The 926,713-nt window shown below is 41.7% G+C and overlaps 50 protein-coding genes, 1 long non-coding RNA gene and 1 pseudogene across 147 annotated transcripts; 22 read left to right on the top strand and 30 right to left on the bottom strand.

The window, feature by feature from the left end:
• The first annotated feature begins 32,932 nt into the window (after positions 1–32,932).
• On the top strand, positions 32,933–78,214 carry LOC132910751 (homeobox protein MSX-2-like). Of its 3 annotated transcripts, XM_060966713.1 has the most exons (3): positions 32,933–34,599; positions 68,538–68,766; positions 77,054–78,214. In XM_060966713.1, the coding sequence occupies exons 1-3, from the start codon at positions 33,861–33,863 to the stop codon at positions 77,289–77,291; spliced, it is 1,206 nt and encodes a 401-aa protein (XP_060822696.1). In that variant the 5' UTR covers positions 32,933–33,860; the 3' UTR covers positions 77,292–78,214. The 3 variants fall into 3 exon arrangements, 1 of the variants encoding a protein (XP_060822696.1); XR_009658842.1 differs by lacking the exons at positions 32,933–34,599; positions 77,054–78,214 and adding an exon at positions 67,274–67,639 and having other exon boundaries at positions 68,538–68,639; XR_009658843.1 differs by lacking the exons at positions 32,933–34,599; positions 68,538–68,766 and adding an exon at positions 75,443–75,747 and having other exon boundaries at positions 77,054–77,165.
• A 12,295-nt stretch (positions 78,215–90,509) lies between these two features.
• Positions 90,510–94,936, bottom strand: LOC132910980 (pro-corazonin-like). The gene is made up of 3 exons (XM_060967213.1): positions 94,819–94,936; positions 90,865–91,098; positions 90,510–90,706 (listed from the first exon to the last, which is right to left on the bottom strand). Exons 1-3 carry the CDS (start codon positions 94,909–94,911, stop codon positions 90,596–90,598), a joined length of 438 nt encoding a protein of 145 aa, XP_060823196.1. The 5' UTR covers positions 94,912–94,936; the 3' UTR covers positions 90,510–90,595.
• Positions 94,937–96,731: 1,795 nt separating this feature from the next.
• LOC132910760 (mitochondrial fission regulator 2-like) lies at positions 96,732–100,043 on the bottom strand. 3 transcript variants are annotated; one of them, XM_060966734.1, is made up of 5 exons: positions 99,890–100,043; positions 99,350–99,537; positions 99,139–99,275; positions 98,831–99,065; positions 96,732–98,732 (listed from the first exon to the last, which is right to left on the bottom strand). In XM_060966734.1, the coding sequence occupies exons 1-5, from the start codon at positions 99,890–99,892 to the stop codon at positions 98,573–98,575; spliced, it is 723 nt and encodes a 240-aa protein (XP_060822717.1). In that variant the 5' UTR covers positions 99,893–100,043; the 3' UTR covers positions 96,732–98,572. The 3 variants fall into 3 exon arrangements, with proteins under 3 accessions (XP_060822717.1, XP_060822718.1, XP_060822716.1); XM_060966735.1 differs by having other exon boundaries at positions 99,139–99,260; positions 99,752–100,027; XM_060966733.1 differs by having other exon boundaries at positions 99,752–100,020.
• A 345-nt stretch (positions 100,044–100,388) lies between these two features.
• LOC132910733 (ER degradation-enhancing alpha-mannosidase-like protein 3) lies at positions 100,389–108,660 on the bottom strand. Its single transcript, XM_060966673.1, has 17 exons — positions 108,297–108,660; positions 108,184–108,229; positions 107,799–107,899; positions 107,555–107,594; positions 107,349–107,461; positions 107,105–107,258; positions 106,897–107,025; positions 106,652–106,823; positions 106,411–106,568; positions 106,225–106,329; positions 105,795–106,139; positions 105,531–105,695; positions 105,365–105,463; positions 104,957–105,274; positions 104,670–104,883; positions 104,474–104,586; positions 100,389–103,840 (listed from the first exon to the last, which is right to left on the bottom strand). Exons 1-17 carry the CDS (start codon positions 108,428–108,430, stop codon positions 102,116–102,118), a joined length of 4,131 nt encoding a protein of 1,376 aa, XP_060822656.1. The 5' UTR covers positions 108,431–108,660; the 3' UTR covers positions 100,389–102,115.
• A 242-nt stretch (positions 108,661–108,902) lies between these two features.
• On the top strand, positions 108,903–110,602 carry LOC132910763 (multifunctional methyltransferase subunit TRM112-like protein). Its single transcript, XM_060966738.1, has 4 exons — positions 108,903–109,018; positions 109,342–109,631; positions 109,745–109,846; positions 110,180–110,602. The coding sequence occupies exons 2-4, from the start codon at positions 109,554–109,556 to the stop codon at positions 110,372–110,374; spliced, it is 375 nt and encodes a 124-aa protein (XP_060822721.1). The 5' UTR covers positions 108,903–109,018; positions 109,342–109,553; the 3' UTR covers positions 110,375–110,602.
• A 193-nt stretch (positions 110,603–110,795) lies between these two features.
• Positions 110,796–118,613, bottom strand: LOC132910739 (uncharacterized). Of its 3 annotated transcripts, XM_060966686.1 has the most exons (11): positions 118,461–118,611; positions 117,997–118,141; positions 117,477–117,599; positions 116,994–117,193; positions 116,512–116,721; positions 115,047–115,212; positions 114,905–114,971; positions 114,674–114,833; positions 114,359–114,496; positions 114,151–114,264; positions 110,796–114,048 (listed from the first exon to the last, which is right to left on the bottom strand). In XM_060966686.1, exons 1-11 carry the CDS (start codon positions 118,532–118,534, stop codon positions 113,826–113,828), a joined length of 1,620 nt encoding a protein of 539 aa, XP_060822669.1. In that variant the 5' UTR covers positions 118,535–118,611; the 3' UTR covers positions 110,796–113,825. The 3 variants fall into 3 exon arrangements, with proteins under 3 accessions (XP_060822669.1, XP_060822671.1, XP_060822670.1); XM_060966688.1 differs by lacking the exon at positions 116,512–116,721 and having other exon boundaries at positions 118,461–118,613; XM_060966687.1 differs by lacking the exon at positions 117,477–117,599 and having other exon boundaries at positions 118,461–118,610.
• Positions 118,614–119,028: 415 nt separating this feature from the next.
• Positions 119,029–121,423, bottom strand: LOC132910765 (HIG1 domain family member 1B). Its single transcript, XM_060966739.1, has 3 exons — positions 121,137–121,423; positions 119,775–119,917; positions 119,029–119,576 (listed from the first exon to the last, which is right to left on the bottom strand). The coding sequence occupies exons 2-3, from the start codon at positions 119,908–119,910 to the stop codon at positions 119,392–119,394; spliced, it is 321 nt and encodes a 106-aa protein (XP_060822722.1). The 5' UTR covers positions 119,911–119,917; positions 121,137–121,423; the 3' UTR covers positions 119,029–119,391.
• Positions 121,424–121,722: 299 nt separating this feature from the next.
• Positions 121,723–122,392, top strand: LOC132910724 (uncharacterized). The gene is made up of 2 exons (XR_009658839.1): positions 121,723–122,010; positions 122,227–122,392. It is a non-coding gene; the product is annotated as an uncharacterized LOC132910724 (long non-coding RNA).
• LOC132910715 (uncharacterized) lies at positions 122,390–128,398 on the bottom strand. 2 transcript variants are annotated; one of them, XM_060966615.1, is made up of 12 exons: positions 128,261–128,398; positions 126,752–128,179; positions 126,314–126,672; positions 125,832–126,185; positions 125,478–125,748; positions 124,988–125,403; positions 124,669–124,893; positions 124,114–124,589; positions 123,928–124,039; positions 122,900–123,587; positions 122,636–122,748; positions 122,390–122,563 (listed from the first exon to the last, which is right to left on the bottom strand). In XM_060966615.1, exons 1-10 carry the CDS (start codon positions 128,274–128,276, stop codon positions 123,432–123,434), a joined length of 3,813 nt encoding a protein of 1,270 aa, XP_060822598.1. In that variant the 5' UTR covers positions 128,277–128,398; the 3' UTR covers positions 122,390–122,563; positions 122,636–122,748; positions 122,900–123,431. The 2 variants fall into 2 exon arrangements, with proteins under 2 accessions (XP_060822598.1, XP_060822597.1); XM_060966614.1 differs by having other exon boundaries at positions 122,636–122,731.
• Positions 128,039–131,796, bottom strand: LOC132910718 (major facilitator superfamily domain-containing protein 12-like). Its single transcript, XM_060966618.1, has 9 exons — positions 131,358–131,796; positions 130,764–131,090; positions 130,485–130,692; positions 130,197–130,408; positions 129,756–130,115; positions 129,524–129,674; positions 129,298–129,416; positions 128,860–128,985; positions 128,039–128,768 (listed from the first exon to the last, which is right to left on the bottom strand). The coding sequence occupies exons 2-8, from the start codon at positions 131,065–131,067 to the stop codon at positions 128,873–128,875; spliced, it is 1,467 nt and encodes a 488-aa protein (XP_060822601.1). The 5' UTR covers positions 131,068–131,090; positions 131,358–131,796; the 3' UTR covers positions 128,039–128,768; positions 128,860–128,872.
• Positions 131,797–131,861: 65 nt separating this feature from the next.
• Positions 131,862–132,893, bottom strand: LOC132910723 (ribonuclease kappa). The gene is made up of 2 exons (XM_060966626.1): positions 132,699–132,893; positions 131,862–132,364 (listed from the first exon to the last, which is right to left on the bottom strand). The coding sequence occupies exons 1-2, from the start codon at positions 132,765–132,767 to the stop codon at positions 132,140–132,142; spliced, it is 294 nt and encodes a 97-aa protein (XP_060822609.1). The 5' UTR covers positions 132,768–132,893; the 3' UTR covers positions 131,862–132,139.
• Positions 132,894–133,231: 338 nt separating this feature from the next.
• Positions 133,232–135,880, top strand: LOC132910719 (pleckstrin homology domain-containing family F member 2). The gene is made up of 8 exons (XM_060966619.1): positions 133,232–133,298; positions 133,640–133,704; positions 133,857–133,994; positions 134,119–134,182; positions 134,461–134,586; positions 134,658–134,764; positions 134,848–135,108; positions 135,190–135,880. Exons 1-8 carry the CDS (start codon positions 133,235–133,237, stop codon positions 135,217–135,219), a joined length of 855 nt encoding a protein of 284 aa, XP_060822602.1. The 5' UTR covers positions 133,232–133,234; the 3' UTR covers positions 135,220–135,880.
• Positions 135,881–136,303: 423 nt separating this feature from the next.
• On the top strand, positions 136,304–138,074 carry LOC132910720 (exosome complex component RRP43-like). The gene is made up of 7 exons (XM_060966621.1): positions 136,304–136,395; positions 136,716–136,752; positions 136,832–136,969; positions 137,165–137,459; positions 137,540–137,660; positions 137,738–137,841; positions 137,934–138,074. The coding sequence occupies exons 1-7, from the start codon at positions 136,379–136,381 to the stop codon at positions 138,056–138,058; spliced, it is 837 nt and encodes a 278-aa protein (XP_060822604.1). The 5' UTR covers positions 136,304–136,378; the 3' UTR covers positions 138,059–138,074.
• LOC132910722 (uncharacterized) lies at positions 137,908–139,148 on the bottom strand. Its single transcript, XM_060966625.1, has 2 exons — positions 138,940–139,148; positions 137,908–138,859 (listed from the first exon to the last, which is right to left on the bottom strand). The coding sequence occupies exons 1-2, from the start codon at positions 138,940–138,942 to the stop codon at positions 138,350–138,352; spliced, it is 513 nt and encodes a 170-aa protein (XP_060822608.1). The 5' UTR covers positions 138,943–139,148; the 3' UTR covers positions 137,908–138,349.
• Positions 139,142–145,863, top strand: LOC132910714 (reticulocyte-binding protein homolog 1-like). Of its 7 annotated transcripts, none has more exons than XM_060966609.1 (12): positions 139,142–139,216; positions 139,463–139,619; positions 139,891–140,143; positions 140,466–141,037; positions 141,144–141,357; positions 141,432–141,628; positions 141,711–141,809; positions 141,906–144,303; positions 144,375–144,628; positions 144,704–144,939; positions 145,028–145,277; positions 145,351–145,490. In XM_060966609.1, the coding sequence occupies exons 4-12, from the start codon at positions 140,516–140,518 to the stop codon at positions 145,381–145,383; spliced, it is 4,203 nt and encodes a 1,400-aa protein (XP_060822592.1). In that variant the 5' UTR covers positions 139,142–139,216; positions 139,463–139,619; positions 139,891–140,143; positions 140,466–140,515; the 3' UTR covers positions 145,384–145,490. The 7 variants fall into 7 exon arrangements, with proteins under 7 accessions (XP_060822592.1, XP_060822590.1, XP_060822593.1 ...); XM_060966607.1 differs by having other exon boundaries at positions 139,142–139,220; XM_060966613.1 differs by lacking the exon at positions 139,142–139,216 and adding an exon at positions 139,315–139,334.
• Positions 145,864–145,872: 9 nt separating this feature from the next.
• LOC132910717 (phosphopentomutase) lies at positions 145,873–148,562 on the bottom strand. Its single transcript, XM_060966617.1, has 9 exons — positions 148,406–148,562; positions 148,064–148,320; positions 147,471–147,933; positions 147,182–147,369; positions 146,928–147,105; positions 146,631–146,854; positions 146,419–146,524; positions 146,122–146,348; positions 145,873–146,043 (listed from the first exon to the last, which is right to left on the bottom strand). Exons 1-9 carry the CDS (start codon positions 148,481–148,483, stop codon positions 145,941–145,943), a joined length of 1,824 nt encoding a protein of 607 aa, XP_060822600.1. The 5' UTR covers positions 148,484–148,562; the 3' UTR covers positions 145,873–145,940.
• Positions 148,563–149,732: 1,170 nt separating this feature from the next.
• LOC132910721 (START domain-containing protein 10-like) lies at positions 149,733–153,591 on the top strand. Of its 4 annotated transcripts, XR_009658838.1 has the most exons (7): positions 149,733–149,969; positions 150,061–150,208; positions 150,359–150,511; positions 150,589–150,713; positions 150,788–150,910; positions 152,640–152,706; positions 152,810–153,591. XR_009658838.1 is itself a non-coding variant. In XM_060966623.1 (6 exons), exons 1-6 carry the CDS (start codon positions 149,814–149,816, stop codon positions 152,646–152,648), a joined length of 714 nt encoding a protein of 237 aa, XP_060822606.1. In that variant the 5' UTR covers positions 149,733–149,813; the 3' UTR covers positions 152,649–153,591. The 4 variants fall into 4 exon arrangements, 3 of the variants coding, with proteins under 3 accessions (XP_060822606.1, XP_060822605.1, XP_060822607.1); XM_060966623.1 differs by having other exon boundaries at positions 152,640–153,591; XM_060966622.1 differs by lacking the exons at positions 152,640–152,706; positions 152,810–153,591 and adding an exon at positions 151,025–151,790.
• A 108-nt stretch (positions 153,592–153,699) lies between these two features.
• Positions 153,700–158,174, bottom strand: LOC132910716 (protein HIRA homolog). The gene is made up of 12 exons (XM_060966616.1): positions 157,874–158,174; positions 157,731–157,793; positions 157,473–157,583; positions 156,774–157,372; positions 156,406–156,681; positions 156,075–156,340; positions 155,457–156,000; positions 155,183–155,372; positions 154,822–155,106; positions 154,578–154,672; positions 154,327–154,470; positions 153,700–154,167 (listed from the first exon to the last, which is right to left on the bottom strand). Exons 1-11 carry the CDS (start codon positions 157,908–157,910, stop codon positions 154,348–154,350), a joined length of 2,589 nt encoding a protein of 862 aa, XP_060822599.1. The 5' UTR covers positions 157,911–158,174; the 3' UTR covers positions 153,700–154,167; positions 154,327–154,347.
• Positions 158,175–158,742: 568 nt separating this feature from the next.
• On the bottom strand, positions 158,743–161,548 carry LOC132910897 (uncharacterized). Of its 2 annotated transcripts, none has more exons than XM_060967040.1 (8): positions 161,245–161,548; positions 160,838–161,135; positions 160,580–160,733; positions 160,360–160,502; positions 160,077–160,273; positions 159,612–159,999; positions 159,301–159,549; positions 158,743–159,242 (listed from the first exon to the last, which is right to left on the bottom strand). In XM_060967040.1, the coding sequence occupies exons 1-8, from the start codon at positions 161,332–161,334 to the stop codon at positions 158,818–158,820; spliced, it is 1,944 nt and encodes a 647-aa protein (XP_060823023.1). In that variant the 5' UTR covers positions 161,335–161,548; the 3' UTR covers positions 158,743–158,817. The 2 variants fall into 2 exon arrangements, with proteins under 2 accessions (XP_060823023.1, XP_060823024.1); XM_060967041.1 differs by lacking the exon at positions 161,245–161,548 and having other exon boundaries at positions 160,838–160,909; positions 160,980–161,116.
• A 13,918-nt stretch (positions 161,549–175,466) lies between these two features.
• On the top strand, positions 175,467–215,290 carry LOC132910609 (thrombospondin type-1 domain-containing protein 4-like). The gene is made up of 19 exons (XM_060966403.1): positions 175,467–175,933; positions 177,010–177,153; positions 203,315–203,390; positions 205,724–205,875; positions 206,885–206,987; positions 208,524–208,626; positions 209,027–209,199; positions 209,592–209,796; positions 209,899–210,065; positions 210,247–210,340; positions 210,445–210,517; positions 210,633–210,841; positions 211,599–211,731; positions 211,825–212,074; positions 212,260–212,436; positions 212,500–212,664; positions 212,796–212,972; positions 213,094–213,259; positions 213,342–215,290. Exons 2-19 carry the CDS (start codon positions 177,038–177,040, stop codon positions 213,458–213,460), a joined length of 2,658 nt encoding a protein of 885 aa, XP_060822386.1. The 5' UTR covers positions 175,467–175,933; positions 177,010–177,037; the 3' UTR covers positions 213,461–215,290.
• A 2,065-nt stretch (positions 215,291–217,355) lies between these two features.
• On the bottom strand, positions 217,356–219,647 carry LOC132910610 (armadillo repeat-containing protein 6 homolog). The gene is made up of 5 exons (XM_060966404.1): positions 219,380–219,647; positions 218,587–218,918; positions 218,215–218,510; positions 217,870–218,135; positions 217,356–217,776 (listed from the first exon to the last, which is right to left on the bottom strand). Exons 1-5 carry the CDS (start codon positions 219,494–219,496, stop codon positions 217,411–217,413), a joined length of 1,377 nt encoding a protein of 458 aa, XP_060822387.1. The 5' UTR covers positions 219,497–219,647; the 3' UTR covers positions 217,356–217,410.
• A 1,793-nt stretch (positions 219,648–221,440) lies between these two features.
• On the top strand, positions 221,441–257,144 carry LOC132910786 (phosphatidylinositol 3-kinase regulatory subunit gamma). Of its 6 annotated transcripts, XM_060966789.1 has the most exons (17): positions 221,441–221,982; positions 222,060–222,173; positions 222,250–222,339; positions 222,412–222,459; positions 236,812–236,921; positions 239,632–239,766; positions 242,428–242,716; positions 243,008–243,106; positions 246,262–246,447; positions 246,558–246,686; positions 246,781–246,988; positions 247,070–247,303; positions 247,389–247,713; positions 247,794–248,041; positions 248,115–248,291; positions 248,369–248,623; positions 248,716–257,144. In XM_060966789.1, the coding sequence occupies exons 2-17, from the start codon at positions 222,089–222,091 to the stop codon at positions 249,011–249,013; spliced, it is 2,916 nt and encodes a 971-aa protein (XP_060822772.1). In that variant the 5' UTR covers positions 221,441–221,982; positions 222,060–222,088; the 3' UTR covers positions 249,014–257,144. The 6 variants fall into 6 exon arrangements, 5 of the variants coding, with proteins under 5 accessions (XP_060822772.1, XP_060822771.1, XP_060822770.1 ...); XR_009658855.1 differs by lacking the exons at positions 221,441–221,982; positions 222,060–222,173; positions 222,250–222,339; positions 222,412–222,459 and having other exon boundaries at positions 232,111–236,921; positions 248,716–249,179; positions 249,240–257,144; XM_060966787.1 differs by lacking the exons at positions 221,441–221,982; positions 222,060–222,173; positions 222,250–222,339; positions 222,412–222,459 and adding an exon at positions 232,111–233,389 and having other exon boundaries at positions 233,587–236,921.
• A 4,350-nt stretch (positions 257,145–261,494) lies between these two features.
• Positions 261,495–483,814, top strand: LOC132910788 (uncharacterized). Of its 2 annotated transcripts, XM_060966791.1 has the most exons (18): positions 261,495–261,979; positions 262,054–262,697; positions 349,813–349,935; positions 364,379–364,549; positions 368,577–368,721; positions 433,259–433,386; positions 437,603–438,571; positions 439,426–439,602; positions 448,808–448,913; positions 449,164–449,316; positions 451,317–451,451; positions 452,888–453,093; positions 454,536–454,796; positions 455,336–455,400; positions 456,518–456,722; positions 456,977–457,122; positions 457,487–457,615; positions 476,345–483,814. In XM_060966791.1, exons 2-18 carry the CDS (start codon positions 262,352–262,354, stop codon positions 476,573–476,575), a joined length of 3,696 nt encoding a protein of 1,231 aa, XP_060822774.1. In that variant the 5' UTR covers positions 261,495–261,979; positions 262,054–262,351; the 3' UTR covers positions 476,576–483,814. The 2 variants fall into 2 exon arrangements, with proteins under 2 accessions (XP_060822774.1, XP_060822776.1); XM_060966793.1 differs by having other exon boundaries at positions 261,501–262,697; positions 437,603–437,710.
• A 2,684-nt stretch (positions 483,815–486,498) lies between these two features.
• Positions 486,499–603,285, bottom strand: LOC132910798 (potassium voltage-gated channel protein Shal). Of its 8 annotated transcripts, none has more exons than XM_060966813.1 (7): positions 598,935–603,285; positions 563,716–563,878; positions 546,787–546,975; positions 536,127–536,279; positions 519,582–519,665; positions 513,410–513,704; positions 502,967–509,300 (listed from the first exon to the last, which is right to left on the bottom strand). In XM_060966813.1, the coding sequence occupies exons 1-6, from the start codon at positions 600,047–600,049 to the stop codon at positions 513,561–513,563; spliced, it is 1,848 nt and encodes a 615-aa protein (XP_060822796.1). In that variant the 5' UTR covers positions 600,050–603,285; the 3' UTR covers positions 502,967–509,300; positions 513,410–513,560. The 8 variants fall into 8 exon arrangements, with proteins under 8 accessions (XP_060822804.1, XP_060822796.1, XP_060822797.1 ...); XM_060966814.1 differs by lacking the exon at positions 519,582–519,665 and adding an exon at positions 524,900–524,950 and having other exon boundaries at positions 598,935–603,284; XM_060966816.1 differs by lacking the exon at positions 519,582–519,665 and having other exon boundaries at positions 598,935–603,284.
• LOC132910808 (glycine receptor subunit alpha-2) lies at positions 488,103–499,490 on the top strand. Of its 2 annotated transcripts, XM_060966840.1 has the most exons (9): positions 488,103–488,386; positions 489,092–489,167; positions 489,661–489,792; positions 492,203–492,380; positions 492,881–493,107; positions 493,175–493,257; positions 493,733–494,044; positions 494,766–494,971; positions 497,978–499,490. In XM_060966840.1, the coding sequence occupies exons 2-9, from the start codon at positions 489,094–489,096 to the stop codon at positions 498,152–498,154; spliced, it is 1,389 nt and encodes a 462-aa protein (XP_060822823.1). In that variant the 5' UTR covers positions 488,103–488,386; positions 489,092–489,093; the 3' UTR covers positions 498,155–499,490. The 2 variants fall into 2 exon arrangements, with proteins under 2 accessions (XP_060822823.1, XP_060822824.1); XM_060966841.1 differs by lacking the exon at positions 489,661–489,792 and having other exon boundaries at positions 488,104–488,386.
• Positions 603,286–609,892: 6,607 nt separating the features above from the next.
• LOC132910783 (rho GTPase-activating protein 190) lies at positions 609,893–621,553 on the bottom strand. Of its 5 annotated transcripts, none has more exons than XM_060966753.1 (25): positions 621,268–621,552; positions 620,270–620,391; positions 619,689–620,035; positions 618,697–619,607; positions 618,410–618,619; positions 618,174–618,185; positions 617,785–617,971; positions 617,581–617,696; positions 617,356–617,508; positions 617,041–617,279; positions 616,748–616,949; positions 616,507–616,677; positions 616,181–616,432; positions 615,936–616,114; positions 615,632–615,815; positions 615,329–615,537; positions 614,820–615,233; positions 614,502–614,741; positions 614,232–614,423; positions 613,769–613,821; positions 613,329–613,686; positions 613,109–613,240; positions 612,988–613,038; positions 612,808–612,904; positions 609,893–612,732 (listed from the first exon to the last, which is right to left on the bottom strand). In XM_060966753.1, exons 3-25 carry the CDS (start codon positions 619,857–619,859, stop codon positions 612,534–612,536), a joined length of 4,932 nt encoding a protein of 1,643 aa, XP_060822736.1. In that variant the 5' UTR covers positions 619,860–620,035; positions 620,270–620,391; positions 621,268–621,552; the 3' UTR covers positions 609,893–612,533. The 5 variants fall into 5 exon arrangements, with proteins under 5 accessions (XP_060822736.1, XP_060822738.1, XP_060822740.1 ...); XM_060966755.1 differs by having other exon boundaries at positions 620,311–620,391; XM_060966757.1 differs by having other exon boundaries at positions 615,329–615,519; positions 619,689–620,391; positions 621,268–621,553.
• Positions 621,554–622,012: 459 nt separating this feature from the next.
• On the top strand, positions 622,013–627,141 carry LOC132910804 (adenosylhomocysteinase-like 1). Of its 4 annotated transcripts, none has more exons than XM_060966831.1 (11): positions 622,013–622,155; positions 623,684–623,731; positions 624,134–624,218; positions 624,310–624,491; positions 624,565–624,889; positions 624,945–625,095; positions 625,174–625,326; positions 625,403–625,568; positions 625,739–625,985; positions 626,061–626,181; positions 626,259–627,141. In XM_060966831.1, exons 1-11 carry the CDS (start codon positions 622,054–622,056, stop codon positions 626,263–626,265), a joined length of 1,587 nt encoding a protein of 528 aa, XP_060822814.1. In that variant the 5' UTR covers positions 622,013–622,053; the 3' UTR covers positions 626,266–627,141. The 4 variants fall into 4 exon arrangements, with proteins under 4 accessions (XP_060822814.1, XP_060822813.1, XP_060822816.1 ...); XM_060966830.1 differs by having other exon boundaries at positions 622,014–622,155; positions 624,298–624,491; XM_060966833.1 differs by lacking the exon at positions 623,684–623,731 and having other exon boundaries at positions 622,016–622,155.
• Positions 627,142–627,527: 386 nt separating this feature from the next.
• Positions 627,528–640,263, bottom strand: LOC132910784 (cytokine receptor). 5 transcript variants are annotated; one of them, XM_060966761.1, is made up of 14 exons: positions 639,902–640,263; positions 639,541–639,766; positions 637,610–638,201; positions 636,989–637,288; positions 636,250–636,582; positions 636,011–636,168; positions 635,760–635,931; positions 635,366–635,674; positions 635,130–635,278; positions 634,167–635,058; positions 633,945–634,091; positions 633,683–633,773; positions 633,520–633,595; positions 627,528–633,444 (listed from the first exon to the last, which is right to left on the bottom strand). In XM_060966761.1, exons 3-14 carry the CDS (start codon positions 638,184–638,186, stop codon positions 632,056–632,058), a joined length of 4,593 nt encoding a protein of 1,530 aa, XP_060822744.1. In that variant the 5' UTR covers positions 638,187–638,201; positions 639,541–639,766; positions 639,902–640,263; the 3' UTR covers positions 627,528–632,055. The 5 variants fall into 5 exon arrangements, with proteins under 5 accessions (XP_060822744.1, XP_060822743.1, XP_060822746.1 ...); XM_060966760.1 differs by having other exon boundaries at positions 639,583–639,766; XM_060966763.1 differs by lacking the exon at positions 639,541–639,766 and having other exon boundaries at positions 627,528–631,739; positions 632,159–633,444.
• Positions 640,264–641,109: 846 nt separating this feature from the next.
• LOC132910789 (membrane-associated guanylate kinase, WW and PDZ domain-containing protein 1-like) lies at positions 641,110–648,377 on the bottom strand. Of its 7 annotated transcripts, XR_009658857.1 has the most exons (12): positions 648,183–648,377; positions 647,214–647,293; positions 646,910–647,135; positions 646,416–646,819; positions 646,148–646,336; positions 644,947–646,087; positions 644,738–644,873; positions 644,128–644,670; positions 643,875–644,045; positions 643,630–643,764; positions 643,241–643,370; positions 641,110–642,936 (listed from the first exon to the last, which is right to left on the bottom strand). XR_009658857.1 is itself a non-coding variant. In XM_060966798.1 (11 exons), exons 2-11 carry the CDS (start codon positions 647,260–647,262, stop codon positions 643,368–643,370), a joined length of 2,997 nt encoding a protein of 998 aa, XP_060822781.1. In that variant the 5' UTR covers positions 647,263–647,293; positions 648,183–648,377; the 3' UTR covers positions 641,110–643,367. The 7 variants fall into 7 exon arrangements, 5 of the variants coding, with proteins under 5 accessions (XP_060822781.1, XP_060822777.1, XP_060822778.1 ...); XR_009658856.1 differs by having other exon boundaries at positions 643,241–643,764; XM_060966798.1 differs by having other exon boundaries at positions 641,110–643,370.
• Positions 648,378–648,637: 260 nt separating this feature from the next.
• Positions 648,638–651,416, bottom strand: LOC132910810 (senecionine N-oxygenase-like). 3 transcript variants are annotated; one of them, XM_060966843.1, is made up of 8 exons: positions 650,926–651,416; positions 650,267–650,700; positions 650,033–650,171; positions 649,697–649,958; positions 649,518–649,621; positions 649,365–649,452; positions 649,142–649,305; positions 648,638–649,056 (listed from the first exon to the last, which is right to left on the bottom strand). In XM_060966843.1, exons 2-8 carry the CDS (start codon positions 650,458–650,460, stop codon positions 648,748–648,750), a joined length of 1,260 nt encoding a protein of 419 aa, XP_060822826.1. In that variant the 5' UTR covers positions 650,461–650,700; positions 650,926–651,416; the 3' UTR covers positions 648,638–648,747. The 3 variants fall into 3 exon arrangements, with proteins under 3 accessions (XP_060822826.1, XP_060822827.1, XP_060822828.1); XM_060966844.1 differs by having other exon boundaries at positions 650,267–650,483; XM_060966845.1 differs by having other exon boundaries at positions 650,267–650,464.
• Positions 651,417–652,822: 1,406 nt separating this feature from the next.
• On the bottom strand, positions 652,823–655,279 carry LOC132910816 (RNA exonuclease 4). 4 transcript variants are annotated; one of them, XM_060966867.1, is made up of 2 exons: positions 655,109–655,279; positions 652,823–654,211 (listed from the first exon to the last, which is right to left on the bottom strand). In XM_060966867.1, exon 2 carries the CDS (start codon positions 654,145–654,147, stop codon positions 653,377–653,379), a length of 771 nt encoding a protein of 256 aa, XP_060822850.1. In that variant the 5' UTR covers positions 654,148–654,211; positions 655,109–655,279; the 3' UTR covers positions 652,823–653,376. The 4 variants fall into 4 exon arrangements, with proteins under 4 accessions (XP_060822850.1, XP_060822847.1, XP_060822849.1 ...); XM_060966864.1 differs by lacking the exon at positions 655,109–655,279 and adding an exon at positions 654,759–654,877; XM_060966866.1 differs by lacking the exon at positions 655,109–655,279 and adding an exon at positions 654,298–654,494.
• Positions 654,890–657,599, top strand: LOC132910805 (neuroepithelial cell-transforming gene 1 protein-like). Its single transcript, XM_060966834.1, has 5 exons — positions 654,890–655,057; positions 655,301–655,545; positions 655,619–655,982; positions 656,064–656,492; positions 656,584–657,599. Exons 1-5 carry the CDS (start codon positions 654,992–654,994, stop codon positions 656,995–656,997), a joined length of 1,518 nt encoding a protein of 505 aa, XP_060822817.1. The 5' UTR covers positions 654,890–654,991; the 3' UTR covers positions 656,998–657,599.
• Positions 656,984–659,899, bottom strand: LOC132910802 (N6-adenosine-methyltransferase catalytic subunit). 2 transcript variants are annotated; one of them, XM_060966825.1, is made up of 6 exons: positions 659,744–659,899; positions 659,498–659,659; positions 659,150–659,352; positions 658,578–659,104; positions 657,689–658,489; positions 656,984–657,181 (listed from the first exon to the last, which is right to left on the bottom strand). In XM_060966825.1, the coding sequence occupies exons 2-6, from the start codon at positions 659,655–659,657 to the stop codon at positions 657,157–657,159; spliced, it is 1,716 nt and encodes a 571-aa protein (XP_060822808.1). In that variant the 5' UTR covers positions 659,658–659,659; positions 659,744–659,899; the 3' UTR covers positions 656,984–657,156. The 2 variants fall into 2 exon arrangements, with proteins under 2 accessions (XP_060822808.1, XP_060822809.1); XM_060966826.1 differs by having other exon boundaries at positions 658,578–659,084; positions 659,154–659,352.
• A 34-nt stretch (positions 659,900–659,933) lies between these two features.
• On the top strand, positions 659,934–660,971 carry LOC132910817 (uncharacterized). Its single transcript, XM_060966868.1, has 3 exons — positions 659,934–660,097; positions 660,202–660,283; positions 660,364–660,971. Exons 1-3 carry the CDS (start codon positions 660,029–660,031, stop codon positions 660,690–660,692), a joined length of 480 nt encoding a protein of 159 aa, XP_060822851.1. The 5' UTR covers positions 659,934–660,028; the 3' UTR covers positions 660,693–660,971.
• Positions 660,699–665,979, bottom strand: LOC132910792 (patched domain-containing protein 3-like). 2 transcript variants are annotated; one of them, XM_060966801.1, is made up of 12 exons: positions 665,720–665,979; positions 664,099–664,345; positions 663,855–663,925; positions 663,556–663,771; positions 662,910–663,487; positions 662,196–662,819; positions 662,004–662,131; positions 661,765–661,926; positions 661,431–661,701; positions 661,233–661,354; positions 660,992–661,157; positions 660,699–660,906 (listed from the first exon to the last, which is right to left on the bottom strand). In XM_060966801.1, the coding sequence occupies exons 1-12, from the start codon at positions 665,902–665,904 to the stop codon at positions 660,881–660,883; spliced, it is 2,796 nt and encodes a 931-aa protein (XP_060822784.1). In that variant the 5' UTR covers positions 665,905–665,979; the 3' UTR covers positions 660,699–660,880. The 2 variants fall into 2 exon arrangements, with proteins under 2 accessions (XP_060822784.1, XP_060822785.1); XM_060966802.1 differs by lacking the exon at positions 665,720–665,979 and having other exon boundaries at positions 664,060–664,235.
• A 352-nt stretch (positions 665,980–666,331) lies between these two features.
• LOC132910807 (uncharacterized) lies at positions 666,332–672,240 on the top strand. Of its 3 annotated transcripts, XM_060966836.1 has the most exons (4): positions 666,332–666,485; positions 667,890–668,158; positions 669,961–670,835; positions 671,205–672,240. In XM_060966836.1, exons 3-4 carry the CDS (start codon positions 669,965–669,967, stop codon positions 671,747–671,749), a joined length of 1,416 nt encoding a protein of 471 aa, XP_060822819.1. In that variant the 5' UTR covers positions 666,332–666,485; positions 667,890–668,158; positions 669,961–669,964; the 3' UTR covers positions 671,750–672,240. The 3 variants fall into 3 exon arrangements, with proteins under 3 accessions (XP_060822819.1, XP_060822820.1, XP_060822822.1); XM_060966837.1 differs by lacking the exon at positions 667,890–668,158; XM_060966839.1 differs by lacking the exons at positions 666,332–666,485; positions 667,890–668,158 and adding an exon at positions 669,192–669,767.
• A 2,283-nt stretch (positions 672,241–674,523) lies between these two features.
• Positions 674,524–678,322, bottom strand: LOC132910812 (haloacid dehalogenase-like hydrolase domain-containing 5). Its single transcript, XM_060966850.1, has 3 exons — positions 677,939–678,322; positions 676,397–677,214; positions 674,524–676,311 (listed from the first exon to the last, which is right to left on the bottom strand). The coding sequence occupies exons 1-3, from the start codon at positions 677,993–677,995 to the stop codon at positions 675,999–676,001; spliced, it is 1,188 nt and encodes a 395-aa protein (XP_060822833.1). The 5' UTR covers positions 677,996–678,322; the 3' UTR covers positions 674,524–675,998.
• Positions 678,323–678,679: 357 nt separating this feature from the next.
• LOC132910800 (eukaryotic translation initiation factor 2D) lies at positions 678,680–681,968 on the top strand. Its single transcript, XM_060966824.1, has 8 exons — positions 678,680–679,178; positions 679,268–679,655; positions 679,730–680,356; positions 680,429–680,574; positions 680,743–680,823; positions 680,895–681,099; positions 681,179–681,347; positions 681,421–681,968. Exons 1-8 carry the CDS (start codon positions 679,123–679,125, stop codon positions 681,495–681,497), a joined length of 1,749 nt encoding a protein of 582 aa, XP_060822807.1. The 5' UTR covers positions 678,680–679,122; the 3' UTR covers positions 681,498–681,968.
• A 14,953-nt stretch (positions 681,969–696,921) lies between these two features.
• LOC132910813 (ELAV-like protein 2) lies at positions 696,922–737,961 on the bottom strand. Of its 11 annotated transcripts, XM_060966854.1 has the most exons (9): positions 724,277–725,812; positions 723,251–723,572; positions 713,568–713,803; positions 712,361–712,464; positions 711,556–711,709; positions 709,812–709,850; positions 708,270–708,525; positions 705,903–705,944; positions 696,922–702,790 (listed from the first exon to the last, which is right to left on the bottom strand). In XM_060966854.1, exons 3-9 carry the CDS (start codon positions 713,761–713,763, stop codon positions 702,466–702,468), a joined length of 1,116 nt encoding a protein of 371 aa, XP_060822837.1. In that variant the 5' UTR covers positions 713,764–713,803; positions 723,251–723,572; positions 724,277–725,812; the 3' UTR covers positions 696,922–702,465. The 11 variants fall into 11 exon arrangements, with proteins under 11 accessions (XP_060822837.1, XP_060822836.1, XP_060822835.1 ...); XM_060966853.1 differs by lacking the exons at positions 723,251–723,572; positions 724,277–725,812 and adding an exon at positions 737,274–737,961; XM_060966852.1 differs by lacking the exon at positions 723,251–723,572 and having other exon boundaries at positions 724,277–725,811.
• Positions 729,712–737,261, top strand: LOC132910799 (cytosolic carboxypeptidase 6). 2 transcript variants are annotated; one of them, XM_060966823.1, is made up of 7 exons: positions 729,712–730,894; positions 733,543–733,907; positions 733,975–734,411; positions 734,475–734,678; positions 734,799–735,022; positions 735,529–735,724; positions 735,962–737,261. In XM_060966823.1, the coding sequence occupies exons 1-7, from the start codon at positions 730,873–730,875 to the stop codon at positions 736,263–736,265; spliced, it is 1,752 nt and encodes a 583-aa protein (XP_060822806.1). In that variant the 5' UTR covers positions 729,712–730,872; the 3' UTR covers positions 736,266–737,261. The 2 variants fall into 2 exon arrangements, with proteins under 2 accessions (XP_060822806.1, XP_060822805.1); XM_060966822.1 differs by having other exon boundaries at positions 729,712–733,404.
• Positions 737,962–741,094: 3,133 nt separating the features above from the next.
• On the top strand, positions 741,095–748,367 carry LOC132910793 (RNA-binding protein 5-like). Its single transcript, XM_060966803.1, has 8 exons — positions 741,095–741,221; positions 741,963–742,562; positions 742,660–742,729; positions 743,969–744,042; positions 744,912–745,025; positions 745,100–745,847; positions 745,930–746,093; positions 746,168–748,367. Exons 2-8 carry the CDS (start codon positions 741,978–741,980, stop codon positions 747,185–747,187), a joined length of 2,775 nt encoding a protein of 924 aa, XP_060822786.1. The 5' UTR covers positions 741,095–741,221; positions 741,963–741,977; the 3' UTR covers positions 747,188–748,367.
• A 54-nt stretch (positions 748,368–748,421) lies between these two features.
• Positions 748,422–750,709, bottom strand: LOC132910815 (beta-1,4-N-acetylgalactosaminyltransferase bre-4-like). Its single transcript, XM_060966863.1, has 2 exons — positions 749,710–750,709; positions 748,422–749,615 (listed from the first exon to the last, which is right to left on the bottom strand). The coding sequence occupies exons 1-2, from the start codon at positions 750,538–750,540 to the stop codon at positions 749,421–749,423; spliced, it is 1,026 nt and encodes a 341-aa protein (XP_060822846.1). The 5' UTR covers positions 750,541–750,709; the 3' UTR covers positions 748,422–749,420.
• LOC132910794 (IWS1-like protein) lies at positions 749,806–754,718 on the bottom strand. Of its 2 annotated transcripts, XM_060966804.1 has the most exons (9): positions 754,449–754,718; positions 754,133–754,244; positions 752,391–754,055; positions 752,292–752,306; positions 751,806–752,166; positions 751,409–751,698; positions 751,223–751,334; positions 750,726–751,148; positions 749,806–749,990 (listed from the first exon to the last, which is right to left on the bottom strand). In XM_060966804.1, the coding sequence occupies exons 1-8, from the start codon at positions 754,459–754,461 to the stop codon at positions 751,026–751,028; spliced, it is 2,691 nt and encodes an 896-aa protein (XP_060822787.1). In that variant the 5' UTR covers positions 754,462–754,718; the 3' UTR covers positions 749,806–749,990; positions 750,726–751,025. The 2 variants fall into 2 exon arrangements, with proteins under 2 accessions (XP_060822787.1, XP_060822790.1); XM_060966807.1 differs by lacking the exon at positions 752,292–752,306.
• Positions 754,719–755,035: 317 nt separating this feature from the next.
• Positions 755,036–769,263, top strand: LOC132910806 (mothers against decapentaplegic homolog 3). Its single transcript, XM_060966835.1, has 6 exons — positions 755,036–755,461; positions 763,185–763,393; positions 763,569–763,792; positions 763,882–764,105; positions 764,250–764,563; positions 764,680–769,263. The coding sequence occupies exons 1-6, from the start codon at positions 755,262–755,264 to the stop codon at positions 764,946–764,948; spliced, it is 1,440 nt and encodes a 479-aa protein (XP_060822818.1). The 5' UTR covers positions 755,036–755,261; the 3' UTR covers positions 764,949–769,263.
• Positions 769,264–772,447: 3,184 nt separating this feature from the next.
• LOC132910797 (integrin beta-PS-like) lies at positions 772,448–777,772 on the top strand. Of its 2 annotated transcripts, XM_060966811.1 has the most exons (14): positions 772,448–772,959; positions 773,031–773,555; positions 773,628–773,727; positions 773,816–773,986; positions 774,061–774,159; positions 774,240–774,404; positions 774,477–774,635; positions 774,733–774,864; positions 774,933–775,232; positions 775,782–776,003; positions 776,089–776,205; positions 776,291–776,483; positions 776,557–776,696; positions 776,772–777,772. In XM_060966811.1, exons 2-14 carry the CDS (start codon positions 773,395–773,397, stop codon positions 776,844–776,846), a joined length of 2,034 nt encoding a protein of 677 aa, XP_060822794.1. In that variant the 5' UTR covers positions 772,448–772,959; positions 773,031–773,394; the 3' UTR covers positions 776,847–777,772. The 2 variants fall into 2 exon arrangements, with proteins under 2 accessions (XP_060822794.1, XP_060822795.1); XM_060966812.1 differs by lacking the exon at positions 772,448–772,959 and having other exon boundaries at positions 773,445–773,539.
• Positions 777,773–792,855: 15,083 nt separating this feature from the next.
• LOC132910811 (homeobox protein aristaless-like) lies at positions 792,856–855,497 on the bottom strand. 3 transcript variants are annotated; one of them, XM_060966849.1, is made up of 5 exons: positions 853,976–855,497; positions 806,168–806,286; positions 805,878–806,083; positions 798,990–799,035; positions 792,856–795,501 (listed from the first exon to the last, which is right to left on the bottom strand). In XM_060966849.1, the coding sequence occupies exons 1-5, from the start codon at positions 854,118–854,120 to the stop codon at positions 794,911–794,913; spliced, it is 1,107 nt and encodes a 368-aa protein (XP_060822832.1). In that variant the 5' UTR covers positions 854,121–855,497; the 3' UTR covers positions 792,856–794,910. The 3 variants fall into 3 exon arrangements, with proteins under 3 accessions (XP_060822832.1, XP_060822829.1, XP_060822831.1); XM_060966846.1 differs by having other exon boundaries at positions 805,878–806,286; positions 853,976–855,496; XM_060966848.1 differs by lacking the exon at positions 853,976–855,497 and adding an exon at positions 811,495–811,962 and having other exon boundaries at positions 792,902–795,501; positions 805,878–806,286.
• Positions 855,498–855,891: 394 nt separating this feature from the next.
• On the bottom strand, positions 855,892–881,249 carry LOC132910795 (leucine-rich repeat and calponin homology domain-containing protein). Of its 2 annotated transcripts, none has more exons than XM_060966809.1 (13): positions 880,810–881,248; positions 867,899–868,043; positions 867,581–867,813; positions 867,243–867,379; positions 866,936–867,151; positions 866,487–866,648; positions 865,991–866,112; positions 865,719–865,868; positions 865,245–865,645; positions 865,001–865,152; positions 864,780–864,917; positions 864,622–864,699; positions 855,892–858,752 (listed from the first exon to the last, which is right to left on the bottom strand). In XM_060966809.1, exons 1-13 carry the CDS (start codon positions 880,994–880,996, stop codon positions 858,600–858,602), a joined length of 2,274 nt encoding a protein of 757 aa, XP_060822792.1. In that variant the 5' UTR covers positions 880,997–881,248; the 3' UTR covers positions 855,892–858,599. The 2 variants fall into 2 exon arrangements, with proteins under 2 accessions (XP_060822792.1, XP_060822791.1); XM_060966808.1 differs by lacking the exon at positions 855,892–858,752 and adding an exon at positions 858,874–863,573 and having other exon boundaries at positions 880,810–881,249.
• Positions 881,250–881,465: 216 nt separating this feature from the next.
• On the bottom strand, positions 881,466–884,697 carry LOC132910796 (elongation factor G, mitochondrial). Its single transcript, XM_060966810.1, has 9 exons — positions 884,511–884,697; positions 884,265–884,423; positions 883,701–884,199; positions 883,337–883,595; positions 883,087–883,258; positions 882,726–883,016; positions 882,426–882,629; positions 882,050–882,361; positions 881,466–881,978 (listed from the first exon to the last, which is right to left on the bottom strand). Exons 1-9 carry the CDS (start codon positions 884,580–884,582, stop codon positions 881,709–881,711), a joined length of 2,238 nt encoding a protein of 745 aa, XP_060822793.1. The 5' UTR covers positions 884,583–884,697; the 3' UTR covers positions 881,466–881,708.
• Positions 884,698–884,915: 218 nt separating this feature from the next.
• Positions 884,916–890,226, bottom strand: LOC132910790 (bone morphogenetic protein receptor type-2). 2 transcript variants are annotated; one of them, XM_060966799.1, is made up of 11 exons: positions 890,042–890,226; positions 889,211–889,504; positions 889,018–889,120; positions 888,734–888,931; positions 888,424–888,657; positions 888,193–888,348; positions 887,927–888,109; positions 887,686–887,855; positions 887,211–887,607; positions 886,908–887,129; positions 884,916–886,825 (listed from the first exon to the last, which is right to left on the bottom strand). In XM_060966799.1, the coding sequence occupies exons 2-11, from the start codon at positions 889,388–889,390 to the stop codon at positions 885,798–885,800; spliced, it is 2,871 nt and encodes a 956-aa protein (XP_060822782.1). In that variant the 5' UTR covers positions 889,391–889,504; positions 890,042–890,226; the 3' UTR covers positions 884,916–885,797. The 2 variants fall into 2 exon arrangements, with proteins under 2 accessions (XP_060822782.1, XP_060822783.1); XM_060966800.1 differs by having other exon boundaries at positions 886,908–887,075.
• A 427-nt stretch (positions 890,227–890,653) lies between these two features.
• On the top strand, positions 890,654–895,632 carry LOC132910803 (PC4 and SFRS1-interacting protein). Of its 2 annotated transcripts, none has more exons than XM_060966828.1 (12): positions 890,654–890,936; positions 891,244–891,314; positions 891,524–891,681; positions 891,751–891,896; positions 892,166–892,370; positions 892,445–892,537; positions 892,627–892,960; positions 893,025–893,199; positions 893,275–893,328; positions 893,422–893,487; positions 893,658–893,790; positions 893,997–895,632. In XM_060966828.1, exons 1-12 carry the CDS (start codon positions 890,856–890,858, stop codon positions 894,125–894,127), a joined length of 1,647 nt encoding a protein of 548 aa, XP_060822811.1. In that variant the 5' UTR covers positions 890,654–890,855; the 3' UTR covers positions 894,128–895,632. The 2 variants fall into 2 exon arrangements, with proteins under 2 accessions (XP_060822811.1, XP_060822810.1); XM_060966827.1 differs by having other exon boundaries at positions 892,612–892,960.
• LOC132910554 (uncharacterized) lies at positions 895,386–897,738 on the top strand (annotated as a pseudogene).
• LOC132910785 (electroneutral sodium bicarbonate exchanger 1) lies at positions 897,464–924,671 on the bottom strand. 22 transcript variants are annotated; one of them, XM_060966770.1, is made up of 24 exons: positions 924,398–924,671; positions 923,423–923,640; positions 916,968–917,098; positions 916,206–916,346; positions 914,481–914,546; positions 912,966–913,104; positions 912,648–912,867; positions 912,423–912,546; positions 911,876–912,052; positions 910,548–910,652; positions 909,725–909,828; positions 909,463–909,648; positions 905,814–906,020; positions 905,322–905,734; positions 905,090–905,255; positions 904,545–904,703; positions 904,269–904,418; positions 903,896–904,171; positions 903,427–903,816; positions 903,235–903,342; positions 903,031–903,165; positions 901,043–901,221; positions 900,855–900,969; positions 897,723–900,140 (listed from the first exon to the last, which is right to left on the bottom strand). In XM_060966770.1, exons 3-24 carry the CDS (start codon positions 917,089–917,091, stop codon positions 900,063–900,065), a joined length of 3,762 nt encoding a protein of 1,253 aa, XP_060822753.1. In that variant the 5' UTR covers positions 917,092–917,098; positions 923,423–923,640; positions 924,398–924,671; the 3' UTR covers positions 897,723–900,062. The 22 variants fall into 22 exon arrangements, 20 of the variants coding, with proteins under 20 accessions (XP_060822750.1, XP_060822753.1, XP_060822755.1 ...); XM_060966772.1 differs by having other exon boundaries at positions 924,403–924,671; XM_060966785.1 differs by lacking the exons at positions 923,423–923,640; positions 924,398–924,671 and adding exons at positions 911,482–911,544; positions 917,709–917,761.
• Positions 924,672–926,713: the final 2,042 nt, after the last annotated feature.

The raw sequence follows: 926,713 nt of genomic DNA, 5'->3' as shown, positions 1-926,713 counted from the left end.
CAAGATATATCTATCGAAAATAAAGGCCAAAGTTAAAAGTTAGGAAAATCTCGCATACTTTCATCACTCCTCACCTATACGTCTTTCATCAACGTTAAATCTTTTTTCTAACCACTTTCTTCAGATCTATAGGCTTAATTCCATAAAATTTTGCCCCAATTCTTCGTGCTTCCTATAACTCTACGTTACTCTATACTCTTCCCATTACGAGTCTGTCTACCGCAATAAGATAATAAATACATACAATAAAAGCATTTGTAATTTATGAAACAACGATAAATATTTCCACATGACTTCACCGATAGTTTCACAATAAATTTCTCGATATCTTCTTTGTTATATAAGAAGTGTAATAAAAGTCTAGGAAAATTTTCCACGTTTCCACGTACTCGTTACATTGCTTTTTTTCCTCGTATTAAATTCTTCTCTGGCCGAGTCCTCTCCCGCCTCATCTCGCATTCATTATTTCCGTTCTAGTTCGTAGGGCAAGAACATTGGTTCGCGTTTCGAAAAATCCTATTTTTCTCGAACGATGGATTTCCCCGAATGGTCAGAGGACGTGGGGCACCTTTTCGAGCGTATCCTTACCTGGTGGTTCGGTGTCTACGCTGGACTTTGCTTTATGCGGACACTTTATGCCCCCGATTGCGAACGACACCGGAACGCTCTCAAGTCCTCGGCACCGATCGGGGATCCTTTTCCGATCGCAAAACAACGAGAGCGGTTTTAATTTAAGGTTCCGAGAAGGCCGGGAACTGCGTTTCCTTTATTGGGCTCTACGAGCTGGCGGCACGTTTTAATAATCGTGTTCTAGACGACGAGCATTCTCGTAAACCAGATCCGTTTTTATGCATGAATCTTATCGGCTCCTCGGGCCAGTTGACTCACGGTGGACTCGTCTTCTGCACGTGGAATGTTCATCGGCTGATTGAAAATTTAAATCGAACACCGGACAGATATCGACCGTTCATCCTACGAAAATCTAAACGAATAAACGTACCACCGTTCTTCGAGGAATCTCGGCTGTGGATGCTTCAGTGCTGGCTCTGGGGCTTTGCAAGATCGAGCATGAAATTTAATTGATCATTTTTTAATGTGGGAATTTAGATAATTCAGCGGGAGTTTGTAAAAGGCTTAGTTTCGAGGAGTTTCTTTTCTTCTTCAAGGCAATGCTATTTAGGGGAATTTTGAAAGAGATGAAATCGTTTTTAAAAATGTCTCCCACTTAATTCGCTTAATTTATTCTTATGCAGCGAATGATTCTATGAAAATTATGGAGATAGGTAATTATCGTGATATCACAAATTTATAGACAGCCGAGGAGATACGTAAATAAGATTGCGATTCGCTTGTTACGAATGAAAACAATTGTGACAAATTGTTTTAGCGAGTCGACGTTATTAAATCTTATTTTACGAGGATTCTCAAATAACAGAGAGATACGGTAGTTTTTATGACGACGGAAGAACTGATTATTCTTATCAGAAATTAAAATGTTCACTTCCAGCGAAATTGTTTAGAGGAATGACGTAAAATTCACAGATTATAATGACACATAACGTACAACAAAACGCATTGCGCATATAACAGATAACTTGAGAAATAAATGACCAGTCTTCTCTTGCACAATTATTTATTCATAACATTAACGTTGCACGTTGTAGATTACAAACTTTCGTTTTTCATAATTTCATAATTTTGGGGACCAGACGACTTGTAATTAACAGTTAATTTAATCGTTTCTGCTTTCGAAAATTACAAGCTACGTCGGCACTCTATTTGTAAAATATGTAATATAAAATTCATAAGCTACAACTTGCAATTTGTAATATTATTACATGGTTGGTTAATTATCGTGCAACGATATTTTCCATATTCCGTGTTCTGATATTCATCTTTACGTTTATTATTTATATTACGTGTATTAAGGGTTTTTATCATCTATTTTTGAACATGTGATGACACATAGATAATGAATTTCTTAAGGAGATAAAATCTGACAATATTTACTCAAGGATTGTCAAAGATTGTTAGCGTTTGGAATTTTTGCATTAGTTACACAAGGAACGATTAAGTGATATTTCGTATTTTTGTGATACACAAGATTTACGATCGTATCGTATAAAAAGATAATTATAAACGCTTCACAAGGTGATAACGATCTGTTTAATATTTAGTAGATACTGTATCACTTTTTTATTTCAAAAAGTACTATAAAGTACTATACAGTAGTGTTTAAATTGCTACTATGATAATAATAATCGCGAAAATAATACAAAGCTAGCTGCATACGTGCAACTACGCGAAATATGAATTTTATTCGTTTATATTTAAGATTCTATCATTTAACGAAGAATTTTTCTATCCACATATACAGGCTGTCCGAAGAGATCGGAAGGGAACTTATTAACGAGGTCAAGTAGATAAAAACATGTTCATCTAATCTTATATCCAAATTGTTTTGTGTACTTTACTTTATCATTTTCTGACAATTTCTAAGTTTTTAATAACAACACCTTTTTTCAACAACGAATTGTAAATTTTTTATCGAGTAAAAACGTAATTCTTTCTCGTTTTGTTTTACCTTTTTTTCGTTAAATTTATGATAGGAGCATATTTACACCATGGTCGACGTGCATACTCGTCGTTGCTGAAAGGTACCCTGTAAGGTATCTTCGAAACAAACTCCTCAGTTAACAGGATAGCAGTAAATACACCTGTGTCTGTCTGCTGCGATTCTGCGTAAGAGCGAGTCGTAAGGACAACTTTCCCGCAAATCTTTGAACGCTTATAACCCTTTCATTAAGCATTTTCGGACACGAGCTTCTATCAACTTCTTATTTCCCTTTACTCGACCCTAACGATACGCAGCGTATGCTTTGTCCGGACGTCTTCGGACACCCTGTATAATACGTCCGCACGCTTTGAGCGTTTCATCTTTCATAAAAATTGATCGTTAAATCGTTGATTTCTCTACCGAATCCGATGAAACGACCTGTACTCGCTTTTGGCGGACACGTTTGGTTAAAACGTACATGTGCGCTACGTAGCTCTGTTGTATGTGTGTGTGGTCAGGGGTCAGAAGTCAAGACACGAAGCGAGATGGAGGTCGAAAACAATTTAATGACTGGAAATGGCGGTCTCGGGAAGATTAGCACTGCAAACGTGGATGGTGAAACGACGAAAGTAGAGACAAATACAATGCCGAGAAATATCGGCAATCGGTGCGGTCTCATTTGGTCTTTAAACGTTCCGTAAAAAGAGCTGGACACGATTTACGTTTGATTATAGCCTTGACTCGGGTCAAAAGTCGGTACGAAATGACTATCGATACGAGATGGGAGCGACCAACTCTGGAGATTATAGGTAATGACTAATAATATACTTCCAATTTACGATGGAATCGTCTGTTCTTCTTGCAAAGGGCGTTGAAACGCACGATAACGCTCCCTTCTGACCGACATATAAGATTCAACAGTTAATAATTCACGGCTGATAAGCCGTGTTCACCTGTGATTGATACTCGAGGCTGGTTCTTGCGTAATTTTATCTTTACAAGAAGTGGCTTAAAAGTTCAATGCACGATCAATTGAAATTGGTCGCACTCCGTGTGTCGTAATTAAATAATTTCTGGTTGTATCTGTTCTGTGTCACTTTGATATTATATTCACTACGTATCTAATTAGAGACCTATCTATCTATCGGTCGTATATTTATTTAGATAGTAATTTAAATCGTTAATAAATTAAATTGTTTACAAATTAAATAGAAAATCCAAGCTTATCGCTAATTCTGTAAATCTTTATGTTATACATTATTTTCATACATAATTTATTTTATGAATTTTCCGTGTACATTAAAATGGAATATTTATGCGATGCAATGACTTTTTGTATCGCAACGCGAACCATGTACTGTTGTACGGGTACAAACCTTTTCTCGAACCAATGGAATTCGAAAGCGGGACGAAGACAGGATATACATTTTGCTAATTCAATCGTTGCTCGTGTATTTCCATTGATATCGATGTCACGCGGTTTTGCATAAAATATCGATTTATATTCAATTCGTTACTCGCTAGTCGAACCGAGTCGATTGGGCCAAAGTAATTGATGCCTGCCATTTTCATTATTTCTTTTTCATTTTCTCTGCTTGCAGCTAGTGTAAATACGTGCGTGGATATATGCGTGTCCGAAGTTTCTGTTGAACATCGTGCGTATAACTTTAACGAGAAAGACGAACATCCTAACGCGATGTCGAGTGAAAATATGATTTTACGAATTTCAATCTCTCTCTCTCTCTCGTTTGTTCATTATTATTTTGTTAGAAAAAAAAAAGAAAAACAGCGAAAGGTTATATCTTATCTTAGTTAAATCCATCTACATACTCGTGCAAAGGTTTTTACACCTCACTTTGCTTAAGAGTTAAAAATGATATTAATCATGTTGCTTTTCGATTTTCATATCATTCATTTGCAACTATCTCGATACTTACGAATCAAGCTGTACGTGCCACTATCAAGACAGGGGGAGCTGACATTCGGATAAATGAATTCAATTAGCAAAAGTTCATTTAATCGAGCGTTAAAACCAAAGCTTCGTACAAATGAATACATCGACCATTGTTCGACCGGATCGACTGTATAAACTGCATGTCCCCGGATAAGTCGCGACACGCAGCCAAATGGAGTTCTCAATGTGACAAAACACTCGAAATAGAACGTCTCTTTCGTTCGTGATTAATTCGATATAAAAATGTGTCTTATCCTTTACGCGAGGACAATGCGAAACTTGGTAGGCGACTTTGACTGAGTCGGTCACTCGTACCGTTTCTGGTCGTACGGCCGATCGATTCGCATCGATCGGATTGATTCATCGTCCGGTCCGGAACGGGACAGGGACGGCGCGAAATCGTCGTTGCCGCCGTCCCCGTCCTCCTTCTTGATCCTATATTCCAAGATGGCCGCCAGTTTGTGCGCGCGAGCGAGCGGAGGCTGCGGTGCAAAAAAGGACGAGCGTAATAACGTAGTATCGTTAATGGCTGGGCAATTTCAACGTGTACGAGTGGCCCCTCTTCCTCTCTCGTTCTTTCCTCGCCGACGCGGCGTATCGTTCTTTCCGACTCGATCTTTTTTCTTTTCGTCGTTCTTGCCGCTCTCCGAAGGCGCGGCAACCACCTCCACGCGCTCCCCTTGGCACCCCTTCTTTTGTGCCACGGCATCGTTCGCCGTGGAAGTACACGACGGACCGGTCGCCGAAAACTGATCCGCACTGACCGAACCGATTCCAAGCGTTTAACTGGTTAGCTGCTTTTGACGAGTGTACTCGTCATGAAGAAACGGCGATATTTTGCGTTACGACGAGTATACTCGTCATGCATAAGGAAGGAAAAAATAAAACAGTCGTTTCGTTGCAATGTAATTCTGTGTTATGACAGCCACGCACACTCCGTGTTCGACGAGTATACTCGTCATGAAGAAACGGCGATATTTTGTATTACGACGAGTATATTCGTCATGCGTAAGGAAGGAAAAAATAAAACAGTCGTTTCGTTGTAATTTAATTCTGTGTTATGACAGCCACGCACACTCCGTCTTCGACGAGTATACTCGTCATGAAGAAACGGTGATATTTTGTATTACGACGAGTATACTCGTCATGCGTAAGGAAGGAAAAAATAAAACGGTCGTTTCGTTGCAATTTAATTCTGTGTTATGACAGCCACGCACACTCCGTGTTCGACGAGTATACTCGTCATCGCGTACCTTTCGTGACGCACTTTAGGTACACGCTTTTCGAACAGGTCACAACAGTCGACTGGTTAATGGCACGAGTCACCCATTTTACCCGCAACCGTTTCGTCACTGGTTTGTCTCCTTTTGCCTTTTCGTTGAGCCTCTCCTTGCGCCAAACCATTGGCATTTCCTCTCTTCGATTCTCCTTATGTACTCGTCGATTTTTGGCAACGAGACTCGCGTATTTCGTTGGCCGCAAACGCTTGTTAGGACACGTATACTTTTCTTGCAAGATTTTAACAAAGTTTGCTTTATTCAGCGTACTTTATTTCTACATACTTTTGTATACTTCGTTGTAAGGCTCGTGCGATTCGAACGACATAACGAGGAATTGTTATAAACTGATTGTAACATGAACGTCGAGAGAAGCATGAAATTTATGTTACATAGTTACTTTCAAGAGTATTTGGAGAGTAAGAAAATGTGGCTAGAGCTTAACTTTGAGCTTCTTTTAAAAGGTTGTCTGTAAGCTTCATTTTAAAATCAGATCAATCGTTATAAAAGGGTGGGAATTACTTGCCCTTCTCATGGAACGTTAGTTATTGTACTTTAAGATTACGCGCGTATCGTTCATTTCATACATTTTTATATATAACACTGATAAATACAAGTTGATCGAAATCATGTTCAGTTGGGTATTTTGCAAGGTAAAAGTTACGGATGATCATCAGAAATTGATATTCTTTCCTGATATCGAATTATCAATTTGCTTTTTAATCGTAAAAAATATTTTATCGACGATTGCTCCGACAATTAATCGTTAGAATAATTACCACCAACGTTATTATTATAATTCCACGATGTATGATTCATTTGGTACGAAGGTCGTTTAAGCAATACCACCTATTCTCGTAATTGTAATAGAATGAGATTCTGGTGATTGTTTTTTCTTTTATCCTTCTCTTGGCATTGACGCTTATGCAGAGATATGCAGGACTGCTACTATCAAGGAATATTTCAATTTCTCAACCATTTACCAAGAAATAACGGCGAGTACCAACACAGAAGCGTACACACATAAGCACATTTAATGAAATTGTTGCTTGTTTTGGCATTTGGTAAATAACATTTTTAACATTTTTTAAAAGACAGTGTTGCAGGCACAAAGTGTTTTTTAAATTCCTATATTATTTGTTTAGAATTTAATTACAAAGTTAAAATCAGTATAAAAATAGAGAAATAAAATATCTCGTTTATTTCCTATTTATCTTCCATTCATATTTAACATTTATTATCTCAATTCTTATTTGTTTACTAATCTCTAGTCCTTATTGTTAATAGAGAAGACTGTGCAAATAAATGTGTATTTAATTGAAAATATATTTAAAATACATTTAATTGACTAAGTATCGTATTAAGCTATCAACATCGATCATTCGAAAGATTAGTTCAAACAGGATTTAATTTTTTATCGATTCTTCTTCTTAAAAAGGATCCGATGTTCGATGCACGAATGTTATCCGTTTTTTTTCAAAATTTAAAACCATTGATCGTCGTTAATTACTCAGGCGATCCATTCAGTATTGGCAGACCAGTGAGTAATGGTCGAATTTTTCTCCTTGTCAGTTCGTTTGTTTCACTTGGCGACTTTCGAAAAACGAGGACTGGCATACTCGAATTGTACGAGACAGACGTATCTACGTGTTCGGCCTGACGAATATTTTACGCGCGAAAGCTTTAAATACAATTAGCGTCTCGTTTTTCAGGAGAAACGTTTCAGCTGTTTTTTTTTTTTTTTTATTTTTCCTAGCGAGGATATGTTTTCGGATTTTTGTTTCGCTCCGCTTCCGACAGCGTTATAGGTAACGCGAACTATAAACAACACGAGTGAAGGCAGTTTACGTGAAAACAACCGTGTTTTATCATTGCTTACTTTAATTCTTAAAATTTCATAATATCGTTGTGGATAAATTTCTTCGATGCGTTTCCTGTCTTGTAAATATAGATATTGAAAAGAAATTGATATCAACGATAAGTATCGAAATCGAACGATACGAAAAATAAATGCACGTAAATCGCGTCTTTCTAGTTGCTTGAATAATCGCTAAAATTTCATTATCAGTTCATTTGAAAAAATATCGCATCGTTGGAATTACCTATCGTTCACGCATTACGTTGATATCTGAAATATCGTTTCCATGATAATTACGATGTGTTCCATTTTGTTGTTTAAAAATTCTTACCTATACTTATATATGCATGTATACGTATGTGTAATAACAGGAAAGAATATGGCGAAATTTACTCGAACCTTGCAATTAGTCAATATCGATTAGGCACCTAATGCTACGAGTTCTCAGGAACTTTTGAGAATTTCCATGACTAATTTGATCCCAGCGCAAAGTTATTCCCTTTATTACCAGGTTATTACACAGCGAAGAAACATGAAAGTCGCCTGGAACAATAAAAAAACTTGAAAAAAAAGGCCAATTTCTTTTATGCTTTACGATGGAATATTTAAGTGCGTTATTAACTACCGCTTAAACGTCGTGCAAGTTTTTTCTCGCGGAAGTCAAACGCCTCCCGAAAACTTTTATAGGGTGCTTTATCCTTGTACGAATGGGATAAGTTATGGAAATTTTAGGAAACTTCCTTGTCATTCGCTATCTTTCATAAGGAGGTGCAAGTTCGTATTACGTTTGATCCAAGTTTGAATCGATAGTTTCATTAATTACCTCGGCCGTGTTCAGCAAATTGCTGTAATTCTTAATTATTTAATTCAGCTTCTTTCTAATTCTCCAACTTTCTAACAACGATGATGATGAGCGTACTTTTCGTTTGCATATTTTTCGTGCCGGTGCGATTCGGTTTTTATCGTGAAAACACGCTACGAGATGATTCGAGATTATGACTTGGAGACTGCGATATCGATAGAACGATACAATAAAGCCGCAACAGGTCATTAGGTTCGATCGACGTGTAATGCGTTGTGCAGAATAGGTTGCGAGAACCCTCCGAAATTGTACGGTGTTGGAGGGTCTTTGCAGGCGCGCAGGGAACTAATCGAAAACATATTTACCGATTAAGCCGCCAGTACTCGCAGCCTTTTCATGATCAGATTGAATCGTCAGAAATATACGATTATTTGGTCCGTAATGATGGCCTGCGCTTATTACGAACGACGTGGAAAACAATTCACATTTTCTATCCCTTTCGTAATTCGATCGAACGAATTTCATGAAACGCGAGAGCGAGTATCTAAATGTTACGGGGCACGAGAAACATAAATTCTCCGATTAGATACTCGAATTACATTAGGTTATATACTTTTGTGATCTTAAAAACCTATTACGATGGAAAAACGCTAGAGCAAAGAAATACGATTAAGAAACGTGCAGCTAATGATAAAATTATCAACGACAGATTTAATTTAACGTTCTATTCGTACTACGATGCAACGTTCGGAAAGTATTACCGTATTCTTTCGTCTAATTCTGTACGTGGCTACTACGAAATTGCTATCTATTAAGTAAAACAGCATTTTTACAATTACGCGTTCGTGGATCATGCGAACTTTTTATTCCTTATGAAAGTTGCCCTGGTTTTATGAAAGACACTTCGTCCGAAGGTTCTTCCAGCACCTTTATTTACTACCACTTCATTGCCAACAAACGTACTCGTCATTCCTCTTTTACTCTCATTGCGTACGCGTCTAGTCGCGGTAAAAATGTCTTCTTTTTCTTTTTCTTATTCGTCGAACCCCCAAAACACCTTCGTAAAAAAGGGTTACGCGGAGCTTCACGTGGCAAGCTTTCTAGGTCGTAAATTTCCAATTTCTCGAGATACGCCGATCGCAAATTTAAATCGAACGTCTAAATTAGAATCTCTCGAGAATAACATCGATCGTACTCCACTGCAGTTAACACTGCAAAATAAAAATCTGGCTTTTGGTTACGCGTTCACGCAGTTCGCGACAGCGAGACCTCGTAAGGGTCGGTCGAACGGGACCAAAAACCAAGAGCTTGAGAGCCGTGAACGATCCGAGCGATTCGGAAGGGTGTCTGTGACTCGGCTCGTTCGTAAATGAGCTTTGTGCCCTTTCGAACCTCGTGTACCTACACACATATGTACGACCTGTGAGCCGTAATAACACATGCAGCTGTTAGACCATGGCAATAGGACTACTTGGACTATACACGGGTATACTTGGACGCGATGCTGAGATTAACCGTGCAGGCGCGATTACGATGTGCCAGTATCCGATTGGTCGGTGGTTCGTCGAACAGCATGGGCGGAGCAACTGTAATGAGTTTCTAGCTTAGTACTCTCCTGCTTCGTTCCTCTTGTTTCCTCTCTCTTTTTATGTCTCTCTCTATCTCTGTCTCTCTGTGTCTCTCTGTCTCTGTTGCTCTTCGCCGTCGACCCTTTCTCTGTCTCTCTTCGTTCACCCACCGTTTGCCACCTGTGTCTCGCTCGTACTTGCAACGCGTCATCTTTATGCACGCACGAATGAATACACGTGTATACCGGCCATTTCGACACGTGAACGCACGCGATTACGCGCCTTGTGTTTCTTGGTTTGCGCCGTCTCTCCCCTTTGTCTCCGCCCTGAAGTTGTTCCGCGCCTCGTTTGTCCTGGCTCAGTTCACCGAGCCCTCTCTCTATGCATTCTTCGTCGAATAATTTTCGAATTACGGCCAGAGAGCATTCGACGTTTCACGGGCTGGTGTTCCGATCGTGAGATCGTGAAAACGGCGTTCATTAGCGACTGGGATACTTGGGAAGATAAATTCGCTTCGTTATATAGAAGAGGCTGGCTCTCGATGATCGTCGGTCGGCATCGTGGTTGCTCTCTCTCTCTTGCTCTTTCTCTCTGATCGTTGTGAATTTTTTACGTCTCGGTGGAAATCCGCGTTTCGTAGAAGCGTCCGCGGATATATTCCTGCGCGTGTTCTTTCCTTGCCAGATAGCCGTGGCTTTTTGTATTTTAATCATCGTGTTAACCAGCGGTCGTAATACGGATAATTGTAGGTAGTTAAGTATCTTCTAATATGGTTCTAACGTATTTCAACAGAATTTAGTTATTATCAAGAACGTTTATTCGATGTATCAGGTTGCTCCGATGGTTTCCTTCCTTTCGTAAGGGAATAACAGACGCACAAGGTTTTTCTCTTGTATTATTTTATCGAATTACGTGTGACCGATTCCATAGTAACAGGACAATCTATTCAAGCTAACCGTAATAAAATAATGTAAAACAAAACATTTTGTGTATCTGTTATTTCCTCGTAAAACGAAAGGAACCTTCAGGACGACCTAACGTATCGTCAGTGGGAGATTTGAATCGGCACAGTCTCATATTATTGTGCCTTGGAATACCAACGTTGTTTTGGTTTGTTAGGTTCAATGGTAAACGAACTGCGGACAAAATATTGCCGTTATTTGTAACCGTCAATCGGGGTTACATTTAAACTTTTTATAATAACAACTGTAGTTATAAATAGACGAACGTGCTCTCTAGGACAGTCGAATAATAATAGTAGAATAATTAGCGAGTAGAGGATCAATTGCATTGTTTCGAGCGAGCGACGATTACGACCAGTGTACGCTACTTTTGTACATGTACTTACAGTGATTTTAATATAATCGACCATTACAATTGTATGACTCGTCTCTTTATTAAACGAATCGACACGTTTAATATCCATCTCATTAATATATATACGAACTTATCTAAGGTTAGACGTTTTGAATTATGATTTCTGTTGGAATACAACACCCACACAAATACACAGACACCCACACAGGCATTTGAACAGGACACTTACACAGGTCATACCATTACTGTATAGAGAGTGGAGTTCAAAATATTTAAGGGATCATGGGTCACCATCTAAGTCTAGTCTGAGAGTAACTGGCCAACAATCAACAATTCCTGCATACGTTGTTAATTATATCACTCGCTTATATACATTTCACTGAATATTATTTTAACGTAAACATCGTGTCTTCCACAGATTATTAATCTTAACTTTAAGGTTAAATTCTAAGAATTTCGAAACGACTGAAATAGAAATTCCAATTTATTGGAATTAATAATAATTAAATATTAAGGCAAAATTAAATATTATTACGCAGAGTAAAGCGTGGGAAGGTAACGTGGAAAATATCATAGTTATTCTCGTTGAGATATGTGTGTCAAGTATCTTATGGTAGCGAATTGTAAATGTATTGGTAAAGCTGCGGTAATCTGAGAAATATTTTTATGGCATATTCAGTGCCATTGCGGCGATTACTTTCCGTAATGACGCATCATTCCACCCCCTACGTGCTCAACTCCGTAATAGACTTAGCTTGGTTGGTTATTCTTAAAGAAGAGAACAGCGATTTTTAAATATTACGGTAACCATATCTTCGGCTTCAGGAGAATTACACGAACCGATTTACATTTTTCTTTTACCATTTCTACTGATTTTTATTTAACACTTAACATTTAATTTAACGAGAGGAATATATATGGAAACTCATTTTCTTTAAAGCGTCCTAGTTTTGAAGTTTTCTGTGCCTATTTCTGCGGATACTGTCGATTTGACGCAATCGAAATGCCCGTAAACCTAGCGTTAAAAAGTAACGTAAAACTCGTAAGTATGCGTGTACGTAATATCAAGAAACAGAAGTATCTAGATGCTAATAAATTCTCATGCATAAAAGAGACAAACTTCCCTACCGATAAGACAAATACAATTTTACAGATTAATTTTTCAAATTCAGCCGATCCAATGAAATTGGAAATACGGTCGTTTGCTCAACAGAATCCTATGTCTGCCGAAGCCGAAATTTGTCACTCGTTAAACCGCGTAATCGATAGACCACAACGTGAAAAGACCCAGGCGTTAGCTATTTAATCGATAAAAAAGATCTCGTAGTATGAAACGCGATAACGTTTTATTTTGCCGATCGCTCGCGCCTCCGCCTCGTCCCGAATATAACATATAGGTACTATCGTTGATTTAAAATCGATGCTGAATAATGGATCGCAGGCAAAAACGAGCGAAAAGCAATCCGCCCGGGGCAATCGGTTTTTCGGTTAAATTTCATTTCGCTGGAACTTTATGTCAGCGCCGCTTATTGCAACCGTTGAATATTTAAACGTACCCTCGACCGCGATCACCGTATCTCATCGCTTTTGTACGGTTCTTCGGTCCTGGCGAATATAATTCGCCGGTAACGCGAGGTTAATTATTCCAACTTATGATCAGACGAAATCGCTTGGTTCCGCGACCACGCGGATTTCAGTTTCGGATTGAAAGTAGGGGGTTGCGTCCGTTCACGGGTAATTTCGTGAGTCGACGCAAACGTTTTAGGTACCCGCTTCTACCCGGTATTAAAGTTGCTTGATACGTAGCCGGGCGAATAATCGGGCACAACTTTAGTCGTCCTTCGCTATTAAACCCGTCTGCGTTTCGTTGCTTTTTCATTCCGGCCTGCTATTTCACCTTCTCTCTGAGAGATAGTGGAGTCGAGGTACAAGGGAGGCGGTGCCTGCATCAAAATGGCAACAGGGAGGAAATTGAACGAAGGATGAAGAAAAGGAAGAGAAAAAGAGAAAGACAAGGAGGAAGGAAGGAAGGAAGATAGGAAGGAAGGAAAAGAGATTCTAGAGATTGTTCAAGTCGGGATTTTCGTTGAAACGCGGATTAACATGTTCTATCCTTTGTTGATACGGTTGCACGCGCCTCTATCCGCTTCCTTCTTTCTTAATTTCCGTCCCGGCTCTTTTACACGCGTTCTCGCGTTTCATGCTCGTTGCTCTCTTTTACGACTTCTGAAAATCGATGTCGACACGAGGAATTTGTGAATTATTTAAGAGTGCTCGTTGCCGCGCGGCCCCGTTGTTGGCCTAATACGAATGAGCCGCTATCCTTGTCGACTCTGCATTCTTCATGAGAATCGCATTGTGCGCTCCGCCTAAAACGGACGTGAGAAACGCTCGACGTTTTCCCTTTCTTCTTCTTCTTCGTCTTCATCTTCTTTCTACTTCCGTGTTTCTTTAACTTCTTCTTTCTCTTCTTCTTCTTCTTCCTCTTCGTTCTCCTCTTCATCCCTCACCGACCTCTCGCGATAGTCATGGCGTGGCTTTTGTAGTCGAGTAAACGAGACGAACGTTTGTCGTTCTTTCTTGCGGCTAGACTTCACGCTAATGGAAAAATGATATCGTTGTTTGCCTGGAAATCGCTTAAGACGTGGCTAGGTTTTTCAGACAAGAATTTATCTTTATGATAGGAATGATTTGAGACCACCAAATAGAAGTTACGTATGTTTCTTTCGATGGAAATTATTTCATACCGATACACGCGCGATTCGATGTACAGCGAACCGACGATGTTTAATCCGAGCTTCCTATCCGTTTGCTTCTCTTATTCTTACGAAGCAGCAACAAGGTTTTATGATACGAGATATTCGTTAAATCGGTAGCCACGGAGATATCCTTTCATCGATGAGAAATTACTTTTCGAGAATTTATCACGTTCGTTTATGTTACTTACTAATTCTTCAGAGCTTTTCTATCCGCTATATTAGATTTACATTCAGCCACGTAATGCATTTTACAAAGATAATCTACGAGAAAGCGTTCGTATATTTTTCTAAAGCCTCCAAATTACGAACAGCTGCCTACGTATTGTCAATACGTAAACTCCAATTTTAACTGGATCGTCGTTAACGCTAGTCTTACCAGACTCGATCTCTTGTTATTTCTTCTTATTATTTCTTGTCATTTCTTGTTGTTGTCTTCTTTCGTTCGTCCGACTTATATTACCCGATTGATCAATTTCTCAATTTTTTGTTAATATAAGAATTTACGTAAAGTTAGACGAAAGAATAACAAGGAACGTAGAATTGTAAGTTAAATTTTGGAATCGGGAAGATTAACGTTAAGTCTTACTTTATTCGATGAAATCACGAGGAAACGCGTGTCTCGACGGTGATTTCCTCGGTCGCGGAACCTTCCGCAAACTCCTTCATCCCCGATGGTATCGTATCCAAGCTTGGAGGAGCGTAAGCATCGTAAGCTCGCTGCTCAGAAAAAGAAAGGCCACGGGCCTAATCGCGTTAGATGCTCGGTTTCGCCATCTTGCTTTCTGGTCACGTATCACCGTAAAACAAAGGAACATTGAGCGTGCGCGCGGCCAGAATACGCGCCTTAATATTTAATCCCTCATTATCGGGACTGGGTCCGAGCTTTTGAGACAATTGGCAGTTTTACTGTCCAATAAGAATCCTCGGACGTATATTGGTCGAGGTGTTACGATCATGCGTGCCGATGTTTCATTGCACCGTCAGAGAAGATTCATGGCGGCTGTTTTAGAACCGGCGAACGCGATGCCGTACTTCGATTAGACGACGGCGAATGTCGGTGGAATTAACGGCCGTTAGTTACGAAATTGTTATTTAATCGCTGGAAGAACGAAATCCATCGAAATCTTTTTACTCTAAAGCAATGATTCTTTTTCTTTTTATTATTATTAAACGAAGGAAACAGATAACAGGGTAAAACGACGAAGAAAAGAGTGTTTGATCGAGCGGAGAAATATCTCGCGGATTGGAGTTTGTAAAACAGAGTGAAGAAGAGAGACGACATGGAAATCGAGTAAGAAATTCCAATATCTCTGGAAGCAATTGACAGTTACAGTGTTCGATAAAGTTGCCTGATGGCGATGGTGGAACTGGTACGAACACGCGCGTTAGTCACACAGATATATCAGATCAACTATAGCGAAGATCGATCCACGTATTTCAATATCATTGCCAGTTTCTTCCTCTCCGTTTTCTTTTTATACGTGATATTTAAATCCAAATTTCCAGCCTTTTTTCTTTTGTTTTAAAGTAATCGATTATTATCGTATTATCTAAAAAAATTCCTCTACAACACGATTTTCTATAACGCGAATTCATATTGTACAGCGCGTAACGTATTAACCGCGTTATACGCCAGTCTGATACTGTACATTATCCAATAGCTTGGTCCTTAACGAGTTAATAATAGAAATTAACGATAATATTCTGTCCTCGCGATATAACGATAATATTCTACTATTGGTAAGGTTCGTTCAAACGCAAGATCTTGCGATTACTTTAAACGTTACGACGATTAGACGGATGAAAAGTCATGATGTAGGATGACGGAAAGCGAGCGTTGTCGTTGTTATTGCGTTTGTAGACCCATAATGCTTACGGTACTGTCCCTGACCCGAGAGACCCGCAATAATGAAATTAGAGTTGTTGCTGACTGGGGCGAGGTTGAACGTGGAACGCATACCCGTTGAAATATCACTGCTTTTGCAAAAGGTGGAACAACTAGTCGGATGGCCAGGGAAAGGAGGGGAACGAAACGAATAGAGAGAGAAACGGAAAGGCAGTGTGATCGAGTACCGGACATTGTGCGGTATAATGAAAACATGGCCGCCACCTGGAAATCCCCGATGGCACTGCTTTGAAGAGAGGTCGAGCGAAACACTCGTAAAATACTCTTCGAAAGGAAAACAAGTTGCGATTGGTCAAACTTGAAACGACGTTGTTAAATGTACATAACTGATTTTTTACTTCATCTACAAAGAGAGAGAATTTATTTTCTATCGTACGTTGAATATTTTTCTTAGAACGTTCAGAAACATTTATTCGAGCGAGCTTTTGAAAATATCCAGCATTTTAATCATTTTTAATTATATTTTCATTTCTTGAACGTATTTGTCATTGATAGATATACAGCGATTAAAAGAATGTTTCATTTGCGCTTAACGAAGAGGAAATATTTTTGAAAATCTATGTTAGCTGCCTAAAGTTATGTAAAAGATATGTTGGAATACAACGATATTTCACAGACATCCACACAGGCATCTGAACAGGACACTTACACAGGTCATACCCGTTACTGTATAAAGAATGGGGTTCAAAAGTATTTAAGGGATCATGGGTCACTACCTAAGTCTAGTCTGAGAGTAATTGGCCAACAATTAACAATTCTTGTATACGTTGTTAATTATATCACAATAATTATATACATTTGGTTCTGTAGTTCTGTGTAATAAACATCACTGAATATTATTTCAACATAAACATTGTGTCTTCCACAGATTATCAATCTTAACTTTAAGATTAAATTCTAACAAGATAGGATATAGAAAACACTGTATACGCATATGTATAGTGTAGCATTAAATATACACTGTTTCCATCTGCGACAATAAAGGGGTCGATTTTTTAAAGACGAAATCACATCCCCACATTTTCTTCATCGATTATTTAATCGGCCGTAGCCATTTTTACGTCCACTAAAAAGCGCTCGTCCCTTCTGCAGTCGTGAGTCCCTGGACGATCGCTGCCCCACTAGTGTGGATCGAAATAAGAAGGCAATAATTTTATTTTTCAATCTGTGCGGTAGAGAAACGAAAAGAAATGGCTTTGATAAAAATACCTATTTCCCAAGGAAATTCACGATCTTCTAAAAGGTTGCCGCAAATCATTCGTGTCATTAATAGCCGCAAGTATTCTCGAAGAAATCGTAAATAAACCCAAGTATTTAATAAAAATTGTACCGTAGGTATTCCTATTAGAAATAGATATACAAACATGTACCTAGATCGAAGAATATCTGAAAAATTTGGAATTGTTTGAAATATTTTTGAATCGGTAAATATATCTATCCGCAGGATTATTATTTAAAAGATTAGAATTTAACCTTCTATACGTTGTGCAATAACTTCATTTCTAATATATACAGCAATTTCGTCGTTTCTTTGTTCATTTAATTCTGATAATAATCCCAATTTATTTTTCTTAATCTGTACATTGACGCTTTCTTCTTCTTATCGTTAATGCACGAAAGAAGAATTTACTATAGAAATTATATTGATAGCTAATATGGTTTACCGAGACGATTGAAATTATTCAAAGTACTTGAGTTACGTGTGTGAGGAATGGACAATCTGTAAGTGAAGCGACGTGACAATAGTGCTACAAGATATACCTGCCTAATAGTAATTTTCGTGGACTACCGTCGTTAATCCGATTTCCTATAAAAGAGAAGTACGCTGGCACGTCCTCGAGTGAATTTCATGGAGCTCGAAATTAAATAGAATTTAATCTCGGGACATGGCTGTATCCTAGTCTCGGCAGAAGTCTGGTTTACGTCACCCGTAACCACTTAGCGTATTGGAGTTTGATTTATTTTCCGAGGCAAACTGCCGCCTAGGGAGGGTAGCCACCCTCTGGATAGGCTCTATTGTATTTCTATTAAGTCTTGGGCTCGTTCTTTCGCCCCGCACGTTTGTTCGCTATCGCCATCATATTTTCTGTTATGCCATTCTCAGCCGCGGCTATTGCCGATTGCTCCCGCGCCAAATATTAATTCTCAAACATCGTTGCCCGATAATTTCTTTCTTCGACCGTTTCGTACGTTTTCATCGCGTTTTTCGAACGTTTCGAGAAATTAGCGACCGAAACCGAGTCCAGAACCAAGTACACCGACGAATATAGAAAATAAGAAATATTTGTCAAAATTTTCTTTTCCAACATTAACAGCGAATTTAACGTAAAACAGTAACGTACAAATATTTTTGAAAATTGCGTCACAAGGAGACACAGCGCGCAACTAGTAACAACTCGGCGGAACAAGATATAAAACGTGCGATAATTATGACACGTGAGAAATTTGTTTCTGAAATTTACTTGCCAATTTCTATATTTCCAAAAGCTTTCTTTTTCTAATATTTTTCGTAGCTTCTTAAAACGCGCTCTCTTATTTGCGGAATTACACCATCGAGTTAAGACTTTAATTAATTACGATACGATTTGATGAACAGCCAACCGAATAAGACTTTTTGTGGGTGATTTAGGAGAACGAAGCATGTACTCCGTAGAAAGGGGTGCCGCGTTATAAATCCACCATAACAGATTAATTCCATCGTATCTCGAGAACGCCAACGTATTTATACCCACGTTACTTATACGCGCTACGTCGCGGGTTAAGTTATCCGAAACATTTATTCGCTTGTTAATATAAGATTGCAGTGGAACGTTGCGTTTCTCTAAAAGTATCGATATTCATATATTATACGGTATAAATACATACGTGTTTCCTATAGAAAATATATTCAGCTGTATACGATTGATAATTCGAATATTCGGAAATAATCTTTATAACGATACAAACAAAAAAGAAGAAATACAGCATTTCTCGTTAAATAGAAATTTTAATTAAAAATGGTGGATAAGAAAATTAAATTCGATCAGAAGTAATGCAATTACCTCGCTTGGATAAACGGCTATGGTATAATGATTAAGAAGGAGGGGAATAAGTCGTTTCTACACGGACAGCTTGCCGGCGGGAATTAAGCATTCTTTTATCTTCTTACAGCGTCTTTTACGCGTCTCAGCTTGAACTTGCTCTTAATCAATCAAAAAATCATGAGCGTATAAATCACAAAGCGACGGTGTGATACAAATTATAAATATTCTACTTCTTTTTTTTTTTGTTTCTCCGTCGATCTCTATTCGTAGGATATCGTGTAATCAGCCAGAAATTTTTAATCCGATTTTGTAAATGAAAACGAAACTTTTCAATGTACGTAGAATTTTGTAAACGACTTTTTTCTTGTCAGTGTCTTCTATTTTAAATATCCTTTTAAATATCAATGTAGGTAAATTTATGCGCATTTACGGCAGATGGGAAAGATAACAGCTTGTTCGTGCTATTCTTTATTCACGTAGCTACGTTCTTATCCGCGTTCGTATCAAAATTATGAATACAATAGGAAATCTAGGCAAGGTATGAGAAGAACAAAGTCATTCTCACTTTGTTCACTCACACTCCGTGACGAACGACTGGGATATTTTTTTCATTTAATTATCTTGCCGCTAATTACCGTAAATTACACATATGGTAGCGTGTACAACTGGAAGTCGTTAATGCGATAATCATTACATCGCGCTGCTAGTATAATTTCATACTGACATCCTGATAGCTGATTAGGATTTTTTTACCTCGGTAATTTAGCGTAAGAATGTTTGATTTCTGATAAATCTGTTGATGCTTTTCCAACGATACCTACGATCCTTTCGTCGCCAATTCTTTTGTATTCCTTTGTGATAACAAATCTTCGTCTTTATCTATTCGTTACGAAACGACAATTGGTAGCTTGCTATCGCGAGAAATTGACAATTTGAATATTTACAAAGCGAGACTTTGATCATCCTTCGATTTTCATTCAGAGCGTAACAGATTCTAGTTACGTTGCTACAGCGATATTACCGAAATAAAGTTTCCACGAGTTTAATTCCTGAAAACGAATAATACGCTTTACCATATACACACGTAGCTATCGGAATACCTTTTCTAATTACCTATTTATCAATTTTAACGTCTCATCGATTACCAGAAACTTCCTACAAATTCCCCTCCCCCTGTTGTCTTCGTTTAATTACATGTTGGCCGTAACAATTTTTGGAAGTTTCATTTTCACAACGAGATGTCCTTATTGGTCGAATTGAGCCTGCTAGCTAAAGACCATTAAAGGCTGGTCACTGAACGAGAGCGGTGGTCCGTGGATAAATCGCGAAAAGAAATCGACGCGGAGCATGCGAGCTGCTCGAACGTCCCGGTATCGCGAACGATAACAACGGCCGTTTGGGGGCGGAAGGGAATGCGGTCGGTGATAAACTCCTCGGTAGACAGAATACAGATCGAAAGTCTACCGGCTAACCAAGTTATCCAGGCCCCCACTGTGTTCTTGCTGCCACTTTCCCTCCATTTGGAAAATCCCTTGGCACTAAATAAATGTTTCACCCTGGTCGGCCTGGCCTCGGTATATTTGTATGCGGTGTTGCGCCACCGATACTGCACCCTGTCTATACATAGACCTTCCGCGGCAGGTTCCCGTACAATCTCACCGGTTTCATACGGTTGCGGAAACAATGCCAGAACACAGAGGTGTTCGTAAGAAGTACGAGCTTATCGTTTCTTGCCTGAGAAAGAGTTCACCGGGAAAGATTAATTCGTTAGCCGAGTTCGTTCTTCCAGCATCTCTTTGGGATTGGATATCTTCGATCGACGTTTGCTTTAGTTTTTATTAATTTCTTTTACTTTTCATAGTTCTTCTCTTCTTGTCTGCTTTTTCAAACACCAAGTTTGACGTCTCTCGTAGTCAATATTTTAGTGTTAATTCATTAGACAAGTCGTTAATTCGCTCATATTTTTACTCGTTTACGTTTCTATAGTGATTTTCAACGTTCTGATAGCTTCCGTCACGCACGTGTAGCGGCGACACTTCACTTTTCTAGCCTCGTCCACTCGGTTTCATCCCCAAGTTTGAGCTGGTCCCGAGTACCATCGGTGATCGTCAACGTTGATGCGAATCGAGTAAACGATAAATTTTCTCGCTGCAGTGTGAATTTAAACGCAGAGACAGGACGCGTAATTTTCGTTCTGTGTCTGTCTATCCTTCCTTTCCAATTCTCGAACATTCTTCAAGAATTTCATACGATTCTTTATATAACATTTTTTCTTTGCTGGACTTGAGACACTTGAATCCGAGAGATCTATCGAACTTCGTTTAATTCCTTTCTAGAATTTCGTAAATGTTCGAATCACTTCGTAGTATATCTGCTCGTAGACTCGACAAATTCCTCGATTTTCGCTACAAACTCCGTACCAGACAGCTTTTCTTTTTTAATTTCCATCGGCGTGAAAATTTATCCGCGCTTCTCTGTGGATCGCAAAGAAAGGTGGATAACAGCATCGCGGTTGATTCGATCAACCGGTAACCTCAAACGCGATATCTCTTCCTGTATATGAGACCTATCTCCTCCCGTCTTCTTGGCATAAAACTTTTTCTTTGAATGTTTTACGAACATATTCGCCGACCGTCACAAACTCGTAGGATCTTATAGGAGCCCCTTCAGGGCGATCCTCGGCTCGCCGAGGAACTTTAAAGTTCCGCATCCGATCTGGAAATCTGGATCGGAAATCCGCGGGGAGAAGGAAAACTTCCTTCCATTTGTCGTATAGTCTGCGCAGGATAATTCAGAGATACGTCGATTTTCCATTCCTCCGCGGTGTACCTGGCCCTGTTACGGTTGAATCTTTTAGGGGATATAAAACCGTGCCAAAAGAGCTTTCCTATCGCGCGCTATAGTCCATCAACGTTCTTCGGAACAGTAAAATTAACTTTCTCTATTTTAGGCTCGTCGAGCGACTGAATTCAACTTACGTTAATTGATTCGTCGCCGATTAATGGACGAGGGTGAAGCGTTAAAGAGCTTTGAAAATTTAAAGTACAATTTTGATTTAATCGCCATTTAGAAGCACGAATCTCTCGTATCGGCTTGCAAACATTTGGTGGTGAGTTTGTCCACTTTTAGATTTTGAGAAATATCGTAAGAACGTTAGTTACGGGGGAGATCGAAGGGGGTGCGATATACTTTGAAGAAGAAAGATCGTGTGAAAGAGGGTAAATAATATTCTAACGATACCCTTGTACGTTTACATTCGACACTATAGCGTTAAACAAAGAGAAAGTTGGATCTCTTCAACTTTAAAAGGATGTTGTTTTATGAGACACGTGGCTAAAGTGTCCGGAATCTTCCCATCTGTGGAAAGATTAATACACGCCGTCGATTTTATATTTTCTAGCTGTTGTTCCTATTTTTCCTTGGCTATACATTTAAACGGCGCCTGCTACGTTATACAAATTTTCGTCGTAATGTGTTTGTCATAGGATGTCCATTACAGGTTAAAAATAATTTTGTCGCCATTTCTATCGTACGGTATCGAATTTGAAGCAAGATTTTTCGATGACGAATCACACGATACTGTAAACTCAAAATTCTATGAAAATTCGTATTATTACGAAGCCGACCGGAATCCGTGTGCTTGATATTATTTACCCGGGAGAAATCAAAATTTCTTTTCCTCGACTGTAGCGCTTGTTTCAAAGCGTTCTGTGCATGACTCAGAAACACGTGACGTTTAAACGCTGTAGAATTTCACATAATGGTAATACGATGCTGCAAAGCATTTCGGATTCGCGCGTTCTTTTCGTTCGCCAGCTTTCCACAAAGCGTGCTAGATTCCAACATTAAAAGATCGTGGATTGCGAAAATTGTCCGAACCGAATTACTTCGTACTTTGCTAAATTGCTTATTGCCTAAGAGAACGATTTCTTGAAGGGTTTCTATTGCGATTATAGCCAGGAGTTATTGCAGGCCGACAGAGAACTCGTAAAGCCTGTTGCGAAAAATAATCACCCGTAAATCAAAAGCGCCTGTTAAGACTGAAAATTCCAGATCGCGAACCGCCTGTAATTGTATAAACAGTTTTCTTTTAAACAGTAGCATGAAAAACATAATTTATACAGTTTGTGGCCAATTGGTCGGCCAGTGAAAGTAGAATATCGCGATAAAATGGTAGCGATAAATAAGAGGATATCGTAATAGCGCAATTTATTTTTATTAATCTCGTTCATTCTGTCGATGTTGCTTGCAACGCAACAATTCATTTGCCATTTTTTTCTCCATTCTGTAACATTACAGTTACGAAAAGGAAGCTCACAGCTGAATTAACATCTTCGAGTGAACGTATTTTTACTGTTTCTTCTTCCGCTAAATTTTATAATTTCTCGAGGATGGAAGAAACTGAAGTATTGGATTGTCTCAAAAGTATCTTTCTTTTACGAACACGCCTTTTACAACAATGTACTTTTATACAAACATAAAACCTAATCCGTCAAACGTTGTGGTCTTTATCCTAATGGAACAAAACGGATGGTACATAATTTAATAAAATAATACAAAACGAAAAACATCGCGTAACTAGTATTTCCTTATGAAAGGAAAGAAACTTTTGGCACAACCCAATATTTCTAGTAGCTACTGTGAGTGTTTCAATTTCTCACGTTCTTACAGCGAACTTCGATTTATTAAAGCTAACAGATTTTTTGTACGTTGACAAAACGATAAGCAAATTTACGTCTTTCGATAATGTTACGTTCGCGCAATTCCCGCAAATTATTCCGCTGCTTGGTTCTCAATGGATTCATATCCGTAACAAGCACTTGTTCAGAGTTATTCTTTCGCCTTCTTACATGCAGTCCATTGTCATCCTCTGGTACATCATTTTTACATCCTTCTAGCATTCTTTCTTCGCATCACCATACAATCGCGATATCCTGTTCGACACGTACAAGCGCAAGAACTCTATCCGATCCGCGCACAATGAAAATCCCTCGAATCGCTCGGTTCACGCGCCGTTCATTGTCACGTGTTTCACATCGTCCAACATGGCAAATTCGCGCGGTGCAACATCCTTTCATCCCTTCTACGTCAAATTAATCATCCGCTGCTCGACCTTCTCATGGCGGAGTTCTCGTCGCGACAGTTGCACCGACGCGATAATTCCCTTTTTTCCTGTGCCCGTCTTTTCGTCCCTGCAACCTGTAACCGAGACCCGTGGCAACCGGATTTACACGAAGAGCGTGCCGGTAACGAGCTTGTAACACTTGCGCTACCATAGACAGATCCATCGTGGCCCCTCGCCGATATACAATTTCACAACAAGCCAATCGTTCGAGTCGACCACACGCCGCTCGTCAAGTGGTTGTTCGCTCCATGAACCTTGCGAGAGCGACAAAGCGTCTGCTCTCCCTTTTGCTGCGACCATCGGCAACCCTCTCAACTCCCCGGGGACCGACGACCGAGAATCATAACATTTTCGCGTAGGACGTAGGTGTCGTGCAGTCACCAGTTCTCACATGGGCGCGCTGTAACGAAATTGATGTCTCTGTTTCGTATCACGTTTCGAGTGTGACCGCCCCCTCCCAGGAAAGGGGGCTGCGAACCTACGTTCCTTGATTATGCCCTTGATGCTGGGGGCTGGTCGAGTTTATCGAGAGAGAGAGAGAGGACTCGAGCGGCTTTTGATTAACATCGACGTGCGTTGGATGTTGCTCGCGAACGTCGTCTTTGTTCAACGTGTAAAAGAATCGGTGGATCTTTGTTCTTCTTCCCGTGGAGGCGAACAACTGATAAGTCTGTAAACTAATTTTTTGTCGAGCGACGTGTTACGTTAAGTGGTAGAATGGAGATGTAAGATACCGCCTTGGAACCTCGGTTACTCGAATTAATTGGGAGAAACAGGAACGTTCGGACGAGGAAATTTTCGGATAATAGAACGGCGAAGATACTTTTCTCGTGTGTATCTTCGAGTATGTGTGTTAAAGAAAAACGCGAATATCGATACGAATGATCAGATTAAATACGATTCGATCGAAGATTTATGCATGGGAAAAGAGTAAAAAATGTTCGTTCGGACGTATACCCTATTCGATCTTGTTTTCGAGTTATAGCGACTTTCTTCTTAAACAAACTGTATCTGCATATCCTTGCAAGGAGGTCATTTTGAATGTCCATTTATTTCTCTAGTTGTTGCTTGCACATCGTGACTTATGTGAAATTAGCTCAATTACTTGCATCTTTCGATAGAATGATTCCAATGTAGAGCTCTATAACTCGCAAACAAGGTCGAATAGAGCGTACGTTTAGACAAACTCTTTCTATTATTTTCATATGCAGAATCCAATATTGAAGCTATTCCTCGATACTACGGGACATCCCAGTAGATATTTTTCTTCTCGATATCGGCGAATATTTATGAAAATATGCAGGGCCGCAAAGTAGGTTCAGCGCGTTCGCCGGAACCCGACCCCGCGGTCTACGAAAATTATCTGCCATCATCGATAAGCCAAGAGAGATTTTCATCTCTGGCTATTCTGTCAATAGAAAGTGAAGTAGCAAATTCAATCGATTTTGATGATGTTATCAAAGATTTGGCGTCGGAAAAAGCGAGAAATATTATTTAATATTATTATTGGATTGTATTATTCGGTATAATTATTTATTCATCTTATAAAAAATATATAATACGTAACAGCATTTGTAAATAAATAATTCCTCATTGTAAAATTTAAGTGTAGGATTTGAGTGTGACTCGGTCCCGCAAAAGGTCACGCCGACCCTGAAAATACGTATGTACGTACGTAGCTTCTCCAGTGTTCGACAAATACAAAATGTTGTATTTTGGCTAAAGATCAGGTAGAATTGAGTGGAATGGATATCGTGCCGGTCGCGATACGACCAAAGTGGATTTATATTTTTCTCTCAAAATTCAAGTCTCGTCGAAACGATCTCATCGAAACAACGTGTCAGGGTCATCGATATAAAGCACCTATCTATCAGTTTCTCATTGATGCACCAGTCGTCGGTGGTTTTCCCTTCTGTCGTTGTACAGTTTCCCATTGATGCAGCGGGTACGTACGCCGGCGTGCACCCTCTTTCGATCTAATCAATTATTTACTATTGCCAGTGTTCCGCTGCGAGATAAATATTCTCTCTACGTAATGCGAACTTGAATCAAAGGACAACGGGGAGAAGTGTACGTGTATGCAAGCGCAGCAGACGATTACAAAAACGTGTAACGAGCGTCTCGGGGCCACGAGGGACCAATACGTACCAATAGGGAGAGTTTGAAAGATTTTCCTGCAATTAACTTTTTTTTCCGAGCAGCGATGGATTTACAAGATGAAATCACTGTAGGTGAATTCTAGAGTTAACAAACAAACGGATCGTTTTTTCGTTACGCGTTACGAACGGTGTAGAGTTTTATCGAAAAATTAATACGAACAAGTACACGCGTATATTTATTTCACGTCTTTCTCTTCGATATTTTTTCTTTTCTTTCAGACACAACGATACTCGCGTCAATGTTCTTTGAAAAATCTTACATCTTCGTAAATAGTAAGCGTCCATAATTTTCACGGAGGTTTAAAAAGATTATACCGCTTTAGGTTTAATTCAACGTTGATTTTATTTTAATAAAGCTCGTTCCTGCTAGAGTTAAACGTAACGTTTCGAACTCTGTAGGTTTATACAAGTTTTCAACGTATCCTCCAGACTTCTTCGTTCATATAAGAGACAGGAGAACGAAGATGCGTTTAGAACAAAAGTACTGACAAATCTGCCTTCCAACGCTTATCGATTCTACCCTATCTTCGGATTCTCGTATTATATTCACCCATCAATTATACAGATATATATGTAATATCTAGGATATCGAACTCGTTCGCAAAACTGTGCCGCGCAACGTTCCTTCTGTCCGCAACTCGTGCAAAATTCTTTCATCGCATACCGCGTCCCATGGCACGGGGAAAACACAGCGATTATTGCGCGAATCACTCCCACGTTTCCGGGCTTAAAACTCCGGGTGTTGTGAATAAAAAATAACCCTTTTCGAGAGGGCACGCATACAGCTGGTTTTCCACGTCGTCGCGTCTTTCATCCAGCAACAGGACAGCCTCGGTCAAACCCCTTGATTTCCCTCTTTCTCCCTCTGTGTTTGCCCCGCTATCTAACCTTTTCGTCGCACTCTGTTGCTGCCTCTGTCGCGACGCTATCGCAGGATTTGTAAGCGTTTCCAAAAGGGTGGGATAAATTATTCGGGCGTCGGTGAAAACGCCTAAGTGACACGCGGACGTCTGACATCCAAATTGATCCTCTCGATCGGAACGGATCGAGTTGGGAGGAGGACGGGCCTCGCTTTGCCCTCCAGAGGGAACAAACGTTGGGCTTTACAGAGGAGAGGTCGGCGCGAGTAAGCCGGCTTCCTTGCATAATTCGCAACCGCCCACGGAACCCCATTAATCTCTGAACGCACGAATCAATGTAAATCGAACTGCTTGTTTGTCTATAATTTTCCATCCTCTCTGTCCCTTCCCTCCCTTACTTTCGCGATCGTCGTTCATGCCAATAAAACATTCTACGAAGTTGAATTAGCGACGCTCGCCAGTTTTAGCTGCATTCGTACCAGGCCTCTACCTTTCGCACAGCTTTCTGCTCGCCGGGTAGGAAGATCGGCGTTTCGTTAAGTGGTCATTATTTTTGCCGGTTTTGATAGGCGCTGTGTGATCAGTCGTTGATTCGTTAGATAAATTACGTTAAGATAAACGCACAGGTAGATGGTACATCGAGAATTCTTCTAGAGATCGCCGAGTGCAAGAGCCGAATACGAACGTCGAACGTCGAGTATGAAACGATTGTTCTGTGTTTGTGTTCGGTGAATACAAAAGGAATAGTTTTTGTGGAAAATCTTTTTATCGATTTTAAATAGTTTGTTTTTATTTTATTTTATTTTAGGCGAACTTTATAAACTCGTCGTGTATATTAGACAAATTAAATTGCTTCATTGGCGATGATAAATCGATCGCGGTACATATATACTCCGTCCCCCGTCTCTGTTTTCTTCTCTTTCTTTTTCCCCCTTTTTTTTTTCTTTACGACGGTGTTACTTTGAAACGTTTACGTTGCGGTTGAATTGCCACTTCTGCACATTTTTAATGCTCACCGCGCGGGTGACAGTATCCATTTCCCGAAGGGTAAAGTAGCTCGTCGATTCTTAGTATCGTTGTTGAAACGTGTTTACACCTTCCGTCCCCGCTGTTCGCGTTCGCTTTTCATTGCACGGAACAGTATTGCAAAGTGTCATTTCGAATAAACAACCAACGATGCTTTATCGAAATAGAATGTTATTACTTGAAAGCGATTCCTGAATAATCGATCGAGTCGTTCATTTGAATACCGTTTCGTAAAATCAAATTGAACGATAATTAGATCGACTGCGGAAAATGTTATGCAATTTATAATATATCGTACAACTGATCTACAATATTTTATCATCGATTTTGTTATTTTTACAAATGCAAGTAAAACGTTCGCTCTGCCAGGAGAAACATCCAAAGAACTGCCAATGCTGAAAAAAATTGTTCCAATCGATCGTTCTTCCTATTTCGTAAATAATCGACTATTTACGATGGCGCGACGATACAACGTGCAATCATATAATCACGCGCGAATTAACTGAAAATTTTAGAATGTAAGTAGTTACAAGTTGTAAATTACATGGCGTTACCTCGTACGATATCAAAGTTTCTTCGACCGATGTAAGAAAGCGAATACGAAAAATATTCAACTATAATATTCAAGTTAGTTTTAAACTTTACGTTTCTAATCCCAGTTTCCAATCCAATTTCCCTAGGTAGATACTTCCTAGTTTTACAAATCTATATAGAATTAACGTACAATTTAGAAAATAATTGATAATCGACAGCAGATCGTTATCTTACACGATCGATTGATGTTTTATCGTATTTCATAGAATGTTCGACGATGCTGTAAATAACGCGAAATACGTAGGTAGAAACCTCTTTGAATGGTATATACGCGTTGAAACTGCGTAATAATGTGCGGCCTCGGCCATTAGAAAAGAAACGGCAATGCAAAAGGCGAGAAGGTAAGACTTAAGTCGTCGTTTCGTCACTATGTGTGCGGCAAATTATTTCGTTGCCATTACCGGCAGTACCGCAATGTTTATTGCGCAACGGCACACTGTTCGTGGATTACCCCTCAAATGAATTGCCAATCGAAATTACTATTTCTACGAAACGAAGCGCATTCGCCTGATGCGTTTTGCTCGTTCGACTATCGACGCGATACGAAACCGTGTCAACTGTTTGATTTATTAAACGGATAGGTAGTTCGCTTAGTATGGACTTGCTTTGGAAATTACAAATTAATACGAGATACGAAAACAAAAAGAAAATGAATTTTCCTGCTTCGTGTTCGTAAGTTATATCTATCGAATTTCTTCCTTTCCGTTTCAATCTTATTTTTTAGTATTAGGTCGTCTGATAAATTTCTTTCGTTTTATAAGGAAATAATGGATACACGACATTTTCCGTTTTATATTATTTTATTAAATTACGTATGATCCATTTTGTTTTATCAAGATAAAAATCACAACGTTTGATAGATCAAGTTTCATGTTTGCGTAAAGGTGCGTCGTTTTAAAAGACATGTCTGTAAAAGAAAGACACTTTTCGGACAATCTAATAATATGGGATAAGTATCGTACCTGTTTCGTCAGTTGTGACTATAAAAATATGAGTCTGCATAAACATTCGCAGCTGTTCATCGGTGTAAAAGAATTTTTATTTTCAAAACAGAGATCTTTCTTCTCGAAGCAATTTTCAAACAAAGTAATTCTCGGTGCAATCTTCTCATAAAAATAGCTCTTTCATTGGTTCTCCTACTATTTCGATATTCCCTTAGAAATAGATAATAGTTAGAATTTCTTAATAGTTAGAATTTCAATGACGAGATGGTACGCTTAAACGTAAAAAGAAACAAAAAGAATCCTCGTGATTTAATTTATTAAGACATTTGTATATCGTGATAAGAAACATTCGCTGCTGTTCATCAGTGTAAAAGAATTTTTATTTTCAAAACAGAGATCTTTCTTCTCGAAGCAATTTTCACACAAAGTAATTCTCGGTGCAATCTTCGAACGATGAAATGCACATTTCAATATTCCCTTAGAAATAGATAATATTAATAGCTAGAATTTCTTAATAGTTGGAATTTCAATGACGAGATGGTACGCTTAAAAGTAAAAAAAAAAAAAAACAAAAAGAATCCTCGTGATTTAATTTATTAAGACATTTGTATATCGTAATAAGAAACATTCGCAGCTGTTCATCAGTGTAAAAGAATTTTTATTTTCAAAACAGAGATCTTTCTTCTCGAAGCAATTTTCAAACAAAGTAATTCTCGGTGCAATCTTCGAACGATGAAATGCACGTTTAAATAACATTTCGAGTTCTCATAAAAATAACTGTTTCACTGGTTCTCCTACTATTTCGATATTCCCTTAGAAATAGATAATAGTTAGAATTTCTTAATAGTTGGAATTTCAATGACGAGATGGTACGCCTAAACGAAAAAAGAAAAGGAGTCCTCGTGATTTTATTTGATATTATATGATAAAAAACATTCGCGTTCTGATTCTTCTGTCTCTTGCGGATCGAGATTAGACAGGAATATATAGGTACGCGAATGAAGAGTTACGTTACGATAATAAATTCTACCGTTTAACGTAGCTATCCATACGATTATTCGTACGCAAATTATTGTTTTCATAGATTCGGTGAAATTTGTCCAATTATCTATCGATTTTGTACGTAGCCGGGACGCGTAGTTTCCTGTTAGTTTTAATTTTGCCCGAGTTTAGCGAAGATCCAATCAAAGTACACGGTTTAATAAGCCACGCTTCGGCTTGCGAAGTGATAAAGTCGCTCGATAAGACAAGGAAAATGGCGGGGCGAGTTTGTAGACGGTCACCATTTTAAATTGGCTCGTATATAAGGAGGTGGCTGCGCGTCGTGCGACTACAGGAGACACCAATACTTTCGTCAGGTTGTAGAAACTATCGATCAATAACGAACAAACTTCTTTTTTACTCGTAACGTCGACCGGTTCTCTGAAAAATAACGTTTCAAGAGTTACGTAGAAATTGAAATAAAATTCGATTAGCCGATCACTTAAGTATACTCTTATGCTATTTCAATCCATAGAAAAAGAATACTCTGGAAAAAATCCTATTTATTTCTATTATTGTCATACAATGGCAGCAAGTTTTTACTTCTCGTTCCTCTTCGCATTTCCATTATTTTAAGTCGTCTCTCCAGTGCCGCACGAGTCATCGACGATGCAAGTAGGTTGGTAGATACAAAATTATTATCAAACGAGTAACAAAGATCCTTCGCTATACGTACTAATTCAGCAAGATAGGTGAAAAGCGTGAGGAATTTTGTAAAAGCGCTATTTTCTCGTTCAACTATGTAAAACGCGCCGATGATATCTAACGCGATGTTTCCCTCGATAGGTACAATTCCAGTAAAACCGTGGAAAAAGAATACTTTGCAAATACCTTTTAGTCTTTTTCCAGCTACGTCCATATAATTGATCAAAGCCTAAGTCAAACCCAAGTACAAGCGAAAATAAGAACCATCCGCGATTACGTACGAAACGAATGAAACACGCGATAGCCGCGAATTATCTTCGTTCAACTTGAGTTTTACGACCTTCCTCCTACGCTTTTTAAGAAAATTCCTGCAGTAACGTTTCTCACGCACCTTCTGAAAATTACCTAACGATCATCCGTCTTCGTCTCTCTGCTCCCTAAATGCCAGCTCGACTCTCTTCGAAACTTTCCTTCGTCCACCTGCTCGTGCTACCAAACATGCGGCGATCAGGTCCGCGGAACGTGGCAACGCGTAAATACGCGTGGAGCGGTAGACTCGACTGTTTAATTGGAAATCTGCGACGCCATCGTGTTTCATCGAACGGATCATCGGATAAATCGAAGAGCGTGCGAAAGAGCCGGGGCCTGTTGGCTCAACTTTCTGGTTGGAGAAGAAGACACGAATGCGAAGGTAGAGTTGGCCTCGAGCCTCGAGCATCGGGTTGTTCGGTGTTCCGTGCCGGAAGGCCGAGGGGGGAATTGGCGTGGCTGGCTGGCTGGCCTTTTGCTCGATGCTTTAGGCTGCATTCTGCGAGCTGCGCATACCTAGCTGCACAACACGGGGCGAACTCCATCGCAACAGCGCGATAAAAGCGTCGTGGCCGCGAGCAGAAGAAGGCGGTGGAGGAAAACTGCGAGAGAGCGCGAGCAGCGAAGGACGAGAAGGGATCGTTGGGAAGAACGGCGAGGAGAACGCGGCAGGAGAAAAGGTGGAACGAAGAGAAAAAAAGGGAAGAATGGGTGGAAGAGGCGTCGAGGGGAAGGCGTGGAGGGGACGAAAAGGATATTCGTCGTAATTAAGTCCCTCCGCTTCTTGAACGCTGCGCGGCACGTTTCTGCAGCGAGACGAGGGAACACGGGCGGTGGAGGTGCACGTTGGAAGAAAAGGCGCGGAGGCCGAGGAAGGGGCGGCAAGAAGGACGAAGGAGAGAAGGAACGCGCAACGGAGGTGCCCTGTACCGCGGTGGGACGAAGAAACGACGAGGAATCGGGAGTAGGAGAGAAAAAAGGAGGCACGACGATCGGGCAATAAATAATATAGGAGAAAAAGGCGATCGCCTGCAACATTCTGCTCAAATGTTAAATAGGTATCAATTTAACGTTGCCCAATCGGCGAACAGGTAGGCGGAACCTGCTGGAACACGATTGGACCACGGCGTCGTGGTAGGCGATACCACGCGTCGGGACGCGGGGTCGTGGCTCGAGTCGTCGCAGGACCGTGGTAGGGATGAATCATTTGGTTTCTCTGGTTCCCTCACAACGTCCCGTCTCTCTCGTCGCGACCGACCTGGATTCACGTCCCAACTCACCACGGACCGAGTTCCGTGTACGGAAAACACAGCCCTTTCGAGCACCACGTGAGCTACTCTCTGCTCGTCTTTCTGCCTCCGTTCCACCCAACCTTCGTCTTCTTCGCTGTCTTTTCTTTTCTTTCTTTCCCTCTTAGATCTCACGATCGATCCGTCTTTTCTCTCCCCCGTGATTCGTCGACCGCGTGATTTCCGATGGACCGAGGGTACCGAGCAGATCGAAGGTCCAGGCAGTCGCGGCAACGTTCGTCTCAGCGGGACCGCGCTCTGTGATTTTCCGTTTATTCCCACGTTCCACGAACAGCTGACTCTGCACGTTAGAACGAAGAGGGTTTTTTTAGCGTCAAAGTGTGTAAGACAGCGAGGCGAACGGTAGCGGGACTAAAAGTGTCGCGGACTGACCATCGATGTGATCTGGTGCCCAGTTGACTGTAACGTGGATGAAAACGGCCGAGCGTCGACGGTGTTCTGCGAGTGAAGTTTATCCGTGTCGTAAGTTTTGACATTGGCGAGTACTCGGAGCCCGCGTACAGGGACAACATGGCCGTCAGGCGAATCGGAGTACGCGATAGCCCGAACGTCGGATGAAAGTGCATCGATCCGTCGATTTCAACCGTACGAGTGAAAACTTTGTAACGCGTAGCTATTCGACAATTCGAGTGCTACTGCACGACGGATATCGAGTTTCGTATCGCGGAAGCTTCGCGTCCAAAACGACAGTTCGATACGCCGAGAACGGATAACTGACGGAGAGGCGCAGGATGAGTATTCGAAGCAGCTTCCGGTGAGCTATAAGTTTCCCAAACTTCCGAACCATCTACCCAGCAGGATCATCGTCGATACGGCCGAGAGGATCATGTCGGTTCACGGCGACAGCGACGTGGACGCGACGGAGGAGATCAACGTGGATGACTCCGACTCCGGAAGTTGCAGTCCGCGTAATTACGCCACCGACAATCGTCGGCTGGAGCACTCGGAATACTCGAATTCCCCGCCCCCGAGTCAAACCAGTTCGAGAACGTTGCAAAACGAGTCACCCAGGAGTCACCCGTTCAGTATAAGCCGTCTGCTAGGTGAAAATCGACCGCAGAATCCTAAGAGCCCTTCGTCGGAAGATCTGGACAGCGATAAGGAGAGGAAATGGTCTTGGGAGGAGGGCAACAATAACGGAGGCTCGTCGATGACCTTGGACGATGGCAGAAGATCCTGGGGTCACGAGATGGAAGAAAAATTGTCGGAGAAGGACGACGACGACACCGGAAGTACACCGGAGACGCAGATAAATTCAACGTCGTCGGTTCATTGCACGAGCGCGGCGGATCTACTGGCGCCGTTCAGACTTTTCCCGACCGGATCCGGTCTCATATACACCGGCGGAGGCGTAATAAGGGTTCCTGCTCATCGACCACCCGGTGCTAATGGGACGGCAACGGGTGCACTGCCGGCACAGGCGTTGATACCACCTTGGAGTTTACAAGCTCTTCAGCATAGTCAACAACAAGCGGCGGCGGCCGGTCTTCACAGGGCAAGCTTGTTGGCAAACCTGGCCGCACATCCGCTTCAGGGACACCCACACCTCAAGGATAGGCTCGCAGGTAAGGGGACTGTGGAGTCGTCTGACACGCTCGACGTCGGAAATTTACGGTTCCCAATGGAATTCCGAGGATTAGTCGACGTATCGTGTTAAATCATCCGATTGGCAAACAGCGGCAACGGCACGATATTTTCTAGAATTTTGATTTTACTCGTTCGAGAAGTTTGCTTTTCGATCGAAATTCGCTTCTTTCGAAGATTGATCATCGATCGTTGTTAGGAGGCGCGTAACGCGTCGAAGCGACGTAGACGATTGTCGTTCAGTGTCTTCAGAATCGTAGAATTCCTTTATCACGGATTAGTTTCAAACGTTCTTTTCCTTCCAGATGGACGGTATCCGTCTTTGTAAAAGTTCGTGGAATGTTAATACGTTATATTTAACAGTGATATTAGTAACGCGTGGGTATTCACATTGCCAACAGTCGCTCTTTAAATCGAAAGTGGCGACTGTATACCTTTCTGATCTTATCTTTTGAACTTTGTAAAAGCTGTATTTTAATGTCGAAACTTTTTAATTTTCAATCAACTCTGATCTTTATATCGATTCGGTTCCTAACGATCGTCGCTATTCCGAGTTCTATTTACCTTCCCTTTTAGCGGGATGCTATTAGCATATCGAAAAATGCTTGCGCGTAAAGGGAGTAATCAAACGTTCCCTCAAAGAAGAAATAATATTATCTACTATTTAACAACCGTGTTTGTTCTTAATCGACGCGTAAACGTCTTTCGGACGAATTAGTTTCATTTTCTGTCACTCGGGATAATAGTGGTGTATCTTCGATCTTGTTACAAGCAAACTTATACCACATACGTGTTCAAGACAATTTTAACGTATCGGTGTAACGATAAAGTATCTTCATACGTACGTACCTATTTTTAAAGTATTAAAAGGGACACGATACACCCACTTTTACACCGAGTATTCGCCAATATCGAATATTTCTGAGCAGCTTGATTTTCTCGAGAAATCGATAACGAGAGTTACACCGCTATTATGCTGAAGCACTCGTGTCACGAGTATTATCAGTTCACGTCATTTAATCTGGGCTTTAAACAACGGAAATAAGCTGGACGTTTTTATCAGGCTGAAAACAAACATGAAAGGCGATAATAGCGCATAAAACGACGTAATTAAAATTATAGGTGTTCCAATTAAATTCTATATCTAAATATTATGTCCTCAACCCCCTGTTAACTTCTATTAACGTCTAAATACGTACTTCTGTCGTTTAAATCTTTCAATCGGAACGTGTTCTCATTTATCTTACATAATGTACTTATATATACCTTTTGTATCAGTGAATATTTCGTATCTACAAAACGAGAATTAATTTCCACTAAAATAAGCTAAATGTAGAAATATGTCACGGATGAAATTGAATTTCGTTCCATTTTATAAACGTCACCGAATCTATGCTACGTTTCTCTCTAAAACGACACTCGTTTAATTACCAATTCGAAATATATTTTTGTATCGTTATTGCCTGCTTCTCGTTTTTCCGTATAATTTGCCACAGACGAGTAAATTTCCTATTGCCGAAACGTCGTTATTAATTACTTTGACTTTACGATAGATACAAAATCGTAGGCAAGGAATCTGGTAAACGACGATGAATGCCACTCTCGGCACGGCGAACCGCGAATTCCTTTGCCTTTGCTGCCACGGACCTTGATTTTTCTTCATCAACCGCATTTTCTGATTGTAACGATAGCATTATTACTCTCTAGTTACGCGATTTTACCACTCTGTGTACCTTGATGCAAACGAGAAATAGCTTCGTTCGTAGCGAACTGCGGTTTCTCCGCGGTGCTCGGCGATCGTGGACGCAAGATAGCGGAGATGTCAATGCGTGCAATGACGATTCCCACGTCATCGCGGATAATGCAGGCACGTACGGTTGGTTTTAACGTTAATTTAGTGAATCGCTCTTTAAGCATTCCACGAAACGTCGCTTGAATTTCACGCGACTTTCGTTTGTTGGATCCTTTGCTTAACGTATCTGACGTATTTAAAGATGCAAATATTTATATACTGGATGGTTGTAATTAGCTGAAGAGTAATCTGAGAAGAAACTTAAATAACTTGTTATTATTATAAATTATTATTGTAGGAAACATGCAAAAATGTACAATGTACTTATAGTAACGGAAGAAATGTGTAAAATATTCAGAATAAATACCGTAGTATAGAGAAATGAAGAAAATATTATATTAAGTCGTCGGAAAAGTTTCTTTCCTTTTATAAGGAAATAATGATGCACATTTTCCGTCTCATATTATTTTATCGAATTATGTACGATCCATTCTGTTCTATCAAAATAAAGATTACAACGTTCGACAGATTAGGTTTCATGTTTGTGTAAAGATGCGTCGTTGTAAAAAAGAAAGACACTTTTCGGACAACCTAATAATATGGGATAAGTATCGTATCTGTTTCGTCAGTTGTGATTATAAAAATATGAGTCTGCATAAACATTCGCAGCTGTTCTGGATAATAGTTAGAATTTCTTAATAGTTGGAATTGGACGAGATGGTACGCTTAAACGTAAAAAAAAAACAAAAAGAATCCTCGTGATTTAATTTATTAAGACATTTGTATATCGTGATAAAAAACATTTGCTGCTGTTCATCAGTGTAAAAGAATTTTTATTTTCAAAGCAGGGATCTTTGTTCTCGAAGCAATTTTCAAACAAAGTAATTCTCGGTGCAATCTTCTCATAAAAATAGCTCTTTCATTGGTTCTCCTACTATTTCAATATTCCCTTAGAAATGGATAATAGTTAGAATTTCTTAATAGTTGGAATTTCAATGACGAGATGGTACGCTTAAACGTAAAAAAAAACAAAAAGAATCCTCATGATTTAATTTATTAAGACATTTGTATATCGTGATAAAAAACATTTGCTGCTGTTCATCAGTGTAAAAGAATTTTTATTTTCAAAACAGAGATCTTTGTTCTCGAAGCAATTTTCACACAAAGTAATTCTCGGTGCAATCTTCGAACGATGAAATGCACGTTTAAATAACATTTCGAGTTCTCATAAAAATAGCTGTTTCACTGGTTCTCCTACCATTTCGATATTCCCTTAGAAATAGAAAGGAACATTCTTCCGTATATAATTCGATACGTCTGTTTCTAATTTTACATTTCACTGAAGAATGATCTTTCCGTTCGGACGGAAATCCAATTGTGAACCTGGAGTTTCTCTAGAACCTCGGCAAGTTTACTTCCGAACGTCCAAATCGCGAGCGACGTAAAAATGCAATACGCAAAAATAAAATTCGCTAATGACCTATCTATGCCAATTAGTTAAAAACGACTGATACAGCAGCTGCTTATTACCCGCGTTATCTCGTCGCTACTTTCGTTTCCAGTCTCTTCGCGTAAAACCAACTACTCGCGCGAATTACGCGCTTCGTCGATTGCCGATCGCCGAGACAAGAACCGCGAAAGGTATTTCACGTCGCGTATAAGAAAGGTATTTCGGTGTATAGGAAAAATTCGGAAACTTCTGCGACTTATCGAACTCTCGCAAGATTCATATAATTTCGTATCATAGAAAAGGCTCGCTAAGATATTAAAGCGCAACAATTCGAGGACCATAGAAAAGACAGAGACGAAACGAACGTACGAGTTTGCCGAATAATTCATCGATCTCGTTCTTTGATCCTTTTTCTCAGTCATAAGGTTCATTCGCGTTCGAATTCCGATAGAAGACGACTGGATTTCTACCAGAAGAGACTTTTCGATATATACTTGCAATTATGCCACGTACTAAAATATGTAGCGGTTGATCATAGAAAATGCAAGAAACTTTCTGCTCTGGGCAGATGCAATTCTCTCCAGCTCGTACATTGCATCCAGATACGTGATCAATAAACAAGCGCGATATCCGTACGATTCATACACTTAGGAAAATCCTGGCTTATTATTAATTCCGATCCCCGTGGATTCGAGGAAAGCAGCGAACGGAGTGTCGAAATGTAGCCGAATATAGGAGACGCGATGCTGGTATATGTAGATCGTAGGAATCGGCGTCTCCGCTCGGGATATGAGTTTCTCTAATTGGGCTCGTTTATCTTGAGACCACCAGGCGGTCGAACGTGTAGGTGGCTGAACATCGTTAGGATGATGGCTAATCCTCGTGTAGTCGATATCAATTATGAATCTTACCGCGGGAATTATTCAATCGACCTCGTCGTTACGATTAGCCGTATCCGAATCGTCCAATATGTGTATACATACGTACATATACACACGTAGAGAATATACGCTTATATACTCAAGCAGCGTATAGAAGTATCACGTGTATGCGCGGTCGTCGCTATGACATTTTAATGGCGTGCAGACAAGTTGAAGTCTTCGCGTTACTTCGAACCCGCTCGATAAACCCTCGCGATTCCTTTTTTCTCGCTTTCTCGCGCGGACCACCGTCTCCGTGACTTCGCTGAAAGGTAACGCGCCACGGGAACCAGTCGCCGAGCAACGAACCGTTGCCTTTTATCTAACGACCGTTTCCGCTAACGAGACGCGTTAGTTAATTCGAACGCCCGGTTCGGACGATAACGAGAAATCGAGTTCGATGGATGCCTTTGGTGGAATGCCCGACCGTTGTTCCTTTTGCTGACATTTCGATATCGCTGAAATGAAATGGACGAGCAAGATGTTAGGTTTGGATGCTTGGATTATTAACCGTTTGTAACGTCGTGTGCTTTCCAAGTTACCTGTACGTATGTATTTATTTATTTCAGCCTTGATGGCCTAGAAATTGGACATGTATGAAATATAAAACCAGGCTAACACTAGACGCAGTTGTACGTCCAGTTTATCTACAACGCGAACAAAAGAAAGTTTCGACGGAATTAACGCTAACCTTACCAGGCTCGGTCGAACGACCGGTTTCAAATTTTAATTAAAAATTCCGCGTTCCTTGTTATTTCTTTCGTTCGTCCAACTTTACGTAAATTCTTATATTAACAAACATCGAGAAATTGATTAATCGAACGATATAAGGATTTACATAAAGTTGCACGGACGAAAGAAATAACAAGGAACGCGCAATTTTTAATTAAATTTTGTAACCGGTTGTTGGACTGCGCCTGCTAAGGTCGGCGTTAAAAATGAATTTACGAGACAAGGCATTTGACACGAGCGACGAACAGATAGATACAATTAGATAATAAGCCGAGTGGGTATTTATACAAGTTCGTCTTCTTATTACAACAGAGCTAAAGAAACTTGAATATAGCGAATAAATGTTCCAACCACTATCCTATTTCGCTACTTTCTACATTTTTGCACGTTCTACGTTCTTCCGCATCTTAGTTCCCTGTAAATTCTTATTGTACAGTTTACATATAATACAAATGGACCAAGATAGACGACTATTACCAACACACTATAAGAAGAAACGTAGCAGATATGAAAAATATTAATATCTAACGAGACGAATACCATTTTTAAAAACCTCTCAATTTTAGATATGCGATATTATTGCGAATGGCTGGAGGATAAGCGAGTCAAATGTTTAACGACGATCCGTTTCTCCGGCATTTTACCTCTCTCAATAAAATGCCTCTCTTCAACTTTACGGTATCTAAGATAAGATTAGCTGAATCAGTTGTTTCGTTAATATCGTTTGTTTTTGCATAATTAGGCAATTCTTGCCAATAAGGAAAATTCTTCGCACTGCAGCTAAATAATTCTACCTCGTCGTACGTTGCTTCATTGAGTCGATCCATTTCGCTTGGACGTGTGCCTTAAACTACAGCGAACGGGACAATTGAATGTTGGCGATCGTGGGTATCGAACGGTGTCGATCGACGATTTTTCCATTGAAACGTGGGAAAGAAATTATTCCCTTGGTCCGCTTGACATTGCGAGAGCTATCGTCGCGGCGTCAAAATCTAACGGTATCCACGTAATTCTACGGTTTAATAGCGCAACTATAGGAAAAGAGGGAGAATTTATTAGGCTCGTCTAAATTATCGCGATCATTATCAATAACCGATTCACATGACTTTTCGAGTATTCCTATCGCGCGTCGTTACTAATTCTCGTAGAATATATCGGACATAAAGAAGAACTCGGTGCTTTTGCGAGTAAAACGATCCATTTTCGAAATCATTGACGTATCAAACGTTTCTACGTATGTCAAACCGTACGATGGCCTAACAAAATTACGTCGTTGTCTTTCAAATTTGTATGGAAACTGAGACGAAATTAAAATAGCATTAATAATAAAAATAAAATTCATTTGGGAAATTTCGTTTCATTTAGTTGTGAGTCAAGGGGTTACTAAGATACTTTAATATTCAACTAGCAGAAATGGTACTTTTCATATTCGTTTCGCTTGTGAACGTCGACGTTGCGTTAATACGTTTAGTTTAAACATTTTTATAATACTATTTTTTTCTCTTTTTTTCTTTTAGTATTACAATCACGAGAAAGAATCTCAAAGATTCGCTTAATATTTTTGCCGTTACTATTTTTTTTATCGTAGTGGGCGTCGGTAAAATATTTATTATTTCAAGGGATTTTTTTCCATTTGGACGAAACAATATCGTAAGCCACCTTGCTCGTACCTTTTTCGATACGCGTCGTTTCGTTGCTCGATTTTAAACGCACCGATCGTCTCTCTCACGAAGCCGGTACAAAGCACCTTGAAAATGTGTGTGAAAAATGTAGCGGCTCGCCTTCTTCTAGTTCTTGACATTTCAGCCCTTAATTCTACATCAGGTTCACGGTTACGGAAAATTTCAGGCGTTCAAAACGTTTTCGGAGCAATTATCGTAAAAGTTGTTCTATAAAATTTTGTCGGGATTATACGGAGCCGAGCGAACAGTTCGGTGGTTAGCGGCCGCACAAGGCAATTTACGTTCAGAGAAACAATCTTGCCGATTTGACAGGATGGTTTCTCTAATTGTAAGTCAAAACTCTTCGACCCTGCGGGCAACGGGAGTGTAAAACTGAACGCTCTGGGGCGCCAGTGTGTAGAAACAGGATCGTATAAATGCAACTTGTGTATCGAGGTGAAATTTCACTTTATCTCGTTCATCGTTCCCTGTCCTTCGGCTCTTTTTTACTTGGAATTTTGTTACCTTTCATCGGCCGGCTCTTACGGAAATTTCATGGTTCCAACTGGTATATACACGCTGCTCGCAGCAGTTCCAGCATCGCGTATAATATTCGACGTTTTCAAGGAGTAAACCGAGGAGATAATCGCTGGCTCAAGACAAATTTGTTGAATTAGACAAACAACGAATGAATAGAAATCGAACTGTTTGAGTTTCAAATGATATTGAGACGCGTAAGTGACTTTTCATCGAAATGACAAATGTAAGTGTCGATTCTGACGTTACGATAATTCATTAAATTTCCTCGCTTTGGGATATCAAGGTGCAGTCGACATGTATAGAATTATCCGTTTCGGTATTATAAACAAAACTACGAATTTCATTAGCTTTCAAGTAAACGCGATTACCTCTATAGTATTTTCTGTAAATTTTAATTTCCATCGGTAATGCACCTTCGTTCCACGAACGTTCCAAGCATTTTTGAGAGATTCTTTTTCGAATCAAATAAAAATTACATCGTCGTAGAATTTCCGATTGCGGTTGATTAAACGAGTAACACCGGATAAAAGGAATTATTTCGGCGATGAAAATGTGAATAAATTTAGAAGAAACTAGAAGCTCGAAATAGTAAATTTAAACGGAAAATTATCTTTCTTTAATAAAGTATCAACGTAACATAAGAAGCATCTATTCTTGACACTGCTAGGACCTTCGGGTTCATTATACATTTAAGAAATTCCCAACGTGAGTATACACGAATTCCATTTTCGGATTAATTTATAATACACGAGCATAAATGAAGCAATAGCGAAGTTGTATAATCTATTTTGAAAAGAAACATCAAATATTAACCAGCTTAATATCGAAGAGGTTTGTAATTTTTTGAGAAATAACAATTGCAGTTATTAAGAAGCGCAAGGGAAGGATAAGAAAGGATACTAAAACGTTTCAAGAAAAGAATTCAGAGAGAAGAAGACGTTTAGAGGAAAAATACATGGTAATACGTACCTCGATTTAATCCTATCAATATCAAAGTATTACAGTGTGAAATTATTCAGTAAGAAAAAGATATTCCGGTAGAAAATAAAAAATAAATCCCGCTTTAATTTAATTCGTTCGAATTTAAAACATTTTGTACAGACATGAAATATTCCAATATTTATCGTATAAAACCTAGATTTTGTCCAATTTTGAACTTTTTTTCCAACCAAAGGAAAGAGGATAAAGTGCCAAGTGCTTTTGATCCGATTGTACCCACAACGAAGATCGTCGTTTAACGTCTGTACAATCAAATAGCTCGCAACATATACAAACGTATAGTTGCGCGTACGTCACTGGGATACGCGGAATAAGATAAATCGCATGTTATTCGTGAATCTCCAAAGTAGATGTTTCGAGCCACGTTAGGTGTGAGTGCATCTTCGGTGCTGGCCGACTCGTAGCCATAAAAGGTGCAACAATTTGCTTCTCCCAGGCAAAAAGCTGAATCGAGTTTGAGCCACAGTAGGATGAAAACGTTGCCACCTGCGTGGACTCAAATATCGTCTCCAACATATTCATTAGTTTTTTGATTTTTTCATAATCGAGCGCTTTCCAATCTTCGAGAAACGACGAGTTCGGTTATAGTTATTATAGCGATAAAATGGTTTCAAAGCTCGTAGCGATTTGACTTTAGAGACACGCTATAGTGCGAAAGGAATTGTTTCTCTGTTTGTCACCTGGAAAATACGCACGTTATTTTCTTCGAATATTAACGTATCGCGTTTCGAAGAGCTGATACCGACGTTGAAAGTTTTGCGTCTATATGGAAGGAAGAATTTTATTTAAAAGGAATTTTTAAGTTGAAATCGTCGATGCTGAAGTTCTTACGTCTCGGATTAAAAGAATACGAGGATGGCGATGGTTTGGCAAAGTCGCGTCGAATTTTTCTTATACAGATAACAGTTCGTAAAATCATGGGAAATTCGATATTAGCGTGAGTCACTGAATTTGATAAAGAACTGGTCCAAAACAGCCTAACTATATGTAAATTTGAATACACGTTTACAAATGTTGCACAACCAGTTTCTGCTGCGTGATTTCTTAGACCTGCTGCTGCATTCGGTGTATCATCGTGTTATTGCATGTACGAACATCGTGTGTTTCAGTTTCCTTTTGTAACACGCAACCGTCATTTTAGATCATTGTTTATAACTTTCCGATAACATTACTATCGTACGTGTTTCCTTATCTATACATAAATAACGGTAAGATAATAAATTTGTTTAATTCAGAGACAGAGTAAGCGGATTTAAAAAAAAAGAGAAGACTCGTAATTGTCACTGTGTTTCGGTCGTGACAATACGACCGCTAAGCTATGCCATAATTTTCTTGTTTCTTGTATTCTTCGTGGAATCGGCGACAGAATCAACAATTACCATTAGAGACCCCTAGCTTTCCATCCGGACGGCAGCTCGGTGTAGATTTCTCCGTTCTCGGAATCGATTAACAGCGATTGAACGTAAAACACGCGGTAACTTGGATAATTTATTAAAACGATATATTCCCGAACAGGTTAGGTGTTCGTTTTATCTGGTCCGAAAGAATGCGTGGCTGTCGAAAGCGTTTGCTGACAGCATGGTTAATGCGTTATTTAACCTGTTAACTGAGTCATTTTTCAAACGGAGATTCCTTTTGGATAGGGAACGAAAAATTGTAACACAGGCAAGATGACGTTCTACGTAATTACGCCACGTGAAACTTAGAAATTATGCGTGTAACCGCGTCTACCTGTAACGCATACAATTTATTTATTTATCAACGTGCGTGCGTAAATATCGGCACATTCGCTGATTTCGTACCGAACGCGATAATTGACTGCGATTATCAGAGAGACGATTAATCGGTCAACGTTTCGCCAAATAACGCAACTGAATCGTGTACTCGTAAAAACTTGATTAAACTTCCATCTTGACCAGTTAATCGCCTTTGACGAGTATACTCGTCGTCGCTTGTATTCGTTTACGCACTCCACGACCTAATCCCACGAGACATCTGTGAAACTAAATTAAGGAACTGGTTAAACCTTTCTTAATCGATTTACGTAATTTTCCAGCTGAATAGCTACTTCGCAAGAAAAAGAAAGGAAAAGAAAGATATCCTCTGTCCCAAAAACTCGTAGAAAAATACACCGAAAAATGACATTTAAGGTAGCAATTTCTTGCAAGTTCGAAGAAACGACAACATCCCCGGGGATTTATCATCCCTCGTAATGATCAACCAGTATCATTTCCATCAACGAGCGATCCAACACCGACAGAAACAAAATAAACGAAAAAAGAAGAAAGGTCAAAGAAAATAGTGGAGCCTTGGAGATCTCGCTGCTCTGTTCCCTCGGTCCTTGCTGTGGGAGTTCCAATTCGGTAGCCGAATGTCCGTGCGGCTACCGATAGAGTTTGGTCGAAAATTAAAAACGACACACCACATTCACGACATGTATACACGCACGCGATAGAATTCGTACACATTCGTGGCTGGACTTCGATTTCATCGAAGAAGTATGGGGGCCGAGGCGTTCGTGGCGGCTGTAACGGCAGCGGGATTCTGGTTTTCAGGTTTCGGTCACGCGATGTCTTTTTTCTCTGTTCCCGGTACCCGGTTATCTTCTGCCCCAGGCGATCCTCAGGACGTCCATTTTACTCTCTTTTAGCTCGGTGTCCCTTCTACGCGGCCTTCTACTTACTACCGATGGTCCCGGGCGTTTTCACCGCTTTCGATCCATCGCGCAACGTGCTCCCCTCGGTTCTCCAGCTTGTCGCCAGCAAATCGTTCGACACGTCCATCGACACGGTAATCGTCGACAGGCCGCGGATTTTCACGCATTTAACAGGAAACTCGAAGCTCGAAAGTGCGAAATCGCACGGGATGCGCGTAACGTGAAACAATGCGTGACGTATTCAAAGTACACGGTGCCTGCTTTCTATTACATTCGCTGGGTAAAACCATCTTACACCGTGGTCCTACTTTCTCAGTCGCGTTCTCGGAAGTACGAATTTGCATAAAGATCCGCGGTCTGCTCATCAGAGAGCCACGGATTTGCTGTACCGTTTAGAATGACGAAGACGAGGTAAGTTCGATGGGCTGACAGATTCCCGGCGAATCATTTGGTCCAACGCCGTTGGGAAATGTGCAAAAGCACGGTATATTTTTCAAAGAGAAATGTGTGTTGTTTAATGTATCGTGATTTCCAGGGCAACGTGTAAATTGTAATAAATATAAATAAAATTGACGTAAAATTGATGTTATTGATTCTTTAAAGAGAGAAGATCAAAAAAATTGAATAGGGACAAGTGAAGTGGAAATGGCGAAAAAGACGAGAGAGCCGGGACGTAAGCTACCGTTCGCATTGTACGAGATTTGCTTAACCGCTATGAAAATGATCGTATTTCGAATGTTTTCAATTTAGACAAATTACTGTGGAAAAGTACCTACTCACCGGAAACGACATTGATCGTTGATATTTTGCCGTTAAACGCTGAACGATGACAATTACCACGCTAGTTATCTGGTAAGAGCATAGAGATAAACAGGCGTATCTAATTTTACGTGATCTACGTGATTACGTGATAACCCGGACAAACGTACATCGATATTTTCGCACGACTGGAACGAAATATGTTAAAACGTACCGTTAAGATAGAAAGGATTTCAATGTAACAAGAAAAATTTCCATTGTGTCGTTGCAAAAGAATGAGCTACAAGACGGAAATAACGCAGTAGTACACAGAAGTCGTGTTTTTCTTTGACAAGATGAGGTACGGTAGTCGCGGATTTGAAGTTTCTTGCGTCGGTACGGCTGTAGATTTCTTCGCAACATTGGCCATGGGCCGGAAAAATGTTTCCCAGTATTCGCGTAATTTCTACTTGAGCAACTTGCTTGCTTTGGTGTTATTAGACAACCATTTCATTTCTTGAGTCTCGTTTAACACGAAAAACTACTGACCTGTACGATACTTTGATCTAGAACAGATAAAGTCCATTTTATGTTATTTTATTTTTACACGATTCACAATAGCATAACAAATGTACTAGAAGCTTTTACAGTGATAAAGATGTATTAAATATCAGAGAGAAAAATAAATAAAGTGAATCTACGTCATCGTTGATGCAGCGCAATCGATATTTGGTTTTTAAGTAAAATTTTTCTTCGCTAAAACGTTTTCTGTTTTAAATGTCACTTTGTTAAAATATTAATATCGAAGCTTTAAAGAGACTAAAATACCAACGCTAAGAGTTTACTTCGTCGAACTGCGTTACCATAACATTAACTTTTCTTTAGAAGAAAAATTTCACTACGTGATATTTGATATATTTTTTTCTCTTTTTTTACAAATATGCGAACGATGCCAATTTTCTAGAAAATCAGCTTTGTAACGAATAATCGATACACTTTGAAGGAATAAATTTTCCCTTCGTCGTTCATCACGCGAAGCAAATGAGACTTAATCAGCCGGATTTTCTTTTTTTCCAATGTAATTCGCTCGAGTTCTGGTAACTCATTACACACTTGTAAGGGTGTAAACATGCCAGACTTTCACGTGCTTTACTCACTTCAATGCGAGAACGAATACCGTAATTACAGGTGGAATTCGCTTCCGCTGCGTCGCCTACACGAATCATTTACCGAAATCCGACTGCTTCTCTCTCGATACTCACCTGTTCTCTGTTAAATGTCAGTACTTTAATATTGCTCAATTATATTTCTCTCGTGCAAGAAACAAATTTCGAAATAAATTGCAGCCACTCGATATTTTCACGATATTCACTTACAATTTTGTATACCTTTGTATATCTATATACCTCTACAATAACGTGATAAATTTTCTAGACAATTTTGCTGATTCAACTTCTACAAGCTTTATTTATTTATTTATGTATCTATTATTTATTTTCACATCTTCTGATAAGATATCAGCGACTACGATTACACGTATTCTCTAAACACAGTTAGTCCAATTACTGTTGTTAGTAAGTGAACAATTAATTAGCAAATTAGTTCACTTTCGTATACCTTTATAGACGATGAAAAAGATGCATTTCCTTTAGGAAACTTGGACTTTTTCTTCGTTGTGTTTTATCAATTAAAAACGAATGCGTATTATGGTGTACTATAGATTCTACTATCGTGATAGTTATCACATACAAAAATACTTTGATTTATATAAAATTAGAATTCCATACAGTGCTTCGCGTTAGATGGCATTATCGCGATCAGCAGCCCTTTATGCGACAATCAGACGTTGCACGAATCGCTTCGAACAAACAGAATCACAAGTGTGACATCTAATCGTAGCGAAAGTTCGGGATCCAAGAATCTCTGAAAATATTCGATCGTCAACCTTCCGTGTTAACGATTGCACAATGCCGCAGGTACGTTAACCACTTCGCATCAAGCAGGCTGAAACGAAGCTAATTTTTCCAAGCAGCTAATAAGATTCCTCTTGATTCGCCAACGAAACACGAGAAACAATCCGGATCCGTGAAACCGCTAAAGCGGCAATAGAGTAAGGACGTCAGGTGCGCCCATAGAGAGCCAGGTCTGAGTTGCCCTAGAAACGATAATTATTCAAACCGGTATTACGTAGTAATTAATCTGGAGGCAGATTAGTGCCGGGCAACGCCACGGTGGGCGTTGACTGATCGAGTTAGCGTTGAGTTAGGGATTTCGCTGCTCGAGCTTGGCAGCCCCCGGAAAGTCGGCTATGCTCGTCCATCATCACCCTGTTTCCACCAGAACGAGCCGTACGTAGCCGGGCTCGGAGACCGGGGCGTTACATAATTAACGTGACTTCAGTTTAATTTTGCTGCAGACAATTAGCGCGACGAGCCATTCACCTTGGCTAAAGTCTCACGATGATTCCGCTTGCAGCAGAACGTTTAGACGCTCTCTCGCCTCCTCCGTCGGTGACATTCGCTCGAGCCTCTTCGCATCGCGCCAATATTTATCGCGTCTGTTTTCCGCGTTCATTTACAGAAATCTTACGCGACACGCTGTGCGTTCGAGAAAGTACATTCGTTTCGGTTTTGGAATCTTTGGCTGGCTAAGAGCTAAGCTTCTTCGTGCTTGGACGATGATAAATAATTTCGCGATTTGGTTTTGTACGATACTTGAGCGATGCTTTGTTACAGTCAGCATACTTTGCTGTAGATAGCATAGTCGATGTTATATTCGGTTTACATTCGTTCGATTATACCTTGGAACGAAGATGTTCGTCGCTTTTCTACGCTACTAGAAAATGCTTCCCACTTTGCTGGATGAGATTCAGTATATATTTAAAATTGCGTCGTCTCAGAAATATCCTTACGTTCTTTCGTGCGAAGGAGTTGGGAAGTTCATACCGCCTGGCAATGCTACAAAGTTTCTTTATTTATTCCTAAACGATGATTGGAAATTGTTTTATAATGTCGTAGTTACTCTTGACGGATAGGAACTGCAAAATTTTTTTCAATACATTAGGTATAGAGTATTATCGATTACTATGGCATGTAGGTGTAATGTTATCAAATGTGAATATAATTATGACGATAAACATATCTAAAAGCATCATCTTCCATAACTGTGTCAAATACGTACAACCATTGCCACTCGCCTTCAATTCTACGCACACAAAATGTATTCGAAACGTATGCCGTCAAGATATTCTTCGCTGTAATAAATTAAGAATCGATCGATGGTCACTTGGGAGCGCAAAACGAAGGGAGAATCTCGTTCTTCGACGAGAAAAAAAATCGGGAAGTTAAAAGTCCGAAAGCTTGAAATTAACAATTTTCCATTCGAGCTACTCGTAAAAGAAATCCTTCACGGATGTCAAAAGATAATTGAAGAGTGACCGTAGAAAACGCTATAAGCGGAAAAATTGGAACACCTTGACTTTTTCTAGAGAAATATTCTACGTACTGATGAGAATATTATAGCACTGAATTCAAGTGCAATTTCCCTTCGCAAATATTTATCGATAACGTTAGAAGATGGTGTTACGACACCGCCTCTACAGAGGAAGATATTAGAAAGCGCCAACAAAATTTAGTTCGTCTCTTTCGCTTTTGTCCATGCAAGGACTTTCCATTACGTCGAAGCACGAGCTTACTTTTTTTCTTCTGAGAAACTTGCTCCTCGGTGCTTACGGCCTTTCCTACGAGCGCTCTTCGATTATCAACGAATTATCTCAAATTAAATTCAATTTTTCCCTCGAACTCGACGTCAAAAATTATTTCCAATCGTAAAGAAAAAGGGGGAAAAAACAAAGCAGAGCAGAGCGAAGTAGAACAAAAAAAATGCATCGTCGCGTATCTTTCGATCACGATGACCATCGAGATTCGTTGAAAAAACGGCACTGCGAACACCGCGTGCCGGTTCACCCAGGCATCGGCAACGCGTGCTTTTTGCCATATCATTCGCGATTTTTCGGCGTCCCTGGAGAAATCGTGGGATTTGCCGGCAGGTCTTCGCCAACGTCAGAGTAAATTTCGCTAGACCCCGATCCGTGCCACCCTGCAACCCATCATAACAGTATAGATTATTCGTGCACAGGCCAGATCGATCAATGATGTACGCAGATCCGATTCGCCTTTCCTTCTCGCGCCCTTAACAATCCCCGCAGGAGCGGTTCATCGTTTTCACTTCCACTTCTTTCCCGATATTATATATGGATAGTGGCGTACGTCGGAACAAATTCTGACTGAAATTCGCGGCACAAATCGCAACAGGGCGATGGGAATTATTCGATGGTCTCGCGCGATTCAGGTTCGGATGCTGGCAAGTTTCCGGATTTCCAGCTATATGGACGTTAACGTTTACAAGTCCGTGTTTGTGGAAAACCGCTGCCTTCTATAAGGAAGTGTATGTAATGACTTGAGAGGATCGAAGTAGAGCATTTGGATTTAATGATTTCGTCCCGCCTTCTTCTCTTTGCTATTTTCGCGTTGTATCGTAACAGTTATGGAATTATGAAATTCCGAGACGATTGCGAGTTACTATTAGCTCTTGCATGGGAATGCGTTTTAATTTATATATACAGGGTGTAACAGAATACGTGCGACCCACTTCGAAAGCTGATCGCACGCCTAATAAACAATGAAAAAGTTCGCGTAAGCGTATGTCGTATCTGCGTTTGCGAGATGTAACGAATTTCCTGTTTCGATTTTCTGTTATCTAATTAGATTACAGAAGATGCTCAAAACGACCACTTCGCGTTTCAAGGCAAGCCTGTAGACGTCCCATCGTCGATCCGGTTATGCTCTGAATGATTCCTGGTGTTTCTCGAATTTGTCCTCTCCGAACATTCGCATTCCGACATTTTCAACAGTCTACAAACGGTTTGCAAAGTTCGTTTTTAGTACTGTACAATTTACACACTTTACACAGTTTGCAGTTTATACAATTTAATCTACACACATAGCGTAGTTTATAACTTTAATCTTCAATTTCTAGAATATGCTGTTTTCTATACGTATGTAACGTAGAGAACATTTTCACAAATATTAGGAGAAATAACCATCTCCTGGATAGTTGATAGAAAAAATAAGGAAACGTATTTGTTTCTTCGTTCAAACACGTTTCATACATATTATTGTAAAATTATTATTCTATAAAATACGATGTAAGCAGAAAATGATGCTCAAGCGAAGGACAGAGATTGTTCTAATAATAAAATAAAAGAAATATTATTCTATAAACTGAAATCGGATAGCGACCACGAAGAGAATATAAATTTATACGTTCGGAACAGTCGACCAACGTTCAATGTGAAAATACTGGAAAAACTCGTTCTCGCGTATAGATAAACACGAGGTAACATACAAGCGGTACGGTTACGATACGTTTAGGATATGTACGACGAAGCAGCATCTTGGGGGGTAACTTTGAATAATACAACAGTTTCGCTCATATTTAAGGTGAATAAAGTGAAATGAGCACGAGAGAAGCACGAACGCTAAAAGCCACTCCAATGAAATTCGGTTTACTTAAATACGGAATTGTCTCCGTGTAAAACTGTGTTCGTTAAAAATGATGCAAAAGTCGTCAAGATATTCCGACGCTCGATATTTGATCGTTTTAATAATTTTCGTTGCGAGATGAAGCAAATTTTAAATAATCGGTAAATCGATCGCTACGATAATATTTTTCATCTATGGATACTCGATTTTTTAGCAGCAATTTTTTATATTAAATTCGTCTTAATTCTCTGCTCGTTCGCGTATCTAAAATCACCGTGTGTAGTCAAAATCCAATAACAAACCTCGTCAATTGGAAATTTGTACAGTATATAGGATACATATAGTTAAATAATTATTTATTAATTAGTTACTTTGCAACTCGCCATGCTTTTATAAACACACCACGTTGCATTTTACAAGTCAAACTTTAAAGGGATCACGTAGCCCAATCTTTTTTTCGGTAGGGACACCATTGTCGGTCTTTTCTGTATCTATAACAGATGATATTACGCTTCCTAGGTATCTTTTTCCTTTCTTTGTCCCTCTATGTCCTCGCATCAGAAAACCGCTTTTCTCTTTCAATCTCGAAATATACAACAAATGTAATAAAGAAGCTTCGACGCAAAATATATATAGGGTGCGGCCGATAACACGTACAAGCGGCCACGAGGTGATTCCTCGTGAAAAAATACGAACAAAGTATGGAAATAAATTCTTCCATTTAAGGTTCAGTTTCCGAAAAAATCGAGTTTGAAGATTTATCAAGTATACATTAACGTGGCTAATAATTAAAACATATAGAAAAGAATAACACCTTTTTATACGCATAAAATTATTTTGTCCAATTTTATGTGACATTTATTAAGATTATTATCATATTGGTAAATTATTATAACGTATACATACTATATATGTACTATAATAGTATCATAATGTATGCACAGTAGTTTCTCGTCTGATGTATCGTACACAGTTCGGTAGCCAACGGAAGACGAGAGGCACTTGCGGATTAAAAGGTTGTTCAATCGATGAAAATTGCCACGAGGGCCATCGTAACGCGGAAACTCGTAGGCTAAAGGCAGTGAGTTTTATCGCGAGCACGTGGGGGCTTGCTTAATTTTATGCGATTTTTTATCGACGCCTCGTAATATCGATAATGCAAGGCACTCCTGCTTCATCTCTCTCTCTCTCCCTCCACCCTCCACCCCCTAAGCGGTTCGTACGTAGGTCGAAGGGTGGTTTATATCAAGTTATAGGAGTTTGAGAAATGATCGCCGCATCGGAGTCTACTATCCTTTCTTTCATCCTCCGATCGAACCAAACCAACAGAAGAGCGCATTCGAAAGTTCTTAACTTCGCCCCCTGTTAATCTTTCATTTCCTTCAGGTACGAGCGAGAAACCCATTTGAATTTGGAGTTTATCTTTTGGTAATTTTTAAACATTTTTCATGATTGATGATAAGCGGCGATTTTGTCAACGATGCAGCGCTACTGTAGACAGCTATTCGATATAAAAGAAATCGATGGAAACGCTACATTATTTAAAATTCTCTAGACTATGAATTATACGGTAGTTTCAACTTTTCATTCGTCGTCGTTCTGACAAAGTCTGTTATTCGGTTGGAACAACGTACAGGAACATTCTGCAGCCTCGTACGCACTGGAAATCAACGAAGAGTCTTCGAGGACAGACCTGATTACCAGGAACCTCGATCGTCGACGGGAAGTTGCATTAAACAGACCTCTACAATCGGTCACGTCCTTTAAATCGCCCTAAATACAAATCTACTCTCGCAACAAGTAACCGCGTCGAAGAGACTTTAGGCAAAAATATCTGCGACGATGATCGAGTCTCAAGTGTTTTCTCCTTCCTGAAGGACGCATCGCTGGTCGCGTTGTTGTCGCTGATAAGCACAAAGATGCAATGTGGGAAACCCGTATAGAAAAAAAGGAAGAAAAGAAGAGACGAGTGGTCCTTTGGTTTCGTCCACGCGAACGCATAGAGGACAAAACATACGACAGCGATATTACTCGTATCCTTGTTCTTGAAACATCGATCAAGTTGCGTTTCTCTCATATTTATCCTGCCATCTGGATTATCGAAACGCGAAAATCTCGACTTTTGCGTAAAACGAATCTCGAAGGTTGCGGAAAAGTTCTTGTCTTGTAGAGAGTTCTCCCCTTTTTTGCGCGACACGACGAGACACAACGCGAGAAGCTCGATCTAGAAGAAGCAGAACTTTCCTACGGATACTTTGTTTCTACTGCAAAACGCGTTCTCTTTTTTTTTTTTTTCTTTTTTTAACATTCCTCGAAGTGTGGAAATAAATTCTAAAGACCGCTAAACACTCTCGCTATTACAGCCGCCCTTAAGCAATTTTCTCGATTGGAACTACATCGGCTTTTACATTCCTGGAAACGTTTACTTTTCATTTGCCTGGTTAAGTATATACTAACAAAGCACCGCCACTGCCATTACTGTAACAGCGGCGCGGTTATCCCTGCGCTTCGCAGCCTCGCTATCAGCGACGCACGCCTTCCACGTTCAACCGCGATTCCTTGAAAAGCTTTAATCAACCATCCAATACTGCCTACGTTGGAGAATATGGAATACGCTATGAGAATGAATAAAAGTACCGTTAAACGCTTGAAAAACGCAACTCGTAGTAACGTAACGACCAACCCCGATTAAGTAGAATTAGCCATCGAACGTAATCCGAATCTTTGTAATCCGTCGAATAATCGCCGCTACTCTCTGCCATAGCGTTCAAAGTGTTGAACGAACGTTCTACTTCGAGTGAAAATAAACAACGCCTACGTCGATGACGTTACGTTCATTGCTAACTCGGATCATCGGATAAAAATTACTCGAAACTCTTCGGGGCATCAAAGACTCTTTGAAAACGGGAATAACCAGGTGAAAATGTCGTACGGTATTTTTCCTGCTTCGCAGATGTTTGTAGGTGTATGGGAAATACGCGAGTACGCAAAAATATACAGAATACGCAAGGTAACGTGGTGTTTCTGCTGTACGGCGAGGATGAACAAAGTCTTCGTTTAGGCTGGATTTTTTAGTTGTGCTCGTAAATATCTGTATGAATGTACGTGAACGTTTACGATTCCGTTAATAACTAAATGGAAGAAGCATGTGTATTACAAGTAGGAAAACGAGTATCTTCACAACACGGTGAAAGGAATGGAAAAATTGAGGAACGGAAGGAACTGATTAAGACTCCTTCGATGAAAACTGGAAAATTTAAGCGCACGAAGAACGGAAGATCGCGCGTGTAAAAACACGAGTTACGTGGCGTGCAACGTAAAACAAGAAGAGGGAAGATACACATATGGAGAAGCAAAGAGCGAGAGAAAGAAGAAACGAGCTTGCGAGAAGATGGATAGGAGAACAAGAAGAAAGAGAGGAACGAAGAGAGGGAAAAGCATAGTATACCAAACATAGACGTTGCGTACGAGAAGCGAGGGGTGGCTAAAGGATAATTTTATAGGGCGGATATATGTCTTCCAGGAATCCGTTTAAAGCCGTTTAGCCGTCTGTTATGTTGGTTCAATTACGCTGCTCGTAGGTACTACGTTGTATCGGAACACAGCGTTTTCTAAATACATACGTGGCTACCGTGACTGAAGCGAGCCGAGAATACGATAACCTTTCATAATGTACGCTGCTTCGTAAAGGTTCATACGGCGGATAGTATTGCGCCTGAAATTGCACGTCCAAAATGGATTGCCAAGGTAGCGCGTGGATGTACGTGGATGTTGCACAAGCCGTTGTTCCAGCAGGATTCTCGCGTATTTTTGTCCCGGCAACTGATGCGAATCGAATTCGACGGATTCGTTTCAATTTTCTTCGCTGTCAGCTCCTGAAGAGCTGCTTGGAATTCGATGCAACGAGAGATATCAGGTTGGCGCACCAGATGGTAAAACTGATTGTATTCTTCCTTTACGAAAGCATTTTGATCTAATCGACGTCGTTGATGAGTTTCCCTTTTCTTTTCTTCCTTTTCTTCTTTTTTAATTTGATACGATGATGGCACGTTGTAATAACAGCGATAATAATAATAGCGTAAGAAACGCAATGATACTTTGTAGAAATAGCACGTGTGGAAATGGTAAATATGGTAAAATCGAAAGTAGACATCTTTGACGCGAATAATTAATGTAAGAGACGAGGAGGTAGTTCGCGGAGACGGAAAGTGAATGTTAAAAGTTCCACAGTCTCGTGTTTAAACAGGACTTTGTGAAATAAACGAGGTTCTCATCGATAAAAGTTCATAAATTGATGTAATTAAAAAGAAAAAAGAAAGAAAATGATACTTTAAAGAAATCGTACTCGAATTCGATGTTCAAACTATTTTGGCTTCTCTCGCAGCGACGGCAGTGACCACTGTCACTGCGAGGAATCCGTGGTGCGCAGAAAACAATTTACTTTGAAGGCCGCAAACTCTATTACCGAGCAAAACGTGCTCGGTAAAATAATGACTTTCTCTAGCCCGGTGTCACAGCTCGCCGTTGCATCATCAAATGGCTTTAACTTGACTCATTCCTGGTCGCCGGTGCATGGGCAAAGGTTGTGCCTCAAGCTCAGTAGGTCATCGAGGATGAAACCGAGATCTGGTTAAGCTTCTTTCACGTCTATCGTTCGTCGAACACGCGCAAAATCTCCTTTCACCTCGCCTTATCAGAGGTATCGTACTTGCGAAATGGAATTAACTTAAGTGGTATCGTTCTTTTAGAATCGCGATCTTTCGTCACGATCGAAACAAGTAGTTAACCGTCAACGATCGGAATTTTCCTCGCCTCCTATAGCGGGAAACGGTTGTCATCTCGTAACAAGAAAGATCGTAATCGAAGACCACGGTTGTACGATGCGATAAATTCATCTTTGCGACTTTCTTGTCATTCGATGACAGAAAAAAAAACGCCGTAATTTCTTACTTCCGTTCTACCTTGGAGTCGGTATGTGTGTGTTACAAAAATACGCGGCAATTCAAATTTCAAACGTATGCGAACAAAGTTCGCAATTAAATTATTATAATATATTATAGCAAATATTTTTCTCGGAATAGAATCGAATAAATAAAATAGAAATAAAAATAGAATAGAATAGAATATAAAATCAAACAAGAGTCATCGTCGCTTCCAATTTCACTTGTTTATCGTTGATAGCGCTTATCGCTTAGTAAGAAAGTGGAGCGGACAATATTCGAATCGCGAACGTTTCAACCAGCGATACGTCGAAAGAACGAATAGAACGATTGTTGGGAACAGGGTAAAAGTTAAGTACCTTTGTTGCGCGAACAAAACTTCACCGTTGGTACGAAGGCGTACACCGTTTCTCCGAGAGCATCGCGCGCGCGCGCGCGCTCCTTGCCTCTTTTTATTTATGCCGGCCATTTTGCGACACGACGAGACGCCATCTTGTTTTTATGGCCACCCCTCGGGCAACGTCGTCCAACCCTCGTTCTATCCGCATGCAGATACGAAACCCCCGGCATTTTATCTTCGAAACTCGTTTCAGCCTTTGTCGTTGTTCATCGGACCAGCCGGAAAGACCTGCGAATTCGACTTCACCTTCCCGTCTTCCATTACAAGTTCCAGGAAGAATCCTCGGCAAAGATGGAACAGGATGAAAACGAGCGCTCTCCTTTGTTTTATTCACCGTTGATCCGTCGATCTGTCCTGATTACATTTTTAAAGACATTCTTGCTTCCCTGCGAGTCACTTACTCTTAAGGTCGGAGCCCACCCTCTGTTGCTCCTCCACCTCGCCGACTACGGTTTCCCGTATTTCCAGGACTTCTATAAACGTATAGCTTTTAAGAGCAGACACTGTTTCAGGAGATGAGTTTCGACAGCGTGATTTTTAACATTGCGGTTACGAAAGTAACGGTGTTCCAAGGACTCGCTCGATATCTTTCTTTGTCGCTGATCCTACCTCGCTTATTGGTATACGATCAGGTAAAATTGAATACGATCGCGCTACGACGAGCTTCCTTCCTTCTTCGAGCACGAAGATCTGTCTGCGTGTTTCGCCCGCACGGTAATTTGCAACGACGGTAACTTTGACGGAGGTAGCTGGTAAAAGGAATTGTTTAGAAAAGCGCTTATTAATAGGGAGTCGTTTCACTCGTGTTTTACGTTTCAGGAGAATTCGTGGCGTTCTATTTCTGTACGCTTCAGAAGTACACGTTTCGCCGTTGAATTCAGACGATAACCCTTGAAATTGAAATTTTTATCAAGTACCATTTACGACTGTTATAAATGCTGCGAGCGACGCGCGTGAACGAACGCGTCGCGTGTGCAATAAGAATTACGGCGTTTTATATTCATGTAGCTATTAAACTTTGAAATTCAGATGTTATCGTACGCTATGCTCGTTATTAAGTATGATCTAAATACGTGTAAGCTAGGAACATGCTACATGTTCTAATTAACAACGTCTGTCAGAGTATGTAGGTTTCATAGAATACAGAACATTGTATTTCCATTAAATAGAACATCGATGTACGTTGATACAATCGGTACTCGTTTACACGATTACTCGTGTCTTCCAGTGCAATTACATAACGCAACACCCTTGCGTCGATGCTCGCCTTAGCTACGCGTATTAAATTTTATTTTATAACCACGTATAGCTACGCTTCGAAGAAAGAAAGATGAAAACGATAACTGGAAATTATTATCCGATATTTACCGACTTTCAATTTACTAGAACCCAAAGCGTCAAATATATTATTTCGTTCCCGTGAAACAATTGAGCTAATTGATAGAAGGAAAAGCGCCAGTGCCAATTGCTAATTACGGAAGAACAACGTTTCAAGAACACGAGGTAACTTAAGGCTCTTTAAACGTCTGAGAGAAACGTGGTTTCCGAGGTTTTTGCGAGTAACGAGTAACTTAGCTACGCGCAATACCGAGTTACATAACACCTATATATGTAAATATGCGATTTAATTTTCAGTCTCGTTTATGAAATATTTATACGAGTATCACACTCTTTTACGTTTACAAGATTTATTACATTCGCTTTTACCATCGTAAAATGACGCTAACGTGTAACGCAGAAGCGCGTTTCACGAACTCGTCGCTCGTCGATTTCACAGATTTCGATTACCACTTTGAAACCTGTCCGCGCCTCAGTCCGTTTTAAAGAAATCGAAGGCTCGCTAACGCCAACCGCAAAGTGTAAAGAATTCAGCCAGGACCAAGAATCAACTCTAATTTACCCTGTCTCGGAGGCCGTCTTTTACGAACATTTTACGCATGTCCATAAACCGTCAACTTTACGATTAAACTTACGGTCAACCCCCTGCAACCCTAGTTTCCCTCGGTTCGCGTGCTTCTTGCCATATTTTTATTCGAACGTACGCGAATTTTCCTTTTCCTTTCTCCTTTCTTTTTTCATCTCCCTCGCTCTCGCTCTCTTTTTCCCTTTCTCGCTCGTTCTTCGTACTATTCCTGGTAATGGGTTCTCGTCGTCGCTTAAAACCATTGCTTTCTAGAGGCGTTCGAACGTTACCACGTTACGACTTAACGCTGTCGTAAGGTTACATCGTCAGGGTAAATACTTCGACCGCAAAGACTCGTCGTCGTGGTATTTTAACCAAAATTGCGCGGTAACAGGCCTGCCAAGGCGAAGTCAGCTACAACTATCGGACAAGTTTTAGCAGCCAGACTGTCGTTAGACACGCTAACGACGAGACTCGCTACGTGATATTCCGGCCAAGCCACGAAAAACAACAGCGGACGTATTATTGTTGGTACGCACGAACAAACGTATTCGCTTCTTCTTCCGTCGTTCTCCCTTTCCCTCAGTTTCTTCGTCATTTTCTTCGCTTTTGCATCTTTCGAACAGACGCGCGATTCTGCGTTCGATTCCTAGCAGCAGAATCTCGATCGCCTTCGTACAGTTGCTTCCTACGATAGTTTTCGACGTCGCTCGATCGTAAGGTCTCATCGAGGTCCATTCGTATCTTTATCCGTACGACGTATCGTTTCTGTTGTTCGAAACGCTCGAATCTTTCGTCGTTTAATATAATTGTTCGGAACTGGAGGAACGCACAGGCTCGATCGATGCCTCGATATCGTCCGATACGCGACATACAGCCTCAGTGCGAAAAGTTCTTTGTAACGTCGAAAAGTCTTCGTTCTTTTCTCTTTTGCCTTTGCCTCTTATCGACTTTCCGAGTTACGAATTAAGAAATTTCTACGTCTTAATAAAAACGAGAAGGAGATTGGGGCATAAACGGTGTGGTGGATCGTGGCGGGCTTAAACGACGATAAAATGTTGAGCAGTGAGATACAAGTGAAGAAAACAACTGTCTTTTAGGACACGGAGCATCGGCAACACCTGCGTCAAGAGGTGGACAAGACGAGGGACACACGAAACGAGCGAACAAGTCGTTTCTCACCGAAAAACCACTCGGGCCCCGTTTTTATTAATCGAGCAACAAAAATCCTTCCCTCGACCCCGATAATTTCCAGCGTCTCATTAGGCCTCCGGATTTATCGTAACAAGTCGTCCCGGCTCGATCTGGCTTTCCAATTCGTAAATTCGAAGTTCCCTATCGTGGTAGGAGCAACGATCGTCGGTAGCGTGCGTGCGTCCGGCTATTCTACGAAAGTAATTACGAATGAATTACAAGAGAGATGGCAAACCGTGTGCCAGTACACAGCATGATAATGTAACGGAGAGTATAATGACCGGTACGCGATTATCGTCCTAATAAGCCAGAGTGACGCAAGAAAGTCTCCTTCTGTCTGTCTCTGTCTATCTGTTTGTCTGTCTGTCTCTTTCTCTCTCTCTCTCTATCTTACTATGTTTCGCTGGTTGAACAAGAACGTGAGAGGCCAATGAGCGGTTACAGAAGTCAGATGGTTGAGCAAAGTCCTTTGAAAAAGGAGACGAGACGCTGGATAAGGCGCGAAGAATGATCTTGTCCTTCTACCATCGGCCAAAGTTCCCCACGGTTTCCCATAGATGCTCGAAATTAGGTTTCCTGAAATGAACTTGAGAAGTTTATTATTATCCCTCGTCTATTATGCTTAATGCCGAGTTCTACGTTCTCCATCCATAGCAGCTCGATTAGCAGCTCGGACTTTGTCTTTGGTTGATCGCTTTCCAGCGACTGTACTTACTTTGTCCCTTTGCCTGCTTGTCTTCCTTCCTCTTTTGTTTTTTTTTCTCTTTTCTTTGCGTGTGAATCTTGTGTAATTTAACCGGTACCCATGGACTGTATCTATGGAAAGTAATTCGTGAAATGATCATAAAACCGAGCGAGTCGAGTAGCAACTGCACGTTTGAAACGAAGAAAGTTTCGTTGCCTCGTCCTCTTCCTCGAGACACATTAAGCACACGTATAAAAGTAACACCGTGTACTTTTGTAATACCGTCGAAAGAGAAATATTGTTGGAATTCGACCGGATCGATTTTCATATTACCGTAATAAAAAATGAAATTGTCCTGGAGGAGACGTAAAAATTATTGCCAGTATATTTAACACACTTTCGTTCGGAAATACTCGACGCTTAGAAAATTTCAGGAATAAACTTACGTTATGTTTGGATACGAGAGAATATTTATAGGAGAGATATTCCGCCACAACGCGCGATCTTCGAACCATTTTTTGGGACTTTTTTACGGAAAAATTGTCGTAAGAGGAAAAGTGTTTTCCCAGAGTTACTACAATCCTTGTCGTTCTATTTAAAAAAGCCAAGCTAGAAGAAACGAAAAAGGTATTTTTAACTAGGATGAAGTTTATCGTGAAAACCAAAAAGATAGTTCACAACCAAAAAAAAAAAATAGCGTCTAATGCTCTAGAAATAAAATAAAAAGGTATCCTCCAAGTACGTAGGGAAAAATCGCATTAACAAAATAAGATTATTCAGGGTTCGGATTCTCAAGATTATTTAATTACAATAATTACTCTAACGATTATTAGAAACACACGCGTGCTTCTCATAAAATTGATGTCGACTCTGACTGAGATAAGCCCTGATATAATCATCATAATCATAAACGATTCTAACTTAAAAGACACAAAGAAATTGCAATGTTTAAAAAACAGATACACGATAAAAACAAACGATTATAATACAATCTAGATTAGAAATTTCCAAAAGGTTGAAAATATAATAGTAATAATTAGATTCATATTGCTAATTTCTTACACTAATTATCCCTTTTAGTTACATACCACTCTCAGTTACCACGTTATAGTACTATTTTATCGCGTTATATTATATCGTATTTTATATTATTATATTTTATCGTATTATACATTACTTAACAATTTCTTAACAATTAATACCTATCTGTCTTAGTGTGTACGTTAGAACTTGATAATTCTAGCGTTCAAATTTCAGCATTTGCGAAATATTCGAACAACTGAATACTTTCATGACAATTCTCTGATTAAATTCCAATAATTCCTACGAACGCCTGATATTTCATGTTACTATTATACAAAAGGAACATCGGTGATCGAATTCTGCTTTAAATAACTGCGATAAATTCCGCCCCTATGGAAATCAGTTTATCGTGTCTGTCGAGACGCGCATCGGGGCAATCCGTGTCTCAATTAGCACACTCTGCTGTGTATATTTATATTCTAATTGAGCAGGCATTATCGACGAGATTATTTCGTGTCTCGTTCGGAAGTTGCGCGTAGCGGATCGTATTTTTGGACGGGGGTGAAGCGTCGGTAAAAGGACAGCGTTCTAGGTGACGGAGAAGAAGGGATGGATAATGGAATAATATCCACCTGATGGCCGTTTACCCTTTAACGATGATTCCTCGGGTTTCGAGCAAACTGCGAGAGAGCAGTTACGTGTCAAATTGAATTTCACGGGAAATTTTCCGCGTCCCGCCATTTTCTGCCTCTCCACCGTAGGAACACCGCTGGGATCATTATCGTACTAATCATTAATTTCAAAGCCGAGCTTCCTACGTTGATGTTCAATGGCCGCTGCGATCTACCATCGCGCCGGTGTTACCATGGAAATTGCTAAATTTCCGAATTTCGATCCCGTTGCTGGCAATTTTTACAACCGTCTCGATCTAGTTAGTTTTTCGCCACTTCTTTTCTTTTTTTTTTTTTTTGAGCAAAGTAGAAACTTTTAGCGAGAAGCGATCGATATCTAGTTTGCATTAACTGGAAACGTTCATAAACCTCCTACGAACTCGTTATAACTTGAAGATTGCGTATCTTTTTTACGTTTTTGGCTGGATGATGTTACTAATAATTTTCTCTTTTTACAGAGTCGTAATTTTTGCTCTGTCATCTCGAGCGCCAAAATACCAACAAGAGAGAAATTATATTTTCACTTTTCATGAAATTTTATTTCGCCTTTGATATATCCGTGTTTATATCGAGGTTTATTTATCGTGATAACGAAACGTTAGTCGCTATAAAAATAAACGTTTTAAATTATAGAAAATTCTTTCACCGTACTCGTTTTCAATTACTTTATTTACACGCTCCTCGAATTATCTTATTTATTCGGCTACATTTTACGTCCGTTCATCCATAAAAAAGAAACAAATTTATTTAAAGAATAAATTTCGTCGAAAGAGCAGACCACATTTTACCACTTTCGATTATTAATTCTCTTTTATTACTTCGGAGTGTAACGATTTAATCGAGGATATCGGTGCTTTAATCGGCCGCTATCTTTATTACGTATCTGTGACAGGGACTCGTTGTCAAGAGTGGCTTTCGCGGTATTCCGTAAAAATGCGCAATCTTTTCCATATTTTAGCAACATCTGGGCCACGCTGCGACGTTCTCCCTCTGCGACGCTATACAAGGTGTTTCCGAATTACACGTCAATCAAGCAAACAGTGGCAGAGTATTCTATAAAAAAATAACGCAATAACCACGACACATGTATAAAACGAGAGAGCCGGTACGTTTAATCTTCAATTACATCATATTTATTCCAATATGCATATATACATATTTAACAGTTTGAACGATAGTAAGCTGGATCGAGTTAATCAATTTGAACGTGTCAACCTTACTTCGTACACCGCGGATGTTTATGCAAATTCGTATTTTCATAAGCTACGACTAAAGAAACGAAAGAAAGCAAAACGTGGAACGCGTACGTTTATCAGACAACGAATAAGTTGCTCGGATTATTTTCTACCGCTGTACCTTTCGCTACCACCTTTCAATCACCCTATATACAAGCTATTCCGAGCGATTTTACGGAAAGCTTACGCGTCCCTATCTCTTCTGTATCTGCGAGTTTATCGGCTCTTTTAATAATTGCCCGTATACGGTATTTCGTGTGACACCTTTTACGACGAACGCAATTGCAGAGATCGTTTGGAACGTCGTATTAAAACGCGACGATTCCGCGCAGATAAACGTTGTTTAGATGCACGCGATCCTTTCATCGAACCGATGAAATTGCTCGTTTTAATCACACCGCGAATATACCGGGCCAGCCTTCTCTCCCTCACGAATGCTCGATGAAAGTGAGAGATTTGACGCGATTTTGTCGTGTGATTTTCACTACACGGCCGCTGCAATTACGGGAACAGTGATTATGCGGGATAATTGGAAATCATTTTTGCTTACTTTGCATAGGAGAATGAAGATTGGCATGAAAAATGATTGGCGCGGTGAACGCTATAATTTGATTTATTGCGAGCCGTAGGGCGATTCCAGAGGTCAGATCTGCAGTTCCACGGAACCGACGTTTTATTATGTTTCAGCGTGATTTCATTTTCCGATGAATAAAAAATAGTTCGGCGAAACATCGACGATCGAATGGACAAACACAAGAAAGACACCGGGCATCTCTGTTTTGACGAAAGATCGTATTTTATAAATACGACGCTGATCTATTCGCATAAGGAGCTCGAATTTCCTAATCAAGTATTTCATCTTCGACTGCTATGATTAAGTAGAGACAGGTGTATTTAACAATAATCAGAATCGAATTACTTAATAATTATTAGTTTCGTACATAGTGTTTATACAAATTCATACTTTCATAAACGCGTCTAGAGGAATGGAAATTAAATGGAAATTCACCTCACCTTTTGAATATTATAGCACTTTACTTTGGATATTTTATATGTCTTTGTACATTCGTACGCGTATCGTAAACCAAATTAAACTTGCGGATACTTCCATGGGAAGAGCTTGGAAAATCAATTTTACAAAGTTTTAACCCTCTACCTTTATCATTACGATAGTCGTTGATCTAAACGCCTACCTTACATCTACCTTATACAAAATTATGAAAAAACCCAAAATACCACAACCATAAGAATTACATACCTGGGAATTCTTTTCATTCTCAATTTTCAGAAAAAAAGACTTTCTCGGTCGAAAAATCCGAAGAATCTGCCTGCTATGTAACACTATGATCGCAGCATCTCAGATTTTTTTTATAATCCTTTGTAGAGCAGAACGAAAGAAATGAAGTGTAAACTGTAAACCATGTTCAGGTGGATAACTACCCTAACAACAGGGGTAGAGAGGTAAGGCTTTGTCGAAATGGTTTTCCCAGAAAGCTCTTTCGATAAACGTGTCACAAGTCTAATTCGGTTTAGTGGCACTTTTATCGTGCTTGTTCGGCTCTTTCCCTCTGGTATCCGCGGTTTATTTCGTTCGATATCCCATATCTTGCACGCTAGTCTACAAACCATGAACATTACAAGAAAATCTTCAGCATCTTCTCCTCGTTATCACATCTAACGCGTACGAATCGATCGATAAATTATATCTCGTCACATCCTTCGCTCGCTTGACACGTGATAAGAACCGAACGGCGTTTTCAATCTATAAATTGCCATGCTCGTAGGATAAAGAGAAAGAGATAATTGCGAGCGACGCGCAAAGAAAAGTATCTCTAATTTATAACTGAGAAAAATATCGGAAGAAAACGACTAGCGACTTTTCCACTTGGAATCTTGTAATGTATTTATCACATTCTTCATTCTCGTTACTATGTACATACCGCGTATCATGTTTCGATGTATTAAATCTACGGGTATGCATATCGCATTAAATACGCTCTCTGTTATTCATGCGCTATTACTACGATAGATAAATGCTTAATGATGTCGATAGTCACGCTTCAAAGCGAACCAAGTACGGCAAACGATACAATGTTCCAGTGCGTGTATTCGAATTTCGCTAATGAAGCTAAATTGCCCGAATAATAAAAATAAGACGAAAAAAAAAGAAGGAAAGAAAAGAAGAGAAATGAAGAAAAAAGCACACGTAAAAGTGACGTATTAAGTGTACACGTAGGACGTAAATCTAACTCGATCTTGATATATTCGAATTTCGCTTCATAGTTATTTTCGCTTCGTGTTTTTATCCAATTATTGTTACTTACTTGTCATTTATTTATCACGCTATTACCGTTCGTAGTAATCTCTGCTTTCGAGCATATCTGTTGCCTTATATATATATATTACGTTAATAAAACAGGATATTTCTTTGTGTAACGATAGTTTACGAAACCATTTTACACATAGCGGATTATTAATGTCGTAGATTGTCAATATGGAAATCAATCGTCCGAAAGACATTAAGTACTAAAACGTATGAAAGCGTCTTTGCCACGTTCGAGTGATTCAGCTGCGCGGCAAACCGAGTCAACATTCACTCCACGTGAATTATTATTCGATTCAACTCAATCGAGCTAGTTTGTATCTGACAAGCCGATGAACGATGATAATTTGATTAATTTCGTATACGTGCATACACGATTTATCGACTTGTCTCCGATCTCGGTCTCTTCCTCCGTCAAGTTTTATTTCTGCACTATCGTGGATTATTAAAAGATTCGTTAATGTTTCTCCTTCGCTTTCTAATCGTCTTTCGAATATGTTATTTTTGAGACTTACTCGTAACTCGACTTACAGGTACAAATTATCCGCATATTTAGTTATATATTATTTTATATTTTATTTTATTCTTTACTTTGCCTACTGTACTTTGCTTCTGTTTAATCTACCGACACATTCTCAACTCCTATAGCTATTGTACGAAGTTTCTACCAAAGTGCATGATAATTTATTGAAAAAAGTCGATGCTATTGACAGCGAAGGTGAAAAACCGACAGAACCTGTGCATCCGCTTAATATGCACACCCGATCGATCGAAAGGAACGATCGTTGTACATTGCAATAGAATTTCTTAAAAATATACCAAGACCTTATAATCAGCGTGTACTTGTGCAAGAAAGCGATATTTCTACAAGTTGCTTCCGATCCAACCGACGCGTACAATAATTAACCAGGATGAACGGCGTTTCGATAAGCGGGAATCTCGTGTGCGAGTTTCAGCGGCGATTTACGCGGCTAGTTTCGCATAAGTGGACGATAAAGCTTCATTTTGATTTCACCTTCGTGCGCTCGACGGTATGTTTGCGCGGGTCCAGTAATGGAAGTGGCGCGATGCTATCGGTCTAACGGTAATTTTATTAATACCCTTCCACTGAATTGCAATGCACCTGCTGCCACGGCCGACTACAAAGATCGCGTTACAATTTGCACCGGCCGGCAAATCGTTCCGTGTAACTCGTAAGCCTCGCTTTTTACGATTTTATAATCGTTACCCAAAGCGAGCCAGCCATTGCTTTTGCGCCCGGCGTTCACGCGCGCGCGCTATCGTAAGTAATTCGCGCGGAGCCACGTAACTCGACGTCGCCACTTTATCCTGGAATTTCAACGCTTGTTTTGCTTGGTCGGAACGATCCCTGGACCATACGCTTTCAAGCCGTTTACACCGTGCAATTGCGTTGGCGTTTAACATTTTTCGAGATCGACGCTTTTCGCGAATCGTGCGTTCGTCCGGAGGCTTACTCCTCGGTGAGAAAACGTCGTGCCACGGATAAAAGGTCTCGGTATAATTTATTACGAAGTGAAATCTTGTCGAATAATGTAGAAACCATCTTAACCGATACGCAATAAATTATTGCAAATTGCCATAGAAATTTGTTAACCGTACGTTGTTTATTTCATTGACAGTTTAGATAGGTTTATGCAGATATATCGTTACAAAGTAATCGGAGTATCGTGTTTTTGCATTTGGCGCTTCAAACAAAGTACGATGAAACGTTGTCGCTTTCGGACGATCGTTGAACTACGAAAGACCAACGGAGACAACGTTCGCAAACTTTTGTTAATGTTTTATAAATGTAAAATGACTAAGACTGGAGTTAAAAGAAAGACATCTTGATGTCAATTTTTCAACCTATTTACGTTTGTATCTTACTTAGAAATTATGATTTTAAAAATACATCTATAGGGAAAAAATATCGTTTTAACAAAATTGCCAAACCGATAAGAGCTATACTCGTGTAATAAACTAAAGCTCTCGGAACAAAGAACATTCGTTGAACGATAGCGTGATTTGAAATTGAGCGAAACTATAACTATATTGCGATATAAAGAATTGATTAGCTTTACGAAACTATTTTGCGACGTTTTTCATCTTATTCCCTATATTTGCATAAAGTGATCGATCATAATTCGTTCTATTTTTGAAATGTCCCTGGTCTATGATACGAAATCGCATTGCAGTAGATTTATTAACGCTTTACGATAACATTTTGCCCTCTTGCTTGATTATAATTATGTCGTTATAAATTAACATTTCTTTTCTACTCTACTAATGTCAGTGGTTCGTAATTGAAACAAAATTATACAGCAATTATTAGCTAAACGTTGCGAGTAATTTCTAAAGTGTCACACCGTCAGCTAAAATACAAAATTATGTTAAGCATCGAATCTCGAGGAAACGTCAATTATTCGAATATCGATTATCCAGACGCTAATTATGCGGAAATCTGATTACCTATCGGTGGTTTTCATTTCTCCTTCTTATTTTTGTTTTCCACAGTAGCTGGAGCGTTCCCAAGGAGGATCGGCCATCCTTACCAAAACAGGACGCCACCGAAGAGAAAGAAGCCGAGGACAAGCTTCACCAGGTTGCAGATCGCCGAACTGGAGAAACGTTTTCACAAACAGAAGTATCTGGCGTCGGCCGAACGGGCAGCCTTGGCTAAAACTTTGAAAATGACGGATGCGCAAGTGAAAACCTGGTTTCAGAACAGGCGGACAAAGTGGAGGTGAGTTCTCGACGTTCGTAACGCAGGTACTTGTACCTCTGGCGTACTCAACCGAATACCAAACGAACTTCAAAACATCGCCCGAAACGAAAGAGCCAGATCAATGGCAAATTCGAGATGCAAGCTATTAAAGACAGAAAAAAAAGGAAAAGCTGGAATTAGCTATCGTATCCAGACTGCTAAACGTTTCTTCTTTTTTCCTTTCTTTTCGGCGATATTTTGTGAGGACGAAAATCAGATCCATTTTTCATGGAATTCTGAAAATTCCCCTTTCGAACGTTCGGCAGACAATCTCGCCGCTTGTCAGAGACTTCCATCTTCTTAGGAAGATAGAAAATAACGCGAACCTAATCCATTGCTCGCGATACAGATGCACAGAAAGTAATCGACACGGTAACTCAAGAGCGTCGAGAAAATTGTAAGAAAGATATCGCCAAGATCGATGAGTACGTCGCGCGTCAACAGGTCGATCGAAAACTGTTACGCCTTAGAAAAATTGTTCCTCGTTCTGGGTCCTTGGACGACCTGAATCCTCCTTCCCCCCTCGAAAGAAAAAGAAGTCCGAATATTTTGCAGTCTACCGTAGCGGTTCCAAAAACTGTCCCGACAAACATCCCGCTATAAATAGCAGGATACCGATGAAACTACCTGACTTCCGGTTTCTAACACGTCGAATAGGCAAAGCCGAATGTTGGTGTCGCGATTTATCAAATCTCGGCGTTCGAGACGAACCGAAAGTGAAAACGCGAGGTGGAAACCTCGGAATGTTAATAGCGGGTTAGCAGCGTTCTGCGGCCGCGTATCGGCGAGGACGCATCGAAAGTCGAGTGTATTGGAGTCTCTTCAAGATAACGGAGGACGAAAACACGTCATTTAGATAAAACGAGGCCCGTTCGTGGCGCGGGTCGCCCGATATCAGGGGCGTCTACGCGGCGAGACGAACCCAGAGGCATTTCTCCGGGGGTGCGACTCCTTCTCCTCTTCTTCCTTCCTTAATAGTCGCTTCTCTTCGAGTAGGATTTCTAAAAGCATCCCGCTGCCGTGTCCTTGGCTCGTTCCGGGAAGTATTAGGATAGAAAGATGACTATACTTTGAGAGTAGTTTAGAGGGTTTAGACGAACAACGGTGTCTCTGTCTGCGCAGGTTTTGAAGGAACCAGCAAGGATCGAGGATCGGTGCCTTTTAGTTCTACTCGATGTGTCATCGAACGAGGCTGCTGATAAAGGAGGGCACTTATTCCAAGGTGTGCACTAGGTCGTTTAAAGTTTCTAGTTAGCTCGGACATTGTCCATTCTTAAAATGGGACATTCTTAAAATGGGACATTTTTTAAATGGGACATTCTTAAAATGGCTTTTTCTAACGTTTTTATTGTATTTGGGTATGGTTTCGTATACGCGCAGTGAGCTTCGGTATTTCGCGCATTTATTTACGATCGCCGGTGTCATATAGTCGAATCGGTAATTTTTCAATCCGATGACGATTGTTCTATATGCGATAGATGGAACGGCCAGTTTCTGACGCCAGATCTATCGAGGCTCGTTTCACGAGGAAAGGGATAAGAAATTATCGCGTATACCTTGGTTATAGGTCAGACATTAAATAGACGTAAAATACAGTATATTATTAGATTTATATATATATTCATGGATACATTTATAGAATAATCCATAGAAGGAACGCGTACTAACGATATTTACACCCGCGAATAATTTATTAAACCGCGAACTTCAAGACCCCCGGTACCATCGTCCCACTTACTTTCATCAAGCTCGATAAAATTCTTTATCTTTAAAAATATCGAGTGTAACAACCGAATGATCTAAATTTCCTACGAGAGTTTTATTCGCCGTTTTACGGCCAACAATCGACGGAGTTTTGTGTGCCGTTACCTCTCGCATTGTTCCAGGAGCCATAGAGCAATAAAGGGGCAAATAGGTAAAAACGAGGAATGTAAAACGCGGTCGATAAAAAGCGGAAGAGAACGCCTTCGGAAGGTTCATAACGATCTAATAAGAGATCGATAACAGGACTCGCTGCAAAAACGGTTCGATGCCGTTGTGCATCGGGATCTCAGTTTCTTGTCCTTACCAGCGATATTGCATTTGTCGTAAAGTGCGCAGAAATGAAAATTACGCTTCTTACTTGGAAACCAGGCGATGGTAATTTTCTTTCTCGCTAGAACGCGAGTATCGTCGATCGCGAAACGGTGAATTGTAACGTGTCTTCCTATTTCTATTCTACGACAAGAAGGACAGAGAACGGGAGAAATAGGAAAAACGAAAAATTCGAAACAAATATCGCAATCGATAGACGAATTTGAATTCAGGGGATTCGTAGTCATTTTTCTCTCGACCAAAGACGATTCGATAAAATTCAAATCGAATTCAACGAAACTGGAAATTCAATATCTTACAGGGTGTTGATAAAAAATAAAAAAAGAATGTAAGATTTGATTGCTCGTTTTTTGAGAAAAATCCGCGAAAAAAAGTAATTTAAAAGAAGAAGTGTATTTTTATACGATTATTATTTCATTTCCTATCCTTTACGTTCCATCCTGTAACTGGTGCTTGCCAATCTATTAGTTAAGTCTTTTACGTTTATTAAACATTTCTTATCCTCCTCATGAAACACGTTTTCCGACCGTAGAAATGAAATTTAATGAATTTGTTTCTTTTTCCTTGCGAATACGATAGGCTTCTCTTAATAATTTCTTCCGTTTCGTCGTGCGATCTCCATCCTGGTTCAACGATTCGTTCAACAAGTTGCGTTAAAAGGTACGAGTTGAAATTTTACAAGTCTTTTTATTACGTAGTCGACGTGGTCGTTCGAGGAACGAGCATGAAATTCAATTTATACGGCGACGATGTATGTTATCTGTCTCAATGTGTTCAGAAATGGTAACGCAGTGACAGATACATTCGTCTAGATGTCTCGCCAAATTAAATTTACATCTGAACGACAAGTGAATCATAATTAATCTTGAACATGGAATTATATGGCGGAACAGCCGTTGAATAAATTGGGACATCTCGAGCAGCGACGTGGTTCGGATGTCCGTCTGAATAAAAACTATAGCAAACGTCGTTCGACATTCAGGTTTGTTCCTAAGTTTAATTAATATCGATAAATAAATAACAAAGATAATTTAATTAATTAGCAAGATATACGTGTTGTGCCTCCAACAGAGAATTAACGATATTGCAGTGAAATTTCGTATCGAATAAAGAAACGCCATTAACACCGATTCTATTAATGCTCTTCGTTATAAGGAATCGTTGTAGTATCTTGAAACTGCACAATTCCTCGGACTAAACTACTTTTAACTCGACCGTCCGCAGACTATTCGCGATCGACAATTCTTGTACGTGACCGATTTTTCAATCGAATTTACGAGTCTGAGAGATAGGTAGCCTTTAAGCGAGCAAACTTACTAATGCACACAGAAAATAGCAACGACTCGAGTTGGACGTTTCTGCGGATGGATTTGGTCCACGCAAACTCTCTTTTCCTTGAGAGGATACTTTGCGAAGTTTGCTAACATTCGACCTGCGCCTGTCCTTTGATTTAAAAAACAACTTGTATCTGTAACACTCGATTCAACGGTCCCCGTGTCTAAAGAGGCGAAAATATGTTTAATTGCACGATGTTCCAATTACGAAACGACGTAGCGAAAAAAAGAAAGAACAGAAAAAAGGAGACATAAAAGAGAAAAAATTCACGTTCCTTCCTCCACCCTTGGATCAGCACATCCGCGACGTGGTCCAGCGAGCAGCTGCGTTTAAAGTAACGAGATGACTGTAGGCAGAGATGAGATAACTTCGTCTCAATAATTCAGATACCTAACAGCTTAGCCCTGTCCCGTACATAATGCAGTCTATCCTCCCCATCGTGCTGCCTCGTCCGCCCCTGCTTTGACTGCCAACTCTCTTCCCCACCTCCTGGTGGATCGCACCCCCTCGTCGTCTCACATTGAACCAGTCCGGTCGCAGACTCTTCCTCGGGCTTCTTGCAACGGCTTTTAAAGTGTCAAACCCTCGAATCCGCGATTTGAATCGTTTCGATCCGCCGCACTCGACCCCACCGCGATTCACCTTGTTAAACATTCATCGTTCCCTGTGTTGGATCACGCCTGTAACCGGTCGAACACGAACACGAACACCGGCGCCATTGCGAAAACGACTCGTTTCCTTTTCCGGATGGAAATCCTCGCGGAACGAAAGAACACCCGTGTTGCTATTCTGCTCTCTTCCATGAATCGTTTTTCGTCGATTCGATCGAGAACACCTCTGTCGCGAGAACTGTCTTTAATCAGTTAGCTGTTTTCGACGAGTATACTCGTGGTGGAGAAACGACGATATTTTGCGTCACGACGAGCCCTGTCGGTAGTAAAATTAAAAATAAAACAGTCGTTTCGTTACGACTTAATTTTGTATCATAATAGCCACGCGTAGTCTGTGTTCGACGAGTATACTCGTCATCGCTTGCTTTTTGCGACGCGTTTTACGTACACGCCTTTCAAAGTTCTCAAACGAGTCGTAGCAGCCAACTGGTTAATATCGCCTCGAGTCTTTCGATTTCTCCCATGTATATAAAATTATTTCCACGGTTTCTATGGTGTAGGACGTCGTAAAAGTGACTGAGACAGAGTGGCGAAGTTTAACGATGAACACGGAATTATTTACGACCGTGTCAGAAAGCAACGACAAAGTTCGTTCAAAAATCAACGTTCTTAAAAACCGTTTAAGAGAAACAACGCACTACGGAATTGATATATTTGCAATTCGTAACGCGTTTCTAAGTACGTACGTCTTTACTCGATATCGAAGGGAACGTGAAAAACATTTCAAATTGTTTAAACCAAAGATGTTACGTTAAATGGGATGCTATTTGCATTTGTACAATTTCATACGAAATAATTGAATAACGAACGCTACAGGATTTCCTGTGGCAACTGACGATACAATCAGCAACAGACGATGTTATACAAAAAAATAAAGCAGAGAATTTACATTGAGACTCGTTACATCGAGACATGGATAAATTATCCATGTGGATCTGTGTATTTATGCTCCATCCACTGCATACACGGATGTTCCAAATTTATTCCTCCTCCGATTCGGTGTTCAACGTGTGATTCTGTACAGAAAGCTTGTTCTTCCAAGAGTCACACGTCGGGGAAATTGATCACACGATTGGCAATTGCTCGTTCCCGATGAAACTGAAAAGGGAAAAGACACATACGGATAAAGTTAATCGTATCGCGGTATATTCGCGACGAACGATAAAATCAAGTTTAGAATACTTGTTCGCCAAGCGTTGGCCAAAAGTTATACTTGACGATAGGGGGATAACGATAAGAGTAATGTGTCCCAGGTTGCGAGAGAATACAGTTATGCCGGCCGCAGTGAATGGGGCGAGGCTGCGTCGGGGCTGCAAAATGTAATCGGCACGGCACCCTCAATTATTAATTGCTAACCGCGTTAATTACTTGCACGGGTGTAGGCGCTGCTGTCACTGGAACAACGGCGTAGCCACGGATAGATTTTCCAATGGGAATAAGCCAAACGTAATCGAATTCGTCGACCGTTAACTGAAATTCGTTGGTCGAAATTTTGCCTTAATCCTAAGACAAAAAAGGATAATCGATAAAACGGGAAACGACGATTTTCTGAAAAATCGTTCGCTTTAGTTGCAATGTTTTTCAAGCTCAAATTGAATGAGTTCGTGACGACAAATTTGTATTACATACAATTCGACGTCTTCTCTTGATTTTCGTATCTCGTGAATTTCCACGAAACCAGCGTATGGAGAAAATTGATATAAAGGAGAAATTGATATGTGATAAAAGAAAATTACTGGAAATGCAAGTGGACTTGAGCCATTCCGGGAATGAAAGCAAAAAGATCAAACTTAACGAGATACTTTTCGATCTTTGATAGATCGAATCGATATAATTAACGAGAAGACTCGTTAGTTAACTGCCACTGGTCTTTAGAAGTGTGCACGGATTACGCAAAGAAACTAGTTTTGAGAAATTACAACTACCGTACAAAGTATCGCGATCGTCTCGCGAACATTATATATCTATTCTTTCGTAATTAATTACTGAATTAACATCCAGAAGGATAATAGACTACGTCCGATGGTAAAATTTGTTTTTTACAATATTCGATCGAACGAGAAAATGATCGTTTAACGATTTCGTTAAATTCTCCAGCACGTGTTACGCAACATTTAGCAGAAATTTTCCTAAAAATTTATACGTTTGCTCGCTCAAGATCATAATTACACCAGACTTCGTTTCCAACATTTGACAACCACATCTTTATATTATCTTTTAACGTTCGTACTCTGACAAACTTTAAAAAAAATTCAACGTACCCGGTTCCATTCTTAACGGTATCGGTAACGACTTTAAAACGTATCTCTGACGTTCAATAGCGAAATAATATTTCAACGACTTCATACTTAAGCCCCCCGATAAATACCACGGAATGAGGCCGTCTAAAACGTAACTACGAGATTTACTTTCTCCCCACTCGGGTCAAAACTGTACCGAGTCTTGTCCCGCTGCTCCTGTTTCCTTCGTTTTCCACGATATCGTATCTGACGCATTTAATAACTTTCAGAAGAGTGAAATTGCAAATCGTTTGGAAAGCTGGCAGAACGCAGAAAGATAACGCGAGTGCAAGACTTTCCTACAATTATCGAGCTGGTATTAACGAGACGAAAATAAACGAACTCGATCGGATGTTGATTGCGGCTGAGAAGTGCTGTTATCTGGAATCTCTGCTCGACATCGTCGGCTGTGCTAGTCGTTAATCGTGCAACAACCGATCGAGTTGTGTCCCGATTCAACCGACTCGTTCCGTGATACACGGGCTACCGAGGAGTTCTATACGCCCTCCGTTCTCTATCCACGGAAAGATGAACGAGGAAAGAGAAGAAGCTGAGATCGTTCCACGCTGAGATAAACAAAGGTACAACGAAACCGTTTAATTACCGACGACCGGAGATTAACTCTAATGGAACGACGGTGTTTCGTGGCTCGTATGGAAGCGGCATCGCGGCACTCTGATTGGCCGCGTTATCCAGTCTGGCGCCTTTCAGACTCAGGGACATTCTCGGTCAGATCTCGTTGCCGAACCAAGATCTTTCAACTTTTAGTCTCTTTAACGCTAGGAGAATTTATCGCCCATAGGCTGCTTAAATTCGTAAAAGGTATACTTCGGACTTGGAGAACCGACGATGAGTAAATGGCCGATTATGGCAATTCGATCGCGATTCTTCTGATCCTCGTTGTTTGTTAAACGAGTCTGTTACGCGGTAAGGTTTGAGCAAAGTTTGGTCGATAATTACGCAAGAATTTTCCAAAGAAGAAAATAAAAGATTTCCATAAAAGCTTCCACCTAAGTGACGTTGCCAACAAGTCGACCATTTTCTGCTACCCTAATAGACTTAGTGCTAGAAAACAGACACTCACGAACCACCCCTGAGCGCTGCACCACCGACGAATCGAATTAACTTTATTACGTTTGTCTTCTGTTTTCCGCTCCAACGACCGCCTGTCTCTTTCCACTGTCCCGGCTACCCTCGCAGACGTTTCTCGTTTCGTGTTTTCTACAACACTCCAGCAACCCCCGCCACCCTATCGTTTAACTGGCTGGATCTCGCAAGCATAATTCCGTACCTATGTAACGACAGTAACTTTGATTTTAAAGCTTTGCCTAATCTTCCGTTTTTCAAAGATCGCGACATTGACGGTCTTTTCAAACTTTTCAAACCGTGGAGCTTCGGAATTTCGAAATTCGAGAACTCGAGAGCTCGCAGATTTAATATTCGAAAATTTAGCAGTTGGAAAATGTTTACCTATACGATACCACCGCAATCTTCGCAACTTGGAAGTTTAAGAAGTTGCAAGTTAAAAGCTTCGACAAAATTCGACGATTACTGCATACTAATTCTATCGTTAATTCCATAATTTGTTTAATACATGTTTTAGCAACATCTCGTCTAGAAATACCGCGTTGTACTGAAAAATAATTTATACCGGAATTGCAAGCACACAATAAAATACTTCCAGCAGTAGGAATAACGTGAAACAAGCGAAAATCGTAGCAGCCCTCGATATCCGTCAGTTCGTATCAAATATCCGAGGATATCCCATACTAAACCGCTACCTAAGAACCGAGTGCAATACTTGTACGAACTTTACAAACGTTCACAATTTTCTTCCGTTCTCCACGAGGGACGCTCGATCATTTTCAATCTTTCCATCTGTTTTAGGAGGCAAACGGCGGAAGAAAGAGAGGCCGAGAGGCAGGCGGCGAATCGGTTGATGCTGTCCCTTCAAGCCGAGGCGCTTGGAAAAGTGGCTTATCCCGCAACAGTGCCGAACCATCCAGCGGGAACCACCGTTCCCAGTTTAGACAGACAACAAGCACCCACTGCTCTGACCCATCCTGTGGGTCAGTGGGCCTCGCCGTACGGTCCACCACAACCTCTAGCCGAACCGATTTGTTGAACCAGGATAATCGACGCGCATTCAAAGACTCTTGTCGAGTGAAACTTGTTACGTATCAGTCGTGTCACATTTCTACGATAGAATAGTTGTACGTTTTCTAGGACCGGTGCGACTCTTGTCGTTGCAGTCTCGTTGCCGTGGTGCAGTGCTTCGAACGAAGTAGATTCAAACAACGTGCTTCCCCGCGTTATTTCCTCGATATTTCCAAAGAACAACCACTGACCATGGCTGGATACGCAAAGCGAAACTCGTTCTTGTAAAGGGCGAATCGGACGCTGTTGGGATATCAGGAGACGTTACGCGGTGAATTATCGGTCTTCGAAACAGGAGACGATTTTCCAAAAAGACAACGCTGAAGCACGGGAAAGCGGTTTCAAGATTTCGGAATGGAATCGAATTACCATGGCCAGCATTGGCGATCGGAATCCGATCGAAAACCTGTGGGGAGTTCCAGGAAGAAAATTTCACGATCTACAGGAGTCAGCGAACATGGAAAGAGGAATAAAATCAGCGCAGGCGAATACTCGAGACGAAACTTTCGATAAATTAGCGGATGGTGTACCTAGAGGATTAATTAGTAGCAATCAAAAGTAAAGAAAAATCCATTGAATGGAAACGTAAAGAAATTAGCATTGAGTTTATATTTTTTCACGGGCGAAAACACAATCTTTGTATATTCAGTTTCGCTTTACATCGTAACATGTAAACTATGTCAACGATTTCCTTCCAATACGATGAAACATCTAAAAATAGGCTCGAGTTTATAATTATTCACGGCACCGTGTGTCTCTCTTCGTTTCCTCCGTTTCCCCCCATACGAAGACGGAGTACGCGAGTCATGCGTTAATCGTGCAAGCGAATACGATGTGAGAATAGAAAGAGAACGCTACGTACAGACCTTTTCTGTTCTTGTCTAATCAGACATGCATAGTACGTACACGATTAGCTAAACATCGACGCCGCTCGTTGATCGGTGTTACGCTTACATATTTACTGTACGAATGTGCATGCTTTATTAGTCATTAGACAAGGAACGAGCAGCCTCTATGCAGCGTTCACGCACCTTATCTTCGCATCTCTGTTATGTTTTGCCAATTATGTTTGACGATATACAAGGAGCAACAGAATAACAAGACAGACATCGCAGCGAGATGGCAACGACAAAAGTCGCGCATCTGCAACCGGGCCTTACTGCGAAAATAGCAGTCGTTCATACTTGAAAACGTTGACAGAAAGAGGTCTGGAATAGCTTACTCAATTCGTATTTTTATCTTCGTCTCCTCCCAGTTTTCTTTAGACGTGTTTGAAACTTGTAGTGAGATTTGCTGTTAAATATGATTTAGCGCGTTTTCGATGGAAATGATCGAGCGAGTAGCTTTTACTTAATTTCGAAAGAAGATTTGTTGTTAAATGATAGTATTTGATGTGAGGGAAAGATGGAAACTTGAAATGTAATTATAGTTGATAACGTGGAAATATATATCGCGAATGTTGTTGGATATTACTTGCCCTTTTTCGTTCGATCTCTGCATCCGCAAGTTCAAATGCTCTTTTATACACGACGTTTCTTCAGTCGGCGGATTATGAAAACCAGACTGAGATTACTAGAGTCCTCTGAAACTTCGTAGTAGATAGTTCGACGAATAACGATATATTTTTCATTTATATTCATATCAAAACGTACGATATTTTGTGAAATGTCACAGTGACGTTCAACATGCTCCAATTTGAGAATGTATAGAAAGAATCGACAAACGCAACGAGCAATTTCAAATCGGATCTCTGAAATCTCAGGAATATGTCCCACTTTATTTATATCGACCTGTATCAAATATGAACGATAAAATGGCAAGGCGAATCGTCACTGTAATTCCATCAATCTCGAGTTTAACACGCGATAATCTCTTCTCTATTACGAATCTATTAGTCGTATAAATACACGCGCACTCACACGTGTAACGGGAATTTAAAAAATTTTCCAAAACGACAACTAATCGCGGCGCGCTAATTTGACGTGGCATTATTGACAGAGAAAAGAAGTCACAGAGATCGAACGAAAAAGAGCATCAGAGGCCAGCAGTCGTCTTAATTGCGCTATTTCTAGGTAGTATCAACGTCTTACCGTCACGACGGCCAATTTTATCGACGTACTTAATTAACGAACCGAGGGGACTGATAGGGAGCTAAAAAAGAAACTTAAATAATTACGGATTGCTCTCGTTTTTTCGCCATCGCCACCCCTGTGAGCTCGCTCCGCAGAAATTTACCCTCGTCAAACAGACACGATACGCAGGGACACCGAAAGAAAGTAGAAACATAGAAAGGAAAAGAGGAAAGGCGAACAGTGAGATCCGGACAGCTTCCGAAGTTTGCGAAATTCTTCGATAGGCGATGGAATTAACCCTTTCGACGACGGCTGATGGCGATCTTCCGGAGCACGTCAACTCTTTTTAATCCTTTTTAGGACCAGATTTTTTATCTTGTTTTTATCTTTTGTAACATAAAAACGGTATAGTCATCGGATATCAACAATTAAATCATCGTCATCTGCTAACCATCGATTCCAATTTTGCGCTGTGCGTACGCGTTTTTAAAAATTTCAAAATTCGGAAATTGCAACTATCATAGAAGGAGGCCGTTTAACGAATATCAGCTTAGTCTTTTACCTTCGTTTAACATTTTTTCGTAGAGTATACATCTCGTCCGCGTCGTTCCGCTTGCGAAGAGATTTCGTACACCGTACGATGTCCTGTTTCTCAATGTTAAACAACTTTTGTAACAGCGTTCGATTAAAATTAAAGGCAAAAAAGAAATTGAAAGGTAGGATATTAAAGAAAGAACAAAAAGATCTCGTCATTAAAAGAGTTAAAACTATATTATCCAAGAATTTCCTCTTACCGATACTTTAACGCAGCAATAATTGAAGGCGTCGCAAAACACGATTTATGTATACAATGCATTATCATTGACCGGAAGCCTCCTCCTCGGTGCATCTTTCGAATGACGCAGCTTAATTGAAAGATTCGCACGACATATCTGTGTATATATTAGCGCGATAGTTTGTAATTAAAAACATTACGATGTATGTACGATATTAATCCGTTTCTGCGATCGACTTGGCGACAGCGTTTTGTTTCGAACATTAGACGTGCACACATGTACTTACACATCATACAAATACAGAAAGAAGATATTAGATATTAGATGTACGAGAGAATTTTATGCTTTTACAAAGAGAACGTTCCTTTTGATTTTTCGTTGACGACGATCTTAATATCGTTCTTTGCGCGTTTCGATCCAATGAATTTTTTTATTTCTGTATCACAAACTTTGCTCGGCCTTTGTTTTGACAAATTTTCGTTATTTCTTGTACCCTTCTCGTTAAGTACGAAAGAAATTAGTTCAGTGGCTTCAATAGCGTTTATGTCGAACAAAAAGAGAATATATTATCGAACGTACGATTTATTTCATATAAATAAGGGAAAAGGGAGAAATAGCAACCGTGGAAAGAACTTTATTAAGAAAATCAATTTTTAATACTTTAATTCGGCAGTAAGGGGACAAAGCTGAATGAGTTTAAGCGTATCGTTTATAACATTGAGTTTAGAATTTATACTCCGATTAAGTGTTAGGAAAATGAGCTACGCGCTATAGATACGAACGTCCCTCGCATTTTTATTCCTCCTTATCTTTCAACCGAAGTCACATCCTCGGCCTTGCTTCCATCCCGAGCCACACGGAAAATTGTGAACGAGATTGGAATTACCGAGGAACGGGTCGTACTGTCTCGAGCCGAGACAATCCTACAAATTATAAAAATAGAAGAGCGAAAAAATTCTTTCTTACATCTAATGCACAAATTACCATGTACGTGTATGTAAAGATCACATGGGAAAACTATAGGTCACATTTTCTATTTTTTTATAGAGAACGATATCGAGAAGTTCTAAAAATATTTATTTCCATAACACAGCCACGTTGTTGATTTTTTACCTTTCATAAATCCTATTTTCCACCTATTTCTACCTATTTCTGGAAGATACGTATCCTTCAAACTAGTTGATCATCGTCTTCTTCAATCGCGTCGTGTTCAAATTCTCTCCTCTTAGTCATCAAACAGCATAAACGTGAAAAAAAATCAACAAACAATGGACTTATCACATTTTTCTCGTGTGACCGCTATATCCTACAACTGTGCAACTATACAAACACATACACCTTGTACAATATTATTTTCTTAGGAATACAAAAAATCATAAAGAGTAATTAAGAATGTACTATCGCGAAAAGATATTGTAAGTTATAAATAAATATATATATAGTGTATAATATATATGTATATATGATATATATATATCATATATATTATATATATGTATATATATATCGCTACCACTAAGGTTCGTCGTCGAAATAGAGCGTGTAAGCCGTCTAATTAGGTACGTAATATTTATGTTAAGAGCAACCGTAGAATTATCGATCGTAGAGAACGATGTGATGTTATATAAGTACGTGTAACGTTGTATATAATTGACAAATAGAAGTAATGCATATACATATACATATACATATACATATATATATATTATACATAAAATGATTCAACTGGTACGCGTATACGTTGATTGTACGAAACTTCACGAAATCATAATAAGCGAACACATGATAGAATATTACAAAATCCTTGGCTTAGTAATTTATTTGTTAAACAACCGACTCTTAACATACGATTGTTGATGATATTATCGTCTAATTTTTCGTTCTCCGTTAAATCGTTCAACGCCGATACCGATTACGTACGTTTCATTTTCGTAGGTAAACACCATGTTAATGTAAGATAAGAGAAATAATCAGCGAAACAACCACGAATGATCCGAATAAATCGTTCTTTTTCGCAAAAAGATGATCGTTTCTGTCCATTTGGCACTTGGATTTCTTCAGATTTCTCCGCTTGAACGCATCTCGTCCGGCCCGCGACACACGACTCATGATTTCTTCAACTCCTGGATACATTTTATAAGGTAGACTGTATATATTTTTTCAATTGTATCGCACAGAATAAATTTATATGACCCAACGTGAACGAGCGAATAGTTTTCTGCTACGACGAATCATTTGTATGTATGGAACCCGTTTCGTGAGAGAGAGAAGGTCTTGCACGATCGCGATCTTTGTTTCTCGTGATCGAGGAGCCCTAGGATCGACGTTACGAAAGAACCGGAAGTTTCGCGTGTTACCAGGCGTCACGGATTGCTCTCACATTGTAACATCTCTTACCCCTTTGGACGGTAAAACGGTGCAATTTCGTTGTAAATCGACCATGAGAGGGAAAAAGAGAGTGGCCACTAAATGACAGAGTAGCAAACGCTCGTTGAAAGTCCGTTGGAAAACGATTCCCTGAAATTCATTTTCTGCAGAATTCGAACTGTCACTTACACGTGAATCGCAGTTGTGTATTTCTCAGATCGATTCGATGGATCAACGTTGGCTCTATTTTTGTTCGGTTATAAAACATATACGATCTCCGTGTTTTTCTATTTTTCTGTTTTACCGTTCCATTTCAAATTACAGGTGCAGTTTGTCCGCTTCGTGTCCTGTCAATGTTTGCCTAAATTCGTCGAAGAAAATAGTTACGTTTCGTTGTTACCTTTCACGGACGATGGTGTTTTCCATCTATCGTTTTCGATATATACCGGAGAAGAATTGCATAAAGCTGAGTGAGTTCTATTGATCATGGAAAACTTAATTACGATCGAGCGTCAGTGAAATATAAATCGAATCAGGAATCACGCTCGACAACAAAAATATTTCAGCTTTAATCTGCGATCGTTAATGGAATTATATATCGCCCGAAGCTGTTGCATAATGCTCATCCATTGCAAATGAGTCGTGATAAAGCTCATTCGACAACGTTAAATAAATTTTCATCCTCCTTATATTAAACATCCCCGAAATTCGACATCATTAACTTTTCTCTTATTTCTTCTCCATTTTCATTTTATCGTTTCTTAACTATATCCAACAAAGACGTACACAGTTGCTTCTTTCTCTCTCCCTCTCTATCTCTATCTATCTATCTCTCTATCTCTCTTTCTGTTTCTCGTCCTCTCTGATCGCCCTAATCGTTGTCTTTCCGCAGCGAATTATCCCACTTCAGCTAGGAGAGCTCCTAGTGCCGGATGTGGCCACGTTTACTGCCTATAATTGCAGAGAAGACGCGGCGCGCCGTTCCGCCCAATTATTTGGGGACAAATGCCCGCCAAAAAAGAAGCCTTCGACTCGTCCGCCGGGCTAAGGACGTCTCTCGGTGGATCGTCAGAAAATTATTTATGACGGAAAAATAATTACCGGTACGTTTTACTTTCCGCCCCCTATTTCTTATTTTCTTTTAATCCGTTCCACACATATACACGACAGATGCAACTATTTTAACTCGCATCGATATACCTAGAGAATACTTGTGGGAATACTGGTCTCCTTGAGGAACATGATGAAATAAAGAATGTCCGATAAATGAGAAACGTCTGTAGTGGTTTTTAACGATAAACTGTTGCGTATTGTTGTACGCATGATCTTAATAGACAGTCTTCTGCAGATAGATAAAACTGCTCGAGATATTGAGATTAATAAACGAAACAAAAAGTAGCTAGGAAATAATGACTTTCCTTGGGTACCATCGAACCAACGATAAATTACTAGTAAAATTTATTTCGATATAAAATAATACGAGACAAGTGGAATTGTAAATTTAATAGAGATATTAATATGTGTATATCGGAAAGTAAAAATACGTTTTAAACGATGCTGGAACGTGTAGCGACTGCCTTCGTCTTGACAGAGGAAATTGAAAGTGAATCGTTTCCGGTCGGTCATCGTTGACTCTGTCTTCCGAAACTCTCATGATTGTGCGTCAAGCGCCCTGTAATCTTGTCCACGAAGATATTCCTGTGGTTTTTCTAGTTTTTAACGTAGTCGGCGGTATCCAATTACGCGGTTCCACAAAGTCTCTTTTAAAGACCAAAAGCTCCGATAGGTATTAGAGTTACACGAGAACTAAATTGACATTAATCTAAAAAAACATCAGAAAATTTCGTTACCAGTTACAGCGAAATTGTATCCAACTAAACTTTATACAAGGATATTCTCAATTCTATTCATACATACATATATATACATATAAATCTTATTAACATGTATATCATGCATAAACTCCCTTGCAAGGCAAAATAATTCCGCGGTAAGGAATAAAATACAGCTTTTATAATTCATTTTATTTACTTTCAAACGAATTTTATTTACTTTTCTCTTTCAAACGAAACCCTGTAGCTGTAACTACGATGATCGATGTACAGCGGTGCGCGAAACTTTCAAAATCCAAATGGATCTTTCACCTTTTATTTCAAAAACGATATTCAAAATTATTTTAACCGATAATCGTATATAAAATTAATTCCAAAACTCGATCGCATCGAAACAACCCGTGCAATCTGAAAGAGAAGAATTTATTTGAAAGATAAAACGAAAGAGGTTCGATTCTGCTTTTTCCGAACGAAATTACAAATTTTTAACGGAATTAGAAATATAGAATAGCAACGTACCGACGTGTATACGCATATACAATCGTACGCGTGCGTTATTTCGTGTGTATTTTACAGACGAAATTGGAGGGGCGGCTCGAATTAAAAACTAATCCAATATTAGCTTCGGCCTGGCGAGGCGATACGATGCTCAACAATTATTTCCTCCCCTGTGTTTCCACGCACGCTGGAAAACCATCCCCTCAGCTCCGCCTATATGTATCGTTGGCCGCAAAGAAGGGAGCAGTTGCGAGAATTATTCATCTGTAAAATGCGATCGGTGGTATTTACGACAAACGATTTATAGTAACGCCTTTACATCTTTAGAATCTTCTATTTATACATACGTATATTTATTGGAAAGAAGAATAGCAAGAGCAATGAATTCTGGATGAACGGTAAAGCATTCTTTAATATCGGCGTTCAAGTTAGTTAATTCTTTTCTGATCGACAATTGTGTAACTGTGTGGAATACCGTAACTGATACCGACTAGATACTTGCAGTATCGAAAAGGAAAGTTGGAAATAAAATATAAATTTAATCGGAAACCTGAAAGCCTCGTTGAAGCTGAATTTGCAAACGAATACCAGTTAGACCTTAAAAACTCGTACATTCAACGGATGATACTACGATATAACGTAACGCGCGTAGGATATGATTCAAAACTGTACATGATAAATAAACTGAAATGTAAATGAAGTTCTAAGCAAGATGAATCATGCAAACGTTAATCTTTGTTATTAATACAGAGGACAGTCGGCAGCTCTGAATCATCCAAAGATATTAATTACTTCGTCGCCGTCAAGAGTGTCCAGATAAACATAATTCTGATATTCTCTGTTCGAGCACATGGATAACGTTTAAATAGATCGCTCGCAAAATTGCCTCCAGTTTACATTTAATCTATCAACGTTTTTCGTCAATTTTATTTCATACGCGATATTCATAAAAGATATAACTTAGAAAACACGAAATTGGCACCTCGCTGGGGGTAGCCACCCACATGCTATATTTATTTTTATTTTATCTTTTTATTACCAATGAGATATAACACTTTACCAAATGTCCTTCAGCACAAATTGTAAAAACCAAAATATACTATAAAAAAAAATACGCGATATATAATACACGGGACAAACATTTTATTCGATAAACATAAAAATATATAGAAATTGATAACGAGAGATACGAATTACAAATTTGGATATCGCAAACACAAGAATCAAATATACGGAAGACTTTAAGTTTAACGAAGAAAAAGAAAAAGCCGATACGGGTCACGGTAATTAAATACTATATGTGTACAGAATCCAGCGATCAAGGATAAAAATTGCAAATCTTCAGTTTTTAATGCTCAATAAATGCTGGATAAAAGCATTAATCCCGATATAGGCACGAGAGATTAACCTGCCAGAAGACTGTCGCGCATATTGGAACGGCTGGAAATTCTCTAGTGAGGTTGAAATTTTTATCACTCATCATGGAACCTCATCTTTTTTTACTCTTTCTCTCTCTCTTTCTCTTTCCTTTTTTCGGGTAGACACTGTGCATAGATCATAACGGGCACGCACATATACGCGAGACCCGGGTGAAACGCGTTTATAAAATCATGAGGAGTACGCTGCACGGGATATTTACGCAACCGGCGTAAATTTATTGCGATTGCGCTTCAGCGGAGTCGCGGAAACCGAGTTGGAGAACGCTTTTTTTTCGGTCGTCCAGGGAGACGCCTGATCCCGGATGAAAACGATCAGACGAGCTTCGTGGAAATTGATCACTTTTATGAAAAATGAATCGAAATCGATTCGACAATTTTACAACACACCGAAAACGTCGTTTTGCCCCTAACGATGTACTTCCGGTACATTTTCATCGCCAGAAGCGTATTAACGAAGATATCCTGACTTGTCCACAAGAAGATCCTATTATCACTTCGTTCGCAAATCTGTCGTTTAATTGGCGAGAACGTTGAAGATTAATAACGTAGGTATAGCATGCTTATTTTCATCCTTTGGTGAAGGATATTAACTTGTCCATTTTTTTATCAACCTGTTCGCGTAGGTACGTAACGTTTAGCATAGACGAGAGAGACAGGATCGTCTCTTCCCACTACAAAAACGATTAACCAGCTTCGACGCCAGATCCGATCGATTTTCGTGGTCATTAGCTATTGCACGCATTTTCTAAAACACTGTGCCTAAACGGTGTTCGTTTCCTGCCCATAAAAAGTGGCCAACTTTCGTCGCTGTCTTTATTTCCGATCGTTTGCGGTCGACATCGTAGGCCGAGCGAATACAGACGGTGTGTTAAAAAATCGAGAACGCTCGTATTCCTTTTTTCTTCCCCTCGCCCCACAAACAATAGCTGCGATTAAATTTTATCGTAAGAATCGAAAAATCAACCACTCCGAACATCTTATCCTTCGACCGTCTCAAACGTAAACCGTTAACACGACCTCTGAAGGATCGAGAAAAACTGTCCATCCAACGTGAAAATAATAAAGGCAACGAGCGAGTACGACGTCAGGATGGAATTTGGCTCGTCAAACGGTTTTTTCCCCCGCGTGGTTTCGCGCTTTTTCGTGTTCGGTACCACGAAGGCTCCCTTGTCGGGCGACAAACGACAGCCGACAGACGACAGCACGAAAAAGACGACCTACCACGCGCTAGAAGGCGCTCCCATTTAGGATGATTGCCCCGATTTTATGTATTTATACGCGTACTGTTACAACAGCACGCCGCTTTCTATAGCTGATATTCGTTTCCGTGGCGCGGGTCAAGCACGAGTTTAAAATTCCTAACGCGACGCGATAGCCCGCTGAAATATCATGCCGGATTTCCATGCGCTGCCATCCGATGGCAAGTCGATGTGAAATATGCACGAGACGCGGAACAAAAATCTGAACGCAAGTGTTATCACAGGACTCTTTCACGTTCGTACAGCGACTCGGTGATTTTCAACGGTTGACTGTTTTCGACGAATATACTCGTCATGAAGAAATGGCAATGTTTCGTGTCACGATGAGCCCTGTCGGTAAGAAAATTAAAAAATAAAACAGTCGATTCGTTACGACTCAACTCTGTATTACAACGATCGCGCGTACTCTGCGTTCGACGAGTATACTCGTCACGTTTTAGCTACACGCTTTTCAAAGAGGTGGCAACAGCTAAGCGGTTAATCGGTCTCCTCACCCTTTGAAATCACGAGATGGATTTAGAACCGCTGTTTGTAGCAGATTCGTCGTGTTTACCGATCCTTTCTTTCTTTCTTTCTTTCTTTTTGATCTTACGCACAAACCACATAGCGTACCTTTATACGTTTTATCGTAGAAATGCCAGCAATTGAAGCTTTCCGTGTCAAAAAAATTTTCTTTTCCTGAAATAGACGTTCGCTCGTTAAATGAATTTAATTGCGAATAAATTTCAAGAAAAGTGAAAATTAGAGAAATGATACACGGTAAGACAGAAAGTAGGAAGGAATCGTACTTATATACGCACACGCGTCCGTATAAAGGAGCATTATCAGGAAATACAGTGGCCGTGCATGCGTATTGCAAGCACGCCAGGCACCACCCTATAAAGGACATTGGCGTAGGGTTCTTCGGTTATTCCCAGAGGTATTAAGAGAGAAAAGCGTTTCGCATGGGCACGTGGCGGTGTGTGGTTGCTCCATGACTGGTTGGAGGAAGAGGGTCACCTATGGTTGCTGGTACACCCAGTCCCATGGCACGGTGACGACGCTTTAATATTTAATGCGATTAAACTCATTTCGACCCGCCTCCCGTAATTGGTTTCTGATTAACAGCCAAGTTTTAAGTGCATTGCCCGTGCATGATAGTTATACGCGTCCTGACGCTATCAACTAATAACCGTGAGTGCTCTCCTGTCTGTAATGTGAACGCTCGCACGTGAACCGCCATTATTCTTGCATTTATAATTAGCCTTGCATTTTATTAATTGCACCGCTGGCTCGTGTTCGCCCATGAAAATTAGCGGGGAAATTTTCGATTAACGCCAATCGGCCAAACAATTGACGCAGAGCCATCGATTATTTCTTTCTTTCGTCGGCTGGTCAGCTTCGAAAAACAACCATACGCTCATAATCAATTTCGCGACAAAAGACACACAGAAATTAACGCGATTGCGCAATTTTCCATAGAAATATCGATTTTGATTTTCAGATTCGGAAAAGACAAGAACAAAAAATCTTCGATTTGAAATTTTCAGCCTAACTAAATTTAGACTAAACTAAATAAAGACGTAGAGATTTATTTGAAAAATTCTCTACATAGACACGACCTTGTGTGTATGTTTCTCGTTTTTCGAGAAAAAGAAGAAATCTTATTATCTGTTGTATCAAATAAATATTCAGCCTTAATTGCTAAACGAAAATTCAAGATCCCCTGTTTCGTCGAACTCGTCAGTCGTAACGTCGAAACCAGTAATTCCCCTCGTTCCTGGCGACGATGTTTGGTATCTTGTATTCGGTGTATAGCGAAAATAGAAAGTCTCCAAATTCAGGCGGTGAATTGCAGTTGGAGATAAGTTGTCCATAGGGATAATCCATGGACTCAGCAGGTGTCTCTATTCGCCAGGGTTTCACTCCATCTTCCGTTGACAGACAAAATCCCCTACGGCGTGCAGTACCAGGCCACCGCGATCTATCCTATTGACCGTCTGTCCAATTAGGACAGCGAAAACTTAATTAACCGATCGGATGGGCCCGATGAAAACTGGATGCGCCGCGGATGCCCGCGAGGAGAACTCGATAATTAATACAAATCCAGATATGCTGGCGGTCCAATAAAAACAATTTGCCCGTTAACCATGATTGATGAACGATTACGCTTTAAATCGAGCCGTATATCAACGCGGAGGCGAACTATACACAGGATTGAATAATTGATGCAGATCGACGATAGGAACCGGCTGTAATCGAACCAGCGGAAATAGATACGAATGAAAATCGTTGGAAGACAAGTTGTACCAAAGCAATAACACGGATGAGGCAAAAAAAAAAGCGCGTTACGCAAAGTTCAGCGACACTCGATTCTACAAGCATCGTCGTCGTTCTTTTCGCACTTTGAAACGGGTCTAAATCAAATTTAGTATTCAGCAAGGCAAAACAGGACGAAAGTAAGACGTTTTAGAAGCGCATCGTGCAAAGGAACAAGGTAGCGGTTGGTTTCCATTTCGGGTTCTTGATCGTGTTCGTCACCTTGCTTAACGAGTGAAAAATAAATATGTCCTTTAAATATAAATAATAAAATAATATTAAAAATAAATAATCCTTTGCGACTTGACGTTTGTTCCATTTATTATCGCGTATTCAGACAAAACACGATTTTGTTCCATTTCCAGAAATACAGCACACTCTTGATGTTAATTACAGCAGGCCAAATTACAAGCATGTTAAAATGATAGACTATTACTTAATCTTCTTTACTTTCTTTATTTTCATTTTTCTTCATTTCTATTTACGATCTATCCGAGTACAATTCAGAGCAAACGAATTATTTGCAATTACTTTGCTCCTCGCCTTCAAAGATCGTAAGTCGCGCGTGAATCGCGCGTTTACGTTTCTCGAAAGGAGGAAAATTAAAGAATTAGGATAGAGGTAATTAAAGAAGTGATCGCAAGGTCTCGGTTAAAGTCGCTCTTTATTCGATAATACGTGTAATCCGGAATTAATTAAAGCTCTTACGACGACGAGAGTAACATCGATAATTAGTAATTGTTATTAACTGGAATAGGCTGTCGATAGAAATGATCGATGATCGTATTTTCAGAGGAGCCCTTTTTTCCAGAAGTAAGCAGATCACAAGGTACCTGAAACAGCTGCAAGGAATTCAAATTTTCGTTAATGATACAAAGTAGTTGCAATTCATTTACAAAAATTTTATCCAAATACAAGAATATATCACGGTTTTAATATTTCACGAGTAATTTCGTTGCCAAACAATGCTCGCTTCTTCTTCGTTTCCGATTTCGCTTACTTGGTTGTTAGTATTTCCTTGAAGCAGCAATCTCAGCTTCTGTAGCTCGCAATTAACAAGCACATTATCCAATTGGTCTGCGTTCTTGTTGGCAAAATCTACTGTTTCCTCCAGTATGGACGTGGATCTTTTCCCACCCTTCCAATCAGGAAGAGTGTAGTGGAACGACTGACACGTAACCGTCATTACGGTCAGCGACAAGATAAACAGAATTAAAACATGAGCGTTATCCATCTGTAAAAATTACAAAAGTACGTTCGTCAAACTATAGAAAGAAATATTTCAAAGCTAATTGCTTTTATTTTCGCCACACTTTCCCCTCTTATTTTCGAAAGAACCTTGCGAATATGAGTTTTAAAACATACGACGAACGTGATAAAAGTTTGACATCGTTACTGATTTAATCGAAGCCACGGAAGTTGCTGTATCGCGTAAACCAAACACCGTTATACCGTTTCGTAAATCGAAACGAAAGCGTACTACTATAGACTATAAATTGCTATCGGGCTTATTTCTTGGCGGCAGGTTCGAATTAGTTGCTTTTTCTACGATCGAACCAATGGAAAAGGCAGCTTTATCCGCCGATGTGCAGCGAGCGCGAACGTAAAACAATGGACACAGTCCAAGCGTCACGGATGACTTGTTGGATCAACGATCCGTTCCACGTCCGACAATTTAAAGTCCCATAGGCCAGACTGTTCGATGGTCGCGATCACCTGTTTTACTTTTACGTAATTTACTTTGATAACGCAACGAATGCGACGTAGCTGGTTACACGAGCGAAAAGAAAATTAGTTTTCAATTGAAATTCTCGTTCCATCCTTTCTCTTTCTTTTTTTTTTTTGAAATGTTAAAAATTAATCGAAAGAAACGAAACGGCACAACTTTGTAAAATACTTTTTGACGAATGCACGAATTAGCGTACGCGATCGCTATCAACGAAATAAATATAGTTGCGTCGAAAGATTTCATTTCACGAATCGATATTGGCTGTCTATTAGCGAAACGACGCAACGTTCTTCCGTAACTTTCTATCTTTCTCTCAGAAAATTGCCGTCAGGCTGTAAACCGCGCTTTACGACATTTTGCACACGTTTTTACGCTATCGACGAAATACAAAAGGAAAATGCCGGGTTCTTAAGCAACGATTTACAATCGAACATGGTATTGCACGTGATGCAACGAGGAATTAAACGAAACAATTGGCCATTGTGAAACTCGTCGGCACAATTTTCGCCTCGTGCAAACGAAATCGCCGATGGAACGTCGCGAAGTATAATGGACGTGGTCGTGTGCACGGGACAACTTGAATACGATGGAAATTTAATTACGAAGCGCGCAGATTTAATTGCAATATCTTCGCTTAAATCTTTTGCTATCGACATCCTAATTTGTTCGTTTAGCGACCACTCTGCAACATTTATTTCCAGGTACCACGCTATCGGAAGATTTTTATTCTATCGCCATACGCATAATACTATGCCATTACTATGATTTATTGGAACGGTAGGAAAATAATGTAGCGTTTTAATCGTAGGACAAACGATTGGCTCGTCGCTTCTCGCGTTGAGAAGTGATGTAAAGTGATCGACCGAATAATAGAAAATATTCGACCGGTATATACTTTATCTCCTTATACCAAAATCATGGTTATTCGATCAATGAAAAATATTCGCGCGACGTATGATTTGTTTTTCAGAACTTTAAAATTTTCCTCGACTTTCTGTTTCATTAATCGATACACCGGATATTCGCGATATCTTTCCGAATCCTGATCGTCGTGTCGCGATTCCATTCAACTTACTGACCGACGTTCGGCTACTTCGTTGCTTAATTTCATTCGAGATTTGTCATCGTACACGCGGTTTTGGAAACATACGAGGAAATTTCCATATGGGAAAGCGAACTTTGAAAATATTCGACGAGTACGCGCACGACGAACTCGTTCCATTCGTCGTTTTCCAAATTAACTGACCGACTGCTACTCGATCGGCCAGTTAATCTCGCGAAATGATAACGCGAGAGGAGAAAGACGGCTGTCGAATGTTACGGTGCATTTACTTAATATTCACGCGTCTCAATCGAAACTGCTTTAATGGCTACTCGTCTGGAAGTCGATTCCTCTTGCAAACGCTTCGGAAGGCCCGATGAAGAAAGAGAACGAAGAAAAACCAGTCGTTTATCTGGCCGTTCGTCGACATCTACGTACACGCGGCGTCACGTGAGGTTTTTTCGAAAAATTTTAGAGTACCCTCGTACATTTCCACGTGCTAATTTTAAAGGAACCATTAACGCTACCCGCGTCCCCGGTCATTAAGATAAGAGTAAGTGCTACTAAGTGTCCCGTGGATAAGAGACGTGACCAGCATCTCTGTCGCATAGAGACGAGCCATTTTCGAGCGTGTCATCAAAACGACGCGAAACAGGTCCCCGTGTTTCGCATTGTTCGATCTTGCACGATGACGGCAAGTATAAGATGGAACGTTTATTCCACCGAAGGACTTGGTCAGTGGCCGATTAGGCTCCTCCGAATATGAATTCATTTAAACGAGAAATCCTAAGCAGAGCAGAGAATCGATGAACTCACGTTGTACCTATAGACCGCAAATTACAGTATGTGGTTACCAGTAAACCAGGTGCTTACGTATTTCTTATCCGACGCATTCGGATAAAGGGAATATCGGAGTATCTATGATTCTCCTATGAGAATTCAATTGCTACGAGTCATTTGCGAGTGATTATTTCATTGATTATGAAATTCAAAAATTTGGAGGAATCAGGTTGATTTTTCATTTATTTATGGGGGATCCTTTGTCGCAGAGTCAAGTATATCGTAATTCGAATGAAATTGATCACAAACGTTAGATATTTACGATAGATATCTTAAGAGATAAATAAAATTTCTATTTTTCTTCGTTCTCTTCCTTTTACAAAAATGTTTCTACCCTCCTAGTTACTTCGACAATCTCGACAATTCTCGTTACATCTGTCTGGCTCGATCGAAAATTATTCCTTGCTACAATCGCGTGCAATTTATTGTTTCGACGATCGTTAGCCTCGCTCATCTTGCTTCAATAAAAGTACATTTATTACGTATTATTTTGCATCCTCACGTCTCCATTATCCGCACGCGGTTCCTTAAATTTGCTTCACGAGAAACGTAGTCTAATTTGCTTAATTGTATTCCCTCTTGTTTTTTCTTACCTCACTGTATCTGGCCAAAAAACTGTTTTGAAATAACGTTTCTATCCTACCTTATATAATTTTACATAATTTATTAATTATGTAAAGATCAAGTAACTTTGTGTTCATTCGAGATTCATTTTTACCGCAAAGTTAAACTTGGAAGATCGAGATTATTATTCGACGATGCTTGATTTCAAAAAATTCTTATTAACGAGTAACGATAACGATAAATGAAACGCATTTCGATTATATTTCATCAAAATTTTCCACAAATATCTGCAGTCCCTGACTTTTATTACAAACACTTAATCGATATAAGCGAATGAATTAAAATAACTCGGTGTAACTCGGGCGTCTTTGCCATTGCTGGGAATTAGGAGATCTCGTATAATTGTTCCACGCGATAACTGAGTTATCGATGCGGTCGAAATAACGATAATACACAATAGATATACTACATAAACGTCGCGAAAATGTGGCCGTATTCTTATTATGCAATGTGCATAGAGCATAGACCAAACAGATAACTAAGTCCCAGATTATTTCATTCGCGATAGAAATACCATGTAGACGTTCCATATAATTGTAATTTAGATTTTGTTTGCTTTACATTATGAGTAAGGTAGATGTTACGTTTACGAATTATTTAAAGTGCGAGATATTCGTGCAAAGAAAATTGTAATATTTAAATACCACGTTCTCACGAAACAAATATTTTTAAATTGAACAAATATAAATGGAAAATATATTCGCGATAGTTAACGTTACCTTAAAAGCTCTGATACAATGTCCCAACGTCTGGCAAATACCGGAAGCTCCTCGAAGAGCACAATATTGCAAATTCAAGATACTGCGAACCATGATCCTTGCAGGCAGCTTTATATAAGGAAATTCTCTCATACCCTTCGTTCGTAAAACTCATTAAAAGACCCCTTCTCTTAGTCGTTTACAGTGTTATACGATATTATTAAAAGTTTGGAATATCTATAGTTCCTATCAATAAGTGATAACGAAAGCAACAAAGTCGCTAATTATCGTTAGGTAACATCATAGTGAACTCAGCAAGCTGTAGGAAATTTTATAATAAATCCTCATTGAGAAGCAAGAAGTTTCTAAGGGGTCGTTAAAACCTTAAAATAATCATCTCGCTGATAATTGCTGAAAGAACAAACGATACATATGGAAAATTTGATTTTAAGACAATGGAATGAATACTCCTGCGAAAATGTGATTTTCTCGATTCTTTGCAACTGTCAGAAATCTTTTCTATCTTCTGTATTCTTTAATCAAATGCGATAACTGACTGATAGGTTTGACAAACGTTATATTCGTGGGCATTAAATAATATATCTGATCAAATAGAGACTACAAAGTGGAAGATAATATATATAAAAGTAAAGATATAAAATAAATGAAAAAATTTAGAAAATGATGCCTGGCTACAGATTTCTATTTAAAAATCTATTAAAGGAGAGAAAACGATCGTCTTAATCAGGTATCATTGGGTAATTGAACGTAATATAATAATATACAGGGAAAATCGAATTACGAAGAATGAAAGCTGGCGGGTTCTTTGCATTAATCTTGCGATGTATCTTCCATTCGGCCAACGCATCCTCTGTTCTCTTGGATGAATTTTTTTGATGAAGAAATTTCAAATAAAGACAAGGGAGACGATTGTCTGATGATTACGAGACAAAGTGCGAAGAAATATTTTACTCAAATCATAGATCCAAAATTTATCTAATCAAATAGAAAATAGAAAGTAGTAGAATAGTCTTCGAAAGTGTTAAAATTCTGAAAATTTTCCAACGAAACTAATATAGGCTTAACAGATTTTTATTTTCAGCGATATGAGTTCAACGATTGAGCAATACCTCATTATATGATTTCCGCGTATACTCAACATACACAAATTTGGCTGTATATTATTATTATGTCATCCGACAATATATAATGCATTAAACCACATTGAACGATAAGATTCCCAATAAAAAAATTGATCGCCAAATATATTCCAAATATCAGTTTTCTAACTAGTCTGGAAGTGGATGAAATTTCTCTTAATTTTATCAATCAATTTAAAAATCATTTCACAGAAAAATGTATATAATATCATAGGTATTAATATTAAATAATCTTATAGGTATTAAAGATGTTAATAAGTATATTCCTTTTAAGAACAAAATCAAAATGTTGATGTTATATGTACTTAAAATTTATTGTTAGGATCATTTCATTATTTCAATGGATGGAAGCCTAGTGCGATGAATAAATACATATATATAAATACATACATACAATATCATTTTATTATTTCAAATTAATTAAACTTGTTAACATGATCTTCTTATCTAACTAAGATATTACATTTAAATAAATTATTGTTCTTTTACATATAGAATTAATTTAAACAATAAATTATATATCTAAATAACTTATCATATCAGGACTGTCATTAATAGCCATTAGTTTTTCTGGTAGTATATATATCTACATATATATATGTGCTATTACTTTCCATATAAATAAATAAATTAAAAGGATGTAATAACATTGTCAATGAATGTAATCAAATGTTCGTTAAACTAAATTCAATCTAGACAAATTGAAATATTAAATATAGAAAATTTAATGAATTGTACTCTTATGTAAAAAATAGATATAGGAAAAATACTCTGTTTATTATTTAACAATAACATTTATTTTTTAATTATTGATAAAAGCTTCATGTATAAAACAGATCTTCCATACGATCGTAATATCTTTAAAGTACACTCAGTCTCCAAAGTCTACTATCATGTTCTTTCCAACTGAGAGTTACATTTCTTATACACATTCGTGTTAGAAAATAGTCAAAAACATGAACTTTATGTCACTTTTATAAAGAATATCAAGAATTTAAAAATATTTCAAACTTGAATCAATTAAAAATCACGCTATAATCCTGGTACAATGAAGCAGTTCTTAAATTCTTTAGCTACTACTGCTGTTAAGTTGAATAAACTTAAACTTTATCAAACAGTGATATTTTAAAAACATGATATCAAAAGACAAAATTCGTGATCTCCGTTATGCGTTCTTATTATGCGTGCACATACTACTGAGTATTCATTCATTTACAATTATGAAAACATGTTTCATAAAAGGAATTACATTATTAATTGTCCTATCCATTGTGTTAACAAGCATGTGCTAATGTTTTCATCTATTAAGAATATTCGTACAGCTTTCTATGGCACAATCTAAAATATAAAGTCAATGGATGATTTTAATATCACAATAATCTCATCTAGAAAACTAAATAAATAATTTTGAATAAATTTACAATCATATAATATGGCGCTGCATTGTGCCTAAGCAACTGCGTCTTAAATTAAAGTTATAATCTATCTTTTTCTTTCTACTAAAGAGGAGCTTAAACATGGTCTTCTTTTAAAAAAAGATTAAATCTAAATATATATATATATATATATATATATATATATATATATATATATATATATATAATATTGAGTTGCAAACTGTACCTGCATTTCTAATTGAAAATTCTATAATTTATGCATTTTTTACAAATTTCATATCAAAAACAAAATTATTATTATATATATTTGCACGACCTATATTTGGAATAAATCTATAATTAATAAATAGTTTAAAAATTGCAGTTTCTAAAAAATTTTTGAACTTACGCAACGTATATTAAACAATTCTTCTTTACCAAATAATTTTGTAAATTAAGATTATAATTACTTATGCAGTAATTATTTCAGTTTACTATACAAAGTATTATAAAAACAAATTAAATAAATTCTTCTTTGTACTTCTATATTCTATACCTTATAAAATAAAGAAACTCTAAAATAAATCATTCATAGTTATATAAACGTAAAAGCATAAAAATAGAATGGTGAACAGTTGCCCACAACTTCTTAAAAATAGATTCAACTCTAAGTTCAAGCCTAGTTTACTTATTTACGTTTGCTTTTACTATATACCTATCTAAATTAATAAAAAAATATAAATTTTACGTATATAAAATGTGATATATACGTTCCAATAATTTGTCTTTTATAACTTTAATGAAATACTACATATTCTGTATTTACATTAAAAGTATAGTTAGATCATCGCTTCATGAAAATTTTAATATTATCTTATCTACCATTTTTTATCAGTTTACAACCCAATATTTTTATCAGTGCCGGTATATAGAATACTATCTTTGGTTAGCTCATCTATATATGTTTTAATTGTAATAATGCTCTTTAAAAAAGATAGTATTACTTTCTAAAAATTAATTTGTAACACGAAACTAATATTTTTGTAAGTTTAAAAATGTTTGATACGTTCGTTTTGTTGCTTACATAATCCTGTAACGACAAATTGAAAATATTGCAGTATTTTGATGGTGTAAACAAGCTGATTAATCAAACATATTATCTTGTCATTAATATCATCCAAAATGTTACACGACACCTTCATTGTACACAGTGCACATTGAAAAATATTCAATCTACTTTCACACATCACTTGAGAAAGAGTCATTCATTGTCAAGTTAGCTGAAGAATTTCTACTATCAGCTGAATTCATTGCAATATAACGTCTTCTGAGTATTTCTTGTAAATCATTGCATGGACTGTTGTCACGTTTTATACGAAGTGGTCGTCCTCCAGGTGATCTAAGAAAATATACATAATAATATACACCATTCATATATAAACCAATACAATATATAATTGTATTAACAAATAATTATAAATGTAAAAAATAATTTACCTAGAAATTGGCTTTAATTTAACGCTGTCAATGTCCTTCAATACATCTGTCATAGATGTTTGAGAAGCAAATGGGCCTCTTTTGCGATCTTCAACTTTATGATCTTGTAAACTTGCTCTTCTTGCAATATGAGGAGTTGGTGGTGGTAGTGGTGGTGGTGGAGGAGGGGGTGGTTGATGTGACTCTATTATATTTTCACTATCCATTCCATTTGTTAAAGAACCAGTAGATGTATCTGAACAAAACTTTAGTTAAAATAGGTTTGAAACATAAATAATGAAAATGATATTATATATATATATACATACGCCTAGATTGTTTATTACTTTTAACTATTGCTGAAACTTGTTCCCTAAGTTCCTGAAGCTCCTGTTCCAGAGCAAGTAATCGAACTTCAGATCCAAAACTAATAGGCTCCAATAAATCTGGCCTAACATTAGACATTCTAATATTGAAACGTTATCAAATTAATCTGTTGAATTAATGGAAAAAAGAAATTCAATAAATGTATATAGAAACCTTGCAGGACCATATCCATTTGTATCTGCGTAATTATTACTAGTTTCTTCGTTAATCATAGAACTTGTCATTGAATGCAAAGGTGTAACACTGACATATATTTTTGGTGGGGGTTTCAAAGGTAACATTGAACCAATTCTACGAATAATGCTCCTTCTTTTTCCATAATATTTTGGTGGTTCATTTATCTAAAACAAATATTAAAATTTTATTTATTTAGAAATAGATAAAATTGTTAATGAATGAAAAAGTATAATTGAATTTCTTTTAAATATCAATTTAAAATAAAAATGCATTTCATATAAATTTGTTAAATATTACCAGTTAATGAATTGCATGGTTAGTAACACATGGTAATCATATACATACTTGCTTTCTATACAACAAAAAATAATTTCTTACCTTCGACATTATTTTTCGTTTTTCTACAAATTTTTTATTTTGTTATCCAACTATTGAAATGAAATACTAATGTATACCGTACATTTAATAGAGTACATCAGGCCCATCCAAAATTCGAAATTAAAATAGCTTTCTTACCATTGACGCAAGGCCAACATCTGACGACAGGTTGTCGTAACTCGAAAGCGCAAACTCCAATGAAAAACAGCTTTAAGTAAAACAATTGCAGTGCAATTACGGTTTTTATAGCAAAATTCATTACAATCTTTGTTTATACTTCTTTGTATCTGTAATTACAATCATATTACTGTCCATATTGTGTTTCATTTATTTTTATTATTTTCCAAAATCATAATATTTATTCGTAATAATAATTATAGATAAAAGAATGAAAAAATCCTTATACAATTTATAGTAAATAATTATTATTTATAATACTAATTAAATAAAATAATTTGTAAAATATCGATAGTAATAACCAGGAATTTTTAATATCAACGGTTAAAGTTATGATACTGTTACTGTTACAATAAATAATTATTTTCAAATAAATTAAATACTTTACAAAAATCTTCATGTTTATCTATTTCTAATATCCTATTCATGGAAAAATTTAAAAATTTCATGGATTAAAATATTGAATGAATGAAATTAATTTAAGAAATATTTACATGAAAAATATGTACTTCCAGTATCCAATCATTTAAGGAAAGTTCTTTGTAACAGTAATTTTATTTGCATTTTTTAATATCACGTTCTATTTCTGTACCAAAAACTTTTAACACATTTGTATCATATACATATGTTTGCTCCTCTTTTTTCATATGATAAACAACAAACAAATCATGTATATGTGTATATAATTATAAATATATATATATACATACATCAGTTTGTATATAAATACACATACATAAGTTTATATATATATATATACATATATATATACACACACATACATATACACAATCGATCTATGCAAAATAGTAACTAGTTTAATATACAATAAACTTTGTAATGTCCATTTTGGCATTCATCATACAAACTTTATATGGTAATTGCAGAACACAGATACTTATTATATACTTATTTATATAATATTTACATTTACAATCGAAGTCACATTCTATAGAATTGACCCAATATAATTTAAGATATATGTGTATATCCCAAATTGATTTGATTTAAAACATATGTATTTCTTGTGCATTTTATATGGCACATAATAAATCCAAATTTTTACATTATAGCTTTAAAATTATTTTACAGAATATGCAATATAATTTGTAAACATGTTACAAATAGGAAACAGAGTATACATACATATATAGTTTTAAGGAAATTAAGATGCTACAAATTTCTAAACACTATTTGATCTATTACCACTTCCATTGTTATTAACTTTGCTATATGACATGTATATACATTGTTATTTATACAATTTTATGTACATATAAGGCATAGATTAATAAATAAATTTAAATGAACAAAAATTTTTGTATTGCAATTGTTTCAATAGTATTGTTATGGAAAAAAATAGATAGTTTCAAAGAACAATATCAGTAAGTTTTACATTTACCAACGTCTTTCCTTAACAAAATATAGCATGTACGTACTTTAAGAAAGTCAATGTAGAACTATTGTATTTAAGAAAAAGATTCACTTTTATAATTGTAATTAGAAATTATTTGTTAACCATTATTTCTTATATTCTTATTTAGAATACGAGTTAAAATTACACTGTAAACAAGTAGTGTAATATATATTATTTGTCAAAATATTCATTTACGTTGTTACTCATGGCACATATTTTAAGTACGAAAACATGAGAAAACAAACCTGCAATTACAATAATGAAAATTATAATCCTTTACCTAAGGAAAAAACAATATATCATCATTGTACTGTCGTAGTGCACAAGAAATATGCTATGTTTAAATGGTATATATAAAATTTACATTCATTAGAACCTTAACAGAATATTCTGTCACAACCTCACTAGGATAAATGGTTTGTGCAGACTGTTTATCTGTATCATACAGTTTTTCTTTTTCTCATAATTTCACTAATTTATTTCAAATAAAAAATGAAATGAAATCAAATTTTTTCATAAGCACCAGTTTAACAGACTTTAAGTATTGTTCTGATATAATCTGGTCATCATATCACTTTTTCATTAGATAACTAATTCTTTCCTAAAATGGATTTCATATAAAAACATTAAAGCTCACTGCATACATGTTCAAATTTTGTGCAAAAATATCAAATGTAGTATGAATGGGATTGCCAGGCTTGTTGGACTGAGAAATTTGTTCACATTGTCTTTTAATATATATATTCGATCTTGAAACCTAAAAGTTTTCATTATAATTCATCGTCGATATGTTTACTTTTGTGTTTTTGTACATCGACTTTCTTACTTTTAACTTCGTTTGTATATTTCTGACTATGTTGCAATTTATTTTCATCTACAGAATTATAATTTGAATTGGAAGTTTCTAATTCTTTTTGAATATCAATGGACCTTGTATTCCCTTCTTCTTTGCATATTTGATTTTTACATTCTTTAGGCAGTTTAGAAGGTATACTTTTATAATTATTTAAATGTGGAACAACCACTTCTTTTTCAATCTTTTGTAATACTTCACTATTATCTTTTCCTATTGTTTTAATATTCTGAGAACTTGTTTGTGCATCTGTTACTTGGAAATCATTGTCAGTAAGTAAAGATTCTTTGTGTGCTTGTTTGTCAGCACTATTATTATTAGTAACTGTTTCTTTAAAGTCAATATTATTTGATTGTACATTTTCTAAAGAATTTGTAATTTTAATAAAATCTACCAAAGAATCTATATTTTTTGTAAAGTCTTCAATTTTATTTTTTATAAATTCAATTTGATATTTTATTCTATTTTTTAATGTATCGGCTTTACTTTGATTTTGAGAAGAAACATTCAAAACTACTTTATTTGAATTAACCGCTTCTTTACTTGTATTATCTGCTATGTCTCTTGAAACATCAATATGTTCTTGTAATTTTCGAATACTATCTTGTTCTGAATTTTTCACAGCTTTTTCTATTTCTGTTAATATAAAATGTTCAAAGTCTTCAAATTTTCCTAGTTTGACATCTTCATTTCTTTTAGATATTTTAGAAATATCATTAGATTTCATTTCTGACTTACTACTTTCATTGTTATCCATCATAAATTCTGTGATCACAGAATCTTGCTCCTTAGGTTTTTTTAATACATCCAATTTTTCAAAATTTTTCAGATCTTTCTGCCAATTATCAATTATCGTATCATAATAAGAATTTTTATCTATCATCGACTTTTCTAAACTTTCTTGCGCTCCATCAGCTAATATTTCACGATACTTTTTATGCACGGCTTTATTAACATGATCTAACAAGGCAAGATGCTCTCTAATAATTTCATCTTCCATGTCAAAAATACCTGGTAACAACTGTCTCAGAAACTTAAAAATACCAGCTTGCGCGATATTAAGTTCGAAAATCTTGAACAATTGTTCAGTATTTGGACTCCCAGATCGCACTGTCTGCAATATTGTTGTAACCTTTTTCATATTTAAAACCATAATATCCATTTTTGTTAACAAATATTGTTTCAACAATTTTTGTTTGATAAAATCCATTAATTGGTCCATTTTCATAATGGACGGATTTGGTACAACTACAGCTAATTCTTCTAAGAACCACGCAACTTTATCTCGCAAAGATACTTTTAATATAGTACCATCCCCACTTCGTGACTTTACTATCCAATTGTAATAACTTTCTAATATAAAACTTCTGATTTGTAAGCCTGCCTTCTGTTTTACATCCAAATATATATGATTAACAAAAACTTCTTTCAATTGTCGCCATTGTTTCTCTATTAACGTATTATCCTCCGATTCTTTCTTAAGTGGAACAGATATGTACGACGAACTGATTCTTACTTCTCCGCCAAGCGAATCTTTGATTATTTCAGCACGTAGATCGTAAAAAAAGATTATGTCCTTTTCTTCTCCTTCGTGTTTAAGCTCAGGAACCAGATCCAAATTTGTCCCACTGCTTGGAGATGTCTGTTATAAAAAAATATCTCTCGAAGTTTAGTTTCATTTTACAATTGCATAGAACAAATGAAAAATATGATTTTAGAAAATTATATATATAACGACTAATGATCCGAAATACAATTGCTACGAGTGTACTCCTAAATTATTGCATAATAAAATAAAAAAGGAAATAAGAACATAAGAAAAATATAATATATATAGTAAATATAGAAATCAAACAATTTAATATCTTAAAAAGTATAAAAACTCAAATAACAATTTTCATTACATAATGTTAAGCGTAAGTAAAAAATATCTGTATATCAATATAAATATCGCAAACAATAAGATAATTAAATATGGGTTTTTATGACTAATTTGAGAATAATGAATATTTTCATCTTATATATAGATATTATATATATATTACATTATATTATATTATACATATATATATATAATATTATATATATTATATATATATATATAAAAACACACACATAATATAACATATTCGTAATACGAATGGGAGACCCTCTCTGCAGTAAAATAATCATGAAAGTATATATAACCAATAACTTAATACCGCTTCATGTGAATAAAAATCCAAAGGAGAACATACTCAATGATAATAACTGCAAAACACCAAGAAATACAGACCTGTGGTGTCATTTGTCGTGTAAGAAAAGATTTTAACGATCCCTTTAATCGTTCGAACATTGATAAATCGGTGGGTGCTTTCAGTTGTGCATCTTCTTTTGAAAAGAAATTGCCTAGCAGAAACAAAACAAATCAAATATTTGAAACAATAACAGCAAGAAGCATATAATAGGACAAAAGAGATAAAATATCTTACCAAGAGTAACTGTAAGATCACCGTTTGCCACGGCAATTGCTTTTAATAGCTCAGAAGCCTCCATGCTAAACAAAAATACAACAGGAATAATTACGTCGTCCACTTCTTTTCCATCTCCTGACATTGCAAATATAGGCGAAGTTGCAGCACTAGAACCATCTACATTATCCAACACTATTCCAGCAACAGCACCTGCTTGTTGAATTCGTCTTGCCTGCAATAATATTTAAATAATTAAATAAAAATTGTATCAAAATATATTTACAATATGGATGGAATTTGTTTACCTTTTCTATAAACATACAGTTGCCCCGACCCATTATTGCTATCTTGCCTGCAAGTTTATCTGCATTATGAAGATCGGTGCATGCAGCAGATGGAAATGTAAAAACAACTTTCTCGGTTACTTTATTTAAACCTTGTAATTTTAATCCAAATTGCGCTGGTCCAGCTAACAGAGTAATTATTTGAGGTGGATTCGTATTTGGTTTTACAAACGTGACAGCTTGTGGTTTAGCTTCAGTTTGTTGGGATTGCATTTTACTTATTTCAACCATTTCTTGCATAAATAATAAACCTTCTTCAGAATCCTGTGGTGTTTTTGCCTATAAAATAAATATAAATACTTTTACTTTATAAATTAATTTTATAAAATGTTTAAGTATATTAATAAATACAAAGAAACTTTGCTTTACATTAGAAAATGTATGCAACAGTTGAACACGTCCATCTGCCAAAGTTAAAGCCGTTATTCCCATATCACTCAACAACCTTAAATGTTCCCAATTATTTGCCTACAATAGAAAATAATAAGTTTTAATGAGTATTTAATACTTCTGTTTAATACAACTGTACCTTTACCTGAAATTGTGCAGCGCTTAATCTTCTTTTTAATGCATGCCTTGGATACACGTCTTCAACCATGTTTCTCAAAGGTTGTCTTACTGATGCAGGAAATAGGTGCAGACTATTAGGGCAAGTACGGTCCATTTCATCCACATGTACGATATCTCGCTCAAAATCTTGCTTCATTTTATAAATTACAGACATTAGTTATACTTTAACCTTATATTTTCATGTTATTACATAATTTTTATTTTTTGCAGTTTAACCATTTATACTTACCAAAGAAATATTAGTTCTTATAGAAGCAAGTGTTAATGGCAATAGATGTCCCTCGGTTGTAAAAATAAATTCATCCAAATCTAAAAGTAGTTCGCCTGGCTCCGCGAATAACAGAAATAAGTATTTAAAAGTTTCTGATAATACAAAGCTATCCATTGTATCATCATGCTTATTAGTTCTAACATCTGATACAGCTGCATAACCACATGGTACTCTGGCATAAGTTTGCAGACTTTTGAGTACCTTACGGCCAACTCCTAAATAATAATGATCGCCAGTAGCACGATACAGGAAGTACGTTGATTCTAAAAATTCTGGCCTTAACGGATGATGCCCCCAGTGTACCTAATTATGAATTAAGAAACATATGTATCAATATTAAATTACAGTTTATTTATTCACACAAAAAGATAATAGATGTATTAATAACCTGAAAGTCAGTAGTAAATGCTTCTGGTATAAAATTATGTCTCTGCATAACTTGATATAACATTTCATGCGTTTCTACAGCTGGCTTGATATCACCTTTTAGCACCTAAAACAGTAAAATAAAAACGGTAAAAATAGTAAAAGTCAAACATATATAGACATAAAAATCAAAAAGATAGAAGGTTACCTGCAAACCAGGCCAAAAGGCCAATAAAGCATCCATAAAATTTTTCGAGTTCGTATTTGGCCTGTGCATATGTACATCCAATAACATTGGCCCTTGGCTTACATACTTCATTATTGCTTGATAATGTTTATTGAACCGTCCAAGATATTTTTCATCGCCTATATTATGACCAAAAATTTAATTATATTACAATATATTTCATAGTAAGTTATAAAACTACAAATAATGTAACAATAATTACCCAATAAAATGTATGCTTTAAGACAATACTCATAGTAGGAATCTATACCTGCTCCTACACCAGAATCTTTTCTTACCCAATCACCGGAGTGTACATTTAACACAGACCCCATTAAATCAGTACCACGATGACGCATTCTCCATAAAATATCCATTGCTTTTTGTGCTTTTTCCTATTACATGTAATATTACTATTATAGATAAAATTTTCTAACCAATCTTATAAAATATTGCAAAACATCATACTTCAAAAATTGGTTCTCCTGTTAACCTTGACAATGCTGCCATTTCCAAAATCATACTACCTGCACAGGCAGTACATGTTTCTCGTGATACTTCCAAAGGTACACCTTTCATACCATACTTTAAATTTATCTAAAAAAGATTGTATTAATAAGTATTTTTTGAAGAATACCCTTTTATATATAATTACAATTAATTAAAGTGTTATTACTCTGCCATATGGTATCCCTGTAGATGTATTAAATGCAGGTAAAAATCTATATCCTAAATCTTTAGCCAAATTTAGAAGTTCACCTCTATACCATGGCATTATATCAGCTCTTTGTTGTAAATATTCTGCTAGTATGTGACCACTTAGAAGACCACTGTTAAATAAATTATTTTAGAAAGTATTAATTATTGAACAAATAAATATCTATATAAACTGTGGCAATATAAACAGCTGTTAAGCATACCCCAGCATTCTAATATTAGTTTCAAATAGAGAAACAATAACATCAGTGTCAAAGCTAACATCTCTGACAACAAGTTTAACTGCATGTTCAAATTCCTCTAAATCTCCTAATACCTAATACATATTAAATAGACAAAAATTAATTTAATACACATTTTGTTAAATATATCATTTTAATATAAGAAATATATGTAAATATTTTCTTACCACCAAAGTATCTAAGGTATCAACCAATGTAAGCGAAAAACTGAAAATAGTATGTAAAAACGGATATATAGACTTTTAATAAATATTTTGATAATAAATATTTTAGTTAATACTAAAATACTAATACTACTTGTTGATATTAAAATATAATAAATCGCCTTTATTTAAAATATAATTTATAAAAACAAGTTATTTTCAAAATTTTTATTTTGCTCTAATATAAGAAATAAATTTTTGTTCTTACTTTCCCAATGTAGAATCTATATCACCTCTATTTGGTTCTGATCCTCTGTATCTTCCTTTACAACTTAATGGCATTAATTCATCAGCAGGATATGCATTATCCTTAAACACATATTTATAAATAAATAAATTACAAACTAAATATATAAATTACAAAACACTAACTTTACCTGTTTTAATAATTTCTTAAAATATAACTTATACATCTAATTTACAAACATTAAACAATTATATATATACAAAGTCTCACAATGCATTTTACATTTACTATTTTACCAACTTTATATTTTATACATTTTATTAAAGTTTTGAGATATTCATTTTATTTATTTTTTACTAAGAATTTATAAAACTATGTAAAACAAACTTTTTTGTATAAACTTTACCATATAAGCATTATATGCATGACAAAACATATCTCTTGCTTCTTCCCTATAAGTAAATATAAAAAGTTATTATTTTTTTACGGATGTTATTACTTTTATATGTTCATACAAACTTTAATGCTTCCCGTTCTTCTTTACTCATATATTCCAATGGGTCATCTTCAGATGCAACTAACAATGCTTGTATGCTGCATCCAAACATTAGTAATCCCCAAATAAGTAAATCACAAGCCATTTTCCTTTGCATTAGAAAATATATTCCTTTTGATGTCAAGATTTTGTATTTGTAATAGCACACATTGTTTTTTATTATATTTTGTAGTTTGTTTTGTCAGAGTATCATTATTGCATGATAACAAAATAATGTGCTCTAGTGCAAATTGTATATGCACCAACCTAACACGTTTGTTACTGATAACTTTATCTTCCTGTCTTCTGTAGCATTTTTTGTTAATTATCATACAAGCACCATAAATTTAATAAAAATACATATTATCACCGATAAAAAAGAAATTTACGCTATTTAATTATTGGCATTTACTAAACGTAGTTTTAAATATATGTAGAAGAATTAGCAATTAAACGGTTAAAATAAATATATATTACTACTTGTTTTAGGTTATACAAGTTCTTGATTATTTTTGAAGTAGGTTGGTGATGTGTCAAAATATGACTGGCAAATAGTAGCAGAAATATGTAGGTTTAAATACGATACAAAAAGAGATAAATGGGCAAGAATAACAGCTGATTGCGTATTTTCATCAAGGCCAGGTGATGTGGCTACTGTCAGTTTGATGTTCAAACGATTTTCCACCTTGGACTATGATATATACGTGTAGGTTACACACCATATGTTTCGTAATTTATCGTACGAATTGTGTCGAATAAAATTTTTCTAGAATTAATTTGATATAATTATTCTATAAGCTATGTTTTGAAAGATCTCAACAGAATGTGGTAGATTATTCATAAACAAGATAATAGCATTTTTTCTGAAAAGCTAACCTCCTAAAGTAAAGTGCAATTGAATAGGAGAAATCACGTGACTGTCACTCAATTTATCATAATAAATCTTAAATTTAAATTCTTATAATCTATTTTTACAGCGTGGAAAATTAATCCAATAATTTTCATTTTACCCATATTTTCTTGCTTTAGATATCATAACAAAAATAATTATAAAATTATTATTTTCGTAATAGAATATAGTCGTATTGAACTGCGTCTTGAGATTGGAGTATGCATAAGTCGGTAAAAGTCGGCATCAAGAGTAACGTGCAAGGAACTTCTAACACAAAACCTTGACAACAAAATCATAATTTTTTCAAATTATTTCAATTAATAAAACGATCGAATAATATTATTAAAAAATGAAACTTTTAACACATAATATGTTAACTTCAAAATGCTTGAAAGGTGTAACTGTTGGATATCCCCTCGGGATTGTTGTAAGTTTTACATCTATATACAATTTTAAGGTTAATTTAAATAAACCAATTAAAACATTTTATAATAACATAATTTGCATTAGTAAGGAAGGATTTTTTACATAAACTTACAGGCAAAAGGTATTAAAGTGTCAGAAGTAGATTTCAATCCAGAATTTATTGCAAGAATAATTCCAAAACTTGATTGGGCTACATTTTGGGAAGCTGCAGAAAGTGTAAGTTATTACTCTTTTAAATAAAGCTGCTAAAAATCTTTAATATATAAAATAGTATTAGTGCTTATGTCTATATTTCTTATTATATTGAATATCACATCAAACATATAGAAGCTTGTGCTATATACTTTGCTTTTAATAGATAGTATAATTTTAAAAATGAAGTTTTTAATATACCAAAAAAATTGTTGGTTTACTCACTAAAAATTTAAAACGGGAACTTATAATCTTTTAGTAAAATATTTTTATTATTTGTTTTATTTACAAATAATAAAGATACAAATATGATAGCATATATATGTAAATAATAATATACTCTAATTATTAATGCAGATAGGTCACGTTGGAGAATTACCACAGACTTTGATTCAAGATTTTGAAACAAACGAGGAATTTTTAAAAATGGTTCATCATATATTATTGGAAGTTGAAGTCATTAATGGAGATCTACTATGTCCAGAATCTGGCAGAAAATTCCCTATTAACGATGGTATACCAAATATGCTCTTAAATGAAGATGAAGTTTAATGAATGATATTGCAGTAATCAAATTAGATGCCATCTGTATCTTTTCTTTTTACAAATACTAGACATTTATATGTTGTACATAAAATGTTTTATTCTTTTTTATAACATATATAATTTGACTTGATATCTTTGTTATTACAATTAATATAAAATGATGTAATATAAAATCACTAATTTAAAAATAACTATGTAAAAGTTATAGTAAATTAAATAAATATGTAAAATTAATCCTATTACTCTTTTTTAACGTCTTGTTTAATAATTTCATGTTATATGTCAATATCTAATAGTTTATACAATAAGATATATATATATGTTATCTATATATATATATCATTATCATATGGATATAAAGAATGAAATATTATAAACTGATAAAATATCTCCCTCCCTTTATTAAATAAATTATTACATAAGAAGGCTGATTATGAATATCTTTATTGTACAGATATGTGTAAATACAATGAAATACAACTTTGCATTATTGCAATATTCAGTATACATCTGTATATAATATGATGTTTATATTGCTAGTTATGGGTTGTTTTTTAATTCTGTTTCAAGTGTATTAATCATTTAGTTTAAAGTACTTAGGACAAAATCCTTAAAGCTAAATATGATTTTTGACATTATTATAGTGACTATATTAAACACAAAATAATTCTGAAAATACCTAGATATATAGCTTTTTTATGTATTCACATTGCATAAAATCTGTTAAAAATAGTTTTGTTTCTGCAAATAAAATAACATGTATATGAGAAAAATCGCGTGGAACTTGAAATCTTAATCGTGAAATAGGGCAACTCCATTAATACATACATATAACATTATTGTTGGCATACAATGAATATTTTATGTTGGTGAATATTTTATGTTATTAATATAACAAAAACTCATACCAGATTAACAAATCTCATATGATAAAATACATTTATTATTTTAATGCTAGTATAACTTTGCTAATCTATTGCACACAACCCTCTATAACATCTAATTCATGAAAATGAATGAAAAATTATTTATTTTATGTTAGTTCATAAGGAAATATCTTGCAAAACGAATCTTTTAGATGGAAGAGTTGATAGAAACAAATTTGGCATTTTACATTATTAACTAATAGTTACTCCATAGCAATACATCTCACACACAACTTCAAATTATTATGTATTTTACACAGAATACAATACCTAATTGCATTTGAGAGAATGAGTTTCATGTTGAAATTCTGAATTACAGTAATTAGCTAATCGAAGAATTTATTTATTCCAGTTAATGTTACTTTCTGCATATGTGGCAATACTCAAAATATAGTCAAAATAGATTATTTTATCCCTCCTAGTTTCTTCTCAAGTTAAAAAGCTATAAAAATAGCTCTCAACTAATGTTTCAGCCACAGCCCATCTGTTATTAATTTTTATTCACATATTAGATTTTCTCAAAGGCAGGATTATTTGAATTAAGCTATGAAAATACTTCTGTACATTCATTTAACTATAGCATATATAAAGCTTTTTTTCTTGTTTAGTTTATCATTAGAAACCCTTTTTTGGTTATAGCCTATATCATATTAATCATATGTAATAATGACCTTGAAATTTGCATCATGGATATGCAATTTGTATTTCACATCTATCGTATATAGTAATACGATTCAAAACATACACAGTATACAAAATTAATAATTTTACAAATATTTTTCATATAATTAATTTCTTTATATCTTACATTTACTCCAAATACTTTCTAATACTGAATATGTTGTAGATTTATGATTTTCATTATAAATTTTACAGTTACATTGAACAAAATCTAATTTAATTGTAAAAATTAATGATCTTAAGGATTTCAACATTGAAATTTAAATTATAAAGATTTTTGAATTATAGTTTACATTTGTCTGTTTAAAGAACTTTAATAGTTTCTTTTAATTTTTGTGTATAACTTTAATACGATGTGCATAACTTGCAAAACATGTCTATATTAAAAAATTAAGTAAGGACATTAAAGTTGTCCCTAAATACTTTAAAATATTTGTAAGCTAAATTATTGTAAAGAAAAACTACCAATATATAAACTATATTACAAAATATTGTTTAAATTTACATTTAATTTTTAGATATTTTAACATTCCATTTTTTTAAATTAAGACAATTGCTTACGTCAAATTTAGAAAACAAATGTACTATATCCTAATTGAAATAATATTATCATGGAATTAATCACTATTTCTATTACAAGTATTTATTTAGTATGTTGCATATAAGTTAATATTATTAAAAACCTTGTTTCTATTTGCAAAAAAATTGATTTCAATTACTTTGTGTTCAATACAATGTTCAAATAATTTAAAATATTCCAAATTTTGTAAATTATTTGCGAACATCTAGAGACTTGGTCATATTTATATATATATTAAAAATGACAAGATATGTCATAAATGGAAGCATTACGATTTTCCAAAATTGATAATGCATGCTAATGATGATGTATTTTTTAAATCACTTAAAATATGTATATCTAAGTAAATTTGAACACCCCTTTACATATACTTTCATGAATATGTACAATGAATTACAAAAGTCTACATACACCTATCGAATTATGACACTAAAACGCACTTTGTCACAAAATTATTTATACTTACATATCAATACAAAGATACCTTAAATAATATGTATTTCTAAAATAAATTAAAAACATTAAAACATTTAATTTACAAGAATTTTGAAATAGATTTACATCAGAGTTTACAAAACTTTTAATTTTATCAATGTCAAGCAGATAACAGATCATTATTGATGCTCACAGAGAGAAGGGGGGGCTATAAGATATGAATAATATATAATAACATACATATATATATATATCTTTTGTAACATTGAATTTTATATTTTTTTGCTTCTTTTTTCTTAATGCAAGTGAAGGTGAATAAATTATATTACATTGTAACAATATGTATCTTAATCTGTCAAAAGAACTCATAAAACTAATTATTTTTACTATAATATTTTATATTTATGGGATGTATGTAGACTTTTGTAATTGACTGTATCTCGTTTGCTATCTTATAGACAAACAATTAAAATTTATTTTTGATGTAAAATTAATATTCTATAGTGAACATATAAAATATTAACTTGTAATAAAGTAACCAAATATTTATATTAATATAACTTCAATACGAACATACAACAAGTGACTTTGAATTTAGCAATATAGAATTAACAATAATTGTTTATTTGAATTAATGGTACTAAAATTGGAAGCTTTTATTCAATATATAAGAAATTAAGAAATGGATATTTCAAATAATTAACGTTCAATTGATTTATAACTATAAATTTGTATAATTTATATGAAGATATTGAACAAAAAGCAGTTTGAATAAAACAGATATACTTTCAACTTAGCAAACATAAAAATTAACAAAGAGACAATTACACATATTTCATTTACCACGACTTTCTGTATTCGAAATATTTCTTTGAGAATATATAGAACCTTGAGTTAATTCTCTCAGTGCACCTTTTCTTAATTCTGAATTAGGTCCTTTGGCAACACACCGATTTCCGAAAAGCAAAGTAGTATCATGTCCATTAGCTATTGTTTTGTTATATAACTCTTTACTTAAGAAACTCGGATCTGGTCCTGACCATGGTGCATAATCAGGTCTAAAAAAATTGTAATAACAATAGTTCTATTTATTTTTTATTTCAATCATACATATGTATAGCAAAAATATTAATTTATCGAAATGAAAATATTTAACTTACAAAAGTAAGTCATTATTAGCTCCTTTTGGTAAATCAGGGTTTGGTCCAACTGGTTTTGTCAAATATGGAGATTTATATTCATTGTCCTCTGTGGTACTAGTTCCTCGAGAAACTCTAAAAATATTATTAGTTATTATATTTTTTATTTCTTTTTCTAAATACGAAAAATATTATGAACATGAAAAGATATAGTAAAATTTTTTTGTACTTTGGTATTTCTATTTTATTTTTTGAACGTTTAGATTTTTCCGAATTTGCATCCTTAACTATTTTCTTAATTGGAGAAGCAGTTAATTTTACAGCTTCAGTTACTGGTGGACTGTCTTTCCTTTCGTCACTTCTACTGCTAAAAATGTTACATATACTTAATGAGATGTTATATTTTCATAACATACAATAGATTTACATATAAAACAATTGGAATACTATATTTACTTATAAAAAGTTTCTTAAAGCTCTACTATACATGTAAGTAAAATATATAAATTTTTCAATTTACTACTATTTAGATATGTTGTGTTACCTTGGACTACTTGATGTACACAAAGGTCTTGTAGCTTCTTCTGTAACCATGATATCTAATATGTGTATTGCTCTCTCTTCATCATAATCAACACTATCCATAGCAAGCATTATTACTCTTTCTGGTACTGATTTATATTTCTCCATCAATCGCGTTTTCACTAATAAGTTATATTTCAAAAATTCAAATATTGCTATTAATATTTTAAGGAATAATGTTAAATATACCTACTTTTATTTTTCTCTTCTAAACTTTTCATACGCGGTGGCGGAGTAGGTACAGTTTGTTCATTGTTTATCTGCGAAGATAAAATATAAATTAGTTCCTGAAATGACAATGTCAACTAAACCTACAAATAAATGTAATATATTACTTGTTCCTCCTCTTTTCTTCTTAAAGATTTAGGAGCTGTAGGATTTCGTTTTTCATAGCCTAGATCAATTAATTTTTCAGAAGCTTTTTGAACATTGTTGTCACTTTGTTCCAAAATATCAAGCAACATGGTTTCTTCTACTTTTGGGAATACATTTTTCAGGTACCTGTACATATTGTATTTTAGTATATAACATTTACTGCAATTGTTTTACAATGTACAGAATATAAATATGGACAGTCTACAATACAGGACTGAATTGTGCAAATAATAATTGATTTATAAATCAGACAAATATATGATGCAAATAATCATTAAAACAAATTAGATATTAAAATAACATTATTTTTAATGATTAATAACTAAAATTTACATAAAACAGTAGTAACAATAATTATTTTGGTATGCACATGTGATTGATAATTTGACATTATACAATATACAATGTTATTACAAATTTATTAATATCAGTAAATTGATTTTAAAAATAGTAAAATGATATATTTTAAATAAGTATAGATATAAACAAATATAAATATTTAAAATGTACACATGCACATACTGTCATGCTTAAACCACATTTTTATTGAATAAATGAGTTTCTTATTGCATGCATAATATATTGGTATTCTCTTTGTCCGATTTTGTTGATAATACATAAGAATGATATTGTACATTCTTAGGAAACTCATTTACTACTATAAAGATTTGAATTACAACAGGCAAACAATATATGAAAGGAAAACAAATTTTATGATCGCTACTAAAATCTAAATAAAGAATACATTGATGATATAAAACTAAAACCAACCTATCTATGATTTGTGTAAAGTTTACACTATCCAACATGTGGTGTACTGTAAACCAGGAAGAAACTGAAATGAAAAATGAATTCCAAATGACAATACTACATATAAAAAAAAATCAAATACAAATTATAAAAATAAAAAATTAAACATAGAAAGGAAACGATTAAAAAATAAAAAAAAGGAATTACTGGTCTTTTGATATCATTCTTTGGAAACTACTTAATACAAATTTATCTACTACACAAGATGTAAATTCTTACAACATATTGCTATAATTCATAAAAAAATTTTGCATTCTCACATTGATTGATTGCTATATTATTGCTTATAAAATTATAACAAATTTTAACACATTGCAGATGAACAAATTTTTAATTTCTGATCATACAATGTATAAAATTAAATATATAGATTTACTTATAAATAAAAGATCTTTGAGAAACATTATATAAATAGTCTGCAATGTGTACTGACACATGCTATTACTACACAGCACTGTATGGTCATATACATAAAATATATCAGATATTCAAAATAAATCAATATTTATAGTGTTCTATCTTGTTATCTGATATATTTCTTTGCAACTATCACGAGATACAATATCAACATCTAGCATCCATATCTGGTGAAATTTATATAAGTATGGGAAAAACCTAAGTTTTATTTTGGGGGAGTTAGGGGCTGGCCGAGCCCCACGAGGTGGACTCAATGTTAGAGCTGCATGTATAGCATGTGGTGGTAATCTCCATCTTGGTATTGCATAGTTTGAATGCACTCCCACAGGTGTGCATGGTCCTGGCGCACAAAGAGGATTCTTTTCCACTTGTAAAGCGCTGACAACCAAAGCTGCTCTGTTATGGTATCTGAAAGATATCAGCTACCACCTTAGCACTATAATTAATACAGTGCTAACAAAACTCATTGAAAAGAAACTAATATGTAATTAGAAAAAATGTAACTAAATATGCATGAAAGCATAATTTTACGTGTGTATGTTAATATGGTTTGGGTTTAAAGACATAGAAATTTACATTAATATAAGTAAAAGATTAATGAAAATTTTTGTTAATAATAATATATGGTAACATGAATAAAGATCTAAATGTACATACGCATATTGAATTCTAAAACTTACTTTTTCAAAAGAAGTCGAATATGAGTATCAGAAACTGTGGGAAACATAGCATTGATTTTAGCAACTTGTAATTCAGAATCCGAGTTCTGTGTAAAGTATGTTTCCATATTCTTTACTGGAGTTGGAGACCCTAACGTCATATCACCAAGTCTGTTTGTCATTGCACTAACTGATTTCAGTGATAATGGAGTTTTCAGATCCTATATAAATTACTTTCCTTAGATATTGTTAGATGCATTAGTTTCATATTTAATATTAGAAAAATATGTTTAATAAACAGATACATAATAAAGTTATAAAATTACTTAATATAAAAATTTCATATATATATACATATAAAGTAATGTTGTTTACAATTTATCTATCCACATAATTATTTTTCTATGATAAAAACTTATTAATAAAAATTTAATTGTATCTTCAATTCAATATCAAAGTATCATTTACATACACAATGTACATGTACAATTATAAGTTACCTACCTGTAAACTAGGAGGTAAAAATGCAAGTTGTGGATTATGATAAGGAGACAGTGTTGGATAAATTTGCGGAGCTCTGTGAGCTCCAGCATAACCTAAATGTCCACCACCTCCATTTCCTCCAGTCTATTATTTTGTTGTACATGTTATATTTTATCCAAATGCAGCATGTGCATATGACAAAAACACATATATTGGAAGTGCAATTATGATCATTTTAATACATGCATAAGTGCAATTTTAAAACACCCAAGTATTTCTTCACATATAAGAATGGATATATTTATTGTGTGATAATTAGGCTGTAGTTTATGGAAAATTTAAAAGTATAAAAATGTACATAATACATATAATATGCAAAAATGTATTATAATAATAATTAATAAGTAAAATTAATCTCTACTTATTATTTATACATCATTAGCTATGTTCACAAAAATATGAATTTTCACACATATTTGTGGTCTACTGATGATCCAATAAATTTTACAGTTTTAACATACAGCAGAAATTATCTACTGACCTGCATAGGTATATCTTGGGAAGTAATAGTTGTAGCAGAACTCAGTGCCATTGAATTTTGTGATTGTATATACTGAGAATACTGCCAATATCTTACTCTTGGATCTTCCCATGTTGTTGTACGGTTAAAATGATTTATAAAATATCTGAAAAATGTTTTAAATTGATTTGTATAATAACTAATAAGTTATTTATTGCACATTTATCACGTAAGATTTGATTGTAACCATGTATAATATTTGATATATCGTATACTGCAAGTAAACGAAAAAGATCATTTAATAAAAATAATCGTGTTCATTAATATTTTCTTTACTAGTTTGTATACATTAAAAAATCGAATAATTAGTAAATCATGATTGCGTAATATTAGCTTTTTGCAACAAATAAATACTCCCACCCAGATTTATTTCTTCTAATATTAGATAACGAAACAATCGAACATTTTCTAAAAAATTTACATACGGACGACCACTTCGAATGTCATATCTGCATTCCCAACCGGGTGGCAATTGACTCCTGTCACTTTCTTCAGCCATCTTTGCGTATATTGATAACTCGAAGTAAGTTCTTCCGGAGCTAATGTTACGTACTCACTATTACGATTAATTAAATTTAGTTATATGAAAACACAATTCAATTGTAATTAATCTGATTTCAATTTAAATTTCTATATTTATTAATTCTTAAATGTAAAAATTTAAAGTATCATTAATTATTATTATGTTTATTGTATGTTAAAAAATTACTGAACATTCACCAATAACAAAAATCTATGTAATTTACATATGATATACAACACATAAAGGTAAAGTTACATATCGTTAATGATATATAACAATATGTAAATTTAATAAAAATTAAGTATTTGCAATGTAATTAAGTTTAAATATTTTTTCTTTTTCTGAAATTTGAAATTGTCTGACATTTATATAAAATAAATCATATATGTATATATTTTATTTTAAATATAATATACAAAATACTTATTTAAACAGATATACATATAGTAAGATATTTAATACAGAGAAAATTCTAATTTTTCACTTAAATATTTATTTTATTACATTTTATTGTTTAATTTGTACAGCTCTTTTTTCTTGAAATATTATTTATCTTATGAGACACTATATTTCAAGAACAATAATTTATGTAATAAATAGTATCTTTAAATATAGTATTTAAATAATACTAAACTATTATTTCATATAATTGCATATTCTCTATAGTATTCTTCTACAGAATTTGATAATCACATAAAGCATCTAAATTTAATAATCATAAATAGCTTTCAAGCTCCATTTTACTAAAAATAAACATATTTTATTTTACTCTTTGAATACGATTGAATGTTCAAATTGTCTCCTTATTTCTTTCTAACATTATATGATGAATGTTATTCTTTCTTCTTCTTCTTTATATAATCGTTATACATGCCATAAAACATTCCTAAGCTGATGATACCAAGTGCTGTAGCCTGAGCTGCAACTCTGAATTGTACAATATATATAGAAGGTTTTACTGTTCGTGTTCTCCACTTATATGCACCTATTCCACAAACAGTAGTTAAACCAACTATACCTATAAAGGAGACAATTGTATTTTCATAAAGTAATATTAAGATTATAAAGTAAACAATTATATTCCAGTATTGATTGTATCATAGTATTCAAAATTATAATGCAAAATAAGATAATTATTATAGAATATTCATTCCAATTTAAAATAATATGACATAATATATATTTAAATAAAACATTTTTGGTACTAAAAACATACCAGCTAAAAACAATGGTGATCGTTTTGCTAATAAATAAAATCTGTCTGATAATGACATTTCATTCTCTAATGCTATCTTAATAGCCTCTTCTGGAATCTCGACTGCTTCACCGATTTTCCAAGTATTCTCGCCCATTACTCACCTGTACATATTATTCATATATATACTTATTTAATTAAAAAAATAATTTTATCATAATACAATTATTGTATATTAGATATGTATATAGGTATAAGATACAGTACAAAAAATATTATATAATTATTAAAAACAATAATATTTTTAATAATTTTATGAAATACTTTATCAAATTTAAAATACTTTCTTTTAATTCGTACAATTATATATGTATATATAGTAATTTATCTAAAAAGGTAATAAGTTCAAATAATTATTATAAGTTATTTAGTGCATATTTATTAAAATGGCTTTGAAATTAAGAAGTGTTATATATTATATAATACAAGAATGTACATTGTTATATTGTAACTAATATATAATTTTTTCTATTAAAAAATTCAAAAATAATTTGACTTTAAAGAACATATTAGTAAAAATCATTTTTCAAATATATAAGCACAAAATTTCACGTAATATCTAATACATATTGTACTATATATATTTATATATGTTATTAATTAATACGAAGTAAAAGATTAAATTATTTATAAAGCAATAAATTTTATTTTATATATTTTTATAAATATGCACGCACGCGCACACGCAAAATAAAATTGAATACTTCATTTTAGGTTATTCTAATGTTAAGAATAAGAAACAAACATTAACAATGAGTATTTTTACAATGATAATAAATTTTACATGTATCTATTATATCATAAGCATTGCATTTGTACCGAGATATCGCACATTTTTATTATAGAATATTCTATCAGACTGTAATTATGTACTATATATGTGTATTCAGATTTTCATTTCTTATACATAACTTGTTTTGGTATAACATTGCCCTTTTCATTAATTTTCAATGTATCATTCACACATGTCGTTAAATATTACAATAGTAACATTTAAAATAATTCGAAATTAATAATAGCATTATATTAATAGTTCCTCTATAACAGTACAAAAATATATGTGTTTAAGAAATCTTACAAATTATTTATAATAATTACATATCTTTACTTAATTTTTCAAAAATGTAAAACATAATAGCTTTAATTTATAAAATTATTTTGGATATAGCATTATTCTTTATGTAACAATTATACTTGAACAATTATAATAACAGTTGAGATAAATTTAATATTTTATAATTTCTATACAAAATGTTCTGAAAACTCATAAATTATATTCCAATTTCGTAACACACCTATATACAAAATGAATAAACAATTTACCTTTATTCTTTGAACAACGTAAAAATTTTAAAACATTAAGCTTTTGTCCTTTCGTCCCTTTCGACCGATGTGCTTATGAGTAATTCTAAATCTTATGACTCGTATCGGTGACCTGTGACTGTGACCATGCTGTGACCAGCCTGTGTGCACGCTGGATGCCCCCACCACAAGAGTTGCCAGTATGCGAATACAACGACGGTACAAACATAATAAACCAACCTTAATACGAAATTGTTATGGACATAGGATATATATATGACATATTTCTATACCCAGGGTAATTACAATTATTAACATGTAATGTGTGATATGACCATGGCAGGGGTAAATCGATATCGCCAAGTAAATCGATATTGATACCTTTATTCATTGGTTATATCGAATGAAAGTATCGATACTTATTTGATATCAAAACAAAAGTATTTCACTAGTGAATAGCCAATAGTTACAGCTGCAGTAATCAAATTTTGTTTACGTTTATTACCTTGTCTCGTTGAGAATCATTGGACAGTCTATAGATTTTTACAATTATTCCAAATGTTACTCTTTTCATAAATTTTGAAAAAAATAATAATTTTTTAATAAAGAAGGTCAATAACAGAGGTTTATTTTATTTAATTGAGGTTGGTGTAACTGATATCAAAAAATAGTAATAATTTGAAAATCCCATCATAGTTGGCAATTACAGGCATAGGAATATTTCTATGTCCATGGTAGCAATAGAGCAAAGGCAATCCTTTATTAAGCTATTATATCGTACTTCAAATAATAGTTAGATCTATAAATCGCCTTAAAGTTTTATTACAGAACGTTTATTACAGAAGTGCCGAAGAATGCAAGTAGGAAAGAAACATTTTGAAATTGCTACGAAATGGTAAATGTTTAATTTATTCTTTAAATGATATATGAAACCATTCATTATTAAAACATGTAATAATATATATAGCTTCTTAAACTAAATATAATAATTAATGTTAAAATTATATAACACTTTCTAGAAAGTATCATATCAATCATATAATATAACGCTAAATTGACATTTTTATAAATTTGTACACCATGATATTTAATATAATTTTTTATGATTTAGGATCCCATCTGTATTAACTTATGGAGGAACAGCTGGTGTGGCACTGATTTATTTTACCGATTGGAAAGTAGTAGCTAGATACATACCATTTTATGGAAGCAAATTTGACAACTAAGTTGTAAAATATATTTATTGTAATATGTTAATAAATTATAGTACTATATAATTCAATGGATTATTTATTAAATATATGCGTTACATTCTGATGACAGTACAAACATTTTAGTTGATTTTGACCTTTGATAGATTTGATTCTATTTGCTTTTCATACAATATATTTATTTCTTTTTCCATTTCCTTCCTTTTACGTATCGAAGCATAATTCTCAAATCTAAATCTGTATATAAATATATATTAATTATATATCTTATTTCTCACTAGTTGACAATACAAATATAATTATACTTACCTGTAAAAACCAAAACATAATAGAGTAACAGATGCAACAAAAATTATCTTAGTTGGAAGGTTTATGCCGAATTTGCGTTTCGCCATGAGATGTTTGCTTTAAAATAGGAAGCACTTTTAAAAATTATGTTAATAATAAATTAGGCTTAGATTATCTTATTGAGACTAGGAATATGAACTAAATTTTTTTTTATGTATATTAAAAATGTCAATTATTTATTCTCAATATTATCGTATAAATCTTTTTGTAATGCAGGAAACCTACCTTATTTAAGTCTTTGTTAGTAAAATTTTTTTCAGCGTATTGTTTTAATGGTTCATTCCAAATATAATAACCACTCAAAACTCCTAATGCAGTGGCTACACAAACATTAACACGTGTTTGGGGAATGACCATTACTAATTACTGGCCTAAGAAATTTATAGTTACTATTACAATATTAAATATTTTCGTTAAAATTATAAAAAGCGGAAGATAACCTTTATTAAACGAAAAGGCATGTACGACCACAGGCGTCGAATGGGTGGTAGGTACTACTATACAATGTTACGTAATTTGAATTTTCTATATTTTTAATGCTGAAAATTTTTGAATTTTTATACAAATATATGAATATTAAAGAATATATATGATCTTAACAAATACTGTTGTCATTATGGATTTAGTTTAGTAATATTTAAAAGATTACTTTTCCAATAAACAAATTATTTAATAACTTTATTACAAATATCTTTTTAATCAATATTAAAATACACTATCATATACAAATTTGTGAATATTGTTTTATAATGATCATTCAGATTTTTCCAACAAATTTATAAAATTTATTATATGTATCTAACTGAGTTTTGAAAATTTCTTGCATTGAAACAGGTAGTGTTCGTGATAATAAAGCAAGTCCATGTTGATCACACATACTGATTAATTGATTTATACAATTTTGTATAGACATCTAAAATAAAAAGTTGAAGTATATTATATTAATTGTTAACAGGAAATATGGTAGTGCTTGCTTAAGAATCCGCTATTTTGAGACTATACCCGTACATTTATCTGAGCAAATAGAAATTTTTTAAATTGAACAAGAAATGATGTAGGAGAATGGGATACTGATATCAATATTTAACACATGTATACCAACTACATATCAATGACAGCTCAGCATTTCAATAGTATGAATACATAATTCATGGAGATTGTTATAGATAGCAAAATGATGTTCGGATGCTTATGCAGTGAGTACGTTATATAATGCTATATTGTTAACTAAAATATATCATAAAGAAACTTACCTTAATAAAGCTTGGTATTGAACTTTCTGACAATAATTTTAGTAAATCTGCTATTAAATAAGGACTTATTCGAATCATATCTTTCTTTAACTTTACTAAAGAATTAGTAAACCTGTATGCAAAATATAATAGTTTGAAGTACGTTTATGATTTTTTCTGTTAGGTAAATAAAAGATTTTTACTTACTTTTCAATATCTAATGCAAGACACTTAAATGTGTGTTCTTCAGACTTATTAATAATAGATTTGGATTTGTGTATAAAAATACTTAATATTTGTCTGTACAATATTAATAATAAAGGTATTTTATCGCTAATTAGATTTGTTCTCATTTTGAGCAGTACATTGCACAATGCTAATGAATCACTTAAAATTACTATTGTATTTGCTTGCAATAATTTTAAACTAACAATTATACTCATATCAATAATATAACCAGGAAGATACAAATGTTTAGCAGCAAGAATATTGTGTATTAGTTTCAACAAAGTTGGCCAAAATTTTTCTAGTATATTTACAGTTTGCATTGTTTGAATTAAGTTATTGATAGCTATTAAGCGTAGCTTACTGCGATCATTGGACATATCTGTTTTTAATATAGCATTCCATATAATACAAATATTTTCTAGATTATTTTCTTGTTTACCTAAAAGTGTTTTAACCTGTAACAAACTAAAGTAGTAAATATTTTGTTGATGACAAAATTATGCTATATAATATGTATAAAATTATTAAACATACCAACTGATTATGTAATTCTTCGGTAAATTCAGAAAGTTCATTCAGTTCACTTGATGCTAATAATGGTGAAAGTACATCTATACATGGATATTTAAATAATGCATACCAAATTGCTCTTATAGTTTGATTTGTAACATGAAATACTTTTTTATTATGTAAAATAACAACCATAAGTTGTAGACCATCTTGTAATAATTCATTTGTAATCTCATTATTTTTGTTGTTCTGTTAAGTAAATACTTTATTTTTATATGATGTAATTTTATTTTAAATTTATCACAAATATGTTTTGTTTATATTTATGTATATTTATATTTACCACAAATATGTCTTCAATTGTTGATTCTGTAACCTCCTTTAATTTTTCATCAATGTTTTGATCTTTAATACCAATTCTTAATAGCAGATTTAATATTTTCATGTCATATGAATTTTTCATTTCAAAGGATAGAGTCTCCATTACAATTCTGATTAATTTTTTTTCCGCCTTTCTAATTATTATTTTTTGGTCAACATTTAATTTTGATTTAACACGTTCCATAGATTCTAATAAGAGAAACATATTTTCCTTGGAATTAGTGGAACATTTTATAAATTTTTTTAAATTTTTATATGAACAATTCTTGAGAAACAGTTCCAATGATTTTTTGAATGTTTTGTTTTGTGGTAGAAATTGTAGCAACAAAAAAGGATCTATATATTGAAATATATCAATATTAGGCTTTTCCAAGAGATCTAAAAACAAAACAGATTTTCATACATTATTCATTTTTGATTAAATATCTTATCTGTATAATCATGAAACGTACCTGAAAATATTATATTGCATAAGAAGACTATTTCATTACTCTGATTACATTCCATTCTAACAGCAAATATGAACATAAATGTTATAACTTTTAAATTAGTATTCAAAAATATTAGTGGTAGATGAAGTAATATTTCTAAATATACTTTAATTTTATGTAAAAGTATATTTTGCATTTGTACCCATTTGTTTACTAGCAATTCTTCCTTTAAAGACATTAATACATCACCTATTTTTTCACATTCAACAATTTCAGCTTCAAGTAGCAATTCCTAAAAGGATACAAAATTTTTGTTCAATTATTTAATTAATTTTATATAATATATTTGAATATCGATAAAAAATGTATACTCACTGCATTAAGGTATTTACTAATAGATTTTGTTATACCTTCTGCTGCTAAATATCCAATTTGTGTAAAAACATCAGTTAATATGAATATCACTAATCTTTTATTTTCTTTTAAATCATTTTTATGTAATACTTTCACCCAGTCATTAAAATTATCTGCATTAGAAACCATATCTGCTAATAATAAATGTGTTAATTTTAATACTTGTTCATTACTTAAAGATGGTATTATTTCTGTATCAAATTTTAATATTAAGCCCCAACAACATTCTAAACCACCTATCAAGCTCTTGAGTATCACAGGAGATTCAGTTAATGTATTTTGAGACATCTTAACTTGTTGTAAAATAAGTTTGTTCTGAAATTTTATGTAAATATAATTTTTATATATTTCTAATGTACAATATGATGAAAAATAAACAAACAAATAAATATTAATTTGATAAAAGTAATAAAAGAAGTAATGATGAAATTTTGATAACATACCATATTATTCTTACAATCTTCATTGCCAAATTTTTTAATTTTTTTAATCAGTTGCTGCCACTGAGTCTCAGACATTGATAATATCAAATTTTCTGAAATAGTATTTGGCACATAGTATTTTAGAGCTCTTTGTGTTTCATTCCATGAGAATATTGCAGGTAATAATATTACAACTTCTTCATCCCGATTTAAACTCAATGTTTTAACCAGTAGAAGTGATAGAATATTTCTTACATCATCAAAAGTATTTACAAATTTTGTGTAGGAAGTAGATGTTCTACTATATTCAAAAATGCATATACCATCTAACAGTGTAATGAGCAATTCAACTATAGCACGTAACATTAAAATATTTTCACCTATAATAGAAAATATTTAAAATATCATATATAAGAAAATACTAAAATAGATAAAAATCAACGATGGTTCCATTCTTACTAATATTATTAGATTCCAACATTTGTAAGCAATCAGTCTTTAAATGGTATGTCAGTGTTCTTAACATAACTACACTTTGTGAATTTGTTACATTATTTACAGCTTTCATTAATTTCTCTTTGAATTCACTTGGGAAACACATATTACTTTCTGATGACATATGATATGATGCATGAGACAAACTATCTTTTAATGCTATTAATATTGCTGAAATTAATTTTTCCTCTTCCCTTAAGTGTATAAAAGCATCCAAAATAGAAATCATTAAATGTTTATATTCCAATACTGATTTTCCTATAAACACTTTTCTTAGTATATCTTTAACTTTTCTTTCAATTATGAAAGGATTAAAATAACAAAATTGTATTAAGAGATTATAATCTGCATTACTCATGCTTTTACTTATTAAAATATCATTAATTATATTTTGACAATAATCAAATAATGTGATTTCATTTACTTTATTATCAAAATTAAAAGTTATGTCATTTAAGCATTTTAAAAAAGTATTCAAAACTTCTATTTTATGTGTCCCAGAACATTCTACTAATTTTCTTAATATTATATCTAATGTAACAGTGTCCGATTTGAAAGTAATTACTGCGACACGGAAGAGAAAAGTAAATGTCATTAAATTACTTTGGAAATCTTTTGTCTTTGCATTTCCTGTTAAAATAGATAGTAAGTTTTTAAATTGTGTTATATCTTCATTTTTTAGAAATTCTCCATTTTGAGTATGTTTTCTACCAAATATTAATTGTTGAATACATTTATGTGTTATTGCACCTAATCTATTGGTATTATCAGTACAGTCATGGTCAATTATAACACACAAAGGATATAAGATATCATGTATAAACATGATTCTCAAACTATCTTTTGTAATAAAAGCAGATTTATAAATTTGTATTATATTTTCTACGACATTAATTACTGTATTATATGCTGTCAGTATCAATCCATTGCTTTTGTTAATTAATGAAATCTTTATTCCTTCTGCTGATTTTTCTCCAATGTTAAAGGTGTGTTTAAAAACACTATTTACACATTCTAATAAGGACTTTGTTAAAAGACCTAAATCTTTTGGATTATTAATAAAATATTGTGCAACCCTGTTATTAGAAGTTAATAATCTGCAGCATTCGAAAACATCCTCATGTATATGTTTTACATCTTTTTGAAATGTTTCAATGAATAATTTTATCAATAATTTTATTACGTCACTTTTAATATCTAAATATTCAGTTTTTAAACAATTTTTTAATGAATTCCAAGCTTCTTGGTCCATGGGACACATATTACAAAGCCATTGCAGAATAAGATCTTCTTTATGTATCATTGGTATATCAATGGCACAGAATGCATTTTCTGCTAATTTTAAACGTTTGGGTAAAAGTTCTTCGTCTGAATTAAGGCGTCTTAATAATTCTGTCAAATAAAAATATATATATGTAATTATGTCTTACCAAAATTTTCGAAGGTTAGAATTCTATTCACGTGGTAACTTACCTACTGATAAAGACATTTCAAATATATTTACGTACTATATTGATATATTCAATTTTTAACACATTTTTCAATATTCTTTTGTACAAACAGATTATTTTAATACATTATTTACACAATTAACATGTTACAATTTTCACTTGCGTTTTTTTTGTTGTAATATCTGCCAACTTTAAGATAATGGAAGTAACTGGCCATTTTACAGCGGCCGGAGTATGAAACAACCCAAATCTAATCCAATACTCACGATTCAAAATCCCGCCACAAAATGGTCGCCACCAACATGCATTGTATACAACCCGCGACTCACTGGACTAATCATCGATAGAAGTCAATATGGCGCCATTGTTACTTACCTGTCAAATATGCTAGAAATGCTTGTTTTTTACATACGCGTAACTTTTCAACCAGTAGATTCCTAGATCCATAACCTGCATATTTGGATTTTTCTCGTCGAATACTATCAGAATATATACGGAAGGGTCAATAATTTTTGAGCCTCTATAGAAAACTACAGCAAAATATTTAAATAAAGATTTGCACAAGAAATATATAAAGTATATATTTAGGATTTAACATCGAATGAACAAAATTTTAATTACTATCTTTTTTATACTATGTAACATTTTCTTGACTTATTGAATTGTCAGGTTCACTTTCTATTGTTTCTGTAGTAATAAATACATTATCATGTTCTATAGTTTGTTCACAGTGTAATGTATTATATACTGAAATAATTTATATTAATATTATATCATTACTATAATTAATTTAATAGATGATTTAAGATATTCTTCCAAATGACACAGGTGACCAAACAAGATGTAATTTAGTGAGTATCATGAGAAAAGATTATGCAGTATCTAATAATAACAAAAATTTATTATACATATAAATCTGTTTCTTCAGAAAGCATAATTTGTTAAAATTCTGATTTCATATTTTTCCATAACATTTCTCTATGATACCTATCAAATTTCATCTGAATTAACTGCCAGTGCCTTTCAGAAATACAGTTATGATTTATTATAAATGTATACCTGTACTGTGATGAAATGGTTTTATACATAATATCATTAATAAGCCAACCATTGCAGATGTAGCACAAACATAAACTAAAACACTTTTATAGTAATTTTTACAATCAATCCAAGAGCTTCTGAAAACATAAAAAAGAGAATTGCTTATTTTTGTTTACTTTTTAAAAATTTACTTGTATCATCATTTAAATAATTAATATTTTAAGAAGAGTTACTATATACTAACAAATATTGAATAAGCATAACTGCTAATCCATTGCAAAGTTTGTCTGTAAAACTCATAATTCCATATATAAATGCACCACTATTTACATTTTGTCCAATAAAATCTGCAGTAACACCAAGGCTAGTCACCAACATAATAGAGCCTGCAGATCCTATAATAAAACAAATTAGTATTTGGGTATATTTCATTTATATTTAATTTTAAGGACTTTAAAAAAATTATGTAATATTACCTAATATTAAGGAAACTGGATAGATTTGATATTTTGTGTATGTTAAGCCAGTACCTAATTGTATCCAAATACAAGCAAATACACCTAAGAAAACTCCAAAACAATATGAAACTTTCCGACCCAGTTTTGTATTCAATTTTTCTATAATTAAAGACATCACAAAACTACTCAAATACATTATTAAAGGAATTGTAGCCAAAGATGTAGCTGGCATATTTAATGATTTATGTAAATATAAAGGAATATAAATTTGTGATAAGTTTACAAACAAACGAGTAGGCATATATATACAAGCTACTTGATATAATTGAACATCTTTTAATAGTACTAATACTGTTCTTGAATTTCTATTCAATGAACCTAAAATAAATGTGATAAAACAGATTTTATAATAAATAAAATTTTTAATCACAGAGTAAGTAAATATAAAAATAATTTTACCATCAGAATTATTAACAAAGTTTTCTTTGACAAAGATATGAAATAAAATAGATGTTACAGCTCCTACTCCAATTCCAATAAATACAACTTCCTGGAATTTCTTTGCATCATTGGGCCCAATTTGGGCATTGGAAGCATTAGTATCTGTCACGTGTAATACTGCCCATGTAATACAGTAAACAAAAATATTTGAGAGAACAGTAAAACTGTATCTAAATAAAGTTGTAATAAATATTTAGGGTTATAATTCAACTTTAAATATCTCCCTTTCAATAATTAAAGACATACCTGATCGCTATGAGTTCTGTTCTTTCATGTTCAGAAGGTGTAAGTTCTGGAACTAGGGACAAGTGAGATATTTGTACTGCAGCCCACCCAAACTGAAAGATTATCACAAATGCTGCATAATAGATTAATTGAGCCCATTCATGAGAAGTTTCACAACCAATACAATGTGAAAATATAAAAGGAAATGCAAATAATATGCATAAGGTACCTAAAATAAATTGTTTCAAAAAATTATGTGATATAATAAATAACATATAAAGAAATAATATCAATATATACCTATTAAATGCCATGTTTTTCTCCTCCCATATTTACATAATCCAAGGTTATCATCCTTATCAGAATGAAAACCAACAAAAGGAGTAGCTAAAGCATCTGCTATTTGACCAATGAGTAAAATTATTCCAGCTGAGATTGAATTAAATCCCAATACCAAATGAAAAAAAACTAATAAATATGTAAACCACATAGAAGCACAAATATCATTCAAAACATGTCCTATTCCATATAAAAGTTTCCGAGAAAAAGGAAGACGTTGTATTATTTCACTATAGTCATCAGTTACAATGTGTTCATTTTCCATTGTATTTAATGCAGTGTAATACTCTACAATGGAATACAAACCAGTTTAATAATTTATATGATACATTTTAATATTTGATATATTAATAATGATACAAAGTAATTGAATTTTAGACTTTTAAGCAATTGAAATTTATTAAAACATTCTGGTACATAATGACAATCAAATGGAATGATTTTTTACGTTTAAAAACATTTTAGTTTTACTTTGCTTATTACTATTACTATATTACTTTGCTTATTGCTTATTATAATTAAAATGATTTAAATTTTACAGTTATTATACATAACCTATCACTTATTGTTGATAGTGTTGCAATTCTATATGCACAATTCATATAATTTTGACCTTCTTTCTAGATAACAATATAATAAATATTATAAAGCATGTTTTAAGATTTTACATGTTACAACAATTCAAAATTTGAAACCTCTCTCTTTATTTCGGTATATGACGTATATTACATTTGACCACAGTATAAACGTTACCGAAAATGACTCATTGTCGATAATGAATGTATTGTTTTTCATGAATATTATACATAGACAATTACATATTTACAAAATCTTTAAAATTAAAATAATGGTATCAAATTCAATCTTTTTTTAATATTAAAATCAAAATAAATTTATTAAAATTGTTGTGTTGCATAAACATGAAATTTTACTGTATCACTTGTAAATTGCTGTTGATTCCAGCGATTATGTTCATTAATTTAACGCAGTTAAAAATTTCTAATACTACTAATAAACAAGAGAAAAAGAGAAATACATATTTCAAATTATGATGAAAAATAAGTTCAACAATAATTTTTTGGTATATTTTCATATATACATATACATAATATGAAATAATCTATATTCTTCTATTTTACATATTTATATTGTAGTATAATTTATTATATATTCTTTAAATAAACACAAATTCTTAATATTAGAATGCAATCAAAAAATCTATTACTGAAATTTGTATTTAGCATATTCCTAAATTCCTGTTTTTATATTTATAATATATCACTATACTATATACTTATATGTACTTTTATTTATTGTATTCACATGCTAATAATATTTTAAACGCTTAAAGATGATCTAGAATTTATATAAAATTGGTGTCCAGAAAATAAGAATGTAAGAACATAGATACAAGCTGCAATCCAACAATTATATGCATTTTGTTTATAACCCCTCTCTGCTACAGCATAAAAATCTGTAGGTTTATTAAAAGTTTGTCCTTCCAATGGAAGGTCTTCTATTAAAGCTACACTGTTGTAGTAAAAGAATATACCCATCAGGAGCTGAAAAATAAATGAATTTTCTTTTAGATTACAATTTTTGAAAAATGCACAATATATTTGCTTTATATATATGAATAAATAACAGGAAATACAAGAATATATTGATTTATTCAATGAATCCTATAATTACTAAAAGACTGATTACGTATAAAAGGTAACTAATTTATTTTCCCCAAATAATAAAATTCAAATAAACAAGGAGAAACAAAATCTGAATATATAAAATATATAAAATGTATTTTTTTGAAATTTTTTATACACAATGCACAATTTTTAAATTGATTTTAAAATTTCTCAATACATTTAAAATTATTAGGTTAAAGAAATGACTTACTAATTGGAATATACCCCAAGTAGATAATATCAGGCCACATAGGGCATATTTAGGTCCACATATCTTCATCTTTTTTGTCAAAGTTATCTTCTATTACTTTTGTATAAAATAATCTAAATAGAAGTCTACCACTACTTGTAATTTGCTAGTTTGCTACACCCTTAATAATCATATGATTTTTATTGACCAGTAATATTAGATATCGATATCTCGAAAGGATGTATCCGGTATTTGAAAATCTGTGATACGTACATATTGGTTAGAACAATGTATATTGTTATTCCATTAACATTTGCTTATTAATTAAATAGAATTGGAAAATTTAAAGTGAAAATAAATGCAAAATTATATAATATATGTATCATGCGTATTTTATGATAGACAATATTTATTTAAAAATCATAAATCTTATATTATTTTAAATATTACATATTTAAACGACATAATAAAGATTTTCTTATATGATTCTTTAAATACATTAATTGTTTTATAATATTGCAAATATCATCCACTGTTAATACTGACAAATATTAAACATGTTCATGATTCATACTTCCTTGTTGTCAGCCCTGATTCATAGGACCATGGTTGACCGATTGGGTTAGTTTGTATTTCATTTATTATCAATTAATTAATGTTATATTCTTTATGCAAAGTTTAATTTATTTTTATTATATAACTTTAATATATAGAATATTTACTTCGATTATTAAATTAGAAAATTCATAATCTACTTATTCTATGATTTTTGAAATTTCTTCGGGTAACGGTGTAATTTAGTAGTTTGTGATTTTGACAGTTGAACACGTAATATATAAAGCGTATTACAGAAATGATTAATCTTTTAGTGAATTATATTTGTTGCCGCATATTATGGGTTTTACTAAAATCTTTACCTGAAAGTAACTAAAGGTTATTTATTTATATATGATTTATTACAGTAAATAGCGAGGCTAATGCCAGGCGTATTGCTATGGTCGAAAACTGCTTTGGCAGTTCTGGCCAGGTAAGATCGATGTTAAAAATCTTAATTTTTCTTATGTTATGCCTTATATTTTCGAAGAACACAACTATGCAATATAATTTGACATATGTGGCATCGTTCAAAGCACAAAGATGTTATCTATTAAGTTTACATTAATCTATTACATATTTCAGCCACTTGCAGTACCTGGAAGAGTTTTAGTTGGAGAAGGTGTATTAACCAAAATGTGTAGAAAAAAGCCTAAGCCTAGGCAATTCTTTTTATTTAATGATATATTGGTTTATGGAAACATCGTAATGAACAAGAAAAAGGTAAGCATGTATGAATATTAATAATTATACTAAATATAATTTTAACTTATTTATTAAAATATAATAGTTTAAAATAATATATTAATTTATTAGAGATATTAAGAAGATTTATATATGTTAACAGTACAACAAACAACATATTATACCACTTGAAGAAGTCAAACTTGAATCTTTAGCTGATGATGGACGTAAGTTATATTTTCCATCCATTTATTAAATTATGTTTTGTACTTTTGTACTTAAAATATCTTAAATATTCTAAATATGATTTATACTTACATATTTGTGAAATATTTTATTTAATTTCTACAAAAAGTTCTTTGTTTTCAGTTAGATTACCATTTATAATAATGTTAGGACTAATTTTTGGATTATTAATTTGTTGTATATTAAGTACAGACACCATTGAAAAAATATATATATATAGTTATATAAAAGTAATATATTAGTTTATTATTATTTATAGAATATCGCAATGGCTGGCTCATAAAGACAGTAACAAAGTCATTTGCTGTTTATGCTGCCACTCCAACAGAGAAACAAGAATGGATGGCTCATATTACAAAATGTATTGAAGACTTATTAAGAAAAAGTAAGTAATTATTATTATGATAATTTATTTATTTATGTAATATATAATATGTATCTGTATTCTTTTAATAGGTGGTAAGAAACCAGTTGAAGTTCATGCAGCTGTTTGGGTTCCAGATAACGAAGCTACAATTTGTATGCATTGTAATAAGACACAATTTACAGTTTTAAATAGACGGGTATTCATATGTTAATTGTGTTTCCAAACCATTAAATATATTATATTCTCTAAATATTTATATTGTTAATAAATCATTTTCAGCATCATTGTAGACAATGTGGAGCTGTTGTATGTGGGCCTTGCAGCAATAAGAAGTTATTATTGCCTGGACAAGGAAACGGAAAAGCAGTCAGAGTTTGTTTGCAATGTTATGATGCAGCTAGTAAAGTAAAAGCATCATCTCCTTCTGCTGTTGATAACCTAAATAACAAAGATCAACAACGTAATTCTGTAGATAGTTCAGGAGGTGATAGTTCTGGTGATGATGACGATGGAAATAAAGAAGAAAATCATGATCATGAGGTAAGTGACTTTAAAAGTACTGATAATGAATAAATTCAATAAATTTTTAATGATTTTATTATATATTTTATTTTCTTACAGCCTAAATTTTATTCTACACTTGCCCGATGAAGTTAACTGCATTACATTACAATGAACAGCAATACAAACAGGAACATTATTCAGAACTATATTTTTAAAAGTTAATAACATTAAATTGTCAATAATATTACAACTAATAGTAATTTAAAGTTTGTTGAAATTACTCTTAAATTATATTTATACAAAAAATATGTCTGTGTGTATAAAGAATTCAAATAATTTTATATTAAATTTAAAAAAATTTATATCTTTGATATATATATGTAATTTACGTGAATGACTTGGGAGGTATCTTCGACATTAAAAGTTATATAGTTACACAGGCATTTAAAGATAGAGAAGACTATTTTTTTAACTCTGTATTTTATAAAATTTTAACCATTTATACTTGTATTATCTTGTTATATCGTACTATTTTGCTATTTACTCTCAGTAGATTCTAATTTTCGTTAATATAATATTTTAAGAATATATGCCACATTGTGCCTTTCTAAATAGAACACTTGTCTTTTCTATTGTTTGTAAGCAATTGATACTAATCTAATGTTAATTTCAAAAAGAAAAAGTACATTATAATAAATTTTTAAATGTATAAAACTAAAACTATTCGGTTGTGTGTTTATATTATAAGATTAAATGGAATCTTTACGAAATATCATATATTTACAACAAATAAAATTTAATAACATAATTCAGATGAATTTCCTTAGTTAATCTTCTCTTTGAAATTTAAATTAATATAATAATATATTATAAGATTAAATGGAATCTTTACGAAATATCATATATTTACAACAAATAAAATTTAATAACATAATTCAGATGAATTTCCTTAGTTAATCTTCTCTTTGAAATTTAAATTAATATACAGTGCATCTGTCCATGCATTGTCAAATAAATAGAAAAAAATTAAGAATTCAGATACTTTCCGTTATAAAATTAAAATAAAGCTATAGCATATTTATTTTATCAGAATTTTAATTTTTAAGGAACAATGTCAATATAATTATTTATTATATATGACAAACTTGATAACTCCCTCTCTAAATGTTTACCGTTTTTTATTTTAGTTCCCACTTATATTTTGTAAAAAACCCATTTTATTTATATATTATATATTTTATATATGTATAACGTAACTGAGTTTTTAAATTAATACAAGAATAACTTAGTAGTTAAAATTGAAGTAATGGATTCACAATACAAGTTGGTATTTTCTATCAGTTACATTATATTACATGATTTTTTATTAATTTAATATGTATACCTAAAATAAATTTTCATATAACAGATGCATTATAAAATATAAAATTTTAAATTTGTATATATATAAGTAATTAGTCTTTTAAATACATTATTTAGTTTAACATAACCTTTTTACTTCCATTTCTAAATAATATCGCATTATATAGAGATAAGTTTATATCGTCCTAAGCCAATATAGCACAATATATTATTAACTATGTTTTAAACATACTTTTAACAATTTTTCTTTGCAATAAAATTTAATTAAATATAAATTACAGAATTATACATCCTGTGAAATATTTACAAGACCACTTGGTATGTATATAGTAATACATTAATTTTGTAAATTACACTTAAATTACTATTTTTATAAACAATAATTGAAAATTTGAAGGCACAAGATATTCGACCAGATGGTAGACAGTTTTTATCTTTTCGCCCAATAAGTGTAAATATATCATCAATTACTCATGCCGATAGCTCAGCTATATTCAAAATTGGTAACACAACAGTTGTGTGTGGTATTAAAGCAGTAAGTAAAATCCACTGGATATTTTTGTTTATATTCTATTTATTTGTACTTATAGAAATGAATATTAAGAATATAAAATCGAAAGGTAAAAAATAATATAAAAATCTTAATTTTTTATAGTAATAATTTACTATTTTTATATGTGAATATATAGATATGTATCATAATTCCTATTACAATAAAATACAATTATAGGAGTTAGCAGCACCTAAGGCAGAATCTCCGGAGTGTGGTTACATTGTGCCAAATATTGAACTTCCTCCATTATGTTCTCCCAAATTTCGGCCAGGCCCACCAAGTGACCAAGCACAAGTCATTACAAAATTAGTAGAAAATATTTTAAGAAATTCAGCAGCTATTGATTTAAAAGATCTTTGTGTCTATAAGGGTAAACTAGTATGGGTCTTATACTGTGACCTTGTATGTATTAACTATGATGGTTCAATAATTGATGCTTGTATTGGAGCATTGACTGCTACACTTAGTACTTGTAAGTTTTAAATAATTTAAAATAATATGGTTTGAATATACTTACACTACACACCTTCAATATATACATTTTTTTTATAGTAACCTTACCTGAAACACTTTATAATGTAGAAACTGGAAGAGTATCTGTAAATTCCACAAAAAAAATAAGGTTCCTGGTTAAAGCATTACCGGTTTCTATAACTTTTGCAATATTTAATGAGTAAGTTATATTTAATTTGAAATCCAACGTTAGAATAGTTAACAAATGAAATTATGAATTCATATTAATATTTTTAGTCAATTATTGGTTGCTGATCCTACTGATGATGAAGAAAGTTTATGTTTAGGAAGATTGACAATTGTAATGAATGAAGAAAAGATATGTTGCATACACAAACCTGGTATAAATTTATTTGCTATTTAAAGAAGTAAATTTAAGCATATTGTATTTATTATTGAAGCTAATATAATATACTATATATTCTTTATTTAGGTGGAATCCCAATTTCACAAGATTTATTTTCAAAAAGTTTAAGTAAATGTAAAAAAAGAGCAGAATTGATAAGGTCATTAATTGATGCTGCTATATCAACAATCAAACAAGACACTTTTAAATAAATGAAAAATTGTACAAAATTTTGAAGTATAATAATAAACCTTTTTATAATTATTTTGTAGTGTTTATGAACAAAATATTTAATATTTTCCCAATATCTCTAAGTTAATACCAGTGTATACTATTGTATACTATTAACTATTATTTATATTTAGTATTGTGTATCACTATATAAAATAAAGTTAGCTTATAAATCGAAATAATTGATAATAGTAATGTCTTACGCAAATCACACAAGCAACTTACAGAAAAGGTAATCTTTACAGAATAATTTAAAAATAAATAATGAAATGTTAATACAAACTAGTTTTCTTCATAATACGTAAAAACTCTTCTTGAGAAACTTCTCCGTCTCCATCTTTATCTGCCTCATCAATCATTTCTTGTAGCTCTTCATCTGTAAGATTTTCTCCTAATTCTCGAGCAACTCTTTTTAAATTTTTAAAAGTTATTTTTCCTGTATTGTCATCATCAAAAAGACGGAATGCTTTTAAAACTTCTTCTTTTGTATCCTTTTCTAACATTTTTGTAGACATTAAATTTAAAAATTCTTCAAATGATAATGTACCAAGACCATCTGGATCAACATCAGCTATAAGTTTTTTTATCTCTTCCTTTTTTGGTTCAAATCCAAGAGCTCTAATAGCCACTTTAAGTTCTTTGGTAGCTATTCTTCCAGTGCCATCTGGATCAAATAAGTCAAATGCTTCTTTTATATCATTTTTTTGTTCAGCAGTCAATTCCATTTTTGGTACACCTCTTTTTCTAGTTCCAATTGTAGTTTGTCTTCTAGAAGTAGAAGCCTAAAGTAAAATCAGAAACATATATAAAATTTTCAAGAACATAAAAGGTAATAAAATAAATGATAAAATGAGATACATACCATATTTAAAAAATTAATTGGAGAGTACAAAAATATAACTAATATTTTTATATTTCATAAAAATCAGTTACTTTTTACATAATCACCAATTAAATTTTAAATTCATTTTTGTAAATTTTGTTACATATTGAAAAACATTTTAGGAAAATTAAAATTTCTTAAAACTTATATTTACGATTTTTTATTTGTGTTGATTTAACAGGATTATTAAATCAAAAGGATCGAAGTTCAACCATTTAAAGGTTTATTTTATGGAATAAACAACAGAGAGCGTGACGTATGTATGTATATGTTTAAAATAAATGTACTTGAGTAATATATTATTTATTCTATATTTCTGGTTTATTTATATCAACAAAATATGTTATATATTTTAAAATTTAAAATATTTCAGTGTACGAACTGTTAGTAGAAATTAATTGCAATAAATACTCATTATTTTGTATTGTATATTAAAATACCCAACTTCAAATTTTGCTGTGGTAACACTGTATTATATAAGAACATTGTACATTCCATCTAGCAATTACAAAGGAATATTTTGTACATAAAATGTATGAACCAGTGGTTTTAAAAAAGAAACAACCACGAACTTTGAGTGGAACTCCGGCTGCTAAAACGTTTGTAATTGTAACTTTAATAAAAATTTTTATTCCTACTGCATTGTTCTATGTACTTAGGTGAATATTCCTTATAACTTTATAATAATTAACTATTATTTATGTATTATGTATTAAAATTCTTTTACAAGTTTGAAATATTGCATATAAAAATTATATATATTATATAAATAGTATATATATTATAAACATTTAATTTATGAAACAGACGATATATTTAACCTTATCATGCATTGTTGAAACAACTATGAAATCAACAAGTTTTGGTGAAATAGTGAATACTACAATTCTTAAATGTATAATATTTAATGTTTAACATATTATATTACAGTGAATTTAGAATAAATAACAAAAAACTTATTGCTGAACTTGAAGAAGGTTATCGTAATAGAAAAAAGACTTTCTATGAAGAATTTAAGGAAACACAGGAGTTCTGGAATGCACCAATATATCAGAATGTTGTTTCGCAAATACTTAATAAAGAATCACAAGGATTATTAAATACTGACAACTCTAATTCACCTTCAGAATAAGTTAAAGCCAATAATTAATTGGTTTGTACATCAAAACATTTTATTAAAAAAGTAAATCTATTTTAATGTAATAATAATTTGTGAACTTTATATTATGGAGATAGATAACATTTAAAAAGAAATAATATGAAAATACATCTCCTATGTATAGATATCAAATACTTTCATTTTATAGTATTTAAATAATGTAATATTCAGTAAAATAAATTGTTTAATCTATAAGATGTGTTGAAATATTATTTAGAAATTGTTATTTTTTTGTAATGTTTCTTAACTTTTAATATTTGATATAAAAAATATACTTATACATAAAATATTAATATAATATTAAATATAATACTATATTTATATTTACTATATATATTTATTACAGTATACCTAAGAAAATAGAATTTCTTATATATCATTTTTGAGAAACATAAAATGAATGGACAGCTTGAAAAAAATAAACTTTTATATAATATATCTGTTTTGAATGAAGATGACAGTATATTAGATTTTAAAAGCCCAGAACAATCTCCTAAAGCAAATCCAACTGAATTCAGTCATTGCGACTTACATAAAAAAAAAAAAGCAGCTGTAAAATTCAAGAATTCTGTTACAAATCACAAAGGAGAAAAGTATAGACAACAGCCTGAGAGAAAAAGAAGTTCACAACAGCCTTCGATAGAATCATCATTTTTTAAACCTAAAACTAATTGTGATGATTCCTCTACTGATGTAAAAGTAGCTCTTGTATGTCCTTTATGTTTTAAAACATTTAAAGATCTCAACTCTCGTTCATTACATATGAAGATTTGTGCATTCAAGAATAATATTACCACGAAAAAATTATTAGATGCCATTGAACTTCAAAAGCGACAAGAGAATGAAAGAAAATCATTAGGTTTGCTTGTTGCACCTGTAGTACAAGATAAAAAGAAACCAACTCCATCATGTAGAAAAGTATGTAATTTTTAATATTAATTATAATTATGAAAAGATTTCTTAAATACTTAAAATAATTTTCATCCATATTTTTCTTTTATGAAATATTTACAAATTTATATAGAATTTATGTGAAGAAACTGATCTTCAACTTGCATTAGCATTATCAAAATCTCTTCAGGAAGCAGAAGAATTAGATAAAATTAATGAAATTGAAAGTTTACCTAAAGTATTAAATCAATTTGTACCAGAAATAAATAAATCAGTTTACGAAGGCCAGTTGGAAAAATTTGGATTCGCAAACAGTAAACCCCCATCATTAATAAAAAATAGAAAGAGTACGTTAAATTAAAATGTATATTTTTCTCTTAAATAAAATTAAACTAATAGCTTTAATACTTTTTCCTAATAGAAAAGAATAATGAAAGAACTTTACTTCAAACACGTTCTCAAGAAGAGAGAAATCATATTTTAACTGAAAAAATTTCAGAAATTCTAATGGGAAATGAACCAGTTACTCAAAATGAAAATGAAGCAATTAAGTGTAATCGTATGATTGAAAAAAAAAATAATCTAAAAAGTCATTCTCTTCAGGAATTTTGTGATAAGGTATGAATACTGCTTGATTATATTTTTACAATTTATGCATTTACTTTTTATTATATTATATTTTCTTTCTATCGTTCAAAAGGATGAAAAATTATGGAATAAAGCTAAACTATCTTCAGATCAAAAATGTTTTTACATATCAAGTTTATCAAATTATATAACTCCAGGAAAAAAACAAGTAGTAAGTAAGATAAATAATAAATCTGTTAATATCATAAATTACATTTTTATAAATATTTTTACGATATTACAAACCATACTAATATTGTATTTATAGAAAGAAGAAACGATTTTAGATTTTGCAAATACATGCAACATCTATGATATAGAATCAAATCAATACCAAACAAAGCTTTGCAATCATAGTAAAAAAATACATGAAATATCGCATACAGAAGCATGTTTTGTAAATGAAAAATGCGAAAATTATCAAAATATACAGTTTACTGATACCATAATAACAAACTGGAGTAATACATTAAATGATAGTTCTGCAAGTGATATAATAATATTCGTTGACAACGATAAATATATTTGGGCACATAAATTAGTTCTCTATGTACAGTGTTCAAATATACTACTTGATGTAACACCTAATGATACTTTATTCTTCACTAAAATTAAGGAAAAAATTTCTTGGGGAAATATATCTTATAATATTGCTTTAGCATTTTTGGAATTTATTTATTGTGGAATTATAAAAAAATATTTAGATGTTTTGGATGATTTAGCAAGTTTTCCATTTTTAAGAAATCTAGCAAGGAAATATAAAGTAACAAAATTATTTGTTTTCCTAGAAAAGAAAGAAGTTGAAATTAAACAAATGAAAAGTCAAACGCATAGTAAACAGGACCAAGAACTAATTTCTAAGGAGAAAGATAACTTGGAATTAACCAATAATAATATACAAAATGTATTCTATGACATTAATAATTCCAAATTGGATGATGGTGAAAAATTAAATAAGTGTCACTTAGATAAGTACATAAATAAACCAGATTTTGTTGAAATAGAATTGAGAAAAGATACATGTACAGATAAATTATTGCAAGAAGAAATTAACTGTTTAAGTGATACAAATACTATTCGAAATACTAATACATCTCCTGATTTATTTGATGATATCAATAATATAACACAGAGTGAAGTAATAAAGAATAAAACAAAATATGTTAATGAAGTCACAAATAGTAAAAAAGCAAAAGATAATAAAAGTTCTAACTTAAGTGGCTCAGTTAATCAAGTAATGATTGATCCTGCTAACATTTCTACATCTGGAAATACAATATTTAAAAGTACTGAACAAGATATAAATTTATTTTCAGATACAACCTATTTTGCTACACCAAAAAAAGATCGTTCAAATATACTAGAGTTAAAAAGTAACCTTAGTATATTTATTGAACAAATTCAAAGAGAAAATGCAAGATCAGACTCTGATATAGAGTCTGATGTTTCGGTATTACCAACATGTTCTAAGTTATACAGAAATCCATTCAATATCGAACAAAATGATTCTCTCAAGGACACTATTATAAAAGAAACATTTAATGCAAAAAGCGATATTTTAAGTATATTTGATTGTAATACAATTCCTGAATCAGGTATCAAAATGTCATACGAAGAAAATAATTCAGATATATGTCGTAGTTTTGAGTCAATAGATAGTATAAGTCAATCATCTGGATCTAACATAGAAAAATGTAGAAAGAGGTGTAAGAATAGTTCAATAAACAAAAGTATGAATAATGCGCACAAGCATCTACAAGATGAAATAATACATTCTATATCTAAAGAAAATGAAAATGAAAATAATGTATTTTCAGATTCTAATACAGATTCTATTGCAGAAAATGAAATATCTATGTACTCAAGATACAAAAAAGAACATGAAAATGAAAATAATGTATTTTCAGATTCTAATACAGATTCTATTGCAGAAAATGAAATATCTATGTACTCAAGATACAAAAAAGAACATGAAAATAATAGTATAGTAAAATATCGAAATTTTATACAGAAACATATATCAAAAAATAACGTAAAAACTAATATAACATATGATGAATACCAAGAAAAGAACAATATAGGCAATGATATTTTACTATTAGATATAGACAGAGACTCAGAATTTCAAATAAATCAGATAAAAAAATGCGATGAGAATGAAGATGAAACTAAAAAAATAATTTCTGATTTTGAAGAGGATAAAAAAATGTCTCAGCAAAATCTGTGTAATTTTAACAACAAGTACGTTACATTTGATGAGAATAATTACTTCTGTACAAATACTGAATCTTTAAATACTCAAAAAGATGTTCTTAAAGACCGAAGACTGAATAATTCTGATAAATTAAGATACAGTAAATCAGAAAGTAATATAGATTTACAAGCAGTTAAAACAAATTCATTCACATCATTAGAATCAAGTACAAATAAGTATAATTCAGTAGAAACCTCAATATTGGTATGTTCCAGTCCTGAATTAGATTATAATGTCTTAGAGATGCATAAATGTGAAGAAAAAAAGAGAAATACAAGTGGTTCATATTGCAAAAGCTCTGAAGATAATAGTCATGTTTTTGAGAATGATACTTATTTAGCAAATGCTTACATTGATAATAGCGATGATAACATTAATACTCCATTGTTTACCAAAGAAGTAAATCAATTAGGTAAACAAATTGTATTCATTGTAATAATTAATAAAAATAATAAATTAACAATAATAATGATTCTTTTGCAGAAAAATTCAAGAGTAATGGAAGGTCATTAAGTACAAAAAAATATAGTAGAAAATTTCAAAGAAAATCACTATCAGAAACAAGTTTACATATTGATACAAGATATACTAAGAATGATATATCTGAATCTTATAATAATTCTCAATGTATATGTAATTATAAAGAAAAGTTGAAGGCAATTACGTCACCTGAAATTATTCGAGATAGCATCACTCCTCCTCCTAATTATAATGACATGAAAACATCTGAACTTCAGGTTAACGAATTATATTATTCTAATATATTAATATATACATTTATCATACATTTTAATATATTAATTTGATTTCAGATGGAATTAAATAAATATGGATTGAAGATACAGAAACGGAAAAGGGCAGTAAAATTATTAACGTACATTTATAACGAATTGCATCCTACAATTAATACTTCAAAGGATATAGAATCTGAATTGACAATAATAAGTAGTGAAGATGATGAACCACCACCAAAAAAAACAAATAAAAAAAAGGATGATGTTGATTGTATACATAATTATGAATCTCAATTAACATCCTCCTCCATAAAGTATATTGCATATACCTAATACTGATTTCATTATTTAAATCTTAAAATATTTTCATAAATTAATAGAAATTCCATAATTTTTGAACAGCGCAGATAAACAATTATCAATAAATACAATTGACGAAATAAATCAATTTGATGAACCTGAATTTACTCCAGTAATTGATAATGCATCAAATATTAAAGATATGTTTTTAAAATTTCTTACTACTAGAACTGAACTATATAATAAAATTTTGGCTTACGAACCAATATGCATTAATTCTTTGCATTCTATGTTAAAGACAGAAGGTTTCAAATGCAGAATGAGTACCCTTACGGATTTTTTAGATGAACAGGTATCTTTCTATTCTTTTTAAAGATGTGAAACATTGAATTACATTCAATGTAATAAAATTCTAATCTTTTCAGTGTATTACATTTTATGTTCAAGAAACAAAATAGAAAAAGGTAAACTGATTTTCAAGTAAAAAATATACGCGTTTACATATATTAAATGATTGAAATACGTGCATGTATATTAATTATAAATAAATTTATTAAAAATTAAATAGCGTTTTACTAAAAAATAACATTAATTATTAATATATTATTGAAAACAAATATCACTGTATATGTTTACACGTAATAATGCTTATTTCGATGTATAAATCGAATTTCATTTGCTTTTTTAATTTATTTAATATGTTGTCTTTTTGAAGAATTATGTAAAAATTTATAAAATTGTTAACAATATTTAACTTATTGTTCTACATTATCACATTTTGTACATGATATAATTAATTGTATTCTATTTAATAAAAAAAAGTTGATTACTGAGCTTTTTCAGTGGCTAATAGCATTATAAGATAAATACAATCTCTTCTGAACAACAAGCAATTACAAAAAGTAACCAATTAATTAAGTTGAATATAAATAATTAACACGAGAACATGTCATAAAAAAATATAATATAATTAATTTGTTGAATTAAATAATAATTTTTATGTTTATAATATTATTTAACTAATACGAGGTAGAAGACAATTTATTTCAGGTTGAAGAAACTCCATCACAACAGCTGATACCATCTCATCAAGAATGCCTTTCAAGGCTTCAATATCTCTGAAAATAGTTATACAAGGTTAATAAATTACCTTAAAATTATTTATACTATAACTATAAAAAATATAAACAACTTACTGTTCATCAGGAGAAGCACATAATTCACTGTAATATTTAATTTTGGGCTCAGTGCCGCTAGTTCTTAACGTTATAACCAAGCCATTTTTAAATGTAAATGTTATCATTTGACTAGATTTTGAAGTAGGTAGAACAGCAGTATTTTCTGGTTTTGTGTTATCATAGCCAGTTGTCAGATCACGCACACCTATTATAATATACTTCCCATTAAGAATATTTGTTGGATACTAAAAAAATGTTTAAAGTTAAAGTAATAGCATTGATATTCTATACATATACATATGTGTATTTCCTTACTGTATTTGGTTTGCCAGAGTATGTTCGTAATCTTTCAAATATTTTCTTGATTACACTTGGCTCATGACAAATCCAGTATGAATTTTTAGAAATATGGTATCCATATCTAAATCAAATACATTTTTTTAATAAACATATATGTAAAGTGTGAAATAATAAATAGAATACTCATTCAAATATATATTTCAAATGTAAAATGTGCGATAGCATACTGAGTATATATTTCGTTTAACAAGTCGTGAAGAGTGAGTCCCATAGTTTCAAGATAGGCTGATAATTCTGCTATGTGCATTCCAGCACTTATGCCATCTTTATCACGAACTTTTGAACCACACATAAACCCTATAGCCTCTTCATATGCAAACAAAACTACTTTACCCATTTTTTCTAATTCTACAGTTCTATTACCCATCCACTTAAAACCCGTTAAAGTTTCCTTTAGAAACAAAAAGGAACATATAAGAATAAAAATAACAAAAATACTTCAAATTTATTTTCATCATACTCACTTCAAAATTAAATCCTTCGTGTTTAGCCATTGATGCTAAAATTTTACTTGACACTGTTGATGCCAACATGTATACATTTGAGAAATCTGTATCAGGATGTTGTACTTGATACTTATGCATCATCCACCATCCCAAAAGTGCTCCCAATTCATTACCAGAGAAAATATACCATTCATCACTATTATAGAAATGCAAAAACTTATTAAATCGTAGATATGTATGTACATTGTTAAAAAAAGAAACAAATAACATACTTTTTCATTTTTGTAGCACAAGCTAGTCTATCTGCATCAGGATCATTGGCAAGAATAACAGAAGAAGAATTTTTATCTGCTACTTGTATGCTAAGATCTAAAGCACTTTTTCCTTCTTCTGGATTTGGAAATTTAACAGTTGGAAATTCTGGATCAGGTAACTTTTGTTCCTCAACTACTATAAATGGCTGTAATATATAAAATAAAACCTTAATGAATTAACTGACATAGAATACAAGTATACAATTTCTTTGATATATAATAAAAATTAAAACCATTATAACAATACCTTAAAATTTGCAGCATTAAAAGCTGCAGTCATATATTGATATCCTACACCATGCATAGGGGTGTAAGTAAATTTTAATATTGTATTTTTATTTACTTCTGGATATAAAACAGTTTCTTTGAGATCATTAAAATAAGATTGCATAACATCATCCCATGGATCTCGATATAAAGAACTGCGATGAACTTTTGTTACTTCCCATGAAGATTCCATTGGTTCAAGATTTTTAAGTATATATTTTTGGATTTCTTTATCGTGTGGTGATATTATTTGTGCACCATTTTCCCAATAAACTTTATATCCATTATCATTTTTAGGATTGTGAGATGCTGTAATCATTATTCCAGCTGCACACTTATATTTTAATACACCATAAGGTATAAAGGGAGTTGGTACAACTTTTGAAAACAGATATACTTTTATATTTCTTGCCACAAAAATTGCAGCAGTCAATTCTGCAAATCTAAAATAATATGTAAATCTTACATAACATTAATAACATTTCACAGACATAATCCATATTTATGTAATATATAATAAATCAAATAGATTCTATAATAACTAATAATTATAAATTGAATATCCTGATTAACCTTTTACTGCAATGACGTCCATCATATCCTATTATGACACCTTTTTCAGTTATATCAACAATGCTATCAAGCAAATACATTGATAATCCTTGGCCAGTTTGAACTATAACTAAATCATTCATTTGACTATATCCAGGACCCATGCAACCTCTTAAGCCAGCTGTACCAAATTCAAGCCTTTTTAAAAATAAATTAAACAAAACTTTATTATTATTGTTAAGGATTAGCTCTTGAATTTCATGTTCAGCAACTGCATCCTAAAACATATTTCATAAACAATACAAATATTTAAAGATTAACATAAAAAATACATTTTATATAAAATATCATTAAATTAGAAACCTTGTTCCATTTTAACCATTCATTAATTTTATTATCCAACTCAATATTTCCAGTATTAACAGAAATTTTTACAGCCATGTTAAAAATACATATATCCCAATATAGAATAACCTAAAACATAATTTATAATTATGCATAAAATATTTAATATATTATCCATATTAATTGTACTTAAAAATGTAAACAATAGGCGATGGAGAAGTAAATTTCTATGGTTTAAAAAATAATGTATTCTTGTATCATAATAGAGATATATACGGTAACTGAAATAACGATCGCAAACGGACATCAATGATCAGTAATAATTATTGTTCATAATCAGTAATTATCATTAACAAATATTGCATTGCTATTTTTATAATTGTAATTAACAAATTTAAGTAAAAATAGAAAAAGATAGATAGCTTGCAAACATATGTAGAAAGTCATATTAATATTGAAATATTATTAATATATATTTATGTACATGTATACATGGAGGGTAAAATAATTATAATACAGTAATAAATTCATTGGTATCTACTAAGAATTAAAATACCTACGAATGAAATAAAACGTACCTCAAATAAATAATAAAATGACAAATGTATAATGAAAAACTGGAACTCACGTAAAGATAATCTGAATAGTACGTTAGATATTGACTAACCTGTTATCAGTATATATCATAACCGTAACACAAATTAGTTGATTCTTTCAATGCGAATTTTTGTTAAATGTTAATTTTTCAAATATTTAATGGACAATTTATATTAATTTATAAGTTGAGTATACAAAATAAGTTGTTTCTAATTTGTAGAACATTTTTCGGCTGTAAGCGGTAGCCAGTTCAATATACATGAGGTATGTACATATACATGTAGAAAATTTATTCAGATTGTTTTTACTTTCAAGAGAATGTACGTAACAATGTTTGTGCGGGCTGTTTAAATTGTTGTATTTATTTATATTGTTATTACATAGTTGACTTAATAGATCGATCAGAGATGACGGAATTTACTAATATTAAAATGCTACTAGACAAGAGGTTACATTTCAACCTCTGATTTCAACCTACTATACTATCTTATCAATTATCATATTTTTATTTCCTTTTCAGTATGAATGAAATTCAAGAATAGTATATTTAATTTTTATCTTTGGAAAAGAAAACAATGATTAAGACTGACCAAAGACTTCTCTGGCATAAGTGTAAAGCTTATTACATACAAGAACTGAACATGCATAGGTTTTTTATTAAATTGCTAAGAACTCTATGAATAACAGGTATTTTTGTGTTTGCATTTTTATCAAGTTGTGTTAATAAATTATAAAATTAAAAAATTGTGTCATCGTATATTTTATTTTTAGAAATTGTGCATTTAAGTATTAGTTATGTTAATTGTGTCATAGACAATATTCTTATAAAATGGATATTGGAATAGTTAAAATTGCTGAAGATAAGGATTTTGAGAAGTTGAAACATTTATATGATGATAATAATGATTGGAGATTAGATTATAATAAACCTGATTTATCAGTTTGGACAAAATCTGTATCAGGAATTAGTTTTAGAATGGTAAAGGTATGTATTATTTCTATTATTTGCAATTGAGTTTTCTATTTCTTTTACATATTTATAGATATTTAATATTACTAATGGAAATATTTTTTAGATTAGAACACGTTTTGCCGATGTTCTACCAGAAACATTATATGATGTGTTACATGACCCTGAATATAGAAAGGTTTGGGACACCCATATGATTGAATCAAAAGACATAGGCTTTTTCAATCCAAATAACGATATTGGTTATTATTCAAGCAAGTATCTAATATTATTGACTAATTCTATTTGTACTTATATAGAAATTATAGTTGTTTGTATACAAATAATGTGTATATATATATATATATATATATATAATATGTATGTGTATATCTATGTATATATATATATATATAATCAATTAGTGGCCTGTCCATCCCCATTGAAAAACAGAGATTTTGTTCTACAAAGATCATGGCTTGATACTGGTATAGAGCAGTTAATTTTGAATCATTCTGTTTTTCATAAAGACTATCCACCAAAAAAGCAATTTGTACGAGCAACATCTTATCTTACAGGTATGACTTAAATATTGAAATAAAATTTATTATTTATCTCTGTGTATTTTATTACTTATTTATTTATCTTATTTAAGGATATATAGTAAGACCATCTCGAAATGGTGATGGCTCTGAATTAGGCTATGTCTCTCATACCGATCCGCATGGAAAATTACCAGTATGGTTGGTTAATAAAGTTACACAAATATTTGCTCCAAGAGTATGTAACTTTTGTGCTAATTACAATTGATACTTTTATTTATATTAAATTCTCAAATTAATTTCTTGTTTTAGATGGTTAAAAAATTACATAAAGCTTCTGTAGCTTACCCTAATTGGAAATTACTTAATAACCCAAATTATAAACCTTGGCATTTCCCTGAACAAATTGCATCACCACGTATAAGAATTGAGGATGTAAGTCTTTCTTCTGTAATTTCTAACATTGAGCATTATAGGCAAACTACATTTTATGATAAAATAGTAATTATGATTTTAGATACAATAAATTTATTTATAAATTGTTTGCAGTGTGTAAAGTCTGCAGAAGAAAAAAATTCAAAAAATTATTATGTTGATGAATCAGAATTAAAAGAGTCAGTTACAATGGACAGTGATTAGTTTTATTCATGAAGTAGATGTTTCCATTGTTAATATTAAGAAAATAATATAATAGTTGAAATTATAAAATGCGGTATTATAGAAGTTTGTAGTATCAACAGAGCTTGATGAAAGTTAATTTATTCGTGTAAATGTGTATATGTGTAACTATATATTATCTATATACACATCCACACATCTAACTGCAATTTATTAATTATATTGATAATAGTAGTATCATGAATAGTTATGTGGCCTATTGCAATGAATGACAGTATGATTAATAAGAATACATCATGGCCTGTCTTGTATTAAGTATTATATAGTTATAGTTCCTTATTGAATCGGTGATGTATGTGTTGTTGAAAGTATAATTTGTTACATGTGATTCAACATAACGCACAATATGCAGGTTGTAATTTTTAATTTATGTGTTTATTTATTTTTATTGTTTTATGTGAGTACTTAAGTATTACATATAATAATTTTTGTATATATGTATAAAAATTATCATTGAAGGTACAAAAGATTTACATATTGTCTACATTAAATACTTATTAAGATTAATGCATTATAGCTTGATACATAGATCATGATTCTAGCATCTTAATATTACAAGTGCGATTTTAGGAATATTAGAGAAATCTTAGTGTTTGGATACAGAAATAGTGATCACATAAAACAATATAATTATTAATCCTCTTAAAAATGATGCTGCATAATATTATTAGTTATACTTATCAGTTTTGTACTTTGTAATATACAATTATTGACTTATTTTGTTTTATTTATATTAAAATTTATATTACTTATCATATTTTTTATATTACATCTCTTGATTATTTTATATAAACAATAGGTAAATATATCCATTAAATTATATAAATTCTCTTGCTTTTACCATAGTGTAGTTCTTCTATTTAGAACCTTTTACACATTGTAAAAAGAATTAAGATTTTCTATATTTATTAAATATTCTGCTTCAATTAATGCAACTAACATATCCTATTTATACAATTATGAAATTTAACTCTTATAATAACACATACGTTTTGTGATTTTCTATATTTAATAGTAATAACTAGCTTTCTGAAGTATATGTACATGCATATTTATACTTACATAAATTATCAGAATATGCATTGATATTTAATATGTTATTTATGAATTTTTTCAATGTGATGAATATTTCAATTTTTTGGAGATGAACTATTTCTACATATTTAATTTTATATGTCATCTTTCGTGCATTTAATTATTTAAATGTTTCAAGTTTAATTGCACTTGCCTTAGAATGTAATGGCCTTGATAAATTTAAGATAAAATTTATTTGTGTATATTCAGTACATTCTAGTCATACTAAATATTTTTATTTCCTAAATTACAGCGTCAATTGAAAGACAAATAACTTGAAATTTCTGTATATACATATACTCATGTATTTATGTGATTAGAATTTTTACATTATACATACATATTTCTGTATGTACTTGCATAGCAAAAGATAGTTATTATACCAGAATAATATTTGTGATATTATTTTTAGGAATTTTGAAGATGGTTAATGAAGATTTAAAAAAGATGAGAATTGTATTACTTTTTAAATCTACCAAGTAATTATTATCTTTGTACAAAATGTATTGCAGCAGAACAGATAATATGTATTTTATTCAATTTAAAATAATCTATATTCTTATATTACGTCATTCATTGTAGTTTGGCTGATATCAATACCCTGGTGCAAGTTTATATATACAAAGGTGATATAAAAGTACATAAATCAATTGTGGTTTATTAATTGATTCTTATGTATTATTTTTTTACTTGTTTTAAATGGTCTCTATTTGTATACAATACAATTATATGTATGATTAGTGCAATTCATTATTGAAGTAATTGTTATTTTTATCTGTTATGTGGAAATAATAATGATATACTCTACATATTTTTATCCTAATATATTTAGCAAATTGTTAGAAACAAAATATCAAAATAATGATTGGATTCCATATAAGCATTACTCTTTAATGAAAGGGTTTGATTTGATGTATTTCATAAATTTGACGTAACATTTATTAAGTTTACGATGAGAAGAAAAATTTCTAGTATAGGTAATTATAAACTTATTTTGTACCAGGTAGTTACTGCAGAGCCGGAAGATAAACGGGAATAAAGAATATATATATAATTATAAATTTATTTCCATTATTACCAATTTTACAATTTTATTATTAAGAGGGTTAACAAATTTCATGTTTATCATATAACAAATTATATGAAATACATCAAATAATTTTGTATTGTATTGTATTTGTGAGTATATTATATTAGTGTAAGTATTTTTTATATTAACAAGTGCATATAATTACAATTTAAGTATGAAAAACTTTTATATTAATATTAAAGTTTAATGTAGTGCGTTATGCATTGCCTGGCACTTGATTTGTTTAAAATGTACTGTATGAAGATGATATAAAATTGTTAAAATTTCTAATTAATTAGTATGTTTTATTTTCCCTTTATTCTTCTGTATAATATTGCATAAAAACGTCAGGAAGTTTTTTAATAGAATGGATAAAATTGTTTAATAACAAATATTTATCAAATGTTAAAATAAAAAACATCATTTATTTAATATAAAATATTACTGTTATACAGATATTTTTATTATTATATCATGCATAACATAAAAAGACTGTACAATTTTCTTATCTCATAAAGATTTGTTTTTAAACATATACAAGAGATACAAAATAATTTTAAAAATGTGCTTAAAATCTTGTATCCGTTTTCTATAATTTAAAATAAATAATGAAGTTTCAATAATCACAAACTCATACATTCTTTGATTTGAAAACGTACTGCATAAAGTTGAAGTTCGCAGAATTTATTGAACCCAACAGGAATCGTATAGTTTTTGTAATTTTGCTATAAATTGAGGTCAAAGTTGAAAAATTGCGGTTTGTCGAAGAGTCTAATGTGCTCCACCGCCGTCCCATGAAACAAACAGTGAATTCGGGCACCGTCCCACGGAGAAAACCATGAATATCGGCGCCAGCATCAACGTGTTAAGACTGGAAGTTATTACAGAAATCAGAAGTTTATGAAATTATGTTCATTATTATATTTTTACTACAGATATGTTTAATAAAATAATTATGTTTTTCAAGTTTCTAAACACCACTTTAGAATGTATAATGATCACGATATAAATTCTATACGTTAATTTATACCTATACGTTGAAAAATTACTTCTAATTAGTTTGATTTTTCAGTGTTGTCAATTGTTCCATGTATTCAAGATATAATCTTTGCCAACGAAGATGTCCTCCAATAACAGATAATACATCTTCCAAAAGTTTATGTTTTTTAATCCCCTATATAAAATACAGAAATATGATACTATGCTTGCAACTAATAATAGCATATATAACACATAATGAAATAGAAACAAATAAATGAAGAATATGTACTGAGATAATACCAAAATTGAAGGATCCCATATGCTCTTAGAAGCTGTTGTGTGACTTGGACCCAAAAATTCATCTAAAATTAATCTTAGACGTTTTTCTAATCCGTCTGAAAAAATATTATTTTGTGAAATATAATAAATAATTAAAATATAAGAAAGGCTTATATATATATATATATATATATATATATATATATATATATATATTGTATATATGCTTTTTTATATTTTAATTTTTATAATTTAATATATATACCTTGAGTTAATAAAAATGACACTAAAGCCATGAGCCAGTGTATGTATTCTTGAGCACTTCCAAGAGCTTTGGAAGCAAGTAGCTGTTGTTCTAAATACGATACTACACTTGGAGCACTATGAGGTAACCTCGGATTGGGTAAAGTATTTCCTGCTGTTCTAAATAATCCTTCCTGCAAAGAAGATAATGGACCTCTAGGTGCTCTATTTCCAGATGCACTTGATGCATTAAATGAAGCCCAACGCCATATAGGATCTTGACTGTCACCAATGAGTAGCCATGTACCTAACAAGTTTTTTTTATAAATATATTGTATGTAATGTACAATAAATAACTTTATTAGTTAATATAATTTATATACCCATTTCTTTATGATATATATATGCTCTAGCGTTCGTGAAAGCTAAATGGGGCATTCCATTATATAAAGTGCAGGACAATAAAGAGGTACCAGGTACTGCTAAATGTGCAGCAGATGTAGAAACTATCATTCTACACGAGTATCCTATTTCCCATACACGTACAGCACCACAGCTTGAAATAACCATTACCTAAAAACATCTATGTGTATTAAACAATAATTATTCTTAAATTAAAAAAAAAAGTAAAAAGGAAATTAAAAAAAGAATTAATACTGCATTTCCAACTGCATGAACTTTTGCAAGTGGTGCAGGCGGTGCTAATGGAGGTGCTGGACGGCATCCCTTTGTAGGATGAAATGTATGGAGGCTACCATCTTCTAATCCAAGTGCTATAACTGCCGGTGATGCTGCAAGTGCTACAGCGCTATATCCCAGATACAAATCCCAAGTAGGTTCAGAATCTGTGCCTTTAAATACTTGTAAATGAGCTAAACCTTGGCTGTTAGTAACAGTTACTGCATAGTGACCAGCTTGTTGAGACAATGAACTGGACGGTTTTAATGGTGGAAGTATAACTTGATTTATATTTCTTTCAGATGCAATTTTTGGTTTCTTGTTAAATGGTGTATGATATGATTTTGGGGTCGACTGGTCGCGACGTTTTAAGGTAAGGGTAGAAGCTTGACTGTTTATATTTGTTGAATTTAAAGACGAAGTAACATTAGGCGTTACGACGTCGTTTCGTTTCTCAATAACAATGGAACTTTTTACTTGGCTTGTAAATGTTGGAGTTCCGAGTCTATTATTTGACGAATCCCTGAGTGAAAATTATTAATATAATCTAAAGAACATATAGAAATTATAATTTCGTAAAATTACAATCAAACTCACATTGTATCAGATGGTGGTGGTATAAACATTGGTGTTATTCGTCTTTTACCATCTGATGTCCTTGTTTCAATTTGCTTATTAATTGGACCTTTAGCAGGAGTAGTTGTAGTAGTAGTGGGTGGGTGTACTAAATTTATATTTGGAGGTGCTGAAGTTGGTTGTGTCAATGGTGTCGATGTTTTTAGATTAAGAAGCTCGGGTGCTTCCATTACAGTACAACCACCTTGAACTAATGGTTTACCATATAATCGTTCATGAAGACTACTCTGTAATGAAATAGAAATAACTATTTGTTTATTATAATTTTAAACAATTCATGTAGACTGCATACTTGTTCCGCAGGATCTAATGGTTGACCTAATTCCTGCTGTGTGAATTCAATAAGTACAACAGATCCATCCCAAGAACAAGCAGCTAATCGAAGACCACATGGTGACCAACTAGCATCTAAGACTGAATGTGTAAATAATTCATGTATTACTACTAAAGGTCTTTTTAAGGACGTCAACCAGACGGATAGAGAACGATCGCGTGATCCTATAGCAACACAGCAATACTGTTTAGAGGAACCTGGCTGCTTTTTTTGTAAAATATTACCATTAAATCTCTGCAACATGTGGAAAGTTAATAAATTAATTACTTAATAAGTAATTTGACATATGTAAATCATGAAATTTATATCTTGTATTTAATATATACCACACAAGTAACAGCTTTACGATGACCAACAAAGTCTTTATCTTGTGTCCATCCATCCCTTTCAATTATTTGAGCTGTGGGACCTCCACCATTCATTGCATGAGCTGATACTAAATATTGTCCATCTGGACTCCAAGAAAGTCTTAGAACATGTGTTGTTCCACCACATTCATCAAATGGTTCTGATATCAGTGCTGCTTCTGTCCAATCTGTCGTACGCCATACTCTTAACGTCTTATCATCAGATTGCGATGCTAAGTATTTTCCTACTGGATCCCATGTAATTCCTTTTACAAATCCTGTATGGCCCTTTAATACAGCTACAATAGCTGGAAATTTTGATGCATCCCACACAATTACGCTATTGTCTACTGATGCAGAAGCTAACCATGGACTATGTGGTGCCCATGCAAGATCAAGTACATCAGCTTCATGAGAACGTAATGTAGCTATGCAACGCCATGTTTCAATACTGGATTTTCCACCAAATATTGAACTTCCACCTGATCCACCTGACAATCTCCAAATCATGATCAGTTTATCTACACCACCTGATGCTAGCAAACCATTATTACTCCATCTTACACAATTGACACAAGCTATAAAAGTATTATATATATTTATTAATATCATATATACATTTATATACATGTAATAACATATGAAAAGGATAAATTAAGTTTTAACTTGTTTTCATACCAAGGTGATTATCTAATTGACACAACATTTTTGGTATATTTTCATCTAATTCAGCAATTTCACTAATTACAGGTTCCATATTCCATATAACAACCCTACCAGAATCTCCACCTATAATTAATTTTAAGAATAATATAACAAATATACCATAAAATTATAATTTAATTAAATATACTGTAAGTATAAAGGCAAAACTAACAAATTCAACTATTTCCACAAAACAATATTAGGGATAAATTGAAAATATTAATATTATACCTTGTCCACCAGTAGCAAGCCTTTTACCATCTGGGTGTATATCCACGGAAAAAATTGGATATCCTGAAAAATAAACATTTTATGTTACATTTCAATTGTAAACATTGCAGAAAATAAATCCAAGTAAAACATTTTGTACAAACCATCGTGTGTAACCCAGTTAGGTTTTACTAGTTTCATGTTGTTTTATCTATTAAAAATTCGTCGATTCAATGATTATTGTCCATAATTGACTTTAAGCACTATAACATTCAATTAAAATCTCCATTTTCTAAAATATAACTCTTTATTATGTAGTATAACCTTACATTATAATTCAAACACATTTTACTACCGGCAATACATTTTGGTGAATTTCTATGAAAACATGGAAGGTGTATTATCGCAATACATAGATATGTTGCGTTCTTTTTTATAAAAAACGATTTATACACATTGTTTACTTGTATGCAATATACTGTTACTTACAACGTAACAAAACTATCAACATAAGCATGGTGAATATTATAAAGATTACTCAAAAGATTGTATGCTATCTACAAAGAATATGTATTTTAAAATCAATTTTCCAAATATAAATCTCAGATGATATAAATCTCTTGAATTATTTTGTATACTTCTCGTAAAAATAAAACTAAGATGTGTTTACAATTGTGGGATATACTATTTACAATGTATACCACAATTTCATCAAAAATTTTTGCAAAACTGAATTTACTAGCAACACACCGAAATGAAGATATTTTTTTTTTTAGTTTATTTTGGTTTTTACAATTTGTCCTTAAGGACATTTGGTAAAGTATTATATCTTATTGGTAAAAGAAAATAAAAATAAAGTATAGCATGTGGGTGGCTACCCCCAGCGGGGTGCCATCTTCGTGTTTGCTAGGTTATATCGTTTATGAGAAATGAAGATATATATGTACTTTCAAAATTAATTTCTTAACGATAAACTAAATGCATCTTATTTTACGGAAATTCAATAAAAAGCCGAGAAAATGATAAAACTTCATTTAAAAAAAATATATAAAAATGTATTTCATTGCATACATGTTTGTAAATTCTTACAACTATTTATCATCGCATTTTATGTAACTAATTTTTGATTTGATGTCCGATTGCTTACTTCAAGTAACTTTTTATAACGTTCAACTAAATCACCGATTGAACGTCTGCGATGTTTACTTTGTTCGGTTTTACTGATAGCATCATCGTCATTATTTTTAATCGCTACTTCTAATGTGTCACATATATCAATCACATTAGCTTTATTTGGAAGATCATTTACTACATCTTCCATTTCCAACATGTTTTCAGATTTATCTTGTTCAGCGGCCAATTTTTTTGGTGTGGCAAATTCTACATTTATGTTACAAAGACTTTTTGTTGAAATGTTTAGACTAAGCTCTGATATATCATGCATTTCTTCAATTATGCAATTTGTAATCGCTGTAGAATTCGCATTTGAAGAACAAGGTATAGATATTATGCTTGAGTTTGCTGCTGCTGCTGCTGCACAAAAAAGAGAAGAATTTTTAACTTCTTAAAAGATTTAATGCTGGTTACGTACCTGTTATATTATTTCTTTTTATACGAGTTGAAAATAATCGTGAATATTTTTCTGCATGTTTGGAAGACAATAAATTTTTTTTAGATAAGACCATATGCGTATCTAAAGACGACTGTTCACTATTTACACTTGTAATTGTGTCCTTAAAATTAATTCGTGATACTAATAAATTTTCCCTTAATTTTGGTCCATGTGATGCATGATTTTGTTTTAGGCGTTCATACCTCGAAAATAGTGATTTATGTGGAGCTGAAAAGAATTTTCGCATAAATATATTATTTCAATAATTTTATAAATAGCTTTAGTCTTACCTTCTACTGGAGTTAATTGCAGTCGTTTCTGAAGATTACTTCCTTCATCACTATAATCAGTATCAATTTTAATGAGGGGTGATGACATGACTACATTCATCATAGGTAATATAACATCATCATCATGGATTTGTATTACATTTTTCTGACATAAAATGTCTTGTGTCTCAGATATTATTTTAGTAATATCTGTCAGATAAGTTTGAATTATATCGGGTGCTGCTTTTAGATCTGTGTAACTAGCTTCTATTTGTAATAAACATTCCGAAAAGTCCTCTAATATATTTAATTTTAATCGGTTTTGTAACTGAGTCAGGAGAAAATTAAATAACAGAATAAAATTATTTAGTATTAATTTATCATCCTTATATAATTGAAATAGATAACACTGAAATGTGAAATATGTTTAATATGTTACTTTTCAGTTTATTAATATTTATTAGTAAATGGTAAACAAGTACTTACTTGCATATCTGGAGAAAATAATTCTGAAATTTCCATATGATTTATTTTTTGTAATGGTTTTGCACTTAACATTTTAATATCACTACTATTATTTGTGATTATATTATTCACTTTATAAATGATCTGCTCTACATCTCTTAAAGCTTTATTTTGTATTTGTATTTTGTTTAAGCTTTTACTTATATTCATCTTCCATGCTAGAATTAATAAATAATTAATATTTTGAGAAAGCTAAAACATAAGTATATACATAAATTTAAAAACATGGATTAAATGTATCAACTTTTTATTATTTTATCATTATTTATGTCCCTTAAATATTTCTTAATTGAAACATGTACAGGTGCTGTTTCTGAGAGATTTGCAATTAATAGTTCTTTTTCAAAAATGTCTGCTATAATATTATCTAATGTTTCCTTCTCGTTCCTGAAAAATGAGATTTAAATTAAATAAAGAAAATTAGACAACAAATGTATCAATAAAAACAAAAGTAAAAATATTACTTTAAAACAGATTCAACTATATCTTTCATTCTGGATAAATTTTTATGCTGATTCAAAATATTGGAATCAATTCTTGCATTAATTTCTTGTAAAAATTGTTTTGTTAGATTTCCTTTACTTCCTATTTGTGGTGCAAATGCAACATCATAGATAGCTAAAAAAGTAAGAGCCAGTAATATAATGGAATTTCAATATATTTTACAATAACGAATGAAAAAGATGCGTTAAAAAATATTTTCTATAGAAAAAATATCTTACTTTCTCGCATAATATATCTTCTTACAACTACTTGGGATAATTTCCACATAATGATTGTAAATTTACTTCCACCTGCATGAATTAAGTGAGATATAAGTATACTTGGAAAACCAATGTCAGGATTTTCTGCAGATATAATTACTAAGTAGTCTTTGACACTGTTACGATACTTTGTTTCAGTCTTTTTGCAAATTACAGGCCATTCAATTAGCTTTTTAAAACGTTCTGAATCATATATTGTTAATAAGTAATATGAAATATGTAAGAAGCCTACTGTGTTGGGTTTGTCAAACATTCCCTATAAATTGAAACATTGTAATAAATTAAAATAACGGAAGTATAGAAAAAGATAATATATTAAAAAATATTTTCTAATAAATGTATTTATTTTTAAATAAAAAACATACCTCACGAAAATATTTCTTGAACTCATCACTAGGTTGAATTACTTGAGATAGTAAAAGTACATTTCGATGGAAAGATGCACTTACGGCCATTACATCGATATAAAATTGATAGCTTTGTACAGAATTAGGTAATTAGATAATGTCAATTATAATGACAGAATTATAAAGAACATAATTCAATCGGTAAATATTTAGATCACTTTATAACATAATACAAGATGAAGGAAAATCTTGTTATTAACGGCTGTGGTAGAGCATTTGAATTTTAAAACCACATACTTGCTCCATTACAGAAGCGAAACTGATGTAGTAAATAGATGACTGCTCTATACATATGTATGTCTATTTAATTTATGATCTTGGATTTTAATAAACGGATATTTGTAATTGTATGAAATTTGAAACTTGGAAAATTTCTTGTTTGTAGTAAATTTGTATATTTTATGTACAATGCAAGCTGTTCTGTAATTAAAGTCTCGAAAGTATTTTAAATAAATAAATTGGTATGTATCATCAGAAAGGAAATTTCCTCCCTAGTATTATTATTGTACATACAAAATAATATAATGTATGAACTTGTAATTTGTAATTAATAACATAAATGCTGTATCATGTAGATGTGATGTTTGATACACTTTTTTGTCTCATTATTGTAACCATAGACAAGATAAAAAGTAGATTTGTTATTTTATGAAATTAAATATTCTGAATTACCGATCATTACGATCGGTAAAAACGATCACAAATAAAAATACTGTTATGCCATCTACGATTTCGAACGATGAGGTAGGGAATTACATACATATAATCGCAATAAGTTATCAATTATAGGTAAAGTTTGCCTCAGTAACTATAAAATGTCGGAATCATAGACGTAATAGGTATAAAATAAACGTGTCTTCACAGATGAATATACATATCTTATTCATAGTCAATGATGACATGTAATATGCAATGTTTTCTCGCGTTCCACATTTTGGAGATCACTTGACCCTCTTACCATTTACCTGTCACGTGCGACGTTATCGATTCAGTATAGTTACTGGTTCAAATTAAAACTAAAGTCTTATATGAAATTATAAATAAAATGTAGAAATAAAATATCTTATAATTGCAACGAAGTATAGAATTTTGTACCTTTGCAATATTTCAGAAAGCATTACTATACACCTAATTTACTTAACTTACCATACAATAATAGTTAAATGATTCGTTTAATTAGTTTCAATAGGATTACGAAGAACATCAAATTACCTACTTGCTCAAGTACCGAAGTACCGAGTAAGTAGTAAGCAATGCTGCAAATCCTCGAATGGATCCCGTAAGCTTCGTGATGGCAATTCCTGCAACTTGACGTAATTAGCGAACGATCGTCGAGTAGTCACGAAGGCCATAGGTGTTTTTAGAGCAATTTACGAATATTATCTTACGAATATTATCAACTTACGATTATCGAGTGCATGTTGATCCGCGTGCATTCAGAAAACGCGCGAGCGAGTACATCACGCAATAGTTCGAAGGAACGGAGTGATCGCGATCTGATAATTCGCGAGAATAATTTGTTCTATGTGATAAGCGAGAGAGGAAAGAGAGAAGAGATTTTTATTTTTAGTTCCAAGTTAGATAAGCGCGCTATTGTATAGAATGAGCTCACAATGGGCTTAACATAGGTATCTATCTTATGATCAATTGTAACTAAAACTCACGATGTTCCTGCGATATCTCACGGTGTTCCACGTCACTCTTCTTAACTTAAATGTTATAAATTAATGGCCCAAATGTTATAGATTAATTGTAGATTTTTCGCAATTCTTTTACGAGAGTTCTAATTCTTTCTTCCCTAATATCCTCCTTTCCACTTTGATAATTTCGTTTAGACGTTTTACGCGATTCACGAGAGAGAAAATTCGGAAACTCATACTAAATAATTCTAGGACAGGTCAACTTAACAAATCGTGGCAAGCATTTTGCCTCATCCTTTCATTGATTGACAATGATTGTATCGTGGTCACGATACTGATCGAATGGGATTATCAGTGTGAAATGCCTGCGAACAAAATCTTTCTTAATAACGTATGATACGCCAAAGAATACCGTGGCTATTGAGGAACGATTCGTCTCAATCATGTCACAGGATCATCGTAGTTGATTTATGTTCTTAAGATCCAGCATACAGTTCAAAACCGTCCCTTCTTCCTTTCGTGTGTCACCCTCTCGTTTTAACCGAATGCACCCCATGGCGCTGACATATCTCGCGTATGGGTCAATATCCATAGTATTCGTAATCAAATAAACGAAATCTCGTCACGGTGTTGCATACGAGAAATCTATATGATAGATATCGCTGGATCGTAAATAAAACGTTAATGCAGGAGATATAGTCGAGAAAAACGGTCTGTGGATGAGACGTTAATAAGAAAGAATTCGTAGCTGTTTTTGAACGTTTACATCGAAGCTAGATTCGCTCTATGGGTAGATGGTTCTGTACTTTGTTTCTAATTGAGCCGATGATCTCGTTCTCACATCATGTGGAACGTGGATACGCAGCATCGAACGAACTGCTATCTCTAGATACGTTTCATGCGTATATGAACAAAGGACGAATAAAAACTCTGTCAAGATTCCGATGTTTACAAAGTATCGTTCTTAGTATAAAAATCTAACGAACTATGTAGATCATCGTCTGTGATCCGTGATGTTCTAATCAACCAGTAGGTCGTTAAAATACATCGCGCTCCTCGAGGCAGCCGTCTATGTCTGAAGATCTCGCAAGCGATCTCGTGATGGCCAAAAAATGCGTGGGTGCGGGTGATCGTCCTCGTGGTACATTGTCAACTGTTAGTTGACAGGGCACAGGATGCGCCTTTTCCGTTCGGAAAGAGTTTCGCTGGCCACTCCCATCCCATAGAATTACGTTCAATCGTCCATCGATCGAACGTGACCGTATCGTCAGCTATACTTATCGATTGACCCTCTCCGCGTATCTTTCCGCGTGACGTTTTGCTCGAAAAATGATAGAGGCGCCGGTTCCGTCTTCTCCCATCGATTTGCCCGTCAAATAATTCTTCTGGACGCTGCGGGCCTCGCGATTACGACTCTTTCGCCGTTCAGTTGGCGTCCGCTTCGCATCGATCGACGCAGCGTTACCAAAACGCGATTTACGACGAATCATTTCGAGTTGCACGTACGCATCGCTATCGACGACGATGATATCGGAATGATAGGAAATTGATAATATCGATATCAATCTGTGCGTTACGCTATGCGCATTCCGCACGATGGCATGTACGCAGTAAACGACTGAATCGGTGATGCAAACGAAAGATCGACTCACAATGCAATTTCTTTCTTTGTCCGTGGGACTACTTAATCGTTGCAATTATTCACAACGTCGCTTACATCTTTCTTTCACGTTAGGGGACGACTTACTTGGTCCATTTACGCGTCGAGATAGCGTGCGGATCCATCGAAGGAACGTAGCTTCGATTTCACCGGGAACGACGCGCCCAGCTCACAGAAAAAAAATTCCTAATGTCTCCATTTACGTGACGCAACATCCGGCCCGTTCGTGTTTCAGTCACATCGTGTATCGTCTTCATTGTAATCATCGTTGAGTCTATATACGATTTTTCTATACGAAAATTCCGCCCTTTGTGCAGTCTGGTGTATCGATTCTTTTTTCTCTTGTGCGAACGAAGAAAAAAGGAATGGCTCCTGCGTTGCGTTCAATACATCGTCGAGAGGGCGCAAATATTTTGTGAATTCCTGGTTCCCGGGTATACGTCGACGAGTGCCATTCAGCTGGATTCATCGACGATATTTGTAGCAAACTCCGAGTCGCAAAGCTTTTTAATACACGTGTTCGTTTTCACGCACTGTGCACCGTACTTCGATTGTAAGGGTGAGCCAGAGAGTTGCATTGTCAGCGGACTCGTCCTTTATGCCCATACACGTGCATCGACTCGTCGTGTTCCACCTCTTCGATTTCCTCGGATTTCTCTCGGTTACCTGCATCGTTGAAAGGTTTAAGGGACGTTTCCTCGGGTTCGTCCAACGAGCAGCCAACTACGCTTCGAAACGATTCTTTGTCACCAGCAGGGATTTATTGGTGCAGCTAAAAACCTAGGAACCGCGTGAGCAGGGATCGGGGGAGAGAAATCCGAGCCCCGTCTATAAAATCACGTTACGGAGAAATTGTCTCGGCGGGTGGACTGCGTTTTTGCGGTTGTCAGAATCCTCCCATGCCCGTGGTTTTTCTACGTTCGAAGGCTCGCTGTCGACTCATCGGCACCACTTTCACGGTTGGTTCCAGCCTCCTGGACTCACGAGGAACGAAAACAGGGCCGTGAATCTCGCCTTGTTCTCGTTGCTTCAGAGAGGTAACCGCGATAAAAGTCATCTTCACGATCGAAGGAATTGTGCCTCGTCGGCGAAGGAAGAAAATCCCGGATTCGCATTTAAGCGATCTAATTGATGCGAATAATTACGAAGCCCTCAAAAAGAGCATCCGCGATAGTACCCAGTTACCGCGTCTAATTATGTAAATCGCGATCGAGTCGTAAATTAATTAGCCTCGTTGACTAATTGAAGGCACCCGGACTGGCTTGATCGATCGCGAGTCAGCAACCTCGTCGGAGAATTGCATTCGCGTCGGGTCTCGACTCACGGAATTCTTCGTCGTCACGGATCGATCCATCTTATCAACTTGTTCGGGTGGATCGTAGCGTTTTTCACGGTTCGATCGTAACACGGAAACGTCTGTGTCGCGAGTCGAACATTGGAAAGAAAAATCATGCGAAGCATGATTCACGAAAGGAATGACGAAACAGAACGTTTCGTAATTGAATTCGAACGATAGTTGATTCGGTAGGAGGTTTCGAGAAGGTCAAAAACAAAACTTCCAAGATTTACCAACGATCTTATCGTTATCTAGCGAGATAATCGTTGATAAGACAATCGACTTAATTTGTCAAGCACTTCTTTCTAGAAGACTTTTGCTAACTATGGAATTCAGATTTTTTAGCTTGATAAGAGCATCGTTTTTCCGCTAAAAAAGAAAGATTCCAGCAACTTTTGCGCTAAGTTCTGTAACCTTAAACTCGTGTAAAAAGATTACACGATTATTCTGATCATTCGTGACAGTCAAGAACAACGAGTTTCCGATATTTTTATTACACGTTCTCTTAACATCGAATATACCTGATTTACAGCAAATTATTTCTTCCTTTGAGCGATCGAGTACCAATGGTAGGATTTGTAAGAGAAAATTTCAGTATAAATAATTAATCAATAACATTATTGATAATTAACGATTCTATTGAATTGATTAATTATCAAAATTACCATTATACACTTACATAGGCGCGAAATCAAATTCAATTTTCTGCTCAATTCTCGTATCCCGAACGGAGGAAGCATAGAAAACGACGAGGTAAGGAAATGTGGTGAAAGACAGAGGAAGAGAAGAATCAACGAGGAAGTGGCAATCCGAACAGTGTCTTTTAAGTTCTCGCTATTGGATCGTGGTAGGCGTCGCGAGTATATACCGCAGGCACCGTAATCACTGTTATTTCATCGTGAACGGTAATGCTCTGGCTTAAAGCCGCCCTACTTATACGCATTACCCGGGCAAAAGCAACGCGGACCGCGTCCCCGGGCAATCATCGTTCTCCAGCGTCATTACGAAATTGCTTCGGCAAATGAAATGCGCGGTTATGCGCGAGTACGAACGATCTTCTTAAATTGAGATTTATTGGAAAATCGAGCGTACCGATTTCCGGTGTGTCCATAAACAGGCCCAAGAGTGGACGAAGCCTTCTTTTGCATCGGGTTACGAAGTCGCGATTACGCGTCCGATGATTCCGACGATTTAAACGCGATCAGCAAGAAATCTCCATCGCGAAATTGCATCCATTTTTCCACGCTACCTCCTACTATTTGTCTTCCCGTAGTTACGATCTGGTGAGGCGATCGAACGCGTTTCGATCGTTGAAACAAGCGGTTGAAGCGACGGAAGACTTGGAAAGACGTCGAAAGAGGATTTCATTTGAAGAGGAACGAAAGAAGTTGTAACGACTTTCGAGAAACGTTTTTCTCGACGAATTTCATTAAACTCGGAGAAAAAACGACGAATGAAATGAAAGTTCTGTGGAGATCTGTGTGCGCTTGTACGCGTTCGGACAAACATTTGCCAGGTAAACCGATGAATTCCATTTTCACGAAATTTCGCTATTTTAGTTTCAAAATAGACGATTGGTACGTCATTTTTCAAGAACCGTCGATTAACTTCGACGGAACTCGTTAACTCAACTTCTGCGGTTCGATTCGAAGTTTTCCTACATCGTTCGAACAGTTGACGCGTATTATACGAGACGATTCGAAACTCGCTACGATGGCGTCGAATCGCGAGTACAACTCTGAAGCTTAGAAACGCGGAGTTAAGCTCGCGGGATCGTCGAAGAAGTTTCAGTTTCGTGCCTCTGTAAGCCTCTCGGTAATCCATACCGTTTTCTTGAATAAGTGTCTCTTTCGAAGGGCTCGTATCGACGATAACGTACTATTGCGGTTGCCCGGATGGTTTCGATATCTGGTTACGTAGCGGAATCTTGGTTGCATTCGCAGCGGATGCAGCCGGTAGCCAGCCGAGCAGGGTATATTGATTTGCCCGGATGCCGGGCCTGGCGCGACGTTCAACGCGCTTCGAGAGGATAATGGCGAGAAGCATTTGCCGAAGCGAACTTTTCCTAACGAGTACAACTTGCCACGATAAACGCGAGTCACGTGCGTAAACACCAGCCGTCTGTCGCTTTTTAACTCGACGATGGAAATCCTGGGTAACCGAAGAACCATTGGCAGCGATTGCTTTTCTTGCGATCGATCGGATCAATGGCTACCGACCATTACGCGCTACTTACGAGACTAATATCGCGATACTGTGCAATGAGAAATTTACCAGCGCGGAGTATGCTACGATACGAGGTTTCCAAGTAAAAAGAACAGAAGCATAAATTGCTGGTGAATTTTTGTGAAAGCCATCATCGATGGTCATATCGGTCATGGTTTTTGGGCAACGAAGATAACACAGTTGTAACAGCCGTACTATCTAAATAGCGTGCCCTGCTAATTCGTTAATGGGACATCCTGGCTGACACGCACTTTAATCAGTTTTCAGCACACCGATAACAGGCTATTATTAAGTGGCCTTCGGGAGAATGGTCACCGTGTGGTTCGTCGTACGAGTTTATCGCGGCGGATCGCGAAGGATCGCTTTACTACGCCATGTAAAAGAAAAATAAAAAAAAAGGAAAATTCTCTCGCAACTTAGAATCTTCGCTTCCAAAAAGCTAACAAGTAAAGACTGCTGAAAAAATTGAGGAAGGACGATTAAAAATAAAAAAGACGTTCGAGTATAGACCGTTTCGTCGAGATAGCTCGCAATTACGTACGCTAGTGCCGCTTATTATCGGCATGTAGCGAAATGGTCATCGGAAACTGATACATTAATTGTCGTTTTGGACGTAGTCACGAAACACAGTTGCAGTGGAAGGAGGTTGGCTTTCCGTAGCCGCAAATTAAGGCATAACGCGACGTAAGGGCGAGGGACTGGGCAAAGGCAAACGATGTTGCCGGTGTTCGTTCAACTTGGTCTGAAAATGAATTTACGAGGCCATAATCGCCAATTGAGATGAGTACTTGTTGCGTGCAATCGGCCCGGCTCAGACCTTGTGCCGAAGCGTTGCACTCTTCTCCTGTTAGGAACTGTGCTACCACGACTACGTACAGCTCGTCGCAAAATTACGCGAAAATTAACCGGGACTCGATCGATCGATTCCCATCGCGATATTCGAACCGATACGGTAAGCAATCGATCGACCTAACGATTTGTTTGCTCGCGTCTTTCAACGCGACGTCGTGCCGCGACAAGAAAGCAAACTTGTCGTCGTCGCCTCGACAAAAACCAATTCCAGCGAAACTGTGTGAAAGGAAGGCGACTCGGTGGATCGCGAACGTGGGAGGAGATCGAACGTATTTCGAACTTGCGACACGCTGTACCCGGGCGAATTCAGCGACGATGACGCAAAGACGATTATGCCGAGCGCAACGTCCAACGTCAAGATTAGCGAGCCGTAGTTCGAACCTTAAATGAGAAAGATTTTTCGACCGTGTCTGTTTTATGTAAACGACCGGTTCGATCGCGACTGGGATATTTTGTTCGTCTGCGGATTGTCAATTCGAGTATTCGCACGAACGCAGTTTCGTTTGTCCGACGTTTTTCGACGATACTTCAAATATCCTTCCGAGTTACTTTCTTTTACGATTCTTTAGAAGAGCGTCGTAACTTCTGAATTTCATCAACGTGTCGCGGTTTCTTTCTGTTTATCGTAAAGAAGCACGAATCTCGAACGAATATGTGGAGGAAAGGCACGTTAATAATGCAAGCGAGACTCGATGTTCTCGAGAGAATGCGAATATCGAATATCGCGTGTATCCGAGAAACAAATGTTCGGCTGTTTAAGTCGATGAAATATTGAGAAGCGAGAGAGCGTGATACATACTTTATTACGCTTGATATCGAAGGTTCGGTGTTTGTCGGAGAAACGTATTAAAAGACCGCCATTCGACGACTCCCTTCTATTTTTATATTGTTGCAGTTGGTTACAGTTCGATCGGTTGCGAATTTCTTGACCAAGAACTACTCGGATTTGCGAGTTCCTCTCTGGGAAAGGTACTTCGTTCGATCTTATCCGTAACAAAGAGACTAGCCGGGACAGACCTCACACGTCGATGCCAATGTTTCATCAAGCTTCCCTCTTTTCGACGTAATAGCACTTATCAAATTTATAGATACGGAAAATCGCGGAAGAACGTACGAACGAAAAAGGATGCATTCGTTTGAAACGCGCATCGAACGGACGCAATTAGCGTCCCTATTTGTCTCCGAATGGGAAGGTGTAACGTTATCCCTTTTATTGACGGCTATGCCTCCCAGAATGATCGTCGTGTACAAGAAAGCTCTCGAAGGGGCAGATTAAATTCGACAGGAGGTGTTCGACACGATATTTGAATAACAAAGTGTTTGCTCGTCGGCGTTACGTGAAATCATGGAAATTTTACACCGGGGAGAGGTCAACGGAGGGAAAGAAAATAAAAGTGACGGCAGTGGTAGACGGGGACGCGGACAGGGCAAAGGAGGGATGGGTGAAGGAAGAAAGTTGGTTCGGTGCATTATGACGCCCCGTAAGATCGTCGACTACACGCAGATCCGATCAGATCATACGTGTACCGTGTATTATAATCTCGTGGAAGGGCTGTTAGCCGATAAATTCTTCATCTAGGTGGAACCACTTACAAAAGGGAACACCTTTTCGTGATTGCATGCTTACGGCATGTGAAATAGTGTCCAAATTATAGGTCACGGCGTATAATTCGACGAAGCGTTGAGCAGGGTCGTGCTTCGCCAAAAAGGAAGAAGGACAAAAGGAGAAGAGAGGAGAAGAAAAATAACCGTGGAACATGGGACCCATTTCTTCTTCGTAGATACGTGAGACGCGCTTCCACCTCTTTTTTTCTCAGTTCGTCCGATCGTCAGTCCTTTCCTTTCTCTCTTTCTGTCGATGTCGCACGATTCTTCCGGACGTTTCGATGACAACCACGAGCGTAATTAACCGATGATTAAAATGGCTCTACGAAAATATCGTGCAATACCTGAATGAGTAATAGGTACGCGTTTGGCCGTTGATTAATTGTCCTTTCGTCGAGTATATCGATGTATCGACACGATGGACTGCGCGAGAACGCTTTTAGCGTAGTCAGTCACTGAAAATGATAATAACTAGCCGACTTCGCTAGTTGACGATCGTAAGTCTCTCTTAATGAGGTTAATGGGAGTCACAACCAGTCAGTTTTTCTTCGGGTTTCACTGGTTCGCTGGTGTAGCGATCGCCAGGCACGGTATAGAAATAGTTGGAACGAACGTTTTTCATGCGCGAGGAAAGAAAAGTAGAGTCAAGCTCTGTACTGTAACTACAAAATTTTTCAGATCTGTTCTTATTCCCGTACAACGCGTTAATTGTAACGTTAACGCGTTAATTCATAGATGTTCGCGTTATCCGGTGAATGACTCTTTTTTTTTTTTTCATTCATAAAGAGACGAAATCGTACGGAACCGCGTTGTTGGCTCCTATCCAGGGACTTCCTTTTGTTACGACGAATTATCGCACGGTGCCGTGACTTATCGTTTGAAACGCGCGCGCCCTGTGCATGTAAATGTTGACAGAGGCTGGAGCGGGAAGAGAAACAACCCGAAACGGTATGATATAACCAGTTAAGAGGCCATTGGGCCAACGTTCAGGCCGCAACTCCGACTCCACTGCACGAAGCAATAACTGCTCGTTGTACGCGCGTCTTGCATTCACTTTATCGCTTCGTTCACCCTTAACTAACTTTACCCTTCTTTTATTTTACGGTTGCACGAGTCGCCATCTGGCTCGTCCTGCGAAACGTTTCATTAGCTTCTTTGTAGAACTCGAACGATCGTTTAATTACTATTAATCATCGTCAATACCCGACATTCATTCGTTGGTGCACCGCAGTGCCAACGTTAAAAACAACCGGCGCTAAAAATAGAAAAGAAAAGTACCTATCGAGGTATATTTTAGCCGTTCTAAACTTTGCTGTCTGACTAATTTATTAATTATTCGTTTGAACACGCGTCGAAGGTCAGTGTGACGCTATCAATTGTCTCTCGGCCGAGTTATGTTATAAATAGTAACTTCAGTACTAAAAAAAAAAAAAAAAAAAAAAAGAAGAAGAAAAAGTAATACAGTGATACCGAAGGTTCCACAAACGTCGATACGATGAAATTCTAAGGATTTCTAATACGCTAGAAATCCGAGAATGAAGAGTTTTACGCGGTTAGTCGTCGATATGAAAACGTAATACGATATACGCGAATTATATACGACCGGTAGAGAGCGTTATATAGCCAATAAGAAACAGTACTGGGAACTCGCGGTAATACGTCTGAAAGCGAAGGGACGAGCCGATGGCGCGAAATTGCACGGCGCGAGTTCCATCGACGATGTCCAACGCGTATGTTATTCTCCGAATGAATCTCGGCGAGTAATAAAATGACTCGGGGCTAGCGGCGACCGAGCGAACGCGCTGATTACTTAGCGCGGACTGTTGTCCACGTTGACATCAGTAATCGGTTGGCTCACGCGGTGGTCGAAATAATAAACGGAAAAGCGTACACGAGCGATCCATTAGTCACGCTACTATTACAACGTTCGGTGGATTTCTCGTATGAACGACGCACGGTAGAAATATCGCGGTCACGATTCAACCTTCCTCGGTAATTCAAACCGCGATTTAGGCAATTAGATGTTGCGCGCGATTTTAATTGACCGACGATGAAACGAGAAACGATCGGCCTGACTCGGCGTCACGAGTTTAATTCCATTTAGACGCATCGCTCCGGTGAATCGTCGAAAATAGAACTGTTGTAATAAATTTCTCCAAGGTTTAGAACATTCCAACGTGAGGCAAGACCGCGAAACAACGCGTCGCATAAATTAATTAGACCCATTTTATTACGGTCGCGAGGTGACGCGATCGTAAACTCTGATACGCGTTATTGTGAACGAACGAACGAATAGAAACGCTTCGTTGGATTTTTATGCCCTTCTGCGATTCACTAAGAAACTAGACAAGACTTTGGACAACGCTTATTCAAACGTTTTTACGCGAATCACGCATATTTTAAACGACTGATCGTGGTATGATTCGTGCAGCCATGAGAATCTAACACCGTCGACGATCTTCATTTTTGTAATTGGCTCTTTCACCCTGGTTTCCGTCGAGCCGCCAGACGCACGCCAAGCTCGTTTACCTATCGTTGAATTTGGCCTAACCCTGAACGCAAGGATACCATATGTTTGTCTTTGTTGTTCTTAATAGGAAAACAAAGAAAGACATATGTTCGTAGGAAGATCGAGCGATAAACGTCGCTCGTGTGCGTTCGAGATAAAAGTGCAATTATATCGGTGTATGTATGCGGCATATTTAAATCGAGAAGCGATGAAAAAATAAATAACCGTGCCGAAAGCGTTCCTTGAATCGTCATTGAACGCGTATTTACTTTGAAACGTTGAGTTCGGGGGTAGGCTACATCGAACTTGCATCGTGTCGTACCGAAATTATTTAAAGCTGCCACTGCGAATATCAACCGGCACTGTTTGTCGAAATTAATGAATTATACGTGGGGTAGCAGTATATTTTAATAAATACATATTTAACGTAGGCAAACAGCGACCAGGATGATTGCTGGTCGAGCATATTCTGCCCGGATCTTCGTATTCGGTCGATCGAAAGTTAATTAATCCGCTATTTATTCGATTTACACGATACAACGCGGCCCGATACAGATTCCCGATATGGATGTAACAACGTAGAAAGATACGCTTTTCCTGGGCCGTGTAACGACGCATCGCCTCCGCGAACGATCCCACTGGCGCCAGACTAATATCCCATGCGCATCGCAAGAACGCGAGTTCGTCTTCGGCGGCGAACGGATGTGTCGAAAGTGTTCGAACAGAACGTTTACGCATATCTTAACGCTGAGATTTGCTAGCGTACAGTTGAAAAACGAAGCGCTCGGGTGGCTATTCTACGGTTTCATTTACCGGTTACGCAAGTTTGCTCGCGCGCTTTTATCGCGTGCCATAGTTATCGCGCGATGCAAGTACGTTTTGAACTAACGAAGGACTCGCAATGATCGCTGATTTCACTTCGAACAGGATTCTCTCGGAATCATTTTTTAACACTACGCAGGTACAGCAGCACTTCGATAATTGGTCACGATCGGTTGACGAAGTAAACTCGCTAAATTTCATTCACTAGTTGCGTCACTTTCTTTTTGCGAGTTGCAGCAGTGAATATCGTACCTGCGACTCTATCGTGGAGAAAAAGCTACTTAAGAAATGTGCAATTCAAAGAGAAAAAAGAAAAAATGTTAAGTGTCACAGATCCTTGTCACTTGACACGAAAAAACGGTAATGTAATATAAAAGCTTTTCCGAGAGGAGACGATCGAAGGCCTTGTTCGTTGATAGCACGATCGAAACACAGCTTTTTTTTCAGTCTCGACACCATTCCGGGACGTCGAGTCGATTCGTCGTGGTATTTAGTCGCGCGATTCGCTTGACCAGTGGGCGAAATGTCGTGATCGATTCGCGATGCGCGACGTATGGTATGCGACGAGCAAAAATGAAAAGCGGAAACGGGAAAAGGTAGAGTCGCGCGTGGCTTCGGGGCGTCACGCTGTCGACGATGCAATATTCGCGGCATCACGCCCGTAGCACCGTTACCCAGCTATCGATAACCGAAGAAAAACCGCTAGCGTAATCTCACCGGCTAAATTTTACGAGTATTTGTACCACGCTCGCGGTTCGTTGAACCAACTTACAGCCGTAGAAACTGTCAGAATCGTGTCAGTTATTTCGAGACGTTTATTTCACATGTACCTACTGTTTCTATTGTTGCTTCATCGAAGCGAATCCTTCATACGTACGAACGCTTATGCCACGCGAAAGCGAGAGAGTTCGTTTATCGTTGAATTGCGACTCATAAAAGGAAATGTTCTACCTCCATTTTCGCGTACGCGTAGTTTGTAAAGGGTCGTTTTGCACCTACGTGCGAACAAACAAGCCTAAGAGACAGGCGGTATCGAATAAAACTACAAGATTTGAGTGCTAAGAGCATCCCTGCTACTTTGAAATCTGCCATTATTAACGTTCAGCCTTCGATACCATTTACACGGCGTAATTTAAATGTCGCACGTACTCGCAAATGACGTGACAAATACACCGTGTTTCGATCAAGCTTGCGCGACGAAGTCGGTCGAGACAGGTAAAATATTTACTCTCGTGCATCGGAGATTGAAGAAAGGGAACGACAAAAATCGAGCGTGCGAGGTGTCCCGAAAAAGGAGGGCACTCGTGACCGTGGCCGATGGAACTCTTCCTTTTTCGATCCGTTTCTCGGGGATGCGTCCCCGTGCACCGGCTGGTGCATGTGCATCGTGACAGGCTGTGCGTAAACACGTGCGTGGCGGCGCGCGTGTGCGTGCACACAGGCGCCGAGGGATGCGTCGACGGACCTCCGCCTCCTTCCTCCTCGGATCCACCACCACCCTGCGGACCTATATATTTCCCGGAGGGTCTCCCACTTTCGCCACTATCATTCCTGTCGCGGCTGCGCCAGCCCGTGAGCGCGCAAACGTGAGTCCGTTCTCGGCTTTCCTCTTCGGAGTTTCCTCGCTGGATGATTACGCGCGAACACCTGCCTTGCCTCGCGTTTACACGTCGATTTTCCACCGGTGGAAACGCCATCGTTTGGTGCAATCGTGTCGCGACGAGTTATTCAGTGCGGTTTCGAAGGAATTCGTAGAAACTGTTCGTCGATGTTAATCGATCGATCGTGAACGGGAGAATTGATTTTCGATAACGTTCGATCTAGTTTTCCTGTTCTTGCTTTTTTCTTTTTTTGTCGAAGACAGAGAGTATCGACCTCGATCGGACGAGATTTTTCCCGCGGGGGCTCGTGTTTCTTGGGAAATGTGTGCCACGTGTAGTGAGCCCGCGAGTCCACCTGCTGCACCTACTGAATGGGATTAGATGAGGTGCACGACGGTACGTCAAAGTGTTTGCTAGATATTCTTTAACGTTTGTCGTTATTTATGAAAATTTTATCGTATACGAACTCGATGGCAGTTTATCGGGCAACGATACCATACGAAACTCTCTTGGTTATCGCCAACGAAGTTTGTCTTTACACCTTGAAGCCGTATTTGCCACGAAGTTCCAAAGTAGAAAAATATTTTCCTTTCCTGTCAGAGCAACGGTGAGAATAACCGATAGAAGTTTCGCTAAGAAGGCGTCGACAAGGCGAAAATGAATTTATCGAAACAAACTGTGAACGTCTGGGCCGAACCGCGAGAAATTTTCCTTGTGGTTTGTCGTAGAATCGCACGTTTAATACCGCGCGAGAATCGAATAAGCAGAGGCGCATTCTTCACAGCTGTTCATACAACAAAACGCGCGCGTTGTCGCGGAGCAAGAAATCGTGAATATAGATGCCTCTTTATACCAGCACTCGCCAAGTAGCGACTTAATATATCGCCTTGTAAATTACTTTCGTATGACTTTTATCGTCGCCTTCTCGTAACTCCGAATTTTTCCGGAATTTTCGAACCAGTCGAAACGATTCATCGATTGAAAGTTCCCCACGCAAACACGAATCGCTAGAGAATAAATCAACCTCGTTTCTTCCTAACTTTGCAACGCATTAGTCCATATACATAATTCATCGTTCATTTTATCAACGTTGCGACCGATTCGAAATAATATTTTTTCTTACAAAACCAGGAAACTCATCGACCATCCGGATGTCGTGTTTCCTCCGTGCAACGCGATTATTGGCTGCGTACTTTTTAGAGACAGAGAAAGCTAGGAAAGGTGGAGTTATTGAACACCTTTGCGATGAGCAGATGGCACGGCAAGGGTTTATTATACAATGAGAGAAGATAAAACTTGGACATCTAGAGCCTGAGTCTTAAGGCGATCAACCTTAACCGGTCTAGAGCCGTCTCTCGTGTTTCCGTGCGCGGTACGCAGTGATTTGTTGCGTCGCGTCCTTCTTACGCTCTATATCATTCAGCTGGTAATGAGCTTTGCCTTTAACGCATCGCGACGTTTCTCATGCGCAGGATGGCCTGAGCCTCGGAGCAAATCTTCATGGATCGTTCACGAAAATCGAAAAATGACCGGCCGCCGTGGAGTCCCGCGGAAGTGCCGCGGCGTCGACGATGCGCGCCGCGACGCACCAGTATGACCAAAATCAGGAATTTCGGGTAAGTGAGGACGTATTTTTATAGAAATATTCTTCTAAGAAATGTTAAACGTTTTTTTTATTAAAGTAAACACGAGACTAAATCCATGTAACGCGACACGTCTGCAACTCTATAAATATTAATGAAATGTTGGTTTCTATCGATAATTTTTACCATCGGGATGAAGTAACGAAACGTAGCGTATTGTACGTAGACTTTCTTGGATAGAAAGATTTGTAAAATTCAAGATAACAGAAAATACTCGATAGTTTGATATCCTCGACTCGTAGATATTCAATTATTCATATCCATCCGCCTCTACGATACAATTAATCAAGTTGAAAGGCTCGCGACTGTCCGAGCTGACCAGAGTTGACGTATAAAATTTTTGAAATATTAGCTTAGATTTCCTCGTTGATCGACGATCATCGATCGACACCTCGTGTAGCTCAAAAAATATGTCTGTTTAGAGAACGCTTCTGGCTCACGCGAATGTTATTTAACGGGCAGCTGCAAATGACGTTCGTTGAATGTGTAAACGCTCGGGGCTTGATCCAGACCTCCCGTTTTGTTTAAAAGTTTTACGCGATATCGTCTTGGAAACGTGAAACCGTAAAAACTATCGATCGAATGCTAACCTGATGTTTCGCTTACCAAGAGCCAAACACGAATCGAACGTTATTGTGTTACTTACGAGCCGATGAAATACGTAATCGAGGTGCTCGATGTCGCGATTAGAAGTGGATTGTTGCGACAGCTAAACGATTCCGGTTATCAGCTTTTCGTCGCGCTATATGTTTAAAAGCTATCGTCTCGATACCGGCTTTCTGCCCTATATCCAAGCTTAGTGCTTCCGTGTCGCAATCGATCTTGATTAACATTTATTTCTCAACCTGGTGTCTCCGCTAATCGGAAAGAAAAACTTTGAACAGTTCAGAATTGACGATATTAAAAAGGGGGCGGGGTAGGTGGGACACAAAAGCGTACAAAAGCGCCGGTGATCGCGTTGACGCAAGCTCTCGAGGGCTCAACGATCGGTTAAAGCGTTTAGCCCGGAACACGATACTCGAATGAGCGCACGCGAGCAAACAACACTATCGAGCGCGATGCGAAATTTGTACACGATTTGTATTGTCGATCTCGTAACCGCGAGCGTGCGGTTCGCCAGAGGAAAATGGAAAAAAAAGAGAAGAAAGGAAAAAGAGAAATGGAACCGAGAACAGCCGAAACACGATCGCCCCTCGATAACTCGTCATTTTAACGAGGATATCTCTCTCCCTTGTGCTGTACCGTGGCTATACTGGCAGTTTATTTTAATACAGACACCTCGTAATAATTCTCAATGTACATCGTACGGAATGAACGGACATCAATCCTTGCCCTCGTTACTTTCGATGCTCCAGGCAGAGGGTCCCTTGTTATCCGCGCAGTCTCCTTTGTACGGCGTGCATGCCAATGTCCGCGCATAATTACCGGTTTCGATTACAGATCGGCCATGGCAAGTGCGTCAGATTTTCCGCTCGTGCTGGGAAACGTTTTACCCTAACCGTCGTATCCTTCCTTTCTTTTATCCATCCGTCGATCTCTCGCGTGAGTTCCACGGGTTGGTCTCGTGCACCCTCGTCTCTGCTCCCTTTCATAATTGTCAATCGTGCTTTTTCTTTTCTACTTTTTCCTCTTTAATTATACCTTGTGCCTATATCCGTGATCGTCGATAATCCGTCCGGAAATCTCGGAATGAAAGCTTTCGTATCGCACGTTTTGGCGAATATATTAACATACCCTGGAGTAACGCGATTTCTCAGCGACCGTAACACGAGATTCCCAGGCGTAGTCTCAAAGCACCGACATGTCTGGCAGCGCACAGTTCCCACTGATAACCGTGAAAGTAACTCATGCATCACGCTCTGTGACACTAATCCCCTGAGTAGGGGGGTGGATAGGGCTCCGAAAGAGTCGACGAGGAACGTAAAAAAGGGGAGAAGGAAGCCATGCGAACAATAAGCAATCTGTAGCGAATATGTACGCTAATTATGTATGTTGAGTCTAGACGCACGCGTGCGATTATACGTACGTCTCTCCCGTGGTTCACATGCGGTATACATTACGTATGGTATGTGGTCGAGTTCTCCATGGCTCGCGTGTGTACGGGTCCCTTCCCGTCTGTGATAATACGCGGTGACGGAAAAATACGACCCGTCCGACTCGTCGGTCGAGAAAGTTTTTGCTCGCCTTGAAAACTTTTCGTCGCGACGTTCCGCTCGTCGATAATTATGCTCGTTTCATTTTTCCCCTCTCGAGTTCCGACTAGCTCTGTTCGTTTCGACCCTGACAATTTTCGCAGATGTCGAAACCGAAGACTCGTTTGCCGCGCGAGTACGTCGCTTAAGTTTTGCGATCCGTTCGCTTTCCCTTCGTACTACCGTTTCAGAATCGATAAACCGTTCCCTTCGAAACTATAATTCACGATGAAAACGATAGAAAACGTACACCGTTGATTTTCTCCTCCGGCTATGTACGAATACTGTTCGCTTCGGACCTAAGAGGATCTAACTTAACGATCACCCTTTGGGTTCACGTGTTGCATAATGCTCGCGTGTGCTCGCGAATGCGTGCCATTACACGGTCGGTATGGTCGCGTAAAACTTACGCCGCGAAGCTTTCTATCTGATGTATCAGGGCGGAGCGGAGCGATATCCCGAAGCGAACCGGAAAGACCATCGACGGCTCTCGGATCCCTGAGGTGCGAACCGCGAAGTCGACTCGAATATCGATTATTTACGAGACGTGTGCGGGAGGTAGGCACCGTAGTCGGAAGAACACGCGAGAAGAACACGCGAGAAGAAAAAGCACGGGGGTGGAAGGACAAACAAATAGTGGTGCATTAGCCGGCGACCGTGTCAGGAATGTGAAGAGCAGTTGGCACACGGCCTACCTCGCGATCTGCCTCCCACTTTGATCTTCGCCGCTGTATCGCGAAATACCACGACATAGGCTGTCGGGGCAAAATACATCTCTGTGCGTGTTGTTACGCCCTGCCCTCTTCCTTCCTGTGCCTTTCTCTTTGTCTCTTAACCCTGGAGCCACGTGTTCTCTTCGTCCCTTCCTCGACGCTGCTCGAGTGCGAGGTACTGTTAATCGGCGTCGAAAGACCGGGTCGTTCGTCCTCGATGACGTAGGACGATCGATCATGCGCCAGTCAATGCGTTTCCGTTCGAAATTTGTGGCGATACGCGCTACTGCCTGGCCGACGTATATTCCGAGGGTCCGTTATCGAATATGACTGCTGGACGAAAAAACCTAACGACTAAAGACTTCTCGAGGTATCGGTATATAACTGAATGAATCGACAACTACGCCGTCGTCGTTGCGCGTTAATTAACGTTAGCTACCGTTCGCTTTACCACTTTCATTTTGCATTCTAATAGATTGTGGAACGGTGTTGAAAGCGGGAAAAAAAAAGGAGTAGAACGTGGTTGCTCGAGTCGAAGGCGAAATAGGAACGCGTCGATCGGAATTCCGTTCGGTCATTCAGGGGCAATGAAACGCACCTTTGAGAGTGAGGAGTATCGTTTAATTACGGATCAGCTGTTTCAGTCGGAGCGTGACGGGTTCGCGCGTGTGTGCACACGTGTCCCGATCGATTTATTTCAAGTATGTATCGAGAGGCTCGCGGGCATCCGAGCGATCCCATCTCGGGATCGAAGACAGAATTGCCGTGGAAGGCAGCAATAAACGCGGTCCACTCACGTACAACGAGTACTATTCATAAGTCGGATTGAAGCTAAGGGCCGTAAGTCCGCTCTGAGAGTGGCGCCTTCGACCACCTCGTAATTCTCGTCCGGAGACTTTTCTTCTTCACGGAGGCTCACAATTAACTTCATTATGTACGCACATGTTCCCCACGTTTCCGTTGATTAGCGCGCGTCACGCGGCGCTCTCTATGCTACCGCCTCCGTTCAATGCATCTTCGATCTCATTCAACCGCTTTTTTATCCGAACAGATTGCTTTATGTTTTCTCGCAGGGACGGGAACACGGCAAGTGTTCCGCGTTGTTTTTTCCTCTCGTTTCTTTGCTTTAATTTCCTTTCATTCATTAACGCTGTACCGTGCTACCGACGCAGCAATTTCAACAAGCAACGAGACCATGAAGACTAATTGTCGCCGCGATACCTCTTACCAATTGGTTATCGAGTTTTCGTTAAGTCAATTTCCATGTCGTTATCCGGGCCTATTAAAAGGGTCACCGTACTCACTTTCGACCACGGCTATCAGCGGTGGTCTGGCATCGATCGACTTGTCGAAAGAGACGGACTAATTGGAGGGCCTACCTTAACTGTAACTTTTCGATAAGAGATCCCCTTCATTTTCGACGAAACGGTCTCCGATGGAAAGTTGTCTAGGCTAGGCGATAATTTTTATTATACCCGTATGAATGTTCGGTCGTTGAAAGAACGTCGAAAACACGGAGAGTGCGACAAGGAAGAACACCGTTATGGAACATGTGCGACCATAACGAATGTTTACGCGTAACTTCCGGAAACATTAAGAACAACGATTGCACTGGCGCATATGGTTCTCGCAATGACTGGTGACGCTCGTAAATGTTGATTAATTTCACCATGGAAAGGCACGACGAGGTCGTGTTTTAATTTCTTTCGTCGAATTCGTACGCGATTGAATTATGCTGCTTGCTGGTAATTTGCTTCTTTCCGAGTGGTCAAAGGTGATTGCACGAGACGAAAATTAAATCGAAGAACGAAGAGAACCAACGACGGCTATAAGCGAGCTTACGAGCCGTAAAACACCACGAAAGTCGTAAAATCGTCAAACAATAGATTACACGGTAGTTAAAGCATTGGCAAACAATCCTGGCTGTTGGTCATTTTCTTTGAAGGCTGGCGAAGAATCAAATCGCTATGCGGTTTCCCTGCTTATAACAATAGCGCAGCACTCGCTATTGTTCGAAGAAATGACTTTATAAAGACCCTGATTTCGTTTCCAAAAGCTCAACTCTTTGCTCTCTGCCTCCGCATGAATTTTATAGCTTCGAATTTTCCCAGGAATGGAAAGGCTACGCTGCAATTAATCTTAGAAATGCTCGTTGACGCACGCGAGCGGTTTTTACTTTCTGACGCTAACAACCGCATTACGCTTAACCACGGTGGTGGACCGTGCGCGAATAACCGCGAGTCATTGACTCCCATTTACATCGATTCTCTCCAACTACGGTATTTGCTTCTCTCGATTTGCGTACGCAACGCGGCGCAATGATCGAAGACCACACTCGCCGATTTAACTCGCTCGTCGATATCGACGCTTCGAGCATGAGCGAAAAATATTTTTAAATCCACGACGAAGCGACTGGACATTCTTTCGATTTTTCTCCGTCTTTGCTGCTTTTAGCCTCCATTGTGCGTATCTTCCGCAATTCTATTGTCAAACATCGCGAAACCATTCCTTAGAGGAGGGAGACCTATCGATTTATCGTACGCCGGTGAAAAGAAAATACGGAGACCGGGCATTTCGATCCCCGGCTCGCGTGCAATTGTCTGACATTCGAGAATCTTTCGGAGCGGAATATTTCGAGGAAAGTTTGCATCTCTCGACGAGGTTCGTCGGATTCTTTATTAGAATTTCTAGGGTCATCTCGAAATTCAGTGACCTGCATAGACCTGCATACGTGACCCTAGATTGACGGAATCCGATCCGTCCTTTTATAAAGATAGAAAATGAAGCGAATGATATAACAACGTTGACACGAGGATAATGACAGCAATATCGAGCTAATCGTAAACGTCTATTAAGAAACAGTGACCCGTGACGTTTGCAGAGGGTGGGGCGTCTAATGCTGCGTTACCTAAAATATCTCTGATGTCTGACGTCTGTTACAAACAACGTTGTGATTTACAGCGTTACAACCTTCGAAACAGCCTCGAGTGCACGCTATTTTCTCGTACTTACATACGGAGTTATCATTACATTCGACTGTTGGAAAGCAAGGCTTCCTTCGATAAAACCAAAAGGAACGTGCATCAGCGAGAGAGCGTAGGATGAAACAAGCACTTCCGTTAAAGACGCGGCGATTCCTTGGCACGATCGAACGTCGTCCGGAGAGTGGTCGATGCACGAGCGAGAAAAGGCTAAAAGAGATGCATTGGCAGGTATCGATAGGAAGGTGGTACGAAAGGGTGCTGAACGCGAAGGCGGGCGAGAATCGGTGACGTTGATTCGCATCGAGTCCCGCTGCGAAGACCTTGACAGTTTCTAGACGCGCTGACAGCCACGGACGCTTGGCACCGCATCGAGACGCAACCCCGTGTCTCAACGATGCGTATTCTATCAACGTCCGTAGAGCACGATAACCTCGGCAACTGCATGTTGAATGAGCCGTACGAGAAACGGCGGATCGTTGCGTCTCGTTTCGCGTTACCGTCCCTTTTCTGCAACAATGGCCTTTATGCGCGGGACGCTATTCTAACGCGGCACGGAACGAGAAAAGGGAGAGAACGACGACGACGACGGGCTGATCCACGTCGGCACGGACAAAGCTCTTCCTTTCGCCATATAGGAACCGAGTCGGACAGCCAAGATTTAAATTGATTTCGAGATAAGTGCGTGGAATTAAAGATGCATTCGGACGATCATCCGCGCTCGCTCAACCCTTCGTTCCATTCCCGATACTTGTCTTCCACTTTGCGTACGATACCACCGGCTCTAACAATCGCGCACTGTGTTCCTTTCGTTTCCTTTCCCTCTCTTTCTCCTCCTCTCTTCCTCTCTTCCCTTGTCTCGGGGGAATCCCCCGGTTACCGAGACCTCTCCAGGGTATATCTGTCGTTGTTGAAGAATTAAGAGGATAAACTCGTAGTTTCCTGGTTCGAAGGCAGAAACGAGTGATTAAGGGCTCGAGGAAGCTCGAGCACGAATCGCGTATAAATAACGAACGACGAAAAGGGTAATGGCGTACGGTCGTTCCCATCGACAACGGCTTGTTTGATGGAAGGCCTGTCGTCGCCGTACGCGATCGTTCCGATCCCGGGCAAGTCGAGCGCGTGTTCTACGTATGGACGCGTGCGCGACCGTTTCAGCCGGCTTGAAAGTGAAACGAAGTGGTTTCTCGGCTGCTCGTGATTCCACGCATAAGTAAAGCCGTTAACACCTACTCCGCGAGCACCGTTACGTTCACCAAGCGTGAACTAGTAAATCGATGCACTTGACCTTTTGGTAGCGTGTCCAGCTCTCTAAACTCTGTTTCACCGTTCCTTCGGTCGCTTAGGTATTCGTCCTTTGTTAGGGAAATTTACACCTTCGAGAAAGTGGTCACGAAAGTGGGAATGATTCCCTTTGATGAGAACTCGAGAATAATAAATTATTAATGACAAAATAGCATTAGCGTTAAGCAAGACAATTTGTTAATGTACGTTATACAAGATCGACGATAGCATATGCAAGTTACGCGTGACGCCAGCTAGAACAACGTTCTCTATTGTTTTGTATTTTAGACCGTCGCGAGAAGATAATCTCGGAAAAAATAGGCTACACGATCTTTTATCGGCGTTCCACGACGCCACGACGAATTCTCTCGACGGTGAAGTCAACGATAACGCGTTGCCACTGTGTGGGTGTGCGTCTAAGTAGGAGATGAGATACGACGCACTGTAATTGGTTATTATCCGTGATATGGTGGTGTACGACGTATCGTAGATTTGCGGTTTCATTGACGAAAGTTCAATAATGAAGACAGACTGAAAAACGACCATTATCGGTGCGCATTGTACTCGGAAGATGTATCGTTTCGTAATACATTGCTTACATCTTATCGGAACCTGTCCGTTATGGAATTTAGAATGAACGAGCGTACAGATATCGGGGTAATTATAGAGTGATACGAAACCAATGCCTATCTGTAACTTAAAATTAGTATACGATCATTTACGAGGGAATATTTACCATTGTATTCATTGCTGATTTCTAAAATAAGAATCAATTTGGCGGGGTGAAATTTCATTCTGGGATATAATTAACGCGATTTTCTTCGGCGATAGTGCGTCAGAGTTAAATTTTGGCCCATAAAGCATTACCATGGGCCAAGGAAACGATTTAAAACGAAGGATCATACTCGTAGATATAAATCCTTCGACCGAGACAATCAGTCGTGTTCCACATTAGGGTGAAAAAGTGTTGTAAATATGGCCGGCAGTCATCAGCCAGTTAGGTATTGTATGCCGTGCATGCACAGGATGCATACCGGATGCATCAGATAAGAGCGTTCGCGAGGTCTCGTAACTCCTTCGTCCGGGAAGGAGGAGTACGGCTCGAAAGCGGCATTAAACGGTGCCTTCTCGTTTATTTTTCAGTGAGCGCGAGATAGCGTGGTTTGACGTGAACCACCGCTACCGCCAGCGGTGCCATCTCATGTCTTACCCATTCGCGTACGCGAAACCTATAATTATTCTTTCGAACGAGATCGTGGGCGAGTCGAGCCAAGCACAGCCGCGTGCTCGCTCCCGACTGCAATTTCGATTTCGCCAGTTTCGACCTTTCCTTTTGCCTGCTTACCTTGCTTACCAGGCCCGGGCATTACGGTGACGATTTCATTTATGACACGAATCGCGTGTGGTCCGAACCGGATTATTATTTGAAAGTTCGAACATTGAAGAAATCAAATCAAGTTTTGATGTACGTTTCTCCTTGTTTCGTGGATACAAATCGATCTCGGATAATTTATCGCGATACAACGAGCAAACTAGATGCAAAAATCTATGTTGCGTGCTTTCTAATCTATTCCTATAGATAGCGATCTAAAACGATCAAAAAGAAAAGAAAAAGAAAGAGGAACGATACTCTAAATGAAGATGTTGCAGAATTCTTTATTCATTTATTCAAGGATAGACGAGTTAAATCCCCATTAATGTACAATGTTAGAATTAAAGAAGCTACATACAGTACACAGGAAGCGTACAGTTAGAACGGCCAATTATAAGGAATTGTTAGAGTATCAACGTCCGTAAAGTAACTAGATACTCTGCGAATGAATGCATGAGTGAAAAATCTTTCAGAAGAATCTCGTACATCCGTGACTCGGAAAACCAATATGCCTCTTAGTAGTCGCGTTAAACGCACGGAAGGTTCCCTTAATTGTTGCGCGAATGATCGATTCGGCACGAGCGATTTTCTCATATCACGGTGCGTTTGTCAGCTGCCGAATAAGCAAAACATTTTGGTCCGTGAGTTCTCTCGTTTCTACACGGTGGTATGCCGTACATGATATCGACAAGATATCAAAAGCCGTTTTCCCACGGGCTACGTCGCTCGGAGAGCGCCGGGGATTATCGAGCTGCGATGATTATACATCATGCGCAGCTCTGTTATTATACGGAACGTAGAAACAGAACTGTTAATTAGCTGTTGCACGCTCCGCTGACACGATCGACCGAGTCGTATTAATTGAAATCGACTCGAATTTGCTTGACTGGAACTTCAGGTGTTAAAATAATACGAGCAAACCTATCTGAACCGACGCGTTTCCATTTTAGATGGAAGAACCATTAATTAGCGATCGACATCGTTGATTTACCGCTGTACGCTCGAAATTTAAGCAGCTTACGCGTGTTTGCGCGGCTTGACGTGCCGTAAATTTACGTTGAATCGTAACAACGAAAGTGATAATAGAGACTCTCGAGGAATTCGCGAACGCAGGAATCAATTCTCTTCGATTGTTTATAAATCATGCTACCATTTTCAATTTCCACCCCATCTCAATCTCTCAGTTTATTAACCGTGCAAAATTGCGGATAAGAGATCTCTCATCAGAATCGCGTTTCGCAGCACGATCACCAGTAAACATCGTCACGGGAATGCCTCGTTAAAGCGTCCATCGATGTGCTGCTATTACGGTCGTCTCGAAATAGACGTTCGAATACAAGACATAGCCAGAAACAACTATTCACCAAGCCGCACAGCGCTGTCTCGTGGAATCATGCGTTGAGACGCGCCGTCTCTGTTGCTCTTGTCCTACTATTTTCTTCGTTTCCCGTGTTGGAAGTCTTTAGGCGCGAGTTTAATGGAAGTTCCGTCGCGTCTTAATCATCGGCTGCTGGCCCACGGGGTGAATCGTTACAGTTCCGAGGCTTAGAACGACTTTAAGCCAGCTTTCGTGGTCGATGTCGGCCAACTCGAAATAGAGAGTCGCGCAAATTTCACGCTTTACCAGTAACAACCGGAAACCGACGACGGCGGACAGGCAAGTTTTCGAGCTTTGAGGATTAACAAACAAACAACTGTTAATGCAACGCTTAGCTGCCCCCTGTTTATCCATAGCCCTGACTCTCGTTTTTTCCCGACATAGTTTTAACGCGATTACACTGCGCGGCCGTAAGCTCGTTCACAATTACGCGCGAGCGTACACACCCTGTGCACATATTTGCACGCGGATCTACGTGCAAATATACGGGCGCTCGTGCACGCGTACAATGGACGCCGGCGTTTCTGCGTGCTGCGACGCGCACGGATCTTCTTAGGCACGGGTAAACGTTTATCTTCGTGTCGGCGCATGTTAAAACTCGCGACTAATTTTTCTCGTGGAAATCCGCTTCGTGGGAACCACAAATTTTTTAAAGTTTCCTCCGTGTAGATTTTGCACGATGCGGAGCAACGTACGTTGGTGCGATGGTCTTTTTACGTTCGGCATCAGGAGGATGGACATTGAATAATTATCTGCCAGAAATATACCCTCTGATCTTGTATCTACCGTCTAGAGAAGCGGAAGGTAGTTTTACCGACGAACAAGGCCTAGACGAAACATTGCCTTTCATTTAATCACAGCGCTGGTGATTGTGGTGTCGATTTCGGTCCAGATGTACGAGACAGATCAAAGTATCGCGATTTCTACAGCCACTGTTTCATCCTATAATTAGTCGAAGCTTCCAAGCTGCAAGTTGCGTCTGAGGAAACGTTGTTCTCACGGTTCGCTGACATTATGGGCGTCTTCATCGGGATCCAAACCATGACATCAGTGACCAACAAACGAGCATTGAATCTTAATCCAACGTACTTATACTTGGATCGATAATGGATTGGAGACGATTTCCATTCGGGAGAGACTACCGTGCCACGACGTATCGAAAATCCTACGAGCTCATTGGGATCCATAGTTAGAATCATTGTCAGGGACAAGAGTGACAGTGCAGAAAGGCGGCATATTTATGACGGGCGTTCTTCCACGCACGCGAAGAACGCGAAAATCAAGAGAAGAGGAGGGCCTGAACGATTGCACACGTGCATCGCTTCTGTTTTGCATCGGATATACGGCTGACCGGTGAGCGTGTGTCCCATTAAGCTGTTCGTTTTACGAGACTTCCAAACGATATGATCAATAACGAGGCCATGGTCCGTGTCGTAAAGAACGCCAAGACCAACAAGCCCTTAACAGTTTGCAAACGTTTCCTCCGAGTAATTACGTCGTGTTGGAAACGAGACCGGGATTGGAATCCTAGAGCTGCTGACGCTGAACATTCTTCATCCTTCCCCTCTCGCTTCTTCTTTTCGTAAGATTTACGACGGTCACGGTCCGACCGCGAGTTTAATAAAGCCGTAGATGAGAATGGAATGCAGTGCGCGCGTGGAAAGAATTGGCCGGGTTCCTCCGCAAAATTTTCAGCGGTGAATTCATTTTAATTGCGAGGATGCCTCTTCTCGTTGCTCGCCTAGCGTCGAGGTTTATTTAACCCCGTTGAGCTTTTGCGTATTGCGCGAATGCTGGAATTTCAGCTATTCTGTACGAGCATGGATCATACAAAGAAGAGTTTGAAGCAACGGAGAATAGTCGAAACGCGCTTGTGCCAGGTCGAACAAAAGCTTCTCATAGAACACCATGGATAACGCGTACCCGGTAGATCGTAAGAAGATCATGGAACAAAAGCTACGACTTCTAATTTCGCGAGATCTCGAGGTCTCGAGTAAATTCCATCAAGAGATCTGCCATTTCTCACAAATATTATTTCTCACAAATTCGTTGGTGTCCCACGAGGTTGCCGCGACTTCTTCGCGCCCATGAAAACTCGCGACACGCTCGTAAACTAACAAGCAAAAAATCTGCGAAACTCAACGATTCTAGAGAACTTAACACTTCTGAGGACCATACATCGCGTTGATGTATGGAACCAAGAAAGATTCATCATCGGGAGTTCTCTATTCTGCACGTGCTGCCGCAATTGCAGAAACAAGCCGTAGATCGGAGTGTTTCTTATTCAGATGGTAGGAAAGGCTCAGAGTCGATCGATGGATATACCGAACACGCACACTTTTGCGTTCGTTACACGTATATCCCTTTTGTTTTCACACGGAACGTTTCTCTATCTTTCTGCAACCCTCGGGGGGATCCCTATAGGGCGCACAGCTTCCGCCATTCCATCGATGCTTATATCGACTATTTACGATCCGAACGCAGCCGGATATTTGATTCCGCGAAATAACGGTTCGAAATTGGCGAAGGCTTTTTTTTTTTGTTCGCTGAATGCGCACCGCGGATCGAAACTAACGATAGGAGAGTTTGGATCGCGGAACGTTAAAGCAGAAATATTCGCCCGCTTTTTGAAAAATAATTGGTTTCACGAAGCATCTCGATGCGTTTCGAGTATTCATGCTCACGTTGGCGGTGCACGAATCGCGGTGTGCGCGCACGGTTCGCGAGTATCGTTTTATTTCAAAGCTATGCAAACAAAGGCCAGCAAGGGATACGATCGATATACGATAAAAGCTTTGCGCAACCGTAATCGCATCTGTAATTCTATATCGCTCATATATACCTCATCTTACCGGTTACGTGTTGGTAGGCATTGTATTCGTAAGTCTCTTTTGTTTTCCGTAGATTTGTTCGTCCACGGACGAGACCGCACGCGGTTCCGATTCGGGATAGAAAACGCGAAAACGTTCGAGGGGAGCAGAGATCAAAATCGTGGAACGGCGAGATAGTGTGGTTTCCGCCGTTCCCGAGCCAGAAACAACAACGGTGGTATACGTGAACTTTCCGATATACGTGTTCGCTGTTCGTTAAATGAGCGAACCGCGCTTGTTCGACCAAAACAATGGTCTTGTACGTTGGCTACGTGTATTGTGTGCGAGCGCATCGAAAGGCTACGCAAGGCATAGCAAAAGGTTCGAACACCGGCGTAAAAGTCGATTGGAAGTCATACCGGTCTGTCCTCAGCGTCCACGCCACCGCCTACCAACGATCATATCCGGTCGTAGCTAATTATTTCCTGCTGTGGAAAAGCATTAAGCTTGCTCGACGCCATTTACCGCTGCGCTTCTGCGATCGTTGTTCCTTTCGTGCGACAGCCCGAACGATTTAATGAACGACCTCCGATTCGTCGATTTTCGACGCGTACCGAAAATCCTGGCGAGAATTTTAATGATTCTGGGGGAAGAGTTAGAAGACGACAAGTTGGAATGTAGAATTTGGAGAGGAAGTTCTCTTCTTTTTACGCCGACTATTTACGATACCGAGATACCACCTTACCTTTAGGGGCTCGTTCGAAGGAAAATCGAGGAAAAGGACGGTGACGTTTGCACAGGTGGATGCGGACACACGCGAGTGTTCCCTTTTTCTTTTAAGATACGGACCCTCTCTTCCGTAGCCGTGTTACTTCGTTTTCCCCCGAAAACCCTTCGTCTTATCGCGAGCAACAGGTTTAACAGATTCATGTTCGTATCGCAGATGGTGTGACATTAAAACGTTCACACTTCCACGTTTGGTTCTCGGCAGCAGCGGCGCATTCTGCACGGTTGCCCTTTCCGGCACATTATCTTGGATCGGCGCCTTTGTACGTGACATTCTCGACGCCTGTACCGGCAAGGAAGGGGAGATACCCGTCCACGGAGACGAAAGGTAGAAATTTACGGTCATTAAACGGCGTTCAAAGGCTCACGACTGGCTCGACACGGCCTCACGTTCGCCCCGCGTGTCCATCTTCCACGGATCAAATGCAAGTGTAATTGCTGTTAAAGCGTTCATTCGTATTACAGCTTCCATACGCTGCATCGCGAGATGCGATTATCGTCCGTTTCGAGGTCAAGACGAACTTCCCCGTTCCGACTTCTCTCTACTACGTGGGAATTAAATCTCTTTGAAAACGTTCCGTTGAACGTCTGACCGTAACTGCACGATTCTCCTTGCAAATTCTCATCCTTGCGGTATCAAAGGCTCGCGTTTACGCTCGGTTTCGATTCGCAAAGGAACGATAAGCCAGGGTACAGCAATCAGAAGCGATAAATCGGCTGTAAGGGCCGATTCGAGAGGGCACTCGTGCCAACCGATCTAGTTTGCCAAGGAAATTACAAACAGATCCATCTCATCGGGTCGGTCGCGGCGAATTTATGTCCTAGGTTGCACGTCCTCTGGACTAGATAACGGGCTCACCGAGGCGGCGACTTCCTTATCGTATTATTTACGACACTTTCAGCTGGTCGAGGAGAGAAAAAAAAGAGCATCTCGATGAGATCGCTACACGTTGTACACGCTGCATCGAACGATGCAAGACTCGAATCCGAAACCCTGGTGGCGCCTGCCCTGTTGCCCTCTTCCTTCGATTTAATCGATTTAATGGTCGATGGCAACGGCCGATGAAATTGGTCGGACGATGCTTTCGTGCAGCGTCAACGAGTAATTAGCTTAGCGGTTCGATAACGACAAAAGCAACCCGGTTCCCGGTAGTAGATAAAATTAGGGTTTGTGCTCCCGTTACCTTTGCGTCCCGAAAGAAAATACCGTTTCTATTTCTCGATTGCACGGGTATGCATCTGCCGTGAAAAAGTTGTTAATTATGTTATTCTAATACCGTTAGCAGCTGTTCAAGCTGTACGGTCCCGTAACGTTATTTTCCCTGAATTTTTCGTAAACAATTTTTCCGAAAAAATGTGTCCCCCGATATTCCGTGTATTTTCGTTCGTATATTCCTCGTTAACGCGCTCCAGAGAAGCTTCGCTTCTCAGAACAGAATTCCCGCTATTTTTTCCGGACTTCGTTTTCTATTCGTTTCCACGAATTCACCTCCGTGACGCTCGTTTACCTAGCGCCAACGAGACTCGACTGGGTTCGCCTTTTCGGTCTATCGTCGGTGGAAATATCAAGCTTAGTATTTTCCCTGGAAAATCTGTGCTAGTGCAGGTTCAAAAAGAGCCGCGTGCTTGAAAAGGGCACGATACCGGCCACAAAGCCGGCGCTTATGCCCGGCGTAAATAATAGCCGCGGTGGAAAAACCACGATTCCTCGAGCGTACGCTTTCGATTCTCGCAGCTAAATCGAAAGGTCGCGATTTCCAGGCAGTGCTTTGACCCGAGATAAGGGTGCGCGGGAGAACTTGGAACGCTGGGCGGAAAATCGGTTCGTTTTGCTGCCGATTGCGCGGCGTTCCAGCGTGCCGCTGGAAAAGGCAATCGGTAATCGTTTGGAGCGAATCGAAACGCGGAACATCGCCGGCGCATTTACCTGTCGGTTATTTTTACGCCAACTCGTGCGAATTGAAGAACGTTTCGCGTTTACGATACACACGTACACGCGCGAATCACAAATGGTACTTCCGAAGGGCCGGTAAAAATAGACTATGAACCAAGTGGAATTCGATGTCCGATCCTTTGCGAGAGGGAATGCACGACGAGGTGGTTAAACGCGACGGAATTTGCTTTTATCGCGAGTAGAAGTCTAGAGGCTAGTTAACGCCCCCTCGTCGATCGTGCGCTAGCAACGGAAATTAATTGATTTAAGTGGCTGTTCGCCAGCCCGTCGAACGTTCCAATACCCTCGAACCTGATACTTAACCCGGATTCCACGGACATCGACAGTATATCCATGTAAACGCGAAAGTAATTTCTTCATCTGCGTCGCACGCAACCGGTGTTCCCCCATCTACGGCACCGAACGGGCTACAGTTATCGTGAAATTGTTAATCCAAGCTGGATTAACCAACTAAAAAATCAAACCAGAGTTTCAGACCTGTTCGATTAGGCTGCAATTATCCCTGTAATTTTATGTTTTAATTTATTTGTATCTTTATATTAAGGATACCTTCGTTTTCCAGTATCACATCAGATTCTTTGTAATTATTTAATTCTACCGTACCGTTATTAACGCAGAATGAGCTGTGCGAGTTGATTACCGCTAATTTCCACGTAAACGATGAACAGGATAAATAAATAATGAGAATACAAGAAAGTTTAAGTTATTAACGTTGCATAAACATGCGTGTCTTTATGTCGTTTCTTTAATATCATCGCGTTCTACTTTATCGTCGCATTTTGAACTTTGTCGACGCTTAACATTTCGTCTAACGACCTTCTATCGACAGGGGTTCCGCTGCAGGCGGTTAACTTTTAAAGTGTTCCATAGGTCAGTGAAATGTCGCGGGCAGAGGCCCGACCCAAAAGTCGATCTCGCTAAATGGTCCCTCGGACGATCGAGCGCGATGAAACTGAAGAAATAAGAGTGGCGCGACCTTAACGGCGTTTCATGCGTAGTTTCGAAGGCAGCGGCCGCGTTTCACGGAGGCGAGGCTGGCTCGTAACTCGCACGCTCGTATATAATATAACCTGGCCGTAGAATGGAGGATCTCGAAGACTGCCGCGAGCTACGGACCGGTTCTTAATAATTAACATATGCAACGTTAATTTTACGGAATTATAATTTCACGTCACTCGGTGGCGGCAGGAGAGGCCGACGGGTGAAACGTACACATCGGCACGGCGTACGAAGCGCATAGCCCTATAGCCATAGGACGAGGAAGGAGAGAAGAAGGACGTCGCGTGCAATGGACGAAGGCGAGAGAAGGTCAGGACGCAGCGTGCAGGTCCTGTCTTTCAGCTACTGGCTTCTCTTCGAAGATCGGACGAAAGAGGAAAAGGGAAAAGAAGAAGAAAGGAGAGATGAAAGAGGAGTCTTTTTGCGTTTCGGGACGAGGTGAATTAAAGGAGCCGGTAGAGAGGCTCGTTATAATTTTTCCTAGTCAAGATTGAGATAATTTCCTGTCCCTGTCTTTATTACGATATACGAACGATTCTAATTGCCAGTCATTAACCATTTAATAACTATTGTACGCGCGCTACATATTAACGTTTCGACGTGTCTGGTGGTCTCTGTCACGACCTGATCGAACGTAATCGACGGCACGATTAAATCGTCTGTACTGAAACAAGAACGTACAACCCCGACAAACCCCGGCTTAATTTCGCGGAGATGTAATTTCTTCGCTGATAGAGGAAACGGACAAACGGCTAAAAGAACGAAGACGTTACCTAAGGCCATTCTTCCTCTTCTTCTTTCATATTTTTCTTCTTCGATTTTCTCTTTTTTACCCGATCTGCTGGTTTCGACGTTTTTCTGAACACGCTCCGAGCCGGAGGGCCAAAGAATGAGGTTTCAACGGCGAACGATGACAAGAAACGCACAAACGATATTTCATGGCGTCGCGTCGTGGCAAAGTGGATCGGGTCAGGAACGATGTCGGATAAAAAGCACCTTGTTGAAAGACAAGCAGTCGCCCAGCCAAAACGTCTTACGTCTAAAGCTATATACAGCGTGTATTCTAAAACTATCTACAGCGTGTCTTCTAAAGCCATTGACAAATGCGCTCGTTATCGAGCGTGTACGTTGTTCGTTTTCGTTTCCTCTGGGAAAATTCTTTTCACGACAACAAACCCAAGCAACCCAGAATTGTTCCGACCTATGCAAACATCACGAACCTCGTTGCTTGGAAATTTAAAAGGGATCGATCTCTTTACCGGATCTCATCAGACCGCAATTTCGCAGTCCATTACAACGTTCGCGATGCATCGAACTACCTGACTACGAATCGAGAAAAACAGGATGTTCGCGAGTGGCGGGCAAAAACAGGCGGAAAAGACAAGAAGGTGGAAGAGGGTATAAAGTTAGCGCAGACTGGCTGCGGGCGGTATTCACCTACGATGAAGATGGTTCATCTACGTTCAACGTGTCTTGTTAACTGCACGCACGACTGGGCATACGTGGCTCTCGCGTTCGCGTGAAACTTAATATATCGAAAACGAGTTGAACGGATGAACGAAGAAACGGGGATACAAAGGATCACAGGTGGAACCAGGATGGATAAAAGTTCCGAAAATGGAGAAAGGGTGCACCGAAAAGCTTCGAAATTGCGCGCTGTACACGCGACCACACGTGCTTTGGGTTAGGTCTGGGTACGCGCGAAAAATCTCGTCGTTCGTATCTTTGCTTCGAGATCACAGTGACCTATTTGCGCCTGAAATTTCTAGCTCGTGTTTATCTATCGCTTGAAACTCTACTTCGCTCGTCTTCGCTTTTAACGAATGTCGCGCGGCTTAATTCGAAGCACAGCTTTGAGCCTTACCAGGTTCTTGAAACACGATTGCGCAATACATTGGTATTCGTTCTGTAACACGCTCGAGGAATTGCACGAGGTACGTAGTTTCTGCCGTTAATTAATCGAAACGAAGGCTTCGATGTCGAATTCACGAGCCAAAGGAGCGGAATGTAGGTTAACGAAGCGGAGGACGTTTAAGATCGCGAAGCTGATAATTCGAGGTCGAGTGAGGCGCGATTACACCTGGTCCATAGGCGCACATTCTCAAGTGAGAAAGTTGATGTCGTGGCTTCGTTATTCGTCTCACGTACCACTCTCGCATCCTCCCACGCTTCTATTAATAACACCATCAAGAGGTGCGTATTTATAGGCATGTCACGATAGGCATTATCGCACCGGGCTGAAAAAGGCGCTATATCTAAATGAGTTTTAGAATTCTCTATCGAACTTAAGGGATGATTCGCGTTAGCGATCGCGGTACGGCCAAGTCGAAAGAAGATCTCTTGATGAGTGGCCTATCTTAACGCAACCTTCTATTTAGAACCTATTTTGATCGATCGATCAGGTCTGTTCCTTGATCCTCTCTCGAGAATTATTCTCCGTACTTTTGCTTCCTCAGTCTTCAAAAAATAAACTCATTAGAGAAGATTACAAGGTATTATATACTTACTCGCTATAACAGAGGATTGAATGAAACGGCTATGTCGATTCTGCGAGGACGATAACAAGACGCAACACTCGAGACGGATAACGGAGTTTCGTTAGTAGGAGAATTTATTGCACGGCATCGAAGCAGGAAAATTCGCGTTCTCTAAGACTGTTGAACGATCAGCTCCCGATAGGGATTTATTAATACTAAGAGCTATCGAATTAAGATTCCGCCGCGACGGGGGCAACCATGCATAGATCATCCGATTAGACTCGACAATGAGACGAGCATTATAAAGGGTCAATCGGGGTGCTCTTATATTTCATTCCTTCTCGACATTCAACTCGTGGCTGATTAGCGCTGTGCAAAAAGCTCGAATGAATCGATAACGATCGATGGAACGCAAAGTTCACGACTGGCCAACCACTGCATCCACTTACGTTTGTTAGTTCACGACTTTATGTACCGACGTCTTAGCAAAGAATTTCTTAGTGAATTCGTCGCGTTATAACGTTACAAAAACGATTTGTCGAGCTCTGCTTTTAAGGTCTACCGATCCTCTAAGGAAGATAAGTTTGCGAAGAAAATCAACCCCCCGGAGACTTTAACGAAGATGTGAAGAAATTAGTATCACTGACGTAACTAAATGGACAGGATAATTAAATATGTACTTTTCTTTTTACGTACTATTAAGTTGAACAATACGAGAAACGTGACACGAATCTTCGATGTTACATCTCCTCATTATGGAGCCCACGTTCGAACTGTCGTAAAAAGGAAACGGCATCGATCGGTAACCATCGTTGAAACGTGGGTTCCGCATCGGAGTCGAGAAATGCTTTCACTCTATATCCTTTTCATCCTGCCCTGTGCTACGAAACTAATAAACCAGCGGACATAGAAGAGAAAGTATTTGCATTTACACGCGACAGCGTGCTACAGAGGCGAATGGGCTGTGCTAATTCAATGAAATTTTTCGATACCGTGCGTTGAATTTAATTATTTTTATCGGAAAACGTGTTATCGTCAGGGATTCCGGGACAAAGGTGCTATGCCGATAACACGCGTATCGTCGCAATGAAAAATAAAAACGTTATATCCAACGAAATTCCAAACAGTCTGTCATTATATTCGCGAGTTTCAACGTTTTCGCGAAGACCACACGCGTCGTATAAATCGATTAGGAGAGTTTACTGCGAATGGCTGGCGTATTCGCCAAAGGAAGACGTCGTTGTTCACGCGATGTACATTGAGCTTTATTTCTCAGCTGGTCGTCGCCAAGGCGAGGATAATTAACCAGAGCAATTTTGGAACGTTGCCCTTTCGTTTAACCAGCAAGTCGATTTATGGAGACCGCCAGGGTCGTTATAGAGGACCTTGAAAGAGGAGCAACCAGCTTCCACGTACGCGTACGTTGCGATTCCCATCTGTTTAAATTTGCCTTGGCACGTACCGCTCTGGTATCATCGCGTAAATGTGACTGCTCCGTAAAAATGCGGACAGATCGTGGCTGTACGCCGATTACCTTCGTGTGTCGTCGCAGTCAAGGTGAGAGGGCCGAAACGTGTTTGGCGATACGGACGGTTTTTGTACTGACTATCAAAGACCTGATTCCACGCTTATTAATGCGTTAACTGTTACAAGGTAAGGTCCGTTCAACCAGAAGCATTGTCCCGCGTGCCATCTGCGCGTTTTCAGCTCGTTTCCTGTGAATAGCATCAGATATTCTTACATCAAACACCGACGACCTCCACCTATTTTTCGAGTTCTTTACAAATCGATTGTGTTCGATTTGTCCATAGAAAATCTAAATTGTAAGGAATTTCTAAAGAACCAGTTTTATCATTGGAGAAAATTACAATGACACGGTTCTCACCGATGTACACGGAGAAGCTGCAGTCGATTTTCTTCAATTACGAGTCGTTAGAAAATTTTTGCAACGAATTATCTCCGTAACTGCTACCTACCTGCAGTCGAAAGTACACGTCTGCCGCGACTCATTTGCCTTCTTTTCGAGCCGCCACCACGTTCACAGCAATCTTCCTCAAAATAGAGCTGGCGCTCGGAGGATTTTCCCAGCCACCCTTCTCGCGTGTATCAACACGCGGAAGGCGCCTGCGGTGCTGTTCCCGACTATGTAACGAGGCGAGAGGAAGACGAACGAGCCTACGAGGACGGAAGAGCCTTACATCGCGGAGGAACTCGCGAGAAAACATGGGGACAACGATGAATCAGGGGAACACGGGAAAAATGCGCGACAATACGGTAGACAACCAGAACGGAGAACGAAGTGTAGAAAGCTAGAAGCACGCCACGAGGGAGGGACCGAGAGAGAAACGCGCGAGAAGAAACGAGAGGAACGAGGTAGAATGTTTATGGCGACAACAACGGCAACTGCAGCGTGACAGCGGCTTGGTTATCGGAAACCGACGGTGACGGGGTTCTAGTGCAATAACAACGTCGCAAAACACCTCCCCGCTCTCGGTTGACACAGCAACGCGACAGTAACGACGATGTTTCGATCGCACCTATACCATTTTACATGCAACGAATTCCTCTGCTTCTAGCCAACATCGAAAATTCCCACAGTTCGTGACAAACCAATTATTCTCGTCGAGAACGAACACATTCCACGCGTCTTAGCCTCTCGAGTAATCGTAATACTTTATCAGGTGTAGATCTACCTTTCTTACAGCTACCTACCTAATCCTTCTCATTTCCTTTCTCTCGGTATTCTTCTATATTTCGATAAGACATGGCTTCAAGCTGTATAACATATGTCTACGTATTACTCCAACGATTTACCAGCGGTATAGCCAGCTTCGTTCGCATCGCAGGGACTCCATGATCCCTTGTTGAGCGAAATGAAACGTCGGAATAACATCCCATCAAAGACGCGGCCTATACCCGGAAGCTTCAACCGGTAACAACAAGAACACCGACTGTGTTGAAGATCTCCGGATACTCGCTTCTCTACCTGTCGTACTTTCCTTGGCAAATTCCCACATTTTCGTAATACCATTGTTTCGTTTTCAATAAAAACACGACGAACGGAAAGGAGAAAGCGAGGGAGAGAAAAAAGAAAGGGAGAAAAAGAAAGAAGTCGGAGCGTGCGCGGTAATGTACGCGTAAACTGGAACGTTCGCAGCTTTGCAGTAACGCTTGCATTTATACGCTGTTCGATCGAGGTGCTCCGGTATCATTAGAGGAGCCATTCGAGACTCACGCCCCCATTGTCCGAGGGCGACTTCTTGCTCCTTTCCCTCGGTTAACGCCGGAGATGCTCAACAGCCTACCGAGACAATGCTGTACGTGTATCGTGCATCATATTTCACGGTCATTCTTTTTTGTGTCCGGCGCGTACGTATCGTCTCTGGTCCCCCTGCTGGAGACGAAAATCCCTCGTCTCGGACCACCGTGGTTAAAATGATTTCGCCGGCCTCCCGCGACGCCAGGCCGGTCAGTTATTCTTATCCGTCTTTTGCCCACAGAAACGCCGCGATTTATCGAACGAATTCCACCGAGCATTGGAAAGTTGTACGTCGTCCTTGGAGAGAGCGCCGTTTCATTGTTATCGCGACTAATTGTTATTGCTCGAGATGCTTTTATTTGCTGTTCGATCATATCCTACGTTTCCTCGACGAGATTAATGAAGTTTCACTAAACGTTGACGATCGGTTTCTACAGACTTTCAGACGTTGAATCGTGCGATAACTTTTCTTAGATTACAGCCAAGAAACGAATCGTAGAAGAAAGCGTTTAAGACGAGAAGGTTTCACAGCCAAGTAGAAAATGATTACCCCATAACCAAGATAGCGCGACATATCAAACTACAAGTTATAATTGCAAAAACATTGGCGACTACTGGGAGCAGTTTTGTCAGATTATACCGGCCTCGAATATATTAAAAGACGTCGATAAAGTTCGTTGGCTATACTGGTCGATAAAATATCGAGCTCGTGTTATCGTTCGTCGTTGATTATACGTACTTGTCACGTTGAATCTGGTATTTGCAACCCTATCATCCCGCCCGTGTTCACTGACCCTAACTCGTTTCAATGAAATATCTCCGGGAGAAGCGAGTGCTAATCGGGCGCAATCGTTGTCTCGCGGGGATCATTATCGGATCATTGCACCAGCTAAAATTAATTTTGCTCGGCGAGCCGTGCGGATTCGTGAAATTCCGGGAAAATATCAGTATCGGATAAATTATCACGTTCCCGTGAGATCCTCGACAAAAGCGTCCGGCGAGATCTGGGAACGTAAATCAGACTGTGTGTTCGCAACGCATCCAGAGCTGTTTTCTTCATCTCCTACTTTCCTCTTTTTTTCTTCGAACGTATCGACCTTATAGCGAGAGATCTCACAGTCGAGGGTCGTATCTACGACCCGTTACGACTTGGCTATCGCTGTAGTCGGTGCGTTACATGCCGCGATAAACAATGTCTGTCTTGTTTTCAATGGCGTAGGAATGCTAAAAACCGATGAATAAAGAGTGCACGCGCGTTTCTTGATGCGCTAGTTACAAGCATAGAATCCTTGGCTCGAGGACAAGCGCGATAGGTGACAGCCCGTGGCAGACGTTGAGTCAAAGAATTTCAACGATTTCCACGAACAACGCCGGATATAGCCGAACCTTTTGTCATTCGAATAAAGCAAGATATTATTCTCCCTATTTATCTTGCGTCGAGGCGTCGCTACGACGATAATTAGTACGCGAAACACGAAAATGCAGATAAGTGCGATTTCGAGGGAAAAGTTCTACTTCTCTCGAATATCTTGGAAATATCTTGGAAGATATAAAACGAGGCGACGATCGGCGATTGTCTGGCTACGAAGTACACGCTGTAGCGATAATACCGAGAAGACAGCGATAATTCTTACCGGGTAGAAAAATTCGTTGTGTAAGCGAGAAAACGAGAAGCAAGAAGGGTAGCTTGAAACAGAGCGGTTCAACGATTTTACGGCGATCTTGCGATCTGTTTAGCGTTACAAAGAATGGCGAGGAACACGTGTTCGCCGTTGCGGCTGGACACGATTGCTCTCGAGCGGCTAGCCATAGCAGTTCCAGGCAAGTGCAATGCTTCATCGCGCCGCTTGCGTGCACCGTGAACGTCCCTTTCTTAGGCGCTATGCATACCGAGACACACAGTCTAGCTCTGTCGTCGTTTATTATTCAATAAACTACATCGCTGTAATTCGCAATAATCATACCTAATGGAGATAGGGAGCGCGATATATGTTTGTTTACGACGTAATTGATCGTCGTAATAGGGAGACAATAAAGCTGCGCCGTTGGTAATTGTAAATCTATACGATAACCTTTTCATTGTTGCAAATCACGTTCTTCGATTCTGCTCTCACGCTTCGCTTTGCCTTTTCCTCCTGTATACTTTTATGTCCTCCTGTTTTCTCACATTTCGTCACTTCTAACGTTCCTTATTTTTTTCTCATTTTACGATATAGAATACTTGTACGATCTGTTTGATTATTATTAAGACAGTATTTGGAACTTCGATGTAATTCGCTACGGTTAAAAGCACAAGGTTAAGGTAAACCAGGAGTATCCAAAACTGTTTTAACGTTGTCATGGACGGTGTCTGGACGAGAAAGAAATAATCTTGGAAGTTTTCATTCGAAACAGGACACTCTTCTTTATCTGGTACGGGACGAGAACGACGTTTAACGTTGATGATCAATGGAGCTGCTGTACACCTGTCGAGCCGACCACTTCTCGTTTCATGCTATATCTTTAAAATGGTACTTGTAGCAAACCGGCCCTCGTGCCAGAGTACTACTATTAATTTTATTCTACTTTACACGGGGCAGTATGTACGGAGCCTTACACGCGATCCGCAAGAACATTGCGTGGAAAGCCGCGGTGCGGCTTTTTCTGATTTCGTCGCAGTAATGTGCGTTTACACGTGTTTTCTGTGTGCGTTTCACGCACGCGAGTAGGCGACTACTTCAGTGGCTGCGGGCGGTCCGACTCTCCTGACCCTTCTTCTCTTGTACTCTCTCTTTCTCTCTCTTTAGTATCCTCCTCCGCCACACAGGGGCGTAATGATTAATTAAGCTTTCCAAGAAAACGCAACAAGTGAAACGTTATTAGTGCTTAGTGGCACAGTTTACTTGTTCCAGCGTCGCTGCTCCTCTCTTGCTCCCTTCCTCCATTCTTCTCCCTCTATCTCCCCCCTTTCTCCCTCCCTCTGTCTCACATTCATCCCCTCTTCTTCTTCAATTTCCTCGTCTATTTCTCCTACCCGATCGGTAGATGCATCCCCGGTGCAGTTTTAATAATTACCATGGCAAAACGAACTGGCGCCTGGCCGCTGCGGTACTATACACTTCGCATTCTAGATGCATGCACGCCATTTGTGCCGTGAAAATCGAGAACTTTTGAAATCTATGACGGCGATTATCCGCCGTAAGAACGAAGTGGATGATGGAGAACACATGCTTGGCTATTCGTTTCGCGTGAAATCGTTCTAAAAACGCCATAGCCCGAGAGAGGGGAGGATTCTCGTGGCGATTTTCATCGCTATTTAGAGCAGTTTAGTTCTGTTTGAACCTTAATATCGTAAAATTCCTGGTAATCGTGTACGATCCTTGATCGTGTTCCTAAATATGCGAGCGCAGCATCTGCGCGAAATTACTGGTCAGTCGTTATTAATCTGGAATCGCGATGGATAAATCAGCGGGGTACATTCGATTAATCGCGAGTTTCGATTCGGAAGCAAGACACGTTCGTTTGTTCGATATTCAATCTAAACACGATCTGTTCGTATCGATACCATTAATCCTTGTCGCGATCCTTTAGTTTCTGTTTTTTTTTTTTTTTTTGCGTTTTTCCTCGTTGGTAAATGATTTACAAGGGACGAATGCATTAACGAGTCCCGGCGATGTACAAGCAGAATTATCCTGTCCCTCAGACAGGCAGTGTTTTACATCGTCATACTATGCAACGTTACTCATCCGAGGAAGATTATCACATTCTTGAAATATCTAACCCGTTGAAGCCAGCTGAAAGATAGATATTTTGCGCGATAAGGGGATAATTGGCTCGGTTCAACAGTCGCCGACCGTTCGTGCAAACCGCTTCTAGATTGACAACGACGATAACAAATTGCATTCCATTACGTCGGATTAATTAAGGCATCTTTGCAATCTCTGTTTCAGATCGATTCTAGCTTTGACAATGCTGACTGCGGCCAGTGTCTCCTCTACTCACGTGCCCGACAAGTATCCCATCGAGGTAACTTTCCATTATGGTTGATTAAGATGTAGTATCGGTTACTCGATCCGTCGACTTTGGACCCTTGTAATTCGAAAAGGATGTAATTCTCGGAAGCTCCGATTACATCTGTTACGACTTACAAAAGATGTGGAAGGTATTTTAATTTTGACATGGATACGCGAAAGGTGATCTCCTTCGGAATATGTTCATTAAGTAAAGCAGCTCGTCCAAGTTGGATTTTGAGGATAATTTAATACATAACTTCTTGCCGTTTAACTTACTGCCATAATAACGTTATCGTAGCTATCTCGTTCATTAAGATATTTTATCTCGAACGTACGGTTCGTCGGTGAATATTAATTTAATCCACTTACCGGAATTAATAAGCAATTACGTAGACGTTATTCTGGGTGGCACGAAGAGGATAATTAATTGATACTGAAGGAACTTCCTAAATTACACTCGAGCTGGCTGCATCCTCAAGGCCGGGCAAACGATGAGCGTGAAACGTTAACACTCTGGTGTATACAGCTCTCGCAATGACATCGCGTTTCTTGTTACATCGACTTCTTCTGGTCGTTTAAATGGATCGTTTGTTTTGGAAAATATAGCAATATCGCTCTTGGCCTCGAGATCATCACGGTTGGTTGTGAAGATTACATTAAAAAAAGAAAAAAAAGAAAAACACTGGACGTTCTCAGTTAACGCTCTCGCGCAATCCGCCGTTTCTTTACGACGGTTCGCGATCGTTTTTAACGAGCAAGGCGATACACGATTGTACTCCGCGTTAGTTCTACACGCGCGGTATACGTTGTGAAGCACACACCTTTGTGTCTATCGAGCCTAATCTGTAAAATTTTCAATCGATCTAGTTAACCGGCATAGAATGCCGACAATTTGGTGGCAACCTGTTGAACCCGGAGCAACCGGGATAACGGCGCTTATCGTTGATTAAACTTACATACTTTGAACGATCGTTCCAGTTAATCGTAATGATTGGTCGACCGGCCAATTTCAATCGTTCTTCGCTAACAAGCGCGACCTTACAGCTTTCTATCGTATCAGAGGTACCTACCGGGAAGAGGAGGTATTCTCCTCACGCGAGTCTCTCTCTCTCTCTCTCTATCTCTCGATATTCGTTTCGCGAACCAAGTCGACTTTCTTCGGGATAGCAATCCGTTCCAAATAATTCTGAAAATTTCGGCGAATTTTTAAAGAGGCCATAGCCGTCTATCTATAATTCTGTTCTTATGAAACATTGCCGTAATACGAGCTTCTTATCCGTCGTAAAGACGTTCGTTACGGCCGTAAGGATCCCTTTGAAAGCTCCCGGGACAATGAGATTAAGATCGTTCATCGTGGAAAGACTCTTGAAACGCGGCTCCATTATTCAGGCCGTTGCGCGATGCCGACCGTTCCAGCTCTCCCCCCCGTTACCCCTTTGTCGAGTATTTTCGCGTTTCCTTCTCTCCATATATACGCATATTCCTGCGCATGTGTACGAAGCAAGTTCATGCGCGGCGCGATTAACGTGCCGGAGTTAATGTCGGTCATCAAGCAAGTATTACTTCGTTTTAACGGGTTAACGACTTTTTGAAAGCTGCTCGAATTTTGAATCGAGGCGGGGCTCGCGCTGAAACCAATCGCGGCTCGCCAACAATTCACAACGCGTTATTAGAGATGCCATTAAATTGGCATTCTTTAGCGCCAAATGGTGCGTCGTTAACCTTAGAAAGCTAATTTCGAAATTTCAACGCGATTAGAGGCCGAGACGTATCGACCGAAGAAACGTCCTAATTTTCCTTTAGTCCAATTTCCATAGCGGATCTTTTCCTCGATATTCCTCGATAGCTCGATTACGAGCACCAGCGGATTTTACATCTGCGTACCAATATTGACGGGCGCCACAGATCCGTCTTTCAATTAATTACGGCCTCGCGGCTGATCTCAATCGTGGAAGTACGGATATTAATTATTGAACAAACAGTTCGGAGACTCGTCGTTACTGCCTCTCCATCCTCCTTCCGCTCCGTTGTAATTAACGCGGCTGGATTACAACGCGAGGACCTGCCGTTTGATTATCAGGCAATTTTGTTCGCCACCCTTTGATCGATTAATCCGAAGGTGCTTCTAATAAAATTAATTATATCGCGGCCCGCGCGTGATTACATAACGTCTCAAATTCCTCGCACACGAGACGATGAATAATGACTGCGCTGCATAATGAGGGTCTGCGTCAAAGCTTTGACGAGTAATTCGATGCCAGCCGTGAATCGTCGCGATTGAAAATCGACGAGGCATCGACCAGTCGAGCGACACAACGGTGACAAACGCGTTGAAATCTTTTCCAGGTCTATCACATGCTACGGGAGAAGACTCAATTCAATCTTGGCCGAGATAATCGTATAAGAGGAACCTGGGGACCGTGGAGTGCTTGGAGCGAGTGTTCACGGACCTGTGGCACGGGTATTCAGTCGCAGTCTCGCGAATGCGTGCCATATCAGTAAGAAAAATATATTTTCTTAAGCGACATCGTGAGTTGCTGCGCTTTCCGTACGAATTACTCTCAAACAGAACGCAACGTATGGAACGTGGTTAAATAATCGATCGCAAAACAGGGAATCGTGCGCTTTAGTATCAGCTTCGACGATAATCACAGGTTTCGCGATACCGTTAACGTTTCGCGCGACTCAAGATCGTGAGCAGCAACTGTTCCATGACTTCGCGAAACGGTCCAAGAAACACCTAATCCTAGCCATACGAGAATCATAGACGTTGCCGTTTCCTACCGCGAGATCTCTCTGGCCCTGAATCGATCGGACTCTGTGAGCTCGATACTCCGAAGCTTGACACGTTCGTAGCACTTGGAGTATACGAGCGAGGAGTACCGAGTGTCGAGCAAATTGCAGATCGGTAGCAGAGGAAGATTACACGCTGGCATGCCGACGAGTCGCGCCAGCGGCCCCGAAACGTGTTATCGTCGCTGACATTTACACCTCTGTAACGCTACCTGCGCGGTTACGTGACTTTGCGCAGAATTTATCGGTGGACCCGTGAGTTTCTCGACCGGCGATAAAATAGTTTAAGACCTGTTGTACCGTTAAAACATTTTTCCCCGTCAGTCGACGGTAATAAACGGAAAATCTTTTTGACTCTCCCCTGTCGTACGTTTAAAGTCTGTGCATTTTATTCCCCTAGGAGTTCCGTAATCGCTTTTAGATAAGAAAAAAGAAAAAAAAAACACATTAATAAACGTCTTTCATCCGTTAAAGAAAAGAAAAATATACGCTACAAGTGGAATAAATTTTACGTGACGATAAAAAACGGGACTGAAATAGGCAACGTTAATGCGATGCACGTACGTGCACTGTTTGATGTATATACTCTTGCTGCCTTCAAAACCGAAAAGTACGTTGAACATGAAACGCGTTAAAGATCGCGAAAATGGTGTACGGAAAGCAAAGATAAATCGTTGGTCGATAGGTAGGAGTAATGCGACCGATTTGTTTCAGGCGACTGTTAAGGAAGCGGAGCATTATCTCGGAGAATGGCACGAGCAACTCGCGGCCCATTTGCATCGGTACATACAAGCGTTACCACACGTGCAACACGCAGGTAAATCAACGCGACACGTAATGTGAATCGATGTTTACGCCTTTGCGTCCTGTCTAGACGCGTGATAAATTAACGTTTGTATTTCAATGACTCCGTGCGTGGTGAACTTTTTCGGTTAACAGCAGGGTTATTAATAAGCAGAACTCGCAGTAAAATAACGAATAACCAGAAACGATCGTCGACTCGTGCTTTTTTTTATCTAATGATCGTAAAAAACGGCACATCTCCGTTGCCACTTGAATTTTGCGTGGAACGCGCACAACTCGTTAGAAGGATCGTTAGAAGGTTTCAACACAAGGAAGAGCTGCATTTACACAGCGAGCGCGAGTATGTAAGTGCATCTATCATGGGGTCGTAGGCAGGCATAGAGAACAGATGCATATCGAAGATCGCTGGAGGGTTTCTTTTCGACGGTACGTCACGAGTCGCGAACAAATCATCGCAGAGGCCAATTAAGGATACCCACGATGGCAATTTATATGGCTAGCTAAGCCAAGTACACCGGTGTTGTTTAAAATTCATAAGAATAATCACCACCTGCGGAGTTAAAGACTCGTTGGTAATGGACGACTTTGGCCTCTGTCCAGGTACTCGCCAGCGATAATTAGGCCTTCGTGGATATAAAGATACCTATGACTATTATATCTATGTATGTGTGTATAATAAAGACTCACGTTCGTGAAATCAATACTTCCGGTTTGATTTCAAAGCGTTTCGAATCGACGAATCGTTGGTCATTTCGAATATGCGATCGAATGGAATTCCTTTGAAATTGCTCGTGCACGTACGTTCGTGGAGTTCAAAGGGTCTCGAACGAAAATGAATTTAAATCAAAAATTGAAAATTCACCGTCGGAATCGATCACTCGTCGACTGATCTAGATACGATACTCGTAGTCGACAATGAATCCATCCTTGTGACGAGCGTAAATTTTAATTGCTTACTCCGAGAGATCTTGTTTCGAAACAGACAAATTTTTTTTACGACTTGTTCCCGACTGAACGCATGCTAGTTAATTTTCTGCGCGTAAACGCGGCATTGCAATTAAAAACTTTGCATGTTAACCACTTGTCTCTTTTTTCGCTACGGCGCCACGACTCGGCTAGATTTACCTCGGAAACGGTGGTTTACAAACATGCGAGACTATTCACGGTTTTACTGGCCGGTAATTAATCTTCCACCCGGAAATTACCAGGGTTACGCTTCTCCTCTACGTACGCGTCGGTATTCTCGTTTCAGTGTATTCGTTCCGAGTGCGCGGCTCCTTTTTGAAGCCACTGAAATCCATTATAAATGCATGGAATTCGGTGGAAATTTAAAGAAATTCGGACGGCTTCTGTTCTCGTGTTACGTTTCGTAGCGCAAAAAATTCCCCGATGTTTTCTCGTTGTCAAATCGTAAAATGCTTCTGGAAAAAATTCTCTCGTATTTCGATCGAGCCGGAGGTCGTCAAACGTCCGAAGTGTCAGCGTAACAACTTTCCCAACGATCGATCGTTAATTACCTGGAGTTTAATTAAGCCGTTGCATGCAACAGAAATGCCCGAACTTCCCGGAGGATTTGCGGGCAGAACAATGTGCCAAGTACAACGGAAGAAACTACAAGGGCGAGAGCTACGATTGGGTTCCATTCTTGGACGGTAAGCTAAAGTCGCTGCAAGCTTCGTCTTGGCATTTTGTCGACAATTTAGTGTTAAAGCACGACGTTGTATCGTACTTATCTTGGTACGCTTCGAACGCGTACCTGTTTCAAGTCAGCTTTGTACAGCGTTTGGCATTTCTTGTACGGGATGACCGAAATAAAATCATCGAGATAACTTACTTTAAATTCTTTTCGAATCTGCGGCAGAGTGTTTTAACAAGAAAATGATGACTAACGTAGAAATAACATTATAAAAATTGCTCCGTGTAATTTCAATTTTTTTCTTTAACTACTCATCCGTTATAAATTTTTCTCGCGTAATTGAACGTTTCACGAGTCGTTCCCTCAAAAGGATCCAGTGTCTCTTTCTTTTTTAAACTGTTATTACTGTTGACCAGTACCGAATTCTTGCGCGCTCAATTGCCGCGCCGTTGGCGAGCGTTTTTATGCAACGCTTGAACCGGCAGTAATGGACGGCGCACCCTGCGACGCTCCGAATCTTCGTGGACATAATGCCGGAATTTCTATGGAACGCACAGACCGATGGCTGTGTGTCGCCGGACAATGCAAGGTACGATGAGTCAAACCAAAGTATTCCTCCGCGTCACGACGGGAAATTAATCGTGGTTCCTCGTCGATGCGATCGGCCAAATCGACGCGCGACGTTTTTTTCTTTCCCTTTGCATTTTTTTAATTACACCCGATTTGATCGCGACGCGACTAGTTAACCGTGTCCCCTTTGTTCGTTCCGCTAGTTTTTTTCTCTCCCTATCTTCTGTTCGACGTTGTTTCGCGTTGTGTTGCTTCCCGTTGTTCGATGGTATATCGTTTCACGCTAATTTTCGAATTGTTTCAGCCCATTAATCCCTTCTGTTATCGTTGAAACGTCGTGTTACGCTCACGGTATAAAACACAAGTCCATTTTGAAGTGCTTGTATATTTTTACTCTTTTTTTTTTCACAGCCCGTGGGTTGCGACGGTGTGGTAGGTTCCGGCGTTACGATGGACGCTTGTGGTGTCTGCGGTGGTCAGGGTAAAGGTTGTAGACTGTACGAGGGTATTTTTATGGAACCAATCCTGCCGAGGGGTCATCAACCCGTAACCTCCATCCCGAAAGGCGCCATGTCTCTCAACATCTCCGAACTACGTTTCAGTAGTAACTTCTTAGGTATTTCATGAAAAAACACGCTCGAAACCGCGTTTATTTAGGGCTACGAAAGCAATGCCTGTTTCCTTCCATGCTTTGTTAACGAATAATCCGATGTGTTAGCGTTGAAAGACAGCAACGGTAGTTACATCCTGAACGGACCCTTGGCTTACAGTCCAAGCGGCACTTATAAAGCGGCTGGCACGACATTAACATACCAGAGGGGTGACAAAAACCGCATGGAGTGTATCTTGGCGACCGGGCCACTGAACGATTCTTTGCATTTAGAGGTACGCCCATAAAGAAGTCTCTGATATCTCACTCGTTCGAATTTATTGGATCGACCATCTATTTCTTTTTTTTCTTTTTTTTCTTTTCCATCGAGGATCGTTTCTCGACTTGATATTGTACTTTAACCGCGATGTCATACGTCGATGTCGCGAGTATTGTACTTTTAAATCGCTTCTCCAGATTCTGGCGCAGGAAATGAACCCTGGAGTGCTTTACAAATACATGATGCCGTTCAATGGAAAGCCAGTGATAGCACCGCCGTTCTTTCCGATAGGTAATTCATCGAGGAAGGTTTTCAGGACGATACCTTTATGTAACTGACTTTGGGCGAAACACAGAATGCTCTTTGAATGATTTGGTATCTTGCCCTTTTCGCAGGATCCGTCGATCGCGGCAACGAAATCCCCGATTCGGATGCTCGCATCCGGCCAACCTTTCCGGTCTCTAGAATGTAAATATTCGCAAATATTTACACCTGTTAAATTTGTTTTATCACGATCGATTATTCGATTTAGTTGAACGAAAGGATTCGTACGTCAAGGTAGACAGCACTTTCGCCTTTTCAGATCCAATCAAAAAGCAGATTTATCACCGACGAGTCATAATCAAGATCGAGCACGGGCTCGCGAGAAAGGACGGAAGGAAGAGATGAGGCATTCGCCTACCACGGTGATGGCCGGGGATCAGCCAAAATCGAAGAACAAAAAGAAGAAACGTCTGCGATTCTCTTGGAAGATGTTCGGAGTGACTCCTTGCTCCAAGGAATGCGGAGGAGGTATGAGATTTCTCAATTTCTTCGTCGTTTATTTCGTAAGACGAATAACGAAAGAAGATGTTGGACATAATCGAAGTTCCAACGCTTCCCACACGATTCTAATCTGTATCAATGTTTCAACTAATGATGGGGTCACGAGCTCGATTTTTCGGACACGGTAATTAAACGGGCAATTAGGAAAAAAAGCGCGTAGACAATTAAAACGAGCTTTAGGAACGAACAAGCAGCTCGACTAATCGAGACGCGCGTGGGAAGTCGGCCGAGACTCGTTCGTTTCGGTATTATCGCCGGAGTTCGGAGGGCCGTGAGATTACAACGCTCGATTCGCTCATCGCCATCGCGGAAGTGCCATCCAATTCATGAAATTTATTAGCAGGAAGCCCCACATCCGTGACCAACGTTCGCGTTATTATTTTCCAGCGGTCGGCTCTTCGTTCTCTCTCTCTTTGACGTCGGAACGTTTACACGCGACCGTGTCCGATGCCGCATCGCGAAGTCAGGACCACCGAGATTTTTTTCATTTAGACTGACGGCTCATACGGGCGAGTCCGAGATAACGTCGAGACAGCTGTCACGGACCCTTTCTTAATTTCCATTCTCGACAACGACGATAACTGGCCTCGAATACCGCGCGACCCTTCGATCCTTTCGAGCAAGTTGCGATCTCGGCGAAGATCACACGACCGGAAGAATTACGTTCGAAGGAAAATCGTAAAAAGAAACGAAGATAGCGTTAAATTGCCACTTCCGTTTCTAGGCGTTCAGACGGCGATCTTCAAGTGCTTCCGCGAGAACAAGCAGATGATCGTGAACGACAAGCGTTGTCGTAGCGTGGAAAAACCGCAACAACCGCCGCCGTTGCGTTGCAACGACAACCCCTGTCCGCCTAGGTAATTCGCTTTCTTATGGTAATTCGCCTTCAAAATTGGCTCGCAAAACGATCTCGCGCATTAAATTCGCAAACAAATTGTACGTGGTTGCAGGTGGAGGGCCGAGCCGTGGGGCGAATGCTCGGTCAGCTGCGGCATCGGGACAAGGAGTCGGAAATTGGAGTGCGTACAGGAACTAAATGCGAATTTGACGATGCGAGTGGCAGCCGGTGCGTGCGTACAACCGCCTGACCTTAGAAGCGTGGAAACCTGTACGAAACCGGCTTGCACGAACGGTCCGGAATTGAGGCACATGCACTCTCAGCACGACACACCCAGATGGGACGTCGGCGCCTGGGGCCCAGTATGTCGTTCCTTTTTTCTTGATTTTTTTCTCTTCGATACAGATAGAGCGCTCCTTGTAAAGTAGCTTTGCCGCTTCCTTTCGCTTAGAAAAGTGGTCCGAGGCCCGGCTAATGCAACGGTTAAGCGAAATGCATTTTGTACTCGAATGGCTGACACGGTTTCAGCGGGCTTTTACGATTTCAGTGCTCGACAACTTGTGGAACGGGAATTCGTAACAGAACGGTGACATGCATCACGTCGGGGGATGCCTGTTCCGCGTTCAACAAACCCGACTCTCAGAAAATCTGCGAATCCGCGCCTTGTATGCGCACCGGGATCGAGCACAGTGCTCCTTGGCTCTACTCGGAATGGTCGTCCAAGGTAAAATCAATAATCGAAAAGGAAGGATTGTTGACCGTACGCGTTTCTTTATCTTTGATTCAGTGCTCGGCGGAATGTGGTAGCGGAGTGGAAACGAGGCAAGTGGCCTGTGCCGATGGTAGCGAGCTGTTCTGCAATCCCAAAGAGAGGCCGGAAACGGAGAGACAATGTTTCGGAAGAGAATCGAACTGCGATAGCGCGAAATGGTTCACCGGTCCATGGTCATTGGTTAGTAACAGATAACCAAACACAGAGTAACTCTCGTGGCTCGTCGTCGGATCTTTGATGATGACAAAACGACGCCACCGTATCGGTTGCTATCGTCTCGATTGAACATGCATCGACAAATATGGTTTCAGTGTTCCGTGTCTTGCGGAGTGGGTGTCCAGTATCGAGAAGTCCTTTGCGTCGCAAGGACGAACAAAGAATTAGTCGTGTCGCCGGCGAGCAATTGCAACGGTTCGAGGCCAGCAAACGAGCAAGTATGCAGAGCGAGCGCGTGTACACCGACATGGTTCACCTCGAACTGGTCGAAGGTAAATCGCCAGAGTCGAGTCGAGCGCGTAGATTTACGATCGCTCGACCACCGTGACTTTTTGACTTTGCGATATAAATACCCATATAAATATGGATATAAATACCAACACGGTTTTTCAGTGCTCGGTGACATGCGGCACTGGAGTGCAAACCAGACTGGTTCGTTGTATTCTCGAGGGTGTCAGCAACTCGAATTGCGAGGATGTTGCGAAACCTAGCGGCCACCAGCAGTGCAGTTTGGATCCGTGTAAAAAGGATCCTCCGTCCTCGAGCAAAGCACCGAAAAGTAAGCTTTTTGGTCCTTCGTATTTCATTCGGTTCGTATTGCAACGTGTGTTAACGAGTCCATAAATTGTTGACAATTTCAGAAGCTTACGAGGCGTCGTCGGAGTGCGTCGACAAACATCCAAATTGCGCGTTGGTCATGAAGAACGGTCTGTGCCGCATCAAGTACTACAAGTATTTGTGCTGTCGGTGTCGTGAATAGTCGTTCGGCGGCGAGAACGAGCCACCGTTTCAGGCAGGTCCACTCCACCATGGTCGCGGCCGTTTTGTGTTCGATTAAACTCGTTGCTTTCCTCCCTTAGCTAAATGTAAACGGGGAAACTTGAACGGGGGATTTTAGCGACCAATAAGACTGTGACAAAGGAACGACCCTATAACATGTATAATTTTATTTAACGCGATAACAAGCTAACCCCGCGTAACTTTATTCCTATTGTTATCTTATTGCGACGCGGCACGTTGCGGAAAAACGATTATTTAATTGCCCGAAAAAATGCAGAAAATAGGTGAAAATTCGCTAGTACAGAAGAATCAACTAGTCGTTGAAGAATAAACGAGTGCCGAGGGCGTTTGTAAATGGAACGCCAGACAGCATGATGCGTCTGTGCGCCAGAAACACGTATCGTACGGCATGTATGCACGTGTGTTGCGTGTGTAGATATCTCTCAGTGTGACCGCGTGAACAGCCAGCTGCAGGGGCGTAATTTTGTCAATGCATCGATCTTGGCCCCGCACTCCAATTCCGCCGTGTTCGACCAAGACCGATGACACCGATAATTCGACTTTGAAATCTAGAGTCGTGCGTTTGGAACGAGAGCGAAGCAAACGTTTCTAAAGCAAAAGCATGTGAGTATCGATAAAGGCTACGGACGGGGGAAGTTGCTATCGAATTTTTCCGAAATCCTGCGATACCGTAGATTTAGTAGGGACCGATAAATACGCTCGATCGTCGGTAAGGAACGAGGGATTATCATTGTTACGCCCCTGGATGAGATGCGGTCCCATTTGCATGCGCGTTCGACGTGAAACCTGTACGCCCATGTATCCATTTAGGTAAACCTGCGAGCTTGTGCCTGGACAAGCGTGCGTGGACACGCGAAACGAAACGAGCTCCGAGCGAGTACACGAGCTGCCTGCGGTGTCTCCGCGAAAAGAAGAAGCAAAACGTGTCGATCGATACGACTGCATGTGCTCTCGATGTACTTCGATAGGTAGGCTGTATTAGTTGCAAAACTTTATTTATGTGCCCGTATAGACTATTCGTACCACGATGGATGCAGGCCGCGGGTAATTTCTGTTATCCGAGCATTTAATTAACATATCGAGTCGAATGAATCTGGCGATTTTGATTTACGAACCCGACTTATTAACAAATTCATCCGCGACAAGGACAGCACGACAACTCCGAACCGGAAGCACGTCGACATCCTTTCCCCTCGTTAACGTTCCTGCCTCGAGGAACGAGTTCGAGAAACGCGTTCGATCTCTAGGAAAATATTTCACCTCGGGCTAACCACGAAAAAGTATCAAGACGTTCGTGTATTCGTCGTTCTATGTGGTCGATGTCAACTGATTCGCCTGTTCTTAATATGCGAGCATAGTCGTAGGATATTAACTATAGCAATGGTATTGAATCAAATATACGCTTGTCTCTGTGTAGAAAGTATAAAGTCACTGGTATACTGTATACGTAGAATCGAATTTAATTTTCGTCGTCCCTGGTAGAAGTCGCGAGAGGTTTTCGACGTATTATTAATCGATGAATTAATCGCGCGTACAAACACCTTTATAAGATATATGGACGTTGAGTTAATTTTAAGTAGGTAACGTTTTCAAACGATTAACGGAAACCTCGTGAAAACTGCGTGGGCAATCAATTCTCAGTGTCAATTAAATCGCATTCCGGTTTGCCTTCTCAACATCAAGGAAACCTGCGAACACCGTACCATACTCCGAGCCCGCTTTGTGTCCCTCGAGAAGCTGTTCTAATTTCTGTTGCAATTCGTTTCAATAAACTTTCCGTTTTTCCTTGTATCGTTTCTTTACTTTACACCGACGCAGGCTGATTCACAGGTAAGTGTCGATTACCCGAATTATTTTAGACGAGGTAGAATTTTCTATTCTTCTCGTTCGTTCGGTTCTTTTCCATTTTACTTTCGATTTCCTTTTTTTTTCTTTTTCTTTTTGTTCATTTGCTAGTCTTCGTTTGTTATACGCACGTTGTAGCTACCGATCCGAAATACGTGTACTGCATGCGTGTACGAAACAGTTCCGCAAGTTCTAATTACAGACTTATTACCGATTCAACAAAACACATCTAATTACACGGTTGGTAATGACTTTCGTGTCAGATTGGAGAAAAGTTGCTCAACCGAACGTCAGCTCTTACAGTAGATCTGTATACCTATAACTGTACCGTATCCCGTTTACTATTTGAGTATTAATATTTATGGCTGTGACGCGCACCATGAATGGTAAATGTACGTGTCTCGGCGAAGGGCATCCCCCTACCTACGGTATGTTATTTAAATGGCCAGCAAGTGCTGACTTGTGTTGCAAGGATAGGAATAGAAAAGGAGTAGTCGAGCAACATTGAAAAAAAAAAAAAAGAAAAAAAGAAAAGGACTTTCAAGTACCTTACGATGTGGGCATGCGTTTCGTAGAGATACAAGCGGTGTATACATTTCACCATGTAACGTACTCACACGAGCATTACGTTTGTCTCTACACTTAGAAACGATCACTTGCACAAATCGAAACCGATTCTAGCTATCGAAGGATCGTTGGATTGATAGGATAGCAGCATAGTTAAAATTCATTTTCGAAAGGCTGTTTTTATATTTCCTTCTAGTAGATTTGTCAAATATATACATATATATATTTTCTTACGCGATTGCTTTAACCAAAAATACACTTGGATCTATGAAAGTAAACGTAGAAGTCTAAGCTGTGATTCATTTTCGATCTCACGATATTTTCCGTCTACTTTCGATCACCTTTTAGTAAATAAAGGTATGTTTATTGTATTATCACATTCGCTCGAGACGTATAGAGCTCGCCAGCAAATGTGACCTCGTCAAAGACTGTGATATAATCGTAGTCTCTTGCAGGAGTGAAGTACAACGAAGAATAATTAACAATGGTTTATCGATGTAAGGAATTGCCGCGGACCGAGCGCCAGTTCCTCATCGTAAATGTGTATTCTATGATATTCAAAGAACATTGTCTATAACATGAGAAGTTTTCATCAATTTTAACCCCCTAACTCTTAATGTTTTAAATCTTTACTAAAGCCCATTGAGAACAATATCTATTATGTCGAGTACATTTATCGCTATTGTTAAAACAGTCGGAGGGGTAATTTTATGGAAACTTCTTCCCGATGGTTTATCATTGTATCTGTTGTAGAGATGTGTAAAGAAAAAATGGAGAGTATAGACTGATCGGCAAAATTCAATGTTGTACAGTGTACATCATACATGGATGTTACGTGTTTTTAAACGTGGATGTAATTTCGGATATTATTCCCAATAATCGGATACATGTATATTATACACCTGACGTTGCTCAAAAGGACCTCGAAAATCCGAAATGACAAAATATTAAAATCGAGCTTACACTTTACGAAAGTATTGAATCAGATTGGTAACCGAATTGAAAAGTTTGTCTGAAATGTTTAGCAAATAAGATATATTCTTCGCGTAATTGTTATTAACCGAATCTCAATTTTTCGGAAATATATTATTCCTGTGTTGGCAAACAAGATTTGTGTTTGTTCAATAAAAAGAAAAAACAGATAAAACTATAAAAATCCGATTTTTTGAAACAATATCAGCAACCAAGCTGTCACGATAAGAATTATATCAGTGGTTTTCATGTGCAATTGTGAATCATCAATCGCATTGTTATCGTATTAAAGATAGAAGTTTATTATAAATTTATAATAATACACAACATATAAATATATCTAATATATAAAAAACAAGTTAAAAAAACAATATATATATATATATAATATATATATAAATACGAGTGCTATGAAAAATACTAATATCGGCTGTTAAGTTTTGATATATATTTGACATTTTTTCAAGCAAAATGTAAAAAATGTTTGAAACATTTTCAAGTCGCATATGGTCACAATGACAATGATTAATTGTTCATGGATACACCTTTACCGGTCCATCGTTCTTTCAATTCTACTTTCAGTCCCAGGTCCCTCAAAGCCGCCTTCACGTCACTTTCGATCTTAGAACCGTGTAGTTTAAGGGCACTTGTCAAGACGTCCTCTATACCATGAGTAATAAATTCTGAACACTCTGCCTTATTTCGTACAGACATATTGCGTATAGCCCAAGCAGCTTGTTTCAACAGAGTCACGCTTTTAGGATAAGCTTTCATCGCGTCTACGATTACAAGCGGCGCTCCACAATCGTAAAACACACCAGCGTTTGAGGGACACCTCAGTGTTAATGCGGAAATGCATGCAAGTCCTGCGGTCACTACACACTCAGATTCCTATGATGTGATCAACGTTTCAATACAAGAATCTAAACTAATTACTGGACAACGTGTTTGATTAAAAGCAACGTCAGAAAAAGGCAAACTTACTCTCATTCTACTTATGGCAGAGACAATCAAAGGGCCACAGCCTGATGTTATAATATGAGACTTTACATCGTCATTTCCAGCTAGAGCTTTCAACAATTTTAAGGCTTGCCAATTTAATTTCTCTGAATCTGGATGATCGATCATAACATCTATGACAAACTTTAGCCCTCCTGCATCTTCTACTTCCTGACAAAATTCGTTCCGCACGATTAGCGCCGCTAAAGTTATTATTAAGTCACCCACGACCCCTTTATCTTTCTTATATCCTATATACAATAAAATACAATGTTAAAACTTCATATACACAATTATTTCTAAACTCAGAAACGATTAAATGCTATTTACTTGGTAACAACCCAGTAAGGACATTGAGGGCTCCTTTTGCAATAACACTTGCGTGCTCATGAGCTTTTCCATATTCGTGTCTAATATCATCATCTAACACCAAGGCTCTAATTACAGCGCAAGCATCTCTTAACTCAGGTCCAGACGTATCATCACGAATCAATATTTTTTTAAGCTTGTTAAAGATATCCGCATTAAAAATACCTTGTCTATTAAGCTCATGTTTTATACAACATTCTCTTATCCACCGTAAAAGTAATTGTAATGTTGAAATATCTGGATATCTATCTAAAATCCTAACAAGTGGAACAATAGAATAATGTACAGATGAAGAACTATTGTATCTGATCATAACTAATAATAACTTCTTACTGTATTTGCAAGGCTATTCCCTCGTCATTCAACAAATCTGGATTACCATTCATTAATGAAGTAATAGCTTTCAATGCCGATTTTATGATAGTAGCGTTACTAAGACAGGCTTTCATTAATTTTATTAAAGTATTATATGCCCCCTTCTTACCAGCATATATTCTACGTGCAATGTCTTTGTCTAATTCATTTCTCAATTTGTCTAATGTATGATGAACATTTTCATAATTCTGATCCTCTATAGCATTATTAATTTGGTTTAAAGAAGACACGATTAATTCGCTATCATCATTGAGAATTAAGTCTTTAATGATGTTGCTCAAGTCTACACCCTATAAAAATAGAGGTGATAAAAACAACCACGTACTTATGTAACATGTGCTAGATTATTTGAATTCTAGTATTCTTGCACATCATACTCTGAAATGTACAATCAATTCAGTGTAATAAAAATTGACACTTATATGGTAGTTAGCTATTAGTATGAAAAGACATTAATTAATTCCAAACAATATAAAAATAATATAAGTTTGACCTTATTATCGTACAATCACTACCTATGAAACACAATTAACTCAATGGAAAATATGCCTCTAACATAATAGTATAGATGCACTATTTGTTTAAGCTTAAACTACAATTTCAAGAACTTCTATGTATTAAATAACATTAAAATTTTAATTATTCTTCTGAATGACACACCATACAATTTGCAGTAGACTTCATAACAAATGAACTAGCGCTTTTCACAAATCTCTAAGTTATAAAAACAGAAATAAACAAATCTGAATACCTGAGCTTCGAATTGTTTTACCGCGTCTTCTATAGCTTCTTTGGGAGTCATCGAAAATTGCTCCATATTTTCGTTAACAACTTCATCGTAAGTTTCCTGAGTAATTACGCGAACCATTGCTATACCTTTGTTCACCGTGTCCTGAATCTCTATATTAGGAAATGAATGCTGTCTTGCGAGAGTACGATATCTGTTATCCTTATCCACATGAGAGCAAAAAGACAAATGTCAATCTGATCGTGTTCTGTAATACATTATACTGAATAATACACCTATCACGATCGGATCGCAGAATAGTGGGGGTAAATCTAGGGACCCTAAGATATTACTTCTGCTTTATTAAAATAAACTAAAATATTTTAGCTTCGTTAAAATAGAGTAAACTATATTTATTCTATTTACATTATAAAACTGTGTGTTTTACAATAATCTGTTTCGATATTATCTTAATGAAAGAAACGTGAAAGTGGCTAACAATAATTTTATTCAATACTTCACATAAAATCTATATTAATTCATTTACTGTATCTTTGATTGCCATTAATTGAAGAAATGATTTTCGAATGTAAACGATAGATTTACCAACATACTAGACAACATAAAAAATATACATATATAAAAATGAGATCAAATAAAATGAGTGCGTATCTAGCTTAATACATCATAGATATGATTGTGCGTCAGTTTAATACTTTTGGCGAAAGCTTTCAATACTGTGAAATTATATATATGTATATGTATGTATATATTCATTTGCAACCTGCTCACTTTTAACAGAAATAACATTATTTCTGTTTGTTACTAAAACATATTTAAATGATCGACGTAACGGAGGTAAAGAGAATTGAAAATAAATTTCAACCAGTGGGTTTCTCATCCTGGTAAAACGTAAGCAATGATTGATTGCAGCGCCCTCAGCTGCTTAGCCTGGCCTAACCGTGTTCGTACGTGTTGCGATCGAGGGAAACAATTCTTTGTCACTTACTATTTGATCCTTCCAAGTTTTTTCGTCGATTTGTTGGCAGCCGGAATTGAAAACCTTAAGAATTTGATGTACCGAAGTGCGAAGGTAGTGTTTCTGACGTTTATCGGCTACACGATACCTATATTGTCAAGTCTCGTTCTCGCATCCCCACCGATAGCTCCGTTGAATTTCTTGCCCGTAAGAAGCCTAATCTTTTCCGAATCTTTTCGGGCGTTGTGTTTTTCATTGTGCTAGCAACGCGACGATTTTTACGTGCATCTGAAAAGTGAATGCTTTATGAGAGCTCAAGAAGCATTGCTCTTACTATTATTTACTTATCGCGCGTGTAAACTTCGCTATGCTCCATTCATCATCAGAGGCGTGCACTATACAATTTTGTACGTATAAAAGTCGCCATGTGATCAAAATGAATTGTGATATTTACAAATTAATTTTTTAGTGCAACGGAGCAACGAGTTTCATAAAATTATAATATTTCATTGATTATATCTTAGCCACTTTTAAACGCTACGTACTCCATTCACGTCATTCGTTGAATAGATATTAGGTTTTTTGTATTTTCCTATCGCACTTTCCATCACAAAAAGTTCATTTGTGTATTCTTTGTAAAGATTATCACTGTATTTTTGATTCAATATATATTTTAATATATATTATTTAATGTGATTTTAATGTTTTCACATATTAAAAGATTCATATGATTTATGAAGTGTAGCTGTGATATTTTATGAATTTATCTGGAGAGAATTGCGCAAAGAATCTCATAAATATTATTTCTGTTTCAGAAATAGCATTAGGCTTGAAGAGGTGATAGTGGATATGACACGGCATGAAATAAATGTTCATTCGAAAGAAGAGGTATATTTGAACTGTGGATCTCCACAAACGAAATACAAGAAAGAATGATAAAATCATGATACATCACATTGTCATGCATGACTAGTTATCATTGTGTTCATATCAAGTTACATTGATAAATTTTGTGTGTCTAGAGGAGCCTACACTCAAAGTATCATAGTTCATCATTTACATTGCTATACATATATATGTATATGTGTGTGTATATATATATATATATATTTATATATATATTATATATATTTATCAAACAAGATTTTTAAATATAATTCTATACATACACGTGAGTAGCCTTAAAAAAGAGTTACTGTAAGTTTTTAATAATTCGGGTGCTGTTTGACATATAATCAACAAAAAAATCAAATTTATAAAATGATAAAAATCACTTTTTAAATGATGCTCAAACTGCTACAAATACTTTTAACTAGTATACATCGATTATTGAATAAGAATCTGTTCTGACACAATTAATGGTATAAATAAAGTCAGATAAAAATGTATCAAGTTTAAGAAGAGGATGCACAACGGTCAGAAGAGATTATGTTCTGTGATTATAGTGTTGTGCAAAATTATTTGTGTTTACATACAATGTATGACTGACAAATAAGTTAATTCTAATATATTTTTCCATGGAGAAAATAATATGTTAATGTGATCGTTTCTTACTAAACTTCGGATAACGCTCCGTTTTCGAGGAAAAAGGAAACGGCGCCCGTATTCGTGCGAGCGACAGGAGACCTAAGAGCGAGACATTGTACCGGTATGGAAATTTTGCGGATTTTAAGATCTTAAATTTATAAATCCGACTGAATAAAAGAACGGCCATTCTATTTCCAGACGTTGGAGGTACAAGCGAGGAAGTCCTAATGCTGAAAGGAAACTTATCACCGTACTTAGACACTCATAATGAAGAAGAGTCGTCTTACGTAACCCTCAGCAATAGGCCATTCGGTATTTGATAATTTCTAATTGTGATAAGTACAAAGTATCTATTAAAATATGTACTAATTCGTGATTTTTGTTGCAGTATATGTAGCCGAGTCTTCTAATACAAAACTTAAGAGTAACCACGTCCTCATAGATATATATTTTTTAACCCCTATCCTTTGTAAGCATTGTAAGTATCACAATATTCTTTGAGCTACACCTTTTTTTACAATTATATTTATCTTTTTACTGATTATTATAGGTGACGATTATGTTTGGGGCACTGGAAGAGTGGGAGTTAAGTGTAAAGGTGAGTCCTTTTAATATTTTTAAATATTACCGCAATATTAATTCAAATTTAAAGGATTACCTTGCAATCCGTTCGTGTCATACGTAGATCCGAAAGAAATTTGTTTGCAATTTGATTCGATCGAACAAACACGTTTAAACCTGTAAAAAAACCGAAACATTTAGAACCGATGCGAACATTGAATTTGAACTAATGGCTTTCACGAGATTCGCAAGAAAAGCGATTATCGAGATATCGATAATTTTTTGAATGTTATTTGTTAATCATAATTGGTACCGACCGTGCAAAGAAATTCGTAACATGATCGTCCTCTTCAAAGACAAATCGCGTGCGCCGATAACGCAGTTCATCGTCGTTCCTTCGATCACCGTCGAGGGCGGCAGCGTAGCATAGTAACACATGCAGTCGCGGTGATTTCAAGTGGCGTACTATCGTGTCCCCCTTCACCTTACCTCGCTTCGTTTCCAGCTCAGCCGGCAGTTTCTTTTCTGAAACTCCACAACCCTCTCCTGTCCCTCTTGTTCCCCACCACTGACGTTTTACCATCGTACGACTCAGGAACGTATCTATTTTCTATCGAGCTTCGTCCCTATGCCGCTTAAGTATATAAAATTTCTGAAATATTCGTCAAACCATCGCCATTATACTCCTTTGCATTCGATCGATACTATTTAACGACTATTAATAATTCTACTAGCTTTGTCATTTAATATCTTGATTGCAAAGAAAGAAACTGATAGCCTACTATTATCCCCACCTCCTGCTCTTTGATTATACTCTCTTATTATAACGATTGCATTTTAAAATAACTTTTACTTCTATTTCGGTCCTTGACATCGGAGAATCTCCTGTTCCTGATACTCTTTCCGATACAGATGTGCATCGACTTCGATGAAAATGACATCGAATGAATTTCCGCGATGCGTCATGTCTCTCGCGATAAGTTGAGAATTATTTCATGATAATTCGGGCATCTTTGGCGGGCGTGTATGCCGAATATAGACGAGGCTCGCCACGAATACGTGGAAGATACAAAATTAGCGAGCAGAGAGATAGAAGAGCACAGAGGTTTTCTTCGGATCGTTCCTTGCGAGCGTATATTGGCGTATAGGCCAGCCAGCAGCAGATATCATAGGCTGGCAACTGTGCAAACGAAATTACTTACGTTTCATTGGATTTCACGCTCGGAAAAGGAAACTACCGTGCGGCGATCACGTAGCAGACAAGCGTGCGAGGCGAGTGCTTTTTCACTCAGTCGCATTAGCACGAAATCGTACGAAAGAAAGCAGAAATCCGAGATGTAGTTGATGTGATGCGCTCACGTGTAGAATGGTCGTTTTGCACGCTCCTAGGCGGCGTGTTGCTCCTTGTCGTAATCAGGCGAGTATCAACCAGGCCTCCCGTGGTTAATCATTGAAAATCTGTGCATTCGATTACCGGGGACACCTAACCGCGATGTTCAAGTACTCCTACGTGCTTCTCAGCGCGTTTGTTCCGCGTCCGATATCGACGCTTTTTCTTAGTGGAAACTAGAATAAGAAGAACAGAGAGAGAGAGAGAGAGAGGAAAGGAAAAGTCGTGTCACGATAAAACGGTTTTTTTTTCTTGTCCCTAAGACACGTTTCTGAACGTCTACACCCTTCCATGACCTACGTTCCGCTCGATACGTCCTTGCAACTCCGATTTAGCACGTTGGATTTCACGGACACCTGATGACTGTTCGCTTTTACGATTAGCTTTTTTTTTTCTTGGGAACGATTAACCCTGGAATACTATAGCGGGGTTCTGCATTCCTTACTCGTGTTGGATTTGGCTATTTTTAAAAGATAATAGTCCTTTATCGTTTATGTTTTTTAGTAATTTTGTTGTATTAGGATTTTTATCATGCGTCTGGAATTGTTCGAAGCGGTTGTCGTGGTGTTAAGAAAATGCTACTTTTATATATTTTCGCACATATACACATTGTTAGACTATATATAATTCGCTCGTATAGCGTTAATTGGATTGTGTATGGATGTAATATCGCAGGGTTAACATTGGTAGATTATATTCAATATAAAGTCGTACGCGATTCATAAGCAGACGCGCGTACCAGAGAAAGAGAGGAAAATAGAGCATTTCTAAATAACAGATGGAACGATCATCTCAAAGTATAATTTTTTTAATTCAATAGAGAAAAAGGAAACAGGAGTGAAAGTCCGTGCAATCGCATAGTTATGGTAGAAACTAAGCGCGGGAAAAAAGCGTAGACTGGAAAGAAGCGGGATGAAAGAGTCGCATCAAAGTATACTCTCGTATGGTCTGAAATAAGAGGACTGTGGACTGTAGATTATTCAGTTCGCAAATATACTTCCATTCTTTATATGAAATGATGACTTTTTCGTTTTGTCGTTGAAAAGAAACACGCGTTTGCTTCAGAGTCACCGAAGAAAAATTCAGAGAATCTGAGTAAAAAATTCCTTGAAATTCCTTTCTTTCTTCTACTCGAGAAGAAATTTTCGTTGACTTTGGTTGAAAGTTATGCGGGGAACCACCGATCGAGATTTGGCAGCGTTTTCGTGGCTCTCGTGACTTTTGCCTCTCGATTCATAAGAAACTCTGTCAGGAAAATCCACAAGTTCATTTTCACGAAAATAATTGGCGATCGCAATTAGAATTGTTCCGCGTACGCGATCTTTCGTGGTACAGTTCGTTTGGCAAATTGTTGATGCGCTTCTTAGAAAAACGGGAGCCAGATGTATTTTAATTAGAATATAGCGTAATGAGACAATATCGAAATTATTCTATTCATCGACGAGCGTTGTTCAGGTACGTGCCACTTAACGTCCATATCGTGGCTTTCTTTGCGCATCGATCTGCTCGTAAAATTAAACTCGTGCGTCATTCGTGATCGACGCTTTCGAAATTCATCGACGTTTAGGACCTGTCTTTTTTTGAGTGGCGCCAGCGGTTGAAATTTTGCGCGCGTAAAAAACGTTTGCCGTCTGATATTTTGGTCGGTGATACTCTTGGACTATGTGCGACGAGCTAGAATAGATTATAAAAATGGAGAATCATCGTCCGGCAGAGAGTAAAGTTTCATCGAAACAAAGATGGTACACGCGTTAAGGTTAAAGAGGAGTGATGCCTAAGTGCGATTCAACGATGCGTTTCACTTCTCTCGGTCGACAAAGCGGGAGAAAACGATGAGGCACCGAGTTGTTTCGAAGGACAATCGAACGGGGTCAAAAGTCCTTCTGTTGCTACGTGAAACGAACGAAGCCATGGAAACGAGCTCGTCGCGCAAGCGCTTCGCCCTTCCGCCGCTTTCCCCCCTTTTTTCCTCGATTTCCGGCTTCCCCGGTTCGTGTCTCCCTTCCCCTCTACCCGAGCAGATACACGAGTTTTTCCACTTTTTAACCATACCGAACGACGAATCGACGCGTATCGAAATTTTTCGTTCTCGGGAACGAACCGAGCGAAAAAGAATCTTTTCTTGTTGCTCGATGTTTCCGGCGATGCGACGAAAACCTCGCTCTCTCGTGGATTCGTGCTGTCGAACCTAGGCGCGTTCGAACGTTCGTGGCTCGTTACTCGTCCAGGTACTTACTTCGACATTCCCTCCTCTAATTTGTATTCGATTCATCTCTGGAGAACGCCCTGCACATTCTTATCGACGAGGGAACATTTAACTTCCGTATTTGTTGCTGGTAAGCCGCGATGCATCGTTTTGCTATGCGGCAAAGATACGAGAGCCTCTCGATAGCGGGGCTGGATCGTCGACGATCTTAATCGACCACGATCGTCAGACGCGTACGAAAGGGTCAGTGGAAAGTGTCTTTTCTACGTTCGTCGCTCGATGTCAGGCCCGATGATTGTTCCGTAGCCTGTGGCCTTAATTGAATGATTTCGATCCGAACGACCTCGAACCCTCCCTCGCCCGTTCCATTTACACGGCCGATCCGAATGCACTTTGACTGTGAAACGGAAGCCTCTCGCACCCGCTACAGTTATGCTACGAGTATCATCCGGTTAAGTTTAAACGGTCGAGTCTTACGCGTTTACATAGGGGATCGTCGAAGAGGTACACGCGTTCGTCTCGAGGTGTTTCCAGCGGTGCTCGTTAATCACCGAGTAAATAATTCGAATAAATAATTACTGATATCAAAGTAAACGGTTTACGTAGCACGCTATTTATCTGGAATAGCCGAATAGACGCGTGGAACCTCTGCATCGAGTCACGTAGAGATTCCTGTATCCTGAAGTTCGTGACGCGTTGTCCAAGAGTCGGGAAACTCGAAAGTGAATTCCATGGTGGGGAAAAGCAGCGGTTGTCGAAGTTACACGTAAGCCAGCGACGCATAACAAGTCCTTCCGTATGTATAGAAGGCGTGCTTTGACTCGGTCTCGAGTGCTCGGATACGTACTGCCTACTTACGTACGTGCACCGGCGCTCGTACACGAGCTTCTCGTATCAGGTCGGTCGATTAAACTAAAATTAACTCGTCCACCTCGAACAGGCGAGTTCCCTCTTTCGGAGCACCTTCGAGCACCATGCGGATCGTTCGCGTCTCGGCGCTTAGCCGCTCTCCGCTCTGTCCTCTTGCCTTTTTCTTTTTCTTCTTGCATTTTGAATTTCAGCCACGCATTTTCTCAATGCATCCATCTCTTTTAACGAACGGCGAAGCTCGTTCTCTCGACGGAATCACAGCGCAGTCCACCTAAATAATTCTTTGTGTTTTTCTACTCGACCAAGTTTTTCGATCGTGCAACGCGCAGTTACCGGCTTTTTTCTTTCTGCCTGTTGGCGTTGCGCGAGAGAAAGGAGCGGTCGTTGCACGAGCCGCAGTTCGGGCATTTTTGTAGGATTCCCTCGCTAGGAGTTTCTTCGTTCAGCTTTTACGGTTTCGCTGAGAAAACCTTTACTCGACTTCCAGCCGTTTACTCCTCTACCTACCTGGTTCGTCGCGTTCTTTATTTTCGTAGCTCGTCCATCTTTTCCCTCTACCGAACCTCGCACGTTCGAGATCGATTTCTCGCCAGATTCGCAACATCGTTCGCCGTTTTTTCTTTCGTTCACCCCGCGGTTAACTTCGAGTATCGGCGAGTATGCGACACCGGTCACGAACAACGTTATACTTTTCGCTATTCACGTTATGCGAACGGTGCGAGAAAGTCACGCGGTCGCGCGCCAATTGAAATTGATGGATGAAGGAAACGCGTTGACTCGCCGCTTCTAATAAACGTGGCCGTTGCAATAATTTTCGACCGTAATAAGTTTCGATAGCGCCAGATAGCTCGAGTACACGCCTATCGTTCTTCTTTCGCCGCGGTTCAACCCCCTTTTCGCCCTGCTGACACAATACGATTCATTCATCATTCTTTTGTTCCATTTTTTGATACGTTTCCAGCAGCGGTCTTGGCGCATAACCGATTTACAATATATACATATTTATGAGCGGAATATTTGTATAGCTGGAAAGAGTCGGCCAGAGTTATTCGAGCAATGTTCCAACTAGACTGGCGGAAGTCGTGGATAAAACTAGAACTCCCTATCTCGTCGTGTTCCTCGAGATTTTTTTCAACGCGATATCGAGATTCAACTGGAATCGTACGTGCGCGCGCGCGCGCACGGATACGCTTCCTCCCTCGCTCTTCGCTCTACGCTAAAATTAATGTATTCAAATTGACCACGGGAGAATAAATGGCTCGCTCGGCTTTATCCGATCTTAAAGGATAAACGGAACTGACGCTTCGTAAAATACAAGACGCGTTGTTACTTCGGAATCGCTAATGAATTGCATTGCGTTCGCTTTCGGTATAACGACGCGTGTTCCCGTTCCATACGGATCGACGTGTCTCTATTTTCTCGTGTAACATGTAAATTACGCGGTAGACGGACGCGCGAGACAGCGGAGAAGACGGAAAACAAGGCGATAGGAAACGATCACGCGTGCTTATTTTCTCCATAGTACCAATCGTTGCGTGACCATTGCGATTAGGCTACCGGCTGTATTTCGGCGACTGTATGTATATCTACATGTAGCCGTGTACACGTGCACACACACATGGGACCGGGATGCACGCAATGGAGCTGCATTGATTCGCAGATATAGAAGCCCCCAGGCTCAGGGCGGAGGTCATGGGTAATGGAGTGCACCGTCACGTTGCTATGGGAAATTCAGGATTACCGGGGTAAACGATAGAGCCGACACGAGGAGAATAGGGCATATTTCGCGAGTTTCCTAGTTTACGGGTGACATGGGTCACCGATGCTGTTCTCGTTGAATTAAAACGCCGGTATTTACGCGGACCAGACTCTGCCCCGTCAATTTCGTCTTGCGAGGCAATCTAGACGTTGCGACGATACATCTTCTTGCCCAATATGTTTCCAAGAGATCTTCGCTTGGAATTTCGAAGAAAATCCTCGTGAAAATAATTCCGTTTCGAAAATAGAATCGACGATTTATCTTTCGAGCTTCTCGCAAAGATACATACATATGTACATGCCGAGATGATTAAACCGAAGGACGAGTGCACGCGATTCGCGTTCGCGAATCGAGTACGTACGTTTCCTAGCGGTCACTTTCCGTTCGGTGATTACATTCGTTGTTAATTATTAACGTCCAAGCACCCGCAATTTTATGTCATTGTTCCCGATTCCTTGAATCGAAACTGAACAATTAAGGAGGGAAAAACCAAAGTTTCTCTCTCGCTCTCATTTTCTCGCTCTCTGTTCTCTCGCTGTGACTTCTACTTGAAGATATTTTCAACGTTATAGTGGAAACATCGGCGTATCCCGACCGAACGTAGAATGTGCGTATAAGAGGAAAAAATAAAAGAGAACAACACGACATCAAGCATGAATCCGTTTATACGAATCAATTTACATGGTTAAGTAATCGATGGAATCGACTTGCCATTGCTTTGATCGCTGCTTTTCCCCCAGTGTGCAGCTCTCTGTTGGAATTATTTTGCGCGTTAACTCTTTCGATATGCGCGCGTACGACGACGCGCGAGACGACGAAAGTATCAGCCAGTCAAAGAGCGGAATAAAAAACGAGTTACCGGCACTCTCGTATTATACGGGTGCAGCAGAGCGTGTCTTCGTCACGTTGCCGTATTTAAACATTGACGGAAGCAAAAGGGAGCACGCGTTGCATTATACGAATCGACGCGATCGACCGATTTTATAAGCATGCGAAACGGCTGTTTCCATCCCTAGCATCTGCCCATATTAAGCCGCTCTGTTTGTATATACGCGTATCGTCGGCCCATCATCTACTTACTTACGTTGCTGGGGAAAAGTTCGAGCGTTCGTCGTCGATGAGATTCGACATCGACGATTCTTCATTATTTATCTTTAATAAATATGCTCTTTATCGTATCGATAAATATTTCTCGAGCCGTCCCGAACAGTCGATAGTGCCCCCCCCCCCAGCGAGCCCCCCTGTGTCGGTTCAGTACAATGCCGCGTATTGTTATCGCGATGTCCATTCAAATACTTACAACGACTCGCGACTAATCGAACTAGAGCGTCGTGAAAAAAGTTCTTCATTTTGTTTATATCGCTCGATACCGCGACCATGCACGGTCGCCAAGATAAGATTTGTATGCAGAAAGTGACGACAAAGTTCTCTTTGTAATCGAGTATCGGCGTGTTCGTGTGCGTGTACACGTGCTAACGCGTGACGATCCATCGCGCGCAAGCCTACGATCCCTTCGACCATCGTTGTCTTCGAACCGATCGATGGATCGTTCGATCGATCTACCATCGGTACCTGCATTAAGGATGCCGCTTTTGTTCACGATCACGATCTGGGAGGTTGTTCGGGGCGTGTCGTTTAGGCGTTTAGACCACGCGTATAATTCTGTTCTCGGTGCGTTTCCTCCCATGTGGCTAAGCGAGTTTTTGTCGTAGCTTTTATTTCAGCAGCTACGAGACTCGAGCCGCGCATAGTTGAAAGTTATCAAGCAAGGTTCGCGCAATAGAGATATTTAATAACGTGCGTGGAGCGCGCGTGAAAAGCGCGCCGCGCCTCTTTCGACCTGATTTAAAACATACCACCGGCTCGCGCCAAAAGGAAACGCGATTCTTGCCGCAACATCGACAACGTCGGATATCTAAGGATTTCTTCGCTCTCACGATGCACACCTACCAACGTGAAATCGAGAATGCCTCTTAAAACGTTCTCTCGCCTCTCGGTCTAGTCCACGCTAGGAAAATCTACTGGAACGGAACGCCATATCGTTCATCGTTCTCCTGGATGCAACAGAAATACTTTTTCGTTTTTAGGATCCATTAACGTCGTTGCTTCGCAAATCGCGCGTCTATTCCGTTTGACGTATCCGTATCTAACGAACATACTAAATACAAGGAAAAGAAAAGAAAAAAAATTATGTTTCGTGTGTTTGCCGAAGAAAACGAAGACGTTGAAAATATCGGTAAACCAGAGAAACGATCATGGACCCGTCGATTGAAATTTAATTCCTCTCCCCCGTAGCTGTACGATGAGAAAGGGTCTGTCGTTTGGCTTTCCGATGGGGAATCGATCGGTCCTATTGTGCCTAAAATGCAGGGCGAAGGGTTGGTACGGCGTTGGTACTGTGACCTTGAACAGGATACCCGGAGCAGGGCGCCTGCGCGGCCGAATTCGATCATCCCACGTCCGGGGATCCTTGTATCGCACCACCTCTCCCCGCGTCACCCCTCTTTTACCATGGAAAGTCGCTTTTCACTTTCACGTCCCTTTCTTCCCTTTCAAGTACACGCGCGGCCCTTTCATGTGACTCGAGTAGCGGGAGGCCCTTGGTGCGCGCGAGAGCACGTGCGTACGCACTTGAGCGTATCGCATGCAGCGCTTTCACGATAAGAGCGAGAGTAAAGACTGATCGTAAAGAATGAAATCTTATTCTAGTATCGTCAGCATTGACATTTACGACGCGGGAAAAGGGGACGGGATTTTCGATTCGTCCTCCTCCTTCTCTCCGATTCTCGGTTATGGAAGAAAGAAGTTTACAGTCACGTCTCTCCATCCCTCTCTTTTCACCAAAGGATTTTCGCCCATTGAATTTCCGTGGAGGCGAGTAAGTTTATCCAGAGGCCCGATTCGTTTTATCACCGATTTATTTTTACGCGTTCGAGTCGATGGAATTTTTACCTATTCCGGATCTTTGAGTCATCAAACGGAGGATCTACGTCCGACGCGAACGATCGCCGGGAATTGAACGTTTTGCAAACAAGACACGTGGCTTTCAACGGTACACGACATCGGTCCAGCTCGATTTAGTCACGAACGACAGCGCGAATGGTGTCTCTACTTTTTTTTTTCAAGCGTGACTTTTATATCAGCTATTTAATCGGCATCTTTATTCGATCGTCTGCTTAGAAACTACAGATACGCTCGCTCCGAGACTTTATCGCAGCTGGTCCTAGATAAGAATAAGCCCGAGTTGACAGACCGATTGTAATTCGATGATAATTTTTAATTAATCGTTCGAACGTATTCCGAATGTATTTTGCGCTAAGTCGATGATTACTTTATACCGTAAAAGAGAAATAAAGACGAAAGGAGGAAACTAAACGAACGAAGATTAAATTTTGTGGACAATCGTGGTTTTACTTGATAAAAGTCATCGACCTTTGCCACCAATCGGACGACTGTAAAATTTCGATAATGCCGAGCCCACCCGTGTATTAACTTTAGTCGATAATCCAACGGAAAAATGGTGCGCTCGATGGAACGGAGGTCTGTTTCCACTCGAAGTGAAATAAGACGAGATGCCGCGAGCGTGAGAAGCGTGTAAGCCGAGAGCAGAGAATGGTCGAGGAATTTCCACGAAGCCTCTTCGATCGCTCGACAAGCCCGGGGTCCGGTAGTCGTTATGTACATTGGTGGCTCGCATAAAGGCCACGGAAAGAGCCGAAACGAGACGGAAGGGACCGAAGTGTAACGCCGACGGTCGAGCACGAGCAACCCTCGGCAGGCTGCGACTGCTATGGCTATTGACCGAACTTGGCGGACCGGCCGGTCAGCTGTGCGCCGAGCCGCCGGAGATATTTTCTCTGGCAGGAAATCGTCCGCGTAGATGTATGATTCGCGGCCGGTGGCAACGGCGAAGAAAAGCCTGCCGGAGAGAACGGATTCGTCGAGTGTGTCGGACGAGATCCGTGGAAAAGTTTGACGCTTCGGCAACGATCGGCGAATGTGGAAAGGCAGAAGAAACCCAGAGAGACGACGATATCGGACAGCTAGACAGAGAGTCCGTGCCAAGTATCGTAGTATGTGACCGGTGATTGGACAAGAAATTCGTGGTGCGACTTAACGCTGTGTATACTTTGGGAAATCATCGAAGAACACTGACTGATCTCTCGCGACTTTGACGACCGCGATCGAGTGAAAGCCGAAAACTTGGAAACGTTCTCCTTATGCTTGTGAATGATGGAATGAACTTGTACGGAGTAGGAGGACGTCGGTGTGTCACGAAAAAGAGCAGAAGAAATATAGAGGAGAAAAAGGGGGAAGAAGTTGAAGACTTGGCCCGCGGTTGGTAGTCGGCACGTAGACCGGCTGTACTCGGCCAGCAGACGAGCGTGAAACAGAGAAGTGGAAGAGAGCAAGGGAACGAAACGCGAGAGAAAGAAACAATAGTAGCGAGGGTAGAAAAAGAGAGGGCGACGAAAAGAGTGAAGGAACGAACGGTGGTCGGGAAAGAGAAAGAGTATATCGCTGAGGAAAAAGACAGACGTATAGATAGGTGTCGTGCACATACGTGCAGAAAGTGACGTGTGTACCGTCGTCGTGTGTGCAGGTGTGCGCGTGGTGCAGACTGCCGGTGCAAAAAGTGCAGTGCCCAGTGGACTTTTCCATCTCGTGCGTGCGCTGTTTCTGCGAGTAGGCACGTATATGCCGGTGTTCCGGTGTGGACTGATCGGAGAACGAATAGGACGGTAAGAGAGTTCGATACTATGGTTTTCTTATGCCAGAAGCTCGATTAATGAAAGAAAAGTCTCGTTCCAAGTGCATCGTAGCTTTTCGCAGTATCGTCGAAATTCGGCTGTGTCATTTTGTAGGAATTGGAAAATCGAGAAGCAAGAATATTTTAGTATCGATTTAAAAAGCCTACTTGAATCGTTTGTCTCGACAGAACGGTCTATCAAGGAGAAAAGGATATACGTGTGGCGAGAAAAGAAACGAGGTAATAAGATCGTCCGTGACGAACTGCTTTACCGACAGAACCCGTTGACTCACTGTTGGTAAGGTGGCTCCATAGTGATCTATCGACGAGGAAGAACGCCAGGCAGACCGAGGAGACGCAGCAGTCGCGGATTACTGGTGGTCGTGATAAGGGCAATCGCGGATGTGTTCCGTTTTGTAATCGACGATCTTTGAGCGGATCGTTTGAATCGACGTCTACTGTTTATTACACAAATAACGAAGATTATGGAAACGTTGTTAATTGGTTTTATCGTACGGTCGACGACCGACTGTGAGAATTAAAAAAGGAAGAGAAGTCGCCAGATTCTCGCGCAACGTTACGTGTGACTTGGTGAACTCATGAGATTAGCTGAGCACGTTTCTACCATGAACGACCGTTCCTCTGTTCGTCCCTCGCCGCAACTCGAGAACTACTTTGTAACTATATCTAACTCGTCTTGAATTAACGCACGCTATCAAGACGGCAGACAGAAGCCGGTTGTTTTACCGCAATTAACGACGACGATTGAAGGTTACGAAGATCCAGAGCACCAAGAACGTCCTTTCTTTCTCGCTCTCTATCTCTCCATCACGATCTTGAAAAGGCAGTGAACAATTTCCCACGGGAGACTAAGAGGTTAGAAGAAGTAACACGAAAGGAGCAACAAAGCAACGAATAAACGTTAACGGGCACGTTTGCTTCGGTAGGCAGAAATAATCGGAGATCGTGGCGCGCGCATGTTGTTCGATCCGCGACCGATTCGATCTGAAGCGTGCGCGAGCAGAAAATCTTGTTCGACCGCATTGGTAAAATAATTCGATCTAATTGACGAAGGGAACCGCTTTAAGGTCATCTGGACTTGCTCTCTCGAATAACCCACGAGGATCTCTCTTCTCTCGTCTATACAGGCTCGCGGGACTACGTTGAAAATCGTTCGGTGTCGTTGCTTGACGAAACCGGTTTCGTTCGGCTCGGCGAATCTCGGCGTTTATACAAAGGTCGTGTGTGCGCGCACGAGAGAGAGTGGTAGGAGTGAGATTTATGGAAAACGAATTTACACGAGGTCACACCCACGGGAGCGACTCTCTCTCTCTCTCTCTCTCTCTCTCTGTTTTTTTTTTTTATTTTCTCTTCTTTATCCGTGGTGTCCATCTATTTCCACTTGGAGAGTATATTAATAATAAAGGACGAAGTCGAGGAATGCAGCTCGATTCACGTCATTGGATCACGTCGTTGGATCACGTCGACCAAGAAGAGGTTACCCATTGGAAATTCGACGGACCTTCTCTCCCTCCTTTACGCTCTCTATCTCTTTTCATGCTAATAACGAGTGGAACCTTTCCTTCTCAAAGATATCGACGTGTTCGACGATAAGCTAACCATCGAATACGAAACGACACGTTTCTCCGCAGCTGATTGGCAATTAACATTGCGGCGATTGGACGGAGCCGGTTTCCAGCGACGACTAGAAGAAGCCCTTCGAATAGAACACGCAGAGAATCGAGGATCGCGCGTTGTCGTTTGGCCGCGAGAAAAAAGAAACAACATACCGGCGAATCGACGAATCACGACCTACTCTAATACTACGTCTGTCTCGGACGAATATCCGATCGCTGAATTACTCTGTGGCGCGTCTCTGAAAAAGAAAAGGAAAGAAAAGAAGAAAGTGTGCGGCTGCAAGCTCGATCGCGGGTGCGTTGGTGGCGGCGACATGCGAATGACCTTGAAACGCGACTCGACCCAAGCGATCAGGTTTTTAAGACGCGAGAATCTGACAACGACGACGAGAACGTACCGTCCCGGAGGACAGTGGAGACAGAAGGAGAGTAAGTAAAATAAGTAGTTTGTGTGTGCGTACCGTGAGACGGAGCCGAAAGGCGGAACCTCGAGAGGAAACCTCGCCAGAGGCAGACGAGGCGAACGCGAAGGCGACGATGACGGGCGACTCGCGTCGATCGAGGGAGGCTCAGGACTCGCCGGAAAGTAGCAACTCGAAATCGACAGCCTCAGTGGAAGCGTTTAATAAAACCTAGTCGTGGCTGGAGCTTTGATGATCGTGATCGGCCTCAGCGATGAAGCGGGCGTCGAGTGCATCCGCCGCAGCTGCTGCGACCGCTGCTGCCTCGCAGGTGCAGCCTGCGGTCAGCTTACACGGCAGGATACACGATCTCTTTAGCCCGATAACAACGGCGAGCTACGCGGACAAGGAGGAATACGAGAAGCTCGCCGAAACCAAGTTCAGAACAGACACGACCAAAGTATCGCCCAAGGGAAACCCGAACGATGACACTAAAGCTAAATCCACGGCCATGTCGCGGCTCTTAGCCGTCGATTCTGACAATTACATGCTTCGCAAAGGCGCCACCTCGGCGAACGCCGCCGTCGCCTCGACGTCCGCCGTCTCCGCGACGATCGTGCCGCCAACCTCGGTACCGAACGCCTCCGCCTCGATCGCCTCGAATCTGCAACTACATCCCAGACAGATACAACCGCCACGTAATTTTCACGCCAATCTTCTCGCCATTAACAGCAACGGAGCTTACGGTGATCTTCAAAGTACCATTACGATCAGCGCAGCGACGAGTCCCGCCAACTCCTCCAAATCTCTGCCCACCAACGAGCCATCGTCACCCCCAGAACCAGTCAGACCTAAAGGAAGTGCCGCGTTGTCCTTGCTCAAACGATACTCCGTTAACCAGCAACAAACCCACTCTGTCAATAATACCACTTCCTCCTCTTGTTCCGCAAATTTCACGAACGTTCCCGTAATCCGAAAACAACAAGTTTTGAAGTCATCGTTGACCGCCTTTGTGGACGAGTTTCGATCCGAGCCAACGTTGAAAAGCACGTCGAACGAATTGCTCGAAAGTTCAGAGGAATTCGCGCGTCTTTGGCCGAGTGGGCTGTTTCCTTGCGCGAGAACAACGTCGTTCCATCAATATCTGTGTTCGTGCGAGAATCTTCTGCGGCAACAAAACGGCGAAACGTCGATGAACGGTGTCGCGTACGATCTAGTGACAGAGAATGGCGTCTATTCGAATTCAATCGGTCACGAGGGCTTCGGTGGTGATAGCGGGCAGCGTGCCCTTGACAAGGGCATTGGAGCCGGCCGTGAGTTGCCGGCTGCTATGCGTAATCTATGCTGTTGCATGTGCGGTTCTCTATGTCCTCCAGAGTGCCATGCGTGCTTCCACGTGGTCTGCTCGGAGCACAGCGGGCAGCACCTCTGCCAATGGAGTAGCAAGGGTCACGCGCTACCGGGCCAGGTTCTCGACAAGGACAAGGTCAGTACGATCTTTTGTTTTCCCGCTTCAACTACATTTCTTTTTTATACTTTTTTTTTATCTCTTTTCTCTTTCTTTTCCTTTTGTCGCCAACACGCGACGAATGTCTCTGATAAATCACCGATCGGAGTAAAGTTGCTCTTATCCGTGAACAAACATCACGCTATACGTTCGATCATTGTTTTTCTTTTTTTTTTTTTTTTGCACGGGTGTCTATCGTTTGAAAGAGAAAGTTAAAAAGCAAAGGATGTCGTTCATTTTCGCGCTCAGAGATCGCCGACGTGATTTATTTGGAATTTGAAATTGTTTGGAAACGAATTTAATCGCTCGAAAGCTACACACGCTTTCGTTAAATGGCTTTTCGTCTTCTCGTCGGCGACCAATTCTGTTTACAGTCGAAGTTCGGGTAAACGATGGCGACGACGATTTTCTCTGGTTCTCGTCGCGAGCAAGGTCACGTTCATGATTTAATCGTTCTGTATTCTACTTAAAATAGTGTCGATTTGGTGTATTTAAGCGACGATGTGTTGTTTCGAGAGAACGGAGGAATGCTTTTGTTCGAGGCTCGCGGTACACGATAGCTGAAACGCGCTGGTTTACAAGGAAAATTGTTTATCGTGCTGCTGTTACTCGGAGGTGAACCAACTGGTTCCACGTTCGAATTTATCTCCGTAACTCTGTTTAATTTGCATAAATCGCAGACACATAATCGCCACCGTTTCCGAGCATTCGAGGTCTGCTTTGAACACGCGCTTTCCCCTTTACTCGTCTCCTGTCTGTTCAGAACATGACTTTGTACACAAACACTAGCCGGTTTTCGTTATCAGAGCGAAACCTTCTCGAGATTCGATGGCGTAACGACCTAAATCGTAACGCTGCTGCTGTCTCTGCATAAAATTTTGAAAAAAGAATCAGATCTCTCGGTGCTCCCGCGTGAGACCTCTTCATTTTTATTTATCGTTGATCTTCGCCGTCACTGAGTTTATCTATAACTTTCCACGTGCAGAGGTTCCAGACGACGCGACGGCGAGCGATTAGCCTAACGATCTAATCTATACCGTTAATTATAGAGTAATACACGCTTTCCGGCAATTTCTCTGTTTACGAATCCAGGTAAACACTCGAGTAACAACGCGTTCGAATCTACACGCACACCACCCGACAAGACGATATTTTGGCATGGTAATTTCCAACCTGGCGCCAAAGCCAAAGAAAAGACGCGTTCGTTCACTTAATCGTACACACGTAGCTCTTGTTTCGTCCAACACTCTGTCTATGTTCTTTTAACTACATTTTCGGATTTACGCAATTTCCCTCGAGCGATACGAAACGAGCTCCATTTACGGCGAGGTCTTTTTCACCGTTTATCGTTTACATTCGATTGTATCGCGCAGCTCTAAACAACGTAGTAATTTAAAGATGAAAATCGTTCGCGTAACGATCGAAGCGTATTCACCGCGTGAATATTCGCAGGAGATAAACGGGCTCGCGACTGTTCTTGAGTGGGTGATACGCTCTGTTATCTCGTTCGTGTCGTCACGACCGTAGACTTAAGGTTACGAGAGAAGGTTACGTTTTCTTTTCCCCTTAGTTTTTACGCTTTCGTTTTATCGGAGCATTCTCGATATTGGCGCTCGCGCTCGTCCCTCGTCCTCTTTCTGTTGCGCCAGTCCTATCTAATCTGAGTTTCTGGTCGCGTGGTAGACGCGCTCGCAGCCACGCTCGCCTCCGCCAGCAGCATCCTCACGATTGCGCTCACCGATCCCAGGGATAAACGATATATCTTCTGTAGTGTTTTTCGTTGAAATTGTAATTCGGCTTTTGTGCAAGTGGTATACTTACCTCGATGTTTGGTCGCAACTATAGAAAGGACGACGAAAAACGAGGAGCTGGGTAAGCGTCTTCTGTCGCCGTGTCTGATCATAGAGCGGACGAATCTACTTGCTCGCTTTCTCGGTGCTTCCTAGTACGGATAAACGGTATGAGGAATAAAAGAGTTCGTATTAACCCTTTATAACGCTATAGCTACGCCTTTTTTAAAATTTTAAATAGATCGATGCTGTTTTTCGACAATTTTTTAATTTTAGTATCCCAGTGTTTATGTAACTCTTTGGAAATCAAACAATCAACTCGATTTGCGTATCATTTTATTATTATACCATCGCATTGGCGCTAAATCATTCGTACGATAACTATTACTCCCGAAGAGAAGAATTGTAACGGATTGTAACTTCTTTCTCCAAATGAAAATCTACTTACCGAAACGGAACTCCGGTTATAGAGGGTTAACGTTTATTTTTGCCATGGACGAAAAGTAATTTCGCAACTTTTTCGAACATTTTTACGAACGATTTTTAATATCTATGACTAGTGGAATAATAATGATCGGAATTTTTCTGCAAGATATTATCTGTTCTATTTGCACAAGAATTCTTGACCGAGAAAATATTTTTAAATGGGAAAACGCGTCATCGAGATTTATCGGTGCGGAATTCGCGGTGAACGATTACCGGAACCTTACGTAATAATTCCATTCGTGAGAAAGATGATTAATTGTATCTGTGAATATTCGTCGTGGCCCATGCGCGTGAGAATTTTACTTGTGTAAGAGTTTTCCTCCTGAGTTTCGCACCTGAATTGGGCCTTCTCTCGAGTTCCTGCTACATATCTGGAAAGAACCGTTTGACCGGTATCACGCTTCTTTCAACAGCCCGTAAGCGAGTGGACGTCCCTAAACGTCGTCGAATGGATGGCTGCTCTAAATCTCTACCGCTATGCGGATGTTTTCAAGTCTAAGGACGTCAAGGGGAGCGATCTTCCTTTTCTGGACCGGGATAAGCTGATGGTAAGTGGATTTTTAAGCTTCATCCTTTTCACTCCTTTAAGATCTTTTTCTACGTTTACTCTTTTTCTTCCATTTAATCGTTTATTTTTCGAAACGGTCAAAACATTCGGTCGTTCGTCGTTGCTAGAGCTGGATCGGGAATATCTCAGATCGTTGAAAACCGATAAAGTTTCTCGTTGAGAAGCGAAGGTAAAGGGAGTTGTCGGCCGCGAATTTTTGCCTGGTTTTGCTTGTTTCAAGTCAGAGAACCGTGTCGGGAACGGAATCAACCACGGTGGGAGATCGAAAATTCTTTGGCTAGTACTCAAAGGCGATGACCTCGACTCAAGAGTATCTGGACGACGTTTTCCTTGGCCCGTTGACCCTGTAATTGCCCTGTAGCGTCTGCTCTACAGCACAGTCGACTCTTTATAGCGTCGTCCTCCCTTCCTCCAGTTTCTTTTTTCTTTTCCTATCTTTCTTTCTTTTCTTTTTTTTTTCTTCTTTTTTCATCGATTATCGAGAGTACTCGAATGCTTTCTCGTTATCTTCCAACGCATGACTTCGCGAAGCGTTACCTTTCTGCATTTCTACACGAAACAGAGTTCTTCGAGTTTCTCGACGAGTAAACAAATTAAACGATTGTCCTTTTTTATATTCAACCATAAAATGTCGCAACCTGTTCTACGCTCGTTCAAGAATCCTCTGAGAAGGAATCGGTCGGAGCCCTGGCAAGGATCTTTCGCAAATTTAGTCACGACGCGTCTCGATGGTCGTGTCCGGGCGAAAAGAATAAAAATACTCGTCTGGCCAAGGTTTCTCCGGGTGTAAATCGCATATTACCATGCTAATCGACTCGTAAATCGTCTGGAAGTGTCCTTTCGGCGCGAGAAATCGTCCGATTCCCATTCGCTTCGTCCTTCGCGTCGATATTCGAGCCTCGACCGAAGGAAAACGCATTTCGATGGCACCTCGGGTACCTTAGATCAATTTTAAATCGATTCGTTCGTCCGATACGTTGCATCCATGCTCTATCCTTTTCCTAATTGCTAAATTGATCCTTCCTCTTCGTCGAGAAAGTTTCGTATCGGTATCGTCGTCACCAATACACGGCTCGATATATTGAAAAATATATTAAGGTCGTACTATCTTGGTAGCAACGGCGACACCCGCATCTTCCTTTACCGACGATGGAGCGTAACGATTTAACGACCACCTCGTGTAATATGCCGTGTATCTTCCGGCGGCAGTGCTGAATAAATTCGGAGGATTGATGCGTCCCGTATAATTAACACTCGACGCCGGGTGTCAGCTTGATAAATTACGCGTTACTCTGTGCCCCTTATCTCGTTGACTGATTCAAGCAAAAATCCTACGCTCTCGATGCTCGTTTTTTGCCCCAGTCACGAGAGAGGCAAATTATTTTTCGTCTTCGTTCGTCGTCGGTTCTTTCTTCGTCTGTAGACTCGCAGAGATAATCTGGCACGCTGGCTGGACGCGAAACAATATAATTACGCGTCAGATTTGACGGTTGCACGAACTTGTGGACCTCGTAATCACGCGTTCCGTGTATAACACGCGTGCACATCGGTCGTTCTACGCTTCGGCTGCGCGTGCGGTGCTAAGAATAACGTTTGGCCCAGTACAACTTGTGGCGCCGGAGGAACACGTTCTCGCCGGCACATTTTAAAATAGCCCGCGCGAACGTGCCCCCGAATACCGTAATTTGGAAAAAATGTTTGCCAATCACCCGTTGCCGGAAATGGCGATCCGTGTCCTCCCTCACAGCGACAAGAATCGCGTCTTATAATTTTTACGATGCTTTTGCGACAACGTTTCCTTTCTAATGGCAATTACGTAACTTGCCTAATTCACACTAGAGCAACACGCCGTTATCGAACAAGGATATCTCTGTACGTTTGAATTTCCTCGCGCGTGAAAATATTGTGTTCGATTCGCCAGAGGGGCATGGCTAAGCGTAAAAATCGGCCAGGTGAAAGATCGCGTGCGATTATCCTATTCGCGAACTTTTATCCCCGCGGTGCATTGTACGTAGGATCGTGCACAGAGCCGTGTATCGCGAGGCACATGTGTACCTGACACCTGTTGGCTCAGGAAACAACTGCACCTGGAAAACGAGATGTCAGTCGCGAAAGACGTTACGACACGTATAAATTACGATCGCCTCGTCGTGTTCACCCTTTTACGAGGTCGTCCCCCGTAACGTTCCCTCTTGTTCGTTACGTCATCGAGACGCGCCCGTTCGATGGCGTTGCAAGGACCGTTTCCTTTATGCGTGAAAAATCGCAAATCGTTTCGGAGGTCACGTTCGTCGTTCTCGAAAACGGCTCGTTTTCTGGCTCGAAAAAGACGCGAGAAGAGAAGGTGCGACAGTGGGTAGTAAAAGATCCTTTGAATCTCAGTCCTCTCGCGCGGGAACTTTCGAGCACACTTTTATGCCAGCCATATTTCTGTTGCTACGAGCGCGTCACTTCGTAACTGTACTTCGCCGTGAGGAAATGCCTTTTTTGCGTGACAAACAGCCCCCTTAAAATCGAAGATATCGGTGGGTGATGCATTTACGAGACGAGACGTAACGCGAAAGTGAACGTCGTCCGTGATCCGGTAGTTTCAGTTAGCGTCGGACATCTCGTTACAATGCTCGGATGTTGTTGTTCGCAGAATATGGGCATCAAGGATGACTTCCACCAGAAGACCATTTTAGCCTGCATCGAGGAGCTCTGTCATGCTACGTCTGCAAGCGCCACGTTGTCAGAGGCAGCCGTCGCTGCTACGCCGAACTCGTCCTCCGGTACCGTGGTCAACGAGGCGATCACCAGTGGTAGCGGCTCCGTAGCCACCGGCAATTCGCCGCACACCCTCATGCCTCAGAGCTTTAGCGTATTGGAGAAGTGCGATAAGTGCCATAAATACCTGAGGGGCCTGCTGCACCAAGGCTTTCTCTGTCTGGGTACGTGTGAAGCATCGATACACATCGATGGCCTGATAATCTATATCGAGATAGCGTTTCTTAAACCTTTCCTTTTTTTTCCTCTTGCTTTTTTTATTTCACCGCGATTGCGCTTAGTTGGAGCTATCGCGGATCGTGGGATGGTCGGCGAATCAGTATCTATCGAGGTTTCGAGACATCGAGGCGCTGCGCTGACACAAAGATTTGTCCATTAAAGTTTTCGGATTTAATCGCGTTTTCCATCGACTGGCCTACTTATATCGTAATCGTGTTATTTTTCTTATGCGATAGATTGCGGTCTGGTAGCTCACAGGACTTGTACAGCAACGGGTTTACCCTCCAACTGCATACCAGTCGACTCGGAAAATCGTAGCCATAGATTTACTCCAGGTAAGTGGCGTGTACAGAGAGCGCGATCGCGCGTACGTTGTGTACAACGCACGCATACGCGTGTGCCAGCTTCCAGTTTCGTAATGTGACATTGGTACGGCTTGGTCGTAACACGCCCATTACTTCTTCGTTACGTTAATGGACGGAACACGGAAACAATTTAAAAATTCAGATGTCTTTTAGTTGACTATCCCGGATTGCATCAGAAACGTGTTCGCTGACGCTGGAACTGCTTTGCAATCGCGCGCCGGAGTCGATTATGAAGTTTGTAGCAAGGACATACGATGTGGCGCATTACTTGTCGTTCTAATATCTGAATAACTAAATATTCATGCGTCTTTCGATTGAAATCGCTAGTGACCAGGTTACGAGAGGGGAGAAAATGTTATTTCATCGGTCGCGCTCTTTCCTCTTTGCTCTTTTCTTTTCCTCGAATTTGACCGCGAGAAAGACAGAGAGAGAGAGAGAGAGAGAGAGAGAGAGAGAACATCATCGTCGCTTTCATACCGAGTTCGACGCCTACGGACGATGAAAGTTGACGGACACGTGGTTCGTCTACGCGCGTTTACGCATTCGCGAGAAGGTAGACGGTTTTCCGAGAAATTCCGTGGCTACTCTCGGAATCGTCATCGAGCACGAGCGGACGGCCACATGATAGATAAAACCGAGCGAGCGGCATGACTGGCTACGGGTACGTATCGGTATCGTCCTCCGAACTTCACGCGCTCTCTTGGGCTTGTAAATGCGTGTCGGTTGTCCGACCAAGAAGGAGTGGTAATGGTAGTTTCATTAAGTTGTCGGTCGCGTCGCGCGTTGTCCACGCGATGCGCAACTACTATATATGGAGAGTGGCAGGGAATCGCGAAAGGCGCCAATGGTCAGAGCCGCGGGACGAAGTCTCCGCGTGGTCGCATTATTTATGAAATTCACACGCGCAAAGCTCGATATATGAACGCAGTTGTTTCGTTAGAAACTGGTCATGCTTGCAAGAGTTCGAGCGCCTAGAGAAAGAGAGAGAGAGAGAGAGAAAAATAGAGAGAGAGAGAGAGAGAGGGAGAGAGAGAGGTTGCACGGCGTTTTACCGAAGGAGGAACGTGGAAGAATCGCGAGCGGCCGGGCCTGACAATAAAAGCATTTCCACGTACTGCTCGTAAAATTGGAACGTCCTCGTTTCGAATTCTATGGCGCCGGTCGCGCGTTCCCTGGTATGCTCGCTGATACGCTCGCCGTTCGCCGATATTGCAGCTTTCCTTCGGGGACCCCGTGACCAGTCAACCGATTGTCCAGGCCCGGTCGAACAACCGTGACGAATATCGAATTTCCGTATTGACCTCCATCCAACGACGCGCCACCTTCGATTCCTACCTTATATACAGCGAATATCGTCGCATGCCTTTTAATTCCAACTTTTCTCTGCCGTCTCTCTCGCCTCGAGCCTGCAGAGAGAAAGATAGGCTACTCGTGAAGAAACAAAATGTCGCTAACGCGGTCGTAAAAATAAATTTGTTTCTCCTTCCCCTCCTACCTCTCCTGCGTGAAATTCTCTCGGTCTTCTCCTCCTCCTCTGTCTCATCCTCCTTCACCTTCTTTTCTTCCCTCTCCCTCCTCCACTATCTCTCCCACTCCTCCCTCTCTCTCTCCCTCCCTACCGCCCCCTCTCCTCTCTGCCGTTTCGTCTCTCTCTATTTCTTGGTCTCCTTCTTATAATGCATGCGTACACGCCTTTGATTGTACAAGTGGTGTATGCGGTATCGACGATAAGTCGCTTCGAGTCGCGCGGCTCGTTCGAAAATACGATCGTGGCCGAGCTTTGAGTCGCATTCTCGCGCAGATAAGGAATCAGAATATAACCATCGAATAGAATAGAGATCTGGTCGATCGCGTATCGAGACTGGAAAGGCTAGGGCACACCGAAATGGTGATCGAAGGACGCGTAGAATCTGGTACCTGGCTATTAGCCTTTTCGACCACGCAGAAAATAGTTGGTGGAATGTTTCGGCGAAGCAACAATGAAGTTACGTAATTCCAGAAACGTACACGCATACGTTCCCCTTTGACCCGATTATTTTCATCCGATCGTACCGAATGGAAGAAAAAGCGAGAATCGGAGTCACCGCTTCCTTGAAACGCGCGTTCCCTCGCCATGAGCCCTCCCCGGCTTCTTTACGATTTTACGTGTCTCTCGTCTCTGGTCGTCTGGAATGCGTCTGTGAGATGTCAGGAATTTTTTCTTACCAGCATGTCCATAAAAACGGACGAATCTCTTGCAGATGTCGGCAAACTCGCGGCTCCCTCGCGAAGCAAACGCTCTTTCTCCTCCCTCGCCGGTATTTCCAACTTCGTTGCGAGCGTCCCCCGCCACGTATAATAATTTATACGACCAATTAATTTAGCTCCGCGATTATTTCCCCTGTCGTGGGTGGGTTAACGACTCGGACGGTGTACCTCTTCCACGTGCACCTGTTTCCACTTTTTTCTTTTCGTTCCTCTTCTCTTTGACACGCGCGTTACTCCGATTCGCATCGCTTTCGAGTCCCGCGAAATCCTTCCGGCATCGTTCTCATTCTCCTCCTCGTATTCGTCCATGTTCTCGTTCTCGTTGTCCGCATCATTGTCCACATCATTGTCCACATCATTGCCCACGTCGACGTCGTTCATTTCCAGAACTATCACCGGATAGAGACGATCGTGTGCGATACTCGTATTGTTTACAGTCAAGGAGGTCACGCGACCGTTTAGCTAACGCACAAACCAGAGATATCGCGTATGTATCGAACAAATGAAAGTTTTATTATCGGCCGCTGGTTGAAAAATTCTCACGCGCGCATACAGAGGCTCGCGCGGAGGAAGCGACCAAGTTTCTTAGACTTAGAGGCCGCGGTAATAAATAGAACAGTGAAAGGTAGAGCTTCGTGGTTCTTTTTTTTTTTTCCTCTTTCTCTTTTTTCCTTTTTCATTTGAACGTCGCCAGGGTACGATTTGATGCTGCTAGATCGTATGGGCGTACAATTTTTTAAATACCCTGTTGCTATGCCCGGCTGTTCGGTAAAGGACGAACTCGAGACGGTGAAAAGTAACCTTTTTTGTTCTCGTTACTCGAAACGGTATCGATTCTCGTTCAACACGGTCTGCAACTAGGAATTTATCGTTTACAGTATTCGGTCTTGGCCTGTGTTCGCAATTCGACATCTCCTCGCGCTCGGCACCGCTGTTGGTGGAACGATGCACTAGTGTCTTGGAGGAGAAGGCATTCGAGGACAGCACGCTGGATCTGTACAAAGTCTACCACAGTAGTCCTCCCAACGAGCAAACTTTGGAACTGCGGCAAAAATTAAACGAAGGTAAATTCTGTTTATTTCCAGCTCCCACTACGGGATTATGTTGATTCTGAGATGTTTGCGTGTCAACATCGTTGATGTTCGAATAGTCACGTTCGTCATTGACTTTTCAGATGTGTGTAACGCTGATCTAAGTTCGTATAGTGCTCAATGCGTAGCGAGCGTATTGAAAAAATTTCTACGAGAGTTGCCAGATCCTGTGATTCCTGTACAGTTTTACGACAGATTTATAGAAGCATCCAGTGAGTATCGTAAGCGGGCATCAAAGTAATAACGCTTTATTCAAATCATGGATCGTGCAGGTCACGTCTGTCTATTCCTTCTTTTACTATACAGATACGAAAAACGATGAGCAGTGTGCAGCACGTCTGGGACAGCTCGTTTCAGAACTTCCAGATCATCACCGTAGTACTTTGTTTCACTTGATGGCTCATTTCTGTCGTATCTGTCAATTACAACACGGAAGGGGTTACACGGAACCTCCCACAATCCTTATACAAGTGCTGTGTCATATTTTCGTTAGACCTCCTTGGGAACGGATCGTGTAAGCGCGCTTAAGATTTACGTAATCGCTTTGACATATCCTCTGGTCAAATTCATTAATAACCGTTCGTTCGTTTTGCAGACAAATAGTACATAATATCGAGGCGCATATACGAATAGTGGAGGTGTTGTTGTTGCATGGTGATTGGAACGAGAGATTGCCTCAATTTGCGAGCCCACCCCAGTTACCACCGCGAAAAGTTTCGAGGCCGCAGTTTCCAGTTTTAGATCCGTTCTCCGTTCTTGACGAGGATAATTCGATGGACCGAACGGTGTCAGTCTCGGAAAGCAAGGAGTCTCAGCAGCAACCCCACAGGTAAACGACCGTTTATTTTTACGCACCCTATACAATCGTTGTATTTCTGGTTACTATAGTTCGCTATATGTTTTGTTTCGAGAAGGCCACGCACGCTTCAGGAGGCTGAATGGTATTGGGGAGATATCACGAGGGACGAAGTGAACGAGAAGATGATTGATTCGCCGGACGGCACTTTCCTAGTACGCGATGCGTCTTCGAAGGGTGGGGAATACACATTGACGTTGCGTAAAGGTGGGACCAACAAGCTTATCAAGATTTGTCAACGGAACGGAAAATATGGCTTCTCGGAGCCGTATAACTTTCATTCGGTTATCGAGCTGGTGGATCATTACAGGAATTGTTCTCTGACGCAGTATAATTCCACGCTGGACATTAAACTGTTGTACCCTATATCCCGGTTTCAACAGGTAATTTTCGCAGAAATTTCACTGCGTTCGATAATGACAGTTTTAGTATACGAATTAAACGAGTCTTCCGTTTCGATTAGGACGATGAAATTGCAAGTACAACGGACATGGCGAACGTTGCGCAGAAATATGTCGAACTTGATAAAGAGATAACCGACTCGTTGAAAGAGTATAGGGAACTTTCGGAATTGTACAATAGGACGTCTTTCGAGGTCCAGTTGAAACGGCAAGCGTTAGAAGCTTTTTCGGAGGCTATCAAAATGTTCGAGGATCAAATGAAATTGCAAGAGAAATTTCAGAAAGAAGCTCAACCGCATGAAATATCAACGTGAGTTTTTGTTAATAGTTACGTTCCCATGCACTTCCGGTCGTGTATGCAAATTTGCCGACTATGTTTATAGATTAACTGATAATGCCGAGTTGTTAAAACGAAGACTGAAATCCTTAGAAGATAGCAGGGAGGAGGTGGATTGCAATTTGAAGGATCAGATCGCCTACAATAGAACTCTGGAAAGAGAAATGCACAAATTGAAACCTGAGCTATTGCAACTCGTACGTCAAAGGGATAAACATCTAATGTACGTATACTGATCTTTTGACTGTTACGCGTCCATTTAGAATTACGGTTTAATATTGTTTTATTATGGCGTTACAGATGGTTGAAAAAGAACGGTATGAAACAGAATAAAATAAGCCAACTCGTGCTAAATCATTCGTTGTCGAATCCTTTGTTGGGTGACTTGGCTTACGGAGATCTTCAAGAAGTGGATCTCGAAGTTCATTCCGACGAAACGACTTGGCTATATCTCGAATGTTCTCGATCCGACGCCGATCGGATACTCGCTGAGAGGCCGGATGGTACTTTCCTTATTCGAACATCAAGAACAGGACAATACGCACTTTCCATCATGTATGTATATTAATCATTTCTTTTTTTGAATTTCTTTTTTATCAACGTTGACGACATAGACAGATTGCTATCGAATTTTTTATTCGTTGCAGGTGTAACGGTACAGTGAATCATTGCATAATATATGGTACCGAACGTGGTTTTGGATTCGCTGAACCGTACAACATCCACAAGAGCTTGAAACATTTGGTGCTACATTACGCACAGAATTCCCTGGAGGAACACAACGAGAGTCTTAACACGACTCTGGCTTATCCAGCTTTTGCCTCGCCCGCTGCATTGTCGCAGTTGCAGGCTCAACAAATGCAGTTACAGATGAAAATGCACACGCAAAACCAATTACAGCTAACACGTCCCCTGGAAAATCAACATTACATGACGCACACGTAATGCTGGCGTGTCGATCAATAGAATTACAGAATTAATTAGGATGTACATGTGCATGAATGTTTCCGTGATTAGCTTTCGAGGTGTGATTTAGAAATTGGAAATTAACGAGGCGATGACAAATGGTTTTTCGAGGAGGGCCCTGTGAAATTTCTATTCGTTTTAATCGGTACGGTGGTATTATCTAGGGGAAAACAAGACGCGACAATTGATCGTTCCATTTTTATAGGTCGGAGGTAAACGCTTCCTTAAACAAAGAGTACAGTGGTATCGATAACGAAGGGAGAAACATTGGTAGCGGTAGCAACTGTCAGAAGCTATAGTTTATAACATAATTATATACGTATGTTACCGTGGCGCAGCAAATAATTGTTTCGGTCTACAGGACCACACTGCATAGATTTTACAATTTTCTCGGGGTCTACAGACCTTTTTGACAGATCTTATCGATGATCGACTGAAAAAATTTACTTGAGCGCGTTTGCGAGACCCTGAGTACGGAAATGATCTTTTGTTGTCAGTTTGTATCTTCGATATAGGGAGAATCGTTTGGGTGTTGGAACGTGATACGTTGCATTTTTCAAGATGCACTTATTCGATCGAATACGTCAGAGTAACAGAGGCATATATCTAGTCTTACAGGCAATTTGATGGAAGAAACAAATACGATTGAGCAGAACGAAACATAAGTCTGACCACGCTCAAACTACTCGCAGTTTCGATTGGTAATCAGGGTAGTTGCATTTCGTAAAAATTTGATACTAATCTAAGGTTGATGGACGCATCCGTTCTTCTCGGGGCTAACGGATAAACACAACACATTTCGTAGACCGCTGTACTTCTGACTTCTTCGATAACTTTTTGTGAATATTTCCCAGACCTCCGTTTGTGTAACGCGCGGTACGCGATACGCGCGGGCATCGTTTATCGTGAATATGATTCACGAAGTTTAAGATCTACAACAGTGATATTAGAATATATAATTAGAACGCGTCGCATAGAACATATAACTGAGCCTTTTGGATGCTTACGGAATGTTTTTGGTAGTGATATACTAAAGTAGCATCAATCACGGTTGAACAACTGGACGACGAGGCTGGTTTCGGATATTTCGATCCACGTTACTTCCGATCGATTTTCGATTTAAAACGTGCCCGCCCGCGTTGCTTACGAACTTCATTACAACGAAAAAGAAAAAAGAAAAAAAAAAAAACAAAAACAAAGTTTTTCACGGATGCGCGGGAACTTTTTTATATATATATATGTTAGATTTCAAGTGCTGTGCCAGATCTGTATAGGCTACTACGCGTGTCGAAACAAGTGTGTGTGCTAAGGGAGAGAGTGTGTGTGTGAGAGAGAGAGAGCGAGTGGGAAAGAGAGAAAGGGAAATCGTTTTTCGAAAAGTTAAACATATTGTCTGTGATTTCGGATTGCCGAGAAAAAAAATATATATATATGTATATATATATATATGTATATACATATATACATATATATTATATCGTGTCTATAATTTTCCAATTGATTTTTACAATTCGCTTTTCTTCTCTATCACTACTTGTTTTTTCCCTTTAAGGTTTACGAAGCGTGTGATCGTTGGTTTAATACGCGCGTCGATTTCGACGAATATAGGTAGAATTATATTGCGACGGAATGTGCAAAAGCTAATCGTGATTTTATTAATTGTAATTTTTTCTTACGTTCGGTACTTCTTTTCTGTGCGCCGTGTCGAGAGTCTTACGAGTCTCGTCGCGCTCTTTTCTCTATCCGACTCGATGTATTTCAGGCCCTGAAACGGCACGAGACGTCGTTTTCATTCGATTTTATCCGTATTCCCATTGCACCGAATACCGGTAAAATCTATGCACGCAGAACTCGACGTTCTCGTAAACGTGTGGAACAGGGTCGATCTGTTTCTCGCTTTAAATATCAAAGCTCATTGTACTCTTTGAATGATCTCAAAAGGTAACGGTAGTCTCGTTGGTTGGCACGGCAACGAGAAGAATCACAGTTGAACCGGTCGCGATTGAATCGATACTCGAGAAATTTTACGTATTACATTGCGGTCCGTAATCGTAAAAGTGTATCGAGGGCGAGCCACGCGAACAATGGTTTCACGACTTGTAGCGGTCACTTGAGTCGAAAACGACGATTCTTCCTGTTCTCGTTTCTTCCCGCGCGATTCTCGCTACCGCATAGTCAAAAGAAAACTGAACCGATATAACGTAATGGATCGATGGACGAGCGAGAAACGATCTCGAGTTTGAAAGAGTTGAAAGCAGCGACGAGCTTCAATTTTTTTTTTCTCTTTTCTTTTTTCTTTTCTTGGTCGTTCGTTTGTTCGGTATAGGATGATGAATTTCGAGGATAGGAAAGAAAGGTGGACAGAGACGCAAGCGACAGAAGGGGGGAAAACAGACTGTTAAAGAAGGGAAAGGCTCGTTGCTCATCCTAAAAGCTTCGAATTACGTAGATTTAGGTAGTTTAGGTTTTTTATACGAGAAAAACAAATTAAGTGCCCTGGCGCTGATAGGCTCATATATTGTAGATTCCGTGATCGTCCAATCGCGTACAGGTGCAGTATTCGATCGTTGTTCAATCGCATCGTCACCGGGTCGCCCGTTTCTTGAACGTTTCGATTATTCAAGTCGTTGAACGTTTTGCTTTCGGAAGTCGATAGTTCCCTTTGCATTTTAATCTGTTTATCGTTCGACGTGTTTCGTCGATTCTAACATAGGTCTTTATCTTTATCACGACTGTGAAAGATAGAAAGAGAACACAAAGAGAAGAAACTTCGAAGACAGCGTTTATACCGTCGATAGGAAGAAGGAAGAGTTACGATAGAATCGACAGCGGAATTAAACATGTAATTATAATTTCAAATGGCCGATTAGAATGGTAAAGAAAGCCACGACTTGCCGCGAATAATTAATGACAGTGAAGCAGACGGAAACGTGCAATCCGATGACGGGTAGCGTAGCTTTTACGTGGTATAACCAGCTGTAACGGCGACGAGTTCGAGATCCGCGTTGAACATTCACTGGAATATCGGATTCGTCGAATCCTCGTTGAATCTTCAAATAGAAATAAAAGATACGCGCGTAGAGAGAGATCTTCGAAACCCACGACCATTACCGCTCCTTTTGTAGTTGGTTCTCGAGTTTGGGAGACCACAAACTGGCTGCTTGTTCCAACGGGATCCATCGGGTTTCTCGCGACTCGCTCTCGTCGTCCTTTCTCAGGAGCAGGAGTAACGCAATCTACACGAGTTAAAAGTACACGACTACACACACACACGCGACCATCGTACATTATCAAATACATATAAACAAACACGTAAACAAAGTGCGCGCAGATGCATGCCCTTGTGCGCGAAATACAAACAGTGAGTTAGAAATAAAGAAGAAAAAAAAAAACATAAAAAAGAAAAAAAGATACGAGATACATTCGTTGGCGAAAGAGTATATGTCGTGGAAGTACGATGAAAAAGAGGAGAATGATTTGAGAAAAATGGAAAAAAATATATGAACATATATATATTATATATATTATATATCTATATATTTTTACTTACTTTGAAAACAAACCTTTAATTGATTATTTATAATATATTCGTGCGTATGTTGTATACATATGTGTATATACATATATTATATCGTAGCATCGTGGTGTACCATTCGAAGGTACGTAAACCTTGACGATCGCGTTTTCCACGAGAAACGACGCGTATCGTGGAACGCGAGATCCGCAAGGCTCGTGCGTTTTCGAATATCGTCGATGAAAGGCAACGTGCACGCGTGCACACGCACGTTCAATAATTTTTCCAGGGGAAGGCCAGGCATCTTTTCTTTAATAACGTCCGCGTTTGTCTGTGACAAGCGCCGACAATTAATAAGCGCGACCGAACACACAAGACGTTTCTATTTTTAAGGCCGAGCGAAATTCGCTTTGGCATCGCTCGATCGGAACGTGATCGCGAACGGCTGCGCAACATTGACTGGAATCGTTTCAATTTTCACGCGCTCATATTCGAAAAACGTTATTGGCTTGTCTTGACCGATTCTTTTTTTCTTTCATCGTGTGCACGCGTTTACGTCGATAGATTGGATCGCAGGCGGTTTATTTGGAGCATCGATGGAGGCGAATAAGATTAAGAAAGAACGCGAGATGCTCGCGCGCAACTGAAACCAAGGTCGGGGTAAATTAAGTGCAACAAATACTCTGTGTATAGAACGAACATGGAACGAACTGGGAATCGGAGAAAATTAAAATATTCAATGGTTATCGTAGTGGCGAGGGAATTTACCGTGGCAACGGAAGGAAATTATGTTTGCAACTGTGAACGAAACGGGACGAGACCGAATCATTCCAAGTATTTGTCGTTTGGACTTGATTTACCTCGATCGTATTTAATCCACTGTACGCAGTGGGCTATATCCGATCTGTCCGAGTCGATTTTTCACGTAGACTCGATGACGATCGACCGCGAGACGTTGATCTCTCGCGGTAACCTTTTGTATTTTTCGAAAAGGGGACGAGTCCTCGTTTGAGATTTTATGGCATAATAAAAAGAGAGAGTCAGGCAACGTCGATTGTCCGATACAAAACACGTGTCACATCACGATGTACATAGAGATATATCCGAGCTATGGTGGTGAGGCTCTTTTATATATATATATATATATATATATATCTATATATATATAAACAAACAAATACTAATAATAAAAGAAGAAAGGGAAGTGAAAAAGAAGGAGAAGAGAATGATTTGGAAATTAACGTGGACTTCTCGGCGGGACCGGTCCAACAGTTTCTTTCGCGAGCCGAAACTTTAGCGAACGCTCGACCATTTCCACGACGGTGTTACCTTCATAACACTTGTTCGGTCCGATGATCCTTGGAACGATCGATATCCTTTTTTTACATTTGTGCCAGCGTGCCGACCACCGTGCCTCGTCGAGTCGACGAGTCAATTTCGGGGAACCAAAAGAAATTCGAAGATACGAGGAGAACTACAGAGAAATCGGATCGACTGGACGAGGCACCGTGACTTTTGTCGGCGATTCAACGGGTGCTCGCTGGATCGAAACGAGATCGATGGTTGAAAAAGGGGATGAGAATCGTTGGATGGTTTAGCGATTGAAGAATCGAGGAAGGAGAGAATTTTATGGGGGCGAAAAAAGGTTAGGGAGAGAAGAGAAAAGAATGATACGCGATGAGAGAAGATAACGTGTAAAGTTGCCTTAGTTTTTCTACAAGTTGAACAGGTGCGATATGTGAGCGAGCGAGAGAGAGAGAGAGAGAGAGAGAGTGCGCATGCAAGAAAGAGAAAGTAGAAAGGTCGAGGAACAGAGAGGGACGAGATATTTCGTACGGTGCGAATCGTCGATCAACGAGCATATATTGTACGACGGCAAAAGAAAAGATAAAAGTGACAAGAGATGATCGATCTAGTGAGATATTCTGGTATGCTCGTCACGAAATGAAGAGCCTTGCAACATAAAGAAAGAAATTTTCTGCGAAACATTGATAATCAAATCGTATCGATAACACTTATCATAATCGAAACCCTAATTTCTAATACATAAATAGCGATTCCTGTAATAGTATGCGAGCGCCGATTTTTCCTGACATTTGGAAAACTTATATAGAGGATACGACGAACAGTTTCTCTGGACGTTCGTGGACACTCTTTTTCTAATATTTGCAGCAATATATATAAATAATATATTACTCTGGCGGTTTAGCTATGGGCAAAACTCTCAGGTTCCAGTTACTAACGAGATATTTAAACTACCTAACGAACTATTGTACACGGAGAAAACGAGTAATTTAAGCGTTACGATACGTCCTTTTATCGAGTAAACCGATGAAACATGGATTCGATTCCTCTCTTTTGTCAATGCTAACGATTTAAGTAGAAACAAACAGGCCAATAGGAAATAGAAACTAGTGGAAAGAACGAAGGATCGCCGTAGACCAATATATTGTTACCCTAGGCATAACGAATTAATTGTAAATTGTAAAATCGGAGTATCTCTCGACGCCTCTGCTCCAGAAATGGCTGAGATCGGGGGAAAAAAGACGATTCCAAGAGAAAGTGCGAGAGTCTGGCGAGAAAAGCGTGTGTATGCTTGAGAAGATGCGAGAAGTCAAAGAGCGAGAAGGTTAAAGATCACGCAAGAATGTCGTGTGTAACGATCTTCGCAATTTACCCAAGTCTGCGTCTAAATTACAGAAGAAAAGAGGTGGGAGGAGAATTCGTTGATCGTGTTACCTATCGAGGGCAACTATCTCCGTTTGATATGCTCGAAAAAATTCACAGAATTGGGCGTTATTTTCTAACGAATTTTTCATTTAAAGTTCAAACGAAACCGAAGACAACCGTGTGTATAAATCGAAGTTGATTCACCGGTAAGCGTGGCTGTTCACTTAGCAAAGTGTTGCGAATATGCGCGACGTAAAAACGTATTCTTGGCGCGTGATGGATCGTCGAGGAATTCGCGTACGCTCTCGAGGACAACGTTCGCCGAATAAAATATTGCCCAACTCTGATCTCTTGCCAGTTAAGTAAAAGCACGATACATCCCAATTGGGGGGATATCTCGACCGTCTATAATATACAATACGCGTTCGAACCGCGAGAACACGGTTTCAAGACGATTTCGCTCCTATCGATCGTCTGTGTTAAAATAAAGCGTGTGTGTGTGTGTGTTTGAGAGAGAGAGAGAGAGAGAGAGAGAGAGAGAGAGAGAGAGAGAGAGAGAGAGAGATCGGTCGCACGCGAAACCGTCTTAAAATCGTGTTCGACCGTCGACAGATTTCGTGTACGTCCATTTGGATCCTTGCCAGTCTTTTTCTTTCTTCGTTTTCCGTGGCCGGGTATCGTGTGAGACGCAAATGTGTCGGTGGACATCGGGGCGTCTGTATGCGAGTGAAAAAGCACGATCGTGTGGTGGTTGCGCTGCAAGGCGATAATCGCTGATCATTAAACGAATCGGTTCAGCGAATGGATTCTATTTCGCGGATATGCGAGAGAGAGAGAGAGAGAGAGAGTGGGTGGGGAGGGGAGGGAAGAGATTGGAGTGAGAAAAAATCGAGAGGGGTGGGTTTCGGATACCTGGGGCTTATGGGATGGGGATTACACGGGGGGGAGGGTGTTACAAAAGAAGGCAGAGAAGAAGTTATCGATATACAATTATTACGTTATTAACGAATGTATGCTGTCCCACTGTGATAAAACTTTTTGTTTTTGCATGTAAAATATACTATTATTGTCATAAGTATATGAGACGATGGAAAAGAACAAAAGGAAAAAAAAAGTGAAATATTATAAAAACGGTGCATGTATATAGATATATGCGCCGAGGCATGCGCGATCTTAGAACGATCTATGTATGTGTACTTATATATCTATATATGTGCAGGCACACAGACACGAAGACACTTACACAGACACATGTAACACAACACGAGCATCATACATATATTGTGATTGAGTGTGCACGCAGTAAAAGTGTATACTACTACAAAGAATACAAATTTTAATTACCGGACCGACCTGTCTTCATGCGCTTGCGATCGATGGTCGGAGCGAGGGTGGACGGGTGGCGGGATCGTTCGTCGTTCGACGATTTGGTGCAATCCGAGCGGGCACCAGCGCGTTTTACAAATTTGCAAAAATTTTCCAGTGATTCGAATGCTCTCGCGTTCCAAGGACCGAGATACGATTTGCATTCTTTTTCTTTTTTTTTCTATTCGAACTACGGATCGGGAGAACAGCTTGCGATGGTATTCTGTCGAAATTGCGATTGATATAAAGCGGCTTGATTATTTCGATGTCGTCTCCAGTTGGAGACTGATGGAGGAAACGAACGATTTAGATGGTCTACGAAATTCTCCGCGAATATATCTCGTCTGTTTTTCGAACAACAACGCGTTTAAATATATTCGGTTTTAATGGGGCACGTGGAATTTGACGGATTCTGTCGAAGTGCATGAAAACTGGTGGTACAATGAATGTTTACTCGCTTTTTCGCGCAACGGTCATCCTCATATTGTACCGTTTATTTGGTAGTTCTACCATGTAAAACCATTTATATTTGCATATGATTAATATGTTTTACTTATAACACTCTGTTGTTCCATGTTATTTCGCAATTCAACTCGTCATCAAATCTATTCCTTTCCACAGATCCGAGACATCCGACGAGTAACGATCCTCCCAGTAACAGTCCTTCGGAAATTGCCAGGCAACGAATCGCGAGGCTCGTAAAGTACAGAATGTCAAAATATCAATCTAGATACGAGGAAATTGTTGTCCGTCGCGTTGCATACCGATTCGATTCGACGTTGTTTCGGATACGAGCTAACGGGAGAAATTAACACGCGAGCAGAGTTGCAAGAAATTACGAAGTCGAATCCGAGTGGCAGAGTTATTAACGGCGGCGAGATTACGAATTCGAAAGAAATCGTGAGAATCGCGTGCCTTAGTTCGAAAGACGTACCTGCCTAACATCGTTGCGAGGATAGAGATCGGTGGTGGCGACGGCGGCGGTTGGCGATCGTACGATGATCGTGGCGATGGTGTAGGTGGCAGAGGCAATGGTAGTGGAGAATCTAGCTGCTCGTGTCGGTGTATCTAACGCGACGAAACAACGTTCCGATTGGCAGTGTGCATCGCGTAGCGAGCTTGCGCGCCGCATTGCACGGCTGCAGTCGAGTCATTATGCAGGTACTGGCTGTCACTTCTACTCACTGTAACCGCAGACCGACGTTGACTATCGTCGAGTTCTCTATGTATCCGACCCCTCGACGGTTTCGTCGCCCGATACAGCGGCACACCGCTGAATATATTACAGCTCGTTTAAACCTGATTTCTAATGCACCCTCCAAGTATCACTGCGTCGACACTGATTCACTGAATCCCGTTCCGTTCCTTCGTTACAGTCGTACGCGAGCGCCCGTTCGCTTTTGCCTTTCTTTTCGCTCTTTCTACAGAGTCGGCTCTACAGCACGAGTTTACATCGGGTATAGGACGCAAGAGTGCAGTTAGTATCTAGAAATACAAACCTTACGCTTCAGAGAGGGAGACATCGACCGTGATTAGAGGGTAAAATAAATGGCAGTTCGATCGCGAGCAGGGAATTACAGCACACTGCACCCTGTTCTTCGCGACTGGATCATTCCGATAGTTGGATCGCGATACCTTTGCGTGATACCGGTGCACGCGGGTCTCAGTGTTCGGTTGGCACGCGACTAACTTCGCGTTTTAATCAGAGGCGTCGCGTCGCTTTAGAACCGCGGTAATAATCGTCGGCATGCGGAAGAATAACGTAGAATCGAGCAGAATTCGAGCCTCGTTTCGAAAAATGGAGCGAAAGATTGCCGCACTTCCGTTCGCGACGTCCAATAAAATTTATCGCCGCGAAATTTACGATCGTTCCGATTGCATAATTTTCCGCTTTTAAGTCATTCGATCGATCGTTACGAGTCGCTACGAGTCGTCGTTTCCGCTCGTCTTTTCGGCCAGCGGAATAAGTCGTTGGAACGAAATCGATTCGTCGAGACATTTCCACGACTCGAAACTCAACCGCGCCACGCGTCACGACTATAAATCACGAACCTGGTGTTCGCGGATGCTTATATTAAATCACTGAATTCGGCGAACAGCTTCCTACGTCAGAATCGTACACGATCGTATCGCGTGACCGCGATCTATCGACCTTTCAGATTTCTTTTCAGGTCTGTCGGTTTACGATTGCGCGGGCGGTGTCCTCGAAACAAACGTCCGAAACGAACGGTCGTCTCGAAGGCGTCGGTTCACCGTTTTAAATGATCGAATTGCTAACAGCGATTCCCCAAGAACGAGCAACCCGCACGTTCCTGCAAGAAGCGTTCTGCCTCTTCTCCGGGCAATCTCAAGTTCCCCCTCGTCTTTCGCCTGGACTCGTTACCTTTTCTTCAAATTACACGGCAATTAACGCGGAATAAGGTTCTCTTTACGCGCACTTCTCCTCGACTCCGAGTGAGAGCAGCCTGGGTTGATTATTCGTATAAGTGCTGACTCGGACTTGCCTGCAACCAACGTGATCCGTCCGACCAGCCACCAACTTCTACCACTATCGAATGTACTACTCTCGCCTGACCAGTGGCGCGCTTATACCACTGGTTCCAGCCAGCGATTCAGCTTTGTCAGGAAAATCTTTTGAAATCTAGCAACATCCTGCGATTTATTGACGTACGAGAAGTTCGTTCGCCGTTCCTATCGGTTTTTACCGTTTGTCGTTTTTCCGCGGATAACGTACGAGATTTGCACGGAAGAAACAACGTCGATCGTGTTAAACGGTCGAGCGACGAGTCCGCATACAGGGCGTTCGCGCGAACAACGAAATAATTACACCGCGCGGGCATAAAACTCGATTAATATTACACGTCAATATTAGTTCGGTTCTATTTAACGCGACCAATCGAATCGCGATTATGCGGTGGTCCGGTGCGCAGTCAGTTGCGTTTTTCTGTTGGCGGACTCGAATATCGGATTTTCGGGACGTCGCGACGAGAATTAATAATACCGTGCGCCTCTGCATTATGCTGCGCATCTCGATCGTTCGTCGTCCGCGAATTTCAGCAATCACCCTTCCTAATTGATAATGTTTGATTCGCGGACGATGACACCGGTCATTCCGTTATCGAGACGAGCTTATGGTTTCTGTCACCGCGAACAACCCTCGCAACGTCTAGCTTCCTCCAACTTTATCAATTTGTTCGATATTCATATTCATGGGGTCCCTTAACCGATCACGATCCTTAACAACCTCCATCGCTTATTAAGATCGCGTAACCGAGAAGCTACGACGATGGACCGGTTAAAATTTCCAACCTGTCTCTGACCCGATTCGTTCCCGCAACCATGAAAATTTCACAACCTTTCGTAGATTGGTTCTTCATCTTCAGCTTCGTCGAATATAGAGAAACTTCGCGGCGAACAAGTGGCTGCTTGCAAACGAGAAATTCGGCCAACCTCTCGGTGAAACTGTCGAAGAAGTATTATCTGGCATCTTGTATCTCTTTCGCAGGCCGTTAGTAGCGGGATGAGAGTGCGATCGCGGACAACCCGGAACGACGTGACGATGGTTAAGGGTTAAGCCGGTTTTCAGGGGTGGACCGGTTCGACGGGGTTCGACGAGCATTTCCGCGTAACCGACCTCGACAAACCGAGCGAAACGAGGTCAGGAACGGCGCGTACGAGGAACGAGGGATGTCGGTGGGTCGGTGGCTGGTCGGCCGCCTGGCCACCCCCCGGCCAGGGGATGTTTCTCCGCTCGGAATCCCTCGGATCCGCTCGGACGTTGTCGTTTCTACGAACTCCCGTGGAATCGTGTTACATCGACACGTACGCCAGCAGCACAACGCGTACCGCCACATCGGCGAACATCCGAATGTACGTGCTCGATTCCGACACACCGACACGGTCGACACGATGTGCACGCCGGCCCAATAACTACGGACACCGATATCGGGCCGAGCCGAACTTACGAGGAAGAAACACGCAACGAGTACGAGCGCGCCTACGCGCTCCACCACGTGGCGGACGCGTATTCTTCATTTTTTATATCGTATGGACATCCGTTTGTAAGAGAAAGGGTATTCCACGAGAAAACATACATAGAATAGATAGGAAGCAGCATAGTTGGAAATTTTTAACGATCGCAGGTATCGTTGTGCTCCGTTTCGAATTGTTGGAAAAGTACCGCATTGTTCCTTACTCCCTTCTTGTCCACTTTGCGGAGAAACAACGTCCCTATTCTTTGAAACAGCGTAGCGTCGTTTCGCTTGCCATCCTTGAACTCTTTGCACGCTCGAAAGCTGGGCATCTATACAATCTCACGCGTACCGGACTACTACCACCTTCGACGATCCTTAAAAATGCATCACGACTAATGCGTTCGTTACTCGAACGAGATAGAACTCACGCGGTCTCACGTCGTTGTCTCAACCTGCAAAAGTGAAAAAGAAAACACCCGAGCATTCGAGAGAAGAAAAAAGGAAGAAGAGAGAGAATAGAATGGAAAAGCGCGAACGACGCGAACGTAGATAGATAAGAGTGGCCATCGGGGATTGCGCCTGCGAATCAGGTACGCGTTTCGCGCGTGCACCCCGGAGACCAGTAGCGCTGGCAGGTGTGCGTTCCCCTGCGAGCACCTGAATGCCGTGTTACGAGCGGCTACAAAGGGGAACACACGGAGAGGTTAGTCCCGGTCTGCGCATACGAGCCTGGGGCAAAGCGTAAGGCGAACGTGGAGCGAGCGTCGCGTGCAAGGACACGTAGAGGCAAAGCGGGAGAACGCCGCTCTCGCAGCCTTCGGAACGCGAAGAGCGCGCACACTTTCGCGCAGAAACTATCGTGTGTAAGTTGTGTCGGGAGAGAGTAGAGGGAGAGAGAGCAGGTAGCGACGGTAGAAGGAGGGCGGCAGAGGGTTGGCGGGGCGGTGGTAGTCGCGCGGCCGTCGGTCTAACACGGTGCGGTCGTCATTGGGCGTCGGGACGCCGTGGCGACGCGGTCTCGACTCGAAAGCACGCTCGGTTGACGAGCACGCGCGCGCCAAGTGTGTTCGGAACGCGACACGAGGACCGAGTGCGCGAATTTTGCCGCATCGTTTTCTGCAGCCACGTTAACACCCCGTCGTACTCCAGATCGCTGCATAATTTTTCACGCGCGGAGGCATACACACACACACACACGCGCGCGCGCACACATCTTCCTATACACGGTCACATATCGTTCGAAGCGCGAGTCGCGATCCTCGTCGTGATCGGCAGAGTTGGTGCGGATTTCCGTTTGTTTCTCGATACCGTCCAGCATCGCGGTTGGTCCGCGTCTCGCGTCGTGGCTCGCGCGTGTGATCGATCGAAGATTCTTTCGCGAGCGGAATCACGAGATCGGGTCGAGGTTGAAGAGGCTGTTCGGTGCGTCGCGTCCGGACGAAGTTCACGCCACGCGAACTAGGTCCTCGATCACCGCACGAAGATCCTCTTTTTAGGTTGTTCTCGAGTACAAGTTCCACGTTGGTCGTGCAATCGCGAGGAAAGTGTTTGATCGATCGTGATCGGGAATCGTAGAATCCTGCAAAGTGTGCGCGTTTTGCCTCGTACGAGCGAGAGAGAAGAGAAGAAAGCGAAAGATAGAGAAATAGAAAGGTAGAGAGAAAGGAGGGAAAAACAAGTGTGGACACGATCGCCGGCCGATATCCCGGCGCGGATACAACGACGAGTGTTCGGTTTGTTTGGATCTCATCGAAGGTGGAGGAGACGTCGCACGATGAGACGGACGACGAGAGAATGTCGCGCGGATGCCGCGGGATTCGTCTCAGTCGTCCGACTGGTCGACCTGTGGCCGTTGAAAGCGTCGAAGAGGAGCGCGTTGCGGAGAGGCTGAAGGGCAGCAGGTCGTCCTCAATGCCGTATCATGATCTGATGGGACGAATCATGTCACGTGTCGTCGGGACGCTGCTCGCGCGCTCGACGCTGCTGACGAGCGTCGCCGCGGCTCTCGTCGTGCTCTTCTGTTGCTGTAGGTGCACTCGTGCCAGCGAGTTTCCCGAGAGAGAGTGCTGCGACCTGATATTTCCGATCCCGGAGCCAACCGGAAGATCCACGTCCGCACCGACGCCAACGGGCAGAAGCGGTGAGTTTCGTTCTAAGATTTATTCCTTGAATATCGTTTTGACAATTTTGTCGAGCGTTTTGAAAAAAAAACCCTCAGTTTTCTTAGGCTATACGGTCCCCTTTGCGTTCCCAGCAATTCGACGAAATATCTCGAATTTGCTCGAAATATCTCGGTCAACTTTGTCGCGTAATCAACAAGAACACGCTCGTCGGTAGGGAATCGCGTTTGTTGACATTGGCTCGCCGGGACTGATTCGTAAACAGTCGCGGTACCTCGATCCCGCGTGTTCGTTCGATACAAAGTCGAAGGTCGTCTGCTATTTGTTTCGCGAAGCTAGTTTCGCTGCTCTTTAGCGCGACACAAAGTACAATCGCGAATCGGCGACACTTTGGAAAAAACTTCGGAACGTACTTTCGTCGTTGGATTTGCGCTCGTTGATTAATCGAATACGCGAATGTAGGTAAAGTGGTAGTTTCGGTATCGGGAAGTGTGTTCGACGAAGCTCGTTTCCGTTTTTTTTTTATGAACATTCGTTTTGCCGGTGATTTGATAGAACATTCCAACGGCGACGAGGCGAAGGGCGAGGGGAGAGATAGAAGGGAAGTCAATAATTGAACAGGAACCAATAACTGTACGTATAGCTTGGCCGTATTTTGTTAGCCACCGAGCAGCTATTACAATTTCCGTAGAGGGATGAGCGGATTATTAATTCAATTAGGATCAGTTATTAATTCAACAACGACGGTTTATCGACGCGAGTTCAATGCGGTGGTAATTTAAGTGGCGAAACAACCGCGTAATCGAGTGGCCTGTTTTCAAGCGGAATGCAAGTCACCCCCGACCACCCCTTCGTCTTTTCTCGCAGCCTTTTCAGATCTCCTTCTACTTTCAATTTCTTTCTCCGAAGAAATACCGGGAAGAAACGAGTCGGCTCTTCTTTCTCCATCATGATTTTTCCGCTAATTAACCAACCAACGTTTCCGTCACATATTAATCTTCGTCCAAGCTACGGATGCTCGAACAAACGTCGAACTAACCGTCGACGTCGTGGCTTTTCATCCGCGAAAACTAGCTCGAAAATATTCTTTACGCTGCCTCCTGGATCGATATCTTTAATTAACTCGAATTTATGGGCCACGGTCTTTTCAGCTTGCCTCTTCGTTATTCATATTCGCGGATTATACGACCGGCTTCGGAAGCACCTTCTACCACCCTCGTCAACTCTTTCCCCACCCTTCTTTTCTCCGTATTCAAGAAACCACAAACCTCGTTACCCCTTAACCTTCCTCTCCCGTTATGTTTGATCATTTCTTCTCTTTGGTTTCTCTTCGAACGAGTACCCGTCGTCGGAAACGAACGTTACTCGTTCGACCAGCCTCCATATCGTAGCTCTACGACTTCAAGTTCGCGGAACTAAAAACAAAGGACAGATAGAGCTTACCGGTCGCTGGTATTTTATCGTTACCGCAGTTGCTCGTTGCGGCGGAAACCAGGACGATCCGTTCTTTTAAGTCTTCTCGGTTTCGGCGAGGTTAATGGAGACAACGGTACTTAGCGGGACACACGCGAACAGTCGGCGGTCGACGTTGTCGTAGGAAGCAAGCGGTGTCTGCGGGCATTTCGGCCCCTACATGGGATGAACTTGGATCGAGGTCAGCCACGATCGAAGGTTATCCGGCGCGTCTATAGCCGGTGAGTAAGTTTCAGGGAGGAAGTCATTTATACCCCATCACGGAATTCCTCGCTGGCGAAATATCGCGTACGTGCTCATAGAGTGTTAGTAATGAAAGACGATCGGCTTCATCGGCCTTTTATATTCCTGCTCTCTCTTTCTGTCGAAGGTCGAGGGTGAACGATACCTCGTCCACCTCTTTTCGTTTCGTTTCGCCCTCGTTGCTCCTCGTTGTTCCTCGGTCTCGTCGTTGCGTCGACGAGAATGGAAATCGCCTCTTCGCTTCTGATGTATCTCGAAGGAGTTTCACGAGTGATGGATTTGATTCGATTCCGGTGTAACTGTAAAAAAAAGCAGCGTTAACTTTAACGTTGGAATTTAAACGGGACGGTAGTTTTCAATTTCAATCGGGCGTGCTAGAACGAATGTAATTGGTTCTACCACCTCGTTCGTTATAGCGTTGGTGCGTTCGTATATACCGAATGTATTTATATTTCCAGATAATCAATTGCGCAAAATTAATTTATATGTAGATACAACTATATGTATATATTTACATGTAAATATATAACTTTTGCGATCCTTGCATATCAAATCACGATTAAACTCGATAGAAAATGTGAAAGATCTAACGCGATTGACGTGACATATGTGCTCGATACAGTATCCCGATTCCATCGAGGCAACCTGCAACGATATTCGTTCTTCTTCCGGACATACCGCATCTTTCTTGTAAATCGATCAAGGCAGCGTGACCACGCTTTAAACCGTCGGACTAATTAACCGGCCGAAGAAACGTCGTGTTGAATTCGTAACGGAGCGCAGTCGGTTGAAAACGAAACTTAAGGTCGGCACAGAGCGAGAAAGGGATGGGCGCCGAGACGAGAGAGGGCAACGTTGCGAAGCGTCGAGGCACGAAAGCGTGCGGAACAGAAGGCGACAGCCCGTCGAGAAGGAATCCTTCTCCGAAAAAAGCGCAGGCACGCTCGTTCGCTCTCTCGCTCGCTCGTGGCCAGAGCGGGCAAAGATTTTTCCAAGCGCTCGCCACCGTCGTTGTAAGACTCCTGGCTTAAATGTCGCGAGTCAGCTCGCAAAAAGGAAGAAACGCGCGGAAAGGGGAGGGAGGGAGAGAGAGAAAGAGCGGGCTGCGCCGGAGAAAAAGGAGGCGCGCGCGGTGTACGGATAAAAAGAAAAGAGGGGAACGAGAAGTGGCCCATTGACGTTAAATCGCACGGTGAGGTGCTTTTAAACGTCCTCGCTATTTTCATGCGACCTACTTTGCCAGCCGCACCGTAACGAGGTTGCTTTCGCATAAATTCGGAGTGTCTTCGAGTTCCTCTGCTCCACCCTCTGGTCACCTTCTCGTTTATCCCATCGCGATTTTCAAATTTTTGGCATCGGTCGAATCGAATCGACGCTCGCCGCAAGAATAAACAACCCTTGGTTTCTTCCCTGCGCTCCGTATTCGACGATCCTGCGTATCCCGCTACTCGAACATCTCTCGTGGTCGATCGTATCTCCTGGGAAACTGAACTTTCAGTGGAAACGCGTATCTATTGTAGTTCTACGCGAGAAAATCTTAAGCGCTGTGCCGCTTCGATGGACATCTATAGTCCGGCGTGATTAATTAATCGCGGTAGAGTGATCGAATACGCTCGAGGATACTATTTACGTTCGCGCGGTCTGCTTCCCTTACTTTGCCGTTTCCATCGGTGATTCTGCTTTAGAGTTTCCTAAAGCACGTAGATTTTACACGTACACCTTTCCGAACGATTCGTCTCTCTTCTTTTTAGCGTTATTAATTGCTCGAGGAAGAGGGTAAAAAAAGAACGAGGCTGCACGCTCGCATCTTGTATAAAACTTAATATTCCACGTGAGCCACGCAACGCATAAAAGTCAGGCTGGTCGTTGCCCTGCGTACGTATTCCATTTGGTTTTACTCTTTCGGTAGCCAGCCTTGGAAACGTATGCGCATATTTTCGCGCGGCAATGCCATTAGTCAGACGAGGGCGCGATTTAAAAGAACGCTTCGATATCGCAACGAACGGTTCCGATAGCGGCCCGTTCCATTAAATTACAGAACAGTTTGATTTTCCGGGCCTCGATCCTCGTAATTAATTATTCGGCAAAATTTCATTATCGAAAATAAATTCGGACGTCGCGTGCTGGCTTCGATAGAGGCTGTGATAGCACCAGTTCGGTTCTAAACATTCTGCAGCCAACTCGCTCGCGGCAAAGTCCGCTGCGATAGCGCGAAACGTGACCTACGCGATACGTGTTCGCGAGACGACACTTGCGTGCCGTTTACCGTTCAAAATCGCGGTTTCTGTCCTCTGTCGTCGTGCTGATCGACTCTCGGAGAAGATGCAGTTATTCGATGAAAAATTTACACGGTCGTTTTATCGATTCGTTAGCAAACGCGTACTAGGCAAAGTTCCATAAATATTTACGGGTGTTTTATCGAGTTACCGCGTTGTACGCGCGATCCTCGATTTCAAGCAAGTTCCCTAGGAAACGAAGATCGTACCGGAAGATGGTCCCGCGCTCTCCTATTTTATTTGACTCGACCTCGTTTCGCTTCCTCGACGAACGATTCTGCTGGCCGCGCCGTCAGTTCGAAGAGGCGCCGTTATTACTACTCGTATCGCGGCAAAGAGAACACCTGGAACTACGAGAATCCTCGTCAAAGAAATGACTAATTAATTGGCTGGCAACCTCGGCCTCCTTGACCCGATATATACGGTGGTTCCCTTTGAACTCGTCCCTTCGCCGTGACCTCGATCGTTGAAACGATTCGCGAGCCTTCTTGTTAACTTTCCGATTGCAAACGGGACGCGTTTATTCGTCCTGGAATTTTTATTTCTGCTGGCGGCTCGACAACGGCACTCGACTGTTTCTGGCGTGGATACGGCTGGAAGTCGTTGGCTCGTGAAAACACGAAACGTCAGCTCGGGAATCTAGACTTATCCATCTTGGTACTTTTGCGTTTCCGTCGGTTGCGCCCAGGATTAATCGTAGAAGGAAACAGATTCGAAATCTCGTTTGCCGATATTATTAGAGAATTACAGAACGTCTCCGGCGCGCAGCGGATCGAGGGAAATCGGGTCGGCCGATAGACTAGGCGGCTCGATTTGATTAAACGACCGCGTTTGATTAATCCTCGATCTTGAAGATTGCCGCGCGTAATTCGGTCGTCGCCCGTAACCGGGACACGCTTTATACATATTTCATAGGGAATCCCGAACGGAAAAACAAAGACAACCCCCGGACGCTTAATCCCCGAAGTATTTGCTCTGTCGCTGCTCGAAATTAATTCCGTGATCGTTAATCACGCGGGATGACGTTTCGTGTACACCGCGCGAGGAATTGACTTTCAACGGCGTTCACTCGCGAGCAAGTGGCGCATTCCTTCCAGCAATTTCTTCGCCGTTGCTCGAGAACCAGCTACAGTCGGCCGGCTCTTTCTCGTTTTCCGCTTTCCGTATTTCCCATTTACGCCCTTTTTCCAAGGTTTTTCGCCTTGCCGACCGAGTCGAACTTTCCAAGTGAGTCGATTCGCCGTATCCTTCGCGACTCTTCCCCTATGGAATTTTACTTGCCAACTTCTTTCCACGTTTAGCAGGTTCCAGTATCGAGTTTAACTTTCTTCTTGTCGAAGATTTTCCCCGTCTTAACGATGCTTAAGCAGCGATTAGAAATCCAATAAGCGGACGAAAAAAACAGACGAAGAAATTGGTAATAGACGATACAGTTGGCTCTTTGATTTTTATCGCTTGTAATTCGAGACGATGGTCGTTCGAGATCGATTTCTATCGAACAAAGCCCATTAATACCGTATCCGACGAGAAGAAAGCGAAGGAGTTGCTTTTTGCTTCGTTCTCCTATACGTTTCGGTTGCCCTGTGAAAACGATAAAACGCCGCTTGCCGCACTCTCCTCGTTTAATTGGGCAGATTTTTGCTTTACCTCGGTCAAGGGTCGCTCTTTTAATGTAATGAAATTTGCGTTTGATTAACAGAAATGGAAATTAGCCGGATTGCGTTTGACCCTCGTCGGCTTGTTCCACTGTGTACCGCTGCCAGTGGAAGAGCTCGGTTACGGTCAGCCACTCGGGACTCGGTCGCCGGGTGAAATATATTTTTGAAAAATTTTGTTGCCACGCGCGATGCTTCGGATCGTCGTAGCGTATACTTTATTATCGTGGTTTGCACGCGTCACGTTTAACCGTGCTGTTGTATGAAAGCGTCGCGCAGTCGATGGAAAGAGCCGACTAGCTTTTACGAACGACGCTTTATTCCCGCGATTCGGTTTTCCAGCAATTTTCTTCGTTGCAACGTTCGCGTATTCCACTTGTTATATTATATACAAAAGGTTGTCGAAAGTAACCGTAGCTATCCTTCATGCACGTAGATACATTTTATTATACGTATCGTTCCGTTGTACGAAACGTTTCGAAATTTCATCAGTATCGTTGTACAACTCTACTATTATTATGATCCCGTCGGCGAAGTTTGAAACAATTTTGGAAATTATAGAGGGATTACAAGATATTTAGTACAAGTACGCATCTCGCAGAGATCACAAAAGTATTTAAACAGTCAGTTATCCATGATATTAACAAACCTCGGTATGCAGTGCAGCTATATTTATCGCGCGCTTAAAATGGATATTCACGCTGTGTACTACTTTTCTATCAAATACACGTTCGCGATGAATATCTTCTAAGCTTCATGTACCTTGTCAAATTGATTTCAAATCGTCCCGATGTAATCACGATAGTCGTGTCTCATTAAAAGTCGCGTCGATGAAATTTCAAAACGTTTTATATTTCATACGACGCGATAAACTACAGCGAACGTTCAAACAGGTGTGTCTCGTTTCGGATATTCGAGAAATTCGTCGCGTGAAAAGTGTTGCAACCCAGCCTTGCAACGAACTCGTATTCCAATTTGTCGAACGAAGTTGATTTGTCGGACATCGAATGACCGTAACGACGTAATATAGAGAAACGAGCGTCGTAAGAGGGCGCGAAAAGAGAGGTAAATAACGTTGCGAGGAAATCAATATCGACGAGGACTCGAGCGTCGTAGAGACACAAGTTCTCTGCTCGAAACTCGGCCTGCGAGCCAACCTTCTCACGAAAGTGTTGCCCAGGGAGAGGAGAACGGGGTTGAACGAGCTCCGCGATACCCATAACTGCCATTGATCATCCTGCGGATATTATGTGCGGGAAATTTCACCTACTCGCAAAAAGGGTATTCGTGTTTGTAAATCGAGCTGTACAAGTCGCAGAAGTGGGTATTTATACGGGAACATCGACCCTCGTTCAATAAGATTACAAGGCAAGGTGGTATCTTATTCTTCGAATATTCCATGTCATTCATATCGAAGGAGATACCAGTTCACGTATATATATCGGGTCGTATTTCCTGATCGGCAACTTACGTTTTCCCATTGCTAGAATTTGTCGCGCTATTTTCTTCGTATATTCATATTTCCTCCTTTGGCAAAATCTTTGCATCCTTCTTTATCACTGCAATCGCTTTTTTAAATGTCTTTTATCGCCCTTTCTATTATTGCAATTCCACTGTTCGCATTCCAGCATCGTCTTTTGCCGCTTGGAGTTCTGTTTTCGGAGTTGCCGCATTCTTTTTTATCGCAGAAATTCATCCCCTGGAAAATTGGATGGTTCTTGCTGGTAGAATTTCTCATAGTATCGTTCTGTTCCGATTATTCTTCGAAACGACGATTTTTCCAAGCCTCGGAAACGTATTCTCGAACGTCGAAGTGGTACGTTAACCTTTGTCGTTGAAATTCGAGGTGGACACTGTTCGAGTAGCTGGGAACTTTCAGAAAGTGTTCACGGTGGTCAGATAGTAGAGACGAAGGTTTTTGGAAAAAGCGACCAGTAACCAACACCGACTGACCGTTACCGAGTGTACACGTCGGTCATGTCAGACGATACTTACCCAGAAGAATACTTTGGTAGCTTCGGACATCTTGCTACTGGGAAAAATGGAAGACGAAGAGATGGATTCGAATCCCCCGTGAAAATCGTCGATGGTTAACCACCCTCCCGTGAATCTTGAGCAAGTGACGTTCAACCTGCAGTGGCATCTGGTCCCTGGCAAATGCTTCGTCATAACTTTCCACTCAAATTGATTATTCCTTAATAAGGTACATAACGCGCAACAAAGTTCCTGCTAATTTCGATCCGTACGGCGTACGTCGGTCGTTGCGCGCCGTTACATCGCTCGATCTGCTAATAAATAAATCATACTCAGAAGTCAAACTCTACAGTTTGCTCGATTTACGAATTGCTCGATATTTTCGACGAACAAATTGGTAGAAAATGACGAATACGCGATGTAAGTTGGCGGAACTTATAGACGCGACAAGCACACTTTGGCTTTGATTCAGTATCCGCTGAAAGCGACCCTTACCGTCACTGGTTCGACCGGTCTTTGATGCTTTAATTTAAGAGTATCGTGGAACCTATAAATTTCTAACACAAAGGAGACACTATTTATACCGTGTCTGCTACTCGATCCGAGCGAAAGGAACGTAAGTTTAACAGCGACGCGCGTAGTTACATCTGACTACCTGTAGTACAACAGGTTAAAGCTATACGTTTAAAGTATCCGCCTGCAAGAAGATCGATCTATCAACCCGATGAAGTTAATCCTCTCGCGTAAGAGACGTTGGCGAGAAGTTTTCGAAGCGGCTCACGCTGTGCTCGCTTTCTAAAATCCCGTGTTTAAAGAGACTCTTTACAAAATTTTCGATCCACCGAGCTTCTCCTTTGTCGATGATTAAGCGCCGAACTTCCGAGTCTCTTCTTGTGCGTTCGTAAACGTTGGTCGTTCGGTATTTAACAATGGATATCGTCGAAAGCTAGACGGAAGGGGAGAGAGAGAGAGAGAGAGAGAGAAAGTAGAGATGCAAAGCCGAGTATCTCGACGATGCACGGCTGTTTTCACGCGGCCTTCGCGATCTCTGTGAACTTGGCAGCGTTATTTACGAGGCATCAACGAACCGGGTAATCGAGTTGAACGAAACTACCTCTCGTTTAGTCACCGGGGTCAGATTCGAGCGATCGTAACGCGAGACCCGAGGGTCGAGGATCGATCAGGAGATTCGATCGGGATCGACAGGTCCTCTTTAAAACGCGAGCGTAGCCGCTCTCGCTCGCGAGCAACAGCGAGTGTTTTAACGTCCGCCGGACTTCAGCCCCTCGTATATTATAGCTGCCCGGGGCTGAACAGAGATTGACAACGAATCTGATTCCGACCATTGTTCGGTGGATTTTGAAAACCATACCGTGAATTCAGTACCTGTTTCAGCTGCAACCAGCGTAAAATTAAAATCGTTGCTTTTTTCTCCCGTCTGCTTTTTCGACCCGTTATCGGATACTTTTGGCTTCGGATGCGCGTTCGCCTGGAACAGATGATCTTCCCTCGTTTGGTAACGCGATTCTCGGTGACACGACGAAAAAAAAGGCACGTGGAGAGTAAAAAAAAAAAAAAAGAAAAATGCGCTGCTATTTATCAGCGAGCCAACCGATCGAGCTGCTTATATTGGAATATACAATGGAGATCCTGAAATTCATCGGATTATACGTCGAACTCGCATCGTTACAATTCTACCGTGTTATTTATTTATTTGTTTACTGTAAACGGACTGGACTCTTTCGTATATGTATATGTATGTATTCATATATATATATGTGTGTGTATACACGGACGTGGAAATTCGATATGTCGGTCATTGAATGCGTTGGATAAACGTTATATTTAAAACGGGACACAGGGTTCAAAAAGTTGTAGATATCGGCGCTTATTAGTTAGGTTGACGACGTCGTCGTGTGTCCAAGTCGAAAACGTGGGAGGATCCTGACGATCGTCTCAGGTGAATTTAATATTAGCAAGAATCGTTGCACAGTTAACATATCCTTTAAATATACTGCGAAAGTAAATGAAACCATTTGCCGCGATATTTAGCATTCGCGTAATATCAAAGTGATCGTGATCGGTGGTGAACATCGATCGAGTAAACAGCGTGTCTGAGAAATTTGCGATTTTTGTACTTCTCTCGATCGGTGCGAGTCTCTCCGGCGAATAGTTGTTTCGCCGAGATATAACACGATATAATCGTACGTTGGCGATAACTCGTTGGACCCGGGTATCGTTCGAATTCAATAATTCCCCCTGTTCGGCAGTTCGTTGCTCGTAAACCAGCCGGAAGCGACGCAAGGTGTGCACCGGCTTTGCGAAATGATGCGCGAATGGCCGCGAACGGTCCTGTATAAGAGATACGGTGGTGACGATGTAAGATTTGCAGTGGAATACAGCCGTTTAAACGAGAGAGAGAGAGAGAGAGAGAGAGAGAGAGAGAGAGAGAGAGAGCGGACAGACTTTTTTACGGGCACGCCGCTCGTGAAATACGCGCGAAGAACCGGGAGCGAGGAACGGTTGGTCGTTCGACGAGCGTAACTTTCCCTTCTCCACGAGGTTCGAACGATTACTCTTTATACGGGTGAACGATTTCGGTGCGAGCTTGCGATAAACGTCCCTGTAAACGTTCCTTCCTTTTGACGCGAGCTCGTTCAAAGAGATTTGCCATTCCACTCCCTCGCGCGATCGCTCGCTGTTCAAGCACAATGCAATTATTTTCTTCTGGAAAGGGCGTTCTTTGACGCGCGTATAACTAGACGGAATCGTGGTTCACCGGAGAATTGGTGATTTCGAGGAGTTCCGATAATGAACCACTGGCGGATAAATAATTCGGCTAAACGTGGAAGGTAGTCTGGATTTGTTAGCCGGCGAAGAAGTTGGCTAGAAGAAGGCGAGATCGGGGAGAAGAGAGCGGCAGCCAGCCAAAGTTGGCGCTGGTATTTCGAGGTCGAACACTCCATTCTCATAGACGATTCGGACGAATAAAATCCTTTGATCGGTGAGCGGATAGGGGTTATCAGGTTTCTGGGTTAGCCGAGGGATTAACGGCGCGCCGTGGGAAATAACGAAAGCCGTGACATTGGTAGGGTCCGGACCAATTAACGCAATCGTCGGTATTATTCGGTGCTGGTGTCGGCACGGTGTTTTTCTCCCGGCGTGAAACGCTCGACGTCGATATGACTTTTAAATAAATCCACTGACAAGTAGAGCGTGAATATCCTCGGCCTTTGACGCGATTTATCGAACGACACCCGCCTATGGCAGTCCGTTCTCGCTTCTTCTGTGAAATGTAATTAGCATCGCAATTATCGACACGAACAAACAACGGCTCGATATACGCGCGCGTATATTTAATTAACCGTTCGTCGAGGGTGGAGCTGCGCTGAAATGCCGCCGGCGTTTACGTTCTTTACGCGTTTCAAACCCGCCGATGCGCTAAGTTTTCATTTTCTACTCCGGTTACAGAGAACACCCGTCGTCTTCCGATCGCTCGAAATACCGAAAACGTTCGGTTCAAAGCCATCGGGAACGCGCTACGCACGGAACACCGATAGACCATAAATGGAAGCTATAAACAAAGAAAAGAAGGGCGGTTGGCCCGTAGATTAACCTTTTTCTTTGTAACCGCGCGCCAAAGTTAAATAAAAAGACACGGTTGAGTCGCGAGGGGCCTCGGCCGTTAAACTTTTCCATTTTCTTCCGCGGGAATTTTTCATACGTTTTCCGACGCGAAAAGGCCAGGGGAAGGAATAAAATAGCCGTGCGACTCGAATCGACCCCGGCACGCCGTGCTTTCACGCGATGGCAACCGAACCGAATCGTATCGCGTTCGCGTTTAAAGCCACGGCCAAATGTAAATGCTCGCCGTGGGAAAAGTCGATTTCCCTCCTTGGAACGGCGAATTATGAATTATACCGGCGGATTTGTGGCTAAGCTCGACGTAAACAGGGCGTAAATATTCGCAAGCCCTTCGGCACGACTTATCGAACGTGCCTGGCCTCGGTACATGCGCCAGCTATGTAACGCAATTACCCAGGTGTCTAACGCGTTTGTGTGTCCTTTCGCGCGTTGATGTGTTTGCAGGAGCGCGCGACGATCCTCTCTATCTCGCGTCTTGATCTGCATACATCGACGCCAGCTGCATCAATAATATCTTTCTCCGACGAACCAGCTTCGTTTTGTAACCGGATTTAATAATCGATCATCCACGCTCCATCGACCATGTAACCGCGGCGTAACTGAATATTTCAACGCTGAACGCGTGCACGCGGTTACGCGCCGTGACGACGGTAAAGGGTGGCGAGAAAGTTTCACCCATTAAAATTCGACGGCGAGCGTAAAGATTTTCGAGCCGCCAGCAAAATAAGTCGAACTTAGGAGCGCAACGAAATCTCTTCCCACGGAAGCTCTGTTTTCGAGGAGATCGATCTCGAGTAATCACTGGTTACGCGCGCGCTTAAACTATGTCAAAGAGATCTCGATCGAGCGATATGTTATTTACAAGTAGCGATAACGTCATACGTTATGTCGATTCCTTATCAGTCTTAACCGTGTGCCGTTATCTGCCTCTGCTATCCGTCTGCTTAGAAAGGATTTGCGAATGGAAATGGGACGCGTAATATTTAAAGCTCGCTCTGGTAACGTGGCAATTGTTCGAAACTCCACTCAGCGCGCCGCATGTACGGTCGTACGCTCCGTATTAAATAACCACCACGCGTTTTCACCGTACTTTGCATCCCTGATTCTCCAGATACCGATAGAATTCTCGCTTCGATCCGGTGAATTATCGTCCGATATACGGTGTACAGACCTTCGATCATAAGTCGACGATTCTTTTATCTTTGAAAATTCGAATTACCCGCGTTTCGCTGCGCACAGGGTTTTCCGAATCTTGATGAAGGGAAATCGGAACTGGATGTTGTCTGCGCCACATTGTTACGTGGAACCGGTAGGATTTGTGAAAATTGAACAATCTGCGGTAGTTGGATCGCGGCGCGTTATTGAAATTCCGTTGTTTATGCCGGCGGGATTCGCGGGCTGCCGATCGCGGGATCTGCCGCAAGCCGGATTCCATACGGGCGGGCAATTAAATCACGCGCTAGCTTTGAAATTTTAGCCGGAGCGTAGGCAGCGTCTAGGCGCCGATCCACCGCCATGCCACGTCGTGCACTCGTGTACATCGTGCCAATTAACCACGCAGAACGCACTCCTCCAAGCATCGAATCTCCGTGTAATGCTTCGAGTAATTGATAACATAAGCCGCTTGAAGCGAGCACCTCGTTTCCGTTGCTCGACGACTCGGAATCTTCCCAAATACACGATGGAACATCCGTGCAATTAACTCTCGAATTCTAGTCGATCGTTCCTCGCGCTCGAGTCCATCGATGCACCTCGTTCGAACGATAATCGCTATTTCCAGTGGGATTTTGCTCGCGGTTACGTTACGCTCTCCGATTGGAATAGGACGTGCCGGAAAGATTATCGAGGCTGGCGGTCGATTAAAATTCCGATCTAGTAGGCGAACGTATCGCCGCGTAATCGAGTTTGACGCCCAACTCTGCGGAGTCACGGGCGCGAGCAACGTCGTCGTCGAGCAACGGTTACGGAGAAATTATCGGCCGGAGGAAAAAAGAAACGAAGAACGTCGTCCCCTGTTGGACGCGATAGGCAGGAAATCTCGGTGGCCGAGAGCCTCGCGAGGAGAGGAGAGGAGAGGAGGGCGGTGGCCACGTTCCTGTGCCAATGTTCGACACGAAAGCTTCGCTTCGCGAGCGCGTTTGCAGGCCTTATCGCGAAAAGAGGCTAGCTTGGTCGAAGGGTTCGGCTCGGCTCGCCGCGCCGCCAGATCTAATCGCGACCGGTTTCCTTCGCTCGCCAACCGGCTGCTCGTTCTCGTGCCGTTACCTCTTATATTCTTGGAACTCGTGCCACCCGTTTCAGCCCCATTTCCAGTCCCTCTGTTCCACGTCGAATGCCCCGTCACCGGTTCCGCCACGAATTTACGCGCGTCGATCGTTCCACGAATTCCCGTTCTAAGGTTACCGTTCATTTACGGACACACAGCATCAGAAGTCGGTAACTTTTATTCCGCTCGTTGCTTTTAACCTATCGACTAATTATACTTCCGTTAGTTTCTCCGATTGTACCTCTTTTTATGTCCCTTTTTATTCCCTTACAAATAATCTAGTGCCATTCGCGCGTTGTGCTACTGTTGCGATCCCTCGATTAGTTGGCGATCAGTTAAATCGTAACTGTTCGCTTGGGGTCACGAACCCTGCACGATACCAACGCTCAAGGTGGAGGGTAGATTAAAGAGTTCTAGTATGACTGATTTTTAAGTCGTGATTTTTAAGTTCCGCGTACTCTCGAGTCTCCTTCGAAACGCGTCTTCAAGTATCTCGTATGGTGTGTTGTACGATGATCTTCGTACGATCTAAGTATCATTTAAGTATCTTATTCTCGAAGCGTCTGGTGCTTGTATTTTAGGTGTCAGTTCAGGAGATGTATTTTCGTCGACGTTTCCACCAGACGAAAGTGTATGTCTCTCCAGTCGTGTGACTGTCGAAATGTCGCGAGCGTCTCGCGACTGGTCCTGTGCGTACTTGTTCGAGGGTGCGTAGCGTAACGTCCGGTGGTCTATCGTCGAGTTCTCATTTGGTGGCGAAATTTATCACACCATCCGTCATGTTATGTGCTTGAGGTGCTAAATAGGTCGTGCACTGTAAACTCTCTAACTTGTAACATAGTAATTTTCCTATTCCAACTTCTCAAAAATAGCAGATGAATGTATCGTAAAATAATTGGGATAATCTTACATCCTCAATAGCTATTGATATTAGGTGGATGCCAGGTTTTATTCCTTTGCCTTCGATTGCTTCCTGCGTATAGGTATCGCGATCGCGATATGCCAATGCACAAAGGGTGACGAATTTAAAAATGTGACTGCGTTGCAGATTCTTTTAGCCGTTCGTGTACGTGTTCGCCGATGCTTAGCGGAAAAAGTTATCGGAATAAATTGCACGCGTTCGAGTTCCTTCGCTTCTACAGTCGTAGGATATTTTACTGGCGATTGTCGCAGGAATTCGTCATAGGTTTTGGAGAAAAGGTTGTTGGTTATTCCGTCATACATGGAATCGCGCGCCAACTTTGACGACTGCGTAAATCGTATTCGCGCGAGCTTCACTGTAAACGACGACGGAGTCGATTTCTTCTACCAACGAGTCTGCCTCTTTTTACGCTAACCCTCTTTATTCCACTGTGCGCTCCAAGCGGATCAAAGCGTCTCTTCGGCAACTAGAGGCGCGATAATTACGTTTACGAGGGACGCGACCGCGTTACCGCGGAATCGTTACGAGGCAACTTTTCATTAGTGTAGAAAGGTCGCGCGTTAGTCGAACGTTCCTCTAAATATTTTTTCTAAATAACGCGTATTAACCGCTGCTTTCGACGCGACGCCACGAACAGTCGGAGAATCGAACGTTTCCTCGGGCAACGCGAATACGCGCGTGGTAAACGACGTCGTTGGAAAATAACGAAATGGAGGAGACCCACGATATCGAAACAGAAGATCGATCGATGTTGCTAGATAGTCTATCGCAGTCACGGCTTAGCGTCGTAAAAGAACGCGCCGTGGCGCATACGCCGGCGATAGCTTCTCTGGATGTTTTCTCGATATCGGCGGTAAACGATGCCTCGTCGACATCGATGGTACAATTTTCTATTCAATTGGTACAATTTTCTTCCGCAAAAGCCCATACCAGCTTCTTGTTTCGCACGGAGGGCAAATTTCCCCGAGGATAAAAGTCAAGCGGAACATCCAGTCGTAAAAATTCCGGTCCATTAGGACCACTGGCAAGGGAGAGAAAGAGGGTGCGCGTCGCGGTGGGAGAAAATTTCAAGAATTACGTTCGATGTTACGGGGCTGGTAATTTTTTCGCCAGTCCCGCCAGCGCGCGTAATCACGGAGGAATCATGGTTGACCGTTTACTGCCGAGCGAGAAGCGAGGGCCCGCTCGATGACGACGAATTTGCACGCCACGCGACCGCCGCACACGCGATTCCTACGTTGCGAACATCGTTACCACGAGTTCGTCATGCGAACGGGAAATCAGGGGGCCGCCTCCTCTGTGTATCGAAGGAATGCGTTTACGCGAGATCGCCACGCGACTGCCTCGCTTCTATCGCGGCTCGTAAAAGCGCCGGAATTGCAGCACCGCCCCTCGTGCCGATTCCTTTTTAATCCTTCGACTTAAGGTTACGGCAAATCTCGCGAAAGCATGCCTCTCGACCATTTCGCTGGCTTTGTACACATCGACGAAAAATCTGTGCCGCGACGATCGAGAAGACGTCGTTGAAAAATTCATCGACGGAAAAGTTGAGCAGCGTGCAGAGGAATCGGAGAGCGCAAAAGTTGAAAAGTTCGCGTCGCGTGACTGTTGTTGCGTCAGCGCGTCGATTCGTCGGCGAGTCGTTGCCGATCGTGGACACTCGGTGATCGCGTTCGAGGCATTTCCATTTTTAACGTCGGTGCGATTGCACGCGATACGCGGTTCTAAATTTGATCAGCTTCGGTAGGAGTTCGCCTGTGTGGTACGCTCACGCGAAAGGAAAGTGAAAACACCGAGTTTCTCCGACTATCGTGCGATTCGTCGCGTTCGATACCGCGTTCGTTATTTCCAGTCGAGAAAATTTCCGTAGACCTCGAACGTTATTTATAACGACTCCTTGTTGGCCTGTTACTTCCAGTGACACGATTCGATCTCGATTCGATCGTTGTAGGTTCGAGAGTTTTCTCAACAACCGAGAAACTATAGCGTCCTCTATGGAGGACGCATTTGGAATTCTCTTTCACGGAGTTAAGCTGCGGACTGGCGACGCTCTGTAATCTAGAACACGTGTTTGCCGTACGTGCGCGTTATCAACCCGCAAATATGCATTAGGGCAAATACGAAGGCTCGTTTTGCAAACAGCAACGCGTTATAACGTGTATGAGAAATTGTATCGCTCGGCGATGGCGCGTTGTTTGTAAAAGGACCGAAACGTGGATCGCGTCGTCGTAGTCGTTTCGCGGCTGGTCTGACTAGTCCCGTCTGACTCTACTTCGAGCAGATCTACGTCGTATGGACCGTGCAACGCGATTGTTTTCTTTTTCGCTACCATTCGTTATGAAAATCCGGCCCAGAAGGGAAGCATCGCTAAACACCCATTCGATTTGCGTTCCTTTACCGTTTGTTACGATATTTTTTTTTTCCGGGACCGTGTTCGCTCGAAATTTACAGCGTCCGTTATTAATATCTCGCGAGCAGGCTTTCGCGGCTGTTAGCCCGCGATTTTTCGACCAACGGGAGGAAAACAATTCTACGCAAATTTACGCATTTTTTTATATCCTCCTCTTCCTCGTCTGGCTTCTCCCATCTCTCACTCGATGCTTTTTACACGCGTCAGAACCGGTCGGGAATTTCGTGTTAGCTATGAAATGGTTGGTCCGCTGTAAAAACGCTGGAAGCCGGCTACAATTATTCAGTGGTTTCTGGTTTTTTAGTTATTCCGTTTTAATTAATTCTTGTTAGCGTCGCGGCAACCGTGCTGCATTGTATCGGCATTCCTCGCGACTCGTCGTTGTTTTAACTATCGTCTCGTGTAATAATACAGACGCGTGTCGACCAGTCGATAATTATCTCGTTCTTATCGTCACGAACGTCCATCGGGCTTCGCAACGTCGTTTCTTTTTCTCGATAAATTCGTTTAAATTATCGAACTTGGGCTTTTAAAAGGTAATCAGAACGCTATACATCGGTGTTGGTCTCGCGCGATAGGTAATTAATTAAACTCGCGATCGAGAACACGATTGATTTGCGAGGCAAACAAACGTGGCAAAAAATACGTGCAGCAGATGCACGTCTTGCGCTGTACAGCGAGCGCCTGCGAGCTCTCCCTCGTTCGATACGGTTTATCGAAAATCAGGCAACAACTGTTTATAGCGACCTATCGTAACGTACGATTAGATATTGCATCTGTCCATGGTTAATCGCACGCTAACAGCTATCTTTTCAGTGTACGCGCGCGTGTTTCGCTCGACATAAATTAGTTGGAGGGCAAGTCTCAGGTGTGTCGGGAAATTATAAATAATCCTCGGTTGGATTAACGTATTCCCAAAATACTTTGCGGCACGCGTATTTAGTTTTCTCGAATCGCGCCATTTTGCGGTGAAAAGTGGGAGGAGCTACGAAATTCTCTGCAAGCTCGAATCGATATCCATACCGTAGAACGGAAACTATAACCCTATAGCATTCGCGAGGCTAGTTCATCCTCGTCGATCTACGTGGATTCGACACAGAAACGATCGATTTCCGACAACACCTGCAACTTCCAACTTTCACGAACTAGCAACTTAACAACGAGTGTCACAGGGAGCCGTTTCCAAGTCCGAACAACAGGAAGAACGCGATCGTTCCCGATGTCCGCGAGCATTCGCCGCTCGTCCACGAAGAGGCCAGGCGGACTTAGGTGGGATTTGCGAATTACGGAAGTTCGGATGGTCGGACACCGCACCGGGAACTATCGCCGCGTGGGTAATAAAAGCTTCGCGTTGTTCTTCGGTTAATTCGACGACCTTACAACTCCGAGCGCGCCACGTCGCAGCGGAGCTCTTTAATAGCGGCTTGTCAACGGATTACCGCGGTGAAAATGGATGCGATGCAAATAAAATTAATCTTTCGTTCTCCGTTTCCCACTTTCCAACCTAACCCCGAATGGAAAAGTAAGGCCGGCTACCCTGCGAATTAGCACTTGGAGTTTGTTTCGACGAATCTGTGTCACGGACATGGCGCGACGCCAGACGTCCTCAGACTGACGCAATTAGCCGAAGCTTCGTTTTGACGAGCTCACCGGATACTCCGGCCGGGGTTAATTTCAGGCTTAACGGCGTCGCTCTCGGTGTTCCCTCGTTTGCGCGGCCCTAGTTGAGTGCTTTGTGCGTTGCCGAGAACTTGGCCAGCCGAAATCGTTAAAAAGGGTGTCGCTGCTGCCTGACGCTCCCCTAAATATCCTTAGGCAATCAATTATATTACCCGAGATTGGTTGTTTGCGTGAAAGTACGAATCACACCAAGACATTAGCAATCGTTGATACGACTCGCCATCTTTCCACGACGATCTCGTTTAACCTGGTAATTTCAGTAGTGGGCGCCAAACACATTTACGGGGATCGACGTCAACCGACGATCGATCAGTACCCTTAAATACCGTTATTCTTTAACGTTCAACAAAGCCAGGATTTTTCACATAGCGAGACAAATATAACCTGGCGACGAAACGTCGAAGAGGTCGGCACGATCGATGCTCTGCACGAAACCGAGGTCACGAGATTCTGTCGTTTCGTTTATAATTTCGCCGCGGTGCCCGGGGAAACAAATCGCGCGAAATAGCGGACAGGAAACGCTGCGGACCCGATGAAAATCGATAGCCAGCACAGGCTTGGTTTCGTTTCGCAACCGCCGCTGACGGATGAGCGTCTTCCGTGAACCGACACTCTTTGATCACCGGCTACCGATCGTCGTTCTAACGTCGTTTTCGAACTCCCTCTCTCTTTTCTTCTTTTCTTTCTGTCTTTCAACTTCTTCGACACTCCCTCGATACTCCGACTCTTCGTCGGACAGTCCCAACCGTTTCGCTCCCCACGGAACGTCATTCGTCCGGCCAACTCGAGTAAGATGAAGTCCCGGTGTAACTCTTATCTTGTGCTACGGAGAATCTCTTGGAAAGTTGTTTGGCAAAAATTTTTTACCTCTCGACTACTCTTTCGAACGAGCTCCTACTCAGGATTTCGCGTGCTGGCGGTGAATTTTTGAGATATCGCTGAGAAGTCGAGACGTTATTGAATCGCGCGAATTTTCAAGTCGAACGCTCAAGCTCTTCCCTCGGACGAAGGATAGACGTGGCACGAGCAGCAATTTCACTCGGAATTTACTCGCGTGGTTCCCGTTTTATTTTCTCTCGTAATCAGGAGAACCGACGGGTATCGCTCTTTCCAGAGACGCTCGGGACACAAAGGAGCGAAGAAAGAAAAAAGGACGGAAGTGGAGTAGAAGAGTAGAAAAGTAGAAAACTACGAGAAAGAAGAGAAAAACAGCGCTCCTTCGGACCGTCTACACGTATGTGTCGTTCTCGTCGATTTTCGTCTAAACAACGAGCAAAGAATTCGCCTGGTAAACAAAGAACGGAGCCAGGTCTTCGCTCGTTTTCGCAATCCGTTACGGTTTTTCGCCTTCTCTTTTCCCTCTTGACCCTTGCGTAGAAGAAACGATAACGCGAAGGCGCGTTATCTTTATATCGTTATCCTGATGTTTCACCGTTGCAGCCGGAATTTCGATCGCCAACGACGATGTATAGGTCGATAGATCGAAACAGAATAACCAGCGAATCGATCATTCGTGTTTACCGTGTCCTTTGAATTAGTTTTGCCGCGTTGGTTTAAACCGTTACGTCAACGAACGATCGTGATTTACTTTATTAAAAACAACGAGTCGAATTCCGAGTCGAATCCCGATTCGAACGAGAATCACCGTGAATAATCTGCTGAATCTATGTTATCCGCGATCGAACTTTGACTTGGAAAAACGCAGGCGAAGGAAAGTCAGTCTAGCGGAAGGAAAAAGGTACGAGTTCGTTGAATTCTCGAGGAGAACTTTCTCCGTTCTCCGTTGAACGACAAAGAGGCAGCGAGCAGCTCGAGAAACGACGTTGTCGTTCGCCCTGTTCAATTTTGCATCGCGACAAGTTGCGAGGTCGCGTTAAATAAGCATTCTCGCGGAACAGCCGCAACGCCATTTTCGAATGGTATTTGCAGGGTGCGCGTAATGGAGCTTACCGGAGAAATCCTGTTTTCGTAAAGCTAACCCAAGTCGCGACGACGACGTTCCGGAGAACCTGAAGGCATGTGCGGCCAGCTTCTGCACTTAAGTCGAAAGTTTCTCTTCGCAGCCACCGTGTTTTCTTTGCTGACAATTTCTCCCATTCTCTCTCTCTCTCTCTCTCTGTCTGTCTCTGAATTCGCGTACATTAGAAATGCATTGACGCACACGCTGGTTCCTTCGGCTTGTAAACGAGATCGTTTCTAGCCACGATTTCTATTCTTCTCTCGATTTTCTTTCCAATTAAACCGCGCAGCCTGCACACTCTTGGATTAATTTTCGCAACTAATTGGTATCGATCCTCCACCGAACGGTCGACTAAAAATACAGCGATATCGAATCGGTAACGATATCCAGAAATATCGCTTATTTATTTTCTACCTTATATATATTCGAATTCGTCTAAAAATAATCAGCAACGTTCAGTTCCCTCAACGAGTGGGAACGCATCTGGAATTCGCAGTTATCGCGTTACCAGAGTGAAATCGGAAGGCAGGTATCAACGAGAATAGACCCGACCGGAACGGTGGACCAGCTTAATCCGGAAGTTGATCTCCGGAAGGCAGCGCTGTTTTCTTTGGTAGTAGTTTAACTTGGCAGGGTGCATGGGGGTGGCGTGCGCGCGCGGTCGCATGGCTGCATAAGGGCCGAGGGAGCAACGGGTCGTATTAAGGCTGCATCCTCTCGCGCTAATCCGACTGTTATTCCCGGGACTTTAGACAAGGGACAAGCCTCGAACTAACCCAACCTAACTTGTGGCCGCGTCGAGAGATGCAAGGAGAGAGAGAGAGAGAGAGAGGTCCAGGAGAACTATTTCCTAACCGTTGCTGGCTCGATTGAACCGGTCGCGCGTCTCTCCACCGATGAAATATGCATCGGTTTTGAAGCGGCTGCTTCCGGCTGCTAATTAGAGGGAAAAACAGCCGGCAAAGAAGTCTGTTTGTCCGACGTTGGTCGGTCGACCGCTTCATTCTGTTCGGCCACCCTTTGACTTCCCCCTTCCCTTTCGTCTTTTTTTCGACCGTCACGAATGGATACGAAAAGGAAAGGCCCGTTTAATTCGTTTAGCATTCGTTCCCTGTACTTTCTGAAAGCAGTTTAGGAGTTTCTATAGCACAGCGAGTTCCGTGTACCGATGCTTTTTTTCGCACACCACGTTTGGATCGTTTTAACGTATTCTTTTTCTGGTTTTTCTTTTTTTGTGGTTTTATAAAGTGGCACGTGAAATTCAAATACGGAGGCGGTATCGTTACAACGTTGAGTTCGAACGTACGCTTCGAGTCGTGAGATGTTTGTTCTTTCCAGAATTTACACGGACGAATCTTTTCTCGTTGCTGTGTATGACGTAGAAACTTGGTCCGTCGAGATGCTTTCCGGTGGAAAACATTTTCGAGGAACGACAGTCGAATCGGAAAGGGCGAGAGGAAGACGTTTGAAAATTTCAAAACGCATCAGCAACGAGCGTGTTTGACATGGACTCGCGGTTTTCCGGAGAATCTAACGGGATACGTCGCCATATTTATTCGAGAAAGTCCACCGCGCCACTTCCATCCGCTCGCCGCATCTTCGCCCATATCGTTCCCGCTATTTTTCCAAACAGGTACGCAGCAACGCTCGAGCGAATGGAAGCAAACGCGTCAAAGGAACCGATCTGTATCGCCTGTACGGTTTCGCGAGACGAGTTACGTCGAGTGTGTTGGTGAATCCGTGGCGCTTCGACGCCGCAACTTAGCTTGGCGTTAAGGGGATACTTGAGCCGAGTTCATTTATTTCGCGACTACTCGGCTAACAACCAAGCACCGGCAGATGCGCGCACGCGAATGCAAAGCGAATTATATATCGGTCGCGAAGCAACAACTTCCTGCTGCTAATTAGCGAGGAAGACAATGCCGGAAGAACGGCCGTGTCCCCTTTGTTTCCATTGTCCCTCCCGCGTATTATTCGCCTGGTATAATTGTAAAGGTGATTGTAATCGAAGCTCGTTGCACGCTGGAAAACTTCGAGCTATAATTTGTCGCGACAGGGACAAACCCCCGGTCCGCTGACAACCGAAGACGAGCTTCGTCACGAAACCTGTCACCGACTCGTTCTCGCTCGTTTCGACTCCAGTCGAGCCTAATCTACTTTAGTCCCGAAATTCTCCGGTTAATTAAAGTATATGTCGTCGGCGTCGTGACGCGTTCGCGTTCCGTTCCATCTCCGTTGAACGCTTTTAATGGAACTTCGAGCGTACGTATTGGTGGACGTAACTACTGGTGCGAAGCTGGCACACTCTTCGACTTTCTTTCCTCCGGACGAAGGAACCAGAAAGCATAGGAGAACGAAACGAAATCTTATTTGCCTGGCCGCCAGGGTCGTTCGTCTCTTCGGGAGGGATCACGGGGATACGGACTGCAGGAAGAACGGCTGGTTTCGCAGCAAGGACCTTTACGTGTCTTGACCATAGAAACGGTACAATAGCCTTCGCCAAACAACCGGTCGTAACTCGCGACCAGATAAAAGATACCATCCATCCTTCGTTTTCTCTCTGTTCTTTCCTTTTGACCTCTTTCCGGCGCTAGGGCATTTTCTTTCTACCTCGTGTACTTGGTTCGTTGGCACGGTACTGCCAAAACGTGCCTAGAAACGAATACCTTGCGTACGAGGATCGTGTCGTATACACGATGACGTTCGTTCTGGCCTTCTTCTTGTAGAATTCGTCCAGTCGATGAGCACTTGTGTAATATTACCTATATGTTATCTTATCAAGCTTGAAGGAGAGAGAGCCCGGGCTCTCTTTTTTGGAGATCTCTACTTTTATTTTGTACGTTGATAAAGCTTTTATTACTGTCGTGGGGTGCTCCATATATCGCGTTCATTTTATACATCGTAAGTTTATACTTCGGGAAACCACCGTAGTAGCTGAAATATTAGTTAGAACCGAACGAATCGGTTTATTAGAGTTTCAGTAGGTGAGAGTTCCTAAGTCCAACTAGCGGCGGAGTTACACTACTGAGAGTCTCCTTTGGTTCTACTTACTTGGCTTCCTTTTGGGACTACAAGATCCCTCGAAACGAACCATTGCCGTGTTTATTATTTAACCATAACCGTTCATTACTTCTCGTAAATTGGTTAAATAGTTAAACTTTTATTCATTAGCGCACTAATTATATTAGAACTTCGAATAATTGAACAAAATGGAAATTTATTTGACGGGACTCGAACTCGAGTCATTCCGGTGCTAGTTGGCGATGGTACTTGATGGACCATCAACTTCTTCGCCAACGTTCTCTACGTTTACGAGCTTTTTTTGCTTAGCCGTATAAAGCTGCAGCGCGAACGGTTTTTGCCAGTTCGAGTAGCTACAATTTAATGTTCTATTCCTAGAGACGAGCTAATTCCAGCACGGATCGATCATTTTATCTACGATACGACCGTACATATTCAATTTTCGCAAGTTTCCATCGGTAACCTGATACAGAGTCTTCCGACTTTGACGATCTAAAATCGCAGAAGCAACAAACGATCAGCTATTTTGTAATACTCGACGGACCGTACTTTCCACCAGCGTCTTTCAGCCAGCGCAACTAAAGAAACTCGATTCTACTCGCTCGTGGGAATACGAATGTCAGTGGGGCGATTGAAAATTTCAACGAGCAGCTCGTTTTCGGTGCTCGCCCTCCGAGCGTTAGCTCAAAGGACGCATCGCGAAATACCGTGTCATCGGGACGAGTTCACCGACGAACGTATTCGCTCGTAGCCGCGTATCTGACGAAATACGCTTCGTATCGCGAGACTGTTGTAGATTTAAACGCGCGGAAACATTCGTCCCGAGGTAAAAGCCGTGCGATTGTCGTCGCGCAGCTCGCAACAAAGAGGTTGGAATTCGATTTGATCCACAAAGTTGCCAGCGTGGCGGTTTGAAACTTCGTCGCAGAGGACCGCCGAGGCGGAGCCACGTAGCCCGAAGCACCAAGGTGTTCATAGTATTCCGTGGCGTTACGCGGTTGGATCGTTGTTGTGGGTCGTCGTTGTCGTCGTCGTCGTCGTGCACCGGAGAAACGCAGAGAAGCGAGATCTCGAGACGGCCGGCAGGAAAACGTGATAAATTTCGAGGGACTTTTATTGCGAGAGCCCCCGAGTTAGAGTCCGCCTTAACGTTCGTGATTCTGACGCTTTATCGGCTCTTTGAAAAGTTTCACGGCCATGGCGAAGTTTTACATGGTCGCGCAATAAGCGACCATGAACCGAGATAAGACAAAGCGGGGATAACTGGGCCGCAAAATTACCCTTTCTTACGGATTGTCGGCGAGCGCGCGTCGTCTCGAACCATCGACGAGTTCTTTTCAACAACATCACGAGCGATTCGTCGTGAAACTTGAACGTCTGTTTTCGAAATTCCACATCAGCAACGATTCTTCGAATCTCTTCCGAACAACGTGAACTTCCTCGAGCTCGAAGCGAGCGTGCGCTGTTCTTAATACGCTGGCTAAAAGTAACTCTCTTTGAGCTCGCCAACTTCATCGTGGGAAATTATTCTTAGCGTTGTAAACCTGCCCGAAACCATGTTCAGCCAGAGGAGCAAAGTTTTTACGAGGACAGTCTGTGGATAGAGATGTCGAAAAACTCTGTTCTCCGGTGGTAGCAGCAATTAGGTGGTCCGAGAACGGGAACACCTCTCCGCGTATAGGGGCTTTATCGGTCTTCTTTCGCGTACTCTCGACGTACATCAGCCTTTTACACCGTACATATGTCACGCTTGCAGAGAGCGCATAATACGGACGTTGCGCGTGGTTGCTGGTTATTGCCGGAACGTGTAACATCGCGTGGCAAGCGCTAAAGCCGCGAGTTTTTATTACGCTTTTGCCTCCGTCGTTCGGCGTGCCGTGTAACAGCCGTACGAATGTAACGTGGTCCGCCTTTGTCTATGATGTTTTCACGAGTTCGTCGCGAATAGTTTAAGGGATGTCTTTTAACAGCTTAATTTCGCTGCACAGATGGCTTAGCGAAAACTGTTTTCATCAGAGAACGAGATGTTCCCGCCAGTACGAAATCTTCAGAAACTTTGTCGGAGAGTTTACGATCGCGAACGGAGTCAGTTTTTCGACGATAGTGCGAATCGACGGTGTCTGCGTGTAACCACGATCAACGTATTACGCAGTTTTCTTGGCAGGACGACGATTTGCCTCGAAGAGCGACAGACGCGAGACGGCTGGCGAAGCCGGCGCATTTTGAAAATTTGCCTGCGTTCTCGGCCTGGAGCTATTGGATTTCGCGTACACTGCTTCGCACTGCGCTTTCCAATACCTTCCAAACGAGTGAGATTCAGCGGGAAGAGCGAAGAAAGAGGCTTCAGTCATCAGAATGGATGCCCGGCGACGTGTTTTGCATGCTGCTATTCAGACGATCAGGAAAGTGCCAGGTTCTTTGAATCGCGAGCGGACCAAAGAAGTCTACCGACTTTAGAAACGCGTTCAACGAAAATCGTTAAGCCGTAAAAGAAAAATTTCACGCGTTCTCGTCGCGTAAAACGTACAGACCCTTGTCGGTGCGCCAAATTCCATAAGCGTATAAAGAAGTTTTCAGATTATATGAGTGGGAACGTCGCGACACGGTTTCTTGGATAGCTGCGCCGAGTACTGTGTCGCAGCCGAGTCGAAAAAGGTACAAACCGTATCTCGAAGCGAGGAAGAGAGAGAGAGAGAGAGAGAGAGATGCTAAGAGAGGCAGATAGAGAATCGGAGACTCGAAACGCGCAATGTCCCAGGAAGCAAAGAAGGATTAAGGTTTTCCGTGTACCGGACGGGCGTCGAATCAGCATGCAAGGGTTCCGGTTGCCCGTGACTAGGCGTTATTATTCGCCAGGAATTACATTGATTTACGCTCGTTATTCGTCATCGTCGCCGCTACTAACAAAGTCGGATGTTTTACAATAGGCCAAATGACGCGCTTCATCCAGAGCCCATTTGATATCGCGTTCGAATGGTAATACCGAACGAGCTGGCGCACGGATCGCTTCATTTGCCGTGAATTATTTCCGAACATAATTTCATTTCGAAACGCGTCGCGCCTGTTGCGAATCGACAGCCTGCGTTTCGCGATACTGTCGTTTAGCCTGGCGAAAAGATCCTCGAATCGTGTCGCGTTCTTCCTTCGAAAACTTCAATCTCGATCGCCGCGGATGTACACAGACAGCGTAGTCGAACGATTTTCGCGAAAATCGTTCCATAAACGGAACATTCCACCGTCGTTTCGAAATATGGGAAATCCGATAGTTTTTCGAGTTTGGTCAGGCTTACGGTGGAAAAAAGCGACACAATATGGTCCTGGAGCGATCGAGGTGACGCTGGATCGAGAGAATGGTCGCGGACGCGCGGTATAATCGAGCTTAAATACGGATAACCGTCACGCGAACGCGTTCGAATCAATTGAAACAAAGTCAGCGATACGGTTTTATTCGCGGTAGTGAATAAAATAATATGTATTTTGACGGACAAGCTCGCGTAAGCTGAAATAATGAAATCTAGCGGCACAGCCAGAAATCGCGTCTGCGACTGAAATAAATTTCAGCCAGGCGTTCGCGTTTTACGCACGCTGGTCGATTTACAGCCGGGTATTCGCGAAAACATCGTCTCGTCCAGCTTCGCGTTGCCGTAACGCGATATTCGTCGTTGTTTTGTTCGTAACTCGTGGCGCGTGATTCTCTCATCCAACATGGAAAACTATCGCGTCGAGATTTTAGAATTAGACTTTAAAAACGAGAATCGCCGCTATTAACTTGCTTTCGACTCGACGTTTCTCACGCGTAGCATACAATTTTCGAATTTATAAAAAATTCAAACGTGGCGCGTAAGAAGATCGTAGGCATTGCACGCGACGCGTTCGATCACTTTGGTACGCTGGGGGCATCGACGTCGCGTCGCGACGCGTCGCACCGATCCTTTTACGGTTCCGTTGGTGAGTGTCGTTCGCGGTCGGATTCCCTTTCGCGGCCGTGCATTTGTTGCTGCCGGCGAAACTTTTCTCGTCTTCGAACTGAAAGCGTTTTCTGATAATCCGATACTCGGGAAACGCAATTTTCTCCACGCCCTCTTCCTTTTCCTCTCTGTACTTGGTCGCCAACGCTACACCCTTCTCGTCTCGAGCGCGTCGCTGTACTTTCTTCCCTTCCGGCGCTCTAATTAGAAATTAGTGACGTGTTTGCGCTTTTTAACCTCCACGATGATCAAGCGTTTCGTTGGTTCTACGATTGCACGAAATTACCGCGTCCTGGAAACGTTATTATGCTCATTCACAAATATATTTCCGATCTGTAGACTCGCGGCATTTCGCGCAGAATGATGGTTACGTGTTTCGACGACTACGTCGTGTACGTTCGTAGCCTAATTGGACTTAAAATTCACTCGTTACAATTTGCTCGATACGCGTTGTCCGTGCTCGTTAAAACGACAGGTGTCTTCATACGCGCGAAGATGTACCTAGAAAGATACTCGAAACCGGGTTTATTGACAAAGACTACCAATAAGGCTGACTTATCGCGCGACAGAAGGCGTGTTTTTAATGCCATCAGCGGCGCTATTACTTCCGGCAAGGGCTGCAACACCGTTATCGTCGTGGCTATTGCTGCAGCTAGCGCTACTATTACTGCCGCTGCTCTTTACGATACCGTTATTCTACCTTCTGCCACCATAATCGTTTACACGCCGCTTCTGGTAGCGTGTACCGTCTCGGGTTAAGTAAATGGAAGCGTGTGCGGCAATGTAAATAGTAGCGCGAATGGCAGCAATCGTGTAATCATAACGGTGAATGCCAACGGCCAGGTTCGCTTAATTACCACGGTTGCCGATTAAGCAATTACCGATGCGAATAGCCAGAATGGGCGTAGTACACGTGTAAGCTTTCCAGCGACACGGGAAATAAAGGACATCGGTTGTTGCCTCTCTTACGTCTCTATGCGACCAGACGACGACGAGAAAAAGTTCAATCGTAAAGGAAAATTCGAGTGGCCGAGACCACATAGAACGAGCATGGTCTGCTACGGTGGCCGAGTGGTCAACGAAAAGGTAAAGAAGAGAACGGTGAACCACGAGGAAAGGAAGGGAAAAATGGGAATGAGACGAAAGGATGGTAGTTGGCCGTGTGTTTTGCGGCCGAATCGATATCGTTAAAAGATCCACGGAGTTCAACCACGACCCGGATAACTCTGTGGAACCTCGGAACGAGATTATTTTCTCATTTGCGGCGAGGAGACGAGCTCTTGTAACGATTTTTACCGAGAGATTCGACACGGATCGATACCCGGTTATACGCTATCTTTTCTTCGTTTTCTTAATGCAACGTGACAGGGCCACGCCAACTCGTTTCTCAAACGATCGAAAAAAAAATCTACCGCGTTGTCTTTCGTTTGAATTCGTCGTTCCATTTATTCGTAAAGATCCGTCCGGTTGAACTCGTTACGTTCGTTGGATTAATCGGGATATCTATTACGGGAGGAAAGGGGAAACGGAAGAAAGGTTTCCGGCGTGAAATATTCGCAAGGACGTGGAGCAGATGCGCTTTCTCATGGCTTTCTTCCGCTCCTCGTGGAAGAGAGGGCACGGTCAGCGGACGACGGAAACGCTTCCTGTCGAGCTGACACGACGGGAAACTTACTCGCCGCTCACCGGATGTTTACTCGCCGCGAGAGTAAACTGGACGTAAAAGCGATAACGGGCTGCACGTCCAGTCGAAATCGGATACGTTTTTCGGGTTTCCGTCTAAAAGCTCGATGGTTTCCCTCCATTTGCCGACGACGACGTTTCTCCGACTATTGGCCGGGTCTACCGGTTTATTTTTCCATCCGAAGAAAGCATGCTTTCTCGCCGTACCACCTTGGATATGTGTATCGTTCTCTCGGAGTCTTTGGTCGTTAACGATCGCCGATTCATTTTCGACTCGTCCAAGTATCCATTATCGGAGTATCCTTCGATCTTTTTCTTTCCATCCCGTGTCGGGCGCCCCTTAATAGCGTGTCAAAGGGTGTTCGATTAATTGCGCCGTTCGAGCGTTATTAGAATTCCGCTTGTTAAAGCCTGTCAGCGTTGCGTAAGCTGCGAGTTTATGCGCGTGGGCGTTATTGGAATTCAACGTTGTTACAATGGAATAATAGCCAGTCATTGTAGATAACCGACGTGCATTAACATACTGGTATTCTATGGGAGAAAAATGAAAAAAAAAAAAAAAACCAGCAATTCCATCTATGGAACTTTATTACGAGCGTTTCGCGATCGAATCCGATTGTAACGAGAAACGGAAATCTCGACCGGTTGTCCGACATATTTTACACCTAGCCGACACGGTTTGAGCGCGCGGATCGATCGCATCCGATTACAAAATGCCTAGCTAGATGTAGCTGCATCGGATTATCGATTCGTGACAGTTTTATTAATCCGTTTCGTTCCGAGGATCGTTCGCAGGATCGGCGACGTTATCGCGCGTGTAGATTTCGGGATCCGGCGATCGTGTTATTAGAACGCGCCGGTCGTTAATCATATTAATTTTAGTAACAGTTGCGTGCCGGACCACCAGAAATATGCTTCAATAACTTCGAGCTTTAATTACGGGCCTGCTTGTAACGCATTCAACACAATGCCATCCTCTCGCATAATTACACGTACGCGTTTAATTAAATCACCTCGTCAAGAGTCACCGATTGCCGACCCCGAGCGACCGACGCTTCATCTAATGCTTCGAATCAATTAGGTATAATGCGCGTATACATACATCGACGACGAGAATTTCGAGTCAGCTCCGCCTACGGTTATTCAGAAATTACTGGCACCGTACTGCGCGCCATCGTCGGATCCTGTCACAGGGAACGTGCAAGTTGCGAGAGAGGTCAGGGATCATTAGGAACGCGTTTTGTATTCGTTGGACGAATGACAGAACGGTACACCGGTCTCTTTCTTTAACGTTTAACAATAACGTTTCTTCCCTTTTCATCACTTGGCGTTACGATGTTTTCTGTGCACGTTTTGCAATCGTTTTAACCAAACCGTTGCATTACACGCTTTTTTATCCGGCAGATTGGTCTCTTTTACGTTTTTTTTCTCGTCAATCTTTGTCTCTCTTTTCCATCTGTCGATTTTTTATGCCTCTACCTTTTTATCGTTTTTATTACGCTTTTTTTTTCATTTGGTTTTATAGTTTTTTATTTTTTGACTTGCATTCGAGTGCAGTGTGTACGAACCATTTATCTAATGAACGCATAAAGTTGTGGAACACGATCGATGTCGTTGAATTTTTTCGAATCTGAGCATGTCTGACGAGTTATTGACTCGTTCTACTGCCAGCCTGACAAGTCTTTTAACTCGCTTTTCAGATCCCTCTTCATATTTTATTCCGAAATTTCCTCGTGATTTCATCGCTGTTGTTGTTCATTTCCGATTCCAATTTAAATTTTCGAATTTTGACGAAACGATTTTTCTATCGTTCGAACGTTAACGATCACGATGTAATTGCGATTAGATGAGAAAAATTCTTAGTCCATCGAAATGTGCAAGTTTGGCCAGTTTCGTAGCAGATGTACACTTTGCTACCGACGCTATGCACGATCTTTCTCTCCCTCTTTTCCACAATTTTCAAAAATTCGTTTCTAATAATCTGCTCTTTCACGGTGTACCGCACGTAGATTCAGCAGTGGAAGAAGTCGGTCAAGGGATTCTTCGTGGAATTTCCAGCACCTTTTTGCCATGGATCCCGGTAGAACACTATAACTGTATTCAAAACGAGATCGCCGGTTTCCGTATTCTACGCAAGTTTTCGCGAAACGTTCGGGCAAAAACACTTTGAATAACGATTGTTACGAAGATGTTGCATCGTAAGATTGAAAATCGTTCGTTTCCTCCAGCCGACAGAAATTCGCCGAGCTTAACGAGAAGCTTGCCAACGAGTGGCTGCCCCTACGTGGCCCGAATGCCAACGTTCCTCGTGATTTTCCCTCCCAGTGTACTGCAATATCTTCATCGTGACTCTTCGTCGGCGATTTCCTTACGTCCAAATAAAGTGCGTTCCAAACTTGAAATACCATCGCCTGGCCAGTGTTGTCGGTTTCACGATTCTATGATTTTAATACCGCGCGAAGATTTATCAAAATCGACATGCGACAGTTATCTTCCGAAGCATTCCGAGGCAGTCGATGTTCAAAAATTCATCGTCTTCAGCCACCTTACGTCTCCTTCTATTCTTCAGCCGTCACTCTTTCCCCGACACACAGGAATAACGAAACGAAGAAAATTATGGAAAGGACACGGGCGCGTTCCCGCGCGGGACAAACGTAGGGGCGTGCGTGGCGTACTCCGAATTCCGACTAGCAGCTAATTAACGCCGCCTGTAGATATCCGCGTGGACAGTTGCCACGACTGAGATATCGGAATGCAATATTCATAGCTTGCGCGTGCTCGTGCATCCTCCGATACATCCACGAGATAGATACGGGACAGATACCTCGTCGCGCGACGTCGATCTCGTCAGCTACGCGGAAATCGATCTCCCTCGCTCGTGGCAATTTCATCCAACGCGACTTTTCTTCTAATACTTCTTCTTCCTCTGCTTTTCTTTCGTCCTGCTTACGGTGTAAGCCTTGCGTTCTCCCCCCCCCGACATCCTCGTTATTTCCATCGAGCAACGCTGAAATTCCAACGCCGTCGTTGTTTACGGAGAATCCGATCGTTATCACGAGCTTCGTCGGTTCCCAATCTGTCAGCGCGTAATCCCCGAGCGGCAGTTGCTGCGTTTAACGTCGCTGCACCGTAAACGTAAACGCGTGACGCCGATGTGACCGCTCGAAAATTGAGTTTTCTCTCGTTACTGGCATCGCGAGCGAAATTTCCTTCGCTTCTTTCGCGTTCTCGCGATTCGTCGTCGAGCTTCCGCGAATATTCTTGATTTTCTTGCTGTCGAAGGGACTCTCCGGTTCGTTATACGTTGAAAAGGACAAGGCATCGACGCGTTTATATCGATTGCCACGATCGGCAAGCAGAAGAATCAACGAATCGGTTTTGCCTCGGGCGACGTTTTTCCCCTGCGTTGCTCGTTTGCGCGACTGGCAAAGTGAAACCGGGCGAAGACAAAGCGACAGGGAGGAGAGTGCGGAGGAGGAAGACGCTCGGTAGTCGGCCTGCATTTTCTTCTGGGCGTTTTGTAACGACAAATGAATTTTCCGGGACTGAGAGCAGGCCGAAAGTGCGGCGCGATTACGTGGAAGGAATTGGATCGTGGACGAGCCGCCTTCGGACTTCGAGGAATGTTCTTCATTTAAGAGATTCGGATAAATAGAAGGTGGTTTTGGTGATTTTTCAGCGATGGCTGCTCGATTGCACGTGGCCCGTTCCTTTTAAATTGAGAAGCACCTCTGTATTTTTCCATCTCCATTTACGCATCGGTCGATTAAGATGGAAAATAAACGCGCGCAAAGGGGAAAACTCTCGTTTAATCGAAGAAGTTGCTCTTTTATCTTTGCGTCTCTTTCACGGTTAAGAACTCTTCTGATTTTGCCTGCCTACGCGCGACGATCTTCGCGTCGTTTAGAGGTGAAACTGTGTTAAACTGCGTTTTTATCGTTACGACGCCTTTTCCCGAGGGGCCGAGAAAGTGGCGCCTTAAGAAGTCCGTCTAAAGGTCGTAAAAGCCTGCGGTTGCGCTCCTTCTGTATACAGATTCCTCTCTTCATTTGCATACTCGCGATACCGTTAAAGATACGCTTTCTTTTTAACGAGCAATCTGTATCGGAGATATCGATCTCCGCGAAGGGGATACAAATGGCAGAGAATCTTCGGAAACTCGTCGCGTTTCATCGAGTATTTTCACGAACGGAGAATTTAGTTGCTACGAAATACGAAAAGTAATAAATGGAACACGAGTGGAGAGCAAAAGCGTGGTAACAACGAGAAGCCAAGAGGAGGAAGAGAACGGGGATTGGAAAGGGGGGGAAAAAGGTAGGGTCGCGCTATGGCCGGGACTGGTGTGCGCGAATTCGCCATAATAATTATCGCGGAGCTTTCTTCCTGGCGTAGCGGTGGGTGCAACAGGTGGCCGTGAGCGAACAAATCGTTCAGGATAACGACGAATCCGAATCGAAGTTCGGTGATTACCGTCCCAATGGAAATTCGATTTCGGGGTGACCGTCGAATGGCCAAAAGGCGAGGTGAGTTCGGTCGGTTCGCCATCTCTTTTTCTCTTCTTGGTTTCTCTGTTGCATCGACCCGCATCGAGGACCGATGAAAAAGGAGTAAAAGGGAGGGAAAACTGGGTCATGGATGTGCTCGATGTTTCCCTTGTCCAGGGCTGCGCATATTTTCCTTGGCTCGTGAAACATCGCCACCGGGGCCACGTTAACGGTGTGTTCGTTTGGCGTACAGGCGAAATACGCCGCAGAGAAATTCGCGGCGAATGAATGGGGCACGCGCGCTTTGCAAACCGATGCCTCGATTCGCTTCGATTCGCTTGCCTTTTTCATTTACCTTCGAACGGGATTAGACCGATCCCTATTTCACCGATATTTCAAATATACATATTGCAGGTCGTACAACAAAGGCCAATTTACATGTTTTAATTCCAGAGCGTGACGCAACGCGTCCTCTGCAAATGATTCGAATATCAATATTTAATGTTTGCTTTAAATATTCAATAGCGTTGGAGGTAGACTACATTTTAGTCGTTTTGGTCGGTTGACTGTAAAGCGCAACGATAATCGTTCGGTTTACAATGCGCGTTTATTTTTTAATTCGCGTGCTTTTCTATCGATGTCACTGGTGAACCAGCGAGCGAATATTTGCGTAGATAAAATCTCGTCGATTTTCGACGATACTACACAGCTTGTTTTTTCTTTTCCAAATGATAACGAGACGATCGATATACTCGAATCGACGTGATCGAACGTGGATAGAGATAAGAGAACGAGGGAGAAAGATAAGGAAGGCTAGATTCTGCGAGTGACGTCTATCATGGAAGTTCGACACGGCCATTGAATCGGTCCCTTAATCGATACGCGTCCCCTCGAGCTGATCGACGCGTCTGTCTCTCCAGATTACGATGCTGGTTGCGAGATTATCGGTTAGGAACAATGTAAATTGGTCCTGCTCTTGGATACGCATCCCGATTAATGGGAAACTGTTACGTGTCGCACAACCGGCATCGTTATCGACCAAATTGTCAACCGCCGCTGCCACCATGATTATTCCTATAAATTGTTCCTTAATTATTTACTCGTAGGCAGATCGTAGCCCTCGATCGTTTCTCATGAAACGATAGGACCGATTAAAAATACTAAATTCGCTGGCGACCGATTCCGAGAGCGACTGCACAAAGCCACTTGCTAATTAGATCGGTCGTTGAAAGAGAAACGACGTCGAATCTCCGAGTCTTTGTGACCGGGATTTAACCCGATTTTCGTGGTTACCCACGATTCCAAAGAACACGATTCTCGAAAGCTATCCTCGTTCTTCCGTTTGTTCGCCGTGGCACGTGACGTGCACGGGCGGTGGCGCGCGCGAGTGCTCGAGTTTCCTTTCTGTTTGTCCGGAGATCGTTGTGTCAAAGTGGCCGTGTCTCTTGGCATTTTCAAAGCCCTGGAACCAGAGTTCGTACGAAACGCCACGATAATGGTAACTACCCGCTAATAAGCATTTTCCATGCATCAGTCTTTCAGCATTTAAATCGCTTTCTGCTTTAATTGGCCCGTTGGTTCGCTTCTTTCCGCGTCTACCTTCGCCTTTTGCGCCACACTTTGTTCGCGCTCGTTGAATTCAACCCTCTCTCTGCCAGTCGCTTTTTTCTACCCTGTGCTTTTCTTCTCTTTCACTTTCTTCTCCCCTCTACCCTGTCCCGGTTTCGCGCGTTCGCCACTCTCTGCTCCCTTCCTTTCCTTTCTCCGCTCTCCGATTCGCGATTACTCATCCGTATTACTTTTTACTTCACCGTACGCGTTCGCTCGTGCTTCGAGCTTCGCTGTTCTGCCTCTTTACGCGCGTTGCGAGGTCATCATCTAGCAAGGAAGCAAGAGACGCGATCGACTGTTTCCCGTTTCGACTTCGATGCGTTCTTTTTGTCTTGGACCGTTTCACACGCTGCCACTCCATTTCCTTTTTCCACCAGGTCACTGAAAATCCTCCCTGACACCGAGTCACGCGATCAATCCATTCGTTTCTTCGTCGCTAACAACGCTATCGATCCTGTACGTGTCTTTCCACTTTTTCTTTCAATTTCCCATCCGCTCTAGGCTACGACTTCATTTCATTGGTCAGCAGCTCGTTATTCATTCTCGCGTAACGTCGTCCAGCCTCGTCCTTTATCCGTGATAATCACCGACAACGGAGCAAAAAGTAGACGAGCCGAAAGACACCGTTCACCTACGTTTTTCCAACCTCCTTTTAATTACACATATTCGTCGCCGTGCCGGTTGAATCCGATGGGAAATGCGTCCGCGAGGAGACGCGATCGGACGATGAGATTTATAGGCGAGCTCGGAACGACAGCTGGAACGAGAATTGACGGATTAATGGCGGACGCCGGGGACGTCGGATAAACACGGCGGCGTGCGAATTATATTCCCTCTGGCGCGTCGTTTCCATCGGCGAGCATCAGGCCAGTCATTTCTCGTTTCCATCGAGTTCGCGACGTTTCCTTTCAACTTTGTCCATGGTGCAACTTCACCAATATCTTGCGTCGAAATCGTACTCTCGCGGATGCACAGTGAAACGAAGAAATATGCCGAGTGGCCGATAAATAGTTAATTAGACTTTCGGCTGGATAGAAATTGCTTTCCGCAGTGGAAGATCCGCCCCTCGATCTTCGTTGCGCCAAGGGTTTTCATTTCCATTCGGCCATTCGTTTTTCGGAGTTACGGTTCAATAATGTTAATGGATTTGTTGGATCCGTTCAACTGCCGCCACTCCCTCGTCTGTTCGCTTCGCTCTGAAAAAGAGCACCGGTCGAATCAACGAAATAAATCGGACCCGAGTCTGCCGCAGTCCCGACGAATCGCTAAACACGCCGGTGTTTCCAATTTTTCGGCGACGACGTGTTGCTTCCATGTTCGCCACGATCGATTATCCGATGTCCGAGAAATTCAAACTTAGATCTTTCGGGCTGACGAATACTGGCACGAAAAGTTACCCGGCCATTTTCACGATCGAGCGGAATAAAGTTGGAATTATCGCAAGGACCGTCGTCATCACCTCGATTTCTCGTGCTTTATTGTGTTCAAAGTGCGAATCGGTGTCGCTTCTCACGGTCCCGCAAAACGATAGCTAATGGGATTCGATTAAGGAGCGAGTATCGGTACGAGAAAGTCGTTGACGACGCGATAACGCTCGAATTAAATAAAAAACTGCTGAGAAACAATATAGAGCGGAAGGCGGCATAGTAGGTTAGTGCGAAAAAAATCGTAGCTAGTTTAAGAACCTTTAATTTCGTTCGGATAAATGGTCATCAAGGAACAGTACGCGTACCCATGATTATCTTGAACGGCGCTGAAGCAATTTCGCCCGTAATGCCGACGAATCTAATTTCCTCTGGAAGATCTCTTACTGGAATTCCGCCTTTCAGCGTCTTCTTTCAGCAATTTCTTAATTTTTCCACGCTATATTTCTCTCGCTTTCTTTCTCTCGCTTCGATTTCCCTCCGCAAAGTCTTCTATTTTTTTCGCCTTTCCCGACTACTTTCGTCCTCGTCAACTCACCGAGGTTATTACTCCGGTACTCGGTGGACGCATTGTTGCCTCGCACGAAACTTTTCATTTACCCGCCATCTCCGCTGACAGTAGCCTCTCAATTACGAATTATTCCACAGCTGTTTTCATCGCTCGGTTACTCTCGAATCAGTCGCTCCTTTCTTGGACTTCCTTGCTTCTTCCTCGGAACATTTCGTAGTAAAACGAGACGCAAAATGAGAGAGAGAGAAATGCAGAAAGAAATCAAGATTTCTGCGTCGTTGACGCAATAAAAACAACCCCGTGCTCGGAGAGAATAACGTTTCTTCTCTTTGACCGTTGACGCTGGGATCCATTTCAAAGGGAATTGTTATCGGAGGACGATTGATGTTCCGCGGAATGTTTCACGGTGGGCAAAGCTAGAGGACACATCCGGGCCGTTTCATCGGCTTACATCGAACGGCTCTTTGCCGAGAAATTGGATCACGAAGTTGATCAAAGAGCCACTCGTTTTTCGCTTCCACTCATTTGCAGCGGATCGCCGTCGAGATCTCTGCGGAGACTTGCCCCGTTAAAGGCCACTTGACCAAGAGGACGCTCGATTTCGAGCTTGTCCTACCGAGCGCGACTCGTACAGTTACATTTTCCTATCGTTGCTCGGTCCGCGTTTTGCGCTCCAGACGTGCGATTTCATGCAGCGATGGTCAGGACAGAGGATGTCGAGGAGCGCGGCGAAACTTATTAAAACGAAAGAGAGTAGCCGGCGATGGAGCCGGGCGCTTATAAAAATTTCAGCCGCGAACCGAGAAACAGCGGGTCAGGTTGAAGAAAGGCAGAGCGAGCGAAGGAGAAGTTGGAAAATCTTAAAGAGAAAAGTAAAAACTGGGGCAACGAGGACAGGGAGCAGGGGCGAGCAACAACGCGGTTAATGTTTTTTTAATGGATAAATTTCTCCTGGGTAGATACCTGGCTCCGTAAATAATCTTGCAGATAGGATATCCAACGACCTTTTGAAATCTGAAACTTTGCGAATCGTGTCTACGCTCTACGTTCGATTCTTGTACACGGACGGACGGCTGGACAATGCACTTGGAAAGATAGAAAAGGGAGTCGTGGATCCACGGCGGAATTGATCCGTTCACGAGAACTCGACGAGTTGGTCCGCTCCGAGGATCCTACGTAGACGCGAAACCGTCCTTCCGGAAGGAGACGAAAGGAGACGAGGATGAACCGGTGCCTCGACATTCGCGACGGTCCACAGCTTTCCCGGAGGCGCATTATTCAACGACTTTATCAATCTTTCATCCGAGTAGACGGAAGGGGATCGAGGACGCGGCTGACCCCGGGGTCGAAGGGAGCGCTTGAAAAACGAGCGCCGAGGTCGTGGCCTAATCTCGAGCAGAAGGTGCAGCGTGTATCCAGCAAGATCTGCCCGCAGCATCGTCGAGATTCGTCCCGGCCGTGGTACGGCTCGCTAAGCGATTATTTTATCTATCGCCGGCGATCTGCCAAACTCTGTACGAACACCACGCTTTTTCCACCCTCCTCGAACCGGCATTTCCGTCCAACCATTGTCCGCGTCTTTGTTCCATCTTCCACGGTCTTATCGAAAGGTTATCGTTGGCCGAGCGACAGAGCCCCTACTGCCTGAGAATTCTGGCAGGGAGAATTTTATGTGCTCGTTGGCGAATCGGGGGAATCGATGGATCAGACGCGGGTTTAAGAGGATTTAAGGAGGCGAATATTCCGAATTCAAGGTTTCTCGAGTCGTTCGGGCGAGCCAAACGTTGCAACAGCATCGAGAATGCTGTTTCCAGGCGTACGGTAATGAAATTTGAACGGAAGCAAAAGACTAAGCAAACAACGAGTCGAGGACTAAAACGAAGCCTGAATCGAACAAGAATCGAGGAGCATCGAATCGTGCTCCGTTCACTTTCGCCTTGATTTTCCACGCTCGTGAAACTTTCCTTGTTTGTATTTCCATCTCGTTATCGTAGTTATCGAAGCGTCGTCGAGTGGCGGCCAACCGAAGACGATCTGGAACAGCTCCGCTCCGAGGCCGGAAACCTGGCGGTGCTCGAAAGGAAGCGTTTTAATATCAATCTCCATATCGTAAAAATGATTCCGCGGTGGTTCGGAGCTCATTCGGGTCGCGAAACTCGTTTAAGTTGCGTAATTAAGGAACACCGGTTTCTCCGAGTGGAGCAACTTTTTCCTTTGGAGTCGGTTCGTTCTCTATATTATGTCTTTCACGCAGTTTATCAGCGATTGCTGTGCTCGCCGGCGGGCGCAGCAACGCGGTAAACTAATTAAGCGGACTGGAAAATATTCCCTCGCGAGGAAAATTACGTTAGGAGAGCGAGTCGGTCTATCTGACTGAGAGAGAGAGGGAGAGTGAGTGAGTGAGTGAGAGAGAGAGAGAGAGAGAGAGCAAAAGGAAGGTTTGAACAGCGGCCCAGCACCGGACGAAATTATTCATCGTAAGGAGGTGATAAGAGAGCGAATCCGCTCGGGGAACGCGACAAGCTCCTAAGGTATTCCAGGAAAATTGCTTCGAACGGCGTTTTCCGGAACCGTCGAACCGTCGTCGTCGAACTTCCGCCTCGGGAACCTGGAAAACTTGCCGATGGAATTCACGATGGCGAAGTAAGCTTGGCAACTTTCGAGATTTCGAGTGTCCGCAACGTTCAGTAGGAAGTTGGACGTGGCGTTGACAAGTCCGTCCGCGAGGTCGCCTCCGCGACACCGGAAACGCATCGCTACCAGAGAAATAAGCGACGCGTGCACGTCTACGTGAGTCGAGTCCTTCGACGTATTGGACGACGGACACGGACGAGAGAATCGGCCTTGTGACATAGCCAATTTCTTAGGGGAAACCTGTTCGTCGCCTGTCGTTCGCTGATCGAACTTCCGTCGTAAGTTGATAGCTCGAAACAATTGCGGCATCGTTTTAATATCGAAGTTTTATTTATAAGATTCTATCGATCGTGGAATAATAGTAATTTTTTGCGAGTTCCGTGGAAATTATTTAAACGAGCACATGGAGCGCATTAAGTAGTTGAAAGGAGCGTAACGACGCGACGTTTAACGATGCTCTTCGCGTTGCCTGATTCTATCCGATTTAGTTGCATGCTCGCCGAGATTTACCAGTTATTGCGTCTTGCCGCAATTCTTCCGCTTCCGTTTTCCTTCTATACTTTGCTATCTATCTCATCGAGCCAGCGGCAACTCCCAACAATTGTTCTCTATTGTAGCAGCTATGGGGTGGTGTATAGAGAAGCGCGGAAAACGAATTCCTGCCATTGTAGGATACGCAGCGAGTAATTCGAACACGAAGAGAAGCTGCTCCCGATCATTCTTACGGATTCGAGAAATCGAATTGCTCCCATGTCGTCGTCCCCGTCCAACGTCATTTTCCCGCACGAATTATTTCGTTAAAACGCGATCGTATAAAATTGCTCTTCCGCCAACGACAAAAGATACGACTTATCGCTTTTTTATCCTATCCCCTTTATATTTGATCGTTGCAGCGTATTCGTGGGAAGATGAGAAAACACGTTCACGTTAACCACGTATTGGAGGAAATTCGCGAAACACCCGGCTGAATGGCTTTTTCGCGATCGATGAAATTACTCGATGATAATTTATGACCGGAATGGCGTCTTGCAGCTTGTCGTCGCGCGGCGGCGGACCGCGTCGAGAAACAGAAGCGGAGCCGCGTTATCCCGTCCTAAGATCTTATATTTCTCAACGCAAAGTTTCAACTGCGAGCTCGACTCCGGCTTATCCACGAAAACGTTTGATCCTCGCCTCACGCCCGGTTCTTCATCCCTTAATCCCGCGGGTTAAGCTCCTTGCGGTGGCGACAAAACGACGAAAAGGATCAATCTCCCCGCTGTTGCCAGCTTATTCGCCTTAGACGATTTCGCTTTGTGTACGAAAATCCATCGTTCGCACTCGCTGATCTCGATTAAAAACTCATAGAGGTGTGGTTGGTGAATCAGACCATACGTCTCTGGGAGAAAGGAAGAGATTTGCCGCGTAACAGTTTGCGAATATGCCGGGATATCGCGTTTACAAAGTAAATTTTCGGCCGCGTAAAAATCAATCTTGTTTGCCCTGTGCTTTTTCCAGTAGTTTGTCTTCCCGCGATCCGAATTGCCCAGTGTTTTCCATTCATAGCCCTGGCGTCCATTTAAAGCGAAGGTTCTCGTTTTGTTTTCTGAATTACTCGCAAGAAACGAACACGATCGTTATCGATACCCGGAGGACGATCGGATTCTGCTGCAATATCATTGGATTCTTTGTGTTCGATTCGACGAGCTAGTAATTATGCCATCGTGTAAATTGGCAAAGTTATTGTAAGCGGAACGGCGGTTCGCGTGGAAAAGGTTGAAAATGGCACGGTAAAGCGAGCTGTCTGATCGCGATACACGCGACAAAGGCTGTCCGTGGCTAGACCAGCCGCTTTGTAACGACAGAACGTTAATTGATACGATAATTAATTTTGTGGCTTTTCGAACGACCAGCCTTTGCGAGGTCTCTTTTTTTTCAAATTCGTCATCGGCGATAAGAATTTCAGTTTCCCGCGTGGAAAATTCTTCGGCGAGCGCCGTTTCCTTACGAAATGTCCATGAAACGTCTATGATGTCTATGAGAGAGAAAAAAAGAGAGAAAGAGAAATCGGTCGGAAGGGAAACTAAGGGAACTCAATCAAGAATGCTGAAGTGGATAAGTAACTCGCGTCACGAAGTTGCAGGCCGACGCGGGAGTCGGCAGAATCAATTTCCCGAATTGAAGCGTTCGTAAACGTGCTCGATGTCTCTCCTCTATCCATGGATGGGTCCTTTAGCGCCGCGTTTCCGACTCTGTCCGACCGATGCGAACCGTTTTCAGCTCGCCACGGAATTAATACCGAGAAACCAGGGCTGTTCCAGGAAGATTTAACCAGACAGGACAAGAGGAATTGAGAGAGAGAGAGAGAGAGAGAGAGAGAGAGAGAGGCCAAGCGACGCGTTACGATCTTCCTTTCTGCATGGAACACCGATTCTAATTCGATTCCGGTATCCTGGGTCCACGCACGTAAATCCACGTTCGCGTGTTGCGTCGCCGCGGGTTAACGTAATCGGGGCACCGACTGGAAAATTAGCCAACAGAGCTGAAAGCTCACGCGCCTCCGAGACATTCTGTCGCGCCACGTATGCACATGCCAGCCAATTTTTCCTTCACGCGCCATTCGTTCGACGATGTTCGCTTTGCCTCGTTACCCTCGCCGCACGAATTTCCCTAAAATCTCGGAAAAATTGCATCAAATTATCGAACAAAGTGCTACCTACCTTCGCGGAATGATCGCTGAAAATTTCAATCTATCGGACGTAATTTTTCTAAATTGAATATCAAGCGCGAACCAATTTTCGGATATTTTATAGGTACCGCGAGCTTTTTTCATTTTCTAGCTGTTTGCAACGGGACAAAGGGCACGGTGACTTTGACGAGGCGAGGACGAACAAGCGGATTGATCTTGCAGATCGGTGTGCAGATGGCATTTCATCAGAGCGCGGGCCACCGCATCAGCCCCTTAATCCGATTAAACGCAATTGCAACGTGGCCGTTATTATCCGGTTGCGTTCCCGTTATTGTCGCGAGCGTCGACTAGTACCAGCGAATACAGCGCGATTTATCGCGCGGATCGATTTCGTCGTTTCGCTCGCAGTTGTAAACAAGAACGCCAGTTTAATTAGTTAGCCCGACGCGTCGCCCAGTGCCGGGTAATTAAAGCACGCGTTGCCTCGTGTTCGAGCGATATTTTCGCTCGTTATCGCGCCGTAATATCGAGAAATAAATCCAGAAACGGAGCATCCACGAAAGACATCGATTTCTATTCCTCTTCCCTTGTTGGAGAATCGTCCGTAATTTTCTAGCATCGTCGAAATCATCGCGATAGATCCCTCGTCGAGGAATACACGTCCAAACAACGGTTCAGCGCAGATATTGAAAGATTACGGTACATGGTGGCGGAAGAACGCCGAACGCGCGTACTTGGTCGCTAACCGATGGTTCTATGAATTTTAGATATTCCGAAGAAACGGTGGATCGCGTCGCGCTGGCTCGCTAGGCCGACTGAATTATGAATTTCGAAGAAAGTAAGACGAACGAATATCTCTCCGTTCACGACAAGTTCGACAGACTCTCCGCGAATGGCGAAGGGAGAGAGGAGAGCCAATGGAGAAAGGAGCGAAGTATGGTCGATCGGGTTCATAAATATCGATGGAAGTCCCGAGATATTCCTGGAGGATTTGCAATCCCTCGTCTAGCTGGAAACTCGGTCATTTTCTCCGATATAAACGTTCCACGTGATCTAAAAGAAACCTACGGACTAACAATGAGAAACACGAAAGCAGAGACCGATTTTCCTCGAGCAAAAAGCGCGTCGGAACAAAGACGAGACTTTTGCACGAGGTTACGAAACGAAGCTGCGATAATCGTTTACTCGGACAACATCCTTCGGTTAGTTTGCGAAACAATCCGAGGACAACAAAGTTCGTTACATCGAAAAATTTTTGATTAGTTTATTTCCACGGACGAGGAGAGGCCGATTTTTGGATGAGGGAGCGTAGGGTTGCGACGACAGGGTACAATTCGGTTACAAAATGGGAATCGAGCACGGTAGCGAAGAAGGTGTGCAAGGGAAAGTTCGGAGGCGGAAAGGAAAACAGACGAGGTTGAGCGGCGAGAAACGGTCGTACGGTGAAAGAAAGGAACCGGAGAGTGGAACGGCTGCTCTCGAGTTACCTTACTTATATTGACCTCCGAGAACCTGTTTAATGTTCGCCCGTCGATCCGCTTCTGCCGAGATTTCGTTCTCCATGAAACAAGGAATCGAAGGATTTCCGGCTGAGCTAAGATTTGTTTGCCCGGATCGGTCGATTTTCATTTTATCCCAACGTTACGAAGAAGGTATCGACCACCGAGAAGCTTTTTATGAAACGAGGAACGTCGCGGCGCAGCAGATCGTGATGCTCGTTTGAATATTTATTCCCGGTCTTTTCGGAGGATTTCAAAGGAAGGAAGATTCGGAAAGTCAACGTCCGTAAGAATCGCGGAATATGCGTTGTGGGGAAAATTTCAAGCGACGTTTCGGTATTTTACTTGGAGCCAGGTGGTTTTTCGAGGTGCAACGAGCGTGATGTGGACATCGAAACGACGATGTTTCTCGTCGGTGATGGCGGGTGCACGAGGAAACGGGGTGGGTTCGGGGGTGTCAGAGATTGGTTCGCGTCAGTTCGTGGCTCAACGACGAGGCACGAGTCGCATCTGTCTTCTCTCAGCCCTATCACGGTTGGAAGGAGGGCTAGGGGAAGCTCGGGGGCCGCGGCAGGGTCGTTCGAACTAGCGTGATGGATACGCGAGCTCGGGGTGGAGGCAGCCTTTCGCATATCAACTACACGAGGTGGCTGCTACCGTCCTCGCGCACCACCCTTTCACACGTTCCTCCACTTGCGGCTTGCCATCTCGAGCGAGCCTCGCCGCCGACCACCTTCTTCCCCCTTTTCTATCCCTCGAGACGTACCCGGTCGTTCCGCGTGTTCCTGCTTTTTCTATCCTTCTTTTCCTTTCGCTCGCCAACGAATTCAGGCTCGCCTCCTCTTTGTCTTCTATCGCCTCCTTTTTCCGATTTCACCGGTTCGCCTTTCTTACCATTATTCTTCGTTCGTTTGGTATCTGCAGCTTCTTCTTCATTCCTTTGTTCGACTAGTCGCATCTTCTCCACTTGTGTCGCCCTTTTCCCTACCCTTTCCAGTTGGCTCGCGACCAAAGACCCGCTTCGGCTCTTTGGCTCTTTCGGACGTCTTTTATTTTTCTTCCATTTTTGCTCTTTGCATCTTGCCGCTTCCCCGACTACAGCTTTGCGTTTCTTCGCCACGATCGCGCGGCTTTCGGATGTTCGCGGGTATCGCGTTAGATCGCCACGCCTCGCTTTTCACTTTCGGCTTCTTCTCCGTGCGAGGCGACGAGCTTCTGCCCCTCTACCTCCTGACCGTCGTCCTCAGGGATTTTCGTACTTCCGATCGAACGTCGGTTCTATTTCATCGTCGCGCTTTTCCTACGGACTTTAGTCGGTCTCTCGATCGTTCTGTCGATACGTCACCGTGCCGATAATTTGCCACGGAAGGATCCGACTGTCTCGAAGTTGGTCAGTCGAGGCGTTTGGGGCCGCGCCTGGTTTTTGCATAGCCAACTTTTTCCACGACCTTCCCTCTTTGCGTCCCTGACATCGATCTTCCAAAGTACTCGAACAGCGAACGTCTCGACAAAGCGTGTTCGACGCTTCTTGTCTCGTCGCTGAAAGCGCCGTGTTACCAACGTTGCACAGTTTCGATAGTCATGTTTCCCTGCGGTAACGATTCCATTAAGCCAAGTTGGTTAGACGAGTTTCGTGAGCGCGGGACTCGTCGAAGAAATACATTTCTCGAGCGTATGATTAACAGGAAAACGTAATGTCCCTCTGAGTTTCGTTTAATCCGATGTAAAATTCAAGCGCGTTATCTTTTGACTCGAACGAGACCGAATCTCAAGTAGGAGAGGCGTCCAAAGGGCTTTTAAATTCGTCCAGCGTAGCCGAGCAATATCCTCGCGTACCGAAACAAGAGTGGAATCCGTTTCCAGGTTTCCTCGTCTGGTCCTCGCGAGGAATCCTCTCGGAGAGCGAAAGGTCGGCGCATCTCAGGGGTAAAGGGCGTGTCTGGGTGTATACAGAAACGAGAAAAGAGGCTGGAAAGGGTCGCGCGACAGGGTTGAAAGTCACTTGGCCGATGCTCGAGTGCGCGCCACGGAACAACCCTCTCGATGACGATGAATCAAAGCAGTGCTGGCAGACAATAGAGGGAAAGGTGCGGGGAAGAAGAGAGGGCCAGACGGTAGCGCCGGCCAACGTCGACAACGGCCAGCGCTGCGAGTAAGCAGGGGGATTGGTAGAGGGAGGGATGAGTTCGAGGGCTCGCAGAAAGCGGAGGCACGATGGTACCGGAGGAAGAACTTCTGGAAGAATCGGCTGGAGTGTCATACATCGTGGTATGAGCATTGTTCGACGCGCGCCGAACGGTTTTCTATGGGCGAAAGGTCTCATCCCCATCGCGACACCGTCGAGCACCCTCGAAACCGGGGACAGACGAGGAAAGACAAAGGGGATTATGATTAGTCACGCCAGCGATTTCCAGCTTTCTCTATGGTTTCCACGGACTACGACTGTCACCGTTTTGCGACTGTCGCGGAAAACGACGTTCGGTGGAGGCGAATTTGTACCATCCACTTTTTCGCACAGTAGACCCGGCGGTACGTTCTAAGTTGTACCGATTTAGTAGAGTTGTGTCCTTTTCTCAGAAAGGTATTGTTCCTCAGATAGGAAAACAAGGTAACAAGTGCGAAGGATCGATACGAAAACACAAGCAGGAGCAAAGTTTCCGTAAGTGAAAATCCGATGCCTAAATGAAACTAAAACGTCCTTGAAATTCTTAGGAAGCGCGTGTCAGAGACTCGTTAGAAAGAGTCGGATGAAACGGCGTCGGATGGAACGGCGTCGATGGGAGAATACGAGCTAGTTTACGTGAAGTATACGGTCTTTCCATCTGGAACTCGTTGCGCGGTATTCCAAATATTCCTCTCTTTTCTTTGTTCCATCGTTCTATGCCGGGTACGTGGTGCAACGGCAACGTTCGTCCCGATCGTTCGTTGTCCGGTCGTTCGCGCTTTATCTTGGCGATCTCTGCGATCGAGTACGCTCGACCAGACAATAGACCGAAAATCATAAGCATCGTAACTTTATTTCGCGACAATGCCTAGTAGCAACCACACGACGGCACAATCAAACGCAGCGACAAATAGAAAGGAGGAGGGGGCTCGTTTCGTCACGGTCCGCGTTCCACGGTCACGAGGTTTAATCAAAATCGGACAATACGCTTCGTCCCGGCTCTCTTTTTCTCCGTGGTGCTGCGTTGCCATCGGCGCTTGTCTATTTTTGTTCCATCACGTCGCCGTAGATCTTTCTGGATTTCTCCGCGGTGAATGCGCGCCGCTCGTTCGATTCCGTTGGCCCGTTGAAGCAAAATAGCAACGCGATTGAATAGCACCGTTACTGAATGGCCCATAACCTGACAGTCGAAACGTGTGGTTGTAAAACAGAAGTCGGGAACGTTTCATGATCCCGCCGTTGCATTTACCGAAACGCGCCGATTCAACGATACCAAACTGTGGTCGTCGAATCGGTCAGCTAACGTTGATCACAATTTGGAAATGACGTTCCATTAGCGATAATTATGTGTACGCTCGGTGGATCTCGGCTAAGCTTGTGGCTTACGTCTATGCTTTTTGTTTCGAGATCGTTGGATTTTGATTAGCTTTGATCCTCGACTCGACGAAAACGCGAAGAGTGCGCGAGGATCTCGGTCGCCGATGAAAAAAGACGCCGATTTAGTAGGATGCTATCTCAAAAGTTTTCGTGACAGTCGTGGGTAATGTCTCAGCGGACAGCAAAGTAAGAGAAGGTCTTCTATGCGCTCGACGTTGATCCAATGGGATGAACTTCTCGGCGACGAGATAAATCATGGCAACGCTCTCGAAGGACGGACAGGTCTAAAAGGGTAAAAGCGCGCGTATTCCCGTTCCAACGTTGCGACGCCAGTTCAACAATCGTCCTAGAATCGTACTTCCTCGTCGGTTTTCAAACCTTTTGATCCTGCGACAATTTCGCCCAACACGTTTTTCCATACAGTATGGAGAATTAAATTTTTCCAGCCAGTCTTTCCCGACTCTTGTCGTTAAAATTCGGACAAGGAAGACGCGAATTAAGTAAAAAGGATCGTGGAACTCCGAGCTCTCGTGTATCGTTTTTAAAATCCTTCCGATTTATCGAAGAACTTAGTCGGGGCCGAGGTGAGAATGAAGGGAAGGCGGACGAATAAATTTCGTGGCTCGATATTGGCCGACAAATAGGGAAGGAAACGGTCTTTTTCACGCTGCGGAGTCTCGTAAACCGAGGCTTTTATCTTTCCCCGGGCTGGTGATATCATGATTAATCGAGAATACGATTCGATCTACCAGTTCTGGATGCTCGGTTCGACAAATGATGATTAATGGGACCGTTCTTGGTTACCGTTCGAGTCCCGGAATCATATCTGAGATCGCGCGGCTTCCATTCCCCTTCCAGTCCCCTGGCTCGTAACCTCGATACACAAATTAACGCGTTCTCTAGACCGAACATTTGGCGATGAATATTTTGTTCATCGTACAGCTGCTAAGTAAGTGAAATTGCTGGAGCAGTCGAAACGTCTCCCCGGAACCTGTCTCCGCCAGTTTCTCTCGTGTAAATCTCCGGGGTGCGCGCGAGAAAGGGGCGGTCTTGGAGGACGATGGCGAGAAATCGCAGAGGCGCGGGAACAAGTCTAATTTTTCCCCACGTCAGCCGGCGGTAAGTTCCGTCGTTAAGTCGCCTATAAAGCTTGCCGGAGTTTTTTCCTCTGGCGTTCGCATCGCGGCTCAGCTCCGAGCGAAGATGTTCTTGGACAGTTGGGAAACGAAGAGGGAAGCGAAACGATAGTGCGAGAGAGAGAGAGAGGGAGAGAGAAGTGGAACGAACGGGGCGGAGATAAAGGGTGGAGGTTGGGAATGGGGCAGAGTTTTCTTCAGACTTAAGCACTAAGCTGACTTTAAAGTTTCTGTTGTGTCAAGAAGTTCCGCACGGGCACTCCCTGGCGAAAGCTTGCCGGCGAATTCGGCCCGTAACAACGCTGCTGAATTCGCGAGCAACCTTAATTGCAGCGGGCATTATGAATTAATTCGTGCTCCTCTGGCTGCAAGGATGTTGCGTCACCTTGATCCCGCTGTCTTAACGATTTCCATCGCCGTAGCTTTCCTTGCCTTGCTTTCGGGACGCGGAGTTCCGTTTCAGAGCTGCGAGAACATCGGGCGAAACGATCGACGAGGCTGTCGATAAGGACTGACGCCTACGGTTTGTCTTTTTGCGGCCCAAATTCAATAATACTCGCAGTGCGTTTAAAGCGAAGTAGAAAAATTAGATATCGATGGAACGATTGAAACGTCGAAACGAGAGAGCTCGTTAGCCGTGACGCGGCAACGATAAGTAGCAAGATTGGGGAAATAACACTGGAGTGTAACTAATCCGACGAAAAATTGCCGTACACCGCCGCTTTATTCGTATTTATCGTTAAATCCTTCGCGTAATTTGAAATATTTCCACGCGTGCCGTTGGATTTAGAACGAAAGGTGCTCTGATGCATCAATTTTTTGCGACGTCTCGATTTTTACCATTCGTTTTTATTTCATTATCCCCGCCGCAGATCCGTCACTGTCGTTTCGCTCGTACAACGTAACGATCATACAACGAAACACGTTGAAATTTCTCTTCCTATTTTTTAATTCCACGTCTTCCCGGATAATCCAGCTAGCTTACAAAAAGAGCTATCGTTCCAGCTACGAGGAACAAGTACATCGCGTGAAAAATTCGTTATCAGTTTTTCCATCAGGGATCGTCGCCTTACGATCTGCCGTAGCCGCTCTTGCTTCGCTTGTTTTCGACGATAAAACCCTGGTCTCTCGACCACGTAACTTTTTTCATCGCTGATTTATAAAAGATGAACAGGGTCGGTACGTATGCGAGCCAATCAAAAATTCGTTTGACAATCATCGGGAGCGAGCCTGCTGTGGAGCCCGGTGAACACGATGTTCGATACGATCTCGTTGGAACCAAGCGACTCCACTCAACCGCGCGTCGAGTTGAACGCGTTTTAATCGCAACGCTGGCGAATTTTAAAACCGAATCATCTCGAATTACTTGAATTGTTCGCTCCCTCTAATTCCCCGGGAATTTTTGACTCGTGCGCTTCGCGTAAAAAGAGCGACGGTTAGCGGAGCCTAGGATGTGAGCAGCGGTGGAAGAAAATCGGCGACGAATCGGCATTTTTTTCGGACCGCCAACCCGATGAAAATCGTGGGTGGGACGGTGGATGATGGAAAAGCGAAATAAAAGCCCGAAGCTTAAATTACACGGCACGACGGCGGAGTTGTTGCGGCCGAAATGGCGCGCCGTGTAATCGATGTACCGTATCGAGCAAAATGTTTCTCCACGCGTCACCTCGCCACACACTGTTCTCGTATCGTCTAATTGGACAGGCTTCCGCCGGATTTTCTATTCAAACGCCCACGCTTTTCGCCAACTTTCAGCCAACTTCGACTTCGCGGGTCGCGAGTTACGAGGGTTCGCAGGATCAAGCTCGGTGCACGGATTCGAAACAGAGCGACAAAATGAACGATCTGGTCGGTGAAAGTTGAAAACCAACGATGTCACGAACGATACTCTCGGCCACTGTATGAATTATTGCTACTTTATCTTCAGAAAACACGAAAGTATTTAAGGCTTCTCTTTGAAATAGAAGCGTAGTTTTCGAATTACTTAACAGCCGTGTGCGCGGCTAAGCTCGTGGATTAACGACTGCTCTTTCAAGTATAAGCCATTTTCGGTATCCTTGGCCGAAATATTTCCGAGGATTAAGCATTGCGAGCATACGGGTCAGGTGGTTAAATCTTCGACGACTCGCTGACCATCCGGGCCGAGCGACTGGTTTATCTACCGGGTAAAGCCAGTCGAAAAGTCCGGTATTATAAAACGCGCAACGATTCGTAGATTCGCGAAATGTCGAACGAATCAGGAGTCTGGAAAGTCTGCTTTAATTTCCGCGTTCGACGCGCAAGATTTCACCGACAGGTCGGAAGAGCGTCGCGGGGAGAATGCAGTTTCGATGGCTGCAGGAAGAATTCCACGGATTCAATTTCGTTGATGGACAAAGTTGCTCGAACACGGAGATGAGTGACACTCGGCGAGCGCCGGAACGATTCCGCGACCCGATTCACATAATTGAACGAACTTTGGCGAGGAACGGGCTTTTCTTGGATGACTGCCGCGAGCTCACGGTTCATTACATTCCGAATAAACCGTCTTGTTTTTACGCGTGTCGCCAGTTAATCGATCGTCGGTGTTCTCGGTTAAATCGAAGTCTTCGGCGATGAAGAGCCTCGATATAAACGATGAGAACGCAGAACGAGAAATGGAAACAAGCGTTTCTTTTGCGTATAGAAAGAAAACTGCCGGTTCGTCTCTAGAATGGATGGAACTTTCTTCGCGACAACTTCTCCAATTAATCGAGCGTTTCAATCGACTCGTTTCGTTGGCGTTCCGCTTCAAACGACGAGGATTTCGGTGGCGATCGCAATTCACTGGGAGACCGGGTATCGGGAAACAAACGGGCACGTTCGTATTCGTATCTTAAACGAGTTCGAGAGAAGACAATTCGGTTAAGTCGACACAGTTGTACCGTCGGGGCAAACTAGCGCCGTCTCGAGGAGGCATCTTCCTCGTTTTAGTCCGGGAGATAGCGTCGGATGCCGGCTTTACGTTGGGCGCAATTCGAAGAAAGTTCGCGGAAGTCGTTAAAGAACCGAGTGACCCGCTGTGAAATAGTGGTCCCAGTACACAATTGAGTAAGACTAGATTTCCTACTTTCGCGGAAACAAGTTGACGCGTTGCACGAGGACTATACTCCATGCTCGACCATCGCTTTCTCGCTCTGTGAGAATAGATCGCTACTCTTTAGTCATCGTTAAAATTGTAATTTTTGCTCTCAAGTCTGTTGCTCGTGATTCAACCGTAAACGTCTGTTTTAACGCGTAATTGCTTTAACCGCATCTTTTTCTGGCATTTCGTATTATATTTCCGCGTATTATAACAATAATAATAATTTCATAATTATAACGGTTGGCCGTGTATCGCCGGTTGTTAACGTTCCGCGTGACAGTTGATTAACGGGAAATGGATCTACGCTACTTCGAGACGGAAGGACTATTTACAGGCTTAAAGTTTCCACGGTGTCTCCGTAGAACGATCGAAAATCTAGCTGTCGATAATATTTTCCCGTGTAATTTTTTTTACATACACGGAAGGATTGAAACGCCAGGCTGAAGCAGCACGCGTTGATCGTCGAGGCGATTTATTTTGGCCGCGGTCCACCGGCCCGACATAATTTTCGACGCGGCCGGTTTTAGTCGCGAGCGTGCGCGATCCACGCCGAAATTTTAATTACTTCGCCGGTGATTTCGTCGCCGGTCGAAATAAACGGCGCGCGTTAATTGCACTGGTCGATTAGCGAATTCGCAAGGTGGCTGAGATTTTTTCATAAATTCCACGATGATCCATTCTAGTTTCGATCGTAATTTTTCAGCGTGGAACATGGACTATTTGTAAAAATGAGGAAGGTTATAATGACTTTCGGCGAAAGTAGTTGCTCGTGCTTTTTACAAGAGGCGCGGTTCGGTATTAATTTTCCATTAACTATGTAATCGGGCAGCGAAAGAGGGTGGGACGGTATAATATCAAAAGAATCAACAGAGTTTCCGTTCTCTTTTGTGTGGATTTTCCACGCGTTCTTCGTTAAACAAACGCGAATCGCTTTTGAATAGATCGATCCCGTAATTAGGCGATTCATTCGATAGAGTCGGATCGTTTAAACGAGTTCACGATGTAAATTTGCCGAGGATTTCGATGGCATTTCGAGACGACGCTGCATTGAAATCGGTATTTGCATATATCTGTGTCAGAGATACATTTATTTATTTATATCGATATAATATAATTGTAGATTTATTATTCGCGGGTTGGAGAACAAATTCGTAGAAATGTTTCTGGAGAAACGAGTGTGTCGAAATTCGTCGGTGTGTCGAACCGTAACGCGGCCAGCTGGCGCCATTTGCGGAATTGGTCGTTGAAACACAATGGTCGTGAATCGCCGGCATTAATAGCTCATTAAGTAATCGTTCGGTGAAAAACGAACGAAAAACCAGTAACACTCTTTCCCGTTGGGGGGCAGACAACAGGTTCTGTTGATGCAATTTTAATTAGAGGTAGCTGCCGCGTAATCGTTGTGCGTACGTACGAAACGGCGACTGAACACGGTGCCGCGGCAATTTCCGCATAGCTAGCGTGCCTTATTATGCAAGCCGGTGGAGAATCGCTGCAGCCACTCGTTAACGTCGATTCGCGCATCGTTTTCCTTCGCGCCCACGCAAATTCCCAGTGAATGCAAGTAGTTTGCGAAACTTGTCCGCGTAAACAGCTGCCGGATGCTTCCGTCTTTGGTAATCACGCGCCGGAACGTGACTCCTGCTACGGTAAGCATCAGAAACGGGTCTCGCGTTTACGTTCGAACCGCGAGGTTGGACTGTGTTACACGTTCTTCAGTCGCGAACCACGTGCGACTTCATTTTCTTTAGGAATTTCAGACATGTTGCCCTATCGAGGTTAACGCGAGGCCAACGCGCTTCATGCATACCTCGGGCACCCGGTGTTATTACGTAGAACGCTTCGTGTATCATGATTATGAAAAGGCGAGGCGCGCACGTAGATAGTGTCTTTGAAAAATGTTCGACCGACGCGTTAAAAGCTCGATTATGAGCGTAGAGGCGGCGAGGTGTGGAGGCGACGGGCCGAGAGAAACTAACGAGATCACCGGTGCTAATCCGGTCGTTTTATTAATCCGTGGATAGATCAAAGAGGGTTTAGACGCGGTGCGTTTGGCGAGAAGTCGGAATTTTTCAACGATAGCCGAGGAATATCGAAGCTGACGTCTCGTCCCCTCCGGCGTTCCATCTTGAATAGCCGATTAGCCGGGTTCAATTAAATCGCCGTAAACGGATTCAGCGTCTCGAACAAAAGAGCCCAGATGCTCGGTTCGATCAACCGTGCGCCCCTGACAGGGACTTTGTAGATAGACTTCCGCCACCCCCACAGGCAGGGATACTTCTTATACTCTTTTATAGTCTTTATCCCGATTCTGTGGAAAGTTTCTCAGAAGAAGCCCTCGCGCAGTCCAATCTTCCAGCCGTACACGTTTAATCCCGATCTCGATCCGGACGAAACGAGCTTCGGTGATGGAGGCAGGTATTGTTATTTTTAGAAAGAAAACCGACCACGGAGATCGTCGCTAATTTATCCTTGATCGTCGCGGAAACTGGCTTAAAATCGAATTCGAAGGAAGCTTTAACGTTATCCGAAGCGAACGAAGCGGGGAATGGCCGTGGCTAGAGGGATTTATCGTGTTTGTATCTCGTCTGGCGCGATTGTAAATCATTCGGATTGTCGCGCACGGCAATGGATGACCTTAATTAGGCTCGTGACAAGGAACGAGGCCACGGCTCGAATAAATCGTATTATAGTTGAAATGGAAACGCGAACCAGTCGCCTAGTTAATTAATATCGGCTCGTTATTACGCACACTTGATCGATTAACAAACGATATCGAACGCGTAACCGAGAAACGACTTAAGAATCGTTGGGATTTTAGAAGAAGCGAAAGTTTCCAGATACGAGAGAGCACGTTTGCTATTGAGAATAATTGAAAATCTTGGGGCCGTATCGTTCGATCTCGGGAAGCTACTTGGACGCCACGCTACATCATCGCGGTAATCGAGATTTTCGTTGACGCGAAACCTCGTGGATATCTGTTTATCAATTTCCATTAATTTTTCACGATAGTATCGATCGTATGTAATAGCAAGTTCGTGCGCGCTTGAATAAATTTTACCAGGAAAAGAAATGGAGAACGATAACGGAACAGACGGATTAAGTTTTAATTGATCCGAGTTTGACTTGAAACTGCGCTGGATCGAAGGCTGTTGACGGTGGGCGAAATTTCTTCAGAAAAATCCATTTATTAAACTAAAACGCTGAATAGAAGAACTCTTGTAATTATCTTCGCAACGATAAGATGAAAGTTTAGGCAGGAGAAACTCCAAGTAATCGACCGGTCGAGTCTCGATGAAACTTGTTCACGAGTGTTCGAATGGTCCTTTTAGTTAAAACGTCACTAAGGGCGGATACGGTCGGTTAAAGCCAGCAACCTTGGCAGAGGGGAAGCCGCGACACCGTAACTGTAACCGAGACTATACCTAAATCTCGTTAATTCGAAGTCGCAGGCATTTCGACCGAGCGTTTCAACTCGAGAACCTCACTTTCTCCGCCTACCGACGTGGCGCATAGTTCATATTCGGAGTGTTTCAAATTCCCGAAAAGTCACGTTTCACATGCTAATTCAGAGTTGGAAACAATCCTGTGAAGTCTGACCATCGGATCTTTCAACTCGATCGGAAAATCACCGGAGGATTTCAGCAACATTAACTTGAGGTATATCCGTCGATCATTCGGAACTGACGCGACAGCGAGAAAATTCGGAGGATGCGCGACCAACCTGACACTCAAGGGAAGAGACTTTTTCCTGGGATCGACGAAGCTCGGGCCTCGCAACAGAGGCTTTCGAGCCGTCAAAGCGGCAGTAAACGCAGTTACAAACTCGCAGGTTAGACCACCGCATTACCGGCTTAACCAGAAGCAGACCAAAGCTCGTTAACCTCTAGTCAGAGTGTGACCCACCGCGACAGACACGTGGGTTAGCCACTTATTTACTTAGCCGAAGGCGGAACGGTAAAAGCAGTGCTGTCAAATGGCGCACGAAATAGAGTGCAAAGTCGCGTTCTACGGATTTCGTACAAACGTGGCAGCGAGATTGAATCGAGTCCTCGTGTTTAAAATCGAAACCGAGAACTGATATTTGGGCGCGCAAGCGAGAAAAATAGGAAACTCGAGTATAAGTCGAGACCGAGAGAAGAGACTCGAGCTGACGCTTCTAATCAGAATCCTTGCATCAGTCGGAAAATAAGCAGGGGTGAAATTCTACTCGAAATGTCGTAGATCACTTACATTTAGACTAGTGAAACTGCGGCTGATACAGCAGGTAATTCCAAGTCGATTCCGATGTACGATAAAATCTACATATATAGCGTCGATCTTGGTGCTCGAAATCGCGTGGATAGCTCCGGATGGAAAGGCGCGTATAAACAATATGGCTACTTAAGCTACGGCGGAAGTACAATCTAATATTTGTCGACGACGTGAACCGGCTTAGTGCTTAAACTACGACGACAAACTGATCGAATTTCTGGTTAAACTGTTGGTCAGCTAGAGTCCCGGGGGGAGCAGTTCCCCGTACTGTGAACTAGGACCACTAACTACCTGCGGAACTGTAGCGAAATCACGGACCAGGCAAGTTCATCTCAGCCTTAATTGTTTAACCAGAATCGCGTCGCGTCTCATCCGTGAACGAAGACGATACCCTGGAGAAGCAAGCCGAGCGCTCGTGGCTAGAATGCACGGCACATTGGTACGAGAACGACTTTGCTCGACAAGGTCGAACGCCAGCGTGTCTTCCGATATCAAAGCCGTTTAAAGCTTATCACGACCCAGCTTAGATTAAACGGTCCTGTCGCCAGTCTATCGAACCGGCCAAATGATAAACTTATCAATTTGCGCTAGACGTCGTCGATCAACGAGTATTAATTTGTATTCTCGTACAGGTAACGAAGCCACTCGTATGGCGGCATCTCCGAGCCGCAAGCGCTCTATTTGTACCAAACAGTGGAAGCATCGTCTTAAGACAGGCGATACGAGAATCGAATTGAAACGGCCTTAAAGTTTCTTCGGGATAAAGTGAGGGGAAGACGGCGCTAGAGTCGGTCTTAGACGGAATTGGCCGTAGAAACGAGCGCGGGACCTTGGCGGTATTATTTCGGTAGAAATTCAGCGAAACTCGTTTCCTACTCGATGGGTAGACTCGTCGAGTTCGGATGGAGTTCCTCTGTCTCGGTAAATCCCAGAGGAGGATATCGGGGCTAGAGAGCGGCTTGGTTACGCCGGGAATTCCGAGGCAAAATACTCGTTCTGTGTACATTCGTTGCAGCCAAAACGTCACACAACTCGGAGCTCGTTACCCTAAGCCGAGGTGTGACCTCCTATTAAACACGTAAGCGTTATTTGCTCGGTAGAAAGTCGTGTCGACGATCGACTAATATACTCGACCTTCTGGTCTTCCTTTCCTCTCTTGTTCCTCCGATCGAACGCTTTCGTCGATGAAAAATGAACGAGCGATTCGGAGAAATTGGAGTCGTTGGTGGCGAACGAATTTTTGATCGACCAACGAGTTACCGTATTTTCCCTGCCGATCGAATCGCGAAGGGGAATTAAAGCTTTATGAGGGATTCCCTCGTTGAATTTACTCGATGCAATAGTATCGTGAAATTTTTAGCTCGAATATCTATGGCTAAGGTCAATTTTAGTTTGTTTCCGGTGTATTCTTTATAACCATAAAGTCGATTTAAATTCTATTTCGGTTGAAATAGCTCCGGTTTCGGTTAATTCGATTCGCCGGTTCACTATCGTCCGAACAATGTTTGAAAAATAGTCTTTGAGGTTGTTGCGTATCGCGATATTTCTCCTCGATATTTCATCCTACCAGCTCGGTCCGTTTTCTATATCCACGATATCGGCGTTTAGCTGGAAGCACTTTGTTGCCTCAGCGGCTCGGTGAAATTGCATTTGTTGACGAGGAAATGACGGCCCGGTCCCTCCCACCCCAGCCACCCCCGTGGCAGGGAGGGAAGGTTTTTTCCTAAGCAAACAGCGCCGTTCGATTATACAAATTTTGAATCTTAACGAGGCTGGGGTTGTGAGACCGCCGGGGAAGAGACCATTACGGCCGCAGTCGTTTATCAACGCGGCCACATTATGCACTTGACTCACGACCTCGCTGGCGTGTCCCCTTCCGTGGATAATATCACCATTATGGACAATCGATCGTAGATAACAATTTAAGGCGTGCTCGGTGGAAAATGTTTCCAAGCCTGCCGCCATTCCGACACGCGTTCATTCTGTGTATCAACAAAGATGGACGATCACCAGGGGCTCGACACAATTTATACGACAAACATCGCGATTAGTTTTTAATTAACAATAGCTTTGCCCTGTCCGTGTTATCCTCTGTTTTCCGACGATTAATCGTTCCGTTCGAAAGAAGCGACGTTGATGACGTTAATCCGAGATTAATGTGAAATCTACTACGATCGTAGATGCTTTCTTTACCTTCGCAAGCAACACGAACGATTAATAAACACGTAGATCGTAGAATCAAGCAGAGCCCCATAGTACTTTCGTATACGCCCTTCGATTCGAAACTCCCAGGTGACTCACGTCAACCGTTCCTCTTGGTTGTTTCACCGTTGATACGCAATCGGGGAGCAGCGGACTGTCACGAAACGCTCGCAAAAACTCAGAAACCGTGTCTAAGGAGGGCGCGTACTCCTTGGCGTAGGTTTACTGCTAGAAATTACGACCCAGAGTGAATCGTTAGCAAGGACTAAATTCGTTGACGCGTTCCGGATCCAAACTGAAGTCGATGAGTCGCAGTGGATTCCAGCAGTGCGATATAAGTCGCCGCGAAACTAATCGGGAACGTTCGACCAGCTCGTTCACGTATATGGATTACAAAAAAGATATAGAAGGGTGTCGTGATGAAGTGGTTGACGCGTGATCTCTTCGATTACTCTAACTTACCTTTCTCGAAAAGTTTGATTAGATTTTCGGATGGTCGTTAATAAGATCGACATGCCACTGAATTTTTCGTTCAAAATGTATCATCCGAGTATTATCGAGAATGGTTAGCTAACACGTCAGGCTGGACAGGTCAGCTCAACTAGTTAGGAGCGAAATCGAGTTGACCGAGCGTAACCCTTACGAACCAGTTCCTTCGAACAAGCAAATGTATTCATATTCGTCGAAACCGCGATTATCGTGGTATGGTCGTGTTTGATTGATACTTTGTTCGCGTGATCGCGGGAAAAAGGGGTGCACTGAACAAGGACGCTGAGGGTAGTTCGACGTTGACGAGTTCAATAGCGACAACAAGCACGTCGACAGCACGAAGGAATCGCTATAAAATTCGTTTCGACGTGGAGGAGGTTCGACCGCGTTCAAATTTCCCCGTGAAAGTTCCCCTCTGTCTGCCATTTGAATTTCTCGAAGAATTTTTTCCGTTCTCGCGCCAGAACTCTTCAAACATCTTCAACTTTCTTAAACTCCTTAATTCCATACTAATCTAATGTTCTGGCGCGTATAAATATCATGCGATTTTTAACTGTGTTAGAAACTGTTGGGAAAAAAGGTTTCACTTAGAGATTCAGAAACTTTCACGTCGCGGAAGTTCGCGTTTAATGGTTTTACTAAGACGATCGTCAACGAGATGGTTGTTGCGTTAAAACCAGTTGGACGACCACGAGGCGAGCTCGGCAAAAATATTCCAGGAAACAACGTTGCAGCCTAGCGTCGTGGACGAGGAAACGAGGAACGATTGTCGATACTCTCGAAGGCTTTAAACGAGAGGTCAGAGGAGGAGTCGATATTACGGCAAATGGTAGTAGCTCGATCGAGTCACGACGAATACTGCTAGGCTAATTTTCTAATTTCCACCTCTTGCGTTCCAATTCGCCGACTAATATCCCATTAAGCCGTGCCAGCCCCTTGCCTGAGTCGTTAATGTCTAATCAGCCACCGGGCTTAGACGATCTACCATCTACAGTTTGGCGACAATCTCCATGTATTCGACTACCGCTCTGCCCAGCTGGCTGTTATCGTGTTAATTTCCAACTTTTGTCAAGTTTACTCGATAATTATTTCGATGAAGTAAGTCGTATCTCGTAGTCATGATCCATATCGAATCATACCACTTCTATTATAGATACCAGGCTTAATTGTTGCTAGAAAATGTGCATATTTTTTCTTTTTTTAACGTTATCGTTCTCGAGGGCCACGTGTCTTTCGATCGGTAAGATCGTGTTAATCCATCAAGACGATCCCACGAGCTATCTCGACCTTCTTGAAATTTATGTGAAAGCCAAGTTTCTTGAAAAAGGCAGCAAGGTCCCGGTGAAAGAAACGTATCTTCCTCGGGGAGGTGAGCATGTGTTCGAATGAAAGTGTCATTTATGAGATGTAAAATATTCATGAGTAACGATAAATTCAATTGGAAGTTTTAGTGCGACGAATGAGGAGATAAACGTCTAAGAAACAGACTACGAGATCGTTTCTCTACGTTAAGGAAGCAATGTCTATTAAACACCATGACGACAAAGATTCCAGGTACTCGGGACGCTTGTTATTTACCGGGTCGAATAGACAGCGTGTAATCGATTCTTCCACTCCCACGTACTTTTCATCATAGTTTTACGAGACAAGAACCTTCCCTCTATTTTCCGGGACAAGGCTCCGTTTCCAGTTATTCGGCCGAGACAAACGATCGAAGGAATTCCGTTTAATTGCTCCGCTCACAGCCCCTGCAAACGTTCCGTTCTTCCGATCCTTTTCACTCTGCCCTTCCTCGACTACGGCCAAGTAACTGCCAAACAACCTCTTATTTGCTCCCGTCCCTTCGGCCAGCTCAATTCTTCTCGTTCGTCGTTTCCTGTCCCACGTGAAGGTTACAATTTTGATCGTGGCCGAGACAAAAGTTCGACCATTTTTCACTCGAACAGCGAAAGCGTGGTGCGAGCTTGAAATTATACATACGCAATTTTACGCAGGAAAAATTTGTCAAAATATCGTCGAGAACGACGTATTTTCGAAAGGTTTTCCTTGATAGTTTGCTAATTCGAACGAAAGCTTCTGGATGATAGCATTTTGAAATTTTTCATTATGAAAAAACCATATCACGAACTATGGGTCTTTCACAGAATGAAAAGAATGTTGAGACGATGGCTGCGGATGAATAAAATTCGCGTGTCGAGCGATACTTGTTGGAAAAAAATGAGGAGCATATAAATTCGAGATCCCTGGCTTTTTCCAGTGAAAAGAAACCTTGGAAAAAGGAGCAAACGAAAATTTTGCGCCCGTTCGTTCGCCGTTCGGAAAGTACAGTTTGATTAACGAGTCCGTTATTGGAACTACTTATCCGTAACAAGACCTCGCAGACATTTTTTTCCACCATGCCACACCAATTTACTTTCCACTTTTCCTCTCTGACATGGTGAAATGACGGTAGCTGCTCGCCGGAGAAGAACGTAAACGTTGACGAAAAAATCGATGGAAAAACGTTCGAGTTAAAGATATTCAAAGCGTGGTTTGTTCGAGGAAGATAGCACTTTGTCAGGATCTAATTCTTGTAGCGACGTGTTCCGGCGACGCTCGGCTGGTGTCGATGCAGGTGACGCCCCAATCACCGATAAATTTATGCGAAAACTTGGGTGACTTTCGAACGAGCCAACATAAATCGTCGTGAGAGAAGACGGCGCCATTGGCTTCGAGTGGAGATGTCTGACGAAGACGATGAAAATTCCGGCTGAAAGTATCGGGAAGTTTGAAAAGATAGTTAGCGGCTTGATACCCCTCGAGGATTAGAGCGCACTTGGCAGAACTCAATCGAGGCACCCGCACTTGCAGCTGGCTTGTCGTGTCAGCTGATTTAGGGACCACGAGAATATTTCATGCGACAAGTGTCCTCTTCTCCTTCGTGTGTCTAGCAGGTTCCATCTTCTCGAAAATATCATACGCGATATCTGTCGTGAGCCACCAAGAGAGCATTTCCAGTTAAACATCGACCCTCGTTTCTTTTCCGAAATAAATCGTGTTCACGTATCGCGTCGCGTCGAACAGAGAGGAAAGAGGGGAAGAAAAGTGCCGGAAATATGTCGAGAAGTTTTAAGGAGACTGATCCAGGCCGGAAAAGGGCGGCGCAAGGATTGACGCGAGAGAGAACGGTAATATCAGAGTCGATCGTGTAGAAAGGCGACCACCGGCGATCGAACAACGACGCTCTGAGAAATTTCAGTTTTATGGTCGGCTGAAAAATCGATGCCGGCGTTTGGCTGGCGTGAAAAATTACCAAGGAGTCCGTGGGATTCACGGCTGATCGTCCTTTTCAGACCTTTGATCACGGCGCCCGGTTGCTCGCTCCTTTTTCATCGAATATTCAGCCACACGTACCACCGGCTGCCTCTTCCACAATCGGCTGACTCGCCTCGAGAATAAAACGCGTGTCCGATTTGGTCCTCCGTTTAAATTACCAAGGAAACGCGGATCGATAAACGGCCATTCGATCGACAATGAGCAAATTGCTTATTCAGGTGGCGTCAAACGGGAAGTACCACAAAATTGTGGTAATACCAAGCGAGCTAGCTCGTGAAACACTGCGGATCGTGCTTACAGAATAGTCAGCAGGATCAAACAGTGTTTGTAAACAGTTAAGGGGAATTGGTGGCTGGGTTAGCTTAGCGCATCCAATTGCAGCGGCACAATTGGCTGTAACTTAGAAACAAGGTATACAGAGCGTAGGAAATATACGCGCGCAAACTTGTTCTATTATCTTTAACTGTTGGAGCGTTCCGCCGTGGGAGATGGAGGTCGGCCACGTGGAATGCACCGCAAAGTGGATGGACGTGTATCGAGATCGCATGTTGACCCGGTTAAGACGGTCAGTGATGGATAAACTTTTGAATAATTATCGCGCGAACGATGATATATCGGGGACAGACTGATTATATATAGGTCGGATCAGGCAGCCAGAAAATTGGAATTGGTTCGATCGGCGACCGTGCCAATAATTCGCTTCGTTACCCAGCCGAGGGCTCTCGAGGACGTTCTTCGATACGTGCTCCAAGAGGAAGGCGACGAAGCGGCCTCGACGCTCGTCGCTCGACGCTCGACGCTCGACGCTCGTCGCGGAAAACGAGCAAAATCTCCTGCTGGCTTCGCCAAGCTCGGACGTTTTGGAAATTAGGAAAGTTAGATGGGGATTCGGGGCGAAAATAAAAATTCTGGAAGACAGGTTGACATATAAATGAGGAGGAGTTACACATCCTCTCCCAACTTTTTCATCCTCGAGTCGTGATTGAAATTCGTTCGTTGATCGAACGATACGAGATCGCGTGCGCCGGGTTCTTCGTCGACCCTCCATCGATCAGTTTCGCAGTCAGTCAGTCGTCGTCGGAGTTACGCGCGCGTTTGAACGTGTAACGCGACGTATTCGCGAAACCGTAATGTGTCACAGATAAATTTCGAGACTCTCTTTTGTTCGTTCTCGCGTTGACAGCCGCTTCAGAAAGGCAAAGTTGCGGCGGAACTGCAATCGGAATATCACTCACATTCGCCGTGTGACGTTAATTATGTTTAATTAATCTAATAGCATAATTTGCATATGCGCGAGCAACGCTCGTGTCAAGCCGTACAGGCATACTCATATGCACGATCTGCATGTTATATCAGCGAAGGAACGATCGAACTTCGATATTGCGCTGGTTTTACAATAAACGCCAACCGTGTGTACGGACTTTCAAGCCTCCGCGATCACGTGAAATTTCGATACACACCCGGCCGTTATTCGGCCATTAATCCTGAAAGTGGCAGGCGTCGCGTGATTTTGATCGCGTCGTCGTTCGACCCTTTGCGAGCTCGTTCTCGTTCAGAAAATAATAATTCTTCGGTCATTGAACGTGTAAAACGTTACATCGCCGGATCTTCGTGTGTTAGTCGACGCGACGATCGATAGTTCTGTTTTTTCCCCCCTTATATTATGTACATCGATGCGTTTCCTAACGAATTCAATGCTGGAATGCCACGACGATAAAAACATCGGGGAAAGCGTATCGTTCCTGTTCGATCGGACTGTAATCCTGGAATTTCGGATATCTAGCCCGTAGCAAACGTTAATACATGTTTCGATTTTCTTTGCAGACGCGTGTTCCGCTTTCTCGAGCGCGAATAAGATTGGGAAGGGAGGAGGGTGGTAAAACGAAGAGAACGAGTTCGGCGCTTGGTTTTCCGGCCTCTTGTCGAGATCTCCTGTTCTCGAACGTTGTTTTTCTCGAATGGCACACGTCGCGCAGGAAATTGCTACTCCCACCCTGGCTTTCCAGAGCCAGTGACGTAATCGTCTGTATCTTTCGTGAGCAGATTACGCTCAGGGATATTAAATATTCGGACTACGCAATAAAGTATCGAACCTCACGCGGATACTTCCGAGCAGTATGCAATTCAGCCAAACGGTGAATTCACGCGGTAGTTTATCGCGTAATTGCTTTTACGAGCCGGTCGCAATTTTTTTTTTATGATCTTTCCGATCGCTTTTTGATCGGTCTCTCTCATTTTAGCTCGCTCGATCGCGCGAACGATTGCCCGTTCTTGTGCGATGCACCGAGTTTCCAGTACATCTGTCCAGCGAATCTAATAGAAGGGTTCGACCAACCGAATGATAAACACAGTTTCGATGAAATTCTTCAGATAACCGTAAACTCGATTTTCGTCGGTTTCATCGAGTCTAACGACGGATTAATCGCTAGCAAAATGACGTGGATTTTTATATTTTATTAGCGCCATTATTTAAATGTATTAAGTTTTCTATGCCAACTCAACGTCTCGAGCTAGTCGTCGATTTGCGCGTATCCGTTCGCTGATTGTGTGCGTCCACCGTAAATATCCACGACGAAGAGAAGAAAATAACCATGGTATTAAACTAGCGATTGCGTTTCTCGTAGACTGCACCGTACTGTGTCGTACGTCTCGTGGGTCTCATCTACGAGCATTGTCAGAACAATGTGGCGGCTTGTTGTCGAGACCAAACACTTGTCAGCGTGTATACAGTTATGCGCGACGCTGTTTCCGCTCAATTGTCGACTCGAGAGAAATTCATGAAAAAATTTCTCCTGCCGTGGGATCCACGCTACTCTTTCGAAACGACGACTCGACCGACTTCCACCAATTATCTCGTGCCCAGTAAAAATTTCTCGCCACGAAGGAGCTATAACATTTTCAACCGTTTCGTTTCTTTCTCGGAGGTTAACTCGTTCGTTAAAAGTATTTCTTTTCGATGCTACCCGTTATACAGGGACGCGATCCCGATCAGAGAATCGTTTTAGGCAATCTTAAAATTTCTGCTTTGCAATTTCTCGCTCTACCGTGCGGAATACAGAGAGAATTCCGATTGGAATCGAGCGGCTGGATGTAAAGCGAATCGATGAAACATCAGTGGTAACATCTGCAGGGGCGGTAGATTATTTAAACCCGGGATAGAAGTGACTATAAAGTCAGCAGTTATGCCTGGCTATCATATGCATAATACCTTCTATTAGAACGATTACTCGTGTTTATCTTGGTACAAGGCCAGCGTACGTGGCCGAATCCTCCGCTGTAGTTTACCAATGTAATTGGGCATGCAGAAATACACGAAGCGCGTACGTGCAAACGTTTCGATCACGGAAAAATCGTGAACTCGCCTGTATTGTTCGCATTGTTCCCAATATTCGAAAATAGTTGGTCGATAATTAAATATTTGATTGGTATTTTTATTTTATTTCATTTCATTGGTATTTCTATCGCTGGTACTTTTAGTATTTGTAGCAGCTATTGTACGGTACAATTTAAAATACTATCACCGTTTTAAATTACATTTTTTTCCCTGTTATAAAAAGTTTTAAAATATCTCAACATATCCCTCGAATATCTGTTTCCCGTTCTATCGCTTCGTTATGCCAATTTGTAAAAGAAGCGATATCTTGCAACTCAAAAATTAGTCAAGTCGAACTGATTGCTCGCTCTCTCCTGTCTCTCTGAATTCACCATTCATCCATCCTACTTGTAAGGAATATTTACCGTGTAATTTCGTTCTCAGGCACAGCCGTCACTCTCGTATTCCGCGTTAACTCCAGCGTGACGGAGGTATCGGATTGTTTCAATAAAAGTACGAGTCACGATTTAAAACGTAAATACGTCTGTTCCAACGACCGAAAAAATTACTGCGGAAACGTGCGAACGTATGACACGACATGTCTGTGTAAGGTCGTAAAGAGCAGATCAGAATAGCCTCGTAAAGGAAAGCTGGAAAGCTTCGTAAGTTTATTTCTTTTGCCAGCTCGAGCGCAATGACTTAGTTGCCAGCTTCGGGGGACCCGTCATGTCTTAGTTGCCAGCGCATATTTCTTTCTGTACTTCGAATTTATTCGGCTTGTTGCGTTCGGCTGAGACGATTGTTCGGACGAACGTGCAGTCGTTTCTCTCGAGGCTCTGTCTCTGCAAGATCGTAGGCAGCGGTGCTTCGACCTTCCAATCGTGGACTATCCTCTGTCCATGGTGGTCGACGAGCTTTTGACGAGGTTAAACGTAACTGTTCGGTGAATCGTGTTTTCTTGTTCTCAAAATTCCAACCTGGAGCAAATTTCTCCAAACATCGAATTTAGTCATTACGTTTTCCAATCACGATGCCGATTTTGCGCAGATCGGGAAGAAAATCTGTTTTCTAACGGCGCGACATGACAGTCGGTTGACATCGGACACATTTCGTCCTATGTTTACTTACGTGTGTTCACCCACCATAGAGGAGAGATTGTCGACCGCTAGATAGTGGAAAAAAAAAGATACTAACGAACATGGTGAATATCGAAAGGTTGCAGTCAACTGCAAAGTTCGGGAAACAAGTTCGGGTATCGTCGACCGAGCGAGTGATCCACGATAGCTTGGAACGCCGACTGAAATATGGAAATTACGGCGGAACGCGGGCGAGTAGAAAATGCCAAATGGTACGGTACTCTGCAGGTCACGTGAGCTGCGTAATATCCAGTCACGTTATGCGTTCGACTGCAAACCCTTTAAGCCAGCAATAAAATCCAACGATTTTCGTCGTGTGCATCCGCCATTGTGGCATCCTTTTTCCAGGCCGCGGTACCGTAACGGACCGCCATACCGTCCCTTCCTTCCAGCATCCGCGTCCTTACATTCACTATTTCGTCCTTATGCCAGCGAGCGCGCATTTGTAAGTCGAAACACGTCTTGAATGTACGATAAAATTTTCCCCTAGATTTGGGTTCATCCCGAACTCCCGGCCCTGGCTGCTTCTCTTTGTCCCTTCCAAGTATGTGGATCCACCGTTTCGCATTCATCTATTTGCATATACGCGAATCCTGTAGCGTCTTTGCTTTGGAGCCCATTGTCTTTTCGAATCATCGGGAAGGCTACGTTCGTATTTTAAATAGAAATGGTTTGTTCGTGTACGTGTTCCCAATTTCATGCAACTTAACTCATTGTTATTGTTTGGTCCCAGCATTCGAATTCCACTAAAGTGGTATTAAATTCGCCCAGTTTGTCGAAAAAGTATTTATCCATGTTAGCAAATTGTATTTTCCACTTCAAGACGGTTGTATTTTTTTGTACGTCCTTCCTCGTTCTTCGGTCGCTTGCACGACACGATTGAAAGCATACAGCGATGCACAGGAAGCTCTCTTTCTACTCGTCCTTCCCCATTCTATCCCGAAGTCTCGCAGGGTCAAGCTTCTTCCGACATTTATGAGGAGACTGGACAGGTTGGCCGGGTTTTTTTTGCCCTATATAAAAGCTCCGAGTAAAAAGCTACCGGCCCGTAGGAACATCTGTGTCGTACGAAATTTTCTACTGGATCGGTGCCTACTGTAATTAAGAAAATGCAACCTTGCCGAAATGGATTATCTTGATGAAGTGCCTCTGAAAGATTTTCTGTGACGGGAAATGAATTAAGTAATTAGATCTGATTATGCTTCGGAGCTGTGTCGCACTAGTCATAGTGTAACGAAGCCAACCTCATTGAAAAACCCTCAACGATATTACAAATATTGTACATCGATTTATGTAATCTACATGAAGAGGTAACCTATATAATTACTGGGCGCAGCTGAAAGTTATGTACAGGCCGGTACGAACCGATTCCTCGTGAAGAAATTGGCAAAGATATAAAATAAAATGTTTCCCTCCGAAGCTTAGCTTTCGAGAAAATATAGTTTGAAAATTTACCAAGCATCGGTTTGGGCAGTTCAGGACTGGACAGGACTAAATAATCGACAGGAAGTGTGAAAGTAAAATAATCGGAAATGCGGAATAAAATTTGTTCATAAGACGCTTTGTTTCTGAGGAAAATAAATTTGGAAGTTTATCATACGCCTGTACTTAAGACCGATTCTTAACAAAACATGTTCGAGCTGTATTTTCTGGAAAAGGAAGCCTTAAACGGAAGAATTTTATTCTACGCTTTTTACTCATTCTCGCATCTGGAATAACATCCTATCGATCGTTTATACTTAACAAACTTTCAAACTCGAATTTCTTGAAAACTAAGCTTCGGAGGAAAAAGTTTTATTCTATATTTTCTTTTTATTCTTTTCATATGAATTCACCACTTGCCTATATATAACGCACATATGTCCAAGATATATCGATATTCCTTCTGTAAATAACATAGAGGAAGTTGAACGATCTCGAGGTTACGAACACCTAAAACACGAGCAAGTCACGAGCGCAGTTATTCAGTCACATGTTTGAAGCGAGAAATTGAGCGTGGTGACTTGCCGCGTTTCGTGCAATTTCTGCGTATAATTAAAACGAGACTCGTACCGTAGCGCGTGACTTTTTCCAAAAGGTAGCGCCGTAATGAAATGTTGGTTTGCGTTGAAAAATAACCGCGACTTCGGGCGATGCATTGTCGAATAGATTCTTTGCGTGTCAGAGTTTCGTAAAAGAACTTAATTATGGTATGCCGATCGAGAGTCTGGTTTTCCTTTGCGTACGATGCTTCGTACAAAAAGCTGCGCTTAAACTCTTCGATTGACGAGCGATTCTTTATCGACTGTTAACCGATCGAGAAAAATTAATCTGGACGTAAAGCTATGGAAATAAGAAAGCGATATAAGCGAATGTTCGCGACGATGCTCTTGGAGAAAGAGCGTGAAATCGTTGTGAAACTGCTGACCGAAAAGGAAACGTGGCTTGATCATTTTCTTATAAGCAACATCGCCGGCAATTTCTTCGTCAAGATTTTACGCGGAGTCGTAACGTTGCGCGAGAAGGAACTGTAAAAAAATTTACGACATCAAGTTCCACGCGGTATCGTCGAAAAATGGTCGGACGCTAACGAGAAGAAGCAATTTTTCCGATTTTGATTGTGCCTTCGAGAAGAACGTGGTTCCGCACGTACGGCCCGCTCGTAATAACTGATGTAGACAGCGTAACGTGGCTCGGGCGATGCTAGCCGTGGCGGAAAATATCGCCGCGATGAAGGAAATCGCAATAAACTAGGTACTCCAGTTAACTTCCTTTTGTACGGATAAGCGTGCTCTCTCTCTCTCTCTTCCTCTCTCTTTCTCGCTTCAATTTCTTTGATACGAGCCGAACGGGGTACGGTGTCAAAAAGTAATTACGGGAGTGGTCACGGGGAACGTTTATGAAAAGCTCGGCGTGGCGAACGACAATAATAAAACAGGGGGAAGTGGGTAATAATTCTTGGGACAGAGGGGATACCTCTGTCTCGACATTTCCTCTGAGACTTTGAGTACCACGGCCGGCCATTACTGCCACCGGCAAGAAACGGAAGAGGAATTTTTCATGGCGGCAACCCTCGCTCGTGCAACTTCCTTTTGCTTACGTGTACTTCTGTGATACTTGAAAACTTTTCTGACCAAGTTTCAGACGTAACGCGTCAACGAATACAGACCTTTAAGTCTGACAAGGAAACCAGACTGTGAATTAGAGTGAGAACCGTTTTAAATCTAAGACGAACTTGTTAAACGAAAAAATTCTCGTTTTCCGGATCTTAACGTGGCACGTTTCATTCGATTTCGCGTCGATTAATCCAGGAGTGTAAGTTCTCACGGAGCTGCCACTAATATTAGACAGGTTACTTCTATGCATTGAAACGACACGAACCGTACTTCCGTTGGAACGTATAGCACGTAGAGAACGATGCGTCCAACCTTCTCCAGAAATCTGGTTACATCGTGTGTACTCTTTGAGCTACCATATTCACTCCATTAATTTTGAAAACCATCAGTGAAATCTATGCTCGCAACTTTGATACGCTCTCATCTAATTTCCTCTGCGGTTGGTGCATCTGACAGGTAGTCCGATCTCGTTGGATGCGTTCAAAGTCGATTGATATAAGATGGGTTTCGTGATAAAGATAACTTTGTGGATCGTATATTACCAAGATGCATCTACTACGAACGTATAATTATCAAGCGACTCTGAATATTTCCCGTTTTCGTATCGTTGGCTCGATGCTGCTATTAACTAGAGCATCGGCGCGCTGTTGACGTTTATAGATGAACTTTCTTAAAAATAAATACAGGGTGCGCCGTTAGAATCCGGACAAAAGAAGTTTTGTGCAGAAAGTTGTTTATTTAAGTCAATACACAAAAACACATGAAAATGTTGTTATATCTCATTTAAAGGGTCCTTGCTGAGAACTTTTATTCTATGTAACCACCCTCTGCCTCTATGACCTGCTCTATTCTTGCTCTAAAGCGCGAGCACGCTGACTTCAACTGGTCGCGTTTAATTGTCGCGAATTCTGACTCGATAGCAGCTCGTAGGGAGTTGACGTTGGGGTGCCTGCATTTATTAGTTTGTCTCTCGATAACGCCCCACACGTAATAGTCCAATGGGTTTAGGTCGGGACTGTTAGGAGGCCAGAAATCTTTCGACCAAAACATGTCCACATTGTCAGAGAGCCAATTTTGAACAAGATGACTTGTGTGAGCAGGTGCGCCATCTTGTTGAAATAAATACGGCCTTCCAGAAGCCGTAATTTCCATCCACGGCTTTATTACTGTCTTCAGGACCTCCAAATAAACCTCCTTTGTGATTCTTTCGCCTTTTGGGCCCTTTGAATAATTTCTGGCGTCCTTGTTGATTTTTCCCTAACCTGAACTTTTCTCGCCGGAGAAGGAGAACCCTTCTCGAACCACTCTGAGGCTGCGTATCTCTTAGCAATGTCGTATACCGTCGATCTTGGGTAGCTAAAGAATTTTATAATTTCGACCGGCGTTCTCCCGGCGCGAAGACTTTCTATAATCGCCGCTCTTCTATCGTATTCCGGGTTTTGCTTAACGAGTTCTGTCATTTTGAGGTTATAGAAGACTTATTGACATATTTAACTAACTTCAGAGTCAATCAGCACAAACATCTGAATTCTAATATGGTGGGAACTACAAATTGAATTCTGTCCGAATTCTAACGGCGCACCCTGTATTTTCAAAAAGCGGAGAATCGTCGAAGGCGCTTTTCACCGCGTTTCGATCACAGCGTCGACGAAGGAGAGATTCGCGTGCAATTTTTCGAAAATCTCTGGACGCTTCCGTAGCTGTTCGCGTCGTTGCTTCTCAGGACAGCCGCCTAAGCGAAGTGTCGATCGACGTGAGTAAGACAAGTGCGAAAGTAACCCCCGTCCAATCAATCTTACGGCATATCAAACCCCATCTCCTTGCCCACTCGAAGCTCGGGAATATCCACGTTCCCTGACGTTCGTTCTTCGTTTCACATCGACCACCCCGTTCTACCCCACGAGCAGCAGCATCTTTCATCCCTTCTTCTTCCGACATGTCTTTCTTCTGGCTCTCCTCAGTCACCGCGAAATCCTCCGTTAACAAAAAGGGCGACACGTTCGGGGTTGTTATCCACAGACTAGTGAGCCGCCCTCGCAAAAAACTTCTATGTTCCTATCTCGTTGTATAGGAAACACGATTGGGATTGTTATCCGTGGAGTGATAGCTGCACATCCACTTTGCTCCACGGCGAAAAACTTGGTAGAGTGGCCGACACCTCGGATGGATGGATCTCCCCGGGTCAAGAATGTCCTACATTTACTTTCACGCTCTCGTTTCGCCTTAGCTTGTGTTTTTTAGCGAGAACAATATACGCGGGACCTAGAAGTATCTACACGAATCTCTAAGTTACACTTCTTTCTTTGCGCTTTAGGCTGTACTTAGAGCGAATACCTGTTCTGATAAATGAAAGATAAAACACGATACGCGTAGCTAGTTTCGTAAGAATTTGATTATTCTGACGTATTTGCCAGGAAGACAGTAAGCCAGAACCCGCGTCCACTGTAACCATAACCGCAGTCGTCTTCGCGTTCAACGCCAATCGACCTCGTCATTGGTACATTCGTCTCCTCCAAAGGACCCCTTATCCAACGAGACAGAGAAGGTAGGAAATCCTTGCGCGACAGAAGAGGGGAACGCGTTAGGTTCTTTATCCTGAACGCGATACGACGACGTCGAGGGGAAAGTTGCGGCAGATAGGCAGTATGGTCGAAGCTTGTTGTAGGGAAAGGAGCAAGGAACGCATTATCCGGCGGGATCGAATTGTCCTGGTCGTCATTCAAATTCGTTTAAACTCCCTCGCGCACTTCGTCGTATCCCGGAAGGTATGAAAGCTCTCCTCGTACGTCTTATCTCGCTCGAGGCGGAAGCTTCGGGATCGATCTTTTTCCCACACTCGCTACCGAGTACTTTCGAAGGGTTAAGAGCGCCGTTTAAGAGACAAGAAGCAGAAACCATTCTTCGGAAGCTCGCTCGTAAAGGATTCTCATCTGTTTCGCTATTAGCGATCCTTTGTTTTCGTCCCTTCACGCTACAGCGAATTCACCCATCGTTCGTTTATCTTTTTTTCTTTCGGGCAAATTTCGCAAACGTTCGCGCAGCTTCTACTACGCTAATCGTGCGCGCGTCCAACTTCTCTTTTTGATAAATTAATTTCGATCCTTCGCCGGAGTTAATCCAGAGAAGAATCGTCCTGTGTAATTACGACGTGGAACCTGCAACGATTGCGCTCTTCAAGTTGAATTTCGTTCATTATCCCGGGTTGTATATTTTTTCCGATTAAAAATAAGCACAGGGAGCGATTCATCATGCGGTATTAAATCTCACGTGTCCCGCAAACACACATCGGAACACGAGAGCGTTTTCATCCTTTGTCGTGCTATAATTAAATTGCTTCCTCTTTCCATTTTTCCCTTCGTTCCTCTCTGCTTGGTGCATCCCCTTCACCGGGAGGATTTTACACGAACTTTTCGTTGTTTTTATATTTCCTCGAAAGAGAGGGAGAGAGACGAGGAGCGAATGGAACACGGAAGAAAGCAAGAGTGCGCTCGCCAACGTCGTTCATTAGTTCGAGTGATTTAGTATGTTTTTCCTTGGACGGTCTAGCGATGAAGAGACAGTGCACGAACCTCGTCGTGATTGCGTGCATCTGTTGTTCGCAAGAATTAAATAAAATCCTCGTCCTCGTTCTGCACAGCTTTGCTTTTTCCAACGAGTCTTACAAATTGGACGCTTAAAAGTGCATGGTTCGAGCGGACGAGTGATCCCGGTTAATAATTCCGCCCATGCCATCGACCTATCGCTTCCGTTTCGACGTTTGAATTTATTCGCCATCGCGCCGCAATCAAACTTTCATCCTGTTCGATCTATACATAGATCTCTAACGAACGATCTATGGTCGTGATGTTTTTTTTAAAAGCAATTCGTTCACAATCGTTGGTCGGCATTTTCGAAGACTCGCTTGTTTTCGATAACTGATCGCAATTGCATGCTACTAATCGGTGCCATAAATCAGTTCAGAATGGATCTCTATACCAGCAAATTAATCATTGTAATTAATGATTTGCCGGCGACGAACGGATCGCGCGCTGCCACGTACATATTAATTTTATAACGCAACGCGCCTGCATTCTGATCGCGCGGCGCGTGCTATAAGTGCGCGATCATGCCATTTCAAAATTTCTGCTTTTCGTAGTCGGGTATTACGTAGATTACTAGTACCGCTCGGGTGTCGATTGACCTCTGAATAATCAAACGCGTCGCCGGTCGGCTTTCCTGCTCCAGTCGTCAACTGGTAAGTGAGGTTAAAACCAATTATTGAATTATTCAACTGGTTTATACGCAAGTTAGTCAAACTTGTGTTACCTATCTAGGATGAAAACTATCACCGCTAAAAGCGAGTTAACGGAAAACGATGTTACGAAGGTAAATCGCGCGAGGAGGGAATAAAACGTATGAGAGTACTCTTCCAGATTGATCGAGAGTACTGAAAGTACGAGATTCGTCCGCAAGCGACGGTACATTAGCTTTAGTCGGTTCTCATCGATGAAAGGAGCGCGGCTATGGTCAGAAGGAAACGTCGACTAAACAAGAAATGGAGCATAAAGGGAGTGAACGTTTGGTGGGTACGTGGGCAAACACCGGAATCGACCTTAAGACTTGGCCATTGACTGATGTACACAGAGGTACGATGCATTTAAGTGACATCGCATTACGGCAAATCTATCGTAAATAGCTGGCTCGAGATGAAGCCAGGACGACTCGAGGATCGAATCGGAGACGAAACATCGTTACAGTCCGAGCTTTACAATTTTCTTACGTAATTCAACTAAATCTCGTTATCGAAGTTTCGAGCCTGTGTGTTCTTCTCACTTGCGCGAACTTCGATTTGCGATGGCAGGTAGAAGTTTGATGGCATGCGATTTCTATCTGGCGAAATGGCCCGAAGCTCAAGAATTTTATTATTAATAGAGCATCGTCGTGAAACGACCGGTTCGACCGATCTCCCAGAACGATTGAATTTCTTTGTCATTGATTCAGGGATTATCGTCGCTCTGGCGGATTCGAACAGACGTTTATCGTCGACCCGTTCGTTCGCAAAATGCTCCCTTCGAACTTCTTTCTTAGCCTGTCCACGTTGACGAGCGGAAACGAACGCGAGAGTAAAAGTTATTATCGTAGAACAGCGAACGTCTGATCTCCTAACGACATCGAGTCGATTAATAGCGTGTAAACAGGCACGCGCGCAAACTACAAGTTCGAACTCGAAAGCAGCTTATACCGGAGAGAAAAATTAAAGGAGAATGGTACGGCCATTTGGTTATCGCGTGCAATTTGCAAACACGATCGGTTCTCGTCGACGTCTTCGAAGATTGCCTCGAGCCAAAGAAATTCGAATAACCGTCTATCGTTTGGCGACGTTGGTCGATTCTTTCGGCTGGAATGCCCGGCGTTCCTTCGAGACCGTTTCCTCCTCGGCGTTTTCACCGCGGAAACAGCGGCCGTGAAATGAAATGAAATCGATAATGGGGTACGCTCGTGCGCGAATCGTTGTGAGATAAAAGCTGTTAAGGAGACAAAGTGCGCCGGAGAAAAATAGAGGAGAAGCTTGCCGACTAGGAGGCGGCGCGGCGGTGGCATTGCCGATGGTGGCGAGGTACAGAAGGACGCCGTAAAGGACCGCGCCTTCTTGCGGAAACTCGTGGCTCGCCGAGTTCCGCAGGCTCCCGAACTTTTAAAAACGTCCCCGCAGACTGAAACTAACTTACCGAAGTGTCGTTCCTTTTCTACGCCCTCCACCCTCGCCCTCGCGACTTCTCGATAGCGATATGGCAACTTCGCTTGGATACCGTTCCCCTTTTTCACGGTGAACGCCTAGCCATTTGTAGGTACGTCGGATGCATTATCCTACAGGGCTTCTACGATTTTAGCTTTTCCCCGGCACTTTCTACTTGATAAATGCGGACGACTATTCGTCGACCGTTGGAGATTTTGATCGATAGCAGGTATTTATATTAGCGGCTGAACGTAAGGAAATTTGTGCTTATCCTGCTATATGCTTGTTTCGAAAGGTTGATAGAGTGGAAGAGCGACACAGGGATAAGCGGGAATTCGTAGTCCGAAAACTGACGACGAAAAAGGGTATAGAGGGTAAAAATAGGGTGGAAGGTCGTTCGTGCACACGATAGGTTCCCTCGTGGCACGGCGGCGACAAATCGATTCGTGCCTGGCAATTAAAGTCTTCCACGTTGGCGTGTACCTAGATGCGATCATTATCTGCGTCGTGATTGGCTTCGCTACCGTCAAACAGCCCCACACAATGATTTTTGTTCGCACGTATCGCGTTTGGTTGATTCAATAACGAAATCTACGTGTAAAAAGAAAATCAACCCTCGAGTGCTCGTTTATTTTTGCTCTGCCAGGCAAAGCTTTAGAAACGCTAGTTAGTTCTAACTTTTATTAAAGCGGAGAACCGAGGCATAGCCGAACGATAGAACCTCTCTTATTCTAAATTTATTTTATTCTAAATTTTTCACCGAGAAATTTCTATCGCACAGGGTCTACTTAATCTTCCAATCAATCGTGCGATAGATTATGCATTATCTTTGGCCAAAACCGGGCCCTTGTGAAATTATAATTATGCATGTTGATAAATTATTAACGTGGCCCGCGACCTTTCTCTATAGTCCGTCCATTCTGTTCAATTACGTGTATCGCATGGATAATTTCTAAATCTACCCGTAGCTTGCGTTATTTACTTTTCTTGTGATTCGCGCAACGAAATAAATATAGTCGATTAGATTAAAAAAAGGCAACAAGAAATATACGCTACTGGCTGTTCTTCGATCGAAATTTTAACAGCTACCAGAGGTATACGTGCCATGGAATCGCGTACAATCATTCACCGGTCTAAATAAAAGTCGGTTTCACCGAATAAAATCCTTAAAATTCATTTCTCTGTTAATGGCAAAGAGAAGCTGCGTGCTTCGAGCACGATTTCACACGATACCAACTAGACTGACTCGAATTTGTTATCGATTCGATAAATTTTCGACCGCGATGAACGTAAATTCGACTTTAGGCGAGTTTCTTCGATGCTCGGGAAAGGTCGGCTAGTTATCAAGGCCAATTTAGGGTGTATCGGGAGCGATGACGCGCAACCGTGTGCTCAAGTGTAATGCCTCTCGTTATCGATACATAGTTCTGGACGATTATATCGTCGGAATAATAACCGAGGCTGACCTAACTTCGCGAGATATGATAGCGGCTCGGTTGAACGGCTGGATGCTTTTCAAGCGGAGGCTTGCACGTGCCTTCGTTATCCGGAAAGGTCTTTCACCTTGTCGAGTCTCGGTAATGTTAGGGTTGCGATTTTTCGAAACAACGATCGTACGAGAATTTTCAATTCTACAACACTCGTGTCTTAATCGAGTCTCGAATATCGCGAATTAACATAGTGGAAGTTTGTCGTAGAATGTGAGAGGGTTGGTCTTTGAAGCGTCGGTCCGAAGATCGCGATATACTGCCTCGTTTTTCCATTGATTACTCTCGTGATGCAGTAGCGAGCGCGTGGCAAAGAGACTCGTGGTCGAGAAGCATATCTGCCGGTTGAAATCGCGATTGGAAATGGGTGTGCTATCGGCGGGTCGATCGAACGATTGTCAAATATTTGAAAATAAAGCAATCATTTTTATAGAATCCTATCCGCTGTTGCGAAAAAAGATTTTGCGGTGCGCGTCCGTCCGTACTACAGTGGAAAGAAAAGCAGAATACTTTCGGTTTAATTAAATCGAGCGGAATATTATTGTCAATGCGTGGCCGCGTATCCTTTCATCCCGTAATCCTGATTTATTCGGTTGTACATCGCTACGAAGCAATCGGAACTTTATCGAAATTAAATGTATTCCCTCACTGACAACAAAAACTGCAACAAATTCATACTGTCCGCGTATAACGAGAATCGTTGGCGCAAAGAGATAGGAAAAAGGAAGGAAAATATGGAACTTGGAGAGAAACGGGCAAACCGTATTAATAGCTACCATCGGTTTGAAAGGAGTATTAGTTTCTTTCTGGTTGCCTGCGGGGAAGACGAGCCAACCGGGCCGATTAAACGAGCGAACAGTTTTTCGATTTTTTTCCACAGGGATTCCGTTGTTTCGCGAAATGCGATTATACCGGATGATTAGCTGAGCACGATAACATCATCAGCACGGCGATCATACTTCGCAACAGGATCTGGATTTATTCCGGCGAGACAGCGGGGCTTACACGACCTTCTATCGAAATTAAACAGGGATTTCGCGTTCCCGTTGACCCCCTTTCCGTCCGTGTACGCGCCTCGTGTTATACGCGTGCACGCGTGCACACCGTGCCAACGCACCTCTACATCTCTATACATCGCTATCTCTCAATCTATCTGTATCCATCGCGCAAGCTGGCGAACATTTTAATCGCGTTCCACCGAATTCCACAGGAAATCCCTTGCAAATCCGTGAGGCGCGGCTCCCGTGAACTTCGTTGTCCTCTGAAACAGTGATTTTTTACGCCATTGCACGCGTTCGAAGGATAATCTCGATGCTCCTTGCCGGATTTTAGTTGTACGCGACTCCTTCGACACTCGGAGATCGGCGATGCAGCAACGTATTAAGCGCGACTTTTACTGTCCGTTACTTTCTCGTTCGTCCAACAGCTCTATGTTTCGAATCGCTCGCTACACGCCGGTAATGCGTTTTATCTGAAAATATATATGTAGAGGATTTACAGAAAGATTCGTTTTCGATACGTTCTTTTACGCCGATGAAAATGTCCGATCGGTTTTAATTAAAGCATTAATCGTGGGAGCTCGTTGATTGGTTTTGTAAGCGATCGTACAAAAATACATGCATTTCTTTCGATCGTACGCACGCGTCTCGTCGATAAACGACGAAAATAAGAAAGCGAAGGATACATCGCGAGATGTCACGTGCGAAATGAGATCGTACAAAATGCTAATTCGTGGAAAATGCTAGGCGGAGAAAGTCGGATAAAGTTAGGTGCGTCCGTCGTACGCTCTGGTCGATGGAAAACACTTTAATCGTGATTGAACGATCGACGAATCGGTTCGAGGGAAAATCTCCGGACAAATTCTGACGCGGACTGATATTCCTGAAGAGGATCAAGCATCATCCGCGTCGTCGGTTGCGCCGAAAACGATAACATCTCATGATCTGTTGGTCAGCTACGGATGAACAGCAGCGGCGCACGAGTTTCCTACCGAACCGATAATTGAAAATCACTGTCCCATATATCGATTCGTAGGATTGTCCGCTGGACGTGGTGGTTCCTCCTTCATCCTCTATCCTCGTGTTCGTTCGCTCTATCCCCGTCTCTTTCTCTCCGCTTTCCACCCTTCTCCTGATCGGTTGTCCACCGGCGAACAAACAAAGTTACGAATTTTTGGTTGAATTTTTTAGTTGGTTTTGTTTGTTTATTAAGCGGACGATAGAGTCTACCGTCGGTGTACGAGATGTAACAGACGACGTTGCAAGGTTACAAACCCGAATCACGTTCGATAAAAAAGACAGGAAAACGGGGACAAAGCGGAGACGAAAATCGGAATAACGAAGTTTCGGGGACAAGGGGGAGTTTTCTGTACGGTGATGTGATCAAAGGAACGACAGACTGTACGGCGATCTCGGCTCCGACTAAAGGTTATAAAAAGGGATGCAAAATTGCATAGTTAGTTGATGTAAATTCTTGCTCTCTACTCTCCGGCGTTCTAGCCGACACCGAATCTCTATTGTTCGCCGAATAAACTTGCGAATCACTCACTTGCAACTAGCCAAGAATATTAGATAGTTTATCGTTTGTTTCTTTACAGCTTTTTAATCGGGCGTTAATTCGATACTCCCAGAAGATGAGAATTAAATCGGATTTCATTATCCGCGTTAACGAAACCCGTTCGAAATTTCGACACAGATTCTATCGATTCGATTCAGCGAAATGGCAAAAACCGTGCGCACCTGTGAAATTAGCATTCACTCTAGTTATTTTCCTTTTGTGATCGTTCCAAACCTTGGTGTACAACGAACGCGACTTTCGGCCGGGAAACGTATTTTCTCGCGTGGATTTCTATGAACCGCGACAGGCGTCCCTTTGAGAAACGGGCGTTCAGCGTTTTTTGATAGTGCGTGCGCACGATATTAAGAGAATTTCCAAAATCTCGAGAACAAACGAGCTGCGAAAAAGACACTCGACAAATTATGCGATGCTCGCATCCTTGCGAGATAACGGTAGTGAAAAATCACGGCTTCCTGGCCGCGAGATAAGGCAGGTCGGAAAAAGAGTGCCGTATAATGAAAAGGCACGCCTCTGGTCTACCCGACTGATTTAAACGTCTGGAGATAGCTCGCAACGTGTATTCTAGTGGAAATATTTCTTACGCGTCGAAGCTTTCAGAGAAAAATTACGAAGTATGCACGAATTTCGAGTTTATTAGGACCCGTGGTTTTTAAATTTTCCAATATAATCGTCCGAATGGTTTTAGTCAATTAAACGCAGCGACGTGGAAAACACGTGCAATGGAAACGCAAAGACTATCCAAGTTTCTCGATGCAGATTGACCCTGTAACTCGATTGTTCGAAAATTAATCGAACCGCGAGAATGTCATTTTATCTGCCAATGGTATTTGAGGTATTTATTGGGTCATCCTCTGACCATATGTACTGAATACAGTTTAACGTTGATTAATATAAAATTCCTTTTCGTCGGATTCATTTGCAGAGACAAGTGAGAAGACCGCGATAACGGATTGTTTGTATTATGAAAATAGTACAATAATAATTAGTCATTTGTAAATGATGTCTATTATCTTGTTGGTCCAGCGCGCCTTTGTGATAGATCAACTAACAAACCGGATCATTTGCGCAAACAATGAGATAATAGTCTCTATATCTGTGGTCTCGATGTTGAAAAATTTTGAGGCTACCAAATGTAAGTATTTCGGACAAAGACGATCAAAGTGAGGTTCTTCTCAATGCGAACTATATTTGTTATCGTTGCTCCGCCGCACGTACTGCAGCGTCGAACAAACGGCGGAAGTATAGCCTCGCGTTTCCGATAGAGGCGGAAGGAGAAGAATCCATTTCATCAGAAAAGAAAGAACGCGAGACAGAACGTGTAATATCGACTCGCTTAAGCGTGGCTAGCTTGGGAAGGGATAAGAAGGGCGGAAAGAAGGCCGAACGACGAGAACAGAGAAGCTGTGTAAGGCGGCGGAAGTAACCGCTCAGGCGGAAGTTCCAATTGCCAGCTAGATCTATATATAATAAGACAGGAGAGTTATACTTTCTGCCAGGCGTCGTAACGCAGTTCGAGTGCAAAAGTTTCGGCCCTTCCCCGGCGACCTTCTGGAATTATCTCTAGCACCTTTCGTCCACCATCGTCGAGATAATTAAATATATCCGCGCACTGAAATGCTCAAACGGATTTTCTCCGGACGAAGGCGGCCACGATAAAGGATTTTCTCTTCTAAGACGAAACTCGGGATTGAAGGGAAAAAGTTTTTCTTGTTTGTCCTTTTGCGTTAAACCCACATTCTTCTGCGATTTCGAAACGCGGCAAATAGAGTCTGATTCCCAATTCCTTTTGACGTCTGTTCTTCTTTCAATGAAACAACGATTAAAGTAGAATATTGTCTTACGTTATATTACCTGGACAAAGTTGGTGCGAACGAAGGACCATAGGCTTCGTCATATTTAACTCGGAGGTTGAACTTCTACGATCTTAGCTATCGATAACGCGACCTCGATGATCCCTCGTGACCGTATAGTGATGTGTATTTCCATGCACGTACAAAATGGAATCCCCTGATACTTATTTCTAACGACACAGAGTTCCTGTGAATAAATGTTGTTAGAAAGTATATTCAAGCTTATCTAATAAAGTAATCTTGGTTCACGTTACTTACCAACGGAAAATCAGCGTTCTAATTCGTCAGACCATTTTAGAAAAGGTGTTGAGGTCCGCGGAAAGCTGCCATAGTTCTGTACTTTGAGAAATTTGATTTCGGGAAACGTGGTGAAATTTTCCGGTATATTCGTACTCGTCGTCGGGCCGGCTCTAGGCACGAACAGAGTGTGGCTTTGGAAAATTGTTGCAGTGGCTGCAGCTCTCTTGGGAGGAGCCATTAAGTTTCATTTTTTCTCTCGTTCTTCGCCCTCTCGCAATTGGGTTAGCCGCGCGAACTTCCATTCCATAAAGTTAGCTACCACCGAAGGACGATAATTATTATGCCGCATAGCGCGACTCGGCTTGTGCCACGGCACTGCGACAACTAGGTGCTTTGGGACCTTGTTCCCGTCCACTTCATTCGTGAAACCGCCTTTGATAAGAATGCCATTCCTACTCCTTTTTTCCTCGTTGAAAGTGTGTTACCACCTGTCTGCGTCCAATCGCTTGCAATTCAAATTCCACGACTTCTTTTTCCTACTTAATTATTCCCCATGCAGCTGATTAAAATCGAGAGTGGTGCTTTGATATGTGTGACGACGAGAGACAATTTTTCTTAAAAATTAAGCATATCATAATGCACACGAGTTACTATGCAACGAAGGTAAACAAGGTTGATACGTTCAGAAATGACTAGTTTTCTGAAACTATCCGACAGAATGGCAGGTTGAAATCACCACGATCGGAAGGCCAGGCACGTATTTTAAAGCCAGTGAGGTCGGTTAGAAATTAGTATACTCCGTCCTCGTCTGCGATGTCTACGACTTTTTAATTTATTCAAGGAAAGTTTGCCAGAATTCGTGCAGTTCGAAGCCCAGCTTTTCAGGATCCCGTCTGAATACCGACCGACTATTTCAGGAAGCAGATGCACCGTTTGTTATTTTTGCGTTCCGTTCCATTAAATCTTTCTCATTGTTCTCATTTTGCCTGACAGCGTTCGCTTCTGCGAGACTCGAGCAAGATGAAACGAGATATTCTTTATAAACAACCAACCCTACGCAAAAGGAATCTACCTACGACTTAACTTGCCACGTATTTCCAACTCATGCTTGAATTTCTTAAAAGCTAACAACGTTTTATCGAGAGATCTACTTATATTAAGATATCGTCGATAAATCTCAACAAGCACGTACGTTTTACCATCCCCCATTAACAACTCTATGGATGAGTCAATGTTTTTACACGAAATGGAAAATTGGTTACTATTATAACGGCAGGCCGATTTTCAAGCACGATCGAAAGCAGAAACAGACTAAGCTGGATGACCGCGTGTACGATCACGACGTGTACACTCGTGTATCCGTGCGCTCGCACAGCTGGACTTTATCGTACTCGCGTACGATCGTGAATCATAATGCGTCGCGCGATTACGCATTACGCGCCTCCCTATCTAGCCACTCGTAACGCATTACTGTCCGAGTGGGTTCGTCAATATGCCGGCGAACTGGATTATGGCTATATCCGTGGCGATGCTTTATCGTTCTGTAACGCTCGCGTGTCGCCCGTTTTCTCTCCCTTCGTTCGTTCGTCACACTCACGTGTTTCACTCTCACAGAAATAAAACGCTCGACCTGGCCATGAGACTCTTTCGCGACGAATACTCTGGTTTTCGTATCGATTCGACTGTGTTTGTTCGGTATCGTGACGTGCGAGTTATTCCACGCCACTTTGTTTTCTGTATTCGCATGGTTTCGCGTGAATTCTCGGCCCGCTGCTGACACCGTTTCTTTCAACCTTTCGTTCCCGCCTATTTAGAACTTTTCCGCTTTCTATCGCGTCTCTCTCGTCGCGAGAACATCAAGAGAATTCAAGAGTATCGGGTTGAGAGAAGATGTAATTTCCGAGTTTGAGATCTCTTCGGATTCAACGAGAGTGATTTAGCGGGTCCAGCTGACTGAGGAGAGGGTACGATAGTATCCGACAATTAACGGAGTCAGTTAGAATTACTCGGAAGATTGTATTAGCACGTCGCTGATAGTAATGCTGGCGCATGAGCGCAACGATAGCGTGTTACATTGCCCCCGTCGAATATTGGCAATATTATCAAACGTTAGTTCTATTAAGCGACGTATATCAGTTCAACGAACAATACCCGTCCATTGTCTATAGATTTTTCGGTTAGGCAAGAAACGATGTGCTCGCAGTCAGTCCAGCAATACCGGCATGGCAACCCGACCGTGCTCGCTTTCGACACGAGTAAATCACGATTAATCGCAATTTCATGGACGTTCTGCGTAAGTCATGAAATTAATGTAACGGTATAATTCGCGATTACGTATTACGTGGTTGCATATCTCTCCACTTGTTACAGTTACTACCGCTGCCTGGCTAGTTCAATATGCCGGAATACACAGTTGTTCTCATGCTTTATCGCGTGGTTATAAACCGCTGATACACTAGGGAATAAGGAGTACGCCAGTTCTCGATAGAAATATACTCGTTACGATACCAATATCTATATCGTTTTGCGGAGCATTACGCGTCCACAATTAGAGTGGTTATGCGTATCTTTCCGCGACTCGATATCGATGCACTTCGATACATCGAGATGCTACTTTCAAAAACATGGAAAATATTTTAACGTTGGGAATATCCTCGTCGTATTCTAGTCGTGACGTCGAAGCTAGACTATGATCAATGGGGTTACTTTGCGAATCGATCTGGGTCGCGAACAATCGTTACCAGAGGTACACCGATGGTATACGGTTGTGTAAGTCGTCGCATGATCCGCCTGGCCGCGATATTTCTGCTTTTCATTTGAATTTTGTCTTCCTGATCTTTCTCGACTGGTTTGTTTCTCTTGTGTTTTCGTCAGACACGAATGCTCGTCGTAAAAAGTAAAAACAGAAAAGGAACGAGCTTCTGCCTTGGTGCACTTAAAACAAACGTCTCATTATAAGGCGGCGCCGAAAAGAAAGACGGCATAGTAGCGATGAATAATTATCTGGCTGAAAGAAGCGAGATGGAAAAAGTAGTGAGTTCAAGAGCAAGGGAAGTTAAATGGAAATATTATTCTACTCTGGTCGCGTACGTTTTACTTACTATTCGCTGCTACTCTTTTTAAGGACTTCTATTATTTTAGCTTTCTTCATCGTGTCGATAAATTGTTCTTAAATACTTAGCTTTACCAACTTAATTAATCGCGTCGAATTATAAATGTAATTGCTGTTTCTCTTCCTTCACATTAACCTGTTATACACAGAAACGTACTTTAACAGAATAACCTATCTTTTAGGTTGCACCATTTTATAATAACGCATAGCGTGTATAAAATATATCTTAAAAACGTAATTTTTCTGCTGCATCTTGAAATACAATGAAATATAAATTCTAAAACGAAAAACAGATTTACATTCTACTCACCGAACGTTGTTGGACGTAGCAATTAATACTTCCTTAAATAGCCCCGCAAAACACGAAATTGACGTTTAATATCTTCAATAATTTTCATTTTCCACTTAATTTTCACTTTCAATTTACCACTTGTCAAAACACTGACGAAACGTTGTCGTAAGGAAACATAGACTCAATAGAGCAACTATTTCAATGGTTTTGGACATTCATAAAATATTATATTACTAATAATTTAACGTAAATGAGAACGAAAAATACCTTAAAATACATCATTGATACCTTCTCGATTAGAGAATATATTTTTAAGTAATATAATTAGGCGAATTAAAGTTTCTACTTGAATCGTATGGTGGCGGCAGTTGCGATCGCGACGCCATCTGCGCCACATATTTGAAACATCTTGTCTTAAAGACAGGCGATTCTTTTTCGTCCGAAGGCTTGTGGAAAGCGGCTGTGTGAGCGTCGTTCTACTTCATGTAAGTAACATGAAACAAATTTACATTCACGGCAAAAACGAGCAGTTCCATCACGGAGCGTTGTAAACTTCCACGGCGTGCCCGTACACGTTGTTAAACATTCATATTTTCTCGTACGCATGAAATATTCCGCGGAAAGTTTCCTTTGGCGTCCCGTGGCCCGCGTTACTTTTCGTTTCGCGACTCAAAACAATAGAAAGAAGGAAATTGCTGTATTTGTTTGGCCTCGTTCGCCTCCTCTCGGAGCACGCTTCGATTCATTCGCGAAATAAGGGACAGAATAACAAAAGTGAAGCGTTTGAGCAGTCTGTATGTCTCTCTCTCGACAGTTATTGCGTCTTAATAATACATGACACAATAATGGCCGCCTAATTCGTGTTCACCGGTCGTATATATCTGTCTTTTCGCGTTCAACGAGTACGAGAAGACATGCCATGCCCGGCGTGCATTAAGCAAAGGCATTTTTCATTCTCTTGGAATCTGTCGAGTATGGTTAATTTCGAAATATCTTGGCTGTGCATCGAGCGAGATCAGCCGATGAAAAATGTGTCCACGAAGTCGTAAAAAACGAGACCGGAAGTGGCGATCCTTAGCCCGGTAGAACTCGAAAGAGTGGTGCCATGTTAAAAGGTCTGAATTCGATTTACGATTCGAAAAATCCGTCTATCTTCCTAGCGCACTGCTTCAGGATATGCACGGACAACTGTCATGAGAGAGAATATATACGGTGGTACATTTTTTTATGGCTGTTTCCAGCGGTAGCGAACGTTTCGTAATTAATTACAGGGGGGTGCGCTCTTCTTTTATCGACTACCATTTCGCGAATGGCTCGTAAAAATCCGTGAGGGTTCGTGCAGTTTTCCTGTCTCTTTCGTGCCTCGTTTTCCATTTTCTCTCTCTGCTTTCGTTTTTTCTCTCCTGTGACCGCTTCTCTATCTTCCCCCTCCCGGCCCCTTTCTTTCATGCTCTCGACCATGGGTGCATCTTTTAAATGTCGTTACGATTTTTTTTTTTTTTCAATTCTTCACGATGTACGTAAGAAGTAGACGAATAATTTCGAACGTCGAGATAGCCGGTTGTAAAGCCAATCGAATCGGAAATCTCGATTCTTTTTCTCTTCGTGCTTTCGTTTTCAATTTACTCGAGTGTGCTTTTATTGTGGCTTTACACATATCAGCGAGGGAAAGTTGCGTGAATATTTTATTTTTCCGCGTATTGTTGATTTAGAGCAAAATTAAGTTGCGTTATCTCTTGAATCTGTAGCTGCGATCAAACTAGTCTACCATTGTAACTTCGATTATTCGTTTATCTTGATTCGCGTCGAGTAATATCGAGCGATATCGAATGAAAAAAATGTTGCGAAGGAAAAATCTTGATCATTTGCGTTCGATGAATAAACGCGATTTTTCGTGACTGAGTTACTTCGCTAATATTACTGCCGCCTATAAATAATAAAAACGCTTTGCTGGATGGTGTATTAAATTGCGATCGTAACTTTCCATTGTTTCCATCGTGCGAATTTTCTCCCTTTCTCGTCCTGTTTTATTTTCCAATTGTTTCGGTTGATTCGTTTGAATATCTTCGATTTCCTATAATCAAAATGCATTTCGACGTTCCATTATATGTATGTTTTCTTACCAGCGCGATGGTGATTACTAAGTATTTTCTGTGCGATCGAAGCTCTGTTCGCTCACCCATTTTCCACTTTCATTCTCTGTATCCCCTCATAAAGATATTTTATTTCTTCTTTATTGCTAACGTCTGCCATGATATTTCTGCTTTCAGGATCCGACATCAAAGTACCGGTTGCAATACTGAACTGTCTTTACGCGCGTCAATTGTGCTTCGAGGATCCATCCTGCAGCGCCATTCTCGAGATTATACCGAGGGTCTGTGGTCCAGAACTGGGTGAGTACTAACCAACTATTCTTTTAGATTGTTTTTAACTGGTATTAGAGAAAGGAGGGAGAAGCAAACATCTTTATACGTCGCAAACAAGTCGAATTCAACTTCCTGTAGAGCTTTCGTTAGAGTCGGAAGCGATTTCTGAACCGGCTCTCAACTGTTTTCTTTGATTTAAATAATTGCAGCCGAGGGGTACGATTGGATCAAGCTAGAGGCTCGCGAAGTCGAACGGTGTCGAGTAGTGGAAGCAGCTTTCCCTTAGCCAATGTAACGAGAAATAAAAAAGCGGAGCGGACCGAGGATACGGTCGACGACCTCGTACTTTTCGCACTTCTTTCTCTTCCCTTCGTATAGTCACCTTCAGTTCTTCCTCTTTTCTCTTCCGATTATTGTATCCGTAGAAATTATAACGGAAATCAGGTTACACACTGTCGCATTGTAAATTATTTTCAAGCTAGATATCAATACATGTAATATATTATGGGCAAAGATGATTATATTCTTCGATCTTACTATTGACGAAGGTTCTACGAGTTTCGAACAAAATTAATGTATAATTGATCGCGAACAGTTTCGGGTACTTGTACTTAAAAAGAGAGTCATAAATGATACATTATACACAGGAGCTATGTCAGCAGATATCGTTTATCGAGAACCGATAATTATATCCGAGAATGAGCGTAATTTGGATAAAATGTGAACCACGAGTATCAAGAAATCCAATATTAATAATTAGAATAATACTGATATGGTTTGATATCCATGACACGTTGTCTGAGCAATGCTGCTCCGATTTCGTTTACTGTAATCTCTTTTGGTGAGCAAAATGCCCGGCCGTGTCGTGCAAATAATTAAATCCAAACCGTGGCCAGATTAAATCTCGAACTTTTTGAATATTACGTATCCTCTAATCAGGTGCTCTTTTTTCCGATGTTCTTTTTCCCAAAGCTCGTAGTTTTACACGTCGCGCGAGTTATAACTCGGATAACTGTATTATGGAGTTTGTGCGCCGGGGGAATTACGTTTAAATTTAATGAACGATCCCAAAAATCGGGGCAAATACAGCCCTAACGTGGCTGGAAATTAAAACAAACAGAAGGATGACCCCCTTCAACATAATAATGGAATTAGATACGTTTTACTTTAACGAAAGTAAAATGTAGGAAAGACCGTTAAAACCTGCTCTTTCGTACGCGTCTCGGGAAAATGGGATTAATTCGTATTTAATTTACCGAGTAAACGAGGCTGGAAGCGTGATATCGTCGTGGTACACGTGCGACCGCGAGCATGAACAGAGAAACGCTTTGCAAAGCGAAGTAGATTAACATGCAGAACTTCTCCTGTGAATTACGTGTAATTAAAAAATTCTCAGCACATTGATTGGCACATTTTTAATCGCGTGCAATTTTACTAGGCCCTTCTTTCCCTCACAAAATTATTATATTTTTTCAAGGATTCACGTAGGAGACGAACGATCGAAATCTCGGCATAATTTAGAAATTTATTATCGAACGGTAATTCGATGATATAAACTACCATCCATTCCATAGTCGAGAGAGCCTTTTTTTCTTGAAAAATTAAATCGTTATTCTAAATAAAACGTTGGAAGTATGAAACACGGTGGAAAAAATCGCGTAGCCAAACGGGAGAGCAGCAGCAGTTGTCGAGCGAAACGGTTTATTTTCCGAATGACTGCTTCGGCGAATTAATTAGCGCGTTTTCTCGTGATTCAAAGCAAAAGCTTGGAAAAGTCCAGTTGGCCGGAAAGGTTCCAGTCCGAAATTAACAATTCGCGATTCAGCTGACGCACCGACCTCGAAAAAATGACGAAAACTATCGAGTGCCGAGTCACCACCACCATCGGCCATGGTTTTTATTACAAGTTAACTATTTCCTCGTCCATGGAAAAATCGCTTAACATCGTGAAAAATATTAATTTCGAGTAGAATCGTACATCTACATGCACGCTGGATTACACACGCTTGAATGAATCGCCGGCGAAAGTGTTTTTCCAACCATGAAACGTTCATTGCGTTTCGCTTCAGAGATCACAAATGAACAATGATCGATTAAATTTTTAATTCCGTTCCTCTTAGAAAATGCATATGCCACTTATCGTGTATTTAATAAATCATGACTTCGATGAAAAGCTAAGTGGCTTCTTACGCTGTCGTAAAAATAAGTAGTACAAGTAAATGAATTGGCCGACGTACGGCTTACCAAGAGAATTAGCAAAGAAATTTCTACTTCGTCGATTTACCGACGATCAGAAACGAATCTATGCTAGGAGAGTGCTATGTAATTTCGATATTTCATTGCGCAGAGATTCAACAGATACGAAAGAAGCTAGCGGTATCGCCTTCTGAGACCGTATCGAGGGAGACTCGCGTAAATTCTTCAGCTTGGAAATTCTGGGAGTCTGATAATTTTCAGAATACCTCTGGGAAATTCAAGTGAAAGGACATCGACGCGCTTTTTACCTTTTAGATACTACTTTCCTACTTTTACCGCGTATTTACTCGACTATTTTTATGGACAGACCCGTTCGCTTTTTGTTTTCCTATTGCTCTTTGTGTGTAGACGGAAGCTCGGTCGTGTAATTAGAAAGTTTTTATTTATATGCGCGGCACTGATTCCCATGGCGATCGAGGTTATCGTAAATTACGCTAAAATTACAATTCCCGGTTGCAATATTCCAGCATTTATGCTATTCTCGCGTTCGTTGGCTCGTCGGATTCACCGATGGACATTCATCGAGCTCATAATCATCCGTCCATAAACAGTGTGGCCCTCGGTACACGAATCGAGATATCGATCCGTGAGGCTTCCTGTTCACGGTCGGCGCCAGTCGAAATTTCAGCTGCGGAACGCATAGAGATAGGTCAACCGGAAGTTGTCGATGTACTCGACGCATTTCCAACCATATACCGCTGTTGTCTCTTAGATGGTCCCGTGCACTGCAATTTCATCAGCGCAATTACACTCGTAAAAGAAGTTTCGTAGTTAGCGGAGTTAGCGTTGCTTTGAAACTTATTGTTAGCTACGTTTTGTAAATAATTGCTGTTGAAACAGTTGCATTGTTGTTTCTACTTTCGATAATCGAATGAAACAACCTACGAATATAATATCTATATGATAGGATTGTAAAAAATCTGTATCGGCGGTTACAAAATTTTTCTTTTTAAGATAGTGATAATAGAAAAACTCGTAAGAAATGTAATATCGATCGGAGCAACGATTTGTCGAATATTTGTAAGTCGGCAGAAAACTGTGGATAAGAAACACGATATAGAAAGTACCAATATGAACGGTTTTCCAGATCGTTAACATTCCCTGAACAACCACAGGAGCTGCCATAATCTTATCCGCAACCCTTATTTCGCGCGCTAGTGCCCCATACGATGAATATTGTCGACCATAGCGGACCTCCATTTCGTGTTAACCTTATCGATGAAAATGATCGCTGGGTTCTAGGAAAATCTTCGCAGATAGCAAGCTGTTATTCCGTAAACTGCTTTCGGCGTTGATCTTACACTTAAAGCTTATTCATTCTCGACAAACTGGCTGTGCCAGTTGAATGTTTATTCGATATCGCTTGCATAATTCTGATTGAACGATCGTTTAATTGCGCAACTTGAATGGCCCGTTTCGTTCCCTTTGTGCACATTTCGTTCCTGTGCACTGTCCTATTTTAATTTACGTAATCGATTTTGTTGTTACCTGCAACCTGATTAATAAATGCTTTTACTTTATTCGAAAGTAGCGACGATTCGTCACTGATTTTCACGGCGTTCAGCAATAATTCCAGTTTCAATGGAACGCTTAAATTCATTATTTCTCTGTCACATATCGCAAAATATTCGTTCCGTTAGTATCGCATCGTTTCATTTTGCTTTCGTTGATCGCAAAATTCAAAGAATTTGCGTTTCATTCCGCGAGTTATGTCTCTTCGAGTATCCGGCTTTATCTGCTCGATACATTTTCATTGAAAATTTCACGGCAAATAGCACAACTACGAACGTTCTCTGTTATGTCTTAATATCGAAGAAACGAGCTTTCTTTCACCGTTCCTCTTCTCTTCTACAAACGTGCTAACGGTTACAAACGGATTAACGTTAAACCTTAAAACCGTCAGTGGAAAGTCGACAATGAAAACGAATAAAGTACCGTCGCTCGTCATCGTGTTAACGAAGAAAGTCCATGATAAATCAACGGGTGGACATCGTATTCGCTGCATTCAGCCATTCTGGCCGACAAGAAGGATTCAGTTTCCATTTTGCTGTCCGAAGTGAAATTTCGTGAACGTACCTTTCCAGCTTCCTGAGGGTTGTGCGCTTGACAGCCGACCCGCTAGAGAGGCTTGTCCAGAAAATCGGTCGATAGAGGATGCGTAGGAAGGGGATTCCTAGTCGATTTGGGATTTCGTGGCTTCTCGGAACCTCGGTCCATGTGTACGGATACTTGTAAACCGGCTGAACCTTATATGAGCCGGTCGTTCCGTTTGAGCACTCTTTTTCCACCTATCTATTTGCAGTTACACGGCAAGTCATACCGTGTAGGCTGCGATCCTCAGTAGGGGTTGCTACTCGGTGATGAAGGCACAGACGGAGGCGTACCAAGTATGCAGACGTCCAAAGTAATAACGTGTCGGCCAGAGGATATGGTATGGCAAGACTCTCTTATTAAAAGGCATCGGTAGCATTTTGCGGCTGGTACTACTTACGTCCGTAAATAACGACCACCCCTTCCTTGCTCTATCTCGTGAATTTTCTTCTTTCCTTTGTAATCTTTCGATTACGTTGCGTTCAAGGTTCGAGAAGGTATGATCATCGAGACGCCTGTGATTTGTGTGTCCTTTAATTTCTGGGATTCTCGGATGATTGATTTTGAGCTTGTCAAGGCAAACCAATAGCCTGTTTATCGAATAAAGACGATCGTACTAATGAGAATCGTGCGATATGATTATAGGAGATTTCCTGCAAACTTGACAGTTATGTAAATTATTCATTGATCGTTCTGATTCGAAGGGAATAAGTAATCAAGTAAAATAGATTAGAGCGATTCCTTGGGATTATAATTGCTAAGCTAATTGCTTGTTTCAAGCTATTTGTGTTGCGCGAAAAGTCATTACTATGCAAATTGCGGTATACTTGGAAAATTTCTAATTGACTTACAAATAACGCGTACAACTTTTATAATAGCAATCCCTCGAACCAAAGTTGTTTCGATACATTATAAATTAAAGGCTGACAAATCGGTTTAGCTTATTGTTAGTCGAATCGAGGATAGGAGTGGCTGCATTGTTAAGGGCCAATTTTCCCAGCCAAGATTAAGCTTTCCAATCTCGGTTGAAGCGTCACGTACGCGCCGAGATTTATGAGTTCCAGCACGTGCAGATTTTTATTCAAGCGTTTCCCTTTATCCCAGAAGCATCGAGCATTTTCTATGCTTAGTACTAATTCCTTCGTATCTCCAGCTAGTTTTCCAGTTCGAAACTATTTTTATCCGGATAACGTTTTTCTCCCTTTTGTTATACCAACCATATAAAATTAATTTTCACAATATATATAATATATATATGTATGTATATCTGAATGTAAATAATCGAATAATTATTTTACAAATTACTCCGGTTTAAGTAAGTAGCGTGCGCACACTTTTAGCCAAGCGGCGCAGAAATTACCTGTCGGCCGCGTAATAATGCACAGACTAGATTTAACTTTAAAATTCAAATGTCAAGTCGTCGTTAGAGGACCCTTGTCCTGTGCCAGCGCTGAATCATACGTCAGAACAATGAATAACGCGAAAAGGAATATTAACCGAAGAGAAAGGGATATTCGAATTCGCTTTGGAATCGCGATTGTTTGAAATCTGCAAGGCAGAAGAGGCTCCAAACGTTTATTTGGATTTATGAATCTTCCTGCACTTTTCCCATCGTGTCCCTTTCCCTTGCTCTCTCCGTTTCTCTGTTCGCCTTGCTTTGCTACCTCATCTCCTTTGCATTTCCGATTTCTCCTTCTGTCTACCGCCTCCTTCTCTTTTCGATTCTCCGCTTCGTCGACTAAGTAAAACGTTAAAAGGGATAGCGTGGACGTTCAAATTAATTCTGATTTATCGCCACATACTAATCCCGATGCTTTCGGGGCTTATCACTAACGCCGCGAAAGGTACACGCGCCGACCATTACGATCGATTCCACTGAATATATATGTACTGTGGGAAACTTAGAACGAGAACTTCCCGGGCAATAGCTTCGCTTTTTAACGAGCCGATACCAATTTATACAATCGACGAGGATAAATGCATTAACATTTTCTTTTAGGCCATTACCTAAATTCTTGACATTATCGAACTATTCGAATTCTACGTTTGGCTAATTTTTAATCAGATTTCAACAATATCGTTTACACGCGATTGTTCGAAACAATTGGCAAGCTTAAATGATTGTCATAATTAACGTAACGCGAAATCGTCGTGTTATTTATGCTCGCAGTAAATACCGCGTACAAATCGTGGCGCGTGTAACTGCACAAGCCGAAGTTTATGTTTCCTGTCCCATATTCGACAGTCTGGTTAAAGGTTAAACCGAACCCGCACCGGGAATCCCCGTGTCATTTGAAATAACGCTTTCATTTGGTCAACAGTTGGCCGAGCGAATGATTGATTGTTTGAACTCGAGCCAAATCATCGATTACGCCTGAAGGTATAAACGAATTTACTTGCTGTAACTGCGAGCCAAATTAATTCACCGGAAACAAAACAATACTCGACCATCCTATCAGATTTGCGTTTCTTCGCGATGGATAGATTCTATCTTACGGTATTTGCGTTCTCTCTTAGGCGAACTGGGATTATCACGGACCGATCATTCGCGTCTCACGCGGTCCATTTCAATCGAAACGAGATGTAACGTTCAGAATTGTAACGGCGATGTTGGGATTTTTTGAAACGAATCTTTTTGATTATAATAGGCGGCCTTCGTTACACGCGTTAGCCAACGTCAGCTTCGTTACTTTCAGCCTCGCGTTTCAGCAACCAGAGCTTAGGGTGTAATTTTTCCTCGAGTCAAGGAGAAAGGCAATTAATAGAAGAGGAATTCCGGACAGATTTTCAGTTTAGAAACGCTCGCGTTTCAGCGCGAATTCCAACGATGCTGGATGAAACTGATGACAAAGTAAAATGACTTTCGCATCTCGGATCAACGTTCGAAACTTGCAATATAATACCCTGAATTTAGTGTATTCGCGTTAATCGCTGTAACTGTGATCGATTCGTTTTATTTCGAAATAAAATGGCGAAAGATTCCCGAAAATATATTCCAAGCCTGGGCAGCTTCATGAATCGAAGGCGTTGCTCCTTTGGAAGCGAAAGTTTTTCAGTAGGTGTACTCTCAAGGAGAAGCTCGGCTCGAGAAGAAGCCATTTTCATTTAGTCGCTATCGGAGCTTCTATCTTAAGGACGTTTTTTTCACAACGTTCCGACGATCGTTTAGTTTTCATAGAAACTTAAGGAAAAAGATTGCCGCACGACGTAGTGGGTATCGTTAGCCTGGCGCTTTAACGTAAAAGTCTCCTGTAAACGTAATTTCGTTGCTAGCCGGATTATCTCGTTAACAGTGTATCGATAAGAAACTGCTTTAGAAAATCGAGAACAACCTTAATTCTTCCTTGGCCGTGCTTGTTCGCTTCCCCTTCGGCTCGCTACTTTTTCAAACTTCGAACAAGTCAGCAAGTTGCTGACGACGCGAATCGATGCGTACGAAAATCATATGTTGCGTGGTAAAAAATATCGATCGAGTAATCTCGTGAAAATCGTAATGTAAAATTCGCAAGGCAGGAAAACCGATCGTTGGCTCGAGGGCCACTTATCGAAATGCAAAAACCCATGGAAAATCCAGATAGATTTCTCGATTGGCCGATAACGAGGCAACTTAAAACTGCTTATCCTCGAGTATGGTAAGCCAGCATTGTTTAATTGTACGGTGTCGCGTAGAAATTTACGCGTTTGATTACGTGCACGATCGCACACGATTTTGCAACGATATAATCGGTGAGCACGATTACATTTATTGGGTTTAGCATGAGCCGTAGGGGCAATCAATTTGCTGCTTAAACGTTTATACGGTAAAATGATCCGGAATATACGAGCACGCGGCCCTTCGTCCCTTGTTATGGCAACCGGTAGACAAACCACCCTTCCGTTAAACCCTCGATCGTCGCTCTACCCCGTTCGTCGGGGGAAAATTCTGCCTCGTCGTTGGTTATTATGCGCACGAACGAAAATCACTTTGCGAACGAATACGGCAATATCGTTTCACGAGGACGTTGCGTACAATCTAATTTCTACGACGAAATAACTTGCCAGCCAAGTACACGCGACATTCTAGTCGTTATCCTGCTATTCGTCGAATTTACCGACGGTCGTTATCGGCCAGAGAAATGAAGAAATTTGGAGTCGTTTTGGGACGAGGCTTCCGAACGGTTGGGTTTTTATTCTACGTTATTTCTAGCGGAACTTTCTTCTCGGGGAATCTACGGTTAAGAAACGCGAGGCGAGCGCAAACTTTCCCATTGGTTCATTGGTTGCAAATCACGGACTGTACAAAGAGGACAAGCTGATTAGTCGGTCGCTCTGTTTCCCGAGACCCGGTCGGTTACTGCCTCCACTTTAAGAGTTTCTTTCGAATCCACGCGCACTTTCCTTCAAATGAAACGGTTAATTATTTCGTCGGCCGAGCTTTACCGGAGAACGGGAAACGTTACTTTTAAACGCGTAGGATTGACGATGCCGAGAATCCGGATGAAATCCGAGGAGGAAAGTTCAGCAAGTTTCATCGCCGTGAAACACCACGGACGTTTCTTTCGTCTCTTTTATATTTTCATGCTCCGTAACTTTTTAATCGTTCCGTGAAAGGCGGCACGGCTCAGGGATATTCCGTTGCGATCGCGAGAATCTCTCGGAATTTCGATTTTTCAAGCGAACGTTCGTTCGTGTCGTAGACAGAGGTTATTGTGAGAGCAAATAACAGGATCCTCGGGTTATTTAATTAATGGAACAAAGAATCGGCAGAGTATTATGCTGCCGGAGTCTCGCGGAAACGTAATTGAGGAGGAAATAAAGTCGGATCTTTTAGGAAAAGCGTAGAAGAGAATCTGGGCTACTGACGTCGAAACGAATCGGTTCTCGTTGATCCGCGAATAGCAATCCCCGAGAAAACTTGTGGAAGAAAGAGGAAGGAGATAATTTTAAAAGGAACGATGCCGGAATAAAACGCGACTGCTCGAAATCGAAGCTCAACGGTCGCTTGCCGCTTGCCGCCATTAATAAGCGCGGAAAGCGTGGTCTTGCCGTGGAAAAAAGCACCGATAAGGTGGCAAAGAGGGTGGAAACGGTGATGGGGACGGTAGAAGGATCCTCCCATTGTTCGAAAATACAATGTACGTTGTTACGGCAAAGCGCCGTGCACAGTTCTTGAGCACAATGGCCTAGGTAGGAGAAAGATAGCGACGGAGGAGGGAAAATTGTATGGCTGTGTACGGGATTCACACGTTGTGCACGTGTCTGCGTGTGTTCCTAGGTGAACATACGCCGGAGAAAAGCGGATAGAAAAAAGGAAAACGCGAGGATAGAAAGGAAAAGAGAAAGAGGCCTGGTGTCGCGTATCCTGCCTCCGATTTGTTCGAGATCGCGAGCTATCCGTTGGCTGCACATATTTTTTCGCTTTTCATTTTTCGCCGCCGATGAATTATAACAGAGGCTCGCGCCGGCCCTGGCCACGATCGGTTGTGCTTTTTATCAACGCACCGGTCTCTTCATCACGGCACGGTATTTCCGGAACGTATTCTGATAATTAAAGCGCGACGTGGAACAAGAGAGAACGAAAGGGAGCCCCACGCCGCGCATCAATGACGAACGGACAAGCACGACGATGAAAAACTCAGAATAATACAGAGATAAAAATAGAAATTCCAGGATTTATGCCGTTAATTTAATGTTTTGCGAAAGTTTTTTCCACGCCCCGGGTTTTTTTTTTTTTTCTCTTTTCAATAGCTGAAATATTACGAGGCAAGCAATATTTTTACCGCTCGAAAAACGAATATAGAAGCGCGCGGGTCATACGGATTTTATGATAATTATAGAAGAGAATGAGAGTCGAGACAATAGGGATCCGACGCGATCAAAAGCCGATGTCGCTCGCTTTGTAATCGTTCGAATCGAAACCTTTTTCCGAGGCTGTTTAATAAAAATCGGGAAAACGCGTGGCCATTTGATCGCGGAAGATTTAATAAACGTAGCAATTACATCTGCGGTGTGTGCCCTTTTTATCTTCGACGTCCGAACATCGGCTACATCCTTTGAGCTTTCATATTTTTACATCGCTTTAATCGTTCGATCCGGTGGTTACTTTGATGTAACAAATCCCAATAGATCGCGATACAGTCCTACGATTTCCATGTCTCCTGCGGGATACGCGTTTGTACTAGAACAAAACGGCTGCATTTTCACTTGTAGATGCTATGGTAAATTAGATAGTCGAAATATCGAGACTGAAATAGAGACAAAGCGATTCGACCCGCCGATAGAGAACGCAATTGTGCAAGTATTGATAAATTCATCCATATCGATTTCTCGAAGCGCACGGTACGTTTTTTCACAAACGCATTTCCCCGCGTTTTTATTTTCCTGACAACGTCGTGACTCTAATTTGTTATGTTTCGTTCTGCTCGATTCTATAAAAATACCGTACGTTACCTTAATTGAATTTCGATCTTTTATTTTTCGTCAACTTTCGAACGAAATTGAAAGAAGAAGAAATAAAATAGACATGAGACGCGGTCGTCCTCAATTAAACAATTCAAAAAGGAAAGAAACTAATTAGCTATTCTGGCGTTTATGATATAATGGATAAGAGAAACTAATAGCCGACCTGGCGTACGAGTACGAAATGAAAAACAGACGGGAAGACTAAAAGAAAAGAAAAAAAGAGATAGTAATTCTCTTTTTTTTTTTTTTTTTTTTTTGGCGCACGTAACGAATATGGAAGTTCAGGTTGAATACAAAGCAGAACTATCGCGTTCAAATCTCCGAGCGTGTATTGCGAAGAACATTTCGCAACATAGAGACGAGAGTCCTGGTAAAAAGTTGCTAACCAGGATCTCGATATAATAAGGTCGTTATCTCCGGTAAAAAGCAGGACATTTTCATCCGAATTAAAGTCGTTACTTAGGAAATAATTCGGCCGTTTTAATGAAAGCCCATCGAGAAACGTTTTCCTCACTCTGACGATTTCCACCGCGGTTATAAAAATCGTAAAGAAGCTACGAGTTTCTTGCGACGTTCTTTCGTAAGACAAAAGAAGATTCATTTAGCCAGGCTAACCATCCGTTTCTTGCGAAGAAAACGTTTGATCGAAAAATGAGACTAAAGAAGCAAAGTAAGCACTGTCTCTTGCTCGAGCAGGGAGAAAGGATCGGCAAATTGAATCGTTTAGACGAAATTTTCAACTATAGAGCTAGCTCTGTATCAATTTTATGATTACCCAGGCTAAGGTTATCGACCATCTTTCGAAATTATGAAACGAAACGGACACCGTTTCTGCCTATCGTAGTGAAAATTCCTATTTAATTCGGTTAAAAGGTAAAATCGAACACGGTGGTTAGCTTTGAATAGAGATGAAGGTATCACCTGTGCTATCCATGGAGACAAGGGCACATGTTTCGGATAGTGGTTGGTGGTCCACCTCGCAGAACGCAGATGGGTGGTGCACAATCGTACAAACGTATGTACGTATGATCTCGTGGCGTTCTCTCTCTTGCTTTCTCTGCATCGCGTAGTTCCCTGAAACCGCTATCTAACAGTGACCATGCGAGTTCTCGTAGAGCATGGTGCATAGGCGCGGTATGGGAGCATTAAACGGGAGAGACAGGACGGTATCAGCGTCGGTGCAGCTGCAACTGCAGCTGCCAGATCCTCGGTTTTGTGCAATATCGTGTATTGTGACGATTTGAGCGTGTTCACGACTTCTACGCTACCATCGATTCAACCATCGTAGGATAATACGAAGCAAGTTTTACAACGTTGTTTCCGTTGCTTTTTCTTCTTTTTTTTTTTATTGGTCCCCTTTTGTTTTCAGAGAACAATCAATCTTCTAACCGTGTCGTTTCTAGTCGATAGCGGACCGTATACTTTTTATTTTCGCCACGGTTGATTTGTTTCCTGTTTTATTAAATCTGTTTTGATATTGCCTCGCAGTTTTCGAATCGTATCGGTTTCGAATGTTGCCGAATTTTATTTTCATTGGCGATACGCCACAATCGTGTTATTCTCGCTGAAACTATTTTCCTCCGATCGGTTTCTGTTTCGCTTCGTTACGATGCGCAACTTTCCACGTATTACGGGATAGGAGATCGGTTGATACGATTATTCTAAAGTGGTACTAAATTGTCAGATTTAAATATCAAAGAGCGGGCAAGGTACCGGGTCAGAGTCGGTCAGACCGTTTAAGGACAAAGCAGCGTTTCAATTTCGCAAATTGGCCGCCTAAGCATCTGCAATTCGGGAAAAATTCCTAGCAGACGTCAGTGTGCTTTCAGTAATCTTTTGCCGCGTTCCTATGTATCATATTTATTTGTTATTTATTCAACGAAAAGTTGTTTCTTTCGTGAACGAAAGAGCGAGATATCGGCCGAGCAACCTTCCTACACTACTCGCGCAACGATTTTAACGGTTAAAATATTTCCTCGTTAAAGCAGTTTCAACTCGCTCTCTTCCTCGTCTTTTTCCTGCTCGCGCGAGATTCCCCCGTACGCAGATTAATTAGTACAGCGTCGTTCGGAGAAAGAATAGGAACGAGAGTGCACCTTAATTACTATTCCAAGACATCGTAAGTTTCGTAATAACCGTGCAGCAGCGGCGATGGGGTATAAGTAATGAATCCAGATGTCGTCGTCATCGTCGAATGTCAGATCGAAAAATAATGACCGAAGTGGAAGTTTCAATTGCGCTTTTCCACCCGCTAACGGAATATTAGCACGGCTCTGCGATCCGATAATCTCGATTTATCTCGATAACAAATCGCGTCTGCAATACGATGCAGAAACGGAAAGAGAAGAGAGTTGCTAACCTGGGAGGAGGTGACCCATTTCTTTATCGCGACCAGTCTTTTAGACGTTGATTCGAAGGACGCCGATGATACGATTTTCGTTGGGTGAATTTTTTGAGAAGACTCGGCGAAGACGGCAACGTGCAACTTGTGGCATAGATTCGTCGCGAACCGATGAAAACGACGTTAACCATCGGCGGCGTCGACGTCGTCGCGACCTAATTTAAACGTTCCGTCGACGAGGAAATAAGAGTGCTGGTGCTGGCATGGCAGAGAAATAAAGGGAATGCCACCGGGGAGGAAAGAAGAAAAAGATTCGTACGAGCCGGAGTTCCGGCTACAAAGCGGAAAGTAAAATTCTCTGGCAGCCAGAAGTTAATGTTTAATTTAAGATAGAGCACTGACTCTTCGTTTGCCATCTTTCCACGGTCTTCTAGGAAAGTTATACCCGGTGTCCTAAAAGCCTGGTTTCCCGGATCGATTGGATTCTCGGCCGGCTAAGTAATGGCCAGGCAAAGTTTACGACGCGACTCCAGGCGAAATCGCCTTTCTCAGGCGGCAAATTAATTTTTAACTGTCGCGAAACGAATATATCACGACGCGAAATGCCTCGGCTTACATATATCGCCTTCTATAAGTTCTTTTTCGCGTTCAGCAATTCCGTAATGTAATCTCTCTATGTTCTTCCCTCGGGTGAAATTTTTCTAAGCGTGTACATTCCTCGCGTATCGCATCGACGACGACAGTCGATGGATCTTGCCGTCGCGACGTGACAGCAAGGAAAAGGGGTTACGTTTACACAGAAGGTTGAACTGTTGTTGCTGAAACGAACGAGGCACCTCGAGTGTTATCCTCGGTTTTCCGACTATAGGACTTCCCATTGCTCCCTGCGGTGTAACGCGACCGTTCCATTCTTGCACGATAATCTCTCTGTCGAGCCTTGTTCGGCTCCCGTTACGCCCAATTCCTCGATGGGATTTCCCGATCTCCGCAGCTACGCGTTACCGACGCGTTTGTCGCGTCTTCCACCGATTATCGTCCGCGAAATATAATCCTACCGAATCCACCGTACACGAGACACGTACACGTACGACTTTGTCGATTCGATTTTCTTCTGTTTTCGTTTAATCGCACGCGCAATTACGGGCTTGTGTTTCGTCCGACGTCATTCGCACGTTCGAATTGCGCGTTTCATTTCCCTACCGTAACCGTCACGTATTTACAAGAAACAGTTGATACGAGAGAGCTACGGAAAATTTATTCGTGCTCACGCCTCGTTAAGGAGAAGACGTATTTGTCAGCGGCAATGAGCATGCTTGCTTAATAATAATTTAACTGTTTCAGTGGCTTGTTCGACGGTGACAGTGACAAAGTGTCAAGCGGCCCTGCACACTCTGCAAGCTTTCCCTTTCTTCCGCCCAACGTGCCTCTGCAGGGAACCGCATGTAGATCCGGATTGCAACAGTTTTCAGAATTTCCTCTTCGACCACCCTTGCATCTACGTCTCAAAGAAAGGTAAGTTTTCGTGGAAGAAAAATTTACATTTTTCGATAGATACTACCCGAAGGAATTGCAACAGCTTTCCGCGTACTTTAACGGGCCAGATACGATCGCCAATATTTTCACGAATATAAAGTCGTCGAGTTTTTCTATTATCAGAAAATAGGATTTTATAGGCGGAAACAGAGGAAATCAATTAAGATCGATCTAGTCGCCGTGAAAAAGGGATCGAGCTGGACACGCGTTAATCTTCTAACAAGCGTTTAATCGCGAGGTCGTGATCGCAACGAGAGATTCCGAGCGAGCGTCGGGGAATTTCCTCTCGGCGGTCTCGGTCTGTCGTCCACCGACGATACTCGGAAACTTTTAACGAGTCGTACATGCGCGACGTTTCCAATAATCTGTCCCATCGTTCGCTTCTTGTTTAACCTTAACTTCTATCTGGCGTTGTACGCACTCGAAGCAAGCCGCCAGCCGGAAGAACGAGAACGTTGGTCGAAGCTCGAGCGTCCTCGAAACCGGAATCCGTCCCGTTCGTCTTTACCTGAGAAATCGTCGACGATATTTACCGTTCGCATTCTCCGTGATTCCCCTTCGCACGAGCAAGATTATCCGAATGCCTTTCGACTAGCACGGAACTTGTAGTCGGATATTTTTTACCACGATCCCCTTCAGCAATACGCTTTCTGGTTGGATCGACCGGCACGTCTGCCGTCAGTAACTACATATTTTCTATTTTAACTCGGTTTTGCTTGGTTAGACCTTTCGACCGAGGAAAATTGGAAATACAATTATTCTTATCTATTTTTTCGCATGTCACTCCGCTCGTTCACAACTGGGTCATGTAAGGTCGCTTTTCGTGCCCGGTACTCGCATCGTGTATTCGCTCCTCCATTTCTAATTCATCATCCGCGGTCATTCGATTTTTTAAAACGTCCACCGTGAAAAATCGCATCTCTCTGTTCTCTGTTCGATTGATACAAGATAGAGTTACGGTCATCGATCCGCTCTTCTCTTTTTAAAAATTCTCAACGAGGTATCTAATTTCGGGACATACTCGCGAATGCCGGTGTCGGTTAACCCTCTTAATTATTTTGTACCCTCGACTCGATAATAGGATAGGTGATTTAATTCGGTCGAAACGCTGGCGCAGTATAGCTGGTGGATGAAAAACGAAGGTGGCGAGGCAGAGCCGGATGATCGTAGATGCAACACGTTACGCTCGGCGCATCGAGGCGAAAGCTTAGAACCGATTTCTTCGTTCTTTTTGCGATCTTTTTATGCCCCGTCGAAAGCTTCAAAGGCCTCGGCTGCATAAGCTACAACGCGTTGCTTTTCACTGGATTCTGGAACTGACGTTGACTTCGAGAGGAGGAAAACGCGCGGATCTTTGCGCGTTTAACGGAGGGAAAAGGGAAGAGCTGCGTGCCTTTGCCAGGCCTCCTTTCTCCTTCTGCTTCTTTTTTTCGCCACCCGGAAGCCAGTTCTCCCTTTTCTTCGTTTCCTTTTTTCGAAGCAGGAGGGCGAATTTAATCTCATTAAGTGCCGAAGCTTCCTGGTTTTCGTAGCGGCTGCGGCACGGGGCTTTCATTATCCGCGTTGCCTTTCCCGTATGACCGGCTTCCACTGGACCATGCCGGCTTATACACTGGGATAAATGTAATTAAGATTCTGGCCAAACTCTTCTAATTGCTCGACTCATTACTTCCAAATTATTCCTGCTCCTTCGGCCACGAGGATCGCAATGGCTCGCGTTTTCTCCTTCGTTCTTCATCTCTTGAAACATTCATCCTTCGCTATCTTATTCGTATTTGGCGAGCAATTATATTTCCAGTTACGTGGAGCACGTCGACGCTAGAGCGTTCGTGCGAGAGTTCGGTATATCAGTTTGACGAATGCTTTGGTAACCTTGTCGATCATCCATAAATTCCCTGCACCGTCAATCTTTGCTCAAAGTGTTCCTACTGCAAAGTTCCGCTTTCTCTTCTCCCTGTTTTAATAGCAAAATTATATTTGAAGGCGGAGTTCACGGGCGGTGAGATCTTGGCTCGTGACCTTAATTTATTTTTCTCTTAATTGCTTCCTTTTCGAGACATTTCCGTTTTTCTTTTGAAACTAACATTTTCACGTTCCATGAATACCGGTCCTCGATTCCTGATCCTCTTTCGTTTCGCGTTTGCGGACCAATTTAATGAATATTTTATCGATACAAAACGCAGCCGCCCCTAATATGTCATTGTCATTTTCCGATAAAGTACATTCGACGCGTATCGACTATCTGAAACGCGATTTAACACCGATCGAATGCTTGATGGATGTTTAGTCCGTTGGATAATTTTACCATGGAAACGAATCTATCGAAAACATTTATCTTTAGATTTAGCCGGCGTCGTCGCGGTCTGCTCGTGACGTATCAGATGAGGTTAGGTTAATCGTAGGAAAGTTATCTGGAAAGTTGGCGGAGGCAACGTAGCGGAAGTTGTAGCGGACATCGTACGACACGAGAAAATTTGATCGAGGTGCCACTCAGCCGGACATTTCCCTTCGATGAAAAGAGAGGATCGGACGCGGCTCTCGTGGAAGAAACAAAAGGATCGCGATATCTTTGACTGCGGCCTCTTATATAACCACCGCGCCATTGCGGCTTCTCCTACGGTCTCCATTGTTCATTTTCCCGAGGGCTCGCTCGTCCGGGCCGTCGAGCCTTTTGAGCATTTTCGAACGATTCACGGATAATTCCCAATACGCTTCTTTTCACTCACACTCGCTGTTCCAGCCGCGATCCTTCCTCCCCCGCCTCGTACTACCTTCTATTCCCTAGCCTTCTCAGACTTTCTCGCTCTTTCCTCTTTCGTTATCTTTCTCCTTTTTCGTTTTCACTCTTAGCGACGCTAACAGAATGCCTCCCCCCTTTCCTGTCGATTCCGCGAGAGGAATTCTTTTCTTTATCTGGTCCTCGCTCTTGCTCATCTATCCTTCCATCTTCCATTATTCTTATTTCATCGACTCTTTTTTTTTTTTTTTTTTTGACGTATATCTCACGCGCGTTTGCTAATCATTTTCACCTCCGTTCTTAATTTACAAAGCAGATTGTTAATGCTGCGACTCGACTTCTACTTTCTCCGATTTTTATCCATTTTTCTTCAACTATCCGCTTACGGATCTCTTCGGCCTTAAATGAATTAATCCGGCGTTTAATTGTGATCGTTTTTGTTATCGCGGAATTCGTGAGCGGAATAAGAGGAGAGGGATGGTGGTCTTTGAAATTATTCACAGGAAATTTCCGGATCCTCTTCCCTTTATCCGCGAAAAATCTCTCCTCGCCTCTTAACACACCCGTCCGGACTCTTCTTTCCCCCTTTGATAAGAGAATACCTTTATTATTTTCTGATTCTTCTTTTTATCCAGACCCAGGCGCCCGCACCGGCGACTTATTGTTTTATTTTTCATTGGGTTTCGCGCAGATACGTCTTTTCGTTATATTTGTACGTCGGAGAGCCTCAATTTATTTCGCCACGATTTCTAGGGCTGCGAACGGTACCATGAATTTTCCGCTTGCTAATAACGAACGGTAATTTCATTCGAGGAATTTTTTAATTACTCGACCACCAATTACCGCGCCCTTTTAACAAACGCGAGCTCAATGTACGCGTAACCTGTTCATGTTTATTCGTTTCTTTCGAGCGGGCAAAGAGGTGTATCAGATTTTTAGTGGAATTTTTCGTCCATCCGTTCTGTTTAAATTTTACCTCCACTCGTCGCGTCACGGGCGGTAATTATCTCTTTCGAAAAGTAGTTTTCTTTTTTTAAGAATGGAACACGCTTCGGTATTTCATTTCCGTCAGCAACGATGTTATTTAAAACTTTAGCAAACTGAACGTCAGATACTCGCAGACAATATTTTCATTATCCCCATGAAATTGCCAAGCGTCGTAATTCTCCTGCCACACTTCTGGCCCATCGTTGTTGCCACTTAGCAAGCCGTCGTTCAACGGAAACACGAACTGAAAATATTGCATTAACTTCTTGATGCTCGTTCCAGATAAGGATCCGTACGCCATCGACGCCCTGCCAACCTGCAATCATGCGCTGAGCGTCTGTTTACGCGGCAAATCGTGCAGCCAGATTTTCGAGGACTTCAAAAGCAACTGCAAAGCGCGGGAGGGCAAGTGCAGGATGGAGAGCCGGTGAGTGAAAACGTTGCATCATTACCATAGTTTATTCTACTTTTGGCGATCGAGCGAATGCAGGCGAACCCACACGAACGAACGAGTGCAAGCCGTATGCCACGCGTTCGCCACGGGTTCGCCCCATTTTCCAGACGGCCGTAAGTCCGGAAGTCAATATTTACGTCCGCCTCTTCTCAAAAATGTTCCCTCGGAGGTTTCGTCGGCTTTTCCTATGCTCCTTCTATTCATAATTCAACTTAAAGAAAGCGCCGAGTGTTCCTTTTGAATGTCAATCAAAGAAGTAAATTTCTTTGCCTCTCGCGCTGAATTTCGTTCTTTGCGCCTCTGTGTATCTATACGTCGTACCGTTCGTTCAGCCATTCACCGTTCGTCTTCAAACACCGAACAACTTCCCCTTTTTTCAATGTCAGTCGACCCACACCCTACGTCGGACCTAATGCTTCTCCCTCGATGCCGATGGATTTCTTTATGAAGAGGCAGGTCGAGAGGTGCCGATGATACATACTTTTTTATCACCGGTGGTAAGCGATCGCGCGATATTCAAAGGTTCGATACGCGGAGAAGTTTGACGGGGCTAATTCGAAGCTGCGATATGAGATTGAAAAGCAACGTGGCAATCGAAAACGTTAAGCTCCCTAGAACATTCAATCTCGGCGAACGTGCTGGTAACAACGAAAAGTTAAGAGGGAGTTGGCAAATGAAGTTCCGTTGTCGACTGACAGACCGTCCGACGTAATTTTAAACCCATCAGATGTACTGCTTAGCTTCGGTATAGAATTTCTACGATCGCTCTTCTATTTCGATTAAATCGATATCGTAGATGATATGGATCGTACCAGAATCCTTTTACTTATATATAGTAGCGATTTAAATTAGATTGAAATCGCGTGGTGGTTGAAATTAGTACGTCGGTGGTTACTTATTTCGTGCTTACTAACGTTTATCGCGACAGAAATACTATAAACGATAAACGACAAGTTAATTCGGGCTTGTGATTCTTTCCGTGACAATGTTTTATAAAATTATTCATCGCGACCTCTCAATTTTACGCGAACGCTGCATTGGTATAATTTACACGTTCGTCCAACGTGTTGCATAGTCTGCCTGAACGGTACGTTTTAAATTAGTTAAGGCTAAAGAGACGCGTCCCATGATGTGAAAATAAAGGAAAATTTATACAGCAACTTAATCTATCTTTATCTACGTCTTAACGTTAATACTCGTAGTTTATTCCAGATTTTCAAAGTATAAAAGGAACTTACAAAATCTGGATTAAACGGCAAATATATTACACTCAGCGTGCAGTTCTTAGCTTAGCATCGTTTTCCACGAGAAGATGATTATACAAGAGATCCATTTTATGGACCCTAACCTCAACGACCCTTCGACATTTTCGCGTTAAAGAAATCGATAGGCGTTATAGTTCAGAACACTTTTATCCTTCTCAACCTCGTTTGCTTAAGATTTAGCACAGCGGAAGATCGGCCAGTTTCCACAGGTTTTTTCATCAGTCTGCTTCCCTTCTCTCCGCTCCGTCGTAAAGCCATTAGCGATCGAGCGCGTGTGCGAGCACACGCTTTTAATTACAGAAGTTGCTGGCGCGTCGAAAGTTTACGACTACCTCTCTTGATCTTTCTTCTTGAGTAATCGCCTCGCATTTTTCTTGTCACTTTCATCGTTTGACGTACCGTTCTACGATATGATTATTACCATTACCGAAGCTTTTTGAATAGCAAAGCAAAGAAAGAAAAAACAAGAAGAAGAAAAAAAAAGAAAGAGGAGGGATACAAAACTGCGCGAACTACACTTTATACGGGAAAACGCGTAAAAACTTGAACAATGACTTTCGTCGAAGCGATTTATAGCGAGTTCCAAGTACGATGCATCATCGTCTCGCTCGGAAAGCGGACACTTTCGTTGAAAAAAGCTCGTAACAATTTCTGAGTACGTTGCATCATCATTATCAACCGCCTTCTCCTTGGCTGAGTTTTCCTGGTGGCGCAACGGAAGCGCGATGGTAAACGATGTTTAAGGTAACAACGCGAATGGCACGGTAACGTGGCCGTTAAAGGGCGGTAAAACGAACGTGAAATCGCGAGCAGTGTGGAAATACTAGCAGTCACTTTCCGCGAAGCAACCGATCCACGCACGGCCCGCCAACGTTGCATGCGACGCCTAAGTAATTTCTTCGCGGAAACGTTGTAACCCCTCCATCGTTCATAACTGACGCGCGTTCTCTCGCACCCTCCAAGTACGTGGCAGAAACTCGTTTCTTCCGTGAACGACTTCCTCTCGGTTGAAAAGGATAGCGGCAGAACGCGAAAAACATCACTACGTGGCATACAACGTCGAGCGGCACGCCGTTCTACCAACGTGGAACGTACCGGCCAAGTTTTCGGGCTAAAATTAATTAGACGTTTACTCGGCTCGGTGACTAGCGTAGAAAGTTAGCCGAGTTATTAGTAAAACAGCGGAACACGCACTTCTAATAATAAGTTTATGATTTGTTGCGAATAAACTGCGTTTAAATCGCGATTAAATTGCTACATTTCCGTTGGCAAGGGAAGAAATTTGTCAACAGGGTCGAATTCAATTACTCGCTAATAAATGACGTCGAACCTTTCTATCGCATATCGTCGTGTTTTCTTCGTTGCCGGGATAGACGCGCGAAATGGCGAAATAAACGTTTGTGTCAAGGAGAATCGTCTTTTTCACCCCAGAATTCATGTTACGCGAAAGAGATAGCTACTTTCCTTGAAACGTACGAATTCCTTTCGTTGCTGCCACTTCCAAAGGGACAACTTATTCCTCCCCTGTAACGTTGACGTGACACACAGCATAGAAGGGCTAGAAGCATAGAAGCGGTGAAATCTTATCGAAGGATTGGGGAGGGAAGAAAGGCAGAAACGATACGATGTTAAGTACAGGGAAACGTTTCACATATCCTCTCATTGAAAGGTTTTCAATTCCGCTAATTGAACTGACAAATGCAATAAGAAGATGATTCGGTCTATTCCATCGTTTCAATTTCTATCCGCGTTTCCTTTCGTTCTTTGACAGCTACATCTTTTTCTTCGTGCCGGTTACAGTTATTTCTGACAGTTTTGATATACGGTACTCGAAGCGATTAAACGAGAAGTGGCACAAAACGACGTGCGGGATTCGCGATATCGCGACGATCGGTAGTGCTGTTGTATTATCGCAAGAGCTTGCGTACGGAATTTGCCGTATTATCTGCTTTACTTCAGCCGTTTTACTCGGATCTAGGCTCACAGATTAAGAGAAAATTGGAACAAGACTGAAAGACGATGATCAGGAATACGCTATCGGTTAGTTTACTTTTATGGAGCGGCACGTTGGATTGAATTTCAATGTTATTACGGATCGGGACCCTGGGAACGTGGATACAGCACGGAGAGAAAGTATTCCGAAACTTCACGGATTTCTTCTGAATTTAAAAACACGCGCGTGACACGACTCGCGTATTTTTCTCATCATTTCATGCCGTTGGTGTTATTTCACTGGATATAACCCAGTGTACGGCGATCTTCCTCTACGATCGAATACAAAAAATTCATGTGTTTGCTCGAACGCTACGATAAAGTCACAAAGTCACAGCAAAAGATCAATTTCTCCCGCAAAATGATAATTCTTCTATGACTCATAGAAAATGTATACGTGCTTCGATAGCGCGCAAGCACGAACTTCGGAAAGTGCGGAACACCTGTGTACTATTGCATTCTATGTCGTTCGTTCAGTAAGATTAATTTGCCGGGGTGCAAAGTTTCGCAGTTTCTTAGTCTCCTCTGAAATAAATTCGACAAAGTTAGCGGCATTTTCCTCCTTTATTTCCGCGAATAGGTTGTCGAACATCCGCTCGATATGACAGCGGCCAGAGGCGATCCACCAGAGGCGATCCACGATACGTTTCTTGTTTGTTTAGTTTATATAGACCGGCAGAGTTCCATGCGCGGGGTCCCTTGCTTTCTAGGATTTGCGGCGATACGGGACGCGTAAGGTTCAAGAAGAGCGCGTGACCACAACTAATGATCCCGTTAATCTAATTAATGTTTGCCATAAAGTTCGCGGTTCGTTACGCCTGGTATAAGTAGACTCGCAGCGTTTCGCAAGAAAAGGGGACAAAAATAGCCGTGTTAGAGGCGACAAATATACGTTTGCCGGTTAAACTGTTCCTCGACTGCATCGCACAGGGATCAAGGTGGATTAAATTCGTATTCGGAATTGGAGTAAAAATTTCTGTTTGGTGATCGATACGCGATATCGTTCGATGGGAATTGTAGCAGATTGCAGATTGATTTTTGTGGAAAGGAGGTAGGGGTATATTTTTCATTGAACAGCGAGGCGAGAAATACGTGGATTAGCGAAATTGGTATTAATTAGCGGGCTGAGTTGCATCGAGGTTTCTAGACAGGCTGATCTACCTGGCTTAACTATCCATTTTCGTGTTTCCCGAAACTTTAGATCCCGCGGGCGTAGACAGTAGCTGATTTTAACCCCTCGTTACCTCCTCTACTTCCATTCTTCCTTTACTTCCCTGTACAAGTACCATCAGAGCGTACAAGCTATAGGAGAAATACCCAAGAAAGATATCTTTAAGAAGATACTTCGGTATCCAGATAGTTCGAGACTGAAGGTATTTTGACTCGGGTTACGATCGACGACAGGCCGACAACCACGCTATGAGACATTCGCGATGTTTTACAAAAAAGTACTCTCGGTAGTACTCAAACGAAACGTTTGAAACGTGCAGAATTGCATGAACATTGAAACTAAAATATCCGCAGTTGTTGAAGCCTTTGGTTTAACGTTCGAAGTAAGAAGAACCGAGGCTGAAATGCGGGGTAGTAAATAAATTCTCGTATGACGTTTTATTAGAAAGAGGCGAACGAAAGCAGTCGACGGGTTGGAATTTTTTTCTCCTTCCTCCGTTGGTTGAAGATATTCATTTTTCAAGCGGCAATGCACCATCTTTTCTGGCGCTGAGTGGATCGTTTCCACGAGAGGACGGACAGGAGAATGCGCTTTCTAAAAAGCTACCACTTTCCCGCTCCTTTCGTCTGTCTTGACGAAGACAAACCTGCTTCCATAGCGTGATCCGGCTCGCGAGCTTCCGACCGAACACTACCTCTTGGAAAGTAAGAGAAAAGAAAGCGAAACGAGAGATAACCACTTATCTTCGGTACGCTCGCTTCGCGCGATACCGCTAGCACGCGCTAATGAAAACGTATCGTACACACTAAGGACTCTGTTCCGTGTCCGACATTTTGTCTCTCGTTGCGAGACATTCGTCGCGAGAGAAATCGAAGACTTTGGAATTTATATTTGTCGAAGTGATCATCACTTCTAAGAAAACTTTACATCTGGTCTTTAGTTTTCTCAAGCACTGAAGCCATCGACAGCATACAGACGAAAGACTGCGTCGAAGGCAAACCATAAACAGTAGATAGGCGATGTTTCGTTCACTCGCGGAGAGACGCGATCCTGAGGAAGCACGTCAACGGGAGTCGCAAATTCTCGTTACGATTAGACAATCGACGCCGCGAAATGATCGATCCCCTATTTCGGTTAGGATAATAAAGGTAGTTAAATTTGTTATATCGGTGTCAATTTCGGTTAGGATAATAAAGGTAGTTAAATTGAATATGACACCGATATAACAAATTATAAGTTACAGTTTATTCCAACAACTTTGTAACGAAGATAGTTCACTGGTGCGTATGTATGAGTATGAGTTGATAGAGAGTAATTGTAATTCCTAAGTGCAAGTTGAAATGGTGAAAGGTCGAAAACGGAAGAGCAACTGACTTCTATGAAAATGATGCTGCGGAGGAAAACTTGTGATGGGTGGATCCACGGATATGAGATGAGCTGATTCGTTAAAGACAGGGTTTCGCTATGATAGTGAGGGACATAGGCTTCGTTGGTAATTGGTTAATTTTCGAGGTTGGTGGGTGAGGAAGGGACTAACTGTCCCTGAGAGAAAGTGGTGAGTGGGAAGCATCATACGTGACAAAAGGTCGATTTCCCGAATCTTCCCGTAGTGAACAATAAACTGTTAGACAACGAATTACTAAAGAGGTGTCTGTTCGACCTGAAGGACCTTAGCTGGAATTTGCTAAGATTTATGATGGGTCCCTGAGGCTATCGAGGGTACGCCGTGAGGATGTGCGGACATCTGGTCGCCAGCCTGCCCGCGGTATGTTGCCTGGTCTAGGTAGAGAGTCAGCCGACGTAACAGGCGTGCGGATCTGGATCAGCTCAATTATATTCCGAACTTTGTATTTACGCTTCGGTATTTAAAATGTATATTTTCTACCTTACAATTTATCCGCGCGTTCCTTTGTATTCACATCTAATAACCTCGACAATATCCATTGCAGTCAGCAAATGTATCGTCAACGAAATCCGAACGATGATGTGCATTTCCTGTTGAGAAACGCTGTCTGAAAATCAACGAAGAGTAAAAGTGGGTGACGATTAATAGCTACGGTTAAGCGTATTTCTCGCGACCAAACAGAAAATAAAAGTATAGAGCGAAAGGGAAGCGGAGAGACTGAGACACCGATAGAAAAGTTGGAAGTCAGTGTCGCGTACAAGCTGTTGACATTTAATTTAAATCAAGTCGGAAGGGGAAAGTTTTGCGCTATCGATCCAAAGTAGTTACAAGAGGATAGCAAGCAAGTAGTTAGGTCTGGTGAACTTTCGTCTCGCGACGTTGGAATTTCGTGCACGGAAAGTACCGGAAACGATGGCCAATGACGATCGTTTCGAAAAAATGAACGTCAATATGTAGCCTTCCGCGGGCAAAGAAACTTTCGTGGAATTTCAAAGTTGAGGAACGAAGGATGGCTTGGTGGAGAACCGGGCGGTCTGGTGTTCGAGTAATGAAACCAGGAATGGCAGGGGGAAATCAATTTCTGCCGAAAAATGCCACCGGCGAACGCGTAATTAAGCATCGGGACTCGGGTATTTTTTAAATTAAATTTATACGAACTCTGGTCGTGCACTCGCGCGTCGCTGGCGCTCTGGTTGACTGAAAAGCGAAAATCGCTAAAAGTTGGGCGATGTAAAAACGAAAAGGAGATACATAGCGTTAAACAGACGGTGGTAACAATACCGTGGTACGATACGCGTCGCGTCCCATCGAAAATATTCACCGCGCGAAATGGCCGAGTTGTGTAGTACGTTAATTAGCTCTGCCACGAACTTCCCAAGGGATAGGAAAGCGAAGATAATTACGGACGTGTCGACGATACTGTCGGTCCCTGACGAAGGAGTTGACGTTTGAAAACGAATGGATTCCATCGACCAGGCCGGTGTTCCGCTATCGAGTTATCCTCGAATACTCGAAACGATCGCGCGTGACAAATGTTGCCGGCTCTTTCGACACTTCGTTCGAGGGGGAGGCGCATTCGAAAATAAACACAGATCGCTGCCGAACGCGTTTGATAAACTATTTTAATAAAGGACGTACATTATATCTTTCATAGAATCGGCGACAGGTTAACAAACGTTTGGACAACAATTAAACATGCAAACGTTTCATTTTCCATATCTTCTAATGGAATTTCATAAATTTGGAAAACGAGAGAAAAACGAATCGGTTTGTAGAATAGCGTCTGTATCGCAGCCTTCGCGAAGAAAAATTATACGCAAGCGTAACGACGGACGAATTTCAAATATTTCCATATTTTCGTCACGCTATCGTTTCTCAGGAATTATTCCCGTCATTATCTTTCCACTTACCATGTCGACGTTGTTCCGGTCGCAGGGCGTAGCAACCCAATCGTATTTAAGTCGATCTGCATAGAGGTATCGCGAAAAGCGTTCGGTACAACGCCGTCGAAATAGCAAGATAATTATTTTCGTTGGCGAACAGACCTTGCACGTAACCCCTTGTTCTCTGTTCCGTCGATAGTAAGAATCGCACGAAACTGCCAAAATGCCACTCGTGAATGTTACGGAATACAAGTGGCGGAATACGAGAAATAGGCAGCAGTCACGAAAAGAGTCGATCAGAGACGACGAGATTTAGACGAAGTGTCGTCGAGGGAGAAGATGTTATATCGAAACTCGATGAAATATCGGTATATTTATTTCTTGGGGAAAAAGAGAAGGAGAAAATAAAAAGTAGAAAATAAGATTGCTCTCGGGGGTTTCTATTCTTTAATCTCCTCCTCGAGGAGAAGCGAACGGGGCTTATTTCAGAAAAAAGGAGAAAGTGAAACGGTAGAGGGGCAAAGGGGCGAAGAAGGATAGGAACTAGGAGAGGGACGGAGGAATCGAAGTGCTCGATGAACGGCTAACGAGGTCCAACTTTGCCGGAAATGACGATGTACCGCTTCGCTTGGAGCTCGAACCGGTGACTTCAGGATCAAACCGCCTCTCTTTCGTTCCGGCAGTTGAACCGGTGTGAAATTGCCGGTGAATTTCTCCTCCCGTTCGGCTTGATAACCAAGAGATCCTCCAGACAAAAGAAACCTCCAGACCCCCGGATCAAAGTAATTTCAAACGAGAGAGCGAGAAGCAACGGCATCGCTGCGCGTTTCACCATTCTGTCTTCGATTTTTCCCATTCTTCGAGGTTTGTCGGTCTCCTAACTCCCACTGACGGTTTTCGTGGAACGTGTATGCGCGTTCTCACGCGAAGAGGTTAGGACGCGAGCAAAACGTTGGCAAACGTACAAGGAGCATAGGATAAAAGGCTCTCGCGGCCAAGTAAATCGAATCGCCCAATTCCGCGAGCGGAACTGTAAAAGCGCATCGATGCATCCTCGGAATTGTATATCGCGGTATTTCGCCAAGAATATGGATGTACTCGAGCCTGTAAGAAACCGTCGTGCGATTCTTTCCGGAAATAAACGCGTCGACCGTCTGAACCATCGGAGAACATGGACGAATAATCTACCGAACCGGCTGTTTCTCTTTTAGCGCGATCTCTGCTACGATTCAGCCGATTTCACCGTGCTTGAATCACGTGGAATTGCACGGAGGCAGGATTAGTAGAAATACCAGGATCGATGCTCCGGTATCAAGCCCTCGTATCGCGTCCAGACAGATTTCGAAAGCAGCAGATTTCAATAAATACTCGGAACACCGATACTTATGGAAAGTTCGCGCTGTGTATGGAAATTTCGACGTCTGGCTTTTCTCGCGTGCTCGCCAATCCGGTAGCTCGTATCTTCGTCGGACAGAAGTCGAGTTGAATTGTATAGAGTTTAGGACGGCGGGATAAGAAGAGGGGAAAGAGAAGGGATAGAAGTCGAGAAGCGCCGGTGGCTAAAGCCGATTGAAACAATCGGCGATCAGTGTTCGGTGATCCCACTTGGAAATGGCGAAGGGTTGGAAACGAAATCGTCTTGACATCGAACCTCACCCCCGCGACCATTCTACTCGAACGATTCCTGTGCTCGAGGCGTCGACTGACTAAAATTTCTCGCAACTACTGCTTCTCTCTCAATCTTTCTTTCTCTCCCTCTCTCTCTCCCTCCCTCTCTGCCTCTCTCTAGTACACACGACACGACAAGGGAAACAGTTTCGAGTAGTTGTTGTTTGCTTTTCACGTCGTGCATTGATCTATATTTTTATCTCATTCGGTCCGTCTTTTATCAATCGATTCAGTCGACCAGATCGATAGTCGAAATGTTTGTAACGTTCGAAGATTTCGTAGAACAGATTTCGACGACGAAAACCGGATTATTTCCGATTGAAATAAATATGGACGAATCGTAACTAGACGTTGATATAAAATTACTGACCTCGTTTAACCGGAACGGACAAAAGATAATTAAGTACTAACGATATTGGAAGATTAACATTGCGCCAAATGATCGATGAAACCATGCGCTCTCCGCTCGATCAGGATTACATCGGAGTCGATCAAATTTCGGAAAGTTATGAGGGATGATACGTGTGGAGTATTATGAACAAATAGTAAATTAAGTCAACGCGATTCGCGAGGATCTTGGCCGAGCTTCGATAGGCGATAAAACACGTCGGCCTCGATGGGAATGAATATTTGCACGTTGGTGAATAATTCAGAACGATGGAAGAAAACAGGATTCGCTGAATAATATGCAATCGGTGAAATGTTTCGCTGCATGCGCGGCGTGCACTTGAAAACTGATACGTTTGATAACCCACAGAGGGTGCATTCGAGTGGATAAATGCGTTATTGGAAACCAATCGGGAGGATAACGTAATTGTTGAAGTGTGTGCGTGATACAGAGAGAGAGTTGTCATAACGGGCCGGCCCTTTAACGTGCTCTAGGAAAGGTAAAATCATAATATGTACAACGGATGAACGCCATTCTATATTTACATATTATTATTATTATTTCCAGCGATAATTTTAATCGTTCGCAGTGTCTAGTCGATGGTTCGCGATTGCCTCTGAATCGAGTTTCATTCACAGCCATACAGATAACGAAACTTTTAAAGGGAACAATTATCTCTTTGATGTCTGGTTATTTTAGATTCTTTGCCTTGTCACGCGGTATCGATAGCTCCCCGTACAAACGAAACGCAATATTTTTTCGGTTTTTAATTTTCCAACGACGTTTTCGGATCGCACAGGACCCAGCCTCTCTTCCGTTTTAATCGTCAAACGACGAAGCCGGAAATGAAAATTAAGAAACGCGGAGCACGGAGGTCGTGAAAGGGTAGGTAGGGTGCGAGCACGAATCGTGAAAATGGAAACGAGAATGGAAAGTGGGTGAGTAAAATGCTATCCACCTGGGGGCCGGATAAATATTAACTCTTTTATAAATATGAAACGTGGCCGGAACTTCCTCTTGTTACGTCGGCTGGATAAAGAGAGTCGTGGGCAGGACGAAGGAAGATGACGAAGAGACGAGTGACTACCGATTGAAAAGAGAAACGATTCTCAGGAGATGGACGCGAGGGGTGAGACAAATAAGCAGAAACAACAAGACAAGCTCCATACTTTCTGCATGCTGAAAGAAAGAGAGACCAAACGAAGGAAAGAGAAAGAGAGAGAGAGAGAGAGAGAGGCTGACGTGTTGGAGAAATATCGCGGATGTGTGTGTGTGTGTGTGTGTGTGGACGGGCACGCAGAAACAGGGAGATAAATTCCTGCGGATTGCATGGAATCGGCAGAGCGGAGTTTATTTTACGGCTCCGGAGAATATTCCTGTCTCGATGTAATTGTAATGATGATTTATCGCGATAAGAGAATCGATTTTCTTCCGGGATTTGGATGTTTCTGCGAGCTGAAACGGAACCAGGGTCCATTATATCTCGTGGACGTATATTTATACTCGAGGATGTGTTCCTACGCTGTTCGCAATATTTCTCGGCAATGTTTTTTCGTCTGAAACCTTTTCGACTCGAGGAAGATTACACACTCTGATCAAAGGATTCATGACTCGAGTATGAAGGTATCTCGGTGCACTTGGTCGATCGCCGCGATGTAAGCTCAACTAGGTACAACTCCCGTGGTGTGAAGTATCGCTTGTCAGAGTTCACGCAACGGTAACATCTTGTGTGTGAGTTGTCATTAATTTTCTACGTCTTCGACTACGGATACTTACATATATACATATATAGGTACTTCATCGATGCACTCGAACAACAGGAAATTTGACCAATTTTCGATATCAGTTACATCGGTTTAATAGAGACCGCTTTAACAAAATTTGTTTTTAAATGGAACACGATTCCGAAAACGAGGACACTTAGATCCGGTAGCGATTAAACACCGACGAAAGAACCTCGTCTGCCGCCGAGGATCACGAAATTGCAGCCGTTTCAGTAATCATCGACATATTGTAGCCGAAACTCGAACATCGGGCTAGCAGAGGAAAGGAGATGGGACAGGTTAGCGTTTAGCAGCGTACAGCAGCGTATAGCAGTGAAAAGGACCGTCGGAACAATTAGCGCGAATTCCGCGTCTGATGCAGTTTTCGCGTCCGTCCGATTGTTTTGGCGCCGTTGAATTTTCCGGGCACGGCCGTAGGAGGCTGGCACGGCAGTTAAGCCGAATTCACACCAGAAATTAGTGCCCGGTTCGAGTCGTTCACCCCTCGGTCACAACCTCCCCTCATCGGGGACTCCGCTTGAAACTCAAACCCGTACGAGGAAAACGTCCACGACCTCGATTGTTTCGGGCATGCAAAAAGAAAAAAAACCGCGCTATAGGATTTCCATTCCACCCGCCCCTTCCGCTTCCCTTCTACTCCTATTCCATGGTATTCGCAACCCCGAGAACGAGCATAGTGTATTTTTTTCGTTCTTTTCATTTGCCAAGTCCGTAGAAACGGTGGAAGTTCATTTGTCAGCCGAATAACATCCACGGACTGATACGTCAATCCGAAATCGAATTAAAGCCGAGGAGCAACGTCACGAACGTCAGTCGCGGTATCATCTATTTCCAACTTTTAAGCGGTGCCACGCTCGGAAAAGTCAAGAATATTTCTTCGCAAACAAGACATCTTCTATCTTTCATTCTATCGACCCGTGCCTCTTCGATTTTCGCGGTCGTTCCGCTCGAAATTTCTCCAAGATCGGACAACTTTGTCTCGCTGAACGCTACTGCAGAAAAATTTGCACAATCGTGGAACATCGACTCTTCCCTCTGGCAACATTAGTCGCAGTCTCGGCACAAAATCCTATTTGCAGCGAAATCGCGGTCCCGCGACCGAATGAAATTTATGTCCATGTTCTATCTTCGGCATTCACGATCAAATCGAAGCTGAAAGAAAAGCCGAGCACGTTTTTTTCGCCTACCAAACTCGACCTTCGAATTATCGCCATTCGGTTCTTTTCACGCGAATAACGTCGAACTTTGGCACTTTCAGTCTTTTCTTTTCTTTTAATTTCGATTTGCTAAAAATTAGTAACGAACGCCACTACGTATATATCGAGTGCTATAGTCTCTCGAAGTCTCGAAACGTCGAAGGTTTGCAAGCTTGCGAGCGGCAACGGCGAGTGAAAAATAAGTTGGGAACGAGTAAGTAAGATTCACTTAGGTAGAAAGACCGTTTCAATGAAAAAGGGGCGATAGTTTCGGATTCAAGCAATTAACTCGCGTGGCACCGTTACACCGTTATATACACGCGGCAACGAGACCAAGACACTCCAAGTCCGCTGTAATTGTGTTCGTTAATTAAGATTACGATCAGGACGAGGCTGAACGTCTGACCTGGTTCTCCCAATGTTCGTCAATTTTGTAGAGACCTAGCGGCACGGCAAACTCGAAGAATTATTCGGGATAATACGTAGCATTGTGTGTATCGTAGTTTTTATTTTTGCTCGTTTTTTTTTCTTCTTTTGTTTCATGTATTCCGTGCTTCTCGTTCGAATCGCTCTTCCCAAAGCTACACACTCGATTTCTTCTTTTCTCTCTGCTCCCTTGAACTTCGCGTTCACTGATTGTTCTTGAACTCGTTCGATAAACAATGCAACCGCTACAGGGTCGATTAAAATATTGGTCAGGTAGTTGGAGTGCTCTGGCATTGGTGTGTCTATGTTTCAGAATTTCGCAGGAGTCGGGCCGCTCGCTGCTTGTTTGAACATGAAATCGAGCCAGCGAGGCGCGAGCCGGGTATAATGAAATTGTATCACAAACTGATGGAAATGTGGGTTAACTTCATGCTCTGACAATCACAATTTGCCTTTGATTGAATCGAGGCCTTTGATACGAATTTTTCGTCAGTCGAGGCAGTCACGAGCGTACATTAAACGTCATTCCACCTTCGTAGAATATCCTCTCCCAATTTAACGATCACCGCGATACTTTGCGAGAAAATTACCGATACGCACGGCGTTAATCGCTAGTGCGAATATTCCGCAGACTTTTGCAAAATTCACGGACACCGATCTTTACACGTACGTTGATGATCGTTCACGCGCGAGGCACTGATGGTCGACGGACGGTTGATTTAGGCGTACAAGAATAAAAAGCACGATACTCTGCTGCTATATGCAACGAGGAAAATAAATATTCCGCGGAACGATATATAATGGAAAATCGTGAGCAGCGTGGGATCGATTTGAATACGAGTTTAAAGAGATCGTCAGAGAAGTCGGATATTTCTCGTGAAATATGAATTCGTGCCGATGCGCGACTCGTGAAACAATGCGAGTAGCTTAAAAGGATTAATTAATCGTTGCGTTAAGCGAGGATGAATTAAAAGTCCGGAGCTCGGAATGGAACAGAGAGAGAGTTGCCTCTTCTTTTCAAAACGAACAGGTAGAGACACAATCGATGCTTCTGCCCCTTTGTGTTTCGCTCGCTCCCCGACGCGATTCGATGGTAATCGAATTTTAGAAATCGTGCCGCAACGCGCTCCACTCGTGTCGTACAATGTCGAACGAGGTCGGTAGCGGCGCTCTTTTATCCCATTGTCCCGAAAGATATCCAATGGACACAGTGTGATAGAGCTCCACGCGCAACCAATCCACAAGGGAATTCTTCAAGTGCTGTAAAACCTCGTTATTATCCCGATATAAAAGCTCGACCGGTGGACAGATTGCCACCGATTATAACCTTCGCTCGTAACACCATCGTGCCACGAATAAGTTTTCTTCTCTGTCGTTCATTTTCGTCACAACGCACAAGCAAACCGTCGACGAAACCGTTTGGTTTATTCCCGTCGATTTGTTCATGTTCGCCGCGCGTAACTGGAACTTTCACCGGAGAACAGAAGCATAGCGGAAGACACGCGGTGTACTTTGAATATCATCGAGATCGACTTACGTCTATCGCGCGATTATTTTTCAGCTCGTGGAATGGAAAAAGGTTTCCGAGTCTGTACGGTGATAAACGTAATGGCGGTATCGAGGTCATTAATTCTAGAGTGGGATCGTTAGTTAAGTCGTAATCCAGAGTAGATATCCGGTAACTTGGCCCCAAAAAGCAAGAGTTATCGTTTGAAATATGTTTACATGTGGCATACAGAATTTAGCGAAACGCCATGGAAAACGCAAACGGTGAAACGTCAGCAGTAACATGTTTAAATAGCACCGGTGGAACAGCAGCTACGGTCTAACACGATCAAACGTGAACAAGCACGCATTCACCGTGTTCTCGGGATGTAGTCACGGTGCCGTATCTGCCGGGTTGTTATTTATAAATATACGAATCTCGTGGAACATCTCTTTGGTTAAATATCGCTACAGTGCCGCAGTGGCACGTTTTCTACCTATATTGCTCCACGTGGACGTTAATTTATTCTGGAGATGGAGAATCGAGCGGAGCCTGGTCTAACGAACGTACCGATGCGTTTGCAAATGGACGGAGAAGAGCGCAGGTCGAGTTCTCCACCGAGAAAAAGGTGACGACCTTCTTTCGAGCTGTCGACGCTCGCAATATCGATATTAAAAGTTCAAGAGGAAGATAAATGAAGCAAAGGCTCGAATGGATGACCGATAATTAAATTTATATTCTCCGTATAATGAGAAATTGCAAACGGATTGGAACAGGCGGAGAAAGAGAGAGAGAGAGAGAGAGAGAGAGAGAGAGAGAGAGAGAGGGAGGTTGTGCCGGTGGGAAAAAGTTTTCTCGGTGGCCGATTTCGAAGGGGATTGGTAACGTCCGACGCAGACACGACTACGGATGGAAATAAATCGAGCAGAGATTTGCGATACAAGGCGGTAAAGTTCGTCGGAGCATATCAACGTAATCTCTTCGGAACGATTATCAATTTAGCCACTCTCGAAAACGTTCCCGACACGATAGATCGTTTAGACGTAATCACAGTAATAAGGCGTGCCGCGTTGCTCCGTCGACGATGTAATTTTGTTGTAAACTCATCAACATTTACGAGCTACCGCTTCTGACTATATCGTGTCCCCTCGTCCTCGCGTGCATTTTCATTTCAACGGCGAATATATTACATTTAATATATTCATGCGTCTTCGGGATACGTTAACCGAATTTCCGTGTCGGGGGCCTCTTCTCGAATTAAGGGCTTTCACGATGAATCGTAAAATCAAGCGGGTGTAGTCTCGGTGCGTCCCTTTTTTTTTTTTTTTACGCGGCCTCTCCCGCAGTTTGCCACCGCGCTTTAAAATAGAGTCCCCAGGGAAAGAGAAAGAGGAGAAGGGATATCCTCGTCTCGGTGAACGAGAACGCGAGGCTCTCTCGCGTCATTAGAGTCGAATCTGTTGGAAGTTGCAGTGGAACATCGTTCGTTTCTCTTGTTCGCTGTGGTGTGGACACTCGGCGCGACTCGGAAACGTTAATTGAGAGAATAAGACAAAGTATGGTGGAAGTTTCGGAGCGTGAATCTTTCTTCGGTCTCTTGTAAAGTTGCAACACGTTGGCAGAATTTTAACGAGGCCTGGCGGGATGCGGCCGATCGCCTGGTGCTTACAAATCACGAGGTGATACATCGTACGCTTGTTCCCTCAGCTTATTCTCTTGCCCCCACACCAAACCCATCCGTCTGCCTCCAGGTAAAAGGCTTTTCATCCCCGTAATGGCTATCGCGTCTAATTAGTCGATCGAGGTATCGATTCCTCAAACGTGTCCAGACTGTTTACCCGCGATTTTTCTACGGAATTCCATCGCCGTGAGATTGATCCTTCCTTCTTCAAGAAAATCACGCGTCTGCCCCGTCGATGTTCGCAATGATTGTTCTTTTAAAGCGATCGACGTGGAATATCGTAATAAGAAATATTTAAAAAAGCGAAAAAATAAATTTTTTACGCAAACGTTGCTTCTTTACCGATGAATAAGGAGTCGTATTAATTAAAGAGACGTTTCAGAGTTCGTTTAATTTAATATGCAAAATTGGTATCAGTCGGGCGATTTGTGAGAACGAACGTTCGATATCTCTCCCATCGAAGTTCCTCGTTATTGGAAAAGTCTATAAACTTGGTGAAAGCTGGCGAAACGCGAGAGCAAGTTACGGGCATATCAATGTTCCATGATTTTCTTAATTTGCTGGGAACGTTGGCGATCGCCGAGTAATTTCGTGCAACTAACGTACCTACTCGGACAATAACCGAACCGCTTTCCACGGTTCCGTCGGGCAATCGAAGAAAGTTTAACGTCACTTTCTACCGGATTCGTTAAACTTCGACTTTCGAGAGTTTTTACTTTGCCGTTTCATAAACGTTCCACGGCAAATTCTCGACCAAGTTGCTTTTTAATTGGACACCAAGTTTACCATACACGCTTATCCCCTCATTCATTCAATTATGTTTTCGTAAATGTTGAATCGCGCACGGGATGAACAACGCTCGCGTGTAACGCCGCTTTTCCTCATTATTAAACGACCTTAATAGCCTGTAATCAGACAAAGCTAGTTATGCCACCTTTTTTCTGCGATATAATCAAAATGTGGAATCAACTAGGGGAATAATCGTAGCGTAATGAGCCAAGTGTCACGATCACGTGCAATTAACAGGACAAAACGCATCGACCACGCTAGAGGTAATAACGAAAAAAAAAAAGAAAATAATAAAATAAAAACGAACGTGCAGTGCAATAAATTTAGATGGAATGTATCGGTGGTCGGACGTTCATTAATATCGTCTGCGCGGTCGAACGCAGACGGATTGCATATTTCATTTCGCGGCGTGTATAAAACACTCAGCTCAATAAGCGTTTAATAAGTGCATTCGAACCGGCGCGGAAAGATGAAATATCACGCCATCCTCTTCACATTTCGTATTAGCCTTGTCGGATTTTCGACTAATATTCGAAATTTAACCACGTGTCAGCTGAGAATTATAGATGACAACAGGAGTATCGACCGCGTTTTAATTAATCTGCCTAGGTTTATTAAAGTTGCTATTCAAATTTTACGCCGCAATGAGTTGCGTTAGATACGCTGTACTAAACGATCAGATAGTGAAAAATTAGCCAAGACTTACGCTTGAAATCGCTTTCGCGGAAGAGCAACAGCAAGAAAACAACGGAGAACCTATACAAAAAAATAAGATAAGAGAGAAGACCGTGTTGCTTAATTCGGCTAACTAGTGAACGATACAAAACTTGAAGATTGCATTCTGACCATCGAACTACCCTTGCCTTGTTTCCTAAGATTTTTCATCCTCGTTACGCTCACAGCCACACACAATCGAAAAGCAATGAGACGAGCCGCCGCGCCGTTGTATCGTTGATTTTTCAATTTACGAGGTTGTTGCCGGGATGGCGCGTATCACCGGGAAATTTCAGTGAAACAAGGTTCGCTTAAAATAACTCCCGTGTGAGGAGCATACAAGCGTGCTGGTGTATAATAAATGAGGAAGAAGGGTAGCCAGGGCCGTCATGGCGTCACCTTATTAAAATCGGGAGAGAACCGATATCGGGCCGCCAGATGATCGAGTATCGATTCTCAATTACGCCTTAATGGCAACGTGCGGCAACCGTATCGGCCAGGCGTAGCAGATCCCTAACTTTAGGAGTAGATCATCTATCGTGACGGCAAATAGACACGGATGATGGACCGGATAGATGAAAGGCAATATTTTACGCATTAGCGCGTGCTATGTATTATCGAGAGAAACTTCGCGACGGGATATCGATAGGTATGCAAATTGTCCAACGGAAGAAATCAGTGAAATGATTAAAATGCAATTCCGCGTGTGCGTCGAGAAAATGGCCAGTGGAACAGAATGACGAGGATGAAAGAGATTAGTTTCTCCCTCGGCTGGTCTTATCTCGCTTAATGAACCTAGCCAGAGTTGGTTCATGATCCTCGTACGAGAGAACTCGTCCATGTTGTATATACTGACCTGACTGAGAACCGATGTGTTAGCAACTTTGCTCGCGTTACTCGAGTTGCATGCCTGCAAAGGTTCTCTCTTCACCAACGAGCATCTCTCTCTCACACACACGCGCGCGTACGCTTTGCCTTCATTGCACCTTCTCTCTGCAATGTTCTTGACATCTCTGAAACTGTTATTCCGGATAGACTGAGAGATTTGATTCTCTTAGGCTCAGTTTGGAGCGGACGTCCGTTCAGAAACAACCAGCAAACGCCGTTCAATGCTCGTTAATCCGCTCGCCGATTCTCTGCGATTAAACAATTAGAATCATAGGTTTGTTCTTAGACGATAGGATCGTGAAGACGAGGAATAAAGATATTGGTTGTTAGTTGGTTGGTTGCTGGGGTAGGGGGAAGTTGTATGACGAAGGAGGGAAGTTTCTATAGCGAAAAATTCTTCACCCCTTTAGGCTGATCTATAGAGACGCTATGAATTATCCCGAATTAAAATTTCCACGCGACGCTTCTCATAAAAGTTGGGGCATAAAACTCACGTTTGAAATTATAGCAGTTTCAAGTTATATCGAGACGTCGCGAATCGAATAAGTAAGAGCGTGGAAACGATTATTTCTCGAAAATGCTTGAGAACAGTTTCCCGGACATTCGTTTATTATCTTAGCGAACGCAATTACGTTGCTTCCCGGAACAGACGAAAGTCGTCATTACGAAAAGAGGGAAATTTTCCTGGCTGTCCGGAGAGTCGCGCGTCTTAATAGAAAATCAAGGCACTGTTAATATAACCGTATCCGCGATAGTACGAGATAAAGCTTTATTACCGTGTAATATTGTTGTTAACGCGATTATGCACGGATGGTTGATTGAAACATCGCAGGACGAGTTGTATAGGAGCACGACGTATTGAAAGGACACGGCGAGATATCAATTTCGAAAGTACTCGTTAAGAACCTTTGTGGTTCTTTGTTTAATTATCACGGTGTTGTCGACAAAGCAAATTGTTCAGCGTAGCTCATTACGATATAAACTCGACCGAAGAAAGGAAGCTTTTGTGAAGGAATTTGTCTGCTTTCGAAGCGAAACTTACTTAAGAATTCCAAGGGAAAGATGTATCGAGCTACGAAATTTCTAAAGAAACGTGAAACCGGCATATGTACAAAGAACGATCAAAAGGAATATTCGGTTTCGTTGTACGCGGCCGTGGAAAATTGTTGATATCCGTGGTATTCGGAACCGGAAATCCAGGATTGCCCCGTCTTTTGGCCGAGAGAGATCTCGGCTACTTTGAACGAAATCGTTGAATTCGTTGGATCGTGGGAATGGTTTTTGGCGACGACGAAGTGGCAAAAATTCTGGAAAACAAGAACGGCCCGGACAACCGCCTTGATATATCCGCTTTGCCGGCGACGGTTTACCAGGTAATCCCGTGAAATCGACTCGGTTCTTCGGTATAAACTGCTCTGTCTACGGATCGAATGAGACGCTTTTCAAAAGCAGAGGAAACACAAAGCGTGGAAAGATTGATATTTGTGGTATTTCAATAGCGAAAAGTTGATGTCGGTGCAAACAGAGGGCAGCTTTCCTCTGGGACATGGTCGATGGTAGAAAAAGTTCTCGTGGAACGGATGATTGTTCGCAAACATTGTTACAGCCGCGGCTTTCAGTTGCTGATACAAAATGTCAGATTATGTCGCGTCGGGTGCACTTAAAAGTTCAAGCACTCCGGACAGGACTGAATCTTTAACGCTTCGAGATGGTTACCCACTCTTGATATTTACCCTTCCATTAACAAGGGAGATCCAACTTCCCATGCCGTGCCAGTTCCGAAGTAATTAAACCGCTCTTCCGTCGTTTTTCTTGGTCTAGCCTTTAAACTCTCGTACGCAGTCTGCTTCTCGTTACCTTCAACGCTTTCTCCCTTCTATTCCGTTGCGTTCGTTGAAAGAATCTTCGCTATACTTGGAAAGGAAAAGTTGCTCCAGTTTCCTCATTTTTTTTTTCTTTATCCTTTCGCTTCCCCTTTATTAACAAAGCACGGTTATTGTCGTGCATCGGTCGAGTTTGTTACTTTAATAAACGAAACGGATACCGGTGAACGAACGTCGCAAAGACGCAGGATCTCTCGTTAATTCTCGCTGTGTCTTTCCGCGAAGAGCAATGAATATAAAAAAATAATAAAAAAGATAAGAAAATGCAAAAAAATAGAAAATATAAGAAAAACGACGATTGCAGCCTCCGTAATTAATTATACCTCTCGTTGGACGCCGCTCCTTTTTTCCCAGCTGAAATCCATCTCGTGCTGCGTGCTCGCGCGTTTTCCTCCCCTTTGTCGCGTTCTTCGTCGCGACGATCGAAGGGAAATTGAACGCGAACCCAGTTTCTTTCGAACCGGCGTTAACGGGGAGAAACGAACGCCAGAGAAGAATGGGAAGAACAAGGCAGCTTTGTGCCTTCCGCGGTTTTATCTCGCGTACAAATTCGCACATTGTTGCTTTTATTCGAAAGTTCCGGCGACGTCGGAGGGAACGGATTGTCAGCTAGTAGCGCGAGCTTGCAACGCCAGCTTTCTTTTCAACCGCGATTCTTTTTATTTGTTGCCGCAGTGTGGTTGCACGTACGTGCAAACACGACGTTATGGGACAAACGAGAAGGGGTAGGATAGAGAGAAAAAGAGAGAGAGAGAGAGAGAGAAGGAAAAAAATAAAGCGGGTCGAGACTGCTTTCATGCGGTGCCCCATTCACCGGGAAATTAGGGCAAGCGCTTTAAAGTTCATTGAAAAACTTGCACGGCGAATCCGAATGAAAAGAAAAAGTTCTTGCGCGAGCGAATTTCGAGAGTTCCTTATTTCGTCCCTGAAAGAGCGCGAAAGTAGCTGTTTCGCGTCACATCCAGTATTTGTTATCGCCCTTTATCTCAATTATCCTGCCTTGAAAATGTTCACAATCATTGAAACACCCCCTGTTTCCTGCTGAATGTTCACTCTTCTGTTACTTGTTACCCGTATAAGTTGTGGAATCTTCTTTCGGAGAACTGTTTTCTCGTAATTATCTGCTCCTTGGTACACTTTTCCATAATTAAAGGGGACAATGTTCTTCCATTCCAAGTTACCGAGCCTTTTCACAATTTCCTTATGATTATCAGCGTCTCTCAATTTTGTCATTTCAAATTTTAAAATAGAAGCCTCTCTCGAGGCAGAAGTTCGAGCTCGTTACATCAAGCTACGCCGGAATGTCGTCGCATTTACTGAACGCGACAATTCATCTTGCTCGCTCCGCTTCCATCGAACAACGCGTTCAACTAAAATTTCGAAACGTCGCTAGCTCGAACCCGTCGGCCGGCCACGACAACTAGGAATCGAAGACTTTTCGAACTGTACGGTAGACAATCGTTACGAGAATCGAACTAATATCGTGGAACGATAATGGGAAAGTATAGTTGACACATGGATCGGTAACGGCGCAAAATGGCGGACATCCGACGTCCACCGTGGACACGAACACGGGGCGTAGTAAGGGGGGTGGACAAAATTTACCACTCGCAGCTGGACAAGCGGACACGTAATTAAGCCGAGCAGATAAACACGCAATTACCTCAACGACGACGAGAATCGAGAACTCCGCGCGGCTGGTTGAAGTTGCGTCGTGGAATTGCAGCCAGGCCGGCGTCCGTCTATCGTCCAGCGGCTACCAAAGAAAAACAGATTCTTCCGGCCACCGATCAATCTGTAAATTTGACAATCGTTAGTTAGACGTTAAATTTTATTTGTGGAGTCGGTTTACCTACGGACTTATCGGACTTTGAGCACGGCAACGAGGGGTTTATTGGTTAAACACAACGATTACCGGTGTCGATGAACATCTCTTCTTCCTTCCTTTTCATCGCTGTTGGCATGCTGTACACGGTAGCGTAAGGTAAACTTAAAAGCTGCGATTTCATAGAAACCAATAATGAATTATGCGTAGCTGTAAATATTAGTTTATCGATTGTTTTCTCGTCGTCGAGTGTAGATTGTAGCGGTGTTGTTCTAAAAAAATTTCATTCAAAAAGTTCTACACGGCTTTCCTGTTATGCTAACACACGCGTGCACTCTCGGACGAAAATATCGTTGTTCCAGTGCGTTGTCTCTCGTAATATCGAGAAAGGAAAAGTAGAGATTCGCGCGCAGTCAGAAACGATCTTGGCAGAGAGTCACTGCGAACGTAGAAAGAAACGTAAATTCGTAGGTCGGAGTCTCTTTTTTTTTTTTCGCGGCGTCCTTTGCGAGAGATCATCCCGCCTTCCTTCACTTTAGTAACCTCTGCACTTTGCAGCCCGTCCGTGTTACTTCGCTAACGACTGGCCGTAATTTTTTACTGGGATTTAGGCAAACAGAGGAAATAGAAATCCCGCGTGCCGGTGGAAAGTTTCGCGAGTGGAACTCCATAGAGGTAGGAAAGCATAGAGGAAAGAACGAGATTACGCTTGGTGTATCGCGTAAAACCATTTCATGATTTAGTTTAATTCTCGAACGACCATAAAATTCGCGAAGATAAACGAGAGATTGAATAGGATCTCACTGCTCCAGCATCTGGTTCCGTGCGATACCAGAGTTTAACAACTCTGCCTACATGCTCGATATCTCAGCTCGCACATCGCGTCTATAATGATTCAACGAAAATTCGAAATTACGTCTTTCCGATCCGATGTATAATTCTCGTTGCGTCAAGCTGGTCAGTCATAGAAGTGTCACATTAACAACGATACCCGGAGGCGTTTCGTTTCGTGGCTAAGTAAGTGGCAACGCGAGCGACGTGTTGCTTACCAAGCCCGATGTTCCGCAAGCGAGGGAAATTAGACGTGGCCGTCACTCGTCCGACAAGTAGAATAATAATTCTGAACGGCGTAGTTCGCTCGTCAATTTCACCGTTTATTCCCTCATCATTGGATACCCGATTCGCGGAACCAAGCTTGCAGTTTACTTTGCTTAACGAGCCTCGTTAGTTTCCTGATAGACACGGCTGAATGTTTCCATTCGTCTTAAATAACGGATAGCGGTAGGTGGACCAGTTGGAAACGGTCGATTCGTGACGCCTAAAGGAAGAAGGTCACGTATTTCGGTTCGCATCCTGGCCACGAAGAAATTTAACGGTCGACGAACGAGACGAGGATCGTAAATTTACGCGTTCTATTTTTAATATCTTGCGCCGCGTAGTGGCGTGCTTCAGCGAGCAAAAATAAGGGAGATACGTCGCTGAAAGGAGATGCCAGAAGCGGCAGATTCAGCAGGAAAGAACATTCGCCAGAGGAATTTTCGTATAGCATCGCGCAGATGCCGAAAAGGCCAGACAGTTATCGGATGATAACTTTCGGAGGCATCGCGGACGAAAGCGAGCGCGCGATAATAACCGTAGCAGGCAAGAGACGTCGTTAAACGGTGGCACGGGCAAACATAAATCTTGGGAAAAACACGCGTGGCAAAATTGCCACGGGCCAACCTTGCTCTCGGAAAATATGTATCACCCCGGTACCTCTTTCTCCTCTCTCTTCCGCCAACCTCCCTACACTTTGCTTCCTTCTCCCCTGCATCTCCTTCGGTAACAGGTTCAAGTATTTTCCGAAACCAGAGAGGAAGGAAGAAATCCTGCGACGTTATCCTGGAAATCCGAAAAGAAAGTTCGGTCCATCGAAATTTCACATCAGCGACAACGAAATCACGCGACTCCTTTTCAAATTGTCTAGCCTGTGTACCGTTGTTCTCGTTATTTGTCCGTTCGTGTACTTCCAAGTAGCTTTCCTTCGCCTCTCGATACCACGGCGTGGATCGAACATTACAGAAACCGCCCTCCCCATTCGAAACTAACGACTAAAGTCTCTACCGTTTCGTCGATCTTCTTGCCTCGTTCGCCGAGTTTCAATCTCGGATCGCCGTTCTATAACGTACGTCTTGGTATGACGCAATACCGGGGCATTATCGGCGTTTTAATTATCAATTAGCCGCGTAGGAAGGAAATTAGACACGGACGATCCACGTTCGAAATTCGAGAACTCGATAAATCGCGGCCGCCCTCGCTCCATCTCTTTCCGGCGGTGCGAGCTACTTCTCGGAGCGCACGCTGTCTGGCATATGGAGGAGGTACTGCAATGCAGTTGCTCGCCGCGCTGAGCCTGCCGGGTATTCAGGCATAGCCAGGCACGAGAGTCAGCCACGAGTCAGCCGCGCAGGGAATCAACCACGGTATATATAAGACGGCCAAGCAGAACAGGAAGGCCGGCCAATAGCGTAGACATTCGTTGAATTTTGATTCTTCTTTCCACGATTCGTTTCTTCGTACCGTGTCGACTACGGCGACTTTCTTTTCAGTTATCGTAACTCGCTAGAAAAGAATTCCAAGAACAACTATCTCCGGAGTATAGACACGTTCGGGTTATTTAATTAGTAAGATTTCATTTTAATCGGGTACGAAGGATGAAAAGATGGTGAAAGAAGGATTCCAGTCCCTGGGAGGTTACGACACTGCGTTTGACCTGGCGTGTCGTAACGTCGGTTGTTTTTAAAGTGGCCACTCCACGACATCGCGAGCACCTAGATCGCATTAATACCGATACTTGTACCCTTCGGCTACCTTTAATTACAGAAACGAAGCGACGATAATCGTCATTATGAACACGGGGGAAGCGGATTCAGTCGGCTGGCTCTCCATTGATCTGTCCCTCGGTGTTATCGACGCGTTAATCGCGCGGTAATTACCATTCCGCTGCATATATCGTGTCGACCCTTCGTGTTGCCACGTTTGCGTTACGACTTATCAGCTTTCTATCAAAATCCACGTTCCCTTTGTCCTATTTCGCGTCGCTCGAACGATCGAACTCGCGCCACTTTCGTAATGGAATAATTTTCATCGTGGCCGATTACCATCTTTCGATGTGGTTTTCATTAATCCGAGAGAAAGGAGAGCACCCTACGCCAGTGTCGACGAGGTAAAGCGTCGCGGCGCGGAGCGCCGGCCGTTTTTAAGGCGGCCTTTAATATTGCACACGCGGCAGAACGCTCGAAACGGAGCCTCGAAGCCGAGTCTTCGAAGCGGGTCGTGACGAGGTTCAACGGCAAGCCGCGGGCTACGACTCCCTCGCGATAAGACACGACTTAAATCTACAATTCCTCTAGCCACCCTCCTTACGAGCCTCTGGCGACACACACGACCACGTGTACCGCCCACTCGAGCTTACTTGTAGATCCTCCCACGCCGAGCATGCACGCTGGATATATAGATATTCGAACATTGGCGTATAATCTGTTGCCGAAGCTCGGTTGAAAGCTGGCGTCGAAATACGCCAGCGAAACGCACCAACGCTACGATGCAATACGATCGTGTTTCTCGACCTAAAATATCGATGTACGTCGAACTGCGAGGACGTCCGTCAAGTAAATTCATCGAAATATCGACAGACTTTGTAAAAGCAATCGCACTTTGTCCTCTTTTAGCATTCGAAACGGACAGACTTGGCTGTATCGCGCGAGAAATATTCCTTTGATCCGTTGTTCCATAACATTTGGCAAATGAAAAATAATAAAACAAAGGCGATGAAATTTTATGCTTCTAAACATAGATTTGCAATTACACGAGACGCGAAACAGATGTCGTCGATCGAGCTTTTTTCCTTCTCCAAATGATTTTACAAAATAACCAACGTCTTGGATTTGCCGGAAGCCATAGCTACCGACGCCAATGACTTCTTGGAGGAGCATCGTAGCAGAGGTCGTTTTCTTTTAATGCTCGGACTTGTCGTTCGATGGGGCACGTTTCCGTTGCCTTCGCCGGGATATCGTGCCCCTTATGGCATTCGTTTCGGCGCGAACTGCGACCTCGTTGTCGTCTTATTCGCACGGTATCGTGTCGGGAGACACTCCGTCAGTCGTATAATTTCTCGAAATCGTCAGTCCCATTCAATTTACACGGCCTTTACAATTCTCGCAAAAACATCGCGCGAATTTTCCATCCGAGGGAATACCAAACAGAAATTTCGGAACAGCTCGCATTGTTTGCCAGGGTTCGACGCCGTCACTGAATGGAACGACGGCCCGTAATCGGTCGGTGTTTTTGCGCATCCAGCCTGTATTGTACAAGTATTTAGTAAAACATCGTTAACTCGCCGCTCAGGCAATATTATTTCGCTCGCATTCCCTTCAAAACTGTGTGGATCGTTCCGTTTTCGGTTGCCGGCCTGGCGAAAATATAGATTAACGATAACGCTGAGCATAACTGCGTCGGAAACGGTGGAACGAGGCCGATACGAAGGAAACAATAACCCGATAATGATGAAATATCGTTTTTCTTTCGAAACCGGACGTATATTAAATATAAATCGTTATTCGACGCCGGCACCGTTTTGTTTGCTGATTAATATCATCGAATCACGGAACCGCCCGTTGGAGAAATTTTCGCCGTTATTCACTTGCTTCTTTGTTGACCGTAACATATAGAGCAAAGGTGTGACGTAACATCAGGCGATAAAAAAGCGGAGAAAAGAAAGAAGCAGTGTAAACGTAACGTGCAATGAAATAACGTGGCATGCAACCGCGGTATAACCTCTTTGTCGGTGACACATCAGGCTGTTCTTTATTAAAAATATCGTTCAACCAATCGCGCTACGCTTCTCCTGGGGAGCTAGCGCATCGTAAACATTGCGGCCGGTGCAAACAGGTGGCTCAATATCGGCCGTGTTTGCAGCCGGATTAGCGATTCTGTTGGATACTTTATTCCCGGTCGCCTCTTCTCGCGCGATTCGTCCGCAAAATTAAGAACGAAACGGAACACTGCGAGATTTATTTTTCTTTCTCGGTTGCGCGAAAAGAAGCAGCTGGTGCGCGCGGAATGGACCGTGTTGCTCCGTTTAACGAGAAATACGTAATGGGATTCCCGCTTCTGCTCGATTTTTAAACAGAAACGTTTACTAGTTTATTTAGCGTCCGTTTACCTTTGTCGAACTCTGATTATTTCAGCCTCGAATTCTTACTATAGCTCTGTCGGTTTTATTGCTGTTATGGTTTTGACATATTGTCTGGGAAATTGGTACACAGGAAATGGCGAAATACATGACGAAAACCGGACTGTGTGGAATATTCCCTTTGTTTCTAGCGTTTCCATCGGTGTAATGCACGTAATGGGTGCAAACTCGATCAAATGGTTCTCCTAAAGCTTAGCTCACTCGTTAATATCGTAATAGTCGGAACAGGTCGACGTCCAGCGTATCGTGTGCGTGGGTAAAAGAGGGAAGGAGAGGAAGAGGGAACCGCGTGTGCTAGCGACACGGAAATTCTCTCAAATAGAGGTACACGCATTGCCTACACACGTGCTTAGGTCAATTCTAGTTGGGCGAGGGAGCGGAGTAAAAGCGAAGAGAGACGAATCGACATTGGGTTTCACTCGGCTGGATTTCGGCAACGCGTCGCGATAGATCTTTTGATCGATCGTCCGTAGAAACGCGTACGGTTAATCTACGATCGATCAGTTTCCACTTGCGAGTATCGAGCCCAACCATCGAAAAGTGAATTAACCTCCGTTATGGATCCGAGTCGACGGAATTATGTACCTCGTACGAAATACATCGTTTTTGTAATTTCTGTGGATCTCATCGTTGATTAACGAAGGAATATGGCGTTACTGGATCCTATCGATTCCATACTCTCAACTTTCTTCGTCGTGTTCATTCCTTTTTCTCTATTGGTGTAACAACGAATGGAAAGAAACCGAGTTTGTACACTTTTTTTTTTTTTGACAAAGCAGATTTAAACTAGGTTGGAAAAATATACAGCGATCGCGTTAGAAAACTCGAGAAGCTGCGTCGACGACGAAGAGTAATATACGTTCCACGTTCGGGGGCCAGCTCTGATTAGTCCTTTGTTACCGGGCCAATGTTCGTCGGTTCTGGCGTCCATTCACTGGCCGTAGTCCGTTGCGATAATCTGAAAACACGGTAACAGGATTATTTGCAACGACGTTCGTTGAAAACCAATATCCTGGAATTCCAGTTTGCAGGGTAATCTTCAAAAAAAATATTCACTCGTAGTCGAGCGAGCAAAGAGAAAAAATCGGAGCGCATCGATGGTTTTAACGTCGTTAGATAAACAAGTGTGTGTGTGTGTGTGTGTTAATGCGGTGTCTATTTAATTTGATTTGCAATTCATCGGGAATCGATAATCGGGTTCTCGCGAATCGATGGCGTCAAAGCGAAAGAACACGCGCGACAAGACTCGTGACGAGAGCTCGCTTTTCATCGATTGCTGCGGCATAATCGAAGAAAACCGGAAGACGTATCGAGATTCCACGAATCAACGTCCACCGTGTTTAATTGCTTTCTCCCCGGGGGATTTGAACCGATTTTCGTTCTCTGCCACGACAATTAAAATGCAACGATTAAGGATTCATTATTGCCGGAAAACGGAGGCACCACTTCTTCCGGTAACCATGGCCGCGCCATTTCTCACGGCGCGCCGGTAAAAAACGGACGATTATTTTCCACGAAACAAAGAGCAAGAGTAAATAATCGTTAAGCGCACCCGGCGATGCAAATGCCTCCTTATTATTCTCGTCCGGTAGAATTATAGTAACGACAGTTTCTTTTCTTTTTTTTCCAATCCCTTTTCTTCCGTCGTGCTAAAACGAAGGGATAGGAAAAAGGTTTTCGTTAAAAGTTTTCCATTTGCATTTAAGAGCGAGAGAATAAAGAACATCGGATACCTGGCAGATCTCGCGTTTGGAAAGACGTACGATCAGAGGATTGCCAACTTGGATGTCTTCGCGAAACGATTGGCAATTTTCTCCGAGGAAAAACGTTGTTGCGTCGTTAATTTGAGAAACGGGTCGGAGTTGTGCAATGATTTTAAACGTTACACTCTTAATCTTATAATTTGCCGTGTGAAAACACCGTGATACGGTAGAATTTCTCCGAGAGAAGCTAGTGATTCCTTCTCTAAGCTTCGGAGAAGAATTCGACTGTTTGAAACGCGGATAAAAGGATTCCATTTCCCGAAGAAACGTCCTCACCTTTCGAGTATCCCTGCAGCGCAAATCGACTAGTCTTTAAACTTGTTCCGTCGGGGTGGACAAATTTAAGTAGCACGAGTCAATCTTTGGTTAGACGTCTATCGGCCGTTCAACGAGCACGACGTATCATCGCGGAGAGTCTATGGTTTCTGAACGGTAAAAAGAGAAAAAGAAAATTCATCGGGTACTCCCCGCGGAAATCGAAGTGGATCACCGTGGAAGCTGCGAGCCTTAACCCGATTTGCGGATGGAAGCTTCCTGCGGAACGAGGTGGGGTACTCTTTCTTCTTCGCTATACGGCTATATATTACCCCGCTAACCGAACTGGAAAACCCTTGAAATAACTTGAAGAATTGTGGAGAGGGCTCGGTGATCGAATTGGAAAAGAAGAACCGATATCTCGATTAAACGATTGCCTTGTCGTCTCGTCGTCGACGACAACAACGAGATCTTCCTCCTGCTACCGGATACCTCCGTCAGCTCATTTTCTCTCCGCGGACACCACGCTGCACCGGGTCCACTCTTTTCAATGGTTTGCACGTTTCCACGGGATTTCACGGACATTTCCGAAACGGGAAATAACCTTCATGTGACTGATTACTTTTATCGCGAGTGTTGCCGTTACGTAAGATGTCTGCTAGAGGGGAACGTTGAGTTTTAGAAGCCACATCGGTCCCCGGTTTCGAAAGGCGAAGCTACGTTGTTAAGTTTTTGCTACTTCCGATGTCTCCTTAAAACGCTGTCAAAAAGGAAACCGCTCGAATAGTCCGATTCTGTCCACGAGAATGACGCGTGTCAATCCAACTGTCAATTTTCTGGACGAACGAATATTCGTCTCGCCGGATCCGATATAGAATCGTTAATACGTCCGGATTAGTACGTTATTGAACGTGGATAACGTTTGTTCTCAGACGTATCATTCTGCTTCGATTCTCTTTCACAATTTTTCCTTCTCCGCTCTTTATTTTGCTTTCCTTTTACCACGTCTCTGCAGAAGCTTACGTTCTTACGCGAAAACGACTGTCCTCCAATGCGTTCTCTCCGTCTTTGGTTCGTGTGTTTGCACGATGCATGTTTGTGCAGGTATATGCACGTGCAATGTCCGCGACGAGTAAACATAACCGTCGGTACAAAGCGCAGGCAGGAATGCTGGCGCAAATGTAAAATGGCCAACTTTTCACGGCGCGAACTCGACGACGATTCCTTCCGTCTTTTGTTCTCCGTCTCTGCTCCGCTTTTTAGGTCGACGTTCAGCCAACTCCCCCTCTTTTCCCTCTCTTTCTTCTCCTAACTACATTTCTCTTTTATTTTTCTAACTTCTCCCGCGACTTCTCCTTCTTCTCTTCTCCTTCCTCTTTCTCGTCTTACCCTTCTTCGTACCGTCTGCCAGGGCAGGACTCTAAGAGCGACAAGATTTGCCGGTTTCTCTGAAGGAACTCAAACGAAAATAAATCGAACAACCGGAAGGGTACACGTCGCGGAAGTTTGTAGAGAGGAAAATCAAAGGACTCTGATGAGAGGTTACAAGCGACTGATTTCCGTACGTTTCTCTTTTAAAGCAGAGCAACGAAGGCATTCGTCGACCAGATGTTTGCGAGTGCTACAACATGCTCGCGCCGCGTAACGTGAAATTGACTTACGCAGCAGCGACGAACACTTTGATTTGCCAAATTCAACCGGTTCGCTTCGTTCTTTCAATTACATTTTTTAATTCGCTGTCGTCGCGACGATCCGTTTAACCTTTCCAATATTCTCAAAAGCACGTAATAATATCGTGTCACAACGGTGCATTATATTCGCAAACGATCCAACCGAATTTCAGTTCGTCGTCCCCCGAGAGCTGGCTGTATTTTCGCGACTCGCAAGGGAGTACGGTCAAGAGCTGGCGAATAATTAAGAGATCGATCGTTGCCGAGTTACCGAAGTTCGCTCTCCCTCTCTCATTCTCCCCATCCGTCCATTCACGAAGGGTGTAACGAGTAGATTTCCTACCGACGATCTTAAATTCGAGATGCGTCGACGCGGAATCAGACGGAACTTAAATCCCCGTTTCCTCCCTCGAGGGTTTCGACGTGGAGCACATGCACGCCGATCGCTCCGCAGTTAGCTTCGTCTTTCCCTACGTCATCTTCCCCTTCTGTTCCGTAAATACCTACGCTTCTCTTGTCGTTTAAAATCACCGGGAAACCGAAGTACCGCCACGTGGAGACGATCTAACAACGCGGCGAACATACAGAAAGCGTCGATGATCGCGCAAAATCTACGCAATTCTAGCGCAATTCCGATCTATGAAGAAAAAGTCAAACAGCTGCGAATCGACACCGCTGCGTGTTCAAGTTGATCGAACGCATCGAGTGCGATCACATGCTCTCGAGCACGATCGTGAAAGTCGGCGCATGGAAATTTGATTCGTCCGCATTTTCGATATAAATGCTGTTCGATTTTTGTTCGTGACATCTGAAATTCGCTATTTATTTACCACACGCGCAGGATGTTTGAATATTTTGTCAACGTGTATATACGACCTTTCATATCGGGTTCTGTTCATTTTGTGCCGGGCTGTATTTACGAGGGCGTAGCTCCAGCAATCTTCGATAATCAGCTACGCCACATGACGTGTACACGCCGTTTGTTTTCGTCCTTTCAGCCACACGCTCTCCTTAGAATTCACTTTGCTCCTTGTTCCAACGAAATCAAAGGAGAATCGGCGTACTCGAAATAGCGAACTTGTGGGTGATCGGCACTTTGATTTTTCCACCAGCAGAGAAACGAGCTTTCCATCCTTTAAACGATGTTGCAAGACGAATCGCGCATGTGATTCGTACTTTGGAGACTTTATCACGTAGAAAATACATTTGTCGCTATAAAAAGTATAGATCGAATAATCGTATGTGGGACAGAAAAATCGACATTCAATTATCAATCGACAATCAAATTATCCCGTGCTGAATAATCGACAATTCGCGTTCCAATTTACCGAATTTTCTGATTATATTTACAACCGAAATGCTCAAATATTCTCCCGTCCATCCAAAGAAAGAACCATTAAGCGTATAAAGAGTTGTTCGACGTTATTGTAGGATCATAACGGGTCGAAAGGTTGGACAGAATAGAGGAACGGTTTGCAGATTTATCAAGAGGATCCTCTATTTTTAATCTTTGGCTAGCTCTATTTTTGTCAAAAGAGTCTGCTTAATGATATGCAATTCCTCGCTGATGAAAAATAGACCGGCCGAGCGTTCCTGAAAGTTGCTTCGTTTCGACGTACGATCTCGCGCAACATCTGAGATATCGTGGCAGCCTCTTTTTATCCTCATTCTTCGCGTGGTGCTATCCACCTACCAGCCGACTGAATTCTCCCGTAGCATTCGGTAGTCGACTGTTTCACGGCTCCTATTTGTCCTGAAATTCCCCGCGGGAAAATCCTTTCCAAACTATGCACCATGTCGAATTGCAACTCCGAATCACCCCTCTGAATATTTTAAATATCAGTCGATTTATCAAAACCAGCCTGTTCGTTGAGAAAAATTAAATTGCCGGAATCTATAGTCGAAGCTGATCGAATTCATTCACACATTATTTGTGGTCAGTTGGTCGCATCGTTCAAGGGTCATAGCGATCAACTCGGGGTCATTCAAGGTGAAAGGTCACACAGTGCGACCTCGAAGATCGCTTCAAAATCGTTCAATCGTGTAATGTAGAATGCCCATAGTGTCAAAGGTCCTTCTATATATAATACAGAGTACTGTCTACACATAAATGTGTATGAATAATTCGACGAGTCGAATATCTCGTTGATTCGCGCGATAGCTTTCGTTAATAAACGATGCAACACATGGATCATCGATATTGTACGCGCTACGTTCGGGGTCATTGAACATTATTGCAACAGATATGTTTAAATATTCTTAAAGCTATTGTGGGCACAGATCGATCGACTATTCTCGCTTCTGACGCCGATTCAAACGATTGAAGCGCGGCTTAAAACGAATCGCAATATTAAATAACGATCGGTGACTATTTTAAAATATTTAGCGAACGTCGCACAGCGATACATCGATCGGTCTCGCAGACGCCGCCAGTCTGAATTATTGGGTACGAGGTCGTACGGGGGGAATCGATATCGATTCATTGCCGCGTTTCTCATTTTTCCGTCCCGGGCTCGCGTAGATCTTTCGCTCCGTGCGCCGACTAAAACGCTCGAAAGGTTTGAGCGACAGAGATTTTAATTTACGATCGCTGTTCGATGCGTGGAAGAATGGCGCGCGAGTTCGCGGCGGAAATAATAAATTGACGTGAAATTTAGCTGGTCGAAATGACGAAACGCTTTCAACGTCGTTTCAGCAAAATTCCTTGAATAAACTGCAGATAGAGGAATACAAGAGGGATAGAGTTTTTCGTTAAGAAAGCGGATAGAATTTAAATTCGTCGAACAACGTCATGGAATGGAAGGAAAAGCAATACGTATGGGAAGACAGTATTCAAAAGTTACGGAATAAATTCACCGCTCGGCAACGAGATTTTCGAACGAAAGTTTGCGCACTTTGTGCTCGCGCGTCGCCGAATGGCCGCTTTCCCGCTTTTTAAAGAAGAATTATCCCCGAGTAAATTCGAGGGACTTCGAAAGTTGCCGCGGCGCGTTGCACGGTCGCGCGTCCGCTTATTATGCAGTCGCTTCTAACCGTGTCAATCTGCCCAGTGAATCTCTAAGAAACAACGATTCCCGTGGAAATTCCACCGCTCCACTCGACTCGCGAGTAGGCTCGAGAGACGGACTCGGAGTGACAATTTTCTACTCGTGGAGCTTTATCAAAATCAAGCCAGTCTTCTCAGCCGGTGTGTAGACGTTCGTTTCGCGAATATTCAGGAATATCGTATCTGAAAACGCGTTGATATTTTACTCAGCGAACAACAAGAGATCATCATCGTTATGGAAGTAAACGCTTCACGATGTCGTGGGACAAGCAGATAAGAATAAGATGGAAAAGCGGAACGTTGAAGGAAGGAGAAACGCGCGACCGTTCGACAATCGAATAGATGAAGCGTCGCGACTGATTTACATGCGCGGCGTGGTTAACCTTAACGCGAGAAACACGGTAAAAAGTTAACGGCTGACAGGGGAACGGAGGGGCGTAAAATAAAGAATCGCCATCGAAGTTTCCGCGGCTCGGTTTTCGGGTGGTTGCGGTGTCCCGAGTTTTTGGATGGAAAACTGCGGTCCCCCGGGTGAACTGCTATAAAGTATAACTGTTTAAAGTAGACGGGACAAGCGACCGCGTTCACGGGGCCGTGTTTCAGCCAGAAATAGCCGCGGCTCCATTCTCAATATTGCACAATGCAATTTCCATCGTGTACACGCGACCCACGGCTGCTGCTATGCAATCGGCGCGCTCACGTTCTCTCTGCAAAAACCTATTTCTTCCACTGTTTGGCGTTCGAAAGAAAATATCGTACCTGCCTATCTTTCACTCGCCGCGCCATTCCCCTTCCCGCCCTTACGCCATCGTCTCGTGACCAGATTTCGCATTTTTATACCACGTCACTAAATTATTCCACGTCGGCCGCGTAAAGTATTCCACTTGATACTCGGGCCGATGTAACCTGTCCTCTGGTAAATCGCATCGCGTTTCCACGAACGAGTAAATCCACTTCGCCTCCGCGGCCTGTCATTTTCTAACGGGAGCATTACGGCGGCATCAAGCTTCGGTTTTCGGTTCACCGGTAATTTCGCGGCGATGACGAAGCAATGGGAAAAGTAAAACCGGACGGATGAACTTAGAAAACTAAACGACTTTTTTACTCGTCGCTTTGACTCAACCCCTTCACCGATCGAAATTTCGGAACTAATCGCTCGTTCCTCTCTCTATCGCCATCGTTCGGTTAAATCAAAGCTCGAAACGGTACAAAGTTACGATTTCTCCAACTACTTCGGTCCGCCCTCAACGCTTTGTCCAGCGATTAATGCGATCGACGTCGCAGTCGGGTACGGTTCGTGGACCCATCGACGAGATCGAATCCAGAGTAAGATCGAAACGTCCAGAGGGATAGAGACAGCGTGCCGAAATCTCGTTTCCGTTTTCAGGGTCGTCCGTGCCCGCTTTTCTCCTTCCTCGAGAAAGAAGGAGAGTCAAGGCAAGACCATCGCGAAGAAACTCAATTTGTCGAGATAGGGAGTAGCTCCGTTCTTCGGTTCTTTTCCATTTCTCTGGCCTCCCAGCGAACGTCCTCCTCGGAGCTCGTCTTCTTCTATTTCCGTTGCGATTACGGGACACGAGTCCATCACGATGCATAATGCGTAGTACCGCGGGTACCTTGAGAGTTTGCGTTCCAGCTACGTCTCGTTTCTTATCCGAAAGATGGCAACGCAACGGTCGCGAATCACGCTCTTTTAACGTGCCTGTACGGTAAGTTTGACGGTTACTTGCGGCTACGGATGACCGCAGAATTCCGAAAGGGAAGCGCGCTGGAATAAACAATGTAGTTGCGCGCCTCTGTTTGACCTTAATTAGCAACCGCAGGCGCTCGCAATTCTTCGAACGTTGAACCTCCAGCAGGGAGAAATTTGTCGACCGAGTAACGAAGTAACGGTTCGGGAAATAAGAAGGAATGCCCGGCCATTTTTTCCCATAAGCTTTCGACGGTTATTACACGACGAACTGTTAAACGACCGAGGGAAAAAAAAATAACATGTGACTAGAGGGAAATTTCGCGAAACAGTTACCTCGCGCGTATCCCGTTAAACATTTAAGTCGATTAAATATTTATCAACGAACGATGGAAAGTTTTCTCGGTGTATTTTGCCGTAGAGATGGTCGCAATTTGTACGGCCGTCCCGATGCAGCTCGAAAACCGCCGCAAGCTATACACTTAATTATTTAAAACTGCTTCCCTCCTTATCGAGCTGCATCAACGGATAACGAATGCTATAAAGTTGCAAAATGCCGCGATATAAATTCTGCGGCAAAATAGAAAGTAAATACCGCCCTGGTAACTGGTTGCCACTCTCGCTCTATTCACCTCCTTCTTGCTCTTTCGTTTGCGTGCACCAGCCCCTCTTTACCTCGCCGTAACTTATCGTCGCAGATACGGCGAGTTACCGAAGGTAACTAGCCTGCAAACTCACCGCAGCGTTAATTCTGTCTGGAAGTAGCCGGAGGCTGTGTCGCTTACTTTATACCGCGATATCATCCTGTCGTGACTTTACACCTGGTGATGCTCGCACGGACACGAACAAGGAGTAGACAATGTCCCGTTTAATTTATATAACCAAACCGCTCTCAAGTCGTTTCTCGATTTGGCGATTAAACCGTTCGCAAGAGTCGCTACGCGTGTACGTTGGCACCGAATGAAGAATACCGAGCCATTCGGTTCGTCAAAAATACTTTTCTATTTTCTCCTGGAAATCCAAGTCCAAGTTCACGATGACAGATGCAAAGATGGTTCGCCGGGAAAAGATGTTATGGAATTTTTTAACAACGCGAGCTTTCCTACTATTTGGTAAATGAAAAATGACATCTACGAACGACTTCTATACCGCTAGATTCAAGTTACCGCCTCGTGTACGCCAGAATGAAAGCGTGTTCCGAAATACAGCAGCGAGTTACGGGCGCGGAGCAGCGAGAAAAATTAATTTATATCCCCGAGGCGGTCGGGCGCCACTTACCGATTCCAGGATCGTGCGACAGAGTCTGTCGTGGGCCGCGAGAATAGTGAAAAATGACGATGGCGCGTTGTGGTCCTGGCAATTTAGTTTGCATTATGGTGAGCATCAATCGTGTGCCGCCTTCGTGAGAGATGAATGTTTAGCACCGCAGAGGGTATCTTTCTCCTGAAGGTTAACCTCCCACGACCTGGCGCACCGAGGTCATTCGAGCGAATCGAAGAGCAGTCGCGACATTTCCAACAGCTCCGCCTTTTCGTTTCCGATATCTCCTTGATTATTTAGTCTCTTCAATTATTGGAATTTCTTACGAATTTCAATCTCGTTATCCAGGTACGTTATCGGTATCCTATTTAAAAAAAAGTCGAATATCCTATTTTTGTCGTTTTTTGTTTTTTATCGCCATATAGTGGTAGAAATAATAGTACATGTCAACGTTATCAATTTTGTCTACTTTTCAATCGTTGGAGTCGATCAGTGTGACCTCCGACAGGCTCTCCTATACAACAAATTAACTTGCGCGTTACGTAAACCCAAACAGCGTATTCGCGTGGACGTAGCGTTTAGATGTCCCGAAATGTTGGCAAAAATTCCGGCAGCCTTGTGCGCCAACAGCCAACGTCGAGCAGTAGGTACCAGGAAGCTCGTTTCTTGCCACGGTTACGTAATCTCTGGCGATTGTTACTTTTCGTCACGGTTATCCGGCCTGTGCAATTATCGAGGACCCGACCTTGACATTCGACCATGCTTCGGTCGGGCCGCTTAGGGCAAAGGTCGAAAATAGAAAAGCGGCCGCAGGATGCACGCGACTACTCGCGACATAAATAGACGCCTAAGGAAGCAAGGGTGCACAGGTGTGGGTGTAGCTACGTGTCCCCTTATCGATTTGTTGGTCGGTAACACGTGTAACACGGGGTCGTGAGCGAGCGAGCGAGCGCGCGCGTGCGAGTTGGCGAACACACTCAAACTCGAGACCGACTCGTCTTTGTTGACGAGATTTACGCGTCCTTGAGATACTGTCGGCATTCAACGCGAGAACGTCGAAGGATCCTTACGTGACTGCCTTCAAAATGGCGACCTGTTCCACTTTTCGACCGGCAGAGTTTGCTTTTAATTATACCGGTAAACCCGGTATATTTCGGCGTCATACTTGGTTCCTGCCAAGGGCCCAAGGTAAATATCGTTAGAAGCGCGGTTTACACTCGCAACTTGAGCCGCGTCTTTTCCTACGGCCACCCTTTCGTTGCTCTTCGATCCTGTTGCTCCTCGCCTATTGGACCACGCTGACAATGATAATATCGGCTGGTCTTTTCACAACCGTGGAACTATCACGGAAAAGAAAAGTCCCGTTTGGTTGGAGACGGCTTTCGAAATTTCTAAGTAGCTCTCGATCGGACGTAGCACCATTTTTTCCATCGTTCTGTTCTATCGCTGGCGCGTGCAAGTTTTAATTTCCTGTCAGGGCAAAGAACGGAGGATTGAAGTTGAAACGCGGCGGCGCGACTGGTGCGCCGCGAGCAACTTTTACGAGGGCTGGCGTTTGAATTTTTGACGCGGACGATTTCGTGACGCGACAGCGGGATTTCGAACGTTATCGTTTTAATCATTCGACGAGTTAACCGATACGGCGGCGAACAGATCCGTGAAATATTTGCCTCGGAGTAGCGGAAAAATCGAGAGAAGTTCGGCTTCGGGACGACGGATGCTTCTTTAACTTTCGTATCTCGCGAACTCGCGTGTTTTCCTTCGCGGCTTCCACAAACCGAGACCCGTTGCAATAGAATTGTTTGGTTAACCAGCTTCATTTACATTTTTGTTTTTAATTAAATTTCCAGTCTTTTCATTTGCCTTGCGTTTCAAAGTTTATTGCGCGACGGACGCCTTCTTTGGGAGTTAAGCCAAAAGAATTTTTTACCTCTTCCCAGGATAAAGAGGATTTTACACTGCAAGTCGGAATACGCCGCCTGAATGAAAGATATTAATTAGCTACGAACGCTTTTACTTTGTTGCCATTTCGGCGATTACCGCGGCGACGCACGCGCGTTTTAACAATTGCGCAACGTGTGCATCCCTGGATTATTATTTTAAGCCCATGACCGTTCCAAGGAACCCTTTTTGTAGCGTGTCACGGCCCCTCGCAGCCAACTATCGATCTTGCGATTCCCCGAAATGTCAACCGCAGCTCGTGCTGTCTTTTCCGAGAAACGAACCGTGCGGTTACTCGGCGAATCGCGACGTTGTCTCGACCGATCCTCGTTTCTGCGGCGGTTAATAATTCATTGCCGTTTCAAGTTCGCCACTGCTGCGTTCCGTACGAGTATCACCCTCGTCCTGTGTTTACATCGGTCTTCTTTAACAAACGTATCGATTGTAACGAACTTCGTAGAAATTGTCGCCACGGTGGTTACAGAGGGTGAACAACGCGGAAAAGCGACGCGACACGTGGTCGATCCAACGATATAAATAAAACTCGATAAAGATTCTAAATAATGGCGGAGGTTGTTGGATATGGCGCGTCTGTACGATATCGCGGATGTAGATGTTTCTCTGTCACAGGAATCGCGTCCTCCGTGAGATCCATCTTTGGAAATTCGCAGACCGCCAGTACATCACGCGAGTTTTCATCATTTTTTACCGCGTCATTGGCTGTCCGGTCTGTTAAGAATGGTATATCGCGGCAATATCGCTGACTGAGTAACTGCATTGTTGTCGAGGCTATGCTGTCCAGTTTGGACGATTAATCGATCGATCAATCACTCCGTCATTTTTGGCCGTCGTAATATTGGCTCGTTGTTTTTGAATTCGCAACTTCTGTACAAAGCGGCCGCGCGAAACGAGAAGCTTCTCGTGGACACGCCGAAAGAACAAACAAAAACTAATGTTCGATGTCAGTTACGAAAGAACCGAACAAATACGGACGTCGATCGCTTGGAAGTATGCGGGACAGGAAACAAGCGAATAGAGGGAAACGCGACGACCGTTGGAGGTTCCGTTTCAGGATCGAACCGCTACAGTTCGCAATTTTATGGCGCCGAGTATCTCGTAAACTGGCCATTAAATTTTCTTCTTCGATCCCTCCCCTTGAAAGGTTCGAATCGAGACGGATCGCGTATTACGTGGAACGAACAGGAAAATAACGAATGGGACGCGATAGAATGGTGGAAGTGCGGTGAGTTTACATTTCCATGATGTGTGACGTTTTCCATTGGTCGGGTAGAGAGAAGCGACGAGGAATGCGCGAAGGCTCTGCCACGCGAGAGCACATACGCGTCTCGAAATCTCCTGATCGATGATAGAGCCAGGCTTCCGACCAATTTCGCGGAGAACTTTGCAATCTGGCCTCACGTCGGATGCATTTGCAATTTGATTTATTCTTGGTTCGCCGATACGGTTGGTCGGCGAATCGGTAAAAGGATTTCCCGGCGTTTCCCACTTTTCGTCGCCGTTCACCGGCGCAGCTACCCAGCATCCCTCGTTCAAACAACGATATCGTAACGATAAATTACGGCAATCCTCGTCTTATTTTAACGACCTTGCCGTACGATAATTTTATCTCGTAGCGTTCCGTGTGTACATCGTGTTTCCTTTCGCGCCGCGATCTGAATCGCGAATATGAAACCGTTGCACAGTCGTAAAGTCTATTAACGGCTGTTCTGGAATCTAGGTCTCGCAGAGATAACGTTTCCCGACCTGTTATTTTTATATCATACACGTTAGATCCACCGGGGTCGATTTAACGTTTCTCCAATAGTCGTCGCGACGTCGAAAGGATGCACATTATGGAGCACAATTTTAGGATGACGCTTATGGATCGACTCTCTACCTAATTCGATCAGCGTAATGCACTCTCGATGGGTTTAACCTTTAGCCTCCATTAAAGACAGTATCGCGATATTATCGCAACCCTCTTGAGAACGTTACAAACGCTTCCAGGAAAAAAAAAATAGAAAGAAGATGTGCGAGAGCGCGTCGTTACGTCGGACCTTGAATCGATGCGAAAATTCATCAACCATTCCGAGCGTGTAAAGAACGAAGTAAAGAATTATTGATATTCTGTTGGTGGTAATTTTGTTAAATCCGTTCGCCTTGGAGAAATAAAAGCGCGGCAGGATTTAAACGAGTCGGGCCGCGTACTTTATTCCGGACTTAGTCTCGTTCAAATCGAAGATTAGCCACTCTGACAGTGCTGCAATCCCTCAGAGAATACGACAAGCTATTCGAGGAAAGAATTAAGGAAGAAAGCCATGGGAGGATCTCGACGGATTCTTGAATCCGGTCACGGTAGAAATTAATTTTCGCCGGACGAAACCACGGTGAATTTAGCGTCGGTAAGAAATCAACTCTGATCGCGGCCGTTTCGTCCTTCTTCGCTCTTCTCCAACGATCGAAACTGCGGGCAATTTTTCCAAAAAAAAATCGAATCGTCACCGCGGCTATCGAGAGAAACCGACTCGACTCGTTTCGGTCAATGTTGGGTCTATTCTTCGCGCGATTATTTCCCGCCGTTGTTGCATTTTTACGTGGGAAAAAGGAACCGTGCAGAATCGCTGATTCCCTCCTGCCGGTAATCTTTCTTCTGCCACGTAATTGGCAGTTACGAGTCATCTTTTCGTTTCATCGTCGTTGACGCGCGGACACATAGCTAACGTGATAAATGAACACCGCCAACGTCGCGATACTCGAAGATTAATGTTCTAATAAGATTCCGTTCGTCCGATTACGAAATGTTTACTCTACTGCCTAGTAGATGATCGTCTGGTTTATTCCTCGAGCAGCATGCATCGAATATTCCGCTAGCGTTGCTCGCTTAATCTTGCAGTTTAACCGAAAATTAAGCCAAAGTAGTTGGACCGACTCGACTTATCTTCAATTTGAAACCGCCGTACACGTTTACGTGCAGTTACGTCGGAACGTCACAGCGCGATTCACGCTACGGTTGGAATAGCTAGGGCACCGCTGGAATTTATTATTTTTCCACACGGGTACCCGCGATTCCACGGATAACGAGGTTGTTAACCTTTTCCGTATGTGTGACCGTCGAATAGGAAACGACGTGGAAACGATTTTCGATTCTTCCGCCGTACCGATGATAAGAGATTAGAATAAGGAACGAACGCGATTTCAATGCAGTCGACGTGCCGGCCAATTTTTTACACCGACGAGCGATTGACTGGCGTGAATGCCGCGGTGGGACTATAATTCGTCACCTATTACACCTCAGCTACGTAACGACGTAGTACATTTTCAAACATTGATCGTTCGTCTAGTTAACGGCTTTTTCGGGACCAGCGGTGTAATTGCTATAGTGGACAATGCGACTCACGTATCAACCGGACGAAACGAACCACGTGGATGAAGCTTTTCTTAACGAAGGACACGCGTTTTTGCGAGAGAATCAACCAACGCTTCTTATATTTTCTCTCTCGGCCTCTGCTTTTTCGTTTTGCTGTCTGTTCCCCTTTAAAATTCCACACAAAGGTGACCTCGCTTATATCCGCTGGGAAAAACAGACTGACTACCGCAGTCGTCATCCTCACTTTGCAGCGAAATAATATCTTCAACGAACAACCGAACCTTTCATCCCGCAGACGAAGACTCGCGGACAATTCGAGTCCGGTTCGTCATTAAATCGTCGACGAAAGACCGAGCTCGATGTAAAGGTGTCCGCGTTCGTTAACAACGGCCATTTTGAACGCCACTGTATTCCATTGTGTGGGAAGGAAGTTGCGAGAAGTAGAACGAGCACGAGGATACGAGCGAATCGAAAAGCTGGCGTCGACCGTTGCTTTCGTTACAATAACTGGCGCGTTCGTTGGAGTTTAACTGTGGCCGGTCGCCATGTGCACGCGAGCAGAGACGCGTAATCGCGAGTTTCGGTCTAGTCGACACGCATCCACGAATCCGTTGGCGTATCGGCACGCTCTAATTTGGCCAGGCTGCCGCAGCTGGCCGGAGCAGCGCGTAATCGTGTATGAAAGCGCGCGCGAGCAATCCTCTGGACGATAGTCGCGACGAAATTCGGATGGATGCTAATCGTGACGCGCATTACGCGTCGCAACCGTGGACAGATTTTAGTCGTCGTTGTTGGATTAAGGAGGGAAAAGCCGGTTGCCGGCAATTCACGCGTCAGTTCACTTTCCGGCCAGACTGAAATGCCGTGGCACACAGTTGCGCTCTGAAGACGATTATTTGAATAATAGAGCCGCAAGAAGTGCGGCGTGTTAAATGTGTACGGGACTGGAGGTTAATGGTGTGGACCGATCGATAATGCTGGCTAGGAATAACATGTAATGCACCTGAAATAGAATTGTACCGTTTCATAACGGTTACATTTAAATCTATAGCATCGTATACGTCACTGCGATAAAATACGAAAGACTGGGTAGTCGTAAATATCTCGGAACCCAGAGGTCTTTGGTAGCGCGTCGCTCGAAGTAGATGCCGCCGTATGAGATCGGACCACGAGGCAAGCCCAGTAGTAACGCTATCGAATGTGCGCGACAAGGTAGCATCGATCTGTATATAGTCGGACATTGGCATTCGTAAAACTTATACCGGGCTGTTGCTTGGTTGAAATAACTATACGAAACGCTATATTAATCCACTCTGCGTTAAACGGGAGAATTTTAAACGACACGTAGAACAACGTGGAAGTAGCGGCGGTTGATATTGATTCGGACCACTTTCGCGAGCAATCTATAAAAGAAAAGGACGATGAACGGGAGAGGAACCGAAATTTTGTGGTTTGTTCGCGATATTATTCTCGTTTCCCTCGCATGATCAAGTAAGCAAATATTTGTCCGGTGTTCGGCGGTAATTCGATCGACGCAGGCACAGAGCCAAGTACCCTCGCAACGAGTTCCTGGAAGAATCCCCTTTTACTCGTCCCGATTCGAACGAAAAATAGAAGAATTTGTTTTCCCTGCGGATCGCAAGATCCTAACGATCCTCTGCTACGATCGAGATCGATAGGCGGAAATTAAAAGCTATGTCAATGGGGCGGACAACGATCGACCGATCTCGTGTCATAGCCATAAACTAAAGTCTCCGGAAGCGGGCGTAGTTATCGCTCACGGGGACGCTTGTCGCGACGCAAGACTCGCGTGACTTTATTCCACAAACGACATTGCTCCACTCTTGTAGCCGTGCACACGCCCGTTCCCATTCGGTTGCAGGTGTATAGCCGGTGTCGCGTTCACGAACGAGTCGACTCGGCCTACGGTTACGGTGTAAAGATGTAGTTCACGAGAAACCAACCCACCGACCGACGTTATTTCGCTTCGAGATTAATGCCCATTAATTCAATGCGCGTTCGATGATAAAACAAGAGTCGTCCGATTAACCGGGTTAATTATATTATTGCATTTTGCCAGTGTAACAGGCTGTCTATGTACATCATATAGTTTCCATATGCGTTTCATGTATTGGGTATTGTATGGCTGGTATGAAGATAGTTATCGATGTAGTTCGTACCACTAATAACGAGTTATGGGAGAGGGTATTTATCAGGATATGACAAGAGTAATTTTCAAAAAATTAATTACTCGCACTTGACTCCAAAATAGGTATATCGCGTTGCGTAATAAACCTATGCACAGTTCAGGCTATGGATAAGTGCGATAGTTACTTCAATTTACGAATAGAAAACGGTAGTAAATGAACGATTAGAAAGCAGCGAATGAAACTACAGAAACGACAGAGGTAATCGTCGATGTCAAGGCTACACCTGACGACGGAATTAAAGGAAGAGCCGACGGAATGAAATTGGCTGGCGACGTACGACGACGGTCTCGGCTCTATAGAACGTGGAGGGACGTGCACCAAAGAAGGATGGATTGCTCGACGTTGTTAAGACAATAAAATTGCTCGACGTAAAAAAAATGGTCGTGAGCTTGAGATTGCTACGAGCAGTCCTTCTAATCAAGCTCGTTCTTCTTCCTCTTCTTTAACCCTCACCCCTCCATTTCCGATTCTTTCTCCCTGGATCGCGTTTTCGTCTAATTTTTCTCGAGCGACGAGACGTCGTTCGCGGGCGCAGCGAGTCGTTCGATTTCGATTGAAACGCCACGATAACGAGCATAAATTTCACCGGCGTGGCGTGACTTTGTTCTGCTTGGCACTAAAACCCGCTTGAGACCGTGCCAAAATTTGCGGAAAATTTACACCGGGCTTTTTTCTTTCGCCGCGATCCGGCTGATTTATTTCTTAGATAGAACAGCTCGAACGTATGCATTCCTCGATCGATCTTCCTGCCCTCGATTGTTCGATTCGCGTTAACTCCACGTCCGAACGTGTAGCCTATAGCGACCACGCTAATAATAAGAACCCTTAACCCACGTTGATTTCTTCCAAGGCAACTCTATGGTTATTACGACCGCGTGTATCGGTAAAAATAATCCGGTCAGGATTTCTAACTTGGTCTAAATATATTTTCCTACGTCTCGGGCAGAAATAGATTTCTACGAGATCAAACTACAGGTTACCTTTTCAAGATAGCTGTCGATTCGAGTAGTCGTTTGTACGCGACGAAACTTTGATCGATTTTATGGTGTTTTTTCTTCCGGGTGTGTTCTCTACCGGGCGACGAGTCACTCAGCAAATTCCGAGTTAAAAGGATCGGTCGCAAGGCATGCTACTTTTTCGAATGATCGGCTGGTGAAAAAGGTTTTGACGATGAAGGGAAGCGCGAGAACCGTTCGCTGTCTTAATTACTTCGTGACTCGCGTTGCCACGTTGCATAATAATTACTGGGTAAACACTGATTACGCTGAGCCGTGGCTGATTATACTCAGGAATCTGCAAACCGTTCTAACGGCCGCAACTCTCGGATTTTACACGCCCCTTCACCCATAGAAATCCCGTCGAGCTGGCGGGCCGGAAGTGACGAGGGGAAATGACCTCCGAACGTGGAGTATCCTCGCAGGATTCCAGAACACGTCGTTGCATTACCTGTCGCGTCTGTAATTACGTGCTGGCTGGCAACCTCATTTTGACAGCATACCGGTTGATTCGTCGCGCGATTAAGTCGCGGACAATCATCCGACTTTCCCAGAAGTTGCCGTTCCCTAAGGATACAGCGACACGCGAGCCCCGATCTTCCGAGCCAAGTCGATGGGACAACTTTCGCTCGGTTAACTTCCGTCATAGATCGAATTCGATCGAACGATACTATAAAATACGAGGCGGCGTTAAAACAACGCGCAAGAGCTTGCACACCGTACCGTGAACAGCTTTTCACAGAAAGCTACGCGAAGCGTACTTTTTCGGATCGACGGGACGACGATACTTTGTCCTCTTAATTGCGATGGAGCCGACAAAGCGACGAATAGAGGAGCGAGAGAGGGAAAGAGACGCGAGAGCTTTCGAAACTTGGAGTTTCTAACTTGCAACTTGCATCTCCGTCTAAACTGTTCTCTGATAAAGCTGAACGACATCGAATGGAAGAAGAACAAACGGTTGGAGGGATGGCGGGCAGGGATCGAAGGACAAAAGCGAAAGGAATGGGAATCGGTAGCGGGCAATTCAATCTTCGAAAGATAGGCAACGTCATCGAACGAGCTGTTCCTTTTCGATTCTGACAGCGTAATGGTATTAGTCGTGGAGCAGCGGATAGAAGGGTGGCGATATCTGGCAGCGGGTAGGGTTGGAAAGGGCGATTGCCATTGCCCGTAAAGGCCATCAGCTGCTATTGGGCCACCTTTGGCCTTAACCATACAGGCATGAGCCTCGCATTACCAGTCGCTTCGAGTTATCTGCGCTTCCCACGTTAGCCAGGCCGCGCAATGTCACACGCCGTGGCCCACATTCGCCAGCACCTGCACTGCAGAATCCCGATAGTGCACGTATATGCACGTCGAACCGTCGCTTATGCGCTTTCTCGTGCGCCGCATTTCGACCTCCTCCCCGCTCCTCTCCCCTACATCTCATCTGTGCACTCCCCTTCGCCCTCTGTTTCTCCATCTCTGACACGAACATCCCCGTAGGTGACGATTTCCCGTCTTCTATTATCGATCTAACGAGACGATGCGGTCGATGGAGACCCTCCAACTGCCGATGTCGTCTTTGTGTGTCAGGAAGCATCGCTTAAAGGAACGACGTCGATCGTCACCCAGGGATTTCGTCCGGATGATCCTGATTCGCCAATTCTCTTCTCTTTCTTCTAGCATTGTCAGAATATGGAAGCAATGCACGTTATCGTACAGTCATTCGGCGGTAAAATTAAAGTCACATTCATCGATCCGGCAACTATCGCTAATACAAGGAAACTCAAGCGGCGACGGTTACGAAATTATTGTTATTACATGAGGGTGCAACAAACCGGAACGAGCGAAGTGGCTGCAAGCTCTGGTCTGATTCAATCAACGTCATCGAAGTCTGAAACAAAGTTGGTTGAAACGCGCTCGAATGTCTGGCGCGCTTGCGCCGCCGCTCGTTTCAGCACGCCTCTAACCGCTAACTACTTGACATCGATCGACCTTAATTAAAGTCGGCACATTCGCAAAGTTTTACCAGCAGCAGCTACGTGTCGGATCCCCCAAAGAACGCGAGCCTGTATTTACGAGTCGTCCGTCGGTGGTCCCACAATTTTTCAATCAGCTCCCGTCATTGCCAAACACAATCGTATTTGCGATGATTGTGGCAGATGCTGCGATCCACTCGATCGTAAACTCGATCCTGTTGAAACGGACGATGGAGTTTTCCATTTCCGGCGATAGAGATACGAAAACGGCGATACGAATCGTCAATGTTTTAAAATCGAAACAGTTGCGAGTCTGTTAAATCGTGTCATCGTTCGAACGTATCGCGGCGATGGTCAACACGTTCGAAACACAAACGATTAACCAGGCAAACGAAGTTTCTTCGCGGCCCGGTCGCATGTATCATCGACCAGCAAGGATGAAGAGGATGGGCGGAGTGAGGAGGGTTCCATTACGATGCAGCGCAGTTCTTCTCGTGGCGAAGATGAAAACCTCAAGACCGAAACAAGGAACGAACTTAGGTTCGGAAACAATTGTTTCCCTATTGATTCGATCCAAGAGCTGCCCGCGGCGTCAGTTTGTGTAGTTCGCAAACACGAAAATAGATATTCACAATGGAATCTCGTCATGGCGTTTCCTGCCGCATGGTCACGTCTCTGTTACCTACGAGCATAGCTATTCTCAGACGACGAATTGTGCTGCATCGAAACTTTGGTCTTTAACGACCGACTGGTTGCGCGATACGCTTCTGGCTTTGATGGCCTGTTGCAAGCATCTCCTACCCTTATCTCTCCTTATTTCGCTCGCGATTCTTGTTATAAACTTTCCTTTCCTCTCTTTCATCGAGCTTCGAATTTCTTCTAGGGTCTGCCAATGTTTCCTTTGACCCTGTTCCTTGATAATCTCGTTGTCTTTTTGTCGCGGTCTCCTTTCGTCGCTTTCTCGCCTTTCTTAAGTATCTGTCTGATCATTTTGCGTCTTAATCTACTTCTTCTCAACCTACAGTTACTTTCCTCCAGTTCATTTTTGACCGATATTTCGTTCGTTTCGTATCGACGCCGTTTCGAAACTGAGAGCGCGATCACGTTCGGTCAGGTACCTGTTTCCCGAATGCAACTCCGACCATCGCGACTGTTCGCTTTGCATCCCGGGGGACGCATCCGTCCACCTTCTACTCGCTTTGTTCCTATCGTCCTCCAAACATTTCTAGACTCTCGTTTTTTTTAGTCACGTGAAATATCGTCTTGGAAGCGATACGATGATCTCGGGATAGTCAGCTCCGACCTGGAATTTGCGCATCTCCGACGATCTTCCTTCGGCATTCGTGCATCTATCGCGCATAATCTAGTTTGCATGAAACGAAATGAACACAGACAACCGGGAAACATAAACAGTTAAACTCGGAGTACAAGCAAAACGTCGATATATAGATAGCGAGGGAGCCAAAAGCAAACCCTTCGCAAACTGCGTACTTCGTAAACTGGATCTATCGTTTCATGACATCTTCGATTTGTTAGATCCTAAATTTTGGATTTCGTTGCAAAGTATACTGGAATGTAGAAATTTGCGGCGTGAAACCCGTCGAACGTTTTCATTTCCACTCGGTGTACGCGAAGGACGTGGAAACACGAAACTGCCAAAACATTCGCGAAAATCCATGCAACGGTTCCGTTAGTCGCACGTCCACAGACACGCGTGTACGATGGCGGCGCAAGCGAATTACGAAAACGAATTCGTTAATTCACGATGTTGAAGAATCCACAGCGGTCAGTCGGTATCGGTTGCAACTGAAACTTTTCCATCGTCGTCGACCGTTGATTACGGCCAAGTGGAAGGGGATAAAAGTTGCACGAACGGACGGGAGATTTGCGTGGGTACACGCGTGCCCGACTAAATTACCGCGCTATGAACAATTCAGAGCTACTACCGCAGCGGCGAACTTGTAAATGTAGTAATTAATATACATAGTCGTACAGCCGCTAGGTATTGTGAAATTCTGCCAAATTGTACCGCAACCGTGACTGCGTTATCCCAATTTTCCAGATTTTCCAAACGGAGCTCCGCTACGCAATTACATTCCGACGCGATTCTACGCCTGTTAATGTCCTTAATCTCCCAGAAATTTCAATACAAAGTAGCGTGGTTTCTAACAGAGAGAAACCACGGTAACGATATTTTCCTTTTGTCGATTTACAGAGGAAATCGATCGTAGCCCTATTGTTCGTGTCACGAGGTATTTAATCGTTGCACGCGCGGACACGCAACTTGGAGCATTCGATGTACGACGGAAGGACGTTGAAATTCTGTCGGTCTCCCAGGAGGAAAGGACCGAAAACAGGAACGGCGATGGAACACGAAGGACTAGCGAAACAAGCGATTCCCTAGGAATATTTTAAGGAATTTTTCTATGGAATCGGATCGGGCAGATGTTCGATGTACGCGGAGATGGCGTGGAACTCGTGGACCCAGGTTTCTATTTCGGCGTATAAGCGCCTCATAAATTTACCCCAGGGCCAGCAGCCGGCGTCGGTTGTTTTATGCTCTCTGGGCAGGAACCTTGCCGAGTAATTCTGCAATGCGGTTCGGTCCTACCTATAACCTGCCCGCTAACTTTCTCTCTTTTCGTCGTTTTCAAGTCCGTTCTCTTCCTTTATTCCCGTTTCACCTTTTCCACCGTTGAGCCGTTTCTTCTCCTCCCTCGTGGCAACTATCTTCCAGCGGTCGTCCGTAGAATTGCAAACTAGCTATCAGAACCCGCAACTTTGCTCGGAAAAATTTATGAGCCGCGTTAAGAGGCGTTGAACACCAGCTGCCTTTCTAATGACGATATTTCTCTCGTTCGCGATCGCCACCTCGACGACTTTTTCTATCGTTTAGAAATTTCGCTGCTCGGTATCGTTTGCCGATGCAACTTCGTTGACTGAAAAGCAAGGGGCAATTAAGACAGATCTCTACATCTTCGCCGTACTACACGCGAACGCCTGGTACTATCGAAATTGAAATTCGTATCAACCACGTTCCACGTACAAGAATCTCGAACGTAATTTCTCAGGTGGCATCGCGGAATCATGATTTATCCTAGGCGATAACGAAGTCTCGACGTTGGTCGATTTTTCTTTCGCTGGCGAGACTTGTTCGTTCATGGAGGTGGTTACATCTCGTCTTAAAACGCGATGAAAGCAGCTGGAAGACTGGAAGAAGGCGCACGCGGTAATTCAACTGGTTAAAATTGCAACTGCCTGCATATCGTATGCGCATGTATTCACCTTTCCACCTCGGCCTATTCGAAAGAGATTCGTTAAAACCGTAAATTCACCGTGAACGTACTTTTCTCCGAAGCTGTAATAAATTACGTAATTCCATGTGCAACGAGTTCTTTCATCCTCGTCTTCGAACGCAAGTAACTCGGACCTCTAAACGAAAATGTCTCGCGATGCAACTGATTTCCATTAGAACTGCCGCGTGTTTCCACGAATAACGAAATTATGAATGGGGAATTTTTGAACGAAGAGTCTATAAATACGCCACACATCGAATTCGGAATCGTGCCCTTCTCCTCGATCATTTCTAAAAAAAAATTCGATTACTATCGAAAGAAGAACAGACAGACCCGAATGATCCAAAAAGCACGTAGACTACACGTAACGCGCAATTATATTTTCGTGAGCTCGTTTCGCTGTAATATCGGCAACTTTGAGCAGAAGTTCCAAGTTTCCGTGTCAAGGCTTAGCTCAACTCGTATTAGATTGCCGATTCCGTTATAGCGTGGGACAATCGTGGTCGGAAAATTTCGGCTGGGAACGCTAATTTATAGAAGAGGGAGGAAGAAGAGAAGGAACAGCATACCGTCTCGAGCGTACAACCGCAACGAGGATTACCGGTAGACGGTCGAAAGACCGCGAGGATGCGGAGCTGCAGAGAACGCATTCATCCAGGTGATAAGTTATTTATATTGGGATTCCTATTGTGGCTATTTTGCAGAAATTGTGTTACAACGAGCCACGCGCAGGAGAGCGTTAATTTACGAGCAAGTCGGTCGTTCCATGTATGCTAGTGCAGAGGAGATTACCGCTGCGGGATGTGAAAGTTATAACGGACTCTGAATGTCTGAATAAAGTTCGTCCATGATCGTTTATCCAATGTCTTCGCGAATCGCTGAAGTTTTATCGGTTGTCCTCGTTTCCTTCCCGAAAATGGCGTAACATAAAAAGGACGTGTAATCCCTGAAGATCCATTTATACTTCCTTGGCGATGCTAATCACGCGTACCCAAACCACTCGACGTATTCACGTGCATCCAAAGACAAATTTATTCCCCTAGACTGATCGACCTCCGATTGATGTGGAACGAAAGAGTACGAAGAAAGTGGAGGAATTACTTCGCTTCGAAATGCACAGGACACTGCAGAGGCCTTGGGGCTCGCGTTAGCTCGATTCCCTCGCGGCTGCAAAATGAAACTCGCCACCGATGATAACTTATTTACACGGTGGTCTGCGGAGCCGCGAAAGAAATTGGTTAGTCGCGCGAAACAAAGCGCTAATTCGCATGTTAGCTGCGTGTTCGCGAACGCGGCCACGTCCGTCGGATTACAAGCTCGTACGAAGCGGAGGCTCGTGGCGAGACGCTAATTCAGCGTGCTGAGCTCTCGTAGCAGACGGCATACAAAATGCAACCAGGAACCGTTTCTCATCCCCAAATGCTGGCGCGACGCTTCTTTTCAACTTTCTCGTCCTCGTTAAAGGTATAATTTATTCCAATATCCAGAGAATTCGGACAGCGTGGAAAGGCGCCATCGTCGAAACGCTGACCCAGCGGACACGCACGTTTCGCAAGGATAGATTTCCCCTCGAAAACCGATTTTCCACCGCGCAGAAATTTAGCTCCGCTCATTCGATTCGACCGAGTTCTCGCAACAACGGATGTACCTTGCAGATTTCTGCACGTCCATGGTGTCCGTTGCGACTAGTTAACATCGGGGAGCAAATATCACGGGATTAACACAGTTACAGTTTGCGGACGAACGCGATATTCGGGTTTTGTAACGAGGTAAATTCTTCATGGATGACGACACTTACACATGGCGCAATTAATATTCGGTGAAGTAGTTTATCCGAAGCTGGTGATCTATCCAAGCAAAAGATGTTCACCAGGGAGACGACGGTCAATCGCGACGATGACTGTACGCGAGTACGCTCGAGCGAGCCGCAACTTGACCGACCGGTTCAAGTCCAATTAATGACGTAACAAACGTGCCATCAAAATCCACTGCCACTAAATTTGCTCCTCGTGCGACGTAATTAACGACGAGAATCGGTGTTTGCTCGATACTCGAGCAAACACCGATCTACGCTTTAATTGAACCTATTCCGACCGTCGCAAGTTTGCCGCTAAAACGCGCGTTACTATGGAGAATTCTTTTTTGTCATCGTCGAACCAATTTTCTTTCGACCATCGATTCGTTTACCTGTAGATTTCCATGAAAAAGAATATTCCTGTATATCGTTAGTTTCATTTTTCACAGCTTTTTATCGTATCTCGATTAACGGGACCATGTTGAGTCGCTTATTAGCATGATACACGCCGGATTCGTCGTTCATCGGCGATATGCAGTTCCACGCCGGTGACGAAAATGAATTAACGGTGTGCCGAAAATAAATGACGCGCCGTGTTTCATCCTGTCTTTCCGGGCATTCGATAAAAAATGCAACGAGAGTCGTTTTAAAACTGGGAAAAAGTGCATGGCTGCCTCGGGCGACGGACGCGTAAAACGGTACATAGTCGCGTCGAGTGTTCACGCAAAAATCCAACAAGCCTGGTTTGCATGGTCGCCAACCGTGAAATAAAAACGGGATCGCCTTAACGAGCTATAAAAATCGCCGCGATCATCAACCCTTTCCCTTATTACCTCGATCCTTGTCGGATTAATCGTAAGAAAACGAGCGTTAAAATCCAATGAAATTCTGTTAGAAGCTTGTACGTAGTCGACGTTGCTTTTGAAAATTGCGTCACGTAGAGAATTGTGTTTCAGTTACGAGATTTCGAAACTTTGCGAGTGAAACTCCAGAAATCGATACGTTTTCCCATGCGTTACTTTCTTCCACTCTTCCCACGGACTACGTCACTTGTAAGAAAAATTTTCATAAAGGATCGGAAAAATCTTTGCTGTGATTACCGCAAGATACGGTTAAAGGTAGAAGAAAGCGCATTTAACACACCATTGACGAAATCCTGCTGAAATTATTCCACTAATAGCGCGCTATTGCGTGTTCGGTAATTATATCAGGGACATAACGAAGTTGCGACGCGGCGGTGTCGTAAAGGCGATGGTAATAAAAGAAACGGGGCGAAACCGATGAAAAGAGGGTTGCGTCTCACGGCGCAGAATATATTAACGTGCATGCACGCGTACAAACATACGCGCGTGTACGCGTACACCACTCGAACGACCGGCGCGTTGCGACGCACGTGGAAGCACGTACGAGACGACGGCCTCGTAATTACAAGCTGACTCCATAATAGGATTTTCGGCGGTTTTAGCACGAGTACCACCGCTAAGAAGAACGATGCTTATCGTTGCGGACGCGCCCCGTTGATTGCGGCGAACATGACGCGCCTGTGCACCTGCAACTCGCTGACACGAGTGCTTATACGTAGTTTGTTTGATGAGTCGTGGATTTTTTAAAGCCGCGTACTTTGTTCGTTTACAAAGTTGAGACGAAAGTTGGTCGACGTTACAGGCAATACGAAAGTGATACGACTGAAAAATTCAAGCTCCGGGAAAAGATGCACGGGAAAAATTTGTTTAAAAATTAGTATTTCGTGCTATTTCACGAAATTTAGAATTGCGCTTTCGTACCATTTTGTATTATTCTACCGCGAACGTTTAATTTTATAAAACACTGAGAATTTTTATTTCGATCCTGATTTAAATATAAATTCGAGCGTTTCATTTCTGCAAAACTTGAAACTTTTAATTTTAATCACGTTTCTGTTAATTTGTTTAATCAATTATCGTTTATTCTCGTACGGCACCGAAGAAACATTAAAATGCCGCATAAAGTTGAATTTCTTGGAAAATGAGCGTCGGTTATTATCCAACTCTTACACATACGTGGGGAATTAACCCGACGCCAAGATCGAGTAACGATAATCCTAGGAAAACCGATTATCTAACCCGCGCGGTTGAAAATACAGCGAGGTATTTAATAAACGTAAAATGCAGACCGCGGTTCGATGGAAAAATTAGAAAGTACGCGGGACCCCGGGTCTAATAGTCGCGGCGACGGTGATTTACAGCGTTGATTATTGCTGGCGAAAAGAAGCCCGTAAATCATGGCCGCGTCTCGCGTGCGCTTATTGCGCGCCTCCAGGAATTTCCGCTCAAATTTAAGGGCCGCATGATCGACGCGACAAATAGTACCACCTCGTCTCCTGTTTTCTAGCCAAGATCGAAGTGGATGGTTGAAGGAGCGTAATCGATTTGCCTGGCTGTTTATTAGTCGGCACATGGAAAACGCGTGTTGGAATTAACATTTATAATCCGAATTTATCGATAAGCGTGATGGCAGGGGATTCGCAGTCGGCGCACGTACGAACGCGACGACTACGTGATCGCATTACTTCCGCGGAAAAAAATGTGGAAAAAATTCGGACGAGCCGGTGTGGTCCGACCAGCCAGCCGGATATTTGGTGAAATATTGAAATTTTGTTTTGAATTTGGTAGCCGCCGGTTTACATTGGCGCCGTCTCTTCCGGCTTGCAATTTTGTTACCTTTCGCTCGTGGCTCGACGAGTTGCCTAATGTTCTGCTATCGCTTCCGCGACTTATTTTTACCGACATTTAAAACGATGTATTCTCTATCGAACGATTAAATCGATAAATCGATCCAATTCTATTTAATCTAATTTATGTATTAGTTAACCAGCAAAGATCTCTTTTACATGAAGGTGATATACAATAAGTTGAATACAAGTGTCGGGGTGATACAGTCGCTGTGGGACAGTAAGACAAACATGTGTATAAGCACGCTATACTGAAGCTATAATACTAGTGCACCGCTCGGGTTAGCTAAGGGTACACAGGCCGGTTAACACAGATCTCTTTCTGAGATTGCTGCTTGAGGTGGAAGACAAGTTGATATTATTGCGTAAAGCTTCGCCTAACTCACGTATACGGGCAATGGTGTTTACGTGGGCAGATCTAGGGGAGAAGGACGGAGGGTAAAATAAAGAGAGACATCCAGAGAAGTAGAACGATGCGTGGATGTGCCAGTTGATAAGGCCAAGGAACAATCTACAAATCAATTTAGGATTCTCACTATCGTAGAAAAATAACCTCGTCAGTCGATCACCTGCTTGCGGATGGCGATTAAATTTTATATTCTGCGGTGATAGGAGCGCAGCCGTTGTCACGATCGTTCATGGGGCAACCGAACGTAAAAGCGGAAGGAGCCTTAAAAGAGATGAAACATCGGTTCGAAATTCTTGCGGAATTTAGACGGAGGATCGTAACGACGTCAAGGAGAAGAAAACGAGAAAGAAATGGAGTGGTAGCATCTGGCCAGGATAAGAAAACGGGCAAAGCACAGTCGACGACATCGGCTAGAAATGTAAATATGTTTCCCTTGGACGCGATGTCGAGTAATTATTCAGCATGCTAGCGAGAAAAGATCTCATACAGCGGTATCTTTTCCGACGATGTTCTTGCTCGAGAGATTCGCGAGATATTCCAGGAGCTGAACCACGACTCTCGTCCCTTCGTTTCCTCCTCTTTGCGGCCCTTTCCTTTCTTCCTACTCCCTTTTGCTCTTGAGACTTCAGGAAAACCTGTTGTTAACGCTGAGAGTGAAGTTGCAAGTTGAAGATGAATTCAATTTCTCGTAACTTACGCTTGAACATTCTCCTCTAGTTGAACCGCCACTTCGATAACGCTTTTTGCTGTCTTCCTCGCGGATTTTCGTCTAGAAAATTACGCAAACGGTTCTCTCCGGATCGGGACGCGAAACGGCGATAGTTATTAGTACAGTATACAGTTGCTTAATTTCGTGTTACTTGGCACGCGTACTAGTTCCACGAAATTTGACGATTTTTGTTAATAGCGTCGATAAATATAGCGTATAAAATAACTTGCGCTAGCAGGCACGTTTGCGCCTTCACGCCTCGCCAAAAGGAAATACAATTTCGTTGGAAATCGTTGATCGTTGCAATCGTGGTAACGCGATTACAGTTTAGGAAGAAATGAAATCTCTCAATTAATTCGCATATTAACGACGTGAAATCGACAGGACGCGTTGCCCGTTTCGCATCTAATTCGCGAGCAAATCGTTGAATTTCAAAGCAGCTGCCACTCGTGAACAGCGAGGAAGGAACGGTCGCGAGGCAAAGTATGCCTGCGCGAGAATTTCAATATTTCCGCGCGGCCACGCTTTTTGTATGCGCGAACGCTGCCCCCGCTGTAACGAATCGAACAATTTGCCGTGCATAATTTTCAGATTGTCAGAGGAAAAATTATGATATTTATGAAAAATAACGCGTTTCGCTGTCGTTCACCGTTCTTTATCACCGGTAAAACAAATGACACCTGCAATTATCGTGTTTTGTTCGAAAACGTATAATTTGGTCTTCATCGATAGCGACGTTTTCCCATTTTTTTATAATAAAATCGAACGGCAAGCCGCTCATTCGCTGTTGGAATTTTGTATCCTCGCAGTACATTCATCGGTCGCAGTTCCGAGAACAGAATAATTCGTGGAAAGTTCCTCAAGAACCGTTCGACCGAGCCGGTTACGCGGAAGCGTCCGCAAGGTTGGCAGGCTAGGAGCAGCCCTTCTCCCTATCACGTGACGATACGCATCATTAAAATTCATAAGGCGACTCGCCCATTCCCACTTTAGCACCCCACGGGCTGAACGAGCCGCGCATCATATATTTATAGACGCCCTCGAATGCACACATGCATCTCAGACACCTTATGCAAGCCGGTCGATTTCGGTGCGCACTTATCCGCAGCCGGATATCCAGCCGGTTTCCGCGAAAATTCCGTTTCCTCTGGCTTCTACCTTCGATATATTGCGTCGAACCGTTGAACTCCGTCGTCGCTTATTCTATGCATGAAATATATCCTTTTATTATTAGAATCGATTTGACAACGAGTTAACATACGGCAGAGCATACAGAAGGATGGCGCGTTTATCCCTACGTGTAATCTATCAGCGAGGTAGCTTCTAGAGACGAGCGATTCTTCGATCGAAACTGTGTTCAAGCTCGTAAGTTGGTTACCGCGTTAGTTATTTATCGGCGCTGTCAGCATCGATGACGTGGAGTTTGCGTAGATTATACGATATCGCGATGTCGTCGTCCCGCAGCGACGCGTCTACGAGATGACGGGAGTGCACTCACGGTGCGCCTATGAATCTTGCATAGGCCGCATGCGTATACGCATGAAATAGGAAGGAGGCCGTATTCCCTTTCCGCGTGTCGGTACGATGACAAATTGTGGCCTGGGTACACGCTAGATAGCACAGGCACTCCAACCAATGGGAATAAATCAAATTTCGCGGTACAACGTATGAACGGCCTTCGGTAAAATTTACGTACGATCGATCTCCGAATGCGTTCGCTCTCTGAAACTGATCTCTTGTTACCTTAAAGAAGTAGCGACGAGTACGCTGTACGTGAAAGCGTCTGCTGCGATGCAAAGATTTAAGAGGCGGCTGACGCGACGGTTAACCGCGACGCTAATCAACTTTATTAACGCGCTAATTGATTTATTCTAGAAAGTAACGTCTCAACGTCGTGAATCGCGCGTGATTCTTATTCCGCGCGCCTGCGTGTGCCAGATGAGGCACGCTAAGTTGAAACCAGTAACCGGTCTACTATTCTCTGATAAAATTACCACGCTCAGGTATTTAGTCGAGCGGTGGTTAAGCGTTCTTCCTACCTCTCCTTTTATTTACTTGGAACTTCCTCGAGAAAATTAACGCGTTACAATTCCAGAGAGTCGACTTTCACGGTCCGCGACTCACGAACGATATACAAATATCACGGAAATCGCTGATACTCCGAGAAAACGTACTCGCGAATAACTGTGCTCGGTAGATTCGAGTAGCGGTATAATTTATAAGAGGCTGATAAATAAAGCGTCGTCGTCTGACGTCGCGAGCAAGTAACTCGGACACACGAACGAAGGTGGCCGTGGAAAAAGCGCCGAAAAAGCGACGGGAACTTTTCGGAAGTTATAAGCGGATCAGCGTCGTTAATCATTCCTCGGCCACGCTATAGGCGCATACATTATTCAGAAGCGTCCCGACGCCAACTATGCATAACTTTTGTCCATGTTCACGCGCCTCTTTCTTCGGATAGAGTTAGGATACGATCGCGAGGGTGAAAAAGTCAGTGTCACAGAGTGACAGTCATCCTCCTTTGCCCTTTCCAAGTTGCTTCGAATTCCAGTAATATACGAAAAAAAACTCACGGGAAGTTTTATACTTACATTACGAATGGCACAAAAGAACTGTGAGTACAAAGGCGCACCGGCTTGCGAGAAATGAGATCTTCCTAATAACGATGCAGTATTTCTGTAGTTCTTTAAAGATGCTTGCGATTCAAAGATGGAAACTCTGGAAAGAAAGCGGTTCAAAACTCTCTTCTACATGTTATAATCAGAGAAATAATGAAATTTCTGGTCGGAGAAGACGTAGCGGAAAATTCTCGAAGGATTGATCGATCGATCGCTAAAAAGTTGTCGCGTTTTCTCAGCTGTGAATGAGGCACGTGCACGCTGTGGTATGCAAGGGGTGACGCAAGGGTGCGTCAGCACACGCGTAGGCGTACTTAGCACCCCGACTGTGTAAGACCACTCGACCGGCACGTACCGGATCCTTCAGACGTACCTACACGCCAGTAAATTATCGCCCAACCGTATGTACGGGGAAGTACGCTGCTCTCGTTGTTTTACACTCTCTCTTTCCAGCCAGTTCTCTTCCTTCGCAGTCGTGCAGTCGTCCAGCATTCATGCTCCCGTGCGATTTCCTCCACGCCGTACATCCCGCTCTGCCACGACCCATGGCCTCGCTTTTCTCTTTGTTCTTTCGCGCTTTCCAACGTCCCTCTCCTTGTCCATGGCACCACCCGCGCGATAAAAACGAGATTTACGGATTATACCCGTGGTTTCTCTTTCTTTCTCTCTCTCTCTCTCTCTCTCTCTCTCTCTCTCTCTCTCTCTGTGTTTTTTTTTTCTTTATCTTCTTGACAAGATGAATTTTGCATTCTTCCTACTGTTTTCTCGCGGTTTCCACGCGTGGTTTCATTAAGACCGGTTAATTTTTTAGTCCGCGTCATACCAAAACTCAGTTTTGTCGGAAAATAGGAGTAGCTGCATAATTTCTAGCAGATGTAGCATTTACGCTTACGTTTCATCGTGGATTATTGAATATAGTTATGAATTTATTAGGCTCGTTCCTCTTTCCTTCTCGACCGACGACAATTCTAATTTTCCACCGAACGGATAAGCGACCAAAAGCATTCGAATTTAAGAACGGATTTCTCCACGCGAGCATCATCCGGTCGAGGTCAGCGTGAAAATAAAACTTATGGCGAAGAACGGAGGAGGTGAAATCCGACAGTAAAGTCGAAAATCGACAGAGCGGAGCGTATATTTCATTGCCGGCGTGTGATTTTCAATCTCCGCCAATGTCCGTCCACGAGCTCCCCATAACCTTTTCTTTTCACGATCGGTCCGTTGCTGCTGTTGCTGCTACTGCTACTGCCTTTGCCTCTCGAACAACGCTGGATAACTTTGAGCTTTGTAACTCGACTGCGGAGCACGGCGTGCAATCGAATCGAACGCGAGACATTCGAAAAAATGGGAAAAAATGAATTGGTTGAACAGAACACGTAGGGAAACGTATTTCGAGATAATACAAGCTTCTCTTTTTTTGCCAGCGAAAATTCGGACGAAATCTATACATGGAAACTGAATGTCTTCAATTTTTTAACACCTACGCTTTCGAAATTTTAAATTCGGTATTATTCCCTTTTTCCGTTTCGCTGGAGGAAAATCTCGAGATATTGCCACGTAAATATTTAAAATCAAACCAAAGAATCTCTGTGGCTGTCTCAAAGTCGGACGAGAGAGACGCTCGCTTCTTTGTAAATCGCGCTCTACTGGATTATGCTGGCAAATTGGTAAAAAGCGCGTTTCTCAAGTTCGTTTCTCGCCGAAGGAAATCCAGGGCAAACGTGGATGCAAGCTGAACGTTAGCCCAGTCTCGCGTGTCTTTGGCGTGCGCGCGACCAGCCACGCCGGCCGAGATTAAATTCGCCGCATCGGGTATAACTTTCGCTAACGTTGATTAACATACGCGAGAAGAAACTCGTCACTTTCTCTGCGGAAACACCCTTTGACACCGCTAATAACCATCTGAAGCCCTCGACACCGGTGTGAATTAAACAGACCCACCTTCTTATCTGGCATTGATTAAGTCCGGAACGTTCCGTCTTCTCGCGCTTCCTTGAATTATTCATGCGTTCTTTAGCTAGGCTTGAGAATAGGTTACATCGATTTCTGGCGGCAAGTCGCGGAGTGAAGATGACGAGTTAGCCGAGTTACCAATGTTCCTTCGTATCTCTTGAAAGTGTAACTGGCGCGAGATTTATCTGCCAGAATCAATTCGAAAAGGTTGGAAATGGCAAAGAGTTGGAGGAAGAGTTCTTGGGTTCATGACGTTGGAAAACTACAGCAACGAGAAACGAAAGATAAACCAGCAAAGTCACGACACGTACTTCTTTTACACCGCCGTAGCTTGCAAAAGTCGAGGCAGACGGATCGAATTTTTCGGAGAAACCCGGGCAGAGTCCATGCAACAAACGTATAACCCAACGGTCGGCCGAGTCAGTGCTCGCTATAAATTCGCCGGATACGAAGCTTAAAACTGGTATGCTGGAACTCGCCAGAGACGGCCTGAGACTGCGTCCGATGCTCGACCACACCGCACGACGACTCTTGTTTCTCGAACAGACTGCATTCTGGATATCTGTCAGAGGCACACCGCCGACGAAAATCGTCGTCGTCGACAGGCGAAACCATAATTTCATTGTCCACCGGTTGGGGAGCATCGCTTAAACCATTGGTGACGAATTTCCCGCTAAACGAAGCGGATGGAGGTTTTACAGGAAACTTTGGGAAACCTTTGGATAAATGAAGAGAATGTTTGAGAAGTTTGTTCGATGGTATACCGATGTAGAACGCTTGTTGTACAGTCGCTAGGAATCCATACGAAGCTCGAAACAAGTTTGCGTCTCGATGAGGCTGAGTTTCAGGTTTAAAGGCTTCCCTGTAACTTCGACTTTGGGATGCGTTGTCAGTGAAATAGTCGAATGCTTTAGAAATGACGAAATGATGGAGCAAGAAGTTTCACGATACTACTATAAAATAAATATATTTCGTTTTTGCGAAGTGGAAAGAACAGGATCGTCGAAAAAGCTTGGTTCATCATGTTCGAATTGTTTCTTTCTTCAGCACGAGAGCCCATCCTCCGAGTTACCCGCCGTGCCACTTTTATTTCACCTTCGGTTTCGTATTTCCTTTTGCTTCGTTTCCTCTCTAATTCGTCTAGAGCCCAAGAGCCATGGTACCGTGTGTGCCATTAACCCAAATAATTCTAGAGAGCAGCTTCGCTCTTCTCGAATTCTTCGCTCTTCAGTCTCCTTCGACCTTTCCTCTTTCTTGCCAAGCAGCTGGACCATTAGATACCCTGTGAGACAAATGACGAATACTTTTAAACCAGCTATTTGTTAAACATTTTTAATTTTATCTTCTTTCCTTTCAACCAGATAGTTCTGTAACATCGCTTAATATCGAAATAAGAAGATTGACATAAATCGATAAAACATTCGAGTCACCTTTCTGTCTTGTCGAAGATGAATCTTTATATAAATTATATCATTACGCTTTATATAATTCCGACCACCTTGTACATGGCATAAATCTGTCCAGCTCGAGTATCATCTTGACAAGACTTCATTGTACCTCGTCACTTCGCGAAACCGCGAATGTAGTTTATCTCGAAATCCGATTATTTAACGTCATCGATATTATACTAGTTTAAGTTCTCGGTATAACACTTCCATTAGATTATCCCGTTTGATCTCGTTTCATTTTTCTCGCTATCTTTTCGTATATCGATATTAAATTTGGAAAATAGCTTGAAAATACTTGACATGCCGGTGACATTTTTTATTTTACTCTATTCTTATCGTAAACTCCGTGATTGTTGCCGTGATTGAAAATTATTAGCAGAAGCGAAAGCCGAAAGCTCCTAAAGAGTTCATACGAATTCGTCCGTGCGTCTAATTTTATCGCACGTCGTGCGTTATAATTGCGTGGCATTGACGCGATACTGGCAATAATTATACCTATCTATGTATAATTGCTTCTAAGCATAGCAGTGATCTAATCGTATTTGCAGCGGAATTTCGTCGAGCTTAGCAAACAGAAACGTATGCGAATTTCGCTTCTCTAATTTTCAGACGAATCGATTAATCTATTACTACGCGCTTCGCTGCCACTTTAAACGAACCAACGTGTAATGATAACTCTTAGTTTCTATTTTGTTCCGTAACAGGATCTCCGAGAGTTTTCGAATTTCAATTAAGCAGTTAACCACGTTACGAGAAAGACATTTGCCGTGGAGATTATCGGTTTTTAAAGTTTTATTAGCCGGTTTTTAAAATGGCAAACGATAACGATGTTTTAATTAAATTCGCTGGCCAAAAGAGCGGACGCAATGTCCCATTGACGCTGGCCTTTCGATACGGGTTTTAAGGGTGCAATTAATGATATTCGATTTGATTTCCATCGGTAAACATTTCGTTATTGGCAATTGTTGTTAGCGAGCGAAAGGAAATTATCCGGCGATTAAACTTTCAACCAGACATTTTCACCCATTTTGTCCAAAACTACCGACCGTTTCCATAATTATAAAACTGCCTCGCTTACCAACTAATGCTTGATTAATTTGTTATGCAGTTCGCGTAAACGGTATTAACGTGACGTTCGATCCAGTCACGCAGCTTTCCAACTTTGCCTAAAGTATTATTGTTTCGTATGGTATTTTGAAATACTTGGTACCCAACGCGTAGCAAAATTCGCAAATTCGTTCGATCGCCGGTCGAGCATCGGCTAGGAAATTTCGTTGCTTCGGCTCGATCGAGTTGTCGCGCGTTGCAGTTACAAATCACAGTTGGCCGAGGCCAGAAGTGGCGTCAGACGATCGCGGTTACACAGACCAGCTCGTGTGACCCGTTTGAAAAGCGATCGAGCGCTAAAACAAGTCCGACCTCCTCCTCTTTTTTTTTTTTTTTTTTTTTTTTTCGGTCATCGAAGGGGAACGTACGAGGGAAACTTTACGCGAGCTCTCGGCAATTGACTTTCGAACTCGAACGCGTTTACTTGAGAACAGTTAGCAGACTTTACCCTTGCTCTGGCCTTTCTTTACTTTTGCCCTGTAAAGTTCGGCCACTGTAGCGTATTTTCACGATTTTCTCCGAGATCCCACCTCCCGTCAAGGGATTACTAGGAACCTCTAAGATTTTCTTCGTAACAGTGGCTTTGCGGTTAATACGATAGTATTGTACGTCTATTTTTCTGTGTTTCAGCACTGCCTGTCACGATTCCTGGACCCAGCTGCGGCTGTCCCCGATGTTCGGTTGCATCTGTCCAAACAACCACATAAAAAGGCGCTGCGACAGGATCTTCTCGATGGTGAATCACAATCCGTGCGTTGGTGAGTAGGAAATCGAGCCTGTTTTTAAACGCAACTAATTTTTCTCTACATTCGTATGTATATCTCTATGTGTACGTGTGAACGTGATACATTATACGCAGGCATCTGTAACAGTGCGTACACACGAGATTTATTACTTGCTTCTCTCGATTATTATTCTCTGTTTCGTTGTGTCGACTGAACCCGTGTCAATTATATTTTGGTAATCTTGAATGAACGAGTATACGTGGTAACGTTGGTTAATCGTAACTATTACTTTAGCGCACCCTTGTGGAAGACGATTGTTGATGTTGTGAAGTAAACGTGTGTATTGTTCCTTTTTCTTTTTCCTTTTATGTACATGACACTCTACAAATTCACTTTTACTTTACCGTCCGTTTCGTTGCGAGGTTCGACTGCCCGTCTCCCTTGTTTACCTGTTTGTCTGTATCTTGTTACCGAAGTACTCTGTTCTAGTCTGTTACCTTTTCTTCGATCGATGTGTGTGTACGCTGCGGATAACGAAATCAACGCTGTCGATCTTGGATTGAAACGCGATGAATTTTTCCGCTCTAACGAATCCGCCAATGTACTGCCAACCGAATAAAAATACAAAATTATATTATACACAATTAGCTACGAATTATCGACACCCGCACAAGTGCAGCTTCCGTGGCCCACTTGCAACCAGGTCGTAAGTTCATTTTCGCCAAAACAACCACGAGGAAGCAACTAAAATGCGACTACGGTGAGAAGTTTCGTCGTAAACAAACCCCAAAAACCAGAGATAGTCTCAAAGATGCCTTCCGGCCTCGTTATTTTTCCCCGTTGCGTCGACGTCGAAGGAAAAGGTACGAGGAAAGGCTCGACGGAGCAATTACTCTCAGCGATACCACGGTGTTTAAGGCTCGTGGGACGACGTTATAGCCTCCTTCGGATAAGCTCCTTTCTCCTTAATTAACCAAAGGCCACCGGTATCGAGATGTAGATAAGGATTTCATCGCGTGGCAGGCTCGACCTTAATTTCACTGAAATCCCGTTCCCTTCCAGCAACATCTCTTCTTCCATACCTTCGAGTCTAATGACACTCGACTGGTTATTTTTAGCCTCTCCTTTCATCGTTTCGCCCGTGAAAATATGTCTCCTTTTATCCTCGATCACGATCAACGTCGACAGATCGAAGATCGTCGTTGCGATAAGACGCGGCGTCGGCCCTTTCCATCCAATTCTCAGTTCATCTTTCCATTCAGGATTCGATGGTAATTCGCTATTCGAATTCGCGTAATTTGCTAAAGTTTCCGATGAAAAGGAACTCTCGGTAACTTGTGAAACTGCAAAACTCTCGTTCGTCCACGATGGACAGCGTGACAATTCGCGATTCTTAAAACATCGCGAATAAACAATGGATTACATTTTAGTGCGTTACTACGTAAGTACACCAGTCACACGAGGCGCATGTGCGACCTGCAAGCGTTTGTTTTCTTTCCTTTATAAGTGTGCGTTTGGCCGAGCGAGAACTGATTTTCCTTTGCTGACAATTAGACGAACGACCGTGATCGGTGCGCAATCAATTTTCTACGTTTCAGCCTCGAGGAGTCGAGCTGCGAGTCGCCACGCAGTCTGCCGTCGAATAATCCGGTGCTACTCTTTACGAGAAATCACGGACGCGATTTCCACGAATTTACCTGGATTCGCGTTCTGAGAATTCGCGTCGAGCGATCGATAAACAGAAATCGAAGCTTCCGCGAGCATCTCGGTACCACTTCCTTTCTTAATGGAAAGGAGAGCAAACGGAAGGTTAGCGTGCTGTTCCGCTTTATTTTCCAGGTTTTATTTATACGATCGAGCATCTCGGCAAATCGAATAAATCGTCTGCAGTCCGCGAGTTGCTATGACGAACATTCTTGTAAACGCGATCGAAACTTTTCCTACGGTCGGTGATGCAACAAGTTTGGATTTCCGATCGAACGCAGTTCAAACGGTATCAAGAGACACGTGTCGTCGAGGAATCGCTTCAATCGTTAGACCATCTTCATTTCGTGATTTCACTTGGACGCCATTTTTCTTCCTAGATTATTCTAATCGACGTAAAGAATCTTAATCGCGTTTATGAAAAGACCGATGACGAATCGATCGTCCAGCCGAACAGCAAGAGGAACGGGAACGATGATCCTGGACGCGTCGCGAAAAATCGCCAGCCGAGTATCTGCGAAGCTACGGATGGGAGAGAATAAAACGGCCTGGATCCAGCCTCGAGATCCTCGAACGAGAAGGAACGTGTGCACGAGAGCACCAGCGCACCCCCTAAGTACGCATTCCGCCCGAAGGATCCGCATTTCGAGATCAATCCGCACGATTTCCTCGGTTATACGCGAACCTCCGCAATCTCGACGCGTTTCGCTTCTCTTCAGGTTCGCGTCCTCGATCGTCTAATCGAACTGGGTCAGAACGAATGCTTTTCTCTCTGTGGGAATTCTCGAATCGGGTTTGTACCGGGAGAAACACGCGAGGCCAACGACGCCGAGAAAAATTACCATATCTTTTTGCTTTCTTTCTTCCCGTTTCTTTTTTATTACGCCGCATTGTTAGTTTTATCGCCGATTTTTCGCCGCGTCTCCCTCCAGACGTCGAGTTATCGATACGAATCAAGCAAATCGAGCGCAGCTAATTCGATCGATATCTTTTCTTACGTAACATTCCAGTTTCTCCAAGTTGTCCTTTTCTCCGTTCGATGAAATAGCTTTCTAATTACGAATCGATGGATAGCTGAAAAAGATTCGCGTTCTGTTTCGCGAACGAAAAAAGAGCGATTCGATGAAAGCGGATAAGAATCCGAAAGCCTTCGGGCGCGAACGCAAAGGAGATTATGCACCGCATGCTGTACTTTTGCACGAGCAACTTTTTTTAGACATCGTGCACGTTTTCAACCTGCATGTTCGTATTTTTCTACTTCTGTCTGAAATTCGCATGCCCGTCGATTAATCGCCCACCATGACTCTCTACTTTCTGTTACGTCGCTCGCTACTCGATCCTCTCTAAATCCTCTCTTTTCGATCTAAATACTATCAAACGAACCGATCGAATTTCCTCTAGGTTTACCGTTGATTAAAAAAAAAAAAAAAAAGAAGTAACTAAAATATTCAGAATAACCTACAAATTACTCCAGTGAATAATCCAAAGATAAAAAATCGCCGATACCATTTTGTCCTTTTCCTCCGTGACGTCGCGTAATATTTACGAACAGCAGAAACGTCGATAATATTTATCGCGAAAAGTCATGTTCCAACTATAGCACTTGGCCTTTCGACCTAACCAACCCCTTTTTAATCCTACTACTGCGACCCCGAAGGGTAAAGAAGACCTTTCATCCGACAAAAGGAACCGGTGCTGCCCTTTAAACTTACCAGCTCGCAGCACCGCATACGGATGAACAGTTCCAAGCAGTTGCAAGCAGCTGCAAGCTACGAACTGCGCCAAGAGACAGGCTCTTCAAGCGGTGCCAATATTTTCCTTTCGCCCCGCGTGGGCCAGCACGGCGCGGCGTGGCAAAGATTCCAGATAAAGATCAAGAAGAAGCCAGGAGTAGAGGGTTAAACGAACCAAGTCGTAATCGGAATCGACGGTCGACCTCGAGGTTTCTTTTGCCGTACCTTGCCAACTCCGACCAATGACGAACGGCTAAGAGAGATCGTGATTCTTCTTTCTGCGCGTCACGAGGTTCAACGGCTTTACGTAAAATCGACTCGGGAATGGTAATGGCTCTCGACAGGAAACCTATCGCTGGAGTAATTTGCGGGTTACCGATTTATCGTGCTTCGTAGAGGACACAATTGCTTGTCTCGTTTCAATAAGCGTGAATTTCGGACAACGTAAGAATCGACGAAGAAGCTAACGATGGAATAGGGTGTTTTGAAAACGTTTAGAGTACAGCTTACGATATTTTGGTCAATAAAATTGTTTTGCTACAACGCTTTTGCAACACCCTGTGCAAGCAGTTAGTTTCTTGGACCACAGGTAGTCAAACCCCGAAACGCCGGTTTCAGACGCGTTTCGAAAACTGTTTCATCCACTACTCTGACCATCACTACCGTCACAATCACCCCGTCACGATATCACCGTGTCATCACGACCACAAGAGTAGCACGTAGCACGCGAAACCCGTCCGTGCACGTGTACCGATGCGATCACGCACCCCACTCACCCCGTTCTCGTCCGCGTCTCTGCTTCTGTGTTACAGAGTTCCTGCCCTCCTCCACCTCCGTAGACCTGTCGGGCACGGACTCGGCCCTGTATCCGTTCGACCCGCAGCAGGAGAGCTACCAGGAGATCTGGTTACCGCCGACCAGTATGTACCCCTATTTTCTGTTCCCCGGGGCCGCGCGCACCTCGTACTACGACCATGAGAGCACGTACGACGTCCAGGAGCCGGGACAGAGGCGTCAGCACGGCCACCGTCATCAGCACGGCCGTCATCAGGAAGCACCGGAATTGCCTGGCAGGCCCGGTGTCCTCGTGGTCGAGACGTACGATCCTCGTGCCGATCACGAGAACCGGCAGGAGGCTCGTGCTGGTACCGACGACGAGCATCGGCCTCTGTACAGGCAGAAAGATACGGATGATCGTGAAATGGAGGGACCTGAGAGCTTCTATGATCGCGGCTCTTCTTCGTCTTCTTCTTCTTCTTCTTCCTCTTCTTCTTTTTCTTCATCTTCTTCTTCTTCTTCTTCTTCCTCTTTTTCTTCTTCTTCTTCTTCTTCTTCTTCCACGTTGTCCAAGCATGATCGTGCCTCCAGCACAGTGCACCTGCAGCCAAGGCACTCCCAAAGCGAGCATGACGCGCACCTGCACCATCATCACCATCACCAGCACCACCAGCACCACCAGCACCACCCTGCACCACCCGCACCACCGTCCGCCGCGACGTCGTCTTCGTCTTCGTCGTCGTCGTCGTCGTTGTCATCGTCGTCGTCGTCGTGGTCGAGTTATCCGTCACCGGCTCGTCCAACGCCTACCGTAGACGAGACAAAACGTATCGAGAGGCCTGACCTTGTGCAGCCGAAGAAATTCGCACCGAGACCCACCTACGAGCACCGGGCAATCTTCGATCGCGCCGACGACGACCTCGATGACGAGTTCAGGATCGGCGCGCTACCAGTCGACCGGCTCTTCGATCTCCGCGAGGCCTTCGAAGGGTTCGTCGACCAAGGTTCGTACACCGGTGTCAAGGTGCGCCAGACACCATCGATCGCCGCTCTTCGACTAATCGAGCGCCGTCATTCTCGCTATCGGACGCGAAAAGTACCAAGTCGTCTCTCTGCGTTCCAAACTCTCATTCCATTCGCTTTTCTCATCGAATATGCATTTCCTCGTCGACGAGCTGCGAATCGCTCGAATTACTCTCGGTCCACATGAGCGACTTGTTATTTTTATCAACGGCACAGTTATTCGCGATGATTCGAAGAGCTTCTGGTGCGTAGCGATTATCGAGATCGAATCGGCCCGTAAACGTGTCGGTCCGATCATTCTCCAAGCATTTTCAGCTGAACGGACCTACCGCTGCGTCGAATTTGCTTTCCCATCGCCAGCTTACTGATCTTAAAAACAGTTACGATCATTTCGAATTTCCGAACGAGGCGATCAATCGCAGCAAGCTTCTTCGAGCAAAACCTACCTACTTTGTCATTTCCGCGTTAAAATACGCTTCTGTGCACGGACTAACGCGACGATCTCGCGATAATTGCCACCGACTTTTTGTTATTCTCCTAGTTACTTTGGCCGTCGTAGCGACGAAATCGAAAGGCCGTCGACCAGAGAGGTCGGTCTCCTTTAATCTCGCGCCGCGCAGAAAATTCCTGAAAACGTTTGAGAAGCATTTTCTCCGCGTTTCACGTGCCGATATTCACGGGTCGAAGAGAGTCCGCTCGGAGCTAGGTCGCTCGATTTCGTGCGATGAATAAGATTTCCGCGGCGGTAGTCGTACCCGATGGAAACGCGGTTAGAATCAAAGATCAGACGCGCGGACGCTTTCCTCCATGCTCCGTTACGTTTGCTCGTTTACAGTGAAGGTCATCTCGCATCCGGACAACTCGACCAGCTTCGAGGTGATCGAGTCGCAGCTCGAGAATCCGTTGATCGACACGGAACATCGTGATCTAGTGGACATGAAGCAGATACCTGTTCCCGTAGGACACCATCATAAGACGCAGCATAAGAGGAATCAGACGGACGATCGTAATCGTGAGTATCGACCTTTTCCTTTTGCCATTGTACATTTGCAGGGAGAGAAGATTAAAGTGCAAAGACACTGATACCATAACGTGGTGTAGGACGATGTAAAAATATTAGCTAGTCGCAAAAGTTTCCTTCGTTCTGCAAGGAAATAATAGAAGCACAACATTTTGTGTTTTATATCTTTTTATTGAATTACGTTTGATCCATTTCTAGTTCTATTAAGATAAAGACCACAGCATTTGACAGAGGTTTAGGTTTCACGTTTGTATAAAGGTGCGTCGTTGTAAAACACATGTTTGTAAATGAAATAGACTTTTGCTACCACTCTAATAATTTAATCCTGAAAAAAAAAAAAAAATGATTTAGAAGTGACACGAAAATTCTACGATACGCGGCGGACTGTGTTACTTTCGTGTCGCTCTATGTATCTCGAACGACGATTTTCTAACACAAATCTAAACAATTCTAACGTTTCAATATGTCGGACTATCTTCGAAGCAGAAATCCTCGATTCCTAAAAATCCACTTTAATCAGACTCGAAGTACGTATGAAAGCACGTTCTAATTAAAACGCGGGAAACAAGCGTATCTCAGAGGAAAGGAAAGCTTCCGCCGGGTGGCAATTGAACTTCCGCAGACGCGAGGCTTATCGGCGATTTATTTCGCTCCCATCTCGAGTCGACCCTACGACGAGATACGTGGATTCCGGCCGAAAAGTTACGTCGGCTCGTTGGGATTAAAGTTCGAAATCCGGCGACTCGGGAAATAATATGAGTAGATAGGAGGGAAACGGGAGGGAAATGAGGGGACTCGGAGGCGAAATTAAATTAAAGTTTCACGGTGATAAGTCTGGTAGAGAGGAGAGATGCTGCGGCGATATTCCGCGTCCGATCGATTTCGCGGCCAACTTTCACACCGGCGAGCAAGAGAAAAATTTACGAGGTCTCGTTACTACGTTCCGAACGAGTTTGTACCGCGAAATTCGCCGGATAATTTTGCCCGTGCGCCCGTCCACAGCTCGTCTCGACGTTGAAATTGCCGACGTAAGAGGGGAAGCGCGTCGACGGCGAGTTGAAAAGACGGCTTCAGCCGCTGCGAAACGGATACATATTTTCCCGGAGACCGTCTCGTAACTCGTGCAACTTGATGGATGGACGAGTTGCGCCACGTTAACAAGAAGAAAACTATGGTCAGCATAATTCCACCGGCAAATACGCGCCGTTTTAGCGGCTGTAAATTCTCGCGGACTCGTGAAAAATGCACAACCTGCAATTTTTTCAGAAACGTATTCGTGTACCGGCTAAACCAATCTTTCGGGTGTTTAATGAGAAGCTAAAACAGCTTTATCAACGTTTAAATTTCTCCAAGTGACGTTATTAAATACCACGAAATATGGTCCGTTTTATTTGAAACTTTAAACTACGCGTTTGCTACCGTGCGTCTGAAATAAAAATTTTAAGGCGGCTACCGCCTAAGCGTTGGATCTCGCGTTGTTTTTCGTTTGGTTCGAGTCAGGTCAGGTCCGCTGGAAGCGCGAGAAAAAATCAACAGCAAAGAAGACGGATGTGAGTGATCGCGGGGACAGAAAGCCGGAGGGTGGGTGGTAAGCGCGAACTATAACGCATCGAGAATTGATTGCATCCGGATCGAACGGCGAGTAATTATCCTTGGTTATCCTTTAATCCAGCGATTACCCGCGTATCGATGTTCCGTCGGGTGATTGATTCGAACGAAACGGCCACTCCTACGCTCCGACGAGCAACGCGAGGCGATCGTGTCCTGCTGTTCAGCGATCCGTTCGGAAGAAACGCGGATGATGGATTTCTCGGCCGAAAAATCGATCCTGAAAAGCGCGACATCGAAACCAGGTAATTGTTCGTCGCGGTATCCATCTTACCGATCCTATGATATTTCCACGGCTCCGTTACATTAGTTTTCATACTGTCCACGATACCGAAGCTGTCTATGAGTCCATTTAAACGTTTTACGTACAAACAGGATGTCACGAAGCTTCTTCTTCGTGTGCAATGTTGTGAGGCCAGGATCAAACGCAATAGTCGTCGATAGCCGTGACAAGTAACAGGAATGGATTCGGTACGACGTCTCGTAGTTAGGCGTAAAAATATACACGTTGCAACCTTTCAAGAGAAATGATACGAGTGTCAAAATAAGCAAGCCAAATTATCGATTCATGTATCACTCGTGTATTGATCTCGTTAAGGTAGGATAGAGCAGTCTTAGAGTGCCTGTATCTATTCATCGGGCCGATGAAAATCATCGTGTTCTCGAACGATGTAGGCAGGATTGGAAATTCGTGTAGATGTAATCAAGCCGGCTTTCACCTTGGCGAGGAACAAACGCGCATTTCCCGCCATTCGTCGCGTTCTAATTAAAATTCGTTCGGCCGCTTATTCGGCCGTGTTTCTCCGTGGACCGGGCGGTACGCGGCGCTTAACGAGTCGCTATTTTCTGCCGGTTCGAAAGTCGAATCCTCGACGGACCTGAGCGCCGCTGCAATTTCGCATTCATATATTCAATTTCGGTGGAGCGGCCTGCCGGGACCGGAAACTCGTTTCGACGTTCGAGCGAGGATCTTGCGAGCAGTCGAGGCTCCATTCGAAAAATCGGACCGATAAATTTCTCCTCTGTTCCCTTCTTTTTCTTCCGCGGAGAAAAAAAAAAGTAGAGGGAAAAGATAGCATCCTGACAGTGGAATTTGCAAAGAATCGAAATACACTCGTTGCATAGTCAGTCGGTGATCGATCGATTCGATCCATCGAAATGCGTCACGTCAGGGTGAAAGTTAAGCGGTCGATCGAGGGCGTTGGAAATTTGATATAAAGGCGGACTTATCCGCAGAGATTGCCTTCGAAATGGGAAAGAAAGTTTCGTCGGTTTGCTCCATTATCTTGATGGAACTTTATCGGATATTCTTTGGTTCATCGGATAACTGCTTTTCGTCGGATCGATGCTGCATCTTCGAAACTTCTCGTTTCTTGTTCGCGCAACGTTATTGCTAAATCTTGAAGGAATATCGAGCATCTTGAGTGACCCTGTGTCAACGTCGTCGTTTAAGAATCCATACTCTGTGACGTCGACTTGAGTCGGTACAGCGAAACGTTCTTCTACTCGATTAGGCGTAACAACGGAAACGAGCGTTTCTCATTCGACGCTACAACCCAGTTGTTCACGAGGAAAGCTTCAATTTGTCTCGCAGGTCTCAAGAAACAGGCGTTCTCGCGAAAGCTTCTCTGCCTCTCGAAACTCGCGAAGGCAGTCGACTATTACTCGATTAGCTTTCAGGACGGGACAGATCCGCGTTCGCGCTAATTACGCGATCAAAAGCGGCAGCACGCTTTGAGATTTAGCGCTCGATATCGACAGGGTGAAAGCGATTTCGTGTATTTTTCTCCGTGGTTCGTTCCCTCCGCCTCTCGTTCACTGAGGAGTGACAAGAGAAGAAAAAGAGAAATACAGGGGGAGAAAGAGGTGGGCGCAAAATCGTTGCTCGTTATCGGTGGAGTTAAACAAACGGGTCACCGTAATTATAACTCACAGCGGTGCGCGCATCTAGGTCCGGGCATGCGCCCGCCTCCGCGCACCTGCGAGCACGTTCGAGTGTGCTCGTCAAAAGTGCGCCCCTATCGATTTCGGATATATAAAGTAAAATCCGACCGCGAACGCGCCGTATGCCCTACATTTTTCCTTTTCCCGCGAAAACGCGAGGATTCAGTACGCGCCACGAAAGAATCTTTCTCCGGCCTCGTTCGTTGAAACGATCGTTCCTTGGCCAGCGACGAAATTTCATTTCGAGTATCGTACGTTTCAAACGAGATAGGAAAATGCGTTTGCTTGTTCGGGTGATATTATTCAAGCTACCGTAAGTCGTGGCTGGTATGTTCAAGTTAAATAGAATCCTTTGATGCAACGTAATTAGGAAAGTATTCATCGTGTTACTCAACAAGTCTAGTTACATTAGGTGTCCAAGCACGTCGCGTCGCCTTGCAAGCCCTTAATCGGTTTACTTAATCGAACTTGCTGGTGCATCGTGGACCTACAAGTTGTTCGCAAGTCTCTTGGAGCTAGGTCAAGGTAGTTCCTAAGAACACCATAGTAACCATAGAGCGTGTAAGCCCGTGTTAGATGATAAGGGCAAAAGTAAACCGTTGTTCGTCGATGATAAAGTAACTGGAGAGCGGAAAATGGTTTTATCCGAAATCGTTCGATTCGATATTTTTATACCTATTTTCATTCTCGTTTGGGAAATAACAGCGCGAGCTCGGTTGTCGGTAATTAACGCGTGTACATCTTCGTACGTCGTTCCACTAGTCGAAACGAACGAATCTCGTCGGTCATCGAGCCAGGAAAATTCGGAGAACGCGTGGCTCGAGTTATCCCGAGTTTCGTCATTCGAAACGATAATTATCCGTTTCGGAGTGTTTCGTGTTTCCACTGGGATTCGACGTTCGCTCGTCTGCAGATGCGCGTCTTCCTCTCCGCTTGCTATTTCATTTAATTAACAGGAAAGTGGGTTGAGTGTAGTCGCGTTTGAATGATCGTTGCGCCCATCTATGTACGCAATAATAACGATAATAATCCAAAGCTTGGACGCTTTTAATAACACTCGTCCCAGGAAATCCTTGCTACCCTCGCGTTCGCTGGTAGGTCAGACGCGTGACGAATTAGGTTAGTGGCAAAACGACGTCGTGTCGAAGTCCCTTGTCGATCACTTATTTACTAATTCAAATACGATACCTATATTCTGGAAAGATTTTTCAACGTGTAAACGTCATACGTTTGATAAATTATTATTTACGTCATGGCTGATCGATATTCTCCTCTCCATCGTCATCCGAGGTAACTTCGCGTCTTGATTCTCTCTCGTTTCACCCTCTAAACAATCGATTCCTTGCCGAGCATATTCGTCCCGTCATTTGCTTCAGTTGCGTAACAGTCGCTCAAACACGGTTTCCAATTCGTACGTTTCGTGCACACAGCGACGAGAAACGTCTGGAAGAAAAGGAGCGAAACGTAGCAGCAGAAGGTACGAACTCGACTTTTACTCGCAATTTCGTTCCCCTTCTCGTCCTTCTGCTGGTTATTTGTATATTCGCCGTTTAATCGTGTCGCGTGTACACAACGAGGCCGACCGCAAAAACGGTGGTTCGAAATTGCTGTCAAATAATTTTTCGCTCTCGTAGAGAAAGCACAGTTTGTTTTTCATTTGTCCGCGAGGGTGGCGTGTTTGGTTGGCGTCGCCCGATCGATTAGCTCGATCGATCGATCGCATATTTGCAAAGCCCGTCCGGTTCGTTATAAATTTCAACCAATACTTTTGCTTACTTGGAAATTTGTTTTATCCCGCGGCGCCCCACCTTTCAACGTAGCGTTTTTCCCCGCAAAGTACCCGACGTCGAGCAGTCGCGTCGACCGCTTAATTATCCAATTAACTTCAAACATACGAAACGCGATTACAATCGCCGAGAGCCGCCGGCTAGCGACCGTTTTGACGCTTTTTCGCGCTTTCCCCCCCGTATTTTATCGGCTATTAGCAGCGCGCTAATTAGTCTACCGTCACGATATATCACGTTACAGTCCCGCGTAAACGCAAACAGACGCGACAACGCGTCGCAAGATACACAGAATCACCGATACGGAAGCATCGATCCCCGCGATTTCCTACTACGAGGATTTCACGCTTCGCTGATTCCTCCATTCCATGCAATTCTTCTTCTTTCGCGATCTTCTACCTCTTGAACCTGAATTCCCGCTCGACGCTTCACAGCGACGCGAATTAGGAAAATGGTACACCGTCTTCCTGGTCCTCTTAGCCTCCTTGGTTCCTTGATTCTCTCTCGCCCTTTCCACAAACTCCACCCTCTCCTACCAGGGAACAATTCCGTAGCTCGATTTTCGCGGTTATTTAGCCACGATATACCAGACGAGCCTAAACTCTCAGACGTATCGTCTGGAAATTCCTAATCACGGAACTTGAACGAAAGCCGAACGATCCCGGTGTCGAGCGAGTCTGTGGCGTCTCGATCCTCCGGTTTCCGACCAAACTCTCCAAGACTCTTTTCCTCGCGTATATATTTCACCGTGGCCCGAATCGACGACGAACAATCGCCGAACGGACGCGGTCGTTTTTATCCGTGATGGCGACCGATTTGCCTCGCTCGCGAGTTCTAACGAGGCTCGTCGAGTTTCCCAGGCTGGTGTGCAGCTGCGTCACCGGAAAGGTTTGGCGGCTGCTTCAGGACGGATATACCCTGACGGGAGGGCGGGTCGCGGCATCGATCTCTCCAGCAGCCAGACGGACACCGGTTCCAATTACCGCCGTTTCGAATTGGCTGTGTTTCTCCGACCAACTAGAGGAATCTGCTCGCGATCGAGTCAAGGCACCGCCCAGCCCGCGTTCTCCGAACTTCCCGCGATTGATATTCCTCCGCCACTCGACGACCTCGTGTCTCCTTCTTCTCGCTCGAGCTATCGCGCGTTTCTCGGTCAGGAAACTGGTTGCCGAGTTCGTCGAGGAGAACGGTTTTTGTCGACCACGGTAACGATGATTTTAATTGGACGATGCTGCGTGACGTTTCGTGAACGCCTCGGAAACAATTAAGGGGAATTTATGCAGAGGGTGTAACAGATCGGACGTTAATTGGACGTTTCCACCATAGTGATTCAACGACGATCATTGGAATCATGGAATTTTCCTCGTGGGATAACGCTGACAATGATAACAGCGACGAAAGACGAGAATCAAACCTGTCGATCTACATAGAATTATCTTTTACGTCACTCGGGTCTCTGACGACACCAGATACCGTTCTTTTCTTGTCGAACAAGCATCGATAGAATCTTTAAGGCGGCGTAACTTCAGACGACCCGAAGGAGACAACTTTATTTAGGGAGGACGATCGGTGCCATCGATTCAAGGACACCGGTGGTATCCGCCTACCTCATAACGCGAGCCATCCGCTCCAAAACTGCGGGAATATCAATAGAGGGAATCCACCGTGGTGGATAGAGTAAGAGAACATGTTTCCACGACGCTGCCGGCGCCAGGCATCCCGAATGAATTTATTCGGCGACCTTAGCTCGAGAGCGGAATTTTCAATGCGCTCTGTACTCTTATTGGCACTGATATATTCGAGAAACTTTTATTCGGGATCTTAAATTATCGGAATATTGCTACCAAAGTCCCGCTTTGAATCAGACTTCTCTTTAGCGTATACGAAGCAAGAGATTGCGTTAAGCAGTCGTTTTATCGATAACGATCCCGACAACTTTTTCTCCAAACTAACTTTCAACGATATATCCTTTAAGACGATCCTCGATAAGAATATACTATAAAGATAAGTTGGACGTTCTTGTTTACGATGTTTTTCGACTAATTTCTTTTGGTCCTTCGGTTGTCAAGACCATCGAGCGAATCTTTTTAACAACAGTTTCGCAAAGAGTTCGTCCGCTTCGTTCGCCGCGAGTGGAACAGATCGAAGCTATTCGCGAAATCGACTTGGCCCGTAGAAATGATCAATGACGTTTCCTATCGTACCAGAATTTATGCCCAACCTTCGATGCTACGAAGATACCGGTCAGCGAAAGCGAAGTTGCACGGGTCGGCGACTTGTCGCAAATTACTCGCTCGTTTTCGATTTCTTTCAGGAAGACGTCCGAGTCGTTAAGTTATTTATCGTTGCGGCTGCTTTCATCGACGATACAAAATGCAACAGCTTCGACGCTATAGAATCGTTTTGTAATTTTATAGGAATCTTGCAGATTCGCAAAGATGTCTTAAAGATATCGAACGAAAAATCTGTTCGGCTAATCGACAAGCTGGAAACTTCTCGAGCAGACAGCAACGATCGAAGATAGGTGGAAGGTTAGAGAGGGAGCACCCATCGTAACGAAGATTTGGAGGGCGGCGATTAAAGCGATCAGGGTAGGAAGAAACAGAAAGACGTCGGCCGGTCGTTTGTCTTAATAAAGTGCGTCGAAGGCACGCTGTTCGAAACGGCTGACTTATGGCTAGTCATCCGAGTAGGCTGCGCCCCTCTTACGACCCGTTTTTAGTGGTTTTTCGCTGCGGTAGAAAGGTAGAGACTAGCGGCGTTCCACCGATATTCAGAAGGGTTCTTCGAGTCCCAAGGTCGTTAACCCTGCCTACCAAGTCCATCAATCGAACAAGGGTGGCTGGTTAACGATGCCAAGCATTCGTCATCGGGTGGATCCTATCTCGGCCACCCTCGAAGTTACCTCGTTTCATGCTCCTTTCAACTCCTTTACCTTGTCCCGAGTGGTTTCTCTTCGATGGCCTCGGATAACCGTCGTACTTTGGATATTTATCGCCGATTAGAGAGGCAAATTGGGATAAATGAAAATTTTTCTCCAGCTTGCATGGACTTAACAGGATTCGAAACATTTTTACTTTCATGTTTAACAGGGAAAATTAACGATAGTTTACACGCGAAAGGAATTTCCTATTATACGACGTCCGCTTTATTCATCGTCTTTCTGATCTTACTTCATTAATAAGCGCTGCTCGAGCCTTGTAAATTCCAGTTTCGCTCGGCAAAATCAAGTAGCGCGGCCGATCTTATTTGCATAAATAAACAATTATTCTCGACGATTATTTTTAAGTGGCAAGTGTACCCAGGATAAATATCGGCCGATAAATATTCAAGATTCGCTGTGAAGGGCCGTCTTTTTTCCGGACAGGCAAACCGGTCACCTAATGATTTATCATTTGCCTTCGCTAGCCGCCTGGAAGCTTGGTTCATATCTCGCCGCATTTTTCCTCGCCACGCTATATGCAGAAGCCTTTTTATCGAAAGAGAGAGAGCTTGCAAGTTCGTAGACCTTAAATCATAAGCTCCGTCGCTTTAGGACGCATAAGCAGATTCGGTTAAGTTTAACGCAACATATGAACATAAGTTTGCCGCCCTGCTAAAGCTCTCTCTAAACTAGCTAAACATACGTTCCGCTTTCTACGCTCTTCGTGAACTGTGAGCTCTTGCTACACGCTATTCTCCCTTAAGAAGAGACTCGACGTATACATAAACCCTTGGAACCACCAGTTAGCCATGCTAACATTTGTCCCTGTTCCCAGGATCTTTAACTCGCAAACATAACACTCGTATTCGCCCACGAAATCCTGTCAATCTCTCTGGCGACGTTCTGTACAACGTGTTTCGATCCTACTTTTCCACAGAGACGTCCGTGGTGCTACCATCCGCCTCGTCGGATCTGGACAAGATCCAGCAGCCGGTCAAGGTCGTGCTTTCCAGCACTTGTCACCACGCGTACAATGCTTGCAGGTGAGTAAAAATATTATCCGTTCTTGATCTTAATCTTTAAACGCAAAATCTTTATTCTGACATTTATTTATTGACATTTCGAAATTTTGTCGAACCTGACGGTTTCGGTTTGACGATTCGTCAAATGCTCTTCGCGCTGTGATAGCTGTAATTTCCTCGGAATTCTTTAACAAAAGTGGCATTAGCTTGCGACAGTTGTTTTTAAGAAACTTCGAATTTGTTAAGTCCCTGCTATGAATTCTCGTTGCAGGAACGATCCAGAGTGCAAAGTATTGATGGAACCGGTGCTGAACCACTGTGACTCGACGAGTTGCGCGAGGAACGAGTGTATGGAAGCGTTGCAGAATTTCTACAAATCCGCGAATCACAAGCACTCGGTAGAGATCGCGTTCTGTCTGTGCAGGTGAGTCGTAAGAGACGTCAGGCCGACCATCGAAATCGGAGAATATGCGAAAGTTGGATCGACGACGAAACGAGGCGTGTACGAAAAATATAAAATTCGACCGGTAGCAAAATCGTTTCTTGTCCGATCGTGCGATAGTTATCGAAATAACGAGATAAAAAAATTCTATAAATCCACGATACGCAACCCGTGTGAAAATCGTTTTCCGCTCGCAGCGGCTTCGGTAGAGAGAATATTCCGGTGTACTCGCAAATCGATGTCTGTCGACGATAAAAAACGAACGAAACAATAAAAAAAAGGGGGGGAGGAGAAGGTTGAACCGGCCACTTGTCCGGGCCCACGGGATTTTATGAATTTGTATGCGATCCGTGTTATTTATATTTATTAAAACAAAAATATTCTTGAACGATTCGAGTGGATTGTTTCGAAGGGGTCGGGTGGCAGATAGAGCGGAAGAAATTGTTATATCGTATTCGTGGATGGCATTCGCGGAAAAGAGCAGGAATCTCCTATTTGAAACGGTATCGAATTAATCGCGGAAACAATTAACCCGCGGGTATCAGAGGCGGAAGATAAATTCGGCCGCTAATTAATTTCGTGCTTGATTAATGAAGGATCGAATAACCACAGCCGGCGAAGATATTCCACAATCGTGGTCACCGTGCTGTTCGCGATGAGTCAACCAACGATGATGCAACGAATATGCAACGATCATCGACACACGTGGCTATCTTTAAATGAGAGATCGTGCTCTTCCATGGCGAAATGAAATCCGCGAGAATTTAAAGGATTATTCGAACGAGCGAGACGAAGGGATAGCTGGTAACGCGACTCGGCCGGATACGACTCAATTAAGACCGCTTGTCTTTGTACATTTGCCGTAATCCTGAGTAAACTCACGGCAAAAGTGATAGGGAAAGACAAAGGTGGGTCAGAGGAGAGCATACCCTCGTACAAAGAACCGTCGTTGCGCTGGAAATACTCGGAGTTCTGCATCTCTAATCCCTTCGCGCGAACGGCAACCAGTCGGGGCTTCTTTTCGAAGGAAACTCCTTTAACTTTTAAGTGGCTTTTGCCCACGAAACAATGCAGAAACTTTCTATCCGTCTTTCACGTTTTTTCTTCCACCACTTTTTTTTTCACTCCAACTTTTCCCGTACGCCGTATTCATTGTCCCGACCACCGTTTCTTTGTCTAACCGCCCCGAAACACGAGATATCGGTATCATCTCGGGATTTATTAATATTTGACGACTCTCGTTGTACCCGCACTTTGCCGTGTCTTTGACAAATTGGAACTCGTATTCTCCAGCTGCTATCCTAAGATGCAACGATTAATTTAACACTATGAGGGCGGTTGCTTGCGAGATGTCCGAGGAAAATTCAAACCATCGTCGAACGAACATTCGTTCGATCGGCTGGCTTAATTTTTAGTCGATCGAATGCCTCGGGATTAGGCAAAATATTAGAACGTCCTACCGTTTCGCCAGAGGTATTGATAAAACGTAAAAATTGATAGAGGGAAGAGAGCAATGGCGACATGCGTGGATGAGAAAAGAATCGAACGACACGAGAGAGCAAAGGGAAGGGAAAGTCTGGAGGTCGAATAAAATACGTGGCGGTCTCGTTTAATGCTCGTTGAGCAATACCCACCTTGCGGTGCTTGGGAATTTCTCCCTTAAAACTCGCTGGAGCCCTCGGGAAGGTAGATGGAGATCTCTTACTCTCTGGGTAGACTCCAGGACGGTGCTCTGTGATGCGGTAAATCGTTTCGTCTTCCCTTTGTTTCCGCAATCTGACCACACTGACGAATCGAATCGCTCGTTTTAAGACCAAATATCTTCCCATTATCCGCGCTATCTTAATAATCCTTTCGATAGTCTATCGTCTAATCGTGAATTTCGATCTTTAGAAATACGTATATCGATATCGTTCGACAAAACGCTAGCGAACAAATATAATAAATGAAATAAGAATAAGGTATTTTTTTTCTTTTTGCAGAAAAACAGACGGCAAGAAGGACGAGTGCATGATCGCGCAGGAGAAGATGTACCCTGCGTGCGCGCAACGTACCGAGGGCGATTTGCCGACCTGTCACAGTTTGGCAGAAGCCTGCAAGGAGCACGAAGCATGCAAGTACGTTCGAAACATCGGAACGACCTAATTAACAATGTAATATCGATTACGAGATCGGTTATAATATCGTCGTATAAAATTAATACAACATCGTTGAAGGTTCACGAAAGAAGGTTAATAACGCTTAATCCAAGAAAAATGAATCTCTCCATTCTCACGGTGAACATCGTAATCTCGTAGTTGAAAGACGAAAGGGGCACGAGAAACGAGATTAATCGAGGCTGTATTAAGATCGCAAAAATTAATCGGCCCCGTGGACAACAATGGCAGGACAATTTTGTCTGGCGCTTATCGCAAACAGCAACTGCTAGATTGTATCGTCGGTCTGGATAAACCGGACCTTTTGATTAAACGCTTCGAATCCTTTTTTCTCACGTTGGCCAACTCCCGAGTGGAAGGGATGGCCGTTTCAATTTGAAAGTTAAATTGCGAGTCAACGAGACGTGGCTTGATCCAGTCTTGCCACGTAATGAAACACTTCATTATTAAGAAAAAGACGTCCGTTCGGCCGCACTGCAATTACGATAACCGTCGGATCCGCTCGAGCGATCCGCGTCTACCATCGGATTTCGACACGAAGCGAGGTCAGCTGAAAAAGCTGAAGCTATTTATCGCCAGTCGATTAACGGAGTGTAATTAAAATCCGGCCGTTGATTAATTCGATTGAAAATTTTGAATTGGAAAGGAATCGTGGACTGCCCCTCCGAGCGTTTATGCGAATGCAAATATTCATGGCGGATCAATTTCGATCGACCGGCGGTTAGATCGCGCGACAATTGAATTACAGCGTACATATATCGTAGAGGCATTTTAATTGATTTATTATCGCACCGCGATACGAATTCGTTTTTATCGCATCGAATATTCTTTAATCGTTTGATGCATTATGCAGCAATTTTTATAACGAGGTGCCGCGTTCTATCGAAAAGACGAGTCGTAATCGAACAAATAAATTACGGCGATTATCCTGATTTTATCGTATACAATTGCTCCAATAACAATCCATGAATCATCATAATTATATGTATTATTAATAGCTTCCGTATGCAGAAAACCTTCGACGAGCCCATAAATCGAGCAAACTCGATGAAACCATCTCGTGCATAACGCTCTACGGCCTACAAACACACACGCGCATATCCTAACAGAACCGCGATTATCCTGAAAACAATTTAGAAAGCAGGTCAAAGTCCCGCGCAAAAATGCGGAAATCCTATTGGACCGTTGACATGTTTACAAACTCCGACCGAATAATTTCGATTTCAATTTTGACCTAGCGACAAAGGGAGGGAGAGAGAGAGAGAGAGAGAGAGAGATGTTGCTCGTCCTCGAAACGTCAGTCTTCGTCGGAAGTTCGTGACGAGCGCTTTGACGATACTGGTCGTTTAGATGCTCGCGAGTAGTTCACGGCGTAACCTAATTACTACGTTGCGTAGAGCGAGGTTGGAGTACTACGAGCAAAACTGCGCGGTGGACAGCGTAACGAAGAAGTGTGCCGGTCCAACCGCGGAATGCAGGAAAGCGATGCTAGGAATACTTGGCACGGAACTACGATCGAACTGCGCGTGCAAGGGCACGGAACTCACGCAACTTTACGATTGCTTGGGCTGGCAGAGACTCCTCTGGGTGAACCCTTGCGTGGGTGAGTACCTTAAAAAAAATCCAACCTTTAACATTCTATCAGTTGGTCGTTGATAAAATATTACGCGTGCTTCGAGAAAAGTTTATTCGCAAAGCACGAACTTTCTCGTATTTTCGTTTTTACGGTATTTCACGCACGTCGAAGTTAGACGAGCTTATTTATGACAAATAGCCTATGCGTAAATATAGCGCCTCTACGTAGGTGTTCGAAAGAAAGAATAACAATAGTCGTGGGACGCGCGTTTCGACGTAATCGATCCTGTTCGATCCTAAAATTGTTCACGCGACACGATAAGCGAAAGAAGATGAAAGAGAGCGACTGTTTCGTGGCAGATACAATTCCCTCGATGCTTTAAGCGGCGGACGATGTCCGTTCTCCGGGGGAAAAACTTGAAGCAGGCCGTGTCTTTCCCGCGATAAAATCATCCGACGGGATTAAACATTTGCCCAAAAGAACGGTGAAACGTTCGAGACAATACGATGTGCCAGTCCGTACGGTGATTAATATCTGAGACGATTAATATCTGAGCGATGACAGAGCCGATTCCTTTGCGCACGCTCATCTTATTTTTATCATCCGCCCTGGCCCCCGGCTAAATATGTAATTCGGCCGTTTATTGGAAAACGTGATGAATGGCTTTAGTCGCTAACTCTCTCGGCGTTCTCTCTTCGGATACACCTCGATTCTACGAATATCATAAATTATTTTTTAAACAAGATTTATTGCCTTTTTACAAGGGAGCAAACGGCAAAGAAAGTACGAAATGGAAGAAAGATAGGACGAGTCAATAGAGCTACGGGAACTCGTGTCTTATCCAAGTTCCAGACCGGAGCATAAAGCCGTTCATCTGTAGCGATCGCCTAGCGATCGCCAAGGTTCATTGAGATCGCGGAATTGCTATTACATCGAACGAAAGAACGTACGGACGAGCGAAACGGGACTTTTATCGATCTTACATCTGTTACCGCGAATCGCGTTGCAAAACTTGATGGTAGCCGGCATTCAGTCGACAGATAAGTCATTTAGATATGAAGAAATTGCGCTTGCTGCTCGATCGAGAAGTGCATCGCCGCTGTGTGTGTATGTGTGTGTGTGTGTGTGTGTGTGTCGGCGTTAACTGCATCGACCAGCTCGATCGTCTTTCGTCGATTCCCGATAGGAAATGTAGGTCAAACAGCAGGGTTTGATGGCCTCCTTTCGCCTGGCCGATAAACACGTTAGATGCAAATTAACCTGGACCAACTGTTATGGTGTGAATTTATTTACCAACCCGTTAGCTGAAACGTACGATTCGATCGATTCGACGATCGTTCATTTCATTTTCTCCGGTGTTAAGAGGTAGATGTGTACATCCTAAAGGGCGAAAGTAATTTTAAAAGATTTTTGAAGCAATCAAAGATAGTGGAGAGAAGGCATTAAGACGAAGTTGCCGATGGTTTCAGTCGAATCTCAGAAAGATTATCACGCGAGGAGGAAACATCATCATTACCCGAGGACCACGACAACGACGGTCTCATCGACTACCAAGTCACCGGTTAGCACGACGACGGTTACCATGGTCGAGCAAGTGGAAGATAATAAAATACCGGAAGTGACGAGATGGACGACCACAGAACCTACAGAAACTTGGGAAATCACCACCACCAGCAGTACCACCATAAGTACCACCCCTAGCACTACTACTACAACCACCACGCCACCTCGTAAGTGTCCATTCGCTGGTAATAATAATCTCGTCTGTCTGCAGATTTTGTTCCCTTTTCAAGCCGTAAACAATTACGTCGATTGGTCTTCGAATAGACAACTTAAATAGAGTTCAAGTGCGCGACGACAAGGGGCAATTACTCACGCGGCAAATCGGCAAATCGGTGAAGTAAAAGAAGCAAAGTATTGAAATCTCGGTGAAAGAAAGTCGACGAAGGAAAAGAGCGACGCGTGATCGCGGTATTTCTCGAATGGGAAAAGCGCAGCTCCTTTGATCGTTCGAACCGGACGAGAGAGATTCTGTTCAGGACACACGAGGAATTTTCGTTTCGTTGCCGCGAAAGCCCGTGCGTCGAATGTTACAAAGCGAATCGATGGGGTGGGAGGGCTTGAAACGGGCTAAAAGAAAGATTCGAAACGGGGAATGGGTGTGGCGACGGTTAGGGGTTGAGACGAGGGCGGGAACTGGGGAAAGAAGACAGGAAAACAGTTTGCCGGGTAACGTGTAGCACACGTCTGAACGTTCGTCTCTTTATAGGCTTCTGTGTGGTTCAAAGGCCGAGGCAAAGTCACCAATACATAAGGGAGGGCGAAGGAAAGAGGGTGAGTTCGACGATCTGCAAGGTATTTTCGCGAGCGACCGGGCGAAAAGCGTTCTCGGCCGGCTGGCAAATTCGAGAAACACGGGCTACGATTTGGAAACCAATCGAAAGTTCAGCAAGATTAGAGCAGCGAAAAATGCAGGCGGTTGAAACGGAATTTTTGCTTAAATACAGAATAACTGTGGCATGGAGTATGTTAAAATTCACATGCCGTTTTACTCGCTCGATAAATAATTTGGCTGTGTTTCGTGCAACTTTCTCGCCGGTGTGGCTGCGATTATTAAAAGGGAACAATGTTACAAGTACGTATTGTGCGACGTCGGTGACTTTAATCGCGTACGCGACGATGCAACATAAACGGAAATTCAGAAATTTGATACTCCCGGAGCGCTTAGGGGAAACACGAGGGAAAGCTTTTAATTGGCGAGAAAGTAAAGAAACGCGAGCGGAAATGATAAACAAGCTTTTAATACTGTTTCGTGCAATGTAAAAATGCGAACCATTGAATACACGAATGCACGTATTGCCGGCGAAAAGAGACGAAGATCTTTTTTTCACCACGCGGGGTTCATTATCTCGTCGATCGATGTCGGTGAATTAACAACAATGTCGAATGGTGACTGGAAATTTTAATTCCGAGTATCGCGATTAACGTCGGCAATAATTAATATTCAACGTACGCTATTTTCAAGCCGGGCCATTCATCTTTAAAACGAAATACCATGTATCTTGATTATCGTGTTCCATTACAATTATCGATTTCGAAATAATGACACAGCCGGTAAACTGACCGGATCTAACATCCGACTAATCTTGGGACTTTTTCCCCTCGAATTTAATCCTTAGAAATTACAGTAAATTCTAACGAGACAAAAGGGAAACACTCGTCGGTCATACTCGATAGCGGATTTTACATTTCTGCATATTTAGAAACGGCAATGTTTTAAGGTATCTTGCTTATACATCTGCCTGGACTTTGATCCTTTTTCTCTTTAACCAAAAACCAGTCGTAGCCAAATCGATTCGACGCAACTCGTCCATGTCTCTCGAAGAAGATTTAGACCAAAGCTATACTCTTTGAACTGCGAACCAACCAACCGTATACTTGATCCGTGTAGCTGTATCGCGAGGACGAGCCGGAATGTTCCGAGCTGTGTCAGTGCGGCGAGGGTGAAGTTCTGATCTGCAACACGATCTGCGTGGACTCGTCGCCCTGCAAGACGGACTTTGCTTTTTACAATCACGAAGCACCGGCATATCAGGCGCATCGCGGACCTTGCCTTTGCTATAGCGGTCGTTTCATATGCATGCGGCCCTCACCAGGTGAATGTTTTTCATTTATAATAATTTATTTTAGTACACATTATTTTTAGATACAATCGTATCTAAAGCCAGAAACGGGTATAGCAAAAGAACAACAAAAAGATGAACGGCAACATTTAATTAGAAACTTAGTTGCAACTCAAGTTGATGAGACGAAAATACTTTTTGTACTATAGATCGTATGCCTCGTCTTTAGATATTAAAAATGTTATCGTGGCTTTGTGATGATATCTTTCCATAATTTGTCTCTACAGACGCTTATTCTATACCGCACGGAGTTTTCATGTTCCTGGGCTACAGCGAAAAGGACGAGAGCTTATTGCGACGGCACAATAACCTCACCGTCCTGGACGCAGTGTCGTCCCTCGATAACTTCATGAGAGAAGAAGTTAATAACCAGGTAAAACACCTTACCGCATTATCCATCATTCTTACTAAAAACGTCTCGTACCGTCGGTTGACCCACTCTCTCTTTATCTTCTCCACTTCTTAAAATCAAAATTCTATCGCGTTCCGCAAACCTAGAGGATCTGTTTCAAACCGGTTCGTCCGAATGGTAGACCGAACGAATTTTAAGCCGAAACGGCGACGTCCTCTCGACTGTGTGAGGTATTCACACGGGGCTGAGAAAAATCTCGAGAGGCGGCAAGGCAGACGGATCGGGAATATAAAGCGCACACGGCTGGGCGAAACTTAATAATGCGAGATAGCGTTGGATGACGTCGAGACATATCTCGTATTCCTTTTTTCCGTTTTATTTGCAGACAGTATGCACGCTGTTCCTGTACAACGCGACCCGAGAAAACGTGATTGCAGTGGCGCGTCTCGGGACTGACAATCCACCCTTAAATAGCAGTCAAGCTCAAAGTCTGCAGCATCTTTTGCGCGTCAAGGTGAGTAAATTGCAAATAGCAACGACTCTCTCTCTCTCTCTCTCTCTCTCCCTCTCTCTTTCTCTCTCTCTCTCTCCCCCCTCGTCCCGTGAATTCGCATCAATTCTGATCTTATTTGCCGGCAAATTCGTACTCCCCCGACTTCCAGCCTAGTTGACTGGCCCTAGCTCGTAACTTTATTGCCACCCCTAGCTTTTCACTAGTCTGCCTCTCTGTTTGGCCACTCGTCAACCGTTTATACGTAACGCGTTATTGAATTAGCCGCGAGGCACGCCTTGGTCGTCCGACAACTTTATCTCCAACTTCGGGACCGCCCCTTGGGCTTTTCTGTTTGCTCCAACATTTTACCGGTCTGGACAACCAAGCTATTTTCTTTGGAGTTTGCGAGCATAGAATCAATGCGAATAAATCGAAGGACAAAGATTTGAGGAAGAAATTAGCGACATAATATCTGAGTCGACCGTAGGATGGCACGCTCGCAATTGGCTCGATAAAAGGTTCGTAGGCCCGTTCGTTACGCTCTCGAGATTTCTTAGTGGCGTTTAAATTTCAGACTTCAAGATCACGGTCCCTGGTCGTGACTCATCATCGTGCAGAAAATACAAAAAGAAAGAGACAGGAGAAAGAAAAAGAACGGTGGCAAGAAGGAATCGCGTGCGCAGCGTATATTCGGTTCGCGACGAAAGGGCTGGTTTCGTGTTTACGCGACCGCGTGCGTGCCACGCGCAGGAAGTGCGTGCAGTATATCCGAGGGGCGATATCAAACTTTACAGAACTTTTCATTTCTCTCGCTTGCGCCCTCTCTGTCCACCGCCGATTCGCTCGTAAAACTCGCGACCTCTCGAGGGGAAACGAACCAGACTACCGAACACCCCTTTCGTAGGGGGATTATCACGATTAATTAGCCGGTACGCCATCCTTAATTTCCCCGAAATTTATCCAACGATCCCCTCCTCCGTATCTGATTTTGCGACTCGGTGATTTCCATCCGCGCAATAATTGTTTTCGCTCGATATGAAAATTTCGTCGCCACGCCGAACGTTCCATTTTCTTCTTTTTTTTTTTTTTTTTTTTTTTTTCGAGCCGAGAGTTAGGTCTGGCGATTTCATTTGATATAAAAAACTGCCGCTGCCAAAAGCTAGTTACCACTTTTGATTACAGAGAATAAGTTCGAATTTGGGAAAACTCGACGCGAGGGCAGAACGATAATCGAACAAGCGATGCTAATTACGAAAGCAGATTCGTTGCAGCGGCGCGACATTTCCTTCGGTCCCAGGCTTTTTTCTACTCCAGTCGAGGGCGTGCATTGAAAAGGCAATTAAAACGCGACACGATTTCGTTAGGCAGTCTCGCGGAGTCCACGCGTGCTCGCGCGCCTTCTCGATCGATAAATTGTTTAGCGAATAACACCGGCGACCGTTCACGGAAATCGTAAATAAGCGCGTCGAGTGGTACCGCGATGTAGCGGATAACGAGCGAACCGATAAAAAGGAAAAATATATGCGTGAAAAATTGATACGCTAACCGGATACTTTGGCGCGTCAAACGGTAAGCCACGTTCACATCGAACTTTAATCCGTAGAAAATATCCACGCAGGTCTTCCTCGGAACAAAAGCGATCGAAAAAGCTATTCGATACTTCGTGCGCGAATTCACGATGCAATTTGAAGTGCGACTTCATCAGCCGAGAAATTATTCAATTACGGTTACCCTTGAAAAAGTGGTTCTTACTTTCGACAACAAAAAGTTGTTTGGCGAATCGTCCGCGAAATCGACTTCGACGCGTGTTTATCTCGCGCCAGTGTCATTTTTTCCGCACTCCCTGTATTTTTCAGCGAAAAATCGTCTAGAGCCAAGCGCGGAGAGCGTACTTGTATCGATAGGGTTGCGCTGCAGGCCAAGCGGCAACGTCGAGCATTTTGCGTCGGTCATACGAGCTCCCGCGGCAATTTCCAATTTACGATTAAGCGCCGGTCGATTTGCAATTTGATGGAGGGATCGCGGATTTGAATTGGCGCGCTCTGCCCTGTCTCGTTCGGCGCAATCTACCCCCCTATTTTTCCCCTCTAGGTCTTTTCCCTTGTTCCGCTCTTTAACGTTCTAAGCCGTTCTCGATTGGCAAACCATGGCACCCGTGGAAAGGAAAATTCGCGAATCGACTCGCAAACACAGAGCCACGTCGCGAGAATTTCGCGGTCCGGCGAGCATCGCGCGAAAACGTAATTTGCACGCCGCAGTTTAACGATTCCCGCTCCATTATCCCTGTTTGCCTCGGTCTTCGATTGGAATTCGTGTCGTTGATAAACAATAGCATTCCGATAGGCTGGACGATCGCGTGAACGCGACGAATCCTCTGCCGATCGAGCTATCGCGAAGCTGGGACGTGCAACGCGAGACAAACCTTGGAAACGAGAAAACCTGCGACGATAACGGGGGCAAATTGGTGCTGTTAACGGCATTAATTAACGTGCCCTTTAATTAAGTCGACGAATAAGGAAGCAAAGTTCCGACGCATGAAAATTAAATGGAATGGAGCGTGATAGATCGGCGACGGGGCTGGTTTTCCGAATTTCCAGGGGGATCGAGCCGCGTTCTAGATGCGGCTGAGCCGGAAATTAGAGGAGCGTATTTTGGCCACACGTTGGAGAGGGTCGATTTCCTGGAAAGTGACCTATAGAAGAGAAATCAGGGGATGGAGGCTGGTTCGGTTTCTTTCTACCTCGTAATTGAACATACGATCGCAAAGGGAGCGAAACGAGTTCCAATTGAATTCACGATATATCGGCTCCAATGATCCGTTTTAATCAAATAGCTTGGCCGGATATCGCGTTATTGTTCGATTCGCGAGGCAGAAACGCGCGGATCACGCACTTCACCGCTTGTCCGTGTGTATGCGTGTGTGTGTGTGTGTGTTTTTTTTTTTCACGGATCCGCGGAAATGGTCGAACGAGCTTCTCGAGCGCAAAACGATTCGAAGCGAGTCTCGAATTTTATTGAATTCCGAGGAATTCGACGGTTTATTTGTTTCGGCGAGCTACGATGGAAAAAAAGAGGGGGGCGATGTGAAAAAACTTATCTCTCGTGACACGTGGGTGGTCCGAGTTTCCGGTTGAGGGTGTGACTAGACTGCTATAATTAGTTTCAGCGAGTTGACCACAGTCGGATCTAGGATAGTCGTTACATCGTGACGATTCGAGCGACGCGACGCCCGTTTGAAATCTTTAATTAAGGCTAGTCGGTGCTGGTCTCCGGCCAAATAAGTGCGATTAAAAAAGCGAATATCACCGACGGCGATTTTTAATGTTTTTCCTAAGCTTGCTACGTGCCGCGAATTCCCCTCGTTTCGCTTCCGGACGGAACGAAATTGTTCGAAGGGCGTAAAAACTGGCAGACGCACCAATCACCAGACTACGCCGAGCGATCCGGCCACGAACACTTTTTATCATTCTCGATGGCCACTTTCCAAGTTTTTACACGGTCACAGATCGACGCAAATCGACGAGACTTCCTCAAAGAAAAATTCCCTATGAGTATCGATTACGTTCAACGTCGATGACCCTCGACATCCTTTTAAAAAAATCATCCGGCGAATGTAGAAGAAACCGATCCTATAATAGAAGGAAATTCTGGAGCGTGTAATAACGCAATAATTAACAGCGACGAACGTAATTAACACGTTGGAAAAATGCGGCACAACAAAGGTGAAATATCGATACGAGAGATCTTTTACACAAAGCAGGAAACGTAGGAAACGCAACGTTAGCAGTTACTCAATTACCAGACCCTACGGGCATAATTACACGTGGGGGCCTCAAAGTGTCGGTTGTAAGGAAGCGGATAGTAAGGGGGAACAGAGAACAGTGGGTAAAGCGAACCGCAAACGAACTTGGCGAAATGGTCGCGCGCTCGCTCGTTCGATCGGTCGCTTTAATTCGACGTGTCGCTCGGTCTCGGCATCGCGGCTATTTGCGGGGGCCTGCAAATGAGTTCCTAATAAAGCAATTACGCGACCGGCAGAAGTTATGGCGCGTGGACCGCGACCGGCCCCTCGACCCGTCGTAAAGCACGCTTCCTCTCGGCCGCTCGTAAATCGATTTTCGGACCTTCTACCTTCGTTAGCTTCGATTTCCAGTATCGTTTCGATTAGATGCCATCTACCGTTTACGCTTTCTCTTTCCTTTTTATTCTTTCTTTCAGCGATTTGGTAAAATCAGTTATGAAAATCGTGGAATTTTTTTAAACAACTTTCCCCTAAAGGTGAACTTAAACTTTGCCGTAAAGGTGAAAGGAAAGGTCAACGCCTGAAAATAATATAAAGCAAGGTGAAAGTTGCTTCTTGAGTCTGTCGAATGGAGGCTGTTAAATGTCATTGAATTTTGTTTAACAAAGTCACCGGAGCATCGTAATTTTTCCTCTCCACAAACTCGAAACTTTCCGCAACGTTTTGGATCCAGGATCGCCGAGCCAGCAATTTGCCAAGTTAATTTCTTAGAGTCTGTGTTTGCTCGTCTAAATCCGGGCTCGTTCAGCCTCCGGGGACGCCGCTGGAAAGCGGAAAGATGCCGGAAGTTGGCAAGAATAATGCGCGTTTAAACGCGCAGGGATTTAAAAAGTCGCTTTAATGGCGAACATCGACTAGTCGCTGATGTTGAAGAATTAAAACCTATCTCCGTCGAATTAAGCGTCGCGTAAAGTGCCGCTAAAACGCCGCCAGGTACGCGGACCAATCTACATCGTTCAACTATTGCGATCATTCGGAAAATTTTCAAATCGCATCTTCAATTATTCAGCGGTGTGGCTTGCAGAGAGAATCAAACTCCCGCTGTTCTGTGCTTCGATGAAAGGGCCAGTTTCATTGAAGATTCAACATCCATTATTTTAATTCAAAATTCGTTTTCGTCGAAACACGTACTGTGTCGGCCAATATTCATTTTACGTAATTGACACCTGTTTCGTTAGCGAATCCCAATGGAAATTTTGTTCGATGGAAAATATCCTTCGTTTTGTTTGCCCGAAAGTAATTACATCGCGAATATATCTGCGCGGCATAATTAATTTGAAGCGTGCCGCGTCGATTCCTCTCGCGAGCCTGTCCGACGACTCGCCTCGGAATTGTTCCCTTTTAGTTTCACGGGAACCTAAATCTGATGGGTGTAGGGCGCGATCCACGTCCGCAGATAGCGCAATCGCTTCCGGTCGCCTCGAAATTTCATATAGCTCGCGCTAATCTTCTCACGCGAACCATCAAAAAGTGAGAGACGTGAGATTAATCGCCTTTGAGTTGGACGGGATCTTTTAAAAATCAACCGGCTTTATGCACTCCGCTTTCTGCCTAATAAAAGGCAAAATATATTACGTAACGTTCTGGAGGAAGCTGGTTAACAAATAAAACTCGGCAAAGTGTCGACCACACTGAAACCTCGGAATTCTCATTTCGACGTCCAAAGGCCACTCGATCTCTCGAAATCTCGTTCGGCCGGGATAAATTGTTCCATCCTCTCCGGAGTTCTTAAGCCACGGAAGTACGAAATCGCGGAAGGAAACGAATACCCTGCACCGCAAACGAGAATCGAGGCTGTTTGAATAACAGCTCGATGGGATTAGGGACCTCGTTTCTGCCAATTCTGCCTGGAGATAGCCAGTTTCGATCTTCCGCGGAACTGGACGGCTGAATGGCACGACCTACAGATAGATATATAGATAAATGGACGAGGAACGCGACGGAGCATAGGGGAGGAAGGGGAAATTGAAGAGGAATGATGCAGAGAGAAGAGCGAGTTTAGAGAATTGAATGGACTTATTGGCCTCCGGATGACCGTTATCACTGATCGAACACCGTATGTTCGCGGTACAACTGCTCCCCACCCCCCGTTCGAATCCGCTTCTTGTTCGATCATCTAAAAGAAGAAGAAAATAATTTAATCGGTTCGAAGCGGGCCAGTTGCCGAGATAGAAAGTTCCCTCGTCACTGGCGAACGTTCCACGATGCTGGTTATTGGGGACCACGTTGAGAAATTGTGAGAGGGGTTTGTTAGGTAGCGTGGGGTTTCTTTAGATTAGACTACGTGGAATCTCGAATCTCGGGATCAATGGATTTAAATTTCTTGAAATTCCGAGCCTCCGATTCGTGATCTCAAGCTCGCTGATAGTCAACCGCGGCTTTTTGTTTCAATTTGGTTACCGAGTTCGTCGAATTTCATCCCTTAGCTTAGATAGACTACGTCTCGGAGGATTACGTGCGTAAAGTAGCATCGCTCTGAACAAACGTGCATTCTTCCTTTGACGAACGATATCGTAAAACTTTGACGATACACAGAGCGTCGTCGATCTTCGCCTTATCTTTTACGAGTGTCGCTGAAAATCTCGAGTTTGTTCGACGTGTTCGATCGAAAATCGAGACGAGCAGGATGCGAATAGAACAGGAACTGATTCGATGCTTTCGTTTTGCGTAATGTACAATCGTAATATAGAAGATGTAGAGGGGTGGCGGTGCCGTCGTCGAATTCATTTGCGAAATTAGCTGTGTGGACGGAAGGGTGAGGTAGTCGCGCGCTTTTTGTTGGTCGTTCGAAATATCGAGCAACGTCGGGCAAGCACAGGTGTTCCACATAGATAGGCAAGCATTGGCAGACGGCCAACAGAGGCACCTATGCCTCCTCGACCCACGGTCACCCCGTACTCCCGCGTCCAAGTATCGATCTCGGGTTCTCTCGTGACTTTTCATTGAATTTCCATGCGCCGTTTAAGAGGCTGCTTCGTTCTTCCTTCGCTCTGCCTTTTTCTCTCGTCTTTTTCTATTTCCCCTTGAAAATGAACACGATACAGATCGTGAACCATGGATTCGATGCCTTGCGCGATATTTCTGCTGAAATTGTACGATAAAGATCACAGTCTTCCAATCTTAAAATGTCTCTGTACCTTCAGCACACGGAATAGTTTTTTCAAAAAGTCTCAGTTCCTGGCTTGAGATTTAGTAGTTCTAAGCTCTTCCAACGAAGAAGAAAACGACGACACGGGCGAAATAAAACGTATAGGATGGTACATTTAACCAACGATAAGATCGAAGCTCGCTCGGTAGATCGATCAGTTCGTACGCGTTACCTTCAACGAAACTGTAGGAATTTTCGAGTGCAGAATTTCCAGCTGTTCCTCGTCGACTTAGAGATAATCGCGACAACGCGATGTCGACGTTAACCGGCCAAGTCACCGCTGGAAAGTTAATTAAGCACGTTCCAATAAACTTTGCCCGACAACAGTGACGTCGTTGAACGAGAATCAACGACGAGCAGCCGGAACGAGGATTTATCCGGCGGCGGATCGCTGCAAGCGACTCTATCGGACACAGAGACCGGCTCGAGGGTAACAGATACCACAAACGGTATTTTAGGCGCTCAAGGATCAATTCATTTAGATACACCGAGTCTGGAGACGTCTGTTGGAGCTCGAAGTACAACGTTTACTCGTAACTCGGGTTACTGAGAGTTTGATATTCGCGAAACTCGTGATTTTTTCTCGATGATACTCGTCGAGGAACGCGTAGCTTCGAGTTGCGAGTAGAGAACTCTCTTGGGTTTTAAATGTTTGATTATCTTCGCCGGTCTGTGATAGTAAAATCTGCGATGTTCTCAAAGTCCGTCAGACTTGTCTCGAGAAACGTGAGCTTCGAAATATCGAACTCGTACGATTTGGAATATTCGGCGGGCGTGGAGATCGTAGATTCGAGACAATCAACAAGACCTACGATACTTTAGACCCAATACGTCTTTCGGTTCTCCATAAAGTTACATCCAGCCGATAGTTGATCTGAAAAGCCAAGAGCTGTGGCTTGCTTCTTGCTGATCTCTTTTCTTCTATTCTGACCTATATTCCAACGGAATTCGATTCATAGACGGCCGCTAATCGATTGGGAATAAAATCTGCGAAGGATGGTATGGTCGTCGAAAATTTTTAATTCAACCTCGAACGAAAGTTTCATGGGGAGGTGGAGAGGGGGCGGAAGACTAAAAGGAATCTGTGAGTGGCGGCGGCGCAGCCGGAAACGTGGTCTCCCGTTGCCGCGCTGAATTCTCGCATCGTCGAGCCCGCGTCTCGTTCCATTTAACATTTAGAAAGGAAAGGATCGATGAATCGAACGGGAACCGATTCGCATTGTTAAGCAGAGCGTCGAATTATAGGCAAATACCGTTCGCCGTATCCACGACCCTGAATTATCGGGGGTTGAGGCGGGCGCAACGACGATGACGCAGACCGTACGCCCCTTTCTATTTTCTTTTCCAAGCTCCAACGGTCGCCAGCGTCTCCGCTCATTCTTCTCTTAAATTCAGAGATAAAGCGCTTTGCCGCTCCATTAAGTCGGCGTGCTCCGACAGAAAAAAACCTGGAACTGTCACGCGTTACATCCCTAACTATCGAAGTCCTTCGCGTCTCTTCGTAGAATAATAGAACTAATGCTGGATAGAGCGAGAAAGAAAGAGAGAGAGAGAGAGAGAAGGTTGCTCGATTTTTGTTTAGCAAGATCGAGTTGTTTGAGAGTTTACGTGGAACAACGGTAGCCGACCAACCATTCTGTCTCGTCAGATAACGATTCTAATACTGGCGGAAACGAATGAATTCACTGTACGGAGAAGAAAGGGGCTTCTCTTTTTAAGGGAACGTTTTTATAAAGAATTTAAAGTTAGCCTGGCACGAAGTTACCTCCGCGGACAAGTTAAATTCATCCGACGTGGCCCGCGAGTTGTCGCCGCCGGGAATATCATTCCCCTATAATAACGTTTCATTAAAACTCGGCCTAAAGATTAAGGGAAGTACGATAAGTATAAATCTGGCCGATGAATCTTACGTTGGCGTAATTTTGCCGAAGAATAAAATTTAACCGCGCCGAAACTACCTCGTACCTGGAACTTTCGTATTATTAAACGAAGGCTCGTTCGATCTTAATTTTCCGTCTGGAATTCGACGACAAAGGGCCGCGTACGCTGGAATAGATATCGAAACGGTGGATGTTCATCGTGAAGCAACGGCAGTCGGACAATACGACGGCGGGACATGGCGGAGGATGTTAGGTGGCTGGCTTCGATAGGCCGACCTATTAAGGTATTGAGACCTTATCTGAATGAAGACGGCGATATCGCGGGTACGCCGCCATTTCGAGTTCCATCTGCTTCGTGCTCGATCGACAATCGCGAATGGCGACGAACGTCATCGAAGCGACAAAGCACCGATTCTCCTCGACCCCCGTCGATTCCTGAGCTCTCCCTTGCGGAGACGTCTGTTGTCCCTGGCCGGATAAAGTGGGGTGCCTTGAAAATGTCAAGGAAACGTCTAGCATCGACGTAGGACGAGGTACACGCACAGAGAGCAGCGTTTCACCAAGTGGGTCGTACGTTTGTTCGACGCGTTTCGATTATTCTCCGGGTAGGCGATAGGTTCAGGATCGGTACGAGTGGCAGGATGGAATTTCCGAATCGGAATCCAGGTCGAAATTCTCGTACGATTCTTTGTTTTCGCCCTTGAGAAACGAAATACGCTCCTGAGCCAGTGACTCGATTTCATTAACAAATTCCAGATCTCCTGAATCGTGACGATCCGCAGATCAAATCGTTCCCATCCTTTGAAACACACGCGTCATCTATCAACGACGAAATTCTCCGCTGCTGACGATTTATTCCATGTCCGGATCGGTGTCAAAGGAGAAGCTAATTTATCCGCTGGAGGCAGTGGCGTTTCGGCGCGCGCGCCAACTTTGCGGCGAGGAAAAAACGCGGGAAAAGAAAGAAAGGCGATAGGTGTACGCGAGTAACGAGGGGAATGCATTCTCCCGAGGGACGTTGGCGTGTACCGGCAGCCCCGCGAGAAATGATTCGCACCGCCTACGCGCCTTTGAGCTACCGACAGACGAATCGAGCTACCTCCGATTAATTTTGCCCGCGGCGAAAGGAAGGGCGGACTTTTCGAAAGAAGAAAGCCAGCCCCGCCAGAGCAAACGAGCTCTCGACCGTGTTCTAGCGTTTTTCAACCCTTTCTCCTTGTTCTTCCGCTCTATTCCTCCTCTGCTCTGCTCTGCTATGCTCTGTTACACTGCTCGTTATTCCCGTAGACCGTCACAGCAACTGAAAATTTCATTCGCACTCCGTAATAGATTCCGTGGCACAGTTCCGAACGATAGTCGCGTTGGAATTTTTCCAAGAGGTGATTTTTACAAGAGCATCGTCGTTGTCGTAAGAATGGCCAGAGTGCCGGAATATACCGGCGACCCAGTGGCGAGAATTGCCGAATCGGACGGTTGGATCGTGGCTCGATTTGCTCGACTAATTGGCCAGAGGAGCGCTTTTAAAGCTGTACGGGTGGGTTCGCGTACGTTTGGCGCGGAGAACTAACGCTGCAGTGGCCTGTTGCGGATCGTTAAATTTGTTTCTTGCTCGCTGTGCGGTGGTAGAATAAACCGACCAACAGAGAGTCAACCGGATGTTACCGTACCACGTTACGTTTCGGTAACACGTAATCAGAAACCTTTCTTCGAGTTTTTCTTCCTCTTTTCTTCTTAACGTTCTTCGCAAGTTCTCCTCGCTGTACCGCAAGATTCTCCGCCAACGAATTTATTTCCATTCTTTGAAGTCGACAAATCTCGAACCGATGGAATCTTATCGTCGAACGGTATCGTCGTCGTTCCAAACTACACACATTTCGTTGTCCACGCCGAATTCGGTAATTCTGGTAACATCGTGCTAGCGAAAGATCCGGGCAAAGTGCGTGCTTGTCGCGAGCCGAAAAATACTCCAAGTGGTATCAGCCACACCCAGGTCTTGGTCGGCGGCTCGAACTCCGCTACGGCAAAATTGCACACGAAAATTTACGACACCGTCTCGTGTACGTCGTTCCCGCGACGTTTGCCAATTTGACGAAGCTAGAGCGAACGACTCTGCCTCCTTGCCTCTTTCTTTCTGTCTTCTGACACGCGTATATCCCTACGTGGATCGTTTCGATACTCGGCGCACGTCCCAGGACGATCGTTTCCGACGATCGTCCTCGACGTGACGATCCGGCGACGATAGACGACCGTGTTCTTTATTTTAGCGTTTCTGTTTCGCACACGCGAGTGGATCGCTCTCGACGAACGTTAGAATTAAAATGAAAGCGGTGAACGATGCGGCGTCCCCAAATTTCCAAGCTACTCGCGAAACAACGACGAATTGCAAATTCGTCGAGTCTCGGGAATGTCGTCTGACTTGGAAATTTTAAATCTTCTAGAGTCGATTTCGATAGTCTGGTCGTCAGGACACGAGACACACGATGGAACTTTTTCTTTTTTTACTTTCTAATCTAAACTTTGGAAAGTTTCTCGTGCGATGTGGCTATCGCGAGTGCTTATTTCCACGGAAAGGGTGACCGCGCGTGTCCAGCCGGCGAATATTGGTTAATCGCGATCGCGGGAACGGTTTCGTGCGAGAAATCGTTAAGAGCTGAGGTTAAAGAGTTGCACCGAGGGAGGGCTGTATCTCGACACAGTTTCACGAGGAAACACGACGAAGCTACGAGCGATTCTTGAAAGAAGCGGGCTCGAGAGAAAGGGCCCTTTCATTTTTAAAACAGTCCAAAGGCGTGCACGGCTGTGCTTCCGTACACACGATATCTTTAGGGTTTAAGAGCGAGAGAGACTCGACCATGCGAAACAAGATGTTTTTCCTTTAACGTTTCCTTAACACCGAGGCTGCTTGGCAAGGCGAGCCAGCCTCGTCTCGCGTGGATGGCCGACTCATTAATTTTAATCGACGCGAGTGCTTGGTCGCGAATTTGAATCGCGTTATTCCGGCAAAAATATAAAATCGACGTTGAACCCGGTCGAACGATCTTTAGTTCCGCAACCTCTACTTTCGTTCAAAGCGTGTGACACGAAGATTTAGCAGCCGGCCGCCGCGCCGCCGCCGAGGAAACAAGGCGGACAGCGGAAAAGAGGCGGTCTTTCATTTTTAAAACAGCGAAACAGCTCAGCGACGCCTCGAGAGCTTTCCAGGCTTTAAGAAAGAACGTAGCGGAACACGCGAAACGCAGCCGTAGAAAACCCCTTTAACACGCAACTTGCTTATTCCAGCAGAAGGCTGTTCAAAGAGAAACAACCGGACGCGTGTTTGATCCCGATTTCGCGGCTAATTCATTCGCACAGGGTCGCTTCGTTGTGCTTCGTACTCGGCTAACTACGATTCTTCCGTCGTGTCCGGCAAAAAACTCGTTCTCACGCGTTTCCTGTATTCGCACGTACTTGGAACACGTTCCGCTTTATCTCATCAGCAGCGGCGGATTTTTGAAAGATTCGTGCATGATTATGCAAACGAGCCTGTCGTTTCGCACGAACGTTCTCGAACGATTTCTAGAGAAGCCACAGGCTTGAATGGAATTTTTGCTCCGAGAATTCACGGCGGAGAAAGATTTTCCGAGGCCTCTAAGATCGCGACGATTCTGGCTTCCATGGAAATTTCGAATTTCTAGAGTATCGAGACGATGCGGAGGTCGCCGAGAGTCACGGTCGTTTCTGAGATTTTGGAAATTCGCGTCTTCCGCGATCGTACAGCTCCGGAATCTTCCGACGATGAAATTTAAGACGTCTGACCTCGTATTCGTCCTCGTAATCCTTGGACATTTTGGAACGTAGAATTCCAAATCTGTGGAATCTTCGAAAATTCCCGAAGCTACGAATTCTAAAGCAACAACGCTCGCGGTTCGACTCGCATATGGGAAGAATTTGCGGAAGAATCGAGTCGGTTCTCGTCTCGGACGAAAGGAAGTCCCTTCCGGAGTGTAATAAATTCGGACCACGGAGGGACGGAACAAAAATATGGGCAAAAATATCGCGAGAAAGAGACGCCGGTCTGGAGAGTAGCAGGAGTTGGTTGTCGCGCGACTCGAAGGCTCATTTGCATTGCGTGACATAGCTGTTTTCCACGACGGCAACCCTTTACGTTTTATACAGCCGGCATGCGTTGCATGTCGTTATTCCTTGACTTTCGCCCCTCGACAGACCGGCTGGCTGATTTTTATTTTTCCACTACCCCCCTTTATCCGAGCCGAGTTCGTTCTTTCTCCTCGTTCATCCCCCTCCCGCGCTTTGCTTCTTGTTCTCCTCTTTTTTTCCTTCCATTTTAACGATTAACGTCGAGCAGACTCGACGTCGTTATTGATTAAGCGAACACGTGAAGGCGCACCAACATCTTGCATGCCGGAATTTCTCCTTTTTTCCCCTCTTTCCTTTTTTCTTTTCCTTGTTTCTTTCCCTTTTTGCTTTATCGGCAAAAACTTATTGTTCCGTATACGTCGCCGTTTCGTCGTATTCCCTCTCACAGCAAAAATATCCTTTTGAAAACTGTCTGATAAAGGCGCTGAAAGTGTAGTTGCTCTGTTTAATTCAATTACGAAATCAGGTTGTTGGTTTGCCGGTATTCTATTTCATTTGCGAGAGAGACGCCTGATAATTAGCGTCATCATCCGTTGATCCTGGTTTCCCAGACCACGCGTCAAATCCTATTATATCGCCATTATAAATTGACACCGTCGTTTAGGTGGCGCGAACAGGGTGTATAAGGATCATCTTGGATAGAGCGAATAGAGGTGGGCAATCCGCGAGAACAATCGTTCCTGATATCAAATGCATTTGCTTCGATGAAAGGGCTTTCTCTCTGTCGGCAGAGATGGAAGGGCCAGTGGGAATCGTAATTGCAAGATGGATCCCTGCCTGTTCTTCATTATGTCAGCCTTGCCGACTCCCTATTCACGTAGACGTCGTTTCTCTTCGCTCTCTTCTCATCTGTCATTATGTATTATAGCTTGCCACTGATGTCGCACCATGCATTTACATTTTACAACTCGCTGGCTTCCTTAATCTTTATTTCTTTTTTTTTTTCATGTTTTTATTCCAACTTCTGCCCCCTGTCCCCATTTTTCTTCCTTTTTTACCCCGTAGTCTATCCTTCTTTATTTTCTCTGCATTTTTGTGTTTCTCTCCTGTTTGCATCTTAACCGGAGTCTCATTTTTTCCAACTTCATGAACTTTCTATTTAACTTTCTTTTTTTTTCTTCCTTCCTTCCTTTCGCTATTTTAATTTCACATCTTTCATGAGACTTCTCCCCTCTCGCTTCTAGCTGTTTTTATAGCCCGTCTTCCCCCTCTTCTTATTCGGCTGTCACTAAAAAGCACCGCGAGGGAAGAGCCATGTTATTCCGTCAAGAAACTCAATTAGCCGATCATTAATAAGGAATTCACCGTGTCACGAGTATAAATGGAAGCACCCTTCTGGCTGTCTATAGAGAACAGGACCACGGAGATTCCACTGGATGCGCTTCCATCTTCCACCTGTTCAGCGACAAGCATCACCAGCCGCGCCATCGTGTTTCTTTATCGATCGTTCCAACGGAGCTGCCTTTAATCCCCAACAGTGCAAGCAGTTATCTTTATTTACCCACGGTGGAACAATCCAGTCTCGATTAGGAGCAAAGAATTTAACACTCCTTGAAACCTTATCGCCTCTTGACGCGGCTAAAGAAAGATTTCAAAATTGTATCTTGACCTAATCATTTTTTTACACACACAGTTCAACGACAATACGTTTCCTCTTGCGGAAAATGAAATTACGATTCATGACATTTAACGCGATGAATCGAGTTTCGATATCCGGTTGCACTCGTAAGACGATAATTCAAGATCCAGGTCACACGTCGCAGACGATACCTCGTCAGACCTTTGTATTTTTGACATTTGCTCCTCGCTTCGCGTTGTCCAGGACTAGGACAGATACTCGTAATGAAAGATTTATTTTGTTTCCTTCTACTTTCATTTCGTCCTTTTTTTCTTTTTTTTTTTTTTGGTCTTCGTAAACTTCCAACTCATTGTCCGATGTCTTTTGGTCTGGACAATGGCCACTGGTCTAGATTCTTCGCTGGTTTCTATCAGATTTTTCGTTCGCTCAGAGTTTCTTCTCCTTTTGTAATTTCTTTTAGTTCGTTGTTCTTTGTCAGTGTTTCTGCTGGCCTGCCACCCCTGCAACATTTTTTCCCTTCTCTTCTATCATACTTTCCCAGACTTCTTTTTAATTCTTGCTACCTCCCTTCGCTAGTTTTTGTTATCTTACGTGTCATTTATCCTCTGTCTTCGACTTCATAAATCTTCTCCAAGCCTGTTCTCGTTCACCGACACCCACGCTCGCTCGCCGTTTCGCGAATAAATTCTAAACGACACTCGGTCGTGAGTAACGTCAGTCTCTCGATTCCATGCTTTGATTGGCATCGTTCCCACGGAAATTCCTACGAACCGAGGGGTAGCTCACACCCGAGGAACATCATTAGCCGACACCGAATCGAGAATGCTATTTACCCGACGAAAGCGGAACGAACGATTCCTGGCCGGCGTGAGACAGATGTCCTCCCGGCTCATCCTTGCGCATTCTGCGTTAAACTTAGCACAAGAACGTTGCTTGCGGATCAATTTAATCAGCCACTCGCAGCGTGTCATTGTTTCAAGCGCCGGCTGATTATTATTCTATGAAAACGCTCCCTTTCCCTTTCTCCTTCTCTCCTTCTTGCCTCGAATTCGTTGCGAAACGAGCCTCGAAAACGCGACTTCCTCTTCTCGTTCCGTACTACATTAGAACAGACGCAAGGCGAATTCGGGATACGGACGCCTTTTGCTAATTAGATATCGTACCTTAACGATACTCGGAGAAATCGTGTCATTCTCGAAACTAACATTTTGAGAGCGAACAGCTTTTCTACGTGTTTCTTTCCTTTCTCTTTTCTTTTCTTTCTTTTTTTTTTTTTCGACAAAGCTTGACAACTTTGTGTTTCGAATGCTCTTGAAAAGAATATTTTATGAGCTCTAGAGAATATATTCGGTTTGGAGAATTCTCCGAGTTAATTATCGCTTTGTGATTTATTTATAGTTATTATTGGACGTTATAATTGAAAATATTCCGGGTTGGCGGTCTGCGCTGACGCCGGAGAGGCAATCGAGTTAATTATTGCGATACACTTTTTGGTCAATAAAGAGGATGGGAAGGTATTGGGGAGGGGGGAAGAGTAGGAGAAGAGAGGAGCGACGAAATTCGCGGTTGGATCGCATATTCGATAATTAAGCCGCAACACGCTACAATTAGCGTTGGCCAATGTGTAAAACGAGTTACCGCCCAGTGCTTCGACCCGGTCGCGTATAGATCATTATTTCTCCAGTGGTAGTCTATTCAATTACGCCGGGAATTGAACAAGGTCGGACGATTTTTCTCGGTTCTCCGCCGATGAAAGGAAACGAACGAGTCGAGTCGAGCTTTCGAATTATTATCTTCGAAACAAGTTGCGCTCTTCTCGTTCGATGGCAAACGAAAAAGCCAACGATTACCGAAATTCTCTTCCCCAAAGAGGGTCGTTTCGTTATCTGTTCCTCGTTTTCCTTCACACGCCGACGTTTCGACCGGAGACACGTTCAGACAGCGCAGATATCGAATTTTTCCCTTCGGATAATACGACGATAGTCGTACGCTGATATCGAGCGATACGCGCGTATCGAAAAAAATACGGCGGAGAAGGGTGGGTGGCAGCGGCGAAAAGAAAAGACATGGTATCTAGAGAGGAGGAAGAAGAAGAATAGAGGAAGATGGAAAAGAGGAAATAACGTCCGGTGGAACGAAAGTACATCAAGACAGACAGCAGAACGAATCGATTTGGATCGCGTGGATGGCTGAGTGCGGAACGGGAATTCTCGGTGCATCGATAATTTAAAGAACTGGAGAGCCTCTGCCTGCTTGCGAAAAGTTATTCGGAAGGGTGCACGGAGAAGAGTCGAATGGAAGAGTGCAAAGGGGTTGGCGGTTGGTTGGTTCCCTCCTTTCGGGTGGAATTTAATTTCATTGAAAATCCGACGTCGATGCTTCGGCGAAACGAACGAACGAACCTTTCTGCCGTGGTAGAACGACCAGGGATCCGGCGGTGACGTCGTGAGCGTCGCGACGCGTTCGTCGCTGGCCTGGTCGGGCCACGTGGCGCACAGCGTCGTACGGTAGCGCGCAGCCTGGTCCTCGGAAAATATCGCCAAAAATTGCTCTGGCCTCGGTCTCGCCTCTGCCGGAAATTAAAGATTCAACGAGCCGAGGGTAATTCCGGGGACGAGGAACAAGAAGCCCGAAGAGGAGAAGCGTCAGAAGGAAAAACGACGAAACGTTGAAAGGGAGGGAAAAAGAGAGAGACGGGTAGAAGTAGGAAGGGGAAAGAGAGAAAATGATACGAGGGATGAAAATGGAAATCGATGCGCACGGAGAAGCTGGCAGCACGGCAGGACGAGTTACATTCGGCGTCGTTAAGTCGATATCGGGGGATGCCCGAAGAAAACGTTTAGGGGGACCGTTTTCTCTACCCCGGGGGGATGGAAAAACTTTATAGGCGTGCTCGCGGGCGCATGAAACACGCCCTTTTGAGTTAATGCGACCGTGACCTTGAAACTGACTTAATTATTCGCCGGCTTACGAAGTCGGAGCGAATTAAAATCGCGTTAAAGGTACTCCCTTTCGCCGCAGAACCTCCCCTCTTTTTGCGTTAATCTTTCGCCCGCTTTTATTTCGTTGCGATGTTTATACGGAGGGGTAAATTAGGTCAGGAATAATTTTGATTACCGGCGAGGGAATAGAGCTGACGGACAATAAGAACTCGAGTGGCGAGGAGGGCTCTTTCGCTTAATGTGGAACTTTACGAAGTTCTAAATTTAACTTTTGGAAAGCGTAATACGTCGTCGATTAGTTTACGAGAAACTTCGCGACTTTGTCATGTACGTTTATCTTTCTCAAGCTTCTCGGTGAAGCTTCTCAGTGGTAACCGAAACACTTTTCGATACTCGTCCGCGCAAAATTCTTCGTTTCTCGGAAATGTCAGCGACAGTCGGAGAAAAGAAGCGCGGAGGATCGTTAACGCGGATGAGAATGGCGACGGTAAGGTTGGAAAACTAGTTTGTTCGAGGTAATAAAGTGCGAGCCCGGTGTTTTATAAGCGCGAGGGAGCGGTTCGCGAGGCCGCGGACAAAGGGTTCTTGTTATTGTTAATTTAGCATAATTTCCCTGGCGGAGGCCGTGGCGCGGCTTAAGCGCAACGACGGAAAAATTAGCACTTGTTATCTGAAATAGCCGCGCAGCGAACGACGTTGGCCTGCGCGAGTACAATGGGAACGAAGCGGGACAAAAGACGGCAAAATTTTCAGGCCCCAGTGATATTACGCGGCGTGATTTAATTTCTGATTACAAGAGAAATCCTGCTTTCCCAACTCGATGTGTTATCATTCTGCTTAATTAAATCATTACGATAACTGGGTCGTTCAGCGCGTCGCTCGTAATTTAAGTAATTTATGTTAAATTATTACAACGGTCATAAATTATAATTACATCGATGTAAATTCTGTCGCCATATACTTTTCCGCGTATTTGTACGATCGAGATTGATCGATTATCGACAGCCTAGACGTATTAGAACGTATCTACTTTTAATTCTGTAGCTCGACCGAATTTCAATATTTAATCTGTCCCTTCCATAGGAATATCAGTATACCTTTGGGAGTAGGTAAATTACGTCGCATCGATGTCACGAAAGCTAGTTTTCCATCTTCTTGCTTTAATATAGTCGTATACTAATTCGAGACTCAGCCGAGCTTTCATCCTTGTTTCGCAATAGCTGCACGAATAATCTTGCTAATAAATTCTTGTCGTTTCGCAGGAGGAATGCGCCTCGATGCTGCAGGATCTCAGCGACAAGATCAACAACAAGCATCACGAGGTCCATACACACCCGCTACTGTCGATCTTCAAGATGGCCGAGGTCGAGGTCAAGTTGCCGTACAGTAACGAGGTCGGAGGTTTGTCGAGGTCGTCGAGCTTCCTGTTGGTCGCGATCCTCCTACTGCTCAGCCTGTTTCGATCGACGTCGACGTGCCTGGTCGCCTCGTGACACGAACGACCCACACCCATTTCCTATCGAGACTACTGAAATTTCTCGAACGCCTAGAAAAAGCTGCACGAACGTCTCCAAAAAGCCAGCGAGAATCGCGCGCGACAGCCTTCGTGGCTGTTGGATCATCAACGAACGTCGAAGTCGCAGTTTATCAAACGGGGCTCTAATCTTCGTGCCTCGTGGATCAAACGAGTAGAGAATTATGGATCGATGCCGCGATCGAGGATCGTGTTCCGTCGTTCTCATTCGCAATTTACGTTTCATTTTGTTTCCTATCCGCTCTTTCTTTCTTTTCCTCCGTTATTTTCCTCCCGACCGACCTTCCATTTAATTTTTCATTCGTTTTCCTTGCTGAATTTCCTGGCCACTTCGCAACCTCTGCCTCCATCTCTTTTCCCCTCGACCGCCGATCGAAATCGTTTACTCCGAACAGCGATCCATCGGTTTCGTCGCAACGTCGTTTCTCGTAAGTAGGTTCGATGATCTCTCGCGAGACGCACGCGGCGCGAAGCCAAGATTTTTATTGCTACACGGAGTACGGCATCGCTCGACGGCAACGACACAGCCCACTCGCTACGTGGTCAATAATAAAGGGGATCCCATGTGCAGAGAATGGGCGTGGATCGAAACACATGGCCCCCTTACTCTCTCGCTGCTGGATCAGCGACGATATTGCAAGCCAGATCCCGAACCGATCTCGGTCATTAGAATCGCGCGCGACATTTTCCCCCGTGCTGCAAGCCATAACTGCGCCCGAAAGAATCGCCTCGATAAACGTGGCCCAGTTCGAAGTAGAAACGTATCGGAGATAGTTTCGCCCGATTTCTCTCTGACCTTCGACGCCGGCTCGCGGTTCCATCCCAGCTTTTTATATTTTTTCCATCAGCATGACCCTGCGCGCGACGTCGTAATAGCGAATTTTTCGAAGTCGTTCTGGTTAACGTCGCGTTTGAATACGAAGCAAATTTCTTCTCTCGAGAAAGAACTCTTATTTTAATTCGGTTTTCTAGTCGAGTTGGCGGGATAAAACGCGAGGTCCTCGATCGCGTGCAGCGACGACGCGTGTATAAAGGAAGCATCGTAGAGTCTGTAAATGACGAGCGCTAATTTACCGTGTAATTAAAATAAGCTAGCAGAAAACGCGAACGCTCCTCCTGTATCGGACCATTAGGTGTTTATTAACGTTGTTCAGAGCTAAATCTAACGGGCGTTTTGAGGCATATCGCAAGAGGCTCGAGTGTGTAGATAATTTGTAGATTGTTAAATAGAATTGTAACAAAACGATGTAATAGAACCGAAGGAAAGGAAGGGAGAAACCAACGCGGACGTACGAACGTGTGGCTCGAATTATTATCGAATACGAACGACGGCTATCTCTCGCGCGAATCGATTTATTATCATCATGATATAATAGTCGCTGTCTAGAATTTCATTTTTCTTTCTTTTTTTTTTTCAGTAACCCGTTTTTTTGGTTGAACATAGATAGCGATGATCCGTAGCTCGTTTTATGAGACAGTCGAGAAAGGCCAAATCCGGCCTGTTTAATTATGTTCTAGGTCGTGACACGATAAAGCTGATGCGAGTCGAGTATTATATGTAGCGTTGCGAGTTTGCGATAATTTGGCCGTTTTGCGAATGGTATCTGCATAGATGTGCGAGTACGTGCGCGAGAGACAGCCGCTTTAAAACGGTCGATTTGTCAGCGGAGAGAAGAGAAAGAAGCGGCAAACCGGGGAAACTTCTAAACAGCTTCCCGGACGCGTGACGTTTACAAACGACGCAGAAATACACGACCCGAAATTATTCAGCGGTAAAATTCCTCGTTCCACTCGTCGACTCGATTATAATCTCGACGCTGGCCAACTTTCGCTCGAAAGGCGATTTTTGACATTTCCGATTGTACTCGCGTGAAACATCGGCGAGATTCCAATATTTGTCGCAGGATTTCCTTTCGATCGATAGAAAGATGATTGCTTCGGTAAACTGTCGTCTCTAAAAAATATTCTCCTTCAACGTGATGTATTTAATTTTCTTTCGAAACGAGAAAAAGCAAAGCTTAATTCGAAGACGAAAATTATCACGGCCAGAAAAGAGGTCTTTAGTTGCCGCGTGGCAAACCAGAAACCGCGTCTCGAGCCGGGGAAAAAAAGGGGGTTTAAACGAGACGAGCGTTTCTCGCGTCTGACGTATTCCGCGAATAGCTACGTGCTGCACGTTAGTCACGATCACGGATAAAACGCGGGAAGCGGAAGGGGATGCCGACGAGTGTTAGGAGCGAGGATGAAAAGAAACGGCGACCCGAGAATGCAAGAGATTCGTCAATTTAGCAGAATTAATTGTGCGTGCGTTCGCGCTCCAGACCGTGTAAAAAGCAGCATGAACGAGTTCGAAGGAGATTCCGGTTCGTGTTCGTTCGAGACAAAGGGCGTCTCTTTGTTCCAACAAAATACCTATGTAGTTTTAAACCGAACAGAATATTTTTCTTTTAATTCTGCAAACTTCTGGTATTTTCTTTTTTTCTTTTCTTGCTTTTTAAATACCAGTTAATACTAATACCAATACTATAAGCAAAATTGACTTAGAAATATTTTAACCCCGCTGTCCTCGTCACTTCTTCTTCTTCTTCTTTCTTCGAACTATTTCATTAGTAAAAGGCGTGGTATACATAAAAGGTACGAATATTACATTGAATTGAAGTAAAGTGAAATATTTAAAAGCTATGTATATTTTAATGACATCTATCGAAATGAAACATCCATTTCGAGGTCATATAGAACCGAGAAAGACAGCTGGGTTAAACTGAACGAACGTACGTCGATTTATTTCGAATTTTGTCTATCTATCAACGTTCTTTCGCGTTCCTGCTGGACGTGTGAATCTTTCGGAAAATTAAAAGAAAAGTCACGAAACAGTTGGCGAAACGCGTCGATGCAATTAGTAGATAGAATTTCGACGAAAACGGACGAACGTGAACCGGATCGAATGTACGTGACGTGGCTATCGGCAAAGCAATAATGTATAAAGTTTACGATCCACGGGCACGTCGCTCAAAAACGGGGGGTGGGTTGGGGTTGACGGGTTATATAGCCGAGGCGAAATGTATAAATGTCACGTTATACATAACACGCACGTAGGAGAAACCGTATTATAAATGTAACGCGTATATATGTTAATTCGCGTTGAAAATCTCAGCCCTGTCGGGCCAACGTACAGCTGATACGTTTTATCGCGACAGAACGAACAAACATGAGAAAAGAACTGTCTCTCCTATGAGAACGTAGAACGATCGATTCCATAAAACAGATTCGAACAGTTTGGAAAAACTGGAACAACAGAGAATCGAGCGTATACGTACGCGTGTATGCGTGTGCGTGTGTGTGTGCGCGTGTGCGAGTGTGTGTATAAATACATTCTCTTTCACGAAGCACGGAAGACTATGTCGACGATGGACGCCTGCTTGTAAAGTACCTGTCGCGTCGATAACGAAAGATTCCAATGTTCTTAGATGTAATGAAACGGATGCACAAATTTATGTTGATTCTACCGTAGCACGAGAGTCGAAACTGCACCAAACACGCACACGTTTGCGATCGTCCCCGAGTTTCTATGCGATTTACGTTTGGTACAACTGTACATAAATTATGGTCTCGCGTATGTTCGGCAGAACTAGGAGTTCGTGTGGCCTAACTGTGTATCTTGTTCGTTATTTGCTTTCGATATTTTACTTTTGTCGTTACGCACACTTCCGTGCTTCGTAGAAACGAACAAGGATAGAATCCTATCGCGATAATCGAAATGGTGTACGACGAAAATGAACGCAGGTGAAAATAACGAGTTCGTGTGCCGGGTGTTTAAACGCAGAGGTAAAAGGCCGAGGGATAAGTTGTTTCTTCCAATAAGTTACGCTCGTGGGTCTTCGTATGACAGTCTGATTCTACTCGGCATGGTTTACTGTCGAGACTCGACGTTCAAACATCCGTATATAAAGATTACTCGTTCTGTCGGCGCTTTGTACAAACGTTCGCTCTTTCTTCTTTTTATTTTTTTATTTTTTTATTTTTTTTCGTTTACTCAAAGAAAAGTACGAAGACTCATACGAAATCGATTACAAAAGCGACATCGTTGTTTTGAGGTTTCAAGAAACACTTCGAGAGCTTAGCGAAAAAAGAAGCGATGGCAATAATTTACAGAACGGACGCCAAGCGAAAAAGAAAACGCAACGCGAGATTGATCGAGCGTCGTTTCAAAAACTCGTACCGCGTCGCCTCGTAATACCGAGGTCGACGAAAAACAATCCGTGCAAGGACACGTTGATTCCAATCGAACATATCAAGGCCTCTTAGAAGTGGCTAGCCAATAAGCGGTTTTACTCTGGTTTCACGTAGCTTCAGTTTTTTCGATGCTTTTTTCGAACGTGGAGACACGGAAAACACTCAAAGTGGCCCGATCGCGCTCCGTTGCCATTGCTCCAGGGATTTCTCCGCGACAGAGAAGCGATCCGAGACTTTTTTGCCGATGAAAGACGCTATTTTGTTGATACTTTTCTCTTTTCGTCCGATCGAATGAAATTCGGCTCGAATCTTCGCCGACGAGTTTGCTACTTTACCGAGCGAGCTCCATCGGACGCCTCCCTAGATACATCTAGGGGAAAAGCTCTGCGCGGAGAAAATACCTGAACATGGCAGCACTGCACCGGCATATCGACGCCAATCGCTACATATAAAAACTAGTGGCGAGTGTATCACCGCGAGGCGAGGACGCTACAAATGTGGCAGGGGTCAGAAATCGATTTTCCACGTGGGTCATACCGCTTGGTCCTCTCGTATTCGATTCCTTAGATAGTAAGTAAGATCACTGAAAGCGTTTCTGTTTTACCGACAGCGAGAAACGTATCGTCGCCCAGTATCTATCCTGCTTTAGTAACTAGTTTCGTGGAGAACTACCTCATTCTTGGTATCGTGACAAAGTTCGTGGTACCGACACCAGGCTACGTCAATTTTTAGACACTTTTTTACCGTCCACCAGTTGTCGTACTGATGGAGGATACATTACGACCCTCTTAGCGTTCTGTTCGTTCGATTCTCCGAGCGCCGACGTATCATTCCTGACATTTTTACGTTCCTTGTAATCGGTATATCTTGATCGTTATTCGCCCAAAGATTGTTTAATGATCGTTTAATCTTCGCGTGAAGCAATGGTGTCAATTCACGTAAGCCTCCTATGGAAGACGGTAATTCCCCGGACCTTTCCGTCGGTAAATCAGAACGAAAGCTCAACCTCTCCGACTACACACTTAACACCTACTAAACGCGCGCAATTATACATATACCCGTGTGCGTAAATACATATACATAATATACATATATATAATATATATATACATATATTTTATTACTTGAAACGCACTCTGACCCCGGCCACGCGTGTAATATAAAACGTATGGTTACGTAATGTAAACTTAAGTAGCGCACCATTCAAGATGCTTCATCCTTCCTAAACGTCACATGTAAATCCTCGTACGCCAAGTTTAAGGGGACCTCGCGTCTTGTAAGCAGGCGACGTCCAGTCGAGCGTATATTTGCTTGTACGAATCGGTGGAAAAAGACGTGCCGTCCGCGTTTCATCGCACGACACAACAGAGTGTCGTATACATGATCTAACCCCTAAGGAAACTCACTTCTCCTTTCACGAATCAAAAGTCGTTGGAAAAAATTATAATATCGAAATCGAGGGTGGAAGGTTCGTCGATACGATCGATACGATCGAACGATCCTCGTATTATTCGATGCGGCTATGAAGAAAATTCCGTGGATCGCGAGATCAGCGAGTTACGTCAACGGTGAGGCGTGACGGCGCCACTTTTTCCGCCGCGTGAATATTTAACGAACTGGGATGCTTGCGAGACGCCTTTCAGGAGGTCACTTTAGAAAACGCAAAAGTGGGACGTCGCTTTCAGTAGATCTCTCTCGGTTCGCACGCGGAACAGGCAAACAGAAAACAAAATAAAACTAAGGGGACGTATTGCGACTCCCCGTAGATACTCGAAACGTTCGCGAGGAACGTAACCGTGTTCACGAGACTGTCGAGTATGTCCATGTGTATGAGCGCGCGCGCGCGCGCGTGCCCGGAAACCCTGTGTATGGCCGCTTTTTGCTTCGATCCAGCAACACGCCGGGAGAAAAATTAATAGACTAATAAGAAAAACCCCTAAAGCGATTGATATTCCAATCTGGCTATGTCGTCTACTCGATGACGGTACCGAAAGAAAGGACACCTTCGTGTAGTTTGTTTTAATTCACCGAATCACCTCTGAAAGCGAACATCGAATCTTAAAGGGACAAAAAGAATATCAATCGTTCTGCGTCTCAACCGAGGGGTGTCCTCCAGTTAATTCGTGCTTGTCTACAGCAAATGCAACAATGGGCGATGGAGAATTGCCGGCAAATACGCACCGTAATTCTAGCTACTACGTACTCTAATGGACAACGATAATTGCGAATAATCGCGACAGAGACGAAACGGACAAATTCCTTTCGATCGATGCAACCCGCCATCGACGTAACAATAATGCAACTTCAAAATTCTGATTTCACGAGAAACACGGAAGAATCGAAGGAGATAGGACACCCCTTAAATTTCAGAAAAAAACACCCTCTCTCAACTAACCCTCTAGTGCGATACCGCGATGTAACGTTGATTGTATATACCTATACATAAGTATACATACATATATACATATATATATATACATATGAATATACATAATATACATATGCATATACACGAAGGTACACGTACCTAAATCACCTAAAAGATCGACGGAGATCCTCGAGCGACCATCGTCGTCGAATCTCGCCAATATCGGTGGTGCCTCGATAGCTTCCAGCGAGTTCGCGAACGACGACCGCTCGAGGAACGAACGCTTAGAAAAAAGGTGAGCAAAGCCATCGATTAAAAAAAAAAAAAAAAAAAAATATGGAGAAAAGCGACGTGGCGACGACTAGGGGAACGAATATTAACGAAATTACGATACACCGGTGCGGGTGGCGATGGTGTACGATAGATGAAAAATAAAAGAGAGAATATTGAAGTGGAGGGTGCGTGAGCGTGCGTGTGGACGATGCGAACAAGAGCGCGAGTACTTGTTACAATATTATTATACGGACGACTAACGAGTTGCCGAGGCGTTGGTAAATAAATACGAACGGGTCCTCCAGGGCCTCTGAAATTATAAAAGCGCTGCTCGAGTTTCTCATTCTTCCCGAAAACCATCTCGCACGACCGTCCTGTTTATATATTAACCAAAGTAGCGGGTAACTTTTTACCTACTTTATTATTACCTTCGAGTTCTCGAAGATCGTCGAACTGGACGCTTACACTGCACCACGAGACTCTTCGATCACTTACCATTTTTACGATGGTCGAAATTTGTTGTGCGACGCGTAACGTATCGATAAAACGTTTCTCTAACTTTGTAGAACATCGTAAAACTATAGAAATGTAACTATACCTTCGCGAGCCACCGTACGCTATAAATTCGATCTTCGCGAAAATTAACACTTTGCTTACCAAAAGCCTATTAATAGGCTTTTTGATGGCAATGCTCATCGACTGGCAGCCTATTAATTGGTTTTTGCCAGTACTAGCGACTAGTATCCGCGAACGAACGATTCGGGCGGGTATGCGTATACGAGTTTAACCGCGAGCGATAGGTAAAGTAGCAAGAAAGACGAGAATCTGAACGTAGTCTAAGAAACCAAAGTAAATTCGTATCAAGTAAGAAATCAAAGTAAGTTCACGAAATTTATTTCTGTCGGTCTTAGCTCTATGCGATCAGCTCTATGTCGAATCGACTAAACCGTGCAATCTATAGATCGAGCAACCGGTCGGTAGTTAATGAACGCGTCTTACTCGCGAAAGTTTGTCGCGGCCACTAATTAAATCGTCGAGCTGTTTGCAGAGCACACACACGGCGGTCTGTCCGCATTAGCCTCGATCGTGCCTTGGCAAAACACTCCAGCGAAAACAGTGACACGGTGAAATTAAACGTTCAGGCCAGGCTGTGATATCGATATCCACATCGGCCACGGATCGATCGTCCAATTTGGACGTGCGTCCACGCGTGCACGAACGTAGACCGCAAACGCATATAGGTCAAATGCAAACGCAAACGCGAATCGGTCCGTAGGACGCCTGAATGAAATCTGTAACCGTGCCACACCTAAGGATTCCTTCGTTAAAAATACCGCAGAAAAATACGATGAGTCGATCGAACGATTTTTTCTTGTTTCTTTTATCTTTTTTTTGTTTTTTTTTTTTGTTTTTCAAGAGGAGCTTCCGTTTTTCGTTCTTCGAATTCCTCGCGGTTCAAGGTTCGCCATTCGGACGTCGTAAAAGAAATTTATTCGCGAGCTGCGGCTCCCGATTCATTCGAATTCATGGAAGTCAAAGAACAAGGATGTTTTTCGAGGACGATCGGTATTCGAGATCCATTCGCACGAAAGATGGTTCCCACGTGTGCTTTCCACGATGCTTTCACCAGCCAATGCTACGACGACAGATCGTTCATTTATTTCGTTTGAAGCGTTGTAGAATTTATAAAACGCCCAGTACGTGTATAACCCGGTAACATCCCTCTTACGATTGTATTTGACGCGACCTCACGACTAGGCCAGCTTAACCCCACTTACCCCTAGGCTGCTCGCCGAGCGGAGAGAGGATTTAAAGGTATATTTCAACCTGCGAATATCGGCTGCTGCCACCCTGCACTCGTTTAACCGCGCGAACTGTCAAAACACTCGCTCGTCGAATAATTGGATTCTAGCGGGTTAGAGCGCGTCTACCCGCGGTTTTCTTCCACCCTGTCGTCACCCTTACTTACCGGGTAATGCATTTCTTTTTTATTTTTTTTTTTTTATACGTTCAGCGACCACGAATACGCGACGCCTAGTTGAAACATACATTTGAGACGGTGCTCGAAAACGATAACGAGTCGACTGGTAACGTTTCTTGGAAGGCAAGGGTTGACTTTCAAGATCGATGGGTAAGAAGCGACCGGAGGGACGATTAATCAGGATGTTTGCGAGTGGAGCGGCCGTGTAAATCGCGCGGTCCAGATTCTTCGCTCGAGAGAAAGTCCTCTCTATCAAAATAGATCGGTATTTTTCACGCTGCTTTCGCACCAGCGTGCATTATAATTACTCTGAAAGGGGCGCGGAAGCGCTCCGCGGCAAATAGAGCAGACGAAAGCGAAACAAAGCCGTGGTGAATACGCGCGATCAGACAACGAAGTCGAACTCGCCTCGATAGCGAGTTAAAAATACAGATTGGATTCGACGTTAGAATCGAGCGACTCGGATTTTGATTATCGACTATTTTTAGCGATCGATCGCACCGCACGTGTCGAACAACTCAAACAGAGACGAAGAATTATCCTCGTTACGCGCGATGCTCACGAGCAATTACAGTCTGATCTATGTTCCTTTCCGCGATTCCCTTTCAACGACGTTACCCTTCGCCGACGGTAGAAGCTGCTCGATCTCGATCCTCGTCGAGAAATTCTTCCTTCCGGTCTTTGATCGCTCCTTCAACTTACCTTCGATAATTAACCCCGATCAATTTGATACAGATAGCGGTAATTAATCGGGAATAATCGAAGAATCGCCGGATCCTGTTTCTGGAGTCGATCGATCGGATCCGCTCGGAAAACCCTGTTCGTTCGTACTTGCGCCTCCGGTGAATCTCATTAGACCAGAAAGGTATCGATACTCGCATGTACACTCGATACAGTCGCGTGTGTGCCATAACTGGCCACGTACGGATATTTATATCCAATAACGTGCATGTGTGGACACGCGCGCGTTTCACTGGATGTGAGAATAAATGAACCAGTTATTACGGAGACAGGATAAGGCCACGGGTAATTCGACTTTCCATTTATTCGTCCATTGAAAAATAAAGCATCGCGATACATGGCATTTAAATTAATTAATAATAAACGAGATGAAATCTGCATCATCCGGTTACCTGTCATCGAACGTACGGAAGGATGGGACCGGTAGCTGGAGAATTATTTCCTTCTGGAGCCTCTGGAAAGCCTATAGAATGCACGATATGCCTCTATCCGAGACAATCGCTCGAGTTTAGGATTAACCAAGCATACACGCGCTGTATGGAAATTTCGAGCGAAGTTTGACGCGCGCCAGGTGATCCAGTCACACGAAACGAAAGATGGAAACACGTCTTGCGTATCCTACGAAAGTCGATGGAAAGTTCGTGAAGCGTGGAGATACGGCGCAGATTTTATTAGCTCGCGCAGGGTCAAGAGACTCGGAGAGTTTGCTGGAGTCGATTCGCCGAGAGATTCGGCTGCGTCTTGCTGCAACCTCAAAGGAGGCGAGCCTGTGGTGAACTCAACGACTGTTACCATGTAGCACGGTTCGCCTGAAATAGAGCAGCCGATTATTCTCTTTGCCATTAGCAACACGGGAAACGTGGATGTTGAATAGCTTGTTAAACATCTGCCTTTAAATAGAATCTCTGTGTGCCTTTGGAGCGCAGCTCGGACGTTCCATTTGCGGTGGACCGTCCAGCATAATGGTGAATACATTGATCAGCACGTTCCAGCATTTATGGTACCATCGATTTGTTTACCTAACATGGAGATTGCCTGCTGGGTAAAATCTAACGCGAATCCCGTTACCACGAACTATGCTAAATTTCTAAACAACGGTCCACATAGCGAGGATCGAACTGGTCGACTCGACGATTAAATTCCCTTAAGAAAAAAAAAAAAAAGGACGAAAATCCGCCGCGTTCCCATTGCTCCGATTGCTACCAGCCGCCACACCACGACGCTGTATTACGCTCGTTACGTAATTACTGGTTGCGAATAACGAAACGGGAAGTGGAGATCTGAAAAGTCCATCGGTGCATCCATCGGGTCTCGAAAAAAAAGGACGAATTCTAATAGAAGGAAAACGCGGCTGGATCAGCAGCATCGTGGCTCTAGCGTATAATCGTATCTGGTGCTGGAACATGGTCGCACAGACTCTCGACGGAACGCACACGAGGCTGGCCCTGCACGAACGTGCGCGTCTACCAACACGTAGAGAGGCACATAGTGTCGAACAGGGTAGGTAGGTCCAGTAGAGCGTCCACGTCTACCACGATGAAAGAGAGTAGGGCTTAATCAGTTAGTCGATAGGCAAATTGGCTTAGAGGCAGCGACCGACAGGGTGGTTTACAGAACCAGCAAGCCCCGCCAGTGGCCAGTGGCCGAGTGGCGAATCAACCCTTCGCCGATAAGAGTCGCGCCGTGTCCCCGATCCTTGCTGGGGTTTCCTCGACGAATCGTGCACCGAAACTGCCACCGGTGAAATTGCACGGCTAGTGCAAGTGTGATATTTCTCGTCCCATTCGGCCTGTCGGTGTACCAACTGTTTCCTTCGAGCCTCTTCATCGTAGCCGCTTGTCGAACGGAGAAAGGGGAACCAACTATAACAAAGACGAGTATACAGAAAGACAGAGAGACACACACACACACGAGGTTTGGAATCGGTCGATCGGTTTCGTCGATCCAAACCTCCGATGATCCTTCGCGGATCCGAGTGTTCGTCGCAGATCGACGCGCGTCTAGCTTATCGACTTTGATGGATATTCGAGGGAATTTCCGGCGGATGTGGCTGGTGGGTTGATAAACTGGCTGTGTTACCGTGATAAGGAATTCTGGAGTGGTCAGGAAGGGATTCGGAGTGCGCCAGCTGCTCGATTAAAGAGGATCGGCACGGTAGAATGTACAGCTGATCGGTGAGTTGGTGTCGTTCGTCGATCGTTCGATCTTTCAACGTTTTCGAGGACACAGACCGGAACTAGCAATTCTTTACTCGGCATCTCCATTTCGATTGCGCCACGAGCCAGCTTCCCCGGATGGTAACCAGAGCATATTCAAATTCCTCGTCGGTCGATAGCAAACGTATCGCAAAGGGAAATTTCCTCGTGATTCGATGCTTCCCGAACGGTGCTTCGTTCGTATCTCGTCGGATATTCGATTCGATAAACTCTCGTCTGCGATTTCTCGCTCGATATTAATGTTCGCCTCTTGTTAAAAGAGATCGTACTTTGCCCTCGATCGTAAAGGAATACATTTTTCTCGATTTTTCTTGATTTGTCGACGAGAGAGTTAGAAATAACGTCTTAATAGCGAAGCATCGCGAAAGGAGAACGACGAAGTTTAAACAACGTCGGGAAACGAGCCTGAAAGCTCGACCTAAATTCCCCTGTGCGGCACCGATAGAATCCCGTGACGCGAGGGTTTCTTCGTCGAATCATGGGACCTGGTATCACTAAAAATTTCCCATTTCTACTAGCCGTTCGTTCCGCTTCGTCGAAGTTTTCTCCTCGAAATTACATTCTTCCGGCATTGATCGCCACTTTTACGACGACCTATTATTTTCATACCGACGCAGATGTTCCTGCTTCATTGACATCCTTTCGCACGTATATTTGTTTCAGGAATGACGAGACACTTTCTGGTGATCCTATGCTGCTACCTGTACACGCTCTTTGACATGGCGGCCCTACATTTTCCGTGAGTAGACGAACATACTCGGAAGCTATAGAGAAGCCGCGATCGGACCAGAACGCTCGAGATTAGCGTTGGATCGAAGGCGGACAGATTTCTCGTGCGATTGATCCTTCCACTCGTTCGATCGATGGAAATCTCTCGAACCTTCTGTTTTCCTCTTGTGCTTGTATCTCTCTTTCACGCACGCTCTCTTTCGATCGTCGAATAAACGCGATCTCGAGGACGATATCGTGGCCTACATGCAAAAAGAACGAACGTACCGTCGTGAAACGTAAGGAAATTCGCGATTCTCGTCAAGTTGGACTCGCGTCGACGATGATTCTCGCTTTTGTTCGAAAGAAATTTTAACGTAACGGTGGCAAAAGAAACAAAAAAAGAAAGAAACAAGAAGCGTGAGAGAAGAATTGCAAGATTCCTCGGTAAATTCGTTCTCGTTGCGAAACACAGCGACGATAGAAGGTGGCCCAGCATCACCCGCCACTGTGTCGAGTTTCAGCGAGGAAATATGCGAACCGGTACTTTCCACGGAGGTCGAAGGCTGGCATATTAAAGTCGATAGCCTATCGTCGAGTACGTTTCGACTTTCGGCGAGAAAACGCGGGTACCGGTTTTTTCCGAAGATCGCAAGGTAACGCATCAAATGATCGACATCATCAAACAATTTCTCTCCCCCTTTCTCTTTTTCTATGTCTCTGCACACTACGCTATCTTATTTCTCATCGTTCCATACGCTTTTTTCCCCTTTCCAATCGTTTAACTAATTTTACGAACGCGCGCTCCCTTCCAACGAACAGCTTTCGCGAACACTTTTTGTCGCGTGTTCTGCTGCGATCTTCGCGAACATCTATCGGCGAATGTTTGCTCGACAAACAGAAAAGCCGTTGATCGGTAGACGCCGGTGAAACGGAATAACCTCTCTGGTGATCCGGGCTCGGAGTTCCGCGATCGACGTCGCTCAGGAAGAAATTGCAAGGAAATTCCTGAAAGTCTTGTCGTAGATTATCGGCTTGGCAGGTTTCACGGCGCTATAAGGCGCCACGGCTCGTTTGACACCACACCGCTCGAGTCGCGCGCCCGGATAAACGGACGTCGATCCGCGAACCGACATTTATCGCGGTTTATCAACTCGATAATCGCCACCGATACACCCGATGACAAATTTTCTCTCGATTATCCGAGACTCGTAAGTCCACGCGAGAATCTCTGATCCACTTTACGGAGACGTTCGATCCCACCGTAACTCTCGAATTTCAATAAGCGGAAGATTCAAGCTTCGCATAAAAGCTGTAGCGCGAAATTGAAACGAGGAATTACGAATGTCGGCGACGATTCTTCCGCCTTTTCCACGAATTTGGGAAATTTAGAATCTAGACAAGAAATTACGATTGACACGGAAGCGGGACAAAGAACGCAGCAGAGTTAAGACACCTTTAGGAAGTAAATTACGAACGGACGATGAAAGAGGGTGATCAAGTAACCGTCGTAGCGCTGATTCGAGACGATGAGTTACGCGATCGAAAGACAATTTATAGAATCTCCGAACCTATAAAACTCGTCCCATTGCAAGTTAATTCCGCTGCTTGTAAAGGACGACGAGTCATAAATCAAAGATCGAGTCGTCGAAGCGCAAGAAGGCAGCGTCGTATTCCTTGGCAATTCGGTTAAGATCGAACGACATGGTCGTCGAAACCGAGCCCGATGTAAATCACGAAAAAGGGGGCGGGTAAATTGCACGAACGAAAGTGGAAATTCTCGGGGAAACCGGATCCGCAGCTCCTAGACTAGCATATTAAAATGTCCGCATATAAGGAACACACGAACATATCTCGGCCGGACCTAAAGGTGTGCCAAGCACGAAGACCTATTATGGCTTCTGCGATATTGCTGTTTCATCGGAATCTCGGCAATATTTTAGAGTCCCGTTCGCGTACCGTTCGTGGACTTCCTTTGCCCTCGATCTGCTCGATCCATCGACGTTTCATCGATATTTTCGCGCTGGAAAAATATGACGAAATAATTCATCGAAATTGCCGTCGAGTATCGTAAATCGAGAGCTAACGAGGCGTTCTCGGATTTCCAACCAATCTTCCTTCATCAAGAAGATTTCTATCGCGTTTCGTGAATTTATGCAGCAGCGTTATCGCTGAAGAGCTCGGAATTATAACGGTGTACCTAAGACACTTGCAATTTTTCTTTTTTTTTTTTTATTATCGTCATAGAGAATCGTTATAGCGCTGCGAGAGGATAGATTCGTAACTTGATCAACGATGAAACTGAAAGGGACGATGGCTTCGAGCGTCGAAACGATCAAAATCTTGACTCGCGCGATGCTATAGTTTTCAACTTTCCGTTCGCGAGTGTATTATTTCGAGATTACAATATTGGGGGGAAAGAAAGAGATCTAGGAAGAATGGGAGAGAAGATCTTGAGAGACACTGAAACTCGCGTTGCTACGTTTTCTTCTCAATTACCATATTCTATACATAAACAAACAGCTAATACGTGCTGTCCGTGGCAATTCAGAAGGGAACTTCGAACGCGAAAAAATACAGATATCCTCGATTAGCATATTCTATAAATGTACAAGTAGATGGTAAGATTTGTTCATTCTCTTTTTTTTTTTTTTTTTTTTTTTGGCAATACGATGAGTTTCAGTTTAAATTCTCCATTGAGTTATTCCCCTGTGATCAAGTAGCGGTATCGAAATCAATACGGAGCTCCGTTAACGATCAAAGGCAAAAGATAACGTAATAAGGTTAAACGAAAGATAGGATAATCTGATAGCTTGAGACAGAGAGAGAAAAAGATGCAACGGCAAGGTCAAGGACAAAGGAATCCAAGGGAGTAAAATTCAACACGGGAAATATTAAAAGAAATGGAACAGCAGATAGAATCATTCGCGAGTCACAAATTTATGTGAAAAATACGACACAGACAGAAAGAAGAAAAGACGAACGCGCGATCTCGCGACAGACGACAGAGTTCCACCGGTTTCCTTTGCCAGTCTCGTTTCTCCTCGCTTCTCTATTCTCTTCCAGGGAGTCGGACCTCGAGGAGTACGGCAGGAAGGAGGCCTCTTTGTCACTCAGGGACATCCTGCCGTTGAATCCGAAGCAGTACGACAAACACAGGGCACCCAAGTTCCTGGGCCAGCCTACGATCGTCTACTTTCACGTGACGGTGCTCAGCCTCGACTCCATAAACGAGGAATCGATGGTAATTTCGCAGACGAGAGAGAGGCCGACGGTACTCACGTTTAATTAAGACCTAACCAACGTCGGGGAAGCCTGCTCGCGTACGGTATCACGCGCCTCGAACTGAAGCGAAAACCGTGTAAATGGGGTGACTCGGTGAGGGTTGAAGAGACAGCCTGGCTGTGACGTTCCGCACCTTTCGAAACGCCGCGGTTGCGCGCCCTTTTTCTCCTGCATCGTCGCTAAAACGTATGCAAATTGGGCCACGGAGCGTGTGGATGCTCGTGTTTTATTTAGCGTTTAAATTCTCGCCAGCCTTCTTTTTCAGTCCTCTTTTTCGAGGATCATTGAATAGAGACGACCGAAATAAGGATGAAACGACGATCGTATTAAAATTATCGAATTAAGATCGATATGAAACGAAAAGTTCTCGGTTGGAAAATTGTCGAGAACGAATTATTTCAAAAATACGCAAAATCGAGCGTAGTATCTGATGGAATAATTATTGGATTCTGCTTTTAGACGTACGTTGCGGATATATTTTTGGCGCAAAGCTGGCGGGACTCTAGACTACGACTTCCGGAGAACATGTCGGAGGAGTACAGAATATTGGACGTAGACTGGCTGCACAATATCTGGAGGCCCGATTGCTTCTTCAAAAACGCGAAGAAGGTCACCTTCCACGAGATGTCCATACCGAATCACTATCTTTGGCTGTACCACGACAAGACGCTGCTTTACATGTCGAAGTAAGATCGAACGAAATCATCGTCTGCCAATTATCTTCTAGAAACCAATATCTTCTCTTTTCTACAGATTGACTCTCGTCCTCTCTTGCGCGATGAAGTTCGAGTCCTACCCTCACGACACTCAAATTTGCTCAATGATGATCGAAAGTCGTACGTACCGTCTACATTTCTCGAGGAAACTCCGATTAGATTAGTCCCCGTCAAAATATATTGCAATTTCCCACAATCCTCAGGAACGTAGCTGGCATCATTAATCTGGACTATACTATCAGACAAATAGAAGTGCGTTCGTCCCTCTAATACCTCACCGCCCCATATTTGAACAAACCGTGGTTACCTTAGTTAAGAATTAATCCTCTCCAACCTGAGAACCTTCTTAATCTCCTGAGAACGTAATTCCTTTGTTGACGACGCGAGACACCCAATTTCGTCTTTAGAAGCGTCACTTTGCCTCTATATATTAATGTTATCCACGCGTTAACTTTCCATACACACTGAACTGCCTGGAGGGATTATAAAACAACCTTGACAGTATAACAACCTTCTGCTCGTTGACGCGAAAACTCCATGCGCTTCCTTAAAATCGAACGTATCGCATTCCGCTGCAAGTACCGTGTGCTTTCAGTGTCGCACACCACCCAGGACCTAGTGTTCATCTGGAACATGACGGACCCGCTGGTGGTGAACCCCGAGATCGAGCTTCCTCAGCTGGACATCTCGAACAACTACACAACCGACTGCACGATCGAGTACTCGACCGGCAACTTCACGTGCATCCAGATCGTGTTCAATCTGCGCCGTCGATTGGGCTATCACCTGTTCCACACCTACATACCGTCCGCGTTGATCGTCGTCATGTCCTGGATCGCGTTCTGGATCAAACCCGAGGCGATTCCCGCCCGGGTCACTCTGGGAGTGACGTCACTGCTGACCCTCGGTAAGGTCGTCGCGCCTGCGACTGCTTTCCGCACGCCGATCGACCGATCCCATCACCATTTTCGCCACCATTTTCACCCCCATAGACCGATAAAACCGCGTTAAGATCGACTTTTCTCCTTCTCGTTCTTCGTATTTCTCGTCGCGTACCTTCTATCCTGCTTGTTCATCCGCGTTTCTTAGTTACGGATACGCGCGGAGATAACGAACCGCGGCTTTAAATCCAGCTTTGAAGCTTTTGAAGCTCGCGACGTTTCAAACGACACGGATGTACGCGTTCGAGCTGAAACGACACAGGGCACATGGGCTGCGGGGAAAGGGACGTGGAACGCGTTTTTGAACGCGACGTCCGGGGTAACAAGATGTCTTTAGAATCGTGGGCTTCAAGTTGGCGATACGAACTGTGCGTTTTAAGTTCGGATTTCTGAAACAGTCTGCATCGTCTACGTTTGGCAGGTTGGGAACTGTACAAGTCGGTTGAAAGGGATGGAAGATGTGTTTTCAAAAGGATTAAACGAACACGTTTAGAGAGAACGGCCGTAGCTTGCTTCGCTGGTTGCACTCCTATTCGAATCTTACGATAACTTCATCGTCGTTCGTAACTGCATTCGTACAGAATTACTTGATAGAGTAGATGGAAGGCAGGGAACGGTATAATTGCGAAACAAATGGTAATTTTATCACGGACAGACAGAGAAACGTTTCGTGTGTGTAATTTACAGCGACTCAGAACACGCAGTCCCAGCAATCACTGCCACCGGTCTCCTACGTGAAGGCCATCGACGTGTGGATGTCCTCGTGCAGCGTGTTCGTGTTCCTGTCGCTCATGGAGTTTGCTGTGGTTAATAACTACATGGGACCGGTGGCCACCAAGGCCATGAAGGGCTACTCGGACGAGGATCTAAGAGAGGCCATCGACGAATTCAAAGTACGAATCTGTGTTTCACTCAGCGGCCAGCTTTCACTGGCGTAACTCTTCATGGGCGAAATTCTTTTCGTGTTTCTCCGACAAACTTTTCAATCGTTTGATTCAGAAACTAATTGTACGATGTAACATGATGACTTTGACGATTTTTGTAGGTATTTTTAAAAAATAGTAGAAGCGTAAAGAAGCACAGCTCGCTCACGGAAAATGAAAGCTTCATTTCGAATCTAAAATCTCGAATGGAAATTCGACTTAAATCGAGGAAGTAGTAAGGAAACGCGAGCCGCGATATTCGAAGCTAAGAAGCAGTAAAGTGCGAAGTTTAAAGGTTCCGCCGAAATACGCGTAAAAATATCGACACTTTTTATTCAGAGCGTTATAAATTCGCGCTGCCAGTAATTACCACGACCGAACGAGGAAATGGGAAATCGCGACGGCACGGCCCGCGTGAGAAGCGGGGAAAATTCGCGGAAAATCGGCGGAAATAGGAGTAGAAAGGCTGGCCCGTTTTCACAGGCGAGCGTAATTCATGGAACAGTTGCGGCGGCGCGTTCTCGTTTCAACTAAATTTCTTTGCACCTCGAACTTACAATTAGTAAGGTTGAGCGTTTACAAACGACGCGCGGCGTGGGTGACAATAAATAGTTGCGCGGATGCTAAAGATCGATGCGACCGCGGCCAAGCTCCGTCTGCCAGTGAAAACAATACGTTGAACGAGAAAACTGGAGAAACAGAATTACGGAAAATGAAAGAGGCGAAGCCAGAGGAAACACGTTCCTTTCTGGCGCTTTTCTAGTCTTTGTTGGTCGGTGTTCGGGCTCAACCGTTTAATGCGTGCTACGAGAGAAAAACGAAAAGATAGAAAGGTAACGAACACGGTTCAAAGAAACGCACGAACACCCGGTATACGTCTGACACTTTGATAACACCTGACACACTTAGAATTTCAACTTCAGCGGCTCGAAAGTGGTGCGACTTTAATTAACGCGCTAGTTGCACACGAGTCTAGTAACTTGCTCGCAAAAACTTGTTCGATTGAAATAAAAGAAGACGAAGGTGGGGAGAACACTGAGATTAACGGAGACATTGTTAAGTTTGCGCGATATTCGTATCTCGCGAGATATCAGAAAATTTCCACGGAATTAATCGAACGAGATATGGCAGAGGAAGAAGAGGGATGAAACGATCGAGCGACAAAATAACAAAATGAAATAACCGGGCGAGCTTTCGGAATTTAGCAAACGTTCTCGCCACGTGCCTAATTATTAATTTGTTGATAGCAGCCACGGGATCGTTTGAGATTAATATGTAAGCGGGTTTTAATTAACGACAGCGGCGTAGCGTGAATTTAGCATGGACCGCCTTTAAATTCTTTACATCTCCGCGCGTGTATCCTCGAAAAGCGTGACCACGTCGGCTGAAACGCAAACACGTAGTTTGCGCGGCCTGTGAAGCGAGTACGCGTCGATTCCTGTCTTTGAACGTTACAGGAATGAAATCGCGTTTCCAGAGGCCAACAGGCGAGTCGTCGTCCCTTCGTTTCGTACAAAGCAAACCGTATCTCTTTCACATTGTATTCCGTTTCGCAAAATTAAACGTCAATTATAGTTTGCCGAGTGGCGACCAGAGGAAACACGGTTTTAGTACGAAATGCTGGAAACAGGTTGAAGAGGACCGTTTAAAGGGAATGAATTTAAATTATTATCGCGTCGAGTTGCGCCGAGTTTATCGAAAAACTGTGACCTAATTATCTTGCTACTCGTTACTTCGCCGGAGCAATTTTTACGCCGTTAAAATGAAGAAGATGGCAAGTATAAATTTTAGAGAATAACGAAGAGTCCTCTTGGCTCGGGAATATATTTACTTTCCTTGGCTTCTCTTCCATCGAAAATAATTCTCGCGCGGTTCCTCGTCCGAGACAGGTTAAACCGTAAAGAGTCGTTTAAATAGCGCTGCGAGAGGAACCGCGTAGCGGAGGCATATAAAAGAGGAGAATCGCGCGAATATGGCGGCCGGTGCGATCGCGAAAAGATGCGTTTTCCATTTGCGAAGCACAGGAACAAACATTATCTCGAGGCGAAATTAGTTCGCCCCGGGTAAGCAAAGTAGGAAGTTTCGAAACTGGCTTGGCCAAGAACTTCGCTGAAACTTCGTCCCAACGAGATGGATCCCCAGGAGTCTTTCACTTCCTAGTTTTTCAATCGCCAGTATCACCGATAGACCTTCGAAATTAGACCCGCGGACAAATTATAAAACTTTGCTGCCTTTTTAAAACGGTTTCGCTTGGCGGCATATTCGAGATTTGAAACTTGAAGTTCAGAATTTAAGATTTGCAGAGTTTAACCGTGAAGCGATTACAAATTCCTCTAAATGGGAAAATAACGAGGGACCCGAGACTCGAGGGGAAGAAAGTTACGTTTTACGTCAAAAGTGGTGAAATTTCCCGTTTCTGTAGGGCCGCGTGCACGAGGGTCGAGAGAAAGATTGTCTCGCGTGCCTTGAATAAGACATGGACCCAAGGAACCCGAGTAACTCGAGATTAATATAAATTTCATTCGAGCCTGGCCGTTAGACACAGTCCGGTGATTCCGTAGAAATCCGCAGCGCGTGCTTTTACGGTTCGCTTAATAATTTATTACATGTGCGAATGAATCAGCCGCACGAGAATGTAAGAATCTACGTTACATTCTCATTTTCGGCTAAGGATCTCGATGATTATATAACGTCTGATTTATTCCCAATTGTTTGCATTCTCCTCGAGCGAAAACCATCGCTCTTTATTTATATAACAAACGTTACATTTCGTTTATATTCTTGCATCGACTGATGTAAGAAAAATTAACAACGCGAGGCTTCACTTCGAACAAACGTTAAACTCGATCTATTCCTGTATCGTTTCGATGATATTGCTTGTTTTTTTGATGTTCGGTGACGATTTATTTTACCAGAGGCTCGAAAACATCGCGTGAAATATTTCAACATCTCACTGAACGCGCTTTTCTCCAACAGACACCCATGAGGAACGAATCGGAGAGAAGCAGAAGTCCCGTGAGACCTGCAACCGTGCAATACGACACCTGCTGCCAGGGTCGGGCAACAGCGATCTACATCGACAAGGTGTCCAGATTCTTCTTCCCGTTCTCGTTCCTCATCCTGAACGTCGTCTACTGGAGCACCTTCCTGTAGGAGGCCTGCCCTTCTCTCGCGGAAAGACGAACACGGAAACGAAGATCGCTGGATCGTCGACTGTCTCCAACAATGTCTTTCGTTCGATCTTTGTTAATCATTTCGATTAAACCAAATGAAACTCCATAGAAGAACGAAATAATGATATTATACGGTTCGTTACTTGGATAAATCGTGGAGGAAACGAGAAATTTAGCTTTGGTCGTTCGACGGAACGCATCGAACAATTAACAGGAATCGAACGAGCCGGACGGTTTTTCTACGACGAGATTGTCCGCTAGAAAGAATTTTCGGTGTCTTTTATATAATATAGAGAACACGCGCCGTCAACGGTTCATTAATCGTAAGAGCATCTTAACAATTAAGTCGCATTAAGGTTCCTCGAAAGAGCATATGGAATCGAACGATCACGTACTCACCCGTTTGGGCGATCCACGGGAGCGGCGTTCATCTTCGACGCGGATCGCATCTGTATCACGTTGAACAATCTCTTAAGACCCGTTCGCTCACCGCGATTGATCGTTCAATTTAGCCGGTCTCTCCGGTTACTTGCTCTTGTCTGCTCGAGTTTTGCTACGATAGATACACTCGATGATATTTCCCGTGAAACGTTCTCGCGCACAGCTTCGCGTTTCCTCGGTATCTCGTCGCACTTTAGCCTTTAAAATAATTAAATAATTCTACGAACATTGATTACCTGCACACAAAATAGAGGAGCGATAAAAAATGTAAAAAAATTTCAAGATCGTTGGAAGAATACTTTTATGCAGAAACGTTGTTTTCGTAAAGTGGAACGATTGAAAATTGATAAAAATACGACAGCTTTACAGAGCTTGGACATGCAATCGCTTCGAATATCAGAAACGAAAAGGCAGTGCTGTTCGCGTGAACGTTCGATCGTGATTACATCTTCGCAGAACAGTTTTACTCGTTGTGTGTGATCGCAGAATTTAAGGACAAATAAACGGACTATTAATACGTAGACACGAGCCCTGCTACCTGCGAGCAATCGTTTCCCACGTTGCGAAATAAATTGCAAAGGTGAAAGGATTGGGTGAAAGGAGCAATGAAAAAGACGTGGAGCTTTGCGAGTCAGCTTATTTATTCTTTCGACAGTCGATAGAGCCTTTTATTCGAGTATTTAAACAGAATCCTGGCTTCCTGCCTCCTTGCGTCCCCTTCTTTTCAGTCTGCTGGATCGATGGAACTTGCTTGCTTCCGCCAAGTTTCAACCTCGAAGAGCCGGAGAACTCGAGGTCGCCACCTAGAGTCTACAATCTTGGACAAACTTTAACTTACCATTCTTTCGGTATTAAAAGAATAATCTCTGAATCTACTTCTATCAAAAATAAAGACATTTTGAGTATAAAAATTAAACACAGAGGAGAAGGACGAAAGGATCGTCAAGTAAAATATCGGGTATCGATACCTGATTCTCGAAATCGAGAAAGTATTTTCCACCATTTTCGAGCAACAACCCCGGTACTTGTCATCCTTGCACGAATTCACGATCGTGGCATCCTTTAAACCGCAACGGCCAGAGTTGCAGCAACGAAAAAGGATTGTCTGGTACGCGAGGTGTGACGGAACAGGAAGTGGAAGCTCGTAGAGAAACAGGGAACTTGGCTGAACGACAAAGGATCTCGCCATTTCATTTTCCTCTTGCGCCGTTTGGATCGCGGCACTTTTAGTCGATGACGAGGATCTCTAGTAAACGACCAGCAGTAATTAATTGGAACGAATGCGCGGCCTGGCTCCGGTTGCTCGCGCAGAATAATTAAATCAGCATATAAGGTGGCGTAATTGTAACGCGGTCGAATGGGTATCTGTGTGTCGCGAGACGGAACACGTTGCCTCGAAAAGATGTTCCACTTCTTTTTTCTGCGCTGCCGCTTAATTAAAACAACGCGTCGTCGACGTTTTTCCGCGGCTCCTCTACTTCCCCCGTCTCCGATCCCGTTCTCCCGGTACCGCTTTAATAATCCCAAGGAACGCGAAACGCTCCTATCTAATAGGTTTTTAACGGCCAACGTCGCGAATCTCCCTGCTCCGTTTCTGATTTCGCCAACGAGCTTCTCCATCGAACTCCGAGCGTCTGGATATCGCTTCGTTAAACGGCGTGCTCTCGTAAGGCGATCGAACCTGTTAGAGGCGAGAAAACGGAGCGAAACGCTCGCGCTTTTTATCTCCTTTTAATTTAATCGCGGGATCTGTTGGAAAGTTTAGATAGGAAAAGGGACCCGCTTGTTCTCCGTTTAAATTCCCACGCCACTTATTTCCCATTTCCAACTCGCTTTCTCCTTTCGATCTTTACGCGAGCAGCCAAAATGCCTACGATTATCCAACTTAATAAGTAAGCTCGAAGCTTACTTGTTAGATCCTTTAGAGATACTCGTCGTCCGGCCGGAGTAAACTCCTGACCGAGCTCAAACTGGTAACATTAAATAATTCTATGGAAGCGTTTCCCTCGGGGCAATTTGTTCTGTAGTAGCACGCGCCGCCACTTCAAGTCGTTTTACTCCTTCAAAACACCGCTTTGAGGACCGATCTAGCTGTCACCACCTATCTCTTTTCTTTCCTCCCTGGTCTCTTGTCATTGTCCGCCGTTTCGCCGCGTCTCTGGCCATCTGTACGGTGGCTGGCTTCTATTTGGAGAGAAAAACGGAGAGTCGGGACGATGAAAGCGAACCGAACACCGCGCGAGCACCGGAAACGGCGACGACAATGCCGCGAGCACACACGTGTACAAACTCACGTTCCAGTCTACGAGGAGAGAGTTTTTAATCATGGCATTTTATCCTGAGAGAACCTTTGTACTCGCGATGGAGATACTTTCGTCCACTCTAACCCCTCCGTCCGTTTTTCTTTCTCTCTTCTGCTCCTTTCTCTCCTCTCTTTGCTTTCTCCGTTTACGCGGAGAAGCTTTTAGCCAGCCTCTTTATGTCCCTCCTCTGCCCCGCGCCCCAACGATTTAAGGGGTTTTAGCGTGACGAGTCAACAGAATTAATTTAAATTTGGAATATTCTTGCGACGTAGCGTCTCGAAAACGCGTCCACCGAGCCTCACAGTCCAATTCTCAAAATTCGCGTGGATATGCGGCTTGAAAGGAAGCAGCGATACGACGCGAAATGACACGATGAGAAACGATATGGCGAGACGTTGCGAATTTTGTACGCGGCAGACGAACGTTCGAAGCACCGTACCGACATGACCGGGGTGAACGAATTTCATTTAACGAGGCAGTGAGTTTCGTTTGTGAGAAGTAACGATTTTTGGTGGACGATCAGTGAGCTTCGTATCGCGTTTCTTCTTTCACCATTACATTTCCAGTAGCTGCGACATCCCTCTTATCAGCCATTTTTATCTCCACATATCCATCGGTCGTTTAAAGGAAGTTAACGAGCACGCAAAGTAGGCAATTACAGAATTCTGGAATGTCGATGGAGGAGCATGTGATCGGTCGCGATTCGGCGACATCGAGGACAGAGGTAGCCCACCTTTAACGAGATCCCTTCGTTTGCGTAATTAACTATCGACTTTCTGTCGACAATCTTGTTAACGAGAAGCACGCCGATCGTTAATGGATTCCGGCGAGCCAAGGCGGACACACAACCAGAGATGGCGAAATAATTATTCTTTGCTTCCGGATACGCCGGCATCCGCTGCACGTCGAAAATATAACAGGGATAAGAATCGATACGAGCTGGTTTCCGCGGAGAAGATTCGGTAATTGCGAGCTTTCTTCGACCGGCTCTGTCCGCCAAAAATTCCACTCCACTGTGTCAGGAATAATCGGGCAGAGGAGAGGCGTCTCAATTAAAATCGTGTTCCAGGGCCGAGGTAAGAAAAGAGCGCTCTATTATCAACGACGTTGCGTCAAGGGAAATTTCGACCGCTTTCCTTAAAAATATTATTCAACGCGGTAACCCAGATCCAGAACCACCGATATAGAAAACCGGTATGCTCTTGAATAGTTCGATGGAATTAGCGAACAAACGGTGCACGGACAGCACGACCTGAATCTACTTCGAAAAAGAAACTCGTTCATCTTTCCGTAATATGTTTCGAAACTTGGATATATTTCTATGATGGGCCAACTATGGACATTTCGTCGAATCTGTATAGAAGCTAGAATTCGTTGCGTCGACGTTCAATTTCCAATTTAAGCTCGGTCCAGTATCGACGTCCTTGACCGACGTTCCGGAAATAAAACGACCTAATCGCGATTCGAAAAAGTGGCACGAGTGGGTTTCACGATACAGCCATAAATATACCGCGTCCGAGCGACGTTTACGTTGCGGCCTGCAAACACCGTGGCGCTCGGTTTGTATCGTCCGGTGGCTAACGAGCACGTTCTGTCGCACGTTCACGCAAATACGAATCAATTTCCCGCGCAAACGAGAGCGCGCGCCTACCTCTTTCGCCTTTGTGGCCGGTGTTCCGCAAACACCAATTAATTCCGTGTTTTCTTTTCGTTATCCGCTGCTACAATTCGACAGTGGGACACGGGGCTCGACGGACGAATCGCGGAAAGTTCGTCGACACTCTTGGGATGAACGATGGTTAGAGGCGTGATCGGAGATGGAGTGTTTGATGGATCGAACGAACTGGCGGTATTGGAAAATTTGGTTTTCCTTTTAGCCCGTAGCGTCAAGGGTACGAAGCGAAGAAGTCTGTTTCACTCTTTTCTTTTTTCTTTTTTTCGTTTGTTTGATCGATCGGTCGATTATTCGATAGATAAGAAATTAATTGTATCGCGCGAGATTCGCAAGACGAAACGTCATACGAACGGAATGAAGGGACTCTAGCGTGTTAAATATGAATTTCAATTTATTTTTCACTTTTGAGTAAGGCGTGGAAGCTACCGAAGACGGACAACACCATCGGCTAAAACGTCTTCATCCCGTTCCTAGTTACAACTATCGGGTGTACTTGTTACAACGTGCCGGCGCTTGACCGCTGTCGATAAATCGTCTTTCCAACTACCTTTCCTTTCTTTTTTCTTTTTTACTCTTTCACTTCTCCGTCCACTTATTACGTATGTATATTTATTTATTCATTCATTTATTTATTTATATATATATAGATTTTTCTCCTTTGTTTTTTTATCTGTTTCTCTCTGTTCTCTTTACTCCATCTTTTTTTTTTTACAGTTGTACGATTAAAAATATCGTTATTGCCAAGTATGATCGATAACACGGTGCGTAACCCCGAGCCTCTGACCGGAGAGACAATTGTCCTCGTGTCCGCTTAGGAAACTAAAGTTAGTGCATCGGAAACTAGACGTTTGCGCGACACCGCTCGACGAACACTATGGTCGCGTTTCTTTCCCCTGGAATTTCCATCGTCTTCGTCCCTTTTCGATTCTTTCTCAGCGACGTTTCTTTACACGAGGCTACGAAAACAGTCAGGATGATCGCTTTCCTTTCGAACTTCCCGTGATTCTTCCTCGCTGATCGTTCTTCTCGCGTGAAAACTTCGATTAGAAGAACGCTCGACAGTTTTATGTTCGATGGAAGGAATCGAGGATTAATTAAAATTCGTGGAACTAACGGGATCAGAAGCGTTCGAAGGAGAAGCGACACCCTTGTTCGATCGGTTTTAAGAAAAATATACAAATACGAAGGGAACTTCGACGAACTCGGTGTCCGGCGCAGATCTCCGCGTTGCGACGATCCTCGAATCACCGGCGGTCTGTTCTCGTTTCCAATCTGGCTCGATTAATCGTCGCTCGATTACATAAACTGTCTAGTCACGACCGGGAGAGGGAACTTTGAAATTGATTGCAACCTGCATGCGTTGAGAAACTGTAAGAGCTTTAGTTTCACGAGGGACACGTGTCCAGGAACTGGTGAATCTCGGTAAAAGTTTCAATAACGGCAGGAAAGTTTATAGAAATGTACATCTTTACGTTTCATGTCACGCTGTTGCGGATAAACTTATGAAACATCGAGAAATCCACTAAAATTATTTATTACGCGGTCGTGAAACTTTTCTAAGAATTATCGAACATCGAGACGAACTTGGAAAAACCATCGTTTTAAATTAACGTAGGTTCTAGAATTTTCAACTTTGCGCAGCTATTCGTTCTCAATCTTTCACCGTCGGTTTCTCAACGCTTTCGCGTAAGACAAGATTCGTCCGTGAATCTACTTCGCTCGTTGCAAATGAACGGAAATTTCATATTCATTGGATAATTTCCCACTGCTGGAAAACCTGAGAGTTTGGTATCGCAGGCTCGATCTCCCGGTCGAACGGCGTGAATCGCAATCACGGTGGAGCGTGTCAGGAACATTGGCCGATCCTGCTACGCTCGCAGGTCCTGTGGACGGTGTCCTGATTACAAAAGGATCGCTTTTTCCGTTCACGATGCAAAAGCAAGTCCACCGGAGGGACCGGCGGAGAGGGTGGCTCTTTTGATCGGCGCGAAACAAAGCGGAAGCAGCACGGCTGATCGATCGAACCGCTCGAATTCAGTCGCCTCTGATGCTCGCGCTACGGTTCATTCAGTTTCCTTCGATTCCTCTCGCATCGGAGGAAAATCGCGTTGGTTTTTCCATTGATTGTGCGAGGCGAAAGTACCCGCTTCTTTCCCTTTGTGTCGATTACATTTAGCGAGAACGATCGATTCGAACGTGTGTTCGGAACGTAGAATTTTGTTGGATCGGGCGTTGCAGCATTGACGAAGTTATCACAGGGGAATAAATCGCTGAATATCGATCAATTTATAAATTTCAAAAAGAACACGGACGCTTGTTGTTTGTTAGAGCAAATTGCTATTATCTTCAGCGGTAGATTACGATGTATAATAGGCAAAACCGTGGCAATGGTTTGACGATAAAGAGTAGAACCCTCTGTGGCGTGTCCCTCCGGAAACATCGCGGGATAGCTCTCCGTCAGGACTTCGGAGCGACGAAAGAAGACGAACGAAGGTCGGACGAGCGTATGTGGACGCGAATCGTATCGCTCGTCGCGCCAGTTCGCCTCGCCTTAAACTCTTATTAAAGTTATTACGCGTCTCATCGGAAAAATTGGCAGTACGGTAGTGAATTGAAAGACTCGTTATTCATGTTTCTAGCTTCCCTCGATCGCGTATTCCCTCGATCTTCTCGTTCCTTGTGCACCACAAAGCGAATAAAAAAAAAAAAAAAAGGAAAAGAAAAGTGTAAAGATCGTCGGAACAATCGAAATACTAGTTCGCAGAAAATAAAGAATAACGTCGAATAACAGAGATACTTTTCTCTTTGTCTCTTTCCATTTTGTAAATATAAAGACTGTCGTATTCCACTATAGGAAGCAGAGAGTGTCAAGCAGCTTTTTCCTCGGTGCACACGCATCACGAGAGTCACCGTTTCATCCCCTTTATTTTCTTTTATTCCTCGAAAATTGCTTGCATAGAGCTCGGCTCGAGACCGATCGATTAGCCGGTGAATTGGCCGGCAACGGCAGCGCCGACGCGATTTCCGGCTAATGCCACGAGAAACCACGGGGAGGAAATCGACGAACCAGGGACTCCCGACGATCCGTAATCGAAATCGAAGACCGAGTAGAAAAGGTTCGCGAACGACCCTTGCCGAATCGGAGAATCTCCGTGCGTCGCTGCGTCGCGAACCGGAAGTAAAGACGCGATAACTCGCCAACAACGACAGACTAATTAGTTCCGGCAAATTAATCTCTAAATAACTCGCGCACGCTGCTACGTTTTTTATCGATTTTTATTTTCTATGCTTTCTTCTTCCTTTTTTTCTTTTTTTTTTTTTTTTATTTTATTTTATTCCTCGTTCTTTTACCGAGTTTCCCGAGCAATTTCGTGCTGGCAAAGGCAACATGGCGTCGAAGCTTAACCCGGACAGCCATTTTTCTCGACCAACAAATTGGGTACGTCATATTTGTTATGTTTCTTTCTTTTTCTTGCTTTTCCTTAAATTTATTAGAATCTTTCTAAGACAAGAAAGGAATAAAAAATGTACGATAACATCGAGGGATCGTTATAATTTAAATGTTGCGAGAGAGAGGTATTATGTTTAAATTCGGATTAAGCTCGAGCCATCGTTTTGCTACGTTCGATTTCTTCGTAGCATTAACCTTACACTCTTTTCTCCATTTTTCCTTCTCTCTAGTTTTTCATTCGCTTTTTAATACGCGATCTCGCGATACAACTGCAGCTCTTTGGACGACAAAGGACCTGACACATTATTCTCGATTATCTCTACGATCTTATTAATATAATGTAATAATCTTCTTTTTTTTCTCTTTTTTATTTACTTAGATTCACGTTTACGTCTTTTTCTGCCCGTGAACCACCGAGCCGCACCTCTGACGATGCATTTTTCGCATTCTATGTTAATAACTTCCTGACCTCGCTAATATTCACCCTTTTCCCCCTTTTCGCTTCAACGTCGAACAAATTTTTTTCTACATTTTTCTTATTTTCGGCTACGCGGTTCGAAGAATTCTGCCGCACTTGACTTTAATCTGTATCGCGATGCTTCCATGCGCATAGCTTTCATGGATGAAAATTAATAAAATAAAAAATTCTCCCTTCCTTTGTTCCCTTTTCGTTCCACTTTCGATTTTCAAGAGTATTTTGAGCAACCAAAACACGCGTACCCTCGTTCATCTAAAATTAACTAATATTTAACACCTAAATTAGAGTTTAAGGAAGGGTTGGGCTCGGTGGTTCACGAGGGTTGATCTCCCACGCACTCAGGCACGCATTCTAGTTTTTGAGAGTTGATTTAGAATTTGTTTTATTGCGCGACGCGAGGGTGCTGTAAGTTTGTATGTGTTTGTGTGTATGATCAGTAATATGTGTTAATATGTCCGCCTGACGTACTTCCTCTCGTTCCGACGTATTTACGTTCGTGTGCGCGTGTGTGTACGTATGTGTATGTTTACCTGTAGAATATATCTGTATATCTTTATGTATATATATAATATATTCCTTTTCTTATTTGCATTTATCATATTATATATATATATATATCCTCTCTGTCTCTTTTATTTTCTCTGCTTTTGGTTTCTTTTTGTTCTCTTTTGTTCATCTTCGTTCCGTTAGATCGTTTACAATTAATTACAAAGTTAATTACGGACAACACGAGACTCCTCCCATGCCTCCCACGATTATTTACAGCGTCGTTTAAATTAAAACACACCGATTCTTCGTAGCCTATTGTCGCCCGAGAGAAGGTTCCTGCGAAGTTCTAACGTCGTTTCATCCCCCGAGATAAACGAGGTTCGACCGTGGATTCGCTGGACCCACCCTTTCATCCCCATATTTCTTCCAATCCCCCCTTTATTTTGTTACGAATTGTTATAGAATTAAAAAAATTGGCTCATTCGCTTTCGATATCCGACAACGATTCCGAACAAATGCAGCTGAAGCGCAACGATTCCACAATCGATTCCCGTTGATTATTCGAATCGGCTGCTCGATCGACAAATCTATCAACTAGGGAAAAAAAGAACGAAAACTGGACTCGTCGAAGAGTTTTGAAAGAACGAGGGCATCATCTTATTTTATTTAGAGTATCAAGGTACGCGGTCCCTAGCGAACGCTCGCGATCGTTTCTCGTCGATCTCACCCATCCCCAATACTAGAAGGGCACCAGCGAATACGGGAATTCTACGTGGATATCATTCGAAAACCCTACTCGTTTCATCGTTCTTACGTTTTACGACCGCGATCGTAAAATTACGATATTTCTTTCTGCTCTGTTATACTTCTCTTTTTATATTCGCCTCGACGAATCGATCGATCATCGTCGTCGTTTCGCGTACCCTTAAATGTATCGTTCGCTAACTTAAACCTAGCGAGTTAAGAGACTCCTTATAAGAAACTGCGTACGTACGTTTCAGGGATCGATCGAATTTCTCTCGCCTTCGCGAAGACATTTTTAAAAATCGAATTTATCCTTATAACTATCAGGGACGTTCTTTCCTCTCTCTCTCTCTCTCTCTCTCTCTCTCTCTCTCTCTCTCTCTCTCCCATTCTCTCATTAACTTTCTCTCTCTCTCTCTTTCTCTCACTCTCTCTCTCTCTCTCTCTCTCTCTCTAACTCTCTCTAAAGAATTACGACGACTCGTAAGAGTTGGAACGATCGTAAACGACGGTTGATCGTTCGCTTCCTCTATCGCCTGGATCGTTCGTTTAAGATCGCTGATACGATTCTTTGACACCGTCCTTCCTCTCGATTATTTCGGCCCGGGGCTTCCGGCTACTTTTTCGCTGCGAGAAGCGTCCATTCGAAAGAGGAAGTTCCGACGACGTCCTTCTTGGAAACGTACCAAGAAAGATGCTGTGAAAGAGCGCGAAGGAACGGGGAAAGTGAGCGTTTCGTTGGAACGACGCGAACGAAACTCGATCGACCGATCTATATGGCGACTACGCTCGTTTCCCGGTCGGATTGATGGACGCGCGCGTTGCGGAAATAACGAGGCGGCTGGAACGCGCGCCAGTTGTGCCGGAAATCAGCGAGTCGCGCGGCATTTTCTGCCGATCGGCTGGAAATTGAAAAAGCTCCTTTCCAAAGCGAGAACAGGAGGCAAAGTCGATCAACGTGCACGCATCGACGAATCGTTTTTCACCAGCGTCCGATTTCACGGCGTTCCGGTTCGGATACGTTCGTTCTTCTTTCCTCGTTTTTCTTTCCGTTTTGTTCCAACGGTGTCGCGCCTCGTGTTCTCGGGCGGAAAGAGGCGCAGCTAACGCGGTACGAGAAGGGACTAAAATCCATCGATGCACGTATCTCGCGAGCGAAAACAGAAAGGAGAAGGTGGTGCAGGCGCGTGTGCGTGCATTCGCGAATCTTCGTCCTCGAAAACACGAAGAATTCCGGCTTCGATCGTTGGCGGGAAGTCCTCTTCTTCGCGTTCCTCCGGTTTCCTGTCTTCCGTCCAGCTTCGAGTCGCGCGGAATACTTGTCCTTCGAGAACGCGCGGCTTCCGTCCTCCTCGAGGACGTCGTGGATCGTCGTCGATCCTTCAATGCTCTGCGTTCGTTGAACGATTGTTTGCTTTATAGTTTTCTCTTTCACAGTGACTCCGTGGAAACTCTCTCTCTTTCTCTCTCTTTGTTTCTCATGGTAAATGGTGGCGCCTGCCATTCCAGGCGCCATCGATTCTCGCGTCTGTCTCTGCTTTCTTACTGAAATTAAAAGCGCCCTGATACACTGGATTCGCGCGTAAGTCGCGGTCGTTCGAAAGATCGATCGAGGTGCCATGACTGTCGATGAAAATCCTCACTCTTCGTTCGCATAATTTTCCACTCTCGAGAGTTCTACTGGTGGTTGAGATCGTGGTACGAATTTACACTTGTTCCTAATTGCTTTCGTATTCCCTTTTGTTTGTCAAACGGGATGATACGAGAATTTCATACGAGTTACGTCGAAAGAAATCAAGGGACGTTTAGCGATATTTACGGCGTGAAAATAGAATAGGCAGACCGTTATGTTCCAGGAGAGCAGCAGAAACGTTGTCAAAGTCATAAAGTCGAGAAGTATCACGGAGATAAGCATCCCGGCGAAATCTCCTAGCACTTGGTCCTGGTCCAATCACTCTTACTTTACTATTCTAGGTCTAAGGGTGATGAAACAGGCTCGCTAGGGGAGAGAATCTTCTCCAAGGAGTTAAATTCAGGCTAAAAGAACGTCGAGTATATTTCCCCTGAAAAATCCCTCGGTTGGTTAGCGTGTCGCGTGAAATCTCGACGAGATTGCCATTAAAAAGTCGCGCCGTGTGAAATCTCACTCACGAAGCGTGCCAAATAGCCACGCGACCAACTTTCTTTTAGAACGAGTCCTTTGAAACTTCCTCTCGCTTCTTTATACCTCGGCCAACCGTTCTTTTGAAGATATCTACCGTTTAACGGAATTTATTGAAGAGAAAAACGTCGCGGAGAAGATTGAAATTCAATTTCAGAGACCTGCACGAAGACTCGAGTTTGGTGAAATATGTTGTACAACGAAATCGTGCTGCGACCAGAAAAAAAAATGATTCTTCGCGTAAAATTACGTGGAAAACGTGGAATCAAGTTTTTCCATATAGAGCTTCGTTTTGGAGAAAATCGAGTATGAATATTGGTGGAATACGCGCGCACTCAACTAGCAGCAACCTGTTTGGTTTCTCCAATCTGGTTAGCCATTTTTACTTTCATTTACATTCATTTATAAACAATAACGAATTTTCAAAAATCCCAAGCTTCGGACGTCAAAAATTCGAATCGTCAAAGGCTAGAAAAAACACGCGATAAAAATTTCATTTGCAGCGTTAAAAGGAAGAAGCAGAAAAAAGGGACAAAAAAAAAAGAAACAAAGGAAAAAGAAAATAGGAAAAAAATGACGAGTAGGCGCGTGTCTCGCATCCGTTACCCGGTCGTTGGTTCGAGCTTATTGTTCGCGACGTTTCAGGAAGCCAGAGAAGTTGGCGCGCGCGGGAACTAGGCCTCCTTTGAAACTCGGTCACGGCGCCTCGGAGAAAAAGGAAGAAGAAAAGCCCGTGCGAACGAAGAAGAACCGATTGTTGGGCTAAGAACAGGCCTGGCAAAACGGATCCCGCCCCACCCCGCCACCCTCGTGTGCAGTGTGTAGAGCACGAAAAAGGAGAGCGGCTGGTGGACTCGAGAGTGTCCCCGACTGTAAGTGAAACCTTTCGTCTCTCGCGAAAGCGCTCGTGCCGCTGACGACCAACTTATCCGCGCGAAAGAAAAAGCCACCGATGGAAATAACACACTCGACCGGCGGTCGGTGTCTCCCGCCAACCTGATCGATATCTGAAGCTGAATTCCTGGCGCCTGTCTACCTCCGAGTGCTCGGCCTGAAAGCTAAAGAAGAACTCGCGTAGAGTTCGTTGGTTGCTTCGAACGACGCTGCATGTTATTTAATATTTAGCTACCTCGCGCTTTAATAAACGACGATCGAACAATTTCGCATGATTGAAGGTAACTACGGTCGTTACACGATTCGCTCGATCACGTTGAAAGAATAATGGCCAGTGTTGGGCCAGTCTTTACACGACTCCACGCTTAGATAAGATAATACCCGATTATCAAGCCCGTGAAATATAGATTTCGAGTAGCGGGAGAAACTAGCCCGAGAAGGGTAAACAAGTGTTGCAGCAAGGGTGAATAACACGGCCACCTGTCCACCGCTACGATCTCAAGATTCTTCCTAATTAAAACGTTCAAGCATTTCGAGGATCCTCCAAGTTGCCAGGAGGTCGACAGGCATTTTACTCAGACCGAGGAAATGCCTATCTCGCGTGGTCTGTCTCTGTGTTTGCCTTTGCAATCGGCGTTCAACTACCGCAACACCGCATGAATCGTAAACCCTTGACAAAGGCCTCGTTGCAGCCCCCATCGCCACGACACAGCATAGCGCCCCGCTGTGCAAAGAAACACGGTCGGCAAACAAACGACGCGAGACACGGCGTAAGTCGTGTAGCGTTTGGAAGGCTTTCGCGATTCGAACAAGGATGAGGAAACCGTAGGAATGCATGGGAAGGAGCGGAGGGTAGGGCTTTTCTCTTGTGCAAATTTGCCTTCGACCTCGTTTCGGAGATCAGGGCCACCTTCAGCGTGCTCGTCGCTCTTCAACCGACCGCTCGAACTCTCTAACCGGCGATATTCGAGTAACGCGCTCTGCCTGATCGATCATTGGCCGATTCATCCACTTCGCAGCCGGCTCGAACCGGAAACCGGGTCGAATCACGGCTTATCGGCCAACCCGAATTACGCTGTAAACGCGATTAAACGAAAAGTCGAGAGGCTCGCCGGTATACCCTGGCAAGCGAGAAGCCTCGTTCCCGACCGATAAATCTCGGCTGGCGAATTTCCATGCTAGACGAGTGGAAATTTTCATGGATCGACGAGAATTTGAGGATCGGTAGAAGAGATGGGTGTAATCGAGTAATCGGTAAGCGTTTAAGGAAAATAATAGGCGGCAGTTTGATTTAGTTTGACTCCGATTGGCTAAAAATCGATCTACGTAGATTTTCGTAGCTCAAAGGCTACAGACAGATGTAAGATAAATCCAATTTCGTAACCGACCAGGTGTGGATGTTTGACTGTCGAAGGTGGTGCAAGCCTGGCAACCTCCGACCCCGCTGTTTTGATCTCTGAATAAACGTGACCAGGCGTTTCATCTTCGAAATGAACGGCAAAACTCGCAGCTAGCGACCGCTTTCAAAGCTGCTTTGTGCCGTTTTCAGAACATCCTGACGAAAGCTGCGCTAATGTTGACTCACGGTCGTCTACAAAGCCCTCGTGAGCGAACCGGAAGTCCGCTAGTCCATTGCAAACGTACTTTCGTTCTTCGATACGTGGTGAATCACGAAGCTAGCTTCTAAAATTCCCACTCGTGTCTATTTAACGTGGATCCATCTCTTTGCTAGCGTCCGAAATCAGGAACTGCGCGTAGTTTGATAGATTTAAACAATCTATTTCAATTTCCTCGTTCTCAACCAGCCTTCTCTTCGAAAGTCAGGCACCTCGATCTCGATGTTTCTTCGATGATAAGAGCGAGCCTCGATGCGTCTTCGTGAACGAACGGTAAGCTCTCTAGGCTGGGTAGAGCGATAAAGCTTGATCAACGTCGAGGAGGGGCGGTAGATTTAAGAGGGCGAGCCTCGCTAAATCCTAAAGCCGCGACGCTAAGCCTGCCAGCAGCCAGACGAACCTCGAATACGAGATCGATTCCGAGGACCGGAGGTAACGCGGCTGACTTGCGTCGCGACGCACCACCTGCTTCCTCGCTGCGGCACATGCAAACAGAACGGGAAATAGAGATCTGCAACTAACGATAAATACTCGGCCTAAATGCGCTAGACGCTACCCAGAGGACGATGTTTTCTCATTCTCTCGCTTTCTCTCTCTCCTTTTTTTTCTCCTCTTTTCTCAACGGACGAAGAATATTTCGATTAAGTGAGAATAGAGACATGGAAAGTAGCCGCCGAGAGACGAATACCTTTACGTCGTTGTACAAACACGAAGAACAAAACTATGTCAGGCTATTTCCGGTAACTATCTGTCGATCGTCAGCTGCAAATAACGTAATGGTTAAGAGAAGTCGTTGACGAAGACGCGGACCGCCGGAAGTAGTCCTGAAATTGAATGTTGTCTCGCGTCGTTCAAATTCTTGAAATTCCGTGCCACGGTGCCGGAAGACTCGAACATCCTATTAAGATGTCGCGGACTACTTCCGGCTGATCACGAGGCGGCAAAAGCACCCGTCGATTAAAAGATCGTGAATGCAGGCTCACCGTTCTTCCGGCCAGTCGGCCATTGTTCTTTCATCGAGTAGAAGAGGAGGACGGTGATGGTGTTTGTTAAAGGTGATATTATTATTGTTTTTTTTTTCTTTTTTGTTCATAATAGCGGATATGGTGATCGTGATTGGTCTCGGTGATCGACTCAAGCGGTCTCCGATACCGGAAGCGGTGGCTGTCCACCGGAAGTAGTCATGGCAGGCGCGGTGTTGGTGGTGGTGGTGGTTGGGACCGGAAGTGGCTGTAGGGCCTGCATGTCACAGGTGTGGGAACCGCGCTTCTTTAGGTCCTGGAACAATTCGTATTTCGAATATGTTTCAATTTAGATTCTTCGTCCATCTACGTGTCTTCTTGCTTGCCCCCTTTTTCACTCGCTCTCACTCTCATTTTCTCCATCCTTTCTTCGCCAGACTCTCGGCGAATCTCTCGTGTCTTTCACATTCATTTCCTTTCATTTGTTCCGTACCAATTCTTTACTCTCTCCTACATTCTCTCCCTTTCGATCATTCGTTTCAAGCACGCTTCCTTTCTCGCTCTCGTTCACTCCACCGTCTTTTCTCTTTCTACGTTTCTAGAGTAACTATTTATAATCGAAAATATAATCGTAAAGGCGTGTTAACACTACTTTCTACGTTTCCTCCCTCTCCCACCCCCTCTCCTTCTCTCTTTCTCTCTTTTTCAACGACGTTTATCCGCTTGTACACTTCCTGTCTGCGTTATTGTCTCAAGCTCCTCGAGTACAGTGATCCCTTCCGTTTTCTCTTTAGACTTCGACACAAGAACGCAAGAGTTCTCAATCTCTAAATCTCTCGAGACCGAACAAGCTACCTCTGGCAGATAGTTTTCGGATGAAATGGAATGTGAGAGAGATGCGATCTCGCGTGACGTTACGCCTCGTGGCATCGATTGAATTTCGAGCGATGGATCTCTTTTTCATCGCGAACTACATTCTTGAAAAACATGGCAAAGAATCGTTAGAACGTTCAAGAATTCGCGGACAAAAAAAAAAAAAAAAAAGAAAAAGATAAAAAAAAGAAGGCGAAGTTCCACGACACCACGAAGGTCGATATCCAGTTGTGTATAGAGTATCGCGAGGCTAAAGATCGCGTACGAACGAGCGAAGAGAGATGTCGAGAGGAAGGGGGTAGAATGAAAGAGGCACGCGGGCCACGTGCAAATGCAATTCAGAGAGAAACAGAAAGTTCATGCGAAAAGAAGATACAGTGAGAAACATGAAAACCACCATAAGAATGAGAGATCGAAAAAGCGGAACAACTTGGTGCTACCGACACAGAGATACAGTTTCAACAAAAACAACAATCAGAATATGTATAATACGTATTATGTATATCGAAACAAAGGAAACGGTAACAGTGATACAACAATAGCAATAAGAACAAGAAACGTTTACAATTAAACTGGGTGAACGGAAACAGATAGTATCCGTGTGTGAAAGAATGTGCGCTGCTATGGAGATAAAAGGGTGGAACGATCGATTCATAAAGAAACATGCCAGGTGCAATAAGAAAGATCCTTTCGACAAGCCATTAATTGCAATACGTTTGTGATTTTGATTCGTTTCAACGCCGGTGTTCATTGGAACGACGCGTTTTCTGTTTTCGCAACGAATCCTCCTTCAATTCGTACGAATACTCATACTTTCTCCAAATCTACTCACGTGCGCAGTGTATTTTCTGACATTTTTATCGTTTCTTCTTCCTTTTTTTTTTTTCTTCTTTTTTTAGTTTCAAAGAATTACAGATCGTGAAGGACGATTTGGAAGAATAATCGTTGCTTTATCAGTTTTGACGTCAAACAGAAACGCATCAACGATACGGTGCATTGCATACAGGTGCATTCAAATTTGCTCTGAGGATGTGATACATACGTCGAAGCTTCGTCACAGCGCTCGGTAGTCTGCTCAATATTTTTCGGGCGTGTGCGAAAACAATAAGCGGATCTGTTTATCGGCGAAGCTTTCGGTTTGGCTCGCTTTGTTTCTCACATCTCTTACTCGTCGTAACGAGTTTCTCGAGTCAAGCGCCTTCAGAGTACGCGTTCGAATCGATTTCTCGAATCGAGAAAAAAGGCGATTAATCGTCGGTCCTTTACAACGATGAATTCGTTTATGGTCCCTAGCCTCTTAGTATATCTTCGTTTCTCAACCTTGTACGTCTTGTATAGTTAATTTAAAAACGCGTTCGATCCAGGAACCATAGAATCCATCATCATCGGCCTCCGATAGTAGCGCTAGGTTAAGAAATAATAAAAGGAAACTTCTTTGATGTATTCATCGACGATATGAAAGTCCTATAGAAGCCTACGATCCAATAGACAAGGTTCTCTCGCAAGCTGTTCGTAAATAAAAAAACGGGGACAGAAGCGGAAAAAAGGCAAGTCGACGCGTCCTCATTGACGGCCGCATGCAGACACCGTCGGATTTCCCGGGGAAAATTCGCCGACTACATCGGTACGCCGCAATGCGGTTCGTTCTCATCGTCGCACGTTCGTGCTGGTTCACGTCTTCCTACGACGTCGTTCGACAAGCGTCGTTAATCCTTTTCAACCGGCCTGTCCGAGATGTTCGTTCTTCCTGTCTAAGCGCCGCCTGCGACGCGGCTGCAACGGAGCAGCCTGAATTTAAGGCTCGTTCACGCGAGGAGAATCCACGTCGGTTAGTTCGCCGATATTATTAAATTACGTTTCAGACACTGATCAAACGGAGCTGTAAAGCTAAGTTAGAGAATTATACCGTAACATCAAAGCGAGATAGGTCACGCTAACGATAGTTGGCAATTTCTATTTGATATCGCGTGACGCAAACTTTATGCGAACCACTTCATACTGTGCAAAGTATCGCGTAATGCTTCCTGTTACGCTAACGACGTTCACATTAACAACCTGACTCGGCCGAATTTAATATCTGAGAATGACCGTCAGACACATCGAACAGTGTCGTTGATCGTAAAGAAAGATCAATAAGTTACTGTGACGATTGATATCTCGAACACGTTTCAGCGATGACACGCGTAAAAACTGATTCGAAACACGAAAACGCAAAGAACAGAAGAACGCAGAGGCAGAGAACGATAGGCAAATCTGTCGATAGTAAGATAAACACGAGTTCCTCGCGTGTACGAGCTTTAACAGAGGGTCACGTTGCTTCGTTTCGCCTGTGACGCACGAGACACGCGTGTTATTCTCTTTCGGTGGCACGTGCACGCGTTATTTCTGTTACGGCGGACCAGGTTTGTCGCGATTGATCGCGTTGGCTAGGCCGATGTTGCGAGCGAGCTCTCGCAGTCTCGCAACCGCCAAGCAGACGCGTCGCTTTGTTTCTATCGCTGAATTTTCTGCGGTTGAATAATAAGATCGATACGATATGATACGACTGTAAAAACTCAACGGGATATGGATAAAAAGTAAATATGAGAGGCATCTAAGGCAGTGAAAATTCGTGTCTTGTAAATGAGAATCCTCCGATGATATTTTCAAAGATAATGATATTGTGCGATATTTTAAGAGCTATACAGTTACTTTTAAAGTATAGAAGATAGAAATGAAGATGTAAGAAGATAATGGCAAAGGGTAATTAAATTTTAAGCCGTCGAGGCACGAACGAAATTCTCGACGAATTTCTCGTCACAAAGGAGCTACCGGGATAGCGAAAATCTAGAGTTCGTGATACGTCGACGCACACGAGATGCGCACGTTTGCGCAGGGTCGCGTGGCATTAGCACAATACAAGGAAAACGCATTAGAAGGGCGTGATTTCGCCCGACGTCTTCCCTGTGGCCGGGTACATTAATCATCGGTTACTACGAGGCACGGATGAGACGGCTCGCTTATTAAAGCTGGCTGAAGCCATTAGTCGCTGTACGCACAGCGGAAACTTTAAAGAGAGCTCGATCGTAAAATAAATCACGCGACTTAAAGGCTTCGGAACCGGTAAAAATTTTGAGACGAAAACGGAACGCTCGTTGAATATAAGATGTGGCGAAAGTCGATGAAAACGTAAAGGCGATGAAATATAAAACGATTCAAAGTTGTCGTTACAAAGTTAAATTTAAATTACTTTCGTACATCTACTCTGCTACGCCCAGCGGATCTTTCTCGGTCTAATTATATTTTCTATGGTTAAAAGATTTTTAAAAGCATGGAAAATATGAAAAAAAGAAACCGTTGTCGAAACATTACGAGAACACGAGTCTCTTTCTTTTTTCTTTCTTAATTGAGAAAATTAGGCCGTCGAAGTCTGAACACCGTGGCAGAGTTAAATCAACCTGTATGTAATCGTGAGACATATGAAACCCGCTTCGTATCGTATCGATATTATTTTCTTCCATTTGACGAACAACAATTCACGATATTTCTCCAATAAAGACGGACAGCCGTCGTTTCTGCGAAACGTCACAGTGACACTTGGCGGACGAAAGGAAGCGACGTATATATCTCGCGCGTCTTCGTCACGAACCCTTTGTCGCAACCTGCGTGTTTTTTCATCCCTCTGAGAGGCCTGAAAGCGTGGGACTACGGACCGAACACAGGCTGCGAACAAAGGAAGAACGAGCGAATAGCGGACGTGACCGAAAGAAAAGCATGCGGCGTAAAAAGCGCGTAAACCTGCTTCGCTGGAGCCATATATGATCTTCCCCGAGTTTAGCCTGATCCGTCTTCCGGATTCCTCTTTGCCGGTGAACGTTCCCTACTCGCTTCGGTTGTTTAAGCGACAGGATACTATAAAAACAGGCGGTATAAGGTATATTTGCCCCGCTCTCTCCTGCGTGTTCCGTGGCGATATAATTCCTGGCAACCTAGCCGCGATAGGAAGCTCGCTAAAGTAAAAGAAACTGGAGCTAGCAGCGGATTTTAAGCGACAACGGGTAGAGAGGGTACTTGGAGTGGGCGGAAAGGGTGGATAAACCGGATGAGCACGAATACACGAGTTCTATTTGGATGCAGACAGATGTGGGACCAACGAGGGAAGCGAAGAAGCGTAGCTGGATCGCCAGAGAGATGCATAAATCAGAAGCCAGATCAAGAGTCAGCCGCAACACGGTGGGTTCGAGTAGGCACCATGCCAGAAGGTTTTCGTCTGTAGAACGATCGCGAAAGAAAGGAAAAGTAAAAACGCTCGTAGAGACGAACGTGTGGAAACGAAAAAAAGTCGGAGGTTCGTGGAAACAACGAAAAGATGGAGAGTCGATCGATAACGAAAGAGGAAAAGAAAACTGTGAGTAGAGAAACTAAAGGAGTTCGCGATTGAAATAGAAAACTAAACATCGACGTTCGAAACGTATACGATTCGACGTACGGAAGAGATATATAGGAAAGAGAGAAAGAGGGAAAAGTGTTGCGACGGAAAGAAGCGTAGGAGAAGATGTTTCTCGGGGAAAGCAGACACCCAGAAGCCAATCCAGGGATCAGCCACGCGACACGAAATAATTCTCGACCACCAAGGGGATGCATGGGGAGGCCTTCGTGTGTCCTTCGTCCTGATCCTTCCGTCGAAGGACAAGAAAAGCTGCCTCATATTCTCCCAACGGCCACACAATAGTATATATATATATATATATATATGTATATAGAGAGAGAGAGATCTTATACACATTTGATAAACATCATGGAAGATTGTACGCGCGCGCGATCCCACGCGTTCGTTGCAGCGTATAAAACGCGTGCTTGTATACGATACGATGCTCGTGAAATCTAAGGGATATTTTATCCCTTGAAACGACGTTGGCTTCCGTATTTCAAACTAGATTTCGTTCAATTCTGAGAGAATAAAATCTTTCGCGGAACATTAATACAACGGCTATCATGGAAGAAGACTGAATATCCTAAGCTACATCTCGTATTTCGTATAAATCTCATATATCTTTACTATTACTTCCTTTGTCTTTTTCTCTCTCTCTCTCTCTCTCTTTCTCTCTTTCTCTCTTTAAAAAACACACAAAACCCTAATACGCCGCGAATGATTCGTTTTCTCTCTTTTACAGATGTCCACTTTACATCCATGTATACAAGCAGAAACGTATTGTCCGCGAGGGACGCGTGGATCGTAGAGCGCGCGCACAAAAGCAACGAAACGATATAACATAGTATGTAATGTACATCGATTATCATCGTATCCAAAACGGTTTTCAGGTAACACGGTTTTCTTTACCTTTTTCCGAACTTGTATACGGTCTTCATATACGAGCACCACTCTATCCTTGCTCTCGTTCGACGTGAGCTGATAAGACAAGCTCTAAAAGTGGACGTGCGACATTTTTCAGCGGCCATCGTTGAAAACGCCAAAACGCCGCGATATGTGTTTTATTTTTATTTTTTGTTTCAAATGATTTTTTTTTTTTTTTAATGCCATCGTACATTCATCGATCACGATATATTTTTTTTTTTCAATTCGTTCCCATCGTCGGATCGTTAGCATGTTTTTTTCGTTATCATTATCATTATGTACATATTTTTTTTTAAATTTATTATCGTCCATGAGATTCCAGCGTGAAAGAGAGGAAAAAGAGGAGAGAGAGCGCGCGAGAGAGATCCATCGGATTCATTATGAATTTCGCACGGTTTCACGTGGACGAATTGTTTATTCGATGTTCGTTTTTGTATGTACGTATGTATATGTATATATATATATATATACACACATATATATATATTTTATTTTTCCGTTCGTTATATTATATCGGTGATTTTCGTTCACGCACGTGATATATTTGTATTCGTTAAAAATTTGTTTTATCCATCGTAGAGAACGAGCGGATGAACACAGAGGATGTGAAGAGAAAAAGATGCCGATTCGTAGCGAGCAGGATGAGACAACGGGGCGATTATTTTCATGGTGATGGCCAGTGGAGACGATGACGCCCGTGATGACGATGACGATGATGGGCGGACGATGCGAGGTCATCGTAGGTGTCCAATGTTCCACGTGGATCGCACGGTGTGGTCGGTCGTCGATGAACGGGTGGGCACGGAAATGAGGAAATAGAATTTGATTGATTTATATCTATGTATTTTATAATATCACTGTGTGTGTCTTGTGTCAATTATTTGATTATTTCATATTTTTCTATTTGTTTTCTGTTTTCGACTGGTGTTTCTTCCATGTCCATTCATCTACTTTCTCTTAAACGATCACGTTAAAACGTTTCTCTATTCTCCGTTTAATTTGTCCTCTGAAAATCATCTCGTTCGAGCATATTATATTTCTATGTGTCGACCGACTCGAAATCTGTCTGCAAACTGTATCAAATCTCGTGTTACCTTTCTTTCTCTAAACGCTCTCGACTGTTCGGCCTCTGAACCGATTCGAACGTTACTCGTGTATCGTCGTTGTTCTAATATGCGATTATGCGTTCTCGAGATCCGTTTGTTCGTCTGTTCTTTTATATCTTTCTTTACTCTTTTTTTTTTTGTTTTGTTTTTGGTTATTTACTGTGCTCTAGTATTCTGCTCTATTTCGTTTCTCTTTGCCTCGAATTTACTGGGATCTGTAGTTTAGCGTGCTTTACTAGAACTGGCTAAGAAAGTCAGGCCGCTCAGAACGAGGCCTCGACGAGGTAAGTCCCGTCCATCGCAGCCCCGGTCTGCCCCCCTTGGGCACCCGATACTTGGGCCCTTGTCGCTGGGATGTACTGACTGTACGCCTGCTGAAATCCACACCACAAGCACACACTACATTGTTGCACGCTAAGCTCACCTACCCTAAAGAGTCTGTTTTCTACATGGACCTCTACGGTTATTTCTAGTCGTGACACTTTAAACGATCGTCGTTAGATCGGACGTGTTGTACGTTTCCCCGATTCTGAATCGGCTTTGTCATCCTTACGAGGCAGAACCAACTTTAAAAACGTGTTCGGCGGCTTCGGTTAACATCCTACTTTCTATATCCTCTCGTACGCTCTTACTAAGTGGATTACCGAGGCTAGCACTACTACAATATATTTTACAACCTAATATCATCTAACTTCCAAAGAACCGACGAGTTTTCAGAGGGAGAACACGCGCCATTTCGAAGGTTCCAGCTCGAAGGGCGAAAGGGTTGGCTTCTATCCGAGCATCGTCTGCTGATGCACGATCATCAGTGAATCGGAATCGATTCGACTAACTCTATAGAAAGAACTTCCCCCAGCTATGACAGCGTGTCGTGTTCTCTGTCGTCGAAGCCTACGCGAGTTCTGTCTCGTTGTTTCCTCTTACAATTGTTACGAGTTTCATCTACGATCGGCTAATCGACTAAACGATGTCCTACCTCGGTCGACGATCGACCATCGATCATGCTGTCCCCGCTGGTGGCTCGCGAAAACTAATTCGTCGCCGTTAATTCCACGGTGTCGGGAAAGTTGCACGCGGAACCAGCGAGTCGGACTTAATCGTCGACTTTAATTAAATTTAATTAGTCCACGTCGCGGCCAGCTGCGGACCCGACCCGGATCGACGGACGTTCCAACGCGTTCGTGCTGCCTGGGTCGAGCCGGATTTACGGACCGCGACATCGCGTTAATGGATGCGTTTCCGGTCGCGGCTGGAGAAATCGACGAAGCGCCGCGTCGCGGTATAAACGAGTTATTCGAGGCAATTCGAATTTCAAATCGCGGAAAAAGTCACCGATATATTGTTCCAAGTACTTAAGAGGTATCTGCGGAGTTCACGGTCGAATCGCGTTATACGATCGGTTGTCCTATATTCGCGATTCGTGGCACGGAATATTTTGAAAATAATGCGTTCGACAAACGAAAGGTAACAGAAAGTGCAAATTGTTTTCGGTAATCGGTCGTCTTCGAACGATTACCGAATAGCTCGATCGTCAGAGTAAAGTATCTTGCAAAGACTCGATAACGAGTTTTCACTGAAAGAAAATAGAATCGTTAGAAGTGGTTGACTCGTCATCGAACGAAAATCTTAATTATCGTTGTTCGAGTCGATCGAGGGACGAGATGAGCCATTGTGGCGTACAAGAAACAACATTCTCCATTGGTTTCCATGCAGTTCTCGCGAAACGTCGCATTCTTCGAGCGCTCGCTAATTGTTCGGTCGCCACGCTCGGCGACGAACGTCAACCGAAAGAGAAGGGGCGTATTTCACAACCGATTCTTCTCTCGCCTCTTCTCTTCGTCAGCGACTCTCGTTAAAAGAAAATAAAAATCTGGTTCGTGGGGGGGGGGGTAATTGGGTACGCTTGAACAATCCGTCGAGCACGAAATCGTGTCTGAAAAATCGTGAAGAGGTTCGCATTCAAACAATCCAAGAAACAGAGAGGCGTAGTACGTAACGTATGCGAGTAGCGCAAGGGTGTGGAAGAGGAGAAGTGCCAAGAGAACGAGAAGAAATAGTAGTTCGATCAATGAAACAACATTTCCCAAAAAATATTACTAATCTTCAACTAGCAGGCTTTTATATCGGGGAGCGATCAAAAAAAGTAGACAGACAAGTAACAGAACTGACGTTCTTTTTCTTTTTGGGTCTTACCTTAAACGGGCGTATGTTTCTACGGGACGAACCACACACAACAGGTGCCGACAGTGTGTATATGTTACAAAATATACAGACATATTTACATTGTACCGCGTGGTATTTTGCAACGATTACGAAAAGGGATGATTAGATTAGACATAGAAGGGAAAGAATTTCGTTAGTATCAACGTTTCGCCAAACGTTATCGTATTGCCAATGACGAAATTAGACCCACTTCCGATTTCAAATCGAAGGAGAAATATTTCTTTCTATATTACGTAATCGCAATCGGGTCACAACGATTCTCATTTTTAACAATCATCAGTTTATGACGCGTTAATACGTAGCGAAACGCTGTGTATGTTAGTTTCGAATAATTTCATCTGTAGTGAGCAATTAAGAGCGCGATGTCAATGGCGGTGGTAAAAATTGATAAACGACAGCCTGTCTCGTCGCGACGTTTACAGCCCGTTATCTATCGGCCGACTTACCTGTTGAACGATAATTAATTTAACAACGTTGGGACTGACATCAATGTGAACTAGAGAGGATGCGAGAGGAGGGAGGACGCACGCGCGGCTCTTGATAATTACGAGCCAACAACCGATTGAAAATAATTACGAAGGCAGCCGCTGGACCTTTCGCGGAATCCACTCGATATACAACGTTCGATTAATCATTGTACCCAGTGGCCGTAATCGACGCGCACTGACAGGCTGTGCCGACTAATTTCTGATTAATTTTCTTCTCGTCGCGAAGCGGCTCTAAAGCTCGAACAGGCCGAAACAGTCAAAGTGATTAATGTAACGCGGTGCCCGCGAGAAGGTTTCGAATTTCAGCCTGACACTCGTTTCTCCGGCGAGAAGAGAACAGTGCCGATGATTTATCATTGTAAAGCCATTGTTCGCGGCTTGTTAAACTAGTTTGTTTAATTACGCGAAGAACCGACCGGGGAGTTGATAAAGATAGTGTGGTTTTCACCAATTACCCTTCCTCTACAGACATCTCGGTAAACGTGATTCATTTATCTCCTCTTTGCAAGGGGCTAAATTATTTATTTGCTACGAGTAAATCAGCAAGTTATTACGAGATTGCGACTAGACAGATCCTTCGTAGTATAGGAATGTTTGTTTCTTCTTGATATATAAATGATTTTAATACGGTTGATTTTACACGTGAGATGTCTGTAGGAAATTATTGGTGAATTGGATCGGCCCTCCTCCGTGACGAACTCATCCGCGCGATAATTCTCGCTTCGTACCCTTGAACGACTTAATAAAATATACACAAGTAACGTGATCCACGTACATTATATACAATATATTTAATCGAACCAGCTATATGGTATATATAGTGTGTGTCATATATAACGGACCAATCAATTTCCAATAACGATTAAATGGAGCAAAACTTGGGGGGAGGGGACAGTAACCAACATCAACACCCAAAATAGAAGTCGAGTGGCCTGAATACCGAGTAGGTGCAACCGATACTTTTCCACGAGCTTGATTTCACTCGCAAAAAGAGCTTCTTCAAAAGTTCGACAACATCCACGATGTTCCACTTCAATCTTCTAAATCTTAATCTTTTAAAGTGCCTCTTTCCTACCCTTCGATAAATCAAACGGTACTCGATGCTTCTCCAAAGTTCGTGCTTCTCTTTAAACTTTGTTATGTCCACTGCTTGTTTCTCCTCGGAAGGAAAAGCAAAAAAAAAAAAAAGAAAAAGAAAGAAAGAAGAAGAAGAGGAGGAAAAATGAAAGAAACGATTATCGTTTGCACCTCACGACGTTTGGGCCGCTCGATTCCACGGATCGGTAGCAATCGGAATCGAAAATTTCACCGTATTAATTATGTTAACAAAGGGCAGGAGGGTGAGATTGAATGTCTTTGAAGAGGACGGACACAATAGGTGGATACTCGAGGAGTGTCGAAAAGATGGTGCTCGTTACTGGGCCGACGGCAAAAGTGAATTGACGGAGCTTTTCAGACGGACACTTAAGATTCAATTTTCTCTTGCCTGGCTGATCTGAAGTGGATGCTCCACTACAGGCTCCCGGTGTTCCTTCGGCTATGCATTATTCATGAAAGCAACTCGTGTTATATTATAATACGCATTATTGGGGCAATTAATTCGGCGCAACGTCGTCGCGTGCGCGCTCGGCTATGATTATTCTTTCTTTTCCCTTTTTTTTCCTCTTTCCTTTACTGACATTTCCGTCGAGCAACGCGTGATAACGAAACTGATGATACGCGCCACTGGACGACCATAGGGTCTCACGGTCGATAGTTTCACGAGCGTAATTCGTAAATTCCGGCAACGTTTCCCCGGCTTTCGTCGCTGTTTCCGCGAAGCTCGTTCGTTGATATTTCTCGCTAGAGGCGTTTGTCGTAATAAGCTCGACACGAAGATACGCGTTCAGACGCAACGACACTTTCAACGAAGACGTCAACTGGCCCAACCGAGTTCCATGCGCACGAGCAGAAATTTTCGTGATCCGAATAAAGACACCATGTAAAATAGTTCTGCAACGATTTTGGAAGAGCCTGGCTACGATTTAACTATCGAAACACGTGGCGTCAGTCATCTATATCGGGCGATTCCTCTGGCACGGATTATTACTGGTACGAATGGATAGAGGTGTTTGCGCTTGGCAACACGTTGTATTAATTAGTCTACGTCGGTAATAATTAGCATCGATTCTTGTCTGATTTGTGGAAGAAACTGAGAAAGCTACGGTACGCGGAAATAGAATAACTAGAGAAGAAGATCTATTATTTCCTGGAGTACGTATTCGCTGCTGGCGGCTGGGGGATCTTCAATCTTTCGAGAATGAGATTAAAAGATTCTCGACTGGCGTAGTTACAGCCGACTGGAAATGAAAAGCTGAGAAGGAAACGAGCTGGCGTAACCATATATTTGGCTCGCGGCGCAAGGCAAATTTCGGTGGGACGTCAGCTGTTGCGATCCACGATTCACCGTAGAAATTTCACGCGAAAGAGAGGGCGTATCGCGGAGGAGATTACATCGGCGCAACTTTCGTCGAGGGGACGAAAGTTCATCGCGGCGCATAAATCGATGTCAAGGGAAATGGTGACGTTTATGCGAAGCTAAACGTTTCTAATTGCTGGCATTCACTGGTTAGCGACTGCTCGAGATTTATCGAACACTTGGCAATTCACGCACACGCTGCTTCTTGGCGATGTAACTACCACGACTACTTTTTTCATAGGAAACCAAAGACCGTAAAAGTGAAGATGGTAACATTTTGAGAACTGTTTGAATTTTTCATTCGTGCTATTCGATACGTACATAGAGACTACAAGATAAACAAATCGGAAATGTAAATAAATAAACTGAGTAGGTAAGGAAGAAGTAAACGAATCTTAACGAATAATCTTAATGAATAGCGTGGCAAAAATGACGTCGCACAGTCTATTAACAAAGTCAATCGAACAAGGTAGATGGGAAATGTGTTTATACGAAACTTTTTTAGCGAAAATAGCGTCAAAAAAATATCGATAAAGTAGTTGCATAGAGAACTAGTGAACCGTTAGAACGATAGAACGTTGGATTTGCATAGAACAATGTGATGAAGCGTGATGCTGACGTTTAGACAAAAGACGGAGATTAGGCAACGCGTAGGTCAATAATCGAGGACAAAGGCGATGTTGGTGGTGGAGTACAAAGCCGATTGAAAGACGATTGGAAGACCAGGCCACACGGACAAAACCATTGTACCATCTCCATCCGATACCTAAACCACAAAAAGATGTTCACGATTTTCTACTTAAATTTCAATGGGAAGAAAAAGCATTAAATCTAATTTCTTCATCGCGTGGAACAAGTTGAAGCGAACGAAGGAAACTTTCCCAAGTCCAAAGAATCCGTCCATTTTCTCGCCTGATGGCGAAACACGCAAGAAACGTGCCAGAGAATCGCTAATCGTTTTTGCCACTCGTCGCTCGTTGTGAACCAGCCACGCGACGCACTATAACACGCGACGACGCGCGCGCAAGTGCAACCGTTCCATGCGCCGGAAGAAAAAAAGGCGAACTCGACAATACGCGAGGTGGAGAAAAATTCACACGTGCAAGATGAAAGAAAAATTTGACTCGGCTGCGAGTAGATCGCGTCGAGTTCTCGAGTTGACGCAAGTTGCCAGCAAATCTCGCGACGCTCTGAACGATGCCGGTCCCTCGGGAAATGTCCTCCAAGATTTTCGCCAGAAGTCGTTAAACCGGAAACTCTCGGAGTTCTCGCTCGACGAAAATTCACCGGGACTCGACTGCTTCGCGCAAAGTTGGACGAGCAGAAAGAAGAGGAAAGAGGCGTCCAGAGTTTAACCATATAAGATCGATGATCTTTTCAAACGTTCTCTAAAACTTACTCGTCCAGATCCTTGGATGTTGATAAATGTAACTAACGAGATACCTACGGTTCTGAACAAGATTAAGAAACGTTCACAGCTATACAGTGACAGAGTGTGCGTCTAGTCTGTGAAGAAGTGTAACACGAAATCTGATTTTCTGGTGATTGTGTAACACCGAATCTAGCTAACATCAAATCTCGCAGATGTCTACATCCTCCAACGACCATTCGATATTTGTGTCATTTCGAATCCAAGTTACTAGCGCGATTTCACCGTTTCGTGTAGTTTCACGATTTCTATATAAAATCATTACCCAGGAATCTTCGTTAATAACTTCGTTCCAACGTCACCAGTCGAGAATGAACATGATCATCCAGCAAGAGAAGAGAGCTATTACGTTTTACGAGCTTCCTCTGGTATCTGGGTTAGATCGAATGGTTGTCGGACAACGCACGTGGCAAATGATCAAGGCGTAAAACTCAGCAGGGTATCTTCTGGCCGGTAAAAAAAGCTCAAAATCGACTTCGAACCCTCGACCCCTTGCACTTTGGCGCCAACCAATACACGACATGTGTATACATGGACGAGCACACGCACATACACGCAACACGCACGCACATATATATAGACACATATATATACGTAGATACATAATAAACGTACATATGTATGTACAGAGAAAGAGACATGTACGTGTATACCTGGATGCCCCTAAGGTCAAGGCGACACACGTTGCCGTACAATTTTCTAGTCGATAACCGTGCAAGGATGACTGTACACTCGTAATGAATATCCAACAGCGCTCGTTTAACCCGTTTCTCGCGGTCTCGTTGCCGGCGGAAGTAGGGACGCGACTCTCGACCATCTTCCGCTCGAGAACGCGTTCAGAACTTCTGTTCCGTGGAGGAACCGCGAGATTCGTCGAATGTCTGCATCGTCGCGGTATGCTGAGTCTCGAATGTGATCCGTCTGCGGCCCACCTGCACGCGGAATCCAGATGAAAAGAAAGAACGCGGGGAACGCGGCATGATATCTTTTGTTCGATCTCGACGGAAAAGAATTCGAAACTGGTTGGTGATGAGTTCGTGCAGAGCACGACACAGACTCGTGATGATCTCGTGGATGAAACGAAGGGGGCGGGGAACGTGATTCGTGCAGGCGAGCGCGCGTGTCGTTCTCAGTGGTTTGGCGGAAGCTCGTTAAAGTTTCGTAAACGACGAACTGACTGCGCGTGATGACGTGATACACGTCGCTGAAAATTTAAGATATGATCAGAAGTGGAAATAGATGCTTTGTTTTTCGTATGCCTTCCATCTGTCCTGCCTTGTCTTTTTGGGGATTTCGTACGACGGAGATCGCTCCCGCCAATCGCAGTTTCTCAAGCGTTACTTTCTCGATTTCGATGGTGAAAGTTGTTCTAGCGAGAAGTAAACGAAGATGTGATCAAAGGAAAAGGTGGAGAGAAACATCGAAGAGTCTCGTCGGCTTCTCTGCAAAGTCGGGGGTCGAAAGGACGCGGATCGATTAAAAAATCTCAGTTTCTTTATTTCCTTCAGATATATCGCCTCGTTAAAGGATCTTCGATTTCTTTCTGCCGCGTTAAACAACGCGATCTATCGGAAGAGAGGAGCGTCGCAGAATCGGAACGCTGACAGATTGCTGGAATGTGTGGCAAAACGTGCTATCTTATCTAAAACGCTTGATCCTCGGCTCGATTAAGGGCTGACTAACTTTACCGTTCTCTGTCAAAGTAATTCAAGAAAATCCAACTCCATACGTGGTATTTAAAACGGAAAGACGTTACTTTCGAATCAAACGATAAATCTCTTTTTACACGTTAAATATTAAATACGTGTCCAACAGTCCTTGGACAAGTTACTTGCGAAAGTTCGTTTGCTATACTTCTTGAATATCGAGCCGTCTCGTGTATGGGAGCAAAGTTTCTATTAACCGAATAATTCTAGTCGATAGTTACTAGTTATTACGTTAGTGGACAAACGAGGTCCCTTATGCACCGTAAAATTGTACACGTATAATTTGAGCAATTCACCAGACGAGGGTGGAAATGAACGCTAAGGAAGCGGTAACGAGTCGAACTTACAAATATTTTTTTTCTTTTCTTTTTTTTTTTTTTTTTTTTGATTGCGACAAGGACGGTTTTTATACTGTCAACGTTGCTCAAAGCTTACTTGATAACACAATCTGCTGGGCCAGTAACCTACTCGACGATACCGTACAAGAAACGATTCGATCTTCGCGAAGTGCGACAGTGAAAAGCATCAGCAAAATTTCGAAATTTCGTTTCTCAATCGATTTGACAAATATTATCTTCCTAATTTGAACACGCCTTGTATGCCAGTCAATCTGGAGCTAACATTTCCTCGACGATTCGCTGAATAATCTTCGACGATAGCAGCAGAAGGGAACGATATCGAACAATTAAGAATTATTCCGCAAATGATCGTTAGTTAGGAAAATGCACGACAACCCTTAATCGTAGTGGAATGGCCGCGAACCGAGGATTGGTCGCGCGGTTTGCGGTTCTTTAGAGATATCGAGATCGGTATTGCAGGTCGGCTTGCGTCACCAGGTCAAATAAAATGGTTTTGGAGGATGGTAAATCTCGCGCAGAATTCACGAAGCGCGATCGCGCGACACGGATTTATCGCTAATACGAATCGATTAATCGGAACGTCACTGCTTCGCTCGCCGTAATAAATCTCGCCTAGGAATATTTAGACGACCCCGAGCGTGAATCACGATTAAAACGAGCGTTTGAGCCGCTTTCGGTGACAATTTCGCGGGCCAATGACGCGATCATCAAACCTGTCCCGATAGATTACGGTCGAAAGTTTTTAAATTAAGATAAAGCGACGCGAGATCCTTCTTTTGTTTCCCTAAGTAGGATAGATTATTCTTCCGATTCTTAATTCCCTAAAGAGAATCGTTCTTCGTTTCAGGATATTAACTTCGATTCGTGTAACTTTCTAAAGGCAAATTGACTGTTTAAGAAGGCAAAGAAAAGATCGAAGGGAAATTGAAGACAGTTGCGTGCACCGATACAAACGAAACGAGATACTTGCTAATTGTACGGTCTTTGGAAAATAGCGATCGTAACGCAAGCAGACCGGAATACCGAAATATAAGGTTGCGATGGTTCTCAACCGACGACGAAAGCAAAAGTCGATCCTCGAGCGATCGAATAATCGATTCGCACTTCCTATGTACACTCCGTGTAATTGCTAGTATAATCTCGAATGTTCCTTGCGATTTCCGTTTCGTTGAACCTATCTACGAAAAGAATGTGGGTCCTTAAAGCTACTTTTAGGGCCGAAAGCTCGCACCTTTGGTATTCGTGAACTTGCTGTCATCCAAAGGATCCATCTCTAGATCCCAAGAGCGCGAATGTCTGGCTTCGACGAAACTGAGAAGCAGACGCGGCACACCGGGTGCTCGTGTGTCGACGATCGAACGAATATCACGCGCGAAAATCGTACAAGTCGAAAGGTGACACGCTCGACGAATCGTCGATCGATCGATCCTCGAGCGTGGCAGTGGCGCTTCGACTGCGAACAACCGTGGTCGAGTTCCCCGATACTCGACGGAACTTGGACAAGGTCAAGGAAACGAAAGCCATCGGAGAACGAGCTTCGTTCGCCTCCGTTCGCGCGATATCGATTCGATTTCCACGTGTACGGCTTGATCGATGACTTTATCCAATCCCACGAGGAACTGGATAAAGGGAAAAAAAAGAATAGCGGATTGGAAACCGAGAACGAAGCACGTGCGATCAACGAGAGATGTTCCGCGAAATTTGTCTTGCTGCTCGATGAGGCGCACGGCTTCGTTTCGCCGCGAATCTCTTCCGCTGGTTTCCACCGCGGAATGCTTCAGCGTCGTCTCGTGGAATTTCATGGAATCCGGACAGAGTTGGCGTAGTTAGAAGGGTCAGAGTCGCGGGGCGTGATTAATTTGTGCGATCGGACGAGAATAAGGCGGGCACGAGCTCGGGCAGGATTCGATGCGCGGCTTCCAGTCGAGTTCTTTTTAATCTAAAAATGGAAGACGTAGGATAGGGCTGACGAGCGGCGAGGCTCGACTCTAGGCGGGGACGATAGATGTTTCGTCGGTGGAAGACGACGATTCAACTCCTGGATCACTGTCGACTTGTACTTGATCGAAAAATGGAATTTTTGGCATCGTCGACGAGATACGTGGCTCGAGATCGTAACGCGAATCGAGACTGTAATAAACGCACACATAGGATACTTCCATTCGATGATTCTACTGCTTTCGACCTTTGATGGAATTGTTCGAAAATCAATAACGACGCTGATCCTTCGGAAGAGGATGGAACTCGATTAAAATTCCTTTCTGAAAGATTGTAATCACGGAAATTTAGCTTCCCGATACGCTGTGTGAAAATCATTAGCGAGAAATGGAGAACCGCTACGCGAAGAAGACCTCTGTCTCGGTGTAACTGTCCGACTCAATCTATTTAGACGTGCACGAAAAAGAAATCCGATCGTGAATGGCACGCGAAATCCTCTCCCAAGGCACGTAAGCGGACTTCCAGGGAAATATATCGCCGCTTGTTCCGTACATTTCGGCAATTTCAAACAGACTGGGCGAACGAAGAGACCCGCGTACATAATATGGCAGGAACACATTTGTTGTACCGGTGACGGCGCACGTCGCGACGACCCGTGTTCCTTCGTGCATATGAATCTTATCATTGATTTAAAGCTGTCGGAAAACACGTTCGCCAACTGACACCGCGCGGTTCACGCAGCTAGCGTTACGTTCGCCTCATAAAGATGATTCGTGAGCGGTCTGACACGTCGCAGACGCGTCTATTATGCTCGATCATCGACCGTTATTGCGGTTGTTAAAGTCGACGTGGAGTAAACCGTTCGATACAGTAGTCGTATTAAAGCACGTAATAAAAGGTAGATACTAAAAGAAACCCAACGACGCGAAGCCACTGGAAACTGTCAGACGTCGACGAAACTCGTAAATAAAAATACACGAGAGTATAATCGATCAAATAGAATCGAAATTCTATTTCCAAGTAATTTCAGAACGGTTTCTGGGGCTGGTCGAAGCTGGCGATGGAAGATCAGAGGCTAATTTACGAGTTAATGAACGATTATCGCGTAATAGGTCGATGGGAACTCGGTCGACCGCTGAAAAATGGAAGCTCGTGGAAAAGACAGAGAAGAGGCAGAGCACGTTTAATAAAACCCCGATGAGCTTCTCTGGTCCGCTGAGAATCAGTGAACTGATTAAAATTAGACGCGGGGAGATTTGGCGCGAGAGTTTCAATTTCAAAGTGGCCGTGGTCCGTGGAAGGGCTTTAAATAAATTTCACCGTTAAAGGCGCGACGTTTGGAAGGTCAACGGGGGATGTCTGAAGAATTAGCGGACGATTAATACGCGACAGAAGAAAATAGAGGATGGTGGACCGTTGAAAAATGACGTTCGTAGACGAGCACGAAGCTGTACATATAAAAGGTGGAACGACACTTAATGGGGTTTCGATGGGGTCTCGTCCTCGATCTGCCAGCCCACAGGATCATTTATCACTTCTCATTTTCCCTCGTTAACGTCGCCTTTCGCTATGTGCGAGCTGATTTACGAGTGCGAGTAACGCCTCCGTCTTCTTGCAGTCGATACGTTTCCAATTCCCGATATCGAGACACGCTTAACCCTTATTCTTCGCGTAGAAATACTCCATTTAAATGGAAATTCTCAACGTAATAGCGAAACTGGCGAGACATTTTCCAATAAACAATCGAGCAGCGAATATAAAAGATTTCTCACGATCTCGAGCCACGATTCGTCTCGGCCGCGACACTCTCGAAAGCATCGCTGGTAAACTCGCGAAGTCGTTCTCACAGGGTGGAACTACTAACGAAGATCTACTACTCTGCGAGAGCGAGAAAGAGGTAGAAGGGTGACTGGGAAAAAAGGCCGCTCGACTGAAAGAGAAGTAATCCTAAGGTCGACCTACGGGTTCTCGAAGAGATCTAGTTGATTTCGATTGGAAGAACACGCCGCACTCGCCGTGTCCGACGACGTCATTCATAATTATCTCCCAGCGATACGTCTCGGAAGCACGTCGAGTCCAGCGGTTCTTCTCTCTGGTTCTAACCAGAATTAATTTGCTACGACATCGATTTAGAATTCACCATCAGAAGACAGTAGATTAAGGCTAGAAGATAATTTCAATTAGACCGTAGATCCTCGACCAAACGCTGGTCAAAGAGAGGCCGATAACGATTCGATAATAATCTACGTAGATTTCTAAATCTATGGATAGAATCTTGGTTTCGCCTCGATTGGTGTTTGAAGAGAACGAGATCGTTTCGACGCGACTCGTTTCGTTTCGACTGGTACACCGACCTCTCGACGATTCGGGTCACGAAACTTGTCCGAACCTTTCGAAAATTGATATGATCCGACATCTACAAATCACTGGAACATGAGACGAAAACGAGCTCGGAGAAGAACGCAATAATAACCGCTCGTTTCTCCAAAAATAGAAGCATCACAGAAGAAATGTATCACAAAGAAAAGCCCTGAAATTTCGCGATCGTACGGATCCGCTGTGCGTTTCGATCTCGACTTGCAGGCGAGATACGACGAAGACGATGACGATTCAAGAAATCCGCGCGAGATCCGCGATAAATATGGATCTTCGAACGGTAGGACGAGAAATCCTTCGAAACGCGTTCTTCATCCGGTCAAATGGATTTTGGAGAAGTTCCAAGCAGGAGAACGAACGTTTCCGGCCACACGACTAACGTTGAACGACGCAGCACGTGCGTTCCGCGTTCTTTCTTTTGTTCGTTACTCCTAGAGCGAGTAAGACGCGGCAATGTGCGCCAATCGATAGCAGGAGACTGCAGCATCCATCGTCTCTAGATTTTCTGATTCTCACCGAGGCTGATAGCAACGCCTGAAAACGAAAAACGATAAACCGATCTTCTCTCGATCACTCGAGGAAACGTATCCGTTTGCGTTCTGCTTTTACTCCGGTTCGCGTGTGTTTCTTCGCGTGTCGTTTCTTCTGTTCTCGATGATACTTCAATGGAGTCCTTTAGCTCGAGAGTACAGATCTCTGTCTTTCCGGTTGAGAAAGGAAAATCTAGGCGACGGATGGAGGTATATCTTCGATACCTGCCGGCGTTCGAAACAGCAGGTTTATCTAGCTCTTATCAAACGCGCCGAACGATCCGTAGTGCGCGCACACGGGGATAAAATAGCGAGAATATCACCAAGGAAAGAGAGAGCACACGGTTCGAGATTCGAACCCTCGCTGGCAGTGCTTGTGGGAGAGCCGACCCCCGGTGGGAGTCGTTCTTAACAACCGGGATTCGATGTCACGAACAACAGCGATATTTCGTTGTCGTGGTCTATGTTTGCTCGGACAATTTGTTAGGTCGTTTCTGGACTAGAGGTAGCGACTCGCTAACTGGCCACTGATCGAGACCCGATTCAAGCCATTTACCGAGGAAGATATGGTTTCAGATTTACATTCCTAAATATCTTCGTTGCCTGATGATTCTTTACCTTTAAACTACAAGTGACGTCGGACACTTGCTTCGTGAAATCAATTGCAAGAATTAGCGGCGGTAGCGATGACCAGTTAACGCGACACTACTTCACTTGTGACTTCTTAGTCTACCAAGTATTCAGGTTAGAGTAGGTTGGAATCGAGAGGTGATTTTAATGCGAACCCCGGGAATTAATCTCCAAGCGACCCATTAACCTAATCGTACCGTAAACGATCGCTGGGATCGTCGAGATCCAGTCTCGAGCGAATTCTAGGACACGCGTTGTCCTGGATCGGAACACAAACGTTTGGTTCTAGCACCGGATTCGAACGCATCAATCTCTGGTCACGGCGGCTTACCCGATCGAACGGTGAAACGAAGATCGAGATGATCGGTAAGAACCGGACAGATCGTGTCTCGACGAGATCGAGCCGCTTTTATCGACGAAGAATCGAAGCTAATAATCTAACGATCGAGAGAGCTCGAACAGTAACGGGAATAATTTGCCGAGAATTCGAAAAGATCCCTCGTAATTCAGATTAGACCCAAGATCGAAATTAGCGTCGATTAGCGTAGACGACCGATCGCTTGGGTTCAAACTGTCCTTAGAGTCCTCCTGAGATATGGAACGTTCAGTCTTCTGCTGATACAACGTTCTCTCGTCGCCTCGGCATCGAGAACACAAGGCAAACAAAGGTCCCTGATATTCTTATGCTTCTTCTATGATATGATTTACCTTCACCATAAGTCGCAACTTCGATTGGAATGGAGTGAACCTCCGTTCCTCCAATAGATCCATCTAATCCATATAGATCCATAGAATCCAAAGCCGATATCTAAACGCAACTTCGACCCGTAATCTGAACAAATCTCGCAACGTAACTGGGTAACGTTAATCTCTCCGACTCAAACTCTTCCGAGCGATCTCCGCGAGAGAAAAAGACTCGGCACGAGTGGTGAAAGAACTCACCAAAAAAACGAGGATGGAGCAATAGGGTGGAACGACCTTGGGACCGATAATCTCGATCACGGGTCAAGCTGAAAGGAACGAACGGTCCGGTGGAATCGCTGTCCCGAGCTCGGCTCACACCCTTGTCTCGTTGTAGGGGCTGGAGGAGCTGGCACCCTGGCGACGTTGCCGGTTGCTGTCGCCGGGCACGTTAAACGCGACATTGGGCACGGTGATGTGGTCAACCGGCTGATAATGGGACTGCACCGGCTGCCCGCTCGGCTGCGATTGGTGAGAGTGGGAGGAAGACGAGGGTGGACCCTCGCTTATGGAGGTCGTCGAGGCGAGAATACGGCGACCGCGTACCTGGTAACGTTGGGGGTAGCAGCGGCCGCAGCAGGCATGCAGCAGGCCGCCCCTCGAGGCAGTGCTGTGCGCGGGGGAGGTCAGGGGCGACGGCGAGCCCGGCCTCTTCGGGGCACCATTGTAGGGTACCTCCATCTCCACGAACTCGCGATCCTGCAACAAAAAGATCCGTCGTTTCTTTAGTATTCGACATAATTAATATGTGTGAATTTCGTTGTATAATGTAGATTGAATGTCGAACGAGAGAAACACGATACGATCGGGAGAAGACGAAGAGGAGGCAGGATTATGTTTAAAAATAAGTAAAAAACAGGCATGATAGAAATATCGTTTGTAGTGTGGGTGTGAGAACTCGCATCAACGAGTGATTGAGTATCGGGCTTGTGTTTCGGTTAGAAGATGGACACAAGCGATGAGCGATTGAGAGAATGCAGGTGCAGATTTAGCTGTATACGTGGCAAGAACGTGAGTTGTGAAATCTGTCTTGCGAATTCTGAAATCTTTATCACCTACGATCGAAAAACGAGAGAATCTTTTGCGAATCGGTAAAGAGTTGAAAGAATCATCGTACGTTTACACCGTTGTTGCGCTATTCCTGTCCCGTGATTCAGTATAGTTCTCGTTATTTCGTATTTAATACATGAAAACGTAATGTTAACATGCTATTCCTCCTTCGTGTTGGAAGAATAGGAGAATACACTCGTCTATTTAATATAGCGCCGCAAGTTTTTTTAGATCAAGGATAGAGTTTTCTAGGTTTCCTCGGAGCTACATATACACCCGGCAGGATAGAGCCGCTGCCAGTAAGTTTACAGTCTCGTAATTTGCCGTCGAAAGTTTCGATCCTCCTTGTTCCAACTTTTATAATTCACGACGCGCGTTCCATCGATATCTCGTTACCTATAAATTCCACGGATCCTCTTTCCACGCAAATTCGTAATCCTATATTTTCTCTAGCCCTCAAATGAACGTTACTTGCCTTGTTTGGAAGTCGTATCCGTTCTGAATCGGATGCTCACGCGATTAACTAGATTATGCACGTCTCTACGTAACGTTACGTGATACCATACAGTATGTGAATTGTGTATCATGCTCGTTATATACGTTATACTCCCTTTCATTAAGGAGAATCTACTTTTCTTAAAAATGTTTACTCCCCGTCAAAGTTATCCGTCGTGCGGAACAGATTGTACGCGCTACCGTGTAACCACAGTAGATCGGGAACGTGACTTGTCAGACAACCGCGTGCTGTTCGAGCTACGCTCTTCGTTTGCGTTGAATGCATCCATTATGCTACGAGGGAACTCGCTGATCTTTTCAATGCTAATATAACGCAATTACTGCAGTATTAGTTCAGATCCCCCTTGCTCCATATAACTTACAAACTAATAATATTAAATTAACGAGTTACAAGTTGTACATTATAGATTTCATTTTCGCAATTTTATCATTTTTCGTCGTATATAGGATAATCCGACAATTTCTAATTTATAAAATTTCGTTTGTTCCATTAGCAAACTTGTTAATATTATGCCAGGATATTTATTAATATTTGTTGTTAAGATACTTGTAACAACTTGTCGCTTGTAAAAGTTCCCTAATAATAAATTGCGATCCTAATAATAAAGTGCGACGCGATATCGTTGTAATTTCAATAATAGAGGTCTACGGTCCCGAGCATTGTACCATTAAGAAATATGAGGCTAGTGAATCACAATAGCGTCAGCGTCGCGAAATCGCAACGACGTCGTATCGCTCTTCTCCTGCAGACTTTAGATGGAAGTTTGAAAAGTAACTTAGAATGGACAATAAAACGTAGAGGTAGGAAAAGAAATAGAGAGCACGGAGAAAAATAGTTGTGAGAGCAAACGTGGCGAACGTGTTCACGTGTTGACGCAGAGGAATCGCGCCGATGCCATTTCCAACGAGTGCCATTGTTACCGGCCAAACTTTGGCCCGCCGAGTATTGCTGAGACCATGTCGCAAGTTGTTTCTCCGCTCGAATTACATAGCCAGAGGGAAAGCACGCATTTACGCGAACGCTCGTTGTTACCCGTGTGTCCTGGTTATTTCCGTTAGGATTTCGGCGGAAATGCGCATCTCGAGCTACGAGCCGAAGCTCCGTGGCGACTTCATCAACGTTCTAAGTTACTCACAGGTTAATGAGATTGAGTTAAGAAGCCCTAGACACGAGTGAACTACGAATCTCTAAGGGCACTCGTGGGATTTATTGATAATCGATCGGTTAAGGATAGAATGAAAAAAGGGCTAATCAACTTGAAGCAAGCGTCTATAAAGTTCAATCGCAAAAATAGAGCAGTTCGTAACCTCGTAGTGAGAATCGATCGAGAACGATAGAGAATCTGTCGCACGAGTGTCTGACCTAGCCGAACCGAGGTTCGAAAAGGCCCATTTCAGCTTCTCTCCGAGTGGTTTTCCAGAAGAGATCGTGCGGTTGTTCGATTGCACGAGATCGAATCTTCTCCGCGTAGGTGAAAAGAGGTTGACTCACGCGGAATTGACGTCGAGATCGCTCGATAACCTCTCGTTTCTTTCTATTCTCCGATTCTCCCTACGTATTACCGTCGTGGAAACGTTTCATCCATCGTTCACGATAGAGATTGAACGATCGGGTGTCGAAACCTTTAACATCTTTCGCGTCCAAGAACCGATGTCGCAGAACGAAAACTCGTGCATCTCGGTTTTCGTTCCACCTGATGTTCGTCCTTCGCGTTACTGGCATTCTCTTTGCGAAAAATCGATAACACGATGCGTTTGCGTCGATAAATTCTAGTTAAAAGGTCAGATCGACCAAGCACGTTACGGCTGTCCAGCGGAGGCGAAAGTTAAAACGTCCAAGAAGACGCATAGCGTCAGCTTTGAAACGGCTATTGCGAGCAGATGGTCTGTGTGTGATCGTTATCTACGACGTGAATTCGCACAGTATTCCTTTTCGGTACACCGAACGTATCTATTGATTGGCGTTTCCTTGTCGATAGACGGTCTATCGACTAAACGAGCGAGGAAACGTGCCGACCATTTCGAATCTAACATTAGCGAGTCTCGCGATGAAAAGCCACGAGATGGCTGCGTTAACATTCGTATGCACGTTCGCGTCGTTCGATATCGCGCGGCCCCTTGCAAATATTTAAATTTCATGAATCGCAACTAGTTGTGACGGATCGTAGGCGACCCGAAAAATTCGGATTATTTTACGCGGATAACGGGAGAACAGGAAGGCAGATGTTTATTCTTGCAGCGAGGCGTGAAAAATATTCCGCGCGTCGGCTATAACGAAGGCTAGGGAGAAAATGGGGTAAAAGGGAAGAGGAAAACGAGGAAAAAGGAACGAATAAGGACTGTACTCGTGAACGAGGCAGACTACCGCGGACGTACCGCGGCTTTATTCGCGTCTGTATTTCCGAATAGACTAGCGTCTCTGTCGTTTCCCGGATTAAACTCGTCCTTATCGCGTCAGAGCCTCTTATTTTCGTCCCCGTGAGCACCAGCCGAGCGTAGAAATAAAACGAGCCGTTCCAGGGGAGAGGGTCGGATATCCAACCGACGAAACATACCCTTTAACCTGCACCCTCTATTATTTTTCCCGAAGGATCTCGTCTTTCGATAGAGGAAAATGCGATTGGTCTGTGGATCGACGAATGCACGAATCTGGTGGCGACTCAAAGAAAATCCTTCGACCGAATTCTTTGGACAGGCTCAGTACCTCGGACAGATTTGTTCGTTAGTGGAAGACGAGCTAGCCGGATGATAGGAGAAATTGCGAGTGGCTATTGATCAAGACTTTGAGCGTCTCGATGAGAACGTTTGAGATAGACAGCCGAGGGAAACGCGGTTGTGTGTGTTTCCCAACTTTGTTTCAAAGCGACAACTTAGACGGTTCTTTGTCACATACTGGAGCAAGGATACGTGCTCCACTTTGATCAACGGACAAAAGGGAGCTGTGGTTCGGTAGGTAATACCACGCTTTGTTCGATCAATCTCTTCTTGTGTCTCTACTCGATTCGTAAGAAAGCTCAGATGCAAAGAAAAAACAGACTTTCTATCTGTTTGCGAAGTCGAAGCGTGATGAACGGTTAGGGGAAACGATCGTTTAGCAAGCTGACGAGATCCTGGATTATTAAACGACTAAGAATAAGATTCAAACTATCGGAGAACGAGTGCGTTTAACGACGAAAAGCGAAGAACTTTTAGCTTTGGGGAAGCTTAATTAATACACGATGAGTAGCCGAGTAGCCGAGGAAAAAGTTTGCTCCGAGTTTACCGAGAATACTAAACTAACTATCATTCGTTCGACTTCCAACTTGATGAATATAAATTACAGTTAGTTGAACTGCTTGCAACGCTATCATTTTTCCGTGGTTAGGCTATTTTCGTTGGAAAACCAGCGGTAGGAAGATTATTGACTCGAATCGAGTCGAACTTTGATCCTCGAATCTAAACGATTCTCAACGCCGCTGTGATTTTCACCGGACGTACCTCCGTCGGCAAAATATACAATTTCCATGGAGAATAACGTCAGATAGTAGAAGAACGCCGGCCTCTATAAACAGCATGGTGCCGTTATTTTTGTTACGTAAAGGTCGTAAAGGTGGTTATTAACGCAACTGACCTCTCCAAGATAGTGACGCGTGTCATGACACCATTTTGGAGGGCTACCAATTGCGTCTTCTATTTAACGCAGCCATTGATCTAAATGTCGCGGGATTCAGCTGCGCGCGTTTAAATATAAATTAAACAAATTTCCGCGCTCCACGGCTCGCCTCGTTTCCCGCGCACAATCGCGTTTAATGGATCGGAATCGGCGCAGGATTTCGCTTTCCGATCCAACTACTCGACAACGATCCAGCCAAATTGGAAAACGGTTCCGTCCCTTTCAAATTCAATTGCATTTTGAAAAGTTTAATCCTCCTTCTAAAAATGTCGCGCTGTTCGACTTCGAACGGAAGCTTAATACGTAAGATAAATAACTCTTTCACGGAAGGTGGAAACTCTACTCTCTCCCAACTGTACCAACTATTAATTAAATTTAATTTATATATAAATTAATTAAATTTCGTCAAACGTTAGTTATCTAAAAAAAAAAAAATCGGCGTTTGTAAGGGATGGTATAAAAGAAAAATTAATCTATTTCGCTAAATTAAACACATATTCTAATCGATTTGCTTTGTATCGCGTCTACCGAACTTTTCGCATCTTTGTAGAAATTTAAACCGCGCTGAAAAAAGGGTACAAATTTCGTTTGACTGTGTGATGAAGTCGATCGCGGGCGGCAAGTGCTGACGAAAACACGTGCAACGGGCGACACCATTTTAGAAATGCAGCGACCGCAAGACGCAGTCAGGATGGATATGCATTCCCTGCTTAATAGAGGCGGTGATCAGTGTTCGTAAATTCAGCCGGGCCATCCTCGTGCCCCATAAATAACTCGCCACGCCGCTCGACCTGACCCCGGCACGCCGCGCACTTGTCGTCATTTTATAGATGTTCGTAGCACAATTCGAACCTTCTATTCTATTTCGTAGGACAGCCGTTCGCTTTCGTGTATGACAGAATCTGGATAATCGATCTGCGAGGGGAACGCGAGATTACTCGCCGATTTTCATCATTAATTCAAAGATGACAGCTTAGACACGCTTGCAGTTTTCGCTAAAACGAATTTAGTCGACCTCTTTATGGACAGTTTGAAAAGTACCACTCGCCCACGTATAATTTCCCAGTATAAATTGCGTTTGAGATCGAACACGAAGTTGTTTTCGTATAACGAGAAGAATATTTTGTAATTGAAGTTTGGGCGATGTTGGTTCAGTGCCAAGAGCAACGAAAAAGTTTCACCGACGAGTGTTTAGACCCGAGAAACGCTTTGCGCTTTTTACACGCGATTATTTGCCAATTCTTGGGATTCCCGAGGGAAAAGTATTTCCACGGTAAAGAGATTCCTCTGACGCGAGGACTAGACAAATTTTCATGGAATTAAGGATAAAGAGATTCGAGGTGCAGGCAGAGGAACCGTGGACGAGCGTGAATACGGCAAGAAGAAGAGACCACCGCTGAATATCCGGCTTTGCGTATGCATTGCTCGACGCTGAAAAACGGCGACACGGCTGGGCTACTTGTGAATTTAATATCGTCCAGCTGGAAATAAGCGTACTGGAAAGGACCGGCTTTCCGAGAATAAGGAAAATAGAGTGGATCGGGAACCGGGGAAAAGGAAAAATTGAAGTAAACGGACAAACACGAAGACCGTGACCCAAACTCGACGAAATTTTTCTCTAGATCGATCGTTTCTTCGCGAGAACACGTTTCCTCGTGTTCGAGATGAAACGAGTTCCCTGTTGGAGGAGAAGCTCTTGCTCCAACTATTCTCGTCTCAATTTTCTCTCGCAAACTGCTGACTCGATGAACAGAAAGAGGTACACAGGCCAGACTTTATCAAATTCTTCTTGTTCGTCGTCGAACAGAGACAAAGAAAGAAATAAAAGAAACGAGTATCCGTACATGTTATTACAGTTTACTTCAAAAAGTTTAAAACTCGCAATAGACTCGCATAAGAGATCATCGCTCGCTGTTATAGTCTCTTATCGTTGGCGTTAAAACGCTTGAATCTTTTTATGTGTTAAAAAATGTACGAAGTCCGATGCTAATCCGATGAATAAAAGTTGCTTCTAAAAAGGGGTATTTAATTTTTTATTCACTATGATACTTAATTAGTTTCCCTGAACATTAACAAGATTATAATTAGAAGGGTTCCATAATGTTCTTGCAGAAAGAATGTTAACTTGTCCGAAAAGGATCACTTAACAGGATGAGTTAAGAAAGTTCTAACGAAACACGAATGAGTTTAAAAGCGAAAACAGGTCTGTTTTCGAGAAGTTTAGCAGGAGGAACGACAACGCTTTCTTCCTCGAACGCCTGCGTTCGCTCGTGCCATGCGGATCGGAAAATCCGATGCGGCTACGCTATTGTTGGATCTCTTTAACGCCGTTTTCCGACTATAATTAGTCCCCGGGTCTCGGGATGACGTCTCGCCCCGACGACTTCGATTCCCGAAGAGATTCGATCGAGGCCGACCACGACCCGGAAGAAATCAATACGCCGACACGACGACACCGATTGGCCGCGTCTGATGCTCACGAGCTGCGCAACACACGCGACCGCCTCGAAAGATCTTCAACGGAGATCGTTTGCCTGCCTTCTCCTTGCGATTCCGTGCGAGAACAACGTCGTTATGATACCAAGGAATGCGTCCAGATCGCACACACGCTACCTCAAGTCTGGTCTCGCTATGTGCACGACGTGGAACCAGGATCGAACTGGCCGGGAGAATCTCATTTCGCTGAGTGATGGAGCTCGTAATCATCGACATTGTTTTTTGAAACGAGCTCCTTTGTAACAGTAAGGGCAAGAGGAGTTCAACTCCGTCCCACTTAGAATTTCCTTTTGTTAGACGACGGCAGAGGCATCGCTGACGCCTGAAACATTCCTTTTTTATTCTTTTTATTCATAACTGTCATCCTATTACCTTCAGAAGCGATTCATCCAGCTGGCGTGAAAACAAAGAAACGAATATTCGCGAGATCCATGTACTTTCACGATTCTCCGACGTGTTAGAAACAACCGCCTGCAGATGGAAAAAGGAGAACATAGACAGCATGCTACGATACATTCAGACGTCAATTTCGCGTCATTATCGGATTCCAACAAAGTCCTTTTTTGTTCGTAATATCCAGTCCCATGAAATGGAGGCTCTGCCGATTCTCAGATGGAAAAATGAAGCTCGCGGTAGATTCGGACTACCGATACAGACGTCTAACAGTACGATCTCTCGGCCGAAGTGCCGGTTCGTGAAAGGTCATCGTATCGTCGAAAGGTGAAACGCGTTCTTCTTATCTGTTGACGTATATCACGTGGCACGTCGTCCATGGACACTCTTTTGCAAAGCTTCGTCGCAAAGACGTTTCAAGGATATCGTGGAAACGTATCGGTTACCAATTATAGGGACACGAGTGCTCAACGATTGGGATTCAATACCAAGAAAAATAAGTACACGTCGGAAGAGGGCATGCACGGTATCCTTAAGTGGATTAAACGAGAGAAGAAGTTTCGATGGAAAACACTGAAGCGAAGAAGAATCGTGAAAGACGATGACACGATCGAGAAAGTGGCAATTCTGCCGCGTAATATTCATCCGACTCGTCGTCTCTTTACCTTGCGGATTTGCTCTGTTAGAAACTTCGTATTTATCCAACGATACTGGTACGTTCCACATTCCAAATAACAATGTTCCAACTTAGTTTAAACCGGGCCGAAAGTTACATCTCGGACTCTGCGGACTCGTTCCCTATTCTCGTGCAAACGCATTAATCATTTCTGCCGAGAGTTTTGACAACAACAAGCTTCAGCGGACCAGGTAGATCGGATGAAAGATTTAAATACGATGAAGGGAAATGTAAATATCATCGGGCGATCTTGCAGAATCTTAAACAGTCGCGCGGTTTTTCCAATTCTAGAAGGATACTCGAGAAGATAAGCAGGTCTAAGATTGCCCAAAGAGAACAGAGAAAAAAGAAAAGGATTCGCAAGGTCGGTTAAAAAGGCTGCTAAACGCCGGCAGGAAGTGGAGATCGCGTAGACGCGAAGAAGTAGACGACAGAAGGCAGCAGGAAGTGGAGCGACGCTCCCTCGGGCCGTATGCGCGATTTTCTTCGCGACTTGACAAAAGCTGCCGGAATCGCGCTTCTTTCTGGGTTAAGTACATCCAGCAGGAAGAAGTCTGAGAAAGTCTGAGACCATCGTAGCGAAAGCATCGTCGAAATAGGACCAACATAATTGAGAGCTGATAAAGAATCAAAACGATGAGACGACACGATATAAGAAGAACTCGAGAGAAAACGCGACGAGGATGGTTGCTGTAACGTACGAGTTATCGACATCGGCTTCCATTTCGTTCATTCTAAAATAATAGAATCGAATGGGATCGTTGGGACAAGCGGTTGCTCTTGATTTTGTAAAATGTACGTACTCCTTGATACGGATAACCCCGGAACAATTTGCAATTAACGGAATTTCCGCGGAAATTCAGGCTCCAGTGACCATCGAGACGGAGTTCCGATTTTCAGTACGCCAACTGACCTATTTATCAGGCTTTCGGCATTTGGTTTCGGGACCAGCGCCATGGAAACATTCCCGTTAACGGATAGCCGAAAGTCCGATTTGGATATTCCGTTAAGTATCATGGAGACGTTAACTAAAACCTAGCGAGTAAACAATCTGATCTCGTAAAATATTAAATCGCGATGGAATTCGCTGGTAGATTAAAATTCAGATGAAACGATCTAAAATTCACCTGTAGCTCGCACCAAGAACTGTTAATCGTTAATTTCGATTTTACATTTGCACTTGGCATTTGCATTTTGGTCAGAGGTTTCGTAGACGTTGCATTTGTCTGCAGGAGAGACCTGAAACCGAGGGCTTCGGACCCCACTGTTTCCATTTATATTGCACGATGTTACGCTTGGCTGATCAAACTGATGATTCAACTCGGAAGTTCTAATCCGGATGCTCGACCCGGAAGAGTTCACCGGATGTCGTTTAATTCGATTGGCCAACCCTCAGCGCCAGGTATCCCCCGAAGAAGCAGACGTCTAGGGAATTACGTCAGGCCAAAATGCAAATGCCAAGCACAAATGCAAAATCGAAAGGCGATTGTTCATGCCGGAAAGCCGATATCAAAATATATCTCACCATCGTGAAAGTTTGAAATACAAAAGCTGACGATTCGCTTATTTATCGAACTCGCTACGGTCTATCCTATCGCTAAAACGATAACACGACGAAATAAAAAGGGCATCTAAATTATTATCACGGTCTGAAATTCACGGAAACGACAACAAAGCAGTATCTACCGGCGTTCGCTACACACGGTGACTGTGTATCTGTTTCAACGACACCCGAGGCCTATTCTCTGTTTATGTGTGTGCGCGCGGGTAAGCTGGGCGCCGCACTCGATGGGTGGCACGGTATCCCTCGTGCACAAGTGCTGTGCTAAAATTGGACGCGAACAGAGGGGGTTTATTCAAATTACTCCGCAGCGCACGGACTCTTGGATTCGAAGCAGGCGACGTTGGTTCGCGCCCGAGAATGAACCGGCGCTTAGATAGCGCGACGTTCCCCCGTTTCGCAACTGATGCCGCGAAATTAAACAAGCGGCCGTCTACCAGGTTTAACGAAGCGAACGTTTCTGCGTCAATGACGAGAAGCTCCCCCTTTCAAGCGGCGATATTCGTCCCTTCTCTTCCAAGCTTGAACTTCAACGTTGCGACAGCGTATAGCGCTTCGCTTTTAGTTTGTTTCTTCCTCTCGACAGGCGTCCTGGCTCATTTCGAAAGAGTTACAGAGCCGACACTTTGCTAACCATGCGCTATCGTGCCATAACGGAGACTTGGCTTGACCGAGCTAATGTTACGAGAAGCGGTTTACTACTCAGATTTATAACTCGTCGGCAAAACATATTCGCTTTGCCGTCAGAGAAACGTTATTACGTCATGAGAATCTTCGTACGTGATAGTCAGGACAGAGGTAGATGAAATGTTAATCGAATGACTGTAAGGGTAACTGGTGTAAATGATTTTCAAAGACTCACCGTGGTCTTCTCTAAACAACGAAGTAGATGATGATGTTGCAGTTCGAAAATATCCTCCTCCTTGTAGTTGTCGTCCAGCTGAAGGCCGCTCTCCTGCGCGGCCAATCGGGCCTCAGCCGCCTTCTTTTTGCTCACGAAGGCCGCTCCGCTCGACGCTTTCGCGATCCTGATTCGTGCCAATCTGGCTTTCTGCAACGAAAAAGAAGCAACGTTATCCGCAGAATTTCATATGCGAGCTTCGTATTGTTCTATCGTTTTGTCTCATCGCGTCGTTGAATCCATTGGTAAAATCGGAACCGGAAACACCGAGAAAAACAATTAGACATTGCCAAAGTATCGAAAAACATCCAAAACATCCGGTGTGTTCACGGTCAACCTAGTTTCGGTAAAGATTTGGAAAGAAATCAAAATTTGGGGAAAGAAGACGCGAAGGGCTGAAAGGCGATCCTTCGGAAAACGAACGTTTAAGGGAAGAATTCGGTCAAAGAGAAACGGAGTCGCGTGTCTTTCCAGGTCGAGTGAAATTGTCTCGCGCGTGACAATGGAGAAACAGACGGCGGAGTTGCTGCGTTGGAAATCCGCCCGGTGAAATCGCGACGACGACGACGACGACAACGGAAAACGCGTCAGTTTCACTCGCTTCGGGAACGCGAATCCGCGCGCAGAAGAAGTCATTAGAGTAACAACGACGCATTGTCCCTGGCTGTTTTCTTTTTTCTCCTTTCTCCGTCGTTCCCCGAGGCGTCTCCTGCTTCCCGCCGACGCTCGGTCAATTAAGCTTTTAGCGAGGATTTTCCGCGAGAAATTACCGTGTGCACACTATTGAAATGTGGTAAATACGCGACGGCGATCCGAAGTTTTAAACGCGTCCACGCCCATTTCCGCAACGATTATGCCCTAACCGCTGGATTTTCGCTTCCTCCGCAGTTCTACGAGACCTTGTTCAAACAGCCATTTCCACGAACAACTTTTTCAGGGTACAAAAAGCAACGGATCGATGAAATTGCCTTTCTCCTCCTTTCTTCCCCACGCTCAATTATAAGGTATATTTTGCGGATAAACAAGTACTTGTTGTACGATAACGACCATTGCATTCGGCCCTTATCGAAATTGCGTTCGATGGATAAATTGCAGAATGATTTGCAGCAACCTTGTTACCAGTTACTGCATCCTAGTCATAAGTATCCAGACACTTCTAAGGGAGCTAATATAAGTAAAAGCCTTCGGCAATAAACTCTACAGTCAACGAGAAGCCTTCTGTTTCAGATCAAACAAATCAGAAAAAACATACAGCTACTTGTCATCCTTTAGATCGACGAATGATCATTTGTTAAAGTTAGAATCCAGAAGTAAACTTTACTACATCGCGAATCTTCCAAACTAATCTTCAAGATTAATATCAATAATCTCCTGTGACTTTCGCGTAGTCCCGATTACGACGAATCAAATTTTTTATGAAGAGAACAACCTTCTTTTAATCGTCAAAAACCGTTGAGATATCCTGGGTGTCGCAGTATTTTGCGCGTCGGTGACATAACTATCCGTCACGTTATTCAAAAGATTTGTTTTCATCCAGATTTTTATCATTTGCGAAAAAAATTTTTCGCCAACCAGCAAACTTTTCGCGAGGAAAGCAACGTTAACGTGATTCACCAGGCAACGTCATTACGATTTATCTCGACCAGCCAGCCATGCCTATCTGTGGCTCCGCTGTATGTATACGCTCAGCTCCCTTACGAAGCTTCTCGCGTGGAACACAAAGAACGCGAGTTAAATGACATCGTTCCGGCACGCAGCGTGACTTCGGTGAATCCATCATTAACGCGTTATTTCTCTTTAACGAGCATTTTACTACGTCCGCAAGCTTCATAAAGCCCGTAACACCAGAATGAGGTACGAAACAACGGCATTCTACGAGGTTCACGATCGAGCGAAATTACACGTAGAAAATTCCAGATGGTTTTCGCTCTTCCGTCGGATTAACACGCCTATCGTACGATAACTTCATCGAGAAGATCGTTACGGTTCGAGCCTAATAAAAATTAATCGCTACTTTTTCCTCCTCGTAACTCACACCGTCGCTAAAACTTTATCTAAGAATCCGATTCGGTAATTTGCATTACGACCCATGGTGTATAACCAAGGGTACCACGAACGTGAGAGTTTCGGCGCTGTTCACCTTATCAGGTTTCGTGGATCTCGCGGAAATTCTTGCATAAAATGTCCTTAACGGCAGTATAATGTACGATTCCTGAATTACGAAGCAACTAGTTACGAAACTGTCGAGCGATAAGGTGCGCGCGATCTACCGCGCGAATTCACGATCATGAGACCGCGATAAATTCTTCGACTCTGCATTCACGCTACCTAACTGACGTTTTCTTTATTTCTCAAACGTTTCATCGACGATTCCAATTTATTATAAGAACTCGTCCGAAATCGGTTATCGTACCTCTACTGTTGCGGCTACTGTAGCCTGTACCATTTAACGTTCGCCTGTCTACTTTAGAACTTGCAACTTTCTTTTAAGATACCGTACAGTGGTGAAAAAGCCGAGTATGATAGTCAGGCGAATATTTATGCGAACCGCCGTGTACGACCAGAGAAAAAAGAAATGATAATTCGATGGGTTAATAAGAAATTCAGAATAGCAAATCGTGGGTGCGCAGTTAGACGTGTGTAAACTCTAGCAGGGCATAGATCACGTGTCACCGTGACGATATTGCGAAACAGCAACGAGGCGAAACGGTACGGTGACTCGTCAAGGTACGTGGCGTGGCTGCAGGCAGTAAAAGCCGCCGAAAGTGCACGCGGTCGCGGCTGCGCCCCTCGAGTCTGCATTCGAGGACAACTTCCTGACATTTCGCAGCTGCGGTCGGCCGCGTAAACATCCGCGAACACGGCCGATGCCACGTGACACCTTGCAGACGCGAATCGGACCCTGCATCGAACCGGCCGCGATCTTATCCACCGCGAAAATATACGATTCCACAGGGATATAAATATGTTAAACACCCGCGAGCTTCCCTAGCTCGGTGCATCGTCACGCTATAATTAGCGAGTCGCCGATGATGCGCCAGGGTTGCTGTAATCGCGCGTAATTCACGCATCGACGGACAGTGTTTGTCCAATGGCTAAACTTAGGGTGCTACGTAGGAAAATCGTGCTATGTAAATGTTTGACTTTTTGGATCGAACCACGGAAAGGAAAGGGATCGAATTCCGATACGAACGAATGTTTTGTGGCAGGGGGCCTTTTGGCAATTTACCGCTACTTCATCGCTGGTCAGCGAGTTTTCAACTTCGTTGCCGATTCGATTCCCCAAAGTAGTTACCAATTCTGATTTTATTCCATTTACAGCTTCGCTTTGAATTCTTTACCGTAGGCAGGAAACTGGCTAGTCGAAGACCGAGAAAAAGTCTAGCTATGATAAAGATGGACACAGGGTTCACGAATTCGGTGACCGAGACTGGTGGAGACTTCGTCTCGCTGACTAGGAGACAATATCTACGTTAAATGATCTATTTCCTGAACATACAGTCAAAAAAGTGTATCTACCTTCCTCCGAGTTTGCTTATAAAGATTCCACTATACTCTGAAATACGCCATAAAGTATATAAATGAAAGTAGATACGCGTTCGCGGCGGAATTTCTGGATAATCCATTTACTGCCAACTACGAGATACCTCGTAGTACGCGTATGTACCAAGAGATATCTACCGATTACGAGATATCTCGTACTTTACGCTAAAAATTTAAACTGATTGCAATTGGTCACGGAGTAAGTTTAAGTTAAAAATTAGTAGAAGAGATGAACGAAGCTTTTATGTAATAATATATAAATTTTGTAAAATTCCATATTTTCCTTGAAATAAGATCTTGGTGCCCAGGGCAAGGCGCTTTAAATTTGCCTGGCAGTGAATGAGATAAGCGTAACAATGGAAGGACAGCGGCAACTGCAATGGGCGATTCGATAGAAGGAAGGGCCCGAAAGCGTGCACCGACGTGGAAAGTCCCGTACCATTGGGCATGGAATGATCGATCTCGGATTCGCCGAGAACGTATATCGCCGGAAACGGAAAGCTAAAATTTCCTGGCGAGTCTCCAGCGAGATCCATCGCGGTCGTCAGAAAAAATTAATAGGTCGTGTGAGATTAATCGGAGCGGAGCAATACGCGTGTAAATTGTGAGATAAACGAAGGAAAGCTGCGTTCTGTATCAACGACTTTGGCTTCTCAACGAAAACAAATTGCCTCGAGTATAGACGAAGTTCGAACGAAAACAGACGTCGCAACATCGTGTCGGCGAGTTCGTGAACCAACTATGACTCACTAGAGAATAATTCGCGTCTATTATAAAGTAGACGCGAAGTTGGACGAGCTATATATGGCGCATGGCATAATGCAATAGATTAGAAAGATACAATAACAGAGGTAGGGTCACGATTCGATCAGGAATTAACCGACGTGGTCGCTAATTAATTCGCTTATCAATGAGAGTTTTTATCGATCTTACCGGACGGCAGCTACCTGTTGTCCAGCATCGAATTAATTAACTATCGACATGTTGTGAGCACCGTCCTTCGTCCTGTATAATAGTAATTACCATGACAGAGAGGATCCTCTTTACTTCGCAAACATAATCTTCTAATAGAAAACATTGCTATACGCATGGACAACGGTACGGAGATTAAATTTCCGCCTGAAATTACCGATCGAACCTATTAAATTGACCTTCTCTCCATTACTTGAAAAACCAGCGGATCAACTTCGATATCGTTCGTTGTTCGCTGCGTTTACAGAGTCGCGGAAAGATCAAGTTCAACGTACGCTTCTGAATAAGTTCATTTACCGGTTGAAATCGAGTAGCCCTCGTAAAAATACCGAAACCCTTCTGACTTGTATACCGGCACTCGATGAAACGAAACCTGCAATGGAAGCACGAGTGGCTTGAATTTAGTAATCCCGAAAGCAACACTCGACTCTCGTTACGTACGAACGGTGTAGTTCGTCGCTTTTTCATCGACCGTTCGGCCACGTATACCGCGCGTTACAAGCGCCGCTAACTTTGCCCCGCAAGTACCGCCAGAATGTTGTAACTTCGATTCTATACGGTGGGAAGCCCGTCATTTTTCAAAGATCGCGGCTCTGCCGAACCTTGCAACATTCATCATCTTGCCGCTCACCAAGCGTCCAACAGATGATTTATGTTCGCTCGTCATTCTCTCGTCGACTCCGCGTCCCAACGGCGTTATTGTACGCTTTTCAATGCGCGCGACAAATTCCCAACAGTATACGACTATCCTCTACTAAAACGTCACATATACACGCGAATAATAATCGGTTATCCTCGGGTTTCGTTCCCAGTAACCGTGAAATATCTCGCTGCTCCGAGGTATATACACGCTTTACGATTTCCTACGCTTCATCCAGATTTGCCCGAAACCTCGATTGTTGGCTTTGGAAAAGGGCATCGGTGCAGGGACACGAACGTGCACATCTATACACACACAGGCATTGGAAATATCGCGTGGCGGGCGACGATTAATTCAAGGAAGATGAGGGAACCTGGTTGCCACGCGGCCGATAAGAAAACAGAATGCACGATTGCAACGCGATCGCAACCGACGGTTTTCGAGCTTGGCCGCGTTCACCCCCTTCACCGTTTGTCTAGGTTTCTTCGCTCTGACGGTAAGTTAATTAAACGAACGTCGACAAATAACAGGCGGGTCACGGACGGCTGAAAGGGGCGCGGCCTTTCGTTTCAAGAAAGATCCGCCGGAATAAAATACGCAAGACCTACTTTCCTGAAGCATTGAAAATTGAAATAGTAAAGTGCCGTACTGAAAATATTCCCCGCTTCGCCGAGAAAAGCAGAATGTTAGAAAAAGAGAAGAGGAAGAAGACGTGTTTCCCTGTCTTTCCACCAACGTTTCTTCCTCTTACTTTTCCCGTTGGAAACGTTAACAGCCGTCTCGTTTCCGAGAGAAAAAGAACGTCGCTTAACCGAGTGTAGAAAGCGTTCCAGGTGAGAAAGGAAGTAAATCTCCAAATAATTTCCGGCCAACCTGCATCCGCGTTTAATAGTCCCGGCATGACGACGCTGTGTCCTATGGACGACGTAATGCGCGACTTTTCCCCTGACCCCGCGAGATCGCACGAGTAACTTCAACTGAATAACCTTTTCTTCGACCGTTTCTCGTTTTCTCGTTTTTTACCTCCGGTCGTCGGTACCAGGTAAATCGAGAGAGCGAAATTATTCGTCGTCGTAACGAGCTGAAATTGTATGCAAATGCAGGCCGGCATATAATCGAGTTGCAAGCGCATTTTAAATAAATACGCGCCATTGCTGTAGGTTTTCTTGCTGTGAAATTTCAAAGAACATCAGTGGTTCAAATGAATACATATATATATATTCAATTATATATGTCACTTTTTTAATATCGTTAATGAGCGTGATCGCTTTGTCTTTGCTTTCGACGCGTCATTGTCTACGGACAATCAGATGTAGGTAATTGAAACAGCCGATCTGATTACTTACATTTCATTAATCCCGCGAGTGGTTCACAGTTGGAATTAAACTTTTAGCAATTTTTCCGACGAATGATTCGGTCCTCGTTAATTTCTACGCAATATTTGCGCGCTAACGACGTGGTTTCACCTCTAAAAATTGTTATCGTCATCACATTGTGCAGCGCGTAGACGCGAACACCGTTGGAATTGTTCGATCCCGCGGTGTTTGCCAAAAGAGAACCGGTGCGACGCGCGAGATACGTTTCACAGAGCAACTTTGTCCCCTCGTTGGTACGCGCGATATTGTGTCAGCGATGAATGCGTTTTCGAATCTATGCGACTTCCTTCGCAAGAACCACGCTGCTGGACGCTGATAAATTCCGTGTCTTTTTTCCCCACCGTGCAATCGTACCCCATAAGTTTTCTATTTTCATGAAACTACCGCCTTCGATTACGCGTCAATGTCCATTTCTGTAATATCATCTTTATTCCGCGCTATTGTAATTTGCGCGGTGAGGCTGATACACGTCCAACGAAGAAATATTGGAAAAGGAGCAGCGATGTCGGCGAATAATCGCGGATTAATTGAAATTGGATGAAACAATGGATGTGCCCTCCCAAGCATATAATCGACTGTTCCGACGTTTTTAAACTAAAACTGATGCTAGAACTACGAACGATTAAAATGTATAAATAAGACACTCGAATTAGTAGCTTGAAATATTTCCACGTAAAATATCATCTGAAGCCGCGTCTGAACTTTCCAACCATCACGACGTATTACTTTCTCCTCGGTGAAACAAAATGAATTAAAGAAGTCAGGAAGAGCGGATTGTCTGAAATTTCGTTTAATAACCAGCCGGCCTGTCGCCGATATCCTTTTATTTCCATCTGAATGCGATCGGGCCGCGAAAGTCGATTTTCACGCCGAGGCATAAAGGGTTCCAATTAAAAGTCCCTTTACCGAGTTCACGCCAAGTTAATCCGTTCGGAGGAATCTCCGGCGCGCTTCCATTGTCCCCGGGACATTTATCGCGGCTGCGTAATATCCCGAATATCAGCTGGAACAAAGGTGATCGACCAGCTGTGGTGGAAACGGTCGAATCAAAGGAACTCGGCGGGGTGCCACCACTTCGATGCCTTCTCTGTCTTCCGAAAATCCAAGGAAAAACCGATCTGATCTCGATCGACCCCAGACACGATTATTCCATTGTTATCGGTTTATTGTGCGCCGCGACTAATATAACAGGAAACTGCGGGGCCATTTGGCAAAATTCCCACAGAGTACGTGCAGTAACTCAAAGATGATTTTCGTAGACGCGTTAATTATCGATATAGCGATACGCGCGATTAAACGCCATTAATTAGAAATCCAAAGCGGCAGAAGCATGGGAAACTAACTTTAGAGCTGACGCTTGCTGTACTCTGAGTTGGTGCAATACCAAACTTTATATTGTATTTTCGGAGTTCCGAACGAGGGAAACTCGATACGAGCGATCGAGACCGTTCAAAACAGAAAATTGATCGGTGGTGATGGATTCGAGGTTGAACGAGGATTGCGGGTCGACCCAAATGTTTCCACAGACTACACACGTACCAATTTACCGGGATCGGTGGAATTTTTGAAACACGTGCGCGAAATTGCGGTCAGCGTATCTGAAATCGACTTGCGTCTTTGGGTCGTTCGAATATCCGATCGACGCTGCGTGGTTGCTCGCGGCCGATCGGTATCGGCACGTGCCAATTAGCCTACGTTAATTAGCCTTGTATCGTTGTAGCTCGCGCGATGATTCGCGTAACGCGTTGGAAATAAATTGGAGGCGATCTCGTACGTTGAAATCAAGAAAATACTGCGCGATTCGAGCACCGAACAAAGAGGCAAGAGAAAGATAGAGCAACGAGAAGTTGTAGATTTTCGCCGGTAGAAAAATACATACATAACGATTGGGAGAAACAACGAACACGATAAATTTTGAACGAATCGAGAATCGTAGCCGTCCGAGATTCAAGAAACAAATTTTACGACCGCACGATTGGATTATTCGCAGAAATTCGGTTGGCTGTAAAAGATCGTGGCTGTGATAAACAACAGGGCTTGAGAATCGAAGACTTAGACCTTTGGATAAATATTATCGAATTTGACGATAAAACGATCCGATATTCGAGGCATCGAGATTAACAAAAACAATCTAAAAATTCGCCTCGTATTGTTCATTACAAAGCATTTGAGTTCGAGTAAACGAAAACGAGGATGATATCATCGTTCACGATATAACTGATTCGTAAAAGATCTCCTGATACCAATCATCTAATTACCAGTCGATAATTAACGTTGTAACTCGAGAAAGTTCACGTCGCCAGGAGTTGTTTATATTCCTCCTTGAAACACCGATTGGACTTCGTCCATATGTGTTGCTTGTACTTTGGAATTCTGACGATGATCTTCTTTAATTGCTTCCTCTCTTTGTTAAGTTGTCCGAGGAATCTTTGATCCGAAGAAAACACGCGCTACGCAAATCGATGTTTTATCGGTGTAATAACGCAACGACAGCGTGTTGGCAGTAATTTAAGCCGGAGTATCTGGCCCGATTTGATTTATCGAACGTACGTGGCCGCTGAAACGCATGCCGATGAGTTTTACGAGGTGAGAACCAGCTTGACAGGCGCCGTCGAACCCTGACAATGATTTTCCACTCTTCCCTTTTTTCATTTACTCTCCACACATCCGTTGGTCGTTTGCGGAAGTTATTTTTAAAATTCAGAACCACTTTTCAAAATCTTTTTCGAACCAAGCACACGCGTTTTTGTACTTTCTCAGTTTTCCATGGAAATTTTAAAGGAGAAATTAACTTCGAGCCACAAAGATTCGAAACTGGATCAACTTGATGATAAATGAAAAGCAAATTTATTTTCGTCGTTCCGATTCAGCCATGGAGTTGTCTTTCAAACGCTCCCAATTCCCAATTTGAACATTTTAACGAAGAATAAGGTCGGAAAGTGGAATCAAACACTTTGCATAGATCCAAATCTACGATGATTCTATACTGATGGAATTCTCTCCTCGTTACAAATAATCTTCGTATAATTTATTTCGTCTCCTCTTTTCCGCAATTCTGCCATAGAAACTGGCGCGGATCGTGTGTACACATAAATCAGGATCAAATCTAAAGAAACGCCCCTTTATAGAACCGTGTGTAAAAATCTGGAAGAAAAACAATGGAAGACGCGAAAACTACCGCGGAGGTGGACGTTTTATCGTCGTAACGCCGAACAGTTTGGTCTGGACGACGTTCTTTTTTTCGCCTTTGGAAATCCCCTTCGCCATAAATTTTCCGCGAGACGAGAAACTACCACGTACAGTTTGCTGACAAGGCGCTCGTACGTTTGCAGGATTACGTGATGCTTTTCGGGGCAGAGACCACGCGTGCTGCTTCCCGGTATCGATCTATTCTCTCGGGTAATCTTTATTGAGACTGGTTAACGCATAAACTGTTTGGAAGTACATCGGTGTTTAGTGCGTTCAAGAATAGCGTGACCGTATTCGAGGCGAGAAAGAAGAGCAGAGCCCCGTCGTGATTGAGCGAATGGAACAGAGAACCAATGACGTCAAATGGGCTAGCCATCGATATCGCCCCGTGTTTATGGCCATATACCAAGCTCGACGTGACCGAAGCAGATCGACAGATCGCCAGGAAGATCTCTCTTTTTCCGTCTTGAATCGTTCGAAGTACACTTGGGTTGTTTAACGAGCTACCTCGTGCCGCGGATGCTTTGCTTGTTTTTCTTGCCGCGCGAACGGTAAAAGATTTCGGCAGCTCTTTTTATCAGCCCCCGCGTCAATCATTCTTTCACGGTAATCCTTCGCCTCGAGGATTACCTCATCGATCTCGTGGCTGATTTCCCGGTAAATGAGGCACACGGGCAGGATCGTTCCATTTCTCAGGACGAAGGATAGATATTGGCGACTTCCTGAACGACGATTTTCCATTACTCCCGCGTGACCACCGAAAACACAGCGGCTTTCGTCGAATCGAACGGTCAGCTGCTACACTCGGATGCCGGAGGACTAAATGGGTTAATTACTGGCTGCACGGCGTAAATCTTCGTCAGTCGACATTCATCGTAAATATTCGCAGGCGTTTCCCCGTGACTCGAATGTCAAAACGTCTGCCAATAATTGTCCAGTCGTTGCCCGCGGGGAGAGACGGCTTAACGAGCACGCGCCACTATGCCAAATAGGACAAATTGCACCATAAGGCACAAACCGATCGCTTCTGGCCTTTCGTTCCGTTTCGGGATTCGCCTAACCGACGACCTCGATATTTCAAACAGCACGAAAAATATCTGCTCCCTTGGCTCGTCGGTTCATTCGTGAATCAACCGGCAGAGGAAGTAATTGTTGATCGAGAAAGCAGAAAAAAGAAACAAAGCAGCGATATCAGAGACCGCTTCCGTCCCCTAATCTTCCGTTTCCGCTCAAGTTAGACCAATCGACGCGTAAAAGTGGCTTCCACAAAAGTAAATCGGCCGTATCTTTCTCTCTTTTCGTGGTAGAAAATCAGCACAGCGCGAAAGCAATCGTGCGGTTTTTTCAACCGTATTCACCGCAAGCGATTTTCACGGGTATCTTGGCAGGACCGATGCCTTCGGGCGATCGCCGAGTCAAGCAAACAAACGAAAGCGTTTCGGAACACGGGGGTGGCTTCTACCCTCTTGTTGCTCGTTATTTTTTTCTTGAAACTCGCTCATTGCGTTCTTGGCCGGGCCAACGACGCGGAAAAGGCAGAAAGCGTAGAGCCCGTCCTCGAGAATAGAGATACGTGGTAAAGAGAAACCAAAGGAAATTCCTGGCAGGAGAGCAGTTTGAATCGTCGACGACTCGAGCAAAGGGCGCTCGAAGAAACGAAATATTTCATCTGAACCACGCGAAGGATTTTAAAAGACCTTTGGACGAAGAATCCTGGGATAATGGAGATGTCGACGTTCCTCTCGTTTCAAGCAAGAAAGAGTATCCAGATATCTCTCTTTGGTATTACGGTATCTTTTAGTGTGTTTTCTCGTTTGTAAAAGTTCCATTCGAAAGGGAAGTTCCAGCGAGACAAGCGAAAACGTCCGTCACTGGTCAGACCAGGCGGCACAACATTTTCCCAAAACGAGATCGTTTATTACCACAGCACTGGAATAAGTTCTGTTCGAACTGATTCCAAACGACCGTGAGCGCGATTCTCCGTGCAATAAAAATCATTTAAACACTCCAACCAGGTTACGGATTATTTGCATCTCCCCGGGCTGCTTCGTGCAGATTTAATGGCTCTAAAAGCGTGAAACTCGTCGATAATCGTAAACCATCCTAACAACGATTGCTTCGAAAAGTTTCTTCTAAAAATCATCGTAGCAATCGGGAGAAGAAAGTCGGTCTTCGAGTAAAATAATTTGATGCTGAAACGAAGGCAAGTTGCTATTGCACCCTAGAAAATAAGCGAAGAAGGAAAAAAGTTCTCGAGATTCGAGCAGCGAAGAAGATAGTCGTGAAATAATATCCCGCGAAAGTTAACGCGATCCCAACTCGTTCGCACGTTTAATTACATTTATGCGGTGAATCCCGTGGCCTCTCATCGTTGTCTTTCGTTTATTCACGAACGGTCGGCAAAAAGACGACGTCACGACGCTTCCATATTCCATGTAATTTTTCCTCCTTCTCTCTCTCTCTCTCTCCCTCCCTCTCTCGATTATGCTCACTGTTCTTTCTACCTTGATTTTCGATATTGCGATCGTTTTTCGATATCGTTTCGCTCGAATAGAGGATCAAATCCTCGTTGATGGCGTTCCATATAGAAAATGCTGAATAGAGACGATTTTCCTAGCGCATTTCGGTATTCTTATAATTCCTACCGAGAAATTACCTCGGATTCTTTCCTTCTACGCTCTCTAGGATTTTCTACTCTTACGATACGGCGATATGAAAGAGATATTTTTATGTATTCATATTTGGTGAAAAACCGAAATTTATAGAACGGCCGATCAAGTTGCCGCGGAAATGTGGAGTTCGTTTCACGATAGAGAAACTTCACCGTGGCAACTGTTTACTTATGGAAGCTTCTCTCAAATATTTGTTTATCCTTAGCCAACTGAACTCGGGTGCTACGTACAAAATCGATCTCGAAGGCTAGATCACTGGTAGAAAATGGACAACTTCGTCGGACTTTTAGGTTTCCCGTCCAATCTATTTATTTGCATGGTACGAACGTCCATCCGATACCATTACACTTCCGTTCACGTTGATGCTACCGATAAGCTACTTTGACGATTTTCCAACTTCCTTCGCAAAGTTAAGCTCGCTCGGATTCCACGTTCTCCCTTGTATCGTTTAATCCCCATCATGTAACCTACGCGACCAAAATAAAATTTAAACCCAAAAAATAATCAATACGACTCGGCTGAAAATACCATCACCACAAAGACAATTTTATTCTTTTCGTCTTATCGTTGAAAACTGCAAAGATCGACAGTTGTCTAGCTCGGTAAAATTCACGTTAAAGCAGCATGATACGCAACGAACAACAGACACAGTACCAGAAGTTGGTGGCAGTTGTTCTAAAATCGGAACTCGTTCCCGACCGGCCACGTGACGAAAACGAAAGGCAGAAAGGGCGGGGGAGGGTGTAGAGAAAAGGAAGGATCCGTCAGTGTCCGAAACCGCGAATCAGAACGAGCGTGGCCATGCATATGTAGATGCGATGTATCTGCATTGCAGATTTGACCGGGCCGCGAAAGAAAGCGAGCTCTGATTTCAGGACTGCGAATTGTCGGGAAACTGTCCACCCCGCCTCCTAATTTGCAAAAACTTCTCCGTTGATCTTTGACTCGGTGAATTTCGCGCGCCTTAATGCGTCCCGGCAGTTGCCTGTGGTTTTTCCATCGACTTCGTTTCGTCGATTTGACTGTGCTCAAAGAACGATATTTAGCGAAACGAGAATCGGATATGCAGAGTTTTGTCAGACAATTCGAGAGTTGTGCGCCTGATGTTCGTACAGTTCGCGATACATACGTAAAATGGAACTGTGTGAGAAGACATTAAGGTTTTCGAATAGCTAACAGGACAGAATTGCACAAGTTTGAGTCGTTTCAAAATATATCGATATAATCGTGATAGTCGGTTGTAATTACAGAAAGTTCGAAATGTTCCGCTGCAAACATAATACATTCGTTAAATGTGTGTTTGAATACGTCTGGCGAGCAATCGTACGCGTGAAATTACCGGTTGATATAGCGCGGAAATCTTCTGCGTCGCGAAATGCTTGGTCCTCTGTTTCCTCTGTCTCGAGGAGGCTAATACACACTTTGTCTCCTGAGTCAATAGTAATCGAGATGTTGCAACAGACGCTTGTAACATACGGACGATAAAACTTTGCAAACCCTCCACTATAATTCTTCCAACTTTAACGCGAAAGAATCGGCTACTTTAGCAAACGACGCGACGACGAGGAGCAACAATCGCCATCAATCAACCCCGCGGAACGGCCGGAAGTTCCTCGACCGCGATCATACTGGCCGCCACTTTATTCGGCCAGCTGTCTCTGTCTCTCGAGGAACACGGGATAGTGGTAATGAACTGAGGGTAGCCGCTGGCCGTCGGCCAAGCCAAACTACCGCTAGAACCTCGAGCTAAACTGTCCGCGAGGAGCCACCGTAAGATTTCTGATCTCGCCGAGCCGTTTAAAAGAAATTACAAATCGGTGACTGGTTTTTCGCAATCCGCCACTTCTGGCCGACTTGTGTGCTAAACACTGCCAGGCAGGTTACACGGTCGTTCGTCAACCGGCGCTTGTCGTTTGTGACAGTGAAAAGGGGGACAATTGTCGGCTCTTGTCGACGTTCAGACATATCGTAGAAATAAAATCTAATAACACGAAACACCCGAGTTGAGAAACTGCCGGTAAATCGAGTAGTTTCCCTTTGATCCGCGTTGATTGAACGCGACACGCGAGTCGTTGGGTTACTCGAAAATAATGGCACGATCGAGCAGGTCCGTTTAACATTTCCAAGAGCAATTTGTCGGAGGAAACGTAGGCCGCGGCCGAACGGGGATTTTTGTGTCAAGACGCTCGATGGTCTCTTCAACTTTAACGAGAACAATTGCAGGTAACTGCTCCAGGGAGGAAATAGTGGGGCTCCGCATACAAAGATAAATCGTGGGCGGCTCGAATGAAAATGTATTCAAGGCTTAATGGGTGCTCGATCAAATTGACCGGTTTAGCGAGTCGGAAAACGAAAGCATCGAGGATAATCGGTGACTTCCATTTGACGATTAAAGGCCCCAGGCAAGTAAAGCCAATCGTAGCCGTCATTAGCATCCGCGATAGCGGAGCGCCTCTCGAGCTTGTTCTTTGATGTTCGTGCTAATAAAATATCGGTGGCCGAGTAAAAATAGCTACGCGGTTTCATCGGAATATAATTTCAATACCGACCGGTGTCTCGTTCGCGATCGCGTCCTTTTTTTAGCTCCTAACAGAACAACGTCGTTAATTTTCTTGTTTCCGGCGATTAAAATACGATAGTGTTGTTCTAGCTGATTATAGAACGCGATACCGTCGAACAATTATCGAGGAACGTATATTTCTAGGCAACTCCGGCTATCGTCCCTTTTCATCGTGTAACGCTAGTGAGATACAAACATCTAACGCGTATATTTATTTTACAATACTGTTACGCTAAAAGCTAAGAAACAAGCTACTTTGCACAATCAATTCGAACAATTGATGAAATAGCTACAATTAATTAACGAAGCGATATCCTGACCAGTCACTGCGACGACGTTGTAAATAGAGGAAGAGCATTGCGGTAGTACAACGTGCCGAGAAAATCTTCAACACTCGTACCGCGTGAAAATAGAAGCTAGACAATGCAACGACTAGACTATTTCTGTTCGAGAGCTAAATCGGGCATCGGGAGAATCCAGAAAGACTAGTTGAGAAGTAGGACTCGGTCGGAGCATTGATTCCCGTGAAACAGGTTGTTGAATTTAAATCGAAACGTTATTTTTGCTTCTTTCTATTTCCATAGGCGATTCATAGAAATTCAGTAGCTTGAAAATACCCGAAAGAAATCAGGAATTTCAACAGCTGTCTTTCTACGTCGAAATACTCTCACCTACTCCATTTTCTCCAGCCGTGAACTCGGCCCGTTCTAATCGATTGGTCGCATTCCTGGCCACCAGTGACACCCAGTAAGATAACCACACAGCACGACGATATAGCCCAATTCGATCGGATTATATAACGTCGAATTAACTTTCGTCATTACGCGGTTGCAATGGAGAACGCTCAACGGCCGCACTTTGAATTAGACACCGCAATTTCTCGGAAATTGTAGGATCATCGTAAACAGAGATGTTCTATTTATATTCGAAGGTGAAATTGAAACTAAGCGAAAGCAGAACCTTTTGGCAGAAAGACTCGCGTTGGTAAAGATGACCTTTGGCAAAATTAATCGTAGTGTCCGTTCACGGAGCGCACCGGTGCTGCAAGGAACAGAAGCTTAAATTCACCAGGTGGTTGACCCAACATTTACATTTTGCCTGTAAAATACCTCGTCTCTGGTATCGAAATCAATAGTTTCTCTAACTTTAATCCTATCTTCTACGAGTGAATTTTAAATCGTCGTTCCATCAATCGTTAAATATCGCGGATGAATACAGCGAGCGATTGAAATGTGAAATACAACGGTAAAATTGAAAATATCAAAATCGCCAGTGTATCGTGATCAACGAAGGTGCAAGGAGGAAAATCCTCGATGTCTGTTTGAAAGTTTGCCATGCTATGGCCTTGGGGCCGGGCAACTAGGTCCAAAGACAACATCCAACAATATCGATATCCAGTGTACCAGAATAAAGTGAACAGTCCGTGGCGCGAATAGTGACACAGCTATTTGTGGATACGCCAGGCGTACGTATATGCGAGGAAAACGGACGAAAACATATCGCGAGACACGAATCGCGTACTTAAGCGCGTCCACGATACACCAAGACGCGCGATCTGTTCCTTTATCATCCTTTATGACACGGAAATCTCTGTCGAAACTTCCCTCTGAACTCTCATTTTTATTGAGTTCGAGTAAAAATAAAATCTGCATTTCCATAAGACGTAAATTAACGTTAATCGGATCCGTTTTCGAATCGTTCTACTCATCGACGGTTCGTTGAATTACAGCTGGATCGGGCCGGAATTAAGGTCGAATTAAATTTCAACCGAGCCGGGCTCGTTCGCGATAACACGCGTTACCGATAACAGATTAACAACGCGAAGATAGATGGCCCACGATTCGAACGACGAATCGGCGCGCCATTTTCAATACGACGATATATGTGGGATCGGGTGTATCGTATCGATAAGGAGACGCGTAAAAAAATCACACTCACCCTTTGCGCCTTTCGCTTGTCAGCCCGCTGATTCTGGTGATATATTCGGCTGAAATTACTGACGATAACAGGCACCGGTAAAGCGATCACAAGGACACCGCTGAGAGAGCATACACCCCCCACGATTTTTCCCGCGATCGTTTTCGGAACCATGTCACCGTACCTGTAACACACGAGCAATTCCAATTTATTAGTATTATAAATTATCTTACAATCTGTAATACAATAATAGACCGATAGATCGATACTTAATAAATCTACGTTTAAGACACGTTGAAAAACTTCTGTTACTAGTATCGTTGACGAAAGATGAATGAGAACGCAATAATCATTGACACACTCGCAGAAACTTTCGAATAAATCGACTGCCTTCTGCTCGAAATCATTTTTCAAGGAATGAATACGAGTCGGAGCTATAAGGGAACATAGCTCCTGTCTGACGATAGACGAACCGTTTCCCTTCGCCCGATACTTTTCCCACGTACACCTTACTCCCACTTGTCAACCACACTTTGTTCCGTATTTGTTGCATTTCTCGATATCCTTTCACTCAGTTATATCAAAAACATTTCTAGTGGAAGCCGTTGCAGTTGACAAACTCTGAAATTGCATACTAACCGTCTGTAACTTAACAAAGTCTTATAAAACTGAGAATCGTTATAATTCGTGTTAGGAACAGCGTAAGCAATAGGGCGAAATTATCCCAGTACGAAGGAAACTTTGTTCCTACTTTTTAACCATCTCCAGGAACGCGTTTAATTGGAAAATTTCTGCCCCGCTGTCTGCATAATTACATAGTTGTTTCACGACCGCGAGTATCGCTATGAACCACCGCTGGCACGATTTATAAAATAATTTGCATCGTAATTTTCGTGTCGATACGAAGGTAGCAGAAAAGAAAAGAGAAGAAACGAGGAATGGAACTTTGCAGGGGAAAAGTTGGTGCATTCGCGAAGCTTCAATCCGAGCGTAACACTTTCAATTTCAATTTTTTGTGGATTGCATTAAACGGATAAAAGAAAATGGGCAAAGGAAGAAAGAAGAAGGGAAAAACGACGAATTCACGATATCCCGTAAAGATTACGAGCGACTTTTCTCGTCGAGCATACCGCGATAAAACTTTTCTACGGCTATACGTGCCCCAAAACGTGGTTACCCATCCCTCTCGATGCTTTTCACGGGTTGATACAGTTGCAAATCCACATTGACTAACTGTTTCAATTTTTCAGTCGGAAATTACACCAACCGTGCATTTTTTATCGACCTCTTTCCTCTTTCACTCTTTTTTTTTTTTTTTTTTTTTTTTTTGTTTTAAACTCACCCTTTTATTTTACCTCGTGCGAAAGATTATTTTAGTAAAACGAAATCTGCTTCGAAACGTTCTCCTAAATGTTCCAAATGAAATCCGGCAAGTCGAGCGAGAAAACTTGGCAACTGGAATGTTTGTAGCAGGATCGTAGACGTCTCGATCCGTTGACTAAGGAGAAGAAGAATATAGTAAAATCGATACAGACGCCGCGCACTGTGTACGAACTAGTCGTGCTTAATGTCCTGTCTTCGTGGAGGCAAGCAACGCCGCAAGCTTGCACCGCAAACGTCAAGTCTGCTTGACAGAGGCCTGGCAACGCGATGTCTGACTATGACGTCTTATTCCACTGCACGAGTGAAAATTCACTCGAACTGTCTCGGCGCACCGGCGTTTATAATTCCATGTTCAAAGCTGGAACAACGCATCACGCAGCATCCGGATTTTATTTTTTAATAGGAAATGGCAACCGTTATACATTTATAAACAATGAAATAATAAAGGAATAAAATGTGCGGCTGTCAGCGGGGATATTAAACTGTTCAAAATGCAAACGAGGGATTTATACGTGACCGTCGAAATGGGGACGCGGAACAATTTTGACGAGTGACGTTGATCAAAATTAAATTGAAAAAGAATGAATAGATTCGCGCTGAAACTAGCGGGTATTCGATAAAACATAAATATAACGCAATAAAGCGAATGATCTCTAAAATTTCGAAATGGAATCAAGTAATTTATCGAATTAGCGATGCGAAATGGGGAAACTCGGTGAAATTTCGAGAGGAGAATTGGTCGTCCGTTGAGGATGAAGGAGGTGCTTAATTGAAAAATGATCGATAACGCCGAGGAGAGAGGCACGAACGAAGCTTCATTTAAATAAAAGAATGATAAATCGAACAGTCTGATTGATATTGTCGAGGGAACGACATGCAATTTCAGAGTCCGGATGTATAGTCAAAAAATAAGGAAAAATAAAAAATAACGTACACGCCTATAGCGAATATAGGCGTACTTTTTCGAAGCGTCCTCATCTGAATGATGATTCGTGGGACTATACGAGGCCGTTTTTCCGTGGAAGATACGATCGACCGTGTATGGTTTCTGTCGTCAGGTGCCTATATTCCCACGGAATAATCTAGCTCATTCATATTTCTTAAACAGGTGCGCCTCGCATACTATGAAAAATTACGATAAATTCACGAACACTTTCTTCGCTCGGCGCAGCCATACTCGACACAATTTTTACGTGACCCTGGTAAAAGTAGTTGGGTTAAATCGATGTGCCGTTAATGACTGATCGACGATCGTGTCTCGATTTTTATAAAGCCTCGAAAAATTGGGAAATGGCCGGGCAAATTGGAAACGTCACGTTCACGTAGCCACGCAAACCGATCGCACGATCGAAGCTTGAAGGAACGAAGTGCCTTTCAAATAAATAAAACCGCCGGGGACAAAATTCGATTGTCAAACTTTGGTGAATTTATTGGCGTTTCATCGAATGGCACTCGGTGACAGATACAATCGGCGTTTCCAGTCGGCTTCTGAGAGCTGAGGGCTACTCGTCCCAACGAGACATCAGAAGAAACGGAGAAACTTGAAAAGGGAAACTCTGCCACAAGAAGAGGACAATGAACCGCCACCTCGAATAGGGTAGCAGGTAGTGGATCGTGCTAAAAATTTGAAATTCTTTCGGTCGTGAGTGAAATTTTATAGCAGACATACCTATAGCTACCGAAATAGAAACATATTGGAGGAGAAATTCGCACGACCCTTGACTCTTAGCGAACTTTCCATTTCCTCCGCTTTCGATAAACTCGCGTGAATACCGAGAAGGTATCGCGCCTAAATTTCCATATTTGAAGAAGATTTGTATATTTCATCACATATCTGTAGCATTAAAATTCTTTTATCGAGTAAACCTACTCGTCTAAAAACACTACCAACCACTTTCTTAAAATAAATCGCTTACCCACACCGATAAATCGGCAAACTTGACAAAAAATATGATCAGAGGAAAACGTAGGTTAGCTGGTGCGAGGAGGAAAAGGAGAAAAAGGAGCTGCACGAGAAAATCACAAAGGGTGTTAGAGGTTTATCGATGCAGTCGAGCCCTGGCGCTATTCATCAGAGAGGGGAGTGCAAAACAAAGACAGGAATCATTGAAAGCTGGGGGCCGCTAAAGGGGCGATAAGCATGGATTCCCGCGGTCGTAACGTATTTGTGCCGGCACGCATTAGTGGCCGGCGGTTTCCACGTAATTACGGCTGGTTGCAGCATACGAGCCGCATATGTAGGCCGCTGCATTATTAAAAAGAGAACCGTGTATACTAATTGGCAAGCGACGAAGGCGGCGCTCGTTACTCTCGCTTTGCAAATCCACCGACCAAGCAATTCATCGGAGCTCGTACAAGCTGGCTGGCTGGCCGAAGAAAGACACTTGAATTATTCCGCAAATGCTACAAGCTAAGGTCCTGGCAACCGTGGAAGGTCGATCTTTGTTGATCTGTTTTCTGAATAAATCATTCAATGTTTATTAAACATTGGTCTGAGTCTTATTTCGGCTTCGGTACGGTACAACTTCATCGATGTAAGTCGATCGAGAGAGGAACGGTTCATATAGTAGAAACTTGCTGAGTTTCCTTGTCACTCGTAATTTTTAACTCGACTAATATGGATTCGTGTTCGTGATCGTGGATTATTAATTAAAATTTTGTACCCATAAATGGGGTATTACTGTGGATCAAAGAACACGATATTCTCACGACATAGACCCAGAATAGTTTTAGACTAAAAACAATCACTATAGAAGTCAGATCGTTCATCAAACATTCAAGCAACGATTTCACTAATGCGCGTTTCGAGGGTCACCACGCTGCTTTTAATTGGACGAGGTCAACTAACAAAGAGAGAGACAGAGAGAGAGAAGTTAGAGAAGGCAAGATGAGGAATCGAGCAAATCGGGCAAACGTTCGGCGAGGCTATGAAAATCCAGGAGGCGACCGCGATCCGGGTCGACGTGTTCCAGCGATGTATGCCGAATTAGTTGACGGCACGCCGGCATCCAGATCCCGCGGGATGGAACGAAACGACGACGTGCATGTCCCGGAAGGACCCCAGGAAACTGCGACATAATTCGATAAAGCGGCCCCGGGTCTGCTGAGAGCGACTACGATCGAGGATTGGCCCGCTGGCGATGTTCCATATTACGCTCGCTCGAGCGACGCTTTTCGAACGAGATGCCACTTAGAAAATAGTAGTAATACGGCCGAGCAAAAACATGGAAATCGTCCGAATTATCACCGTCGGAATAGATCCGGTTCAGCCATTCTGTTTCTTCGTTTGCCTCTCTCACCGAACGATCGATCGACTTTCGATTTATTTAGCAATCCGATCACGCGCCGTTGTTTATCGTTTGCGGAAACGTGCCAGCTTGCGCAAAAGCTTTTCATCCGATGTTTATTTTCTTTTTCTTTAGTATTTCGGGATCTGGATTTTCGTTCCAATTGCAACTTTCCTATCAAATGGGCGATAAGCTTTCTCCTTTGTATAACGTCGCCGCGTACGAATTGACTGATTAAACGTTAGAATTTTACATTTGTAACTTAGAATGGTTTGGACCTGTGTGCTGACATAAAATGGTACAGAGGAATCTATTGTCTTCCTTGATATACGAAGGTAAATGTGGAACAAAATCGCGTCGTATGATAAATCTAGCCTGTATTTCATCTGTGGTACTAGTTGAATATTTCCCACTTCCATGCAGCTGTAGCATCGTTAACAAGGACGACACGTGTTTTCACGGACAAGTTCTTCTTTAGTGCTGTTCACAATGAACGAGAAAATAACTAAGCACGGCTGGCTAGCGGTTTTTGTCGACGAGTAGAAACGGGCGATCGGTCTGTTCGACGAAATCGATGGGGCAAAAAGCGTTGAAAAACCTTCTGACCGTATTAAAAGTTAATTAAACTGCACTCGACTTTCCAAGTCGTTTCCACGAAGACACCGGATTACCTTCGTGTTCTCGTCGAGAGAAACTTGCAGTCAGAGAAATGCGATTTGCAAATTTTCAAGAACTTCTCGTATAATGTTCCATGCTATTCAGAATTTTTCAATTTAATTTACCTACTTTAAAGACGCTGAAAACACCAGGTACGATCAATTCCTCGCGAATGAACCTCTCCAATGACAATGTTCCTTAAGAAATAAGCTCGTAATAATCGACCATACCCACGATCGACCAGATCGTAAAATAAGGTTAAACGCGTTCGCAGCTTGTTCGAGAACGAACGATCGGGTTGCCAGGCTTTTTCTCCTGGAATTAATGGAAAGTTGAAAAAAAAAGACGCCGGATATAATTACCCCGTAAATCGTGCCGCGCACGTTCTTCGAATTAGAAGGAAAGGAGAAGGTTAGTCGGCAACCTCCACGATCCCGACCTGATTTCTTTATTCGTCCTCCCCTCGAATCAAAGAAACGAGGATCGTCGAAGGGGCAGACAAGCGCAGCAGAGAGAACTACTTTTCCACACCGACGAATTCGATCGTTTCGTCTTTGAGCGGACAAGCACCGACAACTGAAACTTCAACCCCGCTCCGAAGAAGTTCCTCGTCTCGTTTCGTTCTCCTTTCTTAATTTTTTCCCTTTTTTTTCAGAGTTTCCTAAAATACGATAACTTCTCTGCCTCGAGACGCGATCAAACCGATCGAATATCATTGAAACGGAAATGCATCTCCGAGTAAAGTAGATCGAACGACGACTATTCGCATTAAAATTTTTATCCGAACCCAACCATTGAGAGAATTGCTACCGTCTCTTGATTTTTCCGTTTCTCTCTGACATCATTTTTCATCGTTGGGGAAAGGAGTAAAGACGTTCCGTAAAGCTTAAAATTTTAGAAGAATTACACGCTCGATTAGCGAATGACTCCAGAACGGTTTGTTTTCGCGACATCTGGTTTCGTCCGAGCGAGAACAATTTGGACGATCGTATCGCGACGATTACGGGAAAATTGATGTTCTTGAGTCGGAAAAAGATATGCGACGATCGAACTATGAAACTACGAAGCGGTAAAGTTATTAAATGTTAATTAATTACAGATTTACGATTATAGTGGGAAGAACTGCCCCTCTCTATGGACTTCGTAAAGGACTTTAACGATTTAAAATCTTAGACGACGGAATATCCATTATGAGAAAGAATCTGAAACGTTTTGTGACTCGATTAATTCCAATTAAGACACTGGTTGCCAAAGATTACTCGACATGCTCGCATGTAACCATGAATACGACAGAATAAATCCAGTCTACGCTCGTATACTTGTACCAAGGTGCATTAAAACCTACCGTGAAATGGCTTAACGAACTTTGGAAAACCGATCGTGTCGAGTAATTCGTTTAAAACGAGTTTCGCGTTGCGAAACGACATACTTCCGGCAGCGAAGCACATCGCACTGTCGTCGCGTGCTTCTTTAATTTTTCTTAAGAAAACTCCACCCGGTCTTTCCCTGTTTCATTAATAGCTCACATGAACGCGATGTCGAGTTAATTTCATCTCACTGTAAATACATAAAGCTGCGTTATCGTCTCTCAACGTGCGCGAACGAAAGAGAAAACACGTAACTCGTTCGATGCAACCTCGCTAACAGTCGTGGCTAGAGAAAAAAAAAAGGGAGAGGATATTTTCCACGGTTGAAGCACTGAAAGTAAAGTAACGGCTTATGGTCGCGGAATGGCGACCATTGCGGCAGTTTCAAGGATACAAGAACTCCGAAAACAAAAATCGTTTAAGTGACCATGAGATCGTTTTTACGATTGTTCTTTATTCGATACTAAAAATGCTTTAAACTTTTTACGATTCGAATACTCGAATACCCAACGTCGATCGTTTCGCATCCGTGTTTTGAAACGCGTCGTCAACTTTGTCGCACGATTGGGCGGTTCGTTAGCTTCAACGCGTATACTTTACCGTAGTAATAATAGAAACGCCGTGTTGGTCGCGAACCTCGATATATCTTTCGTCGACGCTGCACCGGTTTCTCCACGACTGTTTCGTCGACGGACTAAAATTAATTAGGTTGTGTCATTTCTCCGCGGCAGCATATATTTTCCATTGCTCGACGCGACACGACACCGCGCGATTGATCGTTCCTCCCTGTCGAACGATCTCATTAACTTTAGACGTTTCGTATTCGTTCCTTCGTTCGCTGTCGTTGCTCCGTATAGACAGATTATTTTGTAAGAAAAATCGAGGTTCATCGCGAACCACTTTGCGAATCTGTTCATGTTTCGTCGTAGTAGATTCGAAACTGACACATTTTCCTGACCGTAGCCAAGGAAACTGAAATTTGACTAAAGCTGCGCGTTAACGCTAGAGCTACTAACCTACATTACATATCCGAAGATATTGTACGTAGATGTTTATAATTAAACCGGTGTAATGAAGATATGTAGGTATTTATAATTACGTTTCTGTTTCAATAGAAGCCATTAGTTTTGCCAAAGGCACTCGCGTGTCTATAGTAATTGCAAAAACAAAAGATTTTGGCAAGTTTGACAGTTCTAATGTTAAAGCAAGCACAGTCAGTGTCGAAGTATTTAATTATTCTATGTATAAAGTTTAGCTATCCAACAAGTTTTGTCGCCCGATGATCAAGCGAAGCGAATTCCGTACGAGACGGTCTCTGTGTTTAAATAGAATACGATACGACAGGGAATTCTAGAACTAGCTAAGATAACACGCTAAATCAAGAACTATTTAGTAAAATATTTTCATACGTCGCGAACCTAAATCTGCTTGCTAAATCTCCGCCTCGAAGCTCGTCAAACCAGTAAATATTATCGGAAAGCATTTCACCATATTGGCTGTACTAACGCATTATGGATAAGAGTGGAAATGAAATTGAACGGAAACGAATCCGTAGTTCAAGGAGAACATTCCTATCGCGGGATGAGTCTCTTATTTGTCGCGGACTACCGGGACACGCGACGGCAGAACGAGTTTAGATTCTAGCAAGAACACATGGATCACTAGTGCTATCTTTAGAGAAGCGCGAACGCCGCGAGAATATCTGCCACTTAAACGCGCGCGTTAAGCTCGTCTTAAAGCCGATCGCCGTCGATGAAACGGCAATCGTAAATAATCCGCTTGAGCGGGCTAACGGAATCGCTGGTCGATAATTACCAAACCCGCCAGGGAATCACGAGGGAGATAGAGGCAGCCAGGCGTATCCATTTTCGCCCAACGATATACGTATCTCTCTGGTAAATCGTTCGCGAGAAAATTCCTCGTGAAAGTCAGCGATTCCGAATTTTTCCGACGAATAATGCTACTCGAAGGCACTCGATACTTTCCGAGAACGAAAGATTCTCGCGTTCCGAAGATCCCTCCAATTAAATCTGCCTGCTATAGCGAACTGATAGCAACGAGGTAGCTTGGAAAATTCGCGAGAGGATAATTTTTCCCCACGGCCTCTCTAACCGCGTTTTTCTATCCATTGTTCCCTATCGTGCTAACGAGAATCGATCGTAATGCATGGGAATTTATTCGAACGAGCGAAAAATGGGGAAAATCAAAAGGAAATAAAAAAAGATGGTGAAAAATGCGTCGACGAAAAAACCGATGGGGTAGGGAGAGCAACGTGTTTGCTTCTTGTTTGCCGTTTGATAACGCAACCGGTCGATAAAAACGGAGACCGGATCGGTTCTCGAGCTTTGTTCGCGGCCGATGTTCATCGACGAGGCGCATCACGGGCTCTTTCATCGGCCGCAAATGGAACAGTCGCAGCAGCCCGTGTAATGAAAGTGTCATAAAATTAAAAGAGCCTCAATGGGAAAACATTTCCGATCGTATTGTGTACCGGCGCTGGTAAACCGCTCGTCCCCCGGGAGTTCCGCCACGATACGTCTCGTATCGACCTGGCTGAGGAAATTTTTAGATCCAGCAAAATATAAAAATATAGCCTGGCACGTGGGATAATAAAATGATAGAATATCGACGTTATGTCGTTTAAAAGAGATTGATAGACAAAGTGGTACATGGGTGAGCTTAACGAAGAACATCGCGTATGCAAATCTGGATCGTAAAATACATACGTATGTATAACAACGTCAGAAAAAATTCTGCAGGGTAGATTTACTACAAAACCGTTAATTTTATTTTGACGTGCTAGATTCTTTATATAACTGCTAACCAATCAGCTATTAATAGAGCTCCCTTTTGTTCAACCCGCTTCTCTGTCTATCACCACTTCGTTTCTTTTCATACAAAAACTGTCTGACCATTCCACGCCGCGTTCATCGGCGTTCCAAATAAACAAGGGAAAATAAATGAAAATAAATAATAGAAATAAGAGAAAGATCGCGCGATTGCATATTTTTCAATGAGCAATTCGTTTAAACGGTTTACCAGGGCGATTTATGTGGACACTTATTTTTCGAGTCCGCAGTAGGCGTCGAAGCCAGACCAGGATGCAACGTGCTATTAAAAGACGAACACATCGGCTTTCCAGATTTTCGTAGCGGTCTCCTAGCGCGTGTTGTCCAAAAATAAAGCGCATTCTCACCTTGCGCTCGACAATTCGCGGTGAGACGCCGTCGTCGACGAGACAGGAGGAAACATCCATCAGGAAGCCGAAAAGCTCGGGGAACATTCGGGAATCGTAGGCGAAGGAGAGGTTAGCGATAGGACCGAAATAGAAAGTCATGGCCTGTTTCTCAACGTGAATTATTACCTGTCTCGAATTTTCGATTCGAACTTGACAAATCTGCTTTCGTTCCAGCATCAAGCGGACATTAACGACGTTCTTCCTACAGTCGAGGTACCTAATTTTGAATAGAATAATCAGACTTTTTTCGAGCGAAGGAAAGAAGCATAAAAGGGATGAAACAATCTCGTCGTGACGTTGAAATTTTTAACAAGATGTATCGCGACAGGGGGACAAGGGAAAAATATTTGAGGGAATTTCGGGGACGAAGATAAAGCACCGTCGCACAATTTCTCGTTAAACGATGACAAATGGCTCGCTCGTGAGTTTTTCCAAAGTTCGTGAAAATTTTAAAAAGGATGAAATCGAAAGAAACCGATGTAACGGGAGATCTTGCTCCTCTGTCGTTATCAGAAGTCGTTCGAAGGATTAAAGTTGGAGCGAGAAAGAGTCTGGGCGGAGGATACGAATCGAGAAATCGTCTCGGATTAAACGAAAGTCGAAACCCACCAGGTCAGCAACCGTTCGCTGAGAGAAAACACGGCGGCTAAACTTAATTCTCTGCGTGATATCTTCGACGAAAGACGCACACATTTCTCGCGAATAACTAGCAGCACGTGACTTTTCTCGATCCTTTGCGTGCTACGGGCTAACGTTTCATTCGTTTGCTACGATAACTAACATAACATGGACCGACCAAACTGCTTTTTTTTTCGCAGTTCCGTAGATTAGAACGTTATATCGCGTTAATAAGGCGAAGTGGAAAGAGTTGAACGTAAAAAAAGAAAGTTCTTGGGAAAGAAACATAAAGGAGCTTTAAGAGACAGTAATGATTCGAATCTCAATGGCGCTTTTTATTTTCGCTCCTTTCCACTGCAATCCACTCCCGCAACGAAATTGTTCTTTCTCTGTTATTCCAATCGCATTAAATCCGTCGGCGTTCGTCTATTTGCCTGTTTCGTACGATGAAAACGACTTTATCTTCCTTATTGCGTTACTCTATTATATCTATCAAGCGTCGTTTACCACGACGCAAGTTCTTTTTAGCCTCTTTCCTTCCACGAGGAAACACAAGTCGAACGAATTTGCATTTCGTTACGTATGGCGTGTTGAATTTTAGACGAAAACGTAAGCGTCGCTCTAACATTCGAGACGCGTAAGCTGGAATATTCGCCTCGGTTTAAACGGGTTGCGGCGAAAATGCGGGACTAAGGAATGCCAGCAACCTCAGAAATATGAAATTCCGTTAATGGGATTTGAAGTAGTACGGTTGGACCAAAGGACCAAGGGAAAATGATTGACGCTCGGCGAAAAAAGAATCTTCCATCTCACGATACGATTTATTCTTCAAAATAATTTTCCTTAAAACACGATCTCTTAACTTTTACTGAAAATGCTAATAATAGATTTGATCTTTCAGTTTAGACGCCGAGTCTTTCCCTGGCGTGAAATCTCAAATATGATGGTGAATCCTGAGAACTAACAGACGAGACGTAATCAAACCTGGTGCCTAGGGTAGAGCACGCGGCCAGATAATTCCGTGAACAGATTACGAATAATTGGAGGTTACGCTTCGCGCATCTGCCGGGAGGCGCAACTTGCCTGAATTATAAGCGGCACCAGAACCAACTTCGTGATTAATCGGATTAATCGTCCCAAGAGCATCCAGCTTCGTCCCCGATCCGTCGCGACATTGATTCTCGCCGTACCAGCGTCCTGTATCTTGCCATTTCCTTATCACGTGTCCCTTCTCGGTAAATTGAACGCGCTTTTTCACACTTCCTAGGCGAACGTTTAATCTAAATAAAAGTGAAATCCCGATTATCATCGCCCCTCAGTTTCAAATCTGAATTTATGTACATTGTAGGCGTGTTTCTCTCACAAACAGCATTCATAAATGGAATATAACACGCGTCTGTCTAGCTTCGAGTACCATCGATTTTCATAAGTAGTAGGGAGCCACCATGATCAGACCAGTTGAGTGAACGGTTAGTCTGTCAGGGGAGAAACCTATCGACAAGATGAGTAGCCCCAATGGTCGGACTAATGGAAACTGAAATCCGGATCCAACAATACGAAAAGACAAACAACAGCCTCTATTATCCGCCGATGAAGTCGAGGAGGCTGTAAGTTCCTCTTTAACAAGGGGATTGATAAATAAAGAAAGAAAACTAGTTATGTGGGTCACACGCAGGCAATCGTCGTAAAATTATCCAAAGGGCACAGAATAAACAACTGGATCGTTGGTAAAAGGGTATCGCTGAAGAATGTTTACAGGCAGGTAAAACGAGATCGATCGCGTAGGACCGATGATCCATGCAACAGCGACTTCACCGCGGATAAAGAAAACGCGTCGATCAGCCGCGATCGGCAATGGCTTTATTACATCCCTGTCCAAGCTCGTGCGATAAAGGGTAAGACCAGAGGGAAGGGCGGGCTTGCAAGGAGCAGCTGAAGCTCCATGCACCATCGCTTCTCTTCCTTCCTCCCATTGGTGCAGCCTTCGCTATTTTCATCTCGAACCTGCATGCTATTTATAAATGTCAAGTATTTGCATACGCGTTCTACATTGTACAATTTATGCGTTTCGATTGTAGAACTGGTTTCGCGATGCTTGATCGAAGTTTCCGCGGGCCAAGTTCATAGCTGCCAGAACGCTCAAAAAATTTAATGGCTGTCCATTAAAACCGCGATTCTCGAGAAACTTATTCTGGAAACGATTTAACATGTTTTCTTCGATCGAAATAAAATCAAGGACGCGTCTGAATATTTTACTTTTCACGTTAAGTTCTACTCGGTTGAACTATTTTCTAGCGAAAGAGAGGGAGAAAGAGAGAGAGACCTTTGCAGCCGTTACGCCATTGCACCAGGTAGCTGCTACTTTAACGACGGTGTAATAACCACGTTCGATGAGGCAGAATGATCACTAAAGGGTAGGAGGCTGGTCGGAAAGTCGACGGGGTTGGGTTTACGTGATTGGGAATTCAAATGGAATCGCAAAGTCTCATTCCACCCTGGCATCGATTAACCCTATTCTCTCCCCATCGCCGTCTCGCGTCTCTCTCGTCCACGCGTATCTCCGAATTCCATCATAATTCACCATGTAGCTCGTGACGCATAACTCGTACGTGTATGCGCTCAGTTATGTTAGCTGCAACGCGTGCTTTTTAACCTGAACACCGAATAGAATTCTTTTTTTCTTTTCTTTTTGTTCTTGCAGCAAAATGAGAAAATAACTTGGTTTCCACGCAACTATCATAAATACTGATTTTTATTTTCTAGACAAATTTAAAAAGAAGGGAACATCTCTTTCGATATACGAGTACCGAGTGTCGTTTCGCTTGCTCCACTATGATACTCGAGTTTCAATCAGCAAATATCTATCACCGATGAATCGTAGAACACGGAACGAAAGTTGGGAAAAAAACACATTCATTAAACTCACCGTGCCGAAGAGAAATTTAGAAAACACGATGATTCAGCTATCTTCCAGGGACATCTTTAATTAATAAACGTCGAAACTGACGCTTTAGATATACTCGGCCATTTTCTGACCCTCCAGAATAGCCCTCTCCTAATTATTGTTCGGCAAGATTGATTACCAATCGGCTCAAGCCAGCGTTTTGGATGCTGGATTCCCGAGAACCTCCGCTTCACGGTTTACGTCACGCGATGAGATTCGAACGAGGATAGCTGGTTACGTGCCCCAAGTTGTTAGAACTTCCGCAGATCCCTCTTAGTATCTCGCGAGCTCCGTACCTTCAAAACTCGTCGAACCTCTTTAACTTGACTGAATTAGAAGTTGTCGAATTTATCAAACTCCGCTACTTTGAACATCAACGTTTGTTATAGTTCTATATGTATATAAATCAATTTCTTCTTTGAAGAACACAGTAGAAGAGATCGAGTTATACAAATATTTCCGACTTTCCATTGATACGCTTTTTCCGAAGTTCTCGGTGTTCTCTTAAGGAAATGGAAAACGGAAGACAGATAAATAAATATAATAAAAATACGTAACGTCTGTATCTTTTTAGAAGACTTCGTTACCTTTCGAATTTCGCAAACTTCGTGAAATAGCCAAAACAGGCAAGTATAAATGTACCATCTACCACGGAACAAGTGTCTGAACGTCGTCGTTGGCGATGTTAACGAAAAACAGGGCAAAATTATAGATCGATAGACGGCAGTATGAAATCCAAAAGAGTTATGCGTTCGTACGACCAGTCTGACAGTCCATTCAGAAGCGTGTTGGTAGATCTAATGGCGATACAGTGATCTGTCCGCAAAATGTTCGGCTCTTTTTGCCAAAATTTATCGCCCTGCTGCTCTGCCATCAAAAAGGAGGGTCGGCGCCGTTACGTGGCACAATAAAAAATTGAATAAACCTTAGGCGATCGACATAAATTAACGACGAAGCCGTTTCCGGATCGTGCCGGACTTGAGAGGGTATAAAGTTCGAAGAGGATTTACCGCATCGTTCGAGGGTTCTTTGCAAAGGAATTGAATGCAAATGGAACCCATGCTTCTGTCGAGATATTGAGTGGTCGAAGATAAAGAGCAGATTCGGAGCAAGTAGTAACGGACAGTAATTTATCAGGAGAAACTGGTGATCCGAAGGATCTTTAGGTTTAAATAATATCGCTGAATGATTATTTCTTGCGTTAGAATAGATGGAGGGAGCTATTGTGTGGTTGCTGGCTTGTATATCTAAGGATAATTACTAAAGATATCTACTGAAATTCGTCGTGATCGAGCGGTTCCGACAGTTTGCCCATCTGCGACCAGCGAAAATGTTCCATGTCAGATTTCGATGGCTATAACGAATGGCTATTGTCGAACGTCGAAACAGAGATATTTCTGTGCAACTAGGTTGTTTGTTCGCTGAACGTCGCGTGACAAACGGAGAAAGAACATTGCGAAATGCGGCGATCCGGACGAACGTTAACGCATCTAAATTATCACAGCGATAGGTAGAATGGAAAGTGAGAAAACTTGGCCGATCACCAAATACCGTCATCGGCCGATTTATGAATCAGGAATTCCTCCATTCTTCTCGAATTCGAAAGATCGCGCCAAGAAAAATGTGTCGACTAATTCGTTAGTTATCGACGGAAAAACCCGATTGATCGTATATCTTGGTAATTCCGAATGGATAACAGGAATGGATTATGCCGGTCGTTAACTGGGAAGCTTCTACCAGCAAATTAAACGCGGGATCGACGAAACAATGCTTCGATTTTACGCGGTAATCCGGAACTTTATCTGGAATCGTTGTCACGACATCTCTGGGCTATTAAACGGTTGTTACGTTGTTAACCGAGAACACGCAACAACATTAACAGGTGCGGTAGCATGGTGTCGATAATTGGTTAAGTTTCAGTAACTAAGAAATTCTCGTGGAAGAGGTCCCTTACATACTGAACCAATTATACCACTAAGCGTGATTTTTATTACATATATTTAACGATTTCCCTTGCCCTGCTCATTTTCCTCGTTTTCTACCGCGGTAGCCAAATAGTTGTCAAGTACAATTTTAGAGAAAGTGATCACCACTAGCGACCACCAAGTGATCGGTATCCACGGTAGGCACTCGGCCAAGGCATAGTTGATAGTATTCCAACACCTCGATCGTGCCCATAAAAAACGAAAAAGTAGGGACGAGATAGAGAGAGTAGAACACTCTCGTGAAAAACTTCTAGCCACCTATGCTTCTCTAAACTCTTGCTATTCTTAAATAAATTTATGAACCTTACGACAGTGCAATGATCATCAATTTCGTATCCTAACTAGCGTGAGTTGCTCTAATCATCGAAGATCGTAATCTTTGACTAATTGCTTTAACGTATCAATGAACTAGCTGTAATGAATGTAGTAGGAAGAAGAAACATGACGAGATGCACATACACGAAGAATCAAGAACAACGTTCTTTTAAATGAAATTATCCCGCATCGAGATGAAAAATCGTGAAATATGGAAATAACAAAATTATTCGACAGGACAGAAGCCACTTGGCGTACGATTCACGAAGCGAACATGATGAGAAATCAGTATCGCGATAGCGCAACCGGACAATACTAATCGGCTATTAGTTTAGCGACAAGCAATTTCACGGAGTACGAGATGCAATTGCTCGCGTATTCGCGTTCTACGCCGACGAAAACAGAATTAAGCGTAGATTTATGATCTACGCTTACTACAAAGCGGACAGAGAGATCGCGCGCGTAATCAGCTATCGCGGCGCAGCTGGAATTAAAGCGGGGCCGTGCGCGTTTCGAAATTAAAGCCGGCAAGGACCAACACGAGATTTATAGCGACTCCGACTGAACACCGAGTGAAAAGTGCACGCGTTTAATTAAATATAACTTCTACCGATCCTATGTAGTGGAAAGCTTAGGGGATGGAGGAAAAATTCTGAATTCGTTGCAGCTCTTCTTGGGGCCAACGGTGCGGGCCGCACTCACAGAAATTAATTAAACGTTTATTGCGCGAATTACGCGCAAAGCGCTAGCATAGATGAACGAGAAGAAACATAGGAAACCGAACTCGAAAGTAACAATTTCACTTTTGAATACGATCTCGTGAAAAGTATACGAGACGCTAAAAAGCTATGTATTTAAACTTGGAACTCATTGAAATCTGCCGAGCCAGCCACTCGATTATCAAGTTTATATTATATCAAGGAGAGTGAGTGTTACTTTCAAGAAAGGTAAAGCTAAGTTAAAAATTTATGAAGAATAATAAGCATACGCTCATACAGAAAATACTTAAATTGCAATTTGAAAACACTAGGCAGGAGAGAACTTCCGTGGCATCAAAAAGTTTTTCCCTTCTCTACAAACATCTACTAGCTAAACATTTTAAGATACTGAACTTGTTATTTTCACTCCTAGCTTACCCTACATTTCGTAGAAACCGGGATTAGACGGTGAAATGGTAACAAGAACGAAACTAATTCTGCTGCTATGAAGGAAAAGTTTTTTCTCGGTAACCCTATCAAAACCTATACACTGACCGAACGGATGGTAATCCAGCAACGTATCCTTCCATTATCGGATTCTCTTGGATGCTTTCCTCGTGGAGAAAAAAAGGTGGGGGCAGAACAGTGGCCGAACGTTCAATTCGACGAGCCCTGGTGGAATTTCGAAAGTTTTTAGTAGATGCCCGGGCTTATTGGCAGAAGCATTGATTTACATTATGGGTCGGCGTGTCCTTTCTCTTTTTCTTCCATTCGCCAGTCTCTTTTATTCGTGCTCGTTCGCCGTAAAGAGAGAGGCTGGCTCGTATCCAAGGGTGCGGAGAGGAACTCAAGGAAGAAGAAGGATTCGAAATCGATGCCTGGCTCTACTCTCTCTTCGTTCTCTGCTCAGCGAACGGAGTACGTCTCGAGCTGCTCCATTTTTCCTTCCTTTCAGGCCTTCCAAACACGACACGAAACCCTTGGGAGCTTCTCCCATGCCAAAAGATCGACTCGCAGCAACCCGTCTGATCACATCGCGATCGCCTTCTCTCTATTCGCTCGCTTGTTTTCCCATTTTCTTTACCTCGCCACTTCGTTGGCAAATCGACGCTCGATTTTCGCATCGATGCCCCGATCTCGCGCTCCAACGTCTTTCCCATGGTTCGTTTCTCCTTTGCTAAGGATATACACCGAGTTGGATCTCCTATACCCGCTTTCATGCTTTACTCTTACAGGAAAAAAACCAAGCTCGCTCCTTCTTCTTTCTTTCGAAGCATTTCAAAAGTTTGAATTGCCCGTTCATTTTTAGAACATCGGCGAAACTCGAGTTCGACCCGATGTTTCAATTTTCGATTCGTAACAAACAACAAAGGAGAAGCGATGTTTCTCAGGAACGCGAACAAACCCGAGGCTGAATCACACGTTTCAGTGGAATAATTTTATTAACGCGGGCTATTTCCGAAAGCACTTAAGTGTGGCAAGCACTACGCGACTTGACCTTATTACCTGAAAACCTTCAAAAATTGACGGGACACCGCTTCGAGCACGGACGCTTTTAAACGATCCGATAAAATCAAACCGCGAATTAAATCCATCGTTCGAGCCACTTTCCCGAGAAGAGCGAAGACGAGATGCTTGAAAGCTCTCGTTAAAATATTCACCCGGCACCAAAAATACAAATTGCAGGATCGAAAATAAATATCCTTCGACTGGGAGAATCGAGGCGAGGTTCGACACCGTTAGCTCCGTGTAATTTATTCTGATCTTCTCTCGCACCGATTACCAGTCGTGTAGACGTCGGAGAAACTGATCGGACCGTAAACCGTGAAAGAGGCTAATGAGAAAGGGCAATTATGTTTCAGAAGGAGAGTCAGCTCGATTAAGCGTTAAATGTCACGGAGAAACAGTATTTTTAGTCATCGATCATCGCGATAGAGCCAGGCAAACTTTGTCTGCGGCGAATTCGTCTCCCCAATTCCACCAATCTCTCCTTCCACGAATACATTGTCAAAGTTAGCAGCACTACGTTTAGAGTTATTAGATTCGTTGATAGAACGTTCAGTTATTTGAAGAACGTCCACACTCTATCTATTTGCGCCATCGTCAACTTTAATACATCGTTTGCTTGTTTCTAAAAAATCACGCTATATTCTTTATGATCAATTTAACTAGAATAAAAGTGCATTTGTGTGGAGCCACGGAAGTGTACACAGTTCGTATAACTGAAGTTCATATGATGGGAATGTGAACGAAGGCGATAAAACGGTACTTTCAAGACTACGAAGCCAATCAATAAGATAAATTCACCAATTCTAGAAACCAACATGGTTGAACAACGATGAGAACGTCACGATCAGACTCGACCAAAGTTGGTACGACCTAACATAAATTCGACTCGTGCTCGAGAAGCACAAGGTTCGAAAGAGCCGAATTTTTGCCGGTGCAATTCCAACTTTTCGCACGGCCACTTTTCAATCGAACTTCGCCAACGACGACGGCCAGCCGACCGGTGCAGCTTCCGCCCGAAGAATGGATAAATCCGCCGATCGACACGGAACCAGAAACTTCTATGTACGTGTCTAGGAAGCTCGCCGAAGGGTCCAAGTCTAACAGAGTCTGACCGGACAAGGACACAAGGCTGGGATAAACGGCGAAAGCCAGAGGGTCTTGCGTACTTTCGCCATTGCGCCTGGATGACCGCTTCCGGTTCCGAACAACCGCGTAACACGAACTTGGACAAGAGCCAAGGAAGCTTCCGCGTGGCGAAACCGCGGCAAAGCAACGCGGCAGAACAACAGGATAGTTGAATTCATCGGCAAAAACAATCCAACCAGAGACGTTCCAGAGGAAAAAAAATGAGACGATGCGCCACGTGGCCTTTATCTTGAATTTACGACCTTTCCAGTCACCGTGCTCGATACAGCGTTTTCCTTCCTGAAATTTCTGGCAACCCTGACCGAAATAACACGAACGATGGTCGACTGAAAATTTCTGAGAAACGTCTCTGCGATAGCGGATACTCTCATTCGACTCATCTCCTTTGATGTTATTCGACCGATATATAACGCAGTTTAGTTTCTGAGCTAGCGGGGCGAGTTTAAAGACCTTCTATGCAGGCAAGTGCATCCGTCGCACCCTTGTGTTTTATCGGAGAAGAAAGGTGGAACGAGTAAGTACGGTATAGTACAGATTGTATAGCATATAAATAGGTGTGGGAGTAGATCATCGAATCGCTTCGACTTTCTTGAGTTCGGTAACGGTTGGAGGAAATAAAAGGGCTTGGTTAACGATGCAGAACCGATTGTTTAATAGACGAGAAGACCGAGATCCATCCGGCTCGAGCAGACGATTTTCCCAGAGAGAAGAGAAACAGCGGCACGAGATGGGGTGGGAATTTCTGTTAGAAGCAAGCGAACCCTTTGCACCAAGTTACCGCCATAATCGAGAGAGTCGTGTTACTAGCGAGCAACTGGGTCATTCCTAACAAAGTGAGTCAGTCGACATCGTGCCAGAAACTTTCCATTGGTCACCTTTCGGTTACACACATCGCTAATTATCCATAAAAAGTTCAGCTGATTACGCTTCATTGAAATTTGCCAAATTTTCTCCTTTGTTAGACTCGCGATTCCATTCTTCGAGGCGTCAAAAAACTTCGTCTTCGTGAAACTACAGCAACGTGATCGTAATTTTATTATTAGCCTCATCGTCGTGGTAGATTCGTTACAAGCCTTTTCGAGAGTCGCCCAGGCCAGATGAGATTTCATAACCGATACTTTCGAAGAAGCTCGTTAATTCCCCGTCGAATGTGTTCTACCGGTCCATACAACGGATTAGATATCATTTTCGGGGTTGTATCAGACTCATCCATCGTCCGGAAGCGGATTAAACGATCGGTTGTTATTAATTTTTCTTTTACGCGCAATTTGGCCCCGCCCAAACTGGCCTCGTGCACAGCTCCGGCCAAGCAGATCGATAGAGACATAGATGCTGGAAGGCCATGGAAGATCCTATGGGGGAGAACACGACTAGAGCGGAAAAGAGAGGGCTCGACCAACCTGGAGAAGGATCGTCCCACTGGGACCTGAAAACTGCTGCTTCATTCTCGATTTAGCAGCCGAACGAACGATACTCGGAGCAACCCCGAAGATGACGAAGAATCCTTTAGGATTTTTCGTCTTCTTTACCTTTCGTCCACTACTTACACCACTACACCAAGAGGCAAGGAACGTCAGTCGGAATATCTGTAGCCGCAGGGCAATCCTGTTTAATTCTGATATAGGATATCGGGGATTTCGTTCGCGAGTTTTGAGTCTCCGAGATCCACCGTTTGATAGAACAAACAAAAGAGCCACAAAAGCAGAGACTGTACCGCGGTTGTAACTTGGATCGTAAAGTCTCGAGATAAAAGGTAATCTAACGTAATTCTTTCGGTGTTATCGTGATACTCCGTATCATGGTCCGATGCAAAGTGACGAGCTCGTGGAAAATTTTACTTTTACGAGAGAAAGATGGATATATCGTATTTTAAAGAAAATTCAACGATAGTAGATTTCCTCCTTGGAAAGGAAATATTAGGGATTTCTTTAAAGAAAAGGGAGGAATCGAGGTATCGTTCGCCATGCTTCTCCTGGATCTAAATAACGGAGGGATAAATCTTCCACAGTTAATAAATCCCCAGAATCTCAACGTTGGACCAGAAAACCGGAATGCTTTCTCGCTCGAACGCTCTCTTTTTTGCCGGTCGCCTCATGAATTACAAATCGTATCTTGTTAACGCTACTGCCCCAGAGAAACGAACAGTTCCGTGGCGAGGAACGGCCACGGTTAACCGAATCATTTTTCGAAAAAGTTCTACGCTGTCCATCAAACCAAAGGGGAAAAAAAGCTCGAGTCTCGTTTCGTTACCTCCGTGCCCCAATTTCACGCGAGAAAAGAGAGCGTCGCTGTTTTTCCAATGTAAATTTTTATAATCGATTACTCACGAGACGTCGAATCACGGAGCTATCGTTAAAAAAACGTGCCTACGATTTTATTACACGTAAGGTAGCAACGTCGGCTAGTTTTATCTCCTTGATTGAAAGGAATTGGAGCAACAGGGTGAACCGAAAGAGGTGTTCGACGTTCATGGGCCACCGTTAAAATCAGCCGCCACGGCCACGATGAATACTTCCGTTAGCACCTTCGACGAGACAATTTCAGCCTTTCCTTCCTCGTCATTTAGTAGAGCCGTAAAAGGGGGAAAAGAACGTTCCATCGAACGGAGGAAACCGTCTTCGACACGCGAACGAACTTCCCTTCGAAAGTCAGTCTGTCCTTGCGTGACCTTAGTGGGTTAAATAAGTAAGCCGAAGGGCGTGTTCTGGTTGTTCGTCGGGGTTGAATCGCATAAATCACGCGTTTTCCCATCCACCGTTGCCGCCAGCAAAAAAATACGACAGATATTTTACAGAAGGTGCTTCGACGAATGGAAAAAGCCACGTCGAACAGGGGAAAAAGCAAAGAGAAAGAGACGAGATAGGTGTACACGTGGACGGCGAAGAACAAAATTGGATATAACAAAGCATGCTTGTATTTCGAAGAATTCGTCTCGCAAAATCTACTCCAAGGTAGAACGGCAGCGTAAAAAATAGAACAGAAAGGTAGAGCGCTGCCACCAATGAAAACATACAGGAACAGCGAGCGACCGAGCATTTGCATGGTATTAATGTTCCACGGTTGGCGTTTTACTCCTGTGAATTTGCATGGCCGTAAAAACGAGTCGTAAACACGGCCAGCGAGAGTTAACGCGCAGAAATGTTTAACGAGAGCAACCCGACGACGAGACTCGCGTCTTGAAACCGGACACGTCGTTGAATCTTCCAATTAACCTATCTCTTCCGTCGTTCCGGCCCAATTATTCGGCAATTGCAGGCCGATCGGGTTGCCACGGGAAACTTTCGCGTTCCCTGCGTTAGACTGCCGCCGGAAATCCGACGGATTCGCATCGACTTCCATACATACCGTGCGCTCGAAACGCGGCCCAGAACCAGAGAAAGCTTCATCCTCGGTTAAATATTCTCGTCGCTGCCTCCCTCGAGAAAACTCAAACGAAACCAAATCCTTTGAACAGGCTTTAATTAACGATCAAACGTGGATCCGGATTAAGTCCGAGGGCGTCGTTCGAATCGTGAAACGGAACGAAACGTGACGAGACGTTGTTCCTCATCGATCGGATTTCTGGAATATTCCACTCGTTCGGTTTCTCTTTTCGACTCGAAGCGATAATCGAGAAGCACGATGGTCACCCGATAAACAAGACTACCCTCCGACCTTTTATACATCATCACCGTAACGAACAACCTATCGAGGATCGAACAAGGTGTATTTCGGAGGGCTGGATTCTCCTGTTTCGAGGAAAGACCCGGGCGATCGGATAATCGACCTCCAATAATTGGTCGAATAATTGGTAAAATCTCATTCAGTTTAGTTACAACGAGCTACTATTGAGGTAAAGTGAGTTCAAGTCGATACTAAGCGATCCAAGAAACTGATTATGTATCATAATTTACGTTAAATGGTCGTGGAAACAGCAGATGCATATTGATAAAGAAATTTCGAGCCATTTAAATCCGTGTAACTCGTGTAAGCTTAACGAGGCTTAACGACTTCCATGAAACGCCTGGTGCCCGTATTCTGCAATTGTTTGTACGAATTGATTTTCACGTATCTTTTTATCTGAAACGCGGGGAATTTTCCACGTACTGGCGTTAATATCGGGACAGGCGGGACGATGGAAACGACGTGACGCGACGGTTCGCAGCGATTGCGAGGTAAAATTTCCATGATTTGAATCGTTGATGGATTCGTAGCAATCGACTCGCCGTGCTCGCCGTTGTAATACACCGATGACAGGGGCTCCATTAGCATTTTATTGGGGACCATAGCAGCCTGTTGCATTGATTAGTCACTGGCTCGTATTTGCGAGCGAAGCGCCCTGAATGAACTGATTAAGCCCTGAATAATCCCAAGATCGTTTCACGATATTAAGAATTAAGAACACAACCGCGATCTATTAATTTCATTGAATATTCGACATCCATACGATCGACTTTCTAACCTTTCGATCTTTTAAAGAGAACTGGTTCGGGACCGATAATCGCAAGGGTTAACGAAAAGTAAGCAGCAACGAAGAAACAACAGTGACACGTATTCTCGAGGTTGTTATTCAACGTGGAGGTGAACCACGCTAGATACTAGGCGTCCGAGAAACGATGGTGAACGATGGTCGAGTGTCCCGCGTGGTGGCAGAGTATATTTTTATCGCTTTCCAGAAGGAAGCCTGGCCACGAAGTCCCGCCGCGTGGAACGACAGGAAATCGATGGCCAATGAAAGTTCCATTATAAATTCGCGCCACCGTTGTCGTCGTCATCGTTTTCATCGTCGCGTGGCAGAATAATTATAATAAAACATTATTATACGCTCTAAACCGTAAAATAATTGCGCAAATATCGAATCGTTATCGACTGTCGCTTCGATGCGTTTACACTTTTTACAAACAAAAAAGAGAGTAATTATCTACCGATGCAAAATATATTCTGCCTATGATTTATCAAAAAATATTCGCGGCTTCTATTAACCGTGAAGACATAAAGCTTCAAAATACTCAAATACTTGGAGAGAATGTTATTAAAATCATCGTAGATGCGTAACGATTCAACTCAACAAGCAAACTCGAGCAACCGCAATATCGAACAAGCCAGAAACATTAACCGCAAATGACCAGAAAGCATCGTTACTCCCATCTGCGAGGATCTTTAATTATTTTAATTCCGATCGAGACAATCATACTAATGCCTCATAGTAAACCACCTCTTTCTCTCCGAACAATTATTCCTTTCTATTTTTTTTTTTTTTTTTTTTTTTTTTTATTTCTCCTTATCGTGGTGTCCATTAAAGCTCACAGAGGCACAACGCGTAGCGAACTACTTCTTTAATATCTCTAGGATCGCTCGAGTTTGACGTTTAACCTATTTGAAGCCTATTACCGAGATTAACGTCGTACAAATGGCGAGGCCCGAGCCACGCTTAAAATATTACGAGAAAAAATATTTGGCGTAATACTGGGAGTATGCATCGTCGTTTCAATTATTCTAATTAAAACATACGCTACACCGTTGAGCTATAATATGCGACTCGTTATTCGAAGCAGCCTTCCCGTAGGCGAATCTCGACGCGGTAGCCCATTAAAAATTGTTCGCCGAGACGATTCGATGAGAACCGGAAAAGGATGAGCCGCTGTATACTTCGCTCCACGAAACTCCTTCTTTTTCGCAAATAATACAAATAGGAGCGTGACACGTTCGACATTCGAGAACGAACAAAGCTACTTCTCGACGGAAGGATTTCGAAAGAAGAATACCAGAAGATAGTATGGATTATTCAAATTTTTCTCGCATTCATTACGATGGAAATTTACAATGGGTAAAAAATCCCATGAAGGCATACAATAGTGACGTAGAAAATATAGAAGCGAGTCGTGTTGTTTAACGCAGTAAATTACCTTCGAAGTAAAAAAGAGGAAGAGAGGCAACTCGAAACCCTTTCGAAGGAAGAATTTCAAGTAACGCAACTTCGTTGGGAAAAAAGCGGCTTTTCTTTCAAAGAAAAAAAAAAAGGAAAAGATGGAGAAAGAGGGTGGTGGTTAATGAGGCCGTCGCACGAATTACCCTCTGTGAACGTTATCTCTCGCAGTGTTTCGCCCTCGTTCGCTCGTTCGTTATGCAATTCTGTAGTCCCAACGAGCCTACGAAACCATGCACGCTTCTATCTCCGTTTTCATCCCAGCTGCCCGCTATATTTTCGGTTGGTGCCTCTCGATTGCTGCCTCCCGATCGAAAATGCGAAATTTATCCACCTAACCGCGACCTCTGATACGCGCTCATCCGCTATTACTTGCCTAATCTGATATACACAGGGATAGGGAATTAATTGCGAGTAACAACGAGTATCATATGTCTATCGAATCTGCTCTGTTCCTCCACTACGGATCCTATTGGGAATTGTTCGCCATTTACGAGCTCGACCGACCTATTATCTATGAATTTTCGAATATTCTTCGCGATTCTCGGTTAATCTGCGACGATCTTGTAATTTTCTATTGGCAATTACACGGCGGACCGGTATTGCCGTAAAATGCCGTGAAATCTCGGCTGACGTCGACGTAGTAGCGATCACGAGCACCAGGCTTATGTGGCGAGACGTATCGCAAAAACATGTCACGTCGAGGCCCAACAAACCTAATTACCCACCCCCTCGAGAAAGGACGTCATAACGGCTAACAAGGAAGAGTACGTGGCTCGATATCGTGAGCCGTTTCCTGGTCGATTAAAAAGGATCGTTCAAAATTCCTATCCGAGCGTCAGCAGGGCTACGAAACCGCGCGTAATATCCTTTCTCTTCGGTGCACTACTCGGTCCTTGCAATTCCTCGTTGCAATTCCGCGGTGCAATTCCGCGGTGAAATTCCCATTATCATGCCACGAGAACAACCGTTTCAATTTATTGTTACAGCGCTTGGATCTTCGTGCAAATGGCTAATCGTTTAAGACATAAGATTGCAGATGAGAGCAGGGAACCGCGTCGATGGTCGAAACCAGAAAATAACTCGGTAATTTCCGCGTTATCAGTGACCGTGTGCAATTTTAATGGTCACTGAGAACGAACAGCGAGAGGACAACCACCAAATTACCATCGAGTTACGGGATCCAGAGGTTACTCAGCGAATAAGCGGACTTAACGAGCGTAGGGTATTCAACGCGAACGAGACCATCAGCCAGGAAAGAATTTTACTATGCTGGGTCTGTCGTGGAAAATGGTGAGACAGCAAGGGCAAAGATGAAACACGCGTTAAGCCGACGAATTCGCCAGTTGGTCCACTTCGAATTCGCAAATTGGCTAGACCAAATGGATCGGAACTTTTACAGAACGCGAACGAGCTGAAGCCATTGCAACGACAATTTCGGCCTTCCATTTCTCTTATTTTTTTTTTTTTTTTCTCTGCCACAAATGAAAGCAGAGGCCCGGAAATTGCGATAGGCAGAACGTTCCATTAAAATTGCGGTAATAGCATTCGTTCATGAAATATAATATCGTACAAATTTTTACTACTCGATAAATATAATTCCGCGACTCTTTGTCCCCGCGTTTCTAGTAGTTGAATAATCTAATAAAAAAAGACTCGCTTAATATTCGCGATTGATCGAACAATCGAAAGTTTTAACAATTTCCACGGAGAGGAGGAAAAGAGTATTTAATGAAAGAGGTATTGTAGCCCTTAATACCGTGCCCACCTTTCCAAGGATTTCTCTCAATCCGACAACTTCCACGAACATGCTATATACGTAGTTTTTTTGTCCCATCCACTTTCGCGTTTTTCTCCTGAGTCTAGCGAAGAAGATTGATTCGGAGTTTATATTACACGGCACGCAACGTGTAGCGATCTTATGTGAGGAAAACGTCCTGACAGACAAGCTATCCCTATATTCGAAGGATCATTAAGGTTCAGCTTACTATAGTTAATTGAACACTGCTCAGGTTTTTCCCCTCCTGTTTAATCTAAACGTAGCTCGTGTACCGTGCACGGCCTTTTTTCCCCCTAGAATTTTTCTCCGTCGATATCGTTCGACCCCATTTTCCTCTAGAATTTTTCGCTATTTCCCTACTAATGCAGACATAAAATCTTCTTAGGCTATACTGTCGTAGATAACGACGCTTTTTCTATACAAACTTTCTCAAAAGAAAATTATCTTGATAGAGTTATGATAGAGACTGTAACTATTGTCAGGCTTGTGAAAAACTTCCAGTAATTTCAGCTAGGCAACTCGTACGTTAAAAAACCATCGCTTTGCAATATGAGAAAATTTACTCCACAAGCTTCAACTATTATATCGATAAAACACACTTCGTAAAATATAGTCTCGAAGAAAATTTCCAAGGTATCTTGTAATAGTTAACGATAAATGCCAGAAGCAATAGTAATCGAGTGATAAGAAAATATTTCAGGGAAAATCTTTTCAACGTCTTCAGGAGTCGAACGCGAGTCAATTTCGTCGAAGGTGAGAATCCTGGCTATTTCACCGCTGAATACTCGCAACTCCTCAACCTTTTCTATATACTTTCCGTATATGAAATCACTACCTCCCTCCAAAATATTATCAAAATCTCCATATCGAGTTGAATTTCATATCTTTTACGATTCTCCGTTAGTATTTTCATCGTACAAACGCTGATTTATATAAATCTCGATGAAAATTTTACGATTAATTAGACGACACTCTTACTCGGAAGTAATTTAACGTAAGTATACATAAAAGTTTTATATGGCGCATCGTCTATTCGTCCAATCTTTCGTTCGTATCAAACGACTTCCATATCTCTGACGAGTAAAATCACCAATTTCTATCGCTAGTCCTTCGCACAGTATCAAGCTTGCATTATGTCAGCAAAATTTTACGCTTCTCTATCTCTTTAAATTTTTACTAAACAATAAAAAAATAACAAAAGAATAAAATCCTTGACGAAAATAGGCACGTGAAAATACGATCGTTTTCCGTGCGTTGATCCGATTTAACGGTACACACAGTATGCGTGTCCAAAGATTGAAAAAGAAACTGAAGGTTCGGTTTTATGAGACCACACCTGAGCGAAATGTGTTCCGTGTACACGGAGGTTATTTTGGCTGGTTGCCAATCGAACTCGGCGACCGAGAAGTGTTTGCCGAGCGTTCATCCGCTTTCGTTATTCGTACTCTTCTCTTTCGCTCGCTCTGTCCTCTTATCTGCTCACTTTCGTCACCTTTGCCTTCTCGCACCCTCTTCGTTGGCCCCCAATTCAATCGCCAATATCAAAGTGGATAGTTGTCGTTCCGAATGCACCGTTACGCTGAGTAATCGACGTCACAAAGAGGTGCGAAGCCATCGAAACGCGCGTATAGTATTTTATTTTTAATTTTAATCGAGCTAGTCGCGCTGCCCTGGCCCGTCGTGAAGAAGAATCGCGAAGAGAAAGATCGGGCATCGAACGAACGTTTTATTTAAATTCGTATGCATCGAACTCACGTATCCCCTGGAAAATAGTTACGCAACGCAGAATTTTTCTCGAACAGTAGGAGAAATCATTTCTGTAGTTCGATTCTGATCGAGAGGGAATTCGACGATGACCGGATTTCAACGTGGTACATATCGATGAGAATCTTTTTAACCCTGCGATCCGATACGCTTATGATCCCTGTCTCGCCAACGAGAGGGTGGAGATGAATATTCGATTCACAGTCAGCAGATCCACTGTGAAAATCCGCTCCACGTACCAGTATCGACTTAGCCGCGGTTGAATCTCTGGGATTTTCCAGCCAGAACGACTTTTCCCGTATCTTCGCCTCTCAGTCTTCTTCCATCGCGTTCCATCATCCTTTTTTCTCGATCCGTTCCGCGAGCTTCTCAAATAAAGAGATTATAGCTCGACCTCGATGACAAATAAGGAATAAAATTCGAGTAGGGTGATTCGACGAAAAACCAAGTTCGCTCGCGTTTTACGTACACAAACTCGTCGAGCAAGAAATTCCGATATTCCGATTGTTTGCCGTGATAAAAATATTCCAGAGGATTTGCTTAGCCCGAGAATAATGGTCCAAATGATCGTTGATTAAACAAGAGTTAACGTAACCATTCACTCGCTTTTTCACTCCTTTTACACCACTCGTTGCTCCATGTATTCCCGGTGGCTCGTTCAATTCGACTATTTATCGCAAATTTAACGAGGAGTTGGCTATCTTTTATCACACGTATTTCCTACACTAACGTTACTTGTACCAAAGGCAATTCACGCTGTAAAAATTTAGTTTTTCCTCGTCTATCTCGCTTCTCTAATCGTTACTCTTCTCCCTCTTCCACCTTCTCTCTCTTTTTCTTTCTATCTCTCTCTCTTTGTGTCCTCCTATCACTCTGTTTCAATTCGAATTGCTGATGTCTGCCTGTCTCTCCACGTCGCGATGAAAGCGTGATAAATCTTCCGAGGCGGGTTATTGAGAGGAAATAACAGGGAAAATCTTGTATCAGCGTAATTTTCGGACGATCCCCGTGTTCCACTACACCACCGTATATTATTTAGCAAAATAATTCTTCTTGCGCCAACGTAGATTATGCTTCTGACACTGAAGTGTATGAAATATTGAAAGTTTGTTAACGATCCCTTATCACGTTTCATAAAACCACGGATTTACGTTAAATCGTATACCACGCTAGGTAGGATTAAACACCGTCTGGTCTAGATCAATAAAATTGAACTTTATCAAGCTTAACGTGCGAGAAAACTTGCACCAGAAACCGATTTCTACGAATACGTGCTTCGATGTACGATGAACTTGTTCGTGCTCGATTAAAAAATCATAGCTATATTTCGAAACGAAAACCGCACACGTTTCCCAACCATTTCCGTCCAGCATGGTATCCGGAAGTTCGATAAATTACACGAAACAGGCGTGCATCGACAACAGGAAACGATAGAACGTGCTTTTTCTTTTCTTCTTTTTTTTTTTTTTTTTTTTACTTTCTTTCTTTTGTTCGTTATTTAAAAGGAAGTTACATCGAAGCGGAGCAAAGCTCGTCGATTCTCAACGTTCACGACTTCGCTACATACATATTCGTTGCACGTAAAACGAACAGTGCTACGATTTAAGGAGTTCTCATCCAGAAAGTTAAATCGGTTACGATCGAAGCTATCGGTGGAAGATCGACCGATAGGCGAATCCCTGATTGAAACGACCACGAGGTTCTAAAATCGGCTGGCGATTCGAAACGAGTACAAACTGCGCGTTTGGATATCTATATCCAGGAGGAAAATAGCTGGGAAAGTCGAAGCTAACCGTAGTTTTTCTTCCTTTTACGAGACGGAGTTGATTGTCCCACAAATCCCTTAATGCCTCGTCGCGTGAACTTTTCCCGAAACAACTTCCTTTATCCACGTTCGCAACCGATAAAAATGCCAGCTACGAGAAGCATACTCGTGTTCATCGAAATAAAACAGCTGTGCCTGCTACGAAATCGAACGAACTATTACAGTTCGTTAGTAACGAATAGCAACGTATAAAATCCGATACAGAATTGTTTTAAAAAATCTCAAAAAAACGATCAAGATTCGAAAAATTCCATAAGATTATTTTTCGTTTAACAAAATTCACGCGATATTTTATTCTATGAGATATATTCGTTTCAGCAACGTTGCTCCAAAGTTTCGCACGCGATGCAGAAAATTCGAAATTCTTTCGTGGATCGTCAAATATGGAGCGCATCGTATACGAATCTGTTCCCAGAACTCATCTTTTCACACTGGTTCGATACGAAATACGAACTCGTAGGCTCGCGTCAAGCAAACAAATATCTTCTTTTAAAAATAATAATTCCACCTTCACCGTTCAGACGTTTTACCATTCGTATTGTTTTCTCTGTAGGAACATTCTTGTTTCCAATAATTTTTTACCGCGTTTTCCGCTCTTCAAAAAGGATGCACATTTTTTCACGGGAACGAGGTAACCTTTCCCTTTTCTGTGACGTGAACTGCATGAATTGCATGCAATGCACGCGAGAAGATGCACCACCACAGCGTGCAGTTACAGGAGTAACTGGTCCGACCAAAGTCGTGCAATTTTTACACGTTTTTTCGCTCCGTTATTTTCCACCGTGCGAAAATTGAAGGCTGCAGATAACGGAGGAGAGAATTTCGTTGATTTGGAAAGGGGAACAGTGACTGAGACGAGGTGAGAAGAAAATTGACAAACCAAGGTGAAAAGAGATGTTTCAGCTTCAATGGCTCGTTTCTTTTTACTTTCTTCCTGATACGTTCGCGCATGTCATATCACCGACTTCTTCGAAAAAATGGGCCACGCGAAAGAAAATGTACGAAACGAGATTTCACGAGTAAGTATTGTTAGTTTTATGGCAAAGAGTACTCGGCTACGTTATAAAGCGAAAAGAACAAAAACGGTAGGAAAGAAACGTACTGCATTGACACTATTTAAATTATAAAATTTATATATTCTTCAAAAAGAAAAAAAAAGGTAGCTACAGGGATACTGAACAAGCATGGAATTTTGTCTATGGCAACATACAAAACTTAATTAACATACCACCGTAATGGAACTCGAACAGCGATCCCAGATTCTGTTCGAAAGCGAGCTTGAAAAGCCAAAGCTGAATGAATAGCACGATGCAAAGAGCCAAACTGCGTTCCATGAGAAACGTAAATTAATATCGGAGATGGAAATTTATGGGTACCGTGGCTTGATATTTTCATCATCAAACGACAACCTTTCTCTTTTTTGACACTTATCGAAACGCAGGAAACTGTAACGTATAATCGAAGATTTATCTAAGTTCTCAGTCAGACTAAAAGCATCGTCGATCGTCGAAGCGGCGGTATATCCTACCAGTTAATAGGAATGGAAGTTCGATACAGTAAACCAGTCGTGGTAGGAATTTCGATACAACGACCATTTGTCTGGCGTTCAAATAGATTTGAAAAGTATCGCGTTAGAAGACTGCTAGAGAAATCCTCCAAGCACCTGTTGATCCTTCTCGTTAAAGTTTGAAGGAACCGACCTGGACTAGCCTGGACACGCAAGCTGAGAGGCGATTGCCGCTGACATAGGAAAAAACTGGCGACGTTAGCTCACGATCGATCGTGAGTTCACAGCAAATAAGTATGCACCGATATTCAGCAGACAGTTTCTTCTAATCGACGATTATATTTCCACTCGAATTTTTATTTTTATTCAAACATTCGAATTGAAATAATCAAAATTCACATTAAAACTCGAATTTACATTCAAACTGAAATCCAATTTATACGCAATTTATACGCAATGGTAACACATAAAATCTTTTTTCGTAGCATTACGTTCTATTTATTGTTTCCACCTTTCATGTGACGTTCTTGTTTCCAAAGACGTAGTCATTTAGTTTATTTAAGCCGAAAAATATTTACAGTAGCAACAGAAGCATTGTATTTTTCTCTCGCGATGCCCCAGTAATTTCTGTCAGTAGAGTATTCGTTCGCCCTTTTCACGTTTTATCGAAAAATACGTCGAAAGGATAAACGGAGTGTAACAAACGACGACGCAGCTTTCGAAGGCGAACTTTTCTTTTTTTTTTTTTTTTTTCTTTGCGGCCAATTTGAAAGCGAACCAGCATACCTGTACGCTCGAAAACGGAAGTCGCGACAAGAGCCTACATCTGTCTAACGTATTCGATGTTCAACTTTGCTTTAAATCAAATTTCGTCACCCAGTGTATATATAAACGAAATTAATCGACGAGACATATTTTTTAATTCGCAATGGAACGTAACGAAGTTTTACATCGGAAGCGGAACTGGAAGAAAGAAGGCGAAGATTGAACGAACGACACGCACGAATTTCCAGAAATATCGCAAACTTTGGAAAGAACGATCCGATCAGAATCAGAATCAAGCCTGAATTCTAATCGATTTCTGTCAATGGTCGTGTTTTGTGCATTTAAACGCGTGCAACAATTTAACGAAGCGCGATTAAAATTATCAAAAGCAACGTGCTGAAGCGTACATGAAAATACGAGCACTGGAGAGAGACAAGAACGAAGAGACGGACGAAGAAGAAGACAGAGAGCAGTCTAAATCGCAATATGTAATTAACGAGGACAATGTGAAAACGCTGCCTATTATTAATTCCATCGATGAAACGCGTGTATCTGAATGGCCGCGTCCTAACCTGTGCAATAATGAATCGTGATTATCCTTTAATGAACCACATACATTCCTCGATCTGCGTCCATCGGAAAAATTGATTAATCAACCGTCCATTGTTGTTTCTTTCGATCTCGCCGCAAAACGATTGCACGCGAATGATAAATCTATTCATGCGGGCTATTCTGAATCTCGTTATCGAAACTATCAACTTGTTCGTAGCCGTTGAAAAACTCCATAGCTCAACGAGGCTATATATGCTCCCGGCGTGATCGTGGATCAGAGGAAACGCAGTTTGGCGCAGTAACTTTTTAAAACGACTAGCCACGGCTGGATAGTTGGCTCGAACGAACGCTTGTTCGAGAGAGGCAGAGAGGTGTTAGAATTGCGAAAGAGCACTCCGATTCATCGGAGCCTTTTTACACTTCCTAAATTTCAAATTGGATCACGATGGATGAAAGTCGAGCAACGGGATCAACCTGAAGCATTTTCCGTTGAACGTACGACGTGAACACGAATTTGGCTCTCGTACGAACGACAAGACCACCTAAACCAGACCACCCACTGCGCGACTAAGATTACGCTGATTGTCAGCTGTCCGTGCGAAAACGAAATGAAAATACCATTGACATAGATTTTGTTTGACGGTCGGAAATAGAGGAAGATAGAGATACGACGTTGTCCCTTTCCGGAAGCGAACAGACTGAATTTTTCCACTATACCTACTATCGTCATTCCCCTAACGTTATTATTTCTGATACAGGGGGACGTCGAGGGACAACGAAATGCGCTTACATTTGTATCGAGAATTCGTATGGAGTTTGATCCCCTGGGAACGTTAATATTTCCGAATGGTTGTATGAATCTGTTCCGTGCAGAAAGAAAATTCCCTAATTTTTTTATCGTTCCATCGCTTCCTGTAAATATCCAGTTCTTCTTATATTACGCGAAAGATCGTTCAGCTGCTACAAGGAAAACAAGACATTACTCATCGATAGATAATAAAACCGAAAAAATAGATGGTTGAATTTTTTAAACGCTCTTTATCAAATCTGCTGTATTCACAGCGTTCAAACTTTTATAAAATTCACGTTGTTCCTCCCTATGCAATATTCTGACTAAAAAAGAAGAAACACGTCTCAGGGAAATCGAAGAAAAAATAAAAAAGAATCGAATTTAGTTTGCGATAGAGAGCCAACTTCTCCCTTTCGCGAAGGAGGCAGCGTTTTTGGAAGATTAAAAACAAACACGAGAGTCGGGATTCTGCCGGTTTCGTGGCAACATTGTTTGAGAAAGCACAGAAAGGATCGGTCACTTTAATTCACAGCGAAGAATGGAAAGGAAGGGAGATAAGTTTACGACGAAAACGGAAAGGGTTAAAACGCGAGAGACGTGGAAGAAATTGTCAGCGAGACTTTCGGGGTCGGTGCTTCTACTTTACTGTAGATATTTAGAAAAAGCAGCGTAGCTCTTCGAGGTAAAAAGGTCGACAACGACCTCTGTTTAAAAATATCACTGGAGACTGGTACTTGTTTCAGCTTCGGGCGGTTTACACGGAGCCAATTACTTTCACAGATGCACCCGTTACTTCTGTTTCATTCGACACATATCCAGTCAGAGCTACGAGTTACCCTGGCTATCTCGGTACTCCGTACATTCCCGATAACGTTAGAGTTCCATGTTAGGTCGAGATATGTTACTTTTAACGTTCCGTTATTCGATACATTCTTATCTTAAAAAATTGTATGACGCATTGTTTTTCTAGGAATTTTCATGCAAGCACGAGAAAGACTTGAGAAGAAAAAGTCAAGGAAGTAAGAAGCGGTATATCTAAACTAGATCTTAACATTGTAAAATCTTTAGCGAGCGTTAAGAGAAAACATTCTCGCCCGTCGCGTGAGTTCAGGTTAAATCGCCACAGGATATGAATAAATTGATGTGGCTGACTCGGAAGCCAGATCATTAAACTGAAGAAAAACGAAATGCAAATCACAACTCACCCTAAGGTAGTCATCGTGACGATGGTGTACCAGAATGCGGCAGGAATCGAGGTGAAGTTCGTTCCATCGACGTTCTTCTCCGCGTAGAACATCACTGTGGCGAATATGATGATGGCCATGGCCAAGGAGAAGACGAGGAAGCCAAGCTCCGAGGCGCAAGACTTCAAGGTGTAACCGAGAATCCTTAGACCTTGCGAGTGCCTGGAGAACTTGAAGATCCGGAACACACGGAAGACGCGCAACGTAACGAAAGCACCGGATACGTCGTCGTTGTCGGTGATACCGAGACCAATGTAGTACGGGAGGATGGCGACCACGTCGATGATGGACATGACGGATCGCGCGAACTTGCACCGACTCGGGGCCGCGAACAGCCTCAACAGATACTCCGCGGTGAATATCATGACGCACGCGGTGTCCAGACAGAAGAAGACAATCTTGTAACGTTCGCCGCATGAAAGCGTACCGGCGCGTCCCGGACGATTACCGCACGGCACGGTCTCGACCACGTTCGCCAGCACGCTCACGGCGATGAAGAAACCGGTTACATAGTAAAATACCAAAGCCGCCGTCGAGATGTGTGGATTCTGAAATGCTCTCCACATCTTTTGCCTGATGTCGAGTAGCTGCTGAAGATTCTGATCCCCATTCTCGCTCAGCTTGTCATCCATCAAACGTTCCGCGTTCTCCCGTTTCCGATCGCGGTAATCTTCGTAGCAACAATCGCCGATCACGTCCGGCAGGATACCAAAGAACGCCAACTCTTCGTCGTAGCTCGTCAGGCATTCGTGCTTCGGATAGTGAAGCTTACCGGTTCTATAATAGTTGAGTATGTGACGGAAGATGTCTGGATCACGGTCGAAGAAGTACTCCTTGCTCTCCTCGTCGTAAAAGAACTCGCGCTCGTTCGAACCGAGAAGAGTGTCCGGATACTTCTCGAGGGTGTTCCTCCAAGTCTCGAAGCGACGGCCGCTCACGTTTATCAACAGCTTCTCGTCATCGGCCTTGCGACGATCCTTGGGGATCGGCGGCGGTGGCAGTGGATGTGTCGCGATCGGCACCCAACCAATCGCCGCCGCACGGGCGAATGGCAGCCACGCTGCCACCGAGGCCATGCTCGAAGGTGGAATAGTTTTCTTTCTCTTCGCTAAATTTGTCCACCTTTCTTCCCTCCTCTTACCTCTTCTCCTTATTTGTTATCGTTACTATCGTTATTATTTTTATTAATTTGATTTCTTCACCGTACTCCTTTTCAATTTTCTTCAGTCTCGTTCACCTCCGGACTGTTCGATAGTTCGCCATAACAATTAATTCGCGAACGATTATCTTGACTTCGACTATACGTAGAAGGACTCTGTTCATGAGACGCGCTTACGCGTTTTCGACAGCAATTCGCACGTAGAGCGACGAATAAAGATTTTTATGTCCGAATGCCGCCTTAATATTCGTAATACGACGGCTTACGTTCTTCAAGTATATCTCCGCGTTGATGTTCTTCTCGGTTATCTCTGTTCTTATACCTTGATCGCATTCGTGTGTTTTTCCTCGATCGTTGTTCTTCGCGTGTTCCTCGCGAATTCTACTTTTCGATCCGCCTGAAGAAATAATCCGGCTAAAGCTCAACTGGGTGGAATTGCCGGAGGAAAAGCGATAGCTCGTCCTCGGGCGGAACCAACAGAAGAGGGAATTCCTCGAAGCTTTCGTTCGACGGATCGTTCGAGTTAAAAAGTCCTCGACAATCTCCTAGCGCAGCCGGTCGTTCTCGAGGCCTGTCGCGATTCGAACGATCTATCTATCTGTATTAGCTGATCGTGCAACGCCGGCGGCGTTCCCACCAGATACGTGTCGACGACGACGACGCCGACGACGACGACGACGCCGACAACGGCACCGCGATCCTAAGATCGTGCACGACCACCAAGTCCGTCATCGTATCTCGGCATTCCTTCGCTTTTATCGTTTTGTTTACTTGCCACTTGACTCGCGATATTAGCAAGAGCAGCTCGTACCAGAGAAACGCAAGCACCACGACAACCAATCGTCTCCTGGCAACTTGCCTTCCACCATCATCGATACCGAGAGTTTCCGCCTCGTACTCGTTTCTCTGCGTGTTTCCCTCTTTCTCTCTCCGACAAAGTCGAGATCGGTTTCGAGCACAAGATCTTCCACCTGTTCTTCCTCGTCTCTTATCCTGGCGTGCAACGTGTAGTATTGAATTAACAGCTACGATCCGACTCTTGCTCCAGAGTATCCTCGAGAATCATCGAAACGATTCTGCTACATTGTCGAGGTTACGAGTGCTGTGCAAAACAGAGCGACTCTTTCTACTTTCATTCACGCGTGAAACTGCCTATCGAGGCCCAGCCACGTACTCTGCAACATTCTCGTTTGAACCACGCGGCGACCGACGAAGCGTGATATTTTAATGAATTCACGACAGCTTCTCGAACCCAATGCGTACCGGACGCGTTGTTGCGTCGAGTGTGATCGATGCAAACCTTCCAAGTAGAAACTCCCCGTGTTGGCTAAACACTCTCTCTCGCTCTCTCTTTTCTTTCTCTCTCTCTCTCTCTCTCTCTTCCTCTTTCTCTTTAGCTATCTATCTATCTCTATCTTTTTTTGTCAATTCTCGTCAACCGGATCATCGTTGTTTATCCTTTCCATCCAAAAGAAACCGAAACTGCACAACGATGTCACCTTCTTTCCGTCTTCTGCCGGTTGTACCAATCTTTGGCAAAAATAACACGCGTTCGATTCTTCAAGTTGCAGTATCGTCGATAAAGAACGTCTTAGAAGGAATGAATTCGAACACCGAGCCGAATGTAGAAAGAGGATTCTTCAACGACGAACGTTCGATCGCGAATGAAAGCTTTCAACGTCCAGTAACGATTGGAATATTTTCGCGGTTTCCCCGAAGTGACTCGCGAACGGAACTGATCTCGAGCGATTCTCGAGCATAGTCCGCGAAACAGTCAGCGAACAGTGCGTGGCCGTGCTGATTCAGCCTGTATCGTTCTCGGCACGCGCAAGCTTTTTTTACTCGCTCGAGGCCCGTTGCGGATCACACAGCACGCAAGGACCACGCTGGTTCCGTCCGTCGACGTAATACGTCAGAGCGGGGAGGCACACGAGTTAAAAGCTTCACCGGTCGCGCAGATGTTTTCCACGACGCACAGCTCTCGCGATAGACGGCACGTCGCATGCGTCACACCGTGGGCTCCTTCCTCGTGACACCACAGCTCTACAAAGCACACAGCCTCCTGATTTAGCGTAAAACCGTTGCTACTCCGACCGTTCGATCAGCCATGATTTTCGTCGCGATTTCGACGCTTCCACGACCGATCTGTCTTTTCCACGCCACTCGTTCATCCCTCGAGTGTTCGACCACGAAAAAAACCGGGAAACTTTCGAGAGCGTCTCGTCTCGCCCGAGAACCACTCGTCTCGCCCGAGAACCACTCGTCTCTTCCCTTTGAAAAATGCTACCTGCTCCAAATCTTTGGTCCGTTTTTTCCGCCCTTCTCGACGATATGCCCTCGATCGACACACCGCTGGTTATGGAACGGCACAGAACAGTTTACGTTAGGAGGAAGATCAGGAAGCCGGTGCTCCCGCGACCCTCCTCGTTCGACCGGAACAACCCGGCCGGAGCTTCTCTTCTCTCTGTTTACAAACGTTCCTCGAAGCGTAACTGCTCAAACTCCCTCGATGTGGTTCGTATTGTCCACTCGTGTCGTTTCATCATCCTCGCGCACAAACCTACGCTCGCCCGGCTTCGTGCAACGTGCACCCGCTGGAAAACGATCCGCAGGATAAACGTTGAAACAGGCTGCGACCGCGGCGATGCTCGTCAGCGTAGAGAGATGCGAATCTTCCTCTTATGGATCATTGTCCGCGTGAACGCACAGACGTCGGATATGATCGAAGAGCGTCGAGATAGGAGAACGGAGAGAGAGTGTGGTCGGTCGGCCGCGTGCGACAAGTGTAAGTGTGCGCGTCAGCGTACACGCTCGCTGGCAGACGCGTTCTCTACCGTCTGGCGTACCCGCTCGGTTGACGACTCGCGACTGAGCTACTGCTCGCGGTGCGGTATCGGTCAGGCGGTCGGTCGGTCGGCTAGTCGGTCGGTCGGTCGGCTAGTCAGTCAGTCGGTCGGTCGGTTGGTCGTTAGTTAGCTAGCTCGCTCGCTTGCTCGCTCGTTCGCTCGCTCGCTCACTCGGTGGCGAGGTGACCGGCAGCTCCGGAAGGGAAGCGTGCTGCTCTCGAGCCTCGAGCCGCCGGAGCAGCCGCGACGCAGCGCCGAGCGAACGGTCACCTAGCCAAGGTCCAAATTGATTTTTACGTCGCGGCGGCGGTGGCGACGCACGACGGTGTCCCGACGCGGCGGCGAACCGCTTCCCCGTTGCCCGGGCAACCCTCAACTATGACGTCATCCCTCCCTCTATCCTTTACGCCACCCTCGCCTCTGCTCCACCACTCTACTTCGCCACTCTGCTTTGCCACTCTGCTCGCCGTTCCCCGTCTTTACCTATCTTCCCGAATCCCCAGGTTCTTCCTCTTTCAACTTATCCACACCTCTCTCTTCTTCCCTCGGCTTACTTTACCTGCTTTCGTTACCCTTCTCTTTTCGACAAATACTCGGATATCTGTTTATTCGTTTGTTTGATTCCATCGCCGTTTCTCTTCTTCGACTCTTACCGTGTGTTCGTTGGCTGCGCGTATGCGCGCGTCAAGGGATATACCTCGCGTACCTTTCGCTTCGCCGCTTCTCCCTTGCGATTGAATTTAAATGTAGGTTTATGGGGCTACGCATGCTCCGGCCTTGTTCGCGCGACCGACGTCCAATAATTCCACGATCTTAATTTGCCTCCCTGCGCGTTCCGACTTTACACCAATTCCTCGAACGCGCGACCTCCTCCACCTGTCCTTCCTATACGTACACTGTACATGTTAAATTAGAAGTTAATCGAAATCGTTCTCTTCGCTGTTAGATTCTATCTTCGTATAATAGTTTGTATGCTTGTAAACGCTTGATTACATTACATACCCACTTGTATCTTCCCGTTTAGGCTGTAGCTTATTTTCTTCCGTAGCACGTACGGAATCTTCATGCTGCAACCAATTACGCGTTAGCCCCATTTTCTTCTCCGCTCTACACGGTTTTCCTCTCCCCTTTACCGCATTCTCCACAGTCACCATTTCGTATTCCATCTCTTGCTCGCACCTATCGTGTCCCTTGTTTCTTCCGCCTCTCCTTAAGATCCAGAGTTTCACGTCACTACCACTCGCTTCTCTTCCTCCCTTCCGTTGCTTCTCCACTTTTTTTGCTCGCCGCTGCTTTTCCGGTTTCAGCTTAGACGGCCCTCCTTCGTTCCAACTCTCCCTCTGTGCTTTCTGCTGTTTTTGCGCTGCCTCTTCTCTTATTTTGTCGCGCCTTGTTATTGCCGCACTCAAACCCTAATCTTCCACCTTTCCTCTTGGAAAAACGCCTCACACCGAACTTCTTACCCCCGTTTCCTCTAGTTTTCTCTGAGATTTTTATTATCGGCTAAACTTATACCATTTACCTGCGGAAGACGATGGCAGTCGGGAATTTTTCCTAACTCTTCCTTGGCCGTATACTACACGGTTCACCGTAACCGACTTCTTAACGTTAATTCAGACCGGAAAATCCATAAAAGGGGACCGGCATCCCATCGTCATTCCCTTTGTGATACGGTACGATGTCACCATTACTCAGTGATGCTTGAATATTCGCGCAAAATCACGAGTCGCGTGAATAATCTCACGAGTACCAGGACACGGCCAGCTGATAACCAGCTTGTCCCGAATATGCAAATACTGGCGTCATATTTGCGACGATTAGCCAGCCAGTTCTTGTAACGCGCTTTGAATTTTCATTCATTTCGGCAGCTTCTGTTTTCTCGATTTCAATGGGACTCGTATTACGGTGACGGGCGAAATACATTGCCACCGTTTCATATGAATACTGCTACTTAATACTGACACTTAATTTAAACTGAAAATTATTCAAACGGCTCGTATTACTTTCCATCGGGCACACTATAGATTTTCCAACTCTTATTTTTCTCGATGCATGAAATATAGACGCTAAACTAACCCAGAAAGCCGAAACTAATAGTTACGTCACGGATCGAACGTTTTCGAATTGAACGAGTGACAAAGTGCAAACGACGCAACGTAATCACGCTGGGAGATGACTGCGAGTCATACGGAATACGAAGAAGTGGAACTTGCTAATGTGTACGCGTCGAAAAGGAAGAAGGGAACAAAGTCTGTCGTGAACGTCCTGAAACCACTTCGGTTTGTCCAAGACGAAACGAGTGATGTATGCCTCGCCGGCAGGTAAACTGACGACGCTAATGAACGTGCGAAAGTGTGCAACCTCAAAACGCAAGTGCATATCCTCTAGCACGAAGTGTAACGTCCGCTTAAGTGGACCTGAGTTCGCGCTTTCTCCGGTTTCCGGCGTACCTCACGAACTCTTTAGCCTCCGTTTAATTCTTTGTCCGGTCTCGTGGAAACGAATCCTTGCACGGCATTTCGCTCTGCTGTTTTTTTTTCTTCTTTTCTCTTTCTTTTTTCACCAGAAGTTAACGATCAAACTTCACCGCCGTCGAAGATCGACGGAACGACGACTTTTAAAAAGTTGAATTACAGTAGCATTGAAGAAACATAGGTAAACTATTCTTTGTCCTTCCATTGATTTATCTAAAAAGTTTCATCGAGGTTTCAGGCGATCCCCGTCCAACAAAGTAAAAGTTTCGTCCATCATTTACGTCGACCTCTTGGCCCGTTTTCAATGTTTCCACAAAAATGGCCGGTGAGGATACGGCCTTGTTGCCATCAGATAATCCTGCCTTCTTAATTTCTGTTGATCCTACCAGATCAAGGATCGAAGAGTACCTGACTCGATATCAGCCGAGAAAATGTTGCCCGGATGTAGCCAGAGAGTTTGCCGTCGCCGACGATGTTCCTACTGCGAAGCTTTTAATCGGATTTCAACTTTGCTCGTGGAAGAAACAACAATTCCCTTTCTCGTCTGGACATATCGCGCTTTTATCTGCTCGCGACAATGGGAGATCAGTGAATCGAGCGCTACTGACGTTCAATGGAATCCGATGACAAACGATTCTCGTTATGAAGAACGAAATTCATCGAGAATACCACCACTGTGTATCGCTTTCGATCGATAAAACTATAATATAAATGCAGGGAGGGGGGAAAGATTCGAAAAGTAAAATTCGAGAAAGTAAAACGCTCGACGTCAACGGATTTGATTGAGGTGGCGTGTTAATTAAAAATTCCAAGCGTCGAAATTAAAGAAACTGTTTAACAGTTGGTCCACGGATACGTAAAAATCGCTTGAAGTCCGTGGAACGACGTAAAAGAACTTCCTTTCGCGTTGGCCAAATGTTTCGTGGAAAAAAGAACGTAAAGGGAAAACCAAGAGCAGGAAGGAAACGAGAGAAAGAGAAACGAGCTCCAAATCGTCGACCGTCACTAATTCGAGTTCGTTTTAAGCTCCTAGTTCTCTATTTTGGTTTTCAGGGGACACTTTGCAGTCCGACCACGCCGTCCTTATCCTTTGCGCGTGTAAATATCACGGGAAAAAACGATCTTCATGACGCTATTCACGATTAAAATCCTTTCCTTCGTGGAAACCAGCTAGGAAAGAAAAGGGAACGAGCCAAGATGGAATTGATCCCGTTTGTCTATATATCGAGCGATCCCTCGAGAAGACTAGTTGAAAAATTATCCTCGACACGAGCGAAGGCGTGAAAATTAATCCTCAACTGTTTCAGGTCTTTTCGAGGGGAAAATTGCCGCCTCGGACTAACAGTAACCGAAAAATATACCAATGTTAAGCAACTTATTTGGATCATTTAAGAAGCGAACCGATTTCTCCAAGTCTACGGGAAAAATGAGAAGGATATTTCGTAGGAGATGAAATAGAAAAGGTGTAGACTCACCGGGAGAAGATTGGAAATGTTGAAAAGTTGTGATTCGGCTTATTGCGACGATCACTCTTCGCGGAGAGGAAGGAACTGCGATTACCCTCGATTTCCAGAGTTTCACGCTGCTTACCTGAAGAACACGCAAGAAAAAAACAATATGAAACAAAAGAGAAAAATCGAAGGAGCAGACAAATTTCGAACGAGAACATTAATCCTGCTGGTGAAACGAAGCACCTCGTTGCAACGATACTCCAACATTTTTCACTTTTAAACTCTAAATACGGCTAAAGTGAATTATAGATTGCCTACCATCAGCCGACTCCAGGAATGTAGCAGCAAGGGAAAAAAAAGCGAGCTACCGAGAACGACTTGCAGCAGGGCAATTTCCAAATTTAAGATTCTCCATGGTTTATGACCAAATAGTTTGCCTCTCGTTACTTCACGTATATTTTTTTTTTTTTTTTTTTTTTTCTTTCGCTTTAAATCGAGCTCTTGCAAACAAAGTCTCTGAATCATAACACAAGGAACATACATTCGCAGATGGTCCAAGTTCCAAAACTAGCTTGTGTTTCCCTTTGCTCAGATGTATCCATCCGTTAGGACGAAAATACTCCGCGATGAACATAAAAATTGAATAAAATTACTTAAATATGAAACTATGCTACGTTCGTGACTCTGCTCGAATTTCTCTTGCGTCAATTACTAGTTTCCCTATTGTTTGGGCGGTTTTTGCTTTTTTGAAACCTCGTTAATTTTCCTTTTAAAAAATGTATACGTTGATATCTCAATGAGCAGAGAATTCGTAGCGAAAAAGAGAGAATAGTGGACAATGTTGAAATTGAACATAAAAGAGATCTTTACTGCTGAAATATTTCTTGAGCACATTTTTCATTTCCTTCGTTATTATTATCAAGCAGCTCTGTGTAAGCGTTGTACAGCTTATCTGTCGATTTCACACCGATAGTACATCTAATCTTAAATGAAGACTCTTAATGGATACTCAAAGATCCTTCGAGTGATCGGCGCTTTTCTCTTGATGAGACTATCTGGTAAGTATAAAAAGGTAGATCCATGGTAATACATTGTCGCATTACAATTATATATCAAACTAACAATTTTACGATACTATAGAAATACTATAAAAATTTAAGTATCCTTTCCCCTCTCGTGTCTAGTAACTCTATAGTTTAAACTCTAAACTATTCTATTAGTTAGTACTCCCTGATAGAGTCAGTCTATATAAAAAGTACATACAGATATATTTTTTCATCTTTTTCTTAGGAAGGAAAAAGCTCTAACAAACCCGTCAGGAAATACACGGAAAATCGTGTCGCCTTTCTTGCTACTTCTCTATTTTATACTATGCTCTCTTCTGCTTTGAAAATTCTCTTTTCAAGATGTAGCCAATATCCGTTAGCATGATTTTGAGATATCCTTCGTAGTAAGCGGGATGTTATGGAGGACGAAACGAAGCAGGTTGTATTTCAGCAATATCACTCTCAACGATGCGGGAATATAAAGAACAATTTTAGAAAAGTGACAAGAATTTCATCTCGTTGATATAGTACCTTAAAGTGATGTTTTAAATCAAATTCCACCACGTATATTTTCCTGTATATTTTAACTTACACCGTATATCCTCTTTTTGTCATTTTTGTACATGCACGTTTTATAAAATTATACCGACTCGCTATCGTGAAATGCTTATCATAAACTACAGAAGATCAACATTAGTACAAAAATTGTATGTGAATACTTGTGTTAAATATTTCATATTGTTCTATGCATTTTCTGTTAATAATAAACGTTATTACATACAAATTTGCTATTTTATAGCTGGGCTGAACATCGTACGACAGATTATGAACGAATTTATCGAGAATCATTCGGGTTTTCATTGTTCGTAACGCGATAATAAAATCACTTTTTATTAGACGTTATAATTGATAAAGTTTCGAGACAATGCAATGAAAACACGATGTTTTCAATGCAATCTTCTAAAGAACGAATTTAAAAGGGTATCGTTGAAATAAGAAATCTTGATCATTTAATCGAATACAACACAAGTTGCTCGAGGAAACTTTTAATAGTGAAAAGTTTCTTTGTTCAAGTACAATGTTTAATATCAATATCGGTACAACAAGGACAAACTGTATCCATTTTCATGTGCATTATCATTATATATACATTTGTATCTTCCTATGTATATATATGTATATATATATATTTGTATTAATGCATATATATATATATGAATTATTTACAAAAGTTGTTACATGTATAAATAACGATATTTGGAAACACGCAGCTTTCTCAATGATTATAGTACACTCCCTGAATGATGATAACGAATGAATGGAAAAGTTGATAATTATTCATTGATTAGTGCGAATGAACAGCGACTCTGTGCGAGATATTCTCGAGTTGCAAGAAATCATTGAACAAGAGGAAAGTGAAATCGAAGGAATCGATGAATGGGGAGAGACAACAGCGCAGTGTTCTGCGTGCCAGAGGCCCTCAATTCTGGCAAAATGAAAATCCACAAATTCGCGTAGAATGAATGAGTACAGGCTTCCAATTTTCTAATGTAAATTTAGTCTTCCTAAATTTGTGAAACCTTGATATTCTTGAAATACGCGGAATTTACGAAGGATGTCATTGGAAGCGTGGAGAGAAAAAGAGCGGAAAATCGATGGAACTTACGACGACGTAACGTCAAATTAACGATGAAACGAAGCAGAAATTAATTCTTCCTCTTCCGAAGAAATATTTTTAAAAAATCCATACAAAAGAAAATAGAAAAATAATGACATTGAAGAGCACTGATTCGCAAAAATTTGTCAGCTGGAGAGAAAACATAAACAAAAAGCATACTTAGAGGGTTGACAAAGCATAAGAGAATAATACGCAACGACGATCAAGGATAAAAGAGAATCATTGTCAAAGGTATAACGAACAGGTGTTCGAAAAATTTAGCCAGTTTAAATTCAGCGACAATGACAGAAATCATGTCATTATTATTTCAGACAGCATTTGATCCATATCCCAGATCTCACACGTAACATCGACGTCTCTGTTCCTATTAATAACATTATACAATTATGTACGTACGAATGTATAAAATTCTGTTTTGTTTGTTTCATTTTACGACTAATACGGGAATGTACGATCCGTTGCTTGTCGCTAAGCGTCCTCGCGGCGCTGGTTAAATCATCGAAATATCGTTACAACGATTTTCTTATAAATACGACAAAATTTATCGAGAACGAACTCGTCGAGATCGGACAACCTTATCGAAATGGTTCCTTTCTTTTCCTTTCTTTTCCTCGATTCATTTACCTGCAATATATTCATCGCTAAAGGAACATGAACCTCGTCGAATTCGCGCTCGACAAAACCGGAAGTAACTTCAATCGTTACTCGCGGGAATGTTTCGTGTTATAGTTCGGATTATCGAGTAAAATAAAAAAAGAAACAAACTTGCTCACAATAGCTCCATTGTCGATCAATCGTCGATTGACTTCCTTGATCCTATTTTTCTTTTCTTTCTTTTCTTTTTTCCTTGCTTGACGATTCTTGCTTCCAAACATTTCATCCTCAAATGATGTACGGTTATATTATGATCGTGACAACTACACATGGTATGGCACACCTACGTGTGAATTCATCGTTATTCGAAAGGATTTCGAATCGGACCACATTCCACATTAATAGACGAAGATGTTTTGCACGCTGGAAAATCAATTAATGCTAACATACACCGATCGTAAAACAATAGCTTCGTTTCAACAAAGATCGCATCTATTACGTTAAGCGTCATTGAACAATCCTTTTGCCTTTCTCGATAGTTACTATTATACATTATTAAAAACAAGTAACTACATCACAGTTCTAATGGCTCAGTCGTTTGATCCGTTGATGCGTTCGTATTATCGAATTTCATCTCATCTTCAGAACAGTAACGACGATCGTCAGAACCTTTATCCATGGGAACACATAAAAGTTATTATATGTATATGAATTTAAAATAATGGTTTTTACCAAAAGAGCATTTCGGGATAACGCAGCAGGTACAAGAGCAAAATGGTTGAACAGTTTGACGATCGGTTACATATCCTGTGACCGTAGTATTCTAAAGCTGTTCGAAAAATAAAATGTAACGTTGATAAGTACCTTTTGTAAATACAGACGAAAGCTGATACACAAATACAATATGCGATTAAAAACACGAACCTTCGTCTATTATTCAATTATTTTTATCAAATATAACATGCATCGCGTAAAAAAAGATAAAAGCGATTTGTGTAAACGTCATGGCGACCATTGAATAATCTCGAAAGTATCGATCGATAGTCGATCCTCGTGATTTTCGTTATAAACTTCTCGTAGCTTACAATCTTATAATCTTATGTACAATTGTTCGCTTTATGAAACTTGAAAAAATGTCTGTGAGATTTTAGGTAAAGTTCTTAGCATTTAGTATTCCCGTGATCTGTTAGAAATCCGGAAATCTTCAAGATTTACCTTAATAATTAGAACCATATCAATATCCTTACAATCTTCTTGATATAAACGCTTATTCGCTGCACATCTTGAAAAAATCGCAAATACATGTAACGCTTTCCATTTTCTTCATCTTTTTCTCTTTTTTTTTTTCTTTTTTTTTTTGTTCGTTTTTGTTTTTCATTCAGACGGAATGGATATATTATGCATTGTATCACCAATGAGCTTAAATAGCTCTATTAAATCAAACTAAATATTCTGAAATACTGGTTCGAGAAAGAGATTTACACTGATTAAATGCAAATTAAAAATGCCTTCCAGACTAAAAACGATAATAGATTAACAGAAAAATTAAATTTTTCATAGAGATATTTTGATGTTTTGATATCGTTGCTATATAAAAACGCGCATGTATTAGAGAAAATTTGTATACCTCGTACATTTTATAGTAATGTCTTTAACACGTTTTAGAATATGAATATTTTTTTATAAGATTGCGCCATTTCTCTTTCTCTCGCTTTTTATCTTTCCCTCCCTCTCTCTCACTCTCTTCCTCTTTCTCTCACGCACACGCATACACGTTGCATACAATAAACAGATCTTTTATTTATAGAAGAACATAAAAACAGAGGGTAAAGGAAAACAAAAAGATCAGATAAAAAAGCAACATCGAGCTTACTACGAGTATTCGCTATTATCAAATATCGAGACTTACACCTAAATATATGTTAATAAATACATCGCTCTGAATACATCCAACATGATACATGCATACTGTTATGACACATGGATTGACTTTTTATTATTCGCGTTATTATCGGGCCTGCAAACAGCCATTATTAGGACCATTAATCTATCACTCCGTCAGTCACACTTCGCAATGAAACGAGTATGTAAACTTAAATTAATTTGTTCGGTCTTTTTCACGTTACAAGAATTATCCTAGTCGTAGCTCAAATGCACTACGATCAAGTCACGGTATATAAACATAACAAGACCAATCATTATTCGTAATCATAAGGACTAAACGGAAATAATACACACCGTATTGAAGTGTGATTATTTCACATTACTCGTACAAGCCCTAACTGTACGATTCGAAATAATGTAGTCTTTCACTACACCATTACGATAGCTTCTTCATCACAAAAGAGGAAAGGATATTGATCTATCATCGTCTGAACAACATCTTCTAGGTATGGTCTCATTGCTTCAAATCTGCCAAGATCGTTAAATTCTATAGGCAATAAAGTAGGCCACCAGCAGATTGCCAAATTTTTACTGTCCATACTGTTCAGCTTACAATTTTCAGCCACTCTAAAAATATATAAATGTTGCATTATAATGATTAATACTTAGATAATCTAAACTATAATGATAATAGAAACTTACTTTACAAAATGATGAAAGATAAATTTAAGTACATCAAAATTAATTGGATTCAATTTGTTGAGCATCAAACGTAGTGCCAGTAGTCTGCAGCTTCGATCTATAATAAATCATAGATATTCATCTTAAACTATTATCTTTTTAATCTCTTTATTTTGTATAAATTTACATAATGATACTTACCTTCCATATTCATACATGTTGCGGACATCGGTTTGCTAATACCACGGGCACCTAAGCAAAAAAAAGTTAGCTTCAGCTCTAAACAAACATTTTGATTAATGTTGAAATTATTATAATTTACCTGAAATGTCCTCGAGTTCGCTCATTCGTTCTTTGTCAATCAATGGTGGTAGCCTTTTTGAAAAAAAGTCTTTTAAAGCAGTCGCAACAGCATTTACAGGTATGTCCAATGAATGTATGTCCACGTTTCCATCTGCAATAATAAAACAAGTAAAAGAATGTTCCAACGAATATATAAACAAAAATTAATATTTAGATATGAAATCATAGAAAAAATTTACCTTCTTCAAACTTTTGAAAGAGGAGTTCAACGTGTGCTCTATTTCCAGGAACCCTATATATCCCTTCAGAATCTAATCCTTCATCTTCAATAAATTGCACACATTTTTCGAGAAACAGAGGTATTCGATTTGTTTCACTTTGTGCAAAGTCTTCAATTAGCGGTTGTTGATTCATACTTAATGCTGAACTAGGGCCTTTAGTTTGTTTTATTTTTTCTTGCTTCTTTTTCTCCCTTTCCTTTTCCTTCTCCGCGTGTTTTTTAAGCTTCTCCTCTTTTTGACGACGCTTCTCTAGCTTCTCGTCTTCTTTCGCCTTTTGTTTATCCTTCTTTCTGTTTAATTTATCGCCATCTTTGACCTTATTTAAAATACCAAAAAGAATGTTTTCAACAAAATTTATACAGAGATTTAGCTTTACTTTGTCGTATATTTTTACTTACACTGGGAGAATTAATTTCTCGTGGAGACGAAACATCTAAACTGGATTCATCATCTGGAATATTGCCAAAGGTAACGTCACTCCCCTACTTTACCAAAATGATAATAATTTCATGCAATATCAAATATATAAGAAGAAATAATTCAGAGCAAACCTTCTGTTGTATCCTGTCTGAACCATCTTAAAAAATTATTGGGAAAAATTCTACAACTATTATTTAAAATTTGTGATATTAACAATTCGTTAAAATCCTCGCAATCTTTATTCTCGACAGCTATTTCGAATTAATAAGTAGTCAAACTAATAGTACAATTACAGAATCGGAACAATGGCGATAAACCTTTTCTAAAACGCGAAAGATATGAAGCATGCACACAAAAGCTACCAAACATTTTGTATTCTTTTTTAATATCTTTTAGCATGCAAAAGATTTATATTATGATACCAATGACAATCTTACTTACAGGAAGCACTAAACATTTCTTGAGTCATATGTTTTACATTGTAGGGATGTTGTAATGATGTAGGTAGATGTTGTGGCAATGAATTTCCAAATCTTTTTCGTAGACTAGCAGCAGCGTGTTTATATTGTTTTGCTCTCGATCTCGAGTGGTCCGGATCACTAGATTCGGAAGAATCTGGTGTTTCACTAGACACTAATAAGAAAATCATCATATAACATATTTTAATAATGTAACAATTGACAGAATCATCATAATAAATGCATATAGTACCTCTTTCTGTAGGATTTACTCGCCAACTTTTATCCTCTTTAACATTATAATTCAGACCAACAATACCATCCCCACTTCCCATGCTAGCCAATGATGGGACTTTAGGTGCAGCAACAGGTATAGCCGTACGTTTTTTTCGTATCCTTTTGTGCGATGGTGGTTTTTTGTTTACTTTACCTAATACATCAGCAACCCTTTGTCTCTCCAAAGAACTCCATTCAGAATCAGAATCACTGTATGCTGTAAAACAAATTATACAATTAATGAACATATATGCATTAATAAACTCCAATAAAATTCTTTTAATTGAACCCTTACAGGGTTGTCCTTTCTCGCGTCTGTGACGTAACTTAGGTTTATTATTTCCAATAGAATCTTGTACTGAAGCATACATATAATCGCCATCGTAAGAAGGATATAGGCTTGGTACAACGTCTTTAACTTGGGCATATTCAGAACCTAAATCTACCAATTCAGGTGTAGCAAGAGGAGCATGACCCATAGTTATCTTCGGACCGTGTTCATCCTTCTCACCTACTGTCATTCTAGCTATGGCATCTGTCACATTTGAAAAATCTTTTAAATTTATTTTACCAGGTTGTTTTAAAGTTTGGCTATTTCCTTTCGGTCGCGGTTTTGCCTGGGAAATATGACGCCTGCCTGTTGTGAAAGCTCTATGGGAGTAACTATTAGTTACTCCATCTTGATGCATAAATGTATCTTTCACCCAACCTATTGCGATAAAAAAGGTATAAAAAAATGAAATCATATTTAAAAACGTAGTATTTCGTCACCACTCCATTTCATTTCATTATTATAAAACTAACCGGATAACTTGTTTGTAATGTCTCCTGGTTTTAACAGATCTCTCTCTCTTTCTTCTCTATAAAAATCTACTTGGCTATAAATATCACTGTCGTCACTAGGCGTAGCTCTATTGTCTGCAAACTGTTCATTTAATCCTGTATCTCCAAGATCACCATCAGGAGTTAATTGCTCGTACGATTCGGAACCACTTCTGAAAGTTACAGACATACTACTTCACATTAGATTTTTGAAGTACAAAGAAATTTGTATGGTAATCACAATTAATTAGATGACGTTTTAAGGAGTGGTTTCAAATTACTTACCCATCATCTGGTGTTTGAAGGTGATAACTTTCATGTCGTGGCGGTGGCATAGGATGTAATGCAGAGTATTCCAAAGTTCCTTCGCCACTATCATTCAGATTACCTGGCTCTTCCATATTAAATGCTTGTTCAATTTCAGGTTTTTTCTCCCATACCTCTTTGAAGAATGGAGTATAAAATGCCGCTGTAATATATATATATATATTATATGTAACACAATATGTATTTAAAAAACGAGATATTAAGTTAAACTAAAAAATTTGATGTTAAAAAGTAAGTAGTGTCTTTAAATACTATAGCATACTCTTTTGTTGGCAACTGGATGCTGAGGTCATAAAATGCGCTTGTAATTTATCCGCAATTGCATTTCCTTCCGTGATAAGTAAATGACTTAAATCATTACTGAAGAAAGCATTAGCACCTCCAGTATCGGTCACAGCCATTATTTGTATCGGTAAGTTTGGTATATTCATGGAAAATGCACTATGAAAAAATGTTGAATTAAAATGATATTGTTTTGAAACATAAAAATGATTATATTACACGTACTTAAGGGTTGCAAGTGATGCTTTCCTTTTTGTAGAATAAACCAATATGAAACCATGTACTAATTCGTCCCTAAATGCATTTGCTCCATGGAAACTAGAAATAATAACTTCAACTCTTCGTTTCGATTCTCCTAGAAATGTTTCTAAAACAATCGATCGATCGCCACTAAGGAAACAACATTGATGATTAAGTAAAGGACCGAGTACGTTCTCGACAGAATACGGATCCCCACAAAACATACACATTATTATTCTAAAATAAAAATAATATTGATATATTTTCTCTCTTCTTAACACATAATATAGTCTGCTTAAAAATTATCTTACCTAATATCCGGTTCCAAACATTCAATAACACTTTGGTAAATATTTAAAAAACCAGCTCTGTGATTTATAGATTGTATAAGTTGCTGCAATGCATCTTTCACAAGCGGAGCAGGGAACCTTTTGTCTTGCTCTAAGTCCTCTATGCAGACATCGATAAATGGACACTGTAGACTAATGTAAAAATTGACTGTTAATTTTTTTCTATCTACAACGAAATATAAAGTACATGAGTAATTAGTACCTATCAGCAAGATTTTGACCCTCTTTCCTAAGTCTTATTGCTTCTAATTCGTCTATAGTTGATTCTGGCACAAACATAATAACAATAGGTAATCCTTGAAATGGTAACCTATCTTCTTGTTCTAAATTCGACAATAAAGTTTTCTCTAAAGAAGAACGAATATATTCAAACGAATAATCGTCTGCATAAATACAGAATGAACCTGTAAATTTAAAATGCTCTTAGACTTCTATTCTATATAGTATGACTATATGTATATATATATATATAATAACTATAGCATTGTCATATACCATGAGGCATAAAGTCAGAAGTAGTAAATGAATTGTGTGGTAGTCCGACGTCACCATCGATTATTCGATATCCAAGTGTATATAACTGACAATCAATTTCTACTTCATCGTCCTCCGTTTGTGCTCTTATTTCACGAGCGAATTCTTCGCCAAGTCCACTGCTTCCAAGTATGACCAAATTTAATTGATTATTATCAGATGTTAATTGCCATTGGCTACTGTGATTCCATGAAGAAGGTCTAAAAAATGATTATTATAATAATATTGGAATATATAAGAAATTTTATTTTATCTGTTAAAAGAACTAAACCTTACCTGTGAGCTTTTGTTCCAAGTATACGTTCTATAAGCGCATCCATGCAATTTGGATAAGCTGGACAATGTTCCCTTATGGGACAATGTACAAAACCCAAATGTTGAAAAAGCATTAATTTTCTATCTTGATCTAGCCTATCTAAAGCCTTATACCTGTACACCATAAGAGATAATTCAAAAATATTTGTAAATTCATTTCAAAAAAAGATAATTTTAATTAATTACCTAAAATCATCCACCAATGCATCTGTTATTTCTTTAATATCATCTTGTGTTATAGTACCAGATGGTGCTATACTTTTAAAATGATAAAACAAATCAGCATGTTCTAGTAGTAGCTCCTATAATATATAAAATCAGAAAGTACAATAGAATGTAAAATATTTAGATTGTTGTTATTATTATTTATACTAAAATGTGTATCCTTACTTGAAAATTATGTTTTGCTTTCTCAATAATTTCCTTTTGATGTTGATCATATATTTCTTGACAATCATGGTGAGAAAGAGCTTCAAAGCATTCTCTGCCCATAAAAAGAACTCTAACTTCAGATAAGTGCTTTCCTGGTGTAACATAGCCGGTTTCTTCCAATAATTGCTTAAACTGCTTTTTCCATCTAATGAACAATGTATTTACATAAATATTATCAAATACTTTCCTTACTAGAATGTAATTATTTATAGATTATTCATTTATGAAGTCTCAAGTATACCAAAATATATATCTATAAAAAACTATAAAAATGTTAGTACAGCTAATTATATATTTTTCTAAAAAATGATATTCTAGTATGTAAAGCGATAAAAAGCACAATTTACCTTTTAGGAAGTCTGCACAAAATAAACGCCACCCAGAATAAAGCAAAGCATTAATGTATTGCATATAAGTATTATTATCTAAAATGCTGAATAACTATATAACCTTAATAACTATGTTAAAGCATGTAAGGGAGAACTAGTGATTCTTTTGCTATTTCTAAGTAGTAGAATTTCAGCAGATAATAATTATAATAAAGTATAATCAAGTAATATATGCATGTGTATGTAATACTTACTCTAATCGCCGCTGTTCTTGTTGCAATATATTTATATGATTTTTGAAAACAGTTTCTGCTTCTGGTGTTTCCAAAACATCATAAGGAATCTTTGTTCCATTGTTTTCACCAAAATCACAATCAATCCACGGGATATCCTCGGGACATTCATAAAAATATTGATGAAAATCAGGATGTTCTTTTATATACTGTTGTACTGCAGACCACTCTCTATATAAATAAAAAATATGAATTCAGTAAAACAACACCTTTCAATCGTAATTAAAAGATTTTAGTTGGAAACATACTCATTGATCAAATTTGTTATATCAGGACATATTTCATGAAGAATTTCAGGTAACATATCTAAATATCCTTGAATCTTTTTTGCCACTTGTTCATCTTTCAATTTCTTAATATGTCTCCTAAATAATCTTTGGGTTGCATCAATACCAAATAATTCTACAAATGTTGAAAATTCTTTATGTTGGGCTAGTTTTTTGGATGCTTGAGACCACAATGCTCTATAGTCAGTAACATGTATTCGAATCAATCTTTGTAAAGATTCTGTAGATGCATCTAATAATTCTTTTCTAGCTCTAGCTGCTTCCGCGAATGGTGTTAGCTTACTTCGCATTTTAGTTTTATCAATCAATTGAGCCAAAATCATAAATGCCAAATCAATATTGATATTTTCATGTGCAGATGTTTCAACTATTAAAATGGAACCTTTATATTCTTTACGCATTATTAATTTTTCAGCTTCTTTTACATATTGTTCATTAGCATCATCATTTTTAGTTGTTACCAAAACTATTGGTTTTTTAGTTTTCATTAAACTGTTCAATATATTTGCTACTATTTCAATCTGTTTTTCTATAGATCTATTTGGTACAACGCTTACATCAAATACACACAAAAAGCCATCAATATTTAATTTACCATCTGGTAAAACTTTTTGTTCATATTCTTTTTCTATGCCTAATTGATTTTTGCAAATATACATAAGCTTTTCTGCACTAGTAATTTTGGTGGCTGCACATCTTTTTGCATAAGGTTCCATTTTGCCACCCTTAAAAGGCTGAAATGATGCATCATCTATAAACTCTGTATGTTCTATCACTTGAAATTGATACTCTGTCCCATCCTCTGCTGTTTTTGTAACTTCACCCCAATATAGGAAATGATCATTATTCACCACCCGACCACTAAAATCTGACTGTAAAAGATAATAGCCAATTAATAAAAGAGTAATCACTGCAAAGCATACAAATGTATCTAACACATATTTAACTATTACCTGTGATAACACTGATATATGGTCCACATTATAATCATCATTCAAAGAACGCATAAAACGATTACACAGACATGACTTTCCAACACCAACTTGTCCTTTATCTTTCTCAGTGCCAGAAAGACCAACAACAGCAACATTGATGGTTTTGATATTATCACTTTTTCTTGCCATTTTTAAAGCTTAACTTGATTAGATCACTTATATAATTAAGTGTGAAAATAAAAATCTTTTCTTCATCAAACTTTACTCAGGACATTTTTAAGTACCACTATTAATAGTTCTTCTTATTCATTTATCTTTGCAGTTATTAAACATCAGTATTTCTCCCTTTGGTCATTATATCAAGTCTAAAAATTTATATGAAAATCAGCATTACCTCCCTTTGGTAACATTTTCAACAAAATGCTCTTTTATTTTATCTTTTCCATTCGTTTACAACATTCATATATCATGCTTCAAATTTTTGTATGACATGCAAATTTACATATGAATAATTATGAACAAATGTTGTTTGCCAAAATTTCATTTGAGCTTTGTTAATGTAATTGTTATTATCGTAGCTTCATGAATGATAAACTAACATCATTAGAAATTAGTAATACAGATCTTTAAAAATCTTTACACTTTATCTTTTTCTGTAAAGCATAATATTCATAATTTAGCACAGCTGTGAGCAATGGTTCTTTGGAATGGCACTGTGTATCTGAAAAAAAAAATATTCACAATAGACTAATAAACAATATTATGAAATGTTAGTTAGTTGCACTCATGTTTGCACTGATATCTTTATTATGGAAATTAGATTAAATATTCATGATAGTATCCACTTCCTGAAATTCACATTAATAAGATATGTAAAATCACATATAGAACTGCATTCATCATCACATGTATATGCACCATAAATTATATTATAAAATATGCTTTATATTAGTAAAACAAGAGATGAATCAAATGACAAGCAAACATTCGAAGCGAAAGTAATTTTCATATCAACTGAATTTATTAGAGATGAAGATAAATTATTTCTCATATTATACAGGTTATGGATTCAATGAAATAAAACGTTAAAAAACTTTTCGAAACACATTTCTACGTTAACCTCCATATATATAATACGGATCTTGTAATTTCTTAATAATTAGAAATTTAACATGATAATTTTCCGTGGATATTATGTTTAAAAATAGTTACAAATAGTACTACAATGATATTGTTTTTTGTTAAATCGCGAAAGAATATATTTTATAATAACGACGAAGTATTTCCATCGTGATGTAATATATAGTTATATCTCTCATTAAAAATACTAGGTAATGTCGTAGACTTGTTATTGAAATTTACGAGACGTGATTCATGCAGCAGAAACAAATTATTCAATGTACAAATGACAGCTACGAATAGATCAATATGCATTGTACACAACCGCGGTCAATTTTGACACTGATGATAGAGTCCCGGGATTTCGACAAATTTTAATAAGATACACGACCAATATGCATGACACGCTGTAGCTTATCCAAGCAAAATCAGAAAACCAATCAGAATATCTTGCTCCGTATAACAAAGGCTATGATACCTGTACAGATTTTTGTTCGGCAAGCGAACTACTATGTATTAGACCAACCGGCCGTCCCGTATAATTTTTTTTCTCCAGAAACTCGATCGATCCTTCACTGCTATAGAGCACGCACTCTTTCTTGATCTGTTTCACGTACACGGTTCACCGAAAGGCATCTACAACTTGTCTTAATGAACGTTTAATTCCAGGTGTGTAAATAACTTCACGTCAAACATCGAGTATTGCCCCATAAAGGAGCCATCTTGGTGGGTGGGCACAAGGCGATTAATGTTTTCAGGATAGATAGTATACGTCGAACAAGAACAAGGCCGTATCTAGCATACTTCCTATGATTCATCTATATTTTAATATAGCATTTTTTCTTATAAACAAATTATTAAATTATACTAATTTTTTATTCTTATTCAATTAGGTGCACAATTTATTAGTAAAATTTAGTTCCGATTCTTTATATAACAAAAAAAGTAAATAAGTAAATGTATCACTCATTTGGAAATGATTCTAATATATTTTAAAATAAATAGAAATGTTATATTTTTAAGACTTTAGAATATTCTGATAAAATAAATTTAGTTAAAGTAAAACTATTATATCGTTTAAATTATAAGACAATGATCCTTTCGTGCAACTATTATTTATCTAAATTAATCAATTATTTATGAACAGTATGACAGTATTGACAAAAAGCACCTGGTTGTAAGCACATCGTGATTACGCTCCTGCAAGACCATAAAGGCACCACCTGTCGTTGAGTGAACGCACTAGTTTGACTTCGAATCTAAAATGGCTGACAGCGGGGATGCTGTGAATAGTACGTCTTCAGGGAAAGAGGCTAGAAATACCGTCACCGATGGTCCTGTCACCGATCCAGCATCAAACAACAAGGTAGATTGAAGAATGCTATCGCCAAATAATTAAACAAACGGATTATTTTAACTTCGATTTCGATAACGTAAAATCATGACATTGCGTTGCCACGAGTATTGTATTTACCGCCGTACTAGTTTCTGGCTAATTAAATCACTTATAAAAATAAAATATATCTTTTTTAACTTATACTTTCATTCCATCAAAAGACAATGATTTAACAAAGATATTGTGCTTTCTTTATTTCATTGTTTTTATGTTCTTCTATTATGTTAAATTATTTGTATTAAGTCATTCATTTACCTTAATCTTCCTTTACCTGTGTTTTGTTTTTTCTTTCATATTTCAGCCCAACCCTTTCAAGTCTTATGACCACATGTTGCTGTTATATAATACAACACATGGTAGTAATTGATGTATGGTCTTGTATATAACTTCTGTCTATTGTCAAACAAATGACTTCCTTCTATTGTTATTTCAAGTTGAAAGATCCATGATCTTGGAATCATGATTCTTATCATGATATACTTCATAGGTATATTGTTAGGAAAACCTGGATACTAATCTTATTTATTAATGAAATCTAAACTGTGGTTTATTTATTAAATTTACTGTGAGTTGAAATGTGTTTTATGACATAATGTTATTGAAAATTATTGAAAGTTATTAAAAGATATATATAAAATACTGAAAAAAAAGTAATGAAAATCTAATTTATAAACAGACTGAATATATGCCTTTGCCTCAAAAGTATTTTTCCATTTAAAAAACTATTGTAACTGACACTTTATCGTTGTTACACAATATGCAAATGATGTTATGATAATTGGCATGAAACTTGCAGACAATTCATATACATGAGTTCAACTGATAAGAACAATCTTCTAAAGCAACATTCTAAGTACTTTGTTCTAGATATTGACATTTTCTAATTCAATGTGAAAAAGTTTTTAATATTTTAGTTTTTTCAGACAAAAGATATTTCATTTTCTTCACACATTTTTTTAATTTATTATTCCTTCTGCTACATATCCTTCCATGTATAACAGTACTTCAGCATATTAACTATCACAAAAGAAATTAAGTCTTTTGATATCTTCAATGACATCAAATGTATAATACATATACATATATGTATAATTTCAACTTTGATAATGCAAAAAACTAAAAAGTGATTTGCATGCTATTACACATATTGCCTGCTATCAAGGCGCTTATATTATTTTACATATAGAGCATTATTCTCACAGTAGTCCGTAGGTTCGGTACCAATCACTCATGCATCACTCATTATATGCCTAAATACACCATATAGGCATGGCACAATTAGCACTACTGAACCAATGCATTGAGTGCAACTGAGGAATGATTACAAAACAAAAAAAAGAAGAGGGGGGGAGATACCTTTGTGTACATAAAACTGATATCTTATATAAATCAAGTTTTACTTACAAGTACAACCTTTGGGAGCTTTGTACCTAACTACGGACTGTATTATGAAAATTTGATCCAATTTGAATTATGATGGTGGTTGTTGTGATTTCAGAGCCTAGAGGCATCAAATAGTGCCTTTCACGGCGCGAGAACAAAATTAGTAAGTAAGAATATGTGTGTACAAAACACAAGTAAATTTGTACTCCTTTCCATAGAGCAATCCTTGCAATTTCCTCAGGGCTGCTTTAACTCCTATGACAACATAAATGTGGTATGTGCCAATGGGTTTATCATTTTTGCTTTCCCATCAAATAACACAGTAATAATAAGACGATCCTTTTAATGCAGCCAAATACTTCATTAGACTACAAATAACAAGAACAACATAAAATCAAATGATATTACACTAAAAATCGTCTATATTAAACTGTGTCCATTCTATCAAATAAAATAGCTTTATTTGCATTTTTTCTGTTTGTAGTCCATTTCCATCTGTTGCAGCCCTTTTGAAGATGAGAATTATTCATAATCTTATAATTTATTTGACCTTTTAAATGTTTAGGATTCCAAGTCTGGAGCTTTGAAGAAGTCCAGCCGTTATCGTAGTCGATCTTTGTCAGCCAGTAGCACAGATAGTTACAGTTCTGGTATGAAGACAGTCATTACAGTGTTGTACATTTAATTATTGTAACTTGATTATTATTAACGTATCGTGGTTAATTTTAGCATCTTATACAGGAAGTTCATCGGACGAAGATGACGTGTCACCCCGTGAAAAACTTCAAAAAACAGAAAATGGTTTCACAGATTTTTGTGTGCGCAACATTAATCAACATGCATTTGGTAGAAGAGAGATAGAAATAGCGGAGCAAGAAATGCCGGGAATTATGGCACTTCGTAAACGTGCCGCCGATGATAAGGTACACAAATTAATTACTACAAAAGCAAAACTAAGCAATATTAATGTATATAATAAACAATTATTTCAAACAGCCATTGAAAAATGCTAAAATTGTTGGGTGCACTCATATCAATGCTCAAACTGCTGTTCTTATTGAAACCTTAGTACATTTGGGTGCACAAGTTAGATGGGCAGCATGTAACATATATTCTACTCAAAATGAGGTGGCTGCTGCCCTGGCTCATGCTGGTTATCCAATTTTCGCTTGGCGTGGTGAAACAGAAGAAGATTTTTGGTGGTGTATTGATAAATGTGTAGCTGCTGAAAATTGGCAACCTAATATGATATTAGATGATGGCGGTGATGCAACACATTTAATGCTCAAAAAATATAATGCTATGTTTAAAATGATTCAAGGTTTGTCCATTGTTTCTTTTGCAGCCAAATAGATAATAATAATGTTAATTTGTAGGAATTGTTGAAGAGAGTGTAACAGGTGTACATAGACTATACCAATTATCAAAAGCAGGAAAATTATCCGTCCCTGCCATGAATGTCAATGATAGTGTAACAAAAACTAAATTTGACAATCTTTATAGCTGCCGCGAAAGTATTATCGATAGGTAAATCAATTGTAAATCAGTTATTGAAACGCACTAAAAGTATCTGCTAATTGCTTCTACTTAGATATCTTATTGCAGCTTGAAACGATCCACAGATATTATGTTTGGTGGAAAACAAGTTGTAATTTGTGGTTATGGTGAAGTTGGCAAAGGTTGTTGTCAAGCCCTTAAGGGTTTAGGTTGTATCGTTTATATAACTGAGATCGATCCAATTTGTGCTTTACAAGCGAGGTGGATAGTTTAAAATAAAATACACTGTATATTATATAAACGATAATACAATTATTCATACAGGTATTCTTTACAGCATGGACGGTTTTAGAGTAATGAAACTGAATGAAGTTATCCGAAATGTAGATATTGTTATTACCGCAACTGGCAATAAAAATGTAGTTACGCGTGAACACATGGATAAAATGAAAAACGGCTGCGTAGTATGCAATATGGGACACAGTAATACTGAAATAGACATTGTACGTTCAAATTTTGACAATATATAACTATTTCCTTTAAAATTCGATTAGATTTTCAACTAGAGTTTGTAGGGAAAAACTCGTATTTCTTATATTTCAGAACAAAAAAAAAAAAAAAAAAAGAAATATATTGATAAGACATTAAGACTCCTTTAATATGTTCTTAACAGAACAGTTTACGCACGCCTGATTTAACTTGGGAAAAAGTAAGGTCTCAAGTGGATCATGTTATCTGGCCAGATGGAAAGCGCATCGTGTTATTAGCGGAAGGCCGATTAGTCAACTTGTCTTGTTCCAGTATCCCCTCATTTGTTGTATCGATCACAGCCGCTACCCAAGCGTTAGCACTAATTGAACTTTTCAACGCACCATCAGGGCGATATAAAAGTGACGTTTATCTGTTACCAAAAAAGATGGGTAAGCCTAAAATATCTTTATGTTCCATTATTATTCAATTAAAGTAAGCTGTAAAACAATAATACTACTCGATAGATGAGTACGTGGCATCGTTACATCTACCAACGTTTGATGCACATTTGACGGAACTAACAGATGAACAAGCCAAATATATGGGACTTAATAAGGCTGGACCTTTTAAGCCTAATTACTACCGGTTAGTACATTTTATGCTTCAGTTGGAATTGTCACTTAATTTTATTTATTTAAAATCATTATCTAAATTTATTTCAGCTATTAAAAATACGTGGATAGGCAACGTGACACAATATATGCAATAATTGAAATTTGCGTTTATGAGTATTGAAAAATAACTGCTTTGTTTTATTGATGTTTCTTCTATTAATTTCATTTATCTGAATTAATAGAAACGTATAATAGGATTTCATGTTATCTTTAATATAATTCTATTTTCCTTATATATTTCGAAAAGTATTTCTATATGATTCGAACCAAAATATTGTCAGCACTGGCTGCAATAATCAATAACCAGGAATTATATAAGTAAATATATATTTAATTAACATTCACAAGTGTATAGCAATTACTAATTTATGATTTGTGCATGCCTAGAAATACATGTACAGTTGTTCAGTCAAATCAAAGTACAAGTTTGCTAAATGACCAGTTTTCCATTTTAAAATGATGATAAGAAAGGAATTTCCTGTAAAGATCTGTATACGTAAATTATTGTTAACACTATCGACTACGGAATTAAAATTTTTTATTGTAATTACTTTTTATCTTCAAATACTATCTTCAGTTCTTTTTAAAAATTATTACATGTATAGAGAATTTAACATTATAAGACATTGCTTATTGTATGAATAAGTGAAGTTTAATGAGTTATCTTTTGATGAGTTAATGTCTGCAATTATATCCAATAACTGTACTCAGTTTATTTACTGAAACAGCAATTATGTATATTTACAATTAGTATTTTTGTTTCTAGAAAAAAAAACAGTGTAAAAATGAAGCAATCCAAACTATGTACATAATTATTTAAGAAAAATTAGAAAAAAACCAACCCTTTTATAATTGGTCATATCATCCGTCAATAGAAAATAATGAAAAAATAGAAATCAAATAAACGTCTATGATGCCATGAACCTAATAACGTACTTCTTGATTTATATTTTCTATTCCTTTCTACTGTACCTTATATAGAATAATATACTTATTTGTTGAAATTAAAGAGTGAAATGTGGGGATTTATATTTTTGCGTTTTAGTCTTATTGTCCATTTAAACTAATTTGATTACAAGATTTTATATAATAAAGTTAAAATTCAAGTGTAATCGATTTACTAAATATAGAAACTACAGTCAATGCTTTATATTTAAATGAATATAATTACAGTAAAAGGAGAATAAAAATCAATACATTAACATAATGAAGTTCAAATAAAAACTTTGTATATATATACGTTCAGAAATTATTAATACCGTAAATTGAGAAAAATGAAGGAATACGTTGTAGATTTAATAAGTAAAATACATCACATCGATATAAATGTAATATATTTCAGTATAATTATTATAAAGTAATAGCTCCTGAAGCGCTTATCGACAGCATCGATTGAAAGATAAAGTTTTACAAGAATTCTTGTATTTTTCTTTCGATCCGTATATGAGTATTGAAAAACAAAACAACTTTGGGATTGATCGTAAAAATGAACCTATACAAATGGCAAGGCTCAACGGCATGGCATACATATAATGGCATAACAGCAGCGATCTACAAAAAGCGAACTTAAAACACAATTTTGTGTTATAAAGAAATAAATAATAAAACCAAAAAAAATGTAGTAAAAATATATTTTACAATACTCTGTACAAGATCTTATTAGAATTAATATATAGTTAGCTCGGTGTAGATTGGTTATCATGAGACAGGCTATTCATCCTGGAATACTGTTATCCGACTTCGCTTTGCGATTAATATCTTTTATTATTATCACATATATGAATTAAAATTACCAATTTTATTTACGATATCAGAAAGTTACTTCCTTAATTACGAAAACAATCCGGCCATTATTTTAATATATTAATTTCGAAAATTCATTTATAATACTATTTCCAAAAGAGATATGAGTATTGCAGTATTCCACGATTAATATTAGCAAAGTTATTATTAACGCGGTGTCTGTACATTTCTGCAAAAAAATAATCCGATGTTTTTGAAACATTCAAGGATTAAATGATTATTGCGAACGATCAAAACTTTGAATTTTCGCAGAAACAAACAGGCACGTGTAAAATATGTAGAGCGAAATTTTGAAATCTTCTTTTCACTACGTCAACAACAAATACTTCAATCAAAATCTGATAATCTGCATTAACAATTCACTCCACTCTAAATATATATTAAAAAGAAAATCTATGATCAGAGAGCCCAGATAGTAATAGTTCTTTAACACGGTTATGTTACACGTAAAAGAAGAAAATAATTAATAATATTTACATATATCGATTATATTTGTGAATCATTGCAATAAAATTGTTTCGCACCACATAAAATAATTTTATATCAATTAGTTTCACCCTTTTGATTTCATTAAATTTTCTGTTACACTGAGCTCCCATAATATTGATGAGAATATATAACATAAACATTATAGACATCCTAACAAGCTATTTAACTAAATTATACAAGGGCTGTTTGATTACATAAAAAGTGGAGAAAAAAGAAATTGCGAATATACGCGTTTTATATATGCCTCCTGGTCTCTGCAAGGCAAATTAATAATCGATATAAAGGTAAACGTTTAATAATAGAAATATGTCTTACACGTGTCACGTAAATCATCGATATATCTTATATATATATATATACACACACACATATATATATATATATGTATAAATATAGATATATATATAAATCATTCAAACCATAATTCCATCGTTTAAAATTTTTTCAGATTAGGCTATATATATATATATATTTATAGTGCGCAATAAAGTAGTTTTTTTTCATTTATAAATATGTAACAAAAATAGATAATAATAGATATATTATATGTACAATGTAGACATGTAAAACCTAACAAAGTAGATGCGCGCTTGGTTACTTTCTAAATCAATCTAGAAGCCTTTACCGTGAAAAATACTTAATTATCTCAACATGAGCATATTTCGAAATTTTGCGTGCATTCATGCATTTTGCTTCTCGTTTTACAAAGACGGCATTATTATTTATATTAATTGATCATTTTTTCTCGTTCTGTTACTTTTCCTTTACACTCTACCATTTTATTTAAGGATCTTCTCTGAATGAACGATAATTTTCAAACAAATCGATCGATAATACAATTCTGTTCCAAGATATCGAATCTAGATTTTATACACGTATTTTCAAACACTTTGTGTTCACGTTCTTATGTAAAAAAGAAGAAAACATCTACGTTCCAGAATGTGAAATTAAATCGGATGTATTCACGACACATCGACTACGTCAACACAGACTCTAGTCCATTGTCATCTAATCATTTTATTTCCTAATTATTTTTCCAACTTTACCTAATATTTTTACGAACTAAGCAGCATTTTTTACAGATTACACGCGATTCATTAAATATTAGCGGCTCCTCTCTTAGTAACAACAATATAACATACGAGTATACGTAAGCTCGCTCCAGAAAAAGTTCCACGGATCTATCGAGTTCCTCCGTGGCACTCATTTGAATATCGTTTCACAAGGTCAAACAATGCTTTGAATTAATCTAATCTCCATCGCTTTTCTTTTCTACACTTCAAAGAATACTTTCAACAAGATCGTTAATGAAGCTTATTTGATCTTGTAAAACGATTCGACTGCAAAAATCCTCCCAGGCCTTTTTTTGTACTGATATACATGTGTATAGTATACTAGAATTTAGTTGTTCGATTATTCAACACGAGATAAAATGCATACGATCTTATCCAATCGCTACAAATGATTGTTCGTTATAATACGAGAAAAATAAAGTTTTTCTCCTTCTCTTTATATTGTTCTCTCTGTACTTGATAATATAAGTTTGTATAAAAATTCTTCGACAGAGAAATTGTTGCAAACATTGATCAGTACAATAATTAACATAGTTGAAATTATAATAGTTCAGCATTAAATGATATGTCGACGAATATGAACAAATTAACAACATATTAATGAAGAGTCGAGGATTAAAAAGAATTTGTTTAATAATTGATCGTAAAGTATAAACAATAACCAATAAAAAAGGCCTGTAAAAACTCATGTACCCCGTCAATGACTAGCTTAAGGTATTATGCATATATAATATATATATAATTTTGCTTTGTTTTAGCATAAATGTTTCGATGGCATTGCATAGTTCCTTAAAATTTCTGCAAGGTGGGCCGTTTAGTTACAAGATATGGATTCTAGCATATCTTGATTTATTCAATTTTGCTGACTGACCAAATTATATATTCGAGACATGTATGATTTTGTATCTTTAAAATAATTTTTGTCAAAGATTTTAAAAGAATTTATTCACTGATAGAAGTTGACCTAAAAAATGTTAAAGGTTTTTTTCTATTTACAAGTTATTGAAATTCTGTTAAAAGATTTTTGTGCAGTCAGCAGTGATATTTAAAATATAAAAGCTAAAGTATGTTGTTTTTTAATCCATTTTAATTACTTAAACGTTTTCAAATGCTAAAGAAATATATAAGAAACATGCAGAATCTAATTGATTTCAAAATTGCGATTTGATTAGCCTTCCCTTATCTTATTATCCTTGACCCTGTACTTGTTGCCATAGTTTTCCTTTTACTGCATACTTTTTATCAATCATTGCTAACGATAGTAAGGTACTACAGGAACGATTTATAAATTATATACACAGATAAACAAATTACGCATATGATTGTAGTTCAATGAAAAAAATCGACATAATTTTTTTTGTACGCAGTGCACGATTTTAACAAACGAATTATTCAAAAGCCGATAATTTTTGCCTCTTACAATTTGATCGTGAAAGAGACAGAAACTAGCACAACATTTAATATTTACAAATAAGCAACTCATAACTGCAATTTCTTTTTTCTGGATCATAGATATTTGTTTTATTCCAAGGATCGATTAAACATTGGAATAATACAAATATCTGTTTCTAAATGTATAGTTTCGAAATTTCATTGAGATTAAAAAAACAGTTGTTCGATATGTGCATATTATTATCATGCATGATAGGGCGAAAGAATGCATTTGTAATTCACGATATAAAAGAATTCAAACGAAATATCATTGAAAATTTTCAAATCGTTTTGAACATATCTCGAAATATTAATACTACTACACAGAGTTGATTAAAAACCTCACAATGATTAAATAACGGTCCTTCTACAATGAGAATTATTATACTACCGTAGATAGCGAAAAATTTGATTGTTCGGACAACAACGTGTTGTTTGTCGATTTATGTATGCCACATAATTTACTTATAATCTATAATCCTTACGCTATGGCGTTGCTAGTGATTTTCACATCACATTGCACGATAATGTATATGATACAAAAGTAATTCATTTTGTACATACTTTCACAAATGAGGATGTTTCATATTCGATGTGTCCTCGTATCGAATACATATATTGTGTACGATACTCTTCATTTGTTAATTTTCATTTCTCTCTTTCTCTCTAAACAAATTCTTTTCTTAATTCAGTCGTTGAACCAACATTGAATCATGCTGTTTTGTATAGGTTCCTAGAAAACACTAAAATTTTAAACACATCGATGTGGACACATGTAGACAGAATATCGCGATGTTCATATGTCTCATAGCATGCACGTTTTGTGTTCCAATTTAGCATTTTTAAGATCTCCGATCTAAATACTATATTTGTAAAAACAAATGTAGGATTTAATTGTCATTGACTACATTTCGAAGCACCTACAAACGTAAAATCGTATTGCACCATAGTTCATTAGAAAAAACGTCCCTACATTGAAGAAAGTTCAAAGTGACAAAATACACAAGCTACACTGCCACAATCAATACATTTGCGCCTTTTTTCTTTCATTAAATAGTACTTGGCACAACAGTCACTTTACTGTATTGTTCATCTGACTGTCCAGTAGTAGTTTGTGGCAGTGGCTTCTCAAACCTCTCATGCTGTACATACGGTGATGACAACGTCGACGTTCTATGTTGATCTAGCTTTGGATTCTCTGCTATGGTAACGTATCCAGTACTCTGTTTAGTCGTAATTGGTTTGTCTGCATCCAACTTTGAGCTTGGCTTCGTACCACTGGTCGGCCAATACAGAGGATACCCTGTCGTAACATCTTCTTCGGTTTCGTTGTCTATCACTTCTGAGATAGGAGTTTCCGATTTTCCCCTTTGTTGTTGTTGTAGCATTTGGAATACGGAACTCGCAAGGACATATGGTTGCGAACCACCGGTCGTAGAAACTTGAGGTACAGTAGTCTTTTGCGTCGAGTCTAATGTATCTGCTTGAAGATTTGACTTTTTCGAGACTTCAGAAATTGAAGACACGGAAACGTAGGGTTTCGACGAGGAATCCAGCGTAGACGGCAAAGTAGTTGGACTTGCGAAAGAAGAAACAAACGGTTTGCTGCATGAATCGGTCAAAGAGGTGGCTGCAAATGGAGTAGACATCGTGCTCCTTGTACTATCGATGCTGCTTAGAGTGAACGGCTTTTTTAATGAATCAATTAAACTTGTTTGCACATATGGTTTAGAAACTTTGTCAGAAGTTGTGAATGGAGTCAAAGATTCTAATTTTGATTTGTTTGATTCTGCAAATGTTAATTCATCTAGATCGTGTAGCGAATCGATAGCTTTTTTATTCTTTTGTTTCTGCTCCAAAGATGCTAATGTTATGTATGGATTTGTGGGCTTGGATTCTGATTTAATAGGTATTAGTGTATTTGCAGTAGATTCCGTTAAATCACTGTCATTCTCAGACTTTGCAGACTGTGCAGATTTAGGAACAGTTCCTATGATACTATAGCTCCCTGCAGTTGAAGTTTCCTTAGGAACAGGACTTGGATTACTGGACAGTTCTTCTGATGATGGCATACTAATGTACCCAGTCGAAGACCAAGTATGTTGCGAAGTTGTGTAGCCTGTACTGTCAGTTAAATTAGGTGTAGATCGTGCCAAAGATAACGTATCTCCGATGATGGGCTCTCCGGATTTTGCAACTTTTGCGTATCGTTCGCGAAACGATGAATGTCTCAGGCGAAGACTCGAAGAATCAGAATTCCAAGCTGGTGTTTCAAGCAATTTATTGGGCGAAACCGGCATTGGATCTATTTCCGTACCACTATCGCTTGAAACCTGAGAATCTGATGTTAGCGAAGAAGTAACAGATTCTTGTCCACTTGAACAACCACTGGAATCAGCAGAAGATTGGCGTATATGTTGTTCTTTATCAAGAAGTGTCTGTAACAAAAATGCATAAATATAAATAGAAAATACTAATCTTCTATTAACAATACAATCGATATATTCCTGTACCTGTACCATATTTGACGCTAATCCTGGTGGTAATTTAACTTCTACATCTTGCATAGCTTTGCACTTCAACCAAATTCTAGAACAAGTAAAAACATATGTAAATAAGATTACATTTATTTTATAAGATGTTTAACATATATATTATCTAAGTGGTTATTCATACCGTTTTGATAGATGTAGACAACAAAAAATAATTATTACGGTACTAAAACCTCCTATCACCCATATCATTGTCCATACATTGTACGATGGTCCTATAATGAATGAGTAATGAAATTGTTATACACATACATAAAGAATATTATTCCTCTTAGTAAGTATTATAAGCCCTATAAGTATTGGACCTCTTTTTTCTTATTATTCTTATAATTGTTTTAACTAAGAAACTGAAGAATAAAACGAAAAACAAAGAAATTAAAACTTACCTTCACTATAACAATTTCCCTCACCAGGTTGAGACCATGGGCCTGTTAAATGGACATTATTCGGTGCAATGTTAACAGCTCTTATACGAAATTGATATAATTTTTCTCGTTCTATAGATTTGCAATCAGGGATAGGTAATCGAGCTTCTAAAACATTTATAAAAGAAATGTTAATAAAAAAGGCACAATTTTAAAAAATATATTTATCTGCTAAAATGTTACCTGTTTTAGTACTATTGTGTATTTCACCATCTTTCGAAGATATCTGATAATAATTTATGTGCCCAGCGGTGTATTCGGGTCTAGTCCACATAACGATCACTTGGCTAGAATTCATGAAGCGAACATTAGGTACATTAATCATTCCTGGTGCACCAATTTTCGTAATCTTGCGAATTGTAGGGGATTTGACACTGCAAGATACAGTACATGCGGCTACACTAATGCTATAATTTGTATGCGATAACAGATTTGTCAATTCAGTTTGAGTTGCGTCTTCAACTTTTTTCGCGTGTTCGTTGTAGTAAACTTCGTAATAGCGCAATACACCATTCATTGCTTCTGGTGGTTTCCATAAAATGCTCATTGTCGTATTTGTCACATTTATAATTCTTACGTCCTGTGGAGGAGTTGTTGGTGCTGCTTCAAGAGTTGTATTATACAAAGGATCACTATGCAATCCTTCCCCACTTTTTGTTAAAACAGCGACAGCTAACATATATGTTGTATACGGTTTCAAATTGTTTACAATGCCATGGATAGTATGAGAATCGGCTTTTATCGTTCTATTAAGTTTCGGGCCTTTACAATTCAGATCATACGGCGAAACAATAGGACAATAATAAATATTAAATCCTTCTACTATTCCAATGCGATCCGAACAATCTAATTTCCAACCAACTTCAATGAAGTCAGAACCAATTCTATTTATCCACACAGACTTCATTTTTCCAACTACTTTATTATGTATTACAGTGCATGACGCCCATACCATACCGCTACTACCTGTGTTCGTATTTGCAGAAATTGCAAATTGATACACTTTGTCGGGATCTGGTACAGTCATATTATAAATTGTTGTATATTTTGATACATGTACCCAATCTAAATAACCCTGCAATCATCAATTTTAGTATCAGTAAATTTTATCATTACCGAAGCTATCAATAGCTAATAAATACATACAGTGCACTGGTAAGGGCGATCACGTTCATTATCGCACCAAAAAATTGTATAATTTGTAATTTCCTTATTCATTTTAGGTGGTTTCCATGATAATTCATATAAGCCTCCATCAAACGCAATTTTTGTAAATGCTATAGGTTCATGCGGTACTGTAATATAAATGCATTATTATTCATACAATGCACATGTATATTAGTTGAGCATCACAAATTTTCATTCTTTTGTATTAATCTTACTTTGGGATCGACCAGGTATAAAAATCTTAGCACGTTCTTCATTTATTCCAACAATATTTGTCGTAACAATTTCGAATTTATAATTATTGATACTAATTCCCTTGAATTTAGCGTATGTTCTCGTAGTTTCGTTCGGAACAAGAGACACATTTCGTCCATTTTCTTCTACACGATCAATCTCATACTTGAAATTATCACCATTTTCTAGATATTGTGGTATAGTTTGCCAGTACAAATATACATCCCTGCTAGCACTGTTCTCCGCTATTTCAAAGCTTCCAATATCGGTTTTTGGAGGACGGCCAGGTACTAAAATACCAAATATATAAAAATATAAAAAATATTTTGAGAAGTACCTAGCAGTAAAATTAAAATTGCAGGAAACACAACTTACATCTTGGTGGTGTTCTAAAAGTAACATCACTAAACTGACTCCACTTATCTTCCCCAGTCGCAACAGCACTTTTCATAAAAACTCGTACATCATATACGGTATTGGCGTACTCCAACCCAGTAAGATTATAATATCTCTTATGCACGTGAATATCATTTGTAATATTGATTACCTAACATAAGATTGCATTAGTAAATATGTTATGTTATGCTTCTAAACAAAATATTATTTTAGTATTTATAAATCCTCACCTGCCAGGTTTTTTGATGATCCCATTGGTTTTGATACTTGATTCTATGATATAATCCAGGTGGAAAATTCTGCATTGGAAAAGGCACACTCCAGTGCAATAATGCACTATCAACCGTTTTATTAATAACTGATAAATTAGCCGGTTTCGCAGGGATAACTAAAATTTATACATTTATATAATGCTGAAAATGGTATTATTAATATATTAATATTACATGAAAAAGTAAGAAATACAAACCATGAGCAAAATGATGAAACTTATATGTAAAACTGGCGTTTCCTAGAACGTTATTTACGTTCAGTATAAATGTATAATATTCATAGGGTTGTCGATAAATTGGATTCGTTGATGTATCCCACAAGCACATATTTGGCTTATCATCTTTGTCCTTTTTATCATCTTTATCTTTCGTTGGACATGGATATAATTTTCTACCTCCTGCTCTTCCCGGTAATTTAAATACGATTGTAAAAGTCGTTGTAACATAGTTTTGGACTGGTTCCCATGAACATATCATAGTTTCCCAATTATAAGATACGCAACTGAAGTTTTGAGGTTCTTGAGGTTTAACTGTCAATAATTAATAAATAGATTATATTATCTCTTACCACTATAGAGAATGCTATATTAAGAATGCTTATAAGTAACTCTTTGTATAAAAAGGTTAAATAAGCTTAATAAAATAAGCTTTTATATTAATGACAAAATGATAAGATATACTTATCTTAAATGATAGTTAAGCGTAAATTCCAAGATACAAAACATATTAAATGATATTCCTATAATTCTCATGAAAGTAGGCACTGAATGCCCACTCTTGTTTTCATGAGATGCCTTTTAGCCTATTCTGATTAAGTTTATCTCAATGACATAATTTTATGAGTTTGTATAATATATATTATACTAAATATAATCTTTAAATTAAAAGATGCTATATTATTTTTAAAAAATACTTGCAAAGTAAAAAAGTACTTACAACCAACTACAACTTTGTTCAAACAAACTGATTCCAGTTTTTTGTAGTGATTATTTTGTAATCTTAGTCTACAATAATACATATCTTCTGCAGGTGGAGGTTTTTCTACATCTAGTGATATTGTAGTTTCATTAATAATTGTAATAAATTCTGGTTCCATCTCCTTTTGATTACGAAAGAATACAAGATCTGAAGCATTTTTTCCAGGAAATTCAGCATCCACGAAAGATTGATTCAATATACATAGTATTCTTAAAGGCTGACCATATTCAAGTACAATATCACCTTGTGGCCAGGTCCCTTGAAAAAATAATATTATAAACTTAAGTTCAAAATAAGATTTCATTATCAATTAATTTATTATGTATATTTCAAATTAAATATTTAGTAGAATGTACAGTAACTTTATCCTAAATTTTAGCCTACACTGTACATCTAGTGTATTATATATAGATATATACATTTAGTACCAAGACTAGAATTCCAAAAGGAGAAACAAGATGCAGGAATTATTTATAAACTCAACTGCAATAGAAAGTTACAAATACTTCAAAAGCATGAAATTAACTGCATCTAGTTGTTTAAATTCACGAATATATGTTTCTTTTAAATTAAACTTACTTCCAGGTGTTTTTAAACCAACTGCACATTGATTAGAATCTGCACTGCATATTGTTGTACATAATAACAAAATAACAAAAAGAATTAAAAATATTCTCCAAAAACAATTCTTCCATTGTGTACCAACATTTTTTGTAACCAGTAATGACAAACTTTTATTTGTTCTAATTCTCCATAAATTATATATAGAACACATATAACTTTGTGAGATTTGTTTGTGTTGTTGACAATGCATTATATCACAATTATGATTAGAATTAACACTCCCATTTAACATACAATGATGAACTGAACACGTGTCAGATAAATACTTAATAGTTGATGAAAGTTCAGTTGTGTCACATGGATCATCTTCTATCCTGTTAATAACATCTACCTTCTGGCATAGACTGATATTTCTTGGGACACATGTATTATCTTCACATCTCTCTGAATCACAGCACAAATTCTCTGTCATTCTACTTTCATTTGAACATCTAACATCATCATGCTTTGATGCAGCATTTTTAAAATCTGATTGTAAAAAGTGAGACATTTCTTGCTGAAATTTTTTGGGATCTGTTTTGTTTGAAGACATCTTGTGCTCCCATCACTGAAAAAGATAAGAAGAATAAAATATTACTTTAAAATACAAATATTAATTTAAAAACACTTGACATTTTAAATTTAACATTAGATTAAAATAATTATGTAATAAAATAAAAAATTAAATATTTTAAAATACAATGCAACAACATAATTCCAAAGCTAAGCTATAACTAAGAATGTTTATGTTCTAGAAGCTGAATGTAAGATTGTAATTAATGAGATAGAATATACGTCTCAAAGTCAAGGTCATGCTGTATCACTTCTACATTTTTCTATTATGCTCTCAATAATTCCATATAACACTTATTTTTTACTACACGATAATTCTAAGTAACAAAATGAAAATATTTATATGAAAAACATTACGAAGAACTGGTTACACAATCATAACACAACATATTGAATAATATAGTGCCACAGATACATGCTGTATATTTTATATATGTAGATGTAGTGAACAATACTTTTGTATTCTATGATGTAGTATCATAGATGCATAATAAATGAATGAAGGAACAAACTAAAATCAGGGAGATAACTTGCTCAGATACAAGATTGTAGAATGAATTATTCATTAGCAGATCGAGTACTATTGTTTGACATAAAGGTGAAACAAAATTTTGGGGGGTCATACAATTCCATCTTTGAGTAAACAGTTATTTTCATCAGACCTATTTTAATCTACACTTTAATCTTTGGAGTTATTAAAATTTTTGTTAAAAGTTTTGTTTTATAGAAAGCTTTACAGACAAAAAAGTTTTACATTCTACACGATTTAAAATTATATATGACTCATAATAATAATTAGAGAATAACATGCACCAAAAGAAAGATATTAACACAATTTCAATAAATAATATGTGAGAAAACCTCAAATAGTTAATATATATAAAGCTTTATCATTTAAAAACGTTACAATGCAATAACCGTAATTAAATCAAATCGGGGTAATAGCAATGAATAAAATAAAAATTAATATGTTTATCTAAGGTCTATTATATTATTGATATATTTTTCGAATAATTTTAATAATCATAAGCTGTGGTCGCTGTTATTTACTAGAAAAATAATTATCGGAATAATAGGAAAACTGATAACTTGAAAACGTAATCAGCCATCACGGTCGCAGTGTAAGTGAGAAGGAGAAAAAAAGGAAAGAATATGTATATACACATACACATATAGAGTTATATATGTATATATATATATATATAGAATTTCTACACTAATTATTTACTATAATAGGACAGAATCATTTCATCTATAAAACTAATAAAACTCTCACAGATAGTTGAGAATCATATCGAGTTAAAACCATTAAAATCGTTTATTTACGAACATACACTATGTCCACAGCGTAACGCGTTCCATGTAGATACCCATACCTCGTATTCTGTCTTGTTGCGTGTGTATGTTCTGTGTGGTAAGATTGTGTGTGATCTCATGAATGTTGGTCTAATATATGTACATAGCAGAAACGCACGAAACAATGTAACAAGGCTTGTGCATTGTATATATCATGTATATATAATACCATACAGCATGTTCGAGAGTGTAGAAAATATTTATCTGATTAACAAGGGAAAATTAGATGATTAAAAAATCACAGCATTATTTATAGAGAAATCGACCAATACGACATATTTCGTCAGAGCTGGGAAAGTCCAAAGTAGTCGCGAATACCACTCGTTTTCGAGTACTTACCGTCAGCAAGTAGTCGACGAATTTCTGCAGATCCCTCATTGCACTTCCATGTATTCTAAATCGTCTCCACACTATTTCACTGAACTTAACACTACGGGCGGTCGAACGTAAACCCGTTTTATCCGCTAGGTATATCTTCTGGTTACCGTAACGCGTTCAAGACTAATACTCGAGACTCGAGACCTCGTGAACTGCTAAAACAGTCGGCACGGTTTCACGGGTTGTAAGTTCCATGCACGAGTCGCAGCCGCATAAATCGGCCGCGTCACTTCATATTTGCGAAAAAATTCTGTTTACATTCGCCCAGAGGGACCCAGGAATAAATATATATGATACACATTCTAGGTAAAATACGTGCGATCAATCGACAGTGCTGCCAACATGTCAGTGATCCTTTGTGAAAAATCGAACGACATAACAGGAACGATTGCACAAATCTATTACATAATTCGGGAAAATATAACATTTATATGATGTTTCTGATTATTCTATCTGATTATTTCAAAAATGTTAGAACATAAAAAGCATAAAAAACGCATGTTTTGAATGCTGTAACTTGACGACATTGACTGACGTCATACGACGTCAAGCGCTGCATTCTTGGAAATGTAGGCGCAGGCTTCATAGTTGACCGCGATATCTTCTAATAGGCGCCATTTTCGAATTCAATTAGACAATCATATTTAGATATGTATAGATATATTTTTTTAGTATGTTATAAATGAGGTATGAATTTTTGTCTAGTATTTATATATTCATACTTTTAAAGAAATTGACAATTTTAATATAAAATTAATTGTATGTTGATGAAAAATTAGTCTTCCGTCAAAAGATAATAAACATTTGCAAATGGATTCAATAGCTAATTGTAGATCTTTATTCTCTACATATGTATCAACAACGACCCTATAATAAAATTCTAATAATACCGATATTTGAAATTCGGTATTGTTATTAGAATTAGAGCAATCAACAATTACCGTTAGTAATAAAGAACTTATACCATAGTATATATATCTGTTTATAATAAATATAAAATGTTCCAGCAAAATTATAAAGTAGTATAAAGTAATAGATTTCATGACTTAGTACTTTAAACTTGTAAATATAGAATATATCGATTTTCAGTAAATGTGTGCAATATACATTGGTAAGAGAATAAAATCGTAATATTACTGCAGAAGACGTGGAGAATTTTAATAACGAAATTACAAAGATAGTAAATACATTTTAATTAAAAAATTATTCCTTTACGAGGAGTTTACAATAATTGGTAATGTTACATAATTTTCTATAATATGTATTTATATGTATATATTTACAATTATTCTAAATTTGTTTGCACTATCCTACATAATATACAAATTCTAGATATGTGTATGTGTGTGTGTATGTATGTATGTATGTATGCGTATTATGTATTTAATTATAAAAATAAACATAATAACTATAGTATAAGAAAAATACGATTCACTTTAAATGCGTTTATCAATGTTTATCGTTGATAAGATATACGGCAAAATTGCTTATTTAAGTAAATATAAACAAAGAAAATATTTCACACATACATATATTGAAGCTTTTTACAATGCTTTTTTATATTTGAGAAAATTTAAAAATATAATCTAAGTCGATCTTTTACTTATTTCGTTCAATGCATTTTACTAAATGTTTTTTTTCTTAGTTACAATCGACTTACTAGTAAAAAAATATATTTATTAATTTTCTTTTATACATTCAACGCATTTTAATACCGCAAAAAGATCGGAAGAAATGATTTTTATAAAAAAAATTCATCCAATCTCATTAAAAATGTTCTTCTCATTGTCAACTTCTTATTACAAACATCACTGTATAATCAACAAGGAAAAAATAGTATTTCAAACGAGGAGTTTAAATAATGAAAGCATTAACATATGTTTTTATATTGATTTCCTGCACCGCATCTCGAAATGGTTTTTAAGTGCATTCGTTTCTTTGGTTGTATCAGTACTTAATTTAATTATTGCTATACGCACATATTTCGTACAATTATAATAAATATTATACTAAAACAAAAACAATATCGACAATATCCTTTAAATGCTGCTCAAAAAAATTAAGAGAATAAAGCATCAGTTAATAGATTCAATGAGATTCTTCACTAGCTGTATACACATACTCAAGAGTATACTATTTAATGATTAAGATCACATTAACATTATATCATGAATTTGTGAAAACATTCCTGAGTGCATACAATTATTACAGAATATATAAAAATATTTAATTTAGATGATACTTTTCAGTCTGCGAGATCTTTCAGTTGAAAATTTATCAGTCCAAAATCGTTTTCCTACAGAGATATTAAAATAGGTAACTTCAGTATGTTTTGTGAGTATCAATGCTATTTGCTGTTACAAATAGATCATACTCCATTAACATTCGCAGTTTACCATATTTGGTTACATTAACTCATGTTTATACAATGAATTTCAATATACAATTACATTATGAACAATATAAGGTAGTTCAATGGTAAAGAAATCTCGTAAGTTTCTTTTCGAAAGTTGATATTTAATTCTATAAAATATGAACTTACTATGAGTAAGATATTACGTTTATGTTGAATAGCTGATATTATAAATATCTATTTTTGGATGAACAGCAGTTGAGTAAAATGAAAAATCGAACTTTCTGACGTTTTTTAGGGTGCACACCCATCTCGTGTAATTTCAATAAATGTCTGCGTGGGGTGCCCTCATCAATCGGTCGAATACTTATTTGGTCGATTGTGAGATTACTCTACAATAAAGTTCAATAAAAAAATGTATAACTGCTTCAGAAGCTTAAGCTTTTACTTAGTAATTTTGTTATTAAATATAGAACACGCGTAAGGCACAATACTCTCAAGCTATCACACGTGTTAGGATGAATTAATATCTTCCCTTTCAGAAATTAGATCATTTAAATAGAGAGTTAGCACCAGTCCAATTTTGTTAGAATGAGTAAGTATCATCCCTATAAATCGGACTTTTCACAAGTCATATTGATAGCTGCAAGAAAAGTCATTCACATATTCCTTCCTTCAACTTAAATGTATGCAAAACTTCTTATTTTAATTATCAAAACACATTATAATTAATACGTAATTAATATTAATTCTACTATATTCATTGTGAATATCAACAACCATGTCCACAATATTCGTATTAATATTGCTAAACTGCAATATATATAATTTGAAGCTCTAGTAGTCACATATAAATAATATTATCAAATATAAAAGCTGCACATGTGAGTGTTGTAAAAATTGAGTTCAACGTGTCGTATATAAAAAGTATATATCTTACTACATACCTACATATATGTATAACCAACTCCATAAAATATACAATATAACACACTGTTTCCCATTTGCACCAGATATTTCTGTACTAAATGACATAGTACTATAAAACAGTGTGTGTGTGTATTAATCTAACTCTCACTGTAATAAAACAACCTCTTGCAATCATTCTTTTCTTTTTCATATTGTCTTTAAATGTTTTTGTTTTTTATTATGGTACCTAATGTTAAACTCTGAAGCTTCAAGTAAAATTATCAAGGAAAATTATAAAAGGGCAACGTTAGCATTAGTATCATCACTTGCAAAAGTAAATATCGTTAATATTTTTATATTAATATATTGTTATTTAGGATGGTTAATTTCATATATTCATATCGTAGAGGTGTGGAAGAGCACCTACCACTGAAGGCATCTGACAACCGCGTCGAACTAAAAGTCGAACGGATGGTCCACCGTTTCGTATAATTTCAATAGCTTCTGTATGTGTCATATTTTTAGTATTAATTCCATTTATTTCAATTATTTGATCACCAACCTAAAATTTGTATTAAAAAAAACCAATTAGATGAACTATCTTATCTACTTATGATATACTTATTATATACTTATCATACTCATAATTATATTTGATACCATCACACTTACTCTTAATCGATTATCAATAGATGCTGGACCATTTTCTGCAATTTGTAACACAAATAATGGCATGTTTTGAAATTCGCGTCCTCCACGAATACTAAAACCAAATCCTCTAGTTCCACGAGTCAATTCCACAGCATGATATTGACCTCCATCTCCATCACATGTTGGTTCATCCTAAAGTAATTTATTAAATATCGTATTTATAATCAATTACATATTGAATTTGGCTACAAATTACTTCATAGTTAAGCAATACCTTTTGAGATAAAGACGTATTACTACAACAATCATCAAGAGGATAACCAATTGTCAACGTAACGGAATAACCCGAGTCTTTAATTAAATTCACAATGTCTTTATGACAAACATTTGTAATATCTACATGATTGACGGCAAGAATATGATCGCCAACATTTAATCGGCCGCATCTTTCCGCGGGTGAACCTTCGATTATTCTACCTATCGTCGAACCGGCTTTATTAACTGAGGAAATGATAACAAAACCAAAACCTTCATTTTCCATTCTAGTAACCGTCACATCATAAGGATATTGGAGATTCATTTGTCTATTATAGTGAGTTTGAAGATTTTCTGGAAGATGATCTTGGGTGTTAATTCGACGACGAATTCCTAGAGTGACTCTACCATTTTGAGCGGCAGCTATCATTAATTGAACGACGTGATGATGTGATGAATTCATAACACTCTCACCATCGACGGACATAATTAGATCACCTGTATTTAATCTGTTATCTAAATCTGCTGCACCACCTGGTACAATATGTCCAACTGAAACCTGCTGACAATTACATTATCAATACTTTTGATTTCTTTCAGTTAAAGGCATAAGTAACTTTGTAACTCACTTGAGATCCTTCCTCGGTACCACCAACTATTCTAAATCCAAATCCTGTATCTTGTCTTACTAAAGTTACCAGTGTCTCTATCCATTCTATATCAGGCACAATTGGGCACACTAACTCGTTGCTATATTGAGGATACCTAAAATGTGAAAAATAATTTTTGTATTTGAACGAAAGTGGGAACATATACTGAATGAATCCAAGCTATTTACCGCGGTATCGAACTGGAATGTGGTTGTTCGTGCTCAAAACTGGTAGTCTCTTTCCGTTTATCCCATATTTCACCAGTATCAACATTTTGTTCCTGACCAATAGAATATACATTATAATCTTGTTCGCTATATTGAGAATGAGATTGTGACGTATACAAATCTTTATAATAGTCTGAATGTAAACATCCATTTTGTTTCAACATGTTATCATGGTGAGGTATATCGATAGAATATACATCATTATTTATATTTAATTTATCGTTTGTAACCCAATCTCTTTTTGCGCTATTTCTTACAGAATCATCATCTAAGTTTGTCATTGTAACGAAGTTGTCAGATAAATTTGTAATATTTGCTTTATATGGATCATTGTAATACATGCTATGCGTGTATTCTGAATATTTGTATCGATTATCGAGTGGATTTAATTCGTTTTCGTTTTGTTCATTCCAGTTTGATCTGATCGCACCGGGTGGGGACTTTGGGCGATTCCTGGTATCGATAAGTGGAGTTTTTGGTCGACTCGGTACAACAGTCTTTGTTTGAGTACTATAAATATCAGCCGTCGGTGTTTTACTTCTAAAGAAGTCCTGTGAATTTTTTTCTTTCTTTTCGTTTGATTTGGATGTTGTTCTCTGTACATGTATCAATGCTTCTTCATTGCGAGCACAATCTTTCAACACTTGTACCACTTCTGAGTGACACATGTTTCTCACGTTAATATCATTTATATTGACTAAAATATCACCTTCCATTAAATTTTTACAACGTTGGCGATCTAAAATTTTTTTAACCTTCTGACCATGAGCTGAATCTGCTATTGTAAATCCAAATCCCATGGTACCCTTTACAATCGCAATACTGAGAAATTCTGATTTGGAAGACATTGCTGAGTCTTTACAGTCATTCAAATCACTGCTTTCAGACAATAAAATATCTGTACTACTAGGTCTCTTAATTGTATTAATCTTATCCGAAATACAAAGATCTGGCATTGAGTTGACAGAAGTAGTGGCAAGGTTTTCACCATTTTGAAGACTATGTACTGGTAAGAATGTAGAATCCAGGAAATTGAAACGACCATTACTTTGTAGAGTAGGGTCTAAATCCATATACATTCTCGGATCTTCTGTTAAAATATCTGAGAAAATAAAATGTATTCTTCTAGAAAAAATATACTATTGTTTAGTAAGATTGTTACCTGGTGCATTAACAGCAATAGTTGTAACCACTTCTGTATTTGGGTCATTTGGGTCAAATGGCAAAGGATAACCACGACACACTTCCAATGCAACAGTTTCACCACTGCTAATTGATTTGAAAACATTAACCATTTCATTATGCGTAAAACCCAAAACACAGGTATCATTAACATATACCAACACATCCCCTATAATAGAATTTCAAATTGGGAAAGTTATTACTCTATAATAAAGAAAAATTACTTCTTATGTGATTATGTATATTACCAGTTTGTAATTTTCCATCTAACCATGCCGGACCATTTGGTACCACACTCTTAATTTGTAAAAATTCCTCAACTGAGTCATCTCCACCAACAATTGTAAATCCTAATCCTCTTGAACTTTTTATCAAAGTTGTTCTGATTTTCTGGCCTTTTAGTTTATCAGGATTTCTTGTGAAGTTAGGACTCTTTCTTTCTCCTAAACTTTGTTGTGCCCTTTTGGCTTGCAATACAGGATTTTCATATTGAGTTCTACGATTTACATGATCAATAAAATATGTACCATAAAGAGTATCATCTATTTTTTCCCAACCATAAGGTAATTCATCATCCAAACATTCTTCAAGAGACCTTTTTTGAAATTTAGATAAACGTGGGTCTAACCAGTGAGAAGTGCCTGTATTGTGACTGCGAAATAATTATCAATAAAAATAAGTTATATAATTGTGTAACAAGCGTAATTTATTTCCAAAAACATATAATTCATATTATATATACTCTATAAAATAAACTTCTCCTGTGTCTGTGTATGCTTTCTCCCAATTTGGTGGTAGAGGTCCTAATTGATCTTCTGTAGCTTGAGTACGATTTCTATTATTTTGTTCCTGATTGGATATTCCTGTATTTTGTTCAGAACCCGAATTATACAAATATGTTGGTGGAATACGATGATTAGTTTCATCATTTCCACTAATTGCTAATACTTCTTTGTCCATACTCTCTCCTGAAATTACATACATTGTTGTAGTATGTAACACTTCCAAATATAGTTGGAAACAACAACAAACAATAATTTTAGTACCATCATTAGTATTATCAATAGATGTTGTATCTTCTGTTTTTGTAGCCATTTTATAGTTCCTTTAGTTCCACCTTAATATCCTAACAAATAATAAAAAAAAATTATGCCTATAGAATTACAAATGTATACATACCAATCTTTTTTTCTAATGTATTTGATTTATTTGTTTTAAGGCAAATATTTTAGAATTTAAATTAACAATAGATGGCCTGAATTTATAAATTAAGTATGGAATATAATAGTACAACAAAATGCGAAACAGATATACAACAAATATTTGCTACAGAAATAAAATATCGTCGGCAAGAAACACCGTATCAGAATTACGGATTATATTTCACGAATTGTGACACATTTCACCCGATATACTAAAACATTTTTTCCATTCTTTTAGGATTAGTTACTAGCAGCTAGTAATCGCATTATCCAGATTGGTAGGCTCCCGACAACTGAAAATTCTTTTATCAACTATTTCAAACATCTGACAGATAAGAGAAACGAAAACGTTGACAGTAACGCGTAGCTAGACTTCCTGACACCATCTTCCAAATGCCGATATTGATACGATACTCGAGATCCTGACGGACAGGTGTCTGCAGTAAAATTACATAAAGCAGAAGAGGAACACGACACACACGGCGGACGTGAATGCATTCTTACGAATGCATTCACCCGAGAGAGCCTGTGCGTAGCCCACATATCGCGCATCATTGAATGCAACTTTCTATCTAGAAAAGTAACGTCGCCGACTCGTCGACGTAAATAAAACTTTTTGTCACGGTGAAAGATCCGACAAGAGGGTTTCTACTTTTCTTCTGCGCAACGATACGTTGCTTTCAATATCATGCAGTATAATTGTATATAAGTATAATCGAGGATGCACAAAATTCAGCAAGTAGAAAATAACGATAGCACGAACCAGGGAAACTTTTATTCCGTAGATACTTTTTTACACGGAGATTTACTTACGTTGATTTCTTTCGATATACTTCCCGATGGATTCAACCATCGTGGCTCAGCCGTAAAAACGGGCTGAAATATTTTAACACTGAATCACTTCGGGACCGCGGAAATGCTCATCATTTCGAAATGATAATGGAGTGAAACGTACTCGCGTTCGTCACACAGCTACATCACACACAATACTGCACCCTGCACCGCACGTAACCGAGGCATTTAACTAACGTCTGCGTTCAGACATCACCTTGCGGTTGAACTATGCACTAATTTATGGCGCGATATTCAATTACAAAATGAATTCAGCAGGATTCAAGTTATTTTTGAAAATGTACGAAATATGACTGACTTTAATGCAAAAAATCTTTTCTGATCTATTATTATATTATCATATAACAAAAAGGTGTACAATTCATCTATCATGTCATCGTTAATATTATAAAATAGGATAAGAATGTAGCTTTCAGTCTGTTTCATATAATCTCTATAATTGGATCTATTAGGCACAAAATATCTTTATACTAATTGTATAAGATCGGAGAATGTTTATTCTTTATTGCGAACAAAATATATCATTTCAAAGCTGAATGAAATTATAGTCATCGATGATCCTGTATCTACTTTCTCGATAATGTACCAGGTCATCTAAGAAGCGCGTACTGCTTTCGTTGTGCAATTTTGTAAGAACCGGTGGCAATGGTGTTATTCCCGCAGTATTTGCTAGATCGTCATAGTAATGGCCCTGCTTAAATCCCATCATGTGGAAGTGTCTTTTTTCCAAGCCTTCTTTTCTGCGGTTTTCAAATTCTTCCGCTTCTTCTTGTAACATATTTGCTTTAGAAGGAAAGTCTTTCTTGCCAAACCAATATTGCAAAATAAAACGGACCTTTGATCAATAAATAAGTGAGTCATACTAAGGTAGTTCATGCGATAAAAAAACGTTACAATATCAATTTTTCTTTCAGTCGCACCTGCAGATCGAACATATTGAAAGCGCAAACATAGAAGGGAAGACCAACCAAGGCCAGGGTGGGATTTTCGATCGATATTAAATGTTTCCATAATGGTGTCACCATATTGGAATCTACCCGTACTCCACATTTTTCGCTCAAAAAGGGGAAGCTATATTTATACCCTTTGATCGAAAAGAAAGATTAAATTATCGTTTTATAAATAAAGTTGGACGATAATTACCTGTACAATAAAAAAGCACATCCACGGTTTCTTTACTATCATCTTTGAAAAGAACATCGTGTTCAGTCACTTCTTTTACATCTGGTTTCTGGAAAGATAAAAATTGAAATAAGATTTCTTACGTGTGTGCTTTATTTGCTTTTCATCAGTTACCTGAACAACATTTTCAGGAAATACAGTGCCTATAGGATCCTTCAGGTGGTGACTTAAAATTACACGCTTTGCTTTCCTTGATATTTCCAAAGCCAAATCCATTCCTGTTGTTTTCATAAAAGCAATATTAAAAAGGCATTTTACAAGAAAAACCAAAGGCCGCAGGTAATATTACATACCGGAAGGCCCGGCGCCAAGTACAAGTACAGTCTTATCGGTAAAAATATCCGGTATCCTATAATCATGACTATGCAATTGCTGCCCTTGGAAAGTCTTCTGACCTTTTAAATTTGGCGTACTAGGCTCGAAGTAATGACCATTACACACCATAACTGCATCAAATGACTCTGTTAAAACAGTATCTTTTTCTAGATTTTTTACTTTAATCGTCCACTTCCGGTTCCCTGTCGATGGCTCCACTAATTCCACGTTATGCAAAAACTGCAAAATACACTCTTGAATATTTTCTGCAATAATAAACAACATAATTCATACTCTTAAAAATTATTAAATACCCGGATATACCGACGAAGATTAAAATGATTGCAGTAAGAATTTAAAAATTCAAGTATTTGCGTGCGAGTCAAATAACTGTCGGGAGTATCGGGAACAGGATAATCAGGATACCCCATAGTTTCCTTCGGAAGATTCGTTCTATGTAGTACAAAAACAATCGAATACATCATTAAAAATAACACAATAAATGAACAGTTTATCGTGCATTTAGTATCATTCTATAGTTGACTTGCCTTAAATTTTTGTACATGCTAGTGTGTATTGGTAAACCGTATCGATCTAAACCAGTTTCTTCCCTGTAAACCCATGTACCGCCTACTTGATCAGTTTTTTCGTAGCATATTACCTCAGTGTCGTATGTACCGGAAGTGCATTGCCGTAAAGCAGCAAGACCAGCTGATCCAGCACCGATCACGGCGATCTTCATATTTCTGAAGAATTTGGCAAAACCTGGAAATTTTGAAATGCACTTGTTCTGGATAACACCTGTAATTTCTTATTCTTTCGAGGACTTCACTCTTGATTCAATAGCGGCCAAATGGCTATATAAAAAGTAGTTTTTGATACACGTGTCACTTGTCACTTCCAAAAATGATATGTAACGAGATTGAAAATGTAGATTCAATCGTTAATGATATCGTGTAATGTACTAGTAGACCCGGTCAAGCTGCAAATGGAAAGGTGCAACGATTGAAAGTAACGAACGTGAACGTTTCTTCTTTTTTCTCTTACAGAACACTTTCCTTACTACTGACATTCTTGCAATGAATAGTAAAGCATATTTCAATCAACGTAAAAATGCTTGCAATAGAATGTAGCAAAATATCGCGATCTACATATTTGAGATTTAGTGGAATGCGAGTTATGTTGATTGATGTAACGATTTACTTACCAGAGGAAAAATCAAATAATCACGTATTGAATTGCTAGCAGTACTCGTGTATTATAGTCAGCGAACAAATACGAAGTGATCAAGCGTGAAATAATCAGTATAAGGAAAGTTGAAGTGTATAGTTCAAAAAGTGGCTGATGCTGATAACAAGGTCGTCGTGCACTCTATATGTTTATATACAAGAGATCCACATATAAAATTCTAGCTATGGCAAGTAACGACGATCAGCGGCCTTGTTCCTTCTTTGGAAACGTGCTGTTGCATTAACTTTGAAACGGTAAAGGAGTTTTTTTATTATTTTTAGATAATAACTCTTTTCGTGGCGTCATGTGATCAGTCGCTTTCAAAATCATTTATAACATTTATTTTTTGTAATATATTTTTAGTACATATCCATTATATACATATGTTTAACTTTTACATATACAAAAAGCTTGAATTAATTTTCTTAAGAAAAAAAGCAGTCTGATAAAAATACATTCAACAATCGATTTCATTTCCCCATTATCGCGTTATACTTTCAAATATATAACAGATAAAAGAGACAAGAGTTGATAACAACTCTAAATACTGCAACAACATCTTCCACTTTTAACGACATTGCAGACGATCGAATTTTTAATCAACGCGTTTAAATTTAAACATTACATTATGCCGTGACATCAAATTTTTAACATCGAATAGGATAGATATTAATGACTTTGTTGACCTATAGTTATAGATCCGATAATTTACGAAATCATCTATAAAATTCATAAAAGAATCTTAATGAATATTTGTAATGATCGGAGTCATTGCACCGATTCCTACAGTCTTTGCAAAATGCTTGTAATACACACCCATTTACTTGACAATAAACGAAAGTGCTTTTTACGCACTACCTCGCTTGTATGAATTTTTAATTCTTCGTTTTCCTCTCGTAACATATTTTCCATGCGAGGGAAATCTTTTTTGCACCATAAAAGTTTTAAAACAAATCGCAACTTCGATCAACAAATAATGATTCGTATTAATGCTAATTTCCACAAAATATTTTAATTCCTTTTTTATTGTATCTGTATATCAATCAAATAAAAAGCCCAGATGCTAATAGGAAGGTCGTTAAAACCAAGAATAGGAGTTTCGATTGATGTGTGTAATATGTTCCCATAATGAGCTGTCATCATGTTTGAATTTACCCATACTCCACATATTTCGTTCAAGAAAGGACAGTTGTATTTGTATTCTAAAGCTGAAGGAAAATTGCTCGAATGTCACTTTACCAATAAGACTTAAAACTATACCGTCCGACACGAATTTTAATCCTTTATACTCGACTCTCTCCTCTGAGAGTACACTGTAAATTTAGCAAACAACTCGGATATCCCCCCTAACGTAACACAAAGAGATTATCGATGATTATATAGCACAAAATTACACAAGCTCCAAATTTTTTAGAAATACATATTTCGCCTCCACATTGTAGGAAAAAAAGACAAATAGAGAAATAAGAAATATGCCTAGATATGCCAAGTGTAAAAGGTTAATTTGTGATATCCACTGTGGGTGATGGAATAATTCTACATTGGCATTCATGTTTTGGACGATTTGGCTTATACTTTATACAGATTATTTTTCTTCCTTTATAAGGAAGAAAGAGCCGAATTGACGTAAAAATTGAGCATCTCTGATAATAGAAAACAAAAATAAGCTATTACTGTATACTGTAGTATTTCTTGCATGTCATTCGAATTTTTTGTTAATAAAAGTGCTTTCATAGAATCACTATAAGAAAAAATGATAGTGGAAAATCATAGATTTCCTTCCTATCGTTCTCATTATGCAAATATTTATGAATCACGCATCTGTATGTGATTCAATCATTTATAATTGGCATTGAAAAAATAAAATAATCATGTAAAATCTTTATTAAAAAGAAAATATATTTTGAGACTTTTAACCTTTTTGTACATTCTGATAACAGTATTCTATTTACATAGATTACAGTTTTAATTAAACATATACAATGTTTACGTTTTATCTATATACAATTAAATATTTTGAAAAATATACAAAATACGAAAAAATGATTCAGATAAAAGTTGTAGCATATTAGGAAATATGTACTGCTGATATTTATGTGCTCATGGAATGACCCTAAAAGGACCTGTGAACATTTTGAGCTCTTAAATAAACCTCTTTTATTACATTTATCATTTATATTGTATTACATATTTTGCATATTTTCAAAGATATTTAGTCACATATGGATAAAACAGACACACTGTATATAAGTAGACTTTAAATTTATGAATTAAAATGTGAATGTTATTATTGAATTTGATCATAAGATAAATTCAAATGTCTGATACAAAATTATTTTATATAAAATAAACCTATTCTCTATGTATTTCTTATAATCTTCTATTTAAAAGATAGATAATAGAGATAGATCCATTGTTATAGTATAAATTATCGTTTAGAATAAAATTCAGATTCCCACATATTTTTGTACAGCACGTACAACTGCATTGCAACTCTTGCATCTTCGACAGAGTTATGTTCCCCTGTTTGTATTACTTTGCCCAATAATTCATATGCAAGTTTCTTCAAACTAGGGGTATACCCTCCAGATAACTGTCTGAAGGTTTTAAATCTGGAAGTATCCCGTAAATATTTCCTTGGATGAGAAAGATATAGTACATCAAGATCATGTTTTAATGCATGGCCAACTAAAGTGCGACCTCTTAAAATTTCTGCTACTTCATTTTGAACAATCTGAAATTCTTCTCCATTTTGAAGATTATGAGGCCTAATACCACTAACTCTAGTTCTATAATCTTGAACAGGTTCTCTTGGTTTTACATATTTGTCATAAACACAAAAACCATGACGGTTCACGATGGATACTCTAGCTAACATACTTTCACTGCCATCTCCTATGCCAACCATTTCACAATCTATTGCTATCTGTTTTGTTAGCTTCTTTTTATTTTCATCATAAACTATTTCTCCTTCATAATGTAATATATGATCTACATTCAATACAGATGGATAATGCTTTTTTCTTGACTTTTGATGTGTAGATTTCTTCTTATTAACATTTTCTTTATCAGTAGAATCTGAACCTGATGGTGATGGTTGAACTACTAAATTTTTAAACATTTCCCAATTTCGACCAGACGCATTACGCTCTGTGTGTGGGATCATACGCTGATCGGCTTTTTTATCCTTTGTATTCATAGTTTGTGTATTAATAGATTTCTTAAAACGGCGTTCGCATTGCCGTTCTATGGTAATGTTTTTCCTGAAAAAAAAAAAGTTAATAAAACAGACTGTAATTAAAAAGTGGATAAAAATATACTAGATATTTGTTTTTAGATATTAAGTTACCTGCCCTAACCTCTTCATTTAACACGTGTTTAAAAACAAATATAAATATCCGAAAAAGAACAATTTTTTATCGAATAACAAAATATACAATATCTATTTCTGAACTAATACGGAAATAAGCAAATTTTTAGTAAAAGTATTTGTAAAATTTTAGATAATATGTCAACGTAAATATGGCGGTACAATCCAAAACACTTATACGTTTGAAAATGGATTTAGTCACTTTCTCCTTCTCGAACGTGTATAATTGAACAAAGGCTGTTGCAAACTTATAGAAAAATTTACATTCGCATGTTTTCTTTTTAATTCAACAATTTTATAGATTAAGGAAATATTTTAATATAAATTAAATATGGAAAATAGGTTTACGAATCAAATACAAGGTAAATGTAGGAAGGGTAGGGTTAATTAACTACTAAATGACGCTTCTAGTAATTTAAATAATGTGAAAAAATTCCTACCATATAAGAAATAATATAAAGATAATACATAATATGAAAGTGAAAGTATCCATTATATTAGAATAAATAAAAAGTATTTAAGAGTTTACACTTGTAAAGTTTGAACTAATGGGTTGTTCATAAACACAAAGGCCTACATTTACACCAACGGTTATCTCATCTGTTATCTCTTATGGAATATGAATAACTGTATGTATTTCAATATTACGTGAGTTTTTAAAAGTATAAGGGAAATGTATGATGATAGCAATAATACAAATAAAGATGTATTTCAAGAACCTCGAAAAAAATTTTGGCTGGTAAGTTTTTACGTATTGTTGAAGATATCTTAAATATGAAGCTTCACTAACCTATCAGTTTAGTAGACGTTTGATGACATTATAAGTGTTTTATTTCTTAATTTTATGAATTATATATTGGATTTTTTACGCTTATTTTGACTGGTGGTTCATCAGTGATTTTTAAATACATTTTTATTTGATAGTTACTTTTGTATATTGTTGCCGTATATAATTATAAATGACATTTTACTCTCAAATTAGCGAACAAGAAAACGTCCAAAAAGTGATGCTATTAGTATCAACTCAATGGACATATCTATCGAATCAGATGTAGGCAAAAAGAAAAAAAGAAGAAGAATTACAGAAGTGGCCAGCAGCATCTTTTCATCTTCTACTCTAGGTAGTAAACAAGGAAATAATTTTCATAGATCTTTCACAATTCAACCAAATACATCAGACTTGCCATTTGTGAATAATGAAGCAGATACAGGAACATTAAAGAAAAAGTATAGAAAACATTATTAAATATACTTTCAACATAATTCAAGGATATTCACTTAATTCAACTCTATTTCTCAGGCACAAAAATAATATTGAAAACTCTAATAATATTACACTCAGAAGTTGGGTACTTGATGTAGCAAATACAAATATCAAGGATAAACCTAATTATGTTTTGAGCAGAAAAGAAGTGAAAAGACAAGAAGCAATTTATGAATTGTATTGTGGAGAAAATGTATTCATTAATGACTTATGTGTTCTCAAAGATTGTTACTATGAACCACTGATATCTAGTAGTATTTTTAGTTCTGATGAATTAGTTACAGTTTTTGGAGATATAACACAATTCATTGAAATACATAATAGATTGAGAAATGAATTAATTGGTCTAAGAGATAAATATGGATTTACAGAAATAGTTGGATCTACAATATTAAATTGGGTTAGTTATAATTAATTCTAAGTATTGAATGTTTAACACAGTTTACAAACATACATATTTATTTTATTACAATCTTTTCAGATTCCAACATTAACAAACCCATACCTGGAAAGGTGCCGAACACAAATATGGGCAAAACACTTGTTAGATGAAAAAAGGTTGACAAACAAACGTTTTCAATCATTTTTAAAAAAACGTTTAGAATCTCCTCATTCAATAGATTTGTGGACTTATATAGATGTAGCAAGATCAAGAATTGTTAAATACCCTTTATTGATTAAGGAAATATTAAAGCATACTGTAGCAACACATGCAGATGAAACATCCTTAAAAGAAGCATATGATTTGATATCTAATTTACTTAAAAATATAGATAAAACCATGGGTGATGCAGAATGCAAATTGGCTCAATCAAAAATTAATGTAAAGCTAGATTATGATCCTAGTAAATGCATTGAGAATGCAACAGAGTTAATCACTCAAGGGCAGCTTAAAGATACAAGGGGAATGGTAAGAATATTTTGTAGATGATTCTCTTAATTATGTGTAAATAAATAGATACAAATTTATATATACATGCGAAAAAAATGATGATTTTTAGAAATTTCAGTGTTTTCTTTTTAACACTGGCTTTGCAATAACTCGTGGAACAAGATCTTCAAGTAAAAGGTACAATTTATTTTGTCCTGTTATACTCAAGGAACAAATCTGCATAAGTACAAATGAAAAGTTTGATTATGGATTTAAAATTGGAGATCAAATTTTAATAACAGAAGATGAACATGGAAAAAGACATTGGATTGATTCGTTTAGTAAAGTTTACAAATGCAATATTAGTCCATCACAAAATGTAATTGACATCAGTGAAAAAGAAAATGAGGAAATTTTAACAACATCAAAAACAATTCGATCTACTAGATTGTCTATGAATAAGACAAGTGAAAATAATTTTTCATTAACATTAAAAAGGAGTTTTTTAAAACAGAAACGTAGCAGCAGCATTGGTTTTGTTTAACATTAGACAACTTTGAATTTATTATTTTATGTTCATACATTATCATATATAAATAGAAATATAATTTAGATCCATTAAAAAAACGTTTAGTTCGATCGTACTAGGAACATCTGTGTGTATCATAAATTATTGTTAAATTCGCTCATATTTCATTACGCTTTAAAGATCACATTCCAGTTTCAAACTAAAAGAATTATTATATATTAACATGTGTACTTACCTATGTATTATTTACATATTTTAAAGTAAATAGTATTAGTGTAAAATATATAAATTATATATGTATACATATTCATATATTTAAGTACATAATAGAGGTGCTAATGTGAAGATAATGATAATAATAATAATATATACATATATTATTATTATATTATTTATATATATATAAATGTAAACACATACTAGTTAAGATATGAACTAAATATTTTTAATAAATCTGTACAAATATTTCTGATATTAATTGTAAGAAAAAATGGGGATCAATTAAAGTGATTGTAAATGCAATTTATATAGGTATGCACATTTATGTATTTAAAAATGGAATTATTTTTTTATGGATATTTTAAAACATAATAAAAAAAATGAAAATCGGGAATTTATAGTCAAGTTTTATTAAACACAATTCCATTCTTATAACATTTGTAGTAAAATAATTATCCACTTATTTTATATTGTCTAAAATGCTTACGGTTTGCTAGGTTTCATTGAATTTCCATCTGGATAACGCTTTTTAAAAGCTTTAATAAGTTGTGGATCAATCAAGTGAACTCCATCTACTTGATTGCCTAATGTGATCCAATTAGGTTGAACATTATGTGGTCGACCAAATAATTCTATTTTTCTTGTTCCTGGGCTCATACGTTCGATGATTCCATAGATTTCGTCAGGTTTGTGACTGGTTGCGCGAACTTCGGCTACTATAACATCGCTATCCAAGCCTCGATTAATTCTCGGATTTCCTTTCATGCCGACTAAGCAATGTTCTTTGCCATGGTTTAACCAATGACCTGTTCTGCCAGTTCTTATTATCCTTTGTAGTTGGTTAGTCTTCACCCATATGATCTCATCTACTCTTTCGTATCCCCATAATTGTAGGCACTCTCTACCAAGTTCCATTGCTCTCCCTGTTACCCATAAAAATAGGAGACCTTCATCTTGAAGAGCAGGTATACCTAATTGTCTCATTTCATCATCTGACATGGTACCATATGGTAATTCCATATGTATGTCCCATGGAGGGTCAGCCATTATAACAGCAAATTTACCCAGGACAGTCATATCAAGATACCGTAAATCACATTGTATCCATTGTGGTGGATAAAGAGTCAATTCACTACCTAATGATCCGCTAGGAGGTGGACACGCAGTACTACTACCATTTTTACTATCTACTGTTAAACCTTTATTCACTGCACTATTATTTGCATTGTCTGTTTCGTTTGACTCCTTTGGTTGGGTTGTTGGTCCATCCACTTCGTAATGAACATATCTATACAATAAAATATTTAAATAAAACAAAGAATCAAGTGATTCTACATTATAATTAAAAATTAAAAATATAAAATTAGAATACATACTTGCATGTATCCATATGAAAGCAAGTATTAAGAAAACTGCAGTCACCTAAAGATTCATCTGTGTGACTTTGAATAATTTTTTTGAAATGAAGTTTTTTACACTTTTCTGCAAATCCTGGTCCACCATTTAACTTGACACAATCTACTCTTGTACCATGGGGACAGAATTCCATAACTTGTGCTCCTCCTTGAGACCGAAATCTTTCAGCTAGTGATTTCTCCTTAGATGTTTGCTTTGATAACAAATCTAAAATTTGTTCTCCAACCTTCTTATTTTCTTTTTCTCTAATAGTAGGCATTGATATAAGTGACATTATATCCTCTGTATTTTTCTTATCTAATTTGGGTTGCTTCTCTGCAGGTACATAGTCATTCAATTCAGATGCAGATGTTTCTGCACTCTCTGGATTTTCTGTGTCATCTGATTGAGACTGATATGATGATTGTGATTCTGCCACTGACAATACTGTATATCCAAAAACACCATTTTCTGTTACTTCCTTGATTCTGAAAAAGCATTCAATTATCTATTTGCATATGAAATTCTGATTTGGGATGATGCAGAAACTTACTAACTTAACAATATCTTGAGCTGCAAGCTTTTCCAAAATTTTGTGAATATCTGGAGATGATACATCTGCATTAAGATTTTTACGAAGTAGATCTATTAGTTCTGCAGATGTGATTGGCAAATTGGGTAATGATTCATGTAGAATACATAACACGTCTCTTTCATATTCACTATGATCGGATCGATGTGAATGTCCCATTGAATCTGACAAAGAATTGAATCTTACTTTTAACACTTAAATAAAACTTTAAAATCATATTTAAGATTCAATTTCAAATATATGAAAAGAAATAAATAAAAAAGAAATAAATAAAAAAGAAATAAATAAAAAAGAAATAAATTCAATTACCATTAGAAAGAGGTGATTCATTTGTCAAGGAGGATGATACTGGTGTTGTAGAAGTAAGAGTAAATAATTCATGTCTCTCGCGTTTTCTTTTCTGCAATTTCTCTCGTAGACTGTTTCTTTTTATTTTAATTGCCTGTATCTCTTCAAAAGCGTCTGACATATCTTCGTGACAAATTATTTAGGAGAAAATAAATAACCATTTGCATATTATTTTTTATATTGAAATAATAAGAAATGAATATTTACCTTATAATACTGATAAAAGCTGTCTAAAATACTCTTAGATATACATTTTTATTTAAAAATGTCAGCATATACGTATGTATAAATGTATAAACTACGAGTAACTTTACAATGTAAAGTCTAACCTGGTCTTAACGACCTAACCGTACCTGAAACGTAAAAGCACATGGCCGATTTGCTAATTCAAGATGGTGTTCAGTAGTGTAGTATTAAATAGGTAGTCGTGATTAATTATTGTTACTAATTTTATTAGTAAGTGTTGTTTAAGGATTTTTCGTCGCAAATAAAATGTCAAACACAAAAGAATTCTTTCTTTCGGTTATACAACGTATTTTCAGTAATTGGACTGCTTTAAGGGTAAATATCTATTTTCTCAAATCTGTAATAAAACATATGTATGTAAATACAAATATATATATAAATATTTTTACATCTTATTTTACTGAATATCTTTTTATTAGATGGCAGTGGAACATGGTATGGGTGCAAAGGGAATGGCGATAGATTTTTGCTTTTACATGACAGAGGTTATGTATATGAACGGTTCGTTATCTCATTTATTTTGTACTATATTTTGATATCAATTATTTTGTAACTAATTTTTAATATTTTTCTATCTCTAGAAGGCCTGAATAGCAGTGAAATTGCCAACGAATTAGAAGATTACATGGATGAGCATTTCAATACAGAACTTCAAGATAATAGTGCAATGCAAGTTGCAGAAGAATTATTGAAGTTTTATCGTTATTGTAATGAAAATACTGAAAATCTGGTAATGATAGAGCTTGCAAAACTGCCACCGTTACAACCATGGCTTGTTACAAATGAACCTGCAAAAAGAATTCAAACCTTTCATGCTATAGAAAATGACAGTTCTGAAGAGGAAGAAACATCTGATAGTATGCAAGTTGTAGATGAATGGACAGAAGTCAGAGGTAGACAAAAAAGATAACTAGTATTTATTATTTTAAAGGGTACATTTTTATTTTCTTTCTTTTTTTTCTTACAAAATGACAGATTAACAAAGAATATACAAACTACTGTTTTACAGTACATGTGCATTGCTTGTAATTGCAATTTATATTCTAGAATCTTCTAATCAAATACTTATCTAAGCAGTCTTTGAGACATTGTCAAATTTTATTTGGCAGTTCCAGTCCCTGCTTCTAAAGAAATAGAAATCATTGTAGAAAATCATTAAAGAAAAAAATAAATATTTTGTAGCTTCTAATTTTGTTTATAAAATATTACCTTTCTCACTTTGAGATAAAGGAACATTACAATATCCATTGTGTTCTCTTACTACAGTTTCTTTTCTTTCTTTTCTTATTCTTTCTTCGGGTCCGACTAAGCTTAAGATTACTGGTAAAAATAACAGACCATGAAACAGACCAAATATCACTACACACGTGAATAACTGAAATGGTACAATTCTTATAAAATTTGTTAACAGAATTTTATTGATAAAAATAGATAAATTTTTTAAGAATACCTTAAAGAAGGTATTGAATATGTAAGCTTCGCTAGAACCTAGCAAAACGAATGCTAGGAACGTACTTAAACCTCCATTAAATACAGCTGGACCAACAATAGAAAGCGTCGCTATCGCACGTTCTGTAAAAGTCATTCACATATATCCATGTAATAATCCTTTTCTTCAATCTCGCATGTTAAAGAACTCGACATTTACCTTTTTTGCTACCCTTTGCGCGTATAAATTCTAATCCCATATGCGCAGCATAGTCAACCGCCAGCCCCGCACATAATAGAATCATGATACTCGAGGACATTTCTATGGTCAAATTTAGAAAGTACATGGTACCCAGTAAGTCAACAAGTGTAAAGAATACGCAACAAATCACCCAAAATGATGCTTGTAAGTTTCTAAGGAACATCAATATTACTACGCCGATGGTCACTATTTCTAGACCTAAATTCCTGATCAATTCTTCTCCTATGACCTACAAAAAGGTAATAATTAGATTATATAATATCTATTAAACGGAAAAAATTACGGTCTTTACTTTGTTTGCTGTCCATGAAACGTAATCAGGCGAAAATATTGCTATGTAATCCTGGCCATGAGAAAAATTCGTCGCTTGAACCGATTCCCTGATAAGTTGCATCGCTTGTATTTGTTCCGATGTTGTGTTAATCATAACATGTTGTATAGGAATTTGCGACGTCTGAGAAAAATAAAAATGAATCCCTTGAGACGTACAGCTATAGAACAATTACATTGTACAGAAAAATTTATTAATACCGTTATATTATATTCTCCAGCCGGTAATTTATCGAAATTGATATCTTTTATGTATGCTTGACCTTCTTTCGTCAAAAGTAAATATTCCGTCAAAATGTTATAATATTCTTCTTTGCTCTCAATATCACCTATAATAAAAATTTTCCCATTGAGTTATCTTTAAAATCGCATTACTTCAAGATCAAGCCTCACCTTTACCAGTAACATTCAGCCATTTCTCATAGGCAATAAACCATGGCTCGAGTGTGCTATTGTTAATGAACCGATTACGTTTTAAAACTTCTACCAGCTGAGAAAGAGATTCACGGTCTTCGTAGTAATCTACGCCGGTCATATAGATTGCGGCTCGTTTTCCATATTTTGGAAAATACTGTTTCAATTTGTTGTTAAACTGAATCGGATAGGAGTCTTGATTTAAATACCAAAGTGGGTCGAAATTTTGCTCCAATTGAAATACTGCCCACGTGTTAACGCACAGGAAGCAGACAGTGATCAATAGGATAATTACTTTTGTCGTGATCTTGGTGATTCCCGGGCCGATATAGTTTTCGAAGATAATCTGTTGAGTGTTTCTCTGACTACATTCGTTGGGTTTCCAGTTTAGTCTTGGTCGGCAGAAGCAACCGTCCTTGCGAGCTTCGAGCCTCTTTTCATCGTATACAAGACAGCTCACGAAGAATATAATTTCATATATGTATAAAAATAAAATCCCTAATGTGGCGAATGCGTAGAAAGATCTGAGAGTAGGCATCACAGTTGTAATGCCAAAAGCAAACGCGATAATGTTCGTGAAGGATGTCACAGTGATCGACATACCTTAAAAAAAAAAAAAAAATGTAAAATAAAAGATAAGAAGAAACTACGCTGTGTATACTAAAAACGATATGACATAATGTAGCATCGTACCAGCCTGTTGGATAGCTTTAGCAATGCGTATCGGAATATCCGTAGACTGATCAGTCTCTGAGAGATTCTCCAGGCTTTGCATGATCACGAACATGTTATCGACACCTATACCAAGAAGTAGAAACGGAAGGATAGAATGTATAGGTCCATAGGAGTAACCCAAGTAGTAACACACTCCGTAAGAGGACAAAATAGCCTGGCCAACCACGAACACCCCCATTATTGAAAGATAAATTCGTTGTTCTAGCGCGTTGCATTTACCGATCATCGCCATCACGTAGACTGCTATCAAAGATATTCCACAGCATAACACCGTGAGATTACTGTTCAATATTTGATGTAGAGAGTCTATATAACTTCGCGAAGCTATCGCATATACCTCCATTCCTGGAGGAAACGTGATATTCGAATGGAGAACGCGGTTTATGAACTCTAGTTCCCAGTTGGCTGAATTTGGATTAGATTTCTTCAGCAACCAATTTAGAATAGTTGCGTTGGCACCTTTAACTCGACCTTTCTTGTCGTAGAATATCCCCGAAAGCAGAGGTATAATATCCAGCAGGACATTGTCGTTGATCCTGCAACAGATCAAGTGATATAAGAATTGAGTTGAAGTGTCGATTCCTTTGTCTATTTCGAAACTTACTTGTTCTTGATTGCTTTGGTCACGTCCTCAAGCACCTCCTTCTTCGTCAAATTACGAACGTCCTTATTTAGACTGGTTTCCCAAAGTTGTATGATGGATTGATATATACATCCATTTTTTAGCACCGTGTTGTTCAATTCGACCAGGATGTCTGTAGTGACATCGAGATCGTTGAAGATGTCTGTCGTGTTGTCCATGTTGAACCACGTAAAGTACCTGTAATTCAATATGATCTTTATTTACCATTTGAGTCAAGAATAAAAAACAAACGATTAAAAATTAATTCATTTATATTTTACCCTGCACACACATCTTCCCAGGTGTTATTGTTCACTATGACTGATTTTACTGTCTGCTCTATCTTGCTAATCTGAAAGAAAGGAAACACGGTTCAACAACCGACTTAATTTAACGGAGGTTCAGCTCACAGATCCCAAGTGTTAGGTAAATCTCGTGAGTCTTGACAAATTTTGACAAGAATCATGCGTTAAAGTGGAAAAGAACCTTCGTAGATACTCGTATAATTCATGATCGCCTATGTACCGAGCGCAGCACTTCCGGCTCCAAAACGTTGGGGGCCGTGACGATGATACTTTCGTATCGGAAATCGTCCCGGAAGTGTGTCTTCACCCAGGCGGCGTCGCTACGTATCACAGAGTCTTCGGGCACGAAGAGCTCGATGTCGTCGAATTCTTCCCTCCAGAAGTATAATCCAGGTGCGCAGATACAATTTATGCAGAAGCACACCAACAGCCACAGCCAGGGTCTTTTTCCAATACTCAAACCAATACTGGGAAAAATTGGAAAAACCACTTTTTTTCTTATCAACGTCTTCCACAGGGACACAAGATAGTAAGTAGTCATATATTTAAAAAAAAAAAAGAAATATATAGATTAAGGAAAGTACTTTTTATTTTGTGGACGAAGCATTTTTGCAAGATAATATTGTGGAGACAGTGTCATTTGAGAAGCTTAAGATAATTTTTGTAGAGCTGCGTTAAGTATTATAGCTCGTGTAGCAAGCTGAAATCTAAGATGCTTTGATTTTAAAAGAAATTTTTGTACGTTGAAATACTTGCATCGACTTAGAAACAACATTTCAAGTACTAAATTACCAATTTTAGGTTTTACTTCTTTTTGTCGAGGTATTACACGAAGTTTAATTGATAAATAACGAACGATTAAGTAGAAAAAAATTCCTTGTTATAATTGGATAACGAGGGAGATGATCTTTAATAGAAATATTAAGAAAACGCAGGGGGTGGCGCCAGAGGAACCAACGAGCTAATATAGGCCACTTCGTGGAACGAAAGCGACCATTCTTGATTCAGCTAATTAAGAGGGTCGCGATGATCTCACCTTAAGTGGATTAAATTGTACAAGGTTCAAGCCCCGAAACTCGACGCCACTAATGTCATTATTCGACAACGAGATTTATTATGTTTTCATAGTTCGAGCAATTACCTATTGAAAACATACTCTATGGCGCGTGGAGATTGATTGATCCTAATTGTGATTCGACCAACAATCACAAATCACATTTGAATCGAATTTATACGAGATATAAATTCCCCTATAAAGTGAAGTATTTCGAAAGAACGAGAATTATACTACTGAATTTATATCGTATAGGAATAAATAATCTAATAAAAAATACGTCCTTGTCATAGATTTTATCGTGACAATTAACTTCATCGTATGAGACTGCTATTAACGAAGGCACGTTTCAGTGTTAATTCATTCCGAGACAACCTGTTATTTCAACCAGACTAAACATGGTACGTTTCGGTGACAATGCAAATTCAGGCGCGCATCATGAGCACCGTGAAAACGGAGATAATGCACTTCCGACAGAAGAACGCGATCATGTTCAATTTGCCGACATCCGATCTATTTTTTCCTTTCCACGAATAATTCACGAATCGTAAAATTCAACTGTAAACGCGAGAAAATTTTTTTTTCCAAAAAGGTTCAATGGATCGGATGTATTACTACGAAAATCGATGGAATAATATAAAAGTTGAAGAAAACACGCAAAATCCTCGTTTGAAAAGTATAAAAAGCTAGAAGAATATCTTATTCCACCGCAAATCGAAACGTCTCCAGGAAAACTCACCCCCCGCCCCGAAAACCATCAACAATTCAAAATGATGCGTGCACTCACCGATAAAACACACGATCTGAATTTAAATGAAGATCTAGCAGGAGATCTTTGAGACGTTTCCACGTGATTCCAGTGTTTCTTCCTCGATGCTGTTCCATCCTCGTGGCTGCGACGCTTACGTCGTTCGGTGGTCGAATGTCCACTGCGGGAGAACGTTTGTAAGCACACAGTGTGGCAGCATGCATGTGACCAACGCTGGAAGTAATCTGCCACAATTATATAACGTTCGGTCCGGAGCTTCGCTTGCACGATCGTGGCTGATGCCATCGGGAGGATGAGGAGGAGCGTGGACGTCGGTCACCCCTCCTATTGTCTTCGTGACTGCTCGTTTACAACGCTTCTCAACACTTGTTTCACTCGAGGATCCTCGCTACTGTACTTCAAAAGGACCTCCCGACAGCTTTCCTCTTTTCATACATTACAGGTGGCAATCTCATATACGCTCGCCGATCTTGTACTTTCGATAGAAGAATATCTCGTTTGGCGCAAGTTGTTCGTTCCAGAGCGTTTTGTATTCATCTTGGAATTATCTGATCATGCATGGAGAAGAGATATATACGGGCCGATTAGCATAATTGTGGACCACGTATCGAGAGTGTCGGGAAAGAGATTTAACTGCAGCGATCTATCTCGCTATCAGACGGTGTTCGTTATATCTTTTGCCCTATTGCTTCTTTTTTTAAAATCCATAGAGCGAGCGTAATACGCTAATAAAGTAGTACGACGCGAGCACGATCTCTAACCAGAGCAATTTTTGTCGAGTCAGGTAAGTAGTCCACGAGATGTTTAATTTCCGAGATTCGTGTCGACGAGAGACTTGCATCTACAATGACGTCGCGTCGTTGTGAGCGATCGTTCGAAAGCCAGCGCAAACAAAATGTTTAAACTATCGTTTGATTTGCTTGTGTTTCGACAGAAATCCTTCGATGTTTGCTTCGTATCGCGTTTATACCCGATCTACGGAACAACGTACTGTCGACTCCAGCTGACCCACTTCTTCCATTAATTAACGCTTTTCTTCGAGAGTTGCACGATGCAAAAGTTTCCACGATGCTGCAAATTGGGGAAAAGAGAAACTTGTAATTTAAATAGAAGCGTAAAATTGTTTTACATTGCGTTACAGCGTTACATATATAGTTACATCAATAACTGCTTTTTTCACGCTCGATGATAGCCTCGGATCTTCCACGGTTCGTGGATAGATCGAGGAAACAGGATTAACGAAAATGGTGCATCGGATCCGACTTATTAATTTTCCCATAACAATCGAGCACCAGTTCTCTTTGAGACTGTTATTCCCTACTAGTCGAGACTCATGCGACTTTTTTTTTTTTTTTTTTTTTAAATAGTTTATTTAGCCAATATTTGATTTTTTGTACATTTTTGAGATTCACAATAAACAATGAATTTGAGTATGGTGTGTTTAGGCAAAAGTACCGATACGCGTCGGTACGACGTAGCCATGGTCTAATATGTGTCGTGGATTTTCGGTTTTTGCGTTTATTTTTTTGTTTTTTGGGTTTAAGTCGCATTGGTGCGTGATTTTTGTGTATTCTTGTGTGTGTTGTATTTTGTCCTGAAACTTGGCCGCAAAACAGGACTCCTCGGTAGACTCATGCGACTCGCACGCGCTCGAATGATCGCGGAAAAAATGATTTAGCATCCGTAATTGCGGAAGAACGACATTTCTCAAAGATTATACGATTGTAAGATACACAATTACACGTTTCATCGATGTCGTTGCTTAAGACCTTGTCGTTTAACAATTAGAAGGTACGATCGTGATGACGATAGAAAATGATGGAAAAGTTAAAGATATCGATGACCTTGAGACGCTATTGATATTTTCTATCAATGTTAGATACATTCTACTACTGTTATCGAAATACGAAGATAGAAACAAAATAAAAATATTTTGATTCACGAATAAAAATAGATCTCCCTATATAGGCGTGTCAAACAATCGGAGAATCCTAATTAATCGTACGGTATCTGGCTCGGGATCGTTTTACGCTCTTTGCCCGATTTTCACTCGCTGTTCACTTTCTCCTCCAACACTCGTGACAAAAGAGCAGGGACTATTGTTCAGGGAAAAGATTCAAAATGGTCCCGGAAGACCGCTCGACGAATTGAAAGTAATACGGATTGATTTAACACCAATTTCATCCAGGTAACGAACGACAAGGGGTCGGGATTACAAGCTCGACGAGAAGGTAGGGAGCGTGGTCGAAGTGAATGGCTTTCTCATCGGATCCGTGGATCTTCAGTATTCCTGGTTCCAGTCGGACCGATGGGTGGTCTCCTCTCGCGTGCTATTTGCTACATCGGCCGGATCGGTCTGCTCGATGTTCGATGTTCGATGTTCGATCGTAACTGAGAAACTTGCGACGGGACGAAAGATTTAGTGTTCGAAAGTCCGGTACGTTTTCTGCCAACTGTGTGAGTAAAAATAATTTTTATACGTTTTTAATTTAACTTGACTCGATGTTACAATTCGATTTAATATGTCTCGAAACAATTCCATCTTCGACTACTGATAAATTGACAAGTATTGTGTTTCTAAGAATTTTCCACGAAATAATTGAATTAACTATGCGATATCAGCTCGGTTTCGTTTTTCGTGTACAGTTCCGTTGAATAGTTATCATTCACGGTACACGGCATTTCTGTTTCTTTTCCATGTACGTTCCTATGAACGATCTTGGAGAGATCTATGCAGCACGAACTCAATGTATTCCGACGTTGAAAAGTTAGTTTGCTTTTTAAGTCTGACAAGGCACACGTTTCACGAATGGTGTCAACGGTCGCTGTCAACCGGCAGAAAAGAAATCAAGGCGTTTTTCGAATTTCGGCCAATAACTGAATTCGTAATGGATTAACGGTCTTGTAGAAAGTTTCGCGGATTAGAATTCCAACTTTTTATGGATAAGCCACAAAATTTCCATGTCTTGGTTTCGAAAATTGCCATTAATAACTGTTACTAGAGACCAATAAAAAAGCATATTCGACAGCGTAGATACGAGTATAAATACGCGGAAGAACCTTTATTTATCTCTGTTTTATTTCGAATAGAAGATTATCGAACACGGAATTGGTGATCTTTCTTATTTAATCGATTCAGATAAAGAAGAAAGAGAAAAAAAAAATGATTGCAAAAATTGAGAGATGACCCTGAACTCTGGACGAAGAGCAGTGTGTGCACGTGGGCTGCTTCTTAAACGTAGCCACTCTCTCCGAACGACTTTTTCCGCCGTTTCATCCGAGACATTTCGATAGTTTTCTCTTCAATGATTCATCGTCTTTTTTTCACCGAGCTCTAGAACCTTCATTAAAAATTCCATTTTAAAGATCGGCTTTGAGATATCTATAACTAGCATCCTACGATCCAAAATCTGCGTTTCATGCCCTGTGGTAATGTCTCGATTCATAATTTGCTGGCTTATTACGTGAAATTCAAATATTCCGGATGCTTCATGCATGTATTTACGATCTTCTCGAATAGAAACATGAAAGACACATGAGTTTCTGAATAAATTGTTAAACGTCTTACGAGCAAAATACTCTGTCAAGACTTGGACGATAGAAGAGACAGTGGTATATAATCTTAACAACATAGTAGAGGAAGTATTCTCATCGGGATACGATTAATGGAAGCGTATTTCATGTCAACGTGGCTGCATTCACCTTGACCGAAGAAAGTGTTACACCGGTCTTTAACCCGTGCCGGTCGATTCATGAATGTACATTGTACGACTATATCGGTGCGTCTACTTTTACCGTATCGATCATTCGATGCTCGTACTTTGTAATTGAATCGCAATTCGAGTCAGAAACACGGTATTAGTAGCAAAAATGTTACGAGATACTGTTCAGTTTTTTTTCTCACGCGAAAGTAAGAACAAATTGTTGAAAAGTAGAATAGATAACAGAAGAAAGGTGTTGGTTGATAATCATTCTAAACGCGTAACGACATCGGTGTGAACATTTCTGCATAACTAGTTTCTTTCTTCGCTTTGACCAGCAGCCATATAAGTGGAACGATTCGAGAGTATGTAGTCCTTCTTGCTTACTAATCGGTCTAACTATAAACGCAAACTGAAACTGTCAATCAACAAACTTTTAAAAGAGTAAAAGTCTCTATATCGAATTCTATAGATAAAAATATCTATGTATTTCACGACGTATAGGTATTTCGACTTGACAAAATGTCGGAGAGTCAGTAGGTTTTCCATTAATTTCAGAACCATGAACGCGGCAACAATCTTGTTGGTCCTCGTGATAGGATTAGCCAACGGTCAATTGAATTTCGAGGGTAACCCGTTGACGGAGGATACCGAGTATACGGCTGTGGAATCACGATTCTCTGAAAAAACTACAGGACGACAGGAAACCACAGTGGACGTGATCAATGCCTCGGCAGAATCTCCTCAAAACATTCATCTACTATTCTCAGACGTTAAAAACTCATCCCAATATGCAAATCCGATAGAAACTTCCATCGATGATCATCCAGTGAATCATACATGGTCGCACCTTGCGAAGCAACAGAAGATCGTTCAATCGAGTCGTCATCTGTCTGCGAATACGTACAATCAAGGAATCGCCTCCGTCAACAATGTTGAAGTTGCCTTGAACTCTTTTCTTAATTCGAAGACGCCAGAGGAATCACGTCTGTCTTTGGACCATTATTTACAAAGCCGAGAAACTCCTCAGAATGCCAAAGCAATGATCACCAATCAACAGCAATTAACGCAACAGCCAGTAACACGTGTTAATCAGGAGACCGTGTCTTCTCCGGTGAACCAACACTTGACTGCGCAACTCATGCAACAAAGGCAGGCGCCGCCAACTTTTCCAGTTGGCCAACCAGCTAATCAACCGACCTATGGTGCGCCTGTGAACTCGGTGAATCTTCGTCCGACTATGTCAAATCCGGCAACCGCGTCACTGATGCAGCAACAGCATATGTTACAACCGTACGCATCCGGAATTCAAGCAAGGAACGACGTTTACTATCCTGGGTGGTATCAACGCGTAAGAAGGGTGCGTGGAAAGCCGTTTCCCTATGCACAATCCAGGGGTGGTCCAGGATTCTACGCCGGTCCGGTTCCTCCAGGTGATATATTACTAACGCGTTCGTAATCGAGAATTAATTAAAAAGGAACTAACAAGACTAAGCTGCGCGTGAAAGAAACTTTCTTATACGGATATTCTGGATGTTTGAAAATCTTATCGAATCTGCTAATTAACACGAGATACGTCAACTATGACGGTGAAACGGGTTTAGCAATCGAGAATTGTATCTCGATTACTAAATCCTGTAATTTAGGGAAACTTCTCTTAACGCAATTCGCATTATAAGAGAGACCATTAATTAGGGAATTTGTGAGAGTTTTCTTATCCAATGCCGTAATTGATAATTTTCACTTGAGATAAATATTCACTTTAATTAGCAACTAATTTTGCAATCGACTTTCTCATGCAGTGCCGTTCAAGCAGAAAGGCCCACCCGTTGAAGTAATCTACACGAAGCCACCAGGATTTCATCATGGGCCACCACCTATCAGCAACCCTCCGGTTCCGTACGAAGACGCTGGTGCTTGGTTCCCTGAAGTTGATCGTCCACCGCCAACCAAAGATGTTTACTATTCTCAGCTATACGCTCAATCCTATGATCCTTATTACTACAATTATATCGCCAAAACGGGCAAAATAAAACCTCATCTGTACGGCAAATTAGGTAAGTATCACGAAGAAGAAGGGGACGGTATCTGGGGAGAATTGTATCGAGGATTCAAGAAACACGGCCTGAAGAATATCATGACACCGACGTTTCTCTTGGGAATGACTCTCCCTGTGGTCACTCTGATGCTCACGGCTCTCGTGCAGAAAAGGTCTCTGTCCAGGTCGGATTCGAGAGAATTGACAATGGAGAACACGATCCAGGATTATTTAGAACAAGTTCAGAAAGCCGTGGAATGTTACGAGAAGAAACGTAGGAAGAGGAACACGAGTACAGATGAGTGTTAGAACTATGATTGATTTTATTAATTTATTGAATTTGGATATCGAATGGGTAATAGATGAAATGGAAGGATATCTAAAAATTTTGTACATAATTAGTGTAACATATTAACGAGGGAAATGCTCGTAAGATTGTGTAGAACAGAGAGTGATTTCTCTTAGAAATGATTCTCTGTCGCAGTCGGTGGTTTATAGCGAGTGATTAATTACATAAAATCGCGGTAGACCATCACGAGATATCAATGGGAAGAAGGTGACAGTGAAACGTCTCTCGCGACGAGAGTGGCTAAACGTGAGAAGAAAACTTTCGCGGGTCAATTACCTACGACCCTATTCGCATCCGCGTGGGTGTGCAACTCGCGGATAGTAAGATTAATTACCAATGATATCGAGCTACTTTTACTTTTCTAATAAATTACTCGACCACAAGTGGATTAGTAGTAGCGGCTTTGATTATAAACGATGCGATTAGGAAATACAAAAACGTTGAAACTTTATTATGGAGTATTTCTTTAGTTCCTTTACTACCGTATTTTAAATGTCCTGCCTTCTTCGTCTTCTCTTTTCTTCAAGCGGAAAGAGGCTTTCAAATGTACAGTAATCTTCGGACCATATTCCAGTTATGTATGCTCAGACGAGCCTTGAATTTTGAATTAGGAATGACATCTGCGACTATACTGCACCGCAAGGCGTGCATCATGGCACAGAAATGAATAACCGGTTTATCCATTTATGGACGAACCGAGCGAAGTGTTACGCATCGATTTCGACGAAATTTTGACTGGAGATCTAAAAATTTCGGTTCATTATTACTTTCATTTATTATTTAATTGATAAGTATTAATTTTTCATGCTTCTCTTACATTTTCTAGGCTAACGAACGGTACAAAAGGAACATAAAAAGTCCATAAAAAAGTCAATGCATAACATACAAAAGTACGATCCTCTTACTAGTGTCAGTGGTTTTACTCATCAACCTTGATTAACAATCTTACAACCTGTTTCGCAAACTGGATCAGTGAACGCAACATTCTCATTATGGATGTCATTTATCTGTTACAAGAAATCGAATTACTTTTATTTCATACTTGAGGTCATATCAATGTAAATTTGGCGAATCATTTCCGTTTTATTGCAATCCTTTATCATCAATCTTTTATTTTAAAAAGTCTCACAAATACGATGTTCGTACGCTACATTTTTAATTCCGTTCACGGGCTGACGTAACTCGAGTACACAACGCTGCTTACTAACACAGCGATGAGGTCAATTACGATAACTCAACCATTAATGAACTCGTAAATTAAGATCATGTGTGACGGAGCGGCACGTTTGGTGTCCAAGAAGAGGCTCACGCAAAGTTCATCCCGAAGAAATCTCGGTCGATTTCTTCTGCTGCCGGAAATGTGTAAATAGAACCGTGCTACTTAGCTCGTTAGGTTTTACTGATTGCTGGTAAGGATGTATTTTTAACTCAAAAAGGCGAGACACCCGTCGAATCTTTAGGTGACACTTCAAATAGCTCACATACTTGCCTGAAACCGGTCTTTCTGTCGTCAACTTGCACTCTAAACACAAAAAGACCACTTATGATTACTTTTTTATCGTAGATCGTAGAAAACTGTAGACTCGTGTATCGTGAAAAACTATTTCTTATCTTCATCTTCATACATTCACACTGGTAATTAATATAAAAATGTCAATCGTAATTATTGAACTCGGAAATGCATGCATTCAAACAAACATCCATGAACTCTTGATAAACCTTTCAACGTGAAACTAAATTTATTCTTCGCGAACAGCGATGAACCGATATGTAATTGAATTATTTCATCAAACGATTGACGGTTTAATTCACAGGTCATGAGACCCAGACGTCTTGCATGTTCCACCATAATGAGAAGCAATGACTAATTTCGACTCAATTTTCTGCACACCATCTAAAAAAAAATAGCATTATTCAATGTGCATCTTTAGCTTCTCTATGCAGCGCATTCTTCTGTCTACTCACCGATATTCCGCTCGAAAAGCAGCAGAGAAAGTAAGTACATGAAGAATAGTAACGCGAAGGGAAACACTTTCGTCCGACGAAACTCCGTAACGAAACAGCGTAAGATTGCATCGTTAATCAGAAGAAAATCGGCAGTTTGTTAACGAAAAATATATTGTATATTTTGTTGCATCTAGTTTCTACAATTACACCTTGTTGCGGTAGGCAGTAGAGAATCTTTTCACCTTTTTTCCTTTTCAAAGAATATATAACATAAATCCATTTGTTCCAATAGCAATGATCGAAATCCAAAGTAACGCGACAAATCATATAAATCGTTTTCGATACGAAAATATACCATTAAAACGAAAATTAATTTCATTAATCATTTAAACGTCGTTAAAAAATATTTATAATGGAAATTAATTTATCACGTTGTCGTTATTTCACGAGGTAAGACTCAAGACGTGCAATAAAAGAAAATATAGGTTCAATGAACGTTTCGTTCATTTAACTAGATAGAGTGTAAGATTCGTGTCGAACAATAAATAAAAAAGGATAAATATGGAAAATCTTTATGCGTGTCTTTTATCTTCCACGTGATCTTTTCTTTTCTTTTCTTTTTTTCCAGAAAAAAGTTTTAAAGAATTATTTCTTGGCACAATCTGTAACTTTCATAAAATAAATAGGCAAAGAAATGCACTAGTGACAATGCAGAAATAATGAATTGTATTTATAAAAGTCATAGATTGTTTTATGGATAAGGCTCTTATAAAATAATTTTTATAACTAAAAAACAATGTAATTCTGTATTGCTTTCAATCTTGCAACACTCTACAATATTATGTACGTATAATTGCGTATAATTGCCCTTCGTTATCTACAGCATTACTAATTTCACGGAGCGTTATTCTTTCGCAAAATTTTAAGTTATTTTCTATCGCTTGCAGAAACAATGTTTTCTCTTTTTTCCTCTCTTATAATTCGTTAACGTTAAAACAAGTTATGGACCGACTTCATCAAATGTTCATCATCGATTTGATTCTATGTAGGTCAGTCTTCGCCTCAATAGACGTCTTGGTATATTTTTTATTTTTATTTCATTTCTATGTGGTCTATTTATTTCATTTTTATGATCTATGATCAGTTGAATCAAATTCCTCTATACAGTGTGCGTTTATGATATTTCATAGAACTTATTTGATGCACATTGATAGAACATTTGTGGTCTTTCCTCTGTTCTTTAAATTATTATACATGTATATAATGATTGAGGTGAAATTGTTTAATAATTTGGTAACTAATTCATTCACGCCTCGTTCAATAACGGATCACTACTACGGGTCGGTACAATTATGCACGGTGAAACTGGTTGGTAGGACTAGACAAGGTTTTGTGTATAAAGCGATATTCATTAGTGAAACAGAATAGTTTAAATAATCTGTCTATAACTAGATTACAATTGTCTTCGATTGAAACACAGCGCATTCCATGAACTTCGCATTTTGTTATTTTTTGTCTTTTTTAATTAATTTCACGAAGCGCGGATCGAACGCTTTTTACGTATTCAGGACTGTTAGGAAAATTTTCCGGAGATATAAACGTAAGATTTACCCTCACATATAAGATCAAACGATGCGATTATGAAATGAAATGAAACATTAAAAAATTTAATTATCACATCATAAGTAACATGATTAAAAATAGAACTAAAAATTGTTGTGTATATATATGTTCGATATATGAGTGCATATATATATATATATATATATATACATATAACATTATCTTCGAACATTTATCTAAATATTATAATTGTATAATATAAATAATAAAAACTTCAAATATACATAAAAATCTCTATAGATTGAAAGATCATTTCAGCTATAATTAATATCTCTAATGTACAAGCTTGTACTGCCCGCAAATATGATTGACTCGCAATGATAAATACAAATTTTGTAACTAATTAGCGTAAGATTACATTAGACACAATTCTTTTTTCCCCTTTTTTTGATAATATGGCATAAATGACAAATAAAAGTGACGAGAGCGATTTAAAAAGTAAAACACTCGATAAAGTATAGTGTCTATGCAATCAATTACAGCTTTCTTCAGCTCCTTGCCTCAAAAAAAGGCCGACGAAATTAACGTAATACTTACATTACCGAAGATATATCTAATCTCTCTTGTTTTCTTTCACCTTAATCGATATTAACATGTGAACACTCCAAGTCTAAAAATACATTTTATACATATTTTAATTCAGTCGAATTTTTCCTCCTTAAACGCGACTTTAATAGCTTCGCCAACATGTTCCACTACGAATGCAGGCTTGACCAGGCCTTCTTCGACTGGTAAGAAATCTCTAGGATTATGTTCCGGTACAAAATCCGAATCTCGTTTATGAACACCAGTTTCAACTAAAATACTAATACAAGCTTTTGCGCTAGGCGGAGTGATATCCTTGTTCAATAGTTTCTTCAGTTTATCAAACTTTAATGCTTCCTCTTTCGCGGAATATGCCAGATATTTATCATACAAATTTGCACCAAAGATATCAGTATTGATGTTATCTCTGTAAAATTATATTGAATTTAATACTCATTTTAATTTAAAAAATTATGTTAGTTTTTTGATGATATCTTCAAAGTATTAATTACCCAACAGCATATATAGTATCAACATTATGATCTATTCCAATACTTCTAGCATGCTCATGGAGCATCTGATTCGCATGATAGTATGTAACTTCACTAGGTTTTCCGACTAGAGCAGAATATATCATATCTTTTCCTGTAATCTTTTTATACAAAGATTCCAGACATAACAGAAAAGCACCATGCCCGTATCTAGGAATTGGTGCTTCTGATACCCACAATAAATCCATATTACATGCCAATACTGGAATGTGTGGATATGGGATATTATCAGATAAACCAGCAGGCATGCCATTAGTCATTAAAAGATCTACCATTAATTGTAATGGGGTTTCCCAAGAAATTGGTTCGCTAAATAACACAATGCCTTCTATTGCAGGAAAGTTTGGATTCACAGGACCGCATACTGGATTTCTCTTTTTCACATTTACATAGTCTAAAGATGGGAAATTTTTAACTAGTTCCTGAATAGTTGTTGTTTTTTGGAAACCCAATTCTTTAGCTATTTCTTTAACTGGCCCTTGTCCAGTTATTAATACTTGTTTATTATGAAAATGTTCGAATAATTTTAATGGTGAATGAGCCATAACAACTTGTGATTCTTTCACTTCAATTCCTATCCATTTGGATAGATCTGCTGCTTTTTGACTACGCAATGCATTTCCACTGTTGGTAACAAACACAGTTGGTACACGAAATTTACCATCTTTTCCTTTAAGTTGTTTAAAAGCCTCTGGTACAGGTGGTAATACATTTTTGCCACGTACTATTACGCCATCAATGTCAAAGAGTAAACCAAATTTTGGTTTAGAACTTAGATGCTGAAAATCAAGAAACTTCTTAAATATAATAATCCTTAAAAAAAAAAATTTCACTAATATTCATTATTTTCTGTATCTTTATATGTATAAATGAGACCAATGCTCTTTATACGTTTCATAAGGGGATCTATAGTTACTTCATATTTTTGAAGCAAGATATTAAAACAGCTACACAAGACCTTGAAGTAAGATGTAAAAATATACTCATCATGTTATGAATGCTATGCAATATATTTTTATACTAGCACATAAAGCAATGTCTGATAAGTTTTGCATCATTTGTCTTGATTGGCATTATAATTATAATCCAGAATTAATTTTTACGCAATGTGTTACAAAAAATTATATATATAATATACATTTGTTATTTTTCAATTAAAATAATAATTAATAAGAGTTTACACTAAATTCGTTAATAATTTATAGAAAAAATTGTTTATAAAAATTCAAATTTTAAAATAAAAGGTAATTCGTTTTAATTAGTATTTTTTAAATGGCATTTGAAGAAGGAAGAAGAAAAAGAATAAGGTAAAGAATAGAATTATCAATAAACGTAAATCTCTTCACATAATCGAATAAATAAATTATTACTACATTCTCAATTTGCATTAGTGGAATGAATTCAATTCGATTAATCTATGCCATAAACAAAAGAAGGCATGTATTACTTTGGAATACAGTAACTAGAATCGAATATAACAATGGCGTATGAAATGTAACTCACTCTAACCCCCGTAAACCTCGTGATGTCTGGTCGTAACAATATCTTCATAATTGCCATTCTGTCAGTGTCAAATGCAAGTAAAGATATAGCGATAATATCTTAAAGTTGCACTATATTCAAAGGCTACTTCTCATAGATTGATTATGCATAATGCAACGTTTTGAGGTTATAATGATCTACAGATCGCACAGTATATTTGACCGTGTTTTTCCCGCGTGCCGTAAGAGGACACAATTTATATTACATACTACAAAATACAGCTAACATTATTATCATGTATGATACATAATGCCTTTTGTTTTTGACACAAAGTTCTTCTGAATCAATTGAAGAAAGGGTTCATCTAGATGGATTTCCAGATAAATCCTTATCTTATATTTAAATGGAGTTCAATTAACTAAGATTAATAGTAAAGTCGATTCCATAGTCATATACACTATACGCAGGTCCGACAACTCCTATGGAGGCGGGTGTTATCATTTTGCTCACGATTTGATGTAGCCTAGTTCCTTTATTAACCGCATGGCGCTACAACAAAATTCCTCAGTGGATATCATGGTGCATATGTGCGTCTGAATCATATAAACAGATCTCGATGTTCATCTAACATAGACTAGGGCAAACCGTCCGAAAATTGAAACGTGAAAAATCGACATGAAAGACACGAATGTGTGATGGCCTAGCGACAGTTTCTGTCTGAAGAATCTTGTTGTAGCGCCATACGGCTAATGAGGGAACTAATACAGATCAAAATGATAACAGCCCCCACCACCAAAAATTAGCTGGACCTGTACCTGTGTCGATTCGAATGTTGATAGCTATACTACCAACTGTCAGCAGAAAGATGACAGTGTTAATATATCTTTTTATGTAGGATTTTCGTATTAATGTATTAACAGATACATTGGAAAAATTGTTAACGCTTATTGATCCAATTCAATCCCTTGTCATAAATTTTTTTATATTAATTGTTGATTTTTGCGACCTATTGATCAACCATTGTACGCATGTTTCATGCGGAATAGTTGCGTCGTAACAAAGTTTAGTTATCTTGATTAGAACTACAACAATTAAGAAAGCAGATAAAGGGTTGGATAACCTGTATCTTGAATCTAGCCGAATTTTTAACAGTATACTTTCGGATTTTTTAACTCATTTCTTTTTTGTATTTTCACTACATCAAAATGTTTATAAAACCACTTAAAGTAAAATCTAATAATCAATTGAAAGGAACAGAAAGGTTAGTATAATCTGATTGTTTAGTTATAATGAGTTATATGTACAAGAGATTATATGTATATTAATGAATTCTATATTATTTATGATCAGGAAAAAATTATGCGAAGAAATTTTAGCAGCATATCCGACGCTGACAGATGAAGAAACGCAATCGTTGATTCCTAAGAAAGAGACGATAAGCGTTATGAAAATTTTAACTTACAGTGGCCACTCTGGAAAAGTATATTGTGTAGCTAAAATACCCATGTTTTTCCAACTTGAATCTTTGCATCAGGCAATATTACCTACTATATTCACTTTATGGCATCATCCAAATTTGTTAAGGACTTTCACAACCTATCCTCCAGTTGTAACAAAACTAGCTGCAGGTGCAAATTTAATGTTGCCTGGAGTCAGTATCAAGGAGCCTGTAACATTATATTCTTTTGGAAAATTACAAAAGGGTACACCTGTTTCAGTAAACACAGATGATAATAAGGTACATTATTATAAAAGTTTTTCTTATTTTAGCATAGTTGTAAAGAGGTATAATTATAATTCCTTTTGGCCTAGGCACCGGTTGCTGTTGGCTTTACCGCTCTTTGTAGCGAAGACATGTACATGTCTGGAGGACATGGAAAATGTGTAGAAATTATACATGTAATAGGTGATACACTTTGTCAATTAGGGAAGCCTCCTGTAAGGCCAGACTTAGGACCACCAAATATTGATACAGATAATGATAAATTGAAAAATATAAATGAAATAAGTGAGCCGAGTAATGATAATAATGAAGAATCACTTGTTGAAATAATGGACGATTTAGAAATAAATAATGATAGAGTATCAGAGATTGAATCTCCTTGCGAGGAAGAAAATAAAATAGAGGAATCTGATGAAATAAAAAATTTATCTATCGGTCAAGAAGAAGCAACTGTGGATCCACTAAAGGAAATGGACAGTTTGTTAGAATATTGCTTTTTAAAAGCTTGCAAAACTTCAGTAAAATCTAATGATTTACCTATGTTGACATCCAATTTCTTTAAAAATCATTTAATAGCTGCATGTCCACCAGATAAAAACATAGATATAAAAAAATCTCGGTATAAAAAGCTATCATTGTTTTTAGCAGAAATGAAAACAAAAGGTGTTATTAACACTTCTGTAACTAAAGGTGTTGAAAGTATATTATCGATTAAGGTAAGATTTTTTAATGGAAGTTTGTTGGAACGTTTGTTACTCTTAATATAATTGTGCTATACCCTTTTGTAGTTTAATCACCCTCTTATAAAAGAACTAGTCATTGTGGAGGAACATACACCAATCCAGGAGCCAGTTGTTTCTAATGCAGCAGTTGTCTCCGAATGTTATAAAGTAACTGCCGATGTTTTGCCAGTACTATCAAAATTCAGATATGAGTGAGTATAGTGTCACACTCAGGATGTGTCATGTTGCCGCGATACAATAATTGCAAAAAGAATGATTTTCTCTGCAGAGCAGAAGTTGACAACTGTTACATCATATACCATTATGCTGTATTATATGATACGAATTATATACATTTTACTCCCATACAATGATTGCAGAAAAGGGGACATTATGAAAAGAGCTGAAATCAGAAAATGTTTTACTGAATATGTGAAAGCGGAGAATCTTCAGGATGGAAAGTAAGCAGTGCTTGGTCGATTATGTGTTTTATCGCGATTTGGTATGATCATTTAATTGGTTTTGTTTATAGGATACTGAAATTAAACCCGCAACTCGCAGGTATTATGAAAACCAAAGCGAATGTGGAAACTGTGTTGATGGAGGATGGAATAAATAAGTTTATTGGACGTATGACGCATATGCACGAAGTCACTTTAGCTGGAAATAAATTGTTACACACGGGCAAGTTGGAACCTATTGACATGAGAGTCACCGTCCGATCCGGTGGTAAGAAGGTACAGTAATTGATCTCCAAAATTACAATACGTACAATATTATGGAAACGTTAATATTTACTTAGTACTTTTATTACAGGTTACGCTAGTAAACAATTTAGAAACATTTGGTATAAATTCTAAAGAGTTCAGCAAGGAATGCCAGAGCATTGGAGCGAGTGCAACAATTACGGACGAACCGGGAAAGAAAACTCCGAGTGTTCTGGTTCAAGGGAATCAGATTTTATACGTGTACAAATTACTTACGGGTAAGTAGTGAATTAACGTTTTATGAGATATAAACATCTTTATGCTTAAGTCAAGTCAATGTTAATTTTTCAGAAAAATATCAAATAAAGAAGAATTATATAAGAGGATTAGAATTCGCCCCAAAGAAGCAAGGTTCTCATAAAAAATAGGTTGCCTGTCAAAAATTATCACGTGATAGATGTAGCGCTACGTCAAATTTTACCTCATAAACGATTAAATTTTTATTTATTTCCGATACGAAACTATCCTATTACAAGATTAAATTTTTACAGAATCATTTAAGAATCTCTTGACTATAAAAAAGACTGTATGTAGTCTTTATGATTGATACTATGTTGAATAAACGTTCATTAGAAACGTAGGCCGCATTCGATTCTGCCCACATCAAAGCCGTCTGATGCCGCTACATCAAATCGGTGTTACTACTTGAGATTTCAATTTAGGACGTCCTTAATTCCAAATATACGTATGCTGCCATCTCAATATATTTTTTTCTAAAAATATTTTTTATTAGGTGTTTCACTAATTCATTAATTACTAACATTGAATATCGAATACAGGAAAACTTCTATGGATTGTAATTGCAATTTGATTGATCAATAAATGAATTCGCAACAAAATTTTATAGTTATTTGTCTATCCCTAATCTTTGATAAACGATTGGAACAAAAACAAAATGAAAGAAAACTGATGACTGGATGAAAAAAGAATCGGGAATCGAAGTTTGTTAATATAATTTATTGTATATCGAGGTTTCAACATGGAAAAGTACAAATATTGCAATATAGGGCCCGCGAGCTCTCCTCGGGTGGGAGGGAGGGAGGGAGGGAGGAGGGTACGATTCACAGGAAGGAGAGACAACGCACGTTTGAGATATCTCGAGAATTTTTTCTTCATTTGTTCTGACGAAAATGTGCTTGCTATGCACTAAAACCGGGGATATGAGGTATACATATGCAGATCTTATGTGTTTCCACTGTATTTTTTCTTTTCGCTTACCTGGCGATAGGGAAAACTCAGTGGGTTGACGAGCAATCCACCGATATTTCTTTTGAGTAAAGGAAGGTTCCCTCCTCTCCACGGCCCCCGCATATATTTAATACTCGTTTTGTTCTTTTTCTTTCTGCTACCAGTACGCACGGGCGCGTTACGATTGTGACGCGCGACGCGCACGTGCGTGTCGTGACAGTTATTACTCTTTTTTTTTTTTTATCATCATCATTACCATCATCATTAGCATCATCGCTATCATCTTCACTTTCTATTCCTTAACTAAGCAGGCGACCTTCGGCAACCATGATCACCCAATTTGATCGATTCTCCATCTAATTCGTCCATCGAAGAAACGACGAGTTCAGAAAGTATCTTAAAAGTACTTATTTCTCAAATTTTCCAACTTGTAAGACGATATTACTTTCTGATTGGATTGACGGGTTTTTTGGGCGGATATGACGTAACACTTCGGTGACTGTTCTCTAGATTTCTCAAGATAACGCGAATCTTGTATTTTTACAGTCATACGTTCAATATTTAGGGGTCGCTCGTCCGCGAAGTGTTTAACTATATGTAGCTCTCAAAATTTACTTTCTGGGAAACAACTGATCGTTTCTTAGCCGCCATCGACGAATTATGGTTAAGAACATTCGCATTCAACATGAAATATTTCAGAGCACCCTTGGTTTTTATTTTACTAACTTCCTCTTTAATCTCAAAATAAATAACTTCGTCCGAGATTATCATCACAATTAGCCAAATCTTGATCTTAATCTCGATCAACGAGCGTTATCACGGCTGCAACGAAGTGCCTTCGTCTCATTCTCTCCGTCTCTTTCTCACCGAAATTTCGTTATTATCGTTACCATCTCGTGTGTCTATATCATTCACCCTCACTCTCTCTTTCTCTTTCCTCGTGCTCTCGTTTAGGTACATTTCTTACTTTCATACTCGCATTCTCTCGGTCTCTCTCACTCTCGCTCTTTCTTATTTCGCCTTCGGAATTTTCATAGTTTTTTTTATGCAACACATAATGCGACTAGGTAGTACAGGTTAATTAATAATTAATATCGTTAGTTATACAATAATAACGTATGACTAGACAATGCAAGATAATAATTATATCGTAAATAGTAATAATCATGGATCGCAATTTATATCAACAATTGTGATGGCGCGCACGTGTTCTCGAAAATGTTTTTGTCTGTTTTATTTTTTAAGTCATCTTTGTGTCTTTGTTCTGTGCCACAGTGTGCGTGAATGGTCTCTTTTTCTTGTACGTGTGGGTGCATGTAATCATGTATTTGTGTGTTATGATTGTACGCGGAGTTGTAGTACGTCCAATGTATAATCTTTCCGTTCCTCTATTTTGTTAGATGTTAAAGATACAAGAAGAGTACGTTGAAATGTGTATGCCTCGTGTTGTTCATGTGTATATGGTATGCACCTATGCGTGCACTGTAATTTGTCTCGTGTATGATATAGAAAAAGTACATTAGCAAGAATCTTGTAAATTCGTGTAAATATTCAACACATTTCTAGTTCGTTGCCCTAAAGTGACGTTGAGGCGACGACGAAGAATGCTCGACGGAACCCATCAGGAACGAACATCCCATCGTTGTTTCCTCGAGAAATGAATTCTGTTCCGTTATGAGGATAACCTGCATGCAAAATGCGTATACGTGTGTTCTGCGATGAAGGAAGTGTGTTCTAATTTGCTCCGCTCGGCCGGTTACATTTTAGATCGAATAAACCTCGAATTTGCTATTTGATAAATTATGATTACACGTACGCAATGAAACTATCAATATGATACATAGTTACAACACATAAGTAAATAGAAAAAGTACATAGATCAAACTACTTACGTAACATCGACTTTTAAACATGTATGAATATTTAAATGAATGCACATAATTATAATAGTACAATGTCACGAAAATTATTATAATATTATGCTAATTTCAACTGTAATTCGAGGTTTTACTTGAACCTATTAAGACGGACTTGCGTATGCATATGTACGTGTATCATGTGTTTGTGTATGCGTATATGTATTGTGTAGAGAGGAAGCTTTTTGCTCTGTACTACATATTAAATCGGTATCCCGATTAACCTCTTAAAAAGCACGCCCATATATACTTATTGCACAACAATAGCCGTTGCGGTGTTATTGAGATGCTTGAAAAATTTCCATGTGAGAAATATACGTGTATAATATAATATAATGTAAATACAATATAATATAATGTAATATAATATAATATAATATAATATAATGTAATGTAATGTATATATAGATATATCTAATCTCCACATAATACTTCAATGGGAATTCCTACCTGTAGTTGTATAAATAATACGTGTAAGTAATAATCATGCGATAAGTACACAGTAATATGATAAATGACGATAATTAAATACAGATTATACGTATATAGGTTTAGATTCATTCGTGTTTCGCACCTAGACAAATTGTAAATAAAACCATGCTCGGCCCCATCAGAAAGTTATACGAAGAAAGTATATTTCGCGAAATGCTCGACAAACAAATTATCGATTTAATTTGATTCGAGAGCGCTAGTCGATTGAAGATTCTACTCTTTAAGAGGTTAAGTGATCTGCTGGCGCAACGTTTCTAACAGGATCGATCGATCGTTGGATCGATAGATCGATTGAATTTGGAAACATATCGATGTATCGACGTACGATGGATCGACGGTTAACAGTGATTACACGGTATCCTTCGCGGTGACGGCACCCTGTGAAATTAATTCTTCGAGAAATAATTTCGTCAGGATCCCAATGATGATCAAAGATGCTCTTTGTTACAAAGATAGAAAGAAAATATCCTCCACGACTGTCACCCACGTAAAAGCTCGAAAAGAAACCTTCTGATCTCTATATTTTCCCCAATTGTCTTCTTGATTCTAGCCTCGATATGCTGCGATCAAAGCACCAATCGTGATTTAACAATGAACAATGTTCGTGTCATTCGCGATCGAAATGATCAACGATATATATAAAGGTTAATTCGATTTTCTGACGTGAAACGAAAGTAACTCGCTCGCCAACGTAGAACCACCGAAGTGAATAATCGAGTGTCTAGCAATTAGAAACGAGGTAATTAGAAAGAGGAAGAAGCTCGGTGTTCCGATGCTTGGTCGATGCGTGAACGTTAGGCCTGTGCACGACCGACAGTAGTTCTAGTCCGTGCGTGATCAGACGCAGGCCAAACTTCCTAGCAGAGAAAGTAGCATCTCCGCGAAAAAAGAGACTTCTCTTTCTTATTATTTCTTTTCATCTTTCCCTAGAAAATTTTCTGTTTCCTATTCGCTCGGTAATTCGATCGAGGATCACCCGATCAAAAAGTAGTGTAAGTCCATGCAACATCAGACATGGACCGAAGTTTTTAGCAAAAATGTTTTCACTTCTTAGAAGTTTTTCTATTCGTCGACTTGTCTCGAAGGTCGTTCGATCAACGCTAGTATAAACAGTCTCGGGTTTCAATTTCCAAGTATAGGTATATTTTATTTGACATTTAATTCGATCGATAGTAGTGCGTATCGTGTCTGATCAGACGAAGATTTGAATTTTCTAAAACAATGTATTCGGAAATGAAACGATGACAGAAGATCTTTTCTATTTTTAATCATATAATTTATATCTAGTTTAAACTAAGCATTATTAGTTTAAACATCGCCACGTCAATGTTCATAAGCTACCAATCGATCGAAAAACGATATTCGAGCCAAGCAATCCTTCCACAAATCAGTCTTACTTTATCTATACCCACTGATCTCCCTCAACCCCTCCATCCCACCCTAAACATTTTTTTAATAATAAATAATCGCTATACTTTTTTTTTTTTATCGTAAATCGTCCCATCGATAATCGACCTATCACGATTCTCGCGTTCACCGCTGGGTGTGAAGCATGTTAATTTTTGGAATTCTTTCTCGTCTCTTTCTTTCTTTTTTTTTTTTTTTTTTGTTTAATAGCTCCTCTCTGGTGATATTACTCGCTATACATATATCCTATATACGTTCGTAAATCATTATCACGTATGATTTTGTGCAGTCCTTTATGCGGAACGTCCGATGATATTACATTTAGCTTTTACACGTAGAGTTTGTCCTTTAGCAGAGAACGTTCTTGTAGATTTGACAGCATTTTGTGTGGAATCGTTCCGTAATTACTGGAAGCATCAGAAACTTTGGCGAGAACTATTGAAATTTAATCCTTAGCCAATGAACTTCATCAATGATTTCACTTTATCAAAAGAAAAATATTATATTAAGATAGTACCATTGTATCGAAACACGGGGTTTGCTTAAATGCTTATTCTCTCATTTCTTACTAAGAACACGCGTTGTTTAGTCTATTTTATTATACGCGAAGGATTAAATTTCATCTTATATCAGTCGAAATTCTCGCTCAAGTAATTCAATCCGATGAACGCGTAATCAAACGGAAAGAAGTAAAGAGAATCGCGTGTCCATCGGAATCTCTTTGTGCAAAAATCCTTTGATAAAAAAGACCCTTTCTATTTCATTTCAATTCGATATACTTTCTTCTTTCTCTCCACTATTTTAATATCTTACTTGTTCTCGTCCATTTTCTTTCCCGTTTCGACGATCTAACGCCTAATCGTTATAATCTTATAGTAGTTTACCATACAGTTTATACCACCGTGTGTCACGTGTCGACCGATAATTTCTCACATTTAAATAGCGTTTTTTTTACTATCAGTTACAGTTAAATATCGCTATTAATACCGTATTAAAACCCGTCATAAAATACATTACTCTATTATAATTCGCGTTTTTTTACTCTTTTTCTCCTTGCCTCTTTTTCTCCTCCTTTACTGTCTCTCTCTCTCTCTCTCTCTCTCTCTCTCTCTCTCTCTCTCTACCTTTCTCTCTCTCTCTCTCTTTCACTCTTTTGCATCGTTAGTTTCTATTTCCATCTCATTCTGGTTAAACACGCTTCTATCAGACTTTTCTCTCGGTTCGTTCAACAATTATTAACTTTGACGACGTAGCTAGGCGTTTTCAACGAAACTCTCCGGTTGTCTCTCCCCTTGGAAACACACGTGACTCTATAGTCGTTACCCCTAACTCGCCGATTTCGATTGGAAAGTCACGAAGAGATTCGGTTTGACCCGAATGATCGAGAAGAACACCAGAATACCAGAACACATGGACGAAAGCTACGCTCTGAAAGGAACGTCGCTTTGAAATCGTCTCCTGTATATCACTCGATACGTTTGCCGTTTCTTTGGTTTCGCTGGCGCTAGAACGCGCCGATACTTTAATTCGTTCTCAGATTAAGTGTAATTTTACGAGAGCAACATGTGCCCGTTAAATCGAAACTAATCGAATTGAGAAAGTATAACTTTAATAGAGTTTAGATGGATCACGTTAATACGATTGTGTAGGAACTTTTAATTTCCAAGGAAAAAAGACGTTAACGTTATTAAGTATTTGAACGTAATTTTTCATAACAAGAGACACGTTTAGAAATTCGATCAATGTTCCTTTCAGACAGAATCGCTGATAATCTGTATGAAAATAGTTGCAATGGTACCCGACTCGCTCGTCAATCGATCAACATTATATATATTGCGTATCACTTTGTTAATTTACACGACGATAACGGATCGCACCGTATTAAACACGAGTCGAATAAAACGGAAGCGAAATCGAGCGAACCAAATCTCCTTTCTCGATCGCCAACAAAGTAAAGATCTTTCGGTTGGATCGCGTGACTAAAAAAAGTGGCGGACTTGCACAGAGACGTAGATGAAACGAGAAGGCTCGAAACAGAAGCGTGTTATCGAGAAAATTACAGGTGAAAAAAGTCATGTCCGTGTCAGATTTAAGAGCAACTTATATTTCCTTAAGTTACAAAATCATTCATAGTTTATGGTTTTGTCCATTAAAACGACAATCAAAAGACAACGGTATTTATTCGAGACAGAAAATTTCGGGGGTGACGAATAGCTTCCCTTGCGTTTTTCGTTTGTTCACTCACTCGCACTTTCTCGCACTCTCGTTACGTATCTCTCTCTCTCTCTCTCTCTCTCTTTTTATATCGTTTTTTTTCTATGTTACTTTTATGTTTTTTTTGCGTTATTTTTAATTGTGTTTTTTTTTTCTTTTCGATTCTGTTTTTGTTTCTCGTTAGATTAGTGCCCTCCGTTCACTTACGTCTACGGTTGTTTCCCATTAAAGCTGTAAATGTTTATTATAAAGACAATTCGTAACAGTCGGACAGATTTCACGTTCGGTCGTGATCCCTTTGAAAATCAACGATGTTTTTGCATTTTTTCATTTTTTTTTTTTTTTTCTTAATTATTTTTGTCCTCACGAACGGACCGTCAAAATTTGTCTCTTAAAATGGTCAACATATGTGTACTTCTTTTTTTATTTGTTTAATTGCTTTAATCTATTTGTTGTCGTCTCGCGTCGCGAAATATTTTTTGATCTCGATCAAGTTCTCTTTAATCTTTTATCGATCCGATTGGCGTCGAATTTCGCGTAAAGTGGACGAAAACGAGACGCACGGTTTCTCGCCTTCTTTTTCTCTGTTTTTCTAAATTTTTTTATTCCTTCGATTTTGTTTCTTTTTGCATTGTTTCCACTCGATCGATGTGTTTCACACACGCCCTGGAGAAAATCACTGAGAACGATAAATGTATTGCACTGCGTTTATCCTGGGTGATAATAAATTTTTTTTTTATGAACACTTATACATACAACGTTATAATATCGTAATGGTAAAATCTGGTATTATAATAGTTAATACGGAATCACTGCGACAACTGCGAGTGTAGAAACTCGATTCCCTCGATCGCGTCGAGGATCTTCTACACTGGTAATTATCGGTCACACGTGGAATTATTTTTCGAAACTAAACGCCATTCGGAAAACTTTCCAGTAAGATTTAAAAAAATGCACGAAAGAAGATGGAAAAGCTAAAGGGTATAGTACATTTCAATTATATATTTAAGGTGAAACTAGATCGATTAAAAAGTAACTCGTGAATCTCTGATCGAAAACACGTTGCGTTTGAAATTGAAGTTTCGAAAAGCGAAGTTCAATCTAAATTGAATTATCGATAAAGTCAGCGTCAAGTTTCCAGAAATGATTCTACAAGTGTGCTGCTCACTTGGATAACATCTCTCCGCGAAAAAGCTCCTCTTATCTTAATACTGTCGATGAATAAACTTTCATTCGATTCCCTATAGAAATCCCTCGTCCTTTCAATAGAAAAAGGATAAATGTCTTTTTGGCGGTTTCGCTCACGAGAACGCGTCCGTTCGAGATCGATCGTTAGAAACGCGTTTAAATATAATTACGTACGATTATTAATCGCGAATTTTGTACCTCGAGGGTCTTGCCGTCTTGGAATGTGCAAAATTTCGACGATCCTCGTCTACGTGATCCATAAATCACCTTTTAAATGCAACCGTATCTTCTCTAAACACGTTCATTGGTTAAATCAAACACTCGGTCTAGGTTTAGCAACAGGATCGAAAGAGACTAAAGCTAAAAAAGCGAAAAGTAGTCAACGAAGGTTGAAACATCGAAGGAGAAAGTAAGTAATGGAACGAAGTAGTCGTAGACGAGAAAAGGAAGTCTTTTATTCCGCGCCAGAGCCCTCGTACTCGGATGGAATGTATCTTCGATATTATGAGATCGTCGAGATCTAACAAGCACCTCGCTGTTTAAAACTTCTCTTCTCCCACCTGCCCCTCATCCTTCCTCTTTCGAAACAACTGAAAGCTGTCTTAACCGTATCACTAATTTCGCATTCTCTGTTCGCGTGAAACCATCCTACAATACGCCTTCGTTCGCTAGTTTTACTGTGCGCTCTTGTGCGATGATCGACGCCCTCGCGAAAACGCGCGATCGATTCTGTTTCAAGATCCATCAACCTTTTGATCGTCGTCCGGTTCCTTTTTAAAATCCTACGTACGTAAACAGCGTACTTCGATAAACGAGTTTCATCGCTTTAGAAATAAATTCAGCAGGCGAAGACGAACGCTGAATTTACATTTAAATATAAATTTCCTCGACGAAGTACTGTCTGCGCATTTATACTTATATTTTGTACGATATCTTAACGTTGATTTCTTATCTCGCGACGGAGGATGTTGAGAAGCGTAAAATGACGGGATCCAAGGCGCGATCAAGAGGTTTGATCCGTTCCATTGATTCGGACACGGTGAATTGAGATCTTTGATTCTCTACAGATCGTACCACGACGATTATCCTTTCGTTGCCACTATCCCTTTAAATAATTTATATATCGCGTTCCGGTATGAGCAATTGATTTACCGACAGTCTTTCCGTCTCTCGATTACACTTAAACACGTTGAAATACATGAAAAGGAATTAATCTATCTTTCCCCCCTCCCATCCCTGTTCAACCAAGCGTTATATCTTCGGCAAAATATAAATTATTTAAATAGCGCATGGATTACGAGACTCGACAAGTTTCCTCCTACGATCGACCAAAGTCGTTTCTCACCAGTACCGTGATAAACGTTAGAAAACGAAAATGAAACGACAAATAGCGATAACGTGACAGAAACGATCCATCGAAGGATTGTTTAAAAAAAAATTCCGCTATCCTTTCAAGAAAATCCATGAACGACGAGAAGGACTCGATTCGCTCCTCGAACCACGTGTATTTGGTTTCTTTCCTTTCTTTTGTCCTTCTTCTTCTTTCTTCCCCTCTTTTCTTTCTCTTTTTTTTTCTTAGAAGTCGTCTTCGAGAGAACAAGCTCGAATACGAAGAAAAAGAAACGGAAGAACACGAGCAAACTCATTTCCTGCGTCACGGTGAACCTTCTGAAAAAACGGCTCGAATCCGTTCACGGAATACAAACGATCGAATGTACCTAGAAAACACCATTGTATGATCCATCTTGTATCTATACGTATGTATCATATATATCGTGCGAATCTTTCCTATTTTGTTAACAGAAATGCGAAAAGCGGCGGTTGCTTTTCGGAGAGCATTTCGTTTACGCGTCGACCACTAGAAGAAGAAGAAAGTGTGCAAGGAGATAAAACGGAAATGAAACGGAAGAAACCCCCACGAAGCACCGTGAAACTCACTTTGCTCTTTGCGTGTCCGGAAAATGTGCAGAACCAAAGTTTCCGGGACACCCGTTGCAACAGTTCGTTTCTTTTTTCATTCTTATTTCTTTTTTAACACATTTGTTGCTGATCCGCTCGAGACCAGTCTGGCCAAAAATGATCCGATCGCCCTTAATGAATAATATCATCCGCGCTCGGTTTTTAACCCTTTCTTTGTTTCTTCTCCTTTTCTCTTATTCTTTCTCTCTCTTTTTTTTTTTTTTTTTTTTTTTTTTAATCTATTTTGCTTTTTCATCTCGCTTCGCTTTTTCCTTCCTCGTTTAAAGTGGAATTAATTACATATACCGTATATCATCTGGATGCTTACGTGTTTGTGTATGTACGTGTGTGTTCTCTTAAATCGCGTATTTAGTCACAGATTCTTTCGTCGCGTTCATTCTATCTCATTTTCTCATTGCCATTCGTAAATCCCATTCGATCTGGCACGATCTCTTGTTTCTTGCACGCGCACGTTATCTTTGTTATCTGTTTGTCTGCTGTTTTGTGGTTTCTGTTTTGTTGTTGTTTCATTTTTAGTATCACTATAGAGTTATCGTAATTAAATATTTATACACCCATTGACAAACTAGCTACCACGTTTTTTTGTCGTTTAAATACAGTTCCATAGATATCAATTAATTTAATTAATTAATAGTTATTATAAGTTACGATAATTAATAATTAGAATAATCAAAACATGTACAGAAGATTATAGATTATCTCTTTCTTCCCCCACTGATCCATCTCGCTCCTCCTCTTCCGTTAGCCGTTTTCTCTTTATCGTCATTTTTTTCTAGCCACCTTTGTATTTACCCCCCCCCCCCAACTTTTTTCCTCCTACTTCTCTCTTCTTATCTTTTTTTCTTTTTTAACATTTTTCTTCTTTTGTTAAAGAGTAGTTATCGACTTTTCTCTTGATCCGCGAGTGACTCGCCTCGGAGTAATATCTCGAGGATTTTTATTTCTTTACTTTTTTCCTATTTTCTACCTGTTTCTCCTTAATCTTCCTCTCTATTATTCTTACACACACACACACACACACACACTCTCTCTCTCTCTCTAGTTTTCTCTCGCACGCAATCATCAGTCTCTTTCGTTCCCCTTTTAATTCGCTGATTCTCTCTCTCTCGTCGACCTCACCCTCTCCCTTTCTCGACCGTTTTTTTTATATTTTTTTTTTTTAATTAGTTAGCTTAAGTATATAAATACTTTTCATCTTCATTTTCTTTGTTTCTTTGTTCGCTTTGTTTGTTAGTTAGGCCTACTGTGAGCTAAAGCTGCTTTTTTGTTGTCGCGACAATTTTTCTCCCTGCCTTTTCAATCTGCCCCCCTCCCCCCTGTAACCGCGCCGACTTTCGACGTTCCGGCAGCGCATCCGGTCGGACGACGTGCTTGAGAACGCGTAAAAATAATTTCATCCTCCACCGATATACGACGCCTCTCCACGCTCTTTCACCCTTTCATTCCCTTTTTTCCTTCTCTCACGCACACGCTCGCTCATTCTTACATTCCCTTTCTCTCTCACACTCACACACATATATATATCATTTTTTTTCTTTGGTTTCGTGCTCGCTCCAGGGTCGAGTACACCGTCTTTCGTGATCAAAGAAACGCCTCGGTCTGCGAACTCGCGGGAACGATCGAAGCGGAACGAACAGGGATGAAAGAAACAAGGACGTCCGAGAGGTCGAAATCGTCGACAAAGGAACGAAAAAAAGAAAGGGGTAGCCTGACGAGACGAACGTCGCTCGAGTCGACTCGATAACGAGGACAAGAGGAACACAAAGGAAATTGAGGTGGGCAAAGGGTGGCGGTAATGGTTTTGCGATTCCAAGGCAGGTGTACTGGACGCTGAGCGAGTAAGCTGCGAAACTGACAAGACGATCGAAGCTCGAAGGCCCGGCACGGTGGTTTTTAAACGAGAAAAAAGTTGCTTCGTCGAGCGACGGGAGGGGGACCGAGACGAAAAACGAATCCGTCGTCTATTTTCCCAATTGCTTCCTGTGCAAGTAAAACGCGCGGTGTTTATTAACCTTTTGTCTCTGGATTTTCCTCGATTTCGTTCACCCCTTCCGCCACCCCAACGTCACGTCAGTCCGCTGGAAAAAAGTTCGTTCGAAAATTCTCGAATTGTCATTTGTTGCTTTTCCTAGAAAAGAAAAAACGATTCAAAAAGTCGGGAGCCTATTCTCGTTCCGGTCTCATCGAGCCTCGCGTCATCGAGCTCGATGTTCCGCTTGTATTCGCATCGTTCGTCGGCTTCGAACGACTCTACGAAGATTTATATCAGTGGATCCGAAAACGTTCGTTGCCGTTTCGAGTCGTTGAAACTCCAGCCGCAAATAGACAACGAACGAGAGCTCGGTGATCACGGAGGCTCGATCGATTATCCTAATCGCTGGGGGTTCACGATATACGTAATCTCTAAACAGCTAGTTCTAACGCTCTTGTTCTTCTCTTAAGTCCACGAGAAAAACCACCTTTTTGCTTATGCGTTATCCTCTCTTTATTTTTTTCTGTGTTTTCGGGAGTCTCTAGTTTCCCTGGAAGTTTCAGGAGAGTATCATCGATCGCAGCCACGATCATTCGGAGCTAATTAACTTCGCCTAAAATCTCAGTCTCTGCGGTATTTTGTCGCTTCGGTACAAATTGGAAGAGGATTGTTTACCCATTTTTTTTTTCTTTTTGTTTCGTAGTTTCTTACTTTGCTCTTAGGTTGCTTTTGCTGCTTGATCGCGCGCCCCGTACACCGACGATCCCTCTATAGTTTGTTTCGTTCGAAGAGGAGCAACGCAGTCACGGAATGTCGTTTTAATATCATCGATCGCCGTCTGGCTAAAACCACGTGTATGTCTAAACGATAGATAAATCCACCTCGATCCACTAGCGATCGATTAGGAATCACGTTTCACTCTACCGATCGAAATGTAAATTCCCTACCGTCGATATTGGCCCTTTCTCTCAAAAAATTTGTCTACTCGAGGAGCAAAATTTCACTTTCGATTCGGTAAGTATTTCTTCTGTTTTTTATATATACTTCTTAGCTTTGCCTTTAAACAACTCGAGATCTTTCGTTCTCATTCGGTTAAAACTGCCCGTTGTCGTTCCACTCTGGACCTGCGCGAGAGCTGTACACGACAGCGAGACGCGAAGAACGAAACAGCGCGAATCGTTGACTCTCGACGTTGCCGCGCCATAGACACGGATCGACATTGAATAGACTCAATCGAATATTGAACGAACGATCACGAGGATCGTCGAGCGCGACAACCGCTATCGAACATCTCGAATGCGTCTAACGTGACGATGAAGCGCCTTTCCGGCGACAATGAATGCGAATCGCGATGAGCATCGACGACGAGAGAACAGGACGACGATAACGAGGGACAACGATCCCCTGGATCGACACTGAGCCGACAGTGAATCGACGATCGACTCGCCTCTATAAAACGATCGACAAGTTGTCGAATGGAGACAGCATTGTGCGTTGCTTAAACTGACAGCGACGTATTTCATCTTACGAGACCTCGTTTCCGATGAAGAATAGGTAAACCTCTCTCGATTCGAATCGATCATGGTGTTTTCTAAATTATTCACCGGTTGGATCTCTCGAAGAAATGCGTATTCAATGCTATTACGAAGATGGAGCAGTCTCTTGTTCACAGACTTCGTTGATCGATCGTCGTTCACATTCTCCCCGAACCGTAGCTGTTTAGTTTTAATCATTTAATTAACGTCAATGGATAATCGATATAGTCGATGGATTCTTTGGAAATCCGATCGATTTATACATATTGGCGATACGATCTATCGAGAGAGGAATGCTGCGAAGAAATGTTGCCTATTTGCACATTCTTTGCGCCACTAAGGGATGTTTGTTTGCGATACACACGTAATGCTGTACGAGGCAGGAGACCTGTTCTCGAAGATGACAAATTACGCCACGAAAGCTGTAGAGAATTCACTAACTAAGAAAATTACTAACTAATAAGGAACGTAAGCTGTTCGGATAGAAGAAGTTGGCTGAATTTGTCAATTCGTAATGATCCGGAGAACGAACCGATAAACCACTCCTTCAACATCTTCGTAGAAACACCTCTTTTACTTTTTTTACTTTTTCATTGGTTAAAAGGTACAAGAGAAGTATAAATGGTTGACTTTTACGGGTAATAATATCGCTAATGCGGCTAACGATTAAATGCAAATGTCCTAATAAAGGTAATATCGTTCGTCCGTCGGTGAAATTATCTAAAAGCCGCGGAATGTGACGGAACTTTTACGTCACGTTCGGACCGATTTCAAAACGCTTTGTATTAAATGAGTTTATTAAAAATTTATACAGGTCATAGGAGAGTTACAGGCGATATAAATTTTTGTTTACAACGTGATCGCAAATTTGTCGATATTCCAATTTTCGTGCGTCGAATAAAAATTAAATTTCCAACTGCTACGCAGCATCCTCTTGTGGAGGATTCGCGTTCTTCGCGAGAGATCCTCAAAGCGTTCGGAATCAGTTCGAAAGCGATTCGATCATCCTCCCGTCTCAAATATCCATCTTATCATCGAGAATAGACACATGGTGCCATTATCGCGTAAATGTGTGCCCTATTGTGTTCCCTGTGTACGTGTATGTATGTGTATATGTCTGACTTCGTATTCCCTCTCTTTTCTATTAATCACCGATAACAAAACACTCATTATCATCGTCATCATCGATAGCGATATAACTAACAACGATTATTGAGACATAAATACAATATATATAATGTATATCTAACGTAATAATCGTATGGTAATATAATTTTATAGTTAAGTAGATTAGCGTGTCCCCCCCCCACTATCGCTGTCTTTCACATCTCTCTCTCACTCTCTCTCTCTCTCTCTTTCTCTCTTTCATCATTCCCTTTCTTTTCTTTTTACTTCGTTCGTTCCCTCTTTATCTTCGCGTTCTTGCCTCGATCGATCTTTCCACGTTTTCCCCTCGCCTTTTCGATGGCTTTCTCTACATTGGAAAGAACGGGACAGGGCCTGCGCGATCATCCGTCGTCCCGACGAGTATCCTCGTCGCGTTGTGCGTCTCTTCGACCCTTTCCGAGTCTCTGTAGCATCGACAACCTCTTCTAATATACTGTGCGCTAAATTGAGCAGCTCCGACCGTTATTGCACTCGTTAAAGAGGAAAGAGAGCGAAACCCTTGTTTCTTAATCTTGTCTTTGCCAGGTCATCGTTCCATCATCATCGTGATAATATCATTTTCTCTCGATAATATCCTTATTTACGTAGGCAACTGATGACGTGGACGTGCTTCATTCCCTTTCCCCTTGGTACCAGTTTCCGCCCTTCGACACGGTCTCAAGTTTACCGAGGGACTACGTCCTCGCCTATCGTTATCAATGATTGGTTTTCACACTCCAACAAGTCTCTATCGTATAGTTTTACTGTTTTATTGGCGCAACATTGGGCAGTATATATAACCGAAATGCGCACGAGAGTATTAAAGCTACTTGCGCGACCGCCTCGTGGCATTTGTACTTTTAACAATGAGTTCTATCGTTCTCCGAAGTATCACGAACCGTTTCCATTAATTTTCTATGATCGTGGGCGCCGTTGGAACCTTCCGATCGACCTTCACCTTTCGATACTTAACGCAAAATTGTTATACGATCCAATATCGTTGACTAATCATCCGATGTTCGTGTGTTGTAATTGCACAACGACTATCGATAGGTTTGAGATCAATCTTTTTAACGCGTCGATCGACACACGAACATTGCCTTTGAGATCACAGACTATCAGTGGGAAAGAAGCAGAGACTCGTGTGTCGGTTCACGCGCCCCAACGACTCTCCTCTCTTTACGTGCGCAGACGGTTAAACTTCTCGATGGACACGAATTTCTTGTCGGTTCCACGGGGTCGCCCACGATGGAACAAAGATAATTATAGAAATGTTACGAACCACGATCGACGAGCGTGCAGTAAATATCCAGCGAAACGTCGGTGTACGCTGCGCTCGCGCGTGCTACGCATCGATTACATCAGTCTCTGTGAGCAACGAGGAATGTCAGGAAGCAGAAAAAGATATATATTATATTTTTTTTATCAGGATGGATAGAAAATGTAGATGTAAAACCATGGTTGTTTGGGAGGCTGGTGGCAACTGAAACAAGTAATCGAAATAAAACAAACGACGTATTTGAACCAAACACAAATCAGTTTAATCCTTAAATAAAACATAATTTCTGTTATGTTATATAATAATTAAATAAATAAATAAATAATCGGTAGTAGTAAGCAGTAGTAGTAGTAATAGTAGTAGTAGTAGTAGTAGTAGTAGTAATAGTAGTAGTGGTAGTGGTAGTGGTAATGGTAGTGGTAGTAGTAATGGTGGTGGCGGTGGTGGTGGTAGTAGTAGTGGCAATGGTAGTCGGAGTAGTAATAGGAGTAGTAGTAATAATAGTAAGTAATAGTAGTAGTGATGGTGGTGGTGGTAATAATAGTAATAGTTATAGCAAGTAGTTATAGCGGTTGAGAGAAAGTAACGGTAGTAGTGTGATGTTAAGTAAAGTGAGTAAGATGTTTTTTTCCTCTTTAGTGGTACGAAAAATTAGATAGATAATAAAGGCATTAAGGTTTTACACGTAGCTACTAGACGAGAGACACAAAAATTATATACGATCATAGTTAATAATAGTAATAATAATAATAATAATAATAGCAATAATAATAATAGTAATAATAATAATAATAATAATAATAATAATAATAGCGATGATTATCGTGACGATGATCGTGATAATGATGATAATGATGATGACGATGACGAAGATGATGATAATAATGAATAATAATAATGGCAATGACAATGGCAATAATAATAATAATAATAACCAGAATAATAAGTATAATTAATATACGTAATAATAATTATGAAAAGGAGAAAATTTATAGTTTTAATATTAGAAAACATTGAAACTGATTTCTTACATGCGATTCGTCCCCCGTTCAGAGGGTCATCGGACGTTCCCCCTTCGAAACCCTCACGCTTCGCCAAAAATCATTCGAGCTACAATTGTATATGTGGTATCTCCTACACGCACCATTGTATCCAGTTACGCAACTATCCTGCTTCGATTAAAGTCGTGTTACTATTATTTTTTTCATACCTTCACAGCAAATCAATCAAGGATCATGATCGGTGCAAGAAGCATCGAAGCAACGAGGGGCGAATCGTTTCTCCTTTATCTCTGACGTCTGTAACACACGCCACTGCACGCGATGACGCCAGTTTGCTTTTTGTCAGCCGACCAGTGTATAATTTGCACTAATATCGAGATCTTGTTTGCCCCGTGGACGCGTCGATCGCGTCGTCCAACAACACCCGATCGAAAGAACCGAAGGGTGTACGCGTCGCGCGCGACCGATCGATATTCACGAGTTTTCCAAATAAATAAAATAAAATCTTAGCAGAAAGCATCTGTTGCTTGAGGTTCAAATTACGTTTTTTTTTTTTTTTTTTTGGGGAGGGAGGACAAGTGTATATCGTCGTGCTCCTAGGGAGCGTATTCTCTTTCGAACGAACAGCCTGTTCCTCGCTCCCGGACTAGACACAAGAAGGTACACATAAATAGGACAACATATATATATGTGTATATATATGTGTGTGTGTGTATATATATGTATATATATACATATATATATATATATGCTACGCTTTTTTCTGTCGCGTTATACTAAACCTAGGAGCTTAAGAAATTTTCGAAATTTACTCACGATTAAGTACTTACGATCCATGTTCGTTCGCGCTAGTCCCGATCACCGCTACAAGGTAATATGTATTTAAGAAAACGTAATTCGATATTCTTCTATCCAATTAGTCTTTGTTCGCTATCTAAGAAAAAGATTTGGTTTTTGGTTTTCGATAGTACGTCTAATCCCATTCAGGGGAATTACTTGTATGGGCTAGCGCGGGCGAAACGGTTCGCTTACCTTATACATCGTACCACCTAAAACGCGCCTTCTTTGAAATCGCCTGTCTGATTTGCTTACTAGTCTAAAGAAAAGAGTTTTCTCGTTCTCTGTGTGGAGAGAGGTTCTTAACACGCGGCGCCGTTTTCTATGCACTGACGCCTCTTTGCACGTAGACTAGACACGTGTTTCCCGATGATCCGGAAATTATTCGTCGATCGTACTTCAACATCATGTCTGTATCACATATCCGTGCACCGTCGCGAAGTGTTTCTTTCGTTTAATCTTTCGTTCGTTCTTCGTTGCAAGAAAAGACACGACGCGTCCAATCTGCGTACCGTATGTATAAGTAAACCGTCTCTATGAAATATTATTTTGTACGTTGGACTTTTTTTTTCTTTCAATATTTTCGTTAAAAAAGGGAAATCGAACGTTCGTGTTTATAAAAATCGGAACATCTTCGTTGCGACGGGGAGGAAGAATCCCTCCTTTGTTCCTTTTCTCCCCGCTGCAAGCAATGTCTTTGTATGTATACGTGTACGTGTGTGTAAAGTGGATGTGTGTTTTTGTTAAAAAGTTGGCTGACAAAGTTCTTCTAAAACGTCCAAGTTTGTGGACGGTGCACATTCGAGGGACACTAATACGCGATGCTCGATAAAATCAGACTCTGCACTCAAGAAAGCACTTTGTACTAACTAAGATCTCTCTTATACGTACATATTATCTATACATAAGAAAAATAAAAGAAAAAAAAAAAAAGAAAATGAAAAAGAAAAAAAAACGAAAAGAAAATGAAAAATTGGATATTCTTTGGACAACCGGCAGAGAAGTACAAGAGCTCGTGACTAGCAAAATGAAAAGATACAACACGCTGCTACGTTATCAGGAAACATGACGTAATCCCTCGGGTCACTTTTATGACGTTTCGATCTCTCGAATTTTCGCGACATCGCATTGTAATGTATAGCACATAAGCCCTAAAATATCTTCTTAAATAGGTAATAATTATTATACTTCGTCTTTCGGTACTCGTCGAATGATGACTCGTCCTTAATTTAACTACGGATTAAGAAAGTTTAGATTCTTTAAGTACGTTTAGTCTCACTGGCTAAACAGGAGAAAGAAAAAGGGGAAATCGATCGTCTGCATTTAACAACTAGTTCTCCCGCTCTCATCGGCGTCTCCTCGCATCCTAAAAATCGAACGCGAGGCTTCTCATATGCGTCAGTGTCATTGTTTTGACTATTGGTATTCATTCCCGTTTCTCTTATATCCTCTACCAGAGAGCGACTTGCCTCCTTTCGTACTTCGATCGATCTATCGATCGTCCCCGTCCCGTCCTCGATCGCGATCCGTCTGTATTGTCTCGCCACGTCCTTCTATTCTCTCTCTACTCACTCGTCTCTCCTTTCTACGTCATTCCCCTACAGTCACCTACTACTACGCACTCTTTTCCATCCTCCATATGTATGTCCACCGATCCTTTCCATCGAGTTCACACGTAGCCGATCTAATCGGGAAAACACGAGGCACTGTCGCGTTTTCTTGTCCGCTTCTCTTACGTCGTGAGTTGTCAATGATTTTAGAAAAAAAAAAAAGGGAAAAAAATCAATCAGGCCCTGCCTTTTATAAATTTTGCTCGAGTCTCACAGCCTGACGTCGTCGTGACTCTTTGGTCTAGTAGAGGGGACTCTCGTCCTCCCTTTATTTCTCTCGCCAACTCGATTTCCATGACAAATTATCTCCTCTATGTTTGTCGATCGATACGGTAACGTTATTATTATTATTATATTTAGTATTACGTGGCCCGTGTATCCGCGTACATATACATAAATCGGCAATATGTATGTACAATATTCGCAAGCAGTCGCACGAGCCACGTTTGGTCGCTACGGACGTTCCTTTCTTTTCGTCCGATTTCATCTTATCGTTTATTCCGTCCAAGCCGCGGGAATGAAGCGACACAGTCGCGAATCCCACGAGCTACGGAAGCCGACAGGACCTCGCGTTAACCTTCTGTCGTGGACGAACAGCGGGAGAAAAGAAACGAGTAACCAGAGAGGGAGAGGGTGAAAGCTAAGGCGAAGGAAATAAAGAAAAAGCGAAGCTTCCTCTTTACCCTCCTCTTCGTTCCTGTGCACGATGTATAATTAGGGATATCGGGCGAGCGATCGCGTACCACGACCTACCTCTCTTCGTCTTCGCTGTCTGTTCATCCTCGTCTCTTTACGTCCCTCTCCCTCTCAGCCACGCGCACCTACTGCATATGCATCGCACCCTTGCTCGTACAGACACACGTATACACGCACACACACGCACGAGTATCTCTTAGCATTCTCCCCTTTCTTCCTGTTCTCTCACTCTGCTCCTGTCTTTTTTCCTTCCATCATCCCTCGGCCGAATATTCTCCAGGGAACTCAGCATCCTCCGAATATTAGTCGGAATTGTACTCGTCGTCGTGGTTCTCGTAGTCGTATCTGACCCACCGATATTTCTTCACGGAGACCAGAGCCCTAGTCATCTTTTCGCATTTGGACACATCGGCCAGGTAATCTTTTAACGGGTGATTCTGATTCTGCTGCTGCTGCTGCTGGTGTTGATGCTGGTTATGGTAGTTCTGATTGTTATGATGGTTTGCTCCGCGATCACGACTGTTCAGGGTGTTGATCACGGAATCGACAGGGAGATGGTGGTGGTCGATCTTCTTAGTGGAAGCACAGGCAGTCGCGAGCGCTTGGACGGTCGCGGGCGTGACCACAGCCGCAGCCGCAGCCGCGGTCGCAGCCGCAGCCGCGGCCGCAGCAGCAGCGGTCGCTGTTGCGGCGACCACCGATGCGGCTGCTGCGATCGTTGAACCGAGCACGGTTTTGGTTGCGGTCGCTTGACCGATCACGGCCGCGGCTGCCGCCACAGCTGGCGTTGCTGCCACTGCTGTTCCTGCTGCTGCTGCCGCTGCTGCTGCCTGATGATGGTGATCGTGGTGTTGCTGGAGCTGTTGCTTGTCGTTCTACGTCGCCTTGCTCTTGTTCGTCTTGAAGCTCACTTGAAGAACCCGGTTACCTAGCGTGTAACCGTTCAAGCTCTGGATGGCGACCACCGCCTCGTCATAGTTGGTCATCGTCACGAAACCGAAGCCTTTGCACTTGTTCGTCTGCAGGTCGCGGATCACTTTGACCGATTGGACGGCGCCGAACGGACCGAATAACTGCCACAGCACGTTCTCCTCGGTCTCTGGAGCGAGGTTGTACACGAAGATACACCAGCCGGAACCGTTCATCGCGTTCCCGGGTAGCATTGAGTTCGCCAATAGATCGCCTGCCAGCGGGCTGTACCTGAAACAGTTTATTTCATCGTGTGAAAACGTATGCCCATCGACCACCGCTTTTGTGCTCGCGCTTTGGTCCATGGGTTTCCCTTTTTATCTCGCGCTCGCGTTACAAGGCAAGAAAAACGTTCTGCGCTCTGGCGGAGCAACGCCGTTAATCTACGCAATCCAATTGATCAGGATTGCTTTCGTTTCTGTCACACGATACATAGTTATTTACGAAAGAAATTCTGTTCGTCGACGGCGCTACTCAACGCTGTTACCTTTTACTCTGGCTATTCGTATGGAAGAATCTCGGACAAGATTCTTTTATTGCGAACAAATTTTATCGTGTACACAGAGCTATGTGGCTAACTTATAAACTTTAAAGTGCCTCGAACAAATGCGACTCAACTAAAAGACTTTCTTTCACAAAACACTAATTTTTCCTTCGATGTTACTGTCGCAAAAGAATCGTATGAATAAATTAAGGTCGTGCAAGTAGTGCCGTATAAAATCATTCGCGTCTTTTTATTCAACAAAAATATTCTACGTACAAACGAACCCGAACGGAAAGATAAACGACGTCGGTTATCCGACCAATTATCCCGGCGCGAAAAACCGTCACTTTCGTGGTAATTAATTTCGAAACGAAACCCTTGACGGGAAAAGTAATCGTTGCGCAAGGCTGCATGCAATTGTACCGGTAAAAGCGTTCCAAATGAACAAGTCGCGTCTCGACGCTGGCTACCGGACGGAACTTTTAATTAGATAAAAAAACAAACAAAAAAAAAAAAAGACAAGAAACAGGGAACGAGAGCGATGGTGGAACGAAAGGAGTGAAAAAGCAGGAAAAATCGCGAAATAAAATGGGGAAAATTCGCATGCAAACGTTCGTTAATCGGCATGCTGGAAGTTACGAAACGCCGGATGTGAAGGTGAAAAAACATCGAGGCAGGACATATTTACAGAGATGTAAAAATGTAATCTACGTACCTACTTGACGTCACAAGCCGCGTTAAAACAGGGCACATCTCAGTGAGTATTCATTATAGGGTCGAGATGACAGTAATTAAGCAGGCATTCGTTACGAACGCTCGTTAGGAACCGCGTCTTTTATACGCACGCGTATATACAACGCGATTTCGTTGGTTGGGGTGGCTTTTTCTTTAACGACACCTCGAATGAACCCCAAACTCGATTCATCGGTATCTCCCTTCCTTTTCTGTCCCCCACCCTCTTTTTTTTTTAAATTCATTCATCTACATTTTATTCAGAGGATATCTTCTTTTTTATCCGTTTTTTTAATTGTTGCTAGATATTTATAATCGAATCTAAAACCATCGATCAAGTTAGAGGTTCGATTGGACCAGGTTGCAGAACAGAGACGTTCCTTCGTGAAAGAAGAATCCACGTTTTCTTTTAACTAGCCGATACGTACACACTCGTTCGACTATCGTTTAATATTCCAAGGATTGTCAGAAACGTTCGATCGAAGTAAATCTCTCCTGATCCTCGGAGGCATGGATTCTCATATCGCTTATGCAAATATCAAAAGTAATAGCGCAATTTATTTAATCGACGATCGATCGTTTCTAAGACTACGAAAGTCGACACATCGGTGCGTTGTTTTCTAACCATAATCATGTGCGATTCTCTTGCATTGGTGTGTGCCAACAAAAATACATATACCTATATATTTGTACATATACGTATATATATATACGGTTCACGTGAGTCCACGTAATTGCTCTTTCAAAGATCGTGCGCCTAGCTTCGCTCCCAGCTCTCCACCAACGATTCAGTGACACGGTGGTCTTTCAACAAATATCGCTGCTCTATATTGTCGTTGTTCTACTATCGAATTAATTGTACTATTGTGTATTGTTACGTTGTGCGTCCATTGGAACTTTTATTATCATTTTGTTTTCTTCCAATTACTGACTACTCATTGTACGCTAATCTAATCGAACATTCTTGCGCTTATTCTTGCTTTCAAATAGAGGGATTGACTCTGATCGTCGGCAGAGAGACCGAGAAATCGTAGGTGCACGATCTCGAGTCGAACACGATCGATGAAGGCAAAGAACCAAAGAAAAGAAACAGTGAAGTAGGAGAAGAAAATGCGAGCTTGTCGAGGAACGTTGATTCGAGTCTCTATTTGCAATATTTTTCTCTGTTCTTTGTTATATTCTTTTTACTTTCTTGCCAGGCACGGCAACCTGTAGTTTCGCGAGAATCTGTTTAATCTGTTTTATTCTTCTTTCGACGACGATTGAAAAATCGGTCGAAATCCGTCTGTACAGTCCTAGACCATATTACTTTTGTCACAAAAGCTTGAAAGCTAGCGGGTAGAGGAAAAATGAAAATTCTACGGTTATTTCTAATATCGGTTAAATCAGAGTGAAACTTAGATCTGACTCGCGAAACTGAGAATAAATTTGAAGAACCTCCGACAGAACGTAGAGATGATTTAGAAAAAACAAACGAGGTAATTGAAAAAAGAGAGTAAAGGCAAGTTTTGCTTGTTCTTCTTTTTCTTTTTCTTTTTTTTTTTTTTTTTTTTTTTTTGTCTTTCGAGTATCGAAGGAAATGAGAAACGTTATGAATTGAGATTGCACACCCGAATCGATTCGCATTCTCGAGAAAGCGCTAAGATATGCTCTGTGACGTTTGGTGAATAGAGAAGCGTTTGAAGGACAACGATTAAACGGAACGAAAGGCAACGAGAGAGAAGAGAAGAGAAAATAGAATAGTGTGAGGCGAGGGGGGAAGAGAAAAAGGCTTTAAAAATTTCATATAAAATATAAAACGCGGCCGTTTAAAAGAACGAATCATAAACAATGAACGGAAATCTCTAACGATAACGATGAAGATTTTCGTTTCGATTCGATATTTGACTTATTCCGAATAAATTTGATATATAATTAGTATCGCGATTAAATATAATTTAACTGTATCGATAACAATTAGTAAAAATGAAATGAAAGTCGAATGAAAGATGGTATGACCATATGAAATTTTTAACGCGGAGCGTGTGTGGAAGGTAAGAGAACGAAGCCACGCAAAAACAGAAATCAATTATCGAAAAATGAAAAACCGGGAGGGAACGTAGTGGTAGTAACGAAAAAAATACTGACCTCTGTAAGCCTTTGTTAATGGCAAGCATGGCCTTGCCAGTGCTAAAACAAAACACAAAAAGAACAACGTAAGAAGAGAGATATTCCGGGAATGAGCCAATAAAATCGGGATAAGAGTCAGTCGCTTCCTTGTGCTTCCGTTTTATCTTTCTTTCTGGCATTTTTTTTTCTTTTTCCTCGTACGGAACTACCATCTATGGTGCCTCTCCGTTTTCTTTTCTCATCGTGGATAACGCAACAGGCAGGGAGGTAAAGATAGATTAAGAAAGAACTAGAGAAAACAAAGAGAAAAAAGAGAAAAAAGAAAAAAGATTGTCAAAAAAAAAGAAAGAAAATAAAATAGATAGAAAATGGAATTCCTCAGGGTAGTTTTCTCCCTTTTCCTGAGAGGAGAGGAGAGACAAGGAAGCGTAAAAAGAAAAAGATTGCGGTGACGCGGCATCGATCGAAAAGGAAACGAAAAAAGTACGGAATAGAGGCAAGCGAAAAAAGCGAAGCGCATTAATCTACTTTTTCATATTTCTTTCTTTTTTGCTTCTTTTTTTATCTTCTTTTCTTAACTGATACACTTCGAATCGTCGAATCTTCGTACCTGTTCGATTCGATCGATCCAACGTTACACGAGTCTTCCGTCATAAAGTTTACTCGCGTTTGACTGACATGGACAGACAGACGGACCTGAAGTACGCTCGATATCCGGTTGTTAAGCAAGTTAAATGACACGATGACATGATGAGGGAAAGTCTTTATCGTCATCTTCGTTCGTTATATCATGTCTCTGAATGATAATTCTTTTTTTTTCTTTTTTTTTTTTTTTGTGACGGCACGCGTCGTGTTTTGCAGAGGCACAGAAACGCGGAACGAAGGGGAGACGAGAATTGCTTTTTCTAGTCTGTTTTGTTATCGACGTTTCTCAACTCCATTTTAATCGAATTCGTCGTCAGCCTCGCATCCACGGTAATGCATTTCCGAGGACCACGAAACCTTCCTCGCGTCTCTACGAATAAGAAATTATTTAACAAATTTTCTGTCACACATCGTCGTTTCAATCATACCATCGTGCTAAAAAAGAATAAAATCGTTTCGACGAGCCAGCTTACCGTGGATCGCGAAGACCAAAACCAAGAAAACTTACAGAAATAACAGAACGTTTGTATGTGCCTTGCTCCTCCATGTTTCCAGAGTGGTCAAGGATCAGTCTTCTGTCTTTCATGCGCGATCAAATGCGATTTTTTTCTGGATCAATAGACTTACATCTAGGTAATTGGTAATTAACTTTGGAGACCACCTTGTACCACTCGTTCGTTGGGAAAGGGCGATTGGATAGGTGATGTTCGGAGGAATGGAATAGAAAACGATCCAAGTAATAGAAGAAATCAAGGGAATAATCGCTGGTGCTAATGATACGATGAAGAAAGGCCGGACGACGTTCTACGTCTAACTACCAGTCATTTCAATTAACACGGGTCTCGATTAGATTAAACCTCGATACACGTCGTTTCATTCCCGCGTTTCACCGTGTGTCACAGCTGATCGTGAAGTATTGATATCGCAACATCGATTCTACGGTCGATCGAAAGGTTTCCAACGATTGCCCGACTGGTAGTACCTTTTTCTGGTCTACACATTTTTCTGATGCATATTTGCTCTGAATTTTTTTTTTCGCGCGCATGAATTCTCTATCGCGTTTGTTAAATTTCGTAAGTATCACTGACAACGAAAGTGCAAAGTCGTTCGTATTGAAAATTTGACTTTTGATAACCGCGACGACCATTCTTCGTGAAAGAGAACACGTGACATAAACTAAAATCTCGATGAGAAATGTGCACTTAAGATGAAACTTTGATCGCGTTGAAACATGCTCACACGTAGTAGAACATCGAATAGACGAATCTAAGATGAAAGAGAGAAAAAGAAAAGAAATGAAAAGAAAGTATGAAGACGAGGTAATATATCGTATGGTAGATGAGGTGCGTAAGGAGGAGCCTGCAGTGTACTCAGGTACTTAAACGGTGAGTGCGTAAAGAAAGAGAAAGAGACAAACAGCGAATCGATCGACCGATCGTTTTAAAGACTCTACTCAAATTTAAACCTTGAGCTTTCTTCATTCATTATCAATCGATCGATGGATCACGCCGAGTATGCGCTCTATTGAACGAGACGCTAAACAAACCTAAAAAATGGAACGGAAAAAAGGAACTGAATCGGAGAAAGGAAATGAAACTGAATCGAACTAAATGGAAATAGAAGAAGAAGAAGAAGAAGGCGAAGAAGGTGAAGAAGAAAATAAGGTAGAAAAGAAGAAGAGAAAAAGAGTAAGAGAGAGAGAGAGATCTTTGGGTAGAGCGAGTAGAGGCGAGTAGGTACCTGGATAGTGGCGACAGTGGAATGTACCTGAAGCGGCCGGTTGGATGGTGGATCGGGCCGCCATATCGTCGGGTCGCCTGCGGTGTCAGATAGGCCAACGGCGGTATCGCCTTGTTGTTGTTACTCGGATTGTTGGCGAACTTGACGGTGATCGGCTCGGATGAGCCCTTCGGAACGGTACCGTTTAACTCTTGAATCGCCCTCTCGGCCTCGACCCGCTGGTCGAACCTTATGAAACCGACCCCTTTCGACAATCCTGTCAGTCAATCGGTTTAAGTTATTCATTAGACTATCATTCTTTCACGTTTTTATCGAACGAATAACGGATACCGAAGATATGAGAAGTTTGGCTGATTCCTCGTTGACTGTTGAGTGACTATGCGTACATGCGATTCTTGACGTTACGAGAAATCTCTCGATGATTCAAGATCTTCCTACCAAACTGTCGCTACGAATTTCGTAGAGGAATTTTGAAGGATTAAGCGAAGGAAAATGGAAACTATTATTATTAAGGAGGTATTCGTGAGCTATTGCTTATATTCTATCTATAGATATACGTAAAACATTGAAACGCAGTTTACTTGGAAAATCTTGGAATCCTCAAGAAACGCAATAACAAATAACCTTCTATGAAATCCATCAGCTACATATCGTAATTGTTTAATAGAAACATTTCAATAGCAATCCAATTCGTCGAAGAAAGTTGCCTTTGCATTAACGATACTCGGCGATTTCTAATAAATCGATCGTGAATGCCAGCGAACCTTCTTCTTGTACTTTCCACCCCGTGATCAACGACGAATTCTGTGTAGAATGCAACCAAGTACATTCGAAAGAGTGGCTCGGTGCGCACAGATTCGTTTCTTTACACCGATGTCGTGTGTTCTCGAGTGAGTCGATCATGTTTTCTCTTTGAAGCGATACCCGCGAAGCTGAATGGGTTTGGTAACGCGGCAAAAAGGAGGCGAGAAGGTGTGCGTGTGCGTGTGCGTGTGTGTGCGTGCGTGAGTTTGTGTGTGTCTGTGTTCGTGTGTGCCATGGATCGAGGGCACGGTCGCAAAATCATAATCATAACAAACGACAAAAAGCGTAAAGAAACAAAAATGGCGCTCGGGATTAAAAATTTTGGTCTTGTAGCTGTTGTCGCGGTCACGTGAAAAAAAGCAGCCAATGAGAAAATCAAGAGAAAGTAATATAAAATTATAAAATTAAATAAGAGAGAACAAGAAGCGACTTCTATCTTCTATAGATTTCTCTTTTTCTTTTATTTTGCATGGTTGTGATCGTTCGATCCTCGCGAGAAATTGATTCTCTTACTTCCTGTTCTCTCCGTTGCTGATAATATAAATTTAACTTAATCTTTTATATCGGTGACAGTCTACGTAATTGTTTCGCGGGACGAACGAAAACCGAAGCATACGAAGGAAAACAATAGAAGAACAATTTAAAAAAATAGAAAAAAAATTGACTGAAAAACGGCTGCTTTTGTTTGAGCTTCGACGTAATGAGGGAAAAGAAAAAAGAGTTGTATGAGTTACGTACCGGGCAAATAGTCTCCGCCGCCGGTCACAAACTGTCGTACTAAACAGAAACGGAAAAAATCATATCACGTTAAAAGTCAACTGGCAGCATACACGATTCGCTCGCCCCTGATTCGTCTAGGTGGGAGGGTATGTAATAACGAATAACCGGAAGAAAGAATAAAAATTGACGAGAATAAAAGAAAGAAGAAAATAAGAAAAGAAAGTAGTAGAAAGAAAACAAAAGGAGAACGCTTTTTTCTCGAAAAGTATTGAATCTCGTGATCTTGAAATTATGATGAATTCAAATTGGAAGAAAGGAACAAATAAATAGAGCATGAGGTTTCAAATGGATTCAACACTAGGCACAGAGAAAAAAGACGTTCGATCTGGAAATAAATTTCGACAACGTTCCTCGTATGATATTCACTCTTTCATGATGTCGGATAGTCAAAATAATCGGTGTCTGAAGAAACAATAAATCAAAATTGGTCGCAATGAGATGAATAAGGGGCGAGCGATCATTCTGTTAGATGTTTTACGCCTAAAAATTTCTTCGTCCTTAAGTATGTAAAGAAGTCTCGTTTTTGTTTGCTTTCTGTTGTAAAACGCAAAGTATCAAACAGTACTCGAAGATAAACTGAAAAATCCAAAGAAACGAAACGTAACAACAATGAAGAAAAGAAAAGAATAAAAAGGAAAAGAAAAAAAAAACAGAAATTGATCGTTCGAATCGAGGATCGCACTGTGGAACGAGTGTAATACAAGCAAGCCAGGAACGAAGGAAGAAACAGAGGTGGGTTCCACGTACGATACGTATCCTAACACCAGTGTCGTAATAAGAAAATAAATAAAATTATGAAGCTATAACTATAGAACATTAAAAATTAATGACACAGTACGAAAAACAGGAACCAAAAGAAGGAACAAAAAAAAAAAAAAAAAGAAAGAGAGAAACAAAAACAAAACTGATTAATCGTGCGAACGATGGTAACAAATGTATCAAAATGAAAGGTAACAACTCACAATCACAGGAACTAACAACGAAAAACGCCAATATGGATATAAAAGAAATGTAACGGTACAGGGTGGTTAGGCCATGAGGCTGTGCGTGAAACTGGGGATGCAAATAGAATGCACTGCTAACAAAAAAGTAAGCTGAGAACGTAAATAACAATAACGAGCGAAAAAAAGACAAAAGAGTATGGAATCAAAAACGAAAATTTGCGATCGTGTGTCCTCTCGAATGATCTCGAATACAAAGTGTTCTTTGTTACTAACTAAAGAGAAAAATGGACGAGAGAAAAAGAGAGGAAGAAAGTAGCAATCGTTAAACAGATCGGAATGAAAGATGCGTAAACGAGATCACGCAGCTCCGAGACGACATCGACCAACGAAAAGTGTATACAGCGTTCTCGTTCGCTGTCTAAAATTTAATTGAAATATTCGTCACTCGTTCACAACGATCGTGTTCGTTCTCGCTCTGATTGCAGGCGCACCGATCCACCCCACAATACGACTAAAACCCCATGGCCTACTTTTTATAATTCTTCGTTAAATTGTTCACCAAGCTTCCTAACGAATCTCCTAATTGAACGGGCGCGAGTCTGATTCGCGCGGTCCCTATCTACTTTGATCTTCGAACAAAGCAAAGGGAAACGGCATTTTTCCCTTAGAGCTGCCGAATTCCATGGCCTTCCACAGGGCTGATTACATTCTACTGGCCGATACGATCCTCGTCAGTTGTCAGGGAATTAGAAACTTACCGGTGATGTTGTCGCAAAGTATCCGCGATGTGATGATTCTGCCATATGGGTTGAATAGATTCTCCAGGTCTTGTTGCGTCATGTTCTTCGGCAAACCGCTCACGTACAGGTTTGCCCCTTTGATCGCCTCGCTGCTCGGTCTCGCGTACGATACCTGCCAAGGTGAACACTCGTTAATTATACCAACCGATAAAGAAGTAACGCAAGTCAGAATTAGAAAAGTTTGTAGGTAGATGCGTTATACGTGACTCGGAAGAAACTAGAGATAGGAGACACTCTACTTCAATCTTCTTTTTTCAGTGGATTAACATCATGTACGTGGTACGTGAGCGGAACAATTTTATCTGTTCTGGTGGAGTTAATAAATAGCAGATGCGATAGTGTCTTTGAATTCACGCCAGCCTATTTCCATCATCGCCACACCGTCTAATATCATGAATAATCTTGTTCGTATAACATATTTCAAATAATTAGCTTTGACAAAATAATGACTCCAAAGCGCAGCTTCGCGAGCAAACGCAATAACGGCAAGCTATTACAGATTTTCGCGAGCCTTTTGTTCCCGAGTTGTGGCTAATTTATTTCTGGCCAAACTATGTAAATACGTTAATGAAAGGCTCCGTTAGACTGAGATTAAAAGTAGACTCGAGTTAGTGACAGCATATAACCCGTGTATCGCGTATAAATCAGATCATTCATGGAAACTTTAGCTCGCAAGTCAAGAATTTAATTCCAAACGCATATGTAAAGGAATCCTAATAAATAGATAATTTGTTATGTCTAGAGATATTTAAGGAGAACGAACCTTGATCGTTTTGTTTTGCAGACGAAGACCGTTGAGCGTGTTTATCGCCTTCTCAGCATCCTCAGGCCGGTGATAGTTAACAAAACCGTAACCTAAACTCTGACCTGTAACAGAAAATAAACCGTCATATTAGACTATCGGACACTTAAAAAACGATAGACACACGTAGATCGATATTTCCGCCTTTTACGATTATTAAAAGGTATGATTCGAAGAAAACGCAGAGCTCGCGTACAGTAAACGTGTGTTCGTTCATTGAGTAAACGAGTACGTGACATCGATGAGTGTTTTTGAAAAACAGGAAACGCAGGCGGTGCAATACGGCCCTGAGAGATCGCGGCGAGGTCGAATATAAAGCGGCAGAGGCTCGAACCAAACGACGCCCCCGCTACTCCGACGCCCGAAATAGCGTCGCGACGTCCACGCACGTGCTCTCCACTAACGCACGGAATTCAGAGACGGGAGTACGCCAGGCGAAATTACGCTGGATTACGCGCACTCGAACGTGCACGATCAGTCAGCGCAGTGGAAAAATTCGTCGACCAAGATAACGGAAACACGACGTTGCGTAATCGTTCCTTTATTACTCGGTGAGCTTTCCGAGATTATCGATAAAAATTCGATAGTTTTTTCGACGATGAAAACGTGTGGTGTAGCACTATTCCTCTTCGTACGATTGTTCGAAGGAAAGGAAAACTCCGACCGATTGTTGGTACTTTAAAGAAATATCGTCTGGAGTGACATTACGAGTGTTTAGTATCACGATAAAAATGTAGGAAATCAATGGGCACGTGATGTTTGAAACCGCGATATTTGTATTATTCAACTTGTGACCTAATGATTTATACTGTGTACCGTGGTTGTATCGCGTCTTTACGAGATTGTATTCGATTTGAAAAGGCTTTCAAAGGGGACTGATACAAAATAAACAGGCGCAGACGAATCGATGCCGAATACTCGACCAAGACTAAACATCGTCCCTCGGTAACGTCTAGAAATCGATAAACAAGTGTAGAAAGACGTAACTTCTTCTTATGTTGAACGTTTATCCGTACTATCGTAATAGTAAGTTTCCACTAAAATTATCACAACAATGAGCAACTGTCTGTTATTCCATCAAACTGGAACAAGGAATTTTCTCCAAATTTCTCAGTAACGATCGTTTAGCATCGACCGCGATAACGGATGCAGTGGAAGTTTAACTTACCGGTGAGTTTATCGCGAATCAACTTGCAGCTCTCCACCTCGCCTATGCTCGCAAAGAGGGATCGAATCTCATCCTGTGTCATGCTCTGTGGCAAATAATTTACAATGAGATTCGTCTTGGACTCTTCCTGCGAGGCCTGTCCGAGGGTGGATCCACCATTTTGTTGCACGACTGTGTCCATTCCGTTCGCCATCATTGCAGTCTTCTACCGAGTTCTCTCTAACTACGTACGAAATCTGAAACAAGAAAGCGTCCTTTTATCGTTACGCAACGAATAGCTGATACGTTTCTTTTCAGCTTCTATGTATTTTGCTAAAATAGTTTCGTCCTCTATCTCTCGGTACTCTCTTGGGTCAGCATCGATAATGTCAATCGTTTGGCGTCTACCGATCGACGATACCTTCTAAAGTTCTTTATTACAATGCAATCGATCACCTTGTTGTTTATTTATCGTGTAAGGAAACAAATGTGTCACTGGGAACTCAAGAGACAGACAGTGATACTCAACCATTGAAACGTTGTTCGAATATTATGTAAAATTATAACGATAAATTCCCGGTTTCGATTCGACTACTCGCGGACCCTGAATTTCGCATGTACTTTTTTTTATTGAAATAATTATCCCAACGATAATATTGATATCTCGCTAGGGGCTCCTCGATAAATTCAAATAACATGTCAAAGTTAGGTTATCGAGGCGACGAGGAAGAACACAGGAAGAAACAGACAAGTATAAACACGGGCTGTCGTTGGAATTTTGAAGGACGTAAAAACGCCTGCTAATCAACACGCTGTAAATGATGCATAAGCTTCTTGCGGCACTGGCAATACAAATTCGAAGAGACATAGGTCTTTGCTCATATTAGGTATTTACATGGTAACAAGCATATTTTCGCTAATGAAAACAAAGCATTATAAACAGTTCTTAATACATATATACGAATTGTTCAAATCGACGAAAAAATTTTTTAAGTATTTAAAAAAGGTTTTTTTCCCCCTTTTTTTTTCTTTATTTTTTTAATTTTATTTTTTTTATTTATTTTTTTTGGCTATAACGACACGCGAGGATCATTATCTTTCTCGTAGACTAAATTAAAAGCAACTGGAAAAGACAAGACGCGTGGCACGGTCACGGGCAACTTACGAAAATTCATGGTTCACGCAACTGGATGCTGACGTAATCTGACAATGACTTTCAAAACATAGCGTGAAAAGAACAGGCGGAGGTGGTGGTTGGTAGGGACGAGGGTAAGGTCCAATAGAAACGCGGATAATTTAAAGGGGCGACGACCCCCCTTTCTGGTTTAAAGGGCTCGCCTCCCTCGTGCCTTCTCCTTCCGCCCTTCCAACGAAACCACCGAACTCGATGCGTTTACAGGGTGTCCAATATCAATCGTACGTCTACTATTCCATTCCCTTTTAAAATTTTGTATATCTTTTTTCCAATTAAACTCCATTATATACCAAATTCTTTCTTCTGATACAACAAATGATATTTTTAACAAATGTCTAATCAAACGTAGCGAAAATGCCGTGGAAACTTAAAAAATGAATAGACGTAGAAACTTAAAGTTTAATATTTTCTAGTTGAAAAGGTGCAATGATCTCGACGAACGATCGTCTATCGATTTCTATTACAACGTACCCGTAAGAAGAATTAAGTAATTTTGATCGAAACACCCGGTATGTGGTCGCACACGCCTCGAGCGAAAGAGACAGAAAGCGAACAAAATAAAAGGAGGAAAAAAAAAGGGAAAGAGAGAAAGGGGAATTATACGCGATGGCCGTAGGGTGCCGATGGTGTTCATGGTTAAGGCGAATACACACAGCTGCCACGACATGTACGTATATCAGACCCGGCACGAGCTATCGATGGTGTACATTTTAATTCTCTCTTTCCCTTCCGCCTCCTAGCCTCTGTCAGTCGTTCAACGTAGTCATCAGCTGTCCTTGGAGCCACCCCACGCTGGGAGCCTCTGTGTCTCATGGCTGTGGTCACCCCAATCGAACTGACCACGTTCTCTCATGAGATATCTTTTATTATATGTATAGGATAGATAGCTTTTATCGTATGCATCGAATAATGTGCCGTATCCAACACGAGACATGGGAGAAAATAAACTATAACGGCGGACGGCTGTGTTAATTCAAATTTTCTATTCGAAACGCATCGAACACAACTTTCCGTGTTACGGTTACAGGGTGTCAAAGACCTCCTGGGAGCCTTTCGAAAGGTTTCCAACAACATTTCCTATTAGGGGAATCGAATCCTCTTGAAGGAAAGAAGCCTAACTCAGGACGAACGTTCCATGAAATTTTAAATCCACGAAACCTATATCGCTACGCCCGTGACTAGTAATTTTACAGAAACCTTATACCAGAAAATTATAAGACTCCAAGAGTCTGCCTATAAATATCACGGTTTCTAATTTTCCAAAAAGATATAGCACCGCGCCAGTGGTCGTCGACGCGTTAAGAATAGCAAAACTTTTAGTAAAAGCAAAAGATTGTTCGAAGATAATCCGTAGACTGTTGTGTGTATGGCACAGAATGAACCCCTTCGAAAAGTGTCGACGTTATTTTTCAACAGATTGCTTGGTGAGCTTGATGGTGTTTACGAACGAGGCGAGGAAAAAGGCGCGCTCAGCAGTCGGAGAAAATGTCGGAGCCAGCAGTTATCGTAGCCCCGCATCTTCCGTAGTTATCGATCCACGTTCTCTCTGTCTCTGTTACTCCGATGGCCGGCATCGCGATATTTTAGGACGGCAGAATGGAAGCCGAGAAACCCCATTGTCGGACGAGAAGAACGTATCGAAAAAGTATCGTTCGCCGGTGACTTCGAAACGCGACTCCTGTGCCACCGTCATTATCCGACGACAATGGACGTTATGCATGGATGCGTGTACGCATATACGCGCAACCTGGGGTTGTCCGCGGCACAATGCGGAAAGCCACCCCCTTTCGCCAGACTGGGCCTCGCAAAAGTCGATCTCCGTTTACGATCGTGTCTCGGAGAATCGTTCAGCGACAGATAGCCTTCCACGTTTCTTTATCGTCTTTAATTTTAACTCGCAGGTGTTTAAGTATATCGAATCTAATTTTTTTAAAGACAGAGATTACGAAACGAGATTGAAAATTACGATAATTACGGTTTCATATACTTTGTAAATCGCTTAACTATATGGAAAAATTACGCCAAGTATTGCGCGTAACTTCTACTTAATGATCCTCGGTGTAATGAACTGCAACTGAAATTGGAGTTCGTAGGAAACTTTGCTAAGAGTATAACCTGTTTTTAATACGTTGAGACTATAGTCCGTCATTTGTAATTCGATGTTGTAAATTAAGGAATTAATATACTATACGGGTTATAAATAATGCAGCTAACAGAACTAAGGAAGAAGCGAGGATTGAGTATCCTTGAGAGGAGGATATCCGGAGATTTCCTCGAAGACAATCTAAATTTCGAAGGAAGGTAGCAGGTGGGTCTTGCAGGGGGTTAAAGTTCGATTTTCACGTACGCTTGGCAGATACGATCTTCAGCCGGTGGCCAGGTGGCCATGGCGACGGATCGTGAAAATCGCGTGGCCGGGACCGATCAATACGAGCGCGACTCCTCGGTCCCTGCCTCGCTGGTTCACCCCTCCCTCACCCTTCCTTCTATCTTTCTCGCTCGGTCGTGGTTCGGGAGTTGTCTCCCTCTTTCTCGCTTTCTGTGGTGCGCGCACGAGACCCCTTCCTCTCGCTACAATTCCAAGGGAATCCCCTCCCGCGCTCGCTGACGCCCCTTTCCGCGCGAGAAAGCACACACGCACTCACGCACGCATATACACGCGAGCCATGCAAAAACGCAGTAGCTCGTCCTGCTATCGGAAAGGAATATGTAGCAGCGTTCACACAGCAGAGGGGAAAAGGGTAAAGGCAAGTGGCGGTCATGAGGATGATGGTGGGGCCGAAGCGGCGGACGGGTGGCGTGTAGAAAGAACGACGACGACGAAAGCATGCAGAAAGCAAAGGGTGAGAATGAGAATGTGCCACGAAACTCGCAAGGCACGTGCTCCTAAACCCCTCGAAGAACGAGCTGCTGCACACGCAGCATCCAGCGTATCTCTCACTGACAATGAGATATTTGCGATTAAAGTGGATGGAAGACAAATGAAAATCGGGAAACCCGAGCAAGCGAAGAGAACGAATCTTCAACCCGGCTTACCTGTTTCCACGGTCTTTTCAGGATCCACACCTTTCTATCTTTACGATCGATGCACGCGTAAGCACACGACACACATCCACACAGAAACACAGAAAACACTTTTCTTTATTTTTTCGAAACGCGACACTCTCCGTACTATTTTTCCTCTCCGTCTCTCGACGTTTATTCCCTTTTCTCTTCCGAAAGCTCTTTTCGGTCGCACGCGAAACCGAGCAACGTGCAACTGGCCCGTGCTACGCGACTACTCTCGTGGTGCTGATCGATGTATCGCGCCGGTCCCTGGTCTTCTCTCTAACTCTCTCTCTTTACGTGCACCTACTATCACGCTCTCGCACCGCCGCCCGGAACAGAAGGGGAAATCAATGAAAGAAAAGTACGACGCGAGCGCTCGTAAATCGGCATTTATGCTCGCCTCCTGGTCGACGGTCTCTCGGTTTCACTTTGACGAGCACATACGTGTGAGTGTACGTGTATGTGTACGAGCGGCTCTGCCGAAAATTAGTCGCGTTCGATATCGTCGTAAAATGGGATCACCAAATTTCGTATTCGTCGATCGTGATAAAGAAAACGAGGGGTCGGAGGTATACGGTGGGTATGATGTAAACGTACGTGTATATGTGCGCGTGCGCGTATGTGTGTATGTATGTGTGTAAAAAAAATAGAATACGATATACGTGTGTATGTATATGCGTGTATATGTGAATGTGTAGAGGGTTACGCGAGACTAGAAATTAAAGCGTTAAACACTATACTAAGGAAACGGAAATAACGATACAACACGGGCGGAGGCTGCCTAGAGACTGGACACGCCAGTCGCGTTCAAGCGGCTTGCACAGCTCGGCGAGCTCGTTCGGTCAACGTCGGCTTGATTCGGTAGCGATCGCGCACCCTCGGCTAAGCTCGTCGCCAGCCCACTACGAACCCCTCGTTTTATTACGTATCTCCTCCTACCGACTCGCGCGTACGCTGCGAGGGGTTGCCGATCGAACTAATAAGAGACGTATGCGCGTTCTTAAATAAACTGTGACCTCCCATCGCCGATCGAACTCTCTGGCCCCTCTAAACATCCTTTTCTTCCCCTCGTCTAGTTTTGCCAAATTTCGAATTTCCACGCCGTATCGCCGAGTTTAAATTATTTGCAAAGTAAAGCTATAAATCTTTCACGGTTCGCTCTTGAACGCTTACAATCTCGAGAGTCGAGTAGCGCGTCACGATTTTTGTTTATTCTGTCGTTTGGTTTAAAAGTAACACCTGTCACTTTGTTTCAACCGCGTCCTGTTAACAAGAGAGAGTCGACAAAGTACAGACGGTTCACATACAATATTTCAGATTTCCCCTCGAGATGTTTGCAGGGGTTTGTTCGTTAGGAAATGTTTGCAACATGGCTCCCCGACATTACGAGGCAGAAGGTATACCGCCCTCCTCCAGCCTCCCTCACCCTGCTTGCATCACCCCTTGCATCAGATCATGACCACCCCTTCGCGGATTTTGACCCCCGTCGTCTCGGTGCGCTATCGCGTCGATACAAGAGTACTTTTACCCCTTACGAGGCCGCACTCGATCGGTAGTGAACTCGAAACCATGAATTACATCGTCGAAACTCGCTGGTGGCCATTTGCCAAAGACCATGAAATTGAATCTTTCGAGGAGAACCGGCAAGAAAAGAAAAGAAAAATCCGTGTCTGACAAAACACTACAACTCGTGCTAGAGTCAAAGTCAACGAGGTGAAAAATCTCAAGGATAAAGTCGACGTACTCGGCGAACCTTCTGCCTGATTATCCCACTCCAATTGCTTTGCTTTGATTCATCGATCGTCGCTTCCTACGTACGCACTTTCTGCTCGATTTGTTCAGAGTTTTGCCGATTGTTAGTTAAACAAATTTTTTGGCATTATTTTCATTCTTTCCGGTATGAATAATTTCCAAAAGCGATGCGAGTGGCTGGCCACGAACGCGGGAAAGTAACGAGGAAGAATCCCTGACCTTACCCTGGCTTTATCTCCGCAGATCGAGCGAGGCCAGTCTCGAAAATGACAGTAGGCCAAAATTATGCGGCGCTGACGAAACAAGCCGGGCAACACTTGGCGGTCGTGCCAATAACCGCAAGTTCGTGTTTTCGGAAATTCATTTCCGTTATATTACGTCACTGCGCCAAACGAATCAAACTATTTTGCGAGAACTTCCTGGACACGCATCTGTTTGATGTATCCTCGCCTTGAATCATTTTTAAAGCTATTGCACAAACTTACGAAAATTTAATGGCGATTATTCGCCGGTCTTTTTATAAACATCCGAGAGGTCTCTGCACTTTGCAGCCGATTAGAAAGAACAGCGAACTGACTCGAAATAATTGGAGTTATGTTAACCGTTGAATGCTCCAAAAGCACGAGTAATCGACACACAGCTCGTCGGTGCATGCACCAACTGTCCACCACTGAAATTATAAATACATCCACGTATAAACACTATAAATATACACGATGGAGGTATACGGAAAAGGCTGTCTTGGCCTCATATCTATGCACTGGAACGACGATAAGCCGTATCATCAATCTACTCAGATTTTTCGATATAATTAGGAACAGCGAAAACATCTTGCCTTCATAACGAAAGTACAATTTATACTTTACATCGCTGCCTCTATCAATTTCTCGTTTAAAATCACTATCGAGAAACGATCTTTACATACTCTCGCCTTAATGAATTAAACAAAGAAACGATTTTTTCGATTGACTTCCTGCTTTCGTTGGGACACGAACGATTGACCAGGTTCTTTGCATATTACGTACATGACCGGACCTAACGTTGGCGAAAGAAAGAGAAAGAGGGAGCAAATCGGTATTGTCTAGCCGTATGAGAAAAGAGGGAACGAAACTGGGACCGGGGTACGGGACTTGCAACAGATGCGAAACGGTATGCAGAAAAAAATAGGGACACGTAGTGGACGCATATGCGAACGCGTTCCATTATGTTCGGTGGCTTTAAAACCGGCCACACGGTGCGACAGGAAGTTGTCACCGCATTACCGTTGGAATTATGAAAGTTTGCCGGCCTCTGATCGCCTTAGCGACACGACCAACGGTGAAACAATATTCTGGTCGTCGAACCAAGAGGGAAATTTGTCCTTATTAATGTCTAGAATCGCTTTTTATTCGCTCGTACGACCGGTAGTTTCGTAATTTCGATTTGCACCCAATGTTTTACGAACGTTTCGATAAAGTAACGGGTTACATGCAGTTTTCAGCGAGAAAGATTTAATATCCTCCTGTGGAAGAGATCGAAAGCACGAAGAAACGTAGATCGTGAATCATTTGTGGGTACGCGTCTGACAAACGTAAATCGAACAACCCTGTTCTTCCGTTCGGTTATGATCCAGCTGTCGAAGCCTACGTTTTTGGGGTTTGGCCCCACCTTCGTCATCGATCCGCCGATACGAGCGTGCACGAGCATAATTCTACTCAGCTCCGCCACGGGAGCAGTAATTCCGTCCGTGAAGTTTTTCTAGGGTCACTGAACTCCCGGTGAGATTCGTCGATAATCCACCAACTTTCCTATTTCTCGACCTATAAGCATTCCGTGGGGAATAAGTTCGATGCGTGACGAAAACAACTGAAAATACGGCAATGAAAGTAACGGAAAGAGTAACGGTAAACGTTGATAAAAATAGTTCCCTAAATACAAAGTTAAACATGCGAGGGGATAAATAATTATAAAGGACGTATAAATAATTCTCAACGACCAAGAGAACGTTTCACCTCTGCTATAGTCGATGGATATACATATTCCGCGTCAGAGGGTCGAACGTTGGTATTATCGTTGAAAACGATAGAAGAGGGATGACGATTTTAACGAGCATCTGCACGAAACAGACGAGCCGACCCCACCTAGGGAAACAGAGGCCGAATGTGGTGAATCGATCAAGCGAGCATGTAATCGCTGTGCTAATTAAGGTGCGATCGATCGATTCGTTGGTGGTCGCGCTTCGGCGTCGCTTCTCCCGTCGTCGTTTCAACGCAATTGTACGCGTCGATCCGTGGATCGTTTCTCTCTCACGAGGCAATGATCGTATCACAGAGTATCCAGGGAAACCTTACTACTCTCCCCGAAGTCCACAAAGAGTGATTACGTAAAGTAAACAAATGCTCGTGAAGAGAAAAGTAGCGTCCGGTCATAACCGGATGATCGAAAAATTCTTTTCGCCTACGATGATACGCGCCACTGATACGTCGTACTGATTAAACGAAGAAAAAGCTATCGGGGCTACCTATGTCATTAACTTAAGCGTCATCGACGTCACGGGCAAAGGAATGGAAATGAAACGAGGCGGTTAATGAAATTCGACGCTGTAACTCCACTCAGAGTCTCAGAGGGACTTCAAAGATAGCGATAGAAATAAGCAACATCAAACGAGACAGGACAATTTTCACGACACCACTCATGTCGAGACCATCGTTTATTCAAAGACCTAGGGTGATGTTTAATAGGAGAGCCACGTTGACTACCTCCATTCCCTATATTGCCGTCGTTTTCGTCCTCGATAACTCGTTAGCAGGATTAGCATAGCTCTGTTTAAACTCGAACGAAGTTTCGATAGATTGCCGCGGTGCGTGGGTACACGCATCCGCAAGGGTGGCGTTGGCAGGATGCTCGGCGTTGTCAACGTTAATACCGTATAAATCTCGGGAAGGGGACGGCGCGTGTGTGACGCGTACGATGCAATCATATTACGTATGATGGACGAAGAGTCGCGAATAGAACGGAGGAAAATCGAGAGAAAAAGAATGACGAATGGACGGAGGGAGAAGAGGCGAGAGAAACAGGGTGAGACAGAGAGGTAGAGAAGCTCCATTGATTGGTTGGTGGTACGGTGGAACGTTGCAGTTGCCCTGGGGGTATATGAACCCCGGCACGGCACTCTCTCTCTCTCTCTTCTCGCTCTTCCACCCTCCTTCCTATAGTTTACCCTCGCTACGATTTTACCCCACGGCAAAACGCAGGCGCGTCACATGGACCCAGAAACGATCAATACGAGCTTCCCCAACTAGACCTAGTCTCTCTCCCACTCGCCGCTTTTCTATCCTTCTTTCACAACCATTCCACTCTATCATCCTCCTACTAGGTTCGCAACCCTCGGTCAATCTTTGATATCGTGTTGTTCGCCTGGGAATTTTTATACGATGGTTAGACGTTAGAGGAACTATGTCTCTTAGCTTCTTCCTTTCTCCGCTCGATATTTTCATCTTGCGTTTCGTTAGAACAATCTGGTTCAGAAATGAAATAGTCTCACGGATCGAAACGAGCGAAATGAAGAAATAAAAGATGACGAAATTGTAATTTCTCTGGCACAAAAAGGCGGAACGGAAATCGTTACGGTGAAACATAGGAAAACGGAAGGAAGCGATACTGTAAGATCGTGTTCGCTGAAAACGTTCATTGGGACACTATCTAACACCCCTTTATCCCTCTCACGCACCATTGTGATCGAGGCCATCGCGGACGGAAGCGTCCCTCTCGAGACTTCCTGCTTGTCCTCGACGAGGACCCGCAGTGCCAGTTGCTCCATCCTGGATCTGCTTGATCCTTCATGCACACTCTCGCCGTTTTCCATCATCTTGTTACCGAACATATTCAACATATTCGATCGACCGTGTTTTTCGAGACCGTATTTCTCTCTCGTTTTCAGTTTCTCGTCTTTCTTTTTTTCCTCGTTTAATTATGACTTTTTTTCTTTCGATTCTTTTTTTTTCCGTTTGCTCTTTCGCCGGTTACTCCGCAAGTGGGAAGAAGGATTCGAACTGAAAGTTGGCCGGAGAACCGTGGGTTTGGAGTCTGCGTTCGCGTTCTCCTGGCCACGTTGCTTTCGGCTGCCACGCCCAAACTTCTCTAGCCCGCGATACTGCGCCGTAGAAAAACGTCAGTTGTTGCGCGCCGATATTTTCACCGTGTTTCACGGATAGAAATACTTTTTAAATCGTGCTTATCGTAAGTGAGAATTCACGCCCAATGTCAATTGATTGCTATGACGAATTAACATTTCAATTCTTTTTACACCAAGATCGGTATCTATTTTTTTCTCTAATGGGATAACGATAAATTTAAATCAATTTGAATTTGAAATGAAGCTGAAACGAATTTAACAAAATTTGAAATATGTTTCTACGAAGCAATCAGGGGAAAACGATCCCCGTAATCGGCCAAGAGAACGCGAGAAAAATAAGTTCGATAAAGGAGAATGATCATGGCTGCCGGAAGGATCCTTCGTTTGGTCCTGTATAAAGGATGTTCCGGCAAAGGGTTTACAAACATATATTATAATGATCGGCACCTGATAGCGCGCTATCAAAACACATAGATCGATATACACAGAGATCGATAATAATGTTTGCAATTATAACGGTAATAATAACAACAATAATAACAAGATAAGAATAGAACAATAATAATAATTCGAAGGTCAGAATCACAGAAGCAACAAAAGTAAAGAAACAAATGAACATACCGGTTAACGATGAAAATCAGTGGTTGGAGGATGCCGATATCTGGGCGTAGAACGAAACGACGGTGGGTTAATGTTTTTTTTTTTTTTTTTTCGTTTTTATTAGTTTTTTTTTTAAATGAAGTGTTATCTCTGCCTTTTTTTTGTATATATTATCTATATCGCTAGATTTTCATTTCGTTGTTATCTCGTTTAATGCTCGTTCTTTGTTCCGTTTCGTATTTAATTTTCGTTCTTTAAACGACGATGTGTGCGTGTTTCGTTTATCCGTTTGTTCGTTTATTTTTCGTTCTGAACCGTGCCCGTGTTTTACGCGATAATTTTAATCGATTTTTAAACGGCCAAGTTTGTCGAATTATGGCGACGAATTACAAGTTCAAGTCCTTCTCCAGATATCTCTCTCGCACTTTCTTCGATCGACAACGAAGAATTACAGTCTATACTTTATAAAAACAATCGAACCTACTGGATACACGACGATCGCACGTACATATGACACTTGATTTCTTAATGTATCGACGAAACGAAAGGGGGAAAAAAAATGACGAAGAAAATCACGGAACACACCCTCGAGTGTCTCTCTTTCACACCCACCGGCCAACACTATTACTTCGTCTTTCTCCCTCTACCTCTCCTCCCTTTCTCATCCGTACGTTTTCCTTTTCCCTTCTCCACAAGACCTCTTCTGCCGACTAAAGGATCTTCCAGACGACGATTCCTGCTCTCTGTATTTTTAACACCAACCTCGTCAACGTATCGCACACTGAATTATCTTCGTGGAGAACCGGCGACGTATACTTTATCCTCGCAGCTTTAATTATCTTTTTCTTTTCCTTCGTTCTTTCTCTCTTTCTTTTTTTAGACAAAGTTAGAAGGAGAACCGCGTGCACGTCGATCGAGATCGATCTTCGAGAAGCTGACCGTTCCAGGAGGCGAAGGGATAAAAATAAGGATCCGGGAAGGGGGGTAGAAATGGACGAACGAAATCATAAGATCCCCGACGAAGACGCGCGTGAAAGAACGTGGTACGACGATCCAAGTCTGTTGACGAAATTTCTTTCTCCGCTGACCGATCGATTTCAACTTCGATTATTTCGTTTTACTCGCAGCTCGTTTTCTATTAATCGTGTTTTCTATTGATTACTGTTGTTGCTGTTGTTGTCGTCCGTTGTACTCTTTTTGCCTTCGACTTTTTCGTTTCTCTCTTTTCTTCTTCGTTCTTTCTTTTTTTCGTTAGTTTAAACGCGGTTCGAAGTTGTGCGTGAACACACGCGGTTTTCGATTAGTATCTCGTTGACACGTGGGCGGGAGAAAGTAAGAATGATTGATCGGTATATACGGTGAGGACGATTCTATATGTACCAACGATACGAACGTATTGTCGAATTAAAGGGTCAGAAATGAAGATATACAAGCAAATAGTAAGAATGTTGCGGGTATAACGGTGTCTACAACGCAATGCCTTTATGTGGTGCGGTAACTAAACTGACGGAGCCAGGCCCTGCCGCCAATCGCTGCACCCTCTGTTGCCCGCTGCCGCCACCGCCCCCGATGCTACTACTTCTACCTAGACTAGAGGGGTGGGAGCCGCGAGGAGGATAGAGGTCGAAGGTAACAATCAAGGAAAGCGCGTTGAATAGAGGAGGATCGACGAACATTGAGGAATGTACGCAGGCGCTGAAAAGAGGCAATGACTGCACCCTCTCCCTGGATTGCCACCACCGCCTCGATATCTCGCGGCACGCCATCTCTCGATGGAGGGGTTGCGATGGCCGCGAACACGGCTAAGAAAAACGGAGGAAGCTAAAGCGAGGAGAAAGGATAAAAAAAAAGAGAGGTAAAGTCGAAAGAAAATGGCAAAAGACCGATCGAAGAGAAAGAAGAATGCACGTGAGCGGATCGAAGGCAATGGCTGCATCTTCCCGATACCAGCAAGTATGGTTGTCCGTTTGTCGACGCGGTTTGAAAGATGGAAATCGGGCCACGGAGAGCGGCGAGGAGGAAACGAAGAAAAACCGTGGCCGGAGGCGACGGAATCTACGCAGGCGCCGAGTGACGAAGAAACGCGAAGTAATACTTGGTTGAAAATTGTCGTGACGTTAACTCATTCGACGTAAAGAGTTGCATGGATGTAACTACGACGGGGATATATGCGTCAGAAGGAATTCTGACGAAGTAATAACTTTTGCTGAAAATAACTTCGCATCGTTCCACACTTCGCGTGTAATACTCGTTTGCTGATTCGAACAGGGACACGAAAAGGTAAAAGATCGAGGAGTTTATAGAGACCTAAGGAGTCGCGTGCGTCAGACAGAAATCAAAGAGGACTGTTCTCTGACCTCTCTGGACATTAGGATCGGCTGAAAAGCTGTTGAGAGACAAATACGCAGAGAAAGAGAGAGAAAATGAAATCGAGGGTAGTTGCACGACGCACGCAGGCGCTAGGGAAGGGTGGTGAACAATGGCTGCTCCCTCTGGAGATCCTCTGGACCTTGCAACCACCGATACTGATTGAAATAGCACTCCCGAGGACCATATACGAGGAGCAGAAAGAAAGAACGAGGGATGGAAAAAAGCAGTTAGTGGATAGCTGTTGATCGAACAATCGCCGTTTGGGACAAAGATTTTGGAAGAAAAAGGGAACTCTCGACTCTAAAATAGCAGGGCGTAGTTTGCATACAGGTGGCAGAAGAGCACGGTAAAAGGTTGGAAAGGGGAAAGCAACCGCCGCTAGCTAGATGGCCCGGGAAAAGGTGTTAATCGCGAACTCGAGTGGAGGCGGACGGTACTCTCACAGACAGGGATGCTACAAAACTACTCAAGGACCGTTGTTTCAACGACGTTCGCCAAAAAAAAAAAAATTGTAAAGCAGAACATTTAGAAGTAACGGTGGACACGAGATAGATACGTGGACGCGATTAGAGTGGACGAATAATAAATTCGATGTAAAAATATATTTGAATATTTCGTCAGAGAAGTTGGTCTCGCCGTCGTGTTCCGAGGAACGGGGGTTGAATTCGAGGGGAAGAAGAAAAAAATGGCTAGACGTACGGGGGAGTGCACGTGCGCAAGCGCTACTCTCGAGGGTTGAAGAGGAAGGGGTGAAAATTCAGGCTCCGCGAACGACGGAAAGAAAAGAGAGTGGAGCGAAGGCTTGAAAAGGGGAAGCGAGCGTAGGAGAGGCGGGTTGGTAGCCCGTGCAGAGCTCGAGAACGCAGGCGCCACGTTGAAAATGGAAACCGTCGTCCCAGGGGTTGACCTCCCTCTTGTACGAAAGAGCTTTTCGACCGTGCGAATGCGGCCAAATTTCGCCGTGCCTTTACCACATAGTTCACCACTATCCCCCTTCTACCTTAATCATCCCCAGTCCTCCCGCCCCCCTTTTTTAACGGGCACGGACATCCACCAAATTTTCCAGAAAGTTAAACTCAAACCGATATTCAAAATCCGATGATTCGTACGATTCGTTCTTTTTCCCTCGTTGAATATAATCGCTTTAACTTTTCGACTTTTGTCCCTTGCGTCCCGTCCCCTTTGCCGCTGCCTCTCATCACTTCTTTTTTTCCTTTCCCCTTTTTCGTTGTAGGCACAAGATATTACAGGCTCCGAATTGAATCAAGAGCCCCTTTTTTGTCGGAGCCCTAGCTACCTGGAGGAGGTGCATTCATCACGGAATATTGTAACGCTATCCCTAGCGGAATCTTGAGAGGACACGTGCTGTGTAAATGGGTCCACGTGCCTCGGGCATCGGTAAATCACACAATACGACGATGTAGCGCTAATGAAACGTTAACAAAGAAAAAAAAATCGAATTACGCATTTCCTATCGAAACTTTTGTTAGTTAAAAATAGCACCCCACTTTTCCTGATCCCTTTATAGTAACAGCAGATATATGAAACAGTAAATTTTCGAATGCAATTCTATTCGGATAAGAACAATCACGTCGACTACGTAATTTATAAACGTCTGCCTCTTTAACGTGTATGTAAACGAGTAAAGTCATAGTCTGCACTTGATCGACGATTATCTTATCTGTGATCGAGTACAAACGAGGAAAGTATCGATCGATAGGATAAAAAGTACGCGAGCCGACGTGAATATCATTTCCACGTTATTACTCGAACGGCGTCAATGTTAACGAACGCTCTGCAAAGAGGGCTCGCTAATGACTCGGCCTCGGAATTACGAACGTGAGTCGATCATCACGGCGGAAATAATTGGTTTGCTCGTTGCCGCCTGTTACATTCGCAACGCGAGATACAAGATACGCGGATGAAAAAGTCACGCTGAGAAAAGAGCTGCCCAGGAGGGGTCGAAAGAAAGCACAAACGGAGCCAGATAGGGGGAAAGACGAAAAAATGAGGGGATGATAATCTAATGGTAAATAGCATGCATACGAGGACAGACACGGGCAACGGCGTAGCCTATACAAATCTATTCCATCGTACTCTATAAATAGATGCTCGAAGAAAATGTAAGTATACGTATTAGACTTGAATTTAAATCAGAATATCACAATTTTAACTTGTGCCTCTAAAAATCATCATATAAATAGCTTCTATCAAGTGAAATTACCATTTTACCGTCGAAACAAGATAGTTCCATACTCTGGTTATCTCCAATCGCACGGAACAAAAGATAACATCCAGCCGTATCGTAATACCAGATATTAAATCCAACGTGATAATAGGAAAATTGAAATTATCCGTCAAAATATAGTCTGGATGTTCGATGAAAACGACGACGTTAAAAAAATGCAGCCAGACAGGGATGGGGCAGACGGTAGCATCGCGTAAATCCCGAATCCCGTCTCGGGCAATTTATAACGCTCCTCCTCTTTGTCCCAAACTTCCGTTTGTTGAGTATCCTGGGAACAGGCAGTACCTAGCCCAATTGCCCCCTCTTGCTACGCCATTGGGCGTGGGGTGGCAAGAGGAGCTCGGTGCCCAACGGCACAGGGGTTTCGAATATCGATCTCTTGCGTTCTCCTAGTTATTCACTCTCTCTCCTACACTTGCACCGGCTCTCTCTTTCTCCTCGTTTCTCTCCCTCCACGTTGCACAGAGCTCGGTTGCGAACAACTCGGGGAACAGAGAGGGACGAGGGTGAAGGAAGGGTTCACCAGGAAGTCCCAGCCAAAGCCCAGGAACGGAGGACATTCACCAGCCGAACAAACACACGTACATGCACCTACCACCGATGCGAATCTTGCCCGGACCGCGACTCTCCAATCTTCAAATTCCCAACTTTTTACGCTGCCGATCCTCGATGCTCGACGATCGATGGATACGGTTCTATCCAGATGAATTACAAAATCCATTCGACTACCGTTAGAATCCAAGATGTTCTTATTATATGTAGCGCTCCCTTTAGAGAGTGTTTGCTTATCCCAAGGATCGCCAGAGAAGGAGTTTATATCCCTTCAGAATTATAACCACTTTTCGTTCCTTAATGGAGTCGTCTTTTTTTCGTCGCAGTTAGGGAAGAAATACCTTGGGAATCCAATAATCCTTCATTCTATAAAAGTAATCTCCACAACTAGACCGTGAAATTCTACCAAACTTCTGTTTAACCAGTAATTTGGAAACCACTTTCGGATAGTTTTACGCGAGTTTTACCAGCGTGGTTCGGGCTAGTGAAAATAGTTCGTAGGACGAACGGTGTCCAGGAATTATACGGGTTCATCGATTAGTGGACGCAGGTAGTTAACATAGTTACGCGTTGTTGGAGCATTGAACCAACTATTCGGGAATGTATCTTTTCAGAGGCAACAGCAAGTTTCCATAACTGCATCCCTTCTCCCGGTGACACGCCATATTTGCGCTTGCTCATCCGGGTGCTTGGCCAAACAATAAATATGCGTGACTTAAGCTCACTTTGCATGTTGCACGGAGCGGGTTGCGTGGACCCGGGAACGAGGCTGCACACGTGCATCGGAGGCTGAATCCGTGCGTCTCCCCGTAGCCTGATAATCGAGCCAGGGTTATGCATGCGGATTACGTAGCTTCCAGTCGCGTATCAAACGCGTGCCAAACTCGTTATTTCGAAATTGTGAATCTTCCACATTATAAAGGACGAATTATTCATTGTTCGATATTCTATGCGGCTCGTGTGTCCCGAACGTGTTCTTAAAAATCTTCCCCCACTCAGCATGTTACATCGAGTACGTAGAAAGAAGGACAAACGTTCTTGCGCAAATATTTACCACAGAAACGATCGATCTTCCTATTATAGGTTGATAGATTGTGTTTCAGGGGTCAGATCTTTAGCTTTTATCTAAGCAAACTGAAATACCACGCGTTACAATGTACGGTTATGATTTTCCTTATATTTCGGCCGTACGACCGTCTCGTTAGAGGTTGCATTAGTTCTATGAACTTTCGTCGAAACTCTATACGTATAGCCAAGGGACAGTCACGCGAGACACAGAAAACTTCATGGTTGAGGGCAAAAACGAAAAGAAATGGCAGCAGGGACACCTATCGATTCAACAAACCAAGGAAACCAGGCGCGTGGATCCGCCGCTAGTATCGTCCAGTCGATGAGAAGTTGAGCCTCGTGTGGACCAGTTCAGGACAAGTCAAACCCTGCTCTCGATATGTCCGACGCTGAGGAAACTGGTACGTACTATGCTCGATCCGTCTTCGAGAATTGTTCGTAACAAGCTAGAAACCGTTCCGTGACTGAAACGCGAGCACGTAACACGTGCCACATCGTCTATCTGCGTGATCGCACCTCTACACGAGAGAGAAACGTTTTGTCTATGAACGTGTGCTTCTATATTTCGACGTCGTTTCCCGATAGATCTTTTGTGATCCGTCAAGCCGACCGAATCACCGACTCAAGGAGCAGTCACGCGAGGATCAACGCTAGCTCGATGCTTATTGCCCTCTGACATTTGGCAGGTGTTCCTCTTTGGAGACCAGTTCGCCTCGTGATATAACATGTAGATCGCAAAATTCACCGCAGAGGAACACTTTCTCGGTCGGTTTTTTTATGTGCGAGGGGTGGCTTTCCCTTTGTGACTCCAAGCTGCCATATCCTTCCCTGTTCCAAGCTATTATTACCGCTCTGGTCGCCTTTTTCTCTTTCTCTCTTGACCTAACTTCCGTTTTCCGCGTCACGGAATAACGAATAAAGTAGAAGGAAGCCTCTTATAGTTGGATTTCTCTAATTTCGTTCGATCTAGATCGCGATCCAGGGAAACCGTGTCGAGGAGAAAAAATATAACGACCGAGGCCGCTTTTTCCTTTTTTTTTTTTTTTCCCTCGTAGCCGGAACTGTTGAAGATTTAGTATGAGTTCAGCGGTGCGTATCACAGTGTATCCTCTCCCTCTCTATCCTCCAGCCACCCTTGCCGTCCCCTTGATTGTTCCGTGCTTTTCTGTCCAGCCTCTTTGTCCCACTTTTAATTGCTCTTCCCAACCGTCAGCTCCAGAGTGTCCTCAGACCTTTTTTCCCTCCAATTTCCCAGGAATTTTCTCTTTTTTTCCCTCTTGCTTCCACAGCCGTAATCGAGGCGAGACAACACACCGCAGACATTTGCCTGGGCAAATTGTAGAACGTTTCTCGGAGGTGGAAGCTTGTCCCGTCGTGGATAAAGTGTTGCCACTAATGCCAAGCTATCAACCTTTGTCGTTGTCCAGCCTTTCAAGAAGAAAAATACCTAACACTAAATTTAAATGGTCGTAAATCGAGAAAGCTCTACGGGACGAGACTTCGTACGATTTTCCATGCTTCTATCAAATCTAATCGAACGAGAAACGAGTCACTGTCGGTCACTAGCATTGACTGGCTAAGTTCACGTGACTCGTGGTATAATGGTCAGGTTTTGCGTCAATAGATGAATAATTGATAAGAGAATTGTGCAATCTCAACGGGAAACCACTATAGACTAACCGACTGAGTTTAATTTCCCTTTTTCTTCGTGCTTTCGTTCCTTCCAGGCTATAGACGCGTAGGTTTTAGCTGGTAGATGTGTCATTTACGGGCATCGTACGAACCGCATGGAAATAGATATCGAACAAGCCTGATTTAGAAATCCGCACGCGACACGTTATGTACCCATCGGGCAAAGAACAATGTATGACAGAACGGAGCAGCTGGACTTGAGACACCACGACGTGGTTTGTCGAAGACGTGACGTGGACGTTCCTGTCTCTGTTCCTTACTTCTTCGAGCACGCGCCACGTGGATCTCGCCGGCTCTAATATAATCTCTTCGCTTCTTCGAATCGTTAATACGCGAGAAAGAATAAATCCAGAACGTTGTAACGCGCTAGATACGTGGAAAACTATCAGATAGATTGAAAGAATGGAAGTAAAGAAGCCGTTTAAATCCGTGGAGGATGGTCTTAAAAATTTCATATTAGATCAGACTTAAACACAATCCCTGACAGATACAGACGATACAAAGATGACTTTAATCTGTGCTGCTATTCCAATTTTTATATATAAATATCATAAAATGTGAAAAATATTTCGTGTGTATCTCGTACATGATTCACGACCTCCGCACGGTTGAAAACTAAAGTTCATCGCTCAATTTCAAACTCCGGCGTTTCGTGACCAGGAGCAACAGCTCTCTCACTCGCCACCTTCGTTCGTTCCCACGAGCGCGAGATTACGAAAGGATACGAAGATCGGATTTAGAAATAGATATCAACGAACCGAATTTACCGAGCACCAAAAGTAAATTACCGATGTAGCCTCTTTTCTTCGTCTAGATTTCGATCAACTAGCTTCTCGTGACCGCAAACGACTTTGTCCGTTTCGTTAAAGCCTGCTCTGTCGATCCTGTGGGATCTTTGACGCGTGGCAGCCACGCGAATTCCCGCCAATCTTGCTCGATTGAACCGCGCGAAATCACGAACCTAGGCCACACGAGAGATTCCTCGCACGAGAACCAACACGAGAATTAACCGTAACGTGCTGATCCAACGGCACGATCAGTGTTACAGCCTTTATCCACGTAGGTGGTAACACCCACCATAAAAGGTAGTTTAGACCCAGAGGAAAGTCAGTCTGTTGCCACGTCTTCTGCTTAGTGGATCAGTGCGTTTCCTCTTTCGGAATGGCTCATGGGGAGGGTCGAGATCCGTTGGAACATACCAGCCTCTATCAAAGAGCTGGTTCGGTCCTTTTTCATTCATATTTCGTTTCGATTAATTCTTTTTTTTTTATTTTGCTACTTAATTGCGCTTGATTGTGAACGTTTTTAACAAATTACGAGGATGTTGAGAACTACAAAGAGACGTTTGACTGTGCAGAGAGCGAGGACAGCGATACAGAAGGAGGTATGGGAAACGTGAACAAAATGATAATGCGACCACCGGGACACAGTGGAAAGGCGAAGAAAGGACACATTTGTTTCGATGCCTCGTTCGAGACCGGTAACTTGGGCAGGGTGGACCTTATCTCAGAATTCGAGTACGATCTGTTCATCAGGCCTGATATCTGCAATCCGCGACTTCGCCTGTGGTTCAACTTCACCGTGGACAACGTGAAAGCGGATCAACGAGTGGTCTTTAACATAGTTAACATATCGAAGAGCGCAAATCTGTTTCGAAACGGAATGACGCCGTTGGTGAAGAGCAGCAGTAAACCAAAGTGGCAAAGGATTCCCAGAGATCAAGTGAGTTACCGTTTACAGAAAACGATGAAACCAATATCGAAAAATATTCCACGGAACTTTCCTCTAGGTATTTTACTACAAATCGGCGCAGCACCAAAACCACTACGTCCTCAGTTTCGCCTTTTCTTTCGACCGTGAAGAAGATGTGTATCAATTTTCTTTGACCTATCCATACTCGTACAGTCGCTACCTGGCACATTTGGATAATCTTTGCACCAGATTAACGTGTACGAAGAGGGAAACCTTAGCCACGTCGATACAAAAGAGGAAAATCGAATTGGTCACGATAACTTCAAATCTGGAAGACTCTCAAGATCGTTCAAGGAGGGTGGTGGTCGTTCTTGCCAGAGTACATCCAGGCGAGTCACCCTCTTCCTTCGTTTGCCAAGGTCTAATGGACTTTCTGGTCAGTTCCCACCCCATCGCCCAAGTGTTGAGGAATTATGTCGTTTTCAAGATAGTGCCGATGCTAAACCCTGACGGCGTTTTTCTTGGCAATTATAGGTAAACAGAGAATCCTCTGCCAAACGAGAAACAAACTAGCGACAGAATGTTCTCTTGTTAAAGATCCACTCTGATGGGTGCAGACTTGAATCGTTCGTGGAACAAAATCTCCGATTGGCTGCATCCTGCTCTGGTAGCGATCAAACCGATGTTGAAGAACCTCGATAAGAGTTCTCGTACACCATTGGACTGCGTACTCGATTTGCACGCTCATACCAATGCTACGGGACTTTTCGTTTATGGAAACACCTACGACGACGTGTACAGGTATCTCTAACCGTTTTTTCTTTTTTCTCCTAAAGAAATTTCCTCGAGATATTCGTAAAGAAAATAAGATCCTTCCGTTTCCAAATGACACTATCTAACCAACGGCTGCCAGCCTCTCAGGTACGAGAGGCACATCGTGTTACCAAAGTTGTTAGCGCAACACGCCGAAGACTATGAAATAGGGAACACAATGTACAATCAGGATCCCCATAAGGCTGGGACCGCGCGTCGTTATCTGTGTTCCATTCTCAAGGAACATGTAAATTGCTACAGCATCGAAGTATCGATGTTCGGATACAATAGGAAATCGACGCCTGGAATATTCCCGTACACCGAGGAAGGATGTATCCTTTGATATCTCTGTATTTATTTTCCGTAAATACGTGAATTATTTCCTACTTGTGTACGAGCATTTCTTTCGCTTAAAATTCTCCAGTCGCGTCCGTCTTTGGAATTCTTGCAACGGAATGTTTCACGAATCTAGAATAATCTATATATGTCTAAACGAAAATGTTCAAGTGTGTTAACCCGATAGATTCAGTTGGTAACTAGGTAACCAACTAACTTTATATTGCCACAATCTTGAAAATGGTAATTAATCACTCGGAAGGCAAACCGTCTTGAGAGCATTCCAAACGAAACAGCTGTTAAACCGCACGGTTATTTCGCTTCGTTCCGAGTTTTTCGAGGGAAATTAAGCAAAGTACTATTGAATAATTTATAACACGATCAATTAAAGCGAAAGCTTTGCGTTAAAAAGTTTGGATGCCAATCGATCATCCGGTACTTAACGTAGGCCTGTGCTACGATGCGATGAATCAACTATCTTGACTTTCCAATTAAATCACAGATTATAGATTAGGCCGCAATCTGGCCCGTGTATTCCTAGAATATTACAAACTGATGGGCATCATACCCGCCGGTCTTCCCGATCAACCATCCACCAAACGAACGCGACAATCACGAACAAGGCATCGAGTTCTTAGAGAACCTAGACCGAAGACATCCAGGAAACTTGCGCCTATACATCTGGCCAGTATTCACGAGTAATTTCACTCCCATTACTTTGTTATAGAAATTCATAAGCCTCTTCTTTACTCTGCTACTATTTTTAAGAAAACTCTCAAACTCTCGAACTCTTCTTAATAGAAACAGCCATGTAAAATCTACTATATAAAGATAAAACAGTTTCATTCTACGAGTTGATAGTTGTGGTTTAAGAATCGGGATAGAATGAAAATGAACAAGTTGGATGATGAAATCCGCATGGCCGTGATCGTCAGGTACTTTCAAGAGGAGACAGAGATGGCCGCGAGCGGCGGTTACCGATCGATGAGCGGCACGCGGATGAGCCAGCTTGGGACCGGAACTGGAAGTGGAACGGGCGTCGGCGGGTGCAGGAACCGGAGCTACAGGTTCCGGAGCCCCGGGGCACCGCTCGACAGGGTGCAGGCCCTGTCCAGACATCCCGCCGAGCCGAGGCTCACCATTATCGATTTCAATCAGCTGACAAGGGGCGGTTTGGAACTGGCTACCAGCAAGAACAGGGCAAAGGTCGCTCGAAAAGCCGCGAAGTTGAACAGATAGCGATCTCCATTTTACCACAAAGCGTCGTCTTAGCATCGATAATCGATAGGTAAAATAATTCTTTAAAAAGAACTTCGAAGCGTCTGATTCGATTTAACTAACGTGAACCGCTAGATTTAGACTCTTCTTTGCACAAAGAAATTTTTAAAGAATACTACTTTACAGAATTAAAAATTTCTGCCTGAAGCTCTACGATAACGCGTACTCGCGGTCTTTCAAGAATTTGTAGGTGATCGATCGACGAAAGAAGAAGAGAATAGCAATGTAACGTAACCATGTGTAATCTGAACCCAATGTCGATCGTATCAGTTTCGTAAAGAAAGCTTCTTTACACGGTGGTGTAGGTTAACGATTACCTCAATGTACACATAAAATTGATGGATCGAGTGGTATACGAAACTGCCCAATGCCAATAACGTCAATCAGTGATTCGTGTACGTTGTATCGAATCATAGAGTCGATTTGTAGAGTTGTTACGTTCTTTTATTCCCATACACGCGCCACTTCCTTTACGTACATATTTCTTAGTACGCCCGGCCGATCGGCTTATTCACTGAAAACTATTTTTACAAAGACGTTCGCGTTCCTTCGGTTTAACGACAATAAGTCGAGACTCGTATTGTATGACAACATAGAATTACAACAATAAAACAAACATATAAATGCTAAGGAGAAAGGGAATAAAAAGCATGCACAATCCTTTTTACTATCTGGTACACTAATTGAATAAAAACGTAACCCCCGAACGAGACAAATTCTGTCCATCGTTTACGCGATTTCCCGTGTTTAAGACTGAAAATTTATCTCGTGGATTATAATAGAGATTCTTTACATCGCAATGATAACGGTGTAAATGAGATCGGATGAAACGGTAATCTCGTCCAAGGGTTTCTACACAGCTACCCATCCGTATCGGTGAGGGCTTCGTGGAGAAAATCGCGAAAGGGGAAAGAAGAATGCGAAAGCTGTTGCTTTCTTAGGTCGCATAATAGAAATTTGTTCACGTACCTGAATGCGAGAATTACGTTTCCTAAAACTCAAGCAATCCGCGAGCTTGTTGCACGCGTATTGGATGGACAGAAGACACAGGTACTACGGGGCCTGGTACACTTGATCAGATACGGACCTAAAGATACGCTAGCTGATCACGGCTGTATCCGTTTATTGAGCATACGATAAACAGGAGAGCCGGTACAGTGACTATTGAGCGTGCGACTCCTTGATCACAACAAACCAATCAACGAATGATTTTTGTTTTCTTTTGCGTGTACGTTTCTTTCTTTCCTTTTATCAATCTTTTTTTCTTTCTTTTCTATACGTGACCAAATTATATATTCAAAACACGTTGTTCGTTGCACGCGCTCGCGCACGCTTCCGTATGTCCGTATGCGTGTAATATGCGTGTGTATGCGTGACAAGGGTAGCGTGACCACGTACATATACGTTACACGTATACCACAGGTGTACGAACGTGTCGCGCGCGACCTTTCTATATGTTATTGTACATGTATTCGTGTGTACGTTTGTGTATGTGTGTGTTTATATATGTGTGTGTACCAACGTGTCAATCAATCGGAACTGAAGAATGAACTAAAACGGAAAGAAATGAAACTATAGCGAAAGAAGGGAGCAGACAAGCGGCCAGTAGCTCTTCTACTCCTGGGCTCGAGACGGAACTGGCCCGTGGGCCGTTCCGCTCAACACCACCTCGACTCTTCTCCCTCTACAACCTCCCCAACCAACCCATTCCCCAAACCACCCCGTTGCAACCCCCTCGAACACCCTAGCTTCTTTCCAACCCCCTCTACTCCCCTAATCTAGTATCTAGCGCGACCACCTAGCCGCCCGGTACTTCGGGGTTGGATGATACTAGGGCGGTGGTCGTTGAACCAAGTATATAGACGAGCTGTCTGCGTCGTACCGATTGCGCACAGACGCCTCTGCCTCTCTTTCTCTATCCCATTTTCCATCTCATCCCATCTATCCATTTCTCCCATTCGTTCCAACTCGCTTCTGCACCCCTAGCTCGCAATTTGCATTTCTCTATCTCTTCCACGATTTCCCTTCCTTCTCTTTCCATTATTTTCCCCTCTTGTTCCTCCGTTTCTCCTGTTACTTCAATCCCTATCCCATCATATTCCCCTCCCCCTATCTCTATCTCTATCTCTTTTCTTTTTCATTTATCTTGCACCTCGACTCATCCGTTCTTTATTTTACTTTTTATTATTTTTCACGTTTTTTCTCTTTGTTTTTAATTCCATTTTTAACATCTTCCTTCTCTTTATTCTTTTTCACTTCTTCCGGTATCTGGTTATCTTCGAGCTTTCCCTCGCCCCTTTACTCATTCGTCTTCTCGTCTTCCATTCGTACCCTGTTTGCCTCTCACGCTCTCTCAACCGAGCGTACTCTCCAACGTTCCTCGTCCCTCCGTCTGTCGTGCACTCTCGCGATCGTGAACAGATCCCCAGACTAGGTAAAGCTAGCGACCTCTATATAGCTGAATAAACACGAGCGGGCTGCGACGAGTCACCAACACGCTCGTAACCCATGTAATAATGAAATAATTCTGGAATCGTATGCGTGGGTTAGAGAAACCCTATGCAGACAGATCCCGTTTCCTGATTTTTTTATCGGCCACGCTGTTATGGTATTTCTAATAAACTATATATATTAATGTCCTCTACTTGCAAATCGTTACACCGCGGCAAAGTACTCCCACACTCAGAGAAAATGTCTAAATGAAATTTGAATTTCAATCAGTAACAAATCAGTTTAGATTTTAATCAAAAAGATCTTTCTAATCATTCCAAATTAATTCAGAATCCGTAATATGTATAATGTACCATGCAATATTTCTCGGTTATACTCGTGAATAATAGTACAAATATGTTCGTCAGACTTGAGAATTAATTTTTATCAGAAAAAGAAATGAATACAATTTTTCAATATATCAAAGGAAATATCTGAAGGTAGCTGTACCACTTTGCTAGATTTATAGGAAGGTAAAAGGGTCGAGGTACCCTTTATCTGACACTGATGCATGCAATCAGACATCCCATGCAACAGCGACCACTGACAACCACCTACAGGACCGAGTAAAGCCGAATTTCAACGAAATCGCGCGATCTGGATAGGTAAGTTGCGACGTGGGCGGAAACCGACCCCGATTGCCTAAGCTTAACCCTTTTCGCAGATAGTTGCGCATTGCGAAGAATCCTACCATTTTATAGACAAACCATTCGTCACAAAAGATTTCATAAGATCGAAAAACGAATTCCGCATATGTACATTATAAATATAAAAATTTATTTGGGTTAACCTATCTAACGTATGTAAGTATATATATTTTGCGCAATCAATAAGAGAAAGAAATTGAAATTAATTATCATCTTAAGAATTAATTGGTTTATTGTAACAAATCAATTTGTGGTTTTCAAATGACTAAGAATAACATCATCGACAAATAATCGTTCGAAGTTCGTTACACATTTCGATGACAAAAAAGATAATTTTTGTTTATTGTATGAACAAAAATATTGTATTTAAATTCCGATTATTTAATAACAGATGAAATAAATATATATTGTATTTATATAAAAATTTTCTATGTAAGCTTACCGAATAAAACCGCGTTATGCATTTTCTTCAAGATGAAATTGTTATCTTCATTGAATAATGTGTAGACAGATCGATAATTTGAACACTTTTTTGCTCCTTGTTTAATGCTGTCTAGCACTGACAGACTTTAATATAATACACTGGTACATTGACCATTAAAATTTTATAATACGTAGTTTGAGGTTATACTTTACAAAGTTATTTACACCACATATTGCATAATAATCATACACTATTATGATTAAAATTTATTTTCAAATTAAAAGGATATCTTAGATACACTTTCTTATTCTTATCTGTCCGACGAGAATAATTGTCAAAAATTTTGAAGGATAATTGTAGTTGAACACAAAGACACATTATTGACAACGTACTTTGTCCGAAAACATTCAGTTCTTTAATCTTATTAAATTAAATCAAATAAGCCTTTTACAAAAACTAGATACTCTTCTATATATATATTACATATATGTATGTATATATATATATATACACATATATGTAATAAAAGCTAATTTATGTAAAAGATCGTGTTACAGCAGCTAATGGAATAAATGACCAAACTTTACAATAAGGAAAACAAAAGTGGACATAAAGATAGAAAATACTACTTTGTCAATACATTTTTTATCAAAAATATGTTTATAGAAAAACGGAATAAGCACACTTGAAAATTAATCCAAAATTTAGGTTGGATCACACACGATACTTATCATACGCTCTAGTTGTTTCAATTTCAACATCCTAACGCGGGAAATTGACACAGCGCAATGACGCCATCTTGCGTTCTTCTCAGTAAAAGCTTCCCTACTGAAAAATTTAAATTTATATTCGCATTTATATGTACGTATATATAATAAAATTATCTTTCCAAATATGTAGCGGTCTAGAATTTTATAAATTTATTAAAATATTATATTATTTATATCAAGACGTTTACATTATTTTCATTACGCGACACTTTCATGGAAACTGCTACAACCCATCAATTGGCATGCTCAAAGTAGAATATATGACTATGATCCTAATAATATATATGAAATATGTAAAAAGTTTATTTACAATATCCAAGTTATTTGGCTTGATATATATATATTAAAATTAGGCTTGTAGAATACTGATAGAATTTTAAAACAAAATTTTTCTCTTACGAAAAAAATATGTAACGGCATAGAACGAGCTGGTGCGCCATCTACAAAATATTTCCTGATAGAACATATTTCTTGGACCACGTAATGAGTCCGTCTTCCACACGCAACGCCATATTGTCAGGAGGTGCAACAACGCCATTACGCATATTACGTTAATCTCCGACTATTTCCATAAATAACGAGTAAAGTAAGTAGGAATACGAAGCTTTTATAAATTCACACCTCTATAAAACTCATTCGATTCAAAATTTTGTTTTATTTTAATAGTTCTTCTATAACATTGAATGATGATTATTAATCAACACCACGATGTTTCGTTCACTTTTGCGGATCGGAATTCTCATTTCGATATTTTTGTTTTATATTGTTTCTTATCTTGTCTCCTAATAGGATATTGCTATTTGATCCTATTTACGCTTGTAATAATTATAAAATACATGCCTCTTTTTCTCCATTACGTTTACTGATAAAAATGCGTACAAAATTTCGAATGAAATCTGTCACTACAATTTAAAATGATCGTGCAAAATATACTATTTTTTTTTTTTAGAAATAAATATACTTTTCAAATCGGACTACATTATTAAAAAGATAGTGAAATTCATATTTTTATGTATAAAATCTATATGCCAGATGTATTCTATATAGTTAACATTACTACTTCTTAAATAAAATTAATTTGTATGCATTTAACATATGATAGTTTGTTTTGTATACTTTAATTCATATATAAAGCAATAGGTTTTAATTTAATAATATACTCTGTTCGCTGCTTTAATTTAATTTTAAATGCTTATTAGCTGCCATTTTTACATTAATGGATGGCTATTAACATTCTAAATTACAAAGTAATGCATTAATTGAATTTGTCATATTTTACATTTCTTATTTAGGATATATACAATAATGGAAGATTTGTTTGTTCCAGATATTATTTAAATGCATGGACAACATGTACAGTAATAATATTGACCCCTGGGAGCCGGGTTATGGACCTGAAAGGAGGGGACATAATTCAGATTATGATTATCGTAATGATTATGGAAGCAGTAGGTCACCAGATTATGTAGAACACCGTGACAATGATCATCGTGATAGAGACCATCGTAGTCCAGAATATAGAAACCACCGGGGCCGAGATAGAGATCGTGAAAGAGATCGTTCAAGAGATAGAAGAGATCGTAGCAGAGATGACAGAGATCGTAGCTACAGAGACAGGGAGGATCGTTATGGAAGGCAGAGAGACAGAGATTCTGTAGAAAGAGACAGAGATCGGGATCGTGATCGCGATAGAGATAGAGATCGCTCGAGACGAGACAGGGATAGGGAAAGAGATCGAGATCGTAGAGGAAAACGGGAGGAGAGAGATCGGGATCGCGATGACGATCATAGCCGAGAAAGTATGGATTTTGAGCACGACCATGGACGTACCTATGGTTCGTCCATGGAAGGCATTCACTACAAATCTCAATCTCCAAACAACACCATAATGATTCGTGGGCTTGCTCAGCATATTACAGAAAATGACGTAGGTTCTCAACTTAGCGGCCCAACATAATTGGCCACTCGTGAGCCAGCATTTGCAAGCATACATCACTGTTATTATTATGATGTGTGTATCACAGGTGCGGCAAGACATCCTTAACTGTGGCCTCATGCCCAAGGACATCAGGCTGATTCGTAAAAAGGATACAGGTAACTATCATTATTTTTGTAAGTTAACTTCCCCTAAATCTAATGTGCGAATTAGTGAATTGCTTTTTATCTCAGCAAGTTGCATTAGATTTGTGTAGCATAAGTTATTGTTGCATTTTTAATGATCATTTTAAAAAATGGTTTGGAATCTCTAATATACGAAACATTTGATCTTACAAGGTGATTCTCTCCCTAGTTGGCTCAAAGAAAATGCCAGTATAACGGTAACGTGTCGGTATACGCGATCGATCATGAAATACCGACATTGGTTTTGCATTAATGTAGATGCAATTATGTGTATGTGTGTGTGTGTATATGTATATATGTATATGTAAAATAATCCGTGATGTAATTAATGACATTGCCTTTGAGTCAACTAACGAGAAGGTCATACTGTACAAATAAACAAAAAAATTTCAAATAATTTTTTATAATATTGTACAATCATCTATATTAGTATTATGTCGGTACCAATCATGCATACCCCAAAATTGTTCAATTGAATACCAATCATTAATTAATTTACTAATCTTGGAATCAGGTAAGTTTATAACAAGAAGAGAATTTATTACATAGGAAGAATATTTTGAGGGAAATCAGAACATCATTATTCATCTTACAAGGGTGATGTAAAATATTTCTAAAAATCATTAATCTTATACTATATATTACATAAAATAATTGGAATATGAATCTACCAACCAAATCTATATAACTGTTCTAGTTTCGAAATAACTAAATTCTTATATTCTATTGCATGGAGTACATACAATAGAATATGTGATTCTTTTCGGTACAATAAGGCTCTGTTGTTAGTATCTATAAAAAAATATCAGTTTTATTTTTTCCAATATAGTTCATATTAATAATGATTGTATAAAATAGAAATTTTTGAAAGGGGAAGTATTTTCTATACAATTTCTACTATTGCTCTTTTGATCTATTCATGGTAGTGAACATAAAAAAATGAAAGGAGGATAGGAGACTTGGGTAGGTCTGGCATTAAATTAAACTTATCGCGTAAAGATACTAAAGAAAGATCGTCTGTCACCCGTGTAGAATTCATTCTGCTGAGCTTTAGGCAAATGGAAATGAAAGCAAGCGACGAAGCGAAGAAAATACTTCGTTCGAAAGTCAATCTGTCAATGGTTGGTGCTGTGATTGCCTGCCCTCTCAGAGTAGAGACTCCCAGGCAAAACGTGGATTAACTTTGGATATGTGTGTATTTGCTCTGTATAGGTGCTTCGCGAGGTTTTGCATTCGTCGAGTTTAACGCGACTCAGGAGGCCGCACGGTGGATGGAGATGAAACAGGTAGAAAGAAGTTCAGTCCAGATACCCAACCGATGCGTTGTACGCGTGCCACCGACGCCCCGTGGCGGCAAGGCACGGTAACGCAGCCCCTTGGCCTTCCCCATGGCCATGGCTGTGCACCTTGAATCAAAGGCTACTTCAATCTACCATATCTAATTATTTATCTAGGAGTCCCCACATACTTTGCAGACTTTTCTTATAACTCGCTCGCAATTCCGTCTATTGGATTATAAAGTTACATTATATATCGAAAGGTCGCGGCGCGTGCTTTTTACCTATCCTCTATCTATCATAAAAGTTTGTGGACTAACAATGAAGATCGGAGGAGGGTCATTCCAATCGTCTTATCTTCTACATACAATGCATATATTTATATTTGGCATGGCAGTTTATTTATATACAAATCACATTTTGCTACGTTCATAATATTACAAAATAGTTTTTTCTTTTCTTTTCATTGTATTATTTAAGTCTGCTTTTACAATTTTAACTTTATACTCTCAATGCAATTATTTAATGATCAAGCATTTTAAAAGAATGACAATTTTTATGCACGATATTTTTCCTATTCACGTATAAATTTGTATGCAAGCAAATCATTGTATGTTTGCTTGTTTCCACAAATTCGATTCTTTTGATCGGCAAAAGAAGTTTCCGCGCATGTACAAATATACGCATAGTCGGTCCGCAAGTCGTGTGGAATGGCCCACGTTATAAGACCATGACATTTTATTTACTGTTCGTTCGAGACGGAAAGCTATGAAGTAGAAAAAAATCTATAATTTCGTCAACCAAGAAGAAAGTTTACGGGTTATGCAACTGCTTTGGGAGGATGTTGGACGGGATAACACTGAAATTCTCTGTTTCAGGGAGTACTGATGCTGCAGGACCAATATCGCGCCTTAATGCAGTACAGTATACCGAAAGATTGCCATGTAGATAAACCACCAGCAAAAAATACACAAGATTGGCACTGTGTTAAGGTAAACCTATTTATAAGATTTTATTATTCGTCTAATGTAACTCAAGTATTGCAGTGTTATCTTTTCAATTGCAGTGTGGTGCACACAATTTCAAGAGAAGGGAAACATGTTTTAAATGTTCTGCGTCTCGAGCAGAGAGCGAAGAAGGCGGAGAGGGTAGCGATGAAATTAGTCCTCATCCTACAAATACAGTTCTCCTTCGTGGATTGGATGTACTAACAACCGAAGATTCGGTTTTGCAGGCGATGAAAAATCTTTCATCGATGCCGATACGAAGCATTCGTATAGGACGTGATTCTCTTACAAATACATCAAGAGGTGTATGTTACCTAGAAATGGGCAATGTAGTGGATGCCATGTATTTACATACGGCCCTTACAAAACAGGGATTGGTAGTAGATGGTAGGAAAGTAGAAATTACTTATTGCAAACTTCATCAAATAAATAATACCAACACGTGGAAAGGAAATGACAGCCAGCCACAAAGATATACTTTGGATGATGTTGCTCAATTGGCCGAATATAGTGCCAATTTATATGCTAAGACACCTGCACAGAAAGCTCACTACCTTCAGTATTATACCCAATATTATCAAAATCAAATAATGCAAGGATCTGCAATTACTTTACCATCTTTAAACCAAACTGATCGAGTGAATGCAGCTGCAGCCGTAGCACAGTCTGCGATACAACAATTACAAGCATCTAGAAAATTAGGGGATTCTGAAGAAATGAAAAATAGACCAACACCGACAGCACCGTCTAGTACTACTTTAGCGAGTGGAAGAGTTCCTGCACATGGTAGCGATGGTAAAATATATTGTAGGTTTTTTAAATCTAATAACATGATTCTCGATAAATTTACTACAAAATGATTTTTTAAAATATTCATATCTTTTTACAGCTGTGCCGGATGTTAGCACTTATCATTATGATGAGTCATCTGGTTATTACTATGATCCAAGTACGGGGTTGTATTATGATCCAAATTCGCAATATTATTATAATAGTCACACGCAACAATTTCTATATTGGGATGCTGAATCTTTTTCATATCAACCGGCAAAGGTAATTAAAATTTCTATTTCATTATTAAAATCAAAATTTTGTAACTTTTACTATTAAAGATTTTGTACATGCAGACTGCTACAACTGTGACACAAGCAACAGGAACAACGTCTAGTGGAACTACAATTACTGCTACAGCAAGCAGTACAGATTCAACAAACACGATTACCAATCAAGCAACAACTTCTTCAGTTACTACCGCGATTCAAGAAGCTTCGAAGGAGGATGAAACTAAGAAGAAAGACAGCAAACAAGATAAAGTAAAAGTAGCTAAAAAGATAGCAAAAGATATGGAACGTTGGGCAAAAACCTTGAATCAAAAGAAAGAGAATGCAAAGAGTAATTGGAATTCTGAATTTGCTGGTGGTGATGGCAATCAAGGTGTCGGAAGCGGAGCTGCAGATGCAGGATACGCTATATTGGAAAAGAAATCTCTTGCAAATTCTTATCATGAGGATGAAGATCAGAGCGGAAATAATGGTTTAGTTGCTGCCTATGGTGGTGGTAGCGATACAGAAGAGGAAATAGAAGATGTACAGCAAGAAGAAAGGCAACACACAGATTGGAGTAAATTAGCATGCTTATTGTGTAAACGACAATTCCCAAGTAAAGAAGCATTGCTTCGACACCAACAGTTATCTGATCTTCATAAACAAAATTTGGAAAATTGGTATCAAGTACGTGGTTTAGACCCAAACGATCCACAGCAAAGAAACAATAAATATCGCGACCGTGCCAAAGAAAGGAGAGCAAAATATGGTGAACCAGAACCTCCACAACCAAACAAACTTAAGGAAAAATACTTAAAAACTAGGGTCGAAGAAATATCGGTGTCATATGAAGAACCTACAAGAGCCGGTATTGGTTCAGATAATGTTGGTAATAAACTTTTACAAAAAATGGGATGGAGTGAAGGAATGGGGCTTGGTAAGTCGAACCAAGGTAGGACGAGTATCATTGAAGCTGAAAGAAGGGTTCCTACAGCTGGGTTAGGAGCAAAATCGTCATCTTATAGTGCGTTACCAGGGGACACATACAAAGATTGCGTAAAGAAAATGATGTACGCGCGTTATCAAGAACTATCTGATACATAATACATTGGATATAGTGAAAATAGATTTTATATATAAATAAGTACTTGTACTCTCAATTTTTCATAGACGAATAGGTATACAATATGCGTATCATCTTAACGTGCTGGTTGTTTGTTGGTCGTTCCATTCTTGGGGATATATACGGTTTATATTTCTTTTTTTTCCGATTCTGATATTTTCATTTAAAGATGTTTAAGAAATAATGTAAATTAATTATTTTTGGTATTTCATACTTATTCATTGAATCATAATGTAATTTAACTGATATATAAAAATACTCCTGAACTTTATTTGTGTGATGCTTCTGAAGTTCACATTACAGTCACATGCAATAATATATGCTTGTTAATTTAACAAAAATTAGATACTTAAGGAAGGACATATCCAAGAGTGTATCACAAATACCAGTAACAAGATAATTACTATGCAATTACACTTACTATGCAATTTTTGTCCAACACTTCGTGCACAATACACAGTACTTTCTGTACTTCAAAAGGGAAAATGCATTGAAGCATTATGAAATCTGGAGAATTAAATTATATCATTTCATTCAAATTTCATAATGTTACTTTGAATGAAAATCAATTTACATACTTATGATCCAGTGAAACTAAAAGCATCACTGGTATATTATATATATTTATTATATTATACTAATTTACATTAAATTTCATAATTCCTTTATAATATAGTTATAATAACTTCACATACTTTTAAATATATACATACTTATAAGTATGTATATATATATATATATTTATACAAAGATAATTATATATTTATAGTCACACATATATGTCGATTCTTTCTTTTTATTATGATTTATTCTGTATTTTTGGAGATCACACAATTTTCGCTATACATACACATTTCTATAATCATTCGTACACTTTAATCTTATTTTTTTAATCACATGTGTTAAACCCATGTAATAAGCAATAGGTTAAAAGGCGATAATAAAAGTACACGCGGCATTATTGCTTGCTATATACTCCTATTCATTTTTAAATAATTGAAGTTTGTTTTTGTCTTATCTGTATTTTCCATTTTGTAGTATTGAAATTTTAATATTCGAAATAGTAAATTTTTGTAAGGATTATGTTTCCAAATCTTTTTAACTGTACGAATATAATTCACCGATTTGTTGTTTACAGTAAAACGTTTTCTTAGAGTAGAACTATATATTACTTTTTTAAATAGATTTACAATTTTATATTTGTTTCCTTTCCTCGAGTTCTTGAAGCATATATTAATATCTATTGGAACACTTGTATTTACACTTAGACAAGTGAAATATTTTCAATGATCAAAAATTTTTTATTCCATTGCGCTAGATATGAGTTAAAAATTTTTTTACATTTCGGTATACATTTTTTTATCACATTACCAATACTCAAAAATCAATTAAGGCTAATACTAGTGGCTCAACAATTATTTGAAATATTTCTGTTACAATTATATTTAGTTAGTTTCGAACTTAATGTATTTTAGGTTTCCACTGACTTGAATATTAGAAGTAACTGGTCTTATTTTAATGATAATGGTATGTTTGTCTCTTTTCAGTCAATATAAATACTATACTTAGAAATATCAAGACTATTAAACAATTAAATTAATACTAATGTGTTAGAAAAATGTTTATGCGATTACAATATCAGTTGCTAATATTTTGACATGTAGAGGACATTAATAGAGAAGCAAACTATAATCTATTTGTAAAAAGTATCTTTGTACTATTAAATCTGTACTTGCTTAAAAAACCAAGATTTCGTTAATTCAAAGAGGAACATAATTAGGAAATATGTTTACATTGTTTTTTGAATACATTACGTAATATTTAGAAAACAAATTATTAATAAAAGTTTTACATTTGAAAGGAATTTTAATATCAATTAAACAACATTATCATCCTATGTTGATTAATAGTTTGTTTCTCCAATTGCGCAGAATTACAATTTATTCTTCCCTAAACATATTCTTATATCTTTGGTTTGACACAGCAGAATATCAAAAGATTTATATTCTCAGATTTTCACAGAATTGTGCAAATAAAAAATATGATAATATAAAAATGGTATACAAAATAATTTAATGGCTACAATTATAAATATTAGGAATATACATCAGTATAACAATTCTATAAATTAAATTATCATAAGAATTATTTTCAGTTCTTTGAGGGAAGTAAATTAAATTGCAGTAAACACTTTTAAACAGATGGTAAAGGAAACTAAACATCTGCTAAAATCCAAGAATATAATGGTCTTAATTGGTGATTAAGAACTCTATATTCTAAATTACTGATTCCATCGGTATCATACCTTTTAGCACCGTTCTCAAGATTTTCAAATCTAGCATTGCTTGGAGATTCTTTTTTATGTATTAACATGTAATATTGAGCAATATCAGGGCCAAAACGTGTAACCTGAAATTTAATTCAAATATAAGAAGTAATATAACAATATTTCATAATGTCACCATTGGTAGTAATCTTAGTTGATAATAAATATTTAATATACTTGAAGGCCTTTTGATTGTAAACGACTGTAAAAATCATCGTCTTCTCCACCCCATCCATAGAAAACATTAGAGAATCCATTAACTCTTTCAAACTGTTTTCGAGTTAATGCAATTGCACCACCAAACAAACCACTGTATGGTAAGTTGTAACGGAAAGTATTTACACTTGAACTCATGTGTCTGGGCATTTTAGTGCAGGCATAAATGTTGTCCAGATTCTGAGGTATTAAATCTATGTCTTGAAAGATGAAGCAGTGAAAATCATTCACCTTGGTCGCCTCTGCGTATCCAACATTGAAAAGTTTAGCACGATTAAACTCACGTATTGGACTTTGTTCTATCACAAATATTCTATAATCAAGATTTTGAGCTTGCAAGAAGGGATGAATATAATTCATAAAAATAGTCAGCTGTGTTTGACGATTTCTATATGGTAATATAATGGCTACGTTGAAAAGAGGGTGACAATTTAGAGGTTTCCACTGTCCTCCAGGTAATATACCCAGACGTCGGGCCATTGCCACGGGATCTTCTCGAGGATGTTCCTCGGGATAAAACAATTGAGATCTGCGCGGATTAATCATGATCGTGCACGAATTATCTCTTGCAGGATAAGATCTTTCCATTTCATCGTAAATATCTTCTGTTTTTATAAAAGTGTAATGCGATGCAAATCTTGCTGGGTGTAAGCAGTAACCCAAAATCAAAATCGTAATGATAGCGTACGATAATCCTCGTGCATAGTCATAAAAAAAAGCGACAAAGATTTTTAAAATATTAATAATACTCCTCATCCTAACCTTTGTTTCAACTTCCAATAAACATTTCATTCAAGCAGGTGCGTTATATTTATTTTTAAATTTGTTAGTTTGTTCAGTAGGTTCAACATAGTTCAAAGTATTATTTTACAACTTAAATATGAAACTTGGAGTTAAATAAAAATATTTATACGAACGCGCTTTCAAGTACACAAATGCAGGCTAAACTCAATTTTGACAGCAAAGTGAAAACTTACGTTTGCGCAATACGTGAATAAAACATGGTAGAACCACCGACGAATAGAACACATTATCAACTAACACTATCGTAAGACCAACAAATTGGTATATCAGAACGTGTGTAAAATGATGGAAGCGGTGCGTTTTAATGAAAATGAAAGTGGATGTATACAGAAATTTATATCGAATATTTTTATTAAGCACAAATCTGATTATAACCTTACATTAATACAATTTCACATCTGAGTTGGGGTCTGAGATTTATAATTATACAAGTCTTGTATAACAGCTTTTCATAGTAACTAAAGGTATTAATGTTACAAAGACATTTTACGGCCTTCAATAGATATATCCACAGCTCTTCTAGTTGCTTTTATTCTTTTACTATCCATGTAGTTTTTCATATGCCTTTCAAATCTATTCATTTGTTTCTTCGTGCTCTATAATATTATATCATTAATATATTTTGAAACATTAACTTACTAAGAACAAAATATAAGATAGTAATATTTACCCTACTAATATCAATGTCAGATTTCCAATCTGGTCTTATAACATAGTCTTTATTGGAAGGTCTAGGAACTCTAGCTCTTCCAACCCAGCCAGGATCTCCTGGCCTCAATGGTCTAAACACAAAGATTAATTACATTATTCAAATAAAATTAATTATTCTGATAATAGGAGTTTGAAAAATACATACTTGGCATCTCCTTTTAAAGCTTTATTAATATCTTGCGATTTCTGAGAAGAACCACCATCATCACTTTTTCTTCGCTTTTGTGGTGTCTGTTCTAAATCTCTTTGCATTCTTTCTTCTTTTGATAGGGCTTTAAAATCTGCAGATAAATTGAATATAGGTCTTGCCCATTCATTAATTAATTTCCCTGCTCTCTCTTTATTTTCTTTTGTTTCTTTAGGATGTTTATATAGATACATTACAGCTTTACCAATACCAGATTGCTTTAAAGAAGCTTGATCAATTCGTGGAAACTGAAATATATATATATACATATATATATATATTAGATTATTTTATTATATTCGTATATATTTTATACTTATATATAAATATATAAATGATTAAAGCATGAACTTACTTCCCACAAAAGCTTCAAAAGACTGTCCCGAATTTTTAAAGACGGTAAGGACCGATCAGGCATCGGAGCCAACCAATCCGTTAAAACTGATAATACATTATGCTCTAAAAAAGCCAATTGAAGATCGTGTTTTTTAAGTTGTGATAATACTTTAGGTAACATTGCAATTTTATTAGTAGCTGGTTTGTTTTGTTGATTTAATTTTCTATCTTCCTCTGATGCAGATTTCATATCAGATAACAATTGAGCTATGATATCGTCATTATCGTTAATTATATCAATATCCTTTCTTTTGCGTCTTCGTGATTGTTCTTCTTTCTTACGAGCCATCATACGATCAAAATCCGATAATGAATCATCTCTGAAAATTAGTACATTTATTGTTAATTTTAATTATGATGAATTACAAAATTCTCTAATGAAGCTTTTTCTATGAACTGTTGCTTCATTGTAATTCTTAATCTATTATTACATATTGTTACTTACAAATATCTGCTACTCCTGATAAGCATACGTTAAATATTATATACATTAAATTTTTATTACACATGTAACCTTTAAAAAGACAAAATCTAATTTACTTACAATCCTCCATCCGCAATCATTACATCGTCAGAATCTTCATTTTCTTGTTGTTCATTAGCTGTACTATCTAAAAATTGTTTGTTCCCTGCCTCTTCATTACCTTCCTCCTCTTGTTCATGACCCTCTTTTTTCACCTTCGTTAGTTCATCGTCTCCTTCATTTTCTGAATCTACTATTTCATGTTTTGACTTTTTTGTTGCTTTAACACCATCCTCTTCTTCCTCAGAATCGGATAAAGCTCTACTTCTCTTTCTAACAGCACCTCCTGAATCTTCACTTCGACTTCTTGATCTCCGAGATTTTGATGCTGAACGAGATCTTGATCTTGATTTAGACCGAGATGAATGTCTAGATCTGGCAGCTGACACTGACCTTGATCGCGAGCGTGATGGTGAACGCGATCTTGAACGCGATCTTGAACGCGATCTTGAACGTGATCTTGAACGTGATCTTGATGGTGAACGTGAAGCGGATCTTGAGGGAGATTTTGACTTTGATCGAGATCTCGATTTTGAACGCGATCCAGAACGCGACCTAGAAACAGATGCTTTTGAGCTGGAGCGAGATGACCTGGAACTAGACCTTGACCGAGAACTTCTCCTTGAAGCTGGAGACCGTGATCCTTTGCGTGATCCAGATATTGATCTGGATTTCGATCTTGATTTTGACCTTGACATTGATTTTCTTGACCCAGATCGCGAACGTGATCTAGACTTTGACGCGTGTCTCGAACCAGATGGCGTCCTTGACTTTGAACGTGACACCTTAGGTTCCGCCGAGGGTGATCTAGATAACGATCCTTTTGGAGATACTGTAGGTGACTGTTTCCTTGATCCAGAGTCTGATTTAGATCGTGATCGAGATCGAGATTTACGTTTGCCATCTGGAGACCTCGTAAGAGATTTTGAACGCGTACTATTGCGCGAATTAGGAGAATCTTTTCTTGATCTTTCTATCGATTGAGATTTTGATCTAAAACGTGATCGAGAATTTCTAATAGGCGATGGTGAGTGTTTTCCTTCCAAAGATGGAGAAAGCGATGCTTTTTTCTCACGAGATTTAGATCTACTACGTGATTTTCGACTCGGACTATTGGAAGGGGACCGAGATTTTAGCGAATTTGATCGGGATCGGGATCTAACAACTGCTTTCGGAGATCTAGAAGGGGAACGGGATGGTGATCGAGAATTCGCTTTATACGGTGTAGGAGATCTAGAACAGGAACGAGAATTCACTTTTGGGGAAGACGGTGGGTTACTTCGTTTAGTCGACGTCGATCTGGATCTGGATCTAGATCGTGAATTTTCTCGCGATGCTAAATCGAGACTTCTTCTAGATTCTGCCAAAGAAGAACTCCTTGATCTTGACCGGGATTTTGCTGAATGTATCGAACGTGGTGATTGTGATTCGCTTTGAGTAACCTTTCCATCTATTTCTGGCGATGGAGATTTAGAAGGTGATCTAGAATTACTTCTCCTTCCAACAGACTTTGAACTAGATCTAGATGATCTATGATTTTTAACAGAAGACGGTGAAATTGATCGGTTTCTGGAAGGTGAACGCGAAGGTGATCGCGAAGGCGATCTAGAATATGATTTCCTAGAGTTAGCATTAGAAATCACAGAAGCTGGTGATCTTGGTTGGGCAGGTGATGATTGATTAGATCTAAAAGAAAATCTTAAATGTTGTTATGTACTACAAGTAATATTTTAGAATTATTTAGATAGATACGAATGTAAAACCTTGGAGAACGGCTGGCAGAATTTGATCTAGATCTACTTCTAATAGACCTTTGGGAATCCACCGATGGACTTCTAGATTTCTCTCGTTCATCTTCGGAATCGCTTCTTTCTTCTGGAATAAATACATATATATTTAGAGCTTGTCTATGGTCGTATTAACCACTACATTAGGAATATAAAGATTCAAAAACACAAGCAATATTCCTTATCATATGCATATTAAAAAAGTTTCATTTTAGTAATATTAACTTTTATTTTTTAGTAATAACTTCTTCAGTTAATCGCGTTTAGAAAAAATTTATGCCATTTTATTTACCTTCGCGATTCATTGCACTTATATACAAATAAAAATGTACACTTTGTTAATAATTATTACTAAACACTTATTTCTCCGAAACAATGATATACGTATTTTTCATAAAGGTCCTGCTAAATCGAAAAATAGTTTCTTGTTTCTAACAATAAACCAGAATCGACGCACATATTCAAGAAATACATTTACAGTGGTATAATTTAAGAAATATAGAAAATTCGTCCGAGGTACGCGTGAGTGGCCTCTTTGGTTAGATATTTAGATTCAACTAATGGCTATGGTCCTTAAATCGAATATAACCTTTATTATTATAATACGACCATAGATAAGCTCTAACTATGTATGTATACATGCGCATTAAAATAATTTTATGACGAAATTGTTAAACATATATAATACTTTTATTATATTATACATTATTGCAAAAGGCATTATTAGTAAATAGGATTGATTTGCGGATTGAAATTTGTTTAACTTTAATAAATAGATGAGAATATAATTTGAGTGAAGTTTAACGTAATTTTATTGCGACATTGCCATCTATTGTGCGTATATTTAATGGTTTGGTCGAAGTTAACTGAACATAGCCGAGCTTCATCGAATATGCTTAAAGAACAAAATGGCGGCTGTGGCAAAGTTTTCGCCGCCCGTATGAGAAATTCGCATTCATCAAGATTGAATAGTTCACGGTAAACGTTAATCGACTAGTAACCCTGTCTGGGTTATGTAGCTAAGACCGCGAGTGAAAATTCGTTGGTGTCGTAGTACGTCGAGACAGCCCGATGCAGGTCGCGCGCAATTCTCGTAACTCAAATCATGACTTCGATGCTATCCAGCTTTAACCCGCCTATCGTTAAACGATTGTTGGGTTGGAAAAAAGCAGAAGGAGAAGACAAATGGAGTGAAAAAGCTGTTAAAAGTCTGGTTAAAAAGTTAAAAAAATCCACCGGCCTCGACGAACTCGAGAAGGCCATTACTACGCAAAGTTGCAACACTAAGTGCATTACTATACCGAGGTACGCTTATTTACTTTATATGCTTTTGCGTGTATATAAATATTGCAACCGATGAAATTATACTTTTTTTCACTATTGTTCATTCATTTTTATATCTATTTCATGGTACGTACGATGTCAGCGTAAGGTATTCGGGTATTGGATTTATTTGTATCATCTGCATTGAAACTCGGAGAAATAGAAAGCGTTCGCGTGTGCACTTCGCCGTTCATATTTACGTATCATGTATTCGTACGTATGTCACATTGTATATCCACTGACAGCTCTTTTACAGCTCTTTCTGTTGACCGATATAAACAAAAGACGATCTTCCACTCTTTTTAATAAATTTATCAAGTCCGGTATTTTAATAATCTTCACTTCATAATTGTATTGTGCCAAGTGTTTCCACCGTAGTATCATAATTTCGATCGTGATTGTAGTTAAGACACGCATAGCCGTACGTTTGTTGGTCATTACAGTATTTAAATATCGAACGGAGTTGTGCTTGAAATTGCTTAAAATTTTTAATCAATCGAGTTCACATAATTTGGTATATATTCGTTATTTATACAGTTTGGTGTAAACAAAACTCGACAAGTTTTCCATTTGGAATTATATCATCGGTTGCTAATATTACTTTCGAAATTCTAATACATGTCATTCTTTCAGAGAGATTCGGTTTCTCCGTTATCACTTTTAGAGTTAGCCGATCTAAAATCGCGCGAGTGCTTGCCTACGAGTACGTTCTATTTTCATATGTTAGAGAGTTCGCTTAGCATTCTATAACATCTTTTTTTTCTTTCTCCTCTTTATTCAAGTAAAAACCTGAAAGGCTGTTTTCGATCTAGTTTCTATACGGATCACAAATAATCGTTACACCTACATTTCCTCACACGTTGTGTATTAATTATCACATACATATACGAATTACAAATTCAACACGATACTAATGTTATTATGCACGGTTACATATTTGTTTATTTTTTTGTAGGTACGATACGATACGATAGCCCGTACGATAGTTGTACGTGTCGATTGTACATCGTTATCTTAGTAGTTATGTAATAATTTTAAGGAAGATGCGATCGCAAAGAAATAAGTAGACGGAACCATGCGTAACAATGTCCTATACGGAAAACGATGCAAATGAGATTTATTTCGGTAGTGTTTCTCGTTTTCCGTTTCCAATCAAAATAAGCGGCGATGAACGCACGCAGCATCCGTTCCGATTGAAATGTGCGTTATGAATGAAACTCACGTGTGAGTCACGTTGCTGTTCGGTATCCATCCTTTTACGCTAGAATTTTCTTTGTCATTACGATTGTCTTATTTTTCGTTTAGTAACTAACCAGTGGTACCAGAAGCTCGCATATTCTCAATAGGTGTAATACTTAAATTGTACGTACCGTCATTTGCGTTTTCCGCAAGCGGATATGCTTCAACTATATTAATAACACGTACTGTGTGTTTTAGCGAATACTGGATACCGCGACAGGATTAGACAGTTGCTGCTAACGATGGTCGATGATAATTAGAGCCGTTTAATAATACGAACGTTCTACAATACGATGGCTCGTCGTGATACTCTTGTGACATAATTTTTGCTCCAAGTGCAAATGCCATGCGCTGTCTGTTAATATTTATCGGATAGTATATGATAGGATAAATATCGATAACCTAGCCTCAGGATACGCTGGTTCTAGTTAGTGTGCGTGAATAAAAATCGTATATCGAAATCGATTGTAGCTCGGCACGCAGCTCGTAACGACTTTATTAATAGTAATCCTAGCCACGTTGTCGCGCGTTCAAGGATATTCGGAGAAGAGAGGGAAAGTCTGTCATCGAGAAAGGCAGATCCTTTTGTAACTCGAACGAATCGCGTTTGCTTCGCGGTTTCGTTCGCTTCGGTTTGCATTGCGTTTCCCGTTTCCCGACGACGCGTCTCATCGCGTCAGGGAATCTCCGTCTGTTGCAGTTTTTCGATCGATCGAGATCGCACACCGTGCGATCGCATGATACGCGCCCGGAAATTCGATTTCGCTCGGTTATCTGACGCTCCGCACAACGTCGCGCCTCGATTAAATAACCATCTACCTGGAGAATACTCGGTCATTAGCTAATGTTTGACTTCGTGCCGCGATTCGCTCGCGCGCACGCTTACAGCAGGTAATTCCTATTCCAGGGAATTACATTCTTGCTCGTCGCGCGCACACGCCGAGCCCAGTTGTTCCGATCTTACGAACTACATGTTCTTCTGTTTTTCTCTTGACTGTAAAGGTACGCTAGATTGGTAGCTTTACCAGCCACACTGTTGCCTTATCACAACCTTTTTAACCGTCATACCTTTTTTTCTAGACATGAATTTTCGCGTTGTTGGATCGATCGACCACGAGGTATTTATTTAACCGTAGGTAGTCACACACACACACATACATATACACACGGTAGAATTTCATTTATCCGTAATCGTCGGAAGACAAATAATTCAAACAACTCAAGTTAGTGTAACGATAGTTGATCGGTTTTTCCATTATCATCTACTAGAATAAAAAAGTTCAATTGTCTTCGAATAAAGCAAGCTCTATCGTATAGGTTGAAAGATAGGAGGAAAATCAAATATCGCGTATCATCGTCGGATGAAAGTTTTGCTATCATTGTTTCTTCTTTATCTGTCTGAGAAAACAAGATCTTTGTTTCTTGCCGAACCGTAACTTTTTCGATTATATCACAGCGTGAACGAGCAGGCGAATCTCGTACGTATCATTCTTCTAGGTAGGTAGAATCTGATCGAAACGTCCTATTTACATTATGGAATCGCACGCATTATCGACAATACTCCTTGCCAGTTACCTAGATTAATCATTGTTTACGTAACGAAATCGATACAGCAAGGGGTATTTACGTAAAAAATGAATGACACAGATTTCGTAGTAGTTGATTTTTTATTTCGTCGGAAGAAAAGCATGACTTGTAGCAGGAATTACGTAAGTTGGTATAACATCGTTCGTCGAATTCGCGTCGATTCTCGTTTACCTACCTACCGAACGCGTTCGTAAAACTTACGAACCTGCGACGTGATAATTTTTCAATAACCTTGTAGCTTTCGTACGATCTTTATCATCGTTTCGATCTCGCGCGAAATACATCGAGAATGGGTATATAGAAAAATGGAAATTATTCCGTGAACCAGCGTGCAAATGCGTTTCGTTCCGAGAAGCATTCTGGTTATCCTTGTAACTCGTTGTTGCGCGTATGCATCCAAGAACGGAATCAGAGTAGCTTCGTTCCACATGATATAATCTATCTCGTTGCTTTCGTTCGCTGGTTTTAGCAAAATAGCTTTTTCCCTCTGATTTCTCTTACCTCTTTTCTCATTTCGTTATTTCGTAAGCGAAATTCGTCATCGCGCTATGGATACGAGTAATCAGGAGTTTCTGGCGAGACCGCGTTCCCTTACATCTCGTTGATTCGATCTCGTCGATTCTATCGCGTTAATTCCATCTACGTATGTGACATTATTCGATAGACGACCGGTTGCTTTTCGTCTGATAATCGAACGTAAATTTGCCGGCTTATCGACGAGTTCGCTTTGTCCCTACCGAGGCCAGCGAAACTTTTAGCCGCTCAAAGTACTTTCGCGTTCTCGGAAACGTGGCGACTGTCCATGCGTCGTGAATTTGTTTTCGTTCGGATATACCTAAAGAGGCATAAGGTCGAAAAATAGTGGAACACGCAGGATCTCTTCTATCTGTTTTATGTGTTTTTACGCTCGCGTGAATGCGTGCGTGCGTGCGTAAATCGAGCAGAGATGAACCGGGCTATACAGTGACTCACGAAAGTATTCGAACGTTGGTTGTTAAAGCTCGTAACGATCAGAGCGTGCACGTTACACTCAAGACCCGAAAACAATATTATAACTGCTGTAAGATACTACGTAAGATATTACGAAGCATTTATTACGAGGATGTACAAAAACAAGGTCCGGAAAGTGATCGAACGTCCAAATGTTGAGCGAGTTAAAGTTTGCATACATTTCTGTACACACAGTGGAAATGTTGGTCGACTCAACTGTAGAAATATCGTGTACCGAGCTTCGTGTTTCGCTGTGAATAATATTGGCTTGCATGCTGACAAGGAGTTACAAAAGATCAGAAACACGGATATTCGAGAGGGAATCGATATTAAAACCGAGATAGATAAAGCGAGTACGAGTAAGATGGAAATACAGGCAGATCGACAAATTATTAGATAGATACGTGTTTACGATACGTTGTATCTTGGAAAAATCCAAAGAAACCGAGGAAATAGTGGCAAACAGACATCGCACAGACAGACCAGAAAAGCTAACCGATAGAGAAGAAAAAATGATTATACGCGAAATAAAAAAAGGATCGAAATATCTCGTACCACGATACTACTTCGGGAAGAACGTTCATGCGGAATTATGTCACAGGATTTTGCGAAACAACCATTTCCATGCTGGTATTCCAAGAAAAAAAAAAAAAAAAAAAAAAAAAATCATCCATCGATAAAACGTATCGAGCCAGACGTTTAAGATTCGGAAAGGAATTCATAAATAAAGCGCATATCGTACAAGCAGTGATCGAAGCCAAAGGAGGCGCAACTAAACATTAACGTAAAACAAGGTAGGTATAATTAATACCGTTCGATTACTTCCGTTACCCTGTTTCTGTGTATCATCGGAACGAACGTTTCCTAACTTTTACAAACGTTATTCGACTCGCTCCAGGTTCTAGGCATATAATGTTGATACTTGTATCTTACAGCAGATACGATACTATTATCAGATCTTAAGATCGACATGCATATTTCGGTTGTTTAAAGGTTTAATAGCGGCCGTTCGAATACTTTCGTCAGCCACTGTATAACGCAGCCAGCGCGAATAAGTGCACAGCTCACGTACTGTCTGTTTTCTTTCCTTTCTTCCTTTTAAAAAACGTGGGAGCGCACTCCGTCTGGTTGTCCGTGCAATCGACGATTAAACCCGATTAAGTCGCGCCTCTCGTTTGATGCATACGTGGAAAGAATTTCACGGCGAATGCGACTCTCTGTCCTCGAGTAGGCAATGGTGCGTCAGCAAGATGACTGAAATTGCAGAAGGAACGAGACCACGGATCGCTACGTTCTCCTTATTCTCCAATAGAGAACTTTGCTATTTCGTCTAGCCGCGATTTTGCATTTTTTTCATTTATCTCCTGTTTAAGTTACGCGCGTTCGTTTGTTTTGGCCCGCCACGATCGCCATCATGATCGTATCGCTGCTATACGGACAGGCGAACGGCGCGTTATCGTTGCGATTTCGGTATCGCGGTGATGATGAATCGTTCGACAGATTTATATTTCCCGTAACTCGATATTGAAAATATAAGGTCCGGCCTGGTGTGATGTAATCTCGTTGAGCATTTACAGCGCCAACAACGTGATTCGGCACCTTTGGTTTCTCAACAGCGTAATCGCGCGTCTCTGAGCATTGCATCGTTGGAAATGTAATTCCGTGGAATCGCGTAGCGTCGCTGCCGCGAAATTACAACGACGCCGCGTCGGGTCTTATATTTCCAACGATGCAATGATCCACGAGCGTGCGATCTTGTTATCGAAAACGTAAATTTGTCGAATCACACTGCCACGAGATCGCTGCTACGTCGTATTGCTCGCCTACGCCTGGCGGTCTCTCCCCGCGCCCTACGTCCTAACGATTTCCCTCTTTATCTCCGTTAACGATCCGAGAATTATCGAGAACCGATCTCACAACGGTTATTAATCGGCGTAGCTATCGGCCGATCGGGCAATTGGTTCATCGACGTATCGACAAGAAGTTTCGGTGTAGATGCGATACGCGATGGCTCGCTGCGGCCACCTTTCCAAGCGGTCGATAAAAGCCGCGCGCGCGTCGCTACGAACGAATCGTCGAGACATTCGAGTTACTCGATATTGTTGGAGAATCGGCAATATTGTTGTCCGTGTATCTATTGACGTTACGTAACAACTGGATACAGTAGACTGGGAGGTCGGGGGGAGGCGGACGATCGCGTATACTCGCGGTATCATAGGAGACGACGTTTCCTCGAATACCTCCGTAAAGGCATCCGCGGTGATTCCGCTCTTCTTCTCTTTCCTCCGCGCAAGCTGCTCCGAGGAAGTTTGTACGGTTCGGAATGATTTGTATTTTCCGAGGAACGCAAATCACGTCGAAACATCGTATATACAAAGATACGCCGTATAAGATGCCTATTCCGTGGTCGTTTTACTTTAAAAATCGTTTCGGACGTTTATTACGTTCCGTTCGGGCGTCCCGTTTATTTGTCATCGAGATGACGATGAGATCATCGTCGATGAAACGCGAAACTCCGTTCTGTTCGAACGTTTGGTCGCGAAGTCGCGTTCCGCATCTTCGGAAACTATACTTTCTCCTATGGCAGCTGGATAAGCTCGGCTGGATCGTAACGATAATACTTGACGCGCGAATTTAGGCCTGAAATTGAGATCGAGATCGCGCAGGAAACTACCATATAAATTCCGTGCGAGCGTTTCTGAATTATTATGTAACGAAGAGTAGTGTCGAGCGATTCCAATTGAGGGTCACACGCACGTAGACTATACATGACGAACAGATAGATAGGCAGAGAAAGCGAGCGAGATCGAGGGACAGAGAAGAGGAGGAAAGAGGACTGCGGAGACGAAACGAGAGGAAAAGCAGATTCAAAAATCGTTACATGTAAACGATATACGTTCGTTTTAATTTCTGATTAACTGCCCGGCTTACAAACTTTTTAGCAACCGTTTTTCGTAATTTCGTTGCAACACGGTGCCGCATGAAAAACGTTGAAACGTTACGTGTAATCCTCGCGTTGGTGACTTTTATGTCGAAGAATCGGTGTTATTCGACTCGAGAGAAAATTTTCTCACGAATACCACCCTGTCCTTGTGCAAGCGAAATAGTAAATATTTCATCATCGGGTAAGGGGTTAATTACGAGCTTCTTAAAAATCTGCGTCCGAGAGACAGAATCGTAAACGCCAGATAGGCGAAAATTACACGGTTACTTCCGCCACTGATCGTTTGCCTCGCATTTCCTCCGTTCGTCGGCTATGAGTTTCTCCGTTTCCGGTCTCTTGCATCTCCCTCGAGCCAATTCGAGTCGGCTAAGCCGATTACGAGAAAGATACAGAGGGAGAGATCGAAAGAAGGAACGATGAGTGGTGATCGACGATCGAGCGAGACGATTCGTTCGGCAAGCTACCCTTGTCAAGAGAGAAACGTTGCAGCGAATGTACGGCGGCAGTTTCTTTTTGTCGGCAGGCGCCACCGCTTCCGGCGCGGCAGACGCGAATACAGGAGTTCAGAGCGAAAAAGAGAGAGCAAAGGAAGCAGGAGGAAGTTTGCTGGAAGCGTATATACATTAAAGCAAGAGTTTTACGACTCGCTCGGGTGTCGAGCTCTCGCGGTTAGCTTAAGCCTCCATGTTTCGGCGATGTTACCCTCTTAGAGGTACGCCGTGTACCATCGACGACGATAAACGCGTTTGAGAAAGTGTCGCGTTGCTAGTCGCGATTCTACTTCCGTAAATCGAGTTACGCGATCGATGTACCTACGTTTCGTTGGAATTTCGCGCAAAGTTCCTTTTCCGGCTGGTCGGTCGCGTGACAGGATTTTAAGCCCTTTCGAAAAGAAAGTTTCGAAAGAAAGATACTTAGGATTTTATTTCTGTTTCTGGACGCAAGGCCTAGCCCCGGCGGTGTCGGTGACAACGGTGTCCAAGGAGTACGCGGCAAAGGATTGCCGCACGTGATCTACTGCCGACTTTGGCGCTGGCCCGATTTACAGTCGCACCACGAACTAAGGGCAATCGAGCATTGCGAGTACGCGTTCACGCAAAAACGGGACGAAGTCTGCATCAATCCGTACCACTATCAACGAATACAAACGCCAGGTATGTAGACGGCACGTTTCAATAACGGCTGTTTATGTTCGTATACGTTTGCCGCGCGATACGTTCGATATTTTCGGTGCGACATCGACGTCTGTTGGTTGCTGGAAATTTTGAAATTTCGAAAAGTTGTTTTTTCTGTATCGACGCAAACGTTTATCAGCGCACGAAATTTTAGTTTTGCCAGCCATTCTCGTACCACGGCATACCTTGGCCGGGGACGAGTCCGTCCTATACAATACTTCCATCGAGGAGCTCAGTGTCAGCGTGCCAGAAAACACGAGCTTCCACGCGACGTTAAATCATCAGCACCATAATCAACAAAGCATACCGCAGTCACCGCAACAACAACAGCAACAACAACAGCAACAGCCACAGAACAATCCGTATCAAGGAATGCAGGTTGATATCGGACAAAGTTCCACTTCTTATTTCGAAGAATAACGCGTACAAACTTTTTTTGGATAGAAGAGGATCTTTTTCTTTCTTAGAGCATGCAGGCGACAAGTCCGGCCAGCGTTGGGAGCCTAGGAAGTGTTCAGGGTTCACCACATCCGGCGCCTGGGTCCATGGATCCTCCTGCCGATACTCCACCTCCGGGATATATAAGCGAAGATGGTGATAACATGGATCACAACGACAACATGTCCTTATCGCGTTTGTCTCCCAGTCCTGTCGACGCACAACCAGTTATGTATTGCGAACCAGCATTTTGGTGAGTGATCGTTCACGGGTTATGCAACATCATGCTCGAACTTCCATGCAACGTGGATCCAGTTTGACGCATTATCCTTGTCAAAGGGTCCATTCAAATTGTTCTTCGTATCTGATTTCTCTTTTTTCTTTTTGTTCCTACAAGGTGTTCGATAAGTTACTACGAGCTGAATACGAGAGTAGGCGAGACGTTTCACGCGTCGCAACCGAGCATAACGGTGGACGGATTCACCGATCCCAGTAACTCCGAACGTTTTTGTTTGGGTTTACTGTCGAACGTTAATCGTAACACCGTGGTTGAACAGACGAGACGACATATCGGGAAAGGAGCTAGATTATATTACATCGGTGGTGAGGTGTTTGCCGAATGTTTATCGGATTCGAGCATTTTTGTTCAAAGTCCTAATTGTAATCAACGTTATGGCTGGCACCCTGCCACTGTTTGTAAAATACCACCCGGTAAGTGTATAATTCGACGTAACACGTTACGGGTTCGCTGTACTTCTTGTATTCTTTTTTGACGTTAAAACCGAAGCTTATTTTATAGATCTTCTCTCGTTTGATCTTTCTCGCAGGTTGCAATTTGAAGATCTTCAATAACCAAGAATTTGCCGCTTTGTTATCGCAATCAGTTTCCCAAGGATTCGAAGCAGTGTACCAGTTGACTCGTATGTGCACGATCAGAATGAGTTTTGTAAAGGGTTGGGGAGCAGCTTATCGTCGGCAAACCGTGACGTCGACTCCTTGTTGGATAGAGTTGCATTTAAACGGTCCATTACAGTGGCTCGATAGGGTACTCACGCAGATGGGATCGCCGCGTTTACCCTGTTCCTCAATGTCATAAGGTTGTATGCTTTTCTCCTTGATGGATGCGGGAAAACAGGGACAATTCACACGCTGTCATTGTTGCCGTCGTTGTGTACATTGGTTTTTCTTACCGCGGATTTATTGTTTTATCCGAATTTTTTCCAACCACCACCGACCACAGTGATAAACAGTGCAAGAAAAATAGATACGATCACCGTTTTTACGAAGCGTATACGTGTATCCTAGCTTGAAAAGTGCATGGAATACGGGATCGTGTTCGAAGTGCCAGAGAAAAGCATTCGTTCGGACGAATGGAAAATAAAACTGGCGATCGGTTAGTTATAGAAACGCTCGAGTGCTCGAATCGCGTTGCTTCGTCGATGTTTCCTGCGAAGAAAAGGAAAGGACGATGTGCGGGCAAATGAGTGAAGATGAGACCGGTTGAAAATATCATTTATACAGCTATCACCAGTACAGAAAATCAATTTTTCAATAAACTGGGACGTTACGGTTGAGAATAACAAATAACAAAATAAGTAGATACTATTGACTCACTTACCGCATTGATATGTGGATATAGTGCTTTACGATCCAGGGTTACGAATCCGATTTTAACTGAATTAACAGGGCGAAAACAAGCGCGACTCTGTGTGTGCATGTGTGTATGTACGTATACATACGGGCGTACGTTTGTATCCATATATGTAGGTGCGTATGTATACGTGCATCACGTCAAAAAAAAAAAAAAAAAAAAGCTCAGTCTTTACATATTTTTATCGCTTGTTAAGTCAACGCACTTCAGTCGTACAGTATACGTCAGCCCTTACAAAATAATACATATTATGTACGTTCACACTGTTTATAGTCTGCTGAGAAGAATTTCTATATAGAGTGGGTAAACGTGTATACCCATTGAAAAGTTTCTAACAGCACTGGTCTATTTGGAGTCTTTGTCAGTGTTTTTCCTACGAATAAAGCGTTAAAAAAGAAATACATCTGTAAAGTCTATTTCTCTTACACGATAACGATACGGAAGGATTACAGTGTTCAACATGTACGTAACTATTTACACGTTTCATTAACGTTATTACATCCTTGGATGGACCAGAATGTTCAAATATTCTCATAATGGATCGCATCAGGACGGATAGTTATGTTTCTGCGTATTTGGAGGTTTTGTGAATGGTTAGTCAGTTCAGACGAATCATTCAGCACATAATGCGGACAATGTTTTAACAGACATTTCTGGGTCGAAATTGAAAATGTTGTTACGTATTAAGGTGTCTTATCTCGAGTAATTGATATTCTTATTAAGGATAAGCGCTATATTTCTTAACGTTGATAGGAGTACTAAGCGCACGAAGTCTATGGTAGACAGATATATCTATTTACTTGATATCGCATGGAAAAAATTGATCGATACTTCAGAAAATTATGTACGTATATTTACTATCGAGCATCTAAAACTTTATGCGCCACATAGCAAACGTTAACCGTACGAGTGCCACGAATTATCGCACAAGTTAATCGGCAAGAGCCAATCTTATCCTTTTATCGATCTCCGTTTTACAATTTACAATATCCATTATTAATTTAGTTGTTTATAATTTAAAATTATTATTGAATTTTCCGTATCGTAACATTTTCTGTATGACAGATGCGATGGCATTTTCCGATATAGCATGCGAGCAGCGTGATCACGTGGCGTGGCACTTAGAGGGTTAAAAAAGCACATTTTGGTGTTGATATTCAGCGTAGCGAATCACCTGTTATTTAAAAATCGGTGCAGGGATATTTGTTCGTTGTATAGGATCGTGAACGATGTTTTTTTTTTTTTTTTTTTTTGTTGTTTTTTTATGGAGAAAACATGTTTTTGCATGCAGAAGATAATCAATCGTTTGATTATACCATAAGCTTTGAAACGATATAATTGAAATGTCTTCTGAAATTTTATACGAAACTAATGAACGTAGGAAAAGCGCATACAGTTTTCGAGCGATACAAAAGGCACAATAAAATGAAAATTTATAAGGATAAGGAAACTTTATCAAGAGAGAGTGCAAGAAAATAATGGTCTGGCCTTGAATGTGAGATGCTTTTAGATGTATCGAGCACATTGTTTCTACACTATTTTAAATTCATTTACAAATTGTTTTAGAGTCGAGTGTATTAAAAAGTTTCTATTTTATCGTAGAATTTATAAAATATTTCATATTCGAGACTAACCGAAACAAAAGGAAAACAATGTTTAGGAACTTCAACGTCTTTCACGTAGAACATATGAACATAAAAATGAGATAACGAAGTTACGTATTTTATTATATTATGAGATATATATTAATATCGATGTACGAATAGTCTTTGCACCAAGTGCATGGATTCAGTTATCTTCTTCTTCTTCTTCTTTTTTAACGAATAAATTTTTAAAAATAATCTATACACGACTTCTATGGAGTCTTTATGTACGATAGGGGCCAATTGCACGCACAGAATGTGAGATTTGATCTCAACAAGAAGAACGTCAAATCTTATAAGGAATCGGTTCCTTTTTTATATATTTTTTGCCAGCATCGATCATTTTACAATTTTTCTAATTAACTTTTGAAATAGTAGACAATTGGTTTAATCATTAATTCGTGTATAAAACTGTATAAATTTTATCAAGTAGTAGAAAGGAACGATCGAATGTTTCCGTTAATTATTAAGGCAAAGAAAGCGTTGTCGTGAATAATCGCAAATGCGAAAAATCTATTTTTTTAATAGTGTCTTAATCCTTTTGACGAAGAAACATTATGTGCTAAGTTTTTAATCGCTTTAACGAAAAGGCAAGTGATTTTTGATCCATTATAGACACATAACAATTCTCATGAATCGATCGACGTCTTTTGTTCGTATTATGTAGCTGATCACTCTGTAATATCCCATATCATTTTTCTAATATTTTATCTTTTTTTTTTCTTTTTTACTGTTCATAGACCCGCCCTTTGTACGTCGTTAGATCAAGGGATACGTCAGCGACGAAGACGATTCGTGAACTTACCGATCACAAATTTTTATCGAATAGATACCATGTTCCAACGATTGTGTTACATTACCAATTCTAGAAGAATATCGAAGGGAGGACGAGCTTGGGCAGTAGCTATGGAAATGATAGTCAAAAGAACGAGATTTTAAGCGATATAATTTTATTGATTCTTAGGTAGTATTATTAATTGCACAACGTAATAACACGAATACGTTGATCTTTTATAAGGATATTTCCTACTTCTAATCAACATGCATATCTGATGTTTCATTCACGAGGAAAATTTAATGTCGTCGTAAGTTGTTCGAAATCATAAAAGAAACTTATACAGACCTCGTGAAAGTCAAACACGACATCGTCGGGCAGCTCGAATAATCGAATAGTAATACAAACGAGAAAGAGAACAACTGTATATCAGTAATATATGATGCACATCTACCTGGACTCGTGTTAATTGATATTGTCTCGCATAAGGAAAAATTAAAATGTTTGATCGTTGAATACTTAACAACCACTTGCCTCTCTGTCAGACTGCCACTAGTATATTAATTAAGGAAACATGAACAGGGGAATCGAAGAACCCGCCCTCGCCTTTCTTCGTCGTCCTGGAACTCCTACTCGTTCGTTTTACGTTAGCATAAGATCAAAATAAATACACCTATGACGTGGAGAAAGAGACAGACCACTGAAAAACGCGTTTAATTCGCCAAAGTATATTAAGTGTAGCAATTGCCAAAGTCTTTTTTTTTTTTTTTCATTTTGTAAGTACAAGAACGTCGAGCCGACTGCGACTGTAATAGTCGCGCGATTCAGATGCGCACGAATTGTTAAATTATAAACGTTCTCGTTTTTCTTTTTCCCTTAGAAATTCGTAATTGTTACCATTGTTACCATTGTGTTTCTTTACTTCTATTCTAGATATGTTTAGTGTCTTGACCTGCCGTACAATCGAGCGGTCCGACGATTTTATAAATTTTTAATTCTATAGCTACTTATATATTTTGTGTGCTAATAGACGCATGCACACAAAGGGAAGCATCGACTAACGTATAACTTCTACAAATCAGATATTTTTTTACATATTAAAAAGACGTGAAATTTTTTTGCGTGCGATACATTTGATGACGGTTGTTATCGTCGATGTTCCCCTGGTGTGGATGAGATGTTTTACGAGAATACGAGATAAAATCGCGAGCTTGAAAGAACGAGTGCGAGAGTATATAGGTGAGACGTCGAGTCGATAAATATCGAGTGTGAGATTGTATGATAATTATAAATAAATGTACACATTAAGTCTAATAAACATGATTCTGTCGCTTTTTATTAATTCATAGTTACGGAGAGACTGTACCTAATGATATCGCCAATGCTACGAATATATCCATAAGTATACAGCAACATTTTGTTCAAAATATTTACGTGTCTGGGAGTATTATAAATTTTAGTGCAATTTTCTAGGACCGTAAAATAGGGCTAGGGTACATAAAACATAAATCTACTATTAAAGTAAGTGAACAGCTTTATGTGACAAAAAATTTGTATCATTTGACTACGACGAAGTGAATACAATCTATACAAGTGTACAACGTTGCGCTTATATTACTTATAATTATTCATCGGTATCTGTGACTGAGTAGCAGCAACAATCGCAATAAAACTTCGATAAACCGGTTGCGCGTCATAAAGTAACATGTTTAAAAGAGCTCTTACGAGTTCTTACAAATCATCTGTCCAAAATTATCGAATCGCATTCGTTTTTCTATACATGGCATATTAACTGAATACATAAAGAGCTCCGCAATACGAAACAATTGTCGATTTATATCGCTCAAGTGAAATTACATAATACGTTTTATATTTTTATAGTTATTTCTTGTTACTTTAAGTCCTTGTTTATCGTTTCAAGTATTTATTAAAATGCGAAATCGCTCGCATGTTCAATGTAGTTGATGTACTTTGTTAGAAAAAGGTCAATGTTTGCGGGATACAACGCGATAATACGAGATTTCTGATTTCCGCTATATAATACAATCAAGGGAGACCCAATTTGTGTAATATTCTATTATTCGGTGAGAATCTTTCGTCCCAAATTACGTTGTCATTCCTCTCCACTTGCTTCGCTTTTTTTTCGGATTGATCTGTTGCTGCTGACTTTAATAACGATTTTACAAACGACCATTGTGTTTTGAGGCTAGCAATTTCCTCACAGAAAATAAGCTCATAGATAGACCAATAATTGCAAGCAAACACGCCGATTTGGTGGTATGGCGTTCGATATTTCTACGGAACACGGACGAGACGGCTCCCTACAATAAACAATCAATTAATTTTCTTTCGCGAGGTTAAAGGTATAATATTTCAAGATTTGATTTTTCTAGCAGAAAAGTACAGTGAATGCTATTACATAACATTTATCTTTACGTGTCGAAAATACTTTACCTGTTGGAATGATAATCTAAAAGCATAGAGGGTTGCAGGAGTCAGATACATCTTTAAACAGCTTCTAAAAAAAAAAAAAAATGTAGAATGCGTAGATCATGTATTTGTTATGTAATCTACAAATAAAAGACGGGTGTCAAATTTACAGATGGAGAATATGTAAAATTGGATCACGTCCAAATTGGCTATCGTAAACAATTAGGATTGCGCTGTCAAAAACCACACATTTTTATCATGCCTAGAATTGATCCTTGCATTTGATTTTTATAGAGAATGGTAGCGTCAGTGTATAAAATTGTTCATAAAATTATGTTAAAAAAGCTATTTTATCGATTTTTAAAATTATTTCACGCCATATATCATGAATTTTTATTTACTATTTTAATTTTTTTAAATTACGCTAAACAATTTGTTTAATATTTTACTTTTGGAAACTGAGAAGTATACAGGAAACGCGGAATATCAATGATATGAAAGTTGCATCGATAAGTGATCAAGGCATACTATGTTTCGTCAAAAGAGTACTATGTGTTGCGTATATATCGAGATATCGCTATTTAACCTTCTTAACACAAAGATCTACGTAAACCCATCTGTTTTTATCGCTTTTCAATTTCAGGTGACATTTTGTCGAGGTTGCCAAGAATAGTAATTATTGACACTATATCGCTAAGACATCGACCGTTTGATGTGTAACAAAAGGTCCGTGATAATTTTGTTGGCAAAGCTATTATTATGCTCATGTATGAAACAACCTTAACGGACACTGTTGGATAAACATGGCTTGGCGCCGTTTAAGATTATAATATTCTTCTATATTTAAGTATATTTATGTAATGATACATGATATTTTCATCCAATGACAGAAACGTAATAAAATTTTATTTGCTGCAGTTCAATATTTCGAAATGTTATACAGAGTGTACTAGATTTTTCTGAGAAAATTTTGTTAGGGCAATCTAGATTCTAGAGGAACAAGTGAGAAAACAATGTCGTATAAAAATGGTTGCTCGAAGCTTTATTAAGAAGTTATCAAAATAGAAAATACTCTGACTCAGGGCCTTTGATATTCAACCACAGTAAAACTTATATAACGCTAAATTTACATAATAAATTTACACTGCATTATTATTATTATTAACTTTATGTTATCGTTAATATTCCCATCATGCAACATCAAAAACTAGATTTTGTAATATCAGGAAACTAGCCACATGTTCTGATTCGGAAGCTGCGATACAAAAATGGCGTGCGACGACGCTTGCGGCACGTTTATGACTGCATTTGTACACGCTATCATATACATCAAATGCGTGAAAATAAACAAACACACTTTACAACACAAAATCTATCGTTGATTTAGTGTAATTTAGTTTTTATCTGAACATAGAGTTTAGTTAAAATGAACATAGTTAATCCTTTATTTATTTTCAAGAAAATGCTACGTACGGTTAGGTGAATCTATACATTGACAATGGAATGGTTTTCAATAAAAAAAAAAAAATAGAGTGATCGAAGAAAAAAATTTAATGAACACGAATAAAACCAATATTTTAAATTAATTCTAAGACACTGGCACGTTATTTCATTAATCAAACGTAAACGGACGAAGTTTTTTTATAGGTTATCCGGTGTAAATTAATAAGATGCACGATGTGGAACATTCTTGCATATTCTCTTACGTAATCGATAACAGTAGCGTTACATATTCAAATGAAAAAATTCATATCTACAACTAGTTTTAAGGAAAAGTCTATCTCAAATTGATGAACGTACCTCTGTATCCGAAACTTTCCGACGAAAGAAAGTGATCACTGAAAGCACAAAGCTCCGTCTGAAGTTGTTCTTCCCCCACTATCGAATATCAATTTTCAATTTCTGGATATCGAGTTAAACGTATTGCGCCATCTTTTGTCGTTTCAATATACTTAGTTTATCGTTTGAACGCATGCCTGGATAATTTACTGTAAGTTGCATTTCCAGAATATGGTATGGAAGCTATATATACTTATCATGCGATGGTATCTATAGCTGACAACTTTCTAAATTACTAAAGACATAAAAGATGTCACTATATCATACTTTAGCCGTCTGTGCTTTAGCGTAATAAATTAAATGTTTACGTAATATAATAATATTCCTGTATATTCTCGGTATTTAAATTCATCGAATTATATTATTTTATAATAAAATTTCCTGCTCGAAGATGTCCAATAGATCTCTAATGCCACGATCGCGACTGAAAATAAAGGCCTTTGTTTAACGCTTACCTTACCGTTGATTAAGACATAAACTTTGTCAGCAAAAATAGTTACCTAATGACGCATGGTCACTTTATCTCGGAGTCATTTCCGTGGGATGCCACAATATCCTTGTAACTTACCAGTGTAGCCACACCTTGCTCGTTTAAAATTAAATCGACATTAAGAGAGAAGCTATGACTCGCTGGACGATATTTCTTTTCTGGGTTCAATTCTTCTCGTTGGTGTTTTGTGAATACAAAGATCCGGAAAGTCTTTGCGCGTCTCAACAAACTTGCAAAAACTGTATACAGACTCCACGATGTGTTTGGTGCTCTACTCCGGTGGTTGTCGTTTTTAAATCGTCAAAGAAAGAGTTTCAACGATTAAAAAATAATAACGAATTTTTGGTTAGGTTTCCAATCAAAGCGTGAACAGTCCATTGGTTCGTTGTGTCACCAGAGAAAAATTTTCAAACGAAGGCAATCACTGGTGTCGAACGTCGGACGTGATAGATGAGACGAATCAGATGCTGATGCTCGAAGATCGACCGCTGTCTTCGACGAGAGGCACAGATCCAGTTCAAATTCAACCTCAGAGAATTCGCTTGACACTCAGACGAGGAAAGTATAACGTTTAGCATCAACGATCAAGTTATTTCTCTAGGATAGAAATTTGATTCCAATCGATACGTCTGGTCGAATTTTACAGGCGAGAAATATCGATTGACTTTAAAATATAGCCAGGCAGAGGGCTATCCGGTCGATCTGTATTATCTGATGGACTTATCGGCATCGATGGAAGATTCTAGGAATTTGTTGTCAGAATTGGGACACGAATTGGCAGATGCTATGCGAAACTTGACTTCGAACTTTCGACTAGGATTCGGTAGTTTCGTGGACAAAGTTGTATTGCCTATGACTAGTACGCAACCGGAGAAGTATCTTGAAACTTTGACGATTTTTGCTCCGTCGATATCGCTACGCTTTCCTGATTCGTAATTTTGTTGCAGGTTAAAATCGCCGTGTACTTTGAAAACAGGAAAGCCATGCGCAGCGCCGTACGATTATAAGAATCAAATGCCTCTTAGCGAGAACATTGATCTTTTCAAAGTTCGTTTCAAAAGTCGTTTCACCGTATCATTTGTCTTGCGCGTTACTTCTCAACCTCTTGATGCTGATCGATTGCTTTTTGGGATAGACTCGCGTACGAGAAGCACCGGTGTCTGGTAACTTGGACGCGCCCGAGGGTGGTCTCGATGCGATGATGCAAGCGATGGTTTGCACCAAGGAAATTGGCTGGCGACAGGATGCTCGACATCTCATTGTTTTCTCGACAGACGCCAGTTTCCATGCCGCTGGAGATGGTAGAGTACGTAAAGGCGGTTAAACGTAGATTGGGGTTAGGTTTTCTTCGTTCAAGTATTAAACACGATCGCGTTTCAGCTGGCAGGAATTATCGAACCCAACGATTGTCTCTGTCATTTGGACGAGAAAGGGTTCTACACGCACTCGCTTCTCCAAGATTATCCGTCCATATCTCAAGTATGCAACTTTCTATTTAGTCGATTAGGCGTACAGAGGTGAAGCACTCGTTTACAATTTTATTTTACGATCGAACGTAGATCAACAAAATAGCTCGCGAGCGCAATATTAACATCATATTTGCGGTGAAAAGCGATAGGAGAAAGACGTATGAATTGTTGAGCGAAAGCATCGGTGGCTCCTCTATCGAAACGATACGGAACAACTCTAAAAGCATAGTCGACCTTATCAGAGGAGAATACGAGGTATGAATTCACGAATCTGCTTAACTCTAACACGCGTTTCACAGATAAGCGCGAGCTTGACAATTTCTTTAGAAACTGGTCAATTCCATAACAATGACGGATAATGCGCCGAAAATGATCGACGTGAAATACTATTCTCGATGTTTGGAGGAGAACGTCGAATTGAAAGAGCGACAAAAATGCGGGGGATTACGAATGGGGAATGTCGTCGAATTCGAAGTAACATTACAGGTACTTGCATAAATTCATCGGACAAATTCATCGGTACGCCGTAAGATTCTGTGTAATGTCGTCTTGAGAGATGCGAAATGTTGTTGCTTCGTCGTAGGCGACCGAATGTCCAGCGAATTCCAGCGAATGGCAGACAAGTATGCAGATAAAGCCGAGAGGTATAGACGAGAGTTTGACGATCGAGCTGAGCATTATCTGCGATTGTCCTTGTGGACATCCAGGACATCCGGTAAGAACGACGATCGAGCGCGATTTCTCTCGTTTAACTCCTCTCACGCGTCTCGAGTGAAAATGTAGGGATACGTGGCAGCTTCGGAAGATTGCAGAGGAAACGGTACTTTGGTTTGCGGTGTATGCTCTTGCAACGAGGGCTTTTACGGGAAGCAGTGTGAATGCGAAGGGAACGATGCCGGCGCTGAGAGCGTAGCTGCCATGGCCGACTGCAAGCCTAACAACGAGACCACTGAGATTTGTAGCGGCCATGGACACTGCAAGTGCGGCGTATGCGATTGCGCGAAGCGTCCTAATCCGCAAGAAGTATTTTATGGCAAATATTGCGAGTGCGATAACTTTTCTTGCAAACGCACCGAGGGATTGGTAAGTGAACGCCTGCTTCAATGGCCATTGACACGTTGACCACGCTAGGTGATTCTTACGGACTTATTAATTATAAACCTATAGACTCAATTGTACGAACAGTTATATTCGAAGATTCGTCTATATTTAAATCATTATTTTTAACAATTGTTTTTCTACATGCGTCGTAATGAATGAAGCGGCAGCACTCCGGTGTTGCCTGCAAGATAAGCAAAATACAGGAACAAAGATTGTTTTCAAGGGTTAGCGAAAGATATTTTAAGATACGGGAAGGACGACAGCTAAACGATTTCACGTACGGTGTAGAAATTGTACAATGAATACAAACGTAATCAGAATCGGCAATCACCCAGCTAGTGTTATCAGCTACGGACCGAACGTATATTCGCGTATCGTAAACTCACTTCGGAATCGTTTATTCGTACGATGAAGTTGCTCGGGTAATTTCCCTTTTAAGGAAACCTGTACAGTACCTTTCAGGTAGACGGTAGATAAATTACACGCGTTTGCGTGTATTCTATTATTCCGTCTGACGTTGTTGCGTTTAAGGTTTGCGGCGGGCGAGGCAAGTGCGAGTGCGGGACTTGCAATTGCTTGCCGGGATGGGGCGGCGAGACGTGCGATTGCAAAGAAACGAATAGCACATGCATACCAAGCAACGGCGAAACCATGGAGATTTGCAGTGGACGCGGCGACTGCATTTGCGGTAGCTGTCATTGTCATGAAAAAGACAACGTTCGATATTCTGGACAGTACTGCGAAGAATGCCCCGTAGGTTTCCTTTCGCTCGAAGAAAATCCGAATGTTCGTTTTGTTAGACACCGGTTACGACGAATCCGTGTTTTCGCCATTTCAGATATGTCCTGGACAAAGATGCGAGGAACTGAAGAACTGCGTCGAATGCATGGCGTACGGAACCGGGCCTTTTGCCGAAGATGGAAAGTGCGACGCGTGTCTGCATCAGATAGATATCGTAAGCCAGTGTTATTCTCTGGAAATATATTTTTATACGTTTCACGGAGCGTCAGTTCACGCGCTTGCAATTTCCGATTAAATAGGTAAACAAGGTCGTGGAGGATCCAGAGAAGGATCGAGAGACGGGAGCTCGTATTTGTCGAACTCCAGGAGACGCTGGATGCACGTTTGTTTTCAAGTACGAATATTACAGAGGTGGTAGCGGAGGGGATATCAAGATATTCAAGATTCTCGCTGAGAAGGAGAGGGTATGTCCTACTCCTGTCAACGTCCTCGGTAAGCAGATTATGATAAATCGAATATAATAAATTTATTTCGTAATATATGAATTTTAACTTTCGTGTCATAGGTGTCGCCGTGGGATTGATCGTTAGCACCGTAATTATCGGTTTCTTCGTTCTTCTCGCTTGGAAGATAGTAACGACGATACACGATAAACGGGAATACGCAAAATTCGAGCGAGAACGAGCCCTGGCTAAATGGGATAGGGTAAATAACGTTAATTTTTTATTTCAATATGTCGAAATAAATTCGTTTTATTGATGTAATAACCAATTTATTTAGGCCGACAATCCGATTTACAAACAAGCCACGTCGACGTTCAACAATCCGACGTTCAACGAAAATTCTAAGGATTAAATAAAATTCATTTTCGCGCGAATTATTTTCAACGAGAAGAATTCGATTGTATCGAAAGGTAGTCGCTCCGATAGGTAGCGCCACTGTAATCGAATCGAGGACGTCGACGCCATGTTGGTTAATTACTTTGTGAGAAGACAATTTCTAGTCGTCGAGACGAATGTTTATTCTTCCAATCCCGTGGAGAACAACCTCTGTCTATACCTTTATTCCTGCATTCTTATCCAGTAAGTGACGATATATCCATCTTTTCCTTACTTTTCGTTCTGAAATCATTCCCGAATCTTGCTGGTACCTTGCGTCGCACCTTGTCGTATCTAGAGCGTCGTAAGAATTTTTGGCGGCAATTAATCTACGTCGATGTTTAACGTAACGTAACGTACGATATTTCGCGAGGGGGGTCTACCAGGAAGTAAAACGAATGCGATCGGGACGGACGAGAAGACGAAGGTCGATAAGCGATCACTCGTAAATCAGTTTTAAATTTGATCGGAGGATTTTGCGTGGAGATAGGTCCTGGCCTTTCGGACGATTGTTTCGAATATCCTCTGGCCTCGTACTTTATTGCTTGCTATGCTCGAAGAAGGCAGCCTCGTAAGGAGCTCGTAAATTCGTCACCATAGTCGGCTCCTGCTGCAAAACCCTGCGGCGACTCGCTGTATTTCCCACCAGAAACCTAAAGCTCCACTCACATTGAATCCGCCCATACGACTTGATTACTCGTCCCTGATTACCTCCTTGGTCTCCATTATGTATAGTGGCGCTCGTTTTACGGATAAAGACGTGTCAAGGAATGCGGAACAACACTTTCAAAGATTTACTTTATCATCGTTATTAAGCGTTACCGACGATTGGCAAATTTCGGGAGCTAAATTATTGTCGTCGTTACGTCGAGATGTAGCGACGAATAAAAATGTATTTACCAATATCGTTTCTTGATTATAACGGAGAGTCTCACTGTCGTCTTAATTTTACCATACGATTATTCAGATAAATAAATCGAATTTTTCAAAAGACAAGACGACGGCGTAGATACGATAGTTGGTAACTCGGTGAAGTTAGAAACGATCGAAAATTTATATAATCGAACGAACGGCAACGATTCGATCGCGTAATCGGGCCTTAAGGATAGCACAGAAAAGCATTCGAAGGAAGGAGAGAATAGCGGAGCCGGCGCTCCGCATACTAAATCACTGCCGCACGTCCGTTTCTTTACATTGTACAGATTTTATTGATTATTTTACGGCCGGGAACATTGTAAATCTCTTCATCCTGTATCGGCGTCTCACCTCGGTCTGCCATGAGATGCTCCCACCGGGTGCCCATGGCGCCAATTACGCGAGTCGAACAGTATTGTTGTCGTATTCGTTCTGATCTGTCAGCCATAGCCTCACGAGCATTCCCTGCGAACTAACGATTACTTTTCACGTCCGCCGCTGTTCTTGACGAACCTTTTCGATTTCTAAAGGAGTTAGCTGTACCACGATCAGCATCAGCTTGCCTGTAACCGATAATAACCGTCGGTAAATAGAATACCAATATACTACGATCGAATGTTTTAACAAGCGACAGATAGAAAGTTTGTTCGTTTCTCGTCTATATCATCCTTACAAATTTTGTTAATATAGAATATATATATGATTTATGTGAAGTCTGCCAGGACAAAATAGGACAAACAGATGGTAATACAACAAATAAGGTTTTTTGTTGTAATCTTCGTAGAAACGAAATTTTATATATGCATTAAGCTATTCCGTACGTTAATTTATACACATTGTCTGTTTATTGGCATCTCGGTTTCGTGTAAAAATTTCGATTGGTCGTTGGAGAGTTTGATATATGCCAGTACGCGTCGATGAGCACCGGTCGGGTTTCGCCCGGGGAACAATGTTGTTCGTTTTCACGGTCGCTAATGGCCGCCGCCGGTGCCTTAATTACAGCCAAATACGGTCCAATCAGCCCTCGGGGGCCGGCGATGCCGGCCCGTTTCGAGTTTTCAAGCCGTTTGGCATATCGTCGGATTCAACGTTTCGACTGGCTTTTATCCCTCCTCGGTGCATCCATGCTGAATGGTGTTTCTAGAGCATTGGCGCCGATATTGTAGCATGGAAGGAAGGTAGCGTGTGACGAATCGCATTTCATAGAGAGTCGCGTACAGGACGAACGAATGGAATGGCGTTGGTCGTATTTCGCGGACGTTAGAACGTTGTTTATGATACGCGAATGGATTGTTGGTATCTTAGACGGTCGGAAGGTTGATGGGCGCGGAATAAATTTTCGGCGATACCGTTGATCGTGGCGCATCGTGCGGCCAGAACACTGTCGGCCGATCGAGAGCTGGTGAACGGAGATGCACCACCTCTTCGCGTTCAACGCAGACCCAGGCTCGTTAGTGCGCGCCCGTAAATCAAGCCGCAGGGGTGCCAACCCGCTAATATTACCGGGGTTCCTTCGGGATAGGAGGAGCACGTTCGCACCGCCGACGCGCACAGTAAACGTTCGATATATCTCATCGATAATGAGTTTGTTAAATGGATTAATATTCCAGTTTTTCTTTTCCCTTCTGCCGTTTAAACCGATACTCAAGCCGGTCGTTCGAAACAATCTCGGAATTCACATCGATTCGGTTACCAAGCTGTTCTTTTGTTACGTGCAATTCATGACGATCGTTTTATGTCGACGCATCGAAATCTTATATATATATATATATATAGAGCTGTATAATCTTACGATCATTGAAAAAGATCGAGGAACGAGCACAGGTTTTAATACGCAATGGTTTCGTTTAATGGGGAAAGAAGAATCGCCTGTTGATTGGATTTTTGCCTTCGTTCAATATCCTGTTGCAATATTTTTTGTAAAGGTATCGAACACCGTGTTTCGATGTTACGATTAGCCCGATCCTAACGACGGCTAACTAATAAACGAGATAGCGAACTCTTGTACGTTTCATATCGATTATCGGTGAATATCGTTGGAATTGTATGGAATCTAGTGCGCTCCTGGAGGCTGGATAACTCGTATACTCAGCCGGATAATTAATGGAGCCGGTAATGAGCTGATTATTATTAATAATATTTAGCCGAGGTTAAGCCGAGGCGACCCCGCCGTGCTGGAGCCCGGCTGCTCGTTAATTGAATCTGCCAATCATCGTAATGAGCGTCAGCGCCGGATCCGCTGTCTGTTCTTCGTTGTTGCTCTTTAGGGCCTCGAGCTTGATGCTCGTTGCTTTCGAAAAACGAAATACGCGTCTTGCTCTCTGCAACCCTATCCTAAGAAATGTGAGCAATTTTCTTCACCGACCGCCTTTCGAGAACTTGATCGATATCGCGAACCCCGTCTAGAAACCTCCTCGTAATTGTTGCTATTCGTTTACATTAATTACACCATGCGCGCGAAACAAACTTTTAGTAGCTACGCGAATCAAACGGTACGATTCGTTCGTACGATTTTGCGTACGTAGTTGCGAATCGATGGACCTTTTCACCTATCTTTCTCTCTCTTCGCGTCGTCAAAACATAAAAGTCGAAAGTAGGATGCTTTTAAACCTACTTTCCTCTTTACCTTTTTTTCTTTCCTTTCTTTCTTATTTTTTTTTTTTTTTTTTTTTTTTGGTAGAGAGTGACCGTATTCTTGGTCGCGTAGGTGATATTCGAAAATGGAATTGTTTACTCGTTACGAGGCAGGTTAGGCGGCAGAAGTAGCCGCGATAAGTCAAAGATAAAACGTTTGCCTCGACCACTTCTACCCTCCGCCGTCTGACCAGAATCCCCGAGAATGCGTCCTTATCTTTCGACTTTCGTCGTCCGAAACCAGGATTTCCGGCAATTTCCGTGAAGCACGTAGAATGCTAATCGACTATAGAGCAGTAAATGTCTATCCCTCTTTTCTTCCAATACCTCACGTACAATTTCGACAGAAGCGTTTCCAAAGTAGTAACGGAAGGTACGGTAATCGTAGTTTACGTAATAACACACGTTGAGTAAAACGGATTAAGAGAGCAAAAGGGATGGAGAGAGAAAAAAGAGAGAGAGAGAGAGAGAGAGAGGGAGCGAGTGAGCGAGAGACGGGGGGAGAGGAAGAAACAGGAGAGGAAAAAACAAGGATACACGGTAGAAGCGGTTTCGCGAAAACTCGTTTCTGTCGACGCCCGGTGGTAATTTCGTGTATAGGAATTAATAGATTAGCGAAGAGCACGTTTCCTCTTAATTCCAGCCCATTACGGGTTCGGTTTCTTGGCGCAAGGCGGGTCTGGTCGATTATGGAAGATAGCCGAAATCACCGGTGGATCGCGGAATTAGATCGAATTACCCAGACGCGAGATGATCGCCGTACGTAATTTCTCGTCGAATGACCAACAACTACGCCGCCTGCCACGTTAGTTTACGTTTTTCACGTTACTGCTGTCTCTTATTTTCGTTTCCGGATAGACTCCGTTCGCTGTATCGTAATCACAGGTAAATCACATCCGACAGCAGGACCCCCATCTGGCGTTTCGTATCTTTTTCTCTTCTGATTTTTTGCTCCCTTGATTTCGCATAGATTTCAATTACAACGAAATTAGAAGCGAATCGTGTTACACGAATATATCGGCGGCACGATTCTGCTACCGAATGACGGGAGAAATTAATCAAAATAATCATCTCTGGGGCCCGAAGCGGCCAGCGGGGCCTGTCATTTACTCCCCTGGAACTCTTCTCCTCCATCCTGCCTTCGGATAGCCGGCGTATATATGTGTATATTCCATGCTATCCGGTAGCCGACCGAAACCTCCTTCAGCCTTTAGCCGGGAATCTGAAAGTCCACGGTGGGGCCAACCGATCCATTATTCCGAATCTCCCGAGCTAGAATTTTAAATCAACCTTCCGAGACGAGTGTCCGACCCCGAGGAAATTTCGTTCCAAAAAAGATTTTCGGCCGTTCCGAGTAAGAGCAGGCCTGGAACGACGTTCGATTAACGTTTATGCGCGGTTCTCCGTTTTAAGACAAACCTTTCGGCCGGATGCAATTACCAAGCCCATATACGAGAGCGCGTCCGCGCTCCTGCTGCGTATTTAAAACCAATCTCGAAACGTGTTCCGTAACACTTGCTCTCGATATTTACCGCGCAATACACACGCTGTAATTCCGCTGGAATATTCCGTCGTCCATTCGAGCCAGAATTTCTTCGGAATTCACGAAACGACCGTGAACGATTCGAATCGATCGTTTCGTGGATTTTCTGGACGCGAAACTCAACCAGGACCCGATACGAAGACCCGAGAAGAAAAAGAGAGGAGGAAGGGAGACGTGGTTTGGAGTAAAGTGGAGGACGAAAGGGGTGGGATTCGAGGGCGCAAAGTAACGCCATCAGACACGCGAATGAGAAACGGGACGGTGTTTCGTGGAGGCAGGAGGTCCGAATGGGCCAATAACTTTGCGAGCTTATGTTCCTGAATATAAAGGGGACAGTGGTACTTTGCGGCACGATGTCACTCGAGTATCCCCTGTGGCACCCTTCCTATTATTCGTGTTGCCCCCTGTCCCCTTCGAACGCTCTCTGATGCACGACTGTCGTTTTTATTCAAATGCACGCCCCTGCAAAGCGAACGCGATGGCTCTCGCAAATTTGCTCGATGATTCACGATTCGCCATTACATCCATGTCGCGACCGAGCCGAACATCGTCAAGGTTGCGCGTTCCTCGTCACGTGGAACGTCGCGTTTAACGTTGCCACGTTACGTCGCTTCGTCGTGTTTCTAAGCGATGTACGCGAATCGCTTGAATTCCACGGTTGAAATCGATCGAAAGAAAGTCGCTGGCCCGATGGAACAGCATATTTTTGTGTAGGTCGCGAGGAAGCGAAGGTCGGTGCTTGGCACGCGGAGAGCAAAGACTCTTGGAGAACAGTTGCTACTCGCCGGTATTCGTCCACAGACACGCGGCACGTTGCCCGCGAGCTCCTGTGGTGCTCACCGGGTTTCGACACCCACACGCCGTGTCGCCTCACCAAACACATAAATAACGACAGTTTCGGAGACTCTGCGTCACAGTTCACCGTTCACCGTTCACCGCGCGCCAGCCATTTTCGACTCCACGAGACACGTACTCGATCTATCTACTTCGCCATCGTTGGAATCGTCGTCCATGGCCTCCAACGTTTCACATTCTCCCTTAAGCAATCTTTTTTTTTTTTTTGTGGTGTAATTTGTGAGACGATGGGTCGTCGTTTCAGTTACCTTTGGTTTCCCGGGCGGAAACGGAGCGGCGCCAGGATCTAGGCAGAGGTTAAATTGGAGTTCTAAAAGGGGAATTTTTAGCGTCAATTGGCTCGCCGACAACCGAAACGCCGAAGTAAGCGATCGACCAGAAATCGCTTTCACGCGGCGCCTTCGTTCGTTTGCCACCTGTTACGCGATAAATTTCTTCATCTAGCTAAATCATCGACTAACGTCGAATGTACGGTAGACGGTACATTTCCAAGGATTCTATCGGAATGTTTCGCGACAAGGTTCGAAGGTTCTTCTGGTAATACGTTCGATGTCGCTTTCTTAATCGCGCGTTGGCCAACATTCGCGTTCCGGCGATAGCTACGAGCTAAGCTGAGATTTGCATTTGATGTGTTCATTAGAAAACCTAGAGACTCGTGTTAATAATTACGCTTACCGAGAGTGCGAGGATACACGTCAAAAGCGAAGGAATATTCCGTGACGCCTACGCGGATCTCGCGTGGCTGCGGGCATTAAATTAATCGTGCGTTTCGTTTGTCGAGAACCGCGGTCACAATCGTATACAACGGATACTATGTTGCCGCTGTCACGAAACTGACGTTTCGCATTTACCGTGCTCGACGGACGACAAGTCCCGTACCTCGCTTTCGATTACTCCGACGACGCCTTCGAGATCGTCTCGTGACCGTATCTCGACCGAGTCGGAAAACGATGTACCTATCGCTCGTCTATATCTCTTAGTCGAGTGAAATCGTTCTGTCTTTTCTTTAAAAGAAATTCCTTTCGCTACGATTATTTACGAGCTGTTGGATCTACTTTTCTATCAAGAGTTAGTTCTATCGACCGTTCTTTACTCTCGAGAAAGGAATAGTCCGCCTTACGAATGACTTTCCGCTCGCGAAAGAATTCTAATCTTACGATCGCGCGCGCTCACGCGTGTATGTGTAGACGTGGGTCTTAATAACGAGTCTATCTTAATTAAATTAAAATTCTCATTCAGGCCCAGCACGGCCTGTTTCTAGGGCGTGTCCGGGGTGTTCGTTCGGAGCGGCCAGTGAGTTAGCGGTAACCTGACCTCCGCTGGCATCATCGAGCCGAACGAAAGAACACGAAAAACAGTTGTCGAAAAATCATTTGAAAGTTCTCTCTCACGCAGCTACACATACAGAATACCGTGGTAAATTAATCTATCCCGAGGAGAGGGCTAATCGATGAATTTACTTTGTAGTTTCCACGCCTTTTGCTCCGCCGACCGTACCGTGCACCGCGTCTTGGGACGAACACGGGTCCCCTCTCTTTCTCTTTTTCTCTCTCTGCCTCTCTTGAAACGTAGCATCCGCGAGGCATAATATTACCATTCTTTATTCTTTAACGATCGGCAGCCAGCCGAGTGTTTCATGGTCGAAGCTCGTCTCCTATCCTCCTCCTCTCTTCTGTCTCGCTGCTGTTCCTTCTTTACGATTCCGTCCCAATTTATTACGAAACCGAGGGCTTTTCCCGCGAGAATCGAACGACGGACTCGGCTAGCGTCGACTCTCGAACGCGCTCTCATTTCGTATTCATAAAGTGGTAGATTCCGAGAGTCTCTTAATATTCGGAGAATACGAGGCTTCCTCGACTCGTGTTTCGACGATCCGCACGACCCTGAACGATCTTGTTCGACTAATTACCGTGAAATACGAGCGATCGAGAAATTCGGATAAAGCGCGCCGCGTCGTAAATCGACCGATATTATTCACTTTACCTCGATAAGTGTCGTCCACTCGTTCGCTGACAATCGATACACCGATAATTTGGATGGCGATCAGCACACGCCTTTGAATTTTGACGAGAGGCAAAGTGGCGAACTCGTAAAATAACGTTCGCTCGAAGGAAAGAGCTCGATGATTCCGAGTCGATTGGTTATTCCGATGCAGGAATCAAAGTCGCGTTAACGGTGCGCGCGTAGAACGAAAAGGCGAAGCATCAATTACGTTGGAACTCGTTTCGTTGGACGTTGGGTTAAAATTTTCGAAAATTCTCGTTTCGTAATTGTTTATTGTGATCGAGGGTTCGGCTGGAACGAAGCGCCCCCCCGTGGCGCATCGCGAATGGGATCTAAAAGGACGAGAGGAGTGGAACGTGGGTTCCTACCGTTAACATCCGACTTTACGACGCATCCTGGTCGCACGAGGCGTGCACCTCGCGGGGCCTTGTACAAGCCCCCGTAATTTGATAATATAGGGTTATAGTGGCGCCAAGCTGAGCCGTTTAAATTCATAACATTGTTTATTCCTATTAGACCGACCTATTGGGTCCGTTCCGCGCGATATTTCATTCGAAACCAAGGCTGTGCCGCGTGTGGACGCGTTCTTACCTTGATTTCGTCCGGTCCCGAGCATTTTATGTAGCGACCATTATTGCCGACGAATTTCCTCTCGGCTATAACCTGCGACATTTTTCAAATAAAATATTCGTCGTAACTCGTGTCTCGAATAGCCTACGTGAGAAGTTATCGTCGTTGACTATCGACGAACGTGATTAGAAACTCGTCTCGGAGAATATCTGACCGTTTCGGTTGTGTCAGACTTGCTCGTCTTCGGTCTTCGTTGCCTTCTACTTGTACCTAATCTTCTAACAAACGGACACGAGTAAATTTTGAATTTCGATTGCAAGTTAATTATCTCGTCGAGACGTCGTCGAATGTTTCGAGTACGTGTCACTGGTGTAAAGGATTCGATTCTCGAAGGATGATCGAACTGTTGGGCATCGTCCCAAGCTGTTTACGAGCACGGCGTGCTTGGAGTTCCTGCGCGGGGCCAAACATTCTACGTCCTTGTTGCTCCTAGTCGGCTGGCTGTCAGCGAGAACGTGAAATATCGTCCTGCCCAACTAGCATCCAATAATTAGTTTACTCCTCATTACGGTTTGGCCCGCGTTATTAGGAGGGCCACGGAGGTTCCCCGGGATGAAGGGAGATGGAGCAGGCTGAGAGGAAAAGGAACGGGCAGGAGGGAGAGCTCTAATTAACTGAACGTTTAGGGGTTACTCGACCGGTCGACTCGCGACCACGCCCGATCGGTTAACCAATTCCTTTCTTACCTGCTTTGTGCACCTTCCAGATACTTTGTGCCAATCTGGCACCCTATGTTTGACCAACCGATGAACTCTGTTCCTCGTTTTTTTCCCTCCCTCGACGCCAACATCGAAAAGACGAACGGAACGAGCGTGAATTCTGTCGTTTCGCGAGTCTTTCGTAACGTTGGATTTCACGACGTCAGATCACGAATGGGAAAATGGAGAAAAGCCAGGAAGAAAAATGATCGAGGAACGAGGAGAGCGAAGAAGAAGAGGGAAGGAACAACGGAGAGAAAGTCAGGGTGCTCGCGCGAGAGGTTATCTCCGATCTTTGATCTTGGCGAGCGGTTCGATCGAGTAGTTCGGGGAGCCTGGAGGTGAAACGAGGAACCCGAGGAACGCGTAGGACACGAGAAGGAGACGGAGAACGATCCGTAGGAGGTACGATGCGCGGGAGCCATCTCTGTTAATCATCGCGTAATTACCGCTCCAATTATCAGATACCGAGATACGAGCATGGTGGATCACGCAGGACCAGAAGAATCTGTTAGCCGCGTCGTGCCGCTTCGCCGGGACCTGGTTTGCGCCGAAGCTGTTCGTCATTCCGAACGAACGGGTAACGACGATCTCGATCGCTTGCGAACCGCTGCGAGAAAGTGTCAATTACCGCTAGTCGCCGATTGATCATCGTCGAGGAGATTAATCTGGCGCCATGATCCGAAAACGACGCGAGAGGAATTTTAAACGGGCGGTCGAGAGAGGTGGCGCGAACGATGGGATTTAGGGGATGTCGGTGAAACGGCAGAGTGTGGCACGAATTTCGAAAACGATTCGTTTCGAGTTGGTTCTCGAGACGCTCACCATCGAATTTAGGGTTGAACAGGGGCGGGACAATACTTGTCCAGCGGCCGGTAGGTTGAACAGGGCGTTACCTGGCATTCCTTGGTAAATTAACTTAGCGGGCGGCTGCAGCGCGCCGGCGAGCGGCGCGTCTCCCGCCAAATATTCATTTAAAAAGGTAAATGCAATTTTGCCGTTTTACGTGATTGAGATAATGCCCTCCGATTAACGGGCCATCTCTTCCTCGCTTCCTTCGTTTACGGCCGGATCTTTTCTCTTCTTCACCGAGAGCTTCTCGATCCAACAACCCCTTTTCTTATTTCTCTCTCGTCCTCCTTTTGTCTTGCCTCCAAGAGTATCCCCTCTTCCACCCTACGGTAGCAAACGCGTCATTACCAAAATTCAACCGGTCGTCCCACGGACATCAGCGCGCCGTATGAAAGCGAGCGGTTCAATTTTCTCGCAGGTGTACGAATTTCGAGTCTCGCGGTCGCGTTCGACGCCTGGACGCGTTCGTTTTTGCGTTGCGGATCGTGCGAGCCGGCGAATCGTTCGGATCCAGGCTCTTTTGGATCGCGTACGCACGGAGAATGAAACGAACACGGCTAACGCCGGCCGGTTCAACTCGCAGAAAGAACTCGATCGGTCGTTGATTCTCGATCGTTCGGTGGCTAAAAGGGGCGAGATTCCAGAGAGAAAACGAGCCGACGAGTAATTCGCGGAGGTCGTACATCATCCCCGGTGAACGGTTGTCCGCCTATTCGGTCGCTTCGTTTGGGTTTAAATCAAATTTACTAATTAACACCATTTACCAGGATCTATAGCGAGGGACTCGCGCTGTCCGCCGTCCGTGACTCTCTAAGCTCCTTTTTGTTTCCTCTTCAACGTCGGTACGCGTTATTGATGATGCTCGTTAAAGAGCTCTCACGTGCCGGTGGGGCAGTTCTTCTTCGTCCCGATACCTTCCCCCGTCTCTCGTCTCGGCGTATACCATTCCAGGGACTTCGTCTCGGACTCCTGTATGGCTGTGATCCATCCTCGTGCCACTCGGCGTGGCTGCCGCGGGACATTAGTCATCGACAATCAAGATGAATTCACTCTTAAACAATGACGCTTAATTTCAAGAAGCCACCGACGAACAATCACCGAATTCCCGACCGGCTTCCCCAACCAAACCGAACAATCTGCTCTCGGTCACGACCGCCCTCGCTCTCTCTTTCTCTCTCTCTCTCTCTCTCTCTCTCTCTCTTTCTCTCGTTGTACGCGTACGCTCTCTCGCCAAAGAGCATCACACCACCGGGACTCTCTCCGCTCGCACGTCCGCTTCTCTCACGTTATTACCTCCGTACGAACACACCGTCCAGGGTAGATTTATGGTGCGTCGCATTATCACGTAAGGTAACGCGACACCGCAATTCCACTCGGCGGCACTGACGGGCAAACGCGCAAATTACCATCGCGATTGCGGCTAACTCGCCCCTTTACGCTAATAACGCAACACCACGCGGCGAATTGCAAACAAGGACGTGGAACGCGAATACTGCTCGCGGGACAAGCAATCTTTCCCACCGAGGGCGTAAACCGCAACCTCCTGCCACGTCATCCCGTCGCGGAATATTTATTTATCCGGTCAATCGCCGTCGCTTCTGAAGCTTTCACGCGATCCCACATTATCCTTAACAAACCGCTTACTATGCTCGCTCTTTCGAGCTACTTTTTTTTACTCAATTATCTTCACGCGTTGTTGCTCTCTCTGTTCTCGGGCCTCTTTGATTTTTCTTTGAGATCGCCTCTCGATTAGAAACACGATCGAACGGAAATAGTTTCAATGTACTCGAGTTGCCACGATGAAGTTTCTCGGCGAGGTTTATGGACACCCGAACGAAGGATTTTCTCACAGAGAATGCGTAAACCGCAAGCAATATCACGACCACAGCTTTGCACACGGCTCGACCACCGCTAGTTCCTCGTTGCGTAGAACGACGAAGGAACATTGTGCGCACATTGCTGCACATCGATGTCGTAGAAGCGAGTGGCGAGGAAATCGAGTAGAGTGTCAGCGTCGCTTCGAAACGAAAGGGGTCGTTTAGGGTAATCGTGGGCGTTTGTTATTTATCAGCGGCGACGTATACACGCGTAAGTTTTATCGTATAGACTCAGTGGGGTTACATATCCACCGACGCGATCGAATGCAAATACCACGAGACGCCTGAGCGGAATTATATCATTATTTCTCGGTTCCAACGGTGGTGTGGTCGTGGTCGTGCTCGTGGCCGTGTCTTTTTTCAAATAAGGAAATAAATTAAGACGTAATGGGCTTAATAAGGCTCCGGCCGGATAGCATTCCGCGACCGTGCCAGTAACTAATGGCGGCGTTTGCGCGTTTTATGCCATGTCGGGGGAACTGCTCGCCTCGACGTGCCTGCGTGTAAACTTCCAAAACTCCAACCGCCTCCTTTTTCCCCTCGACTAAAAACGCTGTCCGATTTTCAAACGACCGTCCAACATGTTGGTCGCCCGATGACTTTTTAACTCGACCGTCTTTCAAATCGTCGAAACCGTCAAATCGGATCACGTATGTCGGGGAATATCGGGACATTCCGAAATTCCGTAAATCTCGCGTGGCTGGCTATGATCGTCCGTTTTAATATCCCGTTCGGTGTCGTCGAACCTGGACGTTGGCTCGTTTAGTCGATGATCGATGTCTACGCTTTATCGAATAGCCGCTCGTTGGTGAAAGAACAAAGAATACGGAGAAGGAACGAGCGAGATCGCGAGATAACGTCGAGATGGTTGCCGATGAATAAATTATCCTCTTCCCTTGCATTTATTTTCCTTTTCGTGTTATGCGTCGACGTTAACGAGAAAATTTACACAATGTGCGTAATATACACACGTATTATGCGTACCGATGTGGAAGGAGCCGATTCGACGAAAAATGAAAGAGGACGAGAAAGATGGCAAAGGGGTATGGAAAGAGAGAAGCAAAGGGAGAAAAGAGAGCAAAGAGGCGAGAGGTATGAAAGAGAGAAGGAAGCGGTGTGGTGGAAGCAGAAGCAGCCAAGCCAGGGCCAAATATGATGTGGATCCGCTACAGAAGACTGATACTGGATACCTGGGATACAGGAGGCCGTGCAGCGGTGTAAATGCAATCAAGAAGGCCTCAATTAGACCGTCACGCCGTACATCCCTCATCTCGGAGTCTCGCCGCTCCTCCTTCCTCTTCATCCACCGTCGGTTTCGTCGTCGTCCACCTCCTCCTCGTCGTCGTCGTCGTCTTCTTTTCTTCCACCTTCTTCTCTTTCTCATTCAAGCCTCTTCTCTGCAAGCCTTTCGTTCTTCGCGTCTCTTTTATGCCTTTTACGTGCCTCTATTTCATCGTAGGTACTTACTCTTTCTCCCGTATCCATCGTTTCGACGAATTTAAAAAGGAAAACAAGAAACCGCAGAGCAATCGCGACGATGCGAACGGATCTCGGAACGGATGCCACAAACTTCTTGTTAGTCGACGATAATCGAAAGTATAACGAAACGTTCGACACCTTATGGCCTAATCGAATTATAAAATTGGAGACATAATTCAAGACATAATCGAAGGAACAACGATTACGGTCGATTAGTTGGAGGTCCTTGGCCAATGTCGGGATGGGGGCCACGATTCTGTCGTAAACCGTTTCCCTATCGTTAGACCCTATTAAACGAACTATAAGGGAGCACAAGGGAGGTCTGCGAGGTTCGAGCGAGCTTGCAAAGTCTGAGATTAAGGTGCTGTTTAATCTGCATCTATCGCGATGATAGGTAACGTAGCTGGAGAATCATCGTGGGGGCCTTCACGTTAACCGAGTTAGTTACAGCAAACCCTGCAATTAGGGATTGTTAACCGGATAAAACCTTACGCGTGCTCCGCGTGAGTGGACGCGGGAAAAAACGAGCAGCATTTAGAAAATGAGGAGTAACGCGGCTCCCTGATGCGGTTAAAGGAATATTTTATCCTATGAATTTCAGCCAGACGAAAATCAAAAGCTATTACTCTTCGTTCGGTGGCTTCGAGTACCTTCTGGCAAAATTGATTCTTTCGTAATCGCGAGACCTCCTCCTTGTTCGAATCAAATGGTTAAAAAATCTGCATCTACGTAGTTGCTTTTAAAGCTTCTTCCAATATCATGGAATAGATCCATGAGCAGCTATCCTCTCCGCGAGCTATTGGTCTTCCTTCGATATTTTCAAGTACCTGCTTAACGAAATCCATCCTTTTGGTTGGTTTCTATTTACCAGTTGTAGTCAGCGATTTTTTAACGATAGAATCGTAAGAAATTTCTAACGATCGCGCATTTAGTTAATTTTAAAGCTCTCTTTGGGGATTCGAACACCACTCTGTGAGAGGAATAGAACGGAATGGTATCGTCGACCAAGAACTATCTACGGTATCGTTGACCGTGTATAACCCTAGCAGCAGCTTGGAAATTGGTATCGAACAAATCACTGTTTCGAGAGCACATTCTTTTCGACCCGTCTAATATTTCTTTTTTGGAGAACGTAGCCGGTTTGGAAGCCGGTTGCTACCGATCGCTAAATTCATTCCGATGTAGACAGTTATTAGGTGGCTAGAGCCGGTGTAAAACGTCGCTATAATGATCGGTTACTAACTAACTGGCTTTCTCCACTATCCCTGCGACGTATAAACATCTACGTATGCATACGTAGACCGGTGCACGTAGGCTGACGTACCCGCAGGCATCGTCGATACTGTTTACACCGTAGTAATTTGCTAATGGCCAGGCCAACACGATGAATTTGGGATCGAGTGGTTGCGTGGTCTGCATCTCGATCGCGCGGGATCAACAGATCACGCGGCTCGAATGATCGAACCTCGATCACCATCGGGACACGCCTCTACTCGTTCTCGTCCACCTCTTATCGTTCGCCGCGCGTTATCGAGTCAACTTTTTCTCAACGAATTTTTACAATCGAACGCTCCAACGTCCCGATTATCGTTCAACGTGATTGATATTTGAAGAACGACGCATCGCGGCCTTCGTCGTTTTCGAACTGTCCTTTCGGTTGTTTGGATTTCATCCGGAGAACACGTACGCGTGAAAAAAGAAAAAAGAAGAGAAAGACGATTATACGCACAGCGGATAATCCAGTGTCTCAGCAGGTAATATTTTCAGAAAATTAGATCGCGCCGAGTTGGATCGAGCGTTAAAGAGTAAAACGCGTGATTAAAGCGCGTCCGTTATGCGTTTAGTTCCGATCGAGTTCACCGGAGAGCTCGCGAGACATTACTTAAACCCTGTGTAGCACGCAAGTTCGATCAGAGCATATGGTCGAGTCGAACGAAGCAGCGTACCTAAGGCTGCGTCAGTTTTGATCGGCGGATCGTTTTGTCGGTAATCGTTCGATTTATCAACCTGAAGATCGTTAGCACTCAGAGGGGGACGAAGGTATTCACGATGCCGCTAATTAGCTGACGCGCATTAATGGTCTGGGACTCCATTAAACTGTAAAATATTTAAATAACTCGTCGACGGGCGTGCCTGGGCGCGAATTACTTGTCATAAGTCAGTCGAGCAGGAGTTGCAAGCTCTTGAAAACTCCTAACCAGAATTATAATATATGTGCAAGGGAATAGCATACTCTTCTTTTTCCTTCAGGAAGTTGGCGAACCTATAAATTAAATACTTTTTATCATGTCGCGCGTGCTTTTATTCGTTGAATATCGATATCATTGGATAATCGATAGAAAGGGTTCGTATAATAAAGAACGCCGTTCATTTTCTTTCTTTTGTCTGCCCCGCTCGCCACCTCCGCTTGCTCTTTTTCTTTTTGTCTTCCTTTCGCCTTGCAGTGATTTATTTGTCGTAAAAAGAGGAAGGTAAAAGGATCAATGAAATACAATGAACTGGAAATCTAGTGTTCGTTTTTACTCGTGGAAAATGAAACGAGAGATCGTTTGAACGACGTTGTATTTTTTTCGTTTTATCCAAGATCTTCGAATAGATTGATAATTCCTAGTCACAACTTCGATCACTCTTTATACTAACATCCGAGGAATCGTAATATTTCTTCTTCGCTATGGTACGATGTGAACGTTTGGAACGTCGCTCCTCTGAAACGACTTTCGAAAAAAAAAAGTCTAATATTGTCGTGCGATACGCAGTCGGAAAATTATTTGCAAGATCCCCTCACAAAGTTACGTCGTTAATTATTTACAGGTAACTTACGCAACTAGGTATACTTATACAGTCGTAAAACTTATTATAACTTGTCGTTGAACATTCAAGAATTAAAGAACGCGTATATAAATAGTATCTTCTCTTATCTAAAATGCGTACGACGGTTTATGTAAAAATAAAGAAATAACCGAGATTAAATAATTTCGTTCGTATCGGACGAATATCTCGCCAAAAATCCTTTGACTCGCGTCTTACAATTTCATTGGTTCGAAACGTTAACTCTCCTTCTTAAAATAAAACATAACAATTTCGATATTGACGATAAAAATCTTGTACGGTTAAAAATATACTCGAGAGCGAAGTCCTTGTCGCGTAGCCAAGTATTTTTCTGGACGGACATCTTTCGATGATGTTTGCTTAAAAATAATCTTATAATCGCAAGTAGATGTTCTCGGTTCGCCAAACACGGTGAGCGACTACGTCCTCGATCCTTTCGCCGATTGTTTTTCAAATCTATCGAATTCGCGTTGAACGCATTTGAAAACTCCATGAAAATTCCGTATGTTCTCGTCCGGTGTTTCTCGTCGGATGCTTCTCGCGAGCCATAATCACAAAGGGGTACTTGCCGTTGTTTTGGCGAAAACTGTATTCGCGGGATCCTAAATTTTCACGATCGCCGAAAGATAGATTTGAAAGACATTCCGTATCACTTCGCGTAAATATATCTACTATACATATACGTATGTTATAGCTCGAAACATTGCCTCACCATTACTGCATATTATACGCATTATTGTACACGAAGAAACACATTCGCTTGATTCTTCGTTCTTTCCGTAATCGTCTAAACGTAGAGTCGGTATTCTGAATGACATTAAGAGAAAGGTTGAAGAAACGTGTTTGTACATGGACAGGTATATCGTCCTTCTTTTAATGAACGATGTCGTAAAAACTGTCTGTCGCTTGAGTCATTGATTCATTGGGTCACGGTCCATGCTAAAGAGCAATGACAATTCCAACGTCCGCCAAAAAACTCGTCTACTAATTGCGAGTGTTTCTAAACGGTCGCCCGAGTTGTCAACGCAGACACCGACGCTTGAATCGTTGGTTTCGCGTTGTGTATTGCAAGAAATCTGTCGCACGAAGCGTGTTGCCTAAAGTCTACCGAGAGTCTTCGAATTCCATAAGAGCCAACGATAGTTAAGACGATGACAAGTATCCCGAGATCGCGTTCGGTTTACCTCTTTAACTCGATAATCGCTGGCACGCAATTTGAAATACAATCGAGTCCGGCGTTCCTAAGATTAGATATTACGTAACGAAGGCACAAAGTGATCACAAAGTGAAAGAAGGATAACCATTGTTCAACCTTCCTTCGCGTACACGCGATTAATTACAAAGTGGTCGGCTACGTCGCAGCGACTTCTTTGGCTCGTATCTTTTACGAAACATACGAAAGCGTGGACCTAAGAAGACGTTCATACTTCGTATCGGTCGGCAGGATCGCATTAGGGAACGCGTATCTCGGAGGTTACGAGTGAATTTTTCCACCACTTGTCGCATCGGCCACGCCAGCATGGTAGGTCGCGTTTCAGGTTTTTCAACGCAGTTCCGTTCCACTGGCTCCGTTTGCTCGATCTGGGTCAAAGGAAACAGCGGTTCGACGGGAAGAGATGACGACCATCGTCGTGGTTGGTGATTTGGATCAATGAATCAGAGTAGATGTAGAGGCACCGGTGATGGAATCGCAGTTTCTAGCTGTTTTTAGAACAGCGAGTCGCTTCAGCTGATGAGATCTCCGCTCTTGCGAAGCATCTCCAGGTGGAGCTCGTATTCTCTGGCCTTGAGTCTGAGAGAGGCGATGCTGTTGGTTCGTCTGTCGATGTCGGGCAGTCCGACGCTACCCGTGGGCGAACCTTGCGGTGAACTGGCTGTCGGCGGCGGCGGTGGAACCGGTGGATGCGCGAGACTGATCGCGGGCGCCGTTGGAGGCGGAGGCGGAGGTGGTGAACCGCGTACCAATTTCGGCCTCTGCGCCGCGGATATGTTCGCCAGGAGACTTTGAAAGGACGCGGCCGACGTGTAAGGCAGAGGCATTCCAGGTGGTAGCAAATGTGGCGGCGCGCGATGATAGGGATGAGCGGCGTAACTACCGGGAAGGACCGGTCCGTGACCCAAAGGTGGGTAACGAAATGCGTCGTAGGGTTTCCTCAGGGGAAACGTGCCCAGGTGGGCGAAAGGGTTCGGCAAGGTCGGCGCTACGACCGCCGATGGTGGTGGCGCACCTGATCCCAAGTACGGATTGTACGGATGCGCCTGAGGCCCAACCTTCTCCTGTTTCCGCCACTTTGCGCGTCGATTCTGAAACCAAACCTGTAACCAAACGGCGTATTTTATTCTCTCACCTTTTTCTTCGTCCTCCATCTTTGTCTTTATACAGACTGTTCCTCTTAAACGTTTAAACGCTACCGAACCATCTACGATAATGACGATTTTTCTACGCTCGTTACCTTTTTCCTTTTCTCCCCTTCTCGCCCCTCTATCTCTCTCATTCACTCTCTGGAACCGATCTACCTCCGAGTATGTCTATTTTTGGAATATCGTCCGTTGTTTCGTCGATGCGTTTCAAGGAACCGGGTCGAAGGACGAAGAACCGGGGAACGATCGAAAGAATCGATTTCAAGTCCGGTTTCAGGAAACCTATTCATCCGATTCCGGGTCGGAAAGCAAATACTACTTCGTTCTCTGAAAGTTGTTGGCGAACCGTGGAAGTGCGAATTCTGGTTAACGCGACGTATTCTCCCTTTTTCAGGAAACTCGCGGTGTATCATTATTGTCGAGGATGGAAGGAAACCGACGATCGCTGCGAGGCAGAGCCAGTGATCTTTGTCCGTTCGTTCCTTTCTCTTTCCCTTCTCGCCTCTATTCCTACCCATCCGCCTACCCAGTCCCTTGTGTTTTTTTTCCCCTCAAAATTAACGAAATATCGGCCATCGTAAAACCGTTAGCTGGCATTCCTCTGGCCCATTGTTACCGTCCGAAAAATTCGAAACTCGAGAAAGATCCGCTGGACGAGCAAAAATCGAACCTTGGTTCTTCTCGCGAGAAACAACGCGAGAAATCAAATCACGTTCGTTCTTTCTACACCGAGCAACGATTTTTCAAGGGAACGGAAGGGCCTTCGGGAGCGGCGTGTAAGCTGTATCGAACAAACGATTACGAATGAAACAAATATCGTTCGTGATGCGTCGACCATTGGAGCGCATTCCATCGCGAAGGTTCCTCGAAGACTCGAGCTCTAATCAGTTCAACGGAAGCTCTCCTCCTCCCTCGTCTTCCCTGCTCGCAATCCCCTTCTCTTCCCAGAGTCCTTTCTTCTTTCTTTTTTCCTCCCCCCGTTTCTTTAACGGACTTTAATTCCGCAGTCTCCTTTTCGGTTGTTAGGTCGATTTCGTGTGTCGTGCTTCGAACACGAACACGCGTATATACGTCGGATTTCACGTTATCGTGGAGAAGCCTCGCAGAAACGAGACGAACGGTTCCACTCGAACAAATTGCCTTCATATATCTCGTGACAGAACGTAATGACGACGACCCAACGTGGTTCGATAATCGCGAGCTTTCTTCTAGTAAACATCTGTTCGTTTCTACAAGACGACGAATCCACGGAAGATACTTTGTACGCGTTCGTTTCGTAACCGCGACGCGATTCAAGTTCGAGTAGAAAACTTTAGGAAGGCAATTTCCTTCGAAGTACGGTTTTATAGGCTTAGCCACACGCGACAAATTATCTTTGACGATTGTTTGCTCAACTCGGTTCGAGGATTCTTCGCTGGATTGGAAAATACCTCGTCTCGAGGTGGTAGGAAGATTCTTTCACGTGGATATTTTTATTCTCGGCTAGGAAATCAAAAGAACCGCCGGAACATGTAGACCGTAGACACTCCCAGTACAATCGGCGACGATGGAGCCTCGTCATTGCATAGGCAAGGGAATGGGATCGATGGAAGGATATTTCGGGATGACTTGGCGATTCGAAAATCGATTCGATCGATCGTTCGACGCGAGGAAAGTATTCTGTGACTCGTGAGATTATGGATCGTGTGGACTACCAAACTAATCGTTTTCCCCTTTCTCCTTCTTTTGTTCTCTTTTTTTTTTTCTTTTGTTCCCTCGAAAGTTTCGATCTCTCTTACATGATATCACACGCACTAGAAAAACGAGTGGCAACTTCTGTGAGTGACGTTTTCTTTCTATCGAATTCTCGGTTAATCGAGAACGAACGAGACCGAGTAATATGTACATCGGTTAGAAGGATTACGCAATAGGAACTGGTATATTCGGTCATGGAACACGAAAGAAAGAAAACGAGAATACGAGAGTGGAATAGGAAGAGAAGAGAACGAAACGCGTGTGTTCCACGGGTGATTCGAACGATCGGACAGACACAGTGGAACATGCAAAGTCGTTGCTAGGCGTATGGAGAGTTAAAGGTGACGGGGTGTGGGGGGTCGGGTGCCAGGACCCCCCACAGCGAGCAGGATTGCCCCCAGCAGGGAGCTAAACATCCGACTTGTGGCTTTTAAAACAAAACGTAACCACGATTCGCCGCCGGAACCTAGTCGTTTCGTGCTTAATCGTGCCGCATTAATTACGCGGACGCCGGCTACATTCTCTCTCTATCTCTCCCCTTTTCAACGGTTCTCTTGCTTCTATCCCTGGCCGCGGCACCACGACCACTTCCTCAAACGAAAAACCTTCCTCCTTAAATAATTATACTCTACGATAGACCAGGAATTAATACTCTCTGAAATATTTCTCAACGCGTCTACGAGAACATAGATCAAAATTGCTGTTCAACACGGACGACGTGTTAGTTAAACTAACGTTGATTGAATATTTGGATAGATGTACGCGTATGTTCGCATGTATTTGGACACCTCGAAATTATCGCCAGTATACATATTACAAGATGTACCATAAACGACTTATTTCTTTGATCTAACGTCGATCTTTGATCTCGATCGAATTACACCAGCTGTCCAAATACCTACAAGGGGGTGCAAGTGCATGTTTTTCGATGAGCAAACAACGCCTTAGACAAACGGGAGACGTGTACAAGTTTCGGCGGATTCTTGAAAATGATTAGCACAGTAGCGAAGTTATCGCCCGATACCGTGGCGATTCTCGTGGCGTGTGCTCGTATAATGACTTTAAACTCGAAATAAATCGTCGATTTGCGGTGGATGGAGACATATTTGCAAGTATAATGAAAAGTACCGAGCGTGGACTTCCATGGCGTAAGAGAGACGCGTACAAATGCGCGCTGTGCGCTTAAGAAAGACGAAAAAAGTGTGCCGAGAAAAGAGGAGACCGCTATATAAGGAACGTCCGAGTGGCGAACTGGGAAAGGGCGAGACCGAGTAAATACCGAGAATAAATTAAACTAATTGAGCGAATTAGTCGGTTGTTCGAGCAGCGAACTTTTACGGACGCATTCTGCTTGCCAACGTGACGCGCGCCGTTGTCACGCAGACGATTACCGGACGATACTCTCGCCCTCTGTTCTTGACAGCTCGTGTTCCTTCCGTCTATCGTGACTGCGAGGTAGTTCGTCATTCTAGTAAATCTTACACACGGTATACTCAATTACGTTGATATCAGAATTATCGGGGGAAAAATATTAATATCGCTACTAGAATTTTATAAAAGTCATAAGTTGCAAGTTACCAATATCGACAAGCTCTTTTGCATAACGATGATCGAACGAATAAACATTTCAAACGACATTCTATTCAAAATTCGTTAATATTACTTTGGAGTAAGAAAATAGAGGAGAAAATGACGTACGATTTACTAACCTGTATTCGTGCTTCCGTAAGACCGATCTTCATCGCTAATTCTTCCCTGGAAGCAGAAAAAAAAAAAGAGATAGAAATTGCAAGGTTAGCGAAGTGATATATAACGTGGCCGGATAATTACGAGCGTATGCCGCAATAAATTGTATACTTTTAAGAAAATTAAGACGTTAAACGTATGGCGATCGTGTCGTGAATGATTGTAGTAAAGAGACTAAGAATCTCCGTAACACAAGTAATCGTACGTTAATTAAACTAATTAGAATGTTAGTAAGATATCAATTAATTGCATTAAATCTTCCAACACACTGGTTTTTCAATTCGATTGCCATTCGCATAAATTAATGTGACGAGTGTAACGCATTGTAGCACAACATTTTCATAATTATTCACTATTGCCAGGGTAGATCGTATCTTGGTCTTACATACATACATATTTAACGAAGTTACATGTGTGTGCAATTCTGTTTGTCGACGTTATTACGCGCATATCATTATTTACTATAAATTAAATGATTATTAGCCGTCATAAAATGATCGTAAAGTACAACTGTTTATGTAACGAAATTGTCAGTACTTCCGCAAAGAAACGAACGATCAGTAGGCATTTTTGCTCCTCATTTTCCTCTTTCTCTCTCTCTCGTTCTTTATCTTCATTTTTCTACAACAATATTTTTTCTTCGGTCTTCCTTTTTCCTTTTGCTATCGATTCCTTGAACTGCTCTATCACGTGATCGTGAAGCAAAAGTCGAAGAAATAACCGATCGATATAGCCGTGTGTTGCGCGTCGCTCGAACAAAGCAAAACAAAATTCCGGAAGCCTTTCGTTTCTCGATCTGTAAGGTTTTTGCAGGTTCGAAAAGGATTGACCAGCGATTACGGATCGGTGTCCGAGGCAAAAGCGAATCTTGCAACGGCTGTCTCGCTAGACGGCCTGCGGGGTTTCTCATCTCGCACGCAAATTGCCCAGATGTTCCACGAAATCGCAAGGAAATCTCGGTGATTATATCGCGCACAGAAGCTGCTGCTGCCCCTCTTACCTTTCGATCAGCTTCGCTTCAATTTCGTGTTTAGGCGCATTTGAGTACACGAGCTTCGTTTCAGTTAGTTCCCGCCCGAAATTACAGGGAGTTTCGGGCGAACCCTTCAAGATCGACTGCCCTGATTTATGCCGTTTTTATCATCGCGTTTCTTCTTTTCACCTCTACCGGATATAACGTGGAATCATCCATCCGTTTTATTGGAAATGAAATCGGGTCAGTACGTATATAACGATGATATTCCACTCAGTAGATGGTTATTGGAACTCTGTTCGTTTTAACGTATCGCGATATATGTTTCGATCGCACAATCTCAGGCAAAGTTGCTCGTAATATCGATTTCTACGAACGGCGAACCAAGGGAAAATTTTAATGAAAAACGTGTGAATAAAGACCGGTTATTTAATACTCTCGTTTCCATTCACGATCGATATTTAAAGATCCTACATAAAATCGGTGTCTCGGCAGAGTCCTGAAGAACGCTCGAGATCCCAGCGAGCACCTTGGCCTGCCAGTAATAATAATTTAGCCTTTCCCTTTTTCTCTACGGCACACTCACGAACGTCCTTCTGGATTTAATAAGATCACGAAATTTCGCGGTTAGACGGGCGTCCCTAATTACAACCGCCGTTCACTGCGACTCGGTTATCCTCGATTCGCGTATCGTTATTATTACGTATCTCCCCTTCTTCGATGTCCTTGCCATGGGAAATGTGCTAGTTGCTAGTACTCTGGGAGGCGCACACAGCGTCTGAGATTAGTCGTACGTTCGAGTTAACGGGCTTGTGCAACTTCTTTCACAAATCCTCCGTGCAATTTATCGCTGTGTAATTTTTTAACAGGCTCATCCATCTCCGACCTGAACGAGCGTACGCGATGACGTCAGGCATATTTGTATCGTAAAAGTGCTCGTTTCCTTCATCGAGGTTAAAACTCGTGTTAATAACGTTGGCGATCGTGCGAACGAGATGTGTATGAACGTAAGAGAGGAAGTAAAACGTTCGAGTTTCCTTACGATAGGACGCGATGTTGATGCAACAGGCAACCGGCCGCAATCAACTTCGGAACCAATGCGAGAACGGAACTGCTGTTTCGCAATCTCATCGTGATAGAACAAGCGCTCTCCATCAAAGCAGCCGCTAAGCGGATTAAACGCGAGCTTCTCTGCAATCTTTCTCGCCTCGACTCCACTCCAGTCGTTTCGTTCTTCTTTTTCTTCTTCTTTTTTTATCAGATCCTTGTTTCTCTCTCTCTTAAAAAAAAAAAACTCACCGTAACGTATGCAACAATTTTTTTCAACGAAATCACGGGGACCGATTTTCTCGCGTTACACTCGTGATTTTTCCCCGAGGCATTTGTCCGATCTCGTTACGTTGCTCGTTTCGCTTCATTAATATTTTATGTTTTTCTGGGACGAATAATGAATAAATATCGCGAAGCTAGATAAAAGATTAGAACTAATGCGAAATTACGATGTCTGACGCGAAGTATAAAACAAATTTTTTCCTCGACTGGAGTACACGTGTGATTTTGTAACGATTCAATGCGATATCGTGTACGTTCGCCTCGTACGTGTTTCTCTATGGATCTGGTATACGCGTTCGAACGAAGAGGAAAATGATAGGTGGCGTACGCGATCAAGGAGAGGCGAGAAAGGGATGGATAATGAAACCATGACTGGGAGGAAGGAAGAGAGAGATATGGAATCGCGCGAGTGGCGTGTGGCGATATAGTCAAGAGAGGCTTGGCGCGCGAGTAATTCGAGTAATTGCCGGACAATTACATTATCTAATTAACCTCGGAGGTTGAATTAGCTAGCCGCTGTGCACTGGCGAGTTCGTGATTGTCGCTCGTGACGCAACCTCGGTCGTTATTGTTTAACATGCTCGAGATTGTCGCCGTCCGCGATCCAGCGATCAACCGATTCACGGAAATTCGAAAGTTAAGATAAAATTGTCCTTTTGTTTATCATTATCGTTCATTTTATGACGTGTAGGTATCCGACGAGCCACGCAATCACGTTGCGCGATTGTGGGATCGCTCGTTCCAACCTCGTGGGTCTCTTCCTCTTCCTCGTTTCGCTCCATCCTTTGCTTTGTCCGTCTTTTTTTCATTGGCAACCGGATATCAATCAAACGATGGCTCGAGCGTACTCAAATTGCCAGGACACGTGCATCGCGATGCGTTCGGCGCGGCGCTCGATGATTTTACGCTGCCGCGAAGGAAGGTACAGAATGTGCCAGATCTGTGTCGTGCAAGACGATAGAAAAGCTGGTAGCTACGAGGTAATATCCGTGCATAATGCGATGCAATCCATCTCCGCTCTAACGATCGGGTTGGTCAACGAACAACCCTTGGAATTTGCCATTAATCTCGGTATAAATCATACGTCTCGACTGCTGCTAGAATGTTGTGTTCGAAACGGCAATTACCGATGGAATGACACGGCATTACGGACTATTTCGACGGTAGCGTGGCAGTCGCTTTCCTAAGGAAAGCATAGCACGGCAATTAATTCGCCGTAATCGCGATAACGGAAACGGGATGTTCCGAAATTAAAGTCTCGTCGTGCGGGTATAAACCATCGAAATTCACCTGCCTTTTCGTCTCGATTTGAGCGCTTCGATCGCGTTAGGTGGAGACGGGATGAAAAGAGAGAGATAGATAGATAGATAGATAGACAAATAAAAAGAAAGAGAAAGAGAGAGAGAGAGAGAAAGAGAAAAGATAGTCGGTAGCCGGTCGCGTAATGCGTGCGAAATGCGTGCGTAATATGTGCTTAACACGCGTACGCCGTGAAGGGCCAATTACCGATTAGCTACACTGTCGTCGATCGAATCGCGAACGAGTCTCTCTAGAAGCCTCCGACGTCCGTTCCTTTCGAACGCTTCGGCCGCGAATCGTGGAAAAGAAGATGGGTCGGTCGGGTAGGAAGTTCTCGCAAAAAGTTCGGTTCTGCGATTAAAGCGAAAAAGCAGAAAAAAGGATTAAGCGCAACGGGATCGTCGATTACGCTCGCATAACGAAACGAACAATAAGAGAAGCAGCGAAAATTAGAGAGGACGACCGCGGCGTTGATTTTCGAGCGTGGAGTCGTTCTAATTAGCGATCACAGGGCCACTAATCTCATTTGCCAAGAAACGAATAACGGGACGAAGAGGCTGGCGGTATTTCTAATCGGGAGCATGACTCGTCGGTCGATTAATGACAGAAGTTACAAGCCGGGACAGGGTATAGAGGAAAGGTGGGAGAGAAGGGCGGAGAGGTGGGCAGGGACGAAGAGAAGGACAGGATCGAGAAGGTAGCCAGAGATCCGTGGAACTGGTTCCGTTCCACGGATCACTGGAAACAATCATCCTTATTAAACTCACCACCGGCCCACCCCACGGATATAAAGGTATTCTTCGGAATGATTTACCGAGAACCGTGTTCTGCCCTTTCTGAAACAGGTGGATCCTTTGAAACCGCGTTTCGAACCAACGATAAATTTTATAAGTGAAACTGCAGCTCTATATACGAACCGGGGCCTCTTTTTCTCCATTTGTATCTTCGCTTTCGTCCTAGAAGTCTATTCGCGATAAAAACAACGGAGTGAAGCCAGAGGAGGAGAGGGAGAAAAAAAGAAATGAAAACCAATAGCGAGCTATTCTGTCCGGTAAGAGAAGAGAGTTCCGTCGGATGATTAGTCGAGGCACGGTAGCTCGAGCCACACGATTCTAATCTAAATTAGATCTTAAGAGCTCGTAAAAGTAAGTGGCTGCGTTTGAAGGTTTACAACATCCTCGCGTATCTAGATATTTCATCGTACAGATTTCTTTGACCTCGTTGATCGGGACAATTCGATCGTTCGAGACGTTCGACGATCGATCGACATTTTAAAGCCACGCACGTTCACGAAGCGCTTTTCCATTTTGATGAAAATTGCGTGGAGAAGGCAATCGGCAATGGGATCGGAGTAGCTTTCGATAGAACCAATCGCATACGCTCCTCTGTAAAAGCACCTAATGAATATGCATCGCGATCGAGCGAGGCTTACCTCCTCTCGGTCAGCTAGTCAATAAACCTAAGCGACCATAAAATCCAATTAGTGTGAAATTAATACTCCAACACGGTATCGAGAGAGGAGAAGCAAGAAACGTACGACCGAGGTAGGGATTAATTTATATGAAAACGGCAAAAAGATATGGCACGACTTGACGCGAAGAGGAAATGATCCACGATTACGAAACTGTGGATTACGCTGGCAAGGCGAAATTACGTACAAAAATTGATCGATTTCTTTATCGAGCCACGCCATCTATTAGCCGCGCTCTCCTCGGAAATTGCAAAATTAACCTTACCATCGGTGTTTTCCGAAGAAAGTAAAAGTAGTCGGCAGTTGTCGGAGAGGAGTGGATCAGACACGGGTTTCACGTCGTCGAGATGCCACGGACATTAGGCTTTATCTCGAGACGCGAGCCTGGACTTGGAATTTTTCGATAAGCAGTCGGGTCCACTCGTCTGTCCGGCACGGCCATAATAAGATAGCCCTTGAAATTTTTACTCAAAGTATCCATGCGTTACGGCTGCCAAATATTCGTTGCACGACTGCTAAATATTTCGTTGCATCGTTGCCGTACGGCTGTTTGTCAACGCGTCTACAGTCAGCATACGTCTCAACCAGCCAACTCTTTCTCCGTTTCGAGCTGTGAATTCGTAGCGAATTTTAATCGCGCGTCTATTCTATCAATGGAACACCTTAGCTGTATACCTGTACACTCGCTCTTCTGCATATCCCCTGTTGGTTAATTACGAGAACCCATACCGTGGCCGCAGGACTGGACCTATTACGAGCGATTACACCGCTATTAGTTACCTACCGGGTGTTCCAGGCTATGAAAGAAGCTACAGAGAAAAAGGAGATGAAAGAAAAAGCTACTCGGATAGATTGCGCTACAGTCCGTTGCCGACACGTTACTCTATGCAACTGGATCCAACGGCCGGGAACTTAATAACGCGAATCCATGGTTTTGACGCGGCGCAACAGAATTATACAAGACGATCCGCGCTAACGGGAAAAGTAGATGATCGATGGGTGCGTATATACCGTTTCCCTGAATCGATAGTTCTCGCGAGCTTTCCCGGATTCCGCTAACAACCTCGTCGATCATGCATCATCGTGGGAATTAGAATTTTTCTAGTATCGCGTTTCATCCTATATCCCGAGTTACTCCTTTCGCTATTTCCAGAAGGCTGTGAATATAAATCGTTCGAGGAAAAAGAACGACGGAAAAATTACGGAGAGAATTTTACTGACAATAGGTCGTTCGATATTCCGTAAGATGTACGTCACACGAGTAAAACACCCGGGTTTGTTTTACGACCACGTTCAAGGTCTACCTGTACATCGTAAATTCGTTCGACTATGGAATCCATTAAAAAGCAGATTTTCGAATAGAAGGACAAGCCGTTGCCGAGGATCCTAATTTCGCTTGAAACGATTCCGTAAACGTTGATGAAAAGCGCACGGGAGTCGCTGGTCACGAAATATTTCGGCTCGATAGCAGCTAATAGCTGGCGCTGCAACTTCTTGCCGTATCTTGATCCCGTTACACGGGAAACTTGGCGAACGCGATTAGACACCTCCTGTATCGTCTAGAGTAGCCTAGACCTCCAGGAGGGACACGAGCTTCTTATCAGCCGTAACAGACGGTCCCGGACGCTTACCGAAGAAGGACAATTTGGATAGGAAACACGTCGGGGATTCCATATTTTCAACCTGGTAGATATTAGACGATAGCGCTTCCGCATTTTCGCTGGCAACGCCACTTTGGAAGAACAGCATTGCGTGTATCGGTTTTACTGGACTTACCTGGTGAACACGTCGGGATAATGAGTTCTCGAGAAAGCTTTCTCGAGTTCCTCCAATTGGAAGCTGGTGAAGGTAGTCCTATATCTGCGTTGTTTCCTTTTCGGTGCAAAGTCGTCGACCTCGGTTTCACTTTCAGGGCTGGTCGGCGCTGCTCTAGGGTGGTTGCTCTCTTCCTCGGTCCTCACCTCTTCCGTAGAGATTCCCATCTGAGTAGATTGAGGTGTCGTCGTAGTAGGTGGCGGTACCGATTGTTGTTGGTGAGCTTGTTGGCTCACCTGTTGTAGGCTCACCTGAGTCACCTGGCTCGAGCTACTCGTGCTGCTCGCAGGACTTGTCTGCGGGACAGCGTGCTCGCCGCCGCCTCCTCCTCCTCCTCCTCCTCCTCCTCCTCCTCCTCGTATCGAATGATCTGCGATCAGAAAGTTGTCTTTATTCGTGGATCACCCTGTCACTTGATTATCAGAGACCCGCTCCATCTTCGCATGCAAAGTCAGTGAAAGTTATTTTCCAACGAATTGCGACCGTTGCAATTGAATTTAACGGGCAACGTGTACACGTTCGTGTCGAGTTATCAGTGTCTTAAACTGGATTCTCCGACTGGATAGGGAAATCCTGTTGGTTTAGCTTCCGTCGGAGACGAGCTTCTTGCGAGCCGATGCAATTTCTTTCGTTTGAATCGCGTTTTTTACCGTCGTTGATTTCGATACAAGGCACCGTTAAAAGGTGGAGAAATCCCTAATGGAAATTGCGAGTGCTCCAACCATTCACCTAGCATCAATGTCAGCCACTGTACCTTCATAGAAATAGAATCAGATATATGACGCACGATATAGGTTATTTCAAAAGTGCGTCAGCAAACCGAGCGGACAGGCGGCGTTCGCGACGATCGACAAGAACAGGCGCGTCAAATTAAAAAGAATCGCGTAATTAGAAGATACGGTTATCAAGGTGTCGCCGATATTAGTTAAACGATGATCGTTCACCGCTCGAGATCGGTCAGTTGTTTTTGAATCGGATTATATGTACGACCACGCGGACACGCAGAGACGGAGACACCGAGACAGAGGGATACGGAGAAGGACGGAGCTATCGTTCCTTTCACCGACCTTGCTGCATTAATGATCCCTACAAGCCCACACTTCGGCACGTTCGATGCTGTGAGTGATCATGTAACAGCGTTCGATTTGCTTGTAACGACCAGAATCATTTTCACGCGCGATCGATACATGGACATAGCAGCCGAAGGATCCTACCGCGTGCTTACAAGCTGCTACTGATAATTCCCATTCGTAATTTGCAATGGTATTTTACTGCTCGGACCGGTTTTCGGTGCTTAATAAATTTCGTCAAGTTCTTTTGCCGTTTGATTCAATATTATTGAAATCTCGTCGCACCAACAGATGGTTAGAAACTCGCGGATCGTTGTCATTATCCGGCGTGCACTGTAAACGCGAATCGATGTAGAATTTAAAGAGTTGAAAGAAAATTTGATTTTTGGCGATTCGATACGATAGCTCGAAATCAAAGTCGTGGAAGCAAGAGCAAGGCACGGCACGCGGCCAGCAAGAGGAAAGAGAAGGAAAAAAAGGATAGACCAAAGCGGTTTGTGCAGGCTTTAGCAGCTGTTTTTATTTGGGCCGATTTATCGGAAATGAGTTTATAATGCAGGTAGCCTGAACGTAATGCGAACGATAAGCGAGATCTAAGGCTGGCAAAGTTTCCTTTTCATTTTTATTAGCTTTCGCCATAAACATCGAATGCGCGTAGCATCGTACATGCAGGTTCGTGTTGCGGCTGCTCGCAGATAGAGAAGGAGAGTAAGAGAGGAACGCGTAGGTAGCCTTTTACATTATAATAGCATTAATGGGCTCGAAGCCGCACTTAATGCTCGTTCGTTCGTTGGCCAGTTCGCTTCGTTATTAACTGAAAATTACCGAAACCGAAATCTAATTCGCGTAAACACTGTAATTTCACGGAGGGAGGAAGCGACTGTTCGTGGCCGGCGCGCAAACTCGAGATTCCCCCGACTCGAGAGAGAAGCCCTCGCGTTCAGCTTCCCGAACGAACCCGGCAGAGCCTTCGTCGGGACGAGAGACTCGTTTCTTTTCCACATTTTTATCAGTTTTCCGGTCTAATTTTGATTCTCGAATTAAAAAAGAAACCGGAATAACCGGTACTCGAAGAAGGAAAAGTTCGCTGGACCGACGATCGATTCGGTTGGTGCCTTTTTCTAATTGTCTCGTTATTAATTCATCGTTCGTATTAAAAAATTTGCAATGTTAATTCGTATCCACTCGGTCAATCGAGAGTAGTTACAGCGTATCGCGAATACCCGATTAGATGCGTCACGCTCGATTAGATGGTTCAGATAGAACGATTTCCCGGAGAGCGGTTTGAAAATCTCGCTAGTCATATTTGTATTTTCTGTTCGTCATTTCTGTCATATTTACACTCTACTAAGAGCCTTGCACGTGTTTGAAACAGTCAACTTCTATACATGTATACACATTCATTTAGTACATTACGTGTTCTGTGTACATACGATCGCGATTTATGGGCATACAAATTAACGCGGCGTAATAAACTAATTAGCCGACTCATTGAGGCCGCGTATATTTCTCGCGGATGTGTTATAATAGGCGTACAGTACGTTGGAACGATGATCTTCAGTTACCAACTTCTCGAGAATTTTCCACGATTTTCTATAGCGATCCCTTGCATCCGCGCGCAAAAACCTGCGTTTCTTCGCACGATAGTACGTATCGCGAGATGCGACTGTTCCTCGCGCGAATCCAACTTTGCAAAAAGCGTAACAGGTTAACTACGTAAATAAGGGGGTGTACGGATGAAAAATTGGCGACGAGCGGGCGACATGAATGAGACGATAGAGCTATTTACAGCGCAGAAAATCATCGTTATTCCGAAGAGTGCGTTGATGCGTACGAATCATGGAATCGAGACGTCGGCGTACCGGGACGCGTTACATCGAAGGAGATGTTTTTGCATCGAATCATACTTGCAAATTCTCGCTAATAGACGCATCAATGCATCCTGTGACAAGAACCGGCGTCGGTTGAACGTGTTCGATTTCTCGGCACGATAATAACAAGCAATTACGAATTATCGGCGATCCTTTGTAGCCGCTGGCTGCTCACGCGATAGCGCTCCCGATAACCGCTGATATTTACCTTCCGGATGCAGGTTACGCCCGCACATGCGTTTTAAGCTTTCCAACTGAATTAATTAGCCCGTATAATACATCGACTGGCCGATAGTAATTGCAACAATGAAGAGGTTCGCGCAGAAGTATTAAAAGATGTAAAAGGGGAGATGAGGCGAGGCGAACGCTCAAGCCGTGTCGATGCGAGGCGTGGCGAGGCGAGACGAGACGAGGCAAAGAAAAGAGGGACGAGTGAGCCGAGTCCCTGTTATAACCACTTCCATATATATATATATATTTATATACACACATATATATATATATACACACATATATATACATATATATATACACACACACACGTGTTACCTCTACATTATCTACCTACCTACCTAACGTTGCACACTACGAGAATTATCTTACACTCGATCGTAAGAAGTAATTAAGTTGGTAACAACGAATTTTTCTTATTTCTCTTATTCGCGTCCAATGGGTGTCGAACTGGCGAGAGTTTCCCATGGAACATCTGCGACGATAAACGCCATTCGAATTCGAGCGGAGAAACGATCGACGATGCCAACGGTTATACCGTAATTATCGTAAGTTTATCCTCAACATGCAATAACGTTCAATTAGATCGTTAATGGATCGAATTTCACAGTTGGATGTTCTCAAACTTCGTTACATCATTGATCCGATCGCGTAACGAACAACCGAAACATCGACGATTCTTTTGTAATATCGTCTGTCAGTAGCCGTGAATTATCACGATTCGTTATTCGGTTTCAACGTTATAAATCGGTTTGATTTTTCGCAGACCGTTGAAAGAAAAAGACTAGGAGTTTTATCTTACGTAAGAACGACTACGTCTTTTCTCGTTCGATAAGACGTCGTACGAAAGTATTCGATAGGAAAGAGCGCAATTTTCTGCCGTAATAAAGGAAACGATGTTCGTAACCGTTGCTCTTGCTGGGTAATAAAGCATTTCCAGTGATTAAACGATGAACGCACCAAGTTGTATGCATTCGTTGTTAGATGCGTAATAAGTCGGTAGACAATTGCTTTCCAGTAATTAACTCTACCGCGAGAACGATACCATTTTATTTATCTGGGCAAGAATCGCGTAACATATTTTTAGTGTTTCTAGTTGTAATAAAACGCGATCTCGTTTTACGACTCGAGCGAACGATTCAATTTGCGGGCACACGCGATTTATTCCGGCTCAACCTTCCATCAAATTGTAGGTACGCGTGATCGTTACTAGACTTACATTATATACGCGAAACGATTAAAAAATTAGCCGCGCGCTACCTCTAACTCTGCTCGTTTGAGGTAAATCCAACGATAATTACGTGGCGCGTTGGTTAATTCCTGGAACGCGGTGTGTTGTAACGTTGATCGTGCGTTTCGTTCTTCCCGACTCTGATGAAAATCTCGAGACGGCACGACTATAATTTGCAAATTACTCCATTAGACGTGGAGTAAGCTGGATTAACGATTGAAGTCCGTAAAATCAATTAACGATAGAGAGATAGCGTTGAAATAATTTGTCGACGTCAGGAAAATTGGATGATCATCGATCATTCGGATATCAAAGGAACCTTTTGCTCGCGAGAGAGAAAGAGAGAGAGAGAGAGAGGAGAGGGAGTCTATGTCCCGAACTGGCGAATAAAAGCGAAGCCCAGCAGTACGTGCTGGATTATCCGTTTTGCTGGCCGCGCGTACTGCCTGTTAAACCGTACCGTTCCGCTCGTATTTCGAATCGAAAGGAGGATGTTAATGATTCTCGTAGACGATAATCGGACACGTATAATGGCTGTGGGCGATATTTTTGCCCGATCCATGCTCCGCTACTCGGCGTAATCGTTTTATTACAAATTGCGTGTAATATATTAATGCTTAACGAGAAGCAAGGTGATCTTTGAACCGAGCAAAAAATTCGAGTGAGACGCGATGGTATGTCGTAAAGACGAGAAGTCATAGAATCGACGCCTGGTAAAAGCGCGTTCGCGAATCTCTCAAAGTCTAGTCTATCGGTGTTCGGATAATCGAGAATCGCGGGTCTCGGTTGATTCGACGAACGTAACTTTCTTTACGTCGATTGCTGATAATGATCTGCAAACGATCATTAAGCCGATCCTGAAAGGTGCGTGGTACGCACGATAAATCACGCTGGGCACCGATGTGCAATTTACTAGCGCACTAACATAATTGCACGCATCCTAATCTACATCTAAATACACAGCTACGGGAACCCGTAGCTGGCTTGTCATAAATTGCCGATAGCGCCTCTCGTTTCTTATTACGATCGGTTCAATGAACTTTCACAGATCGTACGATGCGAATTACGCTCGAATCCTGCCAGCATAACAATCGGTTCCATTTTTCCCTACCGTTTGTCGAATACCTTTCAAAGTATTTCTCTTAATCGTATTTGCTATATAATACGGTACGTACATGTGTCGTATTTGTCGTTACGTGCATTAGTCTCTCGTCCTCGTAGCGGTTCCAAGAACAGGCTCATCCTTGCTTGAACAAAGCGAGACCGGACTCGGCTACTGTCGACAACGGCGATGACGACCGCGATGAAGATGGGCTAGGTTTGCCAGTAAAGAACACGCAACGGTGTATTCGTCGCTTTTTTTCTTTTTCTTTTTTCCCCCGTCAGCATAGTCGCGACCAACGGATAGAACTTAAGTACAATTACAATTATTTACGGCAGTTAATTATCCGCAATGTCACCATTAATTACTAAATTGCAGCGTTGCTGCGCTTCCCCAGTTGGCGTATCACGGTCTTCATGCGTGGAAAATTGCGCGCATGCGAGGCGTTGAAAAAGTTTTATAGAAACCGATAATTACTCGCAGTACCGACGATAAATTTCAAACACAAGCTCCGACTACTTGTAACTATGATCGCGTATTACTTAACCGATCGTAGCTGACGTGTAACAGAATCTGATGAATAATTATCACGGAGTCTCCTTCTTACGTTCGCGATGTAGATTCGAGTGGAACGTTTCAAACGCGAAACTCGAAGAATTTGGAAATTCGGTCGTGCGAAATTTAAGAAGCTCGGAGACCTTTCTAAATTGAAAAACCGGAGCAATTTCTAAATTGGAAAATTAAAGGATTCGGAATTGTAAAATTTAAGACGACACCGGCCGCGTTGAAAGGTTGATCGGCTGAACCATGTTAGTCAATAAGCATATTTTAGTCATGAAATTAAGCTATCGCGTTTACCTTTTGGTATTATCTTCGGCCTTGTTCGCTATTCTTTCAGTGTTATTTTCCACAGAGTAAACATTTCGCGGTATTTGTGAATTAAGGTAATCGTTGGCGGATGGGTGGTGGTAGTGGATATGGTGGGACGAGATAGGTAACGCAAGCAGGAAAGAAACGAAGACGCGCGTGCGAAACGGAGATAGGTATAAACGGTTGCGAAGAAGCGGGCGCAGGCTTGTTGATTAATGGCGGGTAATTATGTTTTTTGCCGTTCTTCTAATTGTTAATAATTGAACGTAATCGTAATGCCTTTTTAATCGCATTAGCTTGCGTCGTGTATTACGCAACGGAAAAAGAATCACCGACCGTGTTCGCTTGCCAGCCACGAATATCCACAACGACGACCACGAGGACATTTTCTACGGCGGAAGACCGTCATCGTCGTTGTCGTCCAGTTTTTTGACATCCGTAGAATTATAGCAGTTTATGATACAGGCGCTTAACTTATAGGACTAGCTGTATGTTCGCGGCCATCCACGATACACGTTAATTAACGCGACGGTAAAGGCGAACGTTTAAAAAGATAATGCTGTTATTCGGTAATGTCATTCTCATTTGTTACCACGTTGAATGCAACAGGAATTATTAGGTATAGTTTTGTGGCGGAAGTGCATTATTCGTCGCAACGTTTTTTGTTCTCTCGAGAGAATAATAACAGCGTTGCGGGACGATGCACCGGGGCGCGAATAAAAGGACGGCTGTTTTGCATAATTGTTGAACCGTATACCGACGGTGTAATCAAGAAATGAGGCAGCTTTTTGGAAGCGGTCTGGCAAATTTCACCTTGTAAGTTCGATGCCGCCTCTCCGCAGACCGATCTTGGCCATTAACTGGAATCTCTTCTCGCATGAATAGCGCGGCCGCGAAAAAGAAATTGAAAACTTTATAACGCCAACAACCTTCGACAGGCTACAACGTGTTTGCAGTTAGGTCGTTCGCTCGTTCCTTCGTTTCCATTTACCAATATTATGATACTTTTCGACCGTCCGGTAAAATCAATCCACTTTCGTACCCGATATTTCCGTAATTAATACGAGCTCATAAATTATCGAGCAACTACAGAGGCCACTTCATTAAACGCGGCCAGCGGTTGCGCGCGCGCTATTGCCCGTAGAAACCGAGGAGGGAACGAGAAAGCGGTAATCAGGTTTTCTACCGGTTTTCCAAATCCACTTACGCATCGTTATGTCGCATACATCGTACGAAACGTTGTTTCTTTTCGCCGTGAATGAAGTCGTTTGATTTATGTACGACGGTTAAGGGCCGATTACTCTACCTCCGCGATACTTTATCTAGCTATCGATCATAGCCTCGGGATCTAGCCATATATCGTACAAGACAATGTACCGCGTACCACCGCTCTTCGATCTTTTAATTTAGCCCTGTTTCCCCCCTCTAACTATTATTTCTGACGAGTCACGGGCGGACTCGATTAAACATCGAAACTCGAAAATTTCGGATCGCCAACGTGAAAAAGTAAATAGACGTAGGACGAGAGGAATCCACTAGTCACGAACATCGGATGACGTTGCAAGGTCTGAGAGTATAGACCATCTTCTCGCGGACTACCGGCACTTGGCGTACCATTGTTTTCGCCTTTCCAACGGAATTCTAATTAAGGAGATCGACAGATAGGCCAGAGGAGCGTGGCCTAGCGACTAGCGAGGCGAGCAGGGTTATTAGACTTTTCCTTTTTTCTTCCCTTGAACCGTTGCCGCGCTATGGAAGCGGCGTTTGAAGGAAGGGAGAAGGGTGACCGAGGCCTGCAATTATTATTCAATTTCCGTAACTGCACCTATCTTAACCCGATGTCACAATCGCGCAAGCCAGGTATCGCGTTGTTGCGTGCATCTTGTACACGTACGCCGTGCCGCGCCGTGCTACGTTTACGCTCAGCCTTTCCCTGTTCGAGTGTGTTGCGCGGTAGTAAACCGGTGGAAAAGAAGGAGTTGCCGCGCGTTGCAGAGGGTCACAATTAAAGCGCATTAGTGCACAGACCACACACTCGCGCAAGCAATTTTCGAGTCACCGCAGCACCTTGACATTCTTAGCGCCGTTCCCTTTACATCGCGCCGAGTCAGTTCCCTAGTCGTTCGCGTTACCTCTTCCTTTGTAAAGCGATATCGTTGCATTTTCAATATCATCTACGATCGTTAATCTGTTTCGTTTTCGATGGTTATTCCAATCTCTTACAGTCTCTATCTTCCACTCGATCGCGTCTTTCTACTCTGCAAAAATTTCTCGGCTCTTTCTGTCCGTTGTGAAACAACGTTCGAGGATCGGATGGAAATTGTAATCGTAAACGTAATGTTTTAGCAAATAGACGCTTGTAACACACACGTTGAAATCAACTCTTATCTGTCGCAAACACGATGAGATGGTGATCCATCGACATCGTGGATACGATCCACGGAGATGGCAACAAATTTCGATCGTTACTAACCACCAACGCTATTGTGTACAAGTCCCAAGATGCTCCGGTAGATACAGGAAACGGGCAGAGTACCGCAATTGTGTGTGTACCGCCTCGATAAGGATCGTCGTGGCCACAGTCAGAGAATGGTTGTGGTGGTAGTTGTCATCGTTTGAGGCGACATGCGTCCTTTTAATCGCGTTCCGAAAGCCTGCCGAGCGCATCGAGGCGACAACCTGCATGACCCTTGCATTCTACGCGAGGTCCCGCGACGGCGGAATAATTAGTCAGGGTAGCCGTGAATCGTCGTTAAGTGTACACGACGCAGGATATCCTCTATAGCCGTAGTATACGCAGGCCGAGCGCGATCTCTGTCGTACACGCGTGTCTCTGGTACACACGCGCGACAATTAGATACGATCTTAGAATTGCCGTGCGAATCGTTTCTAGATAATTACGATGTAAAATTCCTGAACGAGCGTTCTCGACGAATCGTTTATCGGAAAAATATTTTTAGGCAGAAAACTCTGGTGGTCCGTGCTCGCGGTGGTTGATCGTGATCCGTAGAAATCGGCCGGACGTAGCAAAAATTCTCCCAACAACAGAAGTTTCCGATTCCAATTCCATCTCTCTGCCGCAGTTCCTTTTCTTTAATCTTCTCCCGCGGGCAACTTCTTCTCTCCTGCTTCGTGGAACCCGGGAGGATTAACCCGTCACAGATTCGGTGGAGGCCCAGGGACCAATTTAGCCTCTCTCTCTCCATTTCGGCCTGCCGGTGTCTTTCTCTCGTCGACAGGCCGCTCTACCACGGGCTTTCAACGAACCCGGGTGTCGGGTTCTCGGAGTTTCACGGTGGTTTTCGTGGCGCTATCCTACTGCTATCTGGAGCCACGGTAATGTGCTTGCCTTGTCCCCGATTAATCCGAGTCCTCAGGACCACTCTCGACTACAGATATGTGCACGTCCTTCGACAGTGGCGGTCAAAACGTCGCTTCGAATCTTTTTTCGTAGCCGGCCACCGCTGCACAGGAATTCAACGATCCTCGGGTGTATTTCGAATTTGTCGGATTTTCGGCACGGCGTAATTTTCTTCGTCCACGGGACAAACGACCGATTGCCATCGAACGCAGAACGATAGACCGCGGCGAGTTTCTCGATTTTTTCGCTCTTTCTCCCGTTTCCTCGTCCCTGCTAGTTTCTCCAGCTGCGGGTTATCCGACGTTTTCTAAATACGAACTCGAACAAGAGAGAGAGAGAGAGAGAGAGGAAAATACGAGGAAGGGATCGGCAAGTCTGTTCGATCGTTGAAACACGCCAGTTTCTACGACGGAGGTCCCCGAGGAGGAAGACGGTTATGGGTGCCGCGTCCTGCGGTGTCGCGTCGTTTTCGCCCCACCTCGTAGGATCATCGGATGTTATCTGTGACGTGGAATGTCGCCGTAGGTACGAAATACAAATAAGGTCTCATGGTGTCCACACTTCGAATTAGGATCGAGAACCTTTTTTCAGATGTTATCTGAGATTGGCGCACGCTGTGGAGCCACGTGCCCATTCGTAGCGACGCATTCTTCGTCAGTACCCGTCGAAAAGCTCTAATTAGTCGGTATGTCCCGAGACCAGTTTCAAATTTGAATTTTCCCTTCTAATTTAGAGATTTAGAAAGTATCGTCGGTTCCGCGCGACGTAAAAACCAGCGAACATATAGAAATGGTGTAATTAAGTGATCGGCTTGATAAGTAACGCGTTGAACTCGAGCGTCCGTTTGTCAGAAGAGTTTTGCACCCGTGTAAAAACAAGCTGGCCGCATTATACTATGTAGGTAGTTTCCTCCGTTAATGCAAACGTCGATTGGCAACGTTCATCGAACATAGTCACGCGAGCAATTAGAGTAGAAGAAGTTTATTCCGGTCGCGATGCACGATTCTCCGTATCTTGACATTCCACGATGACTTCTGAGAATGCGATCGTTTAGCGGGCATATGGGAGCAATTCATCGAGACAACGCATTCCGCTGTCTAATCCGTTTAACATAAAGCCGCCGTCCTCGTCCCGCCTCTTCTTCTGCGCCTTTTTTTTTCACCAAAGAATCCGCGCGCGACGAGTCAATCCTCTCGGTCCCAGGGGAACGTTCGGTTCGCGACAACAGAAACCACCACCCGATGGGTGGTCAACGAATTCTCCAACCGCTCGAGACTGAACGACCGGCTATATAACGAGTAGAGAGATGGGCCTCGAAGTCGAAAGGTTGTGTTTTCTAGCGGTCATCGAGACGTGCCACGAATCCTTCCTCTCTTGCTCCTTCTTTTCCGCCACATTTTTCTTTTTTTTTTTTTTTTTTTTTTCAAACATCGTCAATCTCCTCGTTGCTCATTCGTTGCTCGTTGCTCGCCTCTCACCGCGCTTTTGTCTTTTATTCGGACGAAAAAACAGGCACAAGGTGAAATTGCAATTTTCGCAATTGGTTTTTAACGCAGTCTGGTCGAATTAGGGTCGCGGACTCCGCTCTCGATAATAATAATAGTAGTAACGATAATAATAACAATAATAGCAATAATAAGCGCGACAAAAGTAACAATAATAATACGGCCATTTTTCGAATTACTCACCTTACGAGACTATCTCTTTCTACTATCTTTCGCAACGTAGTCGCGCACGAAGCACACTTTTACGACTTATCACCGTTTCACACTAGCAAATAGTGCTTTGTCCCCGACATTATTCTTCCATTCTGTCGTTGAACGCATCGGTGCACACCGTCGTCGTCGGTGCCCAAAGCCGTCCCGGCGTGTTATTATATTATGTTGAGTCATGGTGCTCGTTCGTTCGTTCGCACGTTATTCGAAGAAATTGTGCACGATTTTGAAATGTTTCCTCTCGACTCGTAAATAGCCGCACTCGATTCGGATCGGCGTCGAGCCGTTTTTGCGCGATGCTCGAGCGACGGAAGCACTTAATGCATCATTTCTGGCGACACTCGAGCACCGATTTCTTTTTCCGATCGGGACTGTCGTTCCCCGAGTGGGAAGACGTCCATAAAAGTCCGCACAGGTGTTCGACCTAAACATGGCAACCTTCGAGGAATCGACTAAAGTTTCTTCGTCCGTGTCGGAACCTTATAGGATCGAAGCCGCGCGCGGATTCCCCAACTGTCAACTGTACGCCGCGGCTAGGCAGGCAAGAAAGTCTGGAAGATTATCGGGTTGCCGATCATCGGTTGCCTTCCGATCTTCTGTTCTCGTAGCTGCCGTTCGGTTCATGAATTAAAGAGGGAGGCGCGCGCCATCGGCGATGACACGCTGCCTACCTCGCGCTTTTTGCCCGCCTTTCGTACGCTCCGATTTCCACTTGGACGACCCGTAAGATCGACCACGGCGTCGTTTTGCGGTAATTGTTCCCTCGACTCGAGCTACCCGCTCGATCGTCTTCTCATTGCCCGTTGGTGCCATTAAAAGCTTTTCAGCCACGTCCCTCTCGACTTCTGTCCCTCGTATATTTCCTTTCATTCTTCTCTCCTCTAGCTTTATCTCTCTCTCTCTCTTCTTCTGTATCCTTTGCCTTCTATTTGCTTCTTTCTTCAGATGGACCGTCCACTTTTTGTCCACGAGCACACATCCTGATTGGTAGTTCCCTGATGAAGACGTCCGCTCGTACGGTCACATGCTCGACAAAACTAGCGATACCTTTAATCCGGTTACCCACTCCGTTTCACATCCGGACATGTATACCTTGTTCCAAGAAATCGGAAATTGCAAGTGAGACACGCCGATATATTTTTCTACTTTTCGATAGTCGACCTGCCTCGTGCTCGTATTCTTTTTCCAGGAAAGAGAAAAATCTCGACAGATATACGCTATAGACTTTTTATACCTTTTCGTCGATGGTTCGATCGGCTTCCTGCGGGGCGAGTATGCACGCGGAAGTGATAAGAAAGTTGCCTTGGCTCGTAAATAGAGATGATATCTCGTTTCATCGCGTTGTAATTACGCGCAGTTATTATCATCGAGAAGGAGCGAGATAGATTGTGTTAGATATACAGATAAATAGATAGATAAATAGATAGCGAGAGAGAGAGAGAGAGAGAGAGAGAGAGAGGGAGGAACGTACTTCTCGTGTGCGTTCCCCAATTCGATAATTGCGAATTATGCGTACCTCTGGTCAAAGTGCTGCCCTTCTGTGCAGCGTCCGTAAATCAATATGTTTATCGCATGCAGGAAACTGGCACGTGTGAACTGGCTCTAGGCCTCGGTTACTCGTAACACCTTGTTTTCATCGATTCATCGAACGATTTATGCATTTACATATTCAACATTAGAAATGATAATCTCGCTCGCTTCCCGCGAGGCACAGACCGCGACACCGTTTTTACAGCTTTCAATTTGCATGCGCGCATTCTATATTGAATACAGTGTTGCTGAGATAATAAAATTAGCATACGTTACCAAAGAACGTTGCAAATTGCAAATAGCGATGTCGTGCAAAACGACCGAACGAGTCAGCTGTTTTTGCAACAGCAACCGTAACTAGTATGGAAACGAGTCGTTGGAAAACAATTTCTTTGAGTTCGAGGTGTCGTTTCGCCCCGCCGGATAAAATACGACCGAACGGAACGGACGGTATTAATTTTATCCCATCTGGACTCGCCGTGGTTTTTCCAAAGGGGCGTGTTCCGAGGTCGCATTAGCTAGAGGAAAACACCTGTACGATTACGGAAAGGCTAGACTACCACGTTTAAACTCAATTAGCCACAAAATTTCATTTCCTCTGCTTGTCATCGTCCTACGCGCAGGCTTCGTTCACATGCATGGCTGCATTCCACGAGCTAGCCTGCAACGAAGGCTAAAGAACAGAAAAGGAGTCGAACATCTTGGAACACGGATGTTTGTTAATGGAAGGAACGCAGCTGCCCGTGAAGAAAGGTGTGCGATGAACCCTGACCTTCCCCTGTCCGATCTGACTGACACTGACTTTACAATTAATGAAACGAGCGCGACGGATCCTCGAAAACTGATCGATACACTTTCGCTGGTTAATTAAATTTAGCGCGAGCAAAAGGTTAGTTCGGATTAACGTTAAAGAAAGAAAACGACAGTCGCATTAATATTCGCGAGTACGCAGGATCGAAATTGAATTACCGAGAACGATTACGTGTTGAAGGAGTGACGGGATATACGCGAAACGACGGGGGAAAAGGGGGACACGGGATGCAGAAGAAAAAAAAAAAAAAAGAAAAAAAAGAAGAGGAAAGGGCGCGCGTATCGGCCTCGTGGGCTGCATCCGTATGATATGCAACGGTGTGCGTGCACGATTCGGTGCCCGAGGGCATACTTTTAATTTCGCGGGGCCCATTACGAAAAGTGATATGCACCATTCGGAAATAAATAGCCAGCAGCGAACTCACGTGCTTTTTGTAATGAGCCGAAGCAAGTTGCGAGCGGACAACGAGAGGGGGATAGCGAGGAAAATGAGCGCAGGTATGGTGGCAGGTAGTGGTTATCTCTCGAGTGAGCTCCCAGTTAATGACAACCCCTGGTCCAAGCCTCTGCCCTGCCTATCCCATGTATATCAGCTGTCTCTACCATTTCGCATCTTCTTACGACCAAGTTTCGTGATTTCGTTTAGCGATTTCGCATCGCTGCCTCGCCATCACCCAACCACCGTTTCACCCTTGCTTCCCCTCTCGCCTCGTCTATACCGTTCACCACCGACTTATCTAAATTCGCTTAATGCCTTCGATATCTGCGTTATATTGCCAAGGTACTACACCGAGTGCAACTCCAGATAGATATAACGCTCGATGCGTTCGACGTAATTAAAAGTTAGCCACGACGCGTTTCTAGATTGGCAACGAGACGCCAATTCAGACGCATTCCAGCCGATTTCAACCGACGCCGAGGTACCCGGCCGATAGAATCGCGCGAACCCGTTCCACCGGCTAAAATTAATCGAAGCCTTAAATAACACGGTTTTACGACATGGAAATGTATAGTGTCGCGACTGAGCCGACCGATGCCATAAAGCAATTTGTCGCGAAACGGCCATGGTTTTCCTATTTTTCTCTCTTCTCATCCCGCTCTCGCCCGCCGTACGCGTTCATCGCGAGTACGATCGTCGCCGGACGACATTAAACCGATGTATCCTCTTACGACGCGATCAACGTCAGCCTCGTACGTAGCTAGACGAGCCGTCGTTCGCAGGAAGTTATGCAAAGTAATCGATAAAAGACAAACGTGTCGTAACGAACACGGATTATGGTTATCGTCTAACGATATTGCCGGTATTTTAATAATATCGTTTGAATAGCACAATCGCTACGGGTGACACGTTGCTGACGATAATTCATTTAATAACTTATAATGCGCACCGGCAGCGCTTGCCAGCTGAAAGCGAGCATTTTTCAGCCACGCTAGATTATTAATCGACTAGAATAGGGGTAGAGAGGCGCGCGGTTTAATCGAGTATTCCATCAAGTTGGCGTAACGCTTACCGACGCACACTTATACATTTATGTATATTTGTCTGCAAACGAAGATAGCGCCCGCATATCCTCGCCAGTTTTTCCGCAGGTGGACGGGATGGACGGTTAACGAAACGGAACCTGCATCGTGCACTCTTTGCCGGACACTGCGAGCCGAACCAAGCCGAATCATCCTCTGACTTTCAACACTCCGCTTAGCATCTAATAATCGCGTCTACCTGTATCGCTACTCTCTATTTTCCTTCTCTCCTTCGTAATATTACATCTCACGACGTTATCGGGGCTTGTATTTTTCTTCCGTCATTTTTGTTTTCTTCGACGCGTCACTTTGTTTCTATTCAAAGGAACGTACAGACGGTGCAATAAAAAACGCGCACGATTAGTGTTCCGTGCCTGTTGGACTTAAACACGCTCGCAATCCTATCCGCCTACCTTTTTGGTACACCTTTTGCAGGAAATCGGCCAATTTATCGGCAAACAAAATACTCGCTGCTCTGAATAAATTTGCACGCGATTAAGCGGCTTTCGATTTAGCGCTAGAGACGAACCGAGAGAAGGGAGAAATTGTGTCAGCGGAAATTTTTTTTTTTGCTACCTGAACTAATAAACTCGATTAGTTGATGTGTCAGGATTCTACGTATTTTAATTCACGTTATTTACATAGACTGTGATGTGTCTCAAAACGTTGGGGTCAAACTCTAGGAACGTGTAACGTATCTTGTTCACTGTAAGTAAAAAAAACCTGAATAAATATGTAACAGATAAGTATAAATATCGTTTGTTACAGAGTTATGTGTATAGGTAATATATACGCACATATATGTACACACACTTTATCTGTATGTATATATTCTGTTTAAAGTCTGCTGCACGTGTCTTTCATCAAAGTAGGTATATTTTATTAAAGAGCGTGGTTCAATGAATGAATTTACCTCATTAGAGTCGAAGATCTCTCAACGAATGCGTGATTACATGAAAAAAATGGGCGGCAATTACGTTGAACACACGTAACACACAGAGGATAAACGATGCATAATCGATGAAAATTTCCTCTGTCATCGAATCTGCTGATTAAACCTACGGTTTGTTCGAGACTTTCTGCTCGTTTCGGTGAGTACCATATTACTCGTCGCGTTTGATCTCAGCTTCTTGAAACAGCTTGTATAACTCGATTGTCTGTTTGATCGTCGATAATGGTTCACGGCGTTGATTGGATGTTTCGACACGGACCCGAGGAGTAAAAAAACGAAGGAGCCGTATCTGTCCGTAGTTTATTTGTTGATTTGGTTCGGTTGGCTGCCGCTGTCCGGGGTCAATCTACTGTAATCGAGGAGGAGGTACCGAGGGATTTACGAAGATGCACGCGATAATGAGTTCCTGTTAACGCTATCGACGCTTTGGTCGAGATACAAACGTGGTAACAATAATTGTTGCGGTCGACGGTGAGTACGCGCAAGGGAGAAAAACCCTGTGATCGTTCGAGCATGGAGAACAGCTTTATAGTGGCGTGAATTATTTACTCTCGCTGTTTTTCCATCCGATTATTATCCGCTGTTAGCGCAATGCGTAAGATACTCGTCAAGTTTCGCGAACGAGTAATACTACGTTAATTAGAGCATAAACTTATTAAAACCAGGCCGAGCGTACGCGGATTAAGTGTATAATTGTTGGACGAAAGGAACGGCTATGTCGGTCATCCAAGCATCCTCTCGTTAGCATAGTATCAGGAAAAGAACAGTACGTGTGTGTTCCTTAATACGAATCGGCAAATATTGCCTGTAGCTATACTGTATCTGCTATAAACAGTATTGAAAGGAAGTAAAGACGATAAATAACACGATGTATCGTAAGATGAACGTAAAGCCATTATCCATTTGGACATTCGTATAATATATACGTAATGTATACTAAATATATACCCATATACTTTTTGGAACATCATTCGAATCCGTACAAATTATAAATTAGTATTCGCTATGACAGCCTACTATATTCCTCGAATTTATCACCTCGCGTCATATTTCTTCCCTGAAAGCAACAAACATGTATATCGATGGCACTCTTTGCAGGAAGTGGAGGTAAAGACGACGGACCAGTTGATGAATATCTTGACGAAAGCGTCCCTGAATCAGTACTTCTCGAAGAGTGGAAAAAGGCGTATGCAATGATGTGCAAATGACAGTGAAGCCTGCTTAGAATTTAGATGGTGAGCAGGATAAAATTGTTATAGCTTGTTAATAAACCGGTTATTTAATAGCCGAAGTAATATAAAATAGAACGGTCTTGGTTTTTATGCCGAGCTACTGCACGCCTAACAAGGCAAATGAAATCGTTAGACAACGAGTTTCAACACGGGGACTCAGGACAAGTCATTCAACGCGTATCTAATCGTCGCGATAATCGAATTACCGATCAACAATAATGTCGAATCAGCTTTAAACGGAGATTTCCGTTTTTCTATTTTAAGCGAAGGAGAGAAACTCATTATCGCCTCATTGAGTTTCCCCTCTTTATACCATCTCAGCGAACGACAACTCGCGTACCGTTAAGAAAGTATGATAGCGTGTAATGGTGTAACCGAACGATGTAAATGTCGTAAAGAAAAGAAAACGGCCAGCGGAAAAAGAAATCGGTTTTGAACGAGGATGCTGTGCGATGGCACGTTCGACTCCGACACTGACGCGCTTTTTCGACGAACAAGGGCCCGGAACGCTGTTACCCATCCGATTGTAAGCTCGTAAACGGTAGTGGTCGCTTCGGGAACCGGAAGTGACGCAGTCTGGTAAATGGCAGTTATCGATAGCCTGTAGTTAAGTTCGATGCGCGCGTTTCGCCCCGACGCCACGACGAAGAGAGAGAGAGAGAGAGAGAGGGAGTTACGCCAGAATACTGAAAACCGAACAAAAGTGGTCGCAACTGAATGGCAACCAAACGAATCACCCTCTCCTAAATAATAGGGCGGTCGACCAAGCCGTAAACCTTTTACAACCCCCGGTCAATCTTTTCTTTTTCCCCACCTGTTTTCTTCTATTCCTCTATTCCGCTCCAGTTGCTTTATCTCTGCCGGTTTCCTCTTGTAGACCCGACGTCGCGGTACGTATCGTTTTTCTCTTTAGCCTGGTTCGAAACGGCGATCGCCATATCGAAAAATGTGTTTTCACTGGAAATTTAATAATCCGCTAGCTCGTAAATTCGCTCGTTAATGCCTGTCATTGGCGTCGCGTTCGTTTGCCGGATTCGTGCAACATCCGCGAGGCAGTATGTGATTACAAGCGTGGCTGTACTACATTATCGTCACCGGTAATTACCGCGAATAAGGCATAACGATTATTATCGTTTGCCGATTAATGCTCCTGATTTCTGAACGCTCTTATCGTAGCCGCAATTTGTATATTCAGAATATTGCCGTTTCTCGATTAATAAGCGAGCAGGAATTATCGGCTCGAACAGCAGAAAAACAACGTTCCCGGTCCCGCCTAGCTTTCCCTGACGTTTGAGTCACGAACCAGCCGAAGCAACTCCTTCGCTAGAAAGAATGTTCTTCCGTAACGTAATCAACGCGGCGGCAGCTTGAATCATCTACGGAAAATCACATTGGAAATTCGATTTACCGTGGATATCGTACTACGATTTCAAACGAGTATCCAATTATCCGGGTTTTCTGGTAATCAATAGGAGGCAAAAAACGATTTCCAGTAACGTCCAAATACGTTATCGACCGTCCCCAGGCCGAGCGTTAAATCCACGCTATCCGAGATTTCGAAATGCTGATCCCTCAGTCGCTCGTGCAAAACAGTAGGATGCATGTGTACGGTGGTAAGAACGATGATGTGTGCGTGCGTTGAGAAAGCTCGAGCGTACCGAGGCTCTCTCACGGTTTGCATGGTTATTTGCGGTTTGCAAAAACGCCCGTTGCAAATCTCTTTAATTACTCTCGTACCTTCGCGGTGCTTGCAAAAGGATTTCACGAGCTCTTCGTTGGTAATTAACCAAATTTAACGCTCTCCGGCTCCACTTCCGTCTGGTCTCTCGAACCGCGTTGCGCAACGAGATTTCGCGACGTCGCCGACAATGTCGATAATGAAAGGCGTTCGACCGATTGACGAGAATCGCGCGATTTCCTCGTCGTTGGAAATATATCTTTTATTAAACGGGAAAGCGTGGCGGACGCATATATCGTTTCTCGTTCTTTCTGCCGATTATCGTGCCGGCTAGGATAGGCACGATGCGAAACGATATCGCGGTAAACGCAGAAAGACAAGCGGCGATATGCGTAGACGGTCGGAGCGAGTACGGCGGTGAAGGTGGCCACCGCACGAGGATCGGTAGGATGCTTTTAGCCAGCACAGGGACGACAAGTTATTTATTGTTGCTATCTGCTCGTCCCGCGACAGCCAAAGAGCCCACCGGTTCGTGGTAGTGCAGGTACGGGAACCTCTCAATCCTTCTCTTATTAAAACCTGCCCTCGCTATCGGAACTTATACTTTAGTACTGGCAAGCAGTAGGTACAGTCACTCATAGAAGTTGTTAAGAGCTGAATCGTTCTTCGTTTCGATTCTACTCGCGTACAGCTCGAGCCAGCGAATTGAAGTTTCCGCCAAGAGCTGCTGCCAAAAATGGCACGATAACGGGAAATAAACCAAAGCACGAGAACATAGGCGTCAAAAATGTCGCTTTTGCACGGTCAAGCGGTATACACCAGGAAGTTTGTTCTTCGTTATCTCGGGCGAGGACCTCGAAGGTCCGTAGACGGACGTCGATGGAAGCCGGAAGGAGTTTCGACCGCGGAAATTTATGGCCGAGCACAGGGACGAAGGGGGAGGAAAGAGTGTACTTAACAAGAATAGGAAGAAAGCAGGGCGTAAAAGCAAGTGCGAGAGCGTAGAGGAGACAGAGCGGGAAGGGGAGCAAAATTTTAAGAAACGTTCAAGACGCGAGGAAGAAATTATGTGTGGAGAAGAGACGAGCGAGAATTCGGCGGGTTAAATGCGAAGACTATACGGCAAGAGCCATTACGCTAATGGGACGACCGAGCCGAGAAAGCTGGTCTCTATCAGCTTCCCGAAAGGACAAGAGGCGGGTAGGAGGGCAAAGAGGCACCGGATGAAAGAGGTAGAACGAGAACCACTGGCGGAGAACGTGCTAAAGAACGCATTACTCATAATCTCACCGAAGGGCGAGCTAATCACGTCATAAAAAAACCGCAGCACAATTGTTCTTCGGTTCTCACATCGCAGCTACATCCAGACTTCGATGTATCGGAATTTTATTTGCAACGTCTCCGGGAATTTTCGGGAATTTCCCGCGACAATTGTTCTTCCGTGTCATAGTTATTTCGTGTTCTATTCATCGTTCGATTTCTTCAGGTTAGACCGTACGATAATTCATTCTCGACACGGTGACTGTTTGACAAATTGTCATCTACGTGCCACGTATTTATATTGTATTGTTGCTTATCGAGCGATCTACGTATAAAAGTATAGCGCTCCCGTAATTTATTACGCTTAGACGGAAATTGTCACAGGAGTAGGATAACGATCGCTCTAAGGCTGTAATTGCCAGTTCTCGGAACAAGAAAGCACACTGCGAACGGACAACGAGTGTTTGTGAATGAAGGCAATTAGGAAGGAAAGCGTTGTCTGGCCGAGAAGAGCCAAGTCCGACGGTAAAAGACCGCCTTTCTCTTTGCTCTGGATATACGCGAATATGATTTACCTTTCCGTCACGTCAAACCGATAAACGTTACAAGAACGTTGCGTTAGCAAAGGTAATGAGCAAACAATATCTCATTGAGCATAGAGGTTACGTAAGTAGATAAATGTTGTACGATAAAGTTTAAGTAAAGATCCTTGTCGTAAACGAGTCGCGTCGTATTAATTAGCCAAATATCGAAATACAAATGTACGTCTGTTGTTGTAATACGTAACGAAACACGTAATTGGTGGATCGCAGGGATAGGTAGTTAGAATGCTGAGTTATCGAGCCGTAAAACCGAATGGTATTTTAACGGGCGGGGTATGTCGTAATAAACGCGAACGTAAAGTTTCATTATCGCGTTTCCCGCGGTTTACGTTCGTCGGTATTGTAGTCCGCGATAAATTTCATTAAGGCGTAAATCGACTGTACAAACGCGAAACGAGGAAACGGGTAAACGAGCAGATGAGAAAACCAAGAAGTAAGGTCTGATGATAGTAGACGATAAAAGGAGATAACGAAGCAATGGGAGAGGACAGAGAAAAAAAGAAAGAAACGGTGCGGTAACGGAGTTTACCAACCTTGATGCGTCGACAGGGTTGTTCTGGTTGAGGCCGATCACCTCGATTGGTCTTCTCGAACACAGTCGACGAACAAAATAGAAACACTTGACTATCGCACAGCTCGTCCACGACTACGACTGACGTTCGTTCACGCACCTTGAAGTCCACGGATGAAGTCACCGGCGAATCTTCCTGATATCGCGATGACGACAACTCGACAGCACGACGAATCGGCGACAGTCGGTGCGAAATGGAAAGCATGGACGCGGACGCGCATGGAAAACGAGGCGAACGGGGAAAGAGAAGAAATAGGAAAAGATCGACGCGCACTGGAACGGCTTTGCTCGCGTTTGGAAGAAGCGAGAGGCGTACGCTGCGGCTGCGCGAACCGGTGTGTGGGGCCGTTTCCTCAGTCGGATAGCTGGATGGAAGAGACGGCAAGGTAACTTCCCCCACTGTGCCCGGAACTTTCAAATGGTTCGCGCTGGTGCTGGTGCTGGTACACGTCCACCTTGTCGTGGATCGTTGGGTGAACCAGTCGTTTTGAAACGCCCGCCTTCGAATCGCGACCCGCCTCGACTCTCCTCGCACAGCCAATCCTAACACCGTGCACCGGCGCCAATCGACGCCGTTCTATGGCTACGCCTTCTCTTCTCTCCTCTTTTCTTTTCTCTCCTTTTCTCCTTTTCTCTTTGCTCTTTACCTTCCCCAGCAACGTGCCACGACTCTTCTTTTACCTCGTCCACAGACCAAATCCCAAAGGTTCCCCGAGCCCGGTTTAAAATGGCAACCGGACCATTTCCTCTTCGATGTTTCGCTCCATCGTTTCGAATACGCGCCAACGAGCCGAAGAGAGGAGCGCGAGATAAGAAGGAAGCGATCTAAGTCGAAAATTCCACGTAGAGCGTGATTTTTGCTCCGAAACGGAGATTTGAATTGCTTTTTCTCTCTTTCGATTCCAATGATTGTTCCAATGCCTGGATGGGTCATTTTTCTCCACTACGTACTTCCAAACTATTAAGTTACTTCAGGTATAACTTCGAAATCTTGACTTCTCGCGGTCTAGCTGATAGGCTGTTCGAGCCTGGAATCGGGCTCATTAGTAAACAGTTTCGCGGTTTAACGAATACCGACCGATGAAAGAGTTCGATCGAGAACCATCATCGAAGCGTCAGAAACGCATAGAAAGCGTATGTGAAGCTGCGTTTCGGAAGAATCAGATCTTCGTACAGCGTTGCAGAGTTTCGATCAAAATTTCGTCGAAACGAACGGCGCGCCCGAGCTTTGGAATGTCGAAGACCGTGGAATCGAAGTCGCGCGATATCGATGACGCGGCGAAACGAGTTGTGCTTCGGAAAGATCATTGACCGTTCTTGTCTCGATAATTACGGGTACCCCATGCGGCGAGCTTATCTTCAGTTTCACGGAGCACCTCCTCCATCGAAGAAGGTCCGCTATCCTCCAGACTCATGTATCTGATCTCGATGATCGATTGCTGCTACCGACTCTCGAAATTACATACGGTTAACCGCGGCTACAAATAATTATCCCCGAGCTACTTTCGTTCCTTCTGGCGATTCACGTGATCCATCCAAGCCCGGAGATTATTGAACGTATTATCACTTAATCTCCCGTTACAAACAATAAATTATCGCGGTTATTTGGCGAAAGAAAACCGGAAATTGAGATTCGGATCTGCCGATTCGACCAGATATCGCGCTTCTCGCTCAGGTTTAATGATATTTTAATTAAAACGAGTGCGATCGTTTTGTAATTTTGACAACTATGCTCGATCGTCGTTGCTTTTTTCAAGATGTAACCGAGTTGTTGTAAATTACACCATCGCGAGAACCGGCATTGATCGATGCCATTGACATGCAGCACAACTACGCGCGCCACCGTGTCTTTCTCTCAATCGAACTGACTCTCGGTCCGTAACTTCAACTACCAAAACTTTCAAGTTTCGCTGATCGATTACTCACCGTATTTAATTTATCGTTAGAAGGAAGATTAAATGAATAATATTCGGGACGATCGACGGGCAACTTTCAATATGTCCTCGTCGGACGAACGTCGAACTAATTGTAAATCTTCCAAGTGAAAACTTAAAATCGAATCTTGGAACGTGGCTCGGCTCGTCGTTCGAACAAACTACTACGTAACGTAATTTATAGTGGAAAGAAAGGTATTTGGGATTATATTTGTTGGGCAGTCGTCTCACGGGTATCGTGCCGGCGTCGACGGACGATCATCGCCCATTGTGATCATGTTTTCACGGTGTTGTTCTTGCCGTGTCTGTATACACAATGACTGAAAGGAAACGATTACGTCACGATGATGTCATTAGCAGGGGCCACGCCCCCTACGGCGCTACCCCATTACGCCGAATCATCGACCGGATGAGTTCTCCAGGTTGCCACAGCCTCTCTGTTCCCCCGTCGTCGTCCCCTTTCCACGACTCGTCTGCCCAGGAATCGTTTCGAGGTGTAAGAAACTCCGAAGTTAATTCGAACTCGTGGACCTCCGAGCGCGTACGCGTGGAACACCCGCCATTAACAGTGCTTAATTAAATAAGACTTTTTTCGCTAGACGGCCGACCAATAACCGACTATTTCTTTCTCTTACCTTTGCGTAAAAACTTGATAACCTTCGAGTTACTTTGGAATTTTACATATAATTTATGGCTATATGCTGGTCGCAGGTGTTTTTCTACTTTTTCGTATCGAATTCAACGTGCTTCGTATCGGTGTTTTAGCGAAAGAGAGCATCTCGTCGTCGACGAGAAAGCCAAGGAATCGTTTCGGTATATGGCTTCGACAGGATCGAAAGCTGATATAGATATCGAGCCTACCAAAAGAGAAACCTCGGTACCTCGATACGACGAAAAAGAAACGAAGTTAGTAGCAAAAGAAGAAGCCGAGGATGACGTAGAAAATGAAAGAAAGGGGATCATTGATCAGATCGGACGATCGATAAAGGGTCCGACTAACAGTCATTAAGTCGACTATTGTGAGGTAGCAACACCCGTTTGATTGGTTAATCTACACCTTCGTCCTTTCTGAAACACCATCGATAAAGGACAAAAGCGTCTGGATCTCGATGTAGTCGTTTCGCAGCACAACTAATAATGACTCATTGTTGATGCGTTCTAGCATCCAACAAACCGTTCGTTTCGAATTTAGTTCTCCGCGCCGAGATATCTTCGCTTCTCGAGCCAGCCGCTCTTCCGTCTCGATTAAACGCGAAACTAAGGGACGAATGTTTTAACCTGTAGTAACTTCCGGTTCACCGACAGATATCATCGAAAGTTGCAACGAGATTTTAATCCCGAACGCTGCGAGTTCTACATGGCTGGGTCTCGATCGCGGATCCAATACGCAATGACGCGAAACGAAGGAGCAGCCGGAGAATTATTATACAATGTAACATCGAACGAGTAACTTTCGTAATCGCGCGTTTTCCGCCAGTTTCTCTCGATCGCGAATAATCTTCCTCTTTTCTACGTCTTCTCTCGCTTCTTCGTTGTGTATTCTCGAGTAGTCCATTGGTTTTATTTTTCTGGCAAATTGCTGGCTGATTTACTTCGAATCACCGATCGAACGAAGGACTTGCGGTCGGGATTCGGCGAAAAAATCGACGGGGAATCGGCGCGAACTTGCCCGATCGAGCACCGAGGATCTCGTTAAACAGCCGAAGGAAGTGCTCTGCGGTTTGCCAAAGAACGCGCCTCGCGTTCAAGCCTGTTTGTTTAACAGGAAGAAGCGAGCAGCTGCCTCTTCTCTTCTCTTCGTTTTTCTTTCTCGTCCTTCCTTTCCATCTTTATTCCCTGTCTTTCCGTTAGTGGTAAGGTCGTAGCGACGATTTGCTCGATGAAAAATTCGATCGTTCGAGCACAGGTCGCGGACGAACGATCGAAGAAGCTCGGCAAAGACTCGAAATCGCGACTCGAGACTGAAACGCCACTTGGATGATTTGCCACTGAAACGGTTAGAAGAATCGGCAGGCGAGATGGTACGAGGCTCGTTGCCAGCAGGGAGACGCGGTTAATAGAGATAAACGTAGCGTTGAACCGGCGGTCGATTGTCAAATTATCGATGATATTGCTAAACCAACAAGATCATGCGGCTGATGTCCGCGAGACCGATGCGAATCGACGAACGAAACCGCAGAGTGCAGATTACGCGGACTGAATCACGCGTCCGTACCAAGAAAACACAACGACGAACCTTCCACACGCGCTCCTTTGAACTTTTATTGCCCCAACAGCCTACCTGCATGATCTTTCTGCACGCCACTCTCTCTCTCTCTCTCTTTCTCTCTCTTTCTCTTTCTGTCTGTCTGTCTCTGTCTCTCTCTCTCTCTCTCTTCTTCCCGGTGCAGAACGTGCAATCCTCTATTTAACCGTATCGTTGCGCGTTCAATCCGCGATATAATACTCGACTGGTCGATAGAACTGTCTGGTTGTGGTCAAACCGTTTCTAGAGGCGCAAGATGCGATTACGCACGATTTCCGACGATCATCGCGTCCCGGCGTCGGACATGATAACGTACCGAGCTGTCGAATGGAAATGCAAATTGATGGGCGTGTTCCCGATCCCATGGATAATAACGATACGAGGGATGTGCGTGGCAGGCTAATATCGCCTATATCTTCTCGAAATGCGTGTTACAAAGTGTCGATAACGCCTCGCGTAATGCGGAGAAATGATACGCTGGACAAGGAATTTCTTACTTTTTTACCACTATCGTTTCTCATGCCATTATACATTGGAAAGGACGATTCGGAGGAAGATTCAATAAGACGGTGAACGTGGTACGATTTTTTCCTTTACGTTCGAACGAAAATTATCGCAACGTATGAAAAAGTGGATGGTCCACCAAGGCGATTAGATCGAAGGCATGAGCGTAGTATCTGAAAGGGCGACCCAATCCTATTCTTTCGTTCCCTTTCCTTCGTTCTTCCTTTTGCCGTGTGCTTCGGCTGGATTACCCAACCTCGAATAACCTCCTCGATTTCCGACTTCTTCCTCGGCCGGTTCTGATTGCTCGATCAAACCAACTTCTTTCCTCTAGACCCCTTTCTACCGCGTCGAGATATCAGCTTGCAAACCGAATTAATTTCCACGTTTCCGATTCCGCGAATCGACGTAACCGGTAACACGTGACTAGCACGCACAGAGGTCGGCCAACGATCTATTCCAGCAGCGAACAGCAACTCTTCGCTGCTTCGTCGAATTTTTTCCAACGATAGGAAACGCTACGTCCATCGACGACTAAACGAACGAAACAGATTTTTGGTAGAGACCAAGATACGCGGTTCGTTCTCTGTCTCTGAGAAATGGATGTGGTCGGTGAGGCGACAGGAAGACGCGCAAGGTATTCGTTTTGCCGTTCTTGTCAGTTTCTGACCAGTCAGCTTGTTTCTCGAAAAAGTAATTAAGCCGATTAAAAAGCATTGTTGCTACGTACATTGTGTCCTGGATCATTATCGCGGGCGGGTATCGTCAAATACTTATTAATCGGTGCCACACACCGAAAGGGGTTGAAAACAATTTCAGCACTTTTGTTTTTTCGACGCGCCGTGTTTGGTTGTGCCGGGATGGATTATAATTCAACCGATAAAGAAGGACAGTGGCTGCTTGGAAAAAATGCCACGTCGTTTTAAGGATAATTCAGTTGAAAAGAATCTTGATTGCGATCTAATTTTGTAGATGGGAAAAAGGGAAGAGGTAGAACGGTACGGTTCTTAAACAAACACGGAGGTTCTACGTGTCGGATCCTTTGGCGTTTTAGCCTGTGTCGTATAGGTGTGCGGGTCGGAAGACGAGCCAATGGTGACTCTGCGAATTCGCTCGGCGTCAGTACGACTCCTAGCAATTTCACGGCAGGTTAACCGCCACCGCGATGGGACAGTGTTTTTTATCCACTTTATAGAAGGCTGATTGCGCGCGATGCGTGTCTCGTTCTCGATTGGTCAGCGGCCACGCTTATTTCCATTTTTAATAAGATCATATCGTTCCAATTCCCTCGACTTCGTCCTCGTCGTTCACACTGCAACTTTCGAATTTTCCACGAAAGGAGACCCAGCGAAATTCGCCCGACAAACAATGAACAAACGAGGTGATTAGCGAACGAGTATTTTTAAATCGAGAGATAAAATTATTTCGCGATAACTATAGCCAGTAATTTGTACCTCGAGTCGATTATTTGACCTTTGGAGTAAAATACGTTCGATAAGAACCGCGGTTGAACGCGATAAGAAGGCGCTAAACTATTTCCTTGGCCGTTTCGCGCCGCCGCGAATTCGAACGTTGTCCGCTCGATGGCAACATTAGCCGTATCGCCGACCGATAACGTTAATTATATTTTACGATACGAGCATTACGAACGAGGCAGACTGCGCGTTAAAAAGCTGCCGCCCCAAAAGTCACCTTTGCATGTTTACGTACGTGGAAATGTTTCCTGGCTTTCCGTAAAAGGCACAGATTTAAAAGCGAGGATACGACAACGAAAGCGAGAACAAGTCACGATTGGGAATCAGCGGCCACGAAGACGACAGACGAGGGGAAACGAAAACGAGAGACGGAACGAAAGAAATCACGATCCCGGGGTTGATTTTGTTCCTCGAATCGGTTCCCTCTCGACGTCTAATTCCCCAATTTGAATTTGCACGCGCATGCGCTCGAAATCAGTCGGATTCCCCGGCGCACACATCCCCGGCAATCAAACGGAAATGGAGGGCCGATCGTCGGCCCGTCTTTCTCCCAAACCTCGTCTCGACTCCTTCTTCGTTCGGTCCTAACCGAGGGACGATCATTTACCAAGACGTATATAAGCTAGTGTACGACTCTGTAGACAAAAATAATCAAGTGTGATTGCTCGTAATGACGGGGCTAAGCTGTCCAGCTTAACAAATGATAGTCCTCCGAGCAGAGGGAACGAGAAAAGTAGGAATAAAGGGTGGACAGAGGAGATGAGAGTCTGGTATCCAACCCGGGGCCAGATCGGTAATCGATCCGATCCGCATGGAAAACACCGCAACGATGCGCGGCCGTTTCTTATTAATAGGCAGCCTCTTCTTTCTCTCTTCTTTTCGTTCTCCTCTCCTCTTTCGTCTCCTCCGAAATTTACCGGTTCGCTTTCGAACCTTTCCGAATAGAATTCGCGCCGTACAAGCTGTCCGCGTCTCTCGAGTCTAACTTTTAACTAGTCTCGTGGACTTAAACTTGCTCGTTCCGTAAGAGAACGTGTCTCGAATACGTTTAGGTGTCGCTGTCCTTGTTTGGCGAGCGACGATGTTACGGCATCGATGCCTTACCTGCTTGTTTCATAACGCGGTAAAAGTTTCCAGTAAACGGTGGGGTATTTACGCGCGACCGATCTTTAACGTCGAAATTAGAGACACTTTCATCCGTGTTTAAACTTTCGCCAGTGGCCGATTTTTCGCCTAGAGATTCGCGCTGTTCTTTCGCTCGAAATATACCGGCTACCATCGAAGACGCCAAACTTCGGCGTCTTACACGTTTTACAGTCGTCATCCTTTCTGCACGGATTACATATCTTTCGTGGTCGCGACTAACTCATCGAACGAATGGAATTCGTGTGATCGTCGTGCGGCACTCGAATGGACGGTGTCTTTTTGCTCGAACGAATTACACGCAGCTTGATCATGGAAATTTTCTAAACGCGCGAGGAGAGACGAGTTCCTCTGACGTACGAATCGTTCGTGGCTTGTAGTAGACGAAGAAAGAGACGAAGATAAAGAAGAAGCTAGAGAGAAAGAGAGAAAGAGAGAGAGAGAGAGAGAGGTAGATGAAACTGAAGGAGTAACAGGCGGCTACCGTCCTCGGCAGCCTTAATGAAGGAGAACAGAGGGCGTGCTCGGGTGCACCGGCCAGTAAGCAATGTATCCAAACCTGTAATTATGTAGCTTGCTATACATCTCATCCATAACGGTTATTAACAGGAACCTGACGTCTCTTGCTGCTTCCTCTCTTTCCCCCCTCGATCGTTCTATTTCATTCTCGCGCTCGGACCTCACGCTTCAACAAATTTTTCTCGTTCTACTTGGTTGACTCGGCGACACATTGGCATAGGCTCGTATTAAAAATAATTTATCTCTTCTAGCTCGCACCCGGCACCGAATTAGAAAATTACACCGTTCGGTTTCGCCGTAACGCGTGGACGTATCGCGAAACGATCGTTCGATCGATCAACGAAATTAACTCCTCGCGATCGTAAGTATCGGTGTTGGTATCAGGCGAGAAAATAGCAAACGTATCGCATCAGTTGGTCAGTGTTCGAGTTAAATATCAAGTTCAGAGCGGAATAGAAAGAACGAAACGGGTAAGCATTGCGTGGTACCAGAGGCGACAAGGGTAGCGATAAAAGCGACTATGATTTACTATGATTGACGAGATACTCCGTAGGCGCGGGCCATACGCGTGAAATACGAAGCGGGTAGGCCGAATAAATTCAAAGACTGTAACGACACGTTGCTGGCACCTTCGCGGTACCGGGAATCATGACCGATGTTGCGGTATCGAGCGGCTGACGAGCAGAAGACGCTCATCGGCCAACGTAATTTCCTCTCTTCGGTAATGATCGTTTATAGCCAATCAAGATCGCGTTAAGTTCAGTTACGAGCACCGTGTCAACCGGTGACAGCGATCCTAGAAAATTACAAGACCGGGACGTTGTATCTATCCGTGAAATACGATCCACCGGGCCCCGAGGCAATTAATTCGCGCGCCTTCCTCGGGAACAAACTTTGCTTTTCGATGATAATCGACCTTTGGGGCACGGATTATTACACGCCACGTGATCGGTAGTCTCGCAGCATATACGGCATGTACGACTTTTTGCCGATATTATCATCGACGATCGTTGTTACGGACTGGAAAAGTTACACGACTAGCCTTTCAGCGTAGCTTAGAAAATACCATCGAGATCGCTTATCCGATATTAATATTTTCGATAACGAGTCCATCGAGAGGATCTCGATACTTTCCTCTATAGTCGGCGTACGAACCGCTTTCTTATTTTTCTTCTGTCGTGTGTTTCCACGCAGGAATGCCAAGGCGTCGCTGAGACTTTCGTTCCGCGAATCGATTCCACAAGTTCCGGTGTTCTCCGTAAAAGTGGCAAATCGTCCTTTAGCCGCGGAGTTAGGAACGGGGACACAGAACGGGGAAGAGGAATCAGAGACCGGAAACCGCGGCCAACTAATTTTACGATATAAAAAGAGGGCCGGAGCAACTATAGTCTTCGAAGGTAGACAAAGAACTGCCAACCTGTCATCTACCGGCAATCTAACCTCGTCTCGGTGTGGGTGAGTGCTCGTAGCGAGACAAGAAAGATCAACGAAGGACGTTCCGTCCCCTTTCGCTTCTTCCACCGCGTATTCGCCGAATGGAGGGAAAATTTCGAATCCCTCGCGATATTCCATGAACTCTCGCTCGACGTTTCAAGAACGACCGGATAGTAGGAGCGATTTATACGGATCGGTACACGAGAGAAGTGTCTTATTACGAAGCGAGGGTATTACAGGGACGACAGAGGTCAGCGGGAAAGGGGATAAATTTTTTTTTTTTTTTTTTAACCGGAGCTTCATTGCTGGTCGTAGTCACAGTCGGTGCAAAAAACGGGCAGTTACCTAATGAGCGGCAATTGAGTGGCGACCAATTACAGGAGAGGCCGGTCCAGCGCATAAAATGCAACCGTCCAATGAGCACTGTTCAGCATCTCTTGCCCTTTCCTACTCCTCTCGTTCTCTCTGTCCGCTTCTTCGCCTTATCCTTTTCCCTTTCTTCCACCTCTGCTGTCGTAGCGATCGTTCCTGTTCGCTAGCCGCGATCTCTCTGCCAGAACCGCCGATGGAAAAGCGACGAGAAACGAAGGAAGAGCGCGCCAGCCGGAAATGAGACGGCGGGGAACAGCGAAAGAAGGAAGAAAAGAGAAGAGAAGAGAAGGAAGAAAGAGTGGCGAAGAAGGAAAGAGGACTCGTGTCGTTTTCGTTTCGTTCCTCGCGCGCGGTTAACATTTGAGCAGAGCGGTACCGGAAATTGGCGTACGTCACGGAATCGAAGGCTCGGTGGTCTCTAATATGGTGGAGCGAATGAACGAGGTGGTGGTTCGTCTCGACCACCGCGCCGGCTACGGAAATAATACACGCCTCTCTCGGTTTCGTGAATTTCCTCGTGTTCGATCACCGTGGATGATAAAGTCAGCGTTGGTTTATGGCTCGATGCTCGAATCGTTTTTTTACACGAAAAACCCCAATCAAGCGTAGTTTCGTTATTGGATTATGATCGTTATTCCGTGGTTGGTATACGATCAAGGACGATGGTTGGTATCGTTCGACGAAGGCCGGTGTCGGCAGCAACGGTTTCATTAAAACGCGTTCTTAAGCTATTCTTCGAGGCGACGAGGCGATAAATCTCGTCCGATATTTAATCGATCTCATCGAAAAGACGTCGGTGACAGGTAAAAAAAAGGAGAAGACGATGGCACGATGATAGCGTGAATTTTCGAGCCAGTTACAGGTCCATAGGCAACCGGTCGCATCGACGATAGCGCGGCCCGATCACGAAAACGATCGAAAACGATTATTATCCGAGTAGCCACGGTCTCCTACGGTTACGGCGAACAAAAGTGAAGACGTCAACGCGACCAGTGACGTCGATTCGACACGCCGCCGTGTGTTCGTTACGTCGTTTCGTAAATATCTTTGTACAGAATGTGGGAAAGAAAGCGTAACGCTCAGCCACTTTTATTCCCTTCTTTTTGCCTCCTTCAAATACCTCGATCTCGTGAATCAAGGTACACGCTTTACGAAGCCGTTCGGAAACTTAATCTCCAGTTCGAGCGGCTTTATTGTTGGAATTTTTGAAAACTCGAACCGTCCCTGACAATTAGTCGCATGGCGACAACGCGCTACGCTTCACGCTTCCTCGCTAGATCATCGCCGGCCGCAACTTCCACTTTTCTCTCCTCCTTCTTCTCGTCCTCGCCCATTATACGTCTCTGTCGGTGCTGAAGAAGATTGCGAAAGAAACTGTTTCCTTTCGGTGGAGACGGCGGCGTGCGCGGAAGGACGACGCGCTTGTATTAGTCGAACGGTAAACAACGACGACCTCCTTAGAAAATACCAATTGAGACCAGCGTCGTGTTTAGCGAATCCTCGTTGCCGCGCGTTAATGGATTATTAATAAGAATTTATACGCCAGCGTACGTCGATACGTTCGAGAAAATGTACGGCTTGCGCTCACGGTCGCGGTAACCATTAGAGGAAAGGTAATAATATTTAATTGCATTTTACGACATCCCCGGTTTGCTGTTAATTGTAATTACCATCAAAGATGGCCGCACGGTTAGCATACAGTGTTGCCACGATAAGCACATCTTCGGTACACTGTCACGCCAACTAACGATGCCTTATCCGTCTTTCGCTTTCCCCGTGCCGTTCTCCGTACGGGGCTCACGCGTATTATTTTCCCTTTCTTCTCCGTACGCAGATTAGGAAGAAATAATCGCGGACTCGAAGGCAAAACCGACAACGTTACTGACCCCGTAAACGTCACCCGCCACGTTTTACGCTGTGCACGCAAATTCTCTACACCGTAGCCCGCGCGATGTCGCGCTAATCAACTCGCCCTGCTATAAAATTCGTTCTACGTCTCTGTGATTTTACAGCTCGCGCTAATTCCAGTGACAAGCGTCGTGACTCTTCAACGACATCGTCCGCTCGACGTTTAACTCTCGCGTTGCGACCTTTCGCTCCAAGAGTGGCGCCAAGAAATTTCCTTCCACTTTCCTAACGAGCGTTTCGCTTATCCTCGAAAATTCCGTTCGGTTTCGCTTGCCGCCCGTACGATGGAAATAATAGCACAGGATGGAATGTTCGTTTCTCGCACACCCTGTAAAAAGTCGTTATCGCGAGCAACGCGCATCGCAAATTGCAGTCGATAAGGAACAACGAGATAGTATCGGATAAGGGACGCGCGATGTGGCACGACACACGCGCACGTAGCGCGACTGTGTACATAACCAACGAAGAATGGAATGGTCGAATCTAGGGGAAACGAAAGGAGACGAGCGAATGACCCTGGCTCGATGCTGTTTAAGTAAGAGGTAGCAACAAGGCTATGCATACAGGAAATGAGAAAAATTTATTATCGCGTTATTAATGCGTTTAAAAAGAACCTCGCAAACCCCCAACCGAAATTAATCATCCAGCGTTTACACCTATGTAACATGCACATGTATGTTATCAACGATCTCAACGATACCACTGATATTTGTTATTTATATATATATCATAATTTCGTTTTATTTATCGAGTATAATAAACAAGCAAACCCTTTTTTGGAACAATAACGTAGAATAGTAGCAAAATATGCTATACATAATCCTTCGGTCGTTGAACAGCGTGAGCAGATAATGTCGCGTTACTTTTTTATTGCACTTATTATCCGCGAAAGATGCATAAATAAATTATTCAACGGTCGCGTAAATTAACGCGATGATATGATAATCATCTCGCCTTAGTCGCATGCAGGGGAAACGTTTCCTGCTCTACGCTGAGATCGTTCTCCTTATCTACTTAGCGTGCTGCTCGTGTTTAGAAACGAATTAATAATCGAGAGAGAAAGGATCGTATCGAAAGCTCGGGCGGAGTTCTAACGGCGTCCGTTTTACTCCATTTTTGCAACATGTGCTTGGATCTCGGTGAAGACATTTGGCCAGGCTCTATCAACCCATCTAAACATTTTACTTTACGGTACACTTAACCTGTTAATGTCCGTTAATTAAGGGCCGTTCTTTCGTTTAACGATTAACCTATTCCCTTGCTACATTACATTCGTCAAGCCTCGTCGACAACGGTATTCCTTTAACCCGCGACTATGTAGCGAGAAAACGTAACATAATTTGTGTAATGCGATACGGTATATCCGATTAAGTTATTTTTTTTTTTTTTATATTTCTCTTCTCCAAACAAGTTTTAGCCGAGCCGGTACCAAACATAGACCACCGCTTTTACAACATCGACTGCACGATAAAAGAACAGATTGCAGGGAAGGGAGATTCTAAAGGTCTGCAGCGCGGAACATATATTTAATTACGAAAGAAGATCACTAATTTAAGAACTATCGGAATATGCAATACCCTTGGCGCATCGCCGCATCGCTGGGTTAAACACGTTGGTCCCTGTGCGAAACGATGGATGGGTACGCCAGTGGTGGCTCGCGTGAGTTCGCCTTCTTTGGCCAAACTACGCCAATGTGATATATGCTAATTGCAATTACACCGCGTGTACGGTATCGCTGACTGCTCGGTGCTCGGTGCACGGTGCACGGTGCACGGTGTTCCCTATTCTCGGTGCCCCGCGTGACGGACCACAGAGTTCCGCCAACTTTGCGCTAACTTACTAAACTCAAATTTAACCGGATCTCATTTACCTCCACTTGTTCGGCCGTATACCTTATACTCTACACCCTGTACTCGTCTACCTTCGTCCAGACCAGTCTGTTTTGCCACGAATTGAATTATATCGCCGTCCCGAGACATTATCTTCGCCTGGTCTCCACGACTCTTCCGTGCTTTTTCACCCCGGAGCTATCGTGGCTCCTACGAAGTCACGAAGAAGGAAATCGCGAAGCTCGATAGAAGGTTGGAGGATCTTTGTTCGCGGACAGAACGCTCGTAGTTTCGAAATCGACGGCGAATAAAGACAAAGATGGCAAGGAATTTCGCACGAGGGCAGGCGGTCTGGCGTTTTCTTACACGGTCCGATTAATTATCCGAAAGGTATAGCAAGTTCGTTTCACCATTAGCGTACACCATGGAAAGATTTATAATAATATCCTTAATTGCTGTTACCGGCACGATTAAATTTATTCGCTCGCTGCCAGTCATTAGGGAGCGCTTTATCGTGCAAAACGATCGGCATTTTTGCGCGAGACGTTCGTGCCCCGAGTGCATTAGAAAAACACACAATGGGATCGTACCAAGCGGCATTATATTGACGTTAAATGATACGAAACAAAGCACGCGACTCGATACAAGATACGCGGGCTAGCTTCGTTTACCTTTTGCCGATACCATTTTGTCGAATCCATCGTTCTCGAACGATATCGAACGTTCGTGTCCGCAATTTCCGGATGTCGTTTCCAATCGTCTCGCACTTCCTTACGGAGGATCAAACGACGACATATCGTAACTACAACGTACAAGCTACAAACGATAAACTTTATCGTTGCTAAACGCTTGGCTTAGCTTAATTCCTCCTGTCATCCTGTAGCCTAACTTTCGGCTTTTATTTACATAGGTAAGACGCGATGATAACGTCGCTTAAGTAGGTAATCGAAGGCAATAACGAAGAATGGCGGTAAGTAGGCGTGACACGATACAACGATCGCGTGGCGATTTTTCGCGTTATCGAAGGCGGCAAATTAAGGAAAAACGTCGGATTTGACGAATCGATCGAGACAAACGACAAAAGCGAGAGATCTCGCGTCGATAACGACGGTTGGGTAGGCAGTTAGTAGAATGGTAGCAGGATTATCGGTGTTCGTGGAGGCACGCTCGCCAATGGATTATATCGGTAGGGACACGCAACCGTAATAGATTTGCCACGGTTTGGCACGGTTTATCGAGTCTACCTTGCGTTTCGTCATGTACGGTTGGTCTGACGGTCTCACGATCGGCCGCGGTCTGCATTTTCGCGGCTACTTTTTTCATTCCGAAGGAAGGGGAAACGGTAATTGAGTCGTCGAGCATTTAGTTGTGCGAGACGTGCACGGTATACCAGTCACGATATACGATCGATTCATTTTTCATCGATTTTAGGCACCGTCGTCGCTCGTTTTTATACGTTTCGCGGGCAATCTCGATATTCGAGGAGTTTAATTAACTCGTTTATTCGAGGAAAATAGATACGAAAACGTTCGGTTTATATTATCCGGTGAAGCGATGGCAGACAGGGCGCGTAATAAACTTAACTGAAAAAAAGAGGAGTACTCACGAGTCCGGATCGTAAACACATTAGTATTTACGCGACGATTCGGAAAACGCAGCTGCGGCTAATAAAAATCCAGATCCGATGGGTAGAGGATTCGCGTGGTTAAAAAACGAGCGAAAGAGACGACGGTTGAACGGCTCGTTTCACCGTGCAATATCTGAATTATATATGCACTCGTAAAACTTGTAATACTTCCTAATTGCGCGTCGTTCTTTCTTGGTCGCGCGTTTTGTAATTATTAGCCGGCGTGTATATCGGCGTAATTATGCGACACTTTGATTTGCCCGAGCATTCATCGATTTACACGCGTTTATATACGCGCCCCTCTCGGCCGCTCCGCCCATTCGCCGAGCTACCACATTTTATCTACGCCTTTCGTTAATCGAAACGCCGAGTATTTCATGGCCTTTTACTTTTATCTATGGCTTCGAAGAAACACGTGTAATCGAACCTGCAGTCTGCTTTTAACGATACTACGACAACCGCGGACGACTACAACTCCTAACGCACCTCATCGATAACGAATCTCGTAGAATTCGATAGAAAATATTATTTTCCGATTATTATAATTATTTCCGCTGTCCGTGGCAATCAGATCGAAACGCCGCTGATTAGGCCGTTTACCTTCGTCAGTCGCTTACGATCGATAGCGATTTTCGTACGAAGAAGTTTCTCTTCGTCCATCCGTAACGACCTCTTATCCTATTCGTTGTCGTTCACCGTTCACGACTCATTCTCTCCTTCGCGATAAGGTCGCTCGAAGGACCCTGGATCCAGTTATTCTCTTCTCGGAGACCACTTAAACACCCAAATGGACTCGATAATTTCATATTGATTTACCGTTCTTCCCCTCGACACGCCCATCTTTCTCTCCTCTTTTTCTCTTGCTTTTTCGCTTTTCTTTTTTGCTTTTCTCTTCTTTAAATCGTACATGTTTTTCGCGCGGCAACAACTAGCGACACGAAGTCTGACCCGAATACGAGAAAATTCGCCCGACGAGTCTCAACGGAGCAATGGCGACAATTATCGTGCCAATGATCGAGAAAAAGTAGAGATCCGGCCAGGTCGGATCGAGTCGAACGGTATGCGAACTCGTAACGCAGGAATTCTGGAATATCTATTCGATGGCCGATCGCTGGCCGGCGTAATTGCTCGTAATTGATCGTCCGGCCGAATTCTCGATGCTTCGGTCAGCGTATCGTTCGTTAAAGTCGAAACGAACGATCGTCACGTAGCAACGTGCCGGACAAAAAGCCATCGTTCGCGAATAAACTTCTCATTTTTAGCTCGCCGCGTGGCCAAACTGATTTATCGATGTTAAAGGCAAGGATCTCGACTCGCGGCCAATTATCCGGACTCGATCGTCCCGCGGATATCCACGCGACGTTTTTTGCCCGGCTATCTTTCAATGGCTACGCAACGCGACCCGATTCTCACAGAAATCTCTCATCTAAACAACACATTGCACGCGAACAAACCGTGCAAGTCGGTGCGTAGCGGCAGAACAGAATTTTAGTTATCTCGTTTACACGCGTTCCGTGATACCTTCACGGAACACGCGAAACGTTAAAAATGAATTCAAAAATATATATCTCTTCTTTATTAAGCGGCTACATCACCTTGTAGGGATTGCACGATAATTAGGAATTTTATCGGACGAATGGATTTCTCTCTTAGGGACGAGGCTAATCAACGCGACGAATCTTTAATTCTCCCTACGTCCGACGTACCTATTGATACTTAGTTTTTAATTATCCTATACATTGCTATCCATCCCTGTGTCCTGTCAGCAGTCACGAGAAAATATTCAGCAAGTAGACTCGTAAAAGCATACCGGGCGCGGAACGATGCTTCGCGTATTATTTTATATTACTTTACGCGCTTCATAAAAAAAAAATCATAAAAAATTCCTACGATCGTTTAATATTTTACTCGGTTCGTTTTACGTGTCTAGTCGTTATCGTGGAACTGGGACCGCGACCACGCAAGGCACCTACGTTGTCGCAGCAGCCGAAAAGATAAACGAAAGACGAACGCTCGTCGATCGAACAGCAAAGTGAAATAAAGCGTAAGAAAGCGAAAGACCAGCGCTAATTACTTCCAATGAAAAGAAGCATAGGAAGGAAAGGATCTTGACCGAAAATAGAACTATAGAGAATAGAGAGAATCTGTGACCAAACTTTCTTTCAGATTATCCAAGTACAATGTCTACTCGAACTGTACGAAACTTGCCTCTAGTTCGATGAAGCAAGGCAAAAGGTTCGCGAGACCGTGTGGATTAGCCACGCGAAGAAGGGTAGCCGGTCCCTTTGAACCTGGCTCGGGACTCGCGACTGCGTAACTCACGCGGCCTCTAGCCTCGCGCACACGCTCGGTTTGCGTTCTCTCGTTCGTCGACGCTTCAGACCGAGGATTGTGATAACGATAATTAATGTTGCCCGACGTTGATTATCCCGCACGCGATACCCGTGTGCCTACCCTTCCGCCACGTCTGGCTCTCGTTTCTCGTCTTTCTCTCCTTGACTAACCACACCTTCGTTTCCACTCTTACCCTCTTTCGGTTCGCTTCGTTCGCACGTACACCCGAGCGAGATCGCTTTACCATCGTGTCGTCGTTGAGATTACGATCGCAAGGTCTCTTTTAGAAGAAATTATCGTCCCTGGTCTCTCGAGCTGCGCAGTTATCGGAATTCCCGACGGGATTTGAAACTTTATCTCGGATCGATATTGACACGAGTGACCGATATTATTTGGAGAACGACCCGGAAACTCTCGTACGACGTACGAGGAGTAAGGATTGTTTCTCGATTTCTTGGCGGTCCATCGATGCGAAATTAATCATGCGAGCTAACAAGTAAGTTCTGAGAATCCATTAAGCGGCGTGCCAGGGACCACGACCGTATTAACCGGCTTCCACGATATCGTCATTAGGAATCTTAATATACGGGCCAAACAACCAAGGTGATCCATGATTCTCGACAAGTGCGATTGTCCGCTAAAATGAATATAAATCAAACCTTCCGTCTTCGAGCAAGAGAGTGCCGTAATGGCCTCGCGACCAATTCGCAGGTAAACGACCCTTGTTTGTTTTGTAACAACCAACATGGTCGAACGCCGATGTAAACTCTCGAATCGGGTCGCTCCGATCCTGCCATTCCGTATCTCGTTCGTATCTTCGATCTGCTTCTTCGCGATCGTAACCGAAGAAACGAATTTCGTGAAAAGTTCCGAGCAAAGTGGGTGAAGAGACGCTGGCTCGAGTGAATTCGATGATAGGGAATCCGGTCGTTGCGAAGACGAAGCTGTTTATCTCGTCGCTGTCGGTGAAGCGTCTAGACGGGCCGACAGAAAAATTCCCCGAGCAAATGCTCGCGTTCGGGTCGATTTACGAGCAACGCCAACTTTTAGTGGACCATGGCGTAGTGGACTTTCGAGAGGTCTAATCGTAAGTGCCTCTTCATTGCTGGTGCGTGCACCCGTCCGGCAGATAGCGGAATACCTCGGTAGAAAAAAAAAAGAAAAAAAGGAGAAGAAAGGAGGAACGAGTGGCTACTCTTAACCGATCAGGACCGTGGCATCTAATGGCTTTGCCACGCCACGTGACCCTCGAACGCTTAATGCGGGTCCGCAGGTGATCGCGGCCACTCGCTCCACGACTCATCGCGAGTACAAAAATTCGAAGCAAATCGCTCGTGAACGCGCGTGCATCCTCGTCTTGTCGCCAGCCGTGGCGCCTTTAATGCGCCCGGCATCGTCGCCTTCTTACCCTGCGAACTAATTAAGCCGGATAAAACGAAGAAGCGGAAGATGCACGCGAATTCGGAATAGACTCTTTTTAGATTTTCGTAGACGTGGCATAATCGCAAGTTACCTAGTGTCTAATCGAGACGATCTACGGAGATCTCAAGCGTGGATCGATGCGAGTAGAACGTTCGCGCGGTGTCGCGTATATTCGAACGAGCCCGTTGCAAGGGCGAAGACGAGACGTTATCGGGCCGGAATAGCGGGACGACTTCATGGTGGGCCTGCTATCTTAACCGAATTTACGGAAAACACTTTGCTCGCTGGCCACCGTCACCAGGAATGCTTGTCCTGCCACCGACGAACGGCCGGTATTTCTGGCATGCTCGTCCGGTCTCGACCGGTGCGCTTCCAAATCGACGATCGTGTTAAACCCGTGTTTCCTAATGGATTCTCGGAATCGTCATTCGCTCCTCGAATCACTCAAAACGATCGCTGGTACGAGGCTCATCTTGGTTCAGCGGCGATTCGATAAATCTTGCGCCGAGAAGAGGCGACCGATCAGGAAGCGAAAACGTCACGCGGTTCTATCGTCACCGAACGATAGTCGGAGATAATTCGATTCTGGAGCGAACTGTCGGTCGACTCGCTGCCGTCACCTCTATCTAGTCGAGACGAGGCAACTCGAAGCAAAGCGAAACCCGTAGCCTCTTGTTCGTTCTCCGTGAAGAACGGGAACGAAGAATGAGAGCTGATCGTGGAATGACGACGGGCGACGGGCGACGGACGATGGTTCGTTCGTGGCGCGGAACTAATGACGAGCACGGTGACGAACGACGACAAAGAACTGTTAGTGGCAGGTACGAGAAGGGAGATTGGCAACGCGGCGAACAGGAGAACGGAGATCCGATAAAACGGCGCGTTTTGCTACGCTGGCTTTCGTCCGGGCAACACCTGCGCGCCGTGCCGTGTTACGGCCGTGCTACATCGCGCCTCTATTGTGTACGATCAAAGGACAAATCGAATTTGGCTCGTAACGCGATACAAAATAAGAAAGCCGTCGCTCTTTCGAGATCGACTCGTCTCTATTAGCTCATCTCGAGATTGGGAAGCAGATCGACGGGACTCGTTCGTGGCGATCGCGACAGCAGGATAAAGTCGAGCGTTTCGTTTCATGCGCAATCAGATACCAGACGAATTAACCGACCACTCGGACAACATATGTCAGCAACGTTGTAGCGAACTTATCGAGATCGCGGTAACGACCACTTACGTTCTTAAGACCATAAATTAGGATATTTCTTTAGTTCAATTTATCTACGCGGTAAAGCGAGTCTAATGGGTCGCCGAGTCGAAGAAGTCGTCGTTGTTGTCTTTGTTGGTGTCGAGATGAGGAGAGACACAGGGAGAGAGAGAGAGAGAGAGAGAGAGAAGAGAGAATACGTTCCGGTGTGTCCCGTCAAGCACGACCATTAAAAAACTTTTTTCCTCGGGGCTCCAGAGAAAAATTTAGTCGTAGAGGCTGTCGAAAAAATGCAAACAGTGCCCGTCCAACCGGATGAGAGGAGATTGAATCGAAGGAAAGAAGCGATCAGACGCGCCACGAGTCCGTCCAATTCTCGACTCGCGAACGCGGAAAAAGAAGCACAATCTCTCCGGTCTGCCGAAGCGTGTCCAGCATGGCAACAAAAAACTGCCCCCAGAAAATCGATCGACACGCGCTTTCCGTGTTCTTTAATTGACTCTGGAATATTAACGAGAATTCCACCGCGAGATCTAAAATCCGCGCTCCATAGAGCCAGGCGTCGAGCAGCTACCCTAAGTAAAAAGTTGCTTCTTACAACTGTCGTAAAGTAGCGACTTGACTTTATCCGTTTATCCAACGCGTCACACGTAATCGACAGCCCTTAATATCGTCGCGAAGTAACGTCGCATTTCGGAAACGTCGCTTTTCGCCCTATCTTTACAAGGGATCTCGAAAGTCTTGCGCGTATTTTTAGGACGTCCGTAATTACGGGTATAATTTTACCGGTCATTAAGGCACGCACCTGCCGATAATCTAAACAATCTCGTCCTACGGCGAGATCTGATAACAACATTGACGTACCTACTTCTCGCGGTATACCTTCGTTGTGCCAGCCTTGCGTTACTCTAACTCCACTGTGCGATACTCGCTTGCAACGGAGGTACGAGTTCGATCGTCGTGGTTAACCCCTTGTCGCCTTACCGTCGTATTTCATTAAGGCGGACATCGTAATTTATTATTTGATCGCATGGCAGCGAGCCACATTACGCGCATAGGGAGCAAAAAACGTATCGAGTATTCAAACGTGATTAAACTTCTATCCGTTGGTAATTGAAAGATTCAGGACACGCATAATATTCTTTCCTGTTGCTGTTTTTTCTATCGTCGAGATGATAGGTAGGAATTTATTAAATTGGAAGAAGTCGAAGTATTTATAACTGTACGATAAACTACTGATTTTTTTTCAATCATGCAAATTCTTTCAGTTTCGCTCGTTCATCGTACATTTTCTTTCTTTCTTTTTTTTTTTTTCTTACTCCGACAAAAACATCAATCTATGATTTTCAATGACGTTGCACTAACACCGATTGCAAAGGTTAATGAAACTTCCAAACAGACGTCGCTTGTTTAGCGAGTGTCTGCTCGCACCACGATGTCGCTCTGCTTTTCTCATCTTCATCCAACTCGGATCTTTTCGTTCCTCGAGCGTCGACGCGTTCTCTGCGAGCGAGGAACAAGTTAACGAGGTTGAACGCTTTCCGTTTGATATTTAACCGGGGGCTCGCCTTGGGTCTCGTTTTATCGAGTCATATATCAAAACTCGACGGCCGAAAACGTCCGAAACAGAGAGGGAAAGCGGCGACGTCGTTCCCTTCTGACCGATTGACGAAATTCCAGCGAAGAACGCGAGACGTCGTTTCGATCGACGATCGTGGGCACTGGTCTGTACGGGATGTGTATCGGTCGTATCGAGTTTGCAATACGCGGGCTAAGGCAGAATCGAATTACCATAGTATGCATGGAGCTAATGGGCCAATGGCAAAGATTAAATAGAATTCAGCCGATTCGCATGATTATTCGGATTTTAATTGGCGGTGGCCTGCGGACACGCGGTCCTCGTGGACACAAGATACCGATACCCTACCACCTCGAATAGATTGAAACGTTCGGGAAGGCAGGGTCGAAGGCAAAAGAGGAGTACGGTTGCTCGAGCACGGTGGAGCGCATAAGCGTGGGTTTCTCGCAGCCATGGCCCACATTCCAATAAATAACGAAACAAAGGAGCTGGATATTCACCCCTCCCATCTGCTGTTTCGGCCTGCCGCCATATTTACATCCGATAACGAGCCGCCGGCAGATATTTACATTTTTAATAGCATAAACCCACAGACCTGACGGCCCGTTCGAATAATATTTCCCTCCTTCCTCCGTTCCCTTCTTCCATCGTCATCAACGACCCCACCGTGGACGCCATTTATTAGCCCTAATTGATCGAAAGGGGTACGTAAACCTTTTCCCCGTCTCTCGCCTCCAATTTTTTTCTCTCGTTTCTGCCGGTCGACGAGCAGGGCCAGCGCGCATATGGGGCTGTTTACGCTTACGTTCCTTCCAGAGAGGAAGATTCGTCGAACGAAACTGCAGAGGAGGATAACGTTGGTTAACGGAGGCAGGGAGGCTCGGAAATCGCACCCTCGTTTGCCGCACGGCACATGACGCCGGTATTTCGGTAACGATTAACCCCGAGTTCGACGAGTTAACAGGTGATCGCTATTAAAAACGAGGAGAACTATACTTTCGAAATCGACTCGTCCCCACCCTTCGTTCGGAGAGAAAAGCGGGCCGAGAGGAACCGCGAGGTAGACCCGGAGAATTCTCTAATGGACTCGTCACGCTGGAAAACTTGGTAATTTACGATCGACGGGTCTGGGTTAAAGCAGGAGGGGTGAAACGCAGGGTGAAACGGAGGGTGAAACGAAGCAGAAGGGATAGAAAGAGAGAACGGTGGACGCGTAGTGAAACATCGGGGCGTCGAGAGTCGAGTCTAATCCCGTAGTAGGAGGGTTAATTGGATGGAGTGTTTGAGCTCGCAATTAGCGATTAGCAATTACTCGGTATCGAAATGGATGGAAAGGGCGGGGGAACAGGGTGGTTCGGCTGTCTCGGGCCGACGGAGCGATTAATGAGCCAATCGGCTAATAACGCGTCACGCAACAATACGCGGTAACCGTTTCGGTTCGCGACGCGTTGCCATTCGTTCGATATTGTTGCCGTTATTAGGCCCGAACCTAGAAAACATTGCCGTTGCCACATCCTCACTCCCACGAGGATCGTGGCTCGTTACCCGATTACACCGGTCTTACCGCACGGGCGGAACGCTTTCGCGAGCTCTTGAAGCGAGCCGCGCAAAGATCGATGCTCCGCGATAGATAGGCTTCCTCGTCTCCCTCCCACTTCGATCCTTCCCTTCGTCTTCCTCTTCTTTCCGCTCGTTCTATTTTGCAATCGAGTATTAGCCGAGTAATGCGCTTTAATGGGCCGCGCTCGGAGAATGGATGGACTCCGCGTTCGTGTTCGCGCGCGGTCGAACTTGTTCGATTAACCCCTTCGTGAGCGCAGCATCCGCTCCGATCGTCTCCGCGTCGATGGATAAATGACGTCGTTTCGCCGCTCCAGGGAAACGTACAACGGTACGGTATTTTCCAGCGTTTCTTCCACTTAAGTAGACGTTGATCGCTTCGTAAGATCGAGAAAATTTTAACACCGTTCTCGGTCAGCATTTGCACAGTGGACGACGGCTGAAGAAGAAGAAGTTCGAAGACGATGCGAGAGACGAAGCGGGACGAAGATCGAGCGAAGCAGGGTGCAACGCGCGAATCGCGAAGCTCGAGGGAAGCGACGGTGGTTTGGAGAGACGCGACGAATTTCTTGGAAAACGATACGTAACTGGCCCGGGTGAAATATGCTCGAGGCTTCGAGCGGGATAAAGCTCTGCTAATTGGTGGCGAGGACGAGTGGTGCGCGCCTACACTAGCATCGGTTCGCGAGTCGCGTAATTCCGGCTAATTTATTTGATTGCACCGGCATGCCCGACTCTGCTCGCCGTAATAAGACTTGCCCTCGCCCCTTTTACGCTCCTTCTCCTCCTCCTTCTCCATCTCTTTTTTTTTCTTCTCCTCTTTCAGAACATCCGACCCCCTCGCTAGTCTCTCGAACAGACGAGAACGAAATCGGTAAGCTGGTCTTCTCTTTCGAATTCGAAGCTACCTCGTCCAAGACCATAGAAAACCATAGAAAATTATCCCTTTACTTCTCTCTCTCTCTCTCGCTCGCTCGCTCGCTCGCGATAAAAAGAAAATAGTCTGACGAGACTGGGAAACCGATTGCCAAGGTTTCGTGCGTCAAACGGTCGGGCGTGGACGACGAAAGCAGCGATTCTCGGAGGCCGTAGCTCCTTAACAGCCCCTAACGAGGCAACGGAGAAGTAGCAGCCGTGTGTCCACGCGTTTTATACGCACGCGAGCAACTGTGTGGGCCTTTGATACAGCGTAAGGACTCTTAATAACAATGTCGTTTATAGTTAGTACATGGGCGGAGGTTAGTTAGCGAGCATCGTGGATGTTCGGCGGCGAGGGGAAAGAGAACGCTAATAAAACACAATTAGCGGCTCTACCGAGCCGACCAATCACCGGGTTCCGCGCGCTCTATCGTGTACGCACGCGTAAAACTCCGGCACTGGTTATTTATGGCTTTCCTGGCGCGCATTATTGAGAGAAGGGTATCCTTATTTTTCGCAATCAGCTCGCTCGTTGTTACCGGTCGCCGATGCCGTCGCCGTTTTCGTCGTCGTTTTCGTCGTCGTCGTCGGAACTATTCGCTTCCTATCCGTATTATCACGACATCTAAGCTCGACGAGGCGTCGTCGCGATCTTGCAACGATCGTACGATTCGATAAAACTATATTATCCATGGTAAGCAATACGCCTAATCGAGAAAGAAGTATCTTTTCGCTATCGAAGATACGAACATGCGAAATCGCAACGATCTCGTAACTCTGGTCTACGCCAGGACCCATCCTCGCGAATCGTCGCCATTTCTTTCTCGAGGGTGGTCGAATTCGAACGAGGAGAACCCCCGGTGAACGACGACCCTTCTGCCACGAAACCAATCGACCGCGAACTACCCCCTCGTTCGACGAGTCTTATTGGCGAGACTTAACCCACGATTCGGCCACCATTTCCGGCCAACGATGAAAGAGCGCATGGCGGTCAATTAATTGGTGCAGACGGTATTTTCGGAACGTTTGGAAAACGTTGAAGTAGAAAAACGGTCGCGTTACGCCATATTCGTGCTCAACCGGCTGTTAATCGTTCAACGATTAACTATAGAAGCTTGTTAGTGGAATTGTTAAGCTACACCGTGTTTTACGAATATTCCAATGACTCATTCGAATGGCTAATGGCATCGAGGCTATTTTGACGCATAAGTTCTATCTTCTAAATATTAAAATTTTGATATTCATATTAGCGATCGTTGTTTGACAAGGACAGGCGATCGTCGGTTGGAGAACGTGTTCTCGGAGGGTCTAATACGCAACATTGTCTCTTTGGAAGACTCGACGTTCGTAATTTGTTAATCGGCGCGCTATCTTGTTAATTACCCGATAACAGAGCGATACGGTATACCCGCAGAATGAGATTCCGTTATCGCGCGAGCTCGTTTCGGTTTATCGCCAACGGTTAAATGGTAATTTGCTATTTATTTTCCGAGGGAGAAAAGTCGAGTAACGCGAGTTATCGCGGTCGCCGGCTATTTTGCATATCGACCAGCTAGAAACTCGGACTGGCGGAGTCGCGCCAAACGCGCTTCCGCGCCATTTCAAAATCCAGTCGCCGACGATTTTCCATTTGACGGATATCCGTCTCGCTCGAGAGAGAGATCGCCGGTCCCAAGGGTGCGGATCAACGGCGGCGTAACGTCGTCGAAATCTCCGACTACCGAACGCTGGTCGGGACGAAGACGCGCGACCGCTGCAATCCGTCGTTCCGACCAAAGAAAGCCACCTCGTTTCGTGTAACGTTTAATTGGAGCGGTCGGAAACGAGTATTAATTTACCTTCGATACGTGTCGGCAATAACGACATTGATACACTTTTTGCCGATGGCCACGGGGAGGGGCAGGCAACTAATTTCAACTTAATCGTCGTCTTATCGCAATTTACCGAGTATAAGTGAGCCTTAATTGACTCGAGTGCTGTACAAGGACTGGTTGTTCCCGGCCAAGCAGTAAGCACAAAAGGCGCTCGCCTGCAAAAAGTTCGCTTCAACGAGCATTTCTCGGTCGTGGAATGTCGAATGGCTCGCGGTTCCTAGAACGTTCGTCTCCTCGATCGTCCCGATCTCTTTCCGATCGTCGCGTCGCGAGGAAAAATGGTCATGGCCAGCACCGATCCGGCTACGAAACCCTGGAATTCTGACACTCTACACGTCTACGCGATTTCAATGGAATTGTCCGCGAGCGTGGAGACGACACGAGCTTACGGAATCCGCCGGTTCTTTGCAACCAGCCACGTTATCGCCAAACGTGTTTACGCGATTCCGTTCCGTACGCGAATAAACTTTCGCTCGACCGTGGAGTACCAACCGGTCGATTGTCGGTAATAAAGCTATCTTTCTCTATAAACAGTATAGAAAGAAGAATATCGTTGCATGTCCAAACTCACTTTGCGTCTTTTCCATATCGTCGGTAAGTTCCGTTTCCCCGACGTCCACCAAACTCCGGATGCTGAATACGCTCTTGGCGACCCGGGTTTTCTGAAGCTCGGATACACCCTCGGCTATTCTTCTCGGGGTCGTGCTGAGATCCATCGTTCTTCTCGATACCGACGATTCACTTGTCGAACGTTAATCGAGGGTAAAAAGGAGGCACGTTTACGCGTCCTCTCACAGTACACACGAATATCGTATCGTCCTTTCGTCGATTCGCATGGTACACAGTACGCAACTGCTATCTCGTACGATTCGTGCCGTATAATCGACGATTCGATCTGTTATCGTTCGTGAATTTAATACGAACGTCGCGGAAATTTGACGATTCGTTTTCCCTAATCGATGACTCGTCGATCGAAACGTACGATACGTCTCGCTCGCGGATACGGCCACAATTTTTGTTCGCGATACTCGATCTCGTTGTCGAGCGATAGGGATCGGGCCGCTTGCTCTTCTTATCTTTTTCAATGAAATACCAAATCCTTATCCGATGGATCGGCAACAAGCCGGTAATTTGATGTTTATCCCTCGATTGCGCGACCACCTGACGCGATGCGATTCAGCGTCTCTTTTCAAGGTATCTATCAATTCCATCCAGCTGAGTTTCGCGACTTTTCGAACGTGTAGGTCTCCATCTTAATTTCCGCGAACCTGGTGCACTCGATTCCAAAGACGATAGGATGATCGTTGGCGGCGATTAGATCGACTCGATGCGCTCTAACAGTACGAATAACCTTGCCATGGAGAGCAGAATATCGGAGATGCTCGCTCGTAATCGATCCGATCGTTAAGTATCGCGCGTATCATTGCAAACTAAAACGATCGGTGTTCTCGAATACGATACCGCTATGTTGTTTTTTGCACTATGTCTGTATACCAACATTCACGACCTTCGCTTTACCTGGAATTGTCAACGGTAGCCGAGTCTATCGAGCCGTTGCCGATGCCTCTACCTTTTTCTCGATCGTGTTTATCATTCGTTCGCAGTCTTCGTCGGCGGCGAGTTTACTGCAACCACTCTGCTTCCATAAACTGATCGAATTAACAGCTCGATCATTGATCGTTCCTTGTCTTTTACGCTCGATCACTACACATCGTCCCCTGTCCGCCGATTCGATCTCTCTACGGTTTCTCGAGTCGGCCTCGATCTCGCGATTAAACTGGCCGAGAAAGCGTACGTACGAGCGTCGACGAACGATCCAACGAAACGTCACTTGTTCGCGTTCGAACGTTCGATTTCAGGATAGAATTCGCGCGCTATCGCGATATGAGTTACGATCGACGATCACCAGTTCCACGAATCTCTTGCCTCAAGGACGATCGATGGTCGTTCGTCCGGTCGTTGAAGGAATCAAAGTTGACAGGTGACAGTTAATGGAGGGGAACAGGTGAGAATGTCGGGCGCTCGGTTCTACGCAGCCACGCGACGAGCGAACACGAGAAAGCAGAACCGGCCAGCACCGAGCACACGCGTATCGCGAACTCCTGTTCGGCAATGTTCGCGTTCGAGTTCCCTCCACCTCGAGGAGGTCGATCGTGTCCCAAGGTGGTACCACCTGGTAGAGGGGAAGGTGGAACACCGAGACCGCCCTTCTCGAACAAAATGGAGTTTTCTCGAGCTTTCAGCTCCGCCTACCGCGATCCACCCACGTCGTTTACCACCTCGAACGACCTACGAGTCGCACCAGAGGTCGTCTTTCTCTTGGTCGAATCCTTCTTCGAGCCCTGCGCGCAACACGACCGATCCAGATCGAGAGGCTGTTGCTAAAAGTCCTCAGAAGGTTTCTGTCGGTCACCGTCAGTTTCGGTGGTCAACGGAGGCGAAGGGAGCGGATTTTCCAGGAAGGGAAGAAACGCCGATAGTTGGACATACGTAGACTTTTTTCGATTTATTTTTTATACACTGTATCCGTTAATCTTTAAATATATTACGTGCGGTGTATTTAGGTATCAATCGCAGGGCAAACGTTTGGTACGAATCGATCGACTCGATGAACGCGATAATCACAACGGTGGGAGATTTTTGTAAAACACGTTTGGAGGAGTCTTCTATCGGTGGGATGATCGGTAATACTGTTGGCGATATGGCCTGCTCGATCGAGACGTCCCAAACGATGAGCAGTCGCGTCATGGCGGCGCGTTCGTTTCCGAGAAACGCAAACGCCGTTTCAGCGAACGATACAATTCCGCAGCGATGCGTCGTTCGACGAATTCGCATATACCTATAAACGAGAGGTGCTGATCGAACGAATTAAACGTAAGGTTGAAATCGGTATAAAGAGCGAGAAGAGGTAAGAGAAAGAGGGGAAAATCGAAAGAAGATTGGTAGAAAGTTCGGTACGGTGACGCAGCTGCGGTCGACGTACGTACTTTCGTATAGACGAGAGCGAATCGCGTCTTATTCCACTTGCAAGTTGACGCAGGAGATACGGACGTTCGATCAGACAGACAGAGCGGCGCGCGATCGTCGTGTCGTTTCGATCGAGCATCGTGCGTACATTCAACGTACCTCGTCGAAGGATCTTCGACGTTTCGGTAGCGTTCTTCGTTCTTCGAAGTTATTTCCTTTCCTGCAGAGATTTGTCCTTGATGAGAAATAGAGAGAAAAAAATTAACGTATATAACGCAGGGTATATCTTTGGCACAATAAATACGAATACACGGTACAATCTTCTACGGTAGATGTCTCGTCGATAAGTTCGGGAACGTTAACGAGCATTGAAACATCTCGACGAGACACCGAGGCGTAATCGTTCGACTCCTCATCGATCACGACGCATGAGATCCTTCGTATTCCTCTTACGCGATCATTCCTAATTAAAACAAAATAAAAATAAAAAAAAAAAAATTAAAAAGAAGAAGATTCTGCACGAACCTTGCGACGATATAGGAAATTACAGCTAACGATATTACGCTTAGCACCTAATGGGGTTTTATCGTTTCGGGAATTGTTATCAATAATCGTGGCAGTACTCGAAATCGTTGCTTCGACGATAAAGACAGCTCGAGATCGAATACGCGCCGAAGATACATAAAAAGAAAAAGGGAAAGAAACGGTTGTGTCTCGCATTAGATAAAAGAAGGTTGCAACGCTTACGCTACACGTTGCCGTGAACACCTAGGCCTTAATTTTACATAAACGAACCAATTATATTTAATATACCAACGATCTGTTTAGTACTCGTTGCCGACAATCTATCTCGATCAGCCGACCGAGCTCTCGTTATCGACCGTCGATGGTATTGAAAACGCCCTAACTAACTTACCACTCACGCAGAAACCTACCTAATCCGCAGTAGATCGCATATGTATCGTTTCGAGACTAAAGACCAATGACCAAAAGCCCAGCTTTCTAGTATTCTGTTAGGTGGAGAACGAAATCGTCAATGTGTCGCGGAACAAACGAACCGAGTATCGCTCGATAAATAAAAATATATCGAATCTCTTGGATCGAGACGATTCGCGTAAATTTCTGTCGGTTTAACTCCGTCCTAAGCTACGCGAATTCATCCTCTGTTGCAACTGTATATATATATATATATATCTATATATATATACTTGGATTAATTGCAGAATAATTCGAATATCGATAGAATATCGACGGGTTCGTTTCGATCGAGTAGAAAATCGCGTTATCGTTCCTCGTGCGCGCTTTGATTCGATTGATCGACCATTGTTCCACGTTACGATATCGAAATGCCTCGTAATTACCAGCTATTTAGAAAGCACGGATATACAAACTCTGTTAATAGATATAGGAGACATTTTATTGGGAGTGAACCTGAACGGTGGAACAACGAAAAAAGTTCGCGCAACTGCGATCTTCTTCTGATAATCGTTGAAAAACAATCGTCTCGATCTAAACAATGCTCGGGCTGATGTTAACGTATGATAAGTACGAAATACGAAGCGCATTAGTTACACGCGCCTAGGAACTTTTTTCATTGCTTCGTTTGCTTCGGAAAATCGAGTCCGAAAAAAGTGTCTCCGATATTTACTAACTCTTCGTATGACTGTTGCATTCGCTCGTCGTAGCCTATTCTTCGTGTAAAACTCCACTACGATTTTATATCCTAGTTTCTTGCTACTTTTTCCTTCTCTGGTACAAAGATACTTGTCTTGTCTTTCACATATAAAAGTTTCGTACAACTATAATCGAGTGTCATGATTAATCGCAGTCTACCAGTTGCGTCCAATAGCCGCGTCATTGCATTTTTCTTTTGATTTGGGAAAAGTCGCTGGGTCGCGACCAGACACGCGATTACCTGACGCGTACAATATGAGTATAAAAGTCTGGAGATTATCGGTCCCCTATGGCATTATTGTTCGATCGAGAAGTTGGACCAAGAAGCGCGCGCCGTTTCCTTCCGTTTTATACGCGCTATGAAATCGCGTGCCTCGAGTATATAGAAACGCAGCACGATGCTGCTGTTGCTGCTGCTGCTGCTGCTGCTGGGTCCATCCTTCCTTGATATACGTGCGGTAGGTTGAAAAACGTGGCCGCCAGTCCGTTCCCGCTGTGGTTGACAATCTTTTTCTTTTTTTTTCCTCGCCATATCGACTTTATATAGTCTGGCGCTAAGCGGATACGTGGTTCGGCACGTTCGACGATGACGTGGTCTGCAACGGGGACCGTGACTGATGGAACCTGAGCAATTCCGAGACCGTGACAGCCACGCGAACCACACCTCGACCTCCTTCCAGAACGTCGCTAGCGCAGCACACGAGATTCTGAAAATGACAAGCACGCGTGCGTTCTTCGTTAATCCAAGTCTATCGAGAACCGGCACGAAATCGTCGCGTCTGGGGATAGTAGTTCAGGTGACGACCGTTCGTCATCATGCTCAAGCGATTATACCAAAAGAATATTTTATTATCAGTGGAAATAGTATTACAATCGTTATGATAGTCGTACAATCGGTGTTACAGAGTACGTCTCTCGAAAGTAAAACCGAGTATTGTTAGTAGCACTGTTGTTCGAGTGGCGAGACAAAGAGTTTCCCAACGATTGTTCTCCGCGACACTGGGAAGCATAGAGACGCGCGACTCGTGCTCGGTTGTTCCAAGCCATCCAACCGATCGAGATCGCACGAGTGCGCGCGTTTCATTCACTTTCACGCTATATAAATTATTCGAATGGAGAATCGAGCGAAATCCAGAGTCGTGTAAAAGTTCGAACCGATAAGCAGAAGGTAATATTCGTTCGAATCGACTCGATTTCGCTGCGGCAATGTAACCGCCCTTTTCTTAGCGCGTGTGGCATAGAAATGAAACACGAGACACGCCGCCCACGTTCACCGTTCACGCGGCGAGGAGTGATCGTCGTTATCGCCCGACTATGCCCCATTGTGCGAGTAGAGTCAGAGAAGTAGAGAAGACACGAGCAACGGTCGTTTCGACGATTGTCCTTGTATCGCTGTGATCGTGAAATCGTTGGACGAACGTGCTGGCAGTTCAATCAGATTCGATCGTACAAAAGTGGAAAAGTAGAGAGAGAGAGAGAGAGACAGAGAGAGTTAGAGAAAACGAACGCGTACCGTCTATCGATCATGCTGTGTATCGTCCAACGAACACGAAGGGATTTTGTTCAAGCGTTCGACTCGATGGATGGACGCGATCGTTCGAAGGAACATGAATTAAATAATAAGAGAGGCCTTCTTCCCTTTCCGATAATCGTATAAAAAAGCTTAAGCTTAAAAAACAACAAGATAAAAAATGAAGCACCGAGTTTTAAAGAGCGATCGTGATCTAAGCTCGTAATTTGCGACGAATTAGCTTACGTAGTACAATTTGAGAAACAAAAAACGACCAAAGAGAAAAATAGTATCAACGTACCATATATCTGTGTCCATACAATACAGTATGATATAATATAATATAATAATAATATATATATATAATATAATATAATATAATATAATTTATCTATATATGTATATATACGCTCTCTTATTCTTTCTCTCTGTTCTTTACATAAATTATACAATTATACAAGCTAATGCAACGGAATGATCTTGTGTTCGGTCTCCTCATCGCTCGTCTTTTCTACTTGCGTCCATTTGCGAGCAGATAAAATGACGCAGCCTCTTGTGGAAGCGATAACTAATCGTAAAAGAAGAAAACTACTGCGGCAGAGCGCAGAAGACGTCGTACAGAATAAACGGTAAATTAAAGTGAAATAAACAGTCTTACGGTTGCGATTAATTCGATGTAATTAAGTCCTGTCCGATCGTTAAAAAAAAAAAAATATATATATATATATATATATGTATATATATAATACTGATGAGATCGTCGCCGTTCAACTCGATATCGTCGCGACTCTTCTTTAAGCTAGCTTCGTCGAAACGATTCCTATTTTCGAGCGATAAGATCTTTGGATGCATCTTGGAATTTTTTTTAGCGAGCCTCACGGACGATTAACGCCCAAGCAGTCTACGAACGACAACGAAATCGATCGGAAGTGTAGTAGTGGAAGAGACAGCAGGAACAAAGAAAATTAAGTAACGAATTAAACGTTAAGTCACCCAGTGAATACGAGACTTATTGCGTATAACTTAGACGGAAACGAAGATTAAAATAAAAAAAAAACAAGTCGAGCTGACTAGAACCGGAGATGAACTTAACAAACGAGATTAGAAGTACGTAATACCAGAGACTAGAAATTCATAAACGTTCTACCGCCGACCGATGCTAGCTACCCGAATTGAAACGAAATAAAACTTAACGATGAAAGTAACGCGGTATTCTGGAAGATGCAGCTCGCCTTGCGTTCTCATCAACGACTGTATGCTGGCATAATTGCAACACTTAGCAACTCGTGTGTTCGTTCGTCGTATAATAGAAACATCTCAGGAACGCGCGATCTACGGTGAGTTCGAAATGTAGAAATTCCATGCGAGAAGAGCCAACGCGTTATATCTAAAAAGAAGAAGAAGAAGAAAAACAAATTTTTACGTCTCTACTTGTAAATAGACCGTCGTATTAGACCGTAGTAGAAACGATTGATTTCTCGTAAAAATTCCTTTGTGCGTTCTCCATCAGATAATCCTCGATACGTGTTTGAGAGCACGTATGTTCATTCGTACCGTTTTATTCGACGTACTAGCAGCGATATAAAAGCATCTCGGAGAAACAGAGTCGCGCGACGCGTACTACACGGTTCGAGTGTCTGACGCGTTTGGCACTAATCTACTGCAATGTATTCGATTCGACGCGTCCGTGGAGCGACAACCGGAAGCAAAGACCTCCGGCAATTCGAAGACTCGATCTAAGCGACCCGCTCCTCCTTAAATTCCTTAACGTAGACAATATAATACTTATCGTACGAATATTATGTAGAATAAGTTAGACGCGTGTATATTCTAGACGATATACGTATTGTACGTCCGCTACGATACTTTTGTTTCCTTGTTACGTTAAACGCGTTTATATGAAAATATGGAGATTATCTTAGGTCTACGACCGAATTGCTTGGTCGGTGAGGTGTAAAAGTGCTCTCGTTTGCACGTCCCTCCCTCAACGAAAAGCCATGTTTTCTTGCCTCGGTCGAGACGAAGAGAAAGAGAAAGAGAAAGAAAATTCATCGTTGCCGCGATCTCGTTGGGGAGGGACGCGATACTGCCCGTAACTCGTAAACGATAAAACAATGATCGAATGAGAAATTCTTTTCGAGTTCGAATGTGCGTTAAACCTACGTACCAAAATAGGAAATCTTTGAACTTAAAGAGATTTCTAGCACCTTGTTGCGAATCCTGTAGTACTCGAAGGCTACCTATCACAGACCCATCAATCCTGAAAGAGCCGTAGGCAATTTGTATTGGTCGAACGTTAAAAAAATACTACCATCCGAGGTATACACGAAAGTTCCTTCGTCTTTCTTCTCTTTGAACTTTGCCGTCCTGGCGTGATTCTAGACACGTCACGGGTGCCAGACGATGCCGCAATACCAGTTGGGAGAATTCCATTCGCTTATTTCTCTGTTTTCCTTTGATTCGTTGATTCCGTCATCGAGAGAAATTATTTCGAACCCGAAGCTATCGACACCGATGGAAGATTTCTCGAACGAGTATTGGACACTAACACGCCGCTTCGATCACCGTCCCTTCGCGTAGCAAAATACTATTTTCTCAACAGATCCTACTCGACGATAAATCTCATCGGTCGTTATGATCCAGCCATTCCAACGAACGATTCGTCTGTTCAAGGTACATACATACAAGGTACATACAGGCGATTCCATTTGATATGCGAGCGTCTAACAGCTTTGATTGCGCTCTTTAATATTTCTTTTTTTTTCTTTTTTCACGTTTTCTTCCATCGTAAGATGCTCGCGTTCGACGATCAGAACTCGAGAACAACGTTCTTCGCTCGAGTCCCCGTCAAAAAGGCCTTATACCAAAACAGAAACGGTTAACTAACTTGCGCACTACGTAGCCGCTTCTACAACTAGGCGGACTAAATGTACGATCAAGCTGCCTTTCGATACTTAAGGGGCTACCGTATACTATTTCGTCGAAAGTTTTAAGCGTCTTTCTCGAGCCACAACGACGAAGGCAAACAAACGAACAACCTTGTCCAAGCTACAGCTGTGACGTAGTCGATGTAAATTAAATCCAATATACAAGCCAAAGCGCTCAGTTGCTTCTTAATTAGACGATCGATCGCACACCGATTAAACGTCTCTACGCGGATAAAAAGTTTCGAGCGTCTCGATTCGGTAGCGTTTCGTTTAAAACGAAGGCGATGAAAAACGAGAAGGAAAATTAGAAGTAGCGAAACTACGTCGAGTTGGGGTAACGAGACATTTCTCACAACGGTAAATAGCTCTCGATACGTTTCTTTCGGGTATCGTGTGTATCGTGCTTAAAATAAACTCGCAATTAAGATCGATGTCGGAAGGGGGTGTGATGACTCTGCGCGACACTCGACCCCGTTCTTCGCCCGAGCAAAGCAAACGAAGGATAAAAAAAAAAAGAAAAAATAAAATTAGAAAAATATCATGCCGCTCTATGAGTACTAATTGGGGTAGAAGAAGTGGATAGAAGAGTGTCGTGCAGTAACTCGATCGAGCGACTCGACGGCTCGGCGAACGAACGGAAAAATTACCGACAGAACGTTAACCAGAAAACTATAAGAAACCGTGTGTCGCTGCACCGAACCAAGTCGCGTCGCGTGTCGATATATCGGAGTAATCCCAGAGTAATCTTCGATTGTGCTTTTCTCTTGCGAGCGTCGTTCGTTCCATCGTTTTGCACTCTGGCGTTCTCGTCTTGGTCGCTCTTTTTCTTTTTCTTTCTTTTTGTTTTGCGTTTAATCAGGAACGGGAAAGAGATAGAGCAGAACGAAGGTGGATAGGAATGTGGCAAAAAGCATCGCGGATAGAACGCGATCCTGAATCGTATGGGATGAACCTGCGGCCGATTCTTCGGTATCGTTCTCTCCTTCGTCACGGAAAAGGAGAAGAGCGGAGACGAGACGCGCCAGAGCCTCCAGCCCGTACGCGTCCATGTAACCCACGTCCATGATTGCGTCCGCGTCCATTAACACCTCCTGCAACACCAACAACGATACTACTCAGTCCCAGTCTCTACTACGTCGCTGGTCGTTCTGAACGTTCTCGTTTTGATACAGAACCCTGTCCACTTATCACTCTTACTTCTTCGAAGCGACACCTTCCTCGAAATCAACGATTCGAACCTTTTGCGAAAACTTGCCTCTTTCGGACGAACATTGCACGAAAATCGAAACTTCGATTTAGGTGCTTCATCGAGAAAGTGAGCAATGCCAGACTTGGGTATCGTTTCATCGTATCGTTGCTTCGATGAACGTACCCAATTCTGCTTCCTATCTCAAAAAGATACAAATGCGAATAGCTAGTTTGGAAGATCGTCGAAGAGCGCGGGCATAGTTCGGAATTTATGCCAGTCGAAGTGGTATCGTGGTTGTCGTTAAATCGTATAAGAACGTCGAGAAGTGAAGATACTAGGACGAGACGCGTTCAAAGCGTTTTCCGATGAAGCGACGAGCGACACAAAAGCGAATACGAGTCTAGGCACATGCAACTAAAGCTTCTTTCTTGGTTTCTCTCCACTTCCTTCTTCCAACTCTTGCATTTTTTGTATTTTTGTGCTTTTCCGATTTGTGCAACGACAAAGATTTTGAAAAAAGGACGAATCGTATACCCTCGTGACTGAATGAAAATCGGGGACTGACTAGTAGTTGTTGGAAATATCATGGACAAACGTACCGGCTGTTGTCGAAGCGTTAGTTACGACCTTGCCAAGAGGCGTTCGATCGACGATAGTACGGATGCCTATATTTCTTTCGATTTTGCGCTCGAACCGTTTCTCTTGTAACACTTTGGCCGTGCTTTCACGATAATGAGACACGAACGTGTTTGCAGGGCGTGTCGAGTACAATCGTCACGGAAAAAAATCGTTAGGTAACAAAAAGAGGGAAACAAAAAATGATTTTGTTCCACGTAGAAGCATACGGTGGTTTAACGTGCGTTATACATGCCGCGGGACCATTAGCGAGAGATAAAGCGCGAGAATTCTCGAGTAGTTGTTTAATAAGACGTATCGAGCGAGTAGCTTACCTCATCGACGCCTATCTTTCGACACGCCTCGAGAAAATTGTCGACGTTACGCCTGCATCTTGCCATTGTCAACTTGGGCTGCAAATTACGATACAATCGTTATTTTTTTATAATCTGAAAAAATCGTCACGTCGATTAGACAGTCCGAGAACGCTTACCACGGCTGGCGAAGGAACGTGGATACTGGCAACCGACCGAGGTCTTACGTGATTTGCCAAGTGACAGAGTACAACTCCGTCTGTTAACGCCGGAGCAAGGTCTTCCGGTAGTGCCATCTTCAACCGCGTTTCAATATGCTAAAAGGAAACTCAAACATTAGCCACTTGTTTGCTACAACAAATGATTAACGCGTGAAAGTCGATCCTTTTCCGATACTCACGTTTCGAAGCTGTTCGATCAAGTCAGCTTCTTCCTTGGCACGTTCAAACTCCCTTCTCATGGTGAACGAATACTTCTCTGGCACGTTGCTGTTCCACGTAACCGATCGGGGAGACTTCGGACTTCCACCGTTTCTGCTGGGACTTTTGTTACCTAGCAGACATTATCCATATTCCATTTAACCGTGCGTGACACCAGTCGTTTATATCTATTTGTCTCGTTGTCTTTGTTCAATGTTTTTTTACCTTCTACGTAACCAACAGCTGTTTTGACTAGCCTAGGAGTGTGTCCCGGACTGGTGTTGGAAGATAAAATGCTCGAAGATGTTTTAATTGGCGAATTAGGCTTCTTATACGGCTGCTCGAGGTACTTTCCGTTCTTATTGTTGTATTCGTTATTGCTACCGTTGATAATTGGCGTGTTCTGATAGTTGATGCGTGACGGAGTTACCTTCTGTACTGGTCTCTTGGTCGCGTTTTCCTCGTTGAAGATCTGTTTGCCGACCATACCAAGTGCGTCTTTATTGCTAGCCAAGTCTGTCTCGTTGCTCTGCGATTCGTTGTCCGGCGGAGTGACTTGTTCCCGTGGCCTGTACACGCTAGGTCCCTCGTTTGCCCTTTGTTGTCTCAACGCCTCTTTATACTCTCTAAAAATTCATCACGCGATATCATCGTGTGCCGTTGCTTCCTGACATCTGTTAGACGATACAAAACGCATACCTGTAAGTTTGAATGTGATTCAGCGGCCTCTTCTCATCTCCGTTCATTAAAGAGGTAGTAGCGTTCGAGATCGACGTTTGCAGCGGTTGCACGGATTGCGTGTTCGTTGAGACCGGCACCGCTTGATTCAGATGAGCGGATTCGAGGGGACTAGAAAAGACGCGGTAAGGCATCTGATGCTTCAGCTCGTCTATTAACTGGTAAAAATCACTACGCAACCACGTGATGCACAGTGGCAGGAACGATGATTGGCTTATTAACAGCTCGCTTACCCGGGTGGCGTAATCGACGCGTGGTAGAGGCCAGAGGTCATCGGTCTTCTGACATCGGCTCCATTCTCCGAGGTGCTCCTCTCCAGTTTTCTCTTTTCCAACTGATCGTGCAGTATCATAGCCTGTAAATACGGTTCCGTGGAGAGAGAGAGAGAGAGAGAGAGAGAGAAAGAGAGGATAAGTAGAGAGATTTGAGAAGGTAAGGTGAGCGCATTCCTAGCGCGCCACCTTGGATGCTACGCGCGTTAATCGCGAGCGACGCTGACGGCGAGTTCTTTCAATGGGTTAAGGTCATTCAACGAGGCTTGAACGACGGCCAAGCGCAGCTTGACAACACAGATATCATTTTCAAGGGGCGCGCGAATTCTATTCACTCGCTAAATATAGACGTTGTATCATACGCGCTCACACTTGGAGTAAGCCTAAACCCATTAGAAAAGCTTGGTCAAACAGGATACCGCACGGAAGCGACTGACGAAAGCGGTTCGAAACCTACCTTGCCGAGCTCATCCTCGAGAGACGTGTGCTCACCAGGCGAGATGGTACTAGGAGTCGAGGTTCCGCTGCAGGATCCATTCACACCCGTCTCGTGCGGCAACGTGATCGAAAGGGGCGAGCATTCTTGACGCCACAGCCCTCGAATCTCGCCATCATGCACCTGCGCGCAAAAAGGTGTCCAGCAGGAGGTACTACGAGAAATCGTCGACCGTGTATACGTGCTTGCGTGCGTTTCAAAGTTTATTGTTTGCGTTCTTTCTACATGTTTGGACCAGTCAGAGTACAGGAGAGTGTGTATGTTTCGGGAAGGTTTCTACGTTGAATCCAGGTTGTTATCTACAGCGGGATTTACACAGTTTCGTAGCCGAAAAACTTGTTATAGAGCCAGGCGAAGAAGAAGAACCGTAGAAATAGGAAGAGGGTGAGAAGAAGGACGATGACACTAACCGCGCTGTGAATTTCTTGAGACCAGCGTTTGTCGACGCCGTCGCTGGTGCTATAGCCACTATCGACGTTGTGCCGCCTGTGAGCTCTCGTGTCTAGAGTCGCGTGACCTCTAACGTCCAAGGGTGTCCTTCTCGCGCGGCCGCCTCTGGCTCTCTCGTGTTTCGCCGCCTGTCTCTCCAAATATTTGAAGATGTGCGTTCGCCCGCGAATGCATAGCTGCGAAAACAAACGAAAATAGTCGGCTGGATAATTGGCCGATCTATAATTAGACGGCTTCATCTCGTTTGATTCAGAAGCTTATGCTCACCGAGGCAGGCGGCGAGGTCAAAGGATTATCGGACAGCCGGAAGTCGACCAGGCTCTTCATTTTTCTCATCTCGTTTGGAAGCACGGATATTCGATTGCCACTGATATCCAGCTTTACGAGTCTCAGGTACGTCAGTTCTGCGCAGAACGTTCGATTTCACGATCGTCAATTGCATCGGATGAAACAAGGTGAGACATGGAGAGTGGGGAATCGATAGAAGGGAACAATTTTGACGCGTGCATTACAGAGACGTTAGCCCGGTACCATCGGATAACTCGACAAAGCTCCTATCTGCGACGTGACGCCGGCCGAAGCAACCATAAACAGGCGCTACCTACCTATAGGCAGGTGCACGATCATGTTGCTCCTCAGATCTAAGGACCTAAGTCGCGCAAGATCACCCATCCGAGGGGGCAGGTTCGTGATTTCGTTGCAGCCGGCGTCGAGCTCCGCCAACGCCGACATTCTGCCCAATTCGTCCGGCAGAGACGCCAGTCTGTTGTGAGCGACCAATAACGTTTGCAGCGGTAGCCTGCATATCTCCCGAGGTAGAGACGTCAATTGATTGCGACTGCGAACAAAAACATCTCCGCTCGTTAATTCTAAGCCCGCATCACGGAGAATCAGAGGCCTCGTGACTTCCTGTCCTCACCGACCTAAGATCGAGGTAGTTGAGGGACTGTAGCATCACCACGGTCTCCGGTATTATTCTTATCGCATTGTGGTAGAGATGCAGCTTTTCGAGGAACAGAAATTCCGTCACTTCTTCCGGCAATTCGGCGAAACGGTTCTTCGAGAGATCTGTAACAGAAACGAAACAACGATATATTCGTCGCGTAACGCCTTCCGGATGATATTCGCTACAGGGAAAACATAATACTTCTTGAAGAGGCCTGTTTAATTGAGAGACATCGTCAGGATTCCCCGTAGCAACAGCTGTGCTCCGGTTAGGGTGATGCTCGGGTTCGTGGGGGGTTCTTATGAATGGGGTGCGACGGTCACGTGCGTGTACAGTCTCGAAACGTAGGAAAAGGATAAGGGTGGCTCAGCTGCTGTTGGCTTCGAGCCTCCTTTCTGATCAATAACCACGGCCTGTGTGTGTGTGCCTTCGTTTCCTCCGGGAGTTGGTTAGCCAACGGTTCGACTCGTCATTTTCCTTCGCGCCACAGCCTTTCAAACCCTCTGGCTATCGATCGGACGCTTCATAGCGTCCGACGGCACTACCGGCATCTGATAATTTTCCCGAATCCTCGACACGAACCACGGTCCCTTGCCGTGATGTCGAAAGTGGCCCGAGCGCGAGAGCTGACACGTTAATTCGAGGAAATTTCATCCCGCTTTCTCGGAAATTCCATTTCGGCTATCCAGTTTACGCGATCGGAACGGAAATTGCCAATCGATCGTCAACAGGATACCCCAGTTCTCTGCGAATACTCAGTTCGTTATCTTCTCATTTGGACGATTTGCAAGTCTTATTGCACGACGACTTATTACTTATCGAGGAACAGCCGCGTTTCCCTCGTGCACGCCCACGACCGTAATGGGTACGAGTCCATGGGGTGAAAAGCAAAGCCTGGAACCATTGGTGCACGGTCGATCGCATAATCGTCGAGCAAGGGCGTCGGCCCGTTGGTGTTGGTACGATGCAGACGAAAATAGCAAACCCCTATTCTGTCTCTGTGCCATCGCCATAACTCTCTGCCAATGAAACTAAACAATTTTTAGAGGAGCGTCGTCTGCGCGATTCTATCTACTTTCCACGAGGAATGACAGAAACCGTTCTCGCCTAACGTTTGATAAGAAATCAATTTCTAAACGAATCTCTATAACCGGCTTCGTAACGAGAGCGAACGATTCATCGGAAGTTAATTGCTATAGAAGTCGTAATAGGGAAGTTCGCAACTGTGATGCGTATAGGGTGTTTCACGAAGGGGTCGATGCACTAGGCGATTCCAAGGGCCAAGGTCGAGGTCCGGCCAACCCAGGGATCGATACCACGCACATAGATTTGCGTGACGCTGTACAAAGTTGCTAGACTGTCATTCGCCAACGGATGGGCGTGGCCCTGTTGTCCATGTTGCTTGTTTTTACGATAAAAACAATTACGCGAATAAGCGGCGTTTAACCAGGCTGCCAAGTCTGCCTCTTCCGACCTGCTAATAATACGACACCGGCGCGGCGGAACATGAAGTCCCAACGATCGAAGTGTTTGCATTTTTATCGCACGACTCGCTTGCTTATGCATACGCACAAGACAATAACGCCGGAAAGACTGTTCACGCAATCGTAAAGGGTTGGACGTATATGCGACGTAACGTACGAGTAGAAAGCGTCCGCCAAGTAATTTCTACGATAATCCGCGTGCTAAGACGAGAGAGACCGACGACCGATGATAAAAATAATTTTCCTAGGAATAAATAGAACGCTTATCTTCGTGCAATTACAGCTATCGCACTTTTATAGATTAATACATTTTTTTAAACGATTAAAATACTTAATAATTAAGAAGGCTATGTGTGGTTGATTAATTTAGTAATTGCAAAGATAAGAATTCCGAAATCGCAACGAGTTTACAGCCTTGATTAATCGTTCAAACATGTTATCGGAGCGAAAAAACTTTCGCGTGTCACGAACGAGATAACTCCTCGCAAAACGTTCAATGTTTTAAGAATTTTTGCCTTCTTGGCTCAAAACCCTGTAATCATTGTACGTTTTACATAAATTTACGAGAGCGAAGAGCGAGCGGCGGCGTTGCTTGGGCGTGCCGCGTCACGAAACGCCGGCTCCTATCGCCGATACAAAACACAGGGTCAACGACCATAGGCAAAAATTGCCTCGTGCGTTAATTAAACTACGAAACAGCTGGAGACGCGGAGGAAATAGTAAATGGTAGTTCGGTAATGGCAACCTTGAACGAGTCCTTCGCTATTCGACGAGAGATCGACAATATAATATACACGAAGGCCAATATGATCGGCGTACGACAGGCTAGCGTGTTCGTGGGAAGAGACGCGGATAAAACGCAGGAGAAAATACTCTAACGACGTTAAGTTATCCTTCTCGGGGTATATGGGGTTATAAGAGCTAGCATAAGGGCTGCCGTGAAACCGTGGAAACAGAGGGTTGCCGGATCGATAACGCCCCCATAGCAGATATCGTCCAGGGGGTTGGCTGTACGAAGAGCGCAAGGTGTCCCATGAGCGGCATGCTACCCTCTTTCCGAGCTTTTCTGCTGGAAAATAAAATCATTCGAGGCGAGGCGTACTTCTCGCGAACCAATGATCGGTAACGACGTTAGAAGTTCGCTAACGAGCCACATGGTCCGAGGGCTCGAAACCGATTTAATTCCACTCCAGATACATTATTAAACGATAACGCGTTTAACGATCAATTCTACGTAAAAGCGTGATTAACGCTCAACGCAGAACGTGCCCTTGCTTCTTCGCGACGATTCGAGAGATAGCGCGTTCGATCGATCGATTCGAGAGTTGTCGATCGCAGCTTGCGCCAGGTAATTGCTTTCCAGCGTAATTCCCGACGTGTCACGTCGAGGACATGGGAAGAGAAAACGGCAAGAGAAGGACGAAGAGGAACACCAAGAGCCAAGGGAAAGGGAGGAAATTCTGGTCGCGAAGTCGTGCATAGACTGGGAACGCTCGGTGCTCGCTTCGCCCTTGAACCATCGTCATTGCCGAAGAGATCGCGTCAAAAGCGAGAAGAGAAAAGCGTGGAGGAGCCACGGAGGAAGCAGGCGAGAAAGGACGTATGCCTCCGTTGCTTTTGTAAGAGACCGACACGCCACTTCCGGCGACGAGGACGCGAGTGCGAACACGACTCGCATACTCGATCAAACTCAAAGCGGACGGAACCGAACAACTTTGAGCACACTCGATGGAACACGGGTGAAACATCGATAGACGTGAAACGATCGATCGTTCGAAATTTATTGCCCGATCGGTCAGTCGGTGACGGTAACCAATGCGCTATCTCGAAAAGTCTCACAGAATTTAGATGAACTTTTGATGGTCGATCACCACGACGCGACGCAAGGTCCCACGTTGCGAGGAACGGACTTTTGCATTTAAACTAGTAGGACGAGTCCGTCGAGCATCTGGTGGTTGGTGATTCGACGTTGCATGAATTATACTCGGACGTGGGGAAAGATCCGAGAGAGAGAAGGTAAAATAAAGAAGGTAGTATCGCGCAGCCGGTTTCCATACTCCTGCCGTCTGACCGCGGCAGGCAATGCGTGCCGAACAGTGCGTCGCATTGTGTATGCTACGTGTTCGAGCGTGCCGGTACGCGTGCACGCCTTCGTGTACACGCGTATACGCTAAAGCGAGCCGTATGCGACGAATCATGCTGCGCGAACGGAATACGCGCGCCTCTTCCCATCTATTCCTACTGATATTTATTTATTTATATACGCATAGGCGGAGAAGCGAGAGAATGACGGGAGCAAATATCAGGCGCGTTAATTTAACATTTTTCTATGCGTGTAATTAAAAGCAGGGAGCGTGAACAATCGATTCGTCGTTGCGCGCTTTCACGAGGGCGTAAAAACTTCTTTCGCCCGTCGAAACGAGAGTTTGCTTCCCTTTCTTCATCGGCAACGGCGGCGCTTCAATTATTGCAGCATCGTGGAAGTGCAGCAACAGCAGCAGCATCGCCCCTACTAAAGCAACGTTCGCTTTCTTTCTCGCTGCCTACGAAAAGCTTCGCTCTTCTCGTGGGTTTCTCCTCGTTCCTTTTCTCGTTTACCCAACCTCTTTTACCGTTTTCAGTGCAACGAGCGCGAACCGAGTTTTCAGGTTGCACCGACTCCGCCATCCTTGACCTAAAAACTAATACCCGAGATGAAAAGAACCGAGAGCGACCTGGAACACAGGGAAAACTAGTCGAAAGCTGCACGGGGTGTAACAAGACCACGCTCGATAACGCGTCGAAATATCGCGTTACACTGGTACGACCAACGTTTCGCTCGAACGGAGCATTTTTTTTCAATGACATCTCGCTGCTATCGGATGGCAGTTTGCCGTCTTTCTATCGTGTCGAGAGAACGCGATATCTTTATCAACGATTCGAGGCTGTTTCGCATTTGCGATCACGAGCCGTTGGTTGTAAACGCTAAACTTAGGCTGCGAACGTTTCGCGGTTATCCGTAGACGGCAACGCGGTGGCACGGAAACCGAAAGCGTTCGAAAAATCTACGGTTGTTCGCGATGACTGGAAAGGGCCCGGTTCGATCGTACCGCAAGTCCCTTTGTTCGTAACCATGCTGCGTAACCACAAAACAAAGCCCTCCACGCAGGTACGTCGTTATCCCCCCAGAGACTAAACCGAAGGACGCACTCTCGTCGACGTATCCTTTGTTCGATGTCATCGCTGATAAATCAACGGCACTTTCTCCGTTGGCGACGTATCAGCGACGTTAAATATCGCCGCGATCGTAAACAAAACGTTCGAGCAAAGGGCCAAGGTTTAAGTCTCTCTGATGACTGGAAGCAAAACAGGCCGCGTTTGGGACTGCTCGTTAACGACGAGTCGGTTAATTTAACCTCGGATAACGAGATCGAGGAGAAACGCCAGCCTTGTAGATTTGTTTCCACGCGAATTATTCGGCCGGCTCTGAACCCGGTATCTCCTAATTGAAGCCACGGACGATGCTGCATGGATACAGATTCGGTTAGCCTTAATCGCGTGACGACCTACTAATTATCCACGCCCGCGATTCCCCAGCTCCGTGCGTCGCTTGCCCGGAACCAGAGAAAGGTACGCTCTTCTATGGCCAGAGATCTATCGCGCTTTATCGTTTCGATCTTCGATACGCATTCGCGTTTCGAGTCCACCGACAACGTCATTCCATACGATAATCCATTTTAAAAATATTTTGTAAAGTGCATACCAGCGTGCATTTTGGAGCGTTGAGTAATCGGCCGAATCTACCCACTTATCTTTGTTCGATGGCCTGATTGTACGTCGTAAACGTCACGCTGTTTACCCTTGAATACATTTTAACGACCAGCTCATTGGAAATGAAACGACTTAATGGGAAGCGAAGTGTTCTTAGCTACGAGCATCGACTTTCCTCGAGGTTCTTCCAAATGGAAATGAGGAAAAGCGAACAGAGCTCGCGCGTTATTTGAAGAAGCGAATTCTACGAATAGCCGAAAGCAGCGCGTTTGTGGTCGAAACGATAGAAAAAAGTAGCTTTGATCTTTGGAACGGTAGTTTTCGGGTTACCGCGAGTTTAAAGTCGATGGTTGGCATTAGTGGAATCGGTAACGAACGCTACCCTATCTGTTCTCCACCTTTTGCCCGCCAGCGGAGCGAAAGGCTGCGAAAGCGATGAAAAAGCGATGAAAAACCGATGCATTAGCAAAATCAAAGAGATTAAAGCAGTTGGTGAACGACAAACTCTCACGGTTTGCCGTGCCGCGAGCGAGCGAATAGACGGTAAGGAAAAATTCGGAAGAGAAGCAGGAATGGATTAGGGTTGCGTCGAGGGATTCAAGGCTGTGCGACAGGTACAAAAAGCGATCGTACAGAGCCGGTTCAAAGATTCGGGTTTAAAGAGAAAAGAGACAGTCTCTTGTCACGTTGGCGGCCAGGGAGCCGGCAAAAAACTCGTGATATGCAAACAAAGCCGTGCGCGAGATTTACTCGCTCGTTCAACGGTGGAAAATCGTTTCGCGAACAAAGCGCGGGAAGTAAAAAAATCCCAGTCGTCTGGCGCAGATATAAAGTGTCGCGAGAAGAGAACCGCGTAAACGTTGTCGCGTCTTTCATGAAAAAAATATAAAACGCTGTTCCGACGATCGTTTGCAAAACGTGACGCGACGCAACGCGACTCCGCTGCAGAAATTCGCGCGTTTTCACGAAGGATGGTGCAATGCGAAATTAAGGAGCGAGTCGGAATGTAGGACACTCGCGAATAGAAGTAGCACGGAAGAAAAATTTCAGACAGACGAAGCGTGTCATTTTCATTAAATCGCTCGACTGGAGGTGGATTTCGCTACAAGCTGCGTTTACACGCCTCGTTCAATAATCGTACCGTCGTTCTCGTTAAAAAATTAACGCTGAGCCACGAGACAAATTGCGTATCGCGTCAAACGATGTCGTATCGACGCATGCTCGATCCGATCGATATCGACCCTCTACGTCGAAGAAGAGATTCGACGCCTCGACCTCGTCGGATCATCTTGTAGTGAAGCTTCGGGCGGCGGCTTATCGTACGACGACCCAAGAATAACATGATTACATTCATTAGCCATCTATAACGTTAGCCCGAACAATACAACAGAGTCCGAACCATAACCATAACAGTATTTCATACCGTTTCATTTCAACCCGTGCCACGTAAGAAGCGTGTATGGACTGACAAACGAGATTACCTAGAACGATAATTAGCGGCCGTCCCTTTCTTTTACCTGCCTCGACTATCGATACCTGCGCCGCGACGAATTGCTTTCCAAGAAGGTACGTGTTCTTCGTACCGAATCGCCTGGCCCGTACAAAAATTTTGCGTAAACGCAACGGTTTCGTTCGTGTCACGCTTCCTGGCAAAAGATCGAGGGAGAAGGGTTTCCTCTTATCCGCAATGCGGCTAGAATTTATCGACGGACAAAACACGACTAGATACAACCACGCCAAGTTAAGTTGGCGGCCGGTCGATCGACCCGCCTATCTTCCTTTCTCATCGAAACGGACTTAAGCGTTTTACCGCGTTTGCGGTTGTTGCACCAGGCCAGGAAACGCTTCCGTCTCTTCCCAACGTCGAGACGAGGATTTCTGGATAGTTTAAAATTCTAGAGAATCCGCGAGGCGAACGAGGCCGTTTTCGTATTTTAAAAAGCGAGGAGATAAACGATTGTGACCCGGTTTTTTAAAGCAGCTTTGAGTCGGATGTGCACTCGTGTTTAGAAATCATGGATGCAGGAATCGGGCAAACACGGTACGGCAAACATCTTTCACTCGAGTTATCCGATACAGCGAGCTCTTCAGCCGTATATACTAGCAGTTCGCGGGCATTTTCTAATATCGCTTCACCCTTGTATCGTGAAAGTTTGCAGGGCACTCGTCGGTGCTCGTCTCGACGCTGATTATCTTTTGTAACCCACGCTGGCGAGGGTTGCTACTACCGTGATATCTCGCGCGTATTAGCAAATTTCGACCCGTTTCAGGGTTGACCCAGTTCGAGAACTCACGGAACGCGAAACGCAACGGCGGCAACCCGATCGCACAGTTGCAGAGGTCATGACCGTGAATCTCTCTCTCGAATTTCAACGCTTGTAGAACGGGATGGAGAATCGTGTTGTAACGCGGAGTCGGATAACGATTTACACGTTTCGATTAAAAACGAAACCTCGTACCACTATCTTTTATAATAAAAATCTCTTCGTTGCGTAAACTAAATAGAAACATAGAAAGAGACATTAATATCCAATACTCGACTCCGAGTACCAAAGTTTTAAAGTCTAAACGTCGCTTTTACGGAGATGCTTTTAAGGAACGGCGCGGATAACGACAGTCAAGTAACAAGGTACTACTGTAATTGATTCAAAATACGGAGTGGGTTCGCAAGTACGCTAGGACGGCCCTGCGATACTGCTAATTATAACTCAGCAGAGAAACCACCGCGTTGGCTTGCACGCGCGATACGCGCGAGATCGGTGCATATACCGTAGATATACCGTAAGCCGGTGCATATTAGCAACGGGTCGCAAAATGGGCAAAGCGCCGCTGAAAACGCCGGGTTTTCAAAGACACTGCTACCGCTCTTGACTAGCGGCGGTTTCACGCGCGACTACTTTCGTCCGCCCCTTTCTTCTATACCCGCGAACCACGTTCGTCGACGCTAATTAGCGAGCCGGCTTCTAACTCAAGGTGTTTAATTAATGTGTCTTTTAACGACGAACCGTTGCTCGAAAGTTAACGCGACAGCTATTGCCTAGCCGTGACACACATCGATTGCCCGTTTAAACGGTATTCGACGAGCGCTGAAAGATGTCGTCGCTCGTTGGCTCGCGGAAGAACGACGAACCAGGAAGCAGTAGTTTGCGGTATTTATTAAGAGCGTGCTGGCACTCGGGCGAAAGACAAACAGGGCGTATCTCGGGGGCACACGAGATACGAGACACCCGGTATCGGTAACATTCATCGCGTACTCTCGAAACGTGCGCGATATCATCGATAGGTGTGAGTACTAGCGCGGGCGTATAATGTGCCGACACGCTCCTTCTACACAGTACTTGGAAGTTCAGTTCAAACTTCAGCATCATGTAGTACTCGTTGAAACGTACAAGACAGCCTCGATAAACATGGATTCGAATATCGTTAGTTTCAGAGTTACAATAGATATAACGCGTGCAAACACGTATTAAGTGCGTTTCGCTTTTGCCAAAAGACCGTCGGTGCTTTCGTTCGCGTTCGACATTCATCAAGCGCCAAGTAGATGTTTGCCGCTCTTTGGATAAATGGATAAAGTCGTGTGCAACGTCGAAACTCGCGAACATTATGCGTTCGAGCACTTGAAGCGCGTGTGCTCGGAACGCGTACTCGACTTGTTTGAAAGAAAACGCTGGCAGCACTTTGTCTTTACTGCTGCTCGCTGCGTGAACTGTAGATCTAAAGTTTCGAGGTCCTCTTGAGACGCGTGCCAGCCCATTCTCGGAAAGCTTCGGTTGCGAAATAGTCGTTCTCCGGTGATCGTTCGCCAGTAGTGCTACTGTTAGGTAGCGGTTCGACGAAAAGGGACAGGGAACGAAGCGACTTCTCCGCCCTTAGATGGTTGGCGAGAACTCAAGAGACTTCATCTTCGAGGAGTGCTCCTTTGGCAAAGAGACAAGAGCGCGAGATAACCGAGCACCCCGATGCTATATGGCGATGCAAACGATGTAACGCGTTATGGAGTATCGACCTGTTGGCACCCCTGCCTCTGCAGCTGCGGTGCGTCTCTATCTTTAGCTCGGACCGGCCCATCGTATGGGACTCTTCCATAACCATGGTGGCTGCTCCTTTTCCCTTTCTCTCTTTCCCTCTCTCTTGTAACGTGCTTGTCTGCATACAGCGCGCGCATCATTCTTTGCTCCTGTAAAGACGCCACTCCGCACCCTGCTGTCCTTCCATCGTGAAAGACCGGGCGAGAAATACGTTTGATATAGAGGAAGAAACTAGTGTCTCGTCCCTCTTTCAAGTGCTGGTTGCAACGAATCAATCGAAATCTCTGTCTCGAGTCATCGTGACGTCTCCGAGACTGAATTAGCCTCGAGCGATTCGAGAAGAAAACGCTTTCGATTCGCTAGACCGGTTCTCGCCGAGAGACACCTGTCGCGAACTCGACCGCGCTCGAAGAGAGACGAGCTGCTCGACACAAAACGTGGAACAGAGAAGGGAAACGGTAAGAACCCAGGTAAGAGAAAGACAAGGAATGATCGTGCCACCATTCGATCGGTGCAGTTATCCGAATTCCTTCCTTTCTTTTCGTTAATCACGGTGCGCCTCCATCCATTCGAGCACCTGCTCTCCCTGAAAATCATTGGCCGAGAGATACGCGTCCAAAACGATGAAAAATAATTAGATGTAATTGCATGTTACGTGCGCGTTGCAGCTCCGTTCGGGTTCTTACGGTTAGGGTTAAGAAATCGACGATGCGAAACGCGGCGAATATCTCGGGGAGTATTATTTCGAAAGTACCCACACGCGAAGTAGCGCCGACTCGGAGAGTATACGGTTGAGTTAACGCATTGGAATGTCGAACAGAGAGGCAAGGGTTCGCAGGAATAAAAAAAAGGATCCCGCCCTTTTTCTTCCTTTTCTATTCCTCGAAGAAAGCGCGCAGTGCACCGTGACATAATCGATAAGAAGCTTTTTCCGCAGCGAGACTGTATCGCGATCTCTCTATTTGCCTATCCGCCTCGTCTCGTCGTTGATACGACAACCGGTTTCCGTGTTTTCGCCGTTTCGTCTCAACGAAGCTGAACACGCCGGAATCCATGATTACGCGGCAAGTAAAGTCATTAACGGAGTCGATGTTGAATCGACCGCGAGGAAACAATTTGTTCGAAGTAGTAATCACCTTGCTGGTTCTCTCTATGGCTGTCTGTTCGCGCATCCAACTCGTTTCCTTTTGCTCTTTTCTCCTCGAGTGGAGCACCGTGTGCAGCGTGTGCTGTGTTTGCTTTTACTGGTTCGCGTATGCGCCACGGACAATGGATCGGTTTTTCCTTCGATAGCCGGCGACATATCAAACCCACGGGTTTCTCCGGTGAATGGGGACCCCAGGGCCTACCGTTTGTGATACTCCGCGCTAGAAATCGTTGTAACATATAGCCAGAGGCTGTGCGTAATTTTCCTTGCCGTCGGATGCATTTATATTAGTTTTAGCAATGGCTGACATAGATTCGAACAACGTAGGACATGGTTCATCGAATCCCTCGTCGCGACACGAACTGACCTGGGGTCCTCAATGAAGTTACGTCCCCTTCTGTCATCGTACGGAATATCTCGTCGTAAGACGGCCTCGACACGAGCCGTTCGGTTCGATAATATCCCGGTGAAACTGTAACGGGTATGAAAGTTCCCTTCCATTGGACGATCGTCCCTCGAGCATCAAAGAACACCGAACGAAATTGCCTCGTTCCCTTCGTTCGGTGAAAAATTACCATCGAAAACCGATAAGCCCCACTCGGTGCTACTGGCAAAGCCCGTGCAACGACGAGGCGCCACGATTATCATTTGTTCCTTCGCAACAGCAGAATAATCACGACGCGGTCTTGATTAAAACACGCATCAGTGACGCCAGGCGAATTTTCTTTTTGCGAAACTCGTCGTTTGCATCCCAATGAGTTTGGAAACTAATGAGAACGCTTTTCTTAGAATAGCAATTTTTCACCCGAAGGAATTTCGTAAACGAATATTACTCTGTTGACTGTCGCCAAGAAATAATTTAGGTCGATGCTACATCGATGGAAATGAAATACATTTATATTCGATAGTATATGCGAAAAGTATGAACGATTGAAATCCACGTCGAATTTAATTTTCTTGCAAGTTCGTGAATTTTGTAATCCTTATCGTCGTTGATTCGCGATCGTCTCGCGTGATTGCATATACATAATTCTATATATACTTTCTATTTGTTGCCATTGTCGTCGAGTGTAATACACGCGTACGACGAACGATACGATGAAGTTGGCTTACCCTCGAAAGGTGTAATCCTCGCTGATAAGGATACCTCTATGTCGCATACTTCTTCCACACCGAATACCTGTATCGATCGTGGAAACATTATCACGGTTAAACGCAGACATTCCTAACGACGAGTAATCTTCGACGTGTTATCTTCCGATTTACGTCGCGAGTCATATTTAGAATCGAATCGGGGTCAGGGGGATCGATCGATTTCTATATTTGCAAAAGTTTCCTCCAGGCGACGCGAAACTCACGATCCTTGGTCGTTAACAACAATATTGATAGTCTGAAAAGTTGAAATATATACTCTTATGCTTCTGCGCACGTAACTCCTCGTGGTGTGCCGGCGATATCAACGAATATCGAATGCACGATTATCGCGGTGACAGGAAACATCGGGTGTGTCGCGATAACGTCTCATCCCCAACTTTTTACTTATGCACAATCTCGTACGATGCATTTTTTTAATCGGTTGTTTTTTAAAAGGAATATCAGGATTTATGGAAACTTGTCATTCGCAGGAGCTATCGGTGTCCACAAACGACGTCTGATATAAATCATAACCTACCGCAGTGATGCATTTATATTAGATAAAGCTACATGTGTCTCTTCAGCAAATAAGATGAAATGAATTTACCTGAACGAATGAATATGCAGATACCTCGCCCCTTTTTCGTGTTTCTAACTTGTACACTTGCATCTTTTATCGGTCGAAGATTAAAACGATGATATCTATGCTACGAAATCGTAATCACGGTGCATTGTACCGTAAATACAGATGCGTTTGTATTATGTAACACTTAAATATTTCACGTTACTCGTTAGACTAGAGAATTACGAAAAGATTACTATATCGTTCTCCAAAAGACGCTATCTATGCGCGTTCTTCTGTTTTCTCTTTCCAGACTAATATCTAGGATTAAATTGTTTCAAGCCTGTTCTCTGAGAAATAACGAATGGAAAATGACACATAAAGCTTTGCAGTTGAATAAAACATTCAATTGTAATGTGGAAAGTGTACGCGTTAGGAGGGTAACATTCGGCGACACATACGTGCCAGAGTATGATATAAACACGAGAGTTCGAGGTTAACTCTGACAGAATGTAAAGCTTTTATCGAATCAGACGCAGAACATTTACTAATATGTCTTCATCTTGTTTCTAGTTGTTACAAACCAGAACAACGTTAGGAAACAAATTTTTTCGAGATAGTTTCTACAATATAGTAAAAACAATTCGCTTCGAAAATATTTGTAGTATCTTTCCATAGAGCGTACATTTTATTTTTGGGTTTATATTTATCTTCGTGTAAACGTCAGTTTCAATAAAGAAAGGAAAATTGATGATAGAGCAAAATATGCTGAAAAAAACTCACCGGCAATAACCGTATCCTGAAGATTATACTTGCTAGAACCTGTTTTCCCAACTTTTGGAAAGTCCTTAAGTTTTCGTCCGCTAAGCTTGAGTTCACCGCTCAAGTGTGCTTCCTCCAGGATTCGCTCGAGACTTCTGGTGAGCTGCTTTTGTATGTGGCCGCTCATGTTCGACGCGACCATCGCCATATTACATTTTTCGGGCACGTATACGCGAAAGCACGGTAGTGAATATCTTCCCTGGCGTACCAGCCACTCGTCTTTTAAACAGCGAAGCAAGATGTTCCAAAAACTCGACACCCACTAACTTCTCCCGATACTTGCTCCTGCACTACTGATCACAGCTTGGCAAAGCGCATGGATGCAAACGATTCAAGCGCCCTCGTTTAGACGCCATCTTAAGAATAACATTCAAGATACTTCGTTCGAGAATCGCAATTGCAATCGATTTTTCAAATTTTGATAGTTTATTTAATAGTTGATAGTTCATTTTGTAATTATTTAATTTGTATAACGCTTTAACGTAAGATATTTGTCGTGATAAATACGAAGTGTACAAAGTGTGCAAAGTGAGAAAATGAAATATTTGGGACCTAAAATAAGCAATGACCTGAAAATTAGTGTTCAATGTATCTACTGTTGAAAAAAACAGGCAAAATGAAACAAGTGTTCAGGTATATTTTGATATTTTCTAATAAAATCATTTTAATTCTAAAATTTTTCAAAATTGTTTAAGCACAATTCCTTACATTTCAATTAAATGTACATAACATCTATCTAGACTTATATCTATAATATCTTACATTTATTCATTTTGTTATACATACGTCAACGTATTTTATATGTCTTATATAGACAATTAAAAATGATTCCTAATGTGGTGAAATTAGACTATTTGTGACTAATTTTGTTTTCGTTGTGTCTCCAGATGTAAATCATTTGCTATTTGATATTCTTTTATTAATTGTTCTTCCACCTCTGGTAGACAAGGTGTGTATCTTGCATATTCCATGGTAAACTCTCCTTTTCCTTGAGTATTAGATCGTAATTCCCCAATATATCCAAACATATCATTTAATGGAACTTCTGCTTTTAATATAGACCATCCCTCATTGTTGTCCGTATTAATCAAGATACCATGCCGTTTAATTATTTGTGCCATAATCGTTCCCTTCAAACATAACAAAGTTTAAGTTGACATAAAATATAATTTATTATCCCGTAACAAAGGTGTATTTTTACCTGATATTCTATAGGAACGGTTATTTCCACCGACATAACTGGTTCTAAAACTTGCCATGATCCGTTTAAATATAAATCTTTCATTGCACCTTGTGCAGCAAGGAAAAATGCAAGTTCGGAAGAATCCACGCAATGATGCATACCATCTATTAGCCGAAACTTAACACCCGCTACTTTATGACCTATGAGAAATCCCTTTTCACATGTAGTTCTAAATCCTCTTTCTACACCCGGAATAAATTGTTTTGGAACATTTGTCCCAATCGTTTCATCACAAAATAAAAGTTCGGTATTTTTTTCTGGCGGTAGTGGCTAGGAAAATATTATTACAATGCAAATCATCGTATAATATGATTCAAATAAATGAAATTATTACCTCTAATACACCAATTACTCGAGCGTATTGACCAGCACCTCCTGATTGCTTTTTATGAAGATAATCGAATTCGATGGGAGCACGTAATGTTTCACGAAACGAAACTTTTGGTTTTCCAAGTATAACAGGACAGTTAAATTCACGTTCGAGTCTTTGAGAATAGATTTCTAGATGTAACTCGCCCATTCCAGAAACCAAAGATTCCTAAGACATAGTGTACATATTAGATTCCCCGAATTCTTTTGAAGCAAAATCCTTATATCTTTTTGTAAATGTATTGCGTAATTTTTAATATTTTACCTTATTCTCTGGATCATAGCGATGCCTTAAAGTAGGATCTTCTTTTGTGAAGCGTGCGATGCCTTTTGCAAAATTCTCTCTATCTTTTGAATTTTTTACTTGAATAGACATAGATACCACAGGCTCAGGTATATAAATAGATTCCATTGACAATTGCAGATCAGAATTATTAACAAATGTATCACCTGATGCACAATCTACTCCAAATAAAGCAAATATGTCACCTGCATAAACTTTGGTCACATCTTCCATCTGATTTGCGTGAAGTCTTACTAATCTTTGAATTCGAACCTGAAAAATAGTATATTTATACAAAAGTTTCACAATTTAAATACTGTCATCATACTACAAATGAACGAACTTTTTTTTTTGTTCTTGTATTATATAAAGTATCTCCTTTGTTTACCATTCCTTGGTAACAGCGAAAATAAGTTAATTGACCAAATTTACCACCTTCCAATTTAAATGCTAATCCAATAAAAGGATGCTTATCACTCCTTTCTGAATTCAATAGAATTTGACTAGTTTCCTCTCTATAAGTGACAAATTAATTGTTCTAAATCAAAAGAAAGCACTTTAAAAAGCAAAAAATAAAATGTGAGAAAATTTACTCATGCTTAAATGCATAGTTTTCCACTTCTCCAGGATTTGGTAAATAGTCCACAACTGCATCTAGTAATGGTTGAACACCTCTATTTTTTAAAGCAGTTCCAACCAGTACTGGCACAAAAGTTCTTTGTATACAACTTCTTCTGATAGCATCTGTTATGTCTTTTTCAAGTATTTGCATTTCGTTTAAATACATTTCTCCAAGTTTTTCATCAACATTGCTCAAGTGTTCAATTAACTCTTGTCTTTTATCTTGTGCCTCTGTAGATATGAGATATATGTTTAGTTGATTTAATTAGAATAAATAATGTTTTTATCTGCATTAAAATATCAGTAAATGGGATACCTATGTTTATATAAATATACCTGTTCTCATGTCTAATGGAATTTCATCTTCTCTTATAACTTCTCCAAAGTCTCCTTCAAAGTATAAAGCTTTTTGATGAATTAAATCTACTATTCCTGTATTTTTGCTTTCTAAACCAATAGGTAATTGCAGAAATGCAGCGTTGAGATTTAGTTTTCCTCTTAATTGTTCCAATGTTCTTTTATGATTAGCACCTAATCTGTCCAATTTATTAATAAATGCTAGACGAGGTACATTATACCTTCTCATTTGACGATCTACAGTTATAGTTTGTGATTGAACACCACCTACAGCACATAATACTAATATAGCTCCATCTAGAACACGTAAAGCTCGTTCTACTTCCACTGTAAAATCCACATGACCAGGTGTATCGATAATATTAATATTATGATCTTTCCATAAAGTATAAGTTGCAGCAGATTGAATTGTAATTCCCCTCTGTCTTTCTAATTCCATACTGTCCATTGTTGCTCCAATATTGTCTTTACCTCTCACCTATTATAAATATTTTATGCACTTAGATAAGAAAAATGTCAAGATTAATATCACTTGTAATTTACCTCATGCATTTTAGCTATTCTTCCAGTATAAAATAGTATACGTTCAGTTAAGGTGGTTTTTCCAGAATCAATGTGTGCTGATATACCAATATTTCGAATTTTCTCCAAGGGTTTATGTTCTGCATATTTTGCAAATGAGGACAAACACTGCAAACTATTCTACTTGATAGAAAATAAAAGAGATTAATTATATAAATAATTTTGAAATGTTGTCTAACCTATTTTATATAACATTGCACTTTTTACCTTTAAAATATGAGAACGAGAACGCAATGATATTAAATTCATGTTGTACCTTAGAACTGTTATAATAGACATGATAACTAGTTACTTTTTACACGTTTAGGATATGCGAAAAGTAGTAATAAATATCTGTTGGAAAGTTAAATACATAACACTCGAATATAGTCGGACATAACCGAACAAGTTTGAGAGAACCATGTTTTTATCACTTATTAAAATCACTATAAGCATATAACGTGAAATTAAATAAGAAATAAATCTAGGGAAAACTGTTTTATTATCTTTCGTAAAATTATATATTCCATTTTTTCTTCACATTGCCATTGCAGTACGATTTATCTTAATATAAATAGTGCACACACACTATAAACATATGGTTGTAATTTTATTAAAATAAAACATAACAAGCTTGTTTAATTCATATATTAAAATGTTTATATCTTACGAATATTTACATTGAGCTTACGGAAAGTACGAATTTTGTGCTTAGACAATTTCCATTTGAATGTAAAGTACATTTTTACATTGCTTTTATTTTATGTAATTATATGCTGTAATGCACACTTTTATCTATTAACCATAATTTTCCTTTTGTGGAAAACATAAAGGTGTTAAAAAAAAAAAAAAAAAAACACGTTGTGCATTAGAATTTATAACTTTTTTTCTAATCCTCAGAAATATATGTCATTCAACTGTAATAATTATATGGATAAGATTTAAATTTAGAAAAAGAGTTCTATATTAAGAACAATTGTTTTATATTGTATATCTTGATAAACAATTGACACCGATTTTCTTGAAATAATTGTGTATAATTCATAAAAATTATAAACATTTAAGATAGCTATGTGCTGACAATGGGGATTATAATGTACACTTACTATGTGTATCAAAATACATTCCTAATGAACTTTTTGCTGCTACTTTGAATGTATAGAACATTAATATTAACATTGATATAAGATTTATGAATAGATATTTGTTATGCAAGAAAAAGATCCTTTAAGCACAAAATATACTTATAAGGACTAAGTAATTAATGTAAATTATTCAATAGCTCCTTTAATGTCTTAATATTATTCGAGTATATTTTGTTGTCTTTTTTTATTTGTTTTTCCTTCTTTCCTTTAATATTTGAATTTTCATAATGTATTTCCATTAAGAGTATAAAATTTGACTTATCATTACGTATATTTTTCTGTACATACACATATTGAAGCTGAAGTTATAATACAGCCCTGTTTATACTTATTTCTAAAATCTTTACAAATATGTTAGTACTATATTAGATTAAAAGCAAGTAACATTTTTGGTACTAAATTTAGTCGACGAATGTTTGTCATCGCTGTCGCCAAGATCCATGCCAAATGGTACTGAATTCCAAATAGCTTTATCACTTCGGTCGTCTTCCTCGCTTAAAATATTGCACATCATTCGGTCATCATAAAGAGAAAATCTAGCACTTGATTGTCCACGACCACGTATTTTTCTTACAGAAGGCGGCAAATCTCCCGGCGTTTTTATTCTCATATGCGGATCCTTTAATACGTTTACATTAGATCCCACGTTAAAAACTTCGTTGAATTTATCGATGCTTTCCTGTCTACTGATATTTTCACTTTTTTTATTTCTTAGATTTACAAGGGGCAAGGTAGATGGTCGGGTATTTGTATTATCATTATCAAATTTCTGTTTACCAATTTGTATAGCATTCTTATCATTCTTATCTAGCGTAGGGCTAAAAGTAGGTGTTTTTGTAATAATACCATTTACATATTTCCCTGCTGGAGATATCGTTACATTAGTCTCTACAGTTTTGATCTGTACGTTCTGTTTTGACAATAAATTAGATTTAGAATCCTCTCGATCTATTTGATACTTATTATATGGATACATCTTTTTATTAACAAGTAATTTTTTAAAATTTGACCATCCAAACAATTTTTTTCTGGGGCTATCTTGCGGACAAACTTCATGTACGTTTGTCTGTTTTCTTTTACCATATGATGATGCACCATCATCCGAGATAACATTTTGAACATATGGTATAGGTGTAGCTGGTCTTAGCTGGGTTAATTGCGTCGTGTGTTGACTCAAATAGTCATGGGAAACAAGTCCTTGTGCTTCTGATACAATTCTGTACTGATCATTACACGCATGTTTCATAGATTTATCAACGAGTACATTACCATTGCACCCTAAATCTTCAAGTGAATCTGACTGTAACATTAAATTTCGTTCCATACAAGGGTTTCGCCCTTGATAAGGTTGAAGTGTTTGAGTATGATTATATATTGCTACTTCATTTGAATTTTTAACTAAAATATAATAAAGTGCTGTATATAATATCGGACTCAATAAATTCTTAAATCTACAGTGCAATAGTAATAATATACTTACAGCTATGCTCATGGACAATGCTTTCACAAGGCGATAATGTTACCAAATTTTCAACAATGCCACCTTCGTTACTCGAACTGTCTTGTACTGCGTGCGATGCAAGTTGAGTGACGTGAACATTATCATGATACGAAGATTCGCTATAAAGGCTGTTTGTGGTTGAAGGCACTAGAGTACAATGAGAGTTTACCATTGGACTTCCATCGGTGAAATGCATTGTTACTGAGGATTTACCAATCATTTCTTTCTTATTTTATTTTTATACATATGTATATATGTATATTATAATATAACAAAATTTACCTCGATGAGATTGTAATTCTGAAAGACGCTCTTCTATACATAAAGCAGTCAATCGAGCTTCTGCATCTGCATCCCAACAATCTTCCATTGTTTCCTTAATTAAACGTACTCCGGGCCTGTCCACTAAATTACCCTCCAATAAAGGTCTTGCTTTATTACGAGAAACTAGAACTTGCATTTGTTCAAATGTTGGATGAAGGCCAATTTCTTTCTCATATGGTTGTCTATAAGGAGGTACTTCTGATCCTAATATGTAAATGTCTGAACATCTTGAAACTAATTCCCATAAGACTAAGCCCATTGCATAAACATCTATTTGTTTTAAAGAGCTTTCACAATCTCTTAAATTTACAGCCCCTTCTAATATTTCTGGCGCCATATATCTCAAAGTACCGACCTAATTTAATAAATTGGAGGCGTAATTATAAATTATTTAAATTGTTTTACATTTTTTATGCTTAAGTTATCGTCTTACATCGTTGATTGATTTTATCTCGGCATGTTGTGCTTCTCCGTTTGAATAGTATTTAGAACCAGAAATTTGAACTGCTAATCCTAAATCGCATATACAACAAGTACCATCGGCTTTGATCAATATATTTCTCGAATTAATGTCTCTATGTGCAATGCACGGCTTAAATTTATCTGTAAATTTCATTAACTTTTTAAGAATATTCTTCAGTATATTCTAAAACATCCTGTTTCTTTTGACTTACCACTTTTATGTATATCAGTGTGTAAGTAAGCAAGTCCTTTCACCATAGAAAGACCCATTTTGCAAAATGTGGCCCAATCAATTGTATGAGTTCTTAAAAAATCTGTTAAAGTACCACCTGGTGCAAAGCTAAGTACTAAAAGATATTCAACACTACCTTCCATACTGATTCTTTCATCAACACCTAAATAAAGATTACATATAGCTTTCAACGTTGTGTTTAAATATGTAATACAATATCATTCAAGAATAAAAGAGAATATCAACCATAATAACTTAGAAGAGATGGATGTTCCATAAAGGGAAGACAATAAGTATCTCTCTCATTTTGGAAATAATTACGATAATGGGAAGGAAATATTTTTACAGCGACATCTTGATCTCCCATGCTGCCTTGCCATACCGACCCATAGCGTCCTTGTCCTGAAATTATACATTGTATAACAGACAAAAATACTTTTTATCGTAAATTAATGGTTTAATTAACAAAGAACATACCTACAATTGTTGTAAGTTTCAAATGATCTACTGTATAAGTACCAGTTCTTAGTGCCGTGCTATCCATAAACTGATCTGTATAGGAAAGTGGTTTTCCTAATCTTGCTATCATATTACTGTGATATACACGATATACCATTATAGCTACAATATTTATTACTAATAGTATGCATAGCAGAACGCTTATGATAACAATCCATTTCCCAGAATCTGATTGTTCCAAATATTCAGTTGCTACAAGATTTCGTAAAAGACATTATAATGAAACTATAAATTAATATATAACATTCTTTGTATTATTGAAATTTACTTGGTTGATTATCTTCTGCAGGAATAGAACTATGTGCATTATTTTCAGAGTATAAGATATTAGTACTATTGATATTAAGATTACAATAATCTCCATGACAACAACAAAATTTTGTATTATTCAGTGCTTTAGTAGAACGTTGAAGGGCAATGCATTCTGTTGTTTCACATTTTTGTTCACCAGACTGTTTCCAACAACCTAAATTGTTAAACATAAAAAGATATAATAATCAAGATATAATAATACATTGTACATTATTGAATGAAAAAACACTTCATCCATACCTTGAGATAAAATGATAATTTTGGTTCCATTTGCAGTCTTTTCTTCTTGCCACAATGCATGGCAAAAATTAGTACATTTTTCAAAATTAATATTATCATCCTTCTATAAAAATTTTAAATCAATTTATTTACTAACCAAATTATTTATAAGAATAATAATACAATATAAAATGCAATATATTTCAGAACTTACTCCAGTATGAATTACATTACTGTCATTGAGTAAATCTTCAGGTACACTGGGTGTATTTTGTTTTAAGAGAAAATTCTCATTATTTTTTTTTCTGCTGGCACATATTCTAATGGCACTGATGGGTACTGAGTTTATCCCATATAACAGCACGATCAATGTAATTGATACAATGGCTTTCATTGTGCCTTAGCAGGCCTCTTGAACTTGAACACTTCAAAGGAAGCGTTGCTTCTCAAGAACTGACATCTTTGATTACAACATCATATATTGCTGCCATGTGCATAATGTATTCATCTGTTTGTTATATACGATGCAAATATATTTATTGTAATAAACATATTATGAGAATTTTGTACATATAAAGTAGGAAATATAAAGAGTTATTTTAATAAAAAAGAATTACTGGATTTATTAAAAAATTGCTTCAATATTTCGAAACTGTGTAATTTACATACATGCTAATAAGTAGGAGAAAAGAGATGCATATGTGAAATATTAATATACTACATATATCTATTCTGTAGGAAAAAGAAATTTATTAGTAGAGTAAATATTAGTGATTGCTACAAATTATAGTATCCATGTGTGAATTAGGTCTTTATGTAAAAAATAATTACAGCAGTAAGAAAGTACAATAGGAAAAAGAAATAATCGCGAATATAATATAATTATACAAGAACGTTAAAATTTTCGCACAATTGCATATGCTGTGCATGTAGATCTGTATAAAAAGAATCGTAATACATGCTGTAAAAAAAATGAATAATTACAAAATGAAAAAGAAAAATTTCGCAGAATGCATTACAAGCAAATTAAAAGAAATATACTTACATTTTAAGGAATAGATTTTTTAAGTATTTTAGTTGAGAATTTTGGAAAAATATATTTGATACCAACAAAAACATTGCACATATCCGCGAAGTAGTATTACATTTTTTTTTACGATGAATCTTGAATCAACATTAATACATTTGACAGACAACCCGTATCCATTAAATTGTATTTCATTTATGTGTTCGCAAAGGCAACGTAAAACATCAGATCTGTACTGTAGACTGTAGGTAATATGCGACTGACACTTACTATTTGCACTGATGATATTATATGTCACGTAAAATCTTTGTCTAAATTGATTTATAAAACTGCATTTAAAATTTTTCCTTTATTGATGTTAGATATAAAAAATATTTCTTCGTTTAGAAATTCACTAATCAATAAATATAGAACACTTCACAAGGAATATGGAAAAAGTTATTTTTGTAATCTTCTTACGTATAAAATCAATTATCTTTCTTCATACGCTAAATGATTTAAAAAAGCAATATAATTAATTTTTAAGGGACAATTAATTTATTGGTGTACCATCGATACTATCGAAGGCAACCAATGAGAGATTCAACTTTACTTTAGGAGTTTTCAATCTACATTGTCCAGCTTCGTTAGTATTCGTAACTAGAGACTCATGAATTGGCGCGCAGCGTCTTATTCTGCGTGTTTTCTATATTATATCGTGCAAATGGTGGCTTTAGCGATGTTTTGTTCAATGTTTCTTAAAAATTAACCAGTCTTATTGTACGTCGTGTATAGTAGGGACAGAGATAATATTTGCTGTTTAACATTCAACCTGAAAAAGCTTGCGGACAACATGGTGAAGCTCCATAAGAAGTTTTTCGCGGGTGACAAAGTCTTTGCTAAAGTTCGAGGTTATCCACCGTGGCCAGCAAAAGTAAGTTCAGCTATACAGTTTACAATTATTTTTTAATAATTTTGTTGAAATTCGTAATGACAAGGACTTATATCATGAATACTAGTGATAATAACATTTTTAACCTGAAACTCATTATCGTTTGGATATTGTTGTGTATTGAGACATAATATTGATATCAATACATTATTCTCAAATTATGTTGTGAAAGAAATTATTTAGTCGTATATAGTATTCTTTGAAATACATATGTAAATATATCTTACAATTTTTTTATTAGAAAGAACATATTATAACATGGTATCATCATTAATACCCATTTTTTTAGGTTGAAAAAGTTATTGATGCCAATTCAAAAAATTCAAAGTATAGTGTTTATTTTTATGGCACAGGAGAAACGTAAGTAGCAATTTTTATGTCTTATTGTATTTAATAATGTAAATTATATATATATATATATATATGTTTTGTACATTATATTTGTACAATATATATTTTATACATAATTATATTATAAATATACATATATATATAATTGTACAAATATAATATATAACTATACATAATATTTAAAAAAAGCATTAAGATTTTTAAATACTTTATTTTAGAGCTGTATGCAAAGTAGAAGAGTTGTATACCTATATAGAGAATAAAGCAAGATTTGGTAAACCAATTAGAAGAAAGTTTTTTCATGAAGGTTTATTGCAATTAGAACAAGAACTTAAAAATGACAAAAATAAAGCATCGGGTCTTGCTGATCTTAAAGGTAACTATAGTATTATATGATATGCAACTTAAATGTTTATAAGATACTAATTTTTATCTATAACCGAAGAAGTTGGAATTGGTGAAGGATCAGGGAGAGAAGGTGATACAAATTTACCAACAGTTAGTACTGCAGATAGTGATATGGAAACAGGACTTGTTATTGATGAGGAGGAGAAAAAGAAATCCATGAAAAGGAAGGCTGTTTCGGCTACTGTAATATATTTTTGTATTTAATTATTTGTAAACCTAATCTTGCATATGATATTTTATTAGGAGTTTTTACTCATTATTACAATATTGTATAAGAAAACAATTATTGAATTGAGTACTCCAATAATAATTTAGGAACTGCCGACAAATATTTATCAAGGCTGAATAGTTTGTGCGATTTTTCCTTACATTTATATACAATCTTTATTCTAAGAATAAAATTCACAGTATTGCATTATGTTATATAGTATAAACAAATTCTGAACAATTAGGATACACCTGAGGTTAAAAAGAGACGTGGTAAAGCAAAGTCTTTATCTGCGTCTACAAGTGATGCAGTGAAACAAGAAGCATTGGATTCTCAAGGAGAGGAATCACCAAAAGAAGTTGTAAGTCGTAGCGGTAGGAAGATTAAGCCCAAACGATTTGCTGACTTTTCAAGTTCAGAAGAGACAGATGCTACAACAGATAAAAGTGGTACATATCAATACCTTTGTTTAGACATAGCGTTTTATTACATTTTTTATTAATAAGTATTTTACACATTGTAGATCATGGAAGAGGTCGTGCTAAAGTTAAAACTGAAGATTCTAACGACCAAGTAACACCTAGTGCAGTGCATAAAAAAAGAGCTACTGTGGAAAGTGAGTATAGAGAAATCACATATATGATTAATATTAAATTATTGACATTTAAATGGTATATATTTCATACACAGAAAAAAATAATTTAGGCGAAGCACCCATATTAGAAGGTACTGTGGTTTCTGGTACCGCATCGTCGGATGCCCCGGGACGACTTCTATTGGCATTAACATTTGCTGGTGAATATGTAGGAATCAAATTAGACATGGATAAACCAAAATCTTTTGAAAATGATAAGGCTCAAAAACAATGGGACTGGTCTACTGCTAGAAATGCCATGAAATTAAAAGCACAATTGGAAAGCGGCGAAATTTTACCAGAACAAGTGAAAGATTGTTTGGATTTCAATGTACATGTCCCAGATGAAGAAAAGCGATTATTAGCAAAAGATGGAGCACTTCATCGTAAAACAAATAAACTGAGGTAGTAAAAATAATATGAATTTGACAAAATTTGTAGACCTTTGATATGGATATATTAATTTCAGATGGCTTCGTATAGAGGCACAACTTTTACAGTTGGATGCTCAAATTAAATCCAATCTCGGATTAGATCGAGCATATCCGGATAAGTGTTTGCAGGCAATGGATGATATGTTATCTCTTTCAATTGATCCCTTGATGTTAAAAAAACATCCACATATTGTGGGAACTGTTAAAAGGGTAAAAAAGTACCAGTTATTACTCTAGTGTTAATTAATTCACTGTAACCCTAATTGAACTACTGACAATTTTCAGTTGAGACGATATATTGGCAATTTAGCCGATTGGAAATTAAGCGACGAAGAGGAGGTATTATACTTTTCCATTTTGGTTTTTGAAGAATAAAATACAATATCTTTAGTATATGATCTTTTTATATTTTTTCTCAAAATTTATTTGTAGGGTGTTTTCAAACAAAAGGCCGAACAAATTAGACAAAAGTCAGAACATATATACAACAAGTTTAAGGTAATTATATGTAACCAGATGCGTGTGTAATTTATATGTGACTTGTACATGCATAAAATATCTGTCATATGATTATGTTTGAGATTTATGTTAAAATCTATTTGTTTCTTTTTTGTATATTTTCAATATGTAAATATATTATATTTTATCTTTCACTAAACGATATGCAGGCTATGTTTACCATACCTGAAGGGCAATCGTTTTGGCAATCATTTTCCGACCAAGTGGTTCATTTTAAAGAATTAACAAAGGATATGTCTGAAGAAAAAGTATTTTCTCTAATGTCTGATCCTGCTTGTCCAGGTAAATATATAAATTCGTAATTATGTCTAACATTGATTGCCGCGTCAGTTCCGATTATTAAAAGAATTAGTTATTTGATATGTAAAAATTCTATTAATATATTTACACAACAGCGCAGTAATCAGTATGTTAAGTTAATATAGAAAATAAAGTTGTTTTGTAAAAGGGGGCTTATCTTGTTGTGAATGCAAAAATAAAATTTATAGATGCAGTCGTATTAGGAGATTCACCTGCTGATGAGAGTGGTAGTCAACCAGATACAGATGCACCTGTTGAAGTTAAATCGGAAGAAGTGCCTACATGGAATGAAATTACAAAAGAATCGGAGGCCAAGTAACATAGTGACATTTTGTATCTGACAACGTGGAAATTATAATTAATTTTTTTTTGTACTAATTTAGTACACTACACAACACGAGTGTCTTAAAGTTGAAAAAGAATTCGCTCTTTTCCGCTTGAATAGCACTTTCGGATAAATTTTGACACTGTATTTTATTTAATGAGTCTTCTTTGGTAAATTTATTGTCATAACTCTTGTCCCTGGCAATAACTATAATCAGAAAGCCCACTATAGTGATGAACACTCTCTAATCTGTTAAAAATGTTAAGAAGATTGTTTAATTATAAAGCATTTTAGAGTAGACATAATTATTTACTTTATCTGATAAAACATTTCTTTAATAATTACAATTCCTTTTTCGTCGTTAAGTAATACCAAAAAAGAAAAAGATATTTCTGAAAGTTATAAGACTATCTTCATTCTTTAATGTTTCGCTAATGTTGAGCTAGAATGTCGTCTATTTACGTAACGTCAAATACCAATGTATATATAAAAAAAAGGGAAAAATGGAAATTGCAATACTCCTCTATATGTTGTAGAGATTTACGATTAATTGCATGATTTATTAGTTTCAAACCAAAATTTCAATAACACTTATTAAAATTAATGTTTCACATTTTTAATTGCGTTTTCATGGCACTTTAAAGGCATAAGTTGAACAATCATTTTAATAAAACAAAGACGCACGTTATTTCACTTATATAAATTATTGGTGTATATGAGTTAAACATTTCCTAAAAATTCAAATGTGTTCACAAAGCTACTACTATTACTAAATTGTACAAATTAGAAAAATAGTAATTTTTAAATTTCTGGAGGAAAAGACTTCTAGGCAATTTGAAGTGGGTGAATATTCGTTTTGAGTAAAATTTTGCAGAGTAAAAGTTCTTTGAATTAATGTAGCTTATTGTTACAATGCAAATTATATGTTACACTTTTATACAAGCTGAAGATAGAAAAAAATAGATATATTTATTTGCATTCAGTACTTTTTATAATTCAAGACACAATAATACTTTAATCTCGTTCATTGTTTCATTGTAATGATATTATATCTAAATTAAGCACAGTATCTATCTTAATAACATAAATGTACTTTTGTAAACATTTGTCGAAAAAGAATGCTGTAAAGGTGATACTGTTAATAAAAACAAATTGATGTATTTTTTTTGTTGAATGATGAAGAAACCATTCTTACTTTTGTTCATTTATTCTTTTATGTACACTTTACTTATTCTTACGTTAATTCGGAGAAATGCCTTTGAAGTGTATTGAAAACGAAAAAGGTAAATGAATATTTTCTGTTCAAAGTTTTACCCTATATCTTTAGTTAGTTAATATGTTCTTTTTTAATAAGTATGTTAAGGTTTATTGCGTATCTTTTGAAAAAGTAAACGAATAAGTATGTTGCATAATTAAGGAAATATTATAGTTACTAAAGAGATAAATGTTTCTTTCAAATGTCAAGAAGCAAATATTTTGAATAAAAAACTTACTGTAGATTTGTATGGCTCTTCTAGAGCTTTTATAAATTTTTTCATATGATTTCTATCATCGTAATCTTTATATTTATAAGTGTTAGAAATTTGTTCAATTAGTATCAATCGTGTACGCAGTACTAGTAATAAATAGCATATCAAGTTTATTGCATGCAAAGTACTTGCATTGCATGTACTTGCGATACAATTTAATATTTAATGTTGTTTTTCATACAGAGCTATGAAACCAGACGGTAATCGTAAAATTATTGCACTTACGTTTTATGTCACTAAAAAGGCAACAATTATTTTTCGGAAAAACTGAAAGTGTTGGAACATAGAAATAATGAATTTAAAATAAAGTGGTATTTAGTTGTTGCATACACAAAAGAAGAAGATAAAATGTGTTGTCTACAAATTCCATGTTTGTTTACGAATAAGTGAGAATATATATTGTTGAGAGTATTTAAAATTCATTTTTCGAGCATAAAAGGATGCCAAACAAATCATTTTGGCTGCAAAATAGGTATCGAATGACTTTATTATTTTTACTTTTCTTCAAATTCGTCGGACTTGCAACGATTTCTTTAAAAAGCCGAAGGACTTTGAAGAAAAATTGCTCGGAAAACCTCGTATTTTTCACCGGCTCTAAACTTGGAGTATTTTATAATTTATTTTCAGCTGTTTAATAATCGCATCGAATTTCATATTCCTACCAATCATATACAATGCAGAATATGCGTTTATGACAATCGTGATACAAATCATTGAAATTTCTCAAGCGGTACTGGGTAGCTTTGCAATTGTTTCAATTTTACTCTATTATTATATAAATGAATCAACTTTTGTAAAAATTGGAAATTACTTGATTCATCTTGAGGGTGCATTATGTCGGTTAAAACAACCACTGAATTGGAAACATCTCCTACGTCTTGTTTTTTGTGTATTTGTTTAATTTCAGTTTATTTGTTTCTGTTTTTGTTACCGATATCATATCCTTTAACACTCCTGTTTCATCCTTCCGATATATCTTGCCTGTAATTTTTATGAGTTTTTGTTTTATTCAATATTTTTCCGCGTTTAGTTTGACGAATGCAATTTTTATAAACATAAATTGCGCTATACAAGATTTTTGTCGATCTAAGTTTGGTCATATTACACTTAATACTGTGTTTGAGACTCGACACGTGTTTGTTAGCTATTCAAAGGTTCATCTTTTTCGAACTCGAGACGTTCACGGTCAGCTTTGTGACATTACCAGTGAAATTTCACTCTCTCTTATATCCTACATATTATTGTACAACGTTTACTACCTTTTTGAAGCAATCACGGTTCGGAATGTAGGCGTGGATTATATGATTATGGTAAATACTTTGCTCTGGATAATTTCTATGCTGTATGCTCTTGGTTTATTAACTTCCAAAGCGACCAAAGTTACAAACGAGGTAAGAATTTGAATTTCCTTCCTTAAAAATGAATGTTCTAGGTTCTAGATAATTTAGTAAACTCTTTTACAGGTCGAAAAAACTGAGAATCTCTTACACACGTTGTAGAATTGCACGATTGTCCGACAAACAAAAGTAGAGGTAAATGATAATTATACAATGTGATCGAGTTAATATTTCCGTTGTCTAACATTACATTATCTTCTAGCTCGAACAATTTTCACTTCAGCTGTTGCATTGGAAAATGAAGTTTACAGCGAACCAATATTTCACATTAGACAATATGCTTTTTCAATTGGTGAGCAAAGAATACTAAATTGATTTAATTTCTGCTGGAATATAGTAAGTAGTCACTTGTTTTGATATTTGTTTCTCGTTATTAGATATTGAGTACAGTGACTGCATATATGGTAATTCTGATTAAATTTCAAGTGGGGACTTCGGTTCCAGATGCTTATCCCTGCAATTGCACGCAATGATCATCGTAAGAATAACGTCATTTCGAACGTCGGATACTGTTTCTCGTCGTTGAAAACCTAGAAATAATAGAGAAGAGAGGATACTTAGGAAATTGATGTAGGTCGTGAATAAGAACTCACTTCTGCATTTTATGATCGAAGCTTACAAGCATTGGATAAACATGTAAAATGAAAATAAATCGAGAAAAAATGAGTTTTGTGGGTAATCAATATTGTATTTGCTTCTTTTTCTTTTTTTATCAGGATTTATCAGCAATTCCGTTAAGGAGGACTAATACATCGATTGCATGCATGGCAGCGAATTATATGATTGCAACTGATTATATACATTGTTGCTCGCAATGAGTTTCCTCGTTTGTTCGTATATATACACACATTTATGACCACCGAAGCAAGTGTCCAAAGTGTGTATATTCTTTATACGAACTACAGTTAATCATTAAGGAAGTTATTTGTTACGTACAACACTTTTATTCATGATGAAAATTGAATGATATTCGATGCGATGTTATTGCGAGGATAAACAACTCCGCGTATATACGCTGAACTTATTGCTCGTAACAAAATTCTATTTCAGTACCTAAAATAAATTTCTACGCTTTCGTCAACTTCGGTATCCATTTTTATCATTAACGGTATTCCGTTGCAAATAGATACGTTGGACAGGAAACTAGGTCTTCTAAACACGGCGCGACAGACTCTTGGGATATCTTTGTAAAAAGTTGCAGCAAATGTGTTCGCGATTTTTAAAAAATATGTAAATTGAAAATATAGCGGAATACCGTATCACGCGCATTCACTGCTCTGTTACTATAATTTGTTACGCGAACCTTTTAAAGCAGAATTTTGTTTACGTCGCGTAAGATTTACAAAATTATTGAAACCACTGTTCTTTCATTAGGAAGTAGTACTTACACATCATCCATAAAACGTTCAAAATTCTAATCACAACCATTTAAAATACTATAATGACGATCGTAGCCCGTTAGCTTATGGCAAACATGTGTCTGAAACGGGATCGAAAACGCTCGCATGCGCTTCTATAATATCTTTCCCATTGCGAACGTGTATAGATCTGCGAGCGAATTTCTTTCTTAAATTTATACAAACACACGTAACATCAAGACGAACGGCTGCTTCGTATCGTACTTTGCTATATGTATAATACATATATCGATAGAGATGTTCCAATATACGTTGTATATACAGGTGGAGGCCTATTAATGCCTCTTACCTCTCTTTATCATTAATCTATAGTGCTATTATCTCATCTTCTCACCAAATACGAAGACCTAATCTCATTTATCGACGAACTTATCACGCAATTCTCGAGCGGACTTGCAAATCCTCGGAGGTTTATTCCAACGTGTAATAATTTGATAACGTGTTGCTTGAAAAATATCGTATGAAATTATTCTCTTCTAATATTCTCGCACCAATCGGTTCGTTTTCGTGTCTGTATCGGTTGAAAACCGGCGAAGAAGGAGAAATAACAGCTTATTCGTGTAACGATCCGCGCAATGTTCTGAAAGACTGCAGTACGTTAAAAATCTCATTATTCCTTTTTTCGAACGAAAAGGACATCCTTCAAGGGACGGCGTTACGCATGGAAATTCAGTCGTGCTAAAATTTCGATAAAAAACATGGAAAACTCTTCTCTAATATCCTCGAGTACGAATTTTCTTCCACGCAATCGAATTTTCCTATTCTCAGCGTAAAAAAGATGCTGTACATTTACCGTATAATGAATATATTGTCGCTGTTGGCCGGTATCTGACGTGTATTGGAAACTTGAACAATTTTAATAAAATCCAATCGTGTTAGAGAAATGTTGTTAATGTTGCATGAGCGTTGGTGAAAGAATGAGTCTCGTCAGTGGGGGTAATACCGACCTTTTCGGCGCTTTCTCTACGATCAACGACGCGTGTCGGTCAAGCTCCTCTGCGAGACATCCCTCGAAGGAAACGTCGATATATCCAAAGGGGTTTTCTTGGCGTACTTTCTATGGGCACAAACTACTTAATCCATATAATCGCTAGATTACAAGTATACGTTATTGCGCACTGACAAGAATAGATTCGAGATCCAGCGATGACAATTCACGCGTCGATTTATCAACAAATCCAACCTTAAATCTAGATCGCTCTACTTTAAGTTTCAATGATGTGTGCGTTTCTTTTTTCTTCCTTTTTTACGAATAAAAGGTTCGCGATAGCTACACCTAGGTATCCGTCAGTAGCGTTTGTTAATTGCACTCGTCCAAGCTACAACGCGATGAAATTAAATAGTCTCGCGCGCAATTCCATTTCCTATAAAATATTGTCCTTGTAATAACTTTTCTCGACTGTTGTTGACCACGACGATCGCGTTTACCATGACTGGATGATAACGCGTACGAGGAAAATCAAAACGTGCTTTGTACCGTTTAAATTGGAACTAAGGGAAAACAGAATCTTCGGAATCGTTCAAAGATCGAGTGATCGTTCAAAGATGATCGCGAGCGTTCGTTCCCAATGTAGCGTTGTTTTTGTTAGACGGAAGTCTCGGCCGAGGTAGTGCCGTTAATCGTTAACGGGCTGATGCTTTCCTTCGATCGTATCAGGTCTACCTGAAACGATTAAATCAAACATTCCGCATAATTTCGCGAAGCGCATTAACGAGAAGCCAATCGTTTCAAACAAGCATCTACATAGTACATAGAAATCTTTGAATGAGCCGCGATGACAATTATTCGTTCCGACGATCGAACTCAACCACTCGTTACAATTGTAAAAATTATATGTCACGGAAATTACGTTATCGCAACGGATAATATCGCTCCGCAATTTCTCTTATCCACGGATGGATACGAAAAATTACACTCGACTATCGAAAAATGCGTGCAAGTGATAGATCAAGTATGAAAGTGCGAACAATAAGATTCAACACATGCAAGAATTAAATTATGCTCGATTCTATCGTGATAATTGGACATATAGAAAGAAAATCAAGTCCATTGATATCTTTTCTGTTGCTTTCTATTTTGATACTTATTGGCGAACACTGCATGCTGCAACTTAACTATGCATCGGATACAATCGAGAATGGATGCGAAAGTAGGTCTTCTTCTCTATCAGAGTCGTCGTTGTTCCTAAGGACGGATCTATCTAAGACGACTCCGAGGGTTCCGTGCAGCCCCCTTTTATATTCTTACTCACAGTAGCGTACAGGGGGTATGTTGCATGCCGGTGTATTGGTGCTCTTGCTGTGTGACTTGCCATGTGATTTATCAGTTTGGTGATCGTGGTGGTGGTTAGAATTTAGAGTCATTTACGTTTGTCACCTTGATAGAGATTCCACTGTCATCTTCGTCCTCTTCGGTCATCGTAGTCAACCTCGTAGTCTCGTCAGCCATCAACAGGTTTTCTTTCTTCGAGTGCTTCTTCTGCTTTCCCGCGCTAAAACCCAGCCAAGTTAACAACGTCGTTTTCACGTCGTTACTCTATCTACATCCTAATCGACTACACGTACTTGATAAGTTTCACTTGTTTCGTTTTCTCGTTGCCTTCGTTCACTTGTTGCCAAATCCCAGTTTTATTCACCTCTTCGCTGATATTGATGCTCGCCATTGGGATCTTCATAATGTTGCCGTTCGCTAACGAAATCTGTATGTTTCCCGACGGTCCGTATCCCATAGACTCGTTCTGTTCCTAAGGGACAAATCGTAAACTTAGCTTTGCGCTTGATTCTCGTTGGTCTAGGAAAAGAAAATAAACCAAGCCATGCATTGAACTCGGCAAAACTCTCGGCACTACCGTACTCCACAGACCTCGAAGAACGGTGGATTTGGGTATAAAAGGAAAGCGGTATTTCGGTTAGCATCGTCCGAGCTGGAAAAGGAAAAAAGAAAAAAGACAGAAAATGAAACTTGCATTCGGCTGAGAACGAGCAGGTATCGCATGGAAAAGTAGCCTTCGTGACTCGTGCAGAGTCGAATCACCTCGATCGTTTTGCTGCTTATTAATGATACCAGAATGACAGTATCGATAGAACGAATCGCTGGAACGATGGACGGAGTCTATGCCATCGTTACCGCGATCGCGATCGTGATCAAATTTGTTACATCGCAGTGCACGACGTCTGAAGTTCAGCGTAATAAAGGTGTGATCTTCAGCAGGAAGGTAGATACAAATGTTACAATTATTCTCGAGGCCGAGGAACTATGGACGTGCGCTTATGGTCACGTACCGATGACAGCCGCAGGATTCGACGACCACTGGTACCTTTATGTCTCTGGCATTCTTTCATTTCCACATCGACTTTTCCCTGATTGTCCGATTTTCTGAGAGAACTTTATCTTTTTACCTTTTTCTCTCCCTCTTTTTACCTCACAAAAAAACGCGTGTGTCTCCTTAACTGCGTATTTAAGTTACGGTGTTTAGACCTTGTGCTTGGAAATAATATATATCTGATAAAAAGACGGATACTATACGCGAAAACAGCGAGGGAAGGTTTCTGTTCGATGCTGAAGGTCCATCTGATCTGATGTGTAGTCTGGTATTGTACACGTGTCGGGAACTTAGGATTTCATGCAAACGGAGCGTGTTTGACTCGTGTACTGTGTGTCAAACGTGTCGGTAAATGTTTCGTAAGGAAGAATTAGGATTACATAGAGATTTGTGTGTGTTCTTAAACAATAATGTATTTTCATATGTTAAGGTAGGCAATCTGTGTTCGACGATACATCGAGCGGATACATGTGTGTCAAATGCTTGTCGAAACACTGGCATCGTTATAGTTTTGCGTGTGTTGTCACGAACTGATAACGATGTTTCGTAAATTCAATTAAAAAAACAAAAAGAAGATTCGTCCGCGTTTTAATAAAATTTCGTAGGCCGACAAAAGGTAAGCAATGTTACTATTATCGTGTTTACGAATCTTTCGATGGAATACTTTTAGTAAATATGCAATTACCTACAAATCTATGTAATTCAACTACGATAACAAATTTATCTATGTTTTAAAACAGTCGTGTCCAAAATGCTAGATATTATTCGAAGAAACAACTATTACATGTAATTAATACTGGTCGGAGTATTTTGGCACGCACAGTTGTGCGAAAATTACTTTGGTCGAAAACGTTTACGAAACCACTGAATACATTTTTTGTTTTCTTTAATTTTGGTGCGAGCCATTCTCGTTATTCAGGCACGTTTAATGACAAATTATTATTATTATTATTATTATTATTGCTTCGATCGAATAGATATTAACGAGGACAGCGATAAAACGACGTCGAGGAGGACTGCTTGCTAGAACACGTGCAGCAAAATTTAGACCACGTGCAAACGATCGTTCGTTAATATATCGCGCCGTTCGCTGCGTTTTCGGCAAAACGCGGGTTCATCGTAATCGCCGACAGTTACCGTGACCACGGGGCAAATATTCGCCACGCGATCACTTTTTTTGTGCTATTTACGACCAATGATGATATTTAGTACTCGTCTCACGGTGCTAACCTCGCCGCTCTCCAGTTGTCGTAGATCTTCGGCGTGTTTCCTGCTTGGTTCCGGCATTACGTCGTCCAAGATCTTCAACTCGCGTTGAGTGAAGAACAAGTCTAAGGACTTTCGTATCCCAATCATCACCACCAACTGTATAAAATATCATTTGTTTGAGAAACGATGTTATCTTGATTTATTATCATTTGATAAACGACTAACCATCAAAGGAAACAGGATGGAGGTGCTGCTGAAAGATTTGATAATCCACAAGCAGGCTAAGCAAGTCAACTGTATCGTTGTAAACAGATGAACGCGTTTCAATGGTACCTACAACAGTTTGCGATTAGTGAATTATGAAAGATCTGATCCTTTCTGAGCAACGTGCGAATCATTAGTTGCTAATTATTTTACCTGCCGAAGGAACATATAGTCAGGTTGGTATTTAACCGGCATCAGCATGATTAATATCCTGTCGAAAAATTGAAGTCCCTTCAACGAAGCAACTCCCATGTAGAGGAAAACTCCAAACAGCACCGGCATCGGTATGTGTCTCAGCATTGGCGTGAGCAGAACCGAGCAGCCGATCATCAAAAAAATTAAAATGTGTGTAACACGCTGTTCGCGGACACCGAGGAACTGCGGTTTTTCACCTGGCGCGGCACATTCCGATTCCAGCTTCAACGAATTCACGTGATTGATCGAGAGCACCGTTGCCGCGACGAACCAGGGCAGTCCCATCACCGAGCAAATTTCTATCAGGATCGCAAGGACGAACAGATCCAAATGATAGCCGCATCCTTTCTAAACACGAACGATACACTTTATCGATGCCTTTCGGGAAACGTTTCGATCGCTTTTCAAACGAGGAATAGACGCTTGCCTTTAATTTGTTCTCTTTCCTATTGACTATCACGGCTGTAATTTGTTGATCCATAAAAATCAGTATAGTGCCTAAGAGAGCTGGTAGACACGCGACGATGGCGCTCCACCATGGATTGTTTTGAAAAGGCCAGATCATCCATCCTCGACCGGCCAACGTCGGCTTGAATTCCTCCGGTACTTCGAGCTTGGGCGTCGGAATATTCACGAAATGGTCGAGCGTGCTCATCGAAAAAATCGCGATGATCACCGCAAAATCACTGACAACCTGTCTGACCTGTATGGTACGCGCGATTAATGAGACTTTGATCGGTAGCTTTTACCGACTTTTACGGTGATTTCCACGCGACTAACGACGATCGATGTAATACTACCTTTGATGGAAAGAAGAGAGCGTTCTTGAAATCTTTGAGCTCGATGGATAGCAAGAATGTGCCCATGAATAGTATAATTGACATGAGGAACACATCGGGTGTGTAGTGCGGTGGGTTGCAACCATCGCCCACCAGCGTGCCGTTGTAACTCTGAAAGAAAGTTAACGACATTCTCATCAGTGATATAACGCTGTATCGAGTCAGTCTTATGATCAAGGCGCCGCTGCAGTTTGTAATTTCGGCTAACGAGTAGTTCGATGTGGACGTTCAACTAACCTGGCATGTTTTTTGATCGAAAGCCGTCCAATTAATGTTGTCGTAGCTAGACGGTAGACTGCCATTCGGCGGCTTGCACCAACACTCGTAGTTGAACGATTCGTTCGCATGAGTATTTATAGGATACTTTTTGCCGATGGACAATACGTTTTCGATGGCCTGAAACACGTGAATCTTTAGTTGATTTTCTATTCGAATATTCTCGATTAAAAGCTGACGAATTAAATTGAAGCTTAAGAACGTTCGATTGTCGTTGCCACTCTCTAGTCAAGATCGAGGTCGATCGAACTTTCGGCCCACGGTTTCGAAGCCCGCTTAAAACGCTTCGATTAGACGCGTACACCGCGATTCGTGACCCAGATGCCGGTGATTTCGCTGATGGTGCGTTTCGCGAAGCACACACAGTTACACCATATCCAATTAACCCGTATCGCAGCAGAAGGACATTGTTGCGCAATTAAGATTCACGTAGGTAACGAAGGCGGATTCTTTGCGAGTGAAACTTACTTTTCCTGCTGTTAGAGATGGGAGTATCGGTCACGTACCTTGTAAATGAAGATAAACGCGATCAGAGTGGCGAAGTTCTCCTCCGTGAACCGCGTGATGTAGCACACGAAAGCGCTAGCGTCGATCGCCACGAGGATTATCAGAATCAGTGTTATCCACGAGCCGATCCAGAAGCGGAACGACATGTAGTTCCAATCTGATTTCCTACGAACATAACGATATACTTTTACGTTATCCACGAAACTTCTTACGTCGTAAGAATCTACTCACTTGCAAAATTCGTAGACTATCGTCTCGAAGACTAAAACCGGGCCGGTGGAACCGAGAATGGTGAGGGGTTGACCAGAGAAAAATCCATATCCGATGCCGCAAACGAAACCGGAAACGAGCGACTCCATGGCGGCCATATTTTTTCCTGTGGCTTCGCTCAGCAAACCACCGAATGTAATTATAGGCGAGAGGCAGGCAAAATACAGGAAGATAAAAGAGGCTACGCATTGAAGAGCTAACGCGTCCTTGAAGTCAGAAAAATAAAATGGCACTTTTCTCTTTATGTCGTTTATCAAGCCACCGAAAAGTCTGCCAGTTCTCGAGAGACCGGATTCTTCCCTCAACTTTTGCTCGTCTGCTTCGTCGTCTGGGTCTTCCTTCGGTTTCTCTTCTTTCGGTCGCTTCCTTACATCCTGAGCAAATCGATCGATATGGTTGATTATGAAAATATAAAATTCTCGATTTGCGAATGATTCCTCGTGTATATTTTACCTGCGAAGGAATAGCGGCAGGCGGTTCTATTCTGATCGCAGGGTCCCATTCTCCTGGCGGTAGAACCGTAACAGCGTCTAAGAACTCGTCGATTCCTGCAAGTAGATGATTTCTGTTCTTGGCCTTGTACGCCACGTCGTGGAAGACCTCGTCGGACATCAGCGTAGCCATGGCACGGCCAATCTCGTGGAAACCTGTGATTCCTCCCTACGACGAAAACAAAGTGTATCGTAACAAAGTAATCGTGGAAGTTCAGGATAGATAGAGAAGGAATGCCAGATACCAATAAACGAACTTATTACGCACGAAACAACCAAGAATCGAGAGAAAGAGGAAGTTGTCGGAAGTTCTCGTTCGCGTGCGATGCGTAGGCTGTGTCATTTCAACGTTATGTGTTAAGAAAATTTCGTGATACTCCGTCATTCGCGAATCATAACGACATTGCAATCATCTAGCGAATTTAGAGCTCTTCTTATTCCTTCTTTTTTATCAAATACGGGTGATATGTTCCATAAATGTAGAGCACGACTACACATTCAACGCAGCATCTATTGAAATATGCACATTTCATACGTTGCGCAATTCTATTATATGGGATTGAAAGTAAACTTTACCATTAATAAAATGAAACTGAAACTATGGAAGATACTTATTGTTTACTGTAGAAGAAACGATTATAAGTTAATAATATTTTGATAAAATTGGCTCGATTACAATTAATATTTTAATTTTTTGTAAATAGGTTTGAAGATACTTTTAACAATAACTCGAATAAGATGATTTGTATCATAAAACGCCAGATTTGGGAAACGTTTCAAACTTCAAACCTGCAAGCAAATGTATATTTATCATCGCCAGTTGCTGCAACATTCGAGCGAAGAAATAGATAATATTGATTACAGTTTTGAAGCAGCAAGGTTTCAGAGTTTTGAAAATTGGCATATACCATACATTGGACCTAGAAAATTTGCAGCTGTAGGATTCTATTACATAAGCGAATGCGATAAAGTGACATGTTTCGAATGTCAAGCAAAGATATGGTATTGGATAGAAGGTCTTTATTTGCAAATTTAATTGTGCTAATGTACTAATTGGAGTGGATCCAATAGTTATACCGCCATTACCAAGAAGTAGAGATATACGTATAACTGTAGAGATATACTTATAAATAATTACTTACATCTAGTCCTGATAACCATAACTTTTCAATGGAATTAGAACCATCAATCACAGCTAAACTTTGCTGTTTAAGTCTGGGAAGGACTAAGGAACCAGTATATCCTGGATATGCTGGTTACAATGCTAGACCACATGCATTTGCAACATGGCCAAAATCTATGCCACAAACAAAGGAACACTTAGCAGGTGCAGATTTTAAAAGAGATAGTTTACAAGATTGGGAAACACAAGATGATCTTTGTAAAGAACAAAGAGTGGTAACTGAGAATAAATGTTAAGAAAAAAACAGAGAATAGATTCTAAGTTAGAAACTACTTGGCATGTCCCTCAAAAAAAATAAACCATTGGTATCTCTCCATTTTCTTTATGTGCAGAAGTTAACTGCACATACTTATAAGATTTATGTCAGAAAACAATGCACATGAATTTACCCTATTTTATTTGATTTTTAATTTCTTCAGAAAATGAAGAGATGCCAATGGTAGTAGCGTGTTCCTTTGGAAAATGGGAGAAAAGACACAATGCAGATGAATCTACCCAATTTTGTGTGCTCTTTTACTTTTCATTAAACAGTTGGAGGAGATATGCGGAGAAACTCTAGCACCAAACACCCACCACAGGTGGATGATCATCCTAAGTATTCCGAACCATTAGAGGACCGCACACTGCAATAAACACAGTGTACCAAGTACGAGTAGATTGCGAAGAGCTGCAGAAGGTGTCGTAGGTTGAAAATTAATGGAAAGTCGAGGATTCGAAACACTGAAGCCTTTCGGTTAGGAATCCAAGCCTCAACCAATTCACCTATCGCTGTTTTATTTTACAAACATTATTTAAGAAGATATGATAGGGAGTTGAGAAGTTGATTGCCAGAATGTTACGAGAGGGAGAGGGCAAGAGATAACTCAGTTTACTCCGCCTGTCCCCACTTCTGACACTGTCACAATGTTTAGATAAAGTACATGGTATCAGATGTAGTAGTAGGATTTAAATATCAGCGACAGATTATAATCACGTATATACATACATACAGTCTACAAACGTAGAAATAGAGGGGAAGGAAGAAACATAAAACAATCCACAATCGAGTTCTCAAGATAATGATATTCAGGGTATTGCAAGCAAAAGAGAATCCGTGAAAGAGAGTGTACAAAATCCGTGAATATAAAATCACAAAATATTAAACCTACAGACAGTGCAATAATGTGTAAAATATGTTATAACGTAGAATTAGAAGTAGCATTTTTAGTATACAAGCATTTGGACGTACGATTGTTTATGTAAAACGTGATCCTGGCATGACAACTTGTGTAGCGTGAACCTATTACGATGAGTGTACAAATTTTCTTCTCGCTGTATTTCATACGTATTCGTAATATTCCAACGATTATACATAAAATACATTGCATACATGGATAATATATTTATGGTGATTCTGTACTTTGAATTTTATTTTTAAATATTTTTGACAGACCATTTCAACATGACCATCTAACGAATTGAATCAGTACCGATGAACGAAACACTTCGAGCTTGTTTTATAGCTGTATTTATTCCGTTATTTATATTTGTTGTCATAGATTTGTATACGTGCTAACAATGAATAATCTTAGACTGTAGCGAATAAATTAATATTCTGAGAAGTTTTATAAAGTTTTAGAATTATGAATTCAATTCTGATCAATCATCCCCATCTAAATGAACCTATTCCCATTACGTGCAACTGTTTATAAATACTGGCTTGACCTGTTTGATGATCGGTAGATGTCAACACGTTTACCACCCCTTTGAAATCATTATATAGATATAAATATTATTAGAAAATGACCATTAGTTATACATTATTTCATAGATTTCACTTCGAGCAGAATGCTTCCTTAAGATAGATTTAAAATGAAACATCGGTAAGTGATCGATTAAAGAAACGAATCCGTTCATTATGTCGAGATTAAGTAGATTAATTTACTGATTCTCTAGCAAAGATTGGCGAAAGCTTGCAACACAAAGAAAAATGTATTGAAGATAAAGTATTAGAATTGTGCACAAGGCATGCTTCGAAGTCGTTTCATCTAGTCTAATGGATCGAAATGGATCGCTTCAGTCATCTGAAGATTCATTGTGGTCGATAAACTAAAGATAAAACGTTCGCCGATGAAAAAAAAGAAAAAAAAAAAAAACGCGACAAATCATTGGAAAAAATCAAGCTCTCGCCGAAGCTAGGTAAAAATCGGTTTGTATATCGCTCTCTCGAGATCGAGGATAGTCCAGGCAATCAGAGTAGACAATTGCTTCGTTAAAACGTTAATTACGCGAAAGGAGCTTTTCATCGAGTTACCCGAGAATTCACATCTGCCCGATAGGTACACACAATTGATGCTCTGTTAGCGATGCACGCTACGATTGATATTCCAACTGAAATCGCTTTACTCATCGACAAAGTGCTTTTGTCTAGATTTCAAACGAATCTTACCGTAGGTCCGAGCAGGACAAATATAAATCTTGTTGGCACAGGAACTTCCGTTAAGTCACCCATTATTCCCGCCTGGCTTAGCCGAATAAAGGCTGACAGCGTTTTATCTAAAAAATCGACTTCTCCTACGAGAATGTTGCTCGCCTCGGCTCCAGCTGGTATTTTCCGCATAAAATGAGTATTACCCTGGTGAAAAGACCATAAAGAAACATTTCTGCCCATAGTCTGATTACGATGGATGAGATCGTTGAAGTCTACGAACCTTGTGATTTGCGTCTCCGTTTTCTAAGGCGGACGAACTGTGATTTCGGCTAATTGACACGCTGCTTGGACTTCGATCCATCCCGTTGGTGCCTGGTTCTTGGCCTGAAAGAAATCTAGCTTACCGCCTACTGCGTCTTCCCAAGGTAAATTACAACGAGAAGTCGCGTGGGCAATGTAATCGAGGAGCTACATATTTTTCCGTTTCCTCTCAATTACCACCTCTATCCAGCACCGCTAAAAGTTAGATAGTTGCGGCCCACGTTCACGTGTCGAAAGCGTTTCCGAGTTGCGGGAATCTGATGGTAAAGACTTCGTGGGACAACGAAGAACGAAGAGACTACGTCGTAGATCGGAATTACTTCTGTTTTTTCATTTTTTAACGCGAACGTTAATTTTCAATTCGAAGATTTCCCGTGCAGAAGAACGTAGAACTTTCGTTAAATATCAGGAACACGTAACTCAATCCTTTCGAACGGTAACCAATACGGTAAACTTTTCCGATAAATTGACCACATAGCTGCGGCCACTCGAGGACGGAGTCGATTTTGTTTTCCGTGTTCCCACTTGCCCTCAATAATCGTTTGCCGATAGAGGTGTTATTTTAAACATCGTCGTTTCAACCTCCATGTTCGCGGAGCGTTCATTCGACTCGGCATTCCGACAACTCGTGATACTCTCTCGTCGTTCAGACTTTCGTGTTGAGAGAGTACGTGATATGATTATAGCGTTGTATAGTTTGCTACGGGAAATTTACGGCGACAAGAGGGTTCTCTAATATGTTAAAAAATAAGAAAAGTGCCAAGCACAATAAAGCAGTTTACCGGGATTACCGGGTATGGCAAGGAAGCGGCTACCGGCATTCAGCGCTGGCCCACTGCCGTGACTTGTAGCGCCGGCGATCGCCGGGGCAGAATTCGATTCCTCCACTAAAAATGAGCATGAAACACACACCAGGATCGTTCTTTATTTACAGAGGAAGGACCCAAGGAGGAAGGAAATCCCATTTTCATTCAGTGCACTACGTTTCGCCAACGGTTGCCTACCGAGCGAAACTCGCTCCAACTCGCAACTCGTTAGCGAGATCGTAATCGTTTATCGTTTAGGGGAAATAATAAAAAATCGCAAAGACAGGAGAGGAAAATTAGTTGGAGCGCTGAAAAGGCAGATGTTAGTCGATTATAAGTATGACAGTTAGTAGTACAAAGTATATCGAGTAGTTAAACTATACATTGAGTCACGTGCATATTATACAATTAGAGAGATCATGCCTCCTGATTAGTACTGTGAAGGTTCACCTATGCGTTCCCGCGATCGTGCACTTCCTTCGAATCGTTTCTATCTCAGGAGAACGTGAAAAGTATTGCTTGGAATTCCGTGTATCTGTGTCGCGTCACGGTCGCAGTAGTAACGGCCGACACTCGCCAGACACGAGCGTCCTTCCTAGTCGCTTTTGCGAGTCCGACCGATAATGAACGCGCTCTGTGCAATACTTAATTACTGTAAAACACCGAGAAGTCCACGGGAAAACGAATAGTGGGAGACGATGCATAATCGATACGAAAATATATGTCAGGAAATATTACATTATTGCGGTTCTAGAATATATATGAGAAAGTGAAAAAAAAGAGAGAGAGAGGGGGGGGGAAAGAGACAACGAAATGCAGAAAATTACCAAATAGACGAGAGTACGAAAGACACTGATTTGTGCTCTATCGATTAAAATTTATAAGAACAATAACCACCTGACGGTCTAACCTTTTAGTTGACACATCGCGAACCATGCTGTGAATCCGACCACGTGGGGAATGCCGAATTCGTCTGATTGAAAAATAAGAAACAAGTGTAAATATTCGTACCACGATCGATTCAGGCGAAGTCGATGGACTTACTGTCCATGTAGCCACGTGTAGCCACTATACACCATACTGAAGAATTTTTACGCAAAACGAAAACGAATCGAATCTTGCGTGCACGTTTATACAAATTATTCGTGAATAAAGGTTAATGTTTAATAGCGGGTTAAAACGTTATTCGTAGAGAAGGGTTGAACACTGTTAGACAATGAGAACGAAGGGATGTAGAAAGCTGCGAAAGCACCGTAATCCAAGGCAATCGAGGCTGCTTAGCCTTAGTCTGGCCTACGTTATACCTGGAACTAGAAGGTACGGTCCTTTCAGATCTTTCGCTTCTTTCGAAAGCAGAGCCGTATTCGAATTCGGACAACTGCTACTGCGAGCGACGGAGGGAGCGTAGGCGTCCCTAGCGTCGCGACGCTCCTGTAAATCTGACGTCAACAACGCATGCAAACCACAAGTACAGTCGGAATCTGAAAATGTCGAGCGTGTTGTACGTGTTTAGTGTGAGGAAATTTTGAAAGGTCTAAAGTGCTGCCGGATATTTTCGACCCCACTCACATACCATTTACATTTCTCCAATTTCTTGTTCAATATGTTTGGCATATTGTCGAGTAAACAAATAATATAACAGATAAATATTTTAAAAAATTAAATGTTTCGCAAAAGGGAAAAGAAATAAAGTGCAGAAAATATTTAGAGCTTAAAAAGAGGAATACGTTTGATCGAATCGAAGGATCGCGTTTTGTTTCAAATGACCGAACGCGTGATAGCTAAATATTAATACTCTTTTCTTAGATGACATCGAATAATCTAATCGAAAATGCATGATGGCGAACTTACTCTTCGAAGAGGAATGATTTCGACCTATTTCGGCCAAGGATCTGATAATTGGTAGCCTGGACATGTTGTTATCCTTGCGTCTCTCGTGTTGATGCCGATGCCTCACCAGAAGAGCTTCCCTGACCTGTATTTCAAATAGCTTTCTCGTTAAAACTTGCGCTTAAACATTTCATAAGCCAGGGAGAGAGAGAGAGATAGAGTCTGGTCACGAGCCTCCATCCATACCTTTTCCCTCGCCTCGATCGGCAAGGAGCCTTTGTTGATCATGTTATCGAGTACCAAATCGGCGATTTGTTCCAAACTCGCCGCCTCCATGTCCAACATCACAGTTCCATTTAACAGCAAGCTTCTCAGCTCGAAAAGAGCGTGTAGCGAGAGCGTCGCTACGTGAGGTTTGCTCCACCTATTTCCACCCTCCTCCACGTCTTCCTCGAACTTAATCCACCTGAATGGAAAATGTCAAGATAAATATTATATTTGTCCGATATCGAGAAAGAATTCCGTCATTGCCGAGAATAAAAGGTTCTAAGGAATCGCGACTACCTGGCCGTTTCCTTCCATTCCATCTCGTCACCATCCTTGACGAGCTCCTCCATCTCGGAGAAGAGGGGGTGGGACTCGTGTGCATCGTCCCCGACTTCCTCGCCCAGAATAAACTGCACCCTCTGGGCTGGCGGCGTAACTGTAATTTCAGACGGGCTTCGTGAACCATCAGGTTTCTTGTCGTTTCGTAAAAGAACAAACGGAACAACGGAACATTTTATGTATACATTATATAAAACAGAGAAAGAGAACACGTTTGATAAAACACCATATCGAGATGTTTGAACTACTTGTAACTTTTAAAGTTGATTGAAATGACATCGGGTGAACTCCGAATAACCTTACGATGAACTGCAACAAATAGATGATCGCTATATGATATGATCTTGAGCGGTTTCAAAACCATCTCCATTAAATGACTTTCACGTGACACTTTGAATGATCTTTGTACGGCTTTCGAATGACGAAACGACCTTGAGATGACTATGAAAGATCTTGAAATGACATTGACATGATGGAACGACCTTCGGATGATATCGATATGACCTCCAACCACCTTCAAATGAATATCGAATGACTTTTGGTACGTATGTATCTTATAACTGTGTTTCTCAGTGCAATAAACGATGTTTTCAGCCAGTTCAAGTGCATTGTTTGCAGGAACAACGAAAGAATGTTGTGCGTACATCGTTAAGTAGTAGGGAAGAAACGTGGAGTTTACGAAAAGAGAGTTGATAAGTTCACCTTCGAAAATGCGAGGCACTCTGAGAGCAAAAGTATGCAAGTATCAGATCGAGCAGTGCAGAATGATCAACGCAAATATTGCGTGCATAATGACAAACGACACATGCACACGCTTAAGAAAAGTGTTAGAAATATATCTTTTTTTTTTTTTTTCGAATTATCGCAAGCTGTTCTATAGTGATGCATATAATCGCAAGTAGAGTCGAGTGTCATATCGAAAAATATCTAACGAGACCATTCGTATGGTTGTATCCGATTAGAATTATTACAAATTATTGTTTCAAAATGTAAAATTCAATCTTTTTGGTTCGCGGAATATCTACGTAAAGATAATCTACACTAACGCAATCGCGTCACGCAAACGAATACAGCACTCTTTATGTAACAGCAATAAATAGTGTAACAAGTCGTGAGTCATTACATCGTACACATAACGATTTGATCTGATAAATATTAATCTTCTTCGAGCTGGATCATGCTACAACGTGAGTATAAATTACGAATCTAATCGAACGTAATAACTCGCCAAATTGCCGGAGCGATTACGGCAGCCTTGACGAGATCTTCAGGTATAATTGCTCTTCGTTGTTTCTTTAAATCGTCGACTCTTTCTCTTACATTTTTTAAATGTGCCTGAACGATTAAGCGAACACTGAAAGTTTAGGGAAATGAAATTTTCGAATGCCATCTTCATCTTCACGTACGAATGATCTCTTTGGTAAGTGTGTGTCCGAGAATACATAGAATTCAGTTACGTGTATTTTAGCTTACGTATCATCTCGCCGTCGGGATCGCAGATATTAGATAGTCGACTCCTTCGAGTCATCAGCAATTGTCCTGAAACGTCAACGATACAACAAACATTCACGCCAGTTCGCCGATCAACTACGAATTTCGTCCAATTACTCTTTCATAGTTTCGTTTTTCACGGTGACTCGACACGTCGTGCAAGAGTGTTTCCGCGTGGCTTCTCAACCTCGACACGTGGCCATCTCGTCGAATCAACGAGAAATTACCTGGAGCCAGGTGGCTGATATTCGCCAGAAGGTTTGCGACATAAATAGCTTCTCTTCGACGAAATTAAAAATGCCGCTTGCAGGTGACACGGGTGACGGGACGAAGGGAAGAAAACGCGAGTCATAGCTTCGATATACATTTTAATAACGTCGATAGAGATTAAACGACTGTGTTGAGCATAGAATCATAGGTTTATCAAATGAATATATAAATAAATCTATTTTATCGGGACGAGGAAATTAAACGTTGATCGAGGAACTGCGGCCAGCACCTTTAGGAGGATGACATGTTTCCAGACCAACGATCTACTTATATCCAAACGCGAATCATACTTATACGTGAACGCGTTGCTATAAGAATTTGTTTCCAACATTTTTCCCAGTTTCTTGTAAGGAGAACAAGGATTGAACGCGAAGTATCTCGCGAGACAAGGGCTGGAAACCCTTGTCAGAACCCGATATCGGTCACCCTCTTATATTCAGTGTGCCAAAGATAGGGTGAACAGCCAGAGAAGTCGTGACAAGTGGTTGGCTGGTTGCCACATATCGTTCAATAATGCCACAAAGTGCAACATACCATGTAACGTTTACCCGCGCGTTCTGCGGTAGCTACTTGAACGACACGACGCCGCTAATGGATATGAACCAACCGTCGGAGTAGTTTTCAAAGTGTTACGGTCCGTATGAACGCGCGCGTACATCAGACGAAAGAACCGTTTCAGCATCTGCTAGTAGCGACGCTGTTTCGTTTTTTATTTCCGACAATAGCCGTGCGAAGACACGCGAACGGCTTTTCTTGCGATGTTCCGCGATCTTAACGACGTGGCACAGCGTCAGAAACTTTTCGTGGCTGGTTCGTCGGAACGTCTGTATCTCCACGGATCGGTCGAAATCAAGCGAACCAAGAAGTTGGTGAGAATTTCTAGCCTTTCGTATCTCGACTTGAAGTGGCTTTCTTCAGCCAACTATAATGGTAGATCTTTTCGAAGCCGCACGAGAGCGATTAACTAAGTTCGATGTAGTAGCATCGAGGCTACTTTAGCCTCGAAAACTCGTGACCTACAAGAGACATTTGTCTCCCGTTTCTATTCGCGGTGGTTATCGATCACGTCGGAGAGCGTCAGTCGTCCTTTATCGAAAGGGAAACACATGATACGGTCTCGGACGAGACGAGATTAGGTTGGTCCTCTCGGTTTGGGACGGCGCGGTGCGGCACAGCGCGTTAACCGATCGATCGTTTTAGCGAAACGATGGGCGTGGATCCGTCGCGGTTTTAATTTTATGGATTAACCAACGGTGTAGAGAAACGTTAGTTGCGAGGAAAAAAAACACGGGCAACCCTTTAGCTGGAACGCGGTCCGATAAGTAGCCGATTTAGAACAATTGGGGCTGTGACGCGACACAGGGAAAGATCTAACGAAGGGTAGAAAGCGAACGAGGGTGCGTACGAAGCAGAAACGCAAGCGAGGAGAAAACTTACTGGGCCTATCGTTGTCGACATTCTCCTTATCGGTACTGCTTGTTCCCAACTGACGTTGAGAATGATGGTGCTTGTGATGACGACGATGTCTCCTTTCGCCTGGTAGATGCACGCCCACATATACCGTGTGCGCTCTGTGACCTGGAAGCAGATGAAAGAGAGCTCGCGTCAGTGGCTCTCGAGTCGACGTTCCACGACATTCCTACGATTATCGATAATAAAAATCCTATCGAGCACGACAGAAAGAGAAATTCACCGCGATCTTTTCTCTATCGGTCGAGGACACTCGGTGTCTCCCCTATCTTTGACCGACGACCGACAGACCTTTATAATTCCGTTGCCTCTTTCGATCTCGACGTTTCTTAAACCTTTTACACCCGCTCTATTACCGTGGCTAGATCAATTGACGTCGGTCGATGCGAATAGTTACGAGTCAGCCGGATAATCCGAATCGATTTGTTCGTCTGTGGAATGTCGACGGTTCAAGATCGCACGGGGACAGGTGACCTCAAGCCCGACGTTCAACGCAGACGAGAAGATTGCGACATTGCTAAACGGGATAACGATTTTCGAAGCACCGGCAACGCGTTCTATGAGCAAACACCGAAGCCAGATTCGTGTATCCAGCTGACCTACGCCGGAACGGTAGACATCGTCGGCCCGATTAAATCGTAAAGAAACATAAAGGTGCGAAAGCTGCTTTCGATAATCGGCGGGAATCTTTTAAGAAGTTCAGAATGTAAATGGAAGAAATTTCGATACCTTCGAAGTCTTTCTCGGTGTAAGATTGATGAGTGATCCGAACACCGGGATCTTTCGGAGCCTCGTCGTCACCTGTCCCACCTACGTGGGCCGCGCCACCTCCGCCTCCGATACCTGGCTGCATCCACGGTCTAAAAAATAAATCAAACGCACACGTGTAATCAATCATCGAATTGTTAGGATAATTTTTCTGATTCTTTGTGAAATCACAAAAATGTTTAATAAAGTGGTTCTACGAAGGTTGGAAGGTTGTTTTGTTTCAATTCGTCAGCCTCGATACTCCGCGAACGATATACCTTCGTCCGCCGCGGTAGCAGCGACGCGTTCAAAGATGTGTATTTCGTGGGCTCGTTATCGAAGTGAACAGATATTCGCACGAACACGATAGCGACTCGTCCGCTGCAGTAGCGACGCGTGAATATATCCGCGACTCTCCACAAAAGTACCGATAACGTGTAAATCGTTCCCCCGAATTCTCGTCTTTCAACGACGCTTATGAAGGAAAAACGCGCGTGGGATTGCGAAGTAACGCGGGGACGGTCGTCTGCTCGCGGTTACTGGCGATGCACACGCGATTTTATAATAATTAAACTTCCTCGGCAGGAAGTACTTTGTTCGTGTTGCAGCGCGAGCACGCACGCGTTCTCTTATTTCCCTCTTCTCGCTTACTTGCTATCGAATCTTTACGCGTAGCGATTTGCAGCAAATTTGGTCGCCTATTTTTCAAATACGAGCACCCACGATGAATCATAGCTGTCAGATATTTCCTCAGGGTCCATAGTTCGTTGCATTTTTAATTACGCACGACGAGAACTCTAATCGTGATAAACGTTGACGACAATGCTCGACGATGATATTCGCGAAACAATGGCAAGAGTTCTGAGCGTTTCTGTTGCACGCGATTGATTTTGTATCTCTCGTGCTTCGTTTCTCGTAGACGCGTCATCTTCGTGGTAGATAAATGGAAACGTGTGACATCCGTCAGTTTGAACCAACTCTTGTTTTTCCATCGACGATACTAACGAGCGAAATTCTAACGTAGGTAATAATTGCACGAAGATCGTGAATGGCTGTCACGCGATACGCGCAATCGGTCGACACGTGCGATTATAGACACAACCTGATTGCTATGTCAAAGCAGATTAACTCGGAGTGTGTCGCACATGTATCTCGTATAATAAAGCATCGTAAAAACGCGGTTCTTTTGCCGATACGATGCCATCTACTACGTGAAACCAGCACGTTCGCTAAGGGTAATAATTGTAACGAAGATGATGACAACGTTCAGAACGACATTGACCAGGAAACAAGAATTTACGAGCGGATCGTGAATGTTTCGCGCTACATAAGAAACTTAACGATCTATCCGATTTCATATGATGCTATACGATCTCATTTCGCGACCAGAAGACGTGTAATAACTTATTTTCTGTTTTTTATAGTAACTTATGTGTAATCATAAATAATAATAAATCACATTAACGTCGCTGTAAAAACAAGCGATGAACGCGACGATTAATAAAAGACCGTTGGAAAAACACATAAAGATGTACATATATGACAATAGTTAATCGTGAAAGAGAATTTGTTATCGGAAGAACTATATGTACAAATGCAATCAATTATTCCGTTTTTACCATAAGTTTGCCTTCGTTCTCTTTACTTTTCTCTTTACTTTGGACGAATAAACGACGTTTTCGAACGAGAAAATCGGAGAGTATAGATCGAGGGAAGGAGGTTGAAATGTATTGTTAACAATATAGGACAAACAATACTTTTTATATTAACGATGTACGTTCAGGATATGGTTGTTCGGGCCCGTCACACCGTATTTTTAATTGTGCAAATTGCTTTGCTGACTGCTTCGACATTTTTGCCGGAAATATCTCTTCGCTGAAATGCAGCTTGTGTAATCTTGCGGTATAGATAGCGGTTTGATATCGCTTTTGTATTTGTAAGCTATGTTTATATGATCGTCATGTCATGTACACATATAATTTGTTTATGGCTTGTTAATATATGGTACATTTTATGATATAATTATGATATATTTTACTATTAATATCATTATATCGTCAGAAATCCTTTGAATCACTGCGAGGCATTGATGGCACTCGATCCTAGCTAATATTCATAATATCTTTGACTGCGAATACAATAAACGTATTATCACGGATGCAAGTTGCATTTTAATACAATCGTAAAACGAAGATGCGCAATTCGTAACCGGTTTCTCTGCTCCTTCGTCTGATTAAATTTCCACGAAGCAGCAACGTTCGTGGAAATTTCGTATCGTGGGATGCGAGGAAACGCGTTCACCAAATACGCGAGATAGTAGGACCGCGAGAATCGATCAGATTTTCGGTGTAACGAAGCCAAAGCATTCGAAGAAGCTTCCTCTAATCGAGGCCGATTGCCGGAATGTCAAGATCGCGACAAACGTCAAACAGTCAGCCGAGGATTACCAGCCGTCAAGTGGATAATTACCGGGTTATGATTATCTACGTCCCACCTATGTGTATACATACATATACATGTAGTTTTACATAATAGACGATCTCGTCTGCCGCTTCGACGAAGGGAGAGTGGCATAATGAACGAGGGCAGCAAACGATAATTGTTTAATTGTTGTAGGTCAATCTGGTGTTCGTCGATACGAAAAGACGGGAAATACGACGATTCATACTTTCAAAGATCTACCGACTCTCTGGTTTCCAAAATTTCTCGTACTTTCGAAGTTGGACCGAAGCCAAGCCTCAACTGATCGATGTACGCGACAAATTCGAAATGCTAGCGAATGAAACGCGTGCGATGACCGATGCTAAAAGCGCACGAAATCCACAACGATTGCTAAGCAACGGAAAGGTCCATCAGACCGGTCAATGAGATGCATTAACGAGCGATAACAACGTCAAATGAAAAAGTCCTTGCGATACGGTATTTTTTGTAATTCGACCAACGAGTATCGTCTGGGACAAAGTTGTGCCGCTCGCGCGGGTACCGCTCTGTATAATTGAAACGTAAAAGTATAACGATCGAAATAATCGTCAGTCACGGGGAGTCGTCGCCAAAATAACCGACGACCAAGTCGTCTGTGAGTCGCTCGATTCGTAAGATCCGAGGAGAATCGCGATGGATGCAGGCTCTTTGCCAAGAAACGACACGATCGTTTGAATTTCGATCAATTTCTAAACGGAGATCCAAACAGACGTATACATGTATATGTATATATGTAGTGAAAAAGTCATTGGAGTCTCTTCGTCGTATATAGTGCTCATTGTAATGACTGTAGTTGGACTACCAGATCGTTAGAATGACATTGTTCCGGAAAAGTAGCGATGCGCTTTAACATTGAAATTATTCTCGCGCGTTGGCGAGCTGCGAAGAAAATTTCGCAATGTAGCGTATTACGCGCATCACTTGCAAGAGCATAGTAACATGCAAGGTGGTACCGAGTACCATGTTAAACTTGGAAAACTACGGCGGAAATAATAGAAAATAATAGGTACATACAGTGAAGCGATACACGTACATGTTTGGCGCTTCGTATTCGACTATCGCGAACTACGGCTCGTTCTCGATATCAACGATATAGCATGACATATCGCCTGGATAATTAGCTTCTTCAACTTCGCGGTCTTTCGTATGTATTTTCGTCCGCTTTTTTCGTTCGTTGTATGGTTTATTTTATATCGATATGCTTCCCGGTGTGAAATCGCATAAAACGTTAGTTTAGAAGATTTTGCTTAACGTACAATTTGTTAATCGCGCCTGAACGAGAATAGACGAATAGATAATTTTGCAGACCAATATCCACGAAAAATCCAATGACTATGTACAGTGATACAAAGTCTAATAAAGTGAAAAATGGACCGCGATAACACCGATAACAGATAAATCAAAGCTTCTACGTATAGCCACTTTATTTAACGCGATAACAAATGGAAAAGTCTTTGAGGTAGGTATCATCTGAGTTTACGGAAATAAGTACAAATATGCTAGGGAATATGGAAAAAATGCTATCGACAAACGCTAATAGATATGACAAGGAATTTTCATTTACGGAACGACGATAAAGGGGAAGTGTCTAATGCGTTCGGTATTTAAACGCGCCGATAAAAATAATCTATGTACCTAAACATTCGGCCTTGCACAATCATTGATAAAGATCCTATCTATCGTATTGAGTAACGTCGAGGTTAAAGTGCACCTCCGTGTCATCATTTTTTCCTTTAATCAAGAAGTTGCGTCCAAGAGAACAAGACCGTTCTTTCATTATGCGAATCGATGTCTTCGCGTTTTCAGTCTCGAAAGTCAAGTAACTCGAATATAATGCTTCTTGATCGTTTTCATTATGTCACAAGTTGGTGAGAAAGGCGCGAGTTGTTGCATGTTCAGGGTCGTTGGAAATTTACATCGTACTTATATACGCGCCTCCAATTCCTTGTAAATCGAACCAAGGATAAATGCGGTTACCTCGTATCGTACCCGAAGGCGTTAGAGTTCATGATCCGGCGTTTCTTCCTCCGATATTCGAGCGAGGAAGCTGCGATGATACGATGGCTACGATCGGAGCGGATGAACGACGATGGGGTTAAGTAGTTGGACGACGATCGGTCAGACGGTGATCCTCATAGCCGAATTCGAGTGACGTGCAAATAGAGACGCCAATGTGGGCGTGATACACTCCCGATGAGACACTTTCTGGTACGGTAGCACGGTATTGGCACGAAGGCACGTTGGCACGGCAGGCTGCTAGACAGACAGCGGAATCGCGGTCTGCACCGGTTGATCACACTCGCGCGCCCACTCTCACGCTCGTTACGTAGCTTATACGCACGTTTACGTATGTCCAAGCAGCGCGATGATCGTCGATCGACTGTTTACCACCAGCTGACACCGATGTGTGTTTGTGTTCCAAGGGCTTACCGTCGACGATGGTCAGTGGCAGTCGAGGAACGTTAGTCAGCCAGTCATCGTATAGTTTGCTAATAGTCATCGGTCATTTGCTGTTTCGCATACGCACAACTAACGCTGATAAGTCAACTCCACTCAGATAATACTTCAATATCGTGCTCTCCGAAAGATCGTTTAAACGTGCGCAACTTTGTTTCACGACCCACAAATTTTACCAATTCCGTCTCGTGGCACAAACGACCTGGTGGAGTTTTCGCGTGAACGATGCGGGAGAATCGACTTACGAGTTTCTCGACTTCCCAGATGTCCCAAGTAATACCTTCTCCCCTTCGCAAACGACAAACTTTCCCTCTTTTCATCTTCTCGTGACGTCTTTTTCACTTTCGAGATAGATATGTGATATTTGAAAAGAAAATGGAGCGTGTGAGCGTGGCCACGCGTGCCGATTAAATAGACGCAATCAATTCTCGCGTAATTCACAAACGTTTGCATTGAGAAATTGATACCGCGGTGTCTGTTTGCTCGCTCTTCGCAGCTCCTCGCTAATTTTTGTCCAAACAGCTAGTTTTCGAGGCAGGTTTTTTCATTTTAGCTGACAGGTTCGGAGCAGCCGCGTTCCGCGTCCCTAACGTAACATCGTTTTACGATCATAGGTCAGATCGCGCGTCGAAGCTATTTATGCTGTAGTTGCAAAAATTAATTAACTTATCAATCTACAAATACCAAGGAATTGATGGAAACCGCTCGAAACCAGTGTCAACTAGTTACGAGTCGAGATATACATGTTATTGGATTCAGGTGAGATTGCAAGAAATTGTAACCAAGGTGGGGCACGCGATCGCGGCGCGTCAACAACGAAGAGCAAACTGTTTAACCTTTCGCTCATTATCATCTTGATAATCATCGATAAAAATAACACGGTTCGGTGGCTGACAGTTCATGAAGAAATACAAAACGTTTGTATCAGGTTTATACGTATCAAAAATTATACATATATTATCGTCAAATTATTGCACTCTTGTGCGTTGCGCGGGTAGTTCGGATCAGTTTACGGAGAACGAACGTCAGTGGACACGCGCTCACTGTGTGTTAACTTATTCTTTATTAGCGTTCGTTCGAGCATCACCTATCTTTCTAGTGTCAATCAAGAAGGAATCTTTCACAAGGAAACAACGATTGTCCGCTTCGCCTATCGTTATCGCTTGGTTAGATCCAAGTCGTTTAACGACTAATCTACAAAGAAGTGCGTTAATCACACTTAGGTAAAATATAATTACGAATAAAGCTTATAGTTCCGATAAGCAGACACTTCACGGAGCGTTTATCAGCCTAATGGCCTGATTATTACATTTACCTGTCGTTCATTCGCTTTTCATTACGAGTAGCTCTATCGTGTATCGATGAAAATCGGTTCTTCGTCGGTCTTGTCAATCCTTCATGATCCGCAATCTTTCCAGGTATTTGCAAAGTTTGTCAAGAATTCTCTCGGGTAATTCAAGTACCGATACGAGAAAGAAGATATTAAAATATTTGCTTACCTTCTAATTTGCTGGAAAACTCGAACGTCGTTTGATCGCGAGTGTTTTTCTTTGCAACACGATCACGTTATATCAGGCAGCCTGCATCACCGCGCGAAAACTCGCACGTCGGCGCACCAATTCGGACACTTTCACGATTTTGGTCGCTACCCACCGGATCCACCGATATCCACGATTAGGATGTCATTTTACGTTCTCCACGAATACAGAGTTGCACGCTAAAAGCAGAAAAGGGGAAGATGTGGACGTTGAAGCGGAGAGGAAACGCGAACGAGTTGTCATGAGATAAAAGATTATAGCGAGCCGAACGACGTGTTATATTTTTTGAAAACGGAGACTCGTTACATCGACGCCCCTCCCTTGCTTTTCCAATTTAACACCATCTTGCCATTTGGGAATCGAAATACAAAGCGATCGACTGCCTCGCCCATTCTCTCTCTATCTAAATTGATATTATTCTTTCAATGCTGTGCTTGCAATTGTACTTATGTAACTTTACCTCTGAGATAAGGGAAATCTAGAAACATACTCGAGCATTTGCAAATTTTTCTTAAACGTTCATGTTGTTCTTATCGATTTAAAAACTAAGAATTGCGTGGTATAATGGAAATATTGTCGATAGTCGCGTGTCGATCAGATTAGTTGAAAAAGAAACGAAGTTATTCCTTTAATTTTTCAGTCATTATCACGGATTATGATGCAAACATCGCGTGTTTGGACGCACCAAAGTTTTCTATTTCCATATTGTTTGTCCGAAGAGGTATAAAACGATAATTTTGTCCGTTCTTTCGTTTATAAGTATTCTGTTCTTCGAGCTAACTTTTCATTTTAGCGAGTAAAATGGATAGAACGAGGTAAACGAGTAAATGCAGTGGCAAGTCGTTGGGCGAGAGTCGGTCATGACAGGTGTCAGGTCGCGAAACGATTAGAAGGAGAGGCAAGGGTCAACCACCGAGCAAGTTTAACGCGCGAGACCTCACAATCAGAGTTTTCCTTGAGATAGCGGTGGAATGTCATGTTCCTATGGCCGCGGCCAAACAGAGCGAATCAAAATGCTGTTGGGCTGGGTTCGGATCGGTGACAAATCGGTGACAAATCGGTAGCAATAGGAAGATCGAGTGGCTCGAGTACGCGAGTACGTCGTTAGCGTAGTCGTTGAACCCCTGTGCTGTGTGCTTGCTCACTATGTGCAAGGACTCGAGCGAGGAACGTGCGGCGCGTATCCGCGGCGCGAGCATACTGCTACTCGTGAACAGTGGAGGCAGCTTCACCCTCTTCGGTATTGATCCACGTGGCCAGCTCGACTCTTTCCGCCACCAGCCCCACTGCCTCTTCGCGACCATCCACCGACCGATGGCTACCGATCCATCCACTCCAAACAGTTCATCCCCTTTGCATTCTCCCCTTTTCCCTTCTTTCTCGTCGTTCTATCGGTCCATTTTTCTTCTTCCCATCAACGACCTCGAATCCACGTTGTTTCCAACGAGTAAATAACTTAAAAATCGATCGATCGCGATTGGATACCAATTAACAAACTATACCGGCGTTTTGGTATTTGCAATGAAATCAACTTTATCTGGTCACATCTAGATCAGATCGCAGAGAAGGACAAACAAATTTATTTAAAAGGTTCTTCGTCGACGAGATTTTTTGTAGCGAAAAAAGATTTCGTGTACGAAGGGGAAAAATAAATACTTGGAATGTTCGACCTTAAATTCGTACTGTTAACGTGGCCGCGGGAGCAGAGTCGTAAAAGTACGATCGTTCCCTTGGCGTAGGGTCGGAAACTGGAGACAGAGAGTTCATCCGTTTGGATGTAGGTCGTTGCCCCATCTTCCCCTGTGAAAACATCTCGCAGGCGATGCCGTGATACGTTTTATTTCAGACAAATAAAATGCTTTTTCAGATTTATGCTTAGTGTGAGCGACAGTATGTTGGTCACCGTTGTTCCAGGAATATTTTCTATTTAATAAAACATAACTTTCAAAAAATCTCGACGGATTCGCCATTCTTGTAATAATTAGCAAAGGAATATTCATTGATGGAAATAAAATTTTAACGAGAGCTTAAATGTATCTAGCTGGTAAGAGGCTTTTTGTAGAGAAGGGTTTCTATAAGGTAACTATATTTCGTTTCGTATATTTTCATATAACTGCTAACGACTTACCCATTTCGCAGTACGTAAAAGAGTAATCGTTCAAAATTTGGATAGTAGATTTTTTAATGATCCATGCAGTGTCGGTAAAATCGCCAAATGCAAACTGTTGTTATCGTTGGTTGGTAACTGATAGTTTACTTTTACCTTTGTCGATAACATCGAGTTATACATATGTACGTCGACGAAGTACAGAATAAACGTATATTTTATTACAGACTGGGTACAGAGTAAACGTGACATTCAATGCTTTTTCGAGTTTCACGTTTTGGGAAGCGTCTGACTTCCCATACCATTTTCATGTCGCATGCGACGTTACCGATTCAGTATAGTACTGTTTTGAATTAAAATCACTTATCAAGGACATGATAGACATTAAATAGAACATCGTGTCTAAGATTCTGTAATACCGATCTGCCAAAATATTATACTGCTTCTTGTGCCCTCTGCGATTTCCTACGACGATTTATCGGAATTATTACTGATGAGGTACAGAATAGTGATATTTGCCGAGCCACCGAAGTCTTGCTGTTTTACCGATGTAATTTCTATGAACTTTTGTATCTATCTCTGCTCCGCATTTGACACCCAAGGTCTAGGTAAACGTGAGCCCTGCTATAAGCCCTGATATCAGTAGCCATCAAAGGGAAAGTTACACCTCGTGGTTCACGTCTATTACTAAACAACGACCAGTATGCCTGACCTGTACGATCGGCGTACAAACATCTTACCGCGTGTCCGACTAGACGTAAGACGAAAGCGCCTCATGATCAAAAGATTGCAACCCGTAACGCTCGTGAGGAAATTGCCGCAAGATAATTCTACGCCGTTACCAGGATCATGACATATTCAATGCTTTTTGGCTCCCACGTTTTAGGAGTCACCCGACCTGTCTGAGCTCTCATACCATTTTAGTGTCGTGTGCGACTTTATCGATCCAGTATAGTAGTCAATACCTCGTCGGTATTAGAAAGACCTATACTTATATATATATATACACAGTGTTCGACTAGAGGTGTCAGGAAATTTGAAGGATGATTCCTGAATCCGAAATAAGATGAAAATCAAGAATAAAATAATTGAGTTTTCGGCTTTACTTTTTAGTTATTGACAATTAAAACTCGACCAAAATATCC

The sequence above is a fragment of the Bombus pascuorum genome, chromosome 9, assembly GCF_905332965.1.
Source record: "Bombus pascuorum chromosome 9, iyBomPasc1.1, whole genome shotgun sequence".
Classification (NCBI taxonomy): Eukaryota; Metazoa; Arthropoda; class Insecta; order Hymenoptera; family Apidae; genus Bombus; species Bombus pascuorum.
The sequence above is the reverse complement of the archived record's forward strand: the minus strand, read 5'-3'. Positions and strand labels throughout refer to the sequence as shown.

Excerpts from the sequence above, each read along its gene's own strand:
- LOC132910751 (XM_060966713.1), top strand. The coding sequence starts at position 33,861 with ATGTCGGTTCACGGCGACAGCGACGTGGACGCGACGGAGGAGATCAAC. Across the intron at positions 34,600-68,537 it reads CCTCAAGGATAGGCTCGCAG|TAGCTGGAGCGTTCCCAAGG; the intron begins GTAAGGGGACTG and ends TGTTTTCCACAG. Across the intron at positions 68,767-77,053 it reads AACAGGCGGACAAAGTGGAG|GAGGCAAACGGCGGAAGAAA; the intron begins GTGAGTTCTCGA and ends CATCTGTTTTAG.
- LOC132910980 (XM_060967213.1), bottom strand. The coding sequence starts at position 94,911 with ATGGTTCGCAGTATCTTGAATTTGCAATATTGTGCTCTTCGAGGAGCT. Across the intron at positions 91,099-94,818 it reads ATTGTATCAGAGCTTTTAAG|ATGGATAACGCTCATGTTTT; the intron begins GTAACGTTAACT and ends TAATTTTTACAG. Across the intron at positions 90,707-90,864 it reads AAGGAAATACTAACAACCAA|CTGTTTCAGGTACCTTGTGA; the intron begins GTAAGCGAAATC and ends AATTCCTTGCAG.
- LOC132910760 (XM_060966733.1), bottom strand. Across the intron at positions 99,276-99,349 it reads AATGGATATGGTCCTGCAAG|AATGTCTAATGTTAGGCCAG; the intron begins GTTTCTATATAC and ends TTTCAATATTAG. Across the intron at positions 99,066-99,138 it reads AAGTAATAAACAATCTAGGC|ATACATCTACTGGTTCTTTA; the intron begins GTATGTATATAT and ends AGTTTTGTTCAG.
- LOC132910733 (XM_060966673.1), bottom strand. The coding sequence starts at position 108,430 with ATGCAAAGGAAAATGGCTTGTGATTTACTTATTTGGGGATTACTAATG. Across the intron at positions 106,824-106,896 it reads CAGGAGAACCAATTTTTGAA|GAAAAAGCACAAAAAGCAAT; the intron begins GTATGATGTTTT and ends TACATGTAATAG. Across the intron at positions 105,464-105,530 it reads TAAGCGCTGCACAATTTCAG|GCAAATAATTGGGAACATTT; the intron begins GTAAAGGTACAG and ends TTTCTATTGTAG.
- LOC132910763 (XM_060966738.1), top strand. The coding sequence starts at position 109,554 with ATGAAACTTTTAACACATAATATGTTAACTTCAAAATGCTTGAAAGGT. Across the intron at positions 109,632-109,744 it reads GATATCCCCTCGGGATTGTT|GCAAAAGGTATTAAAGTGTC; the intron begins GTAAGTTTTACA and ends ATAAACTTACAG. Across the intron at positions 109,847-110,179 it reads TTTGGGAAGCTGCAGAAAGT|ATAGGTCACGTTGGAGAATT; the intron begins GTAAGTTATTAC and ends TTATTAATGCAG.
- LOC132910739 (XM_060966686.1), bottom strand. The coding sequence starts at position 118,534 with ATGGCTGAAGAAAGTGACAGGAGTCAATTGCCACCCGGTTGGGAATGC. Across the intron at positions 118,142-118,460 it reads GACATTCGAAGTGGTCGTCC|ATATTTTATAAATCATTTTA; the intron begins GTATGTAAATTT and ends AACATTTTTCAG. Across the intron at positions 114,497-114,673 it reads TGTACATCAAGTAGTCCAAG|CAGTAGAAGTGACGAAAGGA; the intron begins GTAACACAACAT and ends TAACATTTTTAG.
- LOC132910765 (XM_060966739.1), bottom strand. The coding sequence starts at position 119,910 with ATGGGCGAGAATACTTGGAAAATCGGTGAAGCAGTCGAGATTCCAGAA. Across the intron at positions 119,577-119,774 it reads ATCACCATTGTTTTTAGCTG|GTATAGTTGGTTTAACTACT; the intron begins GTATGTTTTTAG and ends TCTCCTTTATAG.
- LOC132910715 (XM_060966615.1), bottom strand. Across the intron at positions 125,404-125,477 it reads ATGCAATATAATATTTTCAG|ATCTCTTGGAAAAGCCTAAT; the intron begins GTACGTTTCATG and ends TTTTGTTTTTAG. Across the intron at positions 124,040-124,113 it reads CTTGCATTAGATATTGAAAA|GTTTACTAATTCTTTAGTAA; the intron begins GTAAGTAAAAAT and ends TTTTGCATACAG.
- LOC132910718 (XM_060966618.1), bottom strand. The coding sequence starts at position 131,067 with ATGGAAAATGAACACATTGTAACTGATGACTATAGTGAAATAATACAA. Across the intron at positions 130,409-130,484 it reads ACAGAACTCATAGCGATCAG|ATACAGTTTTACTGTTCTCT; the intron begins GTATGTCTTTAA and ends AACTTTATTTAG. Across the intron at positions 128,986-129,297 it reads ACCATTTCATCACAGTACAG|TATATAATACATTACACTGT; the intron begins GTATACATTTAT and ends AAATTATTTCAG.
- LOC132910723 (XM_060966626.1), bottom strand. The coding sequence starts at position 132,767 with ATGAAGATATGTGGACCTAAATATGCCCTATGTGGCCTGATATTATCT. Across the intron at positions 132,365-132,698 it reads CTTGGGGTATATTCCAATTA|CTCCTGATGGGTATATTCTT; the intron begins GTAAGTCATTTC and ends TTTATTTTTCAG.
- LOC132910719 (XM_060966619.1), top strand. The coding sequence starts at position 133,235 with ATGTTCATGATTCATACTTCCTTGTTGTCAGCCCTGATTCATAGGACC. Across the intron at positions 133,705-133,856 it reads GCTTTGGCAGTTCTGGCCAG|CCACTTGCAGTACCTGGAAG; the intron begins GTAAGATCGATG and ends TACATATTTCAG. Across the intron at positions 133,995-134,118 it reads TCGTAATGAACAAGAAAAAG|TACAACAAACAACATATTAT; the intron begins GTAAGCATGTAT and ends ATATGTTAACAG.
- LOC132910720 (XM_060966621.1), top strand. Across the intron at positions 137,661-137,737 it reads ACTTTTGCAATATTTAATGA|TCAATTATTGGTTGCTGATC; the intron begins GTAAGTTATATT and ends TAATATTTTTAG. Across the intron at positions 137,842-137,933 it reads ATGTTGCATACACAAACCTG|GTGGAATCCCAATTTCACAA; the intron begins GTATAAATTTAT and ends TTCTTTATTTAG.
- LOC132910714 (XM_060966608.1), top strand. The coding sequence starts at position 140,516 with ATGAATGGACAGCTTGAAAAAAATAAACTTTTATATAATATATCTGTT. Across the intron at positions 141,358-141,431 it reads ATTAATAAAAAATAGAAAGA|AAAAGAATAATGAAAGAACT; the intron begins GTACGTTAAATT and ends TTTTCCTAATAG. Across the intron at positions 144,940-145,027 it reads TTAACATCCTCCTCCATAAA|CGCAGATAAACAATTATCAA; the intron begins GTATATTGCATA and ends ATTTTTGAACAG.
- LOC132910717 (XM_060966617.1), bottom strand. The coding sequence starts at position 148,483 with ATGGCTGTAAAAATTTCTGTTAATACTGGAAATATTGAGTTGGATAAT. Across the intron at positions 147,106-147,181 it reads TGTGCTACAAAAATGAAAAA|TGATGAATGGTATATTTTCT; the intron begins GTATGTTATTTG and ends TTTCTATAATAG. Across the intron at positions 146,525-146,630 it reads TTAAACGAAATATATACTCA|ATATGGATACCATATTTCTA; the intron begins GTATGCTATCGC and ends TATTTGATTTAG.
- LOC132910721 (XM_060966622.1), top strand. The coding sequence starts at position 149,814 with ATGGATATTGGAATAGTTAAAATTGCTGAAGATAAGGATTTTGAGAAG. Across the intron at positions 150,209-150,358 it reads CGATATTGGTTATTATTCAA|TGGCCTGTCCATCCCCATTG; the intron begins GCAAGTATCTAA and ends ATAATCAATTAG. Across the intron at positions 150,911-151,024 it reads CACGTATAAGAATTGAGGAT|TGTGTAAAGTCTGCAGAAGA; the intron begins GTAAGTCTTTCT and ends AATTGTTTGCAG.
- LOC132910716 (XM_060966616.1), bottom strand. The coding sequence starts at position 157,910 with ATGAAACTAGTAAAACCTAACTGGGTTACACACGATG. Across the intron at positions 157,584-157,730 it reads GCTTGCTACTGGTGGACAAG|GTGGAGATTCTGGTAGGGTT; the intron begins GTATAATATTAA and ends AATTAATTATAG. Across the intron at positions 156,341-156,405 it reads CATTAGATCCTGCGGAACAA|AGTAGTCTTCATGAACGATT; the intron begins GTATGCAGTCTA and ends ATTTCATTACAG.
- LOC132910897 (XM_060967040.1), bottom strand. The coding sequence starts at position 161,334 with ATGGCCGTAAGTGCATCTTTCCATCGAAATGTACTTTTACTATCTCAA. Across the intron at positions 159,550-159,611 it reads GCAATTAACTCCAGTAGAAG|CTCCACATAAATCACTATTT; the intron begins GTAAGACTAAAG and ends AATTCTTTTCAG. Across the intron at positions 159,243-159,300 it reads AAAAAGAAATAATATAACAG|CAGCAGCAGCAGCAAACTCA; the intron begins GTACGTAACCAG and ends TTTTTTGTGCAG.
- LOC132910609 (XM_060966403.1), top strand. The coding sequence starts at position 177,038 with ATGGATCGTTCACGAAAATCGAAAAATGACCGGCCGCCGTGGAGTCCC. Across the intron at positions 206,988-208,523 it reads ACCACACGTGCAACACGCAG|AAATGCCCGAACTTCCCGGA; the intron begins GTAAATCAACGC and ends TGCATGCAACAG. Across the intron at positions 212,973-213,093 it reads TCACCTCGAACTGGTCGAAG|TGCTCGGTGACATGCGGCAC; the intron begins GTAAATCGCCAG and ends ACGGTTTTTCAG.
- LOC132910610 (XM_060966404.1), bottom strand. The coding sequence starts at position 219,496 with ATGGTTCGCGTAATTACTCAGGAAACTTACGATGAAGTTGTTAACGAA. Across the intron at positions 218,919-219,379 it reads TAAAACAATTCGAAGCTCAG|GGTGTAGACTTGAGCAACAT; the intron begins GTATTCAGATTT and ends CTATTTTTATAG. Across the intron at positions 218,136-218,214 it reads CCTTACTGGGTTGTTACCAA|GATATAAGAAAGATAAAGGG; the intron begins GTAAATAGCATT and ends TATTGTATATAG.
- LOC132910786 (XM_060966787.1), top strand. The coding sequence starts at position 235,710 with ATGAAGCGGGCGTCGAGTGCATCCGCCGCAGCTGCTGCGACCGCTGCT. Across the intron at positions 246,687-246,780 it reads CAGATTTATAGAAGCATCCA|ATACGAAAAACGATGAGCAG; the intron begins GTGAGTATCGTA and ends TTTACTATACAG. Across the intron at positions 247,714-247,793 it reads CTATATCCCGGTTTCAACAG|GACGATGAAATTGCAAGTAC; the intron begins GTAATTTTCGCA and ends CGTTTCGATTAG.
- LOC132910788 (XM_060966791.1), top strand. The coding sequence starts at position 262,352 with ATGTCGCGCGGATGCCGCGGGATTCGTCTCAGTCGTCCGACTGGTCGA. Across the intron at positions 368,722-433,258 it reads AAGTGCAGGATGGAGAGCCG|CACTGCCTGTCACGATTCCT; the intron begins GTGAGTGAAAAC and ends TCTGTGTTTCAG. Across the intron at positions 448,914-449,163 it reads CACGCGTACAATGCTTGCAG|GAACGATCCAGAGTGCAAAG; the intron begins GTGAGTAAAAAT and ends TTCTCGTTGCAG.
- LOC132910808 (XM_060966840.1), top strand. The coding sequence starts at position 489,094 with ATGACGAGACACTTTCTGGTGATCCTATGCTGCTACCTGTACACGCTC. Across the intron at positions 489,168-489,660 it reads ATGGCGGCCCTACATTTTCC|CGAGGAAATATGCGAACCGG; the intron begins GTGAGTAGACGA and ends GTCGAGTTTCAG. Across the intron at positions 492,381-492,880 it reads CCATAAACGAGGAATCGATG|ACGTACGTTGCGGATATATT; the intron begins GTAATTTCGCAG and ends TTCTGCTTTTAG.
- LOC132910798 (XM_060966813.1), bottom strand. The coding sequence starts at position 600,049 with ATGGCCTCGGTGGCAGCGTGGCTGCCATTCGCCCGTGCGGCGGCGATT. Across the intron at positions 546,976-563,715 it reads ACAAGCGAAAGGCGCAAAGG|AAAGCCAGATTGGCACGAAT; the intron begins GTGAGTGTGATT and ends TTTTCGTTGCAG. Across the intron at positions 513,705-519,581 it reads GTATACAAGTTCGGAAAAAG|GACCTAAAGAAGCGCGGTTC; the intron begins GTAAAGAAAACC and ends GAATTGTTCCAG.
- LOC132910783 (XM_060966753.1), bottom strand. The coding sequence starts at position 619,859 with ATGGCAAGAAAAAGTGATAATATCAAAACCATCAATGTTGCTGTTGTT. Across the intron at positions 619,608-619,688 it reads ATATATCAGTGTTATCACAG|TCAGATTTTAGTGGTCGGGT; the intron begins GTAATAGTTAAA and ends TATCTTTTACAG. Across the intron at positions 615,538-615,631 it reads CTTCAAACACCAGATGATGG|TATGTCTGTAACTTTCAGAA; the intron begins GTAAGTAATTTG and ends AATGTGAAGTAG.
- LOC132910804 (XM_060966830.1), top strand. The coding sequence starts at position 622,054 with ATGGCTGACAGCGGGGATGCTGTGAATAGTACGTCTTCAGGGAAAGAG. Across the intron at positions 624,890-624,944 it reads TATGTTTAAAATGATTCAAG|GAATTGTTGAAGAGAGTGTA; the intron begins GTTTGTCCATTG and ends GTTAATTTGTAG. Across the intron at positions 625,327-625,402 it reads ATTTGTGCTTTACAAGCGAG|CATGGACGGTTTTAGAGTAA; the intron begins GTGGATAGTTTA and ends TATTCTTTACAG.
- LOC132910784 (XM_060966761.1), bottom strand. The coding sequence starts at position 638,186 with ATGTCTTCAAACAAAACAGATCCCAAAAAATTTCAGCAAGAAATGTCT. Across the intron at positions 635,932-636,010 it reads ATCATCAAAAAACCTGGCAG|GTAATCAATATTACAAATGA; the intron begins GTGAGGATTTAT and ends ATCTTATGTTAG. Across the intron at positions 635,675-635,759 it reads TTTTAGAACACCACCAAGAT|TACCTGGCCGTCCTCCAAAA; the intron begins GTAAGTTGTGTT and ends TTGGTATTTTAG.
- LOC132910789 (XM_060966794.1), bottom strand. The coding sequence starts at position 647,262 with ATGGCTACAAAAACAGAAGATACAACATCTATTGATAATACTAATGAT. Across the intron at positions 646,088-646,147 it reads TATTGCTGTTAATGCACCAG|ATATTTTAACAGAAGATCCG; the intron begins GTAACAATCTTA and ends TTATTTTCTCAG. Across the intron at positions 644,874-644,946 it reads CATTCCAGTTCGATACCGCG|GTATCCTCAATATAGCAACG; the intron begins GTAAATAGCTTG and ends TTCACATTTTAG.
- LOC132910810 (XM_060966843.1), bottom strand. The coding sequence starts at position 650,460 with ATGAAGATCGCCGTGATCGGTGCTGGATCAGCTGGTCTTGCTGCTTTA. Across the intron at positions 650,172-650,266 it reads AGCATGTACAAAAATTTAAG|AACGAATCTTCCGAAGGAAA; the intron begins GCAAGTCAACTA and ends TGTACTACATAG. Across the intron at positions 649,622-649,696 it reads ACTTGGCGCCGGGCCTTCCG|GAATGGATTTGGCTTTGGAA; the intron begins GTATGTAATATT and ends TGAAAACAACAG.
- LOC132910816 (XM_060966864.1), bottom strand. The coding sequence starts at position 654,811 with ATGGATACTTTCACTTTCATATTATGTATTATCTTTATATTATTTCTT. Across the intron at positions 654,212-654,758 it reads TTTATATTATTTCTTATATG|GAAAAACATTACCATAGAAC; the intron begins GTAGGAATTTTT and ends TTTTTTTTTCAG.
- LOC132910805 (XM_060966834.1), top strand. The coding sequence starts at position 654,992 with ATGTATGATGATAGCAATAATACAAATAAAGATGTATTTCAAGAACCT. Across the intron at positions 655,546-655,618 it reads ACAGGAACATTAAAGAAAAA|GCACAAAAATAATATTGAAA; the intron begins GTATAGAAAACA and ends TCTATTTCTCAG. Across the intron at positions 655,983-656,063 it reads GATCTACAATATTAAATTGG|ATTCCAACATTAACAAACCC; the intron begins GTTAGTTATAAT and ends CAATCTTTTCAG.
- LOC132910802 (XM_060966825.1), bottom strand. The coding sequence starts at position 659,657 with ATGTCAGACGCTTTTGAAGAGATACAGGCAATTAAAATAAAAAGAAAC. Across the intron at positions 659,353-659,497 it reads TGAATCACCTCTTTCTAATG|ATTCAATGGGACATTCACAT; the intron begins GTAATTGAATTT and ends ATTCTTTGTCAG. Across the intron at positions 659,105-659,149 it reads CTCAAGATATTGTTAAGTTA|ATAATTGAATGCTTTTTCAG; the intron begins GTAAGTTTCTGC and ends ATATGCAAATAG.
- LOC132910817 (XM_060966868.1), top strand. The coding sequence starts at position 660,029 with ATGTCAAACACAAAAGAATTCTTTCTTTCGGTTATACAACGTATTTTC. Across the intron at positions 660,098-660,201 it reads GTAATTGGACTGCTTTAAGG|ATGGCAGTGGAACATGGTAT; the intron begins GTAAATATCTAT and ends TCTTTTTATTAG. Across the intron at positions 660,284-660,363 it reads AGAGGTTATGTATATGAACG|AAGGCCTGAATAGCAGTGAA; the intron begins GTTCGTTATCTC and ends TTCTATCTCTAG.
- LOC132910792 (XM_060966801.1), bottom strand. The coding sequence starts at position 665,904 with ATGCATGCTGCCACACTGTGTGCTTACAAACGTTCTCCCGCAGTGGAC. Across the intron at positions 661,927-662,003 it reads CTGGAGAATATAATATAACG|ACGTCGCAAATTCCTATACA; the intron begins GTATTAATAAAT and ends TATTTTTCTCAG. Across the intron at positions 661,355-661,430 it reads CGCAAAGGGTAGCAAAAAAG|AACGTGCGATAGCGACGCTT; the intron begins GTAAATGTCGAG and ends TGACTTTTACAG.
- LOC132910807 (XM_060966837.1), top strand. The coding sequence starts at position 669,965 with ATGAACGCGGCAACAATCTTGTTGGTCCTCGTGATAGGATTAGCCAAC. Across the intron at positions 670,836-671,204 it reads CGCCGGTCCGGTTCCTCCAG|TGCCGTTCAAGCAGAAAGGC; the intron begins GTGATATATTAC and ends TTTCTCATGCAG.
- LOC132910812 (XM_060966850.1), bottom strand. The coding sequence starts at position 677,995 with ATGGCAATTATGAAGATATTGTTACGACCAGACATCACGAGGTTTACG. Across the intron at positions 677,215-677,938 it reads CGAGGTTTACGGGGGTTAGA|CATCTAAGTTCTAAACCAAA; the intron begins GTGAGTTACATT and ends CTTGATTTTCAG. Across the intron at positions 676,312-676,396 it reads GATACTATATATGCTGTTGG|AGATAACATCAATACTGATA; the intron begins GTAATTAATACT and ends ATAATTTTACAG.
- LOC132910800 (XM_060966824.1), top strand. The coding sequence starts at position 679,123 with ATGTTTATAAAACCACTTAAAGTAAAATCTAATAATCAATTGAAAGGA. Across the intron at positions 681,100-681,178 it reads TCCGATCCGGTGGTAAGAAG|GTTACGCTAGTAAACAATTT; the intron begins GTACAGTAATTG and ends CTTTTATTACAG. Across the intron at positions 681,348-681,420 it reads CGTGTACAAATTACTTACGG|AAAAATATCAAATAAAGAAG; the intron begins GTAAGTAGTGAA and ends TTAATTTTTCAG.
- LOC132910813 (XM_060966853.1), bottom strand. The coding sequence starts at position 713,763 with ATGATGGCGAACGGAATGGACACAGTCGTGCAACAAAATGGTGGATCC. Across the intron at positions 711,710-712,360 it reads TGCAAAACAAAACGATCAAG|GTATCGTACGCGAGACCGAG; the intron begins GTTCGTTCTCCT and ends TCACCTTGGCAG. Across the intron at positions 709,851-711,555 it reads ACTTTGCGACAACATCACCG|TACGACAGTTTGTGACCGGC; the intron begins GTAAGTTTCTAA and ends GTTTCTGTTTAG.
- LOC132910799 (XM_060966822.1), top strand. The coding sequence starts at position 733,347 with ATGGCTCATGGGGAGGGTCGAGATCCGTTGGAACATACCAGCCTCTAT. Across the intron at positions 733,405-733,542 it reads CAGCCTCTATCAAAGAGCTG|AGAGCGAGGACAGCGATACA; the intron begins GTTCGGTCCTTT and ends TTGACTGTGCAG. Across the intron at positions 734,412-734,474 it reads GTTTTTCTTGGCAATTATAG|ATCCACTCTGATGGGTGCAG; the intron begins GTAAACAGAGAA and ends CTCTTGTTAAAG.
- LOC132910793 (XM_060966803.1), top strand. The coding sequence starts at position 741,978 with ATGGACAACATGTACAGTAATAATATTGACCCCTGGGAGCCGGGTTAT. Across the intron at positions 742,730-743,968 it reads GATTCGTAAAAAGGATACAG|GTGCTTCGCGAGGTTTTGCA; the intron begins GTAACTATCATT and ends TGCTCTGTATAG. Across the intron at positions 744,043-744,911 it reads GGTGGATGGAGATGAAACAG|GGAGTACTGATGCTGCAGGA; the intron begins GTAGAAAGAAGT and ends TCTCTGTTTCAG.
- LOC132910815 (XM_060966863.1), bottom strand. The coding sequence starts at position 750,540 with ATGAAATGTTTATTGGAAGTTGAAACAAAGGTTAGGATGAGGAGTATT. Across the intron at positions 749,616-749,709 it reads TACAATCAAAAGGCCTTCAA|GTTACACGTTTTGGCCCTGA; the intron begins GTATATTAAATA and ends ATTAAATTTCAG.
- LOC132910794 (XM_060966804.1), bottom strand. Across the intron at positions 754,056-754,132 it reads TCTGCCAGCCGTTCTCCAAG|ATCTAATCAATCATCACCTG; the intron begins GTTTTACATTCG and ends ATTTTCTTTTAG. Across the intron at positions 751,699-751,805 it reads TTTTGAAGCTTTTGTGGGAA|TTTCCACGAATTGATCAAGC; the intron begins GTAAGTTCATGC and ends TATATATTTCAG.
- LOC132910806 (XM_060966835.1), top strand. The coding sequence starts at position 755,262 with ATGACTTCGATGCTATCCAGCTTTAACCCGCCTATCGTTAAACGATTG. Across the intron at positions 763,394-763,568 it reads TCAACGAATACAAACGCCAG|TTTTGCCAGCCATTCTCGTA; the intron begins GTATGTAGACGG and ends ACGAAATTTTAG. Across the intron at positions 764,106-764,249 it reads TATTGCGAACCAGCATTTTG|GTGTTCGATAAGTTACTACG; the intron begins GTGAGTGATCGT and ends TGTTCCTACAAG.
- LOC132910797 (XM_060966811.1), top strand. The coding sequence starts at position 773,395 with ATGGACTTATCGGCATCGATGGAAGATTCTAGGAATTTGTTGTCAGAA. Across the intron at positions 773,556-773,627 it reads ACTAGTACGCAACCGGAGAA|GTTAAAATCGCCGTGTACTT; the intron begins GTATCTTGAAAC and ends ATTTTGTTGCAG. Across the intron at positions 776,484-776,556 it reads TACTCCTGTCAACGTCCTCG|GTGTCGCCGTGGGATTGATC; the intron begins GTAAGCAGATTA and ends TTCGTGTCATAG.
- LOC132910811 (XM_060966846.1), bottom strand. The coding sequence starts at position 854,120 with ATGGATCTCAGCACGACCCCGAGAAGAATAGCCGAGGGTGTATCCGAG. Across the intron at positions 799,036-805,877 it reads TATCCCGACGTGTTCACCAG|GGAAGAATTAGCGATGAAGA; the intron begins GTAAGTCCAGTA and ends TTCTGCTTCCAG. Across the intron at positions 795,502-798,989 it reads TTACGGAAGCACGAATACAG|GTTTGGTTTCAGAATCGACG; the intron begins GTTAGTAAATCG and ends GTTTGGTTACAG.
- LOC132910795 (XM_060966808.1), bottom strand. The coding sequence starts at position 880,996 with ATGGCGATGGTCGCGTCGAACATGAGCGGCCACATACAAAAGCAGCTC. Across the intron at positions 864,700-864,779 it reads ACGTTCCTTCGCCAGCCGTG|CCCAAGTTGACAATGGCAAG; the intron begins GTAAGCGTTCTC and ends CGTAATTTGCAG. Across the intron at positions 863,574-864,621 it reads GAAAGATAGGCGTCGATGAG|GAGGTGTTAATGGACGCGGA; the intron begins GTAAGCTACTCG and ends TTGGTGTTGCAG.
- LOC132910796 (XM_060966810.1), bottom strand. The coding sequence starts at position 884,582 with ATGTCTATTATAACAGTTCTAAGGTACAACATGAATTTAATATCATTG. Across the intron at positions 883,017-883,086 it reads ATACAAGAACAAAAAAAAAA|GTTCGAATTCAAAGATTAGT; the intron begins GTTCGTTCATTT and ends ACTATTTTTCAG. Across the intron at positions 882,362-882,425 it reads GAGTAATTGGTGTATTAGAG|CCACTACCGCCAGAAAAAAA; the intron begins GTAATAATTTCA and ends ATATTTTCCTAG.
- LOC132910790 (XM_060966799.1), bottom strand. The coding sequence starts at position 889,390 with ATGAAAGCCATTGTATCAATTACATTGATCGTGCTGTTATATGGGATA. Across the intron at positions 888,349-888,423 it reads GAAACTTACAACAATTGTAG|GACAAGGACGCTATGGGTCG; the intron begins GTATGTTCTTTG and ends GTATAATTTCAG. Across the intron at positions 888,110-888,192 it reads ATCTCTTCTAAGTTATTATG|GTGTTGATGAAAGAATCAGT; the intron begins GTTGATATTCTC and ends ATCTTTATTTAG.
- LOC132910803 (XM_060966827.1), top strand. The coding sequence starts at position 890,856 with ATGGTGAAGCTCCATAAGAAGTTTTTCGCGGGTGACAAAGTCTTTGCT. Across the intron at positions 891,315-891,523 it reads TTTTATGGCACAGGAGAAAC|AGCTGTATGCAAAGTAGAAG; the intron begins GTAAGTAGCAAT and ends ACTTTATTTTAG. Across the intron at positions 892,371-892,444 it reads TGCTACAACAGATAAAAGTG|ATCATGGAAGAGGTCGTGCT; the intron begins GTACATATCAAT and ends TACACATTGTAG.
- LOC132910785 (XM_060966785.1), bottom strand. The coding sequence starts at position 917,758 with ATGCAACGAACTATGGACCCTGAGGAAATATCTGACAGCTATGATTCA. Across the intron at positions 910,653-911,481 it reads CGCGATGTGTCAACTAAAAG|TGGAGGAATCGAATTCTGCC; the intron begins GTTAGACCGTCA and ends GCTCATTTTTAG. Across the intron at positions 904,704-905,089 it reads CGTTTATCTTCATTTACAAG|GCCATCGAAAACGTATTGTC; the intron begins GTACGTGACCGA and ends CACGTGTTTCAG.